General features: G+C 47.7%; 28 protein-coding genes, 8 non-coding genes and 4 pseudogenes across 72 annotated transcripts; 16 read left to right on the top strand and 24 right to left on the bottom strand.

Moving 5' to 3' along the window:
• Positions 1–94,712: 94,712 nt before the first annotated feature.
• On the bottom strand, positions 94,713–95,339 carry LOC136397565 (proteasome maturation protein-like; annotated as a pseudogene).
• A 22,485-nt stretch (positions 95,340–117,824) lies between these two features.
• RPS6KA1 (ribosomal protein S6 kinase A1) lies at positions 117,825–158,641 on the bottom strand. Of its 4 annotated transcripts, XM_066375553.1 has the most exons (22): positions 158,391–158,640; positions 151,610–151,654; positions 143,458–143,574; positions 143,121–143,202; positions 141,139–141,219; positions 140,887–140,966; positions 139,701–139,807; positions 138,917–138,954; positions 138,427–138,569; positions 137,962–138,032; positions 137,559–137,647; positions 136,591–136,655; positions 136,266–136,368; positions 134,669–134,799; positions 132,298–132,423; positions 132,019–132,108; positions 131,475–131,633; positions 120,798–120,959; positions 120,552–120,628; positions 120,163–120,280; positions 119,142–119,279; positions 117,825–118,762 (listed from the first exon to the last, which is right to left on the bottom strand). In XM_066375553.1, the coding sequence occupies exons 1-22, from the start codon at positions 158,451–158,453 to the stop codon at positions 118,640–118,642; spliced, it is 2,208 nt and encodes a 735-aa protein (XP_066231650.1). In that variant the 5' UTR covers positions 158,454–158,640; the 3' UTR covers positions 117,825–118,639. The 4 variants fall into 4 exon arrangements, with proteins under 4 accessions (XP_066231650.1, XP_066231652.1, XP_066231651.1 ...); XM_066375555.1 differs by lacking the exon at positions 151,610–151,654 and having other exon boundaries at positions 158,391–158,641; XM_066375554.1 differs by lacking the exons at positions 151,610–151,654; positions 158,391–158,640 and adding an exon at positions 146,208–146,317.
• TRNAY-GUA (transfer RNA tyrosine (anticodon GUA)) lies at positions 121,908–121,983 on the top strand. The gene has a single exon. It is a non-coding gene; the product is annotated as a tRNA-Tyr (tRNA).
• A 53,858-nt stretch (positions 158,642–212,499) lies between the features above and the next one.
• HMGN2 (high mobility group nucleosomal binding domain 2) lies at positions 212,500–217,280 on the bottom strand. 2 transcript variants are annotated; one of them, XM_066375520.1, is made up of 6 exons: positions 217,069–217,280; positions 216,048–216,092; positions 215,826–215,855; positions 215,407–215,454; positions 213,810–213,905; positions 212,500–213,349 (listed from the first exon to the last, which is right to left on the bottom strand). In XM_066375520.1, the coding sequence occupies exons 1-6, from the start codon at positions 217,081–217,083 to the stop codon at positions 213,314–213,316; spliced, it is 270 nt and encodes an 89-aa protein (XP_066231617.1). In that variant the 5' UTR covers positions 217,084–217,280; the 3' UTR covers positions 212,500–213,313. The 2 variants fall into 2 exon arrangements, with proteins under 2 accessions (XP_066231617.1, XP_066231616.1); XM_066375519.1 differs by having other exon boundaries at positions 215,407–215,457; positions 217,069–217,279.
• A 1,111-nt stretch (positions 217,281–218,391) lies between these two features.
• On the bottom strand, positions 218,392–254,794 carry DHDDS (dehydrodolichyl diphosphate synthase subunit). 3 transcript variants are annotated; one of them, XM_066375585.1, is made up of 9 exons: positions 254,658–254,793; positions 254,001–254,118; positions 248,839–248,955; positions 244,212–244,354; positions 240,465–240,581; positions 239,605–239,706; positions 227,640–227,754; positions 224,211–224,318; positions 218,392–220,571 (listed from the first exon to the last, which is right to left on the bottom strand). In XM_066375585.1, the coding sequence occupies exons 2-9, from the start codon at positions 254,061–254,063 to the stop codon at positions 220,332–220,334; spliced, it is 1,005 nt and encodes a 334-aa protein (XP_066231682.1). In that variant the 5' UTR covers positions 254,064–254,118; positions 254,658–254,793; the 3' UTR covers positions 218,392–220,331. The 3 variants fall into 3 exon arrangements, with proteins under 3 accessions (XP_066231682.1, XP_066231683.1, XP_066231684.1); XM_066375586.1 differs by having other exon boundaries at positions 218,392–220,568; positions 254,658–254,792; XM_066375587.1 differs by having other exon boundaries at positions 220,368–220,571; positions 224,200–224,318; positions 254,658–254,794.
• Positions 254,795–259,157: 4,363 nt separating this feature from the next.
• Positions 259,158–273,555, bottom strand: LIN28A (lin-28 homolog A). The gene is made up of 4 exons (XM_066372065.1): positions 273,525–273,555; positions 272,875–273,059; positions 260,787–260,971; positions 259,158–259,374 (listed from the first exon to the last, which is right to left on the bottom strand). The coding sequence occupies exons 1-4, from the start codon at positions 273,553–273,555 to the stop codon at positions 259,158–259,160; spliced, it is 618 nt and encodes a 205-aa protein (XP_066228162.1).
• A 32,188-nt stretch (positions 273,556–305,743) lies between these two features.
• On the top strand, positions 305,744–314,362 carry ZNF683 (zinc finger protein 683). The gene is made up of 6 exons (XM_066372637.1): positions 305,744–305,829; positions 307,088–307,209; positions 308,499–308,709; positions 310,250–310,932; positions 312,876–313,004; positions 314,051–314,362. Exons 2-6 carry the CDS (start codon positions 307,099–307,101, stop codon positions 314,360–314,362), a joined length of 1,446 nt encoding a protein of 481 aa, XP_066228734.1. The 5' UTR covers positions 305,744–305,829; positions 307,088–307,098.
• Positions 314,363–315,847: 1,485 nt separating this feature from the next.
• On the top strand, positions 315,848–348,534 carry CRYBG2 (crystallin beta-gamma domain containing 2). The gene is made up of 22 exons (XM_066375549.1): positions 315,848–316,035; positions 318,006–318,075; positions 319,638–320,362; positions 326,358–328,848; positions 329,248–329,295; positions 329,382–329,494; positions 329,661–329,790; positions 332,863–333,002; positions 333,818–333,944; positions 334,166–334,201; positions 334,538–334,674; positions 334,830–334,956; positions 335,228–335,367; positions 335,453–335,579; positions 335,871–335,903; positions 336,032–336,144; positions 341,333–341,462; positions 342,962–343,101; positions 343,453–343,576; positions 344,985–345,143; positions 348,090–348,249; positions 348,356–348,534. The coding sequence occupies exons 1-22, from the start codon at positions 315,920–315,922 to the stop codon at positions 348,442–348,444; spliced, it is 5,475 nt and encodes a 1,824-aa protein (XP_066231646.1). The 5' UTR covers positions 315,848–315,919; the 3' UTR covers positions 348,445–348,534.
• A 370-nt stretch (positions 348,535–348,904) lies between these two features.
• Positions 348,905–351,409, bottom strand: CD52 (CD52 molecule). The gene is made up of 2 exons (XM_066372064.1): positions 351,069–351,409; positions 348,905–349,582 (listed from the first exon to the last, which is right to left on the bottom strand). Exons 1-2 carry the CDS (start codon positions 351,120–351,122, stop codon positions 349,259–349,261), a joined length of 378 nt encoding a protein of 125 aa, XP_066228161.1. The 5' UTR covers positions 351,123–351,409; the 3' UTR covers positions 348,905–349,258.
• Positions 351,410–362,245: 10,836 nt separating this feature from the next.
• Positions 362,246–386,962, top strand: UBXN11 (UBX domain protein 11). Of its 6 annotated transcripts, none has more exons than XM_066375511.1 (15): positions 362,246–362,678; positions 367,463–367,565; positions 368,290–368,318; positions 368,909–369,007; positions 371,441–371,541; positions 372,018–372,072; positions 372,523–372,599; positions 373,574–373,700; positions 383,076–383,290; positions 383,562–383,639; positions 384,649–384,751; positions 384,867–384,970; positions 386,385–386,458; positions 386,529–386,669; positions 386,800–386,962. In XM_066375511.1, the coding sequence occupies exons 2-15, from the start codon at positions 367,495–367,497 to the stop codon at positions 386,948–386,950; spliced, it is 1,425 nt and encodes a 474-aa protein (XP_066231608.1). In that variant the 5' UTR covers positions 362,246–362,678; positions 367,463–367,494; the 3' UTR covers positions 386,951–386,962. The 6 variants fall into 6 exon arrangements, with proteins under 6 accessions (XP_066231608.1, XP_066231610.1, XP_066231611.1 ...); XM_066375513.1 differs by having other exon boundaries at positions 386,750–386,938; XM_066375512.1 differs by lacking the exon at positions 362,246–362,678 and adding an exon at positions 363,366–363,559.
• Positions 385,610–385,741, bottom strand: LOC136401628 (small nucleolar RNA SNORA51). Its single transcript, XR_010750650.1, has one exon. It is a non-coding gene; the product is annotated as a small nucleolar RNA SNORA51 (small nucleolar RNA).
• Positions 386,963–387,638: 676 nt separating the features above from the next.
• On the bottom strand, positions 387,639–389,107 carry SH3BGRL3 (SH3 domain binding glutamate rich protein like 3). Its single transcript, XM_066372063.1, has 3 exons — positions 388,951–389,107; positions 388,205–388,372; positions 387,639–388,094 (listed from the first exon to the last, which is right to left on the bottom strand). Exons 1-3 carry the CDS (start codon positions 388,996–388,998, stop codon positions 388,029–388,031), a joined length of 282 nt encoding a protein of 93 aa, XP_066228160.1. The 5' UTR covers positions 388,999–389,107; the 3' UTR covers positions 387,639–388,028.
• A 1,190-nt stretch (positions 389,108–390,297) lies between these two features.
• Positions 390,298–434,531, bottom strand: CEP85 (centrosomal protein 85). 3 transcript variants are annotated; one of them, XM_066375487.1, is made up of 14 exons: positions 434,418–434,531; positions 425,857–425,937; positions 421,294–421,446; positions 407,995–408,689; positions 407,087–407,220; positions 406,304–406,421; positions 404,835–405,020; positions 398,389–398,541; positions 398,011–398,162; positions 396,808–396,919; positions 395,519–395,569; positions 394,460–394,567; positions 392,383–392,608; positions 390,298–392,006 (listed from the first exon to the last, which is right to left on the bottom strand). In XM_066375487.1, exons 2-14 carry the CDS (start codon positions 425,909–425,911, stop codon positions 391,846–391,848), a joined length of 2,304 nt encoding a protein of 767 aa, XP_066231584.1. In that variant the 5' UTR covers positions 425,912–425,937; positions 434,418–434,531; the 3' UTR covers positions 390,298–391,845. The 3 variants fall into 3 exon arrangements, with proteins under 3 accessions (XP_066231584.1, XP_066231585.1, XP_066231586.1); XM_066375488.1 differs by lacking the exon at positions 421,294–421,446; XM_066375489.1 differs by lacking the exons at positions 421,294–421,446; positions 425,857–425,937; positions 434,418–434,531 and adding an exon at positions 409,002–409,220.
• On the top strand, positions 404,256–777,435 carry PAQR7 (progestin and adipoQ receptor family member 7). Of its 6 annotated transcripts, none has more exons than XM_066375498.1 (2): positions 404,256–404,279; positions 775,368–777,435. In XM_066375498.1, exon 2 carries the CDS (start codon positions 775,389–775,391, stop codon positions 776,433–776,435), a length of 1,047 nt encoding a protein of 348 aa, XP_066231595.1. In that variant the 5' UTR covers positions 404,256–404,279; positions 775,368–775,388; the 3' UTR covers positions 776,436–777,435. The 6 variants fall into 6 exon arrangements, with proteins under 6 accessions (XP_066231595.1, XP_066231593.1, XP_066231592.1 ...); XM_066375496.1 differs by lacking the exon at positions 404,256–404,279 and adding an exon at positions 721,253–721,286; XM_066375495.1 differs by lacking the exon at positions 404,256–404,279 and adding an exon at positions 764,769–764,999.
• Positions 413,355–413,856, top strand: LOC136397223 (clathrin light chain A pseudogene; annotated as a pseudogene).
• TRNAA-GGC (transfer RNA alanine (anticodon GGC)) lies at positions 415,662–415,737 on the bottom strand. Its single transcript has one exon. It is a non-coding gene; the product is annotated as a tRNA-Ala (tRNA).
• On the top strand, positions 417,071–418,171 carry LOC136397561 (ribose-phosphate pyrophosphokinase 1 pseudogene; annotated as a pseudogene).
• On the bottom strand, positions 418,917–419,023 carry LOC136401871 (U6 spliceosomal RNA). Its single transcript, XR_010750797.1, has one exon. It is a non-coding gene; the product is annotated as a U6 spliceosomal RNA (small nuclear RNA).
• CATSPER4 (cation channel sperm associated 4) lies at positions 449,613–465,975 on the bottom strand. Its single transcript, XM_066372062.1, has 11 exons — positions 465,913–465,975; positions 465,707–465,781; positions 464,886–465,029; positions 459,431–459,532; positions 455,587–455,684; positions 455,297–455,417; positions 454,969–455,102; positions 452,657–452,831; positions 450,825–451,036; positions 450,330–450,495; positions 449,613–449,663 (listed from the first exon to the last, which is right to left on the bottom strand). The coding sequence occupies exons 1-11, from the start codon at positions 465,973–465,975 to the stop codon at positions 449,613–449,615; spliced, it is 1,341 nt and encodes a 446-aa protein (XP_066228159.1).
• On the bottom strand, positions 465,417–465,609 carry LOC136401748 (U2 spliceosomal RNA). The gene has a single exon (XR_010750749.1). It is a non-coding gene; the product is annotated as a U2 spliceosomal RNA (small nuclear RNA).
• On the bottom strand, positions 467,085–477,688 carry CNKSR1 (connector enhancer of kinase suppressor of Ras 1). 4 transcript variants are annotated; one of them, XM_066375486.1, is made up of 21 exons: positions 477,493–477,688; positions 475,079–475,236; positions 474,795–474,976; positions 474,107–474,191; positions 473,653–473,694; positions 473,463–473,567; positions 472,368–472,427; positions 472,185–472,253; positions 471,816–471,917; positions 471,662–471,732; positions 471,509–471,582; positions 471,262–471,362; positions 471,155–471,185; positions 470,593–470,765; positions 469,360–469,433; positions 469,122–469,193; positions 468,834–468,907; positions 468,616–468,677; positions 468,434–468,533; positions 468,175–468,356; positions 467,085–467,955 (listed from the first exon to the last, which is right to left on the bottom strand). In XM_066375486.1, exons 1-21 carry the CDS (start codon positions 477,686–477,688, stop codon positions 467,686–467,688), a joined length of 2,283 nt encoding a protein of 760 aa, XP_066231583.1. In that variant the 3' UTR covers positions 467,085–467,685. The 4 variants fall into 4 exon arrangements, with proteins under 4 accessions (XP_066231583.1, XP_066231580.1, XP_066231581.1 ...); XM_066375483.1 differs by having other exon boundaries at positions 477,474–477,608; XM_066375484.1 differs by having other exon boundaries at positions 472,185–472,229; positions 477,474–477,608.
• Positions 482,293–486,150, top strand: ZNF593OS (ZNF593 opposite strand). 2 transcript variants are annotated; one of them, XM_066375481.1, is made up of 4 exons: positions 482,293–483,088; positions 483,171–483,243; positions 483,504–483,689; positions 486,089–486,150. In XM_066375481.1, the coding sequence occupies exons 2-3, from the start codon at positions 483,199–483,201 to the stop codon at positions 483,648–483,650; spliced, it is 192 nt and encodes a 63-aa protein (XP_066231578.1). In that variant the 5' UTR covers positions 482,293–483,088; positions 483,171–483,198; the 3' UTR covers positions 483,651–483,689; positions 486,089–486,150. The 2 variants fall into 2 exon arrangements, with proteins under 2 accessions (XP_066231578.1, XP_066231577.1); XM_066375480.1 differs by having other exon boundaries at positions 482,293–483,243.
• ZNF593 (zinc finger protein 593) lies at positions 483,989–484,861 on the bottom strand. The gene is made up of 3 exons (XM_066375479.1): positions 484,662–484,861; positions 484,377–484,439; positions 483,989–484,287 (listed from the first exon to the last, which is right to left on the bottom strand). The coding sequence occupies exons 1-3, from the start codon at positions 484,859–484,861 to the stop codon at positions 484,146–484,148; spliced, it is 405 nt and encodes a 134-aa protein (XP_066231576.1). The 3' UTR covers positions 483,989–484,145.
• Positions 486,274–489,632, top strand: C3H1orf232 (chromosome 3 C1orf232 homolog). The gene is made up of 4 exons (XM_066375478.1): positions 486,274–486,359; positions 487,590–487,673; positions 487,785–487,882; positions 489,212–489,632. Exons 1-4 carry the CDS (start codon positions 486,276–486,278, stop codon positions 489,507–489,509), a joined length of 564 nt encoding a protein of 187 aa, XP_066231575.1. The 5' UTR covers positions 486,274–486,275; the 3' UTR covers positions 489,510–489,632.
• Positions 489,876–494,042, bottom strand: FAM110D (family with sequence similarity 110 member D). Of its 4 annotated transcripts, none has more exons than XM_066372057.1 (4): positions 493,934–494,042; positions 492,825–492,946; positions 491,262–492,165; positions 489,876–490,041 (listed from the first exon to the last, which is right to left on the bottom strand). In XM_066372057.1, the coding sequence occupies exons 3-4, from the start codon at positions 492,069–492,071 to the stop codon at positions 489,922–489,924; spliced, it is 930 nt and encodes a 309-aa protein (XP_066228154.1). In that variant the 5' UTR covers positions 492,072–492,165; positions 492,825–492,946; positions 493,934–494,042; the 3' UTR covers positions 489,876–489,921. The 4 variants fall into 4 exon arrangements, with proteins under 4 accessions (XP_066228154.1, XP_066228155.1, XP_066228158.1 ...); XM_066372061.1 differs by having other exon boundaries at positions 489,927–490,516; XM_066372058.1 differs by lacking the exon at positions 492,825–492,946 and having other exon boundaries at positions 493,934–494,016.
• On the bottom strand, positions 514,412–531,614 carry PDIK1L (PDLIM1 interacting kinase 1 like). 2 transcript variants are annotated; one of them, XM_066375477.1, is made up of 3 exons: positions 528,103–531,614; positions 525,444–525,745; positions 514,412–518,099 (listed from the first exon to the last, which is right to left on the bottom strand). In XM_066375477.1, the coding sequence occupies exons 2-3, from the start codon at positions 525,726–525,728 to the stop codon at positions 517,359–517,361; spliced, it is 1,026 nt and encodes a 341-aa protein (XP_066231574.1). In that variant the 5' UTR covers positions 525,729–525,745; positions 528,103–531,614; the 3' UTR covers positions 514,412–517,358. The 2 variants fall into 2 exon arrangements, with proteins under 2 accessions (XP_066231574.1, XP_066231573.1); XM_066375476.1 differs by lacking the exon at positions 528,103–531,614 and adding an exon at positions 527,598–528,071.
• TRIM63 (tripartite motif containing 63) lies at positions 577,917–592,823 on the top strand. 3 transcript variants are annotated; one of them, XM_066375475.1, is made up of 9 exons: positions 577,917–578,215; positions 579,358–579,530; positions 583,435–583,600; positions 584,424–584,519; positions 585,706–585,939; positions 586,610–586,632; positions 586,965–587,089; positions 590,128–590,199; positions 592,241–592,823. In XM_066375475.1, the coding sequence occupies exons 1-9, from the start codon at positions 578,057–578,059 to the stop codon at positions 592,249–592,251; spliced, it is 1,059 nt and encodes a 352-aa protein (XP_066231572.1). In that variant the 5' UTR covers positions 577,917–578,056; the 3' UTR covers positions 592,252–592,823. The 3 variants fall into 3 exon arrangements, with proteins under 3 accessions (XP_066231572.1, XP_066231569.1, XP_066231571.1); XM_066375474.1 differs by having other exon boundaries at positions 577,918–578,215; positions 583,432–583,600; XM_066375472.1 differs by lacking the exon at positions 592,241–592,823 and having other exon boundaries at positions 583,432–583,600; positions 590,128–590,297.
• Positions 595,125–604,417, top strand: SLC30A2 (solute carrier family 30 member 2). Its single transcript, XM_066375471.1, has 8 exons — positions 595,125–595,989; positions 596,672–596,886; positions 598,736–598,882; positions 599,529–599,682; positions 601,040–601,214; positions 601,956–602,061; positions 603,110–603,244; positions 603,706–604,417. The coding sequence occupies exons 1-8, from the start codon at positions 595,940–595,942 to the stop codon at positions 603,849–603,851; spliced, it is 1,128 nt and encodes a 375-aa protein (XP_066231568.1). The 5' UTR covers positions 595,125–595,939; the 3' UTR covers positions 603,852–604,417.
• EXTL1 (exostosin like glycosyltransferase 1) lies at positions 606,960–623,642 on the bottom strand. 2 transcript variants are annotated; one of them, XM_066375469.1, is made up of 11 exons: positions 622,015–623,642; positions 614,676–614,766; positions 614,265–614,372; positions 612,893–613,012; positions 611,976–612,108; positions 611,672–611,778; positions 610,742–610,831; positions 609,948–610,034; positions 609,442–609,602; positions 608,423–608,594; positions 606,960–608,266 (listed from the first exon to the last, which is right to left on the bottom strand). In XM_066375469.1, exons 1-11 carry the CDS (start codon positions 622,782–622,784, stop codon positions 608,084–608,086), a joined length of 2,022 nt encoding a protein of 673 aa, XP_066231566.1. In that variant the 5' UTR covers positions 622,785–623,642; the 3' UTR covers positions 606,960–608,083. The 2 variants fall into 2 exon arrangements, with proteins under 2 accessions (XP_066231566.1, XP_066231567.1); XM_066375470.1 differs by lacking the exon at positions 614,265–614,372.
• On the top strand, positions 649,537–718,031 carry PAFAH2 (platelet activating factor acetylhydrolase 2). 2 transcript variants are annotated; one of them, XR_010750211.1, is made up of 12 exons: positions 649,537–649,597; positions 658,601–658,741; positions 659,686–659,839; positions 660,624–660,720; positions 664,545–664,613; positions 664,975–665,107; positions 666,100–666,213; positions 672,194–672,285; positions 674,298–674,468; positions 676,186–676,340; positions 684,985–685,556; positions 717,378–718,031. XR_010750211.1 is itself a non-coding variant. In XM_066375492.1 (11 exons), the coding sequence occupies exons 2-11, from the start codon at positions 658,652–658,654 to the stop codon at positions 685,077–685,079; spliced, it is 1,170 nt and encodes a 389-aa protein (XP_066231589.1). In that variant the 5' UTR covers positions 649,537–649,597; positions 658,601–658,651; the 3' UTR covers positions 685,080–686,074. The 2 variants fall into 2 exon arrangements, 1 of the variants encoding a protein (XP_066231589.1); XM_066375492.1 differs by lacking the exon at positions 717,378–718,031 and having other exon boundaries at positions 684,985–686,074.
• On the bottom strand, positions 684,612–684,724 carry LOC136401856 (U5 spliceosomal RNA). Its single transcript, XR_010750783.1, has one exon. It is a non-coding gene; the product is annotated as a U5 spliceosomal RNA (small nuclear RNA).
• STMN1 (stathmin 1) lies at positions 710,222–734,210 on the top strand. Of its 2 annotated transcripts, none has more exons than XM_066375510.1 (5): positions 710,222–710,242; positions 728,811–728,891; positions 729,880–730,052; positions 732,620–732,811; positions 733,701–734,210. In XM_066375510.1, exons 2-5 carry the CDS (start codon positions 728,879–728,881, stop codon positions 733,770–733,772), a joined length of 450 nt encoding a protein of 149 aa, XP_066231607.1. In that variant the 5' UTR covers positions 710,222–710,242; positions 728,811–728,878; the 3' UTR covers positions 733,773–734,210. The 2 variants fall into 2 exon arrangements, with proteins under 2 accessions (XP_066231607.1, XP_066231606.1); XM_066375509.1 differs by lacking the exon at positions 710,222–710,242 and adding an exon at positions 727,161–727,241.
• Positions 777,436–780,394: 2,959 nt separating the features above from the next.
• On the top strand, positions 780,395–821,231 carry AUNIP (aurora kinase A and ninein interacting protein). Its single transcript, XM_066375493.1, has 3 exons — positions 780,395–780,565; positions 817,922–818,063; positions 819,806–821,231. The coding sequence occupies exons 1-3, from the start codon at positions 780,488–780,490 to the stop codon at positions 820,648–820,650; spliced, it is 1,065 nt and encodes a 354-aa protein (XP_066231590.1). The 5' UTR covers positions 780,395–780,487; the 3' UTR covers positions 820,651–821,231.
• LOC136401656 (small nucleolar RNA SNORA26) lies at positions 784,396–784,514 on the bottom strand. The gene has a single exon (XR_010750672.1). It is a non-coding gene; the product is annotated as a small nucleolar RNA SNORA26 (small nucleolar RNA).
• Positions 807,095–808,321, top strand: LOC136397558 (eukaryotic translation initiation factor 5A-1-like; annotated as a pseudogene).
• Positions 809,319–809,394, top strand: TRNAA-GGC (transfer RNA alanine (anticodon GGC)). The gene has a single exon. It is a non-coding gene; the product is annotated as a tRNA-Ala (tRNA).
• Positions 821,232–822,068: 837 nt separating the features above from the next.
• MTFR1L (mitochondrial fission regulator 1 like) lies at positions 822,069–837,116 on the bottom strand. Of its 6 annotated transcripts, none has more exons than XM_066375502.1 (7): positions 836,985–837,116; positions 832,844–832,965; positions 832,228–832,332; positions 828,809–828,918; positions 828,037–828,248; positions 825,782–826,103; positions 822,069–823,047 (listed from the first exon to the last, which is right to left on the bottom strand). In XM_066375502.1, exons 2-7 carry the CDS (start codon positions 832,865–832,867, stop codon positions 822,942–822,944), a joined length of 879 nt encoding a protein of 292 aa, XP_066231599.1. In that variant the 5' UTR covers positions 832,868–832,965; positions 836,985–837,116; the 3' UTR covers positions 822,069–822,941. The 6 variants fall into 6 exon arrangements, with proteins under 6 accessions (XP_066231599.1, XP_066231597.1, XP_066231602.1 ...); XM_066375500.1 differs by having other exon boundaries at positions 836,956–837,047; XM_066375505.1 differs by having other exon boundaries at positions 825,782–826,067; positions 836,956–837,047.
• Positions 837,117–839,629: 2,513 nt separating this feature from the next.
• SELENON (selenoprotein N) lies at positions 839,630–856,568 on the bottom strand. The gene is made up of 12 exons (XM_066375468.1): positions 856,330–856,568; positions 855,581–855,698; positions 851,442–851,575; positions 847,989–848,201; positions 847,698–847,822; positions 847,045–847,182; positions 845,460–845,541; positions 844,818–845,006; positions 844,299–844,404; positions 843,195–843,307; positions 842,997–843,098; positions 839,630–842,152 (listed from the first exon to the last, which is right to left on the bottom strand). Exons 1-12 carry the CDS (start codon positions 856,504–856,506, stop codon positions 841,982–841,984), a joined length of 1,668 nt encoding a protein of 555 aa, XP_066231565.1. The 5' UTR covers positions 856,507–856,568; the 3' UTR covers positions 839,630–841,981.
• An 8,961-nt stretch (positions 856,569–865,529) lies between these two features.
• On the bottom strand, positions 865,530–1,007,223 carry MAN1C1 (mannosidase alpha class 1C member 1). The gene is made up of 12 exons (XM_066375490.1): positions 1,005,594–1,007,223; positions 947,281–947,377; positions 900,860–900,975; positions 898,179–898,259; positions 892,666–892,760; positions 885,271–885,397; positions 882,260–882,353; positions 877,011–877,126; positions 871,826–872,045; positions 868,757–868,929; positions 867,387–867,502; positions 865,530–866,467 (listed from the first exon to the last, which is right to left on the bottom strand). Exons 1-12 carry the CDS (start codon positions 1,006,131–1,006,133, stop codon positions 866,341–866,343), a joined length of 1,902 nt encoding a protein of 633 aa, XP_066231587.1. The 5' UTR covers positions 1,006,134–1,007,223; the 3' UTR covers positions 865,530–866,340.
• A 37,653-nt stretch (positions 1,007,224–1,044,876) lies between these two features.
• On the bottom strand, positions 1,044,877–1,070,688 carry LDLRAP1 (low density lipoprotein receptor adaptor protein 1). The gene is made up of 9 exons (XM_066375467.1): positions 1,070,478–1,070,688; positions 1,060,828–1,060,970; positions 1,059,885–1,059,997; positions 1,057,813–1,057,927; positions 1,051,419–1,051,491; positions 1,050,957–1,051,046; positions 1,050,318–1,050,448; positions 1,048,478–1,048,512; positions 1,044,877–1,046,923 (listed from the first exon to the last, which is right to left on the bottom strand). The coding sequence occupies exons 1-9, from the start codon at positions 1,070,563–1,070,565 to the stop codon at positions 1,046,779–1,046,781; spliced, it is 933 nt and encodes a 310-aa protein (XP_066231564.1). The 5' UTR covers positions 1,070,566–1,070,688; the 3' UTR covers positions 1,044,877–1,046,778.
• Between the last annotated feature and the right edge of the window lie 16,360 nt (positions 1,070,689–1,087,048).

The raw sequence follows: 1,087,048 nt of genomic DNA, 5'->3' as shown, positions 1-1,087,048 counted from the left end.
AGCCCTTGCCTGGGAATGAGGGGGGCGGTGGAGGCTCCGCTCCCCAGGGCCTGGCCCCGCTGTGACTCTCCGCTTTCTGCTGCCGGAGAAAGGAGGAGGGAGGGAGGGAGGGAGGGAGGCGAAGGGGAGGGGGCGGGGAGGGAGCGGGGGGAGGGGGACCCGGGACGGGCGGGTTGGAGGGCGCGCGGCTGCAGCCCGGGCGCCGGGAGGCAGAGTCGGAGTGCGGGCCGGGCGCCCTGCCTCCCCTCCCTGGCCGCGATGCGGGCCGGGGCTGCTGCGCGGCAGCGGGCGGGCGAGCGAGCTGGCGGGCGGCCGGACTCAGCGGCTAGAGCGCCCCACTCTCCTCCGAGTCCCCCTCACTCCGACACGAGGCTCAGCACTGCCATTTTACCCAGCGCCGTCGCGGCCGCCTGGCAAACCCGGAACGGAGCCCGGAGCGGGCGCAGGCCGTGGAACGGACTCGCTCTCTTCCCCTCACAAAGAAGGAGGGGAGAGAACCTGCCGCAGCGGCGGCAGGCCCTGTGCCGCTTTCGCTCGGCAGCCCCGACTCCGAAAGCTTCGGGGAAAACCCGGCCCGGAGCTCGTGCCTCTCGGAGCCTGCGTCGCCTTCCTCCCGGCTTTCCTATCTGGGTCGGTCCCCTCCAGGCCACACCGAGGGAAGCGGACGACGTGAACTTTACTCGCGGCTGCAGAATTGGCCTGAGCCCGAGACCGCGGCCGCCTCGGCCCAGGCCTGACCCCCTGGCAGCGGGCCTCGGTCTCTTGGCTGCTACTTAGCACCTCTACAGCACTTTTCTTCTTCAAAGCCTTTTACAAACCCACTCTAAAGACCCAGCGGAGAGATAGGGGGGCGGGGACAACTTACTTTTACCCCCTTTGCTAGCCGAATGGAATGACAGATCATTGTTCAGACTTTCCGGTTTCCCTCTCCTCTGCCCTCAATAGCGGATCCTCACAAAGCTCTGGGGGCATGAGGTCAGATTATCCCCATTTTACAGAATTGAAAGACAGAGAGGGGAGGGGACTGCCCAATCACTTAAAGTTAGAGGGCAGAGGTGGGTGACTTAAAGCTATCCCTGTCTAGTTAGCCTTAAAAAAAGATGTGGTCAAGTTGTGTCATATACAACAATGGAATCAATAGCAGAATGGTTTTGAGATTAAAACTGGTCATTTCAACACTGATTTAAATGGTCACTGAAGGCTTCTAGCAGGATAATCCAAGCCCCATCATTGCACTTAAGAGAATTTAGCCCATAGTGACCAATAGCCCCAGTCTCCAAAGACAGTACTTAATGTAAACAGACCATAGGAGAGGCTCCAAGGACTGGAAGAACCACTGCAAAAGAGGAATAACCAGAGGGAAATAATTCTCTTTTTAAAAGGAGAAAGGGGGCAGTCTAACAGATCACTTAGAAAATGATGCAACCCCAATTTTTTTTTCTACCCTCCATTGAAAAGATTCTTTAAAGTTTTACTATTTATTACATTCTCAGAGATGCAGATTGAGCTGGAGGCCTATATAAAAAAATTCCAGCTCTATAGGCCCCACCAAATCCCAGAGCAGCCTTTTTTCCTCCTCAGGCCTACTTGGAATGCTCTTGACATGACAGTCTACAAAAGCCAGAGGGGATTCCAGCTCCTCACCAGGCCCAAGGCTACCTTGGGAGAAAGAAGTCCAGGCCTTGTAGTTATTAAACACCAGGGCCTCTTCTCCCCTCAGATTTTATAAATGGAGACTTCTTGGCCACAGAACACTATATTAGAACTTCCAAATTCTGCAGGCCCCTGGAGTTCGGGCTGTGTCACTGGTCACTGTGAATAATTATAAAAACCTGAACTCATTCCTACCCCCAAGAAAATTTAAAAGCATTTTACACATTAAAAGGCAAAACCTTCCTCTTAGCTAGGAGTGGTGCCCCCTCCCCCCCCCCCCCCCAAGTCAAGAATCAAACCGGCCTGCCAGGACCTGACTGACTGGAACAGGCCAGTGTCCTCTTTTCACTCACATTCAGTCCTCCGGGGCAACAACTCTCCTGGTGCATTAGGTCCTAGAAACCAAATTATAGGCTGCCTCATAAATGGTGCTTGGCTATTTAATCAACCGCCTTTGAGCTGGCAAACAGTTGAGTCCTGCACACAAATGAGGAATTTTTTACATGCAATTACCCTGCCATTTTCCTCAGAGCTGAAGTGTAATGGGAAACTTGTAGTCCATTGAAAACTGTAAACCAGAATGGATTTGTCTCCAGAGGAAGCCCTCATCCCCTTTCTTCAATGGCTGTGAAATTCTGCAAGTGCGAAAATCTCTTTCCTACCCGTGGGCAAGTTGTTTAGAAAACAGCTACCATTTTTATCTAGTAATAAGGTAAAGTGCACAAAAATCTATTCACCCTGGTTGGAAGAGGTAGTGTGGGATTTCCCCTTTCCCACTATTTTTTTTTTAATCCCAAAATCTTTAGCGTCTTCCTCCACCCCTCCCCTTAGAGCCCCACACCACTATTAGAGGGACTGCCAAGTTGAAGGGAACTTTCTTAGAAATTGGCCCACCAGCTTTCCCTAGGGGCAATGGCAGCGGGAAAAGGGGGAGGGGCGGAGCTGGGCACGTGGCTGGCCGGAGCTGCAAGCCCGGGTAAGGGGCTGTGGGTCTTCCCCTTCGTTGGAGTTTTCTCCCCCACGGCCCCTGCCTTTTAACCCCACACCCAGGCAGCTCAGGAATCCCGGCGCAGACTAAAGAACTAGGACTAGGACAGCTCGTACCCTCACGAAAGCGCCTCTGCCACCAACAGCCTGATGGCAAATATGGACTGAATCGTTGACATGGAAACCGGACTAAAGTCTCGCTTGCTCCCTCACAAGAGAGTTCTTATCACCATCCCCGACCACAGAGCATTTGGCAAACGTGGACTGGATTTCCGGCCTGGAGGATCAGACGGAATTTCTGCGCACAGCTTTAACTCCCGAGGCTGCCGCCAAAGGGGGTGGGGGGGCAGGGCTGCTAGGACCAACCGACTGAAATTGACAGAGGGTGTGCTCTCATTTTATCCCTCTGCACAGTGTGCAAGAATTGGGTCTGAGAACAAGGGAACAACCTATTAAAATCCACGCAGTCAACTGAAAAATGTGGAATTGAGGCCTGGAGAGTTTGTCAAGAGAGGGAAACTTTTGCAGGGAAACCAGCCCTTCCTCTCGCTCATGTTTTCCTAAGTGTCAGAAATACAAAACTCAACAACAAAAATGATCGGGTTTCGTTCCTTCCTTTCCCACTCTGTTTGGGGGAAGAAGTTTTAAGTACTGGGATCCAGTAAGGATTTGCCTCGGTTCAGAACTGAGGCCTGAGAATCGGTGGAACGTCGGGTTGTGGCCCCCACATATGTCCCCTCCGCAGGAAAGCAGCAGACACCCAGCGGAGCTTTCTCCAGTGCGAACCGGAGCTGCGAGTTTGAGCAAAAGGGCAACTATGTCAGTTGACGGAAGCCAGAGGCCGAGTTCAAAGCCTGGCGTGGATTTCCGCCTGGAGCAATCTGTTTCTTAAAGTTTGCAACTCCGTGTTCAGAAAGAGCCCCAGCGGAGGCTTGGGAGCAGTGTTAAAGTCTAGCACTACCATCTGACAGCGAGCTGAAAAACTTTGGGCTGCATATTAAGCGAGGAAAGTGGATTGAAGCGGAGAGTCTAGGCAATTTATTATATTACCGGCTCCCAGACGGAAGCTGTAAGATACGAACTGGATTACCACGAAGAAAAATGGAATGGAGTCTGAATGCAGCTCCACGGCTCCTCGTGGTAAAAGTGTGCTTGCCCAGCTCCTAAAACTCCCCAAAGAGCAATAACAGAGGCATCAGGTATAGTGAGTACTCAACAACCACTTGTCTAGATAGTGTTTCCTCCACTCATCACAAGTTTTGAACAATTTGAAGGAATTTACATTTCAGAATAAGAAGCAAACTTTGAGAAATGTTAATTTCTGAATAAGACTTTTTTTTTTCTACAAGAAAAGTAGCTCGGCAAAAATACCCTTAGACATTTAAGTCAGCTTGCTTTTTTTGTATCAATATAAAGTAAGAATTACCCTCACCATTACCTCCCCGAAAAACTAAAATCAAAAATTAAAAATAAAGGTCCAGGCTGGTCTGCTTTGTGGTGACTTTCAAATAAAACACAACAGAGGCAATTTAACACGAGGAAAAAGGTACCAACTCTTTTATACTCTAATTTGTATATTTTCCTTATCTATCAACTTATCTACCAATCTCATTGGTGAGCTTGCTGACAAAGTAAAACTATTAATATTTTAAAGCCAAACAAACCTGGAATGGAGTTTTATAAAACCAATGAGTAGATCAGAAATTTGAACATTTCTGCTGAGCCTCATTGAAGATTGATTTCCACAAACTGATCCAAAAATAATATATGAAAGCCTACTTGCAAAAAAGCTTGAAAGCCAATCCCCATCAGAAGAGAAACTTAACAGTTTTGTATTTTGTAGTTATTACACTGGGCTGTTTTTTTGTTTGTTTGTTTTTGTATTTTTCCAGTTAGAAGTGGGGAGGCAGTCATACAGACTCCCACATGGATGAGACTGGGATCTACCTGGCATGCCCACCAGGGAGCAATGCTTTGCCTATCTGGAGCATTGCTTCTTTGCCGCAGAAGCCATTCTAGCGCCTGAGGCAGAGGCCATGGAGCCAGCCTCAGCGCCCAGGCCAACTTTGCTCCAATGGAGCCTTGGCTGCGGGAGGGGAAGAGAGTGATAGAGAGGGAAGAGTAGAGAAGCAAATGGGTGCTTCTCCCTGTGTGCCCTGACCAGGGATTGAACCTGGGCCGACACTCTCCCGCTGAGCCAACGGGCCAGGGCGTATACTGGGCTGTTTTTAGACTTGAAGAGCTAAGCACCAACGATATTACCCAGGAAAAATAAAGCCACTAATCTTTTTTTATTATTATTACAGGGACAGAGAGAGAGTCAGAGAGAAGGATAGATAAGGACAGACAGACAGAACGAAGAGAGATGAGAAGCATCAATCATAAGTTGGTTTTTTTTTCATTGCGACACCTTAGTTGTTCATTGACCGCTCTCTCACATGTGCCTTGACCGTGGGCCTTCAGCAGACTGAGTAACCCTTTGCTCTAGCCAACAACCCTGGGTCCAAGCTGGTGAGCTTTTTGCTCAAGCCAAATGAGCCCACGCTCAAGCTGGTGACCTCGGGGTCTTAAACCTGGGTCCTTCCGCATCCCAATCCAACACTCCATCCACTGCGCCATTACCTGGTCAGGCAAAGCCACCAATCTTAATATTGAAGGCTATTGCTCAGGAACAGAAAAAGTCTATTATCTTTGGCTTCCCATATTAAACCAATGTAGGCTGTTTTTGTTCTGCTGTATTCTTTAAAATCAATCTAGAAATTTTTCACAAAGGTAAAATGTAAGGAAAATTTCTGAAAGTTGAGGGTAGAGAAGAAAATCAGAGGAAAATCAAATATTCTAAGTGGGCATTTCTCTCAACCCTGATTGCATAAAGCTCTTACTGACATTTTACTGAGGTAGAAAAAAATCTGCCTGACCTCTGGTAGCACAGTGGATGGAGCATCAAGCTAGAATGCTGGGGTTGCAGGTTCAAAATCCTGGGCTTGCCCTGTCTAGGCACATAGGAAAAGCAACTACTCAAGTTGATGCTTCCTGCTCCTCCTCCCCTTCTCTCTCTTTTTACTTTGTCCTCTAAAATCAATGAATAAAATCTTAAAAAGAAGAAGGAGGAGGAGGAGGAGGAGGGAAAATAAAGACTCAGAGTGGGTAAGTTTCTCACAACAACTCTGGAATGGATCTGGAATGGAATCTTTTGCTCCAACACAAGTTCTGTAGAAGAGAATTGGAAAGAGAAGGAAAAAGAGTATGAGCACTGACAAAATGGAAGGAGGCATCCTGTGAAACAGGATGGGGGGCTAAAACAGCAATGTACTGCCTGCTCACTGCAAACACCTCGAGAGAACAGGCCAGCATCATCATCCTCGGCTTTTTATGCAAGAATCAGAAAATCCAAAGAAACATATTAGGCATAGGACAGGAAGTGAATGGCCCCTAAGAGAAAGCATTCTGACTGGCTTTAATAGAGTTTAAACCTATCTATCCCTACAGAAGATAACTTCTTCCAAAGATAAAAGAGAATTGAAACAAAAGGAAAAGTAAGCTGTGGGATATTGTTGTAGTAGTGGTATGAAATGCAGAACTTATCAATGACACCAAAGGAAAACTGCCAGGAAAAATTACAGTGGGTTCTGGCACTTTTACAAATTATCACTTTCTGCCCTGATATTTAACAACATTGAAACTGAATTCAGAAGCCACCAGAGGGGCTGTTAGATGGGGACAAGCAGCTTGGTCCTCATTGGCCAACCCCTCCAAAGAGACTACTGCAGGCCTATGAACAAGTATGTTGTTGTTCCAGTCTTTCTGTGAAGGAAAAGAACAGGAGACAAAGGAGAAATAACCCAATATATTTCATTGAGCCTATCCAATAGGCCTTTTGAAAATAGTGCTGGATCCTGGCCAGTTGGCTAAATGGATAAAACGTCCACCTGAATGCCAGAGGTTGTGAGTTGGACTCCCAGTCAGGGTGCATAAGAGAAGCAATCAACAAGTACACAACTAAACAGAACAACTAAGTGAAACAATGAGTTGATGCTTCTCTCTCTCTCTCTCTCCCTCCTTCCCCCTCCCCCTTTCTCTCTCTCTTCTTTTCTCTCTCCCCCTTCCTCTCTCTCTCTCAAATCAATGAAAAATTAAAAAAAAACAAAACAAAAACATAGTGCTGCCTGTCCAGGCAGTGGTGCCGTGGATAGAGCTTCAGACTGGGATGCAGAGGACCCAGGTTCGAGCCCTGAAGTCGCCGGTTTGATCATGGGCTCGCTAGCTTGAGTGCCAGGTCACTGGCTTGAGCGTGGAATCATAGACATGACCTCATAGTCGCTGGCTTAAGCCCAAAGGTCGCTGGCTTAAAGCCCATGGTCTCTGGCTTGAGCAAGGGGTCACTTGCTCTGCTGTAGCCCCCAGTCAAGACACATATGAGAAAGCAATCAATGAACAACTAAGGTGCCACAACAAAAAGTGATGCTTATCATCGCTCTCCCTTCCTGCCTGTCTGTCCCTATCTGCACCTCTCTGTCTCTATCTCTCTCACTAAAAACAAAAGAAAAAGAAAAATAGTGCTGAAACATACACACATACATTCTTCTCCTCCATGATGTGTTTTCATTAATAGAGCCCATCCACAAACTACACTCAAACAAAAGCGTACATAAGGCCATACAACATTAGGCACTATTTTTGCCCCAAACACCAAGATCAAGATATAGAGTTCACATTTTTTCATTTGAAGTCCCCTTTGACCTAAGAATAAAGTCCAAGAGCTCATTTAAGTATTTTTTCCAAATCAATCACAGCTACCTAAAAATATGGACACTCCAGCAAAAGGTGGAGTTTATGGCTGATGTTGTGCTTCCCTTTAAGCCCAGCTAAAGTTGAAGGTCCAGAGTGTTCTAGAAAAGGATTCTAGTTGATTCTACACCTACTCTGTTTATGTATGAAATACTAGCAGCCAATGTTTCTAAGATGGAATCGTAGGAGAGTTCAGGTATTATATGGCTTTCACAAAGAAGGTATCCTCTAGGAAGAAGCTTAGACATAGGGAGGTCACAACCTGAGTGACTACTGGAGATTTTCAGTAATTCATCATTAGCACAATTTATAACTCATTATGTAGAAGTTAGGAACTTAACCAAATACTGCAGACCAAGGATACACAGTCTCTATCTTAAATACTGACCTTTCATGATAAAGCATCCTCATCCTATGCACCTACCCTTCTTCAGCAATCCTTGAGTTGCATGTGCTGTTCTGACTCAATTTTCACCAAAATGGATCTTCTACCGAGGTTGAAAAATCTTGTATGTTATTCTTTCAACTAGAAATTAATAGTATGACTGTTGCTAATAATAATATAATTCCAAAGCCATATTTATAAACATTATTAAGTACTTTGTTCCTTGCTTTAATTATCTCCCAGAATACTCATTAATGCTATCCTTGGCAGTAGACATTTCTAAAGTCCCACAATAAAATTCACAGGAGAGCCCTGCACTAGCAATAGCACTAGAATTAAATGCAATAGAAAACATGAGCAGTCATGCTAAGCCATAACCATTCAATGACATTTCCTTTTCACTGCTTGTGAGTGATTCATATCCTTAGTGATCTGCTAATTGAAGATGAATTAATTTAGTAAGTTCTTCACCATTGCACACACTATGCTATCTGACCTAGTCTGTCCCTTGCCTATACCACACACCTGCACACGCATTCACAGATGCCTCTGACATCATGTTTGGTGTGTAATGCCAAAATATGAGAAATATTTAACAGGAATAACAGGAGAATAATTAATTATATAATTAAGAGAGACAGGAAGGAGATAAGAGAGATAGAGGAACATCAATCTACCCTTGATTATGCCCTGACCAGGGATCGAACTGGCAACCTCTGCATTTCAGGATGCCGCTCTAACCAATTGAATTATCTGGGCAAGGGAAGGAGAAACATTTTTGAAACAACTAAAACTATAAAGGGGCTCTGGATAATAAGGGACAATTGTCTTCTTTTTCTTTTTCTTAACATAAGCATTTATCCTTTAAAAAAAAAAAATATATATATATATATATATATATATTTTTTTTTTTTTTTTTTTTTTTTTTTTTTTGTATTTTTCTGAAGCTGGAAATGGGGAGAGACAGTCAGACAGACTCCCGCATGCACCGGACCGGGATCCACCCGGCACGCCCACCAGGGGCGATGCTCTGCCCCTCCCGGGTGTCGCTCTGCCGCGACCAGAGCCACTCTAGCGCCTGGGGCAGAGGCCAAGGAGCCATCCCCAGCGCCCAGGCCATCTTTTGCTCCAATGGAGCCTCAGCTGCGGGAGGGGAAGAGAGAGACAGAGAGGAAGGGGGGGGGGAAGCAGATGGGCGCTTCTCCCATGTGCCCTGGCCGGGAATCGAACCCAGGTCCCCCGCACGCCAGGCCAACGCTCTACCGCTGAGCCAACCGGCCAGGACCCTTTAAAATATTTTTAAAGATTTTATTTATTGACTTTAGAGAGAGGAGAGAGAGAGAGAAAGAAAGGGTGTATGGGGAGGAGCAGGATGTATCAACTTGTAGTAGTTGCTTCTCCTATGTGCCTTGACTGGGCAAGTCCAGGGTTTCAAACCAGTGACCTCAGCATTCCAGGTCAATGCTTTATCTACTGTGCCACCACAGGTCAGGCTTTCTTTTTCTTTTATTTATTTTTAATTGAGTTTATTGGGGTAACAATAAAATTATATCAATTTTAGGGATACAATTCTATAATACATCATCTGTATATTATATTGTGTGTTCACCACCCAAAGTCAAGTTTCTTTCCATCACCATTTATCCCCCTTTACCTCTCTCCACCCCTTTTTCCCTCTGTGTTTTCTATTTTATTTGAGATTTTTACTTTTATACTTCAACCTAGAACAACAGACACACATGTGTGTATGTACATATATATATATATTTTTTTTTTACAGAGACAGAGAGAGAGTCAGAGAGAGGGATAGACAGGGACAGACAGACAGGAATGGAGAGATGAGAAGCATCAATCATCAGTTTTTCGTTGCAACACTTTAGTTGTTCATTGATTGCATTAAAAGCTATCTCAACATTTGAGGTAAGTATCCAGACTTTCATTGTAAGTCAAAATTCCAAGTGTGTATATTCATTTACAAACTGTAATGATCAAGATTTCAAATAGACTCACAGAACCTAGTCATATGGACTAGAATGCTCAGAAGCATCAGAGCTGAGGTTCCCTATGAGTCAAATAACTATTTTTTCATTATAATGCTTTGAATGAGTCTAGAGTTTTTCTTTTTTCTTTTTCTTTTTCTTTCTTTTTTTTTTTTTTTTTGTGGCAGAGACAGGAAGAGTCAGAGAGAGGGACAGTTAGGGACAGATAGACAGGAAGGGAGAGATGAGAAACATCAGTTGCAGCTCCTTTGTTGTTCATTGATTGATTTCTCACATGTGCCTTGACCGAGGGGCTATAGCAGACCAAGTGACCCCTTGCTCAAGCCAGCGATCTTGGGCTCAAGCTAGTGAGCCTTGCTCAAACCAGATAAGCCCATGCTCAAGCTGGTGACCTCGGGGTCTTGAACCTGGGTCCTCCGTATCCCAGTCCAACGCTCTATCCACTGCGCCACTGCCTGGTCAGGCTAGAGTTTTTCTTTTCTTTTCTTTTTTAAATAAGAAGAGGGGAGATAGAGAGACAGACTCTCACATGTGCCCTGACCAGGATCTACTTGGCAACCCCTGTCTGGGGTGATGTTCGAATCAACCGAGCTATTCTCAGAGACTGCGGCTGACACTGGAACCAATTGAGCCACTGGCTGCGCTAGGAAAGAGAAAGAAAAGGGGGAGAAGGAGGAGAAGAAAAGCAGATGGTCTCTTGACTGGGGATCGAACCTGGATGTTCGTACTCTGGGCTGACGCTCTATCCACTGAGCCAACTGGCCAGGGCTGAATTTTTCACTTTTTTTTTTGTATTTTTTGTATTTTTCTGAAGCTGGAAATGGGGAGAGACAGTCAGACAGACTCCCGCATGCGCCCGACCGGGATCCACCCGGCACGCCCACTAGGGGCGATGCTCTGCCCCTCCGGGGCATCGCTCTGCTGCCACCAGAGCCACTCTAGCGCCTGGGGCAGAGGCCAAGGAGCCATCCCCAGCACCCGGGCCATCTTTGCTCCAATGGAGCCTCAGCTGCGGGAGGGGAAGAGAGAGACAGAGAGGAAGGAGGGGGTGGGGGTGGAGAAGCAAATGGGCGCTTCTTCCATGTGCCCTGGCCGGGAATTGAACCCGGGTCCCCCGCATGCCAGGCCAACGCTCTACCGCTGAGCCAACCGGCCAGGGCCAATTTTTCACTTTTTGATTTTGGATGTCAATTCTCTCATTCAGTTTACTATAAATGGGAGGTCCTCTGACAACCTGCTATGATGTTCAACACTATATATACATTACCTTGGTACCTACCAAAAAGTACATTATAGGATGATGTCTACCTAAGAGGAAAGGCATACTTCCCAAATAGATAAGTCTTTTTCATTCAAAATTTATAAGTTCCTGGCACTCAGGTCAAGATCCCTTATTTTCCAAGGAGGCTGAACAAAGAGAAAAGAAAAACAAGAAAAATTTTAAGAAGGGCAATTCCGCCTGACCAGGTGGTGGCACAGTGGATAGAGCATCGGACTGGGATGCAGAAGGACCCAGGTTCGAGACCCCGAGGTCGCCAGCTTGAGCGCGGGCTCATCTGGCTTGAGCAAAAAGCTCACCAGCTTGGACCCAAGGTCGCTGGCTCCAGCAAGGGGTTACTCGGTCTGCTGAAGGCCCGCGGTCAAGGCACATATGAGAAAGCAATCAATGAACAACTAAGAAGTTGCAACACGCAATGAAAAACTAATGATTGATGCTTCTCATCTCTCTCAGTTCCTGTCTATCTCTGCCTCTGTAAAAAAAAAAAAAAAAGAATGGCAATTCCCATTCTATGGGACGTCAAAGAGATTTTGGTTCCCTGGCTGGATAGCTTGGTTGGCTAGAGCATCATTTCAATAGGCAAAGGTTGTGGGTTCAATCTCTGGCCAGGGTATATATAGGAATAGCTTGATGTTTCTGTCTGTCTCTCTATCTCCTTTTCTCTCTCTCTCAAATTAATAAATAAATTGAAAAAAAAAGGAGTTTTTGGTGAGTACAAAGAAAATAATGGATGTTAAAAGATCACTGGCCCAATTATCTCTGTTTTTGTTTTTTGTTTATGTGTTGTGCTTTTTCACTGGTCCATTTATCAAAGGTATTATTATTAATATTACTAATGCTGTTACATTCAGTTATGTTTTAGTCATTATTTTTCTGCCTAGAGGAGAAGAGAACTAAAATAACTTCTCTACTCTTGTGCCTCCCTCTTCTCTCTCTTTTTCTTTTCTTTTTCTTTTGTCTCAGTACCACATAGGCTCTCACATTGGGTAATATATACTTGGAATAATGGTACAAAAATGCTTACAAGGTACAGTTTATCCCACAATGGCTGCTCTCAAAGCTCATGCAGCTTGGTATAACAGTGCTCATGCCGGGGATTCCTGCATCAATTGGAACCTAGTGCTCCTAAAGCAGCTACATGGAGTTATGAGATACTTGTTCTACCTATCTGGCTGACTCTGCGGTTAGAATGGTCTTTGGTCTTTGTAACAAGAGAAACAACTGTCCACCAAAATGAATGGCTAAGATGTATAACATCAAATAATGACCTTAATTGGACAGACGAGAAAGGAAAGAAGAAGCCTGACTTAGAATCCATTTAATTGCAACTCTCCCTCAAAATTGTGGTGCTAGATGAGGAAACAGAATACAGCCTTCTAGCCTTTTGACCCTTGCTACTGAAGATGAGAATTTGAGCACTTTTTTTAATTTTTCAAAAAGTTTATTGTTGTTAGACGGAGGAGGAGGGAGGGGAAGGAAGAGAGGGAGAGAAGCATCGACTTATTGTTTCACTTATGTATTTATTGGTTGATTCTTGTATGTGCCCTGACCAGGGATCAAACCTGCAACTTTGGCATATTGGAACAATGCTCTAATTAACTAAGCTACCTGGTCAAGGTGAGAATTTGAGCTTTAGATCAGCGTTTAGGGAGTTTCAAAATTAGTGACCTGGAAAGTTCCTGGGCCAGCAGCTATCACTTCCTCACTCCATGAACCTGTGGCTGTCCCTTTCAGGGGGCTGGTGCTTCCACTTTAGCTTTTTTGAGCACCTCATGCAGCAGTGACACAGAGCAGAACTGTTAACGGAAGAAATCCTAAATATTCAAAGCTGCAGTGAACAGGCAGCATCTCTTGTTTTCTTTTTCCAATTGAAAATTTGTATTCAACAAAATTCTCTAAAAACAGATTTTTAAAAAACGGCATCTCCAAAACCAGTTTTCTATTATAGTATTTATAAAAGTTGGAATGATGTTTACCTTAAACTCTAAACATTTACCACTTGACAGCACTTAACTCTTCTATAATTTAAAAAACAAATAGAGCCCTGGCTACATAGCTTGGTTGGAGCATTGTCCTGCAATGCAGAGGTGGTGGGTTCAATTCTTGCTTAGCACACAGACAGAAACTGATTGTTTCTCTCTCCCTCTCTCCCACTTCCTCTCTCTGAAATAAATTATAAAAATAAAAGAATAAAACACAGATAGAGAAGAAAAAATGTGAAGTCTTCATACTGCTTAGGCCTTCATATAACTAATGCTGAGTACACAGTGATAGAAATATGTTGGCAAGAGGTTAAATCAGGGGTCGGGAACCTTTTTGGCTGAGAGAGCCATGAACGCCACATATTTTAAAATGTAATTCCGTGAGAGCCATACAACATGTTTAACACTAAATACAAGTAAATGCGTGCATTTTATGTAAGACCAACACTTTTAAAGTACAATAAGTCTCTGAATTCTTTTTAATAAGGTTGTTATGCTATTGCTAACCAATGATGAATAAAGTACTTCTTACCATTAATGCGACTTCTGGTGCTGCATGGTTTTGCTGATGGCTTTGTAGTCTGGTTGATACATGGTGAGGTTAAGCTTATGCAGGCGTTGAGACTTCCATCCGTTAAACATGATTGTAGGTTGGTCTTAATGTTCTTTAGATGTGAGAAAGACTGCTCACATGCATACGTAAAGCCAAACATTGTCATACAGCAATACTCACACACTGTAGTGTGTGGTATGTGACAGGAAGCGTGTTCCAAGCTTTGACAATCAGCTGGTCCGTGGGTTGAAGTTTTTTCATTTCTCCCCACTTGTGTTTGCTTGCCAACTCTGCTTGCTGTCGTGCAAGTCTTTCCAAATCTTCACTCAGTGACTTGAACTTATTCACCCACATGTCTGAGGCCTCAGGTCAGCAGCTTGTAGCTCAAAATCTCTGACGGAGACACCGGGGATGTAACTCAGTTTGGCGCTGTCCACTGCACACTCGTGTGAATGGGTGATGAACTTAAAAACACGAGTGCGCTCATAAAATTCTCCAAAGCGTGCTTTGAATGACTGCAGGAGATTAGATGTAAAACCTGCTAGATGCTGGAGATCGAGATGTTGAGCAGGGTCACTTGCTGTGCATACATCTTTAAACTCCCCCAGTTTTTCAAAATGTAGTAAACGACCTAATTCAATGTTGGTGATGTAGAGTTCCAGCTTGTTTTCAAATGCAAACACTGCTTGTTGAAGGGATAAGACTGTATTTCCAATGCCTTGCATTTTCACACTGAGCTGGTTCAGATGTTCAGTCATGTCCACAAGATAGTAGAACTTCAGGAGCCACTCAGTGTTAGCTAACTCAGAATGCTCGACGTTTTTCATTTCAAGAAAAGTCCGGATTTCACTCAGAGAAGCCGCGAAACAGCTGAGCGCCTTCCCTCTTGACAACCAACGCACATTGTTGTGCAGAAACAGACCAGGATAATTATTCCCAACTTCATCCAGCAGTGTTTTAAACTGGCGATCATTTAAAGCTCAGGTAATAATAAAGTTGACCACTGGAATGACCAGCGACATCACCTCACCAAGCTGCTCACCACACATCTGAGCACAAAGTGCCTCCTGATATAGGATGCAGTGAAAACGTAGGATGGGTCTCTTTTCATGTTCACTAAGAAGCACTACAAATCCTCTGTTTTTCCTCACCATGCATGGAGCACCATTGGTACACACTGAAATAAATTTATCCATCAGTAGATTTTTTTTTCTTTAGTGAACTCAGTGAAAGACTTGAATAAATCCTCCCCTCTTGTTGTCTCTTTCATAGGCAAAACAGCAAGACTTTCCTCATGTAGTGTATCACCGACAGCATACCTTGCAATCACACTGAACTGGGATAAATGGCTTACGTCTGTTGACTCATCCAAAGCGAGAGAAAAGAATGGTGCTGCATTTATGTCCTTCACTTGTATTGCCTCAATTTGATTCGCCATCATGATGGTACGATTGTGAACAGTTCTTGCCGACAGAGGCATGTCTTTTATTCGTTTGATTATCTTGTCTTTATCCAAAAAGTCGTCAAAGAGTTCATTGGCGACATCAAGCATGAATGTTTTGGCATACTCCCCATCTGTGAATGGCTTTCCGTTTCTCACAATTGCTAAAGCACCAGCAAAGCTAGCCGAATTCCAGTCACCTTGTTGGGTCCAAACACGGAGTTGCTGCTGACTAGCTTGCACTTTACACAGTAGCTCTTGACATGCTTTCTTCCTGCTGTCCCCCGCTGGATATTTTGATGCAAATGTAGTATGGCATGTGTCAAAGTGCCGCTTTATATTTGACCGTTTCATCAATGCAATTTTATCATTGCATATTAGACACACTGCAGAACCTGCTCTCTCCACAAAGGCAAATTCCTCTGACCATTCCTTCTGAAAAGTATGATACTCCTTATCTTTTTTTCTTTTAGCCATCTCCTTCATCAAAAGGTTTCTGCAATTAGCTAGCTGACTACTTGATTAAAAGGAGGGAATTTTACTTCCTGACCTCACAACGACCCGTGAACATTACACACCAATAAAAATTTGGTGTTGTCCCGGAGGACAGCTATGATTAGCTCCAGCCACCTGCAACCATGAACATGAGTGGTAGGAAATGAATGGATTGTAATACATGAGAATGTTTTATATTTTTAACGTTATTATATATTTTTAATTAAAGATTTGTCTGCGAGCCAGATGCAGCCATCAAAAGAGCCACATCTGGCTCGCAAGCCATAGGTTCCCGACCCCTGGGTTAAATGTATAAAAGTGTAACAAAAAAAATGAATTACTTAACAAAAAGGAAGAAACAAATTTTGTTAACACTGCACACCCCAAACTTGTCAGTGACAATTAGTATTTGCCACATTTTCTTCCAGAAACCAGGAAAACCAAGGAGATAAAGTCAATGTAAAAGTAGAAAGAATATAAAAACAAAAGGAGCCTGACTGGTGATGGACCAGTGGATAGAGTGTCCACCTGGAATGTCCAAGGTCACTGGCTTGAGCAAGGGGTCACTGGCTCAGCTTGAGCCCCCCCCCAGTCAAGTCACCTATGAGAAACAATCAATGAATAACTAAAGTGAAGCAACTACAAGTTGATGCTTCTCATCTCTCTCCTCTCTCTCTCTCTCTCTCAAAAAAAAAGGGGGGGAGATACAAACACATTGGGCAGCCTCTTGTATCTCTTTAACATTCAGAGAATAGCCTAAGTATGATACAACAGGGGAACAAGGCACCTGGTGCTCATTTATTGCTGCAGTCCATGGACCCCCAGGTCATAGCGCCTCCAGAAGGAAGAGGCAGCAGTCCTCACTCCAGCCCAGGCTGTGTGCTTGTGATGTCATGTAGTTTGCAGCAGGAATCCCTCTTCCATGGAGAGCTATTGAGGAGCAACTCCGTTCTAATACAGGGTGTTCCAAATTGCCTAACTCTGTAGGCTTCCCAGAGGGCCAGGCATTAAGAGAACTTGCCTTCTGTACTGGTAAAGGAAAAGGAAAACAGAAGAGGTTCTAAAACAAAATTAAGTAACTCAGTATGAAAAACTTCTTAATAAAAATAAAAATCATTTTAGCCTTGCACTTCAGAATCAGGGAAACCAAAATTTCTTATTGAATATCTTGAACTTTTACTTTGAATCCCTTAATAGCAGAACCAGTCCTCCCCCCTCAAAAGCACACACTTACATATTTAAAAAGTATATTTCATATAGATTTTACCAGAGCAGAGCTCTAAACAACAATGCCTTCTTCAAATGGATGAAGAAAAATAATTTTAGGGAAGCATCTCCCATACAACCAAAATTTCAAAATTTAAATGAAAATATGGTGTGATGTAGACATGAAAAAGAAAGTGGGCTAGATCCTCCTATCACACAGATTTGATGACAATAATAGTTCTCTCATGAGTGAGTATTATTATGTGTGTGCCATGTAGTCTCTAGTACTCACAAAAATCCGCTATTTAAAAAAAATTTTTTTTTTTTTTTGTATTTTTCTGAAGCTGGAAAAGGGGAGAGACAGTCAGACAGACTCCCGCATGCGCCCGACTGGGATCCACCGGGCACGCCCACCAGGGGGCGATGCTCTGCCCATCCGGGGTGTCGCTTTGTCGCGACCAGAGCCACTCTAGCGCCTGGGGCAGAGGCCAAGGAGCCATCCCCAGCGCCCAGGCCATCCTTGCTCCAATGGAGCCTCGCTGCGGGAGGGGAAGAGAGAGACAGAGAGGAAGGAGAGGGGGAGGGGTGGAGAAGCAGGTGGGCGCTTCTCCTGTGTGCCCTGGCTAGTAATTGAACCCGGGACTCCCGCACGCCAGGCCGACGCTCTACCACTGAGCCAACCGGCCAGGGCCACGCTGAGTATTATTATGTCCATCTCATAAGTAGAGAAACTGACGCTCAGATAGATTAAGTAATCCAAGGCCATGACACTGATAAATGGTAGATCCAGGATTCAAACCTAGCTCCCTTACAAAAATTCCAAATCTTGAGCTTTTCAATAAAATGGATAATTCTATAATGTTAGTAATGTAGTATTTCAAGATACCAGTATTAACTGTTGTTGGATGCATCATATATATATTATGCCACTAGCAAGTATGATTGGTATTTTAACTTCAGTAAAGCACTGATACAATACTGATCTCAAAGAAAAAATATAATTTCATTGTGTCTCTTAAAGCCTGTCTAGTCAAAGTGTGATTTCAGGACTAGCAGCTTCAGGATCATCTAGGAGCTTCTTAGAAATGCACAATCTCAGGCATTTTTACTAACAGCTTTATTAAGATACAGTTACAATTCAAGGGTTTTTAGCTTATTCAGAATTGTGTGACTATCACCACAGTCAATTTTAGAACATCCCATCACCCCCAAAGGAAACCACATACCCTTTGCAGTCACCCCTTATTCTCCCTAGCCCCAAACCCTAGGCAACCACTAATCTACTTTCTGTCTCTATAGATAGGCCTATCCTAGACATTTCATATAATGGAGCGGTACAATATATGGTCTTTTGTGATGGCTTCTTTCACTTACTGCATTTCAAGATTCATCTATATTGTTCATCAATTCATCTTCAGCCTTCCTTATAATAGGCTAGTATTCTTTCAACAGATATGTGGGTGCTAGGCAATGTGACCCTATCACCCACTGCTTTTTGTGGGGCTCCTGAGTGCTACCACTTCCCTAGGAGAAGACTTTCTACTCCCATTACTAACTACCCTAATATGGACTTCTTTAACAGAGTTCCTTTTTTCCATGTTCTCCCTGGGACTTAGCAGCTTAAGTACAGCTGGCCCTTGGCCAAGTTTCTCTCCACAACACCTGCCGGCACTATCAGTGCTGCCACCTTATGCCCATTTCCTGAAGTAGTGGACACTGGGACAGGCACTGTCTTCCTCCCTAAGAGCCCCACTCTCTGCTGTTTCCACAGCAATCAAGGTTGTGACTCATGACAGTGTGACCAGGAGAAGTCGAGGGTGTGCTGTGTGGGAACGCATGCCTGGCACTTTCAAACAACCAAGAGGCAGAGAAAGAAGTGCAAATGCACTTGGTGCTAAAGGGGCACATGATTTTGTAATCTCTCTTGCTGAGTCTCTTGAATGTTTCTTCGGCTCCCATTTCTCTTCCTCTCCTCAGTTCACTTTCATTTCCCTATGTTATTCTTCACAGAATAAGGAACCTAAACATCTCTCTCCCTGTTCATTTCTACCTGGATTCTTTGCTCTTGCCCCTTCCACTAGCACAACAGTTGTGTGTTTAGATATTTGAGCATGCTAAGTTACTTCTATAAAAAAAAGAGAGTCAGTCTAAACATTCTGCCTTACTGAACAGCAAAACATGGAAATACTTTTCTGTTCTCCAAAATCAAGATGTCTTCTTCAATAAATGAAGCTTTCCAAAGCCAAATTTTTCTTGTCTTTTCTTTTTTAGTTTTAAAAAAATTAATTTTAATGGGATGACACTGATAAATCAGGGTACATATGTTCAGAGAAAACATCTCCAGGCTATTTTGATATTTGATTATGTTGCGCACCCCTCACTCAAAGTCAAATTGTCTTCTGTCACCTTCTATCTGGGTTTCTTTGTGTCCCTCCCCTCTCTCATCCCCCTCCCTCACCTTCCTCCCCCAGTAACCATCACACTCTTGTCCATGTCTCTGAGTCTCATTTTTATGTCCCATATATGTATGGAATCATATAGTTCTTAGTTTTTTCTGATTTACTTATTTCGCTCAGTATAATGTTATCAAGGTCCATCCATGTTGTTGTAAATGATCTGATGTCATCATTTCTTATGGCTGAGTAGTATTCCATAGTATATATGTACCAAAGCTTTTTAATCCACTCGTCCACTGACGAACACTTGGGCTTTTCCAGATCTTCACTATTGTGAACATTGCTGCCATAAACATGGGGGTGCATTTCTTCTTTTGGAACAGTGCTATGGTGTTTGGCCCCTTAACATTTCCTGCAGCATTGGTTTTGTTGTAATGAATTCCTTGAGGTTTTTTTTTGTCTGGGAAGCTTTTTAATTCTCTTTCAATTTTAAATGATAGCCTTGCTGGATAAAATAGTCTTGGTTGTAGGTTCTTGTTCTGCATTACTTTGAATATTTCTTGCCATTCCTTTCTGGCCTAAAGTGTTTCTGTTGAGATGTCGGAAGTCATCCTTATGGGGGCTCCTTTGTAGGTGATAGTCTTTTTTTCTCTAGCAGCTTTTAATGTTTTCTCTTTATCACTTAGCTTTGGTATTTTAATTATGATGTATCTTGGCGTAGATTTCTTTGGGTTTCTCTTTAGAGGAGTTCTCTGTGCTTCTTGAACTTGTGAGAGTTTTTCCTGCATTAATTTTGGGAAGTTTTCAGCTATTATATGATTGAACAAAGTCTCTATCCCTTGTTCTTTCTCTTCTTCTTCAGGAACCCCTATGATGATGCGGATGTTATTTCTCTTCATGTTGTCACAGATCCTCTTAGAGTTGCCTCAGACTTTTTGAGTCTCTTTTCTTTTTTCTGCTCTGCTTCCATGTCTTCGTTCAACTTGTCCTCCAACTCGCTGCTGATTCGCTCCTCAGCTTCACCCATCCTGTTTTTAATTCCTTCCATTGTGGTCTTCATTTCTGATATTGTATTTGTCATCTCCGACTGATTCTTTTTTTTTTTTTTTTTTGTATTTTTCTGAAGCTGGAAATGGGGAGAGACAGTCAGACAGACTCCCGCATGCGCCCGACCGGGATCCACCCGGCATGCCCACCAGGGGCGATGCTCTGCCCCTCCGGGGCGTCGCTCTGCCGCGACCAGAGCCACTCTAGCACCTGGGGCAGAGGCCAAGGAGCCATCCCCAGCGCCCGGGCCATCTTTGCTCCAATGGAGCCTTGGCTGCGGGAGGGGAAGAGAGAGACAGAGAGGAAGGGAGGGGGGGTGGAGAAGCAAATGGGCGCTTCTCCTATGTGCCCTGGCCAGGAATGGAAGCCGGGTCCCCTGCACGCCAGGCCGACGCTCTACCGCTGAGCCAACCAGCCAGGACCTGATTCTTTTTTAATATTTCAATGTCCTTTTTTATACTTGCTATTTCTTTATTTAGGTGTTCGCAGTGACCATCCATTGTTGTTCTAAGATCCCTAAGCATCCTAACAATCATTATTTTAATCTCTGCATCTGGAAGTTTGGTTATTTCCATATCACTCAGTTCATTTCCTGGAGGTTTCTCTTGTGGTTTCATTTGGATTGCACTTCTCTGTCTTCTCATTATGCCTGTGTGTTTGGGTGTATTGTTTGCAGAGCTGGTTGAGTCTAAGCTTGGTGTTGTCTGCCTCCAATTTTCAGTTGTGTTATTTTTAGGTCTTCTTGGGTTGGCATCAGCTGTTATTTCCAAATTTTTCTTATGAGACATAAATTATTGATCTCTACCAACAACTAGCATATAACAAAAGCACTTTCCCTAGATGTTTATGCCTAGATTTGGGGCCTTGTCTGAGTTCATTTTGGGGCCTATGGTTCCATTACAGATCCTTGTATACTACCTTGTATTTTCTTAGTAGTCCACATATTCCTCCAAGTCATACCCTTATACCTGGGAGAGGCTTTCCAAATCAAGGTTTCAGGCCCTGGTCTGATAGCTCATTTGGTTAGAGCATCCTCCTAAAACATGAAGGTTATCAGTTTGATCTCTGGTCAGGGCACAAACAGGAATGGATCAATGTTCTTGTCTGTCTCTCTGTCTCTCTCTCTCTGTTCCTTTTATCTCTCTAAAATCAATAAATAAAATTTAAAAAATGGTTGGAAAGTCTATATATTTTTATTTATTTATTTATTCATTTTTCTGAAGCTGGAAATGGGGAGGCAGTCAGACAGACTCCCACATGCGCCCGACCGGGATCCACCCGGCATGCCTACCAGGGGGGCGATGCTTTGCCCCTCTGGGGCATTGCTCTGATGCGTCCAGAGCCATTCTAGCACCTGAGGCAGAGGCCAAGGATCCATCCCCAGTGCCCGGGCCATCTTTGCTCCAATGGAGCCTCGCTGTGGGAGGGGAAGAGAGAGACAGAGAGGAAGGAGAGGGGGAGGGGTGGAGAAGCAGATGGGTGCCTCTCCTGTGTGCCCTGGCTGGGAATCAAACCTGGGACTCCTGCACACCAGGCCGATGCCCTACCGCTGAGCCAACTGGCCAGGGCCTGGAAAGTCAATACTTTAAAAAAAATTAAGGTTTCAGGTACCTCAAGCTCTCACTGCTACTCAACCATATTCATTCAAACAATGTTTAGATAGTACTGCATGCCAGCCCTGTGCTGTACACTAGGCAAACAGGTTCCAGCTTTCACAAGGTTTTGTTCTGGGAGGGGTGGGAGTATGGGTGCGGATGGGAAGAATATATAATAGTAGACTGCTACCCTAATAGATCTGTCATGTGGTTGGCTAATTCCCTCAGCGTGTCTTGAGTCTTGCTCTTCCTGAGTGAGGCAGACAAGAAAGGAAGAAAAAGCAGATGGACTCATGCAGTCCTGCCTGGTAGCCTTGCAGATCTTTCTGCTTTCAGCTTTCAGCCCTTGAAACTCCCTGAGAACCATAGAGGTATCACAAAGGCTGAGAACCATAGCATTAATGGACTTTGTGACATCATTGAATTCTTAATCAATAGCTTATATGCCTTGGTCAGTTAGCTCAGTTGGTTTGTGCACTGATCCCATATGCCAAGCTTGTGGGTTCAATCCCAGATCAAGGCACATACAAAAGTCAAGCAATGAATGCATAGGTGAATGGAACAACAAATTGATGTTTCTCTTTCTATTCCTTTCTAAAATCAACAAAAATAAATAATAAAAATTTTAAAATAAATGATAAAAACAAAAACAATAGCTTATATGTATTAGGCATTGCTTAGAAATTGTTCTTATATATTATCTTTGTTAATTAAATAGTTTCATATTATTCAGCAGTATAAATAATTTACATTGTGAGTTTGTATGATCATCTTTTAAGCGTTGGGAACTCAAAGCAAGGTGTTATATAACTTTCCTATTTTCTTCTCTTTTTGTCTTTCACAGAGCTGGGCATACCAAGGGGAGCTTGTTAAAGTTTTACAGTTAGTCAGCTTGTAGAAGAATACATTATTAATTCTCTTTTGCTTGGGGGTCAAAGCAACCAACCAGATCTAAAGACACATTTGGAAGACCTGTTGATGTAAACAGGTTTGTATATATTTACTCTGACTTTACTATTACAATCTAGAAATCTTCATCTTTTTACCCTCCTTCTGGTACCCAGACCTAGAAACTCTTTACAGGAAAATAAAATAAATTTTACTTATTTAGCACCTTTGGAAAATATGAAAAGTCTGATTTAATTTTTTAAATAATAATTGATATAATTTCTAATTATCTCAATTGAAATTATTTTTAATAATTGAAACTACAGGCCTGACCTGTGGTGGCGCAGTGGGATAAAGCATCAACCTGGAACACTGAGGTTGCCAGTTCAAAACCTTGGGCTTGCCTGGTCAAGGCATATATGGGAGTTGATGCTTCCTGCTCCTCCCCCTTCTCTCTCTCTCTCTCACACACACTCCTCTCTCTCTAAAAATCAATAAATAAATAAAATAATTGAAACTACAAATTTTATTTATTTATTTATTTTGTAGCAGAGACAAAATCAGAAAGAGGGACAGATAGGAACAGACAGACAGGAAGGGAGAGAGATGAGAATCATCAATTCTTCATTGCAGTTCCTTAGTTGCTCATTGATTGATTTTTCATATGTGTCTTGACCTGGGGGCTACAGCAGAGCAAGTGACCCCTTGCTCAAGCCAGAGACCTAGGGCTCAAGCTGGTGAGCCTTGCTCAAACCAGATGAGCCCACGCTCAAGCTGGCAACCTCGGGGTCTTGAACCTAGGTCTTCCACATCCCAGTCCGACGCTTTATCCACTATGCCACTGCCTGGTCAGGCAAAACTACAAAAATTTTTTAAAAATACAAAAGGTTGAAATAAGATATTTTAAGTAAAGTAGTAAAATTTTCTTTCTGGGTTTTTCCCCCCTTTTTTATTAAGCTATTAGATAATACCTCTTTTTACTTCCTGGGTGCCTGGTTTTGGCAGTTCTCTTCCTAATCTGTGTCCTAGGAAACCAGATAAATAAGTTTATTAGCATTGTGTGTAAAGTAAGAGTAAATAGGTTTGGAATATGAGCATCTTTCCTGGAAGTGAGTAGCACTGGTTTTTCAAAAGAAGTTTTATATCCCTTTTCTCTTGCTTCAATATTCTTAATTCCCCTACAGTTGCTCTGGATTGTTGGATAAATTACTTTCTGTAGAAAACGAGGGTACTTTTCTGCTAACACAACTCAACAAGATATGATTTTCTCTATCAAAAGTTCTCCTTTGTTTCTAAACTATTCTTTTTAATTTCTCCTGATTTCAAATCATTAGTCCTTAAGATATGGGCATAAAGAAAAGCTAAATAATTTAGAAACCTGCCTGACCTGTGGTGGCACAGTGGATAAAGTGTCGACCTGGAAATGCTGAGGTTGCCGGTTCGAAACCCTGGGCTTGCCTAGTCAAGGCACATATGGGAGTTGATGCTTCCTGCTCCTCCCTCCCCCTTCTCTCTCTGTCTCTCTCTGCTCTCTCTCTTCCTCTCTGTCTCTCTCTCTCCATTTCTCTCTCCTCTCTCTAAAAAAATAAATAAATAAAATTTAAAAAATAATAATAATAATTTAGAAACCTGGTAAGATTTAAAGATCTTCTATAGATTACAGGGAGCTTTTCAAATCCTTTTTTTTCCTGATAGAAAAAAGGCTCAAGTTGTACTCTTAAGTTAAAGTCAATGTATTCAATTTTTAAAATGTAAAAGCTACCATTTAAAACTGAGTGTCCGTTATATGCAAGATATACATATTTTCTTTCCTATACTTCAAACAATGCTGCGAAGTATGCACAGCAACCCTACTTTATATTTGTGGGAAACTGAAGCTAATAGACATTAAGTGACTTAACCAGGATCAAAGGAATAATAAGTATAAGAGCTGAGATTCAAATTCAACCCTGAATCAAAAATCTTCATTCTCTTTTTAAAATAAAAAACAGAAATTTATTTTTCAAATAATAGTCTGGAAGATTTCAGAGAGCAGACAACTCTCTTCCACCTGGTCAGTCAAGGACTTGGGTTTTTCTCACATCAAAGCTCAGTCTAAGACACATCCAGCATGCTCTGGAGCAGCAGTGGCTAGACAAGGGATTCTTCAAGTGCCTGTGTGTTATACAAAAGGAGGAATAGGGGATCTGGGAGACCCTGGATGAAGAAGAAGGGTTAAAAAGTGGGAGTACCCATCTCTTTACCCACCTCCTTCTGGTACCCAGACCTAGAAAGCTACTCTCGAAGTCTGTTTGCTTTTTATTATATCCAGTTGCCTTCCTTATACTATTGCTGAGAGGTAACAAGAGGTTATTTATCATGTATTCTGGTAATGTGGTCAACTTGACCATGGACCTATTGGTAATAAATGCTAACCAATCAGTTGTGTTTGTAATCAACAATTATTATTAAGTATAAAGTAAAAGTGGTTCTTTTCAGCTGCCAGAATCATCCCCTGAGGGAGAGAGTTTGAGAGTGACTTGAACTAGCTAGCCCAGACTGGCCAAGTTTAAAGGCCAGGGTTGGGTTCCATAAAAGCAGATCTAAAGCTACCTAATGAAAGCTAAATGACCATCAGAGATATGAACAGCTCCCTCCAGAGTGCAAAGGCAAATATTAAATTGATAGAATATAGAGTTAAGACTTTGGTGAGGCCTGACCAGGCAGTGGCGCAGTGAATAGAGCATCAGATTGGGATGCGAAGGACCCAGGTTCGAGACTCCGAGGTCGCCAGCTTGAGCACAGGCTCATCTGGTGTGAGCAAAGCTCACCAGCTTGGACCCAAGGTCACTGGCTTGAGCGAGGGGTTACTTGGTCTGATGAAGGCCAACGGTCAAGGCACATATAAGAAAGCAATCAATGGACAACTAAGGTGTCGCAACGCTCAACGAAAAACTAATGATTGACGCTTCTCATCTATCTGTTCCTATCTGTCTGTCCCTGTCTATCCCCCTCTTTGACTCTCTGTCTCTGTGAAAAAAATAAAAAAAAATAAAAAATAAAGCAATCAATGAACCACTAAGGTGTCGCAATGAAAAACTAATGATTGATGCTTCTCATCTCTCTCCCTTCCTGTCTGTCTGTCCCTATCTATCCCTTTCTCTGACTCTCGCTCTGTCTCTATTAAAAAAAAAAAAAAGACTTTGGTGAGAACAAGTAGAGGGTACTTCAATAAGAAAAAGGTCTCACCTGACTAAGTGGTGGCACGGTGGATAGAGCATCAACCTGGGACACTGAGGACCCAGGTTTGAAACCTCCAAGGTTGCCAGCTTGAATGTGAACTCATCTAGCTTGAACATGAGATCATAGACATGACCCTTAGCCCAAAGGTTGCTGGCTTGAAACCAAAGGTCACTGGCTTAAACCCAAGGTCTCTGGCTTGAGCAAGGGGTCTCTGGCTCAGGTCCCCTAGTCAAGGCACGTATGGGAAAGCAATCAATGAACAACCAAAGTGCCGCAACTATGAGTTGATGTTTCTCATTTCTCCCTTCCTGTCTGGCTGTCCTTCTCTCTCTCTCTTGCTAAAAAAAAGAAAAAATTAAAAGTCTCATGTCATGATAAAGGCCATATATGATAAACCATCAGCTAACATCATATTATTTTTTTTTAAAATAAATTTTTATTGATGTTAATGGGATGACATTAATAATTTAGGGTACATATATTCAAAGAAAACATGTCTAGGTTATTTTGTCATTAAATTATGTTGCATACCCCTCACCCAGAGTCAGATTGTCCTCCGTCATCCTCTGTCTAGTTTTCTCTGTGCCCCTCCCCCTCCCCCTAACTCTCCCTCCCTCCCTCCTGCGTCCTCCCTCCCCCCACCCCTGGTAACCACCACTCTCTTGTCCATGTCTCTTAGTCTCGTTTTTATGTTCCACCAATGTACGGAATCATGTAGTTCTTGTTTTTTTCTGATTTACTTATTTCACTCCGTATAATGTTATCAAGATCCCACCATTTTGCTGTAAATGATCTGATGTCATCATTTCTTATGGCTGAGTAGTATTCCATAGTGTATATGTGCCACATCTTCTTTATCCAGTCTTCTATTGAAGGGCTTTTTGGTTGTTTCCATGTCTTGGCCACTGTGAACAGTGCTGCAATGAACATGGGGCTACATGTGTCTTTACGTATCAATGATTCTGAGGTTTTGGGGTATATACCCAGTAGAGGGATTGCTGGGTCATAAGGTAGTTCTATTTGCAGTTTTTTGAGGAACCACCATACTTTCCTCCATAATGGTTGTACTACTTTACAGTCCCACCAACAGTGAATGAGGGTTCCTTTTTCTCCACAGCCTCTCCAACATTTGCTATTGCCCGTCTTGTTGATAATAGCTAATCTAACAGGGGTGAGGTGGTATCTCATTGTAGTTTTGATTTGCATTTCTCTAATAACTAATGAAGCTGAGCATCTTTTCATATATCTGTTGGCCATTTGTATTTCTTCCTGGGAGAAGTGTCTGTTCATGTCTTCTTCCCATTTTTTTATTGGATTGTTTGTTTGTTTGTTGTTGAGTTTTATGAGTTCTTTGTAAATTTTGGATATTAGGCCCTTATCTGAGCTATTGTTTGAAAATATCATTTCCCATTTAGTTGGCTGTCTGTTTATTTTGATATCAGTTTCTCTTGCTGAGCAAAAACTTTTTATTCTGATGTAGTCCCATTCATTTATCTTTGCCTTCACTTCTCTTGCCATTGGAGTCAAGTTCATAAAATGTTCTTTAAAACCCAGGTCCATGAGTTGAGTACCTATGTCTTCTTCTATGTACTTTATTGTTTCAGATCTTATATTTAGGTCTTTGATCCATTTTGAATTAATTTTAGTACACGGGGACAGGCTGTAGTCGAGTTTCATTCTTTTGCATGTGGCTTTCCAGTTTTCCCAACACCATTTGTTGAAGAGGCTTTCTTTTCTCCATTTTGTGTTGTTGGCTCCCTTATCAAAGATTATTTGACCATATATATGTGGTTTTATTTATGGGCTTTCTATTCTGTTCCATTGGTCTGAGTGTCTATTTTTCTGCCAATACCATACAGTTTTGATTATTGTGGCTCTATAATATAGTTTAAAGTCAGGTATTGTAATGCCCCCAGCTTCATTCTTTTTCCTTAGGATTGCTTTAGCTATTCGGGGTTTTTTATAGTTCCATATAAATCTTATGATTTTTTGTTCCATTTCTTTAAAAAATGTCATAGGAATTTTGATGGGAATTGCATTACATTTATATATTGCTTTGGGTAATATGGCCATTTTAATTATATTTATTCTTCCTATCCAAGAACAAGGAATATTTTTCCATCTCATTGTGTCTTTTTCTATTTCTCTTAGCAATGCCTTGTAGTTTTCATTATATAGGTCCTTTACATTCTTTGTTATGTTTATTCCTAGGTATTTTATTTTTTTTGTTGCAATCGTGAAGGGGATTATTTTTTTGAGTTCGTTTTCTAATATTTCATGCTAACATCATATTAAATGGCACAAAACTGAAGGCTTTCCCCCTTAAATCAGGAACAAGACAGGGTTGTCCACTCCCTCCACTCTTATTTAATGTGGTACTAGAGGTTCTAGCCAGAGCAATCAGACAAGACAAAGAAATAAAAGGCATCAATATCAGAAAAGAAGAAGTAAAGGTGTCACTTTTTGCAGATGATATGATCCTATACATCAAAAACCCCAAAGAATCCACAAAAAGACTACTAGAAACAATAAACCAATACAGTAAGGTCGCAGGATACAAAATTAACATACAGAAGTCCATAGCCTTTCTATATGCCAACAATGAAACATTTGAGAATGAACTAAAAAAAATAATCCCCTTCACAATTGCAACAACAACAACAAAAATACCTAGGAATAAACATCACAAAGAATGTAAAGGACTTATATAATGAAAACTACAAACCATTGTTAAGGGAAATTGAAAAAGATATAATAAGATGGAAGAATATTTCTTGTTCTTGGTTAGAAAGAATGAATATAATCAAGATGGCCATATTACCCAAAGCAATATACAAATTTAATGCAATTCCCATCAAAATTCCAATGACATTTTTTAAAGAAATGGAGCAAAAAATCATCATATTTATAATGGAACTATAAAAATCCCCGAATAGCCAAAGCAATCCTAAAGAAAAAGAATGAAGCTGGGGGCATTACAATACCTGACTTCAAACTATATTATAGGGCCACGACAATCAAAACAGCATGGTATTGGCAGAAAAATAGACACTCAGACCAATGGAACAGAATAGAAAGCCCATAAATAAAACCACATATATATAGTCAAATAATTTTTGATAAAGGGGCCAACAACACACAATGGAGAAAAGAAAGCCTCTTCAACAAATGGTGCTGGGAAAACTGGAAAGCCACATGCAAAAGAATGAAACTGGACTACAGTTTGTCCCCTTGTACTAAAATTAACTCAAAATGGATCAAAGATCTAAACATAAGACCTGAAACAATAAAGTACATAGAAGAAGACATAGGTACTAAAAGCATGGACCTGGGTTTTAAAGAGCATTTTATGAATTTGACTCCAAAGGCAAGAGAAGTGAAGGCAAAAATCAATGAATGGGACTACATCAGACTAAGAAGTTTTTGCTCAGCAAGAGAAACTGATAACAAAATAAACAGACAGCCAACTAAATGGGAAATGATATTTTCAAACAACTGCTCAGATAAGGGCCTAATATCCAAGATATACAAAGAACTCATAAAACTCAACAACAAACAAACAAACAATCCAATAAAAAATGGGAAGAGGACATGAACAGACACTTCTCCCAGGAAAAAATACAAATGGCCAACAGATATATGAAAAGATGCTCATCTTCTTTAGTTATTAGAGAAATTCAAATCAAAACTGCAATGAGGTCCTGGCCGGTTGGCTCAGCGGTAGAGCCTCGGCCTGGCGTGCGGGAGTCCCGGGTTCGATTCCCAGCCAGAGCACATAGGAGAAGCGCCCATCTGCTTCTCCATCCCCGCCCCCTCCTTCCTCTCTGTCTCTCTCTTCCCCTCCCGCAGCCGAGGCTCCATTGGAGCAAAGATGGCCCGGGCGCTGGGGATGGCTCCTTGGCCTCTGCCCCAGGCGCTAGAGTGGCTCTGGTCGCGGCAGAGCGACGCCCCGGAGGGGCAGAGCGTCGCCCCCTGGTGGGCAGAGCGTTGCCCCTGGTGGGCGTGCCGGGTGGATCCCGGTCGGGCGCATGCAGGAATCTGACTGTCTCTACCTGTTTCCAGCTTCAGAAAAATACAAAAAAAAAAAAACAAAAAAAAAAAACTGCAATGAGATACCACCTCACACCTGTTAGATTAGCTATTATTAACAAGACAGGTAATAGCAAATGTTGGAGAGGCTGTGGAGAAAAAGGAACCCTCATTCACTGTTGGTAGGAATGTAAAGTAGTACAACCATTATGGAAGAAAGTATGGTGGCTCCTCAAAAAACTGAAAATAGAACTACCTTATGACCCAGCAATCCCTCTACTGGGTATATACCCAAAAACTCAGAAACATTGATACGTAAAGACACATGCAGCCCCATGTTCATTGCAGCATTTTCACAGTGGCCAGGACATGGAAACAACCAAAAAGCCCGTCAATAGATGACTGGATAAAGATGTGGCACATATACACTATGGAATACTACTCAGACATGAGAAATGATGACATCGGATCATTTATAGCAAAATGGTGGGATCTTGATAACATTATACGAAGTGAAATAAGTAAATCAGAAAAAACCAGGAACTGCATTATTCCATATGTAAGTGGGATATAAAAGCGAGACTAAGAGACATTGATAAGAGTGTGGTGGTTACGGGGGGTGGGGGGAGAGGGAGAGGGAAAGGGGAGGGGGAGGGGCACAAAGAAAACTAGATAGAGAGTGACAGAGGACAATCTGACTTTGGGTGATGGGTATGCAACATAATTGAATGACAAGATAACCTGGACATGTTTTCTTTGAATATATGTACCCTAATTTATTGATGTCACCCCATTAACCAAAAAAAAAAAAAAAAAAAGTCTCATGTCATTCCCAGGTGGTTCAGTTGGTTGGAGTATCATCTCGATGTGCTAAAATAGTGGGTTCAATCCCTGGTCAGGGTACATATAGGAGTCAATCAAGGAATGCTTGGATAGAACAATTGATGCTTCTCTCTCTTTCTCTCTCCCTTCTTCTCTATAAAATCAATCAGTACATTAAAAAAAATTTTTTTAAAGAAAATCTCAGGCAACTTTTTTTTTTCCTGAAGTTGGAAACGGGGAGACAGTCAGACAGACTCCTGCATGCGCCCGCATGGGATCCCACCCCACTGGGATCCACCTGGCATGCCCACCAGGGGGCAATTCTCTGCCCATCTGGGGCATTGTTCTGTTGCAACCAGAGCCATTCTAGCACCTGAGGCAGAGGCCACAGAGCCATCCTCAGCGCCCGGGCCAACTTTGCTCCAATGGAGCCTTGGCTGTGGGAGGGGAAGAGAGAGACAGAGAGGAAGGAGATGGGGAGGGGTGGAGAAGCAGATGGGTGCTTCTCCTGTGTGCCCTGGCCGGGAATCGAACCTGGGACTCCTGCATGCCAGGCCAATGCTCTACCACTGAGCCAACTGGCCAGGGCCGCCAATTTGTCTTTTAAGAAGCAATTCAACCTGACCAGGTGGTTGCACAGTGGATAGAGCATTGGACTGGGACGCGAAAGACCCAGGTTCGAAAACCCAAGGTGCCAGCTTGAGTGTGGGTTCATCTGGTTTGAGCAAAGCTCACCAGCTTGGACCCAAAGGTCGCTGGCTTGAGCAAGGGGTTACTCGGTCATCTGTAGCTCCACAGTTAAGGCACATATGAGAAAGCAATCAATGAACAACTACAGTGTCGCAACAAAAAACTGATGATTGATGCTTCTCATCTCTCTCCGTTCCTGTCTGTCTGTCCCTATCTATCTCTCTCTCTGACTCTCTCTCTGTCTCTGTTAAACAAAAAATAAAAAAAAAGCAATTTCAGCATAATGGTAAAAGCAAAACTTGGAGTAAGTTCAAGATAGACTGAAAAAAGAGGAATTAAAAACATTGATTAGACAAGCAACAAAAGAAAAAAAATAGATAAACTGGACTATATCAAAATTAAAAACTTTTTGCTGTAAGTGATACCATCCAGAAAGTGAAAAGACAACCTAAAATAGGGAAGAAAATACAAAATTTACAAATCTGATAAGGGACTGGTATTCAGAAATATATTTTAAAAACTCTTATGACTCAACAATAAAAAAACAAATAACTCAATTTTTCAAATGGGCAAAGGACTTAAATAGGGACCTCTCCATAGAAGATTTGTAAATCATTAGCCATTAGTGAGCCTGACCTGTGGTGACACAGTGGATAAAGTGTAGACCTGGAACACTGAGGTTGCTGGTTCGAAACCCTAGGCTTGCCTGGCCAAAGTACATATGAGAGTTGATGCTTCCTGCTCCTCCCCTCCTTCTCTCTCTCTCATTCCCCTCTCTAAAATAAATAAATAAATAAAAATCTTAAAAAAATAAGCATGAGCCATTAAAGAAATACAAATCAAAACCACAATGAGAAGTCACTTAACATTCACTAGGATGGCCTATAATTAAAAAGAAAAATAATAACAAGTGTTGGTGATGATGCAAAGAAATTAGAACCCTCATATATTGCTGGTGGGAAGGTAAAATGATGCAGCATTTTGGAAAACAGTTTTGCTGTTTCATAAAAGTTAAATACCCTGGCCAAGTAGCTCAGTTGGTTAGAGCATTGTCCCCATATACCAAGGTTGTGGGTTCGATACCTGGTCAGGGAACATCAACCAATGAATGCATATATAAGTGGAATAATGAATCAATGTCTTCCTCTCTCTCTCTCCCCCCCCCTTCTTTGTTTTTCTAAAATTAATAAATGAAAATAAAACCCTAGCTGGATAGCTAAGTTGGTTAGAACATTGTCCTGATATGCCAAAGTTGCAAGTTCAATCCCTGGTCAGGGCATATACAGGAACAGATTGATGTTTCTCTCTCTCTCCCTTTCCCTCTCTCTAAAATCAATAAATAAATATAAAAATGTTAAACATAAAGTTATTCTATTAGATGAGGGACCCTCCATGACCTAGGAATTCCACTTCTAGGTATATATCCAAGAGAAATAAAAATATATGTCCACACAAAAACTTATATACAAAAAGGTGTACATTAGCCTGACCAGGTGGTGGCGCAGCAAATAGAGTGTTGGACTGGGATGCAGAAGGACCCAGGTTCAAGACCCTGAGGTCGCCAGCTTGAGCGTGGGCTCATCTGGCTTGAGCAAAAACTCACCAGCTTGGACCCAGGGTCGCTGGCTCCAGCAAGGGGTTACTCAGTCTGCTGAAGGCCCACAGTCAAGGCATATATGAGAAAGCAATCAATGAACAACTAAGAAGTCGCAACGCGCGAAAAACTAATGATTGATGCTTCTCATCTGTCTCCATTCCTATCTGTCTGTCCCTGTCTATCCCTCTGACTCTCTCTCTGTCTCTGTAAAAATAATAAAATAAATAAATTTAAAAAAAGGTGTACATTAATGTTCACAACAGCATTTTTTATAATAGCTTAAAAAAATGAAAACAATACAGCCTGACCAAGCAGTGGCACAGTGGATAGAGCATTGGACTGGGATGTGGAAGGATCCAGGTTCAAGACCAGCTTGAGCGTGGGCTCATCTGATTTGAGCAAAAGGCTCACTGGCTTGGACCCAAGGTTGCTGGCTCCAGCAAGGGGTTGCTCGGTCTGCTGAAGGCCCACAGTCAAGGCACATATGAGAAAGCAATCAATGAACAACTAAGAAGTCACAACGCGCAACGAGAAACTAATGATCGATGCTTCTCATCTCTCTCCGTTCTTGTCTGTCTGTCCCTGTCTATCTCTGCCTCTGTAAAAAATAAAAAAATAAAAAATAAATGAAAACAATACAAATGTTCATTAACTGATGGAGGATAAATAAAAGTGGTATATGTAAACAATGGAATGATTATTCAGCAATAAAAAGAATCAAGGCCTACTGGTAGTGGTGCAGTGGATAGAGCGTCAACCTGGGATGCTGAGGTCCCAGGTTCAAAACCCCATGGTCGCCAATGTGAGCATGGGCTCATCTGGCTTGAGTGCAAGCTAATCAGCTTGAGTACTGGGTCGCTGATTTGAGCATGAGATCATGGACATGATCCCATGGTCACTGGCTTGAGCCCAAGGTCACTGGCTTGGCCTGAGCTCTCCCTCACCCTCCCCCCCCCCCCGTCAAGGCACATATGAGAAGAAGTCAATAAACAACTTAAGTGTCACAACCATAAGTTGATGCTTCTCATCTTTCTCCCTTTCTGTCTGTCTCTCATTAAAAAAAAAAAAAAAAAGAAATCAAGTACAGATATAAACTGGAAAACATTATCCTAAATGAAAGAATTCAGTCACAAAACCACATATTATATGATTTTATTATTTAAATGTCCAGAATAAGCAAATCCATAGAGACAAAAAGATTAGTGATTGTGTAGTGTTCTGTAGGATGGGGAGTGATTAATAGGAACGGGGTTTCTTTTTACAGAGAGAGAGAGAGAGTCAGAGAGGGACAGACAGGAACAGACAGGAACGGAGAGATGAGAATCATCAATCATCAGTTTCTCGTTGTACATTGCGACACCTTAGTTGTTCATTGATTGCTTTCTCATATGTGCCTTGACCGCAGGCCTTCAGCAGACTGAGCAACCCCTTGCTCGAGCCAGCAACCTTGGGTCCAAGCTAGTGAGCTTTTGCTCAAACCAGATGAGCCTGCGCCCAAGCTGGTGACCTCGGGGTCTCGAACCTGGGTCTTCCACATCCCAGTCCGACGTTCTATCCACTGTGCCACCACCTGGTCAGGCAGAAAGGGGTTTCTTTTGAGATAATGAAAATATTCTAAAATTGATTATAGTGATGGTTGTACAACTCTGTGAATATATTTAAATCATTAAATTGTACACTTTAAATGAGTGGATTTTGTGGTATGTGAAGATTTTTAAAAATTGCAAAGTGATGTAGATACTTAACATCAACATTGGGAAGTCAATTCTAAGTGTATCTGACTGCGAAGCCTGTGTGTTCTTTACTCTGCTATGCTGCCTCCTAAAGATTATTTCCTCAGGTTAGATTCCCAGATGTAGAATTCTCAGTAATTACTGAGACAAAGAATGTGAACAATTAACTGGAAGGGCTGAAGAAGTCCATGTAACCATCTAGGCTTACCAGGTATGTGGTCCCCTTCTAGGCAAAGTAAACTGTTCTTTGCTGCTCAAATGCTATGACTCATACAACCTGTTTTGAATGAAACAAATCCTGCTATCCTAGCTGACTGACCAGCAGCTAAGACACAAGCCAGAGGCAACTATGTTCAAGCTAGCAACTGCCACTGAGGCAGCAGCAGTAGCTTAGTGTGTTCCAAAGCAGCATTAAATAATGAGTAATGGCAAATCCACCCAATCAAATTCTTTTTTTAGGGACATATAAATGCCAGATGAACAAAGAAAAGGCAGGCAACTCAAGCCCAAGTTGTTGAGCTTTTTGCAACTGTGTGGTAAGTACAGAAAGTGAATTATTTGCAGAAAAGCTTTCCCTTGTCATCCAAAGAATGAACCCAAACACCTCTTTTTTTTTTTCTTTTTCTTACAGAGACAGAGAGAGAGAGGGATAGATAGAGACAGACAGACAGGAACAGAGAGAGATGAGAAGCATCAATCATTAGTTTTTCATGGCGCTTTGCAACACTTTAGTTGTTCATTGACTGCTTTCTCATATGCGCCTTGACCGTGGGCCTTCAGCAGACCGAGTAACCCCTTGCTCAAGCCAGCGACCTTGGGTCCAAGCTGGTGAGCTTTTGCTCAAACCAGATGATGAGCCTGCGCTCAAGCTGGCTACCTCGGGGTCTCCAATCCTGGGTCCTCGGCATCCCAGTCTGATGCTCTCTCCACTGCGCCACCGCCTGGTCAGGCCAAACACCTCTTGAAGACAAGGTCACTCCACTAGGAACCCATGAATAGCACATTGAGGCCAAGTCATTTACACTCATCTAATCAAATAAAGCATTCTCCAAGGATAAAGGGTTTTTTCAAAGGGAAATCAAGTCATTATGTCAGATTGAATCATTGTATCAATAAAAACTTTAAACAAATTATCTTTTGTTCCAGGACAGAAGGGTAGGGGTGGGCAGGAGGACAGGTGGAGGTAAACAGAAGTTAGAACATTGAATCCAGTAAGGATTCTACACCTTCTAAATAGTCATCTTTCCTTAAACCTTAACAACATCCTCCTGCTTGAACTCTGAATTTGCCTTTTATGTCACAGAGAAAACACAGGCAATCCGATAAAAACCTTCTCATCTTCTCACCACCAAATCCACCAAAATCTGCATCAGCACCCATATTCTCTGCTTTCTCCCCTTTAACAAAGGGGGAAGTGTCTTTATTCCTCCTAAAGGTTAATCATCAGGCCCTTGGCTCAGTGGCAGAGCATAGATCAATTCCTCTCTTTCTACTGAAAACATGCAACCAGGCTTTAAGGTCTCCTTCCCCATACTTAAAAAATTCTTCTGGGAAATTTTCTCTTAAACTTTATTTTGACAATGTTTCCCAGTGTTCTTATTATTCTCATGGAGAAGAACATTTTCTTTTTTTTTTAAGATTTTATTTATTGATCTTAGAGAGAGAAAAGTAGGGGGAGGAGTGGGAAGCATCAACCATTCTTGCCTCTTGTATGTGCCTTGACCGACCAGGGTTTCGAACTGGTGATCTCAGCATTCCAGGTCGATGTTTTATCCACTGTACCATCACAGGTCAGGCTCTTTTGAGAAATTTTTTAAAATACTTTTGGAGTGGAGAAGGTTTTTTGTTCATTTTTAATTGAATTTATTAGGCTGACACTAGTTAACATAATTATACAGGTTTCAGGTGCCCACTACAACATCTCTGTACACTGTACTGTGTGTTCACCTACCCCTCCCTAAGTCAAGTCTTTGTCCATCACCATTTATTTTTTTTATTTTTTTATTTTTTTCATTTTCTTTTGCATTTTTCTGAAGCTGGAAACAGGGAGAGACAGTCAGACAGACTCCCGCATGCGCCCGACCGGGATCCACCCGGCACACCCACCATGGGGCGACGCTCTGCCCACCAGGGGGCGATGCTCTGCCCATCCTGGGCGTCGCCATGTTGCGACCAGAGCCACTCTAGCGCCTGAGGCAGAGGCCACAGAGCCATCCCTAGTGCCCGGGCCATTCTCGCTCCAATGGAGCCTTGGCTGCGGGAAGGGAAGAGAGAGACAGAGAGGAAGGCGCGGCAGAGGGGTGGAGAAGCAAATGGGCGCTTCTCCTGTGTGTCCTGGCCAGGAATCGAACCCGGGTCCTCCGCACGCTACCATCACCATTTATCCTCCCATATCCTCCTCTACCTTCCTCCCTCCCCACAATCACCACACTGTTGTCTGTATCCGTGAGAATTTATTTTGTCCTTTTTTGCTCCATCCCTTTACCTCCTTGGCCCAGTCCCAGGACCCCATAGTTGTCATCCTGCTCTTTATATATTTTGCTTGTTGGTTCATTTTATTCATTAGATTTCACATATGAGTGAAATCAAATGATACTTGTCTTTCTTTGACTGGCTTATTTCACTTAGCATAATGCTGTCTAGGCCTATCCATGCTGTCACAAAAGGTAAGATTTCCTTCTTTTTTTATGGCTGAGTAGTATTCTATTGTGTGAATGTACCACAGTTTTTTAATCTACTCATCTACTGATAAGCACTTGGGCTGTTTCCAGATCTTGGCTATTATAAATAATGCTGCAATGAACATAAGGGCACATATGTTCTTTCGAATTAGTGTTTCAGGCAGGATTCTTAGGACATATTCCCAAAAATGGGGTCACTGAGTCAAAAGGAAGTTCCATTTTTAACTTTTTGAAATAATTCCATACTACTTTCCATAGTGGCTGTATGTGGGAATCTGCATTTCCACAACAATGCATGAGGGGTCCCTTTTTTTCACACCCTGACCAACACTTGTTTATTTATTGATGACAGTCATTCTGACAGGTGTGAGGTGATATCTCACTGTGGTTTTAGTTTGCATTTCTCTGATAATTATTGACATTGAGCATCTTTTCATATGTCTATTGGCCATCTGCATGTCCGCTTTAGGAAAGTATCTATGCAGGTCCTTTACTCATTTTTTAATTGAATTTTTTTGGTATTGAGTATTATAAGTTCTTTATAAATTTTGGGTATTAATCCCTTATCAGATGTATCGCAAATATACTGCTCACAAAATTAAGGGATCGGGGAACGTGCAGATACTCCAGTACTTTCAGCCTTTTGTATAGTGAATTTTCACCAATGAAATGAAAGTGGATTTTGCATCTCATTTGCATAATTGAACAACTATCTTTGACTTGTCGTTTGCTTTTCTTATGTTCTTTTTTTTTTAACTTTTTGTTGTTGTTTTTAATTTACAGAGACAAAGAGAGAGTCAGAGAGAGGGATAGACAGGGACAGACAGACAGGAATGGAGAGAGATGAGAAGCATCAATCATTAGGTTTTCGTTGTGACACCTTAGTTGTTCATTGATTGCTTTCTCATATGTGCCTTGACCGTGGGGCTACACCAGACCGAGTAACCCTTGCTCGAGCCAGCGACCCTGGGTCCAAGCTGGTGAGCTTTTTGCTCAAACCAGATGAGCCTGCGCTTAAGCTGGCAACCTCGGTGTCTCAAACCTGGGTCCTACGCATCCCAGTCCAACACTCTATCCACTGCGCCACTGCCTGGTCAGGCTCTGATGTTCTTAATAAAAAACAATCAAATGCTTTTTTTTTTTTACTGTTTCATATTCATTTTGAAATATCCCCTAATTTTTGTGAACAGTGTATGTTCTTTCATTCAGTGGATTGTCCTTTCATTTTGTTGATGGTTTTCTTTGTTGTGCAAAAACTTTTTAGTTTGACATAGTCCCATTTGTTTATCTTTTCTCTCACTTCTCTTGCCCAAGGAGATACATCTGAAAAAATATTGCTGTGAGAAATGTCTGAGGTTTTATTGCCTATGTTTTCTTCCAGGAATTTTATGGTTTTGTATCTAATATTTAAATATTTAATTCATTTTGAGTTTATTCTTGTGTGTGGTGTAAGAAGGTGGTCTGGTTTCATTTCTTTTGCATATGCCTGTCCAATTTTTCTAAACACTATTTATTGAATAGATTGTCTTCACCCCATTGTATGTTCTTGCTTTCCTTCTCAAATATTAATTAACCATATAAATGTGGGTTGATTTCTAGGCTTTCTATTCTGTTCCATTGGTCTATATGTCTGTTTTTATGTCAGTATCATACTGTTTTTGTTATTATGGGCTTGTAGTATAGTTTGATATCAGTAGCATGACTACTCCAACTTTGTTCTTCTTTTTCAAGATTGCTGTGGCTATTTGGAGTCTTTTGTGTTCCATAAAAAATTTTAGAATATTTGTGCTTACCCTGTGAAGTATAACATTGGTATCTTGATAGGACTTGCATTGAATCTATAGATTGTTTTGGATTATATGGATATTTTAATGATGTTAATTCTTCCTATCCATGAAGATGGTATATACTTCCACTTATTGCTATCTTCTTGAATTTCTTTCTTCAGTGCCTTTAGATGACTTTTTTTTAAGATTTTTTATTTATTCATTTCTTTTAGAGAGAGGAGATGGGGCGAGGAAGGAGCAGAAAGCATCAACTCCCATATGTGCCTTGACAGGCAAGCCCAAGGTTTTGAACTGGCAACCTCAGTGTTCCAGGTCGATGCTTTTACCCACTGTGCCACCGCAGGTCAGGCTTTTCTTCAGTATCTTATAATTTTCTGAGTACAGGTCTTTTACATCCTTGGTTAAATTTATTTTGTTCTTTTTGAAGCAATTATGCAATTATGTATTTTTTCTGGTATTTTTTTCTGAGTTTCCCTTTCTTTTCTTTTTTTTTTAAGTAAGAGGAGGGGAGATAGTGAGCCAGGCTCCCACATGCGCCCTGACCAGGATTCACTGGCAACCTTGTCTGGGGCTGATGCTCGAATCAACAGAGCAATTTTGAGCACCTGAGGCTGATAACAGTCAGGCCCTGAGTCATCCTTAGTGCCTGAGGCTAACCCTTGGACCACTTGAGCCACTGGCTGTGGGAAAAGAAGAGGGAAAGAAGGGGGAACGGAAGGGGAGAGAAGCAGATGGTTACTTCTCCTATGTACCCTCACCAGGAATTAAATCCAGGACATCGATACACTGGGCGAATGCTCTATCCACTAAGCCACCAACAAGGGCCTTCCAGTAATATGTTAAATAAGTGGTGATAGTGGACTTTCCTTTCTTGTTCCTAATCTTAAGGAAAACACTTGTAGTTTTTGCCCATTGAGTATGATGTTGGCTGTGGGTTTATCATATATGGCCTTTATTAAGTTGAGGTATGTTCCCTCTATTTCCACTTTGCTGAGAGTATTTAACATAAATGGGTGCTGAATTTTATCAAATGCTTTTTACGTATCTATTCATATGATCATGTGATTTTTATCCTTCATTTTATGTGGTATATCACATTCATTGATTTGCAGATGTTGTACTAATCTTGCATCTCCAGAATAAATCCCACTTGATTATAGTATATGACCCTCTTAACGTATTGATGGACCCACTTTACTAATATTTTGTTGAGTATTTTAGCATCTATGTTCATCAGAATATTGGTCTATAATTTTCTTTCTCTGTAATATTTTTATCTGGTTTTGCAATTAGGATAAAATTGACCTCATAAAATTATCTTGGGAGTTTTCCCTCTTCTTGAATTTTCTGGAATAGTTTGAGAAGTATAGGTGTTAATTTTTCTGTGAAGCCATTTGGTCCAGGACTTTTGTTTGTTGGGAGGTTTTTGATTGGTGTGGAGAAGGTTTTAAAAGTATTACACAAAACTCACATAAATTGAAGTATGCCAAAAAGAAATCTGCAGGAAAATAATCAGTATAAACAAAGTAAAAAGATATATTTGCAACTCATAAATATAACATGCTTGATATATTAAGGGCTCCTAAAAATCAATAGTAAGACCAACAACTCATTAGAAAAATGATGAGAAGATAGGGAAAGACAATTCAAAGAAAAAAATTATAAATAGCTTTTAAACTTTCCAGAATATACTCAACCTTACTCAAAATAAACAAAATACAAAATAAAAAAGACCATTTTTGGTGCAACACCACAAGACCATTTTTTATCTACTAGATTGGCAAAAATAAAAATTTTGATAACATATTGTATGGGGAAATAAGCCTTGTCATCATTACTGGTAGATAATATTGGTACAAATTATAGAAGCATTTTGGCTCCATATCTATCAAACTTACAAATGTACTTACCCTTTGACTCAGTATATTCTAAGTAATTTTATCCTATAGATATATTGTCATACATGTGAAATGACCTATGTGCAAAATTATTCATTGCAGCTTTATCATAGCAAAAGACTAGAGACCATTTAAATATTCATCAGTAAGGATCACTATTGAATAAATAGAAGATTCAATAAGTAAATTAGGGTACAACAATACAGTGCAACCATAAATAAGTAAAACAGAAGACTTTTATATATCTATATGGAATAATCTTCAAGAAATGTTGATAAGTAGAAAAACAAGGGGCAGAAACAGAGTATACAGTGAGCTTCCATTTGTGTGTTGGTTTAAAAGAGGAAAGGTAGCCCTGGCCGGTTGGCTCAGCGGTAGAGCGTCGGCCTGGCGTGCGGGGGACCCGGGTTCGATTCCTTGCCAGGGCACATAGGAGAGGCGCCCATTTGCTTCTCCACCCCTCCCTCCTTCCTCTCTGTCTCTCCCTTCCCCTCCCGCAGCCAAGGCTCCATTGGAGCAAAGATGGCCCGGGCGCTGGGGATGGCTCCTTGGCCTCTGCCCCAGGTGCTAGAGTGGCTCTGGTCGCAGCAGAGCGACGCCCCGGAGGGGCAGAGCATCGCCCCCTGGTGGGCGTGCTGGGTGGATCCCGGTCGGGCGCATGCGGGAGTCTGTCTGACTGTCTCTCCCCGTTTCCAGCTTCAGAAAAATACAAAAAAAAAAAAGAGGAAAGGTAGAAGAATACATATAAATATTTGCTTCTATATACATAGAATATTTCTGGAAGGATTCATGAGAGACTAGGAACATTGACATGAGGGAGGAAAACACTGTGTTTGAGGAAAAGATACAGAAGTGAGGTTTTTCACTGTATACTCTTTGTATCTTTAAAATTTTGTACTATATAATGTAATTTATTTAAAAATTTGGCTTTTTTATTTTTTTAATGTTTATTTTATTGATTTGAAAGGGAGAGAAAGGGGAAAAGAGCAAGAGAGACAGGAACATTAATCTGTTCCTGTATGTGCTATGATTAGGGTCGAACTGGCCAACCTCTGTGCTTCGGAACAATGCTCTAATCAATTGAGCTATCCAGCCAGGGCAAACATTTGTTTTTATTAAAAAATAGTTTTAGCCCTGGATGGATAGCTAGGTTGGTTAGAGCATTGTCCCAATACACCAAAGTTGTGGGTTTGATTCCCAGTCAGGGCACCTGCAGGAACAGATTGATGTTCCTGTCTATCTCTCTAAAATCAATAAATAAATTTAAAAATATATCTTTAAGCTCTTTCTCACAGCATCTTACTTCTTTATAAAACTACTCAAAGGGTTTGTCTCTATTTGCTGTCTCTACTTTCTCATCTCTATCTTCTCTTTTTTTTTTTTTCTTTATTCAGAGGCAGTGGGGCATGCAACCTAACTGGGATCAACCCAGCAAGCCCTTACCAGGCAATGCTTTGCCCAGCTGGGCCACAGCTCTGTTGCTCAGCAACTGAACTATTTTAGTGCCTGAGGCCACGGCCATGGAGCCATCCTCAGCGCCTGGGCCAACTTTGCTCGAATCATTCTAGCCATAGCTGTGGGAGGGGAAGAGCAAGAGGAAGAGCTAGAGAGAGAGATGGGAGGGAGAAGCAGATGGTTGCTTCTCCTGTGTGCCCTGACCAGGAATCAAACCTGGAACTTCCACAAGCCAGGCCAATGCTCTACCACTGAACCAACCAGCCAGGGCCTCTATTCTCTCTTTAATCTATTCAAACCTAGTCTTTTTCTACCTTCGTCTTAACCTCTCAACAGTATTCAACACTGTTGACTATTCCTCCCTTGAAATAATTTCTTTTATTTGCATCTAGGTTGCTTCTTTCTCTTATTTTTCTTCTTGCCCTCAATCATCTTAGTTGAATCTTCCTCTTCCTCTACTTAACTTCTAAAAATTGGCTCTGCCTTTGGCTCTTTTCTATTAGATCCAAACTTTGCCCTCGTTGATCCCCCCTGGTTCCATAGCTTTAAATATTGCCATTGATCTAATTTATAATCCAGCCTCACTTCTCTTCCCTGAGCTCCCAGACTCATAATATACACTGAACAAGTCTACTGGGTAGTAGACATCTCAAACTTAATATATCTAAAACAGAACTGATCTTTCTCCTTTAAATCACTCCTTCAGTCTTCTCTAGCTGAGAAAATGTTCTTCTAGATATTCACAGTTGCTGAGGTCCAAAACCTAAGAATTATCTCTGATTCCTCTTTTCCTGATACCTATATCTGATCACCAATAAGTTCTGTCAGTTTTACCTTTAAGATATAACCCAAATCCATTCATTTTTTATGTCAGCTTCCTAGTCTGAGGCACCATCATCTTCCTGGTGTGGTACTCATCCTTTTGCTATTCTTTGTTATTTATATTTCTACTTCCCCTAATATACCATGAGCTTCTCACAAAAGTAATATTTACAACTTAGTTATTTTTGTATTCTGTTATAATACAGCACTTAGTACATTATAGCTGCTTAATTAATGCTTGTCGAAAGAGTAAAGAAATTATTGGAAGAATTAATGACTGAAACATGACAAGTAAACCATGACTCAGCTAATAGCATGAATATCCAGTGCCTCCTGTCATTTCCTTAAAGTTCTTTGCTGGAGAGGCCACATCTTTACAAAATTTCATTATTAAGTACCCATTAGGTATTCTGTCCAGCATCCTATTTTCTGTGAACTGATTTCTCTACCTCTCACCATATTAAATTTTCCTGATAATGGTAATGGGTTCTTGGCAGCCATTTTGTGAAATTTTTGAATATCAAAAGACACCATAAACTAAATGAAATAGAAGAAAAAGAGCTAATACTATTCATGTAAAAAGAAAACTTCTATAAACAAATAACAAAATGATAAACAACCAAGCTAGAGAAAAAATAGGCAAAGGATAAAAGCAAGCAATTTATAAACAATGAAATATAAATGTCCAAAAAACAAAACAAGAGAAATGAAGAAAAAACAGAAGGTGATCACCGGCACTAGTAGTCAGGGATATACAAAATAGATTTTTGTTAAATTGAGGTAAAATATATATAACATCAAATTTATCATTTTACTGCTTTTAAGATTACAGTTCAGTGGCATTGAATATAAGTTCATTCACATTGTTGTGCAACCATCACCTCTATCTACCTACAGAACTATGTCATCATCCTAAATTGAAATTCCCATTCCCCCTACCGCTCTGGTAGCCCCTGGTAGCCACTATTCTACCTTCTGCCCCATGAATTTGACTATTCTAGGTACCTTATATCAGTGCAATCATATAATATTTGTCCTTTTGCATCTCTTATTATTTCACTTAGCATAATGTTTTTAAGGTTCATCATGTTGTAGAATGGGTCAGTACTTCACTTCTTTCTAAGGATGAATAATATTCCATTATATCTATTTACTACTGCATTTTGATTATCCATTCATCTGTTCATGGACACTTGGGTGCTTCCATCTTTTGGCTATTTTGAGTGTTGCTACTATGAACACTGACATACAAATATCTGCTTGAGTCTCTACTTTCAATTCCTTTGTAAAATATACACAAAAGTGAATCATGGTAATTCTATGTTTAATTTTTTGAGGAACCAAAAACTGAACTGTTTTTTAAAATATTGCACCATTTTACATTCCCACCAGCAATACATGAGGGTTCCAATTTCTCTACATTCTCACTAACATTTGTTAATCTCTGCCTTTATTATTATTATATTATTATTATTATTATTATTATAGCCATCCTGGTAGATGGGAAGTGACTTTTCACTGTGGTTTTGGTTTGCATCTCCCTAATAAACAGTGGTGTTGTTGTGTATCATTCATGTTCTTATTGGCCATTTATATATTTTCTTTGGAGAAATGTTCATTCAAGCCCTTTGCCCATTTTTAAATTAAGCTGTTTCTTTTTTTGCCCTTGTTGGTTTGTAGTTCTTTATGTATTCTGGATAATAATCTCTTACCTGGTGTACAATTTGCAAATATTTTATCCCATCTGTGGTTGCCTTTTTATTTTGTTGAGAGTATCTTTTGAGGCACAAAAGTTTTTAATTTTGATGAAGTTCAATTTATCTAGTTTTTCTTTTGTTGCTTGTGCTTTTGGTGTCTTATCTAAGAATCTAATCTAATCATTGCCAAATCCCATGACATGAACCTTTTCTATTATTATTATTTTTTTATTTTTGTATTTTTCTGAAGCTGGAAACGGGGAGAGATAGTTGGACAGACTCCCCCATGTGCCCGACTGGGATCCACCCGGCACGCCCACCAGGGAGCAACGCTCTGCCCACCAGGGGGCGATGCTCTGCCCCTCTGGGGTGTCGCTCTGTTGCGACCAGAGCCACTCTAGCGCCTGGGGCAGAGGCCAAGGAGCCATCCCCAGCGCCCGGGCCATCTTTGCTCCAATGGAGCCTTGGCTGCGGGAGGGGAAGAGAGAGACAGAGAGGAAGGAGAGGGGGAGGGGTGGAGAAGCAGATGGGCGCTTCTCCTGTGTGCCCTGGCTGGGAATTGAACCCGGGACCCCTGCACGCCAGGCTGATGCTCTACCACTGTGCCAACCGGCCAGGGCCTTTTCTACTATTTTTTATTTTAAGAGTATTATATGCCTGACCAGGCAGTGGCGCAGTGGATAGAGCATTGGACTGGGATACGGAGGACTCAGGTTTGAGACCCCAAGGTCGCCAGCTTGAGCGCAGGCTCATCTGGTTTGAGCGAGGCTCACCAGCTTGGACCCAAGGTCGCTGGCTCGAGCAAGGGGTTACTCGCTCTACTATAGCCGCACGGTCAAGGCACATATGAGAAAGCAATCAATGAACAATTAAGGTGTCGCAACGAAAAACTGATGATTGATGCTTCTCATCTCTCTCCGTTCCTGTCTGTCTGTCCCTATCTATCCCTCTGACTCTCTTCTGTCTCTGTAAAAAATAAAATAAAATAAAATAAACAAAGGTCAGAAAAGAAAAAAAAGAGTGTTATAGTTTTATTTCTTATATTCAGATCTTTGATCCATTTTGGGTTAATCTTTGTATATGGTATAAGGTAAGATATAAGGTAAGAGCCTTTGCATATGGATATACAGCTTTCTCAATATTATTTGTTTAAAAGACTATTCTTTCTCATTGACATTATTATGATACATTTGTTGAAAATCATTTGACCATATATACAAGGTTTCGTGTCTGGATTATCTCTTTTATTCTTTTGGACATATCTGTTTTTATGCAAAATAGATTTTTTGTGTGTGTGTATTTTTCTGAAGCTGGAAACGAGGAGAGACAGTCAGACAGACTCCCGCATGCGCCCGACCGGGATCCACCCGGCACGCCCACCAGGGGCGACGCTCTGCCCACCAGGGGGCGATGCTCTGCCCCTCCGGGGCGTCGCTCTGCCGCGACCAGAGCCACTCTAGCGCCTGGGGCAGAGGCCAAGGAGCCATCCCCAGCGCCCGGGCCATCTTTGCTCCAATGGAGCCTTGGCTGCGGGTGGGGAAGAGAGAGACAGAGAGGAAGGAGAGGGGGAGGAGTGGAGAAGCAGATGGGTGCTTCTCCTGTGTGCCCTGGCCGGGAATCGAACCCGGGACCCCTGCACGCCAGGCCGACGCTCTACCACTGAGCCAACCGGCCAGGGCCGCAAAATAGATTTTTAAGATACCATTTTTAACTCTCCAAATTGGCACTATATCAAAACATTGGTAACATTTAGTAGTGGAAAGAAAGTGGAGAGATGAGAACTCTCACACATTGTTGGGGGAAATGAGAATTGCTATGACCTTTTTGGAAAGTAATGTGGCAGTATCTTTCACAATTTAAGACATATCTTAATACAACATATGGGATTTTTTCTGTAGAAATAAAAATACTAGTGCATAAGCATATGTGTACAAAGATTTTTTTTAGATTTTATTCATTGATTTTTGGAGGTAGGGGAGAAGCAGGAAGTATCAATTCATAGTAGATGCTTCCTATATGCCTTGACCAGGCAAGCCCAGGGTTTGGAACCAGCGACCTCAGCATTCCAGCTCAAAGATATTTATTGTAGCATCATTTGCAGTAGGAAGAGGCTGAACTGAAAAATAGTCAGCTAGCTTTTCTTTATGTATCTTTCTCTCCCTGGAGTCACATGCTTTCTCATCTCTGTTTCTATCTGTATTTCTTCCTGGACTTGCAGATAGAGCAACAAGGTCACCAGACTTGAGTTTATCTGACCTTACAAATTTCAGTGTTCACCATGGTCTCAGCCTAGTTTCCATATTGTTCATTTATACTCTGCAATGTTGTTTTTTTTATGTCACTTTTTATAGTTTCTAGCTCTCTGCCAAGGTTTCCAAGTTTGGCTTTTTATCTCCTTGAATATAGTACACAGAGTTGTTTTATAGTCTGTGTCCAATAATTGCAGCACACAGAATCCCTTTGGATCTTTTTCTATTATCTGTTATTTCTCCTCCATACTCATGGTGCCTTGACTTCTCATGTGTCTGGTTATCTTTGTGCTGGACATCGTATTTGAAAAAAAAAAATCTAAACATTTAAGGCCTAGAATGATGATATTTTCCTTAAAAGAGGATTTTTATTTACTCTTGCCATGAGCAGTTAGGTCCAATTTAATACAGGTTCAGACCCTGAGATTCTAGGCCACTTAGATGATATGAAGTCAGCCTGCAGTCTGTATGAGGGTTAGTTTACTTCTAGTGCTACCTTATCCCTACAGAGAAGAGGGTGATCTATCAGGGTTATTACTCTTTATGGGTCCTGAACCCCCATTTTTGTTCCCATTGACTCTCAAGGCTTCAGAAGTGCAGTTTAGATTCCCAGTCCCTTCTCAATCAGTAAATGCCTCCAGACAAAAGCAGTTTGAGTTCCAGGCTCATCACTCCAAATTCCTTCCCTATCTAAAATCATAACCCAATAATTCCTCACTATGCCTGACCAGGCAGTTGTGCAGTGAAGAGACTGTCAGAGTAGGATACAGAGGATTCAGGTTCAAAACCCTGAGGTCTCTGGCTTGAGCCTGAGCTCATCCAGCTTGAGCATGGGCTCATTAGCTTGACTGCAGGGTTGCTGGCTTGAGCATGGGATCATAGACATGACCCCATGGTCTCTGGCTTCAGTCCAAAGGTCGCTGGCTTAAAGCTCAAGGTTGCTGGCTTGAGCAAGGGGTTACTCACTGTGCCCCCTGGTCAAGGCACATATGAGAAAGCAATCAATAAACTAAGGTGCTGCACCGAAGAATTGATGCTTCTCATCTCTCTCCCTTCCTGCCTGTCTGTCCTTATCTGTCCCTCTCTCTGTTTCAGTCTCTGTCTCTGTCACAAAAAAAAAAAAAAAAAAAAAAAAAAAAAAAAAAAAAAAAAAAAAATCCTTACTATCTTATTAATTGTTGGATGCTTTTAGATAAGGCTTTTTATATTTCATCTACCTTGTTTGGCTGTCTTCAGTAGGAGGGTTGACTTAAATTATATAGTCTGGCCCTGGCCAGATGGCTCAGCATTAGAGCATCGGCTCGGCGTGTTGAAGTCCCGGGTTCGATTCCCAGTCAGGGCACACAAGAGAAGTGCCCATCTGCTTCTCCACCCTTTCCCCTCTTCTTTCTCTCTATCTCTCTCTTCCCCTCCTGCAGCCGAGGCTCCATTGGAGCAAAATTGGCCCCGGGCACTGAGGATGGACAGCTCTATGGCCTCTGCCTCAGGTGCTAGAATGGCTCTGGCTGCAATGGAGTAGCACCCTAGATGGGCAGAGCATCACCCCCTGGTGAGCATACCGGGTGGATCCCAGTTAGGCGCATGTGGGAGTCTGACTGCCTCCTCACTTCTAACTTCAAAAAAATATTAAAAATATATATATATATATATATTATACAGTCTGCCATTACTAACAATAAAAGTTCATTTGCTTTATTTTATTCTTGCAAGAGAAAATCTCATTAGCTCCAGTCAAGAGCCCATTCTTGGTCTTGCGTCCAGGGATACGGGGTCATACAATACATATAAGCTTTGAGGAAGACAGGTTCCTAAGAAGAGAATATGAGCATAGGAGAAATGACTGGCATCTTGAATAGACCTAATTACTTGCTATTCTCTAAATTACCCTTCTATATCTTCTTCCTGTGTTTTCTCATATGCTATCACCTCAGCCAGAAGTTCTTTTCCTCCTGTTCACTAGGCAAACTCATATTTCTTTTTCAAGATGTAACTTAAGTATTGCTACTTCCTCTCAAAAACAAGTAAACAGGACCTGGCCGGTTGGCTCAGTGGTAGAGCGTCGGCCTGGTGTGCAGGAGTCCCGGGTTCGATTCCCGGCCAGGGCACACAGGAGAAGCGCCCATCTGCTTCTTCACCCCTCCCCCACTCCTTCCTCTCTGTCTCTCTCTTCCCCTCCCGCAGCCAAGGCTCCAATGGAGCAAAGTAGGCCCGGGAATGGCTCTATGGCCTCTGCCTCAGGTGCTAGAATGGCTCTGGTTGCAACAGAGCAACGCCCTAGATGGGCAGAGCATCGCCCCCTGGTGGGCATACCGGGTGGATCCCGGTCAGGCGCATGTGGGAGTCTGTCTGACTGCCTCCCCGTTTCCAACTTCAGAAAAATACACACAAAAACAAACAAACAAAAAACAAGTAAACAAACAAACAGAAAACCCAGACACCTCTTTCTGTGTACTGTATATGCTCTTTGTAATGTGCATTAACCTTTTTATAGCAATTATTCTATCTTTCAGGATAAGAATTATTTTTTCACCTATGTGACCTGATATTATGCCAGGCACATTCAACAAATATTTGTAGAATAAATGAATGAATGTGAGTAAAGAGCAATTCTTTCTAAGTTTTCTCAGGTCTTATGTTCCATGATTCTATAAATGCCAACTTCAAAAAAATAACTTATTTTGCTGGTTTGTCATTCCCTGGATTTTTTTTCTAATTTTTTGTATTTCCAGAGACAAAGAGAGAGTCAGAGAAAGGGACAGACAGGGACAGAGAGACAGGAACGGAGAGAGATGAGAAGCATCAATCATTAATTTTTTTCGTTTTGACACCTTAGTTGTTCATTGATTGCTTTCTCATATGTACCTTGACCATGGGGCTACAGCAGAGCGAGTAACCCCTTGCTCGAGCCAGCGACCTTGGGTCTAAGCTGGTGAGCTCTGCTCAAACCAGATGAGCCCGCGCTCAAGCTGGTGACCTCAGGGTCTCGAACCTGGGTCCTCCGCATCCCAATCCAACACTCTATCCACTGTGCCACCACCTGGTCAGGCCATTTCCTGGATCTTAACACTTACAAAAACTCTTCTCCTTCCTTCTAAGAACAAATAATACAGGTACTGATCATTTGAGCCATTTCTTTGATGTTTTGAAAGGTTTCCTTTTTGTAGTTGTAGCCTCTAGACCCCATAATTACTAGTGATAACCCAAGTGTCTTTTAATGGAATTTCCCAAGCTCTGCCTGGGAATTTTCAGCCATTTTGTTCAAGAATCTCACTTGCTCCAATTCAATATTTGTACTTTTGAATACAGAAGAAAAAAATTTTAAGTTATAGAAAAAACTAAAGAAAAGAGAGAATAGACCAACACAATTCCAAAGATTGCTTTGGCAAGTGCTGGGTGGATAAACAAATGGCTAGCAAGGAAGAAGCTTTAGGAGGGAAACCAGGCATGGAGCAAGTGGCCAGTCATCTCTCAGCACATTTTTTTTTTCTTTCTTTTTTTTTTTAACACATTTTTTTTTCTTTTGTGAGAGAGAGAGAGACTAAGAGAGAGAGAGAAAATGGACAGACAGGGACAGGCAGGCAGGGAGGGACAGAGATGAGAACCATCAACTCATAGTTGCAGCATCTTAGTTGTTCATTGATTGCTTTCTCATATGTGCCTTGACTGGGGGAGGGGGAGGCTCCAGCCAAGCCAGTGACTCCTTCCTCAAGCCAGTGACCTTGGGCTTCAGGCCAGTGACCTTTTAGCTCAAGCCCATGATCATGGGGTCAGTCTATGATTCCACACTTCAAAGTAGTGGTCTCAGGGTTTTGAGCCTGGGCCCTCAGCATCCTAGGTCAACGCTCTAACCACTGTGCCACTGCCTGAACATACTTTCTCTCTCTCTCTCTCTCTCTCTTTTTTTTTTTTTACAGAGACAGAGAGAGTCAGAGAGAGGGACAGACAGGCAGGAACAAAGAGAAATAAGAAGCATCAATCCTCAGTTTTTCATTGCGACACCTTAGTTGTTCATTGATTGCTTTCTCATATGTGCCTTGATTGTGGGCCTTCAGCAGACAGAGTAACCCTTTGCTCAAGCCAGCGACCTTGGGTCCAAGCTGGTAGCTTTGCTCAAACCAGATGAGCCCACGCTCAAACTGGTGACCTCGGGGGTCTTGAACCTGGGTCCTCCGCATCCCAGTTTGATGCTCTATCCACTGCACCACTGCCCGGTCAGGCTGAACACACATTTTCTTAAAAAACAACTGGTTACTTATGTAATGTTTTTGCCAAAAATGTTTAACTTTAATTATAAAGAAATAATCACATTAATCAAAATTAAGGCCTTGATGACAATATTATGAAAAAAAAAATAGGGAATTGTTTTAGAATAAAAGAAACTAAAGCACTAAAGACACCTGAGGACAAAATGCAGTCCAGAATTAATAATAAAACCCACACACTATAAATTATGATGACAAATGGGAATACTTAAATGTGGATCATATAATAGTAATAAAATTGTATCTGTGGCCTGACGTGTGGTGGTGCAGTAGATAGAGCATTGACCTGGAATGCTGAGGCCACTGGTTCGAAACCTTGGAATTGCCTGGTCAAGGCACATATGAGAAGCAACTACTACTAGTGGATGCTTCCTGCTCCTCCCTTACATCCCCTTTCTCTCTCTCCTCTTTCTTTTTTTTTTTTTTTTTTTTTTTTGGTATTTTTTTTTTCCTGAAGCTGGAAACGGGGAGGCAGTCAGACAGACTCCCGCATGCATGCGCCCGACCAGGATCCACCCGGCACGCCGACCAGGGGGCGATGCTTTGCCCATTCGGGGCGTCGCTCTGTCGCTACCAGAGCCACTCTAGCGCCTGGGGCAGAGGCCATCTTTTGCTCCAATGGAGCCTCGGCTGCGGGAGGGGAAGAAGAAGGAGAGGGGGAGGGGTGGAGGGGTAGAGAAGCAGATGGGCGCCTCTCCTATGTGCCCTGGCCGGAAATCGAACCCGGGACTTCCGCACGCCAGGCCAACACTCTACCACTGAGCCAACCGGCAGGGCCACTCTCTCTCCTCTTTCTAAAGTCAATAAATAAATAAATAATTTTTTTCAAAAGACTTTATTTATTCATTATAGAGAGGGGAGAGAGAGAAGAGGGAAGGATCAGGTAGCATCAACTCTCATATGTGCCTTGACCAGGCAAGCCCAGGGTTTTGAACTGGCAACCTCAGCGTTTCCAGGTTGATGCTTTAACCACTGCACCACCACAGGTCAGGCAATAAAAAAAATTTAATTGGATGTTTTCTTTTTTAATTTTTTTAATCAATTTGAGAGAGAGAGAAAGAGAAACATCAATTTGTTGTTCTGCTTATTTATGCATTCATTGGCTGATTCTTGTATGTGCCCTGAATGGGGAGGTAACCTGCAACCTTAGCTTATTGGGTTGGGGATGCTCTAACCAACAGATTTGGCTAGGGATTATCTGTGGGTTTTTTTTTTTTAATTAATTGATTTTGAAGAGAGAGGAAGGGAGAAAGAGAGAGAAACATCAACTGTTCATTAGTTGATTCTTGTATGTGCCCTGACCCAGATTGAACCTGCAACCTTGGCACACTGAGATGACACTCTAACCAACTGAGCTACCTGGCCAGGATTTACTTGTGTTTTCTTAAGGATGGCAATTGTATTGTGGATATGTAGGTGTACTGAGCTGAATGATAGCTCTCTCACCCAAAAGACATATCCACATTCTAATCTCCAGAACCTTTGCTATTAGGGGAAAGGGTCTTTGTAGATACAATTAAGTTAAGGATCTTGAGATGAGATATTGGACTATCTGGGTGGTTTCTAAATCCAAATGGCAGGTGTTTATATAAGAGATGCACAGAGGAAACAGAGAAGAGGAGGCAATGTGACCACAGAGGTAGTGATATGGGCAGAAGTCAAGGAAACCACCAGAAGGTGAAAGAGGCAAAGGAAGGATTCTCCCATAGACCCTCCAGAAGGAGTATGACCCTGCCAACATTTTGATCTTGGACTTCTGACCTCTAGCACTGTGCAAGAATACATTTCTGTTGTTTGTTTGTTTTATTTTATTTATTGATTTTACAGAGAGAGGAGGGGAGAGAACAAGAAGTATCAAGTCATAGTTGCTTCACTTTAGCTGTTCATTGATTGATTTTTGTATGTGCCTTGACCGGGCAAGCCCAGGGTTTTGAACCGGCAACCTCAGCATTCCAAGTCAATGCTTTATCCACCGCGCCACCACAGGTCGGGCATTTCTGTTGTTTTAAGCCACTAAATTTGTGGAAATTGTTACAGCAGCTACAGGAAACTAATACAGCAGGAAATGTATGTATGTTTTTCTTAAGCAATACATGCTAAAATATTTAACATGTTTAAGAAAGTGCCATGGTATCTATAACTTGCAATTTACTTTTTTGAAAGGATCATAAAATAATATTCTTAAAAGTATATATGTGGGCTTGACCTGTGGTGGCACATTGACCTGGATAAGACATTGACCTGGAACGCTGAGGTCACCGGTTCGAAACCCTGGGCTTGCCTGGTCAGGGCACATGTGGGAGTTGATGCTTCCACTCCTTCCGCTCCCCACTCTCCCTTCTCTCTAAAATGAATAAAGTCTTAAAACAAATATTTTTTTAAAAGGAGTATATATGTGTATATTTTAGATATAATACATTAACATACAAGTCAAAATATTAACATCAACAAGTGATAAATTTAGATAAAGGGTGTATGACACATTCATTACACTGTTATTTTCAACCTTAGGTAGACTTAAAATTTGTAAAAAATCAAATTTTGAAAAAAGAATAAAAGAATGTTTTTCTAGATTAAAAAATATATTTAGTGGCCACACTGGGGCTGTCAGTTATTAAAAACAGGATAGCTATTTCAAAAAGTTTCTTGGAAATCCCAAATCAAAATCAGCAGGATCTGCTGCCCTATATCCCTGACTCAGCCCTTGAGATAGAAAGGCTATGAAAAGTAGTTAATGCTTCTGAATGGCAGAGCTAAGCAGGCTCTGTATCTTACTTATAACTGGAGTGACAAGGAGAAGGTAGAGTGGCCAGTTTAAATAAAGCCAGCAAGAACTTAGAAAATAATTTCTGATTATTTCTGATAATTTATCTTGTTTCAGACTCATGATCATTTGTATTACCAGTAATTCCACCTGCACATTACGTCGTTCCATAGCCCACCTTTATGGAGCTAAGTACAGAGACTAAGTTGAATGGTGCTAATATGATTAAAGCCCTCTGGGCATGCCTGACCAGGCGGTGGCAGTGGATAGAGCGTCAGACTGGGATGCGGAAGACCCAGGTTCAAGACCCCGAGGTTGCCTGACCAGGTGATGGCGCAGTAGATAGAGCAACGGACTGGGATGCGGAAGGACCCAGGTTCGAGACCCTAAGGTCTCCAGCTTGAGCGCGGGCTCATCTGGCTTGAGCAAAAGCTCACCAGCTTGGACCCAAGGTCGCTGGCTCCAGCAAGGGGTCACTCAGTCTGCTGAAGGCCCGCGGTCAAGGCACATATGAGAAAGCAATCAATGAACAACTAAGAAGTTGCAACACACAACGAGAAACTAATGACTGATGCTTCTCATCTCTCCGTTCCTGTCTGTCTGTCCCTGTCTATCCCTCACCCTGACTCTCTCTCTGTCTCTGTAAAAAAAAAAAAAAAAAAAAAAAAAAAGCCCCCTGGGCAAGACACACACCCCTAAAGGGTTTAAAATAGTGTTTAAAAATAATAGAACTATTATAAGCAGTAATCAGACAAAACAAAATCAGAACCCCAGTTAAACTCCTTGCTTTCTTGCTCCAGCCAAATAGCTCAGTTGGTTAAGAGCATAGTCTCAATACACCAAAGCTGCATGTTTGATCCCCAGTCAGGAAACATACAAGAAACAACCAATGAATGCATAAATAAGTGGAACAACAAATCGATATTTCTCTCTCAAGTCAATAAATAAATTTAAATAATAAATCTTTGCTCTTAAAGTTGAAGTGAAAGCAAATTTTACAAGGAAATCAAGAAAATAAATGCTGTGAAAGTGAAGAAAACATGGACTAACATGCTCAATTCTGTGATGATATATGACCAAATGGTATTTGTTCAAGTGACAAATCATAAAATAAACCAACAACATCACTTCATAGCCTTTTGGCTAAGATATAGTGTAGTACAAAATAAACCAATAAAAATAAAGAATAATCTTTGAATATAATGTAGACTTTTTAGTTACAAAGATGTTGGTCTGCACTCATATGCATTGCTAATTTAAGGAGAGAATTAGGTAACTGTCTTTCTCTTTATAATAAAAATATAATCAATTATTCCAATTTTTCCATTCATTTATTCAAATAATTTTTGAGCACCTGCTATGTATCAGGCACTGGGGTTGGGGTAGCAAGGGATTTGAAAATACGAAGGTGAAAATGAGCTCCTAACTTCATGGTATATTTATTTATTTATTTGAGTGAGAGGAGGAGAGATAGAGAGACAGACTCCCACATGCACCTTGACCAGGATCCACTCGAGCCACCGACTGTGGGAGGGGAAGAGAGAGAAGGGGAACGGAGAGGGGGAGAGAAGCAGATGATCACTTCTCATGTGTGCCCTGACCAGAGATCAAACCCAGATGTTTGCTCGCCGACTCAATGCTCTATCCATTGAACCAACTGGCCAGGGCTTTATTTTATATTTTTTTAATTGACATAATACACATACCATAAATTTTACCCTTTAAATTCAAAGTGTACATTCAATAGTTTTGAGTATATTCACAAAGTTGTGCAAGTATAACTACTATCTAATTCCAGAATCTTTCATCACCTCTTGAAAGAAATTATGTATCTATTAGCAACCATCCCCCATTTCTCCCCCCCTCCTCCCCCCCCCCCCAGCCTCTGGTGACCACTAATCTACTTTCTGTCTCTATAGATTTTTGCCTACTCTGCACATTTCATATTCATGTAATCATACAACATGTGGCCTTTTGTGACTGACTTTTTACACTTAGCATAATGTTTTCAAGTTGTGTCCATGTTATAGCAGGTATCAGTATTTCATTCCTTTTTATTTCTCAGTAATATTCCATTGTATGGATATACTACATTTTATTTATCCATCATCAGTTCACAGACACTTGTCTTGGATTGTTTCCTCTTTTGGGTTATTACGCATTTATTTTGTGTGTGTGACAGAGACAGATAGGGACAGACAGACAGGAAGGGAGAGAGATGAGAAGTATCAATTCTTCGTTGTGGCTCCTTAGTTGTTCATTGATTGCTTTCTCATATGTGCCTTGACTGGAGGGCTATAGCAGAGCAAGTGACCCTTTGGGTTCAAGTGACCTTGGGTTCAAGTCAGCGATCTTTGGGCTCAAGCCAACAACCATGGGGTCATGTCTATGATCCCACACTCAAGCCAGCGATCGCACACTCAAGCTGGTGAACCCATGCTCAAGCCAGATGAGCCCATGTTCAAGCTGGTGACCTAGGGGTTTTGAACCTGGGTCCTCTGTCTCCCAGTCCAATGGTCTATCCACTGAGCAATTGCCTGGTCAGGCCTTATTATGTATATTGATGCAGTGAAAATTTGTGTACAAGTTGTGTAAAGAAAGTTAACTACTAACACAGAATGACTAATGTACTAATTATATATTAATTAGTGTATGAATGTATTAATACAGAAGTAACAGAATGTGGTAAGCATCATATAGTGGATTTTTATTGGTTTTGGCTATGCAACATTTATTCCTCCTTCTTGTTAGTAACAATACCCATAGTCTTATCTGTAGTTACAAGGAAGCTTCCAAGAAAGCTCATTTCACATCTAAATCCAGAGCAGACCTTATTTGGCTTAAGACCAGGATAATCTACCTCCAAGGACACTGATAAGTTTAGTGATGGTCAAGTGACCTAAACTCAGACCAATGAGATATAAAATGACCTTTGCTGGGACTTCACATTTCACCGATGGCATAGATGAAAAGAGAAACATAAGAAAAAACACCACACAAAATAAATGAAAACAAACCATAAAATAATAAAAAACAAGAACAAAAAAGAAAGGAGATAGACCTGACCTGTGCTGGTATAATGCATCAAGTATTGACCTGGAATGCTGATGCTGAGGTTACTGGTTCAAAAACCCAGGCTTGCTCAGTCAAGGCTCATATGACAAGCAATCAATGTACAACTAAAGTAAATAAACTACAAGTTGATACTTCTCGCCCCACCCTGTAAAATAAATAATAAAATCTTTTTTTTTAATGAGTGTATCTCTTTTATAAATATTTTCAAGACTTTATTTCTTTATTAGAAGGGGAGAGAGGGGGAAAGAAAGAGAGAGAGAGAAGGGGGTAGGAGCAGGATACATCAACTCCCATATGTGCCTTGACCGGGCAAGCCCAGGGTTTCGAACCGGTAACCTCAGCATTCCAGGTTGATGCTTTATCCACTGCGCCACCACAGGTCAGGCCAAATAAATAAAATCTTAAAGAGAGAGAGAGAGAGAGAATGCACAAGCTAAGGCTGCTCGGGAATGCAAAAAGACAAAAATGAGGGAATAAGAAAGTTCCAGGTGACTGAGTGAGAAGAAGTGGGAGCTAAGAAAAAGATAAGGGGAGGAAAGAGAGAAAGAGAGATTGACAGATAGACCCGAGTCCATAAAATTGAGCTGTAGAAAAGATAAGGTCTAGATAGAATGTGGGTGCTGATGTAGAAAGACCACTGTAATGGGAGCCAGGACATCTGCAATCTTGCCACACCTCTCACATATCAACTTAATGATGTTAGCTTCTTTACTCATCTGAAATATAGGGAGATTGAACAAAGTGCCTCTGATATTCCATTTCTAACTTTCTATGAATCACTGAAAGGATCCAGGTGTTAGAAGCTAATATAAGCCAACATGGAAAGTTGGAGGAATCTGAAGGCTAGAATGAATCTCACAGAGTGTATCAGGACAGACGAACAGCCAGGGTAAGAAAAGAAACCAAGAAGTTGAAGAGTCAAAAGCAGATACCACATGAACAATCTCCATTTTTCTACCATTGGGCTGTAAGAGAAAATACATCACTACCTAATACTATGTTTACTTCTATTAGGTTAAGACATATGAAATTGTTGATATTCAGTTGTTACTAAAAAATGGCAATTCCATATGGTTCAAATTAATATTTTCCATTATCTCATTTGGAGACAAGGAGTCCTCACATGATAACAATGACCTGTTTTGCATAGAAACTGGTAGATTTTATTTAATTTTTTGATAAAGCTGATATTAGTCATTAACTAATAAAACTGTTAAAAGGTCCCACCATCTATTATTGTGGTTAACCTCCTTATTTCATGACTATAATTCTGAGATGCTATATTCCCTTTTCTTTCAGTATATTATGCCTTCATTTTCCATTAATTAAGGAAACTGAGTCATAGAATCATAAAAATAAAAACATACAATTTTCTTTATTTAACATCGAAGAGACTTTGAAATCAAGTGGTTTATGGAAAGAAGTTTAAACAATAATACATCACTACTCTCTGGGAGAGGGGATACAAATAATGTTATATCAAAAATAGCTACCCATGTACAGAAAAAGGCTGGCAAGAAGGAAAATGTTGGACCTACAGGGCTATCTCAGCCGTACAGCTCACAAGCTTCAAATTTATCCTTGCTTAATCATGAAGGAACTGAAAGAAGCATTCAGTTGTTACTCTGGTTCTCTAGTAGAAGGAACTAGTTCTAAGGAACCAAGAAAATAAAAAGAGAAGTTAAAAGGGGTGGCTCAACCTTTGCCATTCAAACACAAACACCAACAAATTCAGTTGAAGACCTATGTCTGGAGATCTGAGTTTTGGCCGTAACCCTGTCGCTAACTTGTGTGACCTTGAACAAGTTCTCACTTTTCAAAATCTGAATTTTCTGCTCTTCAAAGTAAGGATATGGAATAAATTATCTCAGGCAATATAATTTCAAAGTTATAGAAAAATTTCAAGAATACTAGAAGAAACTCCCCTCAGTCATTTTTCTGAATTCAAAATTGTTTACCTTTTGCTCCATTTCCTTTATTATTGCCTCTTTACATACTTACAAATATGTGCATTTTTTTCTGAACCATTTGAGACTTGGCAACATCAAACTCTTTTACCCTTAAATAGTTCAGTGGGGAATTTAAATAAATAATAAAAAAGACTTTAGTGTGTTATTTATTAAGAACAAAGCCATTCTCTTTGTTACCACAGTATTAGATATAAAAATCAGCATATTTAACATTGATACAGTACCATTATATAATTCACACATATATTAAATATTATCAATTGTCCTAAAAAAATTATTTAGGCCTATTTTTATTTTTCTGATCCAAGATCAAATCTAAGGTCACACACTACGTTTAGTTTTCTTGTCTCTTTTAATCTGGACCAGATACTCGGCCTATTTTTGTTTCCTGGCCTTGACATTTTTGAAGAGTACAGGGCAGTTATTTTGTAAAATGGCCCTCAATTTGGGTTTGCCTGACATTTCCTCATGATTAGATTTAGTTTGTGCATTTTGGGCAAGATTACTACTGAGGAGATGTTGTGTCCCCAGTGCTTCTTATTAAGAGGTACATAAAGTCAGTTTGTCCCAATATCAGTGATGTAGGTTTGATGACTTGGTTAAAGTGGTGATTATTGAGGTTCTGTCATTATTTTCCCTTTGTGACTATTAAGTAATTTATGGAGAGACACTTCACCATGTAAATATCCTGCTGCTCATCAAAGTTTCACCCACTAGTTTTAGCATCCATGAATGAGGTTTTTTTTATTGAATTTATTGGGGTGACATTAGTTAATAAAATTATGTAGGTTTCAGGTGTACGATTCTGTAATACATCATCTATATTGTATTGTGTGTTCACCATGACAGTCATGTCTCCTTCCATTGCCATTTATCCCCTCATGCCCTCTTCTACCTCTCCTCACCACAAATGAGTTGTTTTTTTTTGTGTGTGTGTTTTTTTTTTACAGAGACAGAGGGAGAGTGAGAGAGAGGGATAGATAGGGACAGACAGACAGGAACGGAGAGAGATGAGAAGCATCAATCATTAGTTTTTTGTTGCGACATCTTAGTTGTTCATTGATTGCTTTCTCATATGTGCCTTGACTGTGAGGCTACAGCAGCCCGAGTAACCCCTTGCTCGAGCCAGTGACCTTGGGTCCAAGCTGGTGAGCTTTTTTTGTTGTTGTTGTTCAAGCCAGATGAGCCCGCGCTCAAGCTGGTGACCTCGGGGTCTCAAACCTGGGTCCTCCGCATCCCAGTCCGACGCTCTATCCACTGCACCACCGCCTGGTCAGGCACAAATGAGTTTTTTATTCCATAATTCCATCTATATTAATTAGTTGTCATTCTACTAAAAGAAAAAGCCTTCACTTTTCCAACACTTATATACTGATTCATCTACTTATTAATATCAATGTGGACTCATGGATTCTTCTTTTATTCATTGGTTTATAACCAAATACTAATAGTATTTATTTTTTATTAAAGCAATTCTTAATCACTTTTTGTACCATAGACCTGTTTAGCAGTGTGGAGAAGCCTATATAGACCTCTTCTCAGAATAATGGTGGGGTTTTTTTTTTTTTGTTTTTTTTTTATTTTTATTTTTATTTTTATTTTTTTTTCATTTTTCTGAAGCTGGAAACAGGGAGAGACAGTCAGACAGACTCCCGCATGCGCCCGACCGGGCTCCACCCGGCACGCCCACCATGGGGCGACGCTCTGCCCACCAGGGGGCGATGCTCTGCCCATCCTGGGCGTCGCCATGTTGCGACCAGAGCCACTCTAGCGCCTGAGGCAGAGGCCACAGAGCCATCCCCAGCGCCCGGGCCATCTTTGCTCCAATGGAGCCTTGGCTGCGGAAGGGGAAGAGAGAGACAGAGAGGAAAGCGCGGCGGAGGGGTGGAGAAGCAAATGGGCGCTTCTCCTGTGTGCCCTGGCCGGGAATCAAACCCGGGTCCTCTGCACGCTAGGCCGACGCTCTACCGCTGAGCCAACCGGCCAGGGCCTAGGGGTTTTTTTTGTTTGTTTGTTTGTTTTGTATTTTTCCGAAGCTGGAAACGGGGAGGCAGTCAGACAGACTCCCGCATGCGCCCGACCGGGATCCACCCGGCATGCCCACCAGGGGGCGATGCCCTGCCCATCCAGGGCGTCACTCCGTTGTGACCAGAGCCACTCCAGCACCCGAGGCAGAGGCCATGGAGCCATCCCCAGTGCCCGGGCCATCTCTGCTTCAATGGAGCCTTGGCTGCGGAAGGGGAAGAGAGAGACAGAGAGGAAGGAGAGGGGGAGGGGTGGAGAAGCAGATGGGCGCTTCTCCTGTGTGCCCTGGCCAGGAATCGAACCCAGGACTTCCGCACACTAGGCCGACACTCTACCACTGAGCCAACAGGCCAGGGCTAGAATAATGTTTTTAAATGCACAAAATAATTATGAGGATATTACATAGGTTTACAAAGGAAACCTCTTATACCAAAACAGTTATTTAAATATTAAAAATTTAATTTATGATACAGTAATAAATGTGTTTCTTTATCAACACATTATATAACAAGATCTAGAAGTGAGTATAAACTATATCAATGTGTCTGCAACAACCGCAATGTGATATGTAATGATCCTTTTTTTAAAATTTTTTATTGATTTTAGAGAGAGAGAAAGGGGGAGAGAGACAGAGAGAAAAAAATATCAATTTGTTGTTCCACTAATTTATGCAGTCATTGGTTGATTCTTGAATGTGCCCTGATGGGGTACTGCAACCTTGGTCGATAGAACAGTGCTCTAACCAACTGAGCTACCCAGCCAGGTCTATCTGTGTTTTCTATCTGACAGTCACAAGTAAGGCACTGTGGTTAATATTGCTGTGGTAATATTGCTGTGGTTTTGTTACTAACATTTAACTAAAAGGAAATTATAAATTTCAATTACAAATTAGTGAAAATAAAGATGTCATTTTCCTGTATCTACATTCATGGATCCAGTGAATTCTATCCTGATGCCAGGTTAAGAATTGCTGAGGTAGTCTCTTTATACCCCTAATCTCTCTAAGGCTCTACATTAAGATCACATCATTTTTCAAGCCTAAAATTTCAATCTCTCAATATAAAAGTTCTCTCATTAATGTATAAAAACTAAACAAGACTCAAAAGGACACAGAGTTGAGTAAAAGAAGAAATTGCTGTAATAATCCAAGGTCCTGCTGTCCTATGGTGGTGCAGTGGATAAAGTGTTGTCCTGGAACGCTGAGGTTGCCAGTTTGAAAACCCAGGCTTGCCTGGTCAAGGCACATATGAGAGTTGATGCTTCCTGTTCCATCCCCCCTTCTCTCTCTCTCTCTCTTTCTCTCTCTCTCTCTCTCTCCTCTCTCTAAAATGAATTTTTAAAAATCTAAAAAAAAGAAAGAAAGAAAGAAAGAAACCAAGGTCTTATAGCACTAAAGCAAAGAAGGAGCCCCCTGAAGAATGCAATAAAACTGTTGTGAGTCCAGCAAGACCCAAGGTAGAGAAACTGAAGCCATATAAAAAGAGTGACTTAACAAAAAACAACAACAACAAAAAAGAGTGACTTACCCAGGATCTGATAAAAGAATGAACTCAGAAGCAGTGACTAGAAAAGTCATCTTTAAAGGCCTGGTGATGAAAAGACTTAATGGGCATCTATTCATAGTGGATTCTAAAATGACTGAAGAAATAGAAGCCTTAGAATTCCAGCTTAGGTGTGAGACCAACAATAAGGATCAGTTTATGCTATATGAGACAGAGATCGAAAATAACCGGGGGAAAGACTTGGTTTTCATCATTATAAAACTGATGAGTTGTATCAATTTTTCTAGTTTTTAGTGCAAGGTGATTTTTCCTTAAGAAATCAGATAGGCCCTGGCTGGATAGCTCAGTTGGGTAGAGCACCATCCTCAAGCGCAGAGGTTGCCAGTTCAGTCCCCAATTAGGGCACATACAGGAACAGATCGATGTTCCTATCTCTCTCTAAAATCAATAAATAAACATTTAAAAAAACACATTAAAAAAAAACTAGCCTGACCTCTGGTGGCGCAGTAAATAAAGCCTTGACCTGGAATGCTGAGGTCGCCAGTTTGAAATCCTGGGCTTGCCTAGTCAAGGCACATATGGGAGTTGATGCTTCCTGCTCCTCCCCACCTTCTCTCTCTCTCTCCTCTGAAATGAATAAATAAAATAAAAATAATTTTTAAAAAATAACTAAAAAAAAGAAAGAAATTAGATCATGCCCTGGCCAGTGATGCAATGAATAGAGCATCCTCACGGAATACCAAGATTGCTGGTTCCATCACAGGGTCACTGTCTTGACCCTGAGGGCACCAGCTGAACCTCAGTCAGGACATGTATGAGAAGCAATCAATGGGTGCACAACTAAGTGGAACAATGAGTTGATGCTTCTCTCTCTCTCTCTCTCTCTCTCCCTTCCTCCCCTTTTCCTCTCCCCTTCTGTCTCTCAAAAAGAAAAAAAGAGCCCGACCAGTGGTGGCACAGTGGATGAAGTGTCAACCTAGAATGCTGGGGATGTCAACTTGAAACCCTGGGCTTGCCTGGTCAAGGCACATACAAGTAGATGCGAGTTAATGCTTCCCTCTCCTTCATCTCCTTTCTCTCTTTTTCTTCTCCCTCTGAAAAAATCAATCAATAAAATCTTTAAAAAAAAGAAAAGAAAAAGAAATCAGATAGTGTTACTCCTAGTTCAGTGATAATAAACCACAGCAGCTTGACTATGTCTGTGGGGAACTGTTACAAGTTATGGATATGAATACAGTCAAATAGAATAGTTCTGAAAATTATCCTTAGAATTAATAAGTAATACATTTTCTTGTGTATTTTTTTCATTTTACTTAAGAAAGACCATGTTCTTGGGGTTCTTACAATTTAACTTCTGAATTTAAATGTCAGAAATAAAATAGGGTTGAGCTGAAAAACCCAGTTACACTATTTTATAGTACCAACCCCATGAGAAGCATCAGTTTGCAGACCAAGATGTAACAGTAAGGTTGATGTTGCAGTGAACTGTACATGTAGAAGCAGGAGCCCAGCAAAATCACTTGAGTAGCTAAATGAAACTAAAGCTCATAAAATCACTGTAGAAGGTAAGTTTGAATAATAAAGTTCAAATGCAACGCTTTCTAAATTGGTCAAAAAGTATCTAGATTTACATTATATGTTTTATCTCTTGACTATACATGATTTTCTTTGGGGGAGAGTGGGTAAGGGTATTGGGTCTGTCTAACCTAAATCAAAGCATTCTCCCCTACTACATACTTTAGGAAGTTTGAATTCCACTGCAACTAGATTTTGCTTCTCTACCATTGGTCTTTCTTAAAACTCATCACCAAATCTATGTTGTTGTTTTTTTTGTTGTTTTGTTTTTTTGGGTTTTTTTTTTTTTTTGTATTTTTCCGAAGTTGGAAACAGGGAGGCAGTCAGACAGACTCCCGCATGCGCCTGACGACCGGGATCCACCTGGCATGCCCAGCAGGGGGTGATGCTCTGCCCATCTTGGGGCATCGCTCTGCTGCAATCAGAGCCATTCTAGCGCCTGAAGCAGAGGCCACAGAGCCATCCTCAGCGCCCTGGCCAACTTTGCTCCAATGGAGCCTTGGCTGCGGGAGGGGAAGAGAGAGACAGAGAGGAAGGAGAGGGGGAGGGGTGGAGAAGCAGATGGGCGCTTCTCCTGTGTGCCCTGGCCGGGAATCAAACCCAGGACTCCTGCACGCCAGGCCAACGCTCTACCACTGAGCCAACCGGCCAGGGCCAAATCTATGTATTTAGGCAAGTGCTTAAATTTTTTTCCTATTGATTTATTTTAGAAAGACAGAAAAGGGGCGGGGGGAGAAAGAGAGTAAGAGAGAGAGAGGGAAATATCAATTCATTGTTCCACTTATTGATGCATTCACTGGTTGATTCCTGTCTGTACCCTGGCCAGGGATCAAACCTATAACCCTGATGTATCTGGATGATGCTCCAACCAACCGAGTGACCCAGCCAGGGTTGTAGGAAAGTACTTGAATATAAGACTATTTTATCCTTCCTGAAATACAAACTGTTTGTGAACACTCATGAAAGTTAAACAGTAGATAATTCCTAAGGATTTCCCATTTTTCTTCAGTATTTAAAATCTGAAGACCTGGACATTCTTACTCTTAGTTTTCTTTCCTGCTATTCTTACAATCTTTTTTTTTTTTTAATTCATTTTAGAGAGGAGAAAGGGAGAGAGAGAGACAGAGAGGGAGAGAGAGAGGACAGATAGAGAGAGAGAGAGAGAGAGAGAGAGAGAGAAGGGGGGGAGGAGCTGGAAGCATCAACTCCCATATGTGCCTTGACCAGGCAAGCCCAGGGTTTCGAACTGGCGACCTCAGCATTTCCAGGTCAACGCTTTATCCACTGCGCCACCACAGGTCAGGCATTTTTTTGTTTTGTTTTGTTTTTTACAGAGACAGAGAGTGAGTCAGAGAGAGGGATAGACAGGGACAGACAGACAGGAATGGAGAGAGATGAGAAGCATCAATCATTAGTTTTTCATTGCGCGTAGCAACACCTTAGTTGTTTATTGATTGCGTTCTCATATGTGCCTTGACCGCGGGCCTTCAGCAGACCGAGTAACCCCTTGCTGGAGCCAGCGACCTTGGGTTCAAGCTGGTGGGCTTTTTGCCCAAACCAGATGAGCCCGCGCTCAAGCTGGCAACCTCGGGGTCTCAAACCTGGGTCCTCTGCATCCCAGTCCAACGCTCTATCCACTGCGCCACCGCCTGGTCAGGCTATTCTTAGGATCTTGCTTTTCAATACTGGACTATGACATTATTCATATTGCCATTAAATCACTGCTTATTCCTGCTCCTGCTGAGATGCTTAACTATTCAATGTTCCCATCTCTTGATGTATGTATTCAGAACCTGAGAACTGCACATAAACAGGAAGAAAAATTTTGGAAACCTCAAATAATATATAACTTAAATGCTTTAAAAAATAAAATAATCTGGAAATAATGAAGTTTACTGAGTTAAGCCTGTGGTAGAGAGTCTTATCTCCACTGCTAGATTGCTTTTTTAAAATAACCCTGTCTTGCCTGATTGGTGGTAGCACAGTAGATAGAGCATACACCTGGGATGCTGAGGTCCCAGGTTTGAAAACCTGAGGTCACCAGCTTGAGCATGGGATTTTAAACATGATCCCATGGTCCCTGACTTAAGTCCAAAAGGTTGCTGGTTTGAAGCCCAAGGTCACTGGCTTGAGCAAGGGGTCATTGGCTCAGCTGGAGCATCCCCCCCTTAAGACACACATGAGAAGCAATCAACAATTAAAGTGCAGCAACTACGAGTTGATGCTTCTGAACTCTCTCCCTTCCTGTCTCTCTCTGTTTCTCAAAATAAATACACAAATATATAAATAAATAATAGCCCTGTCTTGGCGCTGGTTGGGTAGCTCAGTTGGTTAGAGCATACTCCCAATATGCCAAGGTTGTGGTTCCATCCCTGCTCAGGGCACATTCAAGAATCAACCAATAAATACATAAATAAGTACAACAACAAAATTGATGTTTCTCTTTCTCTCTCACTTTCCCTTTCTGGTTCTAAAATTATAAATTAAAAAATGTTAATAGCCCTGTCTTGTCTAATTTTATATCGCACAAAAGATCTAACAGAGTGATATGTACACAGGAGGCATTCATTTACTGAATAAATGGTTCAGAAAGTGTTGGCAGGCCACCTTCTTAGTCTATCTAACAAAAGACTGTCTTTAAGCCCTGGCTGGATGGTTCAGTTGGTTAGAGTATCATCCCAAAGCACAGAGGTTACTGGTTCCATCCCCTGACAGGGCACATACAGGAACAGATAGATAGATCTTCCTGTCTCTCTCCTGCTCTCTCCCTTTCTCTCTCTAAAATCAATAAGATAAACCTTTTTTTAAAAGAAAAGACTGTCTTTAACAAATCTGGTCTGTTTTTTCAGACCATCTATGCTAAATAGATGCCAGCCCAATATATAATCTAGAAATACTTGAAATAGAGAAAAATCATGATAAAACTGTCATTTAAAACAAAACTTAGCCTGACCTGTGATGGCGCAGTGGATAAAGCACCGACCTGGAATATTGAAGTCGCTAGTTCGAAACCCTAGTGCTTGCCAGGTCAAGGCACATACAGGAAGCAACTACTATGAGTTGATGCTTCCTTTGCTAGCAGAGTAATGCAGTGGTAGCGAGCTGGGCCCATGAGTTGATGCTTCCGCTTCTCCCCCTTATTCTCTCTCCCTCTCTTTCTCTCTCTAAAAAATAATAAATAAAATCTAAAAAAAATTAAAACAACAAAACAGATCCATATTTACAATGCTTAGAATGAGAGTCTGGAGACATTTTAATCTGAAATAACGAACTCTCTAGATATACATAAAATTACACAAGTCTCCTGTTTCCTTTAATTCCCAGTTATACCTTTAAAGTTTGTGGTACACAACGTTGAGAAGCAGTCCTTTAAGATTCTGTATGGCTTCTCTTGCAAGTTTCTTATGAATCAGAGCTCAAACCCGGGAAGAATTGGCTTTGGGAGTTGGGGAGGCAGGGGTGGATAATAATAATAACCAATTATGTTAACAATAGTTATCTTTTTGAATAAAATTTTAATTATTGATTGACCTCAGAGAGACAGTGAAGAAGGAAATAGGCATGGGGTGGGGGCGGGGATGGGGGGGGCATTCATTTGTTGTCCCACTTAGTTGCGCATTCATTGGTGGCATTGGTATGTGCCCTTACCGGGGATCACCTTGGTGTTTCAGGACCACGCCCCGACTGAGATAACCAGCTGAGCTAAAATAAGTATTTTTTAAATCGAGGAGACAAATTCTGTCAAAGGGTTTTTGAAACTTTAAGAATAACCTCGAACGGGGAAAGGAGTAAGAAAATTACAAAATCTAAGAGAAAACATCACACATCAAGTTAAAAAACTGACTTTATATTAAACAAGTCACCTGCATCACCTCTAAAAGCCTGCTAAAATCTCCAGTTGGCCCTTCTTCTAACGCAATAATTGTTATGTAACTTATTTGGAGTAAATTGTTCCGTGGCTTTTGCTGATGTGGTTTGCCTTGAAGGACTGAGGGTTCCAAGAGAAAGATTTGGGGACTGGCTCTGCAAAGCTGCTTGAATTGCAGGAGGTCGTGAGCTACTCTTTCTAGTATCGGGCGTTCGAATTTGGAAATAGGTCGAGGAGCACATCAGAGCTCTGGACCTTAACTTCCCCATCTGTAAAATGGAGCAGGCGATCACGACGCTGAGGAAGAATACAGGATTATAACCCGTGGCTTGACCAACAGGAAAGCAGCCATAGTCAGTGGTAAGTAGGAGGCGGCGCTAAGAGAAGCGAGAACAGAACAATTTGCAGGAAGTGCTTTAGGGTTGGGAGGGGCGAGAGAAGGCGGAGGCGGGAATGTGAAAGCCGAGCCCTAGCTGCGGAGTTTGTACCGAAGCTCACGGGAGGCGGAGCGAAGCTGGGGTGAAGGGGTTAGTCAGGAGATCTGCAAGACGGACTACCTCCCCCGAATAAAGAGGGCAGGGAGTGGAGGTGGCTCGGAAGTGGCGGCTGAGGAACGTGGGGGTGAAGGGGAGAAGCGAACGCACTCAGGAAAGGGGCGGAAACCGCGCGCCCACCACACGCATGCGCGCGCAAGCTCCTCCAGCTCTCAGGCCTGGGCTTCCGACCGCGCGCACTGCGCGCCGACGGTGCGGACGTTAGAGGAGGAGGAACCAGGCGGCCCCTCCCCACCGTGCTGGGACCCGAGTTCCGCCGCGAATCCCTCCAGGTTGCGGGTTGCAGCTTGTTTCTCTAGTGGGGACTTAGGAAGCAGGGAACGGGAACACGTCCCATGCTCTTTTCGTCCCCCCACACCACGAAGAATAGGGTGGGAGGTCCTGGGCGTGTCAGGGAGAGTCCGCTCCGGGTTTTCCCGCCCACTTTAACTCTCTGAGCACTTCGCGCGGCGCTTCGCCGGAACTCGTTCCGCCTCCCCCACACATCTTTCCCCAGGAATGAAAAGTGGGAGCTCGGACCTCTTTGCCCGGGCTCCTCAGGCAAGGCCGCCACTCCCTATCTTTTGGGGAGTCCAACTTAGCCCCTGGCAACTAGAATTCTCTAATAAGATCACTCTGAGGGACTATTTGATGTCTTCGTGCGCTCAGTGGTGCGGCCGGGCTCAGAGCTCTTCCTGGAAACTCCCGCCTCGGGGAGCCAGGAGAGCCCGGCCGGGGGGAGGGGAGCGTAGGGGACGCACACGCCCCCTGTCCCGGGGGAAGGCTCCGCGCTCCCGCCCTCCTGCCGTTGCGGAGGGAGAGAAGGCGTGAGAGGGGGATGGGAGGAAACGGGGGGTGGGGATCGGCTTCCCGCCCCACCCCCCGCTTGCAGAACAACGGGTTCCCGCTGCTGCCCCCTGCCGCCCAGAGCGCCCCGCGCCCGCGCCCGCGCCCCAGCACGGCCCCGAGAGGGGCGCAGGGGGGCCGCAGCCGCTGGGGCCGTGGGAACCGGGGCCGAAACTTGTAAGAAGTGACCGGTTTCCTGTCAGAAAACTTCCAGTAACTTTAGAGAAGCCTGTTGGGCTAACTTGGTCCCAGCCGTGGTTGGCCACATTTCGCTACAGCCTGGTGACCTCCCTTCTACTTTAAAACAACAGGGAATTATCTTGGGGGAAGCAGTCGGTTGATAAAACCGAGAGTAACACGACGTCGTACCGCCCTGACTCAAAGGAAATTAAAAAATAGGTGATTGTGAGGAATTTTAAAGCTCTACTAACAGAAGGAATTCGGGTTTTTCAAGTTAAGGCTTTTTCCTCCCCGTATGTACACAAAGATTTAAGTCATGAGAGTTTATTACAGCAGTACATCTGCTTGTAAGCTGACGAGTTTGTGGCTTAAAAAAAACCTTTGTGAACTTTTAAAAGAGAGGCGTTTGTTTGTGAATCCAACAGGAAAAAAACCAATTCGAAAGAGCCTGAAAAGGTTCAATTAGAATAGCAGCCACATTTCAACATTTCCCAGATTTTGCAATATTAAACTGTGAGGGTTCGTGCCAAATTTTAAGGCAAGAATTCTTACTGCCAAAATTACGAATTTCTCAAAATGAGGGGCGTTCAACCAAATTGCTGCCAGACCCCATAAACAGGCACTAACATCACTGCTATAATTACACCTTATTATCTCCCTCTCAGCCTTATTTGATTCACTGCCGGATAAAATCTTCATTCCGGGTGTCACTAGCTGGCATTTTTCTGGGACTGAACAATCACATCTCCCATGCCTCAGGTCGTGTCCAGCGCCTTTAGCTTTATAACGAAGCCAAGCGCCCTCTGTTCAAGTCTTCAGTCCATCTCTTCCGAAAAAGCAACCCAATCAATGAGGTTATTTTCACCCGTTTTTCTAGGGACTAAGAAATGAAGAAGATGAAAACAAATTTATCAGAATTACAAGAAAGATTTCTCCTTTGAAGAAAAGGATTTAGGCCAAGGAACCAAATTTGTTGTTTAATTCGAGCCCCCTACAGGGATTTAGCATAGTGGATTGAATGCAGTTAAACCAGCTTAATCATTTTCTTTGTTCTGGGCTCTTTGCATTTATTTAATGTTGTATTTTAACACGGTTTGACACAACCTAAACTAATTTCTTATGTTAGTGTAGAGTCTACACTGTAGATCATACAACATAAGCAAATAATGTTTCTGTGGAATCTTTGATATTTTGTAGAATTCTGTACTAAACTGCTTTATGACCAAGACTTAAAAAGTGGTTTTGGTGTTTTCTGTGGGGTGGGGGTGGTGGAGGAAGTTATGTTTTCATTTTTTTTTTAATCCAGTGATTTTAAAAGATTGACCATTGTAGACTACTTATTTCTTTTGGTAGTATTTGTAACTCCACAGCCCTCACTAGGAACCCCATTTACTCATTTTTGCCTGAAAGTTTTTTTTTTTCAATAGAAAGAAAAAGATCTTATCTCTAGTAGATTTCAATTCTTCTAACCTTTACTCTCCCTCTTAAATAACAATTCTACTCTGCTTCCCACCAGCCCCAGATTGAGGGGCATTCATTCACAAATAATTTTGAGCCTCCTGATGTTTGCTTCCTTATAAAGCCAAAATCTCGGTACTGTGGCTCAATGAATTAAAGCTTGTAAAAGATGCAGGCAGAAAACCTAAGAGCCTGCAAGAAACAATCTCTTTTCTGTTCTACCTTCAAATTCTCTTCCAACATACAGGAATAATATCTGTCCTTTTACTACATAGCCATTACTACTAGCCAGGCACTATTCTAAGTTGTTGATATGAATTAACCCCTTGTGACCGGCCTAAAATGTGGGTACAATTGTTATCACTATTTTACAGACAAGGAAAATGAGGCAGCAGAAGAATTAAGTAACTAACACAAGATCCCCTAGGCTGGAGCCTACAGAACTAGGATTTTGAACCCAGGCTGCTTCCATTATGCTTATTATCCAAGCTCGTTTTCAGTTTAACTATTGCAGAGTAAAAAGTCACTATTAATTCACCACCTTTTACATTTAGGATGTCCCCTATATGACCAAGTCCTGGGCCATATATTTTCCTCTGGAACAACAGTAAAGTGAAATTTGTTGAGATTTGCTTAGGAACAGCATTCCCAAATCAGATTACTCTCTTGGAAGCCAGCCTCGAACTGTCAGCATATGCATTGTAAATGCTAACCAGGACAGACACATCCAACCTCACCAGATTCAGAACATGCTTACCTTACATTTTAAAGAAGCAAGATGGTTAGCGATTTGGATTCTCTGACGTTGAACTAGGTAGAAACCAGCAATTAAAATGGGAAGAAATAAGGTGATGGAATCCAAGAGAAAATAAATGTAACATATGTGCACATAGGTCAGTACTACACTGTAAAAATTATGATCAAGGTCATGCAGAAAAGAAGCATGTGGGCGTGTTATGACAGAACTGGAAAAGGAACATAAAGATGAAAACCAAATACATAGTAAGGAGAGGTGGTGGGGGTCAAGTTAGGGTGTTTTTTCCTCATATGGAACTTTAGATAAATACAATTTTAGGCTGGATTAATAGAAATACAGCATCTAGAACAAGGAAAGAAAGCTTCACTTCATTCTGTTAAACCACATCTAAGTAACATGTTCACTTTTAGAGGATTGTAATTAAGATAATGAGGATGTAACCAAGATAGTGAGACTTGAAACCCTGGATTATAAGAAAAAATTAAAGAAGTCATGAGTGATCAAAGGGCCATATTGAAATACCTGAAAGGGCCCTGGCCGGTTGACTCAGTGGATAGACTGTTGGCCTGGCATATGTCCAATTGAATTGTAGCACCATATTGCAATTCCAGTGGCAAATGACATGGTAAGATAATGTGGGGTGGCCCTGGCCGGTTTGCTCAGTGGCAGAGTGTCGGCCTGGCGTGCAGGAGTCCCAGGTTCGATTCCCAGCCAGGGCACACAGGAGAAGTGCCCATCTGCTTTTCCACCCCTCCCCCTCCTTCCTCTCTGTTTCTCTCTTCCCCTCCCGCAGCTGAGGCTCCAGTGGAGCAAGGATGGCCCGGGCGCTGGGGATGGCTCTGTGGCCTTTGCCTCAGGTGCTAGAATGGCTCTGGATGCAAGAGAGCGACGCCCCAGAGGGGCAGAGCATCGCCCCCTGGTGGGCACGCCAGGTGGATCCCAGTCGGGCACATGCGGGGGTCTGTCTGACTGCCTCCCTGTTTCCAGTTTCAGAAAAATGAAAAAAAAAAAAGATAATGTGGGGTGACTATGGAAAGGGTAGAGAAAATACACAATACAATCTCACAGACCAAGAGAACTCAAGCAGTAGAGCTTTGTGTTAAAGTTTGAAAAGCAATAGCAGAAAAGGTCAGCCTTATACTTCACATTACCATAGGCAGGTGAGATGGCTCATCTTAAGCAAAAGTTTTCATGAAGTCCATGGAACCAACTGGGTAAAGCTGGATACAGAGACAAAGACAAACCAACCCGTGAGCTTGCTGCCTGCTCACCCTGGGAAACTAGTTCTGTAAAGCTTTTACTATTTCATGGAGAATAAGGCTGACCTCAGCAGCATCTTTCAACAAAAGGAAAGCATGCGTGACATGAAGTTGTCTTAACAATCTTGTTTGGTTCTTCCAACCCAAAAGAGAAAATGGAGAGGCAGTATGACTGGAATAGAATAAACCTGGGACTAGAATCCCAGCTCTGAATCTGCTAGCCAAAGTTTTCTCATCTGTGGAATAGAAATAATAATACATACTTCATAGTATTGTTGTGAGGATTATATGATATATTACATGTGAAATATACCTAGGACAGTGCCTAATATCAGATTTAAGTTTTATTGGGGGAGGGGGAAGAAAGTGTGGCCATATTAATGTTTGTGATATAGATTCTGCCATATAAATATAGTAACATTATACAAAAGGAATAAAGAGCCATGACCATCATCACACAACCCTCCCCTTTTTGGTCACTGAAGGGCCTAAAGCTTAGAACTTCCATAACCTATAGGAGAAAGCCAACTAAAATGGAATTGCAAGTGTCCTTGCTCCCAATGCATGGTAAATGATTTCCCTTCTCTCTCTCCTTTGGTCCTGTTTTCCTCTTCATGCTTTAATCATTTTGACATCAAGCTGTACAAAAGTAATTTAAAATTAACATGTCTGACACTTGGTAGCTAGCAGAACCTGATTCTGAACCCTGCCCCCTCTCCAGGGCAGCCAAAAGTCTTCTTTGATTGGCTACTGGTCCTGCAGCAGCTGATGAAGGGTGCAAGAAAATACATCCAACAATTAATTTGCTAATTTAGTTTTCTGTTTAATTTGAAACCAGAAAAATTTCAATCACCCAGGAACTTGGCTTTCTGGCTCAAGCATTGGCTTCTAAAACTTCTTGTTCAGTAGTGAGCAAAAAGATACAAAAGAGAGGAGAAAGTTTACCCACCTAGGTACATACCATAACCTCTGTGCCCTTCTATTTTCAAAATGATTTTTTTTTTTTTCAGAGAGAGGGATAGACAGGAACAGAGAGAGATGAGAAGCATCAATCATCAGTTTTTTGTTGCGAAACCATAGTTGTTCATTGATTGCTTTCTCATATGTGCCTTGACCATGGGCCTTCAGCAGACTAAGTAACCCCTTGCTCGAGGCAGTGACCTTGGGTCCAAGCTGGTGAGCTTTGCTCAAACCAGATGAGCCCGCGCTCAAGCTGGCGACCTCAGGGTCTCGAACCTGGGTCTTCCATATCCCAGTTCGACACTCTATCCACTGCGCCACCGACTAGTCAGGCTCAAAATGGTTTTCTGTAGGATCACAATTCACAAGTTCTTTCACCAGGAGAATTCAGAACAACTCAATACATTCATACTCAATTTAGGTAAGCTGCTTCCTGAGTTATGGGGAATTTCCAGACCAATATGTGTTCAGAATTTAGAAAACTACCTTATGGTTACAAACAGAGCCAGATGGGTTTCTAGCATTAGAAGTAAGCATTACTCTAAATTGTGAAGCAGCTTCAGGTCCCCGTGGAACTTTTTACTGGTTTCAAAAGAAAGAGGCAAAGGGAATTTGTATCAGAAATGTAAAAGATTTGTATTAAGGAAAAGAAAAACACAGGTGGCTTCCCACAGGCCCCTCTGCTAGCTTTCCCTTGCTCAGAATTAAGAGGAGGAAGGGGTAGGCTTAATCTTCAAGTGTGCTCAAGAACCCACACCCTCTCTGCCACTCAGTATTTTGTTCAGTTGATGGTTTAATTTTACTCCTTGTTTTCCCAACTCAGACAGGTTAAACTCTTCTACCTGACTTCCAAGCCCATCTATGTATTATCTGTCCCAGCCCTACCTGTCAATCCCTATTTCTTCTTCTCCTCCTCCTCCTCCTCCTCCTCCTTCTTCTTCCTCTTCTTCCTTCTGCTCTTCTTTCTTCTCCTCCTTCTTCCTCCTTCCTCCTCCTCTTCTCTTTTTAAGTGAGAGGTGGGGAGACAGATAGGCTCCCGCTTCTGCTTCAATTAGGATCCACCCGGCAAGCCCCCTACCAGGCAATGCTCTGCCCATGGGAGCTGCTGCTCCATTGCTTGGCAACCGAGCTAATCTCCTGAGGCAAGGCCATGAAGCCATTCTCAGAGTCCAGTGCCAACTTGCTTGAACCATTTAAGCCATGGCTGCAGGGGGAGGGGGGGAGAGAAAGGGGAGGGGTAGAGAAGCAGATGGTTGCTTCTCCTGTGGGCCCTGACCAGGAATTGAACCTGGGACTTTCACATACTGGGCCAACACTCTACCGCTGAGTGAACCAGCCAGGGCTCCTATTTCTTATTCTTCATTAAAGTGTATATTCTAATTTTATCAGACTCAATATTCTGAGAACATACTTCTATGTTCCTGCTTCAGAACCTGTGTTCATTTCCCTACTGATTTCTCCCCACATGCTCCTCTCTCCTTTATTCAAATCCTTTTATTTTTAAAATTTAAATCCTTTTTGAAACTCAAGGTCTACCAAGATCTTACTTACTCCATTTAATCTTTCCTACCACTTCTCTTCTGTCTTCACATTGGTAATATTTGTGTAATGTACCACATATTGACCACTGTGATGAAACCATGTTCATTTATTTATTTATTTATTTATTGTTAAATTTATTGATTTTAGAGAGAGACAGAGAGAGAGAGAGAGAATTTGTTGTTCTGTTCCACTTATTTATGCATTTATTGATTGATTTTTAATTGAATTTATTGGGATATCATTGGTTTGCAAAACCATACAGGCTTCAAGTATACAACTCAATATAACACCATCTGACCAGGAGGTGGCACAGTGGATAGAGCGTTGGACTGAGACGCAGAGGAACCGGGTTCAAGACCCCAAGGTCGTCAGCTTGAGCGTGGGTTCATCTGGTTTGAGCAAGGCTCACCAGTTTGAGCCCAAGGTCGCTGGCTCGAGCAAGGGGTCAGTCGGTCTGCTGTAGCCCCCTGGTCAAGGCACATATGAGAAATCAATCAATGGACAACTAAAGAACTGCAATGAAGAATTGATGTTTCTCATCTCTCTCCCTTCTTATCTGCCCCTCTCTCTGACTCTCTCTGTCTCTGCCACAAAACAAACAAACAAAAAACAATATAACACCATCTGTACATCAGATCATGTGCCCTCCATCCCAGTCATTGGTTGATTCTTTTTTTGTGTGTGTGTGACAGAGACAGAGAGACAGACAGGATAGGCAGGACGGGAGAGAGATGAGAAGTATCAATTCTTCATTGCGCCTCCTTAGTCTCCTTAGTTGTTCACTAATTGCTTTCTCATATGTGCCTTGATTGTGGGGCTACAGCAGACTGAGTGACCCCTTGCTCGAGCCAGCAACCTTGGGCTCAAGCTGGTGAGCCTTGCTCAAACCTGATGAGCCGGCGCTCAAGCTGGCGACCTCGGGGTCTTGAACCCGGGTCCTCCGCGTCCCAGTCCGAGGCTCTATCCACTGCGTAACCGCCTGGTCAGGCAAATTTCTAAAGTCAGAGTCCAAATCATACACAGCACTTTGTTGGTATCCCTTGCAGGGGTTCTCCAAACTGGTCATCATGATAATCATTAGGTTTTTGTTTAAAAATAGGGCCTGACCTAAAAAAAAAAAAAAAAAAAAAAAAAAAATAGGGCCTGACCTGTGGTGGTGCAGTGGATAAAGTGTCGACTTAGAACGCTGAGGTCGCCAGTTTGAAACTCTGGGCTTCTCTGGTCAAGGCACATATGGAGTTAGTGCTTCCTGCTCTTCCCCACTTTTCTCTCTCTCCCCTTTCTAAAATGAATAAAGTCTGAAAAATAAATAAAAATAGGGACTATCAGATTGTACCCTCCCTGAGATTCTGTTTTGTTGGCTCTAAGATGGGACCCAGGAACCTGTATTTTTTTATTTATTTATTTATTTTTTACAGAGACAGAGTGAGAGTCAGAGAGAGGGACAGATAGGAACAGACAGACAGGAACGGAGAGAGATGAGAAGCATCAATCATCAGTTTTTCGATGCGACACCTCAGCTGCTCATTGATTGCTCTTTCATATGTGCCTTGACCGTAGGCCTTCGGCAGACCAAGTAACCCCTTGCTCGAGCCAGCGACCTTGGGTCCAAGCTGGTGAGCTTTTGCTTAAATCAGATGAGCCCGCGCTCAAGCCAGCGACCTTAGGGTCTCGAACCTGGGTCTTCCGCATCCCAGTCCGACGCTCTATCCACTGCGCCACCGCCCAGTCAGGCGGAACTTGTATTTTTTGTTCCAGGGTAGCCAGTTACCTGTTGGAGTTGGAGAATCACTGCTCACAGCTCATGGCATATGAGCCACTTAACTTGCCTGACTGATGTTGGTGCAGTGGATAGAGCATCGACCTGGAATGCTGAGGTCCCAGGTTTGAAAACCCCCAAGGTCGCCGGCTCATATGGCTTGAGCGCAGGCTCACCAGCTTGAGTATGGGGTCACCAGCTTGAACATGAGATCGTCGGCCCATGGTTGCTGGCTTGAACTCAAAGGTCGCTGGCTTGAAGCCCAAGGTTGCTGACTTGAACAAGGGGTCACTAGCTTGGCTGGAGCTGCCCCCCCCACCCCTGTCAAGGAATGTCTGAGAAGCAATCAATGAACAACTGAAGTGACGCCAAGGCACATATGAGAAAGCAATCAATGAACAACTAAAGTCATGCAACTATGAGTTGATGTTTCTCATCTCTCTCCATTCCTGTCTCTCTCTCTCTCTCTCTAAAACAAAACAAAACAAAAGCAAAAAACGTCACTCAACTTGCCTGACTGGTGGTGGTGCAGTGGATAGAGCATCAACCCAGGATACTGAGGTCATGGTTTGAAACCTCAAGGTCACCAGCTTGAGTGTGGGTTCATCAGATTGAGCACAAGGATGGTGGCTTGAGCATGGGATCGTCCACATGATCCCAAAGGTTGCTGGTTTGAGCCCAAAGGTCTCTGCTTGAGCAAAGAGTTGCTGGTTCAGCTTGAGCCTGAGGTCTAATCCCAGTCAAGTCACATATGAGAAGCATTGACCCACAGCTAAAGTGAAGCAACTATGAGTTGATGCTTTTAGCTTGCTCTCCCTCTCTGTCTCTTCCTTGTTTCTCTCTACCTTTCTGACTCTCTCTCTCTCAAAAAAAATCACTCACTTGAGTATAAACATTTGGTTATAAACTATCATATATGTACTTAATAATATCACATGATGACCTAATCAATGGTCACTCCTACTGTCAATTCTATACCTCAGGGCACAAGTTGGGAGGCAGATAACCTGGCTTACTTTCTGTGTTACCAGTTTGGTATGTTAGGAATTCAAATTGCCTCTTCCTCCTGAAAATCTCTTTGAAATTATAATTATGGAGAACAGGTTGATAGAATTGATGGAATTGTAGCTGTTAGAAACACAGATCCTCCTTGATCAGTTACAATCCATAGTATTTGTGAAGTGATATTTAAGGACAAGGGGAATTTGGTGTATGAAAAACATTGGTCATATTTTGCCCAGGCACGACTATAAAATTAGTAAAATGAGTGTTCCTGCTCAGTCCCTACCCGTTATCCTAAATCCAAATCAAGTGTAAATGATGAAGGATTAAGCTGTGATCCCCTCCTGGGGTACGTGGGTTTCAGAGGGAATCTTCTGGAAGTGGGAGGAGAGGATTATCTTAATGACTCCCAATTTTACTTGACGGGCAACTGCCAGAACCCATGATTTGGGAGAACATTCCCTTAAGAAGATAACCCCTGGCCCCAGCACACCACGGTCACATGTTTGATCCCTGGTCAGGGCACAGAGGAGAAGCAACCAGTGAATGCACAACTAAATAGAACAACTAAGTGGAACAACAAGTTAATGTTTCTTTTGCATGCTCTCCCTCTCTCTGCCTTTCCTCTCCTCCTTCTCTTCTCCTATGTCTCTCTCTCAAATCGATGGAAAAGTTAAAAGAAGAATATGATCCCCTGGGTATGCCTTTGCTTCTTCATGTACTCTACCACAGTGGTTTTCAACCATTTTACACTTGTGGACTGGTGAAAATAGGAGAATTATTTTGGAGACCACTAAGGCAGAAATCCCCCTAAGCATAAGTAAATTCAACTAGATCAGTAGTAGTCAACCTGGTCCCTACTGCCCACTAGTGGACATTCCAGCTTTCATGGTGGCGGTAGCAGAGCAACCAAAGTATAAATAAAAAGATAGATTTAACTATAGTAAGTTGTTTTATAAAGATTTATTCTGCCAAACTTAGCAAAAATTCGACATAAAGTACTTGGTAAGTAATTATTATTATATGCTTTAACTTGCAGTAACTCTGCTTTATAAATTTTATAAAGTAAAGTTACTTCCCTACTTTATAAATCACCATTACTGTGGAACCGTTGGGCAGTTAGAAAATTTTACTACTAACAGAGATACAAAAGTGGGTGGTAGGTATAAAAAGGTTGAGTACCCCTGAACTAGATCATTGGGTCTATAATCTTCATACAACATCAGTTGGTTAGCTCTTTGGCTGACTGGCACAAAATTTCTTGCAGACCAGTCTGTGGACCAGTATTTGAAAAGCACTGCTCGGCCCAGGCTGGTTGGCTCAGTGGTAGAGCATCAGCCTGGCGTGTGGAAGTCCTGGGTTCGATTCCAGTCAGGGCACACAGGGGAAGTGACCGCCTGTCTCTCCACCCCTTGTCCTCCCCCTTCTCTCTCTCTCTTCTCCTCCCACAGCCATGGCTTGATTGGTTCCAGTACATCAGCCCCAGGTGCTGAGGATGGCTCCATGGCTTTGCCGCAGGTGCTAAAAATAGCTCGGTTGCCAAGCAACAGAGCAAGTCCCACATGGGTAGAGCATGTCCCATAGAGGGCTTGCTGGGTGGATCCAGGTCAGGGTGTGTTAGTGGGAGTCTATCTGCCTCCCTGCCTTTCACTTAATACAGAAAGAAAGAAAAGAGCCTGACCAGGCGGTGGTGCAGTGGATAGAGCATCGGATTGGGATGCAGGGGACCCAGGTTCGAGACTCTGAGCTCACCAGCTTGAGCGCGGGCTCATCTGGTTTAAGCAAAAGCCCACCAGCTTGAACCCAAGGTCGCTGGCTCCAGCAAGGGGTTACTCAGTCTGCTGAAGGCCCGCAGTCAAGGCACATATGAGAAAACAGTCAATGAACAACTAAGGTGTTGCAACGTGCAATGAAAAACTAATGATTGATGCTTCTCATCTCTCTCCGCTCCTGTCTGTCTGTCCCTGTCTATCCCTCTCTCTGACTCACTCTCTGTTTCTGTAAAAAATAAATAAATAAATTAAAATTTTAAAAAAAGAAGAGAAAGGAAAGGAAAAGAAAGGAGGGAGGGAGGGAGAAAAGAAGGAAGGAAGGGCTTGACCAGGCAGTGGCACAGTGGATAGAGCGTCGGACTGGGATGCCGGAGGACCCAGGTTCGAGACTCAAAGTCACCAACTTGAGCGCCGGCTCATTAGGTTTGAGCAAGGCTCACCAACTTGAGCCTAAAGTCACTGGTTCGAACAAGGGGTCATTCAGTCTGCTGTAGCCCCCCGGTCAAGGCAACAAAGAATTGATGCTTCTCATCTCTCTTCCTTCCTGTCTGTATGTCCCCTCTCTGACTCTTGGTCTCTATCACAAAAAAGAAAAATAAAAGAGAGAGAGAGAAAAAGAAAGAAAGAAAGGTACTGCTCTTCCATCCTCAACAAAGTAAACAGTGACCATAAAAGTTTCCAATCATTGATCTCAGAGTTGAGAGAATGGGACCTTTTCAGTTTAAGTGTGGACATGTTGGTCTGCTGTGGCTGGTATTAGAAGCATCTGGGTACCAAAGAGTCCCATCACTGTTTTGTTGAAATGCCATATTTTAGATTTTTAATATACTTTTTAAAATAATTTTTAAACATTTTATTGATTAATTGATTGCTTTTATTTTAAAAATTTATTGATTTTAGAGAGAGGAAAGGAGAGAGACAAAGACAGAAACATTGATCTTTTCCTGTATGTGCCTTGACCGGGAATTGTACCAGCAACCTTTGCATTGCAGGATGCCACTCTAACCAGCTGAGCTATCCATCCAGGGCTGATTGATTTTAGAGAGAGAGGAAGGGGGAGAGAAAAAGAGAGAAACGTTTTTTGTTTTTCCACCTATCCATGTATTCATTGGTTGACTCTCATATGTGCCCTAACTGGGCATTGAACCAACAACCCTGGCTTATCCAGAGGACACTCTAATCAACTGAGCCACTCAGCCAGGGCTAGATTTTTTGTTTTCTTCTTTTTAGATTTTATTTATTCATTTTTAGAGAAAAATAAGGGAGGAGCAGGAAGCATCAACTCCCATATGTGTCTTGACCAGCCAAGCACAGGGTTTCAAACAGGCCACTTCAGTGTTCCAGGTTGATGCTTTATCCACTGCGCCACCACAGGTCAGCCTAGGGCTGTTAAATCCAAAGAGAAAACCCATGATGTGTTCTTTTATTCATGTCACAATTATTTACTGAGTGCCTATTATGTCCCAAGTACTGTTCTATTTCTAGAGATACAATGAACAGATAAAATACATGGAGGTTACATTATAGTGGGGAACAGGTGTGGTCAAGGGGCAAGATGTAAACAAAATAAATAATTACATAATATAGTAAATGATAAATGCTGTGGAGAAAAAAATAAGCAGAGAATAGAAATGAGGAATGTTGGGGAAGTTTATTTTTATTTATTTATTTTAAGTGAGAGGAGGGGAGATAGAGAGACAGACTACCACTTCTACCCCAACCAGGATCCATCTGGCAACCCCGTCTGGAGCTGATGGTCAAATCAACTGAGCTATCTTCAGCACCAGGGCCAATACTCGAACCAGCTGAGCTACTGGCTGCAAGAGAGGAAGAGAGAGAGAAGGGGGAGCAGGAGGAGAAGAGAAGCAGATGGTTGCTTCTCATGTGTGCCTTAACAGAGAATCAAACCCGGGGCATCCACATGCCAGGACACTGAGCAAACTGGCCAGGGCCTCTTAGGGAAGTTTTAAATTTTAAACTGAATAGGCCTGACCTGTGGTGGCGCAGTGGATACAGTATTTGATCTGGAATGCTGAGGTGGCCGATTTGAAATCCGGGCTTGCTGGGTCAAGATGCATATGGGAAGCAATCACTACAAGTTGATGCTTCCTGCTCCTCCCCACCCCCATCTCTCTCTCTCTCTCTCTCTCTCTCTCTCTCTCTCTAAAAATCAATAAATAAAATCTTTTAAAAAATAATTTAGATTGAATGGGCAGGGAAGCTCTCACTGAGAAGGTATCACTAGAAGTCAAGATCTGAAGGAGTGAGGAAGCGAGCCATGTTCATAACTGGAAAATAAATTCCCGATAATGTCTCATATAATAGGTGAAAAGTTAGGACTTGTGAATTCTAACCTAAGTCTAGTGTCTTTGCTAAATGCACAATAATTTCCCCTTTGAAAGTTATTCAATCTAGGCCTGACCTGTGGTGGTGTAGTGGATAAAGCATAGACCTGGAATGCTGAGGTTGCTGGTTTGAAGCCTTGGGCTTGCGCAGTCATGGCACATATAGGTGTTGATGCTTCCTGCTTCTCCCCACTTCTCTCCTTCTCTTTTCTCTAAGATGAATAAATAAAACCTTAAAATAAAAAACCTTAAAAAAATAAGTTACTCAGTCCTCAAAATTATAAAATCTTCTAAGCCTTAGTTGAAAATTTCATATTGGAAAGTACATTTTATTTTTTTTCCTGAAAGCCAGATAGTACTAACATAATCACTTACAGGTATGGAAGTCTACCCCCAAAATAAACAGATTTTCACTTGATCTTAGCCAAAAGGCTGATCAATACAAATTTTCCATTTTCAGCTAAAAGATCCTCATTTATGTTAATTAATTTTAATTTAATTAAAAATGCATTCACAGATATAGACATTGGATTTTATTTTACTTTTATTTTATTTATTAATTTTATTTTTTAAATTTCTTTTATTTATTTATTTATTTAATTTTGAGAGAAAAGAGAGAGAGAAAAGGGGGAGGAGCAGGAAGCATCAATTCCCATATGTGCCTTGACCAGGTAAGCCAAGGTTTTTGAACTGGCGACCTCAGCGTTCTAGGTCCACACTTTATTCACTGCGCCACCACAGGTCAGGCTTTATTTGTTGATTTTAGAAGAGAGAGAGAGATGGGGGGAGGGGAGCAGGAAGAATCAACTTACAATTGCTTCTCACATGTGCCTTGACCAGGCAAGCCCAGAGTCTCGAACTGCAACCTTTCATTTCAGGTTGATGCTCTATCCACTGCGCTACCACAGGCCAGACAACTATTATTTTATTTGTATTATTATTAACTATTTTTTAATATAGTAATAATCATGCTTCCTACTTATTGAGTACTTACCAGTCTAGCCTCTACTAGAGGATTTATTTATTTATTTATTTATACAACATATTTTTCACAATTCTAGAGGGTATATTTTATTTTATTTTCAACTAAATTTATTGGTATTTCAATTAAAGTTAGTGACATTAATTAATAAGGTTATACAGGTTTCAAGTGTACATTTTTTTTTCTTTTTATATTTTTCCGAAGCCAGAAATGGGAAGCAGTCAGACTCCTGCTTGCACCCGACCAGGATCCACCAGGGGGCGATGCTCTGCTCATCCAGGGCGTTGCTCTGTTACGACCAGAGCCACTCTAGCACCTGAGGCAGAGGCCACAGAGCCATCCTCAGTGCCCGGGCCAACTTTGCTCCAATGGAGCCTTGGCTGCGGGAGGGGAAGAGAGAGACAGAGAGGAAGGAGAGGGGGAGGGGTGGAGAAGCAGATGGGCGCCTCTCCTGTGTACCCTGGCCGGGAATCGAACCCAGGACTCCTGCATGCCAGGCTGACGCTCTACCACTGAGCCAACCAGCCAGGGCCTCAAGTGTACATTTCTATGATACATGATCTGCATATCGCATTGTGTGCCCATCTACCCAAAGTCAAATCATCTTTCAGCATCATATATTTAACCCCATGGATTTGAAATGAGTTATTTGGTTTTTAAAATTTATTTATTTAGTTTTTTTTTAATGTTTGTTTATTGACTTTAGAGATAGAAATGGAGAATAAGACAGAGACAGGAACATTGATCTGTTTCTGCATGTGCCCTGATTGGGGATTGAACCAACAACCTTGGGTTTCAAACAGGCGACCTGGATGTTCCAGGTCGATGCTCTAGCCACTGCACTACCACCAGTTAGGCGGATTATTTGATTTTTAAGAAAATGAAAAATAGAACTGTGGTGGCGCAGTGGATAAAAGCGTCGACCTGGAATACTGAGGTCGCCGGTTCAAAACCCTGGCTTGCCTGGTCAAAGCACATATGGGAGTTGAAGCTTCCTGCTCCTCCCCCCCTTCTCTCTCTCTCTCTCTCTCTCTCTCTCTCTCTCTCTCTTCTAAAATGAATAAATAGGCCCTGGGCGGTTTGCTCAGTGGTAGAGCGTCGGCCTGGCATGCAGAAGTCCCAGGTTCGATTCCCGGCCAGGGCACACAGGAGAAGCGCCCATCTGCTTCTCCACCCCTCCCCCTCTCCTTCCTCTCTGTCTCTCTCTTCCCCTCCCGCAGCCAAGGCTCCATTGGAGCAAAGATGGCCCGGGCGCTGGGGATGGCTCCTTGGCCTCTGCCCCAGGTGCTAGAGTGGCTCTGGTAGCGACAGAGCGACACCCCCTGGTGGGCAGAGCGTCGCCCCCTGGTGGGCATGCTGGGTGGATCCCGGTCAGGCGAATGCGGGAGTCTGTCTGTCTCTCCCCGTTTCCAGCTTCAGAAAAAAAATAATAAATAAAATAAAATAAAATAAAATGAATAAATTAAAAATAATTTTAAAAAAAGAAAATGAAAAATAGGGTTTCTTTTCATGTGGTTTTCCAAACAAAACTGTGAAATCTGCAAGACTGGTACTGTGCTCAATTTACACATGAGAATGTTAAGGCTCACAGAGATTAAGTGCCTTGTTTTAGGTCACACAGCTAATAAGTATTTGAGCCACAGTTAAAACTCAGGTCTCTTGACTCTAAATCCCATTTCTTCCCTCTATCGGAGCTGCTATTTTGGTTCCCAAATTAGGAAAACAGCTCCACCACAGTATTTACTTTCAGAATTTAAGCAACCTCTAGATGCCCTGTGAAACCACATCTGTCATATAAAAGAGAAATATCAACAGTATATTGGACAAGCTAGTTGTGAAGTTAAACTTAAAACTAAAAAGACAGCTGGCATCAGTTCCTAAAGTCCTAAAGGCTGAAAGTCTAAATCAGGCAGAAATATTATATCTCTCTACCACTGGGCTCTGGTACAAGGAATGCTTTCCACCTTGGGCAGAGCAGATGCTGAGAAGCAGCACAATGTTCCATTAAGTACTAAAATTTATCAATACCCTAGTTCAGGCAAAAGGAGATATAGATAAAGAAGTAGTTATATTTCTGGAATTTGGTTCTTTTTCTGTTTCTAAAACCACTAGTCAGGACCCTTGTCACTCCTCACATTTCTGTAAAAGCCTACCATCTGCTTCTCCCACCTCTCTCTCTCCCCTTTCTCTGACCTCTTTCCCAAACCCTTATTGTACATTCTCCAGATTAAGCTTCCTGAAGTGCCGTCACTCTTTTACATAAAAACGTTTAATGACCCCAAAATATAGTTCATTTCAAGAAAATATGATTCAGTCTAGCATTCAAAACCTTACTTTGCCTGACCAGGCGGTGGTGCAGTGAATAGAGCATTGGACTGGGATGCCGAGGACCCAGGTTCGAGACCCCGAGATTGCCAGCTTGAGTGCGGGCTCATCTGGTTTGAGCAAAAAGCTCACCAGCTTGGACCCAGGGTCACTGGCTCAAGCAAGGGGTTACTCGGTCTACTGAAGGCCTGCGGTCAAGGCACATATGAGAAAGCAATCAATGAACAACTAAGGTGCCGCAATATGGAACGAAAAACTAATGATTGATGCTTCTCATCTCTCCATTCTTGTCTGTCTGTCCCTGTCTATCCCTCTCTCTGACTCTCTCTCTGTCTCTGTAAAAAAAACAGAACACCTTACTTAATTCAGCCTGACCTGTGGTGGCGCAGTGGATAAAGTGTCGACCTAGAATGATGAGGTTGCCAGTTTGAAAACCTGGGCTTGTTTTTGTCTGGTCAAGGTACATATGTGAGTTGATGCTTCCTGCTCCTCCTCCCCTTTTCTCTCTCTATTCCTCTCCCCTCTCTAAAAGGAATAAATTTTTAAAAAAATTGTAATTAAAACAAAACCTTACTTAATGTTGCCTGACCTGTGGTGGCGCAGTGGATAAAGCGTCGACCTGGAATGCTGAGGTCGCCGGTTCAAAACTCTGGGCTTGCCTGGTCAAGGCACATATGGGAGTTGATGCTTCCTGCTCCTCCCTCCTCCTTCTCTCTCTCTCTCTCTCTCTCTCTCTCTCATTCTCTCTCCTTTCTAAAAATTAATAAAAGAAAAATTAAAAAAATTAAAGCAAAGAATTAAAAAAAAAATCTTAAAAAAAAACCAAAAACCTTACTTAATGCAATTTACTAAAACTGACACAAGATGCAATAGAAAATCTGAACTGTCCTGTAGCTATTAAATAAATTGAATTTCTTATAAACAATCTTCCCTAAAGAAAGTTCTAGGCCCAGATGGTTTCACTGGTAAATTCTTTTAAGGAAGACATAACACCAATCTTACATGAATTCTTTCAGAAAATAGAGAGGAAGGAACATTTTCAACTCATTAGAACTTATGTAGCCAACCTGATCTTTGTTACTTCTGCCCCAACCACCAAAAACTATGGGTGTTTCTTAATTATTCCACACATAATATCTGCATGCCATTGCTGATACTTTTTCCCTTTCTTGGAATGTCCCCCCACTCCCTTTGCCTCTACAAGTAATTTGGATGGATAAGAGTGGGAGTTTTTAGCCTGACCAGGTGGTGGCACAATGGATAGAGCATCAGACGCGGAGGACCCAGGTTTGAGACCCAAGGTTGCCAGCTTGAGTGCAGGCTCATCTGCTTTGAGCAAACTCACCAGCTTGAGCCCAAGGTCACTGGCTCAAGCAAGGGGTCACTCGGTCTGCTGTAGCCCCACGGTCAAGGCACATATGAACAACTAAGGTGCTGCAACAAAGAATTGATGTTTTTCATCTCTCACCCTTCCTATCTGTCATTCTCTCTGACTGTCTCTGTCACAAAAAAAAAAAAAGTTAGGGCTTTTAGATGAGTTAAAACTTAGTTTTTATTCTTAAAAAAAAAATTTTTTTTTTGCCTGACCTGTGGTGGCACAGTGAAACATTGAGGTTGGCTGTTCAAGACCCTGGGCTTGCCAGGTCAAGGCACATACAAGAAGCAACTGTGAGCTGGTGCTCCCCCCCCCCCCCCGTCTTTCTAAAATCAATAAATAACATCCATAAATTTTTTTTTATTTATTGATTAATTTTGAAAAAGAGAGATGAAGGGGGAAAGAGAGAGAGAAAGAAATAATTGATTTGTTATTTCATCTGTTCATGTATTCATTGGTTGATTCTTCCTGAACGGGGATGAAACCCGCAAACTTGGAGTATCCAGATGACACTAACCAACTGAGCTACCTGGCCAGGGCCAAAGCTTAGGACTTATTCTTTTGTTATCTGTCTCTAAAAACAAGTATAACCTTGACAAGTGAACACAAAAAAATAGAACAAACCAGTGTTAGTACTATATATAGATATTAAGTGCAACATAGTGTACACAAAAGAGTCAAGGGTCTTTCTGATTCCACAGAGAGAAGTGTTTCCACTCAGCAGAGAAACACGATACAGAGCTGTGAAAAAATGTAGAGAAAATAAGAGTTTTCCAAAAAAGAGTGCCCTGGCTGGTTTGCTCAGTGGTAGAGCGTCAGCCCAGCGTGTGGATGTCCCAGGTTTGATTTCCAGTCAGGGCACACAGGAGAAGTGACCATCTGCTTCTCCACCCCTCCCCCTCCTCTCTCTCTCTCTCTCTCTTTCTCTCCCTCCTGCAGCCATGGCATGATTAGTTCAAGTGAGTGGCCTCAGGTGCTGTTCCGTGGCCTCCGCCTCAGGCACTAACAAAATGGCTCTGTTGCTGAGCAATGGAGCAACAGTCTCAGAAGGGCAGAGCATCAAACCTTAATGGGCTTGCCAGATAGGCCCTGTGCATTCAAGAATCTGTCTCTCTGCCTCCCTTCCTCTCACTAATGAAAGGAGGGAGGGAGGGAGGAGGGGAGAGGGGGAGGGGGGAGAAGGAAAGAAAGGAAGGAAGGTAGCAGTGTACTAGTAAGAGCCTTATAGGTAAGTCACTCAATGTTTCAAGAAATATTTGAGAGCCAACTGTGAGCCAAGCATTGTGCCAAGCATTTTATATATACCCTGGTGGTTCCTGCCTTCATGGAACTTACAGTCTAGTGGATGAAACAGACAATAAACTGGTTGCTTCCCATATATGCCCTGACTGGGGATTGAACCCCCAACCTTAGCATTTGGAGATGATGCTCTAACCAACTGAACTAACTGGCCAGGGCTTTGGGACCTCTACCTTCTAAATCTAACTAACCCCTGTCACCATCTCCCCTGCTGCCACCCAAATTAAGCCACCATTGTTTCTCGCCTAGATTCCTGCATTTGCCTCCTAGCAGTTCTCCCTGCCTTTGCCCTTGCACACCTACCTTCTGTTTTCAACACAGTAGCCAGAATAAACCTTTTATAACATAAAACACAAGTCATTCCTCCAGTGGCTTCCCATATCACTTACAACAGGGGTCGGGAAACTTTTTGGCTGAGAGAGCCATGAACGCCACATATTTTAAAATGTAATTCCATGAGAGCCGTACAACAACCTGTGTATGTTACGCATTATCCAATAAAAATTTGGTGTTGTCCCGGAGGATAGCTGTGATTGTCTCCAGCCACCCGCAACCATGAATATGAGCGGTAGGGAATGAATGGATTGTAATACATGAGAATGTTATATATTTTTAACGTTATTATTATTTTTATTAAAGATTTGTCTGCGAGCCAGATGCAACCATCAAAAGAGCCACATCTGGCTCACAAGCCATAGATTCCCACCCCCTGACTTAGAATAAAAGTTAACCGTGCCTTACAAGGCCTTACAAATTCTGCCCCCTGCAATTCCACTTCCCTGACCTATCTCTTACATCTCTCTCTCGGCTCACTCCATTTAGCTCTACTGGTCTCCTTCAGCAGGAAACTCCTGTCTCAGGGCCTTTGCATTTGCTATACCCTGTATCTGGAATGCTCTTCCCCCTCCTGTTTGTATGGCTTGTTCACTAGTTGCTTTTGTCTCAGCTCAGGAAGTCCTCTGACCACCTTTAATAAAATAAAAAACTCTGCCCAAACCATAATCCCCAGTTCCCTTAACCCTGCTCTTTGATTCTCCATAACCTTATTACCATTTGGTAATATGTCTACTTATATGTTTATTGTTTGCCCCCCCCCCCAGAATGTAAATTCCAAGAGGACAAGAACTTTAATTTCTGTTCTTTTTTTTTATTTTTTAAGGTTTTACTTATTGATTTTAGAGAGAGAAGAGCGAGAGTAATCCTGAGGCAGGGGTGGGGGAAGAGTGGGAAGCATCACCTTGTTGCCTCTGCCACTCGTATGTGCCTTGACTGGGCAAGCCCAGGGCCTTGAACGGGCAACTTCAGCATTCTAGGTTAAGGCTCCATCCACTGCGCCACCACAGGACAGGCTCAATTTCTGTTCTTAGAACACAGTTTTCAGCTCCTAGAACACTGTCTAGCACATAGTAAGTGCTCAATGAATAGAGGCAAGTGACTAAAGAACAGACCCTCTTTTTTTCAATGACTGAATGAACAGAAAGGCAAAGTTATTCTGAGGATAGTAAAGCACTTTGTTAACTAGGAAATGGTGTAGAGGTTTATTTCTTTCAGTAAGTTCTTGGGTCTCTAAGCCAAAGCCTTAACTAAATTGAGTTGACTCAAATGATTTTGGTTTATGCAGTACTGACTCTTGCACAACTGGGAACTCAATCTTGCCCTTCCTGTCTTCTTGAGTTCAATGACAAAGCCAGCAAGGACCCCTTCTCTTTTCTAAGGCACTCTTGCATTTGGCTTTTGAGATATTTAAATTTTTTTATTATTATATTGATTTTAGAGAGAAGAAAGGAGAGAGAGAGAGAGAGAGAGACAGATCTGTTCCTGTATGTGCCCTCACTGGGAATCGAACCTACAACCTTTGCGTATTAAGAAAACGTTCAAACAACTGAGATATCTGGCCAGGGTTAGAGATTTTATTCTGGGCAATGGGAGAGATGGTTGGTACCCTATCTGTGGTTGGGATTCTATACAGGGAAAGCCATTCAATTAAATCAAGCAGTATTGAATACTTAATTGACACAAATGAGACAGACAGACAGCTGGAGGAGTGGGGGAGGGACAGGGAGCAGGTGCTCTGCATAATGCAGAAAGGGAGCGGAATATAAATTCAAACTGATGTTGTAGAAGCTCACTTGTGTGAGTCTAGATTTTGTACCACATAAAAGGTGAGTTTTGCCACAGCTTACTTCACATACAGCAGGAAGGACTCAGTGGTATGTTTGCCAATGATAAGGCAACAGGTTCCAACGATAAGGCAACAGTGTGCCATTCTGGCTGGCCTGATGGCCAAGTTGGCTTCTTTTCAGGTACTTTCAATCTGAGAATGACTCTTGGTAAAGCTGGGTTTTATTATTATTTTTTTTCAGGATAACCTTATGAGATAATGTTTGAATAAAATAAATCACTTTTTAGATTCCACTTCTAAAAAAAAAGAAAAGAGATTCTCAGCACATGAATTAGTAAGGTAAAGAAAAGGGTTTCTAGATCTTCAAATGCCAGTTATAGGGTATCCCTGCAGAAAAGGCAGGTTCCTTGACAACACTGGAATTTCCTCTGAGAATGTTGGGGGCATTTTTCCTTCTCAGCCCCCTCTTGGTCAGAGCTGTGACTCCCCAGCTCAGACAATTCTTCTCTGTATCCATGGGAATTGCTCCCATAATTAGCAGTGTCTCCTGCCTGGAACACAGGCAAGTAAATGTTCAAACCTGGCAGCTGATCCTGGGAAGGAGAGCTGATTAAATCTTTCCTGTTGAGAGGCACCTCTTTGATTTGAATGTGACACCTACATCCTCTACCTCAGTTTTGTCTGAGGGAAGCAGTTCCACCCATACTTCATAACCGGAGATCCTAATATTTAAAGACACATTTAATCTTAAAAGAAGCCCACTGGTTTCCTAAGTCAAGTGATTTAGAAAAAAGCATCGGCTTCTCTTCCCTCCCTCCTGGACCCTTCTCCACCCAACAGCACCCTGTATTTGGTGAGGTGAAAGCCCCTGCCGCATGGGTATCATCAAATGTCATGGGCCTTGAGAAGTAAAAGGAGTTCAGAACACCACTGATACACCCAAGTATTAACTATAAATGGAAGTGTGAACGAGCGGGCAAACTATTTCCTTAGAAGTTTTTAGCAAGACAGCTTGGAACCATCAAGCCCCAAAGTGAATGTTCTTGGTGATGTTATGATGCAGGAAAGCTTTCTGGGGGAGGAGGTGTAAATCTTATTATCTGGATATAGCTAGGATTATGTACTACCATTCAAACATTCACGAGAGACAATATTCATTTTCTTCTGACATCAAGGTAGCCTTTTAAGCTTATCCAGATTTATTTTGGTTAGTGCAATAAAAAAGCCATGTTGGAGAATGATATCTAACAAAAATAAAGCCATTGTATGCTTCAAGTTCCCCACTGAAAGCCTGCTTTTAAAGCAGTTTGCTGCTCCGCAGCTCTAGTCACCTCGCAATGCTTGTATTTAGGCAGGTTGGTTGTGAACAAAGCAAATTTGCTTCACACACAACAGCCCTAAACCTACACTCTCAGGACAAAAGTTTTTCTTAGCTATGTTTTCTACATGGGTCTGGTTAAGGGCCATTCACTTACCTCCAACCTCTTTCTCCTGGGAGACAAAGGCACCTTTGGGCTGCAGTGACATGGGAGAGTTAGAATCAGATTTGTTATCGACATTGCAGCCTTCAATTTCAGTAAGAAGCTAACTCCGTCTATTCCAACTACAGGAAGGCAGTCTTTATAACCCCGGGAGCACTTGGCCTATTATGCACCTGCAAATATACCATACAGGACATTTCAGGTTCCTAAGCACTTTGAAAACCGATACTTAAACAATCTCAGGGGATCCTATCACCCACCTTGAATAATAGCTGCTTTGGAATCTGTTGTTGGCACCAGAAAAAGAAAGAGTCCTCTGAAGTCATTCTAAAGCCATTTTTATTGTGCATTTTCAAACAAAGGACTTCACCAAAAGAACTTCTGTTACAAAATCAGGGTAGAAAGTCAAACTCATCTCATCTAAGAGTCAATTACCCTGGCAATTTTGTGAAGGGATGGGAAATGAGTGCTTGGGGAGAGGGTTGGGGGAGGGGATGGGATCAGCTTTTAAAATCCCCTGGGTGAGAAGGGTGTTCCCACTGACTCTAAAGTCTAACAATTACAACAGAAGGGCCTCTGTGACTTTCTGGCTATAAACTTTTTATGATTATTAACTGGGGAAATCTTGAATATGTGGAATTTTAACAATCGGCTTTCAACCTCCGTTTGCTTCTTTCTGAGAGATGTTTTTGCACAGACTGTAATAACCTAATGTTCAGAATTTATATTAGCTGCCTTGATATTCTTTGCTGAAAATTCACCTTCTAACTTATCTTACTTTCAATAAAGGGGCTGATGCCCTACATGCTGTTTATCTCAGGAAAAAAACACATGTGGGAAAAGAAGCAATTTCTTCTCGGTTGCAATTAAATTAAGTCACGACCACCTGTTGTGGGATTATCCTGCCATCTGCTGTTCTAACAAGAAACAACAGCAGAGAAACAGGATGGCCAAGGTAAGGGTTTCCATACAGTTAAGATCTTCCTTCCTTCTTTTAAGGCTATCAATAGCTCTCTATTATTACTATAGTGAGGGAGAAAAAATGTGATTAGTAGCAAGAGTGCTGATGGAGGGTCCAATCAATGTGGGTACAATCCTTTTTGAAAACAATGGACAATATTATATTAAGAGTGGTAGAGCCTGACCAGGCAGTTGCGCGGTGGATAGAGCGTCGGACTGAAACGTGGAGGACCCAGGTTTGAGACCCCGAGGTCGCCAGCTTGAGCATGGGCTCATCGGGTTTGAGCAAAGCTCACCAGCTTGGACCCAAGGTCGCTGGCTCGAGCAAGGGGTTACTCAGTCTGCTGAAGGGCCACGGTCAAGGCACATATAAGAAAGCAATCAATGAACTAGGGTGTCGCAATGTGCAACGAAAAACTAATGATTGATGCTTCTCATCTCTCTTCGTTTCTGTCTGTCTGTCCCTATCTATCCCTCTCTCTGACTCTCTCTGTCTCTGTAAAAAAAAAAAAATTTTTTTAAAAATGAGTGATAGAATGTTCTTTACTTTGACCTAATCGTTCTACTCTGGAAACCTGTTCCAATGGATGAATCCAAAATTCAGAGAAAGCCATGTGTGTAAAGATGTTAATTACAATGATGATTTTTATTATTTATTTATTTATTTATTTATTTATTTATTTATTTATTTTTGTATTTTTCTGAAGTTGGAAACCAGGAGGCAGTCAGACAGACTCCCACATGCGCCCAACCGGAATCCACCGGCATGCCCACCAGGGGGTGATGCTCTGCCCATCTGGGGCGTCGCTCTGTTGCAACCAGAGCCATTCTAGCGCCTGACGCAGAGGCCATAGAGCCATCCTCAGTGCCGGGGCCAACTTTGCTCCAATGGAGCCTTGGCTGCAGGAGGGGAAGAGAGAGACAGAGAGGAAGGAGAGGGGTAGGGGTGGAGAAGCAGATGGCGCTTCTCCTGTGTGCCCTGGCTGAGAATCGAACCCGGGACTCCTGCACACCAGGCGATGCTCTACCACTGAGCTAACCAGCCAGGGCACAATGATGATTTTTAAAAATTGTTTTAATTTATTGATTTTAGCCAGAGAGGAAGGGGGGGAAAGAGAGAGAGAGACAGGAACATCAATCTGTTCCTGTATGTGCCCTGACCAGGATTGAACCAGCAGCCTCTGTGCTGGGCCAGGGCACAGTGATCATTTTATATTGAGAGAAAAATATTTTTGTTTTTATGTGTCAGTACTTTTAATGTTGTATACATAAAATTATACTAAAAACATGACTATAAACAAGATATACTCCTCCATTTTCATGATCAGCACATTGCATTACAGTAAACCAAGTTTATAGTTCACCATCAAGTGTGGTTCTCCCATTGGTATGGGTCATTAAGAATATCTTCAGCCTGACCTGTGGTGGCACAGCAGATAAAGCATCAACCTGGAACACTGAGGTTGCTTGTTTGAAACCCTGGGCTTACTTGGCCAAGGCACATATGACAACCAATTAATGAACAACTGAATTGAAGCAACTATATATGAGTTGATATTTCTTGCTCCCCCCTCCTCTCTCTGTAAAATCAAGAAATAAAATCTTAAAAAAGATACATCTTCAAATCCAATAGTCTCATCATTAACCCTCAAAATATCCAGTGGAAGATTTGAGCTTGGAAGAAATGGCGGACTCTGAAACTATTGCACTACCTTTGGTTCCACCTGAAATTTTAGTGGAGCAAACAGACCCTGGATGTTTCTCAGTGTGGAAAAATTCATTTTATCTTGGTTGAGCTGGGAATTATTTTCTGATAATTCAAGAGGATGACTGGGCAAAAGTTCATTTTTCATACAAGTAAAACCTTTTTGAAGAAGATCATGTCTTTCAAAAGGTCCTCTTGCTGAAAATTCAGTAACTGGAATACTGTCCTTTAGCTGAAATCCAAGTCCTCTGGTGTTCATTTTCAGCTCGCTCTGAGCAGAGCCTCTCAGCTCCATTACCATCAGCCAGCCCTGGTGCTCCAAGAAAAATAATTTTAAGAAGCAACCCAATGCCTGACCTGTGGTGGCGCAGTGGATAAAGCATCAACCTGGAATGCTGAGGTCGCCGGTTCAAAACCCTGAGCTTCCCTAGTCAAGGCACATACGGGAGTTGATGCTTCCTGCTCCTCCCCTTCTTCTCTCTCTCTCTTTCTCTCTACTCTCCTCTAAAAATGAATTAATAAAAGAAATTTTAAAAAATGGATTGTCCACAGAATGTAGTTTAAAAAAAAAAAAGAAGCAGCAGCCCAAGCCCTGGCCAGATAGCTCGGTGGGTTGGAGCATTGTTCTTATAGGCAAAGGTTGTGAGTTCCATCCCTGGTCAGGGCACATACAGGAACAGATTAATGTTTCTACCTCTCTCTTTCTCCCTGTTCCTCTAAAATAAGTAAAGTAATAAATTTTTAAAAAGAAGCAATGCAAATGTCCACCAATTAGCAGATAGTTAAAACTTGGTGAAATATTCTAAATCTCTTAAGAAATTATATTGAAAATGTGAGACTACATGATGAAGTGCTTATTTTATAATAAATATAAACATAAAACAGATTAACAGAGCAGATTAAAACCTAACCATACTAGCCAAGAGTTTGCTTAAAGGCTTTTAATCACTGTAAAAAAAATAGAAGACTGGATAAAGAAGATGGGGCACATATACACCATGGTAAACTATTCAACTAGAAGAAATGATGACATCGGATCACTTACAGCAGAACAGTGGAATCTTGATAACATTATGCGGAATGAAATAAGTGAATCAGAAAAAAACAAGAACTGCAGGATTCCATACATTGGTGGGACATAAAAGCGAGACTAAGAGACATGGACAGGAGTGTGGTGGTTACGGGGGGGTGGGGGGAGGGAAGGAGGGAGAGGGGGAGGGGAGGGGTACAAAGAAAACTGGATAGAGGGTGACAGAGGACGATCTCTCTTTGGGTGATGGGTATGCAACAGAACTAAATGACAAGATAACCTGGAAATGTTTTCTTTGAATATATGTACCCTGATTTATTGATGTCACCCCATTAAAATAAAAATTTATTTATTAAAAAAAAAAACCTCTAGGCCCTGGCCGGTTGGCTCAGCGGTAGAGCGTCGGCCTGGCGTGCGGGGGACCCCGGTTCCATTCCCGGCCAGGGCACATAGGAGAAGCGCCCATTTGCTTCTCCACCCCCACCCTCCTTCCTCTCTGTCTTTCTTCCCCTCCCACAGCCAAGGCTCCATTGGAGCAAAGATGGCCCGGGCGCTGGGGATGGCTCCTTGGCCTCTGCCCCAGGCGCTAGAGTGGCTCTGGTCGCAGCAGAGCGACGCCCCGGAGGGGCAGAGCATCGCCCCCTGGTGGGTAGAGCGTGGCCCCTGGTGGGCGTGCCGGGTGGATCCCGGTCGGGCACATGCGGGAGTCTGTCTGACTGTCTCTCCCGGTTTCCAGCTTCAGAAAAATACAAACAAACAAACAAACAAAAACTCTACTGTAAATATTCAATGATCCATCTGAGAAACAGGCACATATATAGATCAATTGAAATTGGTTACACTAAGTCTTTGAATTGTGACTTTATAATAACATATCCAGTAAGTTATGTTATATTAAGTAATGCCCATTTGTAAGTATTTTATCATAACCTAAAAAATAAAATACTTTTTTATGGTATACGTTTTTTATAAAAAAACAAAACAAAAAAACAACCTAACCATACCCTGGCTGGGTAGCTCAATGGATAGAGTCGTCCCGGTGTACTGAGGTCACAGGTCCCATCCCCAGTCAGGCCACCTACAAGAAGCAACCAGTTGGGGTGGGGATGTATTCAGTGGGACACTTGAATCTATGTAAACACAATAAATTAAAATCATTAAAAAAAAAAAGAAGCAACCAGTGAGTGCACAATTAAATGCAACAACTAACAAGGAGTTGATGCTTCTCTTTCTCTCTCTTTCCTTTCCCCTTCCCTTCATCTCAATTTAATGGTGGGGGGAAGGGCTAAACGTAAAAAAATGAATATTTGGGGGTAAAAAAGCCACACCGAAATACTACTAGTAGTTCTTTGTGACGCTATGAGGGACTAAACATTTTTTCCTACTTTTTACTGTTTTCCAAATTGTCTTTAATGAGCACATATTAATTTGTGTGATGGAGGAAAAACTTCTTTTCTCTAAAAGATGCCTGGGTTCTAATTCCATATTTTACTAACCTACATCAAAGAAATAAATCCTGCATGACTATGGGCAACAAACTTTGCCTCTGTGAAGCTCAAGCCTTTCATCTATCAGTTGCTTCCCACCTCTCCCAGCGTGTTTCAGGATCAACCCAATAACGGCTATGAAAGTACTGTCCTTTGAAGAGCATGATATTCCATATGATTTATTAGTAATAATTTATATAATTTATTTTTTCTACAAGTTCTCCCAAATCTCATCCATATCTCTGGTGTCGTGCCTGGGAACAGTCCCTCACCCTTGGCAAAATAATAATTTCTAATCTTGGTTAAAACCATCACTTTCCACTCAGTACTTCAAGTTGTGTGGATGCCTCCTGAGAACTCTTGATCTGGCCATTCTAATTGTCTCCTATCTGATTCCCTATCTGGTCTCTTTCCCTCCACCATGTTGCTTACACTACTGCCGGCCAGAGTGATCATTCTAACAGGCAAAGTTGGGCAAACTATTCTCCAGCTCAGAATCCTTCAATGGCTTTCATTGCCTTATAGGATTAAGTTCAAACTCCTAGGCCTGCCCTACAAGACCTCTGTGTTGAACTTTCAAGCCTCCTGATATGTCAGGCTGTTTCATACCTCTTTGATTTTGTGCTATTTCCTCTGCTAGGAATGCTCTTTCTGGCTGTCTGCCTGACAAACCCTCCTCATCTCTTGGGACTTAGTTTAGGCATCAGCTCCATTTGAAAACTTCCCTGATGCCCTGCCCTGTACCATTGGCTCCCCTTGCCCACCATCCTTTAATAATATCAGTCAGGTAATTTTCTATTTCCCTGTGGCTCTCTCACTGGATTAAAAGCTCCTTAACAGTTTACAATCTTGTGTTAAGGTATATATTCCAGCACCTAGAACTATGCCTGGTTTATAGTAGAAGTTCATTCAGTAAATGCTTATTGAATGAAAAAAAATAATAATTCATCTAACATTTTCACTTCCTGAAGACTTTCATTATATTGTTACATATGATCCTTGGAAATTGCAAAGCAAGGACTTGAACTTAGCTTTTCTAAAAGAAGGGAAAAAACAAACCCTGTGGTAGATACTATTCTTGCTCATCCCAGATCACTCAGATCTCTTACCAGTTCCTCCCACCCTTCCCTTGGCTGCTGTTTGCTTTTGCTTCCAATAACCAGTACCCGAGGCTCTTCCTGGAACCAGAGGTTGCTAGTTCAATTCCCGGTCAGGACACATACAGGAGCAGCTCCATGCTCCTATCTTTCTCTCTCTCTCTCCCTCTCTCTCTCTCTCTCAAAAAAAAAAAAAAAAAGAATACCCTACTTATAGGAAATGTTAACAAAAAACACTTAGAACAGTGTCTGACACAAAGTGTGCACTAAAGAAATGTTGGCTATTATTATTATTGCTACTACTTATTAAACAGGTCATTCTCCATAGATTGTTTGTAAGTCCTTTTGTTCATATGTACATTATAGTGTTCAACCACAAAGGCTCAGGATGAACAGAACACTAACAAGGAGACATTCATTGAAGCCCTGGATGTAACATACTAACAAGAAGCCAGTTGCTCAGAGATCAATATTGTTATTTTAAAGTGGATAGATAAAAAATATATACTATTAAATTGTTTTCATGGTCCACAAGAGTTCATTCCTATTCCCTCTTGTGGTGACTCCTAGAATTACCATTACTATTTAAATCACAGACCTTATAGAACAGCTTTGGAAGACTTCTTAGAGACCTTTAGGAAGCCACATAGAGTTCAAAGTTTACCGTGCTGAAGTCCCAAACTCCTATATATCAGAGAAGGTGTTAATGAGTATTTTCAAAATTTGAAAAAGTCTAGATAAAATTGTTCAATTACCTATGACAGAAAAAAAATGTTTTCAAGCGTATTAACCCTTTCCATCCTCGTAACAATCCTTTGAGGTAAGGTACCTCATGATCATTCCCATTTTACAGATGGAGAGGTTGATACTGAATAACTTGCCTAAGGAAGCAAATAAAAGAGAAGAGTTTGAACCCAGGCAGTTGGCTCCAGGGCCTGCATACTCAGTTACCCTGCTGTACAGTTGTGGTGATGCTAGCTCTGTTTCCCCAGCACCATCTATGTGCCAGACCCCCAGCTAAGTTCACACCACATATCCTTACACAGCGAGCTGCATTTCGCAAATGAAAAAGCTCAGACTCAAAGGGGCACAAAGAAGCTTTTGTGGGTGAAGGATGTATTTATTACCTATTTGTGAAGATGGTCTCACAGGTGTACACAATCGTCAGAACTTACCAAATTGTAGCCTGTGCAGTTTGTTGAATTTCAGTTTTATCTCAATAAAGCTGTTTTTAAAAACAACATGAAGAGCCCTACCTGGATAGCTCAGCTGGTTAAAGTGTTGTCCTGCCAAGCCCTGGGAGGGCACAGACAAGAATCAACCAATGAATGCATAAATAAATGGAACAATAAATTGATGTCTCTCCCCACCCTTCCTCTCTCTATCAGTTAAAAAAAAACAAAAACATAGAGATAACAGTTTATAACATTAAACTGGCAAAAATTAGAAAGCTGGGTTATGTTAACTGTAAACCAAAATGGGGGAATATTGGGACTTTGTGGGAATATAGGTTAGTTAGTGCAGCCTTTCTGGAGAGCAATTTGCCAAATTAATTTTGGTTATAGCCCATGTCTCAGTAATTCTGCTCCTGGGTCAATATTTAAAAAAAAGAAGACTTCCATTATAGTGAAACTGCACAAAATCAAGGAAGAGAAAATACAAAAATATATGAGAGAAGGACTTAAACTTTTGGATATCAAGAATTACTATAGGCCCTGGTCAGTTGGTTCAGTGGTAGAGCGTCGGCCTGGCATGCAGGAGTCCCGGGTTTGATTCCCGGCCAGGGCACACAGGAGAAGCGCCCATCTGCTTCTCCACCCCTCCCCATCTCCTTCCTCTCTGTCTCTCTCTTCCCCTCCCGCAGCCAAGGCTCCATTGGAGCAAAGTTGGCCCGGGCACTGAGGATGACTCTATGGACTCTGCCTCAGGCACTACAATGGCTCTAGCCACAACGGAGCAACTCCCCAGATGGGCAGAGCATCGCCCCTGGTGGGCATGCTGGGTGGATCCCGGTCGGGCGTATGCGGGAGTCTGACTGCCTCTCCGTTTCCAACTTCAGGAAAAAAAAAAAAAGACTTACTATAAATACTATAAAGTTATGGTAGTCAAAATAATGTGGTGCTGCCAATTAGCTTGGTTGGTTAAAGTGCTGTCCTGAGGCACTAAGGTTGTGAGCTTCACCCTAGGTCTGGGCCCATGTGGGAGGCGGCCGGTGAGTGCACACTAAGTGGAACAGTGGATGAGGGCTCCCCCCCCCCCATCTCTCTGTTTTTCTAAAGTCAACCGATAAACAGAACAAAACAAAACAAAAACAGTATGGTATTATAAAGACATATCAATAGAATCAAGAGTTCAGGAACAGAGCTACACATATATGGTCAAATGATTTTCAACAAAATTAATTTTAAAACGGTTGTCTTTTCAAAAACTGGTGCAGAAACAATTGGATATCCATAAGAAATAAAAAATCAAGGCTTGTCTCATACCATACAAAAAAATAGTTTGAAATGGATCATAAACATAATCATAGAAGCTTTTTTATTTTTTGTGGCAGAGACAGGGAGAGAGAGAGAGTCAGAGAGAGGGACAGACAGACAGGAAGGGAGAGAGATAAGAAACATCAATTCTTCGTTGCAGCTCCTTAGTTGTTCATTGATTGCCTTCTCATATGTGCCTTGGCCGGGGGGCTACAGCAGACCAAGTGATCCCTTGCTCAAGCCAGCGACCTTGGGCCCAAGCTGGTGAGCTTTGCTCAAACCAGATGAGCCTGCACTCAAGCTGGCGACCTCAGGGTCTTAAATCCGGGTCCTCCACATCCCAGTCCGATGCTCTATCCACTGCACCACTGCCTGGTCAGGCAAGCTTAAACTTTTGCAAGAAAACAGAAGGAGGCCCTGGCTGGTTGGCTCAGTGGTAGAGCGTCGGCCTGGCATGCAGAAGTCCCGGGTTCGATTCCCAGCCAGGGCACACAGGAGAAGCGCCCATCTGCTTCTCCACCCCTCCCCCTCTCCTTCCTCTCTGTCTCTCTCTTCCCCTCCCGCAGCCAAGGCTCCATTGGAGCAAAGAAGGCCCGGGCGCTGGGGATGGCTCCTTGGTCTCTGCCCCAGGCGCTAGAGTGGCTCTGGTCGCAACAGAGCGATGCCCCGGAGGGGCAGAGCATCGCCCCCTGGTGGGCAGAGCGTTGCCCCCTGGTGGGCATGCCGGGTGGGTCCCGGTCGGGCGCATGCGGGAGTCTGTCTGACTGTCTCTCCCGGTTTCCAGCTTCAGAAAAATACAAAAAAAAAAAAAGAAAAGAAAAGAAAACAGAAGGAAATCCTTGAGACTTTAGGATATCAAAAGCTTTTTTTTTTTAGAACAAAAAAGAAAATTAACCATTAAAAACTTGAAAATTTTTCCCGGCCAGGGCACACAGGAGAAGCGCCCATTTGCTTCTCCACCCCTCCGCCGCGCCTTCCTCTCTGTCTCTCTCTTCCCCTCCCGCAGCCAAGGCTCCATTGGAGCAAAGATGGCCCGGGCGCTGGGGATGGCTCTGTGGCCTCTGCCTCAGGCGCTAGAGTGGCTCTGGTCGCAATATGGCGATGCCCAGGATGGGCAGAGCATCGCCCCCTGGTGGGCAGAGCATCGCCCCTGGTGGGCGTGCCGGGTGGATCCCGGTCGGGCGCATGCGGGAGTCTGTCTGACTGTCTCTCCCTGTTTCCAGCTTCAGAAAAATGAAAAAAAAAAAAAAAAAAAAAAAAAAGAAAAACTTGAAAATTTGACTTTATTGATGTTAAAATCTTCAGCCCTTCTAAAGCTACCATTAAAAAATGGAAAGTCCAGTTGAGTTGCAGACTAGGGGAAATATTTGTGAAAGGTCTGTATCCAGAATATGTAAAGAATTCATCAACTTAATAAGAAAGCACAGTGAGAAATAGACAAAAGATTTGTACACACTCTTTCTGTTCAAAGAAGACATATGAACAACCGATAATCATACAAAGAGATGCTTAACATCATTTAAGCATCAGGGAAATAAAGTAAACCACAGTGAGATATCTGTGCACATTCACCTGAATAGCTATAATTGAAACAGAATGATAATAGCAAGTGTTGGTGAGGATGCTGAGAAACTAGAAAACTCATATGCCACTGGTGGGAGTGAAAAATGATTTATACAAGCATTATGGGAAAAAGTTTGGTAGTTTTTTTCTATAAAATTAAACATACATTTAACTTATGATCCACTGCTTGAACATTTGCTTTGTGCTAAACATGGTGCTAATTTACTTAGTTAACCAAAACACCTCTGTGAAGTAGGTATATTACACAGAAGATGATAGAGGGAAAAACTGAAGTTTAGAAAGATTGATTAATTTGCTGAAAGCCATACAGCTAATGGGTGATGGAGCCAAGGTTTCAAACTTGGACCTAATTCCAGAGTCCAATCTAGTTGTCAGGACCCATTTGTACTTGGGGTCCTTATTTATATTTATATCTGATTTCCTTTCTTATAAAACACTACAGAGCAATAGCTTATTGATTTATGCATCTTCCTAGTGCCTCCTAGTAGGTGCTGTGCACATGATTGATGATCAATACTGTTTTTTGATTGGGTAATAAAACATGTGAAAAGTGCTTTAAAAGTATACAAACAATCCTTATTTAAAAACTTAAGGCTAAACCGCCCTGGCTGATAGCTCAGTTGGATAGAGTGTTGTCCTGAAGCACAGAGGTTGCCAGTTCAGTCCCTGGTCAGGGCACATATAGGAACAGATCGATATTCCTGTCTCTCTCTCTCTCCCATCCTCTCACTCTAAAATCAATAATAACATAAACATTAAAATGAAAAAACTTAAATTCAAACCAACAAAACTAAAACTCAGAGCTGTTCAGTGGCAAAATCACACTGTAAAAATAAGATTTTATCACAGGTTTTCTTTTGCCAAGTCCCGTGCTAGTACCAGCCTTACCACTTTCTAACAGGATGACCTTGGGTAGGTAATTAAACCTCAAACTCATAAGTAAAATGAATATAATCAAAGCTTCACTCCATAGGTGGTTAAGTAAAAGGCAGTAATACTTATAAAATACTTGGTACAGTGGTTGATACTAGATAAGCACTTAAAAAACATGAACTATTGTCTGACCTATGGTGGCATAGTGGATGGAGAGAATGTTGACCTGGAATGCTGAGGTTGTTGGTTTGAAACCCTGGGCTTGCCTGGTCAAAGCACATATAAGAGTAAATGCTTCCTGCTCCTCCCTACTTCTCTCTCTCTCTCTAAAAATGAATAAATAAAATCTAAAAATAGACCTGAGGTGGCACAGTGGATAAAGCGTTGACCTGGAAATGCTGAGGTCACCAGTTCGAAACCCTGGGCTTGCCTGGTCAAGGCACATATGGGAGTTGATGCTTCCAGCTCCTCCCCCCCTTCTCTCTCTCTGTCTCTCCTCTCTCTCTCTCTCTCTCTCTCTCTCTCTCTGTTTCTCCCTCTCCTCTCTAAAATGAATAAATAAAAAAATTAAAAAAAATCTAAAAATAAAATATATCTGTGTAAGTGATCAAGGGATATCAAATATTTAAAATTAAAAAAAATAAACTATTAACTAAGGGATTTAAGTTTTTTGATATTTTTGATTTAAGTTCTCTAACATTTCATTTTTTCATGTGTAAATGAAAATATTAATATCTCCTTGAGACTGGGCAAGCCCGCGTTTCGAACCGGCAACCTTAACATTCTATGTCAATGCTTTATCCACTGCACCACCACAGGCCAGGCCACTTTTTAAATGTGAGTTTGTAGCATTTTTTCCCCTGAATTCATAACTTCATTTTAGAAAGTTTGTCACATATTGAAAAAGCACAAAGAAAAGAATCATTGTGAATATTTTGTATCATTTTGGTTTCTTTTCTATACATATAACATTTAAAAAACAAAGTGATCTTATTTTTAAAAAGTGATCTTATACTGTACTTAAACACTTGCTTTTTATTTTACTTTCTTTTTTAATTTTTACTTATTGATTTGAGAGATCAAGGGAGGAAGGGAGAGAGAGAGAGAAAAAAAAAAACACATTGATTTGTTGTTCCATTTATTTACATAGTCATTGGTTGATTCTTGTATGTGCCTTGACCAGGGATAAAACCCATAACCTTGGTGCATCAGGATGACACTCAAATCAACTGAGCCACCTGGCCAAGGTGACAATATATATATTTTTTAATCAAATTTTTACAGGGACAGCGAAAGAGAGTCAGAGAGAGGGATAGATAGGGACAGACAGACAGGAATGGAGAGAGATGAGAAGCATCAATCATCAGTTTCTCGTTGAGACACCTTAGTTGTTCATTGATTGCTTTCTCATATGTGCCTTGACCGTGGGCCTTCAGCAGACCGAGTAACCCCTTGCTCGAGCCAGTGACCTTGGGTACAAGCTGGTGAGCTTTGTTCAAACCAGATGAGCCCGCGCTCAAGCTGACGACCTTGGAGTCTCAAACCTGGGTCCTCTACATCCCAGTCCGACACTCTATCCACTGCGCCACCGCCTGGTCAGGCTTAATCAAATTCTTAAGGATAAAGTCAACAGAAGATATGTAAGACCAGAACACTGAAGTCTACAAAACGTTGCTAAGAGAAATTTTAAAAAACCTAAATAGATAAAGATATACTGGAAGACTCAATATTGTTAAAATGTTAATTCTCTAAACTAAGCTATAGATCTAATGCAATTCCAGTAAAAACCTTCCAGATACTCAAAATTCCCAGAGCAACCATCACCTGGGCTTAAAGGTTAGGAGCAGGGGGTTCCAGATTAAACAGACATGAATTTAATCCCAACTCTGTTCCTTACTAGCTGTGTGACCTTGAGTACATTATTTAACTTTTCACCATTTTAGATCTTCTCATCTTTCAAGTGGAGGTGATAATTTACCTCACGGGGATCACTCTGGTGGTGGTGTGTGTGTGTGTGTGTGTCAGAGGCAGAGAAAGAGTCAGAGAGAGGGACAGACAGGAACAGACAGGCAGGAATGGAGAGCGACGTGAAGCATCAACTCTTCACTGTGGCTCCTTTTTAGTTGTTCATTGACTGCTTTCCCATATATGCCCCAACTGGGGGCTACAGTAGAGTGAGTGGCCCCTTGCTCAAGCCAGTGACCTTGAGCTTCAAGCCAGTGACCTTTGGGGCTCAAGCCAGCAACCTTTGGGCTCAAGCCAGTGACCATAGGATCATGTCTATGATCCCACGCTCAAGCCAGCAACCCCGCACTCAAGTTGGTGAGCCCTCACTTAAGCCAGATGAAACCACACTCAAGCTGGTGACATCGGGTTTTGGACCTGCGTCCTCTGTGTCCCAGTCCCATGCTCTATCCACTGTGCCACCACCTGGTCAGGCCACTCTGGTGATTTAACAGTGCTTGGTGCCAAGTCCTCAGTGATTGTTAGTACAATTTTCATTAAAATTATGGATTTCCCTTGAAAGAAAACCTTTGTGATCATTAGATATGTGGGGGAAAAAAACCTTTTTGGATAGAAAAAAATAAAATAAAAATGAGAAATAATTTGTATTTCATAAAAATTTTAAACTTCTGCCCTTCAAATAAAAGGGCAAGTCACAGATTGGATGAAAATATTTACAACACATATATCTGACAAAGAACTTGTATCCAGAATATACAAAGAATTCTATACCATCTATAAGATGAGTAATCCAATTTTTGTGTGTGACAGGCAGAGAGAGAGACAGAGAGAGGGACAGACAGACAGGAAGGGAGAGAGGTGAGAAGAAGCATCAATTCTTCATTGCGGCTCCTTAGTCTCCTTAATTGTTCATTGATTGCTTTCTCATATGTGCCTTGATGGGGGGGGGGGCTGCAGCAGAATGAGTGACCCCTTGTTCAGGCCAGCGACATTGAGCTCAAGCCAGCGACCTTAGCCAGTGACTTTTGGGCTCAAGCCAGCAACCATGGGGTCATGTCCATGATCCCATGCTCAAGCCAGCGCCCCTGCACTCAAGCTGGTGATCCTGTGCTCAAGCTGGTGACCTTGGGGTTTCGAACCTGGGTCCTCTGTGTCCCAGTCCGGGCTCTATCCACTGCACCACCGCCTGGTCAGGCTGAATAATCCTATTTTTAAGTGGGGCGAAGCCTTGAAGAGAAAAAAGAATATATAGGAATAGCCAACAAGTGCATGAAAAGTTACTCAGCATCATTAGTCATTAAAGAAATGCAAATTAAAACCACAAAGGGAAACCACTTCATACCCACTAGAATGACTAGTTAAAAAGACTAATACCAAAGACTGGCAATGTTTGAAATAGGAAGCAACTGGAACTCTCATACATTGCTAGTTAGAGTGTAAAAATGTAGTTTGGAAAACAGTTTAGTAAATTCTTTTTTTAATTTATTCATTTTAGAGAATAGAGAGAGAGAGAGAGAGAAGGGGGGAGGAGCAGGAAGCATCAACTCCCATATTGCCTTGACCAGGCAGGCCCAGGGTTTTGAACCAGCAACCTCAGCATTCCAGGTCGACGCTTTATCCACTGCGCCACCACAGATCAGGCTCAGTTTAGTAAATTTTTTATACAGTTAAACATACCCCTATCCTGGGATGCAGCAATGCCACTTCCATGTAGTTAACTAACAGAAATAAAAACATACGTCCACACAAAGATCCTACAGGAATGCTCATATTAGCCAAGAACGAGGGGGGGGGGGGAGTCCATTACAAATAAATGGATTGAACAAACTGTGGTATATTCACCCAATAAATACTACTCAGCAACAACAATTGATGAACATGCAACAGCGTGGATGAAGCTTCACAGACATTACATTGAACAAAAGAAGTCAGACAGAAAAGAGAATACATTGTATGATTCCATTTATACAATTTCTAAAAGCTATTTATGGTGACAAAAATCGGAGTAGTTGCTGCCTCTGACATCACAGGAGATTGAGAAGGGACATGAGAGAATTCCTGGGTAATGAAAATAGTTTACATTTTGAGAGTGATATGGGTTTCACAGGTGTATGAGTTTGTTAAAACATCCAAATGTACTTAAAAATCTGTGCATTTTATTATATGTAAATTAAACCTCAATATAGTTGATATAAATATACATGCGGAATTCCCTCGTACTCTGTGGCCTGTGTTGGAGTTTAAAGGAAGGGGAAGCCTCTCCTTGAGTCAGCTCAGAATAGGACTAGTCACAATGACCTGCCACCTGCAGGCAATTCATCAGTACACCCAGGTGGTGTGCTGACAGCTCCAATCTGGCTCCCTCAGTGTGATCTCCCCCGCCTTTCTTGTGGAATGCTCATCCTGTGGGTCTTGGCCAGCCAGAGGGAACCTGGGCAAGCCATGGACCTTAGAGGGCCCCTCTACTAAGATACAAAGTGGCCAGCTTTGCAAAGATCTGGGGTTCCAATCGCAGTAGTTGACTTTCTTCAGAAATATGTGACCTTGGTGAAATCACTACCCTCTGAAGGTCAGCACTCCAGAAGGTCAAGGAGCAATCGTCTTTGTATCTCCAGTGCCTGGAACATACATGTCTACTGAATGAACAGCACAGTTCTGGGATAGGAAGGCTGTTCTGTACACTTGTAAAGTAAAAGTTTTAGTTTATCTAGTCCCTTGGAGACAATGGTTCTTAACATTTTGGGGATCACAAACCCCATTAAGAATCTGATGAAAACCCTATATCCTCTTTCCCCAGAAAAACACACACATATATATATACCGCTTCACATAACATTTTCACATTCCTAGGAAGCCCATGAACCTCACCTTAAGATCCCGTGGTTCTGGAGGGTCTTACTCAGCTCTGAAGGTTCTATCAAGCATTCCTGCAACTCAGCTACTGTTTGTTCTGCACCTGATTTCAGCCAGAACCTTTACTCTGAAAACTCTTTAAGGATTGTTTGCAGATGAGGAAAATGAGGCTCAGAGAGGCCAAGTGATTTGCCCAAGATCACACAGCTGAAATTGAGATTTGACTTCAAGCTCATGCCTTCTGATTCCAACCCTCTACTTATTCCTCCAGGTGATAATTTATTTACCTTCAGGTTCTTTTGGAATCGTATGCAAAGAGGCTGATAAGTATAAATCTCTGTCGCAACAGCAGGAATGACTTTGCCCCAATCCACCCTGCTAAGAACATCTTGCAATGGATGAGTGATTCCAGTCCCTCACCCCTGTCAGGTACAGATCTCATGCCCAGCTCAAACAGGTGTCATTTTGCCCTTAATTTCTCAATTCAGCCTATTGCTGGGGTGGGGAGGGTATGGAAAGGAAGAGGGAAGAGAAACAGAGGAAATGACTTATAAAAAGAAGTTTCAGATTGAGTCATAAACATGAGTTATAACTCAAAGAAAGGCTCTGGGGTAGGAGGGGAAAAAAGAGAGCAGGTCCTTATGAGAGGGCTCCCTCCTCTCCATATGGGGTGAAGATGCTCAGATGAGTTGACTTCTCTCCATGCTCTGGGTGTGGTTCTCTCTACTAAAATAATAAAGAGAGAGAGAGAGAGAGAGAGAGAGAGAGAGAGAGAGACAACTGAGATGTTGAAATCTATGCTCTGGGAAGAGTGGTTAGTAGCCGACATGTATTAAACACTTCTCACGTGTCAGGCCCTATGCTATGCGCTTCTGATGCATTACCTTGTTTCACCTCCACCAAAGAGTAGATAATAATACTATTAACCCCATTTTAAAGATGGGGAAATCAAGGCAGAGAGGTTAAATGACTTGCCCAGTGTCACAGAGGCAAGTGGTCAAAATTGGATTCTAACCCAGGACTGCTTATACTTTAAGAAAAAAGTTAAACAACAAAACCAGGACAGTTTAACACCAGTCTGTACTTAACCACAATTCTAAACAGCTTCCTATATCCTGCTTGCTATTTGCTTATAACTGAGTGGTTCTATAGAAGCTTCACACACCCTCTCCTTTAAGGCTCATAGCCCTGATTGACAGTTGTGAAAACCTCAAAGCAGTGAAATGACTTGCCCAAGGTCACACAGAAGGTCAGTGTTGGATTGGGATGTGATTGCAGATCTGGCTCCATGTCTAGCGCTGTTCCCACTACCTGCTCACCCATGCCTTCATAGATGAGAGGGGCAAGAGTAGAGGCTGGAGAGAATACAGTAGGTGGGAGGCCCCTGCATGTTCCTGGGGAAAAAGAATGGCCCTCCTGCTCACTCCTCAGGGTCTTTCTTGCCAGCACAACCTTAGCACCTTTGCCTGCTGCTGTAGCTACCTCCACCCGGAGTGGGAGTGTGGGTGGGGGTGCTCATTTAGATTTCCCTTCTGCTGCTGTTGAGTCATCTCTCCATCGAGTTCTTTGGAGTTAGTGGGAACCCCCCAAGAAGTAGAAGCTACTCAGAAGACCTCAGTTCAAAGTGGAGGAACTTTCCAACCATGCAGGGGACTGCTTTGTGATGTGGTGGAGTCTCCGTTGCAGGTGGTACTTGAGCAGAAACCGGATAACCATCTATGGGAGATTCCTGTACTGGGCGGAGACCAGCCTTCAGGGCCCTTCTGACTGTGAGGTTTTATGAGTCACTGTGAGATAAAATTTAGCCCACGTGGTATAGTATGAGCTTTGGGACCAGACAGACTTGGGTTTAAAACTTACCTCAGCCACCTCCTTGATGGGAGACTGTGAGCAAGTTTCCTTTCTTAGCCTCAGTTTCCTTTTGATAAAATGGAAATTATAATACCTACCTCATGAGATCGCTTTGAGTATCGAGGATGAGTGTATTATAGCCAGTATAAAGCAGGAACTCAAAAAATCATGCCTACTATGATAGCCATTAAATGAATGGAAGTCTTTTTATTTATTTATTTATTTATTTATTTGTGGCAGAGATAGAGAGAGTCAGAGAGAGGGACAGACAGACAGGAAGGGAGAGAGATGAGAAACATCAATTCTTCGTTGTGATTCCTTAGTTGTCCGTTGATTGCTTTCTCATATGTGCCTTGACCGGGGGGCTACAGCAGACCGAGTAACCCCTTGCTTGAGACAGCGACCTTGGGCTCAAGCTGGTGAGCCTTGCTCAAACCTGATGAGCCCATGCTCAATTGGCGACCTCAGGGTCTCGAACCCGGGTCCTCCGTGTCCCAGTTCGACGCTCTATCCACTGCGCCACCACCTGGTCAGGCTGGAAGTCTTTTTTTAAAGGTTTGGATGAAAGAATTAAATCTATGTGTTAACCAAAGTACCAAATGTTTGGATACTTAATAGTATATATAGGAAACCAGCTTTTTCTCTGAGAGTATGTCTCAGAAGTAATCACGGAAAACAGAAATCATAAGTGGATAAAATGCAAGAACTGCTGAGGGACTTGAATGCCTGTGCCAACAACTGAGAATCTGAGTCGTTGACTCAGAGGAGGCATGTAAGGTCATCTAAACAGTCCCGGACTGGGAATAGGCATCTCCTCCAAGATCTTGACAAGTCTCATTGGTTCTCTGTGTGTGTAGCCCAGGTGATAGGGAACTTACTACCTCTGAGACTGTCCATAGGAAACTCCTCAAACTTCCCAGCTTGTTCTCTACTGTTTGCCAGTTGGGAAATGTAACCTTCTAACAACTTCAACCCCTAACTGACCAGACCCCAATATATATATATTGTCTTTTTTTCTGAAGTGAGAAGCGGGAGGCAGAGAGACAAACTCGCACATGCACCCGACCAGGATCCACATGGCATGTCCACCAGGGGGCGATGTTCTGCACATCTGGGGCGCTGCTCCCTTGCAACCGGAGACATTCTAGCGCCTGAGGCAGAAGCCATGGAGCCATCCTCAGCGCCCAAGCCAATGGAGCCTTGGTTGCAGGAAGGGAAGAGAGAGACAGAGAGAAAGTAGAGGAGGTGGGGTAGAGAAGCAGATGGGCGCTTCTCCTGTGTGCCCTGGTCAGGAATTGAACCCAGGACTTTCACATGCTGGGCCGATGCTCTACCGCTGAGCAAGCCGGCCAGGGTTCAGACCCCAATCTTATAGGAAACTTTATGACCACATGGCTGACTGAGGGGAAGAGTGATAACCAGACAGGACTGTGGAACATTGAAGTAGACATGGGGCATTCTCAGAAGCAGAGAGGTGGGGCAGGACCTTGGTTAAGGGTGAGTTTCAGAATCAACACAGATGTCATTTTGAGTTCTGTTCTTCCATTTAGCTGTGTCCTGGGTAAATCACCTAACCTCCAACCCTCAATTTCCTCCTGTATGAAACAGAATTAATCATATCTCCTTCACATAAGGATCAAATGAAATAAATGATAGAAAACATTTGGTGTCCAGCACCTCCATGTAGTATTTGTTTAATAAACTAGAGCCAATATTCCTTGGGGAGGGGCATCCTACAGGGTGGGAGCTCAAGGATTATTATTTGAGCATTAAAGGGAACAGTTACTGTGGACCTTAGGAACATTTGGATTGGCAATTTGTTTTCTCAAGCCAGTTTACTTCTATTAGTGGGTTTTGCCCAGAAGTCAGCCTGCAGAGAGGGAAGTTCCTGTCTGAGATGCTGGAGGCTGAGAACTGTGTTTCTGTAGCCTGTTTGAGTTCTTGGGGGACTGTCTTGATCTTGTAAAACTCAGAATAAACTTACCTGTACAAGCAGTACTTACTTTCTTTTTTTTTTTTTTTTTTTAGTACTTACTTTCTTGAACTTGTTCATATTCACTTGTTCATTTGATCTTCAGGTGACACTGCAAGATGGGTGTGAGTTATGATCCCATTTAACAAATGGGGAAACTGAGGCTCAAAGAGGTGAGGTATTTGGGTTCTGAGGTTTAGTTGACAAGGAAGCACCTGTGAACTCCCACTCCACCCATCATCATTTCCTGGTTCTTGAATCCTCCCTCTAGTGTGAAATCAAGACCAAGACCCTAACTGCTCTGTGCCTCAGAGTACTAGCTTCCCTTCCTAACTCCCCATATGCCTGTCCAGGCTCCTGTAACTCTGAGAGATAGTTTCTGTGCTTCCCCAGCACCATCAAGTTCAGGGTCCTGTGTTCTCTCTTACTCATTCAACAAACACTAGATGAGGACCAAACTATTGTGTGCTTGGTGCCGGCGGTCCAAAAATGAACAAAACACAGCTCATGCCCTCGAATTCACAGACTTGTGGGGAGAAAACACATCTAAAACAGTGTGATGTTCCTGACCTGTGGTGGCGCAGTGGATAAAGCGTCGACCTGGAAATGCTGAGGTCGCCGGTTCGAAACCCTGGGCTAGCCTGGTCAAGGCACATATGGGAGTTGATGCTTCCAGCTCCTCCCTCCTTCTCTCTCTCTGTCTCTCTCTCCTTTCTGTCTCTCTCTCTTCCTCTCTCTCTCTCCTCTCTAAAAAATGAATAAATAAATAAAATAAAACAGTGTGATGTACAGAGAGACAAAGCATGAGAGTGTCTGGGAATGCCAAAAGAGGGCTGTGAACCCTGTTGGGGCTGTCCTGGGTGGCTTCTTGAAGTTGTCATTTGGGCTTTTCTAAAGGATGAATAGAAGTTAGCTAGGACATGCAGCAGCAGAATCCAGTGGAAGGAGGCAAGTTCAGGACTGTGGGCAGTTTAGGGACAAGCTATGAGAGCTGATATTGGGCTCAGATCACACAGGACCCTCCTAGGCTAGGATGCCTGGGCTCTATCTTGTGGACAATGAGGAGCCATGCAGGCAAATGTTGGGTCAGACTTGTGATTCTAAATGGAGGATGTGGGAGACACAAAAGACTGGAGGGAATCAGGAGGCTGTGGCAAAAAAAAAAAAACACCACAATTAAGGAAGAGGACAGGGAGGAAGGAGAGAGGGGATAGAGCCTGGTAATATTTGGGAGACAGAACTGATGGGACCAGAATGCAGACTGAATGTGGGAAGTGCAGGGAAGAGGGATGATGCTCAGGATTTCAGCTGGGGTGATGGGGTCGAGTGGACATCCTTGGGTGGTAGGTGTGACAGGAAATATTGGTTTGCACAAATGGGGAAACCAAGGCTCAGAGAAGTGGAACACACACAAGTCAAGGGCTCACTCAGTCTGTGCTTGATCAGCTCTTGGGGATACAATATAGCCTTCCCTGTCTCTGTGGGGAGATCGCTAATTCAGAATCTTCATGCCTAGGTCAGCTCTGAGGCTGAGCTGCTAGTGTCAGAATTTCCTTCCCCTGTAACAGGACTTAATCACCTCTCAGACCTTGACTTTCTAATCTGTTAAGTGGGGAGCGAAAGGATCTGGCTCTTAAGGCTTTGAATCTTCCCAGACTGGCGGACCCTGCTCTAACATCTCAGTCTCCCACTGGCGGTCCCTCCTAGGGTTGCAGTTCCCCTTTTCATTCCTGCTCTCAGTTTCTTCAATAGCACTTCTCAAATTTTAATGTACATATAAATCACATGCAGATTTGGTTCAAAGATAGATTCTGACTAAGCAGGTCTGGGGATGGGCCTGAGAGTCTGCATTTCTAATAAGTTCCCAGATGATAGCAATGTGGCTGGCCCACTGACAACACTATAAAAAGGCCCAGCTTCTAGGCTCTGCAAACTTTCTCCAAACTAATGATTACCAAATTTACCCTTCCAATCCAGAACTCTCTCCAGAAGTCCAACTTTAATTACAACTCTTAGTTGACAGGTCTATTTGTATATTTGAAAGGCACCTCCCACAGAGTTCTCAAACTCGTTCTCCCCCAACTTCTCCCTTAGCACTTACCTGCTCAAGTCAAAAATCTAGAACAGGGGTAGTCAACCTTTTTATACCTACCGCCCACTTTTGTATCTCTGTTAGTAGTAAAATTTTCTAACCACCCAACGGTTCCACAGTAATGGTGATTTATAAAGTAGGGAAGTAACTTTACTTTATAAAATTTATAAAGCAGAGTTACAGCAAGTTAAAGCACATAATAATAATTACTGACCAAGTACTTTATGTTGAATTTTTGCTAAGTTTGGCAGAATAAATCTTTATAAAACAACTTACTATAGTTAAATCTTTTTTTTTTTTTGTATTTTTCTGAAGCTGGAAACAGGAGAGACAGTCAGACAGACTCCCGCATGCGCCCGACCAGGATCCACCCTGCACGCCCACCAGGGGCCACGCTCTGCCCACCAGGGGGCAATGCTCTCCGGGGTGTCGCTCTGTTGCGACCAGAGCCACTCCAGCGCCTGGGGCAGAGGCCAAGGAGCCATCCCCAGCGCCCAGGCCATCTCTGCTCCAACGGAGCCTCGGCTGCGGGAGGGGAAGAGAGAGACAGAGAGGAAGGAGAGGGGGAGGAGTGGAGAAGCAGTTGGGCGCCTCTCCTGTGTGCCCTGGCCAGGAATCGAACCCAGGACTTCTAAATCTATCTTTTTATTTATACTTTGGTTGCTCCGCTACCGCCCACCATGAAAGCTGGAACACCTGCTAGTGGGCGGTAGGGACCAGGTTGACTACCACTGGTCTAGAAGATATCCACGAATCTCCTTTTTCTCTTAGCCTATACCCTAACTGCCAGCAAATACTACCTGTTTGATCTTCAAAGCATATCCTGATTCTGTCCACTCCCATCTCCATTCCCACTACCCTAGTCCAGCCACCTCATTTCATGTCTGAGCTACTGCAGTAGCTACTATCCTGTCTCCCTGTTTTCTGTCCACAACAATTTTGTTTCTTTTTTTTTAAATTTATTTAGTGAAAGGAGGGTAGGCAAAGACAAACTCCCTCACGTGCTCTGACCAGGATCCACCTCGTAAATCCACTAGGAGATCCCAGATGCTCTGCCCATCTAGGGCGTTGCTCCATTGCTCAGCAACTGAGCTCTTCTTAACGCCTGAGGTGAGGCCATGATGCCATCTTCAACACCCAGGGCCAACTCGCTCCAATTGAGCCATGGCTGTAGGAGGAGAAGAGAGAGAGGCGAGAGGCAAGAGGCGAGAGGGGTAGGGATGGAGAAGCAGATGGGCACTTATCCCGTATGTCCTGACCAGGAATTGAACCTAGGACGTCCACATGCTAGGCTGATGCTCTACCACTAAGCCAAATGGCCAGGGTCCAATTTTCCTTTAAAAATTTTTTTTTTAAAAAGATTTTATTTATTGATTTTTTTTTTAGAGAAAGTCATGAGAGAGAGAAAGAGAGGGGTGTGGAGGAGGAGTGGGAAGCATTAACTCATAGTAGCTGTTTCTCATATGTGCCTTGACTGGGAAAGCCCGGGGTTTTGAACCAGTGACCTCAGCATTCCAGGTCATCGCTTTATCTGCTGCACAATTACCTACACATTAGAGCAATCATTTTTTTTTTCCTTGTGAGAGAGACAGACAGATAGGAAGGAAGGAAGGGAGAGGAATGAGAAGCACCAAGTTGTAGTTGTGTTTTTTTAGTTGTTCATTGATTGCTTCTCATATGTGCCTAGACCAGGGAGCTCCAGCTGAGCCAGTGACCCCTTGCTCAAGCCAGCAACCTAGGGCTCAAGCCAGAGACCATGGGATAATGTTGATAATATCATGCTCAAGCTAGAGACCCTATATAGAACAATCCTTTAAAAATGTAAATCAAATCATGTCACTCTCCTTTTTTTGTGTGTTTGTTTTGTTTTGTATTTTTCCGAAGTGAGAAGCGGGGCGGGGGGGGGGGGGGGAGGCAGACTCCCGCAAGGGCCCGACCAAGATCTACCCAGCATGCCCAACAGGGGGTAATGCTCAGCCCCTCTAAGGCGTTGTTGCGCTGCAGGAGCCATTCTAGCGCCTGAGGTGGAGGCCATAGAGCATCCTCAGTGCCTGGGCCAACTTTGCTCCAATGGAGCCTTGGCTGCGAGGGGAAGAGCAAGGCAGAAAGGAAGGAGAGGGGGAGGGGTGGAGAAGCAGATTGGCTGGGAATCGAACCCGCTTCTTCCACATGCCAGGCTGATGCTCTGCCACTGAGCCAACCGGCCAGGGCTCCTTTGTTTTTTTGTGTGTTTTTTTAATTTTAGTAAGAGGAGGGGGGCAGAGACAGACTCCCTCATGTGCTCCGACCAGGGCAAGCCCACTAGGGGGCGATGCTCTGCCCATCTGGGGCCCTTGCTCCATTGCAACCAGAGCCATTTTCTGGCACCTGAGGCGGAGGCCAAGGAGCCATCCTCAGCACCGGCAGCCAACTTGTTCCAATCAAGCCATGGCTGCAGGAGGGGAGACGAGAGAGACATATAGAAAGAGGCGAGAGGGGGAGGGGTAGAAAAGTAGATGGGCACTTCTCCTGTGTGCTCTGGTCGGGAATTGAAACTGGGATATCCATACTCCAGGCTGACACTCTACCACTGAGTCAACCAGCTAGGGCCATCACTCTCCTTCTTAGTAAGTTCTTCTAGGATTTACATCTTACTTAGAATTGAACCCTCCCTAACTCCTCAACCTGGCCTCCAAAGCCCAGCATGACTTGCCCCTGCCCTCCTTTCCAACTTCATCTTGTGCTAACCCCTGACCCGACATCACAGCCACACCAGCATCTCTCTGGTTTCTGAGCATGTCCAGCCTGTTTCCCCCTTGGGGCCTTTGTCCCGACTCTGCCCTCTGCCTCCTGGCCTTGTCTGATCTTTTCTCAACATTCAGATCTTAGCTTCTGGGTCATGTCCCCAGAGATGCCTTCCCTGATCACCCCATCTCTCACCCCAATTTAACTCTGCATAGGTCTTATCAGAAGTTGACCTTGGTTTACTAATTGTTCATTTTCCCACCAGGAAATAAGTTCCCCACTTGGAAGTAAGGCCCACGAAAACAATGACCTTATTTTCTACTTGGTTTACCGGCATCTGAAGCAGGGCCAGAATAGGTACTTAGAAACATGTTATTGTGGGAGGCAATGGCATTCCCTCTCTGTGCCTGTTTTCCACCTATAAAACAGGGCTAGTAATAGCATCTACCTCTAGGGTTGTGAGATATCCACATAAGGCCCAGGCACAGTGCCTGGCACTTGGTCACTGGTGGCTAATAATTCCATTACTGCTATCAAATGCATAATGGAATCCCATGGCAGGAAAGTGAGGGCAGGGCTAGCAGGACTCCTACATACTCCCCCAAAATGACCAGAGCTCCAAGCAGCTGGGCTAATTGGCTCTGGTCCATTTCATTACTTGTCTGTCATAGTCCAAGTCCTCGCCACCTGATAGCAGAGAGAGGGCAAATTCAGGGATGAAAAGTGGCGGCAAGTGTGCTTCACCTCAACTGTAAGTTTATTAGAAAGGCCATGGACAGATGAACCCTGAGTTACCAGCTGAGGAAGAAATGAAAAAAGCCCCTGCCCTTCCTGGCCCACCCTACAGGCCTCCTGTGGACTCTGTCCTGTGGCAGACTCCAACAAAAGTCAGTTAAAAAGTGCATTCCGGATCCTCCTCTGGGAGCAGCCCAACCGAGTTGCAGGGGACCCACTGATGGGGCTGATGTGGATGCTGGTGCCTGGCGCTGGGAGCCACGGGGCCTTGGTCCTCTTCTCTAGTGGGAAGTGGTTCCAGACCCCCCCAGCAGAACAGTATGGAAAAGGAGCTGGTCGGGGATAGAGCAAGTTGTGGAAGTTGATGCTGGACCGCCTCAGAGACGGGTGCAGATGGCTACAGATGGCCAATTGTGGGGTCCCCAGGGTAGGACCCCTAAACTGCTCTAAGGAGTCTCAGCCACAGAAAGCCCTAGTGTGACTCAATGCCCTTCCTGGGGCTGCACTGGCTATTTCTTCTCCCAGAAAGACAAACAGATCTTGTAAAAATCCAAGGTGGTTGATGTCATTTTTCCTTAAAAAAAGACAAGAGTTTGTACAGTGAATCAATTTCAACCAGCGGAGTCTGAGCCAAAAAGAGTCCATCCTTGGGAAGGAGAAGGCACTTCTCACACCCTCACTGGGGTGATCTGGGCTGGCTGCTTCCTGGGCCCCTCGGGGCCCTGCTCCCTCTGGCCCTGTGACTCAGGCCCGCTCTCTCCGGAAGTATGCCGCCTCCATTGAGCTAGCACCGCCCTGAGGCCTGGATGTCCTGGCCCCTCACAGGGTGGTGGACGGCAGCTTCCTCACCCGCCGCTGTGCCAGGATGGATGACTCGATGGGCTTCAGCTGAGGGGTGGGCTTGGAGCTGTTAAGTGCAGAGTATGTAGCTGCCATGGCTCCCTGAGAGAGAAGGTAGGAGGTCAGTCCACGATGATGAGAGGTAAGAGAGGTTCCGGAGGGGGGAGAGGGGACACGTGCTCCAGGGCCAGGCCAACTCCTCCCCGTGTTCCACAGCCCACCCAGGCCCCTTGTTAATCCAGCCTTGGTGGTCTCCTTCATGGTCATTAGTCCTGCTCCCGACATCAGACTGAGGGTTCAGAGGTAAGGGGCTGTGTCCCCCAGAGGACTGGAGGCCTGTGAGTATACATTTGACACCTCTGCATGTTAGACTGGGGCTCCAGGACAGACAGACACGGCATCTCCTGGCTCTGCCACCCCAAGTCTTTGCCCGTTGAACCCTGGCCTGGGCCCTGGATGCCCAGCAGCCGGGTAGCCATACCTTCACAAGTTGCAGGTCCTGGTGGGACAGCTGGCTCTGGGGCAGCTTGTCTTTCTGGGTGATCCATGGGTGCTGCAGGACCTGCTTAGCTGTAAGGCGCTGGTGGGGGTCCACATGCAGCATCTTGGATACCAGGTCCTGGGGACACAGTGGGCAAGGGGGTTCAAGGGAGGGGCCAGCAGGGGAACAGACAGCTGTGTCCCACTGCTGAGGAATGGGCAAGGCAACCATTTCCCATCATCTCCTGCCTAAACCCGGGCAGAAGCCCCTTCCTGTGACCCATTCCCCACACTGCTCCGGGCCTTCCCTGAGCACAGGCCCTTTTTTGGAATTTCTTCCTAGAACACCCTCTCCTTTCTCTTTCCCCTTCTAGAAGCCAGGCAGGAAGGTGGGAAGAAACTAAGGGTGGGACTGGGCAGACTTGGGTTCAAAAGTTGACTCTTCTACACATCAAATGAGTATCCTGAGCAAATTTACTTCAACTCCCTGACCCTCAGTATCCCCCCCTGAGAAACAGAAATAACAATACCTGTCTCATAAGGCTGGTGTGAGGTGCTGGTAGGGGTCCACATGCAGCATCTTGGAGACCAGGCTCAACCCAGTGCCCAGAACAGAGATACCCATAACTTGAAACTTGCTAATATTGAAATTGCAAATGTTCCCCCCTCTGAGAAGACCTCTCTGCTTGGCATGGTCAGTAGCTCTGCTCCGTGCCTCTGCTGCCCGTACCCCTGGCCAGGAAGACCCACTTCTACCTGGTATCTCTGTTCCTTGTATACAAGCCTATATCTCCCCCTATACTAAGTTCCCATATGGCATAATCACAGCCCTCTGTCTCCTGCAGGCCCAGGACACAGGAAGGGCTGGTGAATGATTACCCAGTTATGCAAACAAGGTTGCCTGAGAATCTTCCACTTGGAGACATGAGGCTTCAGGTTACCTGCTTATGACCCGCTGAAAAGCCCTGGGATGGTACCTGACTCCCCACCCCAAATGAGCTGGGTCCAGGCCTCAGACTCACCTTGGCTGTCTCTGAAACTGTGTTCCAATTTCCCCCACTGAGAGTGAACTTCCCACTGCCGATCCGGGTCAGGATTTCCTCTGGTGTGTCACTGGGCCCATTGGCAAATGGAGTGTATCTGGAGAAAATTCCACCCAGTCAGGGTATAGCCTCTGACCTCCATCCTGGGCTAGGGGTGAGGGGCTGTGTCTCCCCCTTCAGATTAGGTGCTCCCAAGGGTAGCATCTTTCTCCTCAAGGTGAAGAATCCAAAGAGGGCCATGTCCCTATCTGCAGACCTTCCTGAGGTGGGGCTGAGTCTCTACCATCACACAAGTACCCCCCTAGCCTGAACACTAGAGCTGGAGGAAGAGTGTATTGGGAGGGAGCCCAGGCCGCTGGGGCACTCACCCCGCTAGCATGGTGTACAGCAGAATGCCCAGGCTCCAAATGTCACAGCCTTCATCGTAGCCCTGGCGCTTCAGCACCTGGCAGGAAAGAAGGCAGGGGGGTGTGGTCAGTCTGAGGGGCAGTGGAAACGATCCTATATGCTTACGTGCTACTCCCCAAAGGGTAGCACATGGATCCTCCTTTAGTATGTGGGCCAAGGCCACACAGACTGTGTATCCTTATAGCTGAGGAGGCCAGGCCACTTACCTCAGGTGCCACAAAGTTGGCAGTGTAGCAAGGTGTCATGAGGAGCCCATTCTCAGCCCGCAGCTGCTTGGCGAAGCCAAAGTCACAGATACGCAGGCACTCGGGGTTCCCAGACTCATCCACGTACAGGATGTTGCTGGGCTTGAGGTCCCTATGCACAACCTGGGGGCAGAGGCGAACTCTGTTTAGTGAATGAACAAATCACAGCCCTGAAACACATTAAGACCTTGCAGGTTAGATTCACTGAGTCTCATTGATTACTTGGCTTTCTAAGATGGTCCTTTCATAGTCCCAGTTGAGCCCTGAACACTCTAGCAGGTGCGATGGGCTGACCTGTGGTGGCGCAGTGGATAAAGGGTCGACCTGGAAATGCTGAGGTCGCCTGTTCGAAACCCTGGGCTTGCCTGGTCAAGGCACATATGGGAGTTGATGCTTCCAGCTCCTCCCCCCCTTCTCTCTCTCTGTCTCTCCTCTCTCTCTTTCTGTCTCCCCCTCTCCTCTCTAAAATGAATAAAACAAACAAGCAGGTGCGATGGTATGGGCAGGTTGGAGGGTAGACATGACCCAGGACAGTCCATCTCCACAGAGGGAAGAGTGTCAAGTAGATGAGGAGGAAAGGGCTCCACTGGCAGGGTGCTCCCTGTGACACTGTGAATTGTACCCAAACCATTGGGAAGCCTCTTTCTGGGCACTGCCTGCCCAGCTCCTGGGACTCTCTCCTTCCTAATACAATATGGCCCAGTGGACAAGCCCAGGCCCTCAAGAATGTACACTTTTTGCCTGACCAGGCGTTGGCGGCGCAGTGGATAGAGCGTCGGACTGGGATGCGGAAGGACCCAGGTTCGAGACCGCGAGGTTGCCAGCATGAGTGTGGGCTCATCTGGTTTGAGCAAAAAGCTCACCAGCTTGGACCCAAGGTCGCTGGCTCAAGCAAGGGGTTACTCGGTCTGCTGAAGGCCTGCAGTCAAGGCACATATGAGAAAGCAATCAATGAACAACTAAAGCGTTGCAAAAAAACCCTGATGATTGATGCTTCTCATCTCTCTCCGTTCCTGTCTGTCTGTCCCTATCTATCCCTCTCTCTGTCCCTGTAAAAAAAAAAAGAAAGAGGCCCTGGCCGGTTGGCTCAGCGGTAGAGCGTCAGCCTGTAGTGCGGGGGACCCGGGTTCGATTCCCGGCCAGGGCACATAGGAGAAGCGCCCATTTGCTTCTCCACCCCCTCCCCCTCCTTCCTCTCTGTCTCTCTCTTCCCCTCCCGCAGCCAAGGCTCCATTGGAGCAAGGATGGCCCGGACGCTGGGGATGGCTCCTTGGCCTCTGCCCCAGGCGCTAGAGTGGCTCTGGTCGCGGCAGAGCAATGCCCCGGAGGGGCAGAGCATCGCCCCTTGGTGGGCAGAGCATTGCCCCTGGTGGGCGTGCTGGGTGGATCCCGGTCGGGCGCATGCGGGAGTCTGTCTGACTGTCTCTCCCCGTTTCCAGCTTCAGAAAAAAAGAAAAAAGAAAAAAAAAACTAAAAAAAAAAAAAAAAGAAAGAAAGAAAGAAAAAAATAAAGAATGTACACTTTTCCCTGCAGAAGGTCCAGCCAAGCTTCCCAGATGTCAGGGATGCTCAGTTTGGCTGAGGACATCAACTGCACTGGACAAGTGACTTTCCTGGTACACAAAGTACTTTCCCAGCCATGTGCTCCTTGGGCCACATTCTACCTTGGTAAATGTGCAAGACAGGAAGGTAGGCTCTACTTTACAGAGAAGGGAACCAAGGCAATGAGAGAATGGACTTGCTTGTGTAAGAAAGAAGCAGAGGTAAGAATTGATCCTAGTTCTGCCTTAATTCCAGTCTTTCTAGTTTAGTGTAGCACAGATGACACTTTTGGGAAACAGGGGTATGAAAGTATTCAATCTTTACTGTTCCCTAACACAACATAGAGAGATAACAAACTCCTACAGGGAACTGTGGCTCACCATGGAAGGTAGCCCTATAAGTGAGTCTGAGACTTGTCCCCCAGGTTACATGTGGGGAAAGGGAGAGCATATTTTCACATCTCACTATACTGAAAAGTGTAACAGGCTGGGCAAGCAATGAGTGAAGCTAGGCTGAGTGGGAGCCATGCCAACCAGTCTAAAGGGCATCAGTTACTTACTCCAGCTGTCACCATGCAGCAAGGCAGGCCTAGACTCCAAAAGCAGCCAAATTACCAAACCAAAGCAAACCCCAAACAAAAAAACCCACCCCACATCTAAATGTGCGCAGGCAAAGACAGCCACTGAGTCAGCAGGCAGAGTTGTGCTTTTAGTCAAGAGTCAGGCAGGTCCTGGCTGGATAGCTCAGTTAGTTAGAGCATCATCCCCAAAACGCAGAGGTTGCCAGTTTGATCCCCAGTCAGGGTACACACAGGAACAGACTGATGTTCCTGTCGCGCTCTCTCTCCCTTCCTTTCTCTAAAATCAATGATAAACATTTAAAAAAAAAAAAAAAAAGGCAAGCCAAGGTGTGAATCCTGGCTTTACTGGATATAGCTGTGTGGTCTTGGGCAGGTCACTCTCTAGCCCTTGGTTTTCTCACTTGGGGCTAGTAATAGTGCTCAGCACCCCCATGGTTACAAGAAGGAACATATGAATTGCTTACCAGGAATATTTAGCTCAGGGCTTGGGAAATGGCAACCGTTGTCACAGTAGCCCCAGCTGAACTCGTTAGGGCTGAACCCTACCATCATGCTGGATGTTAAGATACAGTGATTGCCTGCTAAGTGCATTTATAATTAGACGATAAGCAGGACAGGACAATTAGAGGACAAGTGCTGTCCACAGAAGCATCTGATCACACAGATGATGTGTGATCAGATGGTTAGGAGCCAGATTAGCTATGTGACTCCTACTTAAGCTCCCAGAGCCTCAGTATGCTCACTTATAAAATGAACATAACAGTACTACCTGCTTCACAGATTCATTGGAACAATTAAATGAGTTTGCACATAACTGCTTAGAACTCTGGTCTGGGGAAAGTGCTACGTGGTGTCAGCTCTCATCAGCAGCAACAGCATCTCTGTCATCATCAGCATCATTAAAGGATGTGCATTTAGGTGCCCATGACCAGCCAGAAAGCTAAAAGGTGACATTCTTTTATGCAAATTTTCTGTTAAACAGAGAAGCCAAGGCCCTGGCCAGTTGGCTCAGTGGTAGAACGTCGGCCCAGAGTGTGGAAGTCCTGGGTTCAATTCCTGGTCAGGGCACACAGGAGAAGCGCCCATCTGCTTCTCCACCCCTCCCCCTCCCCTTTTCTCTCTCTTTTTCTCTCTTCCCCTCCCACTGCCATGGCTCCATTGGTTCGAGCCCAATTGGCCCCAGGTGCTGAGGATGGCTCTGTGGAGCCTTCGCCTCAGGTGCTAAAAAGAGCTCATTTGCAAGCATAGCAGATGGCCAGAGCATGGCCCAAAATGGGGGTTGCTGGCTGGATCCTGGTTGGAGTGCATGCGGGGGAGTCTATCTACCCTCCTCTCACTTGAAAAGGGAAGAAAAAAAGTAGAAAAACAAACAAAAAAAATAGAGAACCAAAATGTGACTTTCTACTGAGTTCTCAAACAGGCTGTCCCTGTCATTCTGGGGCCCTTACAGAAACAGTATGACAGAAAGAAGCTAGAGACTTAAAAGGGATTCACGTTTTAAACAAAGAGCTCTTGCAAAAGAGGATGAAAAAGGCAGACAACCCAATTTTTAAAGATGAACAAAAGACTTGAACAGGCATTTCATAAAAGAGGTTCTAAAAGGCAATAAACACATAAAAGTGCTGAACTTCATTAGTCATCAGGGAAACGCAAATTAAAATCACTATGAGAGGCCCTGGCCGGTTGGCTCAGCGGTAGAGCGTCGGCCTGGCGTGCGGGGGACCCCGGTTCCATTCCCGGCCAGGGCACATAGGAGAAGCGCCCATTTGCTTCTCCACACCCCCCCTCCTTCCTCTCTGTCTCTCTCTTCCCCTCCCGCAGCCAAGGCTCCATTGGAGCAAAGATGGCCCGGGCGCTGGGGATGGCTCCTTGGCCTCTGCCCCAGGCGCTAGAGTGGCTCTGGTCGCGGCAGAGCGACGCCCCGGAGGGGCAGAGCATCGCCCCCTGGTGGGCAGAGCCTCGCCCCTGGTGGGCATGCCGGGTGGATCCCGGTCGGGCGCATGCGGGAGTCTGTCTGTCTCTCCCCGTTTCCAGCTTCAGAAAAATACAAAAAAAAAAAAAAAAATCACTATGAGATACCACTCCACATCCACAAGAATGGCTAGGATTAAAAAGATGGAAAATACCAAGTATTGGTGAGTACCAAAACTCTCATATGCTTCTGGTAGAAGTATAAATTGGTAAAACTTTGGAAAACTGTTTGGCAACATCTACTAAAGATGAACATATTCATACACTATGACCCAGCAATTCCACTGCTAGGTATACACCCAACGTTAAAACGTACATATGTTCACCATAAGACAAATACTAGGATGTCACAATAGCATTGTCATTGTCAAAAACTGGTAGGTAGCCTGACCAGGCGGTGGCGCAGTGGATAGAGCGTCGGACTAAGATGCAGAGGACCTAGGTTCAAGACCCCGAGGTCACCAGCTTGAGTGCGGGCTCATTTGGTTTGAGCAAAAGCTCACCAGCTTGGACCCAAGGTTGCTGGCTCCAGCAAGGGGTTATTCAGGTCTGCTGAAGGCCCGCGGTCAAGGAACATATGAGAAAGCAATCAATGAACAACTAACATGTTGCAACGCGCAACAAAAAACTAATGATTGATGCTTCTCATCTCTCTCCGTTCCTGTCTGTCTGTCCCTGTCTATCCCTCTCTCTGACTCACTCTGTCTCTGTAAAAAATTACAAAAAAATAAATTAAAAAAAAATTTTAAAAACAAACAAAAAATGCCTGACCAGGCAGTGGCGCAGTGGATAGAGCGTCGAACTGGGATGCTGAGGACCCAGGTTCGAGACCCTGAGGTCATCAGCTTGAGCGTGGGCTCATCTGGTTTGAGCAAAGCTCACCAGCTTGGACCCAAGGTCACTGGCTCGAGCAAGGGGTTACTCGGTCTGCTGTAGCCCCACGGTCAAGGCACATATGAGAAAGCAATCAATGAACAACTAACATGTTGCAATGCGCAACGAAAAACTAATGATTGATGCTTCTCATCTCTCCGTTCCTGTCTGTCCCTGTCTATCCCTCTCTCTGACTCTGTCTCTGTAAAAAAAAAAAAAAAAAAAAAAAATTAAAAAAAAACAACACAGGTAGATAACAACCCAAAGTCCACTAACAGTAGGATGGATAATTAAATCACGGCCTGTTCATAGAGTACAAACTATACAACATCAAGAATGAATAAACTGCAGCCACACAACAATGTAGATGCATCTCAGAGAGAATGTTCAGTGGCAGAAGCCAGATAGCTATAAAAGAACACTGTATAGCCTGACCTGTGGTGGCGCAGTGGATAAAGCGGCGACCTGGAACAGTGAGGTCGCCGGTTCAAGGCCCTGGGCTTGCCTGGTCAAGGCACATGGGAGAAATACCTACTCTCGCTTCTCTCTTCCCCTTCTCTCTCTCCTCTCTCTAAAAATTAATAAATAAAAACTTAAAAAAATAAGAAAATAAAATAAACTTTCCTTTAAAAAAAAAAAAAAGAACACTGTATAAAATTCAAAGACGGGCAAAACTAATCTAAGTTATTAGAAGGGAGTAAAGAAGGACAAATATAGTGACAGAAAATTATTTGACTTTGGGTGACTAGGTACATAATGCAATCAACAGTTCAAATGCTATAGAGATGTTTACCTAAAAACTACATATTCTATTGACCAATGTCACCCCATTAAATTTAATTTCTAAATAAATAATTTTTAAAAATGAAGGGAAAGGCAAAAGGAAATTTATTTTTAAAAAAGCAAGAAAAAAAATATCAACTTATATATGATTTATTTTTTAATAACTTTTTAAAAATGTTTATTTTATTGCCCTGGCCAGATAGCTCGGTTAGAGCATTGTCTCTAAGAACAGAGGTTGCCAGTTTGATTCCCGGTCAGGGCCCATATAGAAACAGATCACTTGTTTCTGTCTCTCACTCACTCTTTCCTTTCTCAGGGCTGTACAGGATGATTTGGTTTCACGTGATACACCAATAAAAAGATATAGGAGATCCCAGTGGACCCAGCTCCTGGTTACCCTCTTCTCATCCCTCAGTTTGTATGGGATTCCCAGCTTCTAGACCACAGATACTGCCAATGTGTAATCAGCCGAGAGACTCTTCTTCCATATTTGGACTCAAGAGCATCCCATTTCCTCATCATCTGCCTCTGGTTTTTGAAAAGGGCCAGAAGCTTTGGAGACCCATAGACTCCTGGCTTTGGGAAAGATCATTTTCTCCCATAACACCCCCACCAAGTGGTAGTCTGTACTTGGAGCTAGTAGAGGGGCTCACTCTAGAAAGTCCTTCCTTGTTCTGACCCACTGGAAATTCACTACTTCGACCCTGTCTTCTAAATCTTCTTGGGGATAACTTTAACTAGTCCTCACCTAAAAACAAAATAAGAAAAGGAAATACATTTATTGTCTGACCTGACATATTTAAATATTAGTCTGTTGAAACTGGCTATTTCTAAAACCAAAACCACTTCAAACATGACCAGAACAGTACATGTGGTAACCAAATTGAGGCTTTGGTTATGAGGTCAAGTTCTCTTTTTTTTTTTCTTTTTATAACAAAAGAATACCCTTACCCTTACCCCTAATAAATTAGAAAGAATCAGACATGCCATTTTTGCAAACTCTAATAACTGATTCAGACAGAGATCCTAAAAGAATGAAACCACTCTGTAAGAGGTTGTTGAGGATTTTATCATCAGTCCCGCCCACTGCCGGCCACCTGTTCACCCATCCCTGGACTGTTACCCCCTGACACAATTAATGGCTAATGGGGGCAATGTGACGTGTTGCTCGAAGACATGATGCTGTATGAAGTACACTATGCCTCCCAGGAAGTGGATTTAGCTCCTCGCTCCCAAAAAGAAGCTTAAACTGAATCTAAGTAAGATGTTAGAGCTCGTTACGTTTTCAGTAAATACAGGCAATAGAGAAACAATGAAAATGTTGCCATGGCCCTGGCCGGTTGGCTCAGTGGTAGAGCGTCGGCCTGGCGTGCGGAAGTCCCAGGTTCGATTCCCAGCCAGGGCACACAGGAGAAGCGCCCATCTGCTTCTCCACCCCTCCCCCTCTCCTTCCTCTCTGTCTCTCTCTTCCCCTCCCGCAGCCAAGGCTCCATTGGAGCAAAAGATGGCCCGGGCACTGGGGATGGCTCCTTGGCCTCTGCCCCAGGTGCTAGAGTGGCTCTGGTCGCGACAGAGCGATGCCCCGAATGGGCAGAGCATTACCCCCTGGTGGGCATGCCGGGTAGATCCCGGTTGGGCGCATGCGGGAGTCTGTCTGACTGTCTCTCCTGGTTTCCGGCTTCAGAAAAATACAAAAAAAAAAAAAAAAGGAAAAAAAAAAAGAAAATGATGCCATGAGGAAGCAAACACACATTCTACATAACTGACCTCTTCAACAAGACAGTGGCATAAGGGAGGTTTTTTTTACTGTGGCGTTTACACAGATGTACACATTTAACAAAACACCTCAAAGTGTACATTCAAGATATGCTGTGTGCAAATTTTATTGCAATTTTAGAAAAGAGACTTAAGGGATACAATAAGTGAATAAAAGGAGAGGAGCTTATAGACCGATTCCAATAAACCAATCACAAAAAGATATTTTTGAAAGGACAATCAATAGGGGAAATGTGTCAATTGTCAGGGCAATATGTGAAAACGAGTAATCACCAATTTTGTTAGCTGTTGGCCCTAGCTGGCTGGCTCAGTGGTAGAGCATCAGCCCAGCGTGTGGAAGTCCTGGGTTTGATTCTCAGCCAGGACACACAGGAGAAGCGCCCATCTGCTTCTCCACCCTCCCCCTCTCCTTTCTCTCTATCTTTCTTCCCCTCCTGCAGCCAAGGCTCCACTGGAGCAAAGTTGGCCCAGGCGCTGAGGATGGCTCCATGGCCTCTGCCTCAGGTGCTAGAATGGCTCCAGCCGCAATGGAGCAACACCCCAGATAGGCAGGGCATCGCCCCCTGGTGGGCATGCCAGGTGGATCCCAGTAGGGCACATGCAGGAGTCTGTCTCTCTGCTTTCCCCCTTCTCACTTCAGAAAAATAAAAATAAAAAAAAAAGAAAAGAAATTTTGTTAGCGGTTTTGATAAAAAAGTTTGCCTTTTTTAGAGTTATAGATGTAGGATCTGTAACTCAGATGTGAGATCTGAGATATGCTTTTAAATACTTTAATTACAGGTATTTTAGGTCAAGTGTCATATAAAGTTTGCAACTTCCTTTCAAATGCACCCGTAAAAATATATATATTTACATATAGAGACAGACACAGACAGAAAAAGAAATAAAGCAAATGTGGCAGACTGTTAAGGTTTAGTGAATCTAGAAAAGAAATGGTTTTCATTGTACTATTCTTTTCATTTTTCTATAGGTTTTCCTCCTGCATCCACTCCCTCAAAAATAGTTGGGAAAAATACATCAGCAACAACAAAAAAGAACGAGAAGAGGGAAGGAGGAGAGGAAAGGAGAGAGGAAAGAAGGAAAGGAGGGCAAGAAAAACCTTGATAATTCTTGAATCTGGGTGATGGATAACTGGGAGTTCATTATCTATTCTTCTAGTTTTGTATAGCCTTGAAAGTTTTTCATAATAAAAAGTTAATTTAAAAAGAAGGCAAAATGCCTGGCCTGTGGTGGCACAGGGGATAAAGCGTCAACCTGGAACGTTGAGGTCGCTGGTTTGAAACCCTGGGCTTTGCCAAAGCACATACATAAGTAATCAATGAACTGAAGTGAAGCAACTATGAGTTGATACTTCTTGCTACACACACACCTCAACTCTACTCTCTCTGTAAAATCAATAAATAAAATAAAAAAAAAGAAGAAGGCATAGCAACGATCTGGTCCTGCTTCCCCCTAATGTTTACATGGCATCTTCCACTGGCCTGCCCCGGACCGTGGTGCTTTCCCAGTGTAGCACCTCACTTCATCCTCTGCCACCCTGGGGGGTGGAGGGCTGGTTACTGGAAGTTTGCAGACAGGCAGTGAGAGAGGATCAGAAAGGTGACACTTCCCCAACCTCCCAGAGGACCTGAACACAGCCAGTAGGATTCCAAAGTTTGCAGTTGTTTTTTGTTTTGTTTTGGGGTTTGAGAGACAGGAAGGGAGATAAGAAACATCAACTTGTAGTTACAGCACTTTAGTTGTTCAATGACTGCTTCTCATATGTGCCTTGACTAGGGGGCTTAAGTTGAGCCAGTAACCCCTTGCTCAAGCCAGTGACCTTGGACTCAAGTCAGTGACCTTAGGATCATATTGATGATCTCGCACTTAAGTTGGTGACCCTGTGCTCAAGCTAGCAAGCCTGTGCTCAAGCCAGAGATCTCCGGGTTTTGAAGCTGGGACCTCAGCATCCCAGGTCAGTGCTCTATCCACTGCACCACCACCGGTCAGGCCCAAAGCCTACATTCTTAACCCCCACACGGTATGACTGGAAGCCCCTAAAACATCATCTCCACCAGAAACTCATGCTAACTCTCTGTTTTTGGCTTCAATACACTAGAACGAATCTTTCTATCTCTGCCTTGTGCAATGGTAAGGCCAAGTTCTACCATTTGCATTTCAACCTATTCTGTAGCACCTGCTGTTTCTAGTAACATTTCCTTCTGCATCTACTTCCTGTCTGAGCAGCTGAACCCACAGCCAGATTCACTTCCTTGAAGCCTTGAGTACCTCACAGTGACCCTGCTGCTTCCGAACTCAAAACCCTCTCCCTGTCTGCAGTCAGTTCCTCATTCAGGCATCTTTGCTCCATTCTTCCCTGGCTGTGTGACCTTGGGCAAGTAACTTCACATCTCTGAGCCTCAGTCTTCTTACCTGTAAAGTGGGCCAATAACAGAATCATGTTTGTATGCTTAAGCATCATATGGTTTTTGTATTTTTGTATTTTTCTGAAGTTGGAAACGGGGAGGCAGTCAGACAGACTCCCACATGCGCCCGACCGGGATCCACCTGGCACGCCCACCAGGGGGAGATGCTCTGCCCATCTGGGGCATCGTTCTGTTGCAACCAGAGCCATTCTAGCACCTGAGGCAGAGGCCACTGAGCCATCATCAGCACCCGGGCCAACTTTGCTCCAATGGAGCCTTGGCTGTGGGAGGGGAAGAAAGAGACAGAGAGGAAGGAGAGGGGGAGGGGTGGAGAAGCAGATGGGCGCTTCTCCTGTGTGCCCTGGCCGGGAATAGAACCCGGGACTCCTGCACGCCAGGCCGACACTCTACCACTGAGCCAACCGGCCAGGGCCGGTTTTATGAAAATCAATTGAGATAATGTAAGGAAAGAATATAACAGGTGCCTGGCACATAGTAGGTACAGAATAAATGTTCCTTTTCACAATTTGGCCTTGTCTCTCCCTTCCTCACTCATTCCTTCCCTTCCATCCACCCACTCACCCACCACACATCCTTAGTCGCTCCTCTGTCTGGCTGTTGAAGATTGCCACTGTCCAGGCCAGTCCGTAGCTCATGCACTCTGCTGACAGTATGATACTCCCACTCAGTGCCCCTACCCAGACTTACCCCCTGGGAGTGCAGATACTCCACAGTCTTGCTGATGGTGTGCAGAACACAGCTGGCCTCCCTCTCTGAGAAGAATTTTTGCCGTAGGATCTTGTCCAGCAGCTCCCCGCCTCGCATCAGCTCCGTCACCAGGTACACGTGCTTGCCGTCATCGTACACCTGCCAAAGACCATGCTGTCAGGCCCCTTCCCTCAGGGCCAGGCCTGGGCCCCTCAGTCATCGGGTCACCAGCCAGCAAAGAATGACATGAACCAGAGGCATATGTCGTGCTCTGTGCTTCAGAGGCCCCAGCAGGGCCTTCACGTGTTTATCCTCTGTCCCCCTGGATGGAGGATGCTGGTACTTGTCCCCTGACGGGCAGGAAAACTCTCAGAGAATGCCCAAGTCTGCAGTGGAGGGCTCCTGGGTGCTGTCAGACCAGAGGCACCCAGTGTCCTCCCCTCTCATAAGCACAGGAGGATCGAAGACAAAGGAATGGCAGCTCCGAGACAAATCCTACAGTCATGTGCTCAGTCTCACCCCAGCTTCAAGGACCCCCACTCACATCTTTTAGAGTGATAATGTTGGGGTGCTGCCCGTACCGCAGAAGAATCTCAATCTCTTCTGAGGGATCCCGCTTACTCTTGTCAATGACCTGAAGAAAAAGGGTGCATCGCCCGTGTTAGGAAGACAGTCTCCGGAGTCCCTCCCGGCCACCAAGCCCACACTGCACCCTTCACCCAGCCACAGAGCCTCAGGCACCACCCTCCTTGCCAAAGAGCAAAGGCTACACTGGCTACCCCCCAGCCCAGCAGCCATGGCAAATATATGGTTAGAGGCCCACCTTGACAGCATACTCCATGTTGGTGGCTTTGTGGACACAGCGCTTGCACACGGAGTAGGAGCCCACACCAATTGTCTCCTTTACCACGTAGCCATCACTAAGAACCAGGTTCTTCCCGTGCAGTTGCTGCAGGAGACCAAGAGGTGGGGCTGTCAACTTTAGAATGCAGGGGAAGTCCCCAGCACCTACGGCCTTGGCTCAGTGGAGAGGGTCCCAGGCAAGAGCCAGGAAGCCTGTGGTACAACCTGCCTCTCTCTGGACCTATATGGCGAGCACACTCTGGCTCTCACCCTGCAATCAGAGGGTGGTGAAGTGGGCAGGCTTGAGAGGGACACAGGAGCCCTTAGCTGGCTCCCAGCTCTGCCACTTAACTGTGGCCTTGAGCAAGCTGCCTTCCCTTTGGGGGTATTGAAATGTAGAAAAGAAAGGCTCTTACCATAAGTAACGTTCAGCAGAACTTACTTTCTCTAAAACAAAGAGACTTTCAGCAGAACTTACTTTTTTTCTAAAAGACTTCCTACCCCTGGTTTCCCAGGCTGTGGCCTTGGGCTGGTTCTGCAAGGTTGCAGGTGTTCCCAGAACGTTTCTCCCTGAATTAATCTTACAGATAAGCATTGTAAGAGAGCTTGTTTCATTGCTTTGTTTTACTGCTAGGCTTCTCCTCCTCCCCATTCCCCAATCAGTGGGTGATTTTGTCTTTAAAAGCTAGCCCCTGGCCCTGGCCGGTTGGCTCGGCGGTAGAGCGTCAGCCTGGCGTGCAGGAGTCCCGGGTTCGATTCCCGGCCAGGGCACACAGGAGAGGCGCCCATTTGCTTCTCCACCGCTCCCCCTCTCCTTCCTCTCCATTGGAGCAAGGTTGGCCTGGGCACTGGGGATGGCTCTGTGGCCTCTGCCTCAGGCGCTAGAATGGCTCTGGACGCAACAGAGCGACGCCCCAGAGGGGCAAAGCATCGCCCCCTGGTGGGCATGCCGGTGGATCCCGGTCGGGCGCATGCGGGAGTCTGTCTGACTGCCTCCCCGTTTCCAGCTTCGGAAAAATGAAAAAAAAAAAAAGCTAGCCCCAAACTGTTTTTGGGGCCGCATGATTTGAATGACTTAGGTCTCCCTGCGGTAGCCGGATTTAAAATAAAGACTCCTTAATTTGGCTACTTAATTGTGCGGCAAAACATCTGTTTCTTAGCCCTGGCCGGTTGGCTCAGCGGTAGAGCGTCGGCCTAGCGTGCGGAGGACCCGGGTTCGATTCCCGGCCAGGGCACACAGGAGAAGCGCCCATTTGCTTCTCCACCCCTCCGCCGCGCTTTCCTCTCTGTCTCTCTCTTCCCCTCCTGCAGCCAAGGCTCCATTGGAGCAAAGATGGCCCGGGCGCTGGGGATGGCTCCTCGGCCTCTGCCCCAGGCGCTAGAGTGGCTCTGGTCGCAATATGGCGACGCCCAGGATGGGCAGAGCATCGCCCCCTGGTGGGCAGAGCGCCGCCCCATGGTGGGCGTGCTGGGTGGATCCCAGTCGGGTGCATGCGGGAGTCTGTCTGACTGTCTCTCCCTGTTTCCAGCTTCAGAAAAATGAAAAACAAACAAACAAACAAAAAAAACAACATCTGTTTCTTGCTGTTCAGATACAACAGTATCACAGCCCACCTCATAAGGTGTCTCAAGGTTCCAAGGCATTAACATAGCAAATGCTTCTACAATGCTTAGTATGTGGCAGGCACTACTCTAAGCACTTTCTATCAGGTGATCACGCAATCCCAGGGACAGCCCTGATTTATGCCTGTGGTTCTCACATCCAGTCTGGTTTAACATTTGTCCTGGACAAAGACGAATAATAAATTACATAATCACATTAACTTTACAGACATTTAACTTATACAACAACTCTATGGAAGTTTTTATCATCGCCCTGATTTACAGAAGAGGAAACTGAGGCACCAGGAGGGTCAAGGTCTGAGTCAGGCTCTGAATCCAGGCAGTGAGCTCCAGAGTTTACATTCTTGCCTCTCAATTCTATATTTTCCACGGAGCCAGGAAAGTATGCAAATGCGGGACAAGTGTGAGCAGACACAGCCCCTGCTGCCCACCCCCATGTTGGCGACTTGACTGCCAGCTCCCAGAATCACCACCGTGGGCACCCTCTTGTACTTAACCAGGCTCCACAACGTCGCAGGCTGTGCCGGGACACTTATATCCATGTTGTCATCCCTGTTTTACAAATGGAGAAACCGAGGCCCAAAGAGCTTTGAAGGCCCAACAGGCTACATGGCAGCAATCAGGGTTTGAACCCAGGCCCATCCAACTCCAGAGCCTGTTTCAGTTGTTCTGCCTGTGGCTTCTAGGTGGAAAAAGACAACTGGGCAGCAACCTGCTGGCCCCCTCACCTGAACCACTGAGTGCAGTGGGGCCTGCGTGGCCCGAGGCTTGCCGTCATCCTCCATCAGGCCGGTGGCCACGAAGCTGAAGCCACGGAACAGCTGATGGGCGCCAGCACTGGGGGGGATGCCTGGGGAGTCTACAGGGGTAGGAAGGCGATGTGAGCCTGAGGAGGTGCCCTTGACCCTGAGGCAGCCCAGCAGAGGGTAACTAAGGGACTCCCAGGTTCGTCTCAGCAGCTGGCTGTGGTGGGAGCTTGGGCAGGATTCATCTCAGCCCTTAGCTAGCTCATCTGTTCGTGTGTGTTTATACTAGCCCAGCCCTGATACGCAAGGATACCCCACATCTGGTGTCTGGCCTAGGCCAGGACACCTCATCCCTTCCTGGGAGCCTCCTCCTGGCCTCCCTGCCTCAGGTCTGCTCCTTTTGGTCTATCTTCTGTGCAGCAGCCAGAAACATGGTTCCAACCACAAGTCTATCTCTGTACCCTTCAAACGCTCCCCTCTGCCCTGAGGAAAAAGTCCAACTCCTCAGCCTCGACAATGAGGTCCTTGTGATCTTAGCCTCCTCTCCCTCGCTCCACACCTCAGCAGGTCAGACTTCTCAGATCCTTAAAGGAGACTCTGAGCCACCGCACATGCTGTTCCCACTAGATATTCACTCCTTGTCTATCGCTGAGGCCCAGCTCACCCACTCTCTCCTCCGAGAAGGCCAGCCCGAGGCTGCTCTTCCAGCCCCTCACCCCTATGAAGCTGCACCTGTCACACCAGTAGCTGTTTTCACGTCTCTTCCCCCACTACAGCCTGAGCCATATGAAGGCAGGGCAGAGTCTGTCTTATTCACTATCAATCCCCCAATGGCTGGCACATAGTAGGGACCAGGTACATATTTATCAGATAAATGAAGAAAGATGGGACAAAATGCTCGGAGAAGTGCTAAACTCCCTGTCATCAGGGATATGCAAGCCACAGTGAGAAAAGCTCCCCTTCTGCTAAAAACTGTCCCTCCAGGAGGCCTTCCAGAGTTAACACTCACCCCACCAATAACCGGTCAGAAGTGTTAGGATTTACCAAGTTCCCTCCCAGATGCCCCTTCCTTGGCTTCTTACATGGGAGGAAAGTACTGGGTGGGTCTATGGCTAAGTCCATGTTCCAGATGAGTACACTGAGGCCTGGCAGTCAGTGTAGCCAAAGCAGATCCCCAAACTTGCCCCTGACCTGTGGGCACTGTCACCTCTGCTCTGCCAGTCCATCTCCACCTCGTTTTTACTGGGTCAGATTCTTTACCCCTGATGTGAGTGTGAGCCTGATGTGTTCTGTCTTCCCAGTGGGCTGGGAGACGCCTGGGGCAGGGGTCCTGACTCTTCTACTGTGGCCTTAACCACCCACTCACCCCACCCCCTCATCCAGACACAAAGAGCCCATAGAGCCCTGGAGTGGGAGAGTCAAGCAGAACAAGATGAGGACAAAGAGTTAAAGGCCCACCCGCCTGTCTGCCCACACACCTGGGCCTGCCAGAGTCGTGATCGCCCCTGTGTCCCAAGGTACCCCTGACTCCCTGCTTCCCGCCCGCACCAGCCCAAAACAAATGAGACAAGGGACGCACCCTTGGGTGTACGGGATGTGAACTCAGTGTCAAAGTAGAAGGTGTCATCAGGTTGCGCCACGGCTGGCTTGAAGGGTGGCTTGATCTCACGACGGTACAGCTTCTGCAAAGTGGGGTGGGCACTCCAGTTACCATAGCACCCCCACTGCCTGCTGGAAGCCCCAGGCAGGAGGAGGTGCCGGGACTGGAGCACGGGCTAGGCAAACGGGGGCATCAATGCTTGCCCTTGGAAGCCCAGCCCTGGCCTCCCAGGCCATGCTGTCACACTCTGCTCCACGCCTAAGGCCTTCATCAGCTGACGCCCTGATGGGTGACAGACACTCACATTCCAGTCAATGGTGGAGTAGAAGACATGCCGCTTGATTTCCTCTGCCCCATCAGGGCCGGAGCCTGAAAGAGCCAAGATGAGGGTCTGCAGATGGTTCAACCTCCAGCCACCAAGTAGCCTTACTGGTCTGGGACCAGCAGATGGAGCAGTCCACTGGGAGCATGGGGAAGGACGGGCTCATGCTACCCCAAATCCACTCAGCCATCACCCCAAGGCCTCTTATAATCAGGCTGTAATGTACTAATGAAAGAAGAAAGGCCCAGTGAGGTTAAGCAACTTGTCCAAGACCACACAGGACAGAGGCTGAACTTGGTCCAAGACATGCAGAGGGCCTCATCTGTTGTTCTTATCCCACTGCCCTTGTCAGTAGCCAGATAGGCTCTCATTCCATTCAACCCCAAGGACCTGGTTCATGGTTTAGGTGAACCCAGGAGCCAAGACTTATTGAGCAAGTAGTATGTATCAGACACATTCATGGACTTTGTTTAATCAACAGAGCTTGAGCTCATCCTCTCCCATGAAGACGAGGACCTAGAGCACTGTGAGGTGAAGTCCACCATCTTGGGTCACTTAGCTCATAAATGGCATTCATTTGTTCAACAAATATTTATGGAGAGACCACTGATTCCAGGCTGTGGGACCTGACATGGGGCCAGGATTGGGACCTGAGCCTTCTGATGCCTGAGCTCATGCTTGTCCTCTTGTGCCAGCAGCCTTGGCAGAGGAACTGTGTGGGGGCCTCTGTCCTCGTCCCCAGGGGGAGTGAGGATGAATCAGTTCCTGCCTTCCCCCTACACACAGGTCACCCCGCTGCCCCAACGCCACACATAGAGCCAGAAAGCAGAGTGGCCAGCGGCATTGTCTGCCCACACAAAGGACAACGGCCCCTTTCAGCCCCAGATGTGGCCCCGTGGCCTAGGCTGCAGCTGTACCCCGCTCCCCTCCCCTGAGCTGGGGATGCTTACCGAGCCGGTTGGCAGGATTCCTCTTGAATAGGGCCCGCAGGAGGCTCTGGGCTTCTGTGCTCAGAAATTGGGGCATCCCCAGCTTCGCCCTGAAACAGCCCCCAGGTATCATCAGGGCTGAGCCTCGCCCCACAGGCCCATTTCCCCTCCCACTTCTGTCTAGGTCTAGTTTCCAGCTCAGTCCAGAGAAGCCATCCACTAACTCACCTCCCAAAGACTTCTGGGATTCCCCTCCCACAGGCCCTGGTAGATGAACAAGGGGCCCTGGAAAGCCTAATGCTTCACCCAGAGGAGTGTCTCATTAATGGAGGAATTTGAGGCAGGTACAGTGTATTATTCAGGCCCCCAAACTGGGGCCAGGCATGACAGGACCTTGAGCTGTGAGGGAGGAGCTAGTGCTTACTTCAGAATCAGTGTCATAGTCTCTTTCCGGTCCTTCCCCTGGAAGGGCAGGGAGCCCGTCAGCATCTCAAACTGCAGAAGACAAAGGTCTATTCAGACTCTGGTCCCCAGCTCCCATGCCCCCGCCTCCTCCACTCAGGCCACTCAGCTCCATTCCCAGGATTCTTGCCGGCCTGTTGGAGGTTCACCTGGATCAAGGGTTGTGTCTATCCCTCTCCCCTCTGTTAGTAAGAACACCAGGAGCAGAATTAGGGGTCTGAGGCTGGGGAGAGGCCCAGCCCCAGGCTGGGGCACCCCACGTGGAAACAAGCCTGGAATCCTTCCAAGGAAAGGGTGGAGGAAGAGGCCAGCGTGACTATGAGAGGACAAGAGAACCTTAGAGACCATCAAGTCCCCTGACTGCACAAATGGGGAAACTGAGGCCCAAGGCCTGGGTTGGAAACTTTATCCCTGCCTGGGAACTCACCATCAACACACCATACGACCACCAATCTGCACTGTGGGTGTGGCCCTGGCGGTTGACGACCTCAGGGGCCATGTACTCCACTGTCCCACAGAAGGAATAGGCCTTCTTCTCATGGTCAATGGCCTCCTTGCTCAAGCCGAAGTCTGCGACAAAGAGGGCAAGAGGACACATCTTCAGGACCTGCCTGCCTTTTCCGCCACCCCCTGCACAACCAACCTCCCTGCCCAGAGGCCGGAAGGCATCACCCCCAGGACATTCACAAGTAAGCTGAGGCCCAGAGAGGCTCAGTGACTTGAACATGGTTACACAGTGGGGGCCTGGGGTTCAAACCCAGGCCACTCTCAGTCTGGCACCTGGGCTTTTGACTACTTCTGAGTGCTGGGCACAACCTCTCAGGAAGAATGGACCCCTTAGCACTCAGCCCAGAGACCCACCAAGAGCCCATCCTGCCAGACCCCGGGACCTGAGGGAGCAGGTGCCCTCCACTCACCAGTGAGTTTGATGTGGCCTTCCTCATCCAGAAGGATGCTGCAACGAAGACAGGGGAGTCAGGGACCCTCAGCAATGGCTCCTTGATAGGTTCTGGTGACACCACCAGGGCTGTGGAGGTTGGCCCAACCCAGAGAAGGTGAACCACCCAGATGCATCTGATGACTGGGTGGGTCGAGCGGGGTGGTGCTATGCAGGTGTATCACCTACCTTCTTTGCTAATCCTTGAAATAATGTGTGAGGTAGGTCCTATAGTGACCCCATTTTAACAATGGGGAAACTAAGGCCCAAGGAGATAAAAAGGAATTCCCTTGGGTCATACAGCTAGTCGGTGGTGGAGACAAGGTTTGAATTCAGGTCTACCTCACTCTAAAGCCAGATCTCATTCGCCCTTAGCACCTGCCCTGTGCTCCCAAGTTACCATCTGAGGCTATTTAGACGTTAAGGAAAATCCTAGCGAGGCAGTATCAAGTCATGACCTTTAACGATGGCACCTCAGATGTCCTACTGGATTAGCAAAATGGCAGGCAACACAGCTGCATGGTGGTGCCTGGGCCTTGGTAATGGCAACACTAGTGGTTAGGCAGCCTCCCCCCCCCCAATGTGAGCCTGCTGCCACTACCACTCCACTGCCACCTTCCCACTCATGGGGCAGCCCAAGGGAGAAGGGATTTCTTAGGGAGAGTCATACCAACCCCCACTGGGGTGGCCCTGTCTTAGGAGACGCCTGAGGGCCTGCCTCTGCATTCTGCAGGGAGGCTAGGGTGGGCTGGAGCTTCACTCACTTCTCAGGCTTGAGGTCTCTATAAATAATTCCCAGGCTATGCAGGTGGTCCAGGCCCAAAGCCAGCTCGGCCAGGTAAAACTTCACGTCCTCCTCCGTGAACATAACCTGCAATCAGCAGGAGGGGGCTTCAGCTGCAATCGTTTCTTCTTCCGGAGCTGGGGCTCTGGGCAGCCAGCAGCTTCCTGGTCCTGAGGGTTCACCTTGGGGAGGACCCTTAGAAATACCAGTGCCATCCACCCTACCTTTCATAAAGGGGTTTGAGCTGTGAAATGACTAACATACATGCCACTTATTGTGGCATTGCTTGGAAAGAGCAAAAGGTTAGAAACAACCCAAGGGTCGAGCAAAAGATGGGACTGTTTCTCCCTGCGTGACAGAGTGCTGTGGGGTGTAAGCTACAAAAAGGAGTTTCCCCATGTTCTGATATGAACCGATCTCCAGACACACTGTCTTTAAAAAAAAAAAAAAAAAAGCAAGGTACAGAACAGTATCACAGAATAGTACCTGTTATGTAAAAATGTGGGGGTTGGGATTCAGAACATATATCAGAATGGTGTGTATTTCCAAAAAGACATGGGAAACTTAAACAAGAAACCAATAAAAAATGTTTACCTATGTGGGGGTAAAGGGGGCTGGGGTGGGCTGAAGACTTCTCAATGAATATTTTTCTTTTCAAGCATATAAATGTATTACCTATTCTAACATTAAAATAACATTTTAAAAATTAAAAGAAAAGTTTGGTTCTCCTCTTAAACTTGAATTGTCTTAATGGTTCCATTTTTATATCTGGCTCAAATTCTTTTAGGTCAGTTAAAAATCCTTTTGATTCAAGTATCTAGTTTTCTGGATGGATCTGGGCTTCTCCCCGTCCTCACAGCCCTTTCCAAGGCCGCCCTGGAAGCATGGAGGTGGAGAGGTGACCGCCATGCTTAGCTCCCTGCATCACAGTAGCATGAGTTCCAAGGCCTAACCCTCCTCGGCCCATCTTAGGGAAAACTCTCAGAAGCTTTGAGACTGTGACCTCTGACACAGGGTAGGTTCCTGGGTCAGGACTGCTACATAGTCCTGGGTGGGCCCAGGTTCAGGCCACAGTGGACATGTCCCTCAGAGGGCCCTAGGATGGGAGGCCTTGTTGTCCCTCTAGCTCCATCCTGGGGCCCTCTGGTACTGGGGTGCCCGCTCACCTCTTTAGAGAGCCGTGTGAAGAGGTCCCCGCCACGCAGGAAGTCCAGAATAAGATAGAGCTTGCCCTCGGTCTGGAAGGCTGAGGAGAAGGGAAAAGGCAATGGTGGAGTCCACTGCACCCTGCCCCTCTGCCCCAAGCTCCCTTGCCTGCCAGGTAGGAGATGGGCAATGTGCAAGGAAGGCAGCAGCCCATAAGCCAGGGCAAAGGCTGGCAGGTAAGGTGGGAACTCAGATAGGGTCTGCGATCTCACCATAGTGCAGTTTCACCACGAAGGGGTGGTTTACATCGGCCAGGATGTCTCTCTCCATCTTGGTCCGAACGCGATCACGCACTGGCCGGGGGAGAAAGGAAGTCATCGAGAGTCTAGCCACTCCCAGGCCCTGGCTAAGAAAGGCTCTCCTTTCCACCTGTTCTTCACACTTCCTGGCAGTGCCCAGGGCTGGACCCTTGGTGCCTTGTCCATCCTTCTGGGCCCATCTCCAAATGTGCCCCATCAAGGGCCATTCTACCCAGCCAGTCTGACAAACCCATTCCTGTGTGTGCCCAATTCCAATACGGGGCCCAAGTTCCCAGTTACAGCCTGGGGGGCTGGTGAGAACAGTCACTTAGGGAGCTACTTATAAAGGCAGGTTCCTGGGGCCTCAAATTCAGACTTATGAGTCTGAGCAGGTACTTTTAAATTTTATTTTATTATTTTTACTTTAAAATTTTTTATTGATTGATTTTAGAAAGAGAGGAAGAGAGAGAGAAAGAGAAACACTGATTTATTGTCCCACTTATTTATGCATTCATTGGTTGATTCTTGTATGTGCCCTGACTGGGAATCGAACCCACAATCTCAGCGTATCAGGATGATGCTCAAATCAGCTGAGCTACCTGGCCAAGGCCTTTTTTTTTTTTTTTTAAAGGAATAAAAGTCTCTAGGCAATTCTGATCTTCAGCAGTTTCTTCTTCAACTCAGTTTAGGCCTCATCTCCTTCAGGAAATCTTCCTTAACCTGCCCAGTTAGGGTCCTCTCCCCTACACTACTCTGCTCCCCGCCCCCCCAGAGCACCTCTGACCCTCTAATTCAATATTTTTGTATCCCTCACCAGACATGGCAGGGCCCACGCTGGAGTTAGCTATTCCAGTCACTGTTTCCCAAATATGCCTTCCATTTTCAAACTGCCCCTACAATTTTGCTCAGGTGAACAGTTTCTCCTTCCTTTCCCATTTTCAGTCTGGAGACCTCCCAACTCATCCTGCAATGCACTGCTCAGATGGCTACTGCTTATGAGCCTCCCCCTTCCCCCACTGGGAAACGGCACCCCTGGGCATCCAGGTCACAGCACCCACTGCACCACACTGCTGAATCTGCTCAGCCTCTCTATCTCTAGCCTAGCCTGGGGGCCCTTCAAAGGAGGGACCAAGTCTTTTCATCTTTCTCTTCCCCCACGGCTCCCACTGTCCCTTCTGGGGAAATACTCCCACCCCCAGCAGGCTGGCCTTGGGGCACCAAAGCCACATCACCCCACAGACAGCCCTTCATGGGCCACATGACCAGTACCAACCCCAAGGCTAACACTTCCAATTTTCCCTACTGTACCCTGACCGAGGCCCACTCTACCTGGTCAGTGGTCACATTGGCTCCCTGGCCAACCAAAGAGTCACTGCCCAGCCTCAAACCCACTACCCACAACCCTCATGGCCTTCCTAAGCCCTGGAACTCCAGACCTGGGCTCGGGCTCCCTTCTGAGCCTCTCTGCCATCCATCTCTGTGGCCCTGCTTTGAATAACCCTCTCTGACCTGCCCAGCTGCCTCATGCCCCTTCCCATCCTGAGAGGTCTCTCTTGGAGTCTTCTAACATCACTAAGCAACTATGCTGAGAGAAGGCCTCTGCCCAAGCTACCTGACGCCTGATATCCGAAGGCCCCCACCACAGACACTCTGCACTTCCCACATACTTCCTTCTAGACATTCACCTTCAGCTGTGGTCATCGGCACCTGGTGCGGTGGGTGGGGTTGGGAATGTGGTTAACTCTGGAAATCTTCTCTGAATGGACCCTGTCTTCATCATGAAGTGGGGTGCAGGGAAGTGGTGGCTGAGAACAGGCCTGTTTCTCCACCTTCAGATCAGGAGCTCCCGGAGATAGAGCTATCTCCTGCATCAGACACTAGGCCCCGGAGAGCTAGGCTGTCTTCCCTGACCCTGTGTCCAGCCTGGCTCTGCGTGGGGAGGTACCTCCACTCACCTTTCAGTGTTGCCTTCTTAAGTACCTTCATGGCATACAGGTGCCCATTGTCAGGCCGAGTCACCTTCCGCACCAGGAAGACCTAAGAGGGCAGTTGGTAAAAGGCAGATGAGAAGCTGGGCAGGGGCTGACCCCATCCTCCAGGTCCCAGGCTGACCTCTAACTTCCCTGGCCCCATGTTGCCCTATAGCCCTTCCTGGGTCCTAAGGTGACCTCCCATCCTCACCTCAGACCCATCAACCCTTGTCCTCTGATCCTTTGAGCCCCAAGGTGGCCCCCTCACTCCCACCTCTGACATGACCAGTGCTTCCCTCCCAGCTGTGGGCTCAGGACTCACTTTGCCAAAGGATCCCTGGCCCAGAACCTTGAGCAGCTCAAAATGGGACGGGTCGGCCTTCTCCGAGCCAGCCTTGACGTGGTGGGTGATGGAGATCTCCTTGAGGATGCCCTCATCCTGACAGAGGGACAGAGCTGGTGGGCATGCGGAGCCCATCGGGCCACCCGGGGGCATGTCCCCCCTTCCAAGTGTACCCCACCAAACCTCAGCAGACAGGGCCCTGCAGGGGCCCAACCAGAAAGTGCCCTGACAGGGCCAGCTTCCAGGTTTAATACTGAAGAGCTTCAAAGGCCAGGGAGGGTCAAACTATCAAGGTGACAGGTCAAGTGAAGCACTGTTCCTATGGCTTCTGATTGTCCAGCCTGTTTGGGCCCAAAGGCATGTCCAGGTACGGCCAGGCTGGCCAGGCTGAGCTAACTCCTGGCTCTGACTGAGGCCCAGAGATCTGCCTTGGGTCCTCCCCTCCCCTGCTAGAAAGGTTTTAGTTTTGCCTCAATAGGAAGTATGGTTTGTTCTCATATAGGGGAGGCAAAGCTGAGTTTTTGTTCCTAGGCAGGGTAGGTGACAGGATCACTCTAGCCAGAAGGACAGAACTGAGATGCATAGGGATCCACGAGTCACCTGAGACTCCCTCACCAACCCAGTGAGTGCCAGTCTGGGGTGGGTAGGAGCCAAGGCCAGAGACTCCATGCTCCACCCTCCAAAAGTTCCTTCAACAAATCTACTGAAAACTCCTTGCCAGGTCATAGTTATTTTAGACCCTTCTGCCCTCCCTCCAGTCGCCGATGCCACCTTGGAGCCCTTAAGTGCCACCTCACTTCCCCAGGAAGCAAGTCTGGACAGAGGCCAGTTACCCGGCAGGGCCAGGCCTGGGCTAGGAGAGCTCAAAGCCAGCTGAGGCCAAACTGGCTGCCCAGGCACCTGTTCCATGGGCCACAACCAGGCCAATTCATCTGGGCACACTCACCAAGTCCCGCCTGAGGCCAGACCCAGAGCCAGAGCCAGGGGCAGGTAAAGCGGTCTGGCTGATCCTGGGCCGCTGCTTCCTGGGCAGCCAGGGGAGCAGGGCCCAGAGCCGCAGACGGGGCGGCTTGGGATCCTGCTCCATTCGCCCCGCAGAGCCAAGGCACCATGGCAGGAGCAGGCAGCATCCGGGGCTGCCTTGGAGGTGGCGGGGCCAAGGCGGATGTTCAGGGTGAGGGCGGGGGCTGGGCCCAGGCCGCCAATCACTCAGGGCCTGTGGTTTCCTAGCTCCAGGCCTACACCCTCACCACGTTCCCTTCCTCTCTCTTCCCCCCTCCCCACTGCCTTAGGGCAGCCCTCTGGCCCTCCACCCTCATCTTCCCTGTGGGCCTGCAAAGAGAAAGCCCTATGCCATTCCAGCAGCTGAGGAGCAGATAGGAACCTGGCTGGCAGAGACAGGCACCTAACATGTAGAGGCAGATAAAGAAGACACCCAACAGGCAGAGGCAGACATCCAACATGTAGAGGCAGATAAAGAGGACACCCAACAGGCAGAGGCAGACACCCAACAGGTGAAGACTGATGAATGTGGTCATCCAACAGGCAGAGGCCAGAGGGCATGCCCAGCAGGCAGCGATGGATCGGGGCACAGACCCAATAGACAGAGGTAAGAAAAACACATATCCAACAAGCAGAGGCAAGGGGAGGGGGGTGAGTCATAACTAGCATGAAGAGGCACATGGGGACACATCCAACAGGCAAAGATATATGGAGACATGCACCCAACAGGAAGAGACAGATGGGGACTTATATCCAACAGGTGGAGACAGATGGGGACACGTACTCAACAGGCAGAAACAGATGGGGACATGAACCAACAGATACCGAACACATGACCTGTACCCAACAGGTGAAGACAGGCCCTCATCAAGCAGTGACAGAGAACCCAACACAGAGGCAGATGAGCAGCTGCCAGCCAGTCAGTGAGGCCCAAGTATATGGACAGGTATCCAGGGCAGACACACAGGCAGGAAAGACACACAGACCCCCAGAATGTCAGACCTTGGACTCAAAGGCAGAGCCTTGGTTCTTGCTGGTCTGCCTGGGGTGGGAAAAGAGGTGAGACGATGTCACCTGCAAACCCCTAGCACTTGAGAGAACAGTCCAGTATTTGTGAGTGACCCATCTCTGGAGGACCTGAGAGGGACATCTGAGTGCAATCTGATGACTTTGATCCAAATATCCCAAAAGCTGTTATGCCCATTTCAGGAACAGGAAACTGAGGCCCAGAGGACACTCACTCACCCAGGCTCAAAGTGAAGAGGCAGCAGAAGCCGGTTTGAACCCAAGTCCTTCCCCTGGTTATTGCCAGGCCTGTGGTCGGCAGGCCTCAAGTACCAGGAAAGCCCAGGGCCATGTCCTCCCCACCCAAATCCTCCCCCTCCCTCAGTACTAGGGTCACTCTGGAGACTTCCCATTCCAGGTCCAGCCCCATCTTCAGGGTACCCAGCATTGTGAAGCCACAAATGCTGCAGCCACAAAAAGCTGCAAGTTAATCAGGCCTGCGTGTAACCCCAGGTGGGACGAGCAGAAAGCCACACAGCAGCCTCTGCCCACCCCATCCTGAGGTCTCAGCCTGCACCCGTCTGTCTGCCTGAGACTGAGAAACTCTCCCTGAAGACAGGCAGTCACGAGGAAACCCCAGGGGACAGAGCTACCCCAAACCCATTCCTTACCCAGAGTCATGGTGACAGACACTGTTGGAAGCAGGCCAACCCTCTGCTCACCTTTCTGGGACAGGAAAGTAAGTCTCTCTCAACTCTGGGAAAATCAGCCGGGGTCTGCATGGTAGGGCTCAAGCCAGTGGCCAGAGGGCCCATTACTTCCCTTACTTCTGCTTTTTATGCTGTCCCAGCCCAGAAGATAGGGTCCCTAACCCCCCTCCTTCTCACTTCCCCCTCTGTAGGGAGGAGGGACAGAGGATGGGTCAGGCTCCCTTGCTGAGGAGGGGATACTACAGGTTCCAAGCCCATGACTGCGGGAGTAGGGGAGGCCAGGCATACACACCCCTCCTTGTCTCCTCTGATCCTAGGAGGGGAGACTGAAACACAGCTGATGAGGCACAGACATCGTGGGTATCCAGTGCCTATAAACATTCCTTGAAAGAATGAGGGGCAGAAGTAGCAAGGCATGGGCTCTGACTGCCCCCACCCAGAGTGTAGACATTCTTTCCCGCATAGTGACCATCCCATGGTTAGGCCCAAGATGACAGCCTACAGAGCAGGCGCCACCACACCCAGCCCTGCCCTGAAGTGCCTGATTGTCCAAGGCCCTGAGATGGGCAAGGGGGCCAAAGGCCCTGGCAAGGACCCACAGAGGTCTGAGATGAGGCGCAGGTAGCCTGGGACAGGGGCCAGGCCCAGACCCCCTCCACGTGACCTGGCCGCATCACTCACACCAGTATACCCACAGGAACTGACACACACACTAATACATAGAGGCCGATGATCGGAAATCGTTTCCACAGACATCCCCTGTGTGAAAACACACGCCCCCACATGCACACAGACTTCCCCTTCCAGTCCTCACAGAGCTTCCAATAACAGCCTGGTGATGGCCTGCCAGGGTTGTGGGAAATGCCTCCTTAGACCGAGGCTTTTCATTGTACCCCAGCTTCTGCAGGCAGGAGTCTGGAGGCTGGGGCAGCCCTGGGCTCTCCAACCCTTGAGTCCCTAAGAGGCAAATAAAATTCTCTGTGGCTAGCAGGTTACAGGAAGGGGCAACAGGAAGGAAAGTGTCTCATAACTGCCCTCACTGAAGGGTGTGGACAGGGCCTGTGAGGCCTCTGGGTGGCAGAAGGGGAGGACAGGCCCCAGACCACACCCCTCGGTCCCTGCCTCATTCCCCCCTGTAGATTGTAGATACTTCCTTTTTTTTTTTTTTTTTTTAATAGATACTTCCTTTTATTTACTTCCTCCAACAAGACAGCTGGAAGAGAGATCAGAGCCCCCCTGCAGAACCCTGGTCCTTAGGCTCCTCACCTTGGGCCCCCCTCTGCCAGCCGCAGCCCAAGCCCACCTGCCAATCCCTGCCCCCAACGAACACCAACAGCCCCTTCCCCAGCTGGCAGCATCTGCAGGGCCTCCCAGGTGCTGCCCCTCTGGTAGGACAGATGTCTCCAGACATGTCTCTCAGCATGGGCAGGTGAGGAGGGGTCCACAGTTCCCAGGCATCCCTGATGGCGGAGCCGGCCTCAGGTGGTAGGCCAGGACTGGCAGGGAGTGACAAAGAGAACTGTGCCTCCTACAACTAAGCATTTATTGCATGAGGCTGTTCTTTCCTTCGACTGTTGCTGATGTGGATTCTGCGAGGTCCAGTCATAGTCTCATTTCAGACAGGAAGAAACTAGACCCAGAGAGAAAGTGACTTGCCCAAGGCCACTTGGCTAGAAGGGGGAAGTGCTAAGAGCAAAATTGAAGTCTGTTTGCTTCCAAAGCCTATTAAGTATTTCATTGGTGCCCTCTCTGCAAGGCCAGCCAGCTGGCCTCCCATTTGGATGTCACTCATAGCTACTGGCCCCCTGCTCTGTCCCCAGGCCAGAAGCCAGACACTAGGAAGCACACAGGTTAAGGCACATGCCAGCCTTGACCTCAGGTAGCTCCAAAGATACATGATAACAAAACAACTGTCCACAAAGCTACACTCAGGTGATGTGGGTGCCCAGAAGCAGTAACTATCTGCCTAGGGTGAGGTCTGAGAACCTTCCAAACAGGGGCAGTACTGCTGGACCCTCAGGAGGAATAGGATCTGGCCAGACAGAAGAAAAAAGCCCTTCATGTAGAGAGACTAAGGTGAGCAAGAGGCTTGAGGCCAGGAGTGTGCAGGGTGGGAAGTTAAGAACTGTCCACTCAGTCGCTGAGCATTCCCAGGCAAACTCTCTCCCTGCCTGAGCCTCAGTTTCCTCCTCTGTAAAACAGAAGTTAAAACAAGATGTTGTTTCTAGAAAAAAAAATGGGCCTCAGAGGCAAAGAAACATAGTAAACAGAACTTCTCCCTGGATTAGTGGGCAGTTTACTGCTGTAGTGTCTCCAGAAGGGACAGAGCCCAGCCATGGGGTCCCAGGTGCTGGGAAGGTGGGCTAGCCTGCCCTAGTCAGTCCCAGGGAAGTCCCAACACCTGAGGCTCCCAAGGCTCCCCAAAGTCCACAGTCACATCCTGCCTGAGCTCAGCCAGGGGAGCAAGAGGGATCCGGGAGGGATCAGGGTTTCATAAACAGGAAGAGAGGAGGGGAGGGGGGAGACGCTCAGCTCTCAAAATAGACCTACAGGCACTTCAAAGGGGTCCAGCTCCGGAGATGGCCAGGGGAGGGGGCCTGGGGTGCCCAGTCTACCCGAAGGAAGGAAGGAAGGAAGGAAGGAAGGAAGGAAGGAAGGAAGGAAGGAAGGAAGGAAGAAAGAAAGGAACCCCAGTGTGCCTGAGGACACCGGGTACTGAAAAGATCCAGGGAGCTCTAACCCCAGACTGTTGTCCACACTATGGCAACTGAACGCCAAATCCTCCTTTCTGCTTGAAATGAATAAAATAAGCATTGAACACCAACATTGCGCCTCACACCTTGTTAGAGTCTTTCATTTATACATATCCTGTGCCCTCCTCCGGGCAGCCCTGAAGGATGGACTCTGTTCTCCAACAGGAAAAGCATCTGAGCCTCAGAGGAGCAAACTACTCACCCACGGTTATAAAGCAAACAGGAAAGACAGGTAGGATTCTGAACTCAGAACGCCTGACTCCCAAGTCCCTCTCCCACCTCTTCTCTAGCTGCCTGAACCCTGCCTTTCGAGGCCGAGCCAAATGCCAGCTCCATAGGGAAGATGGCCCGGTGCCCCACAGCCCGCCCCAATGTTTCTTCCTCTGCAAAACTCATCAGTGACCATCCATCTGGTCCACACTCAGCCCTAAGTTCAGATGCCACTGGCAAGGTTCCCCAGGACATGCTCACAACATCATGCTACCAAGAGAAATGTGGGCACCTGGAAGGTGGTGTATTTCTCTGCCCAATATGGGGCCTGGCACAGAATGGAAGTTCTACATGCCCAGTCATGTTCTTCCCCATCACAGTGCCCACTACACAGCTTTCCTGTAACCACCTGCCCCCCCTCCCACGGAGCTCCCTGAGGGTGAGGATGTAGATTTCATTTTGGGGTTCCTCAGTGCCACAGGATGGCACGCTGAAAGTCTGATGAAGCAAAAGATAAACCAGCCCTTTGCCAGCTCATTCCGCTGCACAGTGATGAGGTCCCGACCACAGGCTGAGCGCCCCCTGGTGTGCTGAGCCCAGAAGTCCACACTGGGGATACTGTGAGGTTCTGGGGCAACAGAGAAGATGGATGAGCAGGTTCCTAGTAATTGTGGAACTTCAGGAGGAGGTTATAAGGACCCATTGTTCTTCTTCAGCACTCAGTGTTCCCTGGGCTGGGGGGAGTGTGGGCTCTGTGGTCAAGCAAGACCTGACTCCATTGTCCAGCAGCTATCTGACCTTGGGCCTCAATTTCCTCATCTGTAAAATGAGAATAGTAACAATATCTACCTCCAGGGGTGTTGTGAGAACTAAAGGGAAAGCTCCTGGTGTGATGCCAGGTGTGTGTTAAGCTTCTTCCATAATGAGGCACTTGAGGTTCTCCCCACGCCATCCACCCCCACCTCATCTCCCCCACCCCAGGATTTTTGGCTCTAGAGCAGGAGTTATAGGCTTGGGATCAAATAGAGCAGCGGTTCTCAACCTGTGGGTCGCGACCCTGGCGGGGGTCGAACGACCAAAACACAGGGGTCGCCTAAAGCCATCGGAAATATGTATGGCTTTAGGCGACCCCTGTGTTTTGGTCGTTCAACCCCCGCTGGGGTCGCGACCCACAGGTTGAGAACCGCTGAAATAGAGGTTATCTGACTGGGTAAGCTCCTGTCCTCTCCCGACCAGCCCCTCTAGCTCTTGAGATGAGAAGCTGTACTTAACCCCCAGACCAGAACCTTGACTCCAAGATAATGTACATCCTGGTTCTTCATTGGGGACCTATAGCCCTTCATTTTGTTACTAGGCAACTAGGGGCAGCTACTTCATGGGAGGAGATTCCGTAGATATGAGGCCAAGTAAACCAAGGCGCCTAGTCCATACCACTTGCCTGGCTTCTCTTGGCCCAAGGCTGCCATAGAAACTAACAGAAATGGGGATAGGAGCCTACTTCGCTCACCCTGCTCTATCCCAGGCAACTCAGCAACCTTATCTTAGGAAGCTGAGTCAAGACAAACATGGAGAGTAGCCTTCAGTCTATCTCAAAGGTTGAGCTTATGGCAGGTCCCGTGCCCAGGCAGATGCAGGCCTGCAGGGTGTGGCCACTGGTAGGAAGCGGAGCTAAGCAAGACACTGGGCACTCGTGCTGCTGGCGCTCAAGTCACTGTGTGCCAGGCAGTTGCTATCTCATGTCCTTCACATCACTGCTATGAGGGAGGCACTATTATTATCCCTGATTTACAGATGAGGAAATTGAGACTCAGAAGGGAAAAGAGCTTCTGGTGAAATGGTGAGGGCGGAGCCAGGACTTGAACCCAGGTCTGCTTTACCCATGCTCTGTCCTTCCGAAGGCCCTCCATGGCCAGCAGCTCTGTGACCTCACACAACTGGGTGTGGAAGGAACCGGGGAAGCAGAGACAGCAGGGGTGAGGAAACGCATGCTGGGACCTGGATGCCTTGAGCAATGGCCTGTGTGCCTACCAGGTCCTCTCCAGCATCACATGCCCAGATGATTCCTGGCCCTTGTCAGGCCCAGCTAACCTGAGCCTCTCCCATCATTCCTTCGGCCCTCTCCTTACAGCCAGCCCAGCCACTGAGAGCAAATAAACTAAGAAAGTGTCCTAGCCTGGGTGATAGGTAACCAGAGCTCTAGCATGGATTCTGCTTCTGACCCTGTCGGTGCCATAGTCCCCTCACCTAAGAAACAGGAATGGAGCGAGGGATCTCCATGCACAGGGGTGCCTTGAGGATTAGCTGGGAGCACAGAAGGAAGGCTGAGCTGGGAAAGGGGCGAGAGGCCAGGGGCCTCACCCTCAGTTGGGACAGGGCAGGCCTTCCTCCTCCACAGCCAGGCAAACAGTGCTCCCAGAGTTCCCAGCCCTGGGGGTTAGCCCTGGTCCTCACCTTGGACGGCTGAAGCCCAGCTTCTTCCCCTGAGGCCTGACCATTCTGGAAAAGAAGAGATTAGGGAACACTGTCAGAGTTTACCAGTGTGGGACACAGCGAAGATTGACCCTGTGGGGCACCCCATCCTTGGCTGCTCCCAATTACTAGGGAGGCCATGGAGGTGGGGCAGGAGTTCTGGATGGGCCTTGACCTCCCCTTGCAGGGTAAGGGCTTAGGTATCAGGGCCTCCTGCAACTGCCTCTCACCATCCGGGCAGTGCATTTCCCGACACTCCCTCCCTCAGCTCTCTGCCTGGAAACATCTATCTTTGAAGACTCAGCTCAAATGACACCTCTCCCAATAAGACGGAAAGGGTTTGTGTGGCTCCCCAGAGACAAACAGTATGACTTTGTGCCAATTAACAACAGAAAGCAGCCTCAGTTTCCTGATCTGTAACATGGGAGTAGTTACAGCCACTTCCCAGAGGTGCTGCAACCGTGGAAGGAGACAAAGGCTGGGAAAGTGTCCCACCCAGAGGCGATGGCGACCCTGGCCTTGTCCCCTCTGGGAACCCTGCCCCGCCAGGAAGAATCACTGCTGGCCCACTTATACCCTTGCATTCCTTCATCGTACCACTTGTCACATTGCAGGGACTATTTACACATAGGCCTGCCCTTCCGAATAAAGGGGAGCCCTGGGAGGGGAGAGATTAGGGCTCATGCTAACAGCTGCTCTTTTCCGAGCCCTGCCACATGCCAGGCGCTGGGCTCAGTGCCTCACACCTGTGGCATCATTAAGTCCTCATGACCTGGGAGGGAGGCCCTAGCCCTTTTTGGCAGAGGAAGAAATTAAGGCTGAGGGACCTAGTAATGACACCTATAGTCACACAACTGGTAAGTGGGGACTCAAATTCTGGTCTCAGGCACCCAGGAGGCGCTCAGAAAATGAGTCCTGAGGAGCAGCCCACACCCCAGGCATGAAACCACCTACAGAGGGGTGAGCACTGGAGCCCGTCTGTGGGAAGTCCTGTTTTATCTAGTCCCCAGACTTCACATGCAGCTGAGCATTATTCTCCCTGAGGTATACCAAACCCAGCCCATCCCTATCCTGTGTGATACAAGGTTACTAACTTACCTTACTTGGACTTTGGGGAGCTGAAAGGAGCTGTCCCCACCCCTCCTGGCACAGCAAAAGTGTGGTGAGGCAGACAGACTCCTAACAGCTAGGAAGACCCAGCCTAGGGTAGGTTAGGGCTTTGGAGCTGGGGCTGGGTCCACTGGGCAGCTGTGGCTTTGCTTGGCAGCAGCAGGCACAGCTGTGTTCTGCCCATTACATAATCTCCCTGCCCCTGGAACAGCTTCCCTCTGCTGCTCCCAGGACATCCTGCCTCCCGAACTCCCTTAATGCCCCTAATCTTCCCCGGGGCCAGTGTCCTACAGGCCCCTCCACACATGCAAACAGGTATATGTTGTCATCTCTCAGTAGCCTGGGGAGAAGGGCCAGATTGACCAGGGCCCGGGGGAGGCAGAGTGCATTTGTAGCTTGAGCTCCACTTCACCCAGCATTCTAGACTCCTGACAGAATTCTCACAGATGGTCTCAACAGCCTACACACCAGCCCCCCACCCCAGCCTTCCTCTACTCCAAAGCTTCACCCTTCCTACAACTCAACTGTGACAAGCCATCAACTCCCTTGGTCACTCACTCAATACATATCGAGAACATGCTGTGTAGCAGGCCCCAAACTCTTCCATGGCTTCCCAACACCTGCAGAAGAGAGTCACAGCTCCTCCGCACAGATTCAAGGCCATCATCTCCAACTACCCAACACAGTGATTAGGAATGTGGATTCTCGCCCCGGCTGAATAACTTGGTTGGTTAGAGTGTTGTCTTCATACTCAAAGGCTGTGGGTTCGATCCCTGGTCAGGGCACGCACAGGAACAGATTGATGTTCCTGTCTCTCTCTCTCTCCCCCCATCCTCTTTCTCTAAAATAAATAAAATAAAATAAAATAAAGAATGTTGTTTCTGGAACTTAACCTTGTGAGTTTAAATTCTGGCTTCTACTACCTGCATGACCCTGAGGTTACTTCATTTCACAGGGACTCAGTCCTCATCTGTGAAATAATAATAAAAATAATGTACCTCCATCAGGTGGCTATAGGAAGCAAACAAAATAGTCTATAAATATATATACCTGGCATGTATTGGGGCCACAAACAATAGCCATTATTAATACTGGGTCCTATTCTGAAGCTAAACTGAACTACCTGAGACCCTGAACAGACCAGCTTATTTCATGTCCCTAAGCCTTTGCATGATGGCTCACTCTCTCTACCAAAAGGAACCTTCTTGTCACTTTGGCAAACTCCAGGTCTTTTTTTTTTTTTTTTTTTACAGAGACAGAGAGAGAGTCAGAGAGAGGGATAGATAGAGACAGACAGACAGGAACGAAGAGAAATGAGAAGCATCAATCATTTTTTTGTTGTGACACCTTAGTTGTTCATTGATTGCTTTCTCATATGTGCCTTGACTGTGGGCCTTCAGCAGACTGAGTAACCCCTTGCTCAAGCCAGCGACCTTGGGTCCAAGCTGGTGAGCTTTTTTTTTTTTTTTTAATTTTTTTTAATTTATTTATTTATTCATTTTTAGAGAGGACAGAGAGAGGGAGAGAGAGAGAGAGAGAGAGGAGAGAGAGACAGAAAGAGAGAGAGAGAAGGGGGGAGGAGCTGGAAGCATCAACTCCCATATGTGCCTTGACCAGGCAAGCCTAGGGTTTCGAACCGGCGACCTCAGCATTTCCAGGTCGACGCTTTATCCACGGCGCCACCACAGGTCAGGCCAAGCTGGTGAGCTTTTTGATCAAACCAGATGAATCCGTGCTCAAGCTGGTAACCTTGGGGTCTCGAACCTGGGTCCTCTGCATCCCAGTCCGGCACTCTATCCACTGCGCCACCGCCTGGTCAGGCAAATTCCAGGTCTTCTTCTAGAACTCACTTCAAATGTCATCTCTTCTGTCCACACAGCCTCAAGCCCCTCCTCTGGGTCCTGCAGCACTGAGGAAGCTGCAGCTTAACTCGAAGGAGCCCTGGCTTCTCTATCATCATCTTCTTGGCACTCAGTTAAAGGTCCAGCACATAGTGTGTCAAATAAAAGCTCAACCCAGCAAAGAGAGCAGGGAGGCCAGAGCGGGCTCTATAACTTCCAGTTTTCAGAAAAGGCTCAGAGAGTGAAGGGACTTACTTGAGGCCCCTCAGCTACAGGTGAGAGACATGAGGCCATAACCCAAAGTCACATGGTGGCAAGCCTAAATCCCCAATGAGGGACAGAAGGAGGCAGTGGGTGTATCCAGGGGTGTGGGCTACTGAGCAGTGTCCCAGATGATTCAGGGGACCCCACAGGCCCTGTTTGGCTGCCTCCAGTCCGGGTTCTCTTGCCTGGGTGCCATCCACATGGAAACCCACACCTGTAAGAGCTGATGCATAAAGTCTCTAGTGGGGAATGATAGCCCCAAAGAAAAAGCTGGGAGTACCAAAAGGACCATAGGTGGGTTTCTCCTTCAGAGCCAAGGCCCTGGGAAGACAGGGTTCAATTGTCCTTCTGACCTGATTGCTGCACAGATGGTGGAAAGAACACAGCTGTGCAGCTATGAAGACACAGCCCCTAATTCTAGCTCTGCTAGCCACTCACTGACCTTGGGTCTGTCATATCACTTCCCTGAGCTTCAGTTTCCTCATCTAAACCATGAAGGCAGGTCTGTCTTTTACACAGCTTGCATCCTATTGCTTGGAATAGTACTTGTCACATGATAAGTGCTCAATAAATATTTGCTGAGTCAGAATGAATGAAAGAATGGAAGGAGACAATGATACTGACCTTGCAGAATACTGAATAAAGGACCTTGTCTAAAAAGTCTAGTATAGGAAGGGTCCTTTGGTCTCTTAGGATGGAGATTCATTATCCTCCCTCTTTCTCAAAGAGCACTTGTTCATGGGTACAGCAGCCTAGGGAACTCAAACCTTTGAGCCCCTTCCCCATAAGTCAGAGATAAGTTCCAACAGGCATCCTTCCTTCCCACCCAAGCAGCTCTGTTTTAGGAAGAGGGGCCCAGGGCAGCATCTGGAGATACCAGGCAGCAGATGGACAAAGATAGCATGTGCCCCGAAGGCAGGAAGCAGCCCCAGGAACTGGGTTCAGAGCCCAGCATTGGCAGCCCTGCATGATGCTGGAGGCTGGGAGCCAGGTGCCAGAGCTGGCTGGCACCATCCATCCTCGGCAAAGGCTGGACAGGGGCCCTTCGGGATGAGGAGAGCCTGCCAACATCCAGGGCCTCTCTTGGAGTGCCTTCCACCTGGGCCAGTTTGATCGCAACCCTTCTCCACCCCTTCAGCCGCCCCCCGCTAGAGAAACCTGGGCCCTAATATTGACTCTGATAATTCAGAGGCCAGTTCTGAATTCAGTTGTTTCAAATGAAAATAATCCCCACATTGAGAAGTTGTTATGAGAGTTATTTTATTTAAATAAGGTGACACAGGTGAAGTAGGGTAGGTTGCATACAGTAAAACTCTGTACATTGCTGGGCTGGGCCTGATGACAAGGTGACTGCTTTGAGCAAGGCAGGAAAGGCCCAGTCAGAATCCTCACCCACACTTCCAATGAGTTGCTCCACCTGCGCCACACCCTGAGCCAGGCCCTGCCTCCCAGCAGCCCATTTTCAGCAGCGTCATGGGGAGGGCAGGGCAGTTCAGATCCCAGGCCTCTGCCAAATGCCCCCGCCAGCCCCTTGTCTGCCTCCTTCCTGGCTAGGAGCCAGCAGCAGTGCCTATACCTGCAGGTCAGGCTGCTGTATCGCTTACATGTCACCTGGGCTAAGAACAGCAAGGCCCTGTTCTCCAGTGAGAACAGCCCAACCCATGCCCTGGCTGCCCCATGGCTCCTGTTACCCAAACAATAACACCCAGTTGCCTGGCACCTCCATGGAGTGGGGGCGGGGGAGAATGAGAAGCAGTACCCAGAACTCTGCACCCTCCCAGGGCGAGGAAGCAGAGGCTAGAACCCAGCCCTGGCCACTGAAAAAACAAAGGCCCAGAGAGGCTAAGGACACATTAAGGGTCACAAAGCATTTCCAAGGTGAAGCTCCTGGAGAATCATGCCCTCCCCCAATCCTAGGAACTAAGCCTGTCTTCTCTCAGAGTTCAAGTGCAATAGAACTCAAAACTGAGTTGAGTTTCTTACTTGAACCTCGCCCCTGTCCCCAGGATTCCCTAAAAGGGAGCAGGAAGTAGTACCCTGGACTGAGAATCAGGCTCCGGGGTGTCCGCCCTCCCTGTCTCCAAGGTAGGTCCTTGGGTTATGTTCCTCCCCATTCTCTCCCAATCTACCTACCTCTAGAGAGACCTAGGTTGCAGGGGCGTGCCAGGGCAAAGGAATACACCTCAGAGCGCCCCTTTCCCGCCCCCTGCCCCAGGCTCTGGTGACCCAGTCTTGGGGGGAAGGGAAGATAGGGGCTATAGGGCAGTGTAGGGTGAGTCAGCTAGAGAGAACCTCCAAGAGCATGCAGGGCCTGTAAAAACTCTATGGCAGAGATCCCAGAGCAATTGACTCCAAATTGCGCCTTCAGGTTGGTTACCTAATCCTGCCTCTCCCACCCTCCAATAGCCAGTGTCAGCCATGACCATCCCTTTAAAGGGGCAGCACATCTTGGATGCTAAGGACAAGGGGTCCTCACTCTGATCTCAACCAGTGACCCTGAGAGACAGGGCCCCAGGTAAGAATGGGCAGACAAGGGGACCTAGGCAGGGGCTAGGGGCCCAAGCTAGGAGAAAATCACCTGGGCTCCCAGGTTCACTGAGGTCTCCACACCCTCCCTGCATATCCCCAACATCTCTTTGGAAAAAGAGTATCACCTGCTTCCTTCCCAACTTGAGTCTGTGGGGAAAGTTTTCTTGACCTACTGGTTCAGGAGCTTGACCTTGACCCTGGAGGTCAAAGGGCACAGGACCAGCTGCCCTCCTGCAAGCTTAGGGCTTGTCACCACAGAATCCTCCAAGAAGGGCAGGAGCTACTTCTGGGGCAGGTTAGGCTGGCAGAGGCCAAAGTACCCTGGGGCTCAGGCCTCCCTATGGGAGGGAGCACTAGAAGGTAGTAGCAGGCACCAAGATCCTCCCTCTCTCCGAGAAGAATCTTCACAAGATGGAAAGGCTTTTCCCCACTCTTCTCTCCACAGTCTAGGGTAGGGGACACAGGTGTCCTCTGGTCCTAGCCTCGGGGCAAAGAAAACCAAGAGTTTCAGTCCCAGACCAGCGGTGTCACTCCACATTCCACAACTGCAAAGGGTCAAGAGGGACAATCCTTCCAGGGTCAGCAGCGGAGAAGAGGGGAGCTTTGAGGGTAGGGCGCTAGGAGAAGTCAAGGAGAAGTGTGAGGGAGGCCCCATGATCCTTGTGTCTTGTAGAATCCCAGACATCAAGCACCCTGGTCCTGCTTGTCTGCGCTAATGGGGAAGCCCCAACAGCTCCCGGCATGGATCCTAGGTGTGTGGGGTGAGAGAGGCCAGAGCTCTGCGCCCCACGTTATCCCCTTTCGGGACTAAGAGGGTTCTCAGCGCTTGGCGGAACTGTCCCTCGCATGCACACACCCGGGGCAGAGGGGGGTGGAGCCGAAGAAGGGGCAAGAGATCTTAGGGCACTCGCGCCCTCGCGGGCGCCCGCCAGACTGCAACGGCGCCGCGAGCCGCCCCGCCCCTGTGGGGACCCGGGATCGTCGGCCGCCGGCGCTGGTCCCCCACCCTGCTCTCTCACCTCCGGGTCCAGCGGCACCAGCTCCATGAGCGGCCAGGGTTCCTTGAGCTGAGCGAGCGGCATCGCGCCGCCGCCGGGCCGCTCGCGCTCCTCCGGCGGTCCGGGCCGCGCCGCCTCCGGGGTCTCTGACTCCCGGCTCTGTGCCCCAGCACCCCCGCTCCCCCCCCCCCCCCGGAGACCCTCGCACTCAGGCTGGGCCGGCCGCGCCGCCGCCGCTACCGCAGCACTCGCACTTCAGCTCCCTCCGTCACCCGGCGCCGCCGCGCCCATTGGCTACCTGCGTGAGGGGCGGGGCCGAAGAAGCCCCGCCCCAGCCCCCACGGGTGGGCATTCCCGGCGCGGACCCCCGCCCCCGCCGTGCGCGGAGCGCTGGCCCCGCCTTCAGCGCGAGTCCGAGGCCTGCTTTCTGCTCCGCCTCGGGGAAGCCCTCCTGGCTCCTCCCTCCGAACCCTTGTCCCGAGTCCCGACCCCCCTCTCCCCTACTCCCCGGCTGTGGCCTGGCTAGGTCTACCGCAGTCTCTCCCGCTCAGCTCGTTTGGAATCGCTTTCTAGATCTTCCTTATCCCTACAGCGGGAGGGAATCCCCGTTTCCCCACCCACCCACACACAAACACAAGAAAGTCTCAGGTCTGACCCCGTCCGAGGCTTGAAAGGAGCCTGGGCCTGAATCTCCTGAGGCCCCCTCATCATGAGGCCCCAGGGATCCCCCTACAGAAGTCAACACTGGGATCCCCTGGGATCGCAGCGATCCAGCCCCACGTGCTGAACCCACAGTGCCCCCAGAATGCCTTCTTAATAAGCATTTTTTTTTTTTTTTTTGGTAACCTGTGCTTGAGAGGGGCTTATTTCAAGCCAAGTCTCTCCAGAATCTCTCCAGCTGCAGGCCCAGATCTGGGCTGAGTTGGACTCGCGCTCCCTCTCAGGGGGGCAGGGGATCAGGCTCCCAGGACTGACTGCCACTTGAGCTGCCCTTGGAATGAAAAACCAGGGGGAGGGATTCCCCCTGGAGAGATTCAGCCTTCACCTAAAGAGATGTTAAAGGTCCAGGTGTGGTGAGATTTATTCACACATGGGCGAGTGGAGGGATGAGCTTGCAGGTTCATGGGTGGAGAAGAATGGCAATTTATATGCAAAGCTATTATAAGGCAGGGGGATGGAAAGGATTGTTTATCAAAAGCCTGTGAACCAGCCTGCACCAACGTGTGATTTCCTTGAACCTTCACCACCACATAGTTTTTCTTAAGATTTTTTTCTTTCAGAGAGAGGTGAAAGAGAGAAAGGGAAGTAGGAAGGAGCAGGAAGCATTAATTCGTATGTGCCTTCACTGGGCAAGCCAGGAGTTTAAAATCTGCTACCTCAGCGATCCAGGTCGACACTCTATCCACTGCTCCACCACTGGTCAGGCGTCACCAGCACCTAGTTCACAAATGATAAAACAGCCTCAGAAAAATGAGATGACTTACCCAAGATCACACAGCAGGTCAAGAACAGATTAGGATTTTCTTTTTTTTTTTTTTTTTTTGTATTTTTCTGAAGCTGGAAATGGGGAGAGACAGTCAGACAGACTCCCGCATGCGCCCGACCCGGATCCACCCGGCACGCCCACCAGGGGGCGACGCTCTGCCCACTAGGGGGCGATGCTCTGCCCCTCCGGGGCGTCACTCTGTTGCGACCAGAGCCACTCCAGTGCCTGGGGCAGAGGCCAAGGAGCCATCCCCAGCGCCCGGGCCATCCCTGCTCCAATGGAGCCTCGCTGCTGGAGGGGAAGAGAGAGAGAGAGGAAGGAGAGGGGGAAGGGTGGAGAAGCAGATGGGCGCTTCTCCTGTGTGCCCTGGCCGGGAATCGAACCCAGGACTCCTGCAGGCCAGGCCGACGCTCTACCACTGAGCCAACCGGCCAGGGCCAGAACAGATTAGGATTTTAAAAAATCAAAGTAGCCTGACTTGTGGTGGCAGTGGATAAAGAGTCCATCTGGAATGCTGAGGTCACCTGTTTGAAACGCCAGACTTGCCTGGTCAAGTCACATACAAGAAGAGAAACAACTACTAGGAGTTGATGCTTCCTGCTCCTCCCCCTCACCTTTTTTCTCTCTCTTTCTAAAAATCAATAAATAAAATATTTTAAAAAATCAAAGTAGATGATAATTTCTTCTAAATCCAGAGCCCCCCTTCTTACTTGTTCCCAGGGTTGTACCTCAGCTGTTGAAGTAAATTGAGTTTTCAGTGGAAAAGCCTTTGGAACCCAACAAATCTGGATTTGAATCCCAGGTCTGCCACCTCCTTAACATTGGGAAATTCATTTTATGTCTCTAAACCTCAGTTTCCATATCTGTAAAAGGGGAATTATAATCCCAAACTTTCAGGTATATGCTGAAAACTAAATTCATTTTGATTCAATAGTTATTAATGGTTACATATTACATGCCCAGACCTCCTCCTAAGCATGTATTGTAAACCAGGCCTGCTTCTAGATGGTGAGGATATATTATAGAAAGCAATAAACCAAACAAAGCCCCTGTTCTCATGGAGTTTCCATTCCGCCTGGTGTGATTAAATAATTACACCTAACACTAACATACACTTACCATGGACTAGAAACTGTTCTAAGCACTTTACCTGTATAAACTCATTTAATCCTCACAGCAGCCCTGGCTGAGTAGCTCAGTTGGAACATCTCCCTATACGCAAAGTTTGCAAGTTCGATCCCCAGTCAGGGCACACACAAGAATCAACCAATTAATACATAAATAAGTGGAACAACAAATTGGTGTTTCTCTTTCTCTTTCTTCCTCTCTCTAAAATCAACAATAAACAAAAATCAAGAACAAAATCCTCACAACATTATGAGTAGGTGCTGTTACTATCTCCAGTGCATAAAGGAAGAAACTGAGGCAGAGAAATCAATCATCTCATTCTCTGGGGTCCTCTGAGGTTACAGAGCTGACAGACAACCCTACAGTCTGGACAAACTTTGTTCTCTTGTTCACTCACTCCCCACCTCCCTGATGAGAAGAGCAAGGACTAAACTAGAGGCAGCCTGAACTAGAGTTGGCAGCTGTATTAGCATCAGTGTTGGTATCACCCAGTTCAGTTGCCCCAAACTAGCTTGTGATGCCCCAGTCCCCGCTGCTCAGGGCTACAGAGTTGCTTATCTGAGGTTCAAACTTAACTGGGTATTCTGTATTTTGATTTGCTGAATCTAGCAATCCTATTTGGGGCTCAGGACAGATCACATACAGGTGCTAAACATCTGGCTGCAAGCCAGACTGAAGTTAGATTTAGGAAAAGACAGTCCCAGAGAATGAGGGCAAATGACTCAGTTAGGAAGATGGGACTATGGGTGTAGGTGGAGGAAGTGAGGGGAAAGCAGGAGTGGTTTCGTCTCTAGTCTGCCCCTTTCCTGAAGCCCCTAGCCCTCTCTACCCCTTCTTATAGGAAAGGATATTCTATTAAGTGCTCTCCTATGAATAAGTCTTATGGAACTTGGAAAGATAGTGGGTCATGCTGGAAAAGGGGGTCCAGAACACACCTGGGCCCTGCCTGGGGAACTTGGCAGGTCAGCTTGCCCATTAGCATTATAGGAACAGCAGCCACTCAGTAGAGAACTATAGAGGCCAAGCCACAGTCTTCAATGCACTGATCCTGCAGCCTAAGCTCACAGTTTTCTCTATTTCTAAGCTCCAACCACAGGGCCTTCGCACACACTGTTCCTAGTATTTGAATTGTCTTCCCTCTTCCTCAGGCTAACTTATCTCCACAATCACTTCCTCCAGGGCACATTTCCTTAGCTCCCTATTATACACATGGATACTTCTCCTTAGCGCTTCTCAAGGTTATATGTTTATGTTATTTGATTAACATCTGGATCTGCAATTAGACAGTAAGCTCTGAGAAGTCAGCAACCATGTTTTCTTGACTCTTCATTGTTTTCCTGGCACCTGGCACATAGTAAGTGCTCAAAGAAGTGAAGTTATATGTCCAACACACCTAGCTACAAAATGGTAAATCCAGGTCTCAGGCCCTGGCCGGTTGGCTCAGTGGTAGAGCGTCAGCCTGGCGTGCGGGAGTCCAGGTTCGATTCCTGGCCAGGGCACACAGGAGAAGCGCCCATCTGCTTCTCCACCCCTCCCCCTCTCCTTCCTCTCTGTCTCTCTCTTCCCCTCCCGCAGCCAAGGCTTCACTGGAGCAAAGTTGGCCCGGGCACTTAGGATGGCTCTGGTCGCAACAGAGCAATGCCCTGGATGGGCAGAGCATCGCCCCCTGGTGGGCATGCCAGGTGGATCCCGGTCGGGCTCATGCGGGAGTCTGTCTGACTGCCTCCCCGTTTCCAACTTCAGAAAAATACAAAAAAAAAAAAAAAAAAAAAAAAAATCCAGGTCTCAGACCCAGTCAATTTTTTTTTCTTTTTTTCTTTTTTTTTAGAGAGGAGAGAGACAGAGAGAGAGAAGGGGGGGAGGAGCTAGAAGCATCAACTCCCATATGTGCCTTGACCAGGCAAGCCCAGGGTTTCGAACTGGCGACCTCAGCATTTCCAGGTCGACGCTTTATCCACTGCGCCACCACAGGTCAGTCAGACCCAGTCAATTTAACCCCATGCTCTGAAATGTTACACTTTGAATAGTGGATAAATGCTAGTTATTATTATTATTAATAATAATGGGCTTAGAATGGGCTGCTCTGGGCAGTCACTTGTGTTTGTTAAATGAGTGACTCATGAATGTGAAAGGGCTTTGCTGGACACAAATGAGATTATTATTCTGTATCCTGTTGAAGAAATCATTCTGGTATGAAACAGTGAACTGTACTGGACAGGGTCTAAGGGCTGAGTTTTGGGTCCCTCTGCTGCAGCCTGGGCCTGTGCTTGCTATAGTGTTCAAGAACACAGGTTCTAGATAGGCCCTGCCCAGAAGAGAGAGTCTGTCATTATTTTTTCTTAACCTTTCATGTAGAGGAAGGTCTTGGTATATGTGCCTCCTGGCAGCAGGTGGACCAGAATAAGGGGAATAAGCATAATGATAGTTACATTTCACAAAGTGCCAGAACTTGGCTAAGCATTTAAATAATAATTACCACACCAACTATGAGGGCTTACTGAGAGAAAACTACGTGGCCTGCTCAGTGTTTTATAAGTGAGATCTCATCAAATCATCCTGACAATAACATGCAACAGAAATCATTGTCTCCATTTTCCAGATGAGAAAACTAAGGCTCCAAGATGGGTGGGATTGCCTATGATCAGACAGCTAGTAAGTATTGCAACTGGGTTGGGACCCTAGTTCTATCAGACTTGATCACTTCACTACATTGGAAGCCCAAAATGGGGTGTGGGGGTTCTCAGTGTGCAGACAGCGAGTCATCATGAACAAGTGAGGGGTTGGAGTCTCTTGTTTGTCTCATCCAGGTCTAAGAAATGGGTTGACAGTACTCTCCTGCTTCAAACCCTCCTATGGCTCCCCTATTCAAAATCCAAAGACTTTGCCTGACCTGTGGTGGTGCAGTGGATAAAGCATCGACCTGGAACTCTGAGGTTGCCAGTTCGAAACCCTGGGGTTCCCCGATCAAGGCACATACAAGAAGAACATACTATGAGTTGATGATTCCTTCCACCTCCTACCTTTCTCTATATATATCCTCTCTCTAAAATCAATAAACAAAATTTGAGAAAAAAAAATCCGAAGACTTTGCCAGCCTGCAGAGTCCGCAGGACCTGGTCCCCTGCTCCTGACGCCACCTCTCCTACCACTCACACACTGCCCTCAGCCTCCGAGGCATCCTTGCTGCTCACACTGACGCGCCAGGTACAGGCTTTGACTCCTGCTATACCCTCTACCTGGAACATTCTTTTCTCAAACTCTCATGACAGCTCACTTCCTCACTTCATTCACACTTGTGCTCAAATGTCACCTCTTCAGAGAAGACCAACACTAGACAAAAAAGCTTCCCATTAATGGTATTACTTATGTTATCTTCTTTTCATAGTATGCCTCCCTACCAGCAGTCATATTGTATATTTACCTGTTTATTGTTTGTTTCTCCCACTAGAACAAAGCTCCATGAAACAGGACTTATATATTTTCTTTATTGCTGTATTCCTGGATACATCAGAGCTCTAATCCTGGCTCTGCCACTTCCTAGCTATGTGATGCTGAGCATTTCAGTCTCTCTGAGAGTCTGTAAACCAGTGATGGTTATGAGTACAGTCATTTTCGGTATCTACAGAGGATTCGTTCCAGGACTCCCGCAGATACCAAAATCTGCAGCTTCTCAAGTCCCTTAAGATAAAATTGTGTAGTATTTGCATATACCTTACATCTTTCTGTATATTTTAAACTATTTATAGATTACTTAAAATACCTAATACAATGTAAATAGTTGTTATACTATATTGTTTAGGAAATAATGACAAGTCTGTACATATTTAGTATAGATGCAACCATTAGTAGACCTAACTACATAGTACACTCAGCAACAATGTAACATTTCCCCCCAAATATTTTCAATTTGCAAGTCGCAGTTGGTGGAATTCACCGATGCAGAACTTGTAGATAGGGAGGATGGGCTATATTGAGATCAGGCAATAAAATACCGGTGTGGCATCTAGCACACAATAGGTGCTCAATAGAAATAGTAGGTAACAATCATAGGCTCTCTCCCTTCCCTCCAAATTCTTCCCTCTTGAAAGGATGGGGAGGGCCGGAAACTGGGGATTGGAGAGCTCACTGTGGGGAGAGGGCTCTCTATTGGTGGAAGATGATGATAAGAGAAAAGGCTTCAGCTTGAAGGAATTCCCATGCCTATGGTCACAGGGCTGGTAAAGAATGAAACCAAACAAAGAAAACCAGATAGAAGGTGACAGAAGACAATTTAACTTTGGGGGAGGGGTATACAGCACAATCAAATGTAAAAATAATCTAGAGATATTTTCTCTCAACATATGTACCCTGATTTATCAATGTCACTGCATTAAATTTAATAAAAAAAAAAAAAAAAAAAAAGGAATGAAACCAAAGATGGAGGAGTGAGGAGGAACAGGAGAACACAGGTAAGGAGGCAGTCCCAGGGCTGCCGAAGAACTGACCAATGGACTTCTTCACTGACCTGGGGGTGAAGCAGAGCTTGTTGCTAGTAGTTCGAGAGGATGGGGGGTGGGAGTAGAGGTGGATATAGCAGCAAGAGAAGGGAATGAAATTGTAGGTAAAGGGGCGTAAGAGGAAGCCATTGGACATCAACAGATATTTACTGGACACCGGCTATGTACCAGGCACTGTTCAGGGCACTGGGGAGACAGCCGAGGAGTAGACAGAGAGGGTTCTGGTCCTCTAGGATAGGGGTGGATGAACTATGGCCTGTGGCCCAAATCTGGCCTAATATTTTTGTATGCCTGTGAGCTAAGAATGGTTTTTTACATCTTTAAAAGATTTTTAAAAATCAAAAGGAGACTATTTCATGATGTGAAAATTATATGAAATTCAAATTTCAGCATCCATAAATAAAGTTTTGGGTCTTTTTTTAATTAATTTATTTATTTTGTGACAGAGACAGAGAGAGGAACAGACAGAGTGGAAGGGAGAGAGATGAGAAGCATCAATTCTTTGTTGCGGCTCCTTAGTTTCTCAGTGATTGCTTTCTCATATGTGCCTTGACCAGGGGGCTACAGCAGACTGAGTGACCCCTTGCTCAAGCCAGCAACCTTGGGTTCAAGCTTGTGAGCCTTGCTCGAACCAGATGAGCTCACACTCAAACTGGCGACATCGGGGTCTTGAACCTGGCTCCTCTGCGTCCCAGTCCAACGCTCTATCCACTGTGCCACCGCCTGGTCAGGCAGTAAATAAAGTTTTATTGGCACACAGCCATGCTCCGTTTACATGTGGTTTAGGGCTGCTTTCACACTACCACAGCTGAGCTAAGCAGAGAGCATATGGCCTGAAAGCCTAAAATGTTTACTAGCTGGATCTTTAGAAACAAAGTTGTCAACTCTTGCTCCAGGAACTTACCCTTTCTTTGGGGAGACAGTTAAACAAACAGGTAAGTGAATTTCAGGGTGCTTCTGAGGACAAGAGACAGCTGACATGGGCATTTCTTCATTCCTGCTAGCTGAGCCTCCTTCCCCTGGAGAGGAAGTGCCCCAGCCAGCTAATTTTTAATAAATAATACAGAGGAGCTGGGGTCATTGTGATCAGCCCCCTGCCTCCAAACCCAGAAGATCTAGCCTTTTTCTAGAAGGAAAGGTCACACTCAGTGATTTACAAAGTCCAGCACCTACTAGATTCCCTGTCCCCTCTCCCAGATCCTTGATCCAGGACTGACTTCTACACGATTTCAGAGGAACATCACCTTTGTCATCAAGGCCTGCTACCTGTTTACCTGCCACCTGTGTGTCTCCCTCTTTACAAAAAGTCTTCTACGCTGTCATCTGGAGCTCTTAACGGGGTAAGACAAAGCCTGACCAGGTGGTGGCGCAGTGGATAGAGCGTCAGACTGAGATGCAGAGGACCCAGGTTTAAGACCCCCAGGTCACTCACTCTGCTGTAGCCCCCCCCCCCCAGTCAAAGCATATATAAGAAAGCAATCAATGAACAACTAAGGTGCCGCAACGAAGAATTGATGCTTCTCATCTCTCTCCCTTCCTTTCTGTCCCTATTTGTCCCTCTCTCTGTCTCTCTCTCTCTCTGACTCTGTCACAAAAAAAGGGCAAGGCATGGGTTGGGTTTATTGTTCCCATTTCACAGATGAGGAAACTGAGCCTTAGAGAATGACCTGAGTTACCTAGAATCACACAGCTTGAAATAGCTTGCAGAGCCATAATTAGAAAGTAATGGAATGTCAGCTTTGGAAAGGCTTTAGGACTGTCTTAGCCAGAGATGGGAGAAAATTGGTGGCCTGAGGCAGAGGTGAATCAGGTAAGGGTGGTGGTGTTGCTTCCATGTACAAGAAATAAGGCATGCATTGTCTGTATAGAATTTAAAAACAATAGTGAAACTGGGTGTGTCTGCTTTTCATTATAGCCATGCCCTAGTACTTCTAAACAATGTGGGTGATAAAATTCTCCTAAAGCAATCTTTCTGTTGGTCTAAGTTCTAAATAATTGCTGGGATTATTATGAGTTTTATGAATATAATATATATGTAAGCTTCAAATGATATTTTTATCACCTAACTTTTTTTTAAGACTTTATTATTTATTTTAGAGAGAAGAGAGAGAGAGAGAGAGAAGCAGAGAGGAGCAGGAAGCATCAACTCCCATATGTGTCTTGACCTAGCAAGCCCTGGGTTTCAAATCGACGACCTCAGTATTCCAGATCCATACTTTATCCACTGAAGCAGCACAGGTCAGGCTTGCCTAACTTTTTTTTTTTTTTTTTTCATTTTTTTTTTCATTTTTCTGAAGCTGGAAACAGGGAGAGACAGTCAGACAGACTCCCGCATGCGCCCACCAGGGGCGACGCTCTGCCCATCCTGGGTGTCGCCATGTTGCGACCAGAGCCACTCTAGCGCCTGAGGCAGAGGCCACAGAGCCATCCCCAGCGCCCGGGCCATCTTTGCTCCAATGGAGCCTCCGCTGCGGGAGGGGAAGAGAGAGACAGAGAGGAAAGCGTGGCGGAGAAGCAAATGGGCGCTTCTCCTGTGTGCCCTGGCCGGGAATCGAACCCGGGTCCTCCGCACGCCAGGCCAACTCTCTACCGCTGAGCCAACCGGCCAGGGCCAGGCTCGCCTAACTTTAAAAAAATTTTTTTTTTTTTTTTTTATTTTTTAATTTAATTTAATTTTATTTTTTGTATTTTTCTGAAGTTGGAAACAGGGAAGCAGTCAGACAGGCTCCCGCATGCGCCCGACCGGGATCCACCCGGCATGCCCACCAGGGGGCGATGCTCTGCCCATCTGGGGCGTCGCTCTGTTGCAACCAGAGCCATTCTAGCACCTGAGGCAGAGGCCATAGAGCCATCCCCTGTGCCCGGGCAACTTTGCTCCAATGAAGCCTCAGCTGCGGGAGGGGAAGAGAGAGACAGAGAGGAAGGAGAGGGGGAGGGGTGGAGAAGCAGGGCGCTTCTCCTGTGTGCCCTGGCCAGGAATCGAACCCCGGACTCCTGCATGCCAGGCCGACGCTCTACCACTGAGCCAACCGGCCAGGGCCTGTTTTTATTTTTTTTGAGAGAGAGAAACACTGATTTGATGTTCCACTTATTTATGCATTCATTGGTTGATTCTTTTGTCCCCTTATTACTGTGGATTGAACCTGCAATCTTGGTATGTTAGGAATATGCTCTAAGCTAACCAGCCAGGACTTGATCACCCAATTTTTTTTTAAGTGAGAGGAGGGGAAATAGTGAGACAGACTCCCACATGCGCCCCAACTGGCACTTACCCAGCAATCCCTGTCTGGGGCCAATGTTCAAATCAACCGAGCTATCCTCAGCACCTGATGCTGATACTTGGACCAACCAAGCCATCCTCAGCGCCCACTTGGGCCAACCCTCAAACCAATCAAGCCACTGGCTATGGGAGGAGAAGAGGGAGAGAAGGGGGAAGAGAGAGGGGAAGAGAAACAGATGGCCGCTTTTCTTGTGTGCCCTGACCAGGAATTGAACCCGGGACATCCATATGCAGGGCTAATTATCCACTGAGCAAACCAGCCAGGGCCTTTATCACCTAATTTTTAATAAATAATACTCTAAATGGCCTGACCAGGCGGTGGCGCAGTGGATAGAGTGTCGGGCTGGGATATGGAGGACCCAGGTTCAAGACCCCGAGGTCGCCAGCTTGAGCGCGGGTTCATCTGGTTTGAGCAAGGCTCACCAGCTTGAGCCCAAGGTCTCAAGCAAGGGTCACTTGCTCTGCTGTAGCCCCCTCAGTCAAGGCACATATGAGAAATCAATGAACAACTAAGGAACCGCAGTGAAGAATTGATATTTCTTTTTTTTTTTTTTTTTTGTATTTTTCTGAAGTTGGAAACGGGCAGGCAGTCAGACAGACTCCCGCATGCGCCCGACCGGGATCCACCCGGCATGCCCACCGGGGGGCGATGTTCTGCCCACTTCCTGTCTGTCCCTCTCTCTGACTCTGTGCCACAAAACAAACAAACAAACAAAACTCTAAATGGAAATTAATTTGGAGAACCCCCAGTTACACAGTTGGCCCCCAATATATGCCTTTATTTTTATTTTATTTATTTATTTTTAGGGAGGAGAGAGAGACAGAGAAGGAGAGAGAGGAGAGAGAGACAGAGAGAGAGAAGGGGGGAGGAGCAGGAAGCATCAACTCCCATATGTGCCTTTACCAGGCAAGCCCAGGGTTTCAAACTGGCGACCTCAGCATTTCCAGGTCGATGCTTTATCCACTGCGCCCCCACAGGTCAGGCAATATACGCCTTTAGGGCCCTGGCCGGTTGGCTCAGCGGTAGAGCGTCGGCCTGGAGTGCGGGGGACCCGGGTTCAATTCCCGGCCAGGGCACATGGGAGAAGCGTACATTTGCTTCTCCACCCCCCCCTTCCTTCCTCTCTGTCTCTCTCTTCCTCTCCCGCAGCCAGGGCTCCATTGGAGCAAAAGATGGCCCCGGTGCTGGGGATGGCTCCTTGGCCTCTGCCCCAGGCTCTAGAGTGGCTCTGGTCTCGGCAGAGCGACGCCCTGAAGGGGCAGAGCTTCGCCCCCTGGTGGGCAGAGCTTCGCCCCTGGTGGGCGTGCCGGGTGGATCCCGGTCCGGCGCATGCGGGAGTCTGTCTGACTGTCTCTCCCCGTTTCCAGCTTCAGAAAAATACAAAAAAAAAACACAAAAAAAACAAAAACAAAAAAAAATATACGCCTTTAGTTGGAGAGTTCACAGCAGGTCAGAATTATTGGAGATCACTTTGGGACTGTTCACGCCCCCATATCCCTGCATTTACACAGCAGAGCTGAAATCAACAATAGCACAATGATTGTAAAAATGAAGAAACAAAACTTGAGTTACTGCAATGCTGTCATTCTCTGTGCAAATCACTCTCTGGACCCTGTCAAGTTGCTTCTATTGTAGTTTCTTTGTGTGTGTGTGTGTTCCTTTTTATAAAATAATAGTAGTAATAGTAATAATAACTATGTAATAAAAACTATTAATCCACTACTTTTTTCCCTTTTATGCTGTATGTAGTTTTTATCTTTTTTTTTTTTTTTTTTTTTTTTTGGCGACAGAGACAGGGAGAGTCAAATAGGGACAGACAGGAAGGGAGAGAGATGAGAAGTTTCAATTCTTTGTTGCGGCTCCTTAGTCTCCTTAGTTGTTCACTGATTAATTTCTCATATGTGCCTTGACTAGGGGGCTACAGCAGACTGAGTGACCCCTTGCTTGAGCCAGTGACCATGGGCTCAATCTGGTGAGCCTTGCTCAAACCAGATGAGCCCACGCTCAAGCTGGCGACCTCGGGGTCTCAAACCTGGGTCCTCCGCGTCCCAGTCCGACACTCTATCCAGTGTGCCACTGCCTGGTCAAGCTGTAATTTTTATCTTAATTAAAACTTTTATATTAGTTCAGTCAGTTAAGAGCATTGTCCTGAAACAGAAGGTTGTAGGTTCAATCCCCAGTCAGGACACACATGGGAAGCAACCAGTGAATGCACGCCTGAGTGAAACAACAAATGGATGCTTCCCTTCCTCCTGCCCTCTCTCTCCCTTCCTCTATCCGTCTCTCTAAAAATCAATCAATCAATTGATCAATCAATAAAATTAAGCCCTGGTGGGATAGCTTGGTTAGTTGGAATGTCATCCCAGAGCGTAGAGGTTGCCAGTTCAGTTCCCTAGTTAGGGTATACACAGAAGCAGCTTGATGTTTCTGTCTCTCTCTCTCTTCCTGTCTCTTCAAAAAAAAGAGAAAAAAAAAAGGAAGGAAGGAGGAAGGGGAGGGGAGGGGAGGGGAAGGCAGGGGAGGGCAGGGGAGGAGAGGGGAGGGAGAGAAAGAAAGCCTGGTCTGAGATGGCACAGCGGATAGAGCGTCAACCTGGAATGCTGAGGTCACTGGTTCAAAACCCTGGGCTTGCCTGATCGAGGCACACATATCAAGCAATGAACAACTAAAGTGAAGCAACGATGAGTTGATACTTCTTGCTACCCATCCCCCTCCTCTCTCTGTAAAATCAATAAAATAAAATTAAAATTAAAACATTTTAAAAAATGTATAAAAATAAGCCTGACCTGTGGTGGCGCAGTGGGATAAAGCGTCGACCTGGAAGTGCTGAGGTCGCCGGTTCGAAACCCTGGGCTTGCCTGGTCAAGACACATATGGGAGTTGATGCTTCCAGCTCCTCCCCCCCTTCTCTCTCTCTCTGTCTCTCCCTCTCCTCTGTAAAATGAATAAATAAATAACAATTTTTTAATGTATAAAAATAAAATAAAAATATAGCTTTCCAGTTTCTTAAAAACCTGACCACCTGGGCTCACACTCCTGTTTTGCAATCACCAGCAGGACGTAGTGGCAGCCTCTCTTAGATAGGTCATGTTCATCATATCCTCCTCTCCACCCTGTCCCCAGCACGCCCTAGTGTCTCAACTCCTCAACCCCTTTCACTCACTTGTTAACTGCTTGCTCCTGGGGGGCATCTGGATTTGGACCACTAAGCTGACCATTTTACAAATGGAAGAGAGGAAGAGGCTTACTCAAATCACACAGCACTTTTATGACAAAGCTGGGCTCCAAGCCAGGCCTCACACAGTCCCTCAGTGACAGGAGACAGTTGTGAGTGACTGTACATCTGATGGGAGCTCAGAAAGTGAGTCCCCAGATTCAGATCAAGCTAACTCCCATTTCCTGAGTAACTCCCATTGGCTGCCACAAAGCTCTGCATTTCTACATCCACACTTCATGGAGTCCTCCCAACCACTTTGGCAGGTTAGTCTGACAACCTCCATCTTGCAGGTAGAAACTGTGGCTTGGGAGCTTAAGTGACTTTCCTGGAATCTCACTGAAAGTCTGTGGCAGGTCTAACTTAAGTTCACAAGCTTTTGAAGTAAGACCAGAGGAATCCACCTCCTGCTCCCTTCCTCCAACTCCCTCTCTCATTCTTCCTAGGATTTTCTTGGACTAAGGCTGGAGGCATCTCTGGATATATTTGCACTCCTCCTCCAGGAGGATCCTGACAGGACAGCTGAGAAGCCAAGCTGGGATTGTCAAAAAGACGCCTACTACAGCTTGATCGGTGGTGGTGCAGTGGACAGAGTGTCAACCTCAGACACTGATGTCCCAGGTTCAAAACCCCGAGGTCACCAGCTTGAACTTGGGGTCTCTGGCTTGAGTGCAGGATCATTGACATGATGCCAAGGTCACTGGCTTGAGCCCAAATGTCACTGGCTTAAGCCCCCCAGTCAAGGCACTTATGAGAAGCAATCAATGAACAACTCAAGTGAAGCAACTATGCGTTGATGCTTCTCATCTCTCTATTACCACTCTCTTTTCTTGTTTCTTTCTCTCTAAAAAAAAAAAAAAATCAATAATAAAAAAAATGGCTTCACCAGGCAGCAGTGCAGTGGATAGTGTCGGACTGGGATGCTGAGGACTCAGGTTTGAAATCTTGAGGTCGCCGGCTTGAGCATGGGCTTATCCAGCTTGAGTGCAGGGCTCACCAGCTTAAGTGAGGGGTCGGTGGCTTGAGTGTGGGATCATAGACATGACCCCCTGGTCGCTGGCTTGAAGCCCAAGGTCGCTGGCTTGAACAAGGGATCATAAGCTCTGCTCTAGCCTCTGGTCAAGGCACATATAAGAAAGCAATCAATAAACAACTAAGGAGACTAAGGAGCCACAATGAAGAATTGATGCTTATCTCTCTCCCTTCCTGTCTGTCTGTCCCTATCTGTCCCTCTCTTTGTCTCTGTCACACACACACACACACACACACACACACAAAGAAAAATGGAACTGTTACAGATCAAAAGTTACTTGAGACATATTAACTGAATAAAATGTGTGAACCTTATTTGAATCCTGGTTGGAACAAACTAATTATTATTATTATTATTATTTTTGTATTTTTCCGAAGCTGGAAACGGGGAGGCAGTCAGACAGACTCCTGCATGCGCCTGCCCGGGACCCACCCGGCACGCCCACCAGGGGGCGATGCTCTGCCCATCCGGGTTGTCGCTCTGCCGCAATCAGAGCCATTCTAGGGTCTGAGGCAGAGGCCACAGAGCCATCCTCAGCTCCCGGGCCAACTTTGCTCCAATGGAGCCTTGGCTGCGGGAGGGGAAGAGAGAGACAGAGAGGAAGGAGAGGGGGAGGGGTGGAGAAGCAGATGGGCACCTCTCCTGTGTCCCCTGAATTGAACCCGGGACTCCCGCACGCCAAGTCGACGCTCTACCACTGAGCCAACCGGCCAGGGCCGGAACAAACTAATTATTAAAGAAATTTGAACATGAACTAGATATTAAATGAGCTTAGGGAATTTGTATTAATTATGTGGATATGGCAGTTATGCTTGAAAAAGCCTTATTTGAGATATATGATGAAATAATTTGGATGAAATGATACAAATGTCTGGGTTTAGCATTATGATACTCCAGTAGGAGGAAAATGTGGGGAGGTGAATGAAACAAGATTAGCAAATGTTGACAATTATTGAAGATGGGTGATAAGTAAGGACAGTGAGGACAGTGCATTACCTTCATTCTACTTGTATGTATGTTTGAAATTTTCCATAATAAAAAGCTTTTTAGGCTAAAAGTAACTAATTAAGAAAATTAGGACAGTGAGAAAACACATGTCAAGAAATAGAAAAGTTCCAAGATTTTTAGTAGGCAAAGCAAAGAGGGAAACAAGAGTCATGCTCGCCCAATGTTGAGAAGGGCTGTCTCAGGTCTGCACTCCTCACTCCCACTCAGCCACACAGGAATGAGCCCTGAGCCTGTAACACTTCCTAATCAAGAGATAAAAGAGCCCTCACAGCCTGTGCTGTTTATCACTTTATGTGCTAGTATCTTTCTTTGTTTTTTATGTGCAATGGGTATTCTTTTATCTCAGCTTAAAGCATATGCGTCAGTCACACAGTATCTGGCCAACCCCATTGCTATATCTATACTCTGGGAGATGACAAGGTTGGTCCTTCCACTGTGGCAGGAGGTGAGCATAGGCGAATTGCCCTGTGTTGGCCACTGGGAGAGATCTGCTGGCCATGAGGGACCAATGCCCCAGATTGAGGCTGATCTTGCCGTCTCTTCTCTAACGGAGGAAAGCAGAGATTTTTGACTGATGAGCCAAAGCAGGCACACTGGTATGCTGCAAGAATTTCTAAAACATGCAATACCTGACTATATTTATTCAGGAGCACTGACCTCTTTTCCCTTATATTGTCAAATTAAAAAATGACAACAGCCTGACCTGTGGTGGCGCAGTGGATAAAGCGTCAACCTGGAAATGCTGAGGTCGCGGGTTCGAAACCCCGGGCTTGCCTGGTCAAGGCACATATGAGAGTTGATGCTTCCTGCTCCTCCCCCCTTCTCTCTCTCTCTCCTCTCTCTCTCTCCTTTCTAAAATGAATAAAATAAAATAAAAAAAAAAACACAAAAAAATGACAACAGGCAACACAATAGCCGTCTGGTGTGAATCAATCAAATATACCTGTTTCTTTTTGTCAATCAGCAAAAAAAAATTTTTTTTGGTATGTTATAGAATTTTAGTAATTAGTTTATGTGTGCCATGAGATGAAAAGGGTTGAAAACAGCTGCAGTAAAACATTGTTTCATCTAGTGCTTGACTACCTGTGTTCTTCTTGGCTACTCAGACACCAAGATGCAATGGGTTAGAAGGTTTTAGAGATCTCCCCTGGGATTGGTAACTAGTGTACAGTACTCTGCTTGACACCAAGAGATTTAGAAAACTAACAAACCAGCATAGTTTCTTTCTTTTTTTTTTTTTCTTAGCATAGTTTCTTACAATCAAAGAGATTCTGGTGATAACAAAATTCCCTCTTATATAGCCTACCAGCTCATCAGTAGGGAGGCCAGTCACATGTCCTGATTTAGGCTATACTAAGGGAGTTGCAAACAGCTAGGGCCAAAAGAGGAGGAGAATGAGGTGGAGAGAGGTAGAACTTACAGGATGGAGGAAATAAAGACAGAAGAAAGGCAGAACATCTTAGGTGGAGGGCTCCAAGTGAGCAAGGGCAGAGAGGCTATATCATTTTTGAAAAAGTAAAAATAGCCTGGCCTGTGGTGGCGCAGTGGGATAAAGCGTTGACCTGGAACGCTGAGGTCACCTGTTCGATACCCTGGGCTTGCCTGGTCAAGGCACATATGGGAGTTGATGCTTCCTGCTCCTCCCCCCTTCTCTCTCTCTGTCTCTCTCTCCTCTCTGAAAATTGAATAAATAAAACCTTTTTAAAAAAATTTTTTTTGTTTTTTGTTTTTTTGTTTGTTTGTTTTTTTCATTTTTCTGAAGCTGGAAACAGGGAGAGACAGTCAGACAGACTCCCGCATGCGCCCGACCGGGATCCACCCGGCACGCCCACCATGGGGCGATGCTCTGCCCACCAGGGGGCGATGCTCTGCCCATCCTGGGCGTCGCCATGTTGCGACCAGAGCCACTCTAGCACCTGGGGCAGCGGCCAAGGAGCCATCCCCAGCGCCCGGGCCATCTTTGCTCCAATGGAGCCTCGGCTGCGGGAGGGGAAGAGAGAGACAGAGAGGAAAGCGCGGCGGAGGGGTGGAGAAGCAAATGGGCGCTTCTCCTGTGTGCCCTGGCCGGGAATCGAACCCGGGTCCTCCGCACGCTAGGCCGATGCTCTACCGCTGAGCCAACCGGCCAGGGCCTAAAAATTTTTATTTATTTATTTATTTATTTATTTTTTACAGAGACAGAAAGTGAGTCAGAGAGAGGGATAGACAGGGACAGACAGACAGGAACGGAGAGAGATGAGAAGCATCAATCATTAGTTTTTTTTTGTTTTGTTTTGTTTTTTTATTTATTCATTTTTAGAGAGGAGAGAGAGACAGAGAGAGAGAAGGGGGGAGGAGCTGGAAGCATCAACTCCCATATGTGCCTTGACCAGGCAAGCCCAGGGCTTTGAACCGGCAACCTCAGTGTTTCCAGGTTGATGCTTTACCCACTGCGCCACCACAGGTCAGGCAATCATTAGTTTTTCATTGCGCGTTGCAACACCTTAGTTCAGGGGTCTCAAACTTGCGGCCTGCGGGCCGCATGCGGCCCACTGAACAATTTTGTGCGGCCCACAGACTAATCCACGAAGTTCAAAATATTTTGGATAAAATTAAATAAGCCTAGGAGCCTACTTGTATTTTTCATTTCTCTAGCATCCTAGCTAGATATTAGCTTAGTTAACAGCAGTTGTGATGCGAACTACAGTTTCTGGTCGTTTTGTGATACTGAGTAAACTGCATGTACGATTGTGCTTGTTGTACTGATTTTTTGTTTTTGTTTTCAACTGCAGTGAGAAAAGTGTTGCGTAACAGTTGCCTTTTGTAGACCTAGTGCGGCCCGCCAAACGGCTGTGATCTTGCTCTGCAGCCCACATGCTGAGTTGAGTTTGAGACCCCTGCCTTAGTTGTTCATTGATTGCTTTCTCATATGTGCCTTGACCGTGGGCCTTCAGCAGACCGAGCAACCCCTTGTTGGACCCAGCGACCTTGGGTTCAAGCTGGTAGGCTTTTGCTTAAACCAGATGAGCCTGCGCTCAAGCTGGCGACCTCGGGGTCCCGAACCCGGATCCTCCGCATTCCAGTCCAATGCTCCATCCACTGCGCCACCGCCCGGCCAGGCAATAAATAAAATCTTAAAAAAAAAAAAAAAAGAAAAAGAAAAAGTAAAAATATTACACAAAATATAAGTGGACCCAAATAAAGCTGGGTTTTTTGTTTTTTGGGGTTTTTTTCTCCCTCTTCCCCCAAAAGAAATCGATCCAACTCCAAAAAGCACTGACAGGCAACAAAAGTCTTTATTATCAAAGGTCTCTGGAGGACACCGCAAAGGGATTACATAGCATACCTCACAGCAAGATGTCCTTTCAAAATTTTTCAAAGTTCCAAGCTATCAGAGCAGCTCCCCAAACCTCCTTTCTTTCCGTTTTTTTTCCAAATTCCTGACCACCCAGACTCTTTCAGCTCACTCTCTCCCCCCTTCTCTCAGTAGCAGCTTTTCCTGAATGGAACCGGGAGGAAATTCCAAGTTATTCCACTCTTTTGCTTAGGTCTATTCCTCTCTTTCTGTCCTCCTTACAAAGACTCCTTAGAACTAAGTCTGGGAAGCAGGAAAAGCCATGAATATTTACATGTATTTTTGTCCTGTTGCATAGGAAAAAAAGATTGGAAGAAAATCCACTCCATGTTAACAGTAAGAAGCCAGCAGAGCTTTGAATCAGATAAAGTTGGGCACAGGTCCTGTCTCTTCCACTTTCTAGTTGTGTGACCTTGGGCCAGCCTCCTTGGAGATAATTCTCCAAATCTCAGATTGCTGTTCTGTGAATTACTCAGTATGGTATTTGGCATATGCTAAGCATTCATAAAGTATAACTTACAGAATAAAGGCGTTACCTCTAGTTGATAGAAATATGGTGAATTTTAATTTGTCTCTATCAATATTTTTGCCTTTATCAAGCTTTTATATTGCCCTAGCCAGATAGCACGGTTGGTTGAAGCACCATCCTGAAGTACAGAGGTTGCAGATTTGATCCCTGGTCAGGACACATCCTGCTCTCTCCCTTCCTCAATCTAAAATCAATAACAAACAATAAGAGATTTAATTCAAGTGTTTACAATAAGCATGTATTTTTAATTTCAAATAAAACACCATAAAGCTTATTACAGGCCGTGGCTGGGTAGCTCAGTTGCTTAGAGCACCCTCCCAATACACCAAGGTTGCAGGTTCAATCCCTGGTCAGGGCTCATACTAGAATCAACCAGTGAATGTATAAGTAAGTGGAACAACAAATGATATTTTTCTCTCTCTCTTCCTTGCTAAAATCAATAAATAAAAATGTTAAAAAAGATTATTATAAAAACAGGCATAAACTAAATGTTTACCATTAGAAGACTAAATGAATTATAGGGTACTTATATTCTGGAATATTATGAACTTGTTAAAATTAGGATACTTATATAAATAATGACGTGAAAATGTTCATGGTAGAGCAAGTTGACCCCTCTCCATATATATATATATATTTTATTTTATTTCCCCCCCCCCCCATTTTTCCGAAGCTGGAAACGGGGAGGCAGTCAGACAGACTCCCGCATGCGCCTGACCGGGATCCACCGGGCATGCCCACCAGGGGGTGATGCTTTGCCCCTCTGGGGCGTTGCTCTGTTGCTTCCAGAGCCATTCTAGCGCCTGAGGCAGAGGCCACAGAGCCATCCCCAGCGCCCGGCCATCTTTGCTCCAATGGAGCCTCGCTGCGGGAGGGGAAGAGAGAGCGGGAGGGGAAGAGAGAGAGAGAGAGGAAGGAGGGGGGGTAGTGGCCCACAGAGCCATCCCCAGCGCCCGGCCATCTTTGCTCCAATGGAGCCTCGCTGCGGGAGGGGAAGAGAGAGCGGGAGGGGAAGAGAGAGAGAGAGAGGAAGGAGGGGGGGGGTAGTGGCTCTTCTCCTGTGTGCCCTGGCCGGGAATCGAACCCGGTACTCCTGCACGCCAAGCCGACGCTCTACCGCTGAGCCAACTGGCCAGGGCCTCTCCATATATTTAAATATTAAGTATGTAAATAAACAGAGAAAGTGCTGGAAGAATACTCAACACCACGGCTATCTCAGCAGTGAAGATGAGTTTTTCATTTTTTAAATCTATTTTTGTAAGATATAATTTTTTCAATAAGATGTGTGAACCACTTTTACATAAAAGGTAAAATGTTAAGGGGGGAAAACAGGCAGTGAGGGTCTCTCAGGCCCCGCCAGTAGAACAAGCATAGCAGAAGAAAAAGGACTCCAAGTCTCCTCTCTGCACTTCTGTCCTGTCTGTGCAGTTTGAGCTCCAGCCATCTACTGGGTTGAGGGGGAGGAGTTAGCAGCACCCCGTCTTCAGCCCCCAGGGTCAGCCCCCTCGTCCTCTGGTGCAAAAACTGCGACAGAAAGGAGCCAGTTGAGGTTGCTCCTTCTTACTCTCCTGTGGCGACCCCTACATTAGCTCTTCTCAGGAGAGTCAAGTTTGCTGAAGCCACGAAGCGGGCAAGGGTTAGAGAAGGCCCTGGAGCCTGGAGACTTTTCTGGATGTGGCTTGTGGTCCCGGAGGCTCTTCTCTCCCCTAATCTTGTTAAAACTGAAGACGAAGGAGCGCTCTGGAGGGATAGTGGAGCCTTGCGGGGGTTCTCAGAGTGGGACCCGCCTGCGGCGTGTGGAGGGAGGGAGCCGCTGAGTCTTCTTTGAACACTTGGGGACAAGCCTGAGCAGCGCCTGGAATGTGGGGGAAATGAACGCGATGACATGCTAGAGGCCCCTATCAGCCGTCTCTGTAAAACCCATGGGCTCCAGATCTAGCCCCCAGATTAAGTCCCAGGATTTCCTGGCTAGTTCCAAGAACCCTGACCGGAAAGTGGGCGGGGTTCCTGCCTCCTCCCACCACCCCCACCCCAGCCTCCGGCCCTTCCCGCTTTTGGGCTGCACATCCTAGTTCAACCCCAGGGCTAGCCCATTCAGCTCCCGGATCTACCTCTCTACTACGCCCCCTTCCCGGTGCCAGCCCCGCCCCTGGCGGACCTCTATCCTGCCCCCAGGCCTGCACCTCCCCCAGCCCGAGTTCCGCCAACCTCCCGCTCCCGGCACCCCGCGCGCGCCTCCGGTACCTCCTTGGCCCTCGGTAACCCGAGCCCACCGCCCCGCCCAAGGCCCCGCCCCCGGCACGTGCCCGCGCGTGCTTCGTCAGCCTCTCGGGGCTTGCAAGACAACCCCTTTGCAACTCCCGGCCCTAAGCACCCCCCACCGGACCCGCAATCGGAAGGTTGTTGGGGTGAGGGGTCGCGGCGTTCAGAGAGTTTAGGAGACGGTCCAGCCGTAGGAGAAAGCAGAGAATGCACAGCCCACGCCCTCCTTTCTTCCGGAACCGCGCATTTGGGAGCGGGACGGGACTGTAGGTCTTGACCACGAGAGCTCCGAGCAGGGGCAGGCCCCTCCAGGTGCGCTGCTGGCAGCTGCGCTGGGGGGGCCGCAAGAGCGGTTGTACGACTAGAGGGCGTCACGTGAGCTGGGAACGTCCACCTAGGATAGGGACTCCAGGACCCAGCTGAGGTGAGCGGAGGCCTACCAGTTTTCTCGTCCTGGATGCGGGCGACCTGCCCTGACCGGTGCGGAGCAGGGCCCAGGAGGCCCAATTGATGGGGAACTGGCTCCCCGGAGCCTCCTAGGTGGGGAGCGGAGCTCGGCTCTACGCCGCCACCGTGTGGCCGGAAGAAACAGCGCCTGCCTTGTCCCCGGAGCTCCTCAGCCTGGAGGGAGAACCCGGCCCTGGAGACCAAGGGGTGGGCCGTCCTGGGGAGACCCACTTTCGAGACCCTGCGGCTCTCTAACGTGGTTCCAGGACTGGGGTTGAGGTTGCCATGGCGACGATGGAGCGGTCGCAGCGCTTTCTTCTAGTGGCTGTTAACCCTGCTCAGGACCACGTGGGGGTCCAGTGTGGACACAATTACCTTCCCCCATCCTGTTCACATGGTGTGTAGGAGAATCATCCCTCCCAAAGGTAGCGAGGGCTTCAACCACCAGAAAGCTTTAAGCACCTATTATGTGAAAGCCATACAAAAATGAATAATTAAAATGAGGAAAGCCCTCTCATATTCTAGGCTCCCTATTCTAGTGAAAATAAAAATTACAAGTAACGTTTAAGGAGGGCTTGCTGTATGGTAGGCACTTACTGAGTACTTTATATGCATGATAACATTAAGTTCGAATCACAACCCTCTAAGAGTAGGCACTATTATTCCTTACAGATGAGGAATTGAGGTTCAGAGAACTTAAGTAAATTCTCCAAAGTCACACAGCTAGCTAAGGATTGAATTTCTAAGCTTTGGCTCTTTGTTTTATAATAGATTTTATTTTATGAGCAGAAGGTGCCAAGTTTCCATATATACCCCCTGTCCCAGTACACTCACAGCCTGCCCCACTATTATCCCACACAAGAATAGTCCACTGGTTACAATTAATGAACTTACACTGACACATTATCACCCAAAGTCCTATGCCAATCTCCTGCCCTAACTGAAAGCCACTTTCTTGAGGTGTGATTCAAGTGGGACTTTGAAGGATGTAGAATTTCCAAAGCAGGGGGTGTTAAGGGCATTCTAGACAGGAAAGTTGTACAATATGTACAGATAAAGGCACGGAGGGGTTTTCAAAGGTACTTTGTGGGTTTGATTTAAGCAGGAGCCCCAAATTTTAGTCAATATATTGATTATCAATCTCATGAAGTTTGTCCTAAATAATAATGGCAATGAAATAATGGATTTAATATGCAAGCATTTTTTAAAATTATTTTTATTTATTCATTTTAGAGGAGAGAGAGAGAGAGAGAGATTGAGAGAGAGAAAGAGAGAGAGAAGGGGGGGAGGAGCAGGAAGCCTCAACTCCCACGTGTGCCTTGACCAGGCAAGCCCAGGTTTTTTTTGTTTTTTTTGTTGTTGTTGTTGTTTTGTTTTTTTTGTATTTTTCTGAAGCTGGAAACGGGGAGGCAGTCAGACAGACTCCCGCATGTGCCCGACCGGGATCCACCCGGCACGCCCACCAGGGGGCGACGCTCTGCCCATCCGGGGCGTCGCTCTGTCGAGACCAGAGCCACTCTAGCGCCTGGGGCAGAGGCCAAGGAGCCATCCTCAGCGCCCGGGCCATCTTTGCTCCAATGGAGCCTTGGCTGCGGGAGGGGAAGAGAGAGACAGAGAGGAAGGAGAGGGGGAAGGGTGGAGAAGCAGATGGGCGCCTCTCCTGTGTGCCCTGGCTGGGAATCGAACCCGGGACTTCCGCACGCCAGGCCGACGCTCTACCACCGAGCCAACCGGCCAGGGCCAAGCCCAGGGTTTTGAACCGGCAACCTCAGCATTCCAGGTCAATGCTTTTATCCACTGTGCCACCAGAGGTCAGGCTGCAAGCTTTTTTAAGTGAGAGGAGATAGACTCCCGCATGTGCCCCAACCAGGATTCACCTGGCAACCCCTGTCTGGGGCTGATGCTCAAATTAACTAAGCTATCCTCAGTGCTTGAGGCTGATGCGTTTGGACCAACTGAGCTGTCCTCAGCACCCTGGACCTACCTTGAACCAATTAAACCACTGGCTATGAGGGGAAGAAAGAGAGAAGGGGGGGAGCAAATGGTTGCTTCTCTTGTGTGCCCTGACCAGGAATTGAACCTGGGACATCCATACACCAGCCCAACACTCTATCCACTGAGCAAACTGACCAGGGCAAGTTTTATTTTTTGAAATAAATATGTAACTATTTAAAAAATATTTGGTCATATACCACTAAAATCATCACTGGAGCCCCCAATGGTAGTCATACCCGATTCTGGAAAACACTATCAGGGAACAAGGAATTAATGAAGATTCCCCAGGAAGGTAGGATGAAGCCACTGTTTGTTGACCCAGGGTCATCTATGTATCAAGTAAAGGTTCTTGCTGCTTGCTTGCTTTTTTTTTTTTTTTAGAGAGAGAGAGAGAGAGAGGAAGAGAGAGGGACAGATAAGGTCAGACAGACAGGAAGGTAGAGAGATGAGAAGCATCAGTTCTTCGTTGTGGCATCTTAGTCGTTCATTGATTGCTTTCTCATATGTGCCTTGACCAGGGGGATCCAGCAGAGCAAGTGACCCCTTGCTCAAACCAGTAAACTTGAACTCAAGCCAGCGACCTTTGGATTCAAGCCAGTGACCATAGGGTCACGTCTATGATCCCACACTCAAGCCTGCAACTCTATACTCAAACCCGTGACCCCGCGCTCAAGCCGTTGGCCTCAGGGTTTTGAATCTGGGTCCTCTGCATCCCAATCAAATGCTCTATCCACTGTGCCAATACCGAGTCAGGTGCTTTTTTAAAATTTATTTCATCTTTTTGGTGGAGTATATATTCCAATAGTTTCTTGGGAAAAGGGGTGTGGGGGGTGACATTTTTGAGACCTTGCATGTTTGCAAATATCTTCATTCTACCTTCATCCTTAATCAGTTGGCTGGGTACAGAATACATGAAAAACTCTTAGAACTGTGTCTAATAAGTGCTATAAGTGTTTTGCTATCATTATAAAAAATTATATTTGGACATATATATATTTAGTGTTGTTGAGAAGTCCAAAAGCATCCTGATTCCTGCTGCTTTGTATGGAATCTATTTTCTGCTTTGGAAGCTGTAAAAACTCTTTCTCCCCGGGGCTCTGACATTTCACAGTGGTGCCCTTGGCACAGCTCTGTGTTCATCCATGGCACTGAGCACTTGGAGACACCTTTCAATATGGAAACAATTGTCCTTCAATTCTGAGATTTTTCTTCCTTTTTTTTTTTTTTTTAATACTTTATTGACTTTCCAGAGACAGGAGAGAAAGGGGAGCATGGAATGGGAAGTAACAACTCACAGTTGCCTCATGTTGTTCATTGCTTGCTTGCTGTATGTTCCTTGACCAGGGAAGCCCAGGGTTTCAAACTGGCAACCTTGGCATTCCAGGCCAAAGGTTTATCCACTGCGCCACCACAGGCCAGGCTTTTTCTTCCATTTTTATTTATTTATTTTTATTTTTTACAGGGACAGAGAGAGTGTCAGAGAGAGGGATAGATAGGGACAGACAGGAACAGAGACAGATGAGAAGCATCAATCATCAGTTTTTTGTTGCAACACCTTAGTTGTTCATTGATTGCTTTCTCATATGTGCCATGACCGCGGGCCTTCAGCAGACTGAGTAACCCCTTGCTCGAGCCAGTGACCTTGGGTCCAAGCTGGTGAACTTTTATTTCAAGCCAGATGAGCCCGCGCTCAAGCTGGCAACCTTGGGGTCTCAAACCTGGGTCCTTCTGCATCCCAGTCTGACGCTCTATTCACTGTGCCACCGCCTGGTCAGGCTTTTTTTTTTTTTTTTTTTTATTCATTTTAGAGAGGAGAGAGACAGAGAGAGAGAGAAGTGGGGGAGAAGCTGGAAGCATCAACTCCCATATGTGCCTTGACCAGGCAAGCCCAGGGTTTCGAACCGGCGACCTTTGCATTTCCAGGTTGACACTCTTATCCACTGCGCCACCACAAGTCAGGCTGGTCAGGCTTTTTCTCCCTTTAAAAAAAAAAAAAAAAAATTTTTTTTTTATTGATTGATTTTTAGAGAGAGAGGAGTGAGAGAGAGAGAGGGAGAGGGAGAAGGGGGAGGAGCAGGAAGCATCAACTCCCATATGTACCTTGACCAGGCAAGCCCAAGGTTTAGAACCGGCAACCTCAGTGTTCCAGGTCAAGGCTTTATCCCACTGTGCCACCACAGATCAGGCTTTTCTTCTTCCATTTTTTATTTTATTTTATTTTATTTTTATTTTTATTTTTTTCCGAAGTTGGAAACGGGGAGGCAGCCAGACAGACTCCCACATGCGCCCGACCGGTCCGGCATGCCCACCAGGGGGCGTCGCTCTGCCGCAACCAGAGCCATTCTAGCGCCTGAGGCAGAGGCCACAGAGCCATCCTCAGCGCCCAGGCAAACTCCGCTCCAGTGGAGCCTTGGCTGCGGAAGGGGAAGAGAGAGACAGAGAGGAAGGAGAGGGGGAGGGGTGGAGAAGCAGATGGGTGCTTCTCCTGTGTGCCCTGGCTGGGAATCGAACCCGGGACTCCTGCATACCAGGCCGACGCTCTACCGCTGAGCCAACCTACCAGGGCTCTTCTTCCATTTTTTTTTAAAATTTTTTTAATTTTTTTAATTTTTTGTATTTTTCTGAAGCTAGAAACGGAGAGAGACAGTCAGACAGACTCCCGCATGCGCCCGACCGGGATCCACCCGGCACGCCCACCAGGGGGCGACGCTCTGCCCACCAGGGGGCGATGCTCTGCCCCTCCGGGGTGTCGCTCTGCCGAGACCAGAGCCACTCTAGCGCCTGGGGCAGAGGCCAAGGAGCCATCCCCAGCGCCCGGGCCATCTTTGCTCCAATGGAACCTCGGCTGCTGGAGGGGAAGAGAGAGACAGAGAGGAAGGAAAGGGGAGGGGGTGGAAAAGCAGATGGGCGCTTCTCTTGTGTGCCCTGGCCGGGAATCGAACCCGGGACCCCTGCACGCCAGGCCGACGCTCTACCACTGAGCCAACCGGCCAGGGCCTCTTCTTCCATTTTTAACTGATGTCTTCTCTTTGTTGTTTATGCTTTCTTTTTCAGATATTGAGTGTCCTGGGTCAATCCTCAAATTTTCTTAAAATTTTTTTCCTCTCACCCTGGCTGGGTAGCTCAGTTGATTAGAGTGTCATCCTGATACACCAACGTTGTGGGTGGAACAACAAATCAATGTTTCTTTCTTTTCCTCTCTCTCTCTTTAATCATTAATTTAAAAATTAAAAATTTTTTTCCTCTTTTTTATTTCTTTTGCTCTTAGTTTTACTTTCTGGAAGATTTCTTCTCATTTATCTTTCAACCCTTCCATTGAATTTTAATTTGCAAGGGCTTTTTGTTCTTGTTGATGTTTGTTTCTCTTTAAAGTAACATCCCGTTCTTGCATCATGATTGCAGTATGTTCTCTTATCTCTCTGAAGATATGAACAGTAGGCCCTTCCTCTTGGCCTGGTCGCATTATCTTTGAGAAAGCTTTTTCTGATCCCCTGCCTAGAGAGCAAAGCTATGGATGCCAGCTTTCTGGGAGGCAAGCTGGGAAACAGGGTTGGGGGAGGGGATCTCAGCATTCACAGTGTGGTTGGTCACTTCATCGCCTGATTTGGCCAGGATGCCCTGCCCTACACTGGGTCTGCTGTTCCCATTCTAATGACCCTGTTGTTCTTCTTCGGAGAATAAACCTGAGTCTTCTGCTGGGATTGGGGAAGGGACCCAGGGACCTAACATTTCTGATCTTGAAATAGCTCCCAACCTCTGCTCCTATTTTATATTCCCCTCCCCCCCCATTTAAACACATGCCTGGACCCTTGGAGTCTTTGATCTAAATTGGGTTGGTTCTCCTTTTCTGCTTCAGTCTTTGGTTTGCTGTGTAGTTACCACCACACTATCTATTTTCCAGCTTTTAAATTCCATGCTCTTGTCTCCTCCTCATTTTCCTCATGATAGGGGGTTTGAGGCTTAGAGAAAATCTCTTTATTGTAGTTTTAGTGGGGTTTTGGGAGGGAGTGAAATTAGATGTGTGTGTGTCTAATCTGTCATAATTTTCAGAGCTTCCATTTTTATGAAACCAGTAAACGGATTAATAACTGCAGACTGCCAGAGCTACAGAGGAAGCAAACATGGGGCCAAGATGAGAACAACAGGCGGGAAGACTCAGATTTAAGAAAACAGATTGGTAACAAAAAAAATGCAGATTAGTGTGTTGGGCAGATAAAATATATTATGCTCACTTTGTTAAAGATGGCGCTGCCCACGTGGAAGCCCGTGGCCCAGGTGATTGCTTGGGATGGGCATGATTGTATTAATGTGTGTTGGGGGCGGGCTGTGGACAGGCAGGATCCTTGTAGTCTGGGGCTTGGTTTTGGGACTAAGCCTTTCCCACCCTTTTTGCTGTAGAGTGGTGCACTCTCATGAGGAATCCCATTATGCCTCAGATAAGTGACTTGTATCAGAGACTTCCTTGTTTATATATTGGGTTAAAGGTTTTGATTTCTATACTATAAAGTGGGGCAGACCAGGAGCTTGCTCTCTCGGTTCCTGAGATTAGCATTAGAGAGGAGAGCAGAGAAGGCCACATGGAGGAGGCCAGGAGAAGCAGCCAAGATGGTGGAGTGCTGAGGGAGAAGCCAGTTTGTGCAGAGAGAAGGAGATGGGGAACAGAGGTGATTTAAGTCTGGTGAGTTAGGAACCTTTGATTCTAGGAAACTCAGATAAGTCAGTGGCTTTCTGAGCACTGAATGAGTGGATTTTGGAGCCCAGTGTGTGTTTTTACTTGCCCGCCGGTACAAGCTAGGATTAAAGCTAATGGCCCACCAGTTCTTGGCTCCGTTGTTTCATTACCGACTGTCCGAATCAAATGCGAACCTGAATGTGAACGGCCATGATGGTGGCTCCTGGCCTTACATAGTATCTTTATTTTATTTTATTTTTTTAAAAGATTTTATTTATTCATTATAGAGAGGGGAGAGAGAGAGAGAGAAAGAGAGAGAGAGAGAAGGGAAGGGGCAGGAGCAAGAAGCATCAACTCCCATATGTGCCTTGACCAGGCAAGCCCAGGGTTTTGAACTGGCAACCTCAGCATTTCCAGGTTGACGCTTTATCCACTGTGCCACCACAGGTCAGGCCTATTTTTATTTTATTTTATTTTATTTTATTTTTTCTTTCTGAAGTTGGAAACGGGGAGGCAGTCAGACAGACTCCCACATGCGCCCGACCGGGATCCATCTGGCATGCCCACCAGGGGGCGATGCTCTGCCCCTCCGGGGCGTCGCTCTGCCGAGACCAGAGCCACTCTAGCATCTGAGGCAGAGGCCATGGAGCCATCCCCAGCGCCCGGGCAAACTTTGCTCCAGTGGAGCCTTGGCTGCAGGAGGGGAAGAGAGAGACAGAGAGGAAGGAGAGGGAGAGGGGTGGAGAAGCAGATGGGCGCTTCTCCTGTGTGCCCTGGCCGGGAATCGAACCCGGGACTCCTGCACACCAGGCCGACGCTGTACCACTGAGCCAACCGGCCAGGGCCTTACATAGTGTCTTTAAAATATGCACCTTGCGGCCCTGGCCAGTTGGCTCAGCGGTAGAGCGTCGGCCTGGCGTGCGGGGGACCGAGGTTCGATTCCCGGCCAGGGCACATAGGAGAAGCGCCCATCTGCTTCTCCACCCCCCCCCCTCCTTCCTCTCTGTCTCTCTCTTCCCCTCCCACAGCCAAGGCTCCACTGGAGCAAAGATGTCCCGGGCGCTGGGGATGGCTCCTTGGCCTCTGCCCCAGGCGCTAGAGTGGCTCTGGTCGCGGCAGAGCGACGCCCGGAGGGGCAGAGCGTCGCCCCCTGGTGGGCGTGCCGGGTGGATCCCGGTCGGGTGCATGCGGGAGTCTGTCTGACTGTCTCTCCCCGTTTCCAGCTTCAGAAAAATACAAAAAAAAAAAAAAATGCACCTTGCCTGACCAGGTGGTGGCGCAGTGGATAGAGCGTCGGACTAGGATGCAGAGGACCCAGGTTCAAGACCCTGAGGTTGCCAGCTTGAGCGCAGGCTCATTTGGTTTGGGCAGGGCTCACCAGCTTGAACCCAAGGTCACTGGCTTGAGCAATCTGCTGAAGGCCCATGGTCAAGGCACATATGAGAAAGTAATCAATGAACAACTAAAGTGCCACAATGAAAAACTGATGATTGATGCTTCTCATTTCTCTTCATTCTTGTCTGTCCCGATCTATCCCTCTCTCTGACTCTCTCTCTGTCTCTGTAAAAAATAAAAAATAAATAAAATAGCCTGACCAGGCGGTGGTGCAGTGGATAGAGCCCAGACTGGGACGCGGAGGACCCAGGTTCAAGACCCCAAGATCGCCAACTTGAGCGCAGGCTCATCAGGTTTGAGCAAGGCTCACCAGCAAGGGGTCGCTCAGTCTGCTGTAGCACCCCGGTCAAGGCACATATGGGAGATCAATCAATGAACAAATAAGGAACTGCAATGGAGAATTGATGTTTCTCATCTCTCTCCCTTCCTGTCTGTCTGTCCCTATCCCTATCTCTGATTCTGTCTCTACCAAAAAAAAAAATTAAAAAATAAATAAATAAAATAAAATATGCACCTTGTCATGTAGAGAAGAGACCATATAGGATCATGCATAGAGTTGGGGACAATGAGGAAGCCACTGTGGACATCAAGGTGAACATGGGTGAACTGGAAAGATGATGACTGTAGAGCTGGCCATTTAGAACTGAGACAGACTGTAACCTCCAAGAGGGCAGGTACCGTGTCTGGTTTGTTCTCTGCCGTGTATAAAACCAGAGCTTCACAATGTCCCTCGCTACCAGGACACTTCATAAAGTGTCTGTGAATGCACATGGGGGTGAGGAAGAGGGAGGAGATGAGGATAGCCTGCAGGTTTCTCCTTTTAGTGTAGACCTCGGAGGCCGGCTAAGGGCAGAGGGAGGCAGCCAGAGGAAGCCACAGAAAGGCTGGCAACAAGGGTGACCACACGAGAGCTGTACAAAGAGCCTGCATCCCCATGCCCTTCCAGCTTCTAGTTTATCAGGCCCCTCGGCCTGATATGTCCTTTCCTGGTCCCACCCCTTCACCTGGCCACTTCACATTCCCATCCTGGCCTCCCGAGGCCACAGTCTGATTCTTTTTTTTTTTTTTTTGTATTTTTCTGCGGCTAGAAACGGGGAGAGACAGTCAGACAGACTCCCGCATGTGCCCAACTGGGATCCACCCGGCACGCCCACCAGGGGGCGATGCTCTGCCCCTCCGGGGTGTCGCTCTGCCGCGACCAGAGCCACTCTAGCGCCTGGGGCAGAGGCCAAGGAGCCATCCCCAGCGCCCAGGCCATCTTTGCTCCCATGGAGCCTTGGCTGCGGGAGGGGAAGAGAGAGACAGAGAGGAAGGGGGGGGGGTGGAGAAGCAAATAGGCGCTTCTCCTATGTGCCCTGGCCGGGAATCAAACCCGGGTCCCCCGCACGCCAGGCCGACGCTCTACCACTGAGCCAACCGGCCAGGGCCTTAAATTTTTTTTTTTTTTTTTTTTTTATTTATTCATTTTAGAGAGGAGAGAGAAAGGGAGAGAGAGAGACAGAGAGGGAGAGGGAGAGAGAGAGGAGAGAGACAGAGAGAGAAGGTGGGGAGGAGCTGGAAGCATCAACTCCCATATGTGTCTTGACCAGGCAAGCCCAGGGTTTCGAACCGGCGACCTCAGCATTTCCAGGTCGATGCTTTATCCACTGCGCCACCACAGGTCCACAGTCTGATTCTTACACTGAGTTCTTTTTCTTTTCTGCAGAACTCTCATCTCAGTTTGCAAGAGTGTGGCCATTGGTGGGGTTCTGTGTTTAATGTCAGTTTCTTGCTTTATGAGCGAGGGCACCTGCCTGTTTTGCTTGCCTTTGTAACCCCCAGGACCAGGCCTGGCTTACACAAGGGGGCTTGATCAATTAAAAATTTTTTTTTATTTATTGAGATGTAATTGACATAGAACATTGTATCAGGTGTTTATTCATTAGGTGTATAGCATAATGATTAAATATTTGTATATATAGTGAGTGATTATCACAATAAATTTAGTTAACATCCATCACCACACAGTTACAATTTTTTTCATGTGATGAGAACTTTTGCCATCTACTCTCTTAATGACTTTCAAATATACAATACAGTATTATTCCTATAATCAGTTGCTGTACCAATAACTGTCGAAGGAACCAAATGAAAGTTATCACCTAACCTGTGGTGGCACAGTGGATAATGTGTCATCGGTTCAAGGCCCCAGGCTTGCCCTGTCAAGGCACATGCAAGAAGCAATTATGTATGGGAGTTGATGCTTCCTGCTCCTCCCCCTTCTCTCTCTTTCTCTCTCTCTCCCCCCCTAAAATGAATAAATAAATAAATAAAAATTAAAAAAAAGATTAAAAAAAAAAAAAAAAAAGCCTGACCTGTGGTGGCGCAGTGGATAAAGCGTCAACCTGGAAACTCTGAGGTTGCTGGTTCAAAACCCTGGCTTGCCTGGTCAAGGCACATATGGGAGTTGATGCTTCCTGCTCCTCCGCCTTCTCTCTCTTTCTCTCTCCCCCCCTAAAATGAATAAATAAATAAATAAAAATTAAAAAAAAAGATTAAAAAAAAAAAAAGAAGCAATTATGAGTGGCTTCCCACTTCTCTCCTCTTGCCTTTCTCTCTCTCCTTTCCCTAAAAATCAGTAAATCTTTTTTTTTTTAATGTAAAAAAGAGGAAATAGGTGTTATCTTGCAGAGATGATGGGATGGAGAAGAGGTTGAAAGGGAGGCCACAGGGGATGTAGCAGCAGCCTGGGTGGGGCAGGGCACAGCCTGAGCACAGAAGGGCAGAGGCCCTGAGAGAGGAGATGATAAGTCTCAGGCCTGGTGGCTTCACTTGAATGAAACCAGTCCCGAGCTTTTGCTTGGTGCTAGGCCCTGCTTCTGCCCCTGATTCCTGTAGACTCAGGTGCATGTGAATGTCTATAACTCTAGACATGGTGAGATAAGCAGTGAACTGTGTTATGGGCAGATCACATCTGGTGACGGTGTCAGGGAGGGCTTCCTGGAGGAGAATGCCCAGGAGATGGACTTTATAATTTTAAAAAGATTTATTTATTGAGGGGAGGGGGAGGGGGAGGGGTACAAAGAAAACTGGATAGAGGGTGACGGAGGACGATCTCTCTTTGGGTGATGGGTATGCAACAGAACTAAATGACAAGATAACCTGGAAATGTTTTCTTTGAATATATGTACCCTGATTTATTGATGTCACCCCATTAAAATAAAAATTTATTTATTAAAAAAAAACAGGTGAAAAATATAAACATCATCTACAGTTCAATGGCTGAATGTAATCACTGCATATGTTTTTGTGGATGAACTGCCATGGATTTTTTTCTATATCTCTGTCTGTGTTTATATGCAGAGGTGGATAAACACAAATACGCATATACACACACACAAAAAAAGATTTATTTATTGATTCTAGAGAGAAGAGAGAGGAGAAAGAGAGAAAAGCAAGACTGTCTGTGGGGGGGGGGGGAGTGAAGGAGCAGGAAGCATCAACTCTAAGTTGCTTCCTGTACGTGCCTTGACCCAGCAAGTCCAGGGCTTCGAACTGGCAACCTCAGCATTCCAGGTTGACGCTTTATTCACTGCGCCACCACAGATCAGGCTAATAATTTTTTTTAATTGATTTTTGGCCTGACCTTTGGTGGTACAGTGGATAAAGCATTTGACCTGGAATACTGAACTCACTGGTTTAAAACCCCAGGTTGCCAGTCAAGGCATATATGAGAAGCAACTATGAGTTGATGCTTCCCACTCCTCCTACCCCTCATTCATCTTTCCCTCCCTCACCTCTAAAATCAATAAATAAAATCTTTTAAAAAATTGATTTTAGAGAGAGAGGAAGGGAGAGAGAGTGAAAAAACAGACAGAAACATTGATCTGCTTCTATATGTGCCTTACCCAGATCTAACTCACAACCTTTGCATATCGGGACGATGCTCTAACCAACCTAACTATCTGGCCAGGGCTGGAGATGGACTTTAAAGGCTGAAGGGGACATGGCCAGGAGGAGGGGAGTGATTCAAAGGTTTCTGAGGTGCTGAGCCTAGGTGAGTGGTTGAATAGTGGGGCCATAGGCAGAGACAGGGGACTTGGGTTTTAGATATACTGATCAGAGTCCAGGATCTTGGAGAATGGACAGGGTCCTGCAAGGGGGCCCCTGCCTGAGGGGCAGAGCATGGCATGCATCTCAGGCTCACTGCTCCCTCTGCAGGGCCCTGCTTGCTGTCTGCACCTGACCTCCCATGGCCCTGCCACCCACCACTGTGCACCCCAGCCTGGGTTCAGGCCCCATTCTTCACCTCACTCAGTCTACATGCAGCCTCTCCCCAACTGAGCCCACCCTTGTCTTCTGCCCAAAAACCTCTTTCCCTCACTTTAGCTCCCCCAAGAAGTCCTCTAGGGTTTTGTGCTGGGCATTTCTTTTTATTAAATTTATTGGGGTGACATTGGTTAAGTTTTTTGTATGTGCTAGGCACTATACAGACCTCTCTTAATCCCTTGTGTTTAGTCATGTACCAAATTTATTTTTAGAGAAATTATTTTTTTTATAACTTTTTTTTTAGATTTTATATATTCTTTTTTTTAGAGACAGGAGAGAGAGAGTGAGAGAAGAAGGGAGGAGCAGAAAACATCAACTCCCATATGTGCCTTGACCAGGCAAGCCCTGGGTTTTTTGTTTTAATTCTTCCAGTTTTATTTTATATTTATTTTTATTTTATTTATTTATTTTTTTACAGAGACAGAGAGAGAGTCAGAGAGAGGGATAGATAGGGACAGATAGGAACGAAGAGAGATGAGAAGCATCAATCATCAATTTTTCGTTGTGACACCTTAGTTGTTCATTGATTGCTTTCTCATATGTGCCTTGACCGTGGGCCTTCAGCAGACCGAGTAATCCTTGCTTGAGCCAGCAACCTTGGGTCCAAGCTGGTGAGCTTTGCTCAAACCAGATAAGCGCCGTGGCTGGTTGGCTCAGTGGTAGAGTGTCAGCCTGGCGTGCAGGAGTCCCAGGTTCGATTCCCAGCCAGGGCACACAGGAGAAGTGCCCATCTGCTTCTCCATCCCTCCCCCTCTGCTTCCTCTCTCTCTCTTCCCCTCCCGCAGCCAAGGCTCCATTGGAGCAAAGTTGGCCCGGGTGCTGGGGATGGCTCCATGGCCTCTGCCTCAGGCGCTAGAATGGCCCTGGTTGCAACAGAGCAACGCCCCAGATGGGCAGAGCATCGCCCCCTGGTAGGCGTGCCAGGTGGATCCCGGTCGGGCGCATGCGGGAGTCTGTCTGACTGCCTCCCCGTTTCCAACTTCAGAAAAATACAAAAAAAATAACCCAAAAACAAAAACAAAACAAAAACAGATAAGCCCGCACTCAAGCTGGCGACCTCAGGGTCTCGAACCTGGGTCCTCTGCATCCCAGTCCAACGCTCTATCCGCTGCGCCACCACCTGGTCAGGCAAGCCCTGGGTTTTGAACCAGCAACCTCAGCGTTCCAGGTTGACACTCTATATAGTCATGTACCTCATTTTAAAATTATTATTTAAAATTTATTTTTAAGTATAGTTTATATTATACCACATTTTTTTTAAAAATTTACTTTTTGGCAGTGACAGTGGCTAATAACATTACATAAATTTTAGGTGTACCATTCCATAATACACCATCTGTACGCTGCACTGCACGTTCACCACCCCACGTTGTCTCCTTCCATCACCATTTATCCCCCCTTGGCCCTCTTCTGCCTCTCCCAACATATACCACATTAAAAAGAAATTTTAATTCTTTTTCATTCTGCCTCAGGCGCTAGAATGGCTCTGGTTGCAACAGAGCAACGCCCCAGATGGGCAGAGCATCGCCCCCTGGTGGGCATGCCGGGTGGATCTCGGTTGGGCGCATGTGGGAGTCTGTCTGACTGCCTCCCCGTTTCTGGCTTCGGAAAAAAATACAAAAAAAAAAAAATTTTCTTTAAAATTTATTTTAGTGAGAGAGGAAGAGAGAAGGATATAGGAACAATAATCTGTTCCTATATGGGCCCTGATCAAACCAGTAACCGCTGCACTCCAGGATAATGCCCAACTGAACTATCTGGCCAGGGCTTATAACACATTTTAAAGATGGGGAAACTGAGCCTGACCAGGTGGTGGCACAGTGGATAGAGCATCAGACTGGGATGTGGAGGACCCAGGTTTCAAACCCCGAGGTCACCGGCTTGAGGGCAGACTCATCTAATTTGAGCAAGGCCCACCAGCTTGAGCCCAAGATCACTGGCTTGAGCAAGGGGTCACTTACTCTGCTGTAGCCCCTCAGTCAAGGCACATATGAGAAAGCAATCATTGAACAACTAAGGAGCTGCAACGAAGAATTGATGTTTCTCATCTCTCTCCCTTCCTGCCTGTCTGTCCCTATCTGTCCCTCTCTATGTCTCTCTGTCACACACAAAAAATGATGGGAAAACTGAGGGTCATTAGAAACAAAGTGCGTACAATCAGAAATCTGATCAGGGAGTTAAATCTGGGTCTGTTGAGACCCTAGCTAGTTGGCTCAGTGGCTAGAGTACCGTCCCGAAGTGTGGACATCCCAGGTTCGATGTCCAGTCAGAGCACACATGAGAAGCAACTATCTGCTTCTCCTCTCCTCCTTCTCCCTCTTCTTCTCTTCTCTCTCACAGCCAGTGGCCCTGGGCACTGAGGATAGCTTGGGTGGTTCAAGTGTCAGCTTCAGGCGCTGGGGATAGATAGCTCGCTTTATTCAGGCATCAGCCCCAGACGGGGGTTGCCGGATGGATCCCAGTTGGGACATGTGCGGGAGGCTGACCTCTGTCTCTCTTCCTCTCACCTAAAAAAAATTATCTGGCTTGACCAGGCGGTGGCGCAGTGAATAGAGCATTGGACTAGGATGCAGAGGACCCAGGTTCAAAACTCCAAAGTTACTGGCGTGGGCACGGGCTTATCCGGCTTGATCGTGGGCTCATCAGGTTGAGCCCAAGGTCACTGGCTTGAGCCCAAGGTTGCTGGCTTGAGCAAGGGGTCACTTGCTCTGCTGTAGCCCCCCCAGTCATGGCACATGCGAAAACAATCAATGAACAACAAGGTGCTGCAACGAAGAATTGATGCTTCTCTGCAGTGGATAAAGTGTCAACCTGGAAATGCTGAGGTTGCCGGTTCAAGACCCTGGGCTTGCCTGGTCAAGGCACATATGGGAGTTGATGCTTTCTGCTCCTCCCCCCTTCTCTATCTCTCTCTCTCCCCTCTCTATAATGAATAAATAAAATCTTTATAAAAAAAAAGAATTGATGCTTCTCATCTCTCTCCCTTCCTGTCTGTCCCTACCTATCCCTCTCTCTGTCTGTCTGACACACAGACACATTATCTGAGTCTGCCAACTATGAAGTCCACCTTACCCACTACAACCCAAAGGCTAAGCAGGCATGCAGGCAACCTGGTACAGGGGTTCATATTGTACTAACAGCAGAGGTGGGTGCTTGAGGGACACTATAGCACAGTCACTAGAAACACAGACCTAAGAGCCAGAGTGCTTAGGGTCAAATTACTTCTGCTGCCTCATATACCTCAATTTTCCCTTCTACAAAATGGAGTAATAGGGCCTGACCTGTGGTGGCGCAGTGGAAAAGCATCGACCTGGAAATGCTGAGGTCGCCGGTTCGAAACCTTAGGCTTGCCTGGTCAAGGCACATGTGGGAGTTGATGCTTCCAGCTCCTCCCCCCTTCTCTCTGTCTCTCTCTCCTCTCTCTCTCTCTCTCTCTCTCCTCTCTAAAAATGAATAAATAAATAAATTTTTTAAAAAAATGGAGTAATAATAGTACTTAATTTATAGGATTATTGCAGGGATTAAATGAGGCACATAGGAAACACTCCAGTGTGTCCGTAAAGTCATGGTGCACTTTTGACCGGTCACAGGAAAGCAACAAAAGACGATAGAAATGTGAAATCTGCACCAAATAAAGGAAAACCCTCCCAGTTTCTGTAGGATGAGTTGGCAGCATGTGCGCATGCGCAGATGATGACGTAACACTGTAGTATACAGCGGAGCAGCCCACGGTCATGCCAGTCGAGATGTGGACGGTACAGAGGAAAGTTTAGTGTGTTCTGTGGCTCGCTAAATTCAAATCCGTGACCAAAGTGCAACGTGAATATCGGCGCATTCATAACAAAGTGCCACCAGATAGGAATAACATTACTCGGTGGGATAAGCAGTTGAAGGAAACCGGCAGTTTGGTGGAGAAACCCCGTTCTGGTAGGCCATCAGTCAGTGATGGGTCTGTAGAGGCTATACGGGATAGCTATCTAAGGAGCCCTAAAAAAATCTGTGCATGCATGTGCACAACAATTACACCTAAGCAAGACTACAGTTCATAAGGTGTTAAAGAAATGTCTCTGTTTTATGGGGTACAAACTGTGGCTGTTGCACATTATCAAACCGGTGGATAGACCCACACGATGCGCGTTTGCTACAGATATGCTTCATGAGATCGACAATGATGCGAGATTTTTGCAGAAGATAGTGTTTAGCTATGAGGCGACCTTCCATATCTGTGGACATGTTCATCGCCATAATGTCTGAATATGGGCTGCTGAACATATTCATGTCTACGTTGAGTACGAACGTAACACCCCTAAAGTGAACGTGTGGTGTGGCCTGATGCATGATAAGGTGATAGGCCCATTTTTTTTCACGGAGCAGTCTGCGACGGCAAAGTCCTATCTTGACATGTTGGAATTGTATGCAGTGCCACAATTTCCAGAAGGTGTCATCTTTCAACAGGACGGTGCTCCTCCACACTATACCACCACTGTTCGTGAGTTTCTGGATAGAACATTCCCCTGGCGGTGGATGGGCAGGGGTTCTGTCAAGCCATGGCCACCACGATCCCCAGATCTGACACCCTTAGACTTTTACTTTTGGGGTTATGTGAAGCAACATGTGTACCTTGAACGTATCAACGACATTAATCACTTAAAGCAGAGAATTACAGACATTATTCACTCTGTTACACCAGACGTCCTTACCCGTGTGTGGCAAGAACTTCACTATCGTTTGGATGTGTGTAGGGCAACAAATGGAGCCCACATTGAACTGCACTGAATAGGTATGAAACCGGGAGAGTTTTCCTTTTATTTGGTGCAGATTTCACATTTCTATCATCTTTTGTTGCTTTCCTGTGACCGGTCAAAAGTGCACCATGACTTTACGGACACACTGTATATAAGTGTTTTATTATTATTTCCTTTCCTGAAGCCCCTCTGCTCAGTCAGGGTCTGCTATCTCTCTGACTCTGGTCAGAGGTGGACACCAGAGAATGGGGTTCCTCTGCTACTATCTCCATTTTATAGATGAAGGAGCTGGGCTTCAGAAAGGAGAGGTCACTTGCCCAAGATCACCATCAGGGATTAAGCCAGGATTAGAACCTGGGCCTACTCAGACCTGAGCCTGGCATCTTCCCACTGCACTAGCTGCCTTCCTCGCATGCTGTTGACCATCTGTGGCCAGGATAGGGACATTTCCTTTACTAGGAGACTCAGAGCTCTCCTTTCAGATCTAATGTATGCACAAACCCTTAGATCCAGGAATGAGGCTCAACCCCTCTCCCCCATTTCCTATGCTGGGCTAGAGTCCAGCCAGAAACTGCAGCTCAGGAGCTAGTGACAGACGCGCCCCCCACTCCTGTTCAGTGGGTCCTGGGAATGGCCAGTGTTGGAGAGTCTGTACACAGAAGTGAGGCCAGAGGCTCTGGAACCAGGAGTCCCTGGGTTCAAATTCCGCTCTGCCACCAGTTTACTGAGTGAGTTTGGCTACGTTACTTCACCTTGCTGAGCTTAGGTTATTCAGCTGGAAGGTGGGTGGAATAAAACATTTCCTTAAAGCTCTTGCAAGCTTGTTACCTTGAAGTTGGTGCCTGGTAGGCACCCAGTACATATTTATTAAGTGATCAACTGACTGACCAGATGCACATAAAAGGTTTGTTTGTTAGCACAGGGCCTGGCTCAGGAATGGCGGCTTCTGAGGAGTGGCTCCTTGCTACTTGGCCCTGCCGGTGCTGCCCCTTAAATACAGCTTTCTTTCCAGTCTTGTCCTGTCCTGCATAGGTCCTCAGCCTGCTAGGCAACCCCTACCAGGCGCTGCAGCCCTCCTTTACCCCCATTAGTGGTCTCCTCAATGCCTTCCAGCCAAGCACTGTCCTCCAGCTTCTGAACATGTCCCCCATTGTCCTACCTCTATCCCTACTTATGACCTCAGACTTAGCTTGTCTCTTTTTAACATCATATATTAGCCCTCAAGTATACTTTACGTGTTCTCATAACATTAATTGTTTGGTTCCTATATAGCATCCAACAGTAGAATCCTGGCTGGATAAACTATCATATATTAACACTATACAATACTGGATATCCACAGTTGCATAGCAGTTTCGAACTTACCCTTGATGGACTCAAAATGCTTGAAGTCAAATCTGAGCTCAACCACTCACTAGCTCTGTCACTTTGGGAAAAAAAATTTTTTTTAATTAATTAATTAATTTTTTTTACAGGGACAGAGAGAGAGTCAGAGACAGGGACAGACAGGCAGGAACAGAGAGAGATGAGGCTTGCATCAATCATCAACCTTTCGTTGCAACACCCTAGTTGTTCACTGACCACTCCCCCATACGTGCCCTGACCGTGAGCCCTCAGCAGACGAGTAACCCCTTGCTTGAGCCAGCAACCTTGCGTCCAAGCTGGTGAGCTTTTGCTCAAGCCAGTTGATCCTGCACTCAAGCTGGCAACCTCGGGGTCTCGAACCTGGGTCCTCTGCATCCCAGTCCGACGCTCCATCCACTGCGCCACCACCGGGTCAGGCTGGGAAAATTCTTAACTTGTCTGTCCCTGTTTCTTTTATTTATTTATTTATTTATTTATTTATTTATTTATTTATTTATTTATTTATTTTTTACAGAGACAGAGACAGAGTCAGAGGGATAGACAGGGACAGACAGACAGGAATGGAGACAGATGAGAAGCATCAATAATTAGTTTTTCGTTGCACGTTGCGACTTCTTAGTTGTTCATTGATTGCTTTCTCATATGTGCCTTGACCGGGGGCCTTCAGCAGACTGAGTAACCCCTTTCTGGAGCCAGGGGTCCAAGCTGGTGAGCTTTTGCTCAAGCCAGATGAGCCCGCGCTCAAGCTGGCAACCTCGGGGTCTTGAACCTGGGTCCTTCTACATCCCAGTCCAACGCTCTATCCACTGCGCCACCGCCTGGTCAGGCTGTCCCTGTTTCTTAATCTATAAAATGGGATAACAATAGTATCTACCTGGTAAAGTTGTTAAAAAAAATTTTTTTTAAGACTTTATTCATTTCAGATATGGCAGAGAAAAAGAGAGAGAGAAGAGGAGGAGCAGGAAGCATCAACTCCTATATGTGCCTTGACTGGGCAAGCCCAAGGGTTTTTTTTTTTGTTTTGTTTTTTTTATTTTTTATTTTTTATTTTTATTTTTATTTTAGAGAGGAGGGGGGAGAGAGAGAGAGAGAGAGAGAGAGAGAGAGAGAGAGAGAGAGAAGGGGGAGGAGCAGGAAGCATCAACTCCCATATGTGCCTTGACCAGGCAAGCCAGGGTTTTGAACCAGCAACCTCAGTGTTTCCAGGTTGACACTTTATCCACTGCGCCACCACAGGTCAGGCCAAGCCCAAGGTTTTAAACCAGCAACCTCAGCATTCTAGATCAACACTTTACCCACTGTGCCACCACAGGTCAGGCAAAGCTGTTAAAAATTAGCAACCTTTTTTTTTTTGAATGGAAGTTCTATAAGGGCAGGAATTTTGGTCCATTTGGTTCATTGCTGTATCCCCAGTGCCTACCCTGGTGCCTGATACATAGAAGCTAGTCAATAAATATTTGTTAAACAAAAATGTAGAATAGCCTGACCAGGCAGTGGTGCAGTGGACAGAGCGTCGGACTGGGACACGGAGGACTTGAGTTTGAGACCCCAAGGTCGCCAGCTTGAGCACAGGGTCATCTGGTCTGAGCAAGGCTCACCAGCTTGAGCCCAAGGTCGCTGGCTCGAACAAGGGGTCACTTGGTCTGCTGTAGCCCCTTGGTCAAGGCACATATGAGAAATCAATCAATGAACAACTGAGGAGCTGCAACAAAGAGTTGATGTTTCTTGTCTCTCTCCCTTCCTGTCTGTCCCTCTCTCTGACTCTCTCTTTCTCTGCCACACACACACAAAAAAAGTAGAATAATGAGGTAATGCATATAAAGCAGCTTTGCTTAATAAAAATATAATGCAAGCCACATATATAATTTTAAGATTTCTAGTATCTGGCCCTGGCCAGGTAGCTCAATTGGTTAGAGCACCCTATACACCAAGGTTGTGGGTTCAATCCTCAGTCAGGGCAAATACAAGAATCAACCAATGAATGCATAAATAGGGGAACAACAATTACCTGACCGGTGGTGGTACAGTAGATAGAGCAGTGACCTGGAACACTGAGGTCCCAGGTTCAAAACCCTAAGGTCACCAACTTAAGTGTGGGCTCATCTGGCTTGAGTGCAGGGTTGCTGGCTTGAGCGTGGGATCATCAACATGATCCCATGGTCACTGGCTTGAGCCCAAATTCTCTGGCTTGAGCAAGGGGTCACTGGCTCAGCTGGAGCCCCTGAGTGACCATATGAGAAGCAATCAATGAACTAAAATGAAGCAACTATGAATTGATGCTTTTCATCTCTCTCTTCCTTCTCTCTCTCCCTTCCTGTCTCTTTCTCTCAAATCAATAAAAAAAAGAAAAAAGCTAAGTGGACTCAGATCCCCATTCTAACTATCACTGTTGACACATAAATTAGTGTTTTTCATTATCTCAAGTCCAAAATCATGGTATCTGTTGTAGACAATTTTAGTGGGACTGCAAAGAACCCTAGAAATGTTCATTCTGTTACATCTGACCTTGAAAAAAAATTTTTTTTTTTTACAGAGACAGAGAGTGAGTCAGAGAGAGAGATAAGCAGGGACAGATAGACAGGAACAGAGAGAGATGAGAAGCATCAATCATTAGTTTTTCATTGCGCATTGCAACACTTTAGTTGTTCATTGATTGTTTTCTCATATGTGCTTTGACCGTGGGCTTTCAGCAGACCGAGTAACCCCTTGCTGGAGCCAGCGACCTTGGGTTCAAGCTGGTGGGCTTTTTTGCTCAAACTAGATGAGCCCGCGCTCAAGCTGGCGACCTCGGGGTCTCGAACCTGGGTCTTCTGCATCCCAATCCGATGCTCTATCCACTGTGCCACCGCCTAGTCAGGCGAAAATATTTTTTAAATTATATATTTAAGCTGTAAAACATTATAATTTGACATCCATATACACTACAAAGTGACCACCCCCAAAAGTCTAGTTACCATCCATCACCATGCAATAACCTCCTTCACTCCTTTCACCCACATCCAACCCCTTTCCCCTCAGGTGTCCACCAATCTGTTCTCAATACCTATGAGTTACAACAATGTCTCCAGCAACGTTAAAGTAAAACATAGTCCTGTCAAAAAATAAAGTTGTGCCCTGGCCATGTAGCGTTAGAGCATTGTCCCAATATGCCAAGGTTGCAGGTTTGATCCCTAGTGAGGGCACATACAAGACTCAACCAATGACTGAATAAATGAAACAACAAATTGATGTTTCTCGCTCTCTTTTCCTTCTTCTCTAAAATCTTCTCTCTCCAAAATAAAAAAATTAAAATGAAAAATCAAGTTATATTTAACAAATATTTTTATTTTTAAATTTAACTAAAATAAAATTCAAAATTTAGTTCCTCGGTCATACCAGCCACATTTCAAGGGCTCAGAAGTTACATATGATTAGTGGCTATCAGACTAGTACAGCACAGATATCAAGTGCCCAGCACAAGTTAAGTTTAGCTATTTTTACTGGTGATCTGGAAGATGTCTGCCTTAGGTTGAGTGAAATCAACAAGTTGCTGAGCACTTTGTACAACATGATTTTACTTGTGCAAAGAAAAACCCCATCCCCAAACTATCTGTGTTAAATATGTAACCCAGATGTAAGCAGAAGCCCCCTTGCCTGATGAGAGCTCCAATCCCAGTCCAGGAGAGCAGCAGGAAAAGATGAAATGTAGAGCCAGATGCCTGCTAAGGACGGCGGCCCCAGGACAATGACGATGGCAGGCCTTTGTGTTAACTCCACGAAGAGTAGGCTAGAGGAGCTGGGGAGCTGAGCTGCTTGGGTAAAGAAGGTAGGAGAATTTTTTTTTTCTTTTTCTTTTCTGAAGTTGGAAACGGGAGGCAGACAGACTCCCGCATGCGCCCGACCGGGATCCACCCGGCACGCCCACCAGGGGGCGATGCTCTGCCCATCTTGGGGCGTTGCTCTGCCGCAATCAGAGCCATTCTAGCGCCTGAGGCAGAGGCCACAGAGCCTTCCTCAGTGCCCGGGCAAACTGCTCCAATGGAGCCTTGGCTGCGGGAGGGGAAAAGAGAGGAAGGAGAGGGGGAGGGGTGGAGAAGCAGATGGGCGCTTCTCCTGTGTGCCCCGGCCGGTAATTGAACCCGGGACTCCTGCACGCCAGGCCGACGCTCTACCACTGAGCCAACCGGCCAGGGCCAAGAAGGTAGGAGAATTTTAATTTCCTGAGTCAGGGAAGGACAGGTGAAGGGTCATTGTGAAATACAAGGGGCAAAGGGCTCCTCTCATTGACAGGGGATGTCTGAAAGGACTGTGAACCTGTCACAGAGAAGATGCTTCAAATTACTGCGGGTGGTCAATGTGAAGCCTTTGTGAAGTGTACCTGACTGACCAATGTCTGTGTGCAGGGGTTTTAGGGCAGAATCCAGAAAGACCTGAGCTTCTCGCCTGGGTCAATGGAAAGATGACGAGGGCAGCACCAAGGGCCCAGGACTGAAGAGACTGTGAGATCGAACACAGAGGGGCCATCCTCTTTCTTCCCACACCTTTAGGACTCAAAGAAATCTGCTGGCAACTTTTGACTTTCCATGGTCATGTAGGTGGAGGTTTGAGCCCACCTCAGCATCTCAGCTACACCTCAGAGTAGAGGTGGGCCTCAGAAGACCGCTCCTGTGTTTGTGAATGCTCGGAAAAGTTCTGGAAGCCTCTACACCAACTTGGTCGTGGCAGTCTCTGTGAGGACAATGGGTTTGGAGAGTGAAAGAGATTTTCACATTTGTTCTATCTGTATTACTTGAATTGTTTAAAAAATATATATATTACAGTAAGCAGGTAATACTTGTGTGTTTAGAAAGAAAACAGCCCTCTCTACACCTCCCTCCCAGCCCACTGAAGGAACACACGACTAATGTGGAAAATTTAGAGTGTACAAGTAGGCAAATAGGAATAAGAAACAAAAGATGTTATTAACTCATTATTCAGCTCTTGCCTCATTCGCTGCTGAAACCCTAATGCCCAGCCTCTGCACTGGCCCTCTGTAGCAAAGGCTCTCGCAATTTTGCCCCAGCCCAAGAGTGGCCAAAGGTCTGAGTAGCCAAAAAGGTTGGTGAAGGGCCCAGGGGCTGTCAGGGGTCTTTGCCACTGTGCCTGCAGTGCCGTGGTGGAAAATGGGGACCTTGATTTGGAATGGGGCCTAAGATATATAATATAGGCCTTGGGTCTATCTGGACTCAGTTTGGAGGCTGTGCTGGGAACATGGCATCGCACCTGTAGCACCGAGGACTCTGGCATCTGGTGGCAGAGAGGTCAGGAGTTTAGTCAACTTACTATGAGCAAGTTACTTAACCGTCAGCATTCTGTAACATGTTGTGAGGGATAAATGAGAAAATGTATGTCATACATTTGGCACAGTGATCTTAGTAAGAAGAAAAACATTCCCAGAACTAGTCTTTGCTTAACCCCCCAGCCCTGGTGCAAGAGTTAAGAGGAGATGAAGTGTTTTCCTGTAAAAGGTAGGGGGAGGAAGATGGGGTTCCAAGAGCCAGTGTTTTTTCGGGTAGGAGACAGAAAGAGAGAAAATGTTACTCGAGACCCTGTCTTGGGGCAGTGACACCAATAGGAAAACTGGACACTTCTGAGGGTTCATTCATAGAAAATGGTGGGTGGTGGGGTGGCAGTTGGCAGCTTTAAGGGCTGGGACATATCACTGGGACCAGACCAGTGTGGAGGCAATTATGTCCAAGTCACTTTTTTTAAAAAAATTGATTTTAGAGAGAGAAAAGGGAAAAGAGAAACATCAGTGCATGCTCATTTGTGCATTGACTGGTGAGCTCTAGCTGAGCCAGTGACCCCTTCTTCAAGCCAGCGACCCTGGGCTCAAGCCAGCGACCTTGGGCTTCAAGCCAGTGACCTTTGGGCTCAAGCCAGGGACCATGGGATCATGTCTATGATCCCATGTTCAAGCTGGTGACCCCATGCTCAAGCTGGTGGCCTCAGGGTTTCAAACCTGGGACTTCAGCATCCCAGATCAATGCTCTATCCACTGTGCATCACCAGTCAGGCCATTGGTTGATTCTTATATATGTCCTGATCAGGGATCAAACCTGCAACCTTGGCCTATCAGGACAGTGCTCTAAACAACTGAGCTACTCAGCCAAGGCTATTGTAATTGTTTTATATACACTAAAATATTTATGGATGAAATATGCCAGGTTATGGTAGGGGGGAATATGTAGACAGTGGTATAAATTAAACAAGGTTGACCCAAATTGATAATTGCTGAGGCTATGTGATAGGTACATGGTGGTTCATTTTATTCTACTTTTGCACATATTTAACATTTTCAATGAAAATATATTTTTCCCCAAAGTAAATAAAGGCACTCACTAGAAATGTGTGATGATGAAAAACAAGGTATCTGGGGTAACTCCAGTTTCTTGCTTGAGATAAGGAGCGGTGGTGGTGCTTTTTACCAGATCTAAGCTGAAGAGGTAGGTTAGTGAAGATGAGTTCCATTTGTCATGTTGAATTTGAGTGCCTGTGGTACATGTGGGAGGGACCGCACAGAAGGTTGGTGGAAAAATGGACTTGAGATGTGGGCAGGAGGTGAAAATGTGTCATTGGATGACATCACAGGGAGAAACTGTAAAGACAAGGATGTTAAAGGGATTTGGGGAGTGATCACACAGCCTAGAACTAGAAAATGATATCTTAGAAAGTAGAAGGGTCAGAAAGTGGTCTAGAACTGTTTTTAAAAGGAAGAAATGGCCTGACCTGTGGTGGCGCAGTGGATAAAGCGTCGACCTGGAAATGCTGAGGTCGCCGGTTCAAAACCCTGGGCTTGCCTGGTCAAGGCACATATGAGAGTTGATGCTTCCTGCTCCTCCCCCCTTCTCTCTCTATCTCTCTCCTCTCTCTCCCTCTCTCTCTCCTTTCTAAAATGAATAAATAAAATTTAAAAAAATTAAAAAAAAAAAAAAGGAAGAAATGCCAGCCTGACCTGTGGTGGCACAGTGGGTAGAGCATTAATCTGGAGTGCTGAGGTTGCCATTTCAAAACTATGGGCTTGCCTGGTCAAGGCACATAATACAAGCAAGCAATGAACAATTAAACTTAAGCAACTATGAGTTGATACTTCTCACTCCCTGCTACTCTCTCTTGTGAAACCAATAAATAAAATATTAAAAAATAAATAAATGTTTGGACTCCTACCTCACATATATAAAAATTAATTCAAAGTGGTCCAAAGACCTAAATTTAAGAGCTAAAATTATTAAAACATTTTTTAAATGTATTGATTTTAGAGAGTCAGGGAGAGAGACAGAACAGAGACAGGAACATAAATCTGTTCCTATAAAGAGCTAAAGTTAGTTAAAAACTCTTAGAAGACATAGGTGTAAATCTTTATGACCCTGGGCTAGGCAATGGATTTCGATATGACACCAAAGCACAAGCAACCAAAAATTAAATAAATTAGACTTCATCAAAATTAAATTAAAAGTTGTTGTGAGTCAAAGAACACGATCAAAAAAGTGAAGAAAACTCACAGATGGATAAATACTTGCAAATGATATATCTAATAAGGATCTAGTATCCTTAGTATAGAAAGAACTGCACCTCAACAATAAAAAAAATAAGCCAATTAAAAAATGGGCAAATAATTTTTTTTTTTTTTTTTTGTATTTTTCTGAAGCTGGAAACGGAGAGACAGTCAGACAGACTCCCGCATGCGCCCGACCGGGAGCCACCTGGCACGCCCACCAGGGGCGATGCTCTGCCCACCAGGGGGCGATGCTCTGCCCCTCTAGGGTGTCGCTCTGCCGCGACCAGAGCCACTCTAGCGCCTGGGGCAGAGGCCAAGGAGCCATCCCCAGCGCCCAGGCCATCTTTTGCTCCAATGGAGCCTTGGCTGCGGGAGGGGAAGAGAGAGACAGAGAGGAAGGAGGGGGGCGGTGGAGAAGCAAATGGGCGCTTCTCCTATGTGCCCTGGCTGGGAATCGAACCTGGGTCCCCCGCACGCCAGGCCGACGCTCTACTGCTGAGCCAACCGGCCAGGGCCTGGGCAAAGAATTTAATAGATACAGTTCTCAAAAGAGAGAGAGAGAGAGAGAGAGAGAGAGAGAGAGAGAAAAGGTCAGTAAGCATATACAGCCTGACCAGGCGGTGGTGCAGTGGATAGAGCATCAGACTGGGACGCAGAGGACCCAGGTTTGAGGCCCCGAGGTTGCCAGCTTGAGTAGGGGCTTGTCTGGTTTGAGCAAGGTTCGCCAGCTTGAGCCCAAGGTCGTTGGCTTGAGCAAGGGGTCACTTGCTCTGCTGTAGCTCCCCCCCCCCCGTCAAGGCACAAATGAGAAAGCAATCAATGAACAACTAAGGTGCCGCAACGAAGAATTGATGCTTCTCATCTCTCTCCATTCCTGTCTGTCTGTCCCTATCTGTCCCTCTCTCTGTCACAACACACACACAAAATAAGCATATACAAAGAAGCCTAGCCTGACCTGTGAGGGCACAGTGGATAAAGCATCAACCTGGAACACTAAGGTTGCTGGTTTGAGGCCCTGGGTTTGCCTGGTTAAGGCACATATGGGAGTTGCTGCTTCCTGTTCCTCCCCTCTTCATTCTCTCTCTTCTCTCTAAAATAAAGTCTTAAAAAATAAAAGATAAATAAAAGAAAAAAAGATGCCTAATATTCTAATCATTTGGAAAATACAAATCAATACCACAATGAAATATCACTTCATACCCACTAAGATGACTAGCCCTGGCTGGATAGCTCAATTGATTGTCCCCATACGGAGGTTGCCAGTTGGGTACCTGGTCAGGGCACATACAGGAACATATAGATGTTTCTGTCCATCTGTCTCTTCCTTCCTCTCTCTCTAAAATCAGTTAAGTACATTTTGAAAAAAAAAAAAAAAAAAAAAGAAACAGGAAAGAAAATATGTCTCAATGATAGGGAGAAATTGGAACCCTCATCCATCACTGGTGGGAATGTAATGGTGGAGCTACTGTGGAAAAATGATCTAGCAGTTTCTTGAAATTTAAACACAGATGCTCTATTACCTAGCAATTCCCCTCTGAGGTATATGATCAAAAGAATTGAAAATAAAAAAAGAATTGAAGGCCCTGGCCGATTGGCTCAGCGGTAGAGCATCGGCCTGGTGTGCGGGGGACCCGGGTTCGATTCCCGGCCAGGGCACATAGGAGAAGCGCCCATTTGCTTCTCCACCCCCCCCCCTCCTTCCTCTCTGTCTCTCTCTTCCCCTCCCGCAGCCAAGGCTCCATTGGAGCAAAGATGGCCCGGGTGCTGGGGATGGCTCCTTGGCCTCTGCCCCAGGCGCTAGAGTGGCTCTGGTCGCGGCAGAGCGATGCCCCGGAGGGGCAGAGCATCGCCCCCTGGTGGGCAGAGCATCGCCCCTGGTGGGCGTGCCGGGTGGATCCCAGTGGGGTGCATGCGGGAGTCTGTCTGTCTCTGCCCATTTCCAGCTTCAGAAAAATACAAAAAAAAGAATTGAAAATATATGTCTACACAAAAACTATACATAATACTCATAGTAGTATTCATTAATATCTAAAGAGTGGAAATGATCCAAATGTCCATCAACTAACTGATCAATGAATAAAGAAAATATGGTACAGTATATACATACATTTAACAGATATTTGGTAATAAAGGAATGCATGTTATGACGTGGATGACAGAACATTATGCTAAATCAAATAAGCCAGTTACAAGACTGCATGTTGTATGATTCCATTTAGATGAAATATCCAGAAAAGGCCAATCTATAAAGACTAGTAGTTACCTAGGGCTGGGGGAGGAGACACTAGACAGTGACTGCTTTCTTTTTGTATGGGATTTCACTTTGGACTGATAAAAATATCCTGGAATTAGATAATGGTCATACTAAAACCCACTAAACTGTATGTTCTAAAATAGTTAATTATGTAGCTTAATAAAAAAAAATTTAAATTGATTTTTAGAGACAAAAGGGAGCGGGAGAGAAATATCCATTTGTTGTTCCACTTATCCATGCATTCATCAGTTGGTTCTTGTATGTGTCCTGACTGGGGATTAGACACATAACCTTGGGTATTCGGACAATGCTCTAATAAACTGAGTTGCCCAGTCGAGGCTATAGCTTATTTATTCATTCATTCACTCATTGCTCAACTTTTTAAAAGGTGGGAAAGCCTGTGCCTGACCAGGCGGTGGCGCAGGGGATAGAGCATTGGACTGGAATGCCGAGGATCCAGGTTCGTGACCCTGAGGTCGCCAGCTTGAGCTCATCTGGTTTGAGCAAAAACTCACCAGCTTGGACCCAAGGTCACTGGCTTGAGCAAGGGGTCACTCACTCTTCTGTAGCCCCTGGTCTCAAGGCACATATGAGAAAGCAATCAATGAACAACTAAGGTGTCGCAATGCGCAACAAAAATCTAATGATTGATGCTTCTCATCTCTCCGTTCCTGTCTGTCCCTGTCTATCCCTCTTTCTGTCTCTGTAAAAAGAAAAAAAAAAAAAAAGGTGGGAACCTTGTCCTCAGCAATGTCAAAGCCAGGCGAGGTGAGCCTGGAAAGAGCATGGCATTGGTGGATAGCAGAAAGATCAGCCACTCCGTTAGGGTTAGAATAGTACTTTTCCTCTTGTCCTATATCCCTCCTATATATTTAAATCCTAAACAGACTCTGTGGGCCCATCCCTCTTGCTCTGGTTGTTTTAACAGTGGATAGGTGCCTGACCAGGCAGTGGCGCAGTGAATAGAGTGTCGGACTGGGATGCAGAGGACCCAGGTTCGAGACCCCGAGGTCGCCAGCTTGAGTGCAGGCTCATCGGGTTTGAGCAAGGCTCACCAGCTTGGACCCAAGGTCGCTGGCTTGAGCAAGGGGTTACTCGGTCTGCTGTAGCCCCTCAGTCAAGGCACATATGAGAAAGCAATCAATGAACTAAGAAACCAAGTAACCGCAACGAAGGATTGATGTTTCTCATCTCCCTCCCTTCCTGTCTGTTCCTCTCTCTGTCTCTTACACACACACACACACCACAAAACAAAACAGTGGATAGGTGACTCAGTTCTGCCCAGTGAAACTCAGGATGCTGAAAGGTTTCTAGGAAATAATTTTTTCTTTCAATTAGCAATAATTGGGCTTCAGATAAATCTTATTGGTCATGATACTGCCACTGTGCAAAGCTACAAAATTCATTATTCCCAAAATGAAAAAATTTAATAGGTCTTCTGTCTCTGGACATGTCAAGTTGAGGCCTAAAGAAGACAAAAAGGTTGTAAAGAACCACCTGGGTCCTTAGAACCACCCTACCTCAGGACTTGAGATAAATCCTCCTGTTAAGCCACTTGATTTTTTTAGAGCCCAAAGCATTCTAACATAGATTACTGGTGACTCTTCCAGAGATGAGAATGGGATAGACACAGCTGAGGTGAAGGGAATCCATGTTTATATTTTCCATGACAAGATCTGATTCAAGGTCAAGGCTGGCACTGAGCCTATTATAGTTGTCTTAAGCATCTTTACCATGTTTTCATGTCTGGGTTTGAAGTCCAGGTACTCTTGTGGCCCACAGCCAAATTGGTAAATATTTTTCATAAAGTGACAAAACTTATTCTCACCCTTACCCATTCTAATTACTAGGTAACAGAAAACTAGGGTTACTAGTGAGTTTAATCTCAACCAGTAAATTTATGCGTCTATTTAACTATAAAATAACCTACAAGGAATTGATCCAAATATTAAATGAGCACACAGCAGAGCTTCTAGCATAGTCTACAGCAGGGGTCCCTAAACTACAGCCCGTGGGCCGCATGCAGCCCCCTGAGGCCATTTATCCGGCCCCCGCCACACTTCCGGAAGGGGCACCTCTTTCATTGGTGGTCAGTGAGAGGAGCATAGTTCCCATTGAAATACTGGTCAGTTTGTTGATTTAAATTTACTTGTTATTTTAAATATTGGGTTTCCGTTTTGTTTTTTTACTTTAAAATAAGATATGTGCAGTGTGCATAGGGATTTGTTCATATTTTTTTTTTTTTCCATAGTTTTTTTATAGTCCGGCCCTCCAACGGTCTGAGGGACAGGGAACTGGCCCCCTGTGTAAAAAGTTTGGGGACCCCTGGTCTACAGGCTCAACACATTGTACTGAATTTGAATACAAATATATATTAATGAAATTACCCCAAATGTGGCTTTCTCAAGTTCTGTAACTTCTACTCAAATAACAAGCTGCTGTACCCTCGCTCCTAATAGCTATAATGGTTTCCATTCTGGAAGGTAACTCTCCTCACTCTCCCAATAAAAATTAATAATCTACAACTTGGATTTTAGCAACAATGAAGGTAAAAGGCTAGAAAATGCCTAAGTGAACAAACTAGTTTATCTAAAAATGAACCCTCAAGTAGTCTAAATCAGAAAATTTTTTTAGAGGAAGAGAAACATCATTTTGTTGTTCCACCCATTCATGTGTTCCCTGGTTGAGTATTAAGGTGTCCTACAGGGACTGACCTGCAATCTTGGTGTACTGGGACAATGCTCTAAGTCTCACCAACTGAGCTATCTACCCACAGCAGCCAATAAGAAATTTCAGACTAAAGTTGGGGGTTTGAATCCTGACTACTCAGGAAATGTACACATAACCTTCAAAAAGTTTCTTCATCTGAGCCTGTTTTCTCACCCATAAAAATGGTGTTAACTTGAATTATACAATTGTCCCAAGACAGAATGTCAGATATAGATATCTTATCAAGAGCTTAACTGATATGACAGCTCTACTTTTTTGACTGATATTTTTTGTAGTCTCCAATTTACTTAATTCTCCTTAAACAAAAGGTGACTTGTGAAAGCAAATTCAAATTCCATGTACTTGTTAAAAGTTCTATTTCCCAAGATTAACTTTTTGTACTTCCTTGGAGGAAAGGGGTTCTCTGCAGGGTCTTCAAAGTAAAGCAATCAGAAGTTTCCATTAATGGCTTTATTTGAAGCTAGAATTCACCAAGTACAAAAATTTAATTCATACAAGACTTGCAAGTCTGCTTAAAAGCAGCATCATGTTTTCATCTTATGGTCAAGCTATACAGACATATAATCACTTTCTCCTGACACATGGACTACACGGATCTATTAAGTCTCTAATTTTACAGAAGTTTTAAATGTGAAGCGGAGAGGTTCTTTTCTGTCAGTTATACCCACGTATACTGCAGATAATGCTGTACAACCAAATACAGAAACCACCTGTCTGCTCCCAGCCTCACTACTGGTTTACTTCTCCTCAGATCTTTTCCAACTCTACCTTGCTCTGTGTTCTTCTGTTAATAAGACAGAATTGCCAATTATTATAGATCAAGTGTACATGGGACCTTTATTCCTCAACACCAGATTGCATCCTGTCCCTAGAGACTTGGAGAACCTAGGCTACCCCACTGCTGGGAAAAGATTAGAGGCAGCATTCCAAGCCAAACTGTATCCAGCTTTATTAAAGATACTTTCCATAAACAATCATGGTATTTCAGGCAGGACATGGGCAGATAATCATTAACAGTATACAACTTTCAAACTCCCTTCTGCAACGGACTACCCAAAATCAGAAAGCCACTATAAAACCCAATGAAGTCTTCATTTGATGCTCTGAATAGGGAAAGTTTAGAGTGAGGGTTGACATTTCACATTAAACATGTTGTTTTAACAACTTTTCACAAGCCGACCCTGACTTTCAGGAAATGAAATGAAGATGGTAGAATTATCAATCTGTAGATCCACAATCTAAAAAAGGAACTGCTGCTCTTTTGAGGGATGCCATCTCAATGGTGACACTAGAAAGTCCAGATTGCCCAACATACTGGTAACCAATTTTGGGGGGGCAGGTCCCAACAGGTCTCTGGGCTTAAGAGTCAAGGCTATGCTTAAAATGGAGGAAGAAAAGGACACAAACAAATTAATTTTTCCACACCACAAGGTGTTTGTGCCAAGGTGGCGAATGTGTGTCAACATCAAGGGATCCCTCTTTTCAGGAACCAAGAGGAAGTCTCTCAAAACTAGAAGGGAAAGGTGTTTTTCTCAAACGTTTACTCCAGCTTTGGAGACATTCTATTAGTACTGTATGTCCTTCCCTCCCAAAACAACAATGAAGTGTTCTGTGTGCTAACAACATAGCTTAAGAAAAAAAAAAAAAAGTAAAACAAAATTCTGCATTTTTATAAAACTTGATAAAAAATAGTATTTCAAACTGTACAGTCACCAGAAATACACAGTTATCAAAAATGCACACACTTCACTTGGCATCTCCAGCACCTTCAGCTTTCTGTGCCTAAAATGAAAAACAAACAGATTGATACAACACATATCATTTGAAACTATTTTCATTCACATCCCATTTGTAACATTATTTTGCTCCCAGCCAAAGTTCAGGTTTTAGTTACTATGACACTGAGATGAAGTATTTCTTTTGAGAATGATTTGGTAGAAAACTTTGCTAAAATTGAAGAAAGGGACAGATTACAATTAGAAGATATGAGATTACTCTCAGCTTGAAAACTATGGTATAGCATAAGTGTGACACCTAACAGGACAAAGATCACTACCACAGAGTCCCTTAATGAACTGCAGAGACTTCAAGAATTCAGGATTCAAGCTGACAGGAAAACAAGTAAATTTTGGACTGATATACTTGTCGTGATGCAGATGCAGGAAAAAGGCAACTAAGACCTTTTATGATTAGTAAACAAGCAAACGAACAGGCTTCACAAAAAGTGAGACCGCAGTTGTACCTGGTCTGTTTTGGCATCTCCATTTTCTGCAGGGTTATTCCCATCCTTGCCAGCATCAGCTTTCCCCTTTTTCCCTTTGGGTACCTTCTCTCCCTTCTAAAAGGCAGGAGAGAGAAAAAAAAGGCTGTTTCCCCTATTTCATATTACCAAGGTGTGGTCTACAAAGTTCTGCACAAGGAAGATTATTTACCAAAGATAAAACACACAAACTATAAACCCTATCCCACTGATAAAACAACTGGATAGCTCAGTTGGTTAGACTAGAGCTTCATCCCAAAGCACAGAGGCTGCTGGTTTGAGCCCCCATCAGGGCACATATAAGAACAGATTAATGTTCCTGTCTCTTTCTCCCAAATCAATAAATATTGAACAAACACACAACTGAGCAAAACTAGACCAAATTATCTATAATTTGCTGTGGTCAACAGTATAGAAATTTTTTATGAAAAAAAAAAAAAAAATCATCTCAGTGTAAAGAATATAGTAAGACATCTTAAAACTTGGATGTTTAGCCTGACCAGGCGGTGGCGCAGTGGATAGAGCGTCAGGCTGGAATGCTGAAGGACCCAGGTTCGAGACCCTGAGGTCGCCAGCTTGAGTGTGGGCTCATCTGGCTTGAGCAAAAAGCTCACCAGCTTGGACTCAAGGCCCTTGTCCAGCAAGGAGTTACTCAGTCTGCTGTCGGTCAAGGCACATGAGAGCAATTAATGAACAACTAAGGTGTCAGAACGAAAAACTGATGATTGATGCTTCTCATCTCTCTCCATTCCTGTCTGCCCCTATCTATCCCTCTCTCTGACTCTTTGTCCCTGTAAATAAATAAAATAAAATAAAAAACAAAAAACTTGGATGTTTAATACCCAAGTGTAATTTTCTCTAAACCGGTGACAAAGTTCTTTATATACAAGTCTGAGGGATAAGGCAAGTTCTCAAAATCAATTTAGAATACCCATTAACAGAATCATCATTATACTAAATTAAAGATACTGAAGAACAACAGGCCCTTGGCTGGCTGGCTCAGTGGTAGAGCGTTGGCCTGGCGTGTGGATGTCCAGGGTTCAATTCTAGGCCAAGGCACACAGGAGAAGCTGTTCTTCTGCTTCTCCACCCCTCCCCCTCCTCTCTCTCTCCCTTCCTCCCTCCCTATTCCACAGCCAAGGCTCTATTGGAGCAAAGTTGGCCCAGGTGCTGAGGATAGCTCCATGGCCTTGGCCTCAAGCACTAGAATGGCTCCAGTTGCAACAGAGCAATGCCCAGATGGGCAGAGCATTGCCCTGTAGTGGGAGTGCCAGGTGGATTCAGTTGGGCACATGCAGGAATCTGGCTCTCTGCTTCTTACTTCAGAAAAATACAAAACAAAACAAAACAAAAAAAACCAAAGAAAAACAAAAACACAAAACAAGAACTGAAGAACAGCCCTCATTCTGTGAAAATGACCAATTACATAATGATAAAGCCCAATCCTATTAATTTTGTCATATCTCAACTCTGTGCCAATAGATGAAGTTATTATACAGCAGGTCTCCTGTAAGCAACATGGGACTCTGCTCAGTCTTATGTGATTCTTAGAAACACCTTGTCCCCCAGCCCCACTCACCTTTGCAGGGGCCTTTTTAGGCTTGGGTTCTGGCTTTGGAGGAGCAGGCTTCTTTTATTTTGGGAAGAACGAAGAAAACATTAATATGACATCAGTTTGATGGACTAAAGAAAACAACCCACATCCAAATCACAATACCACTGACTTAAGTTTTTCCTATTTTGTTAAATTATTGTGGCTGACTTCCTATTAAAATTTCCTATCTTCAGAAACCCACTTGAGTAATACTCAAAAGTGTTTCACTTTGTCTAGAAGCCATTAGAATTTCTGAACAAGCAAATCTCAAATGGGTGAGAGTCCATAGTTGAGGAGCTCGTTGAAACCAGCCACTGACCATCACTCATGGGAAGCAGAGGGCACTGTTTTCAATGTTTTTGTTTCAAGCATAAATGCAAAAATTTTAACGCAGACACACTTACAGCTGATAACCTGGCGGATCTTCTCTGTGGCTATTAAAAAGAAAATAAGATAGTTATAAATAGGATAATGAAAGCACTTACAAAAAAGTTTTAGTGCTAATTTGTTCTAGACTATAGGAAGTGAAGGCAATTGCTTAAGGAAATTCGGGGATAGGGGTATGGTTAATTACCACCAGGAACCCATGGCTTTTAAAACTCCAAAAGAGAATCAACAAGACTTACTTCGTCCTTCACCTTGGCTTTATCTCCCTTAGCATCCCCTTCAGCCTATAAAAAACAAACAAGAACTAAGAAATCTGCAGCGTCCGAGGCAATTTTTAAGAATTCACTAAGTTTAACAGTCCTAAGGGGAAAAAACTAAAACCAACTCTTGCACACAACTCCTTCAGGACTTATCAGTGTTTAGCACACCCACTTTCTATGCAAAATAGCTAAAGTGCTTAGAAACCTGTGGGACTACTTATCTGTGTAAACATCAGGCCTGATCTAGCTCAAAACACGCACGGTATCAGAGACCCAGCCTCCCGGACTCTTAGCCAAGTTAGCCCGGAGGAAGCGCGCGCTAAGCTGGAGCGAAGAGGACAGAGCAGCACGGCTCGCGCCGCCAAACCAGGCAGAAGCAGAAGCAACAGCTGCAGCTGGTGCAAACAAACCCCTCCGGAGGCGGGGCTGGAGCGTCGTTGCCATGGCAGCCGTCAAGGGCGGGAGACGTGAGGAGCGCGCGCAGACAGGGGAACTCGTGGGCGGCAGCGGCGCGGGTCTCGTGCGCCCAGGCCGTGGGCGGAGGCGGGGCAACAGATCGAAGTCCCGCCCCCTCACGACGGTGGTTTTTTGGCGGCAGCGCGTTACCCCGCCCGCCAACCCCAAGCACCGCCTTCCCGCCCTTTCGGGTTTGAATTGCCCGCTCGCGGGGAGGGGGGGACGCGGGAGAAGGGGGGAACGCTGGGGATGGGGGAGGGGGCACGGGGAGGACACATCCAGCCCGAGGGGAGCGGGATAAACAGCCACCAACATGGCTCCTCCCGCCGCGGCCACCGCTCCTCCAATATGGCCTCTGGCGCCCGCGGGCAGCCGAGCAGCGCAGGGTTAGCCCGGGGCCGCCTGACACTGTCTCGAGTCTCTGCGCTGGGCAGCAGAACCTGCTCCAGTCCAGCGCCTATTCTCGCGCCTCAAAGCCGAGAAAGCGACAGCGGTGACAGCGGCGTAGTGACGGCCCAGCGCCTGGGGCCCTCGCGCCACGTACCTTTCTCTTGGGCATGATGGCGACGGTGGCGAGACGTACGGGCTGGACGCGGGGATGCAGCAGCGCGTGGGCTTTGGTCGGTCCGGGGGTCGTTCTCGCCTCTTCTTCACACTGCTAGGGCTCCGGGGGGTTTATAAAGTTTTTATAGCGCTGGGAGCCCCGGACCGGTTAGAACCGGATTTCACCTCCCGCCGCCGCTCATTGGCCCAGCTGGGGTCACGTGGGCGGGGTTTAAACTCACCTCCTCTGGAGGGAGTGAGGAGGGGGGTGTGGGGGGAGGGCGCGCGAGACGGCGGCGCGCCTAGGGGGTGGGGGCGCAATGGGGGAGGCGCGCGTCGAAGGCAATAAATGGCGGGGGGGGGGGGGGGTGTTGTGCGAGTCCGCGGTCTCTGGGTTTCAATTACCGCCAAGAGCCGGCTTTTGCAAACTACCAAGTTCCTTCCACCTTATGCAACCGAGCTACCCACTTCTCCAAGCCGTGCGACGCTTAGAGCCATCTCGGTCGCTTTCCTTCCTGTTCCCACTGGGGGCCCCAGAAGAAGGGCTTGCGAGGCCTGGCCGCACCGCCCTTCTTCGCCGCAGGCAGGAGAAAGAGCGCATTTGGAGGGACAGGCTGCAGTTCCAAGGCCAGGGATAACGCTGAAGTGGGAAAGAGCGGGGAAGCTAGCTTGGCGCAGGCGGACGTGCATCGTTCCAAGCTGCCACTCCAAGGAAGCTTTTTCGTGCACCTCACCTGGAAAGCGGTCCAATCAAGGCGGAGTGGGAGTTCGAGGGGGAGATTTTACAGGCAGAGGTTACTTTCGGGTGTAGTGGGCCAGGTAGGAGCTGTCCTTTCAGCACCCCTCGTTCAGCCGCCTCCCCAAATATAAACGAACCCCCTGCCAAAGCCTCGGGTAGCTCCGAGTTGCTTGTATTCCCGGACCTCAGGACCCCGTCACTGAATGACAGAGATCGGCCGCCAGGCCTAGCAGGACACCCCTCCCCCTACGCTCCACCCGCTTCGGAGACAAGCTCAGCTGCCCCCACCTGACGCGGCCACCAAGCCTGGGCGCTGCAAACGCAGCTGGCGAAATCCCTCCTTCCACACTGGCTGCTGGCTTCCTTTCACTTGCGCGAGGAAAAGGAGGGTGGAGGAAGGCGTTTGGGGATTAGGAAACAAGTAGAGGAACAGGTGTTGTGATGGCAAAAGGGCTCTTCCATTGGTTCCCCCTCTCCACATGCCCCAAAGCTAGGGATCCTAGAGATAGCCAGGTGCACCTGAGGGAGGTAGACAATTGTAGCAGCAAAACAACGTGTTCTTCCGTCGCACTGTTAGCAAACAAGTTTTACATCTAAGAGTTCTTAAGTTTCTATTTGGTAACCAGGAGAACACAAGAACACGATAAATATCCTCAAGTGGGGGGCTTGGCTCACAAGCGGGAGGACATTTATACAGGTCCCACCTAGTTTATTGAGGCAAGGGTTGAAGCTGGTTGGTACAAATCATACCGGTAGAAAACCACAATGAGTTCAAATCTACTATTCGCAGCCCCTACTCCTGGACAGCAGAGGCCCCTCAGCCTCCACTTCTACAGTGCTCCTGGGTCAACCCCCTCCCTATCCCACTCTACGCACCTTTCCCAGAATACAGGACCTCAGCCCCATTAATCATCTCTGCTGTACCCCCAATTATAAGGGGAAATCCAGAAGGGACAAGACTTAGTCATGCTCACAGGGCAGATTCTGTTTGCTGCCTCCAGCCCCTCATTCCCTTCTTAATTGTAGGCCTCTGCATTATAGCCCCATAATTCATTCTTCCCTAATCAAGGTTGTTAACAGCCCCACTGTAAAGCTGGAAAATGTAGAACACCTGCTTTCTGGGAACTCTGTGCCAGGTGTACATGGGGGGCTTGCCAAAAGGTGCATTGATCTGCTTCTCAATAGCAGTGTCTGGCATTTAAGCTGGATTCTCTTGTGCCAGGTACCTAGGCACAAGAAGGTGGGAAGAGACTATGGGAAAGTCAGGGGTTAAAGAGCAGACTCTTAGCTGCTTGCAAGACTCCCCTAGAGGGAGGTGCTGGGGAAACAGTTTGCAGAAAGTAAAATGGAAAGACTAAATAATAGCCGTTAGTTGGTGTTACTGGCTGTGCTGGGCACCTGAAGCAGAGTTGCTCAGGCAAATAGCTCTTCAAAGGCACTAATCCTCTCAGCAGCTCTGCAGTGAGGCCTGGCAGCGACAGGTAAGGGAATGGACACAGCCTTTGACTGGACCCTCCTCTCCTTGCTGGGCAGCCTTGGCCCTCACAAGCTGACACTCTGACATGCCGAGAATAATTTGTCTCAGGGCCTACTTAGGAGGCCAGGCCTAAAAGCTGAGAGAGGCCTCAAAGGTTGAGGTGGGAGGCAGTCAGTTGAAAAGCGCTTCTCTCTGTTCTTGGTCCTGATGTGCTCTAGGGAAGGAGGCCTGTGCTGCACTACATTCACCAGCACCTATAGGCCTTTCTGTTACCCTGGAGCCATGGCGCAGGCCAGTCTCACTGGGGAGTGGAGCCTGGCCCTGTGCCCTGCCAGGGGAGGAGTAAAGCTTGTGTGGGCTGAGTTGACAATAGGTAATTGGATTGTAATCACCCGCCTGGCTTCTGCGCCATTGGGGGCGCTGAGCCTTTCAGTGAGCAATCAGTGCTGTGTGGTGGGAGGGGGTAGAGATTCAATAGCAAATCCCAGGTGGAGAGCAGAGGGGGAGGATCAGCAGATGGGCAAATTTTCTTTCCGTCTCCCTCTCCTTACCCAAATGACTCTGGCTGCCTATTAGCGATTTACCAGCAGATCCGAGGTGGAGCCAAATCTTTTGTGAGTCAGATGGAAGGCTAAGATGGATGGGTAAAGGGTGAGGGTTTTGGAGAGATCTCTTCCCCACAATTGTGTGTTGAAGGAAGTGCTGGTGGGGAAAAAGAAAGTGCACCTAGGAACACAGGTAGAGGTGGCAAAGGTGGAAAGAGCAGGCAGGAGAAGAGCTGGGGCCTCCTCCTCTCCAAACCTACTGGTGATGAGAGCTGTATTTAGTGTACTTGTGGGAGACTCTCACCTAAACCCTCCCAAGGGGCCACTGTTCCCGGCAACCCAAAAGTATCTATGTATGGCCAGCATAAACTGGCCTCTGGGGCTCCCCGCCAAGCGAAGGGAACACCATTCATCATCAGGAGGGAGGTACCCTTCAAGAAAAGAAAGGGGAGTGGGGCCCTGGAGGCAGAGGGCAGGGCAAAGTAACAGGAGGCCAGCCTTACTCAGGCTGATGCAGTGCCCAGACGTGCCAGCCAGTCAGCCCGCTTGAGTTCCAAGGCCTGCAGGAAGCCTTGGACTCGCTCTTCCCGTCTGGCTGAGAGTTTGTGCAAGCGTGTTCGTCGGAGCTGAGCGTCCCCACTGGCCTGGAGCCCCTCTTGCAGCAGCTGCTCTGTCACTGCAGCCTGGTCCCTCTCCAACTGCTGCCTCTTCCTCTCCTCTGCATACATGTCTCGGGCCTTCTGCTAAAAAAAAGTGGGGATTGGGGGAGATCACTTTTATGGGTGGGTGGAACTGGGACAGAGGCAGGGGGCGGGACACAGAGCAGGCCAAGTTAAGTGAAACAGTGGGGAGTTTGTACCAGATTTGGAAAGGTTTGGCAGTAGGTGTGTGACGGGTGGTGCCCATGCTGTATAGGGAGGACAGTGGAAATTCTGGGTCCGTCTTGGCTTGTTTTGGGTAGAAGCATCTGTATTTGTTGAAAATTCTCAGGTTTGCACTTAGAAGGGAACCAGCAAATACGGATCTGACTTTTGGTTCCCCCAACTAGCTTTGTGGCTTTGGGTAAAACCTCTTCTAACCTCCTTTCTTCATCTGTAAAGTGGGGGTTGTGCCTACCTTGAAGAGTAGTTTTAAGGATTAGAGATAATATATGCAAAACCCTCTCTAGCATATTAGCAGACTCTCAAACAGAAACAGCAATTTTATAAATTATTGTCTATTCTCTGCTACAAGGGAGGTTCTACTTCCTACCTGGGGGACATTTGTGGCGTCACTTCCTTTGGTTTCCCAGGTCATCCTAAGGGTGCCATCCTCCCAAGTCTTTAAACTATTTTTCAGAGTTGGGCTGCAGACTTGCCTCCCGTATGGGGACCAGCCTGACTCTTCCAGCAAATGACCATTTTGTGAACAACGTAAGAAGCAGGTTCGGCACTTTTCCACCACTTACTGCTTTCTGCCTAGTAGAATAGGTATTAATGTCCATAGTCCACTTTTTCTGATAGAAAATAAGTGCTTGGAGGCTCCATTGAGTTCCTAGAACTAACTCTGACACCAAGATGATCATACTCTCTGGCAGCACTTCTTATACCCTGTGTCTCCAGACAAATCATAAACTCCTAGAGGGCAGAGACTGTGTCCTTTCCTCAGGAACTTGGGGTGCCCTGTATGTATGAAATACTTAATTGACTGACCATGTGATCTTAAGAGGGCAGGGTGGATGCTTGTGGGGAGGGGAAATCCCCTTGGAGCAGGACCAAGGCTGTTCCTCACTGGTGCACTCTGCTCCTGCCACTCAAACTGGCCACAAAGCCTTTGCACCAGAGCACCTCCTGCCAAACTCATCGCATGTGCAAGAAACTACTTTGCTGCCAACTTGGCACCCTATACCCTGATGACCCTTACCACATAATTCCACCTTGTGTTACAGTGTTTGTGTACATGTCTCTGTTCTACTCAGCCTGTAAACACCTGGATTGCTCTGTCTTTATCCCTTTAAGGAATATGTTAAAGGATCTTTAAAAAAAGCACAAGCACTTGACACTTGCAACAGAGCTAGTAAGGTACTTTCTGTTGGTGACAGACATAAAAGTTGAAAATAGGGAAGTGACTGCTAAGACCTCTCAGCAATTAAGGTTTACTGCATAAATGAAAATTCTGGAATATTCCCCTGTAGGCATTCAAGGGTACTCTTCTGCTATGATAATGAGCTCACACATGGAGCTATTAAGACTAAAATGGGCTTGAGAAGTCGCCTTGGTTAGGAGGATTCTTGGGTCCTATGCGAAGGACCTTACTGGGGATGTGGAGATTCAGGATACAGTCTAAGTAACCTGTGTGCTTACAGACTGACTAGGACACAGATCTTTATACAAAGTCCCATAATATAAGGTAGAATGAGGCAAAAGGGCCATACAGCCCAGAGGAGAGAAAAATTATGGCTATGAATGTCAAGGAGCAGTGAAAACTCATGGACAGGCAATACTTGAGCTGGGATTTAACTAATGGGGAGGAACTGGATAAAGGTGAGGTATATGGGGGGTGGGGGAGAATATAAGTAATAGGAATAATGGGCAAAGACACATGAAATTGATTGAAGAGCTTGATCAGGCCAGAGTGAGTCCTCCTGGAGCAGTAGGGTTCAAGAAGTTCCTGTCCAAAGGAACTCTCACCTCTCTAGCCTAATTTTTTTTTAAAATAAGAGTTTATTTGACCAGGTGGTGGTGCAGTGGATAGAGCGTTGGACTGGGATGTGGAAGGACCCAGGTTCGAGACCCCGAGGTCGCCAGCTTGAGCGTGGGCTCATCTGGTTTGAGCAAAAAGCTCACCAGCTTGGACCCAGGGTCGCTGGCTCCAGCAAGGGGTTACTCAGTCTGCTGAAGGCCCACGGTCAAGGCACATATGAGGAAGCAATCAATGAACAACTAAGAAGTCACAACGTGCAATGAAAAACTAATGATTGATGCTTCCCATCTCTCTGTTCCTGTCTGTCTATCCCTCTCTCTGACTCTGTCTCTATAAAATAAAAAAAGAGTTTATTTGAGCCAAACTAATTACATAAGCTGGGAGCTAGATCAGGTGCTTCGGTCTAAGCCTTATTCTTAATCTGCAAAATGGGGAGGTTTGAGGGAAAATGGGATAATGTATGTCTACCCTGGTGCCGGCCTATTAACAGTTAGCTATTCTTTTTTTTTTTTTTTTTTTTTAATATTTTTTTATTTTATTCATTTTTAGAGAGGAGAGAGAGACAGAGAGGAGAGAGAGACAGAGAGAGAGGGGGGGGAGGAGCTGGAAGCATCAACTCCCATATGTGCCCTGACCAGGCAAGCCCAGGGCCTCGAACCGGCGACCTCAGCACCTCCAGGTCGATGCTTCATCCACTGCGCCACCACAGGTCAGGCCAGTTAGCTATTCTTGCTAAGGCTAAATAGGTGTTCTGTGTTCTGGCAGGACAGAAAGGATGGGGCCACCCAGCCACACCAGGAGGAAGTACAGAGCTGGTTAGAATTACTCCATGAAGCTCAGGCTTCCTTCCAAATGGCAGCCTTGGACTGAGTGCTGCTCAAGGAGGCTGCAGCCAAGGCAGAGCTTGGCCCCTGTTTGCCAGGAATGAGTGAATCACTGTTAAGGTGATGGAGTCAGGGGAGATCCTAAGGGCCATCTGCTCCAGCTTTCTCACCTTAGACACGACACTAGAGGCTGAGGCAGGATGCAGGAATGGACTTGGCCTAGGTCACATGGTGGGAGGAAGTTCCCTTGGTGTCTCCACTAAAGTGGCTTCTTGAGAAGGGATAAATAAGAAAACTTACATGAAAACACCTAAGTGCTTTAGTAGACCCTCAATATGTTAGCTGCCACCACCACACACACCGCCATTATTATTAAGAGTCCTAATCAGATGCAGAGGACTCTGCCTCCTAATGAAACCTGTTTCAAGATCTGGTGATCAAAGTTAATACCTTCAGGCAATAGTGGCCAAGCTCTCTGAGAAGCCTCTCCTGGGTTTCTGTAGTAAAGAGATGAAAGACTTGTAACTTGAATCCTGGTTCTGTCTCTTATTGGTTGTGTCCTTAGTTAAGTAATTTGGATTTGTTCATTTCCACAAGTGAGGTTCATAATACCTACCTCACTGGGTTCTTGGAAGCATTAAATGAGATAGTGTATATAAAATATTCACAGTGCCTGACACACAGTAAATATATAGTAAGTGATAGCTACTATTGTCATTATTAACATGCTTATTACAAAGTGTCTGGTGTGTATATATATATGGTCAATCAATGCTCACCTTTTCTCCCATCCCATCTGGTCAGGCCAGCCCTGATGCATGCTATGGTTCATGTAGAACCAGACCTAATGAATGTTATGGTTTACCTGAAACTAACCTGAAGCATGCTATGGTTCATCTGGAACTGCAAGATGGCTTCACAGAGGTTCCAAAACATATATTCTGGCCACAGAATGGGCTGGAACACCAAGCAGGAGTGGGAAGTCTGGGAAAGGGGAGGAGGAAGAGAGTTTAGTTTAGTAACAAGTTGCTGGACACATCCCTGGGCAGGATTCCAAAGACAGAGCAGGCTGAGCAGGACCCAGAAGCCCAGAGATGAGATCGCATAGGCATCCTGAGCTGCAGCTGCTGCCACCAGCTCTAATTCACTCACTAATAGGGGGTGGGGTCATATGAGGCAGTTAGATCACCTGCCTGTAGCAAGGCAGAACTAAAACAAGACTAGACCAACATTTACACCAGGATTTTTCTAAGAGCCAAATTTAGGACTATGAAACATCTGTATTATGTTATTGGCTCTTGGCCCCTAGAGGTCATCTGGGAGACACACTGTCTGATAAAAGTCAGCAATGAACAAATGGTAGCTGCCTGCCACTGTTATTTTTAAGTAGCAGAATGTGGCACAGTGGTTGAGAGCATGGGCTCTGGGGACTGCATGACTTTGAATTCTGGCTCCCCCATTTACCATATATTTGACTTGAGGCAAGTTACTTAACCTCTCTGGGCTTCAGTTTCCTCAACTGTAAAACTGGGTAATAAAAATACCTAGTTTTAAAGTACTCTGAAAATTTATTTTTTTCTCTAAATTTTATTTATTGATTTGTAGATAGAGAAGAGAGAGAGAAAGAGGGAGGAGAAGCAGGAAGCGTCTACTCATAGTAGTTGCTTCTCATATGTGCCTTCACCAGGCAAGCCCAGGGTTTTGAACTGGTGACCTCAGCATTCTGAGTCGACGCTTTATCCACTGTGCTACCACAGGTCAGGCAGTACTCTGAAAATTTAAATGTTAATGTACATAAAGCAATCAGAACACAGAACTTTTAATAATAATCACTGATGTGAGATAACAGCCACTGCTGGGTACCTTTAGGGGTGATGAAGGAATTCAGTACCTCAAGGGGCATAACTTTAGTTGTGGGATAGCCTGCTTGCTAGCTAAACCAATGTCACTGTCCCTGGAACTTCTATCATAGTCTCAGGTCTTTTCTCTGGAACAAGTTTGTTACTTCTTCAAAGTGACATTTTTTCAAATATTTGAAGGCTAGATTAGAGCCAACTGTTATCAGTTGCCAAGGTTGTAATTACTTGCTCCAAAAAACGATACATTTTAAGACAGTAGGAATTCTTTCTAGACTTGGTCACTGTGATAGTCCCAGTACAAAGCAGGAACTCAATCTTTTTTTCCCAAGGGAAAAAACTGTCACTGTGTTCTTCCCTTTTCCAGATCACTACCCTAGTTCCAGATTCCTTGCCATCCAGGTTGGCCTCTTCTGATAAGTCCTATAGTTTACCAAGTAGCCTCTTAAAACTCAGTGCCCAGAAATAAACTTTCTAGACATGATCTGACCAGCAGAGTAGGCCACAGAACCATAAGCTGCACATTATACTTCTTTCAACATAGCCAAATACTGAAAGTATCTTCAGTAGCTAAAACTTGTTATTTCACTTTTTTTGAGAGAGAGAGCAAGAAACAGGAAGGGAGAGAAATGAGGAGCATCAACTAGTAGTTGTGTCACTTTAGTTGTTCATTGATTACTTCTCATGTGCGCCTTGACTGAGGGGGCTCAAGCCAGCCACCTTGGGCTTCGAACCAGCTAGCTTGGGATCATGTTGATGATGCTGCACTCAAGCTGGCAAGCCTGTGCTTAAGCGAGCAACCTCAGGTTTTTGCACCTGGGACCTCAGCATCTCAAGTCAATGCTTTATCCACTGCACCACCACTGGTCAGGCTTGTTAGTTCACTTTTGAGACCAAGGTCTATTAAAATTTCTAGAACTTTATTGTATGAATTGCTTCCAACCTGAGTTTCCATCAGCCTCTTCTTGAACAAAGACTTTCCCAGGTCATTTGTACCCAAAGGCCAAGTTAACAGATGATATTTTCTTTCTTTCTTTCTTTTCTTTTCCAAAGACTTTTTTTTTTTTTTTTACAGAGAGAAAGTCAGAGAGAGGGATAGACAGGGACAGACAGACAGGAATGGAGAGATGAGAAGCATCAATCATTAGTTTTTCGTTGCACGTTGCAACACCTTAGTTATTCATTGATTGTTTTCTCATTATGTACCTTGACCGCGGGCCTTCAGCAGACCGAGTAACCCCTTGCTCGAGCCAGGGAGCTTGGGCTCAAGCTGGTGCGTTTTTTGCTCAAACCAGATGAGCCCACGCTCAAGCTGGCGACCTCGGGGTCTTGAACCTGGGTTTTCCGCATCCCAGTCTGATGCTCTATCCACTGCGCCACAACCGCCTGGTCAGGCCCAAAGACTTTTCAATCCTGGTCTGGGCACACATGGAAAGTAACCAAGGAATTCACTACTGAGTGGAACAACAAATGAATGTTTCCCTTCCCCTGCCCCTCTCTCCCTTCCTCTCTGTCTCTCTAAAAATCAATAAAAATTAAGCCCTGGCCAGATAGCTCAGTTGGCTGGAACATCATCCCGGAGCACCGAGGTTGCTGGCTTGATTCCCTAGTCAGGGCACATACAAGAGCAGCCTGATGTTTGTTCCTGTCTCTTTCCCTCCAAAAAACAAAACAAAACCAAAAAAATGTATTGATTTTACAGAGAAAGGAGAAAGAGATGGAGAGGGAGAGCAAGAAGTATCAACTCATAGTTGCTTCACTTCAGCTATTCATTGATTGATTGCTTGACCAGACAAACCCAGGGTTTTGAACCCATGACCTCAGAGCTCCAAGTCAATGCTCTATCCACTGCACCACCACGGGCCAGGCAATAGAGACTTTCAAAGACAAACTTACTTGACTATGAGCTTTTTTGGAGACTACCTATACTGGGGGAACCCAGCTGAGAGACAATGGCCCCAAAGAAAGAGTCTGCATTTAGTTTATATCCCTTGTGGACTGTGCTTGCATAGATAGATACAGCCTTTATTCTGAAGGACAGAGACTAGTAACTGCAAAGCAAGGTTCTAGCACCCATAGGGGCTGGGGTGCCTGGCAGGTTACCAGGTCAGTAGATTATACTCAGGACCAAAAGAAAGAAGTCCAGTTCCTTGAACAAGGGCACAGGTGAAGTTTTCACCATAGCTGGATAGCCTTGATATTTTTTCCTCCAGCAACTTTAGAGAGCACGAACCACATAGGTTCCCATAGCCAGGAATAGGTGAGAAGGGACAGGAAATGTTACCACGCACAGCCTAGAGACATATCTCTAGATTTTAGGTCCCTTCCCCCACAAGTTTCTCAGATGCTGGCATGGCTAGGAGTGGGGATGAGCCCCTCTAATCCATTGCTTGTATGTAATTGCAGTTTTCAGCTGACACAAACAGAACAGTGGTTAGAAACTACCTACCTGCCAGAGCAGGAAGTCGCTGAGCCTCACTTCCCCAGAAGTCCGTATCAAGATGTCAGGGTTAGGAGAGTGATTGGTATAGAGGCACTTATCAAGCAGAGACTCAGAGACATCGCTAAAGTGAGTAGGGAAAAGATAAAGAACAGCACACATCTCTTTTTAGATTATTTTCATGGTGAACTTCCTTACATAAGGCTTCCCAGATTATAGAATACCATCAAAATATATTATTAGTCAATACTACCTGGTACACAGAAGGCCCTCAACAAATGCTTGATAAATTAATGATTTTTTAATCCTCACAACTACATAAGGTATTTCTAGCCTCACTTTATAGATAAGGAAACTGAGGCTCAGAGATTAGTTTGCCCAAAGCCATTAGCCACAGGCCTATAACCAGATGTACCCAACAGAATGTATTATCCTTCGCTTAAAACATTGTGGTTTTTTTTGTATTTTTCTGAAGCTGGAAACGGGGAGGCAGTCAGACAGACTCCCGCATGCGCCCAACCGGGATCCATCGGCACGCCCACCAGGGGGCGTCGCTCTGTCGTGACCAGAGCCACTCTAGCGCCTGGGGCAGAGGCCAAGGAGCCATCCCCAGCGCTCGGGCCATCTTTGCTCCAATGGAGCCTCAGCTGCGGGAGGGGAAGAGAGAGACAGAGAGGAAGGAGAGGGGGAGGGGTGGAGAAGCAGATGGGCACTTCTCCTGTGTGCCCTGGCCGGGAATCGAACCTGGGACTTCCGCATGCCAGGCCGACGCTCTACCACTGAGCCAACTGGCCAGGGCCAAAACATTGTTTTTTGGGGTTTTTTTTTGTATTTTTCTGAAGCTGGAAACGGGGAGAGACAGTCAGACAGACTCCCGCATGCGCCCGACCGGGATCCACCTGGCACGCCCACCAGGGGCAACGCTCTGCCCACCAGGGGGCGATGATCTGCCCCTCCGGGGCGTCGCTGCTACCGCGACCAGAGCCACTCTAGTGCCTGGGGCAGAGGCCAAGGAGCCATGCCCAGTGCCTGGGCCATCTTCGCTCCAATGGAGCCTTGGCTGCGGGAGGGGAAAAGAGAGACAGAGAGGAAGGAGGGGGTGGGGGGGTGGAGAAGCAAATGGGCGCTTCTCCTATGTGCCCTGGCCGGGAATCGAACCTGGGTCCCCTGCACGCCAGGCCAACATTCTACCGCTGAGCCAACGGGCCAAGGCCAAAACATTGTTTTTTAAACTGAGTATATAAAAGAAAAATTGAAAAAAAAAAAGGATGCATATACCGTATTACCCTGCAATTTGATGAAATACTGTATTAACTTTTAAAAACAAATCTAAATGGACCTGACCAGGCGGTGGCGCAGTGGATAGAGCATTACACTGGGATGTGGAGGACCCAGGTTCAAGACCCCGAGGTCGCCAGCTTGAGCGCGGGCTCATCTGGTTTGAGCAAGGCTCACTAGCTTGAGCCCAAGGTCGCTGGCTCAAGCAAGGGGTCACTCGGACTGCTGTAGCCCCTCGGTCAAGGCACATATGAGAAATCAATCAATGAACTAAAGAGCCGCAATAAAGAATTGATGTTTCTCATCTCTCTCCCTTCCTGTCTGTCCCTCTCTCTCTGACTCTCTCTGTCTCTGCCACACACACACAAAAAAAAAACCAAAAAAAAATCGAAATGCATCGATTAGAAAAATGTCTAAGATCTAACATTATACAAGAGCCTGACTAGCGGTGGCAGAGTCGATAGAGTCAACCCGGAACGCTGAGATCACAGGTTTGAAACCCTGAGGTTGCTGGCTTGAGCACAGGCTCATTTGGCCTGAGCGTGGTGTCAATGGCTTGGTTGGAGTTCCCCAATCAAAGCATGTGTGAGAAGCAATCAATGAACAACTGAAGTGCTGCAACTATGAGTTGATGCTGCTTATCTCTTTCCCTTCCTCCCTCTCTCTCTCTCTCAAAAAACAAAAAAGTTAAATAAGAAAGCAAATTTCAGAAAAAAGGGTGTGGAAAATACACACTCAAATATGCATGTGAATGTATGTATACAGAAACAAAGTCCAGAAAGGCACACACCACACTATTAACAGTGATTATCTCTGGAAGCTGGATAAGAAGGAAGGAAAATGATCTTTTCACTTTGTTATTTCAATTCATTATAGAGAATGTTTAATAATTTAAAATTTTTTATTGATTTTAGAGAGCGAGAGAGAGGAAGGGAGAGAGAAACACTGTTCTACTCTTTTTTTTTAGCAAGAGAAAGAGAGGGAGAGAGGGGAAGGGAGAAAGATGAGAAGCATCAACTCACAGTTGTGACACTTTAGTTGTTCACTGACTGCTCCACATACATGCCATGACCAAGGGGTTCCAGCTGAGCCATTGACCCCTTGCTCAAGCCAGCGACCTTGAGGCTCAAGCCAGTGACTATGGGATTTTCTTTTCTCTCCTTCCTTCCTCCCTCCCTCCCTCCCTCCATCCCTCCCTCACCAGGTGGGATCATTTCAATGATCCTGGGCTTCAAGCCAGCAACCTTGGGATCACGCTGATGATCCCACACTTAAGCCAACGATCCCATGCTCAAGCTGCTCTCAAGCCGATGACCTCAAGGCCTCAAACCTGGAACTTTACCATCCCAGGTCAATGCTTTATCCACTGTGCCTCTGCCTGTTTAGGCATTGGTTGATTCTTGTATATGCCTTGACTGGGGATCTAACTTGCAATCTTGGCTTATTTCTAACCAATTGAACAACATGTCCAGGGCTGAGAACATTTTTTAAAAACCTTAAATTTAAGTCATATAGACCTTGAAACACTAAAAAAAAAAAAAAAAAAAATCCACATTACTTAGGAGTTGGGGGAAAAAACAACAGCAAAACGATCAGCCCTTCTGTGTTTAATTAGAGCTACTTTCCCAAGCAACTACTCAAAAGATGGAATGGAAAAGAATGGGGACTGACAACATTTGTTTGTTTCTTTCATATTTTATTGGCATCATTTATCTTAAGTAAAATTTCCTGTCCCTGGAAAGAGAATATTGGCAAGGCTGGTGTCTAATGGTTCCAAGAACACTGTTTACCTTCCTGACCAAGTATCCAGAGCAGAATTTGAAATCTCCAAATGCTGCATCTTGTGAAGGCAAAATTTGCATCTCTAAAAGGTAAAATTTCTTGGTGGGAATACTCTTCTGGGAATATAGTAAAAAAAGCAGAGAGATATGGCCTGAGTGTTCAAAATAAAATTCTATACTTAATAGCTGTGTGCCTTTGGTTAATTTACTCCATCTCTCCATCTTTTTGCAGACCACAGAGGGAGTTTTATTTTCTCTACCATCACATGGGAAACTATGACTGGGCAATTGGAAGGGCTCTGGTTCAGATTTCCCTGACAATCTATAGTCTGTCTTGGCAGCATGGTCTTAATTGTCTAATTAAGAAATGTGGCCCTCGCCAAATAGCTCGGTCGGTTAGAACACTGTCCCGTATGCAAAAGGTTGCCGGTTTGATCACTGATCGGGGCACACACAGGAACGGATCGATGTTCCTGTCTCTCTCTCTTCCTCCTTCTCTCTCTAAAATCAATAAATAAAAATTTAAAGAAAGTTATATTAAAAAAAAAGTGAGACGCTATACAGTCAACATAATTTCTCAGCTCTTTTATCTTTGAAATGAACACATTTATCCTGTCTATTTATAGGTTATTTTGAAGGTCAAGCCAAATGAAATAACAGTTTTGAGTAACCGTGGGAACTATAAAATTCTATATAAAGAAGAATAAACATTATTTCCAGTTCTACCACTTTGCTGTGTGACTTTGGATCCCCACTTAACCTCTCTGAGTTGCAAATCTGACAGGCATTGAGCAGAATTCGTATAAAAACGATGATAATTCTAAGAGGGTAGGAAATAAAACTGACAAAATGAAAATAGAATATTTGTGCTTTGGCCAACAAATATCCACCACTAAACAGCCTTAGCTGTCTGCATAAGGACTTTGAAGAAATAGCCCTCTCCAGGTAGCTCAGCTGGTTATAGAGCATCATCCTGATCAAACCCTCAAAGGTTGCAGGTTTGATCTCCAATCAGGGCACATACAAGAATCAACCAACAGATGCATAAATAAATGGAACAGCAAGTTGCTATATCTCTCTCCCTTCCTCTCTCTCTAAATCAATAATAAAAATTTTAAGACTTGTAAGAAATAATTTCTATTAAATACAAGTAAAATACCAATTTCACCTATGGAATTAGAATAGTTTACATTAAAAATATCTTTTTTTTTTTTTTTTTTTTTTTTTTTTTTACAGAGGCAGAGATAGACAGGGACAGACAGACAGGAACGGAGAGAGATGAGAAGCATCAATCATCAGTTTCCCATTGTGCGTTGCGACTTCTTAGTTGTTCATTGATTGCTTTCTCACATGTGCCTTGACCGTGGGCCTTCAGCAGACAGAGTAACCCCCTGCTGGAGCCAGCGACCTTGGGTCTAAGCTGGTGAGCTCTTTGCTCAAGCCAGATGAGCCCGTGCTCAAGCTGGCGACCTCGGGGTCTCGAACCTGGGTTCTTCCGCATCCCAGTCCGACGCTTTATCCACTGCGCCACCACCTGGTCGGGCTACATTAAAAATATCTTGAGCCTGAGTGGTAGTGCAGTGATAGAGCATGGACCTGGGACATTGAGCACCCAGGCTCAAAAGTCCGAGGTTGCTAGCTTGAGCGCAGGGTTTCTAGGGTGAGTGTGGGATCATTGACATGACCCTATGGTTGCTGGCTTGAGCCCACAGGTTGCTGGCTTGAGCAAGGGGTCACTGGCTTGGTTGGAGCCCCGTGGTCAAGGTATGTTTGAGAAGCAATCAATGAACAATTAAAGTGATGCAACTATGGGTTGATGCTTCTCATCTCTCTCCCTTCCTACTTGTTTCTTGTCCCTCTTTTGCAAAAAAAATAAAATAAAATAAAAATCTTGGCAAATATAAGGTGAAACGCACACATCCAGATCCAGATCTTGAGGCAACAATCCAAAATGCAGACAAGAGTTAGGTTCATAGATTTAATTGTAGCATTATTTTTAATAATGAAATTGAAAACAGCCTGCCTAACCAACAAACAGCTGAATTTTTAATTTAATAAATTAATTAAAACAAGATACAGTCTGTAGCAATTAAAAATAATAGAAGAAGCCCTGGCCGGTTAGCTCAGTGGTAGAGCGTCAGCCTGGCGTGCAGGAGTCCCAGGTTCGATTCCTGGCCAGGGCACACAGGAGAAGCGCCCATCTGCTTCTCCACCCCTCCCCCTCTCCTTCCTCTCTGTCTCTCTCTTCCCCTCCTGCAGCCAAGGCTCCATTGGAGCAGGGTTTGCCCGGGCACTGAGGATGGCTCTGTGGCCTCTGCTTCAGGTGCTAGAATGGCTCTGATTGCGGCAGAGCGACGCCCCAGATGGGCAGAGCATCACCCCCTGGTGGGCGTGCCGGGTGAATCCCAGTCGGGCGCATGCGGGAGTCTGTCTGACTGCCTCCCCGTTTCCAACCTCAGAAAAATAAAAAATAAAATAAATAAATAATAGAAGAATTGTTGAAAAAGCACAGGACATGGAAAAAGCCCTCATATTACAACATTAAGTGGACAAAGCATGATTCAGGTTGTAAACTGTTCACAATGTGATTTCTTCTGTTACAGTATTTGTGTTTTAAAAAATTTTTTTTTTTACAGAGACATAGAGTCAGAGAGAGGGATAGATAGGGACAGACAGGAACGGAGAGAGATGGGAAGCATCAATCATCAGTTTTTCGTTGCGACACCTTAGTTGTTCACTGATTGCTTTCTCATATGTGCCTTGACTGTGGGCCTTCAGCAGATTGAGTAACCCCTTGCTCGAGCCAGCAACCTTGGGTCCAAGCTGGTGAACTTTTGCTCAAGCCAGATGAGCCTGCACTCAAGCTGGCGACCTTGGGGTCTTGAACCTGGGTCCTCTGCATCCCAGTCTGACGCTCTATCCACTGCGCCACTGCCTGGTCAGGCAACTGGTGAGCTTTTGCTCAAACCAGATGAGCCCACGCTCAAGCTGGCAACCTCAGGGTCTCGAACGTGGGTCCTCCACATCCCAGTCCCATGCTCTATCCACTGCGCCACCGCCTGGTCAGGCTGGATTTGTGTTTTAAAAGACAACTCTAGCCTGACCAGGTGGTGGCGCAGTGGATAGAGCATCAACACAAGATGCTGAGAACCCAGGTTCAAAGCCTTGAGGTCACAAGCTTGAGCATGCACTCATCTGGCTTCAGTGTGGGCTCACAAGCTTGAGCGTGCACTCATCTGGCTTCAGTGTGGGCTCACAAGCTTGAGCGTGGGATCATAGACGTGACTCCATGGTCGCTAGCTTGAGCCCAAAGTTGCTGACTTAAAGCCCAAGGTTGCTGGCTTAAGCAAGGGGTCACTGGCTTGGCTGGTGCACCCAGTCAAGGCACGTATGAGAAGCAATCAATGAACAACTAAAGTGACATAACTACAAGTTGATGCTTTCCATTTCCCTCCCTTCATGTCTCTCTTTCCCCTAAAATAAACAAACAAACAAATAAATAGATGACTGGCTGGACTCCTAGCCATGGTTGATCACTACTTTTGTCAGAGTTATTTCTATTTGGGATAATAAAAATGTGCTAGAAATAGAGGTGATGATTATACAACACTGAATATAACTTATGACATTTAAATGTATGCTTAAAAATTATTAAAATAGTAACATTTATGTATATCATATCACAATTTTTTAAAAAGTAGGACATCTTCTGGAAGAACTTGGGCACAAGTATTCAACAGGATAATGGCTTCTTCCTAATAAACTCTAGTTTAGGAAATGGACAACCTAAAATACAGTAAGCCTAAAACCTACAACAGAAATATGGCAAAAGCCTCAGGGAGACCTGGTGACAGTGACTAATAACAATACAGTGAATGGCCTCGCATCAGGAAAAAGGGTGAGTAAGAATGTGTGTGTTCCTAGTACCATTTCAGAAAGGTAGATCCTTTCTAGAAGGTACAAAGATACATGGAAATGTGCCCTGTGATAACAACACAGTACATTTCCCTAGCATTTAATTTATAAAGATGGTGAAAAACAAAGGCTTTGGAGGTAGACAGACCTGAGCTGGAGTCCAGGCTGTTCCACTTAGTAGTATATGTGACTTTGGGTAGGTCAACTAACCTTTTTAATCCTTAACTGACATGAAATGGGGCAAACAATAGTCACCACCTTATATGAAAATTAAATAAAAATATGTGTGATAAACTCTTAGTCTAGTGCCTGCCTTATAATACGATCCAATAAATATTTGTAACTTATTTTTATACTATGTTTTTGTTCATTTCAACCTTCGTGTATGGCACTCAGTATACCATAGTGAATGAGAGAGCAAAGCTCTCTCAGGTTGAAATCCTAGTCCTAAGCTTTGTAAATATGTGAAGTTGAACAGTTACTTAACTTCCTGTGTCTCAATATTCTCATCTTTAAAATGGGGATGAAGAAAGTATCTACCTCATAGCCTCTATGGATTAAATGAAATAACATATGTGGTGTACTTGGCAGATGTCTGTTAAAGAGAAAATGCTGAATAAATACGAGCAATTATTAGTATTGTTAACACTACTGTTTTAAGAGAAAGTCAGAGGCTTATAGGGGGTCAAGTCACCTGCTTAAAGTATCAGTGAAAAAGAGTTTATTAACTATCCTTTATGTTCAATCTAATCCCTTTTCTATAATGCCAGATTCAAAAACCAATCTAATATTAATGATTGTTAGAAAAAAATATACCCTGGCCTGACCAGGCGGTGGCACAGTGGATAGAGCAACGGACTGGGATGTGGAAGGACCCAGGTTCGAGACCCTCGAGGTCGCCAGCTTGAGCGCGGGCTCATCTGGCTTGAGCAAAAAAAAATAAAATAAAAAGCTCACCACCGAGTAACCTCTGGCTCGAGCAAGGGGTTTCTCTGTCTGCTGAAGGCCCATGGTTAAGGCACTTATGAGAAAGCAATCAATGAACAACTAAGGTCTCGCAACAAAAAACTTAGGATTGATGCTTCTCATCTCTCTCCATTCCTGTCTGTCCCTATCTACCCCCTCTGTCTGTACAAAAATTAAAAAGAAAACAAAAACAAAACAAAACAACAAAAAATATACCCTGGTAGAAAGGAAAATGAGAAGTTAGATCAGGGGTCCCCAAACTACAGCCCCCGGGCCGCATGCGGCCCCCTGAGGCCATTTATCCGGCCCCCGCCACAACTCCGGAGGGGGCACCTCTTTCATTGGTGGTCAGTAAGAGGAGCACATTGACCATCTCATTAGCCAAAAGCAGGCCCATAGTTTCCATTGAAATACTGGTCAGTTTGTTGATTTAAATTTACTTGTTCTTTTTTAAATATTGTATTGTATTTGTTCCTGTTTTGTTTTTTTACTTTAAAATAGGATATGTGCAGTGTGCATAGGGATTTGTTCATAGTTTTTTTTTATAGTCCGGCCCTCCAACAGTCTGAGGGACAGTGAACTGGCCCCCTGAGTAAAAAGTTTGGGGACCCCTGAGTTAGATAGTGGTAATGATAGAAAAGAAAAATTACAGCTATTGGAAAGGAAGAGCCTAATTGTAATGAACTCACCGACTTTGTTATAAATGCAGCTTTCTCTAAATTTGAATAATGTAAAGAGCACTGCCTCAGGCCCTGATTAGCCCAGTCTGAGCTGAACATCCAGCTTCTGGAGCTGGGGGTGGAGATAGCAGCCTTCTCACACCGGTGGCCCTACCCAGTCCATACCATGTCTGCATGACTAACCTCACACAGGCAAGTTACTAAACTATGCAGGGCAGAGAAAATGGAAATGGGAAAACTTGCTGGACAAGAAGCATAAAGAATATAAAGGTCAGTGGTTACTGGAATGTAGTATGAGTATAAAGTACTCTGAACTAGGTGTCAAGATCAGAGTTTTGTCCTAGGCGTGAATGCATATTACATCTGCTTGCTAAATAGCTTTCTTTCTAGCCTAAACTTACTATTTTTTAATCCATCCTTTATTATTTTTAATATACAATTGATGGATTCCACATAGAAGTAGACCTGCATAGCTCAAATCTGTGTTGTTCAAGCGTCAACTGTATTTTTGATCCATGGTTAGGAGTCCAAGGTTATGGAGGGCTAACTGTAGTTATACATGGATTTTCAACTATGTAGGCGGTAGATGCCCCTAACTACCACATTGGTTCAAGGATCAACCGTATTATTTTATTCACACAAAAGACTATATAAAACGTTAATTATAAAGCACAATATTCTTTTTTATTTTTTTTATTTATTCATTTTTAGAGAGGAGAGAGAGAGGGAGAGAGAGAAACAGAGAGAGAGAAGGGGGAAGGAGCTGGAAGCATCAACTCCCTTATGTGCCTTGACCAGGCAAGCCCAGGGTTTCAAACCAGCGACCTCAGCATTTCCAGGTCGACGCTTTATCCACTGCGCCACCACAGGTCAGGCCAAAGCACAATATTCTAATGAACAATTATAAAATCACCCTATAAACTAAGAATTAGAAAACTACCAATAACTTGTTTCTATTTATATATCCTTTATCTACTTATAAATCTCATCTTTCCGCCTGGTCCCCACTCTGCCAATGTACTCCGTATCTCAATTTTTTCCCCAATAGTTAATTTTCAATCCACATCTTAACTGACCTCCTTACAGCATTTGACTGTTGTTTCCATCAAAGTCCATGCCCTTCTTGACCCAAACCAGCAAATTCCCTCTTTTCTTGGCTTCTGTAATACTGATTGCCTGGTTTTCTCCCTATCTTCCTGGTTATTTGTTCTTTTTTTTCCTTAAGGCTCTCCCAGTCAGTAAAATTCCATTCTAGGCGCTCTCTTCACTTCAGTTACCACACAGATGATCTCCAGATATTCCAGTCCCCGCCTCTCCTCTCAACTGTGGGCCTGTTATCTATAGTGTATCACAGACCAAACCCCCGACCTTCCTCAAACTGGATCCTTTCTAGGGGCTGCCTAGCACAGTGAAGGGTACCATTATCCACTGTTTTATAACTCTAAATCCCTTAATACATCCTTTTCCCAGAGTCAGCCCATCAAGTCCTCTTGCTTTTATCTATTTTGTAGCTGTTGATGTAGTCTATTGGATCTACTCCACCCCACCACCACCACAATCCAAGCTCCCTTTCAGGTACTTTATACTTAAATTATCACAAGTGCCTTCTGAGAGTCTTTCTGCAACCAACAAGCTGCTCACACTACTGCCTTTCCCCAGTTACTAATTATTCTTTCTTCATAGATCACTTATCATTTCCTTGGGGGGCCTTCCCTGCCAGGTTATTCCTCTCATTATAAATTCTCGTGCCATGCACCGATGCCCTTATAGAATTTATCACCATTATTATTTTATGCTAATTTGTATAATCTTGATTCATATCTGTTTCCCTTACCAGAACTCCACAAGAGCAGGAAATATATATATTTTTATTCTTACCACTGTATCCCCTATATGCAGCAATTGCCTGGTCTTTCATTGGCACTTAAAAGATACTTGTTGAATGAATAAATAATAAATAATTGATTGAATGAATAAACTATGTGACACAGAAAGATCACCTAGCTTTTGGAGAGGAGAGGGATTCATAAGAGAGCCTTAAAATTTTTCTGCTTTCCTTCTTATCTAATTTTATTTTCACTGAGCAAGTTCTTGACTTTTAACTTTGTCTCCCAGGTAAATCCAATTGTACTGAAAAAGGAATCAGAAAAATTCCTGTATTCCAAGATCCCATATAATTGAGGTAAAGAACAAGAACTCTGGAATCAAATCAGCTTCAGATCTGAGTCTCACCTCTGGCTCTTACTGGCAGAAACCTTGGGAAAGTAACTTCAATGCTGAGCTTAGTTTTCTCATCTATAAAATAAAGAAAAGACTCGAATCTCTCACACATGAGAGTAATGACTTAATAAAATACAAAATATAACATTGCCTGGGTTATTTTTTCTACCGTTACTTTACTATTGCTCTTATTAGTTTACTAATATTATCACCAAAGGTTACACTAATAATAATATGAGAGGAACTGAGTAGACAAGTGGCTTCTGAAGTCTCTGACAGCTCTAATAATTAGGATTCCATTATGTTGCTAATGGTGAATGATTTTCTTTTTGAAAAAACCTGAAATTTTTTTTTTTACCTTTTTTTTTTTTTTTTTTTGTATTTTTCTGAAGCTGGAAACGGGGATAGACAGTCAGACAGACTCCCGCATGCACCCGACCGGGATCCACCCGGCATGCCCACCAGGGGCAACGCTCTGCCCACCAGGGGGTGATGCTCTGCCCCTCCAGGGCGTCGCTCTGTCGTGACCAGAGCCACTCCAGTGCCTGGGGCAGAGGCCAAGGAGCCATCCCCAGCGCCCGGGACATCTTTGCTCCAATGGAGCCTTGGCTGCGGGAGGGGAAGAGAGAGACAGAGAGGAAGGAGGGGGGGGGTGGAGAAGCAAATGGGCGCTTCTCCTATGTGCCCTGGCCAGGAATCGAACCCGGGACCTCCACATGCCAGGCCAACGCTCTACCACTAAGCCAACCCGCCAGGGCGAAAAATACCTGAATTTTGCATGAGACTGTAACCTACAGGACTACACCCCCAACAAACTGTGTTCCTGAAAAAATTATTGAAAAACCACTGCTAAAGGGCGAGGAAAGGATCTTTTTTTTATTGACTACCACAGAGTTACCACCTAATATGCCATTTTTCTGGGGCTTCTTGGTGTGCAGTGAACACAGTGAAATTCTGAAGCGGACTATAATAAGCCAATCCTAACTTCTTAAGTGTAGGGGATGCCCTCCCCCCAAATCTTTCCACATACATGCCTGATTTGACCTCTGACCCAAGTACACGACTTAGGAAGGCTTTCACAGTTTGATGCATACTGTTTTTCCTGTCAGTGTCCATGCTAAATGACTAGGGTACCTGGGCTCCAGCAGGCCCTGCTCCACTCCCCAGGCCATCTCTTTCACGGCATTGCTGATCTCATGACGGGATGTGTATGCAAAACAGACATTCAGGAAACACCTGAGCAGGAAGAACGGAGTAATTTACCAAAGGAGGACAAGGACTAAGGACTGGAGCCACTGATTCCAGAGCATCCCTTACCTGGAAAACACACACCAAATGTTAATCAGGGACACCCCTGAAAGGTCAGATTATGAATTTTTTGTGTTTTCCAAGTTTCCTTAGAATAAACATGTTACTAGTTTTGTAATAAAACAAGTACTAAATGACCCTTAGTACCCTTCCAACCCTCTCCCCTTCTACTACCAACCAGCTTTCAGGGAAGGGACTCCACTGTGATATTAGCACAAACAAAGGAGAACAGAAAGGTAATCTGATGCAAAATAAATCCACTGTGAAACATACACTATATGCCAAAGCCACACAAAATGAAGTCTGGGTTATCAAACTCTGTTCCCCTCTGCATGGGCACCACCTCTCAAGGTCATTCTATCCGTGGTTAAAGGAGTGGGACAGAAAATTTCTTGAAGAAACCATCTTCAGAGACAGGGGTAAGGCCTGTTGCATTCCCACCCCATCCCTGGTCAGGGGTGGTGAGGCACAGAAATGAAGGAGGAAGAAGATGAGAAACTGTACACGTATAACATGGTACTGCAGGACCATCTCTGGCCTGCCCTGCAGATGGAGGAGGAGGTCTCTAAGCATCCCAAACCATCCCTCCTTGCCTCTGTACCAAATGCTGACAAAGGATGTCACCCTATAGCTAGCAGGGAGTCAAAGACTGATACAGGTCCCCGAGGGGAAATTGGAAAACTTACTGGTTGTAGTTCTTGGTGGCTTGCACAGCTTGTGCAATCAGCTCTTGAAGATCCAAGGGCAACAAATGCAGATCACCCAAGACCCGGATACATACCCCATGCTTCTGCAGTTTCTCCCTGATTGGAGAAAAGGAGGTAGCGTTGGGACACAGCAGACTGAGCTGGAGCAAGCAGGATGCTAAATGATATTCAATTACTGATGTTTGAGTGCTTTCCTATGTGTCAGGTGCATTCCACATGCATTATTTCACTGCATCCCCTCAAAACTCTGAAAGGAGTTCATCACCTTCCCCATTCCATAGCAGGAAACTGAGGCCCAGACAGCTAGTCAGACAGGGATTGCCCAGGAACACACAGACATCAAGTGCTGTGTCAAGACTGAAATCCCGGTCCGTCTGATTTGAAAATCCAAACTCTATCCCGCACATGACACCGCCTCACGTGTCCTTGTCAGCAAGTTGCATTTTCATATTCTGTGCAATGTCTGTCCCATTGTGACAAATGAATAAACTCCTCAAGGGCAGAAGCTGTATTACTGGTTTGTATCTTCCGGCAAAATGATAATAATAGTGACATCTAACATTAATTATATGTTTACAAAGTGCCAGACAACGGTCTAACTGCTTTTCGTACATCAGCACATTCCATTCACACACCAACCTTGGAGGCAGATATCATTTTCATCTCCCTTTTACAGTGGAGGAAACGAAGACATAGGAGGTTGGGTGATTTGCTCAAGATCAGAATCTGGTGAGTGGAAAGCCAGAATTTGAACCTCCGGAGCCTGGTTTCAGAGCCTGTCCTCCTAATCGTGACATTACACTGCCTCCGTACTGTAACTCCCAAACTGCAGCAAGCATGGATTCACTGTCACCCAACCAGCTTCTCCACCTGGGAAGGCCATGGAGAAACTGAATGACTAAAGTTTGGAAAATGTGAGCTTAATAACAAGAAGTATATGTAGGGTGGAGGCATCTGGCAGGTTTTGGAGAACCCTGATCCAGAGGTGAAGGCCACATCTACAGCCGATACACCCTACAACCCTCAACCACATTTCAAGGGTGAAGCAAGATCTAACCACCTATTTTTGAGAACCCAGTAGAGCTACCATAGACAAATGTATACACAAATCAAGGCAAAATGTGAATATCTAGATTCAGCCCTGACCAAGTAGCTCAGTTGGTTAAGCATCGTCCTGATACACCAAGGTTGTAGGTTCAATCCCGTTCAGGGCGCATACAAGACTTAAACAATGAATGCATAAATAAGTGGAACAAATCAATATTTTTCTTTCTCTCTTAAAAAAAATTTTTTAGCAAGAGAAAGAGACAGACAGGAAGAGAGAGATGAGAAGCATCAACTCCTAGTTGCGATGCTTTTTAGTTGTTCATTGCTTCTCATATGTGCCTTGACTGGGGGTCTCCAGCTAAGCCAGTGACCCCTTGCTCAAACCAGTGACCAAACCTGGCAACCCTGCGCTCAAGCTGATGAGCCTGTGCTCAAGCCAGATAAGCTCATGCTCAAGTCAATAAAGTCAGGATTTTGAACCTGGGACCTCAGTGTTCCAGGTCAATGCTCTATCCACTGCACCATCACTGGTCAGGCAAAAGAAAAAAAGCATAAAAAGAAAAGTATACCTAAATTCAAGTCCAAGTGCCACTACTTCCTAGCTGACCTTGCATAACCACTTAGCCTCTCTGAGCCTACGTATCCCTCATCTTCTCCCAGGGTAACCGTCCCCGCCATACTCTCCACATTGGCTTATGTTGAGTGAGAAAAAGTACGTGATGTGCTTGTTCTCAGGCATCAGGTGCACGACTTGAGTGAGGTCTATAAAGTATTGAATAGAAGTTGCTGCAAGAGCCCTGGTGAGGAGCCTGGAGACCTGGGTTCCCAGTCTTGTTCTGTCACTCGCTTGCTGTGTGACCATGGGCAAGCCTTTCTCTTCTCTTCACTACGGTTTAGCTTCCCAACTGATGAAACTGAAGTAAGCCAGTGGTTTTCCAACCTTCTTTTAGCCAAAGTACTTCTTCAAATCAAATCATAAATAGAAGCCCAATACATAAAACAGATAAATGCAAACCAGTACCCTATACCCTATTATCTCTGGGTTCTTTGCACACCCACTCCTAGAATTCTGGGGTTCTATGGCTGAAAAACCACCACTCGGGTTTCATTTTGCTCTGTCCACAACTTCATAACCTAAGGCCGTTTCTTCTACTACTGACTGGTTAGAACGCTTGTGGGCACACCTCCGCTGCTGTGCATTTTGATCTTTCCGGAACTGTATGGCTGCCGCCTGTCTTTCAGAGTACAGAGGAGTAGACCACAGCTCGGAGCAGGAAACAGAAAGATCCTGTCTGTCCTGGCTCTGCCTGTCTGATAGCTGTGTGCCTCTGGATACACACCTTAACTTCTCCAGTTTTTACTTTTCTCCTCTTACAACTGGCTGGTAATATCTTTCTCACAGAATAATGTGAATATTAAATGATAATGTACCTTAGGTTCAGGGCCTGGCACAAACTGTAAGTACTTTAAAAAGGTAAGATTAGTGTGAAGCACAGAATTTGAACATGTGGAACATGCCCCTGTGCCTCCATCCCAGCCCCTCAGGTGTGAACTGGGAGCCACAGACCTGTGCTAAGGACCTGGGAGCACTGTTTGCTGCCCAGAGCTTCCCCATCCTAAGACGGACGGAAAGAAGCCTGGCTACCCCCACAAACAGGGACAAGAAAGACAGAACTGATCTAGGCCCAGCTCCACTGGAGCTCTGGGCTCTCTGTTCTCTCATTGTCCTGGTCCTGGGGCCAGGAGGAGCTGGGCAGAGAAGGTTTGTAATGGAGACTTTTGGGCGGTTGGGCTGGACAGGGTTCCATATTTAAAAGCAAACGGACTCCACCAATCTTCTGTGTCCCTCTCTGGCTCTGCTCCCTAAGTTATGCTTAAACTTAATGACAGCTAAAAATGGCACTGACTTACTTATAAAGGCTGCTTAGGCATCATCCCGTTCTCCTTCCAAGAGAATACGCAGGAGAACACAGTACCTTGTCAGGGATGACTGCACAGCAGAAAAGGACTTTCCAGTGTTTCTCTTACTCTACTCCCCTGGCCATGGCTTATTGGTCCTGGGGCAGGACTTTGATCTAAGGGGGACTAATGAAAGAATTTAGTTCCTTCTGGGCTGTTCTCATAAAACAGGGAAAGAAAGTCTGCAGAGACAAGGAATTGTACAAAGAGGCTCTACCTAATAGATTTCAATCCTGGTTTCAGTTCTGCTTGAGGCTACCTGTACTTGTCCTTGAATTCTGTTAAAGACCTCTATATCCTCAAATAAATGCCCCCTTTGGAAAAAAAAAAAGAAAAACTAGCTTGCTATATTTGCCATGTAGAGATCCAACATGAGATGGATGCAAAGCCTTAAATAACCCTCAGAAAGCCTGACCTGTGGTGGTTCAGTGGATAAAATGTCGACCTGGCTTCATCACTGCAATGCTGAGGTTGCCAGTTCAAATCCCTGGGCTTGCCCTGGCCAAGGCACACACAAGAAGCAACTACTACAAATATGTAGATGCTTCCCGTTTCTCCCACCTCTCTCTTTCTCCTTCTCTTTCTCTCTCTCTCCCCCCTCTCCAAAAAGCAATCAATAAAAATAACAATAATAATAATAAGCCTCAGATAAGAGAGTTGAGGGTTAGGGTAAAGCTGGAGGTGCTGAAGAACACGCGCTCCCCTCTGACAGCATCTTACTGTTCTTCCAGCAAGCGGCCGAACTTCTGCCGGGCCATATCCATTAGCCCGTCTACTTCACTCTTGGAGCGTTTGAAGTTCTCAATGCTGAATGCGTACACCGTCACCTCTCGGATGCCCAGGTTCAAACACCAATGCAGAGTCTGAGAAGGGAGAAGACAAGGAGCTAGGGTACAGGAAAGAGTGGAAAGGGAAATAAGAGAGGCCTTGGCCCCAACTCAGTGCTGGCTAAAGCTAGGAGAACACCAGTGCTTCTGCCAGAATAATGAACAAAATATTCAGAAAGCCACCACTGGAGAAACCGAAAAATGTGAACTTGATGAGTACTACTATGCTGATGTCTACCAGAAAGAGCGCTTCATTGAGAGTAAAAAATCCAGGTTCCAGTCCCTGATTCCACCATGCACTAGCCATGTGATCATAGGCAAATCATTTAACTCTCTGGGCCTGAGTCTCCTTATCTGTAAAAAGAGATAATAGCCCTGGCTGGTTGGCTCAGCGGTAGAGCGTCGGCCTAGCGTGCGGAGGACCCGGGTTCGATTCCCGGCCAGGGCACACAGGAGAAGCGCCCATTTGCTTCTCCACCCCTCCGCCGTGCTTTCCTCTCTGTCTCTCTCTTCTCCTCCCGCAGCCAAGGCTCCATTGGAGCAAAGATGGCCCGGGCGCTGGGGATGGCTCTGTGGCCTCTGCCTCAGGCGCTAGAGTGGCTCTGGTCACAACATGGCGACGCCCAGGATGGGCAGAGCATCGCCCCCTGGTGGGCAGAGCATCGCCCCATGGTGGGCGTGCCGGGTGGATCCCGGTCGGGCGCATGCGGGAGTCTGTCTGACTGTCTCTCCCTGTTTCCAGCTTCAGAAAAATGAAAAAGGAAAAAAAAAAAAAAAGAGATAACAATCCATCCCTCATAGGTGGCTAATGAACAATACAGAACACAAGGTACTATTACTCACAGCATAACTTCATCATTCTGGTAGATTGAGTGGCTGATGGGTCCTAAGGATGAGAGCAACAATTGCGTGCCTGTGCAGCATTTATGTCTGTGAAGGGTTTTCACATACGCTGTTTCAACAGGTTCTTTAAATAACCCCTTGAGACTGGCATTATTGTTTTCCTATCTACTTTATACAGGACAAAACTGAGGCTCAGAGAGTTGAAGAAATGTGTCAAACATCTATTATACAACGAATCCATTAAATGAAGTTCTAAAAGGACAAAAACTAATCTATAGTGATTGCTCTTCTGCTTTGTTTCTTCAGTTCTGTTTAAATGTCTCCTAGCCCCTATCTTTAACCTCCAGGCACCCCATCTTAACATGCATCCTTCTACAGACATACACACAAACCAATTCATTGCCACCTTAGGAAAAAACCGGACTCCTGTATAGGCTCAAGGATACAGACCTTACAGGGTTGTGGCTGGGACTCCGGGGTTGAAACCCCCTACTGACCTCAGTCAAAATAGATGCCAATAACAACAGTTTCAATTTGTTTAAGCACTTTCTTTTTTTTTTTTTTTAATTTATTTATTTTTACAGAGACAGAGAGTGAGGCAGAGAGAGGGATAGACAGGGACAGACAGACAGGAACAGAGAGAGATGAGAAGCATCAATCATTAGTTTTTCATTGCGTGTTGCAACACTTTAGTTGTTCATTGATTGCTTTCTCATATGTGCCTTGACCGTGGGCCTTCAGCAGACCAAGTAACCCCTTGCTGGAGCCAGTGACCTTGGGTTCAAGCTGGAGGGCTTTTTGCTCAAACCAGATGAACCCGCACTCAAGCTGGCGACCTCGGGGTCTCGAACCTGAGTCCTCTGCATCCCAGTCCGACGCTCTATCCACTGCGCCACCGCCTGGTCAGGCAAGCACTTTCTTTATTCCAGGCCCTGTGCCACATGCTTTTCATTGTGCTATTTTGTTTAATCCTCACATAATCTCCTGAGATAGGAATTATTGCTACCCTGTTTTACAGATGAAGAAACTACGGTAAGACAAAGGGAAGCTACATAACTTGCTACAGATCACTGAGCCAGGAAGTGGCAGAGAAGGGGTACCCATGAATTCTGAGTGACTCCAGAGCTTAAGCTCCTAAGCACCAGGCAAAACTGCCTCTTAATTAGTCACAAAAGGGAAGCTGGGGTCAACAAATCTAAAGACCTCCATACAGTATTAAAAAGAACCACAGCTGGCCCTGGCCGGTTGGCTCAGAGGTAGAGCGTTGGCCTGGCGTGCGGGGGACCCGGGTTCAATTCCCGGCCAGGGCACATAGGAGAAGCGCCCATTTGCTTCTCCACCCCCCCCCCCCTTCCTCTCTGTCTCTCTCTTCCCCTCCCGCAGCCAAGGCTCCATTGGAGCAGAGATGGCCCGGGCGCTGGGGATGGCTCCTTGGCCTCTGCCCCAGGCGCTAGAGTGGCTCTGGTCGCAGCAGAGCGATGCCCCGGAGGGGCAGAGCATCGCCCCCTGGTGGGCAGAGCGTTGCCCCTGGTGGGCGTGCCGGGTGGATCCCGGTCGGGCGCATGCGGGAGCCTGTCTGTCTCTCCCCGTTTCCAGCTTCAGAAAAAAAAGAAAAAGAAAAAGAAAAAAAACAAAACAAACAAACAAACAAAAAGAACCACAGCCACTTGTTCAAAGCAAAAAATATCACTGTTCTAGCATTGGGCCATGTTCTTGTGCCAAGAATCTACAGGCCGTATTTCTATTCTCCTTAGTTTCTCAAAGTTTGACACATTCCATTCTTGCTGTTAGACTTAATGTTTTCCAACCCGCAATATTTATTAAAAACCATAAAATATTTGGATGCTCTATCTGTGGAGAAATCCACTCTCTGTCTCACTGTCTTACTAATAAACTCACACTTTAAGCTCTAAAACAACAACAAAAACCCCATAAAATGTTCATGACCTTTGCTTAGAGTGATGTCCCATTTGTCTGGCCCTTTCCCCAGGTTAAGCACTGAAAGACCTGTGTCCTGACAAACCCTCAGATTCAGGAAAACTAAGGGTGGTCACCTTATCATTGCTCCAAAAATGTCACTACTTAAATAGTACTATTTATAATGTCCAATAATAGGGGAGCAGTTAAACAAATTATGTCAGATCTTTATGATAACAAAAATTTCCCTTTTGTGTGACAGAAACAGAGAGACAGAGAGAGGGACAGATAGGGACAGACAGGAAGAGAGAGAGACGAGAAGCATCAATTCTTCATTGTGGCACCTTAGTTGTTCATTAATTGCTTTCTCATATGTGCCTTGACCAGGAGAATACAGCAGAACGAGTGACCCCCTTGCTCAAGCCAGCAACCTTGGGCTCAAGCTGGTGAGCCTTGCTCAAACCAGATGATCCTGTGCTCAAGCCAGCGACCTTGAGGTTTCGAACCTGGGTCTTCCGCATCCCAGTCCGATGTTCTATACACTGAGCCACCACCTGGTCAGGCATACAAAAATGTTCTATAATCATTAAAACATATACTATAGTTAGAGCCCTGGCCAGTTAGCTCAGAAGTATAGCATCAGACCGTGTTCAATTTCCAGTCAGAGTGCACAGGAGATGTGACCATCTGCTTCTCTACCCCTCCTCCTTCACTCATTCTCTCTCTCTCCCCCTTCTGTAGCCATGGCTAGATTGGTTCAAGCAAGTTGACCCCAGGTGCTGAGGATGGCTCTGTGGCCTCTGCCTGAGGCCCTAAAAATAGCTTAGTTGCCCAGCAATGGAGCAACATCCCCAGATGGACACAGCATCACCCAGTAGGGGGCTTGCCGGGTAGATACCAGTACGAGTACATGTGGGAGTATGTTTCTCTGCCTCCCCTCCTCTCACTTAATAAAAAAAACACACACATATAGTTAGAAAGGCTATATATCAACATAGAAAAATAGTTGCCAAAGTATCAAGTAAAAATAAGGTTTCTTTATTAAAAAAAATTTTTTTTTAGTAAGAGGAGGGGAGGCAGAGAGACAGACTCCTGCATACAACCCAGTCAGGATCCAGCCAGCAAGCCCACTAGGGGGCAATGCTCTGCCTATCTGGAGCTATTGCTCCGTTGCAACCGGAGCCACTTTTTCAGTGCCTGAGGTAAGGCCATGGAGCCATCCTCAATACCCAAGGCCAACTCGCTTGAACCAATTGAGCCATGGCTGCAGGAGGGGGAGAGAGAGAGAGACAGCGAATGAGAGAGAAAGCGAGAAGGGAGAGGGGGAGAGGTGAAGAAGCAGATTGGCACTTCTCCTGTGTGCCCTGACCAGGAAATGAACTCGGGACCTCCACATGACAGGCCGACGCTCTACCACTGAGCCAACTGGCCAGGGCCTAAAAATAAGGTTATTAAAGCTATAAATGTAATTCTATAAATGTTAATTCATGTTAGAACAGCTTACAAGGAGGCACAGAAAAAAAACTGTTGATTGGTTAAAGGTGGGTGGAGGCAATGTTGTTCTTATTTCTAATATCTTGTGATGAACCATTGGATGACTCAATTTTTTTGTTAATGATGACAGAAGACCTATAGCTAGCAAGCAAGCAATAAAACAAAGATCTATTTAAAAACTCTCAAACCACAGCAAACTCAGGTTTCCCAGCTATATTCCAATTTTCCACAGACAGTTCACCTTGGGTTCTGCCACCCACACCCACCTCAGCCAACTTGTTGAAGCCCTGCGAGTGGCCCTCCTGCCGCTCCACTTGGCACTTCTTGGCATAGCGACGGTTCCCATCCATTATAAATGCAACATGTTTGGGTATTGGGCCTGCCTGTGAAGTAAGAAGACAAACGATGAACATATCACATACTCTTAAAAGATAAAGGGAGACATTACGCCCTGAGCTGATAGGCTTGAGCTAGATGATGAAGCCCCAAAGAAGAGAATTGGGTGTTTTGTGTTATTAGCTTTATAAATGGGTATTAAGTACTTTATTTTTATTTATATATTTATTTTATTTTTTTTTTGTATTTTTCCAAAGTGAGAGCGATGGGGAGGCAGACAGACTCCCGCATGCTCCCAAACAGGATCCACCCAGCAAGCCCAGTAGGGGGTGATGCTCTGCCCATCTGGGCCATTGCTCCGCTGCAATTGAAGCCATTCTAGCGCCTGAGGCAGAGGCCATGGAGCCATCCTCAGTGCCTGGGCCAACTTTGCTTCAATGGAGCCTTGGCTGTGGGAGGGGAAGAGAGAGACAGAGAGGAAGGAGAGGGGGAGGGGTGGAGAAGCAGATGGGAGCTTCTCCTGCGTGCCTTGGCCGGGAATCGAACCCAGGACTTCCACACGCTGGGCCGACGCTCTACCAAGCCAACCAGCCAGGGCCTATTTATATGTTTATTAAGCACTTGTTACATGCCAAGCACTATTCTAAGCTATTTATACCGTAGTCTTTTTATCATACAATCTATAAAGTATATAGTTGGCCCTGGCCAGATGGCTCAGTTGGCTAAAGCATTGTCCTGAAATGAAAAAGTTGCAAGTTTGATCCCTGGTCGGGGCACATACAGGAACAAATCGAGTTCCCATCTCTGTCTCTCTAACCCCCCTATCTCTTTCTCTAAAATCAATAAAATAAGCATAAAAAAACCCCCAAAGTATATAGTATTATCTTCATTTTATAGATGAAAAAACAGGTTCATAGAGGTCAAGTGACTTGCACAAGTCACACTGCTAAGAGGCAAAGTGGGGATTTAAACTAAGGTCTGTGGCCTGACCAGGCGGTGGTGCAGTGGATAGAGCATCAGACTGGGATGCGGAGGACCCAGGTTCGAGACCCTGAGGTCGCCAGCTTGGGCACAGGCTCATCTGGCTTGAGCAAAAAGCTCACCAGTGCCTGACCTGTGGTGGCGCAGTGGATAAAGCGTCGACCTGGAAATGCTGAGGTCGCCGGTTCGAAACCCTGGGCTTGCCTGGTCAAGGCACATATGGGAGTTGATGCTTCCAGCTCCTCCCCCCCTTCTCTCTCTCTGTCTCTCCTCTCTCTCTCTCTCTCTGTCTCTCCCCCTCCTCTCTAAAATGAATAAATAATAATAATAATAAAAAAAACTCACCAGCAGCCGAGTCTTTAAATAAAATTAAAAAAAAAAAAAAAAAAAAAGCTCACCAGCTTGGACCCAAGGTCGCTTCCTTGAGCAAGGGGTTACTTGGTCTGCTGAAGGCCCGCAGTCAAGGCATATATGAGAAAGCAATCAATGAACAACTAAGGAGTCGCAACAAAAAACTGATAATTGATGCTTCTCATCTCTCTCCGTTCCTGTCTGTCCCTATCTATCCCTCTCTCTATCTCTCTGTCCCTAGAAAAAAATAAAAAATAAATAAACTAAGGTCTGTGTGTGATCAGAGTTCGTCTTTTAACCATATGTTCTCTTTTCAAAAAATGTTTTATTTCTTGATTTTACAGAAAAGGTACTCATTGTTTGATTCTTTAAGTGTTTAAGATTTTATTTTATTGATTTTAGAGAGATAAGAGAGAAGAGAGAGAAGGAGTGGGAGTTGGGTGAGAAGCATCAACTCGTAGTTGCTTCCTGTATGTGCCTTGACCACGCAAGCCTGGGTTTTAACCAGTGACCTCAGCAGCATTCCAGGTTGACGCTTTATCCACTGAGCCACCATAGGTCATTCTTGAATGAACCCTGACTGGGGATCAGACCCACAACTTTGGTGTTATCAAGATGACACTAACCAACTGAGCTACTGGGCCAGGGCCATAACCATATATATGTTCTTAAACACCACTTTGGTTTCATCAGTATCCAATTGGAAGGCCCAGGAAGAATACTAATGGTGTGGTCAAATGAAGAGGGCATCCTCCACATCAAAGAGGCCTTCACTCCTCAGCTCTAGCCAATTGCTGATGTACAGAAATGGGGTCAAATGTTGCTGGATCCTCCAACTTTATAGGAGATGTCAAATTGTTTATAAAAATTTAAATGCCAGGAGCCATTTCAAAGCAAACAAAGACATTTTGGGGGCCAAACAAAACTTCTTATCTGGCCTGACCTGTGGTGGCGCAGTGGATAAAGCGTCGACCTGGAAATGCTGAGGTCGCCGGATCAAAACCCTGGGCTTGCCTGGTCAAGGCACATATGGGAGTTGATGCTTCCAGCTCCTCCCCACCTTCTCTCTCTCCCTCTCTGTCTCTCTCTCTCCCTTTCTCTCTCCTCTCTAAAATAAATAAATAAAACTAAAAAACAAAACAAAACAAAAAAACACTTCTTATCTGGCTTAGAGTAGTCTGTTGTTGTCTATCACAACATTCACCCCTTGGCCTTATTTTCCTCACCGAAGGGGCTCTTCACAGACTGCTTCCCAGGTACCTCTCTGTCATTTTCTACTTTTGTCTCCTCCACAGGCAGCCTTTAAAAAAATGTTTCAATCAAGTCATGCAGCTTGTTATTCCTGACACATGACTGCAGTGGTTGCCTGAGGAGGTATTTCCATATCTGGGCCTACCTGAGTAACCTTGGCATTTGTGTGTTAGTGTGGAGTGGGTATGACTTACTGACTCATAAATTCATTACTACCCACTACTTGACAGTCTGTGGCTAAAAAACCAATCCGAGCTGACCGGCTTCAATATTAAACCTATCACATGCAGAGGCTATAACACTGTTGTGAATCATAGCGAAAAAGCTGAGGGAATCCTGACCAACCAGGTGGCGGCGCAGTGGATAGAGAGTTGGACTGAGACATGGAGAACCCAGGTTCAAAACCCCAAGGTCACCAGCTTGAGCGTGTGAGCTCATCTGGTTTGAGTGAGGCTCACCAGCTTGAGCCTAAGGTTGCTGACTTGAGCAAGGGGTCATTCAGTCTGTTGTAGCCCTCCCTACCCTGTGAAGGCACATATGAGAAAGCAATTGAACAACTAAGGTGCCACCATGAACAATTGATGCTTCTCATCTCTCTCCCTTCCTATCTGTCTGTCCCTATCTGTCCCTCACTCTCTATCTGTCTCAGTCACCAAAAAAAAAAAAAAAAAAAAAAAAAAGAGCTGGGAAATCAAGGGAGAGTATAGGAAATGGAGTGACTGTAGTCTTCAAATGACTAAAAAATTGCCCCAGTAGTCTGACCAGGTGGTGGCATAATGGATAGAGCATCGGACTGGGATGTGGAGGACCCAGGTTCGAGACTCCGAGGTCGCCAGCTTGAGCACAGGCTCATCTGGCTTGAGCAAAAAGCTCACCAGCTTGGACCCAAGGTCGCTGGCTCAAGCAAGGGGTTACTGGGTCTGCTGAAGGCCTGCAGTCAAGGCATATATGAGAAAGCAATCAATGAACCACTAAGGTGTCGCAACAAAAAACTAATGATTGATGCTTCTCATCTCTCTCCATTCCTGTCTGTCTGTCCTTATCTATCCCTCTGACTCTCTGTCTCTGTAAAAAAAAGAAAAGAAAAACAGCCCCAGTAACAGCAGTAATCAAGAAGCATTAGAGCCTGACCAGGTGGTGGCACCATGAATAGAGCATTGACCTGGGACCCTGAGGACCCAGGTTCGAAATCCTGAGGTCGCCAGCTTGAGCCTGGGCTCATCCAGTTTGAGCAAGGGCTTGGGGTCACTGGCTTGAGCCCAAGGTCGCTGCCTTGAGCAAGGTGTCACTCGTTCTGCTGTAGCCCCCCAGTCAAAGTACATATGAGAAAGCAATCAATGAACAACTAAGGTTCCACAATTACAAGTTGATGCTTCTTATCTGTGTCCCTTCCTGTCTCTCTCTTTCTCAAGAAAAAAAAAACTGTTACAGGCACTCTCCCTCTGGGGAGCATGCCTGCGCCTTTCCCCTCTTTTTCTCCCCAGGGGGTTTACCTTTGCCTTTCTCTCTCCTAAGCTTCAAGGGCCCTTCTTTTGCCTCTGTAACTTGTTTTCTAAACCCATTTTTTCTACTGTTCACTTCTTCCACCTCTCTGATTTTCTTAATAAATTCTTTTATAGTTTGGAAAAAGAAAAGAACTGCCTGACTAGGCAGTGGCGCAGTGGATAGAGCACTGGACTGGGACGCGGAGTACCCAGGTCAGAAACCCCAAGGTCACCAGTTTGAACACGGGCTCATCTGGCTTGAGTGCAAGCTCACCAGCTTGAGTGCAGGGTCACTGGCTTGAGTGTGGAATCATAGACATGACCCCATGGTCTCTGGCTTGAAGCCCAAGGTCGTTGGCTTGATCCCAGGGTCACTGGCTTGAGCAAGGGGTCACTCATTCTGCTGTAGCCCCCGGGCAGGGCACATATGAGAAAGCAATCAATGAACAACTAAGGTGCCACAACGAAGAATTGATGCTTCTCATCTCTCTTCATTCCTGTCTGTCCCTATCTGTCCCTCTGTCAAAAACAACAACAAAAACAAAGAACTGCTAAACAATGAGCTAAATGCTTTTTATATATGTTTCATTTAATCCTCAAAAAACATTTAGAGAAAAACAAAAAAAATTTAGAGCTACCTAGTTAATAAACGATAAAATAGGACTTTCGTTCTTGTGTGTCAGCCCCCAAAGCCCAAACTCAGCCACTATGCTCTAGCACATCAAAGAAAGATAATTTTATCTAAATCCAGAGGACAGCACTAGGAATAACAGATCAAAGCTCCAGGGAAATAAATTTCAATTCTCCCTAACGAAGACCTAACAGTATATGCTGTTCAATGATATTAGGAGGTCCTGGGCTTCCTGAAAATGTGAGAGTTAAGACAATAATCTGGCAGAAATGTAGATCTGGAAGTTTCCTTGCATTGCTAAATTACACTCAACATCGTGAATTACTCAATTTGAATAACAGGTTTTGATACAAGATTACACAACTGACCAGGTGAACTGGTGCTATGGGCTCACCTTTATGATGTTGGCACAGAACCGCTCCCACAGTGACAACTGTCCTTCCTTGATCCATGACATAGTTCTTGCCCAAGTGGAAAATAAGCCCAGAATAAGAAGATATCAGCCAGGTAACCTTGAATAAACAACAAAGAGAATCAGAAGTCACCAGGGCTTGCAAACAGCGACCACTGACTTGTAAGGATTCAGCCGGGCTGTGGAGAGCAGCCAGCATTAGTAGCCAAAGACACCGGTCCAACCCTCTAATCTTTGACCACCCGGAGTTTAAAAATAAGCCAATGGGACCTCTGGGGCTGAGGCCCTTCCCTGGTTCTCCTGGCTCGGTGGACCTTGCTCCCATCCCCTTTTCCTCGGTATCTGCATTGGCTTTTTATGAACCTCTAAGTCTGCTTTCTGCCATACCCTAGTCCGTACATCCCGATCCTTTCCCGCTTCGTCCTTCTCCATCTTCCCCCAGGCCATTTCTAACTCTCTGCGCTCCCAGTTACTGACTCCTTGAGTTGTCACCCCGTTACCTCCTGCCTCAGTGGTCTCCTAAGTATTTATCCCCACACTTGTCTTTTCCACTGTCTCTTCAGTCATTCCCCTGGCTTCCCCTTCCCGTCCAGTCACTTCTCTCCTTGCATTAACCGCTTGAACACAGAACCAGCTTACCTCCGCCCGGCGTCTTTCAACTGTTCCCTAAGGCCGACACTTCCTCACCACGTGGCGCTGAGATATTACGTCATCGTTGGGCGCCTAGACGCGCTCCTTCCCAGTCCCTTAATGGGCGTGGCCCTGCCATGCACCGGCAGGCTCGCAGGAGGAGCGGCACTAGCCTGGGGAGCAGGAATTCGCACTCCCGGAAACCGGTAGGAATGCGCACTCACGTGACCGAATGGGGCTGGCTGCCAGGCTCCAGGTCACGTGTTGGAGAAGGTGGGGTCGAAGCGGAGGAGTGGTTAGCCATAGATTAAGAAGCCTTAAACCGGCTACGTACAGTATAGGACGAGAGTTCGGGGATCGCTAAGTTAGAAATGGGTAGGCTGCTCTCCGGAAGGCCTTGGAAGATCGCAGAACTGGGCTTTAGGGACCTTGTACGGGTCATAGTAGATTTAATCGTCTGGGAAGTTACCAGCCCTAGTCAATCGCACAGACTCAATACCAATCCATTTGTGCTGACTTTAGGATTTGCAGATTCTCAGGACCTACCCAAAGGAAAACAAATTTTGAAGCCAGAAAGAGCTCTACTCTAATAATGACTTTTAATATTAACAGAAAGGCCTTTAATTAACCCTGATAGAAAAATCAGCCCTGGCCGGGTCGCTCAGTTGGTTAGAGCATTGTTGCCATATGTTCAGGGAACATACAAGAATCAACCAATGAATGCATAAATAAGTGGAATAACAAATTGATGTTTCTAATTAATTTCTGAAAAAAGTTCAAGGGCATTAGCTATCAAAACTCTCCAGAAAACTTGCAGGAATTTGAGGCACTGACAAATTTGGAGTTCAAGCCTCTCAAAATAAAATAAAAAAACAGCAAAAAAATTAAAAACAGCAAAAAGAAACCTTTACAATGTTCAGATCAATTCTTGTAATTTCTCTCACCAAGGAATCAAGGCAAAAGATATTGTACCAAATTTAAAAAATGTATTGCACCAGTAACCCCCAAGTCACTGTGTGCCTCCTACTCTTTTCTAATGAAAGGATTACTTTTACCAGACATTTTACAAGCCACAGTAACCCATCCATGAATAGTCTTAAAACTTTTCCATCCTTCCAGCTTTGCAGCTGGGAAGCAAGCTTTAGCCTAGCTGGCTGCCATGGTCAACTTTAAGATGTTTGCTACACTCTTTGGAGTTGATGTATGAAGTTTCTTACCCTTCTGTTTCTGTGCACCTGCTCTAATAGTATGCCTCCAAGCAAAAGTTTATTTTTCCTTTTTAAATTCTCCTTCCCTTAGGGGGAGTTAGATGTTTAAAAAAACAATGCTCATCAGTGGGCTAGCAAACTTGGGCTCAAATAAAATGTTAACGTGTTTATACCTAGTCAGTGTATCTCCTTTGGCCTTAATTTCCCCATTTCCACATATTTGCCTCCCTGGGGTACTGCAGAGGGTTAATTAATTAAGATTTGTAAAGGGATTTGAAGAGCAGGGGACAAAGTAGTATTAGGGTCTCATGCCCCAAGGCATGGCCCCATCCTTTTATCCCAGCCAATGGCACAGGCTACTCCATTCTTATGCATGCCAAACTCCTAATCCCCTCTTGAATGTGGCAGCGTCCAAGGAAAGGACAGGAGGGCTTAACTAGAAACAAAAATCCACAGTAATGAGGGGCTAAGGGGACTGAACCTTCAACATTCATTCTTAACAAAATGGCTGAACAGAAAATTTAATGGTTCTGTGACTTCTGAGTTCCAATCCAAGGAGGTGGAATTATGGGAGAAAAACACTCTAAAAATCTAACAAGGCGATGACAGTTTCAGTACGAATAAGTCTTTATTCATTCATTTTATTTTCCCAGGGAAAAGAGGGGAAGGGAAAGAGTCAGCATGTGTTTTACATAACGATAGTTATCGAGTGGAAGTACCCGGCACAGCAAAATCAACCATCAAATAAACAGTCTCCAGTGATAGAGGTCACCAAAGCCCAAGGGGGCCCAGTCTCCTGAAGTAAAGAAATGAGGAGAAAGAATCAGGGAAAGAACAGACAGGTACATGCTTTCCTACCCTCCCACCCTCCCTTCCGCTGCATAAATTCAAGATTTCACACAAAGCTTTGGTTTCTAGCAGTAAACATGGAGTTACATTCGTCCGTCTCCTATTAAACAATCATGTGGCTACTTTGACATAAGTTTTTTGCACCTGCATAAAAGTTCCTGAGTGACTTGGATATACATCCATCTTCCATTTCTTGGTCTCCCAACCCCACTTTCAAAATGAAAGGCCTCACCATTGCATCTCTCTATTCTAGGGTTTGATTAAAATACAGCAATCTAAGTGTGGCATGAATCATGTATCAAGGAGTGGTCCTGACTCACGATATTGGGAAGAAGGGGTGGAGTACTTGTAGCTTCTTCGGGATTTTTGCAGAAATGATTTAAAATATGAAGTGACACCCCACATGTTAAATGTATGTGTGGGCATGTGGGCTTTTTTGGGGGGTGTGGATAGAAGAGGACATAAGATAAGAGTCAAGTTGTTAGGACTTTAGATCTGGTCCAAAATAGGAAATAGGGGGAAGAGGAAACAAAAGAAAGAATGGGTCAAGACCTCTGCTTCAAGAAGAGGGGTCCCCAAGCTTATGTTTCAGATCCTTTCTGCCTGGTGCAGAATCTTTTGTCAAAGATGCTTTGGCTATTTTTCTCAATACAAAAAGAAGTTTGTAAACAATAAAACCCCAAAAGAACATGGAGAAAGACCAACACATTTACACAAACTAGGTCACCTAGCAATCACCAAATCAGCTACTGTGAAGTCCTATAAAGCTGAGACAAATACAATAACTAGAGGGGGCAGCAACTGGGGGAGACAAGAACCCAGGATCAGACACACATCACCCAATGCATTCTATTGCATTTGCCCCGGTCAACACAGTGAGGTAGGTTTTTGGTGATCTCACAGCATGTACAAGAAACCCGCTTTTCTCCATTAGCTACTATGACACTAATCACTGCTGCAGCAGGGCAGGACACTGGCTCTGAGCACACCGCAAAGAAGCCATCGCTTATGGTCTTTCTGGAAGCCAAGAAAGAAAAACAAAGAATTTTTAAAGGTTAAAGAATTTGGTCATTGCTTCATATATCCATCCCTGGGCAGCTCAAGATGGTTCGAGAGGGTATTGTTCTTAAAACCTATCTTTACCAACTCATATATATATATTTTTTTACAAACACATATACGTACACCTTGTTGTGCATGGTAGGCCCAGCCCAATCCAGTGAGGGATGGTCTGGTCTGTAATGTGAATCCCAAACCCTGGGATTAGAGGTCTGGAACAGGAATCCTTGGTTACACACATATAGACAACCCTCACCTAACCTTGACTCCCCTCTGCACCTTTCACCCAGCCCAGCCTCTTCTAACCTCAGCACGAACCACCTATTCCTGTTCAGACCAATTTCCAATCTTCCAGTAGAATGACATCAAGTAATGGGGCCACCCCGTTAAAATCTAGTCTTCCACAAAACACTGAAGGTGGAGGGGTTTCAAGATGACACTATGGCAGAAGAGCCAGCTCTGACTGGCAAATATGAGGTAGTTCAATAGGTTTTATACTCCAAATAGTCGTTCTCCCTGATGATAAAACAACAAAAAGTATTCCTGCTGTGCAGACTGGAGCTGCTGCCCACTAATCCCTGAGATTGCTCATGTACCTGAGAACACAGTGCAGGAATGAGGGCCTTCGATTAAAATACACAAAAATACAAAACCAGAATATTTATATTAAGAAAAAAAAAAGTTAAAATGCACAAGATACGTCATTCGCACACAGATAGTGCAGTTGGCATCCTGGAGAAAGTGGGACCCAAGGTGCAGTTATCCAAGGGACCAAATAAATAAAATTGTATTGGCCCAGAATGGGGTGGGAGTGAGTTTAGGAGCAGCAGGTCTGCAGCTGTTTCCCAACCATCCATTTTGCCTCTCATCACAACCCAATGCTTGGGACAATTGTCAGCACCCTATCCCGAGATGGGTTATGAGGAGACAAGATGTGGGAAAACTTTGCCGTACCCCTACCCTGAGAGATTCCTTGCCACATAATGTCGTTGTTTGTGGGCTAAATTCTTTAATCTGGTCTTATGCTAATCTTTTCACTCTGGCAGGGGAAATATTATTACACATCCTTCTTTAAAAGGATAACAACTTCCCTATCCAGGTCACTTTCAAAGCTGGAGATTCTGGGAATGGAAACTCAAATAAAGCACGTAAGGAGGGATTTCCCCCAGAGCCCTCACATGCATTTGGATAGAAAGCGGTTGGAGTTCCTTTGCCTCACCCTTGACCCCTGCCAAGAGGGAAGAGGGGTGATGCTGTGGAACCTGGCCTGAGAAACATGGCAGTGCCAGCTGCCCCCCTACCCACCCTGTCCCCACTTTCTCCATTCTACCGATTGATGCCTGCTCCTTGAAACTTCCTGATCACAAAAGGATAGCCCCCCATCCACTATGGCTCAATTCTGGGCCTCTGGGAGTAGGGCGGGGCCATGGATCTCTTCCTCTTCATCCCGAAAGTAGGCTGGCTTTCCCTGTGCACTGGGGGCCTGCTGGGCCTTCAGTGGACATGAGGCCACCATATGGCTGATGCTCTGGCAGAAGTGGCACTTCTTGGGCTGGGGTGGCAGCTTGCATTCCTTGGCATGATGGTCTAGACCTCCACAGTTGTAACACCTGGTACAAAGCAGGATGGTAACATTGAGAAAGGAGTGAGAAGAAATCAGAAGCTTTTCCCTGAGTGAAGACACCCCTGGAGACCAATTTCCCACTTATAAAAGGAGAAACATGACTGGATATCTTTTTATTCTCTTCTTCTTCTTTTTTTTTTTTAAGAGATAGAGAAACCTCAATTTGTTGTTCCACTTATTTATGCATTCATTAGTTGATTCTTCTTTTTTTCTTTTCTTTTCACAGAGACAGAGAGATGACAGATAGGGATGGACAGACAGGAAGGAAGAGAGATGAGAAGCATCAATTCTTCCTTGCGGCTCCTTAGTTGTTCATTGATTGCTTTCTCATGTGCCTTGACCGGGGGCTATAGCACAGTGAGTGACCCCTTGCTCAAGCCAGCGACCTTGGGCTTTAAGCCAGCAACCCCATGCTCCAGCCAGCGGCCTTGGGGTTTCAAACCTGGGTCCTCTGCTTTCCAGTCCGATGCTCTATCCACTGTGCCACCACCTGATCAGGCTCACTGGTTGATTCTTATGTGTCCTGACCAGGGATCGAATCTGCAATCTTGGCATATGAGGATGATGCTCTAACCAACTGCGCTACCCAGCTAGGGCTATGACTAGATATCTTAAAGTCCTTTCCAAACCTGTAATTGTCTAGATGAGCTTCAGATTCATAACACCTTGAAAATACTGAAATACTGAGAATATAAACCACAGATCCCACCTGAGCACTGCAATCTGGGGAATAGGTAAGACTCTACCATACCCTGTACATAAAACAATATACCTGTCTTTCATTAAAAATATAGAAGAAATAAAGGAGTTAGATTATATGATCTGTTCAAGCACAGAACTAAGAATGAAACCAGCCATTTGTAGACCTGGTGGAAAAGCAGCAGGTACAGATGCACCATCTTGTCCCCACCACTTAAACATTCACAGCCAGTCTCCTTTTAGTTCTAAAATAATCATGTAAGTTTAGTATCACTACTCCCACTTAGCAATTCAGGATAGAGCTCACAGAGCAAAATTACTTGTCAGGTTCTGGCTAGGTAGTTCAGTTGGAACATTGTCCTCATATGCCAAGGTTGCGGGCTCAATCCCCAGTCAGGGCACATATAGGAATCAACCAATGAATGCACAGGTGGGTAGAATGGCAAGTCATTGTCTCTCTCTCTATCCCTTCCTCTCTTTTTTAAAAAATCAATAAATTTTTAAAAAGTACCTGTCAAGTGCCCCCCTCATCTCCCACACCTATATAGCAGGTACCCTAAGCATCCAGGTGTTGCCAGAGACCATAAGCTTCCTTTTATCTTTGGCAACCTGGTCCAAGAAATGGGGCAAGATGGAGAGAGCTCTCCCCATCCTTGGCACGTTTCCACCAATCTACGCAAGCCATCTTCCAATCCATACCTGTCTCCCTTTGATCTGCGCTTCTGCATGTTCTTTCCTTTTGGCCGCCTCTCACTCCCAATACAGAACACCCCACCAGGGCCGGTGACTCGGATAGATTCCAGGCCCTTGGCGGACTTCTTAAAAGTGAACTCCACTGCCTCACCCTCCTTCAGGCTCCGGAAGCCCTCCATGTGCAGCTTACTCTGGGGAAGGGAAACGTGGTAGATTTTAATATTTCTCTCTGTCATCACACCACCACACCCCAAAACACCCCACATACACGCATTCTTGTAGGAAGACTTAGTGTGAATATACTCCCATTCTCTCAGTAAAGAAAACATCATTACAATTAAAAACAAGGAATCTACATTACATTAATAAAGAACCATTCTTATATATAAACAGATGCCATGACAATTTTTTACAGCTATTTTCATTTAAAGTTCTAAGTAAAACAGAAGGGAACATTTTAAATAGTGCATTTAAGAAATAAACAAATATAAAATCATAAAATAAAGGTTATATGAGAGTTTTTAGTACCATTCTTGCAACCTCTTTCCAAGTTTGAAATTGTATCAAATAATGTTACTGAAAGTTGAAGGAAAAAGACAGTATGACCCAAGCAGATCAGAAGATTTTATGGAAAACCCCACTAGGAGAACCAAGCATATATGGGGAAATCAACAGGCAAGGAAAACAATTCAGTAAATGCTGTTGAGAACATAGCTCCGTATTTGGAAATGAAGACAGAATTCTACACTTTGTATCATATGCATGCAAAAAACATTCCAGAACTTAAAAAAAAAATCTAAATGCTAAAAAAACACACACCAAAATTATAAAAATCACCTGACCAGGCAGTGGCTCAGTGGATAGAGCATCAGACTGGGATGTGGAGGACCCAGGTTCGAGACCCCGAGGTCGCCAGTTTGAGTGTGGGCTCATCTGATTTGAGCAAAAGTTCACCAGCTTGGACCCAAGGTCGCTGGCTCGAGCAAGGGGTTACTTGGTCTGCTGAAGGCCCACATTCAAGACACATATGATTGATGCTTCTCATCCCTATCTGTCCCTCTCTCTTTAAAAACAAACAAACAAAAAAACCCCAAAACTGCCCTGGCCGGATAGCTCAGTTGGTTAGAGCATTGTACTGATACACAGAGGCTGCCGGTTCGATCCCTGGTCAGGACACATACAGAAACAGATCAATGTTTCTGTGTCTCTCTCTCCCTTCCTCTCTCTCTAAAATTAATAAATAAAATTTAAAAACAAAACAAAAAAACCCAAAACTATAAAAATCAAGACTGATATTTAGACTGATAAAACTAAAGCTACTGGCGCAACTTCTCTGGCCCATCTTGCGGACCCGAGAACCTCATCCGGGATGCGCTCTACTAAATAAAGCTTTTGCTATTTCAAAACAAAACAAAACAAAACAAAACAAAACAAAAAACTAAAGCTACTATAAATCAGAAAGAAAAAAGACTCACAGGACGGAATATAACTAGGTACTCTGCGGGACAAAATGACAATTTCACTGGTTAAAACAAACAAACCAACCCTCACCCCCAGCAGCCACATTTAAAAGAATGTGAAGTCCCTGTTTTTTTTACTGCTGCATTTTGTGCCTAAATAAGGCCTCACACATTTTTGGATTAATGAATAAGGAGATTTTAATTATTGGACTTGAAATAAATGACCAAATATTTTTAAAGGAAAAAAAGATTTTGAATAAGATATAGATTAAATCGCATTAAAATACTATATGTTTGTACCAAAATATAAAAATGTTGACTCTTGCAGGGAGCATTGGAAATCTTGCTTCTTAGCATGTCATCATCAGTTTGGCTCAGACTTTAAAATTCTCTTAAATCTATGTATAAATAAAAAAATTCTTAAAACAAAAAATAATTTGACACTTGCAAAGAAGAGCCTAACAGCCTTCAAACAAAGGGGCAGTTATTCACACAGCAGTTGAGTGGCAAAGCCAGCCTCAGAAGAGCCCAGGGTTCCTGATTTGAAGCTCACAGCCCATTCTACCACCTTGCCACTTGCTGCTTAACAATCCATTATGGGAGGTGACAGCCCCTGCCAGACCCTACCCAGAATAGACTTTGCTATAGCTTCCTTCATTACATTGGCAAATGTCAGTAAGTTGTAGTCATCATAGAAAACAAGGTTCAGACAAGCAAAAGGGATCACTGTACACCTAGTCCTAGGGCTGGCAGGTAGCATGAGTATTTTATGCTGGCGTGTGTGTGTGAGTGTGGGGGGTATTTCAAACTGGGTTGTAGGTGTTTCCTCATTGCACAGTAACTACCCTGAATTTGAAGTTAGATTTGACTTGTCTCAATTTATTGAGTTGGGACAAGTCAGTGAATCAGGAGGTACTGGAGGAGTTAAACCAAGAGCATTCTTGACCTAGACAATGCCAGCATCTATTTGCCTACTGGGCTCCTAGGCTGGGATACCCCTAGGTCTAGCTGTGATTCAGCAGATAGGTGATTAAGAACAAGTCTGGAGTCTGAGGGCCTGTTCCCTTCTTTCTAACCTACAAAATGGATGTAAATACTAATTTTATGGTGGTGCGGTGAGGTTTTATGCATGGCAACTAATTAACACATAGCCTGCCACACATAAATCCTTAGAGTGGCAGTTATCATCAACTTCTTCAAACTAGATCAGGGTAAGGTAACAGCGGGAACCAAATGTCAAGACATTGGGAATTTTAACTCTGGTTTCTATCATTAACTAGCAGTAGAAACTCAGAAAACTATCCCCTCTCTGAGCCCCAATTTACTGAGGACAACACTCTCCTTATCTACACCTCACAGGCTTACTATAAGAACAGGAGGGTAGCCTGACCAGGCGGTGGCGCAGTGGATAGAGCGTTGGACTGGGATGAGGAAGGACCCAGGTTCGAGACCCCGAGGTCGCCAGCTTGAGCACGGGTTACTCGGTCTGCTGAAGGCCCACAGTCAAGGCACATATGAGAAAGCAATCAATGAACAACTAAGGTGTCGCAACAAAAAACTGATGATTGATGCTTCTCATCTCCATTTCTGTCTGTCTGTCCCTATCTATCCCTCTCTCTGACTCTGTAAAAAAAAAAAAAAAAAAAATCCAGAATTCTGCCTGACTAAGCAGTGGTGCAGTGGGTAGAGTGTTGGATTTAATAATAATAATAAAAAAAAATCATATGCTTCTTTAAAAAAAACAAAAACAAAACCAGGAAGGTAATATAAACGAGGACAATATGAAATTGACTTGTCCTCTCAAGTCATCTACTCCAGTGGTCCCCAACCTTTTTTGGGCCACGAACTGGTTTAATGTCAGAAAATATTTTCATAGACCGGCCTTTAGGGTGGGACGAATAAATGTATCACGTGACCGAGACAAGCGTCAAGAATGAGTCTTAGACGGATGTAACAGAGGGAATCTAGTCATTTTTTAAAAATAAAACATCATTCAGACTTAAATATAAATAAAACAGAAATAATGTAAGTTATTTATTCTTTCTCTGCGGACCGGTACCAAATGGCCTACGGACCGGTACCGGTCCGCGGCCCGGGGGTTGGGGACCACTGATCTACTCCATCACTGGAGGAGCTGAGGTCTGTTTAAGACTTTCAAATAGTTAAAAACAACAACAACAAAACCCCTGCAGTCACCTCACCATAGAGGTCAAGATTTAGACTGGAGGTCTCCAGGGGTAGGCTTCCTGCCCCCACTTCGCCCCTTCCTAAAACACATACTTTGAATTCTTCTCTTATCAGATGGGTAATCAGCATGCAGCCCCACTGAGCCAGGCTCACAGGGCCAGCCATCAGAAAGGAGCCAGGAATTCTTGCTACCATCCCCACCCCACCCCCACCCCCAACCACACACAAAGCAGGGCCCCGCCCCTCTCTCCATCCCCTCCAAAAAAAGAAAAGGCTCGAGGGGGGGAGGGGCTAGGCTTGAGCTTCCCCAATAGAGCCCAGCCCCAGGAAACAAAGAGTTGACACTGGTTGGTTCTGGTGGTCAGATTCCTGGAGTTCCAGAGGCTGCAGATTCCACCTCCACCCCCCCATCCACCACATTCATTGTTCCTTCCTTCCTCTTCACATTGGGGTTATGGTCACTGGGGAAGAAATGAATAGAGACACCTTTCTTCCCTAGTCAAGCTTTGCTGGGTCTGCCAAAGTCACCACCAGCAGCCATCTTTCCTTCTCTTCAGCCTGCCACACACTTCCCGGATCTGACCCCCCTCCCCTCTCCTCCCCTCCCGTGCCTTCAGTCAAATTCCTTACACAGGACCTGAATTAGGGTTACTTATTCAGATCGATTATTTTAAAGGTGACAGAGGAGGCAGGTCTTCCTTGCACAATTTGTTTAAAGGAGGAGGATGAGCAGCCTACAGGGTAGCCCACTGCATAGGGGAAGATAGATGTTAATCAGACAGAAAAGTTCCAAAATCCCTGCTGTTTTATATAGCAGGGATTGACTTGGGCCCATGCTGCCTTCTGCTCCCTCCATACCTCACCACTGCCTACTCCAGCCCTTCCCCCACATCAAGTACCCCTCCCTACCCAGCATCAACGCATGCCTTCTGAGCTGAGATAGGAGAGACCTTAGGAGCCGGCTCGGGAAATGTGGAGTGAAAAACTCACAGGAACCCGAGTTTTCCTCATCTTACTCTATGAAAGTTGGATAGGTTCTGGTTCTTCAATCATCTGTAAAAGCATGGGGTCAGACTTAATGATAATGAGGTCCCTGACAGCTTTAACATATCCCCTCACCCCTCCTTTTTTTTAAAAAATCACACTACTTCTTTCTACCTAAGTGGCTGAGTCAGGATTTCAGAATATTCACTTCCATCACAGAAATTAAAGCTGGGGGTTCCCAGTTTTTCTGTAACCCATGGCCATTAGGTGCCCAGCAGTAAAAACACACATTTGTGGAATAAACTAAGTTCTCTAACATCCAAAATTACTAATATTGGCCTTGGCCAGTTAGCTCAGGCAGTTACAGAGCCGATGCAAATCACCAAGGTTGCAGGTTTGATCCCCAGTCAGGGCACATAAGGAAAGCAACCAATAAATGCACAACTAAGTGGAACAACAAATGAATTGAGCTTCCCCCTCTCTTTCCTTTTTCTTCTGTCTCTCTAAAATCAATCAATAAAATAATTAAGAAATAAATAAAAACAAAATCACTAACATTAATATTCACCAAGCAGTGTTTTAAGCACTTTACATGTTGTAACACATGTAACTCACACACTAAGCCTGTGAGGTTGTCCCTATTATTACCCCAGTCCCTAATATCATGGGGCAGACAGTTTAAGCACTATCCTCAAATTCACAGCAAGAGGCAGAGCTGGACCGATTGCAACCAACCTGACTCTATAGTCAGTGCTATGGTAATTTAAGTCACATAGACACTTAAGACCTTTCTAACAGCCACATTTAAAAAGTAAAAAACAGGTGTAATTTTAATGACTCTGTCCTGAAGTGTCCCCAGACAGACCTGAGCTTCATTCCTGAAAGTAGAGGGTTTGGTGGGGCTATCAACAGGTTCTCCCAGAAGCAGTTTATTTGTTAGGGAAGGTAGGGAAAGAGATCTGTCCACACCTCTGCCCAGACAGCGGCAGGATCACCAGCTCCTGCCTGGAGTTCTCCACCAGGTGGTGCTGCTCATCAGGCAGCCTGCACAAAGGCAGCCAGAGGGAGCCCGGAGCAGAAGGAAGGAGCTGCCTGTAAACAGGAGTGTTCAACCTAGATTTCTCTCGCCAGTGACTTTGGGCAAGCATCTCTTCTGTCCTCAGAAGATGGAGTTTCAAGAGGACTGAACTCTGATGAGGAACCATCCCAGGGTGAGTTCCTATAAGGATGGGGTGCTTACTCCTCACCCTGCCCCCACCCTCCCACTCAGAGCCCAGAAGAGAGGATCTTGGAGTTTTAAGCCAGTAACCCTGTTCTTGTGCCATTTATTGGTTTCCTGTTTAAATTAAATGAACTCCAAGCTGAAGATAATTTAAAATTAGTGTGTACTATTTGTGCATAGACTATTCTTTAAAGTTTTCTCTTCCTCCTCCCCCACCACCCAGACTTAACACATAGTAATTAAGTGATTACTTACTATTCATGGCCGCAGGAAGGACCTCAGAGGTTTTGCCTGGGGTAGTTTCTCTCCCTACTACACCTCAAAATTTAAAAAAACCCACGGAATTCCAGAAAGATGTTGTTTATAGTTTGATTAGGAATGTTCCAGAAACCACCTGCCCTCCGGAAAGTCACTGAAAACCATTTACAGGGCAAGTAATAGTGTCACCAAATACAAGTTATAAATTCCTCACAGTGGAAATTTTGCTTAGGATGGAGATACAGCCTTTATTTGGGACATTGTCTAGAAGCATGTCTTCTCAGAAAAGACAAGGACCCAAGAAGACTCCCATAATGCTCAAATTAACCCACGTACTTCTCTACCAACTTCATTGAAGGTCAAAGTGAGTCACTCACTTGAAAAAAGAATTAAGGCCCTGGCTAGTTAGCTCAGTGGTTGAGTGTTGGCCTGACATGCGGACGTCTGGGGTTTGTGTCCCTGGTCAGGGCACACATGAGGAATGATCATCTGCTTCTCTCCCCCTTCTCTCTCTCTTCCCTTCTCTCAGCCAGTGCTCTACTGGTTCGCCCAGGTGCTGAGGATAGCTGGGTTGATTTGAGCATCAGCCTCAGATGGGGGTTGCCGGGTGGATCCCAGTTGGGGAGCATGCAGGAGTCTGTCTCTTTGTCTCTCTACCTCTCCTCCTCTCACTTAAAAAGAAAGAAGTAAGATGGAAATGAAATAATGAATGACTACCAAACCCGTGGCTTCCAAACCATCTAGAAAGAGCAGCTATCAGTTAACATTCCCTCCCACCTCCAGTCTTTTGCTCCAGAGGAAGACCTCTGCTGATAAGGCTCCCTAACTGTGCCCTTCTCATTCCTCAGGAGCCCCTTGCTTCTTCGCATCCACTCCTTCTGCCTACCAACTGTGAACTAGAAAACTAACCAGACAGTCCCTCTCTTTGAAGAGCTTACAGGTTAGTTAGGAGAGGGGATAAGACTAGTAAGTACATCACTAAACTAGACAGGAGGTGAGTAATCAGAGGCACCAGAAATGTTATAAACCAGGTGAAAGATCTCTTTACATACACACACACCAACCCAGGAGTCCTACCTACCCTAGATGCTGCGGGAGGTTGCACTCATCTTCAGAAAAAGCAGGCCTCTTGGCTCCAGAACTTTCAGTACTGATTTTTTTATCAGTACTGATTTTTTTTTCTCCTAACTCAAACTTGGCCCTTGTCAAATTTGGGCTCTTCTTGTGCCTCCAAACCTTCTAATATGGCCTTTTAGTCAGAAAGCTGTTTTTAAAAAATATTCAGGTTCTGAGGAGTGGTGGGAGAAAGCAAGGAACCTTGTTCTCACTTTCAAATTTTGGGGGTTTAGAAGTTGAGCCACAGGAAACATAACTTGAGTTGAGCCAAAACTCTTAAAATGGGCATGGAGATTTCAGAATCTCAGGAGATTGAGACAGCTGGGCTCTTCTTGCTCCAGCTTTCCCGGTATAACTGTGTTTCTCAACTGGGGGTGATGTCTACCGGAGGCATTTGGTAATGTCTGGAGACATTTTTGGTTGTCACAACTGAAGGATGCCCATAAAGAGAAATTATCTTGCTCAAATTATGTCAACAGTGGTTGAGAAACCTGGATTTGAGGGCTGGCCATTTGCCATTATGATTCTTAATTTTCTTTCTTTCTTTCTTTTTTTCTTTCTTTCTTTCTTTATTTCTGAAGTTGGAAACAGGGAGGCAGTCAGACAGACAGACTCCCACATGTGCCTGATCAGAATCCACCTGGCATGCCCACCAGGGGGTGATGCTCTGCCCATCTGGGGCACCGCTCTGCCGCAATCAGAGCCATTCTAGCGCCTGAGGCAGAGGCCATAGAGCAGGGGTCTCAAACTCAACTCAGCATGTGGGCCGCAGAGCAAGATGCTAGAGAAATTAAAAATACAAGTAGGCCCCTAGGCTTACTTAATTTTATCCAAAATATTTTGAACTTCGTGGATTAGTCTGCGGGCCGCACAAAATTGTTCGGTGGGCTGCGAGTTTGAGACCCCTGCCATAGAGCCACCCCCAGCGCCAGGGCCAACTCTGCTCCAGTGGAGCCCTGGCTGCAGGAGGGGAAGAGAGAGACAGAGAGAAAGGAGAGGGGGAGGGGTGGAGAAGCAGATGGGCGCTTCTCCTGTGTGCCCTGGCCGGGAATTGAACCCGGGACTCCTGCACGCCAGGCCGACGCTCTACCACTGAGCCAACCGGCCAGGGCGCCATTATGATTCTTAACTCCCCCTAACTCCAGGAACAGATAGTGAGTTCTAAATCCACAGCCCCAATAGCTGAATAAAAGGATTGTTAGAGAAATCTCTTGCTTTATTTTTTTAAGGCTAAGGGCAGTTTTGTTTTCCACTCATTCATAGCCAGGGAGCATAAAATGAGAGGGAGCATAGGACAGTAGTGAACAGTGTTAGGCCCACCTGGGAAGGGAGAAGAAAATGTTAAATAGCTTTTCCCCCTTTTCTCTGTCTTTGGAAAGGAGCTCCCAGACCACCTTCCCCAGCAGATGTTTTCTTAGGACAAGTATATCCTTCTTACCACCTGCACTTCAACTTCAGGGTACCTACCACCAGTAGCCAAAGGAGAGGTTTTCTTTTAAAAAGAAATGTCCTGCCTGACCTGTGGTGGCGCAGTGGGATAAAGCGTCGACCTGGAAGTGCTGAGGTCACCGGTTCGAAACCCTGGGCTTGCCTGGTCAAGGCACATATGGGAGTTGATGCTTCCAGCTCCTCCCCCCCTTCTCTCTCTCTCTGTCTCTCCTCTCTCTCTCTCCTTCTCCTCTCTAAAATGAATAAATTAAAAAGAAATGTCCTACCCTCCCCTCCACTTGGATCACTTTCTTCCCCCAGGACAATTTTTAGGGATCATCCTGCATCTGCTTAGTTGCTCTACAATAAATTTCCAGAGCCTGACCAGGCGGAGGCGCAGTGGATAGAGCATCGGACTGGGATGCGGAAGGACCCAGGTTCGAGACCCTGAGGTCGCCAGCTTGATTGCGGGCTCATCTGGTTTGAGCAAAAGCTCACCAGCTTGGACCCAAGGTCGCTGGCTCCAGCAAGGGGTTACTCGGTCTGCTGAAGGCCCGCAGTCAAGGCACATATGAGAAAGCAATCAATGAACAACTAAGGTGTTGCAAAGTGCAATGAAAAACTAATGATTGATGCTTCTCATCTCTCTCCATTCCTGTCTGTCTGTCCCTGTCTATCTCTCTCTCTGACTCACTCTCTGTCTCTGTAAAAAATAAATAAATAAATAAATAAAATTAAAAAAAAAATTTCCAGAGAAATATTTCAATTTTTTCAAGTGCAGGGACTGGAATCACTAGTCTAATTTACTGCTATAAGATTTGAGGATTAATTCAAGCCCAGGTAGCATGCTATCATAACCAATCAAGAAGGGCCCCATCACTGTCCTGTGACTGTTGGTCATAACAAATTCTTGATTGCTTATCCCTGCTCAACTCTCATCTGATAACTTATTCAACTGTGGAATGCCCCAGGACATTCCAAGACTCTGAGGTAGTATTTCTTAACCCATCTGAAACAGATGGTGTGGGCTTCCCTCCTCAAACCTGAAGAAGGTCCTGCTTTCATCAATGCCATATAATATTTCCAATTACTGTACTTTCAATCCTAAGGTTAAGTGCTCTGAGGCAGATTCATTTACTCAGGAAAACCTTTTTAGGGATTCGGTTATCACTGTGAGAGTTCAGAACTAATCACATGAAAATATGCCTCTGTGGTACGTGGATTGTTTATAAGAAAAAGCTGCAGGTTCAAGAGACTTCTGCAGAGCCCTTAACTACATATAAGAACTTGAATTAGGGGCCTTGCCCATACTAAGAGTTTATCAGAGATAACCTCTTTTGACCTATCCGTAGAGCAGGAGTAACTTCTATTCACTTCATCTGCTCTACTTATCCTCTTGCAATGACCCTTTGAAGTCCCCAAGGCACCTTACCTCATCCCTAGCTCAGGATGTCTCGCACACCTGTGTTCCCTTTGTATCTAGAACCTCCTGAATGGGATGGGGGGGGGTGTCTCTGACTCTCATATATGTGGGGTGTTCCCAATACCTATGTATTGAATTTGGTTATTGTCTCTTGCTAATCTGTCTAATGTCTATTTCACTGGACCAGCCAAAAGAACCTTGAGGGTAAGAGGCAAGTTTCTTCCTCCTCACATCGCCAAGGAACCCTAGATGACGAAGGGGTTATGTGCCCCCTTAACCCATCCTTATTCAGCAGCCTTAGGAATGAAGACAAGAAAATGTTGGTCCCGGCTTCTATTCCAAGCCTCTCAAAGTTGGGGAAGCTGTCTAGTCCCTCTCCAGACCTGGAGGGATTTTAATTTCTTTGTGATCAGATAAATGGGAGAGTGGGGGAGCTGGCTATCCTGCTGAGGAGGGCCATTCAAAGCTGGTTCCTGTAATAAAGTGATTTAATAGATCTAAAGAGGCCAATTCCCTTCTTTCTCCCACAATTACTTCCTGTGGGTTATCAAACACATATGTAAATGAGACAGGAAAGGTGGCAAAGTCACTAACCAGAACTGTAGTTCTCTGATGGGGGTTAAGGTACTACAAGGGGTAAGTAAGCATACTGCTGTAGATCCTCCTGGCAGATGTTCAAGCAGCACAGTGACCCCAAGTCACCAACGTTAACTGACAGGTCCCCATCTCCTTGCATCCTCTACCTCCCTTGTTCCCCTCACTCTACATCCCCACTGAGGGCCTCCAACCAGTCCACCCAGCATCTCCCTTCTTCACCCCTCCCCCTCCAGAATACCATCCTTCAGGCTCCAACCCTTAATCCCCACATCCTCCTTTCCCCTCCCCCAGGACTCCCTCCTAAAGCCAATCTTCCCAAAGTAACCTCTCCCTGCCCACCCTGGGTGCCAACCTCCTAGGCCTGGGATTAGCAATTTCTTCTTCTCAGGCCCAGCCCCAATCCTCCAAAGGCGGAAGGGAGACTGGCTGCAACTTCCCTGACACTGTGGCTGGTGTCCCAGGACTACCAGAAGGCTTCTCGGATATTTAGGAAGAGGAGGTGAGAGGGAGGCCAGGGAGGAGGGAAACCTGAAGTCTCTGGCTCCTTGCTTGAGGCTGGGAATGTTAGGACAGCAGTGAATAGCCGTCTGGAGCCATAAATGCCCAGCTGAGGAGAACAGGCGCAGAGGCTAGCCTCCCTCGACCCCCTGCCCTGACACTGAATTTCACCCCCACTGTGCTCCTTGCTTTAACTGAGAACTTGGGGTTGCGACCTAACTCCCTCCCAGCCTAGCCTAGGAATATAAGGCCTGGGCTCCTTAACTTTTTCCTTTCTGGTGGGAACTGGTCAGGAAAAGGCCAGTCGGTAAATGGTATGCCTGAGACTGGTCATTTGGAAGAGCTTTCAAATACCCAAATAGATTCTTTAAGCTGCCAAATCCACCTAGGCCCCAGGGACTGAGTTTTGTGTGACCACCTGGGTGAGGAAGCCGGGCTAACTTTGTAGCTTTACTCTGTTGGATCCTAGAGAGGTTTTCCTCCCTCTCCTGCCGTGGAGCTCCATTCACGTGTTAGTGAAAGGCGCTGGGCGCTCAGGGCCTTGCTAGAGCAGGGCATGTGCTTCCCTGGCCGGCCTGCTCACCCTCCCCCCACCGCAAGCACAATACAACCTTAGTTTCTGCCACATGGGGTCACTTCCCAGCCCCTGCCCCCTTCCCAGGGGAAAGAGGTAACAAACACGTGGTAAGCCAGAAGGGTTCCCGGAAGGGGGTAGGAGGTGCTGATAATCGGCTCTGCCCCTCACTCTCCTCCTGTTGGAGTTAACCAGGACTCAGATTGGGGGTATCACCTCAAAGACAGTAGTAACGCACAATGAGGGCCCTTGAGCTCCCTCAATCCAATAGCCGAGTGTGTCCGCCCACCCTTGAATATGCGCGCCAACATCCCCTTCCCCGCGAAAGTTACCAGAATTGGTCTCACCTGGTGCACAAAGACATCCACCGGAGGGTCGAGCGCGACCCCAGCGCGGGCGGTCATGGACAGGAAGCCGAACCCCATGCGCACGTTGAACCATTTACAGATGCCGGCACCATGCAGCAGCTGCGGCTCCTCTGCCGCCGGGGCCGCGTCCTCCGGCGCCTCCTCCGGCGCCTTGGCGCAGCCACCTGGAGATTGGGAGGGCGCTGAGCTGGGGGGCCACGGAATTGGAGGACCCTCTCAGAGGCCCGGCAGGAAGACCCGAGTGTCCAGCGCACGAGTGGACACTCAGGAGGCTGCAGCTACCAATCAGCCGGCGATTCAAGACCTGGCCCGACTGCCTCCCGCGGTCCCCAAGCCTACACCGAGGCCAGTGGTGCCCCGAAAGTTTTGCTCCTTTTCCCACAACACGCTGCCGGGGGACAGACCGCCGGGCAGGCCCCTCCTCTTCTCTCCCCCCTACCCCCGTAGCCTCTGTGTGCACGCCTTGGGACACCAGCGTTCTTTGCTCCAGAGATGGCCCCCTGAAGCAGGAGGCCGCACAGACTTGGGGTCCTTCGGCCAGTCTGCGGGACACTTTCCCACCTCCCTTTTAAGTGGCTGCTGGGCGCCCTTGCAGCCTAGGGTGTCCCCAATAAGTCCCGAGCTCGAACCTGCAAACTGCTGGTTTGACACGGAGCCCATGGTAGTCAGCTCAGCCCGCGGCCCCCGGCCCCAGGTCGGGCGGCTGCTGGCCCCAGAGAAGTCCGGAGGCAAAGGGGTGGCTCGGAGAAGAGGCAGCTACATCTTCCCCAGCACAATAGCGGTGGGAGGGCCCACGGCTTTTCAAAGGCTCCCAAATTCTAAAAGACAATGACCCAACCCCCCGCGGGCAGCCCCCTCCCCTCTCCTCCCTTCTTTCCCCCTCCCTTCCCCTCCGGCTCCAGCTCTGCCCTCCCCCACTCTGCGTTCTCTGACACCTCTGGGGTGTCCCTTCTCAGAACCTTGAGTTTTGACACCCCCTCCTCACACACACATCTGGAAATAGGTACCATCAACCCTAAGAATCTTGAGTGCCCCGGAATTTGGAATCCTTCACTTTAAGGACTTATTGGGGGGTCCTCAAAGCAGCATACAGGTGGGGGAGACTCTGTGTGTGTGTGGGGGGGGTAGTTTTAAAACCATGTGACTGCTCCCACTCACACTCACACACCACCCCCACCCCCCGCGCAGATAATTATACATTCCAGAGAGTTGGGGGAGGGAGGTGTGAGCCTGGCAGCGCTGGCCAATCAGAGACACAAACCACCTGTCAAGGGAGAAATGGATGAGCCCTCCCCCTCCCCCAGCCCTTCAGCGCCCCTCCCCCTCCCTTCCCCTTCAGGCCTCCGAGCTGACCCTGCTGCTCGGCGCTGACCCGCTCTCACCCCCCACCCCTGTGTGCTTAGACCTGGAGTTCAGGATACTAGGAAGCCTGAGATGGGGAAGCGGGGGGCGGGGGGTGGTGACGGCTGGAGACCCGTCAGGACTGATCTCCAGTTCAGACCAAGGCGCTGCCTCTCCAAGTCCGTTCGTCTCTGAGTATCTCTACCTTCCTGAGTTACTGAGTTTTTCTGGATCTCTCAAAGAGCTTCTAATTGATTCTGTGTAAAGAATCCTTCCTTCTTTCCTTCCAAACCTGTGTCTAAAATTGACCTCACGTGAAGCTTTCTGGGAGAGCAGGAGGAACTCAAAAGAGGCTGGAAGTGTGTTCCTCTCTCCGCCAGCTGCCCTCATCCTACCCCCATCCCCATCCCGTCCCTAGCCATTGCTGGGAGAGGGGCTAGGTAGGTACGTGGGTCCAGGCATTTCCTTCAGTACTCTGGACGCTCTAAGGTTCCCAGTCCCTTCTCGTTTCAGAGTCCCATCCTAAAGCGTGCTCCTTTCCTCAGTGGGACTAGTGGAAGAACTAGAGTTGGGTATCTCCACATTTTAAGAGGTAGCCTCCCCGTTTAGGGGATAAAGAGGGTTGGCTGGGGGGTGGCCAGTGCCCTGGCCGGAGATGGACAATGGCCCGGGGCTCAGTGCACGGCCCTGGCCCTGCCCCTTCACTTCCGGTGCTCAGTTCAAACTGGACAATGCCAGCTCCGGCCAGTTCCCCTCCCCCACTGCTACAACCCATTTAAAGGGACAGAGCCTGCTTTCGGGGGCTTCCGCTTGCTCTGAATTCAATTTTCTCCACCAGTGTGCAGAATCTCTCGTGCTTTTCACTCTGTGCCCGTGTGAGCGCGCGCACGTGTATTTGAGAAAGAGAAAGGTGACGAGTGGCGATAGGAAAGGGGAAGGTGGTGAAGAGAGCAAGAGACTGTGGAGAAATTATTTCTTTTTCCTACATGGAGGAACTTGAGTGTAAGGGATGGGAGATAAGACTTTGGGTGATAAAAAGGCCAACGGTGGCTCTTCGTTACTCAGCCTAAAAAATACATATTATTAACAAATATCATTAGCAAACCCCCGCTGCCAGCTGAGGACCCTACCTTAGATCTTGCAAGAGTTCTCTGAGAACATCAGCCAAAGCCATTTTTATTTATATATTACTCCCCACCTAAGAGTCTTATCTCCTCCGGTTACTAGCGCCTTTAAAAATAAATCCGCTCTCTGTACCTCTTTTTCTAAGATTCGGGAATGACTGAATTCAGGTGACTGAGGAAGAAACTAGAGAGAGGGCAGAGTTTACGTTCTGGTTTCACTTGATCCCCTCTCAAATGAGATATTTTCCCCCCCGCAATCTTGACCGGTTTCTCTGTCCAGGGTCCTGAGGGCTTTGGGAGCTCTGTCCACGGTGCTGAACTAAGCCTCCTGCTGTTGGCTCCCAGAACCAACCTTTAAGAATGCCTTCTTGAGTGTCCACCTCCAAGTCCTTCCCAAAAAACCTGATTATTTTCATAACCCCAGTGACCCTAACAGACGAGACTAATGAAGGGATTCGCTTGAATGCTAAAGAAGGCATTTCCATCGATACATGATTCTGTGAGGCAGTGCAGGTATCTCAAGCTCCCCTCCAGAAAAGGGCTATAAAACTTTGCACATGGCCATGAGGGTGGGTAAAGAGGAGTTAATATTTTCTGATTTTAAGTAAGTCAGAGAAGAAGAGAGAATAATCTCTGTTTTCAAGTTATTTCCCTAATTATTGGCACTTTTTATAAGAACAGACATTGAAGTCATCTTGCCCATGTTTAGCAATCAGCTCTTCTATTAACAGCTCTGTGACCTGAGGCAACTTGTTCACCTTTTAAGTCACATTTTAAAAAAGCTTTTGTTTTGTTTCTTGATTTTAGAGAGCGGAGAGAGAAATGGGGAAGGAGCAGGAAACATCAACCCATAATAGTTGTTTCTTGCCCTGGCCGGTTGGCTCAGTGGTAGAGCGTCGGCCTGGCGTGCAGGAGTCCCGGGTTCAATTCCCGGCCAGGGCACACAGGAGAAGTGCCCATCTGCTTCTCCACCCCTCCCCCTTTCCTTCCTCTCTGTCTCTCTCTTCCCTTCCTGCTGCCAAGGCTCCATTGGAGTAAAGTTGCCCGGGCGCTGAGGATGGCTGTATGGCCTCTGCCTCAGGTGCTAGAATGGCTCTGGATGCAACAGAACAACGCCCCAGATGGGCAGAGCATCGCCCCCTGGTGGGCATGCCGGGTGGATCCCGGTTGGGCGCATACGGGAGTCTGTCTGACTGCCTCCCCGTTTCCAACTTCAGAAAAATACAACAAAAAAAATCGTTGTTTCTTGTATGTGCCTTCACCAGGCAAGCCTGGGATTTAGAACTGGTGACCTCAGCATTCCAGGTCGACACTTTACCCACTGCACCACCACAGGTCAGGCTCAACTACTTTAACTTCTATATGCCTTTGTTTCCTTCACTGTCCAATGAGGATAATGAAATAGTTTACTCTTAGAAGTAGAAGGATAAAGACAGATCATATAGGTAAAGCTTTTTATTTTTTTTAATTTTTATTTTTTAGAACAAGGCAGAGAGAGAGACAGACAGACAGGAACATCAAGCTGTTTCTGTATATACCCTGAGCAGATCGAACCATCAACCTCTGAGTTTCAGGATGATGCTAACCAACCAAGTTATCTAGCCAAGGCAACATAATAGATTCTTTCTTTCTTTCTTTCTTTCTTTCTTTCTTTCTTTCTTTCTTTCTTTCTTTCTTTCTCTTCTTAGCACAAAAGACAGACAGACAGACAGACAGACAAGAAGGGAGAGAGATGAGAAGTACCCATTCTTCATTGCGGCACCTTAGTTGTTCATTGATTGGTTTCTCATATGTTCCTTGACTGGCAGGCTACAGCAAAATGAGAGTGACACCTTGCTCAAGTCAGCAACCTTGGGCTCAAGCTAGTGACCTTGGGCTTCAAACCAGCGACTTTTGGGCCCAAGCCAGTGACCATTGGTCATGTCTATGATCCCACAGTCAAGCCAGTAACCCTGCACTCAAGCTGGTGAGCCTGTGCTCAAGCTGGATGAGCCCACGCTGAAGCTGGCAACCTTGGGGCTCAGACCCGGGTCCTCTGCATCCCATTTTGACTTTCTATCCACTGCGCCGCCACCTATGGATAGGCCAACATAATTGATTCTTCATCCCCAGTGGATTGTTTCCATGTAGGAAATAAGGACTCCTGACCAAACCTACTTCCACTCTTGGATCCTTGTCTCAATGAAAACCTGTTAGGCACCCACTGTGATTCAGTCATTGTGCTACCTCACAAGTTTTGGTGGAGGAATCAGATAAATAATATGCATTAAGGTCCTGGCCGGTTGGCTCAGTGGTAGAGCGTCGGCCTGGCATGCGGGAGTCCCGGGTTCGATTCCCAGCCAGGGCACACAGGAGAAGCACCCATCTGCTTCTCCACCCCTCCCCCTCTCCTTCCTCTCTGTCTCTCTCTTTCCCTCCCATAGCCAAGGCTCCATTGGAGCAAAGTTTGCCCGGGCACTGAAGGTGGCTCTGTGGCCTCTGCTTCAGGCGCTGGAATGGCTCTGATTGCAGCAGAGCGACGCCCCAAGAAGGGCAGAGCATCGCCCCCTGGTGGGCGTGCTGGGTGGATCCCAGTTGGGCACATGCAGGAGTCTGTCTGACTGCCTCCCCGTTTCCAACTTCAGAAAAATAAAAAAAGATAATATGCATTAAGTAGTATGATGTCAAAAATACACCTCCCAGCCCTGGCCGGATAGCTCAGTTGGTTAGAGCATCATCCCAATATGCAAAGGTTTTGGGTTTGGTCCCCAGTTAGGGCACATACAGGAGTATATAGATGTTTCTGTTTCTCTCTCTACCTTCTTCTCTCTCTAAAATCAATCAATAAATTATAAATAAGTAAATAAAAAGCCCTGACTGGTTGGCTCAGTGGTAAAGCGTTGGCCTGGAGTGCAGGAGTCCCCGGTTCGATTCCCGGCCAGGGCACACAGGAGAAGCTCCCATCTGCTTCTCCACCCCTCCCCCTCTCCTTCCTCTCTGTCTCTCTCTTTCCCTCTCGCAGCCAAGGCTCCATTGGAGCAAAGTTTGCCTGGGCGCTGAGGGTGGCTCTGTGGCCTCTGCCTCATGCGCTAGAATGGCCCTGGTTGCAACAGAGCAACGCCCCAGATGAGCAGAGCATCGCCCCCTGGTGGGCATGCCGGGTGGATCCCGGTTGGGCGCATGCAGGAGTCTGTCTGACTGCCTCCCCATTTCCAACTTCAGAAAAATACAAAAAAATAAAAATAAAAAAAAATAAAAATATTTTAATTAAAAAATATACCCCCAGAAAAGCAAAGAAGAAATATTCTCTGCCTTCCAAGAAGTTACAGTCTAGTTAGACAAGTCCTGATATAGTTAAGTATTGCAAATTTCTTGTGTATTGGTTTCTGAAAGTAATAATATATTGGTAAAAAAAAAAAAAAAAAAGAAAGCTCTTTAGACAAAACAAGTATATCTAGTAGCAACACAAAGAACATCTCCCCTTTAAAATACTTGGTCAGGCCCTGGCTGTGTAGCTCAGTTGCTTAGAGCATCATCCAGATAGGCCAAGGTTGTCAGTTTAATCCCTGGTCAGGGCACAAACAAGAATCAAGTAATGAACATTTATGGCCTGACCTGTGGTGGCGCAGTGGATAAAGCGTCGACCTGGAAATGCTGAGGTCGCCGGTTCGAAACCCTGGGCTTGCCTGGTCAAGGCACATATGGGAATTGATGCTTCCTGCTCCTCCCCCCTTCTCTCTCTCTCTCCTTTCTAAAATGAATAAAAAATAAAAAAATATTTTAAAAAATCATATTTAAAAAAAAAAAAAGAATCAAGTAATGAACATTTAAATAAGTAAAAAGCAACCTGTGCTGGTGCAGTGGATAGATCATTGACCTGGAATGCTGAGGTCGCCAGTTCAAAACCTGGGGCTTGCCCGGTCAAAGCACATAAGCAACCAATGAGCAACTAAAAGTGAAGCAACTATGAACTGATACTTCTCACAATCCTCACCCCTGTAAAATCAATAAATAAAATCTTTAAAAAGAATAGTAAAAAACAGCCTGACCAGGTGATGGTTCAGTGGATAGAGCATCGAACTGGGATGCGGAGGACCCATGTTTGAGACCCTGAGGTCGCCAGCTTGAGCACAAGCTCATCTGGTTTGAGCAAAGCTCACCAACTTGAGCCCAAGGTTGCTGGCTCGAGCAAGGAGTCACTTGGTCTGCTGTAGCCCCCCAGTCAAAGCACATATGAGAAAGCAATCAATGAACAACTAAGGTGCTGCAACAAAGAATTGATGCTTCTCATCTCTCTCTGTCCCTCTCTCTGTCTCTGTCACCAAAAAAAGTGAAAAACAAATCAATGTTTCTCTCTATCACTCTCTCTCTTTTGCTCTTGTTCCCTTTTTCTCTAAAGTCAGTAAATAAAAAACTATGTATTCGATATGGTTAATAAATAGGACCCAAGTTTGTGATTCTCTTCCCTGGGCCAGAGATCTAGTCTGGCATTTTTATGAATCACCTTCTCCAAAATTCCTTGGCTTTCTAAAACAAACAGCTGGTCAGAGCCACAGCAGGTGCTCTTTTGGGCAATCATCCACATCCAGCTCCCATTTATGAGGTGTTATGAGAACTCTGTGGTAGGGTCTAGGGTGGTTGTTGGGAATTAAAACCCTGACCATCTGCTAGCATGAATGGTGGTATACATTTGAGAAAAGTATTGCCCACAATGTGTCCATCAGAATCCTAGTTCCATGGGGTGATTAATACATCTCACCATTTAAAAAAGATGTCTAGGCCTGACCTGTGGTGGCGCAGTGGGATAAAGCGTTGACCTGGAACACTGAGGTCGCCGGTTCGAAACCTTGGGCTTGCCCGGTCAAGGCACATATGGGAGTCGAAGCTTCCTGCTCCTCCCCCTTCTCTCTCTCTCTGTCTCTCTCTCTCACTCCTCTCTCTCTAAAAAAATCAATCAATAAAATATTTTTTAAAAAGAAAAAAAAAAAAAGATGTCTAGGCCTGACCTGTGGTGGCGCAGTGGATAAAGCGTCAACCTGGAAACGCTGAGGTTGCCGATTCAAAACCCTGGGCTTGCCTGGTCAAGGCACATATGGGAGTTGATGCTTCTTGCTCCTCCCCCTTCTCTCTCTCTCTCTCTCTCTCTCTCTCTCTCTCTCTCTCTCTCTCCCCCCTCTCTATAATGAATAAATAAAATCTTTAAAAAAAATTAAAAAAAAAGATGTCTATAGTGAAATCATTTGGAAAATGGTATGTTAATTAGGTTCCCTCTTCAGGAAAGCCTTTAGCATAGTAATATGCTCTGTGATTCATCAGGAAACACTATATGTGCAGTGTTTCCATTCATTTATCTGTTCATTCACTCATTCACCTAACAAATATTCATTGAGCACCTATTATATGTCAGGTAGCACTGTTTGAAACACTGTGGATACAGCAGTGGACAAAATATATGAAACACCTGACCTCATAGACCTTATACTCCAGAGAAGAAGGACAGACATTAAATAAGTAAAATGTATAGCCTGACCTATGGTGGTGCAGTGGATAAAGCATTGACCTGGAATGCTGTGGTCTCCAGTTCAAAACCCTGGGCTTGCCTGGTCAAAGCACATGTGGGAGTTGATGCTTCCTGTTCCTCCCCTCCTTCTCTCTCTCTCTCTCTCCTATCTCTAAAATGAATAAACTAAAATAAATAAATAAGTGGAACAACAAAAAAACAAACAAAAAAACCCCAAAAAGGTAAAATGTATAATATATATAATTTCAGTTTATTAATTTGCTCTGTGATCTCAAGAAAGGCATGTGGTTGCCTGGCCAGGCGGTGGCACAGTGGATGTAGTGACAAACTGGGATGCAGAGGACCCAGGTTCGAGACCCTGAGGTCACCAGCTTCAGTGCGGGCTCATCTGGTTTGAGCAAAAAGCTCACCAGCTTGGACCCAAGGTCACTGGCTTGAGCAAGGGGTTACTCGGTCTGCTGTAGCCCCACTGTCAAGGCACATATGAGAAAGCAATCAATGAACAACTTAGGTGTCGCAATGAAAAACTAAGAATTGATTGATACTTCTCATCTCTCTTCGTTCCTGTCTGTCTATCCCTCTCTCTGACTCTCCCTCTGTCTCTGTAAAAAAAAAAAAAAAAGAAAGAAAGGCACGTGGCTTTACCCTTTAAGGGCAAAATGAATGAATTGGACTAGTTGTTAAACAAATGTTTCTTCCAGTTCTGATATTCTAAAGCCATATAGTGTGTGTGTGAGAGAAAGAGAGACAGAGAGACAGTGAGAAACCCCATTCCTAATTACACTGAGAAACAATCTGGTTTTGCCCCATGCTGTCATCTTCAGCCCTCTCTAAGGACCAGGGCTTCCTACATCAAGCAGAATTGTGCACCTCTCACCTCTTAGGCCTGTTGAATTGGTAGAAGGAGGATGAGCCAAGGGAGTCCCCTTCCTTCTTTCAGTCCTGCTCCCCATGCGGGCCTTGCTTCACAGAGCAAGACGCCAGGCACTTGCTTTCACCAATAATGGCTTCATTACATTGAAAGGAGAAGAGAGTGACCTCAGTGAAATAGACTTCCTGACCCCAGCTGACCTCTGACCCTCACCCTGACAGCCTCTAAATCTTTTCCTTCTGACACATCCCCCACAAGGTACAGGCAAGAGGAGGAAATGATGAGCTTGCTATAGCACACTGTCCAGGGACTGTCTCTCCTGGTGTCCTCTTGCAGGGGAACTCATCATGTCCAGCCATAGTTTCCCTCATGGCTGCTGATCCTTTCTGTGATCCCCACTGTGACTCTACTCTGCCCTGTGGGTCACACGTCATCCTGCTGTCATTTACCTGGTGTCCATTTGTAAGTGTCCAATGATTGCCATGTACCATGGAGGCAGAAGGCAGGGTGTCTAACCAAATGCTGCTATTCCCCAAATGCTGGTTTTGGTTAGGTCTTTAACCTACTCTTCCTTAACTGGGCACTTACTGTTTATTAAGAGCTGATCATATACCATGCAGGCACTAATTACTTTGTGTTTATTGTTTCTTTCTGTCCTCAACCAATATGACCCCCACTTCACTGGAGAGGAAACTGAGACTTAGTGGAATGAACTGATTTGTCTTGATTCACAAATCACAAAGGCTGCATCCCAGTCTAGCTCACTCCAATATTCTCCTTCTTTACTTTTTTAGTTTTTTACAGTTAAAGTAATTAATGCATGTGGTTTAAAAAAATCAATCAGTATTGAAAGAATTATAATGAAAAACAACAGTCTCCTGATGACCCCACCCCTTCAACTCCCATGAGGCAACCACTCTTTGAGTCATTTCTTCTAGACGATATTTCCATAGCTCTAAAATATGTGCATGTACATGTATGTGTTCCTTGATTTATCAGTTTTAGATATTATCCATTGATTTCCTGTTATGGGAGATGAAGACTTACCTCTCTCCCCTATTCCCTTCCTCCCCATACAGTTAAACCACCATTTTTAGCTACGCTGATAACCAGTGTTTACACCGTCATGATTATGAAAATGTTCACTGCATCGCCAAGTAGCATCCTAGGACAAAATTTATTTTCCTATACTGTGTTTTATTTTCCTGCCTTTCTCTCTTTCCTGCTATATTTGTCATTGAAATATCCTCAGGTTTTCTTTGTTTGTTTGTTTTTTTGGTGACAGAGACAGAGAGAGAGACAAAGAGAGAGGTACAGCTAGGAACAGACAGGAAGGGAGAGAGATGAGAAACATCTTCGTTGCAGCACCTTAGTTGTTCATTGATTGCTTTCTCATATGTGCCTTGACCAGGGGGCTACAGCAGACAAAGTGACCCCTTGCTCAAGCCAGCGACCTTGGGCTCAGCTGGTGAGCCTTGCTCAAACCAGATAAGCCCGTGCTCAAGTCGGTGACCTCAGGGTTTCAAACCTGGGTCCTCTGCGTCCCAGTCCGACGCTTTATCCACTGTGCCACCGCCTGGTCAGGCGGCTTCAGAACCTTGGTTTCCTTATTTGTTTGGTAGAAAGGACATTAGATTGTGTCTGGGACGCATAATAGAGGCACATATAATGCACTATGAAACAAGGAAAGCTAATTTGCATTATATGTTATGGAAGGTTTTACAAGACAGGCATTGCATTAGACTTTGATAGGGTTTTGAAAGCCAGGGAGAGCAGGGCATTCCAGAAAAAAGGAGCAGCATCAGTGAAAGCAAGGAGGCTTGCAAATGAACAGCTTATTTGAGAAAAAGCCATAAAGTTTGGTTCTACATCGTCAAGTCCTCCATGTCCCCGTGGAGACATGTAAAGAGAACTCTATTCTTCATTAAATCTTCAACCACACATTCACTCAATAATTTGTCAATAATTGAGATAGAGTAGCATGGTAAGAAAGTCCTGGATTCTAGTTTTAGCTCTGTCACTAGCTCAATGTGTGACCTTAATCAAATCTCTTCTCTGGGCCTCAGTTTCTCCATCTATCAACTGGGAGCGTAAGATATATGACCTCAAAGATCTCCTGCTTGTTGCATTTCTGATCATTACAGAGAGAGAATAAAACAAAAGGTGTCAAATTATCCTTGACTCCCCTATTAGAGTACAGAGGGAAATAGTTTCTGTTAATTTCTGCTACGTGCTGGACATGGCCTCCTCCACCCATCCTGTGAGGGAGGTGTTGTCTCCTCATTTAGCAGAAGATAAAATTGAAGCTCACACTGTTGGAGTAACTTTCTCAAATTCTCCCAACAAGTAATAACAAAAACAAAAACACGTACGAATGTTTACCATTTGCCGGGCACTCTGTTAAGACCCTAAATGATGCCCTGTCCAGTTAGCTTGGTCAGTTAGAACGGTGTCCCTAGATGCTAAGGTTGTCAGTTGGATCCCCAGTCAGGGCACATATGAGAAGTGACCAGTAAATGCACAACTAAATAGAACAACAAATGAATCCTTCTCTCTCTTTTTTACCTTCCTCTCTGTCTCTCTAAAATCAAGCAACTAAAAAAAAAAGACCCTAAAGTAGTTCATATAATCCCCTAACAACTTCATTGTGTGGGAATTCTTGTCTTCATTTTCAAGATTGGACAAAGGAAGTGTCTGATGCTGTAGTCCATGCTCCTAATGCTAAGTAAGCTATGCTGCATCTCAGTGACACCATCTGAGACAGAACCAAGCTCCATGTAAGCCACTCCAGAGTCCAGGCATCCAGATGGCAAGGGTCTGTCCCTTTCTTCTCACCAGTGAGCTCCTGAGGTTTGGCGATGAGGTAGGAGGGACGACAGAAGGCCAGAAGCATGGAAACTGTCCCTTCCTCCCTCCAGCCTCTTCCAAATGCAAGCAGCACCTTGAGCATCTGAGAAGAGATGCTGCCTCCACTGCTATTTTATTAAAGGAGGGGGTACAGACTCTCAGAGCCGAAAGGGACCTTGCTGATTAGCTGGTTCAACTCAGCTTACAAATCTCCAGCAATAGGAGCTCCAGTGCCGCAATCCGTTAGCTAGCGGCACTTATACAAATCTCCAGCAATAGGGAATTCATTGCTTCTGGATCCTTGCCCATCCCCTGATAGGTGGGATTGTTTTGAAATTTTTTTGCATTGAATTGAAACTGATCTCTCTAGCCTTTACCCACTGGGGTCTTTTTTTATGCTAATCATTTTTTTATTTTTTATTTATTTATTTACTTTTACGGGGACAGAGAGAGAATCAGAGAGAGGGATAGATAGGAACAGACAGACAGGAACAAAGAGAGATGAGAAGCATCAATCATTAGTTTTTCCTTGCAACACCTTAGTTGTTCATTGATTGCTTTCTCATATGTGCCTTGATCGCAAGCCATTAGCAGACCGAGTAACCCCTTGCTCGAGCCAGCGATCTTGGGTCCAAGCTGGTGAGCTTTTTGCTCAAGCCAGATGAGCCCGCGCTCAAGTTGACGAGCTCGGGGTCTTGAACCTGGGTCCTTCTGCATCCCAGTCTGACGCTCTATTCACTGCGCCACTGCCTGGCCAGGCCACTGGGGTCTTTAGGACAAGTTCCCTTCCCCTTCTGCAAAGACTCCAGGGTCAAACTTTCTTGTCAAACCCTAGTTCCACCTTCCTAAGTTTTATGACCTTGGACAACTTGGTTAGAGGCTCAATGTCTCAATTCTAATTAATTTGCATGGGTCCTGAGGAAGTTACCTAGGGTCAGATTTACCCTGCTTGGTGCTCAGTGTTCCACAGCCCCTTTCTGTTGTCTGAGCATTACTGTTGGGCAAATAAGTTTGTAAAATGTGTTTTTTAGGTTTGCTCACTTATATTTTGCATTGGCCTGGGCAGCGCTGTATGTTTGTAGTCTGCGAAAGGCTGCGGGGCTTGCCCTCAGGGCAGCAGATTGCAAATTGAGAATTGCCTTCCTGCTTGGGAAGGGCCACGGTATTGCTAATGTTTGCTGAAGAAGGGTTTTTTTCCCCAGCCTGGCTTTGTTTTTTTTTTAAAGGGTGGGAAAGGCTGTTTTTTTTTTTTTTTTTTTAATTTTAATTTTAATTTATTCATTTTAGAGAGGAGAGAGAGACAGAGAGAGAGACAGGGGTGAGGAGCTGGAAGCAACAACTCCCATTTGTGCCTTGACCAGGCAAGCGCAAGGTTTTGAACCGGCAATCTCAGCATTTCCAGGTCGACGCTTTATCCACTGCGCCACCACAGGTCAGCCCAGCCTGGGTTTTGCAGGAAGGAGTGCAGGTGTGGAACTGGAGCTGAGAGGCTTTGGGAGCTCTGCTAAGGCTAGTGGGGGCCTTTGCTTCCAGGAGGAACCAGAGAGGATTTCCCGGGTTGTGGAACCAGAGAATGCGTCAGGGCTTTGGGAGCTCTGAATGAGAGGGAAGCGGTCTTCCCTACATGTTTGCTTGTCCACCGGTACGAGACTTTAATAAATGAAATGGGCCACCATTTTCTGGCTCCACTGTTTCATTACCGTCTGCCTGAATCCAATGAGAACCTGCATGACCACTACGGTGGCGTGGGGGGCACTGGCCATACAATTACTTTGTAATATGCTTTCCCAACCATACTGTTTTCCCATGCTTTATCTTACCAAACCCTGGAAAATAGGGCTGCTGGAAAAGAAGTGAGGCAACATGGCATATGGTTACTGCAGTTTTGCAGGTGAGGCAGGTCTCTGGCCCCAAAACCAGATATAACTCTCAGCTTAACTTTCCTTACTCCCGTTGCCGTTAGATTTCTAGGGCCTCCACATGCCTTGCTCTTTCTTTATTCCTGGTGTTTCCCCTGCGTCCCCCCCTCTCTGCCCAAAGCACCATTTCTCTTACTTTGCTGATCACTATTCAATTCTTTAGGCTCCAACATAGAAGTCACTTTGTTCAAGGACCTCTTTGCCTCCACCTACTCACCTGTTCTTAACCAACACCCTCTCACCTGTTTTTATATACCTTGCACTTCTAAAACAGAGTACTTGCCCTACTTTACTATATTTGTTTATTTTATTTATTTTTATTTTTTAAAAGATTTTATTTATTCATTATAGAGAGGGGGGAGAGAGAGAGAGAGAGAGAGAGAGAGGAGGGGGAGGAGCAGAAAGCATCAACTCCCATATGTGCCTTGACCAGGCAAACCCAGGGTTTTGAACCGGCAACCTCAGTGTTTCCAGGTTGACGCTTTATCCACTGCGCCACCGCAGGTCAGGCTATATTTGTTTATTTGTCATTCTCTCTCACTGGCTACTAAATGTTATCTCCATGGGGCCAGAAACTATATCTATCTTGTTCATCGTTTGCCCAGCACATAGCACAAAACTTGAAATAAAGTAACAGCTTATTAAATTTTTGTTGAATGAATAAATGACTGATTTGTCCAGGATGCCATGGTTAATAATGGCCAAAATTAGAACCCAGATTTTATCTCTATATCCAATAATTCTTTTTGAAATCTTCTGAACCTAAGCTAATTCCTAAGCCTACTGTCACACTTAATTCCCTGGAATCTTAGATTGTTTATCTGGAAAGAATATTAGAGCTCATCTGATTCCACCTTTCGTTTTATAGATAACACTAAACTCCATAGAAGTTAGGGGATTTGCCCAAGGCCATGCAGAAGATTGTGGCAGTCCTTTCTGACTACTGGATTAGTGCTTTCCCAGAGTTCACCACTGAGCTCATGGACTCCCAGGGTTTTGTCTTGGGGGCAGAGTAGGAGTCAATAATTTTATCCAGGTCCTGCTTTTCTGCTCTCTAGCACTCAAAAGTTCAGACACCGAGAGTGTCTGAGACATCTCCCAGGCAGAAGTTTCAGGCAGAACAGGATGGAAGCATGTGTGCTTTAGTGGGGGAGGATTCAGACCTGAAAACCAGGGTATGCAGCTCAGCCCCACTGTTGTGGGGTCCCTCGAGGCTCCCATCGTGGCAACACCACTCCCTCTGCCCCTGAAGCTGACCTTTGGGGCCAGAGATCAATAACCTGGACTTTGGCTTCAACACCCTTTAGCCCTCCAGTGACTACAGGCTGCTCAGAAGAGCTAGCAGGACTCAGGGTCATTAAGTAACTGTCACTCTTCCTCAGGCCCACTTGGGGCACTGATGGGGATGGGGTCATGGATAAAACCCACTATGGAGACACACAGGTGTACTCAATTCTCCCCTCCCTACCCGAGGAGGATCGACCTCCATGTTTCCTTGACCACCCCCCCTTCCTCTTCCTGCTTTGGATTTCTTCTTGACATTTCTGTTCCCTCCCATATCCTTAGCCCTGAGCCCCAACTCCTCTCACTGAACCTCCAACCTCCTCTCTGAGCTTCCATCCTATCTGCTGCACCTCATCCCTCCCTCACTGAAACCCTGTATTTCTCTTAGCCCATTTTCCTCCTATGATCCTTCCCCCTTCCCCATTGAGCTGTATAATCTGGAGATATTTTACACTTTTTCAGTCAAGGAAGTAGATGGGAATTCCTCATTCACTATTTTCTATATACCTCATTCCAAATAACTTCTCATCCTTCATGCCCCGCCCCTCCTGTCCATCTCCCCAAGAACAGATCCATTGTTTTGGCCATAGTATTAGCAAGATCCTGTTTCAGAAACACACTCACTCGTTCACCCCCATCTCTCCAACTCTGCAGGCTCCCTGCCCACCATTTCTTCCCCACATCCACTCCAGTGCCCCAGCCAATCACTTTTGATTGATTGATTCGGGAGGGGGAGGAAAGAGATCAATGAAAGAATCTGAGCCTATTCTTATTCAGAGCTAAAGTCTGGAGGGAGGGATATTAATTGTGGGAGGATCAGCGGATGGTCACTACGGAGCTGGGGGTGAGGTGGTTAGTAGTGTGGGGGAGGATGGACGCAGGGGCTCTGAAGGTTGGGAGGAGAGTTGTGGAGGGGCTTCTAGAAATGAGAAGGCAAAAACCAGCAGGAGTTTGGCATCAGCCTTGGGCCTCCAAGACTACCCCACAGGTAAGAAATTTACCACCCCATTATTCCTCCCAGCTCAGAGGAGTCCTCACTCCCTGGTACCCCATGTTTCCAGCAGGGGGCGCTCTGTACCCACATTTTCCTTCACTTCACTCACCAGATCCAAGTTTCTTTGTTCATTCCTTCGTTCCAAAATATTGTTTTGAGTACCACTAGGCACTGTGCACCAGACATTAATCGATTGATTAATCCACGGACTGCAAAAATGCAGGCATGGATCAGACAGACAGACAGACAAACCAGGTCCCAGTTTCGTGATGCTTGATGGGTAGGATTACAGAGAATAGTAACTAATTATAGTGATTTAGTTTAAGGGAAAGGGATCAGACAAAGCCTTTCTTAAAAAGTGGCTTTTAGGCCCTGGCCGGTTGGCTCAGTGGTAGAGCATCGGCCTGGCATGCAGGAGTCCCCGGTTGGATTCCCGGCCAGCGCACACAGGAGAAACGTCCATCTGTTTCTCCACCCCTCCCCCTCTGTCTCTCTCTTCCCCTCCCGCAGCCAAGGCTCCACTGGAGCAAAAGTTTGCCCGGGCGCTGAGGATGGCTCTGTGGCCTCTGCCTCAGGCGCTAGAATGGCTCTGATTGTGGCAGAGCAATGCCCCAGAAGGGCAGAGCATCGCCCCCTTGGTGGGCATGCTGGGTGGATCCCGGTCGGGCACATGCGGGAGTCTGTCTGACTGCCTCCCTGTTTCCAACTTCAGAAAAATACAAAAAAAAAAAAAAAAAAAAAAATCAAGCAGGAAAGGTCTGGGCCCCTTCAGAGGAAAAGAACTGAGCCTGTCTATATCTGATTCAACTTGGGCCAAGGTTTAACCCTTTCTATTGCAGAACACACACAGCTGGAGCCCTCACATTTTTTTCCAAGGCTCAGTTATTTTGGTAATTACAGTTTTTTTTGGAGAAGGGGAGGAGAGCCAGCAGGTCTCTGGTGCCTTTCTACAGTAAAACCAAACTTGAGAGGGAGAATTACTGTTCATCCCCTTCTTAAACTCAAAAGCTTTTGTCCAGAAAGAATGGAACAGAGGTATATTTAGTTTAAGTTCTAGGGCACCTCCCAAGGATATGGGGGAAGCCAAGTCCTGTGCTCACATATATTTTTTGGTTTGTTTTTGTGGTTCTTTTTTAGAGAGAAAGAGAGAGAGAGACATTGAGAGAGAGAGACAGGAAGGGAGAGAGATGAGAAGCATCAAGTCATTGTTGTGGCTCTTTGGTTGTTCATTGATTGCTTCTCATACATGCCTTGACGGTGGTGGTGGTGGGGCTCCAACTGAACCAGTGACCCCTTGCTCAAGCCAGTGACCCCTTGCTCAAGCCAGAGACCTTGGGCTCAAGCCAGCAACCTTGGGCTTCAAGCTAGTGACCTTTGGGCTCAAGCCATCAACTATGGGATCGCGTCAACGATCCCACGCTCAAGACGCAATGTCATGGTTTCAAACCTGGGAAGCCCTATCCCAGGTCGACGCTCTATCCACTGCACCACCACCAGTCAGACTCACACGTGTTTTAAATAAAATGTGCAAAAATGAGGTATTTTAATCACATTGGAAATTTTAAATGTGAAATGCCAGCAGCTAGTCTGTTAAAAGGCAGTAAACAGGTGTGCCAGACAATTATTTAATCCAAATATGTTTTATCATATTTGTGGTATTTTTCAGCTTTTAAAATTTGTGATTTAGCCTGACCAGGCGGTGGCGCAATGGATAGAGCGTCGAACTGGGATGCGGAAGACCCAGGTTCGAGACCCCAAGTTCACCAGCTTGAGCGCAGGCTCATCTGGTTTGAGCAAAAGCTCACCAGCTTGGAACCAAGGTCGCTGGCTCAAGCAAGGGGTTACTTGGTCTGCTGAAGGCCCGTGGTCAAGGCACATATGAGAAAGCAATCAATGAACAACTAAGATGTCACAACGAAAAACTGATGATTGATGCTTCTCATCTCTCTTCGTTCCCGTCTGTCTGTCCCTATCTATCCCTCTCTCTGACTCTGTCTCTGTAAAAAAAAAAAAAAAAAAAAAAAAAAAAAAAAAATTTGTGATTTATCATGACATCTTTTCTCACTTTAAATAAACATTCATTTGGGATATCCATTTTATATTTCTACTCTTGTATTTTTTTTCTTAAAGAGGGCCTCCTGAGCTGTAAAAGCTCCAGGCCCAGTAAGACCGCGGTCTGCTGCCCCAGTTGGATTCCAGAACCCTGTCCATTGGCTCCAGCCCTAAACTGGCCTGTGGACACTTCCTCTCTCTCTAATCAGTCTCTCTTACCGTGGGTCAGCGGCCCATGGGTATTGGGAATGCCAAGGGGACAGAGGGGCCCTGTGGTTCCTGTGGAGAAGCACGTAAAGGGCTATAGAAAGTTGGAACTGTCCGTCCTCTGCTCCTCCTGAGCTGCTCCCCAGAAGAGGAGGCAGCTTGAACTATCCAGGGTATTCAGGCTAAAATAAGGGTCTGGGTGGGTGCTGCTGTCATTGGTTTATTCCCTCATCATCCAGCAGCTCCAAAGGGGCTTCGGTGGCTTTGATGTCTACTCCATGAGTGTGTGTTAGTTGCGAGTCAGAAGCACTTCCACAAAGCCGTTTCCAGGGAGTGCTACAAACAAGGGGAGCACATGCACTTGACCTGCTTAGGTATTTCGAGATGCGGCTAGGGGGTTGTGAGAATGGTTTGAATGATGTACTTTCTTAGGAAAGATCAAGCCTGACAGAGGGATGCATCCTCGTCAGACACTGGGTAATACTGATCTCCCAGACTCACGTGGAAGAGCCTTGGATCTGAAGCTTGGAGATCTGGGTTCAAATACTGCTTCACCATTAATTTTACCACCTGAACAAGTACCCTTAGTTCTCTAAACCCTTGTACCTATATTTGTAAAATAAAGATGTGATAGACATTCTCTTTCAAAGTCTACATAAAGAATTAATGAGATAATTGATGGCTAAATGTTTTCTTTTGAATTTTTTTCCCCTGAAGTTAGAAGTGGGGAGGCAGAGAGACAGATTCTCACATGCACCCAAACGGGATCCACTCGGAATGCCCACCAGGGGGCGATGCTCTGCCCATCTGGGACATTGCTCTGTTGCAACTAGAGCCATTCTAGCACCTGAGGTGGAGGCCATGGAGCCATCCTCAGCACCCAGGCCAACTTTGCTCCAATGGAGCCTTGGCTGCAAGAGGGGAAGAGAGAGATAGAGAGAAAGGAGAGGGGGAAGGGTGGAGAAGCAGATGGGTGCTTCTCCTGTGTGCCCTGGCCTGGCCTGGGATTGAACCCGGGACTTCCACACACCTGGCCAATGCTCTACCCCTGAGCCAGCTGGCCAGGGCAATGTTTTCTTTTTCTTTTTTTTTTTTTTACACAGAGACAGAGAGAGAGTCAGAGGGATAGAGAGGGACAGACAGACAGACAGGAACAGAGAGAGATGAGAAGCATCAATTATCAGTTTTTCGTTGCGACACCTTAGTTGTTCATTGATTGCTTTCTCATATGTGCCTTAACTGTGGGCCTTCAGCAGACCAAGTAACCCCTTGCTCGAGCCAGCAACCTTGGGTCCAAGCTGGTGAGCTTTGCTCAAACCAGATGAGCCTGCGCTCAAGCTGGCAACCTTGGGGTCTCGAACCTGGGTCCTCCACATCCCAGTCCGATGCTCTATCCACTGCGCCACCGCCTGGTCAGGCTTCTTTTCTTTTCTTTTTTAAAAATTTCATTTATTGACTTTACAGAAAGGGGGTGGAGCTAGAAGCATCAGCACATAGTTGCTTCATTTTAGTTGTTCACTGATTGCTTATCCTATGTGCCTTGATCAGGCAAGCCCAGGGTTTTGAACCGGCAACTTTGGTATTCCAAGTGAACACTCTAGCCACTGTGCCACCACAGGTCAGGCTCTTTTGATTTTTTTTTTATTATGATAAGTTTTTAATGTTGGATAAAACATTAGATATTTTGGATAAAATATCTGAAAGCACAAAATAAATGTTCACAATACCCCCAAAACATCCATTACCCATGTCATATGTGAACACCACACTCTCCCCTCCCCACCTCTCTCCCGAGAAGTGCCTGCTGCTATTGAAGTGACTGGTAACCCGGCCAATATTTTCCTATGAATTTATATAATTATATATGTAAGGGAGCTAATACTTTTGAAATGATAGTGCAATTTTTTTCAGTTAGCTGCTTTCCCTTCCTGCACTCCACCCATCATTAAGTCCAAGCATGTGGCTTGTTGTGCCCAAGAACCCGAGGGAGAAGACGCAGACAGACCAAAAGAGGAAGTGGAACCTACTACCCTTCTCACCCAGAAGTGTAGGACAACAGAAAAGACGGTGAGAAGTTCAGACAGGAGGATCCTCGTTTTCTTCCATCTTTGAGCTGTACCTTGTGGCGGGTGGCTATTCGTGGTGGCTTCCTGGGACACTGTATTGAAAGGTTTGAGATCTTTTCTTTCTTCCTTCCTTCCTTCCTTCCTTCCTCCCTTCCTTCCTTTCTGCAATCAATATGAGTGACATAGTCAGTCCAGTTGGAGCCTCCATCAGAAGTGATTTGGAAAATCCACAGTGTGATATAACCCAGCTATACAAATATTATCAAGAAAAATATATCCTGGCTGGTGGCTCAGTGGATAGAGAGTTGCCTGGCATGTAGACATCCCAGGTTCAATTCCCAGTCAGGGCACACAGGAAAAGCACCCATCTCCTCTTTTGATATTTTTTATTTTGAGATAATTTCAGATTTATGGAGAAGTTGCAAAAATTCCTTTGTACCTTCACCCAGATTCCTTTATTGTTAAATTCTCTCTCTCTTCCCCCTCCCTCTGTATACATTTACTCAACTATTTTGGAGTAAGTTGCTGACATTATGCCCCTTTATTCCTAATGCCCTAGAGTGGGCTTCCTAAAAATTACAGGGACATTTTCAATCATAATCATAGTACAATTATCAAAGTCAGGATGATAGAATACAATCTACAAACCTTATTTGAGCTTTTCCGTGATTACTTGTTCTATTCAATTCTCAAATCTCTATCTCTTTCATGTGGAATAGCTTCTTGGTTTGTCTTTCATGACCTGACATTTAAAAAAATAATAGGTCAGTTGTTTTGTTGACTGACCATCAGTTTGGGTCTGTCTGTGTTTCCCCATGTTTAAATTCAAATTTTGCACTTTGGACAAGAATACCACAGAAGTGATGTGACTTTTTCAGAACATCATATCAGGAGGTATATGATATTAATTTGTGCCATTATATGTCTAATGTGAATCACTTGGTTGAGGTATCAGGTTTTTCCACTGTGAAGTTATTTTTCCCCTTTGTAATGAATAAGTATCTTTTAGGGATGTACATTAAGATGACATAAAAATCCCGTTTCTCGCAAACTTCCACCCAGTAATCTTAGTGGCCACTGATTAATTCGTGCCTAAATCAATCATTACTTTGATGGTTATCAGGTGGTGATTTTAAAATTAGATTATCTCTTTACATTTATTAGAGAGCTTTTCCTTGTCCATTCATTTATTTCTATCAAAATAAACTGATGGAGTCCTCCTCACTTTTATGTGGGATTTCATCCATTATTATCAATTATTTTGATGTTAAAGGGTCCCCACTTGTACTGGTGGGAACCCTTCAGACTGGTTCCTGCGTCCTGTGTCCTCCACTCTCTTCGAGCTCTTCCTTGCTTTCCACCACCGCGAGCTGTTCCAGGCGCATCTACTTTCCCAGGCCGGCACTGAGACCAGCATCTCTTCAAGGAGTTAAGTGTTTTGTAAACTGGAAGTGATCTGCAGGAGCCGTGCTCTCTAGTCTTGAGTTTCAAGTCTGAAGAGAGTCCAATATTTTGTTCCTTAAAAAGTCTTTGGCTTTCACCCTGGCTGAATAGCTTGGTTGGTTAGAGTATCATCCTGAAGCACAAAGGTTGTCAGTTCAACCCCTAGTCCAGGCATACACAGGAGCAGCTCAGTGTTCCTGTCTATCTCTCTCTTTTCCTCTCTTACTGAAATGAATTTAAAAAATAAAAGTCTTTGGCCTTAGAAAGAGTTCAGCTTGAATAAGGAGTCGACTCACTGGCTTTGTGACCTTAAGTAATAAAAAATGGGAGCTATAGTGCCTAACACGCACCCCACTTGTTGTGAGGATGTAAATGCCAGGAGAGCAAAGACCATTGTCCATTTCTGACTGCAGTCATGACAGTCTTGAAGGAGGAAATAACCTGAGACAACAGATGTAAAGCAGCACTGTGCCTGGCAAGCAGCCTGCCTGCAGCCAGTGGTGGGCACTCTTAGTTACTGGGTGTGGTGTGTTTTGTGAAGAGTTCGAGCTAATTGTTAGGACTGCACAGCTGATAGGTTAGCAAAAGGCCTCTGCCCCTTTCAGAGGAGGGAAGGGTTCCGACTGAACAAACATAAAAAACTGGCCTAACTTTGCTGGGGAAGAGGCCAAAGACAGGCAGTAAGTCCAGGGAAAGCTGCAGCTGGAAATCAGCGAGCAGCCCTGGAAGGAGGGTGGTGAGGCAGGATCCTGGGGTGGAGGGCAGGGATGGGGGCAGATAATGGGCAGTGGGCACCAATAGAGGCACACTTCTGGGAGATGAAAGGAAGCTTTGTGCTGGACTTGGGAAGACTGATGGACGAGGCTGCATTTCGGAGACCCCCCCATGAAACTCCTGATCTAATGCAAGACACAGAGCCCACCCTGTGGAGCTTCATCATCTCAAGGGGAGACCAGGGCACAACCATCAAGCAACCTCAAGTCAGATGGCGGAGACATAGCTCCCGCTCTTGGAGGTCTCATACTCTGACCTTCTCCCCACTAACCTTGCTCCCTTCTCTTCCTTCTACTCCCTGATCCCCTTCCAAGTCTGCTTGGACTTTCAGACCCTTGGCTTGTCCCGCATATATCCAGGAAGCCTTGTGATCTTGCACTGGGATATATTTCATAAAAGCCTTTCCCCTTCACTCAGCCTCTGGGGGTTTCCTGGAAACCGGGTGATGGTGAGAGTGGCAACCAGACTCCCCTCAGGGATTATTTTAGAAGGTGACACCTTCCCCCTGCTTACCACAACCCCCTCCCAATACCTCCCCACCTCCTAGCACCCACAGCTGCTAACAGCTGACAGAGGGAAACCACAAGACCAGAAGCTGGTCCAGCTCAGGAGAAGCCAGCAGTAGAGAGTGGTAGAGAACAAGGGTCCTGCTTGAAACAGCCAAGTGCGCCCAAGGTAGGGAGCTCAGGACCAGCAGGCTTTAATGTCACAAAAGCAGCCACCTTGGCCTAGTAGTTCAGTTGGATCATCATCCTGATATACCACGGTTGTGGGTTTCATCCCAGTCAGGACACATACAAGAATAAACCAATGAATCCATAAATAAGTGGGACAAAAAAAATTGATGTTTCTCTCTCTTCCTCTCTAAAATTAATCAATACATTTTTTAAAAAAAAGCAGCCACATAGCCCTAGAATCTTCTGCCCAAGGGTCTGTCTCTAAGGCACTGTCCAGAGACACATAGGAGTCCGTCTTCCTTGCACCCATTTTTTTTTTAATTTATTATTTATTTTTTACAGAGACAGAGAGAGAGTCAGAGAGAGGTATAGACAGGGACAGACAGACAGGAACAGAGAGATGAGAAGCATCAATCATTAGTTTTTCATTGCGCATTGCAACACCTTAGTTGTTCATTGATTGCTTTCTCATATGTGCCTTGACCGTGGGCCTTCAGCAGACCGAGTAACCCCTTGCTGGAGCCAGCGACCTTGGGTTCAAGCTGGTGAGCTTTTGCTCAAACCAGATGAGCCCGCGCTCAAGCTGGCGACCTCGGGGTCTCGAACCTGGGTCCTCCGCATCACAGTCTGACGCTCTATCCACTGCGCCACCGCCTGGTCAGGCCTTGCACCCATTTTAAGGCGTGGAAACCAAAGAAGTGACCTGAAGAAGCTCCTAGAGTAAGTTGGTGACAGAATTGGGCTAGATTCAGATGCCCCAGCTCTGCCCTGTGTCTTTCCACAATCCAGATTTTCCCTTGTTTAGGAATTCATGGAATCCAGAATTTCCCAAAATGTTTCCTGAGACTTCATGAAATAGTCTAGAAACACATTTCTGATAAAATTTATTAGATGACTATGATGTATAATAAAAACTAAATACATTCCTATGATTGGTCTTATTGTGACATAATTATTGCCTTTAATAAATGATATACCATACCCAACTGTTGTGTGTGCCCAACTGTAATGGCTGAAATTCATCACCACGTTCTCTCTGCAACCATACTGCCCATGGCTTACTCCCAGGCAGTGGCTGAGCAAGCAAGGACAAGAGTGCAGGGTCATCCCAGGAGCTGATGGGGTCCTCTAATGGGCAGTTTTGGACAGAGGAATTTGCATTAGCTCTGCTGAAACTTTCTTAGAATTGTAGAGTCTAAGACTTTTCTTGACCCTGGCTGGTGCCTCAGTGGATAGAGTGTCCACCCTGTGTATGAATATCCCGGGTTCAATTCCTGGTGAGGGCACACAGGAGAAGCAAACATCTGCTTCTCTTCCCCTCCTTCACCCCTTTTCTCTCTCTTCTCCTCCTGCAGCCAGAGGCTCGATTGGTCCGAGTATGGCCCTGGGCACTGAGGATAGCTCCGTTGGTGGGTTGGTTGAACATCAGCCTCAGGTGCTAAAAATAACTTGGTTGTGAGCATCAGTTCCAGACAGGAGTTGATGGGTGGATCCTGGTCCAGGCGCATGTGGGAGTCTCTCTCACTATTTCCCCTCCTCTCATTTAAAAAAAAAGAAAATAAAAGAAAAACTTTTCCTGCCCAACCTTCATTCCTTCCTTTGTCCTCCATGGGGCCTCACCTGCACCTCCATGGGGCCTCACTTGCACCATTGTCTGCAAGCTCCTTGCCCACTTTCCCTCACAGGTATTTTCCCCAATAAATCCCTTTCACATCTAATCCTCTCTTGACATTTGCTTCTCAGAGGACCTGAACTAATACATCAGAATTCCTGCCTGACCAGGCGGTGGCGCAGTGGATAGAGCATAGGACTGGGATGCGGAGGACTCAGGTTCGAGATCCCGAGGTCACCAGCTTGAGCGTGAGCTCATCTGGTTTGAGCAAGGCTCACCAACTTGAGCCCAAGCTCGCTGGCTCGAGCAAGGGGTCACTCAGTCTGCTGTGGCCCCCCGGTCAAGGCACATATGAGAAATCAATCAATGAACAACTAAGGAATCACAACGAAGAATTGATGTTTCTCATCTCTCTCTTCCTGTCTGTCTGTACCTATCTGTCCCTCTCTCTGACTCTCTCTGTCTCTTCCATAAAAAAAAAAAAAAGAATTCCTATAATGTTCAGCCTGGTCATGTGGTGGCACAGTGAGTGTCTGCTTGAGATGCAAAGGACCCAGGTTCGAAACCTCGAGGTCGCTGGCTTGAGTGTGGGGGTTGCCAGCTTGAGTGTGAGGTCATAGACACAATCTCCATGGTCACTGGCTTGAGCCCAAAAGTTGCTGGCTTGAAGCCCAAAGTCTCTGGCTTGAGTCCAAGGTCGCTGGCTTGAGCAAGGGGTTACTGGCTTGGCTGGAGCCCCCCCCCCCCCCCCCAGTCAAGGCACATATTAGAAAGCAATTAATGAACAACTAAGGTACCATAACGAAGAACTGATGCTTTTCATCTTTCTCCCTTTCAGCCTGTCCATCCCTGTCTCTCTCTCTGTTTCTCTCTCTTGCTAAAAAAAGAAAATACATATGTGTATATATATTTTTACAAGGTTCATAAACTATCCTTCAATGCATAAATGCAATGCTTTATTTCAACAGATATTTCTTCAATTTCATATTAATGTATTTACTAACCACATATTGAGTTGCATTTAAGATATTTGAACCCTGGCCAGGTAGTTCAGTTGGTTGGAGCATCATCTCGATACTCCAGGGTTGCTGGTTTGTTCTCTGGTCAGGACGCATACAGGGGTCAGCCAATGGATGCATGAATGAATGGAAAAACAAATTGATGTTTCTCTTGCTCTCTCTCTCTCCCTCTTCTTTTCTCTCTCTAAAAAAAAAATCAATCAATAGCCCTGGCCAGATAGCTCAGCTGGTTAAAGTATAGTCCTGAAGCACAGAGGTTGCCAGTTCGATCCCTGGTCAGGGCACATACAGGAACAGACTGATGTTCCTGTCTCTCTTTTTCCCTTCCTCTCTCTCTCAGATCAATAAAATAAACATTAAAATAAAATAAATCAATAAGTAAGTAAATAAAAATATATTTGATAATTTTACTATGTTTTGCAATTTGTCTTATCATTTCAGCATGCGATACTCCACACTTGATCTTAGCCAAAAGGCCGAGAAGCGGTAGCATGTGATACTCAATGTTTATTATCTATTCAAAATAAGAATCAATTAAAAATTTTTTTCCATTGATTTAAGAGAGAGAGAGAGGAGAAGGAAGAGAGAGAGAAGGGAAGGGAAAGAGAAATACCAACTCGTTGTTCCACTTAGTTGTTCTATTTAGTTGTGTATTCATAGATTGCTTCTTGTATGTGCCCTGCCTGAGGATCAAACTTAATCCCTCGGCATGCTGAGGCAAATGCTGTATCTACTGAGCCCCCGGTCAGGGCTGGGTTTTATCTTTTGGAGACAGCTGGAAACATAGAAAGTCCTGGGCCTCTGGGACCTTAGGCAGAGGCAGCTGAATCTGGCCCACAGATCTGTCCTGATTGGTGGGCACGCTATTTTAAAACATTTGAACTAATTTTGAATAAAATCTAGAGATTTCACATAAAAATCCTGATTTTAAAATTCTCTAGAATAGTCAGAATCTGCCAACACTGGCCCCTAATTATGCTGATCATGGCAAATGGCCCCTGGTCTCTGGTCTGCCTCGCTCGACATCCTTCCCTGTGAATCCTGACACTAAGGCTGACTGTCGGGTACCGATTGTATTTATTCCTGGACCACTTTATGTTAACTGCATGGCCACCGTAGTGTTTGAGTTGATGCTTCCTGGTTACTTTACTGTTTGCTCACCTATAAAATGTGGACATTAATAATTGTTACCTTGGAAGATTTTGTGGAAAATTAGATGAGATGATTGTAAAGAGGTTTGGCATATAGGAGGTACTTAATAAATTTACTTTTTGTTTCTTCCTGGCTGCGGAGTACTCTGTTGCATGGCCACACATAATATTTAACACTCCTCTAATGGCGGACATATAGGCGGGCTTCAGCCTATTTCACACAAGGCTGGAGGGGGCACCCATGTACACGTATGCAGTGTTGCATGGCAGTTAAGAGGATATCAACTCCAGTGGACTTGAATCCCAGCTTGTGACCTCTTTTTATCTCCTATCCTCTTAGCATGGGTGGGGATGGGTGATGAGAGGATGGGTGGGATGACCTCAGAATTCATTTTAAGATATATCTTCAAATTTGTCCACAGAAAAACTGGAAGGTCATAGGTAGGTGCTGGGGAAGATGCAAGAGTCCCGAGGCCCCTTCTGCAAATGTGAGAGCTGGCGCACCCTATCTCAGGATCTCCCCACCCTAGGGTGTGAAGCCAACGTCCAACTCATTACACCTGACAGACTGGCAGCTGTGCTGTCCGAGGAGATGAGATAAAGTGGGTGTCAGGCAGAGGGTGGGAGGTGTCAACCACAGAACAAAATGAGGTGAGAGCACCATGGATGTGGACGGGGTGAGCTCCCCACCCTCAACCCTTTCCTCTCAGAGTCACATTCCACCTATAGCTGCTTAACCCTCTGGACCAATGATGGACCCAGACCCCCTCCTGGACTCCTTCCCTGGTGCCCTTCAAAAGTATCCATGCAACAGAGCTCCAGGACCCACACACTGAGCTGGCCTCAAGGTTAGAGGTAGCAGCCTGTTTATGGATTGGGGAGTTTTTGAGGTTTCCAAAGAGGAAGTAAGGTTTCTGCCTATAGTCCCATTTCTTCCCTTTCTTACTGCACCATCCAGCCTGAAACTCTTGGTTCTACTTTGCTTCCTGAACCCTCACCCTAAAATAATAAGCCCTGATGGTTGCATACTGTTTTCTCTTTCAGCAATACCCAGCAAGCCTTCTGATAACTGGATTGTAAATGCCAAGGTCTAGGTCATGTTCCTATGGGCTATATTCCCAGCAACTAGTCCAATGCCTGAAACATAGTTGGCAATCAAGAAGTATGTGAGTGGCCATGGCCGGTTGGCTTAGCGGTAGAGCATCGGCCTGGCGTGCAGGGGACCCAGGGTTCCATTCCCGGCCAGGGCACATAGGAGAAGCGCCCATTTGCTTCTCCACCCCCCCCCTTCCTCTCTGTCTTTCTCTTCCCCTCCCGCAGCCAAGGCTCCATTGGAGCAAAGATGGCCCGGGCGCTAGGGATGGCTCCTTGGCCTCTGCCCCAGGCGCTAGAGTGGCTCTGGTCTCAGCAGAGCGACGCCCCGGAGGGGCAGAGCATCGCCCCCTGGTGGGCAGAGCGTCGCCCCTGGTGGGCGTGCCGGGTGGATCCCGGTGGGGTGCATTCGGGAGTCTGTCTGACTGTCTCTCCCCATTTCCAGCTTCAGAAAAATACAAAAAAAAAAAAAAAAGTATGTGAGTGAATAAGTGCATGAATGAATGACAGGTTCTTGGAGTGTTTGCAGGATGCCAAATGCTAGTTCTATAGCTTGTTTTCCAGTCCTTAACTTGGACCTCTGTCCATCTTGATTTTTCTGGGGGTCCTTTGGCTCCTGAAGGGAATCCAGGCTCTACTATACCACATTTAGGGCCCTTTTTACTTCTTCATAGGTGCCCTTCCACCTATAAATTCTTCCCTGAGCTCTTTTTTTCCCTCTGAGGATGTCACAACCCAACTGTTGCCATGTGACCTTGAGCAGGTTACTTCCCTTCTCTGAGTGTCAGTTTTCTTGCCTGTAAAACATGAATAATTGCATCCATCTCGCAGGGGTCATTTGTTGACTGAGTTAAATAAAGCATATTGAAGTACTTAGCAAGGTTCCGGGCACATGGTGAGGGCTGACTGCCTAGACCGATTATTATTACTGTGGTGTGTAGACTGGCGAAGACTGCATTGGATGAGAGAGCAGCGTCTCCAGCCAGGCATTAATGAACAAAACTGAATGTAGCTCATCTCTCCAAGTGTGCTGCCCAAATTCTGGTCTTCCAAAGTGAACCAGAAACATCCGTCACAATCTTAACACTTTGGTATATTTTTATTATTTTTACTTTTTACTTTTTTTTTTGTATTTTTCTGAAGTTGGAAATGGGGAGGCAGTCAGACAGACTCCCGCATGCGCCCGACCGAGATCCACCCGGCACGCCCACCAGGGGGCGATGCTCTGCCCAATTGGGGCATTGCTCTGTTGCAACCAGAGCCATTCTAGCGCCTGAGGCAGAGGCCACAGAGCCATCTTCAGTGCCCGGGCCAACTTTGCTCCAATGGAGCCTTGGCTGCGGGAGGGGAAGAGAGAGACAGAGAGGAAGGAGAGGGGGAGAGGTGGAGAAGCAGATGGGCGCTTCTCCTGTGTGCCCTGGCCGGGAATCAAACCCGGGAACTCCTGCACGCCAGGCTGACGCTCTACCACTGAACCAACAGGCCAGGGCCTTATCTTTACTTTAAAAAAAAATTTGTTTATTGTTTTAGAGAGAAGAGAGAGACAAGGGTGGAGGGAGCAGGAAGCATCCACTCGTAGTAGTTGTTTCTCGTACGTGCCTTGACCAAGCAAGCCTGGGGTTTCTATCTGGCAATCTCAGCGTCCCAGGTTGATACCCTCTGTCCACTGTGCCACCACAGGCCAGGCAATTTGAACACTTTTAGGAAGCGGGCTTGCAGCTATTTGCCTACCCAGCACTGCATTTGTCAAGTGCTTGCTTCGGACCACAGCTTTATGTGAACTATCTTAAGGAATCTTCAAAAGAACCCTGTGAGGCAAAAACTATGATTATCCCCATTTGATAGATGAGAAAGGAAGCACAGAGAAGTTAATGACTTGCCATAAGGTCACAGAGCTAGGATTAAATCCAGCAGAGCTAATATTCTTAACCACTCTGCATATTACCCCTGAACGGAGGCTCTTGTTCCACAACTCCAGATGCTACTTTTTTTCAAAGGCTTCCCTAGTGACTCCCATTCACCCCTGAAGGCCCTTTAACCCTGCTTCCCCTCCACGAGCACTTCCCAAGCTCCCTCTGGTCACCAAGATCTTGCCCTGACCTGGGTCTCTTCTGGCTCCAGGAAGTTCCCAGATTCCCAGGTAGGAGGCCACGGCCCTCCCTCTGTGCTAACCCCCAGTGGATGTGGAACATAGTGACATCACAGTTAGGCTAATGACATCATAGGACCTGGCAGGGCCCAGGAGATGGGAGCAAGGACAGGGTTGTCAGGTAGAGGCTATTTTAGGTGGAACTTGAGGGGCTGTCCTGAGCCCACCTCCTAGGACATTCCCAATCCAGCCTCTCGGGGATGATAGACCTGGAAATCTCCAAGGCCATTTCCCTTTTTGTCTCTAACCAAGAGGTTGTACAGACTTTTCTGAGAGCTGGGAGCAGATCTTGATGCCAGGAGGGGGTGGAGCTGGCAGAGAGAAGCCAAGGTGTGTGTGTCTCAGATTGGGGGGGGGGGCTCCCATGGGTTCCCAGTAAGACCCTTGCCCCTGTGATTCCAACAAGGCTTAGGGAGGCAGGCTATGGCCTGAGAGGCTGGGAGGGCTCTACTATTTGAGAAGTGGAGGTTTGGGGGTTTGCAAGGGATGCGGTGGGAGGAGTTCCTCCATTAATCTGAAGGATATGAGGGCAACTGGGGAAAAGGGGAAAGGCTGGGAGGTGGTGTGGGCACTGGGAACAGCAGGTTGGAAGAGAGAGCATGAGGGGTGCAAGGGGCTGGGCTGACATTGCCAAGGGACAGTAGATAGGAGGGTTGACACTAAAAATCTCTTGGCTACTTGCTGTGTGACTCTGGGTGAGTTGCTTACTCTCTCTGGGCCTCTATTCCTTCATCATATAGATAATAAAATCAACCACAATAGCTTATTGTGAAAATTAAATAAGATAAAGCTTATGAAACTCCTAGTACAGTGCCAGCCACATAGTAAGCTGTTTACAAAGGTAGTTATCTACTCTGATGCTTGGAATGTTCCAGCCTGAACCCTGTTGCTTCATCTTCTATCCTGGGCATGTATAATGTAGGATTCTTGGTTGTAAGCTATAGAAAAGAAATTCATTTAAAAGATGTTGGGGAAGCTAGCAGAGCCAGGTTTGGATAATAGGCTGCATCAAGGGAGGCTGGGAGCTCCAAGACTACACACCCCAGGACCAGCCCAGAGAGGACTCTGCAACCCACCCTGAACCCCTTTTTCCCTCTGCTGCTCTGCAAGCTGATGCAGCACCATTTACCGAGTGGAGTCTCCACTGCACTGCCTCAGGGCCACACTTCTGTCCATAGTATGGGTTGGGGCCTCCAACTGACCCAGCACATGTTATGTGCCTACGTTGTGGGCTGGGGCTAGTAGGTTGGAATTAAGCATGTGTTCTTTTGGTTTTTATGGTGAGGGTGCTTTCTGCTCCCCTCCAGACTCATGAGGGAAAAGTTCCAAACGCTGGGCACCTAAAAAAACCTGTTTCTAGATGAGAAACAAAAATGAGTAGATGCCTGACCAGGTGGTGGCGCAGTGGATAGAGTGTCGAACTGGGATGTGGAAGACACAGGTCCAAGACCCCGAGGTCGCCAGCTTGAGCGCAGGCTCATCTGGCTTGAGCAAAAAGCTCACCACTTTGGACCCAAGGTCGCTGGCTCGAGCAAGGAGTCACTCGGTCTGCTGAAGACCCGCGGTCAAGGCACATATGAGAAAGCAATCAATGAACAACTAAGGTGTCGCAACAAAAAACTGATGATTGATGCTTCTCATTTCTCTTCATTCCTGTCTGTCTGCCCCTATCTATCTATCCCTTTTTCTGACTCTCTCTCTGTCCCTGTAAAAAAAAAAAAAAAAAAAAAAAAGAATAGATAGTGGTCCCTGTGCTTGAGATACAGTCACATAAGGGAAAGTGATGTGAGCAAAATAACTATTATAGGAAGTGAGGGGGCCACAGTGAAGGTGAGTAGCAGCCAGGGGCTGAGCGCCAGGGGCTGAGCTGGCACAGAAACACCAGTAATATACCCCTGACCCACAGGGGAGGGTTTAAGATGTCCTTGTATGTTTCAGGCCATCTGGATGGCCTGACTGGGGTTGAGTTTGATGACTGCTTGGGGCTGGGCCACATTGGGCTAGACACTGTGCAACACGGACAGGGCAGGATTTGTGTGAGGCCCTAAGGGGGCTGCACTTTCTTCTGCTCACAAGAATAATGACATTGCTTGGCTTAAAAAGCTGCTTCCTGGCAGCTTTTTTTTTTTTTTTTTTTTTTAATATCTAGTCAAGTTTTACAAGCATGAATGATCTCTTGCCCTGTTGTGGCCTCAGAATTTTGTCTGGATTAGAGAAGAGTCCCAGGATGAGGGGATCAGAAATGGGACAGGAGGAGGAAGACGTGTTTGCTGCCTCCTGCTCTCTCCTCTGTGAGATTCCTGATGTTTCCTCTGTCTCACTCCAGATCCTTCTAGCTTGCCTGCTCTTGTCTCTGCTGGTTCTTGTCCTTGCTGTCATCTCTCCTCCCTGTCATCATCACTGCCCACTTCTGTTTCTGTTGGGCCTCATCTCCAGAAAGACCCCAGCTCCAGCCCTTGATCCCTCTTTGACCCTCCCCTGCTCAGGTTCTCTGAGAACCAGAAATAGAAACCCCCTCCTCCGCACCCTCCCATACTGAAAGTCCAGTGGCCCAGTTCATGGGGGTCCAAAAACTAGCACTTGTCCTGTAGGGTTGCCACGGGTAGGTAAAAGCTGGCAAGCGGCTTCCCCTTGTCAGTTCTCGCAGGGCCCTCAGCCTGCCTGTCTGCCCCTTCCTTCCTATTTGTGGCAACTTCAAATGCAGCACCTTCCTGTCATCCCTTGCACCCACTGGGGCCTCAGACACCGGCAGCAGCTGTGCGCCTGCCCATCTCCTTCCTTCCCCAGCCAGAGGGGGCTTCTGCAGAGCCAGGTGAGGGGGTCTCATGCAGGAGGCCCTCCTTTGGGGGTATTTGTTTTGAGGCCTGGGCAAGGTTGGGAGAATTGGGAAAAGGGAAAGGAGTCTGAGTTTTGGAGGCTGTCAGGGTCTCCAGGGGCACTTGGGGTAAAGAGGGAAGGGTAGCTGCTGAGAGGAAGGAGAAAGGCCTTGGGGCATTTGCTGAGTTGAGGTGACTCCCGTGCTTTGTGGCCTTCGATGAAAGATGGCAGAGAAGCGAGGCGCTAACTGAGCAGACAGCTGAGTGCTCAGGGCATCTTCCTGGTGGGCCAGTCAGGGGATCTGAAGGGCTCTTGGCCCACTCTCTTAGGCTGACCCTGGTGAGAGAGCTGAGCCAGGGCAGTCTGGGTGACAGATGCCGGGGCTTCCTTAGCCTCCCAGAAAGCTGTGTGGATGAGCCGGGATGCAGGGCCTCTGATCAGTGAGTTCCCCTTGGTGGGAGCTGGTGGTGGGTAGGGTCATGGAGTTATGAGTCTCCCAGCATGGAGAAGAGGGACTTCTCAATTCCCTGTGGCCCCAAGGAGTCTGGAATATCTCCTCAGATCTCTGAGCTCACTCAGGAATGGGTTTTTTGTTGTTGTTGTTGTTTTTACAGGAACAGAGAGAGAGTCAGATAGGGACAGACAGACAGGAATGGAGAGAGATGAGAAGCATCAATCATCAGTTTTCTGTAGCAAGACCTTAGTTGTTCATTGATTGTTTTCTCATATGTGCCTTGATTGCAGGCCTTCAGCAGACTGAGTTAACCCCTTGCTTGAGCTGGTGACCTTGGGTCCAAGCTGGTGAGCTTTTTTTTGCTCAAGGTCAGATGAGCCCACACTCAAGCTGGCGACCTCAGGGTTTCGAACCTGGGTCCTTCCGCATCCCAGTCTGACGCTCTATCCACTGCGCCACCGCCTGGTCAGGGGAGAATGAGTTTTATGAAGACCTTCCTCTCTCCTCTCTTCCCCAGGGAGGGGAATCAGGCCGGCTCTGCTCCTCACCTCTGATTGGCTAGTCTCTATTCGATCCTCTTCCTGTACCTACCTCATTGGTTTTTAAATGTCAACACAAAGAGAGTCCTCATACATCAGCCAGTCTAACCCTCCTATTTCACAGACAGAGAAACTGAGGCCAGGAGGGCAGTGCATTGGCTTGAGGTCACACGGTGGTTTAATGGAAGAGCCAACCCTTGAAGCCGTGCTATTTGGAGCACCTCTACTGCTCACCTGTGACTGACTTGTCTTCCCAGCAGGTAGTGGGGGCATGAAGGGGGAATCTGCTCCAGAATTGGGTTGCCACAAGACCAAGCCCCTGAGGAGCACAGGGAGCTCCCTGTCCCCCAGTCTGGACTTCCAACCCTGCCAAGATAACCAGGTAAGGTAGAATCCCAGCCCTATCTTTGAGGCCAGCCTGCTATTGGAGGGAGGAGACATTAGGAAGTGAGGGAAAATTTGAAAGGATCTGGATTCCCATCATCCCCTCATCTGGAGCATCCCTACCCAGCACATCATGGAGATGGGCCCTTGAGGTGCCAAAGACCCTCTCCTGTGCCCTGTGGGCCATGAGAAGGGTACGAGGCCATGCAGAAGGCTTGATTGTATGATCATAGCCTTGACCTTAAGGCCCATCTTGTGGGGTTTACTGTCTTGATGAGGATTTTCTCCAAGTTCACCTTGGCTCCATTCAAAACATAGTGGATAGTCTGAGACTCAGTGGGACCAGGATGGTTAAGAAGGAAGATGGTTCGATTCCCGGCCAGGGCACACAGGAGAAGCGCCCATTTGCTTCTCCACCCCTCCGCCGCGCTTTCCTCTCTGTCTCTCTCTTCCCCTCCCGCAGCCAAGGCTCCATTGGAGCAAAGATGGCCCGGGCGCTGGGGATGGCTCCTCGGCCTCTGCCCCAGGCGCTAGAGTGGCTCTGGTCGCAATATGGCGACGCCCAGGATGGGCAGAGCATCGCCCCCTGGTGGGCAGAGCGCCGCCCCATGGTGGGCGTGCCGGGTGGATCCTGGCCGGGCGCATGCGGGAGTCTGTCTGACTGTCTCTCCCTGTTTCCAGCTTCAGAAAAATGAAAAAAAAAAAAAATGAAAAAAGAAGGAAGATGGGAGGGAGAATGGTAGGTAAGGGAGTCTAGGGGCAGAGAGAGGTAATTCTGGAGTGGGCATGAAAGTCCCTGGGCAAAAACTTTTTTTTTTTTAGGTGAGAGAACGGGAGATAGTGAAGCATATCCTGCATGCACCCCAACAGGGATCCACCTGGCAACCTCATCTGAGGCCAATGCTCAAGTACTGAGCTATTTTTAACACCCGAGGCTGATGCACTTGGACCAGCCAAGCTATCCTCAGCGCCTGGGGCCACATTCAAACCACTTGAACCTTTGCCCGAGGGAAGGGAAGAGGAAGAGGAGAGGGAGAGAAGCAGATGGTAGCTTCTCCTGTGTGCCCTGACCAGGAATCAAACTTGGGATGTCCATATGCTGGGCCGACACTCTATCCACTGAGCACAAATCTTTAGATGAGGGAAAGGGAAGCCATTTGAGTGACAGATATAGTGGGGATGAGTGGTTCTTAGCTTCTCCTCCCCTTTTGGAAACCAGATTAGGGGTGGGATTATCCTAGGGACCCAGGAATCACAACCCCCAGCCCCTTGTCCCCTGTCCTCCAGGTCTTCTCAGACTACAGGCCAGTTCCAGACACAGACACAGTGGATGTTCATGGCCCATCCTGTTCCAGTTGTCTATGCCCTTTGTCACTGGCACCGGCTAGGTCTTCCCTGCTGGCCTGTCCCCAGGGCCTGGACCTCTACCTATGTACCCTGCAGCCAGCACCCCCAGGCACAGCCCCACAGGGTCTCAAAGAAGACTCCTTGAGCACGAGTAAGCCCAGGCCACGGGGCTGCATCTTGGTGGAGGCTGGAGGTGGGGGGCACTATTAGGTTTTGGGACCGGAGGGGAAGGGGACCCAGGGTCACTGGTAAAGACAGACTCAGACACACTTTATTAGTACATTTTGGCCTGGAGTTCTGTCATAAGGGTGCAGGGAGCTTTCAAGGTGGTGACACCTGTGCCAGTGGAGGTGGGCATGGGTGTGTATAGTGTGCATAATGTGTATGGTATAGGTGGGTTGAAGATGACACCTGTCTACCTGCTTGAGCTAGAGGATTCTTTATTATGAGTAAGGAGCATTAATGAGACTCAAGAGTTAGGGTGGAGTCCTGGTACTGCCCTTTTAGCTCAAAGACCTTGGGCACATCACCAAGGCCAGTTTCTTTTTCCATAAAAGTCGGCATTCACTATCCTTATATTCTAGGCTTGTTGCATCATAATACACCATTTCCTCGTGCCGCTGTGACCACCTGCAGGGCAGGTGCTGTGTCCTTTATCACCCCCTCCCCACCCCTTGCAAGGACACAGAGCGGAAAACAGCTCAGCAAAGTCGGTTGAGTGGATAAGTGAGAATCTGCACTCCTGGCTTAGTTTCTTCCTCACCAGCTGTTGCATCTGAGCTTCTCTTGATAAGCTCTTCTCTCCCTACCTCTTAAATATTCACCTGTTCCGGAACTCAGTCCACAGCCTCTTCCCTTCCACTCTTTCCCTTCCCCTCCCCTCCTCTACTCTCCTGTTGTCTTTAGAATAGCCCTGTATGATAGACTCCTGTGATGCTGGAAATGTCCTATACCTGTGCTGTCTAATACCATACCGACTGAGCTTCTTTAAAGTGGTTAGTGCCACCAAGGAGCTGAATTTTTTTTTATTTTTTTAAGATTTTATTTATTCATTATAGAGAGGGGGGAGAGAGAGAGAGAGAGAGAGAGAGAGAGAGAGAAGGAGAGAGAGAGAAGGGGGAGGAGCAAGAAGCATCAACTCCCATATGTGCCTTGACCAGGCAAGTCCAGGGTTTTGAACTGGCAACCTCAGCGTTTCCAGGTTGATGCTTTATCCACTGTGCCACCACAGGTCAGGCACAAGAATTTTTTATTGCATTTATTCTAATTAATTTCAGTGTAGACACATGTGTCAGGTGTGACCATTTTGGACACGCAGACCTTGTGTCATCTTCATGTGATACCATCTGGGCTCCTGGCACCCAAATTTATATCTCTAGCTTGGACCTCTTCTTGAAACTCCAAGCCAGTTCATCCAACTGTCCACTTGACTGCACCACGTGGATGTCTTGCAGGCCTCCTGAGTCATTTCCCCTCCCTAAAAGTGCTGGGCACAGCGCAGATACTAGCAGTTTTCTTGGCAAGTGCAATTATTGTCCAGGAAAGCCTGGAGAGGGGAAACGCCTCGCCCCACTCAACCAACAGGCTTGCAGGCTAGAGCTCTCTCCCAGCCCCAAGCAGGTCAGGTTAGATGGGGAGCAGACCTTTACCCCAGCCTGTGGGGTCCTGACTGGCTTCCCATTCCTTCTCAGAGCACCAGCCACCAGGGCCACAGGTCGTCTCCGCGGATGACGAGAAAGTCACACCCAAGTACTCTCCGAGCAGGGACAAGACGGGGAGCCAGCAGGAAAGAGCTGGAGAGAAGACCCCCTGCCCATCCTTTTCTCCTCATGACAGCTCTTCTCCAACCGCCTGGCAGAATAGAAAGAGCACCAGCCCCTCGGCTTTCTGCTCCTGCCCCCTGCCCACTCCCATCTCCAAAGAATTCCCATTCCGCCTTCACCCACTCTGTCCTACGTATCCATTTCTCCTGCCTCCACCTTACCTATTCTCCTATGGGGCCCCACCTTCTGTCCAATATCCCCTCTTCATGCTGCCCCAAGATCCCTCCTACCCCATCAGGGCTGTGCCCAGCATGCTGATGAGTGTCAGTGAGCCTGGGCCCCACAGCTCACGGGAGGAGACCCCGTGTCCCTACCCAGGGGCCTCCCAAACCTCTGGCCAAATCCAACACTCACAGGCCCGGATTCCAGACTCTGGAGCTGCCAGGACCTACTCCCCAGGGCCGGAGCGCACTGGCAGGGCAGCTCCAGCAAAGCGGGCCTCGGTGGGCTCCCGGGAAGCCCTGCCTTACCCGTTGAAGAAAGAGAATGGCAAAATCCTGTACGAATGCAACGTGTGCAGCAAGAGCTTCGGGCAGCTCTCCAACCTCAAGGTATTCGCCTTCTGGGCTCTGCTGCCTGCCCTCCCCGCATCCTTCAATGACGCCTCCCGTCCTGCTTCTAGTATCCAGGACCTTAAAGCCAGAAGGAACTCCTGGGCAGCATCGAAGCTGTGACCTTGAATGCTTCATTTGGCCCCTCAGCTTCACATTTTAGAGAGAAGATATAAAATGGCTGCCGAAGTCTTCTCCACCCTAAAAGACCATCAATGAGATCATCTCTTTTAAGTTAAAAATGGGCAAACTGAGGCTCTTAATAGGAAGGGTTTGCCCAAGGTCACTTTGAATTAATAGTAGAATTAGGCTTTGCTCTCAGCCTCTCAGCAAAGCCCATTCCTGAGCAACCTTCCCTTCTGGATTCCCAGTTAAGCTTCTTTGTGTTATTTGAAGTTCAGGTGGGGGAATGGGTAGATTTTAGTGAGTCTAATTTAATATTCTTAAATTTTGTTTATTGATTTTAGCAAGACAGGAGAGGAGGAGGAGGAGGAGGAGGAGGAGAAGAGAGAGTGAGAGAGAGAGAGAGAGAGAGAGAGAGAGAGATGATTTTAGTGAGTCTTCTAGACCAGTGGTCCCCAACCCCCGGGCCACGGACCGGTAGCGGTCCGTGGGCCATTTGGTACCGGTCCACAGAGAAAGAATAAATAACTTACATTATTTCCATTTTATTTATATTTAAGTCTGAACAATGTTTTTTGTTTTTTGTTTGTTTGTTTGTTTGTTTTTTCCCTGAAGCTGGAAACGGAGAGAGACAGTCAGACAGACTCCCGCATGCGCCCGACCGGGATCCACCCGGCACGCCCACCAGGGGCGATGCTCTGCCCACCAGGGGCGACGCTCTGCCCACCAGGGGGCGATGCTCTGCCCCTACGGGGCGTCGCTCTGCCGCCACCAGAGCCACTCTAGCGCCTGGGGCAGAGGCCACAGAGCCATCCCCAGTGCCCGAGCCATCTTTGCTCCAATGGAGCCTTGGCTGCGGGAGGGGAAGAGAGAGACAGAGAGGAAGGGGGGGGGGGTGGAGAAGCAAATGGGCGCTTCTCCTATGTGCCCTGGCCGGGAATCGAACCCGGGTCCCCCACACGCCAGGCCGACGCTCTACCGCTGAGCCAACCGGCCAGGGCCTGAACAATGTTTTATTTTTAAAAAATTACCAGATTCCCTCTGTGACATCTGTCTAAGACTCACTCTTAAAAAAAAAAAAAAAAAAAGACTCACTCTTGATGCTTGTCTCGGTCATGTGATACATTTATCCGTTCCACCCTAAAGGCCGGTCCGTGAAAATATTTTCTGACATTAAACTGGTCTGTGGCCCAGAAAAGGTTGGGGACCACTGTTCTAGACCACAGACCTGATGACCAGCCTTTTCCAACTAGGATTCCGTAAGTCAGTGCTGGTGCTGTTAGCGTCCATCAGGGGGTGACCGTGAGTACATCTCTGTGTCTTCAAAGATGGGCAGCTATATACAAGTTGGCACTACTTAAGTTGAGGACACATTATGATTATGATTATTGGGGGGTGATAAACTCTAATGAGACTAAAACTACAAGAGAGGTAGTAAACACACAGATTCCTAGGCCCCGGCCCAGAGATTCTAATTCAGCTGGTAAGGGCGAGGCCTGGGAATCTGCAGTTTTAACACACTTCCTGGTGCTCTGTGGACCGCACTTTGAGAAGAGTTGCTCAGGACATATATTATGGTACCCCTTACCCGGCCTCCTGACCACTGCCCTCCCCCTCCCTGAGGGCAGCAGAGAGAGGAGGTATCCTGAAAAATGAAAGAGAGGCCCTAAGGAGGAGGTGACAGAGAGGCAAGGGGACTGAAAGACCTCGATGCCAAAATGAGGTCCTGTGGAATTGCGGTCTCTATGCCTTCAGAGAGGACCCCAGGCCCTGCTGGGGGCTCTGGGCAGTTGACAGCATTTCTCCCACCCCTGGCTCAGGTCCATCTGTGTGTGCACAGTGGGGAGCGCCCGTTTCGGTGTGTCCTGTGCCAGAAGAGCTTCACCCAGCTTGCCCACCTGCAGAAGCACCACCTGGTGCATACTGGGGAGCGGCCCCACCAGTGCCTGGTGAGACCCTGCTCCCCCTTCCCTGGACTCCTGCAGGCAGGTGGGGAAGGAGTTCCAGGTCCCTGGGATGGCACCTGTGGCTTCCACTCCCAATCCTCCGGAGCAAGTAGAGACAGGACAGGAGGCAAGTGTGGGGGTGAGAAGGGAGGTGGAGGAAGGTGAGAACGACCTCTCTTAGCCTGGAAGGACCAGGATGTGATATTGCAGGTGACTCCTAGGGTATGGAGAGGGGAATAGTTTGTCGGGGGGATAATAAAGTTAGGGGGTCCTGGGGAGTGGATACCCATTACCTTCTTCCCAGTGTTACTAGAGGAGTTAATGCAATAGTATATGCAAAGGATACAAACACTGCATATACCATCAGCTCCGGGTTAGCTCCCTCCCTCTTTGAGCCTCACCACATTCCTTGTGAGATCAGAACAGGGACTCTTTCCATGTTTTACAGAAGCAGAAATGAAAGCAGCACAGTGGTTATGAGTCTGGGCTACGTGGGTTCAATACTTGCTCTGCTTCCAACTTGCTGTGTGACCTTTGGCTGCTGGCTTCACTTCTCTGAGCCTCTGCTTTCTCACTGTCATATAGGAGTTGTACTAGCACTTAGTCATGCTTCTCCAGGGTCCTGGGGAAGACTACCTGAGACCAATTGCTGGCATGTGGCTGCTCCCAGTAAATGTTCCTTATGCCCACTGACACTGCAGCCCCACTCGTAAAGGTTCTATGTGATTACCTCATTTGGTCAACCATACCAATGAGGTTGAGTATTAATAGTTACACACTACTAACAAAGAGAGCAAGGCTCAGAGGGGGAAGTCACCTATAGAAGGTCATGCAGGGAGTAAAAGAACCAGGATACTAACCCAGGGCTGCCTGGCTCCAGTGTACTAGATACTGTGGGTTCCAGGGCAGAATCTTGGGGGGAGGGGGTTAAGGGGTTGAGAGCTTTTGAGCCTAGGTTACAGAGAGGAGGGGAAAGGGTGTGGAGAGGGGAGCAGAGAACCTGAGCCAGCCAGGTGGGCAGAACTGACACCAGTGCCCATTCCCATCAGATGTGCCACAAGCGCTTCAGCAGCTCCAGCAACCTCAAGACCCACCTGCGCCTGCACTCAGGGGCCCGGCCCTTCCAGCGCAGTATCTGCCCAAGTCGCTTCACCCAGCAAGGTCACCTGAAGCTGCACCATCGGCTGCACGCTCCACAGCCCTGTAGCCTAGCTCATACCCACCTGCCTCTGGCCTCTCTCTCCTACCTTGCCCAGTGGCAGCAGGGGGCACTAGACCTTGTGACAGTGCCATCAGAAAGGCAGAGGGACAAGATCAAGGTGTCCTCAGCATCTCAGGAAAAGCCAGAGCAACCAGCCTGAGAGGTGGTGTCAGGACTGCCCTGGGAGGGGGCAGGGGCACAGCAATTAAAGGATTTTCTCTCCAATCAGTTGAACCCTCCTGAGCTTCCACAGTGGAGGGGTAAGCTACTGTATACTTGGCAGACTTCACACCTTACCTTGGAGCAGGTCACGAGACAGGCAGAAAGAGCCTGTGCTGCCCGCACATGGGATGAGTGCCTGCAGCCATCTACCTCTGACTTGGCTTTGGGTTCTGCTCCCTCTTGGGACCAGGCCCTCATCTCAGCTCACCGATGGACAGTCCAGCCTTCTGGGACTCTGCAAGGTGCAGACTGTGCTGTCAAGCAGGAGGCACATTGCCCTCTCATCTATCTGTCCAGATGTCTGTCTTCTACTTCCCACCACTTTCTTGTCTTAGTTCTTAGGAGGCCATGGTACCCCCTCATCTGGTTACTCCCTGCCATGGATGGCCTGTTCATGCCAGGATGGGGCCCCCTGTGGGGTTAGAGGAGCAGGAACACAGGATGTCAGTGTCCATCATGACCCAGTGTGCCAAGCCCTGTCACCGCGGAAGGCAAAGGGCCAAGGAGTTGCTGGGCTCAGGGAAGGGGTAGACGCCCTGCAAGGACTACATGCAGGGGAAGAACTGGCAAAGAGAGCCTGGGGAACTGGGACCCTCCTGCAATCCCAGAGGATGCCCTCAAATGTCCAAGGTGTTTCCTACCCTCACACCAGAGTTACAGAAGCAGCATCAGGTGGGAAAGGGCACTGCCAGGGAGACAGAAAGCCCAGGTTGTATCACATTTAAACCGTAGCTATTATTAAATAACAATAGCCGGACAACTTTCAGTAGAGGACGCTGTTCGCACCCCTGTGGGTTTTAAAGCGGTTTCCCCACCCCGGTACTGAGTGAGATTATGGTTGTGCCTGAGGACTCCCGGACAGAAAGAGAGAACTCTCACAGGAAGCCCACCATGGCAGGGCAATGGCAGGGTCTGCTTCGGTCCCCACAGGTAATCAAGGTCCGGGTTCCATGCCCACCCAAGTCACCCCTTTGGCTCCACGCCATTAGCTCACCGCTGGGTTAGGCTCTGCCAGGTCGACGAGACCACGCCCATTCCCGCACCTGGCCTTCCCCTTGTGTTCTCCTCCCACCCCGATCCCGGTAGTTCTTAGCTGGGAAGACGCTTCGCTCAGCCCCGCCTCTTGGCCCTAGCTTTCCCGGGTCCCCTTTGCCCCGTTACTTCGTTTAGACACAGGTTGGGGGATGCCTGGATCCGTGGGCACTGCCGCCTCTAGGAGACCCAAAGTAGCGCAGGCAGGGCCTTGGGGAGAAGGGACGCAGCGACCAAGGGCTGCCGCCCGCAGTGGGGGCGGCCCCTGCAGAGCGCACCCGCTGCCCCCTGGTATGGGCAGCATCTGGGTTAGTTCCCCGCCCGCACGCGGGCGGAGCCGCTGTTTGCTCAGGGAGACGGGCCAGAGTAGGCGGTTCTCCTCAAATGAGCGGATCCGGGTGGGTCTGGAGACCCGGAGCGGTCGGGTACCCCGAGGTGCCGAGCCCAGGACCTTGTCCTCGCCATGGCTGAGCGGCGCGAGGGCCTGGTGGTCCGCCTGGCCCGCCGCCTGGCTGGGTTAGGGGTCCGCAGGGAACGCAGGGAAAAGTGGACCCCGGAGGAGGCCAGAGCTCGGGATAGGTGAGGGGATGGGAGAGGGGCGCGTGGGTGTCCTTGGGCCCTAAGGGGTGTGTGTGTGTGTGTGTGTGTGTGTGTGTGTGTGTGTGTGTCTCAGAGTGGAGTGGATATTCAAATAAGCATTAGTGTCTCAGAGCATAAAAATGTGTCGATTTTGGATATGCAAATATGAAAACCGGTCTTTATAAAGTCCCTGTTCTCTTTTAGAACTTTAAAGCAACTTTTGTGATTTCCTAAGCCAGGTTAGCAGCCTGCAGACAATGATTTCTTCTCTGGAGGAGGCAGGTTAAAAGCAAATGCGGTAGCTCCTTCCGCCTCTGTGGACTTTGATTCTCACATCACAGACCAGTTTCCCTCTGGTCTTCATGTCCCTTTGTCAAGAGTGTGACAGGTTCCTGAGTTGTCTTAGGCTGCACTGCAGTTGCCCTTAGATGCCACGAAGAGGTTTCCCGTTGTCCCAGATTGTGACAACAATCAACCTTTATATGCCACTTGCTTCGTGCCTTACTTGAATTTTCATTTAATCCTTACAGCAGCTCTATGAGACAGGTATTCTGTGTGATTCAGACATGGAAGAGCAAAATTGCCTGTCCAACATCACCACAGGGAAGTAAGTGGTGGAGCTGGAATACAAGTTGAAGCAGTTTGGCTCCAGAGCTCACAGCCCAGGGCTGCTGTGTTGCCTGGACTGCAAGCCAGGGGTCCAGAGCTCTGTACTAACTGTAGGTGCCACTGGCCATGTGACCTTGAACAAATTACTTCATCTCTCCAAACCCATTCACTGGTAGCTGATGTCTGGGAGGAAAAAGGCTCTGTGGCCAGCTGGGAGGGGGGAGTAGTGCATTGAGCCCCAGGAGCTCTTGGGCCCTATATCTGAAAAGAAGGTGGTGTGTGTGTGTGTCTGTGCAGGTACCCAGCAATTTGTTCTGATCTTATCATGACACAACTGTCTTCAACTCGCCCTCGGAAGGGTGGAGGCGTGGTGGAGGCAGAGTGAGGGGAAGGGTTTGTACTGCTCTCTCACCCCATAGAGAGAGGGGAGGGAAGGGGCCTAGCTACTCTGCCAGGAAGCCTGGGGTAGGGGTGTGCCCACACCCAGCCAGTGCCTTGCCATCCCCTGCTGGAAGACACTCCCTCTCCCTTTACCCTGTCTGGCAGGAACCTGCCCTCTAGGCCCAGGTGGCGCTGCCCCTCCCTTTCACCACCTGAGAGAAGGTGGGGTTGGACTGCAAGTGATTCAGGGATGTGGAGGACAGGGGAGGGACTGCGTAGGCTCCTGCAGGGGCATGACGTCACATACCATGTAGGCACTTGGATTCCATTCTCACCAGCTGTGAGAACCGAACTCCGGCACTGAGGCACAGGCCTCTGACTCCTGTTAATTTCCTGGAGGGGGGGGCAGAGTGCACGGAGGAGGCAGCCAAGACGCATTCTCATCTTGCCCCCCATTAGTGTGATGTCCAACCAGCCTTTGAAGTAGGATGGCCCTAGCATCTTAATTCTGAGACTCACTAGCTGTGTGACTCTAGGCAAGTTACTTCACCTCTCTGAGCCTCAGTTTCCTCATCTGAAAAATGGAGCCCTAATATCTGCCTTTTAGGATTTTTGTGAGGCTTAAAGGAGATCACATAGGCACCTAGTGCTAAGCCTGGCACAGGAAGGGCTTCAGCAAATGGTGAGCTTTTGAATTATTGGGGCACTATCCTTTCTGTGTATTCTGGCCCTGATACAGGCCCAGCCCCCACTTTTCTTCCAAGCCCATCCCTGTCTCTTTCTCTATTTCTTGGGGTGCTGCAGACAGTTGGAGGGGGGAGCAGAGAGCAAGCTGTTGCCCAGCGCCCCCTCCCCCAGGTTTCAGGGGCTGATCCAGCCTGTGGGCTCTGTGAGAAGTGGGGGGAGGGCCGCCCAGTCCAGTCTTGGGTTGGGAGAGGAAGAGGCTACCTCACTCCCTTCCCCCTGTGCTTCTTTTCCAGGCCCTGGGGTGGCCAGAGCTGCCCCGACCTTGCTCAAGGCCAGGGCAGCATCGACAATGTCAGCCTCAAGGTAGGAGAGAATGCAAAGCAGAGGCAGGGACAGGGCAGAAGTCTGGGAGGGGCAGGTCCTGAGAACCCTGACTCACAAGTCAGGCAACTGGATTTCTCTAGTCCTCCCTCTGCCACTGATTCACTGGGTGACCCTGGGAAGATCACGCCTCACCTCAAAATCTCAGTTTCTCCATCTGCAAAATAGGGACAATAATACCTCTCAGGACCGCTGTGAGAAATGAGGTAATGGATGTAGAACACCCGGCATGGGGCCTAGATGCTCAGAAAACATGAGCTTCCTAATGCCAGGCCTCCAGGGAGGCATGTAGGGTCTGTGTCTGTTCCTGGGACCCCTGTTCCCACACTTCCTGCTTTAGCTTGACCTCTTATCTTTGGTCCCCTTTTCCCACTTCCTGGCATGTACTCCCAGAAATGACACTTGGCCAGTGGCTTAACTTTCTGGCCACAGTTTTTCATCTGAGCCATGGATTAGGCAGTACTGGGTGGCCTCCCATAGGAGTTGGCTCAAGTAGCTACGTATTTCTCTATCGTCCTGGATACCATTAATAATCACTAGCCCTTAATTGAGTGCTCCTAATGTGCTGGTGCTCTGTGTGGATTATCTCATGAAATCTTCACAGCACTTCCAGAAAGCAGGCACTGTTATTATCATGCCAATTTTACATGTGGGGAAACTAAGATGCAGCAGGCAGTGTAGCTAGGAAGTGGCAGAGCTGGGATTCAAGCCGGGGTTACCTTGCTCCAGGCTCCCACACACATCACTCTCCCCTTCTGTCTGAGGTGTTCAGGCCCTGGTGAATGAGAGGCTGCATCTATTTCATAGGTGAGTAAGTACATTGAGGAATTTGAGATCAAGAGTCCCTGCTAGAAGGAGTTTTGACCCCAGACTTGGCTCCTCTGTTGCCAAGAACATAAACCTATCCTTGCAACCAGTGGCTTGCAGGGGGGTGGGTAGTGTCCATATGAGTCTGAGACCTTCGCCCTTTCCCCTCATCACCACAACCAGACTTAGCCACAGGGGAAGACAGCAGACACAGGTCAGGATTGTTCCATTCCCATGGAAACCCTCGTCCCTGACTCCTTCCTGTCCCAGGTACATCTCGATGCCCAGGTGTGCCTGGGAATCTCAGGTGGGAGGGTACTGGGGAGGTGGCTGCAGGCTCTCTGGAGGCCTGGAGTGGGCAGAGGCCACGGGCGGTTGTGGCAAGCATGCACACAAAGCCCCCAATTCCCAGGGCAACTGACTCCAAATGGCCAGGAGCCCGTGGGTCCCTGGGGAAGCAGCAGTTGGCCTGAGAGCTGGGCCCTTGCATGCACCGTTACTCATGTCAGTGTCCCTTCTGGTCTCACTTTGCTCGTGTGTAGATGGGAGGGGCGAGTGAAAGGCTGAAGGGCCTTCCTGGAGCTCTGCCCCTCTGTCCAGCTCTCACAGCCCTGGCAGCCTTTCCTTGGGGCAGCTTTGCTTCTCCTGTGCCAAGGAGGGCAGTCAAGGGTGATTAGGGGTACCTGGAGGGCAGGGGGAAGATGCTGTCACCACGCCCCTGCCTCTGCTTCCTTCAGACCCAAACCCAGAGCCGCTCAGAATGGGACCTTCAGGAAGGGAGCCGGACCTGGCTTTGGAAACGACGACACAGCTCAGGGGGACCCGCTCAGCCCCTGGGGCGCCTACAGAGGCCGGCGGTGGGCAGCGCCTCCGACATGGCCATCTATGCCTCCACGGGGCTGGAGAGCCTAGTACTGGCAGCCGACCATGCTGGTGCCGGCTGCCCCTCGTGCCCAGTGCCAGCTCCTGGACGTTTGGAACAGGAAACCCCAGACTGTGCTTACCTGCAACCCCCTCACATGGCCCCAGAGGTCCCTTGGAATCCTGAGCCACCTGGTAACGTGGAAGACACACTGCCCCGCCCACTAGCCTTCCCCAAGGCAGAGGGAGCAAAGGGCGAGCCTGTCACCCTGGGGCCAGCGCTGCCAGAGCCAGTCCAGATCCTACCGGAGCGTCCCTCTGCCAGGAGGACCCGCTACCACATCACTGTCATCCTGCAGGGGCGTGGGCAGACACCTGGGGAGGAGGGTGGGGAGCCCAAACCGGCCCAACCAGCTCGCCACCCCTTCTGCCCTGAGGAATTCAGGGGCTGGCAGAACCCTCCCCAGGGGCCCCGCCCCATCACGGGGTGCCCAACTGACCTGCCCCAGGAGCCCCAGCAAAGAGCCCCACAGCATCAGGAGAGCACAGCCCAGCAGCAGGAGCTCTGGGCCTGCCGGACACCTGGGTCCCCACGCAGACGGTGAGTACAGGTCCCCATGTGGGACAATGGTGAGAGGAGAAACTGACCTGGCTGCTCTTTCTGGGGACTCTGCCTCTCTCCAGACTTCTTCAACTCCAAGCCCATTCATTCAGTTCCCTGGGCATTAATTCACTCTGCCATACCCTCTCCGCTCAGCTCAGCTTGCTGTCCTGTTCCTCCCCTCCCCCACAACCTGTCTCCTGGACACCCCCCCCCCCCCCCGCTGCTCTCCTGCCCTGTCCATATGAGAAGGGGGAGATCCTGTCTTGGAGAGGATGGGGGAGGGGTCACTTTCTCTTCAGTAACACCCACCATTCCCTGGTTCTGTTCAGGAGACCACAGAACCCATCTGGTAGTAAGCACCAGCAAAGGTGCTGGGTGTCCTGTGGCAAGTTGCTTAACCTCTCTGGTCTTTGAGTTGTCGAGTAGATTTGGTAGCTGGAGATGAGGTGGTTAGAGGAGCATGCTTTGAACTCTGGAGAGTTGGGCTGCCAAAATAGCAAGGATGCTTATTAATAACACCTCAGTCACAGCAATAATTACCCCGCCTGGCTCTTCGTCAGCAGCCACAGGAACTGGCCCGAAGATTCTCAGGCCTCAGTTTTTATTTTATTTATTTAATTTTTGGTTTTTGAGAGAGAGACAGGATAGGAAGGGAGAGAGAGAGAGGGAAGAGAAAAATGAGAGGCATCAACTCATAGTTGTTGCCCTTTAGTTGTTTATTGGTTGCTTCTCATATGTGCTTTGACAGTGGTGGAGGGGGATGGCAGGTCAAGCCTAGGCAGTGACCCCTTGCTCAAGACAGTGACCTTAGGCTCAAGCCAGCAACTTTGGGCTCAAGCTATCAACCTTTCGGCTCAAGTCAGAGACCTTGGGACCATGTTGATGGCCCCGTACTCAAGCCAGTGACCCTGCACTCAAGCTGGTGAGCCTGCATTCAAGCCGACAAGCCTATGCTCAAGCTGGTGACCTCAGTGTCCCAGGCTGATGCTCAATCTACTGTACCACCACCGGTCAGGTCCAAACCTTGATTTTTATTTGTGTTGAAATGACTCTCCCAAATCTATTTGGTGGGCTCAGATGTGGAAGAGTGTATTGCCTAAAACTCACCTAGGAAGGAGTGAACTTGGCATCTCTCTAGGACCACCAGGGAGGGGCACTGGGCCTCAAACAGGGCTCCGAAAAGTTCCTAATGATGATGGTGGTGGCTGTCATTTATGGTTTGTTTTCTAAACATAATCCTGTTTCATCCTCACAGCAGCTCCACGGAGCACGGAGTGGGACTAATCCGGCTCCACACCCCTATGCTCTGGTTACAATAGGAAACTAAGGCTCAGAGTGGTTACATCAGTTGCCCAAAATCAACCAGAAAGTGAAGAGACCAGTTTGAAACGGGTGCCTGTGCTCTAACCACTTCTCTGTCCTACCACTCTCAGAGGCTTCCGTGGCCCTGTGTGGCCAGTGGTGGGTTGAGTTGTGGCTGCTTTGCAGACTCCAGGGTTTTCTCTGACTCTGTGGAGGTAGATTTGGTGGCACTGTGCTAGCAGAGGCAGCATCAGGGATGATGCTCAGCCCTTTGGGCAGGAGTCAGGGTACCTGGTCCTGTGGCAAGGAGGAGGGAGATACGGTTCCTCAGCTGGCTCAGAGACCTGCTCAGGTGCCCCTGCTGGGGGATAAGGGCTACAGAGAGAGGGAAGGTGGTGGACGAAGCAGCCCTTGGAGAGAGGGCAGAAGCACTACGTTTAGCCAGGGGGCTGGTGTTGTACCTGCTGCTCCCTGGCTAGTTTGGGCCCAGGTGGATAATGACAGACTCTGGCGGGAGGCTAGGGCTCACTTAGAGAGGAGGAAGTGGATCTCTAGAGACATCATCCTTCTCTGGCTCCTGGGCCAAGATTGGCAAATATAGGAGGTGGGTAGGCGGGGCAGTTGGGTCTGCAAGTGGGATTGTGTATGCATTCAAGGGTGTGTGTCTGTGTTCGAATGTAGGGGAATTTCAAGAGGAAGAGGGCTTGGGGCTGTGAATGGACTGTGTGCATATATTCTGAATGTGTGCTTGTGTCATCGTGTCTATGACTCGTCTGTTGCTGCGTCTGAGTATTGGTAGCTCTGACTCTGTGTGTCTGAGTGTGTAAGTCAACGTAAATGTCTGTGTGTATTTTTGCCAGTGCTACTCTGGTCTGTGCTGGTGTCTGTGTGACGCAGCACGTGTTTGTGGGCCTGTGGACTGGTTTGGCCTAGTTTGGGGGTGACTCACAGGTAAGCGGGAGAATCCAAGACTTGTTGAGTTAGAGTAGGCTCTTTCCCACACTCCCCCCGCCCCTTCCTCAGCCTCTCCCTTCCCAGCCCCACACACCTTGTTTGGAGGTCACAGGTTACCCTGCCAACAAATCCACTTCTGATATGGGGTGCTGGAGAAGAGAGGGCTCTGGGAAGGGCACTTCTGCTGGCTTAGGAAAAGCACCCTGGGCCATTGGGGTGTGTCTTCAGAGCAAGGACAAAAAGGGGGAGCTCTAGACAGCCAGGTTCCAGTATAATTTGAAGACTATTCTAGCTGTCATGACTGTCCAGGGAGCAGTCAGGTCAGCTGTCAAAGGGTGATCTCCCTGTCCCTAGAGGTATGCAAGTAGAAGCAATGACCATATGCTTGTGGAATGAGTGACAATCAGGGGTGTTGTCCAGAGGGTTGGGTTGGGAGAGGCATTGCATTCTGATTATTAGGAGGTCATTGACAATATCTAATCTGATCATCAATGGCTTCCTTTGAAGCAGCTTTCCTGTTGTTTAACCAAAGCCTATGGGGCCTTCCAAATATCATTTCCATTTTTATGTCTAATTCTTTGACCCCTAGACTCCTATGATACCACCTTCATGGGAAAATTGGCTTTGGATGAACTAACCAGGGACTAGGGCATCACTTAACAAATCAGCATTGAATGAGTGAGTGAATGAATAAATAAATGTCTTAGAACCCAGGCTTTACTCCTTACTACTAATGCCATTAGGGACAGGGAGTCTCGGCAAATGGTAGGTGTTATTATTGTCATTCAGAAATGGAGAGGAGATTTAGGGGGGCTCAGTGAGGGGGTGAAGCCCCATGTAGGGGTAATCCCAGCAAGGAGGACAGGGGTTCTATTGGAAGAAAGGGGGCTCCTTAGGGAGGAGAGAGGACAGGGTCGGGGCTTTGGGTATCTGATTGTGTCCTGCTTGCAGGAATTCTGGCCTGGGGAAAGAATTGGGGCTCCATCTCAGCCCACCACCTTCCCTGTACACAAGGCTTTTCTGGGGCCACGCAGATCCTATCCCAGGCTAGGCCACACACTGTCATAACCACCAGTGGTCCTCGAGTCAGGTCAGGCTTCCCTGGGCCCCAACCCCTTTCATCTCTGTCCCTCATAAAACCTGAGTCACTGTTGGGGCCATAGGGCAGGGTCGAAGTTCTGGGTTCCATCAGCTTGTGAGAGAGGAAGATAGAGTGGGGGAGGGCAGTTTGGGTATGGGTCCATTTCTGGTCTTAACCTCCTTGATAGTGGTCTAGGGGATGCCTCATTGAGAGGAGGAGCAGAGCTGAAGACAGCCTGGATAAGGCTGGGGACAAACAGGTTGTTTCACAGATTCTTGGGGCCTGAGAATAGGATTGCCCTGGTCAGTGTGATTTGGAAGTCAGAGTGGAGGCTGAATGGCCCCTCTAAGACTGTTGTGGCTCCCTTTGAAAGTAAACCTCCAAACCAGTGAGTCTCAATTTACCAGGTAAATACATTAAAGGAGTTTGGTATGGTGGTTAAGCACTTAGGGCTGGAGTTCAAGTCTTGCTTCTGCTACTGTGTGACTCTGGGTAACTTTCTTAACCTCTCTGAGCCTTCCCCATCTGCAAGATGGGAATGTTTGCTTATAATCTATTAATAATTATTATTTTTTAAATGGTTATTTTATTGATTTTAGAGAGAAAGAAAGGGAAAGGGAGAGAGAGAGACAGAAAAAACATTGATCTGTTCCTGTGTATGCCCTGACCGGGATCAAACTGCCAACTTCTGCGCTTTACGACAGTGCTCTAACCAACTGAGCCATCGGCCAAGGCTGCTGTTTCTATTAAAGCAAATTCACAGAGAGTTTCTAGGGTGCTTAGAGTTCTTCCCAGACAGTTGTTATTACTATTCCCTATTTAGTAAAGGAGGTAATGGAAACCCAGAGAGATCAAGGAGGGTCTGAAAATATATAAGACCCAGACTTGGCTAGGTAGCTCAGTTGGTTAGAGCATCGCCTTGATATGCCAAGGTTTCAGGTTTGATCACCAGTTAGGGCACATACAAGAATCAACCAATGAGCCTGACCAGTGATGGCACAGTGGATAAAGTGTCAACCTGGAATACTGAGGTCACCGGTTTGAAACTCTGAGGTCATCAGCTCTGAACGTGGGCTTGTCAGCGTGTTGCTGGCTTGAGCAGGGGATTGTTTACACACTCCCAAAGCTCAGCAGCTTGAACCAAAGGTCACTGGAATGAGAAGCCCAAGGCTTGAGCAAGGGGCCACTAGCATGGCCTCGATCAAGGCACGTACGAGAAGTTCAATGCACAACTAAAGTAAAAGCAATTATGAGTTGATGCTTCTCAACCTCTCTCTCCCTTCCTGCCCTTCTCTCACTCTCTCTCAAAACAAAACAAAGAATCAACCAATGAATGCATAAGTAAGTGGGACAACAAATTAATATTTCTCTCTCTCTTCTTTCCTCTCTTTAAAAAACAAAAAAATCAACAATTAAAAATAAAAAAAGGAATAAGACCCAGGCCCCGCCCCTTAGAAGAGTGCATGTAAGAGAAGCCCTGCTGGAGAGGACCGGAGGAATAGCTGGGTGTGCTCGGAGCCGGGGCCCAGGGCAGGAGGGAAGATGCCTGGACACCGATTCAGATACAACTCTAATCCCCAGCTTGGCGATTTGGCAGGTCCATCCCCTGGCCAGCCACTCCTCTTTTCTGACACTTGGTTTCCTCATCTGTACAATAGGGGAAATAATCATAGAGGAGAAAACTGAGGGCGACTGCATTCAAATCCAAAGTGCTGGGTCCCGAGAAGCTCATTGAGACCCACAGATGCACCCAGACATGCACCTGTGCTCTGACAGTCACCCCACATGCTGATGCTAGTATACACATGTGCACACCTGCCAGTGTTTGGTCACAGTTCTCCAAGGTGACAGTGCAAAGTTTATGATCCAGCATTTTAGTTTATAAGGCAAGTTTTCTTTCTTATTTCATCCTGACAATAACCTTATGAAGTACATACTCTTATTTAAAAAAAATTTTTTTTAATTTATTTATTGATTTTAGTGAGAGAGGAAGGGAGAAAAAGAGAGACGGAAACATCAATGTGTTCACATGTGTGCCCTGACTGGGGATTGAACCAACAACCTCCGCACTTCAGGATGATGCTCTAACCAACCAAGCTATGCAGCCAGGGCTCACATACTCTTATTAGTACAGTTTTCTGGCTTGAAACTCTGAAGCTTGAAGGGGAAAAAAAGGCCTGCCCAAGCTTATTTAGCTAGTGAGCCACAGGGCCAGGGGGAACCCAGTTCTTCTTGAGGCCCAACACCGTCTTGCCTTCCCTGCCTGTCCTTACACTGGCAGAGACAGGGTCAGAACAGGGGCCTCAATTTCAGCTTTCTGGTTTTCCAGTCTGGGGCTCCTCGGGCCGAGTCCCAGCCCTGTCCACAGACCAGTGGTCAGACCATCTGCCTTTCTGCTCTCTCCTTCCGCTCTCCTTCCACGCTCAGGCCAGCTTCACTCCTGGAAGGACCGTGGCACAGGGGATCACCTCAAAGTGGGGAGAGGGCTGAGAGTCTCATGCCCATTTTACAGATGAAGAAACAAAGGCCCAAAAGGTCAAACGACTTGCCGGAGGTTACCCAGCCTGACTTTGGCTGAGGTAGGTATTCTGCACTACATAGAGCCACCCTCTCCAGCCCTGACATTGTCTCTCTTTTTTCTGGCACCATCTCCAGGGAACTGGGCCACAGTAAGCCAAAGACACCTCAGGACAGGTTGCTGGGGCCCAACATGGAGGAGGCAGATGGGCCCCCCGCTCGGGCCGAAGCCCGAGTGGTGAGTGCCAGACTGACATGGCGGCAGCGGCCCCCAGCCCAGGAGGAGATCAGACATCGTTTTCACAAGGTGTCCCTGGTGTCAGAGGCCCCGATGGAGACCCCGCAGGAGAAGGTGTTTGCGTACAGTGTCCGCGGGGAGGAAGTCAATGGCTTTGCTGCACTGGGGGAAGAGACTGCAAATCACCAAGGCCCCCGGACTGGGGCAGGTTCCAAGAGCTTCCAGAGCCATGGGCCTGTCTTTTCCAGGAAGTACACACTACCCCCCAGGGAGAAACGGCTGGTGGGGAGGCTGCGAGAGGCTGCGGACCAGGCAGACAGCAGCTCCCAAGACCCTAGGACTGAGCCACCATGCTTGCGAGCCACGGCCAGGACTGAGCTTTTGGTACCCCTTCCTGGGCCCCGTGAGCCAAGCCCCCACCCGGGTATGAGCCTTGACAAACGGCGGGTGACACGCACTGTGCGGACCACTGTGGTGGTAGGAGGGCATGTGGACCAGCATGTGAGCAACTCTGTGACCCTGGAGCCAGTGCTCCCTGGCAAGGCCCTGCCAAGGGGTCGCAGTGCTATCCGGACAGTGGTGGTGGGCCCCAGGGCTGAGGGCTCGCCCAGCCGCAGTCAGGCCCTGGAGCTGCTAAGTAGCCTTGTACCTGCTGAACGAAACCCGCCTGCCAGCCAGCTGCCCAGGCCCATGGCTCCTGTGCCAAGGAGTCCGGGTCTGGGCAACACAGTGGGCACAGCCCTGGGGCAGCTGCCTGAGATGGGGACAACAGAGCCAAAAGACAAATCTGCCCTGGCCCCTGCAGGTACCCCAGAGGGTGCTCACTTACCTCAGAACCAAGAGGTCCCTGCAGCCCACCCAGGCCAAGACCAGGGCCGAGCCCGGGATGCCTGGGTTCATGATGTCTCCAGGGTGCAGGGAGCCTCCAACCCTACCCAACTCCCTCTCCGCACCTCTCAGTGCTATATACCCACACCCTCTTCTCCCAGACTCCAGACCCACACCTCCTCCCTGGGCCTGGACCACCCCAAGGCCCAGCTCACTCTTGATCCCAGGGGACCCCAAGCCCTGCCCTCTGTGAAAAGGGAAGGGCTCACAGATCCCCCTGCTGCCACCGTCATGCCCATGGTACAGACTGATGTCGTTATGGTCCCTGGAGAACCTCCATCCTCTGTAAGAAGGGAGGCTGTCCCCAGCCCAGGAAATCTTTCTGCTCCACCTTCCCCAAAGAATAAGGTTGTTCAGGACTCTGAAAATGTTCCCATCTTCTCTTTTACCCAGAAGGAGATAGTGCCGGGACCTGATGCTCCTGCTGACCCATCCTCCACCCAGAAAGAGGTTGTGCAGGGTCCTAGTGCTCCTGCTGCCTCATCCCCCAAACCAACCAAGGTTTTCCAGAGCCCAGAAGATAGGCCTAGCACCCATACAGAGGTTGTCCAGGGTATTCAAGGCAGCTTTGGCCCTTCCCTCACCGAGGCAGAGTCTGTTCCCGGCCTGATTGCTCCTCCCCTGCCCTCCCCCCAGAAGCAGAAGGTTGGCCAGGGCTCTGAAGGGAGCCCCAGCTCATCTCCCACCCAAAAGGAGGTTTCCCAGGGCCCTGCTGTTCTCCCTGCTCCCTCCTCCTCAGTGGGCAAGGTGTTCCCCAGCCCAGGAGGCCACCCTGCCGCTATGTCAGTGGGACCAGAGGCCAGCTTTGAGTCCCAGTTTGTCCCTGACTCTACTGAAGACAAGGAGGAGGAGGTGGCCCTGACGGCTGACCTGGAGATTTTCCTGGACACCCTGCGGAGCATGGAGCCCCCTGAAATTCTCCGCACTCACCGGCTGCCACGAGCTCCCCGCTCCTCCTACCTGGCCATGTACGCCACGCTGCCCACTATCGAGGAGGACCAGGCCAGGCCATGGGTGCTGGGACCCAGCCCCCAGGAGGTGCCTGCACAGGAGGAAGACGAGGAGGAGGAGGACAAGGAAGAGGAGGAGCAGCCAGAGAACCCCTACCTAAGTGACGACGAGAAGCTCCAGCGCAGGCAGGAGAAAGCTGGGCCCAGCCCCTCCTGGGACTCCCGCCCTGCCAGGCCCCCCCAGACCTCTTACTCTCCTCTGGAGATGATGAAGAAGCATGCCATGGATGCCAAGGGCTCCCACTCGGAGTCGGGGCCAGACTGGCAGGCAGGCACGAGGCCCACTTCCCGTCTTGAAGGTAGTCTTTTCTTTGGTGGTCTGGTATCTGCCACCAAGGAGGCCCCCACCTTGGAACCACTGGGCACAAAACTATCCGCTCTGCCTGCCCACGGGGCACCAGGGCTCAAAAAGGTGCCAGGACAGCTGCCCCTGCTCTGCAGCAAAAGGTCACCACCAGAGAAGCCCACATGTGCCAGGCCCCCTGAGGGCTGGGTGAGTGACGCCACGCTTGGGTGGGCAACCGAGGGTGCCTGGTCTCACCGGGGTTTGGATGGTATGAGGATCATGGTACTGGGAGGCAGTCTTCAGAGGCAGAGGGATGGCTCAGTGGGACCCTGTGCGAGCCACATCTCTCTGGGCCTCACTCTCCCTGTCCAAACAGGAGGAGGTCTGCAGTGTGGATTCCAAAGGGCTTAGTGGCTCCAAGCTCTTGGAAGCCGGGAAAGGGGAGTGATAGGGACCCAGATCCTGAGACAGGGTGGGTTGGGGGCAAGTGTGGTGTCCTCTGTGGGGGTGGAGGCCAATAGGGAAGATGTGGGATGCCTGGAATAGCAGCTGGTGGGAGGCAGTAAAAAGACAACCCTGTAAGACTTATCACTGCCTCCATTCCAGAGTCCAGCATTGAAGACCCAGGGCAAGCTGAACACCAGGCCAGGAAAGGTAGGGGGTGTGGGCAGGTATGTGGGAGGGGGAAGCAGGATGGAGGAGCTGAAAACAAAGCCTGAGGACCCCCTGTGTCTTCCCAGGTGATCCTCTTCTCAGAGCCTGGCTGCCAAGGCAGCAGCAGGGAGATCTGGAAAGACATTGCTGATGCCTCCAGCTGGGCCCATGTGGCCTCCATAAGGGTGGTTCGAGGCTGGTGAGTGCAGAGAGCCCGGGGAAGGGGGTCTGTTTGAGAACCTGGGCCGCTAGTGCAGCCAGAAGTGCCCAGGCCAACCTCGCAGAAACCCCCTCAGCTACTCAGAGACCCCGCCTTGTGGGTACATCTTCTCCCACCCAGTGACGCTGGGTTTCTGTGCCCACAGCTGGGTGCTATATGAAAAGCCGGAGTTCCGGGGCCAGAAGCTGGTCCTTCCTGAAGGAGATGTGGAGCTCAGAGCCTCAGGATCAGCATGGAGTATCCAAAGCATCGGCTCTCTGAGGAGGGTGGTCCAGGTAAGTGGGCTGGGCTGGAGGCCGGATTCTGCCCTGTCTATCCTGGGTCCCGGGCCCTGAGGAAAGAGAAAGCCTCAGGTGTCTAGATTTGGAATCTCTGGGACAGATCATACTGGGTAGGGGGCAGAGGGGGCTTATTGTGGACTCATAGATCCTGACCCTGGAACCAACTGGGGAATGCTCAGGCTGGCTTGGGGAGGCCGGGGCCAAGCAAAAGCCAAGCCCCAGCTTGGGAAAGTTTGAACTGGCTCTGGAGAGAAAGATTCCTTCAGAAAAGAAACAGGTGGGGGTGGATATGGGTGTTCCCCCACCCAAGGGTCCAGGCTCTTAGGTCCACAGTAAGACTTAAGGCACCTTGGACATTTGTTCATTCATTGTCTCAGGGATGCTCGATAATGTCTGCTGTGTGCCAGCCACCACGCCAGGCAGTGGGTGGTGGGGGAGCCCTGCTCTCTGTCCTGTAGGACTCAGGGTCAAGGTGGGGGTCTCAGGATGAGATTTGAAGCAGGAAAGCCATACAGTCAGATGAGGGATTTATAAACATGCCTCTGGCTGGCAGGAGGAGGAGAGACTAGATAGGGATCCCAGAGGCAGGAAGACGGGGAAGGGCTGTGGTGTTCAGCCGAGAAGCACCTCTGAATTTTGAGGGAGAGATGTGTGATTTGAAAAGGCATAGTCACCTGATCTGTGGTGGCGCAGTGGATAAAGTGTCCACCTGGAATGCTGAGGTTGCTGGTTTGAAAACCTGGGCTTGCCCAGTCAAGGCACATATAAGAAGCAATCAATGAAAAATGATGAGTTGATCAGTGAAGCAACTATGAGTTGATACTTCTCACTCCACGCCCCCTTCTCTCCTCTCTCTATAAAACCAATAAATACAATCTTTAAAAAGGCCTGACCAGGTGGAGCACAGTGGATAGAGCGTCGGACTGGGATGCAGAGGACCCAGGTTCGAGACCCCGAGGTCGCCACCTTGAGCGTGGGCTCATCTGGTTTGAGCAAAGCTCACCAGCTTGGACCCAAGGTCGCTAGCTTGAGCAAGGGGTTACTCAGTCTGCTGAATGCCCACGGTCAAGGCACATATGAGAAAGCAATCAATGAACAACTAAGGTGTTGCGATGAAAAACTGATGATTAATGCATCTCTCTCTGTTCCTGTCTGTCTGTCCTATCTATCCCTCTCTCTGACTCTGTAAAAAAAAAAAAAAAAAAAAAAGAAGAAGAAGAAGAAAGAAAAGGCACAGTCACTATTATAGTTTCATATCTGTAAAGTGAGAAAAAAACATTGTTTTCATAACACCAATTTATAAACTATCAAAATTAAGCTTGACAAAGATCATTGTGGCTACAAGGAAGAAGCAGAAGAGAAAGCAGGGTTAATCAGATGTTTTGCTTCTTCTTCTTCTTTTTTCTTTTTTTACAGAGACAGAGAGAGAAGGATAGATAGGGACAGACAGACAGCAACGGAGAGAGATGAGAAGCATGAATCATCAGTTTTTCGTTGTGGCACTTTAGTTGTTCATTGATTGCTTTCTCATATGTGCCTTGACCGTGGGGCCTTCAGCAGACCGAGTAACCCCTTGCTCAAGCCAGCGACCTTGGGTCCAAGCTGGTGAGCTTTGCTCAACCCAGATGAGCCCACGCTCAAGCTGGCAACCTCGGGGTCTCGAACCTGGGTCCTCTGCATCCCAGTCTGATGCTCTATCCACTGCACCACCGCCTGGTCAGGCTTGCTTCATTTTTAATGAGAGGAGGAATAACTCTGAGTTTAGTAGTATTGCAATCCTCTTGGTAAGAGAGAATGAGAGCTGGTGATTTTTTTTTTTTTTTTTTTAGTGGGAGAGAGACAGAGAAAGGAAGGGAGAAAGATGAGAAGCATCAACTCATAGTTGCAGCACTTTAGATGTTTGTTGATTGCTTCTCAAGCCAAGCCAGCAACCTTGGGCTCAAGCCAGTGACCATAGTGTCATGTCTATGATCCCACGCTCAAGCTGGCAACCCTGTGCTCAAGCTGGTGAGCCTGCGCTCAAGCTGGATGAGCCCGCGCTCAAGCAGGTGAATTCAGGGTTTTGAACCTGGGACCTCAGCGTCCCAGGGCAATGTTCTATCCATTGCACCACCACTGGTTAAGTTAGAGAGCTGACGATTCTTAACTAGGGCAGTGACTCAACCATGCAGAGGGGACAGCTTTCAAAGCCTCTCCAGAAACATACAAATGTTTGTGAACAATTTATTGTGATCTTCTCATAATAAATGCATCGTTGTGTGGGAGGTAACAAGGTACTAGAGAAAAACAAGTCAGGTGGACGTGGATTCATCTGATTAACTCAGCATTGGTTGGACACTTAGTGTGTTCCAGGCACATGGGAGGTACTGAGTGAACAAAACTAAACTGCTCTGTTCCTGGCCCTACTGCTTACAAGCTGTGTGCCCTTGGGAAAAATGCTTAACTTCACTGAGCCTCATTTTTCTAGTTTGCAAATGGAGTAATAACTCACATTGAGAGGACTCAGTGAGATGAGCTAGGCATGCCCTTAGCACAGTGCCTGGTACTGAGTAGATGCTTCATAAATACCTGGTGAAGTAGTGAGTCCATAAACATAGTGCTGGTGAGGAAGAAACACCCAGAATGCAGAGGCTCTGCTGCTTTCTGGGTTGAAGTGTAGGTGGAGCCAGTCTGGACAAGGCAGGAATTGTACATAAAAGAATGGTCAGTGTTAGACCTAAGGAAGAGGCTGTACATAATCACGCATTCCTCCACCATGCTGGAAGTCAGGCTGCCCAGAGGCAAGGCAGAGGGCATGGCACTTGGCAGGCTCCTGCTGAGAACTTTGATCTCAGAGCCCAGAGGTTCAGGGTGGGACCAGCAAGGTCTTTGGTCTTGGAGTTCTCTGTCTAACCTTAAGAGTACATACACCCCAGTTGTTCTACTGGCTTCTGGAAAGATGGTCACAGAGGTTTCCCAGAAGCCTCCTGCAGCCCTGGCTGGCCACACTTGGGGATGCAGGTGCAGATGGGGGTAGTCTTTGAGGGGTGCTGTTTACACTTCATCTTTCCATCCCTCTCCCTGCAGGACTACATTACCCCTGAGATCAGTCTCTACTCTGAGGAGGGTCTCAAGGGGGAACAAATGAAATTAACCAAGTCCTTGGAGGACCCCCAGAGCCTGAAGAGGCCCCTGCAGGTGGCATCTGCCACTGTCTCTGCAGGACTGTGAGTCTGGGCTGTTGTGGAATCCCTTCATTCACCATTCACTGTGCTGGGTGCTGGGGACACTGAGGCGATAGGATACAGTTCCTGCCCTCAAAAACAGCTCAGTCTACTGGTGGGGAAGAGGAAGTAACAGACAGTGGCAAGACAGTGGCAATCCAGGGTCTCAGGGTGGGGGAGCAGAGAGCTGCAGAAAAGCACCACACCAGCCTGAGGTCACAGAAGGCTTCCCGGAGGAAGAGGTGCCTCAGTGGGGATGAGTTGGCCCCAGAAGAATCTAAGCTCCCTGAGGGCAGGGATTGTGTTTGTTTAGTTCACTGCTATATCCCTAAAGTAGGGCCTGGCATGGGGTAGATGCTCCTAAAGATTTGTTAATTGAATGAGTGGGAGAGAGAGAGTATATCTAGCAGAGGGAACAACACCTGCAAAGGCTCAGAGATGAGAGAGCTAAGCTTCAAAAATTCAATCTGGTCAGCGAAAGCAGCAAACGGGGGGACATGAGGCCCAGGGGAAGGCAGGGAGACACACTGAAGGGCCCCTTTGTGCAGCTGCACTGTACTGTGAGGCTAACAAGAAATTACAGGGGGTCCTTAAGCAGGTCTGTGTACTAGAAAGAGCTCTCCAGCTGAGAGAGGGCCAGGCCAGAGGAAGGGGCACTGATTGAATGGCTACAGAATGAGATTATGAGGGCCTGAAATGTCTTCCAGAGTCCTCTTGACAGATGCCTCTCCCTCTAAATCTCCTCTCTAAACCTTCCCTCCCACCCACCAATCTGTGTCCCCGGTGACTGGGGTGCAGCCACCTCTCTGCCTCCCCAGGTGGCTGCTGTATCCCAAACCCTTCTTTGAAGGCACTCCCTGCATTCTGGAGCCTGGAGAGTACCCCACCTCTGAAGCCTGGGGTACATCAGACCTCAGCATGGGCTCCTTGAAGCCCATGAGATTGGTAAGGAGTAGGTGGTCCCAAGTAGCCTTATTCTGCAGTCTGGGAGCTCTTACTGGGAATGAGATTGGATGAGAGGTGGGATTACCCCAAGAGGTAGGGGATAGGGAGGACATGGGGTTGGCCATTTTTAGGGGTCTCAGAATCAAGTAAATTCTAAGTCACCAGCTCCATTTGCCTTCCCCCAACCTGGGGCCAGTGTCTCAGCTCTGTCTCCTCTGCAGGGCTGCCCAAGAGTGGAGAAACCAGGAGAGCCCAAGGTAAGAGTCTGGGCTTCTGGGTCAAAAAGAGGCTTTGGGTGTCTTGTGTGTGTGTGTGTGTGGGGGGGGGCTATTGTGGCCTGGACTGGAAGACAGGAGGATCCTGGGAGCCAGAAGCTGGGTCTGGGAGGGTAGAGCCTGATGGGCTCAGTGGGAACTAGTTTTGAATGTGTAAGGACCAGGTCAGAGGTTAGAGACAGAAGTTAGGGCATGGGGCTCAGTGAGGGAGTGGGAGGGCTTATTTATGGACTATTGCTGGGCAGGGCCATCCTGGGCTGGCTCAGTGTGTTTGGGGCCAGATCACTTCCCACCAACCCCACCACTCGTCACACCCAGGCTGTGGTATATGAGGCCCCAGGCTTTCACGGCCGAAGCTGGGAAGTGAGCCGAGACATCTACAATCTCCAGCAGCCAGAGGACAGCCATAGCCCCTATCTGGCCTCGGTGGGGTCCCTGCGAGTTCTTGGAGGCTGGTGAGGACTCAGGACCCTTCCTTCTACCTTACCCTTCCCACTGGCCTCTACCCTGGGGGTAGGAAGTGATCTGGGCTGCCTAGGTTTGGTGGCAGCTGTCTTTTGTATCCAGGGACCCCCTGTGACTGAGTCTGTCTGCCTTCGCCTTCCTCCAGCTGGGTGGGCTATGAGAAGGAAGGCTTCAGGGGCCACCAGTATCTACTCGAGGAAGGGGAATACCCTGATTGGTCACATTGGGGAGGCTATGATGAGGCACTGACCTCCCTGCGAGTCATCCGGACGGTAAGCAATGGCAGTTGGACTATCCCTCTGCCACTGGCCATAGCCATACTGTGCCCCCTCCCCCCATACAATCTGTTGGGAGAAGTATTTATGTTCCATTTCCCTGTTCTCTACCTGAAATGTTCCCTGAGGTCTACCCCCTTTCCCTCCTGCTGCTTTTCCCCTGGCCACCTTACCCCAAAGTTCCCTGGTGCTCTGCCTGTCTGGGGACGGTCACTCTCAGGGGTTTCAGTGGGTGGGCATGAGAGACCTGACTATCCCTGGGGCCTAGGACTTCGCAGACCCGGCCGTGGTACTGTTTGAGGCCATGGACTTCGAGGGGCACGGTGTAGAGGTGAGCGAAGCATTGCCGGACGTGGAGCTGGCGGGACACGGCCCCCACACGCAAGCTATCCACGTGCTCAGCGGCGTGTGAGTGACAGCGGGGAGGGCGGGGGTCTGTTCCAGCAGAGGTACCAGCTCCGCCCCGCTGATCCTCGCCTTACCCTTTCTGTAGGTGGGTGGCCTACCAGGAGGCGGGCTTCTCCGGGGAACAGTATGTGCTGGAGAAGGGAGTGTACCGCAACTGCGACGACTGGGGCGCAGGTAACAGCGCCCTGGCCTCGCTTCAGCCGGTCCTGCAGGTGCGTTCCGGCCGCAGAAGGCGGGGCCTCTGGGAGGTGGGGCTTGGGGTCTGGGGTGCGCCCACCAACAGCGAGGCTGGAAGGACCCGGCGGAGCTTGATGGCGGGGAGGGATAGGGACGCGCGGGGGTGTGGGATAGGGACTGGCGGCGGCCTCTAGGAAGGGGCAGGGCTAATGCAGACCTGAGACTTAGGAGCGCTACCTCTAGGGTCGGGAATGTTGAAAACAGAGGAACTGAGGCTGGCAGCTGGTACCCACCTTAAGTATTGAAACTTTGGTCTCTCCCTTCAGGTAGGGGAGCATGATCTGCACTTTGTCTCAAAGGTAGGAAGGAGCTGGTGGGGCCTATGTCTCAACTTCCCTTATTTCAAATCTCTCCTCCTCTTCCCCCTTCTCTCTGGCTCACTCCATCCCTCTCCGTCATTCTCATCCATTCCTGTCTCCGTCCCCAGATTCAGCTTTTCTCGGGCCCCGACTTCCTGGGAGGCCACATCTCCTTCGAGGAGGACCAGGCCTCCCTGCCCACGTCTTTCCAGCCCCAGTCCTGCCGTGTCCACGGCGGCAGGTGAGGATGTGGGGGAGGGGAGGTTCGGAGAGGTAGGGGGTGGAGTGCGGGAGGTGGGGCGAACCTGCCCTGAAGTTTCAAAATAGGGGCTGCAGAAAGAGGGTGCTTATTTCAAATGATTTCCTTCTTCTGGTTTCCTTGAAATGAGCAATTCTGTCCCGAAGCATTCAATCGTAAAACAAACAAAGCAAAATAAAGTTCTAATGAAAATGTAAAACTTGTAGATAGTATAGTATAAAGGATCCCAATCTTGTTTCATCTATCCCTTTGCTTTTTTTTTTTTTTTGGGGGGGGGGGGGTAGTGGATTATTTAAAATTCCCGGCCCAACACAAAATTTCACAGGTAAATACTTAAGCATGTGTCTCTAATAAGAAAGGACCCCCCCCCCAACATATACATATATAGCCACAAGTTATTATAACATTTAATAAAATTAACAATAATTGGCCCTGGCCGGTTGGCTCAGCGGTAGAGCGTTGGCCTGGCGTGCGGGGGACCTGGGTTCGATTCCCGGCCAGGGCACATAGGAGAAGCGCCCATTTGCTTCTCCAACCCCCCCTCCTTTCTCTCTATCTCTCTCTTCCCCTCCCGCAGCCAAGGCTCCATTGGAGCAAAGATGGCCCGGGCGCTGGGGATGGCTCCTTGGCCTCTGCCCCAGGCGCTAGAGTGGCTCTGGTCGCAGCAGAGCGACGCCCCGGAGGGGCAGAGCATCGCCCCCTGGTGGGCGTGCCGGGTGGATCCCGGTCGGGCGCATGCGGGAGTCTGTCTGTCTCTCCCCGTTTCCAGCCCCAGAAAAATACAAAAAAAAAAATTAACAATAATTAATAATATCTGGCCCTGGCCGGTTGGCTCAGCGGTAGAGCGTCGGCCTAGCGTGCGGAGGACCCGGGTTCGATTCCCGGCCAGGGCACACAGGAGAAGCGCCCATTTGCTTCTCCACCCCTCCGCCGCGCTTTCCTCTCTGTCTCTCTCTTCCCCTCCCGCAGCCAAGGCTCCATTGGAGCAAAGATGGCCCCGGCGCTGGGGATGGCTCTGTGGCCTCTGCCTCAGGCGCTAGAGTGGCTCTGGTCGCAATATGGCGATGCCCAGGATGGGCAAAGCATCGCCCCCTGGTGGGCAGAGCGTCGCCCCTGGTGGGCGTGCAGGGTGGATCCCGGTCGGGCGCATGCGGGAGTCTGTCTGACTGTCTCTCCCTGTTTCCAGCTTCAGAAAAATGAAAAAAAAATTAATAATATCTAATAGTCCATGTTCTAATCCAGTGGTAGTCAACCTGGTCCCTACCGCCCACTAAGTGGGCGTTCCAGCTTTCATGGTGGGTGGTAGCGGAGCAACCAAAGTATAAATAAAAAGATAGGTTTAACTATAGTAAGTTGTTTTATAAAGATTTATTCTGCCAAACTTAACAAAAATCCGACATAAAATACTTGGTAAGTAATTATTATATGCTTTAAATTGCTATAACTCTGCTTTATAAATTTTATAAAGTAAAGTTACTTCCCTACTTTATAAATCACCATTACTGTGGAACCGGTGGGCGGTTAGAAAATTTTACTACTACCAGAGATACAAAAGTGGGCGGTAGGTATAAAAAGGTTGACTACCCCTGTTAATCTCTCCTGTTGTTTCAAAAAAATGCCTTTTTAAATTGTTTTGTTTTTCTCAGGCTCCAAGCAAGGTCCACACATTGCATTTGGTCAGTTTGTTCTCTAGTGTATATAACAAGCCCCCTCCTCTTCATTTTGTTTTATACCATATTTGTTTGAAGAAACTCAATAATTTGCCCTGTGAGTTTCCCATCTTCTGTATTTGACTGACTGCTTCCTAGTGGTGTCTTTAACTTGTTCCTCTGTGTCCCTATTTCCTGTAAACTGGTAGTTAGGTCTGGAGGCTTGACCAGATTGAGGGTGTTCTGTTTTGTTTGATAAAACTATAGAAATAGTGCTGTGTACACCCCACTGCATAACATCAGGAGGCCTGTGTCTTCTTGTCCCACTTTTTTTTAATTTAAGATATTATTTATTGATTTGTGGGGGGGTGGAGCAAGAAGCATCAACTCTAGTTGCTTCTCATATGTGCCTTCACTGGGCAAACCCAAGGCTTCAAAACAGTGGCCTCGGCCTTGCAGGTGGATGCTGTACCCACTGTGCCACCACAGGACAGGCTGCTTGTCCCACTTTAATTTTAGGACCCCTACATCATAAGAATTCCCATTTACCTTTCACCTAATGGTTTTATTTATTTATTTATTTATTTATTTTTTTTTTTTCTTTTTTCTGAAGCTGGAAACAGGGAGAGACAGTCAGACAGACTCCCGCATGCGCCCGACCGGGATCCACCCGGCACGCCCACCATGGGGCAACGCTCTGCCCACCAGGGGGCGATGCTCTGCCCATCCTGGGCGTCGCCATGTTGCGACCAGAGCCACTCTAGCGCCTGGGGCAGAGGCCAAGGAGCCATCCCCAGCGCCTGGGCCATCATTTGCTCCAATGGAGCCTTGGCTGCGGGAGGGGAAAAGAGAGACAGAGAGGAAAGCGCGGCAGAGGGGTGGAGAAGCAAATGGGCGCTTCTCCTGTGTGCCCTGGCCAGGAATCGAACCCGGGTCCTCCGCACGCTAGGCTCACCTAATGGTTTTAGTATCCATTGATGATAATTGCCTAGACCCATTACTTCTATAGAAGTTACAAAATGATGATTTTTCTTAATTTTTGTTATGCTTTCTACATATATTAGCTGGAATACTAAGAATTTCCTTTTGAACTATTTATTCACCTTAACAAAAAGAAGGCAGTTTTGTTTTTTTGTTTTTTTAAATTCAGTGAAAGGAGAGGAGGCAGAGACAGACTCCTGTATGCACCCCTACCGGGATCAACCCGGCAAGCCCACTAGGGGACAATGCTCTGTGCATCTGGGCTATTGCTCCTTTGCTCAGCAACCAAGCTCTTCTTAGCGCCTGAGTCAGAGGCCATGGAGCCATCCTCAGTGCCTGGGGCCAACTTGCTACAATTGAGCCAAAGCTACAGGAGAGGAAGAGAGAGAGAGAGAGGGAGGGAGAGAGAGAGAGAGAGAGAGAGAGAGAAAGCAAGCAAGCAAGCAAGCCTGACCAGGCGGTGGCGCAGTGGATAGAGTGTCGGACTGGGATGCCGAGGACCCAGGTTCGAGACCCCGAGGTCGCCAGCTTGAGTGCAGGCTCATCTGGTTTGAGCAAAGCTCACCAGCTAGGACCCAAGGTCGCTGGCTTGAGCAAGGGGTTACTCTGTCTGCTGAAGGCCCGCGGTCAAGGCACATATGAGAAAGCAATCAATGAACAACTAAGGTGTTGCAATGAAAAACTAATGATTGATGCTTCTCATCTCTCTCCGTTCCTGTCTGTCTGTCCCTATCTGTTCCTGTCTCTGACTCTCTCTCTGTCACTGTAAGAAGGAAGGAAGGAAGGAGGGAGGGAGGGAGGGAGGGAGGGAGGGAGGGAGGGAGGGAAGGGGAAGGGAAGGAAAAGAGAAAGAAAGAAGTGAGAGAGGGAGGGGTTTACAAGCAGATGGGCACTTCTCCTTTGTGCCCTGACTGGAAATCGAGCCTGGGCCATCACATGCTGGGCCAGTACTCTACCACTGAGCCAACCAGCCAGGGCCAGAAAAGGCAGTTTGATTTTTCTCAAGGATCAATGTTTGCCCCTTTCTCTTATCAATTTTCCAGAATAATTTCTGAATTTGTGCCTTAGCAACCTCCGAAGCTGACCAATGAAAATATTTTTTAAGTATTGTTATAAATGCATGGATTTTTATGTATCTGAAATGCCTCAATCCATTGGAGTCACTGTTCTTTTGTGTGCTCAAATTCTTCTATTTTTGAAAATGGGAGCCCCTTCAAATTGCCTCCTGAGTCCTTTTAATATAACCCCAATAATTTTTTTTCTGGACAATAAGATGCCCTGGGATAATTTTGCCCTTTTCCCCCACATTTGGAATCAACCATTTTCCAAGGAACTCTGGCTCTTTTTAGTGGGAAATACTATTTAGAGATCAAACTCTGCATGCTAGGCATTTTAAAATTATAATACTAATATTACTAACAGTACAAAATAGTAAATGCTGTTTGAAGCTTCTCTGTGGCTCTTTTTGCCCTCAGGACATTCACCTATATCCAATTCAGCATGTACAGTTTCAAATACTGTGGTTTTTGTTTTATTTTGTTTTTTTTACAGAGACAGAGAGAGGGACAAACAGACAGGAAGGGAGAGAGATGAGAAGCATCAATTCTTTGTTGCGGCATCTTAGTTGTTCGTTGATTGCTTGTCCGTTGACTGCTTTCTCATATGTGCCTTGACCGGGGGGGGCTACAGCAGAGCAAGTGACCCTTGCTCAAGCCAGCAACCTTGGGCTTCAAGCTGGCTACCTTGGGGTTTCAAGCCTGGGTCCTCCGCATCCCTGTCCAACGCTCTATCTATTGCACCACCGCCTTGTTAGGCCACCACCACCTGGTCAGGCTGTATTTTTAAGACATTTGAAATAATGTGTGGTTATGCGATCAACCTGATATAAAATTAGGTTCATTTATTTTATTTTAATTTTTAGGAATATTTTTCATTTTTAAAAAATTCTGTTTATTTATTTTTAACAAAATAGAGACAGACAGTCAGAAAGGGAGAGAGATGAGAAGCATCAACTCATAGTTGTGGCACCTTAGTTGTTCATTGATTGCTTTCTCATATGTGCTTTGTTGGGGGGGGGGGCTTCCAGCTAAGTCAGTAACCCCTTGCTCAAGCCAGTGACCTTGGGCTTCAAACCAGCGATCTTTGGGCTCAAGCCAGTGACCATGGGGTTGTGTGTATGATCCCACACTCAAGCTGGTGACCCGGTGCTCAAGCCAGTGACATTGGGGTTTTAAACCTGGGTCCTCAGTGTCCCAGGCCAACACTCTATCCACTGCACCACCACCTGGTCAGGTTTTATTTCTGTTTATTAACCACATAAAATATTTACAGTGTTCCCGTCCTAGGCAGCTTGGGCTGCTATAACAAAATACCATACACTGGGTGGCTTCAACAACAAGCACTTATTTTCTCACAGCTCTGGTGGCTGGGAAGCACTGGCTGATTCAGTTCCCTGGTGAGGGCTCTCTGCTGTATCTCAGCGGGCCTGGGCAGGCTCAAATGTCCATCCACTCACGTCCCCCACCCTTCTCCTTCCCCAGCTGGATCCTGTTTGATGAAAAGAACTTTGAGGGTGACCAGCACATTCTCTCCGAGGGCGAGTTCCCTACTATCACAGCCATGGGCTGTCTCTCCTCCACAGTCCTGGGCTCCCTCCGGAAGGTGCCCCTGGTGAGTGTCCCTGTCTAGTTCCAGGCAGTCCCTGAGGAAGGAGTGCTGCTAGGGCGTCCTGAGCCTCTTCTCACTGCCGAGTGGGCTCTTGGGGCTTGAGTCCAGTCTTCCTCAGGACCACCTCAGCTCCCTCTGACCCAGGGCTTCAAAGCCGATTCAACTTACTAGAGATTTATCAAGTACCTGCCGAGATAGGTCCTGGGGACAATGAAATAAATCAGACACACCCCCACCTCCCAGGAACCCATGGTCACATTGACATAAAGATTACAATGCAGAATGGTGTGCCCAGATACAGACATGAGGCAGGAACAGGAGGAGCTAGCACTGGGGTGGGCTGGGAGGGCATCAGCGGACTGCTGGGGCTGCGGTTCTGGGCAGGGAGGAGTGACAGAGGAAGATGGTCCTGCTGTCGTTTGGAGAATGGATGGGTCAGGGCAAGGCGTTGGGGTTGCTGCTACAGTAATCCAGAATAAATCCTGATGTCCTGGACCAGGGAAGAGATGGAGAGAAGTGACACTGGCTGTATGAAAGAGCTAAAGTCGGTAGGACTTGATGACTAGGGTTGGGTGGCCAGCAGTGGCAGCACGAGCAGAACAGCTCACATTTACTGAACACACAACGTGCTCCGGCCTTTGTTAAAATGGATTTCCATATACTAAGGCATTCAGTCCTCACCACAACCCTATATGCTTTGTTCTTGTTCCCATCTCCCTTTTCCAGATGTGAAAACTGAGGCACGGAGAGGTCATGTGACTTGCTCCAGGTCACACAGCTGGTAACAGGCAAAGCCAGGTTCTCTCGCTGAGGTAGCCCAGCTCCTGAGTCCAAGCTCTTCATAACTATACCCTGGGCTCTGAAGGCCGATAGACCTGGTTCTGAAGCCCCGCTTTAGGGGTTTAATATTCTCCAGCCTCAGTTTCCTCTCTGCTAAGCAGGGATAATAATAGCACCTACCTTTATAGGGTTTTTAAAAAAATTGATTTGAGAGAGAAAGAGACAGATACAGAAAGGAGGCTGGGGAGGAACAGGAAGCATCAACTTGTAGTGGTTGCTTCTTGTATATGCCTTGATCAGGCAAAACCAGGGTTTCGGACCAGCAACTTCAGGTCGACACTTTATCCACCGTGCCACCACAGGTTGTTGAGAAAGGGTTGTTGAGAAATTATAATGAAATCAGGTGAAGTGCTTAGCACAGAAACTGGCATGTAGTAAGCCCCAATATATGAGAACTGCTATAATCAACAGTATTATTAGTATACTCTTCTTAAAAGTGCCATTTACTGGGGAGAAGGTTTGAGGAACAGTGGGGTCCCAGTCTGGTACATGCCATATCTGAGACTCTGGGGGACACCCAGCTGGCAGTATCCAGGAGATGGGATTCCTGCGGAGTGGAGCTCAGGAGGGAAGAGGGCCTGAAATACCCCTCTGGGAGTCGGGCTGAGTCTGGGGCCAGCGCTTTCCTGGCGTCACCCTTCTCCATGTCCCCGGGCCCCCAGCACTTTTCAGAGCCGTCCATTTTCCTGTATGGACTGGAGTGCTTCGAGGGGAAGGAGATCGAGCTCAATGGAGAGGTGCGGAGCCTGCAAGCTGAAGGCTTCAACAACCACGTGCTGTCTGTGCGGATCCAGGGGGGCACGTGAGTGGGTGTGGAGAGGCACAAGGGACTGGCGGCTGCCAGTAAGTGAGGAGGGAGTCCCTGGCTTCTCTCCTTCCCCAATTTTACTCCTCTCCTTGCCCAGCCAGGAGGGAGAGGGGAGTGGACTGAGGTGGGTCATTGATTCTCAGCGCCTGGATCCTAGCCCAGGGAGGAAGGGGCTCAAATTCACTTCCCAGCCTCCTTCCCTCCCACCTTGGGAGCCTAACCCCAGGCAGAGGAGTCTCAGCAGGACGGAAATGGAGGTGGAGAATGTTCTAATATTCATTCTTCTGCTCCCCTTGTCCATCTGCCTGTCTTCCTCTCTGTGTCTCTGGCACTTGCTGGGCCCAGGTGGGTACTGTGTGAACACAGCGACTTCCGGGGCCGCCAGTGGCTGGTGGGAAGCTGTGAGATCACCAACTGGCTGACCTACAGTGGGACCCAGAGGGTGGGTTCCCTCTACCCCATCAAGCAGGTGAGTAGCATCTCAGCTTGAATGTGACCATGACAGCCTGTCTGCTTGTGGTGTCCCATGGCTCACAAACTCAGCATTTGTGTGTATTTGTCACAGTTTTTGCCACATCATCATTCCTCTTGATCCATGATCTACTTAATAGTTTTCTCTAAAATCAACTCACTCCTACTCTGTGCTTATCCTAAGGGATAATATTCATAAAATCATGGATTTGATAAATAATGTAATAGACAATATAATAAATGTATTACCATTAAATTTTTAATAATAAGCTTACTCGTGTAGGACTGAAAATTACCTCACATACTACCCAACAGTAGTAAGCACACCTCAGTTTGGGAAACACTGTGTCCACATGTCTGGACATGCATGTGCATTAATGTGGAGGCATGGCCCTGGGGTCTGTGTGGGTGTGTATGTGCCGGTCTGCGGGTATTCATGTCTGCGAAGTCACTTGTGTCCATGTTTCTGTGTAGGTGACCTGAGGTTTGTGTGTCTCACATCTGTGAGATTGTGTTTATGACTTCGTGTGCCTGTGACACTGTTGAGAACGTGTGTGTCTTCATATCAGGATATTGTATGGTCCCTATATTCATGGACTTATGACATCAGTGCTAGAAAAAGTCTTGGAGATTATCTCCAACTCCCACATTTTAGAAGTGGGAAAGTAAAGGCCGGGAGAAGTGGGCAAGGATTTGCTTTGCAATCTCAGGCAAGTACTGAGCCTCCATGGACCTCAGTTTCCTCATCTTTAAAATGAGGATAATAATTACGATGGAGTTGTTTTGAGGACTGAAGCTAAATGATGTATGTAAAGTCTTTAGAACAGTATTTAAGTAGATAAGCACTCAACAAATATAGTGATTCTTACTACAATTACTATGACTGCCCTCACCAGTATCCGAGGTCCCTAGTTGATTTGAGGCAGAGCCTGATCTGATGTCTGACAGTGCAGTGTCCGCCCTTCCTGGTACCTCTTCAGCATGGGCATGTGTGCATCTGTATTCCTACGTCATCCATCCTTTTAGTAAACATAAATGCCTGCTGCGGAGTAGGCTGGGGGCACCCGTGCATCGGTTAGGATATGGGAGTTGGCATGGCTGGGCGTGTTCGTGTGTTTGTGTCTGCTGCAAACTTCTGTGCAGCCATGTGGACCTTGGCTGTATCTGCCAGCTTGTCCTTCTGCACACATCTGTGATACCTGTGGGCGTGGAACTGTATGGGCGTGAACGTATGCTATGGATGTGCCCTTGGTATTTGTGTGGGCAGCAAGGGGTGACTTAAAGTAGAGCTAAGGAAGGTTTAGGGGCTTGGGATACTGGATGGTCCGGAGTTATGGGTGTTGAGGACCAAGGTGGGAGCATCTCTGCCCAGGGAGCCCTGACTCTTAGCTCCCTCCTCTCACCAGCGCCGGGCTTATTTCCGCCTCTGGAATGCCGCGCTGGGGGGATTCCTGGCAGTGCCAGACCACGTGGAAGACATGAAGGCAGGCCGTGTGGTGGTCTCTGAGCCTGGAGCGGGAGGTAGCTGCATCTGGTACTATGAAGACGGGCTGCTGAAGAACCAGGTACAGTACTGGTTTAGTGGCTGGGACAGGGACACCAGGGCCCCAGGCATATACAGGCTCAATTTAGGGAGTCCCAACACAGTCGATAACAGGACCCAACCTTGGGCCAGAAAAAGAGACATACACAAGACACCAAGACACTGGGGAGGTAGATAATGCAGGCTGTGCACCCCTGGGCAATTCAGGCTCTCCTCTGGGCCTCATTTTCACATATGCAAAACAAGAGCGTTGAACCAGATTCTTCTAAGGGACTTCCCAGCTCTGATATCCTGGGACAAAACTTGGATCCTAGTAATAATATATTCACTCCACAAACATTTCCTGAGCACCTACTATGTGTCAGGAGCACAGCAGTGAGAAGACAGGGAGTGACTCTTGCCCTCCTGAAGCTTATATCCTAGTGGGGAATGACAGAAACAAGTTAAATGAGTAAAATATCTTAGCACCTTAGATGATGAAAAATGATTTTCAACCTATTTTATCTCATGGCATTCATAAACTAATTACTAAAATTCTGCAGCACACTGAAAGAAATGTATAATTTTGATTGACTTACAAAAAATAATAATAGTGCCTGACAGGGCGGTGGCGCAGTGGATAGAGTGTCGGATTGGGATGCAGAGGACCCAGGTTCGAGACCTCAAGGTCGCCAGCTTGAGCGCGGGCTCATCTGGTTTGAACAAAGCACACCAGCTTGGACTCAAGGTTGCTGGCTCGAGCAAGGGGTTACTCGGTCTGCTGTAGCCCCACGGTCAAGGCACATATGAGAGAGCAATCAATGAACAACTAAGGTGTTGCAACAAAAAACTAATGATTGATGCTTCTCATCTCTCTCCGTTCCTGTCTGTCCCTATCTATCCCTCTCACTGACTCTTTCTCTGTCTCTGTAAAAAAGGAAGAAAAAAAGTAATAATAGTAATTACCTACCCTTTTTGCTCCAAAGTGACACTTAAAAATTTGGGTGCCTATACTTGTATGTAAGTGGTTCTGGTACCAAGGATTAACGAATCAAATACAACCTTACTATGCAACATGCCCAATAAGATGTAACACGATTGCCTGACCTGTGGTGGCGCAGTGGATAAAGCATCAACTTGGAATGCTGAGGTTGCCGGCTTAAAACCCTGGGCTTGCCTGGTCAAGGCACATATGGGAGTTGATGCTTCCTGCTCCTCCCCCTGTTCTCTCTATCTCTTTCCTCTTTCTCTCTCTCTCTCTCCAATAAAAATGGATAAATAAAACCTTTTAAAAAAAAGATGTAACACTATTATATGACCTATATATACTGCTCACAAAAATTAAGGAATATTTGAAAATGAACATGAACCTATAAAATATCCCTTATTTTTGTGAGCAGTATATATATTTATGGTTCAAGACAGGGCATTTACACCAGATGGCTAGTGTTGTGTTGGCTGTTATCATTTTTTTACCTGACAATCTAAGGGAAAAGAGGTTAGTGTCCTAACTAAATAGTCAGATATTGCATGTTTTAAAAATCATTGTGGCACGCCTGACCAGGCAGTGGTGCAGTAGATAGAGCCTCGGACTGGGATGTTGAAGGACCCAGGTTCAAGACCCCAAGGTCTCCAACTTGAGCGCAGGCTCATCTGGTTTGAGCAAAGCTCACCAGCTTGAGCCCAAAGTCGCTGGCTTGAGCAAGGGGTTACTCAGTCTGCGGAAGGCCCGCGGTCAAGGCACATATGAGAAAGCAATCAATGAACAACTAAGGTGTCGCAACGAGAAACTGATGATTGATGCTTCTCATCTCTCTCTGTTCCTGTCTGTCCTTATCTATCCCTCTCTCTGACTCTCTCTGTCCCTGTAAAAAATAAATAAATAAAATCATTAAAAAAATCATTGTGGCACACGTTGAAAATTGCTGCAATAGAGGAAAAATAAATGAATAAAAGGAACAGGAAGTATCAGTAGCTCTGACAAGGGGAGCCCTTTCCAAGAAAGTGACATTTGAAGATGTCTGAGAGAAGAATGTTCCAGGTAGAGGAAATAGCAAGTGCAAAGGCCCTGAGGTAAGAGCATGCCTGGTGTTTTCCAGGACGAGCAAGGCCACCTGAATGGCTGGAGTGAAGTGAGTGAAGAAAGAAGTAGCAGAAGATGAAATCAGAAAGATCATTGGGGTGTAGGTCTTTAGGTTTTTGTAAGCTTTTTTTTTTTTTAAGAGAGACAGGAAAGAAAGAGACATGAGAAGCATCAACTTGTAGTTGCATCGCTTTAGTTGTTCATTGATTGCTTCTCATACATGTAACCCTGGGGCTCAAGCCAAGCCAGTGATCTTGGGCTTCAAGCCAGCGTCTTTTGGGCTCAAGGCAGGGATCATCGTTGATGATCCCATGCTTAAGTTAGCAAGCCTACGCTCAAGCTGGTAACCTCAAGGTTTCAAACCTGGGACCTCAGCATCCCAGATCAATGCTCTATCCACTGCACCACCACCAGTCAGGCGGTCTTTGTAGGCTATTCCAAGAGGTCTGTCTTTTAATTAGAATGAAAGGGAACATTCACTATGTACCAGGTGCCATGTTAAGCCCTTCACATGAATACCTCATATAATCCTTAGAGGCGCTATGGGCAGATTCTATTTAACTCTCCATTTTAGGAAAGCAGAACACAGAGAAGTGAAGTAAATGGTTGAAAGTCACACAGCCAATAAGTGTGTCGAGGCTTGCCTGTGTTTTGGGAGTCAGTCATGGAAGGTTTCCTGGAGGTACTAATACTTCTCCAGCCCTTTTATGATTTCTCATGTTGAACCTTCACAACAACCAGCACTCAGGGATTTCCATCTCCAAGGAAACCAAAGCTCAAAAGGATTAAGAGATTTGCCCAGGGTCATCGTCCATAAGGATTCAAAGCTGGGCGTGTCAAGGCTGTCTTTCCTTGGTGGGGTCTCTGTGGAGAGAAGCAGTGCCTGACAACCTCCTGGGGCTTTAGGTGGCCCCCACCATGAGCCTGCAGGTGATTGGGCCCCCCAGCACAGGCTCCAAGGTGGTGCTGTGGGCTGAGAGCCGCCTGCCCCGTCAGACATGGAGCATCAGTGAATCAGGTCACATCTGCAGCCAGATGTTTGAAGGTCGGATCCTAGATGTGAAGGGTAAGGTGGGGATGTGTGTGGGAGAAGGCGCCTGAGGGGGCTGAGGGAAGTGGAGTCCCCAGCTTGTTCTGACCACTTAGCTCCCCATCTCTTATTCCTTCCCCAGGTGGCCGGGGCTATGACCGGGACCATGCCGTGCTGTGGGAGCTGGTCAAGGAGAGGGCTTCCCAGGTCTGGACCGTCCATGTGCTTTGACATCCCATCCTCCCAGCTCTGGAGGCTTTCTCTGGGATGAAATGTTTTTATAGGTTATTTTTGTTGTAACATAAATTGTTTTCTAATATCCTCCTGGGTATCCTCCTCTCTGTGCACTTGGTATTTGGGGGTAAGAGTGAGGATTCACTCATCGACCTTCTTCCCCCTACTGGTGCTGGCTTCTTTCCCAGCTCCAGGTCTGGGACTCAGATGTAAGACCTCCCTCTGCCACCAGAGGGAACCCTGGGACCAAACTAACTGATGAGCACGGTCCTTTATGCAGTTAACCAAACGATATATTCTGAGAGCCTGCTCTGAGCCAGGTCTGAACCAAGCCCCTTCATCCTCGCCCCCAGGGAACTCACAGGTCCAGTGGAGGATTCTGATGGTGAAGTTGGCAGGTCTCTGCAAGGTGATTCTAAGGGGAGGGGCCTCAGCCTTTGGACTTGGAGCAGGGAAGCTGGGGTGGGAGCTTCCTGGCACCACCTCCTGCTGATGGGGGCATAGGAGTCTCCTTGGTGCTGCTGAAAACCTGGCTTTTGGGGCCCAGTGATGTCCAGTGATCATACATAAGACATAGGACCTAACTCCAAGTACAGGACAACTTTATTGAACCCCTGCTGGGTGATGCTAACCCCTCCACATCAGCACCTCCCTGTGTTCACCATCGTCTCTAAGACACTTCCTGTCAATTCCCACAACTGGTAATCCCTGCCATCAGCCCCTCCCAAGGATTGGGGTAGGAAGCTTCTCTTGCTAGTGATGGTGGCAGCTGTCTCAGAGGACACAGGGCTAGGGGCTGAGGCACGTCACTTCAGCGGATGTGAAATTGCTGAAGAAGGGTATTGGTCAAGAAGAGAAGGACACTGCCCATGCCCAGGCCGCTGAGTGCTGGGGCTGCACTCTTGAATTTCTTGGTGGTCATGCTGGTGGTGGTGGTGGTGGTCCTGCTGGTAGTCCTGGTGATGGTGTTGCTGGTGGTCTTGCCCATGGCCCTGCCGGTGGTCCTGCTGGTGGTCCTGCTGGTGGTCCTGCTGGGGGAGGATTTGGTAGGGACATTGGGGGGAGTAGTGGTGATGATGGTGTTCACGTGGCTGGGTGTCATTGACATGGTAGTGTCCGCCATTCCACTTTGCACCTGCAAGAAGAAAAGTGGGACAAGCTCAGGAGTCTTTTGAATCTCATGCTTGTTTAGAGACACAGATTCCCTACCCAATACAACAGTCCTCACTTCTCTGTCCCACGATCCTGACTTCTGCCACCAGGTCCTGTGGAGACCATTGGCTGCTTTCTGCCTTGACAGGATCAAAATGCAGTCTCTGGCCCACCTCCCATATAAACCTTCCTGTCACCTCCAGGCCACCAGCTCTTCCAGAGTGTGGAAGATAAGGGACCAGTTGGGCTGGGGGCTTAGCCTATATGAGCCTCAATTTTCTCATATTCTGAGTGGGGAAAAGAGCACATCACAGTTGTAGGGGGTCACAGGAGGCGAGGCTGGTAAGAAGGCACCTGGCAAAGTATGGGTGAGTGGGTGGATAGGTGGGGAGGGCACAGTTTTCTCCCTTAGGACAAGGCCAGATGGTGATCAAACTGTTCTCAATGCTTGATCAAGCTGCAACTAAAGGTGCTCTTGATGGAGATTAAGCTGTTGTTTTTTTTTTCTTTTTTTTTTTTTTTTCATTTTTCTGAAGCTGGAAACAGGGAGAGACAGTCAGACAGACTCCTGCATGCACCCGACCGGGATCCACCCGGCACGCCCACCATGGGGCGACGCTCTGCCCACCAGGGGGCGATGCTCTGCCCATCCCGGGCGTCGCCATGTTGCGACCAGAGCCACTCTAGCGCCTGAGGCAGAGGCCACAGAGCCATCCCCAGCGCCCGGGCCATCTTTGCTCCAATGGAGCCTTGGCTGTGGGAGGGGAAGAGAGAGACAGAGAGGAAGGCGCGGCGGAGGGGTGGAGAAGCAAATGGGCGCTTCTCCTGTGTGCCCTGGCCAGGAATCGAACCCGGGTCCTCCGCACGCTAGGCCGACGCTCTACTGCTGAGCCAACCGGCCAGGGCCAGATTAAGCTGTTTTTGATGATATTCAAGTTGTTCTTGATGCTTGATCAAGCTGCTCTTTGTCAAGAACTTGATGGCTCCCGCTCTTACGCTGACTGGAGCCCTCAGGGAACATGGGACGCTGCTGGGGCTGCCTCCTGGAACAGCACTTGGCTTTGAGACTTCAGCGATTTCTGGAGTTGGCCATTTCTACCCTTTCTACATTCACCAACATGCCGGTTAATCTTCCTGGGGATTCCCACCACCATCAGAACAGGATCAGGTTCCATTTGAACATTTCCTGGACCCTTCCTAATAAGACCGTCTCCCCAGGTTCCTTGTAGGTTGATGCCATCCTCACTCAGGGCTGTCTTACCAGGCCTCTGAAGTCACAATTACTCCACAGCACCCCTTGGGTACCTCAGTGCTTCTGGCACCCCGAAAGTGCTCCCCAGTCATGGGGAGCCTCTGTTCCCATGGGAGAAGCCTGGGTGCTCAGGAAGCTGCATTCCCTTCCTCCCATGCCACGCAGGTCTGGGCAATCCTGGGTGGTGGTGCCAGGGCCTCCGAGGGGCTGCTCTTACCTGAGTCATAACCAGGAGGCTGATGGTGAATAGGAGGAAGAAGAAGCCCTTCATCTTGGAAGGATTTTGGTTACAGCTTTTGGAGATGAGAGGAGGGCTGTCTGCAGGCCCCTTTTGGCTTGACTGCTTTTGAACCAGGGAGGCGGGGTGAAAGGGAGAGGAAGGAGGGCCTATGACGTGGGGTGGGGTGTTGCTTCCTTTTTACAGACATCAGGGTTGAGGACACCAGGCCCTAGGTCAGTGGTTTTCAACCTTTTTACACTTGGGGACCTAGCTGGCCAGAAACAGAAATACACAACAAATAAAGTTTTATTTTACTGCTCATAACAGTGCAACACAGTACAAGCTGGTGCTTGATTTCCAAACTGCATATGTACGATGCACTGAATACTAACATAAGTTTGTCCAAATGCTTTTTGTCTATTGTGTATGATTTATAAATACTCTGCATGGTGCAAAAGGTTGTTGGAATGAGCCTACAAGTTCCATAGGTATCTAAGACAACCTCAGTAGTATTTTCATAGATGATACAGGCTGATAAGTGGCAGTTATCCTGAGCGTAAGTGAATTTGACTAAGATCCTTAGGACTATAGTCTTCATACAACACCAGGACGATTAACTTGCAAACTGGCATGAAATTTCTGGTGGAGCGATGGTTGAAAAACACTGCCCAAGGTTCTAGGACCCTGGCTGATAATGCCTTCTGGGTTGGGATCCAGCCAAATCCCAGAGGAGAGGAGGTAGTCAAACCAAAGGGGTGGCTGTGGGACAGTAAATAGGGCCCTGTACTTGGAGTCATACCTACTGGGGACCGAATCTTGGTTTAATCGCCTATCAACTCTGCAACCTTGGGCTAGAAACTATACTTCTTTGAGCATTTAACAAAAGAGTAGCCAGAAGATTTTTTTTTTTTAAGATTTTTTACTTATTCATTTTAGAGAGGAGAGGGGGGGTGGGAGGGAGGAAGAAGGTGGGGAAGAGCAGGAAGCATCAACTCCCATATGTGCCTTGACCAGGCAAGCCTAGGGTTTTGAACCAGCGGCCTTGGCATTCCAGGTCGATACTTTATCCACTGTGCCACCACAAGTCAGGCATAACCAGAAGATTAAATGCAATATAACCTGTTTAAATGTGCCAACACACAGTAAATAGTATGTAAATGTTTTGTTATATTTTAAAGAAGATTGGGGCAGGGTATAGAAGCTGAAAGAGAAAAGGTTGGGTTAGATTTAGTTTTTGTCGTTTTTAAGAGAGGGAGAGAGATGAGAAGCATCAACTCATAGTCATAGCACCTTAGCTGTTCATTGTTTTCTCATAAGTGCCTTGTCCTGGGGGCTCCAGCTGAGCCAGTGACCCCTTGCTCAAGCCAGTGACCTTTGGGCTCAAACCAGTGACCTCTGGGCTCAAGCTGAAGACCTTGGGGTTTCAAACCTGGGTCCTCAGCATCCCAGGCCGATGCTCTATCCACTGCACCACTGCTTGGTCAGGCTGATTTAGGTTGCAAGGTAAGGTTGAATATGGCTTCACAGATTCAGAACATTAATATTCAGGGCTGGGGTGGGACAGTAGGTTTCCGTGGAAACAAAGGAGCACTGCGTTATCTGGAAACCTAGCTTTGGGTAGGCCAGCTTCCCTTGAGCTTCACTATTTCTCATTTCAACTGAGAAGACTAAAGTGAATAATTTCTGAAGGTTCTTAAAACCTAGCATTTTGTGATCTGAGTAAAGAAAATAGCAGGTGAGTTGTTTGTGTCAATGTAGGATGGATGGGAGGGGCTAGTGGAGGGACAAACAGGTGACTGAACGGCAGTGGGGGGATCTGGGGTGGGGGGTGAAGTGAATCACAGAGCTGCCTGGACTGGGCTTCATTCTCCATTCTTTGTACACTCTTGCACCTTATTGTCCCAGTGGGGCTCGGCAGTAGATTTTATAACTATCCCCATTTCCCTGGGGAAGAAATAAGGCTCAGACATTAACTGACTTGTCCAAGGTAATAAATGGTGGAGCTAGTGTCATTTGAACTTGAATACAGATCTGTCTGAAGCCACAATCATGTGTGTAATCTCTGGGGCTGCCCCAGATGTCTTGAGTTCCTGCCCTGCTCCCTCTCGGAGAACCCAGGCACTCCAGCCTCACCACTCTCTTTTTTAGTCTGTTTTGTCTAATTTGCATACCAGGCAGTAAAAGAAAATCCTCTCCTACTTCCCTTCCATTGGTTTTGGGCCTCCTGTTGCAAACCTTCCTGTTGCAGGCTTTGGGAAAACCTGAGTGGGCCCTTACGGGCCTCTGGCCCTGACTAAAGAGCTGGTCCACCAGTGAGAGGAGGTGAAGAAGTGCAGAGGGAGGGGCGGGAGTATGGAAGACCCTGGGGTGGTATGGGGAGGGAAATGGGATGAGCTCGCAATGACCCACCACGGCGCACCTCATAAACCCGTCTCTGGAAGACTCTCCTGACCCTGCCTCAAGTATCAGCTGCCTTCGGTACTTCTGTGCAGGTGGGTAATTCTGGGGGTTCCTAAGAGTCGAGGAGGCAGCACGTGCTGCAGGGGCATTGGCCCAGGAGCCAGGAGGCAGGAGGCCCATGCTGAAATCCAGGATTGCTCTGCTGAGAATAGGCCCCGTCACACTGGGCCACCTTCTTTCCTCTGATGAAGAGGCAGCTACAGGATAAGGTCTGGGGCCAGCTCCTTGTGCCTTTTCCAGGCTGGGGATGCATGTGAGGATGCTTAAATGCCAGGCCCATATTTGTAAAACTTTTCTCATCCCAGAAATTTCATTTTCACATCCTGAGCCTCTGTTGCGGTGTGAGGCTAAGCTGCTAGTGGTGGTGGTGGTAGGGACTTGTAGGTGCTGGAAGGATTTTTAGGGGTCATCAGGGCTTAGGGTTTAGATGTTTGGAGTCTGTCAGTACCTGGGAGAAGTGGGGCTTCACACCATTACCTCTCCTGCCCTTTGAGCAGTTTTATTTTGTCTTGACAACATCTAGATAGACATAACCATGGTCACAAAGATTAAAGAGCCCAGAGAAACCCCTATTTTACTTTATTTTTGTTTTTTAATTGATTTGAGATAGACAGAGAGAATGGGAGAGAGAAACATCAATTTGTTATTCTACCCATTCACGCACTCATTGGTTGATTCTTATATGTGTCCTGACCGGGGATCAAACCCACAACCTTGGCATATCAGGACAATGCTCTCAGTGGTCGGCAAACTCATTAGTCAACAGAGCCAAATATCAACAGTACAACAATTGAAATTTCTTTTGAAAGCCAAATTTTTTAAACTTAAACTATATAGGTAGGTACATTGTTATTAACTTAATTAGGGCACGTGATATTTTGTGGAAGAGCCACACTCAAGGGGCCAAAGAGCCACATGTGGCTCGCAGGCTGACCACTGCTCTAGCCAACTGAGCTACCACGCCGGGGCAAGAAACCCCCTGTTTTTTTTAAAGACTATAAAACTGAGGGCCTAAGAAAAGCAGGTTAACAGCAGAGCTGGAGACAGAACCTAGTCTATCTCTCAACTTCAGTGTCCTACTATACACCTTCTCCAAACCTGACTTCTGAACCTTGACTAGCAAGATGGGAAACCTCAGTCCACACCTCATACAACGCTTTCTAGGGCTCAAGACCAGCCCTTTAGTGTGATACTCAAGGCCACACTCACCCTTTATCTCCTCAGCTGTTCCAGGCTCTTTTACACCCCATGTATTTTTCTCTGCAAGGATTTTTATTTTAATCTGGCAAACTCTTATTTGCTCTTTAAGACTTAGCTCAGAAGCCCCTTGTCCTGGAAACTTTCCACTTCCCTTAGGAAATACCTTCAAAGAGAGGGAGTTCCTCAGGATTCCAAGAGCCCCTTCTGTTGGTCTCTGCTCTAAAGACATGCCTACTTAGAATATGGTCTGGTCCTCTGAGGGGGTGCTAGGTCTTGCCACCTCTTTAAGCCAGCATAGCATAGAACATTGCACGGAGTGGGTGTTAGGGATAGCTGAATGTGTGAGTATAAGGTGTCCACTCCTACCTCCAAGCCTTGCACACCTGTATTCATTCAGTTAGTAAAGACGTGTTATAGACATTGTAAGGCAACAGCCAACTAAGTATTGGAGAGTTACCAAGGCAGGATCCAATTAAGGGGAAGAGGGTGGTAAGCCCTTCATTTGAACTGCTCTTCCCCAAAAAGTATCTGCCACTTCCAGAAGAGATAGCTGAGAAACTGAGCAGAGCTTTCTACAAATTTATGGAGCTAGTAGAAAAACTATAGTTCAAGACCCACTAAGAAAGGGGGGGCCTGGCCTGACCAGGCGGTGGTACAGTGGATAGAGCATCGGACTAGGATGTGGAGGGCCCAGGTTTGAGACCCCAAGGTCACCAGCTTGAGCGCGGGCTCATCTGGTTTGAGCAAAAGCTCACCAGCTTGGACCCAAGGTCACTGGCTTGAGCAAGGGGTTACTTGATCTGCTGTAGCCCCCCAGTCAAGGCACATATGAGAAAGCAATCAATGAACAACTAAGGTGTCACAACGAAAAACTAATGATTGATGCTTCTCATCTCTCTCTGTTCCTGTCTGTCTGTCCCTATCTATCCCTCTGACTCTCTCTCTCTGTAAAAAAGGGGGGGCCTGGTAAACCCTTCACCCCCACTATGCTTTGAGTTGAAGCTGTGAAGATTACACCTGAGGAATAAGAGGGAAAGGAAACAACAGCCCAGCCCTTGTAAAAATGATAATAGAAACAAGTATATGGAAGATTCAGGTAACAGAATCATCAACTAAACTTTCAAATAACAATGTTTAGTGTATTCAAAGACATGTAAGACAATACTGAGAGCTGGAAATTATAGAGAACCAAATGGAATTTCTAAAACTTAAAAATAACAGAGATTGAAATCAGTGGATAGGCTTAAGATCAGATCAGATACAAAGGAAGAGAGAATTAGTGAAGGAGAAACTAGAGCATGAGGAAATATTATTATAGCATAATGTATTTCTTAAGCGCCTACTATGTTTCAGGTACTGGTCTAGGCACGGGGTAGACAGAAGTGAACAAAAAGGCAGAGTCCCTGTGCTTATGGAGCTGACATTTAACTGGGGGAATAAAAACAATCATTGTAATTTCAGATTTCAATAAATGCTATGAGGAAATCAAGAGGGTCATGTGAGAAAAGAGAAATGAGATGACATATTCTAGGTAAATATTTGGGAAAGGACACTCAGAGGAAATGTTTGTGTCGAGACCTGCATAACAAGAGGGACCTAGCATGCAGAACACCTCAGCCCACTCCCTGTCCCAGGTTCACAGTGTTCTTCAATGACTGTCACGGTCCCACATAGGGCAAGTGCTCAATATGTACTTGAGCTCAATGATGGAATGGAATACTGCAAGGATGACGGGAGGGGAAGGGGGTTGCAGCATATAGTACAGGATGACCTTCCCTGCATTTTTTAAAAGACTTTATTCATTTTAGGGGAGAGAGAGAGAAAAGTGAGAGAAAGAAAGAAGGGGGGAGGAGCAGGAAGCATCAACTCCCATATGTGCCTTGACTGGGCAAGCCCAGGGGTTCCAACCAGCCACCTTAGCATTCCAGGTCTGAAGCTTCATCCACTGCATCACCACAGGTCAGGCTCAGGCCTGCCCTGCACACTGAAAAAGGGCGCTGTGATCCAGTAACACCATAGAACTCTCCAAGCTCTCCAAGACAAATCTGGGTTTTAATCTACTTCTACTGCTTTCTACCTGCAGTCTTTGTGTGTGTGTGTGTGTGTGTGTGTGTGTGTGTGTGTGTGTGTGTGTGAGACAGAGAGAAAGACAGAAAGAGGGATAGAAAGGACAGAGAGGCAGGAAGGGAGAGAGATGAGAAGCATCAATTCTTTGTTGTGCTCCTTAGTTGTTTGTTGATTGCTTTCTCATATGTGCCTTGACCTGGGGGCTACAGCAGAATGACCCCTTACTCAAGCCAGCAACCATGGGGTCATGTCTATAATCCCATGCTCAAGCCAGTGACCGTGCACTCAAGCTGGTGAGCGCATACCCAAGCTGGCGACTTCGAGGTTTTGAACCTGGGTCCTCTGTGTCCCAGTTCAATGCTCTATCCACTATGCCACCACCTGGTCAGGCTCTACCTGCATAGTCTTAAGTAGGTCACTTCACTTCTCTGAGCTTCAGTTTTCTCACCTGTAAACCTCATAACGTTGGCATCGGCACTTGGGGGGCATTCAATAATTGGTAGCTGCCTTCAGCCTCCAAGTGGTATATAAAGAACACCTCAAAGAGCCTGCCCTGCCCTGATCGCTTGGTTGGTTACAGCATCTCCCCATATGCCAAGGTTGAGGGTTAGATCCCTGGTCAGGGCACATAGAGGAATCAACCAATGAATGCATAGATAAGTGGAACAACAAATAGAGGTTTCTCTCTCTCTCTCTCTCTCCCTTCCTTTCTAAAATCAATTAAAAAAAATAAAAATAAAGAACTCGCCCTCCCCGGGATTTGATAGAAAATCAAATGAAAAATATTAAGAAGTCCTGTCTGAGCCATGCAGCAAAAGAGCTTTGGTGGTTGAGTCCAGGCATAAAGTGGGTACCTGAGATCAGAAGTCATAGAATCCCAGACCATCACAGATGAACGTTAAGGGATAAAGATAATGGCAGTTAAAAGCAGGAAATGTTTCTTAAAACTTACTCTGCCTGGGTATTGAGACAGGTACTTTGTATGCATTATCTCATTTAATCCTCATAGAAACCCTGTAGGTTGGGTATTATTCCTATTTTATAGATGAAGAAACTAAGGTGAATAACTTGCCCAAAGACACACAGTCAGGAACCAGGACACCTAAGGCCAAAGTCAATGCTTCATGTTCTTAACTAAACTGCCTTGTTGCTCTAATACAGTGGTTCTCAAACTTTTTGAAGTCAGGGCGCATTTAAAATCCTACAAATAGTCTGACTGGGTGGTGGCGCAGTGGATGGAGCATCAAACTGGGATGTGGAGGACCCAGGTTTGAGACCCTGAGGTCGCCAGCTTGAGCACGGGCTCATCTGGTTTGAGCAAAGCTCACCAGCTTGAGCCCAAGGTCGCTGGTTCAAGCAAGGGGTTACTCAGTCTGCTATAGCCCCCTAGTCAAGGCACATATGAGAAAGGAATCAATGAACAACTAAGGTGTTACAACGAAAAACTAATGATTGATGCTTCTCATCTCTCCATTCCTGTCTGTCTTTCCCGATCTGTCCTTCCCTCTGACTGTCTCTGTCACACACACACACACAAAAAATCTACAAATAATTGATACAAATTTCTGAGAAATATGTTATAATAATTAAGTCAAATATTAAAGAAAAAAATATAAATTCCAAGCATGCTTTTATGGTAATTAAATTTATTCTGACATTAAAAAACATTTTTATGTTACATTTTTTGAGTTATGCTTTTTAGAATTCGTAAAAAAGAGGGGTTAAAAAATAAAAAAAAGGACAAAAAATTTATCTTTTTATATATAAGGTCTACTGGAAAGTTCTGTCCATTTCTTTTTTTTTTTGTTTTTTGTTTTTTTTAATTTATTTTAGAAAGGAGAGAGAGAGGAAGAGAGAGAGAAGGGGGGAGGAGCAGGAAGCATCAACTCCCATATGTGCCTTGACCAGGCAAGCCCAGGGTTTCGAATCGGCAACCTCAGCATTTCCAGGTCGACGCTTTATCCACTGCGCCACCACAGGTCAGGCCTGTCCGTTTCTATCACAACAAGTTTCGACACGTAAGCACATGTTTATTTGGCGCATGTGTACCTCTCTATTTTTATCACTTAATGTATACATACTGACATAGCAAATTAACTAAGACAAAGTTGATTCACGTTAGTCTTATGTGTGAAGCCATAGTGTACCCTTGGCTACTGATAAAGTTCATTTACGCCACTGTAATTTTTACGAATTTCAACAAGGAAGAAATGCTACAGCCCTGGCCGGTTGGCTCAGCGGTAGAGCGTCGGCCTGGCGTGCGGGGGACCCGGGTTCGATTCCCGGCCAGGGCACATAGGAGAAGCGCCCATTTGCTTCTCCACCCCCACCCCCTCCTTCCTCTCTGTCTCTCTCTTCCCCTCCCGCAGCCGAGGCTCCATTGGAGCAGGGATGGCCCGGGCGCTGGGAATGGCTCCTTGGCCTCTGCCCCAGGCGCTAGGGTGGCTCTGGTCGCGGCAGAGCTACGCCTCGGAGGGGCAGAGCATCGCCCCCTGGTGGGCAGAGCATCACCCCTGGTGGGCGTGCCAGGTGGATCCCGGTCGGGCACATGCGGGAGTCTGTCTGACTGTCTCTCCCCGTTTCCAGCTTCAGAAAAATACAAAAAAAAAAAAAAAAAAAAGAAAAAAGAAATGCTACAGAAGCATGTCTGTCACATCCACCATATTCGCCGGACTTAGCACCCTCCGACTATCACTTATTTTTGTCCTTACAAAATTTTTTGAAGGGCAAAAAATTCAAAAATGAAGAAGATATCAAACAAGCACTGGTTCAATTTTTCACATCAAAAGATAAAACATTTTTCAAAAATGGGATATACATATTGCCCTCATGCTGGCAAGAAATCATTAATAATAACGGCAATTATATTATTTAATAAAGTTTATTGACGGTAAGAAAAATTTGTATTTTGTTTTATTCCAAAAACGGACAGAACTTTCCGGTAGACCTTATATATAGGTACATTCTTAGTAAGATTTAGTAAATTCGGCAGGTCCCAGCATAAATGTGCAAATTTTTCATTCTTGTGTTTATGAGAAACATAAGCCTGATGTGTCTTAGCGATTTCTTCAATGTTTGGGCATATATTTAAAAGGCAAACTCTCATTTCCTCATCAATACATTGAAGAATTCCTCTCTTTTTACCTTAATTGTGTTGAAGGTAGAAAATCCCTAATTCACATAAATAGGATGTTGAAAATTGTAGTAAAATGTTCAAAGCTTTTTTAGATATTACCACAAATTCTTCTTTTATAGAAATCCAAAAGGCCTCATCTTTATGTTTAATCATCAATCTATGATCAGTGGATATAGCTACCAGTTCTTCTTCTGTTAATGTTAAACCAAAATCACTTGAAGCTTCCATGAATGGGTTTCTTTTTTTTTTTTTGTAAGTTTTTTTCTTTTAAATAGACTTTTTTTAATTTTTAATTTATTTATTCATTTTAGAGAGGAGAGAGAGAGAGAGAGAGAAGGGAGGAGCAGGAAGCATCAACTCCCACATATGCCTTGACTGGGCAAGCCCAGGGTTTTGAACCAGCAACCTCAGCTTTCCAGGTTGACGCTTTATCCACTGCACCACCACAGGTCAGGCCATGAATGGGTTTCTAATCCAATGGTATTATTCAATGTTAAGTGATGGAAAATGCTATAAAAAAATAAATTCTGCCCGTCAGCCTTCAAGTCCTATTTTATTTACACTTAACTTTTGCTCAATCCCAGAATCGGATTCTTCAGTATCACGCTTCATTTTATTTGGGTGTATTTATCTAAAAATAATATAATGACGTGTTAATAATAAATAGAATAATGATGTGTTAACAAAAAGAGCGGTATTTCCGTAAGGAAATGGTATAATAGAGTAACTATATTTATTTTTATATCTGGGCACATGCTGTGAACCAGCACAGCTAGTAATTCCAGGTCCCCAGTGGGAACGGTGAGGAATTAAGAAAACACAGGGTCGCCCCTGGCTGGTTGGCTCAGTGGTAGAGCGTCGGCCTGGCGGGCGGGAGTCCCGGTTTCGATTCCCGGCCAGGGCACACAGGAGAAGCGTCCATCTGCTTCTCCACCCCTCCCCCTCTCCTTCCTCTCTGTCTCTCTCTTCCCCTCCCACAGCTAAGGTTCCATTGGAGCAAAGTTGGCCCCGGGCGCTGAGGATGGCTCTGTGGCCTCTGCCTCAGGCGCTAGAATGGCTCTGGTTGCAGCAGAGCGATGCCCCAGATGGGCAGAGCATCGCCCCCTGGTGGGCATGCCAGGTGGATCCCAGTCAGGCGTTGCGGGAGTCTGACTCCCCGTTTCCAACGGAAGGAAGGAAGGGAGGGAGGGAGAGAGGGAGGGAGGAAGGAAGGAAGGAAGGAAGGAAGGAAGGAAGGAAGGAAGGAAGGAAGGAAGGAAAGAAAACAAAACACAGGGTCAGGAGGGCCCTTTAATTGCTGCTGGCAAGAGCAAAGCATGCCCCAAAACCATATCTTGCTTTATTTATAAGGCAAAGTGAGGCCATTAGCAAATCAATGGTCTCTGATCATGTTTCCAAAGCAACCCAAGAATTTTACCAAGTGCAGAAAACCCCCACCATATATATCTTCTTAACTTTACACCAAAGGATAGAAGAAACTTGTCTCCAGTCTTTCCAGGGAACATGGGGGGTAGTGTAAACAATCTAGCACCACAGTTTAATAGACTTTTGCCACCTAATCAGGCAAGTGAGGTGGGGGGGTTGGGCAGACTGTCAGCTTACAGCCAATTCCCCCCACCTGTCCCCCCAAAATCTAAACTCCAAAGACCCTGCTGGTTTTTGGGTCCCCAACAGGCACATATTTCTCTAGAATACCATAGGGCACACCTGGAAATCTTCTAGGGTGCACCAGTGTGCCCTGGCTCACACTTTTTGTGTCTCCCGAACTTTTACAAAAAGAAATTATAATTTGAGCGCCCCTTCAGAGTGCCATCTGGTCAAGAAACTTGCAGAGGCCCTGGCCGGTTGGCTCAGCGGTAGAGCGTCGGCCTGGCGTGCGGGGGACCCGGGTTCGATTCCCGGCCAGGGCACATAGGAGAAGCGCCCATTTGCTTCTCCACCCCCCCCCCCTCCTTCCTCTCTCTCTCTTCCCCTCCCGCAGCCAAGGCTCCATTGGAGCAAAGATGGCCCGGGCGCTGGGGATGGCTCCTTGGCCTCTGCCCCAGGCGCTAGAGTGGCTCTGGTCGTGGCAAAGCGACGCCCCGGAGGGGCAGAGCATCGCCCCCTGGTGGGCAGAGCGTCGCCCCTGGTGGGCGTGCCGGGTGGATCCCGGTCCGGCGCATGCGGGAGTCTGTCTGACTGTCTCTCCCCATTTCCAGCTTCAGAAAGATAAAAAAAAAAATAAAAAAAAAAAGAAAAGAAACTTGCAGAGATATTCAGATTTAAGAAACGTTTATTAGGTACTTACATCATTTCAATTCACGCACAAAATAGACCCGCCAAATACTGTACTGATTAGATGAGCAAACAGCCTCAGAGGATTAATTTCCCCAAAAATCAGTCTCGCAAAACAGTGGCATTATCGGTATTACACATTCAGGACCAGAGCCTTCCAGCAGCTTCATGAATCTAATCCCAGGTTGCCCGCTTTCTGAGCCTCCGAGTGGTACCAACGTACTTTCCCATTTTCCAGACAGAGTCCATTCGGTGCTGTGGATTCTGGGATTGACAGTCTCCCGCGAAGAGTTTAGACTCTGTGGACCAATAGAATTTGAGCATAGAAGGCTGTACCCACCTCAGGTGCCTGCTGGTTGCTCAGAGACCTCCTCGAATTAGCCAATGAGAAGCGGACGGGCCCTGGTCGCCTGGGAAACCGCGTGACAACAAGATGGCGGTGCTGTAGGACGGCTCTGTGGCCGTGCGTGGTGAGTTTGGACCCAAGGCCTTTCAGCCGGCTGAGTTCCTATGCTCTCTGGGGCCTAGCCTCAGGAGTCCCCAGGGCCCGGCTATCCCAGCAGCCCCCCCCCCAGCAGGTTCCGAGTCCTGGAATCAGATTCGGACCCCTGTCTACCATGGCTGCGCATGGAGGCGGGAGGGGGCGACGCGGGTCCCAGGGCCGGGTTAGGTGGTGAAGTAAGTCTCGCCGGAAGTTCTTCCAGCTGGAGACCCAGGATGTGTGCTGGCATAAATGCTTTGCGGTTCTGTAGGCGCGGGAGGGCACCAGGACATGGCGGGAGCCAGTAGTTCGAGTAGGTGTGACGAAGGATGTCAGTCAAGCACCGGATTGACTTGGGTCCCAACGGTGTAAAGCTATCGGACACAGCCTTCCTCTCAAAGCCCAAGCCGTAGGGGGGAGACAGTGCAACCTTTAGGAGCCCCAGGCCTAAGGAGGAAGACACAGTTTGCCCCTGGAAGCCCCCAAAGTGACATGGCTCTATCTTCAGGGACCCCGGTCTGAGGGAATAGGAAACACAACCCGACGCTCAGGAGACACAACCCGACGCTCAGGAGTCCCCACGCAGATGGGAAGATACAGTTGTCGCTTTCAGGGGTCTCCTGTAATCCAGGGGAAATTGATCTGGAGACGGTGTGTTGTATTGGCCTGGAATGAGACTGAAAGAAAGGAACTCAGTTGTGGAAAATTGTGACAGTCCCAAAGAAGGACAGTGCAAGCCCCCGTAGTATGGCCAACGGTGTAAGAGACAGCGTTTAACCTTCAGGGTTTGGTACCTGATGGGATGGGATTAAGAGGGAAGAAAGGAGAGAAAAATTTTGTGATTGGATGATGGGGTCCCATTATAAAGGGGTAAGTAGGAAGAACTTATTTTTTTTAAATTTTATTTATTCAATTTTAGAGGGGGGGGGGCAGGAAGCATCAACTCCCATATGTGCCTTGACCAGGCAAGCTCAGGGTTTCGAACCAGCAACCTCAGCGTTCCAGGTAGATGCTCTATCCTCTGCGCCACCGCAGGTCAGGTGGAAGAACTTATTTTGAGGGAAAGATGTTGGCTTTGGTTTGGAGATCATCAGGTCCTTTTTTCTCTATAATTGCTTTATTGAGATATAATTCACCCCTTTAAAATGTAAATTTCAATAGTTTTTAGTATATTCATAGAGTTATGCAACTATCACCACAATCGGTTTTAGAACTTTTCATTGGCCTAAGAGGGCATCTGTCACCCGTTAGCAGTTACCTCCCATTTACCTCACAGCTTCTCCCAGCCCTAGGCAATCATTAATCTACTGTGTTACTATATGAAATGCACATTCTGGACATTTCATATAAATGAAACCGTAGCAATACATAGTCTTTTGTGACTGAATTCCTTCCCTCAGCATAATGTTTGCAAGGTCCATTCACATTATAGCATGTATTTTATTCCTTTTTTATTGCCAAATAATACTCAATTATAAGGATATACCACATTTGTTCATTCACTGGTTGATGGACATTTGTGTTGTTTCCACTTTTTAGCTGCTATGAACGTGTATACAAGTTTTTGTGTGGACATTAGTTTTCATTTCTCTTGGATATATGCCTGGGAGCGGAATTGTAAGTGTGTTTAATTTTTAATGAACTGCCAGACTGATCCACAGCAGCTGCACCATTTTACAGTCCAACAAATTGCAGTCCAGTTTCTCTACGTCCTCACCACGGCTTAATTTCTGTCTTTTTGATAATTTTCTTTTGAGGGGTCATTATGGTGATGGTGATAAGAGTTTGAAGAAGGAAGGGATAATCTGGTCTGATGGGAGCTTATACAAGGCAGTTTTAGCCACTAAAGGCACAGTACCTGGGGCTTTTTGAGTGGTTAAAATGTTCTAAAATTGATTGTGGGGATGATCTCACAACTCTCTGATATTGATTAAAAACCTTGAATAGTGTGCTTTAGAAGCATAAAGTATGTGAACTTTATATCTCAATAAAGCCTTTTTAAAATTGGGTTTATTGGGGGGACACTGGTTAACAAAATTATACGGGTTTCAGGTGTACAATTCTGCAACACATCTCTGTACACCATATAGTGTGTTCACCCCCCAAGTCAATCCTCCATGCATTACCATTTATTCCCCCATAGCCTCCTCCACCTCCACTTCTACCCCAGCAATCACCACACTGTTGTCCATCTACATGAGGTTTTTTTCTCTTTTATTTTTGTCTTTTTTTGCTCAATTTCTCCACCCCCTTCACCCAGCCCCTCCCTCCAGGTAAAACTATTTTTTTCTAAGTTTACATACTGTATGATTTCATTTGTATAACCTTGAAGTAAAAAAATTCTAGAGATGGAAAGCAGAGTAGTGGTTGCCAGGGGTTAGGGATGGTGGGGAGAGGAGTGTGTGATTGATTGTGAAGGAGTAGCATGACAGAGGTCTTCATGGTGGCAGAACAGTTCTGGGTCTTGACTGCAGTGGTAGTTGCATGAATCTGCAGTGGGGTGACATGGCACGGAAGGGGACACACATAGGGTTATGTGAATTGGGGGAACTGGGTGAAGGATACACAAGACCTTTCTGTACTGTTTTTCTAATTTCTTATGCGTCTATGATAATTTGAAAGTAAAAAGTTAGACTATAACTAAAGAATAAACAAAAATAAAAAGGAATTAGCCCAGGAGCTTGCCAGGTGGCTCAGAGGATAGAGCGTTGTCCTGGCACACCCAGGTCGTGGGTTCCATCCCTGGTGGAACAATGAGTTGATCTTTCTTTCTTTCTTTCTTTCTTTCTTTCTTTCTTTCTTTCTTTCTTTCTTTCTTTCTCTCTCTCTCTTTCTCTCTCTCTCTCTCTCTCTCTCTCTCTCTCTCTCCCTCTCTCTCTCTCCCTCTCTCTCTCTCTCTCTCTCCCTTTCCCCACCTCTCTCTTTTCCTGTCTCTCAAGTAAATGGAGGAAAAAAAAAAGGAATTAGCCCAGGCAAGGGGAAGGTGTGGTTAGGAGTGGGTAGACCATTCCAGGAGGGAGTTCCAGGCCAGAGCCGTGTGCGCACAGGCCTGGTGCATTTGAGGCCAGCCTGGCGGTTCGGAGTGGCTTAAATGTAGAGGGACAGGAGGAGCGAGGTCAGGAGACACAGGCTGGGACCAGATCATCCAAGTGAAGGAATTTCAACTGTTTTTCTATGGGTGAGAAAGAGCCATTTGGAGCTTTTAGCAGAGAAATAACATGTCAGCTTTGTGTTTAAGAAGATCCTTCTGACACTTTAGAAATTGATAAAGGAACCACAAGGGCTGTCACACTTGGCCACAACACCGTGAGAATCCCGGACAAGGCAGCAGCGGCTGGGACAGGATAGAGGCGAGATTTAGGAGGCTGGATGGTGGGTATGAGGAAACTCAGCCTGGTCCTTGAGGGCTCCTCTGGGGAAGGGGCTGAGCATGAGTCCCAGACTCCAGAATGAAGACTGAGGAGGCTACCTCCAGGCGGCGCTGGTCCCCTTGCTGGGCAGCGTCAGGGCAGGTTAGAGGCCAGTGGCACAGTTGGACAAAAGACTCAATTCAGGCCCTGATAGAGACCCTTTGATTGTGGAGTTTCTAGATATTAGCCACATATTATTTAATTCAGCTACATATAGTAGTGGTCTTTTTTTTTTAACTTTTTTTTTTTTTTTTTTTTTTTTACAGGGACAGAGAAAGAGAGAGAGAGTCAGTGAGAGGGATAGATAGAGACAGACAAGAACGGAGAGAGATGAGAAGCATCAATCATCAGTTTCTCATTGCGACACCTTAGTTGCTCATTGATTGCTTTCTCATATGTTCCTTGACCACGGGCCTTCAGCAAACCGAGTGACCCCTTGCTTGAGCCAGCGACCTTGGGTCCAAGCTGGTGAGCTTTTTGCTCAAGCCAGATGAGCCCGCGCTCAAGCTGGCGACCTCGGGGTCTCGAACCTGGGTCTTCTGCATCCCAGTCCGACGCTCTATCCACTGTGCCACTGCCTGGTCAGGCTATAGTAGTGGTCTTTAATTACATCCCTGATGTGCTTTCATCTTTCTATAAGGAACAGGGAAGGAGGGAAACCAGCAAGAGCCACAAAACCATAACTCACATTTTTAAGCTTCCTTTGAGTGTGGTACTGGGCTAGGTGCTTTATGTTATCTCTGAATCTGGTGGGCAACCCTACCTGGTACTATTACCATCTCTACTTCAAGCCAAAGGAAACAGGTAGGGGTTATACTGGTGGATGGCAGAACCTGTCCAGAGCCAGGATTCTTAACCTCTCTGTCATATGGGCTGTGTCTTGGTTGAATCCTGCCTTTTGGTTGCCCTCCTCTGGCTCTGAGATGTTGTGGTGTCACCTGTGCTCTGGTAGGAGGGATGGAGACACCTGGGCGTGGTCTTGACCAGCTCCTTGATGGATGGACAAGAGCCCCAGGCCTCTGGGGTAGTCTCCTGTCTGGACTCTAAATTTGGGAAAGTCCCAGGCTTCTGGCACATGTCTGCACCCACTCCGGCCCCACGGCCCGTGTCCGAGCCCTGCCAGGACAGAGGCCCTGGTTCAGAGCAGAGAGCAGGATGTCCAGAGGAGCGTCGGGTATTAATCAGAGGGTGCTGAGGCCCCGCTGCCTCCAGAAACCTCAGCAGGAGCAGTGGGAAGAGGTGAGGGTGATGCTCCCTGGACAGTGCTCCCTTCTGGGAAAATAAGCAGGGGAGAGAAAGTTTCAGGCCACGTCTTGGTCCCGAGGGAGTGGCCCCAAGGTCTGACTTCCTTCTTTCTACTCAGGGAATTCCTGACAGCTAGAATCTAGAAGAACTATGAGCTCACCTTTGGCCTCCCTTGGCAAGACCCGGAGAGCACCCCTGCAGTCGGATCCTGTGAATTCAGGGTAGGGGCCGGTCTCCGGGGCCTTTGTGTCCCTGCCCCTGCCTCCTGCTTGCCCATCCCGTGGACTAGAAGAATGGCTCCTGCTGTTTTGGGGAGAACAATTAGGAGTCATATAGCTTTCCATGACCACCTTATCTTTCTGTGCCTTCTGGGAGGCTCTGCCTGGGTTGTGCCCTGTAGTAAGGTGTGGGCTCCGTGGCTGTGGCTTAGCATCCGTCTTCTTACCCACTTACGTTAATTGGCAAACACCAGTGTGCCCGTTCTGGGCCCTGCCACGTGCTGGGCTCTCAGTAAAGGGAATCCTTTACATCTCTCTAGCACTTCCATCTTTTCAGATTTTTTTTTTTTAACCTGTCTCTTTGCTCTTCCGAATATCACTTGAGTTATTCAAAGGCCAAGGGGATGCAGGAGGCTGAGCGACAGGCCTGGGGTCCCACAGTCATTTCAGCGCTTGGCTTGGGGACTCTTGTCTTCTACCCAAGACTCTGCCCTCTGGCTCTTCCCCATCCTTCTCTGTTGAGAGGAGTTGGATACCCCAAGCCTGCCCCTTGGCTTGTCCCAGTGCCAGCATGGGATTTGGGTGTGGATATCCTCAGGAGGCAGAGGCCCAACCTCCATCTCCTTAAGTTTGGCTGGGGGCTTGGTGCCCAGGGCCTCTCCCCTGCTGACATTCCTGGGGGTCCTAACTTGTCTGTCTTCCTTCTCCTTCCTACCCTGGTTCCCAGGAGACGAGAGATAAAACTCTACGGAGACGGTAAGTGGGGGACTGCCCTCGGTCCTCCTCACCTCCCGTCTGCCGCGTTTCCCTGTGGTGGGCAGATGGAGAGGGTGCAGCTGGCCCAACCCCAGTGTCACCCTCCACTCCCACCCTCCCCGAGGGCACGGCTTCGTCAGTAGGAAGACCCCACACCCTTAGCAGAAATCTCATCCCTGACATCTGAATCCCTCCATCCACTATGGGGTTGGCTAGTGAGTGCCAAGAACCCGTCAGGGGCCAAATCCCAGCCGCCCCCAACAGCCTCCTCCAGCCCATAGTCGCCTCTCCCTGCTGCAGCCTCTCCTCATGTCACTACTCCGATTCCTGCAGGCTCAGGTCTTTGCATCCCAACCCTACTGTTGCCTCACTGTGGTGCTGGCGTTGGTCATTCAGGTCCCCCCAGGAGCCGGGCTGGGAGAACTCTAATAAGAGGCCGGTTCTGGTAGGATCCTTCCTTGCCAACATCCCAAGTTTTCTATCCTCATATGCTTGGGAGGACAGACTACAGGCTGATTCATCTTGGCCAGGGCCCCAGTTTACTCTGGGTCTTAGCCTCAGAGCAGTGACCTGGACCTCCCTGTCTGCAGAAGATGAGGTAGACGTGCTGAATGACGGGCATGGCGCAGAAGAAAGGATCTCTGTCCCCTCCTGCTATGGTGGCATAGGTGCCCCTGTGAGCCGGCAAGGTGAGAGAAGAGACCTAAAGGGGTCTAGGTCCCCAGAGAAGGCGAGAGGCCCAGAGGGCATGGCACCTACTCCCTCGCCCGCTGGGTCTGAGGCAGCCCCCCCTTCTGGCTGACCACGGCCATGTGCCTGCATCCCAGACCTGTCTGGGGCCTGGTTTGGCATAAAGCTGTGTGGGCCCCACACTTAGCTCAGGAGGTCTGGCTGCGGCTAGTGCCTGTGGAATAGACCTGGCTGGAGTCACCATCAAGTGTGATGTCGGGGGGCCCCAGGGCCCAGGGTCAGAGGAATGATGGGCCAGAGGGTGAAGCTCTGCCTCCAGCCACCTGCCTCCTGCTGCGCAGCGGTCTGGGCGAGGCCCAATGAGCTGGGCAGAGCGCTGGACAGCGTGAGAGCCTGAGCTGGGGGTGAGGGTGGCCTTCTCTACTAGCTGTGTATCTCGGATCAAGGACTTCCTGTCTCCATCTCCATTGCCTCCACTATGAGGTGGGAATGGGAACACCTAGGTCTGCATGTTGAGGTGAGGATGGGATGAGGCGATCCTCCACCCAACACCCACCCACTTAGCAGGGATGGAGAGGGAGATAGAAAGAGCCTGGCCACACAGCCAGTCGCAAAGCCTGCGTCTCCTTCAACCGCGCTGGGGGGACACTGAATAGTAATCTCAGTGAGCAGCCCCTCCCCTTAGCCACCCCAGGGCTCTCTGAGCTGCTTCCCTGCCATTTGCTCTTCAGCCCACTCTCAACCAGTGTCTGTCCCCCCAGGGGCTTGCCTGCCCTGTCACTCCTCTGCCCAGCGGCACGCTGCACTCACGGCCTCCCGTTCCCTCCCCAGAAGGCCCAGGCTCTGGGCTGCCATGACCCGCTCTCCCAGATGTGTCCCCACCTCCCAGGTTTTCCCTCTAGGCTGTTTGCTAGCTCCTTCCAGCCTCCTAGTTTGTGACCTCGGCCTGGTTTCTCGCTGGTTCCACTCCGCCTCAGTGACTTCATACACATGTAGACATCTGTGCTTGCAGTTCCCAGATGTCTATGTGTCAGTTAAGAAGCTTTTGAGCCTGGCCTGTGGTGGTGCAGGGGACAGAGAGCAACCTGGAACCCTGAACAAGAGGGCATGGTCCTCGCGGGTTTGAAGCCCTGGGCTTTTGCTTGGTCAAGGCACACATGGGAGTTGATGCTTCCTGCTCTCCCTCCCCCTCTTTCTCTCTCTCTCCTTTCTCTAAAATCAAGAAATAAAATAAATAAATAATAATAAAAAAAAAGCTTTTGACTGCAAGTCAAAACCCTCACTCAGCTGGCATTGGATATGAGGGAGGACTCACTGTCCCACAAACCAACAAGACCTAAGGAGGTGGCTTAAGGGTTGTTAATCCAATGACTCAAAGACATCTTCAAAAGTTCAGGTTTCTCCATCTCTCCTCTGAGCCGTCCTTGGCTGGCCGGCCCAGGTGGATGCAGGGAAGCAGCTGCAGTTCCTGCTCCACACAGAGAAAGACAGCACCCCGGGGAAGGCAAGCCCTGCTTCTTCCCACGTCTCTCTCTTGTATCCTTTCCTTAAGCTGTTTAATTTGAACAGTTTCGGCATATAGAAAAGCTGAAGTAATAGCACAGTGACCACCGTGTGCCCGTCATCTAGAAACAATTCGTGATGTTTTGCCACATTTGCCTTCTCTCCATATACACACATATAAACTTAAATGTAGTTTTTGATGAACCATTTAGAAATCAGTTACAGGTATCATGACATTTCACCTCTAAATTCTTCAGTGTGTGTCTTCTAAGAGTAAGGAGACGCCTGGCCACACCCTGGCCACACTGCCATGGCCACACCTGCGAGCGTGCGCTAGCAGTCACTCTCCAGCCTCCAGTGCTCACCCTTCCCCAGTTCCAAACTATCTCATCACTACTTTTCCCTGATCCAGGTCAAGGGTCACGTACTGCTATTGATTGTAATACTTTTGTAAAACAGTCCCTGCCTTTTTAAAAAATAGCACTGACTCTTTGAAGAGTCTAGGCCCTTGTCTTGTTGAATGTCCCACACAGGGTTTGTCTGCTGTTTAACTTGGTCCTCTCTCCTCTGTCCTCTGTCCTTCCTATAAGCTGAGGGTGAGTTCTAGAGGTTTGATTTGATGGAGGGAGAATGTTCTGAAAGAGCTTCAAGGCAATGTGACCCATATGTGATATCACTCATGCACCTTGGAGAAATCACGGAATCTTTCTGTGCCTCAGTTTCCTAAAGCAGTTCACTGTCTCAGAGGCATGTTGTGAGGATTGCATGAGTTGATACATGACAAGCATTTAGCATGGTCCTCATTATCTAGATGACAGCTATTGTTACTATTATTTCCACTCCTGGGCATCCCTCTCTTCCTCCCCTGAGCCCCCCATACCTCAGACTCAGCTCTAGACATGGGCTCTAGGACTTTGTCTGGTTGGCAGTCCCTGGATTTCACGACTCGGAGCTGATGGCCACCATGGCAAGGAAGGTGCGGGATCTGGAGCAGCAGGTGAAGGCCCAGACTGATGAGATCCTGTCCAAGGTGGGACCCTAGCGGGGACAGGGCCAGTGTCTGGTCTGAGGGCTGGAGGGGTTCAGGTTGGTGGACCAGTGAGGCTCTACAGTAATAGACCAGGGTGAGTGGGCTTTAGAACTATGTCTCACACTGTACTGCAGAGTTCGAGGGCCAGGTGTGGCCTGGGGCTGATCTGAGAACTTGTGACCTGAGTAGAGAGGCTAGGGGTGTTCTGCACAGCTGAGCAAAGCCCATAGACCTGCTGCTGAGTTCTGGGAGACTTGGGGACCTCCACACCTTTTCCCCACCTCAGTGGAACCACAAGGGTCATCTGAGGTACAAGCGTGGTGGCTGTGCCCGATGGTGGCAGGGACAAGGGCTTTAAGCTCCCTAGTGCCCCCACAGAGTCAAAAATTCTGGGTCTTCCCTTCTGGAAGGGGCTCCCTTGGGCTCTGGGAACCACCAGGCCTGTCTGCTCCCCCTCCCACGTCTTGTTGCTGCAGGATCAGAAGATACGGGCCCTGGAGGAACTGGTGGAGACCCTCCAGGAGCACGAGGGTAAGAGGCTATCCGCGCAGCTGTCGGCCCTCCTGTTGTACCTTCCCTGGGGTGACCCCTGGGCATCGGCTCCAAAGCATCAAGCCAGGTCCTGTGGTGGGGCCTGGACAGCTGAGCCCAGAGTGGCAGTGACACAGCAGGCTGGTGCCCTCCTACGAGAGACAGAGTCCATTGAGTGCACACGTAGCCCAGCCCTGAGCACAGGGTACTCCATTGGAAGTGTGGAGGAACGGCAGCCTCCTCGGGAGCCTCGCTCCAGGAGGGTGGCAAGCTCTGCAGTCAGGGCAGCCCCTGCCAGGGGCAGGGAGAACAGCTAGGGGCAGTTCTCAGAGGATCCCTCCAGTTCTCAAAGGACAGTTTCTTCAGATGACACTCAGGGCAGAGCTCTGGTCAAGGTAGCCTGGCAGCCTCCATGCTGGGCCAGCGGAACCCCTGCTGTCTCTCCTGAAGGCCAGGTGTCCCTGAAGCGGCAGGAGGAGCTGGAGACAATGTGCGAGCAGCTGCAGCGGCAGGTCGGGGAGATGGAGGTGAGAGGCAGTGGCCAGGCGGTCTGCCCCTCAGCAACTGGGCAGAGCCCACCTCTCTGGGCCCCCTGGCCACACCGCACACTGGGGCCCTGCTCTGGTTTCCTTGCTCAAGACGAACATGGAGCTTAAAGAGCCAGAAAGGTGTCCGGGGCAGGCACACCCCTGCTGGCCTGAGCTTCCCCTTCCGTTTCACCTTGAACTCTCCCCTCCAGCCCACGGGCCTTCCTCTGGTTCTTTGACCACCTTGAGCTCTTTCTCACCTCGGGACCTTGGCTCATGCTGATCCCTCTGCCTGAAATGTATTTTCTTACCTTCCCCTGGTGAGTTTCACTCATCCTCAGTCTCAGATCAGGGTGGGGGTGCTTCTCCAGGGACCTGTTTCCTACGTGCCTCATCTCTTCCCCATCGGGGACTGAACCCCACAAGGACGGCAAGGGCCATTTTCCTCCTGTGCGTTGCTGTGTGCTCAGGACCTAGCATGGCACCTGGCCATATGTGTTTTTAAGCCTAAAAGGCAGTAGTAGTGTGTCTCAATTCTTGTTCTTTGGGGTTTTTTGAATGGGTCACAGCCCTCTCCTGCCTCTGAACATGGCGTCTCAGTCACTCTGTGTCACTTTCCTTGCCCCCATTCATACAGCAAGCCTCAAACAGGATGTTTAAGGGAGGGTCCTGGGGGACTGCCTTCAGTGAATTCTTGCTCGTGCCAGGCACTACTAGGTACTTGACATGAATTATCTTGTGGAGTCCTCGCATGCTTATGGGGCAGGCGCTGTCTCTATTATATAAGGAGGAGCCTGAGGCTTGGGGAGGTGAAGTGGCTCCCCAAGTTCACAGCCAGAAAGTGGCCGAGGCCCTGGGCCCGTCCCCTCTGCCCATCTGCTCTGGGAACTAGGCCTGAGACGGGAACTGGGCAGATGCCACCTTTTTCCTGGGAAGGGGCTGAGCTGACGGTGCCCCTGGCATTCCCCCTCCAGCGGTTCCTTGGTGACTATGGCCTGCAGTGGGTGGGTGAGCCCATGGACCAGGATGACTCAGAGCACAGTACCCACTCAGAGGATGACAAGAGGGACTGGATGACGGCCATGAAGTTCTGGAAGCCAGGTAGAGTAGGGGGTTCACCCCCAGACCCTTCTACAAAGGCACTTCCTTTTGGCCAGAAGCTGTCCAGAGGCCAACTCATTCATGCTCCTGCCTCCGAGCATGAGGTGCCCTGCGACACCCCACTCTGGCCTCTGACACAGGGCAGGCAGGAAAGGCCTCAGCCTCCATCACTGACCACCTAACCTGCTGCCACTTTCTCCCTCTGGTCTCCCCTCAAACTCTGCTCGCTCATCTCAAAGACCAGAGTTATAAGAAGTGATAAGACCTCATTTTTCTCAGGCACCATAGTTTACAAAATGCCACCCATCCAAGAGCTGTTGCCTTTAAAAGCAATCTCTCTGTGCCTGACCTGTGGTGGGTCGACCCAGAACTCTGAGGTTGCTGGTTCGGAACCCTGTCTGCTCAAGGCACATATGGGAGTTGATGCTTCCTGCTCCTCCCCCCCCCTTTCTCTCTCTCTCTCTCTCTCTCTCTCTCTCTCTCTCCTCTAAAAGAAATTTTTAAAAAAATCAGATAAAAAAATAAAAGCAATCTCTCTGCTTTGGAAGCTGGCCCTCCATTCTACGGCTCAGCCCCCAACTTGGGCTCCCTTTCTGGGTTCTATGGGACTCAACACTTTATTTTTAATTCGACTGCTAATATCTAGAGGGATGTACCCCATAGATTTGAGACCGTAGAACTACCTGGCCATTTCTGAAAGTCTCCAAAGAATGGAGGTTGTTGCATCTATTAGCTCTTTTGCCAGATAAATGTGTCTTTCCTTTATAGCAGCTTTCCCTCCTGGGACTCCCCTCTCTCCTGGCTTCTCCCTTCCTCCCCCCACCCACTGCCTTGTCCCCAGATGCCAGTCTGCTCCTGCCCCAAGGGCCTCTCTGATCTATAAAGCTGGCCTCCTCCTGCACCGATGCTCTGGTTCTCCCTGTGCAGGGTGGATACGTTGCCGCACCGGCTTGGGGCAGCTGACCAGTGGATGCTGGGGCATCTGTGCAGGGCTGATTGAATCACTCTAGAGCAGTGGTTCTCAAACTTTTTGAAGTCAGGGCGCATTTAAAATCCTACAAATAATTGACCTGACCAGGCGGTGGGGCAGTGGATAGAGCGTCGGACTGGGATGCGGAAGACCCAGGTTCGAGACCCTGAGGTCTTGAGTGTAGGCTCATCTGGTTTGAGCAAAGCTCACCAGCTTGGACCCAAGGTCTCTGGCTCAAGCAAGGGGTTACTTGGTCTGCTGAAGGCCCACGGTCAAGGCACATATGAGAAAGCAATCAATGAACAACAATGCGCAACGAAAAACTAATGATTGATGCTCTCATCTCTCCGTTCCTGTCTGTCTGTCCTTGTCTATCCCTCTCTCTGACTCTCTCTCTCTCTCTGTAAAGAAAAAAAAAAGTATTCATTATCTGACACCTGAAATTAAAGACCACAAAACATTTTTTTTTTTCTTTTTTCATTTTTTCTGAAGCTTGGAAACAGGGAGAGACAGTCAGACAGACTCTCGCATGCGCCCGACCGGGATCCACCCGGCACGCCCACCAGGGGCGACGCTCTGCCCACCAGGGGGCGATGCTCTGCCCATCCTGGGCGTCGCCATGTTGCGACCAGAGCCACTCTAGCGCCTGAGGCATAGGCCACAGAGCCATCCCCAGTGCCCGGGCCATCATTGCTCCAATGGAGCCTTGGCTGCGGGAGGGGAAGAGAGAGACAGAGAGGAAAGCGCAGCGGAGGGGTGGAGAAGCAAATGGGCGCTTCTCCTGTGTGCCCTGGCCGGGAATCGAACCCGGGTCCTCTGCACGCTAGGCCGACGCTCTACCAGGGCGACCACAAAACATTTTTTTAAAAATCCTACAAATGCCTGACCTGTGGTGGTGCAGTGGATAAAGCATCAACCTGGAACGCTGAGGTTGCTGGTTCAAAACCCTGGGCTTACCTGGTCAAGGCACATATGGGAGTTGATGCTTCCTGCTCCTCCCCCCCTTCTCTCTCTCTCTCTCTCTCTCTCTCTCTCTCTCTCCTTTCTATAATGATTAAATAAAATCTTAAAAAAAAAAAAGTAACTAAGTTACTAAATTATTAAAAAAAAAATCCTACAAATAATTGTAGGTGCACTTTATACAAATTTCTGAGAAATGTGTTATAATAATTAAGTCAAATATTAAAGAAAAAAAAAGTCCAAGCATGCTTTATGGTAATTAAATGAAATAAATACGAAAAAATTAAATTTATTCTGACATTAAAAAACATTTTTATGCTACATTTTTGGAGTTATGCTTTTTAGAATTCGTAAAAAAGAGGGGTTAAAAATTTAAAAAATGACAAAAAAGTTATCTTTTTATATATATAGATACATTCTTAGTAAGATTTAGTAAATTCAGCAGGTCCTGGCACGAATGTGTTAAGTTTTTTCATTCTTGTGTTTATGAGAAACATGAGCCTGATGTGTCCTAGCGATTTTTTTAATGTTTGGGCATATATTTGAAAGGCAAACTCTCATTTTCTCATCAATACATTGAAGAATTCCTCTTTTTTTACTCTTACTTGTGTTGAGGGTAGAAAATCCTAATTCACATAAATAGGATGTTGAAAATTGTAGTAAAATGTTCAACGCTTTTTAGATATTGCCACATATTCTTCTTTTATAGAAATCCAAAAAGCTTCAAGAGACAATTTCTTATGTTTAATCATCAATCCAAAACCCCCACCATACATATCATCTTAACTTTACACCAAACAAAGGATAGAACAGAGGTAGTCAAACTTTTTTTTTTTTTTTTTTTTAAAGATTATTATTTATTTATTTATTTACAGAGACAGAGAGAGAGTCAGTGAGAGGGATAGACAGGGACAGACAGACAGGAACGGAGAGATGAGAAGCATCAATAATTAGTTTTTTGTTGCGCATTGCGACACTTTAGTTGTTCGTTGAATGCTTCTCATATGTGCCTTGACCGTGGGGCTACAGAAGACTGAGTAACCCTTGCTCGAGCCAGCGACCTTGGGTCCAAGGTGGTGAGTTTTTGCTCTAATCAGATGAGCCTGCGCTCAAGTTGGTAACCTCGGGTCTTGAACCCGGGTCCTCCGCATCCCAGTCCGACGCTCTATCCACTGCGCCACTGCCTGGTCAGGCGGTAGTCAACCTTTTTATACCTACCGCCCACTTTTGTATCTCTGTTAGTAGTAAAATTTTCTAACCGCCCACTGGTTCCACAGTAATGATGATTTATAAAGTAGGGAAGTAACTTTACTTTATAAAATTTATAAAGCAGAGTTACAGCAAGTTAAAGCATATAATAATAATTACTTACCAAGTACTTTATGTCGGATTTTCGCTAAGTTTGGCAGGATAAATCTTTATAAAAACAACTTACTATAGTTAAATCTATCTTTTTATTTATACTTTGGTTGCTCCGCTACTGCCCACCATGAAAACTGGAACTCCCACTAGTGGGCGGTAGGGGCCAGGTTGACTGCCACTGGGATAGAAGAAATTTGCCTCTAGTCTTTCTGGAGAACATGGGGGGTAGTGTAAACAATCCAGCACCACAGCTTAACAGCCTTTTGCAACCTAATCAGGCAAGTGAGGTGGGGGGTTGGGAAGACTTCAGCTTACAGTCAATTCCCCCTACCTGTCCCCAAAATCTAAACTCCAAAAACCCTGTTGGTTTTTTGGTCCCTAACAGGCACATGTTTCTCTGGAATACCATAGGGTGCACCAGTGCACCCTGGCGCACACTTTGAGAACCACTGCTCTAGATCCTGGACTCATGCCTTAGGGGAGCAGGCCAACAGGGGGGAAACCTTGAAAGGGCTTGGCCTTGGCTGGGTGATTTACTCCTCCCCACCAGTACAGGGAACCTCAAGTAGGATGTGGTGCCGGGTGCTTTAGGGTATTTGGAGACCTGAAAGGGACAGTCCTGCTCTGGTCACAACAGATGTTGAGTCTTAGGGCTGAGAAATCTAGTCAACTCAGCTCCTCTCTCCCCTTTCCCTGTCCCCACTGAGCTCCTCATCCCACACCCCTGTCCCCTCTGAGCTCTACACCCCACACCCCTGTCCCCTCTGAGCTCCACACCACACCCCTGTCCCCACTGAGCTCCTCACCCCACACCCCTGTCCCCACTGAGCTCCTCACCCCACACCTCTCTCCCCACTGAGCTCCACACCCCCACACCCCTGTCCCCTCTGAGCTCCTCACCCCACACCCCACACCCCTGTCCCCTCTGAGCTCCTCACCCCACACCCCTGTCCCCACTGAGCTCCTCACCCCACACCCCTGTCCCCACTGAGCTCCTCACCCCACACCCCACACCCCTGTCCCCTCTGAGCTCCTCACCCCACACCCCTGTCCCCTCTGAGCTCCTCACCCCACACCCCTGTCCCCTCTGAGCTCCTCACCCCACACCCCACACCCCTGTCCCCTCTGAGCTCCTCACCCCACACCCCTGTCCCCTCTGAGCTCCTCACCCCACACCCCTGTCCCCACTGAGCTCCTCACCCCACACCCCTGTCCCCACTGAGCTCCTCACCCCACACCCCTGTCCCCACTGAGTTCCTCACCCCACACCCCACACCCCTGTCCCCTCTGAGCTCCTCACCCCACACCCCTGTCCCCTCTGAGCTCCTCACCCCACACCCCTGTCCCCACTGAGCTCCTCACCCCACACCCCTGTCCCCTCTGAGCTCCTCACCCCACACCCCTGTCCCCTCTGAGCTCCTCACCCCACACCCCTGTCCCCTCTGAGCTCACCCTACACCCCTGTCCCCACTGAGCTCCTCACCCCACACCCCTGTCCCCACTGAGCTCCTCACTCCCCCCATTCCTCCTCCAGGTCCTGCCCTCCTACACCTCCCCTGCCAGCCACCACCTCCCCTGGCACTCTCCCCCCAGGCCCAGGCTCCTGTGTTTGGGTGGGAACCTCTTCCCTCCCCTGCTCAGGAAGCCACACTGACTTCATGGGCTTCAGCAGCTTCCCCTGTCCTTAGGCTGCCTGTGCGTCCCTGGAAATGGCCTGAACAAGACCCCAGGCAAGCTAGGCTCTCCCCCATCAGGCCAGTGATGTCCCTTGAAGTGCTTTGTCCCCTTTTCTCCCTGCCTTTGAAACTCAGCTGGAACCTGACCTGCTTCAGCAAATGTGCATGGAGTGCCCACTCTGCCAGGCACTGTGCCACCTGCCATTGCCCCTGGGCACATGGGAACGGGCTGTGCATTAGAGACCTCTGTGGAATGATGGCCCCCTAGGTCGCCAAGAGCTCCAAGTACCATAGTGTATGTGGGTGTTCTGCAGGCTGACTCTAGGTAGATGTGCTTAGCCCTGTGATGCCCCAGGGTGCCCAGCACAGTGCTTTGCCCATAGGGCAGGGCATGGGCACATGCACATGATTGGTGGGTGGTCCCTGGGTGCCCAGCTGCCCAGGCCTAAGTGATAGAGCACGTTGATACAAGTGGATGGCAACCCTCAACATTGGGGACCAGAGATTTGGTTGTGGCCCTGGCAGAGCAGAGTGGATGTAGGTAAAGCACCCCTCAGCAGGGTGTGGCTTGCAGGTTTATGGGATTTGTGAACCCAGTTTCCTGTTCAGCCTTTCTCTAGGCGGTGGGGACAGCATGCTGGATTGCCTCAGGCATGACCTTGGCATTTCACCGCAGCTAATGGGCCTCCCAGTAAAGGAACCAGCCCCTTGCAAGCCTTCCACTCACCTGCTGGTAGTGACAGGGTTTGATCCTCTGCACTCCACAGCCCCCACCGTGGCACTTACCACATGCCATTGTCACTGTCATCCTGTCTCTTTCACTCAAGTCTGAGCCTAGCGAGGGCAGGACACTGGGTATGGGCACAGCCATGGCTCTCGAGCCTGGCTGAGCACAGTGTACCAGACATGCTTGCTGGGTGGCGGGGGTGGGCCAGATCCAGGACCTGCTTCTTGAGCAGCCTCTCGGCCCTGCCAGGGCTGGATGCTCTAGCCTGGGTTCAAGGAGTGTTTGGTGTGGATGGGAAGTCACACAAACAATATGACACCAGCCTGTGACAAGGACCAAAGGAGTGGCTCAGAGGCTCTAGGAGGGTGGGAGGAACAGGGCCCAGCCTCAGGGGGAGGGGCTTCCGGCAAGGTTTCTCAGGAGGTGGTGAAAGAGCACCCTGAGCGCAGCAGTGAGCAAGGGGGTGGGCGGGAGTGGCAGCAGCGGTCCCCTGCCAGCCACTTCCTCGCTGTAACCCTGTGAAGTGGGGACTGTTACTGTTCATATCTTATAAAAGAAGAAGCTGAGGCCCACAGAGGTTGGCCCACTTACCCAGGGTCACACAGCCTGGAAGCAGTAGTTAGTGCTGGCGCGGTGGTTCCGGAGCACAAGGGGGACCATATTGAGGGAGACTGGGGAGCCCAGGCTCTGAGAGTCTGCAGAGTTGGGCCACGGAGTTTGGACTTGATCTCCATGCCTACCTACTGCTTTTTTTAAATTAAGGTTTTTTAAATTAATCTTTTTTATTGATTGATTTTAGCAAAAGAGGAAGTGAAAGAGAAAGAGAGAAGCAGGAAATCTGTTCTTGTAAGTGCCCTGACTGGGAATCAAATTCGCAACCTTTGTGTGTGCTTTGGGACGATGCTCTAACCAACCAGGCTGTTCTGCCAGGGCTACTGGACTACCCTTTTATTTTATTGTTTTTTACATTTTTATTTATTCATTTTTTTAGAGAGAGGAGACAGAGAGAGAAAGAGACAGAGAGAGGAAAGAGATAGAAAGAACAGAGGGAGGAGCAGGAAGCATCAACTCCCATATGTGCCTTGACCAGGCAAGCCTGGGGTTTCGAACCGGCAACCTCAGCATTCCAGGTCGACGCTTTTACCCACTGCGCCACCACAGGTCAGGCCCAGACTACCCTTTTTAATACAATCTGGGGCCCTTCAAGTTGAATGAGGCCTCAGAGGTGACCTTGCTGCACTGCACCTCTCCTTGGAAAGGGACCCCAGTGGGCAGTGTCTGAAGAACCAACACCGAGAGGCAGCACTGTGGTCACCAAGAACAGAAACTTAGAGTCACCTGGGTCCTGCCTGCTGCATGACTCAGGCCATGGTGCCTTACAAGGCCGTTTCCTCATCTGTAAATGGGCGTGGTACTGCCTGCCTCTGGCGTTTGACGTGAAGTAAACAGCGAGTTTGTAGGCAAGATGACAGTTCCTATTATCTACTCATCACAGGGAGAGGAAAGCTGCCACTCAGAGGAAATGCCTTACTTGGCCTCTGACCCGCCATGCCCTGTGTGACCCAGCTGTGCTGGCCCAGGTTTCTGTTGAGCACTGCCTGCTGTGTGGTTGTCACACCACGCTCCTCCGGCCTTGTTCTTGCGGCCCTGCTTTGCCCAGAGCTGCGGTTCCTTCCCAGGGGCTCCTCAGCTCACCCCTGATACCTGCCCGGCGCACCCCGCCTTCACTTCCCTCACTGGCCCACTGGCTGAGAGCCTCTAGCCTGACTTGCACAGCAAACTTCTCTTTCCCTCTCACTTGGCATTCTCCCCTGGGCTTCTGCCTGCCCCTTCCCCTGGCGACCACCCCATACCCCGCCAGCTCCCAGAAAAAGCCCTGGCCTGAGGAGGCAGCTGGATTAGCAGTCAGTGTATCCAGTGGTCCTCCTGGGTCTGCTCGGTGGTATCTGCTTGGGCCAAGTCGTCTTGGCCTTACTTTTCTAGGTCTCACTTTTCCCCATCTGTAAGAATATAGGGACCAGGGCAGGCACCAAAGATGAGCTGTTCTGTTGTTTTTAGGTTTACCAATGTGTTCTGAAAGTAGTCATTAAAGGAAAACAGTGCCTTGACCTTGTTCTGACTCATACCAGGGATGCTGTGTTCTGTGAATTTCTCTTTTATCTCAGGGACTCAGGAGACGAGGACAGGTGCAGCCCCACCACAGTAGGAAACGTAAGGGAGAGGCAAGGACAGCGGAGCCTACTGTTTCAGCGCACAAAAGCAACAGGAAACAGGGCCACCCACATCTGTACTTCCCCAGTGTAGCCACTGTACCACTGGAGGGAAAGGAATTAGGTCCCAGAGCCCTGACCCACATCCTGCTGCAGACTGGCTGTCCTGGTGAAAAACAGCTTCCAAGAAGGTCCAGAAAGTCACTGGTGTGTAGTGGAGGTTACTGACTTGGAGTGAGGGCCCTTCATGGACCGAGAACAGGCCCCTGGCCTGTCCCCCACCAGCCTCCCTCCTGCCTCCTGCCCTTTCTGCTCTGACACCTGTCATGGCGGTCCCAGCACCCCATCTGCACCCCCTGAAGCGTTGTACAGCTGTGTGTGCAACACATTTTTTTCAGGAGGCCAGAGCTTTTGTCAGCTTCTCCAAAGGGCCTGTGACCCAGAAATAGTTGCACAACTCAAGATCTGTCGTACATCTGTTCTGTTCCAGCAGCTTTCCTGACATCCTCCTCAGCGGCCATCTGTCCTTACTCTGACCTCTTTCTCCTGATAGTGCAGATGGGTGGGAGAAACAGACCAGAGTCAACCTCTACTCTAATTTGCCAGGAGGCCTGGGACAGGTCATTTTTCATCTTTGTGGGCCTGTTTCCTCATGTGTAAAATGGAGATAAATCACTCCTGTCTCATAGCCTCTGGGTTGGCCTGAGGTCCATTTTCTGCAAGGTAGAGTTGGTATCAATAACTAACATGGTCAGCGTGCTTGTTCCCAGCTGACCCTTACATGGTCATCTTCTTGGAATCCAGCTGCTAACCCAGTTCCTGGCAGACAGGTCAGATCTTGCTCTAGCCCAGGGGTCGAGAACTTTTTTGGCTGAGAGAGCCATGAACGCCACATATTTTAAAGTGTAATTCTGTGAGAGCCATACAACGACCCATGTACGTTATGCATTATCCAATAAAAATTTGGTGTTGGCCTGGAGGACAGCTGTGATTGGCTCCAGCCACCCGCAACCATGAACATGAGCAGTAGGAAATGAATGGATTGTAATACATGAGAATGTTTTATATTTTTAACTTTTTTTTTTATTAAAGATTTGTCTGCGAGCTAGCTGCAGCCATCAAAAGAGCCACACCTGGCTCGCGAGCCATAGGTTCCCAACCCCTGCTCTAGCCACTTCCTCTGTGTATCACTAGGCATGCTGTTAATCTTCCCTAACCCTCAGTTTCCTCATCTGAAATATGGGGCTGATTATCGCCCCACAGCATAGGGTTGGAATGAAGAGAGAATGGGATAACATAGTAAACCCCCAGCACAAAGTATGCACTCAATAAAAGCTGTTATTATCTAGTTTTAGTTGTCCTTGCCCCTCCCCAGGTGGTCATTTAAGGAGATGCTAAAGCCACTGCCCATCATGGGAAGGGCCATGGCAGCCAAGAAGAGAGGCTCATGATGTCTATCCTCTTTACCAGGGGATTCATTGGTGGCCCCTGAAGTGGACTTTGACAGGCTGCTGGCCAGCCTGAAGGATCTCAGTGAGCTGGTGGGAGACAGCGAAACCCAGGTGGTGCCCGTGCCTGGTGGAGCGCGGCTGCGTGTCCTGGAGCCCATCCCACTGAAGCTCTACCGGAATGGCATCATGATGTTTGATGGGCCCTTCAAGCCATTCCATGATCCCGCCACACAGGTGGGAGTGTGTGTGTGTGTGTGGGGGGGGGAGAGACAGGCCTCTGGTGCCCCCCACTCTGTTCATCATTAGTTGGAGATGGTGGGGCCCAGTTTGCTCCCTATGGGGACTCAGGCCCATGCGGAAGTTGTAGAGTCCCCACCCCACGAAGTCCTGGGCCAGTGTGATCCACTGGGCAAACCTGAGCCCCAGGGCTTGCCTTCAAGAGAGGAACTAGTGTGGAGACCAGCACACAGGTCTAGCCAGTCCTTACCCTTCCTTTCCCCTGCAGCGCTGCCTCCGAGACATCTTGGATGGCTTCTTCCCCTCAGAGCTCCAGCGCCTGTACCCTAACGGAGGCCCTTTCAAGGTGAGGAGCTGCTCCTCACACCAGTCAGCTACTTTTGGAGAGGGTAGGGACCACCAACTTCCTCAGGCAGCACCCAGCCTGAGGCTTGAAGCAAATGCCCCACCTCAGGGGACCCCCGTCTGATGACTTTCAGAAAGAGGGTGAGCCTGAAGCCAGGCTGGGAAGGCAGTGCAGTGGCTGCCATGGTCACAGCTGACACATCAGCCTGAGACAGCGAGTGGCTGGGCAGCAGGCGTCGCCCCCTGCTGGCATGCTGAAGGCACAGCCCTTAGCCTGCAGGACCACAGCCCCGCCTCCAGCATTTGGGACAACCTGGCTGCCTGGGGCTCCTGAGCAGTCTAAGCAGAAGCGGTTGGGCTTCCCTGGAGGACCCTGGAGCCATCTGGTTGGGATGGGAGGGAGTGCCACGGAGTGGGTGCGGGGCAAGTGTCGGGACTGAAGGACAGGAGATGGAGCTGGTCCCCTGCTGGTGTATTAAGATGAAGGGTGCTGTGATGGGAGCACATGAGGCAGTGTCCTCAGTGTCCCAGAGGATCGTGTGTTAGTTCCACAATAAGGTGTGCAAGGGAGTGTGCACCACCATGGTTTGGAAAATAGTGTGTCATGATTGGGGTCCACACCAAGGCAAGGGCCCAGGCTGTGCCTTGATGGGGACAAGCGAGGTGACACGTGCCATGACGGGGGCTGCAACTGCAGACTAGGTGGCAGGGGCTTTGCCCCCTCCTAAGAGCCTCCTCCCTTTCTTCCTCTTGGGCTACTAAGAGGGGCTTTCTGAGGAGGGTGTCAGCACTTTGGCTCCAGTTAGGGTTGCTTGCAGGGAGAGGAGGGCCCAGTTCCGCAAAAGCATGAACTGCAGCTCTGTCTCGGGGCCTCAGTTTCCTCATCTGTAAAGTGGGGATTGCATCAGACCATCCCTTATGCCTATATCTGGGGTCTGGGAAAGCAGGGGTGGGGGTGGACCCAGGGCCAAAGAGTTGGGCCCTCTGCTGTCCCTCTTCCTCCTTGCCAGGTGAGTGACCTGCGCAATCAGGTCTACCCAGAGGATGGGCTGGACCTGTTCCCAGGCGAGGGTCGTGTGGTGGGCTGGCAGAAGATTCAAATGGAGCACCCAGGTGAGCTCGGCCCTGCGGCTGAGCCAGGTGGTGGGGGCACTGTACAGGACAAGCTCCAGGTGGCTTCCTCCACCGTCACTCATCCCCTGCCAAGGTTCCCAATGCCTCCCCGCAGGCTCCAGAATGACTGCCGAGAAGTTTCTGAACAGTCTCCCCAAGCTTGTGATCCATCAAGGTGAGGTGATTGACATCCGGGGCCCCATCCGGGACACCCTGCAGGTGAGGCCAGCCTACCTCCCCCAGTCTTCTTAGGGGCTTTACCTTGGACCATCAACCCTGGCCCAGCCTACCAGAGCAGTGGTTTGTGTGGAGGTGCAGACTTGGGGGCCCTGAAGAGGGCCGGATGGAGATGGGTGTCTCAGAGCTGTCCCTCTGTCTCCTGGAAACTGAAGCTGGTGAGGGCTCTAGGCTGGAGCTCTCCAGCTTGGCAAGGGTGTGGCTGTCAGAAGGGGAATATCAGTCTAGGCCAGAGGTGGGCCCAAGACCCAGGCCACCCTCTCAAGGTCCAGACAAAAATACCCACTCCAGCTCTGGAGACCCCTTCCTGGTCATCACAGAACTCATTGTCTTCTCCTCACTCCTTGTCCTGCTCCCCCTCCATGCCTCTCCCCGTGAAAGGTACCAGGCCTCCACTTCCCAGGACTCTACCTCCTTTGCCCACATTGCCAAGTCCTGATTTACTGATCCTACGTCTCCTGAATCCATCCCTTTGCTCCATTCCCACCACCCACCACCCTCATCTAGGTTCCAGAAAGTCTCTCTCAGACAACTGCTGTGGGCTTACTGGCCTCTCACTCCCAGGTCCACTCCTGCCCTGCCAACCATCCACCCCTAAGCAACCTCCACTCTTGTTTTCTTCCATGTCCCCCCACTCATAAGACAGACCAAGCAAAGGGCCTGGGCTGAGGTATATACGAGGAGGATTTACTTGGCCTCTGCTTTCTGTACAGTCAGTGTAAGAACACAACCTGTGCTAAGCACCAGGAGGCCGGGCTCTGTTCTTTCAAAAATGTAAATTGGATCTTGGTTCTTTCTTGTTGAAACTCTCTAGTGGTCTTGAGTAAGGCTCAGCTCTTACCCCAGCACTCAAGGTCTGTGTCCCCCCTACCCCCACCAACCTTTTCTTTCTTCCAGCCCAACCAGATTCACAGCTTCCATCCACAAACTGCTGACTCTTTCCCAAATGTATCACCTTCTCGGAAGTTGTCCCTGACTAGGGACCTTTGCCTATGCTGCCTGAAATATTCCCACCCCCACCTCCACCCCAGCCCCATTCCATTTCTAAGGACTCCTCTTCCTTCAGTCACAGCTCAGGTGTCATTTCCCCAGGGAAGTCTTCCCTGACCCACCTTGGGCTAGGCATCCAGTCTGATTGTGAGTGTGGGGTTCTGTCTCCCCCACTATGCTTCGAGAACTCAAGGCTTCTTGGGGGGAATGATGGGGCTGCCTCCCAGAGCTTTCCTTCCCTCTCCTCTCCTCGCATCCTCTTTTACACAGAACATCCCCACCTCTCCCTTAGGCTCATTGGTTTCATCAATTCCTGATCATGAATGAGTCTCCTTTAAGGGTTGGGGGTGGGGTGTGACTCTGGCAGGGGTCAGGGCTCTGTCCACTGTCCATCAATGCCTTCTAGAACTGCTGCCCACGGCCTGCCCAGATCCAAGAGATTGTGGTGGAGACGCCTGCCTTGGCTGCCGAGCATGAGAGGTGAGGGCCAGATGGGGGTGAGAACGTGGGGGTTGGGCCGTGGGGGCTCTGATGGCCTCTGGCCCCACAGGAGCCAGGAGTTGCCCCAATCACCGGCGCCCCCGCTCTCCATGCTGCGCATCAAGTCCGAGAACGGCAACCAGGCCTTTTTGCTGATGATGCGGCCTGAGGACACTGTTGGTGACGTGCGCACCCTGCTTGCACAGACCAGGTGGGCGCAGGGCCGGGTTGGTGGCTGCAGCGGGGCTCTGGTCCCATGAGCTAACCTGATCCATTCTGCCCGGTCCCCAGGGCCGTGGACGCAAACAGTTTCGAGATCTTTAGTACTTTCCCGCCCATAGTCTACCACGAGGACACAATCACGCTGCAGGCCGCCGGACTGGTGCCCAATGCAACTCTGCTACTGAGGGCCCGCAAGGCTCTGCCACCAGCCCCCTGACCCTAACCCAGCCCCCAATCCGAATAAAGCGCTTGCCCCCAGCACAGCTCTGAGACTCCACTGTGGGGCAGCCCAGCTGGGAGCCAGGGAAGACTGGGGAGGGGGCGGCGCCTATCCGCCCTCTCAGTAACTTGAGCCCCAGCTGGCAGGCCTGGCCGCTGGGTCTTTGTCCTCTAGGTTCCTCTTTCTCCAGAGAAGGGTTAAGGCGATACATTGAGGGGAAGGCCGGCCCTCGCACAGGCTCAGCTGGGGGCAGCAGAGCCTTATGTGTAAGTGTACAGCCAGTAGATTCCCTGTGCACAGATATGCACAGAACCACAAGCATGTGGGGACCTTTTCTCAACACTGCACAAAGCCACTGCCCCCAGAACTGGCAGAACTGCAGCTGTGTACCCACTCCCACGACACACCCAGTCAATCTGCTGGAACACAGGCAAGCAGCCATGTGGACCAGCCACATTATTGATAGGCATGCAATGCACAGAGCACACCAAGGCACAGATGTGTCACGGGCATTATCACATGCATGTGAACTGGAAGGGGACCCACCCACACTATTTCCAGAAACTGTTGGTCCACATAGGTATGTCTGTGGACCAATATATCCAAATACATGTACTCTCACGCACAAGTGCCGCACAGGGGACTCCAGGAGCAGGGCCTCGGCAGACCTACACCCACCAGCCTCACTCAAAGCAGGAACTCAGGATGTCTAGCCCATACCAAACAACAAGGCACCAATGGAATGGGACATTTAATTGTCTCTGGAGTGTTCCCGGGTTGGGGATTGCGGGGCCTTTGGCAGAGCCCTGGCTAATGGAGCCAGCAAAGATGCCCATCAGCTTGTGCCAGGCAGGGTGGCAGCCCCAGGGCCAGGCTGAGACAGCCAGCACTTGGGTTGTTGCTTAAGACAATTTCTGAGGCTACTGGCTAAGGAATGTTGCCTCTGAATGGAGGAGAGGGGGCTACAGTTAGAGGGAGGAGAAGGAGAATCTTGGGTTGGGGGGCGGGGCTCGAAGATCAGAAGGTTAGGAATAACAAGGAGTTGGTCACAAGGTCCTTCATGGCCCACAGTGGCTGGGGGCTGGGGGAATGCGGTGACGGAGTGCAGTTGGCCGGCTTGGGCCCGCCTCAGGCCAGTTTCAGGAACTCCTGCAGCGTGTTTTGTTCCACAGCCTCCACAAAGAGCTCATAGTCCTGGGGGAGGGGATGAGAGAGGTGGTCACCTGAGTGCTGGGGCTGCCTCAGGTGTGGCTCTGGCCTGAGTCCTCTACACACTTCCCTACCCTCAATCCCCAGGCTCATACCCCACAGTACTGATCTCCGTTGACAATCTGGGGTGGGGTGGCCTTGGGGTTGCCTGCCAAAGCTCGCATCTCATCCCGCAGGGCGTTGTCCTGGGAAATGTCCACTAGCTGGTACTGGATGCGCTTCCCATCCAGGATGCGGGTCACCTCGCTCTGCTGGGATTTGATCTGGGGGCAGAGGGCAGGCAGAGTTTAGTGAGCAGGCTGAAGGGCTTAGAGGGGAACCCTGGGCCCACGGGCTGTGGCCAGGAACTCTGGTCTCCGTCCCACTCCACAACCTGGGGAAGGGTTCTGGCCGGTAGGACTTTTGAGAATGAGTCAGGCTTGCGGTGGTGTAGGATGAGAGAGGGACCACCAACCATGGCGAAGGGAGTCAGAATAAAGGGAAGTGGGATGAAATTCAGGGTGGGCAGAGCCAGGAACTCAGCGATAGGGAGGGCTGAGCAACGGGCCACCCAACCCTGGTTCACACACCCGGTGGAGAAGGAAGGGCAAGGTAAGGACGCGGTCTGGGTCGTCCTGTAGTGGGAGTACAGAGGATGGGCGTGGGCAGTTCATGCTGGGGCTGTTGAGGCCCCAGGGTGCCCGATGAAGAGGGTAAGGGTGAAGCCGCGGGGGCCCCCTCGTGGGACCCGACCCAGGAGGCCGCCCCGCATCTCTCTTGCAGCCCCCGCCCCACCCTCGCCCTGGGGGCGGGTCCGGGCGCCCACACTCTCCCCCAGCGTGGGCCGCGGGCATGCACTCACTTCGCGGGATCCGGTGACCGACGTACTGTAGACGCGCAGGCCACTCATGCTGCGGGTGGACGGACTGGCGGTCGAGCGGGCGGTAGCTACAGCTGCACGGCCTGGAGACGACGACGCCGCTCTCGGGAGCGGTTTCCTTCCTGCTCAACTCGCGAGTCACCGCTCTCGGGACCAATGGGCAGCGCGGGCAGGGGCGGGGCGGGGCCTGTGCTACCCCTCCCCGCAAGCAGCAGATCCCTCCCCTCCCCCTCAGGGCCGAGCGCCCGGGACCCCGTCCCACGCGGAGCTGCTTTCTTTGGCCCTTCTCTCTGGCTTCAGTGTGAGGCCGGGGAGAGACCCAATGGCTGTAAAGGCTGGGGCGGGGGGCAAGGGAGAGGGTTTGGCAAAGGCTGCCTCCGCCTCCGCAGCCCAGGTGTCCTGCAACCCAACTAACTACCCACCCCTGTGCCGCGATAGCTCAGTGCAGCGCAGCTCGACTCGGCTCCGGGATTTTAATTTTGAAGGCTGTTTTTACCCCTAAAGTTCCCAAACTAGAGAACCTAGCTCCAAAGGATCCAACCCCCGACCCTACTAGGGGACATATGGCTAGCCCCTTGGGATAGGAGGCACACCAAAACGGAGACAGCCTCTGCTTAAATATTTTCCCCAACGTTCCTGTGCACTCCTGCAGGTTTAGACCAGGAAGGGTGGTGGCAAGGGGTAGGGCCACACTCCTACGGAGCCTGATGAAGGCCAAGGTAAGAAAGAGGTTGCTAGCTCTGGAAAGGATGGGGACTCCTTGTTAAAGACCCAGAGCTAGCTGGTCTGGGGGTGGCCCCAGCTCAACACCAGCTTGTTTGCATAGGGCACTCCAAAACTACTCCTATTGTCAGCAAAAATTCAGGGGATTCAGGTAGAGTACCCCAACTCTGGAAGCTGTCTGGGGTTGGACATGACACCCCTCAGAAGTCCCCCCAGGTCCACAGCTTGGAGAGTGCCCCAGGAAGACAACCCTAGGTCTCTGAAGCAGACAGCGCCCTGCCTTGCTCTGGGGAAGCCACTTCCTCCCAGCACCCATGGGCAGCCGACTTCCTCTCAGAGGACTACTGAAACTTTACAATGGTAACTTTGCTGTAAGACTCCGGGCAGCTTCGCCCAATAGAGTGGTGTGGGAAGAAATCTGACTTTCCCTATAGAACAATAGGGGAGCAGAAGTAGAGATACAGACATGAGAATGGACCTGCCAAAGGTCCCTCCTTGCTGTCTGGGGAACTTGGCTAAACTCCCAGGCTTTGGCTTCAACAAGCCAAAATATAAGGGGTGGAGTAGGGGATAGTGGGGTGATAGAAGGCAATGGAAAACTGAGGAGTCTGTTAAAATTTTTATTTTGTAATGAAAATAGGCAATACAAACCAGTTGACATAACAAGAATTCATATAAATAACTGCTTATAAACTTTATGAAGAAAAATACCCGTGAGCATGGTGGCTGGGCTGCCAACACAGGGTGGAGGCCAACCAGCCGGTTCTGCTTTCAGGAGGCAGGAGCCCAGAGGCTGTGGGGACGGCTGGGTGGGGCTGCTCTGAATGGAAGGGATAAGTAACTCCATAAATAAAACACAACTTGTAAAAACACTTAAGGAGTCTTATTCAGGACCAGGAGTGAGGTCTAGGACACTTCCCCCACAGCCCAAAAGCTTAGTAAGAATCTCATGGTGGCTGACTAGGCTCCTGAACTGCACAGCACTCCTCATACCTACACGTGGCTTTGGCTTGGCCTGGCTCCAGCTCTAGAGGCAGCCGGGGGCCAGCCCAGCAACCAGATACAAACAGCTGAGAGATGCTCCCTAAATGAGGAGGCAACAGAAAACAAAGCAGAGGTTCGAAAAACCCCAGAGAAACAAATTTTAAAAATCCAGAAAAGACTAAAAGCTATACCTTAGAGCTAACCAGTACTAGATACTCTGAACTCTCAAGGAGCCCAGAGCAGGAAAGGGACCCCTGCCCCCAAACACAAGAGAGGCACAAATCAGGGCTGGGCACTGGCCCCAGCCCCAGGGTGAGGGGGTGAGCAGCTTGACAGGTGACCCGTGGTATTCTGGAGGGAAATCCTGCCTAAACTCGGAACCAAAAAGGAGAAGAAGTCCAAAAAGGGGGCAACCTGGATGGCCTGAGAATAAAGAAGCAGGGGGTTGTGCTAACCATATGGCCAGGGCCCCAAGGCCACAGGATAGCTGGAGAGGGGTCTCCTGTAAAATGGCACAGAGGAAGGAGCCCTGGCTCTAAGCCCTAGACCCCCAATTCTAGCAGGTTCTTTGCTAAGAGCTGATCACCCTGAGGTGTCTGTGAGAACAAGAGCCCTGAGAAAGCAGTAGGACTGCGCCCAAGTAAACCCAGGAAGCCCGCTCAGCTCCCAGGAAGGCTGGCACCTGGGGGGGCCTGAGAATGCTTAAATGGCCATCGGTATTGGTACACAGCCTTTCCAGACCCCTCTGGTGAACTCTGGGGAAGAGCAGGACCATGGTATGCAGTGGGAATAAGTGTGGATCCCCCCAAAGGATGGAGAAGGGAGGTGAGCAGCCCGTTTGTCTCTGACGTCAGCCTGGGGCTAGGAACAGTCTGAGGATTTATCAGGTGACCTGCAAAAGTTAATTAGTAACTCACCCTCAAAGGGTGAATCAGAATGACAGGACATATGCAATCCAACAAGGCAAAGCCAGTGCGCAACAGGGCAGGCACAGTTCCCTAGTCAGCCCTCAGCCCCAGATGCAGGCTCTTACCTCCTTTCCACACCTTCTCTCTGGGAATAGCAGCAAACAGGAGGCAAGAGGTTGTCAGGGCAGGACCTGCTGGACTGGGCTCTCAGGAGACCAGATCCTCCCTTGGGGAATATAGCCTGTCCCATGCCCAGCATTCCTCACTGTGTGACACAGTTTTCTCCCATATCCTGGGCGTATCTATCTGACATGGTGGTCCTTAAATCCTCAATGTCATGGCGCAGCTGTTGAACCTCTTCTAGTTTCCTCCTGATTACATCCGGCTTCTGTAAATCTAGCGGAGTCCCTGGGTGCTGTGCAGCTGGCGAGGAGAGCATTTTGAGAGAATGTTAGTCAAGGGATGCTTTCAGTGGAGGGCACAGTATGCACAGTCAGTACCTTGAGGCCCATGGTCTTGAGACAAGGTACTTTTACAAAAGCAGCTAGGGACAGTGGGCTGAAAACTTGCTGCCTAAGGGCCACTTTTTGGTTGTCTTGCACCCAGGTACCCCATAAAGATGCCTATTTCCAAAATAGATTTACTGAACATTTACTCTGAGAAACACATAAACTCTCGAAGGTCAGTGATCAGACCTCCACAGCCCTGTTCACACATTGCTCTAGATGGGAAAGCTGGATGAGGGGGAGAGGAGACTGGAACTACTCTCTCCTGGGTCCCACACGGCCTGAGGACTCACAGTGAATGCCCAGGAGCAGGGAGAGATTGGGGTCGTGGCCCTGGGCCCTCTGCGTCACCACGCTGCAGACAGCCTGCAGGTCTTGAAGACAACTGGCTAGCTCCTGGTGCAGCTCAGATGCCAGCTGGGCCATGTCTGGTGAGGATGGGGCCCCTGGCTGAGCTTGGCGCAGGTTTTCCTGGAGCGTTAGGTTCTTTTCAATCAGGTCCTGGTTCTGTGCGGAAAGCTGAGTGGAAGGAGGGCAAACACATTAACCTGGAGCCAGGGAAAAGCACTGTGTCTGCACCCAAGGTGGATCCGTGCATGTGTGTGTGAAGGGAGACTGTGAGTCAGGTGACACCCCCCCTCTCCACCCCTTCCCACACCAGGCCTAGTTCCTCCTGGTAGGCTGGGCCCACAGGGCTCCCGCACCGAGAGGAAACCACTCCCCAGCAGACTCTGAGTCACCAGCCACCAGGTTTCTGTTCAGGAACCAGAGAAGATCCTCCCACCCCTCGGAACTCTATCTGAAGCATCCCTCGGCCAACTCTGTTAGCCAGGCTATTAGAGAAGGCTTAACGTGAACCGTGAAATCTGAGAAGACACTGGTTTCAATCTCTCCCTGCCACCCTGACAAAAGTGGCCACCAGCCAGTCTGATCAGTGTGTGTCAGAGGAATAAAGGAAGCAATAAAGACAATATGACAGCTAGTGGCCACTGGGTGGGGAGCTGGGGACCCGGAGGAGACAGTGCTGGAACGTACCCTTCTATGAAACTGGGCTTTACTACGTAAGAATAGTTATTCCCATACACCTGTGTCCTCCCCCACCCTGAACAGCATACCTATTCTCCCTCCCTCCCTCCCTCTCTCCTAGTCTATTTTAAAGACACTGAATAGAGAGTTCCTTCTCCAGTCCCAGCCTTTCACCCACACTAAGCCATGTGACAATCCTTGCTCTGGGAGACTTGTTCCTAGGCACCTGGCCAGTGAACTTGGCTGTCCCCTGATGACAGCTGTTTACTTCCTGAGGACCACCAAACCCTCAGCCTTCCCAAACCCTTCCCTTCCCAACCACACAAATCTGCGGCTGCAGGACAAGGGGGGAGAGCATGACTTTCCACACACAATTACGTAGTTAGGGACGTAATTACGGCCACTCTAAGACAGGCTTAGGACCTTTAATATAAAGGATGATGTAATGGTCCTTCCTCTGCCAAATAACCCTCAGCAGGCCCCTTTCACACAGGGGGCTCAGGCAGGTGCCGGTTGGGAGGGCAGGCCACACTGATCACCTAGGGGGCTCAGGCGGGTGCCGGTTGGGAGGGCAGGCCACACTGATCACACAGGGGGCTCAGGCAGGTGCCGGTTGGGAGGGCAGGCCACACTGATCACCTAGGGGGCTCAGGCGGGTGCCGGTTGGGAGGGCAGGCCACACTGATCACACAGGGGGCTCAGGCGGGTGCCGGCTGGGAGGGCAAGCCGCGCTGATCACACAGGGGGCTCAGGCGGGTGCCGGCTGGGAGGGCAAGCCGCGCTGATCACACAGGGGGCTCAGGCGGGTGCCGGCTGGGAGGGCAAGCCGCGCTGATCACACAGGGGGCTCAGGCAGGTGCCGGTTGGGAGGGCGGGCCGCACTGATCACACAGGGGGCTCAGGCAGGTGCCGGTTGGGAGGGCGGGCCGCACTGATCACACAGGGGGCTCAGGCAGGTGCCGGTTGGGAAGGCGGGCCGCACTGATCACACAGGGGGCTCAGGCGGGTGCCGGTTGGGAGGGCGGGCCGCGCTGATCACACAGGGGGCTCAGGCGGGTGCTGGTTGGGAGGGCGGGCCGAGCTGATCACACAGGGGGCTCAGGCGGGTGCCGGTTGGGAGGGCGGGCCGCACTGATCACACAGGGGGCTCAGGCGGATGCCGGTTGGGAGGGCGGGCCGAGCTGATCACACAGGGGGCTCAGGCGGGTGCCGGTTGGGAGGGCAGGCCGAGCTGATCACACAGGGGGCTCAGGCGGTGCCGGTTGGGAGGGCGGGCTGAGCTGATCACACAGGGGGCCCAGGCAGGTGCCGGTTGGGAGGGCGGGCTGCGTGGATGCTGCTCACCTCCTTCACTGCTGTGCGCAGCTGCTGCAGGGCTGTCTCCCTCCGCTGGGCCTCCTCTCTCAGGGCTTGGCTTGTTTCTTCTTCCTGAGCCACCTGCCGCTCCAGGCTCTAAATTCCATGGCCAGGAGTGGTAGGAAAACACACCAGGGGTGACAAGTCTGGCTCAGGCCAAATCACTCTGGCCTGCACTATATAGGAAAAGCCCTACCCTGTCCACATACTGCTGCGAAAAGATTATTTTAGAACAGTCCGGATTGAAGCCCTCCTATAGCCAGTGACCATGCACAAACTAAGAGGCCATTTGCTCAGGAGGGTGTTCCAGGCCAGTCTGGCTGGTACCTACTTTTCTAGCCATCTCTTTTGACCCTCCATACAACCTTCATTCCAGCCACACTCAGAATGGCTGGCCTTCACCCCAAGGTTCCAGCTCCAATACTGCTGCTCACTCCTCTTCCCCTTTGCCCAGACTTCTCTGCTCTGCCTGTCACCCAGGAACTTCCAAGGCCCTCCTCAGCTTTCATCAATCTGAATTCAAAATCCATCGAACCTCATCCTGCTTCTCATACCTCCATCAGAGCTGAGTGCACTGGTTGTGCATGTGATTAAATGCTATAGTAGACTGCCATCACTTACCTAAAGAATCAAAGCTAACTTGATTGGAGAGACACAGCCGCCTCCCCCATTGCTCAGTTCTCTATTCACCATCCTACTTCAACATCATCAAACTGCTTGCAGCTCCATGTGCAAAACCCTCCTTCTCTTCCTTCAAAGGTCATGACCTCCAGAAACTCTTGACCTCCCTCTCTCCCACCAACTCTTCTATGCTCCCCTACGGTAACATGGACTTTGCTCTCACAGTACTGTGCTGAAACCCTTCCCCAATAAGACTGTAGGCTAAAGCACTCATTGGGTCTCATTAACTTCTTATTTTTGTGTGTCTCATTCTTGTATTCCTAACACTGAGCAAACTACATGAAGAGAACACAACAGAGCACTGGTCAAACGCTCGAGATTCCATCATTAAGTCCTACCCACCATGCCCCAAGGACTCCAGCTCACCTGTTCTTGTGAATGCAACTGATCTATCTTCTGCTGTTGCTTCTCCACAATCTGGAAGGCAAAGTTATCAAGGAAGACTGTAAGCACAGATTGATGTTGAGGTAAGGACAAGAGGGCAAGAGGCTACACTAGGACCTGTAGTCCAGCTATTAGCTCTACTGGCTATAGCCAGTCAACAGTGAAACTGGTGAAGACAACTTAGCTCTACCTATAGAAACATAACCCAGATTCCCTATCCTGGCTAACCAGACTCACACTCCTGTGCTCCAGTCACAAAAAAAAAATTGTGGTGTGGACTTATGACCAATACTGGGGGAGACACCCTTACCCTGATGACTGCAGGTCAGTAGAATTAACTTTTTTTTTTTTTAGTGTGAGAAGAAAGGAACAAACAGGAAGGGAGAGCGATGGGAAGCATCAACTCACAGTTGTGATACCATAGATATTCATTGATTGCTTTCTCATATGTGCCTTGACTGGGGGCATCCAGCTGAGCAAGTAACCCTTGGCTCAAGCCAGTGACCTTGGGCTTCAAGCTAGCAACCATGGAGGGTCATATCTATGATCCCATGCTTAAGCTGGTGAGCCCGTCCTTAAGCCAATGACCTCGGGGTTTCGACCCCGGGTTCTTAGCATCCCAGGCTGACACTCTATCTACTGCACCATAGCCTTGTCAGGCCTGGAATTAACTTTATATATAGCCAGCATACACTCTTATTCTTTGCTTTACCAAAATGACTAAAATTCAGTATAATAAAGCCCGCCATATCCAGAGCAGTGATGGTTGTTACAGCACTTATAGCTTTCATCACACTGACTGTTCAAGGAGAGAAGTTAAACAGGCCCAGTTTTCTATCCTTTGAGACCTCAAGTATTTTCTGAACTATTTCTGTGTTTTCTCTTTTGCTGATCTGTGACCAGTCTCACCAGCAGGCCCTGGGTTCCTCCTTCTCTGCTGAAGATCTCAATGGTGAGATCTCTGCCCAGTGTAAGAGGTTCTACACAGGGCCTGAGCCATGAATGAAGTGCACCATGCTTCAGTGCACCATGCTGGAGCATCTAGTCTGAACATTCGAGGCATGTCTTCCCCTCACTTTGCTTGCCTGTCATAAGGATGAATATCTAAAATGCAAAGTTATTATGCAGGCATGACTTCTTGGAAAAGAGGGAAAAGCTCAGGTACCACATCTTCCATGACCCAGGGCCAGTAATTCATGATTCCTTCCCAATACACAATTTTCCCTTTCCTCTCAGCACACGCCCATTACAGCCTGGATTCCTGCAGTCACCTTTCGGAGGGAATCACATTCCTTCTGCCAGGACTCCACTTCCACTTTTGGACCTTCTTCCTGTTGGGCTGGGGCTTCTCCATGGGCCTCCACACACTGCTTATCTTGCAGGCTGAAAGACAGCAGCCTCTTCAAGAGTCTGAAGTCAGAGAGATGTGGCTTTGACTCCTGAACTGCTATTTACTGTGTGTTTTGGGGCAAAAACACGGCTCTTCTGAGCCACAGCTGAGGATAATGTTAGGTCTGTTGTAATGTCAGGTGAGCCACACAGAAGCTGCTCAGTCTATATTAGTTTCCTTCCCTAGAGGTCAACATCTATACAATGGCCACCTGCCAAAGGCTCTTTTATTTGTTTTGATATCTAAAAATAAACATTCATCACATGTATTTAAATATATGTTAGACATGTATACTGTAGAATTTTGTAAAATACAAAAACTTTTTTCTTGGCACACATAGTTTGAGGCAGAGTCAATTCTGTCCCTAACCTTTTGACTCCAAACAATGGTCTCCTCCAATGGATCCCCACAATCACTCTCATCATGGCCCATCTGCTAAGATAAACAACACGCTCACTGTGGTTGAATATGGGATAGAAATCCAATCCATCCCATTAGAAACTGGATTTGGTCCAAGAGGCTACTGAAACACAGCCTCACATTTTCAGAAACTGCTATTAATATGGAGGAGGCTCCCAAGACACCGTGAGAGTACATTATGGCATCCTGTTTTGCTCTCAGAACCTTTTGTGGCAATTGAGAGCAATCCCTAGGGCTGAAGAGAAACAGATGCTGCTGGTAGGCTTTAGCTTTACAGGGTTTAAAACGTGGTTAAACCCCAGTTCTCAGTACCAGGATCTAGTTTTGCAAATATACAGACAATTAATTTCCCAGTTTATAAAGTGCTTCCATTCATTCAACACATAAATACTCAAGGATTATCCATTGTTATTATTATGGCAGGCAATGAGTTGGATCCTTCCAAAGGATACAATGACAAGCTCCCTCTGGACCGTTACATCCTCCACACTCCATCTCAAAGACATATGCCTTGCCCATACACACTTTTCTATAACTCACAATCCAAACAAAATGAAGCCCGGAGAGGTAAAGTAATTTGAGGAGTCACACAGGTAGGGAGTGGGGAGGCGAGGACCAGAACCTAGTTCTCTACTTCTTTCCTCAACCCCACAGGGCTCTTTACCTCTGTCTAGTGGAGAATTCTGCTTCTCTCTGTCGCAGACTTTCCAGCTGAGCCTCCTTCTCCCTGCAGGCTGCCTGGGTCTCCTCCAGCAATCTCTCCAGCTCAGTCACTCTCTCCTGCAGCTCTGTGCTTTTCAACTCAGAATCCTTAAGCTGAGAGACAGGATCCCATTCTTAGGTCAATAAACCAAAAAAGACTGGGTATCTCAAAAAGTTTATATCCCAGTTGTAAATATGATGGATGTGAGTGAGTTTTGACATGACTTGAGATTTTCCTTGCAGGAAACCACAGGGTAACTGCAGACAGCAGAGGCTGAGAAAGTCCCCCTGGCTTGGCCACCCCCTGCTTGCCCCAGGTATGCCCAAATATTGCTGCTACCTGCTGACTCTGCTTCTGATGGTCTTCCAGGGTAGGCAGGTCAGCCAGGTAGCGCTCCAAGGTCTCAATACGCTGCTGCTTCTCCCGGTTCTGTTCTGACTCCTTCTGACATTTCTTTTTCAAATTATTGATATGTTTATCACGACCCTTGACCTAAAGAAAGGAATGTCAAGACTCTGTCTCTATTTACTCCTCTAGGACCCTGAACATTAGCTTTTTTCAAACTGACCATTGTCTCTGCTCTTAGTGCTTAAATGTTGTTCTACTGCAATGAAGGCAAGAAGCTGATCAAATTCTGCCATCTGAAATTAGGGCATTAACCGCAGAGTGAACATACCAGAACTTTCCAATCAAGAGCAAGGAAGGAGGGCTCCCTGAGCAGTTTTCTAAACTTACTCAAGAACTTTTTTTTTTTTTTTGTATTTTTCTGAAGCTGGAAACAGGGAGAGACAGTCAGACAGACTCCCGCATGCGCCCGACCGGGATCCACCCGGCACACCCACCAGGGGCGAAGCTCTGCCCACCAGGGGGCGATGCTCTGCCCATCCTGGGCGTCGCTTTGTTGCGACCAGAGCCACTCTAGCGCCTGAGGCAGAGGCCAAGGAGCCATCCCCAGCACCCGGGCCATCTTTGCTCCAATGGAGCCTTAGCTGCGGGAGGGGAAGAGAGAGACAGAGAGGAAGGAGGGGGGGGGGGTGGAGAAGCAGATGGGCGCTTCTCCTGTGTGCCCTGGCCGGGAATCGAACCTGGGACTTCTGCACGCCAGGCCGACGCTCTACCACTGAGCCAACCGGCCAGGGCCACTCAAGAACTTTTGCATAATAAAACATATCTGAGCACAGGATGTGCTAGTAGGGTGACATGCGCTCATTCCACAAGAAAGCACAGAGGACCCCTTCTTTCAGGACTTGCCCTATGTGTGCCTTTATTTGGCTGGTCCTGATTTGTATCCTTTATAATAAAACTGTAATCCTAAGTATAGCACTTTCCAGAGTTCTGAGTTGTTCTGGTGAATTAATAAACCTGATGGGTTTGTGGGAACCCCTGGATTTATAGCCACTTGGTCAGAAGAATGAGTGACCGGGGGAAACCAGAACTTGCAGTTGGCATCTTGTTGGGGACTATGCCCTTAAACCTGTGGAGCCTGAAGCTAACTCTGGATAGTGTGCATCAGAACTGAATCAGAGAAGTATATACAACTTCCTTGTAGACATACAACTAGTCTGGTCTGTTCTGGTTAATAGGAAACACATTCTTCCCTAAATACCACACATGCTATAAAGCTACGCAATCATCTGGAAGGGTTAATGAGACTGTAAACTCCTTGACAAGAAGGGATGTGTCCATTTTTCTCATTTTCATATCCTAACACATGGCACAATGGTTGCATAATGCAGGCACTCAAAACAAGATTTGTTAAATGGAGACTTTTCTCTCCACTAGTACAGCTTTTTTATTTCCTGACTTATGAAAAAGGAAGCTGGAAGAAGCAAGAGAAAGCAGAGAACCATGAAACAGATCTACTGATGCCAAAGAGGAGGCACAGGCCCAATTTAATACAAAGATAAGATAGTATAAGAAATCCCTGAAAATCAGTGAAAAGCTTTTACCTCAGGTATAATCTGTACTCTTCAACTTCAAAATCAGTGATTCTTACATTTTAATATGCAGCAGAATCATCTGGGAAGCTTATTTAAAATGCTGATAACCAACTCTGAATTAACCTCTGTACTCAAGGCACCAGGTAGCCCTGAGGCAGGTTACCAGCTACAAACCTGAAAAATAGGGATTTACTACAAGTCTATATACATATAGCTGGATACCACCCTCACCCTAGGTTTCCCCAACAAGAAACTGGAGATTTAGCCTCTGGAGAAATCAAATGAGGGAAATTCCAGACTGAGGGATATCCATCACAGTAGAGAGGGTGAAGCACTGGATTGAAAATAAACAGAAGTAAAAATCGATGTACAGTGCCTGACCAGGCGGTGGTGCAGTCGGACTGGGATGCCGAGGACCCAGGTTCAAGACCCCGAAGTCGCCAGCTTGAGTGCAGGCTCATCTGGTTTGAGCAAAAAAGCTCACCAGCTTGGACCCAAGGTCACTGGCTCGACCAAGGGGTTACTCAGTCTGCTGAAGGCCCGTGGTCAAGGCACATATGAGAAAGCAATCAATAAACAACTAAGGTGTCGCGACGAAAAACTAATGATTGATGCTTCTCATCTCTCTCCGTTCCTGTCTGTCTGTCCCTATCTATCCCTCTCTCTGACTCACTCTCTGTCTCTGTAAAAAAAATAAAATAAAATAAAATAACCTATGTGTATCAGAAAAATATTTTTAAAAATCAATGTACATTAGTGTTTTGTAACTGCTGGTCTGCAGACTGGCCCGCCAAAAGTGTCATGCCAGCCTGCGAAAGAGTTTCCGCCCTAATGTTGTATGGAGATTATAGACCCAATGATTTTAATGATTTTGCTAATGCCCAGAGTGATTTCTGTCTTAGAGGTCCCTAAAATAATTCTCCTAATTTCACTGGTCCCCAAGTGTAAAAAGGTTGAAAACCACTGTACAGAACTGTGGCACTCTAAAGCTAATCTTGTTCTCAGTGTTAAGATAAAGCTAATCTCGTTCTCAGTGTTAAGAACGTAAAGGCTAATGGGGGCATAAATGGTGATGGACGAAGACTTGACCTGGGGGTTGGGGGGTGAGCACAAAAACACTGTGTACAGAGATAAATTATAGAACTGGGCACCTGAAACCTGTATAATTATGTTAACTAGTGTTTTGCCCTAATAAGTTAAAAATCAAAACAAAAACAAAAAACGTAAACGCTAAAAGCATTTCTGCTTCCAGAAGTCCCAACAGGGAGAGGCTGATGATTCTTTTCTAGATAAGACATTCAGATATTGATATTTGAGGGTTCCCAAGTGAGATGACAGTTTAAGTCTGATCATAATTTATTTTCCATTGATTTGAGAGCAAGAGAGAGAGAGAAGCATCACCTCGTTGTTCCACTTCATTGTGTGCTCATTGGTTGCTTCTCCTATGTGCCCTGACTGGACAGATCAAACCTGCAACCTTGGTGCTCTGGGACAATGCTATGTTATGCTCTATCCACTGATCAACCCGACCAGGGAATAAAACTGGGTGTTTTTGGTTTGTTTGTTTTAAGAGAGAGACAGGAAGGTGGGGGAGGAGAGAGATGAGAAGCAGCAACTTATAGTTGCTTCACTTTGTTTACTGATTGCTTCTCACATGTGCTGACAGGGGGGCTCAAACTGAACCAGTGTCCCCTTGCTCCAGTCAGTGACCTTAGGCTCAAGCCAGCAACCCTGGGCTCAAGCCAGCAACCTTGGGATCATGTTGAAGATCCTGTACTCAAACCAGCAACCCCACGCTCTGTGCTCTAGCCGTCAACCTCGAGGTTTCAAACCGGGGCCCTCAGCATCCTGGACCAATGCTCAATCCACTGTGTGACCGCTAGTCAGGCTGAATCTACACTTTTTTTGTGTGTGTGTGACAGAGACAGAGAGAGAGACAATAAGAGGGACAGGTAGGGACAGACAGACAGGAAGGGAGAGAGAGGAGAAGCATCAATTCTTCATTGTAACTCCTTAGTTGTTTATTGATTGCTTTCTCATATGTGCCTTGACTAGGGGAGCCACAGCAAAGTGAATGACCCCTTGCTCAAGCCAGCGACCTTGGGCTCAAGTCAGTGACTATGGGGCCATGTCTATGATCCTAAACTTAAGCCGGCAACCTCGTGCTCAAGCTGGCAAGCCAGTGCTCAAGCCGGTGACCTCAGGGTCTTGAACCTGGGTCCTCTGCGTCCCAGTCCAACGCTCTATTCACTGCACCACAGCCTTGTCAGGTTGCATTATTATTATTATTTTTTTAAGTGAGAGAAGGGGAGATAGACAAATACCAGCATGCAAGCATGCACTCTAACCGGGATCCACCCAGCAACCCCCATCTGGGGCTGAGCTATCCTCAGAGCCTGAGGCCAACACTCAGACCACCAAGAGCTATCCTCAGTGCCCAGGGCCAATGCTCGAACCAATTATGCCACTAGCTGTGAGAGGGGAAGAGAGAGAAAAGGGTGGGAGGGGAAGAGAGCAGATGGTTACTTCTCATGTAAGCCCTGACCAGGAATTGAACCTCGGAGGTCCGCACGCCAGGCCAACACTCTATCCACTGAGCAAACCAGCTAGGGCCTGAACCTGCATTTTTAACAAGATCTCCAAGTAATTCTTTTTTATATTTCCTATCCCTAACCTGAAATCTAAGTGTAACCTTAATTTTCCAAACTCTAACCATGTATCTGAGCTCAACATAAACCTAACCCTAACTCTAACACTAAATCATACCTAATCTAAACACTAATCTAATTTCTACCACTAAGTGAAACCCTAACCTTATACCTAAACTCATCCCTAAACCTAAACTAACCCTACACAAAATCTCAATCCTATCCATAACTCTAACCCCAACCCCAACCCTAAAACATAAAACCTAACCTGACACCTAAATTTAACGCTAACCCTAACTTTATGCTAACCCTGACCCAAAATTTAAGTTCAATCTTAACTCTAACCCTAAACCTAATCTTAATAACTTCATACCTAAACTTTACCCTAGCCCTAACCATGACACTAACTCTACCTATATACCTAATCTTAAACCTAACCCTAATCCTAACCCCAACCCTACATGAAATCCTCTCCATCACCCTAATCCCAAGCAAATTCCTAATCGAAACCTATACCTCTGTTCAACATTAACCCTAATCATAGATCTAACTCAACCACTAACTCTAACCAGAAACATAACCAACCCTATACTACCCTCAACCCTAAACCTATACTTAATCTCTACCTAACATTATAACCCTCCTTATAGCCCTAACCCTATACCAAACTCAACCCTAACCCTATAATCACTTTCACACTTAACTTTCTAACTTTAACCCTAACAATAACATTATACTTAACCCTCTCTATAACCCAAACCCAAATTCTAACCCTAAACCTATACTTAACCTTATTCCCTTTTTTTTTTCTTCAGAGACAGAGACAGAGAGAGAGAGTCAGAGAGAGGGATAGATAGGGACCGACAGGAACGGAGAGAGATGAGAAGCATCAATTACCAGTTTTTCGTTGCAGCACCTTAGTTGTTCATTGATTGCGGGGCTACAGCTGACTGAGTAACCCCTTGCTCAAGCTGGCGACCTCGGGATCTTGAACCTGGGTCCTCCGCATCCCAGTCCAATGCTCTATCCACTGCGCAACCACCTGCTCAGGTTATACTTAACTTTATTCTTAACCTAACTCTAACACTAACCCTACCAATATACCTAACTTCAATCCTGAACCTAATCCTAACACTAACTTTACACATAAACTCAAACCAAAACCCAACCTTAACCCTAACTATCCCTGTACCTAACCTCAACCCTACACCTAACCTTCACCCTAAATCTTACCCTAACCCTAACTTCAACCCTAACCCTAATAGTAACTTAACCTTATACCTAACCTCAATTATAACCCTAAACCTAGCCCAAGCTAACCCTAATTCTATACGTAATCTCAACCCTAAACCTAACTCAAAACCTAATCTTATACTTAACATTAACCTAATCTTAACCCTAAAAACTAACCCTATATCTTTTTTTTTTTAATTTTTTTTAAAAATTCATTTTAGAGAGGAGAAAGAAAGGGGGAGAGAGAGACAGAGAGGGAGAGAGAGAGGAGAGAGAGAGACAGAGAGAGAAGGTGGGGAGGAGCTGGAAGCATCAACTCCAATATGTGCCTTGACCAGGCAAGCCCAGGGTTTCGAACCGGCGACCTCAGCATTTCCAGGTCGACGCTTTATCCACTGCACCACCACAGGTCAGGCTTAACCCTATATCTGACTCAACTCTAAACCTACTCTAATTCCAAGTGATTCTTAAGCACATTAAAGTTTAAAGTTTAAGAAGCAACTTGCTCTGCCCTGGCTGGATAGCTCAGTTGGTTAGGACATCGTCTCGAAGTGCACATGTTGCCAGTTTGATCCCTAGTCAGGGAACATAAAAGAACAGATTAATGTTCCTGTTGACCCCATGGTCGCTGGCTTGAGCAAGGGGTCACAGATGCAGCTGGAGCTCCCCGGTCAGGGCACATTTGAGAACAATCAATGAACAGCTAAGGTGCCACACTATGAGTTGATGCTTCTCATCTCTCTCCCATCCTGTCTGTCTGTCCCTGTTTGTCCCTCTCTCTCTCTCTCTCTCAAAAAGGAAAAAAAAAAAATCTTTAAAAAACCCAACAAACAAATCAACGAAGTCTCTGACCCAGTTGGCTCTTCCTGGTTCCAAGAGTAAGGGCCAGAAACATCCTAGAGTTTGGCAGGAGAGGCCTGTCAACTCCTTTGTGAATTAGAAAGCTATCAGCTCCTTAGCTTACCCTTTCTTCCTGTTTCTTCCCCTCCTCTGAATGCTTCTGCAACGCCACTTTGAGTGACTCTCTGATGAGTTGGACTTCAACTTCCGAAGCAGAGAGTTTCCTTTCAAGCTCGATCTTTTCTTTGCTCAAGGCTTCTGTCTTCTGCACAAACTGCGTACGTAAGAAAGCGTTCTCTCGCTGCAATTCCTGCAGAAAGATTCTCAATAAATCTATTTCTTATGCTCACAGTCCCACGTACTTTACTTATCCCAGGAGACCTCATGGTCAGATCTCATCTTTCTCTAAGAATTTCTTCAAGCAGTGCTTCTCAAATTGTGGTCCTAAGACTAACAGCATCAGTGTCACCTGGAAATTTGTTAGAAGTACCAATTCTTGAGCCCAATTCCCAGGCCCACTGAATCAGAAACTCTGGGGTTGGGTCTCAACAATCTGTGTTTTAAAAGCCCTCAGGTGGTTCTGATGCACACTCACATTTTAGAACCAGCGCCTTAAAGCAATACCTGAGGAGTTGTAGTACAATGGAAGTAACACAGGACAAGGTATCAGAAGACCTGGGCTCCGGGCCTGGTTCTCCTTCGCTCTTTCTCTATCTGATCTTAGAGAAGTTCTTCCTCCCTGGACCTCAATTTTTTCATCAGTAAATTAGAGAACTAAACTACATTTTATCTAAGGGCCTTTCTCGCTCTAACAGTCTGATTCTGTAAGATGGAATAATCTCAACAGGCCTACTAGGTGGCAAAGTCAGTACTATAATGTGTCTATATCACTGTTTTTCAATTGCTGGTCCACGAACTGGTCCACCAGATATTTTGCGTTGGTCTGTGAAAGAATTAACGATCCTGATAGTGTATGAAGATTATAGACCCAATGATCTTAGTCAAATTCACTTATGCTCAGGGTGATCTCTGCCTTAATGATCTCCAAAATAATTCTATTTTCAACAATCCCCAAGTGTAAAAATGTTGAAAATCACTGGTCTATATCCATCACTGAAAAGCCCAAACTGCAGAGAAGCTGGTTAGCAAAGCTGGCTTCTTCCAGAGCCACTGGCCTCAGTGAGAATGTGGTTTCCTTCAGTTAGACAATGGAAGATAAAAATGGAAATGGCTCTAAATACCCCATTACATCTGCCTCTCCTTCCATTTGGCCAAGGCTGGTAGATTAAGACTTCTCAGAACATCTCCCAACTCTAGGACCCTGGAATGTACCTTGCTCTGCCTTCCTTTTCTCATCAGTATGTCCTGACACCAAAGCATTTGGACTTCCACCTAATTCTACTCTTAAGCCTCTTCTGCTCCCAAAGGAGCAGGATAAGGGATGCTTTATAATTAGGACGTTTACTCTTTGAGGGAAGGGACGTGTTACATCACTTGGTTTCTTTTCTATCTCCTGAACACCTAACAGGGCCAAGCATAGCAAAGATACTGAGTTATGACAAGCACAATGCCAACATAGCTGCCAATGCTTACCTGCAGCCTCAGCAAGCAGACATCCCCAAAGGGGGCAGAACGGCCCAAAAGGGCACTGTGGACTTGTAGTTCACTCTCTCGCACTTTCTGCTCCAGCTGAGAGATGTGTTTCCTCTGCCTGCAAAAGTCAGAAGAAAAAAAAAAGCCAGTAGAATGAGGTCCAGGGTTTGTTAATTTATTTATTTATTTATTTTTTAGAGAGGAGAGGGAGAGACAGAGAGAGAGAGAGAGGAGAGACAGAGAGAGAGAAGGGGGGGAGGAGCTGGAAGCATCAACTCCCATATGTGCCTTGACCAGGCAAGCCCAGGGTTTTGAACCGGTGACCTCAGCATTTCCAGGTCGACGCTTTATTCACTGCGCCACCACAGGTCAGGCTGAGGTCCAGGGTTTTGACACTAACTCATTTGCAAATATGGGCCCCTACTTTCCTTACATGGGTACAACCCATACTATATAGGCAAGGATTTTGGTTGGGTTCTGGGTAGTACTGATTTGTGGAGGAGAAACAAATGAGAAAGCTGGTATGGGGAAATGAGGAAAGATCAGCTGCAAAGAACCGGCTGCCCCCTTTAGTAGGCACTGCCCAGAGCCTCTACTGATACATAACGGGTCTATCACACCTGTCAGATACAGGACTAGGCCGCTATCAACCTAGCTCTACCAGGAAGTAAGGAGGGACCTAAACAGAGGCGGGTGTACTGAGCTTGAGGAGACTTCATTAGGTGTCCTCAGTGAGGGCTTGGAGAAAAGAAGCTGGCCCTAGGGTACACTTTGTTCTCTTACTTGTCAATGAGGAGCTCCTTTTCCTTCAGAAGGTGTTCGTTACTGTTCAAGATGCTGATCCACTGTGCTGGCTCTAACATGGGCAAGGAAGGAGCAAAAGCAGCGGGATGGTGGCAGGTGGCTCCATTCTGAAGCTGAAAAGACAAGCAGGTCTGAAGCGGCTTGATCTTGACCTATAGGCACCTGAAAACACCTCAGCAGTACCCTGCTGGGTCTGTAGTCAATGCTCACTCTGGCTTGGCCTAAGAAGGCCCAGTGTTTATGAATTAATTTTAGCTCTGATGCATGACTGGAAAGAACCTGCCAGGGAGACTTCTGCCAACTTCTGCTCAGAGAGGCTCTAGTTTCTAAGAAAAGGTCAGTTATCTTTCATTATCTGGCAACAGAGGCAGACCAAGAGCTAAGATGTCCTCAATAATCAGGAGAAAAAAATATGTCCAGCTTCTTTCCTTCCCACTCTTAAGCAGCACAAGGACCTTTTAAAACACAAAAGTGGTATAGTGGAAAAAGCAAAGGAGTTCAAAGAAAGTTCTTAAACCTTAGCTCTGTCACTTAACCAGCTTTGTGACCCTGGACAAGATTACTTATTCTAAGAACCTGGTAAATATCTACATGTAACTCATCAGGGTGCTATAAGGATTAAATAAGATTCTGTATGTAAAAGTACCTAGCTTAGTGACTTTTTTGGGTCTTCTCTTGTAACCCTTCACTTTGGATACATATCTGGTATTTAATTTAGACACCAAAAAATTAGATGGCATTCACAAGTCTTCATTTCCTATGTACAAACATTTTCCCTCTTTCTTACAAATGTTTTCTCTAGAGTCAAACTTATAGGACAAAACCTATACACACAGTTCAAAGATCTGCACAGAACCTGCACAATCCAAGGAAAGAAGGGCCTTTACCTGCATTTGCTCCATCTGTAAACGAATCAACTCCAGATGCTGTCGACAAGTGCTGAGCTCACAAGACTGGTCACGGGGATGCCAAGGGTCAGAATTTGGTTGCCACACCTGAGTGGGTAGAGGCTTTGAGAGCCCAGGAGCAGGCTGGAGTCCCAAAGGAAGCAACCCACTGCTGCTAGGGTGTAGTCCGTTCCGCTCACTTACCACCCCACTGCCTGGTGCCTTTTTGGACTCAGGCAACACTTTGTATAACTCCTTGTTTGGGTCGGTTCTTAGGTTGTGAAAGTGGACTCGGTAGCGAGGATCCGAATAAAGTGTCTCCATCACTGCTGTCTGATTGAAGGCAGACTCCGTATTGGGAATGTCAAACTTCCTCATCTCTTCTTCTCTTTCATGGCCCACCGCTGGAAACCAAGACCGCTCAATTCCATTTTCACCAGCAGCACTGCAGAGATACCTAAAATCTCTAGATAGGCCTGGAGAACGTTTCACTGCACCAAGGTCTCCATTTCTTGTCATCCCCACAGTTTCAGCCAACCCTGACAAAGGGATTTTGGAAGAAGAGGGTCCAGCAGGTGTAGAATTTGGCTTGGCAGGAGAGGTCCCCAGAGTAGAAGGCATCACATGAGCGGTTGGAATGGTTACGTGGCTTTTGATGGGCTGGAAAGAAGGGCTGCTACTTGAGCTGCAAAAATCTGTGGAGAGAATAGTATTCTATAAGTCAAAATTGATGCAGCAAGCGTTCTTGAGTCTAGCTGCTATGCCAGACATTCCCTGCCTACCTGAGACCAAGGAGAGAGGGCACTATCATCACAAATACCAGGCAGAAAGACATGACAGCCTAACTGAAAGATGTGTGTTCTAGGGTTCCAATGCCATTCACAAAGTAAACCAACAAAAGACAACAAAGGCTTCACTTTTAACTTATATTCTGTTCCTTGTATCTGAATAAAAAAAATTTTCTAGTCAACAAAGCTGAAAAGTAAACTTTAAAAAAAATCACTTACTTAAGGGAAATGGATTAGGTCCTAGTCTTCTGGGAGCTGGGTACCTCTAAGCTATAATCCAATCTAGTGAAAATATCCTTTCCAAGGGCTGCAAGAATCCTCTGTGACCTCCAAAAGCTCACCAATGAGGGTGAGCAATGAATCTAAACAATCTGAAGAATAAGGTGAACTGGATAGTGCTGCTCTGTATCCAGGGTAGGGAGTACAGCATCTGAATCAGGATTCTGTTCTCTCTCCCACACACCAGAACTGACGGCCTGAATATGTGCAGTTATTCTTAGTAACTCTCATGTTTCACTCTAGCACAGTGAGCACTCTCAAGTGGATACACATTGAAATCCTCTTTTTTTTTTAGAGAGAGAAGCATCAACTTGTTGCTTCACATTAGTTGTGCACTGACTGCTTCTTGTAAGTTCCTTGATGAGGAGGGGACCAGCACCGTTCAAGCCGAGCCAACAACCCCTTGCTCAAACTGATGACCTTGGAATCTTGTGGATGATACCCATGCTCAAGCCAGTGACTCCATGCTCAAGCCGCGACCTCCGAGTTTCAAATCGGCAACCTCAGCGTTCCATGTCTATACCCCATCCACTGAGCCATCACTGGTCAGGTTGAAATCCTCTATTTTATATTTTGCCTTTCTTACCCCTTTGTTTGTATCCAACTGTGATATTTTCCTTTTTTCTTCAGACTGAACTTATGTTTCCTTTAGCTCTTACCCAGTCTTGGGAGATAGCTCTCTTACTATCCTTGCTGCAAAAGGTTCACATTTCTACATATTTTCAACTTTCAAGTGCTATCTGAAGAAGACTACAAGGTCACAGAACTAACATGCCAGCGTAGTGGGCTTTAGTAAGTTAAGAAAATGTATCTACTACCTTCAACAGACAGAAAAGTGAGTAAAGGAACAAAAACTATAAATGTCTTCCCTTTTCAATTATGTCAGTACTGTTTTCCAAGCCAAGCATAACCACCTTGATTTTATTTATTTATTTTTTAGAGAGGAGAGAGAAAGAGAGAGAGAAAGAGAGGAGAGAGAAAGAGAGAGAGAAAGAAGGGAGGGGGAGGAGCAGGAAGCATCAATTCCCATATGTGCCTTGACCAGGCAAGCCCAGGGTTCGAACTGACAACCTCAACATTCCAATTTGGTGCTTTATCCACTGCGCCACCTTGAAAAGAGTGGGTTACCACTTTGTTTCTCTTTTTTCTTTCCATCAACCTACACAGAACATACTCAGCTAATGAGAACGGATCTATAACCTTTCCTAGAATTATATAGGTACAAACGAGCTACCGTCTTCTCATACAGGTTTGTAAACAGCTCTTTAAAAACATAGGCCCACCTGACCAGGCAGTGGCGCAGTGGATAGAGTGTCGAACTGGGATGCCGAGGACCCGGGTTTGAGATCTCGAGGTGCCAGCTTGAATGTGGGCTCATCTGGTTTAAGCAAAAGCTCACCAACTTGGACCCAAGATGCTGGCTCGAGCAAGGGGTTACTTGGTCTGCTGAAGGCCCACGGTCAAGGCACATATGAGAAAGCAATCAATGAACAACTATGTGTCACAATGCGCAATGAAAAACTAATGATTGATGCTTCTCATCTCTCCATTCCTGTCTGTCTGTCTCTGTCTATCCCTCTCTCTGACTCTGTCTCTGTTTTAAAAAATAAATAAATAAATAAAAATAAAAACATAGGCCCAATGATCCCTTGCAATGTATGCAAAGTATCTAATTTCCAATTTGCTATACTCAGACAATCTTGGGGACCTACATAAGGCCATACAAAAAACAAGCAAGCACAACAAAAAAAACAATAATTTCTGATAACATGCATTAGCCTCTTAGGACCAAGAGAGAAGGTCATTTCAGAGTCAAAGAATTTTTTTTCTCAGGAGAGAGAAAGAAGTATCAACTGGTTGTTCCATTTAGTTGTGTAGTCATTGATTGCTTTTCGTATGATCCCTGACCAGGAATAAAATCTGTGACCTTAGTGCACTGGGATGATGCACTGAGCGACCCGCCCAAGGCAAAAAATGTTTTCAATGTAGCACAACTTAAATATGAGACTAGTCAACAGGTAGATGGGTGATGATAAGACTTCCAAGACTAGGCCCTGGCCAGTTGACTCAGTGGTAGAGCACTGGCCCGGTGTGTGGAAGTCCTGGGTTCGATTCCCGGTCAGGGCACTCAGGAGAAGCGCCCATCTGCTTTTCCACTTTTCCCCTTCTACTTTCTCTTTCTTTGTCCCCTCCCACAGCCAAGGCTCCACTGGAGCAAAGTTGGCCCAGGTGCTGAGGATGGCTCCACGGCCTCTGCCTCAGGCGCTAGAATGGCTCTGGTTGTAATGGAGCAATGCCACAGATGGGCCGAGCATCGCCCCCTAGTGGGCATCCCGGGTGGATCCCGGTTGGGCACATGCAGAAGTCTGTTTCTGCCTCCTCACTACTCACTTCAGAAAATACAAAAAAAAAAAAAAATTCCAAGACTAGAAGCTCTCTACTTAAAATCCTCCATAACAGCCTGACCAGGCGGTGGCGCAGTAGATAGAGCATCAGACTGGGATGCAGAGGACCCAGGTTCAAGACCCCGACATCGCCAGCTTGAGCGCGGGCTCATCTGGTTTGAGTAAAATCCCACCAGCTTGAACCCAGGGTTGCTGGCTCCAGCAAGGGGTTACTCGGTCTGCTGAAGGCCCACAGTCAAGGCACATATGAGAAAGCAATCAATGAACAACTAAGGTGTTGCAATGCGCAATGAAAAACTAATGATTGATGCTTCTCATCTCTCTCCATTCCTGTCTGTCTGTCCCTGTCTATCCCTCTCTCTGACTCACTCTCTGTCTCTGTAAAAAATAAATAAATTAAAAAAAAATCCTCCATAACAGCAGCATAGTATTTGCTCTCACCAATGGTCCTTGTTCCCAAAATACTATAATTCTGGAACAGAAGACAGTGAGATCATGGCATAGAAGGGGCTGTTTCCATGCAGAAGTTAGTAACAGTTCCTTCCACTCTCCATCCACAGCACCACTCTCTAAAGACCCATCAATTCAGTTTGGAGCCCTTAAGACCCAAAGTAGTAATGCCAAAACCAAAGCCAAAGAGGTACCAATTGACCCAGGAGAATATAGTTTTTCTAATTTTCTAGCAAGTGTGATCTACCCATGGATGAAGTTAGCCTTTGTCACTTGTCTATAGGGTTTGTTTATATTAACAAAACTGCCTGATTCTGACAAAATGCTATAACAATCAAGTTATACTTTAAGTCTGGCTTGTAGTTGAAAACATTTTGAAACAAAATAGCAAAACTAATTTTCAAGGGGATCACTATCTTGCACAATTTTCAGAGGCTTTCAATATTTAGTGTATGAGATAGGTCATTTTTATTTAGAGAAGCCTACAGTTCCCAAAATCACTGGATTTTTGCCACTTTAAGATATATTTCTAAATCTCTCTTCTCAATCACAACCCCTCCCCCCCAAAAAATCCATAACTCATTTTTTTAGCAACCATTCTTTTTTGGTAAGGGGTGGATTTAGCTATTGCTAAACCTTGATCATTTTGTCTACACTCCTTACTGGTTATAAATTATAGTCATCTGAACTAAGCCAGTGACTATTTCAGTCTTTAACATAAAGAGTTAAAAGCTTCCTGAGCTCTCCAGTATTCATCTCTACCCTGCCCTTGTGAATCTTCAAGGGAAAACACCTTAGTGGAGAACATAATCAAAAGGAAACCTCTTCAATTTACAAATGCAACAGTGAACTATATACCAGTCATACGGGTTCTCATCTGCACTCCAAACAAATCAAGCTAGATTCAGAAACAAAATAAGCAAGAACTAAGATTAAGATAAGGACCATGGTAGGCCCTGGCCGGTTGGCTCAGTGGTAGAGCGTCGGCCTGGCGTGCAGGAGTCCTGGGTTCGATTCCTGGCCAGGGCACACAGGAGAAGCGCCCATCTGCTTCTCCACCCCCACCCCCTCCTTCCTCTCTGTCTCTCTCTTCCCCTTCCGCAGCCAAGGCTCCACTGGAGCAAAGTTGGCCCGGGCGCTGAGGATGGCTCTATGGTCTCTGCCTCAGGTGCTAGAATGCCTCTGGTTGCAACAGAACAACGCCCCAGATGGGCAGAGCATTGCCCCCTGGTGGGCATGCCAGGTGGATCCCGGTTGGGCGCATGCGGGAGTCTGTCTGACTGCCTCCCCGTTTCCAACTTCAGAAAAATACAAGGAAAAAGAAACTGTGAGTAAGCTGCTACCACACAGGCTACTGCCAGGTGCAGTGTCGGTGGGTCAGTTGGTTTGTCTCTTGGGCATCAGTGTCCATGCCATTAAACTCATTAAACTGCCAGCCATGCCTGAACTAGATTCATTCAGCGCCCCTGCTGCCACTGCCAGTGGCCCTGTACTGGGGAACAAGATGGCCAGAATAGGCAAAGACCCAGCCACGGCCTTCTTGATGCAGCAGGAAAGCAAGATTGTGGGCATGGAGAACAAGGCTTTCGCCATCCTTGACCGTGGTGCCCCTGGGCCCCAGCCGCCTGGCAAGCTGCAGAGGTGGGGGAAATGGGGGTGGATTCGAATGCTGTTGATGAAGTGATGAATGGTGATGAATGTTACCAGGAGAGTAATGGTCCAGCAGTTATGCAGCAATTCATAAGTGGATCTATTGCAAGCAGAGCCTGAAAGTATGGTAAACAGAAGAGCAAACAGACCACTTGGGAACCCATGATGCCAAATCTCTGAAGCAAGAAGCAGAGTAGCAAGAAAAAGCAATAAAGGAGCTGGAAGAGTGCCATGTGAGGCAGGACCAGCAGCTAGTGTTGTTATTTACAAGTAAAAGGAAACTGGATTAAGTGATTCTTAAAGTCCTATCTATCTCAAAATATATGATTCAAATCTACTCAAGATTTACTGAGCCCTGGCCAGATAGCTAGGTTGGTTAGAAAGCATCATCTGGAAGCACAAAGGTTGCCAGTTCGATCCCAGATCAGTGCACATACAGGAGCAGAGCTCAGTGTTCCTGTCTCTCTCTCTCTGGCTGAAATCAATAAATAAAAATTGTTAAAAAAAAAAAAAAAAAAGGATTTACTGAGCACTGGACCCATATATACACACAGTTCTCTTAATTAAAATTAAATGCCAGGTGTCTAGAAGTCAGTACCTAATAGTAGACGTGTTTATTTGTTTTTTCCTTTTCATTCCTCTTTTATTTTTTCCAAACATTTCTATTTTTTAAAATAAAACAGTCTGGCCTGTGGTGGCGCAGTGGATAAAAGCCTCGACCTCGCTTGCTGGGGTCGCCGGTTCGAAACCCTGGGTTTGCCTGGTCGGGACACATGTGGGAGTTGATGCTTCCAACTTTTCCCCTTTCTTTTGCTCTCTTCCTCTCTCTCTCTCTCTCTCTCTCTCAAAATGAATAAATAAGAAAGAAAAGGTCTTTGGACTATGATACCATTAAAAAAAACCCAAAAAACAAAACAACAGCTTGCCCTGGCCAAGTAGCTCAGTTGGTTTGAGTGTCTACCCAATACACCAAAGTTGCAGGCTCATTCCCTGGTCAGGGCACCAACCCAAGTCAACCAATGAATACATGGATAGGTGGAACAACAAATCAATGTTTCTCTCTCTCCTGCCCTTTTTTTTTTTGAGAGAGAGGTAGGGAGATACAGGAACATTAATCTGCTCCTGTGTGTGCCCTGACCAGGGAATCAAACCAGCAACCTCTGTGCTCTAGGATGATGTTCCAACCAACTAGGCTATCTGGCCAGGTCCTTTTTTTTTTTTTTTTTTTTTTAATTTATTGATTGATTGATATTTAGAGAGAGAGGAGGGGGAAGGGAAGCATTCATTTGTTGTTCCACTCAGCTGTGCATTCATTGGTTGCTTCTCGTGTGTGCTGACTGGGGAGCAAACCCGCAACCTGGTTATTTTAAGACAATGCTCTTAAAATAACTGAGCAACCAGCCAGGGCTCTCCCTTTCTAGCTTAAAAAAACAAACAAACACAAAACAGCTTAACTGAGATATAATGCACATACAGTATACAATACACTCACTTGAATTGTAAAATTCAGTGTGTGTTTTGCTTTTTTTTGGCCCTAGTCAGGTAGTTCAGTTGGTTAGAACATCATCCCGATGCATTAAGGTCGTGGGTTACATTCCCCAGTCAGGGCACATACAAGAATCAACCAATGAATGCATAAATAAGTGGAATGATAAATCAAGGTTTTGCTTTCTCCTTCTCTCTCCCTTCCTTTCTCTCTCTAAAATCAGTAAATGAAAAGAATTTTAATGTTTTTAAGTATAAGTCAATGATTTTTAGTACATATTCAGTTTTCTTACTGATACTACAATAAATTTTAGGACTTTTTTTTTTGTATTTTTCTGAAGTTAGAAACGGGGAGGCAGTCAGACAGACTCTCGCATGCGCCTGACCAGGATCCACCCGGCATGCCCACAGGGGGCGATGCTCTGCCCATCTGGGGCATTGCTCTGTTGCAACCAGAGCCATTCTAGTGCCTGAGGCAGAGGCCACAGAGCCATCCTCAGTGCCCGGGCCAACTTTGCTCCAGTGGAGCCTTGGCTGCGGGAGGGGAAGAGAGAGACAGAGAGGAAGGAGAGGGGGAGGGGTGGAGAAGCAGATGGGCGCTTCTCCTGTGTGCCCTGGCCGGGAATCGAACCCGGGACTCCTGCATGCCAGGCAGATGCTCTACCACTGAGCCAACCGGCCAGGGCCAATTGTAAGACATTTTTATCATCCCACAAAAATACCTCTTGCCTGACCAGGTGGTGGCGCAGTGGATAGAGCGTCAGACTGGGATGCGGAAGGACCCAGGTTTGAGACCCCGAGGTTGCCAGCTTGAGCGTGGGGCTCATCTGGTTTAAGCAAAAGCTCACCAGCTTGGACCCAAGCTGGCTGAGCAAGGGGTTACTCGGTCTGCTGAAGGCCCGCGGTCAAGGCACATATGAGAAAGCAATCAATGAACAACTAAGGTGTTGCAATGCGCAACGAAAAACTAATGACTGATGCTTCTCATCTCTCCGTTCCTGTCTGTCTGTCCCTGTCTATCCCTCTCTCTGACTCTCTCTGTCTCTGTAAAAAAAACCCAAAAACCTCTTACCCTTTAGCAGTCAAACTTCATTTCCCCTAACTTCCCTATCCTCCTCCTTTTGTTGTGACAGAGACAGAGAGAGGGACAGATAAGGACGGACAGGAAAGGAGAGAGATGAGAAGCATCAACTCTTTGTTGTGGCACCTTAGTTGTTCATTGATTGCTGATTCTCATATGTGCCTTGACCATGAGGTTACAGCAGACCGAGTGACCCCTTGCTCAAGCCAGTGACCTTGAGTTCAAGCTAGTGAGCTGTGCTCAAACCAGATGAGCCCACGCTCAAGCCGGTGACCTCGGGGTTTTGAACCTGGATCCTCTGTGTCTCAGTCTGAAGCTCTATCCACTGTGCCACCACTTAAGCAACTACTAATCTATTTTCTGTCTCTATAGAGATTGGCCTATTCTGGACATCTTTATTATATACGGCTTAAGTGTCTGTTTGTCACCGATAGCTTAATGCAGGGGTCCCCAAACTACGGCCCGCGGGCCGCATGCGGCCCCCTGAGGCCATTTATCTGGCCCCTGCCGCACTTTCGGAAGGGGCACCTCTTTCACTGGTGGTCAGTGAGAGGAGCATAGTTCCCATTGAAATACTGGTCAGTTTATTGATTTAAATTTACTTGTTCTTCATTTTAAATATTGTATTTGTTCCCGTTTTGGTTTTTTTACTTTAAAATAAGATATATGCAGTGTGCATAGGGATTTGTTCATAGTTTTTTTTTAATGTCCGGCCCTCCAACAGTCTGAGGGACAGTGAACTGGCCCCCTGTGTAAAAAGTTTGGGGACCCCTGGCTTATTGGTTGCTTGCGTAGCCAATGGGGTGAAGTTGCCACGGCTGAACGCAAATTGAGCGGGTCAGGGGGAAGGTGAACATTTGTTTGCATTGGCAATCATCTGTTTTACATAAAAACTACGTCTTAATGTAATTTCTTTTAAGAATGCCTCCTAGAAGATGGCGGAATAGCAACGCGAAGCGGTTACTACTGAGTGTGCTGACTTCGGTTTGGGTCTCGACAGCTGCAGTGGTCACTGAGAAAAGAGTGCCAAGGGTAATTGGCCAAGATGCCGAATATCAAAATCTTCAGCGGAAGCTCCCATCAGGACTTGTCCCAGAAAATTGCTGACCATCTGGGCCTGGAGCTAGGCAAGGTGGTGACTAAGAAATTCAGCAACCAGGAGACCTGCGTGGAAATTGGTGAAAGTGTACGTGGAGAGGATGTCTACATCATTCAGAGTGGCTGTGGTGAAATTAATGACAATCTAATGGAGCTTTTGATCATGATTAATGCTTGTAAGATTGCTTCAGCCAGCCGGGTTACTACGGTCATCCCATGCTTCCCTTATGCTCGACAGGATAAGAAGGATAAGAGCCGGGCTTCCATCTCAGCCAAGCTTGTTGCAAATATGCTTTCTGTAGCAGGTGCAGATCATATTATCACCATGGACCTTCATGCTTCTCAAATACAGGGCTTTTTTGATATTCCTGTGGACAATTTGTATGCAGAGCCAGCTGTCCTGAAGTGGATAAGGGAGAACATCTCTGAGTGGAGGAACTGCACTATTGTCTCACCTGATGCCGGAGGAGCTAAGAGAGTTACCTCCATTGCAGACCGGTTGAATGTTGACTTTGCCTTGATTCACAAAGAAAGGAAGAAGGCCAATGGAGTGGACCGCATGGTGCTGGTGGGAGATGTGAAAGATCGGGTGGCCATTCTAGTGGATGACATGGCTGACACTTGTGGCACAATTTGCCATGCAGCTGACAAACTTCTTTCAGCTGGAGCCACAAGAGTTTATGCTATCTTGACTCACGGAATATTTTCTGGCCCAGCCATTTCTCGCATTAACAATGCTTGCTTTGAAGCCGTAGTGGTCACCAACACCATACCTCAGGAGGATAAGATGAAGCATTGCTCCAAAATACAGGTGATTGACATTTCCATGATCCTTGCAGAAGCCATCAGGAGAACTCACAATGGGGAATCTGTTTCCTACCTGTTCAGCCATGTCCCTTTATAATAGAATAACCTCTGAGGGTTTTAAAAAATAAAGTGAATTTCATCCCTTGTTAAAAAAAAAAAAAAAAAAAAGAATGCCTCCTAGAAAATACAGCACTGAAGAGGAGAGAAAAGGAGCTAAAGCTGCACAAAAACGGCTTTCTCGACAAAAAGAAACCACTGAGCAGAGAAAGACAAGGCTTGCTTCAGTCACAGAGCAAATGCGTCTTTCTCGGCAAAATGAGACTGATGAGCATAGAGAAACAAGACTTGCCTCAGATGCAAGACAAAAAAGCCTGTCTCAACAAAATGAGTCCCTTGAACAAAGGCAGGAGAGAAATGCAAAAAAAACAACAGAGTAATGCTGACCGAAACGCAAAAAGGATTAAAAACAGTTTCAAATGTAGAAGGGAGAAACCCCATGGGGCACTAAGCAAAGGGGCGTCCTTGCCGCCTGCCCTGGGTAATTCAGTTTGAATTAGCAGACACCTTTGCACAAATCATTTTAATTACAATTTATAATATCTAGAACAGCGGTCATTTCGTATGACCACCGGGCTTTCTGGTTTCATATAAATGGAATCATGCTGTATTTCTTCTGTGTTCGGCTTTTTTTTTTTTTAAAGGCAGTGGAGAGCATGAATGCAAGTCCCCACTACCACAAATCACACAGTCTACTTTCCCATATTTGGAGAAATCTGGAATGCAATGGGATAACCACTTTCTTTTTTTTAAAGAGTTGCAATTTTGCAGTTCAATGCAACACACGGTGTTCCGCCTCAGTTTCCCCTTTGGGCAAATGCACAAAATATGGAACGCTTCACGAATTTGCGTGTCATCCTTGAGCAGGGGCCATGCTAATCTTCTCTGTATCGTTCCAATTTTAGTATATGTGCTGCCGAAGCGAGCACGGATAACCGCTTTCTTGATCATGGTATCTCCCTTGCCAGGTAAGTATGTGTGTCTGGCTTTTTTTATTTAGCATAAATGTTTTCCAAGTTCATCCATTTTGTAGCATGTATCAGTATTTCATTTCTTTTCACTGCCGAATAATATTCTATCACAGTGTTTTACAACTGCTGGTCTGTGACCTGCAGTATGTCCACCAAAATTTTGTGCCAGTCCTCAAAAGAGTTAACCACCCTGACATTGTATGAAGATTATAGACCCAGCGATATATAATCTTCATAGCCTCTATAATCTTTATACAACATCAGGGTGGTTAACTGTTTCACACATCAGTGGCTGTAAAACACTGTTCTATTGTACAGAGATACACTCCACTTTACTATCCATTCATCAGTTAATAAGATGGGTTGTTTCCATTTTTTGGCTATTATGCACAAGTTTTTATGTGGACATATGTTTTCATTTCTCTTAGGTAGAAGTACAATTACTGAGTCACAAGATAACTGACTCCATGTTTAACCTTTTGAGAAACTGTCAAATTGCTTTCCAAAGCTGCTGTAACATTTTACATTCCCACTAGCAATATATAAAGGTCCCAATTTCTTTCATCCTCAACTACACCTGTTATCTTTTTTATCATAGCCATTGATTGGGTGTCACATATGTTAAGCAGTGGTCCCCAACCTTTTTTGGGCCATGGACCGGTTTAATGTCAGAAAATATTTTCACAGGACCGGCCTTTAGGGTGGGATGGATAAATGTATCACGTGACCGAGACAAGCATCAAGAGTGAGTCTTAGACAGATGTAACAGAGGAAATCTGGTCATTTTTTAAAAATAAAACATCATTCAGACTTAAATATAAATAAAATAGAAATAATGTAAGTTATTTATTCTTTCTCTGCGGACGGTACCAAATGGCCCACGGACCAGTACCAGTCTGCAGCCTGGGGGTTGGGGACCACTGCATTAAAGTATCAAAGTGACTAGTTTTGTGACCTTAATCAACTAATTTAATCACTTTGAAATTCAGTGTCTTCATCTGTAAAATGAAAATAATAAAATATTTAATAGTGTTCTTAAAGGCATTAATGAAAAAATGTTTTAATTTAGTACAGTGTCCACCACAAAGTAATAAATAGTAAATAATTATCAGTAGGTCCTCTGCCCTCTAGGAGCTCATCATCTAAATGAAAAATATTCCTGTAAAGTACTGCTGGCAGTTATTACTTATGGCAATTTAAGTGCAAAAACAAGTGTCAAAAAAGAAAATTAAAAAATAAGTGGCAGAAACAATAAAGATATAAGGTTGTAAAGAAGATCAGTAATGGGTGGAAGGGATGGGGAAAGTATTGTCAGACACAGTAGATCTTGAAAAATAAGGCCAGTACCGCTGGGAGGGGTAAGAAGAGGTGGGACCACAAATGGCCCAGATTAAAGAAGCTCAGATAGCCAAAAAAAAGAAGGTTCTTCACTTTCATAGCATAGTAAGACAAGGAGACCTGGTGACAGTAAGAATTTATGTTTAAATAGGTGGGACAGGGCTGGATCACAGAACTGAGAACTCTGAATTTTATCCTGAAAATAATGGAAACAATTGAAGACTGAAGAAATGGGAAACTATGAAATGAGGCTTTCAGAAAGATTAATCTTGCAACAGAGGGAAGGAGCTAAGGAAAGATCAGAAAGTTTTCAAGATAAGACAAACAGCCCTGTTAAAGTTAGTTTTCTAAATAAAATTTAAAAATTATAAAAAGCCTGACCAGGCGGTGGCCCAGTGGATAGAGCATCAGACTGGGAGGCGGAGGACCCAGGTTCAAGACCCCAAGGTCACCAGCTTGAGCGTGGGCTCATCGGGTTTGAGCAAAGCTCACCAGCTTGAGCCTAAGCTCGCTGGCTCAAGCAAGGGGTCACTCTGTCTGCTGTAGCCCCTGGGTCAAGGCACATATGAGAAATTGATCAATGAACAACTAAGGAACCACAATGAAGAACTGATGTTTCTCATCTCTCTTCATTCCTGTCTGTCTGTCCCTATCTGTCCCTCTCTTTGACTCTCTGTCTCTGCCACAAAACAAAAACAAAAACAAGACAAACTGCAGAAATTAAGAGGAACGGACCAGCAGTGAGAAGCATGTAGTAAGAATCAAGCAGACTCCTTTCTCAGTGGACTGACTTAGGAATATTCTGGAAATAACAATATATCTGGAACACAATCTGATAATGACAACACATACTGACTGGTTGAATATGTGAATCATTAATTCATACTTACCCTCTGCCATGTCTGAGCACGATGTGCCAATGGCTGTGTCCCCACTGTCGGTAACACTTGAACAGCGGCCGAAGCGACTCCGAAAGGCCTCCGAGATAACTGGGGTTTGCCATTCACAACCCAGAGAACTGCCCTTCTGAATCACATTGGAACCTGAAACAAGTGGTGTTTCCACGTTTAGTGTAAACCAGCTGATGTAATCCCAGGGACAAATAGACAGGAACAGAGAGATGAGAAGCGTCAATCAGTCTCTCGTTGAGCACTGCGACACCTTAGTTGTTCATTGACTGCTTTCTCATATGTGCCTTGACCGCGGGCCTTCAGCAGACCGAGTAACCCCTTGCTAGAGCCAGTGACCTTGGGTCCAAGTTGGTGAGCTTTTGCTCAAACCAGATGAGCCCATGCTCAAGCTAGTGACCTCGGGGTCTCGAACCTGGGTCCTCAGCATCCCAGTCCAACGCTCTATCCGCTGCGCCACTGCCCAGTCAGGCAGCAACCATTTTTTGAAACTTAGAATTTATAGCACTTTACAAACATGATCTCATCTACCTACTTACTGCAAAGTATTATCATATCAACACCCTTACTTTACAGAGGCTAGAGCTGAGGTTTGAACTCAGGTTGTTAAACCCATTTTTTTTTTTTTTTCATTTTTTCGAAGCTGGAAACGGGGAGGCAGTCAGACAGACTCCCACATGCGCCCGACCGGGATCCACCCGGCATGCCCACCAGGGGGCGATGCTCTGCCCATCTGGGGCATCGCTCTGTTGCATCCAGAGCCATTCTAGCACCTGAGGCAGAGGCCACAGAGCCATCCTCAGTGCCCGGGGCCATCTTTACTCCAATGGAGCCTCACTGCGGGAGGGAAAGAGAGAGACAGAGAGGAAGGAGAGGGGGAGGGGTGGAGAAGCAGATGGGCGCTTCTCCTGTGTGCCCTGGCCAGGAATCAAACCCGGGACTCCTGCACGCCAGGCCGACACTCTACTGCTGAGCCAACCGGCCAAGGCACATTTTTTTTTTCTGACAAAGACAGAGAGGGACAGATAGGGATAAACAGACAGGAAGGGAGAGAGATGAGAAGCATTAATTCTTCATTGCAGCATCTTAGTTGTTCATTGATTGCTTTCTCATATGTGCCTTGACAGGGGGGCTACAGCAGAGCGAGTGACCCCATGCTCAAGCCAGCGACTCCATGCTAAAGCTGGTGAGCCTGTGCTCAAGCTGGATGAGCCCGCACTCAATCCGGCTACCTTGGGGTTTTGAACCTGGGTGCTCCACATCCCAGTCCGACGCTCTATCTACTATGCCACCGCCTGGTCAGCCACTGAACCCACATGCTTTCCTCTTACCAGGTTTCTCAACAGATGCTTTTAAGACAATTCTTCAATGCATAGTCTATACCAGGGGTCCCCAAACTTTTTACATAGGGGGCCAGTTCTCTGTCCCTCAGACCGTTGGAGGGCCGGAGTATAAAAAAAACTATGAACAAATCCCTATGCACACTGCATATATCTTATTTTTAAGTAAAAAAACAAAACAGGAACAAATACAATATTTAAAGTAAAGAACAAGTAAATTTAAATCAACAAACTGACCAGTATTTCAATGGGAACTATGCTCCTCTCACTGACCACCAATGAAACAGGTGCCCCTTCCAGAAGTGCGGTGGGGGCCGGATAAATGGCCTCAGGGGGCCGCATGTGGCCCGCGGGCCGTAGTTTGGGGACCCCTGGTCTATACATTGCAGGATGGTTTAGCATCCCTGGTCCCCACTCACTGAACACCAGGAGTAGCCCTCACTCCATCATATATACTATCACTGTGAAACCTGAAGATACCTCATATGTTTCCAAATGCTCTGTAGGGTAACAGTCCCCTACTGAAAACCACTGCTTGACTGAACTACAGTACCCTCATGGGCAGGGTAATCCAGATCAAGGAGATTCTTAAAAGTCAATTTTAAGAGCTTTTGAGGGCAATGCAAAAACAAACAAACAAACAAAAAAAACCAAAAACACCCCACTCAAATTTCTGAGCAGGTAGGATATAAGACCGATGAAATTTGATTTTATTTTCATGCTGTTTACAGGCTGGTAGGTAAGAACTGTTCAATAAATACTTGATTTACTAATAATGTACTAGTAAAGACTTAAATTCAAATTATTTTTTTAAAAACACTATAATTTTTCTAAATTGTACTTGATGATACATGTAAACAAATAAACAAAAAGGTAGTAATAGCTACTTATTCAAAGTGTCACAGTTTAAGTTGACATAAAAAATACAGTTCGGCAAACTGACCTTGTGGGAGAACAATGATATTTGAACACAAATTATCTTATTCCCTTCTTCCAAGCTATCTAATTCTTTCTTCTACTTTTGCTCCTTTTTCGCTATCCTTACTTCTGCTTTCTATTGAAAGAAACCTAATTTTACCCAAAGACTCCTTTTTAATCCACCTCCCCACAAGACTCCTTTTATCCTTTGGATCACAATGGACTGACTGCCTTATTTGAAAGAATCTACACACATGCAGTAATCTGTAATAATCTTTAATAAAAGACAAAGCCAAGAATCAGAGCTTCTGATCAGCATAAGATTAGCCAGTGTTAACTATACTAAATTAGTGTAATTCTAGCCAGAAGAAAAAAATTTGACCTCTTGGCATGTCTATATGGCCTTATCTCTCTAGTCAGTGTACAATTTGTCTGGCCTTTTGAAATAGTGAAAATTAATTGAAGACCTTTATTGTCATGTTCCTGGCCTCCTACTGGAAACCACTCCCTGTTACTGTATTAATCTTCCATCCCTCACCAAACACTTTTTCCATGTACCCACTCCATACATTAATTCTAAAGACAAATTTGTTAAAATAAAAGTGTGTTTTTATGTAGTTATAGAAGTTTAGGTTGACTTCAAAATTCAAGTTTAAAAGCTAAAATTTTTTTGTGTTATGTCACATGTCTTATATCAACAGCATCCTTATCAAACACTTCCATTACTAATCAAATGAGAAACTATTGAAGACAAAGCCATAAGTATAGCAGTTGAGTTTTGTTAGGAATTGCTACATTCCAAAAACTTGCATTATACACACAATTGTCATAAATTGTATGCTCTAAAGACAGTGCATAACGGATGTTCAATAAATATCTGCCGAATGAATCCTGAACTGATTCAGCAAACGCTTTTCAAAGTGCCTACTAAATGCAAGGTAGTGTGCCTATGAGAATATAACAAGTATCTACCAAATGTCTGCTTGAAGGCACCGTGGGCCAAAAATTAATAAGTAAAATCTTTAAAAAAAAAAGTTTAAAATAAGCTGACCTGTGGTGGTGCAGTGGATAAAGCGTCAACCTGGAACACTGAGGTTGCCAGTTTAAATCCCTGGGCTTGCCAGTCAAGGCACATACAGGAAGCAATTACTATGAGTAGATGCTTCCTGCTTCTCCCTTCTCTTTCTCATTCTCCCTCTCTTTCTATCTCTCACCTCCTCTCCAAAAATCAGTAAGTAAAATCTAAAAAGAAAAAAAGGGCACTGTGGGATTTTAAAGTTAAATAAAATATACCTTTAGGTTAATAAAATGTATCCATTTCTTCATAAATACTATAAAATTTAAAAAGTTACTTCTAAAAAACTACTCCTTTTTAAATATACCATATCTATTAATGTGTACTGTGTATATATTTGTATGTTTAATATATATACTAAATATATCCATTTATTTTATCTGATGAGCTTTCAGAATCTTTCAATTCATTCTAGAGATAAATTCCTGAGTCTGTAGTGACAACACAACTGAGACTGTGGCTTTCAAGAAGAATTCCAATCTTTGTGGGCTAGCAGATGACTGACCCACCCACAGGACTACAAAGACAACATAGAACAAAATAATTTATGCTGTGTTTTTCTGATTTCAAATAGAACTATGATCCAGAGTCATTCTGTTCCAATCCTTTATGTGTCCTCCCCTCTCCATCAATCACGTGGTCTTGTCATGTAGGACCAGAGATAAATAGTTGTTCTTTTGGAGACTCTTTTTCTATTCAATATAACCCATGTTATTTTTATTCCTTTGATACCAGCAACTCAATGAATGCTTGCTTGCTCAGTATGCCATTTATTTATTTTTATTCTTTATTTTTTTACAGAGACAGAGAGAGAGTCTGAGAAAGGGATAGACAGGGACAGACAAACAGGTAACAGAGAGATGAGAAGCAAGCATCAATCATGAGTTTTTTGTTGCGCATTACGACACCTTAGCTGTTCATTGATTGCTTTCTCTTATGTGCCTTGACCGCGGGCCTTCAGTAGACTGAGTAACCCCTTGCTCAAGCCAGCGACCTTGAGTCCAAGCTGGTGAGCTTTTGCTCAAACCAGATGAGCCGTGCTCAAGCTGGAAACCTCAGGGTCTCGAACCTCGGTCTTCCGCATCCCAGTCCAACACTCTATCCACTGCGCCACCGCCTGGTCAGGCGCTCAGTATGTCCTTTAAAGGAAATTTCCTTTATGAAATAACAGAACAAAGGTCAGAATTTACCCAGAAAACTTTGACTACTCACCTGGTGAAGTGGCATGCGAGTTCCTCTCACTTGGGTATTTTTCCTGCATGGTCATCAACAGTTATTTGCTCCAACTGCAAACTGAAATAGTAACCAGTCAGATCTGTCCACTATCTTTTTTTTTTTTTAATTTATTTATTTTTTACAGAGACAGAGAGTGAGTCAGAGAGAGGGGTAGACAGGGACGGACAGACAGGAACAGAGAGAGACGAGAAGAATCAATCATTAGTTTTTCATTGCGCGTTGCAACACCTTAGTTGTTCATTGATTGCTTTCTCATATGTGCCTTGACCGCGGGCCTTCAGCAGACGGAGTAACCCCTTGCTGGAGCCAGCGACCTTGGGTTCAAGCTGGTGGGATTTTGCTCATACCAGATGAGCCTGCACTCAAGCTGGCGACGTCGGGGTCTCGAACCTGGATCCTCTGCATCCCAGTCCGACGCTCTATCCACTGCACCATCGCCTGGTCAGGCTCTCTCCACTATCTTTTAATTCTCTGTAACTCAATCCCATTCAACTGAAACTATCAAAATTGCAGAGCATTCAAGTATTCTCGCACATGTTTTACTCCCAAGAATATCTTTTTTTTTTTACAGGGACAGAGAGTCAGAGAGAGGGATAGATAGGGACAAACAGACAGGAACGGAGAGAGATGAGAAGCATCAATCATCAGTTTTTTTCATTGCGACACCTTAGTTGTTCATTGATTGCTTTCTCATATGTGCCTTGACTGCGGGCCTTCAGCAGACTGAGTAACCCCTTGCTTGAGCCAGCGACCTTGAGTCCAAGCTGGTGAGCTTTTTTGCTCAAGCCAGATGAGCCCGCTTTCAAGCTGGTGACCTCGGGGTCTCGAACCTGAGTCCTCCTCATCCCAGTCTGCAGCTCTATCCACTGCACCACCACCTGGTCAGGCAAGAATATCTTTTAAGGTAAAGCAACTTCCAATACTCCACCCTTCTTTCCTTCCCAAAATGAAAGGAAATCTAGAACCAAGTAAGAGATTCCCAACACTGATCCTATATGGTCCTAGAACCCCTCCAGATTGTTGCAAAAATGAAAAATAATAATACTTTGCCCTAGCTAGATAGCTCAGTTGGTTAGAGCATCATCTAGAAGTGCAGAGGTTGCCAGTTCAATCCCTGGTCAGGACACATACAGGCACAGATTAATGTTCCTGTTTCACTCTCTCTCTCCCTTCCTCTCTCACTAAAATCAATAAATAAAAACTTAAAAAATAATATTACTTTTAATTAATAAACTTTGCCATGGATCTTCTTAACCATGGGGACAGGGGACAAAATGGGACAGTAGGAAGGAGAAAGAAGTAAATAATCAACCCAACAATTAAGTATTATGGCTTCAATTATGAGTAAACAATACAAATTCCCTGATTCCTCCAGTAATAAAAGTTAGTCACATGATGCACAAAGATGGACAGAAGTCTTGGTTATTACCACAACCCCAGTCCTCATCTGGGAAGATGAGGCTTTCTTCTCCTTTCTCTATTAAAACATTTATATATACTCTAATGTAGTTTCTGAGAAATCAGAAGTCTGATTACTATCTGTGTAAGCAAAAGCTTTAATTAACTGTAACTAATAATATTATAGCAAATAATATATTTGCATAATACTAGAGAGGCAGTACAGAGAAGTGGTTCACAGTATGGGCTCTTAATCAGACGGCTTGGGTATGAATGAAGCCTGACTTAGCAATATATTTTCTGTATAACTGTGGCACATTTTTTTCTTTTTTTAGTGAGAGGCAGGCAGGCAATCAGGCAGGGAGAGAGATGAGAAACATCAATTCGGAGCTGCATCACTTCAGTTGTTCATTGATTGCTTCTTATATGTGCCTTCATTGGGGGGCTCCAGCTGAGCTAGTGATCCCTTGCTCAAGCCGGTGACCTGGACTTCAAGCCAGTGACCTTGGGCTTCAAGCCAACAACCTATAGGTTCAAGCCAGCGACCCTGCACTCAAGCTGGCGAGCCTGTGCTCAAAGCTGCATGAGCCCCATGCTCAAGCCAGCGACCTCAGGGATTCAAACCTGGGTCTTCTGTGTCCCAGGCTGACACTCTATCTACTATGTCCCTACTGGTCAGGCTGGGGCAAATTTCTTTCTTTCTTTTTTAATTTTTTTGGTATTTTTCTAAAGTGGGGGGGTCCCCACATGCACCCAACTGGGATCCACTCAGCATGCCCACCCACCAGGGGGCGATGCTCGGCCCATCTGGGGCGTTGCTCCGCTGCAATCAGAGCCATTCTAGTGCCCGAGGAGGCCATAGAGCCATCCTCAGCACCTGGGCCAACTTTGCTCCAATGGAGCCTTGGCTGCAGGAGGGGGAGAGAGAGAGAGAAAGGAGAGGGGGAAAGGTGGAGAAGCAGATGGGTGGTTCTCCTGTGTGTCATGGCTGGGAATCGAACCCAGGACTTCCACACGCCGGTTGGATGCTCTATTGCTAAGCCAACCATCCAGGGCTGGGGCAAATTTCTTTTTTTTTTTTTTTTAATTAATTTTTAGAGAGGAGAGTGAGAGAGAAAGAGAGAGAGAGAAGGGGGAGGGAGGAGCAGGAAGCATCAACTCCCATATGTGCCTTGACCAGGTAAGCCCAGGGTCCCAAACCGGCTACCTCAGCATTCCAGGGTGACACTCTATCCACTGCGCCACCACAAGTCAGGCCTTTTCTTTTTTTTTTAGAGACAGCGAGTCAGAGAGAAGGATAGATAGGGACCGACAGACAGAACGGAGAGAGATGAGAAGCATCAATCATCAGTTTTTTGTTGCGATACCTTAGTTGTTCATTGATTGCTTTCTCCTACAGCTAGTGCTCGACTTACGACCACGATTGGTTCCGACAGACCAGTTTGGTCGTAAGTTGAGTAGGCTTTATGTACAGTACTGTGAAATGATGTTATAAAAATCTTTAAGTCATATTTATCATAATTTTCTTTCATTATTGTTATATATCATAATTTTCATTGTTCTTTTTATGCCATTTGTATCATCTCTACACCATTTTGTTTCTTATTTTTACATTCATCAGGTTTAAGTAAAACACTGCATTACCAGTACAACCGGTTTAATATTTGTAAAGACAATTTCCTCTTGGTAGGCATCTTGGGAGGAGTTTGATGAAAAATATCCAAGACACAAAACACAAATTCCTGTACCAAGTCTGGGATAACAGTTGAAATGGTGCACGCGGAGATGGTAGTGCTGCCGGAAGCTGGTCCGCACTGTCGTGGCCCAGCTGGGCAACGCTTGCGTTGCCAGATGCAGAGCAGTCGTGGCTAGCGATTGTGGTCGTAAAGTCGAATGGTCATTAAGTTGCATAGGTCGTAAGTCGATCAATAGTTGTATGTGCCTTGACCGTGGGGCTACAGCAGACCGAGTAACCCCTTGCTCAAGCCAGCAACCTTGGGTCCAGGCTGGTAAGCTTTTGCTCAAACCAGATGAGCCCGCGCTCAAGCTGGCAACCTCGGGGTCTTGAACCTAGGTCCTCCACATCCCAGTCCAATGCTCTATCCACTGCGCCACCGCCTGGTCAGGCCTGGGGCAAATTTCTTAATATCTCTGTGTCTCAGTTCCTTCATATCAAAATGAGAATGTCTGACCTGTTGTGGCACAGTGGATAAAATGTTTTCCTGGAATACTGAGGTGGCCAGTCAAACTCTGGGCTTGCTGGGTCAAGACACTCAGAAACTATGGGAAGCAACTACTATGAGTTGATGTTTCCCATGTATCCCCTCTCCCACTTTCTCTCTCACTCTCTCTAGAAATCAATTTTTAAAAAAAATTTAAGCCCTGGCCATTTGGCTCAGTGGTAGAGCGTGCAGGAGTCCCGGGTTCGATTCTCGGCCAGGGCACACAGGAGAAGCGCCCATCTGCTTCTCCACCCCTCCCCCTCTCCTTCCTCTCTGTCTCTCTCTTCCCCTCCCGCAGCCAAGGCTCCATTGGAGCAAAGTTGGCCCAGGAGCTGAGGATGGCTCTATGGCCTCTGCCTCAGGCGCTAGAATGGCTCTGGTTGCAAGAGAGCAATGCCCCAGATGGGCAGAGCATCCCCCCCTGGTGGGCGTGCCGGGTGGATCCCGGTGGGGCGCATGCGGAGTCTGTCTGACTGCCTCCCAGTTTCCAATCTCGGAAAAATACAAAAAAAAAAAAAAAAAAATTAAATGAGGATAAAGACAGGACATAATTCATGCTATTTCATATAAAATTTACAACAATGCCTGACACATATCAAGTGCTTTATTAAATTATTTTTAAAAGATTTTATTTATTGATTCTAGAGACAGGAAGAGAGAAGGGGGGGCAGAGCGGGAACATCAAGCATAGTAGTTGCTTCTCATATGTGCCTTGACCAGGCAAGCCCAGGGTGTTGGGCAAACACGTGCGTTACAAATATATAATAGGCTTGCTCGCTTATATTTTGCCTGATTGGTGCATTAGCACAGGGCAGCATCATGTGGTACAGTCTCTGTAAGGCTGTAGGAGCTTGCCTTCAGGGCGGCAGATTGCAAATTGCAGATTGTCTGCCTCCATTAGGAGGGGCAATTGTTTACTATTGTTTGCCAGAGAAGGGGATTTGAGCCTGGAGTTTTGGCTTGGGGGTCCTGAGAGAGAGAGGGAAGCATTTTTCCCTGCCAGCTGGCTCTTCCACTGTTACGAGACTCTAATAAAACAGAATGGCCCACCATTTCCCAGCTCCACAGTTCCTTTACTGTCTGCCTGAATCCAATGTGAACCTACATGCCATTGGCCCCTGGCCCTACACAGGGTTTCGAACCAGTGACCTCAGCATTCCAGGTTGATGCTTTATCCACTGCGCCACCACAGGTCAGGTGTTTTATTAAGTTTTTTAAATTATACTTGGCAGTTTATGTCAATAAAAAGTGGCACAGTACAGATCCTGGAGGATAAAGTATAAATTTAGAAACTTTGAACTCATAAGAGCCCCCAAAGAGTCTGGGACTTTTGTTCTTTGATGACAGAACAATTCTTAAGAGGTGAAATTAAAACTTTCAAAGGAAAGAAAAGCTGTATGTTACTATTTCTCTAATGTACTTTACTGACCTCTATAGTTTTCTCTTAGTAACAACAACTTAAACCCTCACATTCACTGCATTTACCAGAGAAATTCCAGGTCTTCACAAATTGGACAAGAGAAGTTTGTTCAATAATAAACGCTTCAACTTACCGCCAAGTACCATTCAGTAAATTAATGGCGACACAGAAGGATTAGATTACCTACCTACTAGTGATATCACACAGCCAGTATCAAAATCCTTCACCTGTATTTTAAGGTAGAACAAAATGATAGGCCCACTGGATTCTAAGACCTTTCCAAATTTAGAAAAATCAGAAATAGGATGACAAGATAACTCTCAGTTAAACAAAGTTACCTTATGACTCAGCAGTTCCACTCCTAGATATAGATTCATGAGAAATAAAAACAAAGGCCCGCACAAAATCTTGTACATGAATCTTCATAGAATTATATAGCCAAAAAGTAGAAAGAACTCAAATCTCCATCAGCTTATGAATAGATAAATAAATGTGGCAATAAAAAGGAACGAAGTGCCTGACTTGTGTGGCGCAGTAGATAAAGCATCATCCCGTAATGCTGAGGTCGCTGGTTCGAAACCCTGGGCTTACCCAGTCAAAGTACATATGACAAGCAATCAATGAACAACTAAAGTGAAATAACCATGAGTTGATACTTCTCCCTGCCCCTCTGTAAAATCAATAAACAAAATTATAAAAAAAAAAAAAAAAATGCAGTACCGATACATGTTAAATTAGAAATAAACATTGAAAACATTATACTAAATGAAATAAACCAACACAAAATGTCATATATTGTATGATTCCATTTATATGAAATGTCTAGAATTGGAAAATCCAGAGACAGTAGTCCACCGTAGCCAGGGACTAAAAGGAGGGCCATGGGGGGGGGGGGGGGGGAGCAGTGAATGCTAATGGATATGGGATTTATTTCCAGGATGACCAAAATGTTCTACAATTAGATAGTGGTGATGGCTACATAACCCTGTGAATATACTAAAACCACTGAACTGTACACACATAAAATTAAATTTTATGGTATGTGAACTACATCTCAATTAAGAACTCCCACAAAGAGCCCTGGTTGGATGGCACAGTTGGTTAGAGCATAATGCCAATGTGCAGAGGTTGCTGGTTCAATCCCCAGTCGGGTACATACAGGAACAGATCGATGTTTCTGTCTCTCCTTCCCTCTCTCTCTTCCTTCCTCTCTCTAGAAACAAATAAGTTTTTTAGCACAAAAGAAATAATTCTTGACTTGTTCCTACTAAGTTCAGAAGTAGATGAGCTACTGGTAGAAATTTTGAGGACTATTTGAAGAAGGTAAGACATTTCCTGAAATAAAAGCAAGAGAAATGAAGGTACAAGAAGGAACACAAATAACCAATTATACAGCCAAGAAAGGTAGAAGTGAATGAAGAAGACACAAAAATAGCACCCAATATGGATTACTTCTATCTTCAAAGCCTTTTTTCAAAGCCTTTTAAACTACAAAAATATTCACTCATTCAATACTTAGTATGTACTCAGTACTTACTGTCCATTAAGCACTGTGCTACATAAACTCTGTATGTGTCATGTCTTGTATTTAATGCTCACATCAAATCTATAAGGTAGTTATCATTACCTCATTTTCTAGATGAAGACATAAAAATTTAGAGAGGTGAAGGGCTAGGAAAAGGCTTCAAAGCCAGGACTGTCTCTAATGCTACAGGAGTCTAAAACAGCATTCTTTCTGTGTGTGACAATGAGAAATAAAGGAAGTTTTAAGGCACTACAAATTGAAGATTCTGCCTCAGACACAGCCAGATCTGCAAGCCCCAGAGCAGTTAAGAGAAAGGGACAGCTCATGTAATTTATTCACTTTGCCCTTGGTCACCACCCAGGCTCTGTTTCCCAAGTTGCTACTCAAAAATTAAATTTTGCCTGTTATAAGTATTTCTCCCCTCAAAGAATTATAATCTTAGAGTGGAACGTAGCAGCTGTTGAGAGAACCACATCAAGACAGGAGAGGATTTGAAGGGATCACAGACAGCTGACAAACACATTAAGAATCTCACACCATCACACTATTTTCATGGCCTTAATCATTCATTACACCAGATCTAAAGAGAAGCCAAATCATTGCCAAGAAGTTGCCTTGACAAAGAACAAGGCCTGAAACATACACCACCACCAGATCACTATAAAACAGACAAGGCCTAAGGGCAAGTAATGAGGCATGGTTATCTTACTCACCCTTGTATCACCTCCCCTTCCTACCTCACACAGGGTATTCAATTCATCAGCCAAAATTTACTGAGTGCCTACTATCTGCCTGGCTGTCAGTCATGAGATGGAGTGGTATAAAGGACTAAATACCCTCCATTGAACAAATTACATTGTAACACACTAAAGCAGGGGTCGGGAACCATTTTGGCTGAGAGAGCCATGAACGCCACATATTTTAAAATGTAATTCTGTGAGAGCCATACAATGACCTGTATACGTTATGCATTATCCAATAAAAATTTGGAGTTGTCCCGGACAACTGTGATTGGCTCCAGCCACCCACAACCATGAACATGAGCGGTAGGAAATAAATGGATTGTAATAGATGAGAATATTTTATATTTTTGTAATTATTTTTTTTATTAAAGATTTGTCTGCGAGCCAGATGCAGCCATCAAAAGAGCCACATCTGGCTCGCGAGCCATAGGTTCCCGACCCCTGCACTAAACGCACCAGCTCCTTCCTGTCTAGAGCAGGGTTCCTCTATCTCAGCACTACGGACAGTTTAGGTCGGAGAAGCGTTTGTTGTAAGGGCTGTGCCGTTCACTGTAGGATGTTTAGTAGCATCCCTGACTTTCTACCCACTAGATGCCAGAAGCAGTCCCCGAGTTGTGGACATCAAAAAATCTTCACACGTGGTCAAATATCCCGTGGAGAGCAAACTCACCCTGGCCTAGAAACTCTAGCCTAGGGCCTTCACAAGTGCCCCAACCTTAACTATTTATTCTTCAAGTCTCAGCTCAAACTTCACTTCCTCAGGAAGGGCTCCCTGCCCTGTCAGACCACATCGGCGCCTTGAATTCTGTGCTCCTCGCACTCCCACCTTACACTACTGAGCGCTGACCGAGTCATCACCCGCCTGACGGCTCCTTTCTCCCGGGACCGTGCGCTGCACGACGGCAAGCCCAGCTTCCTGCCGTCCAACTGGCGCAGGGCCTGTCCTTCAAATAGGTACAGCAACGGCTGTGGCGTGAATTACGACAGAGTAGAAAGCAAGGCCATAAACACGTGGAAGGTGTGAGCCGCAATATTTTGGGAAGCTGGTGAATTAAAAGACCGAGGGAGACCGCTCAGTCGCTCTGCGCATGCGCTTTCGCTCTCCTTTGACCCCACCCCCCACCCCCCTACGAAGGTAGGTCGTGTGTGTCAGAGGGTCTTCCAAGGCTCCCCAAGGTGGGGTAGAGTTTGTCAGTCCAACCTGGGTTTCCAAAGAGAGGAGGACTTACGTGGGCCCGAAAGCGGACAGCGAAATGCCTCACTCAGGGACACCAACTGCAGCCAACACGTCGGCCGCTGGCGGCGATTCCTTCCCTCAGCTCTTCTAACGGCCGTTACACGCCCTCCAGGCCGCGCACTTCAGAGCGCGCACCGCCCCCTTCTGCCCGTCTGCGACCAATCAGGAGTCAGGACGTGCCGGTGTCCCGCCCCTGCACGCTATCCCTCGCCTAGAGCGGACGGGTCTCTCTGCGCATGACCCCGCCAACTCTCCGAGCCTTCTGACCTGTGCCTTGCAGGGTTATCTCCTCTGGGCAGTCTGTCCACCCAGCCTGGAGCTTGCTTGGGATATGTAGATGGAGAAGCTGGTGGCCAGGGCAAATACTTAGGGAATCTCTTTCAATTTGCCCCACCCTCCTTCCATTCCCCACTCCCAATTAGTACTCCCACCTGAAGCTTGGGGTCAGGTTGTGACCAGTAGATAGGGTGTAGATTCAGCTGACGGTTGGGTTAGTCAGTGGTCAGGTTGTGACCAGGATTCTGGTTGAAGGATCAATCTTGCCCTCCTTCCCAAATTCATTCCCCAGGAAAAGGAACTAAGTTCGTTTGCATCAATACATATTTAAGAACTCTGACCGGCTTGTTCAGTGGGTAAAGCGTTATCCCAGAGGGCTGAGGTGGAGGGTTCCCTCCTAGGTCAGGGAACGTGGAAGAAGCAATCAATGAGTGCACAACTAAGTAGAACGAGTTGATGCTTCTCTATCAAATCAAGGAAAAAATTTAAAATGAATATTTAGCCTGACCAGGCGGTGGCGCAGTGGATGGAGCGTCGGACTGGGATGCGGAAGGACCCAGGTTCAAGACCCCGAGGTAGCCAGCTTGAACGCGGGCTCATCTGGTTTGAGGAAAAGCCCACCAGCTTGGACCCAAGGTTGCTGGCTCCAGCAAGGGGTTACTCGGTCTGCTGAAGGCCCGCGGTCAAGGCACATATGAGAAGGCAATCAATGAACAACTAGGGTGTTGCAACGTGCAATGAAAAACTAATGATTGATGCTTCTCATCTCTCTCTGTTCCTGTCTGTCTGTCCCTGTCTATCCCTCTCTCTGACTCACTCTGTCTCTGTAGGGAATAAGTGAATAAATAAATTTTTTTTAAAAAAATGAATATTTAATAATCATCCTTGGAAATTGTTTAAAAGGAGGACAAAGCCATCAGCTGAAGGACACCTGGAAAACTGATTTGGGAGAGAGAGGCATTAAAAAGTTATGTGATTTCTTTCTTAACTTTGGAGAACCAGACTAAAGAACTTTAATTACTGGTTCAAATTCACTCTAGAGCAGTGGTCCCCAAACCCTGGGCCACGGACTGGTACCAGTCAGTGGGCCATTTGGTACCAGTCTGCAGAGAAAGAAAAAATAACTTATTATTTCCGTTTTATTTATATTTAAGTCTGAACGATGTTTTATCTTTAAAAAATGACCGGATTCCCTCTGTTACATCCATCTAAGACTCACTCTTGACGCTTGTCTCGGTCATGTGATACATTTATCCGTCCCACCCTAAAGGCCGGTTCGTGAAAATATTTTCTGACATTAAACCGGTCCGTGATGCCTGACCTGTGGTGGCGCAGTGGATAAAGCGTCAACCTGGAAATGCTGAGGTTGCCGGTTTGAAACCCTGGGCTTGCCTGGTAAAGGCACATATGGGAGTTGATGCTTCCAGCTCCTCCCCCTTCTCTCTCTCTCTGTCTCTCTCTCTCCCTCTCTCTGTCCTCTCTAAAAATGAATAAATAAAATAAAATAAAATAAATTAAACCGGTCTGTGGCCCAAAAAAGGTTGGGGACCACTGCTCTAGAAGGACTCTGGGGATGTGCCCCAGGGCTCTATCTCCTGCCCTCATACTTTAAGAATATAGAAGCACAAAACAGATTTCATGGATAATGAATCTGGGTATGATATGATAGATGAATATAGGGGATAATCTCTGAAATTAAAAGTTGTTAAAATATTAATGGTAAGGATAGGTGTCTAAATGAATAATTGTGGACTGGTGGGTAGGAAGTAGACTGGCAGGTGGTGGAAACATCCGCTCTATAGCTTCTATTTCTTTTGTGAAAAACATCTGTGAGGAGGGAGGGAACAGGGACATGTAGAAGACTTCAAAGAATCAGGAGGATCTGAAGAGCTGATGCAGAGAATGGAAGAGAAAACACTGACTGGAAACAGTGAAAATGCTGAGATTTAAATTTACAAATGGCAATAAAATAATATTGAATGTCAACTGTAATTGAAAAATAAAATTTAAGAAAATATAAATTTACAAATGGCAAATACAGTAGTACATTTCTATAGTTTTCTCCAACATTATCTATATTTTAAAAGGAACTTATCATACTACCAATTTTAATTATTTATTTTTACAGGGACAGAGAGAGAGTCAGAGAGAGGGATAGACAGAAAGGAACAGAGAGATGAGAAGCATCAATCATCAGTTTTTCGTTGTGACACCTTAGTTGTTCACTGATTGCTTTCTCAAATGTGCCTTGACCGCGGGCCTTCAGCAGACTGAGTAACCCCTTGCTGAAGCCACCGACCTTGGGTCCAAGCTGGCGAGCTTTTTGCTCAAACCAGATGAGCCCGCCCTCAAGCTGGCGACCTCAGGGTCTCGAACCTGGGTCCTTCCGCATCCCAGTCCAACGCTCTATCCACTGTGCTACCGCCTGGTCAGGCTCATACTACCAATTTTAAAATGTGAATGACTCCTTCAGTTAAATAAATAAATACAGATATCTCTCTCTCTCTCTCTCTATATATATATATATATATAGAGAGAGAGAGATTCTTTAGTGAGAGAGACAGACAGGAATAGACAGGAAGGGAGAGAAATGAGAAGCATTAACTCGTGGTTGTGGCACTGTTTAGTTGTTCATTGATTGCTTCCTCATTAGTGCCTTGATGGGGGGGGGGGCGGGCTCCAGCTGAACCAGTGACCCCTTTCTCAAGCCAGCAACCTTGGGCTCAAACCAGCAACCATGAGATCATGTCTATGATCTCATGCTCAAGCTGGCGACCCCATGCTCAAGCTGGTGACCTCAAGGTTTCAAACCTGGGTCCTCAGGATCCCAGGTCAGTGCTCTATCCACTGTCCCACCACCTGGTGAGGCTCTTCATTTATATTTTAACAAAGATTTTTGGTGTAAATTTCAGAGAATATTCACAATCAATTTTTTGGTATGAGATATTCTTTTTTTTTTTTTTTAATTTTATTTATTCATTTTTTTTAGAGAAGAGAGAGAGAGACAGAGAGAGAGAGAAGGGGGGAGGAGCTGGAAGCATCAACTCCCATATGTGCCTTGACCAGGCAAGCCCAGGGTTTCGAACCGGCGACCTCAGCATTTCCAGGTCGACGCTTTATCCACTGCGCCACCACAGGTCAGGCGGTATGAGATATTCTTAAGTCTTCAGTTACCCTATTATTATTATTAATTTTTTTTTTGTATTTTTCTGAAGTTGGAAACAGAGAAGCAGTCAGACTCCTGCATGCGCCCAACCGGGATCCACCAGGCACGCCCTCCAGGGGGCGATGCTCTGCCCATCTGGGGCGTCGCTCTGTTGCGACCAGAGCCATTCTAGCGCCTGAGGCAGAGGCCACAGAGCCATCCTCAGCACCTGGGCAAACTTTGCTCCAATGGAGCCTTGGCTGCGGGAGGGGAAGAGAGAGACAAGAGAGGAAGGAGAGGGGGAGCGGTGGAGAAGCAGATGGGCACTTCTCCTGTGTGCCCTGGCTGGGAATCGAACCCAGGACTCCTGCACGCCAGGCCGACGCTCTACCACTGAGCTAACCGGCCAGGGCCCAGTTACCCTATTATTTTAAAAAGACTTGCTGCATATTTTAATAAAATATATTAATGGAATTACCACCTGAAATGGCTAAAAAAGGACTCAAGTTGCCCAGATATGCCCACCCAATTTAGTCAAAAAAGACAATGAGAAAATAAAACTAACTGCATCTTAATTATAAGAACTACTGCTTTCACATGCATTAAACGTTGTCTGGTTGTTTATTATCATTATTATTTTTAATTTATTGATTTTATGTGTTTATTTTTATTTATTTTTATTTATTTATTTGACAGAGACAGAGAGTGAGTCAGAGAGAGCGATAGACAGGGACAGACAGACAGGAACGGAGAGAGATGAAAAGCATCAATCACCAGTCCTTTACTGCGCGTTGCAATACCTTAGCTGTTCATTGATTGCTCTCATACGTACCTTGACTGTGGGCCTTCAGCAGACCGAGTAACCCCTTGCTGGAGCCAGCAACCTTGGGTTCAATCTGGTGGGCTTTTTGCTCAAACCAGACGAGCCTGCCCTCAAGCTGGCGACCTCAGGGTCTCAAACCTGGGTCCTCTGCATCCCAGTTCGATGCTCTATCCACTGTGCCACCGCCTGGTCAGGCTAATTTATTGATTTTAAAGAAAGAAGGGAGAAAGACAGGAACATTAACCTGTTCCTGTATGTGCCCTGACCATGGATCAAACTGGCAACCTCTGCATTTTGGGACAGTGCTCCAACCAACCTAGCCATCCAGCCAGCCAGAGTGTCTGGTGGTTTATTTTATAAGTATCTACTGTCACACTGAACAGAGGCTTTTTTTAACATGGACAACTAAGTATAGTTGAAATTCAATAGCTTTTTTATTCACTTAATTCAGTTTCATCCTATTTTCTTTCTTTTAAAAAAAAATTATTTCAGAGAGGAAGGGATAGAGACAGACAGAAACATAGGTCTGCTCCTGTATGTGCCCTAACCAGAGATGGAACCAGCAACCTCTGCACTGTGGGATGATGCTCTAACCAACTAAACTATCTGGTCAGGGTTGTTTCATTCTATTTTCTTCTTGAGATATTTCAGCATAGTATAGTCAATAATATTTTGCCTTTATTCTTCAGGTTATATTTTAATTAAGGGCAAGGGTTAATGCCTTTGCCAACAGGGCTATTTAAATGGTTTACTCCAGACTTGTAAAGTCAGTATGAATTCCCAATGAAATGTAATTAATTGTACTGATTTAGTAAACATGTGACTTTGATGTATAAGAAAAAATAATATGGATTAATCATTTGACTTAATTATTTTCAGGAGCTGTTAAAGCATTAAATGACAAGAAAAGTTTTTTTAACTAGAACATTACAACTGTTAAAATTGCTTAAAATTTATTTATTGGCTTTAGAGAGAGAAGAGGGAAAGAGAGAGAGAGAGAGAGAGAGAGAGAGAGAGACAGAAGAGAGAGAAATACTTGATCTGTTCTTGTATGTGCCCTGAGCAGGGATCAAACAGGCAACCTCCACATTTCAGGAGGATGCTCTAACCAACCAAGTTATCTAGCTAGGGCAAGATAGTTAAATTTAACCTTTATTTTATTGCTTGTACCAACATATTTTCCCAAGAAATTTCTAAAATGATTATAGATATCAATAAAAAGTAGAGGCCCTGGCCGGTTGGCTCAGCGGTAGAGCGTCGGCCTGTCGTGTGGGGGACCCGGGTTCGATTCCCAGCCAGGGCACATAGGAGAAGCGCCCATTTGCTTCTCCACCCCCCCCCTTCCTCTCTGTCTCTCCCTTCCCCTCCCGCAGCCAAGGCTCCATTGGAGCAAAGATGGCCTGGGCGCTGGGGATGGCTCCTTGGCCTCTGCCCCAGGCGCTTGAGTGGCTCTAGTTGCGGCAGAGCGATGCCCGGAGGGGCAGAGCATCGCCCCTGGTGGGCGTACCGGGTGGATCCCGGTCCGGCGCATGCGGGAGTCTGTCTGACTGTCTCTCCCCGTTTCCAGCTTCAGAAAAATACAAAAAAAAAAAAGTAGAATTTCAAAAGTAAAACAACCAAAAAGAGGCACAGGGTCTTCTTAGGATTTTGTGACCGTGCCAACTTATTAAGCCTGTCATGTTTCCTGGCCCATACCACCTACTTCCTGCACTCAGCTGTCCTTTCTGTAAACTCAAAGGCTATCTTGTGTACTGGTACGTGTCCAGGGCCTAACACAGGTACAAGTACAGAGTATATTCCAACCTATTTGAATAAATGACAGCACAAACACTGCTACTAGAAAGGGGGAGTTTATAAATATTTAATGGTCAGGATACATTACTAATCCTAATTCTGAAATCTTGCCTATGCTGCAGAAGAAAAATCTAGGGCCAGCTGGCCAACACTCAGGAACTTTCCCTGGAACAAGAGTCAGAGTTCCTATGTTGAAGCACCGATGATCTGATCAAACTTGCATTTTATCAATATATAGGGGGAACAGAGACCCATAGAGGATAAGGTGACCACACACACGCCACTCCTTATAAAGTGCTTAAACTTTGTGGTCAAATAATGTAGAAAAGAAGTCAGACAAAATAGACTTCCCTGCTGTATTCTGGCTATATCCTGTTCTGCCCCAGACCATAGAGAGGCTCAGTCTTGCCCTTGAAAGAATACCAGAGATGGAAGGAAAGATGGGATGAGGAAGTATAGCTTGAGGTTCAGCAGCCACACTCTTTACCAAACTGTAGTTGCCTCTCCCTAAATCTTCCTCCACAACACCCTTGCTTCAGGCAACTAAACTAAAGGCGAAGGGCTAGAGACGGGGGAGGTATCTGGACAGGATTTTATCCCAGCATCCAGCCCATCACCATCAGAAGAAAGATAGCCATCCAGGCTCCTGCAGGAAAGAAAGAAATAATTATAAAACAGGATTAGGTGGCTCTGAGAATCCGGGAATCTTTTTAGGCTTAGATATTCCACTTTGGGAATTATTTAGTAATCCAGTCATTCATTCTTTCAACAACACTTTCCTGGGACTGACTTCAGGAGGGTAACTGACTTCTCCCAAGTCACAGAGTTGAGCAGAAACAGGATCCAAGATCAGCTATACCAGAGCCCAGTATGCACCCACAGGCCTTGGTGCCATCCCTGTGTACCAACCTGCTGAACTCCTGATGCTGGAGGCATTGGACTCTGAAATCACATAGGAAAATTAAGCTTGAGGAGCCATCCTGACAGGACAAAGGCAGCAAGCTCCCATCATTTCAGCAATATTGGGCAAAAAGGCTGACCCCTTGTTGAAGCTGGGACTCACAAGAGTGTAATGATGAGCCTCCTGCCTCTAATAAGAATAGACTTACTAAGGAGATAGGCTTTCCCTTGGGGTGGGATCTTGAGAGGACTGCCGGGTCCTCTCAGTAGAAATGAGACTCTTCCGGACCAGCAAGGAGGATATACAAAAGCCCTCTGCCCTGACCAGGCGGTGGTGCAGTAGATAGAGCGTCGGACTGGGATGCGGAAGGACCCAGGTTCGAGACCCCGAGGTCGCCAGCTTGAGCGTGGGCTCATCTGGTTTAAGCAAAAAAGCTCACCAGCTTGGACCCAAGCTCGCTGGCTTGAGCAAGGGGTTACTTGGTCTGCTGAAGGCCCACGGTCAAGGCACATATGAGAAAGCAATCACTGAACAACTAAGGTGTCACAACGCGCAAGGAAAAACTGATGATTGATGCTTCTCATCTCTGTTCCTATCTGTCTGTCCTTGACTATCCCTCTCTCTGACTCTCTCTCTGTCTCTGTAAAAAATAAAAAATAAAATAAAAAATAAAATTAAAAATTAAAAAAAAAAGCCCTCTGGCACAAGGGACTAACAGATTGGGAGAACGATCTGGTATAGCAGGAAACATGAGAATGGGAGGAGAAGCTGAGACGGCATTTAAAGAGAACTAAAAGAACAACAAGAACAAAAAAAAAAAAGGTAAGAAAGGGACCGAGTAAGGGGAGGAACCTCTCCAGGGTACAGGAGAGGCCAGAAGGATATGGGCTTAGGGAGGAAACATGGTTTTCGGAAGGAGTGAGAGGGAACGAAGGTAGGAGGGGCCTCGGAGTTGCAGAGCAGATCAGTGAGAAGCTCTGAAAGAGGAGTTAGGGAGGCCCCCCAGATGATCCAGTTACCGCTTATTCATACTGTCCAAACACCAGGCAGCTCACGCAGTTCTCCGGGTCATTGCGCGCCCAGGCGCCATTCTTCCCAGGCGCATTTTTCTAACTACAGGTCTGTGGAGACACAAGCCGAAGGGTAGCAAGGCCCCTACACACCCCAACCAGGGCGGGCCTTTGCTGGAGACCCCAGAAGGCCGCAGTGAGTTAACCAACCCACAAAACCTAAGGCTCCAACATATCGCCCTTTCAGTAAAGCACCTCCACAAGCCCCGCCCTAAGCCCCGCCCAGGGTAGGATAGGCCAATATTCTGGACAGCCGTCCTCCACGCCGTTCCTTAGTCCTGCTTCCAGGATGATCGTATTGCCAGGAGTCTGGCTCCCCTGCTGGCAGCCACAAAGCTGCAACAGGCGGAGGCTGCTGCAACTTCCAGGAACACTCATCCCCACCCCCCCACCCGCACCCCCCATCCGAGCTGTCCGCTAGCCGGCTGGCACGGGTGTCCCGCCTCCCTGACACACAGGGTCACTCGGCCGTGCAGGTAGACCGTATCGCTGTTCAAGCGGGATGGGTTGAAGGCCAGCGTCACCTCCAGAGAGGCCCTGTTGACTTGCAGGCCCCAGAGCAGAGACGGTCACTGACTGGCAGCTGTGGGGAGAGGCAGCGTCACCTATTGTTAGAAGCCCATGGACAAGCATTGATTTCCCCTCTGGTATTCTGTGTCATTGTAGTTGCTGGGTCTATTGCTGAGAACTTAATATACGTTATTTCACTTCAATCCTAGGAGGAAGACCATACTTTTGTCCCCTGCCCCCTTTGTTCTTCTTTTTTTCTCCCTTTTTCTTTTTCTTTCTTTTAAAAAAAATCTTCTCTCGCCTGACCTGTGGTGGCGCAGTGGATAAAGCGTCGACCTGGGAATGCTGAGGTCGCCGGTTCGAAACCCTGGGCTTGCCTGGTCAAGGCACATATGGGAGTTGATGCTTCCAGCTCCTCCCCCCTTCTCTCTCTCTGTCTCTCTCTCCTCTCTCTCCCTCTCTGTCTCTCTCTCCTCTCTAAAAATGAATAAATAAATAAAAATTAATTAAAAAAATTAAAAAATAAATAAAAAATAAATAAAAAAATCTTCTCTCCCCCTTTATCTTTTCCTTTCTTCTCCTCTTTCTCATTATTATTATTATTATTATCATTATCATTTTTATATGAGGCAGGGAGGCAGACAGACTTGCGCATGCGCCCTGACTGGGATCCACTCAGCAAGCCCACGAGGGGGCGATACTCGGTTGTTCAGAACCAAGCCATTTTAGCACCTGAGGCGGCCGTGGTGCCAACCTCAGCGCCCGGGGCCAACTCGCTTCAATTGAGCCATGGCTGGAGGAGGGAATGAGAAGAAAGAGAAAGAGAAAGAGAGAGAGAGAGAGAGAGAGAGAGAGAGAAGAGAGAGGGGGAGGGGTGGAGAAGCAGATGGTTACTTCTCCTGTTTGCCCTGACCAGGAATTGAACCCAGGACCTCCACACGGGCCGATGCTCTACTGCTGAGTCAACTGGCCAGGGCTTCACCTTCCTATTATTATTTTGATACTGTAGTGGTAGTAATTCATAGTAGTTCATGGTGAGGTGACATTTTATTTTTCATTATTTTTTCCTCTAAAGCTCTGTCTTTTCAATAAAATTTGTTTTTTGACTGAGCATAGTTTATCAGTGATCACTTATTAGCAATAACTGCTCAAATTTGGAAAGGGGGATTTCAGTTACTGGTGGCAAGTAGGGATTGGTAGAAACTCTGACATCAAAAATTCTGAATTGGGCCGTGGCCGGTTGGCTCAGCGGTAGATCGTCGGCCTGGCGTGCAGGAGTCCCGGGTTCGATTCCCGGCCAGGGCACACAGGAGAGGCGCCCATTTGCTTCTCCACCCCTGCCCCTCTCCTTCCTCTCTGTCTCTCTCTTCCCCTTCCGCAGCCGAGGCTCCACTGGAGCAAAGATGGCCCGGGCGCTGGGGATGGCTCCTTGGCCTCTGCCCCAGGCGCTGGAGTGGCTCTGGTCGCGACAGAGCAACGCCCCAGATGGGCAGAGCATTGCCCCCTGGTGGGTGTGCCGGGTGGATCCCGGTAGGGCGCATGCGGGAGTCTGTCTGACTGCCTCCGTTTCCAGCTTTGGAAAAATACAAAAGAAAGGAAAGAAAGAAAGAGAGAGAGAGAGAGAGAGAGGGAGGGAGGGAGGGAGGGAGGGAGGGAGGAAGGAAGGAAGGAAGAAAAAATTTTGAATTGGCTCCATTCCTATCTGTCTGTCCCTATCTATCCCTCTCTCTGACTCTCTCTCTGTCTCTGTCAAAAAAAAAAAAAAAAAAAAATCTGAACTAAAGGCCTGACCTGGTGGTGACGCAGAGGATAGCATAGGACTGGGACACAGAGGAGCCAAGTTCAAAACCCCAAGGTTGCTGGCTTGAGCACGGGATCAGAGGCATGAGCCCATGGTCGCTGGCTTGAGCCCAAAGTTTGCTGGCTTGAAGCCCAAGGCCACTGACTAGAGCAAGGGGTCACTTGCTCTGCTGTAGCCCTTGGTCAAAGCACATATGAGAAAGCAATCAATGAACAACTAAGGTGCCACAATGAAGAATTGATGCTTCTCACCTGACCTGCGGTGGCGCAGTGGATAAAGTCTCGACCTGGAACACTGAGGTTGCTGGTTCAAAACCCTGGGCTTGCCTGGTCAAGGCACATATGGGAGTTGATGCTTCCTGCTGCTCCTCCCTTCTCTCTCTCTCTCTCTCTCTCTCCTCTCTAAAATAAATAAATAATTTTAAAAAAAAAAAGGATTGATGCTTCTCATCTCTCTTCCTTCCTGCCTGTCCCTCTCTCTTACTCTCTATCTCCCAAATACACACACACACACAATTCTGAACTAGGAATTCAGAGATAGCAATCTGAACTGTCCACTATATTATAATGGTGACTTTATTTTAAGATGACAATAACCTAAATGTAACCCCTTCACTATAACTGGTACTTTTTTTTTTTTTTTTTTTTTTTTTTACAGAGACACAGAGAGAGAGAGAGTCAGAGAAAGGGATAGATAGGGACAGACAGACAGGAACGGAGAGATGAGAAGCATCAATCATTAGTTTTTCGTTGCGTGTTGCAACACCTTAGTTGTTCATTGATTGCTTTCTCATATATGCCTTGACTGCAGGCCTTCAGCAGACCGAGTAACCCCTTGCTTGAGCCAGCGACCTTGGGCTCAAGCTGGCAAGCTTTGCTCAAACCAGATGAGCCCACGCTCAAGCTGGTGACCTCGGGGTCTCGAACCTGGGTCCTTCCACATCCCAGTCCAATACTCTATCCACTGCACCACTGCCTGGTCAGGCTATAATTGGTACTTTTTGAATAGACCTGTGATGTCGAGTCCGTGGACAGAATAACATTCTTCCACAGCTCTATTGTAGGTGTTTGGGAGAATTAGAAAATATGACTGAACAAAACAGACCAAAACCTCCTATTCTCTGTGAGTGAGGGGAGACAATGAATAACAAAAAGTAAATGATCTCGCCTGACCTGTGGTGGCGCAGTGGATGGGGTGTCAACCTGGGAATGCTGAGGTCACCGGTTCAGAACCCTGGGTTTGCCTGGTCAAGGCACATATGGGAGTTGATGCTTCCTGCTCCTCCCCCCTTCTCTCTCTCTGTCTTTCTCTCTCCTCTCTAAAAATGAATAAATAAATTTTAAAAAATTTAAAAAAAAAAAGTAAATGATCTCTTGTAATATAGTATATAGTTAGGAGGTGACAAGTAGAAGAAAGAAATAAGAATTAGAATGGATGAGTGCAGGATAGTATGCAATTTTGAATAGCATGGGCAGGGTAGGCTTCATTGAAACAGTGATATCTTAGTTGACTTAAAGGAGATAAGAGTTTTCCATAAGGGTACTAGGGAGTTGAGGATTCTAGGAAGAGAAACCAGCCTATGCAGAAAGCCTAAAGGACCGCAAACTACACTCCCACTTAGTTACCTGTCCACTCAGGTGCTATCCTCGGTGGGCATTGGGGAATCACCTCTCTGTTCTCTGTCTCTTGTACTCCCCAAGCTTATTTAGTCTTTGTACCCCAGAAACTTTATTCTAGGGATCAAGCTCACCATCAATAAATCCATTCTATTTTCCCCCTTGACAAATCTTTTCTTATTTATTTTCTTTTTTCTTTTTTTTTTTTTTTTACAGAGGCAGAGATAGACAGGGACAGACAGACAGGGATGGAGAGAGATGAGAAGCATCAATTATCAGTTTCTTGTTGCGCGTTGCGACTTCTTAGTTGTTCATTGATTGCTTTCTCACATGTGCCTTGACCGCGGGCCTTCAGCAGACCGAGTAACCCCCTGCTGGAGTCAGCGACCTTGGGTCCAAGCTGGTGAGCTCTTTGCTCAAGCCAGATGAGCCCACGCTCAAGCTGGCGACCTCGGGGTCTCGAACCTGGGTCCTTCCGCATCCCAGTCCGACGCTCTATCCACTGTGCCACCACCTGGTCAGGCTCTTATTTATTTTCTTTAGAGACAGAAAGAATCAGAAAGAGGGATAGATAGGGACAGACAGACAGGAACGGAGAGAGATGAGAAGCATCAATCATCAGTTTTTCATTGCAACACCTTATTTGTTCATTAATTGCTTTCTCATATGTTCCTTGACCGCGGGCCTTCAGCAGACCGAGTAACCCCTTGCTCAAGCCAGTGACCATGGGTCCAAGCTGGTGAGCTTTGCTCAAACCAGATGAGCCTGCGCTGAAGCTGGCAACCTCAAGGGTCTTGAACCTGGGCCCTCTGCATCCCAGTCTGACACTCCATCCACTGCGCCACCGCCTGGTCAGGCAAGTCCTTTCTTTTTTAAAGATAAGGAAATTGAGGCTCAGAGAGGTTAAGTAGTTTCCCCTAGTTTCTTCAGGTAGCAGTTTGGCTCTAGTGCCCACCCCACCCATACCCTAATTACTAGGTTCCTCCTGACAATGGAGAAAGTACACGCTAGGACAGACTATTGTTTCAGAGCCTGGACTCTGGAGCATGAATACAGCAAAAATGTATCCTTGGTTAAGTCATTTAAATTCTCTAAAACTTCTCTGATTCCCTCAAGTGGCCCTTCTCAGCTTGCTTACAGAGAGGGGGAGCCTACAAATACCCTCTTTCTCCTCCATAATGAAGACCTGTGCTCATATTATAGGATCTTTCTTGGGATACTACCTGATCTTCTACCACCTTCTTCCCCTCTCTGGCAAGCCAGAAGAGGGGCTTTGAGAGTCCCCAGAGAAGGAGAGATGGAAAGGACATATGTGGATACTCACCAGGCATATTAAGGGCTCCATTCCCAATAAATAGCAGCAGCAGCAAAAGCCATAGGCTGCCCATAGCTCTGCTGGTTGATGATCCTGGAGGGGACTGGGAAGTAGTCCTGGCCCAAACAGAGGAATGACAGTGGCTCCAAGATAGTGAGGCACTGCTGGCACCAGTGCCACCTCTCACCTGCCTGCTAAGTGTATCACCTTGTCCCCAGGTGATCAAACATTTTCCCTGCAGGCCTCAGGGGGTTTCTCCAGGGTGAAACTAATGCTGATGAAAGAGGGATGGAGGGTGGAGTGTCCCATCAGCTGCAATCAGTGGACCTCTGGGGACACCCATTCAAATTGGTGACTATCCCCAAGGCCCCTAATTGTTAGTCTTTGCTGAACAGCTGGTCAGCCTTCCCCTCCACACAGCACCAGAGAATCTGATGTGGCTGATCTCATCGGCCTCCCAACTCCTGGGCTGAGAGCTCCCCATTTGACTTTAGAGATAGAGATCAATCTCACCCATTGCACAGATAGGGAAAATGAGGCCCAAGTGATTTCCTGAGGACCAGAACCTTGTCCGTCAATTATCTTCTTCTTTTTTTGTTGTTGTTGTTGTTGTTGTTGTTTTTGATAACAGAGATAGGGAGAGTCAGAGAGATGGACAGATAGGGACAGACAGAAAGAAAGGGAGAGAGATGAGAAACATCAATTCTTCGTTGCGGCTCCTTAGTTGTTCATTGATTGATTTCTCATATGTGCCTTGACCGGGGGACTACAGCAGAGCAAGTGACCCCTTGCTCAAGCCAGCGACCTTAGGCTCAAGCTGGTGAGCCTTGCCCAAACCAGATGAGCCCATGCTCAAGCTGGCGACCTCGGGGTCTTGAACCTGGGTCCTTCACATCCCAGTCCGACACTCTATCCACTGCGCCACCACCTGGTCAGGCATCAATTCTCTCTCTCCCTATTGCCTGTGACTGCCACAGCTTTCTCAAACACTCTGCATTGCCTACCTCTAGAACCTGCTGTGCCTCTCAAAAGAAGATCCCAAAGAGGCCTCACAGATCACAAGTTCTCCCAGCAGACTTCATTAACTCTTCCTGCTGTCTCCCAGTATGCTTCAGTGCTCCTCCAGCAAGCCTGCCAGTACCCACACTTGGCCCAGTCATTCTCCGTTGTTCCAACATGGAGCTGCCTGTGTCTACATGGCTTGGTCATTGGTGACCCCATTAGACCAGGGCTCCCCAGAATGAGGACCAGTTTCTTCCACCTTTAGACAGAGTGGGTAGGACTGTCTCTTGCATCAGGCAGGGGCTCTCAACCACAAGAACCAGAATTTCACCCCCAAAATTATGACTCTAAGGGCAGGGACTATATCTCTACCATTAAGTCACAAATGTTTAGGGTGTGAATTCTCTCTTAGACTAGAAGTTCTGGAGGGTGGTCCATCTCTCTCCCATCAGACAAATAGGCTTTTAAGGGACAAGATATATCTTGTTCATCAGACTTGGGGCAAGGTTGCCTCCAAGAGGTTAGGAATCCACCAGACACGTTGATTCCAACACAAAACTTTATTGTCAATACACAGATGTCTGGCTTTACTGGCATCACTTTTCTCCTCTTAGTTCTTGGGCCCACTGAGGCCCCATCTAGCTCTGGCCTAGAGCAGGAGCCCCGGGGTGCCCCTCCTTAGGCCAGATACAGGCTGCCTTGGCCAGCACCCCCTTGTGGTAGGGCTCTCACTCTCACCCAGTGCCCTTCATCCTGGCTCCTCTGGACCTGGTGCCTGTGCTAGAGAGGCCGCCGCTCCTTAGCCCCAGGCACCTGCCCAGGTGTGAGGGTGGGGATGGGCTCAGGCCAGGCTTAGCCAAGTCAGGCTAGGAATGCAGGAAGATGCAGCTGCTGGGTGTGTGTGCACAGGCCCCTTGGCTCCCCTTCTGCTCTCTCAGCGGCTGCTCTTGTGCTTGCTACGTAAGCTTGTGCCAGACTCATGAACCTGCAAACCGAGAGGTCTTGTCAATACCCTACTCTGCCACGGCAGACGCCCCCTTACCTGTCTCCTCCAGCTTCAAGGGTGTCCCATGGAGGACTCCCGGGGAAGTCTTTTGTATGTCTAACTCTAGCCTGCCTCGTATCCACTCTGAGCTTGGGAGGCCAGGCAGTGGACACCGACGAGGCTGCTGGTCATTCTACTCCAGTCAGATGGCGTGGGAAGCCAAAACTGACGTGGGTGTGTGCCTTTTTCTCCTCTCAGGAGGAGGCTGCTCTTATGCACCCTTGACAGGACCCAAGGGTCCTTTACTGTCGTGGACCTAAGTATCTGCCACTAAACAGGAAGCGAGCTGGCTCTAGTATTACTGAGAAAGGGTAGGTTTGAGGCCACTAGAATCAGAAGTGGCTCAATGGGCGGAACCTGGGCTCAATGGGAGGTCCCAGGTTCAAAACCCCGAGATCTGCCGGAGGAAGCAGGGCCTCTCAGAGAAGAAAAGGAGAACCTAACTTGACTGGTGAATTGGCCATAACTGCTAGGCTGCCTGGGAGTCTAGGGGGTGGACCTTGGAATAGATAGAAACCTGGACTGCTGCGGCAGAGGCTAGACTGGATGGGTAGGGTGGTGGGGTGGTGGGGTAAGCACAGCTTGGGTAGGAGAGGAAAGCTGCACCTTTTCCCTGCTGACGAGAGCAGTGATCAAGTCTTGCTGGTGAGTCATGTTACGGCTGTCCAAGGAGGACCTGCTGCCTATGGACACGCTCTTTGACAAGCGCCTTTGCAGCAGCGCCTCCTCCTGCTCCTGGTTGAAGCTGATGGAATGTATCTCCTCTGCTATCCTGGGGTCAGAGGGGTGAGTACGTTCCAGGGTAGGGGAAAAAGGGGCAGTCCTCCCATCTCTTCCCTGGTGTCCAACCCCTTCATCCTCCTCCTTCACTCTGATAGAGACCCAGGATGAGCTGTGTGCTCCCTTGTGTGAGATAGGAGGAACCTGGAGGTCTGGATTCCAGCTCCTCCAAAAGGCTGGGGGACTATGGGTAAATCATTTAACCTCTCTGGGCCACAGAGTCCACATTATAAAATGGTGAGGACATAAGGCCAGAAGAATCTGAGGCTCCACTCAGCCCTAACTCACAGGACTTGGGGATACCCCTAGTATCCACCCTACGTGTTGAGCTCATCTCGGATCTTTCTGTACTGCTTCAAGTTCTCCTGTATTGCCTCCAGCACCAAGCAAAAGTTGTCACATGTGTTTTCTGAGAGGTTCAACAGGGGTCCCCCCACAAGTGGCTCCTGCGGAAGGCCAGACATCTCCTTACGGGCCACCATACAGTGCACCACTGGCAGGCCATTATTCTTGTATGTCTCCTCGTCGACTGCCTAGGGAAGGAAAAATGGAGAGAGGGCAGACAGCTCAACTGGCACCTCCTCCTCTAGCCAATTCCTGCTTGGCTTCAGGGAAGATGAGTGTCTTAGGATACCAGGATTCTAATGTCTCTCATTTCAGGTCCAACCAATCTTAGCTTCCTTACTTGCTGTGGGAGCTGAACTTCAAATATACAAGCCATGGCTGACCAGTGGTGGTGCAGTAGATAGAGTGTCGACCTGGGACACTGAGGTCCCAGGTTCGAAACATTGGGGTCTGCTGGCTTGAGCGCAGGCTCACTGGCTTGAATCTATGATCATTGACATGATCCCATGGTCACTGGCTTGATCCCAAAGGTCGCTGGCTTGAGCCTAATGTCACTGGCTTGAGCAAGGGGTCATGGCTCAGAGGGAGCCCCCCAGTCAAGGCACATATGAAAAGCAATCAATGAACAATTAAAGTGACGCAACTACAAGTTGATGCTTTTTATCTCTCTCCGCCCCCTGTCTCTGTCTCTCTCTCACAAAAATGAAATAAAATAAAATAAATACAAGCCTTTCCCCACCTCTTTGAAAATTCTCACCCCTCTTTAAAACAGCCCCACAGTTACCCCCGTCATTTCAGTCCTGATAAATTCTACTCAGCAAACTGCTAAAGCCCTATCTACTCTCAAATCACAGCCCAGAGTCCTCAACACTTTGGGAAGTACTACACCAGTGGTAGTCAACCTGGTCCCTACCGCCCACTAGTGGGTGTTCCAGCTTTCATGGTGGGCGGTAGTGGAGCAACCAAAGTATTATATAAATAAAAAGATAGATTCAACTATAGTAAGTTGTTTTATAAAGATTTATTCTGCCAAACTTAGCGAAAATCCGACATAAAGTACTTGGTAAGTAATTATTATATGCTTTAACTTGCTGTAACTCTGCTTTATAAATTTTATAAAGTAAAGTTACTTTCCTACTTTATAAATCACTATTACTGTGGAACCGGTAGGCAGTTAGAAAATTTTACTACTAACAGAGATACAAAAGTGGGCAGTAGTCCAAGCTGGATGGCTCGCTTGGCTGGAGCATTGTCTTGCAATGCGGAGGTGGCTGGTTCAGTCCTTGGCTGGGGCAGATACAGAAACAGTTCAAAAGTGGGCAGTAGGTATAAAAAGGTTGACTACCCCTGTACTACACCCTCTACCTCCCCAACCTTTCTGAAGTTCTACTCCTGAATAAATAATAATGTAGCTAATATTTATTGTTATTAGTATGTGCCAAGTACTATTCATTTATCCATGTAGTTTTCATAATAGTTTTATGAGGTAAGTATTGTCATTATTCCCATTTTACAGAAGAAGAAATCGAGGCTTAGATTGGTTAAATGCCCTAAGGTCACCCAGCTGCCCGGTTTTGAGTTGCCATGAAAACAAGACATCTAGGTCATCCACACCCCTTAGAAGCTCCAGTTGGTGAGCTAGCACTCAGGGTACAGAATGCTACCTCTGGGTCTCAAGCTTGGCTTTCTCCAGGCACTTGAGTGTACGAGCATGCGCGCGCGCACGCGCACACACACACACACACACACGTATACACTCCAGTCAGCACTCATACACACACTCCTGCTGCCCTCCCCATCTCACTCACCTCATTGAAGTTTATTTGAGTCTGTTGCCCCTGCTCTCGTGCCTTCATCATTTGCTCCAGGTTGGTGGTCACCACGACGACCAACAGGTTGATGCCAATGAAGGCACCGATGGTGATGAAGAAGGAAAAATAGAGGGCACCCCCAATCTTCATTGCGTAGTCCCTGGTCTTCATCCTGGAGATGGCAGGCAAGGGCCCTGTCACCACCCTGGCCCTCTGAGCTCAGTTTCCTCATCTATGAAACGGGGAAATTATCTCAAGGCCCATGGACTTTCGCCACTCCACTGAGGCTGTGCAGATATAATGCCTATTTCTAATTGTCCCAGCAGCTGCTCCTCACTGAGAACCTGCCCCGCAGCCAGAGAGTGGGGTCCTCAACCCAGACCTGCAAGGCGGAGCTTTGTGCATCAGCATTATTAAGTTTGATCTATTGACAGTGATGTTTCTTATTATAAAAAGTAATTCAGGCCCTGGCCGGTTGGCTCAGTGGTAGAGCGTCGGCCTGGCATGCAGGAGTCCCGGGTTCGATTCCCGGCCAGGGCACACAGGAGAAGCGCCCATCTGCTTCTCCACCCCTCCCCTTCTCCTTCCTCTCTGTCTCTCTCTTCCCCTCCCGCAGCGAGGCTCCATTGGAGCAAAGTTGGCCCAGGCGCTGAGGATGGCTCTGTGGCCTCTGCCTCAGGTGCTAGAGTGGCTCTGGTCGCAACAAAGCGACGCCCCGGATGGGCAGAGCATCGCCCCCTGGTGGGCGTGCCGGGTGGATCCCGGTAGGGCGCATGCGGGAGTCTGTCTGACTGCCTCCTTGTTTCTGGCTTTGGAAAAATACAAAAAAAAAAAAAAAAAGTAATTCAAGCTCATTATAAAAAGATTAGATGGACGATATACAGGGGAAATCCCACCCATGTTAATAACTATTGTAAATCTCCCATAAAATATTTCCCCAAATAATAATGTGTGCTTTCTCTCCTCTCTCTCATAGCATGTTTGTGTGTGTTTGTCTACTATGCCAAGTTCTATGCTAAGAGATTTATATATATATTTTTTCTATTGATCCTCACAGCAATTCATGACATATTTAATAGTGTATTTTTTTATTTTCCCCAATGACAAATGGGGAAACTGAGGCTCAGAAAAGAGACGAAGCAATTTGCCCAAGGTTACATGGTGAGTGTGGTGGAACAAAGACTCAAAAACCCAGTCTGGGCCCTGGCCGGTTGGCTCAGCGGTAGAGCGTCGGCCTAGCGTGCGGAGGACCCGGGTTCGATTCCCGGCCAGGGCACATAGGAGAAGCACCCATTTGCTTCTCCACCCCTCCGCCGCGCCTTCCTCTCTGTCTCTCTCTTCCCCTCCCGCAGCCAAGGCTCCATTGGAGCAAAGATGGCCCGGGCGCTGGGGATGGCTCTGTGGCCTCTGCCTCAGGCGCTAGAGTGGCTCTGGTTGCAACATGGCAACGCCCAGGATGGGCAGAGCATCGCCCCCTGGTGGGCAGAGCAGAGCGTGGCCCCATGGTGGGCGTGCCGGGTGGATCCCCGTTGGACGCATGCGGGAGTCTGTCTGACTGTCTCTCCCTGTTTCCAGCTTCAGAAAAATGCAAAAAACAAACAAACAACAACAAAAAAAACCCCAGTCTGCCTGTATTTACACTCTATGGTTTCTCCACTACCTAAGTGATAATACATGACGGTGGCAGAAGCCCCCTACCAACTGGGCTATGAAAGGAATAAAAAGAAATCAGTCAGAGGCCCAACTCTCTGGAGTAGACTGGGAATAAATAGGGTTTAGTCTTAATGGGAAGGAGTTACAGAACAGAACACCCCCTTCCAAAAAAAATAACAGAATCCAGGCAGCCAACATGACCTTGGGCAGTGGGTCTAAGAATAAATGAAATGAGACCTTAAGTTCCCGGGAGTCCAGGCAGTTTGGTGGGCTCCAGTGTGGGCTGGGAGGCTGCCCTGAAGCCCTAGTGCAATGACAGAAAGCTCCTCTAGCCCAAGGCCTGCCTACCCAGCTGTTTAGCACAATGGGAGAAATATCCATGAATAGGTCTGCAGTGGGACTGTGAATGGGTGGAATTTCAAAGGGTCAAGGCTTTGAGCAGTCCATAAACCCAGAGCACCCAGCCCTAGTGGTCTCCTTTCCTCCAGTTTAAAGCCTCGACACCCGCTTCCTGCCAGCCATCCTTACCCCCAGCCCTGGAGCACTGCTCCCACCCAGAGTCCTTTTCCCTTCTCAGTCAGTATTTTGCTTCATGAGAGCCCAGCCCGTGCATTGCTTGGCTTGGCTAGGGGCCTAGAAGCCCCACGGGGACTCACTGAAAGTCATTGTAGATGTCCACCCAGCCATCCTGGGTAATGCAGATGAAGAGGGTGTACAGGGCAACCTTCATGTTCTGGAAATGCATGGGCACAAATGCACCGAAGAGAGTGACCCCAAACACAGAGAACACCTGCCAGAGAGACCAAAGACCCGCCCTGGCTTCACCCAAGAGCCTTGGAAACAAGACATGCAAATGAATGCTGCCAAGGGAACCACAGAGATTTGGGCCCATAGGCTTCTCCTCTCCTCCAGACACCCCTGTACCCCAGTGACCCAGGGCCTGTTCAGGGAAGGGGAGTGGCAGAGGTGGGGGAGGGCACTGACCAGCATGAAGAAGAGGATGAGGAACATGATATTGGCCATGTCCGGCACGGACTGCAGAATGACGCGGATGATCTCGGCCAGGGGCTTCACCGCCATGCACACGTGCACCAGACGAAGCACCCTGCGGCAGAGCCTCTCAGGGGTGCCCCTCAGCCCTTCCCAGACCCCCTCCTCCTCACCACCACCCTACCTGCCCAGGCAGACAGAACTAATCCCCAGCTGGTAATAACCCCCCATCTCTTTCCCAGAGTCCAGACAGATCCCCCTCTTTTCCCCAGTTCCCAGCTCACCTGAGGGTGTAGGTGATAGAACTGACATTGAGTTCATGAATGAAGAAACTCAGGAGCAAGATAAAGACGATAATGAAGTTGAGGGTGTTCCAGCCATCCTGGGGGTGGGGGGAGGTGGCCCCAGCAGGGTCTGTCAGGCCAGCCCATGGGGACATCCTGGGTCTGCCTTTCCCACACCCCAACAATGGGGGCTCAATGTTCCCTTCACAGCAGGGCCAGTCACCTGCCATCACTGCTGTGACTCATTCTGTCGTCACCAAAACGTGTCACCCAACAGGCATGCACTCGCGGTCTCAAACATGGGCCAACAGCCGAGGGCAGCCTCAGAGACACACAGTGGATGGAGACTCGACTCACATGCACACGGCTAGTTCCTTTTTTTTTTTTAATGTTTTTTTATTCATTTTTTTAGAGAGAGAGGAGAGAGAGAGAGAGAGAGAGAGAGAGAGAGAAGGGGGAGGAGCAGGAAGCATCAACTCCCATATGTGCCTTGACCAGGCAAGCCCAGGGCTTTGAACCGGCGATCTCAGCATTCCAGGTCATTGCTCTATCCACTGCGTCACCACGGGTCAGGCATGGCTAGTTTCTAAGCTGAGTATCCACCTTGGCTAGTGCACTGCTGAAAATGGCCTTGCCCTTCAATTCAGTGACAGCAGAGTGTTTGGACGCTCCAGCCTTTCTGTGACACACAGTCCAATAAAAGGAAAATAAATACCAGTAAAAAGATTCAGAACCACTGCTTCGGTAGACAGTGCAGAGATGAACTAGCTCTCACTGTATAAGAGAGACAGGAAATGTTTACGGGTCCCTCGTCCAGTAAGGCACAAACTTATCCAGGAACAGGGAAGGGGGAAAGAATCTCATACAAATGAAGAAAAGGAGTGAAAGCAAGAATTCTGTGTGTACGTTTCAATGGTTTTGACCCATAGGTCTCCGCATTAAATATTCAGTAGGAAAAGTGGTGTGTGTGTGTGTGTGTTTATGGAAAAACAGTCTATTAAACACAAGCTCTCCTGGTGTCCCATCCTCAGAGTGTCTGTCCCTACACATACACAAGGAGACACAAGTCTGCCTGTCTATAGATCCATCGTTCTTTCCGTCCAGTATGAAGCTCATATTCTATGCCAGATCCTGAGCTAAATTCTGAAGATGCAGGATTTCTGCCCTGCTGGGCTCACAGATTTTGTTTTGAGGGATTTGGACAGACAGTAAATTTTAACTCCAGGTAAGAAAGATAAAGCACACAGAAAGCATATAGTAGTAGAGAGACACACAGCAATACCTAACCTAGTCTGGGAGAGACAGAAAGAATTCCTGGAAGTGAGGTTATCTGAGTGAATCTTAAGCTGTGAGTAGGAGTAAGTAATTGAATAAGTGACAGAGAGCTTGTATAGAGAGGGGTCAGCATGGACAAGGACATAGGGGTGAGAAGGGTGTGAGTGTGTGTGTGTGTGTGTGTGTGTGTGTGTGTGTGTAATGCAACTACAAGCAGTTTGGTGCAGCTGGAACACCAAGGGGAGGCCAGGACTAGTGAGGCTGCTAAAATACGCAAGGATACTTTGGCTTGTGCCTTGGGAAGATCACTCTGATGGCAGGTGGGGACACAGGAAGCCATAGCAACATTCTGGTGAGAGAAGACAAGGCAAGAGCTAAAATAGGGATAGCAGGGATGCAGAGATGGCAAGAAATTTGAGCCTGACCTGTTGTGGCACAGTGGATAAAGCATCAACCTGGAATGCTGAGGTTGCCGGTTCAAAACCCTGGGCTTGACTAGTTAAGGCACATATGGGAATTGATGCTTCCTGCTCCTCCTTTCTCTCTCTCTCTCTCTCTCTCTCTCTCTCTCTCTCTCTCTCGCCCCCCCCCTCTTTCTCTCCTCTCTAAAATAAATAAATAAAGCCTTTAAAAAAAAGAAATTTGAGAAATATTTAGAAGGTGAAATAGTGATTAATAGGCTGTGGGGGTGAGGAGGAGGAAGGAGTCACAGATGGTGTTGAAAAAAAGGGAGAACTAGGGACAAACCTGAGAATCCTTATGTGGCAGGGTAATATTTGAGATATTAATTTCCAGACTTTCCTCTCTTCCGCATATTTTCCCCTTTCCCTCCTCTCGCCACCACCTCCACCATACACATGCAACAAGGAGTAGGCTTTGTGTACCAGGACCCAGGGGAAGGGATGGGGGTGGGGAAGGAGGCAAAAGCAGCTTCTAACAAGCCCTGGCTTTTGGCACTGGTAGCCTGGTCCTAGATGGAAGGTTAGGGTTTGGAACATTATCTTAGCTGGGGTGATTTGCCCTCCAGGGGACATTTGGCAATATCTGGGGATAGTCTTGGTTGCCACAACTAGGATGATGCTAATGTCATCTGGTGGGTAGGTGTCAGGAATGCTGCTAAACATCCTACAATGCATAGTACAGTCCCCACAACAAAGAATTATCCAGGCCAAAATGTCAATACTGAGGTTGAGAAACCCTGGCTTAAGGGACAGAGTGGCTTGAGGAATGCAAGATTCTTATGCTTGCTCTAAGTCCCTCCCTGTGCTAAGAAAGTCTGGGGCTTAACTCTGAAAGTGCAGGTCCCTAACTTCTGCTGGAAGAAATCTCAGGAAGATGTGAAGGAGGAATGTTCCCTCTTAGTGAATAGATGTCTGCCTGTATCCAAGAGCTAGTTCTAAAGAAACAGTGCATTGAAGTGTTCACAAAACCATGGTACCTGCTCTCCTCTCCAGTGTGGTGATGTGTAAATACAACCCATCCTATTCTTTTTTTCTGTTAATAAGCATCCTTGCAACTCTTGTTTTCCCAGAGCAGTCTTTAAGACATCTAGACTTCAAAATTTGTGTTCCAAGTTCTGCATTCTGTGTTCTATGAAGTAAAAACTCTAACCCACGGAAAGATTATACTTCTACTTGGTTGTTCTGGTAACTATATTTAAATGATACTTCCTTTTTATGAGAGGGGGTTTTTTGGATAGTTTTTTTTAAGCCTCTTTTCAAACATGCCCAAAGGTAAAATAAACTCCTTGGCTTCAGAAGTCCTATTCACACAAAGAGTTTGAGTTTTACTCTCTTTAATGTAACTTCCAGACCCATGCCCACCCAGACAGCTCCCTGACAACTAATTCTACAGAACAAGGGTCAGCAAACTCTAGGCCAGGGGCTAAAGCTGGCCACAGCTCTTTTCTTATAAAACTGTCAGGTTAAGAATGGTATATATATTAATGGGTGGGTAAAAAGATAAAAAAAATAATATTTGGTGACACATACAAAGTATATGAAGTTCAAATTTTGATGTCCTTGAATGAGGTTATTTGGGGCACAGACATGTTTATTTATCTATGTGTTGTCCTTGGCTTCTTCATGTTCCCACGGCAGAGGTGACGAGTGTTCGCAACAGAGACTAGGCAGCCCACAATACCAAAAATACTTATCTGGCCCTTTATAGAAAAAGTTTGATGACTCCTACTCTTGAACCCTGTAAATTTAGGTAAATGTTCTCAATCTCATTTTTTTATATAAGGAAATCAAGATTTTCCCAGGATCACAGAATGGGGGAAATTTGGAGCAGGCACTGAAACCCAGAGAGGCTGCACTTCTAGTATAAGTTACTGTATCAGACATCTCAGAAGTAGTCCATCTCTGTCTGTCTGTCTGTCTCTCTCTCTCTACACACACACACACACACACACATACACACACACACACACACACACACACACACACACACACACACACACACACACACACCTCAGTTGGCCAGACCAGGAGTACAGGGATGGGGACTGGGTGGGATGCAGTTCCTAAGGAAGGGTAGGGGCGATGGCAGGGAGGGCCCAGGATCTCACCTTCCAGAAAATCCAGAAGCCATTTAACCAGCCCAGGAGAACCTCACAGATAAGAATGGTCAGCACAATGTCATCTATGGTAGTAAATAACTCATAGTGTTTCTACATGGAAGACAGAGAAAAGGAGAGGGACAGACAGATCAGTGGAATGGAGGACTGGGCAGGGCCAGGGAGAGGGGATGCCCTGGGGGGAGGGAAGGCCCACACTTCTGCTTCTCTTCATCTTTAACATCTCTGGAGCTCCCTTAGAGCACACCTTGCACGTACATGCCAGGCACTGTGCTAAGACCACACACGTCATTGTCATTATCATCACCATCATCCCACAAAGTAGATTGTATTGTCATCTTACAGATGAGCAGTGAAAGGTGCCCGAGGTCAGACAGCCACAGTAAAGATTGTTGTCTGATTGCAAAACTCTGCTCCTTAGAGTGAGGATAGGATACTTGGAAAAGGGAAGTGTGAGAGACATAGAACTGGCCCCAGAATTGGGAGGAAAAACCCTGGCCCTGAGATGGAAAACACTATGTTCCACCTTTCTCCTCTGGTTGTCCCAACCATTCCTGCTGCCCCAGCTCCCAAATCCCCCAGTTTGAGACACCTGCTCAAACTCCTGGGTGTCTCCCCTGGCTATGTTCCCTGGCTGGCTGGATTGCAGACAGATAACTTGACGACTTTGAATTCTGTTTATACCCCAACTCACTTTCATTCAACGCAGGTCCTATGCCCTTAGCTCCCATTAAGCTGTGATGCCACTATAGGGAGTGACACTATTAACAGCTCTCAGCCCCTGATTCTACCCTGGCAGTTACCACAGTCACCTGGACTCCTTACTTTCTTCACCTCCATGGCCAACAGACTCTACCCAAGACTCACGACCACACCTGGAGGCCTCCTGCTACCCATACCTTGCCACCACACACATCCACTCACTGGGCAGAGCTTCTTAAACCCAGATGGGAAGTTACGGTTTATGGGCTCCCTGCCTGTTCCAAATTCTCAAAGGGCATCATGGACCAGGGATGTCTGTTTACAACAAGGAAGAGCTTTCTGTTCCCTCATCTGTCCCCACAGTGCCATCCCACTGGCCACTGAAGGCAATCGGCTCTCCTCACTATTTGTAGAAAGAACTTCCTAATTAGTCCTCATGCCTTCTCCAAGTCATGGGCATCTATGGCTAAATCGGAGTTGCCTTCTCTACCCACAAGCCTTCCATGGTTCCCTATGGCCTGCAGGGTAAGGTTCAAAATGGGAGTGGCATTCACAGGTCTCTAGAATCTAAACTCCATACACATATCCTATCTTATACCAGTGGTTTTACCATTTTTGGTTGGGACCCATAGTAAGAAATATATTTTACATCTTAAAACATAAAGCTCTCTCCCCCTTCTTTACTCCTCACCCCCCTACACAGATGATTTCTATTTTATTCTTTTTCATCCTACTATTTCATTCCATATCAGAGTGTTAGCACCTGCCCTCTAAACTGATTTCATGACCCATCAATGTGTATGATCTTCCCTCCAGTCTACTCATTCTCCAAGCCTTGGCAATTGGGTTTCTGCTCCCACCACATCAGAGCATCCTCTCATCAAGGTCATATGAGCTAAATAGTCCTTGATGCCTAGTCTCTTAGCCACATCTGCCGTGTGCCCGCTCCCCTGAGAGTGCACCCTCCTGGGCTGCTCTCACCCCTCTGGGAATTCTCCTCCACTTTCTACCCTTCGCTCGTAGGCTCCCCTCGGAGTTCTGTGTTGGCCTCTTCTCTGTTCACTTAGTTCTCTCTCCCCAGGCAGCCTCATCCCTTCCTTTAGCTTCAGCAACCATCCACCCAGATGCTGGCAACTCTCATGCCCCCACCTCCGTCCCAGTGCTCTCTACGATGTTTCAGAGTTGACCTCTAACCCCTCAGACTCTACACAGCTCAGACCAAACTCATCATCCTCCCATGTCCCACATCCCAACAAATGGCACCATCCCCACCAAGTTGCTCAAGCCACAAACATAACTTCTTGCTCTCCCTGTATGTGTGTGTGTGAGATGATGACAGATGTTAAACAAGATAGTATGTATAAGTGCTCACTAAGTGGTTGCTTTCCTGAAAATCGATCTGGAAGCCCCATGGATCTGACTCTTAGGGAGCTTCAGATGCATGTGGCCTCTTTTTACCTACTACCATTGTCCTGGTCCAAGTCCTGTCATCTTTCACCTGAACATTGCCAACACAGTCCTGTCTGCTCCACCTTTTCCCATTCTTGACTCTCTCTTCTGTGGCCAACACTGTGGCATCCAGTGTAAGTTTTCCTTTTTTTTTTTTTTTTTAAAGATTTAATGATTTTTGAGAGAGAAAGGCAGGGGTGGTTGGGCAGGAGAAGCAGAAAGCATCAACTTATAGTTGCTTCTCACATGTGCCTTGACCAGGCGAGCCTGGGGCTTCAAACCAGCGACTCCAGCATTCCAGCTTGATGCCTTGTCCACTGTGCCACCCTAGGTCATGCCAGTGTAAGTTTTCTAAACACATGCCTGGTCATGTCACTTCCATACTTTAAACCCTTCCCTGCCTTTTCAATGGCATAGGATAAAGGCCACACTTTAACATAATTTTTTTTTTTTGTATTTTTCCGAAGCCAGAAACAGGGAGGCAGTCAGACAGACTCCCGCATATGCCCGACCAGGATCCACCCGGTACGCCCACCAGGGGTGATGCTCTGTCCATCCGGGGCGTCGCTCTGTTGTGACCAGAGCCACTCTAGCGCCTGAGGCAGAGGCCACAGAGCCATCCCCAGTGCCCGGGCCAACTTTGCTCCAATGGAACCTCGGCTGCGGGAGGGGAAGAGAGAGACAGAGAGGAAGGAGAGGGGGAGGGGTGGAGAAACAGATGGGTGCCTCTCCTGTGTGCCCTGGCCGGGAATTGAACCCGGGACTTCTGCACGCCAGGCCGACGCTCTACCACTGAGCCAACCGGCCAGGGCCCTTTAACGTAATTTAAAGATCCTGCCACTGACCACCTTTCTGAATTCATCAGCTACCACCTTGGACATTGTAAAAATATTGATTTTAAATAGCACAATCTATGTATGTAGTATACTCCTTGTAAGAAAGTAAACTATGGCCGTGGCCGGTTGGCTCAGTGGTAGAGCATCGGCCTAGCGTTCGATTCCCGGCCAGGGCACACAGGAGAGGCACCCATCTGCTTCTCCACCCCTCCCCCTCTCCTTCCTCTCTGTCTCTCTCTTCCCCTCCCGCAGCCAAGGCTCCATTGGAGCAAAGTTGGCCCGGGCACTGGGGACGGCTCCATGGCCTCTGCCTCAGGCGCTAGAATGGCTCTGGTTGCAACAGAGCAATGCCCCAGATGGGCAGAGCATTGCCCCCTGGTGGGCATGCCAGGTGGATCCCGGTCGGGCACATGCAGGAGTCTGTCTGACTGCCTCCCGGTTTCCAACTTAAGAAAAATACACACACACAAAAAAGAAAGTAAACTATTGCCCTGGCCAGGTAGCTTGATTGGTTAGAGCATTGTTCTAACACACCAAGGTTTTAGGTTTGATCCCTGGTCAGGGCACAAACAAGAATCAACCAATGAATAAATAAATAAGTGGAACAACAAATTGATGGGGGTTTTACCCCCCATATCTCCTTTCTTTTCTAAAATCAATAAAGCAAAAAACCCAAAACAAACAAACAAACAAAAAAACTGCCTGGCGTGTGGTGGTACAGTGGATGGAGTGTCAACCTGGAACTCTTAGGTCGCCAGTTTGAAAGCCTGGGCTTGCCCAGTCAAGGCACATACAACAAGCAAAGAACAACTAAAGTGAAGCAACTATGAGCTGATACTTCTCATTCCCCACCCATCTCTCAATGTAAAACCAATGAGTACTATCTTTTTTTTTAGCCTGACCTGTGGTGGCGCAGTGGATAAAGCGTCAACCTGGAAGCACTGAGGTTGCCTGTTCAAAATCCTGGCTTGCCTGGTCAAGGCATATATGGGAGTTGATACTTCCTGCTCCTCTCTCTCTCTCTCTCTCTCTTTCCCCCCTCCTCTCTAAAATGAATTTTAAAAAATTTTAAATTTATTTAATCATTTTAGAGGGATGAGGGGTGCGGGAGAGAGAGAGAGAGAGAGAGAGAAGCAAGGGAGGAGCAGGAAACATCAACTCCCACATGTGCCTTGACCAGGCAAGACCAGCGACCTCAGCGTTCCAGGTCAATGCTTTATCCCCTGCACCACCACAGGTCAGGCAAATACAATCTTTTTAAAACACCTTAAAAAATAAAGAAAGTAGCCTGGCCAGGCAGTGGCGCAGTGAATAGAGCGTCGGACTGGGATGCAGAGGAACCAGGTTCGAGACCCTGAGGTTGCCAGCTTGAGCACGGGCTCATCTGGTTTGAGCAAAGCTCACCAGCATGGACCCAAGGTTGCTGGCTCGAGCAAGGGGTTACTCGGTCTGCTGTAGCCCCACAGTCAAGGCACATATGAGAGAGCAATCAATGAACTAAGCTGTTGCAACGAAAAACTAATGATTGATGCTTCTCATCTCTCTCTGTTCCTGTCTTGTCTGTCCCTATCTGTCCCTCTCTCTGTAAAATAAATAAATAAATAAATAAAATAAAGAAAGTAAATTATCAAGGAAAAGACCAGAGTCATACTATACAGCAAGTTGGATACATAGAACACACACGCTATTTCTTCTGCCCCCAGATGTTCTTCCTCATCTCTCTCTGCCTGGCCAACATCTACTCATTTTTTATTTTCAGGTTAAGTGTACCTTTCTCCAAGAAGCCTCATCCTGACCCATCAGAGTTGATGTCCTCTCTGAGTTCTCATGCTCTGATACTGAGGCATTTATAAGGACATGTTTGTGTCTGTCTGAGATAGAACTGGGTCTATGTATTCATACCTGAAACCCTGGCACTGAACATGGTGCCTGGCATACAGTGACTCTCTCTTAGTGACTATTGATTAAAATAGACTACTCAGCCCTGGCAATGTAGCTGAGTTGGTTAGAGCATCATCCTGATACCCCAAGGTTGCAGGTTCAATCCCTGCTCAGGGCACATACAAGGATCAACCAATGAATACATAAGTAAGTGGAACAACAAACTGATGTTTCTTTTTCTCTCTCTCCACCTTCCTCTCTTTCTCAAATCAATAAACTAAAACAAAAAATTTAAATGGGATATCCTTCCCTACAAGGCACCAGCCATTTGCCTGCCTCTGCCCCCATTTTTTCCATGCCCTTCCTGTACAAATGCAATGTGTTCCTCAAAGCTGGGCCACCTCTATCACAAATGTCTTCCTTTATCTCTAGACCTCTGGAAGGTCAGAGCTGACAGGGCCTTGAAGAGCAGCCAATCCAATCACCATGGCAGATGAGGAGCTGAGGCCCAGAGAGGGAAATGCCTTACCCAGGTCCCCTTTAGATCAATGAGGACAGAGGTCAGGCTAGAGTCCCACCTGGCCAAGGACATAGTTGGTGCGGAGCGCGATGGTAAAGGCGTTGATCACCAGCAGCAGGGCCAGCAGCAGCTGAAAGGCCCAGTGTCGGAGCAGCTGCTTGACATACATTCGAGTGATGAACTCCTGTATGTCCCAGGCATCCTGGGAGAGGGTGGGGGATCTTCCTTCAGGCAGGTGTTACTGTGGGAGGCCTCTGCCTGGATGTTTGCTCTCAGTGAATGGGGCTCTCTGGGGAGGATAATCTGGGTGGGTGGGGGCTAAGAGGGAATCATGGAATGGGTTATCAGTGTAGAGGTCACTACCTAAATCGCTCACTGCTGGGGGATCTTTGTGGGGGTCATCGCAAGGGAGATTTGGGTTTCTGCTGGTGAGCGATTGTCATTACATAAGGGTTCCTGGGGGGGGGGCGCTGACAGGCAGTTGCTAACATATGGAGAAGTGACTGCAGGGGTTACTGCTGGGGAGTGTCCTCTGGAAGGACATTTAGAAGGCAAAGGGACAGAGTTATTTTTTATGTTAATTAATTTTGGGGGGTGCACTGTTCCTAAAAAGTACTGCAATACCAGGTCAATGTGCGGAGTGGACGGAGCAAGCTCCTCGTCCATCTCCCTGCTCTACAAGCCGATTTTAATATAGTGTCCTCGGGTAGGGGACGTATCAGATATTAAACTGGTAAGAACAGATACTACACTTGATCTTAGCCAAAAGGCCAAGAAGTAATGGGGACAGAGTTGTTATGAGGCCTGTTGCCCCACAGGCGCAGCTGCAATAGGGTTATTGTGGGGGTGAGGGTGGATGCAGCCCAGCCTTGTCCTTACCTTTTTGCTAATGATGTCTCGGCGGTCGATGAGCATTTGCTCCTCTGGCCGAATGAAGGGCTCTTGAGCAGACCTCTGCAAGCAAGGGTGAGGACAGGGCCCCTTAGTGCAGCCCCTACCCATCTGGACCCAGTACAATCCTCCTGTGCCCCACCCGACTATGGGGGCCCCAGACTGAATGGTGGAGCCAGGCAGGGGTCACCTACCATGACATCCAAAGGTTTGATATCGGTGCTGTCGCGCCATTGCTGCCACCACTTATTAGCCATAGCTGCTCAGTCTCCTCCACTCTTCAGAGAAATGTCATTCCAAGCAGTATTGCTCCCCCTCGTGGTGATATCATAGAGGCCTCTGTGACCTCTAGCCATTTGCATTCCACCAAGGAATTCTAGTCTCGAGAGAAGCTCCTCCCACTAAACCTCCTTGGTACCCCACAGAGGAAGCTAGGGACACTAAGGAATTTGGCTGGGGTCAAAAGTCAGAGGCTGGTGGTCTCCTCTACAACCTGGAGGGAAACACGGGGGTGTGTCCCTGCTCTGGATCCAGGAGCTGGAGGTGACATTGAAATGAGAAAAATGTTTCACCTCAGGGCCCTCCTCCTAACAGACTGCAACCTGCTCCCCTCCCCACTGCTACCCTATCCCATCACCCTGTCTCCAGCAGCCCACCCGCCCTTCCACACAAATTATGTTTCCCATCTAGAGTGTGAAAGGCTGGTCTCTATTTCTTATTTTGTCTTCCCCTGAGATGGGGCAGGAAAGCACCCTCTGGTCTAAAGGGCTGGGGGCCAATGAGCATGATTAGGAGTCCTCGTAACCATGGAGTAGCAATCCTCATCCTGGTAGACATGAGCTCCATGCAGTCCAGGCCAGTGGGCCACCCCAGAAGGTAGGTACCAAGTGTTCCTCCCTTTCTGACAGCTTTTCATTCCAGCCCCCCTGGGCAGCCGATTCCTGATCATAAGATGGAAGTCAGGCCCTGGCCGGTTGGCTCAGTGGTAGAGTGTCGGCCTGGCGTGTGAAAGTCCCGGGTTTGATTCCCGGCCAGGGCACACAGGAGAAGTGCCCATCTGCTTCTCCACGCCTCCCCCTCTCCTTCCTCTCTGTCTCTCTCTTCCCCTCCCACAGCCGAGGCTCCATTGGAGCAAAGATGGCCTGGGCACTGGGGATGGCTCCATGGCCTCTGCCTTAGGCGCTAGAATGGCTCTGGATGCAACAGAGCAACGCCCCAGAGGTGCAGAGCATCGCCCTCTGGTGGGCGTGCCGGGTGGATCCCGGTCAGGCGCATGCGGGAGTCTGTCCGACTGCCTCCCAGTTTCCAACTTCAGAAAAAAAAAAAAAGATGGAAGTCAAAGGCACTCATAAATTTGTTAGGGAAACACTTTATCTGGTTGAAAAGTGTCTCTTGTGTAAAGTGAAGAACATTTGTACAGATTGGTTTGGGGAGAGAAGTGCCAAGGGACTGAGGGGGCAGGCTTGTGCCCCCACAGGTCAGAGCACAGATGGGAGTTTCTTTCAACCCAGTTTCCTTTTTTAAAGATTTTATTTATTAATGTTAGAGAGGAGAGAGAGAGGCAGGGGGAGGAGTGGGAAGCATCGGTGGTATTTGCTTCTTGCATGAGCCTTGATTGGGCAAGCCCAAGGTTTTGAACCAGCAGCCTCAGCATTCCGCCTCAGCATTCCAGGTTGACACTTTATCCACAGTGCCATCACAGGTCAGGCCCAGTTTCTTTCAACTCCTTCACTGGCAAGGGGGGAGAGGGTGGCACAGAGTTCATATCACTTTACCCTGCTCCAGGGGAGGGGGAGCAGAAATAGCGGATGCTCAGGCAGAGGGAAGCCAGCTTGAGGTAAAACTATGGACCAGTTCTACTTCCAACCTTAAAGAGAACCCACAGCTGCTCTGTCCTAGACATGTCAGAGGCTGGGGGTGGAGGTGGTCCTCAGGGCCAGGTGTCAGGAGATAGGTACTGGCTAGGGTTAGAGGTCAGGAGGCTGGAGGTGGCTCTCTGGAGTCAGGGGGAAATGATGGGAGTGTTCCTCAGGGTCAGAGGGCAAGGGGTGGGAAGACTGTTCTCTGGAGTCAGAGGTCAGGACGTGGGAGCCACCCTCCGCCTGTGCCACTCTGCAGGCCGCCAGGCTCTCTGAGTAGAGCTCCTGGTTCTGCTCTTTCCACCTCCGGAACTTCTCTCCGGTCAGCTCCGGGTCACCGAGCACTTCCTCCAGGGCCTGCAGCTCCTGCAACTTTGCCTGTAAGGAGAGTAGGGGCTAAAGGCCATGATCACCCAGGGAGAGTTGGCAGAGCCTGAACCCAGAGAGAACTCTGGGCACCTGACCCAGTATAGCCCCAGTCTTCAAATTGGGAACCTAGAACTTGGCCCAGTCCACAGCTGAGCCCAGAGCATGGGCCAGCAGCCAGAGCCGAAAGAAGAGAGCCCAGGCCCTGCCATGCCCAGTGCCCCAGCTGACCTTGAGTGTGCTCTGCAGCGCCCGCACTCGGTGCGCCCGCTCATTGAGCTGGGGGTCGCGGTTGCGCCGCATGAAAGAGCTCCGCCATTGTTCGTGAGTGAAGGGCTGTGGCTGGCCCAGGAGGGACACGCCACCCCGCCTCAGCCCCTGGACCATTCCTTCCAGTGCCCCTTCACTGTTATCTGTGGGAGAAGCAGGATGAGGGTGTGCCCGTCTCAGCACCAGCCCCTCATGTCAGCTCCCAAGCCCGGCACAGCACCTGTTGGAAGGCCAAAGGAGGTCTGTGGGCTGCCCTGCGTGGGGGTGGCTGCAGGTGAAGTGTCTCCATGGAGAGGACTCCCAGCTTGGCCAAGGCTGGGCTGTGGGCAGCGTGGAAGGAGGAGAAGGTATCAGTTTGAGTTCTACACCCCACTATTCACCCCCCACCAGCCCCCTACTCACCGAGGCTGAGCGGGACCCAGCCTCATCATCAGGGTCTTCTGCTTCTGTTTCACTGTAGCAGTCTGAGGTGGACAAGAGCAGTTGGGGGACCCACTAAGCTTCAAAGGATTTTGGGAGGCCAGGAAGTGGGTTAGGGCATTTGAGTTCCCAGCCCCCATTCCAGGAAAGGTAGAGGCTCAGGTGAGACCCAGTGAGACCCACCCCTGTGAGACACCAACCTTCTTTGCAGGACAGGGAGGCCCGGCCTGGAGACTGGTACTTGGAAATACAGGTAATAAGATGCCGCACCCACCTGTATGGACAAACGAGTCTCAGGGAATTTCCATTTACTATATGCCAACGGCCTTTCCCCTGTATCATCTTCTAATTTAATCTGCAGAGCAACTCTGAGGCCCTTTTATAGATCATAAGGGAGTGCCTCTATCACCCACTATCAGAGAGCAGAGATGTGAATCCAGGCTCTCAGCACTCACGTTGGAGGTCAGGGGTGAAGGGGTGGCACTCACATGCTCAGATCTGCCAGGGTGTCAGCAGCAAAGATGAAGGGTTTGTACACGTTGTGGGTGAGCTGGAACACACTGCCGGGGAGCAGAGGGCCCTCACTTAGCCTGGATGTGCCCCTCTAGAGCCCAGAGGCTGCCCTGGGAATCCCAGCCCCTTGCTGCCCACACCCCACCCCTACTGCCCCTTTGGATCTTCCTTTGTCTCCCCACCATGTCCAGCACGTCATACCCAGGACTTAACTATTTTTTCTTCTGATCATGCCCACTTTCCAGACTGTAGTTGGAGACATTGATGAGGCCCTCAGCTTTCTCATCCTGAGGGGATCATAGGGAGGGTCAGCATGAGGCCCCAACACCCTCAAGGTCCAGCCAGGCTCCTGAGGTCACCTCCCACAGGGGGCACCTCCTGAGCTAACCACAAATCTCAGTGTCAGGAATCTGGGATGTGAGCAGGGAGGTGACCAAGGGGTGCCTTTGAGCCAGGAAAGGGGACCCAAAGAGATCCAGAGAAATAGCCATAAAAGAGGAGCTTGCTCCTGCAGTTGTTCCGTCAAAAGACAAGGACAGGCTGCTTCACACCACTGAGCTCCGCAGAAGCTGTTCTCCCCTCTGGCTTTATCTCCTTTCCATCTGACTGACCCTTGAGCACCGAGTTCTCAGGAAGCCTTCACTGCTCTGCTGGCTGGACTGGCCACCTTTGCGGGCTCCCACCCGCCCCCTAGGCTTTTCCTTCATCATAGCATGTGTTCCCTGAGCTGTCCTTGGGCGTATATTCACCCACTCCCCTACTAGCCTGGAGTAGAAAGAACTGTCCAAGACTTCCCTGTGTCCTCAGTGCCCAGCCTAGAGCCGAGTACACAGTAGGCACCTGAATGTTTGTTGAATGAACAATTGAATGAATGGTCTATCACTAGGACGGGCAGAATAACAGAAGAGGAAGGAAAGGTGCTTTTACACACATAGTAGGTCATTTCTCTCTAAAGCAGGGGTCTCAAACTCGCAGCCCGCGGGCTGCATGTGGCCCGCCGAACAATTTTGTGCGGCTCGCAGACTAATCCACGAAGTTCAAAATATTTTGGATAAAATTAAGTAAGCCTAGGGGCCTACTTATATTTTTCATTTCTCTAGCATCCTAGCTAGATATTAGCTTAGTTAACAGCAGTTGTGATGCGAACTACAGTTTCTGGTCGTTTTGTGACACTGAAAAGTGTTGCGTAACAGTTGCCTTTTGTAGACCTAGTGCGGCCCGCCTAACGGCTGTGATCTTGCTCTGCGGCCCACATGCTGAGTTGAGTTTGAGACCCCTGCTCTAAAGTGTCTCCATTTTAGAGAGAGTAACACTAGGGCTCATGAGGGTTTGGGGCCCACTTGTGACCTATCTACTTCTACAGATAAGAGTAGATGGTGGGGTTGGAACAAGAACTGTGGGCCTGAAGTGACTCATTTGCTTACATGCTTGTGTGTAGGGTCTCACCTGGGGCTGGCGGTACCAGTAGAGCGTGTGTCTCTTGAGCACAAACCAGCAGCGGCGCCAGCGAGGGCCCATGAAGCCACTGGGCACCTTGCGTAGCAGGAGCCAGCCGTCACAGTCGGGCCGGCCCAACTCCCGGCATGACACCCGCCGGCGGCTCAGCTGCGTCGCCACGCCTGCAGTAGTAGAGCCCGGCCGGTCAGTGAGGGGCTGGCCAGGCACCCTGGGCCCCCAAAACTGCACTGTTGCCATGAGTGTTCAAGCTGATATTTCTGAACCCATACTCTGTGCTTGGAATGTTACACCTGTCAGCTCTGAGGAATGACTCTTCCCATTTTAGAGATGAGGAAACTGAAGATCAGAGGACAAGCTGTTAGCTCAAAGTCAGACCTTCAGAGAGGCCCAGGCTGGGAGCACAGGTCCGACCCAAGAAACAAAGCTTTTTCCAGAAGTTGTGTGTGAAGTGTGTATGTGTGTGTATGTGGAGGTGTCTTGCCCAGCACTGTAAAGACTTCCAAGAGCTCCTCATGTCAGGGACCCCCACCCAGTCAGGTGCATCTCATACCTTTTGATTTCTTCCGACCAGCGACAGGACTCTGAAAGGATCACAGAGGGTTAGAGGAGGTTCTGGGTCCAGAGCCATGTCTTTCCTTGCTGAGCCACTCAGCTTACCTTGTCCTCTAGGGGTCCGCGAGTCTCTGCTGCCCCTGCTGGGAGTGCGGCTGGGGGAGCAGGGGCAATGGGCAGGGGCTCGGGGTCAAGGGAGACACAGTCTGTCAGGGAAGGAGAAGAGAGGAGGTTCCATGAGCTCAGCCCCAGGCCGGCATTAGGGCAGCTGTGTCAGAGTCCAGGGGTCAGAGGCAGGCACCCCACATGTCTTTCCTGGGGCATCTACCACTTTGTGGGGCTTTGAAACTACCTATTGAGGCAGGGCTGGGCTTGGGACTTGGGTTTGAGGTCGGCTTGAAGGCAAAGACATCTTCAGGTGGGGCCCTGGGGAGAGGAGAGCAAGGGGAGATGAGACGAGTCCGTGGGTCCTCCACCAAGACGCACAAGGGGCAGAGCCTATTACCTGGGAGATGGTGGGGCCAGAGCCACTGATGGGACCCTCAGCTGCGGAGAGCTCAGGGCCTGAGGTGGTGTCTGGGGAACAACCAGAAACAGAGTGATGAAGCTGGCCACAGGAATCTGAAAGCAGGCCGAGGGCAGGGCCAGGCAGCAGGTACCTGTGGGGGTGTCTCTGGCACCAGGACCTTCTTCAGCACTAAGTTAACCCCGGCTGGCTCCTGAAACAGCTCCCTCACCACGTTCTTATGGGGCCAGCCCACCTAGGGGACAGGACAGGGACCCCGGGCTGGATCAAGCTGGGCAGGAGGCTCTGAAGCAACCCAACAGCCCTCTCCCTCAGAGCCCTCTCTCAGCTTCCGGCTCTGCCTCATGCCTCCTCCTCCAGGAAGCCTCCATGAGCCCCTCACCATAGCTCTCATGTAAGGCAACTCCTACAACCCTAGTCTCCTCAAGTTCCTCCCTACCCATCAGCCCTGGGTTCTACTCAGTAACCCCTTCACTCCCTCCCTGTCCCTCTCCTCACTTACCACCACCTGCTCGTTGACCTGGACAATCTCATCTCCAGGCAGGATCTGCAGCCGGAAGTTGGAGGGGACCTGGTGTGGGGGACGGGGCTCAGAGGGTGCACCCTCCTGGGGCTTGAAGCTGGCTTGGCTGGCAGGTAAAAGGGATTTTGGGAACTGGGCAGTTGAAGGGTGTGGGGCTCTCACCTGGGTGCCCACTTGGGACACGACGTGCAGGCAGTTGCTGGTGGTGTGAATTTCTAGGCCCTGAGAAGGCAGAGGCTACTGTCACCGAGGGTGTGAGGGCAGCAGGGCCAGTGGGCAGGACCCCACTGAGCAACAAAATTCCTGGATGAACAAAACTGGGGAAAGAGCTGGCTCCAAGCTGGCACTGCCCAACTTGCTTTGTGACTCTGGGCTTTCTATTCCTCTGTGGGCCTCTGCCTCTTCCTCCAATAAGGGTCAGAGGGAAGCTGGGGTTGCTGACTTCTGAGGTGTGAGATTCTCAGCAACCCTCCTAAAGGGATAAGCAGGGATGGGGAGCAGTAGGAAGGGATGGGCAGGGCAGGGCAGGGGCAGGGCAGGGCAGGGGCAGGGCAGGGCTAGGACGGGCTGGAGCTCTGGTTTTCCCAACTGGAGAGATTAAAGCAGAAAAGTTTATGTTCTCTTCCCTAATCTTCTAGGTCTGTGTCTCAGGGATAGAGTTTGTCACTTGATACCACACCAGCTGCAGCCCAACAAAATTGGGGAAGATGCTGAATAATGGTGAGACCCCAGGAAGTCCTCTGGGTCTCTAACATCTAAACAAAAAAAAATGCATTCCAGGCCCTGGCCAGTTGGCTCAGTGGTAGAGCATCAGCCTGGCGTGCAGGAGTCCTGGGTTTGATTCCCGGCCAGGGCACACAGGAGAAGCGCCCATCTGCTTCTCCACCCTTCCCCTCTCCTTCATCTCTGTGTCTCTCTCTTCCCCTCCCACAGCCAAGGCTCCATTGGAGCAAAGTTGGCCCGGGCGCCGAGGATGGCTCTGTGGCCTCTGCCTCAGGTGTTAGAATGGCTCTGGTTGCAACAGAGTAATGCCCCAGATGGGCGGAGCATCGTCCCCTGGTGGGCATGCCGGGTGGATCCCGGTCGAGCGCATGCAGGAGTCTGTCTGACTGCCTCCCCGTTTCCAGCTTCAGGAAAAAAAAAAAATGCGTTCCAGCCATAACACTAGAGGATTCTGTGGGATCCTGGAAGCATGTTTCAGGACCTAGGCCAGGCTGCCAAGAGGTGAGAGGTGAGAGGTAAAAGGTCAGAGCTCACCAAAGGATTGTCCAGGTGAACGCGCTCTAGCACAGCCCTCTGCTCCAGCAACTCCTTGGGGCTGCAGCTCAGGATGTTGTGGCAGATCCCAGCCACGTGGCTGCACTGGGGGACGGGGAGCAGCATGTCTAGCCTGAGCCCGTCTACGACACCCCAACCCCACTGCCCTCCCCTCCACACGCACACTTACAATCGTCAGGACTTCACTCTCCTTCTCGGCCGCTGGACAGTCCTGGAAGCAGTGAGAGCAGGGGCCTTCCCTGAGCAGGGGCACTGCCTTCCCCAAAGGATGGGGGGAATTCCCTGCAGTCCCTCCCTGCCTCCCATACCCTGGCCTCCTTCCCAGACTGACACGGCCTCAGAGCTTCGGCCCCAAGGTCTCCCTACTGGCACCAGGCCCCCAAAAGTCACCACACATGCCCTCACCCCTCCTCTTCTTAAAAGTCAAACTTCCCAGGGTGCCCCTGCCAGGTAGGAGACCCCATGCCCCCACCGCCCGCTACCCAGTGGCTAGGCACCTCTCTTCCTGCTCATGCCTCTTCCTGTCCTCACTCTCAATCTTGTGCTGATTCATGGGTTATAAAAAGCTCTCCTGTGACTCGGTCTCTACAGCCTGGGCCAAGCCTGGCTCCTGGTTCTCCTACCTCCTGCAAGACCTGGTCCAGCTTCCTGCACAACTCCCTAATCTCCTGGCAGGTCGAGAAGTCATTTAAGTGGGAGAAGAGGTACCTGGCACGGAGAAATGGAACAGATGTTAGCAGCTGTGCTTAACAGTCAAGTCCCAGAAGCACTCAGAGCCGACCCTCATCTGATGCATGGGGATAACACCTGCTCAGACGGGTTTTGGTTTAGGGTAAAGAGGATAACTGATACTGCTAACCAGCTTTGCACAGGACTTGTTTGTCAAGCACCTGATACTGCCCGGCTGTTTAGGAACTGGGGAGACAGAAGTTGAACACACGATTCCATCAACAATATTTAACTTCAACTGCTGTGAAGTGTAGGGAGCTCTGACAGTATTTAACAGGGAAAGATTCCCTGAGGAGACGACACATGAACTGGTACCTGTGGGACAAGCAGCAACCAGTGAAGGGGGAGGTAAGCTGTCTATGCAGTGTTGTTAATATGACTGCTATGATTACAAGCTGGGGGGTGGGTGGGGACCCAGGCATCCCAGTGCCCTGCACAGACCAACTAACCTCTTTGCCTGGCTCCACATAGCTGAGCAAGAGCCAAGCTCTATTTTTCTTTTCTAGGCCCTGAGGAGACCAAGGGTGAGAAGGGTCCCCTATCCAGTCACCCAACCTGGACCCTAGGAGGAGCCTGAGATACCTGTTGAGCCAGAAGAGGAGGGAATGGGCCTCACGCACTAGCTCCGCAGCCGCACTGAGGACATCGGCAGGGGGCTCGGCACAGCCCCCCAGGCGGCCTTGGACTAAGCTCTGGAAGACACGGGTCCCCTCCAGCAGCCCCTCTGTCAGGCTTTGCAGGTTCTCTGTCTGTAGCCCAGAGCTCTGTGCCAGAGAGGGAGCAATTAACCCCCTGGCAGTGGCCAGCCCATCAGACACCCCCAGGTGGATAGAAGCTGGAAGCCAGTGTGACCACCATTCACTCACCAGGGCCTGGAGCTGTTCCACCCCTTCCAGGATGAGCTCCTGGTGGCCCAGAGGCCACACAGTCAGAGCCTCAAGATGATGGGGGCAGAGCTGGAGCAAGTACTTGCCAGGCAGCTCCCAGTCCTCAAAGCTGTAGTCCTGCAGGGAATCATCAAGGCCTGGAGGGACAGCATGGAGGAACCAGGGGATGACACAGCCTTTCTGGCCACTTCTTCACTCCCATATAGCCCTTTTGCCTCCCATCTGTCCCTAATAACAACCTTGAGACCTAGGCTGTATTCTGCGCATTTCACAGATGAGGCTACTGAGTTGAGAAGTAGGATAGTTTAATAGGGCAGTGGCTCTCAAAGGCTGGTCTCCAGACCTGTAGCAGCAGCAGCCTCACTGGAGAACTAGTTGGAAATATAGATTTTTGGCTCCACCCCACGCCTGCTAAATAACTCAGGGATAGAGCCCAGTAGTTCACGTTTTAACAAATTCTCCAGGTGTCCAGGTGTTCTGATGCTGATGCTTGCTTGTCTGCTTAATAGGGAGTAAGAACATGGATGGGGCTTTGGAGTCAAGGAGACCTGAGTGCCAGCACTTGAGCAAGTAATTTAATTGTTCTGTGCCTCGGTTTTCTCACCTGTAACTGGTAATAATAAAAGCACCTACCTTCTAATCATGTGTAAGTGACATAACACATGTCAATCACTTGGCCATTTCCTGGTTTGTGGTAGACTATCAGTAACAGCTACTGAATTACTATCGCCAGACTTTTTACCATGTCTCCAAGGCCCAGTGTGATCAGGCTGTCCCGTGCCTCTCGTCTCATCACTTGACATAGCCCCTCAAACTCAACACTTCAAATCCAGAGCACTAACTCCCTGCAGCTCCTGAAATGTTCTGTCTCAGGGTCCTTGCAGGTGCTATTTCTTCTCCCTGGATTGCTCTTCCAGCTCCTTTACTCTCCTTTTCATCTATCTCCTGCAGGAAGTGTTGCACAACTCCCCAGGCTGCGTCGGGGCCTCTTCTGCCCCCACTGCCCTCTGTACCTGCAGAAACCCCTACACATCAGCCTCTGCCACTTTACCAAGAGCTCTTCAAGGACTGGGCCTTAAATAACTGTTGATCTCTAATGCTAGCCCTTGCCTGGCATAAAGTAGACCTTCAAAAATAAGAAAAATATCTACTGAATGCTTGCTATGAGCTGGGTAAATTTTAATGGTTTTAAACATGTTCAGACATTTGATCCTCCCTGAAACTAGAAGGTAGAGCCCACTGTTATTCCCATTTTTACAGACAGGAAAACTGATGCAAATAAAGGTTACCAGTTTGCTCACTCTTTGAGAAATTCCTCCTATTCCAAGCAAGCCGGGTTCCTTCCCTGGAGAACTTGTGTGTGACCAACAGCTCTCCCATGCTCCTTGTGTGACATTAAGAGCACTGGACAGTTCCTAAACCTGTCACTCACTCCATAGCTATGAGTCCTTGAGCAACTTCTTTTCTATGGGTAGTGAACAGTGAATGTGCTGTGTGCCTCCCAACAGAGCTGGCATTGAGCATCCTAGGCACTTGCCATGATTGTCTCATTTGTGCACTTCATGACACTTGCTAGTCTCATTTTATGGAGACAGAAACTGAGACCTCTGGTCACAGAACTGGTGAATGGAGGGGCTGGACCTGAAACCCAGTCTGGGAGTCTGAATTCAACCCTGAATCCCTGCTTTTATGGGGTCTGGTCACCCTGAGCTTGACCCTAGTATACTCATGCTCCACCTCCCCCTCTAGGAGGAAAGTCCTGACTCCCCCTCCCCTCTGCCTGTCTTAGCCCTTCGCTTCTCTGAGTCTGTTGGCATTCTGGGCCCTTTCCCACACAGTTGGGCTGACTGAGCCCGGGGGCATCTCTCTTGGAGGCTCCTGGGGGAAGGGGCTGTGCCAACCCGTTGATCTGGCTGGGGTTTCTGCTTCACACACTGGGAGCCTCAGGGCGGGGAGAAGGGAAATAAGACCAGCCTTGTTCCAGAGCTGAGCAAATCACTTCCTGGCTCAGTGGATCAGTTTCCGCTTCTGAAAAATGGGTTTAATAACAGCCCTTTACGCCCGGGAGCAGAGGGAAGATTAGGAGACGTAGTGGGCGTGGGCGCGCTGGGCGGGTCCCCCTCTGTTTTCATTACACCCACCGCCTCCGCATCGCCACCCTGGCAGCCTCTTGGCAGCTGGGGCAATAGGAGACCCCTTCTGGTTCTTCGGGCCTACGGGGCTCATCTCTGCCTCCACAGTCCCAGAGACAGGGCAGACGCTTATAGCTACTTGTTGACAGATTAACCAACTGACAGCCTCCGCAGGCCTTTTTTCCTTTATCTCTCCCGGCCCCAGAGCCCCTCAAGCCCAACTCTGTCCCGACCCCACCCACCTCTGAGCCAGGCTGCCACCTTCCCGGGCGTCCAGGTCTCTACTGGCTCCATGGCGGAGTCCACCCGAAGGGATCGGCGATGACTCCGTCCCGCCGGCGCAGGAATTTCCGCTCCCAGAGCCGAGGGCTGGGGAGGGGCCGGGCTGGGCACTGGGCGGAGCCACCAGAATACCTGGGCCCACGTGACTGGCCAGGTGAGGCACTGAGACAGCCATTCGCCCACCGCCAGCCTGCCTCCTACCCGCCCTTCAGGCCTCCCAGGGCTGCTGGGTCGCTTGACCCGGTGGCGGTGCAACTGGTGTGTAACCCATGTGACCTCAGAGCCCGCCTGGGGTCCCGCTTCATATTGGCTTCATGAGGTGGGACCTTGACCTTTAGGCTCCTTAAAAAGGAACTAAAAAGTGACAGCAAAGCACAGAGGTTAAGGAGCCAGATTCCTGAGTGCAAACCCACAGCTTCTTAGCTGTGGGACCAGGGGCAGAACACCCTCGAATTAATAATTCTAAGGCCTTTATTTACTTATTTATTTAGAGAGCGATGAGAAGCATCAACTTGTAGTTGTGGCACTTTAGTTGCTCATAGATTGCTTCTCATACCTGCCTTGGAGCAGGGGCTCCTGTAGAGTCAGTGACCCCTTGCACAAGCCAGGGACCTTGGGCCTCAAGCCAGGGACCATGGGATCATCCCCGCAACCGGGGGTTTTGAACCTAGGTTCTCAGTGTTCTAGGTTGATGCCACCATCTGGTCAGGTCGCCTTTAGAGCAGAGGTTTGTTTGTTGTTTTTTTTTCTGTATTTTTCTGAAGCCGGAAACGGGGAGAGACAGTCAGACAGACTCCCGCATGCGCCCAACCGGGATCCACCCAGCACGCCCACCAGGGGGCGACGCTCTGCCCACCATGGGGCGATGCTCTGCCCCTCCGGGGCGTCGCTCTGTTGGGACCAGAGCCACACTAGCGCCTGGGGCAGAGGCCGAGGAGCCATCCCCAGCGCCCGGGCCATCTTTGCTGCAGTGAAGCCTTGGCTGCGGGAGGGGAAGAGAGAGACAGAGAGGAAGGAGAGGGGGAGGGGTAGAGAAGTAGATGGGCGCTTCTCCTGTGTGCCCTGCCCGGGAATCGAACTCGGGACCCCTGCACGCCAGGCCGACGCTCTACCACTGAGCCAACTGGCCAGGGCCTAGAGCAGAGTTTTTTTAAGCCCATTTTTTTCCTACTATAGACGCTTTTGGCAATCTGGTGAAACCTCTGGACCCTTATTCATAATAATGCTTTTACTTATTTATTTATTATTTTAATTTATTGATTTTTGTGAGAGGAAGGGAGAGAGACAGAAAGACAGGAACATAGCCCTGTCCCTGTATGTGCCCTGACGAGGGATTGAACCGGCAACCTCTGTGCTTCGGGACAATGCTCTAACCAACTGAGCCATACAGCCAGGGCCAAAATGCTTTAAAAAGCGTGAAACAGGCCCTGGCCAGTTAGCTCAGTGGTAGAGCGTCGGCCTGGCATGCAGAAGTACCGGGTTCGATTCCCGGCCAGGGCACACAGGAGAGGCGCCCATCTGCTTCTCCACCCCTCCCCCTCTCCCCCTCTCCTTCCTCTCTGTCTCTCTCTTCCCCTCCCACAGCCAAGGCTCCACTGGAGCAAGGTTTGCCCGGGCGCTGAGGATGGCTCTGAGGCCTCTGCCTCAGGCGCTAGAATGGCTCTGATTGCTGCAGAGCGATACCCCAAGATGGGCAGAGCATCGCCCCCTGGTGGGCATGCCGGGTGGATCCCGGTCGGGCGCATGCGGGAGTCTGTCTGACTGCCTCCCCGTTTCTGGCTTCGGAAAAATACAAAAAAAAAAGAAAAAAAAAAAAGCATGAAACAAAGTGCTGAAGATTATATGGAAGGCAATTAGTTAAAAAATATATTAAAAACACAAATTTATGATATAGCAATTTGTGTTTATTAGCATTATATAACAAGACTGGCAGATTAAAGACATGTTTTCTTTTCTAACAACATCAATGTGTTGTCGCTCAGCTTGACTAAGAACATTAAACTGAGGGGTGGTCTTTGGCACACCTTAAACAAATTGGTCAGCAAACAACTAAAGGCAGAAGAGTGCAAGGGAGCACTGGAGAAGCCTGGGTTACTGGTATGAGAATGGAAGGCTTCGCCATTTGATCATGCCCTCTACTGGGCCCAGGGGTACCCAATCTATGGCAAGCTATGTTGCAGGAGTGTCTGAAGGTGTGTGAGTTAATGATGAATTAATAACTATCACAATTTTGAAATAGTTATGAACATAAATATTTTGAGGTACTTACAATAACCACAATTTGACATAAAAATATCTGTTTACTATTGGTGACAAAGCCACAGATACTATTAACACTTTAATCTATATGGAAGTAAATGGCAGATTTTGGTTAGAGGTTAGTGAAAATAAATATACAGGCCTGACCTGTGGTGGCACAGTAGATAAATCATTGACCTGGAATGCTGAGGTTGCTGGTTTGAAACCCCAGGCTTGCCTGGTCAAGGCACATATGGGAGTTGATTCTTCCCGCTCCTCTCCTGTCCTCCTCTCCCCTCCCCCCACCTCTCTAAAATGAATAAATTAAAATTGTTTTTAAAAAGAAAAAATATATATTATTTCCATCCAAGTTTATGGGCCCCCCTGAATTCTGAAGCCCTTAATCTTAGAACTGAAACATATGAACTGTTTGCAGTTATCATTGTCAGCAGCAGCCAGCCCAGGCCAAGGGACTCGCAGGACACTGGAATCAGAATCAGTTCCATTTGCTGTGTGACTGAGCCCAAACTCTACCCCTCTCTGAACTTGTTTCTTCTTTTTAAAAAAAAAATTTTTTTTTAGATTTTATTGGTTTTTAGAGAGAGGGGGGAGAAAGGGAGAGAGAGAGAGAGAGAGAGAGAGAGAGAGAAAGGGGGGGAGGGGAAGCATCAACTCGTAGTAGTTGCTTCCTTTATGTGCTTTAACCAGGCAAGCCCAGGGTTTCAAACCAGTGACCTCAGTGTTCCAGGTCCACACTTTATCCACTGGGGATATCCACAGGTCAGACTTCTTTTCTTTTTATTTATTTACTTATTTATTTAATTATGTTGATTTTAAAGAGAGGAATGGAGAGAGCGAGAGAGACACAGGAACATCAATCTGCTCCTCTATGTGCCCTGATCAGGGATCAAACTGGCAACCTCTGTGCTTCAGGACAATGCTCTAACCAACCGAGCTATCCAGCCAGGGCCGAACTTGTTTTTTCCTTCTTAAGGGGGCAAACACCTAGACCTTAGTGCTGTGCAGATGTCCTTTAAGTATTTTGAAATCTGTAACATGAAGTAGAGCTCAGTTATTGCCTTAATTTTATAGGGAGGCTTTCCTAGAGTCTATCTCTCTATGTCACCTCATTCAAAATCTCTACCAGTGCCCCCAAAACCGGCCTTCAAAGCCTATCACTATTTTTCCTGTAACCAAGACCTAAAGTCTACATTTGGCCCACAGATGCCCATAGAGTGTATGTGTGTTGTCATCATTTAATAATTTCACATACAAATTCAGTTCTCTGGAACTTGGCCAGCTTTGCTGATCCCCTCCTACCTTCACATGTGGCATTAAACATAAGTGCAGATCGTTGGCTGCTTCCTTCAAAAGGGATCCCCTTCCTGGCTCAGTGTGTGTTTCTGCTTCTGAAAATAGGTTGAATAACAGCCTTCTACGCTCAGCTCGCCAGACTCCCTCAGGTCTAGCTCCCTCATTTGTGAACCAGTAGGCTCCAGATTTGCAACATGGCCCTCACCACTCTAGCTTTGTCCTTCACTTCACGGTCTTACACTTGCACTGTGTGTCCCCTCCAACCCTCCTCCATGCCGAGTTCTCTCTCTCTCTTTTTTTTTTTGCACCTTTTTCTTCCTATAAAATTCTCCCTATGGCAGTCTGGGAAAGCCCAATAAACAGACCCATCTCCACCGTCCTGAGGTCATTAAACACCTACCCTGAGCTGGCACAAGATATAGAAGTGAAGCCTTGGCCGTGTAACTCAGTTGGTTAGAGTGTCGTCCTGATACATCAAGGTTGCAGGTTCAGGGCACATACAAGAATCAACCAATGAATGCATAAATAAATGGAACAATAAATTAATGCCTCTCTTCCTTTGTCTCTATCTAAAATTAAAAAAAAAAAAAAAGATATAGAAGTGAGAAGCCAGGTAGCCTCTACCCTCCCAGAACTCACAATCCTGTAGGGGAGAAACAGACAAGGACTCATCACTTGTATTCACGTACTCCCCTAGGAATGGGGTCCTAGCAACCACTACAGTGTCTATACTTTGTGCTCCCAGCACCTGGCAGGGCTAGGCAGTTTGGGCACTATAAATGGCAGCTTCTATTTTGAAGGTAGTTTTATGAGTCTACAAAAGCTCTTTCTACATATTTGCTGTAAAAATTTCAAAGGTCGCCTGACCTGGTGGTGGCGCAGTGGATAGAGCGTCGGACTGGGATGCAGAAGGACCCAGGTTCAAGACCCTGAGGTCGCCAGCTTGAGTGCGGGCTCATCTGGTTTGAGCGAGGCTCACCAGCTTGGACCCAAGGTCACTGGCTCCAGCAAGGGGTTGCTCGGTCTGCTGAAGGCCCGTGGTCAAGGCACATATGAGAAAGCAATCAATGAACAACTAAGGTGTTGCAACACGCAATGAAAAACTAATGATTGATGCTTCTCATCTCTCTCCGTTCCTGTCTGTCTGTCCCTGTCTATCCCTCTCTTTGACTCACACTCTGTCTCTGTAAAAATAAAAAATAAAAATAAATAAATTAAAAAAAATTTTTTCAAAGGTCATTACATACCAGTAGGTCATTATGTAAAAGGAAGATTTTTTCCCCCCTAGAATATCCTTAGCCCACTCCCCAGTAGGCCTACTATTGTTTTTTGGGTGTTCTTCCATTATCTATGTGGGCAGATACTCTACATAGTATTCTGAAAATGCCTTTTCTTTCATTTTGAGATAGTACCAAATAAAATAATATAGTACATGTAAAGTACTTAAGAATACTGCTGTCTATGATGTGCTGAAAAATAGCAGCTTTCGTAATCAGTATATGCAAATCTCTTATTATTGTTCCGAAGCTGAGGTTAGGAAGGTACCTGCAGGAACTCCATCTTGGAGAAGGCGGGGATATGTGCCTTCTCCAAACGTAGGGGTGGTTGAACTAACCAAAACCAACAAAAAAAGGAGTACCACTGGGAGGGGGAGGGGTTAAGGTACCCTTCCCCACGTTTGCCAAGAGCTGATTGGTGACATCCAATCACCTGAGATAGGGATGGGGCCAGGACTAGGGCCGCAGAGGACCTCCCAGTACCTGGTTCAGGCCTGAGACTCCTGAGCACTGTCAGACAAGGCCTTCCTATCCTGCCTACCCAGCGTGGTTACCCGGGTAGGTGGGGGAGGTGCTGTTCAGGCCTGATGCTGATCTCTCCTGACAGCTGCTCCTAAGGCTGGCAGGGCAGGCAGGCGGGGGAAGAGACCAGATTTAAAGGTCCAGCTGCCCTGCCCCTTACCAGATCTGAGAGGGCTGACTCTGGCGAGCATCCTCCGCGGGCATGGTTCTCATGCATATGAGAGGTCAGGAACCTCTCTGCCCCGGCATTTCCACTTCTTGGGACCACGAACACCACTGATCCTCATTCCTGCTTCCACCCTACAGGCTTCCAGGGAGACTAGTAGCACCCACTATGCGATTTCGATGTCTGACCCCTGGCTACTTCCGGGTGCTACAGGTAAGAACCCCTAACTCATGGTTTCTGGCACCGATCCCTTCCTCCCCCTATCATCGCTGTATTGTCAGCCCCAACAGTGAGGGAATGTGGTCACGTTCCCGGCCGCCTGAGCAGCCAGGGCCCAGATGGGCACTGAAGCGAGAGAGACTAGGGTGGAGTCTCCCTGGGGCAGCAATGGCGGCCATACCTCCATCATCTTGTCTCCTTCCCTTCCTAGAAGTCTCAACTGACCCCTTGGTGGACCTTTTGTACATCCCCAGATGCAGGTAGCTGGGGAGCTGAAGGCAGAGCCCCGGAGTCCACTGGCTGGGGTTGTGGCTACACTGCTGGCTGTCCTTGGACTCGGTGGCTCCTGCTATGCTGTCTGGAAGATGGTGGGGCAGCGGCCACCACCACAGAAACCATGATGAAGTGTGCAGCTTCTCATCTGGGTCCTGAGGAGAGGGGTAGGTAACTCAGCAGAGACTACAGTCTTAGGATCTCACTTCTTTACTGCCCTCATCAGAAACAGAGCAGTATAAACCTAATCCTGCTCCCCACCTCTCCCCACTGCACCTGGGCTCTGCATGGGGGCTCCAGCTGGGATGCCAGGACCCCTGCAGGAAGGCAAGGGTGCAGGTTCTGGAGCTGGACCAAATAGGGAATAGGCATCCCGGGTCCTGCACACAATAGTAGCAGAGAAATCCTTCGGGGGCAGGAGTGTGGGGGAGTTTCCTGGAGGTTAGGGAGTCAGAAGCAAGCACTCTTTATCCAGTTCCTTTATTTGAGCGGGAGGGCACTCAGAAGAGGCCATCCACTCGACAAACCCAGGGCCAAAAAAGGTTGGCACAGTCTGTGCCAGCCTAGCCCTGCAGACACCACTGTCCATGGGCAGCTCCTTGGCCTCGTATCCTCAAGCCATGTCAGGTAGACGTGTCCATCTCAGGGACCTCCGTGGATACTTCTGTGGGCACTGCCAGCCGCTGGGGAGGCACATAGGAGCCCATACCTGCTGCCCTCTCAGCCTCTTCCTGAGTATAGGGCTCCACGCTCAGCTGCTTTAGCCTGGGAGAAAAAGATGGAGTTGGGAGGTGCCCAAACACAAGCCCTGTAAACCAGGCACCCATCCATCAATCCTCCTCATTCCTTCATACCTTTTCTTGTGGTCTTTGGATCGGAAGTGGGTCTTCAGGTTGGCAGAATCGATGAAGTACCTCCTATGGGGAGGAGGGGTAATAGGAGAGTGAGGAGGTGATTGGTGTCTGTCGGGTGTGTCTATCTCCTTGACCCAAGCTCATTCCCTGATGCCAAGCTTCGGATCTGAAGGAATGGAAGGCCCGCAGATCCCAGGAGTGGAGACTCCTCGCGCCCCGGACCTCACAGCCCGGGCCCATACCACGGACCCTACTCCTCCCAAAGCCGGCCAGGCCAGAACTTACGCGCAGGCCAGACAGCGATGCAGGCCGCCCCCCGGCAGGTCCGGGTCGGGTTGGGCGGCCGGGTCTGGCCGGGGCCGTGAGGGAAACTGGGGCCGCAGCTCGCAGTGAATCTCATCCAGGTCCGGCCGCCGCCGCTTCGCCTTCATCTGGCGGGCCAGGGAGTGCCTACGGTGCGCACCGGTCCGACGGGAGCGACCCATGCCTGGTGTCACCGGAGGGCCTAGAGCCGAGTTGTACGCTCACATGCGGGCGCTTCCGGACCATTCAATGACGTCATGGGCCGCCCGGGGGCGGGGCAGGCGCGGTAGGACCACCTCTGATGGCGTCACTCGCACTTGTCGCGCCTTGAGCGACCCCAAGTGGCCGTCGGTGTCAGTGACGGTGCCCGGGACAGGGCCCGACTAAGCGTCTTAACCCGTATGCGTCGGGAGGCCTTGCGGGTCCTCGCTGGGGAGAGGCGGTGGTGCGCGCCATGGGGATTCCTGTGCGTCCCGCTGCCCTGTCTGCCCTGCATCACCTATCTCAGCGTTATCCTCTGGTCTCATCACTCTTTCCTGCTTCCCAGATCTTAGACTTCGCGGTGGAGGAGGGTCATGCTAAGTGAATGAGAGTGAATAAGTTTGGGATTCCGGTCCCCATAGGCCTTCCCGAGATACCTCCATCCCCTGACAAATCCTTGCCCCTTCTCACCACTCCCCAATTATTCCCTCTGGTGTCCACCCCCCATCTAACCTCAGCTAAATCCGTGAAGGAGGAGTGGAAGAGTTGTTTCTCTCCAGAGATCACAGTGCGCAGACATTCTGTTAGACTTAAGAGGGATCAGCTCCTACCATAAGAAAAGGAGGTGCTCATAGGAGGGCTTCTCATCTTTATCCCCTTTCTCTGAGCCTAGGTGTTGTATGCTCAGAGTGGGGAGAGGGCCAGAGAAGGCTTTTCCCATTCACCCAGCCTGGTGCCTTACAGGCTGACCAGAGGAACTCAGCAATAATTCAGGGGCTCCAGCTCTTTGGAACCTGTTGCCAGGAAACAGGGAGGCAGGCACGTGCATCCCTGGGGAGAAGGAATCAGTTTCCAGCCCAGAAAAGCAGTGAAATATAAGCCCAGAGCACTGACTGGGGTTCTTGAGACCTTCCTACTCCAATTCACAGAGGCTAAGCAGGGACATAGGGCAGAGCCCTGCTGAGGGCACAGCTGGTATGATTATAATAACAGGGGCACCAGTGTGGGTCCTGGACCCAAGGACTTTGGAAATGGACTTTGTGAAAGAAAGAGGATTTTTCTGGAGCCATTCCAAGAAATCAAATCAAGTACTCCTAGGTCCAGAAAGTACTTGATCTGTGGAGAGAGATGTATTCATTATTCTTGGTCAATATGGGTCACAAGGGGCTGAAGTTGTAGAAACCTGCTCTGTCCCACCCCCACCCTAGACTCCTTGGGATCGGTTCACTTGCTGGGCATTGTGCCAGCTGGGAAGGCTGCTGCATCTTTAATGAAGTCACCAGATCCCTGGGACAGGCTCTCGTTCTCCCCAAGTTCCCACACCCAGACCCACTGGGTGCCCACTGAGCCGCTGCTTTCCTCTGCCTGGGTGCCAGACCTATTTCCTCTGCAACGATGAACCAGGCCTTCTGGAAAACCTACAAATCCAAAGTACTACAGACCCTCAGTGGGGAATCTGAAGAGGAGCTGGCAGAGGAGGTACGTACCATCCATGTTTGCTGGATGGGGAATGGGCAGAGGGGCAAGGGGCAGGCTCAGAGAGAGAGAGAGGCACATTTGTGTAAAAGTAATCAGCACATTCAGGGGTGATAACTGGCATGGAGCAGTGTCAGAAAGCCAGAATATTCAAGAAAAGAAGATTTAGGGAGAGATCTTAAGGGCTGCCACAGAGAAGAGGTCCTTCTAGGTCCAGTGGGCAGTGGCCACACAAGGTTCATTCAGCTTGACTTTCTAACGGACAGAGCTGAGCAGAAGTGGGATGGCTTCCCTTGAGGGGAAGTGAGCCCCCTGGTTCCAGAGAGGGAAATTGACACTTGTATTCTGAGGGCCACTAACAGCATGGAACAGAGCCACTTAGACCATGTTTATCCTGACGTTAAAAAAAACTGAAAAGGCTCTGAAACAGCCTTATATCTAAAGGCTGTAATAAGTGGCAGCTGCGTAACTAGATGTGGCAGGGGCAGGAACATGTTCTGTGGTATGCGTGTGTGTGTGCGAGTGTGAATTAGTGTTTGTCTAGACGGGTTGGTTTCCAGGGCTGGGCATGTGAAGAAGTATTTGTGGGTCATTATTAGGATTGGTGTCCATATGGAATCCCCAGTGAAGGTGAATGTATAGCTGTGAACTGGGTGTAAGTATTTTCAGGTGTACATTTGGGTAGAAGTCTATGCCTCCATGACTCTATGCAGGTTTGGAAGGTGTTCTGTCTGTATAGTATGTCTGTATGAACATCTGTGACTTGGTGTCTGTGGATGGGTGGAGAGGTTTTGTGTACTATGGTTGGGCCTCAGTGCAGCTGTCTGCAGTTGTATAGGTACACAAGTGTGACTGGTATAATTGCATACATGTCCTCATACAAGTGCCTCAGAGTGTATATAGCCATGTGGGGGAATGCTCATGCACAGGTAGGTGTGTTTACATCAGTGTGTATGCCCATTTCCACTTTTTGGGGTGTGTGTATGGATGTGTCTGTAGAGGGGCATATAAGTGTTCCTGGAGGGATTTTTCCATACAGTTAAAGTATGTGACTGGTAGCTTTGTTTAGAGGAATACCTGTATGTATTTGTGGAGGGTGTGAGAGGACAAGGTGTGTGTTTAGTTCTGCAGAGTTTGGGGTGCCTGGTCTCTGTGTACCAGGCTAGCAGTGGGGGAGGGAGTCACTGTTCCTTTGGGGCCTTTCTCATGCTGAGTGGGTGTCTTGTGTCCCAGAGGGAGAACCCAGCTTTAGTGGAGTCTGAGACAGCAGAACCAACCCCAGAGGCTTTCAATCCCATGTCACAGCTGGCCCGCCGGGTGAGTTCTCCCTTCTTCCAACTAAGCCCTGGGGAGCCTGGCAGAGGTGGCGGTGGAGTCCTGGAAGGTGGTGCTGTGGCCCCTCACTGACTCCTAGACCCTCCCTCCCAGGTTCAGGGGGTCGGAGTGAAAGGTTGGCTGACAATGTCATCTCTGTTTAACAAAGAAGATGAGGACAAGCTGCTGCCACCGGAGCCCTGTGCTGACCAGTATGTGTGTGTGTGTGTGTGGTGTTGGTGGTGGTGGGAATTCTGAGATGGGCCTAGGGTCCCCTTCTTCATGGCTTTTCCATATGGTCTGTTTGTCTTTCTGACTACAGAAGATTAGGGAGGCCCAGCCCCTGCTGTTTGTTTTTCTTAGCAGGAAACAGGCCAAATCAGCATATCTGGGAGATTAGATTCCTCTCAGGAGGTATTTACCAGCTGTAAATTTCTAGCTGTGCTAGAAGGTATTATGGGCTCTTGCTCTCTATCCAAGCGGGAGGGGTCCTCTCCCTAGAATCAGGGAACCGAGCAAAGAACCTTTAGATGTTTGGGACAGAGGGTGATCCAGATCAGAGATTCCCAAATACTGAACTAAACTCTCATCCTCCTAGGGAGCTTGTGAGGCCTGGGATCTAGATTTTCAGCAGCCTCCCTGAGGCTCTGAGACATACTAGTTTTAGTAACCTTAGCAGGTTAGCAGGCCTCTGATGCTGGAGGATTAAGGGGGAGGACCCAGGGCCTCTGTCCTCCTCCTAGCTCTATCTCTGGCACACCCTCCATCTCTGCCCCTTCCTCCAGCCCAGTCACACCCCTCCTTGACACTCCCCGATTCCTTTTTCCCCTAGGGTCCCCTGAGGTACCCATCTCTCCTCCCTGCACTATTTCTTTTCCCTCCCAACTCTGGTAGGGGGTGTTCCTCAGAACTGAGATCCCAACTCAAGCCGCACAATCGCTCCTTGATTGCCCTTCCCCCCACATTTCCCGGCCACCTGCTGTCCCTCCCCTCCCACGAGCCTCTGATTCCGACATTTCTCCTTCCCTTAGGGTTGCTCTATCCGTCCTTTCCCCTTGTTCCATCATTTTCCTCGTCTCCCTTTCCCTCCACCCCCAAAACCTGACCCTCGTCCCCGTCCCGCCTCTTTTCCCAGGACCCATTCTTGGCTTTCCTGACCACCACTTCGAGATCTGAACTCGCCCCTCTCCCGGAATCTCGCCCCTCCTAGTTCCACGGCACTTGCTCGAATCGTTGGACTCCGCCCCTTTCTCAGGGCTCTACCCCCATCTTTCCAGGCTTGACTCCTCTGGCTTTCCTCCTTTGACCTCTCCCCGAGTCCCTTTCCTAATCCTCAGACCCTGCCCCACCCCAGTGGCCTCAGAGCCCTCCCCTTGCCTTCAGGTCCTGAACTGCTTGCTCCCTAACCTCCTGGGCTCCTCCAGTCTTCTGAAATCACCTGGGGTCTCCAGGCCCCATTACAAGTCCCTTAACCCCGCCTCCTCCTCTATGTCCTTTCCGGGACTTCTCCGCTTGTCTTTGACCCCACCTGTCTCCTGCAGCCCCCTGGCGGCGCAGACCGCCTTGCAGGCGGCGGCGGCTGAGGCGGAGCCGCGCGGGCCTGGATTCTGGGACGCGTTCACCAGCAGGTGGCAGCAGCAGCAGGCGGCGGCCGCGTCCATGCTGCGCGGCGCCGAACCCACCCCAGAGCGGGACCCTGAAGCCGGGGACGAGGCCACGGAGGAGGCCGCTGAGCAACCTGAGCCAAAGGAGGCCGACGCGGCGGCCGACTTCAAGTGGAATTTCCTCACCAACAAACTGGCCGAGATGAGGGTGAAGGCTGCGCCCAAAGGTGACTAGCCGGACGGCCAAACTGGGTGCCCACCCCTACCCTCCAACATAAAAACCCAGGCCAACTGCCCATGTGAACGCGTGCTTTTGTCTGGACAGCCCAGAAGCTGCTTTGGGGTGGGTAACCTCAGGGTGGGGGTCCAGCTGGAGGAATCCTTCCCTCCTTACCCCACAAAATATAGAGAAAATGACCAGGGACAGCCCAGGCATCAGGATAGTGTTAGATTTTTTTTTTTTTTTTTGACAGAGAGAGGGACAGACAGATAGGAAGGGAGAGAGATGAGAAACATCAGTTCTTCGTTGCAGCTCCTTGGTTGTTCATTGATTGATTTCTCATATGTACCTTGACGGGGCGGGGCGGGGGGGGGGGTGCTACAGCAGACCGGGTGACCTCTTGCTCCAGCCAGCAGGGACCTTGGGCTCAAGGTGGTGAGCCTTGCTCAAACCCGATGAGCCCGCGCTCGGGCTCAGCTGACGAGTTCGGGGCTCGAACCTGGGTTCTCCGCGTCCCAGTCCGACGCTCTATCCACTGCGCCACCGCCTGGTCAGGCAGGATAGTGTTAGATTTAAGGTACAACTTTCCAGGAACCGTGGGAAACCCTAAGGACAGACTCCGTCGTTCTGTCCAGCCTCTTTTAATTTAGCAAACGTTGCCTGTAGCCCTGCTATGTGCGCCATTCCTGTACTAGTTCACACACTAAACCAGGCTCAAAATATAGAGCTGTACTTGGGAGCTCAGAGATGAGGTCGACTGGACAATTTAGGAATTTTCGGGGGGGGGGGGAGAATGAACATATGTCATCGTAGAAGGATGAGTGGAGAGAAAGAGGAAGGTAACCCAGGCAAAGGGAGGACTGTGAACAACGACTTAGAGGTGCAAACGTGTGAGGAAGCAGGTGACCTCATGTGTCGAGGGAAAGAAGACAGCGGCAGGATGTGAGGCTGTGGTTTGGCAAAATCCTTGTTTGAAGGCCCCCTTCCTTGATTGTCCTCAATTCTGGTTCAGCCGTTCATACCTATTAACCAAAAGGGGGCAGCAAAACTCCAGGAACGGAGACCTTTTAGACACCGGTGGGGTCCAGATTTCTAGAGGAGGCCCCTCCCTAGAATCCCCTAAACAGGCTATTCCCGGCTTCCGACTCTAATTTGGACCGACCTGGAGGTCGGTGGAAAAGATGATCGTAATAGTGTTAGTAGGTACTAATTCGGTGGTGGTTATAGCAGTTTATCATTCACTTGAGCATTTCTATGTGCTGGGCACAGTGCCATGAACGTTAGGACCATCAAAAATATTTTGACTAACGAGGGGTGCACCTGCAGTCAAGAGAGGTTAAGTGCGCGCCCAGGGAGGGTCACACAGTCAGCCTGGAACCCACAGTCCAAAACCCACTCAAACCTGCCCCCTTCTCAACATCAACCTCAACCTCACGAATCGCTTAATGCTTTGACTTTATTCAGCAGGTTCTCTGAATTCTCAGCCCAGTCTTCACTCCCCAGACCCGGCCTCCACAGGGGCCACGAGGCTGCCTCCTCTGCCTCCACTGTCTGCGCTGGGAAGGGCCTTGGGAATCATTTTGTCCCATGCTCCCATGGTTACTAGGGGAAGCTGAGATCTAGAGGGGAGGGCTTGCCAAAAAGCAACCTGCGCGTCAGAGGCAAGGGTGTCCCTGCCCGTGCCGGGTCCAGCCCTGCGTTCACCCCCTGACCCTCCCCAGACCCCAGACTCTCCGGGAGCCCGCTCCCGACCGGCCGCAGTCACACCTCAGACTCGCGAGGCGGGCCGCGGGCGCGCTGGCAGCCGTACAACCACTGGATGACGCGCGCGTTGCGCTCCACCACGGACACCGGGGGGCGCCCGTCCCGCGCCGAGCCCGCCGCCTCCGAGCCGCCCCCGCCGTCCGCATGATCTGAGCGGTCTGCGCCGCCATCGCTGGACGTCCAGTCGCTGGCTTCCCTGGAGCCGGGCAGCGGCGACGTTCCAGGCTGGGGGCTGGGGTCGGCGCCCCAGCTCTGCGGAGAGAAGCGCTCGGCACCCAGCACCTCCACCAGCGCGCGTTCCAGGCCGCAGTAGTTGAAGAAGCGCTCCTTTTCCGACAGGGGCAGCGAGCACGTGGGGCAAAGCGCCCTTTTTTCAGCCGCTTCCGGGTCATCTTGGGGCGCAGTCCAACCCCCAGGAGCAGTAGATCTCTCTGTTGGGCCCGGGCTGTTCGAGGTGGTGTCTCGGGGGGTGCCTAAGAAGAGGCGCCGTACCAGCCCCTGACCCTTGGCGTTCTCTTTGTTCACCGAAGCCTTGCAGTCCCGCTTCTGACGGTAGAAGATGAGGGAGTCCGGCCTTGGCAGCCGCCTGCCGCTACCTCGGCGCGCGGGCCTGGGCGTCCTGGGTGATGCAGGGGCCCCCAGCTCATTGCAGAGGTGTGGAGTGAGCGGCCCAGGACCCCCACGCAGGGCTGGCTCCTGGCGTCGTGCTATCACCTGATGTGTCTTGACATACTTGGCTTTGTCGGCCTCCAATCTTTCCACCGCGCTGGGAGTCCGTCCCCTGGATGAGGTGGAGGGAGAAGCTAAAAGCATCTTAGCAGAACTGGACAGGACAGTGACCCATAAGCCGCTGGAGGTAGGCAGCTAGTTGAGTTGCTGAGAGCAATTGGCTGGGGCTCCCTGGGGCCTGCAGGGAAAGAGGAATGGTCAAGGGGAGAGCAGATATCCCTGCCCCTCTCCTGCAGGCATTCCTGGGAATAGGATCAAACAGCCACCCTTCCCCCATCCAAGTCAGCTGGTGCCCTGCTCAGGGAACAGAGGCTCAGGCTGTCCCTTACACCCATCCCTTAAAGACATTGGGCAGGAGCTCCCTGGCCACCCAGAAACATATGCCCCTTTGAGGGTTGCCCCAGTCTGGCCACAGGGGCATGCCAAGTAGGCATCAACAAGCAGGACACTTGGAAAAGGAAATGGGGCTGGTCCCGGCCCAATTCCCGAAAGTGGCCTTAACCGGAAAAAATACCTCTTCCCAACCCAGCAACTTGGAGTCCAAGACAAGGTTTCCCAGCCACAGGCTGGCTCCAGCAGGGCCCACCCTTTTCACCCCCAAGCACCGAGGTCAGGGATATAACCACAGGGTAAGAGCCTCCAGTAATTGCAGCCAACTGCCCTGCCCAGGCCCTGCAAGGCCATTGGGAGGGAGAGGGCGGTGATCACCAGGTCATGTCAGCTAGGTACCTGTTACCTGCTCTTTGTGCTGCCAAGGGAATTCCAGAATACCCAACTGTAAACATCCCTTTATCTACCTCTGCATTTCTAGAGAGGAGGGGCTTGCTCAAGGCTTACTGAAAGTTAGGGACTGGAACTGGAACCGAGGTCTCTTGCCTTGTAGTCCAGAACTGGTTCAGATTGGATCTCTTACTTGCCTGTCAGAACATCTGTCCTTTTTCTTTCTTGTATTCCTGCTACTATAAAACCAAGCAATTTCCATTAGAGATGGGCCCCTTGACTCAATAAAAAGTTTCCTTCCTTCCACCTATTCTTTCCAAAACCTGCACTCCCAGAAATCTACCCTCAGGGTCTCTGCCTCCTCCTCACCCTGAGACCTCACGACCCTTCTCCTCCTCCTCCCTTCTGCAGGCAAAGGGGGCCAGGAGTGGTTGTAAATCAAGAGCTGACAGTTCCTTTGGCAGTAACAGAATAGGCCACACACATGCGTCCCACCCCTGTCCTCTTACTCCCCCCATTTCCATTCAGCTAAGAGGGACATATCGGTTCTGGGGGCTCAGGGGACCTCAAGTCTGTAGGCAACAAAGGAACAGAACTTGTCAGGGATGGGGCAAGGGGAACCCGGTGAGGGCCATGGGGCAGAGACCCTACCAACCCCACCCACCACAGTGCAACCTGTTCAACTTTACACACACACATGCACACATGCTTAGACACCCAGATAGTGTCTAGTAAGTCAGCCCATAGGTGAGTAGGAACCCAGGCAGCAAGGAACCCTGACAGTGCCTTCCTTCCTGGTTCCCAAGGACTATAGCAGGCAATGGGTCAGAATCCAAGGTCCCAGGAGGGCACTGTGCTTATCTGAACTCATGGATACCCTCACATCCCTTTGTCTCCTCCGCCTCTTCCCAGCCCCAAGTGCAGAGGCTATAAAAAGTCCCTAAACACAGGGACCAAAATAGTCTGCCATCTACCGCCTCTTCCTTGCCTCTGGGCTGGCATTAATGCCCAACCACAGATGTTCCACCCTAGATGCCTGACATCCCGGTGCCCTCTGTCCCTTTGCCCACTTTCTCCCAGTCCTGGGGTTAGTGCTCCAACCTTGGCCCAAGGCTTCTGCCCTAGTTGAGGGCTGGGGGACAGTGCTCATTGGCATGGAGCTAGCCTCCCTGCCTTTGGGTCCCTGGGTGCCCTCTCACCCCAGTGCTGGGCTCGGATGTACTCACCTCTGTGTGAGGAAGCTAAATGCAGGGGTCCCTGGGCAGGGCCAGACTGAGGGCAGGAGGGACAGCAGGGACTAGAAGTAACATTGGTGGCAGCCAAACCTCACTCTCCACAGGAAAAGCTGAGAAAGCCTCCACCCCCCCAGATTAACCCTTGCCTTCCTGACCCACAGCCTGGCCTCATTAACTCCTTCCTGATCACAGCCTCAGTGTTAGAGAGGACCTATGGATCAGGTCCAGCTCCTTTATTTTATGAATGGTCCCACAGGCTCCAACAGGTTAAGTGATTTGCATGGAGGCAGTTAGCTAGGGGCACAGCCAGGACCCCAAACAAGGTCTGATTCCCAGGCTTCCCTCAGAGGCTTGGGGTGGGGCCATGCTCATCCTGTGGGGTCAGCTCTTCTGCTGGGTCTTGGCAAATCCCTTGGTTGGGATGGGAAGATAGAGCAGGGTTCTAATTGTGTCCTCCCCCCACCCCCCGTAGCAGGCTTAGACCTGTCCTGGTCAGGGTGTGTGCATGATGTCAAGCCTGCTCTCCTGTAAGGGTGGGTCCAGGAATCTGCAGCCTAAGGGTGGGGACAGTGGTGCTGCAGATGTTCAGGGTGAGCCTGTCCCAGCAAGTCTTGGAGTGAAGGTCACCTGGGAACCCATTGGAGGTGCCTCTGCCCAAAGTCCTTTGATGGCAAAGGGGATTGGCTGGGAGGACTATGATGGGATGATTCTGGGGCCCAGCCTGGGTCCTTTGGGCTCCTTCCTCCTCTGCCCCAACTGAGAACTTCTAGAGCTGGCACCATTTTTTGTTTATTTGTTTGTTTGTTTAATCTGGCACCTCAGGTCTCAAGAGGGGCTCTGTCCCCACAGTGCTGTAACCAGGAGGGCTCCTCCCCTCTTCTCAGCAGGTAAATTCTTGCAGTGCCCAGAGCTCAGAGACCAATGTCCCCGCCAAGGGGCCCTGCCTGCCTCTAGCAGGCCACTTTCCACAGATCCTTTCCCTCCCTTGCGTCATTTTTTAATATTTGCAAAGCACATTCACACCTATGCTCTCTGATGGCCTTTGTCCCTCCCAAGGACTCTAGACTGGGGTCCAGCAGGGAAAGGAAACTAGATCAGATAGGGAAGAAACTTGACCAAGCCAACCGCAAATCCACTCTTCCCACTTCATCCTCTGCCTGTTAAATAAGGAGTTTGGAAACCAGAAGGCCCATCTTCTGTTAAGAGATTTTTTTTTTTTGTATTTTTCTGAAGCTGGAAACGGGGAGAGACAGTCAGACAGACTCCCGCATGCGCCCGACCGGGATCCACCCGGCATGCCCACCAGGGGGCGATGCTCTGCCCCTCCAGGGCGTCGCTCTGCCGCGACCAGAGCCACTCTAGCACCTGGGGCAGAGGCCAAGGAGCCATCCCCAGCACCCGGGCCATCTTTGCTCCAATGGAGCCTTGGCTGCGGGAGGGGAAGAGAGAGACAGAGAGGAAAGGGAAGGGGGTGGGGGTGGAGAAGCAAATGGGCGCTTCTCCTATGTGCCCTGGCCGGGAATCGAACCCGGGTCCCCCGCACGCCAGGCCGACGCTCTACCGCTGAGCCAACCGGCCAGGGCCTGTTAAGAGATTTTTATTACCTAGTGGGGATTTGTATTATTATTATTTTGTCCATGATAATTCTATATTGTGTTGGTACAACACTTTACAAAATGTTTTCATCTACACTATCTCACTTCATCCCGGAACAATCTTTGGGGGTATGTTTTATTATTTTTCCCATTTGACAATGGAAGAGACTGAGGCTTAGAGTGCTGAAATGACTGATCCAAGCTCACCCAATTAGGAACAATAGCTAAGTTTCATTGAGAGATTAATATATGCTAGGCATTGTTCTGAGTACCTCACACAAGTGATGAACACGTTTAATCCTCAAAACAACCAAATGAGATGGGTTTCATTCTCCTGATTTTATAGGTGAAGTTTGGGGGTGCAGGCCAGTAGCCCTGAGTTCTGGTCATTAAGGGGTTAAGCGGGGATGCTGGGCAGGGCCCAGCTGGGATGCTGTCAATGGCAGGAAACCTGGCCAGTGAAGGAGGGGGAGGATGGGGCTGTTGTGTCTGACTCCTGATACAACCCCCATCCCTTTGGTCTTAAAGGAGCATCCGGATTGGGTGAAATGGCAAGGGGCCCCTTTCTCAGCTCTTTTCTAAGGACCAAAGACAGATGCTGGGGTACAGAAAGGAGATTCAGAGGGTAACACAGGTGCTTCCCTGGGGCAGCCACAGGTCTGATGGGGTGACTAGAAGTGACCCTGCTCTCCTGCTGAATCTCTGTCATAGGAGGGTAGACAGTCATCCCGGAGAGTCTCCGGTCAGAGGGGCAGACACAGCTCTGCTCTCAGGAGCCTGAGGGGGCGGCTGGTCAAGGAGGGGTGACAGTACCCTGTCTAGGATGCTAGTGGATGCAGACCCTCTACATACTGGTAGAGCAGGGTCACAAAGGAGAGGTCAAATGGGTTGGCCTTCTGGGTGAGGGAGCCCTGAGAGAGTCAGTGGGAGATGGGGGATCCTGAGGGAGCTGCCTGCCCTGCCTGTCTCTTGGCCATACTTGCTGTGAACCGGATCATCTGGCTTTCTGGTCATAAGTCCCCAGGGAGATTCTTAAAGTGGCTCCTTCCGGACAGGAGAGCCAGCACCTCTTGGTAAAGGGAGGGAGGCCAAATTTGAAGGATGTTTCCTTCCTATTTCCGAGCTCATTCCCGAATCACCCAGAGGATCGATAGGAATGGGCCTGAGTCAGAACTGTCTCCTTTGAAGAGAGGGTGATGGGACAATTAGGAAGCAGCCCCGGTCAGTGTCGGGAATAATGAGACGGGTCAGGGAGGCCCTTCAGATCCAGCCTCAGATCCCAGATGCACATTGTCACAGAGGAGAAACATGTCAACCCCCTCACCAGCCAGCTACCCGTGCCATAGCCATCCACACCTCTGCCCACTTTTGATTCTAATCCTGGTCTACCACTCACTGGCTGTGTGGCCTTGAGCAAGAACTTAACCTCTCTAAATTTGCTTTTGCATAAAATGGAAGCGGTGGCTGAGAAGAGAAAGCCCCTGGTGCTCCAGGTGCTCAGAATGTTAGATGACTCTGCCTTTTAGCTTTTCTCCTCCACCAACACCTTCCTGATAACTCTGGCCTAAATCTTTTTTTTTTTTTTACATCTATTCCCACAGTCTCACTTTCAGCTGCTGTCAACAAATCATTCTGAACACTGCTCTGTGCCACGGGGTCAGCAGATGAGTCAGACACGGTTTTTGCTCCCAGGAAGCCCAGGGGCTGTGGGAGGGGGTGGGGCAGAGGCGTGAAGGACTGATCACAACTCAAGTGAGAGCAGTGCTGCTGTGACAGAGACGAACAAAGCAGGGGACATGGGGCGGGGCTATTTGTTCTGCCCTGGTGAAACGGGAAGCTTTCAAAGAGGAGAGGGCATCTGGGCCTGGAAGGGATTTCTGACCAGGTGGGATGGGAGGCGGGGCTCTGGGAAGCAGGAGGGCATAGGGTGGCAGAATTGTGGGAGGGATGGTGAGAGCAGTGGGCCAAGAGGACAGTAGGAACCAGGGTGTGAGGGCAAGAGGCTAGGGACAGGGTTGTGCAGGCTGTGGGCGGGGAGGGGCGGTTCAGGAGGGCTTAGAGAGAAGGTGAGGGGCAGAGAGGGGTTTTGTGAGGAGATGGGTTCAGTGAGGTGATGGGGACCCTGAGAAAGTCAGACTCAGAAGGAGAGAAGGGAGCTCAAGGAGCAGCCTGGGCGAGGTCCAGAGATAGGGAGGGGCGGAGCGCCGGCTTCTGCAATGCCCAGCAGCCCCGGCAACCCGCGCTGGCCATATGTGAGTCCCCAGAGAGGCCAGAACAGCTATCCTCTCATTCAAGGCTTTCCGTTTTGGAAAGAATTTCAGCCACAACAATAGCCTGGCTCCTGCTCTCCCCCAAGGGGGCGGCCTCTGGGCCGAGCCAGGTGCCCAGCACCCACTGCCCAGTAGTCACTGGGAGGAGGGACAGAGATGGCCAGAGAGGGGAGGGGCAGCAGGGTGGTGGAGAGGGAGATATCATTAACCATTTTTTCCCTGAGTACCTAATGAACAGTGTGAATAAAATAGATTGGATTTCTGCTCTCACAGATCTTACAACCTAGTGTCCCCCAAACAAAACCAACTACATCTACCATGTACTCTGTGCTAGGCACTATGCTAAATGCTTTCTGCTCAGGACCTCACTTCCAACAAAACTAAGTCAAGTGGGTGAGGAAACAGGCAGAGAGGGGGTGAGGAAACACAGTTTGCCGATGGAAGAGCTGGGACTCCAGAGCAGGGCTCTGAGCCACCGAGTAGCCTGCCACATTGACTGTACCACAGGCCGGCCTGGGGCAAGCCCACTCTCGCTACCCACTGGCCTTCCTACCTTGGCTTGGCGTGCCGTACGGAAGCAAGGTCTGGAATGAGGACAGCCTCAATGGCAGTTCTCGCTCCAGTCTGTGTCACTTACACCTCCATCACCACAACTCCATCGTCCCCACCTTCTACCACTGTATTCATCAGCATGCCTTTTGATCCAGTACAAGAAACAAAGAAACATCCAATCTAGACCTAGTAAACTAGGGAAACGCATGGAAAAGAAACAGGGATTTCTCTCGGAATGCAAGGGTAAGAAATCTGTCCTCTTTTCTTGAGAAATACATCTTCATAATGACTTGCTGAAAAATATAGTTAAACTTTTTTACACAGAGAAAGTCATAGAAATATCAAAGATGACTCAATCTAATTATTATTAAGCATGTTTGGGTGTTCTGTTAAAGGGCCAGCAATGGTGAATGAGTAAGAAAAATAAAGATGCACATCTTTATTCTATAACATCTTTTTCTTGTTTGGATTTCAGCAAAATTACTAATTGTGTTACTATAATGAAAGGTTTCATGCCCTGGCCAGACAGCTCGGTTGGTTAGAGTATCGTCCCGAAGCTCAGAGGTTGCCAGTTCAATCCCTGGTCAGGTCACATATAGGAAGAAATATTCCTGTCTCTGTCTTGCTCTCTTCCTTGTTCTCAATAAAATAAACATTTAAAAAAAAGGTTTCACATAATTTGTATCCTACTAATAGAAATGCCTAATCATATAACCTCTTCAGTCTCTCTCTCTCTCTCTTTTTTTTTAGTTTTTTTTTAAAATTTCCATTTTCTCTGCTGAGGTAGTATTGTAGCAACTAGAATTGAAAATAAAATTCCTAAAATTTTTTAAAATTGTATTGATTTTAGCCTGACCTGTGGTGGCACAGTGGATAAGACTTAGACCTGGGGGCCTGACCTGTGGTGGCGCAGTGGATAAAGCGTCGACCTGGAAATGCTGAGGTCGCCGGTTCGAAACCCTGGGCTTGCCTGGTCAAGGCACATATGGGAGTTGATGCTTCCAGCTCCTCCCCCCCCCCTCTCTCTCCCTCTCTCTCTCCTCTCTAAAATGAATAATAATAAAAAAAAGACTTAGACCTGGAACGTTGAAGTCACTGGTTCAAAACCTGGTCAAAGCACATGTGGGAGTTGATGCTTCCTGCTTCTCCCCCCTTCTCTCTCTCTCTTTTCTAAAATGAATAAATAAAGTATTAAAAAAACTATTTAAAAATTTTATTGATTTTAAATATTTATTTCAAACATTTTATCAAGAGAAAGGCAGGGAGAGAGAGAGACAAGAACTTCAATCTATTCCTGTATGTGTTCTAACCGGGGTTCGAACTGGAAACCTCTGTGCTTCAGGATGAAACTCTAACTAACCAAGCTATCCAGCCAGGGTTATCCAGAGGGGAAGGGAGAGAAGAAAAGAATATCAATTTGTTATTCCACTTGTATATGCATTCATTGGTGATTCTTGTATGTATCCTAACAGGAGATTGAACCCACAACCTTGGAGTATCATGACACTCTAACCAACTGATCTACCTAGCTAGAGCAAAAATAAAATTCTTAAAGCAATATTTATATTTAGACATGAACAATGAATGTTACATAAGATGTTCAAACATTTAAATGGGGTATATATGATAAATTTTCATTAACACAAAATATTACCATTTATTTTATTTTTATTTTTAAATTTTTGTATTTTTCTGAAGTTGGAAACAGGGAGGCAGTCAGACAGACTCCCGCATGCGCCCGACCGAGATCCACTCAGCATGCCCACCAGGGGGTGATGCTCTGCCCATCTGGGGCGTCGCTCTGCAGCGACCAGAACTATTCTAGCACCTAAGGCAGAGACCACAGAGCCATCCTCAGTGCCCAGGCCACCTTTGCTCCAATGGAGCCTCGGCTGCGGGAGGGGAAGAGAGAGACAGAGAGGAAGGAGAGGGGGAGGGGTGGAGAAGCAGATGGGCGCCTCCCCTGTGTGCCCTGGCTGGGAATCGAACCCGGGACTCCTGCACGCCAGGCTGACACTCTGCCACTGAGCCAACCGGCCAGGGCCTATTTTTTTATTTTTTAAAGTGAGAAGAGAGGAGATAGACAGACTCCCACATGCACCCTGATTGAGATCTACCTGGAAATCCCATCTGGGGCTGATGCTTGAACCAATCAAGCCACTCACTGCAAAAGGGGAAGAGAGAGAGAAGGGGGAGAAGGAAGGGAAGAAAAGCGGATGGTTGCTTCTCATTTGTGCCCTGACTGGGGATCAAACCCAGAACCAACACACACTGGGTCATTGCTCTATCCAATGAGCCAACCAGCCAGGACCATACAATATATTTTAATGGCATCATTTAAATCCTTACTTCTTCTGTTTTTGCTGTTTGTTTGTTTAGGAAGAAAGACGAAGACAGAGAGGGACAGATAGGGACAGACAGGAAGGGAGAGAGATGAGAAGCATCAATTCTTTGTTGCAGCATCTTAGTTGTTCATTGATTGTTTTCTCATATATGCGTTGACCCAGGGGCTCCAGCTGAGCCAGCAACACCTTGCTCAAGCCAGTGACCTTGGGGTCAAACCAGAGATCATGAGATCATGTCTAAGATCCCATGCTCAAGCCAGCAACCCCACAGCTCAAGCTGGTGACCTTGGGGTTTCAAACCTGGGTCTTCTGCACCAGGCTAACACTCTATCCACTGCACCAAGTAAGGTCAGGTTAAATCCTTACTTCTTATGTCACAATTTCTACCGTCTCCTAAAGCAATTAGCACCATGCTTCTTGCATATTATGCCTGGTCTTCATTTACAAATTTCAAAATAAAATATATGTTCATTTTAAATAAAATATATTGTTTTAAATTTTTATTTTATTTATTAATTTTAGAGAGGAGAGAGAGAGAAGGGGGGGGGGAGGAGCTGGAAGCATCAACTCCCAAATGTGCCTTGACCAGGCAAGCCCAGGGTTTCGAACCGGCGACCTCAGCATTTCTAGGTCGATGCTTTATCCACTGCGCCACCACAGGTCAGGCAAAAATATATTGTTTAATATGCAGAACATTGTTCAGCCATCCTATGCTATTTTTTTTAAGACAAGAACCATATCATTTTACTAGTCGGTGGCATCTAATGAACAAAATGAACTATAGAGACAGAGTCATACATAAAAAGCATGCTGACAGCTGTTGAGGGTGAGGGGACTGGGTCAGGGAGGTGGAGGGCTAGAACAAACAGAGGCCAAAAGTTATCTTTATGCTTAAATAGACAGGCCCTGATTCATAAAAATTATTTCTCCTTTGCAATGCTATCTTCTTCTTGCTTTCTGTTGTTACAGTTTTTGTATGCTTACCTTTCTCTTCTCTCTTATAGTTGCTTTCTGATGCCTACTGAGTTTTTTTAAATAAATTTTTATTAATTTTTTAAAAATTATTTTTATTTATTTATTCATTTTAGAGGAGTGAGAGAGAGATTGAGAGAGAGATTGAGAGAGAGAGAGAGAGAGAGAGAGAGAAGGGGGGAGGAGCAGGAAGCTTCAACTCCCATATGTGCCTTGACTGGGCAAGCCCAGGGTTTTGAACCGGCAACCTCAGCATTCCAGGTCAACACTTTATCCACTGTGCCACCACAGGTCAGGCCAATAAATTTTTATTAATTTTAATGGGGTGACATCAATAAATCAGGGTACATATATTCAAAGAAAACATGTCCAGGTTATCTTGTCATTCAATTATGTTGCACACCCATCACCCAAAGTCAGATTGTCCTTCATCACCTTCTATCTAGCATCCTATGCTATTATTGCAAACACCATGCTACACACTGGAAAAGGAAGTAAAACAAGAAAATGGACACTTGGCACTTGCTGGGGAACAATGGTTTCCTGTGTGTGAATCCACGGCATTCGCACTCTCTGAAAGGAAGGATTTGACGAGTTAACTAATCTACCGTTTATCTTACCTAAGTGCTTTCACCACTGGTCTTCCCCACTTCTGCACTCCACACAGTGGCTGTCTGCAACGTCAGCAGTAGCGCATAACTTTGTGGCATTTGGCTGCACTACTCTTATTTCGAGGACACGGGGCAAGAGATGGAGAGAATTGTTTGGTTGGAGCTGAACAGTGTGAGGTCTGAGAACAGATATCGAAGGGTACAGCTTATACTGTGCAGCTTTGAGCACTGGGTCCCGAGTGACAGACACCCATGTGGTCTTCAATAAATGAATTTTCGGGTATTTTGATATTGGGGGCCCTTTAAAGAGTAGGGTTCCTTCTAGTGAGTTCTAAGGGTGCTAGTGAACTGCCACAGTCAAGGTGGGGGGATGTGCAGTAGGGTGAAGTGATAATCAGAATATCTTGAATTGCAGGACTCTTTAACCAGAGTGTCTCTAAAATTGAAACAGAGTAGCAGCTTATTAAATAATATTGAGGTGCCTGGCCTGTGGTGGTGCAGTGGATAAAGCATGGATCTGGAATGCTGAGGTTGCTGGTTCAAAACTCTGGGCTTGCCCAGTCAAGGCATAAATGACAAGCAATTGAAGAACAACTAAAGTGAAGCAACTATGAGTTGATAACTTTTCACTCTGCCCCTTCCCCTCTGTAAAATCAATAAATAAAATATTTTTAAAATGTTTTAAAAATAATAATATTGAGCCTGACCAGGCAGTGGCACAGTGGATAGAGCATTGGACTGGGAGGCAGAGGACCCAGGTTTGAGACCCTGAGGTCGCCAGCTTGAGTACGGGCTCATTGGGTTTGAGCAAGGTTCACCAGCTTGAGCCCAAGGTCACTGGCTCAAGCAAGGGGTCACTCGGTCTGCTGTAGCCCCCCCGGTCAAGGCACATATGAGAAATCAATCAATGAACAACTAAGGAACTGCAACGAAGAATTGATGTTTCTTGGCCCTGGCTGGTTGGCTCAGTGGTAGAGCATTGGCCTGGCGTGCAGGAGTCCTGGGTTCGATTCCGGGCAAGGGCACACAGGAGAGGTGGCCATCTGCTTCTCCACCCCTCCCCCTCTCCTTCCTCTCTGTCTCTCTTCCCCTCCCGCAGCTAAGGCTCCATTGGAGCAAAGTTGGCCCGGGTGCTGAGGATGGCTCTGTGGCCTCTGCCTCAGGTGCTAGAATGGCTCTGGTTGCAACAGAGTGATGCCCCAGATGGGCAGAGCATCACCCCCTGGTGGGCGTGCCGGGTGGATCCCAGTTGCGCGCATGTGGGAGTCTGTCTGACTGCCTCCCCGTTTCCAACTTCAGAAAAAATAAAAATAAAAATAAATAAATAAATAAAAAGAATTGATGTTTCTCATCTCTCACCCTTCCTGTCTGTCTGTCCCTCTCTCTGACTCTCTCTGTCTCTGCCACACACACACACACACACACACACACACACACACACAAATAATAATAATATTGAGATATATTACAGAAAAACCTCCATGACTTACGGTCAGAATCCTAACTTGAATTGTCACAATGGAGTATCTCAGCCTTTTGGGCTAATTTTTAGACCTAAGCTGGTTCACAGACCTGAAGTCCTGATAGAATAGAAGGCCAGGTCCCTTAGGGGAGAAACTTGCAGCACTGCCATGACCATATGTAATAAATTTTCCTCTAAGGAACAAAGAAGGGAAATCCAGACATTTTAGGAATTATTAGACATTGAGTTTGAACTGATGATATTATCTGGGAACCCAAGATTCAACATATCCAAAACTAAACTAATGACCTATCCTTTGTCCTGCTAAATCTCATCCAACGTTGCTTTCCTCATCTCATTTGACCCTTTATCTCAGCTTCTTTCCAATTGCTCAGGTCAAAACCTTGAAGTAATCTTGGATGCATCTCTTTCTTTTACACTCCACATCTAATCCATCAGCAACATACTTTTGACTCTAGCTTCAGAATATATCCAGATTGGCTTGCTCTCCCTAAGCTCCAAGGGCCCTTCCTCTGCCTCTGTAACATGTTTCTTGAGCCTACACAACCCAACTGGCTCACTTCTACTACCTCTGTAACTTTCTTTCTTTTTTTGTAACAGAGACAGAGAGAGTCAGAGAGAGGGACAGAGAGGGACAGACAGACAGGAAGGGAGAGAGATGAGAAACATCAATTCTTCGTTGCGGTTCCTTACTTGTTCATTGATTGATTTCTCATATGTGCCTTGACCGGGGGGCTACAGCAGACCTAGTGACCCCTTGCTTGAGCTAGTGACCTTGGGCTCAAGCTGGTGAACTTTGCTCAAACCCGATGATCCCGTGCTCAAGCTGGCGACCTCGGGGTCTCAAACCTGGGTCCTCCACATCCCAGTCCGATGCTCTATCCACTGTGCCACCACCTGCGCTCTACTACCTCTGTAACTTTCTAAATAATTTATTTTATAATTAAAAATCTATCTATCTATCTATCTATCTATCTAGATTTAGATCACTTCTATCCCACTCCACTCCTAACACCCTGGTCCCAACCATCATCATCTCTTGCCTAGATTACACCTCTAACCCCCAGGAAAGATTCAGCCTCTCTCTAGCTTTTCCTCTGAGATCCCATTCAGAGATCCCAAGGTTATCTGAAAGGGAAGCTTCTTAGTAGCTCATTTTAGAGAGGAGAGGGAGAGACAGAGAGAGAAAGAGGAGAGACAGAGAGAAGGGGGGTGGGAGCTGGAAGCATCAACTCCCATATGTGCCTTGACCAGGCAAGCCCAGGGTTTTGAACCGGCAATCTCAGCATTTGCAGGTCGACGCTTTATCCACTGCGCCACCACAGGTCAGGCGGAATCTGGTCATTTTTTAAAAATAAAACATGTTCAGACTTAAATATAAATAAAACGGAAATAATGTAAGTTATTTATTTTTTTCTTTGCGGACCGGTACTGGTCCGCGGCCCGGGGGTTGGGGACCACTGCCCAAGGATACCCAGAAAACGTCAGTAGATTGTGTTTGACAAGGTGTTCCAGGCCCATCCACTAGAGGGCAGGCGTTACTCTTCAAGAAGCCTTCCTGGCCTGACCAGGCGGTGGCGCAGTGGATAGAGCGTCGGACTGGGAGGCGGAAGGACCCAGGTTTGAGACCCCGAGGTCGCCAGCTTGAGCGCGGGGCTCATCTGGCTTGAGCAGAGAGCTCACCAGCTTGAGCCCAAGGTCGCTGGCTCCAGCAGGGAGTTACTCAGTCTGCTGAAGGCCCGCGGTCAAGGCACATATAAGAAAGCAATCAATGAACAACTAAGGTGTCCCAACGAAAAGCTGATGACTGATGCGTCTCATCTCTCTCCGTTCCTGTCTGTCTGTCCCTATCTATCCCTCTCTCTGACTCGCTTTCTGTTCCTGTAAAAAAAAAAAAAAAGAAGAAGCCTTCCTGATTCGCTTCTATCTGCCGGCTGTCATTTCCCAACTCCGCACCTTAGCTCTGCTGTTCCATCCGGTGACCACTAGGTTATTTACTTGACACTTGGTGCGTGGTAAAACCAGTTAATCCGTAAGAGCAGTAATTTCTTTCATTTCTATTTTTTCTGTAGTTTATGAAATATCTTCACATACATTATTCTCATTTGGTTTGAAAAGCAACTTGGAAAAATAATTTATTAAGGCTACTTTTTTTCTTTTTAATTGAGAGGAGGGGAGATGGAGAGATAGACTCCCGCATGAGCCCCCACCGGGATCCACCGGCAAACCCTTACACCGTCTGGGACCGACGCTCACACATCAAGGGAGCTATCCTCAGCACCCCCTCCGACTAGAACCAGTTGAGTCATGGCTGCAGAGGGGAAGAGAGAAAGAAGGGGAGAGGGAAGAGGAGAGAAGCAGATGATTATTTCTCTTGTGTGCCCTCATTAGGAATCGAACCCCCGACATTGGTACGCAGGACCCACGCTCTGTACACTCAGCCAACTCTCCAGGGCTACTTTTTTTTTTTTAATCTCATCCAAAACGTTCATTTTGAATTGTTTAGAATTTAAAACGATTATTGTTGTTCAACATTTAGGATAACATCTTCTCTCCTTTTCATGCTTATGCTTTCCTTCACTTCAAATATATGTAAGAAGTGTATTTAACATCTTGTATAGTATTTTATCATCTCTGTTATTTCTGAGATCTCTTTCTATTGTTTTTTCTCTTCTGCTTCTTTGCATACTGAATACTTTTTTAAAAATTCATTTTAGAGCCTGACCAGGAGGTGGCGCAGTGGATAGAGTGTCGGACTGGGATGTGGAAGACCCAGATTCCAGACCCCCGAGGTTGCCAGCTTGAGCGCGGGCTCATCTGGTTTGAGCAAAAGCTCACCAGCTTGAGCCCAAGGTCGCTGGCTCCAGCAGGGAGTTACTCGGTCTGCTGAAGGCCCGCGGTCAAGGCACATATAAGAAAGCAATCAATGAACAACTAAGGTATTGCAACACACAACGAAAAACTAATGATTGATGCTTCTCATCTCTCCGTTCCTGTCTGTCCCTGTCTATCCCTCTCTCTGACTCTCTCTCTGTCTCTGTATAAAAAATAAATAAAACAATTTTAAAAAAAATTCATTTTAGGGAGGAAAGAGAGAGAGAGAGAGAGAGAAAGAAAGGGGGAGGAGCAGGAAGTATTAACTCCCATATGTGCCTTGATCAGACAAGTGCAGGGTTTTGAACCAGCGACCTCAGCATTTCAGGCAATGCTTTATCCACTGCGCCACCACAGGTCAGGCCTAATACTTTTTCATTTTTTTACAGAGACAGAGAGAGAGTCAGAGAGAGGGATAGATAAAGACAGACAGACAGGCCTGACCTGTGGTGGTGCAGTGGATAAAGCGTTAACCTGGAAACGCTGAGGTTGCCGGTTCAAAGCCCTGGGCTTGCCTGGTCAAGGCACATATGGGAGTTAATGCTTCCAGCTCCTCCCCCCTTCTCTCTCTCTCTCTCTGTCTCTCTCTCTCTCTCCTCTCTATAATGAATAAATAAAATCTTTAAAAAAAAAAAAAAAAAGACAGACAGACAGGAACGGAGAGATATGAGAAGCATCAATCATCAGTTTTTTGTTGTGACACCTTAGTTGTTCATTGATTGCTTTCTCATATGTGCCTTGACCGTGGGCCTTCAGCAAACTGAGTGATCCCTTGCTCAAGCCAGTGACTTTGGGTCCAAGCTGGTGAGCTTTGCTCAAACCAAATGAGCCCTCACTCAAGCTGGCGACCTCGGGGTCTCCAACCTGGGTCCTTCCGCATCCCAGTCCGACGATCTATCCACTGCGCCACCGCCTGGTCAGGCTAAAGGCAGGGGTTTTGTTTAGTTTTGTTTATTGTTTGTTTGTTTTGTTTTACAGGAACAGAGAGAGAGTCAGAGAGAGGGATAGACAGACAGGAATGGAGAGAGATGAGAAGCATCAATCATCAGTTTCTTTTTGTTGTTGCAACACCTTAGTTGTTCACTGATTGCTTTCTCATATGTGCCTTGACCGCGGGCCTTCAGCAGACTGAGTAACGCCTTGCTCGAGCCAGAGACCTTGGGTCCGAGCTGGTGAGCTTTTTGCTCAAGCCATATGAACTCACAGTCAAGCTGGCAATCTCAGGGTCTCGAACCTGGGTCCTCCGCATCCCAGTCTGATGCTCTATCCACTGCACCACTGCCTGGTCAGGCAATACTTTTTAATTTGATAGCAAACATTATGAAGTTTACATTATTAGGACTAGACTCCTTTAAATAATGTTGAGCTTTATTTTTCTTTTTTTAAAGGTTTTATTTATTGATTTTAGAGAGAGGAGAGAAACCACTGCAGTCTAGCTCAATTATTATCAGAATGTTAGCCATTGTTGCCATACCCCTCCCCCCCAACATCTCTCAAATCATACTAGTTAACTAACACTCTCCCTGCTTTCCTTCCACCTGAAGTTAGGAGAAATGGTAGGTCATCCCAGTATTTGGTCCTATTAGTACTTTCCAAATGCCTAGGTATGGTAGTAGGTGTCAGAAAGATGGCAGACTTTGATGATAATTCTGCATTATTATCTTATTTATTTATTTATTCATTTTAGAGAGGAGAGAGAGAGAGAGAGAGAGAGAGAGAAAGGGGGGAGGAGCAGAAAGCATCAACTCCCGTATATGCCTTGACTAGACAAGTACAGGGTTTTGAACCAGCGACCTCAACATTCCAGGTCCACGCTTTATCCACTGCGCCACCACAGGTCAGGCCGATAATTCTGCATTATTATCAATCATTTATCAGCAAATAGAAAGAGAAATGGTGTATGGCCAGTAGCCACAGCCACCATCACAGCTACCTGGCCCGTGCAGGTTTGCATTTGATTCGAACAGATGGTAATGAAACAACGGAGCCAAGAACTGGTGGGCCATTAGCTTTAATCCTAGCTTGCAGCCAGCAGGCAAGAAATACACACAGTGGAAAAACACTTCTCTTTCCATTCAGGGCTCCCAAAGCCACTGACTTATCCAAGTTTCCTAGAATCAAAGGTTTCTACCTCATCAGCCTTATTCACCTCTGTTCCCCATCTCCTTTTCTCTGCACAAACTTTGCACAAACTGGCTTCTCCTTCAGCACTTTGCCTTCTTTTTTATTATTAATTTTTTTTTTTTTTTTTTGGGTATTTTTCTGAGGTTGGAAACGGGAGGCAGTCAGACAGACTCCCACATGCACCCAACCGGGATCCACCCGGCATGCCACCAGAGGGCGATGCTCTGCCCATCTGGGGCGTTGCTCTATTGCAACCAGGGCCATTATAGCACCTGAGGCAGAGGCCATGGAGCCATCCTCAGCGCCCAGGCCAACTCTGCTCCAATGGAGCCTTGGCTGCGGGAGTTAAAGAGAGAGACAGAGAGGAAGGAGAGGGGGAGGGGTGGAGAAGCAGATGGGCGCTTCTCCTGTGTGCCCTGGCCGGGAATCGAACTGGGATTCCTGCACGCCAGGCCGACGCTCTACCACTGAGCTAACCGGCCAGGGCTAGTACTCTGCCTTCTTGGCTGCTTCTCCTCTCCTCCACGTGGCCTTTCTCTGCTCTCTCCCAGCATGAGTTCCTCTGCCCCATTTTATAGTGTAGAAATTAAAACCTTTAATCCAATATACAAACAAGGAAGTCTCTGATACAAAGTCACTTAGGGTGAGAAAGGCTTAGTCTTAAAACTAAGCCTTAGGCTATAAGGACCCTGCCTGCTTACAGCCTGTCCCCCACACCCAATGCAAACTATAAGTGAGCAAACATATCTTTATTATATGCGGCTTAAGAGTCTGTTTGTCACCGATAGCTTATTGGTTGCTTGTGTAACTGTACTAGCCAATGGGGTGAAGTTGCCACGCATTCAAATAGTCCCGCCTTCTGGCATGCCACCTCACAAATTGAGGTTAAAGATTGGAGCAATTATTATGCTGTTAAGAAATCTTAACACCAGAAGGGGTCTTTGCAATGGTACAAGACTAGAGGTTCTCCAGTTGAAAAATAATGTCATAATAGCTAAGTCTTTGACTGGCTCCTCTAAAGGTGAAATACATGTCATTCCAAGAATTGATTTGGCTCCATCTCAAACAGGGTTGCCATTTCAATTGAGACGTAGACAATTTCCTGTAAAACTTGCCTTTGCTATGACCATCAATAAGTCTCAGGGCCAAACGCTTAAGTGTGTTGGCATTTTTTTACCTGAGCCTGCATTTGGACATGGTCAACTTTATGTTGCCTGTTTAAGAGTTCGTGAAAGAACGGATGTAAAATTAAAAATAATTGATGGTCCTCTGCAAGGCGAGCTTAAAAATGATGGAAAGATCTACACAAGAAATGTTGTGTACAAAGAGATTTTTGACATATGAATTAACATTTTTTTTTCTTTTTTTTCCTCTTTTTTCTGAAGCTGGAAACGGGGAGAGACAGTGAGACAGACTCCCACATGCGCCGGACCGGGATCTACCCGGCACGCCCACCAGGGGCGACGCTCTGCCCACCAGGGGGCATCGCTCCGCCGCGACCAGAGCCACTCTAGCGCCTGGGGCAGAGGCCAAGGAGCCATCCCCAGCGCCCGGGCCATCCCTGCTCCAATGGAGCCTTGGCTGCGGGAGGGGAAGAGAGAGACAGAGAGGAAGGAGAGGGGGAGGGATGGAGAAGCAGATGGGCGCTTCTCCTGTGTGCCCTGGCCGGGAATCGAACCCGGGACTCCTGCACGCCAGGCTGACGCTCTACCGCTGAGCCGCTGAGCCAACCGGCCAGGGCCTGAATTAATATTTTATTATTTAAATCATCTTTATTTATTGAGCTAGCGGTGGCTCTTACGAAATGTACCGCCAGTGGTTTCCTTCATTGCACTCTACTTTAAGCAATTAAGCAAGTAGAAGGGGGAAACCCCGTGGGGCAGTAAGCAAAGGGGCGTCCTCGCCGCCTGCCCTGGGTAATTCAGTTTGAATTAGCAGACACCTTTGCACAAATCATTTTAATTACAATTTATAATATCTAGAACAGTGGTCATTTCGTATGACCGCCGGGCTTTCTAGTATATCATATTTATAAACTTATTTGACCAACAAATGAAAACCAGGCTAAGAACATTGTTAGTTAAGAACTATACCTGTGTGGCCTGACCTGTGGTGGCGCGGTGGATAAAGCGTCGACCTGGAAATCCTGAGGTCGCTGGTTCGAAACCCTGGGCTTGCCTGGTCAAGGCACATATGGGAGTTGATGCTTCCAGCTCCTCCCCCCCTTCTCTCTCTCTCTCTCTCTCTCTCTCTCTCTCTCTCTTGCTGTCTCTCTCTCCTCTCTAAAAATGAATAAAATTAAATAAATAAATAAATAAATAAAAGAAGGGAAAGCCCTTGCAAAAAAAAAAAGAAATGTGCCTATGTAAGGCTACAGGGCGCAGAGCCAGGCAGGATATTATAGTATTTTAATAGAAAATATTTTTCTTTTTTTAAATTTTATTTATTGATTTTAGAGAGAGAGAGAGAGGGAAGCGGGGGTGAGAAGCATCAACTCAGTAGTTGTTTCTTGTATGTGCCTTGACCGGGCAAGCCCGGGATTGCATGACCTGGAATGCTGAGGTTGCCAATTCGCACCACAGGTTAGGCAAGATGTTTTTCAAATAATTAATGAAAAATAGAAGCTAAATTAAATAAGAAACCAGCACACCTGCTATCTATCCTGGTGTAAATTAGCAGTGAAGGCAACTCGAAGTTGTTCCCTGTGAGTCCTCATTTCTATAGACACCCCCTCGCCATCACAGTGCTCAGAGTCAGGGGTTATCTCTACTTTATACATGTGGGGAAGCAGGGATTTGAGAGGTTAGGAAACTAATGAAAGTCACAAAGCTAATAACAGAAAGGTGGTGTCTGGTTTCAAAGTCTGTGTCCTCTCCCTCTGCCTCTGACAACAGCTGTTGTGGGAGTCTCCAGCCCCAATGCGCTTTTTTGTTTTTTGTTGTTGTTGTTTTTTAAATTTTTATTTATTTATTTATTTATTTATTTTAGAGAGGGGGGGAGAGAGAGAAAGAGAGAGAGAGAGAAGGGGGAGGAGCAAGAAGCATCAACTCCCATATGTGCCTTGACCAGGCAAGCCAGGGTTTTGAACCGGCAACCTCAGTGTTTCCAGGTTGACACCTTATCCACTGCGCCACCACAGGTCAGGCCCCAATGCACGTTTTTTGTTGGTTTTTAAAATAAAATTTTGTTGAAGTATAGACACCTAGAGAAAAGTATATAAATTTTAAGTGCAGCTTGATGAATTTTTACAATATACAGTAAATATACCTGTCTAACCAGCTCCTAGATCGAGAAACAATATAAGTACCTGACATCTCCCTACACATGGCCCTTTTTATTTCTTTTTTTTTTTTTTTTTTTTACAGAGACAGAGATAGAGTCAGAGAGAGGGATAGACAGGGACAGACAGACAGGAACGGAAAGATGAGAAGCATCAAACATTAGTTTTTCATTGAGCATTGCAACACCTTAATTGTTCATTGATTACCCTCTCATATGTGCCTTGACCACAGGCCTTCAGCAGACAGAGAAACCCCTTGCTCGAGCCAGGGGTTACTCGGTGGTGAGCTTTTTATTTTTATTTTTTTGCTCAAGCCAGATGAGCCCACGGTCAAGCTGGCGACCTCAAGGGTCTCGAACCTAGGTCCTTCCGCATCCCAGTCCGATGCTCTGTCCACTGCGCCACCGCCTAGTCAGGTCCGTTTGAGTATTTAAAGTGCTAGGTACTATGTCAGGCACTTTATGTGTGTGTACGAAAAAAAGGGTCTATGGAAAATAACCTCACAGAGTGATTAGATCATAAATTTTTAACTGGGCAGGTGGTCATGGTCATGCCCCAGGCCCATAACTTCTTCAGTGCAAGGTTTTAAGCCAGCTCTGTCTATTGCTTTGGTGCATCTAGGTTAACATACCTTTGAAATACCAGAAGTAACAATACCCCTTGAAGGGGGTTAATTAACCCACAGGAGAGCACATACTCTTGTTAACTATCCTGTAATCCAACCCCCACCTTGCTTTCTCCAATCTTCCTTACATCCCCTCCTTAATTTCAAATGCATAAATGAAGCTGCAAAATTTATATTCCGGAGCATTTCAGATACTGCTCTCTAGCATATGTCATCAATTTGGCTCCAATAAACTCTTATAAAAATTCTCCATAGGTTTTTGAAGTTTCTCATGTTGACATGTGTAGTATCTCTAACCTTTACAAAAACCTGAAATGTAAATATCATCTCCATTTTACAGATAGGGAAACTGAGGCTCAGAATGAAGTGACTTGCCCAAAGCCACACATTAATTATGTGGTGTCTGCAAAAGCTAGTATTCAATATGAGATCTGCTACACCAAGGCATATGCTTCTGCTCTAAGCGATGATGCCTTTGGCAATAGCAAGTTGCTTAACTTCTGCTCAGGATAAACTAAGCTTGAAATACTAGGGCTGAACCGGAAATGAAAGCGTGAAGTCAAACAAAAACCCAGGCATCTTTCAGAAGAAGAAAAAAAACAATTCCTTTATAACCAATGAAAAATCATTGCAAAAGGGAAAGTCCAGTACTGCTTTTAAAAGACGCACTTTGCCCTCAAGAGGTGTGGTTGCCTGGCTGGTAGGTTTTCTCAACTAGAAGTTATCTAACCACAAACCAACTGTTTTATCATTACACTGCACTTTAGCAGACATCTATGATTGGTTGACAGCAACATTTGAATTTAAAGACCAAATAACTAAGGGTCATTACTTCATTGAGAAAGATAAAGCTTTATTGTTAGAGAAAACTCCAACTGGGGTCAGAGATTAGACACTAAACTGGGTGCTTGGGTAAAACCATTACCTCACTAACTGCTGTTATTACTAAAAAATCAAGGAATCAGCCTTTATTTTAAGTAAAACCTATTGGAAAGATATGCAAAGACCATATGAAGGCACTTTGTAAACTGCAAAGGGTTACAAAAAAGCTTGTAAGTACAAATATTAACAGCTTAAGATTAAATTTAAAAAGTTACTGTCTAAATAGAAAGCAAAATTTGCCTGTCTACAAAGGTTATACCAGGAAAAGGTGGCAGAGCCCAAAGCAGACACAATTTCTGATGCCTGCTTTCCTACTCATCACTAGATCACACGTGAATATTTTCTCCTGCCACTTCCCCTCTGCGGTTGCACTGGACCACCAAGTACACCATATCCTCAGTAGTTTGTACATTCTGGAGAAGGCATACATAATAAAACCTATTAAGGAAAGAAAAGAGTGGGCCAGATGATTTTACAGAAAAGAAACCATGGTCTCAAGTTATAGACTGAAAAACTGCATCTTCTTTACTTCATTCTGAGTCTGGAATGCATCCTCAGCTTAATGAGAAAGATAAATAAAAGTAAAATTTCAGGCAATACAAGTTCTTCTGAGAAATACTACAAGATAGTAAGCACTAAAATTTTGGAGAACTTAAAATGCTGAAAGGAACTCCTATAATTAAATCATCTTTTTCTGAGCAATAGCTGCTATTACTGAAAGTTTAATAGATAAGGCTGAAAATGACATTGTTTCAAATTTTATATCCTCTCTCACGTTCATGAGTAATGCACTATGGAACTACTCAGCGAGCCACGGAAGCAGTAATGGAGAATTTCCAGGGTTTTTTTGTTGTTGTTGAAACTCACTTTATTTAAAAAAAAAAAGTCATGAACAATAAATTACAATCATTTCCCCCTTTTATAAATTCTTCATAAAATATATTTGACAATTTAAAAAGAAAATTTCAAAAGTTGCTTTCATTTTGAAGTGCTGATGACATATTTTTGACCATTTTGTCATGCTGGTGAATTATTTTGTAGCTGCTACAATAGTTTGATAAACATTTTTACAATTAGAAACAACAACAAAGAGGAAAAAACAGACCAGCAGAAAAAACTATTCAGTGTGCTATTAAACCAACACTTAACACTTACTTCATCATCATGACAAAGTATCCCTTAGCACCAAAAAATTTACAGGAACCCTCCTAAGTGACAACTAGTGCAAAATAACATTCTAGGAACTAACTGTACAACCCCATATTTTAACTGGCCACAGCTGCCTATAAGCTTATTTGAAATATTTGGTCTTTTTTCAATTAAGACAAATTTCATAAAACACTATAATCCATGGCAAGAGGCTCTATGAAGAATACTTGTTTATTGAGTACCTATTATGGGCAAGGCACTGTGCACAAATTCTTGCTTTCATTTTTCCTCTAGCAAATATCCAGGAATTTTCAAGTATTGTTAGTCATCTTGTATTTCTTCCTCCTGGCTGGAAAAGACCTGTGGCTATACACTATTTTTAACTTGTCATTTTGTCAACTGACCTTCAGTGCTGAGCACACAGTAGGTACTTAATAAATATCTCCTGACTGAAAGAACAAATGAAGACAAAAAATTTACTGTTGTTTTGCTTGGTAGCATAGGCTATTTTAGATTACAAGGACTTGAGAAGATTCTAGAAGAAACTTCCTGATCACCTCACACCCTTACCAGCAGTGAAAGAAAGAATTCCACTTTATAGCTAAAATCTTTCAAAATAAATTATAATCATTAACTTTTAAATGATGTAGGACCCAAAACTATGTACTTAGGAAACCATTGCTCCCAACACATAGATATCTGAAGAGCAAATGAAGTACTGGCATACCATCACGTGAATCATCATGAATCTGTCATGCTACTGACAGGCATTATAATGACGCTTTTGACTTCAGTCCCCTTGGCCCGATTGTGTTATACCAGTTTGGTGATCCAGAGGGTCAGTTATCATGAGGTGCCAGTGTATTGTTCCACTGCTTATCATCTTGAAGGTGATGTTAAAATATGACATTTTGCTTTTATTTTAAAAAGACTTATTTTAATAAAACCTTTTAGTCCAAGTTTCAAACTTCCAGATCAAGTAACACATAGTTCAGAAATTTTATGTACTGTAATTTCTTTGTGCTTTTTCACTCCCTAGAGTCCCTTGAACATATTTTAAATATGAAAAAAATTATGATAGCAATATTCCAAAAGTTGTGGAAGCTCAAAAGGTACATTTGAACAGATTATGCAAACTATTGATGATTTCAATATTCTAATTTTTAAAAAACACTTTTGACCAAAAATTCTAGTGCTTTATAAATATTAACTTAGATAAAAAATGGTTTTAAAGTCTCTCTAATCTTAAAGGTTAATGTTCTGTTTTAGGAAAACTTTCTTTCCTTAGATATTAAGTATCTGTATTTTCAGAAAAACAAACTGAAAATAATCATGTAGGTTAAAATCAAAATGACTTCAAGAAGAATAATGGTCTACTGGCTTTGACACAGACCAAACCAAGTGATTGTATAAATCTATAACTTTTCTACTTGAAAGATATAGTTGATGCCACAATATATTATTCATTTACCAAACTATATAGGTATCATCTCTCACATTAGAAGAAGGTGATCAACATTTAATACAACCATATCTCTACCATTACTGTGTCAAATTAGACAAGAGGAAACAGCATTAGTGCCAAAATGATAGGAATTCCAGTGATGAAACAAGAGACCCTATCAGGGCAGGTAATGTGAGGATAAAGCTCATTTGATTTCTTCAATTTTATGGTGAGGCTTAGACAGTCTTGAAATAAAAAATTAACATATCAAACACAACAATACATATATATAGCAATATTTTCAGAAATAGAAGAATCCTGTGTTCAGATTACAGATGCTCAAGTGCAGACATGTCCCAATGCAGTGGTTTAACTGATTAATTGAATGCTTGGCTACCTAAAGAAAGTATGACTGAATCATCAATATCCTTGCCAACTGCTGCCACACAACTGCACGGCTAATTCTCCTCCTGCAGCTCTGGGGCACTGGAGAGCTCAAACATATTTCAGCAGCTTTGGATCACTTAATTTCATTTCTGTTTAATAAGATTATTTTAGACCCTCCAAAATGTTGCCTTTAAAAAAAACTATAATATTACAAAAATAAAAAAAACTTAGTATGATTTCATTAGAGGGACAGGGTAAGAAGATGAAGGAAGGTTCTTTTATTTTTCATTACTGATTTCACCAGCAAATCTCAAAAACCCAAACCTACATTAAATAATTTAAACAGAACCGGCATTTTCTTCATATGGAATGCAAAATGCACACATTCACATACTTACATATACATAAATATATACATATATGTTTCCTTTACAAAGCTTCAAAGGTTGCATTACCAGCATGCAAACCTCTTCCTCCATGGAAATTCCTAATACTGACAAGGAATGTCTAAAATACTTCTGGAGATATATTTCCAGAAAACTGGACTGTCTTTTCTTCTAGGCTCTTAGAGAATTTTCCTGCCAAACTTCTACCAATGATCATTTAAAAAAATTTTTTTACACCCACATTGGTAATACATTTAAAACATACTAATAAAATGCCAGCTTGGACTTAAGAAAAATGAGGAAAAAAACATCCCACAATAAAAACTAAACCCTTAGAAGGTGGAATTCAGATTTTCATATCCTTTTTCAGCCACATTGTTGCATCACTGTGAAAACAGAAGCAGCATGTCATCCAAGATATTTGCAAATAATATGTGTCACGTTTCCCAGCTACTATCTTTAAATGCAATTTGTACTAATCTGAGTTCTAATTCAAAAGCATCTGGACGATCCTGAGGGTTTGCAGCCAGCATTTCCTTAATCAGTTGTTTCATTCGCCCATTCATATACTTTTTCTTCACAGGAATGAGAAGTTCCATTTTGGGATTTTCCAGAAGTGCCTCCCCAACAGGCACAATTTCAGTTCCTTGCTTTACATAACTCCCCAAGAGTTCCTTCTTTGTTTCTGTGTCTATAAATGTGATCCTTTCCAGCATTGCCCAGATGATAATTCCCAGAGCAAAGATGTCAGCTTTTGCTGTGTAATGTCCCTCCCACACTTCAGGAGCCATGTAGAAATCTGTTCCACAGGCGGTGGAAAGGAAACACTTGTTTACACTGACAGGTTCTTCTGGGTTCTGCCCAGAGGCTGAACACACTTTGCTTAGGCCAAAATCAGCCACTTTCAGTGTGGGTTCCAAGTCACTGGTATCCAACCTGCTTTGAGAAATCAAGATGTTATCAGGTTTAAGATCTCGGTGGATGATCTGGTTTTTATGCAAGAAAGCCAGGGCACTGCTCAGCTGAAGCATAAAGCTGGTGTTAGTTTTACGATTGGGTTTCCGGGACAACAGATACTCATTCATATCTCCTCCGTCACAAAAATCCATCACAAACCACAAGTAATAGGCGCTTCTGGGATCAAAGGCAATTTCTCCTTTTAATGAAGTCTCCACAAGCTATAAGGAAAAGAAACCAGATTGTAATCATCTGCACAGTTTATACAATTCAGTTATAGAAAAAAAAGTAACTGGTTAAGTTAGTCTCCTGCCTGACCAGGCGGTGGTGCAGTGGATAGAGCGTCGGACTGGGATGTGGAGGACCCAGGTTTGAGACCCGGAGGTCCCCAGCTTGAGTGCGGGCTCATCTGGTTTGAGCAAAGCTCACCAGCTTGGACCCAAGGTCGCTGGCTTGAGCAAGGGGTTACTTGGTCTGCTGAAGCCCCGTGGTCAAGGCACATATGAGAAAGCAATCAATGAACTAAGGCGTCACAACGAAAAACTGATGATTGATGCTTCTCATCTCTCTCTGTTCCTGTCTGTCTATCCCTATCTATCCCTCTTTGACTCTCTCTGTCCCTGTAAGAAAGAAAAAAAATCCAATTTTATGTGAATATTCCATAAATATTGTTTTCATAAGTGCATTTTATTTTAAATTTCAGTACTTCAAACTATTTGTTTTTTACATCTTATTTATTGATTTTAGAGAGAAAGGTGGGGAAGTGACTGAGAAGTATCAACTCATAGATGCTTCATTTTAGTTGTTGCTTGTCATATGTGCCTTGACCGAGCAAGCCCAGGGTTTTAAACTGGCGATCTCAGTGTTCCAGGTCAATGCTCTATCCACTGTACCACCTCAGGCCAGGCTCAAACTGTCACTTCTTTTTTTTTTCTTGTGGGAGAGACAGAGAGAATCAGAGAGAGGGCCGGACAGGGACAGACAGATGGGAAGGGAGAGAGATGAGAAACATCAATTCTTTGTTGTGGTTCCTTAGCTGTTCATTGATTGCTTTCTCATATGTGCCTTGACCGGGGGGCTACAGCAGACTGAGTGACCCCTTGCTCAAGCCAGCGACCTTGGGCTCAAGCTGGTGATCCTTGCTCAAACCAGATGAGCTCGCGCTCAAGCTGGCGACCTTGGGGTCTTGAACCTGGGTCCTCCACATCCTAGTCCAAAGCTCTATTCACTGCGCCACTGTCTGGTCAGGCTCAAATTGTCACTTCTTAATGAGTACACGCTAAATCTCCAAGTCAAGAGGTAGAAACTTATTTAAAAATGGTTTGGTTTTTTTTTTTAAAGGGACAGAGAGAGAGTTAGAGAGAGGGATAGACAGGGACAGACAGACAGGAACGAAGAGAGATGAGAAGCATCAATCATCAGTTTTTCGTTGCAACACCTTAGTTGTTCACCAACTGCTTTCTCATATGTGCCTTGACCGCGGGCCTTCAGAAGACCGAGTAACCCCTTGCTGGAGTCAGCGACCTTGGGTCCAAGCTGGTAAGCTTTTTTTTTTTTTTTGGCTCAAGCCAAATGAGCCCGCACTCAAGGTGGCGACCTCGGGGTCTCGAACCTGGGTCCTCGGCATCCCAGTCCGATGCTCTATCCACTGCGCCACCGCCTGGTCAGGCTAAAAATGGTTTTATTTTGAAAAGTATCCAACTGGCTGCACATTTTCTGTATATGCCGATGGAGTTGAACTCTACCCACTTAGCTAATAGCTTCATGAAAACATTGAAATTTCAGCAGCTAGATCCTGGGAGATTGCCAGCTGGGATATAAATTTCAATTAGGAAATTCAATTAAATGAAAGTGCCTGAAATATTCTTCTTACTCATTGCACATATACTATCAACATCATCTGAGAAATTGAGAGGAAAATGATCAAGAAACAACTGATTAGAGAAATAAAGTGTTCTTGTAGTCACTGATGAAAAAGACTGACATCATTACTTCATACATTCTATAAGCAGAATGCAAATATGTTGGCTATCTCTACCATTGGGTGGCTTCTAAAAACCCATTTATAAAAATCATGCCTGACATGCGGTGGCACAGTGGATAAAGCATTGACCTGGGTTTGAAGTCCCAGGCTTGCCCAGATGCAAGGCACATACGAGAAACAACCACTACAAGTTGATGCTTCCTGCTCCTCCCCCCTGCTCTCTCTCCTCTCTAAAATTAAAAAATAAAGAATTTTAAAAAATACTATCAAAATCATATTTGCATTTTTTTGTGTGACAGAGACTGAGAGAGAGACAGAGAGAGGGAACAGACAGGAAGGGAGAGAGATGAGAAGCATCAATTCTTTGTTGCGGCTCCTTATTCTCCTTAGTTGTTCATTGATTGCTTTCTCATATATGCCTTGACTGGGGGGCTCCAGCAGAGCTAGCGACCCCTTGCTCAAGCCAGTGAACTTGGGCTCAGCCAGAGACCCTGGGCTTCAAACCAGCAACCTTTGGGCTCAAGCCAGCGACCCCACACTCAAGCTGGTGAACCCATGTGCAAGCTGGCGACCTCAGGGTTTCAAACCTGGGTCCTCTGCGTCCCAGTCCAATGCTCTATCTACTGTGCCACCGCCTGGTCAGGCTATATTTTCATTTTGATATAAAAATTCAAATATGAGTTTGAATATTCCTTTGATACAAATTGAAAATCTAAAATAAATCACTTTGTTATTATCTAATTATAAATCTTATTATCTGAAATTCAAGAATATATTACTTTACTGAACATGAACTACCATTCTAAAATACAAGCATATAGTGTTTTGTAAGCGTTTGTTCTATGGTGTCCTCTTCAGACCCATGGGTTTAATAGAAACTCAGTAGGAAAGCCAGAGTTGTTGAAGATTAAAGGAACTGCTAATTTTACATTAAAATCTACTGGTACCTCCTCTTGTCATTTTTGCGGGCAGAGGCAAAGAACACCTCTCCACGCCATCTCCCCCCTGGCAAACAGCAGTAATTGCAATGCTGTGCAGATGTCTTTTTTGCATGAATTTTCTTTGTTGTAAGTGTTTGCCAGTGAAGAAAGAAAATTATAGAAAGGTACAGAACACAGTTACTTACCAGGTACACTATTTCTAAATATGCTGAGATTAAAGACCAGCACCATCACTCTTACTTCATTTACTCCTTTTCTGCCTTTACTCTCAAAAACAAACTTCCTAAATAGTTTGAGTAATGCAGAGGCCCAGCATTCAAAGAATGGATTAGAGCAGGGGTCACCAAACTTTTTACACAAGGGGCCAGTTCACTGTCCCTCAGACCGTTGGAGGGCCGGACTATAAAAAAAAACTATGAACAAATCCCTATGCTCACTGCATATATCTTATTTTAAAGTAAAAAAACAAAACGGGAACAAATACAATATTTAAAATAAAGAACAAGTAAATTTAAATCAACAAACTGACCAGTATTTCAATGGAAACTATGCTCCTCTCACTGACCACCAATGAAAGAGGTGCCCCTTCCAGAAGTGCAATGGGGCCGGATAAATGGCCTCAGGGGGCTGCGTGCGGCCCGTGGGCCATAGTTTGGGGACCCCTGGTTTAGAGTAAGACCAGATTGTAAATACATAGATATTTTAGGCTTGACAAGCCACATAAGGTCTGTTTCATATTAATTTTCCTTTTATTTTTTTAAAACTTAAAAAATGTAAAAACTGCCTGGCCTGTGGTCACAGTGGATAAAGCGTCAGCCTGAAATGCTGAGGTCACCAGTTCGAATCCCTGGACTTGCCCAGTCAAGGCACATATGATAAGCAATCAATGAACAATTAAAGTGAAACAACTATGAGTTGATACTTCTCGCTCTACACCCCCCTACTCTCTTTGTAAAATCAATAAATAAAATCTTTGAAAAAAATGTAAAAACTGGCCCTGGCTGGTTGGTTCAGTGGTAGAGCGTCAGCCCGGCATCTGGAAGTCCCAGGTTAGATTCCCAGCCAGGGCACACAGGAGAAGCACCCATCTGCTTCTCCACCCCTCCCCCTCTCCTTCCTCTCTGTCTCTCTTACCCTCCCATAGCCAAGGCTCCATTGGAGCAAAGTTGCCTGGGCACTGAGGATGGCTCCATGGCCTCCACCTCAGGCGCTAGAATGGCTCCGATTGCAGAGGAGCATCGCCCCCTGGTGGGTTGCCGGGTAGATCCTGGTCTGACGTATGTGGGAGTCTGTCTGTCTGTCTGCCTCTCTCCACTTCTCACTTAGGAAAAATACAAAAAAAAAAATACCCCCCATACACAGAAAAAGTAAAAACTATTTTTAGCATGTAGTCATACAAAAACTGGCCCAGGGCTATAGTTGAGGCCTTCTGATTGAGAGATATAGCAATTTGCTTTTTTAAAAAAAATATTTTATTTATTGATTTTTTTAGAGAGAGAGGAGTGATAGAGACAGAGAGAGAAGGGGGAGGAGCAGGAAGCATCAACTCCCATATGTGCCTTGACCAGGCAAGCCCAAGGTTTCGAACCGGCGACCTCAGTGTTCCAGGTCGACGCTTTATCCCACTGCGCCACCACAGGTCAGGCCCAATTTGCTTATTTTTGTATGTAGAAGATATTAGCCATTGATTCTCTTGACTAAAGTCCTTCAATAGCTTCCTTGTTCTCTTAGAATATAGTCTAAATTCTTTAACGGAGGCTAAGGGATCCTGTATGCTTTGACCCCTGTTGAGCTTTCTAGCCTGGCCTGGTAGCTCAGTTGGTGAGCATCCTCCCCAAGTACCAAGGTTGTGGGTTCGATCCCCGATCCCCAGTCAGGGCACATACAGGCATCAATCGATAAATGCATAAATAAGTGGAAAACAAAACAATGTGCGAGCCCCCCCCCCCACTTCCTTTCTCTAAAATCAATCAGTTAAAAAAAAACAAACCTCTACCTATTGTCTTACTATCTTCTTTCTATTTGTAGAAAGTGTCACGCTTTTTGCTTCAATAGATTCGTATGTGTAGTTCTTTCTGCCTGGGAAGTTTTCTTACTCACCTGGCTAATTCCGCTTTACCCTGCAAGCTTTAGTTGAAACAGTTCATAATTCCTGAACTCCAGGATTATGTCAGGTTCCCTATTAATGCTCCTATACCATCCTGAACTTCTCACTCATGACACTCATCACAAGTATGCAGAGTGGCCACTAAGTTCCTATGCATGAGACTGTGTGTCCTCTGTTAATTACTTGTTTTACATTTTCTTCTAGGTGAGGTTTTTAGCTATCAGCAACTAATTTAATGATTCCAACTGACAACAACGAAACTATCTGGAAAAACATGGAGAAAAATAAAAAAAATTTGTATAGAGAATGGAGAAGACCATGCATTGGGACTCTCCCTAGATTTGTTTGATTATCTTTACCAGATGTAAATTTTAAGAAGACACTTGCTTAATAGTGTTGAAGGATATTTGGTTAACTAAACAAATCCATAGAAAAGATAATTTAGAGCTACCCAGCACTGAGTATATCCTATGTGCCAAGTACTGTATCTGTATCACCTCTAATTTCGACAACTCCCATGGAAGACGGAAATTATTATTCCTATTTTACATACAAAGATACAGATTCTGGGAAAAGTTAGGTTATTTACCCAAGGTTGTACACTGAGCAAAAAGTGCCACAAGTCAAACACAGGTCTATTAAGCTTTAAAAGAGGAAAGAGACTATTAAACGAAAAGATGCTTTGGATTAAAAAAAAAATCACTGAATCAAGTCTGGAAGTACTTACACGTTAAAGCCTTGAAAGAACAGCTAATAACCAGTACTATAAGGATTACTTGATCTGGACTCAAGGATACCATAAGCACTAAGTCACATGTTTAAATGTCTTTTGGAAAAAGATTATGCATCTTGGTCTCCAAAATTCAATGCAAAGTTCAGTACGGTTCTATACACTTTTAAGAGGAAATGTGGTGCTAAGAATATTTCCGATATTTTCTATGAATGCAACTTACAAATTAAGCATTTTTATAAAAGTAAACAATAATTCAAATAGAGGCAAAAAAGTTGTGTTTTATATTCAGTTAGAAAACTGCAGGGCATAGCATGTTAAACTGCAATATAAACTAGATTTTCAGGATTAATATTTATTCACCATACAATGAAAATTTCAAGTTTCTAATTACAAGTATTGTTTGTTTTGTTGTTCCTAGTCTTATAAGCCTTTGTTGTTTTAAACAGACTTTTGTACCCTGATGGTAAATTCTGAATTTAGACATACTCATGGAAAATTATTTCCTTTTCCAGGAATGACTGGACTTGCCCTGGCTGGATAGCTCAGTTGGTTAGAGGATCGTCCCAAAGCGCAAAGGTTGCCGGTTCAATCCCTGGTTAGGGCACATACAGGAACAGACTGAAGTTCCTGTCTCTCTCCCTTCCTCTAAAATCTGTAAAATAAACATTAAAAAAAATAACTGGACTTAAGAAATTTTGCTCTTGCATTTAATTAGCTATGCCTTAGTATCTTTTCTTAGAGCTACTAGAGATTTTGATCTATGGCAGAAGCCAACCTAAAAAAAATACCTAACCTTTTCTGTTTTCATATGTTAATGCTTTTCCCAGGGCTGCAAAAGAGTAATTTGAAGGTTAAGAGAACATTAGGGTTTTTTTTGTTGTCAGAGACTTATGTTCATCTCCCAATTCTGTTACTTGCTAGCTATGTGACTTTGGATAAATTCATTATATATTCTAAGCCTCTGTTTCTTCATCTGTAATGGAGATAATAATACTTTCCTCATAGTATTGTTCTTAGCAACTGCCTTTAAAGCACTTAGTACAAACCATAGAACTAAGCAGGAATCCAAACATTAGCTTTAGCACTATTAATAACAAGTGCTAAGCCATATACTTCATGAAAATTAAGTAGAACTGAATGATTAAGAAACCATATAAGCATTTAAGAGCAAAGGCTTATATTCTAACCAGTGCTCAATTACCTATGGGTGCTGCTATTGGTTGTGGAGTGTTTCCTTTTCTTCTGTCTTCAGTTTTAAAAAAATTGATTTCAAATAAGTATACTTTATTAGACTCTAGTCTTGATCACTTTCCTAGTTCCTATCTTGCCCCATTCATATGCAGATTGGCAAGTATCATGGCATAACAGGTGGCTTTTTTTATTCTTAGGTATTTGCATCACAGGTTTAAATAAAACCTTGTTTTATAGCAAACATGTAACCCAATTCTTGGTAGGCCCCTATCTGCTCCTAACTATGTAAACACCTGCATTTTAAAAAATACTTTATTTATTGGTTTTTACAGAGACAGGAGAGAAAGGGGAGCATGGAATGGGAAGTATCAATTCATAGTTGCTTCATGTTAGTTGTTCATTGCTTGCTTGTTGTATGTGCCTTGACCAGGGAAGCCCAGGGTTTCGAACTGGCAACCTTGGCATTCCAGGCCGAAGGTTTATCCACTGCGCCACCACAGGCCAGGCAACACCTGCATTTAAAAGTAGTCCATCTGACTCTTTTACTCCTCTTCTTGCTCACCAGTGCTACGTTCAAATCATCTCTATTTCCCATTCAGCCACACATACCTGTAAATAAAGGGAAGAATTAGAGCCATGGGACATCTTTTGCACCATCCCATCTTTTTGTAGGATGCATTCCTCCAAGTGAATCACATTTGGATGTTGGCTCTTGATACTGCTTAGTGCCCAGAATTCACGCAGGGCTAGTTCAACATTCTCAGGAGCATGGCATCGAATTTTCTTCACTGCCACCCGTGCAGAGGTCTTTCTGATGACGGCTTCATACACAACACCGTAACTACCTCGGCCTACCTCCCGTATTAGATCGTACTTTGGCTGGCTACTCACCATCTTCAAGGTCAAGGTTTCTGGAAAAATCAACAAAGTGCTCTATTGAAATTAAGCATGCCTATTGGCTTGTATTTCTTTTTATGTATGATTTAGTTATCATTGGTCTCACTGTTTGCAATGCTTGAGAGATATTTGCTATATCTTGGACAAATTTAAATATTTTAATAACAGTAAAGCAGCTAACATTTATGTAGAACTTACCATGTATCAGGAACTGTTCCAAGCAAAAGTAGGCTTACTAGTGGGGCAAAAGTAGATTTACAGTTGTGAGTATATGAAAGTTTATTCTCGTATTACTTAATAAATTACTGTATTATTTTCCATATGAACAACTGTAAACCCACTTTTCCCTACCATGTATTCTGGATATCAGCCCTCTGTCAGATATATGCATTAATACACTTAATGTGCCTAATAATGTTATGAAGTAGATACTATTATGGTCATTTTACAGATGAGGAAACTAAAGCATGCAGAGTTTAAGCAACATATCCAAGGTCAGCTAGGCGTTGTGGACCTGAGATTTGAAATCAAGCCATTTGGCTCTGACATCCAAAATTTAATTCATTACACTGTATTGCCTCTTACACAAACGGCTTCAATACTGTTAAAAATAAACCAAGAAATTCAGCATTCTTACTGATCAAGAATAAACAAATTCCAGCTTCTCTTTAAAGCTGACACTCACATAAAAGGTCATAAAACAACCAAATTAAAAACAACAAAAAACAAAAACCCTCACAGTTAGAAATACAAACACCTGGCTTATGCTTAGGGACTGAAAGTGAACCAGAGCATATGTAGAACTGAAAACGTATACTGTTTTACTATTTGAAAGTAAACAGTCAAAATGTATATATTCCTATTTTACTTTGCTTCCTTATTTATTGCCAATTAGGTGGAAATAAAGTTTGTGGAGAAACATGTTCCTTTAAAAATAAAGGAAGCTACTTAGACTATGATTAGCTATTTGTGGTTTAACAGGGGTTATTTAGATCTAGGTTATTTTTGCTACTCAAAACTGTCCTACATATCAAGGGACTGTCTTTGTTTGGGGGAACAAAAAGCTACTGACCCTTGAGCCTGAAAACCTGGGAACAGCTACTTTAAGTCCATAGTATCGATTTAATAAAGCAAACAAAAGCTTCCGAGATTGCTTCTCAGTCACACTTCCTCTGATTGGACACCCACCCTTCAAGTTCCTAGTGTATTTCCTAGTGTCTGATTTCCTGGCCCAGAATCCCCTGCCCTAACTACACTGCAGACTTTTTTTTTCCCTTCTCCGCGGGTCGCCAATTATTGTCCATCTCAAAGTGGCTGCGTCTTTGAAGCTGTCCCATACATCCAGAGGACAGAGCACCTGAACAAGGGGGAGGGTGTTTAGGAAATCCTTGCGATCCGGGTTCCAACGCGAGACGATGATGCAGCCTGTGCGATCCCCCGTGCCCAGGCGGGCATCCCGGGCTCTCGCGCCCGCTGCGCCAGCTCAGCGCTCGGACGCGGGCCGGCGGGCCACACACCTGCCGGTGCCGGGCAGAGGTGTTGCCAGACGTGGCGGCCCAGGGCCCAGCTCATTGGCCAAGTACCAGGCCCACCCCCTCCTCAGCGGCGTCCAGATGAAAGCCAGGGGAATCCTCCCGAGGCCTCTAACCCGCAGGGTCCAGTCCTGGGGCTGGGGGCCGAGACCAGAGGCCTGGGGGAGAGGCCACAGGCTTTAAAAGAGGAGGCGGGTGGCCTGAGGTGTGCGGGCCGGAGGCCAGGGAGCGCGAGGCCTTCCCCAGGATCCCTCGGCTGACAGATCTGTGACAGCCCCCCTGGAGAGGGAGGCACGTGCAGGGCCTCTCTGCCAGGCTGTAGGGCCGAATTTACCTCAGGGTAGCCGCCGCCGCTTCTCCCTCTCACGGACTCTGCAGGCCGCCATTATCGGGCAGCTCGCGCCTCCGCCGCCGCGGCCTCCAGTCAGAGGCCGGCGCGCGCCCCCGTGGTGCGCGGACACACACCCTTACGCCCCGCGGCCCCGCCCCCCTCCGGCTTTCCGTAGCGCGGGCCGGGACACCTCGCGCTGTCCCTATTGGGCGGGCGCCCGGCGCTCCCCTGGCGGCCTTGCTGCTCCCCTGGCTTCCAGGAGCCGGGACTTGCAAAAGGTGTACGCGCTCCGGCACGCACCACTCCTGTTCCTCCACGCAGGGGAGGCCAGGGCCGGGAGCGCGAGGCCACCGCTAGCTCGAGACTCGGTTGTGCTCCAGCCGCATCCCGCGCGCGCGGCTCGCGGCGCCGGGACCGGACCTCAGCAGCACGTCCGAGCAGGGGGTGCGCGCTCTGCGCGGTGGCCCCTCCCTCACCCCACCCCCTCCCCGCTCTCCTGCGGACCTACCCAGCCGCGGGCAGGTGTGCGCAAGTCGCTAGGGTGGGACGCCTGGTGCATCTTCCTCGGCGCGGGCCTGGGGTGCGTGCGGGATGCGGGGCGTTTCGGCGGGTCCGCGTGGAGGCGCGGCCGGAGCTGGGAGGCCTGGTGCCCGCCCCGCCGGGAGGGAGGCTTCACCTTTTGTCAGTCACTGAGCCATGTTTGCAGGCGATGCAGTTGCCGAGACGGCGGCGGCGCGGGGCTGGGTGCAATCATCTGGGAAGAAGCCGTCCCCTGCCCCGCCGGCGCGGTGGTATCTCCCTTAAAGAAGCCGGCGCCTCATTGTTCCTGGGCCGCGGCTGACGGGACTCGGGGGCGCCCTGCCCGGCGCGAGAAGGAAGGGGCGGTGGCGCCGGACCCTGACTGCTGTCGCCCGCGCAGGTCCTGCTCGGCGGCTGCACCCGCGGGGTCGTGGAGAGGAGGGATCCAGCGGGCGCGCGGCTGGAGGCGGCGGTCCCAGCCGGCCGGGGCCTGGATTGGCAAGGAACTCAGCCGCTCTCGCGGGCCTGACGGTCAGTCCGAGTGATGGGGCCGCCTGACAGCCGTCAGGCACATCCAGCGCGCGCTTTCGTTTGAGCCAGCTCCGGACTGTCAAGTTACTCAGAGACCAGGACTAATCAGTCATTCAGTTAGTTACACAGATCAGTAAGCATCCAGCAGGAATGTCCATTCCTTCTTCACTTATTATGCACCTACTATTTGGTAAATAAGGTAATTGTTCCTCCTCCCACTGCTGTATAAGGCACGGTGGGCAAAGAATCCGTCACTGCCTCCAAGGAACCAATTACCCATTTTATTTTCTGTCCTTAATTTATTGACTTCTCTAGAATCTAGAACAGGGGTTGGGAACCTTTTCGGCTGAGAGAGCCATGAACGCCACATATTTTAGAATGTAATTCCGTGAGAGCCATGCAACGACCCATGTACATTACGCATTATCCAATAAAAATTTGGTGTTGTCCCAGAGGACAGCTGTGATTGGCTCCAGCCTCCCACAACCATGAACATGAGCGGTAGGAAATGAATGGATTGTAATACATGAGAATGTTTTCTATTTTTAACGTTATTATTATTTTTTTATTAAAGATTTGTCTGCAAGCCATAGGTTCCCAACCCCTGGTCTATAACTAGGTCAGATCTTTAAATTCTCTCTCCTAATCCTAATTAAATTCCCACAAGGGCAAGCTTTATTATGAACTGTTTTTACAAATGAGGAAACAGAACTCTGACTTACTTGACCCAGAGGTGTCTTTTTTAGGGGGGAGGGGGCCTGCTTTGAACACCCACTCCCCTGGTGTAACACCGCCCCCCATTCCCCCCAAAACTGCTCTGAAATCTGTTCCAGACTTTTGTCCTGAGTTCCATGTACCAATCTCCACCTTTCTACCAGGACTACTAAAGTCAGCCAAGGCTTGGTTTCTGCTCTTGAAAGTACATAGAGGGAAAATACAGAAGGCTCTGTGAAGACAGCTACCTGTACGGGTAATCGGTTAGAATCGGGGAGGTTATCTCTAGGCCAGAGGAGGTTTTTCCTTTTGTTTGTCTGAGTCATTAAATACAGGAGTCCCTCATTTCAAGCTGGCTGCAGAACTGAGACTTGAAATCCACCCCAAAGATAGGGTGAATCTAAAGTCTATGTGTTGGATTTAGGGCTTGTGAAGCCTGAAACAATTTGGAGTGTCTTCTTTAAGAAAACAACTACAAAATGGCCTTGTAAACACATTGCTGGGCCCTGGGAAAGGGTTTCTAAGTGAGGGACTCTGAAGTTTAACCTTTCTTCAGGGTAAATCACCCCCTATTTATTACATTATATCATTATTTGTTTGCCCACAGGTTTTCTCCTGCTGGACTGAGAGTTCCTGGGACTCTTGAGACAGGAATCTTATCTGTAATTCTCTGCAGCCTTCTCTATGTGTTGTGTTAGATTAGAAAATACACCTGAGGATAGCATTCTCAGATACAGTAATGCATCGCTAGTGGGAAGGCAAAAGATGAACTCCAATTAAGGAAATTTGCCAGTATATACCCACATTACCTGTTTTTTACTCTTTCGCCCAGTAATTCTAGGTTAGATTTTTAACTTCTAGGACTCTATCCTAGTGGTATATTGGTATAAAAAATACAAAAAGCTGTATGCACAGGGCTATTCATCATAGTATTATTTTTATAGCTAACGATCAGAAAGTGCTCACATGTCAATAAGAACTGGCTGAATAAATTACAGTACATGGGAATGAAGTGCTACTCAGCTGTAAAAAAAAAAAAAATAGGCAGCTCTTGCAACATGCAGTGTTCCTACTCCAGCTATGGCATCTTACCGTTTTGATAAGGACCTTTTTGGTTTTTTACAAATTATTACTTAAAATGATATAATAGCCTGCCTGCTGTGTTAGGAGTGTGATATATTTTCCTAATGGTCTTTTTTTTTTTTTTCTTTTCCTATACATTTGAGAGAGAGAGAGAGAAAAAAAAACATCAACTCGTTCTGTTTGGTTGTGTAGTCATTGGTTGCTTCTCAGATGTGCCCTGACTGGGGATCAAACCTGTGACCTTGGTGAACCGGGACAACTCTCTATCCACTGAGCCACTGACCAGGGCCTAAAAATTATTTTTTCAATTACAGTTTATATTCAGTATTGTTTTGTATTAGTTTCAGGTGTATAACATAGTGATTAAACAATCATATACTTTGCAAAGTGTTCCTAATATTTCCAGTACCATCTGGCACCATACATATTTATTACAATATTATTGACTATATTTCCTATGCTGTACTTTATATTCCCATGACTGTTTTGTAACTACCAATCTGTACTTCTCAATCCCTTCACCTTTTGTGTGTGTGTGTGTGTGTGTGTGTGTGTGTGTGTGTGTGTGACAGAGACAGAGAGAGTCAGAGAGAGGGACAGACAGACAGGAAGGCATTATGGGCACCTTAGTTGTTCATTGATTGCTTTCTCATATGTGCCTTGACCAGGGGGCTCCAGCAGACTGAGTGACCCCTTGCTCGAGCCAGCGACCTTGGGCTCAGGCTGGTGAGCCTTCCTCAAACCAAATGAGCCCGCGCTCAAGCTGGCGATCTTGGGTCTCTAACCTGGGTCCTCCGTGTCCCAGTCCAATGCTCTACCCACTGCGCCACCGCCTGGTTAGGCCATTCACCTTTTTTACCCAGTCTCCTATATGCCCTCCCCTCTGGCAACCATCAGTCTGTCCTCTGTATCTAGGAGTCTGTTTTGTTTGTTCATTTATATTGGTGTTTAGATTCCACATATAAGAGAAATTATATGGTATTTGTCTTTCTCTGACTGACTTATTTCAGTTAGCATAATACTCTCTAGGTCCATGCTGTTGCAAATGATAAGATTTCATTCTTTCTAATGGTCGAGTAATACTCCATTGTATATACCACAGCTGTTTTATCAACCCCAGTCTTCTAAAAATGATTTACTGTGTGGATCAGAGGGGGTACGGGGAAGAGACTTCACTGAATATATTTTATTATATAGTTACTGTTTTGGAGCCTGGTAAATATTTTGCATCTTTATAAGAAAGTTCAATAAAAAAGAATAAAATACTTCATAAAATTAAAAATAAAGGGAAACAAATGAACCATTTGTATGTGAGATTGGTAGCATAACTACACAGAAAATTTAAAGTGATTTTATAAATATTTTGATTGTACCTCCCTAATGGAATAGACTAAGGATAGCTAGAACTGAATAGAAATATTAAATTGCATTTATTAGTCTTATTATTAGCAGTAAAATTGATATTGCTACTTTAAAACAGGTATATTTTAGGATAAAGTGGATACATAATAATGTTAATGGCATTAGGAATCAAGATTTTCAATGTATCAGAAAGAGTTATAAGTATTAAAGACAATTAGTATTATCTTAGGTCTGAATTAGATAGTGGAATGAAGTATGTATCTTTTTTTAAAATTCATTTTAGAGAAGAGAGAGAGAGAAAGGGGGGAGGAGCAGGAAGCATCAACTCCCATATGTGCCTTGACCAGACAAGTGCAGGGTTTTGAACTGGCGACCTCAGGGTTCCAGGTCGACCCTTTACCCACTGCACCACCACAGGTCAGGCAAGGCAATATGTATCTTTCAATTCTGCCGACAAGCAATGACCAACCTAGTAGTAACCGAACACCCCTAGTGCACAGATTTGGTCTCTAAATACCATTTTTTTAATTAAAAAAAAAAAAAAATGAAAGGAAAAGGAAATCAAGACTATTTTCATAAATATCTAGTTCCAGATCCAGAGCAGGAAAAATGAGTTTGGGCATCTTGTGCCTGGAAGCCAGGAAACTGTATCAGACTATTGGGGTCATGTAACAGTGACTGGAGCATCAATACAAGGAAACCCACTGGCCAAAGATGGGATAATTTGAGCATTAAAAGAAAAGTGATTTTAATAGAGTACAACACATTGTCTCAACGCATCAAGGTAGTGAGTTTGATCCCCAGTCAGGGCATTAGAAAAACAAAACAAAAAATATATGTAAAAATCCATTAATAATAATGATACTTAAAGAAAACAATACATTTGTTGCTGTTAGAGTTTTATAGAGAATTAACTACCCTGCTCACAAAAATTGGGATATTTTATCACTTCATATTCATTTTGAAATATCCCCTAATTTTTGTAAGCAGTATAATTACTCTGAACATTGATAAATAAAGGGAAATAATCAAACATTTTCCTGGTATTTCCTTAATGAGTGACATTCCAGGTAACTAAATAGTAGATAAAGTTATATTTTAAAAATTGAGAGGCCCTGGCCGGTTGGCTCAGTGGCAGAGCGTCGGCCTGGCATGCAGGGGTCCCGGGTTCGATTCCCGGCCAGGGCACACAGGAGAAGCGCCCATCTGCTTCTCTACCACTCCCCCTCTCCTTCCTCTCTGTCTCTCTCTTCCCCTCCCGCAGCCGAGGCTCCACTGGAGCAAAGATGGCCCGGGCGCTGGGGATGGCTCCTTGGCCTCTGCCCCAGGCGCTAGAGTGGCTCAGGTCGCAACAGAGCGACGCCCCAGAGGGACAGAGCATCGCCCCCTGGTGGGCAGAGCATCGCCCCTGGTGGGCATGCCGGGTGGATCCCGGTCGGACGCATGCAGGAGTCTGTTTGACTGTCTCTCCCCGTTTCCAGCTTCAGAAAAATACAAAAAAATAAATAAATAAATAAAAATTGAGATATAATTGGTATATAATATATTAGTTTCAGATACACAATATAACGATTTGAAATATGTGTATATTGGGAAACGATCACAATAAGTCTAGTTAACATCCGCCACAAGAAAAGTTTTTGTTGTTTTTTTTGTTTTGTTTTGTTTTTGAGACAGAGAGAGTCAGAGAGAGGGATAGACAGGGACAGACAGGAATGGAGAGATGAGAAGCATCAATCATTAGTTTTTCGTTGTGCATTGCAACACCTTAATTGTTCATTGATTGCCTTCTCATACGTGTCTTGACCGCGGGCCTTCAGCTGACCAAGTAACTCCTTGCTCGAGCCAGCAACCTTGGGCTCAAGCTGGTGAGCTTTTTGCTCAAACCAGATGAGCCCTCGCTCAAGCTGGCAACCTTGGGGTCTCGAATCTGGGTCTTCCACATCCCAGTCTGACCCTCTATCCACTGCGCCACCGCCCGGTCAGGCAGAAAAGTTGTTTTTATAGAAGAATTCCAACTAATAAACACAGAAGACATGATAGCAGTAGAAAAGCATCGTTTTGGCCCTGGCCAGTTAGCTCAGTCAGTTAAGAGCCTCCTTCCGAAACAAGGATGCGGGTTTGATCCCCGATCAGGGCACACACAGGAAGCAACCAAAAAATGCACAACTGAGTGAGACAACAAATGCTTCCCTCCTCCCCCCCCCCCTCTCATTTCCTCTCTCTGTCTCTCTAAAAATCAGTTTAAAAAATTAAGCCCTGCCTGACCAGGTGGTGGTATAGTGGATAGAGCATCAGACCAGGACACGGATGACCCAGGTTCGAGACCCCGAGGTTGCCAGCTTGAGCACGGGCTCATCTAGTTTGAGCAAAGCTCACCAGCTTGAGCCCAAGGTCTCTGGCTCGAGCAAGGGGTCACTCAGTCTGCTGTAGCCCCCTGGTCAAGGCACATATGAGAAAGCAATCAATGAACAACTAAGGTGCCGCAATGAAGAACTGATGCTTCTTTCTCATCTCTCTCCGTTCCTGTCTGTCTGTCCTTATCTGTCCCTCTCTCTGACTCTCTCTGTCTCTGTCACAAAAAAAATTAAACCTTGGCCAGATAGCTTGGTTGGTTGGAGTGACGTCCTGCAGCGCAGAGGTTGCCAGTTTCAACTCCCTGGTCAGGGCACAGACAAGAACAGCTTGATGTTCCTATCTTTCTCCCTGCCTCTCTCGAAAAAAGAAAAGTATGATTTTGCAGATGTTAATGAAATACCGAGTCTAGGCATTATCATAAAATGATGCTAAAACAATTGGGTGATTTGAACCCACAGGCAAGGGAAATAAAGGCAAAAATAAATAAATGGGACTATGTCAAAAAGCTTTTGCAAATGAAAGAAACTGATAAAAGACCAAAAAGGTACCAATCGAAAGTGAGATATTTACAAACAACAGCTCTGACAAAGGGCTAATATAAAAAATATATGAAGAACTCATAAAACTCAACACCAAATAATCCAATTAAAAAATGGGCAGAGGAACTGATTGTGTGACACCTCTCTTGTGAAGACATGCAAATGGCCAACAGATATATGAAAAGATGCTTGATTTCACTAAGCTATTAGGGAAATGCAAATCAAAACTAAAATGAGATACTAACTCATTGGCTATTATCAACAAGACAGGTAGTAAGTGTTGGAGAGATTATGGAGAAAAGGAACCCTCATTCATTACTGATGAGAATGTAAACTGATATAGCTGCAATGGAAAACAGTCTGTTGATTCCTCAGAAAATTAAGAGTAGAGTTACTGGCCTAACCTGTGGTGGCGCAGTGGATAAAGTCTCTACCTGGAATGCTGAAGTTGCCTGTTTGAATCCTCGGGCTTGCCTGGTCAAAGAACATGTGGGAGTTGATGCTTCCTGCTCCTCTTCCCTTCTCTCTCTCTCTTTCTCTTCTCTCCCCCCCAAAAAAAGAATAAATAAAATCTTTAAAAAATCATTAAAAAAAAAGAATAGCATTACTATATTACCCAGTGATTCCTCTATTGGATATTTACCCAAAAATCTCAAAAAGACACATATATGCACCCCCATGTTCATTACAGCATTATTCACGATGGCCAAGAGAGACAAACAAATTGTCCTTCAATAGAGTATTGGATAAAGAAGATGAGGTACATAAATATAATGGAATACTACTTGGCCATAAGATGAAATACTGCCATTGTGACAACATGGATGAACCTTGAGAATATTATGCTAAGTGAAATAAGTCAGAAAAAGCTAAGAACTATATGATTGTACTCATGTGGGATATAAAAATGATACTCCTAGACCTAGACAGCAGTATGGTGGTTACCAGAGGGAAGGGGGAGGGGAATGATGGAGGAAAAACAAAACAAAAAATGGGTGAAAAATTGTTGGGGAACTTTGCAATGAAGAGCTTAGGCTAAGAGCCTGAACCCATAAATCAATCTCAAATCACTAAGTGCTCTCCATGAAATATTCTTTTTTATTTTTAAAATATGGTATGAATTGAGGGGAGTAAGAAATATCAACTCATAGTATCACTTGAGTTGTTCATTGGTTGCTTATCATATATGCCAGGAGTTCCCAAACTTTTTACACAGGGGGCCAGTTCACTGTCCCTCAGACCATTGGAGGGCCAGACTATAAAACTATGACCCTGGCCGGTTGGCTCAGTGGTAGAGCATCAGCCTGGCGTGCAGGAGTCCCGGGTTTGATTCCCGGCCAGGGCACACAGGAGAAGCGCCCATCTGCTTCTCCATCCCTCCCCCTCTCCTTCCTCTCTGTCTCTCTCTTCCCCTCCCGCAGCCAAGGCTCCATTGGAGCAAAGATGGCCCGGGCGCTGAGGATGGCTCTGTGGCCTCTGCCTCAGGAGCTAGGATGGCTCTGGTTGCAACAGAGCAATGCCCCAGATGGGCAGAGCATCGCCCCCTGGTAAGCATGCCAGGTGGATCCCGGTTGGGCGCATGCAGTAGTCTGTCTGACTGCCTCCCTGTTTCAAACTTCAGAAAAATACAAAAAAAAACCAAAAAAAAAAAACCACAAAAAGAAAAAGAAAAAAAAAACTATGAACAAATCCCTATGCACACTGCACATATCTTATTTTAAAGTAAAAAAACGGGAACAAATACAACATTTAAAATAAAGAACAAGTAAATTTAAATCAACAAACTGACCAGTATTTCAATGGGAACTATGGGCCTGCTTTTGGCTAATGAGATGGTCAATGTCCACTAATGAAAGAGGTGCCCCTTCTAGAAGTGCGGCAGGGGGCTGGATAAATGGCCTCGGGACCGCATGCGGCCTGTGGGCTGTAGTTTGGGGAACCCTGGTAGATGCCTTGATGAGGCAAGCCCAGAATTTCAAACCACTGACCTCAGCATTCTAGGTTGACACTTATCCAGGGGTCCCCAAACTATGGCCCTGCGGGCTGCATGCGGTCCCCTGAGGCCATTTATCCAGCCACCGCTGCACTTCCGGAAGGAGCACCTCTTTCATTAGTGGTCAGTGAGAGAAGCATAGTTCCCATTGAAATACTGGTCAGTTTGTTGATTTAAATTTACTTGTTCTTTATTTTAAATATTGTATTTGTTCCCGTTTTATTTTTTTACTTTAAAATAAGATATGTGCAGTGTGCATAGGGATTTGTTCATAGTTTTTTTTATAGTCCGGCCCTCCAACGGTCTGAGGGACAGTGAACTGGCCTCCTATGTAAAAAGTTTGGGGACTCCTGCTCTATCCACTGTGCCACCACAGGCCACATGAAATAATCTTACCTGGGGGAAAAAAAAAATCTAAACTTAAGCCAAGATCTAATTAACAGGTTACCAGAAATAGGGGGGACAGGCTATCACCACAATTAGCCAAACTCAAAATATGAGATATACTATAGGACAAGTGACCTGGTTTTTGCAACAAATTCATGGCCTGAAAATAAAAAGGAAAGGTGAACTGTTAAAGTATAAAAGTCAAGACTTTTCCAAACCCAGAAACATTTGGATCCTGTTTCAAGTGAGCCAACCATCAAAAAACATCTTTGATACAATCAGGGCATTTTAAATATGAACTGATAGATGAAATGAAAGAATTATAGTCCTTCTTTGTTAGTGGGATAATGACACAGTGCTTAGAGAAATAAAGATCTTTTTGAAATAATTAGAACTGCTCAGTGATGTATTATGGATAAAATAAAAGTGAGATCTGGGATATACTTTAAAATACTCCACGGCAGCATAGCAAACAAAAAGAGGGAGAATGTTGGTAGTTGTTGAAGCCTGGTGCTGATAACATGGGGTTTGTTATTCTATTCAACTTTTGTGTGTGTTATAATTTTTTCATAATAAAAAGACAACCATGCTCAAAAATGAAATGAGTTTCTTCACTAGGTGAACTTGGATGTAGCAATCCTGCCACCTGGTGACAAATCCTATTAGTGCAGCTTCTGCCCCAGCCTAATTCCATCTGAATTCCCAGACCTGTTTAGAAGAGTAATATTTAAATTCACATAAGAATCCTACCAAGTCTGACCAGCGGTTGCGCAGTGGATAGAGCGTCCGAAGTGGATAGAGCGTCCGACTGGGACGTGGAGAACCCAGGTTCGAAACCTCAAGGTCACCAGTTTGAGCGTGGGCTCATCTGGTTTGAGCAAGACTCATCAGTTTAAACCCAAGGTGGCTGGCTAGATCAAGGGGTCACTCAGTCTGCTGTAGCCCCCGGGTCAAGGCACATATGAGAAAGCAATCACGGCCCTGGCCGGTTGGCTCAGCGGTAGAGCGTCGGCCTGGCGTGCGGGGGACCCGGGTTCGATTCCCGGCCAAGGCACATGGGAGAAGCGCCCATTTGCTTCTCCACCCCCCCCTCTCCTTCCTCTCTGTCTCTCTCTTCCCCTCCCGCAGCCAAGGCTCCATTGGAGCAAAGATGGCCTGGGCGCTGGGGATGGCTCCTTGGCCTCTGCCCCAGGCGCTAGAGTGGCTCTGGTCTCGACAGAGCGACGCCTCGGAGGGGCAGAGCATCGCCCCCTGGTGGGCAGAGCGTGGCCCCTGGTGGGCGTGCCGGGTGGATCCCGGTCGGGCGCATGCGGGAGTCTGTCTGACTGTCTCTCCCCGTTTCCAGCTTCGGAAAAATACAAAAAATAAATAAATAAATAAATAAATAAAAAAGAAAGCAATCACTGAGAAACTAAGGTGCCACAACAAAGAATTGATGCTTCTCATCTCTCTCCTTTACAGTCTGTCTGTTCCTCTCTGTCTCTGTCACAAAAAAATTAAAAAAAAAAAAAAAAAAAGAATCCTACCAAGTGGATAGTATTAGCATGCCATTTTATAGCTGAGGAAACAGACTCAGAAGGACTCAATAACTTAAGTTTCTAAAAAGTCAGAGGTGGAGCCATGATTCCATGTTCTAAGCCGCATAGATTAGTGTTTTTGGACCTTTTTCTACCTGAGCAAAGGATCCCATGGGAAAAGGCAAATGGAGATGCCCCTAATTAGAATGAACTCGCAGAAAGCAGATCAGAGAGCAGTTACACTTATGAACAATAAATAAGCATAAATAGGTAACATAAATAAAAATAGGTAATATTCATACTATATACTGTGTGAGGCACGGTGCAAAGTGCTATTTACGCGTGCTTTCATTTACTCTACAGTTATCCTGTGAGGTACAAACTCTTATTACTCCCCTTTACAACTGAGAAATGGAGGTTCTAAGAAGTGAGAGGACTTGTCCAGGGTTACATAGCTAGGAAATATCTGAATTAGAACTTGAACCCGGTCTGACTAAAATGCCTGTGTTCTTTTCTTGAGATCTAGTTTACATATAGTGAAGTGCTCACAGAATGCTTGTGTTTTAACCTCTAGTAATTATTATGTACTGCTTGTCTCACTTTAGCATGAATGCACATGTTAATTTTTCCTGGATAATTTATTAATTTCTTTCTAAGTAAGAATGGGAGTTATGAAAGAGAATAAACTCATCAAGAAAGGGAAGGTGGGCCCTGGCTGGTTGGCTCAGCGGTAGAGCGTCGGCCTAGCGTGCGGAGGACCCGGGTTCGATTCCCGGCCAGGGCACACAGGAGAAGCGCCCATTTGCTTCTCCACCCCTCCGCCGCGCTTTCCTCTCTGTCTCTCTCTTCCCCTCCCGCAGCCAAGGCTCCATTGGAGCAAAGATGGCCCGGGCGCTGGGGATGGCTCCTTGGCCTCTGCCTCAGGCGCTAGAGTGGCTCTGGTCGCAATATGGCGACGCCCAGGATGGGCAGAGCATCGCCCCCTGGTGGGCAGAGCATTGCCCCTGGTGGGCGTGCCGGGTGGATCCCGGTCGGGCGCATGCGGGAGTCTGTCTGACTGTCTCTCCCCGTTTCCAGCTTCAGAAATGAAAAAAAAAAAAAAAAAAAAAAAAAAAAAAAAAAAAAAAAGAAAGGGAAGGTGGACAGGCAAAGTCAAAGTTCACAGTTCTGCCCAGAGCTGACCATCTCTCTGATGATTTTTTTTAGGGATAAGTAGCTCCTTATATTTTTGTCTCCTCTGTTCTTTTAGAGGAGTTTCTATCATACCCTGTTAGCCACTTAAACATACAGTTGAGTGAGTGGTTCTTAAATGGGGCAATTTTGTTTCTCCAGGGACATTTGTCAAAGTCTGGAGACATAGTTGGTTGTCACAACTAAGGGGTGCTACAGGCATCCAGTAGGTAGAGACCAAGGATACTGCTAAACATCCTACAATGCACAGGTCAGTCCTCATAGCAAAGAATTGTCCAGCTCAAAATGTCAGTAGTGTAGAAATTAGGAAACCCTGATCTAAATAACGACAGTATACTTGCTATGCAGATACAGCCTCAAGGCAAGTCTCTTTATTCCTTTTCCCATCAGATTGTTGGCCCTAAATTCCTCCTCTGGAGAAATTCTGGAGGCATCATTGATTTTTCAGAGACGCAGCACCCTCTGAAGTCATCTCATCCTGAGCCAGCAACAAGGCATTATCAGAATGCTATAAGATTATTAGGGATGACTTACCACACCCACCAGTGACTGTGTGGGGTAGCAGCACCTACCTCGCCATTGCAGGGAGCATTCTCATCAGTGTTTTCTCCCCTCTCCTTCCCAAGCTGGGGTAACCCCAGCTCCATCTCCGCAGGGGAAGACCAACAGAGAAGCTTCTTTAATCCTTAATCCAGCCCTGGCACTGACATGCTGTGTGACCTTGAGGAAGTCTCCTCCCAGTTCTGGGTCTCAGTTTCTCCATATGCATAATAAGGGGTCTGACTAGCTCATCTGTAAGGATCCTCCCAGATCTGACACTTTGATTCCTCAATCTTGTACCTCTACTATACTTGTAAGAAGAAGAATGAAATGTTTACTTCTGTCCATCCCCCAGACAAGTGATTGGGGGGGCCCAAGAAGCTCATGTGCCGGGTACAACTTTAGCTGCTTTGTCTTTGTATGGGTCCTCGCCGTCTCCTTGGTGAGGACTGAGAATAACTGGAGCAACTTGGAGTTTAGACCCAGCTCGACACCCCCTGCCCTTGGCACCGAGAGCTGTTGCTGGGGGGTGTCCCTGTCTGAGAGCTATGGTGGATGAGGAGTTGAGGGCTGCAAGACAAGGTCCTAAGAGCATCACAAATTGAGGATTCACTTAGCTCCACAGCATATACGGAGATATTGAAGTTTGGCTGCCTCTGACCCTTCTGGATACTGCATGTTACAAGGGCAGAAATCCAACTCAGACTGACTTAAAGGGAATAGTTGGCACATGTGCCTGAGAAGAATGGAGATAGGAAGTCTAACTTCAGGAAAGGTTGAATCAGCAGCTCACATTTTTTTTTATTGCCAAAGACAGCTTCCTGTGTTCTGGCTTCTACAATGCTGACTCCATCTTTAGGGTAGCTCCTCTCATGGGCTTAGGTGGTCTGCAGATCTCCCAGGAATTCAGCCTCATCAGTTCACATACCACAAGAATGAGAAAGAGCTTCTCCATTCTCCAGACAGCAGTCCTGGAATTGAGTCTTGTTGGGTCTGATTGGCTAGTCTAGGGTCGTGGGTCCTTTCTTGACAAGGTCCGTGTCCTTGAGGATGAGGTTTACTGACTAGCTTAAGTCCAGAGGCTTGGGGAACAGCTAGAAAATGTTACTAACCATTCCCTCCCTCCCCCACCCCACAAGGAGCCAACTAGTGCCTGCCCATGATGGGTACTTTATAAAATCAACAACTATTTAATGGTCTTTGTTATGTGCAAAAATTGTACTAGCTGCTGGTGACAAAGCAGAGAACAAGGAGTCAAGGCCCCTGCCTTCATGATCCTCATAGTCTAGTAGGAGAGACAGCTCAACAAGCAGTGATAGTACAATATGATTAGTGTCAGAGGGGATTGCATGCATCCAGAAGAGGGGGGGACCCTAAACTGTTCTTATGAAGAGGGGGAAGGAAGGTCAGGGAAAGCTTTTGAAAAGAGATGCCATTTATTTATTTATTTGTTTGTTTGTTTGTTTATTTTTTGTATTTTTCCGAAGTTGGAAACGAGGAGGCAGTCAGACAGACTCCCGCATGCTCCTGACCAGGATCCACCTGGCATGCCCACCAGGGGGCGATGCTCTGCCCATCTTGGGGCGTCGCTCTGCTGCAATCAGAGCCATTCTAACGCCTGAGGCAGAGGCCACAGAGCCATCCTCAGCACCCGGGCAAACTTTGCTCCAATAGAGCCTCGGCTGTGGGAGGGAAAGAGAGAGACAGAGAGGAAGGAGAGGAGGAGGGATGGAGAAGCAGGTGGGCGCTTCTCCTGTGTGCCCTGGCCAGGAATCAAACCCGGGACTCTTGCACGCCATTCCGACGCTCTACCACTGAGCCAACCGGCCGGGGCCGAGATGCCATTTAAGTTGAAGCTTGAGAGTCAAAATAGACATTTGGACACTCCTTCAAACAAACAATTTTTGAATATTTGATCAATAGGTATTTAGAGCAGGGGCTGACTGTGTGCTGTTTGGGGATAGGTCAGAGAAGGAGGCCCCAGATAACCACACTTTACTTCTCAATGTTCCCAAGTAATTGGGCCCTGGATCAGCCTGCAGACCCCACATCACAAAACCAAAAAGGCCTGCTCTTCAGTATAGCACTGAATGTTACCTTCCAAGAGGACACAGAGCTATTCGTGAGAGGAGTGCTAGTGGATAGAATGTTCTTCAACATACCTGGGAGCCTAGGAGCGAGGCACTGAGCCAGGCACTGGACCATGTGGCCAGGAACAAAAAAATGCAGAGGGCCTGCTCTCACCGGGCTTACTTTCTCATTTACCTCCACAGTGATCATGGAAAGAGATTACTGACACACAGGCACAGTAATGGAAAATGTTAGGAAGAAGTAGCTATAGGAGCCACCAGACTAGTTAGTAGGCTGGGAGTGGAGATAGGATGGTCTCTTGTTTGGGTATGGAAGGCCTCTCTGAGCATGTGACATTTATACTAAGAAATGACAAATGAGTAGCAAATAGCGAGATGTGGAGGGAGGAGCATCACAGGTGGAAGGAATATGTGTGCCCAGCTGCTCTACCAAAGACTGAACTGGAAGTTAAAAATTAGGATTTGGGGGAAGGCAATGGACAGAGGAAGATGTTAGAAAGCTCTAATATAGTTATAGGTGCAAGTCTTGTCTCCAGCCCCATGTTATCAATAATAAAGCCCATATGTTTCTCTCTCCATCTGTCTTCCATTTGTATTTCCTAATGGTCTAGATCCCAACTGAAGGGATAAAAGGTGAGATAATCAGCCTTAAAACCTCAATATAGGGGAACAGGCAGAGACCCGTGGCTGAGCATAAGTGCACAGCCCTGCCCACAGTGCCAAGGCTTGCAGCCCTTGGTGAGACATGCAGCCCTATCCGTGGGGGCAGGGTGAAGGCTGAGGCCTGCTGAGGCTTGTAGACCCAGGCACGTGAACACAGCCCCTCTCATGGAGGAGAGGTGGACACCTCAGCGACAGCTGCAGCAGTTCAGTGCAGGCAATGCCTATACCTGAATTCCCCAGACAACGAAAGAGGGGGTGGCAGGCCTGCAGACAGACCACACCTAGGGAACATAGAGGCCACACCCATTAGACTCCAGTGGCCACACCCTTCTTATACACAGACAAAATGGGAAGGCAGAGAAATGCAACCCAAATGAATCAAGAGAAATCCCTAGAAAAGGACTTGAATGGGTTAGATATAACCAAATTACCAGATGCAGAGTTTAAAATAATGATTGTTAGGATGCTCAAAGATCTTAGAACAGCAATAGATGGACATAACAAACACCTAAATAAAAAGATAGCGAGGCCTGACCAGGCAGTGGCGCAGTGGATAGAGCGTCGGACTGGGATGCGGAGGACCCAGGTTCGAGACCCCAAGGTCGCCAGCTTGAGTGCAGGCTCATCTGGTTTGAGCAAAAAGCCTATCAGCTTGAACCCAAAGTCGCTGGGCCCAACAAGGGGTTACTCGGTCTGCTGAAGGCTCATGGTCAAGGCACATATGAGAAAGCAATCAATGAATAACTTAGGTGTTGCAACACGCAATGAAAAACTAATGATTGATGCTTCTCATCTCTCTCCATTCCTGTCTGTCTGTCCCTGTCTACCCCTCTCTCTGACTCACTCTCTGTCTCTGTAAAAAAAAATAAAAATAAAAATAAAAATAAATAATAAAAAAAAAAAGATAGCGAGTATCACCTGACCAGGCAGTGGCGCAGTGGATAGAGCGTCGGACTGGGATGCCAAGGACCCAGGTTTGAGACCCCGAGGTCGCCAGCTTGAGTGCGGACTCATCTGGTTTGAGCAAAAGCTCACCAGCTTGGACCCAAGGTCACTGGCTCGAGCAAGGGGTCACTCGGTCTGCTGAAGGCCCATGGTCAAGGCACATATGAAAAAGCAATCAATGAACAACTAAGGTGTCACAATGTGCAATGAAAAACTAATGATTGATGCTTCTCATCTCTGTGTTCCTGTCTGTCTGTCCCTGTCTATCCCTCTCTCTGACTCTCTCTGTCTCTGTAAAAAAAAAAAAAAAAAAAAAAGGTAGCGAGTATAGAAAAGGACATTGAAATTATAAAAAAGAATCAGACAGAAATGACAAATACAATATCAAGAAATGAAGACCACAATGGAAGAAGTTAAAAGCAGGATGGATGAAGCTGAGGATTGAATCAGTGAGTTAGAGGACAAGATAAACGAAGACACAGAAGCAGAGCAGCAAAAAGAAAAGAGACTCAAAAAGTCTGAGGAAACTCTAAGAGAGCTCTGTGACAACATGAAGAGAAATAACATCCGCATCATAGGGGTTCCTGAAGAAGAAGAGAAAGAACAAGGGATAGAGACTTTGTTCAATCAAATCATAGCTGAAAACTTCCCTAAACCGATGCAGGAAAAAGTCACACAAGTTCAAGAAGCAGAGAAATTCCATTAAAGAGAAACCCAAAGAAATCTACACCAAGACACATCATAATTAAAATACCAAAACTAAGAGATAAAGAGAAAATATTAAAAGCTGCTAGAGAAAAAAAGGCTATCATCTACAAAGGATCCCACTTAAGGATGACATCTGACTTCTCAACAGAAACACTTGAGACCAGAAGGGAATGACAAGAAATATTCAAAGTAATGCAGAACAAGAGCCTACAACCAAGACTATTTTATCCAGCAAGGCTATCATTTAAAATTGAAGGAGAAGGCCCTGGCTGGTTGGCTCAGCGGTAGAGCATCGACCTGGCGTGCGGGGGACCCGGGTTCGATTCCCGGCCAGGGCACATAGGAGAAGCGCCCATTTGCTTCTCCACCCCTCCCCCTCTCCTTCCTCTCTGTCTCTCTTTTCCCCTCCCGCAGCGAGGCTCCATTGGAGCAAAGATGGCCCGGGAGCTGGGGATGGCTCCTTGGCCTCTGCCCCAGGCGCTAGAGTGGCTCTGGTCACAGCAGAGCGACGCCCCAGAGGGGCAGAGCATTGCCCCCTGGTGGGCAGAGCATCGCCCCTGTTGGGCATGCCGGGTGGATCCTGGTCGGGCGCATGCGGGAGTCTGTCTGACTGTCTCTCCCATTTCCAGCTTCAGAAACTACAAAAAAAAAAAAAAAAAGAAAATTAACAAAGAAACAGCAGATTTAAAGGGCACATTAGATCAACTGGATTTAATAGATATCTTCAGAACCTTTCACTCTAAAGCAGCAGAGTATACATTCTTTTCAAGTGCTCATGGTACATTCTCTAGGATAGACCACATGTTAGGACACAAAAGCGGTCTCAACAAATTTAAGAAGATTGAAATCATATCAAGCATTTTCGCTGATCACAATGGCATGAAACTAGAAATCAATCACAATAGAAAAACTGAAAAATACTCAAACACTTGGAAACTAAATAGCATGTTATTAAATAACGAATGGGTTAACAATGAGATCAAAGAAGAAATAAAAATAATTCCTAGAAACGAATGATAATGAGCATACAACAACTCAAAATTTATGGCACACAGCAAAAGCAGTACTGAGAGGGAAGTTCATAGCATTACAGGCATACCTTAAGAAGCTAGAAAAAGCTCAAATAAACAACTTAACCCTGCATCTAAAAGAACTAGAAAAATAACAACAATTAAAGCCCAGAGGTAGTAGAAGGAAGGAAATAATAAAGATTAGAGCAGAAATAAATGACATAGAGGCTAAAGAAACAATACAGAGGATCAATGAAACCAGGAGCTGGTTCTTTGAAAAGGTAAACAAGATCGATGAACCTTTAACCAGACTCACCAAGAAAAAAAGAGAGACTCAAATAAATAAAATTAGAAATGAGAGTAGATAAATAACAACTGACACAACAGAAATACAAAGGATTGTAAGAAAATACTATTAAGAACTGTATGCCAAAAAAAGAAAAATTAGACAACCTAGATGAAATGGACAAATTTCTTGAAACATATAATCTTTTAAAAATCAATCTGGCCTGACCAGGTGGTGGCGCAGTGGATAGAGCGTCAGACTGGGATGCGGAGGACCCAGGTTCGAGACCCCAAGGTCGCCAGCTTGAGCGCGGGCTCATCTGATTTGAGCAAAAAGCTCAAGCTTGAGCCCAAGGTCGCTGGCTCCAGCAAGGGGTTACTCGGTCTGCTGAAGGCCCGCGGTCAAGGCACATATGAGAAAGCAATCAATGAACAACTAAGGTGTCACAATGTGCAATGAAAAACTAATGATTGATGCTTCTCATCTCTCTCTGTTCCTGTCTGTCTGTCCCTGTCTATCCCTCTCTCTGATTCACTCTCCGTCTCTGTTAAAAAAATAAATAAATAAAAATAAAAAATTAAAAATCAATCTGGAAGAATCAGAAAACCTAAACAGACCGATTACAACAAATGAGATTGAAACAGTTATCAAAAACCTCCCAACAAACAAAAGTCCTGGGCCTGATGGCTTCATAAGTGAATTCTACCAAATATTCAAAGAAGAACTAACTCCTATCCTTCTCAAGCTATTTGAAAAAATTCAAGAGGAAGGAAGACTTCCAAGCTCCATTTATGAGGCGAGCATAATTCTGATTCCAAAACCAGGCAAAGGCAACACAAAGAAAGAAAATTATAGGTGAATATCCCTGATGAATTTAGATTCTAAAATCCTCAACAAAATATTAGCAAACAAAATCCAGCAATATATGAAAAAATCTTACACCATGATCAAGTGGGATTTATTCAGGGGAGGCAAGGCTGGTACAATATTCACAAATCAATCAATGTGATTCATCACATAAACAAAAGGGAGGAGAAAAACCACATGATAATTTCAATAGATGCAGAAAAAGCATTTGATAAAATCCAGCACCCTTTCATGATCAAAACTCTCAGCAAAGTGGGAATACAGGGACCATACCTCAACAAGATAAAGACCATCTATGACAAACCCACAGCCAACATCGTACTCAATGGGCAAAAATGAAAAGCAATCCCCTTAAGATCAGGAACAAGGCAGGGGTACCCCCTTTCACCACTCTTTCAACATAGTTCTGGAAGTCCTAGCCACCGCAATCAGACAAGAAGAAGAAATAAAAGGCATCCAAATTGGAAAAGAAGAAGTAAAACTATCATTATTTTCAAATGATATGATATTGTATATAGAAAACCCTAAAGTCTCAGTAAAAAAACTACTGGACCTGATAAATGAATTCAGCAAGGTGGCAGGATATAAAATTAATACTCAGAAATCAGAGGTATTTTTGTATACCAACAATGAACTGTCAGAAAGAGAAATTAAGAAAGCAATCCCCTTCATTATTGCAACCAAAAAAATAAAGTACTTAGGAGTAAATTTAACCAAGGAGATTAAAGACTTGTACTCAGAAAATTATAAAACATTGATAAAAAAAATCAAGGAAGATACAAACAAGTGGAAGCATATACCATGCTCATGGTTAGGAAGAATAAACATCATTAAAATGTCTATATTAACCAAAGCAATTTATATGTTCAATGCAATACCAATTAAAATACCAATGACATATTCAAAGATATATTTATAGAACACATATTCCAAAAATGTATATGGAACCAAAAAAGAACACGATTAGCCTCAGCAATCTTGAAAAGGAAGAATAAAATGGGAGGTATCACACTTCCTGATATCAAGTTATACTACAAGGCCATTGTACTCAAAACAGCTTGGTACTGGCATAAGAACAGGCATATAAATCAATGGAACAGACCAGGAAACCCAGAAATAAACCCACACCTTTATGGACAACTGATATTTGACAAAGGAGGTTAAGAGCATACAATGGAGTAAAGACAGCCTCTTCAACAAATGGTGTTGAAAAAATTGAACATCTACGTGCAAAAAAATGAAACTAGACCACCAAATTACACCATTCACAAAAATAAACTCAAAATGGATAAAGGACTTAAATGTAAGCCGTGAAACCATAAACATCTTAGAAGAAAACATAGGCAGCCTGACCAGGCGGTGGCGCAGTGGATAGAGCATCAGACTGGGATACGGAAGACCCAGGTTTGAGACCCTGAGGTCACCAGCTTGAGCGCGGGCTCATCTGGTTTGAGCAAAAGCTCAACAGCTTGGAACCAAGGTCGCTGGCTCGAGCAAGGGGTTACTCAGTCTGCTAAAGGCCCACAGTCAAGGCACATATGAGAAATCAATCATTGAACAGCTAAGGTGTCACAACAAAAAACTAATGATTGATGCTTCTCATCTCTCTCCATTCCTGTCTGTTTGTCCCTGTCTATCCCTCTCTCTGACTCTCTCTCTGTCTCTGTAAAAAAATAAAATAAAAAAGAAAAATTTAAAAAAAGAAAACATAGGCAGTAAGCTCTCTGACATCTCTCACAGCAATATATTTGCTGATTTATCTCCACGGGCAAGTGAAATAAAAGACAGGATAAACAAATGGGACTATATCAAACTAAAAAGCTTTTGTACAGCTAAAGACAATAAGAACAGAATAAAAAGACAAACTAAACAATGGGAGAACATATTCAACAATACGTCTGATAAGGGATTTATAACCAAAATTTATAAAGAATTTGTAAAACTCAACACCAGGAAGATAAACAATCCAATCAAAAAATGGGCAAAAGAGCCTGACCAGGCTGTGGCGCAGTGGATAGAGCGTCGGACTGGGATGCCGAGGACCCAGGTTCAAGACCCCAAGGTCGCTAGTTTGAGCGTGGGCTTATCCGGTTTGAGCAAAAAAGCTCACCAGCTTGGACCCGAGGTCTCTGGCTCAAGTAAGGGGTTACTTGGTCTGCTGAAGGCCCACGGTCCAGGCACATATGAGAAAAGACAATAAGAACAGAATAAAAAGACAAACTAAACAATGGAAGAACATATTCAACAATACGTCTGATAAGGGATTTATAACCAAAATTTATAAAGAATTTGTAAAACTCAACACCAGGAAGATAAACAATCCAATCAAAAAATGGGCAAAAGACCCTGACCAGGCGGTGGCGCAGTGGATAGAGCGTCGGACTGGGATGCCGAGGACCCAGGTTCAAGACCCCAAGGTCGCTAGTTTGAGTGCGGGCTTATCCGGTTTGAGCAAAAAAGCTCACCAGCTTGGACCCGAGGTCTCTGGCTCAAGTAAGGGGTTACTCGGTCTGCTGAAGGCCCACGGTCCAGGCACATATGAGAAAGCAATCAATGAACAACTAAGGTGTCTCAACGAAACACTGATGATTGATGCGTCTCATCTCTCTCCATTCCTGTCTGTCTGTCCCTATCTATCTCTCTGACTCTCTCTCTGTCTCTGTTAAAATAAATAAATAAATAATTTTAAAAAATGGGCAAAAGAAATGAATAGACACTTTTCCAAAGAGGACATACAGATGGTCAATAGGCATATGAAAAAAAATGCTCAACATCACTAATCATTAGAGAAATACAAATTAAAACCACAATGAGATATCACTTCACACCTGTCAGAATGGCGCTCATCAACAAAACAACACAGAATAAGTGCTGGCGAGGACGTGGAGAAAAGGGAACCCTCCTGCACTGCTGGTGGGAATGCAGACTGGTGCAGCCACTGTGGAAAACAGTATGGAGATTCCTCAAAATATTAAAAATCAAACTGCCTTTTGACCCAGCTATCCCACTTTTAGGAATATACCCCAAGAACACCATAGCACTGTTTCAAAAGGAGAAATGCACCCCCATGTTTATGGCAGCTTTGTTCACAATAGCGAAGATGTGGAAACAGCCCAAGTGTCTGTCAGTGGATGAGTGGATTAAAAAGCTTTGGTACATATATACAATGGAATACTATGGGGCCATGAAAAAGAAGGAAATCTTACCTTTTGTGACAACATGGATGGACCTGGAAACTATCATGTTAAATGAAATAAGCCAGGCAGAAAAAGAAAAATATCATATGACCTCACTCATTTGAGGAATCCAATGAACAATGTGAACTGAGGAACGGAATTGAGGAGAGATCAAAGGGACCAGAGGAAAAGAGGACAGAGGGAAGGGGGATGATAGGATGAGATAAACCTGAAGGGATGGGGGGAGGGCGCTATGGGGAAGGGGGCAAGGGAGATGTTGAGGGAATATGGGGAAGGAGGGATGCATTCAAGGCAACACTAGAATCTATGTAAACACAATAAATTAAAATCAATAAAAAATATATATATATGGCAGGGGCCAGATCTGGTAAGGTAATGTTGACCATGTTAATGGGTTTTGAGATAAGTCATTCTTTTAATGGGTCATTAAAGGTTTTTTTTGTGTTTTTGGTTTTTTTTATTTTAGAGAAAGAGGGAGGGATATATATAGACAGAAACACTGTTCTATTCCTATATGTGCCCTGACCTGGAATAGAACCGGCAACCTCTCTGTATTGGGACAGTGCTCCAGCCAACCAAACTATCTTGCCAGGGCTCACTGAATGTTTAAAAAAAAATTGTTGAAAAGTATACATAACATAAAATTTACTGGTTTAATCACTTTAGGTGTTCGGATTTCAGTGGCATTAACTATATTCACATTGTTTTACAACCATCACCACTGTCCATCTCCAAACATTCATCTTTTTTTTTTTTTTTTTTTTATTCATTTTAGAGAGGAGAGGGAGAGACAGAGAGAGAGAAGTGGGGGGAGAGCTGGAAGCATCAACTCCCATATGTGCCTTGACCAGGCAAGCCCAGGGTTTTGAACCGGCGACCTCAGCATTTCCAGGTCGATGCTTTATCCACTGCACCACCACAGGTCAGGCCCAAAACGTTCATCTTTCCCAAATGAAACTCTATATACCCATTAAACCAAACACCCCATTCCCTCTTCCCCTCACCCACTGGCAACTTCTACTGCCTGTCTCTGAACTTGACTGTGCTAGGTAACTCATATAAGCAGGACCATACAATATTTGCCCTTTTCTGTCTGGCTTCTTTCACTTAGCACAATGTCTTCAAGGTTCATTCATGTATAAATGTCAGAATTTCTTCATTTTTAAGGCTGAATAATCTTCCATTATGTATATACAGGGTATGGAAAAAGTAGGTTTACAGTTGTGAGTTCACAAAACACAAAGTTTATTCTTGTGTTATTATTTTTTTTGTTTTGTTTTGTTGTTTTTTACAGAGACAGAGAGAGAGAGTCAGAGAGAGGGATAGATAGGGACAGACAGACAAGAACAGAGAGAGATGAGAAGCATTAATCATCAGTTTTTCGTTGCGACTCCTTAGTTGTTCATTGATTGCTCTCTCTCATATGTGCCTTGACCGTGGGGCTACAGCAGACCGAGTAACTGCTTGCTCATGCCAGCGACCTTGGGTTCTAGCTGGTGAGCTTTTTGCTCAAGCCAGATGAGCCCACGCTCAAACTGGCGACCTTGGGGTCTCAAACTGGGTCCTCTGCATCCCAGTTCAACGCGCTATCCACTGCGCCACCGCCTGGTCAAGCTGTTATTATTTATTGACTAATGTATTATTTTCCATATGAACAACTATAATCCCACTTTTACCCCACCCAGTATAACACATTTTGCATATCCATTTATCCATTGATTTTTGTTTACCTATTCCATCACGAAACCCTTCCATCGCTAAAGGGTATTTAAGTAGAGATTTTAAACATGATTAGATTTCCAGTTTGATAGATCACATTTAACTGGCAGTTGGAGATTAGACTGAGTGTGGGCAAAAGGGATGTGGGAAGGTCAGTTGCAAAGGTCTAGGTGAGAGATGATGGTGCTCTGGACCCAGCTGTGATCAGGCAGATGGAGAGAACTAGATTTAAGGGCAGGTGGGAATTTGAGACGATCTGGGGTTTGGAAGTTTAGCATAGAAAGGACGAGTCATCCAAGAATGCTGGACTAAACTCCATTTTTTTTAAGGACTCAGAGCTGAGAGAGACCACTGAACTGAATATGAGTGCCCTCTCTCCACATCTCAGTGCTTCTTTCTTACCAGCTCTGCACAGTTCTAACAGCTCTGTACAGCTGAGTCCCCAGCTCAGGACCAAGAGAAATCCTGTCTTGTGATCCTTATGCCAGTCGAACTTCCTGTGGAGACTCACTGCGGTAGCACAGTATTATATGCTGAGGATTCAGCTAAAACAGACTACGAATACAGGTGAGTGAGCCAAACTCCAGTTATGGTGTGTGCTCATAGCTTGTTCCTCCCACTGTTGGTGCTGTACATCTTTTAGGAAAGCATTCTGTCAATCATCGATCTTACTTCTGAGAATCTAGCCTAAGGACAGAATTAGAAATGTGGCATGTGCTCTAGCACAATTGATAACAATGAGAAACTAAAAGCAAAATATGTGTCCAACATATATCCATAGGACAGAATATTCTGCAGCAATTAAAAAACAGGCATTTGGCCCTGGCCGGTTGGCTCAGTGGTAGAGCGTCGGCCTGGCATGCAGAAGTCCCGGGTTCGATTCCTGGCCAGGGCACACAGGAGAAGCGCCCATCTGCTTCTCCACCCCTCCCCCTCTCCTTCCTCTCTGTCTCTCTCTTCCCCTCCCGCAGTGAGGCTCCATTGGAGCAAAGATGGCCCGGGCGCTGGGGATAGCTCCTTGGCCTCTGCCGCAGGCGCTAGAGTGGCTCTGGTCGAGACAGAGCGACGCCCCAGAGGGGCAGAGCATTGCCCCCTGGTGGGCAGAGCGTCGCCCCCTGGTGGGCGTGCTGGGTGGATCCCTGTCGGGCGTATGCGGGAGTCTATCTGTCTATCCCCGTTTCCAGCTTCAGAAAAATACAAAAAAACAAAACAAAACAAAACAAAACAAAAAAAAACCCAGGCATTCTTGCCTGACCTGTGGTAGCGCAGTGGATAAAGCATCAATCTATTACACTGAGGTCTCTGGTTCGAAACCCTGAGCTTGTCTGGTCAAGGCACATATGGGAATTGACGCTTCCTGCTCCTCTCCCACCCTCTCTCTCTCTCTCCTCTCTAAATAAATAAAATCTTAAAAACTAAACAAACAGGCATTCTCAAAAGAGCAGATTCTGTTCTTTCTTCTTTCTTTTCTTTTCTTTTCTTTTCTTTTTTTTTTCAGAGACAGAGAGTCAGAGAGAGGGATAGATAGGGACAGACAGACAGGAAGGGAGAGAGATGTGAAGCATCAATTTCTTTTTTTGTTGTGGCACTTTAGTTGTTCATTGATTGCTTTCTCATATGTGCCTTGACCGTGAGGCTACAGCAGACTGAGTAACCCCTTGCTCGAGCCAGAAACCTTGGGTTCAAGCTGGTGAGCTTTTTTTGCTCAAACCAGGTGAACCCGTGCTCAAGTTGGTGCCCTTGGGGGTCTCGAACCTGGGTCCTCCGCATCCCAGTCCAACGCTCTATCCACTGCGCCACTACCTGGTCAGTCTAGGTCCTGTTCTTGAATAGATGAAAGTAATCTATGTTGACAGACACTGAAGGTTAGTGGGGGAGAAGAGGGGTGGTTATTGATGGAGAAGGTGAAGGAATTTTCTGGTGTGATGGAGATATTCTGTCTCTTGCTCTGGGTGTCAGTTACACTGTTGAATATGTGTGTAAAAATCCATTAACCGCCTGACTAGGCGGTGGTGCAGTGGATAGAGCATCGGACTGGGATGCAGAGGACCCCAGGCTTGAGCAAGGGGTCACTCGGTCTGCTGAAGGCCCACAGTCAAGGCACATATGAGAAATCAATCAATGAACAACTAAGGTGTCTCAACGAAAAACTGATGATTGATGCTTCTCATCTCTCTCTGTTCCTGTCTGTCTGTCCTTATCTATCCTTCTCTCTGACTCTCTCTCTGTCTCTGTAAAAAAAAAAAAAAAAAAAAAAGATTTAAAAATCCATTAACCTCCACACTTCACATTTGTGCTCTCTACTGTAGTAAATGAGATCTTGATGTAAAAGAATGAGTTCTCATGAGGAATATAGTCAATAATATTGTAATAACTATATATAGCCCTGGCCGAATAGCTTGGTAGGTTGGAGCATTGTCCTAAAGCACAGAGGTTGTTGGTTCGATCCCCAGTCGGGCACATGCAGGAACAGATTAATGTTCCTGTCCTTTTCACTCTGTCTCCCTTCCTTTGTCTCTAAAATCAACAAAGTAAACATAAAAAATAAACTATATACAGTGCCAGGTAGGCACTTGAAACATTTGGGGACTACTTTGTAAAGTATATGATTGTCTAAACACGATGCTGTACACCTGAAACTAGTACAAAATAATATTGAATGTTAACTGTAATTGAAAAATAAAAATAAAAAGAATGAGCTCTGAAGGCAATATAGCAACTCCCAGTAGAATGTAAATTCCTGTAGAGCAGGGTTTGTCTGTTTTGCTAGCTGTCTTTTACCCAGAGTCTAGAACAGGGGTCGGGAAGCTTTTTGGCTGAGAGAGCCATGAACGCCACATATTTTAAAATGTAATTTTGTGAGAGCCATACAACAACCCGTGTACATTACGCATTATCCAATAAAAATTTGGTGTTGTCCTGGAGGACAGCTGTGATTGGCTCCAGCCACCTGCAACCATGGTCTAGAACAGGGGTCCCCAAACAACAGCCCGCGGGCTGCATGCGGCCCCCTGAGGCCATTTATCCGGCCCCCACTGCACTTCCAGAAGAGGTACCTCTTTCATTGGTGGTCAGTGAGAGAAGCATAGTTCCCATTGAAATACTGGTCAGTTTGTTGATTTAAATTTACTTGTTCTTTATTTTAAATATTGTATTTGTTCCCGTTTTGTTTTTTTACTTTAAAATAAGATATGTCCAGTATGCATAGGGATCTGTTCATAGTTTTTTTTTATAGTCTGGCCCTCCAACGGTCTGAAGGACAGTGAACTGGCTCCCTGTGTAAAAAGTTTGGGGACCCCTGATCTAGAATAAGGTTCAGTGCATAGTAGATCCTCAATAAAGACATATTGGCCTGACCAGGAGGTGGCGCAGTGGATAGAGCATTGGACTGGGACATGGAGGACCCAGGTTCGAAACCCTGAGGTGGCTGGCTTTAGTGCAGGCTCACCAGCTTGAGTGAGGGGTTGTCAACTTGAGCGTGGGATTGTAGACATGACCCCATGGTCACTGGCTTGAGCCCAAAGGTCACTGGCTTGAAGCCCAAGGTTGATGGCTTGAGCCCAAGGTCTCTGGCTTGAGCAAGGAGTCACTCGCTCTGCTGTAGCCCCCTGGTCAAGGCACATATGAGAAATCAATCAATGAACACCTTAGGTGCCACGGCAAAGAATTGATGCTTCTCATCTCTCTCCCTTCCTATTTGTCCGTCTCTGTCTGTCTCCTCTCTCTCTTACAAAAAACAAAAACAAAAAAACTATTGAATGAATATAAAAAATGCTTAGGATAAAATGTTAAATGAAAACCATCTCAAAGTTGCACAACTTTTAAGTATACAATGATTACAATGTTGTAAAAATGATGGGCTGAAAAAAATCAGAAGGAAATGGAGTGACATGGTGTCAGTGGTATGTTGAGTGGTGGGATGAGAGGAGGTGATTTTTTAAAGTTTCCGTGATGAATGTCTTCTTTCCACTTTGTGAGTCCACATGTAACATCATTTGGAAACAGCAGCCAACACCGACTTAGTGCTTATTCTGTGCCAGGCTTTCTACTCACAGAAATGTACACTTTACATTAGTAACTCATTTAATTTTCACATCTACCCTATGAATAAATACCTGTATTTATTCCTATTTTACAGATGGGGCACAGAGAGGTTAAGGAACCTCACCAAAGCTACACAGCCCTAAGTAACCTGGGAGGGTGGCCCAGCAGAGTCTGGCTCCAGAGGACGCAGGCTTAACCACTAGGGAACACTGCCCTTCAAAAGCTAATGTCAAAAGCCTAAATTCAAGGCCTTTGTGACCATAGCCCCTGGACAAATAGGCCTCCCTCTTTGCTCTTCTCTCCCTGTGATTGACCCTGTCTCCTGGGAAGCCCCAAATAGTCAAGCACCTCAGGGAGTGAGGAAGTGAGTGGGGGATGGAGAACAAGAACCGGAAGAGAACAGGTGAGCAGAGGGGTCAAGGGCTGCTCCTAGCAGGACTGTGTTTTCCCTGGACGGGAGCAGATGTTCCTGTCACCTGATTCCTCACTTAGAAGCCCTGAGAGGGCCCCTCTGGCAGGCTGGCCCTGTTCCTGCCTCCTGGGGCTGTCATGAGGCCTGTGCCAACAGGCTGGGTCCTGCTGTCCATGGGAAAGGTGCCTTCCTGGAAGGTCCTCCCCCTCTCATGCCCCATCCCAGTCAACTCTGTTCCTGGAAGTTAAAGGAACTGGGCCACAGTGTTTACTGTGGTCTGAGCAGGACGCCTATCTCTGGCTGTCACCCCAATTTTCGTTCCTGCCCGGGCATTCACCTGCTGTGTGATCTGGGGCGTTACTTGAGTTTCCACAAGCTTCAATTTCCCAATATATGAAGCGGAGATACCAAATGTACCTGAAGGGACTGAGTGTGACCATGTGAATGAGGCATTCGGCACGTGGCCTGGCACCCGATAGCACTCAAAACAGGATAGCTACGGTTATTATTATTATCCTACCACCCTCATGCTCTTCAGGGCCATGAAAGTCTTGGAGGGATGGGCTGAAAAGGCATTCAAATGTAGGCTGCCAGGAGGGAATGCCTTTTTTTTTTTAATAAATAAATTTTTATTAATTTTAATGAGGTGACATAAATAAATCAGGGTACATATATTCAAAGAAAACATGTCCAGGTTATCTTGTCATTCAATTATGTTGCATACCCATCACCCAAAGTCAGATTGTCCTCCGTCACCTTCTATCTAGTTTTCTTTGTGGCCCTCCCCATCCCCCTCCCCTCCCCCTCTCCCTATTTCCTTACCCCTGCCCCCCCCCCCACCCCCGTAATCACCACACTCTTGTCCATGTCTCTTAGTCTCGTTTTTCTGTCCCATCAATGTGTGGAATCCTGCAGTTCTTGTTTTTTTCTGATTTACTTATTTCACTCCATATAATGTTATCAAGATCCCACCATTTTGTTGTAAGTGATCCGATGTCATCATTTCTTATGGCTGAATAGTATACCATGGTGTATATGTGCCACATCTTCTTTATCCAGTCTTCCTTTTTTTTTTTTTTTTTTACAGTGATTAAAGCCTTTAAGCAAACTCTTGGCCAATACAGCAAGAAACCATAAAAGAGTAGTGTCCTTAACAAGTTCACCAAGTCCAAGTTGGCCCCAACACCATGCCGAGTCCCTGATAAATGCAACCCAACCCCAGTTCAGTCTGTTAGGAGCTGTCCCAAGGAGCAGGAGTCCAGGAAAAGTCCGCATCCAGGAAAAGTCCGCATGGCACTGGAATTGTTGTCACAATTCTATACTTTGCAGCTCACGTCCAAGTCCCAATGACCGCTGCTTCTAGCTGGTAATGATTCAGGTAGACTGGAAAAGCCATCTGCAGCATGTGTGGAGATGGAGCTTCTATTCTCCTCTGCCTGGAGAGATGAGACCAGGTTGCTTTTCCCTGGAGCTCTGCGACTGTGGTGTGGTCAAGAGAACCTTGGGATACACTAAGCTAGGTGGCGAGGGAATGCCTTTCTAAGTAACACATTGAATAAATTCAAAAAGAGTCAGAATGCTTTGGCTGGAAATAAATAAAGATGTATTCAAAGGTCTAGGGTTTGCCAACTGGAGGTACCACTAGATAATACCCAGAGTGTTCCGAAGAAGAAAGAATAGCTAAGTGTTCTTATAGTAAAAAGTACATTCTTGAGACGATCAGTCTTGTTTGCCTCCGGACTGGTCCCGAGATGGTGATCATGACGCAATCTAGATAATGAATGTCAAGTGGTCTAGATACCTTAGTACTTCAGGGGGGTAATCAGCGTGTTATCTGGAGGCTTAATCTATATCCAGGCATTGATACAGGACTGGACAGGTCAACATTTAAGTTCCCAAACTAGTTAAAACAAGAATAGATTGTTTCCTCATGCTTCAACCTAACTTGATTTTATCATTTAGCAGCGGGACTGTAGTGATTCCATTTTATCGCTTTACTCAACTCCTTAGCACAGACGTCAGAGTGCAGTTATTTATTTTTTATTTATTTATTAAAGACGATTTTATTTTTTTTTCAGAGAGGAGGGGGGGGAGAGAGAGAGAGAGAGAGAGAGAGAGAGAGAGAGAGAGAGGAGGAGCAGGAAGCATCAACTCCCATACATGCCTTGACCAGGCAAGCACAGGGTTTTGAATCAGCGACTTCAGTGTTTCAGGTCAATGCTTTATCCCACTGCGCCACCACAGGTCAGGCTGGAGTTCAGTTATTGATACCTCACAAGCCCTGCCAGCTCTGGGATTTAGCATTCCTAGGAAGAGGTGGAGAGGTGGAGAGGGTAGGGCTTGGGAACAGGTGGCTGAGAGCTGGAGGAGGAGGAGGAGGAGGAGGAGCCCCCCCCCCTCGTGGGAGCAGCAATTGTCTGTTTCTCCTGCCAGACACCCTCCACCTGCAGTCTAAGGTCTGGGAAGGTGCGAAATTCCTGCATGAAGTCAGGCTCCAGGCAGTCAAATTCTCAGTCCTCTAAGGGCACTGCACTGTCCTTTCAGGGATCCAATGTCCAAGTCAGCAAGGCCTCGCAACTACAACCAGACCCCCAGAAGAGACAAAACAATTCATGGGAGGGGGCGATGTTGGAGGTCAAAGGGGGCTGAGAGAAACCCAACCTGCCCTAGTAGCTTAGAGCTCAGCCTCTAGGCTCAGATAGACAGGTGACTGGGAAAGTCTCTATCCCTCAGCCTCAGTTTCCCTCGCTGTTGACTAGGAATAATAATAATAATTATCAACTCTTCGTGTAATAACAACATTTTCATTTGGCTGTTAAGAGAACAAATGAAACGGGTCCCGTGAAGAGCTGGTGCCCGAGCCCAACCCCTTCTCTTCACATAGGACTTCTTTCTTGTTCTCTCGGTGTGAGTGGTTGCAGACCTCAAGGAACAGAGATCTTCCAGGAATTTCCCATCCCCCACCTGAGCTAACAACTATACCAGACAATGCTTCTTTGTTTTCTTATATTGACTTTTAAAAATAAGTAAGCTTTATTTTTCAGAGCACTGTAGGTTCACAGCGAAATTGAGCAGAAAGTACAGAAAGTTCACATATACCCCCCCACCCTCTCCCAACCCCCACAGCTTCCCCCACCATCAACATCTGCATTGGAGTGGTATATTTATTGCACTCAGCACATCAGTATTGACAGGTCATTATCAACCAAAGTCCATAATTGACATTAGGTTTCACTCTGTGTGTATGGGTTTTGACAAAGTGTATAGTGATATGCATCTTCCACTAAAGGATCATACAAAAAAATTGCCCTAAAAACTCCCTGTGCTTCATCTGTTAATCTTGATAACTTTCTTTCTTTCTTTTTTAGTGTGAATAATATGTATTGTGTATCGTAGTTTACTTATCTATTCACCTACTGAATGACATTTTGGTTGCTTCCAAGCTTGGGCAATTACAAATAAAGCTGCTAGAAACATTCACATGCAGCTTTTTGTGTGGATATAGGTTTTCAGCTCATTTGGGTAAATACCAAAGAGCACGACTACTGTGTTGTACGGTAAGAATATGCTTTGGTTTGTAAGGAATTACCAAACTGTTTTCCAAAGTGACTGAACCATTTCGTTCCCACCAGCAATGAAGGAGCGCAGCCATTACTCCACGTCCTGGCCAGCATTTGCTTGTCAGTGTTTTGCATTTGGGTCATTCTAATGGGTGTGCAGTATTATCTCATTGTTTTCATTCGCAATTCCCTTATGACATATGATGTTGAGCACCTTTTCATGTGCTTATTTTCCATTTGTGTATTTTCTTCGGTGAGCTGTTCAGATCTTTTGCCCATGTTTTGATAGGGTTGTTAATTTCCTTGTTGAGTTTTAAGAGTTCTTTGTAGCTGTTGGATAACAATTATCTATCAAATATGTCTTTCGCAGATATTTTCTCCCAGTCTGTGGCTTGTCATCTCTTTCTCCTTATTTATTTTTATTAATGATTCAATGTTTCTTTTCGTGTGATTTTTAAAAAAGTAATTCTTATAGGTATGTGTCATGTGAATAGTAGAAAGGCTTTACTTTGTCAGTGCCTGCATCTGTGAGGGACCACTTTTTTGGCAGGGGTACCAGGCAGTGTGGCATTTTGCATGTTCAGTATTTGGCCCAGAGAGGAAGTGTGACTTGCTTGAGATGGCACAGCACGTTCACTAAGATGCCATCTCACGTGTGTCACCTTCACTGTCGCCAGAGAACTGGGTTATTTGGTGTATTTAAGACTCCTGGAATGCTGCTACTGCTTCTTCTTCTTCTTGACTTTTAAAAAATTACAGAAATAATAATGTGACAACAGCAGATAGTTTTTAAAAAGGAAAGAATTTAAAAACCACCCACAATCACTCCACTTCAATAAAATAACTATTTCACTTTTCTGAGAATCTTGTCTATCTAGCAAAGGTTGGGACAAGGTGTACCCAGGGACTGGAATAGTTATCAACCTAGTGTATCTTGCACTTTGTATTTTTATGGAAAAGGATTTAAAAAATTATTTATTGATTTTAGAGCGAGACAGACACATATCCATTCCTATATGTGATCTGACTGGGGATCGAACCCACAACTTCTACGTATTGGGATGACACTCGAAACCACTGAGCTACCCAGCCAGCTCACCTGCTTTATATTTTTTATAGCATTTATTAGCATCACACATTATCTTTATTTCTTTCTGTGTCTGTCTTCTCTCACCAGAACATAAACTTGCTTGCTCTGTATTTCCAGAGCCTACAGCAGTGCCTGGCACATAATAGGTACTCAATAAATGTCTATTTAATTCACTCAAGAATTCAGAAAACCACAGTTTTCCAAGTTGGTCATTGAGTACCCAATTTTTTTAACTTATTAGTTGATGCTGCAATCGACATTTTGAGGAATCAGTATATCAAAGGGCTTGGGAGGAGGTTTTGGCAAAAGACTTGAGTGCTTCTCTCACCTCTGTCATTTACTAACTTTGGTGTTGGACAGTATATTTAACTTCTCTGAAGCTAGGTTTCTTTATTTGAAATGAAGGTAATATTAGTGCCTACCTCATAGTGTTACTGTGAGGATTGAATAAAAATAATGCATGTAAAGTGCTTAGCACAATGCTTATGAAACAAGAGCAAGTAACAGTATCTGCCCTTTACCAGTGCTCTAACTACTTTCCAGATCTTGACTGTCTCATGTAGTCCTCAAAACTGCCCTATTTGCTGATTACACAACCATCCTTATTTTGTGAAAACTCATTGAATTGCACACTTATTTGTGTACTTTTCTGTACTTGAATTAAACTATAAATAAATAAAAAGTTTGCTTATATCAACAACAAAGCCCAATGAGTTAGGAAGTATTATCATCCTCATTTTGCAGATGAGGAAACAGGCTCGCAGAGGTTAATTTAATGGCTGGAAATCACAGAGAGATAAGTTCTGAAGCTGAGGCTCTGGAGCCTGTGCTCTTACCACGGCTCTGTTTTTGTTTCTTGTTTTTTAAAATTGATTTGAGAGAGAGAAAGAAAGGAAGAGGAAGAGAGAGAAACATTGATCTGTTGCTCCACTTATTTATGCATCCATTGGTTGATTCTTGTATGTACCGCATGGGGGATTGAACCCACAACCTTGGTGTAGGATGTTCTAACCAAATGAACCACCTGGCCAGGGCTTAACCACAGCTCTTAATGCCTTGCTTACTGCCTAGCCTATTCAAATATTTATTAAACAGTAGCTTTTATTATTATTAACATTTAACATTTTTATTGTTTAATGTTTTTCTTCTATTTTCAATAATGACTCAGAGTCTATCTTTGGGGATTTATAGCTTTTCTCTGTTTTTGAATTATTTCCCTTAGACACAACCACAAGGATAGAATTAGCTAGGGGAAATGGAACCCAGAGAGCTGAAGTGACTTGCTCAAGGTCACAAATAAGTAATGGTGCCTGTAGCAAGGCCATCAGTTGTATAGGTTGTTCACTTCACAAGGGCACATGATCCAGGGGTGAGTGGGCTTCCCTTAGGAGGGCCAATAGAAGTTAATTAAGCCTTGGGTAGTGTTTGAATGGGCAAAAGAGACAGAGCATTCCAAGTGAAGGCACATAGGAGGGGAGAATGAGGAGCATGTGATGGGGAAATAGTGGAAAATCAGTCTTAAAGGATCAGAGAATCAGAAAAAAAAAGGGAGATATCAGGAAACAGGTGGGGCTGGATCATTCATTCATCCCACAAATATTTGTTAGGCTCCCAGCATATGTCAGGAGCTATGAATATAGCAGTGAACAAGCTCATCTAATTCCTCCATTCATGGAACAGATACTTTCTTGGGTGGTAGGAGGGGTTGGAGACAGACACCTGACAAGAAAATTGAGTAAGACAATTATAGATAGTGATAAATATTAAGAAGGAATCAAACAGGTGTTGAGTCCAGTAGTAATGGGATGAGTTTTTATTTAAACAGAATAGTATGGAAGGCATCTTTGAAGAGGTAACATCTCAGTTGAGAAGGAGAAGATTATTCTAGGCAGAGCACACAGCATGTGCAAAGGCCCTGAGGTGATTATTAGGAAGAGGACATTCAAAGTCAGGCAGAAGAGTGTCTTTAGGGGTTGTAAGTTCAGAAGTCATTTCAGACAACTTGAGCAAAGGACTCTTCTCTCCGTCCCAGGTTGATCTTTCTTCGAAATTCAGCTGCACTTTTCCATCTGTCTGTTAGTTGACCCCAGCTTGATTTGTAATCACAATACCTATCATTAACTGAGGGTCTGCTACATGCTGGTTACTGTGGGAGTACCTTATATATGCTCTCTTCTTTCATCATGATGATCCTATGAAGGAATTTCCATTGTTATCCCATTTTATAGTTCAGGAAACTGAGGTTCAGAAAAGTGAAATTATTATTATTATTACTTTAGATTTTATATATTCATTTTAGAGAGAGGAGACAGAGAGAGAGAAAGGGGGAGGAGCAGAAAGCATCAACTCCCATATGTACCTTGACTAGGCAAGCCTGGGGTTTTTATGAACCAGCAATGTCAGCATTGCAGGTCGATGCTTTACCCATTGCACCATCACAGGTCAGGCTGAAATTATTGTCTTAAAATCACATAGCTAGTAGTTCAGAAATGAAATTAAGACTTGAGCTTACATTTTTCTGGTACCAAAAACCTGGGTACCCAATCATTAGGTAATCCTGCCTCACAGCCCATTAGCAATATGGTTCATTTCCTGGATCACAAGAAGCCCAGAGAGGTGAGAGATTTTCTTGGAATCCTATAATGGATTGGACACTAAGCCAGGCCATGGAGGGCCTGCCCCAGACCCCAGACTGGGAGGTCTCAGACCTCAGACTGGCCCAGACCTTCCTCCCTGAGCTGGAACACTTCCCCAGAGCAACAGAGTCATAAACACAAGCAACTCTTCAACAGGACACTTATCCTGAGTCATGGAGTATTTATAGATGAGCCTCCTCTCTTCTCCTCGACTTTGCCAGGGTTTATCAGTTTCACTTGGGGCTTGGAGAGTGACAACCTGTTTATCATCCAAGGTGCCCAAGCAGGCTGTTGGGACATCCTCTGAGAACGAGGTCTGGAAGACTGCCCATATGTAGACCTGACCTGACCCCCTCCTAGGCACACACCCCAGAGGAGACAACTCTCTTGCCTGAGTTGTTCTACCTTCTCCCAAATACCACCCCCATCCCGTGTGCTTGCCCCCACCACAACCATACACAGTGAGCTCATGGTCTCCGGCTAAGATGGGACAGAAATGCTGCTTCTCTCAGGAATACTTCTTGGATTGACTTGAGAAGGCTAAACTTTCCTTAGCCCCTCTACTCAAGGAGTGAATCCTCTTCCTAATAGAGAGTTGGACTAATCATAGTAACATTGACTGAGGACCTCTGTACCAGATATCATGCTAAGAATTTTAACATTAACTTTTTAAATCCTCACAATAATTTTATAAGCTGCATGTTAATTTAATATCATTTTTATAGATGAGGAAACAGGCTCAGAGAGGTAGAGTAACTTGCCCAAGACGACACAGCTAGTAACAGGGTCCAGTTCAAAATCTAGGCCTTCTTTTGTTCCAGAATCCAAGCTGTGAGTGACCTTGAACAAGTTTTTTTCCCCTTCTGAACTTCGGTTTCTTTATGTGTAAATAAAGGTACTAACACCCACCTTTCACAGTTGTAAGGACTGATTAAAACTGGTACACAGGGGGGAGGGGGGAGGGGGCGAGGAAGGAGAGGGTGGGGGGGGGAGGGGAGGGGCACAAAGAAAACCAGATAGAAGGTGACAGAAGACAATTTGCCTTTGGGTGAGGGGTATACAGCACAAGCAAATGTCAAAATAATCTGGAGATGTTTTCTCTCAACATATGTACCCTGATTTATTAATGTCACTGCATTAAATTTAATAATAATAAAAAAAAGAGAGAGGTTAAAAAAAAACTGGTACACAGTAGACTCCCAACCATTGCTGCCTCTGACCTGCCACCCCCAATGATCAGTGAACTAACTTATTCTAAGCTGCTTAAGACAATCAGCCAAGTCACAAGTCACATCTGGCTCAAACTTTAGGGACTTGAATCCATGACCCAGGCTGTTCCAGCCACCCCTGCCCACTGCCCCACCTTTTGTTTCTTTCCAATAGCCAGGCCTCACGTCCACAGTGACTCAGAACCCAAGGGCTGGCACGGGAAGGGAGGTGGTAGGGAAAGAGGGGGCCAAGGGAGGGGGGAGTTGGGGGATTAGTGGCTGGGTGGCTGTGGGCAGAGGCACAGTGGAGAGACCAGGCTCACTCCTGGGACCTATTTTGGATGGTGCCTGCCTCGAGGCTGCCAGCAGCTGGAACCCAAGGTGTCAGTGCTAAGCTAACAGAGCGGCCTCTGGAGCCAGATTTAGTGGTTGAGACCGGACCCCAGCTGGGTGGCCTGGCTGCACGCACTGGGTAGGACCTGCTTTGGTGATTCCGGGAGGTTGAGCTCCTGGGGCTCTGAGCCCTGCGGAGACCTGTGGACTGGGCTTCTGAGTCTTTGTGTAGGGCAGCCCGTTGTTCCCTGCTGTCTTCACTTCCCTCCCCAGCCCAGTGCAGAGCCCCTAACTGGAGCTTCAGACAGATTTGGGTTCAAGGTCTGGCTGGTCCATTTACTACATGTGACCTTGCGCAACGTACTTAACCTTGGCATCCTGATCTAGAAATGGATACAATCATACCTACCTCATTGGGCTGTAATAATTAAATGGGGTCCCTAGATAAAGCTGTGTTCCCTTTTCTCCCCCTTCCCCACCACTCCTGGTGGCCATGAGTGCAAGGCTACTTCTGCCCTCCCCCTGCTCTGCAAGGGCCTTCAAATGCACTGCCCCAGGCTTTGACGTGGCTGTTCAGGGGTCCTGGGGCTGCTCACCTCTCACAGTCTTTCCAAAAACCCTAGTCCTCAGGTCCCTCTGGCATGCTGGCCAGGGCTGGGCTCTGACAGAGGCGAAGAAGGCCCAGCTCACTCAGCTCTAGCTTCAAGTTCCTGCTAGGCTTCATGAGAGGGCCCCCCAGTAAGGAGCCCAGCTCCCTGAGTCCTCATCCATAAGAACAGTGACATGTAACAGTGGGGATTTTTCCAGCCATTTTCTGTGCCCGTAAAGAATTTTTAATACGTGTATTAATTTATTTACATACACATAGGTACATAATTGTCTAAATAGAAAAGAATCGGCCCTGGCTGGTTGGCTCAGTGGTAGAGTGTGGGCCTGGCGTGCAGGAGTCCTGGGTTCGATTCCCCGCCAGGGCACACAGGGGAGGCGCCCATCTGCTTCTCCACCCCTCCCCCTCTCCTTCCTCTCTGTCTCTCTCTTCCCCTCCCGCAGCCAAGGCTCCATTTGAGCAAAGTTGGCCCGGGTGCTGAGGATGGCTCTATGGCCTCTGCCTCAGGCGCTAGAATGGCTCTGGATGCAACAGAGCAATGCCCCAGATGGGCAGAGCATTGCCCCCTGGTGGGCATGCCGGGTGGATCCCAGTCAGGCGCATGCGGGAGTCTGTCTGACTCCTTCCCCATTTCCAACTTCAGAAAAATACAAAAAAAAAAAAGAATCAAGTTACATATAAGTGACATGTATTTTTCTGTTTGTGTCTAACAATATATTGCTGACATCTTTTCATATTGATGTTCAATCTAGAAAGCTCAATGTTATTATTTTTTTAATTTTTTATTTTTTGCAAGAGAGAGACAAGAAGGAGACAGATGAGAAGCATCAACTCATAGTTGCATCAATTTAGTTGTTCATTTATTGCTATATGCGCCTTGACTGGGGAGCTCAAGCTGAGCCAGTGACCCCTTGCTCAAGCCAGCAATCTTGGGCTCAAGCCAGCAATCATGGGGTTTCAAACTTGGTACCTCAGTATCCCAGGTCTATGCTCTATCCACTGTGCAACAACCAGTAAAGATCAAAGTCATTTTTTTAATTGAAGAAATATTTATGTATATATTTAGTTACTCTATAGACAGTAGGAATGCTTATTATGGTATGTTTTTGTTTTATTTTTTAGTAAACTTTTTCTTTCAGTGTAATATACATTAAAAACACAGCCTAAAAAAAAAAAAAAGAACACAGCCTGACCAGGCAGTGACGCAGTGGATAGAGTGTCGGACTGGGATGCGGAAGTCCTAGGTTCGAGACCCCGAGGTCGCTAGCTTGAGCGCGGGCTCATCTGGCTTGAGCAAAATGCTCACCAGCTGGGACCCAAGGTCGCTGGCTTGAGCAAGGGGTTACTCGGTCTGCTGAAGGCCCACGATCAAGGCACATATGAGAAAGCAATCAGTGAACAACTGAGGTGTTGCAATGAAAAACTGATGATTGATGCTTCTCATCTCTCCGTTCCTGTCTGTCTGTCCCTGTCTATCTCTCTCTGACTCTCTCTCTGTCTCTGTAAAAAAAAAAAAAAAAAAAAGAACACAACACAATTCATAAGTGTACAGTTAAAGACATTTTCACAGTGAATACCCCTGCATATCTCACACCCAGGTCAATGCCTGACAAGGCGGTGGTGCAGTGGATAGAGCATCGGAATGGGATGCAGAGGACCCAGATTCGAAACTCTGAGGTCACCGGCTTGAATGTGGGCTCACTAGCTTGAGCATGGGTTTGCTGACTTGAGCATAGGATCATAGACATGACCCCATGGTCACTGGCTTGAGCCCAAAGGTTACTACTGGCTTGAAGCCCAAGGTCGCTGGCTTGAGCCCAAGTTCGCTGGCTCGAGCAAGGGGTCACTCACTCTGCTGTAGCCCCCCGGTCAAGGCACATATGAGAAAGCAATCAATGAACAACTAAGGAGCCGCAACGAAAAATTGATGCTTCTCATCTCTCTCCGTTCCTGTCTGTTTGTTCCTACCTGTCTCTTTCTCTATCTCTCTCTGTCTCTGTCACACACAAAAAAAATTTATGAGCACTCCTGGAGCCCCGCTTATACTCCCACTCCCTTCAAGCTCCCCAACTGAGGTTAACTCTATCCTGACTTCTAACAGCTTAGATTAGTGTGGACTTTTATGAACTACATAAATACAGAATCATATAGTACATAATCTTTTGTTCAACATTCTTTATGAGATTCATTTATATTGTTGCACGTGGCAATATTTGTTCATTCTCATTGCCATATAATATTTATTATGTGACCATACAACAATTTATTTGTTCCACTGATGGTTGTTTCCAAGGTTTTGTTAATACAAAAAATATTGTAAAACATATCCTCATATATAAATATGTTGTACACCTGAAGCTAATATAATATGGTATGTCAACTGTAATTGAAAAATAAAAATATTATCTCTATATCTGAATATCTTATCTATCTCTAGTTATCTGACTATATCTTTCTGTCATCATCTTTCTAGTTTGGGGACAATATAGACTTCTCAGAATACAAATGCTAAGGCACATGTAGGAATATGTTATGTTTTTATTTTGTCAACTTGTACCCCCTCCCCCAAAGCCAAGTGTCGCAGCAGTATCTATTGCCCTCCACCTTCACTAAACTTGGGTGTTATTACTGGTTAGTAGTTTTGTCAGCCTGATAGAAGAAAAATAGATCTTATTCCGGTTTCAATGAGATTTTTAACATTAATGAGAACAAGCACCTTGTTTGTTTTGGCGGGGAGGCATTGGCATTTATTCTTTTGTGAATCCCCTTTTCTGGACCCTTTCCTTGTTTTCAAAACTTTAGTTTATTGTGGGGATTGACACGTGGTCTTTACCAGTGTTTCTACTGTTTTCTCCCAAGGGTCACTTATCTCTTAGCCTTGTTTATGGGGCAACTGCCAGTTTAAATATAGTTTGTTTTCCTCCTGCTTACTGTTTATGATCTGGACGGTCCAAATGGTGTGTGTGGCAAGCACCAGGTTCCAGCAGGTGGGGGTGGGGAGCAGCAGACCAGGTGGGGTGGGCTGCTGGCCCCCAAGTCTGTGTCTCTGTGGTACAAGCACCAGAATATCTGAGTCAGTGCTGAGCCCGGGGACTGGAGTTTGCCAGAAGGCTTCCTCTAGTTATTTTTCCAAGTCCTCCCAGTGCCGACTGACCCCACATGGTTCAGATCTCTCTCCCCAGCCCAGGGGCCAGACCAGCCAGTCAGCGGCAATGTTAATAGGACCATAGAGGGAAGGGAAGTTTAAGAGTGAGAGCTAAAACACCCAGCTCTCTGCGTTCAAGGACGGTCTTAGCCTGCTCAGGCTGCCATAACAAAATACTACAGTCCTGATGGCTTAAACACAGAAATTCATTTCTTACAGTTCTGGAGACTGGCGGTCAAAGATCAAGGTGCTGGCCTGTTTCACTCTAAGCCTTTTTCTCTTGGTTTGCGCATGGCTGCCATCTCACGAGTGCTCACACGGCCTTTCCTTGGCAAGTGTTCATGAAGAGAGAGAAAGCCGCCTCCCTTGTGTCTCGAAGGGTATTAGTCCCATCAGACGAAGGCCCCAAGTCATGACCTTATCACCTCATTCCCTCCAAAGGCCCCCTCTCCAAACACCATCACATTGGGAGCAAGAGCTTCAAACTTTTGGGGAGACACAATTCAGTTCATAACAATACCCAAGACCCTTTCCTAGAAATGCAACTTTAGCCAAATTATCTAATCTCTCTGTGACTCACTCTGCAAAATAAGGACGATAAAAGTATCAATCTCATGAGTGAATATGCAGATAATTATAAAACTCTTAAAACAGACTGTAATTGCTAGCCTCCAAGATGGACCTCAATAATACTTACCTCCCGTTAGTCATGCCCTTGTGTTGTCTCCTCTCACACTGCATTAGGGTTGGTCTGTGTGACCAATAGACCATGGAAATGACAGTGTATGGTATCTGAGGCTAGGTCATGAAAGACATTGCCACTCCTGCCTTGCTCTTTTGGATCACTCTCCAGCCACCATGCTATGAGGGTGCTCACGCGGTCCTATGAAGAGGGACGCGTTTCAAGGAACTGAGGCCTCCCACCAGCCTGCCAACCATGTGAGTGAGCCATCTTGGAAGTGAAGCCTTAGGATGAACTGACTGCAGCTCCAGGTAACAACTTTCTTAGAGACACTGAATGGGACCACCCAGCTCAGCTGCCCTTGAATTCTTGCCCCACAGAAATGGTGTGAGATAATAATCATTTTAAGCTGCCAAGTTTTTGGAAAATCTGTTATGCAGCAATAGCTTACATAGATCGCGGGGTCCGCCATGGTAACTGTTTAGTAAATGCCAGCCAGTATTATTTCCCTGACTGTGAAAATATTAGCAACAATGTTTGCTGAGTGTCTGTCCTGTGCTAGATATGTGCCATGAGCCTGGGCAAATAGATTCCCACCCCTACACCATCAACTTTCAACAAGGGACAGAGTGTTGGGGATACTCACTACAAACCTGAGACTCTCAGGGCTAGAAAGCCTCAGAGATATCATTACTCTAGCCAACTCTCATTTTACAGATGAGGAAACTGAGACACAGAGGTTCAGTAGCCTTCCCACAGTAACAAAGCTGATATGTAGAGGAGCCTAAACTTGAACTTGGATTCATTAGTGCCTAGGCAGCCTCTTGGTTGTTGCTCTGGTTGGGATTCTCAGGACCTTATAGTGATGATTTATTACATCTCAGTCTATAAAGCACTTCCAATATTTTATTTCAGGATCATTGTTATAGAGCCCCCTCCAGACCTTATTGATACCTTATATTCCCTGAGACAGTCCCTTTTTCTAAGGTCGCCCACTTTCCAGAGCCCTTGTAGCTGCCCACAATAATTGTCTGGACCTGGGGACAGAGGGAAGAGGCCTGTGGGACTTCCTGTCCTGAGTGGTGAGTCTGGGACTCTATGCTCCCCTTCCATGGCACATGGGCCAGGCCCAGGGACTTTGCCTTGGCATCTGGGGCACTGCATCATGCCCCAGATCCCATGAACCTGCCTCTGCCAATTGCTCTGGCTTTGCCTTCTGGGTCAAATGACTGATTGGTTTGATACCATGACTTGGGATTATTCTTCTATGAGCATGACTTTAAAGCATGTGATAGGAATCTCAAACTGTAAGAAAATAACACCTCCCCCTCTTTTCTGAGGCACCACAGAGGCTCTAGGGGAAATCTAGAGGAAGAGGCAGGGTGGATCCCACCCTCCAAGAGAGGTCATGGGGGTTGGGGGGAGAACAGCACATGTGGAAAGTATCTGCTCTGTCATGTACTGGGGAACGGTCAAGCAAGCCCAAGCTATTCAAAAATGAAAGGGGAGATGGAGGGTGGTTTCCTCTCCAGCATCACTTCCCAGAGGCCTGTGTCATCCATGGGGAAGAACCCTGGGGAGGGAGAAGGACCCTCAGGAATCATCTCTCTGTTGCTCCATTTGGCAGATGAAGAAACTGAAGGTGGGGGTGGGTTGCTGGGCATCACATTGCTGGTCTCTGGCAGAGCTGCTGATGGAGCTCAGGTGTCAGGGCCCCAGGCCACGGTTCTCTCCCCACCAAGAGGCCTCAAGATCTCAGGTTTCTAAAAACTCCCTTCTCTAGTGCCAATCAAAAAAAGCATAGACTTTGGGGTTAAATTGGTCTATTCCAGTTCTGCTTACGCAGCTGTGAGATCTGGAGCAACTTCATACACCAATCTGTGCCTCAGTTTCCTTATCTGTAAAATGGAAATAAGTATAATCTATTTGTGCTTGTTGTGACTACTGACCGAAATAGTGCCAGGATGCCCAGCCACTTGCAAGCATTAATCAATCAGAAATAGTGCTGTAATTACTGTTACATTCCATCTCTCTCTTTTCCTTGTGAGGCCCAGACCATCTTCCCTGCTGCTTTTCCTGTTCCCTGCTCAGTGGGGACCCTCGGGCACTAAAGATTCTCCCACTAGGAACACACTTTGGAGACATTACTAAATGAGAAGTCTGTCTCTTAGCTGTGTGAGGTTCCACAAATCTCTTAACCTCTGTGACCTTCAGTTCCTGATATGTCAAAATGAGAATCGCAATACCCAGAATCATCTCTGACAAATCAGTGGCACAGAAGAATGGGAGGGAAGGCGAGGCGATTGTTACAGAGTACGAGGTTGATGAGACAAAGTCAACAACGTGTCCTGTGTCAGACCTTATTTCGATCGAATTTGGACAAACTAACTGTAAAAAGACATTTGACATCATCAGCAATCTCTGGAAATGGTCTGGGGTTTAGATAATATTAAGAAATTATTGTTGCCCTGGCTGGGTAGCTCAGTTGGTTAGAGCACCATCCTGTTATGCCAAAGTTGTGAGTTTGATCCCAGGTCAGGGCACATACAAGAATCAAACAAACAAATGCATAAATAAGTGGAATAACAGGTCAGTCTCTCTCTCTCTCTCTCTATTCTTCTCTCTATCCCTCTTTCCCTTCCTCTCTCTTTCTAAAATCAATAAATAAAATTTAAAAAATAAATTATTGTTATTTTTGCTAGGTATGATAATAGCATGGTGATTATGAAAAACAATCCTTATCAGTTAGAAATGCTTACTGAAGTACTTATGGGTGAAATGACTTGATGACTTAGTGGCTTTTAAATATTCCAGAAAAAAAGAAGCGTGTGTGGGGAATTATAGATGAAATAAGATTGGAGAAACATTAAGGAAGAAATCTGGGTTTGGGTACATATTCTTACTACTTTAGTATTTGAAATTTTCACTAATCAACAGTAGAGTGAATAAATGCGGAGACTTAAGAGGAGGCAGTAGTAAAATGTAGTAGTTAAAAGCGTTGGGCTCAGACACACTGCTGATATTCTGACTTTGTCTCTTCACCTGTCCGCCCATCATCTGATAGAATGCTCCAACAACTGATAACGAAACTGGTTTGTAACTTCCTCCTTCCGAGGTTGGGGGAGTTTGGCCAAGTGACTTAACCTCTCTGAGCCACTGTAGCTCAGCAGGGAAAATCATGACCCCTGTCTCACTGAGTTATTTTGAGGACTGAACAAGAGGATGAATGGAAAGGGCTTAGCACAGTGCCTGGCATGCCATAAGCACTCAATAAATGCTTCAGTGTGAGGAGCACAGGTTTCGGAGTCAGGCTACCTCGGACGTGAACCCCGGGTCAGCTCTGCCACTCATGACTTTGGCCAAGCCATTAACTCTCTGCGTCTCGTTTCCTCCTGGACAAAACGAAGATCACAATACCTCCCTTGCAGGACAGTTGTGAGGATTAAATGACAGGACATGTTTTGATGCCCAGCATGGCTCCATGTGGGAATTTCCCTTCCCCACCCCTTGACGTTCAGCAGTGCTGGCCTTGCCAATTCCCAGGCTGGAGTCGATCCCACTGTCCATTTGCTCGGCCTTCGCACCTGGACTGCCAAGTGTGGCTGGAGAAAGTCAACAGAATCATGTGAATGGCTCCTCTCAAATGGCAAATGCGTGTTAGAAAACATCGGGGAGGTTGTTATGCTCCCAGACAGTCCTCTCACCCCTCTCCGGGGCACTTCCTCCTGTGTTTCACACTGTCTGGTCCAAACTTCAACCCCACTCATGCCACCCTTCTCCCTGCCTCTGCCTCCGAAGTTGACCTCCATTCTCTCGACTGAGGTCATCAACATGAGCACCTTTCTCTCAACTTCCCAACACCTCTGATTCTCACCTTCATCTTTTCCTTTCTCTTATCCTCCCATCACAACAGCCAGATTGTCTCTCTCCTTCCCAAGGCTTCAGAATTTACTGGAGAACCACCCCTTCCCCAATCTTCCAGTACTTTCCCTGCATTGGCTGCATCATCTCTAACCAAAAAAAAAAAAAAAAAAAAAAAGCTTGGTTAAGTACCTTGATCTTCCCTAAATCTGACAGTGACCTTGCTGCTCCCTTATTTATTTATTTATTTAAAAAAATTTTTTTTTTAATTTTTGTATTTTTCTGAAGCTGGAAACGGGGAGAGACAGTCAGACAGACTCCCACATGCGCCCGACCAGGATCCACCCGGCACGCCCACCAGGGGCGATGCTCTGCCCACCAGGGGGCGATGCTCTGCCCCTCGGGGCGTCGCTCTGTCGCGACCAGAGCCACTCTAGCACCTGGGGCAGAGGCCAAGTAGCCATCCCCAGTGCCCTGGCCATCTTTGCTCCAATGGAGCCTTGGCTGCGGGAGGGGAAGAGAGAGACAGAGAGGAAGGGGGGGGGGGTGGAGAAGCAAATGGGCGCTTCTCCTGTGTGCCCTGGCCGGGAATCGAACCCGGGTCCCCTGCACACCAGGCTGACGCTCTACTGCTGAGCCAACCGGCCAGGGCCACTGCTCCCTTGTTTAATTCACACATTCACTTGTTCATTCATTTAAGAGACACTTGTTAGGTGCTTACTATGTGCCAGGCACTGGAGGTAAAGAGATGATTACAGACAGTCTTTGCCCTTGGCCCTGGCCGGTTGGCTCAGCAATAGAGCGTTGGCCCAGCTTGTGGAAGTCCCGGGTTCAATTCCCAATCAGGGCACACAGGAGAAGCACCCAGCTGCTTCTCCACCCTTCCCTCTCTCTTTCCTCTCTATCTTTCCTTTTCCCTCTTGCAGCCAAGGCTCCATTGGAGCAAAGTTGGCCTGGGCGCTGAGGATGGCTCCGTGGCCTCTGCCTCAGGTGCTAGAATGGCTCAGGCCACCAACAGAGCAACACCCCAGATGGGCAGAGCATCGCCCCTTGGTGAGCATGCCGGGTGGATCCCAGTCAGGCACAGCAGGAGTCTGTCTGACTGCCTTCCCACTTCTAACTTCAGAAAAATACAAAAACAAACAGACAGACAGACAGTCTTTGCCCTTAAAGTCTTCAAAGTCCAGAAGGAGAGTCAGACTCACAGATGAGAGGATGACAATGTAAGGCTGGACCCATGCTCGATGGTGAGATTGACGGGTGTTCAATGGGAGGAAGGGGGAGCCCAAGGGTGGCTCTCAGCCTTCCGGTCTGTGCAGATGGGTGGGTGGTAGAGCTGTTCACTGAGATAGGAAACAAGGAAAATGGAAGGAGGAGCATGGTGTAGGGAAGATGGTGTGTTCTGTTTGGGGTATGATGAGTTTGAGGTGCTATTGGAACAGCTCACCGAGATCTTCAACAAATCGTCAGTTAACGGAAGAGAGCTGTATGAACTGGAATTTGAGATTTGGGGATGATTAGCATATAAAAGTTGGAATTATGAATGTATATAAAGTGCTCTCTGTTGCAAATAACAGACTAATTGCGCTATGATGACATTTGTTAAGTTACATCTTAAATAGTCAAGAGGCGGGCAGTTCCAGGGGTGGGTAACCTGCCAGCACAATGACCCCAGTGCTTTCTCTAGTCCCTCTTTATCTTTCTTAGGGAGCTGATTTCTTCCTTAGACCTGTCCTGTCCTGGTTCCAAGACTGAACAAAACTGAGGTCATATGAGCAAGGAAGACAGGACAGCCTCCTTTCAACCCTCCTCCTCCTGGCCTGGCACTGTTGACCTATACAGTTCAGTAGAAACGTGAGGAACTTGGCTCCTGAGTCAAGCATATCTGGGTTCATGTCCTAGAGCCACTTCACACGAGCTGTGTGACCTCATACAAGTTATTTTCCCTCTCTGTGCCTGAGTTTCTTTATCTGTGGAATGAGGATTGTGATATTGTATTTTATAAGAAACAAATATTTGGTCTTTGCCCTATTTCTGGCTCACAGTTCCCTAAATCCTTAGAATTTCCTAAGTGCTGAGAGTGATGGAGGTGTCTTTTGTCAGGCGAACAAGGTGACTTGGAAGCACCAAAGGACAGAGTTGTCTCCAGGAGAACCCACCGAGTGATTTGACAGTTGGAATTCTCAGTCCCATCTGTCTCCAACTATGGGCAAGGGAGAGGGGCAGGAGGTTGAATCAATCACCAATCATTAATTATTCAATCAACCAAGCTTATGTAATTAAGCTTTCATTAAAAACCCAAAGGACAGGCCCTGGCCGGTTGGCTCAGTGGTAGAGTGTCAGCCTGGCGTGCAGGAGTCCCGGGTTCGCTTCCCGGCCAGGGCACACAGGAGAAGTGCCCATCTGCTTCTCCACCCCTCCCCCTCTCCTTCCTCTCTGTCTCTCTCTTCCCCTCCCGCAGCTGAGGCTCCATTGGAGCAAAGTTGGCCCGGGCGCTGGGGGTGGCTCTATGGCCTCTGCCTCGGGCACTAGAATGGCTCTGGTTGCAAGAGCAATGCCCCAGATGGGCAGACAATCGCCCCCTGGTGGACATGCCGGGTGGATCCCGGTCTGGCGCATGCGGGAGTCTGTCTGACTGCCTCCCCGTTTCCAACTTCAGAAAAATACAAAAAAAAAAACAAAAAACCCAAAGGACAAAATTTGGAGAACCTCCAGGTTTATGAACATGTGGAAATCCTGGGAGAATGGTGTCCCTGGAGAGGTCATGGAGGCTCCAGGCCCCCTCGCACATACCTTGCCTTATCCATCTCTTCCATCTGGTTGCTCCTGTATTTTACCCTTTAATAATAAACCCTTGATCTAGTAAGTAAAATATTCCTCTGATTTCTCTCTGGCAAATTAATCAAACGTGCAGAGAGAGGGTAGTGGGGAGCTCCACTCTGGAGCCAGTTGGTAAGATGCACCGGTAGGAGCGGGGCTTGAGGCTGGTATCTGAAGTGGAGGGTGGTCTTGTGGAACTGTGGAACTGGGCCCTTCACCAGTGGAATCTGACACCATCTCTGGGTAGATCACATCAGAATTGAGCTGAATTCTTAGACACCCCTGCTGGTGTCTGAGAATTGTTTGTTGGTGTGAGTGAACCCCCTCCTCCCTATGTTGGAATTGAGTCTAAGGACCCTTTTCAGGGATATAATAGTTTTTTCATTGTTGAGATGATGAGATGAAATGATATATACAAAGTTCTCAGCATACTGTCTGAGACACAGTAAGTGCTCAGCCAAACCTAGTCAATAACACTTTGGCGGGCCACCCTCTCCTTGAATTTTCTCAGCCCCTGTCTTCTAGGTCTTCTGTTCTTTCTCTGCCTGGTCCCCTCTTCTCCTCCTTACCTCTTCCCCTTCCCAAGGTTGGCTCCTCTGTCCTCACTACTCACTAGGTCTTGTCTCGGGGCTCTAACCATCAGCTCCCCTCCAGGCTGAGGGGATCAAGCCTACTCTCTTGCTGTTCCTCTCCTGTGAGATTCTGGGCACTTCTCCTGTAGGTCCCATACCCTCTTAGGTACATCCTGAGGCTTGATGTCACTCTCCTATTCTTACCCCAGCACCATACACCTGGTGGCCTTAATGTCCCTTTGCATGAGATTTTACATTAAAAACAGCCTTTGGAACTGCTCTAATGACTCCTACCTGGGAAAAATGGAAAAAAGTAGAAATTGGTGCAGAGAGCAGGGGAAGCATGTAAATAACGTCTACGTGTGACTAGACAGGGTATAGTTATTTCTGTCCGCCCCTCTTCTCTGGCGGTGAGCATCTCAGGGCAGGGAAAAGGACTGCTCCTCTGTCCTCAAGTGCTGGATCTATAGTTAGCACTCAGAAAAATATCTGATGAATGAATATGATTCCTGGCTTTGCCACTTACTTTCTTTGACTTTGAAAAAGGTCCTTATTTGACCTGGTGTCAAAATCTATAAAATGAAGGGATTGGATTACATTTTAAGGGAGACTTTTCAGCATTAAAGTGGGATTAGTGGTCAAAGAATGGGGGGACAGGCTAGTGGGGATGGAGGATGTCAAAGTTTCCAGGCACAGGCTGTGCTCGCATCTGAAGCAAGAGCTTGGGCTCAGAGAGAGGGGCTGCCCTGTCCCCTCATCTTGGGAGCTGCCCAGGACTCCAGAGGAGGGATAGACCTGATTATGGTCACTGGCTATTAACCCCAAATATCCCAGTGGCTCATTCTCTGGGTGCCATCCCTGGCTCACCAGCCTGGTGTGGGAGGAGACAATTTCTGGAGAAAACTCTGAGTACCCAGTTCCCCCCAAGTCTGCCCACGAACAGGCTGTTCTTGTTTACGACCCCCGTTCCAGGGGCCCAGAGATTGCTCATCCCCACACGTGATTTGAGAGGCCGGTCTTGCAGGCCGGGTGGAAATTCAAGCCCCGCCAGCCGTGCTGGCACTGGAATGCTCAGCTGGTCCCCTCCTAGGGCTCATGTGACCGGGGTCCAGCTATAAATATCAGAGGGGCCCCAGACCAAGACAGAATTCCGGCGCCAGGTGAAGAACACCACGAGGCTCCGAACGGGTGTTTTGTGACAAAGGCGAGACTCCAAGTCTGCTTAGAGTGAGACAGGTAGAGGAGGCAGCCAGGTGGGCCCACATCTGACAGTATGGATTATAAATCAAGCCTGATCCAGGACGGGAACCCACTGGAAAACCTGGAGAAGCAGCTCATTTGTCCCATCTGCCTGGAGATGTTTACCAAGCCGGTGGTCATCTTGCCGTGTCAGCACAACCTCTGCCGGAAGTGTGCCAATGACATCTTCCAGGTCAGTGCTGGGAATGGCTGAGTCCTGGGGGCTCAGATGGCTATTCAGCTTTCTCTGAGGAGAGCTTCTTCCCTCTTAGCCCAGGACCCTTCTAAACCAGGGCCGGTTCTGTCTCCTGCAAAGTAAACCCTGGCAAAGGCCCTGGGACTGGGCTGGGCTGGGCTGGGCTGGGGGGGCGGCACTGGGGTGGCGGCTCTGGCTGCCCCGTTCCTTTTCCATGACGCATGATTCCCCTCCCCACCCTGCGCAGCCCTGCCACCGGCCACCTCTGCCCTGACCACGCAGTTGACTCTTTAATCAGGAGTCAAATGCCTTAAGTGATAAGTGGGGGAGAGGAGAGAGAAACCAGACCCCCGGAGGCTAGAGCCAACTCCCTGGTGGCAGGGGGCCCAGAAGTTTAGGAGGAGGGAGGGAGGGAGGCTCTGAGCAGTAGAGGCAGCTCCTGTTTTGAGGCTGTTTCCTCCGATATAGGGCCGGAGGGGCTTTCTCTCTCTAAGAAAGGAACAAGAGTGGATGCCCTGGCTGGGAGGCAGGACTCAAACTTCCCCAGAAGCACTTTACAAAATGTTCTCTCACTATTTTACCTTTAAAGTAGCAGCCCTAGTCGCTGGCTCTAATTATGATGCCCATTTGATGAATGGGCAAACTGAGGCTTGGCGGAATAAGGTTGTTTGCCCAAAGTCATTCAGAGAATAACTGTGACTTGAACCCAGGTCTGCTGACTCCCAAACCTGTTGGTTGCTTAGTGCTTCTCGGGTGCTCCCTGTGTATGTGAGCCACCCCTCATCTCAGGATGGGTAGGGGGCAACCCTCCAGGTCCTGTGGTTTGACAAGAATGGTTGGGGTAGCCTGACCTGTGGCGGCACAGTGGATAGAGCGTCGACCTGGAATGCTGAGGTTGCCGGTTCGAAACCCTGGGCTTCCCTGGTCAAGGCACATATGGGAGTTGATGCTTTCTGCTCCTCCCCTTCCTCTCTCTCTCTCTCTTTCTCTCTACTCTGTCTCTAAAAATGAATTAATTAAAAAAAAAAAAAAAAAAAAAAGAACGGTTGGGGCAAGCAGGGGGGAGGATAATTGGAGATTAGAAAGGGCAGGGGCTGAGGAGAGAGCCCAGGCCTCACCTTTGCTCTGGGCACCCACAGGCCGCCAATCCCTACTGGACCAACCGGGGTGGTTCGATGTCCATGTCGGGAGGCCGTTTCCGCTGCCCCTCCTGCCGCCATGAGGTGATCATGGATCGCCACGGAGTGTACGGCCTACAGCGGAACCTGCTGGTGGAGAACATCATTGACATCTACAAGCAGGAGTGTTCAAGGTCAGTTTGCCAGGCTGCTGGGGCCTGTCCTCCCTCCCTGGCCATCTGTGCCCAGCTCTCCCAGGCTCCTTCCTCCTTCGTCTGCTGGGGACCCAGCCCCCTAGCTGGGCGAGCTGCACTGGCCAGTTCCTCAGGCGGGAAAAGAGGTTCACTCTGTCCCCCAACCCTGCTTCTCCATGTCACTCAGTGAATAGGAAGGGGCCCAGGCTGCCTTTCTGAACGATGCTGAGATAGGAACCAGAGGAAAGACGTGAGAGGGACAGAGAGGCACTGGGGCCAGCTAAGTGGCCCTGAGAAGCAGAGAAAGTGCCCGGGGAGGACATAGCCAGTTTCTCTAGAGCAGCGATTTCCAGCAGGAATGCCACAAGAATTTGTAACATGTGCAATACCTGACTAGTTAGTCCGGGGAACTGACCTCTTTTCTCTTAGATTGTCAAATAAACAACAGCTAACACAATAGCCGTCCAATATGAATGAATAAAAATTATATCTATTTTTTTGTCAGATAGGCAAAAATATATATTTTTTTGTTGTGCCACAAAATTTTAGTAATTAGTTTCTGTGTGCCACGATATAAAAAAGGATGAAAATTGCTGCTCTATAGTGATAGCAAAGGCCAAGGTCCCATGGGCCAGGTGGCACAGCACCAGGCACTGGGAATGTTTTGTCCTGCTCCCTCACAACAACTCTATGGGGCTAGTGTGACTTAGCATCCCCATTTCACAGATGAGGAAGCTGAGACTCAAAAAGGTGAAGTCAGTTGCCCAAGGTTGCCCAGCTGGGAAGTGGAAGAGCTGGAGGTGGGCCCAGGCATTTGAGCAATACGTCTCCCTGACTGTAGCATAGCAGCTCCATCTCATGCAGAATTTGTGAGTGGTGGAGGCTGTACAGTGTTGGGCCTCAAACTGGAAAGAGACACAGCTATGAGGGGAATCTTTACAAATCAAGACCTCCTGACAAGACTTCTAGGTTGCTGACCTCACAGCGTTTATGGCCCAAAACTATCACCAAGTGACTGACTGCAAGAGTGTCCCGCCCAAGGAAAGGTGACAGACCCATCCTAGTGAAAAAGAGACTAGGCCTGGGGAACTGTGTTTGCTAGTCTGACTCTATTACTAAGGCATTGTAGGATCCTGGGTAATTCTTTGGGCCTTCATCTCCCCTGCTTGCAGAGGGGACAGTAAGATCTGTTTTTGTAACTATATAGAATTTTGATAGGAAATGTTAAAAATACCAAATATTTGCCTGACTGATGGTGGCACAGTGGATAGAGCATCAACCTGGGACTCTGAGGACCCAGGTTTGAAACCCCGAGGTTGCCAGCTTGAGCGCAGACTCATTCATCTTGAGCACGGGCTCACCAGCTTGAGCGCTGGGTCACCAGCTTGAGCGTTGGATCATCAATATGATCTCATAGTCGCTGGCTTGAGCAAGGGGTCACTGGCCCAGCTGGAGCCTCCCTCGTCAAGGCATGTGTGAAAAGCAATCAATGAGCAACTAAGGTGCTGCACTACTAGTTGATGCCTCTCATCTCTCTCTCTTTTTGTCTGTTCATCTGTCTGTCTCTCTCTTTCTCATGCATTTGCTAAAAAAAATCAAATATTTACCAAGCACCTATTATGTGTAGGCATTGTATGAAGCATTTTCCAAGCATTAGCTGTATTTTATTTTCACAGTAACCCTGTAAGACATTCTTACCCCCATTATACAATGAGGAGGCTCAGAGAGGGTCAGAGGTTTGTCCAAGGCCACTCAGCTTTCAAGTGGTAAGGCTGGGAGGGAGCCTGTCTGACTGACTCCATGAGGAACACTTCTAATTGCTATTGCCTCTCATGTTGCTAGGGCTCAACACTATAAAACTCCAAATACATGTATTTTTTATCATTATAATGATAATAAAATTAACAGTGCACCAAAATATTAGCCCACACAGTTGTTGTGTTTGAATCCTTCGAGGCCTTTCTGCATAGTTGGATGACAATAATAGCAGCCCTTAGTGAGTGTCTGCTCTGTGCCACACACTACACACTCATTACAAACAGCTCCTGCCATGATCCCAGTAGCTCTGGGAAGAAATCAAAGCTCAGAGAAGTTAAAGTACTTGTCCAAGGTCACAGAATGAATAAATGCAGACCAATCTGGATTGAAACCCAGATGCAGAATCCTGGGCTTGGGAAGTGCCTGCTATTTTAGGCGCTGGGAAATCAGAGATAGTATATAGACATGGCGTTGACTCTAAATAAGTGTGTAGTCTATCTGGGAAGATAAGACCTAAATGCCTTTCCCCAAAAACATGAATCTTGGGTAGGTGATGACCAATTTCCTCAGAGAAGCACAGAAAACAAACCAGAGACCCTAAGTGGAGAGAAGGACACAGGGAGAAAGACATTCTAAGAATAAGTGTTTGGGAAGAAAGAGAAGGAAGAGACTAGAGCAGGGGTCGGGAACCTGTGACTCGTGAGCCAGATGTGGCTCTTTTGATGGCTGCATCTGGCTCGCAAATCTTTAATAAAAAATAATAATAACGTTAAAAATATAAAACATTCTCATGTATTACAATCCATTCATTTCCTATCGCTCATGTTCATGGTTGCGGGTGGCTGGAGCCAATCATAGCTGTCCTCCGGGACAACACCAAATTTTTATTGGATAATGCATAAGGTACACGGGTCGTTGTATGGCTCTCACAGAATTACATTTTAAAATATGTGGCATTCATGGTTCTCTCAGCCAAAACGGTTCCCGACCCCTGGACTAGACCCTGGAAACAATCTCTGGCTAAAAGTCAAGGCCTGTGCAGGGCCGTTGGAGAGCCCTGAGCTGCCCAGGTACTTACTAGTTGTGTGAGTTAAGGCACACACACAGCTTCCTTCTCTGAGCCTTAGGGCACCCTCATGGCCTGTTTACTGATTTATTCTCTCTACCTGTATCCACTTACCACGTCCTCTGTGCAAGGCACTGCACACTACAGGTGCGGGAGTAAAGAGAACAGGCAAGTTTCCCTGTTTTGGTGGAGATTACAGTCTGGTGGATTAAATATAGAATCCAATGAGGCCATGAGTATGAATTGCTTCACCTAGAGCACAGCCTGCAGAAACTAAGAGCTATAGTGACTATAATTAGAGCAAACAGACTTTAGCCTCCTCAACCCTGACTTGCTGGATGACCTTGGGCAAGTCAATTCACCTTTCTGAGGCCTAGTTTCCTCTTCTTGAAAATGCTTCCAGATCTGACTCTGGGATTCTACCACCCTTCCCATGTCCAGGCCAAATCTATCACCGGAGTCTGAGTCCTAGCATGTGAAAACAGCCTGGTGTCAGTGGCTTCCCTGGTCCTGGGTTCCCAGGAGATAAAAAAAAAAACTATTAAGGACATCTTTTTTTTTTTTTTTTTTTTTTTTTTTTTTCATTTTTCTGAAGCTGGAAACGGGGATAGACAGTCAGACAGACTCCCGCATGCGCCCGACCGGGATCCACGTGGCACGCCCACCAGGGGCGGTGCTCTGCCCCCCAGGGGGCGATGCTCTGCCCATCCTGGGCGTCGCCATATTGCGACCAGAGCCACTCTAGCGCCTGAGGCAGAGGCCACAGAGCCATGCCCAGCGCCCGGGCCATCTTTTGCTCCAATGGAGCCTTGGCTGCGGGAGGGGAAGAGAGAGACAGAGAGGAAAGCGCAGCGGAGGGGTGGAGAAGCAAATGGGCGCTTCTCCTATGTGCCCTGGCCGGGAATCGAACCCGGGTCCTCCGCACGCTAGGCCGACGCTCTACCGCTGAGCCAACCGGCCAGGGCTATTAAGGACATCTAATCACTGAGAACTTGGGTCATAGACCTGGGGTGACTCTGTGATTGGAGCGGGGGAGGAGACTCCTACCTTGTGACTCTTGACTCTTTTCCACTTCAGTAGGCCCCTACAGAAGGGCAGCCACCCCATGTGCAAGGAGCATGAAGATGAGAAAATCAACATCTACTGCCTCACGTGTGAGATGCCCACGTGCTCCATGTGCAAGGTGTTTGGGGCCCACCAGGCCTGTGAGGTGGCGCCGCTGCAGAGTGTCTTCCAGGGACAAAAGGTACTGGATCGAGCCACTGCTATCCCCAGCCTGGGCCTGCTGGGCACGGCCCGATGATTCAGGATGTTGATTTGATCCCTGCAGATCTGCTGAGCTGGTCTTTCAGTAATGGTTCTTCTGGAGGGACTTCCCAGGCTGCAGAGACAGCAGTCCTTGCCTTCCTGGGGGAGGTGGCTGAGCTCACGGGTTATACTTAGAGCCACTTGAGAGTACCTGGGTGTGGCCACAGGGGAGAGACTAGGCTTCAGGGCCAGGACACCAAGGGCCCTCTCAGGCCATGACTTCTTCATCCCAGGGTGCTTTGGGTCCCAGATATCTCTTCCTGTGCTGGTCATCTCTCTCCGCCTTCAAACTTGCCTGCAGCAGGGGGCAGCGGAGAGCCCTCTCCCTGAGCCCCAGGCCTGGGGGGGGACCCACTGTCCTGGCTGTGCAGTAAGCTGTGGCCCCTCTTCCCATACTCTTTCTTCCCCACCTCCCACTCTCCTCTTGGTCTCTCTCTTTTAGAACTCCCAACTCTTTTTCTGTTCTTCATCCCTTCCTTCCTAGAAACAAGCCCCTCCTCCACTAGTACCTTGCTGCGCGTTTTGGGCAGCTCACTTCCCCTCTCTGTGCTTCATCTATAAAATAGGAAACAGAATCTCCCTGATATTCTCTGCTCTGGACTTAAGCGGGACCTCAGAAAAAGGGACCAGACAGCTACTGAGGCTCCTTCTAGCAGAGATGGGGAGTGAGGGTGCCATTTACTGCCAACTCCCAAGAGGGCAGGCCCTGAGACTATTTTTGTCTCTCCTCTCCTGATCCCCCACCCCCTCCTCCTCTCTAGACTGAAATGAGCAACTGTATCTCCATGTTGGTAGCGGGGAACGACCGCATGCAGACCATCATCACTCAGCTGGAGGACTCCAGTCGAGTGACCAAGGTGAGGGGACAGAATAGCTCTGCCCTGGGGGTTTGAAACTTCCGGTGCAGCCTGGTCTGTAGGGTGAAGTCGCACCCTTGGGTTGTGACTCAAGGTTGGGGCAGGGATGGTGGTGGACAGGGACTGACTAATCCATCAGGCTGCTCATTCAACAAATCAACAAATGCTTCTTGTGCGCAGCTGTGAGTCAGGCCCTGCCAAAGGCCCTGAGGATGCGGTGGTGAACAAGACAGACCCCGTCCCACCAATAATTCCCAGTTTTTGTTTTGTTTTGTTAAGCATTAGTAGTTTTTAGACCGTTGTTCTTTGGTGCACTGTAGACCAAGGCTTCATACTTTAAAGTGAATACAAATCACTCTGGGTCTTCTTAAAGTTCAAGTTCTGATTCAGTAGGTCTGGAATGAAGCATGGATCCTGCATTTCTAACAAACTCTCAGGGTTTGCTCGAGTTGCTGGTCCACGGACCACACTTTGAGTAGAAAGACTGTAGAGCCAGAAGTAAACTTTTCTATGTCTGCAAATGCATCCATGATTTTCTTTCCTCACTTGGGATAGGGGTCTGGAGGTGAGATGGGGGAAGGGATCATCGTATTGCCGATAGACGAAAAGTGGGTGGTAGATAGGTTCAAAGGGAGGAAGGGGACTTTGTTATCACCCATGACAGGCTCCTAGGCTGATAGATGATGCTAGAGCCCCGGGTCTGGTGAGATGCTATTATATATCCATTTTACAGATAGGAAGCTAAGATGTAGCATCTGTGTTGAAGAGAAAGGAGCCTCAATGAAGAGGTCACTGGGGAGGAGCTGCTTCTCAACCTCTTCTGTGATGCAGAGTTTCTGGAATCCAGTCTTGGTCCTAAAATGGGGGGAAGAGTGTGACTTGGGGACACATAGGGGGGACCATAATATATGTCATCTCATTTAACCCTAGATTCTCTATTTTTGAGGAAGGGGGTTGTTTCTGCCATAACGCCAGACTCCAAACATGTACTGAGTAGCTGTGAAACCTTAGCAAGTGCTTTCCTCTTGCTAAGCCTTCATTTCCTCTTAAAATGAAGGTAAAATGAGGGTGTAGTAAGACCTCTTCCAGCATTAGAGCCTTTGTTCCTAGCACACCCATGCCAGGAATGAAGTGTTGGGGATAGGGAGGACCACACAGGATGTGACTCCAAGATTGCCGTCCCCAGGAGAACAGTCACCAGGTGAAGGAAGAGCTGAGCCAGAAGTTTGACGTGCTGTACGCCATCCTGGACGAGAAGAAGAGCGAGTTGCTGCAGCGGATCACGCGGGAGCAGGAGGAGAAGCTCAGCTTCATTGAGGCCCTCATCCAGCAGTACCGGGAGCAGCTGGAAAAGTCCACTAAGCTGGTGGAGACAGCCATCCAGTCTCTGGATGAGCCTGGGGGAGCCATCTTCCTTCTGGTGAGCAGGGCTAGTAGCGTGGGGGCAGCCACTTCAACTCAGCAGCTCTGTCTAAGGTTCAAAGTCATGCTCCTCCACTGACCACCGATGTGCCCTTGGGAAAGTCTTTAAAATCCCCCTGAGGCTCAGTTTCCTCATCTGTAAAATGGACATGAAACAATCCCTACCTAAACCTAGAGACCATTAATTGGTCATCTACTGCTGTCATCCACTGAGGTGGAAACAACAGAGATGTACGAGATGCAGCCATGCCCCAGAAGAGATTCTTGGGGGGGTCACAAAAGGATCAGCTGTAAGATTCCACAGTTTGGTTCCATAAAAATTTACCTACTGTAGGCCAGGCTTTGTGCTGGACATCAGATATAAAAAAGTGATTAGGATTAGATTCTCATCTTGGGGAGTTCAGGATTTAAGGTGTTTACATGGATATCTCTAAAATCCAAGCTTCCTGTCAGGACAATGGGAAGGGTGTAGAGTGATCACCAAGACCTGGGCAGACCATGGACAGAGGGAAAAGATCCAAGTTCTGTTCAGCTCAGGGTGGGAAACAGGTCACAGCTGGGCTAGGAAGTGGCACCAGGTGCCCATCTGCAGCATGCAGTCACTGGTTTTGCTGATTTCTTGGGGCCTTAATGCAATCCTAACCCTTTGCTCTCTCTCCCCCCCACAGAGTGCCAAGCAACTCATCAAAAGGTCAGTGTCTTCCCAGGGCTGTGATCCAAGGCCCTAGCTCCCACCAGGGCCTCTGACTTCTGTCCAGTGGGCCTTCCCCTTACATTAGGGCTGCTGGAAGGGTCTCGTTCCAGGCTAGCTTTCCTGGCCTTTACTTCATCCCCTGTTTCTTGGACGGGTTCTTGCTATGACTGGGGAGGAAAAACTCCAACCCTCTAGGGGGATCCACTAGGTGCAAGGCCTGGGTGTGGGTACAGGCATGCATACTGCTGTGAGTTGGAGCTAAAACACCCCCTCCTTGAACTAAGCCCCAGAGATCTCACTCCCCTCCCCCCTGCCTCTCTCTTCCACAGCATTGTGGAAGCTTCCAAGGGTTGCCAGCTGGGGAAGACAGAGCATGGCTTTGAAAATATGGACTACTTTACTTTGGATTTAGAGCACATAGCAGATACCCTGAGGGCCATCGACTTTGGGACAGGTAAAGGAGGTGGTGGTGCCACTTGTCTACTTCCCTGCTCTATCCCTGGAAATCAGCTTCCTTTCCTTCCCACTGAGCCCCCGTGCAGAGGCAGACACACTAGCAAAGATGCCCAGATATCAGTCAAACGCGTACAGCCAACTCCTAGATGAGTCCAGAACGGAGCACGATGCTTGGTACACAATTGTTGCACAATAAATTATCACTGCCGGGAGGAGTTTTGGGGCTGTAGGACGAGCATGGCATCAGGAGACAGGCAGAACTGAGTTTAAATCTGGGGCTGCCATTTGTTCTCTGTGTGACCTCTGACAAACCCCTCCACCTCTCTGAGCTTAATTCTTCTAACTTTAAAAATTAGGTTAAGGAGGCCTGACCTGTGGTGGCGCAGAGGATAAAGCATCGAACTGGAACGCTGAGGTTGCTGGTTCGAAACCCTGGGCTTGCCTGGTCAAGTCACATATGGGAGTTGATGCTTCCTGCTCCTCCCTTTCTCTCTCTCTCTCGCTCTCTTTCTCTCTAAAATGAATTAAATAAAATAAAAATTAAAAAAAATATTTAAAAAATAACTAGGTTAAGGGGGCTGGGAGCTAAGTGGAGGTGGGCAAAGCAGAGGAACATGGGAATGGAAAGAGACTGCTTGAGGCAATGGGCCCACGGTGCAGTTTCTGTTTATAATTACTCTTCCATAGAGCACCTATAATAATTGTAACAATGTAACTGTAACAGTAATAAGAGGGAAATCATAAGGGAAAATGAAACCCGATGAAGACCAAAGATGTTGATACTTTGCCCAAGGTCACAGTTAAGAGGTAGTTAGTTATTCAGCAACAGAGAAAGAGAGGGTGAATCCAATTTTGCCGGCTGTTGCCCTGTTCTGGCAGGTGATGCTTCAATGAGCAGGACAGAGAGAGGTGTGCAGGAATAGGGAAGAATTGGACCTGGCTTGGCAGGAGAAAGCTCGGCTCTCCTGCGAGCTTGCGGAATCTGGTGTGATGTCTATTCTCAGACCACCAGAGGTAGCCCATTTGTGGGTGAGGATGAAGTGCATGCTAAAGCTGCCATGCCAGCAGAGACATGGGCAGCGCCATTGTCATAGATCGCCTGTTCCACTGTCACCCTCCCGAAGCGAAGATATTCAAGAGTGAATCATACTGTGTGATCAGTGTGGACCTGCACTACCTTCCATAATCTCCCCAAGCCTCAGTTTCCTCATAGGAAAATGGGGAGAGAACCATACCAACAGCTAGTGTTTATTAAGCACTTTCTATGTCCCAGGCGCTAAGCCCTTACATAAATGCTATCATTTAATACAGCAACTTCTTGGGGTAGTTTCTGTTGTCATCTCCATTTTGTAGTTGAGCAAATAAAACCAAGGGAGGGTGAGAGGTCTACCTAGAGCAGTGGTCCCCAACCTTTTTTGGGCCACAGACCGGTTTAATGTCAGAAAATATTTTCACGGACTGGCCTTTAGGGTGGGATGGATAAATGTATCACGTGACCAAGATAAGCATCAAGAGTGAGTCTTAGGCCCTGGCCGGTTGGCTCAGTGGTAGAGCGTCAGCCTGGCATACAGGGGTCCCGGGTTCGATTCCCAGCCAGGGCACACAGGAGAAGCACCCATCTGCTTCTCCACCCCTCCCCCCTCCTTCCTCTCTGTCTCTCTCTTCCCCTCCCACAGCCGAGGCTCCATTGGAGCAAAAGATGACCCGGGCGCTGAGGATGGCTCCTTGGCCTCTGCCCCAGGCGCTGGAGTGGCTCTGGTCGCGGCAGAGCGACGCCCGGGAGGGGCAGAGCATCGCCCCCTGGTGGGCGTGCCGGGTAGATCTCGGTCGGGCGCATGCGGGAGTCTGTCTGTCTCTCCCCGTTTCTAGCTTCAGAAAAATACAAAAAAAAAAAAAAAAAAAAGAGTGAGTCTTAGACGGATGTAACAGAGGGAATCTGGTCATTTTTAAAAAATAAAACATCGTTCAGATTGAAATATAAATAAAATGGAAATAATGTAAGTTATTTATTCTTTCTCTGTGGACTGGTACCAAATGGCCCACAGGCCGGTACTGGTCCGTGGCCCGGGGGTTGGGGACCACTGACCTAAAGGATGCACAGCCAGTAAGTAGCCCATGTGAATGCCACCAAGGGCCACCTGGCTCACAAGACCCTCGTGAGGATTATATGAGACATGCATGTACAGCACTTAGCCCAACACTTGGCACATAATAAGGCCTCTGCAAATGCTGCTCTGAGTGGTTAATGTGATAGTGATTAATCAACAGCAGCAAAACTCCCTGGGTTATGCATAGATTCCAGCTAGGTGGCTGGACCATGGGCAGTCATTTTGGAGATATTCACTCTTTCAAGCTTCTTCCCAGACATTCTGGACAAATGCTCTGATTCTATGGTGATCCTTTCAAGGCTCCAAAGGATTAAGGAAGTGGTTCTGGAAAGGGGGTACACAATACCTTGTTAGCAGAGCTTGAAGATGATATGCCAGGATGGGAAAGCGCAGACATAGGTAGTACTCAGTCACTGTCTGGGGCTCAGCTTCAGAGAGCCAAGGAGCAGATGGCCCCAGCAGTGTTTCCCATCTCTTATCCACCCTTCTCTAGGCTGAGGAATGAGGAAAAGTGGACAGAGAGTGCTAGGCAAGCAGATTTCAAAGGCTGGGCAAATTCTTTCAAGACAAGGACTCTGATCACTGAGAATCAAGGTGGTTTTGTCTTATCTTCACAGGTGATGTTTATCTGTCTATGCAGAAGTACAGGGTGCTTATCAAAGTCCCCTCTGGTCACAGGCAGATCAGGTGGTACAAACTGCTGCAGCTACTGCAACAAAGAAGCCTCTTGACCCTCCCTCCTTTGGAGAGTGTGGGATGGAAGGGGAGGGAGAAGAAAGCAGGGCCTCTGATGTCATTGCATGGCCGCTGACTCCAACTGGGCATCGGAAGAGATTGGGAGCAGTGCTCTCTCCAGCCTCATTCCCCTTTCAGTAACTTCTCTGAGAAACCAGCTTATCCTAACACCATTGTTCTTTGTCACACACAGATGAGGAAGAGGAAGAGTTCATTGAAGAAGAAGATAAGGAAGAGGAAGAGTCCACAGAAGGCAAGGAGGAAGGTAAGAAATCCATCTATGTTCGTTCGTTCATTCATTCATTCATTCATTCAACAACGTGAGGTGCTGACTGTACACAAAGTGCTGTGCTGGACATTGGGATGATGCCAGTATGTGACATTCCCAATATGTGTAAACCCTTTAAGGATAAAGTCCTGCTCCCTTTACCCTTAGAGAGAAAAGCTCCAAACTATTCATAATAAAAAAAACTCCCATTTGGCCTGACCTGTGGTGGCGCAGTGGATAAAGCATCGACCTGAAACACTGAGGTTGCCGGTTCAAAACCTTGGGTTTGCGTGGTCAAGGCACATATGGGAGTTGATGCTTCCTGCTCCTCCCCCTTCTCTCTCTCTCTCTCTCTCTCTCTTTCTCTCTCTCTCTCACTCACTCCTCTCTCTAAAAATCAATAAATAAAATATATTTTTTAAAAACTCCCATTTTTATATCTAAATGACCTCTATCTATATGGAAAGCTATGCAGCATAACTGACATAAAAGAGAGAGCCCTCATGAGCCAGTTCACTTAGTTATTTTGTTTGGCCAGCACAATGTGTTTTTTATTTGTTTGTTTTTTTGTGACAGAGACAGAGAGAGACAGAGAGAGGGACAGACAGGGACAGACAGACAGGAAGGAAGAGAGATGAGAAGCACCAATTTTTCACTGTGCCATCTTAGTTGTTCATTGATTGCTTTCTGATATGTGCCTTGAAGCAGGGGGGCTACAGCAGACCAAGTGAACCCTTGTTCAAGCCAGTTACCTTGGGCTCAAGTCAGTGCCCTTGGACTTCAAGCCAGCAACCTTTGGGCTCAAGCTAGCAAACTCGGGGTTTTGAACCTGGGTCCTCCTCATCGCAGTCCGATGCTCTATCCACTGCACCACCTTCTGGTCAGGCTGGCCAGCACAATGTTTAAATTTTTTAAAAATCAGATGCCAACATTTTAAAAATTAGGAGATGTTTTAAATGATTTTTTAAAAAGGAGATTTCAACTAAGAATCTGGATTTCCACCTTCTTGTAAAAATTTGGAAAGAGCTAACAATATTGGGCTTGCCCTCTCTCTCACCCCAGAGAGTTGGTGCTGGGCAGTGACTGCCCCCGTTGCATGGGACATGCACTTGCTAGACCCACCACTCAGTCTTCCTGCTCCCCTCATTTATGTCATCTGCTTGTCCCCATAGGCATCTGAGTTTGCTAACCTGGCAGACTATAGTTAAGAGTTCTGAATCACAGCTTTATGATGGACTGGTGTAGTGATCTTGGGCAGTTCATAATTTTTCTGAGCCTTGTGTTACTCATCTATATATGGGGGCATTAATAGTACTGACCTCAAAAGATTATAACAGAGAGTACTAGAGAATCTTTTAACACAGTGTCAGGCATATAGGAAGGACATGTTTGCTAATGTTATTATTTATTTATTTATTTTATTAAGTAAGAGATGGGGAGGCAGGGAGGCAGAGACAGACTCCTGCATGAGCTCAGACCAGGATCTACCTGGCAGGCCCCCTACAGGGCAATGCTCTGCCTATCTAGAGCTGCTGTTCTGTTGCTCAGCAACCAAGCTATTTCAGCACCTGAGGTGGGGGCCATGAAGCTATCCTCAGTGCTCAGGGCCAAATTGCTTGAGCCATTCAAGCCATGGCTGCTAGAGGGGGGTGAGGGGGGTGAGGGAGAGCGGGGGGAGGGGGAGAGGTGGAGAAGCAGATGATCACTTCTCCTGTGTGCTCTGACCGAGAATCGAACTCAGAACTTCCACATGCCGAGCCAATGCTCTACTGCTGAGCCAACCAGCCAGGACCTAACATTACATATTATTTTAAAAGCCAAGTTATTATTGAAACTAAATTTCAGTCTAGTTGAAAAATACAAAACGGTCGTTTGGAGTTTGGTATTGAATGTGCAATCCAATTTTGTTTTGGCAACTAAATTATATTTTAGTTTAAAAGGAATTAGAGTTTAATCATTTTGTCACTATAGCTTGGTAAGCCCTGGATCCCCCTGAGTCACTGTCTCACCTTGTGTTTCTTGGTCTTTTTTCTTTCAGGACACCAGTAAGGAGCTGGATGAGGAAAAGAACCCTCTAGACGCAGAGAGACTGGGGAGGGTGGGGATGGGCCCAGCTAACTTGGTGACAGGCCCAGGATGGGAGGGGTCGGGGCCCCTGGAGGGGCAATGGGGAGGTGTGTCTTCTCTCTGCTCAGAGAGCAGGGACTAGGAGTAGGACCTCCACCGCTGTGTCCAGCAGTCACTGAAGCAGAGTTGGAAATGTGCTTGAAAGAACCACACAGGACACTTTTCTACATTGGTGCAAAATAGAATATTTTGTACATTTTTAAAATGTGATTTTGTATATACTTGTATACGTATGCCAATTTGGTGCTTTTTGTAAAGGAACTTTTGTATGATAACGCCTGGTCATTGTGTGACTGGAGGTTGTTAGGTAGGAGGGAAGAAAGCCAGGCTGATACAGCCGCTCATTTCCTTCCCTGGCTGGGAGGGCTGGGCAGCACTCACAAACCCGGGGGGATACCGGACCGTATTTCAGTTTCTAGCCCCGCCACAGGGGATGGTGACTGAGTTTGTGTTACATGTCGTTTTAATAAATGCACAGTGCTCTCTTCCTCTTATTACCAAAGGAGTTGGGATTTTATTCAGCCTTTTTTTTTTTTTTTTTTTTCTGGAGAGTTCAGAGAGGATGGAAGTGTGTGGCAGGAGGGAGACAGTAATGGTGAGGCTGAGCTTCTGTCTCACCAAAGAGCTCTTTACAGCATTTCCCAACGACCGCTCCATGGAAAACTGACTGAGATGATCCTCAGGAAACAGGTTTCATGCCCTGTTCTCTGGTCCTCTGGAAAACAGAACCTGAGGCAAAGCTTCAATGTTTTAGTCTAGATACAATCCCAGGGCAGCCAAGGAGAGGGAAAGTGGAAGCAAGGCAGGAAAGGAGAGAAGTAAAGAGTAAATATCTCACTACTGCATTGGCCACAGCTTCACCAGAGACTCAGCCATTTGCTCAGTCCCATATGATGTTACTAGTATGTCATAAAGAACACAACTGACTCAGAGCATTTCATCAGAGGGAATAACGGAAAGATTTGAGGGAATAATGGAGAGATTTTTGTCTGCTGGCCCCTTTCCTCCCCTGCCCCAGGACTGAAGCTGGGCTCCCAGAGGGTTAATTCCCTTACACGTCCAGGTTGCATCACATGTCCCCTTTGGACAGCTGCTAGGGAAGCGAAGCTAGACGGCACACCGTCAGCTGACTGCAGGTTGTGGGAAGAGTAGAACCTCCATGGTCCAGTGGGTTCAGCCTGGGTGCTGGAGCTGCACAGTGGTGCTCTGCTGGAGCCAATATTCACTCCAGAAGGGGCCAAGGGGCTGAGAGAGAAATGATTAATGAACCGGGGGACAGTGCATTAATTGGGTCTGCACCTTGAACTTCTAAATTTGAGGAACACTGCAGAGTCTATCCCACCTTTTTGACATTCAGAACACAGTAGCAAGTTAAGGACTCTGAGTAGTCCTGCCATAAAGAAAGCTATTTGACTTTAGACAATGACTGGTCTCTCAAGTTTATGGTGTTTGGAATATTGCCTGACCTTTAAGGCTCTTAATATTTTTTGGTGGATTGAATATTTAACCCAGAATTTCCCAATTTATTTATTTATGTGACATCCTCCGGAATGAACATTCTATAGAACTCACTTTATGAAAGTACTTTAAACTATCACACCTTAGCCCACTTTCACTTCTGGGAATTTTTCCAAGGCTAACTCAAGGTCTTTAATTTTAAATTTCAGGGAATCAGATTTTGCTCTCATTTCTAGTCTTTTCTCAAGTTCTGAAGCATTTTAAATAATTGTACAAGAGAGAAAGAGGGTGGGGGAGGTAGAAGAGGGTAAAGGGGAAATAAATAGTGATGGAAGGAGACTTGGCTTGGGGTGGTGAGCACACAGTGCAGTATACAGATGATGTATTGTAGAATTGTACACCTGGGCCTGGTAGCTCAGGTGGTTGGAGCATCACCCCAACATGCCAAGGTTACAGGTTTGATTCCTCAGTCAGGGCACATGTAAGAATCAACTAATGAATGCATAAACGGGTGGAACAACAAATCAATGTTTCTCTCTCTCTCTTCCTTCTTCTCTCACTAAAATAAAAAAAAAATTGTACACTTCAAACCTATATAATTTATTAAACAATGTATTACCCCAATAAATTCAATTAAAAAGTATATACTATATTACAGACACACAAGTGTACACAACTGTTTATAGAGTTTAATAAACTACTGTAAAATGAAATCTTATGTTACTACCATGGAGGTCAAGAAAAAGAACATTGTCAGTACCAGAAATCCTCCATGTACCCCCTTTCCATCATAACTTCTTCCACTTAGAGGTAGCCACCATCTTGTCTTTTTTCTCCTTTTCTTTCTTTCTTTTTCTTTTTTTTTTTTAGATTTTATTTATTCATTTTAGAGAGAGGAGAGAGAGAGAAAGAGAGAGAGAGAGAGAGAAGGAGGGAGGAGCCGGAAGCATCAACTCCCATCTGTGCCGAACGGGCAAGCCCAGGGTTTCCAACCAGCAACCTCAGCGTTCCAGGTCCACGCTTTATTTCCTCTGCCACCACAGGTCAGGTCTGTCTTTTTTTTTTTTTTTTTTTTTTTTTTTGGTAACCACACACTTGCTTTTCTTATTGTTTTATTTTCTAAAGTAGCCTCCCATAGAAGACTGAAGGAATTTGAGGTCAGAAAGCGAGAGGGGGAACATCATGCATGGCACCTTCTGGAGCTCCTGTGAGCTGCTGCGAGGCAGGGGAGAGGGGGCGGTGATGTCAGTTCTGCCAAGGTGGAGACTGATGCTAAAGCGCGACACTGCCCTATGTAGGGACTGGAGATAGGGTTAGTCACTCCAGGGTCTAATCAGAGTGCTTGGCAAGGACCTGGCGCTGCTTCAGTGGCGAGGATGGGTCGGGCATTCCCAACCAGTCCTAAAGAAGATCATTTCCCCAGCCTGAAGGGAGGCAGGGCCCGCCTCCAGGACCCCCTTTCCTAGCCTAAGCGGGACACAGGCCGACCGCAGGTGGCTGTAGCCTGAGGGTGGAAACTTATCAAACTCTCAAGAATCTCCAGCCAGAGGGGAAGACACAACCCCTAGCCTCAGGAGCCACATTCCTGCTCTCCCGGGATCCAAAGCGAATTCCTGCAAACCAAGATCCGAAAACTCCTCGATGGAACGCTGGCAGCCCTCGCGGGGAAGAGTGCGTGCAGCGGTCGCCCAGTCCTCGTTCAGTAGAAGCGGTTCGGCTTTTCGTCTCAAGCCGGGTAGACTCCCCGGGCACCAAGACACAGAACCTGGGTGTTCGGGGGGAGCCCCTGGGCATCCTTTGCAGCCGGCCACCCCTCCCCCTTCCCCACGGGCTTTTGCACACGACGCGCGGCAGGCCACTTCACACGGGGTGGCGAGGGCCGGATAAAGCGCTCGGCGAGGTGATCCGGCGCACGGACCCGGGGCTGGTGCGGCTTGGCGGCGGCAGCGACAGCCGGACGATCCCACCGCGGCCCCAGTGCGGCCGGGGCTGGGGCAGGCGCGCGGCGGAGAGGGCGGGCGTGGGGCGCACCGGGGGCGACGGGAGAGGCACACAGGGATCTCTCCGCAGGTGAGTGCGCGCCGCGTAGCGTCTGGCGCGCAACTTCCCGGGCTTACTGCGCGGGGCGTCCACGCGCCGCTTCCCGACCCGCATGAAGGCCACGGATAAGCTGCATCTGTTGGACGCCAGTCCCGGAGCCCGGTAAGGCGAGAGCCTGGATAGGAGTGGGAGTTTGGGCGGCATCAGAGGCACCTCCTTGTGTGCTATCCTAGGATGGTTTGGACGGTGACTTGAACTAAGACCACATTGGATAGGTGGGGTGAGGCGAAAGAGAGGGGGAAATCCAGCGTGGCACGGGAAATCATCCCTCCCTCGCGGCCGAGCACAGATCTGCCCCCTGCCCGTTTGTCGCTAGTGGGGAGTGCGATGCCTAGAGTCCCGCCCATTGCCGGGCACTTTGCCCCCGGGCAGCCTCGCCCTGGGAGGCCCTGCGTCACCAGGTGCTCGAGAGGAGGGTTTGCCCATCTGCTAGGGCCTGAGCTCTGTTTCTTCTGTGTATTCGGCTGGACTGGTTCCGCCCCTTGGCCACTTCCCAAGGTCTTTGCCTCTTCCAGGCCCTGGGAGGGATGGGGGAGGAGTGAACATCTCAGGCCAAGGCCCTTAGACTCCCGGAGACTGGTCATTCTCCAGCACCCACCTGAGAACATGGGCTTCTGGTCACTCACTCCTCAGGGACTGTCGAACGTGGAGTGTTCGACAGTCCACGTTCTCCTAATGGTACATATGGGAATGCCAAGGCCCCATGGAGGGACAAGACTAGAGTCAGCTCTCCATCGTCCCCATCTTAGAGCTGAATCTCCTCTTTCCCTTTCTCTCTGGCCAGGTCTTACATGGGATCTCTGTGGCAGGATGGAGCTGGCTGGATTTCTGTGTCCCCACCTGTTTCGGATGTGCCATCTATTCTGGAGAACAACCATTACTGTCATGCCCAGAAGGGTCCTCCTGGTAGTCACTGTGACCCTAAGAAGGAGTGGGCCCGTCGTCAGCTCTATGTGGCCTCTTCTATCTGCCTGGTGTTCATGATTGGGGAGGTCATTGGTAAGGACTTGTGCTAATTAAATGAAATTGGCACATGGATAGTCTGTATGATCCAAAAGGCTTTTCTCCTGAATGTTCCAGCAATATTAATAACAGCTGACACTCAATGTGTGTGTGTGTGTGGGGGGGGGCACTAACCAGCACAGTCCACGTGTAACTTTTGACTACCCCAAAATTTACATTTGGCTCTTCTCATCCATGGATTCAACCAGCATTGGATGGAAACAGTCTTTTAAAAAATTCTTTTAGCCTGACCTGTGGTGGCGCAGTGGATAAAGCGTCGACCTGGAAATGCTGAGATCGCCGGTTCGAAACCCTGGGCTTGCCTGGTCAAGGCACATATGAGAGTTGATGCTTCCAGCTCCTCCCCCCTTCTCTCTCTCTGTTTCTTTCTCTCCCCCTCTCTCTCCTCTAAAAATGAATAAATAAATTAATTAATTAATTTTAAAAAATTCTTTTATTGGCCCTGGCCGGTTTGCTCAGTGGTAGAGCGTCAGCCTGGCGTGCGGAAGTCCCGGGTTCGATTCCCGGCCAGGGCACACAGGAGAGGCGCCCATCTGCTTCTCCACCCCTCACCCTCTCCTTCCTCTCTGTCTCTCTCTTCCCCTCCCGCAGCCAAGGCTCCATTGGAGCAAAGTTTCCCCGGGCGCTGAGGATGGCTCTGTGGCCTCTGCCTCTGACTGCCTCCCCGTTTCCAGCTTCGGAATAATACAAGAAAAAAATTCTTTTATTTAAAAACTTTATTTTATTTATTTATTTATTTATTTATTTATTTATTGTATTTTGAATAATACAAGAAAAAATTCTTTTATTTAAAAACTTTATTTTATTTTTTTAATTAATTAATTAATTTTTTTTTGTATTTTTCCGAAAGAAAAACGGGGAGGCAGTCAGACAGACTCCCACATGCGCCTGACCGGGATCCACCCAGCATGCCCACCAGGGGGCGATGCTCTGCCCATCTTGGGGTGTCGCTCTGCCGCAATCAGAGCCATTCTAGCGCCTGAGGCAGAGGCCACAGAGCCATCCTCAGCGCCTGAGGAAACTTTGCTCCAGTGGAGCCTTGGCTGCAGGAGGGGAAAAGAGAGACAGAGAGGAAGGAGAGGGGGAGGGGTGGAGAAGCAGATGGGCGCCTCTCCTGTGTGCCCTGGCCGGGAATCGAACCCGGGACTTCCGCACGCCAGGCTGACGCTCTACCACTGAGCAAACCGGCCAGGGCTAAAAACTTTATTTTACAATTACCATTGACTTACTAGATTAGTTTCAAGTGTACAACATAGTGATTAGACATTTCTATATCTTACAAAGTTATCACCCCAATAGATCTAGTACCCATCTGAAACTATACATAGTTATTATAATATTATTGACTATAGTCCCTATTCTTTGCTAGGTTTTTCATATAGTACAGCTATCGCACACAATCCTCTAAACAACCTTGTGCTGTCATATGGATTAGTCTTCTGATCTTACAGATATTGAAACTGAAGTATATTCAGGTTAAGTAACGCCCAAGATCACACATAACCAGTGTGTAAGGAAAGGCCTGAATGCCTAGAAGGAAAGAGCATTTACTGAATGCCTAGTATGCTTTCCAGGCCCTATTTGAACTTGATTTTGACATTCATCCTCTAAATCGATGCTGTTAGTCCTATTTCACAGATGGTAGAAATTGAGGTGCAGAGAAAGTACTTGCCCATGGTTACACAACAAATGGGTGGAGAGGTCCTGGTCCTGGTCCCGTGTCTTTCTCCAGAGCCCATGGTTTCCCTGCTGCATACACAGTCTGGAAAGTTGGCTCCTTGGGGGAGCTGATAAGGACCTTCTGTCCTCATCACTGCCTCTGCAGGTGGGTACCTAGCACATAGCTTGGCGATCATGACTGATGCAGCCCATCTACTCACTGACTTTGCCAGCATGCTCATCAGCCTCTTCTCTCTCTGGATGTCCTCCCGGCCAGCCACCAAGACCATGAATTTCGGCTGGCAGCGAGCTGGTGAGGGCCCTGATCTGGATGCGGGTGGAATTGGAAGCGGGACAGGTCCAGACATGGGTTGTTAAGTGGCTATAATGGGTAGACCCTGAGTGAGTTTAGAAGGGTGACTTTCATGAGGGACGATAATGTTAAACTTGGCTTCTGTCCTCTGGGAACTCCCAGTCTGCAAGGAAGGAGAGTTCACTTTCCTATGAAATGAAGTGGGCGAATTTCAAGAACAAATGACTGTAGCATTAACTGCACATAACTCCATGGACCAGTTCTGGGGGCGGGTAAGGTCAGCAAAAACTTCTGGAAGATACAGGCTTTAAACCATCTTTAGTTCATCTCTGGGCTGCACCGTCATTTTCCTCTTGATGGGAGATGGTCCACCCTCTCCTCCTCAGAAGCCTCAGTTTGCCAGCTGAGCAATAGGTATATATATGAAAAAGTCATTTTCATTACATGTAAGACCTAAATGACTTCTTCATTTCCTTCTAGCGCTGACATTGTCTGTAGATATGAGTGGTGGGGTTAGATGCAGCCACACTTTCAGCAGAGCCCAACCAGACCCAGGACCGGACTTGGGGGGCGGGAGATCCTAGAGGGACTGAGCGGTCTCCTCAGCCTTAGGTCCCATGCTAAGATTGCTTTTGCGGTTTCTCAGAGATCCTGGGAGCCCTGCTCTCTGTACTGTCCATCTGGGTCGTGACCGGGGTACTGGTGTACCTGGCGGTGGAGCGGTTGATCTCTGGGGACTATGCTATCGAGGGAGGGACCATGCTGATAACGGCTGGCTGCGCAGTGGCCGTGAACATCATGTGAGTGAGTCTTCCGTCCTCCCATCTCTCACATGCATAACTATGTGCCTTCTGCTGGAAGCAGGGCAGGCCCCGCTCCAAGAGAGGCTACAGAAACGGAATTTCCCTGATGGTCTGAGCTCTGGCACCTGGAACATCTGGGTTCTGCCTTAGGCCTAGGCCAAGTTCATCAGGAACTATAAATCTGGGCCAGCATCAACTCCAGCCCCCAACCCCTACATGTTGGTGAATAACCTGGGAGCCTTCATACCTAAGTGGGGAGGGTTTTAGTTTTGTTCTTGCAGGAGAAGAATCCAAGTTCTTTTTCAAGCTAATGTGACTAAAATTGACCTCAGTGAGAGGCAGGGTGTGTACAGCATCTGTCTTATTTGGGTTCTCTCTCCCTTATTCAGTGGCCTAGGGCCCTGGTCAGCAAACTGCGGCTCACGAGCCACGTGCGGCTCTTTGGCCCCTTGAGTGTGGCACTTCCACAAAATACCACGTGCGGGCACTACCTCAATAAGGAATGTACCTACCTATATAGTTATTTTTGGTTTTTGTTGTTTTTTTTTAACGAGACAGAGAGGGAGTCAGAGATAGGGATAGGGACAGACAGGAACGGAGAGATGAGAAGCATCAATCATTAGTTTTTCATTGCGCATTGCGACACCTTAGTTGTTCATTGATTGCTTTCTCATATGTGCCTTGACCGCAGGCCTTCAGAAGACCGAGTAACCCTTTGCTCGAGCCAGTGACCTTGGGTCCAAGCTGGTGAGCTTTTACTCAAACCAGATGAGCCCACGCTTAAGCTGGCGACCTCGGGGTCTCGAACCTGGGTCCTCGGCATCCCAGTCCGACGCTCAATCCACTGCGCCACCGCCTGGTCAAGCTATATAGTTTAAGTTTAAAAAATGTGAATCTCAGTGCTCGCTTCGGCAGCACATATACTAAAAATGTGAATCTCAAAAGAAATTTCAATCGTTGTACTGTTGATATTTGTCTTTGTTGACTAAAGAGTTTGCCGACCACTGGCCTAGGGCAAGCCACTTCCCCCTCTAAGACTCAGCTCCCGATCTGTGACAATGGTGAGGGGAACTGGAGACCTTCATGGTGCCCTCCTGCTCTGAGATTTGGCACTAGGGCATCTTTGTGCCCAGATTCAGCCTGGCATTGTAGTTGAGCCCTTTCTCCTGTAGCACTCTGAACCAAAGCCACATGAGTCGGGCTCCTCATGTAGCCAAAGGGATCACATAGTTTGGGGGCTTGGGGTGTTTGCCTCACAGGGAGGGCAGCCCTAATGGGTGTCCTCTACCTGGCTGATTTGAAACCTCTACCAGCTACCTTAGTGAGCCCCCTGGCTTTGTCTCCACTTCTGTAGAATGGGATTGACTCTTCACCAGTCCGGCCACGGGCACAGCCACGGCCATGGGCATAGCCATGACAGCAGCCAGCAGCAGGAGAACCCCAGTGTCCGAGCTGCCTTTATCCATGTGATAGGAGACTTGCTGCAGAGCTTGGGTGTCCTGGTGGCAGCCTATATTTTATATTTCAAGGTCAGAGCTGGGGACAGAGGGAGGTGGGCCGGGGGTGGGGGGCAGGGTGTAGGTCATGAGGACGGGGGTCTTCTTGGCACAGGACCCTTTCCAGATTCTAGCTCCCTCCTAGTTCTTGGCAAAAGGGTGGGGAGAGGGAAGGAACATTTATTTATCCAACTTCTGATTCTCACAACAACCCTTAGCAGCGCTTCTGATACTCACCACAACCCGGAAGGGTAGGTAGCGGGGTTTTCTGTAGCTCAAAAAGGTTCAGTGACTTGCACTGTGTCACACAGCTGGTAAGTTATGGAGCCAGAGTAAAAACCAGCCATGTTTGCTGCCGAAGCCTGGGCATTGCCCTTCACATAGAAGCAGGGTGGGATATTGGGAAAGAGTCAGGCATTGGGTTTGAAGCCTGGCTCCACCCCTTGCTAGCTGTCTGATGTAGAGTGAGTCCCTTGCTCTAACTGAACCTCAATTTCCTACCTATAAATGTGGATAATGGACTAGACAGTGTCTAAGATTCCATTTAGCTCCCTGTCCATGTCTCAGCCCCTTGAGCAAGGAGTGGTAGGAGGGACTATGCCTTATTCTGAGCTGTGGTGGGCATGGATTAAACTGGGAGACAGGGCCAGGGTAAGGCTCATGTACACCAGCAGAGAGGGCCCCTCTTCCCAACACAGTGCTGGGAGGGAAGGGAGAAGGGAAGCTGAAGTGTTGGGTGTTGAACCCCAGCTCTGCCTTCCCTTTTTCCCGCAGCCAGAGTACAAGTATGTGGACCCCATCTGCACCTTCCTCTTCTCCATCCTGGTTCTGGGGACAACCTTGACCATCCTGAGAGACGTGATCCTGGTGCTGATGGAAGGTAACCGTGCTTGGAGCTCCCTTTTTGCTCTTGGCTCTCCAGCTCTAACTGAAGTTCCAAGGATGAAGGTTGGATCCCAGCACACTGGTGGGGCGCCAGGCCCTGGACCTTGGCATAGCTTGGGGCCCCAGGCCAATCTTGGCGTGGAGCTGGGCCCTCAGGTGTGGCCATTCCTGGAAATGTCCCCTGCACTATGCCCTCCCTTCCCCTCTAGGCCCAAGGGTGCCTCCTTCCTGCTGAGATGTGTCCTCCTTGCCTGGTCGGGCAGTTCCTGGGTTGGGTCTGTAGCACCTGGCATTCCAGCCCTTCCCCATATATTTCCTCAGTCTCCATTTGCTTTCCCTCAGGCAGAGAGAGGGGTGAGGATTGTGCTTCCCATTGCATGGGGCGGGGCAGACAGGCTCAGAAAAAGACAGTCCATGTGGGACAAGGCTGCTGACTCGGTGAACCCCTGCAGGCCCTCTTTTCTGAGGCCCCTGCCTCAGGAGGATGTAGCTGGGCTTTGAGGGGTGATAGGTAGTGGTAAATGGCCTGCCCTGAGTTACCACACTATTCACCCAGCTTTCTTGTGCTCCAGATCTTGAATTCTGGGTCTTTGTGTGAGCAAGGCCAGTCTGGATCCTGGTTTGGGGTCAGCAGAAGTGTCTAGCTGCACGTGAGAGCTTTTTCTCCGAGAACGTGACTGACCCAGATAAAAGTGACAGTGATGCTGTCCCACGTGGGTACAGCAATTTCCAGTTCCCTTTCCACTAAAAAACAAACAAACAAAAAAACTTTTTATTGAGCACTTACTCCGGGCTAGGCACTGTTCTAGGCACTGAGGAGGATAGAGTGGTAAACGAGACAGACTGTCCTGCTCTCATGGAGTTTTTATTTTAGAGGGGGTGACAGACAAGAAACTAATGAGATCATTGCAACAGTGGAAGTTTGTTAAGAGGAAAATACAACAGAGTGAGAAGATGGAGATGGTTTGGGAAGTGGGGACAACAGCAGGGCCGCATGAGTGGAAGGGAGCAGGTCCCCTCAGCCTCATCCCTGCTGTCCCCAGGGACCCCCAAGGGTGTGGACTTCACAGCTGTTCGGGATCTGCTGCTGTCGGTGGAGGGGGTGGAAGCCTTGCACAGCCTGCACATCTGGGCGCTGACTGTGGCCCAGCCTGTGCTGTCTGTCCACATCGCCATCGGTAAGTGGTGGGGACACGAAGGGTGGGGTGAGGGAGAGAGGCAGCCAGAGGCCTGGGGCATCCCTGACGGGTCCAGGTGATTCCAGATGCAGTGTCCATGCTTTGAACCTGGCCCCGTGCTGAGTGCTTTGCACACTATTTCATTTGATCATCACGTGCCCATTTATAGATCAAGAAACTGAGGCCGGGGCGTGTTGGGTGATAGAGTCACTCGCCTATGCTTTCACAGCTAAGTGGCGGAGGGAAGCCTTAAAGCCAGTGTTCTTCCTGTCCTTTCAGGATTGTGCCAGGTGTGGGAGCTGGGGGGCTGCCTGGGGCAGGAGTGCAACCTGGGCTTTCTTGATGTTCACGATCACCTATCCTGTTCTGCTGTGGGTAGGGCATGAGAGTTGGGCTCCCGATTGTTTCTAAGGGCCCAAGAGTGAGTAACTGTTTTTCTGGTGTGTCCTCTTGGGCCCCAGCTCAGAACACAGATGCCCAGGCTGTGCTGAAGGCAGCCAGTGCCCGCCTGCAGGGGAAGTTCCACTTTCACACCATGACCATCCAGATTGAGCACTACTCTGAGGACATGAAGGACTGTCAGGCATGCCAGGGCCCCTCGGACTGACTGCCTGGCCAGGTGCCAACTGGGGCACGGACAGGACCTGCAGATAGATGGCAGGGCCGAGTGTCCCCCGGGCCCGGCCAGGACTCTGTTTACCCTGGCTGTGTTATAAATCAGACCCCTCTCATGACCTTAGCTCCAGGTTCAGTATGGAAGAGCCTTGCTCACTCCAGGGATGTGGCTCTTCCCCTTCTCTCCTCCATCTGACTATAGCCAGCCCCAGAATGGGGACTCAGCAGGTGTACAGCTAGTATGATCCCACTCCTCTGGCTCCTGGGTCCGTTCCTGCTGGGGCTGGGGCTGGGCCTGGTCCTCAGCCAGTGCTGTCCTACCACCAGCCTCCGGGAAAGACAGTGAGGCGGTGAGGGATGCTGGAGGGAAGCCCTGCCTCCCTGACTCACTTCTCGTCTTCAGTCAGCCTGGCCTTTGCCTTATGAGTCTGTCAAGAAGCTAGCGGGGTTGGAAAGGAGACAGGCCAGTAGGCAAGGACAAGTGGAATAGGGAAACTGAGACAGATAGTTAAACAGCCAAGAAGTTTACAGCCATCTAGTAAATCACAAAAACCTATCTTCTCTAACCAAAAACACTTAAGAATAAGTGGTTTAGAGAGGGTAGATAGCTTAAATCACCCCACTCAGGGAGATAGACAGCAAAAATCCAATTAGTACCATTTGTGCCAACCACACACAAGGACAGATGAAGTCAGGAAATTAAATCTCATTTTTGCATATCAGCATAAAGCTGATAAATATTCATTTGAGATCCTCCCCTAAGGCCTCCCTTAAATTGCCAGCCTTTAAAACCATCTAGGAAGGGCCCAGTGCACCCCGCACATCAGCAGCTTTCCCCTCCCCTTCCCCCGCCAGGCAGGTCACCTCTGCTTTCCTCCTGAGCTCCAAGGGCCCTTCAGCTACCTCTGTAACTTTCTAAATAAACTTTTGCTGAACTCAAGAACCGAGGTCCAGTTTTGCAGCCAACACCCCTGGTAACATGAGGACTGTGAACTTGCCTAAGTGTCTCCCTGAGACGGGGAGCTGGGGGCACCTGAGGCCCATCTGTGTGGTAGTCACTTAGCTGTGAGCCGAATGTTGCCTTTCCTGGAGGGAGGAGGCCACTGACTAGGTAAGGACCTGGCTGTTTTCCTCTTTGCTTATTCCCCCAGCCCAGGAAGCTGCCAACACAAAAACACCCTGGCCAGAGGCTAGCCAGTTATGGGAGGCGTGGGGAGGGTAAGGGAAGCAGGAATGTCATCTTGGGTCCTGGGCCACTTCTCAGCCTAATAGTGTCCTGAGGAACTAGGATTCTGAAATCGGATCTGATTGGGCTAGCTCTGTTGCCCTTATAGCCTGACCTGCTCTGAACTTGGGGTTGGAGGAGAAAGGGCTGTACAATTAGGACAGGAGACAATGGCTTCCTGTGGTGTGCGAAGGTTCCTGAACTGGGGGGGGGGGGGGGTGACTTGTGTTTATAAGATGCGGGGAGACCTGTGCCCCGTCTTACAGAGGAGAGTGTATACCCAACATGGGTGGCCCTGCTCTAGTGGTCTATCTGCCCTAATAAGCAAGCGCCCTTAGGCAGGTCAGCCAGGCTATGCTTCTGAGTCTTACCTGAGAACCGAAACATCTACTAGAACCAAAGTCTTCAAAGCCCCTGGTCAGTGAAAAGCGCCTGCTTTTACCTTCATCCGGGAAAGATGCCGTCTGAAGCTGCCTTGTTGAAGAGCCAGGTGGGCTTCCCAGCCTCCCCAAGGGGGCACTGAGTTTGTCTGGACTGTCCTGGCCCATGGCAGGAGGAGGAGGGCTTGGCCGCTCACCCACTCCCTGAACCTCTCTCTTCTCATCAGTGAAAGGACGTCTTTGTGCCTTTCCAGCACTGACACCCAGGGTTGCCTGTGACCTAGGTCAGTGGGTTCTTCAGTCCCTCCAAATCAGTGGAAATTCATTTTGTGTTGGCTTGGCAGTGTCTGAGGAACTGCTGATGGCCATGCTCCACTCCACCCCAATCTCCAGGAACCAACACCCCTCCCCCTCAGCCGTGGCAGGCCGCAGGAACCTGGATCCTGAGCTTTGCTGTATGCCAAGTCCTTACATCCCTCTCCAGTCAATGCACTGCTCCATTTTCACAGATGAGACAGCTCAGAGAGCTTGCTTAGCTTGCCGTAAGTCACAGAGCCAGTGTGAGGCAGGACTGGGGTTTCTGCCTCATTCCCCCAGGACTCCCCCTCCAGCCAGGGCTGGGAACTTCTCTGGGCTGCATGTTGTTACAGTGTGAGTCCTTGGGCCTTGCAGTGGCCTCCCCATGGGCAAGGCTATGCCAACATGGTTCAGTGTTCTGGGTGCTGCAGCTGTGATTGGGGAGGGGAAAGGTGACTCCGTCCCCTGGCTGGGCCTGGCACTGGAGCTCTTCCCCTGGGAAGGCTGCCCAGGCTGCAGCTGTGTGTTTCCTCACCCACCCTCCACTGTTCTTGATCCTGGGCCAGGCTGCCTCCCACCAGTTCCCCCTCCACCTCAAGAATCTAGCAGCCTCTGCCAGACTGGTGGTGTCCCAGTGGATAAAGCATTGACTTGGGACACTGAGATCCCAGGTTTGAAACCCCCTGGCTCACCAGCTTGAGTGCGGGATCATCAACATGATCCCATGGTTGGTGGCTTGAGCAAGGGGTCACTGGCCCTGCTAGAGACCCCTGACCCTCCAAGGCAGGTGTGAAAAGCAATCAGTGAACAACTAAAGTGCTGCAACTACGAGCAGATGTTTCTCATCTCTCTCCCGTCCTCTCTCTCTCCTGCTTAAAAAATATATATGAATCGAACAGCCTTCCAAAGGAGTGCCTTCTTGCATTCCCAGCTGTGACTGGCCCCAGGGAGGACCTGAGTCATCAAGGAGCCAGAGGTCAAGGTGGAAGGTGGGGATGGAAAGCCTTGGAGAGGCCTTGGGGACAGCATGTTCTGATCAGCCAGCTAGTCACGGGAGTTTCCAAAGCGGTGAGGCCTTCAAAGGACAACACCTGATACCCTGGACCTGGACTTGACCCACTACCCCCACCCCTCTAGATCCATCCGCCTCCCAGGTTCCCCCCCCCCCCCCCCCCCCGCCCCGCAGCTGCTGTAGGGTTATTTATAGCCTGAGCTTGAAGGGGCAAGGCCACGCACTTTATTTCGGAAGTGATAATTCCAGTTCCAGGTGGATGAACCCGGGAGAACCCAGGGTCTCCTCCCCCACTGCACTCTCACCTACAAGCCTTTTAGCTTCTGCTCCCACCCAGCCTACCTAGAAATGGCCCTACTTAGTCTCAAGTGTGTGAGCCAACGGGTGGGCTATTCTTCCAGGTATCCCCTCCCTCCCTGAGTTTTCAGACCTCAGGCTGCGCACCGCCGAGCCTCCTTGTTCCCAAGCTTGCTCTCCGACGGGATGAATTTAGAGAACATTCCCTTTCACAGAGGGAGAGGAGCGGCGCTGACCTCTAGTGGTCTAGGGTGGTAATGCAGGGCGACGGCCGAGCCTGAGCCGAGGGTCCGGGGCGGGGAAACTGGCTTTCCCAAGACTCGGCTCCATCGCTGAGACGCGAGGATTGCACCTGGCAACCCAGGCGTCAGCAGATGGCTGCCTTCCCTCCAGACTAAGAACTCTTGGGGATGGGGACGGAGTTTTGCTTTCTCACTTGTCCACACTCCTGCCACTGTCCTCACAGGGCCAGGCACACAGTTGATGTCTCTTCCATTTACCTGTTCGTCAAATATTCATAGCGCACCTGCCAGGCCAGGGAGAGGAGGATACGACCCTGCCCTCGCCGGGGCTCCTAGGCCAGTACTGGGGCCTGACGTACGCGGCAAGGCAGCATGAACAGAGCCGGGACTGCGGGAAACACCCGGCTGTGAAAACGCAGAGACCAAACCGATCCGGAGAAGGGATGGGAGTCAGGCAAGTCCCTGGAGGAGGAGAGGATTTCAAGGACAAGTAGAAGCAGCTCCGCAGAGGGGTCGGCACTAGCGCAGGAACCGAGACAAAGTGCACGGGGTGTACCTGGGACCAGTGCTGACTGCTGGGCTGGAGGGTAAGGTCCCGCCCCCTCCGGGCACTATGGCAATGATTGGACAACAGGGATCTGACGTGTTGGCCAACTGGGTGCCATGACTGGGTCTAGATGTTTCAGGGGAGGGGACATCTGAGCTGAGCCTCCTCCTCTAAGCAGATGCAGCTCCCGCAGAGTTAGGAAGAGGTCTCAGTGGCTCTCTCTTTTAGGGCTTCTCCAGGCTGCGATACTTCTTGCGCAGCACGGACACCGGGTCTTTGAAGAGCACTGGGTCCAGTCGGAGGCGAGAGGACACCAGGGGCATGTGGCCGAACCCTGCAGCCATCTGGTTGATGCAGCCACGCGATGCGGGCTGCGGCGCAGACATGGGCCCCCGAACCCCGGGCACCTAAGAGGGGGAGGAGAAATAGCGTCGGAGAGTTTTCTGCCCTTCTGAACCCAGCTTTCCCCCTCCTCCTGCAGCAGAAAGAATCCGGGTTAGCTGTGAGAGGGAACCATCCCTCCCTAACCCTCCTAGTACTGCCCAGTCCCCTTTCATCCTCACCTCTGGTGGTCTGGCTTCCTGATGCCGCTTCCCATAGGGCACCTTGATAGGGGGCAGCTTGGTGACTGCTGCTACTAGGAAGTTCATTAGGACGTCCACACAGGTGGGTGCATCATCTGCCAGGCCCCTCAGGGCCTTGGGCAGAGAGTGGGTGAAGAGGGTGTGGTAATACCTGGGCGAGGGGGGAAGACAGGGAGAGGCTGCAGCCAAGTTCACACCCACCCCACACCCCGGGGCTCCATTTTGACCTCACTCTCCCTTTGAACCCAATCCTCAAGCCTCTTGTGAGAGCCCTGCTCCCCTCTTTCAGCCCTGGCCACCTCAGAGAGCTCCCACCCCAAGTACTAACCACTCCACTATTCTGGACTCTTCAATGGTGTAGTCGGGTGCCCCCACCCCAGGCTCTGAGGAATGAGCTCAGAGCCAGATTGAGGAGGGAATCAGTCAGTTCCAAGGCCATAAAACATGGCAGCCAGCCCAAAGCCAGCTTCTGGAAGGATGTGGATTAGCCAGGCTGATGGCGCTCCCGGTGAGCCTTGCCTCACAGCCCTCCTCCTGGACAACCTGGGCCCCTGCAGACTCCAGGGGTATTCTTCACTCTACTGAGAATTTCCTGCAAGGGGTTCTGCATTTGGTTTAAACATGTTTGATTTAATCATGTTTAAGGAACCCATCTAAAGAGGCCCTCCAGAATGCAGTCCCTGCCCCAAGACTGGGGTGCTTGTGCAGTCCCTAGCTCATCACACACACACATTTTTTTTTTAAACTTACCAAAGTTTCTTTTATCATTTGATTATCACACCATGAGATGAATACATTTTACAGATGAGGAAACTGAACCTCAAGAGATGTGAGGAAACTTGCCCATCACAGAGTTGGGACATGGCAGATCTGGGCCTTGAACCAGGATCTCTGGGCTCTTAGGCTGACTGCTGAGTTCACTCCCATGCCACCCTGCTCCTGCTTTAAAGAGGGGGTCTGTGGCCCTCTGTTCCTGGTGCCAGGGCTACCATGTGTACCTATGGTAGAAGGCGGCTGAGGTGAGGGCCATGGAGAATTCGTTGACCCTCTCAGCAGTATAGCCCCAGCCGCCCTGCGCCTCATCCCAGAAGTGGCTCCACGTCCGGAAGCCCACCATCCGCTCTGGGAAGCTCCGCCACACCACAAAAGCGAAGTCCACCTAGGGAAATGTTTAAGTGACGTGTGAGGAGGGATCGTCCAGAGATACGGAGGCAAAGCCAGCCTGGCTGAGAGGACCCACAGAGAGGAGATAAGAGCATGAAAGTTTCCAGGGGATGCTTAGGGCAACTTTTACAGCTGGGAGTTGAAAATAATATTTTGAAAGAGTGTGGAAAGCTATTAGATTTCTAAGAAGGAGGCTGAATGGCTTACTGGGGTGGTTTCAAAGGCAGAAAGCTAGACCTCTTAACATCTGGCCCTCCCAGCTGTGCAAATCTGAGGGGCTGTCAGGGTACTGTGGCTCAGTCCCCACACACCCTGGGCTCCTCTTGGACCCAGTCCTCACCTCACTTGTGGAAAGACTGCTGTGGGCATCGAGGCTGAGGATGGCATCCGTGCTGATGGCGCTGTACGGGCAGAAGCGGTCACTGACCTGCAGAGGGAGGGGGGTGAGGGCAGCTCAGCTGTGGGCACCTCCCCAGGCTCCCACAGGGAGTATCTGAGGATCTGCCAAGCAAGAGTCCTGCAGGCCTGGTGGAAGCAGCAAGCCTGCCTGGAACTCGGATCCCAGGAATTCATTTTACCTCTCTGGAATTCAATTTCCCCTTTGGCCAAAATGGGCAGCTATTTCTAGGGGCCCTTCTGGTTTTGACATTTCAGGATCCCTCTCTTGTCTCATGCTTACCTCAACCTGGAAGAGGTTGTCAAACATCCTTCATTTGAAAGAAATGGGTCCAGGGGCGAAGGGACTAGCCCAGAACTACATGGCAAACAGGTGGCTCATACCATTTCAGGTTCATAGAAGACACCCTCTCTGGCCCAATTTGCGGTCATTTGTCCACGTTTCCTCAGGGTCACAGAGGAGCGCAGAGCTGCTACTCTGAAACATCCAAATTACTCCTTCTGCTTTCCCTCACCACCACCCCCCCCCCCAACCACTGTTCTCTGGAAGCACAATTCGCAAGGGTCAGTGATAGCAGAGGATCATTTCTCTTTTAGGCCTGTAGCCGAAACCTCCTGTCTGATTTCTTCGGGCCCAACATGAAGCCCAGCTTTGGCTCAGGCCTAAGTAAATGCCTCCTCAGTTCCCAGCTTTCCAGGGCTCAACCCACACCTTCCATGCCCCTGCCCATCCCTCACCTTCCTGTGCCCCTCGATGACTATCAAGGGCACTGCTGTCTCAGGCCACCTGGGTGGAGGTGACTTGTCATTGCTCCAAAGGACCAAAATCTAGGAGAAAAGGAGTTGTTACTGAAGTTGGAGCAGAAAGATCCCAGGAACCATCTATCTTGGGATGGAAGAAATATGGGTGAGCAGCTGTATAGTGAGTTTTGGAGAAGAGCTTAGTTGGAGCCAAGGTTCTTTCATTACTGCTCTGTTCTTGCCTCTGGGCTACTGGATGGCAAGAACTCCAGTGACATGGAGGTAGCTTCCTGTGGCATCAGAATTCAAGAGAGTGCTGGTAGTGGCAGCCCCTAGTCTGGGTCTCGACCCCATGTCCCATCCCCATCTGCTTTGAGAGATTCTCATTGTCTTCCTCCTGTCCCGTAATCATTCCCAGCCTAGCTCAAAGGTCTCGTTTCTGTGCCCTGGCTGAGCTCACTGCTTTCCCTTCTGGAGAGTCTGTCTGGCTTCTCTGGAAGTGGCATTTGACAAGTCTTTGTACTAGGAAGTGCTAACTGAATCTACATCCCAGGGCAGAACCCTTTCCTGCTTTTGCTCTGAATCCTCAGCATCAAGCTCTATGTCCTGGTGTTCAGAAAGTGACTGCTGGGTGAATGAATGAATGAATGAATGGACACAAGTTTATTTCTCCAGCTTTCCCAAGAGGCACCTGCTTTTTAGATAGAGTCATCAGTTTCCATGGGGAGACAAAGAAGGATGTGGGGAGAAAGTATAAGAAACTAAGGACTTAAGGAAGAAGGCAGCAAGGGCATTTGAAAGTCCTCTCTGTGGCTCCCCTCCCCCAAAATGGGTGGTTATCTTTGGAGTCTAGTTGTCTTCAAGGGCTCTGCCCTGTCATTTGCCCCCACCCCCCATCCCAGGACCCCAGCTAGCAAGGGGGCAGACCTGGGCACAGTGCTGGGAGTCTGCCACCGCTTGGATGAGCTTCAGGGGGGGCTGGCCTGGGGCCCCCACCCAGATCAGGGCGCTGAACCTGCCTGCAGGGCGAGAGCCTGGGGGAATGAGACACAGGCTATTAAGGTGGGAGAGGACAGAACTCCTTGGACAGTGACCTGGGTTGGGGACCCTGGAAGCCAGAAGAGATGTTGGGGATTTGGGGAGGGCATTGGTGGGGCTCTATGGTTGAGACTGGGAGGAACTTGGGGAGAGTTGCTGAGAGGACTTCAGGCTGTCCCATCCCAGGACATACCCAGCTGCAGGTGATAGAAGGGGAAGTCCAAGGGATTTGTGGAAAATGTGGGCAGGGCCAGGAGTGCCCCTGGGGGGCTGTTCCACAACAGCGAGGGACGAGCAGATACTCCAAGGATCCGGTCCTGAATAATCTGCAAAATGAGAGTGGGCTCTGGGCCTTACCCGTGGTGGCGCAGTGGATAAAGCCTCGACCTGGAAATGCTGAGGTCGCCGGTTCGAAACCCTGGACTTGCCTGGTCAAGGCACATATGGGAGTTGATGCTTCCAGCTCCTCCCCCCTTCTCTCTCTCTGTCTCTCCTCTCTCTCTCTCTCTCTCTGTCTCTCCCTCTCCTCTCTAAAAATGAGTAAATTAAAAAAAAAATGAGAGTGGGCTCTGCAGAGGGACTGACCAGGGTGGCAGTGGGCGGAGTCTGAGGAAGTGAGGACCTGGCCCAGTCCCTCACCTTCTCCTTCAGGCTATGGAAGGGGGTGGTAGCAGCTGCATCACCCCATCCCTGGGGACAGGAGGGTTCAGATACAGAAGTCCAGAGTAGGGGACACTCAGGAATGGTGTCCAGAGTTGGCAGATGTTGGCGAGTTTGCTGCCTCCCTCTCCTTCCTCACTCCTGACAGACATCACTAACTGCTCAGGATACTCTTTCCTGACCCAGAACCCCTCCCAACATAGCACCTGCTCAGCCAGTACCCGTAAACTGGAGTTGGTACATGCTTTGAAATCTATTTGCCACAGCTGTCCCTCTACAGATGGGAAACTGAGGCCAACATTGGTGAAGGAACTTATCCAGGAGCTCTAGTCTCAGACTCATCCCAGAAGCATCTTTAAGGGGGAAGCCCAAACAAGGCAGAGGAGGTGTCTGCAGAAGGGTGAGGCGGGGGCCAAACGCCAGGGCCCTTCCCCAGGCGAGTCCCTTTACCTCCAGAGCAGTATGGATGACCTTCTCCACCGAGGAGAAGTAGGTGTCCCACAGAAACTGGGTTTGCTGACGCAGGGCGAGGACCCGTGCGGGGGGCATCTCCTGCAGGGCAGCCAGGACCTAGGCCACAGAGGGGGAAGAAGAGAAGACATGGGGTTTTGTCACGCCCTGACTGACCCTAGAGTGGGGACAAGTTGGGGTTGAAAATCTGGGAACTGGAAGCCCTCTCTCCACGGGTCTCCGGAGTTAGCAGTCACCACCCTTGGCCAAGTCCCAGGTGACATAGCATCAAGAGCTCAGGGTGACAGTGAGCTGAGCTTAAATGCCATTCAGTAACTGTGTGACTGGGGACAAGCAACTTCCCCTCTCTGTTTGCTTCCTCACCTGTAAAGTGGGGGTAAAAATTATGCCTGCCGGCCCTGGCCGGTTGGCTCAGTAGTAGAGCGTCGGCCTGGCGTGCAGGAGTCCCGGGTTCGATTCCCAGTCAGGGCACACAGGAGACGTGCCCATTTGCTTCTCCACCCCTCCCCCTCTCCTTCCTCTCTGTCTCTCTCTTCCCCTCCCACAGCCGAAGCTCCATTGGAGCAAAGATGGCCCGGGCGCTGGGGATGGCTCTGTGGCCTCTGCCTCAGGCGCTAGAATGGCTCTGAATGCAGCAGAGCAATGCCCCAGAGGGGCAGAACATCGCCCCCTGGTGGGCATGCCGGGTGGATCCCGGTCGGGCGCATGCGGGAGTCTGTCTGACTGCCTCCCCATTTCCAGCTTCCGAAAAAAAAAAAATTATGCCTGCCTCGTGGGCTAGCCGTGAGGATTAGATCAGAGGACGCACGTTAAGTGCTCTGCACATTGTAGAGGCTTAATGAATGGATGCTGTTATGAACTCCCTACACCAGCCTCATTTCTCAGCAGATTTAAGGCTCACAAATACATTTTTTTGAGCCTGCAAAACTGGTTTCATCAGATGGAAAAGTCACTGTGTCTTTTCATTTGCCTCCCAAAGCCCCCTGGAGGCACTCCAATTTTGGACTGTGTGTGTGTGGGGGGGGAGGTTTCCCTTAAACTGGGTGTTTAGTCATGGACCAGCAGAGCTGGGCCCATGGAGATCACTTGGTCTAACTTATCCCATTGGACAGATGGGGAAACTGAGGCTGAAAGAGCACAAGACTTGCTCTCAGAATCCTCAGAAGTCAGCCTCCATCTGATCTTATGGAGTCCCAGAGACTTGGGGCTGGGGACAAAGTCATCAATATATTGATACTACATAGATGGGGACAGGAACGAGGAGGACTAAGACAAGCTTGAGGGCAGGAGTCTTGGGGTCCCTCCCATGTCCTAGGTCCAGTCCCCAGCCATGAGCAGGGCCCTCGGCTACCTGAAGTGGGAGCCTCTCGTCAGCTACAATGACCGCCTTGGTCCAGTCGATAACCTCGGAGAAGGGCAGCTCCCAGCGCGGACTGAGAAGCACAGGGATGCAGCCAGCCTGGGGGGCAGGGGTGTCACTGGGGAGCCCAGTCCCACCCTGCACACACGCACCCACCTCCCAGTTCCAAGTCAGCAGCTGCTGCTGTTGGGGGTAAGGAGCCAAGAGGAGAGCACAGTGGTTTCTGGGACTGTGGGTTGCTCTGCAAAGGGGGAGATGAGTGCGGCTGTAGGTCCACCTGAGTCCCCGAGGACAGGATAAAAGGCAGCTCACCACTCCTTCCCATTGGCCTGGGGCCCAGAGAACCCTGGCAGCTTAGGAGTGTGGGGGGACAGTGACCGGGGATGCCAAGTTGGGGTGTACCTGCAGGGCTTGGAGAAAGTGCAAGGCATCACCTCGGCGGCTGGGGATGAGGCAGAAGGTGGCATTGGGCAGCGTTGCCCCAGGGTGGGTCCTAAGGAGGCACAGGAGGCATCCAGCACACATGAGGCCTGAGACAGCCACCATTCACCCCCCGCCCACCGGCTCCCTCGATGATCCCCAGCCTCCACACCAACACTCCCAAATTCACAATGTTCCCATATGCTAACACTCATGCACAAGCACAGCTACACACTGATACACTCACACAAGCGCCAGCCTCACACTCACCCCTCACTCACGCCTGGGCTGGGAGGCAGGAGTTCTGGGTTCTGGCTCTGCCTGCGCCCTGGCTGGTCTTACACACCTCCCTTCTCTTCTCTGGGCCTCGGTTTCCTCACTTCCAAAACGAGAGGCGGTGGGACCTCTTTCCAAGGCCCAGTCTGACTCGGACACGCATGGCTTGCCCTCCTGCAGCTCTGCCACACGCAGACTCATGGCAGCCCTCACCTGAGCGGCCTCCGTGGCGTGCCCTCCCCCCATTCTGAGAGCCCAGGCCCATGAAAGGCTCTACTGTCATGCGGTGGGCTGGGCCCCCAGCCTGGAACCACACAGGAAGCTGCTGCTCAGAGGCCCCCTCGCCCACAGGACAGGCCTCCTCTGTTCCCCCTCCCCCCCACTCCAGGGCCACACTCAGGCTGTGTGTGTGGGGAAGGGGGGGTGGTCACAGCCTCCTCAGAGCCACTTCCCTGGGACTGCCCACCATGAGAAGTAGTGCCCATAACCTAGCTGCTTGGGGGGAACAGGGCAGCGGGCAGGCCTCTTGGGCTCACAGGCCTGCTCAGAGTAGGCCTGGTGAATAAGGCCCATAGGGTCCCAGGATCCTTCTCAGTGACAGCCTAACTGGTTCTGAGTCTGAACCTCCAAGGAGCAATCCTGGAGTCCTTAGTCTCTGGACCAACCTCCACTGAATGATGGGGAGACTGCGTCTCATACTCAAAGATGAGCTCAGGGTGCCCTGGCCAGATAGCTCGGCTGGTTAGAGCATCATCCCAAAGCGCAGAGGTTGCTGGCTCAATCCTTGGTCAGGGCACACACAGGAACAGATTGATGTTCCTCTGTCTTTCCCTCTCTCTCCTTTCCTTTCTCTAAAATAAAAAAATATTAAAATAAATAAATAAAGGATGAGCTCAGGGTCTCAGCGAGGGTTGGGTAGAGCTGGAACTAGAACCAAGGTGTGCTAACTCCGGATCCTGGGTTGTTTGAACCTGCTGCCAGGGGTCTCCCAGAGGACCCCTGCCTTCTTTCTCCAGTGCTCAGGTGTCCACCAGGTTTTACCTGGAAGAAGTCACAAGTTCAACAGAAGAACACCCTTCACCTCATTAAAAGGGGCAGCACCAGCCAGCTATAGCCCCTTCCCCCAGTAAAGCCTCAACGAACAGAAAATGCCTAAGGGGGCCTGACCTGTGGTGGCGCAGTGGATAAAGCGTCGACCTGGAAATGCTGAGGTCGCCGGTTCGAAACCCTGGGCTTGCCTGGTCAAGGCACATATGGGAGTTGATGCTTCCAGCTCCTCCCCCCCTTCTCTCTCTCTGTCTCTCTCTCCTCTCTCTCCCTCTCTCTCTCCTCTCTAAAAATGAATAAAAAAAAAAAAAAAAAAGAAAATGCCTAAGGGTAAGGCTTCAGAGAATCCAGAAGCAAAGAGCTTGCTGAATGAACCACACCCCTCCTCCCTCTAGCCTCCACTGTTCCCTCTCTTTGCATGTTCTTCTATCTCACCCCTCCCTGCCTTGCAGCCCGAGGAATCCTACTTGATCTTAATGTCTAAGCTCAAACATCAATTCCTCTAGGAAGCCTTTCTGAGATGGCTTTCTCTTCTCTGCTTCCGCAGCCCCTGTGTACACTGGAGCAGTCATGAGCCAGGCTAGCTTTATTAGCAGATACTCTGTTCCGGCACTGTTCTAAGTGCTTTGTATTCATTGCCTCATTCTCACAGCAACCCTATGAGATGGCAGGTATGTGCTGTTAGTGTCCCGTTTTACAGACGAGGAAACTGAGGCCTATAGAGGTCATATAGCTCTGAAGTACAGGAGCCAGGCAGGCAACTTGCACAGCCTCTCTCTGCTTAACAATGTGTGTCATAACCAGTGACTTGTCTGTGTCTCCTACAAGACCCAGTCACTTGAAGACAGGGCTGTACCTTACTCATCTCAGTATCTCCATTCAGGGCCTAGCAGAGAGCCTGGCAGAGAATGGGCACTCTGTGGGTGCTAAATGAATGAACTCTTGGTGTGCCATAGAGGCTAGACCCAGAACCAATGGACCCAATGTCTGAAAAGTCAGTTTCAACACAAGTTCTAATGATAGAGCTGGTTGTGAGTAGCCAGTGGGTGGCCTTAGTAGGTGGTGAGTCCACCATCAACAGAGGTAAACAAGCAGAGGCTAGATAAAGACACATGCACACACATGTGGGTGTGTGATTACATGTGTGTGTGCGATAGAAGGGCCATCATAGTAACTGCCATTGAAGTTTTAGGGTCCTGTGACCATGTAAGGTGCTTGTGAGGTACTCAGGACCTCACTGCTCAAGGCTGGAGTCAATGTGGCTCTACCTACTTTCATATGCCCTGGGCACTTTGACTATTATGGCTCCTCTGCCATAAGTAATTTATAAAAATTATACTTGATAACTGTTGATATAAAAAATTAACATAACTATTATGTATAAAACTATGCCTGACCAGGCAGTGGCGCAGTGGATACAGCGTCGGACTGGGATGCCGAGGACCCAGGTTCGAGACCCCGAGGTCGCCAGCTTGAATGCGGGCTCATGTGGTTTGAGCAAAAGCTCACCAGCTTGGACCCAAGGTCGCTGGCTCGAGCAAGGGGTTACTCTGCTGAAGGCCCGCGGTCAAGGCACATATGAGAAAGCAGTCAATGAACAACTAAGGTGTTGCAATGCGCAACGAAAAACTAATGATTGATGTTTCTCATCTCTTTCCGTTCCTGTCTGTCTGTCTCTGTCTATCTACTATCTACTATCTATCCCTCTCTCTGACTCTCTCTCTGTAAAAAAAAAATGTGTGTATGTATGTGTGTGTGTGTATATATATATATATATATATATATATATCTTTATTATATGCGGCTTAAGTGTCTGTTTGTCGCCGATAGCTTATTGGTTGCTTGCGTAACTGTACTAGCCAATGAGTTGAAGTTGCCACGGCATTCAAATAGTCCCGCCTTCTGGCATGCCACCTCACAAATTGAGGTTAAAGATTGGAGCAATTATTATGCTGTTAAGAAATCTTAACACCAGAAGGGGTCTTTGCAATGGTACAAGACTAGAGGTTCTCCAATTGAAAAATAATGTCATAATAGCTAAATCTTTGACTGGCTCCTCTAAAGGTGAAATACATGTCATTTCAAGATTTGATTTGGCTCCATCTCAAATAGGGTTGCCAGTTCAATTGAGACGTAGACAATTTCCTGTAAAACTTGCCTTTGCTATGACCATCAATAAGTCTCAGGGCCAAACGCTTAAGCGTGTTGGCATTTTTTTACCTGAGCCTGCATTTGGACACGGTCAACTTTATGTTGCCTGTTTAAGAGTTCGTGAAAGAACGGACATAAAATTAAAAATAATTGATGGTCCTCTGCAAGGCGAGCTTAAAAATGATGGAAAGATCTACACAAGAAATGTTGTGTACAAAGAGATCTTTGACATGTGAGTTAACATTTTATTATTTAAATCACCTTTATTTATTGAGCTAGCGGTGGCTCTTAAGAAATGTACCGCCAGTGGTTTCCTTCATTGCACTCTACTTTAAGCAATTAAGCAAGTAGAAGGGGGAAACCCCGTGGGGCAGTAAGCAAAAGGGCGTCCTTGCAGCCTGCCCTGGGTAATTCAGTTTGAATTAGCAGACACCTTTGCACAATCATTTTAATTACAATTTATAATATCTAGAACAGCGGTCATATCTTATGACCGCCGGGCTTTCTAGTATATATATATATATATATAATTACAATTTATAATATCTAGAACAGCGGTCATATCGTATGACCGCCGGGCTTTCTAGTATATATATATATATATATATACACACACTGCTTGCCTGACCGGGTGGTGGCGTAGTGGATAGAGCATCAAACTGGGATGCAGAGGACTCAGGTTTGAGACCCCGAGGTCACCAGTTTGAGCACGGACTCATCGGGTTTGAGCAAAACTCGCCAGCTTGGACCCAAGGTCACTGGCGTGAGCAAGGGGTTACTCGGTCTGCTGAAGGCCTGTGGTGAAGGCACATATGAGAAAGCAATCAATGAACAACTAAGGTGTCGCAACGAAAAACTGATGATTGATGCTTCTCATCTCTCTTTGTTCCTGCCTGTCTGTCCCTATCTATCCCTCTCTCTGACTCTCTCTCTGTCTCTGTAAATAAATAAATAAAAAATAAATAAAAATCTGCTGACAAAAAAAAAATCTGCTCACAAAAATTAGGGGATATTTCAAAATGAATATGAAGCTATAAAATATCCAATTTTTGTGAACAGTATATTTTCTTCTACCTACAAGTTCATTCTTTTCTCTTGCTTTTGAAAGAAATGAAAGCATTTTCATAGACCCCTAAAAGTGTCCTGGGCCTTAGGCACTGCAATCCCTGTGCCCAGTGGAGATGGGCCAAGGGACTTTCAAATGTGCATTGAATTTATGTAAATAAACAAACCCAAACTGGGGAGAGAATGTGTACATGTTGCTTGTACACACAGAGTACCTCAGAAAAGACACAAGAGACACTAGCAGCGGTGTTCAGTTCCAGGAAGGAAAACGGGAGGCTGGAGACCGGGTGGGAGGGAGTTATTACTGTAGACCCTTTTGTGCTTTTGGCATTTTGTACCATGTGAATAGATTCCCTATTCATACAAATAAATAACAATTTCAGTGGGTGGAGGCTTATTTCAAAGCAACAGGAAACTTCAACAAAGGTGGAAAAACATGGGCTTTGGAGCCAGAAGTGCAGGGTTTAACCCCATGCCAAGCGCCTGATCAGAAACGTGAGGGGGGCTGTGGTAAATCAAGGAGGTAGCCACCAAAGGCCCTTGGCCGGCTCCCTCCACCTCGCGGAGCCTCAGTTTCCTGTTCCCTGAAATGAGAACACTGATACCTCCCCTGAAGGCTGCACCAGAGGATTCAGTATGCCTTATGTAAGGGGGCTGGCACAGCACGTGGCCCAGAGCAACTTTCCCCAAATATTCTACTCTCCCTCCCCCTAGCTCCTGCCGCTCACTGACTGTGGGACAGGGCAGGGGCTGTGAATCGCTTCATTCTCTGGCCAGTGGTTGTTTATGCAGGCCACCTTCCAGGGCTGGCCCATGGCTGCAGGCCTCCCTCTCTCACTCTGTCTCTATACTATCTAGCTCGCTTGGGCAGCTACGTGGCATTTCAGGGAAACCGAGGCTCAAACTCCCCCAGAGATTCAAATCCTGTTACTTGTAGTGGGTTGAAGCCAAAGACAGAACAGAACTTCTTGACACTCCGAGGACAGTATTAGAGCCTGTTGGGCATCATACCTTGGAAATAAACTTATCAGAAATGCTCTTCAGAGGGTGGTCACACTGATTAGAAAACCTTCGCCAGTTCTGGACAATTTTGGATCCATCAGTAAACACGCAGTGGGCACCTGTCTACCGCATGCAGCTCTCTAGCTTTCAGTTTTTCAAAGAAGTTCAGGCTGCAATAGCTTTCAGATTCACCAATAACCAACTGCATTTAGCAGTAACTAAAGTAAGCTGAAGGAACTCTGTAAGAACAGCTAAGTGCCAAATCAGAAAAGTGACACGGGGCACAGTGGGTGGAGAACCTTTTCATCAAAGGTGAGCTCTGAGCTTGGGCGCCTGGGGGATCCTGACTTTTCAGATAATGCTGAGGATGCCGGCTAGGGATGGGTGGGGGCAACAAGGCTGTGGGAGCGGGGTGGGGGTGGGGGGGGCGGGGGATTCTGATCTTGTCCCTGGCTGCGGGGCTCCCTAAGGGAGGGAGAGGGATTCATTCCCTCAAGTGCCCTTTGGCTGAGAGAAGCCCCAGAAGCCCCAAGCAAAGGCAAAAAACCCAGCGAGGCCATGTGAAGACGTTCAGGCTGAGATAGGGAGGTGCCTGGGGGAGGGAGCAAGGGAAGGAGACCAGGGTGACAGATCTGCGTAGGAGATGGAGAGGGAACCTCTGCTTCAGGGGCCCATCCTGGATAACTGCAGAAGGGTTTTCATTTCCTGCCTGCCCAGCAGCCTTTGGATACCCTGCACCTGGGGGTATAGAGGGGTTAGGGTGCTTAGGCGTCACTTGCTCTATCACCTAAGGCCCTGATCGGCTTGCGAACCACGTGCGGCTCTTTGGCCCCTTGAGTGTGGATGGCTCTTCCACAAAATAACACGTGTAGGCACTACCTCGATAAAGAATGTACCTACTTATATAGTTTAAGTTTAAAAAAATTGGTTCTCAAAAGAATTTCAATCGTTATACTGTTGATATTTGGCTCCGTTGACTAATGAGTTTGCCGACTACTGATAAGGTATATCATCTCAACTAGCCCAGGTAGAGTGAAGTTTTCTAAACAAGCTCTCCATGTCCCATAGACCCTGGTGTCCCTTAAATGTAATCAGGATTCTCACTGGCAGGAAGTTCTGCTATAGGTCTGACCTAATTCATATTTACTGTAACCAAAGACTGTTTCCTTAAGAGGAAAATCCCCCAAACTAGACAAAGGAGCAGTTTCCATCCATGACTAATCTCCGTAGCTCTGAGGCATTTGATGGGGTTGATCATAAACTCTTCCTTAAAACTCAGAATTCTAATGCTGAAGGCTTTGGAGACAGGCAGTTCTGAGTTAAATGACTGGCTGTGCTCATTCTGGCTGGATGGCCTCAAATAAATTACTTACCCTCTCTGAGCTTCAGTGACTGCTACACAAACACTTAATGATAGCAATTAGGATTATCTTATAATCATTGTTTATGAAAGTGCTTAGCACAGACCAAACACTATAGAAACGTATGTTAAATGTTAAGGAAGGAGGGATTGGAATAAAAGAAAAAGAGTAAGAGTGAGTCATGTTTTGTTTTCGAAGATTCCCTAGGGAGAACTCCAAAACCTGCCTTGGACACTTCCTGCAGCAATTTACCATCTCAGTGGTGTTCCTGCTGTCTAACTTGACTCCTTCCTGCTGTAGCTGGTTGTCCCATCTCAATCCTGGTTCTCCCATCTCAATCCTGCCCTCTACACCAGCCTCTGGGCTTGCTCCCATGACAGACCCCTCCCATCCAGACCCCGAGAGAGAGGTCCACTTACTGCTCGGGTCCATGGTCCTGCTCACAGTGCCCCTCCCAGGGGCAGACAGAGGAGTTGGTGCCTAGTATGTGCCACCCGCTCCTCTCCTCTGCCAGAGCTAGCAGGGCCATCCCGGGGTGGGGGCTGTGCCGCTGCAGCCGGCCGGGAGCCCCACCTCGGAACGGGTGGGCTTCAGGAAGAAGCGGGAGGGCCACATCAAAGCCAGGCCGGAAGGTGTCCATTGTGGGGCTGGCCTCGGCCACCATCGCCTGTCCCAGCTGGACAGTCCAGGAGCAAGAGGCTGGATGGAGCCGGACGACCAGATGGTTCTTGCCCCCATTCCATTTCGGGGGCACCAGGCCGCACTCTCCAGCCGAGGCGTCCAGGCTGAACAGGTGCAGGCAGGCCTCGCTGGGGCTGGATGTGTGGTAGCGGGACCCCTCAATGGAAGCCAGGATCTGGTGCTGAGTCTCAGAGATGGGTCCAGACGCTGGGTACACGAACACCTTGAAGCTACCATCCCTGCACTTCGAAGTGTCAAAGCAAGCTCCCCAGTTGCAGCTGCCACTACGAGAGACTTGAGGAGGTTGAGGGGCATCTTCTGGGAGCTCCCCAGGTGGGGAGAAACTCTGCAGGAGCTCCACATCCAGCCAGCGGGGCCATCCTTGGGGGGCCCCTGCCCGAGGTCTGGTGGGCACTGCCAGGCGGAGAAGGGGAAAGATTCCCAGGAGGCCGAGGAGCCAGGAGGCCAACAGTGCCAGCCAGAGGGACTTCCTTCTCCATGACTGCATGTGGCCACCCACAGCCAGGCTGGTGGAAGCAGGAGGAGCAGGGGCCTGAGGGTGGGCCGCTGGAGCTGGGATCAACCTAGCTTAGCACCCTCGTTGTACAGATAGGAAGACTGAGGCTTATCAAGAGCAGGCTGCCTGCCTAAGGTCAAACAGCCTGTCCCCATCCAGGCACAAGGAAGCCAGATATGCCTTGGCTTTCTGGCCTTGCCTTCCTGAGGTCAGAACTCTGCTTCCTTGGCCTTTGGACAACCAAGCCAGCCTTTGCCCTCCCAGCAAGACACCCTGCCCTTGGGCACTATTCAGGCTGATGCAACCTCTGTCCAGACTGCTAGGCTGTGTCCTTCTATTCTCCTGGCTGAACCCTCTGACCTGGCCCTCAATGGAGAGTACTGTCTGCCAGGCCATGGGGGACCTGGCAGGGCTCCCACAAGGGGCGGCTTGGCCAGGGTGCAGGGCTGGAAGGAGCAGGAGTGGTCTCCCCAATCCTCTCCCTGTCTGAACAGCCCCAGGGCAACCCTGGCCACCCCTGTGCCCGCTGACAGGCACTCCTGGGCTAAAATTAGACCCTGCACCCTATGTGGGCTATCAGGGTCAGCTAAGGTCAAGGCCTGGGTGCAGCTGGTGCCCTCTGCTTAGGATGCCAGGAGGGCTCTGGGTCCTGGTAGTCTCCCAGCCGGCCGCTGTGTCCAGGTCAGACAGCTCGGCCCCTCCTCCTCCAGCCCCTAGAAGCTGGCCCTGCACCCTCCGGCTTGGAGCTATCACGGTGCAGAGGCCAGGGGCCCTGGACCAAGACCCTGCCCATGGCGCCCAATCCCTTCCGATGTGTCTTCTCCGTTCCCTCTCCAGGCAACATCTGGGCAGTCCAGATCTCTCTCCAAGTGGCAGCCTGGCTCCTCCCCTGCCGGCCCTGATTCGCTCCTGGCTGGGAGGCAGGGTCTCCACTTAACCCCTTCTGAGCCAGTTTTTTTTGATTGCTAAATAATAACTAGCAGGAACCACACCTTAGTTTGCACCGAGCTTTCACAACCTATCTGAATTCTCACATCAGCCTTTCAAGGCAGAGGCTTATCACTGTTGTTTTATACAGATGAGAAAAGTGAAGCTCAGAAAGGGGATGTCAATCTTTTAAGGAGACTCAGCTAAGTGTCAGAGTGGGGGATTTGTGAGCTTCCCACTGGTCACCCCAGCTGGGGGTCTGAGTACAGGAGTCTACAAATCAGAGGAGAGAATGTAAGTGAGGTGTTAAGCGGCTGGGTGAGAGTATTGGGTAATGTGCTCCCAACTATATATTTCCAGAACTGGTCCCTCTTCCTTCAGCCTTCCCCACCCCCACTCCGTCCCCAAATCTCATCCAGCTTCAGCATGTTGGGCCCACTCCTGGCACCTCTCACTCAGGTACACAAGTCAGCCCTTAACTGGAGCTCAGCAGGGAAGGTCTTGATGTTTGTTCCAGTCCATATGGGAAGATCTTCCTGAGGTTGAACTTGAAGAAAAACTTTCTGAGGTTGCCCACTGGGGAGGTCTCTTGCTCAGTTCCTTGGTCTGTGCTCTGTAAGGGGAGTCAAGCACAGGTAATATCACACATTGAGGATTGCTGGGTGATGGGGGAGACACACACCTTGGCTACCAGGAGCCCCAGTGTGACAAGGGAGAACTGGGAACTGGGCAGAACAGGAGTAAACTGTGTCTGTCCCCTCGTATCAATACAATAGCAATAATGATATCCGGCACGAGATAGGTGGTTGCCGGGTTAAACCAGGCCTATCCCATGTAGATCCTTCAACAAGTGGCAGCCTCCTACCCTTGCCTGCCTTCCCCTGATCTCAGAGCGCTGCTGATCTGATGAGGCAGCCATCACAGGAATGGTTTGCCCCAGGTGGGCAGCCAATCTGAGGGTGGGACACAGTTCAAACTGTTAAACTCCTGGGGTTTGATAGTCACGGAAATAGCCACATGGAAATTAATCCTGAATTCCAACCCATACACAGGAGTGTGAGCGGTTTTGTCAGAGCTGGTCCACGGCTATTACCAGGCACACTGCTCCGTTTCTTTCTTGAACTCCTCAGTCACTGTAATTTTAATTTAGAACATCTCAGATTTTTTTCTCTTGTTATTACATCCAAGAATGTTCTCAAAATGACCAAGAGCCTGACCAGGCGGTGGTGCAGTGGATAGAGCATTGGACTGGGATGTGGAGGACCCAGGTTCGAGACCCCGAGGTCACCAGCTTGAGCATGGGCTCATCTGGTTTGAGCAAAGCTCACCAGCTTGGACCTAAGGTCGCTGGCTTGAGCAAGGGGTTACTCGGTCTGCTGTAGCCCCGCTGTCAAGGCACGTATGAGAAAGCAATCAATGAACAACTAAGGTGTCGCAACGAAAAACTAATGATTGATGCTTCTCATCTCTCTCTGTTCCTGTCTGTCTGTCCCTATCTATCCCTCTCTCTGATTCTCACTCTGTCTCTGTAAAAAAAAAAAAAGGGGGCCAACAAAGGGAGAACCTGGCCATTTTGCACTACAGGGTCAGTCCCCGAGTGATGGACTGACGTTCCTGTGTGCATTGGGCTCTCTCTGTAATGAAAGGCCTTGGCACACGCTGTTGGCTGCTTCTGCCCGCATGTCACCCTTCCACTTGCTGGGCTAACTCCTCCTCACACTCAGCAATCAGCTGAAGGTTCCCTTCCTCCAGGAAGCCTCCCTGACTCTCCTCAGGCTGGGTTAGAGCCCTCCTGTAGGTTCTCATGCCATTTCTTCATCCTTCGCCACCAGACACATTCATTCATTCATTCATCCAACAAACACTTACTGAGTACTAAATATAGGCCAAACTTTGTTCCAGGCACTGGGAATACAACACTGAAGAACAATAATAGCTAACATTCCTACTGCACTTACTGTTTGCTCATTGAATCTTCTTCTGTGGGAGTCAAGAAGGAGATAATACTATTGCCCTCATCTTACAGATGCCAAAATGGAGGCTCTGGGAGCTTTAAGTAACTTGTGTAAATTTTCACACCTTAGTGAGAATTTGGACCCAGGCAGGTCATTCCCTTAACCACTGCACCATTCTACCTCCTGCATGGGACAGATATGGCCCTAGTTCACTATCCCAAGGAAAGAGAGAGCAGAAACCAGGCAATTTCAGAAGAAGGAGGCCAGAGAGGTGTCTGAGGCAGTGACATCTTCCCAAAGACCTAAAGGATAACAATGTGTGTTTTTAGAACAATCACTGTGGCTGTCTGTGTGGGAACAGACAGGAAATGGCAGGCATGGAAGCAGGAACAGCTTTTTTATGGGTCTGTCATTCCCACAAGTCATTCATTCACTCACTCCACAACACAGGCAGGTTTAACCGCAGTGCGCAAAGCAAACAAAGTCTTGTCCTCAAGGAGCTCATGTTCCAGGAAGGGAAAATCAGCAGTAAACAAAACAAATAAGTAAGTATCTTGTGTTGTTTGGCAACAAGTGCTATGGAGAAGGGGAGGGACAGGGCAGGTGTCTCTGACAGGCTAACATTTGAGTATCATCCTGGAGAGGTCAGGGGGTGAGTGGGGTGTATTTTTAGGGGCAGGTCATTCCAGGTGGGGGAGCAGGCAGGGCACAGGCTGGGGGGGGGTCTGCTATGTGGGAGATGCCATCTGACCTTGTTTTCATAGCACCAAGCAGACTCCACAGAAGGGCTTGGGGGTGGGGGGCAGAGACAGAAGCAGGAGCCCTCCCTGTTGGGCCAGGCAAGCCCGGAAAGGGAGAGCAGGGGTGAAAGGGGTGAGATGTAGTTTGAGTCAGGGCGAAAGACAGACTTGCTGATGGGTGGGATGTGAGGTTTGGCCAGAGCCACAGTCAGGGCGGGGATGCTATCAACAGAGATGGGGAGGACTGAGGTTGGAGGGGTGGCGATTTGGGGAAGAAGCTCATGTGGACGGAAAGAGCAGCCACTGATTAAAGCTGACAAGCTCAGGGGAGGCCTGCATGGTGGCCTTACAAACTCAGAGACCAAAGTAACCACATTGGATGGTCTGAACCTTAAAATTCCTAACTAAAAGCAGGTCATAGCTGGTAGTCACAACAAGGAAGCCTATATCTTCCTTGACAAAGGTCAGTCTTTTTACATCTAGGATAACATACCTTTGAAATGTCAGAGTAGTTTCCTGTTCCAGACCCGTCAGGGCACACTTGCTGCTCCAGAACACAGACCACAGAGCCCCTCTTTGTTATCTTGTTCCCCACATACCATCTCTCTGTGCTGTGAATGTTAATTATTAACTATCCTGTACCCACGGATGTGAAAGAAGTTACGTGTCTCTCCATTTTACTTTTTATCCAATCCCAGATATTTCCCTGCTTTGCTTTCTCCCGTCCCCTTAATCTACCAGCAGTGGTTTCTTGTAACCAACCCACTTATGTCTCCTCCTTTGATTCTAATGTATAAAATAAGATGCAAAAGTTCCATTCTTTGGAGCATTTTCTCAATTTGTTGGGATTTTGCCTCCCAGTTATTGTCATCAGTTTGGCTCCAATAAACTAAAAAATTCTGTACAGGTATAGGGGCCAATGGCTGTTGCCCTGGCCATGCAGGTTCCCATTGGATTCGGGCAGACGGTAAAGGAACTGTGGAGTCAGAAAATGGTGGGCCATTCCGTTTATTAAAGTCTCATAAAAGCGGCCGAGCAAACAGGCAGGGAAAACTGCTTCCCTTTCTCTCAGGGATCCCAAGCCCCTACTTGATCTCTGGTTCCACAACCCAGACTCATTCTCCAGACTCACCCTCCTGACTCACAAACCCCCACCAGCCTCAGCACTCCCTCCTCCCTTCTGGACCCTCCAACCAAACAGGCTGGGGTGAGGGGAAACCCCTTCTCCTAGAAACAACAGCAAACAACTGCCCCTCCCAAGCAGGCAGGGAATCCGCAATTTGCAATCTGCCGCCCTCAGGGCAAGCACCCAAAGCCTTCCATAGACTATACACACATGGCACTGCCCCAATACAGGCAGCAAACCTAAAAAAAAAAAATACTTGTTTACCCAACAACAGGTTTGGGCGTTTCTTACTTTGACAGTCAGTAGTCTGGTTCTGAGGCTGGAGAGTCATCCTTCCCATCCCCAGCATCAGCCTGATAAATGTCCAACCAAAGCTCGTTGGATGAAAGCATGAAAGGATGGATGAACAAGGCTGGGAGGGCTAGGAGGCCAAGGCTGGCAGGTGAGAGGATGGCGGAGACACCTGCTCCGGCTTCCACGCCCCCAGCTCTGGGCCCCCTAGCTGGCTCAGGTCTGTGCCCACACTTGAGTACCCACACCAGTCCTCTCCTGCCTTCATCTCTGCAGGGGAGGCTTTCTTTCAGGCCAGCTGGGGCCTGGGCTTGTCTGAACTGCCATTCACATACTTGCCTTGGGGCTTGGATGAAAAAAGAGAAGGTAGGGCATCCTGGCAGTCGGGTCTGAGCTGGGCTCATCTTAAAAACACAGCTCTGGGCTCTGCTAAGGGCTCTGGGCCTCCACTGGGTTCTTCAGAGCTCATCAAAGCTGCTACGAGTCCCTGTCCCCTGCCTGGGCTCTGATCAATAAGATAGAAGCCAACACTTCGGGGTGATGAGCCTGGGACAGGGCAGGAGAGGAGAGGACAGCAGTGAGAAGGAGGAAGTGGGGGAGGAGGAGGCAGCCTGGGGTCTGGTTCAGCATGGTGAGGCTTGCAGAAGGAGGCTAAGGACCTGTTTCCCACAGGGCAGGGTTTAAAGCAGGCCTTTCTGTGGCTTTGAAGATAAGAAGGTGCTCTGGATGGCATCCTGGTTAAGAGTACAGCTCAGGGTCTCTTAACAAGCTATGTGTTCCTGGGCAAGGTGCTGTACCTCTCTGTGCTTCTGTTTCCTCATCTGTAAAATGCTAATAATAGCATCTTCCTCAAAGGCTTGCTGGGAAGAGGATTAGATGAGATAATACCTGGCACAGAGCAGGTACCCAACAAAATGTAGCCTTTATTCCTCCTCTGACCCAGAGGGAGGTGAGAGGACTTGCTTTCCATCTGGGATAGATCATGACCAGCACTTGGTTTTTCCTCCTACACCCATGTTCTTCCTGCTGCACCTTGGTCTCCATTCAAGAAGAAAGAAGACAGAGCTCTAGGAGACAATCACCATGGAAACCCATCTGCTGCTTCTCCATTTTGATTGCTCCTCCAGTGCTGAGCTGTCTGGGTGTCTCACTGCAAAGTAAACAATGCAGGGGGCTGGAGGCAGCAGGAGCCCCCGGGGTCTCAGTTCTTACTTGCTTGAGCACAGATAAGCCCAAACCGTGGTGAGACCCCACAGGACCCCACAATATCATTCCAGCTTCAGTTAAAGTGAGTTGGCCCCTGCTAGGCGCTACCATGATCCATTGTAGGTAATGCACAGCTGGACCCCACCTGGGGGCTGGTCAGGGATGTGGCCCAGGGGACCCAGGATGGAAGTGGGATAAAGCAGTTCTGGCTTCTGCTTCCCCCTATCCCTCAGGCATGGTATGCCACCCTGGACAAATCACACCCTTTTTCTGGGCCCTCAATTTCTCACCCTCAGCCAAGCATGGTAGCAGGACTAGGCTTTCTAGAGCAAAAAGATCTGGAATTCGCCCTGGCCGGTTGGCTCAGTGGTAGAGTGTCGGCCTGGCGTGCAGAAGTCCCGGGTTCGATTCCCGGCCAGGGCACACAGGAGAAGCGCCCATCTGCTTCTCCACCCCTCCCCCTCTCCTTCCTCTCTGTCTCTCTCTTCCCCTCCCGCAGCCGAGGCTCCACTGGAGCAAAGATGGCCCGGGCGCTGGGGATGGCTCCTTGGCCTCTGCCCCAGGTGCTAGAGTGGCTCTGGTCGCAACAGAGCGACGCCCTGGAGGGGCAGAGCATCGCCCCCTGGTGGGCAGAGCGTGGCCCCCTGGTGGGCGTGCCGGGTGGATCCTGGTTGGGCACATGCGGGAGTCTGTCTGACTGTCTCTCCCTGTTTCCGGCTTCAGAAAAATACAGAAAAAAATAAAATAAAATTTAAAAAAAAAGATCTGGAATTCTTGCTCAGAAGTAATCCTGAAAAAAAATTAAAAATAAATAAAGAAAATAAGTAAACACTTGTCCTTGTTAAGGAAAAGTTTAAAAAACTTAGAAGTGAGGCAATGAGTAGATTGTGTGACCTTCATTGGTCCACCGGGACCACATCCATCAAGCCCCCAAAAGGCATGCATCTCCTAAGAATTCAGACTCAGCCATTTTATAAGTCTGAGAATTAAGGTGCTAATTTATAGGAACAGATATCTAACAGTGATAGAAATTATTTCTGACCAGTAGAAATCATAGGTTAAAACCCAAACATCATAGGTCCTGTAGGGCATCTGTGGCTGGAGTCTAACTGGCAATATTTTTTTTTTTATTTATTCATTTTAGAGAGGAGAGGGAGAGACAGAGAGAGAGAAGGGGGGGAGGAGCTGGAAGCATCAACTCCCATATATGCCTTGACCAGGCAAGCCCAGGGTTTCCAACCGGCGACCTCAGCATTTCTAGGTCGACGCTTTATCCACTGCGCCACCACAGATCAGGCTAACTGGCAATATTATTCCAGTATTCTCTGTGCTTCTTGAACTCCATCAGTCAGTCCTCTGAACCAGCTTTGTCATCCTGATAGTTTCCTCATGAGTGAAATACAACTTTGACTCATGTCCACTGTGCATTTATGTGATAATTTTTAAAAACATTCAGATGAGTATAATTCGATAACCCACTGAACCTTATTTTCCTCTTCCTCTTCTGTAAAATAGGGAATTTGGAAGAGGGACTGACAAATTTGCTGACCCTGCACCAGGCACGGTTGAGCTCTTCAGATCCATAATTTCATTTAAGCCTAGCAACAAATCTGCACAGGCCGGAGAGGGGCCGCTGTTCTGCCCATTTTACAGGTGAGGTGAGTGAGGTTTAGAGTGGTGAAGGGGTTACCCCAAGGCTACATAGCCAGTAAGTAGCAGAGTCTGGATTTGAACCACTGTATCACAGGGGGCTAATGTGCTTCACAGGTTTATTGTGGGGCTGGTTGAATGAGATAACACGTGGTTATGTGCTTGGCAGGCTGGACAAGTTTGTACACATGTGGGTAATTATAGTCATCCCAATGCAACCTTCTAACCAGCCACATATAGGCATGGCCCAGGGTCTGGGCTCCCCTCTTATGGGAAGTGGGTCTCTGCTTCCTATAGAGTGGGTTCCTGCTGTCTGGAGAAAGCCCGAGGGGACTGAGGTAAGCAGCATCACTGGTCTAGCCCCTCACACACAGGATAGAGTCCCTGCCCAAAACTGCAGAATCGGCTTTCAGCCCTGGCCACTCCTTTGGGGCCTGTATTCCTGGGACAGGAGTCTGTCTGGTGGACAGCAGGGCTGGACAGGCCAAGTAAATTTCAAACTCTGGTCTTGAAGTCATTCTGTCCCATCCTCCCGAGTATTTCAACCTGAATGAGATCTTCTCTGAAGGCTCCAGAAGCCATGCCCAGCCTCCCCCAAGATCCCGGACCCTTTCAGAGCAACCCACACTCAGCAACCCACAACTTCACCCCAGCCCCCGGTGCCAAGGGGTTAATCAGTGGGGCTGGCTTGGCAAATGTTTACCTAGCAAGCAGATAATTATCAGCCTGCTTTCCAAAGCAGAGGCAGGAAGATTTATTTCTCCTCTCCTCCCTCCCTGGAGATGCCACTTGGCAGAGTAAACACAGCTTTCTGTCGGCTCTTTGAGGAGCTACCTGGCAGAGGGGGGAGCTGGGGGAGGGATCAGGCCTGGAGGCAGGCTCCCAGGAGGCAATGCAGGGGACTCAATCCCATTTCTCTCGTGGGCCCCACCTCAGGAGCCTGGCCTAGACTGACATTCCTTGATTATGATAGTTGCCTGACCAGGCGGTGGCACAGTGAATAGAGCATAGGCCTGGGACGCTGAGGACCCAGGTTCGAAACTCTGAGGTCACTGGCTTGCGCATGTGATCACGGACATGACCCCACTGTGGCTGGCTTAAAGCCAGCCAGCCCAAGGTTGCTGCCTTTGGCAAGGTGTCATTGGCTCTGCTGGAGCCCCCCTGGTCAATGCACAAAGGCAAAAGCAACCAATGACCAACTAAAGTACTGCAACAAAGAACTGATGCTTCTCATCTGTCTCCCTTCTCCTGTCTCTCTGTCCCTAGCATACCATCAGTCACCTCATTTAATCCTCACAACCACCAGAAGTGCAGAGAGGTGAAATCACACATCAAGGATAACCCCTGGCTGGTTGGCTCAGCGGTAGAGCGTCGGCCTGGCGTGCGGGGGACCCAGGTTCGATTCCCGGCCAGGGCACATAGGAGAAGCGCCCATTTGCTTCTCCACCCCCCCCCCTTCCTCTCTGTCTCTCTCTTCCCCTCCCGCAGCCAAGGCTCCATTGGAGCAAAGATGGCCCGGGCGCTGGGGATGGCTCCTTGGCCTCTGCCCCAGGCGCTAGAGTGGCTCTGGTCTCGGCAGAGCGACGCCCCGGAGGGGCAGAACATCACCCCCTGGTGGGCAGAGCGTCGCCCCCTGGTGGGCGTGCCGGGTGGATCCCGGTCGGGCGCATGCGGGAGTCTGTCTGACTGTCTCTCCCCGTTTCCAGCTTCAGAAAAATACAGAAAAAAAAAAAGGATAACCCAGCTAGTGGGAGGTAGACCAAGCCACGATCTGCCTGACATCAGACCTGCTGGACTTTCTGTTTTCCCTTATGGAAGAAAAGGCTGTCAATTTGTTGAGCATCTGCTATGTGCCAGGCACTAATGTTGGACACCTCATTTCTATCTCTAATCTGGAAGTAGCATTTGCTAGAATGCCTTTACTGTACCATTAACATCAGAAGAGGGAGATGGTTCATAACTGGGGGAGGAATCACGGGAATAAGAAGAAATGGGCTTCCGGTTGCTTCATCTAATTCAGCTTCGTCATCGCATGTCCATCAGGCCCTGTCGGTTTCACCTCCAAACAAACCCTTACACTAGCCTGGTCCCCCCCCCCCCCCCCCCTGGTACAGGCGGCTGTCATCACTGAGCGTGTGGAGTGGCCGCTGGCCTCTGCTTTCCTCTTGTCCCACTAAGATACTGTCTCTTCACAGCGGCCAGATGATTTGTTAAAATGTTAACTCCATCCCTCCTTGGCTGTAACTCTGTGTTAACCATATCTTTTTAGTTTCTGTATTTCGATGCTTTGAAGTGTGTGTGTGTGTGTGTGTGTGTGTGTGTGTGTGTGTGTGTGTGTGTGTGAGAGAGAGAGAGAGAGAGAGAGAGAGAGAGAGAGAGAGAGAGAGAGAGAGAGGGACTCTGGAAGAGCTCCCCTCCCAGGGAGAGCCAATTCCTAGAGATGATAAGCAACTCACCCTTGAGCTCGCCTTTCAAATGCAAGCCAATCAATCACTTCCTCTGCTGGGTTCTCACACTCAGGGACACTACCCCCTGCCCTAGTCACCCAAGGACTAGGGACCAGACAATTGGGTACAGCCCCTATGCCTCAGAGCCCGCTGAAATCATTCATACTAGCCAATCCTAAACCTGTTTACCCTGCCTCATCCATTCTTCCCATGGAAACCACAATAAAAACTCTGGCTCAAGTTTTCCCTCTGCTCTCTCTGCCCCCTGACCAACCTGGTGCTTCCCCACGTGGCCTGCAGGGGCGTGGGGCAGCTTCTCCTCTTAGGATCTGGGAGTGTAACAAACTGTTTTTTCAATGGCAGTTCTCTCCTGCTCTGCTGACCTCATCATACTTAAATAATAATAAAATCTATGTTTTAAAACAAACTCCCCAATGCCTTCCATAGTACAGAATAAAATCCAGGCTTCTTCCCATAGCCTAGCAGGCTCTCCAGGACCTGACCCCTGCCTGTCCTCAGACCCTATCTCCTGTCCCCCTCCCCGGCTCACTGGGCTCCAGCCGCACGCCTTCTTTCTATTTCTAAGACCCAGCAAAGCTGTTCCCACCTTAGGACCTGGCTGTTTCCTCTCCATGGACCATTCTCCTCCCAGAGCCCAGCATGGTGGCTCCTTACCGATATCTAGGGCTCAGTTTATGTGTCACTTTCTTAGAGAGGCCGTCTCTGAACACTCACCATCAGGAATAACAACAGCTAGCACTTTTTGCGTGTTCTCCATGTGTCAGGCACCCCTTTTAGGTACTTTCCATGTGTTCACTCTTTGAATTCTCACAACAGCACTATAAGGTAGGTATTATTATTATTATTATTTCCATTTTGCAAGTGAAGAAACTGAGGCTCAGAGAGGTTAAGTGATGTAACCAACGTCACAGCTAACGGGCAGGGGAGGTGGGACTCAAACCCAGCAGCTCATTTGAATCCACACTCTCAATCACTGTGCCTCATCTCCTGGTACAGTGGGTTTAAAATAACTATTATTTCATTATTATTGTGTTGAACATAGGTTGAATTCCACCCACCCATTTTTAATTTTTTTAATTCAGCGAGAGGAGGGGAGGCAAGACAGACTCCCGCAAGTGCCCCGACTGAGATCCACCTGGCAAGCCCACTAGGGGGTGATGCTCTGCCCATCTGGGGCGTTGCTTCATTACTCAGCAACCAAGTGCTTCTTAGCACCTGAAGTGGAGGCCATGGAGCTATCTTCAGTGCCCAGGGCCAACTCACTCCAATGGAGCCATGACTGCAGGAGGGGAAAAGAGAGATGGGGGGGAGGGGGGGAGAAGCAGATGGGCACCTCTCCTGTGTGCCCTGACTGGAAATTGAACCCGGGGCATCCACACGCTGGGCCAGCCCTCTACCACTGAGCAAACCGGCCAGGGCCCCACCCATTTTTTAAAATCAAATTTGAATTATTTTAGGCAAGCCACTGGTTGTCCCTCCTGCCCCCTACTGTCTTACACTTACCTGACTTACTTGGACCCTGAAGGTATTTGTGTTTACAACCTTTGCTCCGGGTGCCTCTTACATAGTCGCTCATTCTTTTTTTTTTTTTTTTTTGTATTTTTCTGAAGCTGGAAATGGGGAGAGACAGTCAGATAGACTCCCACATGCGCCCAACCGGGATCCTCCGGCACGCCCACCAGGGGCGATGCTCTGCCCACCAGGGGGCGATGCTCTGCCCCTAAGGGGCATCGCTCTGCCGCAACCAGACCAGAGCCCCTCCAGCGCCTGGGGCAGAGGCCAAGGAGCCATCGCCCAGGCCATCTTTGCTCCAATGGAGCTTTGGCTGCAGGAGGGGAAGAGAGAGACAGAGAGGAAGGAGGGGAGGGAGGTGGAGAAGCAAATGGGCGCTTCTCCTATGTGCCCTGGCCGGGAATCGAACCCGGGTCCCCCGCACGCCAGGCCGACGCTCTACCGCTGAGCCAACCGGCCAGGGCCAGTCGCTCATTCTTTTAACCAACATTCACTATGCCTGGCACAGTGCGAGGCCCACATAGATTAATCTGATGATATCTGTGCCCTCAAGGAGCCCATCCATGGCTGTGTGGGCAGCAGACCTGCACACAGGTCCTTCTTCCACTGCGCTGTGATATGTGCTGTTGTGGGAACGTTGATGTGCCTGTGTTAGGGATTTAGCCAGGAAGGATTTCCCAGAGAAGGTGCCAGCTCTGCTGGGTTTGAAAGACTGGACAGGAAGCAGACGGGAAAGGTGCAGCACAAACGAATGGAAACAGCACAGAAGAATGCATGGCTGAGCGCTGGTGGCCGGGGACCGCCTGCCACTTTGCCCGAGAAGGAGGAGTGACTCTAACTGAGTCAGGTCTTGAAGGGCTCCAGAGCTTCTGATAAAGATTGCAACCCTTTATTATTATTTTCTTTTATTTTTAAATTTTTATTTTAGAGAGAGAGGAAGGGGAAGAGAGAGAGAGAAACGCCAATTTGTTGTTCCACTCATTTGTGCATTCATTGGTTGCTTCTTTTATGTGCCCTGACTGGAAATTGAACCAGCAACCTTGGCTTATCGGCACAATGTTCCAACCAACTGAACTACTTGGCCAGGACAAGGACTGCAACCTTTGTCACAGAGGCAGAAAGCAGTCTCGGAAGGATTTTTTTTTGTATTTTTCTGAAGTTAGAAACGGGGAGGCAGTCAGACAGACTCCCGCATGCGCCCGACCGGGATTCACCCGGCATGCCCACCAGGGGGCGATGCTCTGCCCATCTGGGGCGTTGCTCTGTTGCAACTGGAGCCATTCCAGCACCATGGAGGCCATGGAGCCATCCTCAGCACACGGGCCATCTTTGCTCCAATGGAGCCTTGGCTGCAGGAGGGGAAGAGAGAGACAGAGAGGAAGGAGAGGAGGAGGGGTGGAGAAGCAGATGGGCGCTTCTCCTGTGTGCCCTGGCCGGGAATCGAACCCAGGACTCCTGCACGCCAGGCTGACGCTCTACCACTGAGCCAACCGGCCAGGGCCTCAGAAGGATTTTAAATAGGGACTGATGCAATATTGTTGGTAAGGGTTCGACCTCCACCACATCCTCATTTTCCTAAACCTGCTGAGACCTTAGAGTACCCACCAGGCCAGCTACTGTTCTGCAGGCTGGGGAGTTTTTTCCAGGTATTTGAGAAGATTGATGATGACAAGGCTGAAAGCCAAGAAAAGAAGATTAAGAGTAGGAATTCAGGCCTTCCTTGACCTCTGGGCCTCCTGAACTGGCCTACCTTCCAAGAATCATTTTTAATGAGAGATTCTGGGAAGCAGGCCATTGCCAAGGTCACGCAAATTCCTAAAGGAACGGAAGGAGCTCAAAAGTAGAAAGAGTCATGCCTTCGTGAGTTTTCCCTCCTAGGTGGGGGTGGACAGGATGTCCTGCACCTCTTTTTGCAGGCAGCTCCCTCCGCCTGTCCTCCTTCCTCTGGGCCCATAGTCTCTGCTCCTCCCAGCTAGGGCTCTGGACACTGCCCGGGGTGCTGTCTCCTCTGTTGTAAAGTTAGGCCTGATAGAGGGAGGGATGCTGCAGCACCTCAAAGAGCCCAGTTCCTGTCTCCTTCCTGCAGCCAGGCATCAAGATATAGTAGCAGACATGCAGATCTGGGTTTGGATCTTGGCTTTGCCTATCATTAACTCTAAGACCTGCCTGCAAAAAGAGGTGCAGGACATCCTGTCCACCCCCACCTAGGAGGGAAAACTCACGAAGGCGTGACTCTTTCTACTTTTGAGCTCCTTCCGTTCCTTTAGGAATTTGCGTGACCTTGGCAATGGCCTGCTTCCCAGAATCTCTCATTAAAAATGATTCTTGGAAGGTAGGCCAGTTCAGGAGGCCCAGAGGTCAAGGAAGGCCTGAATTCCTACTCTTAATCTTCTTTTCTTGGCTTTCAGCCTTGTCATCATCAATCTTACATAAGTCACCTGGCCTCTGTGAACCTTGGTTTCCTGACCTGCAAACTGGGAATGACACTACTGATGTCTCAAAATCACTGTGCCGACTGAATGGGATCAGGTATAACAAGTACACGGCACAAACATAATTCTTACCAGTGCTGGACACTGGCGGCTAGAGTTCATTAGATGGAAGGTGTCAGAGAGGGAGTGAAGGTGGACACTGGCTGGACCACAGTGGCTTCAACACATGTCACCAGAGGAGACAACACTGGCAAATGTATGGAGGATGACAGGCATGCGTGGTAGGTTTGAGAATGTTATGTCTCCAGACAGTTTGCTATGCCTGGTGTAAGGGTTGGCTGAGAAGAAAGAGATGGGAGGTGAGACAGGATATATCAGCTAGGGTCAAGACAGGAAGGAGCTCGAGCCAGGATAGCAGGCTCGGTCCCATCTTCAGGCTCCTTGGCACAAGGTGCACAGGTTAAGACTAAAATGTAATCCATGTGGACCTGGGTACAAATTTCAGTTCCGCCACTTGGTTTGGTGGCCTTGGGCAAGTCATTTAAGCCCTGTCTTGAGTTCCCCCAAAAGCGGACCCTGAGGCTTGGGTTCTTTCTGGTAGTCTATTTGGGAGGTGATTTCAAGAGGCAGAAGAAGTGAGGACATGGAGAAGGTGAGACAGGGAGGGCAGAAAAGTGACAATGGGTGTATTAAAGTGCTATTTGCTGCTGTTAACAACTGGGTTCAGTTCCTCTGGGGACTCTGGGAGACAGTGTGGAGTGTATCTCAAATTCTCCCGAAGGCTGCGCTTACGGTGGGTCACACGAGGTGCTGCCTCCCTGGTTCACAGATGCTTCCCTTCAGGCAAGGAAGCAGGACCTTGAGTGGTGGAACTCACACTACAAGGAACCACCACATGGGCAAGGGGGCTCAGAGAAGGGCTGAGGGCTGAGGCAGGTATCGACACCGTCTACTACTAACAATTCAAGTCTTTGTTTTCTTGTCTAAAAAATAGAAAGAATATGACATAGTTCCCAGGAAGATTAAAGTTTCTAATGACCCATCTAACACATAGTAGATAATGAAAAAGTGGTAGGTATGGTTGGGGTCAGTGTCAGTACCAGCTCCTCTGAGAGTCCTTCCCTGACCACAGTGGAGAGTAGCTCACTTCTTTTATTCTTTTTTTGTTTGTTTGTTTTTTTCTGAAATGAGAAGCAGGAAGGTAGAGAGACAGACTCTTGCATGCGTCCAACCGGAATCCACCCAGCATGCCCACTAAGGGGTGATGCTCCACCCATCTGGGGCATTGCTATGTTGCAACCGGAGCCATTCTAGCACCTGAGGCAGAGGCCACAGAGCCATCCTCAGTGCCCAGTTTAACCTTGCTCCAATGGAGCCTTGGCTGCAGGAGGGGAAGAGAGAGACAGAGAGGAAGGAGAGGGAGAGGGGTGGAGAAGCAGATGAGCGCTCCTCCTGTGTGCCCTGGCTGGGAATCAAACCTGAGACTTCCAAATGCCGGGCTGACACTCTACTACTGAGCCAACCGGCCAGGGCCTTCTTTTATTCTTCATCAAAGCATCCTATTTTCTGTAGAGCAGTTAATATAATATGTACTCAGCTTTGTTATATATTTGTTTATTATTTGTCTCTCCTCATTAGAATTAAAACACAGTGCAGTAGGGAATTACTCTCTTTACTCCTGCTTGATCTCCAGTATGGAACACAATGCCTGGGACACACTAGATGCTCGGTAAATATTTTTTGAGCCTGACCAGGTGGTGGCGCAGTGGATAGAGCATCAGACTGGGATGCGGAGGACCCAGGTTCGAGACACCAAGGTCACCAGCTTGAGCATGGGCTCATCTGGTTTGAGCAAAGCTCACCAGCTTGGACCCAAGGCCCCTGGCTTAAGCAAGGGGTTACTTGGTCTGCTGTAGCCCCATGGTCAAGGCACATATGAGAAAGCAATCAATGAACAACTAAGGTGTCACAATGAAAAACTGATGATTGATGCTTCTCATCTCTTTCCATTCCTGTCTGTCTGTCCCTAACTATCCCTCTCTCTGACTCTCTCTCTGTCTCTGTAAAAAAAATAAAATAAAAATTTTTTTGAATGGATTATTATAGCAACAATACTAGGAATGCACAGTTACTATTCTTGACCTCCATTAAGCATAAACTCTACCTGTTAACGGATGTTAAAAGAAGGTTCATCTGGACTCTGGGTCACATCTGGCTGGGTCACAATGCTAGAAACAGTAGGAGCATGTATAAATGTAGAAGTAAACAAAAGCCATCTCCATCTTTGTGTCCTTTCATGCTGTGACCTTTGATCAACCACACTGTCCTTAGTAAGCATATCAAAACCTTCTAGTTAATGATTATATGTATTCCCTAAAATGTTATCATAACATACTTTTGTTAGTAATAGCCAGATGACAAGGGAGATGAATATCAAATTGGTGATAGTATGGCCCCTGGTACTACTGCATTCTTTGTTCCTTTGTCTTGTCAATCGTTAGTACCTGAATTTTATAAAAACAATATTGTAACTTGGAGTCTTTAGTGGAGAATAATTTGTGCCCTCTGTGTGCTCCTGCCCAATCTTCCCATGAGTAAATTACCCTATAATAAATTCTATTATATTCTTTGGAGTTGCCTGCTCTGTCTGTTGGTCAGAATATACCTTCTCATTACCATGACGTCACACCTTTGCCCCACCCCATCGCCAGACAGTGCGGCTATAGTCAGAGCAGGACCCAAGTCAATTATTGTAATTCCTTCACTAGCTCATGGCCCACTAACTTCTAGGCTATACTACAAAAAAGAGCTAAAAGAGCTTGAGTTGGTTTGAGCCACAGCTGGGATATTTTGGGGGAGTTTGAAGGCAGTGATTTGAAAAGAATAAAGCTCTGCTCCTTCTCAGAGTCAGAGTTACCAAGAAGCTAATTAAATTCAAGTTTCAGAGTCTCTTCTGAGGCCCTGGGAAGGGGAAACTTGCAATGTGTTCAAAGAATCATGTTTTGCAAATTCTGAAAAAGTAAGATTTTTAAAATTTCTTTTATTTTTTTATAGAGGGTCCTCCAAATTGTATAAGCTTCAAGCCCCACAAAACCTGGATCCACCTCTCCCCAGTCAAATCCAAGCCCTTTAAGTAATCATTGATCCATGGTGTTGGTCAAATAAGTTTGTAAATATGATATATATGTTTGCTCGCTTATAGTTTGCATTGGGTGTGGGGGACAGGCTATAAGCAGGCAGGGTCATTATAGCCTAAGGCTTAGTTTTAAGACTAAACTTTTCTCCACACCCTTGACTATTGCATGATAGTGGGTGGTGCACTCTCATAAGGAATCTCATTATGCCTCAGATAAGTGGCTTTGTATCAGAGACTTCCTTGTTTGTATATTGGATTAAAGGTTTTGATTTCTACGCTATAAAATGGGGCAGAGGAGCCCATGCGGAAAGAGCAGAGAAAGGCCATGTGGAGGAGAGGAGAAGCAGCCAAAATGGCTGAATGCTGAAGGAGAAGCCAGTTTGTGCAGAGAGAAGGAGATGAGGAACAGAGGTGAATACAAACCTTTGATTCTAGGAAACTCGTATAGGTCAGTGGCTTTGGGAGCCCTGAATAGAAAGGGAAGTGTTTTCCCACTGTGTGTATTTCTTGCCTGCCGGGTGCAAGCTAGAATTAAAGCTAATGGCCCACCAGTTCTTGGCTCCGTTGTTTCATTACCGTCTGTCCGAATCAAATGCGAACTTGCTTGGGCCAGGTGGCTGTGATGGTGGCCGTGGCTACTGGCCATACACATAGGTTAGCTCGTTTAATGCACTCACTCTATAATATAATACTATAATGAAGTTAATGTAGATATTATTGTTACTGGACTGTCATTTCTAGGGAGGAAAGGTCAGGGGAGGGTCCAAACCACATGACCAATAACATAAAAGATCAGGGGGTCTAAACCCCATGACCAGCGATATGTCAGGGGAGGAAAGGCCACCCTGGGGGCAAGGTCTGGTGCCAGTTTTGCCCTGTGCTAGGTACCCAGGGCTTTCTGCCCTGGTGACCTTATGTGTCTGACTATAAGTTACTTGTCCAGTTTGTTCTGCTATCTGTCTCAGTCTCCCCATTCCACTTGCCAAGGAATTTTCCTGGCTCCTTACTATCCTGCCTCACTATTGTTGTCTCCATTTACAGATGAGGAAATTGAGGCCTGAGAATAGTCATTATCCAGGATTTCACAGTTAGTAAGTGACAGACCTGGGATTTAAAGTTCATAGCCTATGTCCAGAGTCCACATCCTTAACTATAGTGCTTTCCCATGTGTCGGGAGCCGACCCACAACTGCTGGCTGACAAGGTCACAGCAGGAGAAGACCCACAACTGCTGGCTGACAAGGTCACAGCAGAAGAAGACCAAAAACTGCTGATTGACAAAGTCACAGCAGAGAAGACCAATGGCTGCGGGGTGACAAAGTCACCACAAAGAATAGGCACAACGATACTCCCCCCTTTGACTTTTTAAATTAATCTGGCCTTATATCCCCCCTTTTCTGGGTGTGTGCTATTATTTGTGGCACAGGGATAATAATACCGTGCTTTCCCTGTAGATTCGTAGTGATTTCTTTGGAAATGAGACAGAGGGTGTGAGTTCCACAGAAAAGCCTGCAAGCCCCTTGAACTGGGCTCATAGACATAAGAGGCTGGCTATGATATCCCTCGTAAAGGGTTAAATTTGTAGAAGAATTCCTTCTTAATCATGTTAAAAAGAATAGTTTGTGACTTGTGAATGGGTAGGAAGCAGTGGCTGTGCACAGAGCAACCCTTAGGCCTTCACTTAACATTTATCTTCCTAGCCTTTTCATGTGATAAGTAGAGAAACATTCCTTTCTTCTTTGATCTGCAAATAGTGGTATTTCTAGATAAGAATAGAGTCAGAACTTAACTAGTGGTTTAAATATAATAAATAAGTAATATTGATAGACAATAGTATCTTAGTTAAGGGTATAGTAGTAGGATGGCCCATTGTGGCCTAGAATGAGAGCGTAGTCAGCAAGAAAAAAATGTTTTACTAAGAGAATTGTCTTTTGACTAAAGGCAATTGCTAGGCTTTCTCAATGAGATGTTCTCATGAGATTTAAAAATGTAGGGAAATCCATGGAATGTCTTGTGTTGCTGCTGGGCTATCTTGCAAGTGCACTCTGCATATCTTTGGGTGAAAGCTATTCTTGATGTTATGTTAATTTCTTTAGAGGCAAGCCTTTTAGAACTAATACTCTAAAAGCTTTTACTGATGTTGTTATCGCTATTCAAGTTATTTTGTATTTTGAATGATTTGCTACCTGACTTGTGACTCATAGATGTAAATGAACTGTTATCCGGAAACATGAAAACATAGTGAAACAAAAGTAATAATTAACACCATGAGATTGTAACTCGGTGTGCGTGTATAAAAAGGGAGCTATACTAGCATTTGGTAGAGATGCCTGGCAGTAAATGCTAACCGGAGAATAAAGATAAAAGAATTCGGCTCTCTCACTCCATTTTTGCCGACGCCGTCTCCTCCTGTGGGACCCCTGGATCCCCCGCCGGGGCTGGACCCCGGCACCCATGGTACATATTCGTTTTCTTTGTTTTTATTTTATTTTTTTTATTTTATTTTTTTATTTATTTATTTTTCTTGTGGGAGAGACAGAGAGAGTCAGACAGAAAGGGAGAGAGATGAGAAACATCAATTCTTTGTTTGCGGTTCCTTAGTTGTTTATTGATTGATTTCTCATATGTGCCTTGACCGGGGGGCTACAGCAGACCAAGTGACCCCTTGCTGGAGCCAGCAACTTTGGGCTCAAGCTGGTGAGCTGTGCTCAAACCAGATGAGCCCGCACTCAAGCTGGTGACCTCCAGGTCTTGAACCTGGGTCCTCCACATCCCAGTCTGACACTCTATCCACTGCACCACCGCCTGGTCAGGCCATGTTCTTTGTTTTTAAAAGATTTTATTTATTAATTTTAGAGAGAGGAAAGAGAGAAAGACGGTGAAGAGGAGCAGGAAGCATCAACTTGTAGTTGCTTCCCATTTTATGCTTTCACTGGAAAATCTTGGGATTTCCAGCTGACGACCTCAGCATTCCAGGTCGGCAACCTGAGCATTCCAAGTCAACATTTTATCCATTGTACCACCAACACAAGTCTGACAGGTATTTGTTTCCTTGTCCACTTTCCCCACCAACCATGAGGTTTCTGAGGATATGAAGACAAATCATTTATAAACACCCAGTACCTAGCCCAGAGGAGACATAAACACATGTTAGAATATAAAAAGGAGAAAAGCAGACCCTAATCACTGGGTGCTGGCCTGGCACTTGCAGCTGGTCTTTAGTGTTCATTAGCTGAACACAAACAACTTCACAGAACATCCACATCTGTGACCCTAATGGATCAGGACACAAGCAAGACCACTCTAGAATCCTGTCTGAACACAGATAACACGTGAACAAAAAGGACCAGGTGCCCCTCTATACTCATATAAGAAGCTATTGCTTCTTACTAACACCTGATCTAACCTCAGTTGTCTTCCCTCCTTCTAGATCAGAATCACTAAAATCCCATCATAGAATTACTCTTACTTCCTGACAGCATCCAATCCAGAGCAAAGCCCTGCTTCCAGTTGGAATTGGTTAAAAGTTTCCAGAGGTAGTCAACCTGGCCCCTACCGCCCACTAGTGGGCATTCCAGCTTTCATGGTGGGCGGTAGTGGAGCAACCAAAGTACAAATAAAAAGATAGATTTAACTATAGTAAGTTGTTTTATAAAGATTTATTCTGGCCTGACCAGGTGGTGGCGCAGTGGATAGAGCGTTGGACTGGGATGCGGAAAACCCAGGTTCGAGACCCCGAGGTTACCAGCTTGAGCATGGGCTCATCTGGCTTGAGCAAAAAGCCCACCAGCGTGAACCCAAGGTCGCTGGCTCCAGCAAGGGGTTACTCAGTCTGCTGAAGGCCAGCGGTCAAGGCACATATGAGAGGGCAATCAATGAACAACTAAGGTGTTGCAACGTGCAATGAAAAACTAATGATTGATGCTTCTCATCTCTCTCCATTCCTGTCTGTCTGTCCCTGTCTATCCCTCTCTCTGACTCATTCTCTGTCTCTGTAAAAAATAAGTAAAATAAAATAAAATAAATTTCTAAAAAAAAAAAAAAAAAAGATTTATTCTGCCAAACTTAGCGAAAATCCGACATAAAGTACTTGGTAAGTAATTATTATTATACTAGAAAGCCCGGCGGTCATACGAAATGACCGCTGTTCTAGATATTATAAATTGTAATTAAAACGATTTGTGCAAAGGTGTCTGCTAATTCAAACTGAATTACCCAGGGCAAGCGGCGAGGATGCCCCTTTGCTTACTGCCCCATGGGGTTTCCCCTTCTACTTGCTTAATTGCTTAAAGTAGAGTGCAATGAAGGAAACCACTGGCGATATATTTCTTAAGAGCCACCGCTAGCTCAATAAATAAAGGTGATTTAAATAATAAAATGTTAATTCACATGTCAAAGATCTCTTTGTACACAACATTTCTTGTGTAGATCTTTCCATCATTTTTAAGCTCGCCTTGCAGAAGACCATCAATTATTTTTAATTTTATGTCTGTTCTTTCACGAACTCTTGAACAGGCAACATAAAGTTGACCGTGTCCAAATGCAGGCTCAGGTAAAAAAAAATGCCAACACGCTTAAGCGTTTGGCCCTGAGACTTATTTATTTATTTATTTATTTATTTTTTTTTCAGAGACAGAGAGAGAGTCAGAGAGAGGGATAGACAGGGACAGACAGACAGGAATGGAGAGATGAGAAGCATCAATCATTAGTTTTTCATTGCGCATTGCGACACCTTAATTGTTCATTGATTGCTTTCTCATATGTGCCTTGACCGTGGGCCTTCAGCAGACCGAGTAACCCCTTGCTGGAGCCAGCGACCTTGGGTCCAAGCTGGTGAGTTTTGCTCAAACCAGATGAGCCTGCGCTCAAGCTGGCGACCTCGGGGTCTCGAACCTGGGTCCTTGGCATCCCAGTCCGACACTCTATCCACTGCACCACCGCCTGGTCAGGCGGCCCTGAGACTTATTGATGGTCATAGCAAAGGCAAGTTTTACAGGAAATTGTCTACGTCTCAATTGAAACGGCAACCCTGTTTGAGATGGAGCCAAATCAATTCTTGGAATGATTAGAGGAGCCAGTCAAAGACTTAGCTATTATGACATTATTTTTCAATTGTAGAACCTCTAGTCTTCTACCATTGCAAAGACCCCTTCTGATGTTAAGATTTCTTGCCTGACCAGGCGGTGGCGCAGTGGATAGAGCATTGGACTGGGATGTGGAGGACCCAGGTTCCAGATCCCAAGGTTGCCAGCTTGAGCGCGGGCTCATCTGGTTTGAGCAAAGCTCACCAGCTTGGACCCAAGGTTGCTGGCTTGAGCAAGGGGTTACTCAGTCTGCTGAAGGCCCGCGGTCAAGGCACATATGAGAAAGCAATCAATGAACAACTAAGGTGTCACAACGAAAAACTGATGATTGATGCTTCTCATCTCTCTCCATTCCTGTCTGTCAGTCCCTATCTATCCCTCTCTCTGACTCTCACTCTGTCTCTGTAAAAAACAACAACAACAACAAAAACAAACAAACAAAAAAAAAGGATTGGTTTCTTTCCAGGTAAAGAATGCAGATAAGGTCCTGGCCAGTTGGCTCAACGGACAGAGCATCAGCCCAGTGTGCAGATGTCCCAGGTTCAATCCCAGGTCAGGGCACCCATGAGAAGCAATTATCTGCTTCTCTTTTCCTCCCTCTCCCCCTTCTCTCTCTGTATCTCTTTCAGCTAGTGGCTTGATTGTTTCGAGCATTGGTCTCAGGAGCTGAGGATAGCTTGGCTGATTCCAGCATTGGCCCCAGATGGGGTTGCCAGGTGAATTCCAGTTAGGGTACATGCAGGAGTCTGTCTATTTCCCCTCCTCTCACTAATAAAAGAAAGAAGGAAGGAAGGAAGGAAGGAAGGAAGGAAGGAAGGAAGGAAGAAAGGAAAAAAAGAAGAAAAGAAAAAAGAAAGAAAGAAAGAAGGAAGGAAGGAAGGAAGGAAAGAAAGAAAGAAAGAAAAAGAGAAAAAGAAAGAAAGAAAGAAAGAAAGAAAGAAAGAAAGAAAGAAAGAAAGAAAGAAAGAAAGAAAGAAAGAAAGAAAGAAAGAAAGAGAAAAAGAAAAAGAAAAAAGAATGCAGGTAGTCTGGTGATCATGATGAAGAGGAAACAAGGTCCATGTGGGTTCTTGTAGCAATCATTGATCCAGATGTTTGTCTTTGCCTTCAGTTGAGTTTAGCAACAGCTCAACAATTTAACAAAAATTCCAAGAACTGAGACATGAGACACGCATAGGCCCCACCTCCTTAATGACCTCCTGACTCCATTTTTTCTTTTTTGTGACAGAGATAGAGAGAGGGACAAATAAGGACAGACAGACAGGAAGGGAGAAAGATGAGAAGCATCAATTCTTCATTGCAGGCCCTGGCCGGTTGGCTCAGTGGTAGAGCGTTGGCCTGGCGTGCAGGAGTCCCGGGTTCAATTCCCGGGCAGGGCACATAGGAGAAGCGCCCATCTGCTTCTCCACCCCTCCCCCTCTCCTTCCTCTCTGTCTCTCTCTTCCCCTCCCACAGCCGAGGCTCCATTGGAGCAAAAGATGGCCCGGGCGCAGGGGATGGCTCTTTGGCCTCTGCCCCAGGCGCTAGAGTGGCTCTGGTCACGACAGAGAGACACCCCGGAAGGGCAGAGCATCGCCCCCTGGTGGGTGTGCCGGGTGGATCCCGGTCGGGCGCATGTGGGAGTCTGTCTGACTGCCTCCCCATTTCCAGCTTCAGAAAAGTACAAAAAAGAAAAAAAAGAAAAGAAAATTCTTCATTGCAGCTCCTTAGTTGTTCATTGATTGCTTTCTCATATGTGCCTTGACCACAAATTGAGTGATTCCTAGCTCAAGCCAGTGACCTTGGGTTCAAGCTAGCATCCTTGGGCTTCAAGCCAGTGACCTTTGGCCTCAAGCCAGCGACCTTTGGCCTCAAGCCAGTGACCATGGGGTTATGTCCAGCTCAAGCTGGTGAGACTGTGCACTGTGCTCAAGCCGGTGACCTCAGGGTTTCAAACCTGGGTCCTCTGCATCACAGTCCGATGCTAGATCCCTGAGCCACTGCCTGTTCAGGCCTTCTGAGTCCGTTTTAAGTGACTCTCTTAGCAATGCTTATTCCATTTTATTTTCTCCATTATCAGGAGGAGAATAGGAAATCCAAAGCCAGTCACTCAAATACCAACTTAAAGTAACTTAGCAACAATGTCAGAATAAGATTGTAGCCAACTAGAAGGAAACCTTGGGCCACTGGAGGATGAGCTCTATGATGAAAAGGCTGGAAAATCAACCTCTTGCTGAAAACTTAAAGCATTTGAGGGTTAATCCCAGAAGAGACTAGATTAGAAGGAAATACAATTGAATTCAAGTAGTTTATTTTGCAACAGAAAATAGTTTGGGCCTAAGGCAGATCTTTCTGACAAAAGAGGTAAAGGAAGCGGTAACATTCTCATTTCTGGAGAGTTTAAAATTCAGCCAGCAAATGTCCCCCAGCATGGCCTGGTCTGGAGCAGGAGAAATAACCTCCAGCTGCCCCTCTCATGACTCAGGACTCTGGTTAGTCATGAGTGTTCTGGGCCAGCTACAGAACGCCAATTAATTAGCCAGAGGGAGCCACTCTCTGCTCTGCACTAAGCTTTTTATGTTCACCCATCACTGCCACTAGGCACAGCTTTAATTAAAGCCAGAGCTTAATTACCACAGTGCAGTGCTGCCATCACTCTCTCCTGATGACTTTATCTTGGCTTCTGGAAGGATGGTGGCAGTGACAGTATGTCAGGAGGAGAGGTGAGCCTAAAGCAGCCTAGAGCATGGATTCTGAGCACTGCTGATGTGAGGGTGCACGGGGTGGGTGGGTGGAAGCATCAGCTGTAGGACTCAGCACCTGACCTCAAGTTGCTCACAATTTATAACAGAGTTAAGACTTTCCTCCTACGAGATGGCACAAGGCAGTGTGAAGTAAGCCCCCCAAATGAGGGGTGCACACAAATATTCCAGAGAAGGGGCAGAGGTCTTTGGGACTGGAAGGATCAGGGAAGTTTGACAGAGAGAAAGGAAAGACCTAAGGGAGTTTTCAAGGAAGAACAGGATTAGACAGGACACCAGCAGGGCAAGGTACCTAGTGGAGGGAAGAGCGTGAATGTGGCAGTAACAATGAGACCCTGATAAGATCCTGAGAATGGTGAGGAGGCAAATGTAGCTGGGAGCAGAGAGAAGGGCTTCCTTTCAAAGATGAGCATGAGCAACAACACTTTTGGGGAAGAAGGTGGGGGGCTGGGTTGGGAAGGGCTTGTATGCTGGGCTAAGAAGTTAGGACCTCCTTCAGTAGGTAGTAGGAAGCCACTGAAAGTTTTTGAGCTGCTTGAATGATCCAAATTCTTTAGGGAAGCTTACAAGACTCTTGCAGATGGCCTCCTGCCTGTCTCCTCAGGTGTCTCTCTCTTTTTCAACATTCCATCCCTTACTCCACTGTGCTCCAGCAGAGTGTAACACATTCTTCACACTCCCTGTACTATTCCTTCAATTTTGATGTCTAAGATCTCCCAGAAGCCTTGCTGACACCATTTCCCCCTGGGCAGGTGCCATTTTTCAAGAATCCCACAACCCCCTCAGAGTTCCCCATTAGAGTACATTTATCACTGGGTTATAATTACTCCTTTGTTGGAATCCTTGCTAGACTGTGAATTCTCTTGAGGCTGGGGATAGTATCTTGTTCACTAATGTGTCGGTAAGACTCAGCATAGGGCCAGCAAGACGAGGGTGGCTGGAGGGGCTGTGCAACGGGACGACCTGACCTCTCCTGTTTCTCCTTGTTCCTGGGGAAGGACAATGGACAATCATAGTGTCAACAGGTAAAGGTTGGTTGGAAATGTGCCCTTAACTTGAGGTGATCAGTCTCATATTCTCACAGAAAACAAATTTCAACCTCCTGCCCACCTTGCTAAGAATAAGTGAAGCCACGGTATTTCTTGGCACGGCTAGGAATTGTTTAAGGAACAGTGAAGCGGTTGGTTGTTAATGGAACTGTATACGAAGAAACCTCTCTTTAGCCTTGTAATCGTGGCAGTGGCCCCTTGTCCACCAGGGGGAGGAATCGCACCACATCTCGGGTCTTGCGTGGTTTCACCCAACTACAAAGGGCCGCATGGAACTATGGGAAGTGTAGTCCTAGGGTCGAAACACACTCTTGCACGATGCATCACGGGAGTTATAGTTCGGGACAGAGAGGCAGGAAACGCTTTTAAGCGCCAACGTTGAGTTCTAGAAACTACAACTCCCAAAGGGCATTGGGCTCCTGGGCAGTTACTCGTTTCCGTCGAGGCGACTGACCGTCGGGCTACTTCTGAGAGGGCAACTTGACTGGGTAAGTTTGGTAGGGGAAAGCTCCTGTTCTGAACTGAGGTGACTGCAGACTTTTTCATATTCCAGCCCGGTTTAGTGCTTCTCGTCTCATTCCACGAACTTCACAATTATCTCTCATCTTGTCTTGATTCCTATTCAGATGCCTCCAGTGGCCACTCCCACCCTTAACTCTCCCGCTGGCTTCTGCAGCCGTCTCTCCCGACGTCTTAGGACCGAGCCCCCACGCCTGAACCCACAGCCGCACCTCTCCGAAACCTGGACTTCATGCGCCATACCTTCTATGTGCTTTCCTCTTACCCTCACTGTGCTGTTTTTATGCTAGTGGAACAAGGCTTGCCATTACTTCTCAATCCAGGAAAAGCCCAGGCAGGTCTGGAAGCCCGCAGACCCAGGTTCTAGTCCAACTCTGCAGCGCACTCGCTGTGTGAACCTGGGCAAACCATACTTCTCTGGGACTCTCTTTCTTCATCTAAAAAAAAAAAAAAATGGAGATGACCATTGCTCCACCGCCCTGGGGATGAGGCCATGTTGTGCAGCCAGTAAGCTAATGTGTGTGAAAGTGCTGTGTAAACCGTAAAGCCTCCAGAAGCGAGAGAGATTATTTTTATTATAATTACTAATGCTCTGGAACAATCTTATCTTGGCTCCTTTTTCAGCTCTGACCCCTTGTTGCTCAAGCCTGTCCCCTGTGTAGTTGGTGTCTCCATTCTCGAAGAGCAGGATGATATTTCCTCACTTCCTCCAGAGACCAAAGGGCAGGCTAATGAGCTTTAAGCCTCCAGAGAGCTTTCCCTGAAAGGCAGCCTCAATGAAGTGCTTATCTTGGACTCGGTCCTGAAATAGCCAGTGATGAGAGGTCCACACAGCTGGCAGAAGGGAGATTTCTGCTCAGGGCGAACGGACGAGCAGATGGACAGCTGCCGCGTAAGCCCTAGCCATTCCCTCCGGGCTCTCCTGGGCCTGTTTAGTAGTTTGAGGTTCTGGTAGGGGTGTCTCAGGTGCAAAAAGGCAAGAAGGAAAGAATCCATTCTGCTAAAGAGTTTAAGACAAAAAAAATCAGAGACCTTGGCTAAGGTATGATAAAAGAGAGGCATAGCATTGTTGATTAATTCCTAACATTTTATGAGCACTTCAAATATACCAGGCCCTAGGCAATATGAATTTTCTTATTTAAATTTTACTACGTCCCCATTTTACATATAAGGGACTCAGGCTCAAAGAGGTCAAGTATAGTTATAGTTAGAGCTACTATCTCTGGTTATAGTGCCTTCTATATGTTGGGTACTTTACATATATTATTTAATGTAATCATCATCAACAACTTCATGAGTGATTGATATTTCTATCATGTGGATAATTACCAGAGGCTTAGAATTTAAGGAACTTGCTTAAGATTACACAGCCAGTTAGGTGGCAGACATGGAATTCAGCCTTCACCAAAGCCTTTCTTTCCTCACTGTAACATACAGCTTTATTTTTAGATAGAAAGACAGAGATTAAAGAATTGAGAGGATTTAAGCCTGACCAGGCAGTGGTACAATGGATAGAGCATCGGACTGGGACGCAGAGGACCCAAGTTTGAAACCTCAAGGTCGCCAGCTCAAGCCTGTCCCCTGTGTAGTTGGTGTCTCCATTCTCGAAGAGCAGGATGATATTTCCTCACTTCCTCCAGAGACCAAAGGGCAGGCTAATGAGCTTTAAGCCTCCAGAGAGCTTTCCCTGAAAGGCAGCCTCAATGAAGTGCTTATCTTGGACTCGGTCCTGAAATAGCCAGTGATGAGAGGTCCACACAGCTGGCAAAAGGGAGATTCTGGCACGGGCTCATCTGGCTTGAGCATGGGCTCATCCGGCTTGAGTATGGGTTTACCAGCTTGAGTGTGAGGTCACTGGCTTGAACGTGGGATCATAGACATGACCCCATAGTCGCTGGCTTGAGCCCAAAGGTCGCTGGCTTGAAGCCCAAGGACACTGGCTTGAGGCCAAGGTCACTGGCTTGAGCAAGGGGTCACTTGCTGTGCTGTAAACCCCCCTCCCCCCCCATTAAGGCACATATAAGAAAGCAATCAACAAACTAAGATGCCACAAAGAAGAATTGATGCTTCTCATCTCTCTCCCTTCCTGTCTGTCTGTCCCTCTCTCTATCTCTGTCTCTGTCAAAAATAAAAAAAGAGAGAGGATTTAAATCAAAGCCAAATAAAGGGGTATTTATTGGATCCATACTATGTAAGGCAAGCATGAAGATAGATGAGTTGGCCTGCAAAGAAATATAAAAAAGCAGTCTTGCCTCTGTAGTAGATCCAAAGAGTAAGGCGTAAGAGTGTAAAAAATTAAATAGCATGCCCTAGCCGGGTAGTTCAGTTGGTTAGAGCATCATCCTGAAGCACAGAGATTGCCGTTCAATCCCCAATCAAGGCACGTACTGGAACAGATAGATGTTTCTGTATGTATCTCCCTCTCCCTCTCTATCCAAAATCAATAAAATAGCCCTGGCCGGTTGGCTCAGCGGTAGAGCGTCGGCCTAGCGTGCGGAGGACCCGGGTTCGATTCCCGGCCAGGGCACACAGGAGAAGCGCCCATTTGCTTCTCCACCCCTCCGCCGCACTTTCCTCTCTGTCTCTCTCTTCCCCTCCCGCAGCCAAGGCTCCATTGGAGCAAAGATGGCCCGGGCGCTGGGGATGGCTCTGTGGCCTCTGCCCCAGGCGCTAGAGTGGCTCTGGTCGCAATATGGCGACGCCCAGGATGGGCAGAGCATCGCCCCCTGGTGGGCAGAGCGTCGCCCCATGGTGGGCGTGCCGGGTGGATCCCGGTCGGGCGCATGCGGGAGTCTGTCTGACTGTCTCTCCCCGTTTCCAGCTTCAGAAAAATGAAAAACAAACAAACAAACAAAAATAAATAAATAAAATCAATAAAATAAACATTAAAAATTAAACAAGTTTTATTTTTTATTTTTTTACAGAGACAGAGAGAGTCAGAGAGAGGGATAGACAGGGACAGACAGACAGGAACGAAGAGATGAGAAGCATCAATCATTAGTTTTTCGTTGCGCGTTGCAACGCCTTAGTTGTTCATTGATTGCTCTCATATGTGCCTTGACTGCGGGCCTTCAGCAGACCGAGTAACCCATTGCTCAAGCTAGAGACCTTGGGTCCAAGCTGGTGAGCTTTTGCTCAAACCAGATGAACCCGCACTCAAGCTGGCGACCTCGGGGTCTCGAACCTGGGTCCTCCGCATCCCAGTCCGACACTCTATCCACTGTGCCACCGCCTGGTCAGGCTAAACATTAAAAATTAAATAGCATTTATTGAATAAATTGATTATTAAGACCTATTACAGCAGGGCACTACAGTTACTAGGAAAATGAGGTCATAGATATGAGAGAGACAAAGTCTGAAAAACCCAAATTTGAACCCCAGCTCCTTTGCTCCGAGCTTTCTTAATGAAGCCTGGGGACTCAGACTACAGATACTAGGCCAGTTAAGCCTAGTAACTGGCAGGGATATGCTTCTGGTGGCCATGAGATTAAACCAAGTGAAATCGTAGTCATCATTTTATTAATATGAAAATGAACCAGAGCCTGACCTGTAGTGGCGCAGTGATAAGGTGTGGACCTGGAATGCTGAGGTCGCTGGTTTGAAACCTCAGGCTTGCCCAATCAAGGCACATATGAGAAGCAACTATGAGTTGATATTTCCTGCTCCTCCCCCACTTTTCCCTTTTTCCCTCTCTCTCCTCTCTCTAAAATCAATTTAAAAATCTTAAAAAAAAGAAAAAATGAACTGGAACACTGTATGAAAATGGTGAAATGCAACACTCAGTAGATGTTGCATACACATGTGTCTGAATAAAAGAAAAACCCTGCCCTGGCCGGTTGGCTCAGTGGTAGAGCATCGGCCTGGTGTGCAGAAGTTCCAGGTTCGATTCCCGGCCAGGGCACACAGGAGAAGCTCCCATCTGCTTCTCAACCCCTCCCCCTCTCCTTCCTCTCTGTCTCTCTCTTCCCCTCCCGCAGCCGAGGCTCCATTGGAGCAAAGATGGCCTGGGCGCTGGGGATGGCTCCTTGGCCTCTGCCCCAGGCGCTAGAGTGGCTCTGGTCGCGACAGAGTGACGCCCCTGAGGGGCAGAGCATCGCCCCCTGGTGGGCAGAGCTTCGCCCCTGGTGGGCGTGCCGGGTGGATCCCGGTTGGGCGCATGCGGGGAGTCTGTCTGACTGTCTCTCCCCGTTTCCAGCTTCAGAAAAATACAAAAAAAAAGAAAAGAAAAATCCCGTGTACCATCTGGACCAGAGATTCTGAAACCTTGTTCATCAGAAACACTTGGGAAGCGTTTAAAAATTATCTGAATTCTGGGAATGGGGCCCTAAAATATATATATATAAAAGATATATATATATCTTTTAATTTTTCTATTGATTTGAAAGAGAGATGCATCAACTCACTATTTCATTTAGTTGTGTATTCACTGATTACTTCTTATAAATACCTGGGAGAGGATCAGACCCGCGACCTTAGTGTACCAGGATGACACACCACCATGAATTGTTTAGATACAGTGAGCAAAAGAAGGTAGAGATATCTGGGCTGATTTCCTTGGGAAATTCCATAGCATTGACTAGAAATGACTCTGGATGCTCCATGTGGATGTTTCTTTGTCAAAATGTGCAAGTCAGATTGAATTTTTTCATCTTCCCACTTTACTTGGGCATCAGTCAGTATGATCCCAAGGAATGCAGATTCATTTTCATGTTAGCCTCACTGTAGCCAATTAGCTTCTTTAGTTTTTCTTTATTTCCAAACTTAATTTGATTGATAACCTTCCCAGGAACTTTCAAGAACTCCCAGAGGGTTCTACTCACCTTTCGTTTAGCTGTTTTTAAGACCACTCATTCTGATTCCAATCCTAGGCACTATTCTCTGTGGGTTTAAACCAACTTCTCTTCCCATAAGAAGGTACTATCTATCATTCTACCCAATTCTGAAACCAGACTCATTGTTGGCTCTTCCTTCTCTCTTGATTCCCCAAATCCACCCAGTTGCCAAATCTTATTTCTGCTTTTTACCCAATTAACTGATATTTCCTGGATAAGCGCCCGGAATTACACTAGGTGCTTTAAATGCATTAGTTCATTTTATCTCCATAGCAACCCTATGAAGATGGATAATATTCCTATTGTGTAGATGGGGACTCAGGCTTCATTAAGAAAGCTCGGAGCAAAGGAGCTGGGGCTCAAACTTGGGTTTTTCAGACTTTGTCTCTCTCATATCTATGACCTCATTTTCCAGAGTCGATTTCAACTCCTTAATCTAGCTGGAGGGACCTGCTAGCCTCCAAATCTGGTCACACCATCCCTTTCTCGCCTGCCATCCATTGTTTCTTATGTGTGCTTTGTTTTCTTACCTCTATGCCTTTGCTCACACACTCTTTCTTCTACTTGAAAGTCAACTTTTTCCATCTTCCCCTTCACTCCTGAGCTAAAGGAGCTCTTTCTTCTCAGAACTTCTGCAGTATTGTATCTGACCCTCTTTTACAGCAGTTAGAACTTTCTGCTGCTTCACTGTCGTGTGGGTGACTTGACTTGCCATTAATGACAAGGGGACAGGTGAGGGTCTCAGACTAAGCAGCACACACAGTTTCTCTCTGGCGAAACAGTTCATTGAATGCATCAAGAGCTTAGCTTAGGCCCTGGCCGGTTGGCTCAGCGGTAGAGCGTCGGCCTGGTGTGCGGGGACCCAGGTTCGATTCCCGGCCAGGGCACATAGGAGAAGCGCCCATTTGCTTCTCCACCCTTCTGCCGCGCCTTGATGGCCCGGGCGCTGGGGATGGCTCTGTGGCCTCTGCCCCAGGCGCTAGAGTGGCTCTGGTCGCGGCAGAGCGACGCCCAGGAGGGGCAGAGCATCGTCCCCTGGTGGGCAGAGCGTCACCCCCTGGTGGGCAGAGCTTCGCCCCTGGTGGGTGTGCCGGGTGGATCCCAGTCGGGTGCATGCGGGAGTCAATCTGACTGTCTCTCCCCGTTTCCAGCTTCAGAAAAAAAAAAAAGAAAAAAAAAAAAAAAAAGAGCTTAGCTTAGATTCTTTAAAAAAAATTGGGTTTACTTTTAAACGTCTTCCGAGAAACAAAATGAAGAAGTCTATAATAGAAAGAAAATCATTTATTATCTTCCAAAGTTAAATAGAATGACATGATTATCAGATTTTGGGGTTTCCACTGACAGTTGGCAATCAGCAGATCTATGTGTAAGTAACAGTTCTGCTTGTGACCTTGAGCTGCTCACTTAGCCAGTAGGACCTTGATTTCTTCATTGATAAAGCACATGTTTGTACTGGGCTGGTAGGAAGGGCAGTGGGGAGGGATTATGGGGAGGATTGACAGAAATGCTCTAAGGTTTACTTTCCCAGACATGCTTTGACTTGAATCCTCTGATCCATCTCAGAGTGCCTTAAGGAAGCAGAATAATGTAATGATTAAAAATGTGAGCTCTGACCTCACCAGTGGTGGTGCTATGGATAGAGCATTGACCTAGAACTCTGAGGTTACTGGTTTGATCCCTGAGTTTGTTGGCGTGAGTGCGGGTCATTAACATGATCCCAAATTCTCTGGATTGAGCCCAAAGGTTACTGGCTTGAAGCCCAAGGTCACTGGCTTTGAGTCCAAGGGTAGCTGGCTTAAGCCCAAAGGTTACCAGCTTGAGCAAGGAATTGCTGACTGGGCTTGAGCCCAAGGCCCAATCCCTAGTCAAGGCATATACAAAAGCAATCAGTGTGCAACTGAAGTGAAGCAACTATGAGTTGATGCTTCTCACTCTCTCTTCCTCTTTCCCGCCTCCTTTCCTGTCTCTTTTTCCTCTCTGTCTCTGTCTCTCAAAAGAAAAAAAGAACAACAACAACAAAAAAATGTGAGCTCAAGATTCAGTGTATCAGTTTAGATGCTTTTGGTTCAAGCAATAGAAATCTAAACCCGGTTTAAATAAAGGGATTTATTGACATATAACTAGAAAGTCTAGGATTGAGTCAAGTTTCAGTTATAATCTAATCCTGAGATTCTTTTTTTTTAATTAATTTTTTTTTTTTTTTTACAGAGAGAAAGAGAGAGGGATAGACAGGGATAGACAGACAGGAACGGAGAGAGATGAGAAGCATCAATCATTAGTTTTTTGTTGTGTGTTGCAACACCCTTAGCTGTTCATTGATTGCTTTCTCATATGTGCCTTGACCGCGGGCCTTCAGCCGACCGAGTAACCCCTTGCTGGAGCCAGCGACCTTGGGTTCAAGCTGGTGGGATTTTGCTCAAATTAGATGAGCCTACACTCAAGCTGGCGACCTCGGGGTCTCGAACCTGGGTCCTCTGCATCCCAGTCCGACGCTCTATCCACTGCACCACCGCCTGGTCAGGCTAATCCTGAGATTCTTAATGTCTTCACAAATATGACTATTCCTCTGATTCTCTTAGCTCTGCAACCCTCTATGGGTAGTTTCATCCTCAAGGTAGCAAAGTGGCTGCAACAAATAGTTCAAGGCTTTATATCTGCACATTGCTGTAGTTCAAAACAAGAAAGAACTTTTCCGCTCTTAACCATCAAACTGAAATCCTGGGCTCTATTCTTACATCCTGTACCCACTCTTCCTCTGAATACTGACCAGGGGATACCAAGGGCTGATTGGCTCAGGTCAGTTTAGGACCAACTCTAGAGGTTAGGAATGGTTCAGCCATAATCAAATCACAGCTACTGTGTAAGAAGGCAAGATAGAATGGATATTGAGAAGTTTGACGACGTCCTCCACATTAACAGCCATATTACTGAGCTGGTTCTGCTAGCTGTATGTTCTTGAGTAAACTACCTGCCTTTATCAAACATCATTTTCCTCATTTGTAAGATGAGATAACAGTACATATCTCAGAGGATTGTTGAAAGGATTCAATTAAATAGTCCATGTAAGCACTTTAGTGTAGCTCCTGGCACAGAGTGTAGTGATGGTGGTGGTGCTGGTGGTGATGAGACTGAAGGATGGGGCAGTGGCGTCGGCCCCAGTGTAGGAAGCAGCCACGTTCCAAAAGTGTTCTCTAGTCGGAAGCACACACAGCTGCCACGTTGAAGGCTCCTGTTTGAGCTACTGCCCCATCATACTCTTTACTCTCTACCCTGTTTTGCTCTTATATTATGTCCTGTATAGAAATGCTTTCCTTTTTCTTCCCTGCCACTAAGTCTTCCTCATATTTCAAGGCCCAGTGTAAGTGCCACCATTATAGTCAATTTTTTAGGTCAGTGATTCTGTAAATGTACAGTTAGTTGGCCTTGAACAATGTGAGGAGTTAGGGGTCCGACCCCTCATGCAGTTGAAAATCTGTGCATAACTTTTGACTTCCCCAAAACTACAGTTGTGCCTCAGTATCTTGAGGAGATTGGTTCCAGGACCACGCGCCCCGCCCCTGAAGAGAGCAAGATCTGCCGGTGCTCAAGTCCCTTTTATAAAACGGTGTAGAACAATGCATACAGCCAGCCCTCCGCATTCATGTGTTCCCACATACGGATTAAAAATGCTATTTTTGATCTGTGGTTGATTGAATCTGAGGATGCAAAACCTAGAGAAAGGGATGACTGACTGTATACTTATTGAAAAAAGTGCATGTATAATCAGGAACATGCAGTGCAAACTGTTGTTCAAGGGTCACCTGTGTTACCGAGTCTCCCCATGAGCAGGATCGGTAAGGGTTAACCCCTGCAGCAGTTACTGCTGAGCTGGGCCAGATAAACACTTAGTGGGTTTTGAGGAGCATGGAAGCTGTCTCTGCTCTTCATAGTCATCCCCTCACCACTTCCTCTCCCAACAACAAACGCTCCCCTAACCCTTGGCAAAGGCACTATAGCAAAGGAGATGATGTGGAAGATTGAGTGAGTCACTGGCAGGGAGGATGGGTGATAAGGAGGGGGGACAGCGGTGGCAGATGACATGAATAAGCAACAGGAAGCTCAGGGAACCAGCAAATGGTTGTTCTGTGTTCCACCCTCCAGCCATCAAGGTCAGTACTGCCCACGTTGTTGTTCGAGTCAACTGGTGATGAGATGGGGGTCAACCAGTCTGTGGGCTTTCCACCTGTCACAGGACCCCACCACGTGGGCTGCGGGGATGTGATGGAGGGCCAGAGTCCCCAGGTAAGTGTCGCCAGCTCCATCCTTGCGCATCTACACTGCTTCTGCCTGCAAAGTGACTTGTCAGTAGCCAGTCTGATGGTGCACTTCCATCAGAAGTGCATGGGGGAACAATGGGTTAGTGCTGGTCTGGATTGGGTTATAGAGCTCCAGATCTGTTTTCCCTGTTTTTCGTCCTCTCAGTAGAACTTACGGGTTCTTTTTCCAGCTAGAAGGAAAGAGGGCACTGGCTTCAAAGGCAGCTTGCAGATCCTGTCACCTCTCACGAGAGCACATACCTGATCCTGGAAAGGTTTTTGACCTCATATGAATCTGAGTGTATGGGAGGAAGAGCAGTGGACCATGTGCCATTGGCCACTGACTTTCAACCTAGATGGGAAGACAGTTGTCTTTCTCTCTTCCTGTCTTTGTTTACTTTTCCCTCCTGCTTTGATTCCAGACTTTTCTTCCATCAGTTCCTAGGTCCTTCTGTGCTGGCCCTTGGACTTCCCTCTCCCTTGTGAGAGGCCGTACTTCCTGGTACCCTCTTACGGACTCCTGTGTAAAAGGAGTGTGCTGCCGCTTCCCAAGGGCCGGCTGGAGGCGACCCACCTGTGGCTCCATTCAGCATGAAGGCTAACCTTACTCCTGGGGTTCCTCCAGGTCTGGGCTCAGGGCCGGATTTACATTTTTTGGTGTCCTAAGCACTGAAAATATTTTAGTGCACCCCCAGATGTAATACAAAATACAGTTGGCTATTTGAAATAACATAAGCCTTATGTGTACTTTAAAAATAAAATAGCCTCTTTCTGGATTTTTGGAATGCACAATTCAGGTATGTGAATCGAAGCTCAAGTTTTTCCATTTTGGTATTTTGCTTGTGACCCTAACACCTACTGAGTGTCCGTGGGGAAATCTTGCGGTGCTTGGGCTTCTTGCTCTAAGAAGCTGTTCTTTTCTTCCTACAGGGGAGCTTCTTTAGACTCTTCTACCCCTGTCAGGAGGGAGAGGAGACCGTGGAACAGCCCCTGTGGATTCCCCGCTACGAGTACTACACTGGCCTGGCCGAATACCTGAAGTTCAACAAGCGCTGGGGGGCTTTGCTCTTCAACATGGCTGTGGGTAAGAGCTGGTCTCATCCCTAGATGCCTTCCCAGCTTCTTGGTTGTGTTCCTAGGAGGTCCCTAGGTACCTTACAGCTTTCATTGTCCAGCTCTTTTGTAGTGAGGCATCCATTAGCCAGCATGGTATGTGGACAATTGAGAGAGAATTATATACTAAGAACTTTTATTATAGATTGTCCTGGATTCGAGTCCAGACTTTATCATTTATTCGATGTAGGCCTTGGGAAAGTTATGTAGCCTGCCTGAACCTGCCTTTGCAGGTTTCCAGTCTGGGATGTATGTACAGCTTCTAGTGCAGTGCTTGGGACGGAGAGTGTCCCACAAATGGTGGCTGTTACTCATGTATTCAGCATGTAATTCCCACTCTGTGCCAGCTGGGCAGATCAAAGAACCATTCTTAACCACCAAAGAGCATACTGCTTTCTGCAGCTCCCCCCCCCCAGCTCTCTCCTCTTCCGTGGGGGTCTCACTGAATCATCCACCCCCTGGAAGGCTCCACCATTAGGAACTCTACCCACTCACTACCTTAGAATCTCGGGGATTTAGCCCCTGGTTGTTCAGTATGTCCCAGTTGGGTTTATCTTCCCATTTTCTATTGTGTTTATGCTTTCTAGGGAGTAAAACAGGAAAGACAAGGTGATTGGTTGCCCTGGGTTGCTCAGGGGTACGTGGTGGTCCTCCAGAAGGAGGGACATGTGTTCCCACACATGCCTATGCCCAGGCTACCCTTGGGATTACAGCTTTTGGACAGCCAGAGATTCTACAGCTTGTGTCTCTGCTAGGGTCTTGTCGCCTGCCTATTAGCTGGAATGGCCCCTTTAAGACAAAGGACTCTGGTTATCCCTTGATCATCTTCTCTCATGGCCTGGGAGCCTTCAGGTAAGAGCTTCTCTCCCTTAGACCTTGTCATATTCCTTGCCTAATGACAGCTGCTGAGTCTTATTCTCAAAGGGCAGAGAAACAGACATTTTCGTCTGCCAGCTGTCTTACCCACCATCTGCTTCATTCCATAGCCTTGGGTCACCTTCTCTTGAAGGCCTTCCCTAGGCTCCTTTCACCCGGTGGAGCCTTTCAGCAGGCTTTTCATGTTCCAGCATTTATATAAATTGACACTTTTAGCTAGCTTTCTTCCTGTTTAACAGCACAGAAGTATTAGAAAGAGTTTGAGCTTTATAGTCAGAGTCGTATATTCAACATATATTGACGGATAACTGCACTGATGTAGCAGTGATGAGATAGACTCGCTTCCTACCCCTGTGGAGTTCTCAGCCTCCCCTTTAAATCCCAGCCATATCTCCTGCACTCTGCGTGAGCTTGGGACAGTTGTCGAACTCTGAGTCTAGATTTCAGGGTGGTTTGTGAGGATTCAGTTAGCCTGGCACTCGGTAGGAGTACACACGCAGCCCTCTCGGTTTCTACTAGAGGAATGCGATGGTGAACTATAACATCTCTTTTATGAGACTTCGGCAGACTCAGGCCTAAGTTTTCTCAGTATCCAGTCATTAGTCTTTCCATGAATTCTGATTTCTGCACCTTGGCCTGTTATTTAGCTTAACAACTGTAGTACGTATGTCCATATTTAAACCTGTGAATGTTCTCTACATTCATTCACCAGCATATAAGTCTAGAGTGTTACACATGTCAAAGGCATCTATTTTGTTTATTTTATTGATTTTAGAGAGAGAGGAAGGAAGGAAGAGAGAGAAACATCAATTTTGTTGTTCCACTTATTTATGCATTCATTGGTTGATTCTTATATGTGCCCTGATTGGGGATCAAACTCACAACTTTGGCATATCTGGAAGATGCTCTAATCAACTGAGCTAATTGGCCAGGGCCTGGCTTCCATTTCTGAGGATGTCTCATGACCCAGGGTGGCTATTTTAGCTCTAGCCATTACATCTATGTTCAAGGCAATAGGAAGGAAAAGAAGGGAGAACTCTCCTTTTTAAGGAGATTTCCTGAAAGTTCTGTCTAATACGACTGCTTACATCCCATTGACTAGAGCTGCTCTGTCCATTATCATAGCCCCTCGCCATATGTAGCTGTTGAACATTTGAAATATGGCTGGTCCAAACTGAGTGTCCAAACTGTAAATATGAAATGCACACTGGATTTCAAAGACTTCATATTAAAAAAGAAAAAGTAATAAAATACTACTTCATTTAAAAATGTTTTGATTTTATGTTGAGATGACTGTGTTTGGCTACATTGAGTTAAATATATTACTAAAATTAATCCCACCTGTTTCTTTTTACTTTTTTTTTTTTTTGTATTTTTCTGAAGTTGGAAACAGGGAGGCAGTCAGACAGACTCCCGCATGCGCCCAACTGGGATCCACCCGGCATGCCCACCAGGGGGCGATGCTCTGCCCATCTGGGGTGCCGCTCTGTTGCAACCAGAGCCATTCTAGCACCTGAGGCGAGGCCATGGAGCCATCCTCAGCGCCCGGGCCAACTTTGCTCCAATGGAGCCTCGGCTGCGGGAGGGGAAGAGAGAGACAGAGAGGAAGGAGAGGGGGAGGGGTGGAGAAGCAGATGGGCACTTCTCCTGTGTGCCCTGGCCGGGAATCGAACCCAGGACTCCTGCACTCCAGGCCGACGCTCTACCACTGAGCCAACCAGCCAGGGCTCTTTTTACTTTTAAAATATATATCTACTAGAAAATTTTAAATTACTGAGTATAGTACTATATATTTTTTAATTTTTTTTTTTTTTTTTTTTTTTTTTTTTTTTTTTACAGAGACAGAGAGTGAGTCAGAGAGAGGGATAGATAGGAACAGACAGACAGCAACGGAGAGAGATGAGAAGCATCAATCATTAGTTTTTCATTGCGTGTTGCAACACCTTAGTTGTTCATTGATTGCCTTCTCATATGTGCCTTGACCGCGGGCCTTCAGCAGACTGAGCAACCCCCTGCTGGAGCCAGTGACCTTGGGTTCAAGCTGGGGGGCTTTTGCTCAAACCAGATGAGCTCGGGCTCAAGCTGGCGACCTCGGGGTCTTGAACCTGGGTCCTCTGCATCCCAGTCCAACGCTCTATCCACTGCGCCACCGCCTGGTCAGGCTATTTTTTAATTTTTATTTTTTTAATTATACCTTGCATTTTTATTTTTTTTATTTTATTTACTTATTTTTAGAGAGGAGAGAGAGAGGGAGAGAGAGAAACAGAGAGAGAGAAGGGGGGAGGAGCTGGAAGCATCAACTCCCATATGTGCCTTGACCAGGCAAGCCCAGGGTTTCAAACCGGCGACCTCAGCATTTCCAGGTCGACGCTTTATCCACTGCGCCACCACAGGTCAGGCCAGTACTATATTTTTATTGCTGGGCTAGAACTTAAATCACACAGACAAACTTGACTATAGAGGAGGCTGGAAAATATCATATTTTATTTTATTTATTTTTTATTATATTTTTTTTAATTTTTAATAAAAGAAAAACGGGGAGGCAGACAGACTCCCGCATGCGCCTGACCGAGATCCACCCGACATGCCCACCAGGGGGCGATGCTCTGCCCATCTGGGACGTTGCTCTGTTACAACCAGAGCCATTCTAGCACCTGAGGCAGAGGCCACAGAGCCATCCTCAGTACCTGGGCCAGCTTTGCTCCAATGGAGCCTTGGCTGCTGGAGGGGAAGAGAGAGACAGAGAAAGGAGAGGGGGAGGGGTGGAGAAGCAGATGGGCATTTCTCCTGTGTGCCCTGGCTGGGAATCGAACACGGAACTCCTGCGCGCCAGGCCAACGCTCTACCACTGAGCCAACCGGCCAGGGCTGAAAATGTCATATTTTAAAGACATCACAATGTTTTTAGCTGAAAATTAGATTCTGTTATTAACGAGGAAGGGGAAAGGTGTCTGCGGTGGGCAGTTAGCAGTGTCTACCGTATTCCTTTTCTTCCTGTAAAGTTGGAGAACAGACAAAAATACCACATGCTGAATCACAGATGCATATTTGTATATTAAAGAGATAGCCAGCCCTGGCCAATTGGTTCAGTGGTAGAGCGTCATTCTAGTATGCGATGTCTCGGGTTCGATTCCCACTCAGGGCACACAGAAGAAGTGCTCATCTGCTTCTCACCCACCCCCCTCACTTCTGTCTCTCTGTCTTTCTTCCCCTCCTGCAGCCATGGCTCAATTGGAGTGAGTAGGCCCCAGGCCCTGAGGATGGCTCCCTGGCCTCCACCTCAGATGCTAAGAGCTCAGTTGCTGAGCAATGGAGCAAGGGCCCCAGATAGGCAGAGCATCCCCCCTAGTGGGCTTGCCCCGTGGATCCCAGTCAGGGTGCATGTGGGAGTCTGCCTCTGCTTCCCATCCTCTCACTGAATAAAAAAAATAATAAATAACCAGAGCCCCTATCCTCAAGGTGCTTACTAACTAATTTGGATACATACAGTATAATAATAAAAATGCAGTTGTTGAAGTAGCCAAACTGTATTGTGGGGTGGGGGTGGGGGTGTATGTGCAAATGGGTGTCAGTGTATAGGGTTGGAAACCACCATGGGTTGGTTTGCACAGGCTTCCTAGAGGAGGACACTTGGAGCCTTGGTGAGAACGGGGGTATTGTGGCTGGAGAAGGCACCTTGAGAGAGCTGCTGCAACTTCCTTCATTCAATCTTTTGAGATGATCACTAGCAGAGAATGGTTAGAACGGGGGCTAAGGGCCATTTTTCTGATCACTTTTCTCTGTTCCTTTCTGAATCTCTAGGACACTATATTCAGCCTTCTGCATGGAGCTGGCGTCCCATGGCTTTGTGGTCGCTGTGCCAGAGCACAGGTGAGGGATGACAGTCATAGTGAACTATCATGGGTTGGGTGCTGACAGTGGGCTAGGTTCCAGGTTAGTCCCCTAATCCTCACAACAACCATGCAAGTGTTGTATCCATTATAAAAGTGAAGAAACCAAGGTTCAAAGATGTTATATAACTTGCTGAAAGTGACACAGCTGAGTTGAGGTTCAAATCCAAGTCAGTCTCCAAAATCCATGTTTTTTCTGCTCTCCTACGCCTGCCGCAGATCGTTTTCCCTGTTAGCTGAAGGATGATCCAGTGTCTTGGCGGAAAAGGAGGATTTGGTAAAGGGGAGAAATAAGCTCAAGAGTGTCTTCTGGTTTCTCCCTGGTGGCATGTGTATTTCAGGGATGGGTCGGCTGCGACCACCTGTTTCTGCAAGCAGGCCCCAGAAGAGAACCATGAGTTGATGGAGGAGGAATGGATTCCCTACCGTCAAATTAAGGAAGGGGAGAAGGAATTTCATGTTCGGAATAGCCAGGTACACTTGGGCCGGTTTGGGATAAAGAATTAATAAGCCTGTCCTCTCTGTACTACATTCACTAAGCAGACTTATCTGACCTTCGCTCTTGAAATCGCAGTCCTAGTGAGTCTGAGCTTGCCACATCAATATGAGAAGCATATGAGGTGTTAATCAAGACTCTTTATAATTGCAAGTGACAGAATTGATTGGCTTATGGAAGCAGGCTTGTAGGAGGGGCAAGACCACTGGAACCAGACTCAGATGCCATCAGGACTGGTTTTTCATTTTCATCCCTATGTCCTCTGCTGGTTGGTCTCATCTGCAGACTGGCTCACTTTATGAAGCTAGAACCACAGTACTTGACAGCTCTGAGCTTGCATCTGTTTGACATCGCCAACTGAGAGAATGGGACTGTTTTGAGGTTGCTCCCCTAGTCCCCACTCCTGCCGCAAGCTATGGTCTGAAAAATCCTGGAAAGAGACTCCTAAGCTGAGAAGAAGTACCAAAACGGGAAGTTCCCATCAGAAATACATTGTTAGGTGTTTTTTTTTTTTTTCTTTTGGGGTTTATTTTGCAGGGTGGGAGGCAATCCTCAAAGGCAGGGTTGACAGGAGAAGTAGAGTGGGTAAGTGCTAGGCAGACAAAAACAGTGGATGTGGACAATAAATGGGCAAGTAGAATCCAGTACTGGATTAATAATAAGAGCACCTTTATTTCCTTTTATTTTCAAAATGCCTTCATATACATTGTCTTACTTGGTTCTCCTGACAATCCCATGGGGGGTAGGTAGGTAGAGTGAACAGCAGGTCTGACTCCATTGTGCCATTAGGTGATGCTTATGTGAGCTGCTGAGCAGCAGCTGAGCCTTGCTCAGCGTGTGGGCCCACAGTGCTCGCTGAGATGTGGGGGAGGAAACGCCCCTGCATTCTTCCTTGGCTCCATAGGGGAGTGAGTTTCTAGCCAGATGGTTTGTAGTGTTCCCACTCCCACTGGGACTGTCTCTGTTGCAGGTGCATCAGCGGGTAAACGAGTGTATGCGGGTGTTTAGGATCCTGCGAGAGGTCGCTGCTGGGAAGACTGTCCTCAACATCTTGCCTGGTGGGTTGGACCTGATGACCTTAAAGGTATGAGAGTAACTGGTATGACCTGAGTTCATGTATTCATCAGGACTTTCTTAGTTACATGTGACAGGAACCTCCCTGACTTACTAGCTTAAACCAAAAGAGAATTTACTGGCTCAGATAACTAGGAAGACCAAAAGCAGACTGGCTTCAAGCCGGTGCAGTTATATCCAGTGTCTCAAACGTTACCATCAAAGCTCTGGCTCCATTCCTCTGTTGCAGTTCCATGCCGCCTGTGTGGGCTTCATTCTCACCAGAATCTCTCCATTAGGCAAGAAACATAGTTGCCAGTGCCCAAGCCTCCATTTCAGCTCAGCTCCAGATTTAAAAGGAAAAGAGACTGTTAGATTCCACTAATCTGGGGGAAGGCTGTAGCCCTGATTGGATCACATGCCTCTTTTGGGCAATCCCTGTGCGAGATGGATAGGGTAATCTGATTGGCCTGCCTAGGTTACACACCCACTTCTGACAGCCCCACAGGGCCACAAGGCTGAGGGAGATGGTCCCTTCCCCAAGGAAGGGCTTATCTGGCAGCAAAAAAACCCCTATATTCCCTACAGGCTAATTCCTTTCTTTGAGGGAACCCCAAGAATCCCCAAGAGGATAGAAACTACCCTGGCGGTTTGGTACATTACCCTCTCTCACCCAGTCTTTTCCCCTCCAATTTCAAAAGTAGCTTAGAGATCTAAGATATCACACAAAAACATAAAGGAAAAAGAAACAAAGAAGTTTTTTGACATTTTGATGTTTGTTCTTCCAGTTCTTTTAAAATGCATATCCTACATATATATTTGTATGTGCATTTAAAAAACAATGTTATTTAATACAAGCTGTTTTATGGCCTTTTTCTTTTTTTTTTTTTTTTCATTTTTCTGAAGCTGGAAACAGGGAGAGACAGTCAGACAGACTCCCGCATGCGCCCGACCGGGATCCACCCGGCACGCCCACCAGGGGGCGATGCTCTGCCCATCCTGGGCGTCGCCATGTTGCGACCAGAGCCACTCTAGCACCTGAGGCAGAGGCCACAGAGCTATCCCCAGAGCCTGGGCCATCTTTGCTCCAATGGAGCCTTGGCTGCGGGAGGGGAAGAGAGAGACAGAGAGGAAAGCGCAGCAGAGGGGTGGAGAAGCAAATGGGCGCTTCTCCTGTGTGCCCTGGCCGGGAATCGAACCCGGTCCTCCGCACGCTAGGTCGACGCTCTACCACTGAGCCAACCGGCCAGGGCCTTATGGCCTTTTTCTTCACTTAGCAAATATATATAAAACAACAATTACTGCTTTATGAGTACTTACAATGTAAGAGCCCCTCACACAAATGTACGTGGTCAGCATTATTATCTCTTCACATAGAAACCAAAGATCAAAGAGGCTGAGCATCTTCTCAAGGTTACACAGCTAAGTAAATGGTACAGTTAACATTTAAATTGGGGCTTTTGGATTCCAGGGACTGTGCTGTATGCCCCAAAGCCTCTTTGGAAAATACTTTTAAAGGTTCTGGTAAAGCTTTCCAGGGAGAAGCATCTCCAGGGAGATGGCTAGTAGGTAAGGCAGAACCTGAGATCTGGAGTCACCAACTGTTTCGTGTGTCTGTAGCCCCCACCAGGTAAGCAGGGCTCCCAGGCTCTGAAGTCCAGGCCCATGTGCCTGTGAGCCTGAGGCAGAGGTTGGGGAATGGCAGGCTATCAAATAGTTGGATTACTTAAGAGGTAGCCTTTGGGAGAAACACAGGATAAAAAAGGCCAAGTAAATATTCACTTATTAGATTGAGTAAGATCTGAAAATTGCCTACTCATTCTTGTTGGCAAAGCTCTGGGGAAGTAGTGCTCTCCTGCGTCGCCTGTGAAGGTACAAATTGCCTCATGCAGGGCAGTTTGGCAACAGCTGTTAACAATACAATAAAATGTACATATTTTTTGAACCAGCAATTTCTAGTTCTGGAAATTTATTCTACAGATACCTGCACACATACAACATGATATGTGTACAAGATAATTCATTTCAGTGTTGTCTGTGATAGAAAAAGATTGATAGTATCCTAAATGTTCAGTAGTAAGTGTACTAGTTTTAATAAATTATGGAACAATGGAGGTATTCGTTTGGCCAATGCTAATTGCTATACACAGAAACCCCAAATCTCAGTGGCTTAACATAGTAGAAATTTATTTCTCTCCAACATAAAGTCCCAAATGGGTGCTCCTGTGCATGGGGTGACTCAGGGATCCAGGTTTCTTTTATCTTATAGCTCTACCCTCTTCCACTTGGAAAACTCAGCTTCACTGTGTACATTAAGCCAGGAATGGGAAAGGGCATAGAGGATTGTACGAAAGAGTTTGTGTGGACCAGGCCTGGAAGTAGAGATTTCACTTGCATTCACATTCTGTTGGCTAGAACTGGGCCTCAAGGTTACATCTGACTCCTGGGAAATAGAGTCTAGCTATGTGTCCAAGAAGAAGAGGAACAGATTTGGTGATCAGTGGCTGTCTGTATGATGGTGAAATCAAATGTAGTTATAAAAGGAAGATAAGGAGGCCCTGGCCGGTTGGCTCAGTGGTAGAGCATCGGCCTGGTGTGCAGAAGTCCCGGGTTCGATTCCCGGCCAGGGCACACAGGAGAGGCGCCCATCTGCTTCTCCACCCCTCCCCCTCTCCTTCCTCTCTGTCTCTCTCTTCCCCTCCCGCAGCCAAGGCTCCATTGGAGCAAGGATGGCCCAGGCTCTGGGGATGGCTCTGTGGCCTCTGCCTCAGGCACTAGAGTGGCTCTGGTCGCAGCATAGTGATGCCCAGGATGGGCAGAGCATCGCCCCCTGGTGGGCGTGCCGGGTGGATCCCGGTCGGGCGCATGCGGGAGTCTGTCTGATTGTCTCTCCCCGTTTCCAGCTTCAGAAAAATACCAAAAAAAAAAAAAAAAAAAAGAAGATAAGGAAGCTCTCTATGTACTAACATTATTATGTAAAAAAGGTAAGAGATTAACATCCCTTGTGTAGCCTGACCAGGCAGTGGCGCAGTGGATAGAGCATCAGACTGGAATGTGGAGGACCCAGGTTCGAGACCCCGAGGTCGCCAGCTTGAGCGTGGGCTCATCTGGTTTGAGCAAAGCTCACCAGCTTGGACCCAAGGTTGCTGGCTCAAGCAAGGGGTTACTCGGTCTGCTGTAGCCCCACGGTCAAGGCACATATGAGAAAGCAATCAATGAACAACTAAGGCAGGGGTAGTCACCTTTTTATACCTACCGCCCACTTTTGTATCTCTGTTAGTAGTAAAATTTTCTAACCACCCACCGGTTCCACAGTAATGGTGATTTATAAAGTAGGGAAGTAACTTTACTTTATAAAATTTATAAAGCAGAGTTACAGCAAGTTAAAACATATAATAATAACTACTTACCAAGTACTTTATGTCAGATTTTCGCTAAGTTTGGCAGAATAAATCTTTATAAAACAACTTACTATAGTTAAATCTGTCTTTTTATTTATACTTTGGTTGCTCTGCTACTGCCCACCAAGAAAACTGGAACGCCCACTATTGGGCAGTAGGGAACAGGTTGACTACCACTGAACTAAGGTGTCGCAACGAAAAACTAATGACTGACGCTTCTCATCTCTCTTCATTCTTGTCTGTCTGTCCCTGTCTATCCCTCTCTCTGACTCTCTGTCTCTGGTAAAAAAAAAAAAATCCCTTGTGTAAAAAGCAGCAAGTATATATTTATGTTTACCTGTGTATGCATTAGTAAGCTCTGCAAAGACACATAAGAAACTTACCTGTTTGGGGGCAGGGAGTGGCCCTATGTGGAAAGGAAATGTGGTAGGTGGGAAACTTCTATATACTTCTGATATTAGAGTTACATTAGCCTATAAAAATACCTGTACAGGCCACCAACCAAGTTGCTGACCTGGAGGCATTGAGAAAAGAGGGAGAATTTAGATACAAAGCCTTAGGATAGAAATTGGGAAGAACAGGGTTCAGGGCAGAGGCTGGGCAGCAAAGCCTCCAGAGATTCCCCAAGCCCCTGAACAGACAGCTGCACTGGCTTTTTATGTAACTATGTCCTGAAGGCTTCTAGGGACAGCTAGAAATAGATACGTGCAGAGCATGTTTGAGCAGGCACATGCCCTCTCTGCTGCATCAGTCAGGACAGAGATCCAGGGGAAGTAGAATCTGAGTTAGTTTCTCTACAACAGGCCTTACTTCAGAGCAAAGGGGACAGGCAGCAGGGGCTCCCTCATTCTGTCCTTTTTTTTTTTTTTAGCGGGGTGGGGGACGACAAACAGACAGGAAGGGAGGGAGATGAGAAACGTCAATTCTTCATTGCGGTTCCTTAGTTGTTCATTGCTTTATTTCTCATATGTGCCTCGACTGGGGGCTACAGCAGACCGAGTAACCCCTTGCTTGAGCCAGCGACCTTGGGCTCAAGCTGGTGAGCTTTGCTCAAACCAGATGAGCCTGCGCTGAAGCTGGCGAGCTTGGGGTCTCAAACCTGGGTCCTCTGCGTCCCAGTCTGACACTCTATTCACTGCACCACTGCCTGGTCAGGCTTCCCCATTCTGTCCTTGATCTGGTACATGTGTCATCCCATTGGACCAGATAAGTGGAACAATAAATTAATGTTTCTCTCTCAAATCAATAAATAAATTTGAAAAATAATAAATGTTACCAATTTTAAAAAAAGAGAGACAGGGCCTGATCTGTGGTGGCGCAGTGGATAAAGCGTCGACCTGGAAATGCTGAGGTCGCCGGTTCGAAACCCTGGGCTTGCCTGGTCAAGGCACATATGGGAGTTGATGCTTCCAGCTCCTCCCCCACTTCTCTCTCTCTGTCTCTCCCTCTCCTCTCTAAAATGAATAAATAAAAATTAAAAAAAAAAAAAGAGGGATCTAGAGCAGCGATTTTCAACCTTTTTCATTTCACGGCACACATAATAAATTACTAAAATTCTGCAGCACACCAAAAAATATATTTTGCCAATCTGACAGAAAAATAGGTATAATTTTGATTCATTTCTACCAGGTGGCTATTGTGTTGGCTATTGTCATTTTTTAATTTAACAATCTAAGGGAAAAAAGAAGTCAGTGTCGCTGTCTAAATAGGTTTTGCATGTTTTAAAAATTCTCACAGCATACCGGTTGAAAATTTTTGACCTAGAAGATAGAGTTCCTACCCTTTTTTAAAAAAAATTTATAAAGTGTTTATTTTTGCATCTGCAAACAGATGCTCTGAGACCCTAGTGGCATTAGCCAAGTTCTTACTCTTAATGTACTATTAGACTGGTAGGTCAGGTTGGAATCACATAATTAATATCAAGTCATTTACTCATAGATATTTGAATGTCTACTCTAGTCTAGGTTTTGTAGGGGGTAAGATTATAAAAATAAAGATAAAAAACATGGTTTTTAGAATTCTTGCCTACAGAAGGCTGTCAGTCCAGGGATTGCCTGAAAAGCTACTCTCCAGTGGAAGCTTCTTAATAGTGTGGGGTTGGTTGTAGGGGTTCACCCACTGAATTTTGCTTCTGTGTCATTGTCTCACGGTTCCTTCTTGTCTCTGAAGGATTCCTTTAAAAAGCACTCCTTGGCCCTGGCTGGTTGGCTCAGCGGTAGAGCATCGGCCTGGCGTGTGGAAGTCCCAGGTTCGATTCCCAGTCAGGGTACACAGGAGAAGTGCCCATCTGCTTCTCCACCCTTCCCCCTCTCCTTCCTCTCTGTCTGTTTCTTCCCCTCCCACAGCCAAGGCTCCATGGGAGCAGAGTTGGCCTGGGTGCTGAGGATGGCTGCTACATGGCCTCTGCCTCAGGTGCTGGAATGGCTCCGGTTGCAACATAGCAACTGCACAGATGGGCAGAGCATCACCCCCTGGTGGGCATGCCAGGTGGATCCCAGTTGGGTGCATGTGGGAGTCTGTCTGCCTGCCACCCCCTGATTCTCACTTCAGAAAGAAAAAAAAAAAGCACTCCTGAGTTTCTGACTGGGCTGAGTTCTCTGCTTTCCCCAGGACGGCATCAACATGAACTGTGTGGCTGTAATGGGACATTCATTTGGAGGGGCCACAGCTATTCTGGCTTTGGCCAAGGAGACCCAATTTCGGTGAGTTTCCCAGTGATGCTGCTGTTAGCTTTATACACCATTCATTTATTCAGGATGTATTTGTTTCACAAGTGTTTTGTGCTAGGCCTGTTTTGGGGGCTGGAGATTCAGTGGTGAATAAGAAAACAAGGCCTCTTGGTTTCATGGAATTTGTGGGAGGAAACAGACTAGTAAACAAGCTAACAGATAACCAAATTCTCAGCACCCAAGTGCAATGAAGAAAATGAAATACGCTGGTATGCTAGAGTATCTGGAGGCTTTTTTTTTTTTTTTAGAAAATAACATAAACCAAGACTTGAAAGGCAAAGAAGCCAGCCATATGAAGGTCTAAGGCAGGGGTCCCCAAACTACAGCCCGCGGGCCACATGCGGCCCCCTGAGGCCATTTATCCGGCCCTCGCAGCACTTCCGGAAGGGGCACCTCTTTCATTGGTGGTCAGTGAGAGGAGCATAGTTCCCATTGAAATACTGGTCAGTTTGTTGATTTAAATTTACTTGTTCTTTATTTTAAATATTGTATTTGTTCCCATTTTGGTTTTTTACTTTAAAATAAGATTTGTGCAGTGTACATGGGAATTTGTTCATAGTTTTTTTTTATAGTCCGGCCCTCCAACGGTCTGAGGGACAGTGAACTGGCCCCCTGTGTAAAAAGTTTGGGGACCCCTGGTCTAAGGGAAGATCATTCTAGGCAGAGGGAATAGCTAGTGCAGAGGCTCTGAGGTGGAAGGAAGCTTGCTATGTGTCAGTGTGGGAAGAACATAGTCAGTGAAGGCGAAGAGATTAAAGATGTGATCCGAGATAAACAGAGGCCAGATCACTGGGCTGTTGGTCAGAGAAAGGAAGTTAGATTTTATTCTAAGTTTGATGGAAAGGGGTTGAAGGATTTTAAGCAGAGAAAAAAAATCTGTACATGTAAAGAGATCCCTCTGGCTACTGTGTGAAGAATGGATTGTAGCGGGACAAGACTGAAAGCAAGGAGGCTATTTAGAGGGCGGCTCTTCTCAGAGTCAGGGTGAGAGAGGATGGATTTGCATTAGGATGGAGGTAGTGAGATGGAGAGATGTGAATGGAGTCAGAATATGTTTTAGAATTTCTAGGACCACATGATGCATGAAGTAAAGCAAAGAGAGAAATCAAGGTTTTTCATCTGTGTTATGTATCATTAGAGTGAAGATGATTGTCGTTTTCTGAGAGGGAGAAGACTGGAGGAGCATTTGGGGTGGGGGGAGGCTTATCTTAGGGCCTTAGTAATGCCCTTGGTTACTCTACTGCTTGATCACTGCTTGACAAACTGGCTAGATCTTTGGGTTGTGGCACTAAGGAGACTTTCCCTGACTCCCTTGAAATGTAGACTCTGGATTCACATAGCAACTTGTGCAATCAGGGTGCTTCACTGTATTTGTTACTTGTTCTGCTCTATCTCCCCTTCTCGGCTGGGAGCTCCTGAGAGCAGCAAGAACTGTGTCATTTATCTCTGTATTCAAGCCCAGGGCTAAGCACGCAGTCAGTACTCAGCGAATGTTGAATGAGTGATTAAATGAATGAAGTGCCTGCCCTCTGTGTAACTGAAGTCAGCTGCCTGAGAGTAGACCCAGGGGAAGAAGGTCTGATCCATGCCCTCAGCAAGTTTAAAATCTAGAAGGATCTTTGGTGGCAGGTGAAAGTGGTCTCTATTCAAGATTTTAACTGCCTGACCAGGCGATGGCGCAGTGGATAGAGCGTCGGACTGGGATGCAGAGGACCCAGGTTCAAGATCCCGAGGTCGCCAGCTTGAGCGTGGGCTCATCTGGTTTGAGCAAAGCTCACCAGCTTGGACTCAAGGTTGCTGGCTCGAGCAAGGGGTTACTCGGTCTGCTGTAGCCCCCTAGTCAAGGCACATATGAGAAAGATCTAACTAAAGAGTGTGGACCCTGCTACCTCCTTCTTGGCTTTCTGAACCTTCACCTCACTGAAGGAAGCTCACTGCCCTAACCACTTCTTTGTGGCAGTTCCTAATGTCTGGTTCTGTCTCAGGTGTGCAGTGGCTCTGGATGCTTGGATGTTTCCCCTAGAACGTGACTTTTACCCGAAGGCCCGAGGCCCCGTGTTCTTCATCAATACTGAGAAATTCCAGACAGTGGAGAGTGTCAACTTGATGAAGAAGATCTGTGCCCAGCACGAACAATCCAGGGTCATAACCGTCCTGTGAGTAAACCCCAAGGTCGCAATCCCCAGCGTCTTCTGCATTTTCTACCCAGCTACAGCTCCCTCCGTTACTTTTGGATTATCTAGAAGCTCTCCCTTTTGATGGAGTACCTGAGTGCTTCCTGAATTTTAAAATCTTAATTCCTTTAGAATTTCGTATTTGATTTTCTTCTCCACTTAGTTCTACCTACAGTGATTTCTTCGCTAGTTTATGTAACTTTATGTCAGAATTTACCTCTTGCTTTCTGGATAAAGGGTATAGTGGGATTGTGTGTTGGAGAGGGAGAAGTGAGGGTCTGGGTGGACTCCAGAGATCTATCACCTCATGTGGAAATTTTACTGGTCTTTTGAAGAAGGTAGACCTTTGACATACACAAGATAGATTTTTAGAGATTTTCATGACTATCTAAATTCAAGTATCTTCCAGAAACTATCTATATTCTGGCTAAGAGAAACCACATTCTCTTCACATCCTTCACCAGCACTATCAGATAGTTTTCTTTCAGAAGCTAATTTTCACAGAAAATATCATAGGTGTGGTCTAGAGCTCCAGGTGCAGGGCTGAAGGCTCACTGACAAGTCTCTGGCTTGCTCCTGTCCTGCACTTGAGCCTAACAGCATACATGCTTCAAGGGTTCCAGGCTCTGTTTCAGCGAAACAAGTAACTGCATGCCACAGACCTTTGGAATTACTCAGGTAGCTGAAATGCCAAATCCACAGCCCTGGAAGGCTAGGAATGCACTCACTATCAGCACTTCTTCCCTTGCTCCCCTTGGCTGGGCTCTCTTCCATGGGGCCGGCCCCTCCCCTTTCATGTCGCTTTCATGGCAACAGGAGACTCCTTGGGCGTTTCCTCAGCCAGTCAGATTCAGGGTAATTGTGACCCCTGGAGGGAAAAGAGGTGAGAGCAGTTGGGAACAGGTACACAGGGGGATTTAACTACTGGTAATGTATTCTTTCTTAAACTGAGTGCTGGACACTCAAGTATCTGTTATATTATTCTTATACCTTTTCATGTGCCTTTAAAAATACATTTTTTTTAAGTCAGATTTTTTTTGTTTTGTTTTGTTTTTTTGCTTGATATTAAAGTCTAGCATTTAGATTTTCCTTCCCTCGTTGATTTGGCTAATAATTTTAGTTATAAGTAATTTAGCTCAGAATGAACCTTGGGAAAATTTCACCTTTGCATTAAATGTATAATATTTGATATCAAAGGACTTAAATTCTAGTCCAGAAACCCTGTTTTGCAAGCACTTGCCCTCACTTAAATTCATTTTTCCTGTTTACTTTATGGCATAGTTCTGAAGACAGGAGCTGATAGGTTTTGTGAAGGTTTCAAAGTCACCAGGTAAAAACCATGGTGTTGTAGTTTATAATAACATAGGAATGGCAGGTGCTGCAGATGTGGCCTCCTTGCCCCAGTCCCTACTCCAGCTGACCCAGCCTTTTCCCCGCACTGTCAGACATTTTGCTCTAGGAGTTGAGACAGCTCTGAAGGCAGCACACCTGTATTCAGATTCTCTGTTCCGTACAAACTGTGTGACCTTGGGCAGATCATTTCTCTCCTGATTCTGTCAAAGGGGAAGACACTTCTCTTATTGTGAAAATTAAGTGAAATAATGCACATAAAATATCTTGCACATAGTAGGTACTTAAGAGATATTTGTGTGGCCTAGCCCCAGATCACTACCAGTTACTTCTTTTTCTTTTCCTCTAGTGGTTCTGTTCACCGGAGTCAAACTGATTTTACTTTTGTGGCTGGGACCTGGATTGGGAAATTCTTCTCCTCTCAGACCCGTGGGACCTTGGACCCCTATGAAGGCCAGGAGATTGTGGTGCGGGCCATGTTGGCTTTCCTTCAGAAGCACCTCGGTAAGGAAAGAACTGGGGCTTGTGGGGCAGCCACGGAGTCCTGAGATTTCCATGCATAGTGGTCTATACTGATGTGTCTCGGGTCAGGGAAACTTATGGCAAAAGGAAACCCCGACTAAAGGAGAGAGTTTCATAGAAATATAGAAAGAACACTTAGCAGGAAGTTTGCAGATCCTGACTCTGTCTCTGGCTACATTGAGATCCTGTAGTCTCTGACTACATTTAATTTTCTCTGAGCTGCGGTTTCTTCACTGTAAATGGAATACTCACCTCTCTCTACTCCAGTGGTTTTCCACCGCCAGTCCACAGACCAGTGTTGGTCTACCAGAAATTTTGTGCTGGCCACGATTTATAGACCCAATGATTACAGACTATAATCTTTTTTAAAATTTTTCTTTTTTGGTGGGGGGGTGACAGAGACAGAGAGAGGGACAGATAGGGACAGACAGGAAGGAAGAAAGATGAGAAGCATCAATTCTTCTATGTAGCACCTTAGTTGTTCATTGATTGCTTTCTCATATGTGCCTTGTTTGAGGGGCTACAGCAGACCGAGTGACCCCTTGCTCGAGCCAGAGACTTTGGGCTCAAGCTGGTGAGCCTTGCTCAAACCAGATGAGCCTGCACTCAAGCTGGCGACCTCCAGGTTTCGAACCTGGGTCCTCAGGATCCCAGTCCGACGCTCTGTCCACTGCGCCATCACCTGGTCAGGCTTAAAAATTGTTTTAGATGTTTGTTTTTAAAAATTTTCTTCAGATTATTGACTTTAGAGAGAGAGGAAGGGAGAATGAGAGAGAGACAGCAACATCAGTCTGTTCCTGTATGTGCCCTGACTGCGGATTGAGCCAGCAACTTCTGTGCTTCAGGACGATGCTCCAATCAACCAAGTTATTGGCCAGGCCAGACTCTGTAATCGTCATACAGCATCAGGGTGGTTAGCTCTTTCATGAACCAACATCGGTCCGTGGACTGGCGGTTGAAAACCACTGCTTGGCTCTACTACCTCTGTCCGAACTCATTTTCACTCACCTCATCTGTATTATGGAGGAGGTTATGATGATAAATAGGTTAAATTTGTAGAAATGCTTTAAAAAACAAAGCATGGAAGTATTATGACTAATGTCATAAATCACAGACAAGCGAAATGGCCAGGCCATGTCTAGCAGTCTCTGGTCCAGCCACCTGTGCTTAGGAGGTATCCTCTCATATCCTCCCTGCCACATGCTCAAGCAGCATGGGCACTGGCCTGCCACGAGGGTCAGCCCTCACCACCACGGGAAACTTTAATGGCTTTTAGAGTTGATATTCTAGTTAGGCTTTTTGGGGGTTAGAAGGACTAGAGATTCACTAATATACCTCAAGAAAAAAGGGGAGTTTGTTTATGAAAATCCACGTTGCCAGAATGGAAGTGCGATGTTCTGGGAACCAAGGTAGCTCATGGGACTGGCTCCCATCTTTCATGGGGGCAGTCTCTGTGTCCCTTCCTCTCATGACATCTGTTCGCTTTCCTCCTGTCTGCATTTTCTTTTCTTTTTTTTTTTTAATTTTTATTTTATTTTATTTTTTTACAGAGACAGAGAGAGAGTTAGAGTGAGGGATAGACAGGGACAGACAGACAGGAATGGAGAGATGAGAAGCATCAATCATTAGTTTAGAGTGAGGGATAGACAGGGACAGACAGACAGGAATGGAGAGATGAGAAGCATCAATCATTAGTTTTTCGTTGCGCATTGCGACACCTTAGTTGTTCATTGATTGCTTTCTCATATGTGCCTTCGACCGTGGGCCTTCAGCAGACCACGCAACCCCTTGCTTGAGCAAGCGACCTTGGGTCCAAGTTGGTGAATTTTTGCTCAAAGCAGATGAGCCCACGCTCAAGCTGGTGACCTCGGGGTCTCGAACCTGGGTCTTCCGCATCCCAGTCCAATGCTCTATCCACTGTGCCACCGCCTGGTCAGGCCCGTCTGCATTTTTCTTCTTTCTAATCCATATTTTTTCCCTTGCTGATAGCATCTGCTTATTCATACTTTCTGCTTCCTCATAACTTCTTACAACTTCAGTTGGCGTAAGCCACTCAAGGTTTGTTCTCTCCATCCTGTGGCAGCCTTTTCTCTTCAGTTCCACTGCTCACTGCCACATCTTCTTGGGATTCTTAGACCAGAGTCCCAAGATAAACAACAACTTGACTGTCTCAGTTTTTCTTTACCTGCCAAAACACATATAGGCCACTGCCCAACCTGGTGAAACCCAGAGCTCTCTTGATCCGATGTCCCCTTCTGATCCAATCAGGATGGAGTAGGCTACCCTTCTCTGCATGAGGGTGATCCTCAGCAGACGCTATGTGTAGGGCAGCTTCCTTTAGGAGGGAGCCAGGCTGCTGGCATTTCTAAGCTCTAACCTAAGGCTGACCTAAGACCAAGGTCTGATACTTTGTAACTCCTCCCTACTTGCCCTGGTTGTCCCCTCAAGAGCTACCCAAAGAAGCCTCAGACCCTTTAACATCCGGTGAATTCACCCATGGTGGCCCCTGTGTTTCTTGTTCATTAAGCTAAATGCCCACAGTCCATCCACCTGTTTCCCTGCAATTTGGCATGTTGCCATTTCTTTTTTTTTTCTTTTCTTTTTTTACAGGGACAGACAGACAAGAACGGAGAGATGAGAAGCATCAATCACTAGTTTTTTTTTTCCATTGTGCATTGGACACCTTAGTTGTTCATTGATTGCCCTCTCATATGTGCCTTGACCTTGGGCCTTCAGCAGACCGAGTAACCCCTTGCTCGAGCCAGCGACCTTGGGTCCAAGCTGGTGAGCTTTTTTGCTCAAACCAGATGAGCCCGCGCTCAAGCTGGCGACCTCGAGGTCTCGAACCTGGGTCCTCCGCATCCCAGTCCAGCGTTCTATCCACTGCGCCACCGCCTGGTCAGGCATGTTGCCATTTCTTATTGTCCTTTAATGTGTGGTGCCCTGGCTTGAACAGGACGTGCTAGACATGGGCTGACAGTGCCTGGAACAGCAGGACTGTCACCTCAGCTCTGGACACTAGCCTTCTTTCTGGATGAATGGCCCGAGTACATTAACATTTCCACCAAGGGCCTAACAAATTTGGTTTGGATTGAGTTTGCTTTTAAAACAATCTGTCCTATTATGAAAGTATTGACTTTTTAAACCTAAATTTGCATTTTTTTATATTTATGCCTGTTCGTTTCATCTTGCTTATCATCAACCATTGTACCAGCCTGGGGTTAGTCACTTTAGGGCTCATGGAGACCGTAAAGCCTCATTCTGATCATCTGGTAGAAGAGGACTAGGTCCATGTCTCAAGGCTTTTAAGGGGCCTGACTACACAGTCCTCAGCCTACTTTCCCCGATTTCTCTTAGGCACCATATCATTAGGTAGGAGCTAAAGATGACAGGGGAGCCCACCATGGCATGTTTGGCCTCCCGTTAGTAGCAGTGTCTTCTGACCCAAGAGACACATTACTGGACACCAGCAGAAGAGGAGGTGGAAGGCAGGGAGAGTCTTAGACAGTAGGAGGACTGTGGAGGACTTGCTTTATACCCCACCTTCCAGTGAGTACTTTAGATGCATTATCATGTACAGTCCTAAAGACAGCTCTTTCCAGTAGGTAATTTATTATTAACTCCATTTTATAGATGAGGATACTGAAGCTTTGAACATTTAAGTGATCTATAGACTGTTATTTGGTTACTAAGTAGCAAAGCCGGAATGCAATCCAAGCTGTCTGATTTGAAAGCCCATGTGCTTTGCCGAGACCAGCGCAGGGAAGTGAAGACCTGAGTGGGGGTGACGGAGAATGAAGGAAATCACAGAGACATAAATCAAGTTTGGGCCAGGTGAGTGGGGGTGACGGAGAATGAAGGAAATCACAGAGACATAAATCAAGTTTGGGCCAGGTGGGACTGTGCTCTGATGGAGACACACTGCCTCCAAGCCTGTTTTCAGCCTGGTGATCTCTTGGGGCTTCGAGCCTGGGTCCTTTGTTATCCCAGTCCAACACACCATACATTGTGTCACCGCTGACCCTGCTTTTTGGCGTCAATGCCACAAGCAGCCTTCAAGTTGACAGTGCCTGGAACAGCAGGACTGTCGCCTCTGCTCTGGACACTAGCCTTCTGGTTGAATGGCCGAGCAGGGCCTTTCTTCTGCTCTCAGCTGCATGCAGGCCGGACGCACTCAGATGCAGTGGCCTCTAAAGTGCTTAATTGCCCTACTATTCTGCCAGTGACTCCGATGACCAGTGGATACGCTCAGTCTTCAGGTGACACAGCGGACAGGGACCTAACTCTGGATAGGAGGGAGAAGACAGCTGGAAAAGGAGGCTCCCTAGGCAAAGTGATGCTTGTCTTTTATCTTAACAGGTGATTACGATTCACCAAGCAAAGAAGGGGTAAGGGTCTTCAGACAGAAGGCACAGAGCTTCTGTGGGCCTGGCCAGTTTTGAGAAACTATGTATAGTGTATCTGGAGCTCGGGATAGTGAATTGTTAAAAGATGAAGGTAGGAAAATGTCCAGAAGCCAGATCTAGAAGCCCATGTATTTGCTGAAATAAGTCTGAATGTCGTGCCATAGGCTGAGAGTCCTTGGGTTCTGAGCAGGGGTGTCATGATTAGACTTGTATTTGCAATCTGGCTGCATCATGGAGGATAGGCAAGACGGGGCAAGTGGAGAGGCAGAGGCCCAGGTGGGAATATCTAGCTGATAAGAGATAAGACAGTCTGAAAAAAGGCAGAGGCCCTCTGCTAGGGTTAATTAGCTCTACAACGAGAGAAAAGCTTTTTGGTGGCTGTACAGTACATTGTCTCATGGGAAAGTAAAAATACCATATTTCCCCATGTATAAGATGTGCCTTAATTTTAGGGCCTGAAATTTGGGGGGAAATGTATTACATAAAGTTATTGAACTCAAATTTTATTCATCATAAAATTCATACGACTCCTCATCATTGTCAAAACTCCCATCCATTAGCTTGTCCTCATCTGTGTCTGATGACAAATCACTGTCTTCATATATTGCCTCGTCCTCAGTTCCATCTATGGCATTTGAAATGCCACACTTCTTAAATGACTTGACAGCCACTGTAGAAGACAGTTTTTAGACCCCAAATTTTTAGAAAAAGGTGTGTCTTATACATGGGAAAATATGGTAGGTTGTAGGTGGCTGAGCTGAACCTCGCACCAATCCTAAAAAAAATACCCCTGGAAGCACATACCCCCAGTGGGGTTATCATCTTCCATTGAGGTCGGTGCTTCCTTCATACCAACCATATGCAGCTCCTGCCTCCACCTATTCATCCTATTCATCCTCTCTTCCACTCTGCTGGGAGACTGTTTCACACCTTCTCCTTTCCCATCAGGCCTCCAACACCTCCTCCCCTTTCCTGTCTCTCAGCTGATTAACTTTGCCTACTTCACCAAGAAAAGGGAAGCAATCAGGACTTCCTCAGATCCCAGCCTACCCACCTTCGTGCCTACTCAGCTTTCCCTCTGGTTGCTAACGTTTCCTGCTCCGCTCCCTCCCTAGGGCCAGCCGCTCCCCCAGTCCCAGATTTCATCCTTTATGATCTGCTGAGATAGTTGTGTCAGCAATTCTTTTCTCTCTACCTTGGGCTGTCAATTTCTCTCTCTCTACTGGTTCATTTCAGGCTGAAATTTCTCTGAAAAAAATATCTCTCTTGACTCCTGTTCCTTCTAACAGCAAAACTCCTCCAAAGACTCTTCGTGTTTTCTGATTCTTCTCTTCCCATCCTCCTTTAAACCCCTTCCAGTCAGGGTTTAGCCTCCCACTTCTTCATTAAAACTGCTTTTGTCAAGGTTGCTAGTGACGTTCACAGTGCCAAGTGCAGCAGTCAGTCCTCATTCCTCAGCTCATGGGAACTCTGAGCCTCCTCGCAGAGGTGACAGTGCCATCCTTCCCAGACACCACCCTGATTTTCTCCCATCTCAGTATCAGCCCCTCCATGGCCTACTTTGCTGCTTCAGGGCTCAGTGCTTGGACCTCCTTTCTGTCTCTGTGCCCTGTTGTCATCTAGTCTCATGGCTTTAAATGCCATCTCCATGCTGTCCAGTCCCCAGTTTATATCTCCAGTTTGATCTCCCATGAACATCAGATTTATATAACCCGCTACTTGACATCTAATAGACATCATAAAAACTGGTTTCAATTTCAGTCTTTGCCTTCATGACCAGTAATCACTCCATCCTTCTAGTTACTCAAGCCTTATTCATGTTTCTTTTCTTATACCTCACATTCAGTCCCTCAGAAAACCCTATTGTCTCTACCTTTAAAATGTGCAGGGAAACCTGACTAGGCCGTGGCGCAGTGGATAGAGCACAGGACTGGGATGCTGAAGACCCAAGTTCGAGACCCCAAGGTCACCAACTTGAGCGCAGGCTCACCTGATTTGAGCAAAAGCTCACCAGCTTGGACCCAAGGTCACTGGCTCAAGCAAGGGGTTACTCAGTCTGCTGAAGGCCCACAGTCAAGGCACATATGAGAAAGCAATCAATGAATAACTAAGGTGTCGCAATGCGCAATGAAAAACTAATGATTGATGCTTCTCATCTCTTCGTTCCTGTCTGTCTGTCCCTGTCTATTCTTCTCTCTGACTCTCTCTCTGTCTCTGTAAAAAAAAAAAATGTGCAGGGAAGCTAATCACTTGGCATCACCCCACAGTGGCCATCCTGTGCAAGTCGTCTATCATCGAAATTAAAATTACTGTATTAGTTGCCTAGCTGTTCTCTCTACTGACACCTTTGCCTCCCTACACAGTCTTAATAGTGCAGCCAGAGTGATCCCATTAGAAAGTAAGTCGCCTGACCAGGCGGTGGCGCAGTGTATAGAGTGTTGGACTGGGATGTGGAGGACCCAGGTTTGATACCCCAAGGTTGCCAGCTTGAGCGCAGGCTCATCTGGTTTGAGCAAAAGCTCACCAGCTTGGACCCAAGGTTGCTGGCTTGAGCAGTGGGTTACTCGGTCTGCTGTAGCCCCACGGTCAAGGCACATATGAGAAAGCAATCAATGAACAATTAAGGTGTCGCAATGAAAAACTGATAATTGATGCTTCTCATCTCTCTCCGTTCCTGTCTGTCTGTCCCTATCTATCCCTCTCTCTCTGTCTCTGTTAAAAACAAAAAATAAAAAAAAAAGTCAGAGCTTGTCACTTCTCTGCTCAGAATCTTCCAGTCACTCCCCATTTCTCTGAGAGTCAAAACCAACGTCCATTGTCCTGCTAGGCCCAATGATATGGTCCTCCAGTCCCTCCTGAGCTCCCTGCTGTCCTTCCCCTGGGTACTTCACTCTCGCCGCACACGCCTCCGACACTCCAGGCACACTCACTTCAGGCCTTTGCACTGCTCTTCCACTGCCTGGAACATTCTTTCTGTCTAGTCTCATGGCTCGCTCCTACCTCCTTCAAGTCTTTGCTCAAATCTCACCTTCCCAGTAAGGCCCACCCTAACCTTTTGAGAGCATTTCCTGCCTCCCCTCACCTCCATCCCCTGGTCACCACCACTGCTCTTATCTGGCTCTTTATTTCCCCCATAGCATGTATAATCTTTTCACATCCTATGTAATTTATTAAATCTGTTGGTATCTCTGCCTACTAGATTGTGAGCTCTGTGAGGACAAGGATTTCTATTTGTGGATGGACTTCCTGGAACCAAGAACTGACTGTGGCACATTGTGGTTGTGCTTAGTATTTTCTGAATGAATGAATATGTAGCACTTATTTGGTGAGGACCTGTTCCATGACAGTTCTTGGCAGGGCACTGGATCCAAAGATGGAGGAGAGTGGTCCCTGCCATCTGTCCCAGGTTTTGTTTGTTTTGAACAAGGACATCTTTTGCAGGCTCAGCTGTGCCCAACTCCCTTAGCCTGAGGCCATGTATCCTTTCAGACCGTTCTTCGCAGGTAGACCCATCTGCCCATGGCCCCAGGCCCTCTCTTGAATCACACCTAGGGTTACACTGCTTCATGGTGCGGCCACCCTATTTCTTCTGCCCCTCACTGAGGCGGCCCTGATCTGCACCCACTGGCTGGCGTGCTGCGAAGGACCTTGTCCTGCTCGGCAGCATCCCAGAGCCTGGAAGCAGGCTTTCCATTTTCTCACCCTGTCTGACCAAGGTATGAATTTTGCCCCTGTCACCAGCCATAATGACCTTGGACAAATCAGATAGCTTCTTTGAGCCTCAGTTTCCTCAACTGCAAAGTAGGGCTAATAATAGTATTTAGCTCACAGAGATACTGTAAAAATTAAATGAAATAGTACACATTTAGCACAGTTCCTACAATGAGTTAGTTATTCTCTCCACGGAAATCTTTAGTAAAAGGCGAAAGATTTATGCGATCTGAAGAGAAACCAGAGTATGAGTTAGTTATTCTCACTAAATGTTACTTTTTGTTTTTATTTCATTATTGAATTATTGTGGATTCAGCAAGTCATTTATGAAACATTTTTCTAAAGGCATGAGGGAATAGTAGTTACCATTACTGCTGCCACCGTCGCAGCCAGTCCTGTTAGTATCCTAGGTGCTCTCCAGGATGTCCCACTAAGGCTATGGTAGGTACTCTTTGATCCGGCCTTATAATTATTTACCTAACCTTCCTATTTTTTTTTTCTTTTTTCAGACCTGAAAGAAAACTATGACCAATGGAACAACTTGATTGAAGGCATTGGACCATCGCTCACACCGGGGGCCCCACACCATCTGTCCAGCCTTTAGACACAGTTGGCCGTTCGTAAAAGGTTGCAGATGATAGAGAAGCTGCATTCCCATTTGGGGTCTTCCCTTAACCTTCTATCGGAAGTGGTCGACATGGCCCTTCTGCACAGATCGAAAGGATGTGATCACACTACTGATTGGATAACTGGTACTTTGCTCTTGGACTAATTGATCTTAAATTCGTGGTGGGACTTGGGTTACTTACTGATGGGCACACTGACTTTCTGGGGCCAGAGCCCTGATGGTATAGGATACGGGCACACCCTGGTGGGGTTGGGGAGCATCCGAGCCCTAAGCTGAGCACCGTGAGCACTGTTCACCCAGCGAGCCTGCTGCCTCACCTTGGACCAGTCTGGCTTCTGCAGTAGAAGAAATGAAGCCGAAGGATGGAGTGAAAATTCCTACCTTCAGGACCTTTAGTCCAACCTAGAACCTGTCTTCATACCTCTCAGCCTCCTCCCTCCCCAGGGCCACTTGGTGAGTTCTCAGCACTTTAGGTAACTTTCTAGGTTATGGACCACCATCAGAGCCTCTGTTTATTTTCAAGCCTTCTCAGTGCATGGAACATTAACACTGAGTCCTTAGGACTAAGTTATCCTTGTGACCATGCAGACTGCACTGTCCACAGCATAGGAGAGAAGCTGAGGTACAGAGGGGGCCTCAGAAGCTCGGGATGCCTTGGGTTTTGCTGAAAATATATCTTGACACAAGTAGATTGAGTTGGAGAAGATAGAATAGCAGTGTTAAGTAGCCATCTAAACACAAGAGGGAGGTAGTGTGGTCAGCTAGAGTTCAGGAGGCCACCCCTGGAGAGGTCTAGGAACCGTTTGGTCTTGGCTCTCTTACCTCAGATACCGTGAGCCTCCAGCTTGCTCCGAATCAGGGTGCTGTATGTTGTCTGCTTTCTGGCTCTGAGGCCCTAGCCTCAAATTTAAGTCAAGCAGTCGATTGAATTTTTATTCTGTTCCATTTATAATACATATGATATTAATATACTTATGTTTGCCTAATGGTATGTTGAATTATTCTCTGTTTAATTTGCATTGGAGCAAGATGGGGAGCCATCTGGAAGTAACTTTTCCTTCTAGACTGAAGGAAAAGTTTGTTCGCTTACCACTTATGCCCATGTGGAAAAAAACTATAAAAGGAAAAGAAATATTCCTGGGGAATGTAGTTCAAAGCTGTCTGAGAGGATCAACCTGAAACAGCCCTCTCCACTTCTCTAGACTTCTTACCTCTGTTCAGGTAGGGGAACCCAGAGGAGGCGAGGGCAAAAGGGAAGTGTATCTCTCCACAATAGGTTCAAGGTCCGTGCCTCCAACACAGGCTGGGAGCTTGTTGGCCCAGTATGAGGTCAACTTTCTAAATGTTCCTCATATGCTTAAAAAGACTATATTCTGAAGTTGTTGGCTTACTCAACAACACGATGCATTTCCTTCTATGAGAGTACAGACAGATGTGTAATAGTGGTGCCTTCCAACCCTCAGCCAGGGACCAGAACCCCCACAGAGCACTCACAGAACCATAGATGCCACCCCTTGTGCCTGGACTGGTTCTGCAGATGCCAAGGTTTTGGCAGCTTTAGCACATGAGACCCAACTTCTTTCTACCTTAGACCCACACATGATGCAGGTATATGTTGTAAAGACCAGGAGACTCCTTAGAGAAAGAAGTTATTTGGAAACTGGATCTCTCTCTTCTCCATTCAGTACATATTCTGGTAATAGCTCATTTATCCATCAACATTGGAATAGGTGAGTTTTCCCTACAATTGAGAAGTATCCTTTAAGCCACAAAACATAACATTGACTATGTTAAATATTAATTTACCAAAAAGATACTGCACACAGCCTTGATGTGGACTGACCTCATTTAACTCTTGAGAATGTTTCAACTCTTGAGGATAGACTATGTCATATGGTAGTAACAAGCAACTCTAAAAAGCAACAAAAGTTTATTTATTGCCCATGCTACTTGTCCTCTGTGGGTCAGCTGAAAGGTCTGCTCTGTGTCATTTTTATCCTCACTTGGGGACTCAGGCTGGCAGAGCTGCCGCAGTCTGGGAGTGTTGGAAGAGAGCATGGGGAAGCTTTCTGCCCAGAAGTGACACTGATCATTTCCATCCACATCTCGCTGGCAAGTCATCTGGCCGGCCATACCTAACATCCCTTAGCATCCCAGAGAGCCAGAATATCTGTGACCAGGTCTGATGTCAGAGCAGTGGCACCCTCTGGCCTCTGAAGGTATGGCTCGCTCTTTGCACCTACACTACATGACCCCCCGCAGCTGTCCTCAGAGTCCTTTTGATTGTGTTTTATACTTGATGTCATCTCCCTTATGGTCAGGCGGCCGGCCATTACTCTTCATTGCCTTTAATGTGCCAGCCCCTAGCAGCTCTCCCCGTTCATTTCAGATTTATTACTTCTGATCAGCTACATGATTTACAACTGTCTAAAGGAAAACTAGGTGGTTACTGAGAGAGGACTTTAAGGACTCTCCTGCAACTAAAGTGCACTGCCTTAGTGCTTAGAATTTGTAACCCTTCCTTGGACTGCTCAGAAGGGGTATAACAAGATTTTTGGTCCTTTGCCCTGGTTTTTGGTTAGCTCCAGGGAGTCAAAGGACACCAAATAAATGGCTGTTAGATAAGGAAGATAACCCTGCATATTAATTGTCATGTGTTGATAAGCTGCATTCTAGGGAATCCTTTCTAGAAGCAAAGATGTTGGGTTTCTTTTGCATCTTGTTCCCATCCTATTATAGAACTGTCCTTGTGGAGGCCTCCTAGTGGTATATTGTGACGGTCTGTGCTGGGAATGGTAGTCAGGAAGGTAGTGAGTAACTGCAGGATGAAATGAGATTCCTCATCCCTCCCATTTCCTGCAAGCATCGGGCTGAGGCTGGTTGGGTTTTTGCTATGCCCCCAACATAGTCCCCAAGCCCCTTTCTGGTGTGTGTCCTGACACAGCTGTCCCTCTTCCCTTCCTCAAAAAGTCTGCAGGGCTATGAAATGTCAATTGATGTACTCAAGCTTCCTGTGTTGGCCTTGTGAGGACCTTCATCTGCCCCCTTTTTCTTCTGAGTCACCACTTACCCCTAGGCCTGAAAAATGACAGAGGGGCCGAGAGGCTGTATTCTGTACTCATTATCTGGTCCTTATTGGGAAGCTCACTTCTGTCCACCACAGCCATATGCAAAGGCCAAGTGCCCCTGACCATAGCTGCATCGACAATGATGATGATGATGATGATGATGACGATGACAATGACTGTAACCACCAACATTGATATTAGGCCCTAATTGTGTTTCGGGGACTATGCTCAGTGCTTTATGCATCATCTCATTTGCATTGTACAGTAACCGCATGAGGTCAGGTAGCATTAGCCTCATTTTATGTATGAGCAAACAGCCTTAGAGAAGTGATGTGATCAAGCTCTCACAGCAAGAATTTGGCAAAGCTGGGATTCAGGCATCAAAATCCAAGTTCTTCATCACTGGGCCGTACTGCCTAATACACATACTTGGTTTTGCATCCTCCACTGTCTCTAAACTGTCAGGATGTGACAGTTCTGGCTTGGCCTTTAATTTCACAGATGATCATCCAAATTCACATGTCTGTGCACCAGATGTAAATGGAAGGTTCTAAAATATGGAACAGGAGAATCAGAGAAGAAAGTCCATGTAGAGGTGGCCCAGAGGGGCCTGACCTGTGGTGGCGCAGTGGATAAAGCATCAACCTGGAACACTGAGGTTACGGGTTCAAAGCCCTGGGCTTGCCTGGTCAAGGCACATACGGGAGTTGATGCTTCCTGCTCCTCCCCCTTCTCTCTTTCTCTCTCCTCCTCCCCCTACCCCCTCTCTCAAATGAATAAATAAAATCTTAAAATAAAAAAAAAGAGGTCGGCCAAAGGGAAGAGGACCTAGTTGTGTTCATTGCTGTCTGCTGTCTCTGAGGCAGGGGTTGGGGGTTACCCCATGAACTTAGGAGAAATTTCCCCAGTCCTGAGAATGGCCCACAGATTACCTCCGCACAGCTCTCTCCCTCACTGCCATGTCTGATTTCCTGACAAGTTCTTTTGTTTCTTCCTACTTAGTGGTTCTCACTCCCAGCCCATCCTTTCCATTTTATTTGAGTCTAGTCCCTCCCATCAGCTCATCCTTGTAATCATTTTTACAGTCTCCTGGACTCAAATTCCTCTTTTCCTCTGCATTCTGCTGCCAGATCTGCCTGAAACACCATTTTTATATCAAAATACCAGTCTGACAAGGTTGTCTAATGGAAAGAAGGCCAACTGATTGGAGCCCTGGGTTCTTGTCTCAACTTGCAGTCTCTCGATGTGCATACGTTACTTCAGGACTTCAGTTTCCCTAACTATAAATTGGGACATAGGGTGGTGACAGTTAGATTGGCCTGTCCCTAAGGCCCCTTCAGTTCTCGGATTTCATGTCTCTGTCATAGAGCTGTCAAGATTCTACAGGACTCCCTTTTCCCTGTCCAGTTACTCCTCACCCCCTCGTACTGTCTGGTCTGGCCCCTCTTCTGCCCTCTGCTTCTCTGCACTTTGCTTTTTCTGTGTTCCTCCTATTCCCCAAACAAACGCCTACCCTTTCTTGTGATCTTTTCTTGCTTGCGGGGCCTTCCCAACCTCTCTGTATCTCCAAATACTGCTAATCCTTAGGCCCATTTCTAGTTCCACCTCTTCCCTGTTAGCCTTTATGATTAAATTCAACTAACATTTGCTCTCTTGGCCTCCTGCTCCTCAAGAGAAATATATTCTGTGCCATATTTAGTATTGCACTTTATCACATTGTTCCAGAAGCAGGACCTATCTGCTGGACAGGGAAAGGCATCCTCCTGTTGACTGACATGGGAAGCAGGGATTGCGGTTCCCTTGTCCCTCTACCCCCGCCCCCCATCAGCAGGCTCCTTGTTTCCCAGCCAGACTTGGGAACAGCTGCTATTCGCCCAGCCTCTGATGTCTCCAGCTGCCTCCCCCCACTTCCTTTTCTTTTGGTTTTCTCCGATCCCGGTTCTGGGGCCCAGGGCAGGGCCACTGACGATGCAGCCAAGGGCAGCTGAAGCAAATGAGATGCAGGGACTGGTAACAGTTGAGGGCTAGAGGGAAGGCAGAACTGAGCACAAATCACACCAGTGTTGAAAATGAGAGAGAGCAGTTTGCCAGCTTATTTTTCTCATCTTGCTTTCATCTAAAAAAAGAAACTGCTCAGAAATACAGTCCTCCTCAGCCTGCTAAGCCAGGTGGTCCCTAGATGCCTGCCAAGTGTGCGTGTATAATTACTCATCTTCATGCAATCACACCCGGTCTGACTCTAGACACTGACACTTTTTATGCCGTTTGCTCTGGAACCAGTGAACCTATCTGAGCCTTTGTTTCTTTTTCTGTAAAATGGGGTCGCTAATGTCTGCCTTACCCTCTCAATATTTGGGAGGTTCATGTAATCAGATGTAAGAGCACTTGGTAATTTATATAGCACTGGACAAATATATGTTGCTATTAATAGTCAATGCGCCATATTTTATTTTTGCTATAGCGTGCTACAAAAAATTAGCACTTACTCTGTGCCAAATACTGTGCTAAGTGTTCTATATACGTTGTAAATACATTTCATCCTTACAGCATTCCTGTAAGATAGTGTGTGTTATCCCCTTTCAACATGTCAGGAAAGTGAGGTTCAGAAAGACTGGTGCTGGAACCAGGATTTGAACTAAAACTGCTGGGTTCCGAAGTCTCTTTTTTTTTTTTAATTATTTTTCTTTTTACTTATTTTATTTCTTGAATTTAGAGAAGAAGAAGGTGGGGGGGGGGAGAGGGGGAGAGAGAGAGAGAGCGAGAGACAGAAACATCAATCTGTTTCTGTATGTGCCCTGACTGGGGATTGAACCAGCAACCTTTGTTTATCAGAACGCTGCTCTAACCAACCAAGGTATCCAGCCAGGGCTATTTTTTATTTTTCAATTATAGTTGTCTGCAATATTATATTAGTTTTTCATCTTGCTTTAGGTGTATACCCCAGTGATTAGATATTAACTTACTAAGTGATAATCCCAATAAATCTTGTGCCCATATGACTCCATACAGAGTAATTAGAATATTATTGACTATATTCCCTCTGTTGTACTTGACATCCCCATGACTGTTCTGTAACTGCCACTCTGTACTTCTTAATCCCTTCACAAATATTCTCTGTACTTCTGAGTCTGTTTCTGTTCTGCTTGTTTATTTTGCTTTTTAGATTCAATTGTTGATAGATACGTATTTATTGCCACTTGATTGTTCATATTTTTTACCTTTTTGTTTTCTTCTTAAAGAAGGCCCTTTAACATTTTATGTAATACTCGTTTGCTGGTGATAAATTGCATTAGCTTTTTCTTGTCTAGGAAGCTCTTCATCTGTTCTTTGAATCTAAATGATAGCTTTGCTGGATAGAGTAATCTTGGTTGCAGGTCCTTGCTTTTCATCACTTTGGATATTTATTGCCACTCCCTTCTGGCCTGCAAAGTTTTGAGAAATCAGTTGACAATCTATGGGAGCTCCCTTGTAGGTAACTAATTGCCTTTCTCTTGCTGCTTTTAAGATTCTCTTGTCTTTAACCTTTTGCATTTTAATTATGATGTGCCTTGGTGTGGACCTCTTCCTGGACTTGTATGTCTATTTTCTTCACCAGGTTAGGGAAGTTCTCTGTTACTATTTTTTAAGATTTCTTGCTCTCTCTCTTCTTCTTCCGGTACCCCCACGACACCAGTGTTGGTATGCTTGAAGTTGTCCCAGAGTCTCCTTACACTATCCTCAATTTTTGGATTCCTTTTTCTATTCTGACTGGGTGTTTTGCTTCCTTATATTCCAAATTGCTGATTTGATTCTAAGCTTCAACAGCTCTATTGTTGATTCTCTGTAAATTATTCTTCATTTTAGTTAGTGCATTTGTTTCTGACTGGTTCTTTTTTATGGTTTCCGTGTCCTTTTTTATGCCGTTGAAGTTCTCTCTCAGTTTATCTACTCTTCTCCTAAGTTCATTAAGCATCCTTATAACCAGTGTTTTGAACTCTACATCTAGTAGATTGCTTGTCTTCATTTTTAGTTTTTTTTCTAGAGTTTTGTTCTGTTCTTTCATTTAGAACTTGTTTCTTTGTCTCCTCATTTTGACAGCATCCCTGTGTTTGTTTCTATGTATTAGGTAGAGCTGCTATGTCTCCCAGGCTTGGTAGAGTGGCCTTGTGCAGTTAGTAGATTTCTGTAGGTCCAATGACACAGCCTCCCAATTTACCTGAGCTGGACACTCCAGGTGCGTCCCCCCTCACCGCACATATGAGAAAGCAATCAATGAACAAGTTATGGTGCCGCAACTATGAGTTGCTCCTGATCTCTCTCCTTTTCTGTCTATCTGTCTGTTTCTCTCTTTCTCCCTCTCTCTCTCTCTCTCACTAAAAAAAAAGGCCTGACCTGTGGTGGCACAGTGGATAAAGCATCAACCGGAACACTGAGGTCACTGGTTTGAAACCCCGGGCTTGCCTGGTCAAGGTACATATGGGAATTGATACTTCCTGCTCCTCCCCCTTCTCTCTCGTTTTCTCTCTCACTTTCTCTCTTTCTCTCTTCCTTCACTAAAATAAATAAATAAAAATTTAAAAAATTTAACATTCTGGTGCATCAACACCCATTACCCACCCTAGGTCAGCTTAGTAGTTCTCCTCATTGCCAGACTATTTGAGCCATTTCTAGTTGTTTTTAGTTATAATATACTTTTTAAAAAATAAATTGGATATATTTTTTAAGTTATTTTTTTATTTTTAGTTGTGGAAACTGAAGATTGGCAAGAAGTAGCTTGTCAAATAGAATTCACACTGCTAGTGGCAGAGCCAGGACTAGCCCAGGTCCCGGGTACCCTGCGTCTTGATCCTATGTTCTCTCCACCATGCCACCCAGCCCCCGGACTCGCTGGAGACGTGAAGCCTGGTCCTTCTTGCCTTCTCTTCTACAGGCTGAAAGATTCAGATCTCCCATTTTGTCCTCTGACATCTCTCCCATTCTTTCGTCATCCTAGAGTTTCCTCATCAATCCAGTATAATTGGAGCGGCATCCCTGGTTGTCCCCTAGGGAGTGGGAGCAGACGGTAACTAATGTTTTGGAAGCCTGGATTCATCTTCAGTGCCTCTTGATCTCTGTTTGTTGATGTTACGCAGTCAGATAGGGATGGGGATCCTGTCTGACTCAGACATACCCCTCCCTCCCACCTGGAATGCTGTCTGATTTAATCAGGTGTATCTTTCTGGAAAAGTAGCACTTTTTTTTTCTTTATTTATTTTTAGAGAGGAGAGAGAAAGGGAGAGAGAGAGAGAGAGAAGGGGGGAGGAGCTGGAAGCATCAACTCTCATATGTGCCTTGACCAGGCAAGCCCAGGGTTTCGAACCGGCGACCTCAGCATTTCCAGGTCGACGCATTATCCACTGCGCCACCACAGGTCAGGCTGGAAAAGTAGCACTTAAAGGGACCACACAGAGATTATTCTCTAACCTAGACCCTGTTATTTAAAAAATAACTGAGCCTCGGTGATGAAGGTTGATCAGTGGTTGATCTGGGACTGCAACCCAAATCTTCTGACTCCCAATGTGGCTGTGGGGAGAGCACTGGAGCCAGGCAGGTGTGGGTATACCAACTGTGTGACCTTGGGCAAGTGAGTTAAAAGAGGCTCAATTTCCTCTTCCATAAAATGGTAGTACCCAGCTCAGGGATGTTATAAGGGTTACCTGAGATAACTAATGTAAAGGCTGGAGTACTGTGCTCAATAAATGGCGGTTACAATTCAGTAAGGTGCAGTGGGCAAGAGTCTGGAATCAGAGAAACAACTCAAATCCTAGACACCCACTTACAAGCTGGGCAATCTTAGGCAACTTATTTAAAGAGCTTACTGAATTTATTTCAGGCATTAATCCAAGTGCCTTAGAAATACGATTCCATGTGACTTTCGCAGCAACGATAGGAAGCTACTGTCAGTATCCTGACTTTATAAGTGAAGATACTGAGGCATAAGATCAGAATAGTAATTTTTCTTGACATTCCCATTATTTTATTATTGCTGATTATTTCTCTAGTTTGAATCTTTTCTCCTAAACACCCATTAATTTTTTTTCCCTCAGTGTTTCAGGATTTTGAACTTTGGAACAGACCATACTTCCTTAAACCTCACCTTTTCTCTTCACCAAGTTCTGTCCCCTCCGTTCCAGCATCACTGCTGACTCCCCTCTAAGGAACCCACCCTGTGAGCCTGCGCAAGCTGCTCCCGCATCTTCTCTGTCCTGTCCCCTGTCAGCTCCTGCATCCGTGCCTCAGGTGTGTTAGTTTCACTTTTCTTGGTATGTATCTCCTATCCAGGGCTTGGTTGTGCAGCTTGGTTTCCCCGTAACACAATGACTTCCTGAAGGACTGTTGTCCCTGGGCAATTCAATTCAATCAATGTCCTACCTGCCTGTGCCACCCTGGGACCAGGTGTTGGGTACTGTCCCAGCCGTTCGGTCAGGCAGACAAATCACATGTTTCTCACCCCTGCTCCATAAGAACAAACTCAGATTTCATACTCAAAATGTGTAAGTCTGAAAACATGAGAGCTGGCAAAAATGTGGAACATTGGGAACACCAACACCCTTCTGGTAAGACAGCAGCTGTAAGGCAAGTAAGTTTAAATAACTAGATGGTAAAACGTAGTCAACTAGGAAACACCCATGTTATTAACAAAACCTTAAATAACCAATGTTTTAATTTATCTTAGCATTTAGCTGCCTCTTTTTTCTTGTTGACCTAGAAGATATGTGCCCCTTTTTTTCTTTCTAATCCTTGTACTTCTATGTTTTCCACCTTTTTCTTAAGAAAAACTTAGAACATAAAGACAAGCTACAATTAATAGTATAAGGAACACACCTGTGAATCCACCATTTGGATTCAATAATTTGGAGACTTTAGTTTATAAAATATCACCTTTGTAGGTCTCGTGGGTTAGTTCCTCTGTTTCCTGTATCCCATTTTCTTTCTGGGAATCCTTTTTTATTTTTTCTAGGGTATGCATCCTTTTTTGAAAGGTTGCCTGCGAGGGGAACTTGGGAGACCTTGTTGGACCTCAGCTATGTATGCTAATTTGGCCAAGGAGAGAATTCTAGGTGCAGTTTTTTTCCCCTCGGAACTGTGAAGGCCTCACTCCTTTATACTACTGCATACAGCGCTGTTGTTAAGAGATCTGATGCCAATCTAAGTCTTGCTCCTTTATTTCTGGAAACTTTGGAGGCCGACCTTTATCCTCAAAGGTCAGACACTTCACTAATATGTGCCTAGATAGGCATCTCTTTTTGACTGAAAGACATTTATGAGTAAAGGACTTGGCTGATTAGTACAAATAGACAGCTGGTGTAGGTTTCGTTTCACAGAGGATCTTTTTCCTCAGTGGGAGGTCTGACTGTGGGGTCTGATAAGTGGGCTGGGCCTGTCAATACACAGGCTTCCCCTTAGGTGATGTCGGGATCCCTATAAGTGCCAAAATAAAGAGTGTAACAATGTGTTAAGGGTCTGTTAGGTGCAACCAACAGAAAGCAGACTGGAAGGAACTTAAGCAAAAAGAGAATTTATTGGCTTAGGAAGTTTGAAGTGGGGTTGCTGGCTGTCTGCATGGTCGGCAAGGTAGCTGCCAGTAGCCCCAGACTCCACAACCCCAGAGGAAGATCTTGTAGATGTTCTCTCCCAGGGACCGTATTATTAGACCCCATGGAAGGAGGCTGACTGCTTGGATCCTGTCTGTACCTCTTGGGCCACTGTGGACTGGTGATAGGCACTGTAACTGTCCAGGCCTGAACCACGGCCCAACCCTTTCACGGGGCAGGCGTGACCCTGTGCCTGTGTACCAGAACCATGTGGGGTGGCAGATGAGCAGGCAGCCTCTCGAAAAGCAGAGTTCCGACACACGGACCACTTAGATCATAAGGATCCTGGGGTATTCACTCCCAGATGGACCTGCCTCTTCTTTCCCTTCTGGGACCTCGGGCTTTTTCACTTGGAACCCTCCCTAAGATCTTTCACTTTGTTTAGAAAGCATTTCCAATACTTTCAGAAGATTTTATTTTGTTTTATTTATTTTTAAAATAGCTTGCTTATTGATTTTACAGAGGAGGGAATGAGAAGTATCAACTCATAGTTGCTTCACTTTAGTTGTTCATTGCTTGTCATATGTGCCTTGACCAGGCAAGCCCAGGGCTTCAAACCGGCAACCTCAGTGTTCCAGGTCAACACTCTATCCACTGTGCCACAAAAGACCAGGCTTAGAAGATTTTAAAGCAGACATTCAACCATGGATGCACTGACACAGCACTATATGAGGACATTTACCCTGAAAGCCAGATCATTAAATTTATAGCTTTTTTTTTTTTTACTTTCAAGTGGTGCATGTAAAGTAGATGTCCTCACTTCTACTTCAAACCCTGCCCAATGCCAGCTCTGCTCTGAGTTGAGGTCAATGGAATGAAAGTTGGGTGTAATATGAGCATCAGAGAAAAAGTAAGGGTTGGATATATCTTTCATAAGCTCCTTGGTAATTTTTTTTAAGAGTAACTTTATATCCTGACTCAGTTCTATCAAAATGTCTCACATGTCAAAATGCCCCCCTATCAAACTGGCTTTCCCAAACTGCCCTGCTTTGAGGCACAGTTGGCCTGAGACTCAGATGTCTGACTCCCAGGCCAATATTCATATCAGATAGGGCACAGTCCCCTGGCAGAGTGGGCCCGGTTCCAGGCAGGACGGATGGGTTCCAGGCCCAGATTCTGCCCTCATTTGTCTTGGTGAGCAGCCTGAGCAGTTGGCCTGAGCAGATGCTCCGCCCATTCATTGTCTCACTTCCCCCACCCATTCGGCTCCCTGCTGGGTTGCAGATCAGGGAGGTGAGGGTGGACCTGGCAAGAGTGAGCTAGCTGCCTTCTCCTCCCCCCTACAGCCCCCACCTCAGCTTCTGCCACTCAGTCTTTCCAGCCTCCTTGTCTTCCACAAATAACACTAACCCCAGAGGATGTTTTCACCTCTCTGCTCCACCCAGTTCAAAACACCCAGTTCAAAAACTGCAGCGCCGGGAAGACTTCCTCTTCACTGCTCTGGGTGGCTGAGAAAGAGATACATGCCCCGATCCCTGACCCCTGGTGTGAACGGGGCTCTCGACTCCCTAGGGACCAGTCCCTGCTCACTTAGGGTCTCAGCCCTGAGTCACTATTTTTATTTGTTTTTCATTTTATTTCTCTTTGTTTGTTGTTTTCCCCTCTGTGTTTTACTTATACCCCCACCATCTGCATTCTTTGAGTAACAAATGGTGTGTTAGTCAGCTGAGGCTGTCATAAAATACCATCAATTACCTGACCAGGCAGTGGCGCTGTGGATAGAGTGTCAGACTGGGACAGGAGGACCCAGGTTCGAAACCCCGAGGTCGCCAGCTTGAGCACGGGCTCATCTAGTTTGAGCAAGGCTCACCAGCTTGAGCCCAAGGTCGCTGGCTTAAGCAAGGGGTCACTCAGTCTGCTACAACCCCCCGGTCAAGGCACATATGAGAGAGCAATCAATGAACAACTAAGGAGCCACAACAAAAAATCGATGCTTCTCATCTCTCTCCCTTTCTGTCTATCCCTGTCTGTCCCTCTCTCTGTCTCTGTCACACACACCCATCAATTGGGTGGCTAAAATAACGGACATTTATTTCTCACAGTTTTCATGCGTGGGGAGTCCAAGTTGAAGGTGTCGGTTGATTTGGTTCCTGGTGTGGACCCTCTTTTTGGCTTAGTAGACAGCTGCCTTCTCTCAGTGTCTTCACAGGGCAGAGAGAAAGTTCTGGTCTCCTTTTCTCTTATAAAAACACTAACCCCATCATGGGGACCCATCCTCATGATCTTATCTAAACCCACTTACCTCATAAAGGCTCCACTTCCAAGTACCATCACATTGGGAATTAAGGCTTCAGCATATAAATTTGGGGGAGAAACATTCAGTCCATAAAAGATGCTTATTGCAAAAATTTTGAAAAATACAACAAAGTAAAACATAAGAAAAGCACAACTATCGGTAATGTTCTAAACTTCTAGCATTTTTCCTCAAGTAGTTCTCAACACTTAATTTGTGTGTGTTGGGGGGTGGAGGGATGGATAGGGACAGACAGGCAGGAAGGGAGAAGGATGAGAAGCATCAGTTCTTCATTGTAGCACCTTAGTTGTTAATTGATTGCTTTCTCATATGTGCTCTGATGGGGGAGGTGCTCTAGCTGAGCCAGTGACCCCTTGCTCAAGCCAGCAACCTTGGGCTCAAGCCAGTGATCTTTGGGCTCAAGGCAGCGACCAGGGGGTCATGTCTATGAACCCACACTCAAGCTGATGACCCTGCGCTCAAGCCAGATGAGCCCACACTCAAGCCAGTGACCTCAGGGTTTCAAACTTGGGTACTCTGTGTCCCAGGCTGACACTTTATCCACTGCACCACCGCCTGGTCAGGCAAGAGAAATAAATGTTTTTTTAAACCACCCATTCTATACTCTGGTTTCTCTTCCGATCTCATAAATCTTTCGCCTTTTCACCCATTCTATGGTGTTTTAGTTATAGCAGCCTGAACAGACTAAGACAGACAGTTACCACTGGGCAAAACTGGGTGAAGGTTATATGGAATCTCTCAGTATTATTTCTTACAACGGTATGTTAATCTAAAAACTAGTTCAAAAAGTTTTTTAAAATCTAGTATCCTGGCCCTGGCCGGTTGGCTCAGCGGTAGAGCGTCGGCCTAGCGTGCAGAGGACCCGGGTTCGATTCCTGGCCAGGGCACACAGGAGAAGCGCCCATTTGCTTCTCCACCCCTCCGCAGCGCTTTCCTCTCTGTCTCTCTCTTCCCCTCCGGCAGCCAAGGCTCCATTGGAGCAAAGATGGCCCGGGCGCTGGGGATGGCTCTGTGGCCTCTGCCTCAGGCTCTAGAGTGGCTCTGGTCGCAACATGGCAACGCCCAGGATGGGCAGAGCATCGCCCCCTGATGGGTAGAGCATCGTCCCTGGTGGGCGTGCCGGGTGGATCCCGGTCGGGCGCATGCGGGAGTCTGTCTGACTGTCTCTCCCTGTTTCCAGCTTCAGAAAAATGAAAAAAAAAAAAAATCTAGTATCCTGGCCTGACCAGGCTGTGGCGCAATGGATAGAGCATCAGATTAGGATGCAGAGGACCCGGGTTCGAGACCCCAAGATCACTAGTTTGAGCGCGGGTTCATCTGGTTTGAGCAAAAGCTCACCAGCTTGGACCCAAGGTCACTGGCTCGAGCAAGGGGTTGCTCGGTCTGCTGAAGGCCCGCGGTCAAGGCACATATGAAAAAGCAATCAATGAACAACTAAGGTGTTGCAATGAAAAACTGATGATTGATGCATCTCATCTCTCTCTGTTCCTGTCTGTCTGTCCCTATCTATCCCTCTCTCTGACTCTTTGTCTCTTTAAAAAAAAAAAAATCTAGTATCCTGGATTTTGTATATATATACATGGGTACGTCTCAACTCTTAATTATTTCCTTTGGGTAGATTCCTATGAGAGAAGTTACTCATAAGAAAACTCGATAAGAAATAAGAGCTGTTGATCTTGGCACATTAGGGTTTACTAGCTGTCATCCAAGACGCCTTGTAGGCAATAGAAAACCAATAAGTATGTCAGCAGAGAAAGAGGGGTTAGCCTTACTCACAGACTCTTCCATGAAGCCAGAATGCCCGAATGCCAGTTTACTAATTTACAATGAAAAATGTAAGAGACCAGACCTCCCCCCACCTTCCCCATTCGTCGACCTGAGCTTTCTGTCCCTGTCCGCCCTCCACTGTCAGAGGCCACATTATAATCAGAAGATTGGTGATGCGGACGCAGTCAGAGCCAGGGGAATTAAGTGACATGTTCAAAACGTTCAAAATATCAGACTAACACCTGCTATACACGTTTCTATAATAGAGCTAAACCATTGTCACCAGGGATAAACAAATAGTTTCTTGAATCACAGCACCCGTCCCTTAGCAGGGCTTGAGTGGGGACAGCCTGTATTTGCCTTTGTAACTCTTGCAAGTTTACTAACCCCTGTTCCAATCAGCACATTGTTTCTTTAGGTATATGAATATATTCTAGCAAATGATATCCAGTCCTACTGGCTGGGAGCCGATCTGTCTCATTAGAGCCCTTGTTCCTAACCCCTGATTCAGTAGACGTCTTGTGAGTCAAATAAATTTGCCAATATGATGTATGTTTGCTCACTTATAGTTTGCATTGTGTGGGGGGCACAGGCTGTAAGCAGGCAGGGTCCTTATAGCCTAAGGCTTAGTTATAAGACTAAGCCTTTCCCCACACCCTTGACTGTTGTGTGATGTGAGGTGGTGCACTCTCATGAGGAATCCCATTATGCTTCAGATAAGTGACTGTGTATCAGACACTTCCTTGTTTGTATATTGGATTAAAAGTTTTGATTTCTACACTATAAAATGGGGGCAGAGGAGCCCATGCTGGAGGAGAGCAGAGAAAGGCCATGTTGAGGAGAGGAAAAGCAGCCAAGATGACGAGTGCTGAAGGAGAAGCCAGTTTGTGCAGAGAGAAGGAGATGGGGAACGTAGGTGAATAATGCTGGTGAGGTAGAAACCTTTGATTCTAGGAAACTCGGATAAGTCAGTGGCTTTGGGAGCTCTGAATGGAAAGGGAAGTGTTTTCCCACTGTGTGTATTTCTTTCCCACCAGATGCAAGCTAGAATTAAAGCTAATGGCCCACCAGTTCTTGGCTCCATTGTTTCACTACCGTCTGTTCAAATCAAATGCGAACCTGCATGGGCCAGGCGGCTGTGATGGTGGCCGTGGCTACTGGCTTTACAATGTCTGGAAGGCTCATAAGAAGAGTTATCCAAGAACACAGTCAGCCTGACCAGGTGGTGGCGCAGTGGATAGAGCGTTGAACTGGGATGCTGAGGACCCAGGTTCGAGACCCAGAGGTCACCAACTTGAGTGCGGGCTCATCTGGTTTGAGCAAAGCTCACCAACTTGGATCCAAGATCGCTGGCTTGAGCAAGGGGTTACTTGGTCTGCTGAAGGCCCACGCTCAAGGCACATATGAGAAAGCAGTCAATGAACAACTAAGGTGTTGCAACGAAAAACTGATGATTGATGCTTCTCATCTCTCTTCGTTCCTGTCTGTCTGTCCCTATCTATCCCTCTCTGACTCTCTTTCTGTCTCTGCTAAAAAAAAAAAAAAATAGCCTGACCTGTGGTGGCGCAGTGGATAAAGCGTCGACCTGGAATGCTGAGGTCACCGGTTTGAAACCTGCACTTGTCTGGTCAAGGCACATATGGGAGTTGATGCTTCCTGCTCCTTCCCCCTTTCTCTCTCTCTCTCTCTCTCTCTCTCTCTCTCTCGCTCTCTCCTCTCTAAAATGAATGAAAAAAAAACACATAGTCAATAAAATTTTAATAACTAAGTATGGTGTCAGATAGGTGTGAAATTTATCAGGATGACTGCTTAGTAAGTTATGTACTAATCACTGGAGAGGGGGTACACCTGAAACTAATATAGTATATGTCAACTGTAATGGAAAAATTAAAAATTATTTAAAAAGAAAAAAAGAAGAAGAACCGCCCTGAAATTGTCTGTATAGTCAAATATCCATTTTCCTGGAGAGAGAATTTGTGATGTTTACTGGAGTTTCAGAAATGGGTATCAATTTAATAGTGAACATCACGTGGCCCCCATGTTCCAGACCTCTGCTGAGGGTTTCACATACATTATCTCATTAAATCCCCACTGAGGTCAAGAAACTTGCCCCATGTTACCTTTGGGCAAGTTGAAGAATTACTGCGTTAAAGCGACTTTGTCTTTTCTCTGGCACTTTCAGTGTCTGTGCTACAGGGAAGTGTTATCTCCCCACCCTCTTTTATCTTCCTAAATGAAGAGAGGACTTGCTGGCAGGTCGCACATGATCCCGCTGAATGAAGCTGGGGAATGGCTTTGTTGATTCTTCCTGGAGACTGAGCTCTGCTGTCTGCCCCAGCTTCTCCGGTTACCTGTCTTACTTTCTTATTCACAGATCACTGTGTGCACTTAAATTAACTTGTGAACTAGCACTTCGTATCGGCACCTCACCCACTTTGACAGCTTGGATGCCATCTTCTATAAACGACCTCGCTTCCAAAAAGCAGGCCGGCTGTCTGTTTATCTTCCCTTTTGCTCCACCAGCATCTAGAACCTTCAGGTTTCTTAAAGGATCCTTGGGCTGCCTTTTTTTTTTTTTTTTTTTAATCAAAAGTGGTATGATTTTTTTGTTGGCTTTCCAATAGAAAATCAGGCAAAAGGTTATACACTGAATGCTCATTAATTTTCCAGACACTATTCTAGGCATTAAGGATATGGATAAAAATCTTTGCCCTCCTGAAGCCTAGGTTTTAGGGAAAGAAAACAGACAATAAACAAATAAGTAAAGATATAGTCAGCCAGAGGCTTTAAAGTGCCTAGAAGATAAAATAGGGTCAGGTATAAAGCCAGTAGCCACTGCCATCATCAGAGCCGCCTGGCCCATGCAGGTTCGCATTTGATTCGGACAGACAGTAATGAAACAACGGAGCCAAGAAGTGGTGAGCCATTACCTTTAATCCTAGCTTGCACCTGGCGGGCAAGTAGAAACACACACTGGGCTCCAAGACCCACTCATTCAGTGCTCACAAAGCTTCTGACTTATCCGAGTTTCCTAGAATCAAAGGTTTCTAGCTCACTAGCCTTATTCACTTCTGTTCCCCATCTCTACACAAACTCTTCTTCAGCACTCTGCCATCTTGGCTGCCTCTCCTCTCCTCCACGTGGCCTTACTCTGCTCTCCTTCTTTAGCCTGGGCTCTTCCCAAGACCTAGAACATAATCACTTTTCCCCCCAACAACGTGATCCCTCTTCCTTTTAAAACCTTTTGGCAAGAAAGCCCTCCCCCAACACATATTAACATAATCACACCCATCCCAGGCAACAAGGGCAACTAATATCATCACCTGGGGGGCTTCCACAGTGAGCAGTGCCATCTTTAACAAAACGAGCATAATATGTTTTATCTGCCCAATATCGGGGCATGAAACGTGCCAGGGATGGGGCATTGCATGTTCACTTTGAATGACCAGGGAAGAGAGGGCATCACTCAGAAGTGACATTGAGCAGAGACCTCTGTGGCGTAGTGGAGAAAATAAGTTTTGAGGTCAGAAAGGCTGTTGGGCAAACAAGTGTGTAACAAGCATGTTTAGGCTGGCTTGCTTGTATTTTGCCTGATTGGTGCAGGAACACGGGACAGCACCATGTGTATATATTCTATTTAAGGCTATGGGTGCTTGTCCCCAGGGCGGCAGATTGCAAATTGCGGATTGCCTGCCTGCTTGGGAGGGGCCCTTGTTTGCTGTTGTTTGCGGAGGAAGAGGTTCCCCGCAAACCCCCCTCCCAGTTTTCTGGCTAGTGAATCCGGGGTGGGGTGGGGTGGGGTGGGGGGTGGAGAGAAGTGATTTTCCCTGCCTGCTTGCTCTTCCATTAGGAGACTCTTAAACGGAATGGCCCACCACTTTTTGGCTCCACAGTTCCTTTACCATCTGCCCCAATCCAATGTGAACCTGTATGGCCACTGCCACCGGCCTTACAAAGGCCTAAGTTCAAATTTCAACTGTTTTTTTTTTGATCGTGTGGCCTTAGGCTAGACTCTTAGACTGAGCTTTAATTTCTCCATTTACAAAAGGTAGATAAAAATAAAAAAAATCAAAACAACAAAAAAACAACAACTTGCTTTGTGAGGATGGGAACTGTTGTCATAGCTATTGCTATATAATTTTGAGAGTACATCCAATCCAGTGCTCCCTTATTTCTGGAGGGTCTTACTTGGATCCAGAGGCTCAAGGCGAAGGGCTGGAGTCTCCTCCCCTTCCTGAGTCCAGCAGCAAAATGAGGTCTAAACTTTCTCTACTGATGAGTTAGAGGGAAGTCACTCTGCAGCAATTTAAACACTTTTCTCTGAAAACAGAGGGTTTTTGTTTTTAAAAAAGACTCCTCATATCCCCCTCTTCTCCCTGCCTGATAAAGATGTGTGGTCTTCAATCCAGTTCACTGATTGCAAAAACCTGGATCGATCCAACACACTTGATCTATTTCCATCTCTCCACCACTTGCTTAAAATAAGGAGCTCATTGCTATTCCACCCACGGCAGCGTTGAAATCATAACTGGGTGGGAGTTGAATACATTTTTCTCTCTTCTGCTAAATATCATTTTAATCTCTGTGGAGCTCACAAGTCCTCAGACAACAGTGTCTGCTTTAGCAGTCCATGCGTGGGAATGAAGGGACAGAAAGGTGTTGAGGGACCCCTCCCTAGCTCAGAGTGATCATTCCACCCCCTGACCTCTTTGTTCCCCACTGAAAATTCTCCCACACCCGGAGCTAGCCAAAACCACCTTGCAAGCTGTCACTGGTTCCTCCTCCTGTTTTCACCATCCTTCTGTCCTTGGAGGGGGCGGGGGAGCTTGTGAGCCTTTGAGGCTCCAGTTTCTCCTGCAAATGCTTGAATCTAAGCATTTGCTGGACTGACTTTGACCCACTATCACACACACACACACACACACACACACACACACACACACACACACACACGGTAGAAAATTAGCACAATGAGGAATTCAAAGAACTCCAAAAAGCAGTTCCATAAATGTGAATTAAAAGAAACTATTGATTCCTAAAAGGAATGATGTCATGCTCTACACGCAGCCTGAAGCTCATACTTTTTCATCTCTAATCCTTTCCCATCCAAGCCTATCTCCGCCCACGTACTCCTCTCCTCTCCTTCCCAGGAGAAGGCATGACATTATCATCAGTTTACAGACAATGAAATCAGCCCCGCTGGGGAGGGAGTCAGTGTCTTGGTCTCGATTAGGACCTGAGGCTCCCTTGAGGACACACTGTGTTCCTCAACTGTTTCATTTTCTTAATCAGGATGAGTTTTCCTTTTTCAGTTAGCCCTTGTGCACTTGTGATAAGAAATCCTTGCCACCCACCGTTGCAGACCTCACGCCTTTGGAAAGGCAGTAGAAAGAATAAGCGCCCCATTCTGCTGTTGGAAAAACCGAGAGTAACTAGGAAAACAAAGGGTAAAGTCCCCAAAGAGAGTCAGGAACACAGGAGAGAGAACGCGAGCTGACATCTGCCTCTCAGCTGGAGCCAGTGAGCTGGTCAGAAATGGCACCGTGGGCCCTGGCCGGTTGGCTCAGCGGTAGAGCGTCGGCCTAGCGTGCGGAGGACCCGGGTTCGATTCCCGGCCAGGGCACACAGGAGAAGCGCCCATTTGCTTCTCCACCCCTCCGCCGCGCTTTCCTCTCTGTCTCTCTCTTCCCCTCCCGCAGCCAAGGCTCCATTGGAGCAAAGATGGCCCGGGCGCTGGGGATGGCTCCTCGGCCTCTGCCCCAGGCGCTAGAGTGGCTCTGGTCGCAATATGGCGACGCCCAGGATGGGCAGAGCATCGCCCCCTGGTGGGCAGAGCGCCGCCCCATGGTGGGCGTGCCGGGTGGATCCCGGTCGGGCGCATGCGGGAGTCTGTCTGACTGTCTCTCCCTGTTTCCAGCTTCAGAAAAATGAAAAAAAAAAAAAAAAAAAAAAAAAAAAAAAAAAATTGAAAAGAAATGGCACCGTGAAGTGAAGGGTTTTCCAGCGGTGGAGGTGAACAGAGCTTGCCAACAGTGAGAATGGCCAGAAAACAGGCTCCGAAGCAAGTCAGCCTCTAACCAATGCTGTTTCTGCTATTTATTAGCCATGTCACCCTGAACAAGTTACTTTGCCTTTCTGAGGCTCAGTTTTCTCATCTGTGAGAAATGGGAATGATAATATTTCTACCTTGTAGGGGTGTCATAAGGATTATATGAGATGATACAGTAAAAAGTGCCTAGCACGGTGTGCAATAAAAGGTAGCCCTTCTCTGACTCTGTGCCATCTCTCCTGTGACCTTGAGCAGGTCACTGTTCCTCTCAGCATCGTGAGGTCCTTGTCTACTATCAGGAATGCTACATAGTCCTTTCCCTGCTCATTTCTTGGGCATGATGAGAATCAAAGTAAAAAATGATATCAGAAACCCTTTAGGAATCTTAAAAGCATGATTCTGAACATCTTTAAACAAAAATGAGGGCTAGCTTTGGCTACATGACTCACCTGGTAAAAGCATTATCCAGTACTCAAAAGGTTGCCAGTTCAACCCCTGGTGAGGTCACATACAGGAGCAGATTGGTCCTAGTCTCACTCTCTCTCCCTTCCGCTTTCTCTAAAATAGATCAATAATTTTTTTTAGCCTGACCTGTGGTGGCACAATGGATAAAGCATTGACCTGGAACACTGAGATTGCCAGTTTGAAAGACTGGGTTTGCCCAGTCAAGGCACATACGAGAGTTGATGTATCCTGCTCCTCCCCTCCCCTTATCTCTCTCTCTCTCTCTCTGTCTCTCTCCTCTCTAAAATGAATAAATAAATAAAAACGAGTACTGGCTGGTGGCCCTCGGACTGTTTAATTCTTTCATTCATTCACATGCTGGAAAATGTTTAATGGATACTTCCCCTGTGCCAGAGATACTGTGTGGACCCTGAGGACCCAAGGAGATCCTCAGGCCTTAAGGAATTCAGAGAAGAGAGAAGATCTAAACAAATAATTATGTTATACAGATGTGAGGCCTTTTAAAGAGATATCTGGGCCCTGGCCGGATGGCTCAGTGGTAGAGCGTCGGCCTGGCATACAGGAGTCCCAGGTTCGATTCCCGGCCAGGGCACACAGGAGAAGTGCCCATCTGCTTCTCCATCCCTCCCCCCTCCTTCCTCTCTGTCTCTCTCTTCCCCTCCTGCAGCCAAGGCTCCATTGGAGCAAAGTTGGCCTGGGTGCTGAGGATGGCTCTATAGCCTCTGCCTCAGGGGCTAGAATGGCTCTGATTGCAACAGAGCAATGCCCCAGATGGGCAGAGCATCGCCCCCTGGTGGGCATGCTGGGTGGATCCTGGCCGGGTGCATGCTGGGTGGATCCTGGTCTGACTACCTCCCCGTTTCCAACTTCAGAAAAATACAAAAAAAAAAAAAAAAGATGTCTGTAGTTGGTGAGACCTTTCATTGAAGTGTCCAGAGGTGCTGTGGAATGTAGAAAGGGGTGTGGAGAGAAACACTGGAGCCAGAGAAGGCCCCACAAATGGAGGAGGAGGTGGAGGAGGAAGGTGATGGGAATGAAGGGAGTGTGGAGGGAGAAGGGCAGAGGAAAGAGCTTGCACAGGTTCTGGAGAGTATGTGAGTAGGTTAGCATCGTTGGAGCACTGGTGGTTTGAGAAAAGTATGGTGGCTGTTTCTTATTGTGTAATGGTCATCCGGAGTCCTCTTCGAGGCATGTTTAGCTGTGTATGTCTGTGTGGATTGATCTACCTCTCTGGGTTGCAGAAAAAAGCCCATGTAAATGAAATTCAGTGATATAGCTTTGTTATGAGGTTCCACGGGAAGAGAGATTTTTAGGAATAGATCTCAGCTGCTAGATGGACATGCTCTGGGTTCCTGAGCTTCCAAGTCAGTTCAGTGCTATTCAGGTTGCAACCTAATACAACCCTGATGGTCCCACCTTTCCATAAGCAGCTAGTATTGGCTGTTACGGTTCATGAGAGAAATAGGGTCCAGTGGTGTTGGTTTGCTGCTGACGGGTGTAGCTTGCCCCATCAAGCAAGGATTATGGTAGGAGTTGTTTTCCACTGGGGCCAGCACACATGAGGCCATCCCACGCTGGGACAAGCAGGATTGTTTTTGTTTTGTTTTGTTGTTGTTGTTTGTATTTTTCTGAAGTTAGAAGCTGGGATGCAGTCAGACAGACTCCCACATGCGCCTGACCAGGATCCATCCGGCATGCCCACCAGGGGGCGATGCTCTGCCCATCTGGGGCGATGCTCCACTGTGGCTGGAACCATCTTTAGCACCCGGGCCAACTTTGCTCCAGTGGAGCCTTGGCTGTGGGAGGGGAAGAGAGAGATAGAGAGGAAGGAGAGGGGGAGGGGTGGAGAAGCAGATGGGCGCCTCTCCTGTGTGCCCTGGGCGGGAATCAAACCCGGAACTTCCACACGCCTGGCCGACACTCTTCCGCTGAGCCAACCGGCCAGGGCCACAGGATTGGTTTTAATCACAGCCCACTACAACTATATGCAGAGAGAGCTCCTCAGGACACCATCTTCAGAAGGGGCTGTGAGGGGAGCAAGTACTTAGCTTTCCAGAACTCATCTCTCAGATGGCATGTTATCTTTTTTTTTTTAATTAATTATTTATTTATTTACTTTTTTAGATTTTATGTATTCATTTTTATTAGAGAGAGAGGGGAGGGGGGGGAGAGAGAGAAGGGGGAGGAGCAGGAAGCATCAACTCTCATATGTGCCTTGACCAGGCAAGCCCAGGGTTTTGAACCGGCGACCTCAGCATTCCAGGTCGATGCTTTATCCACTGCGCCACCACAGGTCAGGCTGGCATGTTATCTTCATAGACTGTTATCTAGTCTCTTAGTCCTTTTCAGTTGGGACATCAGAGTCCAAATTTGCCATTTCATGATTTTCTTTTTCTTTTTTAATTTATCTTGACTATGCCTAACCAGGCCATAGCACAGTGGATAGAGCATCTACCTGGGATGCTGAGGAAGCAGCATCAGGTTCGAAACCCTGAGGCTTAAGCGTGGGTTCACCAGCCTGAGCGTGGGATCATAGACATGACCTCGTAGTCACTGGCTTAAGCCTGAGGTCGCTGGTTTGAGCAAGGGGTCACTGGCTCAGCTAGAGCTCCCTCCCCCCATCAAGGCACATATGAAAAAGCAATCAATGAACAACTAAGGCGCTGCAATGAAGAATTGATCCTTCCCATCTCTTTCCCTTCCTGTCTGTCCGTCTTTTACACGCAAGCATACTAAATAATAATAATAATAATAATAATAATAATAATAATTCTGATTCTAATGCCGTTTCTCCTATGTAGAACTATGTGGATTTCTCCCTTTGACAGGGAGAGTTAACGCTGAGGAGGAACCTTTAGAGATTACAGTCCGATTTACTTCCTAAATGAAGAGACTGAGTCCCAGAAAAGAACAATAAACGTGTTCACAAAGTTGCTCAGCAAGTTAGCTGCAGGGCTAGGCCTAGAACCAGGTCTCCGGACCTCAGTCACAATTCGTGGTCGATATGTAAAGGTGCTTCTGTGTTGAAGTGTTCATGAAGCCACCTGCTAAGTACAAGGCAATGTGCCTTATCCTAGGAAGAGTCAGCCATGGCATCCCTGTTCTCTAGGAAGCTATAGCCAGGATGTCAGAGCACAAATACAGAAAGAAATCTGTCTGATTTAAAACAGCCCTGAGGGGCCTTGGCCAAGTAGCTCAGTTAGTTAGAGCATCACCCCAATAAACCAAGGTTATAGGTTTAATTCCCGGTCACGGCACATACAAGACTCAACCAATGAATGCATAAATAAGTAAAACAACAAATTGATCTCTCTTTCTCTTTCTCTCTCTCCTCTTCCTCTCTCTAAAACAATCAATAAATTAAAAAAAAAAAAAAAACAGCATTGAGGAAAGCCAATACAGTTAGGTAAATTATACTATGTCCAAGGGAGAGATCTGTAAAGCTCAGAATGACTGACTGCCTGACTCTCCATGACCTTCTGAAAAGGTGATCATCAAGACATTTTTATGTTTTAGTCTTGTTAGAACCAAAGAGGCCCCAGCAGGACTTCTGGACCCAGCCATAAGCCAGCAGAGAGCAGTGAGGAGCCTGAGGGAATGGAAAGGGGATGAGATTGGGGACCTCATTGCATGTGACCTGTTCCCAAAGCCATCTGTTCTTGCAGATCCCTATTGAGCAGCTCAGAGCAACTAGTAAGCAAGACAGGGATCTTTGAAACACAAACCACCAGTGATTACAAAGCCATTGGGTGCATTACTGTCTTCCCTCTCGCCAAGTGGATATGGTTTATAAAGGACAAGTGGTGTGTTTTTTCTGGCTGGCCGTGTTCCTCCTGTGCAGTGGCTAAGGGGATGCTGTCAGAGGCTTCTGGGAGTGGCGGTGGACTGGTTTCCAAAAAGACAAGTGAAAACCCAGCTCCAAGGTAAGCTCCAGAGCTTGGACCCTGGCAAATTAGTCTTTTGGCCTGGTTGCCATGGAGACAGACAGGCAGCAGCTGGGAGGGAAGAGGGAACGGCAGCTTCACTGACATCTAGGATTCTGAAACAGCCATGATGGGGGAGGGGGCTAGACACCGCCCTTTCTCCCCCAGATACAGAAGCTCTTGTCTGCCCCCCAACGCCCTGACACAGGATCCGGTGAGTGGACAGGGTCATAAAAGGAGACATGCAAGCACTGGCTCCTGAAACCCCTGGTTTTCTGCTTCCAGGCCAGTGCCCTTCTGCCACACCACAGCTGCTTCCTGCTCAGCTTTTGGAGCAAACAGATCTTCCAGTGATGAGCTCCTGGGCCCTGGTAGGGTTCCCAAGCTCTTTCTTTGGAGGGAATAAGTCGTTAGAGGTGAATCTCACAGTGTTGGCCACTGGAGGCCAATTTGGCCCCGTGCTCTTGCCATCTCTCTGGAAAACCTGTCAGAGGCTTTGTGGGGATGTGACCAGCCATTGTCTGGGAAAGGAACTTGAAGCTGAGCCCAGAGGGAACTCAGCAAATGATGGGGTTTATTGTTCCTTCTTTTGAAGCTACACGGATATCATTAATTTGTGGCTTCAAGCCCCATCCTCTGTGGCCCAGAGGAAACAATCCTTGGCTCTCCCCTCTTGTGGGTTATCTCTGGAAACTGAAGGTGGGAGAGAAGGGGCCTGGGATCCAGGTCGCCTGAGTCCACTTTCCCAGCAGAGCAGCCAGGAGCTTGTGTCTCAGGGTCTTGGTTCCCTCCTCTTTGGTAAGAGGAGGAATGAGGCTGGTGTTGTCTGTGGCTTTGCACTCTCGGCCCTGCATGTGAGCAGGATCGTTACCTAAGAGGACTGAGCCCTAGTGTGGAGGGATGGAGGAGCTAGAGAAAAGCAGGGGCTCCTGCCCACCAGCCAGGCTTTTAATGTTGTTGTTTTAATTATGATTTAATAGAAAATAAATGGAGAATATGACCCACTCCCTCATCCTTGCTGGAAACTACTGATAATTTGGTTGTATATCTTTTCAGATCTTTCTCTAGGCTTATACTTTCCCCTTAAATTATTATTATTATTATTATTTTAATTACACAAATGATTTGAGAACATATTTTTATAAAAGACATGAACACCACAGATAAATGTAGAGTTTAAAAAAAAATCTTCTTTTAGTCTATTACCTTCACCAGAAAGAGCTGATGTGATGGAGAGAGCCCTCCATATATTTATGTACAAACACAAATACCGAGTTTCAGCTTTTTTTTCTCTTTAGCATAGATGCAACCATAACATCCACACTGTTCTGCAAGTTGCTTTTCCCACCACACTGTTACTCTGTAGATTTTTCCATGTTGACATATCTATCCCATCCTGCATAACTGTTGCTTAATAGTCTACTTTAGGGGTATCTGTACTTAAGTGGTGTCCTCTCATAGGCACGTGCGTTGTTTACAATCATTTGTTATTATTAGTGCTCTGAGCACTTGCACATCTATACTGCTCACAAAAATTAGGGGATACTTTATACTTCACATTCATTTTGTGAGCAGAATATTTATACTGGGTTTATTTCTAAAAGTAGACTTGCTGGGTTAATATGTCTGTAGATCTTTAATTTTTCCAAATAACCATAGGGATTTATTGTTGTTTTATCTTTTAAAAATTATCCAAGACATGGATGCCCATTGCAAAAATAAAAAAGTAGTGCAGAAAGCTACGAGGGGAACAAAATCCCTGCACCCAGGGCCATGACTGTTTCCTTTCTGGCATGTTTCCTTCCGGTTATTTTCTCTGTCTGCTGTTTTACTGTGATCTGATCGTACGGCATAGGTAATTTTCTACCTGGCTCCTTTTTTAAAAAACTTAGTTATAAGCATTTCCCTATGTTACTAAGGTATTTTTATAATCATCTTTTTTATGATTTAATGGTAAGCATTATATGTACACACCATCATTTTCTTAGCTTGTCCCCTGTTGGACTTTTAGGTTACCTGCATTATTTTTTTTACTGTAACACTGCAGTGCATAGCTTTTTGTGTAAATCTTTGTAATTTCCTTAAGCTAGATTCCCAAGAAGGAAAATTACTGGGTCTAGAGGTAGGATTTTAGTGAACCTATTTTTTTAGGTTAAATTTTGAATTACTAATATGGACACGTGGTACAAAATTTCAAAGGTTATAAAATGAAAAAAAAAATGTCTTTCTCTAACTTGGTCCCTTAGCTGTGACTTTCCTCCTTCAATGCAGCACTAATCCAGGAGGCACCAAAGCATAATAGTTAAGGGTTTCAAAGGCAACACTATTACCTGGTCCTTATGTATTTTTCTTGGGAAAACTAAAATAAAGTAAAAAATGTATGTATGTATACACACACACACATCTGTAAATAGAGATTCCTTTTTTCATTTAGCAATAGTAGCTCATCCAATACATACTTTACATTTTTCCCTTTTCACTTAATATGTTTGCTGATTACAAAACTGCCTCATTTCCTAAAAATGTTTACCTGAAAGTTCTTTAAATAAATGGGTGTGCCATAATTCATTCAGTCGATACATTTTGAGGTTGTCTTCCATCTTTTGCTATTTGAGCAGTGCAGTGGCAAGTGTCCCTACACATATGCCATTTTGTCCATGTGCTAGGGCATCTATCTATAGAATAGATTCGTCCAAGTAGAATTGCTGGGTCCCAGGGAACATGCATTTTACATGCCAACAGCTATTGCTATCTCCTTAGAGGGTGACCATTTCCTCAGTAAAGGGCATGGACAGTTTTCAAGCTTTTGATCAAACGGCTGAACTGCTTTTCAGAAGCGTTACCTGGTTCCCCTCTCAGCAGCGATCACCAGTGCCCTGTTCACTCCTCCCACTGAGTAAAAATATTATGGTGATGTTTGTGGTGTTCTCAATTGTCTTTTTTTTTTTAAGGATCTGTGAAAGATTAGTAAAAGTGAGCAAATAGTTAATTAAAAACAAACAAACAAAAACTTTTTAATAAAAAATAAAGACATTGGATATGGGAGAATTTCCTAAGACACGTTTGCCGAACCTGTAATATCTTAGAGTTGCCATGAGGAGAAAATGAGATAATACACTTAGTGCAGTGCCTGGCACGTACCAAGGGCTCCGAAGGTGGTGGCTAAGAAAATAGTTTAAGAAAAAAAGGCTGCCTTCCAAGTAATCCCAACGGTGGGAGGGGGGGAGCCAGCCCTTCAGGCTCTGAAGAGTAGGCTGGGCGGTGCCAGCTTTGTTCTTTTCTCCCCAATTCTCCCACTGATCTTTCCTGCATTAAAGAGGAAAAAGGAAATCTGACTACCAGCTCCTGGGGGAGACACATCCAACACGAGCACTGGCCGTCAAGAGGGACCAGGGCCGGGGGCCTCGCCCTCATTCACCTTATGCACCTTGAAGGAGCCCAAGCAGAGTTTAAGTCTTCAACCTCCCTGGAGGTCCCTGGTGTGGAGCTTGCACCCTGATCAGAGACTGCAAAGAGAAGTGCAGGACCCAACCTTCCCCTTCTTACTCAAAGTTAATAGCAGGCGCTTGCTGCATGTGCCTCCGGTCATCCAGATTTCAGAGCTGCGGGGGCACGGCTGGGCGGGCACTGGCTGGGGAGGTCCTTGTGAAATCCGAGCGCTGTTCACTGGCTGCTGCCCGGGCCAGAGGCAGCCCACCCCTCCCAAGGTGATGCAAGTGGCAGGAGCTGTCTCTGGCTCCTGCTGGGTGCTGGGTGCCGGGTGCTGCAGTGGGCTTGGCGAGCCTCTACTCAGATTCGGGGTAGCTACCGTGGGATCCGCACTGTGGGCTTGGCCTCCCCCTTCTTCCAGAATAGAGCTGCCTGCTGAAAAACCAGCGGCTGGGGACGCCATTTGTGTTCCCACCCTTGTCTCGGCTGAGGAAGAGCCAATCAGATCCTTGTGTGTAGCTATGAAAGCTGCAGGTAGAAACTGTCTCGGTGGGAGAGCAGATCTGCAGAGCACAGTGGAGCCATTTTCCTGGAGGATTTGAAGTTGTTTTCACTCATAGTATAATCACCATGTTGGAGAATTTTAGCCACTTCCTTCCCTCTGCTGCCTACCCTCCTTCACACACACCAGGGGTCTCTCCTTGATCTTCCAGGGAGGGCTGACTGGGGACAATACAGTGTGATGCAAAGATTGTGCCATGGGAAACTAGTTGACCTGAGGTTTACCCTTGGCCCTGAACCTGCTCTGTGACTGTGAGGGAGCAGCAGTGCAGCCACAGATCTCAGCCACTTCATATATAAAAATGCAAGAAGGAATAAAATCAGACCTTGTCAAGTGCCGGTGAGGTTATGGGGCAATGGAGTCTCTCAATTTGTTCTTATCTAGTAAAACTGTCATACCCTGTGCTCTAACAATTCTCTTGGTTTCTACCCTGGAGAAATACTTGCACATGCATTCAGGTAGGCTGCCTGTTGCAGGGCCATATCTAATAACAAACCATTGAAAACAGCTCCGTGCCCATCACTAGGGAAAGTATAAGTAAAATATCGTTTAAATTCTTGCCTGACTAGGCGGTGGTGTAGTGGAGAGAGCGTCGGACTGGGATGTAGAGGACCCAGGTTCGAGACCCCGAGGTCGCCAGCTTGAGTGCGGTCTCATCTGGTTTGAGCAAGGCTCACCAGCTTGAGCCCAAGCTTGCTGGCTCGAGCAAGGGGTCACTTGGTCTGCTGTAGGCACATATGAGAAACCAATCAATGAACAACTAAGGAACTGCAATGAAGAATTGATGTTTCTCATCTCTCTCCCTTCCTGTCTGTCTGTCCCTCTCTCTGACTCTCTCTGTCTCTGCCACAATTAAAAAAAAAATCTTGCCTGACCAGGCGGTGGCACAGTGGATAGAGCGTCAGAATGGGATTCGGAAGACCCAGGTTCGAGACCCTGAGGTCACCAGCTTGAGCACGGGCTCATCTGGTTTGAGCAAAAGCGCACCAGCTTGGACCCAAGGTCACTGGCTCAAGCAAGGGGTTCCTCGGTCTGCTGAAGGCCCGCGGTCAAGGCATATATGAGAAAGCAATCAATGAACAACTAAGGTGTTGCAATGCGCAACGAAAAACTAATGATTGATGCTTCTCATCTCTCTGTTCCTGTCTGTCTGTCTCTGTCTAGCCCTCTCTCTGACTCTCTCTGTCTCTGTAAAAAAAAAAAAAATCTTAACAGGTCACTATACTGTGGTTAGAAGGAGTAAATTAGATCTACAGATGCAGGGACATAGATAGAGCTCAAAATCTATTAAGAAAAGCAGAAGGTTGCAGAATATAAAATACAGTGTTTGCAATATATAAAATAAAAGTGGGGGTTTCCCATGAGGGACCCAAGGAAGGTTCATGGGGAGTCTCTGTCCTTGAGGTCCTTACAATCCAGTGGGGTTTGCAAGATACCAAAGAAAGGGTAAACCATATTGCTGGTGTATGACATCAAGCAGAAGGAGAAGCTACGGGGACCTATGGTGGCCAATGCATTCTTGTATGGGACAAAAAAGATCCTGTTTTGATGGCCTGACAGAGCACTGATTTTGTATGAAGAAACAAAAACTTATAGCTCAAGAGTAAATTCAGCATAAAATATGTAAATACTAATGAAAGTAAAAGCAGAGGGTTGTTTGTCCTTATTAGCAAATGTATTTCAAGAGTCCTTACAAGATGGATCAGATAACCTTTCTTCTGGTTAGAATTAAAAACATAGATTACTCTGTAAAAGGAATTGTAGAGGGCCTTCTGTGCCTTGCTAAAGAATTTGGCCTTGAATCCCATAGACATTGGAATAGTGGAGGGACAAAATGTTTTGGAAAGAACTTTGTGGTGACAGTGAAGCAGAGGTTGACTTGTTTGGCAGTCATGGTATCACAAAACAGTTTTGTTATATTTAACTAGAGGCTAATATTTAAAAACCAGGATAGTTCATTAGAAATCCTAAATTCCAGCTTCTCTATTTTTTTATTTATTTATTCATTTTTAGAGAGGAGAGAGAGAAGGAGAGAGAGAAGGGGGGAAGAGCTGGAAGCATCAACTCCCATATATGCCTTGACCAGGCAAGCCCAGGGTTTCGAACCGGCGACCTCAGCATTTCCAGGTCGACGCTTTATCCACTGCGCCACCACAGGTCAGGCAATTCCAGCTTCTCTAGCCACACATTGTTCCAGGACAGCCGTCAGCCGAATCCAAGTGGGAGCCCTCTGCTGTGGATTGAATTGTGTCCCCTTAGTGTATGTTGAAGTCCACTTGTACCAGGAATGTGACCTTATTTGAAAATTAAGTCTTTGCAGATAATCAAGTTAAGATGAGGTCATCAGGGTAATCCTTAATCTAAAATGACTGGTGTCCTGGCCTGACCTGTGGTGGCGCAGTGGATAAAGAGTCGACCTGGAAATGCTGAGGTCGCCGGTTCGAAACCCTGGGCTTGCCTGGTCAAGGCACATATGGGAGTTGATGCTTCTAGCTCCTCCCCCCCTTCTCTCTCTCTGTCTCTCCCTCTCCTCTATAAAATGAATAAATAAAAAAAATAAAAATAAAAAAACAAATAAAATGACTGGTGTCCTTATAAAAGGGGGAAATCTGAACACAGAGACAGACACACATGGAGAGAAGACAGTGTGGAGACGTGGGAGGCCATCCGCAAGCCAAGGAACGACGGAGCCTCCCAGAAGCTGGAAGAGAAGCATGGCAGATTCTTCCTCACAGCCCTCAGAAGGAATCAGCCCTGCTGCCACTCTGATTTTGGACTTCTGGCCCCCAGAATTGTGAGACAATAAATTTCTGTTAGTTAAGTCACTCAGACTGTGGCACTTCATTAAAGCAGCCCCAGAAAAGTGATACATCCCAGTCCTTCTGCTTAGATGAGGCCTGCACTCCCCAGTGATTTGAGTTGGCAGGTGCCCATGTTGGAAATGGATTCAAGGGAGGGAGTGGACTGAGGACCAGTTAGGAGGCTGCTAGGGTAATGCATCAGAGCGGTGGGTTCTGCGAATGCCCTGCAATGCCGATGCTTACTAATTGCTGCAAGGGCTTAGCCACAAACCCCTGAAGGTCTGCAAATCAACCCCGAGTTCCAGTGACATCTTTTTTTCCCCTTGTGTATTTTCTCTTACAGAGCATCCCACCCTTCTCTTCATGACACCCCAGCCACCCCACCTTCCGGGCTTAAATCCTACTCAGTGTCTACTTTCACCCGCCTCGGAATGGGTGTGATCTCAGCAGCCTTGGTTTCAACTTCCTGTGACAGCTGTAACCTCTGTTCTCACTGAATTGCTAAGGTTGCTGATAAATGTCAACTGCCTGGAAGTTGTGTGAGTCCTGGGAACATGTTTCCGTGCCAGGCCATGGAAAACTGGGCTCCGGGATGGCCCAGAAACTCGATGAATTAAACATAACTGATAACACATCCCTGCTATTAGGCCCACCAGTGCCCATTCAAGAAAAGGACTAGATCTTAGATGAAAATCATACTCCTAGCCCCATATGGGAAGAATAGTGTATTTACCTATTTGAAGCCCCCAAAAGCCCCCCAGAGGGCAAGTGCTCCAACCTCACCATTCCCACACCATTTTTCTTGCTCACATTTTGATTATTTGGAAAAGGTCAATTGGAAGGAACAACAGAATGCAATCACCTTCAGCCTTCAGGTTAAAATAAATGTCACTGGTTACAGAGACATGATGCTACATGCAAGGTAGTGTCCTGCATTGGATCCCCAATTAAAGCCAGCCATTTAGTTAATAGTATTGAACCCCATGTTAATGTATTACTTTGGATACATAAAATGTTAACATTAGCTGGCTAAAGGGTGTTTGGGAACTCTGTGTGCTTATCTTTGCAATTCTCTGGAAATCTAAAATGATTGTAAAATTAAACGTTTTGAATGTGTATTTTTAAATGTCCCTAAGATAGTACTTTTTGAATTGCAAGAGATTGAATTCCAGAATATACCCTCAGTCATGCTGTCTGACCCTCTGCCTTAAATGTTTAGTGGCCAAAAGACATCAGCCAAATGATTCAACATGTGCCGAGTGTCTATTCATGGCACTGTGGGGACACTAAGATAAATCAAAGAGAATCCTGTCCTTGAGGGGCTTACTGTCCAGTAAGGGAGGCAAACATTTGTATGGATAGATATAATACCAGCATAGTATGTGAGGATCAGAGAGATTAATCAAGGTGGAGAGAATTTCCACAGAGACAGAGGCCAAGGGACTCAGCCTAGGACATATAGACATGTGACATTTTAGGGAGTTGGGAATAGTCTAATAAAGCTGAAACTTGGAGGTATGGGGGAAGCAGAGGTAAAGGTCTCAGAGACATAGGAGGACCTATGATCAGTGAGAACAAAACTCTTTTCTATTTTTAAAACAATTGCTTTATCATGAATAAAAGTAATATAGCTCTTGAGGTAGATTGCTATTACTTCACGGAGGGTCTCAAATGCCAGGCCAAGGACCCTTGGATAATAATCTAAGGAACACATCATATTTTTTAGATTTCAGGAATCTTTTCTTTTTCTCATGTGATGTGCGCCAAAGTTTAATTCACAAAATGTTTCAAGCAGAAAAAAGGCGTGATCAGAGCTGTGTTTCATGATTGATACCTCCACTGTCACCCACTGAAGGTTTGTTATGCATCAGAAACAATGCTAGGTACTTTATATATATCATTTCATTTAGTCCTGACAACAACGCTGCATTAGGGGCCTTGTCCCCATTTAAGGATGATGAAATGCAGGGCCCTAAACGGAAAGTCATGCCAGAGTTCACACAAGTGGTGACTGAACGGGTCCTGCAGCAGCGTTTAAAGCACAAGATGCAAATTCCTGCTGGGACGCAAATTACCTGTGTGACCTTGGGCAAATGCCTAACGGTCTCTCTGGCCTTTCCATCCAGTCTGTAAAATAACAGGGTTAGCCTGATAAAACAGTGTAGAATGATAGCGAAAAGCACAGACTTGGAACCAGACTACAAAAGTTCTGTGCTGTTGTGTAGCCTAGTTGGACAAGTGATTTAATCTCTCTGCAGGCCTGCTGCTGACATCTGCCAGATCCAAGGTAAGAATATAAAATAGAAGGCCACATACCTTAGACCTAACAATTTAAGGGTTACACATCAAGCTAACAAACTCTTTTTTAAAATATATGTTTTATCTTCCTTGAAAAATATGCTTCCATAATAACCTAGAAAGCCAGGTTTCGAGTTGAGAATGTTGGAATTCTGTGGCATTCCGGGTCAGCATGTGGCAGAGCCAGCTCCCTTCTCTTCCTGCTCCTGCTCTTGCCTGCGCTCCCTGGCCTAGACGCCCAGGTCTGTCCACACTCCTTACAAGCAGCCTGCCTTGCACTCACCAGCAGGGAAGTTCGCCCTTGGGGGGACGAGCTCAGGGAAGGGGCTGGTGTAGATGCTGAAGGTGAACTCAGGCTATTTGGATTAGGAGTTCTGGAGTCCTGGGTACCCAGAGTGTGGTCTAGAAGGGGTTACCAGGCTCTAGGCGGGCACATATTTTGGCCTCAAGGAATGCCTTGCCCTTGAGAAGGGGTACAGCTGGACTCTTGATGAGAAGCAGAGAGAGCATAGCCCTTGAAAGCGCATGTACCCTATGTGACATGTCTACAGAAGATAATGTCTCTCTGTGCCTCAGTTTCTGTTAGAGTGGCCAACTCATCTGAGTTTGCCTGGGACTTTCCCAGTTTTAGCCCTGAAAATCCTGCATCTCAGAAAAACCCCTTGGCCCTAGGGAAACTGGGACAGTGGTCATCCTTGTTTCCTCTTCTTTATAATTAGGCCAATAATATCTCATAAGATTGTTAATGAGGATTAAATGAATTATTGCATGTGGAATGTTTACACCAGTACCTAGTGTATGGTAAGTATTCTATGAGCACATTAGCTATTATCTTTTCCAGTTATTTTTATTGTAGTAAAATACACATAAAATTTACCGTCTTAACATTTTTTTTTTACTTTTTAAAAAACCGTTTAAAAAATAAAACCATTTTTAAGTATTCAGTTCAGTGGTATTAAATACATTCATAATGTATTGATAATATATTTAATCATCACCATCTATCTCCATAACCCTCTCATCTTATAAAACTAAAACTCACCGCCCATTGAACAATAATAGCTCCCCATCTGTCCCTCCCACCAGCCCATGGCTACCATCATGTATTGATACTTTCTATCTCCATGATTTTGAGTAAGTATATCACATAAGTGGAATCATACAGTATTTGTCTGTTTGTGACTGGCCTATTTAGCCTAGTATAATGTCCTCAATGTTCAGCCATGTTGTAGCATGTGTCAGAATTTCCTTCCTTTTTATTTATTTATTTATTTTTACAGGAACAGAGAGAGAGTCAGAGAGAGGGATAGATAGGGACAGACAGACAGGAACGGAGAGAGATGAGAAGCATCAATTATCAGTTTTTCATTGCAACACCTTAGTTGTTCATTGATTGCTTTCTCATATGTGCCTTGACCATGGACGGGCCTTCAACAGACTGAGTAACCCCTTGCTCAAGCCAGCGACCTTGGGTCTAAGCTGGTGAGCTTTTTTGTTGTTGTTGTTGTTGTTCAAGCCAGATGAGCCCGCGCTCAAGCTGGCAACCTCAGGGTCTCGAACCTGGGTCCTTCTGCATTTCAGTCTGATGCTCTATCTACTGCGCCACCACCTGGTCAGGCGAATTTCCTTCCTTTTTAAGGCTAAGTAATTTTCCATCATATGTATATATCATATTTTGCTTATTTATATACCTGTCAATGGACATTTGAGTGGCATCTATATTTTATTTTATTTATTTATTTATTTTTTTAAAGATAGAATCCCTCTGTTCTTTTTTTTTAATTTTTATTTATTCATTTTTAGAGTGGAGAGAGAGAGGGAGAGAGAGAGACAGAGAGAGAGGAGAGAGAGAGACAGAGAGAGAGAAGGGGGGAGGAGCTGGAAGCATCAACTCCCATATGCGCCTTGGCCAGGCAAGCCCAGGGTTTCGAACCGGCAACCTCAGCATTTCCAGGTTGATGCTTTATCCACTGCGCCACCACAGGTCAGGCGGCATCTATATTTTAGCTATTATGAATAATGCTGCTGTGAACATGAGTGTGCAAATGTTTCTTCAAAACCTGCTTTCAGTTATGTTGGGTGTATACCCAGAAGTAGAATTGCTGGGTCATATGGTAATTCTATTTTTAATTATTTGAGGACTTTCCATATGGTTTTCCACAGTTGGCTATACCATCTTACATTCCTACCAACAGTTCGCAAGGGTTCCATTTTCTTTATATCTTCTCCAACTCTTGTTTTTGTTTGTTTGTTTTTTTATAGTAGCCATCCTAATAGATGTAAGGAGGTATCTTGTGGTTTTACTTGTAGTTAGCTAATATTAGTGATGTTGAGTATCTATTCATGTGCCTATTGGCCATTTGTATTTTTCTTCTTTGGAGAAATATCTATTCAAGTCCTTTGCTGGGAGATGAGAAAGAGGAAAAGTTTTAAACTTGGAGGCCAAGAGTCCAGCAAAACAACTAGCTAAATGGGGAACCCTAGACGTTGTTGGGAAGATGTTATTTCAATATGAGTTGCCTGGAATTTGAGGTTCCTTATGGGGCAGGGGGATCTATGAGGAGATGTCCTTTAAACTTTAGAAATAATGTAGTTGTAGAAGTCAGGAGAGAGATAGGAGCCCAAGAGGCACAAGGGAGTCATCCCCATAAAAGGAACCATTAGAAAAAGGTGTGGACTTAGATAAGAGGGATGAGGACTAGAGAGAGCATGGGAGTGAGAAGACTGGCCGGGGCAGCAACATCTTGGCCCCATTCCACTCACATTTAATTTGTGTGCACTTACCATATTTCAGTGACTCCAAAATGCCATTGATTTTTAAGACATACCATTATTTTATGTACCACTAAGAAAATATGCTGTCAATAATTATAATGTTATTTATTGACTATGAAGCACAACCTATTTCAAAGATACAAAAATGTGGGGGGCGGTGAATACATCTTAGAACTAATTAAATAAGATATATGCCAGGCACTGTGTCAGGCATCATAAAGAGGAGAGTGGGATAAAGCTATGAAAAAGACCCTGCCTTCAAAAAGCTTCCAACCTCACAGCGACACCTACAGACATGTATAAACTGCCAACCGAGACAAGTGCTACCGTGCAGGTTCCAGTGCTATTCTGAGATTAGGTGCTGCTTGTCAAGTATTTATAGGAATTATTAATACAGACAGAATTGACAGCTACATCTTTCTTGGGATTTCTAGTCCTCCCCCTCCTTTTCCCTAATGTCTGAAATTCCTAGGGACAAAGCCTTTCAAACCATTTTTGAATGAATTGCGGTAATGAATTAAAACACCACATGGTGAATATTGAACTGATACAACTCTTATGAAAGGCAATTTGGCACTATCCAAATTGTAAATGCATTTTCCCTTTGAACTCGCAATGTATAAAATCTATATATCCTCTAGGAATATATCTTGCAGATATACTCACCCACATGGAAAATACCATATATAAGGTTATTCATTACAGCATCATTTGAAATAACAAATAATTGAGAACAACCTATGAGTCATGGATAGGGCACTGGTTAACTAAGTTATGGAACATTCATTCATACAGTGGATCCTAGGGCAAGAAAATGCTTGATCTATGAAAACATGTTGAGTGAAAAAATCCTAAGTGCAAAACAGTTTCAGTAGACTATCATTTGTATTATAGAGGGGAAGAAGAATATATATACAAATTTGCTTGTGTACCTGTCGAGAAACTTTATTTTATTTTATTTTATTATTATTTTTTTTTCTTTCTGAAGCTGGAAACGGGGAGAGACAGTCAGACAGACTCCCGCATCTGCCCGACCGGGATCCACCCAGCACGCCCACCAGGGGCAACGCTCTGCTCACCAGGGGGAGATACTCTGCCCCGACCAGAGCCACTGTAGCGCCTGGGGCAGAGGCCAAGGAGCCATCCCCAGCGCCCGGGCCATCCTTGCTCCAATGGAGCCTTGGCTGCGGGAGGGGAAGAGAGAGACAGAGAGGAAGGGGGGGGGTGGAGAAGCAAATGGGCGCTTCTCCTATGTGCCCTGGCCGGGAATCGAACCCGGGTCCCCCGCACGCCAGGCCTATGCTCTACCGCTGAGCCAACCGGCCAGGGCCTAGAGAAACTTTAGGATACACAGGAAGATAACAATGACTATGCTGGGGGAGGGGTGGGTATCAAATTTGTCAGGTGGGATACCAGAAAAGAGGACTTTTTATACTTTATTTCTAAACTATGTGAATGTGTTGTCTATTCAAAATAATTAAATCAATTGAAATTTGTAAAATACTCCTGCAGAGAGTTAACCCAGTGACTATGATTCCCCCCAAAGGGTGACGGTCTATTCATTCATTCATTTTTTCATTCAATAACTTAGCAATCAAGAAGCTTCTCTAGCAATAATAGTTAACAAGCATTAGGCACTTACAATGTGCCAGGCACTGTTCTGGGTACTTTTGGTTTTTTTACAGGGACAGAGAGAAAGTCAGAGAGAGGGATAGATAGGGACAGACAGACAGGAACGGAGAGAGATGAGAAGCATCAATTATCAGTTTTTCGTTGTGACACCTTAGTTGTTAATTGATTACTTTCTCATATGTGCCTTGACCGCGGGCCTTCAGCAGACTGAGTAACCCTGTGCTGGAGCCAGCGACCTTGGGTCCAAGCTGGTGAGCTTTTTTTTTTTTTTTTTTTTTGCTCAAGCCAGATGAGCCCACACTCAAGCTGGCAACTTCAGGGTCTCAAACCTGGGTCCTCCGCATCCCAATCTAACACTCTATCCACTGTGCCACTGCCTGGTCAGGCTGTGCCAGGTACTTTTATGTACATAATCTCATTGTTATCCTCTTGCATTACCAAAGAGAAATGCTTCTTGTTTAAAGTCAACTGCAAATGTCCAAGCCCCACCATGCTGGGCCAGGACTGGTTCTGGGCATTAGGAATATCCAAACAAAGATAAAACCCCTGCCTTCTTGGACTTACTACTCTAGTGAGGGGGCTAGACATGTAAAATAGCAGATTCACAGACAGCATTTGAACAGGGAAGGGAGTGTTAGGGCCTGATGCCTAAGGGATAGGGGACAGAGGGAACAGAGAGTCTGGGGACAAGGAGAAAGTCTCTCCCACGACATCAGTGTGCCAACGATAAGCCCTATAAGTAGCAATGGAACGTGGAAGCACCTATGTGGGAGATGACCCCTGCAGCCTCAGAACCAACAATGGACAAAGGCTGCCGATGCTCTGTAAGAACAGAGAAGATCTGACAACTACCCGGAGCGTTTGATCAGTGTAGACATCCCTTCTGGACTTTGAAGAATGAACTGCTCTCCTTTTGCTGTCTACACAGATCAAATAAGCTGGATGACTGCCATATCTTGACTTCACTTTGTGCTAATCTACTTACAGCCAGCTCCAGAGCAATCTGACCAAACCATCTGAGCAGAGGCAAAAATAATTCTCATGGGTAAAGATAGACAGTGCCAAAGTGTGAACATTAAGCGCCGGCTGCCACTCCGGGAGGGGGTGGGTTTGGAAGTTAGTTTTAGGAAGCTTCCAAGAAGGGAACTTCTGTCTTTCTCTATGGTAAAGTGGTAAACTATTTACTCTCCATACAGTTGAAAGCACATCCTATTCCAGGGCTCATATATGGACAACCATAAGAGTTCACAATAAATATGTATGGTCTGGCTCTCAGAAAGAGAACTCCACCCTAAACAACAGGGACCATCCCACCACACAAGCACCTTTTTATTCTTGGGATCATTCTAGGGGAAAGCTTATTCCCAGCCTCCGCAGCCCCCAAACAACAGTGAGGATCTCAGGAAATCCTGTCACAGAGCCTGTTGGAGAAAATGCTGCAACAAACCCAGAAGCTAAGCGGCATCATTAAAAAAGATTAAATATCTTCATGAGTTCTAACATCTTCCTTGCTAGCTGTGGTTTCCATGGAAATAGACATCTGCTCTGGGGAAAGAGAAAAAAGGTGGGGGGAAAGCAGTATAAATGCTTTAAAATAATCAGTGTTTTGAAAGATTAATTTTTTTTCCTGTCACAACATTAATAGTCAGAAATGTGAGATTTTTGTGTGGCAATTTTTTTTTTTAATGCACAAAATGGGTGGGACCTTCCTCTGAAACCTGCAGATCAAGTACAAAGACTTCAAGATAAAGGCTGGTTCAGAGGATAATAGATCTCTTGGCCTTGGGTTGCTTGCTCATTGCGTTGCCTCCCAATCTGTCACTTTTCAGTGAGGTCTGGTCCCCACCCCTCTCCAGCTTTTTTAACAATTCCTGAGACTTCAACTTCGAAAACTGACAGAGATGGAAGTATTTGGCCATTTCGTGGCCAAGTTTGGTTTGAGAGGAGGAGCTCTTCAGGACTCAGAATCTGAATTATTTTTGGTCCTGCTCACATGCTAAGGGAAAACCCCTTAGAATGGAGGCGGAGGAAAGGCCGAGCCCACACAAGGACAATTGTTGGAGAAAATGCTGCAACAAGCATATTTCAGGCTACAGCACATTGCTAATTGTTTGCTTTGTGTGGTGTGCCCACTGCCCATATGATCTGGTTTTCCTTGTCTCAGGCATCTACTCACTGTATTTATCTCCAGCACATCCTTAGTGACTAGCAGGATATGGACAGTCTTTTAAAATTAGGACTGTTTCAGCAGAGGTGGTCATATTTGTTTTTGGGTTTGAAACCCATCGACTGATAAAGTGAAGGTGTTCTATCCAGTCAGGATCTCAAAGCAGGTGCATTGGTGTAATGACCATCACCTGAAGACACAGCCTTGGTCAGAGGAATGGGAGGAGGGGCCTGGGAACCATATTCATTCTATTCTTTTTCCTCTGGGATTTTTGTGGGAAGAGAGAGGCCAATCATTCTGATCTGATAGCTGGGGTCACACCAGTTTCTTTTGTACCTCTGCTGTGCTGCAATCTACTCAGGCAGGGAGGAATCGTGACCTTGTTGTGGTTCCTTTTGTTTTGATTTTTAAAAAGGGCCCAGCACCTCTCTGGGGAGCACGTGCTCCAAGAACAAAAGCAACACTTAACTGCGGTCTCTGTTGTTAGAACTGCTATTGCTCTTCCTTTCCTATCATCTGGCCAAAGGCTAGGCAGAACAGATGGAGTCTGCGTTTAAGCCAAGTGACTGTTAGACCAAAGGATATCAAATTCCGGAGCTAACAAGTCACTCAGGCTTTACCCCTCAGCTCTGGTCACCAGTTCGGGGACCCCAAGGACGGTAATGAGAACACACACAGTGAAGAAAGGGCAGCGCCTGTGATGTTATAGGGCTGTTTTAAGGATTATGATGATGTCACAATACAGGTGACACGCGGTGGTCAAGGCAGGGCTCCGGGTGTAGGGGACCTTTACAAAGGGGGTAGCATGGCATTGTCCTGTCACAAGGGCTTGGGCGTCTTAGGTAGCCGCACGAGGTGGGGCACCGTTGGGTCACTGCGCTGAGTACTGCCCTTTCGGACGCCCAGCAAGTAGCTCAACTGAAGTGGAGTCCAGGCAGCCACCCTCTGAGAGGTGCGGAAGGACCCCGCCCCGCCCAGTCCCGTCCTTTTCCTAGGGATGGGAGAGCTGGTTCAAGTCCAGGCCCAGGTCTAGGAGAACGTCTTTTTCTGCGGCTTGACAATCACCTGGGTCCCCGGCTTACGCCTGGGGAGACCCACAAACGCCCCCACCCCTCGCATTGTCTTCCTGCCCCGCCAGCCCGGACTACATTTTCCGAGCCACTGTGGGGTCCACAGGGGCGGGGCCCACCGGACTGCTGGGGGAGGGGCCGACACGTGCCGCCCCTCTCCGCCAATGCAGAGCCCTGCAGGAAGGTCACGTGCCGCTGTTTGGCGCTTTTGTGCGCGCTCGGGTCTGTTGGTGCTCAGTGTGGCCAGGCGGCTCGGACTGAGCAGGTGGGTGCGAGGTCCTTGGAGGAGGTTGGGGGCAGCGAGAGGGTTGCAGCCGGCGGGCGGAGTGGGGCCTTCGTGGCGGCCCTCTACTGGAGGGCGGCGGGCGGGGCCGCGGGTCCCAGAGAGGCTGACGGGCGGGGGTCGCTCCGCTTTGTGTGTGGCTCGGGCGGAGCCTGGGCTTTGTCCCCACTCCCTGGGGGCGCGGCTGTCGTGGGGAGAGGGCGCGGCTAGCTGGGCAAGCCCCGGACGTTAGACCCCGCTTGCGGTTGAGGAGACAATAGGGGGCGTGTGCCCCCGTTTGTCTCCCTCACTCCCCCTGCAGGCGCGGCCCCGCTGGGGTTCCCATTGTCTGGAGGGGCGGAGAGGCACCTCCAGGGAGCTGGGTGCTTTCGGGCCAGACTGCGCAAGACCAGGGCTGCGCCCGCTCCCCGCGATGGTCTTCGCCCAGTGCCTGTGGCGCCGCGCCCGGGAGGTTAACAACCCACGAAGGCTCCTGTCCTCGCAACTGGGGACACGGAAAGCCAGGATGGCGGCAGATTGGGTGGGAGCAAAGGGAGGAGGTAATCCGACGTGGGGGCTATCCCACGACCTGTGGCGGGGGTAGGGGTGGCCTCGAGATAATTTTGGCGGGAGCTGGGGGGGGCTCCCGCGGGTGATAAGCCCAGGGTGGGCGGGGTCATCCGGATACGACCGTTAGCCCCTCCCATCCTTCCCCTTCCCACGCGCGCGGGCTCCGGGGTGTTGTGATTTCGGGGAGATTTCGAAAAGGCGCGGGGAGGAAGGGGGCGGGGCCAGGGCCGGAGCACAGGGCGTGTTCTGATTGGCTGGGGGCGGGGGAGGCCTGCTGCTTTCCTTGGCTTGGACAGGGCCACGCCCATCCTCGGTCTGGTGCTGCGTTTCATGCTCTGCTAGTTTTAGGCCATTTCGCTGTCTGATTTTAATTTCTAGCTGTTGGGAACCTGTAATTCTACGTTTTTGTTACTAGCTGGGGGTCTACAAGAATCATGACCTCAAAAAAATCAAGATAGGATACAGAATTTTTCATGACATAAGAGCAAATCTAATCTAATGCCTGGAGATTCGTAAAATTAATTTTGCCCTCTGTTGGACAAGGAACTTAAGCCCCAAGAACAATAGGAGTTCAACATTATTGGTTAATATTAGCCTGGGCGTTTTGTTTTCCACCGTGGCAAACACAGACAAAGCAGGGGTGGGTATTTCATTTGTACAATGAGTTGTAGGCATTATTAAGATGGCTCCGGTCTTGCTGTTCATTTGAATCAGGAATATTTTCTCACTGTTTTGGGGGAAAATTTAGAGTTTAAATGCAAGAGTTGTTTTTTGAACAGGCAATCTCAGTTAACTTGATTTTCTACAATCAGCGTTCTGTTCAGTTCAGATTTTCTAATGTTTGGTGTTTTAGAGATTTTCATAATTTCTAGTTCATGGTTTCTTATTTAATTCTGATTTTCCTGATGCTGATTTATGTGGATGTGATATGAGGTCCTTTTGGATCAATGACATATAGAAATACAAAGAAATTGACTGCATGCTTTTGAAAATCATTTTCAGGGCTTTCCTTGCCATTGGATTGTGTAGGATATACTGATATACTGCCAGGCTCTTGTCTTCTGTTCATCATGGCTTCTTCTGGTAGGTAAACTATTTGGAAAAGGTGAAATGTGATGGACTTATGATTTTAGAATAGGATATAGTTTAAATCAGCCCTTCTCAACCTGTGGGTCGCGACCCCAGCGGGGGTCGAACAACCAAAACACAGGGGTCGCCTAAAGCCGTCGGAAAATACATATTTTATTTAAAAATGTATAATATACATATTTTATTTTAAAATGTATTGTATAATATACATATTTTGTTTAAAAGTGTATTGTATAATATACATATTTTATTTTAAAATGTATTGTATAATATACATATTTTATTTTAAAATGTATTGTATAATAAATATGTATTTTCCGATGGCTTTAGGAGACCCCTGTGTTTTGGTTGTTTGACCCCCGCCGGGGTGGCAACCCACAGGTTGAGAACCGCTGGTTTAAATCTTAAGCCAATAATTTGGCACCACTGTTTTGGTCTTATTAAAATGTATTTTGTAAATTAGAGAATAATTAAAGAAGAGAAAATAGTTAACACTTGAACGTACTGAGAGTTATAATTAATTGTTTTGTTAGTAGACAATTTGGCTTGCTCTGAAGCAAAATTGTGGAATTTTGCACAAGTCTTTCTTTTTTGTTCATGAAAGTGTCCAATACTGATGTCTCAGAATGGTATTTATGAATCAAAAAATGTTGAGCTTTGATTTCTGGGAGATGGTATTTGCATAATAATTTCTTGCTTGCAAACACAGCTTCATCATTAGCTCTAATTCTTTTATTTATTTATTTAGAAATTACATTTAATGGGGTGACATTAATCAGTAAGAGTACTTGGTTTCAAGTAAACATCTCTATAGCATTTGAACTGTTGGTTGCGTTATGTGCCTATCACCCAAAGTCAGATGGTTCTGTCAGCCCTAATTCTGTTCATTAAATTGATTTGGTTTTTAGAAAATTACAGAAAAGTTTATTAGAATAGGAAAACTCTGTTTTTCTGAATATATTATAAATATGATCAAATCTAGATATCCAGGTGAAAGAATTGGAGAAGCGTGCCTCAGGCCAGGCTTTTGAGCTGATTCTCAGCCCTCGATCAAAAGAATCTGTTCCAGAATTCCCTCTTTCCCCTCCGAAGAAAAAGGATCTTTCCCTGGAGGAAATTCAGAAGAAGTTAGAAGCTGCAGAAGAAAGACGCAAGGTAAACATCACAATTCACAGAAAACGGTATTTTTGTAATGTGGCAAACTAGTTTTATTTCCATAACACGGGGAAAACAGAAGTGCAGCTAGACTGTGTTATAACTACGTGAAGATTACATAATGCCAGTGGCTGGAAGAAAATACCAAACATCTTTTATTGAGCTCCTATTATGCTACAACTTTTTGACTTATATTTTTCTCTTTTAATACAGTGCCTCTAAAAGGATAGGTGAGCTTAGAAAATAGTCTTGGGAATGTTAAGTCATTTTCCCAAGTCATATAGCTCATGAGTATTAGAGCCAGAATTCAAGCCTAGGACTTGGCCAAAATCAGAGTTCATGCTTCTCATGCTTTGTGATTGAAACAAGTTTATTGGTGAATGATTCTTTTTATTGTCTCATTAGATTTGGGGGGGAGGAGTGTTTCTTTTGGTTTAAGTGTGTTCCTGTGTAGTATTTTTATTTTTGTTATTTTGAGAACTGTATAATAAAAACATTTTAAATTGCTATTAATGTGATTGTTTTGCTCAGCTGGCATTCTGGTACTGTGGCAGCTTTTCTCTTATGTAAGCTATTCTATTATAAAGTAGGCATCTTTAAAAAGAACTAAGAAAAATCAACAGGTATTAATATGCTTGTTATAGAAAAATGAAAAATTGGGAACTACAGAAGTTTATAAGTAGGAAATTAAGTGTATTCATTATCCTACTTCCTAGAAATAACCATTAATATTTTGGTGTATTTCCTTTCATTAAACATTATTTTACTAATCAAGAACTTTAAATAAATTCTCATGTAGTGCCCCCTTCCAACAACACTGATTGGGGTGAATAGGTTTAATTTTTAAATGAAAGAAATTAGGTCATAAAAAGGTAAAGTAGTAATCTTCCCCTAACCAACACAGCTCAGTTTAAGTCTTAACACATTGAACCACATCCCTACACATACAGGCCCCTTTTTAAGCTGTTGTAGCACATGCTATCCACTTTTTAGTGTCATGATTACGTGTACGTACACTGGCCCATCGTTAACACTGTGAAGCATTTCCCCAGGAAGAGTGCTGTGTTCACAGTCATTCCTACCTGTCCTACTTGCTCTTCTATGTCGCTTGTGTTCATGGAAGAGATGCAGCCAAAGGCTGGACAGAGGACTATTTAGAAATCAACCCTTGGCCCCGTAGTCATTAGCCTGTGCTTTACATAGTGACTGGCTAAATATAGTGAAACTCATATCTGGGATTTTGCAAAAGAGAATGAACAGAATCAGTAGCAGATGCTCTGTAGTTTTCCTACAAGTCAGTGCTTCCAAACACATTGGAATCTGTTTGGTAACAAGCTATTCTGAGTCTGTTGAAGGAGGCCCGACACGGTAATCAAACTCTAGTGGTCTGGAAGTTAATGCAGCTTCCACAGAGACAAGCTAATAAACTTTTCTTTGAAACAAATCCTTCTGGCTTAAATAGTAATCTAGAGGCTTAAAATTTCTATCATTCATGTATTTTCTTTTATTAGTGTGGTTACATTTTTTTTATAATGAGCTAAGTTTTGGGGGGTAGCCTTTGAAGTTTAATTCTTTATAATAAAGTCCCATTTCTTTTTTTTTTTTTTTTTTTTTTTTTTTTCTGAAGCTGGAAACGGGGAGAGACAGTCAGACAGACTCCCGCATGCGCCCGACCGGGATCCACCCGGCACGCCCACCAGGGGCAACGCTCTGCCGCGACCAGAGCCACTCTAGCGCCTGGGGCAGAGGCCAAGGAGCCATCCCCAGCGCCCTGGCCATCTTTGCTCCAATGGAGCCTTGGCTGCGGGAGGGGAAGAGAGAGACAGAGAGGAAGGAGGGGGTGGGGGTGGAGAAGCAGATGGGCGCTTCTCCTATGTGCCCTGGCTGGGAATTGAACCCGGGTCCCCCGCACGCCAAGCCGACGTTCTACCGCTGAGCCAACCGGCCAGGGCCAAATCCTATTTCTAAGTGCATATCACTCAAGCCATCTTGATACCAATAAGTAATCTCTTTTTTTGACAGGGACAGATAGGGACAGACAGACAGGAAGGGAGAGAGATGAAAAGCATCAATTCTTCACTGTGGAACCTTACTTGTTCATTGATTCCTTTCTTACATGTGCCCTTACTGGGTGGGCTACAGGCAGAGCAAGTGACCCCTTGCTCAAGCCAGTGACCATGGGGTCATGTCTATGATCCCACGCTCAAGCTGGTGAGCCCACATTTAAGCCGTCAATCTCAGAGTTTTGAACCTGGGTCCTCCGCATCCCAGTTCGATGCTCTATCCACTGTACCGCTGCCTGGTTAGGCTAAGCAGTAAATGTTATAAGGATTTCCTTTAAAAGTAATTGGACAAGAATCTCTTAACAGTTTTCCAAAGTAAACAAAATAGGATTTTCATAGTATTTTGATACAGATGATTCAGATCCTGGCTTCAGTGTTATATCAGTATTATTTAAAGAGTCCTAATATTCTGCCTCTTTTTAGTCTTCCCAACTAATAATCTTATGTCATTTTAACTTACACTAAATGCAGTTTCGAGAACCTAACCTCTTAAACATTTTTTAGTCCCATGAAGCTGAGGTCTTGAAGCAGCTTGCTGAGAAACGAGAGCATGAGAAAGAAGTGCTTCAGAAAGCAATTGAGGAGAACAACAACTTCAGTAAAATGGCAGAAGAGAAACTGACCCATAAAATGGAAGCCAACAAAGAGAACCGAGAGGCACAAATGGCTGCCAAACTGGAGCGCTTGCGAGAGAAGGTTAGTGTCTGCAGTGCTGAGGGAGGGCTAAGCTTGAAGTTTTCATGTGCCAGTGAACTGCCTTCCGCTAACTGCCTTGATCAAAGGTGTTTGGCATTCTTGTCATCAATTTTGGTACTTAACATGTTAGAGTTATCTTATTTTAAAGTAAGATGGATTATTCAACAATTTCCAGCATAATTATACTTTCATTGGAAGAGCAGTAGGAGGCTCAGTTATTTAGGTCTCCTGTGTGACCCAGGAAGTTTGAAGGTTGTCTAAAAACTCTAATTATGTCATTCATATAATATATAATTATACAGTAGTCCTCCCTCATCTCTGTGGGATGTGTTCCAAGACCCCCAGCGGCTGCCTGAAACCACAGATACTACCAAACCCTATATGTATATGCTATGTTTCTTCCTATACATACATATCTTTGATGAAGTTACGGCTTCTCTTTGGCACATCCAAGTTGCCAGCACTACTCTTGTGCTTTGGGGTCATTATTAAGAAAAATAAGAGTGACATGAACACAGATACTGTGACATCATGACAGTTGATCTGATAACTGAGACAGCTACTAAATGACTTACAGACAGGTAATACGGTGGACGAAGGGATGAATTATATCCCGGGCAGGACAGAGTGGGACAGTGTGAGATAAAATGATATTCAAAACGATGGATAATTTAAAACTTATGAACTCTTTATTTCTTATACTTTCATACTGCAGTTGACTACAGTTAACTGAAATAGTGAAAAGTAAAACCACTGATATGGGTGACTATTGCATTTATGATATTATTACATATATGGTAACTGTGCTGACACTATGTTGGGCCTCTTTTGGAGGCATGACTTGGCAGGCTGCTGTGTTTGACTGATGATATATACTGTTTCTTTACAGGACAAGCACATTGAAGAAGTGCGGAAGAACAAAGAGTCCAAAGATCCTGCTGATGAAACTGAAGCTGACTAATTTGTTCTGAGAACTGACTTTCTCCCCCTCCCCTTCCTAAATATCCAAAGACTGTACTGGCCAGTGTCATTTTATTTTTGCCCTCCTGACAATTCTTCTAGAAGCTGATGTAGGACCATAGGTAGATCCAGACTGTACGGTGTTGTTTTAGGGGATAAAAGGGAGAAACTGAAAGTGTTTTGCTCTTTTTCTAAAGTGTTGAAGTCTTTCTAATGTAGCTATTTTTCTTGTATCTTTTCTACTTCAGTACACCTGGTGTACTGGGTCAATGGCTAGTACTGTATTGGCTCTGTGGAAACATGTTTGTGAAGAGTATGTAGTTGGCTTCTTTCAAATTGTTAGATGCTGAATATCTGTTCACTTTTAAATCCCAATTCTGTCCCGATCTTACCAGATGCTACTGTACTTGAATGGTTAATAAAACTGCACAGTGCTGTTGGTGGCAGTGGCTTTTTCTGTCCAGGTAATAAACTGCAGTCAGAGGCCCTCCGGGATGATGTTTGTTCTGGGCAGGCCCAGCACTGCAGGTTCTCCGCCCTCTTCGCACTGGAGTAGTTCGCATTGTTTTCTTCCACAATCACCACTTTGTTGTCATGCCTCGGCCCAGATCAGCTGTTATGATAGGCTTCAGATGTTTATTTGCAAACAAGCTTTTTTTTGTTCCTGTGTCCCTGTTAAAAAGGCAGATTCGAGGCACAAATGGTGTTTCTAGAGAACAGTTTAGAGGAAATTTTAAGATCCTAATTGGAGATATTTGACGGTTTGCTTTATGTTAACTTGGGGATAGGTTTGCACCCTGATGCTTCCCTGCCATGGAAGCTGTGACTCAAATTGAATACTGATAAAACTCTGTGCCCCTGTAGGCTGGCAGTTCCTTCATCTTGTATCAAGAGGCTATGCAACATATACCGTAGTCAGAGCATTGCCTCTCAATTCCCAGAAAGCCTTTGGCAATTTTCATAGGTATTTGAAAAATAGCCTTAATTACATATGATTATTTACTTTTCAGCCATCTGTGTAAAAGCTCTTGGGAATCAACACCTATAATGAAAGTGTTTGCAATTTTGCAAGATGGCTGCTCATACTGCAGTAGGGTCTGCATGTCACCCTGTTTGTGCCTGGGCAGCTCTGGCTTTATCTTGATTAGAGGTTTTACCAAGCTTAGAAGGATAATAGCTTCTCAATCTTCCTCCTATGTTAGGATTAAGTGAGTTTGTGTGTATAGAGAGCATGCTCAGAACAAATAATGACTATTTTCTTCCAGAGGCAAGTGGGTGAGTTAAGTTTATACTTGAATTAGAAATGATTATGCCGCTTTTGTGTACCTTGAATTGATTTATAAATTTACTTAGGCCAAAATGATCAGTTATAGGAATTCAAAATAAAAAGATGAATTTAAAGAGTTAGGCCATGAAGGCCCTGGCCAGGTAGCTTAGCGATAGAGCGTTGGCCCAGCGTGTGGAAGTCCTGGGTTCGATTTCTGACCAGGGCACACAGGAGAAGCATCCATCTGCTTCTCCACTGTTCCCCCTCTCCTTCCTCTCTATCTCTTCCCCTCCAACAGCCAAGGCTCCATTGGAGCAAAGTTGGCCCAGGCACTGAGAAGGGCTCCAGCCTCAACGGCGCAACAGCCCCAGAGGGGCAGAGCATCGCCCCCTGGTGGGCATGTCAGGTGGATCCCGGTTGGGCGCTTGCAGGAGTGTCTTGACTGCCTTCCCACTTCTAATTTTGGAAAAATAGAAAAAAAAGTTATGGCCATGTAGAGCCAAAAGGAACAAGATCAAGTGTAGTTTAGTAAGACAATAGGTTCAGACAATATTTAAACATAAATGAGGGGGAGGTGTGTGTGTAGGAACTCAGCATGGTTCATCCTCGGGGCCTAAGTCTGGCATTCAGTAGGTGTGAGAGGTTTGCAGGGGTGAGATGGTTCTGAGTAGCTGGGGTATAAGATGACCTGAAGATAGAAATTTGAAGTAATGATACAAGGTGTCCTACAGATGGCTGTAAGTTTGTATTCATGTAGGACTCTGACAAGGGAGCAGAACTCTGGAAAAAGCAAGGAAAGGTTCAAGCTGAGTCAGAGAGACAATTCTCTAACCAGCCATGGTGTCCCTGACAGCATCAGATAATGGTTCTGAGAACCCACCTCATGACAGTGATGTCGGGGACTGAAGGGGGTGCGATTTACACACAAAATCAGAAGCCCTGCTTTTCTGTTTCACCTCCCACCTTTGGAGAAGCCCTGAGTCCTGGGCCTCAGTTATCTGCTGGATAAAATGAGAAGGTTCAGCTGGGTTAGTTAACTATCTTCTACTCCAAAGTTCTTTGCATATAATTTGGGAAGGAGGAATGGCAGGTGCCACGGGTTTCTGCAGATTTTCTGTGCAGTGTTCTCTGTCCGGTCCTCAGAGTGTGCATCTCTCCCAGGATGATCTCTCCAGGGAGCACACTCCATTCCCTTTGGTTTGTTCCTTACTGAAACTTTCATACTTGGACATGGTAATTGCTGGCCTTGGTGGAAAAGAGGTTTGAGGGATGTGAAGGCCCTTAAATCCACTTTTATTAAAAAATGTATTGATTGATTGTAGAGAGACAGTTGGGGGGAGGAGCGGGAAGTATCAACTGGCAGTAGTTGCTTCTCGTATGTGCCTTGACCAGGCAAGCACAGGGTTCCAGGTCAACATTTCATCCACTGCCACCACAGGCCAGGTTAAATCCACGTTTAACACACACCTGGAATGTGGACTACATTCGGCTACATGCTAGTGATGGGAAGATGAAGTGGGGGTCCCAGCACATTATGTGCTTAGGCATGAATGGGGAAGAGAATTGTACAACACCTAGCTGAGAACACTGTTCTCAGCCCTGTGCTTATACTAACCAGGTGTGCTTTAGTGGTCTGGTGGAGGGAGTAACCTGTTATTCCGGGGCAGAGAGGTTTCGTCCCCCACCCACCGGCCCTTTATTAAGGTGTTCCTTTCTACTATGGGTTTTGTTCTGGTAGAGGGTCATGATTTCCAGGGATGTTTTAGTGTCCCTTGTAAAATTATCCTTCCAGATAACAGTTTGGCCTCACTGTAATTCAACTGTCTAGATCGCTATTAAGTGTGAATCACTTATGAACAACAGGTGAAGGCCTGGGTCCTCAGAGAAGGGCTTCCCCCTTTGGCATTAGGTTGCATTAGGTGTCCTGAAGTTCCCCTCCCATTCCAAGACTGGTTCCGGGTCTTCTCTACCTTGTTAAGATTGCAGACCCCTGAGATCAGGGGCTATGTCTCAGCTACTCGGGATTCCCCCGCTAAGCTGAACTCCAAGGCCCCAGAAACATGGCTGTCACCCAGGTCAAACAGACGGGCCACAGTGTCCCTCTGGCTGAGGCCTCTGCTATCAGAAGCTGGTATTCTGGGCCTGACCAGTGGTGGCGCAGTGGATAAAGTGTCAACCTGGAACACCGAGGTTGCTGGTTTGAAACCCTGAGCTTGCCTGGTCAAGGCACATATGGGAGTTGATGCCTCCTGCTCTTCCCCCTCCCTCTCTCCCTCTCTCCTCTGTAAAATGAATAAATAATAATAATAATTTAAAAAGAAGCTGGTATTCTGTACTTAGGGGCACAGGGAGAGTTTTCTGACTTGTTCTGTGGGCACCCAGATTTTTAAAACTTAGTTGTAGGGTTTGATGAGCTCCAAAAGGGAGGGGCTCTGGCCCATAGCTGGAAAGGCCCAGCCTTCTCCCAGCATGGTCAAGATTGAGTGGGACCTTCCCTGTCCTTGGGCACCAAGTCCAACTGGGGCAAGGGGGCTGTTTTCTTCTTCCAAAGAAAGAAGAAACAGGCGGGAGATGAGCGAAATACCCATGGCTGCCAACCTCAGCAGAATGGTGGGTGTGAGGGGCACTGAGCCTCTGTGAGTACAGATGGCCTCAGGCACAGGCTTCCCAACTGTGGCCTTCTGCTCCCCCCTACAAGAAGACTCAGTATCCCTGGGATGGAGGATGGCCTTGGTGGGCTCCCAGTGAAGCGAGGCACCCCTTTAACTTTAACTTGCTCTCACAGCTCTGCAACATTATGATTCAGTATCTGTATTGCATGCTCACCACTGAAAGTCTAGTTTCCTTCCATTACTACATATTTAACTCCCTTTTATCCAATTTGCTCTCCCTGTACTCCCTCATCCCCTTTTAATTTTTTTTTAATTTTTTATTTATTCATTTTAGAGAGCAGAGGGAGAGAGAGAGAGAGAGGAGAGATAGAGAGAGAGAAGGGGGGAGGAGCTGGAAGCATCAACTCCCATATGTGCCTTGACCAGGCAAGCCCAGGGTTTCGAACCGGCGACCTCAACATTTCCAGGTCGACACTTTACCCACTGCGCCACCACAGGTCAGGCCCCCTTTTAATTTTTAAAGGAAACTCCATACGGTTTTCCACAGGGGCTGCACTAATGTACATTCCCACCAATGGTGCATGAGGGGTCCCTTTCCTTCACATTCCGGCACTTATTTCTTGTCTTTTTTATAATAGCCATTCTAACAGGTGTGAGGTGGTATCATTGTGATTTTGATTTGCATTTCCCTAACAGTGATGTTGAGCATCTTTTCGTGTACCTGTTGGCCTTCTGTATGTTTTCCTTGGATGTCTATTCAGATCATCTGCCCATTTTTTAATCAGATTGGTTTTTTTGATGTTGAGTTGCATATTAATGTGGATATTAATTCCTTATTGCAAGTATCATTTGCAAATATGTTCTCCCATTTGTTGGTTGCCTTTTTGTTTTGATGATGGATGGTTTCCTTTGCTGTGCAGAAGCCTTTTAGTTTGATGTAGTCCCATTTGTTTATTTTTGTCTTTGTTTTCCTTGCCTTTGTAGTCAAATTCACAAAGACACCACTGAGACCAAGTGCAGAAGCTTAGTGCTTTGTTTTCTTCTATATATTTTATTGTTTCAGGGCTTACATTCAAGTCTTTAATCAATTTTGAGTTAATTTTTATGTATGGTGTCAAATAGCAGTCTGGTATTATTCTTTTGCGTGTGGCTTTCCAATTCTCCCAACATCATTTACTGAAGAGACTTTCTCCATGGTATATTTTTGGCTCCTTTGTCTTGAGTTAGTTGCCCATATATGTGTGGGTTTATTTCTGGGATCTCAATTCTGTTCCATTGGTTTGTGTCTGTTTTTCTGCCAATACCGTACTGTTTTGATTACTATAACTATAGTATAGTTTGAAATCAGGGAGTGTGATACTCCAGTTTTGTTCTTTTTCTTCTTCTTCTCAAGATTGCTTTGGCTATTCAGGGTCTTCATGTCAAACCCAAACTTTTAACCCTCATGCTATACTGCAGCCTCTCATGTATCACAAATGAACTAATCATTATGCAGCTACTTGTTTCAAGTGTGTCTCCCTAGTTAGAAGGGTTCCCCAGAAAAGAGATTGTGCCTGTTACATTCCCCACTGCATCTCTGACACAGTGGGAGGTTAAGAAATATGTGTCACATTAAATCATTACCTGTGGGTGAGTGATTCTGGTGGTCCATCTCCGGGTGCTTGCTTTGCGGACCCAATGGGGAGTCAGTCCGTTTTTCTGGAAGCAAAGGATGGGTCTGCCCTGGCTTTGCAGACTTGCCTTAGGGGTGCCTAATTTTTACTGGCAGCCCTCCAAGATCCAAAGGCACCAGCCAGAATTGGTCTGCAGGCATGTTGTGTTAGGCTCATGCTGTGTTTTAGGTGTTTGAATTAGTTGATAATGAATTCCACTTGAAAATCTAATTTCAGGCCTATCCTGAAAAACAGGAAGATCTAGCAGCACTGGGCTCACATTCCCATGGCAGGCTCTAGGCAGCTGCTGCCCCCTTGTGGTAGAACTTGCGCTCTATAGCTCTCCATGCCTTTTGACTGGTGGGCCCTCCCTGCTTTAGGCCTCGAGTTTGCAGGATTTCTGACATGATGACAGCCACTCCATCAGTCAGTTTAACTTTTTTCTTAGATCCAAACTCCAGTCAGTACAAAAGGTATAATAAACAGTGAACAGTAAAATAAAGTGACACCCTCAACCCCTCTTCCACAGACATGCTGCATTGTCACCTCACATGGGCCAGACACCAGCTGGGCATCAGAGTCACATGGCACTTTTTCAGAATTCAGATACCCAGGACCCTCATTAGACCTTTGGAGGTAGAATTTATAAAATTGGAAGCTAGGTGTCCAGATTGTTTTTTGGTTTTGTTTTTTTGTTTATTTGAGAGAGGAAGGAAAAGAGGGAGGAGAGAGATGAGAAGCATGAACTCGTAGTTGCTTCAGTTTAGTTGTTCATTGCTTGCTTCTCCTACATGCCTTGATGGAGGAGGTCAAGCCAAGCCAGTGACTCCTTGCTTACGCCACCAACTTTGAACTTTAGTGACTTTTGTGCTCGAGCCAGTAACTTGGGATTATGTCTATGATCCTGTACTGAAGCCAGTAGCCCTACACCTAAGCCAGTGACCTCAGGTTTTGATCCTGGACCTCAGCGTCCCAGGTAGATGCTCTATCCACTGCGCCACCACCAGTCAGTTTAGGTGTCTAGATTTTTTTTTAATTATTTATTTATTCATTTTAGTGAATAGAGAGAGAGAGAGAGAAGGGAGGGAGAAGCAGGAAGAATCAACTCCCATATGTGCCTTGACTGGGCAAGCCCAGGGATTTGAACCGGTGACCTCAGCATTCCAGATGGTGTCTAGATTTTTTAAAAAGCCAACTGTGCTTTCTGTTGCTCAGCCAGGCAGAGACTGCAGTACTTAAGACGTGATGTCCCAAACCCAATTCCTGCTCTTCATTGCCCCAGAGTCTGGTAAAGTTGGACCCAGAACTCTAGCCACTGAGGCTACTGTTCAGAGTTGTGCAGACTGTGTGCGGCCCGTGGCACCCCACCAAAGCCTAAAATCTGGTCATCCCTTTGAACCAGGGCACATATTAACACCACCTAATGCCCCAGAGGAGCAGGCACCACTTTCAAATTTACCGTATCTTGGGCAGATAAAATATATTATGCTCACTTAGTTAAAGATGGCGCTGCCCACGTGGAAGCCCATTGCCCAGGTGATATTAATGTGTGTTGGGGGCGGACTGTGGGCAGGCAGGATCCTTGTAGCCTGGGCCTTGGTTTTAGGACTAAGCCTTTCCCACCCTTTTTTTTTTTTTTTTCATTTTTCCAAAGCTGGAAACGGGGAGGCAGACAGACTCCCGCATGTGCCCGACCGGGATCCACCCGGCATGCCCACCAGGGGGCGATGCTTTGCCCATCTGGGGCATCACTCTGTTGCGTCCAGAGCCATTCTAGCGCCTGAGGCAGAGGCCACAGAGCCATCCCCAGCGCCCGGGCCATCTTTGCTCCAATAGAGCCTCTCTGTGGGAGGGGAAGAGAGAGACAGAGAGGAAGGAGAGAGGGAGGGGTGGAGAAGCAAATGGGCGCCTCTCCTGTGTGCCCTGGCCGGGAATCGAACCCGGGACTTCTGCATGCCAGGCTGACGCTCTACCGCTGAGCCAACCGGCCAGGGCCTTTCCCACCCTTTTTGATGTGGGGTGGTGCAATCCCATCATGCCTCAGATAAGTGACTTTGTATCAGAGACTTCCCTATTTTGTATATTGGATTAAAGGTTTTGATTTCTGCACTATAAAGTGGGGCAGACCGGGAGCTTGCTCTCTCGGTTCCTGAGATTAGCATTAGAGAGGAGAGCAAAGGCCACGTGGAGGAGGCCAGGAGAAGCAGCCAAGATGGTGGAGTACTGAAGGAAAAGCCAGTTTGTGCAGAGTTTGTGCAGGGAGAAGGAAGGAGTTGGGGAACAGAGGTGAATAAGTCTGGTGAGCTAGAAACCTTTGATTCTAGGAAACTCGGATAAGTCAGTAGCTTTGTGAGAACTGAATGTGAGTGGGTTTTGGAGCCCAGTGTGTGTTTTTACTTGCCCACTGGGTGCAAGCTAGGATTAAAGATGATGACCCACCAGTTCTTGGCTCCATTGTTTCTTTACCGACTGTACAAATCCAATGCGAACCTGCATGGGCCGGGCAGCTGTGATGGTGGTCCTGACTACTGGCTTTATACTGTATCAGCCATTCAATGCAATACAGGCAGACTTGTGCTTTGATGTTGGGGCACAGACAGGCTCCTCATCCCCCAGGCCCAGGATGCCTTTCTATAGGAGGTGACGCTTGGGCCAAGTTAGGCATAGAGGTTAGGAACAAAGAAAGCACGCCTGTACCCTGTACTTCCCTCTCCCAGCTCACCCCACCACACAACTCCCTGTGCTCATCAGGGTCAGCTGATGGCGACACTATAACCATTCACATCAAGAAGGCCATGGGAGCCTGACCAGGCGGTGGTGCGGTGGATAGAGCGTCAGACTGGGATGCGGAAGACCCAGGTTCGAGACTCCTAGGTCGCCAGCTTGAGCTCGGGCTCATCTGGTTTGAGTAAAAAGCTCACTGGCTTGAGCCCAAGGTCGCTGGCTCAGTAAGGGGTTACTCGGTCTGCTGAAGGCCCGCGGTCAAGGCACATATGAGAAAGCAATCAATGAACATCTAAGGTGTTGCAATGCTCAACGAAAAAAACTAATGATTGATGCCTCTCATCTCTCTGTTCCTGTCTGTCTGTCCCTGTCTGACTCTCTCTCTCTGTCTCTGTAAAAAAAAAAAAAGAAGGCCCTGGGAGACAGGCTGCGGGAGCAGGAGAGGTCTGACATCATTTGGACCAGTGTGTCCAGCTTGAGGCTGTTTTGGGTTGACTGGCCTGGTATCCAAAAGTACCTGCTTGGAGGAGCAGGGATGCAGGCGAATTGTTTCTTCTGGAATGTCTCTAAGGGGCTCTGCAATGCCAGAGTCTACCTCTCATCACCCTGAGTCAGTGCTGCCGTCCACAAACTGTTGCTGGTCTGGGAGGAGATAAGTACAGAAATGGAAAGTAAGTATTTAGAGCCTGACCGGTGGTGGCGCAGTGGGATAAAGCACCGACTTGGAACATTGAGGTCGCCAGTTGGAAACCTTGGGCTTGCCTGGTCAAGTCACATATGAGAATTGATGCTTTCTGCTCCTCCCCCTTCTCTTTCTCTCTCTTCTCTCTCTAAAATGAATAAGTGAAGTCTTTAAAAAAAAAAAAGTAAGCATTTAGAAACTCAACAATCTTAAAACATCTGTTGAATACTAGTAAAGGCTAGTATTTTGCATCTTTTATTTACTTTTATTTTCTGAAACAAATATATCCTCAAGATTTTATTGTCACGTAACAAAACAAAATATGAAACTTAGAACTACATCACTTGGCCCTTTCTCCTCTTATCTCCTCCTCAGTTCAAAATGCTTGCATTGCTCAGTAGCCAGCGTTCTCGTAGATCTGCAGTTGGGCTTAACACACTCAAACCTCAACACAATGTTCTTAGTAGTTTTAGTGTTTTTGTGGAAAATTGGCTTAGTCTGCCCACCGTAGCTGTTCTGCTTCCTGTCATAATGCTGCTTTCCCTGTGCATACAGACAATCCTTGCCATATTGTTACTTTGTGTAAATGTTCACTACATTTGCGAGAGCGCTATGGGCATGGAAAGCTGTCTCTTTTATTTTCATCAAAAATTGTTATTGTAGCCTGACCAGGCCGTGGCACAGTGGATAGAGCGTCAGACTGGGATGTGGAGGACCCAGGTTCGAGACCCCGAGGTCACCAGCTTGAGTGCGGGCTCATCTGGTTTGAGTAAAGCTCACCAGCTTAAACCCAAGGTTGCTGGCTCGAGCAAGGGGTTACTCGGTCTGCTGAAGGCCCATGGTCAAGGCACATATGAAAAAGCAATTAATGAACAACTAAGGTGTTGCAACAAAAAACTGATGATTGATGCTTCCCATCTCTCTCCGTTCCTGTCTGTTTGTTCCTCTCTGTCCCGGCCAGATGAGAGCCTGCAGGGAGTCCTGGCAGGGTTTCCTCCTGACTCAGCCCTGGGAGGCTGGGAGGGGCTAGTTTAGAATTCCAAGAATGCCAGCTCCAGCTGGAAAGGCCCTTGCGTCTACTGTCTTTGTTTAGAATGAAGAACTTAAGTCCAGAGAGAAAGGACTTGCCCAACATGACAGCCAGTTAGTGGTGGTCCCAAATCTAGGCCTTTCAATCCCCAGGCAGAAGTAGAGCAGAGCTTTTTGGAGTCACACAGAATGGGATTCAAGTTCCAGTGCTATTAGCTAGCTCGTCAGGGACCTTGGGCATCCGTACCTTCACCTGTAAAATGGGGACAATCCCTCACAGGCTGGAGGAATGTTGAGCCTGTGCTAGGTTTAACAAAGCACTTCGCATAGCGGCTGGTGCTCGGGGAGATGGGTAGGACAAGTCAGTCCCCTGTCGCTTCCTGCCCAGTGTTCCTGCCATTATTCCTCACTACAGATGAGGGGACAGGGAGGCAGACCTTTCTGCAGACTGAAGGGAACGGGGCTCATGATCCACCGCACCAGCTCCTTGAGTGTTCCTCCCAACTCGCCATCTCTCTGTGCTTGACTGTTCTGCTAACTCGGCATTACAGAGAAATTTTTGTTCTTTCTGGGACTCAGAGCATTTATAAAATAAGGAAGTTGAACTAGAAGAACTCAGAAGTCCATTTTGGGAAAGGGTTGCTAAAGTGTGGATGCTTAATATTTCTGTATATTTTCTGGGAGAATCAAACTCCCAGCATGTCAGACTGGGCTGCCACTGTGTTACTAGCCATGCTCTGTTTTTGCCTCTCTCTGCTCTTTCTTGCCTCCTCCTGTCTCCTGGCTAAGGTATTTTGAGTACTTACTATTTGCTGTGCACTGTATATGCATTTTACATATTTCATTATATTAAATACTGAAAACATCCATGTGAAAGTCAATACTATTCTTATTCCATTTTCCAGATAAGGAAACAGGTTTAGAGAGGTTACAGCACTGACCCATAGCTAGTGAGCGGCAGAACCAGCAGGCGGTGTTCTCAACACCATTCCCCAGATAGTCAGGTCCCATTCTGGTCTGCATCCAGCAGGCTCAATATGGCAGTGCTCATGTCCTCCCTCCTGCTTTCTCCAGATGGACTCTGACTCCCATCCTAGAGATGCTCGCTGGCAGGATCACTTGGACCAGGGATTCCCAAACTACAGCCCGGCCAGTGGGCCGCATGCAGCCCCCTGAGGCCATTTATCCGCCCCCGCCACACTTCCGGAAGGGGCACCTCTTTCATTGGTGGTCAGTAAGAGGAGCACATTGACCATCTCATTAGCCAAAAGCAGGCCCATAGTTCCCATTGAAATACTGGTTAGTTTGTTGATTTAAATTTACTTGTTCTTTATTTTAAATATTGTATTTGTTCCCGTTTTGTTTTTTTTACTTTATGTGCAGTGTGCATAGGGATTTGTTCATAGTTTTTTTTATAGTCCGGTCCTCCAACGGTCTGAGGGACAGTGAACTGGCCCCCTGTGTAAAAGTTTGGGGACCCCTGACTTGGACAGTCAGGGAGGAAGATTTGGCTGTTGGTGGGAAGATGATCACTCATTGATTCCAGTTTCTGACTTGTCTCTCAGTGGTTATGTCCCTTCCCACCAATGTTCTTCCTCTCTTTTCTCTTTAGATGCCAAGAGCAGGAATATCCCTTATGAGGCTACCCCAAACAAGCCTCTCTATTCATTCATTCATTCATTTGGTGAACAAATACTGAGTTCTACTACATGCCAGGCACTTTTTCAGGCCATGGGGACACTACGATGCACACAGCGGATAAGGCCCCTGTCCTCATGAGCTCATATTCTGGTTGAGGAGACAGGCAAAAAGATTATAATGAGTGCAGTAGAGATAATGAAAACGAGTGATGGTGCTATGGAGGAGGGTGAAGGTCTCTATAGGTAAGGTGGGTAGGGGGCAGTGTATTCCTGGCAGAGGAAACAGCTGGTACAAAAACCTAAAGGCAGGTTCTAGCAGTTGTGAGGAAGGAGCACAAATAAGGCCCACATGGCTGGCCTGACCAGGCGGTAGTGCAATGGATAGAAGGTCAGACTGGGATGCAGAGGACCCAGGTTCGAAACCCCCATGTTGCTGGCTTGACTGCTGGCTCACCAGCTTGAGAGCGGGGTTGCTGGCTTGAGCGTAGGATCATAGACATGACCCCATGGTCACTGGCTTGAGCAAGGGGTCACTCTGCTCTGCTGTAAACACCCCCCCATCAAGGCACATATGAGAAAGCAATCAATAAACAATGAAGGAGCCACAACGAAGAATTGATGCTTCTCATCTCCCTCCCTTCCTTCCTGTCTGTTTCTATTTGTCTCTGTGACATTAAAAATAAATAAATAAGGCCCCCATGGCTGGATCAGGTGAGCAAGTGGGTTCAGTACCAGGAGGGCACAGCCACGTAGGCCTGTGGGGCCAGGATGAGGAGTTGCACTGTATTCTCTGTGTGATGAGAAACCTTGGGGAGCTTTAGGCCAGAAGTGACATAAAATTATGTTTGAAAAAGAGGAGAATGGATGTAAGAGGAGCAGGAGTGTGGCAGGGAGGGATGAGCGTATCTTGGACTAGGGTGGGATCAACAGGATGGGGAGACCAGGTCAGACCCAGGATCTATGTTACAGTGAAGCAAACAGGATATTGATGGACTAGGTGTGGACCGTGGGGTGAACAATGACCCCTGGATCTTTCACTTGAACAGCTGAATGAATGGAGGTGCCACCTATTCAGATGAAGAAGCCTTGATAAGTAACGTGTGTGGGAGACGGGGGTGGAGAGAAGCAATGTGTCCATTTAGCCAATGTGGCAGATCCTGCTGTGTCCATTCTCTCCTTCCTTATCGCAGAAGCCTGGAAGGGGAAGGGGAGTGTGTGTGTGTGTGTGTGTGTGTGTGTGTGTGTGTGTGTGTGTTAAATGTTGACCTGTCTGCCCCCTCCTCTATCTTTTGCTCTTTTCCCATCCTCCTTTTTCCTGCATGGAGACATGCGACTAGAGGTACAGCAGCCATACTGTGATTATGAGGGTCAAAGCCCCATGATAATTTGGCTGGGCCTGAGAGAGATACGGAGCCTGGTCCTTGATAATATCACTGAGCTGACATACCAGTCTTGGATTGCCTAACCCTCTTCTTCTTTTTGTTTCTCCGCAGTACAAATGGTCTTTATTGCTTGTAACGGGAAGTAGAAGAGAGGAGGGAGGAGGGGATAGGACAGCTCTGGCTCCAGAGGTGGCTCCAAAGACTTTGTTTCCCCACTTCAAAAACCCAGGTTCTTGTTATGGGAGGCAGGTGAATGCTTTTACTTGTTTAAGCCACTGCCTTGTGTCTTTTCATTGCTTGCCACTGAATGCAGTTAGTATAGCTATGGAGTCATGTTGAGTTCGAGATTTTGGAGGATGAGCCAAAGCTCATTCCTTCAAGAAATATTTATTGAGCACCTACTATTTAGATGCTAATATTTCAGCAGTGAATAAAACAGGCAACAACGCCTGACTGGTGGTGGAACAGTGGATAGAGTATCCACCTGGGGACACTGAGGGCCCGGGTTCAAAACCTTGAGGTCGCCCTGGCCGGTTGGCTCAGTGGTAGAGCGTCGGCCTGGCATGCAGAAGTCCCGGGTTCGATTCCGGCCAGGGCACACAGGAGAGGCGCCCATCTGCTTCTCCACCCCTCCCCCTCTCCTTCCTCTCTGTCTCTCTCTTCCCCTCCCGCAGCCGAGGCTCCATTGGAGCAAAGATGGCCCGGGCGTTGGGGATGGCTCCTTGGCCTCTGCCCCAGGCACTAGAGTGGCTCTGGTGGCGGCAGAGCGACCCCCTGGAGGGGCAGATCATCGCCCCCTGGTGGGCAGAGCGTCGCCCCCTGGTGGGCGTGCCGGGTGGATCCCGGTCGGGCGCATGCGGGAGTCTGTCTGACTGTCTCTCCCCGTTTCTAGCTTCGGAAAAATACAAACAAAACAAAACAAAAAACCCCAAAAAACAAACAAACAAAAAAACTTGAGGTCACCAGCTTGAGTGTGGGCTCATCTGGCTTGAGTGCAGGCTTATCTAGCTTGAATGTGGGATCATCGACATGATCCCATGATCACTGGCTTGAAGCCCAAGGTCACTGGCTTGGCTGGAGGCCCCCTGGTCAAGGCATGTATGAGAAGTAATCAATGAACAACTTAAGTGCTGCAACTACTAATTGATGCTTCTCATCTCTCTCACTTACTGTCTCTGTCTCTCGCTAAAAAAAGAAAAAACAAACAAACAAAAAACAGGCAAAAATGCCTGCCTTCGAGGAGTTTACTCTCTGGTGTAATCTAGAAGCCAGACCTGACTTCTGTACGTTTTCATTTGATCCAAAGGTGGTATGGTTTGAAGTAAAAACACGTGATAGGGAGGAATGTGACGTTTAGCAAATCATAATGGTCAACATATTTCTTCCGTGCTTTTTTTTCCTTTTCTATGAGCCAAACACAGGACTGCATTCCTCTCTCTGAGGGAGGTGTTATTATCATCCCCGTTTTGCAGGGATGTTATTAGCCCCATTCACACAACTAATAAGTGGTTGTGCTGGAATGTGGACCCAGGGCTTTCGGATTTCAGAAATTGCACTCGCTCACTGACTCCCTGGGCAACCACTTTTTTTTTTTAAATTTTATTTATTCATTATAGAGAGGGGAGAGAGAGAGAGAGAGAGAGAGAGAGAGAGAGAGAAGGGGGGAGGAGCAGAAAGCATCAACTCCCATATGTGCCTTGACCAGGCAAGCCCAGGGCCCCGAACCGGCAACCTCAGCGTTTCCAGGTTGACGCCTTATCCACTGCGCCACCACAGGTCAGGCCACTTTTTTTTTTTTTTTGACAGAGAAAGAGAGAGTCAGAGAGAGGGACAGACAGGTAGGAAGGGAGAGAGAGAGATGAGAAGCATCATTGTTGTAGCACCTTAGTTGTTCATTGATTGCTTTCTCATATGTGCCTTGACCGTGGGGTTACAGCAGACCAAGTGACCCTTTGCTCAAGCCAGTGACCTTGGGCTCAAGCCAGTGACCGTGGGGTCACATCTATGATCCCACACTCAAGCTGGGCGACCCATGCTTAAGCTGATGAGCCTGTGCTCAAGCCCACGCTCAAGCCCACGCTCAAGCTGGTGACCTCGGGATTTCGAACCTGGGTCTTCTGTGTCCCAGTCCGACACTCTACCCACTGCGCCACCGCCTGGTCAGGCTCCCCCTGCCCCCTCCCCGCAACTTCTTGGCCCTTGTTTCCTGCACTCCTTTTAGTTGTTCTTTGACAGACCATTTTCTGATTTCTCCTTGCTTTGGACAGGGACCATGTTCCTTGTTCATTTTGTCAATTCTAGGCACCTAACAATGGCCTGACATCCTTCATTCATTCATCCCACTTTTCAAGGAGATTTTTCTGCATTAAGTGCTAGGAATACAGGAAAAGTCACAGAACAACACGCCCAGCCCAAGAGAGGGACAGGCAATGAATAGGCATCACAGTGTGATGGGTATTGGTAGTGTATCAGAGGGGCCAACAGAGACACAGAAAAGGGCAACCAAGTCAGACCAGGGAGGTGGGGACCAGTCATGGAGGGCTTCCTGAAGGAGGAGTCAACACCTGAGCTGAGCCCAGAGAAGAAGCAGGAGTAGAGCAGGTAACAAAGCAGGGCTGGGTGTTTCAGACAAAAGGAACAGCACACAGAAGGCTGAGAGAGGTGAGGTGACAACATGTGGGGGTGACTAGACTACGGTGCGGAAGGAGGGAGTAGGGAGGCATACAGCTGGGAGGTCACACAAGACCTTTCAGCCAGAACAAGTTACTTGGATTTGATTTGGTAGGCCCTGGGGAGCCACCAATGACTGATGAGCAGGGTAGGTCTGGTCACTCCCTACTTGTTGATGCAATGAATGCATGAAAAGAATGGTAACAGTGGGGTCCCAGGCACATGTCCTGCAAGGAGGGAGGTTAAAAGACCTGACAGTGGCCTAGCGTGCGGAGGACCCGGGTTCGATTCCCGGCCAGGGCACACAGGAGAAGCGCCCATTTGCTTCTCCACCCCTCCGCCGCGCCTTCCTCTCTGTCTCTCTCTTCCCCTCCCGCAGCCAAGGCTCCATTGGAGCAAAGATGGCCTGGGCACTGGGGATGGCTCTGTGGCCTCTGCCTCAGGCGCTAGAGTGGCTCTGGTCGCAACATGGCGACGCCCAGGATGAGCAGAGCATCGCCCCCTGGTGGGCAGAGCATCGCCCCATGGTGGGCGTGCCAGGTGGATCCCGGTCCGGCGCATGCGGGAGTCTGCCTGACTGTCTCTCCCTGTTTCCAGCTTCAGAAAAATGCAAAAAAAAAAAAAAGACCTGACAGTGGAAGGACAAGCCAGGCAGATGTCTGGACACTAGCCAACTGGTTCTCTCACCTTCTCCTCCCTGCCTGGGCTACCACCACTACTCACTGAGACCTTTAGGGGAGCCTCCATACCAGCCTCCACAGCTGCGCTGGCCCCTCTGGCTCTTCCCTCTGCCCAATGCCTTTGCTGCCTCAGCTACATCCAATTGGAAGAAGTTGCTGCGCTCATCATCCACATTGGCTCTGGTGCATGCAAAGCTGGCTTTAGTGGGAACAGTGACCCCAGAGTGTCACTGTAAACGTGGGACAGGAAAGATAGGTGGGGGATGATCTCAGAGCAAGAGTAGCGTCCTGACCCTAAGCGCTGCACCGAATGTGGCTGACATGGAGAAAGACCTGACATCATACCCTCCACCGCAGCTTCAGGATGCTGGAGGAACACCCTGTTCCCTTTACCAAAGCTCCACTGGACTCCGAGGCCGACAGAGAGAGGATGACCCAGACCAGGCGTGAGACCTTCAATACCTCCCATGTGTGCTGCTGCCCAGGGTGACCTCCCTGTGTGCCTCCAGGACCTCTGTGGGCTCCAGAGTGGTGCCATGCTCAGGGTCCAGTAATGACTGAGAGTTACGTCCTGCCCCACAGCAGCGTCTGCACTTGGCTGACCATGACTTGAGAGAGGACCTCACGGAAGACCTCAACAAAAAGAGGTTACAGCCTCACCATCCTGCTGTGAGGTTGTCAGTTTGTGACTTGGAGGGGAAGCTGCGCTCTGTCACTCTGGATCTGGAGCAGGAGGTATCCCTGCTGTGTTCTTCTCCTCCTGCTGCCTGGAGAAGGGCTTTGAGCTTCTGATGGTTAGATGGTTGCCCTTGGCAACAAGAGGTCCAAATGTCTAAAGCAACTCCTCCAGTCCTCCTTCCTGGGCTTGAAGTTTGGTAGCATTTTATGAAACAACTTTCAACTCTGTCCTGAAGTGTGTGCTTGATATCCTAAAGGACCTGTGTGTGCCCTCACAACACGATCCGGGTGCCAACAAAACCCAGGACAACATCATGGCAAATGAAACAATCTCTGTCCAGCAGATGTGGGTCAGCAAGAAGCAGGAGGAGAAGTTGGGCCCATTTCCTGTTCCCTGCAAATGCCTCCAAATGATGTAACTGCAGAGTGTTTGTTGCATGAGTTCGTTCACAAGTATAATTTGCCTGGCCTCGTGCAACTGATACAAGCCTTTGAGAAAAAGCCTGTCCCTGATATTGACAGAAATAGCAGCCCTGGGTTGTAAAGTAAATTAATCAATTAGTGTAAGTCAGATCCTGCCACCTCACTGCTCAGAAACATTGGTGGACTCTGTAGCATTAAACCCCAAAGCCAGAGTCCTTACCACAGGAAGGCCCCTGAAGGAAGCTCTGATGTTATCACTTCCACTCCTCCCCCTGACATCCTCAGAATGCCAGCCAAGACCTTTCCCTTCAGGGTTTTTATATTTGCTGTCCTCTCTAAGCACGTCACCTTATCCGAAGCAAGGCCTTCCCTGTCCACCCTCTCTAAATAGGCATCTTCCTGCCTCCAGCACCATGCCCTCTTTCCTCAGCTCGCCTCATTTTATTCACAGTGTTCATATCTATTTTCTTCTCCCTATTAGGAGAAAGGTTTCCTGAGGCAGAGACTGTCCTATCCTGTGTCCCTGGCACCTGGAATAGGGCCCAGCACACAGTAGGCAAGGTGCTCCATAATTATTTCGTAAGGAGGCTGTCTGGCCCCTGGATGCGCCCTGTGTGGCCTGTCTCTCCCCCCCCCCCCCATTGCCATGCTCTCTGTCCCCAGCTTCGTGGCACTATGTCCCCCACCAGCTGTCAGGGGAAAGTGGAAATTTCCACTTGATGATGGAAAAATAGCCATGTTCCCCCGCTGGGCTGGAGAGACTGAGAGGAAATTTCCATGAACTGTGTCTGGCAGGCTGACAGAGTGTCCGGGTGTCCGGGGAGGGGCTGGGACTCCTGCACCTCTGTGCCCGCCCCCTGCCCAGACTGGAGGGCGGTGTCTGTTTACAGATCTGAAGATGAGGGACTCCAGCTGGCCTTCTCCAGCCTGCAGTGTGTGTGTGTGGGGGGTCCTCAAGGTCCGGAGCCAAGGATCTTTCATCACCAAGTTCCATCCCTCCTTTTCCAAATGGAGAAACGGAGGCCTAGAGAGGGGAAGCAAGTTGTCCCAGGTCACACACAAAATTTGGGACAGACAATGGACTCAAACTCACTGCACTGCCTGGGTTTTTGCTTCTCTTCCTTTCCCTCCCTCCTACCCTCCCACACTCCTCCAACTTATCTTTCCCAAGTGCCACTTTGAACCAGCCAGTGTCCCAGGGAGCTCTGAGCTCCCTGCCCTGAGACCTCAGGCTCCCTGAGGCTCTGTCATTGCCACTGCCTCCCGTCAGACCGCCAGAGCTGCCTGCCCCTCCTCCCCACACCCTGTACCTGCACTGACTCTGCTACATATTTAAAATTCCCAAAGCCCAGGTCGTTCTCCATACCGATTGGATCAGAGTGTCTGGGGGTGGGGTCCAAGCATCAGTATTATTTAAATGATCCCTGGCTGATTCCATTTGCAGCAAAGTTTGGAAACCACTGTTTTTGCCTTGATTAATGGCACTTCCACCTCCTGTTTGTTGGTCCCCAGGCTGCAGATCACCATCACCTGCTGGCTTTTATTTTTCAGATCTACTTTCTGGATGAGTGAGCCTGGGTCTCCGGACAGACCTTTGCTGAGCAATCCTATCTCTTCACCAAGCCCTGGCTGGATGCTCGATTGGTTAGAGCAGGTGTGTCTAACCAACAGTTTTTGCCCCCAGGCCAGATTAGAAAGAAAACTTTTTTTCATGGGCTGGACAAAATATTAAAATTAAAAAATGTTAAATACAAAAAAGATTCATTTAAGTAAACAAAATTTTATTACATAATTTGTTTATAAATAAATATAAGTGAATGAAAAAAATTTAATATACAATATTATTTTAATAAAAATATAATTACGTCGTACTGTGAGGCCAGGATCCACGGCCACTATCACAGCAGCCCGGCCCATGCAGGTTCTCATTGGATTCGGACAGACGGTAATGAAACAGAGGAACAAACTGGTGGGCCATCATCTTTAATCCTAGCTTGTACCCGGCGGGCAAGTAAAAACACACACTGGGCTCTAAAACCCACTCATTCAGTGCTCACAAAGCTACTGACTTATCCAAGTTTCCTAGAATTAAAGATTTCTAGCTCACCAACCTTATTAACCTCTGTTCCCCATCTCCTTCTCTCTGCACAAAGGCTTTTCCTTCAGCACTCCACCATCTTGGTTGCTTCTTCTCTCCTCCATGTGACCATTCTCTGCTCTCTCCTCTATAATGTTAATCTCAGGAACCGAGAGAGCAAGCTCCTGGTCTGCCCCACTTTATAGTGCAGAAATCTAAACCTTTAATCCAATATGCAAAATAGCCTGACTTGTGGTGGCGCAGTGGATAAAGTGTCGACCTGGAACGCTGAGGTCGCCAGTTTGAAACCCTGGGCTTGCCCAGTCAAGGCACATATGGGAGTTGATGCTTCCTGCTCCTCCCCCTCCTCTCTCTCTCCCCTTCTCTAAAATGAATAAATAAAATATTAAAAAAAAAAACAATATGCAAAATAAGGAAGTCTCTAATACAAAGTTACTTATCTGAGGCATGATGGGATTGCACCACCCCACATCAAAAAGGGTGGGAAACGCCTGACCAGGCAGTGGCACAATGGATAGAGCGTCAGACTGGGATGCCAAGGACCCAGGTTTGAGACCCTAATGTCACCAGCTTGAGCGCAGGCTCATCTGGCTTGAGTTAAAAGCTCACCAGCTTGGACCCAAGGTCGCTGGCTCAAGCAAGGGGTTACTCGGTCTGCTGAAGGCCCGCGGTCAAGGCACATATGAGAAAGCAATCAATGAACAACTAAGGTGTCGCAATGCGCAACGAAAAACTAATGATTGATGCTTCTCATCTCTCTGTTCCTGTCTGTCTGTCCCTATCTAACCCTCTCTCTGACTCTCTCTCTGTCTCTGTAAAAAAAAAAAAAGGGTGGGAAAGGCTTAGTCCTAAAACCAAGCCCCAGGCTACAAGGATCCTGCCTGCCCACAGCTCGCCCCCAACACACATTAATATCACCTGGGCAACGGGCTTCCATGTGGGCAGAGCCATCTTTAACTAAGTGACCATATATATTTTATCTGCCCAACACGTACTGTATAAATATTCAAACTGTATCACAATCAATCAAAAACAATATTTAATTAATAGAATGAGCTTGACGGGTGTTGGTCAAATAAGTTTGTAAAGCTCTGGCCGGTTGGCTCAGTGGTAGAGCATCGGCCTGGTGTGCAGGAGTCCCGGGTTCAATTCCCGGCCAGGACACACAGGAGAAGCGCCCATCTGCTTCTCCATCCCTCCCCCTCTCCTTCCTCTCTGTCTCTCTCTTCCCCTCCCGCAGCTGCAGCAGAGACTCCATTGGAGCAAAGTTGGCCCCGGGCGCTGAGGATGGCTCCATGGCCTTTGCCTCAGGCGCTAGAAAGGCTCTGGTCGCAACGCCCCAGATGGACAGAGCATAGCCCCCTGGTGGGCATGCCGGGTGGATCCCGGTTGGGCGCATGCGGGTGTCTGTCTGACTGCCTCCCCGTTTCCAACTTCAGAAAAATACTAAATAAATAAATAAATAAATAAGTTTGTAAATATGATATATATGTTTGCTTGCTTATAGTTTGCATTGGTGTGGGGGACAGGCTGTAAGCAGGCAGGGTCCTTATAGCCGAAGGCTTAGTTTTAAGACTAAGCTTTTTCCCACACCCTTGACTATTGCATGATAGTGGGTGGTGCACTCTCATAAGGAATCCCATTATGCCTTAGATAAGTGACTTTGTATCAGAGACTTTCTTGTTTGTTATTGGATTAAAGGTTTTGATTTCTACACTATAAAATGGGGCAGACCAAGCTTGCTCTCTCAGTTCCTGAGATTAGCATTAGAGAGGAGAGGGCAGAGAAAGGAGAGCAGAGAATGGCCACATGGAGGAGAGGAGAAGCAGCCAGGATGGTGGAATGCTGAAGGAGAAGCCAATTTGTGCAGAGTTTGTGCAGAGAGATGGAGATGTGGAACAGAGGTGAATAATGCTGGTGAGGTAGAAACCTTTGATTCTAGAAAACTTGGATAAGTCAGTGGCTTTGGGAGCCCTGAAAGGGAAGTGTTTTCTCACTGTGTGTATTTCTTGCCCGCCGGGTACAAACTAGGATAAAGATGATGGCCCACCAGTTCTTGGCTCTGTTGTTTCATTACCCTCTGTCCAAATCAAATGAGAACCTAAATGGGCCAGGCGGCTGTGATGGTGGTCGTGGCTACTGGCTTTACAAAGGGGTTATATGGCAAATAAAACAATTATTTCGTTTTACAAACAGCCTAGACACGTTTTCAGTTATCAACTGCAGCTATTGTCTATGCTACAATGCCACTTGATTCAGCACACTTGACCACAAAAATAACGAATTGTTTGACCTTGGGTGCACACTGGCAAACTCCACCTAAAAGAATGTGGGTTTCACATTGCTGCTAAATGTCAAACAGTTCATATCGAGTACAGACGAGTATGAAAGTTGTAAATATGTATAATGGAATTTTTTAAAAAATTTATTCATTTTTAGAGAGGAGAGAGAGAGGGAGAGAGAGAGACAGAGAGGGAGAGAGAGGAGAGAGAGACAGAGAGAAGGGGGGAGGAGCTGGAAGCATCAACTCCCATATGTGCCTTGACCAGGCAAGCCCAGGGTTTTGAACCGGCGACCTCAGCATTTTATAATGGAATTTTTTTAAAAAATAAAAAAGTATGGCCCTGGCCGGTTGGCTCAGCGGTAGAGCGTCGGCCTGGCATGCAGGAGTCCCAGGTTCGATTCCTGGCCAGGGCACACAGGAGAAGCACCCATCTGCTTCTCTACCCCTCCCCTTCTCCTTCCTCTCTGTCTCTCTCTTCCCTCCCGCAGCCAAGGCTCCATTGGAGCAGTTTGCCCGGGTGCTGAGGATGGCTCTGTGGCCTCTGCCTCAGGCACTAGAATGGCTCTGGATGCAACAGAGCGACGCCCCAGAGGGGCAGAGCATTGCCCCCTAGTGGGCATGCCAGGTGGATCCTGGTTGGGCGCATGCCGGAGTCTGTCTGACTGCCTCCCTGTTTCCAGCTTCGGAAAAATGAAAAAAAAAAAAGTATTGCGAATCAATTCGACCAATTATTAGAAGTTAATCCTAGATTAGTCACACACGGAATTCTTTTTCGTGTAATCACTATTTTTTTTGGGGGGGGGCTCGTCTGGGATATGAACCCACTATCTTCTTAAATATCTCGATTTCCAATAATCAAAGACGCTTCCACTTCTGAGTAGCTGAGATTTTAAAGAAGTGGAGAATATTAAAAATTTAATTGCTGGCAGCATAAACTCATTACATGGGCCGAATCCAGCCCGTGGGCCATATGTTGGCCATGCCTGGGTTAGAGCATCATCCCGATAAACAAAGGTTGTGGGTTGGATCCTTGGTCAGGACACATACAGGAACAGATATATGTTTCTGTCGCTCTTTCCTTTCCTCTCTCTAAAATCAATAAATAAGAAAAAGAATGTTAAGGGTTTTTTAAAAAAAGAAATACATCCTACTACACAGGTTATTTCTGCTGGTCTAATAATTAAATTGACATGAGACCAATTAGCAGGAGAAAAACAAATTTAATTTTGCACATATAGGCACCTCATGTACATGACAGGTTCCAAGATGAAGGTAAATGAAGTTTTATAACATACACACACACACACACACACACACACACACACACACACACACACACACACATATCGTCTTAAGCCAAGGAGGTTTCAGAGGGGAGGAGGGTAATTCACAGGACAATAAGAGCAGATGTTCAGTAATTAGATATTTGCTGTGCCACACAGATAGGTCATAAAATTTATTTCTGACAATAACTTGTTATAAGCAAGGCCCCAAATTTATATGCTTTAAGGGAGAGGTAAATGTTTCTCTTGAGCTGACAGCATTTCAATTGCCTTTAGCTCAAGATAATCATCATGCCCAAGTAGTATATCTTGGGGAGGCCTTTTCCGAACCCCTTCACCATCCTACCCCTGCCTTTTGCCCAACCCTGGGCATCTAGTCTGCCTAGATTGCCTTCACCAGGTACTTCTTAAATATTTGCTGTTAATGATGGCAATGACCTCAGTCTGGACAAGAGGATCCTTTCCAGGGAAGAGAGAAAGGGCTCTGAGGTCAGGCAAACTTGGATTCTAACACCCAACAGTTCTGCTTGCTGTGCCTGGGCCTCAGTTTACTCAACTATGAAGGGGTGGGGCAGGGGGCAAAAATGCCCACCTTGTAGTTTGTTGTCAGGGTCAAAGACACTACCAAATATACGTAGGGGTCCCAGCAGCTCACAAACCAGTTTCTCTGAGAACAGGCTGCTGTTGCCTTGATGGAGGGGAATGGTGACTGTTTCCATGGGGGGGAAGTAGAACCTTAGGAAGGAAGGTGGCTGTGAGCCTTCTGAACAGGAGCTCATGCAAGGGGGCTTCCCCCTAGAAGCTGAATGGTGAATGGGTGGGGTGCAGAAGCCGAGGACAAGGGGTCATAAAGGATCAGTAGAGAGTGCCACCACCCTACCTACCTGAGAATGTAGGGTGGGTTCCCTGGTGGGGCATTCTCTTGGGAATCCCCAAAAGAGCCCCCCTGGGGACAGAGGCAGCATTTGGCTACCCACTGTACCCAGAGATATTAACACCTGATTACAACCATAGCAGAGAAAGACAAAGTTTCTACCCTTATCTCTTCCTCTGAGCTATCAAAGGGCCAATGCTCTATGGCTAAGCAAACCAGCCAGGGCCAGAACTAGACTTTTTAAGACCTAAAAGATAAGTCTGTGTTTTCTACTGAGAAGGAAAAGTGACAGGACCATTTTAGGCAAGGACAAGTCTCCAGAGAGGTTAGAGGCTCTGGCAAGAAAGAATCAAGGGGCCACCGTTGCCATATTCAGTGACTGGTTCCACTAGTATTTGTCTTATGAAGCCAGTGTGTGCTGAGCATTGATGGAACCGTTGTCAAATGCCTGCCTTCGTGGCCTTGGCAAGGCCCTTTATTTCTCTGGGCCTCACTTTCCTTAGCTGTAAAATGCCTCTCTTTTCAAAGAGCCCTAGATCTGCCAGTCGGTAAAGAGATCTGAGCCCGACTTGTGGTGGCGCAGTGAATAAGGTGTCAACCTGGAATGCTGAGATCACCTGTTCGAAACCCTGGGCTTGCCTGGTCAAGGCACATGCACATACAGGAAGCAACAACTATGAGTTGATGCTTCCTGCTTCTCCCCCCTTCCTTCTTTCTCTCTCCAAAAATCAATTAAAAAAAATTTTTTTAAAAAAAGAGAGATCTGAGGTCTCTCAGCTACAGGGAGAAAAATTAAATGTCCTCAGCCCAAAGCCTAAAACAAACTGGTAGGTCTTAGGCAATAAGTCAGGCAGCAAGTCTGAAAAATGATCTCTGTATAGTAAGGAAATAAATTTAAATTTGTTGCTTAAGGTTGTTAACTAAGGTGGTTTTGTTGAGACATTAATTTACATGCCATAAGATTCACCTCTTCTAAGTGTATAATTCAAGAACTTTTTTTTTCTTTTTCTTTTTTGTATTTTTCCGGAGCTGGAAATGGGGAGGCAGTCAGACAGACTCCCGTATGTGCCCGACCGGGATCCACCCGGCATGCCCACCAGAGGGTGATGCTCTGCCCATCTTGGGGCATCGCTCTGCCGCAATCAGAGCCATTCTAGCACCTGAGGCAGAGGCCACAGAGCCATCCTCAGCGCCCAGGCAAACTTTGCTCCAGTGGAGCCTTGGCTTCGGGAGGGGAAGAGAGAGACAGAGAGGAAGGAGAGGGGGAGGGGTGGAGAAGCAGATGGGTGCTCTCCTGTGTGCCCTGGCCAGGAATCGAACCTGGGACTCCTGCACGCCAGGCCGACGCTCTACCACTGAGCCAACTGGCCAGGGCTCAAGAACTTTTAATAAGTTTACAGAGTTGTGTAATTATCACCACAATCTAATTTTGGAACATTCCAACATCCCAGAGATCGCTGATGCCTATTTTCACCCCTATCCTTGGCAATCACTAATCTACTTTCTGTCTTATAGATTTGCCTTTTCTGGACATCTCACATAAATGAAATCATGTGGTATGTGTTTTTTTGTTTGCTTGTTTGTTTTTTGCTATCTGGCCTCTTTCACTGAGCATAATGTTTCTGATGTTCATGACACGTATCAGGACTTTGTTCCTGTTTATGTCCAAACAATAGTCTGTTACATGGATATGCCATATTTTATAAATCTATTTATCATTGATGGATGTTTTGGTTGTTTCCACTTTGAGGGGCTATTATGAATCATGCTTCTCTGAACATTTGTGTATAAATCTTTGCATTGGATGTATGTTTTCTATTCTCTTGGGTAGATTCCTATGAATGAAATTGCTGGGTCATGTGATAATTGTGTTTAACTCTATGAAAAACTTCTAAATCATTTTCCAAAGTAGCTGCACCAATTTTACATTCCCATCAGCAATGAATAAGGGTTCTAATTTCCTCACTTCCTGACACTTATTTCTTTTCTTTTTAATTATAACCATTTTAGTGGGTGTAAAGCTGAAACTTGTTGTGGTTTTGATTTGTATTCCTATAATGATTAATGATGCTGAGTTTCTTCTTATGTGCTTATTAACCATTTGTATATCCTCTTTGGTGAAAAGTCTATTCAAATCCTGTCAACTTTTTACTTAATTATTTATATTTTTATTGAGTTATATCCTAGACAGAAGTCTTTCAACAGATATGTGATATTTGGAAATATAAATATGTCTATCTTTTTTTTAGTTACTTTTTCATAATGTAAAGGTTGATTTCTACACTCTCAATTCTGTTTCATTGATTTATATTGTATGTCTATTCTGATGCCAGTACCACAGTGTTTTGGTTATGTAGTTCGATATTATCTTTTGAAATCAGGAAGTGAAAGTCTTCTACTTTGTTCCCCATTTTCAGAATTGTTTTGCCTGTTTTGGAGTCTTTGCATTTTCATATAAATTTTAGGATCAGCTTATTGATTTCTGCAAAAAAATCTGCTAAGAGTTTGATAGGGAGGTAGTCAGGAATTAAAATAGTTGACATTTATTTTATTTTTTAACATTTTCTTTTTTTTTTTTTCTTTTTTTAATTTCTTTTTCTTAAGCTGGAAACGGGGAGAGACAGTCAGACAGACTCCCGCATGCGCCCGACCGGGATCCACCCGGCACGCCCACCAGGGGGTGATGCTCTGCCCCTCTGGGGCGTCGCTCTGTCCCGACAAGAGCCACTCCAGCGCCTGGGGCAGAGGCCAAGGAGCCATCCCCACCTCCCGGGGCCATCCCTGCTCCAATGGAGCCTTGCTGCGGGAGGGGAAGAAAGAGACAGAGAGGAAGGAAAGGGGGAGGGGTGGAGAAGCAGATGGGCGCCCCCCCTGTGTGCCCTGGCTGAGAATTGAACCTGGGACTTCTGCACGCCAGGCCGATGCTCCACCACTGAGCCAACCGGCCAGGGCCTAACATTTTCTTAATGACTCAAGATCACTATTTTTTTTATGTTTATTGTATTAATTTTAGAGAGAGAGAGGAAGGGAGAGAGGGAGAGAGAGACAGGAACATCTATCTGTTCCTGTATGTGCCCTGACTGGATTGAACCAGCAACCTCTGTTCTTCAAGATGATGCTTCAACCAACTGAGCTATCTGGCCAGGGCTAAATAGTTGGCATTTATTGAACAGTTACTACATGCCAGGCACTGTCAGCTCTTTACATGTATCATTTCACTTACTCCTCTGCAAACTCTGTATGGCAGGGATTATTAATGTGTTTTGAAAGGAGGAGATAGATATCCAGAAAGGTTACATAACTTGCCCAGGGTAACATAGCTGGTAAGTGGTAGAGCTAAGGTGTGAACCCAGGCAGTATATACTTTGCTGCCTCCAATGAATTACGCCCTTGTTTTGGGGAAAGACAGGCATGTGTTTAGGATAGTTCAGGTACCCACATTCAACCTTTCTCTTACTTTGGGTCCGTCAAAGCCCTTCTTGGTGGTCTGACTTGTGAAGCCTTTGACTCATTTCAAGTACTTGATTTAAACCTGCCCAAGAATCCAATCTCCCTGGAGACCCTGTTCCTCTAGGGCTGAATCTGTCCCCTGGGAGGACAGTGGGAGGATACACAAGTTACCAAATAGATTCCCCTTCCAGGATTGGAAGGACCGTGGGGCTCTGGGCTCCTAGCACAGTGGAGTCACTGCACCTCACCCAGGTGGTCCGAGCTGAGGGAGGGAGGATAGGAAAGGGAGGTGCCCTTGGCTGTGCCAAAGGAGTTGGAGCAGAACAGGACAGGGAATAAAGTGTCCTGGCCTCACAGCTTCACTCCTTGATACCAGTACTGTGTAGCAGATAGGAATTGGGCTTGGATCTAGGCTTACCCCTAGCCAGTGAGTGACCTTGGGCAAGAGGTGTCCTCCCAAGCCTATTTCCTTATCCACAAACTGATAATGACAGAACCACCTCATGGACCTACAGTGCATGTGAGGGGCTTTACATCAGGCCTAGCACATGGCAGGTGCTCCACAACTGATCACTGTTCTTACTTTTATGATTTTGACATTCAGCTCTCAAATACCCACAGCCAAGATTCATGGTTAAGTGACTCTTCTCCCCATGCACAACTCCAGGTCCATTTCCTAGAGCTTGAACACATCATTTCTCCCCTCTGGACCTCAGTTTTTCTATCCATAAAATAGGGTTCATCATACTCCCTTCACAGGAATGCATGAGGCAAAATGAGATAATATAACAGTTCCAATGGCCCCTTTCTGAGCCTGTTTCCCAATTTGTAAAATGGGTTAATAGGATTGTCTGGATCAAAGGAGGTAATCATGGCAACTGCTTAGGGAATGCCTGTGCACATAGGAAGAGCTTAATAAACTAGCTTTATTTGTTTGTTTGTTTTTACAGAGACAGAGAGAGAGTCAGAGAGAGGGATAGATAGGGACAGACAGACAGGAACGGAGAGAGATGAGAAGCATCAATCATTAGTTTTTTGTTGCGACACCTTAGTTGTTCATTGATTGCTTTCTCATATGTGCCTTGACTGCGGGCCTTCAGCAGACCGAGTAACCCCTTGCTCGAGCCAGCGACCTTGGGTCCAAGCTGGTGTGCTTTACTCAAACCAGATGAGCCCGCGCTCAAGCTGGCGACCTCGGGATCTTGAACCTGGGTCCTCCGCATCCCAGTCTGACGCTCTATCCACTGCGCCACCGCCTGGTCAGGCCAATAAACTAGCTTTAAAAGTAAGCCCAGTACAGAGGAGGTGTTCCAAAAATGGAAGCTGGAGCCAAGTCCCTTCCAAGTTTAAAATTTTTATTCACTATGATAGAATACATTCCATCTATAGAACATAATCTCCATAATGTCCCTACTTGTTTTCATATCTTATACTCTACCTTTTCTAAATTTAGATTTATTTTTATTTTTTATTTTTTTAGCTAGAGAGAGAGTGAGGAGAGAGACAGATAGGAAGAGAAGCATCAACTCACAGTTATGGCACCTTAGTTATTCATTGATTGCTTTCTCATATGTGCCTTGACTGGGGGGCTCCAGCTGAGCCAGTGACCCTGGGTTCAAGCCAGTGACCCTGGGCTTCAAGCCAGCAACCATGGGGTCATGTCTATGATCCCAATCTCAAGCTGATGACCCTAGCAATCAAGCTGGATGAGACCGCATGCAAGCCAGTGACCTCAGGGTTTTGAAACTGGGTCTTCAGTGTCCCAGGCCGATGCTCCATCCACTGCGCCACCACCTGACCAGATTGATTATATTTTCTTTGCTACTTTTCCTACCAATGGAGATTTAACTAATTTCTCTCTTTTTAAAAAAAAAAAAATATTATATTTATTGATTTTTAAAGAGAGGAGAGAGAGAATGGGGGCAAGGAGCAGGAAGCATCAACTCCTAATTGCTTTCTCATATGTGCCTTGACCAGGCAAGCCCTGGGTTTTGAACTGGTGACCTCAGCATCCCAGGTCGACCTTTTTTCCACTGCACCACCACAAATCAGGCAAGAGATTTAACTAATTTCTATGTTTTTTCCTGAATCTATTGTAGTAGAGACCTGTTTCATCCTATCATATTATGATTATATACATTTTGTTATAGAGACATATATGTTCTTCTAGTACATTGCAGCTGACAAAGAATCTTCATATCCATCATTTTATTTAATTCTCCTAACAACCCTGGAAGGTTGGTATTATCTCCATTTTACATGTAATAAAACCGAGGCTTGAAGAGAACAAGACTTGCCCAAGGTCACATGGTAAGTAAGTTAGGGCTAGGTCAAGGACTTGGTTCCTGTCATCAGGCCCCACAACTGCCTTTCCCAATAGGTTCAATACTCCCTGAGGGCAGGGCATTGCTCCTCCTGAACTATCTTCTCTTAGCTCTCCCAAGCCAGTAGTGTGTGCTCCCAAGATGGGGTGGGACCACTCCGCCTGGCCCAGGTCTTTGCACAACCGAGGAGTGGACAATCCTTGCCATTGTTAGTCCAATATTTACTGATGGCCTACTATGTGCAAGGGATCCCTCGCCCTTTAGGTACTCCCATTTTTGCGAGACATTTACACTTACACTAGTGAGTATAAGTGGGTGTTTTAATACAGGTCCAAACACCGTGCCTGGGGATGGGCAGTCAGGGGATGCTGCCCAAGGAGAGCGCTTTAGGAGGGAACTCAAATAAGACAGGGGTGCAGAGGGGGGTGGAGTTCCCCAGGCAGAGATGAGGATGGGGAAGGCCAGGCATTATCTCAAGCAGAAGTACCTTAGGGAAGATAGGTAGCTGGTTAGTGCATGGTTCAGATACAGTAAGGTTGCAGGATCCTGGGTTAGGTAGGGGACATACAAGAATCAACCAGTGAATGCATACTTTAGTGGAACAACAAATCAATGTTTCTCCTCCCCCCATTTACCCCCCCCCCCTTACTTCTCCCCTTCCCTCTCTCTTTCTCTTTCTTTTTGAAATCATTAAAATTTTAAAAATATTAAAGCCTGACCTGTGGTGGCACTGGATAAAGTGCTGATCTGGAGACCTGGGATACTGAGGTCCCCAGTTCAAAACCCCAGGGCACATATGAGAAACAACTGCTGCTAAGAGTTTCTCCCCACTCCTCCTCATCCCTTCTCTCTGTCCCTCTTTCCTTTCCCTCTCTTAAAAAAAAATAAAAAAGGGGAAAAAAAATCAATAAACAAAATCTAAAAAAATAAAAAATATTAAAAAAATAAAAGGTGCATATGTGGGTTTACGTGGCTTCCCGACTAGTAGCTGGGAAACTTGTTCTGCTCCTGCTACAACTTGCTCCCAACTTGTTCCTTCCAGGTAAAGTTAACAAGGCTCAGACTCAAGAGCTGGTGGTTCAAGTCCATCGGAAGTGGGGACCGCTCAGTTGGAGCCTTCTCAGTGTCACCGGCCTGTGTCCTGGATTTGGGAGAACACTTCTGTTCTCTAGGCTCCGTTTCCCCTTTCCTGCACTGTGACCACAGAAATTCCCAAGACTCCGCCGTCAGTGTGGGTGACTGCCCACCTCCGCGTGCAACATGTGGATACGGTGGGGAGAGAGCTGGCGGTCGCCCAGTTCTCAGCGGGAGGAGGTCGGCGCGGAGTCCCCCTAGCTGCCCGGCTCGCAGCCCGCCGCCGCCCGGCCCTCCCCCAGCTCGGGGTGGGGCCGCCACCGGCCGCCCCTTTATCTGCGCGCTCGCGGCCCACAAGCGCACAGCCGCCTCTTACTGCTGCGTTCGCTCTGCCCACCGCAGGTACCCGGCTTGGGGGGAGTTGGAGGGGCCGGCGGTGTGGGGTGAGAGGGTGTGGTTGTGGGGAGGGTCACGTGGGGAGGGTCACGTGGGGAGAGAGTGAGGGGAGGCAGGACCGCGTCGCTGGGGCATCTAGGGACCCCAGGGGAAATCAGATGGAGGGGGCTCCACTGTGGAGGGAGTAGGGAGGAGGAGCAGAGCTGGACCCGAGCATCTCAGGGATGAGTGGGCAGAGGCGGGAAGACAGGGGGAAGAGCTCGCTGCTTCCACCGGAGAAAGAAGACTGGGGGCAAAAAAGGGTGTGAATAGGTATCAGGAACTGGATAATGTGAGGGGGTCCCTGTCGGGAGACCCAGAACAGTGGGAACAGCACTGCTGGGGTCTGAAAGGGGCTGTTGCTCTGAAGGATCCTGGGTCCCTTGTGATGAGGAAGGCTCCGTTGGGGTCAGGAGAGCTTAAGGGTTCCCCCACCTAGTGAGGGAAGGGGAAGGTGAAACACCACACCAGCACAGCTTTGCCTCAAACCTGCAGGCTTTGAGGACCCAGAGGATTCTTGGGCCAGCCCCTGCAGGCCTGGCTGGAATGAGCAGCCAGGTCAGGTCACGGCTGGGGAGTTTGAGAGTTTGATGGATTCTCAGAGCCTGGTTGCACCTGGGTTGATGGCCTAGTGCTATCTGAGAGGAACCCAACCTCCGGTCAAGGGGCTTATGCCACCTCCGGGCCCTCTGGGCCCTTTGGTGAGAGGCTGCCACTCCCTAGCCTTAGTTCCCTTGCCCACAGGGCTTCTGGCTGTTAGTGGTGAAACTCAGGTTCCTCTTCTGTCTCCCATGCTGGGTGACTGTAACCAGCTCACCCAACCTCTCTGGGCCTGCTTTCCTCCTCCAAATTCTTCCTTGTCCTCAGAGCACTTATGAGTCTGAGCTTCATGGAAGAATTCCTTTAAAAGTTATTTATTTTATTCTGAAAACATTTTTTAGTACAGATGGAAGCCCAAGTGCAGTTACAAAAAGACAAAAATGGTTTCTGTTTAGTTTTGGAAGATATAGAAGGACATTTTCTTTAAACACATTGGGCTGAGTTGGGGAACTGGTTTGTATTAGGGAGGTGACCCAGTTGCTGCAGGCCAGCGATGAAAACTTTGCTTGTATAATGTGCGGCCTCCCACTGGATGCCTGGGAGTAGACCAAAGGGGATGAAAGGCAAGACAACTGGTTTCAGGGTTAGATGGGCCATCCTGCCTCTGAAGTTGTGACACCAGTCGAGATGCAGGTAGAAAGGGTTGTAACCGGCAAGCGACTGTAGAATATTAATGTTAGTTCTTTGTAAACAGCAAGCAGCTGTAAATTATTAATGTTAGTGCCTAATCTTATTAGCATTTTAGGCTCTGCTATCTGTGTCATCCTTGTCAGGGTTCCTCAGGAGGGTTTACCTCTGACAAGCCCAGTGTTAACACACATCTGGCTTTACTGTCATTTTTATATAATGAGATTAAACTTGGCTTTCCATGGCAAGATAAAGTTGTCTTTAAGGGAGTATGCTGAACAAGCAGAGCCTAGAAAAGCAACAATGAATACACTTGACCCTTGAAGTAGGAGGGGATGCTGCCCCCCCCCCAGTCAAAATTCTGCTTATAAACTTTTGATTCCCCCCAAATTGAACTACTAATAGCCTATTGTTAACTGGAAGCTTTACCAATAGCATAAACAGTTGATTAATACATGTTTTGTATGTTTTATGTATTATATACTGTGTTCTCACAATAACGTAAGCTAGAGAAATGAAAATGTTATTAAGGAAATCATAAGGAAAATACATTTACAGTATTGTACATATTTATTGAAAAAATTCGTGTATAAATGGACCTGCGCAGTTCAACCCCGTATTGTTCAAGGGTCAGCTGTATTTTGCATACTGGGAGGAGGCAAAAGAAGAAGTGGAATTATAACCAAATAATACTTAAAATAGGTGCTATTTAGTTAGGCTGTTAAGCTCCAAAAGGTTAGGGTATTGTTATCCTTAGGTGTTATCCTTAACTGTTAATTAGCTGGGTTATTAGTTCTATAATTCTATGGGGATGGTATTTTAACTGCTTTGTTCACAGTGGAAACTCCAGGCCTGGCACACAGTAGGCCTAAAACAGGCGGCCCCAAACTATGGCCTGTGGCTGCATGCGGCCCCCTGAAGCCATTTATCCGTCCTCGCTGCACTTCCGGAAGGAGCACCTCTTTCATTGGTGGTCAGTGAGAGGAGCACTGTATGTGGCGGCCCTCCAACGGTCTGAGGGACAGTGAACTGGCCCCTGTGTAAAAAGTTTGGGGACCCCTGGCCTAAAACAAGTGTTGGAATGTCTCAGGGCCTGAAGGGCCTTTTGAATTTACTGCTGAATTCACTCTGCTTGACATTTGGAGAATCAGAGACAAGAGGGGAACAGATTTGCCTGAGGTCACACAGGATTGAGTGGCTGAGCCAAGACTAGAATTCTAGCCTGTGCCACAGCCAACACCTAGCATCCGTGACTGTTTTGCTTCACAAGAGACCTTGAGAAAGTTACTCTTATCCTCTGACTATAGATGAGGGAACAGGCTCTGAGAGGTTAAGAAACTTTAGCAAAATCACACAGTTAATAAGATCCAGACTTGAAATCTCATCCTTATATAAATATGGGGGACTGGCTTCTTTTGAAATAGTCTGCCAGAGGTGAGTGGTAGACACTCTCCCTTGGTGCAGCAGTCCTCAGTCACTACCTGGGTGGCTCCTCTCTCTGAGCTGGATTTTTCTAGGCCTCTGGGCATTTGGCTTGGTTTGTCTGTCAGGGCAGGGAGTCTGTTTGTTTCACCACGTGCCCCAGCCCCTGTAGCACTCCTTGTGCCTGGCATACAGCAGGCACTGAGTCAAGCCTGTGGGATGCCTGTAACCCAATGCTCTCCCACCCCAAAGCCCATTTACTACCCATCCTCATAACCTGCTCCTCTGTGTTTTTTATTTATTTTTTATTTATTCACTTTTAGAGAGGAGAGAGAGAGAGAAGGGGGAGGAGCAGGAAGCATCAACTTCCATATGTGCCTTGACCAGGCAAGCCCAGGGTTTCGAACCAGCGACCTCAGCATTTCCAGGTCGACGCTTTATCCACTGCGCCACCACAGGTCAGGCCTGCTCCTCTGTTTTGCCCCCAGAAGTCTGAGGGGATTCTTGACAGTGTGTGTGCCCTGGAGAGAGGAGGAAGAACTGAGGGGGGTAGCAAGCCTTGGTTAAGGAGCCAGGTGAGAAGGTTGACCATCAGTTTAGGGAAAAGGAGGATGTGGAGTGGGAAGGCTGGGAAGGGGAGGAGGGGAGTGGGGAAGGAGCTGCCTGCCCTGGCAGGAACAACCCCTTGGGCCCTGGAGATTTCAGTTCTGAGGCTCTGCCAGCCTGAAAGCCTCCCAAACTTGCAGACATGCCCGGCCAGGCCGCATGCCTTTTGAATGACCTGCAAACACGGTTTACCTCCTTTACCCTCTCCCTGTGCCTCTGCTGCTTGTTCAGGGCTGGACTTTACCTCCTTTACCCTCTCCCCGTGCCCCTGCCGCTTGTTCAGAACTGGGCTTTACCTCCTTTACCCTCTCCCCGTGCCCCTGCCGCTTGTTCAGGGCCGGGCTTTACCTCCTTTACCCTCTCCCCGTGCCCCTGCCGCTTGTTCAGGGCTGGGGGTTTCACTTCCCAGCCACCTCTCTTGAGCAGTGTACATCTTCAGGGTTCTGTGAATCCAGAGGGTTAACTCTGAATGTGTTTTTGCTGAGAATAATTTATTTAATAAGGTCAGTGTCCCCAGAAGTCCAAACTCAGGCCAAATTTCCCTGCATGTAAATACAGCCTCAAAGAGAGATAAATATTTAGAGACATAGTTAACTTTTTACGGACCCCAAATCCATTGGAACCAGCTATTAAGACCTAAAAGAGGACTGAGTTTTTTAGAGAACCCCAAGCAAGTCCTTCAAGTTAGAGATATCTTAAGTACTACTAGTACTATTACGAATAATAAATTACTACTACTATTAATAATTATTTTTAATTTAATTTTATTTTTAAAAAGATTTTATTCATTTGAGAGAGAGAGAGAGAGGGAGAGAGAAGGGGGCAGGAGGAGTGAGAAGCATCAACTTGTAGTTGCTTCCCATATGTGCCTTGCACCAGGCAAGCTCGGGGCTTCAAACCGGCAACTGCAGTGTTCCAGGTTGACACTTTACCCACCGTGCCACCACAGGTCAGGCAATAAGTAATAACAATAGCAATCATTTATCGAGTCCCTAAACTGTGCTAAAACTTTGTTTTTTCCTTTAATCTTTCCTGCAATCTATGAGGTAGATAATATTATAATTGCCATGAGGGAGCTAAGGATCAGAGAAGGTAAATCACTAGTATGTTTTGGAACCAGGAGTCAAACTTGGTTTGTCGGAATCTGAAGTCCATCTCCTTCATAAGCCTTTATAATCTACTTTCTCTTTTAGTTTTAACTTCCTTTTATTCTGATTTCCACTGAATAGGTGACAAAAGCCAATCAAGTTTGCCTGATATCCATCAGCCAGGCCCTGGACACCTGGGCTCAGCCCAGCTTAGTCTGCCTTGCTGTGTGGTCGTAGGTAGGTCATAGATTTGCCAGCCAGCCTTTGGTTTCCCCAGGTGTTTCATGCAGAGGTTAATGGCAAGTTTCCTTCTGCAGCTGAAGTCTGTCTAGGAGGGCAGAGTTTAGCCTGGATTTGGCCAATGGGAGAGGGGGGGGGAGTAGAGGTTGTTTTTAACCCCACCCTCTGGTGACATCACACAAGACACCTTCAGTCCCTGGAAACACCACCCCTAGTGATCCTCACCTATGGAAGTGCCACCCAGTGTTTGGCATCTGGCGAATTTGCCCATTCCCAAAGTAGAGGTCAGCTGCCCCAGGCTCTAGAGAAGCCCCTAGGTAAGCGGTGCAGGGGGACCATGGAGCTATAGTAGGAAGCCTGGAAGAGGTGGGTCCTGGCAGCACGGTGGGCAGACTACTCAGAGATTGCCCTGAGGGTGTCCTCTGGATACCCAATCTCAGCCTTTCCACTCATACTGGACCCTTGCCCCTGCTCTGTTCCCCAAATTCAGGGCCCCTTTCCATGGTGTCAGGATATGGGTACTAATTCTGAAAACAGACTTATTCAGAGGTACTGGGACCTCTGGCTGAGATCTAAAGGAAAAGGGTGGTAGGACGTCTGTCATCTCTGTATGTAGCCTCTGGGTTCTGTGTGTAGGGCCCACTGTGCCCGGAGGAGGGTGAAGGCTGTAAAGAAGGGGGTGGCTGTGAGCCAGGACTTCAGTTGCTAAAAGCCTAAGAGAATAATTTATAAGAAGGGACCTAGACCAGTATTTTCCAAAGTAGCTCTGTGGGTTGCAGATAGGTGTGACAGGAGCAGAGTGGCTAAGAGTATGCGCTCTGCAGTCAACGAGCTGGGTCCAAATCCTGGTTCCACCTTCCCCTCTGTGGCCCTGTGTGACCTTGGGTAAGAAGGTAACTTCTCTGAATTTCACCATCCTAAAAAACAAAATGGGCATAATAATATCTACCTCACAGGCTAGTTGTGAGAAATAATTGCAACAAAGTTGTAAAAAGTAAGCAAACAGTAAACACTTATTACATTTCAGCTGGCTTTATAATATAATAATTATTGGCAAAGGAATCCTTGGTCATTTTAACCTTGGCAAATGTAGGTTTAATAACAAAGCAAAGCAGACTTCTTTGCTGCAGGACTTCTCAGAGTGTTAGGAAGTTCTAAGAGTGGGATTTGGAGCATTTGACTGATATAATGGATGGCCAAGACCCAGGAACTAGGCCACCATAGCATGTCATCTTTTCCTGATCTTTGCCCTTGTGGTGGGATGGAAACCTTGCTGGGTTGGGCAACTCTGGAGAAGGTCTTCTTGTCTCTGGGCTGTTGTTTTCTCAATGTAAGTAAGGCAAAGCAGTTACATGAGATGCTTTCAGAGGCCTTTTTTGGCTTTCTGAGGCTTTGAGATGGAAAGACAAAGTTTTAGACAAGGTTTGAGGCCAGATTGTTGGGGTTGAAGCCAAGTTTCTTGGGGAGGAGAGGATTCAATGTTGACTTCCCAAACAGTTAGACAGGCAGGGGGGGGTACTTGTGCTTGAGATGGATGTAGTCCTATTATTTAGTCCATCAGCAAGGTCAGCTTCCTAAACCCACTCTGTGCCAGGATGTTTGGGGAATAGGAAGTGGGAGAGTCCTGGACTCCCCTGTTGTACACCCCTCATGCAGTAGATAATGACTTCTTTCTCTGCCTCCCCACTGGACTATGAAAGGCTACAGACCAGAGTGGACTCCAGAACTGTCATGTGGGAGGAGCTTATAGATGTAAATAGGTTGGGTCAGGAGGAGTGTGGGCTGGGCACTTGTCTTTTTTTTTTTTTTTTTTTGACAGAGACAGAAAGAGTCAGAGAGAGGGACATATTGGGACAGATAGACAGGAAGGGAGAGAGATGAGAAGCATCAATTCTTTGTTGTGGCACTTTAGTTGTTCATTGATTGCTTTCTCATATGTGCCTTAACGGGAGGGGGGGAGCTACAGCAGAGCGAATGACCCCATGCTCAAGCCAGCGACCTTGGGCTCAAGCCAGCGACCATGGGGTCATGTCTATGATCCCAGGTTCAAGCTGGTGAGCCTGTGCTTAAGCTGGATGAGACTACGCTCAAGCTGGCGACCTCGGGGGTTTCGAACCTGGGTCCTCAGTGTCCCAGCCTGATGCTCTATCCACTGTGCCACCTCCTGGTCAGGCTGGGCACTTGTCTTGATGCTGTTTTTGCATAGCAAGCCCCCTGCATTTACTTGGACTGTGTGTGAATTATTGAGTGGCTTTGGGGGGGTGATCATGGTGCTGCTGGATGTAGAGAACATGAATGCTTTTTCCTGCCCAGGTCTCCTTGCCTCTTGTAGTGCAAGAGTAGTTATAATAAAACCTGATACAAAGGTAGTTGTAATAAAATCTGATGAATGATGGACAGAAAACCTAGATGCTGAGTTCAGTAAGCTTGTTGGAGGGAACTTGCCCAACATTTATTTGATGGAGAGGAGTTGTCTGGCTTGTGCTAGTTTTTCAATAGATATTTGATTTAATGAATGACATGATGAATAATGATAGGCCTGAATAAAGCAACTGGTACCAGGCAAATGCTATAAAAAATTGTATATATCATATAATTATAAAATGATTAATAGCACTTGTTACCTTATCTTGCAAAGGGCAGTTTAGGGTAGCAGTTAACATTGGAAACAGTTTCAGGGGGAGTCAATCTTTTTATACCTACCACCCACTTTTGTATCTCTGTTAGTAGTAAAATTTTCTAACCGCCCACCGGTTCCACAGTAATGGTGATTTATAAAGTAGAAAAGTGACTTTACTTTATAAAATTTATAAAGCAGAGTTACAGCAAGTTAAAGCATATAATAATAATTACCAAGTACTTTATGTCGGGTTTTCACTAAGTTTAGCAGAATAAATCTTTTTTTTTTTTTTTTTTTTTGTATTTTTCTGAAGCTGGAAACGGGGAGAGACAGTCAGACAAACTCCCGCATATGCCTGACCGGGATCCACCCGCACGCCCACCAGGGGGCGACGCTCTGCCCACCAGGGGGCGATGCTCTGCCCTTCCGGGGCGTAGCTCTGTCCTGACCAGAGCCACTCTAGCGCCTGGGGCAGAGGCCAAGGAGCCATCTTTGCTCCAATGGAGCCTCGCTGGGGGAGGGGAAGAGAGAGACAAAAAGGAAGGAGAGGGGGAGGGGTGGAGAAGCAGATGGGCCCTTCTCCTGTGTGCCCTGGCCGTGAATCGAACCCGGGACTTCTGCAAGCCAGGCCGACGCTCTACCACTGAGCCAACCGGCCAGGGCAGAATAAATCTTTATAAACAACTTACTATAGTTAAATCTATCTTTTTATTTATACTTTGGTTGCTCCGCTACTGCCCACCATGAAAGCTGGAATGCCCACTAGTGGGCGGTAGGGACCAGGTTGACTACCACTGGGTTAGATTGTACCTCTGCTGCTTTCTAGCTAGGGTCCTTAATTTCTCTGTGCCTCAGTTTTCGTACCTGAAAAATGGGAATAAAGGTAGTATTAACTTCATAGTGTGCTATGAAGTGTAAATGAGTCCATTAAAATGCTTAAAACAGTGTCTGGCATATTATTTCCTTTCTGTAAGCTCTACTATATCATGACGTTCCTAAGGGTGGGGCTCAAATCCTTTTCCACTCTGCCCTCCCCCGGATTCAGCACAGGACCTGAGATGGAAGAGGAGCTCAGTGTTTGCCAAGTGAATGAATGAATGAGTTTGACATGCTAAATTGTATAACTCATTATAGGCTTCCCACAGGGGAAAATGGACAGGTGGCAGTAAGGAGGTCCCCAGGAGGTGGCATCTTGTGGAGGGAAAGGAAGTTGGTATAGGGTGTGACATTTGGGGTAGGTGGGAAATGAGGATGGGATCAGATCATGGGGTCTTGAATGCCTGGGGTGAAGGGTTGGATTTGATGTTTTTGGGATTGGCAACCTTGGCTGGAGTGGAAGGGCTGGAGAAGGGAACTCTTGAGTGGGGGTGTGTGGCTGAGAGAAAGGGTTTTTTTTGTTTTTTGTTTTTTTTGCATTTTTCTGAAGCTGGAAACAGGGAGAGACAGTCAGACAGACTCCCGCATGCGCCCGACCGGGATCCACCTGGCACGCCCACCAGGGGCGATGCTCTGCCCACCAGGGGGCGATGCTCTGCCCATCCTGGGCGTCGCCATGTTGCGACCAGAGCCACTCTAGCGCCTGAGGCAGAGGCCACAGAGCCATCCCCAGCGCCCGGGCCATCTTTGCTCCAATGGAGCCTTGGCTGCGGGAGGGGAAGAGAGAGAGAGGAAGGCGCGGCGGAGGGGTGGAGAAGCAAATGGGCACTTCTCCTGTGTGCCCTGGCCGGGAATCGAACCCGGGTCCTCCGCACGCTAGGCCGACACTCTACCGCTGAGCCATCCGGCCAGGGCTGAAAGGGTTGTTTTTATAAGGATAAATTATTACCGGGGTCTTTTAGAAAAAAAAAAAAAAGACTTTTTTTAGTTGAGCCTTGAAGGGTATGAAATGGTTATCAGGATGCTGTTGTTCTTTGACTCAACAAACACTGAGTGTCAACTACCTGCTAAGCACCAGAGGTCAAAATAATGAGGCAAACTGCCTACCTTCATGAGCTCACATTAACAATTTTTTTTTTTTTGAAGCTGGAAACGGGGAGAGACAGTCAGACAGACTCCCGCATGCGCCCGACCGGGATCCACCCGGCACGCCCACCAGGGGCGCCGCTCTGCCCACCAGGGGGCGATGCTCTGCCCCTCCGGGGCGTCGCTCTGCTGCGACCAGAGCCACTCTAGCGCCTGGGGCAGAGGCCAAGGAGCCATCCCCAGCGCCAGGGCCACCTTTGCTCCAATGGAGCTTTGGCTGCGGGAGGGGAAGAGAGAGACAGAGAGGAAGGAGGGGGAGGGGGTGGAGAAGCAGATGGGCGCTTCTCCTGTGTGTCCTGGCCGGGAATCGAACCCGGGTCCCCCGCACGCCAGGCCGACGCTCTACCGCTGAGCCAACCGGCCAGGGCCTCACATTAACAATTTTAATGCCCATAAGAAGTGTTATAATGGTCAAAAGATAAGTGTCTGATGGTAGGAACTCAATTAGAGAGGTCATCATCTGAGGTGCAGGGGTCCAGGAAAAGTATCACAGACAAAAATGCATTTTGAAGGATGAATATGAGTTTGCCAGATGGGCAATATGAGGAAGATGTCTCAGGTGGAGGGAACAGCTTATGCAAAGCTGTAGATATGTGAAACTGGCCCAGAGGGTTGGTGAGGCTGTGGCTGGGTTTGAATGCATTGTGGTTGAGCAAGAAGGCTGGAAAAGGTAGCAGGGACTAGATCATGTAGGGGAATGGAGGGTCAGTGGGAGACTGAAGGAGCTCAAGAGAGGCAGCTGGTCTGTTAGCAAGGTCATTGTCATCAGCTGAACATTGATGGCAGCATAAACACTGGAGAAAACAACAGGGGCTGCTGTGTGGAGCCTGGATGGGAACGAAAATGGCTGAGATAGTGAGCCTCATTAATTAATGCATTCCTTGGACATTTATTGAGCAACTATATATTATGTGCCAAGCACTGTTTTGGGCATCTGGGATACATCAGAAAGCAGGACAATCATGAGTCAGAGCTGAGCTCTCCCTTAGGATGACTCCTTTCTTCTGAAACAGTGTAGGAATAAGGAGCGGGGAGGAGGGAGTAAGAACTGGTATGGGAGTGAGGGGTTGAGGACACCAGCCCCTGACTTTGCTCTGGTCCCTCTCCCAGTTCCCTGTCCAGCCCACAGCCATGGCCATGATGGTGGCCCAGAAACTTAGCCACCTTCTGCCCAGTTTGCGGCAGGTCCACCAGGAGCTTCAGCCCCACGTGCAGCCAGAGCCTGTCTTCACGGTAAACCGAGCCCAGGTGCCACCCCTCTTCTGGAAGCCGTATATCTACGTGGGCTACCGGCCGCTGCATCAGACCTGGCGCTTCTACTTCCGCACACTGTTCCAGCAGCACAATGAGGCGGTGAATGTCTGGACCCACCTGCTGGCAGCCCTGGTGCTGCTGCTGAGGCTGGCCATTTTTGTGGGGACCGTGGACTTCTGGGGAGACCCCCATGCCCTGCCCCTCTTCATCATTGTCCTCGCCTCCTTCACCTACCTCTTCCTCAGTGCCTTGGCTCACCTCCTGCAGGCCAAGTCCGAGTTTTGGCATTACAGCTTCTTCTTCCTGGACTACGTGGGTGTGGCTGTGTACCAATTTGGCAGTGCCCTGGCACACTTCTACTATGCCATTGAGCCTGCCTGGCATGCCCAGGTACAGACCATTTTCTTACCTATGGCCGCCTTTCTTGCCTGGCTTTCCTGCACTGGCTCCTGCTACAACAAGTACATCCAGAAGCCCGGCCTGCTGGGTCGCACGTGCCAGGAGGTGCCCTCGGTGCTGGCCTACGCCCTGGACATCAGCCCTGTGGCACACCGTATCCTGGTGTCCCCCAATCCTGCCACAGATGACCTCGCTCTCCTCTACCACAAGTGCCAGGTGATCTTCTTCCTGTTGGCTGCTGCTTTCTTCTCGACCCTCATGCCTGAGCGCTGGTTCCCTGGCTGCTGCCATGTCTTTGGGCAGGGCCACCAGGTCTTCCATTTCTTCTTGGTGCTGTGCACGCTGGCTCAACTGGAGGCGGTGGCACTGGACTATGAGGCCCGGCGGCCCATCTATGAGCCATTGCATACCCGCTGGCCCCACAACTTCTCCGCACTCTTCCTGCTCACTGTGGGCAGCAGTGTCCTCACTGCGTTCTTCCTGAGCCAGCTGGTACGGCGCAAACTCAATCAGAAGACCCAGTGACGGGAGGTGGCGGCTGGTAGGGAGGAAGGTAGAGAGGGAGCCCAGAGGTTTGGGCTTGAGGCCATATAGGAACAAGGCGTGGTAAAGTTGTTTGTGTCTGGACTGCTGCGACTCTGTGCATGCCTCAGCTGCCAAGGATGGCATTGGCTAGTCTTAGAATTTAGGGGTTGGCCTGGAGCTGCTGAGGTCCACTCCTGGACCTGCCCTAGCTCCTGGACTTGGGAGAGGGAAAGAGGTAAAAATGTGGGCCACCCTGGTTTGCCTCCTCCTGTTGCCTCTCATTAGGGTTGAGGATGGGAGGGTCAGCTGGGGCCAGGACTCTGGTTTGGGGCTCCCAGATTATCTGAGAGGGAGTGCAGGTAGAATTTAGGCCAGAGTAAGATTTAAGCTGAGAGGCAGAAGAAGCCTCAGCAACTCTCACCTACCCAGATTTCATTGGTAGATTGGGAAGGGGTAGGGCCAAAATCGGTGCAGAATATTACCATTCTTTGAACCTCAGCCTGGAGTTCTGGAGCTTCAGATTCCCCAAAGGTAAAGATTGTGCCAGGTGCAAATGGATCCCATCCAGTGCCCTGTACCTCTCAGTCACTGTCAGACAGTGAGCCTAACGCTCCTACTTTGGCCTCCATGTTCTATGCGTCCTCTTCCAGCCATTCTCTTGGTTCCCTTGTTCACAATTCGGTTATCCATTCAGGGCTTCTGCTCAGAGGCAGGCCACCAACTGGGGCCTGTGGATCAATGCAGGATCAAAGACTTTATATTGGAATGAACGATCAGGGGAAGCACTGAGAAGGTAATAATCAGTATGGCCTGGTGCCCTCAGGGTCTCTTGTTGGGAAGGGTGAATAGAGTTTGCAGATGGAGCAGAGGAAAGGCATTCCAGGCAGAGGAGAAGACCTGTACAAAGGCCAACAGATACGGAAGGAGTTCAGTGGAGCTGGAGTTAGGGGTGGTCTGAACTGTAATATGTCCTGGATGCAATAAAGTTACTGTGATAACAGCTGCCTCTTTGTTTTTTTGTCTCTTGCTTCATGGAGACCCATCGGCCTGCTCATGGTGTGCTTTTTGTTTTTTTTTGGGGGGAGGGATGAGGAGTTGGGGCCCCTGGGGTGGGCACAGGAAGGGGGGGGGCAGTTACTGTTTTAGCTTTGCCTGAGGTGACATTGAGGCCTTATACAATATATGTGTGAACTTTCTTTTAGCAGGGAAGTGGGAGGCAGTTTTCTTACTAAATATAATTTAGAAGTTATAAAAATGTTTTAAAAATATACATAATCCCATTTTATAATTTGACAAAGATTTCATTTTTTTATTTTTTTATTTTTTTTTATTTTTCTGAAGCTGGAAACAGGGAGAGACAGTCTGACAGACTCCCGCATGCGCCCGATCGGGATCCACCCGGCACGCCCACCAGGGGCGACGCTCTGCCCACCAGGGGGCGATGCTCTGCCCATCCTGGGGGTCGCCATGTTGCGACCAGAGCCACTCTAGCGCCTGAGGCAGAGGCCACAGAGCCATCCCCAGCGCCCGGGCCATTTTTGCTCCAATGGAGCCTTGGCTGCGGGAGGGGAAGAGAGAGACAGAGAGGAAAGCGCGGCGGAGGGGTGGAGAAGCAAATGGGCGCTTCTCCTGTGTGCCCTGGCCGGGAATCGAACCCGGGTCCTCCGCACGCTAGGCCGACGCTCTACCGCTGAGCCAACCGGCCAGGGCTCATTTTTTTTTAACATTCTCGTGTATTACTTTTTTTAAAAATTATTTTTATTTATTTATTCATTTTAGAGAAGAGAGAGAAAGAGAGAGAGAGAGAGAGAGAGAGAGAGAGAAGTGGGGGGAGGAGCAGGAAGCATCAACTCCCATATATGCCTTGACCGGGTAAGCCCAGGGTTTTGAACTGGCGACCTCAGCATTCCAGGTCGACACTTGATCCACTGTGCCACCACAGGTCAAGCAAGATTTCATTTTTTGATCCTTCAATCAAGGAAGATTCTATGTTAAGGTTATAATATTGCTATATGTTAACTTTTATAATGTTGCTTTTTCCAGGTTACATAGCATAGATGTACAGTGAAGAGAATTAAGAAGTATAGATGAGAAAAACCCCCAAATGCCTAAGAAATATATACATATATAAAACTTCTATGAAGATTGGTTAGAGAATGGAGGAGGTGGCATGCCATCATTTTTGCATTTCTAAGAGGCGTTCAGAACTTACAAAGCACTTTAAAAAATGTTGCCTCACTTGATCTGCCTTGTTTTTTGATTTTTTTTTTTTTTTAAGAGAGAGAGGAGAAGGGGGAAGGGAGAGAGTGAGAAACATTCATTTGTTTTTCCAGTTATTTATGCATTTATTGGTTGATTCTTGTATGTACCCTGATGAGGATCCAACCTTGGCATATGAGGATGATGCTTTAACCAACTGAGCTACCCTACCAGGGCCCTCACTTGATTTTTAAAATCCAAGGTCACACAGTAAGCCATGAAGGCAGGCATGAAAGCTAGTTATTTCTTTTTCTTTTTTTTTTTGTTAAAGATTTTATTGATTTTAGAGAAGAGAGGGGGTGGAGGAACGAGAAGGATCAACTTACAGTTGCTTCACTTTAGTTGTTCATTGATTGCTTGTCCTATTTGGCTTGTCTGGACAAACCCAGGGTTTTTGAACCAGCAACCTCAGTGTTCCAGGTTGAAGCTCTATCCACTGCCCCACCATAGGCTGGGCTGAAAGCTAGTACTTGACTCCAAATTTTTAGTTTTCATTTTGGCATTATCTATATCCTCTCCCATGTGGTTTCATAGTTCAGCTTCGATTTTACTTCTTTAAATTATAAAAGTAAGTCATAAAGTCCAGGGTATGTTAACCATTTAGGGTAGTGTTGAGGACCCCAGCTTTGGAGTCTGTGGTTATGAGCTCCACCCTTCCTTTTTTTTTTTTTGTATTTTTCTGAAGTTGGAAATGGGGAGGCAGTCAGACAGACCCCAGCATGCGCCTGACTGGGATCTACCTGGCATACCCACCAGGGGGGGATGCTCTGCCCATCTGGGGCGTTGCTCTGTTGCAACTAGAGCCATTCTAGCACCTGAGGCAGAGGCCACAGAGCCATCCTCAGCGCCGGGGCCAACTTTGCTCCAATGGAGCCTTGGCTGCAGGAGGGGAAGAGAGAGACAGAGAGGAAGGAGAGGGGGAGGGGTGGAGAAGCAGATGGGCGCTTCTCCTGTGTGCCCTGGCCGGGAATCGAACCCGGGACTCCTGCACGCCAGGCGGATGCTCTACCACTGAGCCAACCAGCCAGGGCCTTACACCCTTCCTTTTTGAGACAAGGAAAACCCTAAACCTGGGAGTAGGCATTATATAAGAAAGTACAACTAATCAGCAAAAAGAAAATGCACAGTGCTTGTCGTGAACGTGTTCACACAGCACGTTTCTCGGAATATAGCCTCTCAATAAAAAGAGAAAGGAAGGCCCTGGCCGGTTGGCTCAGTGGTAGAGTGTCGGCCTGGCGTGCAGGAGTCCTGCTTCGATTCCCGGTCAGGGCACACAGAAGAAGCGCCCATCTGCTTCTCCACCCCTCCCCCTCTCCTTCCTCTCTGTCTCTCTCTTCCCCTCCCGCAGCCAAGGCTCCATTGGAGCAAAGATGGCCCAGGCGCTGGGGATGGCTCTGTGGCCACTGCCTCAGGCGCTAGAATGGCTCTGGATGCAACAGAGCGACGCCCCGGATGGGCAGAGCATCGCCCCCTTTTGGGCATGCCCGGTGGATCCCGGTCGGGCGCATGCGGGAGTCTGTCTGACTGCCTCCCCGTTTCCAGCTTCGGAAAAATGAAAAAAAAAAGAGAGAAAGGAACCCTAGACGGTCGTCGTTGGGACGTCCGGAGGGGCTTAGAAGGGGGCGGGGCCTGGGCCGGGACGTAGCAGACGCTGGGGCTGGGGTTGCCGCGACGTAGCTCCGCCCCCAGAGTCGGCGGGAGATCCGAACTCCGGCGCAGGCTGCTCTTGCGGCTCCTCTGAGGTGGGCGGAGGCCTAACCCGCTGTCCGGTAGGCTTGACCTCCTCAGCGGCCATGAGGCGCGGAGGCCCGGAGGAGGAAGCCTGCGGTGTGTGGCTGGACGCGGCGGCGCTGAAGAGACGGAAAGTACAGGTGAGACGCTGGGGAGTGAGAGGGTGTCTGGGGAGGTGGTTATAGGGGCAGTTTGGGGGACCGGGAGGTGATGGAGGTGAAGTCGGTGACTGAGAAAAGAACAGCTTTGGAAATTCAAAGGCGAGAGAGCGTGGAGCCTGAAGAAGGGTGAAAACTGGATTCTGGGGTGGGTGTAGAGAATGGGGGCGGAAGGAAGGAAGACGCGGGATACGATATGGAGAGGCCGGGACAGCCAGCCTTCGAGGAATGGGGAGAGGGCGGCGAGAAAACTTGCTTCGAGGAGTGTGGTGGAGCCGACTCCTCAGGAGCCCGGAGCCCCTGGCAGGCGGCAGGGGGTGAGGCTGATATTGGGAAGGTCGCGTCCTGGGGCCGCCAGGTTGCAGGCCATTGACCTGCGAGAATCAGGAACTTCAGGGGGAAGAACAGAAGAGGCGGGAAGGGGAGCTGGCCTAATATTTATTGAACGTCCATTGGATGCCAGGTACTGTAATAAATACTTAATGTGCGTCATATGACCATCACCCTTATGGGAATGAGGAAACCGAGGTTAAGTAACCCGGGTGCGCCCAATTAGGAAGGTTGGAAATCACACCCAGGTTTGTCACCTGTACAAAATTCTGTTAGTCATTACACAGCAACAAAAGTAAGAGTTAATCTTTAATGTTTATTGAGCATTTTATGCAATGTTTCAGATATGTTACCTGGTTTGATACAACTGTATATGGTAGGCAGTATAATGATACCCATTTTATACATGAAAATAGCTCCAAAAAGACACCGAAGGCAGGATTCTTGCTCTAAAGTTGCTTACAAATTTAGGGGGAAGAAAAGAGATTGCTCTTTACTGGGTATCACAGGCTTATTAATGGTAGGTACTCACAAATACTCAGTGAAGTAGATTTTACCATTATCTGTGTTTTACAGATGAAAACATGGAGGCTTAGATTAAGAAAGTTACCCAGATAAACAGGGGTTCAAGCCCAGTTCTTACTGGTACAAAGGCCAGTACTCTTACCCTCTACAAGGTAGAATATGAGTGGTTTCAAGGGAAATGTGGTTTAAAAAAATTTTGTTTTTTACTTACTGATTTTTAGAGAGAGAGGAAGGGACAGAGAGAGAGAGAGAAATATCAGCTTTGTTGTTCCACTTATGCCATCATTGTTCTTATATTGTACCCTGGTTCTAACTAACTGAGCCACCTGGCTAAGGCCTAAGGGAAATGTGATTTTGGAGGTGAAATTATCATGATTTGGGATTAACAAGGAAGATTTAACTGAGCAGGTAGAAAGGGATTGAGATTAGCCAGGTGTGGTGAATTTGGATAATTTGGACAATAGAGTCCCTGGACCAGGTGGCTAACAAACCATGATTCACAATCTTTACTGTGGGTGGCTGCAACTTGCTTGAATAAAATCAATTGAGTACTGTTAAAAAAGCATCTTACAACTAAAGTCAATTTTTGAGAAATAATAAATGAACCACCTACTTCTTTAATTTTCTTAAACTTAAGGTTTTTGGGAGAGGTAGTACATTCATGTGGTACATAATTTAAAATGTATAGGGTATGCAATAAAGTATTTCTCTAATACTCCTAACCATCCTTCCCCATCTCAGAGGCCACTCATTTCTTGTATATCCTTCCAGAGGTATTCTGTGCATCTACAATCAAGTCTTTTCTCTTATAAATAGGAGTGTATTATTCACTGTTCTGCAGTAGTATGGATTATTTCATATGCATTCATAAAGAGTGGCTCCAATACAGTATTTCATTATATGGAATAGTATCTTTTTGTTTTTTTGACAGAGACAGAGTCAGAGAGAGGGACAGGCAGACAAGGGAGAGAGATGAGAAGCATCAAGTCTTCCTTGTAGCACTTTAGTTGTTCATTAATTGCTTTTTCATATGTGCCTTGACCAGGGGATGGTGGGAGGGCTACAGTAGAGCGAGTAACCCCTTATTCAAGCCAGCAACCTTGGGGTCATGTCTATGTCCCTTGCTCAAGCCAGCGACCCTGCATTCAAGCTGGTAAGCCTGTGATCGATCTGGCAACCTTGGGTTTGGAACTTGGGTCCTCTGCATCCCAGTCAATGCTCTATCCACTGCGCCACCACCTAATCAGGCTGGAATAGTATCTACTAATGGCAACAGTATTGTCTTAGTTTACACGGTCTGGTTCTGTTGAGGACTTTTCTTTTTTGTCTTGCAGATGACCACATTCTCACTGTATAACCACATGGCCTTTCCTTGGTGCATGTTGTGGGGAGAAGGGGAAGAGAATGATAGGGTAGAAAGGAGATAGATACAGACATAGCTCACTTTTGTGCTTCTCTCTAATGTGCTTAGCAGATGTTGTAGTTTTTACAAATTGAAGGCAAGATCCTCTTCAAAAAGATTACCATTGGCTTAACTGCAATACTTTATTGCGGTGGTCTGAAAGCTGTTAAAAAATTGAACTTCTACAACTGAAAGTCTTTTTAGAAAGAAGGGTTTATTGGGCCATTGCTAGCAAGAAAAAAGGCACCAGGTTCTGGGGCATGAAGTCTAAACTGCCAGCAGCAGTGCCAGGTGGAATAGGTAACATGTCCACTGTCCTGGAGTTGGCGAGTGTTTATAAAGTAGGGGGGAGAAAGATGTAAGTTTTTTGAAAGAATTTACATTGGCTAAATAGATAAAGGGGCTGGGAGAAGGGGAAGCGAGGCTAGTTCTGGGATAGGCACAGAGTCTCTAAGAAGTGTTTGCTTATTTGGATTGGTAGGCAATAGTCTGGAACGTTCATGCATATGTGCAGGACAAGATGGCTCCTGGGGTTCAATGTCAACTAGCTGTTCTCTCTTCTGGTTAATGGCAGAAATAGCCAACTAAAAGTTATTCAAAGTTCCAGCACTCATTCAGGAATGTAAGCAGTCTTGTTAGTTTTTGCCCTGCAGTTGTTACTGATTAACCCCTTCTTGTCTCTTCTTTTCACTCTCTGGCCTGCTGTAATTTAATTTAGGATTTCTCAGAATTTTCCCCTTCTCAAATCAAACCTGCAGTAACTCAGAGGTATGCCTATAGATAGATTTGTGTGTACTTGGCTTGAAGGCCAGCAGGAAGACCAGTGTGGTTGGAGCAGAGTGAGGCAGAGAAGAGTAGATGAGATCTAAAAGGCTTGAGAGGGCATACGTGGCCAGATTGTGCCTTGTGGGGGTTGGGGCTTCAATGTATGAATTTTGGGAGGATACATTTCAGTCCATAGCAAGTGTGTATAGATATTTATTTGTTTATATCAGTTTATAATTGACAATTTTTTTTTTAAATTTAGTGAGAGGATGGGGAGGCAGAGACAGACCCCTACGTGTGCCCTGGCCAGGAACCATCTGGCAAACCCACTAGGGAGCAATGCTCCGCCCATCTAGGACGCTTGCTTGCAAATGGAGCCATTATTTAGTGCTTGAGGCAGAGGCCATAGAGCCATGCTCAGTGCCCAGGTCAACCTGCTCCAGTGGAGCCATGGCTACAGGAGGGGAGGAGGAGAGAGAGAGAGAGAGGGAAGTGAGAGGGAGAGGGGTGGAGAAGCAGGTGGGCACTTCTCCTATATGCCTGAACAGGAGTCGAACTAGGGATATCCACATGCCAGGCTGATGCGCTACCACTGAGCCAACTGGCCAGGGCCCGTAGACAGAAATTTATCTCAATCTTTTGCTGTTCATTTCACTTATGCAATGAAAAATTTATACACACATCATTTTGCACATACATGAATGCATCTGTAGGATGAATTTTTTGAAGTTGAATCACTAGGTCAGAGAATGCATGTTTTTTAAAATTTTTATAATGAAAAAAAATTTTAAGCTGTGACTCCATATAGGGGTCAAAGGGAAGTTATATAGCATCTCTGACTTTTATGGAGACTTACTTTACCTTTCAGCATTAGTCTCTTAAGGCACTGCATCAGACTTAGAAAGGCTGTTTATAAAATTAAGAATATGAATTATATAACTGTTGAGTAAATATGAAAGTCTCTCTCTTCTATGCAGTAGTTAAAGTTTGGGTCACTTCAGGAACCTGAAACACATTTTCTACAATATAGGAAGTCCTGAGAACGGACCTTGTGTTAGTTAGCCTTAGCATTTGTATTAACTAAGCTTGTTAAATCAGGAAAGTTATCTTGCTTCCTTGGTAACCTTTGTGTTTTTCCCTAGTTTGTGAATTAGTATGCAAAAAAGTATAAAGTTGTATCATATTACAGCATAGATAGAATGGTGACTGTTTTTCCCCAAATACAGAGAAAAAGGCTAATTTATGATTGGTAGAGAAATACACCTACTTATAAAAAAATGATCAAAATGTGCAGTGGGTATTTATTACTCCTAGAATTAGGAATAAGCCTTTTATTATTAGAATAATTCTTGAGTGACACATGTGCTGGATGGAAAACCTGTATACCAGTTTAATTCAGAAAGAAGAGAAATGGAAGAGAATTAGGAAGAGTTCAGAGCAGGGGTCCCCAAACTTTTTACACAGGGGGCCAGTTCACTGTGCCTCAGACCGTTGGAGGGCCGGACTATAAAAAAGACTGAACAAATCCCTATGCACACTGCACATATCTTATTTTAAAGTAAAAAAACAAAACAGGAACAAATATAATATATATATATATATATTTTTTTTTTTTTGTATTTTTCTAAAGCTGGAAACTGGGAGAGACAGTCAGACAGACTCCCGCATGCGCCCGACCGGGATCCACCCGGCACGCCCACCAGGGGCGATGCTCTGCCCACCAGGGGGCAATGCTCTGCCCCTCCGGGGCTTCGCTCTGCCCCTCCGGGGCTTCGCTCTGCCGGGACCAGAGCCACTCTAGCGCCTGGGGCAGAGGCCAAGGAGGCATCCCCAGCGCCCGGGCCATCTTTGCTCCAATGGAGCCTTGGCTGCGGGAGGGGAAGAGAGAGACAGAGAGGAAGGGGGGGTGGAGAAGCAAATGGGCGCTTGTGCCCTGGCTGGGAATCGAACCCGGGTCCCCCCGCACGCCAGGCCGATGCTCTACTGCTGAGCCAACCGGCCAGGGCCCAAATATAATATTTAAAATAAAGAACAAGTAAATTTAAATCAACAAACTGACCAGTATTTCAATGGAAACTATGGGCCTGCTTTTGGCTAATGAGATGGTCAATGTCCGGTTCCGTATGTCCAGCATCACCAGAAGTAGTACTGTACATGAGCAACGCCACTCTCACTGACACCAATGAAAGAGGTGTCCCTTCCTGAAGTGCGGCTGGGCCGGATAAATGGCCTCAGGGGGCCAAATGTGGCCCGCGGGCCGTATTTGGGGACCCCTGGTTCAGAGAGAAAGGGAGTAACCCACAGGGGAGAGAAGAGCTAGCATTTGTCTCTATGTCTGCAACTCTTGTCACCCCAAGTCACACCCCTCTTTTTCATCATTTTTTATTTTTCAATTGTAGTTGATAAACATTATTATATTAGTTTCAGGTGTACACCCTAGTGATTAGACATTATATAACTTACTAAGTGATCATCCTGATAACTCACACCCATCTGATTACCACCCAGTTATTAGAATATTATTGACTATATTCCCTATGCTGTACTTTATATCCCAGTGACTATTCTGTAACAACCAATCTGTATGTCTTAATCCTTTCACCTTTTTCACCCATACCTCCCAACCCTCCTCCCATTTGCCATCAAAATGTTTTCTGTATCTGTAAGTCTGTTTCTGTTCTGTTTATTCTGATTTTTAGATTCAATTGTTGATAGATACATATTTTTAAAAATGTTTATTCATTGATTTTAGAGAGGAAGGGGAGGAAAGCGAGAGAGAAACATGTTTGTTGCTCCATTTATTTGTGCATTCATTGGTTGCTCCTTGTACATGCCCTGATGGGATTGAACCTACAACCTTGGCATGTTGGGATGATGCTCTAGTCTAACCAACTGAGCTATCTGGGCACGGTGATAGTATGTATTTCCATTTTATTGTTCTCTTTATTTATTTATTTTTTGGGGGGGCAGACAGGGACAGATAGACAGGAAAGGAGAGAGATGAGAAGCACCCACTTTTCATTGTGGCATCTTAGTTGTTCATTTATTGGTTTCTCATATGTGCCTTGACTGGGGGCCTCCAGCTGAGCCAGTGACCCCTTATTCAAGCCAGCGACCTTAGTCTCAGGCCAGCAACCTTAGGCTCAAGCCAGTGACCATGGGGTCAGGTCTATGATCCCATGCTCAAGCTGGCGACCCCACGCTCAAGCCTATGAGCCTGTGCTCAAGCCAGATGAGCTCATGCTCAAGCTGCTGACCTTGGGGTTTCGAACCTGGGTCCTCTGCATCCCAGGCCACGCTCTATCCACTGTGCAACCACGTGGTCAGGCTGTTCATATTTTTGATATATATTTTTTTCTTCTTGAAGACCCTTTAATATTTCATGTAATACTGGTTTTGTGGTGATGAACTCCTTTGGCTTTTTCTTGTCTGGGAAGCTCTTCATATGTCCTTTGATTCTAAATGATAGCTTTGAGGGGTAATCTTGATTGTAGGTCCTTGCTTTTCATCACTTTGGATATTTTCTTTTTTAATTTTTTTATTTTAGAGAGAGAGGAAGGGGGAGAGAGAGACCAAAACAGGCATCAGTTTCTGTATGTGCCCTGACCAGGGATCAAACTGGCATCCTCTATATGTTGTGACGATGCTTCAACCAACTGAGCTATCCAGCCAGGGCACTTTGGATGTTTTGTGCCAATCCTTTCTGGTCTGCCAAGTTTCTGTTGAGAAATCAGCTGACAGGCCCTGGCCGGTTGGCTCAATAGATAGTGTCCTGGGTTCAATTCCCAGTCAGGGCACACAAGAGAAACGACCATCTGCTTCTTTCCCCCTTCTTTTCCTCTTCTCTCCCTTTTCCACTCCGGCAGCCAGTGGCTCAGTTGGTTTGAGTGTCAGCTCCAGTGCTAAAAATAACTCAGTTGATTCAGACATTGGCCCCAGATGGGGGGTTGCCGGGTGTATCCTGGTTTGGGTGCATGTGGGAGTCTATCTGGCTATCTTCTCTCACTTAAAAAAAAAAAAAAAGGAGGCCCTGGCTGGTTGGCTCAGCGGTAGAGCGTCGGCCTGGCATGCGGGGGTCCCGGGTTCAATTCCCGGCCAGGGCACATAGGAGAAGCGCCCATTTGCTTCTCCACCCCCCCCCTCCTTCCTCTCCGTCTCTCTCTTCCCCTCCTGCAGCCAAGGCTCCATTGGAGCAAGGATGGCCCGGGCGCTGGGGATGGCTCCTTGGCCTCTGCCCCAGGCGCTAGAGTGGCTCTGGTCACGGCAGAGCGAAGCCCCGGAGGGACAGAGCATCGCCCCCTGGTGGGCAGAGCATCGCCCCTGGTGGGCGTGCCGGGTGGATCCCGGTCGGGCGCATGCGGGAGTCTGTCTGACTGTCTCTCCCCGTTTCCAGCTTCAGTTAAAAAGGAAAAAAAAAAAAAAAAAAAAGGAAAGAAAAAAAAATCAACTGACCTCCCTTATAGGGAACTAATTGCTTTTCTTGCTTTTAAGATTCTCTCCTTGTTTTTAACCTTTTGCATTTTAATTATGATGTGTCTTGGTGTGGGCTTCTTTGGCTTCATCTTGTTTAGGACACTGTGCTTCCTGGACTTGATTGTCTTATTTCCTTCACCAGGTTAGGGAAGTTTTCTGTCATTATTTTTTCAGATGGGTTTTCAGTTTCTTTCTCTGTTCTCTTTCCAGCACCGTCATGATGCAAATGTTGGTATGCTTGAAGTTGTCTTAGAGGTTCCTTACACTATCTTCATTTTTTTGGATTCTTGTTTCTTTCTTTCTTTTTTTTTTTTTTTATTTATTCATTTTAGACGGGGGAGAGAGAGAGAGAGAGAGAGAGAGAGAGAGAGAATGGGGGGAGGAGGAGCAGGAAGCCTCAACTCCCATATGTGCCTTGACCGGGCTAGGCCAGGGTTTTGAACTGGCAACCTCAGCATTCCAGGTTGATGCTTTATCTACTGCGCCACCACAGGTCAGGCGGATTCTTGTTTCTTTTTGCTGTTCTGATTGTTGCTTTTTTTTTTTTTTCCCCATTTTTCCAAAGCTGGAAATGGGGAGGCAGTCAGACAGACTCCCACATGCGCCCGACCGGGATCCACCCGGCATGCCCACCAGGGGGCGATGCTCTGCCCCTCTGGGGCGTCGATTGTCGCATCCAGAGCCATTCTAGCACCTGAGGCAGAGGCCACAGAGCCATCCTCAGCGCCCGGGCCATCTTTGCTCCAGTGGAGCCTTGGCTGCAGGAGGGCAAGAGAGAGGCAGAGAGGAAGGAGAGGGGGAGGGGTGGAGAAGCAGATGGGCACTTCTCCTGTGTGCCCTGGCCGGGAATCGAACCCGGGACTCCCGCACGCCAGGCCGACGCTCTACCGCTGACCCAACCGGCCAGGGCCTGTTTGTTGCTTCTTTATATTCCAAATCACTGGTTTGATTGTTGGCTTCATCTACTCTACTTACTGTTGATTTCCTATAAATTATTTTTCCTTTTAGTGTAGCCTTCATTTTTTTTTTTTTTTTTACAGAGACAGTCAGAGAGAGGGATAGATAGGGACAGACAGACAGACAGGAACGGAGAGAGATGAGAAGCATCAATCATCAGTTTTTTGTTGTGGCACTTTAGTTGTACATTGACTGCTTTCTCATATGTGCCTTGACGGGGGGGGGGGTGGGGTGTGTGTGTGTGTGTGTGTGGCTACAGCAGACCGAGTAACCCCTTGCTCAAGCCAGCGACCTTGGGTCCAAGCTGGTGAGCTTTATTCTCAAACCAGATGAGCCCATGCTCAAGCTGGTGACCTCGAGGTCTCAAACCTGGCTCCTCCACATCCCAGTCCTACGCTCTATCCACTGCGCCACCGCCTGGTCAGGCAGCCTTCATTTCTGACCAATTATTTTTTATGGTTTCTATGTCCTTTTTCTTGCTGTTGAAGTTCTTGCTAAGTTTCTTGAGCATTCTTATAACCATTGTTTTGAGCTCTGTATCTGGTAGTTTGCTTTCCTCCATTTCATTTATTTCTTTTTTTGGAGATTTATTCTTTCCTTTGGGGCGTGTTTCTTTGTCTCCACGTTTTGGCTGCTTCCTTATGTTTGTTTCTATGTATCAGGTAGAACAGCTATGTCTCTGGGCCTTGGTAGAGTGTCCTTGTGTAGTAGATACCCTATCGGGCCCTGTGATGCAGCCTCCCCAGTCACCCAAGCTGATGCATTCCAGGTACACCCCTGTGTGGGCTGTGTGCACTGGCCTGTTGTTGTTAAGCCTTGATTGCTGTTGGTGTTGCTGGGAGGAATTGATCCACAGGCCAGTTGGCTGCAAGGACCATCTGCGACTACAGTGGAGGAACTGCTATACAGGAGTACACCCTAGGGAACAGAACTTGCTTCAGTGGGGCTTTAGCGCTCACCAAGTCTGCCCCTTGAGTGTGTTGCTCGTGGAGGCAGTAGGGTTGTAATATGGCATGGTCTGAAGCTGTCCACTGGGTACACTGGGAAGTGCAAGATCAGCTACCATCTGTGCCTGCCTGGGGCCACCTGACACTAGCTACAGAGTGATCTGCAGATGGCTGCTACTTGTGCCAGGCTTGGAAGGTGCCCACCAGGCGCCAAGCTATGAACTAAGGTGGGCTGCCCCTATTGCTGGTTCTGGGGCCACTTAGCAAGAGGTACTGGGTACGCAGAGGCTAAATGCTACTTTTTGAGAGATTTCAGGAAATTCTGAAGCAGGGGCAAGAGAGGCCAGCTGTACAAGAAAACCACTGGGAATGGCTTGAATGCCCCTGCAAGTTAGGTGGGCAGGGTCTCAGGGAATCACCAGGGTGAGGCAAACAATGTGGGCCAGGTTAATGGAGACTTAGATATGGTACCTGCCTGTTGGCTCTGGAGGAAGGCATCTCAGAAAAGAGACAAGGTCCCCTGCCAGCACTTTTGTCTGGCAGAAAGCTGTCCCCCTAGGTCTCATCCTGGTGCCCAAGAATTCAGTTCCTTTCCATTTATCCCTGATTCATTTCAAGCTGCTGCCCCAGAGCTGGAGCTTAGATGGAGTGAGTCTGAGTAAGTTCATGTATAGGCCCTTTAAGAGGAACGGCCTGGGACTCCAGCAACCTCTGTCTTCCTCGGCCTTAATCCACACTGGTTCTTACAGCCAGAAGTTATGGCGACTTCTCTTCCTGGAACTGGACCCCTGGGCTGGGGGGCCTTGGGTGGGCCTGGGACCCCTTGCCCCTCAGGGAGACCTCCGCAGCCAAGATATCCTTCCTGATTTTAAATCGTCGCACAGATGCTGATGGAGGAATACTTGACTTGTGGTGGTGAACACAATGCAGTATACAGATGATATATTGTAGAATTGTGCACCTGAAATCTGTATAATTTTATTAACTAATGTCACCCCAATAAATTCGGTAAAAAGTTTTAAAAACCCATCACACGATGATGTGGGACTGGGACCAGCACTTTCCACATCTCTGCCCCTTCTACCAGTTTCCATGTGGCTTTTTTTTTTTTTTGTATTTTTCTTTTTAATAATTTTATTTTTTTAATGGGGCGACATCAATAAATCAGGATACATATATTCAAAGAAAACAAGTCCAGGTTATCTTGTTGTTCAATTATGTTGCATACCCATCACCCAAAGTCAGATTGTCCTCTGTCACCTTCTATCTAGTTTTCTTTGTGCCCTCCCCCTTTCCCTCTCCTTTTCCCCCTCCCCCCCTAACCACCACACTCTTATCAATGTCTCTCAGTTTCACTTTTATGTCCCACCCACGTATGGAATAATGCAGTTCCTGTTTTTTTCTGATTTACTTATTTCACTTCGTATCATGTTATCAAGATCCCACCATTTTGCTGTAAATGATCCAATGTCATCATTTCTTATGGCTGAGTAGTATTCCATAGTGTATATGTGCCACATCTTCTTTATCCAGTCATCTATTGACGGGCTTTTTGGTTGTTTCCATGTCCTGGCCACTGTGAACAATGCTGCAGTGAACATGGGGCTGCATGTGTCTTTACATATCAATTTTTTTGAGTTTTGGGGGTATATACCCAGTAGAGGGATTGCTGGGTCATAAGGTAGTTCTATTTTCAGTTTTTTGAGGAACCACCATACTTTCTTCCATAATGGTTGTACTATTTTACATTCCCACCAACAGTGTATGAGGGTTCTTTTTTCTCCACAGCCTCTCCAACATTTGCTATTACCTGTCTTGTTAATAATAGCTAATCTAACAGGTGCGAGGTGGTATCTCATTGCAGTTTTATTTATTTATTATTTGTTTTTACAGAGACAGAGAAAGTCAGAGAGGGATACAGGGACAGACAGACAGGAATGGAGAGATGAGAAGCATCAATCATTAGTTTTTTGTTGCACATTGCTACACCTTAGTTGTTCATTGATTGCTTTCTCATATGTGCCTTGACCATGGGCCTTCAGCAGACCGAGTAACCCCTTGCTGGAGCCAGCGACCTTGGGTCCAAGCTGGTGAGCTTTTGCTCAAACCAGATGAGCCCGCGCTCAAGCTGGTGACCTTGGGGTCTCGAACCTGGGTCCTTCCGCATCCCAGTCCAACGCTCCATCCACTGCACCACCGCCTGGTCAGGCTCATTGCAGTTTTGATTTGCATTTCTCTAATAACTAATGAAGATGAGCATCTTTTCATATATCTGTTGGCCATTTGTATTTCTTCCTGGGAGAAGTGTCTGTTCATGTCCTCTTCCCATTTTTTTATTGGATTGTTTGTTTGTTGTTGAGTTTTATGAGTTCTTTGTTTGGATATTAGGCCCTTATCTGAGCTGTTGTTTGAAAATATCATTTCCCATTTAGTTGGCTTTCTGTTTATTTTGTTATCAGTTTCTCTTGCTGAGCAAAAACTTCTTAGTCTGATGTAGTCCCATTCATTAATTTTGCCTTCACTTCTCTTCCCTTTGGAGTTAAATTCATAAAATGCTCCTTAGAACCCAGGTCCATGAGTTGAGTACCTATGTCTTCTTCTATGTACTTAATTGTTTCAGGTCTTATGTTTAGATCTTTGATCCATTTTGAGTTAATTTTAGTACAGGGGGACAAACTGTAGTCCAGTTTCATTCTTTTGCATGTGGCTTTCCAGTTTTCCCAGCACCATTTATTGAAGAGGCTTTCTTTTCTCCATTGTGTGTTGTTGGCCCCTTTATCAAAAATTATTTGACTATATATATGTGGTTTTATTTCTGGACTTTCTATTCTGTTCCATTGGTCTGAGTGTCTATTTTTCTGCCAATACCATGCTGTTTTGATTGTCGTGGCCCTATAATATAGTTTGAAGTCAGGTATTGTAATGCCCCCAGCTTTATTCTTTTTCTTTAGGATTGCTTTGGCTATTCAGGGTTTTCTATAGTTCCATATAAATCTGATGATTTTTTGCTCTATTTCTTTAAAAAATATCATTGGAATTTTGATGGGAATTGCATTAAATTTGTATATTGCTTTGGGTAATATGGCCATCTTGATTATATTTATTCTTCCTAACCAAGAACAAGGTATATTCTTCCATCTCATTATCTTTTTCGATTTCCCTTAACAATGGTTTATAGTTTTCATTATATAAGTCCTTTACATTCTTTGTTATGTTTATTCCTAAGTATTTAATTTTTTTTGTTGCAATCGTGAAGGGGATTATTCTTTTGAGTTCATTCTCAATTGTTTCATTGTTGGCATATAGAAAGGCTATTGACTTCTGTACGTTAATTTTGTATCCTGTGACCTTACTGTATTGGCTTATTGTTTCTAGTAGTCTTTTTGTGGATTCTTTGGGGTTTTCGATGTATAGGATCATATCATCTGCAAAAAGTGATACCTTTACTTCTTCTTTTCCGATATGGATGCCTTTTATTTCTTTGTCTTGTCTGATTGCTCTGGCTAGAACCTGTAGTACCACATTAAATAAGAGTGGAGAGAGTGGACAACCCTGTCTTGTTCCTGATTTAAGGGGGAAAGCCTTCAGTTTAGTGCCATTTAATATGATGTTAGCTGATGGTTTATCATATATGGCCTTTATCATGTTGAGATATTTTCCTTCTATACCCATTTTGTTGAGAGTCTTAAACATAAAATTGTGTTGTATTTTATCGAAAGCCTTTTCTGAGTCTATTGATATGATCATGTGGTTTTTGTTCTTTGTTTTGTTGATATGGTGTATTACATTAACCGTTTTATGTATGTTGAACCATCCTTGAGATTCTGGGATGAATCCCACTTGATCATGATGTATTATTTTTTTAATATGTTGTTGTATTCGATTTGCTAGTTTTTTGTTTAGTATTTTAGCATCTGTATTCATTAGAGATATTGGTCTGTAGTTTTCTTTTTTTGTGCCATCCTTGCCTGGTTTTGGTATGAGGGTTATGTTGGCCTCATAAAATGTGTTTGGAAGTATTGCTTCTTCTTCAATTTTTTGGAAGACTTTGAGTAGAATAGGAACCAAGTCTTCTTTGAATGTTTGATAAAATTCGCTGGTATAGCCGTCAGGGCCTGGACTTTTATTTTTGGGGAGGTTTTTAATGGTTTTTTCTATTTCTTCTCTACTAATAGGTCTGTTTAGGCTTTCTGCTTCTTCTTGACTCAGTCTAGGAAGGTTGTATTGTTCTAGGAATTTATCCATTTCTTCTAGATTGTTGAATTTAGTGGCATAAAGTTTTTCATAGTATTCTACAATAATTCTTTGTATATCTACAGTGTCCGTGGTGATTTCTCCTCTTTCATTTTGGATTTTGTTTATATGAGTTCTTTCTCTTTTTTCCTTGGTAAGTCTTGCCAAGGGTTTGTCAATTTTGTTGAACTTTTCAAAGAACCAGCTCCTTGTTCTATTAATTTTTTCTATAGTTTTTCTGTTCTCTATTTCATTTATTTCTGCTCTGATTTTTATTATCTCCTTTCTTTGGCTGGTTTTGGGTTGTCTTTGTTCTTCTTTTTCTAGTTCCTTAAAGTGTGAAGTTAAGTGGTTCACTTGGGCTCTCTCTTGTTTGTTCATATATGCCTGAAGTGATATGAACTTCCCTCTTATCACTGCTTTTGCTGCATCCCATAGATTCTGATATGTCGTATTGTCATTTTCATTAGTCTGTATATATCTTTTGATCTCTGCACTTATTTCTTCTTTGACCCATTCATTTTTTAAAAGTATGTTGTTTAGTGTGACCTGTGGTGGCGCAGTGGATAAAGCGTCGACCTGGAAGTGCTGAGGTCGCCGGTTTGAAACCCTGGGCTTGCCTGGTCAAGGCACATATGGGAGTTGATGCTTCCAGCTCCTCCCCCCTTCTCTCTCTCTGTCTCTCCTCTTTCTCTCTCTCTCTCTCTCTCTCTCTCTCTCTGTCTCTCCCTCTCCTCTCTAAAATGAATAAATAAATAAAATTGATAAAAAAAAAGTTCTTAAAAAAAAAGTATGTTGTTTAGTTTCCACATTTTTGTGGGATTTTTTTCCTCTTTTTTGCAGTTGAATTCTAGTTTCAAGGCTTTATGATCAGAAAATATGCTTGGTACAACTTCGATTTTTCTGAATTTGCTGATGATGTTTTTGTGGCCCAACATATGGTCAGTTCTTGAGAAGGACCCATGTACGCTGGAGAAAAAAGTATACTCAATCACTTTGGGATGAAATGTCCTGTAGATGTCTATCATATCTAGGTGCTCTAGTGTTTTGTTTAAGGCCACTATATCTTTTTTGATTCTTTGTTTGGATGACCAATCTAGAGCTGTCAGCGGTGTATTGAGGTCTCAAGTATGATTGTATTTTTGTCAGTTTTTGTTTTAAGGTCAATGAGTAGCTGTCTTATTATTTTGGTGCTCCTTGGTTTGGTGCATATATATTAAGAATTGTTATGTCTTCTTGATTCAGTGTCCCCTTAGCCATTATGAAATGGCCATTTTTGTCTCTGAGTACTTTTGCTGTCTTGTAGTCAGCATTATCAGATATGAGTATTGCTACGCCTGCTTTTTTTTTGGATATTTGCTTGGAGTATTGTTTTCCAGCCTTTCACTTTGAATTTGTTTTTATCCTTGTTACTTAGATGAGTTTCCTGTAGGCAGCATACAGTTGGATTTTCTTTTTTTTTTTTTTTTTTTTTTTCTGAAGCTGGAAACAGGGAGAGACAGTCAGACAGACTCCCGCATGCGCCCGACCGGGATCCACCCGGCACGCCCACCAGGGGCGAGGCTCTGCCCACCAGGGGGCGATGCTCTGCCCCTCTGGGGGGTCTCTCTGCCGCGACCAGAGCCACTCTAGCGCCTGGGGCAGAGGCCAAGGAGCCATCCCCAGCGCCCGGGCCATCTTTGCTCCAGTGGAGCCTCGGCTGCGGGAGGGGAAGAGAGAGACAGAGAGGAAGGAGGGGGGGGGGGGCGTGGAGAAGCAAATGGGCGCTTCTCCTATGTGCCCTGGCCGGGAATCGAACCCGGGTTCCCCGCACGCCAGGCCGACGCTCTACCGCTGAGCCAACCGGCCCGGGCCTTTTTTTTTTTTTTTTTTTTTTTTTTTTCTTTTCATTTTTCTGAAGCTGGAAACAGGGAGAGACAGTCAGACAGACTCCCGCATGCGCCCGACCGGGATCCACCCGGCACGCCCACCAGGGGCGATGTTCTGCCCACCAGGGGGCGATGCTCTGCTCATCCTGGGCGTCGCGATATTGCGACCAGAGCCACTCTAGCGCCTGAGGCGGAGGCCACAGAGCCATCCCCAGCACCCGGGCCATCTTTGCTCCAATGGAGCCTCGGCTGCGGGAGGGGAAGAGAGAGACAGAGAGGAAAGTGCGGTGGAGGGGTGGAGAAGCAAATGGGCGCTTCTCCTGTGTGCCCTGGCCGGGAATCGAACCCGGGTCCTCCGCATGCTAGGCCGATGCTCTACCGCTGAGCCAACCGGCCAGGGCTGGATTTTCTTTTTTAATCCATTCTGCTACTCTGTGCCTTTTTATTGGTGAGTTTAATCCGTTTACATTTAGTGTAATTATTGACACTTGTGAGTTCCCTATTGCCATTTTTTATCTTGCTTTCTGTTAGTTTTGTGTCTTGTTTGATCCTTCTCTTTTGTTTTTCTATCTTTTGTTTTTATTTGGTTGTATTCCATACATCTTTCCTCTGTTGCTATCTTTTTTATCTCATGTGCTTCTGTGGTGGTTTTTTCAATGGTGGTTACCTTTAAGTAATGAAAAGGGTTCCTACCCTGTTCATTGTAGCGCACTATTTTGTGAGTACTTTTGCACTCCATTGTCCTTTGCTACTGTTAATCTCCATCCTCTCCCCCCCCTTTCTTTTTGTTGTTGTCACAGTTTAAATTTGGTTTTATTGTGTTCCTCTTGGAGCTTTTACTTGTGGCTTTTTTTTTTTTTTTTTTTTTTTTTTTTTGTTTGTATCTGATTGGAGAACCCCCTTTAGTAATTCCTGGAGTGGGGGTTTTCTGATGATAAATTCCCTCATCTTTTCTGTATCTGTGAATGTTTTTATTTCTCCTTCATATTTGAAGGATAGCTTTGATGGGTATAGTATTCGTGGCTGAAAGTTCCTCTCTTTCAGGACTTTAAATATTGGGGTCCACTCTCTTCTAGCTTGTAGAGTTTCTGTTGAGAAATCGGATGATAATCTAATGGGCCTTCTTTTATATGTTGTATTCTTCTTTTCCCTGGCTGCCTTGAGAATTTTTTCTTTGCCGTTGGTTTGTGCCAATTTCATTATGATGTGCCTTGGAGTAGGTTTGTTGGGGTTAAGAAAACTTGGAGTTCTGTTTGCTTCTTGAATTTGAGGCTTTAGTTCTTTCCACAGGCTTGGGAAGTTCTCATCTATTATTTGTTTGAGTATGTTCTCCATTCCATTTTCTCTTTCTTCTCCCTCTGATATACCTATTATTCTTATGTTATTCTTTTTGATGGAGTCAGATAATTCTTGTAGGGCTATCTCATTTTTTAAAATTTTTGAGTCTCTTTCTTCTCTCTGTTGTGCCTCAAATTGCTTGTCTTCTATTTCACTAATCCTCTCTTCTATCTGCCTGTTCTATTAGCTAAGCTTGTTACCTCGTTTTTCAGCTCGTGAATTGAGTTTTTCATCTCTGTTTGATTTGTTTTTATAGTTTCAATTTCCTTGGAAATATATTCTTTGTGTTCATTGAGTTGTTTTCTGAGCTCCCTAAATTGCCTTTCTGTGTTTTCTTGTATATCTCGGAGGATTTTTAGGATTTCTATCTTGAATTCTCTGTCATTTAGCTCCAAGGTTTCCAATATATTAAATTTTTTCTCCATAGATTTTTCCTCATCTAGCTGTGTTACCCCTCTTTCTTTTGTATCCATGATATTCGATTTTCTCTTCCTTAGTGGCATCTGAGGGTGGTTTTGTTGATAGTATTAATGAGATTTAATAAAGAATAAAAAGTTAAAAAAATAAAATATCAAAAAGTTGTTTTTTAAAAAAAAATTAATAATGAAATAAAGAAAAATAAAATAAAATAAAAATTAAACAAGAAAGGAAATTATTTCCCCCCCTCCTTTTTTCCTCTCCTCTCCTCTCCCCTCTTTCTTGAGAAAATCTTGTGGTGAACTGTGAATTATATTGTATTAAATAGAACAAACAATGCCTGTAATGGAGGGCCTGAATTGGGGAAAGTAATAAAGGGGCAAAAAAAAAAGAAAAGAAAAGAAAAGAAAAAAGAAGGGTATGGACCCACAAAAAGCAAATAAGGAAAAAATTTGGGTCAAGAATAAAATGATTTGCTTTTAGGTGTTGGTTGACTAAGAGTTATGATGAGAGGAATAAGAGGGAAACAGGAAAATGGGGGGACAAATTAAAAAATTACTATTGTATTTAGTGGAACAAGAACTAAATAAAATGGAGAGCCAGGGATGGGAGCACTGCTAGTGAGTTAAAAAGGTGAAGTAAAAACCCCCAAAATGCCACAAACATAAGTTTGAGTCCCAGATAAGATAATTTGTTCATTATTGAGGTTTGAATGAGAGGAGACGTAAAGGAGAAAGGAAAAAACTAATATAGAGGGAGAAAAGAGAGAGAGAGAGAAAAAAAAGAGGGAACCACTAAAAGAAGAAAAAAGAGGAGAGAGAGAGAGAGAGAGAGAGAGAGAGTTAAGGGTTTTGGAGTGCAACCCTCATAGAGAGAAAGGAAGAGGAAAGAAAAGATAATGGGAGATGTAACACTTATGGGTAGTGTAGTTCAAGGAGAGGAGAGAGTAAGACCGGCAGAGAGTTAATCGACCAAATTGGAGGAGGAAAAAAAAAAATATCAAGAATGAAGATAAGAGAAACAAACGAACAAATATAATAAAATGGGATAGATTATAGTCTGTGGATTATTCTTAATTTTGAGAGGTTATCTTCTTGCTTTTTCTTTTCTCTCCCTCTTCCTGGTCGGTGACTCTGTACCCCGGGTTCTGCCCCTTTGGCATGCTCAGGTAGAGGTTTGCAGTTGATAAGTCTCTATGGCGATGTCATGTATTGTGCTTTAGTCTCGTTGGCAGTGGAGGCTCATTAGCATTTATAGGCTCCACCAGTGAGAGAGTCCGTGTTCCTGGAGCCTTTCTCCTAGTCTTTCCTTCCTCAATTAGTAGCCTGATAATCCAGCTATGGGGTTGCTGCTGCCTCTGCCTGGATAGTAAGAGGCTCAAAGAGCTGGCAACTCTCCACTCTATTCCCACTCAGCAGAGGGCTGTGGGTAAGGCTCAGTCAGTCAGAGCTGCTAGCATAATCAGGCGGGGCTTCCGCCCACTCAAAGACCTCTGGCTCTGCCACTCTGTCCGGTAACACGGGCGGGCACACACTGCCGAGGCACTCGGAGGAATCTCTCACTCACTATCTGCGCATGCAGACCTGGATATCAGGCCGGCCGCCTCACCCTCTGAGTGAAACCCCCACCCGCACGGAAAAGTTCCAGCGTTGGAATTAGTTCTCACTCCCTCCCCGTGCGCAGCTTTTTAAGGGCGCTGGGGCGGTCCGGAGATTCCGCTTTCGGCCCACACAAAGGCCTCTGACTGCCTCTCTGTGGGATAACACGGGCACCCATCCCGGGGCTTTGGAAGGAATCTCTCGCCCACTATCTGCGTGCGCCGACCAGGGGATCGGGAAAATGGCTGCCCCACTTGTCTTTCTTTGTCTGGGTTTGGCGCGAGTGTTAGCTTGTATTGCTCGGGTTGCCACAGGAACAGTTTTTCCTCGGCTTGGATCTCTGTGCCACAGCCTGGTTCGGCCGTTTGTGCTGCGGCCTGGATCTATTCACCCCCTTTGCCCGCCTTAGTTTCTATATTCTCAGTTCCCAGTGAAAGCCGCCCTGTTTAGGTTAGTGAGGAAGGCGGAGCATTTCTTACTCCCTATTTCCTTCGGGGTTTGATTATATATTTAGCCAATTTTTCGCTCGGCCATACCTTCGGGTGTATTGTGAAACATCTGGAGGCTCCAAGGATAGGTTTTTCTGTTTCTGGTTGAAGATCTTGTTGAGTTTTGGCGGAGATTTATCGGTATCGCTTCCTACCCCGCCATTACTCTGACGTCATCTGTCTTTTGTATTTTTATGAAGTTGGAAACGGGGAGGCAGTCAGACAGACTCCCGCATGCACCTGACCAGGATCCACCCAGCACGCCTACCAGGGGGTGATGCTCTGCCCATCTGGGGTGTTGCTCTGTTACAACCAGAGCCATTCTAGTGCCTGAGGCAGAGGCCACAGAGCCGACCTCAGCACCCGGGCCAACTTTGCTCCAATGGAGCCTTGGCTGCGGGAGGGGAAGAGAGAGGTAGAGAGGAGGGGGGGGATGGAGAAGCAGATGGGTGCTCCTCCTGTGTGCCCTGGCTGGGAATTGAACCTGGGACTCCTGCATGCCAGACTGACGCTCTACCACTGAGCCAACCAGCCAGGGCCTCATGTGGCTTATTTATTTATTTATTTATTTATTTAGAATATATAGTTTTTTAGATTTTTTTTTATTTATTCGTTTTGGAGAGAGGAGAGAAAGAGTCAGAGAGAGAGAGAAAGGGGGAGGAGCAGGAAGCATCAACTCCCATATGTGCCTTGACTAGGCAAGCCCAGGGTTTCGAACCGGCGACCTCAGCATTTCCAGGTCGACTCTTTATCCACTGCGCCACCACAGGTCAGGCTCATGTGGCTTCTTTAAGTACCTAGCTGTAGGACTTTCATTTAGCTGGATTTCAGTGGTTCTGAATGATTGTTCCATAGTTTGGTTGTAATTTTGATGTGGTGTGGGAGATTTCAGTGCTGCGTTTACCAGTTGTCTTTTTTGTGTGTGTGTATGGCAGAGCCAGAGAGAGGGATGGATAGGGACAGACAGGAAGGGAGATGAAAAACATCAATTCTTCATTGCGGTTCCTTATATGTTCATTCATTGATTTCTCATATGTGCCTTGATGGGGTGGGGGGCTACAGCAGACCGAGTGACCCCTTGCTCAAGCCAGCAACCTTGGGCTCAAGCTGGTGAGCCTTGTTCAAACCCAGTGAGCCCACACTCAAGCTGGTGACCTCGGGGTTTCGAACCTGGGACCTCTGCATCCTAGTCCAACACTCTATCCACTGTGCCACCACCTGGTCAGGCTACCAGTTGTCTTGACTGGAAGTCCACACCTTTTTCTTTCATGGTGTTAATGGTGAAAACATTTGTTCTGCTGACTTAGTGTGTTGCAGAAATCTGCTCTGCAGGATCTACTGTTTAGAAGTTTGGTTTCCCCACTAGTTCCTGTTCCTCTGAACTTAAGACTTCAAGCCCATAGCAAAGTATTAAAGGTTCCTTTTCACATGATGTAGAAATCTGCCTCTTCTCAAAGTAGCTATTGTGGTGGAATAATCCATTGCATGGCCTTGGATGGGAACACAGCCAACAAGAAAAGAATGGTTTTTTTATTTTATTTTATTTTATTTATTTATTTTTAGAGAGGAGAGAGAGACAGAGAGGAGAGACAAAGAGAGAGAAGGGGGGAGGAGATGGAAGCATCAACTCCCATATGTGCCTTGACCAGGCAAGCCCAGGGTTTCGAACTGGCGACCTCAGCATTTCCAGGTGGAAGCTTTATCCACTGTGCCACCACAGGTCAGGCAAGAAAAGAATGTTTTGCCAAGAAAATTGTTTTGTGACTTGAAGGCAGGTCACTGAAACAGGTCTGTGTGACTGAAGGCAGTTGCTGGGCTTTTTCTCAGTAAAACATTCTCATAAGATTTCTGTACCTTCCAAGGTTATCCCTTGAGATAAAGAGAGGAATGTTGTGGAAACCATAGAAGCAATAACAATTAATGCCTTTTAATATTATGTTATTAAGCTATCATGCAGGTGTACTCCATGTATCTCTAAGTAAAAGTTACGCTTAATGTTATGCCAATTTCTCAGTAAATAAGCTTTTTGAAGTCTTGTGAATAAAAATAGGACACAGCGCCATTTGCCTGAGCGAGCGGTGGTCCTTTGCTAGTCCTTGATGATTTCATCTGCTGATCTCTCTCTCTTTTGTGCCCCGGACTCACAACAACAAGCTATCAAGTAAACAAAGGTTTGTTTGAGTTTTAATGTCAGGGATAGATAAGCAGTGGCTACTGGCCAGTGTTTTCAAAAGCATGTCCCTTTTTCCTTAGTCTCTAAACAGAACTGTCAGCTATATTTGGGGGGTGATTTGTAGTCAGCCAGAAGTTAGGGGGTCTGTGTTTACTTCTTTTCTGGGCTGACTACCATGGCTTGGCCTCATTACAGAAGGATACTACGTTTGGTTTCATTTCAGTCTTCTTATTATAAGAGTAAAATGTGTTTAAAAAATCAGTTAGTATATAGAATTGTGTTAAGTAAAAAAACAAAGGACCTCACTGGCAGTAGCTACTATTATTACTTTGGTATCCTTTGAGACATTTTCTGTATGTACGTATATTAATAAATAGATATATTTCCCCACAGACAAGATTATACCAAGCATATTGTTCTGCTATTCACATTTCACTAAATATGATGGAGAACTTCCCATGTGAGAGATACAAATTTTAGTATGGGTTTTTAAAAAGGCTGTTTTAATTTACATAATTTTCAAATTTTGTATTTTAACTTTGCTTCCTCTGTTTAAAAACATTGAAAAATATTTCTAACAGGTTTTCTTATACATAGAAGAGGTAAAAAGATTTAGTATGTGATCTGTATATTTGCTGTCTCTTAGGTATATATATATTTTGTGTGTGTGTGTGTGTGTGTGTGTGTATGTGTTTCTGAAGTGAGAAGCAGGGAGGCAGACAGACTCCTGCATGTGCCTGACCAGGTTCCACCTGGCCTGCCCACCAGGGGGTGATGCTCTGCCCATCTGGGACGTTGCTCTGTTGCAGGGGTCGGTAACCTATGACTTGCAAGCCAGATGTGGCTCTTTTGATGGCTGCATCTGGCTCACAGACAAATCTTTAATTAAAAAAATAACATTAAAAATATAAAACATTCTCATGTATTACAATCCATTCATTTACTGCCGCTCATGTTCATGGTTGTGGGTAGCTGGAGCCAATTACAGCTGTCCTCCCGGACAACACCAAATTTTTATTGGATAATGCGTAACATACACGGGTCGTTGTGAGATCAGGAAGTAAACTTCCCTCCTTTTAATCAAGTAGTCAGCTAGCTAATTGCAGAAACCATTTTACCGAAGAAGATGGCTAAAAGAAAAAAAGATGAGGAGTATCATATTTTTCAGCAAGAATGGACAGAGGAATTTGCTTTGTGGAAAGAGCAGGTTCTGCAGTGTGTCTAATATGCAATGATAAAATTGCATCGATGAAACGGTCAAATATAAAGCGGCACTTCGACACATGCCATACTACATTTGCATTGAAATATCCAGGGGGGACAGCAGGAAGAAAGCATGTCAAGAGCTACTGTGCAGAGAGAGTGCAAGCTAGTCAGCAGCAACTCTGTGTTTGGACCCAACAAGGTGACTGGAATCCGGCTAGCTTTGCTGGTGCTTTAGCAATTGTGAGAAACAGAAAGCCATTCACAGATGGGGAGTATGCCAAAACATTCATGCTTGATGTTGCCAATGAACTTTTTGACGACTTTTTGGATAAAGACAAGATAATCAAGTGAATAAAAGACATGCCTCTTTTGGCAAGAACTATTCACGATCGTACCATCATGATGGCAAATCAAATTGAGGCAACACAAGTGAAGGACATAAATGCAGCACCATTCTTTTCTCTCACTTTGGATGAGTTAACAGACGTAAGCCATTTATCCTAGTTCAGCGTGATTGCAAGGTATGCTGTTGGTGACACACTATGTGGGGAAAGTCTTGCTGTTTTGCCTATGAAAGAGACAACAAGAGGGGAGGATTTATTCAAATCTTTCACTGAGTTCGCTAAAGAAAAAAATCTACCGATGGATAAACTTATTTCGGTGTTTACTGATGGTGCTCCATGCTTGGTGGAGAAAAACAATATTCTTAGCGCTTCTTTGTGAACATGAAAAGAGACCTATCCTAAGTTTTCACTGCATCCTACATCAGGAGGTGCTTTGTGCTCGGATGTGTGGCAAGCAGCTTGGTGAGGTGTTGTCGCTGGTCATTTGGGTGGTCAACTTTGTTGCCCGAGCTTTAAATGATCGCCAGTTTAAAACACTGCTGGATGAAGTTGGGAATAATTATCCTGGTCTGCTTCTGCATAGCTATGTGCGGGGGTTGTCAAGAGGGAAAGTGCTCAGCCATTTTGCGGCTTGTCTGAGTGAAATCCAGACTTTTCTTGAAATGAAAAACGTTGAGCATCCTGAGTTAGCTAACACTGAGTGGCTCCTGAAGTTCTACTATCTCATGGACATGACTGAACATCTGAACCAGCTCAATGAGAAAATGCAAGGCATTGGAAATAGTCTTATCCCTTCAACAAGCAGTGTTTGCATTTGAAAACAAGCTGGAACTCTTCATCACTGACATTGACATTGAAACAGGTCGTTGACTACGCTTTTAAAAATTGGTGAGTTAAAAGATGCATGCACAGCAAGTGACCCTGCTCAACATCTTGATCTCCAGCAGCTAGAGGGCTTCACATCTAATCTGCAGTCATTCAAAGCACACTTTGGAGAATTTTATGAGCGCACTCATCTTTTTAAGTTGATCACCCATCCACACGAGTGTGCAGTGGACAGCGCCGACCTGAGTTACATTCCCGGTGTCTCCGTCAGAGATTTTGAGCTATAAGCTGCTGACCTGAAGGCCTCAGACATGTGGGTGAATAAGTTCAAGTCACTGAATGAAGATTTGGAAAGACTTGCACAACAGCAAGCAGAGTTGGCAAACAAACACAAGTGGGGAGAAATGAAAAAACTTCAACCTGCGGACCAGCTGATTATCAAAACTTGGAACATGCTTCCCATCACATACCACACACTGCAGCATGTGAGTATTGCTGTACTGACAATGTTTGGCTCTACATATGCATGTGAGCAGTCTTTCTCACATATAAAGAACCTTAAGACCAACCTATGATCACGTTTAACGGATGGAAGTCTCAACACCTGCATGAAGCTTAACCTCACCACGTATCAACCAGACTACAAAGCTATCCAAATGCAGCACCATGCAAAACCATGCAGCACCAGAAGTCGCATTAATGGTAAGAAGTACTTTATTCATCTTTGGTTAGCAACAGCATAACAATGTTATTAAGAAGAATTCAGAGACTTATTGTACTTTAAAAGTGTTGGTCTTGCATAAAATGCACACATTTACTTGTATTTAGTGTTAAACATATTGTATGGCTCTCACGGAATTACATTTTAAAATATGTGGTGTTCATGGCTCTCTCAGCCAAAAAGGTTCTGACCTCTGCTCTGTTGCAGCCAGAGCCATTCTAGCACTTGAGGCAGAGGCCGTGGAGCCATCCTCAGCACCCGGGCCAACGTTGCTCTAGTGGAGCCTTAGCTGCGGGAGGGGAAGAGAGAGATAGAGAGGATAGGGGGGCAGGATGGAGAAGCAGATGGGCGCTTCTCCTGTGTGCCCTGGCCCAGAATCGAACCCAGGACTTCTATAAGCCGGGCCGATGCTCTACCATTGAGCCAACCAGCCAGGGCCTCTTAGGTATATAATATTTAGCTAAAAAAGTAATTTCTATTTCTCCTTCATTTATAATACAGTTTAGTTCCTTACCCTTTAAATGTGTAACAGAGAAGAAGTTGACATAACTAAGAGGGAGACAGAAATGTGAAGATAGTAAAATATCGTGGCTGAGTCATGAGTGGTTTCTGGGCCAGCCTTGGCAGAACACTAAATGCCACTCTGACATCTGCAACTTTACTAACACCCAGTCCATCAACAAATCCTCTGGACTCTGCTTTGAAATATGTTTAGAATCTCATAACTTACTGCTATTTCTACCATAGTCACCTGAACCAGAGTGACCCTTTGCTCACTGTTAAGGTTAAAAACATCTGTGGTTTCCTATGTTCCAGTAAAAACCAAAAAAATTTTAAGGCCCACAGGCACAATCTGGCCATGGATTCCCTCTCTTTTAGACCTTATCTGCTCTTTCTTATGCCTTTCCTGCTCCAGCCATGCTGGCCTTCAAGTCAAGTACACCTGTGCTTGGAACTTTTGTACACATCCACCTTAAGTACATAGGGATTAGAATGCCACAGGGTTTTTTGCTTCTTCATTTGTCCAGATGTTAATTTATCAGTGAGTCCTCTTCCCCCCTCCCCTTTTTTTCCAAGAGGAGGGGAGCATGGCCCTTGACAGGTATCCACCCAGCAACTTCTGTCTGGGGCCGATGCTCTGCCCATCTGGGACCATGCTCGCAACTGAGCTATTTTTAGTGCCTGAGACGGAGGCTCCATCTAGCTATTGTTGGTGCCCTGGGCTGATGTGCTTGACCCAATTGAGCCATGGCTGGAGGAGGGGAAGAGAGAGAGAGTGAAGGGAGGGGGAGGGGTGGAGAAGCAGATGGTCATTTCTCCTGTGTGCTCTGACTAGAAATTGAACCTGGGACATCCAGATGTCGGGCTGATGCTCTACCACTAAGCCAATTGGCCAGAGTCCTCTTTTTTTTTTTTTGGTGACAGAGTCAAGACAGAGGGACAAATAGGGACAAACATCCAGGAAGGGAGACTTCATTGTGGCTCCTTAGTTGTTCATTGATTGATTTCTCATATGTGCCTTGACGGGGGGGTGGGGGGGAGTGAACTACAGCAGAGCGAGTGACTGACCCCTTGCTGGAGCCAGCGACCTTGGGCTCAAGCTGGTGAGCCTTGCTCAAACCAGATGAGCCTATGCTCAAGCTGGTGACCTCGGGGTCTCGAACCCGGGTCTTCCGCGTTCCAGTTCGACGCTCTATCCACTGTGCCACCGCCTGGTCAGGCCTGAGTCCTCTTCTTAACCACCAGAGAGCTAAAGGAAGGTCTGTTAAAAAGGGTCTTAGACTTGGTGGTTTTGAAAATTTACAGACTCTCCAAGTTGCACAAATGGACTTTTCAAAAAGTTTTAAAATGACTACTTCCAATTTCTTTGCTTGTTCTAGATCTGTCTAGATACACACATAAAAAGATACTTGGGCAGCGGCAGTGGTAGCAGCGGGAGCGGGCTCAGGCAGCGGTTGGGCTCCCGGGGTCGAGTCATTGCATTTGCGCGAGTTGGAATTGAAGCCCCTTAAAATGGCAGATGATTTGGACTTCGAGACAGGAGATGCAGGGGCCTCAGCCACCTTCCCAATGCAGTGCTCAGCATTATGTAAGAATGGCTTTGTGGTGCTCAAAGGACGGCCATGTAAGATTGTGGAGATGTCCACCTCCAAGACTGGCAAGCACGACCATGCTAAGGTCCACCTGGTTGGTATTGACCAATCTTTACTGGGAAGAAATATGAAGATATCTGCCCGTCAACTCATAATATGGATGTCCCCAACATCAAAAGGAATGATTTCCAGCTGATTGGCATCCAGGATGGCTATCTATCACTGCTCCAGGACAGCAGGGAGGTGCGAGAGGACCTTCGTCTGCCTGAGGGAGACCTCGGCAAGGAGATCGAGCAGAGAAGTACGACTGTGGAGAGGAGATCCTGATTACTGTGCTGTCTGCTATGACAGAGGAGGCAGCTGTTGCAATCAAGGCCATGGCAAAATAACTGGCTTCCAGGTGGCGGTGGTGGCAGCAGTGATCCTCAAGCCTGCAGAGGCCCCCTCCCCCAGCCTGGCCCAGCTCTGGCCCGGCCGTTGGCTGGAGTCCTACACAATTTATTTGACGTTTTATTTTGGTTTCCCCTACCCCTTCGATCTGTCGGGGAGCCCCTGCCCCTCTTCTCTTGGCCAGGAGTAAGTGATCCATGGCCTTGGTGAAGCTGCCTTCTTTTCCCCTCTCACTATAGCCCTGGTGGGGGAAAGGGGGTGGGTGCTGCTTGTGGTTTAGTGTGTTTTTTTGTTTTTTTTTATTCATTCTGGAATCAGAAAGCTGTGGTTCTGACAAATGGTCCTTGTGCCCTCCCCCTACTGATCCCTGGTCTGGTCCCTGTTCCACATGGCCCTTTACCCCAAACACCACCCCAACAGACTGGGGACCAGCCTCCTCCCTATGCCTGAATCTCTCACCAGATCCCTTTAGCGGGAGAAGGAAGAGAAGGAGAAGGAGAAGGGAAGGGGACCTGCCCCCTCCTCAGGCATCTGGGAGGGCCCTGCCCCCCATGGGCTTCACCCTTTCCTGTGGGCTCTCTCCCCGACACATTTGTTAAAATAAACCTGAATAAAACTACAAGTTTAATATGAAAAATAAAAAAAGATACTTGACATCATTAGTCAACAGGGAAATGCAAATCAAAATCACAGTGAGATACCCCTTCACATTCACTAGGACAGGGGTTGGGAACCTATGGCTCATGAGCCAGATGTGGCTCTTTTAATGGCTGCATCTGGCTCGCAGACAAATCTTTAATTAAAAAAAAAATAACATTAAAAATATAAAACATTCTCATGTATTACAATCCATTCATTTCCTGCTGCTTATGTTCATGGTTCTGGGTGGCTGGAGCCAATCACAGCTGTCCTCCGGGACACCACCAAATTTTTATTGTATAATGCATAACGTACACGGGTCGTTGTATGGCTCTCATGGAATTACATTTTAAAATATGTGGCATTCAGGGCTCTCTCAGCCAAAAAGGTTCCCAACCCCTGCACTAGGATGTAATAAAAAAGATAATTGTTTTGGCAAGTCCTTTGTCCATTTTTTAATTGGTTGGTTGGTTGTTTTTTTTTGTTGAGTTGTAAGAGTTCTTTATATATTCTGGATATTAATCCTTTATTAGATAATACAATTTGCAAATATCCTCTCATTCTGTATATTTTCTTTTAATTTTTGATTGTGTCCTCTGAGGCACAAAAGCTTTTAATTTGATAAATTCCAATATATTTTCTTTTGTTGCCTGTGGTTTTGTTGAAATGACTGTCAATTTGCTGTTGAATCCTCTGGCCCCCGTAGTGAAAATCAATTGACTACATATGTGAGGTTTTATTTCTGGGCTCTATTCTCTTTCAAATATCAGTTCCTAGATTACTTTAGTTTGTTAGATTACTTTAGGAGGAAAACCTTCAGTTTCATGGGTGTACCCTCTCATCTTATCTGTATTTTAGACCTTATGCGTAACATCAGTTTTACAGTGGCAGGAGCTCATCTTAGCCTTGATTCACGGTATTAGAAAAGCCTTTTTTTTTTTTTTTTCCTGGCAACTCTGTTGATGTTGAAAATGTAAGGAGTAGGTTTATATAAACAAATAGGGCCCTGGCCGGTTGGCTCAGTGGTAGAGCGTCGGCCTGGCATGCGGAAGTCCCGGGTTCGATTCCCGGCCAGGGCACACAGGAGAGGCGCCCATCTGCTTCTCCACCCCTCCCCCTCCCCTTCCTCTCTGTCTCTCTCTTCCCCTCCCGCAGCTAAGGCTCCATTGGACCAAAGTTTGCCCGGGAGCTGAGGATGGCTCTGTGGCCTCTGCCTCAGGCGCTAGAGTGGCTCTGGGCGCAACAGAGCAATGCCCCAGATGGGCAGAGCATCGCCCCTTGGTGGCCATGCCGGGTGGATCCCGGTCGGGCGTATGTGGGAGTCTGTCTGACTGCCTCCTCGTTTCTGACTTTGGGAAAAAAAAACAAAAAAACAAAAAACAAACAAACAAAAAACAACAAATAGGAATGTATTCTTCCTGTATATCCACCTTTGTAAAATATATGTTGAATTGAGTACTTACTATATTAAGCTAGTTGTGGAAGATAGAAAAGTGATTCAAATGTTGATCCTAGGGCTTTGTAGGATAGGTCTTGAAATACCAAGTGATAAATGTCAAGTTCAGAAGAGGAAAAGGTCACATATGGCTGTAGGATGGGGCTAAGCTGAAGATAGTAGCATTTCAGACCTGGATGTGAAAAAGGCCCCTCTCTGTGAAGAACAAAAGTGAGGAAGGTGGAGGCCTTAATAGGGACTGCCATCACGCTAAGCATTATGTTACAGGGTGCGTGAATGGGTTTTGGTAATGGAGGAAAAGGTAGATTGGAATATGAATGTGTGCAGTCTGAGAGTCCACCCTTTATGCTATAGGTAGCAGAGAAACTATTGACAGAACAATGTGATGGTATGATCACAGTTGTTCTTTAAGGAGATTGATGTATATATAAATATATGTGGGACTGATTAAAACAGGTAGTGAATGGGAGCCTGACCAGTTAAAGGGGCTATTGTAATAGTCTGGGACTAGGTAAGAGTTTATGAAATTCTGAACTACAGTAATATGTTACTTGTTTTGCAGGTTTGGAGAGTTGAAGTAAGTTTTGAATTAAAACTTTGTTACTAATTTAACAGAGTTTATTGTTAGAGATGATGAGAATCCTGACAGCTTTTCTTGATCAGACTCCTTAGATAATTTTGTTTAGGACATCCTCACTAGGTAGTCTTAATCAGGCATGGTATTGACTGGCTGGGAAAGTTTTTTCCCAAAATGTCATCAAATGAACAGTATGACAGACTAAGGAGGAAGGGGGACTTGCTGACGCTGCCCTCATTGACTCTGGAAGTTGGGAGGATGAGTATGAGCCCTAGAAGCATAAAGGAGGGCGCATGTGGCAAAAAGAATGCAGTGCACACATTCATGTATTTCAAAGCTATGGAAAGGAAGACTTCGTTCATAAATTCAAGACAAGTGTGACCATTATGAAAAAGGAAGTTGAATAAAATGATGTACTAGACCAGGCATGGCCAACATACGGCCTGCATAATGAATTTATGCAGCCCATGATTAAATTTTTAATATTCTCTGCTACTTTAAAATCTCAGCTACTCAGAAGCTGAAGCAATTTTGATTATTGGAAATCAAGATATTTAAGTAGATAGTGATACAAGGAAAAGAATTCCGCGTGTGACTTAATCTAGGGTTAACTTCCAATAATTAGTCGAATGGATTTGCGGTACTTATTTTTTTAAAAAATTCCATTATAAAGAGTTACAACTTTTGTACTCGTCTGTACTCGATATGAACTGTTTGACATTTAGCGGCGATGTGAAACCCACATTCTTTTAGGCAGAGTTTGCCAGTGCACACCCAAGGTCAAACAATTCATTATTTTTGTGGTCAAGTGTGCTGAATCAAGTGGCATTGTAGCATAGACAATAGCTGCAGCTGATAACTGAAAACGTGTCCAGGCTGTTTGTAAAACGAAATAATTGTTTTATTTGCGATATAACCCCTTCAGCTCATTCTATTAATTAAATATTGTTTCGATTGAAATACCATTTGGATATTTATATGGTATGTAATCATATTTTTATTAAACTATATATATATATTTTTTTGTTTTGTTTTATTTTTACAGAGACAGAGAGTCAGAGGGAGGGATAGACAGGGATGGACAGACAGGAATGGAGAGAGATGAGAAGCATCAATCGTTTTTCTTTGCGCATTGCAACACCTTAGTTGTTCATTGATTGCTTTCTCATATGTGCCTTGACTGCTGGCCTTCAGCAGACTGAGTAGCACCCTTGCTCGAGCCAGCGACCTTGGGCTCAAGCTGGTGATCTTTTGCTCAAACCAGTTGAGCCCTCGCTCAAGCTGGAGACCTTGGGGTCTCGAACCTGGGTCTTCCACATCCCAGTCCAATGCTCTATCCACTGTGCCACTGCCCGGTCAGGCTTTTTTTTTTTTTTTTTCTGAAGTTGGAAACGGGGAGGCAGTCAGACAGACTCCCGCATGCGCCCGACCGGGATCCACCTGGCATGCCCACCAGGGGGTGATGCTCTGCCCATCTGGGGCGTTGCTCTGTTGCAACCAGAGCCATTCTAGCTCCTGAGGCAGAGGCCACAGAGCCATCCTCAGCGCCCAGGCCAACTTTGCTCCAATGGAGCCTTGGCTGCGGGAGGGGAAGAGAGAGAGAGGAAGGAGAGGGGAAGGGGTGAAGAAGCAGATGGGCGCTTCTCCTGTGTGCCCAGGCTAGGAATTGAACCCAGGACTCCTGCACGTCAGGCTGACACTCTACCACTGAGCCAACCGGCCAGAGCCTAAAAAATATTTTTATTAAAATAATATTGTATATTAAAATTTTTTCACTCACATTTATTCATAAATAAATTACATAATAAAATTTTGTTTACTTAAATGAATTGTTTTTGTATTTAACATTTTTAAATTTTAATATTTCGTCTGGCCAGTGAAAAAAGTTTCTAATCTAGCCTGGGGGCAAAAACTGTTGGCCACGCCTGTACTAAACTATACTGAAGATCACATAAATCATAAAAAAAGGAATTAAATTGGTTTGAAAGCAGAACTTTAAGACAAGCTTGCAGGTAAATTATCAGGAGGGATAAAGATAGAATGAGGGCTGAAAGAATTTTAAATGCTGTGGAAGAATGAAAACATTTTTAATAGTAAGAGGGGTGAAGTATATAATCCCAGATCTGCTTTGGTACTTTGGAGTATAGAAAGGGCCACACGTGGGGTGATTTGCAGCCCCCCCCCCAATTAAAAAGGGCATCACCCTGTAGGAAGACATCACAGGGGATCCTTGTCATACAAGAGCAGGAGCTCTGTAGTCTATAGTTGGAGGAAGTCAGTTTTTCCTTCCACCACTTTGAAAGAAGAAAACTTAGCCCTGGCCAGTTGGCTCAGTGGTAGAACGTCAGCCTGGCGTGCTGGAGTCCCGGGTTCAATTCCCGGCCAGGGCACACAGGAGAAGCGCCCATCTGCTTCTCCACCCCTCTCCCTCTCCTTCCTCTCTGTCTCTCTCTTCCCCTCCCGCAGCCAAGGCTCCATTGGAGCAAAGTTGGCTCAGGCGCTAGAATGGCTCTGGTTGCAACAGAGCAATGCCTCAGATGGGCAGAGCATCGCCCCCTGGTGGGCATGCCGGGTGGATCCCAGTCGGGCGCATGAGGGAGTCTGTCTGACTGCCTCCCCGTTTCCAACTTCGGAAAAATACAAAAAAGAAAAAAAAATGAAAGAAGAAAACTTAATGGGACCATGAATGTGATACACCACAGAGCTAGAGATTCTTTAGTTTGGAAGGAATGTGTTCATTGAGATTAGGTTATTTAGGTCATTCTTAAAGGATAAAAATTGTTAATACCTAGGCTGTGACTCACTAAGCAGTTTGGTCCTACAGGAACCCTATGGCTATTAGACAGGCTTTCTTATACTGTGTAATGTATACATACACTGGGGCTGCCTGTGTTTTGAGACAGGGATAATTTGCTGAAGGACTTTGTACCTGGGCCCCTCTCAGTTCCAGATGACCTGTTCTTACTCAGAGTCTTAACCCTTTGAGTAGTATTAATGTTCATGTACATCCTTGTGCCTCCTGATCATCCAGAGTATGATCGATTTATTTTAAAAATGTGTAAGGCAGGAGTCCCCAAACTATGGCCCGTGGGCCGCATGCCACCCCCTGAGGCCTTTTATCCAGCCCCCGCCGCACTTCCGGAAGGGGCACCTCTTTCATTGGTGGTCAGTGAGAGGAGCACATTGACCATCTCATTAGCCAAAGGCAGGCCCATAGTTCCCATTGAAATACTGGTCAGTTTGTTGATTTTAAATTTACTTGTTCTTTATTTTAAATATTGTATCTGTTCCCGTTTTGTTTTTTTACTTTAAAATAAGATATGTGCAGTGTGCATAGTGATTTGTTCATAATTTTTTTTATAGTCCGGCCCTCCAACGGTCTGAGGGACAGTGAACTGGCCCCCTTTGTAAAAAATTTGGGGACCCTAGTGTAAGGCAACGTTAAAAAAAGGCAAATGTATGTTCTTCTTGATTCCATAAATTGGTTATCAAACATGATTTTAAGTTAATAAAACTGGAACTGGAACTAATTTCATTTTTTGAAAACCCACTCCCAGGGATCAGCAAGCATGAAAAAAACTCACTACTCAAAGGGGTAACACTCCACTGAGATAAATGTAGATCCTTGAAGCCATAGGTCTTCTCTAAGAGATCTACAACTGGGGCAACATAACTCTTGACATCACTCTGACATAAGGAATAAATGTCCCTTCTACCCCTGCTAAATATAGCCAACTTGGTAAAAAGCTTTATTCCTAGATGTTTTGCTAATTGAGGTCTTACTATTTGTTAGTAAGATAATCCATAGTTTTCTGTAAATCTCCTTTATGGAATTTAGCATACTTGCACTAATTTAAATAACTATTAGTTTATTTTTTCCCTTAAGCTGTAAGCTTTACCAGGGCAGAAACAGTCTGTTTATCATTATATTCTCAGTACTTAGCAATTAGGTGCCCAAATACTTGTTGGCATACTAACATTATTTCACAGATCTAGGATGTATCTCTCATAAAATTTGAGTCATGTGCCTACTTGGGCTTCCTCATAGCATGGTAAGTAAGCCACATTCCAATAGTGAGCATCTTAAGAAAGCAAGGCAGAAATGCGAGGCATTTTTATGGCCTAGTTTGGGAAATCATGTAATGTTATTTTTATTCTACTTTGTCAGGCAGTGACAAAGTTCCTTCCAAGTTCAAGGTGAGGAAATATGGATCTCACCACGTGATGTGGGGGAGTGGCAAGCTCACATTATAAGAAGAGCATGTGAAATAGGAGATCTTGTATTAGCCATCTTTTACAAAGACAGCCTATTACAGTTTGCAGTTTTCATCAAATTTGGAAATTTTTCAGCCATAGTTTCTTCAAATATATTTTGTCTTCACCTTATTTTTGGGATTCTAATTATTGGTATGCTTGATATCCTACAGGTCATTAGAACTTTTTATTTTCAGTTTTTTCTTTGCTTCATTTTGAAGTTTATATTATATCTTTAGATTCACTGTTATTTTCTTTAGTCTCTTAATCTGTAATTAAGCTCATCTAGTGAATATGTCATATTTTCTATTTCTCTCATTTTCATATTTTCCTTTAAATCCTTGAGCATATTTATAGTAACTATTTTAAGGTTTTGTCAAATTCTGTCATCTCTGATATTTCTGGTTCTGTTTCTGTTAACTGATTTCCCTCACCCACAAATTGTGGGTCTTTCCTGCTTTTTCACATATCTTGTAATTTTTTACTGCATGCTAGCATCTTCAGTGCTACATTTTTAGGTATCTGGATTTTGTCCTTTTTTTTTTTTTTTTTTTTTTTTTTTCTTTTCATTTTTCTGAAGCTGGAAACAGGGAGAGACAGTCAGACAGACTCCCGCATGCGCCCGACCGGGATCCACCCGGCACGCCCACCAGGGGCGACGCTCTGCCCACCAGGGGGTGATGCTCTGCCCATCCTGGGCGTCGCCATGTTGCGACCAGAGCCACTCTAGCGCCTGAGGCAGAGACCACAGAGCCATCCCCAGCGCCCGGGCCATCTTTGCTCCAATGGAGCCTTGGCTGCGGGAGGGGAAGAGAGAGACAGAGAGGAAAGCGCGGCGGAGGGGTGGAGAAGCAAATGGGCGCTTCTCCTGTGTGCCCTGGCCGGGAATCGAACCCGGGTCCTCCGCACGCTAGGCCGACGCTCTACCGCTGAGCCAACCGGCCAGGGCTGGATTTTGTCTTTAAAGAATACTGAAATTTGTTTAGGTAGTTACTTGCTCATCAGCTTGCTACTTTAAATGCTTGCTTTTAAACTTTAAGACAGGTTTGGAATAGCTTTTGCTCTAGGACTAGTTTAGCTCTAAGGCTAAGGGATAATCTTTCTGAGAACTCTACTAAATGCCACTTGTATTCAGGGAGGTTCCTCTACTCTACCTTATCTATCCCAGCCCTGTGTGAGCTCCGTGAATTATTCAGCTTGCAATCCTGGCATTTGTCTGGCCGCATGGGGCGTCACCTAACAAATGTGTAGGTTAGTATTCAGTAATAGACTGAAGGGACTCTATATAGCTTTCTGGATGTATTTTTCTGTGCTGCAAATTCCAGCCACCTCAGCTTCCTCAAATTCCCATCTCAATTTACTCAATTTATCAAGACCTGGTGCTCTGCCTGGCACTCTCTATACATTGCAGTCTGGCATGTGCTTCCGAGCAGAAAGCTAGGGTGATCACAGGGCTCACCACATTTGTTTTCCTTCTCCAAAATAGTTTTCAGGGATCACAGTCCTATATTATCTGTTATCTACTGTCTAAAACCAGTTGTTTCATGTAACTTACCCAGTTTTTATAGTTTTGTAAGGTAGAAGGTAAAATTCTATACCAGTATGTCAAAGTATGAATTTTAAATCTAGGATTTCTTTCTTCTTTCAACCACTTAACTTTTTAGTTTCCAAATGTAATTCAGCTTTGTGCTAGAATTAATCATTTGGGTTTACTGAACCCACACCTACTTCTAATTTGCTGTGTGAATACTGGCAAATCCCACTTCTTTTTTGACTTTTACAGCCACACTGAATTGAATACAACCCTATTCTCCCTACTTCTTAGGTGTTCCATAACAAGCAAATAGAAACAAAAACAAAGCACAATAAATAAGGATGAGGTTATAAAAGCTGACACTTGGCCCTGGCCGGTTGGCTCAGCGGTAGAGCGTCAGCCTGGTGTGCGGGGGGACCTGGGTTCGATTCCTGGCCAGGGCACATAGAAGCGCCCATTTGCTTCTGCACCCCCCCCCCCTCCTTCCTCTCTGTCTCTCTCTTTCCCTCCCGCAGCCAAGGCTCCATTGGAGCAAAGATGGCCCGGGAGCTGGGGATGGCTCCTTGGCCTCTGCCCCAGGCGCTAGAGTGGCTCTGGTCGCAACAGAGCGACGTCCCGGAGGGGCAGAGCATCGCCCCCTGGTGGGCAGAGCGTGGCCCCTGGTGGGCGTGCCGGGTGGATCCCGGTCGGGCGCATGCGGGAGTCTGTCTGACTGTCTCTCCCCGTTTCCAGCTTCAGAAAAATACAAAAAAAAAAAAAAAAAGCTGACACTTCCAGAACCTCTTTGGCCCAGCATTCAGTTCATATTGTAAGGTCTAAAGGGGCCTGAAATGAAAGTATGGTAAGACTGATGCTGTTTCATTGCCTTTCCTCCTATCATTGAATGCCAGGAACTTTGTAAGGCATGAATTAACTCACTAAATCCTCATAACTGCCCCATGGGACAGGTAATGTTATTTGTTGCCATTTCTCACATGAGATTGAGACACAGATGAAGCAATTTGCAGAAGGTACTGTTAAGTGGCAGTGGCAGAATTGGGATTGATTTGAACCCAAGCTGTGCAATACAGGAGCCATGCTCTTAATCAGTATGTGACTATTTGAAAGCTTTTCTTCTTTTCCAAGTTGAGAGGAGAAGAGATAGACAGATTCCTGTATGCACCCTGACTGGGATCCACCTGGCAACCCCAGTCTGGGGCTGGTGCTCTGCCCATCTTGGGGACCTGCTCCCAACTGAACTATTTTTAGCACCTAAGGCAGAGGCTCCACAGAGTCCTCCTAAGTGTCCGGGCCAGTGCACTTGAAACAGTTGAGCTATGGCTGCAGGAGGCAGAAGCAGATGTTCCTTCTCCTGTGTGCCCTGACTGGGAATCAAACCTGTGACATCCACACGCCAGGCCGACACCCTGCCATTGAGCCAACCAGCCAGGGCCTTGAAAACTTAAAATTCATCAGCTGCTGCTGATGGAGAATCATTGTTATAGACTGTAAATTCAACCTGAGAATCCCTTAAACAAGTCCTATTTGTTTAGTGAGCCTGATTTCCATAAGCAGAAAATATAGTTGGAATATGTGATTCCTGAGAAAAACACCCTATCAATAGTATGGCAGGAAATGGTGGAAGATGAAATATAGCAAAAACTACCTAGGAAATGGGATCTGAGCAGGGTCAAAGGGTCCAGTAAGGGTGTGTGGGGTCACTGGTGTTTACTGAATTTCTCTTGTCTGGCAGCTGTTTTGATATTAATATATTGTTTCTATTATTCTTTTTCTCTTCATTTTCAGACACGTTTAATCAAGTCAAGCACCAAAATGCTAACACTCTTTCCTAGAGAGAGAAAGGCTAACGTCTCTTTTACTCAAAGAAGAACTCCACCTGCAGGTGTTCGGCAGACCAGCATCGCTTCCTTCTTCACCCTGCAGCCAGGTACGGTGACCTGTCTGGGAGTACCCAGGGAGCAAAAAGGAGCATATTCATTTTTTCATGATGGAACATTTGTAAGTGATGATAACAGTGCATTGTGTTAAAATAGCTCAACTATTAGAAAAGATTCGAAAACACAAGAAATAATTGCCTTTTGAAAAGCGATATGTATATTTTTAGAAATGTACGTTTTGTTTTTTTCTCAGTCTAATGATAAATATTTGTATTCCTTATCAGAGCAGTGAGGAAAGGTATAGTTGGGAGCTGGGGTATATGGGGAAGCTGACTTTTAGTTAAGTGTATGTCTACGATTGGTCACAATGAGTAGTCTGTAAGATTGACAATTGATATTTTTGTATGAAGCTTTTCAAATCAGTCAAGGTTCAGTGATGCTTTTTTTTCTTAGAAAGATTGGCATTAAGTTGGCTTGTGTCCCATAATCCTTAGACAGTTTTTGCTTGCAGGTCCCAGATCAGGGGACCACATGACTCAGAACTGGCTAGGAGTTACAGAGAAGGTTGGAGGGCTATGGAAGGAACGCTCTTACTCTTGGTGCTTTTCCCAGGGTTGCTTTGCATAAACCAGGGGTCCCCAAACTATGGCCCGCGGGCCACATGCGGCCCCCTGAGGCCATTTATTCGGCTCCCACTGCACTTCCGGAGAGGGCACATCTTTCATTGGTGGTCAGTGAGAGGAGCACATTGACCATCTCATTAGCCAAAAGCAGGCCCATAGTTCCCATTGAAATACTGGTCAGTTTGTTGATTTTAAATTTACTTGTTCTTTATTTTAAATATTGTATTCTCGTTTTGTTTTTTTACTTTAAAATAAGATATGTGCAGTGTGCATAGTGATTTGTTCATAGTTTTTTTTATAGTCCGGCCCTCCAACGGTCTGAGGGACAGTGAACTGGCCCTTTGTGTAAAAAGTTTGGGGACCCTTGGCATAAACCTTCAACACGCAGTCTTCCTGCCCCAAACAAAAACTCCTTTGCTTTAATAAGGACAGACTTTTTTTTCCCTAAAAACACTTTGCATTTCAAAATTGATATAGTCTACAATCTATATAGAATTCTATAGCAAAATTGAGAATCCTTTCACAAGTTTCTGTAGTATAATTCTTATAATTAGACCTTGGTATAATTTGGGGGCAGGAGTTAGGAATTCCATGGTGTTAGTCCTTAAGGCATAACCAGGTCCATTCCACGCCTTATAAAATTGGCAGGCTGGACACTAGTATTTTATCATCTTTCCTACTGGTTGCTATAGCATCTAATTGTCTTTGCTCTTTACCATGAAATGTTTGGGGAGTGGGGAATCTATGTTCTGTAGACTGTCACCAGCAGGTTCCTCAGAGTTGGATGGTTAATGTGATCTTTGAGGCCATGTAAAAATAGTGTGTTAAGCATGTTCCCTGATGTGCCCCGTTACACAAACCTCACATAAGAAAACTAATCTGTAAAAGTAGGCTTTGGTCTATGTTGTATTTGACTTTATTATGGAGATCATGGGAAGCATCCCTATATTTGAGTAGGGGAGTATATAAAAATCTGTTTAGAAAGATCATTCAGGAGAGAAAAGTGATTGAAAGCGGGAAGCTCAGCTACAAAGGTATGTGAAGAGTCCAAGACCCTTGCACACTAGGTAGTGATAGTAGCTAGTATTGATTTCAGAAAGAGCCAGCTAAATCATGCTCAAGGCAGAGGTTTCCTGTAGAATAATATTTATTCATGTCTGTTTTACTAGGAAAGACAAATGATGGTGATCAGAGGAGTGCTTCATCTCATTCAGAAAGTCAGACCAGCAGGAAGTCTAAGAAAGATGAAACCCAGCTAGACCATCTGATCCAGGGCTTGGGGGATGATTGTGTGGCACCCCCATTAGCCACTTCAACCCCTGCAGACATCCAGGAAGCTGGACTTTCTCCTTGGTCCCTCCAGGCTTCTGACCACTGCAGAATGGGAACCCCATTCTTGACTGTGCCGCCTTTGTTCCAGACTGATGCCTTAGTCAGTGCTGGAGAGAGACAAGACTCACTGGCTTGTTCCTTCTCCCGGGATTTGGAAAACTCTTACTTGCTGGACCAAAAGGAGGGAGAAGAGTCTTCCTGGAAAAAGCAATGGCTTCACAGATCTAAGAAAAAGAACTGCCAGGGTCTGGAGAACCGCAGTACACCACCTCGGGGCAAAGGCCATCTGCCCTTGGACAAACCTAAATCGGAAAAGGCGTCTGCCAAAGAAAATAGGCAGGCCCCTGTCCTCTTTCAAACATACAGGGATTCCTGGAGTGGAGAAAACACAGAAGCAGTGAAACAAAGTTCTTGTCTTGTTTCAGTGTTTTCCTGGGACAGTGAAAAGAGTGACAGGGACTCCTGGAGTCAGCTTTTCACTGAGGATTCTCAGGGCCAGCGGGTCATTGCCCACAACTCTAGAGCACCTTTCCTAGATGTAAGCAACACCTGCAATCAGGGCTTAGGGCAGTTTCCTAACATGCCTTGGGCTCAGTGCCAAGATAGCCCCACTCAGTTAAATCTACAGCCTGATCTGCACTTTACCCAGGACTCTGAAGGTAATCAAGTTATCAGGCACTAAGTCTAAATGTCTTTGAGGGTTTTAAAAATACCTTGAAATGACATGTATAGGAAAATATCTTGGGGAGGAGTTGGGGGAGTATGTTTGGGTCAGGGGAGGAAGGTATAGGATGAAGCTGTTATTGAGCATTTTGTGTGTGTAAATAAAGCAGATGCTGACACTTGAGACAGTATGGTTGGCATCACACTTTCCCCTGAAGAGGTGGCTGGTAAATTCCCTGTGCGAATCTGGTGAGCACTGAGGGGGCCTGTAGTCCCTCTACTGAAGAGCCTGTTACTCAGCCTGCACTGAGCCACCTCTTTCCCTTTCAGATGCCTAACTGGGACATTGCTTCTTGTAGATGTGTATACTTTCAGTCTCTGGCTGTAATCACACTTGTTCAACCTAAGCTTGGGACCATTATTCCTGACACTTTTTTTGAGTGGTAAGTCATTCAAAAAAAGTGACTGGGGGCCCTGGCCGGTTGGCTCAGTGGTAGAGCGTCGGTCTGGTGTGCAGAAGTCCCGGGTTCGATTCCCGGCCAGGGCACACAGGAGAAGCACCCATCTGCTTCTCCACCCCTCCCCTTCTCCTTCCTGTCTCTCTCTTCCCCTCCCGCAGCCAAGGCTCCATTGGAGCAAAGATGGCCCGGGTGCTGGGGATGGCTCCTTGGCCTCTGCCACAGGCGCTAGAGTGGCTCTGGTCGCAATAGAGCGACGCCCCAGAGGGGTAGAGCATCGCCCCCTGGTGGGCGTGCCGGGTGGATCCCGGTCGGGCGCATGCGGGAGTCTGTCTGACTGTCTCTCCCCGTTTCCAGCTTCAGAAAAATACAAAAAAAAAAAAAAGTGACTGGGTATACAGAGGCAGGGGCGGTAGATAGATAGAAAATGAGGGCAGTTTTATTTATTTTTGTGATAACTTGACAGCATAAAGTTTTATATACTCAGTTTAAATGTCTCTCCCTTAAAAAGCCAATCTATTTAACAATCTAGATGTGACTATATTACTCTTCTACAGAGGGGGAGAGAACTCACTTTGTAAAACTGAGTCCAAATAAATGACTATTTACAAAGCTGGCTCTGATGGTAATTAAAACATTACCAATTTTATTTTTGAAAAAGCAATGTTTTAACATTATATGCTATTATTGCCATAGGCCCAATCTAAACAGGAGTCTAATTTGACCTGTGTACCCAAGACTTTCTATCAGGCAGCAGTTCTCTGGGATGCAGGGGCGTATAAGACGGGACTGCTTTAAAAGCTTAGGGCTAAGTCTCTACAAAAGGGGAAGATTTTTCTTATAAAGGTAGGACTTTACAAGGAAAGGAGAGGGGAAGCCAGGAGCCTGTTAAATGGAAGTTCATATGCTATAAAATTAACAGGATCCTACACCTGTGGGGGACACTAGGTAATTATAACTCAGAGACAGACACAGCAAATGCAGTATCTCTCTAAATCCTTCCTTTAATGTCAGCTCATGCTTCAACCCAAACACACAGGATACATACCGTAGAGAAAGGGACCTGAGGGCGTCTGAGTCATGCATGGTGTGGGTACAAACCTTGGCCCAACGCATAGGAGCTGTCAGGGGCCTGGAAGAAAGATAGTCTTCTTTCTCCTCGCCATTTCTCTTTCCTACTGGGCTTAAACTAAAGTCCATGGAAGAGAAAGAGTTCAATCAATGGAACCAATGAGGCCCCAGGGCTTTGGAGGGTAGATTTGGTTGTACAGTATTACAAAATATATTTAAGAAAACAGTCCAGCCCAAATGTCAGCTGGTCCAGAGGCCCGACCTCTACATCTAAGTGTTGGACAGGGGAGACGGTGATTGCTGGGCAGTGGTGTCAGTTGATGATGGAGCAGCATAAGATTTTTCCTGCCCTGTGAACATACACATAAACATAGCTCCTGTGCTCTGCTCTGCTGCAAGAAAGCTGCTGAGAGTAACAGCTGGGCACAAAGTGTCCGGTGAGACCAGCCATGGGGTCTAATGCAGTGAAGTAAGTCATTTAGGACCTATTTTCACACAGGGGCAAAGGAAAAACAAACTTGCAGCTCAGCCTTTGGACTAAAACATTCCAACCTATACATTTACCTGTAACACTTGCCTCGGGTCAAAACGGACCTTAGCTTCTGCTAAGGTTTGAAGCACGGGAAACACATAATCCAACTCTTGACTTTCAGTCCAAGCTCTAGCTTTTGGCAAGACTTGCAGAAAACTTCTGATGGAGAGGCAGAACCTCTGCGGTGAGGAAGGCAGCTGCTGAAGGAACTCCAGGAGCATGAGACTGAGTTCGCAGAGCTGAGTGCTGTCAGTTTCCCTTTCCAGTGATATCTTCTTCCTTCAGAGCAAACTTCCTTCTTAGGACCTCAGAGATAAGGATGGCAGGGTCCTCTTCCTTCAATAAACTCCGGTTCCTAGAAACACAATAGCTTAGTTATTTTTTTTTAAATTTTTATTTATTCATTTTTAGAGAGGAGAGAGAGAGACAGAGAGAGAGAAGGGAGGAGGAGCTGGAAGCATCAACTCCCATATGTGCCTTGACCAGGCAAGCCCAGGGTTTTGAACCGGTGACCTCAGCATTTCCAGGTCGACACTTTATCCACTGCGCCACCACAGGTCAGGCTACAATAGCTTAATTATTAATAATTTAGTACTTTGAGTACTTTGTCCTGGACAGTGTTCCATTTCTTTGACTATGATCTCACTTAACGATCTTATGAAGTAGGTGCTGTGGCATCCTCTTTTACAAATGAGGAAACTGAAGCACAGAAAGGTTATACACTGTTGCCAAAGTTACCAAGAAGGTGGTGAATCCAGGGTCCAAAACCAAGCTAGCTGGTTGTAGATCTCATTTCTTAAGTGGAATGCTTTACTATTCCCCTGAGATGGCTATAAAATGTGGGCAAAGGACCATCAAGTAGTCAGAATTGGCCTGCGGTGGCCAAGCTTCTGCTCCCACCTTTGGTGCTTTCTTACTAACATTTTCCCAGATCAGCAGGGGAAGTGACTAATAACTCTTAGTCATTCTGACCTTATTATTTATTAGTTCCAGGAAAAAGGTGTTCTGAAGATTTCCTACTATTCTGTCTCCCCACCAAGGGGGCTATGCGATTTTTAAAATGAGACCTAGAATTATGGTGAAATGTTCACTTCATAAGGGACCTATGGGAACAAAACCAACTCCAGATTGAGGTAGGTTCAAATTACTTGATACATCATAAAAGAATGTTCTAGATATCTTGCTTGAAATCCTAGAGGACTTATATATAAATCCTCATAAGGGTGTTTTATTAGTTACTAGGCTAGATACAGGGGCAAGACTGATTATTAAATCTTGAAAGCAAAAAGAATAATTGCCTCCTGTCACATTTCTGTCCCTTTGTTGGTAGGGTTGCTTTCCATCCATAGTCATTAACCCATCTCCTCCTATTAACAAGGGACAAAAGATCCCAGGACATAAGAGTATGTAGGAGGAGGGGCTTGGATCTAATACAGGACAAGAGGCAAGTAGAAGAACGTTTGAGAGTCAACCGATGAAACACCCCAAAAGAAAGACTCAGGGCATCCGCAAAGCAGCAACTGACTCTATCCTGTGGGTATGACCAAGACCAGCCTGGCTAGGGCTACAGAAGGAAGGTGAAAGTGACTTCCTTAAGGGGTTGACTGCCAGGAAGCAATGAGGGAGTTACTTAGCCTTGTCCCTCTTCAGAGGGAAATGGACCAGAGACAGAAAAGGGGTCCTTGCACAAAGTGAGTAACCTTCCCTTCAACAGACTTCATAAACTCAGGAAAGAGCCCTCACCTGTCACAAGAACTTTTTTTTATTTTTATTTTTTTCTGAAGCTGGAAACGGGGAGAGACAGTCAGACAGACTCCCGCATGCGCCCGACCGGGATCCACCCGGCACGCCCACCAGGGGCGACGCTCTGCCCCTCCCGGACATCGCTCTGTTGCGACCAGAGCCACTCTAGCGCCTGGGGCAGAGGCCAAGGAGCCATCCCCAGCGCCCGGGCCATCTTTGCTCCAATGGAGCCTTGGCTGCGGGAGGGGAAGAGAGAGACAGAGAGGAAGGAGGGGGGGGTGGAGAAGCAAATGGGCGCTTCTCCTATGTGCCCTGGCCGGGAATCGAACCCGGGTCCCCCGCACGCCAGGCCGACGCTCTACCGCTGAGCCAACCGGCCAGGACAAGAACTTTTTAAATCTACTTTAACAAGCCTGACCTGTGGTGACGCAGTGGGTAAACTGGAATGCTGAGGTTGCAGGTTCAAAACCCCAGGCTTGCCTGGTCAAGGCACATATGGGAGTTGATGCTCCCCCCTTCTCTCTCTCTCTCTCTCTCTCTCCCTCCTGTCTCTAAAATGAATAAATAAATAAAAATTAAAATCTACATTAACAAATATGGCTACACATCCTGGCCACTGGCCTTCAGGGTCTTAATGGCAAACATAAATGTTTCAGTGCCCAGGAACTTAGAAGTTCCTCTGATGTGTCCCATGCAGGTGTTCAGACCCCACAGAGAAACAATGCAAGGTGGTCACTCCAGCTGAAGCACTAGGGCTTCCCTGCCAGATGAGTTTCTCCAGGTAGGCATTTCCCAAATTCCCTCACACTCCCACCCCTTCTGGTTCAGCCTTAGGAAGTATAAGGTGAACAAATGGGAGCAATTCTGAGGGGCAGCCAGGTTTAAGAACTTCCCGAATCTCAAAAAAGCCTTGTTTTCAAATTGCTGAAATTATAGGGTTAGTTTGCACAATGGACCACTATTAATAAGCAGAAACTGCCAACTTGAAATTCTCCTTTCACCAAAAAAAGTCTACCAGTTTGAGATTATTATGCAACCCAACTTGGAAGGGTGGGGTATGGAGAGGCTACTAGCACTATCAGAACAGAAGTGGGATTGGATGAACCTTGTGAAATTCCTACTAGTCAAAACATTTGGTTGGGTTAGATCACCCCAACCAAATGTGAAGTGTTGCTCTTTCCTCAGACTGGGACCCCAGGCATTAGCAAGCAGGTAGCAGGCTTTGTAAATGAAGTGACACATGGCTACCACTGAGAACTTGCTGTGTAAGTACTGCCTGTTAGATCATTAGCCACAGGTGACTTAAACAGTAACTAGATCACCAGAGCTCCTTATCAGATACTTACAGATCTTGGCTCTGTTTCATCCGGTGGAAGTCCTTCAGGATCCCCATCATATCTGCAAAGCTGCTGGCCTTGGACAGAGAGACGCAGTCATCCTCTTCAGATGAGCTGCAGGTAGCTTTGTGTTCTGGTTTGCAACATTCAGGGCTGGCAGAACAAAGCAGGGGGACAGATGGAAGCTCAGGGACCTCTACCTCAGTCTCCTCGGTGATGTCACTAATGACAAAGGAAGTTGTAGAGTGGAATGAGGATCCAAAACAAGGTAAGGGAGAAGAGACATTTGAACTTCCTGGAGATAAGAAATCTGGCGTTAATGAAGCCGAAGCTGAAAGAGAAAACAACAGGCATGGATGGACACGGGCTAGAATACAGCAGTAATATCTTCTTACAAGCACTGTCTACCAAACATTCATTTCCTGAGCTGACACTGTGACATCGTGGAGCAGTGGAAGGTTCCTCCACTACCCTGCCCTTGGGATTTCAAGATGTAGAGCACTGGGCTCTGCCAGTGTTCCAGGAGAGCAAATCACTCCTCCCACTCCATAAAACCCTTGGCTCCTAAAAGCTCCCTTCACAGTGAGCTATGTTGTAACAGCCCTGTGTAGAGTGAAAGGACAGTTCAGAACCAAGGCCTGAATTTGTCCTTTTCTAACTGGACTAGTGCTGCTGACTGCCCTCCTTTGCTGTCTGTGACTAGCAGAAGCATTCTGCAGCAAAAACAGAATGGTGACAGTCTTCGTTTCCCAAATTTTAATGGAATTTCCTCAATTTCTAAGTTTCTAAGAAACATGGTTTTTATAAACTACTTTAGCCTGTCACTTAGATGACAAAAAAGTAGCCAATCAATATAAATGAAAAATTCAAGTGCAATTCCTCTATAAAACTGCCATATATGGAAATTAAATGAAGATTTCAAAGAGAACACCATAATTTTCATGTGTTCTACCAGCTGGTAAGGTTTGGGAGCTGACCTCAATTAGAAAAAAAAAGATAAATCTTGAGCTGCTTGAGAGAGATCCACCTGTTGGTATTTCATGCCACATAAGATGGACTCCATCCATTTCCAGTTTTCTGCCTAATGGCACAGAGGTGGTCTCTGGTAGACAGGGCCAGGGAAGGGAGGACAGGTGCTTAAAGGGGATGCTTATTTCTTATATTGAAAAATCTGGTGAGGGTTCATAGAAGATGGGATCTTAAAAAAACTTGCCAGGCTGGCCCTGGCCGGTTGGCTCAGCGGTAGAGCGTCGGCCTGGCGTGCGGGGGACCCGGGTTCGATTCCCGGCCAGGGCACATAGGAGAAGCGCCCATTTGCTTCTCCACCCCCCCTCCTTTCTCTCTGTCTCTCTCTTCCCCTCCCGCAGCCAAGGCTCCATTGAAGCAAAGATGGCCCGGGCGCTGGGGATGGCTCCTTGGCCTCTGCCCCAGGTGCTAGAGTGGCTCTGGTCGCGGCAGAGCGACACCCCGGAGGGGCAGAGCATCGTCCCCTGGTGGGCAGAGTGTCGCCCCTGGTGGGCGTGCCGGGTGGATCCCGGTCGGGCGCATGCGGGAGTCTGTCTGACTGTCTCCCCGTTTCCAGCTTCAGAAAAATACCAAAAAAAAACAAACAAAAAAAAAACTTGCCAGGCCCTGGCCGGTTAGCTCAGTGGTAGAGCATCGGCCTGGCGTGCAGGAGTCCTGGGTTCGATTCCCAGCCAGGGCACACAGGAGAAGCGCCCATCTGCTTCTCCAACCCTCCCCCTCTCCTTCCTCTCTGTCTCTCTCTTCCCCTCCCGCAGCGAGGCTCCATTGGAGCAAAGTTTGCCCAGGTGCTGAGGATGGCTCTGTGGCCTCTGCCTCAGGCGCTAGAAGGGCTCTGATTGCAGCAGTGACGCCCCAAGATGGGCAGAGCATCGCCCCCTGGTGGGCATGCTGGGTGGATCCCGGTCGGGCGCATGCGGGAGTCTGTGACTGCCTCCCCGTTTCAAGCTTCGGAAAAATACAAAAAAAAAAAACCAAAACTCTTGCCAGAGGTTGGTGTTTTTAGAGAATCTGCTTGTGGTCATAGGTTGAATGAAGATCTTGATCCTAACCAAACCAGTCAATTTAAAGTAACTGACATAAACCAAGAAGTACTACAGGCTAGCCATAGCAACCCCAGAGCTCTGGACCCAAGATGCCTCTAAACCAGGGACCATCATTTTCTTTACCACTATCCTATCCAAAAGCCAGGGGAAAAGGAACAGCCTGCTCTATTCTGGCCCTGACATAGGGGCTCTTACCTGCATCAGCTGCCACTATCTTAGCAATCTGGCTACGCAGGTGGCTCAGCTCATCCTGCAGCTCTGTGGTGCGGCTTAGGGCTGGCAGGGCTGGCTTCTTCAGGGCCAGGAGCCTCTCCTCAGTCCCACGCAGGTTGGGCACTGAGGCGTTGCGCTGCATGACAATCAGAGGGCTGGGCTTCCAGGTGTGCCTCAGGGGGCGGGTATCACTCCTAGACCAGGGAAAGAGGGACTGTATTTCCCATGTATAAAACGCTCCTATGTATAACACGCACCTTAATTTTGGGGCCCAAAATTTGGGGAAAAAAATGTATTAAAGTTACTGAACTCAAGTTTTATTCATCATAAAATTCATACGACTCATCACTGTCAAAACTCCCATCCACTAGCTTGTCCTCATCTGTCTGATGATGAATCACTGTCTTCAACAATGAGCGCAAAAACAAGTGCGTAAAAGCAGGAAATGCAAGTAAAAAAATCTACAACCACTGTGGAAGATGCACCCAGTGTTTAGACCCCAAATTTTTCAGGAGGTGGGTGACATGTGCTTTATACGTGGGGAAATATATCAGACTCAGCTAGCCACTTCATGCCTTCTAAAATTCCTTCACCCACTCCTACAAGATGGCCAGCCAGGTTCTGCTTCCATCCCGAGCCCACAGATCTTATCCTATTGCCCTCAGCCTCTCACAAACACTCCCCCCTGCTGCCTGCCACCTCATCTGGGAAGAAGCGCCTCATTCCCCAGCAGACTTGTTAGTGCCTCAGCTACCTGACCCGGGCATATGTCTCCTCTTCATCTGCTGCAATCCAGGCGATGTCAGCCAGCGTAGGGACTGGGGGCACATCCCTTAGACACAGATCAGAGACGCTGGGCAGGGTCTATAGGGAAGCAAATCCATCAACACATGGTAAGACAATCAGACTGGACAAAATACATAGGAGGGGCACCTAATCCAGCACTGGGGGTCGGGAAGGCTTCCAAGAGGAGGGAGAGATGGGTTCCAGGTTGGAAACAACTTGAATAGGAGCTCAGAAGAACGAGTTTGTGGGGTCACAGTTCAGTATGGCTAGAACAGAGAAGGTGGGGGTGGGGAGGTTGCATGAGGTTGGAAGGGAGCTTTGAATCTAAGACCAATCATGAGCCACTGGAAAATTTCACGTAAAGATTAATTTTAGATTTTAAAAGATTACTGTGCTACTCTGTGGAGCATGGATGGGAGGGTGAACAGACCAGTTATGAGGCTATTGTACCTGCAAGCAAAACAAGATGGCCTAGAGGAGGGCTGGGGCCTGTTTTAATAAAGTTTTATTTGAAAAAGTCACATTGATTTGTTTATGTGTTGCCTGTGGTGGCTTTTAAGCTATAACTGCAAAAGTGAACAGTTGTAATACTGTTACAGCTAACAGTCTAAATGTTTATTATCTGTCCTTTTAAAGAAACAGGGGTCTTCAGTGGGACCAGCCTTTTAACAGGTGGCTGCTGTCTTAACAGTAAGAGTGTCTTGCTATCTGGTGCAAGGACATCAATCATCTGTTATATCAATAGGAACTTGCCTCTGGCTAGGTTTTTTTTTTTTTTTTTTTAATTGACAGAGACAGACAGGAAGGGAGAGAGATGAGAAGCATCAGTTCTTTGTTGTGGCTCCTTAGTTGTCCATTGATTGCTTTTTTGGTCTTCAAGCCAGTGACCTTTGAGACCAAGGGGTCATGTCTATGAGCCCACGCTCAAGCCGGGTGACCTCAGGATTTTGAACCTGGGTCCTCTGTGTCCCAGTTCAATGCTTGATCCACTGTGCCACCGCCTGGTCAGACCCTCTGGGTAGCTCTTTATAACACCTTTATAGCTAATTGGGATTTACGCTGTTAGTAACATTGTTTTATAGGCCAACTTTATAATTTGAATATTTAGACTAGAATAAAAAGACATGATTAATTCTATAAAAGGAATATAGTACAATGCCTTAAAATAGCCTCTCAATCCAAATGACCAACAACCAGGGAACAGAAAGGTTGAGTGACACCATGTTAAAATTAAATGAAAAATTAGGAGGACTCAATCATATGTTGAGTGCATACAAAAAGCAAAAGTAACACATCTATAAAAAGAACTACACCAAAACATTAATAATCAGTGTCATGGCTATGTGATTACAGGTTATTTCCTTTCTCCTTATTTTCTATAATATAATATTTTATATGGGCAAATTTAAAAAATAAATCAAGATTTCCCCCTTGGCTGACCAGGCAGTGGCGCAGTAGATAGAGCGTCAGACTGGGACGCGGAGGACCCAGGTTCAAGACCCTGAGGTCGCCAGCTTGAGCGCGGGCTCATCTGGTTTGAGTAAAGCTCACCAGCTTGGACCCAAGGTCGCTGGCTCCAGCAAGGGGTTACTCGGTCTGCTGAAGGCCCACGGTCAAGGCACATATGAGAAAGCAATCAATGAACAACTAAGGTGTCACAACAAAAAACTAATGATTGATGCTTCTCATCTCTCTCCATTCCTGTCTGTCTCTATCTATCCCTCTCTCTGTCTCTGTAAAAAGAAAAAGAAAAAAAGATTCCCTTAATATTTAAGGTAATTTACAACAGAAATTCAGGGATAATGTCTCAAAAACCCGCCAATATATGAGTTAGATTCAGATGTTCCTGCTATAAATTGTCTGGTAGGTAGACCAGAAGTTGATGGCTCTCATTTTCAGATAGGGAAGCTGGGTCTCAAAGGAGTGACGTGATCTCCCATGGACCCAGGGGCTGCTGCTAAGATGGGTCATTTAGGGGAGCTATCCTTGATTAGCTAGAGCACTCCTGTTATGGCAGTTAACCGAGTTAACACAGATAAAGTACTCAGCACAGTGCCTAGCGTATAGTATGTGCTCAGTAAATGTTAGCTGGCATCACTAACACAGGCATACCTCACTTCTTTGTGCTTCACAGATGTTGCATTTTTACAAATTGAAGGCAAGACCCTACATGAGTGAAAGATTACAACTCATTTCATTGCGATACTTTTTTTTTAAATTTATTTATTTTTTACAGAGACAGAGAGTGAGCCAGAGAGAGGTATAGACAAGGACAAACAGGAACGGAGAGAGAAGAGAAGCATCAATCATTAGTTTTTCATTGCGCATTGCAACACCTTAGTTGTTCATTGATTGCTTTCTCATATGTGCCTTCACCAGACCGAGTAACCCCTTGCTGGAGCCAGCGACCTTGGGTCCAAGCTGGTGGGATTTTGCTCAAACCAGATGAGCCCGCTCTCAAGCTGGCGACCTCGGGGTCTTGAACCTGAGTCCTCTGCATCCCAGTCCGATGCTCTATCCACTGCGCCACCGCCTGGTCAGGCGCGATACTTCTAATGTACAAATTCATCTCCATTTCTGTAGCCACCTGGGCACACGTATTTTCCAACATATATGTCTACCTCCTCCATGGAGGCAGGAAGCTGATGTTTTTGTGTCCCAGCTCCCTAGACACACACAGCTTAAATCAAGCAAGTAGCCTGAAGCTAGTGCTTAACCATTAGTTCTTAGAGGGAGGCAGCTGGCATTAATAAATGCTACTTGGTTTTCCACTGCAGGAGTCTCAGACATGGGCCAGGCAAGAACCTCTACTGCGGGGGGGGAGGGGCACTAAAGGCCCCCTGGACACAGAGGTAAGACTGAAGCAGTCCAGTAAATGAGTGGCCAGGCTTAACAGCAAGAGTTTGGGCCTCATGGAAACTAAAAATAGGTGGCTAAGTGGCCAAGTCTTAGGACTAGTTAAGAAAAGCAGAGTTTAACTTGGAGTCACACACAGCACTCAGTGTCCCACGGGGGGAGCTGCCAGGGCTGGAGGCAAACACCTCAGATCACAGGCCTGGCTAGCCTTAAGATATGGTTCAGCAAGGGCCTTGGCCGGCTCTGAAAAACTGGATTGCTCGAGTCTGATGAAATCTGAGTCACTAAGCAGAGGCATCAAACGTGTAAAGTTATGAATTCATGAGCAATCTGGAAACCTGACTGTTGTGGTCACAGGTCAGTGTCCAACCAGGAAGGCAGAGTGACCAGGATCCATTACAAGCACTTAAAAAATGAAAAAAATAACCAGGAAAGCAACCTGTCTTAGCAATGCCAAGGAGTCTGCGGCAGTGCAGCACCACCCTTCCCTACTCCAAGCATCTCTTCTCCCTGTCCTTCCAGCGCACTCACCTCAAAGGACGCCCGGGGACATGGCTTCAAGGGCAGGTTGGTCCCAATTCTTCTTACCACACTGCGAGCAGCCCCGTGCGGTTTGTTTTGCCAGATTGGGATGGTCTAGAGAAGAGAAGGACACTCACAACCTCAGAGATGAGTTCAAGCATTGTCCCCATCCTCTCCCCTACTCCCCTTTACCAGGGAGACTAGATTCCCAAATCCCAGGGACAGGGCACCCTGTGGGGATAAGTCAGGTCTCAGTTATAAATGAGGTCAGGTTTCCCCGTTGTTAGCCTTCACCTTGGCAAGCCACCTAAAGGGCACTGATATAAACTAGCCAAGAGGGTCCAGTACAGGGACAGTCAATGTCGGGAGGGTTCAGTACAGGGCTGAGGAATTAGCTGGGTGGAGGGATCATCCAGGTTTCCCTCTGCACAGACAGGCAGAAACACACTGACTGAATGGCTCCACAATCATAGCTGCTTCTGCCTGGGGGAGTGGGTGGCAGGGTGGTCCCCCTCCAGTCTCAGGCCTCCACAGGAAAGGAAGGATTCACTGGAGAGTCTCAACTTCAGCAGGCCCTGTGCTCAGCCTACCCCCACCATACCACTGCCCTGGGCATGCCTCTTACCACATTGGCTTCCATTCCCGACATTTCAGCTGGCTCCTGCACTTGAAGGACAAGGCAGCTTGGAGAGGCAGGTGGCGTGATTCCTTCATATCAGGCCATCTTAAGGAACACCAGTTGCCTTCCTGTAAAACAACCCTCACAGTGGGGGCTCAAATGGGCACCACACAAGCCCCACAAAACCAGGCCCTGCAGAGCGATGACTAACATCAATGTTTCTCTTATATTTCATGGGAATAAACCAGCCCAAGAGTCTGCCTTCACCCAACAATGGCTCTTCCAAATCCAGACCTTTAAAGGTTCTGTTGCAGACTTGTTACATGAGCTCAGAAAACCCTGGGAGCCCTCCTGGGCCCTTGGTTTCCAGAGGCAAAACTTCTAGAGATGAAATAGAACACTTTGGTAATTAAAAAGCTCATGGGAAAGGCAAACTTTAGGTACCACCCCAGTCCAGCATTCATTCACTCAGCCTAGCACTGCTGGGCTTCCAATAGCGGAAGAAGTAAAATAACACAAGAATGAATAGCCCACTCTAGCCAATCTCAGTCTACTAGGCCAGTGTTTTTCAACCAGTGTGCCGCAGCACACTAGTGTGCCGTGAGACATGGTCAGGTGTGCCGTGGGGAAATTAAACATGGGTCCCCAAACTACGGCCCACGGAGGCTATTTATCCGGCCTGCCACCAGCCGCCTCCATCCCCTCATAACATAAACATTCCCCTCACAATCCCTCCAGCTATCAGCCACAGGAAGAGTGGAGGCACAGGAACGCTCACTGACCAATCACCTTCTAGGATTCATCCCGACCACTAGCGATGAACCAACAGTAGGCCGCCTCTCATCCACACCCAGGAAGGTCCCTGCTCGGGCTGCCGCACTCTTGTCATTGTGTGGCCGCAGCGAGTAGTTGAAGCTGCTACTCCTCCCCATGGTCCCGATTTCTAATCCTGGTCAGGACTGGAGGAAAATGTTGCCACCACTAGATGAAGCCTCAGCCTCAGCTGGTTATGTCTATCCTGATGGTGTATATAGATATTTGACCTTTTTCTTTTTAAAAGAGGCCCCCGCATGCCTGACCTGTGGTGGCGCAGTGGATAAAGCATCAACCTAGAAATGCTGAAGTCGCCGGTTCAAAACCCTGGGCTTGCCTGGTCAAGGCACATATGGGAGTTGATGCTTCCTGCTCCTCACCCCCTTCTCTGTCTCTCCCCCCCCTCCTTTCTAAAATGAATAAATAAAAAATAAAAAGAAAAATACAAAAAAAAAAGTGAAACAAGAAAAAAAAAAAAAAAGAAGCCCCCGCAGAGGGTGATATACAATGCATCACAATGTTATCTACCTTTAAAGCTAAAGTTTGCTGATCTTCCTTTGGACAGTTTTTGGTTATCTGTTGCCAAGATGTTCCCCATTTTGGCCAACAAAGCTATTTTGACATTGTTCCCGTTTTCAACCACATATCTATGTGAGCTGAGCTTTTCAAGCTTGACTGCAATAAAAACTAAAAGCAGAGAGAAACTGAGAACTGTTGAGGAAGAGCTTTGTGTGTGTCTTTCTACCATTCTTGCCAGGATACCTTTTGTGTTCATCGAAACAGGCCCAGGTTTCACACTAAGTGAGTATAAATACATTTAGAAACTATATTATTGCCTGACCTGTGGTGGCGCAGTGGATAAAGCGTTGACCTGGAAATGCTGAGGTCGCCAGTTCGAAACCCTGGGCTTGCCTGGTCAAGGCACATAGGGGAGTTGATGCTTCCAGCTCCTCCCCCCTTCTCTCTCTCCTCTCTCTCCCTTTCTGTCTCTCTCTCTCTCTCCTCTCTAAAAATGAATAAATAAAATAAAAATAAAATTTATAAAAAAAAAAAACAAAACTATATTATTAACTATATGTATAATATGTACTGTGTTAGAGTGTCATTTTGGTAGGTGGTGTGCCCCAGGATTTTGTAAATGTAAAAAATGTGCCTCAGCTCAAAAAAGGTTGAAAATCACTGTACTAGGCTACAGGGAAGAAAGCCAAATTCTTTTATCCTGGCTCAGCCATCTACTGGCGTTGTAGCCAAAGGCCAAGTCAGAATGTCTTAATCTTTTGAAATGTTTTCTCCACCTATACAAAAAGGACAAGAACAGCTGCCATTCTAGGCTAACTCAAGGGTCAATCGTGAAAGAGGGAAATTTAAAGGGCTTAATGAACTGCTCAAATGTGACAGGTGGGTGGGGTCATTCCTGACTGGATTCTTCATAGCTGCCCTTGCACATGAGCAGATGCAATCACTCAGTCCCTTGTTCGTCAGACACTAACAGTGCCCACCTGTGCTCATCTATGGAGGCATAAGACACAGCCATGTTCTCAAGAACTCAGTCTAGAAGAGAGCACCTGAAAACAATTCTAGCCAAGGACGAATACCACTGCTTAAGAAAGGCACACTAGGTAGGTGGCCAGGTGAATTTAGTCCCTTGGCCCCCAGGTTCTGTAGTGAGTTTGGAGGTTGAAGGAAGGGAAGAAAAACAGCAACAATAGCACAGGACAGGAAGGGGTGCAAGATCTGAGAGGCGCAGAGAATAATAAGGGGTGAAGATTAACTGGGGATCGAGTCATGAGGGATGGGAACACCCAGGTGAGAAGTACTGGGAAAAGCTCTGGACTACCAAAGCAGCTCTTTCTGGAAACCTCCCATGTAGAGTCTCTCATCCCTGGGAGAGGAGTTAGCACTCACTTTATGAGGGAAGCAGCTGCAAAGAAGGAGGTTATCACACCAGGGAAGGATGCTGGAGAGATGAAGGAACTTGTCTAAGGTCACTCAGTAGTCATGCCAGTAGAAAGCACCTCAAGTCTGGGCCAGATCCTGCTGCCTCCTGCATGGGTTCAACTTCCAGGTGCAATTTAAGCCTTTTAGCAAAATCCACTGCACGCCAGGCTCTGTGCTGGATGTTAGAGCCCGACCCAAGCTCCACATAACAGTGCTTCCCTCTGTTTCTCACTTTAGTCACTGCAGTCACTTCCTCTTCGGACTTAACCTCCAAAGACTCAAGTTGGGCCTCAGTCTAGCACAACAGCCAGAGTTAGCTTTCTAGAACACATTGCTAGTCATACCGTTCCTGTTTAAAATCTCTACAGATCTAGACTCCTGCAGGCCCTCCACAACCTCGGTAGAGCCAACTCACAGCAGCCTCCAAGGCCTACAATCAGGCCCCTGCACACCTCACTGCCACACATCCTACCTTCTGCTTGCCCGTCAGCCACCTGGGCCTTCCAGCTCCCCAACACCACCTTTGAGGTCTTGTCCACACATTCTCCTCTCTGTTCAAAACACCAGCACCCCCTTCCCAAAGCTCATTCTTACTCATTCTTAATGGACATCTGTCCCGAGGGCAGAACTTCCCTAGACACAGCACAGTGCCTGCCCCAGCCCACTGTTAGCAGGTAAATATTTGTCCTAGTAAGAAATGAATGGACGAGAGCACCAACTTAGCCTACACACCCTCACCCACCACCTTCACACAGTGTCACACAGTGTCACTGGCTAGAAGAATCTTGCCCCCGGTCACTAGCAACGCTGGTTGGTTCTTACCACCTCTGCGCTCCCACAGCCCCTCTCGAGGCTGCTGTCCTGTCGACACACGGTCCCCCGCAGGAGACGGGCAAGGCAGGGCCTGGTCTCATCACTCCTGGGCCCGGCTCAGCGGAACTTTGCTGAGCAGACAACTGCACCCAGGGAGCCGCTGCGGGGACCTTACCCGGGACACGCCTCCCCTCCCCCGCAACAGCTCGACCCGACAGGGGCAAGGTCGGCCAAGTTCTCGCCGCCGGCCCAGGCGGTCCCTGAAGCCACAGGCCCGTGGCCAGGCCTTACAAGGAGCGAGATGGCAAAGGCGGCCTGCCCCGCCCAGGACCGCGGCCGAAACGAGAAGCCTTCTGTGTAGTCCGGCCACCGAAGCTGGGTGACTCGAGCGAGCAATTACCCCTTGGGGACTCAGTTTCCCCCTTTGCCAAATGAGACAGACAGCACTGCTCCCGCGAGAACCGGCGCGGGAATAGCAACCCGAGGCCCCGCACAACGCCTAACACGAGGCCGCGCCCCCTCCTCCCGGGCGGCACGCGGATCTAGCCTCTCACCTAAGACTCGGGCTCCGGGACTCACTCACCTCACGGCCCCTCCTACTACAGCGGGCCGCCCAGCCTCAACTGCCCTCACTTCCGCTGACCCGCCTCCGGAAGCGAGCCTTCGCGGCTGCGCACCGAGCCGCGGCCCCGCGCGCCCTCGGAAAGCGGACTGGGCCAGCCGCGGGGCAAGCGCGGCTTCTGCGTGGGCGGGGCGTGGGCGGCCGCACGTGCGGCCCCAGAGGGAGGGACACGCCCGTCCCTGACCACACCCCCTCCTGTCGGAGTCCTGGGGGAAGAATTGAAGTGCTGGAGGTCTTATTCGTCGCCTAACCCTCCGGTCTCCGTCTCCTTGCTGCGTAGTCCCGATCCGACCTTTGGAATCAGGTCTGACTGTGTCGCAGCTCGGCCCCCAAATTGTATGGTGTCTGCTATCCCCAACCCGACTGCAAACTCGAGAACCCAGCGTTCCAGGTCCTTCGGCCGCAGAGCTTGCCTAGCATATCGCGGTGGTCCCCTTCACAGTTCAAACTTACCAGCCAAGCTTAGCCCCTTCAGCCTTCTCTCAGGAAGAATGGGCTTCTCTAACTCCTGCCCTCCAGCGCTTTGTAGCTTTCCCCTTTGTTAGCCTTTATGTATTATTACACACACACACATACACACAGTATTTTCAGTGACTTGGTTAATCAGATGTCTAGGGTAGATCCCAGAGGCATTGGGAAAGAGAACCACCCAGATTCCCACATTCTTTCCAAGGCCACCCACCCACGCCCTCTGTGCTCAAGCCCTTCCATTCCTGGTCTCCATGGCATGCAGACCTGGGCCACATGCCCTCCTCTGACCTCAGCAGGTGGCTGTGCCTGGCTCCCAGGTTGCAGTTTTTTGGTCTCAATCCTGAAAGTCCCTGCTGCCAGGCATAGGCCAGTCACATAGGGCCTCTCAGGTCAGGACTCCTTGAGAGCATAATGTTCTGCTGTTGCTTTCTTGAAATTCATTTCTTTTTTTTAAACTAGGGGCTCTGCATTTTCATTTTGCACTGGATCCTGCAAATTATGTAGCAGGTCCTGGCCAGAAGTCTCAGAGGTTGTTCCCAAGACCCATCATATATCAAATGGTGTTGACTTCCAGGTCTGGCCCTTTTCCCAAGACAGCAAACTTGCTTAATCATTGATTTCACTCTCCTGGGCAATGGCAAATCTTGCAAATACACACTGTCTTTCCTGGATGTGGTGGATGCTGCCCTGGTGCCCCACCCAGATCCCCTTTACTCTGCCAGTGAATCCCTTCTCCAGCTGCTGTGTTGGCTGCCCCTTTTTCTGGAAAATTGCCTTTGCAGAAGGAAGAATGGAGGCCCTATCCTGGGAGGATAGCCAGTGACTGCGCAATAAAGGTTTCAAAGTCTGGTTCAGCTCAGTGGTGTGGTTTAAGTTCCAGAGTCCTTTCCCCGTGACCAGGCCAAGGCTGGGCTTTGACTCTATCCCTGCTCAATGTTTTTTTTTTTTACAGGATTTTCCTGAAGAGCACTCCCTCAAAAAACAAAACAAAACAAAAAACAATTACCTAATCTATCTTGATCTGTGCTTGCTTATAAGACAATGGGTTTGACTTCAGATTCTAATTATATATAGTAAGCTCCACTATGAGGTCCATCATAAAATTATTATTTTTTCGACAGAGAGAGGACAGCTAGAGACAAACAGGAAGGGAGAGAGATGACAAGCATCAATTCTTCATTGTGGCACCTTAGTTGTCCAATAATTGCTTTCTCATATGTTCCTTGACAGGGGGCTACAGCAGAGCGAGTGATCCCTTGCTCAAGCCAGCAACCTTAGGCTCAAGTCAGCGACCATGGGGTCATGTCTATAGTCCCACACTCAAGCCATCAACCCTGCGCTCAAACTGTTGAGCCCGCACATAAGCTGGCAACCTTGGGGTTTTGAATCTGGGTCCTCCATGTCTCAATCTGACGCTCTATCTGGTGTGCCACCACCTGGTCAGGCACAAAATTATTTTTTTAAAAAATATTTTATTTATTGATTTTTTTTTTATGGGGTAGGGAGAAGTGAGAAGTATCAACTCTTGAGTTGCTTCACTTTAGTTGTTCATTGATCGCTTGTTGTACGTACCTTGACTGGGCAAGCCCAGGGTTTTGAACAGGTGACCTCAGCATTCCAGGTTGATATTCCACTTACTGTGCCACCACAGGTCAAGCCATCACAAAATTATTTTAAGAAAGTCATAGGCCCTGGCTGGTTGGCTCAGCGGTAGAGCGTCGGCCTGGTGTGCGGGGGACCCAGGTTTGATTCCCGGCCAGGGCACATAGGAGAAGCGCCCATTTGCTTCTCCACCCCCCCCCCCCCCCTCCTCTCCTTCCTCTCTGTCTCTCTCTTCCCCTCCCGCAGCCAAGGCTCCATTGGAGCAAAGATGGCCCGGGCGCTGGGGATGGCTCCTTGGCCTCTGCCCCAGGCGCTAGAGTGGCTCTGGTCGCGGCAGAGCGTCGCCCCTGGTGGGCGTGCCAGGTGGATCCCGGTCGGGTGCATGCAGGAGTCTGTCTGACTGTCTCTCCCCCTTTCCAGCTTCAGAAAAATACAAATAAATAAATAAATATACTTAAAAGAAAGTCACTCAGCCCCTCTGGTGACAGATAAGATAGTCCCTGTAAAGTATTTTTCCCTGCCAAGGAAGAAGGAAGGGCGTAGCCACGAAGTGTGGAATAGCAAAAGCTTTATTTAGTACAACGCATCCCGCCCGACAAGGTTCTCTGGTCCGTGGAAGGGGGCCAGAGAAGTCGCATGGACGAAACCGCATGGGGGATAAAGGGTCGTCTAGGGTGGAGGCGAGTTGATATGACATGGGGAAATCTCACTGGCTGACGGACAGTCGCTCTTTTCCAAAGGACTCCTGGGAAGTTTCTTGTGGGCGGTTCCAGCCAGAGTTCCCGGGTCTGGTTCCTCACGTGACCTGTCCCCATTGCCCACCGACCTTACAATCCCCAAAGGCATTGCAGCCATACTCCCTGGCCCATCTGGCAAGCCAACCCTACAGATTCAGATCAAGGACAAGTGATCATCCCACCCAAAGGAAAGGCACTTCGAACCACCTCTGTCTCTCCAACTTTATTACAGGACATGGTGGGGACAGGTGAAGGAAGGGGCAGAGGTGTGACAAAAGGGCAGCTGGGGACCCTCCCCCACCATAGCACCTTCAAGGCACATGGGCATCAGGTACAGGCATCTGATGACGCAGAAAGCCCAAGCAATCAGAACCTTACTGTCACCCATGCTTGGAAGCACTGAGAAAGGCTTCGGACCGCCCTCCTGTCAAGGGCAGGAAGCATGCCTCCCAGGACATAAAGAACTGAGCTGAGCTTGCTGGCTCACGCCTCATTTGGTCTGGAGAGCATAGAGGAATGAAACATTTTGGTCTGAAAGGCTTTTTTTCTTTTTTTTCACCTCAGTGAAAACAGGCAAAGGAGAGAGGTAGGGGTGCAATGCAAAACAAAACACCCCACAATACAGGCTCGGGCTGAATCTCAACTCCACCACTGAGTGACTTTGGGCAAGTTATTCCCTTGAAACTGTTTCTTCATCTGCAAAATGGGAATAGTTAATATGTGCCTCACAGGCTTGTTGTGAGGATTAAATGAGGAAAGACATGTAATCTTAACAAAGTGCCTCAGACAGAGAAGGCTCAGGGTGGACATGGCCACGCAGGCGGGGGCTCAGGCGGGAAGCCTGGGCGTGTCTCAGGAAACGGCTGTTTCCTCTCCCTTCCCGTGAGCCCCTGTGGGGCGGGGCTGGGGGTGGGAGCAGGCTTGGCTCCAAGGCCTTAATGGAAAGCCTTAGGGGCCCTCATGGGCCTGAGTGGAGAGCAAGGATACAGTAACCCGCTGAGGACTGTTTTTAAAAAACTAGAAGGAAAAGAATATTTCTTCCCATCAATGCCACTGCAAAGACATCAAGCTGGACCCATCTGGGATTTCAGGTGCAGCCATCATGAGGCAGCTGCTGCAGGAAGCCTTTACCTCTTCCTTCTTAGGGCTGGGGTTATCAAAAATACCTACAAATTGTGAGAAAGTTCACATAAAAACACTTTTATGCATATATAAAAAAGAGACTGGCTCTGGTCAGTGGCTTGGGACATGAACCAAGGCTCTGAGAGTGGCCAAGGAGGGTCAACAGCCACCTCTGGTGGACGAGCTGGTCTGGGCTGCCCTGGGGCCGTGCAGTGCGGGCTCTGGGGGAGGCTGCTGTTTGGCGGGGCCACAATTCCGTGAGCTGAGGTCTTGGGCAGGAGGCAGTACCAGGGCTCTGGCTCCAGCAGTCCTACTGGACCCTGTGCTGCAGGGCCTTGGGTCTGGCCCTCAGAGAGCCCTCAGTGGGCCCCCTTGCTAAGGGCAGCAGCCTGCTTCACAGTAAAGCTTCCCAGACTGCAGGCCTCCAGCAAGTCCCCCAACAGGTTTGGTGGTACTGTCGTCAGATCAGATAGACTGGTCTGGGAGCCAAGGTCTGGGGTACTATGTCCTTTCCTCTTCTGAAGGGGGGTTCTGCTTCGAGCCTCCAGAGGGCTGTTGCCAGCTGATACTGACCTACTGGGGATACCAGACACAGGAGGACAGTTAGGGCTGTCCACAGAATACTTCTCGGACACCAACCTCATGTCAAGAATTCTTGATGTTCCTTTTGGAAAAACAAGGAGATGTTCCCAAAAGGAGAAAGGGGTAACCCTGTTTTCCTAGCACCAACTTCTCCCTATTCTTCAACCCAGCAGGGCCCGGACTATGTGCCTGAGAGGGTGGTGTCCAGTGAAATGACCCCAGATTCCTCGAGGGCCCAGGCACCCACTTGTCAATGCCCAGTAACAGATGCAAAGCTAGGACAGCCACCCTTAGCTGCCTTCCGAGCTCACAGGCAGCCGGGGAGAGGAGGGAGTGGGAATGCTTGCTGTTGGAAATGTGCGAGGACCCCTCTGGCCCTGGGGCCGAGGGGCCTGTCCATCACTGCTGGTGGCCTGGCCCCCCACGGCCCCGCTGGCAGGCGCGCTAGGGCTGCAGGAGGGGCAGGCCGCGCCGGAGGCCCTCCTTCAGGAACTGCATGTACGTGGCCGTGGACGGGTCTTCAAAGGTGGGCGAGAAGCTGAAGACGTTGTTCTCGACGTCCTCAGGCTTCATGGAGGTGATGTCCAGGAAGTAGTTGGCGTTGATGTGGTGGACCTTGGAGAAAGGCTGCGTGAGACGCAAGGCCCAGCTGGACTCGGAGGCCCTCTGCTCCTGCTGCTCAGCCTCTCTTGGGAGAAGAGGCCACTCTCGGGCGTCAACTGTCCTCACTGAGGCGGACGGCAGACGGGCAGGACCCTGCCGGAACCCAAGCCCGGCCGGGCTGCTCCCTCCCCTGCCTTTGCTCACACGGGGGCCCCTGAGCACAGCGCACGCCCTCGTCACTAGGGGTAGACCAGCACCCTTTAGTTCACCTTCCCCTCACCCAGCCCCCACTGCCCTGCTCCCGTGACCCTGACCTCCCCACTCCCCTCACCTCCCCACTCCCTCCTACACTTCTTACTTGTGCTGCTGTCACCAAGTCTCTGGACTTTTGGAGCCTCAGTTTCCTTGTTTGTAAAATGGGTATTTGTAATCATCTAGCTCCCAAAGCTGCTGTGAGAACCCAACTGGAGAATGTGTTGGAGTAAGGGCCTCAGGGAGAGCTAGGGAGCCCTCTCTACCTGTCGCAAGGCCTGGCCCATCCCTCCGGCCACCCCAGGGCTGACCATGGTCCAAGGTGAGCCAGACCAGGTCCTTTCCACTCTGCCTCTACAATGCGCCTACCGCTTTCCGGCCCCCAAGCTGCGTTGAGGCGCCCCTTCTCACAGGAGCGCCCTGACACCTGCACGGGCATCAGGATTCCTATTTCACAGATGTGAAAACTGAGGCTCAGACTGGCTCGGAGACCACTCAGGACTGTTGGAGGCAGACCCGAAGCCTGATGAGGTCTGAGAGTCTGTGCCCCCGATTGGCTGTTTCCTGTGCACAGTGTCGGTGTGTGGGGGTGGGGGTGACCTACCACGGTGCCATTGGGCAGACAGATCATCATCTCCACAGGGAAGCTGTACTTCTCCAGGTGCAGGTCAGCCAGTTTCTTGTGGGACGGGTTCTCCTGGTGGTTCTGTGGGGACAGTTGGGCGCACTCCTGATGCCTCGGCTCCCAGCATTATCCTAGGGGCTGTTCCCAAGGGGCTGTCCCCACCCACCCTCCACTCACCTTCAGGTCCTCCAGTTCCTTCACCAGGGACCAGGTGCTAATAAAGCTCTCATTGAGGAGGGCAAGAATGGGCGAACTTTCCAGGACTGTCTCCCGGAGAGTCCGCCCTGAGCCTGTTCAGGGAGAGGCAAGGCCAGAAAGAGTGAGGCACCCCAAATGTCTTACTGGGTTTCAATCAGCAGGAACCCTCCTGGACTTGGGTGAAATAAGTTCCAAAAGTCTGTAGGTGCTGAATAAATGGGTGCGGCAATTCACATCAATAACATACTGAAACCCAGGTGGAGATTGGGGGGAGCCCTACCCAGGGACTTTTAGTCTTAAATCCACAAAACTTTGTGCCTCAGGACCTTTGCACAGACTGTTCTTTTACCTAAAACATTCTTCCTCCTGTCACTCCTACTCATCCTTCAGTTTCATCTTAAATGTCACTTTGTCTAAGCCTCTTCTGACCCCCAATTACACACCCTCATGCCACTTGGGACCCTGCCTTGTGTAATATCACGCTTGTACATGGTTACTCAGTGTCTGCCGTCTGCACCACACCGTGCGCTCCCCAAGGACAAGGGCCACTCTAACTCTCATTGCAAGACTCCCAGCACGCAGCCTATGGTGTGGCACAGAGGCGCCCGCACGTTTGCTGACTGACTGGATGAGGACAGACTCGTTGTTTTACTCATCTTTGTATCCACTGTCTGACCCAAAGATTTTGCACCCAGCAGGCCTTCAGTGAATTTTCTGAATATGTGAATGAATGCATGCCCAGCCTCTGGCACTATTTTTTTATCTCACTTGTGTGCCACACTTTATGGAGAACAGGCACTTTCACATCCATTTCTCACAGCTCTGGGAGATATATGAGCCCCTCCCCTTTACTGTTGAGAAAACGGAGGCTCAGGGAGGGGAAGTCACTTGGCTAGGATTGCTAAGCTGAAAATGGCTGAGTTGGGCTCTTTTTCCGGCAGCTTCCTCTGAGCTCAGCACAGAAACCTCCCAAGCCCTCACTCCAAGCCCCTCACGCTCCAATAGGAGAAGCCGTTAGCCCTGCAGGCAAGGAGAGTCCCCCCCCCCCCCGCTCTCCCCTTGGACTGGCCGGTTCGCCCTCACCTCAGCAGGACTGGTCGTCCAGGGCCCCCCACAGCAGGATCGAGTGCACCAGCTTGTTCTTGGCCTTGGCTTGGTCGAAGGCCTCGGTGAATGGCAGGTAGGTGACCTGGGGCCAAGCCAAGACAGAGAAGCTAGTGTGCAGCCAGGGCCCCATTCAGGGACCGAGTGTGTGATGTGTATGTGCGTGTAGTAGGTGTATGTATGCATGCGTAGTATGTATAGCATGCACCTCTATGTGTAGTGTATATAGTGTATGTGTGTGTAATATGTACGTGTATGTGTACAGTATATGCATGTGGGTACAGTATGTAAAGTGTTCGTGTGTCCGGGTGTGTGAAGGGTGTTGCTGGGATGGAGGATGCCTCCTCTAAGTTCCAGTGGCAGAGGAGGCTGCCCTGGCAACACTGGGTCCTGCAGGACAGCCTTGGCAGCAAGCCCTGTGCACAGCCCAGCGCCCTGTGCCCACCCGCGGCTCCCAGAGCCCAGCCCTGGCCCCACGGGCCTGGAGCCCGCCCTCACCTTCTTGAAGGGGTACATGGCCACCTCTAGGCGCCGGGCGGCCTCCTCCCAGCTCAGCTCCTGCTGCCACTCGATCTCCTCAAACACGAACTGGAGCGGCTCCCCTGAGGGCAGGCGGCTGTTGATGGCGTTACCATCCTCGTCCAGGATCACGGACGGGATGGAGGGGCCTGTGGCCTTCAGCTCCATCTAGGCAGGAGGGCGGCGAGGGATGACATCAGTGAGGGGTGTCTCAGAGATGGACAAAATTCTCAAGGGGTCCTGAGAGACCCTCAAAGATACCCCACTCCCTGCAGGTGTGGGAGACGGCCCTGGGAAAGGGAGGGCTGGTCAAGGCTATGCAGTGAGCCTGGGGCAGAGCAGGGTCCAGGGACAGAGCTAGCGTCCAGCCAGGGCTCCTTCCACGGTGAGCTGTCCGAGGGCTGTGGCAGATGCTGGGTTCTGTGTGCAGAAACAGGTGGCTCCCCAGAATTCTGCTTTGGGGATAGCTGTCCTCAGCCTGCCAGGAGCTCTGTCCTGCACCCTGGACCACCCCGAGGCCCCTAGCCAGCTGGGCCCTGCCTGCAGCCACGCTGAGAGGCTGTGGCAGAGCCTCTGCTGAGCCCCGCCTTCCTAGCTGGGTGGGACCATCTTTGCGCTCACCTGAGGGACATAGCCAATGTCCACCTCCATATTGCTGCTCTCACTGGCCCCGTACAGCCACTCCATGTCCACATTCAGAGACCTAGGGACAGGAGAGGGTGGCCAGGGTAGAACACCATCAACGAGGCTCATGAACCATATGTCAGACATTATCTTGCTGAAAGTACACAGCTGTCCCCATTTAACAGATGTGGCTACTGAGGCTTGGCAAGCTGAACTCAAGGTCTCAGAGCTGCTGGGCCCATGACTGCAGAGCCTGGGCTCTTTCTTCTCCCCAGGCTGCTCCTCTCAAGGCACTGCAACCACACCACGGTCCACTGGCCCAGCCTTCCCGGTTTTCAAAGGGCTGTCACATCCACAACTCCTGTACTGCCCTGGACCCTCCCAGGCAGAAACCATCGGTGCATCCCCCAGGACACAGGGGAGCAGGTGTGAAAACCTGGCCCTGCTCCCCAGCAGGAAGTCTAGCCCGACCAGGTGCCATCTGCAGATCTGCCACATGGGGGCGCCCCAGGACTGACAATCACCACTTTGGGCAGAGTGAGCTGGGCACCCTCAGAGGGGGTCAGCAATCCCTGTGGCCTGGTTCTGGTCATTTGCACCTCTCCTGTTTCATACAGTCCAGGACTCCCCCAACCTGCTCTGCCCCCTTCCACCTGGGGTGGAGCCAATGTGACCTGGGCTGAGCCCATGGCGTACAGGAGCCTGAGTGGAGGGAGGAGGAGGAAAAGGAGACTGGAAACCACTCTGGTCCAGGGAGCAACTTCCTCTTCCCAGGTTATCACAAGCATCCTCTCACTCCTGCCAGCCTCCTGGCTAGAAAATGAGGAAACTGAGGCCCAGAGAGGGCCAAGGCCTTGCCCACAATGCAGCCCGCTGGTGCTACGGCTGAAAATGAACTCTAGGCCTCCCTGCTCACAGCCCAGGTCTTCTCCCTGTACAGAGTCACTAAGTGGCCCCTTAGGAATTAGGAGACTTGAAGCCAGGGTCTCCAGTTCCCCTGCATCCCTGACGAGCTGGCTCGGAGCCAGTCAGGCAGGTAGGTAGGCAGGGGCTGGCACAGAGCCATCCCAGAAGTCCCCCTGAGGTCCAGAGGTAGCAACTGCAGGCAGTGGAGGGCCTGCCTGCCCTCAGGCCTCTGTCTGGCTAAACCTTCCTCACCCTCCCCCCCAATCCAGGTCTCTGTTTAGATGACCCTCCCTCTGAACTTTTCTAGACCCCAGCCAGCCAGGTCCCTGCGCACCTGCTGGCCTCCCCCTAGGGACGCAGAGCAGGCTGTGGTTACGGAGCAGCATTATGAGGGTGGAAGGCTCCAGCTTTGAGGAGGCTCTGCTGCTGCTGCATTGGGTCCTGGGCACAGAGTTGGCGGGCCAGGCCCAGGCAGAACCTGGGACATACTTGTCGGATGATGGAATGACCCTCCTCAACCTGCTTCAAGCTGCCCCCCACCCCCCAGCTCCAGGTCCCTCCCAAGAGAGCACCCAGGCCTCTCCCAAGAGAGGCTGCTCTGGGAAGCAAAGAAAGGACAGAGCCTCTGGGCACCTGCTTCTGACCCTGGAGCCGGTGCGTGGGCCAAAGCTCCCACCTGTGGTTGGGCACGAAGAGCCGGAAGTCGCGGATGTGGGTGGCATCTTTGGAGAGGACGATGTGGCCGGTGAACTGGGCAGGCGAGAACCAGAAGGGGAAGTCAGGCGGCTCGCTGAGCTGGAACTCGGCATGGATCCTGGGGAGAAGGAGCCCGGCTGGGAGCAGGCCCCGCTGAGGCAGAGCCCACCCTCCTGCATCTGTCCCAAAGCCTAGGAGCAGGGCCAGACTTCTGTGAGGGAGACAGGGCTGGGCGGGGGAGGGGGGAGTGCACGGGGCAGGAAGAAGGCACGGCCTCCAAGCATTGCAATCAGCGCCTGGCTCACAGGCTGCCTTCGGAAGCCTGTCTGACCCTCCTCTGAGTTCTCGTAGTCACTCGAGGGTGTGTGTGACCCAGCTTCAAAGCGCTATACACCCCTCTTCTGTGCAGATGACAATCACGGCCACTCGCCCTGTGCTAAGCGCGCTCTGTGCCTTTTCTCTTCCTCCTAGGAGGAAGTCACCACCATCCTGATCCTTGCAGGGCTCAGAGAACCCAAGGGCACAGGGTGGTAGGTGGTGGATGGGGACATCGAGCCAGGCCTGCCTCCCCTGCTGTGCCCTTCCGTGTTGCCCTGGGGCCCCAGGCCAGGGCTGGAGGCAGGGACCGCTCACCGGAACATCACAGTGTAGTAGAAGTCACTGATGGCGGTCAGGCAAGCAACTGCCCCCTGAGGGGCAAAGCGGGTCTTGACGAAGGGCCGCGGGTGGAACATGCTCAGGAGCCGGTGGATGATGACCTGGGGGAAGGGCAGTGGGACCCAGGCTGGAGGTGGGTCCAGAGGGAGGCGGACAGCAGGTGAGGTAGGCCTGTCATGGGGGTCCAGGTGCAGACAGGGAGTGGCATGCCGGGCTGGGGCTGGGGCTGGGGTGCAGGGCCCAGGGCTCGCCCAGGGCTGCCCTCACCTCCTTGCCCTTGGGTGGCGGTGGGTAGAAGCGGTTGTTGGACAAATAGCCGGTGAAGACGCTCAGCTCACTGGGGACGATCCACCAGGGCTGGCCCAGCTCCACCTGGCCCCCAGGGGGAAGGAAGGGCCGGAAGTGGCGGGCGGCAAACAGCGCACTTGGCGAGGCTGCGGTCGTCCAGTTGCGGAGGCCAGCCAGGGCCAGGCGGGAGACCTGGGGCAGGAAAAGCCAAAGCTCTGGGGCACTGAGAACCCCACTTTGGGGTCCCCTGTCCCATAAGTGGGAGGAAGTCTCCCTTTAGCCCTGAGCTAGCCCATAAGCCAGGGGAGGCCCCTGTCCTAGTGATGGCCACAGGCACGGTCCTGCCAGAGCGGAGGCTCATCACACCTCCTGGGCCCCTGCCCAGAAGCAGTGCCCAGGCCAAAGGCCAGAGCTCACTAGAGGGCGGGAGCTGAGGGAGCTGAAGGGCCACCCAGGACTGGGACGGGTTAGGCGGGGCCTTCCTTACCCTTTCTACTCCCCTCGCTTTCCACTCTCTGATCCCTTCTCCAAGTCTCCTCCTCCCTGAGGAGGTGAATGTCCCACTGGTAAGGCCAGAGCTTGGGTTTGGAGTTAAGTCTGAGGAGGGAGGCAGTAACCACCTTTCCTGTGACCCCTCCAGGGTCAAGGATGAGACCACAGAGAAGGGGAAAGGCACCCCCAGAGAGGGCCCGGTCAGACTGGCTGGGCGCCCGCCTCACTTCTCTCCGATGCTCTGATGGGCAAGGGAGTCCGAGGGGCAGAGAGTGTAGCCGCTCTGCGCACCTGCCCGGAGTGGGGTGGGACCTGGAGCATTCAGGTCCCCTGAAAAATACCACCTTCAGTGGCTCCTCCCTGCCCTTCTGAGCTACAGGACAGAGTCCCTTCCCGCTGGGGCATCAGCCCCATGACAGCGAGTGCCTGGCAGCCCTCCAGGGCGCTCAGCCACCAGGGAGCTGCCTGTCTTTGACAGCAGCAGGTGCCCTGTCCCTTCCTCACCGCGATGGCTGGCAGTGGCAGCGGGCTGGGGGCCCAGGCTCAGTGGGAAGTAGAGGTGGGAAGGGACAGGGAGGGAGCTTTCAGGGAGGTGGACACAACAGGCAGGTTTTCAAAGCAGTGCTGACTATATAGGGCCAGACAGAGCTGCCTGCCTGCTGGGTCCCTCACGCCTGCTGGCCCCCCTCACGCCTGCTGGGCCCCCCTCACGCCTGCTGGGCCCCCCTCACGCCTGCTGGGCCCCCCTCACGCCTGCTGGCCCCCCCTCACGCCTGCTGGGCCCCCCTCACGCCTGCTGGGCCCCCCTCACGCCTGCTGGGCCCCCCTCACGCCTGCTGGGCCCCCCTCACGCCTGCTGGCCCCCCCTCACGCCTGCTGGGCCCCCCTCACGCCTGCTGGGCCCCCCTCACGCCTGCTGCCCCGCCTGCTCACTCCTGCTGGGTCCCTCACGCCTGCTGGGTTCCTCATGAAGCTGGGCCCCACTCACAAGACTGGTAAGGCCCTGTGCAGAAGAACAGCCTCCATGACGGGCCAGGCTGGGGGTGCTGCCCCTGCCCCTGCAGCACAGGTTCGCACTGCTCTGTACAGAGCTCATTTGTTCACACAGCTTCAACCCCAACTGCAGGCTCATCACCACCAAACCCGTCCACCCAGAGCTCTCCTTGGAAAGTCAGACCTGTTTCACACCACGCACTGGACTCTCTCCCTGATACCCCAAGTACCCTAACTTCAACTTGTCCAAACTGCCCTCATTCCAGCTCCACCTTCAGTCCCCATGGGGCAACCGCCATCATGCACCTGGTCACCAGCCAGAAGCCTGAGTCATCTGACTCCTCCCTGTCACTTTCCACTAGCAGCCCGGCCCTGCCTCCTCCAGGGCCCATGGTCCAGGCTGTCCTCCCTCCAGCACCACTGCCTCCCCGCCTGCCCCCTCCCCTCCCAGGACCTCATCTTGCCTCCCAGCTGGCACCAGCTGCATCCGGAAAGCACAGATGTGATCAGGGAACTCTCCTATTTAAAAGTCTGCTACGGACCCTGGCCGGTTTGCTCAGTGGTAGAGCGTCGGCCTGGCGTTCAGAAGTCCCGGGTTCGATTCCCGGCCAGGGCACACAGGAGAAGCGCCCATCTGCTTCTCCACCCACCCCCTCTCCTTCCTCTCTGTCTCTCTCTTCCCCTCCCGCAGCCGAGGCTCCATTGGAGCAAAGATGGCCCGGGCGCTGGGGATGGCTCCATGGCCTCTGCCTCAGGCACTAGAGTGGCTCTGGTCGCAACAGAGCGATGCCCCGGATGGGCAGAACATCGCCCCCTGGTGGGCATGCCGGGTGGATCCCGGTCGGGCACATGCGGGAGTCTGTCTGACTCTCTCTCCCCGTTTCCAGCTTCAGAAAAATACAAAAAAAAAAAAAAAAAAGTCTGCTACAGTGTTTTGCTGCTGCAGAATGAAGGCCAAAGTGAGGCAACCGAGGCCTTTCTTGGTCTGGCAACTTTTCTTCCAGCCCTACTGACCGGGATGCCCAGGCGTGTGTCCCATGTGCCCCATGGCCTCGGTTGACTGGCCTGGCACTTTCTACCTTCAGGCCTTTGTTCATCACAGTGAAATTTCAGCTGAGATATAAAGGCCGAGTGGGTGTGGGCTGGGCCTGGAGAAAAAGTTACTCCTGGCTGGGGGAGCAGCACAGAGAAGACTCAGGGCTGGCAGGAAGCCTGGATGTCTGGAGTGGCTGGAACAGAGCAAGCTGAGGGGAGGCGGGAGAGCGTGGGAGGGGCGGGCAGGGTCTGCGGTGCTTAGGTCCTGTGGTGGGCTTGAGCCCTTGTCCATAGGTTCTTGGGTCAGGGCTGGTTAGCAAAGCATTGGTCAGGTGCCCTCGCCACCCCATGACTCCTGCTAGGGACAGAACCTCAGGTCTGAAATATCGCTGTTCTGTAGAGCACCTGTCAGATGCTGAGCATCGTGGTAGGGGTCTGGAGATACATAAATGTGGGGACCCAGGCCTGGCCTCAGCAAACGCACTGCACTACCGGCAGGGAAATGGCAGGCTTGCAGAAAGTAATGATTCTAAGCGGCAGCTGCATCATCACAGTCTGTGCACTCGCCCTTCCCTCCCACCAGCTCTGTCCTTCCCTGCCTCACGGCTAAGCCCTCCTCCTCCTGCAATCTCTGCCACATGTCACTCCCCCAGGAAGCCATCCCAGATCCCGGGTCTGGGTTAGAGGCTCATGCTTATTCCTCCCGCCTCCCCCATCTGACTGTGTGGACAGCAGGGACGGCATCGCACCCACTGCTGGACCCGAAGGCCTGGCACACGGGGTGCACAGAGGGCAGCTGATAAAGGAAGGGAAGGATGAACATCGCCCCGTTCTCTGGTGGCGAGTGCACACAGGTGGTCCTCCTGTCTATGGTCCCGCCTGTGGGGACCCCCTTGCCCCACCCCAACTCACCCCTAAGAACCCATCTTTGCTCTTGGTCATGGACTCCGGAAGCAGAGGCTGGAATTGGGCTTCTATGGTGAGCGTCTCCTCGCTGGGGTCTGGGGGCAGCTCCTCCTCCTCATAGCTGACGGCAGGAGTTGACCCTACGAGACACAGATCACTGGAGAGGGGCCCTGCCCTTGGGCATCCACTCTGGTCAGTGACTAAGGGAGCCCGGCTCGGAGCTGGCAGGTAACAGTTAACAATTGCCCAAGTAATAACCAGTATGTATCACATTTTAGTTTCCGAGTTGCCTGGGTGAGGCAGATAATATTACTATCAACTCCCGTTTTATGAATGAGAAATTGGAGGCTCAGAGAGATATCATTTCCCCAAGGTCACACAGCTAGGTAGTGAGGGAGTCAGGATTCAAACCCAGGCCTGTTTTACTCCAAACCCATAGTTAATCATGACACTCTTCTGGGGAAGTTAAGATCTCAGAGCCTCAACTTCCTCAAAGGCTCATGAATCAGATGACCTAGGTTCAAATCCCAGCCCTACCCCTCACCAGCTGTGTGATGGCCGGCCAGTGGCTTGTTACGAGGATTAAATGAGATAATCCATGTAGTGTTGGCACCAGGCCTGCTGAGGGGTAAACCCATAACGAACTTTAACTGCATCACTATTACCAGAGATTTCAGCAGCAGGCAGCCAGGAGGTGGGGCTCTGGCTAGTTCTGACTCCACCCTGCGCTCACTCCAGCAGGCCCAGCTGGTACAGAAAGGCCATTCTCACTTCACCCTTCCCTTTTGTTCTCCAAACCGAGCCCCAGATTAATTCAATGCTGGGCTCACCAAAGGTGGCATGTGGGCAGGCACCTGCTTCTCCCAGCTGCTAGGATCCCAATACCAAACAGAGAAACTGTTTCCTGGGGCTGAGAGAGAACACAGCTGAGCTCCAAGTTGAGGTTGGCTCCATTTCCTGGACCACTTGGAGGCAAATCGCTCAGCCTCTCTGGTTTTCCTACATGAGCAATGGAGCCCGTGCTGTCATGGTGTCTCATGAAGAAACAAACACTGCTCGGAGAGGCACTCAATCGCAGGACTCAGAGCAATGAATGAAGCAAGAAACGGAATCAGGCCGTCTTTGGTGTCACAGAAAGAGCACTGGTTTGGGAGGAGGCTCGCTTCTCCCCGATTCCTGGGTGGTGTCGTTTCCGTCTGTGTGTGGAGGGCTGGACAGGCAGCAGCTGAGTGTCACCGCTCAGACCTCCTCCTGCTCGGAGATGTGCCACGTCTGTAATCTTTCAAGGGAGGGAGTCGATGAAGGTTTAAGGGAGAACAAAGCCTATTCCAAAAGGGCCCCACAATACTGCTAATGGAAGCAGCGGTGGGTCTTGTCACATGTGCCTCCTCCCAGGGGCAGGTCTGTGGCACAGAGACCATGCTTGACATTTGCTAACAGACTGCCTGGCTGTATTTGAAGTAGTTCTTAACCAGGATCATCAGAGTCACTCAGGATGCCTTTTAAACTACAGATGCCCACTACCCATCTCAGACCTACTGAGTCAGAATCTTCAGGGGCTACAATCCTGATGCCAATCCCAGTCCTAAAGACACTGTTATTTCTGCATTTGTAAATCAATGCAGCAAATCTTCCCCAAACCGCCATCTGGAACCTCAGAGGAAGGGACCAGTCGGCATGTACTAAGTTATTAGTCTGCCTGCTTATTTCTTTCTTTTTTTTTTTTTTAATTTATTTTTTATTTATTCATTTTAGAGAGGAGAGGGAGAGACAGAGAGAGAGAGAGAGAGAGGAGAGACAAAGAGAGAGAAGGGGGGAGGAGCTGGAAGCATCAACTCCCATATGTGCCTTGACCAGGCAAGCCCAGGGTTTCGAACCGGCGACCTCAGCATTTCCAGGTCGACACTTTATCCACTGCGCCACCACAGGTCTTTAAATGTTTTTTTTTTGTTTTTTTTTTTTTTGTTTTTTTTTTTTTTCCGAAGCTGGAAACGGGGAGACACAGTCAGACAGACTCCCGCATGAGGGAGGGGAAGAGAGAGAGAGAGGAAGGAGGGGGGGGGGGTGGAGAAGCAAATGGGCGCTTCTCCTATGTGCCCTGGCCGGAATCGAACCCGGGTCCCCTGCACGCCAGGCCGACACTCTACCGCTGAGCCAACCGGCCAGGGCCTGCCTGCTTATTTCTTTATTTTACTGTGGTCACAGATAATTATTAATAATTACTCCCAGCATTTTATGGCCCTTTGGGTTTTTTTTAATAAAATGTTTTATTGGCCTTGGCTGGCTGGCTCAATGGTAGAGCTTTGGCCCAGGGTATAGATGTTTCAGGTTCCATTCCCAGCCTGGGCACACAGGAGAGGCGCCCATCTGCTTCTCCACCCCTCCCACTCTCCTTCTTCTCTGTCTCTCTCTTACTTTCCCGCAGCCAAGGCTCCATTAGAGCAGGGTTGGCCTGGGTGCTGAGGATGGCTCCATGGCCTCCACCTCAGGCGCTAAAATAGCCCCAGTTGCAAGGGAGCAAAGCCCCAAATGGGCAGAGCATCGCCCCCTGGTGGGCATGCCAGGTGGATCCCGGAAGGGCGCATGCAGGAGTCGGTCTCTCTGCCTCCCCGTTTCTAACTTCGGAAAAATGCAAAAACAAACAAACAAAAAGTTTTATTTCCTGACTTTTAAGTAACATGCTTATTTTATACTATTTGTAAAACTTTTAAGGATAAAGCTGAAAATTAAACATTCATAACTGTACCAACTAAAGAGACTGCCTCTTTTTGCTGCTTAGAGTTAGCATTTTTAGTTTTGTTTTTTGTTTCCCTAGAACTTGGTCCAGTTTTGTCTTCCCAGTAGCCTCAGAGGTAAGGGAGGGAAGGACTATTTTTCTAATGGAAGAAAACATTAATGTAAAAATTTAAAAGGCCCCCAAGCCCAGCAAGTTTGGCCAATAGGTCACTATGAGGGGACTCCTGCTCACTGGCCATAAAAAAAGACGAGGTGGCTGCGTGGATACTTGGAGAAGTGTGTCCAAATTAAGAGGTCAGAACCAATCCACATGGGGCTGACCTGGTCACCTGCCTGTCTGTGTTCACTACAGAACTGACTGCCCCTGGACCCTGACACGTCTGTCCCGATAGCATTTTGCATCTGACCCTCCCCCTCTGGCAGTGACCACAGGTCACTGGGCCTGCTAGTGAGGGACCTACCCGACCCATCCCGAGACCCAGAAAGCTCATCACCGGACTCTGGTGCTTATTCACCAGAGAGCAGCTGACAGCTCTTCTTGCCTTTCCCGTCAACTGACCTCCTTACACTGGGCAACTTGGGTGACAAGGAGGTGCCCAGGATCAGAAGTTCAAGAAATGTCACAAGAAACAGATACAGGGATTGGAGTGGCGGTGAGGGGGTGACTGAAGCACTTCATAATTCATTAGGTATTTCAGGCCTTCCTCTTTATTTTAAAAAGAACAACACTGATGACACGGAGGCAAAAATGGATAGTGAGGATGTGACGGGAATCTGATAGCACCAAAGGGAGTTTCACGTTTAGTAAAATGACTGGAATAGCTCCCACTGACTATCTACTGCTACTCAGCCGCTTTGCAGATACTCCCTCTAACCCTGCAACCTGGGAGCTGGGGCAGGATCTGGGGCCAGATGATCCTAGCTCTGTACCTTCTAGTTTGGGCAAGTCGGTGAGGCTTCCTGTGCCTCAGTCCCCCTGTAGACATGGGGGTCAGGGCAGAGTCAGTCTCACAGGGCACTGCAAAGATTAAAGGGAGAATTCACATGAAGTATTAAAGTAATGTCTGGCCCTGAGGAAGTGGTCAGGAACAGTTAACTAGAATTATTCACATGTGAGTAGTACAGACTGGAGAGAGAGAGAGAGAGAGAGAGAGAGAGAGGGAGAGAGAGAATGTGTGTGTGTGTGTGTGTGTGTGTGTGTACGCGCGCTGAAGCAGCTTGCTCAAACCAGCAGCTTGCTCAAACCAGCAGCTAGAAGGCATCAGAGCCAGGAGGACCCCAGGGCTGCCAGGACCCACAATCTCCTCTCTACTCCAGATGGCCCTTCTGCTCAGAGCAGACACAGCAGCCAAGAAGCAGAGGAAGGTGCCTGGGCTCTCTCCTCCCCAGTCCCCAGCCTCTCCTGGTACCTGTCAGCTTCTCCACGATGGGCCTGAACTCCTCAGGGCTGATGTACGAATCCTGGTCTGTGTCCAAGGAGGAGAAGAGAAAGAGGCCTTCTGTCCCCAGTGCCTTCAGCGCAGACTCCTGCTTGGGGAAGGGGCCAGCTGAACACCAGTTGGATACCATCTCCCTGAGTTCTCTCACCACCGCTTGGTCCATTTGTTCAAATGTCACCACCCCAGGGCCCCAGTCCCCCTTCTCTGGTCCCAACTTTACTCCTTGCCTCATCCACTATCTCTGTCCCAGTCCCTTCTATCTGGCCCCATCCCCATTCCCCCCTGCTCACAGACCCACTGTCCCCTCCTGTCTCCCCTCTCTGCTGTCCCAATGCCCTCCAGCCCCTCTCCCAGATTCTCTGGGTCCCCGCTTCACTCTGTGCCTTGTCTGCAGTCCACCGTCCCGTGGACTGTCCCGCAGCAGTTCGTCTCAGCCCCTGCCTCACCTCCCCTTCCGTACTTCAAAGTCTGCTCGACCCTGGTACCCTCTTTCCCCTCGCTTCCATGCCGCCCTCCCCATCCCCCTCGAGGCCGCCCTTCCATCCCCACCCCGACCCCAACTCATCCCTCCGGGTTCCCCCCTCCGAGCGGACTCACTGCCCTGCTCGCCCCCGCCCCGCCGCCCCCCGACCCCGGGGCCCGGACCCTCTGCGAGTCTCGCCGCGCCCGCCCGGCGCCCCCACCCCAAGGCTCCCGTCCCCCGCGCCCGCCGCCCGGACCTGCCGCGCGGCCGCCTGGGCCTCGGTGTAGCGGGCGTAGGCCCGGGCGGCGACGGCTGCCGCGGCGGCTGCGAGCAGGGCCCCGAGCAGCGCCAGGGCGCGAGCACAGCGCGGCGGGGGCGCGGGCGGCGCGGCGGGGGCGGAGGTCCCGCGCTCGTCCGGCCCGGGCCGGCCCATAGCGGTGGCTCGGCGGTGGCTCGGCGGCGGCTCGGCGGCGGCTCCGGGAGGCTGAGACAGACCAGCGGGCGGCGGGGCGGGCCGGGGCGGAGCGGGCCGGGGGAAGGCGGGGGCGGGGGCGGGTCCGGGCGGCGGGCCGGGCGGAGCGGGCCGGAGGGGAGGCGGGGGCGGGTCATGGGGCGGGTCCGGGGGCGGGGCGGAGCGGGCCGGAGGGGAGGCGGGGGCGGGGGCGGGTCCAGGCGGCGGGCCGGGCGGAGCGGGCCGGAGGGGAGGCGGGGGCGGTTCCGGGGGGCGGGTCATGGGGCGGGTCCGGAGGCGGGGCGGAGCGGGCCGGAGGGGAGGCGGGGGCGGTTCCGGGGGGCGGGTCATGGGGCGGTTCCGGGGGGCGGGGCGGGGCGGGCGGCCTCGGGCTGGGTCGCCGCGGCCCTAGGGGGCGGTGTGTCGTGGCCGCATGTCTACTCCAGCGCCTGGCGCGGTGTCTGAGCACACGGTGGCGTCAGTGGGTGCTGAGCGAGTCAGTAAAAGGATGCCAGGACTCCCTGCAACCCTGCCATTCTCAGGCCCGTCCTTTTTGCCCTCTGGGTTCCTGCACTTCAGTTTCCCAGAGCGAAACCAGGCGCCCGCATTCCATCTTGCTGGCGGAGGAGGTAGCGATTCCAGGCTGAGGACCCAGAGAAGGGAGGGTTGGGGCGGAGGGTGGGGAGGACACGCACATCCCCGAGCTTACTGGGGAGTGGCCATGGGCCGCCAAGCCTCGTCCACCTCCGCTGGCACTGCCCGTCCAACAGCAGCAGATAGGCACCCCACTCTCCGCCCTTATCCCACCTGTTTCTAAAATGTGTTCAGTCAGCTAGAAAAGAAAAATTGCAAAGCTGAACGCCTATTCTCTTCATGGTACAGCTGGAAGGCCACCTCTGCAATTGTATCAGAGACAGAGAACTACGTGTTCAAAGCACACACAGGTAGGCGGCGCAGGCCTGAAACCCTCACCGGCCAGGGCCAGGCTTTCCTCACCTGCAAGGAGAAGTCAAGAAGCCAGTCTGTGGGGTGTGGTGCGGAGGAAAACCTTTCCTAGTGGGGCTGGGCTGTCAGTCACTGGCTACTCTGCTCTGCTGGGCCTGGCATCACCACAGGTGTGATTTTTTCCTGGAGAACATTTGGCATGTTTGGGAAAAGGACCTAGGGAATGGAAGTGGGTGGAGATTGAGAAAATATACTGCTCACGAAAATTAGGGGATATTTTATAGCTATCATATTAATTTTGAAATATCCCCTAATTTTTGTGAGCAGTATATTTTCCTGTCAAGTTCGCAGGTCCCTGATTTCACTGGAGCTGTCTTCTGTTTTTGTGTCAAGGTCCCCAGGAAGGTGGGGAGGCTCTGTTTGTACTTCTCCAGGAGAGGGCAGCAGCTCCGGAAGCCTCTGGATGAACCCTGAGCCCCGGGGAGCAGCAGGGCCGTCCTGGGAGATCACTGCCCATCCCAGTGCTCCTGCACGGGTCATGTTTGGGGTGTTAGAGGGATTTAACAGATACTGAGCACCCACTGTGCCCTGGGCTTGATGTTGGGTGCTTTACATGAACTCATTTTGTTCTTGAGCCACCCATTGAGGTGAGGATTACTTGCCTCGTGTTTTTTTTTTTTAATTTTTTTAAATTTTATTTATTAATTTTAGAAAGGAGAGAGAGAAAGAGAGAAGGGGGGGGGGAGGAGCAGGAAGCATCAACTCCATATGTGCCTTGACCAGGCAAGCCCAGGGTTTCGAACCGGCAACCTCAGCATTTCTAGGTCGACGCTTTATCCACTGTGCCACCACAGGTCAGGCTACTTGCCTCGTTTTAAAATTAAGGAGCCTGCCTGACCAGGCGGTGGCGCAGTGAATAGAGCATCAAACTGGGATGCAGAGGATCCAGGTTCGAGACCCCGAGGTCGCCAGCTTGAGTGTGGGCTCATCTGGCTTGAGCAAAAAGCTCACCAGCTTGGACCCAAGGTCACTGGAGGGGTTACCCCGTTTGCTGAAGGCACACGGTCAAGGCACATATGAGAGAGCAATCAATGAACAACTAAAGTGTCGCAAGGAAAAACTGATGATTGATGCTTCTCATCTCTCTCCGTTCTTTTTTTTTTTTTGTATTTTTCTGAAGCTGGAAACCGGGAGAGACAGTCAGACAGACTCCCGCATGCGCCCGACCGGGATCCACCCGGCACGCCCACCAGGGGCTACGCTCTGCCCACCAGGGGGCGATGCTCTGCCCCTCCGGGGCATCGCTCTGTCCCAACCAGAGCCACTCTAGTGCCTGGGGCAGAGGCCAAGGAGCCATCCCCAGCGCCCGGGCCATCTTTGCTCCAATGGAGCCTTGGCTGCAGGAGGGGAAGAGAGAGACAGAAAGGAAGGAGGGGGGGGGTGGAGAAGCAAATGGGCGCTTCTCCTATGTGCCCTGGCCGGGAATCGAACCCGGGTCCCCCACATGCCAGGCCGACGCTCTACCGCTGAGCCAACCGGCCAGGGCCTCTCTCCGTTCTTGTCTGTCTGTCCCTATCTCTCTCTCTCTCTCTATCTCTCTGTCTCTGTAAAGAAAAAATAATAATAAAAATAAAATAAAAGATAGCTAAGGTCTCTTTAAAAAAAAATTAAAAAAAATAAAATTAAGGAGCCTGAGTTCTGGCACCTACTAGGTTTATCTGAGTTCCAATCTCTGGCCATGCTCGCCTCTCAGAGGATGACCCAACTGACTGTGTGAGGCTGGGGATTGCCTCTACTACCACGTCAGTCCTTCATGGGGAACCAGCATGACAGTACCAATGACAGCACCATGCAGGCAGGGCCTGGCTTCCCAGCTCCCACACAGGACTTGGCACTTGGTGCTCCCAGGGACTAGGAGTTGTGGGCCCTGGACCCAGCCCTTACCCAGCGCTCTGGCCCCACACCCTCAGCGGCACCCACGGAGGGCCTGACATCTGGTGTTGGCTTCCAAAGACTTCCAACTGTGCCACTTCCAACTCATTACCATTAATGTTTGGGGACACCCAGCATAAGGCAGATGCCATTAGAAAAGCAAGCAAAGCTAACAGAGCACAAAGCAGGTTAGAAGGGGAAGATTGATGAGCCAAGGCCCCTGGAAAAATAAATGAGGGAAGTTTTCTTTAAACAGATTACTTTTCTTTATCACATTTACCTTTTGTTAAAGATACAGACACCCCATTGGTCTCTGGGCTCAGGGCTGGAGAGGTGCGCTGCTGGGATTGGGAAGGGTGCCTCTCTCAAAACTCAGCAGGCTGCGGGGGAGGGGAAGGTTTACAAGGCAATTCAGGTCAGTGAGCCCCTGGGAACAGGATCAACCTTAGGACTCAGCTCTGGGAAGATGTCAGCTCTGGGCTTCCAAAGAGCTGCCCAGAGGCCACGAGCAGCTGTTAGACCTAAGCAGGCCCCTCTGAGCCTTGGTTTTCTCTTTTAATCTCTGCCTGTGGGATTCATCAGGACTCCATACTCCGAGAAGAGGAAATATGAATTGGACCTTCAACAGCCCCCAAAACAAAGATACCGCTCTTCCCGATCCCTGGGCAAACTCTCAGCATCTTCCTTCAATCCTCCACCCCTGCCTGAGCATCCCCAAAGGCAAGGCCGGTCCCTGGAAGCCCTTGGACAGTCAACAAATCTTCTTCCCAATTTCCCAATTTTGTAGATTCAGGGCTAATGTCAAGATGCTTGCTCAGTGCAAAAGGCATAAAATGTTCAGATTTATTGCTTTGAGAGCTTGGTCTGTCTCCTGGGTCTGGTTGATGCAGTTCCCTCCAAGTTTCAGAGCATTTTGTTTTTAAAAAAGGATTTTGACAGCAGTGTTTTGCCTCACATTTCTGCAAGGCTTTATAGTTTACAAAGAGCATCCACATAATAACACTCATCACCATATGTATTGAGTTCCTAAGGGGGGAGGCTGAGCTTAATTAACCCTTAACATCACGTTCCCTTCCCACAGACCAGGGTTCAGAGAGAGCAAGGGCTTTACCCAAGGTCACACAGCCCAGGGTAAGGGCACGGCAGAGTTGATCCCAGATCGACTTGGTTTCAACCTGCGCTTGTTCTCTCTGTCCTGTCTGTCTGCCTTTCTCATTGTCAGCCTGACCTAATTAATGCATAGCGATCTGCAGAGAAACAGTGAGTGAGAAACAAAACAAAACAAAATAAAAGCCAGAGGCTTTTGCAGAAAACAGTCAGAGTCTGGGCTGAGTATAAACATAACCAGGTATGTTCAAGGGAATCCTTGAGTCCCCACACAATATGTATTGGGCTGAGACTATTTTTGTAATGATGCAGCTGGTGAAGGGTCAGGGAGTCAGTGAGCAGAGGACAGGCTTTCTAAGTTCTAAGACTGCACTGTCCAAAGCAGTGACCAGGAACCACACATGACTATTTGTATTTAATTAAAATGAAACAATTAAATATTTCATTCCTCAATCATACTTGCCAGATATTTATTTATTTATTTATTTATTTATTTATTTATTTATTATATTTTTCTGAAGTGGGTAGACAGAGACAAATTCCCGCATATGCCTGCCTGGGATCCATCCTGCAAGCCCACTAGGGGGCGATGCTCTGCTCGTCTGAGGTGTTGCTCTCTTGCAACTGGAGCTATTTTAAGCGCCTGAGGCAGAGGCCATAGAGCCATCCTTAGCGCCCGGGCCAACTTTGCTCCAATGGATCCTTGGCTGCGGGAGGGGATGAGAGAGAGAGAGAGAAAGAAAGGAGAGAGGGAGGGATGGAGAAGCAGATGGGCACTTCTCCTGTGTGCCCTGGCTGGGAATCGAACTTGGTATTTCCACACGCCAGGCCGACATTCTACCACTGAGTCACCCAGCCAGGGCCCACACTTGCCAGATTTTAAGTGCTGAACACCCACATATGGCCACCCAATTGGACGGTACGGATATAGAACATCCCCATTGTCTCAGAAAGTTCTACTGGACAGTTTTGTGCCAAGCCACCAGCAAGCCTGCTCCTTTTTATCCTGACTGCCCTGGGGGAGAGGGAGCTACTGGCACAGGTAATAGACACACCTGTTTCGAGGTCGCTCCCTCTGCAGACAAGGGACCTGTAGATGCCATTTCAACATCCAAGTTCTTTTACTCTAGTCTGGAGAGGCTCCAACTCCAGGGCTGCACAGAAAGGCAGGAACCAAAGGAGTGGCCGTTCACTGAGGCCGTTCACAGAGTGTGGTCCTAGGACCCGCAGCGCCATCATCTCCTGGGAGCTTGTTAGAAATGCAGAATCTTGGGCTCCATTCCAGACTCACTGAATATAAACCTGCATGTTAACAAGATCCCCAGGTGGTTTGGGTGCACATTCTAGGTAGAGAAGCTCTGAATTAAGAGACAGGCTGAGTGGGATCAAAATATTTTCATAAATGTAGGAAACCAAACAGATATTTTTAGATATAAAATAAAAAGCATCAGCGCCCCTCTCTCCCTAGTACTGCGTGATGAAGCATTAGTCATTGAGGGCTGAGCCTCTCCGTGTCACATGATCAGATGAGTGTGTTTTCAAGGACGGACCCTCCGGGGGTGAGCTGGGGGAGCTGGCCCATTTCCCATCTGCAGCACCTTCTCAAACCACAGAGGGTCACCTCCCCAAAGCAAAGGGAACAGAACAGAGAATCATACTTGGGATCTCAGGGAGGCTGCCTTTAAGTCAGATTTTCTCTTTTTGCTTTTCTTTCCAATGCATTTGGATTTTTTTTTAACTTGCCAAAGACACAATGTGGTGCATTAAACCAGTATGAACAAACAAACACACACAGTCATTTAAAGAGAGGCATCTGGAAAAGGGCCGTGTCCCCCTCTTCCCAGGGGTATGATACTCCACAGGCCTCCGTGCCTAGAGCCAGGTGCTCGCAAAGCTTTCTGGGAAGGAACCAGCCTCAAGTCGTTCAATGAAGAAAACAGGTGCTAAAGGCAGTTCCATCCACAGCGAGGGCAAAGAAGAGGCTTAAATGAGCCCAGCAGCATGCTGATCGTGGTGGGAAGGAGGGGACTGCTCAGGGCCTGGGTCCAGAGCGTGGATTCTGCCTCAGTGAGGGTGACTCATTCTTGAATTCTTCTCTTTCAGCCTACCCTGGGCCTTACTTATTTTCATATCTGGAATGGAATTAATTTGCCTGAAGGATAATATTTCTTCCTCTGCAAGGGCCCTCCTGGAGGATGAAGTTTAAAATATTCATTTTTACAATTTGCTCCTAGCAATAAAGCAGAAGACGAGGTGCTGGGGAGGAGAGGAGGACAGCGACATGGGCCTTGCAGGGAGCCTGGGGCCTTGGAGGACTTCGAAGTGTCTCTGTAGTAGGGAGATGTTCCAGGCGTTTATTCTAAGGAGCTGGACAGGAGGGAAAGAGGAATGGTCAGGCATGCTCTCAGAACTCTTGATAATCCCCAAAACATCAAAACAACACCTGCAAACTCTCCCGCTATTTTCGTGTAGACAGCAGGCGGGTCCCTTATTTTGGTAGCAAATCTCATTTTTTTCTCCTGTCAAGATGGCCTGCCCTCCCTTGGCTGGGAGCACATGACTTAGGCAAGGCCAGTTGGAAGGAAGCTCATGTCCTTGAAGGGAAACAGGAGGATCTAGAAACACTTGGATTCACCTGTCCTGGTGGCGGTGCCTGGGGAGGCTGCCCTCTGGTTCTTGCAGCCTGGATCCCTGGCCAGATCCTCTTCCTAGTCCTTCTTGAGGTCTGGCTGTTTGTTCATTCTCTTGAGATTTTATGAGCCACCCCAAGGCATTTCAGTCTATTATTATTATTATTAATTATTATTATTATTATTATTATTATTGCTTAAGTCAGACACAGTTGGTTTCTATAGGTAGCTAACAGCCCAAACGGACACAAACCCAACCCAGCAATAGGGGCTTAGACCCACAAAGCCTGATATGGCATATGGTGGAATGCTATGCAACCAGGTACAGCAATGAGATAAATGTATATTTGTTGACATGGAAAGATGTTCATAATACATAGTTTAGTCCAGAAGCAGATTATAATAAAACAGGATGCATAGTAAGATACCATATTTACAAAAAATGTATTCTGTACATTCACAGAAAAAGATACAGAATCCATCCTGTAGGGTTGGAGAATGTATGATTTTTCTTTAAGCTTATTTTGACCTCCTAACCTTTCTACAATACAATGTTCATGTAATGAGGCTTTCTTTTTTTTTTTTTAATTTATTTATTTTACAGAGACAGAGAGAGAGTCAGAGTGAGGGAAAGACAGGGACAGACAGACAGGAATGGAGAGATGAGAAGCATCAATCATTAGTTTTTCGTTGCGCATTGTGACACCTTAGTTGTTCATTGATTGCTTTCTCATATGTGCCTTGACCGTGGGCCTTCAGCAGACCGAGTAACCCCTTGCTTGAGCCAGCAACCTTGGGTCCAAGCTGGTGAGCTTTTTTGCTCAAACCAGATGAGCCCGCGCTCAAGCTGGTGACCTCGGGGTCTCAAACCTGGGTCCTCAGCATCCCAGTCCGACGCTCTATCCACTGCGCCACCGCCTGGTCAGGCTGCTTCCTTTTTTTAAAAAAAAAGTGGGCACAGGTGTGTCGCCAGAGCCATACTTGCTGGAGCGAAGTGATTTGCTGGTTTCAAGGCTCCTGCTACAGGGACAGTTCACCTCTAGCTCTGCCGACTGCTTAAGAAACATGCTGGAAACATCGGCGTTCTTGTCTCTCAGAAGCAGGAAGAAGCACTCCCCACACTCCCAGGGCACCAGCAGTATCCCACTCACTCTGACAGCAACCTTGTGAGGCAGAGGGCCTTCCCTCTGCCGGATGGAAAAGATGGCCCAGAGAGGTGAGGCCTAGGGCCCCTGTGCCCCAGCGGCTCCTCAGGTTTATAACAGCCACAGTAAAGCAATTGAACATGCAGACGGGCTCACAATGATCCCGTGACAGGATGGGGGTTGATGGGAGGAAAAACACTCACCTCCCTGTGGGGACCCGCATTCCTCACTCCGCAGAAGGGCCTCCATGGATCAGGCGGCCTCACAGGGAAGCAGCGATGGTCACGAGGGCGGGGGTGGGGGTGGGGTAGGGGTGTTGTGGGGTGCTCAGCCTGCTGTTCTGTCTTATCTCCTAGGGCAGGGGTCGGGAACCTTTTTGGCTGAGAGAGCCATGAACGCCACATATTTTAAAATGTAATTCTGTGAGAGCCATACAATGACCGTGTACGTTACGCATTATCCAATAAAAATTTGGTGTTGTCCCGGAGGACAGCTGTGATTGGCTCCAGCCACCTGCAACCATGAACATGAGCGGTAGGAAATGAATGGATTGTAATACATGAGAATGTTTTATATTTTTAACGTTATTATTTTTATTAAAGATTTGTCTGCGAGCCAGATGCAGCCATCAAAAGAGCCACATCTGGCTCACGAGCCATAGGTTCCCGACCCCTGTGCTAGGTCTCAGTTCGAAGGTTATCTGGCCCCAGAGGTTCTCCTTCACCCCAAAGACAGGTCCCAGCCATCCTACTTCCTCCATTTGTTTCCTTTGTAGCATTTCATGTGGCTTGCAGTCACGTTACTTACCTGCTGGTTTACTTTACTGGTTTTCCCTCCTTGACTTGTGTGCTTCCTGTGGGCAGGATTACTGTCTCGCTCACAGTGTCTCTGTCACCTAGCTCGGTGTCTGGTCCCCTGTAGGCACTCCCCGCGTGGTACAGAGGAACACAGGACTAAGGTGGTCTGCAGCCACAGGGCTGGGCTCGCCTCTGCCTCTATCGGCTGCCTGACCTCAGGCAAGTTGCTGCCTCTTGCAATCCTTGGCCTAAGTATAAATACCCAACTCTTCTGAAAAAGGATTGGCTTCAGCCTTCCTGAATATATCAGGTCCTATTTAAGGGAAGTTAATAGAGATTGGAGTCATTTACTAAATTATACCTTAAATCAGCTGCTGGTTGATTATTCTGATGATCACATTGCAATGGTTTTCCCAGGAGTCACTGTTGTGCGATGAAGCCAATCGTATTTCTTATTCAATCAAGTCTTTTATTGTAAGTTTACAGATTTTTTTTTTCATTATAATAATGAAAATAGCACTAGTGATTCGTAACGCTTAGGCCCAAATCAAAGGGGGACCCTTCCTAAATTATAAGGTAAATGACACATAGTTGAACATACAGTAAATGCTGGGCAAGACGCATTTAAAATATAGAAAATAAGGTCAAGCTTCTGTATGTGTACAAACACTTTAAGGTTTAGTTTATCAGGATGATTGTTTTTGAAAGCACATAATTTTGATAACTATAATTTGTGATAAAACACAACTGTAGAGAAAAGGCAAAAAAATCAAGCAAAACAAAAATACCCCCAAAATGAAAGGGAGTGAACCAAATACATGGGGTCGATATGCAACTCTCCAGTCCTTTGGCTCTGGAATGGCAACTGAGCGGGTTGCATAGAAATTCTCCGTAGCCCTGGCCGGGTAGCTCAGTTAGTTAGAGCATAGTTCCTAAGCACAGAGGTTGCTGGTTTGATCCCCAGTCAGGGCACATACAGGAACAGATCGCTGTTCCTGTCTCTTGTCTCTCTCCTTTCCACTCTCTCTAAAATCAATAAAGTAAACATAAAAGAAAAAAGAAATTCTCCGTAGAAAGGAATGTCTGGGCCTGATGTGACATCGCTGCGTCTCCAAGTTCTGTCTCCTCACAGAGGAAAAGTTGCTTGTCCAGCATATCTGCCTGGAATGGGACCCACGTTCCCAATCCTTTTGAGAACAGTCCCCAAACCTGAAAAGGCAAAGCGTCCCCGCAGCAGCCCCGGCAGCAGCGGGAGATGGGTCAGAGTTGGTCCCCGTCCCTGTCGGCGCTGTCCGTGTGGTTCACGGGGAGTGGGTGGGCCTCCGTGTTGAACACCCAGTCTTCTAGGGAGAGCACGTCATCTTCAGAGAACAGAAGGTAGAGGTACCTGTGCCACCGGGCGGGGAGGAAAGGGAGACACAGCCGGTCAGCGCCCTGGGGCACAGGGGACCCTCTGGGACTGACGCTCAGAGGCCTCTGCCACAGGCCTGTGGCTGTGTGTGCAGGGTAGTCCAGGACCCACATCTGCTTGAGGGTCGGACCCAGGGAAGATGCTGTGGACGCAGAGACGAGCCCGAGCTTCGGGGCAGACGGCCCTGTTACCCCGGCTCCGCCCCAGTCCCTACCCCCAGCAGCTGCGTTCAGGCACTGTCCCCACCAGGCCCTGTGTGTGAGACCTGCAGGACAGCTCGTGGCCCACACTCTCCTTTCTTTGCAGGGTGGCCTGAGTACTGCGTCAGTCCAAACTCTCAGGCTGTCCCTCTGTGTCCCCAAGACTCTATGAAGTAATGTCAGGAACTAAAACGAATGGGTAGTGGTGACGGCAGAACCCCAGCTTCCCAAGCCATGTAGGTTTTTACTAGAAGGAACGGACCATTCCAGTTCGTGCTGAAGGGTTCGAGCCCACGGGGACTGCTCGGGGAACAGCAAGGAAGCCCGGACAGTGCGGCCACACCGCCCAGGGCAAGTCACCAGCAGTGCCCAGTAGCGACACCATCACCGTATTCTTATCTTACAGAAAAAGGCATGGTTTTATAGGGCTTAATTAACCCGAGGAGACAGGTTACAGAACTGAATTTATCACAGTTAATACTTTGGGGGAGAAAGTCAATGTAGTCTCACTCTCTAACCAGAGGCTCACCTCTGAGTGTCACACTCTGGCTCCCAAGGCCCCCGTCCCTCTTGGGCCCCCTTCCTGTGACTGCAGACCCTGACTCTGGTGAGAGGACAAACTGCTGACCTCTCCCCCATCCCTAAGAAAAGCCATGTTGTCCACTGGAGAGAATGCTGCCCCCGCCCCAACTCACTTGAGCGTCTCCGCTAGAAAGAAAGTCTGCTGCTTGTTGTCATGGTTGGGAATGCTGCTGTACACGTCCTGGATCCCGGAGAAACCGGCTTCTGTCCGACAGTATTTCTCTAAGGCCTGAAGAAACGGAAGGCTGCCTTGGCATGGGGAGAAGAGAGGCCCGCCCAAGACTGACGCCTGCACAGAGGGCCAGACCTGCCAACAGGCAGGCCCCTGACCCCTTGACTGGGTACCCCTGGCGTCTGTGGAAGCAGAAGGCCAAAGTGTTTTCAAGGTTCAGCGCCCTGCCACCCGGCTGGAGGGCCCTGCTGCAGAGGGCTCATCTCACCGGGCTGTGCCCACGCTCTCCACCTGGTATGAGCTTAGAGGAAGCTTCTCTTTGTCTTTTGGGGAATAGACTGATGACACTTGCCCACACTGGGGACAGAGGAAGGCACTGGTGATGTTCGTGGGCTGGGATCTGGGACTGTTCATACCCCAGGATTCCGCATGGAGATGTGGTCGCTGGGTGGGAGGTGGGTGGGCCACAGGCTGTCTTGTGTTTTGTATAGAAATCATTTTTTACCTACTGAGGGTTTGCAGATGGGGACCAGGAGCACAAAACACTTGGCTTTCAATGGCCAAGAACCAGGCCTCAGGGAAACAGGAGACTCTGGCCAGTGAACCGTAACAATGAGCCTGAGCAGGCTGCCCACCTGAGTATGACACTGTGGACACGGCTCTCCCCAGGACAGCGGGTGCGCCCGAGAGCACTGGGTTGGGGAAGGTGGGGCAGAAGGACAGAGAAGGTTCAGCATGTTATGTTAAAGAACCTTCCGGCGTCCCCACACCTGCCTTGGACACCTATGTCAGAGTTGGCATGGGATTTCCCATTAGGTGGTTGGGGGCAAGAAGGCTCCCGGAGGAGAGACTGGGGGGGGGGGCAGGGAGCAGAGCCCAGAGAGCATGGGGGTTGCATGGGGTCGGGCTGGCTTTGGGGACAGGGGGGCGGTGAGCTGTTGGTCTGGCAGCTGTTCCTGTTTCAGAGGACATATCTAAAGCACTGGTCCAGGCTTCAGGGTCAGAAAGCAGCGACGCAGGTGCTCTGGGCCCCCTGTGGCTGCCGCCCTGCCTTTGCCCCTCTAAGTTTGCTGGCACCAGGCTCAGGCCCCCAAGGCTATGGGTCTCAGAACCCTTTTCTCGAGTTCCTAGCTGGATACTACACAGCTGGGGCCTCCTGGCTCTGCAACCATCACCCTTTGTATTCTGATGTTAGCCTGGCTGACCTTCCCCTCAGTGCCTGAGCTCGGGGGCTTTGGACCCTGACTATGACTTCTCAGGGGGACCAGCCGCCTGTTCAAGCCTCCCCACCCCGTTCCCCAGCCCACTCACCATCACCACTTCCCAGCCCCACTCCCTGTAGACGGGGCTGTGGGTTTGCCGCCAGAGGTACATGTAACTCTCCACCACCTCGGGCCTCAGGATGTAGTAGCTCTCGCTCAGCTGCGTGGCCACTGCCTCTCTGCCGGAGTTAAACCAGAAGGCCTCGGGCCCCAGTTTGGTCTCTGTGGAATGACAACCAGAGGGCCTGGGTCAGACCGCCCACCTACTTTTCAGGATCCAGCTGCTCCAAGACAGATCTGGGGGCGACGGTTGGTGGAGGACTGGTGTGGGATGGGCCCCGCCTAAACTGCCGGAGAAGGCTGAGCTTGCAGATACACAGCTTCCCGCTTGGCCCACGCTGGCCCGAGCAAGGCCCTTGAGGCCTCACTGCAGAAAACTTTTGCAGTATTAGAATCTGAGACTCCAAATGAATTACCCAGCAGTCTGGGGAGAGAAAGGTTGGGTGGTGTTCCCTAACTATATATTCTGAGACATTAGTTCGGCAAGGTGTTAACCAGAACTCATCCAAGACAGGGTTCCAGGTTTAAACACATTTGGAAAACAGTGGGTTAAACCAGCGTGAAATAGTCTCTCTCACACAGGGCTTATCAGGTCCTTTAATATGCTAATATGCAATGAAGCTTCTCCAGGGACCTTCAGAAGAAAACTGCTTTTAACTTCTCCCAGATGCAGCCTTCCGGAGTTGACAGTCTGGGAGACTGCTGACCCGGGGATGAGGGGAAGGCCTGCCCCGCGCTCAGGCAGAGGGTGCTGACTCAGTAAAGAAGGCCGAGTGGTATTCCAGTGTGTAAAGGAACTACAGCTTTTTTTATCCATTCCTCTACTGATGGGTACTTGGGCTGTTTCCAGATCTTGGCTATTGTAAATAACGCTGCAATGAACATGGGGTGTGTATATTCTTTTGAATTAGTGTTTTGGGTTTCTTTGGATATATTTCCCAAAATGCAATCACTGGGTCCTAAGGCAGTTCCAGTTTAAATTTTTTGAGAGGCTTTGCTTGGGTACATGATGCAGCATGCAGGTGATGTTTTGTTGAGTTGTATACTTGAAAACCTGTGTGGTTTTGTGACCCAATATCATCCCGATACATTTGATAAAAATAACTAAATAATTAAAGAAAGCTGGTGAGGTCTGGGTTTTGCTGCTGTCATTGTTTTCTTTTTAGACAATTTAATGCCATTCCTGGTTTTTTTTTTGATGACCACAATTATATAATCACCACCGCAGACACCATTTATGATTTCAAAGACTATGTTGGGTGCTTTGCATACATTATTTCAATTCTTAAAGAAATGTGCTTTTTCAGTAAAGGAGATGTTGTTATTGCCCTGTCATGCATGTGGAAACTGAAGATCAGAGAAGCTAAGTAATTTGTCCAAGGGAACACAGCAAGCTGTGGCCGAGCTGGGCTGTTACCCGGATCTGTTTGATGCCCTTAACCTAGGCTGTGCCCTCTCCTTCCCTTCTGAGCCTGACTCCCTAGGTCTAAAACTTATGGTATGTGGGTGGGATCTTCCTCCCTTTAATGCCTGCACATCCTGTCCAGCTTGGCTGAGGGCCCAGTTCTGGTCCTGTTGTGAGCCCTTCCTCCTTCCCTTAGAGTTCGGAACCCGAGAGGCCCTGGGTTGCTTTTCCTCAAGACACGGGCTTTGCAGGATGTCCTACTTTTCTGTGGAGGGCTTCCTGGAGGAGGAATTAGCCAGGCCCAGGCCCCTCCGACCCTCTCAAATGGTACAGCTGCTCCTGCCATCAGAAAACAGTCGTCTTGCCAAGCTGCTAATGGGGTGAGGGCAAGAGCGACTGTTGTAGCCGTCCGTGGATGAGCCGGGCTGGCTGGGACAATATGCTCTATTAAGCAGACTGTCTTTTTCCGTCTGGGCTGATTGTTCCAGACAAATAACAAGCTTTTTATTATTCCTGAGATTTCCTATTTGTTTATGGTGCTGGCAGAGAGCTCTTTGAAGGGAACTGAAGACCAGTTTTAGGGATTCACTGTGAATTGTTGGCTTTCTGAACAGCTCTAGGAGATTGGGATTCAACTGCGGTGGTCACAGACACATTGCGGTGGACCACTAACACACACCTCCTACGCTGCTGGCCAGAGGCGGCTGGCAACACAGGACCCTCTGCCTGATCCTGGAGACCTATGTTAGTGTTCCCACTGAACCGATGAGAAACAGGGCCAGCTCGCTGGTGGGCGGCAGAGTGGCACTAGAACCAGGAATTTTTACTGCAAATCTTGGGTCCTCTTCTTCAACCAAGATTGGGCTTAAACTCAGAGTATTGGGCACCTCCTGGGGCCTTGGGGGGGGGTGTTCTGAGGGGCACTGTTCAGAGGCTGCACACAAGGTGGGGCTGAGCTTCAGGAGCCCCGGGCTCCAGCCCCGCTTGGACACGCACAGCAGTGTGACTTTGGCTCTGGACTGTTTCTCTGTGTGTAAAATGGGGAGCTGAGTTCATGTTCTTTAATATTATTTCTGACTCTCACTTGACAGTTCTACACGAGCGCTGAGCAGATGGTTAAGAAACTGAAGGTTCTTGGTGGTCCTGGATCAAAGAGGGTGATAAACAGTGGTGCCAGGAGGTGCCAAGAACCACTAAGCGGAGGGATTCTGGGGAGGAAAAGCAGAGGTATGTTCAGAGGTAGGGGGTCATGGAGAAGAAGTTTGCGAGGCTAAGGAAGCCCATGTTCCTGCCTCAGGGGCTGGAGGGCCTTCTCTGCTCTGTGCCCTGCACATGGGACCTTGACCAAGTCGTCTCTGACCCTGTTTCCTCGTCTGTGTTGTGAGGTTCAGTGATAATGCATGTCAAGTTCTGAACAACACCAGGCACACACAAAGGGCTTGATACATCATTTCTATTTTCCCTTTGATTGAGGGTCTAATCTCAGTGCACAGACAGCACTTCCCTCGTTCAAAGTCTGCATAACTGCAGAAGGTGAGACTTCCCTAAGACCATGTCACCGCCCTTCAGTCACTGCCCCTCTGCTGGACTTTCCAGTTCTTCCTGGTGTCTAGCCTCAGTCTGTCCTGCTGCCCTACCCCCTTGCAGGGTTACCTGAGCGGTCGTATGACTCGTGGCACGTCTTAGTGATCTGGGCTGCGAGATCTCGGTAGTGGGCCCTTTTTTCTTCCTCGGCGTCCTCAGCGCCGAGAGCGACCATGCCCCCGGAGAAACAGGCCAGGTGCCCCATCTTGTGGTCCAAAATCCCCCCTCGCCACTCGGCAATGTAGGTCAGCCCTCCTGGAGACACATTCAGCAAGTGGGTCTCTATTGCCTGGGAACAAGGCGGGGAAGTGGGCAGGGAGAAGGGGGTGAGAGGGGACAGAGAAGGGGGAGGAGAGGACAGAAAATGAATATTTCAGGATAGCAGCAAACACAGCTCTGCTGAGTGCTCCATCCCAGGTGAAGGAGGCCCACCGGCCTCAGCCAGCGGCCAGCCCTGAAGGGGCCAGTGGGAGGGTCCGCCACTCGCCAGCCGAGGCCTGGTGCCTGCTGGGGGCTTAGATGAGATAGCTCCCCAGAGTAAGCCTCTTACACAGACTTTTAAATCTTCTATGTGCAAAAAAATTAAAGAAAAAAAAAATCTTTAAAAATTATCACCCTTCATTATATCCTTGATTAAGGAATCAACCTGAAGCCCCACTGGCCTGTGGATGGGCTTCAGGGTATCCTAAACACCCCTAAAATTTTACATGACACTTCTGTGTATGTGCATTTTCACGGGACAAGGGCCCATCTATTTCATCAGATTCTCAAAAAAGACTCAGAAAATAAATTCAGAGCTGCTCTCTACAGCCCCGATCACATGCCCTCTCATTTAATGCCCATGACAAGCCAGGCAGAGGGGCTGCAATGCTCTCTACGGACAAAGAAGTCGAGGGGCTGCTCCCAGGTCATCCAGACACACCGGGGTTAGGACGAGGACCCCCAGATGCCCAAGCACTACTTCTTCCACTACCCGAGGGCTGCTCGTTCTGGTGGCGATGGGTTTTGAGAGCCCTCTGCTCCTGCAGGAGCTGGTGCTGTTGGTAAAGACAGTTGGGAAGCTGGGGGGTATCGGTGTTAGGATGCCGTGCCTCCCACTCCCTGACGGCAGTCCGTCCGCAATGACCTGGAAATAGAGCTGACGGCAGCTGCTGCCCACACAGCTGCAAGAGCAGACTCAGTGGGCCGGACTGTGGGTCCTGGTCCAGGGCAGCGTCTGTGGGCCAGGCCTCTGCCTGCACTCTTGCCCCTCAATCTGTTCTCTAGGGGGTCTCTGCACTTGTAACTAATGAACCTGACGCTGTCTTGTGCCTCCTTACCACCCTTCTGTGGCTTCCAAGTGCCTTCAGGACGAGAGCACCGCGGGGCCTCCGAGCCTCCCCGATCTGGAGCCTGAGCTTTGACCTGCCGCCACAGACATGGTTCTCAGGTGCAGATTCCTCGAGGTTCAAACCCCATCTCCACCAGTGTCAAGCTGTGTGACTTTGGGTGGGTTCTGTGTTCTCTCTGTGCCTCAACTTCCTCATGTATAAAATGGGGATGAGAGCACTCTGCAGGGTCGTGAGGATTAAGCGAGACGTGTCCATGGAGCTCAGTCTATCTCCCAGCGCAGGGAGAGTCCTCAGGATGTTGGCTATTACACTTCCTCTCCAGTCTGTCCCCGCCGCTGTCTCAGCCACACTGACCTCTTCATTCCTGCCCCCCCCCCCAAGTATTTTATGAGCACCTCCTTGATGCCAGCACTGTGCTAGGTCCAGGGGATACAGTACTGAAGATAGGCCCGGACGCGTCTAAGGGACCTCACTCGTGAGCAGACTTCCCAACAAAATCAAATACACACGGGTGTCAAGATTTGTAAGCAGCATTTTGTTTTTGTTTTTTGGTTTTTTGGTTTTGTTTTTTTTTCAATTTTTCCGAAGCTGGAAACGGGGAGGCAGTCAGACAGACTCCCGCATGCGCCCGACCGGGATCCACCCGGCATGCCCACCAGGGGGCGATGTTCTGCCCCTCTGGGGTGTCGCTCTGTTGAATCCAGAACCACTCTAGCGCCTGAGGCAGAGGCCACAGAGCCATCCCCAGTGCCCAGGCCATCTTTTGCTCCAATGGAGCCTCGGCTGCGGGAGGGGAAGAGAGAGACAGAGAGGAAGGAGAGGGGGAGGGGTGGAGAAGCAGATGAGCGCTTCCCCTGTGTGCCCTGGCCAGGAATCGAACCCGGGACTCCTGCATGCCAGGCCAACGCTCTACCACTGAGCCAACCGGCCAGGGCCGTAAGCAGCATTTTGAATGAAACAAATTGAGGGGATGAGACAGGAAAGAGCTTGGGGAGGGGCTCCACTTTGCAGGGAGGCCAGAGAAGGTCTCTGCCACGGTGACGTTCATGAAGCTCAAGAGGTCCCTGCCTCGGGGCTTTGCCCGTTGCTCCTGTCCCCAGTCTGCTGCCTCCAGCCCTGGGCCTCCTGCAGGAAGCTTCCTTGTAGAGGGCAGCCCACTCTACACCACGGCTTCCCGTTAAGCTACTACCCTGTTATGTTTCTACACGGTGCTACTCCCACTCTCGGTATGCGTATTTGTATATGTTTCTGTGGACCGTGTCTCTCTCCCCGGGCTCTGAGTACCATATGACAGCAGAAGCCACCACCAGAGATCTCTGGCCAGGGCCCAGCATACAGAAGGGGCCCAAACAACATTTGCTCCTCGAGTATGTTTTCCTTTTCCTTCTCCGGTAAGGCCTGGCTGCAGCACCCTCACTGTGCAGCCGGAAAGGGGGAATCTCTGCTGCTGGCCCGGCCCGGGCGCGTGCTCACGTGGGGAGGAGGCGTGGAGAGCTGACCGCTGCTGGGCCGGGTCTGCTCTGGGTGCGGCCGTGGCGCCAGGGCTGATCCGGGTCCAGGCCGCTGCTCTGCTCGGTGTGAACGCAGGTGCAGGGGAGGGATGGCAGGCCTAGTCCAGCATGCAGAAACCTGGTTCATTTAGCTGTTGTCAACGCCCGGGAGAGAAAATAGACATGGGAGGGAGGGGGGCGGGAATCCCAGGAAGCCTTGCACAGTATCTGAAAATCTTCATCTTCAAGACTGTCTTCCACAGGCTATTTGTATTTGGGGTTAACCCCAAGCCGAATAATTTTGGTAAAGAGGAAATGATAAAGCAGTTTCTCTTTGAAGAGACAGCTGAGATAGAAGATGCAAAGATTAAAAAATAAAACAACAACAAAAAAACCCAAGGCTTCTAAAACTCTGAGCAAAACACCAGACAGCACAGGCCGGTGATGGCCTGGTAAAAAGGCTCGAATCATGGCAAGAGACAGCACAGAGGCCTGTGCTCGGACCCTGGCTCTGCAACGGGAGAGCTGGGTGACTTTGGGCAACTTATTTCACTTTTCTGAGGATTTCTTTTCTTCATCTGTAAAATGAGACTGATTTCTGGGCTGGCAGTGAGGCTGTTTAGAGACGCTGGCTTGCTTAGCCCCCTGGGTGGGACCTTACACCCCCTCTGTGCCCTCCCAAGAGGGACTTTGGACAAGCCAGGCTCCTCTGTAATTTGGCAGCTGGTAAGTGGAGGCAGGAGCACTGGACCGGGAGGCAGTCAGACCGTGTTTGTGCTCTGATACTTGCCGTGTGACTTCGGGCTTTCTGAGCCTGTTTCATCCTCTGTAAGATGGGGGCTAAATAAGACCAGGCACTAAGTGTATCTTCCCGGAGGAGGCCAGAGTGACAGAAGCTCCCTGTCCTTTCTCCTGTGACCCTCAGGGGGGTTGCCCAGTCAGGGTCTGAAGCCCCCATGCCCACCCCGCCAGACAGACATTGGTCTGACCTGCACACTGGAACTGCCCCCCCCCCAGCAGCTTTCCAGGCGGTTGCTTGGCCCCATCCCAGAGGTTCTGAGGTAATCTTGTTGGGGTGCAGTCTGCTCATCAGATTTTTAATGTGTGACTTTTAACATGCCAACAAGGTTGAGAACTACCAGAATATTCTTCAAAGCCCCGAACTTGCCACAGGCTCAGCTCTTACTCAGGGTCAGAGAGACCGCTGGCTCTGGACTGGGGAGATCAAATAGGGAGCAAAGCCGATCAGCTCGGGTTCAATCAAGTGTTTCCATAAAGCTCCTAGTTTGCTTAAATAATTCATGGCCATTGCTTCTCTTGAAGCCTCAACTACAGTGTGTGCCCTGCAGCCAGGGAACTAGGCTGCTCCTTAACTTTATGTTGACTCTGCAGGGGACGCAGAATAGGCAGCAAGCGCCTTGCCCACCAGCAGACTGTCCACCAGCTGAACACTCAACGCTGAACGCTGAACACTAATCCGACAGGAGACACTGGCTGCTGGCTGCACTCAGCCTTAGCAGCGAGGGGTGGACGGGACTGAGTCAGACTGAGCCAGGAGCTGGAGCCCCAGGAGCGGCTGCACGACTGAGATCTTGGTGCTAGGGAGCTGGGCAAGGAAAACTCATTCATTACTCAGCCTATAGTTTAAAGAGTCCATAGCCCTGGGGGCCTGTTTCAATGTGCTTCCTTTAAGTACCACCATTGCTGGCTAGACTCCTGTGATCAGAGGGTAGTGGGAGATCATTCATCCATCCAACCAACTGTCCACACCATCCATCCACCCATATCCACCTACCCACCCACCCATCTATCCATCTATCCTCCCATTCATCTATTCAGAGCCAGGAGATCCTGCGCTGGCTTCAGCTCTGCCAGTTCCGTGCTGTGCAGCTCTGAGTAAGTTCTTCTCCCTCTCTGGGTCTTGGTTTCCATCCACATAAAGAGCAGGAATAGAACTGGGCGCTCCACTGACGGAGGCCCCTTCCAGCTTGGATGTATACACTAATTGTCTCGTCTGGCCCGGGAGGAAGATGGCTGAGGGTCTTGCTTTGGCAGCCTCCCGTGGGGCTCCCAGCCCACCGCCTGGCTGTGTTCCGGGCTCCAACACAGCAACTGAAGCATGGTTTCTGAATCAAACTGCCTGCTGCTTCCTGTGAGACCTCAGACAAATGACTTCACCTCCTAGAGCTTGGGTTTTATATCTGTGAAACAAGGATGCTAACATGGCCCTAATTTCAAGGTGTTCGAGAAGAGCTATGAGTCAGGGTGTGCAAAGTGACGGACTGGGGAGGGAGCCGTCTCATTGTTCTGCTGGTCCACTCTCACTATGGGGGGAGGGGTGGACAAGGCCCTGGTGCTCAGGGGCCCGACGATGTGAGCACTGCTGGCAAAGGACCAGCCGACTGCCTGTGAAGAAGCAGGCGCTTGTCTTACCTTCAAGGCTTCGTAGTACATATCTTTAGCCTCCATATCCGTCTTGGCCGACATCAACCAGGATTTGATCAAATATTCATAAAAACTGTCCCCAAGTCCTCCAACCGAGACGTGGTCTGTGCAGGAAAAGAGGACAGAACATTATCTCCATCTGCCAAGGTCACCGGCAGGACTAACAGGCGTGCATCTTGCCCACGGGCTGCGGTGGCCCCGGTGTGGTGTGTGGGTGGGGTGCAAGCACTTAATCAGCGCCCACCAAGCCCCAAACAGAGGCTGACAGAAAGACACAGCCTGCAGCTCGGGGGAACCAGGGCCATCTTGAGCATGATGGTCCTGCAGAAAGATGCACGCACTCACCGGGTGCTATAAATCATGTCGCTTTAGTAGGCTGGGGACGGCAGGGCCTCTGGTTATTAACTGTAAATGAGTTGCATTTCTTAAAAAGGATAATCTGGTGGCAGGGAGTTGAAATTTTTATTACCTGGTGACAAACATGGTAATTAATGCTGGGCAGGTTCATAAAAGACCATGAAAAGCAGGAAGGAGAGGCTCAATGTAGTCGGTCAGAGTACAGAGCTATTCTGGAAACAGTTTAAATTTAGCGTACTGGGATAAATGGAGTTCAAAGGTGCAGGGGGAGGACGAATTGGGTTTGAGGATCCCTCCTTTCTGCCCTGGTGGCATCTGCCTGGAGCCCCCTATGGAGTAAGACCTCCAGGCTGTGGTTGAATCTCCCTCTACCCAAGGATGTCCCAGGAGAGAGACGGGTTGACCAAGGGGCACTTAACCACAGAAGCAAGACACGGAAAACACTCACATGCTTTAAAAATTAACAACAGGGAAACATAAAGGCATTTAATGATATAACAAAGAGCAGACGTCAGTTCCCTGTTACGATTCACTTAAGCAGGCAGGCAGAGGGAGGGGAAGGGGCGGCGGTGTGAATTGGGGTAGAGTGGGAGAAATGGGAAGAATATTTTCAGCTCCTTCACAGAAAGGGGATAGAAAGAGAGGGAAATGGGTAGGCGGGGGGGGGGGGGGGGGGGGCGTGGTAGAGAAAGAAATAGAGACTACATCAACAGCTACCATTTATTGGATGGGCTAGGAGCTTTACTGTATTATTTATAACCATCTTCCCAAGAACCTTGCAACATGAGCACTCTCAAACCCATTTCCCAGATGGGAAAAGTCACAGCGAGCCTGAAGAGCTCATTCAAGGCCAGCAAACTGGGAGAGCTCTCAGTTCTGCAGCTTTACACATTTAAACAGAGAATCAAATCGGAAATGCGGAGAGAAAGGACATGTGCGAAGAGAGGAGGGCCAGAAGTCGGAGGGTGAAGACAGACGGGGACACGGGAAAGCGGGCCAGGAGGAGGCGCCCACGGGAAACAGCCCTTCCGGCCCCTCCACAAACAAATCCTGGCCAGCAAGGTTTCAAGAGTGGAACCAGCACTTGCAAAGTCGGAACAGACCAGATAAAGCCTGAGCCTTGGGGAGGAGTGGAGGGGTCGGTGTAGGCTGGACTTTGCCAGTGAAGAGGGAAGAGAGAACCAGCACAGCGCACCCCTCTGCCCCTATTCCTAGGAGGGGGGCATAGCTTGGGCAAACACAAAGGGAAGGGCGGGTGTGCCAGGCCCAGCAGGTGGATGGCATGTCCACGGTTGGAGCAGGAGGTCTGTGTACAGCAGGTGTGGGGGGAAGGCTGTAAGTCAAACTGCCTCAGCCTCCGCCCGGAGCTCACTGACAGCTCCCGGCCTGCAGGAGGCGGCCCTGGCTCACGGGTACACAGCTAAGGGCGCTGGCACCCCCACGCTCACCTTCGGGCCCTGCGCTGTTTCCTCCACCTCCTCAAATGTTCCTGGCCCCCAGCCTTCCCACATTATTTCTCACCTGTGACTATCTGTCTACCCTCCAAAGAATGACTCAGCATGGCTAACACTTCCTCACTGCTGCACCTCCCCCCCCACCCCAGTCTCCATCTTCAGCATCCATCTGCTCCTCAGAAAGGCTTGTCCCAGAGTCAGAATCGTAGTCCTCCCCCCTCTGCAGGGCGGCAGGTCGAGCGAGGGAGAAGAGGCACACACCACACCCTGCTGAGAGCTTCTGCAAGTCAGCCTCAGTGGCGGCCACTCCCTGCTGCTGGGCGCTTGCCCACGCTGTTGTACCAATCTGAATCCATCTGTGGGTCTGCCTCCCCCACGAGGCTGCAGGCTCCTTGTGGAGCGGGCCTGTGTAGGGTTCACATTTTATGCCCACCGCCTTTACAGCACACAGCAGACGCCCCGTAAATTCTGAACGAATGAAAGGAAGGTAGGTTTGTGCTGTGCTGGAAAGGGCCTTGAATGCCAGGCCAGAGTTTGGACTTCGTCACATGATTTTAGTGTGTGTGTGTGCTGTGCTCCAGGGCTTCCCCTGGCAGGTGTGTGGAGAGGGGAGCCAGGCCACCAGGAGTTCCACAGGCGACTGAGACATGACACCCTGTTGGGGGTGTGTGTATAATCTCTCAGGGGACCGCGACGGAGGCGGACAGTTCTCATTTGGAAGACCCACTGCTTTCTAGCTACTGTGTGTCTGGCGTTGTCCTCAGCAGCACTGTGTGGCACACCGGGAGAAGCAGGAGTGGGAACCAGAAGACAGACCTGCTGTTAGCTCGGGGTGAGTCGTTTCCCCTGTGGGCCCTCAGTCTTCCGAAGGAAAATGCTTTTAAAAGGGGACCATGAGTTGGTGTCCATGGGCCTTGAGAGTAGAGATGGTGCTCAACACTCTCATGCCTGGCAGTAGGAGGCAGCCATCTGACAAGCAGGGAATCGGCCGGCAGGGGAGCAGCGTGATCCCAGGAGGCTGCCAGGCTGGGGCTGACGGGCAGCTCCTGCTCCCACTTGGAAGAGTTTAGAACTGCCACGCCCTTCCCACTGAGGAAAGAGTGGGACTCAGGCCGTGGACAAGGAGCACACGCTCCTCCAGGGGCCAAGCTGAGGGGACGGAAGCTCTCTGAGCCTCACCCGCTGGGTGCCAGCAGCAGCAGCAGCGACAGCCTGGTAGACTTCCGCGCCGAGCGGCAGGAGGTCTTGGCCTCCCGTTCCCTGAAGCTCAGCTCTAGGAGCAGCCCCAGCTCCTCCTTCCCCCTCTAAGCTGCGATTTCTGTGGTTGCACACGGGCTAAACAGAGGATTCAAGGAGAGAAAAGAATATGAACCCACTTAGCTATGCAAATTGGGAATATTAGCATCTGGAAAAATGCAAAATCACTGCCCCCTTCCCCACAAATGCCCAATGAAAACCACAGAGAACCTGAGATCACCCCCGGCACTAAAGCCAGGGAAGGAGGACAGCAGGCGTCCAGATGAGCAGGGCTCCTCTGGTGGATTCATATTTTATTACTATGAAACAATTTTTCACATGGGACTGACTCTGCCCAGCCCTGTGACCCCTGGTGCAGCCTGAAAAGAAAATGATGCTTCTGGGTGGGGACGCCCCTGTAATTTGCAAAGGTATTGATTGGTCAGGCCGGGAGCCACACCCTCTCCTTCTCACGGGTTTTGCTGCATTGTCCTGGAGCAGCTAAGGCCAGTGGCAGGCTAGTGTACCTCTTCGCCCAGCCAGGCCTTGCAGTTAAAAGCGGCAACAGTTATTGAACTGTCTTTTCTGGTGGCCACGCTCTGTAATTCAAATCTGCATTTTCTCCCCATATTTTTGGATTTGACAGCATGTGTGGTTAAAAATATTTTGTATTTCTATAAGCGGTTTTTGCAGGAAGCCACTTGGGAGTGAGGTCATCACTAGGGATAAGTCCTGGGTCTAGTGTTCTGGGCCCCCTGGACCCGCAGATCATGGAGGCTCGGGTCGGGAGGACAGGCCTCTGCAGTCCCCACAGCAGCCCTGGAAGGTCCTGTCTGCACACTTTTTTTTTTTTTTTTTCATTTTTCCGAAGCTGGAAATGGGGAAGCAGTCAGACAGACTCCTGCATGCGCCCAACTGGGATCCGCCTGGCATGCCCACCAGGGGGCGATGTTCTGCCCCTCTGGGGAGTCGCTCTGTTGCATCCAGAGCCATTCCAGCGCCTGAGGCAGAGGCCACAGAGCCATCCTCAGCGCCCAGGCCATCTTTGCTCCAATGGAGCCTCGGCTGCGGGAGGGGAAGAGACAGACAGAGAGGAAGGAGAGGGGGAGGGGTGGAGAAGCAGATGGGCGCTTCTCCTGTGTGCCCTGGCCAGGAATCGAACCCGGGACTCCTGCACGCCAGGCCGATGCTCTACCACTGAGCCAACTGGCCAGGGCCATCTGCACACTTTTATTGACGGGCTTTCTTTCTGGTCAGGACTACCCATCTCTGCAGATGAACTGAGATCTGTTTCCTGCAGCGTCTGACCCCCCCTCTTCACCCCTCCACAGTACAGAGAACATATCTGGAATTCTCCCATTTTGCAGGAGAGGAAACCAAGGCTCAAAGAGATGAAATGAACTCCTCCTCTCCCACCAGCCATGTGGGAATTAGACCCCTATCTATTTTGCCCGAGCCCTTACTGATGCCGTAACATCAGGGGCTAAAGGAGGGGAGGAAGGGGTCCTTTTTTAAGAAGCAGGGCCCATGGAATGGAACCTGCTGCCACCAATCTGAGCTGTGACTACATGGCCAGGGCCCTGAGCACAGCGAGGGGCAGCAGGGCTTCTCAACAGTGCCACGGGCCTAGGAGACTCGGCAGTCCTCTCCCAGCTGAGCGTCCCTCCCAGCCCCGCTCTGTTTCAGTGGGTGACGCGGGGGGCTGTGCATGGGGCTCCACTGGTGACCAGGGGGCCAACAACCAGCCGTCTGGTTGAGAAACACGCCTCCCTCCGAAGAGAGAACAGCAGGAAATCCTGGGACCAATTCTTGCTGTGACTCCACGGTTTTTATATTGCCGTATTAGGTTGTACTTAAATTCTATTTTTAATCTAAAGTTGGAGGTGGAGAACCAGATCAAAGGGCCTAGGAAGGATGCAGGGCCTCTCTCGGAGCCATTTCCGGAGGTGTACCTGGAACACTCCGGAAGGGCGAGGGATGAAGAAGGCAGCTTCTGTGGGCCCCACAGGGACGGAAGGCTGTAGCCCTGATGGAGGCTGGGGGCAGCTAGTGTGAGGGGACGCACAGGGCAGGGCCTTGCTAGGATATCACGTCTGTCACCACAGCAATGACCGCCATAATGAAAGCTCCCCAAGCTCCCTGGGCAGGAACCAGCCGATGGGGGTGGGGGGGCACGGCATCTGTACTCACGTTGCATCCAGTTCCCGCTCACTGGACTGATGAAGTTGGGGTAGAGGCCGAACGGCTTATCAATCTTCCTGAGGAACTTCCGGATGTGCCTGACCTGCCAAGAGATGGGCACCAGGCGCACCTTCACTTCTCCGAAGAAGCTAGCCCACCGCCAGCCCACCGAGGACCCAGGCAGCTGGTTCCGATGCCTTAGAAACCATTCCGAGGAGGCAGGAAGGGAGAGCGACGTAACTAACAGCAAGCTCCCACACGGAGCTGGTGGGATGGCCTACCCTTGTGCCCATGAGCAGGGGCGGCAGGACATGGCCCCAGTGAGGCCTGACCCACTGTGTCTGCCAGGCCCCCTAACACCACTCCCACCTCACCCCTTCCTCACTGCACGTTGCTTTTTGGGAGGAGGGTCTTTTAAGAAAGGGAATTCATATAAGGCATAAGAGCTGTTTTGTGAGTGCTAGATAAAACTGCCTTTGTAATAGGCCAGAAATAGTCAAATATTGGCAATTTCATATGGTCCAACCTGGTAATACATGTTGACATCGTGGGAAACATTCCAGGGGAGAGGCCTGGGTTCCTCAATACCCCCGCGCCCTCATACGTACTCCAGGCTTTTAACAATAACAGCTGTTAACATTTCTCAGTTCCTCTGAGCCAGACCTGTTATTATATACATCGTCTTCAACCGTTAGAACAACCTATACAGTATTATTATCTCAGTTTAACAGACAAGACACCCAAATCTTAGGGGGGTTCAGTGACATGAATCAGGTTTTGTCTGACCACATGGACCTGCCCCTGGATTCAACATGGACCAGGGTGGGGACCACACAGCAACGTGTAGCAGAGCCTGCCCCATCTGAGCAAGAAGCAGCTAGATTTGCAAACTTTGGGGAGACCAAGGGCAAGGGGGCTTTGGGTTATAGAGTAGGAGGGCTTTGTCCCTCAGGGTCTGCGCTCTCGCAATACACAAAACCCTCCCAGCACAGAATCTGCCGGGGAGAAAGGCCCTGGGGACTGTACTGTGTCAGCTCACAGACTCACCTACAAGGCAGGGAGCGGCCAGAGCAGCCTTTTAGCTGGCGCACCTTTCTGTCCCGGGGACAGCATCTGCCTCGCCACATCCGATCTCATCTCCATTTATGTTAACGCAGTCCATTACTGGGGACAGCAATGTGCTTGTACCTGACTTATTCTCCACTGTCCTGGTGGTGAGCAGCGAAGCAGGCTAAATTAGCTCCCCCGGAGGTGCGGGCGCTTCTAGAATATGGGCCAATTTGTTGACTGCCAATAATCGCCTCTGTGGGAGGCATGGCTGGGGGATGAAAATAGCTGGGAAATGTAAATGCAGAGAGAGACCGAGAAACAGGGAGGCTGGGGGAAGGGCCTCCCCCCACCTGCACCCCCCACCCCCACCCCGGAGAAGACGCTTGGAGCCTGCTATACTAATCCGCTCTTGACAGCGCGTGGGCTTCAGAGACAAAAAGTTCTGGATTTGAATCCTGCCTGTATCCCTTACCAGATGGATGATCCAGGACAAGTGACTTAACCTCTGAGTCTCCGTGTCCGTGTCCTCCCCTGTAAAATGGGGGTGACAGGAAGACCTGCCTCCTAGGGCTGTCAGGAGGGTCAGAGACACGATAAGGGGCCCAGCACACACTGTAGTAGGGACTCAGGCAGTGGTAGCTGTTAGCTCCAGACTAGACAGGGACTGGAGTGAGCCCCTCGTCCCTCTCCGCTCTGAGCTGGTCACAGTTTTCCTGGAGGAGCTGGCTCAACAGCAATGGAAGCTGGGAGGCTGGGGAGGGAGGGCGCGGAGGTGGGAAAAGGGTCCAGCAAGTAAGATTCGTTGGGAAGTGGGATTAAACTTATTCCATGAATTTCCACGGTGGAGTGTCACAGCGAGGCAGGAACCTCTCCACAGAAGGTCTGACAACGTGATGGGCTGTTGACAGGTGGTAGTGAGCCCCAATGCAGAGAAAATGACCAAGGAGTTGAAATGCTCTTCTTGAGCATTTTCGCAAGAACACGTGGATGGATTCCCACCCTAAGCAGTGGTCCTAAACCTGGCATTAAGAAGCACAGGAGTGCGTATTAAAAATGCAGATTCCTGGGCCCAGGGCAATGCCCAGAGACCCGTTCCCTCACAGGCATGCCCTCTGATGCTCTGCGGTGGGCTGGCGAGCATGAGCCTGGTAGCCCTGGGTACTGTGGATGCAGGAGCCCCCAGCCCCCGGCATTGTAAGAGGCTCACCTTTGGGGGAAAGAGGGCTTTGGGAATAGGCTCCTGCAAAGGGCTCTCCCTGGAGGGCAGGGCTCATCCCCCGGCAGCACTCAGGAAGGGACAGCCGCTGAAGGAGCCCGAGCACCACCTGAGGGTGGAGCGTGTACACTTCCCTTCTTTGGGTTTAGGGTTAGACCTCCGGAGACCCTTCCAGACAGTGGGACCGCCAAGGCTGCCACATGGAGAAACTGCTCCTTCTGGGTGGCCTCCCAGAGGCACGGGCAGCTGGCAGAATGATGACAGCCTGACTGCTAGCTCTCAGCATCCCTGGCGGCCTCTGCCAGGCTGGTGACAGTGAGAGGGAACAGACACGTGCCTCTGTTGCAGAGCAAAACCGCTTTGCCAGCCCTGACAGCATAAGCTAGATGGGCATCTGGAAGGAGAAGCCAGGCAGATCTCACCCAAAAAAGTTAAATCTCTCCGGAAAGGGGACGTTTGGACTGGGTGGCCCATTCCTGCCAATGCGAGCTGGTGCCTAGATTTCCGCGGCTGCACTTTCTGCAGATTCACGTGTGGTTGCCACCGAGCAGCTCTGTCTCTTCCCTGCACGCTGCAGGATCCTGACTACTCCCTGCTCTCACCTTCCCTGCCACCTGGGGTTGGGGACAATCAGGTCTTCCACAAGTACTATTAGCGGGGGCTTCTGGGTTCCCCACACACCCGCGGGGCTGAGTGCCCATCCTTCTGCTCTCTGTGGGGAGAAGGCGGGGAGCTGTTTAGGGAAGAGACTTGCCTTTTCAGCGAAGACCTGATTGCCAGAGAGCTCGGTGAGGTGCAGGAACTCCAAGTGCAGGGATCCAAACTCGGCCAGGATGCTGCTGCTCCCAGCCGTGGTCCAGCCCCAGCTCCTGTTGGAGCCACTGAAAAGACAGAAGCAGCCGCCGTCACCCCCTGACTCCCACTGGCTCCTCTACGAAGAGTAACAGGACTGCTTAGTGGGGGAGCACCTACCCTGTGCCAGGCACTGTCCTAAGAGCTTCCACCACATAATCTCAGCTAACCCATTTTGCTGATGAGAACACTGAGGTTGATGAGATGAAGTGACTTGCTGAAGGTCATTTGAACCCAGACCTGTCTGACTTGCAATAGTTTTTGTCCCTGTGAGACGTGTAGGCTTGGGGACACTAGCAGAGCGGTCTTGGTGGCCAAGACATGGCACAGGTGCTTTGCTAAATCTGTAGGCGACATCAGTGAGGCTCTCAAGAACCATAAAGACCTCACAGATGCTCTATTTCCATCCTGTGGCTGAAGGCGGCCGTCTGCTCACTGTCCAACTGCATGTGGAGGAAGGGTCTGCATGGGGCAGATGAAAAGCAGGGACCCCACCTGGCCCGTTTCTTCTCCCCTCACTGCCAGTGCTGCCCAAGGACACACAACGGCCCACTCCTGGAGTTCCGTGGAACCCTGGCCTGACAGGCAGGCAGCTCTGATACAGCCACACGCCTGGAGCTGCCAGACTCTGGGGAAGCCAAGGGTAGGGATAAAAGAAGCGGGGGCTCTTAGAGCAAAGATTTCCTCACCAGTTAACCACGTACTTCTCACAAACACCTTAGATGAAGTAAATTAGGTAATACCAGCACCCTGCCACCTCACCGTACGAGGCTGGCAAATAACTCTTCACATGCTGGGTGCTTTCAAGGAGGAAGAGCGCAGAGACAGGGCCTAAGGTGACCACCCTCCTTTTACAGACAAGGAAAACAAGGCACAGGACAGTAATGTCGCCTTCCCAAGATCACACAGCAAGTGGATCAGCTGGGACTCCATTCTGGTCTGATGTCTTCACCACCTACCCACCCTGCTTTTCACTACACAATAATCAGTGAGTACACGGCCTTCCCCAGGGCTGTCACTTAAAATCTGCCCGGGGACTGCAGCCAGGAATCACTGGTTCAGCGCAATAGCGGAGGGGCCTCGGGCAAACCACTCCTCCTTGGGTACTTCAGTCTCTGCACCTGACAAACTAGGCCAGGATAACACCTCCTAGTCTCCATCCTGCAGCTTCTGTGGGGATTAAGAGAGGAGGTGCAGAACGCTTCCTCTCTCTGTGCCTCAGTTTCCTCATGTGTTTCATGATAAGGGCTCTGAGGTGCAGTTAGCATGGGGCAGGCTGGGAGGAAGCCCCTTTGCTTCCCTGCTCCCCAGGAACGGCCCCTGTCTGCCTCTCTACCTCCCAGGGCCAGACCTAGGAAGGCAGGTGTGGGTGTGGGAGGCCGCGGCTTGCCACCCGAGGGGCACTGCTTCTCCTGGGGTGGGGCTGGGCTGCTGAGCCTGCCTTTCTCCTTTCTAAACTCCATTCTTTGGCCTGGATGTGGTTTCTGGGAAGTCAGGAAACTTGTCTCCCAGCTTCCAAAGTCAGAGGACTTGCGTTTTGGGATCTTCTGAGGCAGGTGACCTCAGTAAACACAGAGGAGACCACTGGTCCCTTCTTCCTGTCCCCCCTTCATTGGGTATTCCCTGACCTGGGGGAAGATAGAAAGGGGGCCCTGGCTCCTGGATAATAAATACAACAGCTTTCTTCTGCTGAGCTTCTGTAGACGGCAGGCACTAGGACAAGCTGTTTGCATCATTAGTTCTTTAAAAGCCCAGAAGGTAAAGCATCATTAATTCCAATATGCAAAGGAGGAAACTGAGGCTCAGAGAGGGAAGTGAGCTGTTGAAGGTCTCTTTGGTAGGTGGTGGGGGTGGCAGTCAAACTGGGGTCTGTAAGGGGCAGGGGGATGCAGTCAGGGCAACATTAGAATCTATATAAACACAATAAATTAAATAAAACAAAAACAAAACAAAAAACCCAAAAAAACCCCCAAAAACTGGGGTCTAGGCCCTGGCCAGCTGGCCCATTGGTAGAACGTTGGCCTGGCGTGTGGAAGTCCTGGGTTCAATTCCCGGCCAGGGCACACAGGAGAAGCGCCCATCTGCTTCTCCACCCCTCCCCCTCTCCTTCCTCTCTGTCTCTCTCTTCCCCTCCCGCAGCCGAGGCTCCATTGGAGCAAAGTTGGCCCGGGCGCTGAGGATGGCTCTGTGGCCTCTGCCTCAGGCGCTAGAGTGGCTCTGGTCGCAATGGAGCAATGCCCCAATGGGCAGAGTATCACCTCCTGGTGGGCGTGCCGGGTGTATCCCAGTATGACGCATGTGGGAGTCTGTCTGACTGCCTCCCCGCTTCTAACTTCGGAAAAATACAAAAAAAAACAAACAAAAAACAAAACAAAACTGGGGTCTGCAGGGAATTTCCCTAAGGGGTCTCCCACCCAGATGGCCCTACATCTACCCAGAGGAAAGGGGACACTGCCCCCATCTATGCCCCTTCCCAAACGAGACTTCTCTCTCCAGCTTGTGATCTCAGTGGACAGAAGGTTTCCTAAATAATCAGTGCTTCCTGCCCCTGCAGGGAAATTCAAGGTAAAAAGAAAGCTGCCCACCTCCCCTCCATCTTTTGTTCTCATTTTTTCCCACAGAAGCCTCTCCTTCCTCTCCTTCCTCCAGTGCTCACCGTCCCAAGTGGGCTTTCTGGAGTGGAGCTACCCTGACACACAGGCTGTGCCAGCCAGGGCAGAGGCGGGCAGCAGGCAGGGCCTTCCCTCCCTCCCGCCTGGCTTCAAATGCTGGCTCCCTGGTGACCTCAGGCAGGTTGGATCGCTTCTCTAAATGTCAGTTTCCTCATCTGTTAAATGACGGTACCCACACCTCACAGAGTCATAGTGAGGTGTAAACTATGCATGTAATTACTGTCATTTTATCATTATGTATTATGCACATGCAAGCTATGCGTTTTTGTTAGGGTTGTTAAGTTCCTGATATGTGCCAGGCAGCTGTGGTATCTTATTTTCACAACCAACTTTGGAGGGTAGATCCCATAGTCCTTATTTCATAGTGAAGATATTCGGCTCAGAGAGGGGAAGACACTGTCTCCAAGGCCACACAGTAAGGAATAGAGTTGGCAAAGTTGAATCTAAATCCAAACCCCAAATGCCTTTCCTCTGGGCAGCATCCAGAGACCAGAGGTCCTCTGGTCAGCCCTGTGAGGCAATGTGCCAACAGAAACTCTGCCCTCCACTCCCCGCCCAGGCTTTGAAGCCTGCAAGTGGGTGCGCCTGTAGCCTGTGTTCTCTCCCTCTGGGGGGAGGGGCTGTTCACAATGCCCCACGCCCGCCTGGCAGAAGCTCCTGTGTGTTCACCCCTGTGTATGCTGTAACCGTCAACTTTGGAGCCAGACCTGGATTCTAATACTAACTTCTCTTTGCTGCTGTGTGACCTTGAGTAAGATGCCTTACCTCTCTGAGCCTTAGTTTCTACTCTGGAAAAATTGGATCCATATGATTGTTGCAAGGTTGAAAAGAGAGAATCTATGTCACCTGCTCACATTGTGCCTGGCACACAGTGAACAATCAATAAATGGTGGCAATTATTAAGATGTGTATGTCAGTGTGTGCATTCGTATGCAAACACATTTGCGTGTGAGTGTGCGCACATATGTATGGATGTGAGAGCCTGTGACCAAGGCGATCTCGTGTATCTGAGCCTTTATGATTTCGATGGGTGGCAGTAGAGTGTAATGTGTGTGGAAAGCAAGTGAGCCATCTGCAGAGGTCCTTGGGCTGGCCACTGCCACTCTCCCAGATAGCCCAGTGGTCTCTGAGGTCACAGGTCATGACTGCCCCTGCCTCTGCCTCCCAGGCCAGGCTGCAAAGACACCCTCCCCACCAGGGAGGAGAAGCAATCAAGCTCACTCGGGGACCACCTCCACTCAGGGTTCTCCCGACCCGCAGTTGGGGGGCAGGACCTAGTTAGCCCTCCTGCTGGGGCCCACAGCCAGCCCTGCCCAGAACAGGGGCAGCAGTGTGTGGCTCACTTCCCCAGCAGGCCCACCAAAGAGCCGTGCCACTTGGGTCGTATACATCCCTGACATTTCCCTGGGGAACAGGACGGCACTTTTAACAACAGACTCCTACCCAGGAAATGGAAAGGGGGTGTTGTCAGGAAATTGGCACGTGCACACGTGTGTACGGCACCGGCAGCATGCAGACAGCCCAGAATAAATGCGTACACTTTCTTTACCAGAAATGGCAGGAGCTCTGTTGGGTTGGGTCCGGGCTCTGAGGGACACAGGTCATGCAGATGGCCAGGCTGTGGTGTGTAGGGCTTGCAGTGCCTGCCATGTACAGAGAGAGGAGGGAGGGACGCCCCAGCTGGGATCCTATCCTTGACCCCTAGCAGCGGGGCCCCAGAAGCCCAGCTGGACCCAGGAGAGGGGGCTGGAAAGACAGCGTGTTTGTGTCTTGGCTCCACATCAGCTGGTCCTGCTTCTTTAGGGTCAGTGTTTGTGGAAAAGTAATCTGAGCAGGGATCTAAGTCTCCAGCCTGAGAAGTCAACTCTGGCACTGAGAACAGGATTCGATCGGCCCTCAGAGACATAAGTGAGATTTAAGTGAGGTCACACCCTGAGAATGCTTTCCGACCACAGCGGACAGCCAGTGAAGATGCCAAGTTCTCTCTTCTCTGCGAGGCCCAACAGCTGATGCTGAAGCAGTTCTGACAGAGAGGGAGCCCAGGGCCCTCTCACCAGGGCACAGGTCGCCAGCGCCCCTCAGTGTCTTCCCTCCCTTCCAGGCAGCTGGCTGAATCTCCTGTTGGATTCAGAACCCTGACATAAGAAACCACTTTATGAGGGGGAAAGGGGAAGTCGGGTGCAATGGAAATACTATGCTTTCCTCCCAGGCCTGGGGTTATAGGCAGGCCTCAAGGCTTGAGGACGGCCCCAGAGAGCTCTCTGGGTGCCTTCTCCAGGGGCTCCTAGGGGTCCTCTCCATGCAGCTCAGGGGCAGCAGGGCTCCCGTCTGAGGGTGGGCCAGGCAGGCTGTTAAGAGCAGAGCTTTCTGATCAGTCATAATAAAACTGGTTGAAATCTTAGCCCCAGCCAGGCGGTGGCACAGTGGATAGAGCGTCAGACTGGGATGTGGAGGACCCAGGTTCGAGACCCCGAAGTCGCCAGCTTGAGCACGGGCTCATCTGATTTGAGCAAAGCTCACCAGCTTGGTTGGACCCAAGGTCGCTGGTTTGAGCAAGGGGTCACTCGGTCTGCTATAGCCTCCCAGTCAAGGCACATATGAGAAAGCAATCAATGAACAACTAAGGAACCGCAACGAAGAATTGATGTTTCTCATCTCTGTCCCTTCCTGTCCATCTGTCCCTATCTGTCCCTTTCTCTGACTCTCTCTGTCTCTGCTACACACACACACACAAAAGACAAAAAGAAAAAAAGAAATCTTAGCCCCATTACCCATTAGTTATGAGACCTTGGGTAACTTATTTCATTTGAGACTCCATTTTAATAATGGGGGTAATATAAATACCCACCCTCAAAGGACTGCTATGAGCAGTAAGTCTGGTGAGGCAATATATGGAAACCCTTAGCATAATGCTAGGCACATAGTAACTGCTCAATAAATGGTAGGAGCTGTGCTGTTATTAATCTTTTATCCCTCGCACGCTGTCTGGCAGGAATATTAGTCAAAGGAACATGGATCCTGCCCTCTGGAAGCTCCTGGGCTGGTGGGGGAACATGGAGACCAGTATGACAAGGGGCCATGAGAAAGGAGATAAAGGGCCTGGAGACCAGGAGGGGCAAAGACACTCTGGCTGAATGACAAAGGCAGCACCTGAGCTGAACTCTGACGGCAGGGAAGCTGTGAGAGTTGGCCAATCCAGTGAAGGAGCAGTGTGAGAGCAGGCAAGATGGGGGGTACATCTGGGACGCCCAGGGGCAGGAATCATGCTCCCCAATGTGTCTTAAAGCTGGCTGGGCCACTCAAATGCTACTTTGCTACTAAATCTATTGTTACTGGTTTGCAGGACTCCAGATAGCATTGGAAAAGACATAGAAAAGGCTTGCCAATCGATTTATCCACTCCATGATGTCTTTGTTAGAAAAGTCAAAATGCTGAAGAAGCCCAAGTTTGAATTGGGAAAACTCATGGAACTTCACGGTGAAGGTAGCAGTTCTGGAAAATCTACTGGAGATGAGACAGGTGCTAAAGTTGAACGAGCTGATGGATATAAACCCCCCAGTCCAAGAATCTGTTTAAAATTCAGATGTTTAATGGTAACAAATAAAAAATCCTATTTGTGATAATAATAATAATAATAATAATAATAATAAAAAAGCTGGCTGGGCCATTGGTTTTCTTGACTTTGACCCCATCTTTTCCCCTCTTTGGGTCTCAGTTGCTGCATCTGGGAAATGGGTGGATATATATACGCTCCCACCCAGAGGGAGGCATTGAGCAGATAGGTGAGTGCCCTGAAGAACTGCGGGAACAGGTGAGCTGGACCAAGCTGCAGCCCCGGTTCCACCCTTCTCTAGCTATGTCACTCTGGCCCTGTGACTTAGCGACTGCCCAGAGAGATTCTAGTTCATATACTGAATTAAGCGACAGATCAGAAGGGGAACTTATGAAAGTGGCCAATGAAAATCAATGCTTTAAAACAGAGCCGGGAGGAAGAAACTCTACCAGTGGATTCATTAGTGGAGCCTCACGTGATTTTTTAGTCTTATCCAACATTTCTGGTATAATCCATACATTCTGCAATAAAAATTTATTATTTTTATAGGGGAGAATTCCAGTAAGTACTATTATTAAAAATGAAGTTGGAACTTCTGGGTTCACGTCTTAGAATGGTCAGTTGTTGGCTTATGTGACATCAGCCAGTCACACACTTGATTTACTTTTCGGAGTCTGAGCCTCTGTGAGTTGAGGCTCCTGAGACCTGGCCTTGAGGGTGGGGGTCAGCAGCCAGGAGTCCCCCTGTCCAGGGCCCTGAAACTCCCCCCCAGCAGCTCGTGGTAGGTCGGTGTGCCTCCTGGCTCCTGACCCTCACACGGAGGGCTGTGAGTCAAGGCAGAGTTATGGGACAGAGAGGAATAGCTGCCCCTCCCCCGCCCTGAAAGATCAGGCCTTGTGTGTCCTAAACTCCAAGAACCAGGTTTGGTGACAAACAGCAGCCCAGGAGAGCCCTTGCTGAGGGCCAGTTCTCACTGCCACTGCCTGGCTGAGATTCCAAGTGTTACCCTCCCCGTGCCTGTTTTCACGCAGACACAACCAAAGCCTCAAATGGGAAACCAGAGGTGTCCTACCTTTTGAAGTTCACTACGCCTTTTGGGATTCCCGTGGGGGTGTTGAAGGCTGGCAGGAGTTTCTCTCCGAGCTTGATGGCCTTTATTCGGAACACCTGGAGGGGTCAAAGGACACCGTGAATCTGGGCTGCGTGGGGTGCCTTCACTGCAAGAAGCTGCTGCTGGTCGATAAACCCGCCAGTGCTGAGGCCCCGGAGAGGGAGGAGGCGCTGCGCTAGGCCTGGCGGTGGCACCGGCTGGGATGGGAGCCTGGCTCCACCAATTCCTGGCTCCGTGGTCTGAGGAGAGACACTTCTCTCTCAGCCTCAGTTTCCTTAGTCATAAAACAACGACAATACTGCCTTCCTCAGTATTTGGGAAGAATCAAACTTAGGTAATAGTGGTAAAGCCCTTACAGTGTCAGGACTACAACAGTGGCTCAGGGATTAAACTGTGATTTGGGTGACCACTGGAAGACAAAGCAGTCAAGGCGATGGGTCCCCAGGGGTCATGCTGCCCACATCGTGGGACCGGGATGTCACAGGCTGAGCTCGTGGGAAACACATTTGTACAGAACAGAAAGAGCACTGGACTGGGAGCCCAGACCCCCGCCTGGTTCCAGTCCTTGCCCCACAACTTGGCATCCCCGGCTTCTCAGCAAACACGGCCTCCCTCCGGGCAACACTTTCCCATTTGTAAACCAGGGAAGGGCCTTTTCCCTTTCACATTCGAATTCTGCCAACTGTTTCCATTTTACAGATGGGAATCAGGAGAAGGAGAATGGCTTATCCTAAACCACCCACATGATGGCAAGCAAGGGAGCCACAGGAGGGCCCAGGCCTCCGGGCCCCTCTCTGAGGCTCTGACCACATCACACTGTTCTAATTAATTCAAAAGCACCTGTGACCTTCTGACTCAGCTGTTTCCCTCACAGGAATTTATTCTAAGGAAATAAATAATCAAGGATATTGTAAAGATTTAACCTTATGGCTATTTATTCCAGCATTGTTTAGAATTGTGTGGGGGTGGGGGTGGGGGTGGGGTGAGGGTGGAAATACTTTAAATGGTAAACAATAAGGAAGTGGTAAATGATGGCTTATCCACGTAATGGAACACCATGCAGCCACTGAAATGATGTTGTAGAAGAATATTTAATAGAAAAGAAAGAGCTTATAATGTATTAACAGAAAAATATGTCAAAATAGTGTAATTCAACTTTTGTAAAAATCATATACATATGGACACGCGGGGAAAGAATTGAACGCACCAAAACGTTAACAATGGTCTCCTGGGAGAAGTAGGCTCGTGGAGGGTTCCAATTTTCTTCTTTTGGCTTATCTCTATTTTCATGTTATTTTTATAATAAAACCAAACACATATTAAATGTCATTTATCATTTAAAAGAGGAGATGCAAACCCCTAAGCAGCCGCTGGGGCAGGGGCGGGGGCACAATGTTTCCTTTTACTCCTGGAACTCCAGCGTGACCCAGTTTGCTGACCTCCTGTGTGTAGTTGCAAAACAAAGTCATCCTGAGGTTCCTCCACCCCAACAGAATTTAATAATGCTGAGGCAGTGTTTAGGGAATGCAGTGGGAGGAGCGGAGCTTTCAGACACTGTGTGGGAAGTGATCAGAGGCCTCTGAGGGCTGGGTGTGGTCCTTGCTTAGGAAGGGGGTGGGGAGGGAGGGCGGAGAGGGGGAGGGAAGAAGAGGGAGGGCAAGAACCACAGGGGACCCAGCAGTGAGGGGCAAGAGATGATGATCATGTCAGTGACAGATGTAGGTCACAGAAGTGGGCACAGGGCCCGCTATGTCAGAATTACTGGGTAGCTTGTCTAGAATCCAGATACTAAAGTCCCCCTGTCACTCCAGAAGCCACTGCTATAGCAACAACGGAGGGATTTCAGCTGAGGCTCCTGATATCTTCATAGACTCCTGAGGAGGCTGGGCCAGAGACACGAAGGGGCCCACTGGAGCCTGAACCCCGGGCTGAAGCGCCAGGCTGCCGTTGGGCTGCCCTCTGCCCTGAGGACTCTGAGCTAACTCCTTTTAAACGCTCTCCTCAGCCAGCAAGCCACCTCTTCTTGTGCCAGCTGGTAGTGAGGGTCTCAGCCACCGGGGGAGGATGCTGAGTGAGTGTGTACGGACAGCAGTGGGACCACTGGGAACACAATGCTGGTCCTCCTTGTCATCCTGGAAGTGAGTGGATGTGTAAGAGGTTCTGAACCCATTTCCAATGTGTGTGTGGAAGTTCCCCCACACCACCAAGCAATTCTCCAGATGCCAGCTCCATGTCTAAGAATCCAGCTCAATTCTGACATTATCTACACAGAGATAGCATCAGATAATATAGGTTAAGGATTCGGTCCTAGAAGACTGCCCGCCCCCAAACTGCAGATGCTGATTGAAAGTTCAGGTGGTTACCTCTACTTCTGACTGACGGGCTATAAATGAGAGGTTCCCACGAACCCCTCCTTGGGTTTGATTAATTTGCTCGAGTGGCTCACTGAACTCAGAAAAATTTTACCTACTGAACTACTGGCTTATTATAAAAGGATATAACTCAGGAACAGCCAGATGGAATGGGGAAAGGGCATGGAGCTTCCTTGCCCTGAGTTGCCACTCTCCCCAAATCTCCACCTGCCCACAGCCCAGAGCTTTCCAAACCCGTTCCTTACGGTTTCTGTGGAGGCTTCCTTTCAAAGGAAGGGCTGATTCAATCCCTAGCCTCTAGCTATTTATTCATCCTTAGCCCCTCTCCTCTTCCCTAAAGCTCCACCCTTCTAATCACATGACTGTTTCTCCTGGCAACCAATGCCCAACCAGGGTGGGGTCCAAAAGTCACCTCCATAACAGGACAAAAGACGCTTTCATCACTCTCATCACTTAGGAAATTCTGATGGTTTTAGGGACTCTGTGCCAGAAACAGGATGAAGACTAAAAACGTATTTCTTACTATTGATATAAATCACATATCACAGTGTGCAGGTGTCTTATCTACATGACCTTCAATCCTCGCAACAGCCCGTGGGGGAGTGCTGACCCGCTTTGAGAAGGACTAAACTGAGTCTTGGCAAAGCAATCTTGCCTGAGGTGTGGCGCTGGTAAGTGGTCCTAGGAGAGTCCAGGACACCAAGCCGCCTTTCCAACACAGAAAGGCCCGGACACAGAAAGGCCCGGACAGCCATGTTACGCCGTGGCAGCAGCCTACTGGCTCCAGAAAGGAGATGAAAGAGACCAGTAGGAATCTGTAGAGGGAACCGGGTGCTGCTGGGAGTCAGAGCCCAGGTCAGATCTTCCCACTTAACAGCTATGTGGCCTTGGGTGGCCACCTACTGTCTCTGAGCCTCATCTACAGGGCTCTTCTAGAAATCAAATGAGAGGATGCATGTAAGTGGATGTGCTATATAAACTGTAAAGTGCTATGCCAACATCACTGGGTGTGGCTGTGCTTGTGATTCTTGTGGGAGTCTTGGTAGGCCTGGCTACCCAGCAGGGGATTCTGCTCCCACGGGCTTCCTCTGAAGCAAAGGAAGCCACAGCCTAGGAAGGGATGTGGGGTCTGCTGCACCATTCATTCCACAAATATTTATGGGGGATTTTACACAAGACTCACTCCATAGGCACCCACTGTGTGCGAGACAGAGGACCGCGTGAGGAGGGTAAACTGGGCCAGGCTGAGCGGGGGCCCAAGGCAGCGAGGCCACAGGGGCATGAGTTGACCCAAAACAGCCCTCAGACTGAGTCAGATTCTGTCTCAGATCGTGTACCTGCAAATTGGTGAAAACACCACTTCATGGGCTGTTTGAGGAACTGAGGACACGGGGCACATGCCCCATCTCACTGCCATGTGGAGGCGCTGGGGACAGAGAGGGATCAGACGGTGTGGCTGGAGGAGAGGGGCTGGGCCAATAACCACAGGTACCTGCCTGCTCAGGAACTCTGAGCCACCTGGGGCTGTCCTTGGGCCTTCTGAACAATTTCTAAGTCACAGGGGCTCCTATCCACATCCCACTGTCTGAGCTGCATCCTGGAAAGCCAGGCTGATGGTCCCTTCTAGGGGGCTGAGGCCATAGAACAAGTCCTCAGGATCACAGACACCCCAGAGGAGGGAGGGAGGGGCAAACAGGCCTGAGGAGTGCCAGGTCCATCCTGAACCTCTGGCCCCACACCAACCCTGCAAGCCGCTGTATCCCTGCCTCCTCTTCCCTGCACCCGCCTCCGCCTCCCACCGCCCAGACGGGAGATGGGCAGGTGCCCGTGAAGAACACAAATGCCTCTTTCTGCTCCATATTCATTTCCTGTCCTGAGGTTTTCAAATGATATTCAGGCCTTGGGTGGCTCAAAGCTGAGGGCTCCCATCTACAATTATTTGGGGACAAATTGGTACAAGCAGTAATCTCTGCTGAGCAGATTATGCTTGATGGAGAGAGCACATGCCTATTGCCTCTAAACTTGACTTCAGCCCGTGTGCCTTAAATTGAAGGGAAGTGGAACTGACTCTCAGACAACAGCTGTAGAGGTAAAGCGGGACTCTTCCTCTGCTCGCTGACCGCTGGCCTCACCCCCACGCCCCTCACGGGCATAACTGTTCATCTCTGAGTGGAAGAGAGCAGGAGGTGTAGGCAAAGGAAAGAGCCCAGGCTGAGGGGGCCCATCCCAGGGCAGCAGTCACACTGAGCAGTGGACCTTCTAAGTAAGGGGGAACACAGGTGGCCAGTGCCCTGGGACTCGGCCAGCTTCACTGGCAAATACTTGTGCTGTGCTTCCACAGGCGCTCACGAGTGGATGAAGAAGCCTCCCACTTACGCAGAACTCAGTGGTTGTCAAAATTCTCTTGCAGTGCAGCCCTGGGGCCGAGCTCTTTTCCTCCTGCCCCACAGGGGAGACTAGACCATCCCCATGGTCAGGAAGGCAGCGAGGCCCAGGGGTGGGAGAAGGGACTTGCTGAAGGCCACAGGCTGGTGTGGTGTAGGGAGGAGGTCCAGGTTTTCTGACTCTGCCCACGGCCCTCCTTCTGGAAGCCAGGCAGTATACCTGGGCCGAGGTCGGGCACTTGCAACATGTGGCTGCCCCATCTCCCTACTGCCCAGAGAGCTGGGGCTGGTGTCTGGCCCAGAGAGGAGGGCAAGGGGTGGTTGTGGAGTACAGAACAAGGCCAAGGGCTCCTGGGTGGATGTGCTGAAACAATGGTCTTGACCTCTTCAATCCTGAGAACCAACACCGGCAACCAGCCCCGCAGCTCTGCCAGCCCACACCAGCCCAGGTAGTGCTGTGCGCCCTGCGAGGAGCCGCCTTAGAGAATATCCTACCCACTGTGGAGCCAGCTGGGCTCACCTGGCAGCAGAATGGAAGCATCAGACAGAAGCGGCAAAACAGGGTGCAGGTAGCACCATGGAAGCGGGAGACAGGGCGGCCCTGGGTAAATCCTCTTGGATCCCCGTTTCCTCACTGGGGAAATGAGAGGGTGAGACGGGTGTTTTCCCAAGCCCTTTCCAGCCTACATGGTCCAGAGGCCTGGAAGCACCAACTCACCTCCTCTCCTGTCAGGTAGAAGGCTGAAAGGAGTCCTCCAATGTACCGGATGTTCACCTCAAATAAAGATGCTTCTCCACTCTGCAGGACAGAATGAAGGGAGTTGGTGGGGACACTCGTGAGATGTCTGCAGGAATCCCAGGGGCAGCCAGGCCCTGGTGACAGGTTACTCCACTACTGTGCCCCATCCCACCCTGCTCATCTGGCCACACCTGGGCCGGTTTCCGGGATGCTCAGTGGCGGTTTTCAGAGCAAAAGGCACCTGCCTGGCGGCCACTGCACATTTACAACATTCCAAATAAACACCGGATTTGGCTTCCTTCCCCAGCCCCTACCCGAGGCCATCAGAGCAAAGTTATGCCTGGCTGCTCTCCAAGGAGCTTAACAACCCACAGGAAGAGCTGCTTGCTGAAGTTTAGCCTGAGAGGAGGCAAATCTTCCTCCAGTCTGGCCACCTCGGCTTAGCAGGAGGATGGCATGGCCCTTCCTGGGGTGACAGGGCACGAGGAAAGGTCTTAGGGGAGGTTTGAGGGCAGACGGGGCAGGGCCAAGACTGAGAGGGAGGAGTGCCCAGCAAATACTTGTAGGTGAGTAGCAATTTCTCTGCCTTAGCTCTGCAGCCCTTGGGGCATAGCCCACTCTGCCTGAATCGTAGTTTTTATTGGGCATCACGTTAAGGACCAGATCTAGGTGAAAATCCCACCTGAGCCACTTAACTGGCTTTGGGACTTTTTTTTTTTAATTCAGTGAGAGAAGGAGAGGCAAAGGCAGACTCCTGCATGTGCCCTGACAGGTCTCCACCCAGCAAGCCCACTAGGTGGCAATGTTCTGCCCATCTGGGGCATTGCTCCATTGCTCAGCAACTGAGCTCTTCTTAGTGCCTGAGGCAGAGGCCATGGCGCCATCCTCAGTGCCCGTGGCCAACTTGCTTCAATTGAGCCATGGCTACAGGAGGCGAAGAAAGAGAAAAAGAGAGAGGTGAGGGGGGGAGGAATGGAGAAGCAGATGGTCACTTTTGTGTGCCCTGACTGGAATCAAACCTGGGACATCCACACGCTGGGCCAATGCTCTACCACTGAGCAAACCAGCCAGGGCCGGCTTTGGAACTTGGAGCAAGATATTCAGCCTTTCCTTTCCCGAGCTCCTTCATCCCGAGAAGGGCAGATGTGAGACAGCGAGTGGTGCAGGTGAGACGCCTGCCCAGTGCCAGGAGTAAGTGGCTTCATAAAGGTGCCTGTTCCTGCCTCCCCTGCCCTCGGGCTCTCCTCAGCACACTTCCCATATTCCCATATGATCACTGACAAGGAAAGTGGTCACCCCTGTATCAGGGAGAGCTTTTTCCTTGACGGAGCACTTGCAAAGCCACCCTCTTTTAACCTGACGGTGCTCGGTGTGTCATCATCATTCCCATTTTTCAGATGAGAAAGCCAAGACTCAGAGAGAGGAGGTGACCATGTCTAATTTTCTTCCAGGGACACTGTTTCATCTGCCCCAGCCTGTCTGAATGTCCCCAGGGCCCCTTGAGCCTTCCACCACCTGGCACCTCAGGCAAGCTGTCCAATGCCCACTCTCTATGCAGCATCTGTAGAGGGACAAGGTAGGTCCAAGATGACACCTCCCTGCTCCCGTCTCTGCCTTTCTTTCATTTAATACGGTAGGAAATGGGATTCTAAACTCCTCACCTCACATAGACCATCAGAAGTCATAACAAGCCTCAAAATAATCATGATGATGATGATGATAATGGCACCGCTTACATCTGCATCCGACTTTATGGTGTTATAAAATACTGTTTACAACCCTCCGTGATAGTTAAAGCTCACAAGCCTGCGCAATAGGCACCGTTATTGTTACTGTTGCGTCGCTCCTGTCTTGAAGATAGGGAAACTAAGGCCCAGGGAGGTGAAATGGCCTTCCCCAGGCTGCGTGCCGAGCCAGGGACACGCTCCGGCAGTGCTGCTCGCCCAGACTTCCCCGAGCTTGTCTTTCTGCCCCGCTCTAGACCGATACTGGCCTCAATTCTGCCATGAGCTGCAGGAGCTGTCCCCATTCACACCAGCACCTGTCACTGGTAGAGCCCAGATGGAACCCTACAGTGTGTCTTAATGTAACCGCTCCCCCTCCCATCTGTCTACATTTCTTGTTCCCCAAAGCCATCGAGCAGCCTCTCCCCATGCTGAGCGGAGGCCTCCAGGATGCATCCATCCCTGTGGTCTGGGCTGGGAGAGCAGTAGGGTGGGTCTGCTATTTAAGGCTTCTGTGCCATCCAGACACATTACCAGCTCCTCCCCCAGGTTCTGGTCCTGACCAGGGACGCATTAGAAGCTGGAAGCCAAGAGGGTTCAGACCTGGTCATGGGCCTCTCACCTATTCCAAGAGGGCAGCACAGGGGGCTCCAGGTGAGAGCAGCTCTGAGCAGAGAAGCCACTTCACTCCACACAGTCACTTCCCCTGTAGCTGTTGTGACAGATTCAGCCCTAGAGGGATCATCCTGGGTGTGAGCAGGGTGCCTGGAGCCCCGGGGAGAGGAAGGAATGGCCAGCTGTCAACACTGAACTGCTCCTCTGGGCAGCCTGGGGCCAGAGCCTCCACACCTCTGAGTTTCAGAGATGACAGGTGGAGCTGGCCACTGCCCTCTCCAGCTGCTTCTGGCCCTAATGCCCCCAGGGGCTCTGACTCACCACATTCAGGTGGAAGTTCTCTTCAACCCAGGCCTTGGCCTCCTGGAACTCCTCCTTCAGCTCCATGAGGTAGAGGGTGTCAAGGGAGTCGATGACGGTCGCCCCGTTGAGGCCTCCTGCAGCACAGAAGATCGAAGGCATGACCCAGGGCCACTCCACCCAGCCCCTCTAACTGCCTGGGTGGGCTCCAAGACCAAGGCTGTCCCAGGTACAATTCAGTGAGACTCCAGTCCCCCCAGAACTTGGGGGCTGCTTCCCGCTCAGGGCAGGAGCAGGCCGTGGGTAGAGGAGACCAAGCTCAGGAGCCGAGCCACTTTCCAGAGTTGGGGCCACGCATATCTGCCAGCAAGCCCCCTGTCAGGGCCGGCTGGGGGAAGGGTGGACTGGCCTTTGGCTCACACAGTCTTAACAAATGTGCCAGTCCTCTGCCCTTCAACCCCATTTCTTATTTCATTCTAAGAAAAACAAACAAACAAAAAAAACATTATAATGTTCATAAATATTTATTGAGGAAGGTATTATGCAGTGTCATATGTAAAAGCCAGGGGGAAAAAACTCCAGGCCCAACAATAGGGGATTAGTTATATAAACTGTGGCTCAAATATAAAATAGGACATTATGTAGCCATCCAGAGGGGAGATAGACCTGTGTACACTGGGGAGATATCCATAGGATCCGTAAAGTTAAAAAAGAGCAGGTTGAAAAAAAACCCCTAAAAGCACACTCTAATTTCTTTCTTATATATCAAATGTGGATGTGTCTACACTGAACTCAATCTGGCAGACTTGACTGAGTGGTTAGCTCCCAGCACTAGGATTACAGGTGCTTTCTGATTTCTTCACTCATGAATTATTATTATTATTTTTTAAAATTTTATTTATTCATTTTTAGAGAGAGAGAGACAGAGAGAGAGAGACAGAGAGAGAGAAGGGGGGAGGGGCTGGAAGCATCAACTCCCATATGTGCCTTGACCAGGCAAGCCCAGGGTTTCAAACCGGCGACCTCAGCATTTCCAGGTCGACGCTTTATTCACTGCGCCACCACAGGTCAGGCCCATGAATTATTTTTATAATCACAAATTTATTTCTGTTAAAAAGAAAAGAAAGTTTGGGCAAAGAAACCACACAAATGCATGAACCAAAGATTTTCATGGCCACTCCTGCTTCGGGCAGTGGGTCCACGAGCATGAGCTGAGGCCTGGTCCCTGATATTACTTTGACTCTTGTCCTGGGATAAAAGCCTGAGAAACTTGTGCAAAAGTGAGTTTTGCACTCCACACCACAAACTGGGCAGATGAGTGCTGAGGAAGACTTCCCGATGTGGCACGACCGGAGACTGAAACTTGTCGAGGACTATGAAGGAGGAAGGGAGGGAAAAAGAGATGCACCTGCTGTCTTCTAGAGGGCTTCCTGGAAGAGGTGGATGCTGCCTCCCATCAACTTCTTATAACTACAGTCATTGCAGGCAGCTGAAATTTCCTTTAGGAAACAGAGGGTAGCTTATGAGAAGTAATTGTTCCTTCAATATCCTCCTTGCAAGGGGCTCAAAGCATTGAGAATCTCAGGCGCCGCCTGCCCCCACGGAATTCTGGATGGAGCTCACTGACAGCGCTGAGCCCCACTTGAGTCTCAAGCACAGCTTTGTGGCCACTCCTGCATTTGGAGTTAGCGTCTAATCTCCTTAATTAGTGCTTCCCAAACAGCTCACTTGTGTTGACTTTGCAGGCAGAGAATCCTTCCGAAACTCAAACACTTAACCACCTCTCAAGGCAGGGAAAGGTCTGATAAAGGGCACCACCCGCAAAATGTCCAGAGGGAGATCAGGGAGACGTTGGGAGAAAGGTAAGGCTGGAGGTTAAAGAATCTACATATTTTCAGATGGAGGATTTGCACGAAAGAGCAGAAGGAGGGGAGGGATGGGGAAGCAAGGAGAGCCCCAATCCAGAGTTGCCCAAAGTCACCGTTCTGGGAAGGCTTCGGTATTTGGGTCAAAGTGAATTTCTAGAATGTCCTCCTATACTGAAGGATTTAGTAGGAAAACGAACCCAAAGCCAAACAAAGTTGATGGTTTCCTGGTTGGTCCCAGCTGCTTTGCCTGTAGGTGTCAAAGGCTAACATGGTGTACGGGGACTCTTTACCATCTTGAGGTGCTCAGGCATGGGGCCAATGATGTGCCACACACGGACAGAACCAAGATGTGCCCAGGCCACAGAATGCCAGTTCTTTTTTTTTTTTTTAATTTTATTTATTTATTCATTTTAGAGAGGATGGGGGGAGATAGAGAGAGAGAGAGGGAAAGGGGAGGAGCAGGAAGCATCAACTCCCATATGTGCCTTGACCAGGCAAGCCAGGGTTTTGAACCGGCAACCTCAGTGTTTCCAGGTTTACGCTTTATCCACTGCGCCACCACAGGTCAGGCAGAATGCCAGTTCTGAAACTAGGGTCCCATGCTGTTATATCGCAAGGCCATAAACCTGATTTTTAAAGGGTTTGAAAGGATTTTAAAGATCCTGCCGCCCAAACCCTTCGTTTCATAAACGAGGGCCAACGAGCAGGGACGGCCTAAGATGAGACTATATAGACCAAGGAAGGAGAGGAGCCCCAGCCCCAGTCAAGTGTGATGCATTTTCCACAACAAGGGTGCCTTTCAACTCCCTGTGAAAACAACCTCAGATCTGATGGCTGACCCTGCCCCACCCCTGCAGGGCAGGAGGCCACTGGGAGCAGGGAAGGCTTGAAGTGAAACCCACCCACGCCCGCCCGCCCGTTGTGCGCAGTGCATTCTTCAAGGCCAAGGGAGAGGTGGCCCAGAGTATCTGATTTCTGGTTCTTGGCCTGGGCTGCCTGGTGTTTTCACCTCATGGGCCTGCTTCCCCTCTGGGCCGGGAGGGCAGCCAGGGCTCCTCGTGATCAGCTCTCCTTCCCAAAGCTTCTAGAGGCACCGGCTGAGAAGGCAGCTTGCTAAGAGAGTTGTTGGCAAGGTTCTGTCCCTGCTCTCAGGTTCCTGAATCCTTCTCTTGGTTGATCTCTTACCCTCACACCTACCTACCACACAGCTGGGCTGGGGGCCAGCAAGGCACTTACTGGAAAGCCTTTCATTCCAGGCCAGAGGTTACCCAGAGGCCAGGCTGGGCAGGAGAGAAGGCCCTATCCTGAATTCAACTCTATCTGCACCTGTGGCGGCCTGGACAGCTCCCCAAGGGGAAAAGACACATGCCCGTTCAGTAAGCAGGCCCATAGTTTCTATGCAAGGAGCCAACAGGGCATAAAAGCCAGGCAGCCAGCTTGGACCGGGCTTGAGCTGGGACGGGTTCCAGGTTGGCCCACACCTCCAGCTCTAGTTCTGAACTCCTGCTGTTCACAAAGGACCCCCTCCCCCTTGCCTTCCTGCCAGGGCAGGAGGCAGTGAGGGTGTTAAAAGAACAAAGCTCTGGGTTCAAACCCCAGTTTGGGCTGGCAACACATCTGCTCTAAGTGTCAAAGTTCTCATCTGTAAAATGAAGTTAAGACCACTGGTCTAGGGTACTAGGGAGCCACTGCAGTTTCCTGAGCCTGGATAAATGCATCATACATATGCTTGGCCCAAATTCATCTTTTTTATTATTATTATTTAAGATTTTATTTATTGATTTTAGAGAGAGGAAAGGAGAAATGGGGCAAGGAGTGGGCAGCATCAACTTATAGTAGTTGCTTCTCGTATGTGCCTTGATCTGGTAAGCCGGAGTTTTGAACCAGCGACCTCAGTATTCCAGGTCCATGCTTTTTCCACTGCGCCACCACAGGTCAGGCCCAAATATATCTTAAAAAGACATCTGTACATGCCTGACAAGTACTTGACAAATCAGTTTACTGGTTATTTCTGGGGTCCCTTAGCACACTTTGAAACACTGGAGATGCAGGTTCAAAAATGGCTCCGGCATGTACTAGCTGTGTGCCAGGGTAAGTCACTATACCTCTCTGAGCCTCATGTTTCTCATCTGCAAAACGGGGATGACAGTAGGACCTGTCTCATAAAGCTATAAGGCTGCAGGGCGGATTAAATGGGGGCAGTGGATAGAAAGTACCCAAGATGTTAGGTACAGTGACCTTAACCTAACAAATAGAAGTGTGCCCACCTTGCCCCCATCTGGCCCTGGGCAGCCCCTACACCAAGTCCACTGAGGTCACTGGGGCCTTGTGATGCTCCTGTGTTACTAGCCTCTCTATCACCCTGCAGGGCAGTATGGTCATGAGACTAAAATTTGCAAAAACCTTGGCCCAACTTAAAGGAAAAGCATCACACAGGTCCCACCTGTGTCTGCTGCTGAAGTCATCACTACCCCTGACCTGGGTGTCTTCCTACCTCCAGACCCCTCCCCTTTTCTTCTAGTTCACCCTGTATTTTGTTGCCTGAACTGCCTTTCTAAAACTAGATCCCACTGTGTCCCCCCCTCAGCTCAGGAACCTGAAATGGCTTCACAGTACCCATGCAATAAGGGGTGAAAACCCTTTGGGTCTGATTCCAAAGTATCTGGCTAATCTTATCTCCTACCAAGCTCTGCTTACTGGACACATGTTGCAAGCTCCTGCCTCCATACCTTTGCACGTGTGGTCTCCTCTGCCAAGAAAGCTTCTCTGTGCATCTGGGCATCCTCAAAGTCCACACATTCTTTAATGTTCGCCTCCCACTGGCAGCTTCCCTGATTCCACCCAGCCATCCTCCTGCCCAGAGAACTTGTACAGTATTTCCTTGGCCTCCCATTCAGGCACCCACCACTCCCACCCTGCACTGTGGGGCTTTGTCTCTTTGAGGTCAGAGGTTACCACTGCCTCTCTTGCACCCCTTCCCTTCCTTGTCTCTAAGAAATCCCAAAGGCCAGAGGCCCCAACCCAAATTGGTCACCCACCATTCCCTGTACTCTTCTACAGATTGCTGGGAATTGCCTTCCCATCCCTTCTTCTCCTGTGGAAATCCAGAGCCCACCCAAATGCCTCCCTGCTCATGAAGTTGCTGTGATATCCACACCACGGTCCACATGAAGTTTCATCCCTCCTCGACTCTCCATGAGAACTGTTCCCTGGATGCCCCACTCTGTCTATGCCCATCTTCAGCACAAGTGCTCCCCCATCCCTTTTTTTTATGTATTTTTTTCTAAAAATTTTTTAAAATTCATTTTAGAGATGAGAGAGAGAGAGAGAGGAGAGAAAGACAGAGAGAGAGAAGAGGGGAGGAGCTGGAAGCATCAACTCCCATATGTGCCTTGACCAGGCAAGCCCAGGGTTTCGAACCGGCGACCTCAGCATTTCCAAGTAGATGCTTTATCCACTGCGCCACCACAGGTCAGGCTTTTTATGTATTTTTTACAGAGACAGAGAGTGAGTCAGAGAGAGGGTTAGGCAGGGACAGACAGGAACGAAGAGAGATGAGAAGCATCAATCATTAGTTTTTCATTGCACGTTGCAACACCTTAGTTGTTCATTGCTTTCTCATATGTGCCTTGACTGCGGGCCTTCAGCAGACCGAGTAACTCCTTGCTTGAGCCAGCGACCTTGGGTTCAAGCTGGTGAGCTTTTGCTCAAACCAGATGAGCCCGCGCTCAAGCTAGCGACCTTGGGGTCTCGAACCTGGGTCCTCTGCATCCCAGTCCGACGCTCTATCCACTGCGCCATCGCCTGGTCAGGCCATCCCTTTTTTATTTATTTATTTGTATTTTTCTGAAGCTGGAAACGGGGAGAGACAGTCAGACTCCTGCATGCGCCCGACCGGGATCCACCCGGCACGCCCACCAGGGGGCGATGCTCTGCCCCTCCGGGGCGTCGCTCTGCCGCGACCAGAGCCACTCTAGCGCCTGGGGCAGCGGCCAAGGAGCCATCCCCAGCGCCCATGCCATCTTTGCTCCAATGGAGCCTTGGCTGCGGGAGGGGAAGAGAGAGACAGAGAGGAAGGAGGGGGTGGGGGTGGAGAAGCAAATGGGCGCTTCTCCTATGTGCCCTGGCCGGGAATTGAACCCGGTCCCCGGCAGGCCAGATCTATGCTCTACCGCTGAGCCAACCGGCCAGGGCTCCCTTTTTTAAATAAAGATTTTATTTATTGATTCTAGAGAGATTAGAGAGAGAGAAAGGTGGTGGGAGGGGGAGAGCAGGAAGCATCAACTCATAGTTGCGCCCTGACCAGGCAAGCCCGGGGCTTCGAACCAACGACCCCAGCATTCCAGGTTGATGCTTTATCCACTGCACCACCACAGGTCAGGCAAGTGCTCCCCTATTCTTATCACACTATACAGGAATCGTCAATTTACCCACCCCGTCCTTCCCTAATAGAAGGGGCTCTCTTCTGTATCAGAGTCACCTCCAAGCTCTAAAACATCTGAGAGGGGAAGAGGGAAGGCAGGAGGGCGGGCATCACGCTTGCTCTCCGCTGGATCTTGGCCTTCAGGACATTGCTCTTCCTCTTGCTCCTTCTAACCTGTGATTGCTCCTTTGCAGCCTCCTTTGCTGGTTCTTCCCCATCTCCAGACGCCTAAAGACTGGGGTATCCCATGGCTCTGTGTTTGGGCCTTTGCTCTCCTCTGTCCCCCTTTATTCCCTTAGTGATTCAATGACGCCTCACAGCTTAGATACCCTCCCCGGGCTGGCGATCCCCAGATTTAAATTTCCACCAGGTCCTTGTCTCCGAATCCAGACTCACCTATCCAACTACTCCCTGCTCACATTTCCACATGGAGCTCCACAGGCATCTCACATTCAACTTCTCTGAAAGCAAATCCTGCTCCTCCCACAGTCTTACCCCCTCGTTTAATGCCAACCCTTCCTCCTAAGAGTTGTAGCCCCAAACCCTTCACTCACTCCTCTATCCTCAGTTTCCAGACTCCACCCACTTCTCACTTCTCCTGCTACCACCTTTAAATGTGTAAGTCATATCCTGGGATTCCTCTGCTCAGAGCCCTCCCACGGTCCCATTGGTCCCGTTGGCCTCATCAGCCTCGAGGCCGGTTACCTGGCCCTGACCTCCTCTCCCCCCGCCTGGCCTCTCCCCTTCCAGTTACACACTGCTTCTGGAGCCCCCCAAGCCTGCTCCCTCCCTCGGCCTTGGCATAGGTGATGACCCACTGACACAGCACCCCCTTGATCTCCCCTATCCTCTCTATTTTTCCTCAGCACCTTTATTCCAGGGACGTCAATAGGGCTCTGCTTCCCTGTTTCCTATCCTCCCCATTGAGGCACACACTGCTGGGGGGAGAGCTCGGCTTTGCTCCCTGCTGTCCTCGGCTGACCAGCTGCCTGAACTTTCCAGCCCATCACGGTGCCCAGTAAGCCTCTCCTGAGGGAGGCTCGGAGGGAGGAAGCCGTGGCTCAGTCACACCTCTCAGTGCCTGGCCGAAGGGGCCTGAAAGGTAAATGTGTCTATTGAACAAACTGAGCTCACTGTGCGGGCACCTGCGGCGACCACGTCCAGGGCAGATTCACTGTCTACTTGGCACCACTGCCTTGTGCAAAGCGACTAGTGTGTGCGTCAATCTCTACAGGGGCTGGACCCCAGCTCCTGTGACCTCCTCTCTGAGGGCTGCCTGGCCAGGAACCACTGTGCCCTGCTGGACTGTGGTCTGTCCTCTCCTGATTGTGCCATATTAATGATGATTTGTTTTTTTTTAATGTGATTTTATTTAGCAAAGAGAAATGGGTCAGGCTGGGCAGCATAAGCTCCAGGAAGAACATTTAGAAGGAAAAAAAATCACCCAAGGCGTAGCCTATTACTGCAGTATCCCCAGAGCCATACACTAATGGTTGCATTTAATTTGATGATCTTATCCACAGAGATTTCTTAATCTGTAAAGAAACAGCGTGTTTTTCTCAGCTTCCGAGGAAACCAGTGTGGCTGAGTGGCAGGTCGTATTTCCCAAAGATGGCTGCTGCATACATGCCATCCCACAAGAGGAACTCCTCCCAGGGCTCCTGTCCTTAAAGCTGGGAGGACCCGTGTGACTGAGTACCTGGAACAGCTCAATAGAGCAGAAGGACCATGTGCTACCTTCCAGATCTTAAGAAACTGGTGATTTCCACTTTCTGTCTCTTGCAATGCTGACTCTCAGAACCATTCTGCGGGGCAGCCAAGGTAGCCCACAGGAGGGAACATACGGAGAGGCCATGTGTATGTTTTCTGACTGACAGCCCATTTGAGCGCCTAGCCAACAGCCAGCATCAATTCCAGACATGTGAATGAAAAAGGTTCCAGCTGTCAAGTCACCCTCAGCCTTCAAGCCTTTCCAGACGAGGGCCCATACATGGTGGTAGAGAGATAAGCTGTCCCTGTTGTGCCCTTTCTGAATTCCTGACTTGCTGTGAGCATAATAGAATAAATGTTCTGAGCCACTAAGTTTTGGAGTAATTTGTTATGCAGCAGTAGCAACTGAAATGTTCTGCCATGTGGGTTCCTAGGAAGATTAATTAAAGTGATATCCCCACGACCCCAAAGTACATTGTTTAAAACCATATCATCTTATATAGCAAGGTCTTTTGGCTGCATGAAATCCTTGTAGGATTTAGGACTCCTCCATTTCTATCAGGTCTGGGTTTTTTGTTTTCATTTTTGTTTTTTTCCTCCAGTAGGAGGAATTTTTCTTGAATCCTCCCATAATGGCTGTTTGCTGGGTCATATAAAGCTGTGTTCAGAGGCTGTTTGCGGGCAAAGGTTTCTTGGAGCCTCTGAAAAGACTACTGCTATTTTTTTTAGAAACTATTCCTGGAACCCAACAGAATACTCTTAGTAGGAGCTGACTAATAAAAGATGATCAGATATGACCATGTAACTGCCCTTATGAAACGCTGTCATTGCCCCTGTTCTCCAAGTTCAAAGTCCTGGGCACCGCACGCAGGGTGCCCATGGTCCAGGCCTCACCTCTCCACTACTCTCTCTGCATGTGATGCTCTACTCATATCAGACAACCAGCAGCTCCACCAAAGGTCTGGAGTATCGGCTGACGTGGGTCCCTACACCCACATGCCTTCCTTTTTCAAGTTGGCTTGGTCAACACCTACTCATCGTTCTGGCCTTGGCTCGAATGTTAAGTCTTCTCTCAAGGTGTGCCTGAACCACAAACAAACCTGGTCGTCCCTCCTTGGCGAGCCCATCCTGCTCTGCTGCAGGTACCTCCGCCAGAGCACGGCCTCATCACATCACATCATACATCCGCACTTCCATGCCTGTGAGTCCCAGCGAGCAGTGGCTGGAGCTGACTCGTCGCAGTGGCCCCACATCCATCCCCGGGCCTGGCACAGAGAAGGTGGGAACAAACACCTGTTAAGTGGATAAACTGCTAGTAGCAATGTCCACAGTACTTTTCTTGGCATCTCCAAATCCTTTAAAAGGCCTCTGGCCTCGGGGAAAACACACTGCATGCAGCAGTGGTCAGCTTTCCAAGGAAAACACTGTGGGAGGGACAAGATGGGCGGCCACAGACGTCAGGGCCCTAATGGAACTAATGGCTTCCTCCACCCTTCCCAAACAGATGCCACGCTTTGCTTCCACGGCCGGCTGGAGAATGCTTGCCGTGACTGACTGCTGGCTGAGGTGCACTGTGACGAATGCCCGGACATGGTTCACTGAACCAGTCTACTGAACAGGGCTCCTTTGAAAAACAGGGTGTGTTTTTAAAATGTTAATGTTTTATTTGTTTGTTTTTACATAAGAGCTGAGGGTGCTGGCTGACCTGGAAACTTACATTTAAAAACTCTGACAGTACTATGGATCGAGCTCTGCACTGCTTTTATCTCAGAACATCTTTGAGAGAAGAAACAGCAGCTGGAGAAACTGGAGCCAGGATGCGGCAGTGATTCCCCTAAGTCACAGAGGCTCAGCAGCTCAGGGCAGAGCTGCCACCAGATGCCACCTCCCGGACCTCTATACCTTGCAGGTGTGGTCCCAATCCCAGCTTTGTCTGTTCCTAGCTGAGTGATCTTGGGCAACTTGACTTGACCCCTCTGGGCCTCAGAAAACTGAGACAATGAGGTCTCCTTTTTAGGACACCATGGCCAGTTCAGACAAATGTATACAACAAGCATTCAGCAGGCACTCAATATAAGAGAATTTTATATACCCAGTACACAGCAGGTACTCAGTGCACGGAGCTGTTATCATAAGGCTCAGCTCCAGCAGAGGAAGCCACACCAGGGCTGGCAAAGCTCTGATCCTTTGCAGAACCTTGGCTCAGCAGGAAGGATGACACAGCCTCTGTCAGGCAGCAGGCATGAGCCATCAGGAAGGCAGGACCAAGCTGGGCAGGCACAGTGGCATTTATGTGTGTGTGTGTGTGTGTGTGTGTGATTTATTTATTTATTTATTTATTTATTTATTTATTTATTTATTTATTTCGAGAGAGAAAGAGACAGGAAAGGAGAGAGATGAGGAGTATCAGCCTATACTTGTTGCACTTTAGTCGTTCATTGATTGCTTCTCATACATGATTTACTGGTGGGGGATATGAGGGCTCCAGTTGCACCAGTGACTCTTTGCTCAAGTCAGTGACCTTTGGGCTCAAGCCAGTGACCATGGGATCATGCCGATGATACCATGCTCAAGCTGGCAACCTCAAGGTTTTCGACTTGGGACCTCAGCGTCCCAGGTAGACGCTCTATTCACTGTGCCACCACTGGTCAGGCGGCACTGTGGCATTTTTAACACATGACTTAGCTGCTCACCCCAAGAGACACTACAACACAATTGCTGCTCTCAGCAGCACCTGAGGGCAGGTCCAGAGTCACTCCATACTCTGTCTTCTACCTGGCTTTTACCTGTAAATCAGATGACTGCTCAGTACTCCCTCTCTACCTCCATGGGAGGGGTAAACATTTCTGACCCATCAACCTTGGTCTTGTCCATGCAACTTGCTTTGGCCTCAGGTAGGGTGGAGAATTAAACTCTGCCCTTGACTTGCCAATGGGATTAGTGGACATGACTCAAAAAGAGGTTTGAAATATTATACTTGCATGGTTGGGCTTGCCTTCCCGTGCTTCTGCTTTTAATCATGAGAAGGACAAGTCTCAGATGGCCATTGGACCAAGAAGAATGAGAGATAGGTGGGGTGGACCCAGACCCTGCAGAGCTGAGCCTGGACAAACCAAACGCCAGTCTCTCTGCAGCCAGACAAAGGAATAAATGCTCACTGCTGTCTGCCACTCACTGTGGGATAATTTGTTACATGAATCATTTTAAAAACAGCTGAGTGATATAATGCCCTTCTAGCCCTATTTTTAAATAGTGTTTATGTTTTCCATGCTCTAGCTAGACTACTGATTCTATGTGGTCCACTCTTTCTAGCCTTCCAGCCCTTTCCTAAAGCTGTTCCCTCTGCTTCAAATGCCCTTCTTTTAACCCAAAATGTCCCCAGACATGTCTTTTTTAAATTTTATTTATTCATTTCTAGAGAGAGAAGAGAGAGAGAAGGAAGGAGGAGCAGGAAGCATCAACTTCCATATGTGCCTTGACTGGGCAAGCCCAGGGTATTGAACCGGCAACCTCAGCACTCCAGGTCGATGTTTTATCTACTGCGCCACCACAGGTCAGGCACCCCATGCATGTCTTAATCCACACTTCTGTTTTAACTCCTAGAGAAGACGATGCTTCTTCAAGAACCATGAAGACATCTCTGATTCTCCCACCTGGACCTAAGCTCTTCTTCCTCTGAACTCCTTTATTAAAAAGAACTGTTTTTCAACTTCCCTTACAGTCCTGTGGGTCATTTCTGTGTCGTTTCTCAAGTCCCTCCCCGGCAATGGGTGTCTTCAGGACGGAGTCCAAGCCTGGCTCCTCTAAGCCAGCACGGGCCCTGCAGAGCCCAGGTGTTACTGGGATCTGCTGAAGGAAGGGCTGGACACCTCCTCTCACTGCTTTACACCTAGTGAGGCAGCCTCCTCGAGAGCCAGTGGCCCTGCCAGAGGCTGCACCTATGAGGTGTGAGGTGCTGGGGGCAGAGATCAACTCCAAGACTCTGGCCCAGGTCAGACACTCCACAGAGGTTTGCTTGTAGAATGTGGAGTTCTCCTCAATCCAGTCGCCAACCCCTTCCCCACCACAGATGAATAAACATGGTCGTGGTCAGCACTGACCGAGCACTTTGTGCGGGGATCGTGCTACAGGTGCCACGCACATTTTGTTTTCTCAACCTCGTGACAACTCTCTTATCATCCCTCCTTTACAGATGAAGATTGAGGCTTCAAGGAATCGATTCACTTGCTCAAGGTTTATTTATTCACCCCCAAACATATTTTTGAGTGCTCAGGATGGCGAATGGACAGTCCCGGTCTCCACCCTCAAGCTGCCGGCCTGATGAGGGAGAGAGACACCAATCAGGTGTCACAGAGAGGACAGCTGGTGGCAGAGTAATGTGTGAGACAGAGGAAAAGAGAGCAAGCAGTGGCCACGCTAGGAGGGTGGGGGGCAGCATTCCCCCCCTGGAAGAAAGCACCAGAGGAAAGAGAGGCGAGGGAGCATGGCGGGCAAAATGCACAGCAAACGGAATGCCTAAGTGGGGAAGTCTTCCCACGTTTGTGGAGCAGAGAGGAGGTGGGGGGGGGCGCAGTGGGTGGTGAGGGGCTGGGGCCAGGCCACACAGAGCCTTGGGGCATAGGGATGGCTTATAAACTTGTTCTGACTGGTGTTTGAAAATGAGTCTCTGGCTGCTGTGTGAACAGTGGCCCAGAGAGGACCCCATGTGGAATAATTCGGGGAGCTATTGATCTGGGTTAGTGAGTGCCCACCAGTCACTTATAGAGGGACGGAAGGAGGCAGGGAGCACTTGGGCCTGTGCATTGAGACGCCTTAAAGGCAGCTGCTTACCAGTCCAGGAGCAAAAGGAATAACCTGGAGCACAGGGCAACACCAGCCAGGTGCCCCACCTCAGCCCCATCTGGGAGACTCGAGCTGTCCTCTGACAGCACCAGGGCCACCCAGGCCCACAGGCGCAAAGCCACAATGCCATCTTGGATATACCCTGTGGCCACACAGAGCTATGCATTGATCATGGCAAAGACAGCCTGTGGGCCAGAGCCAAGAGGCGCAGATGTGTGGCTCTGATAACAAGATGAATAATGATTATTGGAAAGGGGAAAAGAAAGGAAATCAAAGAGGTCCTATTCAACCCAAGAAACAGAGAGATGGCAGAGGCAGTGCCAGGAGAACCTGGTATAGAACTGAGCCCCAGCCGAGGGTCCTTCTGGTCCCTGGGATGGCTGAGCTACAAGGAATGGGATAGCAGAAAGGGCTGAGCCCTGGAGCCACACTTTCTAGCTGCCTCAGTTTCCTCATCTGTACAGTGGGAACAACACCCCCACCTTGCAGAACCATCCTGAAGGTTAGAGATCACATAGTGTGTATACACGCTGGACACAGCTGCTGCCGCACGGCGGGCCTTGGCAGACACATGCTGCTAAGCGCCCTGGAAGCAGCACCTCTTTTTAGGCTCCAAACAACCCAATGAGGAGGGTCAATCAGTGTCCCTGTTTCATAGATGGAGACTGAGGCTTAGAGAGGTCATGTAAATTTCCCAAGGTTGATGAATGGGGAAGCCAGGATTCAACTCAGGCCGTCTGTCTTGGAGGCCCTACGTTTCACTGCTGTGACATCGCACTCCTTTGCAATATCTGGGAACTTGGCCAGGTTCAGAGGGTTTAAGAGCGTTCTAGGGAGGTGCCCACAGCCACAAGACCCTCAGGCCATCTCCTCAGGGCCTGGCAGTACCCCCTACCCACGAGCTGGGGCAGTGGCCCTCAGTAGCAGGCACTGCCTGAGAAGAGGTGGGTGTTGCCTGACCAGGTGGTGGTGCAGGTGGATAGAGCATCAGATTGGGATGTGGAGGACCCAGGTTTGAGACCCCGAGGTCGCCAGCTTGAGCGTGGGCTCATCTGGCTTGAGCAAAAAGCTCGCCAGCATGGACCCAAGGTCGCTGGTTTGAGCAAGGGGTCACTCGGTCTGCTGAAGGCCCGTGGTCAAGGCACATATGAAAAAGCAATCAATGAACAACTAAGGTGTCGCAACGAGAAACTGATGATTGATGCTTCTCATCTCTCTCCGTTCCTGTCTGTCCCTGTCTATCTTTCTCTCTGTCCTTGTAAAAAAAAGAAAAAAGAAAAAAAGAAGAGGTGGGTGTCTTTTCCTGTAGAAGCCCTGCCTGTCATACACACAGACTAATCTGGCACCCCTTCCTCCTGGGACAGATTTTTATTTCTTACAAAGGACAGGATAGGAGGTTATTCTGGAGTCGGGTAGATGTAGTATAAAATCTTACCTTGGTTATTCCTGGCTGTGCGACCTCTGGTTAGCTATTTCACCCATGTGAGCCTCAACATCCTCATCTGTGAAATGGGGATAATGTCAGATAATGCATATTACTAGAGAGACTGGCACTAGAAGGTGCAAGATGAAGTTTTTTCTTTTCTTTGTTTAAATGTAATTGGGCTGCTGGGGGGTGTCTGTGAGTCACCTTTTATTCAGTTTAATTTGATTATTTTTTAGAGGAAGCAGTGAGAGTGGTTCTGGTCAAAATGTTCGAGTCTTGGCTTTGCATATTGCCAGCTGTGTGACCACAACCAAGTTGCTAAACCTCTCTGAGCCGTGCATCTTCATCTCTCAAACGCTACCAATAATACCCCTCTTGAAGGCGTGGGCAGCCTGGTTGAGGCACAGAGTCTGGCAGGAAGGAGGAGCAGGGAGTGGGAGGGGGTGGGCATGGGCCGAGCAGGGAGAGCCCCTTACCCCACTTGCCCTTGCCCACCCACTCCTCAACCCTGAGCATGCTCCCTGGGTGAAAACTGCCTCTGTTTTAGATCTCGGGGCCAAAACAATTCACAAGTGCAGCAAATGTGTCACAGCCCAGGAGACGGCTCTCTCTGCTTCAGAGAAAACACACAGTTCAATTTCCTGAAGATCGAACCCCAGGAGCCTTTCAAGGTTTTCCCAGTGAGAGCAGTTCTGGGAACTCAGGAGGCGCCGCCCTCGTGCGACTGAGCAATTCAAGCCCCGAGTATTTGTTATTCTCAGCAAAGGTTTGTGAGGGTGACTGGGAAAATGGAAAAAAAAAAATCTGATTTTGGTGGCGCAGTGTTCAGAAATTTATGGTAATCCATTTCTGTCAATCCACGGAAGGCACTACTCAAATCATTAAAAAGCCATCGTGCCTAATCATGCACAGAGAAGGCCGGTCCCTGCCTCTCAGATCATTTTCAAATCATTTCAGGTTAACTTCCAAAAACTGACAGGCAAGCAGGAGGGGATTATGACAGACAATAAAGTGAGGCATTTCTGGTTCTGGTTCTCAGGAGGGCGAGGGATTTATCTGAGAGAAAATCACCCCCTCCAAGGCCTTGGTGTAGTGGTGGTGGGGACAGTGGTGAGGACGACGATCCCAGGGGTACATCAGCTGTGGCTTCCAACTTCGAGAATTCTGCAGCAGCTGCTTTATTCAGAAAAACAGCAAATTCACAGCAAACTATTCAGTAAACGAGTAGTGATGATGTCTTGCGACAGGTGCTGATAACAGGTGGACGTTTACCCAGTGGTTAAGTCTCAATTGTGAGCATGCAGACCTGGGTTTGGAATCTTTGCCACACACTAGCCTTGTGACCTCACAGTTCCTGTATCTCTCAGAGAGTCATCTATAAAATGGGATGCCTGTCACATAGTCTTGGGAGGTCAGGAATGAGTTAATTCTCATAAAGCCTCTCAGGCAGTGCCTGATACAGACCGAGCTCTCATTCAATGCTGGCTAAGCAGCTAACTCTGCCGAAGGAGGCCTCAGAGATGACCTTTGATTTGGATCAGGAAGGACGAGGGGGAGTCAGCAGGGGGAGAGTTGAAGGGAGGCCATTCTAGCAAAGGCCCCCTGGTGAGACACTGGTCAGGAAGGAGGAGCAGGAGTGTGTGGGAAGGGGCCCCAGGGAGGGAACGCAGCAAGCTAAATCAGAGTCCTCCTGTGAAGGTCCGCGAATGCCAGGCCGAGGAGTCTGGACCTTACTGAGAGGGCAATGGGGAGCCCTGCAGTTGTGTTAGCAGGGCCAGCCCGGTGGGCAGCTGCGGGGATTAGAAGCTAATTGGTGGGTAATGAGGAGGCTGTGGAGAAGGCTGGGGACAGCCTGGGATCCAGGCTCTTCAAATGGTCAGGGACTTCGTGTCTTCTTCCAGGTGTCAGTTCATGTTGGAGGTTTGTTGACTTCTAAGTGACCGGACCCATCAAACTTGGATCCAGGGTCCCCAGCCTTTGTTTGAGGAAAACACTCTTTACTCTGGCCAACAAAGCCCACGCTCCCCTTCCTGAGGGCAGAGCCGTTGTGGGGAAACAGCTGCCCAGTCAGGACCTGCATCTCACCCCTCCTCTTCCTTTGCATTTAGGTGGGGCCCTATGACTGAGTTCTGGCCAGTGGAATGTGGGCATAAGTTGTTACATATACCACTTTGAGGCCTGGTCCATTAGCACCAGCCATGAGATCCTCCAAGGTTGAGACAACCTCGAGAGTCATAATCTGAAGAGAAGATAGAGCCTCCATTATCCTGGGTCCCCTGAGTGACCGTGAGGAGCAGACTCCTTCCTCCCACTAATTGGACTTTACATTAGCAAGAAATAAGTGTCTGTTTTCTCAATCCACTGAGGTCTCTGGGATTGTCTGTTATAACAGCTAGTGTGAACTTAAATAAAGACACCCCAAATGGAATGACCTTGGGCATGTTATTTTGCCTCTCTGAGCCTCAGCTTCTGTAATGCATATCTCCGTGAAGGCCGCAAACAAATGTAAGCACGGCTTTGCAAGTAGGAGAGTACTACAGAGATGCCATTCATCATGGTGTTATTGGCAGAGGTATCTCTGAGAGCCTGAAGGAGGGGAGACTTTGCCCTGCTCCTGCTGAGGCAGGGGGAGCGCAGCCCAGGACTTGGAGAAGCGAGGGGTTGAGATCCACCAGCAGATTCTGACCCAGACTGGAGAACCTCACACCAGGCTTTAGTTCTGCCCCTCCACAGAGATGCTCTCCGGATAGCTGAGTCCTCTGGAGGCAGAGGCTCAGGCCTGGCTTCCATCCCCGGTGGCTCTCCTGGGAAGGAGTTGGCCCAGCCCCCCTGATAACTTGTTCCAGCCTCTCACAACTCATTAACAGGAAATTGCATGCCCTGCCAGGAAGACGCATGTCTGATTTTTCAGACATGTCAGATGGACATTGTCTTGTTTCTGTACACCTCTGCTTCGGTGCCGTCCTGCCAGTCTTGGTGCTCAGGGCACATGCTCGCTGCCTTTGGAGATTTGAGAACCTGTGTAGTTGAGACATTCTGGCAGGAGCAGGGGCTCAGGACAGAAGCCCACATCGGTGGCCAGGCTCACCCTGCACTCCACTCCTAAGTCATCCTGCACTCCCAGCCCAGGCCCGGTGCTGAGAGCCCGTGTAGGACAGGAGGAAGGCCTGAGCAACGTGTGAGGTGCTGAGCTGGATCTGGCTATCGGCAACTTTACCAGGGCCCTGATCATTGCATGCCTTTTTGCTGAGGGGGTTTCCTCTTCCATATCTTGGGAGCAGGGGGTGGAGAATGCACCACTCTCAGCCTCTGAAGCCGTAAGTCAGGGGGAAGGACACATTGTCCTGGACACATGGCTCCACTGCCCGGTTCTCAGGGGGGCAGGCGCAGACAACAGCCCCTCCACCTCCCATGCTCGCTCACCTTTGCCCATTGTCCTGCTTGCCAGCTCTAGCCAGGAGCTCTGATGAGCTCTCAAATTGCCAGAGTAAAAACCATCAACACCCTGGACTAGGCTCTATGAAACAACAACAACAACAAGAAGCATCCATTTCCACAGACTTTTCACATAAAATAATGCGCTTGTTTGATCCTTATACCCACCTAACGGGTGCCATCACCTCTATTTCACTGAGGAGGAAACTAAGGCTCATACAGATTAAATGACTGGTGCCCAAGGTCACCCAGCTAGTCCACTAGGCAGTAGTCTGAGCCGGGTCCAGCAGGCCCCATAACAATCACGGTCACTTGTTTAATACATCCTACATGCCAACCACAAATTGAGCACTCTATTCTTAATTCTCATAACAACTCTACCGCAGAGCTAATTACATTATCTCCGTTTCCAGATGACAAAACTAAAGTTCAGAGAGATTAAGCAATTTGTCCAAAATTACACAGCAAGTAAGCAGGAACCATGGCCTTTTAATGCCCACAGTGTTGGTGCTCTCGTCCTACACCAACCGCCTCACCAGTGAGAAGGGTCCCACCTGCGGAAGGCAGGGAAGAGGCTACGGGATCCTATCAAGCAAAGAAAGCAGAATATAAAACTGCACACACGCTGGTCACGGCTCCACTACAAACTTGAGTGTGCGCGGACCAGATGGGGTGGGATACAGCAGACAGTGGCTGTGTGTTTCGGAGTGGGGCGGGGTCTGGCGACTTATGTTAGTTAGCTCATGGTCTCTTGGCTGAATTTTTGTTTGTAAGGACGGCTAAGGGTTAAGTGAACAGAACCGAGTGGATGCAGGTGTGGTGGCTCAACCTTTCCTTGGCCCTGGTGGCAGGGGTCCTCCCTCCCTCTCCGCAGATGCAGGGGCCACCTGGCCAGGTAACTGCTCCACCCCACCGCATCCCAGGCAGGCTTCAGCCTCAGGCAGAGATCAAAGCAAACCAGGGACCACTCTTCTGGAGACGTACAGCTTACGTAAAGCTTTTGAAAAAGTGAACACTTGAACAGCAGCTACGACCCAAGCTGGCTTAGGCCTCAGCATGGACGCCGAGGCCAAGGCGCTGGTCTCCAATTATCCTCTAAAAGGCACTTATGATCTAGCCCCTGCCCGCCTGGGCAGCTCATTACCCGCCTTCCATTTCATGTTCCAGTCCTTTTCCCTGCCCTCCTATCTCCAGCTTTAGAGTGCACATCTGTTGTTCTTAATGGCCTTGAGTCCCCCTCACACCTTTCAGATTGTTCAGAGTCTCCCTCAAAAGTCAAATATCTTGCCTGACCAGGCGGTGGTGCAGTGGATAGAGCATCGGACTGGGATGCAGAGGACCCAGGTTCGAGACCCTGAGGTCACCAGCTTGAGCGTGGGCTCATCTTGTTTGAGCAAAAAGCTCAACAGCTTGGCCCCAAGGTCGCTGGCTTGAGCAAGGGGTTACTCGGTCTGCTAAAGGCCCTTGGTCAAGGCACATATGAGAAAGCAATCAATGAACAACTAAGGTGTAGCAACAAAAAACTAATGATTGATGCTTCTCAACTCTCTCTGTTCCTGTCTGTCTGTCCCTGTCTATACCTCTCTCTGACTCTCTCTCTCTGTCTCTGTAAAAAATAAATAAATAAAAAGTCAAATATCTTAAACATTTTAAAAGACAAAGTGGGGTAGAGACAGGATCAGGAAGGGGAGAGGGGAACTGAAAAGTGTGATGGGGTGGCCCAAGGACACAAGCACATCTGCTCTGAGATGCCTTGGGATGACCTAAGAGGCCCTGGGCAGCCTACTCTCATCCGCCCCGTAACAGCTCCTGGGCTCTTAGCGCCCAGCCCTTGCACGTGCTGTGCCTTCGACCTGAAATGCAATTCTGCTCTTCTCTACATGGGAAGTTCCAGCTCATCCTTCAGGACCCAGTTCAATAAAACTCCAGAGGTAGAGTCAGCAGCTCCTTCCTTTGTATTCTGGCACTGTGTTTCCACAATTACACGTGGATCCTTCTCTCTAGGGAGAAGAACTCTACGGGGGCAAGGGATATGGCTAATTCACCTTTGCATTTCTAGCATCAGCCTAGAACTGGCCTAGAAATGTCTCCTGAACAAATGAATGAATGAATGAGCCTCCTGTTAAGATCTCAAGATGCCTAATTCCCCATTTCCTGCTGGGCCTTCCCTCTCCAGTCAGAAGAGGGAAAAAAAACTGTGCTTTTGTCTCCAGACCACATCGGTATTGACCAGAGTTAGGTTTTAATGGTGCTTTGACAAAGGGCAGAGCCCACGTTCATTTTCCATGGCTAATTACATTTCCCAATTGAAATGCTTCTCTCTGGGCTGGTGTTAAAGACATGATTAGTTTTCAGAATGGATTCAAAAGAAGTGAGAAGCAAAAAAATAATTAAGCCAATTTCTGATTGAATCAAATAATTAAGCAGATTAAATCAGTTGCAAGTGATCTACAGCCCCAGCCCACGCCTGGAGAGTGCATTTCTCTATTGGAGAGACCATTTCTAATCATGTTAGAGATGGAGAGCATTTCTTGCCAGTAATAAGTAAAGGAGTGACTCTTTCAACTGAATATATATGAGTGGCAGGACACTGGCTACACGTTTAGGCAAAGTATTCTGGGTTTTGTAGAAGAAAACCCAAAGGTGGGGGGTGCTCTGTTCCAGAGCCATGCCTGGGCACCCATGGTTGAGAGGCAGGATCAATGGCCCCAGTTCCTCATCCCTCTCTGTGTCCACACCTTTTGCCACTCTGACTGAGCAGGGTCTCCTGCCCTGTCCTCTTAGTCTGGGCTCAGCCATGTGGCTAATGTCAGCCAACGAGAGCAAATGTGATATAAGCAGAGGCTTGAAAAAGCACTTGCATGTTTCCACTTGCTTTCTTGCCCCTTTGCCATTACCATGAGAATACACCTGGACTAGACTACTGAAAATGAGAGACATATGGAGGAGAGCTGTGCTGTCCAGCTGTCCCAGCCAAGGGACAGCGCACAGTCAGCCACCCCCAGACATGTGGGTGAGCCCATTCAAGATCAGCAGTCACTTAGCCAGCCCAGCCTGGAACAGCTGAACCATGAAGACTCCCAAGCTAAATAAACCCTTACTGTTGCATGCTATGAAGTTTGTGGGTGTTTGCTATGCAGCATCACTGTGACAACAGATAAATGATACAGTATCTCTCAGCCCTGGTTGGCCAATTCTCCAACTGTAGCCTCTAGAAGGTACCCTGTCCCCTCAGCCAAACATCACTTAGAACCCTGCTGTTCTTTTGTAGTCCTTACACAAAATCCCTGTAAATCCTTACACAAAAATTCACCTGATCCTCACAAAGGCTTTTGGGAAGTAGTCAGGACAGGGATCATTTGCCTCATTTTACAGATAATGGTGAGGCTTAGGACACCAAGCAATTAGTAGAGCAAGAGATTGAGGTTAAAGAGAGTGGGTTGAATAAATGCATTAGCTCCCCCCCCCCCCGAAACTGCTAAAACAACAGTATGAGATTTTTTTAAAAGCCATTAACTCACAAGGACAAAGCAAGCAGGGGAAAACACAATAGCAACAAAGTCTTGGCAGCTGGAAAGGAGAAAGACCTGTACTGTACTATTGACTTAACAAAGCCTAGAAAGATGATGGTGAAAGCAGACAAGCACTCAGGTCTATACCAGAAAATCCCAGAGGCACTAGGACTGGTGGCAACACAGTCATCTCTGGAAGTGGAATAATAGGAGGATTTGTTGAAAGTCAGCATAAAAGGCAGTAAGAACCATAGATCACCTTCCTACGTCTACCCAGCCAAGAAGATGTGCCCCTCATCCCAGTAGAAAACGAGAGGTTAAGTCTTGGGAGGAGGTAAGGGGTCCCCTGGGCCGTGGGACACCTGGCAGAGGCAGAGGGCATCATTCTGAGGGCGCGGGGGTAAAGTGGAGGTTTCTGAAATGCCCTACTTTGTTCCCCAGCCCTCTTGACCACCTGGCTCTCAGCAAGCTGCAGACAGGAGTCCACTCTCTAGCTAGGAGAATGAAAACATCGTCTATGCAGAATCTGACCAGCCCTAGATAGTGAAAACCTGTATCAAGAGTTCCCCTGTCAGATCACCCCACGATGAGGCATCAACCAACAGAACCCACTCAACACACTGGAGCTCCGACCATCTTTTCTGCCCACATTTAATATGAGCATACAGCTAAGAATCCCCAAACATTTGAGGGAAAACTAACATGCAAGGAAGAAACAAACAGGAAAAGTAAATTTAGAGAACAGAGGTTCTGTAGGAAGAGGGAAACTACAGAGAAAAATATCCTCAGAGAGGCAAAATAAAATGTTGCATCTATGAGATAAGAACAAAATGTTCCAAAAAGAACATTCACAAAATGAAACAGAGCTCTCACAAATGAATACACAGTCTGACAGCAGAAATGAAAAACTCAATAGAAGAGTTGGAAGACAAACTTGAGGAAATTTCCCAGAGTAGAATAAAAGAGAGAGGAAGGGAGGAAAAAAGAGGGAGAGGGAGAAAATAGAAGAGAAATGATAAGAAAATTAGAAGGCCTGACCAGTTGGTGGTGCAGTGGATAGAGCGTCAGACTGGGATGCGAAGGACCCAGGTTCGAGACCCTGAGGTTGCCAGCTTGAGCGCGGGCTCATCTGGTTTGAGCAAAGCTCACCAGCTTGGACCCAAGGTCGCTGGCTCAAGCAAGGGGTTACTCAGTCTGCTGTAGCCCCACGGTCAAGGCACATATGAGAAAGCAATCAATGAACAATTAAGGTGTCACAACAAAAAACTGATGATTGATGCTTCTCATCTCTCTCCATTCCTGTCTGTCCCTATCTATCCCTCTCTCTGACTCTCTCTCTTTCTCTGTAAAATGAAAAAGAAAATTAGAAGACCAGCTCATGAGGTCTAACATTAAAACTGTGGGAGTTCTAGGAATGGAGAAAATAGAGGGGAAAAATAATCAAAGAAATAGTTTAATAAAATTTCCCAGAACTGAAGGACATGGGTTCCCAAATTGAAAAGGTCCACTAAATGAATTTTAGAGACATACAGAAGAAAGGGCAAGGACCTGTCAAGCAGAGCAAACAGTGTAAGTGTGGCTACGTCTGCTAGGTGTCCCTTAATATTCCTTCTTCCTTGATTTCTATAGAAACAAAAGCCACAATTTTAGCTGAGCACATGACCATGAGAATAAAGACTACATCTCCCAGCCTCCCTTGCAGCTAGGTGTAGGCATGTGCACAAATTCCAGTCAATGAGATGTAAATGGAAGTGGTAAGTACAACTTCTGGAGAATATATTTAAAAGGAAGGGATGTTACTCTTCTTCTTTTTTTCTCTTCCTGCTGGCTGGAATATGGACATGATGACCAGAACCAGAGAAGTCATCTTGGACCACAAGGTAGAAGCCACTGCCAAAGGTGAATGGTGGAACCTGAGTTCTCAAATGAGAGGGGAGTCACCAAACCACTCCTACACTGACCACCTGGACTTGTAACTAAGAGAAAAATAAACATATTATTTTTGTTGTTTAAACTACTGCTAGTAGGGGTTGTCTCTTAATTCCAGGAGAATCCAATCCCAAACTATAAAATGAATAAGGGTAAAGAGAGGTGAAATGAAAATGTCCCCAGTGCCCTCGACTCGTGGACACCAGCATTAAGATTTGACTATATACTGCTTGAGGGCCTGGCCCTGGTGTTCCTTATCTTTCTGTCTGCAGGAGGGCTTGGCACCTAGCAGGTGTACAGGGAAAACACTGAGTTGGCTGGAAGACCATAGCATGGCTCAAGCCCCAGCATGATGTTATGGACTAAATGTCTGTGTCTCCCCAAAATTAATATGTTGACACCCTAACCCCCAATATGATAATATTTGGAGATGGGGCCTTTGGGAAATAATTAAGTTTAGATGAGATCAGAAGGGTGGGACTTTATGATGGGATTACTGTCTTTATAAGAAAAGATACCAGCCTGACCAGGTGGTGGCGCAGTGGATAGAGCCTCGGACTGGGATGCGGAAGGACCCAGGTTCGAGACCCCGAGGTCTCCAGCTTGAGCGCGGGCTCATCTGGCTTGAGCAAAGAGCTCACCAGCTTGGACCCAAGGTCGCTGGCTCCAGCAGGGGGTTACTCGGTCTGCTGAAGGCCCACGGTCAAGGCACATGTGAGAAAGCAATCAATGAACAACTAAGAAGTCGCAACGCGCAACGAGAAACTGATAATTGATGCTTCTCATCTCTCTCCGTTCCTGTCTGTCTGTCCTTGTCTATCTCTGCCTCTGTAAAAAAAAAAAAAAAAAAAAAAAAGAATTGCAAAAATTAGCATTAGTATTTTGGAAGGAAGAGTCAGGCCCCTTTACCCCTCCTTTCTGAAAAGAAAAAAAAAAAAAAAAGAAAAGATACCAGAAAGTGCTTGCTCTCTCTTGCTCTCCCCAGCTCCCTGCCCCCCGCCCCCCACATGTATACAAGGTCATATGAGATGTGAGTACACAGAGAGAAGATGGTCACCCACAAGCCAAGAGAAGAAGCCTCAGATAAAACCTACCTTGCTGGCAGCTTGTTTTTACACTTCTCAGCCTTCAGAACTTTGAGAAATAAATTTCTGAGGTTTAAGCCACGCAATCTATGGGTACTTTGTCATGATAGCCGGAGCTGACTAACATACACAAGATAGACTATGTGCTTGCTCTCTGAGGGTAGGGCCCGGACCCTCCTGTTCACTACCATAACCTGCCAGCTCCAGAAGGCTTACTGTAGGATCTCAGGTGTTTCAAAGAAGAATAAAAGGCAGATGTAGCAGAAATCTGAGGTTTCAAAGACCAGCAAGCATCCACCTATCTTTCTGGTTACCAGGTCCCCAAATCAACACCCGGGGTACCTCCTCTCCTCCCTCACTCCTAGTCCGTGCCCCACTTGGGGCGGGACTATCTGTACCCTCAGCAATGAGAATGAGCATGTGATCTAGACCTCAGCCAATCCACACCTTTCATCTCTCCGGACATAAGGATTAGTTAGGGACAGACAGAGCCATGGGCTTAATCAAAGCTTGTCAGAGCTAATCTTGGGACTTAATTGAAACAATCAAGAAAGTGGCACTAGCTCTTTTACAACACACACACATTGGGTGGGTGGAAGCTAAAGTAGCTGTAGCCAAATTGCTATTGGAACTGCATAGAAACTTCATTTCTTTAATATGAACTTTTCACCTTTCTTTCCCTCTGACTTGAACTGGCCTCATCCAGCACCCAGACTTATCTACCTCCCTCTCCCTCGCACGTCCACTCCCTTAATCATGAAGCCCTCAGGGCAATGAGGTTCTGGTCAGCAGCAAATAATCTGAGGAACACGGCCTTGAGCATGTTGAACACACAAACAGAATTTTAGTCAATCTAACATCTAGGCCTCATTTGTGTTTCAGCTCCAGGCCCAGAAAAGTGGAATGACCCCACTGACCGCACCCTTGTGAAACAAGACAGAGTGATGCCATGGGTGACATCAGGACCAGATAAAATGATCAACCACCCCCTACTCTAGCACTGGACAATCAGGGGAGACCACAACCCTGACCACAACTCTAACTCCCTTTGTCACCATGATTAATGATTTCCCCCTATAAAACCCACCCTGGAAGCCATTAGGGAGCCAAGTCTTTGAGCACGAGCTCACTCATCTGTGTCTCCAGATGTGGCACTGTTTCCTTAAAAATACACCTTTACTTTCTTGGCCACAAATTCCTGTTTGCCTTTGATTGGGCTTTGGTGTGTACAGGTGAATGAACCCCTTTAGTTTGGTAACATTATCAAGGAAGAACCAATCTGAGAATGAAGCCAACCCAGAGAAAGTAGAGCACAGAGACAGAGAAACGGAGTCTTGGTGACTTCATCTGAAGCCTGGATCAAGCTGTACCTGAAGCCTATGCCTAGTGGTTTCAAGTAAGTAATGTAGTAAATTCCTTTTGGACTTAAACCAAATGGGTTTGAGTCTTCCTCTCTTGCAATCCAGAGAGTATACACTAACACAGCTGAACTTGAGAGTTAATGTCATCTTGGGGCAGTGCTGCCATCTAATACAGGTGCCAGGGCACTACCGGGTTGTTGCATTAACTCTACTTCCTTTCCAGCGTAGCAACTCAGAACTCAAACAAAGCCTCCTTGATTCTACCTGGTATGTGACATTGTAAACCAATCTCACATTATCAGCATTGCAAAAATTCCCCTGTAAAAACACAGGAGTCTAAAATGTTAATCTGGGAATTAGTGGACATTTATCTTCTTTCAGATCGGTATAATTTCCTCCCATTTTTTTTATCTGCTTTCTGAGCCACCTCATTTATCTAAGCTTTCAAAAGCTCATGCAAAACACATAATGCACTTCAGCTACAAAAATCAATACTTGAGGACGCGTTTTTACTAGGATTGCTACAGAAAGTCTTCTGCTGCTTTTCAGAGGCCTTACTACAAAATTTTTATTCATGAATAAGAGCCTGAATAATTTTACTTACAAACAAAGCATTTCCTTAATTTTCAAATCAATGAACAAAACCCTACATAATTAAAAAAAATGTTTTTTGTTTTTTTTTTAATTTTTGAAGGGAAGGAGTTTTATATTAGTTTGGGCTTCAAACAACTCTCATCTCCCCCAAACACCAGAGACACTGACTGAATTTAATTAAAGACCATTTACTCTAGGAATGGATTGCTTGCTGCAATTTGTACCAAAGAGATACATTTGCAGACGAATGGATTACAGTCCTTAGATTTTCTTATGTGACAAAAGAAGTAGTTATGTGCCCTCCTCACTTCCTCATGCTGAAAAACTCTATTAAGAGAATAATTGGAATGGATTCTCTGCTACTCTGTATTTTAAAGTATGATCTATTTCAATGCCTTCAACACTTTCCCCCATTATAATGGGTGATAGTTAAGGAAAAATGCCAACCGAGTGTGTACTTGGAGAGGGGCTATAGGAAACGTGGTTTCTAACGGAAACGGGCACAGGAGAAGGCTAATCAAGTTCACACTGTAAAGTAAGTAGGTGGGCCTACTGGACTTTTCTAAACTCAGTCAGCCTGCTTGGTCTTTGGTCACCTCTTTTACAGGTCTCTGAGTGTCCCTTCTCTCTGAGAACAGGAAATCTCACCTACAATCCAAATCTCACCAGCTTAGAAATAGCCAAAGCAGTAGGGACAGACATCCATACTTAACTTTCATTTCTCAAATAGAAAAACCTATTCCCTCCCCAGAACATGGAAGTCTAGGAATTTTCCCTGTTTAAGAGTGCTGCCATGGACTGGACCTTTCTGTCCCCTCAAATTTCATATGTTGAAATCCTAACTCCCAATGTGTTGGAATTAGGAGGTGAGGCCTTTTGGAAGTTATTAGGTCATGAGGGTGGAACTCTCATGAATGGGATAAGTGCCCTTATAAAAGGGACCCCAGACCGCTCTCTCATCCCTCCTGCTACGTCAGGACACAGTGAGAAGATGGCTATTTACGAACCAGGAAGCCAGCTCTCAAGGAGGCAATGAGCCTGCTGGTACTTTGATCCTGGACTTCTTAGCCTCCAGAATTGTAAGAAATAAGCGTTTGTTCTTTAAGCCACTCAGTCTGTGGTATTTTTGTTATAGTAGCCCCAGCTGACTAGGATAAGTACTGTTTGGTGGGGGCAAGATCATCTTCTATTCCCTCCAGCCCTCCCTTGCTTAGTGCCCTGGGGGGGTTACTCAGTCCAGTGGGTCCTGGACTCCTGCACGGCAGTGGACATTGACTATACTTTATCTGGGCAGATCCACGGATTCCCAGCTCCTGGGCTCAGGAAGATGCAAGTAACCAAGCTCCAGCTTGAGCTGAATGAGTAAGAAATTCTTCAGCCTGACCTGAGGTGGCGCAGTGGATAAAGCATCGACCTGGAAATGCTGAGGTCGCCGGTTCGAAACCTTGGGCTTGCCTGGTCAAGGCACATATGGGAGTTGATGCTTCCAGCTCCTCTCCCCCTTCTCCCTCTCTCTCTCTTCCTCTGTCTCTCCCTCTCCTCTCTAAAAAAAAAATAAAATAAAATAAAAAAGAAATTCTTCAAGGACTTTCTCAAATACTTTCCAAGATGGTGGCCCTTTGGTACTGATCTAGGATTGAACTCATTACCACCTCAGGCTCTAAGATCATATACATAGTTGTCTAACATTCCCTATTTAAAAATATGATTCTACTGGTTTTTTATTATTATTATTTTTTTTTTAATTTATTCATTATAGAGAGGGGGCAGAGAGAGAGAGAAGAGGGGAGGAGCAGGAAGCATCAACTCCCATATGTGCCTTGACCAGGCAAGCCCAGGGATTTGAACTGGCAACCTCAGCGTTTCCAGGTCGACGCTTTATCCACTGCGCCACCACAGGTCAGGCTGATTCTACTGGTTTAATCCTTCTCACCACAACCCTTTGAGGTTGGCCAGAGTTAGGAAATAATCTCCCATTTTACAGATGAAGAAACTGAGGTCTGAAGGTGAATTCCTTAGGATCACATAGTCCTCCTGCCTGGCTCAGTCCAGTGGCTCTTTCAACTAAATATCTCATTGTCTTCATATATACAAGACAGGGAGGGGAGCAGAGAGAGGGGAGGGGGGGGAACTATAATACACCCGGGACCACATTTGGTGCTTTTGTGTGTCATCTCACCACAACCAGGGGAGGTGGTACTACGCCCATTTCATAGTGAGGAATCCAATCCAGGGAAGCTGAGTGATTTGCCTGATGTAATGACAGTAACAACTGGGAAAGCAAAATTCAAACCCAGGTTTTGAATCTCCAGATTAAAAAAGCAGAGACCTACTTTCTAGAAACAGAGTGAGTGGGGTCCCAGTCTGGCGAGTGAAAGAAATCATGTGTGGTTCAGGCCCTGACTCCTGAAAGCGGCTCTCCGACAGAAGGCTAGAGCTGTTTGAAGCTGGTGGTATAGGGAATGTGAGCGAGCCTCTCAAACGGGCCACCTAGAAAGAAATGAGTCACTTATGTTACTCTAGTAGGTTTGCTTTTTAAAAAAGTAAGTTTTAAGGTAAAATAAAATGAGGGTGAAAGGCTGTCCCAGAATCACAGCTCCAATGTGTCCTGTCCCAGGCCATACTCCTGGATTCTGCCCCCAGCTACTTATTTCCGCAGGAGACCTTCACCTCCTTCATGCTTCGGGGCTGTGAGTCAGTGTTACTGGCCCTGGGAAACAGGAAGATTCCCAGTGAGGTAGGCAGTGCCGCTGCCACCAGTCCCTGGAACACCATATTTCCATTAACCAAGCTCTGGCCCACCACAGGTCGCTGCATCTCAACACTTGACAGAGAAATGAATAAAAACAGCTTCTCAATAGCCAGGCTGAGATGTCAGAAGTGATCTATCCCAGGCACCCGCAGACAGGAAACAGAAGCTGAGCTCCTGCACTGGGGCAGGGGCTGGAGACCCTCTCCCTTCTACTCCCAACACTTGTTTCCCAACACCTGCATCTTAACTGTTTCCAGCTGTTTCCAGTGTCTAATGCAATACTCGGAACTCTGTAGTTCAACACTGGCTCATTGAATAAACAAATAAATCAATAACTGGTAAGTCTTGTCCAGTGACCACCACTTCGCCTACCAAGGGCCCAGCTGGATAGGACTGTGAGGATGATGATTGGGAGGAAGAGGCAAAGTTGCTCAAGGTTACAGCAGAGTTCTGGGAAGGGAGAACGACACTGACCTTTCCAACCTCAAAGCCTGCAGTGGCTTTTCCCAGTTGGCCTAAACCCTTTTGAAGCTCTCAAATGCATTTTCTCCTCAAGATCAAGTACTTCAGAGGCAAACCAACTCTCTGGTTAACTAAAGAGAATGTGAGCAGATTATCTATTGATTGTCATTTCCCCCCTGGGGGTTTACAGATTAACAGCTCCCCACCCCCACCCCCCAGTCTCTGTCTGGAGCACTGATGGGCCAAGAAGCAGCATGATTGGAGGCCCAGAGGCCAGAGCTTTGAATGGCCTGATTTTAGTGCTTCAGAAAGCTCTGCCTTTGTGCAATGACTTTCTCTGTTGGCATTTCCACTCCCTGGGTTTTAAAGAATGAGAAATCTGTGGCTGATCACATATTCAGCAACCAAGTGCACTTATTTGAAGACTTAAATTGCAGAAATAACTCGCGTGATTAGCTGAATGAATACAAGTCTGGATCATCAAGCTCAATCTATGGATAAATCAGGAAGAAAAAATTGGGCCAATGGAGGGCACCCCCCCTCCCCCCCGGCCCTGGCCCAGCTCTTCTGCTGGGCCAAGACATACATTCTCTGCAAAGTGTTCAAGGGAATTCTCAGAGATGCTTTGCCTTGTAATGTCCATGCACCAGAGCCAGCCACACTCTGTGTCCCAGCTCCCCAGAAGAGCTTCAAGGTCCGAGGCAGTCGGACCTCTGGTCATCCCCAAAAGGCAGACACACTATTGAGGAGTCAGGCCCAGCGAGGGACATGAGAAGAGGGCCCTGGTCTCACCTCCAGGCCATAAGCCTGTTCCCTAGTTATCGCAGGTAAGTCCCTGCAAAACAGGCTTTCCCTTCGGGCTCTGGCCTTGGGTTTGCCAGTCTGGCAGCAGTCTCCCAGCTCACCCCGCAGCCCCTGTCCTGGAGTCTGCCTCTCCCCTCATATTCTTCTTTTCCTAGTGCACTTCCTGCTGAGGGCTCAGGTGCCTTGTGCATGCCCACCTGCCCCCAGAGCTGCCTGCAAGCACGCCCCTACCCCCCATAGCCACAGCCAGTTTTTGCCAGGAGTCTGTTCTACAAAAGCACAGAACATCCCAGTACAAGTGCTTGCTCAGAGGGCTGTACCTCAGCCCAGGCCTGCAGGCATGCTCACAGCTCCCCTGTGGGGGTCTCCAGTTGCCTCTTTCTGGCCCTGATGGTTTCCTAGAGGGTATCTCCCAGTGACACAGCACAGATAGCACCAATTCTTCCTTTTCTGTTCCTATTATGCAATTGTAGGCCTGAGGGGACTCCGAGAGACCAGGTCCCAGGCAAGGCAGTCACTGAGTGTAGAGCCGCAGGAGATGAAGTAGGGGACAGGAAGCCTCAGCCTGTACAGAGAGGGGAAACAGACCGAACCTTTTGTATCAGAAACTTCTCAGGTCCAAGGGCTTGGGTTCTACTCCTGCCTCTGCAATTTGCTGGCTGTGTGACCCAGGTCAGCATATGTAATCTTTCTGAGCCTCAGTGGCCTCCTCTGTAAAATGCAGACATTTCTGTAGGATTCAACAGATAACATACTGAAAACACTCAGCAGAGTAGCATTGGTAAGTGCTTGGCTATGTTACTAGTCCTGTTCTAAAAAGTTATCCTGAGAAAACATTAGGACAAGTATGCAAACATTAGTGAACTGAATTAGGAAATTCATCTTACCACTGCTTAGAATGGCAAATAATCAGAATAAATACAAATGTCCAGTAATAGGGATGAGAAAAAATATGAAATGTGTACACATATATGTGACTATATATGCATGTACATATATAACCCATCCATACACCAGAATACCGCATAGCCATTAAGTATGACAATATAGGTCTTTATTTATTTTTTATTTATTGATTTTTAGAGAGAGAGGAGTGAGATAGATAGAGAGAGAGAGAGAAGGGGGAGGAACAGGAAGCATCAACTCCCATATGTGCCTTGACCAGGCAAGCCCAAGGTTTCAAACCGGTCTTTAGTGTTTAGTAGCTTGAAAAGATAATTATAAAATACTGCTAAGTAAAACAAGCAGTATTATCATATAATTCTGTTTATGTAAAAACACATATCTATTAATTTTTATGGGGAGGACATATTTAGAGAGGCACATGAAAATATGGGTCACCTCTGGCTGGTGGGATTTCAGGAGATTTTCTTTCTAGTTCTTATTTTATATTTACATTTGTCATTTTTTTAAAGGAAAAAATATGAAGTAATTTTAAGGGTAGAAAAGGATTTTCACACAGATCATTCCAGCACATATAAAGGGGATTTGTTCAAACTTCCTTGCTTTCCCACTGAGAAGAGGCATGAAGAATAGAGGCCTTAAGAAGAGGGAGAATCCATGTTTCAGGGTTTAGTGTCTGTGAAAAGTAGCTTCGAAATGAAAGTGTCTGCAGTCATCCTTATGTGTCCTTCCCCACCGCTCCGTCCTGTGGGACATCAACCTCGAAAGTCAGCAACAAACCAGATGTGAGCTGTGTCCTCCGCTCGGGGAACGCAAAATCAGAGGATGTAGATGACAACAAATTTCTATTTTACTTCAAGAGACTCTCCTTCCTGAGATGAGAAACTCAGGGGCATAATCCACTCTCTGGAAGAAATACACTTTAACAGGATCAGCAGGTCGGGGAAAACTGAGAAGTCTGAACAACTCTGTGTCATAACTTTGTCCCTCAGCTGTGTTGAAGTTGACAAGATGCTTATCCAGCACCTTAAGACACATGCCAAATTGAAGTGGTTAAATGGGTAAGCTATAATCACTACCGAGATTCTTTAGCAAGATTGTGCCCAGCGGCTGCTTGCCTCAGCACCCCACACCTGCCAGGGGATTGGGTCTCAGAACAGAGCTGATTGGTTTGCTCACCTGTCCATCTCCAGCATGCGTACTGCTGGAGCCAGCGCTGGATGCAAGGGTGGGTCATAAGCCCTGTTTACCTTTAGGTAGCAGTTTCTATTACAGAGCTGTTCTTCAAAGAGAGAAACACAAACCCAATTTACCTCCTAAAAGGAATAACAGGATTAGAAACAGGAAGGAGGATAGAAGGGACAGATGGATAGAGAGAGGCTGAGCTGCCACTGAACCTCAGGAGAGAGAAAGAGGGACCAAGGTTGCCTACTTTCCCTCCTATTGATCAGAAAAGGGAGCAGAGATATGCTGAAGAGGTAAGGAGCCAAGTCAGAGTGGTAGTGGGGGAGGTCTGCAGGTGGGCTAGGCACTGGAATGAGCTCTGGTAGGGGAAGGTGGGGAGGTAGGGTCCAACAGCGTCTAAGGAGATGGCCATTTATGACAACAAAGCTCCTTTGAGTATCTGCTTATCAAAAGCATCCAAAATGTTTTGCTGGGTACGTGGGAAGGCAGGGCTGACATACATCCACACCCCAGCCCCTTTTCAGCCACATTTCAGAAATAGTGCAAAGTTACACAGAGACTGTTCTATGTTACCTGAGGGTGGGCTAGCCCCCAAGTACCAAGTGGCCAGCAGACACCCCTGTTTCATAACCATTCTGCTATTTGCAAATGTTCCTGTTCACCAAACATCTACTGAATGAAAACCCCTGGATACACCTGCTGCCTCCAATAAAAGCGGCAGACTCAGCACAGAGGGGCAGGGGCTCACCCTTACCAAAGGCATCTTGCCAAATGGGGCTGTGGGAGGGGGACTGATCGCTTTAGGAGCAATAGACTTTAGACCAGGAGGGTCCTGTGGTCCCTAACTAGGCTGTGCATCAGAACCACTGATGGAGATTCTGTTTTTAATACAGATCCTGGGGGAACTCCAGATGCACTGAATCAGAATTTCATAAGGATGGGACACAGAAGTCCATGTTTGGAAAAGCTCTGCAGGTAATTCTGATGCTTTCCGCTGACTAAAAGCCACAGATTGGTCCAAACTGCTAATTTCTTAGACAGCAAGACAATCCCAGGGAGGCGTGGGGAAAGTGTGTTGTCCAAGGTCACACAGGCAGTCTTTGGCAGAGCAAAGATGGACACAACTCTCCTGCTTCCCCAGGCCGCTCTGACAGTATTAATAGATGATGATGATGACGACGATGATGATAACAAAAGCTTTACTAATTCTTTTTTTTTTGTATTTTTCTGAAGTTGGAAACGGGGAGGCAGTCAGACAGACTCCCGCATATGCCCAACCGGGATCCACCCAGCATGCCCCCCAGGGGGCGATGCTCTGCCCATCTGGGGTGTCGCTCTGTTGCAACCAGAGCCATTCTAGCACCTGAGGCAGAGGCCACAGAGCCATCCTCAGTGCCCAGGCCAACCTTGCTTCAATGGAGCCTTGGCTGCAGGAGGGGAAAAGAGAGACAGAGAGGAAGGAGAGGGGGAGGGGTGGAGAAGCAGATGGGCGCTTCTCCTGTGTGCCCTGGCCAGGAATCGAACCTGGGACTCCTGCACGCCAGGCCGACGCTCTACCACTGAGCCAACCAGCCAGGGCAACAGTTTTACTAATTCTTGGTATTACTCTAAGCCCTTTATATATATTAACTAAATGGATTTTACAACCACTCTATCAGGTAGGTATTATGATTCCTGTTCTTTTGTTTGTGTGTTTGTTTGTTTTTATGGAAGAAAACTATGGCACAGTGAGGTTCATTCAATTGCAAAGGTCACACAGTCAGAAAATGATGAAATGGTGACCAGGCAACCTGGTGCCAAAGCTTGTGATCCTAACCGGTTGGTGTCCCTGCCTCAAGTCACCAGGATCCTCCCTCAGGGGTTTTGCTTCCTCCTCAGTCAGTGAGTTGAGCTGCAGACTCCGGGGTGTTTCTGGGGAGATGATCTCTGTGGGGCTGCCCAGCTTTGTACCCTGAAGGAGGAGGCAGGGCCACAGCCCTGACCTTCAGAACCTGCGGGAGCCCAGAAATATGTCTCATAGGCCATTGGCTGAGGGACCCGCTTTTGCACTTACATCTGGGTCTGGGTGTCTTCATGTCCCAGAAATTCAAGGCCCTTCAGATGAAGCCACATCAACAGTGGGACAAACATGAGAGGTGGCATTTCCCAGCCCAGCCTAGCCCCTGTGACATCCTCTCAGACAGTGGTGAGGGTCATATACAGTCTCATCAGGGGTGCTCAGGATTTTGTCCTTCTTGGTTTGGGGAAAAGAAGTAACAACTTTGGCTTAGCTTTTACAGCCTAATGCAGGGAAGAGGGACAATGGACCAAGGCTGAGCAGTGTCAGTAGAGAATGTCACAGCCTCCCTTTAATCAATAAACACTTGTCTGCCATTCACTGTTATTTCTGGGCCCCTCCAAAGCACCACCTGAGCCTGATGCCACACTGGTAATGTGCAAGGCAGGTGACATGGGAAGTCCTGGCACAAGGGGGGTTCACAGCCCCTGAGGCAGAGGAAACAGGACGTACGGGCTCAGGACATAGACAAGTCTGGGTCCGAATGGCTGCCCAGCCTCTCTGCGGGCTTGGACGAGTTACTTCTCCTCTCAGAGTTGCAGTTTCCTCATCATAACAGCACCTGCCTCAGAGGGTACCGTGAGGAATAAACAAAACTCACAGAAAGGAGCCTGCACTAGCAGGTGGGCACCTGTGGCGACGTCCTTCCCACCGTGCACTAACGGAGACAAAGACCCTGAGCTGTGGGTGGCTGTATCTTCCAGCTTTAATGACAACGATGAGAAGGCAGGGAATCCCTCCTTCTACTGAAGGGACAGATGGATAGAGAGAGGCTGAGCTGCCACTGAGCAGCTCCAGTCTTTGCAGTCATAGGCTCTTGGGACCCCCATCTGGTGAAGGAGACAAGGACACAGGTACAGGGCTGAACTATGACTTCCACAGGCCCTACCGCCATCAAAAAATATTAAAAACGATCTTTTACAATTGCATTGATATAAAGATGAATATAATTCAGGCCAGAGTCATTATTATGTATTCATTATTATATTCATATTTTTCTTTTTATTTTAAATGAAATCAAAATGTGTTCGTAACTCCTAGGCACTGTGCCTAATGGAGATGTTGGCCCTGTGCAGGGGCAGGGAGTGCCTGGCTGCGTGCTGGATGCTCAGAGTTAGTCCCTCCCCGGGGGTCCCTCTCTCTCTGAGAGACAACACGCTGCCCAGCCTGACCTCCTAGGCTTGGCCTGTGCTGGCCCCCCACCGATGACAGATTTCATTGATATTTGTCAAAACCCACCCCCTCCCCTATGACACCTCTCAAATGCCACCATTTGGGTGATTCCCCTGCAATGAAATGTGGGCAACTTGATGAAAACTTCAGACACCGCCTCAGGAACTTGCTCAGCAGCTCTCCTGAGATCCTGACTCTCTCTCCCCTGCGGCGTGCGGCGCAGGCCCGTGCTCTGTCTGGTAGCCCAGCCAGGTGTCATCTGTCTCCTGTCCAATGAGCTCATCATGTCTTGTTCATGTTTGCACCCTCTCCCCCGCTCCATACCCAGCTCAGAACCCGGCGCACAGTAGGTACTCAGTACAAAGTTGCAGAATTAAATTAAAACTTAAGAAATAGCTCAAACTCTCCACGTCTCCATGTGTGATCAGTTACTTGTCACAAAACAATATGCGGATGCATTTCTGGGCGACTGCTATCTCAGGAAAGTATTATTTGGGAAGCTGAGCCTGGTTTGTTGGATAAGACACAGGCTGACAGCCTCCACCACCGCTGCTCCCTTCCTCCCCGTCCTAATCATTTGCTTGGCCATCAGTGGCATTAGACAACAGCAATTATCCCCACATGGTCTATTTCCAGAATTCAAAGTTATTGGGGGAGAAAATGCAATTGTGCTTTATCCAGTGACTAAAAATAAAATAAAGCAAAGCAAGAGCCATGGATTTCAAACTGCCTTTCAGAATTGATGAAAAGAAAAACAAACTTGAGTATTAGCCCCAAATTGTGCTGACAACACACTTCCGGGTCTCTTTGTCTTCCTCCAGGCTCTCTTCAGAAATTTTCAACAATTCCCACTGAGCCCCGCGTGGTTCTCATGCCGACCGTTTATGCTTGGGAGAGCAGCCTTCTGTGGGTCTGGGGGCCGGGGATCCGATCTGCCTGCTACGAGGTCCCAAGGGAGGGGGGGATGAAGCCCTGCCTCCCACCTTCCAGAGGAGTGTTCTAGTCTGGCCCTCTCCCTGTGTGGTGCCACCATGACCAGTGCAGCACCGCCGTCTCCCTAACTGAGCTCGGTGCCCGCTTGGATGCACCAGGCTCTCTTCAGCCAGGGAGAAATACACCCCAAAGTAGCCCAACTACTTCCTAGTTTAGGACCTAGAAGGAACATGAAAGACCACGTGCCAGACACCCACACTGTGTGGTGGAGAGATAAGTTCCGAGAGGACATGCCTTGTCTGGGACACAGAACAGACAGACGGCCCAGAAGCAGTAAGAAGCCCGGTCTCCTGGCTCTCGGGGCGTAGGGTGAAGAGAAAGTACTAGGGAGCCGCAGGCACGGGGCCCTATTTATACACCAGCAGTGCGCACAAATGTTCTCTTACCGTGCCACCACCCCTACCCCCTCACCCCTCTAAACATCTTTTAGACCCCAAGGGGCCATGGTCTTGCTCTGTCACCCATCTAGGCCTGTGCACATGTGTTTCTGTGCCCATGACCCCTCTCTTCTGCTTCTTTATTCATGTTTCAGGCCCTAGTGGAGAGGCCACCTCCCCCGGAAACCTTTTATTTTTTTAATTTTTTTTAATTTTTACAGGGACAGAGAGAGAGTCAGAGAGAGGAACAGATAGGGATAGACAGACAGGAATGGAGAGAGATGAGAAACATCAGTTTTTTGTTGCAACACCTTAGTTGTTCATTGACTGCACCCTCACATGTGCTTTGACCGTGGGCCCCCAGCAGACTGAGCAACCCCCTGCTCGAGACAGCGACCTTGGGCTCAAGCTGGTGAGCTTTTTGCTCAAGCCAGATGAGCCCACGCTCAAGCCGGGCGACCCTGGGGTCTTGAACCTGGGTCCTCCGCATCCCAGTCCAACGCTCTATCCGCTGCGCCACTGCCTGGTCAGGCCCCAGAAACCTTTTTGAAGCCCATCCCTTCCAGAATTAGTTAATATCTCACAGCATTCATACTGCTTTACCTGATGTTACAAGTTCATGCCTTCATTTCCCCACTAACCTGGGAGGTCCATGCAGGTGTCCATCTTGCTCCCTGCTGCTTCCCCCTGTGTCTAGAACAGTGTCTACCTCACAATAAGCAATGAAATGAACAATCCTTGACGGATAAAGAAATGTTCTCATGTGTCATCATCCCCGTTCCGCAGGAGAGTAAACCCAAGGCTCAGAAAGGAAACGTGACATTTGCCCAGTGAGTTAGTGGTAGAGCCAGGATTTGGAGAACTCAAGTCTTCTGACTCCCAGGTCAATACTTTCTCTCTTAAGACCCCTTTCGTGGCACAGTAACTAAATTAGAGAAATTCCAGTTTATGCCATCTTGGGCCTGTGCATCACAGCTGGGGTGGGCTGGGAAGTAGAGAGGCCACCCCATGTCATTGTGAAGACAGTATGAGGAGGGGATAGTGAAGGAAGACATTGCCAACCATTCCTCTGCAAGGAGCACTTGAAGCAGTTGGCCTAGGAGCCCCAACTCACCCCTAAAGCTAAGGCAAGAAGAACAGCGACCTTCTCCAGACCAGGGCTGAGCGGGCAGTGCAGGGCAACTTGGTTCCAAGGAGCACAGGCCCAGGAAGCTGGGTCCTTAAACATACAGGAGGGTGGCGGCTTGATGAGCAGGGGTGCAGCATTCAGCAGGAGGCTAATATTAAGCATAATGACAACAGCCAACATTGGTGAGGATAATGGAGCAAGTCGATTTCTCCTCATTGCTGGTGGGACTACCCATTGGTTTACTCACTTTGGAAAACTGGCAATATTCAACTTAAGCCCAACATACTATGGTATGACCCAGCAATTCAGATCCTGGGTACATCTCAACATAAATGACTGCTTATTTCCATCAAAAGCATGTACAAAAGTATTTATAACCCTCAAATTCTCCTGATGGGAATGTAAAATGGTGCAGCCACTTTGGAAAACCGTCCAGCAGCTCCTCACAAGGGTATGCACAGAGTTACCACATGACTCAGCAATTCTGCTCCTAGGCACGCGCCCCAAAGAAAGCCTACACCCACACCAAAACTTATACATGAATGTTCATAGCAGCATCATACATAATAGCCAAAAAAAGTAGATGCTATCCCAATGTCCATCAACTGCTGAATGGATAAATAAAATGTGATATGTCCATACAATAGAATATTATTTGGCAATAAAGAAGAATGAAGTACTTGGCTACAATGTGAATGAACCTGAAACATTATGCTAAGTGAAAGAAGCAGTAACAAAAGACCAAATATGGCATGATTCCTTTTATATGAAATGTTCAGAATAGACAAATCTACACAGGAATGGAAAGTAGATTAGTAGTGGCCTAGGGCTGGAGAAAATAACCAGTCCCTAAATTTTAAATAACAACAACAAAAAGTTTTTATAGCAGCTTTCCTCATAATTTCCAAATACTGGAAATAAAAATGACCAGCAAGAATAAAGTGGGTAAACTTGAAAAATGAACTACAGCTTCTAATATAATTATGAGTAAAAAAGTAAATATTAAAGGAGTATATACAGTATATATGAAATTTTAAAGCAGATGGAACAAATCTAAGGTGACAGAAGTCAGAGCCTGGTGACTCTTGGGGGTTACTAACCAGGAGGGGTCCGAGGGACCCTCTGGGATCATGGGAATGCTCTCTCTCTTGATGTGGGGGGTAGGTTACTGGGGTATACCCGTACGCAAAATTAATTCTGACGTGCACTTAAGATTTCTGCATTTTACTATATGTAAGTTGTAAGTTACATCTTAATTTTTAAAAAGTAATTAAAAACAAAAGAAAAGAACAGAGGGCTCAAGTTAAAAACCAGGGTTCAAGCCCTGGCCGTCAGACCTTCACACATCCCTGTCCCTCTTCGGTGCCTCCTTCCCATCATCAGACGTTGGACCAGAGGGTTTCAAAGAATTCAGCTGGCACTGCCAAGTCTGAGATTTTGTGAATTCACATACCTATTTGTCACTGAGTTTGCTGGGAAATTTGGCAAATACTTGCCATCAATGTCATGCAAAGAAAAGGGGGCTGTCTGTCTGCTGTGGGCTCAGCCTGGTTTCCCAGGAAGGAAAGGTCTTTGGAAAGTGGGTGGGAACATGTGGCCATCAAAGGGATGTCAGCTTCCATATGAATCATCTGATAATCCCCGGCAACTTGTTCTGGGAATAGATACCTTGACTCACTCCTTCCCACCAGGAACAAGACTTGCTACTAAAATTTCAGATTTCAAGAGGACCAGCACAGCCCAAATAGCCTGACAGAGGTGAAAAAAGAAGAAAGAAAGAGAGAGAGAGAGAGAGAGAGAGAGAGAGAGAGAGAGAAAGGAAAGAAAGAAAGAAAGAAAGAAAGAAAGAAAGAAAGAAAGAAAGAAAGAAAGAAAGAAAGAAAGAAAGAAAGAAAGAAAGAGAAAGAAAGAAACCTAGTAACCAACCCGGAACCACAGAGGGGACGGGAGGGCCCTGGTGCGAACCTCTTTGTACAAGGCCCAGAGGAGGACGTCGGCTCAGGAGGCTGCTGGCGCCAGCGCTGGGACGGCACCCGAGACGCCTAACCTTAAGTTTTCTTTTCACAACAACCTACTACTATATTTTCTAGAGAAATAAATTATTCTCTGTGCTGGTAGGAAGCCTTTTAAACAAAAAGAAAAAAGAAAACAGCCCAGATGCATCTTAATTAGAAAGTGCTTGGGGAAAAAAAAAAGATCTTTGAGGGAAGAGGGTGCAGACAAGAGTGCGAAAATAAGCAGGCTAATTTGGAGGTGAATGATTTGCTTTGATGATCACCCAGTGTGACCCGAGGGACATTCTGGTCTTTAGAAGGTGTCCAAAGACTCATGGATGTGTCCATTCAAGGCCACAGTGAGACCACCCTGGGTGACAGCATCCTGCCTGTCACTGCCTGTCCCTCACATGCATGGGGTTAATATTTTTAAACCTGTTCCCTTCTTTGTGTTAAAGGCCCGTCTGCCAGTGACCAGGTGCTTCTAATATATACATTTCTTCTGCACTGTGACAGCCTCTGGCCTCCAGATGGAGCAACCAGGGCTCCAAAAACATGTGACTACCAGGAAGAGTGTTTTTCTGTCCTTATAACTGACCCATCCTATCCAAGGAATTGCAACATCACCACTTCCGAGGCTGGTGACAGCTCTTTCTCAAGGCCCCGGGCCAGTAATGTGAACACGGTCTGCCAAAGTCAGCGAGCATTGCGGCCCGACAGTGATTCTCCAGGGACTATGGATACTTGGTGTTTAGTTTTCTTTTTATTTTTCAGGGGCAAAAAACCCCAAAAACACCTCATAAAACAAAACTGATAAAAAGAGGATATAGTCTTTTCAGCCAGATAAGTCAAAATGCTCTGTTATCAATAAAAGGGGAGAAGGAAAAGAAACTGGGAAGGATGTGTGTACGTGCAGGAAAGAAACCACTCAGGTTTTGTGAGGGTTTACGACGTGCTAGGAAGTGTGCTGGGGCTACTAACCCTGTCCCCCATGCCCTTTTTACCGGAAGGGAAACTGAGCTTCAGAGAACTTTGTGACTTGCCCAATTTCATCCAGCTGGTAAATTCTGGATATCTGAACTCGGGCGGATCTCCAAAGTCAAAACTGCTGTCTCCCAGAAACAAAGTCAGAGATCGGTGGGAACAACATGGAGATCTGAGGGGAAATGGTGAAGCCGGTGGTTTCACCAACTGTCTAGTAAAGCGTGCGGTTCCCCAGGGGCCACGCTGGTAGAGTAACCCTCATCCACAAAAGGACCAAGTGAGACCGGTTTGTGCGTGCGGGAGACTGCAAACATTTTGCAGAAGGCACTACTAAGTCACACGCCAAAAAGGAATTGTAAAAATGACATCTTGGGGCCTGGATTTATTCCCTCTTCAACATCATATTTGCTCCGTTTACAAGGCAAAGATGATTTTTCTCTCTGCCAAGGCCGAGCCTTCCCAGCCCGTGATCTGAAAATCATGCTGTGTTCATTTTGCCTCTTAACTCACCCAAGGCCATAAATCATCCCTCGAAATGGGGATTTGGTTGGCAGTTCTATCGGGGATTCACAGGGCAGAGGCAGAATCCAATTTGGGGCTCTCACGGACATCCCGGGCCAGCTCGCAGCGTGGGGAGGGGCATTGCTTTTGGCCACACAAGCACCTCCCTCCTCCACAGAGAAGATGCCCGAGATCACATCTGCTGACTGAGCAGGACGGCTGTTCTTACAGGGTTAGTCTGCTGATTCTAACTGCACTCTGCGACAGAGGAGGAGGTCAAGGCAGCAAAGAGAGTCAGAGGGACAGAGAGCAAAGCAGGGCCCGGCTCCTCCCCAGTCAAACCCAGGACGCAGGGCAGGCAGAGACGGCGTGAGGCAATTCTTCCCTTCTACAACATTTACCAAGAGCCCGCTCTAATCCAGGCACTGTTTCTTTCCTTGGAATATAATGATTCTCACAATTATGTTATAATAAATATAATAATAATGGCAGCAGCTTATAGCTAATGAGTGTATATGAGCAGGTGTTTACACACATCCACTTTACCTAATCCTCACAGCCACTGGGTAAAGGAGGTGTTACCCTCATTGTACAGATGGAGAAACTAAGGCACAGAGAGGTCAAGAAACTTGCCCAGGGTCACAGGACTAGTAAGTGGCAGGGCCAGGATTCAAGCTAGTCTTATCTGGTTCTCAAATTCATGCTCCTCTCAGCCTGTCATGCTAATGACCAGTGGCATGTTTTGCAATTAGGTGTTCTCAGGTTATTGGACAGGGTTAAACTATTTTCCTACACTGGGAGAAAGGAGGAAAATCTGAATCTTTTTCCCCAGCCCTGAATATTCAGATGATATCCAATAAATACCAATGCCTAGGGATGGGTGGCTGCAGAACCCGGCCCCCAAATCCATGTCCTCCCCAGCTTCCACGAGGGCAATGGAAGAAGGGTGAGACCACCAACCCTGAAACCATCTCTTTGCCCTGTTCTCTTCTCTACAGCCGCCGTATGTGATCACTGGGGGTCAGGGAAGCATGGTAGTTGATAAACTGGGTTTTGGAGTCCAACAGACATGTGATCGAGTCTCTGCTTGATAACTGTGTGACTAAGCAAGTCCTGAAACGTACCAAGTCTCAGTTTCCTCATTGGTGAAATGGGGATAAAGCAGGTAAAGGCTGTGAGGAGAATATAAGAGAGCATAGCAACAGTGCCCAGTGTGATGCATGTTCAGGGTACGGTAGCATCTCGACCCCCCAATCACACACTTCCCAACAGTTTTCTCCTGCTGAAGCTTTGAGAAGTTCTAGTTCCTGGTGGTGATTTGGCTATAACCACAGGCCTGGGTTTTGATAATCTGGCCTTGGACAATTTTTTTTTTTTTAATTTTTTTTTATTTATTTATTTATTCACTTTTAGAGAGGAGAGAGGCAGAGAGGGAGAGAGAGGAGAGAGAGACAGAGAGAGAGAAGGGGCGAGGAGCTGGAAGCATCAACTCCCATATGTGCCTTGACCAGGCAAGCCCAGGGTTTCGAACCGGCGACCTCAGCATTTCCAGGTCAACGCTTTATCCACTGCGCCACCACAGGTCAGGCTTTTTTTTTTTTTTTTTTTATAGAAACAGAGAGAGAGTCAGAGAGAGGGATAGACAGACAGAAACGGAGAGATGAGAAGCATCAATCATTAGTTTTTTGTTGCGTGTTGCAACACCTTAGTTGTTCATTGATTGCTTTCTCATATGTGCCTTGACCACGGGCCTTCAGCAGACCAAATAACCCCTTGCTGGAGCCAGCGACCTTGGGTCCAAGCTGGTGAGCTTTTCTCAAACCAGATGAGCCCGCGCTCAAGCTGGTGGCCTCGGGGTCTTAAACCGGGGTCTTAAACCTGGGTCTTCAGCATCCCAGTCTGACGCTCTATCCATTGCACCACTGCCTGGTCAGGCTGGCTTTGGACAATTTTGCTAATCTCAGAGTGGGTGGTGCCAGTCCTACAATTAACATGCGGTGTCACCTTGGGCCAGTCCCTTTCCCTCCTGAGCTTGATTTCCCCAATTCCAAGATGAGGGAGTCAGACTCGCCTTTAAGGGCCTCTCTGGTGGCCAGCTCCTAGCACTCTGTGCCCTGTGCGGATTTCCCCACCACCAAGGAGGGTGAAGTTTTCTCACAGATCACGCTGGCTTCTTGGGAGGATCCACGCTCGTTAGGTGCTTCAAGGCTTGCAGCTGGCTCCCAGTGCGAGGTGTCACTTACTGCTCACCCAGAAACCCTCATGCTAACAAGGGGACAGTTTGTCTCATGGCCTTGAACCCTAATCTCCCCTGCGCCTCCCCTGCTAAAAATTCCACTGTAAGCCACTTAAATGACAGCCTGAGAGGTACAGGGGGATGCTCACCCACAGTCTCTGCCAGGGCACTCAAGGGCTGGGGGTTCCAGGGGAGGATGGATCAAGGCTGGGAACGTTCTGCAGCCCTCATGTGGGTCCCTGGGTCCAGAGGGGCTTAGGCATCCCTTGGTCAAAACAGGATAAGCACATACTGTCCCCCAGGGCCTTACATCATCCTCAGAGAAGCTGAATTTGGAGAATGCTGCCTATGTGCCAGGCATGAATATGAACACTTCTCCTGTATTAACTCTTTAGTTCTCAAAATGATCCTGTTTTATTGTTGTCCCACTTGATAGCTGGGATGCCAAGGCCCAGACAGGTTAAGACACTTGCCTAAGATCACACAGCTAGTAAGTGGCACAACAGCATGCAAATCCATGCTACCTGGCCCCAAGAGTCCATATGCTTCATTGAGCTTGTTTAAAATGCCCCCAAGTCCTTGAAGCAGCCCCCCCCCCAACACACACACAGATGAGGAAGCTGGGTCTCTGCTGCCTTATGGCTAGTTCCTCTCCCCACCCTCCTGGAGTTTGTTCTTCACGTGGCAGACTCACCTCTGTGGCTCAACAGTGATAAGAGCACTGCCATCAAGTGCCAGCTCTGTGCCTGGCACAGGGCAAGACCCTGTGCATGTCTTTTCTCTAACTGACACCACAACTCCAGGATTGTTGACTAGAAAGAGGAAGGAGGGTGGAGATTTAAATCTCAGGCCTTGAGGAATTTCACAAAATGGAACTTGGTGCGACTCAATCCCTCCCCATAGTGCTCCCCACAGTGCTCCCTCTCTCTTGGTCCACACGCTGAGCAATAGCTACGCCTATGCTGTGCGGTGTCAGAAATCAACAGCCTTGCCCCAGCTTCCACCTAGTCCCTGAATATTGCAGACTGTTTAGGGAGGAGTGGAGAAGCCTCCTTGATCAAGTCCCTGATTTACACTAGAAGCCAAAGCTCCAACAACTGAGACCCACACCAGCTGTCTTTCCCCAGTGCTGAAGGGGCTGTTAGGGGAGGTCTGCGTTCAAGGCAGGTAAGGCAGCTGCCTGCCTAGACCGGAATCCACACATTTCCTCTGAGGGTAAAGAACCATCTGTCATCCTCCCTTCTGACTGGGAGTCCTCTTTAGGCATTGGTCCTAAGACAACATTTTATGCACAAAGATGTTAATTGCTGCATTATTTTTAAGAGCGAAAAGTTGGAAACAACCTTTGTCCAACATTAGCGGATGGTTAAATGAATTATGGCACATCCCTGCAATAATTGCAACCATTAAAAAAAACCAAACATTCTTTATAAAAAATTTTAAATGAGTTAGGGAACATTTGTGGTATAACATTAAGTCAAGAAAATAAAAAGAAAGGACATAAAATTATATATAGAAGGAAAAAAGCACACAGAAGATTGGATGGAAATGAGCAAAGTTGTCAATGGAGGCTGCATCTATGTAGCAGGAAGAGGTTTTGTTTTGGTTTTTTTTGCCTGCTTTACACTTTTGGATACTTTCTCATTTCTTTACATTTCTATGATAACGAAGGGGGTGCGTGGGGAGAAGGGGGAAGAAGCTACCCAAATTCACACATCCCCTCCTCACAGGGGAGTGAATTGTCTGAACAGCCTGAAAGGTTGTAAAGTTGGGTGGTTAGAGAGAGGAAGGATGGTCCCGTGTCCCTTTTCCCAGAACAGAAATACTTCTGACAGGGCCGTACACCCAGGAGCTGGCCCTTGTAAACCTGCTTCTGAGATTTTCCTGGGACTCATTGTCTGACTTGGTTCTTTGGTCCTTGACTTCAGAAGCCTATACCTCTAAGGGGTGAGGGATGCAGGCCCCGCATTCCCGCCATCAGCCCCAGATAGCCCCCCTCGGCGAAGAAGGGAACCAGGCTGCCTCCAGCGTCTTTTCATGTGGCAAGAGGGGAGCTGGAGCTGGCAACTTGGGTGGATGTTAAATTTGAAATTTGAGGCCCTGCCCACAATAAGGTGCCTTGCAGTCTCTTCAGCTGAGAGAGGCTTTTGAGGTGCTGGGTTCAGAGAATACTGTTGCTGGAAAGGGCAGGGACGCCAGCAGTAAGACTGCAGATCAAACGGAAGCTGCCGGCACCCAGCAGTACCTGCTGCTCCCTGACGCGTCTGCCAAGTCAGCGTGCCAGAGATGCACCCCAAGACCCTACAGGCAGCGTGGGCGCCCATCTCACTGGGAATGTGTTCAGTTTCTCTGTGAAAACACCCAATATCCTTTTACAACTCTACTTGGAGGAGTGGGTTTAAACCCAGTTCCGTGTCCTTCAGAACTCCAAACCTTCTCCATGAAAACGAGTCTCCCATCACTCACCGCCCCCCCCCCTTGCATTTCCAAGTTCATGTGCTCTAAGAAATAAATCATTGGTGCATACAAAAGGTGTGTAAGGTTAGAGAGAATTGTAAGGGTTGTCCCAAATCTAGAAGGCTCAGAAGCCTGAAGTGCAGAAGGAACCCCAACTTGGAGAAACAGGGACACAGCTTAGAAGGTGAAAAACCAATGATAAATTCCGCTCAGCCGCCAGGGGGGCCTGAGTGTCCCCGACGGCCACTCACCGAACATGTTGCCCTCATAGCCGTCTTTCGTGAGGGGCCGGAGCTCATTCTTCCCCATCGCGTAATGCTTGTAGTTCTGCCAGGCGAACTGCATCATCTACAAGAAGAGGCGGGAAACATAAGCGTGGCAATTCCCAACAGTGCGACTGGCCACCCAGCGTGGCCCTTTGCAACAGCATTTGAAACCACACTTAGCCAGCGTGAAGCCCCGGGCTTGCCTGGTCAGGACACATATGGGAGTTGATGCTTCCTGCTCCTTCCCCCTTCTCTCTCTCTCTCTCTCTCTCTCCCTTCTCTAAAAATAAATAAAAATAAAATATTTTTTAAAAAAGAAAAAAGTAGGCCCTGGCCGGTTGGCTCAGCGGTAGAGCGTCGACCTAGCGTGCGGAGGACCCGGGTTCGATTCCCGGCCAGGGCACACAGGAGAAGCGCCCATCTGCTTCTCCACCCCTCCGCCGCTCTTTCCTCTCTGTCTCTCTCTTCCCCTCCCGCAGCCGGGGCTCCATTGGAACAAAGATGGCCCAGGCGCTGGGGATGGCTCTGTGGCCTCTGCCTCAGGCGCTAGAGTGGCTCTGGTCGCAACATGGCGACGTCCAGGATGGGCAGAGCATCGCCCCCTGGTGGGCAGAGCGTCGCCCCATGGTGGGCATGCCGGGTGGATCCCGGTCGGGCGCATGCGGGAGTCTGTCTGACTGTCTCTCCCTGTTTCCAGCTTCAGAAAAATGAAAAAAAAAAAGAAAAGAAAAAAGTTAAAAAAAGAAAAGAAACCACACTTAATAAATGATCTTCCAAATTGAGGAAAATGACTTCCTCTTGCTATAATTTTATTCATAGTTACAGCTGCCTGGAAGGCCACTCTCTTTGGACAGCCCCACGTGTTCAGAGACTATGTATAGATCTCCTAGAGAAGACAATCAGGGCCAAAGTGAAGAGTCACGTCTTCCATGAAGCCTTCTGTTTTCCTCTGGCCTAACATGACCCTCTGAAGGAAGGAAGCAATTCACTGAAGATGCCTGCTATAATCAAATGGAATAATCCCCTGAGCAAAGGATTGCTAACAGCACTTTGCAGATAAGGAGACAGGTCAGACAAGTGTACACAGTGAGTCAGTGCTGGGAACTGAACCTAGGCCCTCTGGCTGCAAAGCCTCAGGACTGTCCCCAAAGCCTTGGCGCCATCCCTTAAGGTCACCATGTGAGTCTCTTTGAACTCCCCCAGCACTTGGCTGGACCTACCCTGGCTGCCCCAGGCTGCTTGGCACCCCAGCTGGCCACTGTTATTATTTTGTTTACTTGGCTCTGAACCATAAACTCCGTGAGGTCAGAAACTACCCTTACCTTGCCTCAGTTTCTCCCACAGCACCCAGCACAGAGCTTGGCACATGCAGGTAGCAGTGAGTATTTGTCAACTTTGTCATTCAGCACGTGCGTTGTTACTACATTAAGGCAACTATGTCAGCTCCTCAGGAGCATTACGCAAGCGCCTTAGTCCCTGGCGGCACTTGGCAACGGAGGCTGGAAGAATGCCAGGGGACAGTCGGCCCCAGTCCCACTCACTCCCCCATTCCTCAGCGTCTCCCTTATTTTCCTTTATGGTGCCACCTTTTTTTTTTCTTTTTTTTTTAAGTGAGAGAAGGGGAGGCAGAAGCAGACTCCCACATGCGCCCCGACTGGGATCCATCCATCAAGCCCACTAGGGGTTGATGCTCTGCCTGTCTGGGGCCCTCATTCCATTGCAACTGGAGCCATTTTTTTTAGCATCTGAAGCAAAGGTCATGGAGCCATCCTCAGCATCCAGGGCCACCTTGCTCCAATCAAGCCATGGCTGGAGGGGAGGAGGAGGAGATGATAGATAGATAGATAGATAGATAGATAGATAGATAGATAGATAGATAGATGATAGATAGATAGAGGCGAGAAGGGGAGGGTGGAGAAGCAGATGGGCGCTTCTCCTGTGTGAGCTGGCCAGGAACTGAACCTGGGACATCCACATGCCAGGCTGATGCTCTATTACTGAGCCAACTGGCCGAGGCCTAGTGCCACCTTTTTGCCTTTGCATCGGAGGCTGCAGAAGGAGAAGAGCAGAGCTCTGGGGTGACTGTGGGGCAGAGGAAGGAACCAGGGAAGGCAGTCGAGGCACAGCTAAGGGACAGGTGGGTGGGGACAGGTTGGTACGATGGAAAGAACTCAGACTTCGGGGCCAGAGCAGCCTGGGTTCTAATTCTATCTGTCACTATATTTTTTACTTTGGCCAGTGACTAAATGTCTCTGAACCTCAGTGGGCTCATCTTCAAATTGGGAATAACAAGGTCTGCTTTGCTACAATCCTGAAAGGTTTAAATGAAAGGAAGTAGCTGGAAATGCCCAGCTTCTGACCTGATCAATGCTGGTTGACCAGCCTTTAAAATTTCCTTCTGATTCTCCTAGCCTCACCCATCCACCCTGCCTTCCATCCATCCTACTAGTCCCCAAACTTCATTGTGCACCAGAATCCCCTGGAGGGCTTGTTTAAAGGCCGCCATTCCTGAGTTTCTGATTCAACAGGCCTTGGGGGGGGGAGGGCAAGAGTTTGCTTTTCTACCAAGTACCCATGTGATACTGCTGGTCCATGGGCCACGTCTGGGAACCACTGACCTGTCATACGTGTTTGTTTCTACTTGTCACCTCACTGCCAGGTTTCCTTTTGCCTTTCTTCTCTCTCCCCGCCTCCCTTCTTGCCTCAGCCCCCTCTCTCTGGACATTTCCACCTGCATGCTCTGTGTTCTGCCATTCCTGGCACCAAAGCTCAGAAGCCATCTCTCCCGGGCACATCAGGACAGTGCTACTGCCGTGCTCGCTGCACACACCAGGAGGGCAGACGTGACGTGTCCATGGCCTGCTCTCCGGCAAATGGCAGAATAACCTAGCACCGCCTCTCCATTTCACAGATGATGGAACTCAGGCCCACGGACAGAAAGCGGTCCGGGTTGCACAGCCTGCAGGGCTGAAATTCAACTCCCAGGCCAGCAGGCCCCACCCCCGTGCCAGGCGGGGTATGTGGCTTCCCATGTGACACACATGCAAATGCCACGATACCCTTCCTCTGCTATTTTCTACTTATCTTGAATTGGCAATAACGGAAACTAATTGCTGGGTATGAGTGCATGAGGAAGACTGGCCTCCTCCCTCAGTCTCTCTTATCCCGGGGCTCCCTCCACTAAGTCAGGGGAGGGGAGGGGAGGGGAGGGGAGGGAGGTGGTAGGCTGGGAGAGCAGCAGGAGGCTGTTACAACATAAATGACAGCAGGAAAGGAGCGGAGGTCTGGAGGGGAAGACTGCACCTACCCTCAACACCCACTCCTGCTAAGGGAGAGACAGAGAGATGTGGGTGTACAGCAGTAATGAAGAAAATCACAGGTGTCTCCATGTTCTCAAAGAAGCTGTCACCGTGGGAATGCGGAGATGTTTGGCCCTTTCTCACAGTCACCCACATCAACCAAGGGCAATGAAGGCACCAACGATCCCTGTGTCACCTGGGACTGGATTTGGAAGGCAATCAGAGCTTCTCTCAATCGCATGTGCGCACACACACACACACACACACACACACACACACAGTACACAAAGACCCACAAACCTTGGGTCTCCTACCTTGAGTCCTGACTGGCTCAGCCCAGGCACTGGATGAGCAGAGAACAGGAAAGCGCCCCCCCCCCCCCCACCCGCCTCCACAGCCAGGCAGTCCTCATTTCTCTTCCTCACGCACCCTAAGCAGCACCCACCTGGCGTCCTGTCCTGTGCTTGGCTGTGGTTTGGGCTGCAGCAATAGGGGGAATGCTCTCTGGACCCCACCCTCTACTTCCCTGTCAACTGCTTGTCTTCCTTCAGAACCCAGCTGAAAGAGCACTTCTGCAGACAGACCTCCTTCCCAGCCAAGCCTAAGTCAGGACCCTACTCCTACCTCCCTTTCCTGATACTCAGTCCTTAGCAGCCCATAGCCAAGCTTTTATGTTTGCAACTCTTTGGTCAGTGCCCTTAACCCCTTACTCACTACCACAACCCCAGCAACCCATTCAGGGACTGACACATAACAGGTGTTCATTAAATATTTGCTGAGTAATATAATACACAAAAGAAAACTGGCTCTGGAGCTTAACATATGGCTGGGAGACTCAATGTAGACCACACACGGCACAAGTAAGATGGGTAACAGGTCAGAGGGAAGGGTCTTCTAAGCAACAGAAGTGCTCAAAAGAGGGCCAGCATGTCTCAAGGGAAGCTTTGTGGGTCCCCAAGTATCCTGCTGGCCAAGTAGGATTAACATAGAAAAGCCAATCTGAATCTGGAACTGGTGATAAATGCCCCGGGCGATGCCTGGACTTGGCTTAAGAGATGGATAGTCCCTGGCTTTATGCTTAGGCAGTTCTAAGACCTCAAAGGGTACCCAGTCCACTACCTGCCTCATGCAAGCTCCTTAATAAAAGATTAAGTAATCTATCTTTGAACACCCCCAGTAACAGGGTGCTCATCACCTTACAGGACAGCCCATTCCATTGCAGAGTTTCAGAAAGTTTTTCCTTAATCGTTCCAAATCTCTGTTCTCCTTTGTTCATAAACTTCCACACCACAGGCCTTCAGCCAGGGGGAGTCAACTCTCAAACGGTTCAGGAAACTCTGTGTGTGTGTGGGAGGGGAGGGGGAGCAAATAGAGCAAAATATTAACATTTGAGGAATCTGGGTAAAGGGTAAATGTGAAATGTTAGTTAGACTTATGAAACTTTTCTACAAGTCTGAAATTATTTTTTACAAAACACATTAGGGAACTTTGCTGGAGGTTGATGTCACTTTCACCCAAATGTATACACTAAAAAATCTGTTTTTCTCCACTTTAACTTAAGAAAGAATATGTCTGTTGCCAGTCTCCTTGCAGCTCCTGTTACCCACAGCTCCTCAAAAACCCTGCTGGGCTTCCACGTCCCCTCACCACGCCTGTCCTGCCCACTCTGGTCAGAAGGCGGAGTGAATGAGGAACTAGCAATTTGGGTTCTCCTTTTACAATTATATATTACCAAATTCAAGTGCCTGTTTTTACTCTGTTTTTTTCCTGCTCCAAAAATAAAAGACCCCTTTGGTGGTTCTGAGTATTTCCCAAAATTCCCAGCACAGTCTGGGCTTCAGCCCCCATGCTCTCTCCTCCCACGTCTGGTAAGTCCAGTCACTTAGCACAATTCTGAGCCCCCTACTTCCCTCTTCTGCATACATTCTTTGCCACAGTTTAAAAAATAAGGTTGCCCTGGCTGGTTGGCTCAGTGGTAGATCACTGGCTTGGCGTGTGGATGTCCTGGGTTTGATTCCCAGTCTGAGAAAACAGGAGAAGCGACCACCTGCTTCTCCAGTCTTCCCTACTTCTCTCTCTCTCACACACACACACACCACTCTTTTCTCCTCCTGCAACCATGGCTTGATTGGTTTGAGTGAGTTGGCCCTTGGCTCTGAGGATGGCTCTGTGGCTTCTGCCTCAGGTGCTAACAATAGCTCACTTGCTGAACAGTGGAGCAATGGCCCCAGATGGGCAGAGCATTGCCCCATAGGGAGCTTGCTGGGTAGATCCCAGTTGGGGCGTATGTGGGAGTCTGTCTCTCTGCCTCCCCTCCTCTCAATAACAATAAAAAAATAAGATTGATCTATCATCTATCTATCTATCTATCTATCTATCTATCTATCTATCCATCCATCTACTCACCCATCAATCACTTTTCAAATACTATAACCACTACTCCCATTTTGATGTCTATCTTTCCACTTTTTCCATTCACCTTTGTTTCTTCCAGTGATGATTACATAAACATTTTTCATTTTATTACAAAGGCTTTTAAAATGTCATTTACATAATAGCCCAGCAAGTAGATTTGGCATCATTTACTTAACCTTTCTGCCTTATAGTTGGACAGTGCAGTGATTTCTCCTTTGGGGCTATTGTAAATAATGCCATAATGAACACCTTCATGCACATTCCTTTTTCTATACTTGAGTGATTTCCAGAGTCTTTAAGGAGTTGATAGGAAAAAATTTTAGAGTTATTAATATGTAAATTTCCTTTTTAAAATTAAACCAGACAGCTTGTTTTGCCCACTATAGAGCAAAATTTAGTAAATAGGAAAATGTATAACAGTTTTGTAACAACACAGTAAAGTAGGTCACTTGAGGAGATAAAACTAACATAACAAATAATCATTGCTACATTTGTGTAGCTCTTTGCACTTTATCTCATTTGATTTGGGTAGTTCAGTGGGCTTGACAGGATAGGTATTATTCCCAAGCAGAAACAACCATGCAACGGCTAAATTATGAGATGTAAAGTATTAAACAGATATCAAAAATTATGTTTCCAAATGCTAGGGATATACAAAAATGTTCATTATATATTAGGTGGGAAAGCAGGATGCCAAACTATACAGTATGAAACTCACCAGTCTAAGTGTATTAAATGAAAAAAAAAAAAAAAACTGGAAGGAAATACACCAAAATGCTGACAATGGTTATGTTTGAGTGTAAGAAGTTACATTTCTTCTGATTGGCCTAAATTTTCTGGATTTTCTATTGTAAATATCTAGAAATGTTTGTAATATGAAAATTAAAGGTTGTTAAAATGAAAAACATAAGGAATAAATGGTATGGTACTACTCCTAAGTCAAAAGGGAGTACCTGGGTGGTTGGCCATGGGGTGGATGGGATGGAGCTGGGATTTCATAAAAGAGAAGGCCGGTGGCAAGAGAGCCAGTGAGCACATAGCCTGACCTGCGGTGGTGCAGTGGATGGAGCATCAAACTGGAGTGCTGAGGTTGCTGGTTCTTGACCCCAGGCTTACCTGGTCAAGGCACATACCAGAAACAACTACTATGGGTTGGCGCTTCCCATTTTTCCTCCTCCCTTCTCTCTCTCTCTCATCTCTCTAAAATCAATAAATAAAATAATAAAAAGAAAAAAATTTTAAAAAGAGAGGGGGAGGGAGAGAGAGAGAGAGAAAGAGAGAGAGAGAAGCAACATAAGTAGAAGTACAAAACCAGAATTGCAGAGTCAAACAGAATCTCAGCACCAGAGACATCATCTAGTCCCAAAGCCACATTTTATAAAGACTATGTGAAACCCAGACAGGGGAAGCGGCTTGTCATGGCCAGGACACGGACATTATTAGCACGGGGGTAGTTGTGTCTCCAAAACCATGGGCCAGGACAGGGAAGCAAGCAGCTGACTGGGGCCAGGATGGCCTGAGCTATGAAAAGAAAAATTTGAGACAGACTCAAGAATATGACTGTAAGAATCAAGAGACATGAGAACTAAATACCAAAAGAAATTATACCTCTGCTCCCATTGGGTTCTAGAAATACACAACAGGCACTTATCATCTGTGTGTGTGGGTGCTTGTCTGTGCTAGAGACAGAGGGCAGCTCTCCATGGTCGCTGGAAGCCCCTCCCTTCCATCAGTCTGTGATTTATGGATTCAAAGAACACCTAACAATAGCCTACAAAACCTTCCTTCACTCAGTACTGCGAAGGCAGAAAACAAAGCTCCAGTGATAGAGAGACAGGCAGAGCAATCGGAACTGAATCCGAAGACATCTTGTCAGTTCTTTCTCAAACACAAGCTCTTCTTGTCCACCAGAACAATTACAATGACATGAAATCTTAAAATAAAAAATATTTACTAGTTTAAGGCAAACATTATTTTATTTAAGGGGTTTTCTACCTGTCTCAGAGCTTAGGCACAGACGCCCACTCCAGCCGAGGAGCCCCAGAACAATTGAACCAAGAGAGAAAGGATGCATCTGAGGAGAGAGGGAATAGGAATACTGGCAAACCACCTCCAGAGGGGACAACTAATAGAAAGTCTGCACAGGAAAGTTCTTTGGTGGCAACTGGGGAGGAAGGAGGTGAGCATGGAAACAGTGAGACACTTCTCACCTTTTTAAAATAAAACACAGACAGACAGGATCCAGCCTGGCAGTGACCCAGAACCACAGTTGCAACATCTCAAAGCTGCCAAGAAAGGAAATGGATTTTCCCAGTCATTAAAGACAAGTGCTTGCGCCATGACTCGCAGCAGCCCTGTTTGCACCTCCCAGCAGTGACGCCTGGCCCGTCTGCAGGCGCTGAGTGGGAAAGGATTTTGTCTGGGATCTAATGACTGCACAGATAGATCAGAATATTGAGTTGATTTTTTTCCTTCACTTTCAGTTCAGTCCAAAGAAACAGCTGACAGCTTGGTACCTGAACACCATCTGTGTTAGATTTCTCAATCCACTCCGTCTATGGATGCCCCCACAGAATGATCTGATTGGTGACTGCTGATGAGACATAATACCTGGTCTACAGTTCAGAAGCTGGATGCCAGTGGGATTGGATTATGTTGGGGCTTGGGGGGAGTAGAAGGGGGAGGTACTGTCTCCAACCCTCTCACTTTTAGGTTTGCTTGAGTTATTAAAAGGCACATGTAGGAAATGAAAATGTATATGACTCCCTGCCTATCTGAGGTCCACACAGGTCTCCCACATCCTGCCCAAAGGGATTCAGATTGAAACAGTCTCAGAAATATCATCCTATCTCTAGCTGTTCTGAGGTACCATGGCTGCAAGTGTGGGCCCTGGAGGCAGCCAGACCTTTGCTGCTCAAAGTGTGGTCTTGAAACCAGCAGATGGGCATTCCCAGGGAGCGTGTTAGAAATGCAGCATCCTGGGCCTCCTCTCAGACCTGCTGAATCAGAGCCAGCATTTTAACAAGATCCCCAGGTGATCAAATGCACATCTGAAGTCCACACAGGTCTTAAAGTTAGACACTGCTATAGGGCTCTACTGGCTGCGTGGCCTTGAGTGAGTGACTTAACCTCTCCCAGACTCAGTTTCCTTATCTGTAAAAGGAGGATAGGAATATTTAATCCTTATAATAGCTCTGAGAGTAAATAAGATAACATATGTAAAATGTTTAGCACTGGTACATAATAAGTGCTCAATAAAAAAACAGCCACAAGGCCCTGGCCGGTTGGCTCAGCGGTGGAGCGTCGGCCTGGCGTGCGGGGAACCCAGGTTCGATTCCCGGCCACGGCACATAGGAGAAGCGCCCATTTGCTTCTCCACCTCCCCCCTCCTTCCTCTCTGTCTCTCTCTTCCCCTCCCGCAGCCAAGGCTCCATTGGAGCAAAGATGGCCCGGGCACTGGGGATGGCTCCTTGGCCTCTGCCCCAGGCACTAGAGTGGCTCTGGTCGCTGCAGAGCGACGCCCCAGAGGGGCAGAGCGTCGCCCCTGGTGGGCGTGCCGGGTGGATCCCAGTCGGGCGCATTCGGGAGTCTGTCTGACTGTCTCTCCCCGTTTCCAGATTCAGAAAACAACAACAACAACAACAACAACAAAACCAGCCACAAGATGATTGCTGTCCTATTAATTCACCTACTAAGTATCTATCTACTTCTCTCTGCACTCTAATCCAAGTCGCTCACATTTCCCATGTGGGACTCTTGCAGCAGCCTATGACTGGCCTAGAGGAGTCCTTTCTGGCCTCCTACACTGTTCTCCACACTGTAGCCAGGGAGATTATTTGAAATGCAAATTTATTCATATCTCCGTCCCCCCTCCTGCCTCCCCACTCCCCCTCCCACCACGCACTTCCACACTTCTATCAGATATAAAGATCAAACTCATTAAAGTCCCACCACTCATGCCTCCAGCCCCACTAGCTTCCATTCTCAGTTCCTCAAAAATCCGTGCCTTCTCCTGCCACAGGGCCCCTAACACCACAGTCCCACTCCTTGGACCACCCGTCACTCCCCTTTTGGCCTGCCAAATACCGCTTATCTTTCAGATCTCAGCTTAGTCGCCATGTCCTAGTGAAACCTGGCCTCCTGGATCAGGTCAAACGCCTCTATGATGGAGGAATATTAAAGTCAGAATTTTATATTAATTGTGTGATTGATTGATCAGCATCTATTTCCCCCACCACTGTGTAGGCTCCCTGGCTCATACGGCTCCCCAGCACTTAGCAGAGTGCCTAGCATCTAGATGCCTGTTGTGAAAAGATGCTGAATAAATGTCTCAGGATTTTGACAACACGGGAGCCTCCCTGGCCCACTCCTGACATGGGGAATCACAGGAAAACAGTGATGCCTGGGAAACCCACTCACAGGCCAGTGGCTTTGACTCAACAAGGATTTACTGAAGGCCCAACAAGGGAACGATTCCAACTGTGAGGCCACAAGGGATAACAAGAACAGGGGAGACACTTGCCTACTGAGAACCTTTGTGATCTTGGTGCGGAGTTTGTAAATGAACAAAAGAAGCTGATGGAGAAGGTCACAAGCAAATTGATTTTAGCCCAGTGAGACCCATTTTGAACTTCTGACCTTCAAAACTATGAGAGAGTAAATTTGTGTTGTTTTAAGTCACAGAGTCTGTGTGATTTGCTACTGTAGCAATAGGAAACTAGTGTGTCACCAAAGGGCCTTTGCACCTGCCAATGAAACACTGAATGAATGAACTACCAGACCTCCAATGCACTTTACAGCCCACCATAGCCCCTTTTCTGCCTAAGAAATGATGATATTCTGGAGCATGAGTACCAGTATCCTGTTCTCCTACAGCCCCTTGCCATCCATCAATAACAAACCTTCTGCAGGATAATAATTTCTTTCATGTCTGTCTCTCCTGCCCTTGAGCTCTGTGACCTATTCACCTCTGTATCCCCAACCCCTGGCATGGAGCCTGGCCAAACAGAGGAAGTCAAATAGCATATTAGCAATAATAATAACTACATGTGTTACCTCTGTTATCCAATAGTGGACATCTGCTGAGCACTTACTCTGTGCCGAGCACTGGGCCAGGCCCTGTGCCAACCTCGCAAGGTGGGTTTACCATTATTATCCCTATTTTATAAGACGAAACAATTGAGTTCTGGAGGGTTAAATAACTTGCAAAGGACACAGCACAAATTAGTGGCAGAGCCAGGCAATGGATGCAGGAGGACAGTCGGGAGCCCGCACTCCTAACTGTGGCAGCACTCTGCTTCCCACTCAACAACTATCTGAGGTAAGATCAGTGCCTCGTTTCCCCAACATTTGGGGCTATGCAGCTGGCAAGTGGCAGGGCTAGTGTTTGAAGCTGGAGCCTGGTTGATTCAAAAGGCTCTGGTATCCTTTCCATCTCAGCAGGCTGCTTTGCTGATAAATGAGTGAACAAAACATCGACCCGCTACCTCTGGACGGCACGCGGCACTCTGAGACTCAAAACGAGAACCGGCTGCTGCCTTGTGCCTGGGCCAACTGACTGGTCCATCCTGAGGTTCTGCTTCTCTTGGGAAATAAGAAACGTCCAAATTCCTAGTTCCTGGAGGCTCAGTCTGCTAGGACTGCAGCTGCCCAAGCTGTGCCTGGAGCCTCTGGAAATGAGAAAGAGAATCAGTTCTTTTGCCTAAACATCAAGAATTTAAAAACAAACAAACAAACAAACAAAACAGGCTTAAGTGAAAACAAGGAATATACCAAAGTAAGAAATACCAAAGACTGGAAAATGGAGAGAAGTAATTTCCATTGCCAGGTTTCCTACAAAGGCAATGCTATTTGAAATCTGGAAGTGCAGCCTTGAGAACCACTTTCTAGACTGTTACTGGCCTTGGTGTCCTGTCTTAGGCCTTTGGGGTTTCCAGGGAGGCCGTCAGCCGAAGATGAGAACAAAATCTCCAGGGGGCCAGGAGCCTTGTTGCCCAGTCAATGCCAACACTTCTAGAGGAACCACTGTGCGTACAGAACCCTCAGGCCTATCTTTAACTCATCCATGTAGAACAGTGTGCAATGTCTACATTCCCTGGTGGTTCTCTTTGAAGCCCAGAGAGGACAGTACCATTCTACTCGGAGATTCCATTCCTGAACTCGAGAAGGAAGCCTGAGAACCACTGGACACTCCTGGGCAGGAAAGGGCTCTATTTCTTGTCCAGTAAAATTGTGTCAATCGAGGCTTGGAGAATGAGTCATTGAGCATCTCCATGTAGCAGCCCCTGTGCCGGATGCCATCACACACATCTCACTTAATCCTCCATCATTACTCTAGGAAACAGATATTATGCCCATTTTATTTTATTTTTTATCTATTGATTGACTTGAGAGAGAGGGGAAAGGAGAGAGGGAGACAGAAACATTGATCTTTTCCTGTATGTGCCCTGACTGAAGATCAAACCTGCAACCTTTGCATATCGGGATGATGCTCTAACCAAACGAGTTATCCGGCCAGTTATACCCATTTTATAGATAAGGATACTGGGGCTTAGAAAGACTCTGTAACTATTTCAAGGGCGTACAGCCAGTAAGTGAGGGGTTTAGCTTCCAACCCGTCTGGTTTCAACCTCTGCCTCTTCTTTCTTGTTCTTTCCTAAACCTCCCCCCATCTAAAATCCATCCAGAAAAGATGTATTGAGCATCTACTAAGCATCGCATGTTCTGGCATCTACAGCAATAAACAAGACAGGCAAAGCTCCTGCCTTCACGGCTGGTCTTCCCTAGTGTGGGGAGACAGACAATGAGGAACAAATTAGTGGGGTCACTTTGAACAATGATAAGCACTCTGAAGAAAAATCAAGCAAGGAAAGGGGATGGTGGGTGGAGGTGACCATGGAAGAACTCCAAGATCCCCACTGCACTGAGATCCTAATTAGTATCAGAAATAAAAGCTCCTGTTTCTCACATGTAGGCTGAGAAATGCATCGACTTTTCTTTTTATTCCTCTTATGCTCCCATCAGCAGAGATGTCAAAGTACATATTTTCTTTTATTATTATTATTATTATTATTACTTGGTTAGAAAGGCTTGCAAAACCCACCAGGAAGGTTACCCGTTCACAGCAGGAGAAAGAATTCCGAAGCAGTAACAGACCCGCTCAGCCTCACAGGAACCACACAAAATGACTCAGGTCTTGCAGCTCATTTGTCCTAGGAAGCCAAGTAGCTGCCACCCTGTAAGCTCCTTGAGTTTGCACTGATCAGACAGCTCTGCGTAGGTTCTCTTTTTATTTTTTCTAGGTCTGTAATGATGGATGATGTGCAAGGACACTTCTGGATTCGCAATCAGGGGTTGATGGTGGTTTCTCACTCCTGTAAAACTGAATTCCATGGGACATGTTCCTTGATGGTGCCGAGCTAAAATGCTTTGTTCTTGAAAGGACTCCTGCGGCCCTATTATGAAAGATGACCTAATCACAGGGGAGAGAGTAAAACATCAAGCAATTTTGATTTCAAAACCCTGAAACAGAATACCAAAGAATAATTAACTAAGAAAACCAAAAGGCTCTAATCTTGATGAACTCATGGGACAGGCCAGGAGAGAGAGAGAAAACTTAGATCTTCAGGTTTCACCAACTTTTGAATTGTTTGAACGATCAGAATCAAAGCCCACACAGGCCTTCAGCCAGCTTGATTTTTTGCTTTCTCCTCCCACCCACCCCCCTCAAATCCATACATCCCACTCCCAAAGAACTACATGCAACTGCCTCAGCTCCACTGCTCTGGCTCCTAATGGAACCAGGATTTTCTCTTTTCGAGGCTGCCTCCAGATCTGGGCTTCCCGCTGGGGCCCGTGAACCTGCTGCAGGAAGGTGGCAGCTCCTGTAGAGCCGGCAAAACAGACCCTTTCACAGAAGGCAGACAAATGGACTGATGGCTGTGACAGGTGATGGAACTCTCACACACGATTTCTATTCCCTGCACTGGCTTTTGAGGTACAACTGGGAGTATGGTGGCTCACGGGGGCTCTTTCATAAATCTCAAAGACAGGCCCTTTCAGACATTCCCGACAACAGAAAGGCCTTGGTGAGATTTCTGTCGCTGACGGCCACATATCGTGTGTAAGGGAGAAAGCCACTCTGTTTGCCCAATTCTGAGCACACTGCCGAAAAAACATTGCCTGAAATTATATCAGTTCAGCTGGCTGCGTGGGGGTGGGGCAAGGTCTTCTCTAGCTGCTGTCCATAAAACAAACACCAAGTCTTGGATGCCTTTTCCAAGCAGGGTGACTTCTACTCAACCTGCTGACCCGAGAAGCTGCTCTTTTTGTCTGTCTTTTTCTGGGCAAGAGGAAGAAATTCCTCTTATTTTCACTGTGGATTTGGTGTCCCATTTATAAACCTGAGAAAGATGTAACTGTTCACTCTCAGATCTGACTCTAGGCCTGGTATCCCTTAAGCGTGAATAAAAAGGATGAGCCTCATTAGCTGGAATTCCATGGTCCCCTCATGGGTGGGAAGTCACTAAGTGAGAAAGCTTCATTCAGGGTGATGAAAGGGGGTCAAGGGTGGAAATGATGCAAAAAGAGACAGAGGTTGTAAATGCAAAAATGTTTCTTGAGTGATTAGCGATGGCTATTTAACCATTAAAAGTTGAAACCTTCTTGAGGTCAGGGAAAGAACCAAAGGAAAATCAGAGGCACATGTCCTCTTTTCCTGGGATAAAACCAGCAAAATTTTAAAATGCAAAGCATCTCTAAACAGCCATTTCATTGGGTTTCCCATCACCACCACCACCCCAGCTAGCTATGATAATTATTAGCAATGCCTGGGAGATGAGATTTAAATATGCCAATCAGTCCATCTCAAGAGTTTGGCATGAACAATGTAGAATGTAATTATCTTTAAGTGCTAACCACTTTTGTGGGGTTACAGCCTTAACTAGAGATCTGAGACCCAATATGACCTCTCCCCCATGCCCAGAGCAGCTGCTTCCCACTTACAAGAAAAAAAAAAGAGCAATGCCAAGTGTTATCTGAAAACTCCACCAGTGTGACCTTTAAAGAGAAAGATTTTGAGTACTTCTGGTGATAACTGTCACTATTCTTCCACTCATGGAGCATTTTCCAAACCAGCAGGGTGATGGAGATAAACTGACTTCACAGGAGGGCAAACAGACTCTATCTACGATATCTAATGCCCTATTTTCTCCATCTGTGATCGATCATTGCTTAGGTTGAAAATCATTGAAAACCTAAAGATTCACAACGTCTTCCTTTCTCAAGCAGTCTGTAGGGGTGTGCAAAATGCATCATGCAGTAAAGATTGGTCTGTAATGGGACAGACTGTTATCCAAAAGAGGAGCGCAGAGTGCAGTCAACTGTTTAGAAGTGTTTTCAGTTTGTCTGTTTTTCTGCCTTGCTACTGGGGAATGCTGCATTGTGAAGAGCTACTCTAGTTCAAAAGAAGTCTTAAAATTCTAAGACTCAGGCTGTCATCACATCAAGCCATTTTTCACCCCAAAGACTGGCTCAACTCTCTCTCAGAATAGCTTTTTATAATATTGTGATGACAAAATGGCTAAGAAAGAGAAAGGTTTCACTTCTTTAGCCTGTAACTACAGAAACATGCGTGTTTTGGGCACAAAGGGACGTTACCAGGCAACATGACAAAAATGAAGAATAACACTGATAATCCATCCCATGGTAATAGCCTTTTTCTTTTTTTTTTCACTTATTTACGTAATAGCTTTTATAACTAAGAATTACTGCAGAGACAATTTCCCAACACAAATGGAAATAATGGAGACATGCCCATCTCTCTGCCTCTTTGTCAGCAACTCTCCTGTCTACACATGGACCTTGTATTTCTGTGGGACCAGAGAGACGTGTAATTAACTACCTGCCAGTGTCGGTGGCCATAACTCTAACTGGGGCAGCACTTCCTTGACTAAGTTCTTCCAGGTGATAATTAAACCCACCAGCCTCACTTGTAAGGTCTGATCAAAACTGAGCAGTACACACACACGTTGGCATGTCTAATGGTGATGAATTCTCCAAGTACCACTGGCTGGTGCCTGGGCTGCCGGCACTCTCATCATGCAATAAGTGTCTCCTTCTGTGAGCACCTGGAGTCACAGCCCCTGCCCCATGAGCCTTCACCTTTTCTTTTAATCGAACAATGTTTTGCAATTTCAGCTCCATCTATCAGGCGCCTCCATTGTCTGCTAATAGAGGTTACAGAATCCTATTCCCCAGTCTATAGCCAGGGCCAAGAACTCTTCTGTCATTCCTGTAAGTCCAAGAACATTTCAGATGTACTATAAATTGATATTGAACTTGAACTTCGTCTACCATTGGCTGCTGACCCGAGAATGTGCCAGCACAAGGGCTTTAATTCATAATTAGATGTTGGCTGGACAAATTACCTGCCAGTGGTACCTTTGCCTACCAGTATTGCACAGGCTAATAATATTCAATGTGGGGATACATGGAAAGAGAGCTCTCCTGGGAGGAAGTGTTTTGTGAAATCCATTTCCTTGACAACTGTTTTCCAAGCAAATGCTAGTACTATAGGTCGTTTTTCTCCCATGGTTTTGAACTATTGTGATGTCTAGAAATCAACATTGTCAAACATTCTAATGTGAAAAATAGGGATCAAAATAGAAGCAAAAATAATTTCTAAGCTTCTAGAACTGAACATATAAAAAGCCAGGGATTTACACTAATATTTTGGGGGGTGGGGACAGTGATGAGCAAAAGATGAGCAGTATTTAGAGGTACCTGTAGGGATCACTTATTCAACACAGGTGACCACAGAGAAGAATCTGGAGGATTCTTCTGTCCTGCCTGCCATGCTGGGCTCCTTTACCCTGAGTTGGAGGACTAACCTAGTCTCTAGTACAGCCTAGTCCCTGATCATCCCATCCTGGGTTTAGAGATGGTCTAAGAACAAGCCAATTAACCTCAGGATTTGGTTATATTTCTTTAGAATCACACAATCTCTGATTTTCTGAGACAGGCCCAATTTCAAATATTCTGTCCCATTATCAATGTGTCAGAAACCATGTCCTAAGTTTTTATTTGGAAAATGGTCTTATGGAATTGGTGGGCTCCCCTGGTGTGGTCAGAACTACATTCCTAGAGAAAAGACAGACCAGTGGTGTAAAGACTGCTACCGTTCTCTGCTCAAGCTTACCTTTCACGCCCTAATGACTTCAATGGAATTATTAGCTCAGCTTCAAATAGGTCATGGCAAATCAGGACACTATTTTTTTTTTTTTAAGAGAGAGGAGGTGAGATAGAGAGAGAGAGACTCCTGAATGCACCCTGACCAGGATCCACTTGGCAACCCCCGTCTGGAGCCAATGCTATCCTCGGCAATTAACCAAGCTATCCTCAGCACCCAGGGCTGATGCTTGAGCCAATCAAGCCACTGGCTTCAAGAGGAGAAGAGAGAGAAAAGGGGGAGAGGGAGGGGAAAAAAAGGAGACAGTCGCTTCTCATGTGTGCCCTGGACCAGGGATCAAACCTGGTATGTCTGCATACTGGGTCAATGCTCTATCTACTGAGCCAACCGGGCAGGGCCAAATCAGAACACTTCTTAATATGATCACCTACCCACCCATTCTTCTATTCATCCACCAAATATTCCATATTAAGTACTGCCTATATGCCAAGAACCATGTTTGCTATTGGGACTACAGAGGAACAGGATGCATGCCTACTATGGGAAATCATTTCTAAAAGCAGTGTTCTTGATTTGGGGTTTCTGGACAGAATGAGAGCCTGTGAACCCCTTGAAATTAAGTGAAAACTGTGGTTTTTTTGTGCACACATGTGCATACTATGAGCATTAATCTGGGGAGGAAGGTTTACAGTTTTTATCAGATTAGCATAGGAATCGGTGACTCAAGAAAGGCTTAAGAATCACATAAATGCTCTAATGCAAATCGCTGTGTTCTGTCACAGAGCTCTATCCACAGAGAAGAGGTAAGGGGAAGAAATGCAGTGAAGGCGATGCTTGGGCCAGACTTTGACGAATGCATGAGTTTGGCTCCACCTGCCCCAAGTCAAAGAATGAAGGCTTCATTCTTCCTTCAGTGCCCACTGGGCCTCTCACCCACATCAATCTCCCTCCCCCCCTGCTTATTCCTCCCTTTATTCACTTATTCAACAAGTTCCTACTGAGAGAGTGCCTACTTGTGCCCTGTAAACAAGACAGACACAGGTCACCGCCCTCCTGGATCCAACATTCTTATGAGAGAGACAGACATCCATCAAACATGAACAGATACGTATAATTACAAACTGAGATCAATGCTAAGTAGGGGGAGAACAGAGAATGAATGACTACCTATGGGGCCTGATTCCAAAGAGATAAGGATGGCATCTGCTCACTGGTCAGCAGTCTGGGTTACAAACTGCCCCACAAGTTTGCAAATCCCTCATAGGAAGAGACCATGGATAATGTGGCTTGGCAGCTCAAAGAGTTTACAGGCCCTGGTGCTGGGTAGGCACTTGTATTTGCTGAACAATAGATGAGTGAATCAGCAGGCTACCCTGTAATATTTTATTTATTTATTTTTATTTATAGAAATGCAGGGAGAGAGAGACAGAGAGACAGAAACATGGAGCTATTCCTGTATATGACCTGACTAGGGATTGAACGGGCAACCTCTGTGTTTCAGGATGATGCTCCAACCAACCGAGCTATCTAGCCAGGGCTTAATATTTCATTGATTGATTTTTTTTTTTTTTTTAAAGAGACAGAGAGAGGGAAAGAAAGGGGAGGGGGAAGGCAAGCATTCATTTGTTCTTCTACTCAGTCATGCATTCATTGGTTGCTGTGTGTGTCCTGACCAGAGATCAAACCTGCAACCTTGTAATTTCAGGACAACGCTCTAACTCAGGGGTAGTCAACCTTTTTATACCTACCGCCCATTTTTGTATCTGTTAGTAGTAAAGTTTTCTAACCACCCACTGGTACCACAGTAATGGTGATTTATAAAGTAGGGAAGTAACTTTACTTTATAAAATTTATAAAGCAGAGTTACAGCAAGTTAAAGCATACAATAATAATTACTTACCAAGTAAGTACTTTATGTCGAATTTTCACTGTTTGACAGAATAAATCTTTTTTTTTTTTTTTTCTGAAGCTGGAAATGGGGAGAGACAGTCAGACAGACTCCTGCATGCGCCCGACCGGGATCCACCCAGCACGCCCACCAGGGGGCGACGCTCTGCCCCTCTGGGGCGTCGCTCTGCCCCGACCAGAGCCACTCTAGCGCCTGGGGCAGAGGCCAAGGAGCCATCCCCAGCGCCTGGGCCATCCCCGTTCCAATGGAGCCTCTGCTGCGGGAGGGGAAGAGAGAGACAGAGAGGAAGGAGGGGGGGAGGGGTGGAGAAGCAGATGGGTGCTTCTCCTGTGTGCCCTGGCCGGGAATCGAACCCGGGACCTCTGCACGCCAGGCCGACGCTCTACCACTGAGCCAACTGGCCAGGGCCCAGAATAAATCTTTATAAAACAACTTACAATAGTTAAATCTATCTTTTTGTTTATACTTTGGTTGCTCCACTACCGTCCACCATGAAAGCTGGATGGAACGCCCACTAGTGGGCAGTAGGGACCAGGTTGACTACCACTGCTAACGGAATGAGCTAACCAGCCAGGGCCTGTAATATTTCTTATGCACTGCTCACAAAAATTAGGGGATATTTCAAAATGAATATGAAGCAATAAAAAAAGAGAAGCATTTGATTTTTTTTATTAAACAAGAACATCAGAAAAACAAACGAGAAGTCAAAGAACTTTATTTGATTATGCAAATGAGATGCAAAACCAACTTTTATTTCACTGGTGAAAATGCAAAAGGCTGAAAGTACTGGAGTATCTGCACGTTCATACTCATTTTGAAATATCCCCTAATTTTTGTGAGCAAGTACAGTGGTACCTTGAAATATGAACAGACCAACATACAAATTTTTTTTAAGATACGACCTGTGACTCGGTCCGTATTTTTGTTCAAGATCCGAGCGAAATTCCGAGATATGAGTTGTGATTCAGAGAGCTGCCGCTAGTTGGTACACGGGTTCAGTATCGGCAGTTTGATAATATGAGTTGACTGACTTACGAGCTCGGTTACAGAATGAATTAAATTCGTATCTTAAGGCACCACTGTATATTAAATATTATTAAGCCCTTTCAGGTGCAAAGTTCTCATTTTAGATATCTTTCAACTTCAGAGCACAGAGAATAGCTAACAAATCATTAGATTAGAAGGATGCATCCCATTTTCACAAATTAAAGAAACTGTAATTTTGTTTCCCTCTTACTGGCTTTCTCCCACAAAGCTACTTTAATATTCCTGGGCCTTCATTCAAGTTCCAAGCCATTCACACATGACTGCTCAGACGTGGTCCTCTAGCTGAGCCAAGGCTCATCACTGTAAGCGCAAAGTTGAAAGATGTGACCATGGTGGAGGCAGAGCTCACCCTTGCAGGGGACGACCAAGACACAGAGAGGGTACCTCGAAGGAGAGAAGAGCTTGACAATGCTCACTGTGCGGTTGATGTATTGATTTTGTTACTGTCTGTTTTGTTCCCTGCTGTATCCCTGGCGCCTGGCACATAGTACATACTCAATACTTATTTGTTAAATAAATGAGTCACTGAGTGAAAGGGGAGGTGGGCATGCCAGTCAAGGCACTGAGGTGGTAACACATGCACCATGCAGCAAAGCTGCACCCAGGGTTTGCTGGCAAAGGTATAGTGCCCACATGAGCACTGGTTGACATTTTCATTTATCTTAAAAAGTAAGACAAAAATGAAATAACAAAAACACATCAGAATAACATTTGTTTGTCAATGATGCGAGCAGATTCTTTCCTGAATTGAAGGGTAGTTTTTGAAAACTGGAAAAATGTTATTTTCCATTCTTTGTGCAATGTACAATGCTGTACTTTAAACCAGTTGACTCTGTATTATTAACATTTTCTCCAGCACTTGTGTGGTGTAAATATTTCTACCACAGCTGCTTTTCAGCTACCAGTGCCATTGGGAAGGGATGAGCAGTAGCATACCACTCTATACAGACACAATAAATGTATTAACCTCAAGAGTGCAGATGAGTAATAAAGCATAGTAGATTAATTAGAAAGTGATGGATTTTTAGTATTTGCTACCTCTGCTTTTAATATAATTTACTTAATTGAAAATTTATATAATTAATTTTAAAATAATGGCTCTTTTTTAACAATCAGCTCACAAAACTTCTGAAAATTTAACAATGGCTTTTCACAACTCAGCATAGGACTGGCGCTGGCTGCGCCCTGCAGGCAGACCCAGCCCTGCAGCAGGATCATGGGAGAAATGGACACACCCAGGGCTGTGCAACCAGAAAAGCTAGAAGGCAGCTATATCAATGTTTGTACAACGGGTAACTTTTTCCATTAAAAAAAAAAAAAAAAAGATTTCTTTTGAATTACATTTTGGGTCCCCTAATCTCCCCAGATTGAGAGTTTCTAACAGCAGTGCCCAGCCCAGTTTCCTGGAGGGAAAGGTATACCAGGGTGTTCTCTGGAGGGACCGGCTGCCTCTTGGAGGACTCGAGAAAGATGTAGACAGCATGGTGCTTTTTAGGTAGTGAAGCACATATTGTAGAAAATTGTGCCCTGACGGCTCAAACCATGAAGCCTCCAGCCACCTCCCATTCCAGCCAGCCCTTAAGGGTCTACAGCTTGTACATCTTGTGATCAAGGGCAGAAGGGGATAACCAAGGGCCGCTCTAGACTGGCTCTGCCACTCTCTAGCTATATAACTCTGGTGATGTTGCTTAACATCTCTGAGCCTTAGCTTCCTCAACTATAACACAAGGGGAACCATCTCTGTCTCCCACAACAATCATGAAGATAAATAACCTATGGGAAAGGCCCACCCCTTGGAAGTAGTTCCCAAATTTTAGTTTTGAACGACTGACATCTATCTGCTAAGCCACACAGAGGGAGACCTAGGTGTTCTTAGAGAACAGAGGATGTGGTCTTGTTTAGAGAGTTCAAGGCCTGAGGGGGCAGGGAAGTGGGCATGGAGGACAGAGAGGAGCACAACAGGAGTGTGGCTGTAAATGTGTCTTACGTGGGCTAGTCCTCAGAGTGGACTTGTGTCCAGCCAGTAGGTCATCCACGTGTGGTCATCCATGTCCTTTCACCTGGAGGCTGACCATGAGCTAGCGTTCATTAACCCTGACCACACTGCAGGGCGATGATTCACCATGCAAGTTACACGGGTGTTTTTATCCTAGTAAGGCCATATGTAAAAGGAAGGCGGTAGGAGCCGGTGATAACTTACCAAGGCTAAAGCCCCATGGGTAACAGGGCCTAACATGAGGTCACTGAGTTCCCTGGTTCTGCCTTCCTGTTTTTCTATGGCTCTTGCTGTATTAATCTCTCTTTTGTGTGTTTGTCAAAGGGCATTCCCCAAGCCCCCAAGTGGGACATAAATAGAACTGATGTATAAAAGCTACTATATTCTCAGCACAGGGAGTGTAAGGCCCTTAGTCTCAAAGTGACAGATGAGTAGGAAATTATTTCTTGCTAAAGAATAATGAAGATCATAAATTGCTGTGTGTATGGATGATTCACTAGAAGGTAAGGAACTCCGACTGAAAAAAGGAGTCACCACCACTTCAAGCCTCAGGGCTTTGCTTCATGGCTCTGTTATACTTCAAGCTCCCCACCCCATCCCTATAATAACCCTTGCCCCTTCCTCCTCCCCAGCTTCTGGAAAAAGGCACATGCTGAGGGGGGCTTTCTCAGTCTGAAAGTTCCTCACTCCTACAGAGTGTCAGAACACAGAGCTGGCTAGCCAGCTAGTAAGTATGACCGTGAGGGGCTCTCGCTTAGAAGGCTGAAGGCCCTGGAGTCCATTTTCCATCCAGATCCCAGACCTTTCCTCTCCCTGGTTACAACCCAAATTGGTCCTTCTCAACCCCTGTCTCCCCTCTCTGATTCCTCCCTGACTAGCCAACCTAAACAGATTGCAAGATGCCAGCGTGGGCACGATCAAACAAATGTCCTTTAATTTTCTACGTCTAGCAGCACCTACAAAAGAACCACTACAATTAAGCAGACACAAGTACAGCCTGACACAGAGAAACATACACAGAATTACCGGCAGAAGGTAGAGACCCAGAAGGAGTTTAACACTCAGGCATATTTATTCCAAATGTGAAGCTGACCCTATAAAACTGAGCAACATGTTTCAGCTAACACTTTGGTCAATCAGTACAAAAACCATCAAATTGCTAGCCCTGGAGAAGGTGCCAAATGTCCCTGTTAGACATATTATGAAAAGATGTCTTAAAAGGACATGATAAGCCCAACTTAAGACTGATGTTCGCTTTGTAGATAGTGCTTTGTGGGCAATCTGGAGACGCCCCTTGCCCAAACCGCAGAAGAGGAAGCAGCTCCTGAGGACCCCCATCCCGGCCCTGGGCTCACGTGTCCACCCCAGCCCCAGGGGAGATATTTCACACTGCCAGGCTGAAGGATGAGATTTTTTTTTTCCCTTTAAGTCAAACTGCAACAGGAGAAATTGAGGTTTTGGGGTAAGAGGGAATTTCTTTTTCTTTTTCTGGATTTTATTCATTTATTTTAGAGAGGGGGGGAGAGAGAGAGAGAGAGAGAGAGAGAGAGAGAAGGGGGGAGGAGCAGGAAGCATCAACTCCCACATGTGCCTTGACCAGGCAAGCCCAGGGTTTCGAACCGGCGACCTCAGTGTTCCAGGTTGACGCTATATCCACTGCACCACCACAGGTCAGGCAAGAGGGAATTTCTTGACATTGTCCTAGGTTTCGGGGTAAGAGGGAATTTCTTGATATTGTCCTATCAACCATGGGCACAATTCCCTGAGGGAAATTTTCTAGACAGTTTGTAAAAGAAAGAGATTTCAACCAGTAGACGTGGAAGTCAGTACCCCTCATACGAGGCCAAGAACAAACAGACCCGAGGAGAGAAACCGAGAGCGGAAGAGGGAGGTAGGAGGAAGAGCCTACCTTCTAACCTGCCACACTCTGCCCCACACAGTGATCATCTTCTGTCCCCAAGGGCCAGAGGACAGTTTTCTATTTGTATTTGTCAAACCTAGCCCACTCCCTCAAAGCCAAGAAAAGAGATTTTAAACTACAAGCGCTGGCCTTTCTGTGTGACTTAACTAGTCATTTGGTATCTTGAGGACATCTGAGAATCGTGATTATAAAGGTGAGGAAAGAGGGTCATTTCTTTGGCTCTTCCTACACCTTTCAGAAGGGGCAATTTTAGCTTCAGAAGAACAGCCATAGACAGCAGGTTCCCTCCCCAAGTTCCATGACACCCGGGAGCCTTCCAGCCTCTGGCAGGAAGGGGACTAGTTTGGGCCCTGTGTTTTATAGATAAAACCCAGACCTGGAGACGCTAAAGGACTTGCCCAAGATCAGATAGTAAATGAATTCCTTAATCCATGACCTTTGGAGATGAAGTCGGTTGGGGCCCTCAATCAGAGATAGGCTTAAATTCTGTTTTTATTTTAGAATAGTCAAAGCTCACAGATGTTTATTTCAAGCCAATAAGGCCTCGCTTTGTTTTAAGCCACTTCAATTATCAGAGGACAGCGTGTGTTCTGGTAAACTTCACAGCACTTTGGAACTACAGAAAATTTATAGACTAAATGTGAGCAGATTATGTTCTCCAGAATCTGTCATCAAGTCAGGCTTCCCAATGCAACCATACACGGATTAAGGTAAAGGCTCTGCTAAGCATAAGAAAGGACAATTATTTGCAGAAGAGAAGAGCTGCTTCTGCAATGGCTAGGTCCTGGGACCTGGGAGAGCAGGGGGGCAGGGCAGTGTCCAACCACCCCATGGGTCACAGCTTCCTTAACTCAGAGCCTGGCTCCAGCTCAACAGTCCCCTCCGCCCCCAAATAACAGTCAGACCTGCTTTACTTTAACAAAGCTTTACCCGCTGGGAGGAGTCGGGTGCCTCATGAATTCATGTAACAGGGTCTCCTAAAACAATAATCTCTACACTAGACTTGAAGTCTTTGACAGATCCTCATCTAGAAAGGCAACCCCCAGCATCCCTGCACACAAGGAATGAAAACTAAGGCTCAGAGGAGTTAATTTTTCACAGTTGCACAGCAGATCAATAAGAGATATGTGATTCCAGGTTCTTGGGCAGGGGGACAGGAATAAATGAAAGACTCAGGCTCATTTATCCGGGTGATGCAGCTCCTACGATCCTTAGAGTTCCCAAACTTCTAGGAACAGATCAGGGTTTCTAAACTTCATCACTATTGACATTTTGGGCTGGATAATTCTCCACTGTGGGGAGCATCGTGGGGGCTGTCAATGTTTAGCAGCACCCTTGACCTCCACCCGCTGGATGCTAACAGCATTCCTAGTTGTGACAACCGAAAGTATCTCTGGATATTGCCAAATGAATCCCTCCCCTAGGAGGAGGGGCAAACTTACCCCAGTTGAAAACCACTGTAATAGACAGAGAGCGAACTTCAGAGAGTGTAGTCCCCTGTACTGTCCTGCCAAATGTGCTCTACCTCTAGGAAAAGGCTGGACACTTAGCAAGTGTCTTGCAGGAGCCAGACTTGAGGGAAGCTGAGGCCAGCCACAGCAGCCTAATTCTGGGGGAAGTAGCTTCAGACCAATAAATACCCTCTCTGACATGGCCCTTCAGCCCAGGGCGCTGACACCTGCTGCGTGCAAGAGGGTCCGGAAACATCAGGGAGTCTGAGGAGCTGCCCACCAGATAAGCCAGAGGATGACATCCAAGGTGGGCATTTGAATTAGGGGCACACAATAGTCACATCACAACACAAAAGGGTGGTTTCCTGTAAGGGCCCCACGGAGAGATGGGCCATTGACCAGCAGGGCTGGAAAATTTTCAGAGAAGTTACAATAGAAGCTAATATTGATTAAACGTGGGTTTATCTTTTACATAGCGCTGGGCCCTGTGCTAAGCAATCTATGCATATTCCAACCCCGAGGTTATTACCCATTGTGCAGAAAAGGAGACTGAGGCAGCGGTTAAGTCACTTGTTTGAGACCCCTGCTCATCCTGCATGTCAGTGGGTGGGCACTGAGACTCTGCTTTCGGAGGAGGCAACCTCATGACAGTGCCTCGTGGGCTCTGGCCCCAACTCAAAGACCCAGCAAGGTGGGAGGGGGGAGATGACATGACGTGAGGCAGGCAGCAATCCTTGCTAAACAGCCACGTGCCAAGTGCTGCCAGCAGCTCAGCCCCCTGCCTGGGGGTGCTGGGGGCCTTCCAGCCTGTGGAGTAGGGATGGCTGGCGCCAGCTGGAAAAGAACTTGAGAACACATTAGCAGAGTCTCACTTCCCAGGAGAGCGCGACTTCGCCGCACAGAGCAGACTTCTTTGGCAGCAAGTAGTACTCGCAGGAGTCCTCGTGTCACTTAGAGAAGCCATTTGTTTCCCAACAGCAACCAGGAAGGTGGCAGCTGTCCTGTGGCAGGAGTCATTGGTGCTGCCTGGTCAGGGAGGCCCCTGCCGGGGACCACACTTCCGGCCCCGACACTTGGGGCAAAGGTTCCTCTGCTCAGAGCCTGGGAGCAGAGTTTCTGCCAGTGCAGGTTCCTCTGCTCAGAGCCTGGGAGCAGAGTTTCTGCCCGTGCAGGTTCCTCTGCTCAGAGCCTGGGAGCAGGGTTTCTGCCAGTGCAGGTTCCTCTGCTCAGAGCCTGGGAGCAGAGTTTCTGCCAGTGCAGGTTCCTCTGCTCAGAGCCTGGGAGCAGGGTTTCTGCCAGTGCAGGTTCCTCTGCTCAGAGCCTGGGAGCAGAGTTTCTGCCCGTGCAGGTTCCTCTGCTCAGAGCCTGGGAGCAGGGTTTCTGCCAGTGCAGGTTCCTCTGCTCAGAGCCTGGGAGCAGGGTTTCTGCCAGTGCAGGTTCCTCTGCTCAGAGCCTGGGAGCAGGGTTTCTGCCCGTGGCCCCAGGAAGCGCGTGGAGGCCTGGCGGTCAGCCGGTCAGACTCCCACGAGTCATGAGCTGCTGTGAAGGGGCAAATTGGAAAAATGACACTCTTGGCTTTGGGTGGCCATTGCCGGGAAGCAGGACAGGCCCACTGAGTCCCCAAACTACTCAGTAACCTTTACTCAGGCTGGTTTAAAGCCACAGCGGGCAGGCAGGCTGCAGGGTCTTCCTTCCCACTCAGAACCCCCGGTAATACTGATAGGGGGCCATGTTGCTAAGACTCCTTAGATAGAACAAGACTTACCTGCTTTTCTAATTTCACCGTTAGCTGTCTAAGGAAACACCTGAAATAAGCCTGCTACAACCCCCAGAGCACAGATTTTCCCAGGGAGAATTCTTTCTTTCTTTCTTTCTTTCTTTCTTTCTTTCTTTCCTTCCTTCCTTCCTTCCTTCCTTCCTTCCTTCCTTCCTTCCTTCCTTCCTTCCTTCCTTCCTTCCTTCCTTCCTTCCTTCCTTCCTTCCTTCCTTCCTTCCTTCCTTCCTTCCTTCCTTCCTTCCTTCCTTCCTTCCTTCCTTCCTTCCTTCCTTCCTTCCTTCCTTCCTTCCTTCCTTCCCAGGGAGAATTCTTTCTTTCTTTCTTTCTTTCTTTCTTTCTTTCCTTCCTTCCTTCCTTCCTTCCTTCCTTCCTTCCTTCCTTCCTTCCTTCCTTCCTTCCTTCCTTCCTTCCTTCCTTCCTTCCTTCCTTCCTTCCTTCCTTCCTTCCTTCCTTCCTTCCTTCCTTCCTTTCTTTCTTTCTTTCTTTCTTTCTTTCTTTCTTTCTTTCTTTCTTTCTTTCTGGCAGCTGACCTCAGGCCCCCACCAGGTCGTGGATTAGAATGCCCTCTAACAGGCCAGAAGGTTCAGTTTGTGGTTAAAGGATGAGCACGTTAATTCTGTACGACCTGCTCAGTGACAACAGCCAGAGAGAGAAGCATACATTAGTCTTTCCCTGCAGAGAGCATCTCACTTGGAGAAATGGAGTTCCTCAGGTCACAGCCCTGTGGACACAGAAGGGCAGGACACTGCCTTGAGGAGTCTTGCCCACATTGCTGAGCAAGGCTGTCTTTTCCCACCTGCTGGGAAGCTGCTCTTAACGACAAAGCCAGAATGGGTAGAGGAATCTGCCCATCTGCACTGCTTACAGGGCAACGCGCAGCCTGAGACAACCTTCCAGGCCCGGGAACGAGGCAGTGAGCTGGGAGAGACCTGGAGGACAGCTGAAGAGCCAAGCGAACTCAGGGGGAGGTCATGAAGAACCAAGAACACTTTTGCCTCTCAAATGGGGCAGTTTGTCTTCTGGCCGGCTGGGCGTGGTTACCATCAGAAGTTTCCAGCAAGGGCTAGTCAGCACTTCCCCTCTGGGACAGAAGAAAAGATGGCAGAGGATTTCTAACTGGCTCTCTAGAACTCCGAGTGGCCAGCTGGCCAGCCCCCTGCTTCCTGGCATCTGTTGAGTTCTAGAATGTCTGTTCACTAGTTGGTGAATGCCTTTCTGAGTGTCCAGCAGGTGGGAATCTCCCCAGAACCTGGCTTCTCACCCCAGCTCTCTGTGGTCATGTTCTCTTTCTACTAAACTAATCCCTCTCCAGTTCTCCTTAGAGGGGTTCTTATTTACTGAACTAGAAAGTGAAAAAAATAAGTTTAAAAATAAGCTCAGATAAGAGCAATAAAGCTTGCCCTTAGTCTTTGCCATTAAAACTGATTTGAAATAGGAGAGCCAGATTTTCCAGGTGAGAATTGCAGGGTTTGCGGATTAGGGAAACAACCAAATCTCCTTTATTTTTCCTCTATAAGGAGTAAATTGATATTTGCGCAAGCCAGAAGCAAAAAGGGACAGCCAGCTCTCCTAACAGCTATTTATACATCCAAGTGTGGCAGATTTATCAGCATCTAAAATGGCAGAAAGAAAATGCAGAACACGAGATGTTAGAGATAAGGCCTATATTGTCCCCTGTTCCTTGCCGGAGGGGAGTCTTGGGTTATGCCATGGAGAGAACACAGAGTCAAGCAGGCAATGCCTGACTTAGTCTCTGGGGGCAGGTCAGGAGCTCCCAACACAGACCTGAAGATAAGCTCAGAACAATCTTAGCAACAACAATAACATGGAAGTAGCCTGAATCGGTAGTTGCCCACAGAGGCTGATGGGTCTGCAGCAGGCTTCAGCAGGATGAGCACTGGGCACTGATTTGGAAACAAAAGGCTCCAAACTCTTACACAGATGCTAGTTGGATCCCCTCAGCAATAGGTCAAAGTTATACATGTTCAACAAGGTCACAGCCCAGCAACGAATCACATGTCTCCTTATTCATTCCTTGAGGGCAGGAGAAATAAATATTGGATAAGAAAGAATGCCGAGGACCTGACTTACAAAAGGAAGAACAATATGACTGTGGTAGAAAGGACCCACTGCATGCCCATATGGTAAGTGGAAGACCCCACCCGAGATGCAGACTTGTGAACATCGGGTCTGCCAGCACTTATACCCTCTGCTTTGAGAGTCAGAAGCTCTGTCCCATCACATTGGCAACTTGGCATGGCCAGTGGCCAAAAGTCTTCTAAGGAGCCAATATAGTTACGGACAAGATGGAACATCTAGAATTTTAAAAGCATTAAAAGCTACAAGGCTGGAATGCACTGAAGCTCTGGAGTTGAGCCTGTGACACTGGACAGGGACCAGACGCTGCCATCAGGGGCAGAGCAGCTGGAGAGGAGCAGCAAGCAGGCTCTCCGAACCCCAGGAACCAGGAATTCCCCTCGGGAGGCCCAGAGGCCAGCATTCCGGGCCCCGCCAGCCTAGAAGCCACATTTGCATTATGTTCCTGGAACAGAAACACGCACATGGACAACGTGGCCTCTGCGCCCTGAAACCATCTCTTGACTAGGAAATGACTGGAGTCTCACAGGCCAAAGGGGCCCGCAGAGAAATGCAGAGCCCTGAGAACAGAAATGACAGGTTCCTAGGACAGGTATTTGGGGCAAGATGCTAAAGTTTCTGCCTAAGTGCTCACCACTGGTGAACTACAGTAGCAAAATGACCCATCATTTGACCTTCAGAACTATTAAGAACAGCTCCCCAGTCTCAAGACTGGGGAACCTGGTGCAGCCCAATGACCTGGGCAAAGGACCAGCCAATATAGATTGAAGATCTCCCAGAAGGTGCTGATAAAATCCAAAAATGCAAGGACTTCTTTGCCCAAGAGAGGCTCAGTCAGGAAAGTCAATGGTGCAAATGGGGCGAAGGCAGGCCAGAGAGACGTGAAGGCATTCAGTCCGACCGAAGCCTCTGAAGTCCTCCTCTTTCCCACACTGTGTGGATTCTCTCACTGGTACTGGGAAAATGTTTGGGATTTCTGATGTTCAAAATGAGCCTGAGTGTATGCCACTGTATCATGCATTTGTCACAAAGACAAAAATTGAAGCTCTGAGTCTCTGGTGCTACACACAAAGCATCTTCAGAAGACCTGGTGCCAACAGTTCTTTTGAGACTCGAGTGTTTATGAGACTCAAGTGCCAGACGGTCCAGGAGGGTGCACTTTCTAAGCTGGGTGAAAACTCAAATCAAGAGTCTTGGGGTCCTTCCTGGTATGTGCCTGGCGTAAATGTAAAGAACAATGCCTGTGCAATTCCTAAGGAAACACAGCAGCAGGCTGATTCGGCTCCCACTGTTGACAGGAAGTAGGAGACAGGTAGTCAGGGAAGAATGACAGTTTGGGGATTAGTGTGATGACAATTAGCCAAGTTCTGCTCTGCTTCTCTTTACAGAGAAAACGTCCCTTCTCTATGCTCTTGGAATGCCATGTTAGAAGAGAGACATTTCCATGGCAACCACATACACATTTGGTGATGTGTCACTAAATTTGTGTGTGCACAAAGGCACATTAGGAGACTTTTTGAATGTGGCAAGAGAAATAGATTTTCAGAATTGAATGTTGCCCTCAAGTAGAGTTTACCATTAGCTGAAAGCCAGGGCTGCAGCAGGAGGTGCTGACTCTGCCTCATCAGAACTAAGGCTCGACCCAAAAATCTCAACCAACTTCAGATAAGGGCTGTCTCTTTGGGAGGCTGCTGCCCAGAAAGGGACACAGACAGATGGAGACACAGTGGGGGACCAAGGTAGCCCTGGCAGAGCCAGGGAAAACAGATCCATCTCGCATTTGACCAGAGACCAGGGAGAGAAAACGCCACCTGCGTAAGAATCAGACATGACTCTGGCCCTTCCCCAGGTTCTTAACCCCTCATGACCCCAAGACTCTCATCTGTCCTAACAAAGAGAACGTAGGAACGATCAGTACCAATGTTAGATAGCTTCCCCAAGAAGTGTAACACAATAAAAAGAATGCTGAATCTAGATCCAGAAGTCCCAGGTGTGTGTCCTAGTTCTGTCACTTCCTAATCATGAAACTTTGAAAGCCACTCTTTCTAAGCCTCAGTCTGTAAACTGGGAATATGCCTCCTGATTACTAGATGCTCCAAGGAGGCAGTGACTATAGAAGCGTCACTATTAATCTGTGATGTTAAACTATAACATAGCTTATAAGGTGGCACTGACTTGGCCCACATAACCCAGAGAAGGCCTCTCTGCCAGATGCAGGTTGGGCTCCCAGAGCTTGGTTAGGGTCAAGGGACCCACCTCAACCCTGCTGCGAGTTTATGGCGGCCTGGATCCAGGTCTCTCCAGGAACTGGTACAACAAGGAATGAGAGGATATCCCTGTAGAACATGCTCCAGCCTCAGAGCCTCCGCTGGTCCCTCTGGCCCCACACCTACCCTAGGTCCCAAGCCAGTTAGTACAGCAGACAGAAGGACAGGGGTGTCACATTATAAATATACTGCTCACAAAAATTAGGGGATATTTTATCACTTCATATTCATTTTGAGATATCCCCTAATTTTTGTGAGCAGTATACATGAACTAACACACAATCAATTCTACCTATCTGCCACCCAATTTCTTTTTTTTTTTTTGTATTTTTCTGAAGCTGGAAATGGGGAGAGACAGTCAGACAGACTCCCGCATGCGCCCGACCGGGATCCACCCGGCACGCCCACCAGGGGCGATGCTCTTCCCACCAGGGGGCGATGCTCTGCCCCTCCAGGGAGTCGCTCTGTCGCGACCAGAGCCACTCTAGCACCTGGGGCAGAGGCCAAGGAGCCATCCCCAGCACCCTGGCCATCTTTGCTCCAATGGAGCCTTGGCTGCGGGGAGGGGAAGAGAGAGACAGAGAGGAAGGAGGGGGGGTGGAGAAGCAAATGGGCGCTTCTCCTATGTGCCCTGGCCGGGAATCGAACCCGGGTCCCCCGCACGCCAGGCCGATGCTCTACCGCTGAGCCAACCGGCCAGGGCTCCACCCAATTTCTTTATCCTATTACCCTTTCCCCACTCAAACGAGACCTTGGCTTCCACTACCAGGAAAAGAGAAGCCACCACTGAAAAGCAAACATCAGAAGCTAAACTTTGGCTTTTGAGCCTCTAAAGGCCTGAATCCTGGCAATGAGAGATCCTCAAGGATAGTTCTAACCACACATACTTAGATTTTACCTCACATGCTTAATTCAGAACCTCACCCCAGCTAGGAGACAATTAGTTGCCTTGGTCTCAGGAGAGGGGCATTACTTTGGGGTAAGACATGGCACCTCCATACTGAAGCCCAGAGAAGGAACCCCAAACCCCATCACAGTGCACCTCCCCCCGCCCTCCATCAGCCTCCTTTGTGGGCAGCACTTAGACCTGCCTCCTCTTTCTACTGGCAACCAGTCTCACCCAGGGAGAGGCCACACCGTCACCATCCCAGGCTCAGGTCTAACACCTCACATCTATAGACAACACCTGGATCAACCCTGCAAAGCCCACCACGTGGCCCTTCCACTACTCAACTCACCTGCCCCTACAGTTCACACACTCCCACCAAACTGGAGAGGTTCAACCACTGCTGAGGGCCGGGCCCTGGACTGCCCAGTTGTTCCCTAGGCCCTGCTTTCCATGCCTGCTCATTCCTGATGCCACTGGTCCCAGCTACCCTACATTGAGGCTCACCCCCAGATAACTATTTTGGTTTATGCACACTAGACTGACACTTAGCTCCAAAGCTCACCACCACCCTTGAAACTATTGAGGCGAATATAAGATGGTGTAGCCATTGTAGGCAGTTCCTAAATAAGTTAAACATAGAATTACCATGTGACTCAGCAATTCCACTCCTAGGTATATACCCAAAGGATTTGAAAACATGTGTCCATCCAAAAAATATACATAAATGTTCATAGCAGCATTACTCATCATAGCCAAGTGGTAGAAATATCCCAAATGCCCAGATGTCCATCAACAGGTAAATGGAGACACAAAATGTGATATATCCATACAATGGAGCATTACTCAGATATAAAAAGAAATGAAACTGACACGTGTTACAGCATGAATGAACTCTGAAAGTGTCACAAGGCTACATATTATATGATTCCATTTATAAATGTAAAATATTCAGAATAGAAAAATCCATAGAGACAGAAAACAGAATAGTAGTTGTCAGAGGCTGGGGTGGGGGTGGGGGTGGGAATGGGAAATCGCTGCCTGGTAGGTACAGAGGATCCATTAGGAGTGATGAGAAGCCTGGTGGGTACAGGGGATCCATTAGGAGTGATGAGAAGCCTGGTGGGTATAGGGGATCCATTAGGAGTGATGAGAAGCCTGGTGGGTACAGGGGATCCATTAGGAGTGATGAGAAGCCTGGTGGGTACCGGGGATCCATTAGGAGTGATGAGAAGCCTGGTGGGTATAGGGGATCCATTAGGAGTGATGAGAAGCCTGGTGGGTACAGGGGATCCATCAGGAGTGATGAGAAGCCTGGTGGGTACAGGGGATCCATTAGGAGTGATGAGAAGCCTGGTGGGTACAGGGGATCCTTTAGGATTGATGAGAAGCCTGGTGGGTACAGGGGATCCTTTAGGAGTGATGAGAAGCCTGGTGGGTACAGGGGATCCATTAGGATTGATGAGAAGCCTGGTGGGTACAGGGGATCCTTTAGGAGTGATGAGAAGCCTGGTGGGTACAGGGGATCCATTAGGAGTGATGAGAAGCCTGGTGGGTACAGGGGATCCATTAGGAGTGATGAGAAAGCTTTGGAATCACATAGTGCTGATGGTCACACATCATCATGAATATAGTTACTGTTACTGAATTGTAACTTTTAAGTGGTTAGAATGATAAACTGTGTTATGTGTATTTAATCCACATTGTTTTAAAAAGGTTACCATGTCACACAGCAGTTTCCGCAGCCTTGGCCATGTGAGACTTTGGAGTCTTGGGGCTCCCGAACTAGAGAGGGAGTTCTGAGGACAGAAAGTTCCAGGCAAGAGGGTGCAGCAAATGTGTATACAGTCAGGAAGTCAAACACTTTTCAACATAGCTGGGGAGCGCAACGAGGTCTTCTCCCAACATAAAAACAACAAACAAACAAAAAAACTAGGTGAGGATGGGCACAGATGAAGAAATGGGAACTCATTTTAGCTGTCAGCACCTCTCCAAGGAGGCTGAGCAACCTGACACAGTGACCACAGGGAAGAAAAGCACCAGACATTTTTCAGTTCTTTGACAATAAACCAGAACTGACTAGCTCTGGCCACGTGTCACCTGTTACCTAGGGGATGAGCAGACTTAAATATTCAGACTTCAGGATGCTTAAACCACTACAAGAAAAGTCAGAATGATTTGAGCAAAACAGAAAAGCCAAAACTACCTGGTTGCCACAAGACAGAGGCGGCTTTGGCACCAGAGCTTTCAGGAATTCTTCCAGACACACAGCGCAGCTCAGGAGTCTGTTTCGGGTCCCTGGCTGGGGCCAGGAAGCAGGTGGCTTCTGAGGTGAGGGCTCAGCCAACAGGAGAAAATCTGGGAGGGTGGCCAGGGTGAGAAAGCCACTTAGACACTCCATAGATGGCAATTTCGGTAGGGACTCTGCCAAACGACCCTTCCTTTGATGGTCAGGGGCTTGGTTTCAAAAGAATCCTCCCACTGGAGTGGAGGGTTCTGGCCACAAGCCAAGAAGAACATGGTGGTATCTATTTGGCCACTGCCTAGTGCTGTGGTCGCTGGGAAAAGACACAATGCATCCTCACCTCTTCACAATTTCTTCCTTTCCTCGACAGCAATGAAGATTAAACTATGCCTTCTCCCACCACACGTGGCCTCCTCTTTCACTGAGGAAGGAGCTGGCCTGTGAATCTTTAGCGAGTGGCCAGGCCAGCGATGCACACATCTCATTTCCAGAATGGAGCTGGAGGAACGGCATTGTGTGTCTGCTGGGACAGAGGTAAGCAAGCGACAAGGCTGTGCTCACTCTGCATCAGGCCAAGAGAAGTCACATACTAGCCTCAGGCTGGCTCCCGGACTCTCGGTCAGAAGTCAAAGAGCAGACAGTTCAGAGCACCCAGCTCTTCTTAGCAGAGGTCTGAAGACGAATTCTGACATTCCGTCAGGGAACAATGGGAAACTGTCCCTGACGCCAGCAGGGAAGGAAGGCTAAAGAATCTGTGGTGAGGGGAGACCTCTGGAGCTGGAAGCAGGTAGGGAGGAGTGGAAACTGAGGGCAGGACCCCAGGGGAGGCCCAGGGTGCAAACTTGCAGGAGGCTGAGAGCTGCTGGCTGGGCTCTGTGGGCAACCAGGTGTGACAGACCAGCTGGTGAAAGGAAAAAGGACAGTAGATACAGCTCTCTGGGTCCCTCTGCCACCTGACTCTACCTTCTCCCCAAATCTCTATTCTTTAAAACACTGGTGCTTCTGAAGGCTCTGACCCCCATGCCTTTCAGTCTAGGTTTTCTTTGAGTAGCTCTGTGCTCACACCTTCAACCCCCAGCACAGCAGACAATTACTTCTAAGCCTGCATCTCCTTTGCCCGCACCCCTACCCATACCCGTATTTCCCAAACCCATATTTCTAACCACCTAGATTTCATGAGCATATCGTGTTTACCATGTCCAGAATTCAGCTCCTCCCCCTCCCTGGATTTCTCCCTGTGCTCAATTCCTGACATTTCCATCTACCCCAGGCAGAAGGAAACCTTGGCCACTCCAAACTTCACCCTCCACATCTATACCTGGGTCACCTTCCCGGACCCAGCACATGAAGCTCCTGGCTTTTTTGGAAGCACTGCCCTAGTACCTCCACCTTCGATTGAAATGCCACCCTTTCCTCCTGCTCACACCAAGCTGACGCAACTCCCCAGACCCGTGTTCACACCTTCACTGTGGCACCTTCACGGTGTTATAACTGCATACAGTACACATTGTACACGGCGTACATGTCTGTCGCACCCTGACGAGATGTATTTGTCCAGAGCAGAAGCCTCATCTCTGCATTCTCAGCATCCAGGGCCCTGCCTGGCTCGCAGTCAGAGCAAGGTAAGTTCCCTGGAAAAGTTGAACTGGAACGAAACTGATAAGCAGCAGGTTGTTAATATTCCTCTCACTGCCTAGCAGTTCAACTACATTATATAAAGTCTGGTTTGAACCTGTTTGACAACTAGATTTCCAACACGAATCAGCTCTCGCACATTCTGGCAGTCACATGAAGGCCGTTCCTAGAACAAAAACGGGGGAAAAAACCCAGCAGCTAATAGGAGGTAGGACTGAGGATTATATATATTAAGAGAAAAACGAGGGGAGAGAAGGTTGGCCACAGAAAAGCCCCAGATGCTTTCCAACCTAAGGATCGGCACCCACCTGGGAGAACTGGCAGAAATGGACCCATGCAGAAATGCCTCAGCATCTAATTAAACATTTTAAACTCCACTGCACACGGGAAGGAAACCCACGTCCCCCATGGAACCCTGACAAATGAGTCGTTTCCAACCAATCTATCACCGTAGCATCTGGGCACCTCAGGAAGATGAAAATAAGACCAATACATAAATGAAAACCAATATACAAACAATCGTCTCCCCACACAGGCCTCCAGGAAGCCACAGCCACAGCCATCTGCCAAGCTCCATCCTTGTCACTGCTTCCTGCAGCCAGAGGCCTCTGAGTGAGCATGCTTTAAGATTTAACAACAGAAGGAAATTTCTCCTCTGAAGTCTGACTCACCATTAGTGCTCCTACGCTAAATGTCCACCCCTTTGAAGCTAGAGGGAAGTTAAGTTTAGGCTAAAACAGGCATGTTCTATAGTCCACATCAGCCAAAGATTTCGCCAGAAATAGTTAGGACAGATTGAAGAAAGATTGCAACTTGGCACCGCTTGAGAATCCAAAGGTTTCTTGCATGGAAACAGCTCTCAAAGGGGACCGTCACTAAGCTATGAGGACACTTACAAATATAGAGTGTATTCTCACCTCTGGCAGCTTCCCCCGGAAGTGGCCTGGATAGATTTGATCTGATCAACCCCAGGACAACAATTCTCAGGTTAAGTCACAAGCACCTCCTGGCAAGGCGGAGATATGAAATTGCAGACGTTGCTGCTGTGAATCTGAATACCTGGGATTGGGTTTGGCTCTTCTCCTTCTTCAATATCTCCTTTTTCCTGAGCATCTGTTATTTGATTTTGAGGCCCAGGCAACAACGTGAAAGGCTGCTGTGTTAGCTGCACGGCGGCAGAGGCAGCCACAGGAGGGAGGGTGATGGCCTTTTGGGAAATCTACTTCTGGGCAAGCAACTAGTTTCATTTCAGATGTTTATGTCCCACCTGCTTCCCCAAAAGAGATTTAGCTGGGACAGGCAAATATTTATGCAGCCGACCAATGTTTCTCTCCCTCTATACATCTGTATGTGGTGGGAAGCCATGCAGACACATGACAGTGTGACGCTATAAATTTCCTTAAAGCCAGAGATTTCTTTGCTGTTCCTTCAGCTCATAACGCTGTCAGTGTATAACTGAGGCTCAATAGGTGGTGTTTTTAAATATTTTTTCTTACAGCTTTAATAAATTCATGGCTTTTCTTGATCATGCTAATAGCATATGCTCCTAACTTGAGAAAACTCAGTTGTAACTGAGTCTTTCCCCAGCTCATTTTTTCTTCTTCCCTGATCCTGGTTGAGGTTTTATATAGAAAATTCTCAACCTCATCCATAAGTGGCTAAAAGGGAAACCTAGGCGGGAAGGAGATACAGCCCAAGTGAAGACAACACTGCCATACATTAGTTCTAAAGCAGGGTGCACGTTAGAACCATCTGGGAAGTTTTTAAAATCCCAGTGTCTAGGCTTCACCCAAGACCAATTATATCAGACTCTCTGGGGGAGGAGTTGGGGTGCCAGTATTTACCAAGATCTCCTAGGGAGTTCCAGACTGCAATAAAGGTTAAAACCCTGTTCTCAAGATTAACGAGACCAGTTCTTCCAAAGACCTACCAAGACTCTGAAGACTTCTTTCTACTTTATTCCACCCTGAAGTGAACTCTTCCTCTAATTATCACTCACTAGCTTTCAGATGATGTAATAAAAAGACCTAAGAGTCAGGAGAAGAGGTTTAAGTCAGTGCATCACAATTCAAACTGGCAGGGCCTGGAGCTGGTCACCTCCTTCTCTCCACTATAAAATGGAATTATAGTGTGTGCCTGTAGGCCACAGGCTGTTGTGGGAATTACCTAAGCTCTTAATGGGAAGCTAGGGCTCTACTAGGAGTACCACACACAGGAGGAATTATTGATCTGATCTGTCTGTGAGGGGGTGGACATCAGCCCAGCCCATTCCCCACTCCCTCCAAAGCAGAGACGCTGGAGAGTCTCCCTGGGGATTTAAGACGCACTGGGTGATACAGAGGCCAGAGAGTCAAAAACCGTTTTTCTAATATGCAAGGAGGCTTAAAATTTCAGGCCTGACAAACTGGAATTCTGCTCCCACTGGTGCCAAATTTAAGAGCACTTTACTTAGAGCACAGAAAATCTTATTATGCTTCAATCTAATCTAGTGTCTAATCACAGGAAATGTCTAATGTTGTCTGTCTCCTTTAGTCCCATCTGGACTGACACCACTCTGGTACCATTCTTCATTACTCAAAGATCGATAATCAGACATACACAGACTTCCTAGCATGACAACAGGGAGGCTATTACCCAAGACCATCTTTGAGTGACATCAGTGTAAAGTCTCTACTCCTTACACAATACTATATACCCAGGAAGGCCAGTATCTGAAACTGCCAGAAGTCTCTAGACCGAACTTCTGTTTTTCTGTCAGAACATGAATATTTCTTATTGAGGGTTTCCTTATATTATAAGGTAGCAAAGCTGATTGTATTTGATAGGCTGTTCTTCTAAAAGGTCCGGTTTGAAAGCAAGAAACTAAAGATTTTTAATGATAAGAATTATAGAAAAAGAAGGCAAGACTACTCCAGAACTCTATAACAGTGGTCCCCAACCCCCGGGCCGTAGACTGGTACCCATCCGTGGGCCATTTGGTACTGGTCCGCAGAGAAAGAATAAACAACTTACATTATTTCCGTTTTATTTATATTTAAGTCTGAATAATGTTTTATTTTTAAAAATGACCAGATTCCCTCTGTTACATCCGTCTAAGACTCACTCTTGACGCTTGTCTCGGTCACATGATACATTTATCCATCCCACCCTGAAGGCCGGTCCGTGAAAATATTTTCTGACATTAAACCGGTCCATGGCCCAAAAAAGGTTGGGGACCACTGCTCTATAAGGGGTAATATGGACAGACATGGAGAGTGTCTTCTGGAAGAGTCGGAAAGGAGGAAGATTTACTGATTAAAGAACAGAAAAACAAAAAGGTGCCGAAACATCTTCCCAGGAGATCGGCGTTTACTTGGCAAAGTGTAGGTTTAACCACTGAGAAGCTCATTTGAGGAATGAAAATGCAGAGAAGGATCTTGAATAGGAGACATAACTTCATTTTAACCTACTAAGACAATGCAATTAACGGTAGCCTTTTCGATAAGATACGACATTTATTTCATTCTGAACTTTTCTGAATAAGGGGAAAGAAGAGATCCTATTCCACAGATGCACCTTGGAAATCCTTTAGCCATATACATTTAGCTTCCTTCTGATCAGTAATTCAGCAATTTGACCTACAGAAACAGTTCTTCTTTTTTAATATGGGGATTTACAAACCAAATTTTAAAAAATTGTCATCAGACTTAAAGCATGAAGTCAGAGTAAATATTAGACAAGTTAAAAAAAATCCTAAGAGGGCCCTGGCCGGTTGGCTCCATGGTAGAGCGTCAGCCTGGCGTGCAGAAGTCCTGGGTTTGATTCCTGGCCAGGGCACACAGGAGAAGCGCCCATCTGCTTCTCCACCCCTCACCCTCTCCTTCCTCTCTGTCTCTCTCTTCCCCTCCCGCAGTGAGGCTCCATTGGAGCAAAGATGGCCCGGGCGCTGGGGATGGCTCCTTGGCCTCTGCCCCAGGCGCTAGAGTGGCTCTGGTCGCGACAGAGCGACGCCCCGGAGGGGCAGATCATCGCCCCCTGGTGGGCAGAGCGTCGCCCCCTGGTGGGCGTGCCGCGTGGATCCCAGTCGGGCGCATGCGGGAGTCTGTCTGACTGTCTCTCCCCGTTTCCAGCTTCGGAAAAATACAAAAAAAAAAAAAAAAAAAAACTCCTAAGAGGAAAGTCACACTAATAGAGACTGCAGGAACATCTCCAACACCAACAAATATTTTCTTCTAACACATAAAAGCAAAAAAAAAAAAGCACAAATAATTTAAGATGACATCAGTCAGAAATTAGGAGCCCTTTTGAGAACTGTTGTCTCTATTTTGTGTATGGTTGTAATACAGAAGTATATTTCATGCATCTAATACCAATTACCAAAAATGAATAAGAATCTTTAAATATCTAAACTGCACTAAACTATGTACATTAAAGTCCATGCACTTGATTCAGGAGTCTTTAGAGACCTACTTAAAGTCTGCTTATTTGTACTTTACATATAATGCTAACAAGCTAGATTGAATGGTTTCCTAGCTGGCCGCAGGTTAGAAAATAGCAAAAGAGAAAGACTAGAGAATAAAACAGCCTAAAAGAAAGGGGGGGGAAAACTGCTTAAAAGCTGACAAACCTGGAATCTCAAAAAATTAGTATTCACAATGTTTGTCATGTAATTTAAAAACCGAGTAGACACATGTAGGAAAATGTGAGCCATACAGGAGATAAATGGTCAACAGGGCAGACCCAAGGATGACAAAGATGTTGAAAATAGCAAAGACTTTTTGAAAAGTTATATGTAAAATGACTTTTCAAAAGTTATTAATATTTTCTTTATATATGCGCATTAGGGTTTAAAGAAAAATATGGAAACAATGAGTGAACAGATAGGAAATGTTAGAGAAACAAAAATAATATAGAAAGCGTCAAAATTAAAATTATAGAAGCAAAAAAATTGCAAAAAAATTTCACAAGGTGAGCTTAGTAACAGATTGGACACTACAAAAGAAAAATTCAGTAAACTTGAGAGTGGGTTAACATAAATTATCCACTCCCAATCAAACAGAGAAAGAAAGACTGAAAAGAAAAGAAACAGAGACTCAGTGACCTCTAGGAAAATATTAAGTCATCTAACTTATATGTAACTGGAGCTCCAAAAGAAAGTAAAATAGATTGGAGTTTAAGACTATATTAAAGAAGTATGGGCAAAATGTTTCCAAACTTGATGAAAAAAATAAATAAAAAATACCCACAAAACTCAATAAACCCCAAGAAGGATACACAATGATATCCATATCTAGGCACAGCACAGTCAAATTATTAAAAACTAAAGATAAAAAGGAAGGGCCCTGGCCGGTTGGCTCAGCGGTAGAGCGTCGGCCTGGCGTGCGGGGGACCTGGGTTCGATTCCCGGCCAGGGCACATAGGAGAAGCGCCCATTTGCTTCTCCACCACCCCCCTCCTTCTTCTCTGTCTCTCTCTTCCCCTCCCACAGCTGAGGCTCCATTGGAGCAAAAGATGGCCCGGGCGCTGGGGATGGTCCTTGGCCTCTGCCCCAGGCGCTAGAGTGGCTCTGGTTGCGGCAGAGCGACGCCCCGGAGGCGCAGAGCGATGCCCCTGGTGGGCGTGCCGGGTGGATCCCGGTCAGGCGCATGCGGGAGTCTGTCTGACTGTCTCTCCCCATTTCCAGCTTCAGAAAAAAAAAAAAAAAGATAAAAAGGAAATCTTAATATCATTCAAATAAAGGGTAAAAACATTATATGCAAGGGAACATAGTCTGATCTCTCATCAGAAACAATGCAAGTTATGAAACAATGGGTCTTTTATGTAAAGCAGCGGTTCTCAACCTGTGGGGGTCGCGACCCACAGGTTGAGAACTGCTGATGTAAAGAAAGGAAAAAAGTCAACTTAAAATATTATATCCAACAAAACTTTCCTTTTAAAATGAAGGCAAATATATGCATTTTCCTTCCTTCCTTCCTTCCTTCCTTCCTTCCTTCCTTCCTTCCTTCCTTCCTTCCTTCCTTCCTTCCTTCCTCCCTCCCTCCCTCCCTCCCTCCCTCCCTCCCTCCCTCCCCTTTCTTTCTTTCTTTCTTTCTTTCTTTCTTTCTTTCTTTCTTTCTTTCTTTCTTTCTTTCTTTCTTTCTTTCACAAAGTGAGAGGTGGGGAGACAGAGACAGACTCCCACATACATGGACTGGGATCCACCCAGCAAGCCCCCTATGGGGCGATGCTCTGCCCATCTGGAGCTGTTGCTCCATTGCTCGGCAACTGAGCTATTTTAGCACCTGAGGCTAGGCCATGGTGCCATCCTCAGCGCCTGGGGCCAACCTGCTCGAATGAGCCATGGCTGTGGGAAGGGAAGAGAGAGAAAGAGAAAAAGAAGGGGAAGGGGTAGAGAAGCAGATGGTCACTTCTCCTGTGTGCCTTAACCAGGAACAGAACCCAGGACTTCCACACTCTGGGCTGATACTCTACCATTCAGTCAACCGGTCAGGATTGAGGCATTTTCAGATAAACAAAGCCACAAGAATTTGCTACCAGCAAACCTGTGCTACCAGAAATGTTAAAGAGTTTTTCAGGCTGAAGGGAAAATGATACTACATAGAAATTCAGACATGGCCCTGGCCGGTTGGCTCAGCGGTGGAGCGTCGACCTGGCGTGCGGGGGACCCGGGTTCGATTCCCGGCCAGGGCACATAGGAGAAGCGCCCATTTGCTTCTCTACCCCCCCCTCCTTCCTCTCTGTCTCTCTCTTCCCCTCCCGAAGCCAAGGCTCCATTGGAGCAAGGATGGCCCAAGTGCTGGGGATGGCTCCTTGGCCTCTGCCCCAGGCGCTGGAGTGGCTCTGGTCGTGGCAGAGTGATGCCCCGGGGGGGGGGCAGAGCATCGCCCCCTGGTGGGCAGAGCGTCGCCCCTGGTGGGCGTGCCGGGTGGATCCCGGTCGGGCGCATGCGGGAGTCTGTCTGACTGTCTCTCCTTGTTTCCAGCTTCAGAAAAATACAAATAAAAAGCAAAAATAATACCATTGTATTTTGAGGTTTATAACATACTAGAAAACCCGGTGGTCATACGAAATGACCGCTGTTCTAGATATTATAAATTGTAATTAAAATGATTTGTGCAAAGGTGTCTGCTAATTCAAACTGAATTACCCAGGGCAGGCGGCGAGGACGCCCCTTTGCTTAGTGCCCCACGGGGTTTCCCCCTTCTACTTGCTTAATTGCTTAAAGTAGAGTGCAATGAAGGAAACCACTGGTGGTACATTTCTTTTTTTTTTTTTTTTTCTTTTCTTTTTCTTTATTCATTTTTAGAGAGGAGAGAGAGAGAGAGACAGAGAGAGAGAAGGGGGAGGAGCTAGAAGCATCAACTCCCATATGTGCCTTGACCAGGCAAGCCCAGGGTTTCGAACCGGCGACCTCAGCATTTCCAGGTCGATGCATTATCCACTGCGCCACCACAGGTCAAGCATGTGGTACATTTCTTAAGAGCCACCGCTAGCTCAATAAATAAAGGTGATTTAAATAATAAAATGTTAATTCACATGTCAAAGATCTCTTTGTACACAACATTTCTTGTGTAGATCTTTCCATCATTTTTAAGCTCGCCTTGCAGAGGACCATCAATTATTTTTAATTTTACGTCCGTTCTTTCACGAACTCTTGAACAGGCAACATAAAGTTGACCGTGTCCAAATGCAGGCTCAGGTAAAAAAATGCCAACACGTGGATACTGATTAATCAATAATTTATTCAAGAGTGGTGGATAATTCTCAATTAGTGGAACTACAATGTTTCCGTACTTGCAACATTGAGAAAATCCTTTCTTGCCACAGTCAAATTGATTAATTTCTAACTTGAAGTTTAAGGACTGACAGTGTTCACATTTAATATTCATGTCACCAGAGGAATGCTCAAAAATTAAAGTTTCTCCGTTTAAAACTGTTTTAATCCTTTTTGCGTTTCGGTCAGCATTACTCTGTCATTTTTTTTGCATTTCTCTCCTGCCTTTGTTCAAGGGACTCATTTTGTCAAGACAGGCTTTTATGTCTTGCATCTGAGGCAAGCCTTGTTTCTCTATGCTCATCAGTCTCATTTTGCCGAGAAAGACGCATTTGTTCTGCGACTGAAGCAAGCCTTGTCTTTCTCTGCTCAGTGGTTTCTTTTTGTCAAGAAAGTCGTTTTTGTGCAGCTTTAGTTCCTTTTCTCTCCCCTTCAGTGCTGTGTTTTCTAGGAGGCATTCTTAAAAGAAATTACGTTAAGACGTAGTTTTTAGGTAAAACAGATGTTTGCCAATGCAAACAAATGTTCACCTTCCCCCTGACCCGCTCAATTTGCGTTCAGCCGTGGCAACTTCATCCCATTGGCTAGTACAGTTACGCAAGCAACCAATAAGCTATCGGTGACAAACAGACACATAAGCCGCATATAATAAAGATATAGAAGCAAAAATATGACAACAGAATAAAGATCAGAAGAAAGTAAGTGGACATAGGCGGGTTGTCAGATTAGATAAAGAAATTAGAAAAGAGAATAAATTAAGCACAAAATAAGCAGAAGAAAAAATAAAGTTAAAATCAATAAAATTTAAAAATTAAAATTAAAATAAGATCAAAAGTTGGTTCTAAAAAAAAAGTTAGTTCTTAGAAAAGATCAGTAAAACTATAAACTACTAACTTTTTAAGAATAAAACATAGAAACCAATTACCAATATTGGGAACGAAAGAGGGAACATCACTATAGATTCTATAAGCATTAAAAGGAAAATGAACCCTAGCCAGTTGGCTCAGTGGTAGAGCATTGGCCTGGCGTGCAGAAATCCCGGGTTTGATTCCCAGCCAGGGCACACAGGAGAAGCGCCCATCTGCTTCTCCACCCCTCACCCTCTCCTTCCTCTCTGTCTCTCTCTTCCCCTCCCGCAGCCAAGGCTCCATTGGAGCAAAATTGGCCCGGGCGCTGAGGATAGCTCTATGGCCTCTGCTTCAGGTGCTAGAATGGCTCTGGTTGCAACAGAGCAACGCCCCAGACGGGCAGAGCATCACCCCCTGGTGGGCATGCTGGGTGGATCCCAGTCGGGCACATGAGAGTCTGTCTGACTGCCTCCCCGTTTCAACTTCAGAAAAATACAAAAAAAAAAAAAAAAAGGAAAATGAGAATTGTATAAACAATGTTAGTCCAATAAGTTCCACAACTTGGACAAAATAGGTAAGTTTCTTTAAAAAAATGAAACTGAGGAACCTGGCACAAAAATACAGAAGTTCTGAATAGTCTTATATCTGTTAAAGTAATTGAATTAATGATTTAAAACTATATACACACACACAAATCTGCTAGGTCTAGATGCCTTTACTGGTCAATTCAATCAAACATTTAAGAAAGAGGTAAAATTAATGTTCCACAAACTTTTTCAGAAAATAGAGTAGAGAAAATACTTTCCAGTTCACTTTATGAGGCCAATATAATGCTTTACCAAAACCAGACAAAGGCTTTACAAGAAATCTATAGACCAAAATCCTTTATAAACATAGATGCAAAAATTCTTAATCAAACATTAAAAATTCAAATGCATGTTTAGTTTAACATTCCTTTAAAATCAAGATGATTCAGCCCTGGCCGGTTTGGCTCAGTGGTAGAGCACTGGCCTGGCGTGCAGGAGTCCCGGGTTCGATTCCCGGCCAGGGCACACAGGAGAAGCGCCCATCTGCTTCTCCACTCCTCCCCCTCTCCTTCCTCTCTGTCTCTCTCTTCCCCTCTGGTAGCCAAGGCTCCATTAGAGCAAAGTTGGCCCGGGTGCTGAGGATGGCTCCATGGCCTCTGCTTCGGGCGCTAGAGTGGCCCTGGTTGCAACAGAGCAACGCCCCGGATGGGCAGAGCATCGCCCCCTGGTGGGCATGCTGGGTGGATCCCGGTCGGGTGCATGTGGGAGTCTGTCTGACTGCCTCCCCATTTCCAACTTCAGAAAAATACAAAAAAAAAAAAATCAAGATGATTCACCATATTAACAGAATTAAAAAGGAAAACCATATTATAATCATCTCCACAAATGCAGGGGGGAAAAAGCGTTTGAAAAAATTCAATCCTATTCCTGATAAAAACTCTCAGAAAACTAGGAATAGAAAAGGACTTCCTCAATCTGATAAAAGGCATCTACCAAAACTAATACCTAACATCACACTTATTAGAAGTATAACTATCTTGACTCATCTACAACATGATTGCACGCATAAAAGATCCTTAAAAATATACAAAAATAATAATAAATGAATTCAATAAGGTCACATGATTGAGTAAATATACAAAAATATTTATTGTATTTTTATGTTCTAGCAACAAATAATTGAAAAATATATATATTTTTTTATTAAATGAGAGGTGGGAAGGCAGAGACAGACTCCCGCATGCGCCCTGACCAGAATCCACCTGGCAAGCCCCTTTCAGGTGATGCTCTGCCCAGCTGGGCCGCAGCTCTGTTGCTCAGTAACCAAGCTATTTTAGCACCTGAGGCCAAGGCCATGGAGTTATCCTCAGTGCCAGGGCCATCTTTTGCTCAAACCATTCAAGCCATGGCTGCTGGAGGAGAAGAGAGAGAAAGAAAGATGGGGGAGGGGGGAGAAGCAGATGGTTGCTTCTCCTGTGTGCCCTGACCAGGAATCGAACCCAGGACTCCCATGCGCCAGGCTGATGCTCTACTGCTGAGCTAACTGGCCAGGGGCAAAAAATTAAAAATTAAAAATACAATTTATAACAGCATAAAAAGTATAAAATACTTAAGAGATAAAGTTAATAAAAGATATTCAAGCTCTCTACATTGAAAACTACAGCTCTGGCAAGATGGCTAAGTTGGTTAGAGCATCATCTTGAAGCATAGAGGTTGCAGGTTCAATTCTTGGTTAGGGCACATACAGGAACAGATCAATGTTTCTTATTCTCTCTCTCTCCATTCCCTCTCTCCCTAAAATCAATAAATAAAAAGTAAAGAAAACTATAAAACTTTGTTCAGAGAATTAAAGAAAATCTAAACTAATGGAAAGAAATACCACATTCATGGATCAAAGACCCAATACTGTTAAGATATCAATTGATATATAAATGCATTTATAAATGAATTTGATTTATAAATTCAAGGAAAATCCAATCAAATCCCTTTAGGATTTTTTGTAGAAACTGATAAGCTTGTTCTCAAATGTACAAAGAAATGCCAAAGACCTATAATAGCCAAATCCATTTTGAAAAAGATGTTGAAAAATAAAGGAATCCATGACCCGTTTTTAAGACTTACTGTAAAGCTCCAGCATGAAGATAGTACGAACTGGCATAAAGATAAATCAATAGAACAGAAGAATCCTGAAATAGAACCACATGTATATATGGTCAATTAATCTAACATGGCATCAAAGCCATTTAGTGGGGAAAAGAAAGGTTTCTTTCAACAAACAGTACTAAGTACTTGGACCATCTAAATGGAAAATAATGAGCCTCACCCCCTACCTCAACGCCATATACAAAACTTTTTTTTTTTTTTTTTTTTTTTTACAGAGACAGAGAGAGAGAGTCACAGAGAGGGATAGATAGGGACAGACAGACAGGAACGGAGAGAGATGAGAAGCATCAATCATTAGTTTTTCGTTGTGACACCTTAGTTGTTCATCGATTGCTTTCTCATATGTGCCTTGACCGTGGGGCTACAGCAGAGCGAGTAAACTCCTTGCTTGAGTCAGCGACCTTGGGTCCAAGCTGGTGAGCTTTGCTCAAACCAGATGAGCCCGCACTCAAGCTAGAGACCTTGGGGTCTCGAACCTGGGTCCTCCGCATCCCAGTCCGACGATCCATCCACTGTGCCACCGCCTGGTCAGGCTACAAAACTTAATTTGAAGTCGGTGAGAGAATTAACTGTAAAACTAAAACGATCAAGCTTCTGGAATTAAAAGGAGACGACCTTCATGACCTCGGGATAGGCAGAGATTTTTCTTAAGTACACACAGAAACAGTAACCATAAAATACACCAGGGAACAAAATTTTTGTTGCATCCACAAAAACACTTGTTTTTACTTAATTCGAGTGTGCTGATCTCAAATCTGACATTAGTTTTTCTCTATAAGCTACAATTTTTTTGCAATTCAAGATTTTATGTTTTCATCTTATTGTAAAATTTTCAACATTTAGTTTAACATAATAAAGTAGAATGTCTTCTTGGGCATCATCTTTGTGAAAATATAATAATTTATATAATGCAGTAAATACACTAAAAGATATGACTGCATCAGAATTGGTCTACAATTTTGAAATAGAACATATTAAAAACACTTATTTTAATCATAAAATTTGCGCAAAACTTATTTAAATTCTATTCAGGCAAAAATTTGTGTTTGTAGCTCTTGCATTTGTCTACTTGTTGAAGACAATCTCGTTTGATGCTCCAGCAGTAGTCTGCCATCATTAACAGCTCTAAGATTTTCAGGAAACTTATCAAGGTGACTGTTCAGGAAGTGAATCTTAATGCTCATGTTACATCCAATGTCGCGGAAAGCCAACAGCATCCTTTGAACCAGAAGTTCATAGTTTTCTGCTTTTTTGTTGCCAAGGAAGTTCTTTGTAACTGCCACAAAAGACTGCCATGCTGCTTTCTCCTCCTTATTATCTTCCTGGCAAATTCTTTGTCACATATGAGGGTTCGAATTTGAGGTCCATCAAATATACCTGTTTTTATCTTCTTGAAAGAAAAGGCAGGAAAAGCAGAAATAATATGTTGAAAGCATTCACTTTCTCTATTCAAAGCCTGAACAAACTGCTTCATTAAGCCAAGTCTGATGTGAAGTGGGGGTAAAATGATCCTGTCTCAATTAACTACAGGTTCATTCACAATATTTTGCATCCCTACTTCCAGAGCTTCACGTTTCGGCCACTCCTTCTGTGTCCAGTGTTTCTCCCGAGCTCGGCTGTCCCCAAAACACAGAAAGCAAGGATACTTCATGAAACCTCTGTTGTCCTAGCAGAAAATTTACCATTTTATGACCCACACAAATGATCCAGTTATGCTCCTCATACTTCAAAAAGTCAAGCACAATTTTATGTCATTATAATCTTCTCGCAGATGAGTTGAATAAGCAATTGGAACTGATGCATAAACATTACTGTGGTGTAGGAGAAACACATTTCAGACTCCGTTTAGAGCTGTCAAGAAATAGCCGCCATTCTGTTGTACTGTAAGTGGTTACACCTGAGAAGACTACTGGTATCATGACAGTAAACAAAGTGTTTGTCTTCGAGGAAAAAAAGTCCACAAAAATTTGTTCACGCTTCCTGAAATGGGATACTTTAACTGACCAGTGAAGTACATTCTTTTCTTGAAGCCTGGAGGCTAATAACTCAGCTGCTTTCTTTGATAGGCCCAAATCTCTTACTAAGTCATTCAATTCGGGTTGACTAAACTGCTGAGGGGTTAATGACTGCTTGGCATCAGAAGAAGACCCTTCAGATTCTATAACCATTTCCTCATGCATCTTATCAAAATACACTTGGTCACCATGTTCACTTTCTTTGTCCTAAGAAATAAAACCATTGAAAACTGGAACCGGGAGTGTCTCAGAGTGTGGGATAAGTTGTATTGCTGAAGGAATATTAGGATATGTGATCATATGCTGTTTTTTCATGCCGATGCCCTTTGTATGGATCAGACAGAAATAACAGTCACTGCTGTGGTCCTTAGGTTCACGCCAAACCATGGGAATACCAAAAGGCATTCCTTTGCGTTTTCCTTTTGTCCAGTCACGAAGCATTTCCTCACAATTATGACACACAATATGAGGAGCCCAATTCTTGTCTTGATCGCCAAGGGGAACTTGAAAATAGGCAATATATGCACAAATGATGAAATATTGCACCTTTGATGTTAAAGTGTGTAACAGCCACATATATAACAGAAGGTGTCAGGACTATTCTTACATTTATGCCTACTTGAAGAAGCCATGATTCAATCTTAAAACAAAATAAGAGGGTATTTTTATCAGATAATAATTTTTTACATTTAAAAACAATTACAATTATGTAAAAGTGATGTTTATAAAACATTAATTGCCTTGTGATTATGTTCAATCCAAGAGTCGTTGCCCTTTAACTCCAATTTAAATTAAACCAATGCATGCCATTAACTGTAACAAAAAGAAATTAAAATTGCATAAAAACTAAAGCATGCATCAAAAAATGGATTTCAGATTTGGAATCAGCCTTGCAGAAATATATAGAAACAGTTCTAAAACCTCATGCAACAGAAAATGAAAAAAAAAATTTTGTTCCCCAGTGATATTGATACATTGGACTTCAAAATTTAAAACCTCTGATCTCTGAATGACACTATTAAAATGGAAAGATAGACCATAGAATGGGAGCAAATACATATAATTCTGAAAAAAAACCCTTATATCTAGACTATTTCTAGAATTCAATAAGATGATAAACAGCTCATTTATTTTTAACAGAGACAAAAGATTTTAATAGACACTTAAAAGATACAGAAATGGCAAATAAACACATGAGATGTTCATTATCAACAGTTAACAGAGAGCCTACCAGGCATTGGCGCAGTGGATAGAGCATCAGACTGGGATGCGGAAGACCCAGGTTCAAAATCCCGAGGTCTCGCCAGCTTGAGCGTGGGCTCACCTCATTTGAGCAAGGCTCACCAGCTTGGACCCAAGGTCGCTGGCTCGAGCAAGGGGTCACTCACTCTGCTGTAGCCCCATGGTCAAGGCACATATAAGAAAGCAATCAGTGAACAACTAAGGTGCTGCAACGAAGAATTGATGCTTCTCATCTCTCTCTCTTCCTGTCTGTCTGTCCCTATCTGTCCCTCTCTCTGACTCTGTCTCTGTCACAAAAAAAAAACAGTTAACAGGGAAACAAAAATTAAAATCACAATGAAATATCACCACGCATCACATAGAATGGCTAAACTTAAAAAGGTGGACAATGATGAGCGTTGCTAAAGATGCAAAACCCTCCTACATTGTTGCTGGGAGTATAAAGTGGTCTAACTACTTGAGGAAAGTAGTCAGTAGTTTCAGTTTCTTATACTTTCCACAAAAGAAAACATGCCTACACAAAGACTTGTACATAAGCCTGACCTGTGGTGGCGCAGTGGATAAAGCGTCGACCTGGAAATGCTGAGGTCGCCGGTTCGAAACCCTGGGCTTGCCTGGTCAAGGCACATATGGGAGTTGATGCTTCTAGCTCCTCCCCCCTGTCTCTCTCTCCTATCTCTCTCTCTCTCTCTCTCTCTCTCTCCCTCTCTCTCTCCTCTCTAAAATGAATAAATAAAAAAAAATAAAATAAAAGACTTGTACATAAAATGTTAATAGCAGCTTTATTCATAATAGCTAAACACTGGACAACCAAAAAGTCCAACAACAGGTAAATGGATAAATAAATGGTGGTAGTATATTTATACAACGGACTACATCTCAACAATAAAAGGAATAGAGCACTGATACCACATAAATGAAAGAAGCCTTGCATAGGAAGGCATATATTGCGCTATTAGTTTAGTTCTGGAACAGGTGAAACTAATTCTGGTGGCAAATCAAAACAGCCCTGTTTGATTTGCCCTGGCTCTTGATTTCCCTTTACCCTGGGGCCAAAACCTTATGTACAAGTGTTAGCGTTATTTTCGGGACAGAAACAGCAGACATTCTTAGCTTTGTATTCTCACAGCAGATGATAGTAACTAGAGACTGACTCCTCAAAGAATTTTGAGGACCAAGGACCTAAGTCCCCCCCTTCTCTCTCTCTGTATCTCTCTCCTCTCTCTCTCTCTCTCTCCTCTCTAAAAATGAATAAATTAAAAAAAAACTTAACCAGCTGTATATTTGGGGTCTATGCATTTTGCTATACATAAGAGATAATACTTAAATAAGTAGGTGGTACCTGTATCACAGAGTTGTTGTTTAAAAAAAAAAAAAGACCACAAGGGACAGGCATTGAGAGGCCAAAAGTCTTATCCATATACCTCACCAGGCCCTCTAGAACATTGCTGTATTGCACAGTGGATTTTATGATGACCACTAAGTCATGGCAGAGGTGGGAGGAGGGGAGCGAAACCAATTATTCAGTCACTGAATATGGCTGCCATGTAATGAAAACTGTTTGCCTGGAAGGTTCACCTGTGGAGCAGCTGACCGTCAAAGCACTCCAGATAAGAGCATCCATATTGCTTATCTATTAAGGAGGACACTAATCAATATGCCAAAGTTTCTTCTCTAAAAGTTACCACTAACAGCACTGCACTAAAACAGATGGACAATTGCCCTGGCCTTTAATTAATGAAAATTCAGAGTGAAGAGACACACTCAGACCCCCTGTAGTACTAGCCATTCTGACTGCCTGGCGGCCAAGTCTGGGGAGCTCTCATCTTAAATCTTAGGAAACAGCTTTCTCTTTGGAGAGAACAGAGGCTATGGAGACCACACCACAGAGGCCACAGCCCGTAGCTGTGGTCTCCATAGCCTCTGTTCTCTCCAAAGATGGAGACACCAAACAGCAGATGTGGCTTACAGTGACCTCTGCATTTAAGAGAACCAAAACTATGCTGCCTCAACTTATTAACTGGCCCCCGGGCTGAGTGAGGGTGAAGGAGAGGAAGCAAGGGGGACTTAGGTCCTTGGTCCTCAAAATTCTTTGAGGAGTCAGTCTCTAGTTACTATCATCTGCTGTGAGAATACAAAGCTAAGAATGTCTGCTGTTTCTGTCCCGAAAATAACGCTAACACTTGTACATAAGGTTTTGGCCCCAGGGTAAAGGGAAATCAAGAGCCAGGGCTTATTGTATGAATAAGACTGGTTTGTTGTGTTGTGTTTTGTTGTTGTTGTTGTTGTTTTGACTGCCAGTGTATAGAACTGAAAATAATAATAATCCTTGATTTATGACATTCATCCCTGCTATGTGCACAGCCTCTCTTTTAAAGAAATATAATAAATGCCCATGAATTCACCTGAGGCAAGTACTCTTCTGAATCCTGTCATTTCCTTGCTAAGGCTTTCCTGACCTGGCCCATGTAAGCAAGGTAGGGAGAGAATTTCCTAAAGCTCCCACCACCTCCATTCACATAGACTCAACTTAGGATGCAGAGGCAGGCACCTTCCCCTAGCCAGAGGCAGCACCACAAGGCTGGGTGCCCACCTAGGTTACCAAACAGCTTTCCTGCATGGGTCTTTCCAATCTGCAAGCCTGATTTATATATTTCAGTGAGAGAAAAGATGTAAGTCCCTTTGAGCAAAGTATGCCTGATATATATCACAATATTTATTTTTGGTGAAATAATGGATCAGTCTTCAGGGAAAGCTAGAGAAAAGGCATTTCTTGAGCTTGGATATAAATCAGTCACTCTGAAATCTGCAGAGGAATCTATATTCTTATCCCCCCCAACCTCAACTACAATGTGAAATAAGCAGCTGACTTTTAAAAGTCATTGTATTATTTGTTTCTAGACCAAACACTAAAGAGAGTTAGGGATGTGAGGCCTGAGAAGCAATTGCTCCTGGAATGTACGTGTCTAATTCCCCAAAGTGAAGGTGCACTTAAAATGAGAGGTCCACCCATCCTGCAGGTGTTAAGTTGTACATCTGGCAGGGATGAGTTCTAAGCTTTCCTTGTAGTACTCAGTTCTAACAAAGAGGGAAGAGGTATGTGGCTAGTCTTAGGATGTAAGGCTCTCTCTGGGGACCGTCCAGTTATTATAGGCCTGTCTTCCTATCTATATTAATGTATCATACAGCAGGACAACAGTAAAACTGAAGGGTAAGGGAGAAATATTCAATGGATTTGCAACTTAAACAGAGCTCTTCAAAGGAAATCTATTTAAATCTGAGATGTTCCTAATATTAATTATCCTGAACATCTCAGAGGCTCAGATTCACATGCTACAAAGAACACAAAGCCTTTTTAATTTTCTTACCTGTCCCTGGACTAGTGGCAATAAATCAGGTATACTGAGAAACCACACATGACTAACAAACCAGCCCATTAATGGGGAGCAAAGATCATTTGCCAAGATGACTTACTCAGACGTAGCCACATATCATAACCGGCAATACCCTGGAGGCTTAATGCAGCAGGCATGAAAGGCAAGAGCCTGGGCATTCCCTGCCAAGTCACAGGCATTCCAGGGTGACTCGAGCAACCTGCAGGTGCCTACTATCCAGGTATGCAAGACTTTACTCATGGCTGCCTCCTCCCCACCCCCTTCAAGTTCAGCTTGCACTTGGAAAATGACTGCAACTTCTAAAAGACCTCTTGGGTCATGGAGCTGCAAGGCCCCCAAAACCTTGCTGTGGTCCCCTACTCTGAGACTCAGAATCAGATACCCTAGAAAGAAGGGCCAGCCTCTGCCACCAGCCACCTTAACTGCTAGTTTATAGATCTTTACAGCAGCCACTCACTCAAGTATCTGAGCCAAATAGGTGTCATGCCCTGTTCTAGGCGCTTGGGCAGACCTATAAACAAAACAGTAAACAAGTGGGAGAGTGAAAGAGAAATAAGAATCCCTTAAATGCCAGCCTGTTCATTTTACCATGAAAATTGAGGTGCAGTGATAAAGAGGAATTTTTCCCTTAGCCTGGAGTTGATGGTGTGGCTAGGACTTGAACCCAGGTTGGATTCTTAGGGGGACTGCCACACACAGGGGTGTGTAAGGGCAGAGGGGATGGGGACCAGGGTGAAATTTAACCCACATTTTTCACGTGGGCTAAGAGCAGCCACACTCCAGTACTGTTTCTCACTGCTCCAGACTCCCCAAGTCCCTTCAACAAAAGCCCCTTCACTGGAAGGGACAACTGAGATTCCCCAGATCAGCAACCAACCATCACTAGTAGGACCCAGGAGAGTCTGAATCCTGTCATTGGGATGTAACCCTGACAAGTTCTTATACTCCTAACTCTTATCATGAGTGAAAAGAGCCTGTTGAACTTAAGTCTACCAGAAAGCCACCTATGGCTGAGATCTCTATAATACTAGCAATATTTCCTATATTATCATCAGATCCAAAAGGGAAGGCTGTTAGCAAGCCAGTTTACTTTTTTGCCAACCCTTTACTCTTCTTGATCCCAAGCAGAGGATCTGTCACTGTTCAATCCCACCTCTAAAGCTCAACATAGGTGATAGAAATAATTAAATTAATCAACTCTATAAATATTCTACTCTTGACTAGGTGCCAGGGATGCAACAGTGAACATCACCACCACCAACAGCAACACGCCACCGCCCACGACGTCATGGAACTAAGACACATCGAATACAGAGCTGAGACAAGCCATCTGCTAAGAAGTCCCTGAGCAGGATGGCAGTCTACTTAGAGGCCAGGTCTGGAAGCAAGGGTGTATGTGACCAGCTGACTCTCCCCCTCTCTCACCTCATTTTCCAGAAGGAAAAATAAGGTCCACGAAGGAGAGGCAGCAGCTTGCCCAGAGTCAGACAGCTGACAGTCAAACCCATGTTCTCTAGGTCTCCCCTTTCCACCACATTGCCTCCTCTAAGGTTCCAAACTTGCAAGGTGAGGAGAAATAGTTGATTCTAGGGGCAGATTGTTTCCTGATGCATGTACACCCACAACACGCAGCTCCAACCCATCTTATCATCGCAGACCTTGTGCCCATGTCCATCTCTCAAACTAGAATGTTTATAAATATCCTGTGTTGATTTAGAGCGCGGGTGTCAGGTCTTCATTCATTCTCATTTATCACCGTCTCTGAATCTCTCTTGATGCTTACTTTCACCTTAAAAAAACCTCATCTTATAAGGAACAGAGCCCTTTTTATCGAGGCTAGCTCCCCCTCTGCTCCTGGGGTCTAATCAATCCACGTCTAGAAATAAACAAGGCAAAGAGGAAAGCAACAGTCCCTTTTATGAAAACAGGCACCTTTCTAAAATGATCCACCCCTGGGCATGGCACAGATAGAAATTTAAATGAGGAGGAAATAAAGATATTCTCCAGCAATAGTCGTATACATGGGGATCAGGTGGGACACCAGGAAAGGTAACTCTGGGTTAAGAGCTAAACCAAAAACTCTGCCCCACATTATTCAGGTTATCCGGGAGGATGGGAGGGGGCAGGGCAGGGGCTCCAAACTCAGGAAGCATAAAGAGACAATCAAAACGTAATAGTGTATATAGTCCAGGCCCCTTCATACTGAGGAGCTTAAGGACTCCAAGACATTAAGAGAGGGCTCACTGAACATCAACTTTAGGTATATGCAAGTAAGCCTCCAGCTCCTACTGGGGCACACGGAGATGCCAGATAGAAAGATCCAGACATCTGGCACCCAATATGGACCTCCGCCCATCATGTTATTTTACACCCACCTGCAAAGCATAGTCTCCACACCTCCCAACTCCCACCACCCCTCAGCTGCTGCAGCAAGTCACGCCCACAGCTTCTGCAGGCAAGGGAGGCTGTCTTTGTACAGAGGGGCAAAACCAAGTCCCCACTAGCCATGACTCCCAAACCCAGGCTTTCAGAAATGGGTCACATAGCCAGACACAAGTGCAGAAAGCACCTCTTCTGAAGAGGACAGTGGTTAGATAACTCTTAATCCTTTAGGGATTTTTAAAAAAATCTATAGCGGCTCTGGATACCTCATGAAAAAGTGCATCCATGCAGTTTATATGTGATTCCACTGGGGGTTACTGCCATCTGAGGAAGTCTAAAAGGGCAGAAAGGGCTAAAGTGCTCTGAGGCAGCTTTGAGAAAGGGAGCTGCAGGTGGTCCATGTGAGTACTCAACAATTTCTTAACCAAAAAGATGCTGCTTCCTTAGCTACTGCAAGGTCCAGCCTTATTAAACCTTTGAGATTTCAACAAGAATTTGGAAAGTTAGAGTGCACATGTGTGTACACGCAAGTACACACATACTCCAAGGACATTTTTTGTGGCTTCCTATCTTGACGTCACAACATGTCCCCTGACTGCTAGTTAAGACAGTCTCCAAACAGGGCTTAGAGCAGAAGGGTTGAGTAACAGCAGAGGTAAGAAGTGGGGGGAAGGTGAGTGTTGGGAGGGAGGATAGTAGGGACAAGGAGAGGGGGACAACTAAGCTCTCCACTGGCTGAGTAGGTCTTGGAAGGACAAGTACCAACCCTTGCTGTCTACTCCCCCTAGAAATCACAGCAGAGCTGTGACTCCTTTGCAGCAAGCCAAGAAGTCCAGGGAGAAGCAGCCCTTTGCTCCTAGGTCCCTGGAGAGGGGGAGCATCCTCTCCTTTCTAGGGTGAAGACCCTGGCCCACTGCTTGCTCATAGCCCCCTCGTGGCCCTGGGGTGTCACTACAGCCCCCTCTGCATTGCTGGGCAAAAACCTCACACAGGCAGCTCTACCAGTGGTATAGCAGAATATTTCGGTACCCTTGGCAGCTTGGCAACAGTCTTCAAGCCATGGTGAGACTAGGTTTGCTTTTGGTTTCTTACACTAAGACTAAGATTCTGACTTAAAGTGATCCTTCTAAACCTCTCCCTGGTACAATCCCTACAAGGAATAAGTCCAAGACCTGCTTCATTAAGCCAGTAACCTTGGGGCTTCTATCACATTACCACCACCTTTCTGATCATTTCTTCCTTCAGCACATGCAATTATATGCAACTATTTCAAAGCTCAATAGAAGTAGTTAAGAGGAACGCACAACATCCTCTGGTTTGTAGGTTGCTGGCTAGATTACAAAAGACTTGCAGGATACCAAATACCCACCAAATCCTCAAGTTTCCAGAGAGCAAATCCTACAGAGGTTTGAGGAAAATCAGGACTTAAGACACACAGGGAGAAAGAACATGGCTTTTGGCCCTGTGCAAACAAATAGGGAGTCCATTAAAGAACCTTACTAGCGACTGCATATAATTCTTACTAGCAACTTCATTAAAAGAAAAGTGAAGCCCACCTGGGCTGGGACTGGACTGGAGAGACCAGAGTCTGGGGCTAGGGGAAAGTTGGTCTAGTGGTTCAGCTATCACCAGTCAGGGGTGGGGACCATTAACTGAACTTAGCGGTGGGAAAGTGAGCAGGTAGGAATCAAGGTGGAAAGTTTGGGAGGAGATAGAAGGATGCAGAGAGTGCCTCTGGACTACTAACAGGGATTGGGGTCGGAGTAAGTGGTTGGAATCACAAAAGAGTCTTTTCTTTTTTGGGGGGACGGGAGAGTGAAGGCAGGGGAAGAGTCCTTACCTCCTTGATTTTCTCCCGCTGGGTTTGAACTAGGCTCTGGGGCTCCTTACTCTCATCGGTCCTAGTCCCCAAGACCGGGTGGCGGAGCCGACTCCGGAACGCGTTGAAGTCAAAGCTAAATGGGATGTTCCCCTCCTGGGGTCTGAGGGCCTCGACGCCGCTGCTCCGGGCCGCCGTGGCCTCCTCCCGTGGCCTGGTGGGCTGGGTACGCCGCGTCCACCCTTTCCTGCGGCGGGTGCTGGCTTGGCTGCTGGGGTCGTCCTCGCCCGGGGCTGGCGCGGCGGGGGCCGGGTTGGGGGGCGACTCCTGCCCTCGGGCCGGAGGATGGCCGGGGATTTCAGACATTACCTCCAGGCCGGGCTGCTGGGTCCGGGGGGCCAGGAAGAGGCGCTTGAGGCGAGAGGAGTTGGGCAGCAGGAAGAGGGCCCCGAAGCACAGGGTGACGAGGCCCGAGAGGAAGAGAAGGAAAAGGAATTTCTGCGGCAACCGCAGCCCCCACGGGGAGGCCGGGACGAAGCCGGGCACTTTCCTCATGAGCATCGTGGCCTGGCACGGGGCTGGGGACAGTCAGCTCCGGCCCGGCCCCTGAGGTTCTCAGGGTACAAGCACTGGTCAGCAGGGGTCTCGGCCAAGGGAAATCGTTGGGGGGCGCCGCCTGGGGTGGGGGTTTCCCTGAGAGTTTCGTGCGGCTGGGGACAGCCTCTGAAGGAAGTTCAAGGAGTTTGGAGAGACTCTTCCCGCGCCGAGGCGAGGGCGCAGCGGCCTCGGCGGGGCCCGGGCGAGCCGGGCGGCACGGCTCAGGGCCCGGGCCCGCAAGGGCCGGCCGCGCGCCGCAGCCTTCCCTTTGGCGGCTAAGCAGCCCCTCCCCGCAGCGGACGGAGCCTACGGGGCCCGCACCTTCCCGCGCTGCGGCCACTGCTGGGGCCGTCACATGCCGTCCGCGGTGCCCCGGCTGTCGACGCAAAGGAACGCCCGCAGGCCTCGTCCCAGCGCCGAGCCGCCCTCAGCCCCTTGGCCCAAAGTTTCAGCCTCAGAAGCAGTTTCCAGAGGGGGCAGACTCGGGGAGCGAGGTGGCAGCGAGGCCGGCGCGTCAGTGGCGCTCCGAGAGCGCGCCGACCCAGACAGGTCGAGACAGCGCCAGGGCTAGGCTATCGGGACACGTCCACAACTTTGCCCCGCCGCGGAGCAGGCGCTGGGCGGCGAAAGCAGGCACTTCTGGGCCGGCTCGGGCAAGGGTCTTCCGGGCCCCCGTGAGTGGAGGGATGCCCGAACCCGGATCCAGAGCCGGTCGCCGTCCGCGACCAGCCGCGGCGGGGTGGCTGCAGCTGCGCCTGGGAGTGTGGGATCTCGCCCCGCCAACTCCGGAGGGCTCCGGGTTCCCGCTGGGATCACCTGTTCCCGGCCCCCGCCGGCTCCGCGGAGCGCTCAGAGCCGGCTGCGCCTTCCCCGCAGCAGCTGGCGTTCTTGCAGCGGCCGCTCCAGACGGCCGCTGCCGCTGCAGGATGAGCCGCTACCGCTGCCGCCGCCGCCGCCGCCGAGCCTGCGCCCCACGCGATCACACGAGCGCACAGCCACCTCTGCCGCCTCCGCCGCAGCCCCGGCTTTCACTGAGACAGCGCCCGCGGCTCCGCCTCCCGCCGGGCCACGCCCTCAGGCCACGCCTACTGCGCGCGCCCACGGTCCACCTCGGCCGCGGCGCCGCAGCCAGGCCAATGGCCTCACGTCTGGGGGTTGGAGTGCGGGGACTCAGCTAGGGTGGGGAGAGGGAACAAGACTTCAAGCCACGCCCCCTCCCACTAACGGCCAGCTCGGTGCACACTCCCATCAGCACCAATGGTCCAGCTGCGCGGGGTTGACGAGGGCGGGGGTGGGGAGCGGAGCGAGGTCATTGGCTGTCTAGGAGGGATCCCTGATGGGCCGCAGTCTCCCATTGGTTAGTGCCCAGCGTTCGCTGGACTAGAAGTGACCGAGACCCCCGCCCCCCGTCCGCATTACTCTGGTTGTCGGTCCCTCTGGGAGCAGGAGACCTAGCTAGTCTGGAAGGCCCTGGCCATTGTTAGATGGCCATTGTTAAGTAACCTCTCTCACCCCTCTGTGTCAGCCGAAGATTGGCAGGGTGCGAGGGGACTGCCCGGGGGTCTCCAGAGCTTCCGCGGGGGACGTGGTGGTGCTGCTGTAGCAGGCTGTGAGGAAGGGGTGGCGGGAGCCAAGTCGGAGCTGTAGCTGCGGTGGAGCCGGTCGAGGCAGTGTGTCGACTGGACCCCCGCAGACCACTAATCTACCTTCCTTTTACCTCAACCCAAAACCGGGCCAGGACCCCTGGTGGGGCAGGGAGAGGTGCTAACTGCAGCGGTAGAAGGGCAAGAAAGGAGAACCCTGGTCATGTGCATAGAAAACCACACACATGTGGCACGCATACCTCGATGCCTGCGTGTGTTTATGTGCACTTGTGTGTTCCTATGCATAGATACCTATGCACTCAGAGATTGTGATTGGGGGTGTTCTTGCACACAACCATGCACTTAATTTAGGTGTGGACACCAAGTGATTTTGCCAAAGCATACATAGATATATACATATAGTACGAATATTGACATGAGCACTCATACCCACAACATCCAAAAATATGCACATGTACACACTGCCAGGACACCAGTGTCTTGACCTCAAGGCCCTCACTCCTTCCTCCTTGGACTTAAGTCCCTCTGTGTCTTTCCTTTCTGTTAAACCTAACCCAGGCCAGAGCAACATTGTGCTGTGTGGGTCTTTCATGCAAAGCACTTTATAGAGACAAATAACAGCAGAGGGAGAGACAAATTAAGAGGTGTAATAGGCAAGAGGGAAAATATCTGCTTTCAGCTGCAATTTAAAATGAAATGCAGCGTTGACGAGACAGAAAATACTGCAGGGAGGCCTTTCCCGGCAGAAGAATCGGCCCAGGCAGGCTCTCACCTCATAAATCTTGCTTCTTCCCTGGGGCCTGCTATGTATGAGTTGTTGGAACTCAGACATCCTTGTACCTCTGGCCAGGCCACGGACAGCAGACCCTCCTCTGATATTTAAATACCCTTGGCATGTATATCCCTTTCAGCTGAAAATGAAAAGCTGGTCTGGTAATAAGTGCAAATAATCTGGAGGTTGGGTTCAACAGTCCCTCCCAACCCCACAAGTTCTAATTCAGATGTTTTGGTCTTTGATGAATTTGATTGGAGTAGTCAGCTTCCTGAAATCATCAGGGACAAAGATGTGATCCACTTAGATACAACACGAACAAAGATGTGATCCACTTAGATACAAGAGCCCAGAAACTTGGTCTGACCTCTCCTGATCCCCAAAGCCTAAGCATCTCCTCACTGGGTCTGACCTCTGGAAATGGCAGAAGTATCTCTGGAGAACCAGGCAGAAGCCCAGCGTTCCTTGAAGGCACCCCACATTTTTCCACATTTAAGTAGTAGGATAAGCCTGAACAGGTGGTGGCACAGTGGATAGAGCATCAGACTGGGATGCAGGCTCATTCAGCTTGAGCAAGGGCTCACCAGCTTGAGCAAGGGCTCACCAGCTTGAGCACGGGGTTGCTGGCTTGAACGTGGGGTCATAGACATGGCCCCATGGTCGCTGGCTTGAGCCCAAAGGTCCTTGGCTTGAAGCCCAAGGTCTTTGGCTTGAGCCCAAGGTCACTGGCTTGAGTGAGGGGTCACTCACTCTGCTGTAGCCCCCCTGTCAAGGCACATATGAGAAAGCAATCAATGAACAACTAAGGTGCTACAATAAAGATTCTCATCTCTCTCCCTTCCTGTCTGTCTGCCCCTATTCTGTCTGTCTCTATCTCTCTGACACACACACACACACACACACACACACACACACACACACACACACACACAAAGTAGGGTAATCACTGTTCAGCCCCCGAGCAGGTAGCACACACGAGAAAGAGAGAAAGGCAAGGGTGAGTCTCAGAAGGACATGTCTGTTTGAACTGGATGCTCACAGTGATGGTGACACCTGGACCAGTCTGTGGTATGCTGGTGCACCAGGGTAGAATGTAAGGCTGCATTAGGACAAACGTGCCTTCCGCAGACTCAGACTACAAAACCCAGAGCCAGAGGGCTCCATTTCCAACCAACATCACTTGGTGATTACACTGAATTGTTAATACTATAACCTTTATAATCTCCACAGAAAGCTCACTGAAACTTTAGTGGTCCATCCCACCCCGTACTTCCATTCCTCGTAGACCTTACACATTCCATGGCTCTTTTCTCATTGGAGAGTTGATTTTTATAATTGATATGTTGTCCCACAGCAGACACTAAGTTCCTCATGGCAGGGACCATGACTCATTCACCTTTCTAAATGCCCTTAACTACAATGCCTTGTTACACAGGCATTGTGTTTATTGAATAATGGCTGAATAAGTAAGTGTATGCTCATTTCACAGATGAGGAAACTGAGACTCAGGAAAGCAAATAATAGTGAACTAACATTTTCTATGTATCAATTACATATTGCTTCATTTACTTTTAGGACAACCTTATGAGGTAGATACTTTCAATAGCCTCATTTTACAGATAAGAATACTAAGGCTGGCCCTGGCTGGTTGGCTCAGTGGTAGAGCATTGGCCTGGCGTGCAGGAGTCCCGGGTTCGATTCCCGGCCAGGGCACACAGGAGAAGTGCCCATCTGCTTCTCCACCCCTCCCCCTCTCCTTCCTCTCTGTCTCTCTCTTCCCCTCCCACAGCCAAGGCTCCATTAGAGCAAGGTTGGCCCGGGCGCTGATGATGGCTCTGTGGCCTCTGCCTCAGGCGCTAGAATGGCTCTGGTTGCGGCAGAGCAACACCCCAGATGGGCAGAGCATCACCCCCTGGTGGGCATGCTGGGTGGATCCCAGTCGGGCACATGCAGGAGTCTGTCTGACTGCCTCCCCGTTTCCAGCTTCGGAAAAACACAAAAAGGAAAAAAAACAACAACTAAGGCTTAGAGAGAGTGAGTCAGTTAAGTATCTTTCTCAGTTTAATTTAGAATCTCAAATGGGATTGGGCACAGAAATGAAAGCTATTTTAGAAACCTATTTATTCTATCCACAAACGTTTATTAAAATTAGATGCTAGGTATCACACTAGTCTCAGAAGGACACAAAGATGAGCAAGGCATGGTTCCTGTCATTATTGACTCGTTCATTTATTTAGTAAAGAACTGTTTATTGAGCACCTATTAAGTGCCAGGTACAGAAGGGCTGGGAATAACAGCCCTAAACAAGGCTGACATGAAGCCTATCTTCAGGGAATTGCTTGTCTAAAAGGCAACAGGGGCCAATTCAGCCCATCAGGAAGGGGACCCCAGGCACTGGGCACTGCGCTAAATGCTTCACTCTTGTCCTATCCAACCCTTACAATGGTCCTCTCTCTGAAGTAGGCCTTGAGATCCTAATTTAACAGACGAGGAAACTGAGTCTCAGGGGTATGACACGACCTCTCCAAAGTCACACATGGAATAATTTGTAAATATGAAACAAAACCAGACTTATCTAATCCCAGAATCTATGCTTTTTCTATTAATAATATTGATAACTAAGATTAATGGGGCATTTATTATCTGTCAACCTTATAAACGCATATTATAGAAGCTCACTTGTTTGAACCTTACAACCACCCCCTGAGACAGGTACTATTATTACTGACATTTTACAGAAGAGAAAATTAAAACATAAAGATGTTAAGAAACTTGCCTAATGTCACACAGATAAGAAGTGGCAGATGGGGGGATTATGAACCCACTTGGCCAGACTCCAAAGCCCCTCTATCTTTCAGAGTCTATTGCTCTCCATCTTTTAATGCCATGAGAGCAGGTCAGCAGGTCAGGGCAGGCAAAGAGCACTAGCCTCAGGAAAAACTATCACAGCCTTGTTGTATTAAATGAGCTCATTCAGTCATTCAATAAGCATGTATAATGCACCAATGGTGAGCAAAAATAGACACATTGTTCCCATCGTGGAGCTTACAGTTTCATGGGGAAGAGGAATTAAAACAAGCAACCCCAAAATAAATATGCAAGCTGAGATAAGAGAAAGGAAGGAGAAAGAAATGCTACTATAATAACAGATTTGGGCACACACTCAGGTTGGTTGAGAAGTGGTCAGGGAAGACTTTCCCTAAGGATGAGTGGAGTAACCTAAGCAAAGAGGGATAGTTGGAACACCCAGGCTAAGGGGACAGCATATGCAAAGGCCCAGGGGTGGAAGGAACATGGTACTTTTGAGAACAGACAAGCCAATATGTATGGAGTAGAAAGAATGATGGGGAAAGGCAGAAAATGTCACTGAATGATTTTAAAAAGGAGTAGGAATGTGTATGTAGGGGTAGGTGGGTGGGTGGATTCACATTAACATTTTAAAAAGGCTACTCTAGCTACAGTGTGAAACAGAAGGGAAGGCAGGCGTGAATGAAGTGGGTGCCTTTCAGAGAATACTGAAAATCTGTGGTGTCTTGGACTTGGGAAGCGAAGATGGACAGAACTGCAGGATCCAAATCATATTTAGAATCCAAAATTGATAGGACTTGATGATGGCTTGAAATTAAATGTTGATAGAGGAAAGCATCGGCAATGATTCCCAGGTCTCTAACGCCCAGGGCGGTGGTGGCATTTGTTGAGATGGAAGCAGTGAACTAGCCGGGGCTTCCTGTCTTCCTGTCTGCCCCAGAAGGCGCTAGCCAGTTGGTGCAGAATCTGAATCTCAAATGGTCATTAGTCCCATTAGTCTTCAGTCTTTAGAACCGAAGACTAGAAATGAAGCTAAATTCCAGCCAAGAGATAATCATCAGGCAGCTTCCTTAATGGCCTCCAGACAAATTCAGCCCTGGGCAGGAGAGACACTGATGGCTGGGGGCCTGCCGCCAGGTCAGTCCCCAGATAAAAAGCCCTGTGGCTGTCCTAGTGTCCTAGGCTCGTTTCAGCAGGCTGCAGTCAATACTCGCTGTGCAATGGGGCCGATTTCAGGATTACAGAGCCCAGAACACCTGCCCTCAGATTCTTAAAAGATCATGAAAGTTTCTTTTCAATTCTTCTTGCCTGAGTCCCCAGCCTTGCATCAGAGGTGGCCCCGTCAGCCAGGAACAAGAGTTCTCAACCAGGAGCAATTTTGCTCCAGGGAACATTTGGCAATGCCTGGAGATCATTTCGGTTGTCACAGTTGGGGAGGAGTGCTACTGGCATCTAGTGGATGGTGGTCAAAGATGCTGTTAAACATCTTACAATGCACAGAACAGCCCACCCCCACAACAAAGAATTGTCCAGTCCCACCAGTCCCAGATGTCAGCAGTACCAAGTGTGAGGAACCCTGGCTTAAAGCCAAGGCGTTGAAGTCGGACAGGCCTGGGTTTGCATCCTGGCTTTGCCACATACTGGCTGGTTGATCTTAGGCAACTTGTGTGACCTCTCAGAGCTCAATTTCTTCATCTGTCAAATGAAGTCAATAGTAATACACTCCTTATAAAGATAACATGGGAATTGAATGAGATAACTGGTTATAAAGAACCTGAAGCAAATATTACACTACTCCTCCAAGTGAACAGGGACTGGCTTGGACTTATTCTGGATCTATAGTTCTTCTCAAGCCTAAGTCCTCAGTATGCTGGAGAAGGGAAAGCAGAGTGGTAAGAATGAGGACCTTGGCTCAGAGTACCTCTGTTGAGTCTTTATATTTATATCATATAAAGTGAGAGGTGGGAGGCAGAGAGACAAGACTCCCGCATGTGCCCGACCAGGATCTACCTGGCAAGCCCACCAGGGGGCAATGCTTTGCCCATCTGGGGCAGTTGCTCCATTGCAACCAGAGTCATTTTAGTGCCTGAGGCAAGGCCATGGTGCCATCCTCAGTGCCTGGGCCAACTTGCTGCAGTAGAGCCTTGGCTGTGGGAGGGGAAGTGAGAGATAGAGAGAAGGAAGAGGGGGAAGGGTGGAGAAGCAGATGGGCACTTCTCCTGTGTGCCCTCGCCAGGAATCGAACCTGGAACATCCACATGCCAGCCTGACGCTCTACCACTGAGCTAACTGGCCAGGGCCTACTGTTGAGTCTTGACTCAATCTCCTACCAGCAGTGAGATCTTGAGCAGATTGCTCACCTCTTGAAGCCCCAGCTTGGTTCCCCATCTGTGAAATGGTGTTACGGAACTAAAGGTAAATGTCTTAGCACAGAGTCTGGCAAGCAGAGAGCCCTGGAAAAATGTGAACCAATAGTGTCAGAGACAAAAAGAATCAGTGCTGTCTCATTTCCTAGTGGTAATCAAGCTAGCAACCCAAACTGAAACTTTGTAACCCAGTTTCTGGTGAAGCTATAATTTCCAAAATTCTGTCCATGGTCCCTAGGAGAACTCTCATTTGTCAGACTGTACACACTAATTTTCATTTCAGAAGATATGGTCCTTGTCTCAATAACAATAATAGTACTACTTACGAAGTCCAATTGTGGCCAGCACTATGCTAAGCATGGCTCAAGTAAGCCTCTCCTCTCCAGAAGTTTTTATGTCATTCAGTTTAATGGTAGAATGTTGCAGACGTGGTATCTAAAGATCGGAGTGTATAAATCACTAACTTGCAGTGGAGGCAGAGCAGGCTGCTGGATCTTAGTGTTTGAGAATCCCAGCTGAGGCCACTTCTACAAACATACTAAGGGGTGGAGGTTCTTCTCATGCCCGCAGTCCTGGGTTACATTTACCTAGTTGACGTTGTGAGGTTGGAATGAAATAATCCATGTTAATGTCCTAGCAGAGTGCCTGGCATGTAGCAGGAACTAAATGTTAGTTATTATTATTTATGGTGCTGGTCCTCTTTAAAGGGCATGTAAAATAAATATGTTTGAATCTCATAAAAATACATTTCCAAAAGCTTACATCAATCCCCCCAAAGCAAGAAATAAAACTGTATCTTTAAATTTTAATAGTGGCATAATTTAGTCATCTGGTTCTACTTGTTAATATCAAGGAGTTTGGCAGTTTTATGTATCAGTTTCTTAATGTCATGACTTACTGAGGCTCCAGCTTCTATGCAGGGTCTCAGAGCCTCCGCCCCTCTGGGATTAGGATAGTAAGATGGGCCCAAGGCATCAGGGGTATATTGCTGGGTGAAGACCTCATGGACCAAACAATCTTGGGAAATTCCCTCAAACCTTATTCATTATGCCATCCAAATGTTTTCTGGAACCAGACCAATAAGCCAGAGGGACAAAAGAGCATTGTGGCCAGAGCCTTGAACCTCATAGGCCTGCATGTGAATCCAACTCCTGCCTCCTGGTGGCTATGTAACCCTAGGCAAGTCACCTCATCTGTTTAAGTCTGTTTCCTTGACTATAAAAATAGCAATAATAATAGCACTAAACTCAGTATCTGTTAAATGTTAGTATTATTAAAAGAAGCAAAAAAAAAAAAAAAAAAGAAACCCACAAGAAACAGCAAATGAAAGAGATTGGGGTTTGAAGAGGGAGTTTCATTAGTCATCCTACTTGTCTCAAGTCCCAGCTCTCTATTTGATTAGATGACCTGGGTACATCACTCACCTGTCTGAACCAGTATCTTCATCCATAAAGGGGGCCTATAAAACCCTAAATGAAATAACCAGTGGGTAGGCACGTTGTTAGTGTTAAAGTGTACATGGTTAAATTACAATAATTTCTTGTAAAGGCTGCATCACAGAATTTTCTATGAGGGGTTTAGGCACTATAGATAACTAGAAGCTAAGTTCACAAACCTTAATCTTTATTTTGTTGCCTAATAAATATAGGGAATTCTCTTGCAGAAGGCTCCCAGAGGCACCAGACCCCAGTCATCCCAGAGCAATATCAAGGACGCCAGATAGACCGGTGCCAGTGTCAGAAGGACATTCTAGGGAGGCACTCCAGCAAATCAGACTCCCACCTCCCACACACAGCTATGTGACTAACTGCATGAACTTGGCCTCTTGCCCCATAGAACCCTGTGAAAACAGTCAGTACTAGGAGGAATGGGGAGGCAGTACTTTTGGACATGAGTCCCCTGTTTTCTCAGGTTGCTGGCAATCTGAATAAAAGACATTCTTTATATCACTCAGACCCTGGTTCCACGACTTGGAGGTGATGAGCAACTCGAACCCCAGCTTCTATGTACCCCGACTGGGAATCAAACCAGAACTTCCACATGCCAGGTTGACGCTCTACCACTGAGCCAACGTGCCAGGGCTCCAAACTAATTTTCATCATTCTAAAAATAATTTTTTAGCCTCAATCATGATTTGAATTTTTTTTGTGATGCCCCCTGATATTTCCTATTTTATTTCATCCTTCTTTTTCTAATATCCTATTTTATGTATTTTAAAGAAACAAAAAAGCTGATAGAAACTGAGCCAGTCATTTGCCCTGTTTGCCAAATGTTCCTGGATCTCGCTCTTCCTTTGGGGCATATGGCAGAATGGCTCCACCTTCTTGTAGTTGACTAGAGTCATGTGACTAATTCTGGCCAATGAACTGCTAGCATAAATGACAGCTGTCACTTCTAGTCCAGAGCACTTTTCCTCCAGAACTCTGGCTTTCCCCCTAGCATGCTGACTGACAGGGACTGAGCTGGCAGCTGCTCCATCAGCGAGGGTCCCTGTGTGACTATGCTGAGTAGAACCTTCTGCACATCTATACATAGAGGAGCTTAAATGAGAAATTAATACATGTTGTGTCGAGCCACTGAGACCACAGGGCTTTAAAATTTTTTTAACTTAAAAAAAATTTAAGGTGGAGCCCTGGCCGGTTGGCTCAGCGGTAGAGCGTCGGCCTGGCGTGCGGGGGATCCGGGTTCGATTCCCAGCCAAGGCACATAGGAGAAGCGCCCATTTGCTTCCCCACCCCTCCCCCCTTCCTCTCTGTCTCTCTCTTCTCCTCCCGCAGCCAAAGCTCCATTGGAGCAAAGATGGCCCCGGCGCTGGGGATGGCTCCTTGGCCTCTGCCCCAGGCGCCAGAGCCTCTGCCCCAGGCTCTGGTCTCGGCAGAGCGACGCCCCGGAGGGGCAGAGCATCGCCCCCTGGTGGGCAGAGCGTCGCCCCTGGTGGGCGTGCTGGGTGGATCCCGGTCGGGTGCATGCAGGAGTCTGTCTGACTGTCTCTCCCCGTTTCCAGCTTCAGAAAAATACAACAACAACAAAAAATAAATAAATAAATAAAATTTTAAGGTGAAATTAACTTTAATAATATATTTTATTTAATCTAATATATCCAAAATATTATCATTTAAGTTATGATTTTAAAAGCCAGTAATGAGATAGGTTGCATTGGGGTATTTTTTAATTTTTTTTTACTTATCTTCATGAGCGAGTGTATATTTTAAATTTACAGTGTATTTTAATTCAGACGAGCCACATTTTAAATGTGCCGGAAGCCCCATGTGGCTAGTGGCTACTGCACCAGACAGCACAGCTGTAACTGCAAATGACCCTCATTTTGAAACACACTCACAAAGGCATCCTGAATAAATAAATCCTTATCTTTGTCCAAAGTATCTTTAGAAAAGGAAATTCTGTATTTCATAAAACAGGCTGTGGTGAGACTTCATATCCATTTCTCCTCAGTTCGCCTGCAGTGGGGGACTTCCTTCCTGCATTACAACTGGCTGCCATTCGTTTCCGTTAGCCAATTCACTCACCTCCACTCTCTCAAATTAAATAAAGGGGGGGTGGGGCTTTTAAGAGGCCCAGGTTAAAAGTAAAGAGAAAAGTATGGCTATTTTGAAAGTTCTCGCACCCACAGGATTCCAGCACACTGAGGACTTAGGTTTGGGAGGTAGATCTCAATAATAAGAGTAAGTCCAACCCAGCAGCCCCTGCTCCCTTGGAGGAGGGGTGTAACATTTGCTTCAGGCTCTTTTTTTTTTTTTTTAAGATTTCTTTTTTCTTTTTTTTAAATTCATTTTAGAGAGGAGAGAGAAAGAGAGAGAGAGAGACAGAGAGGGAGAGAGAGAGGAGAGAGAGAGAGAAAGAGAAGGTGGGGAGGAGCTGGAAGCATCACCCCCCATATGTGCCTTGACCAGGCAAGCCCAGGGTTTCGAACCGGCGACCTCAGCATTTCCAGGTCATGCTTCAGGCTCTTTATAGATAGTATCTCATTTAATTCCCACATCATCTTTATGAGGAGTGTATTACTATTGACCCCACTGGAATGACGTGAGGCTCTGAAAGGTCACACAAGTTGCCCAAGGTCAACCAGCCAGTGTGTGGCAAAGCCAGGATGAAAACCCAGGTCTGTCTGACTTCAATGCCTTGGCTTTAAGCCAGGGTTTCTCACCCTTGGTACTGTTGGCATTTGGGGCTAGACAATTCTTTGTTTTGTGCGTGTGTGTGTGTGTGTGTGTGTGTGCTGCGTGTGTGTACATATGTGTTCTCATGTGCAGCATCTGTTTTGTGCGTTGTAAGATGTTTAATAGCATCCCTGACTGCTATCCACTAGATGCCAGTAGCAGGCTGCGGGGGGGGGGGGGGGGGGGTGCAGTCATGCACTTTCTTCTCCACAGTGTGTGAACTGTAGGCTTCAAGATCCCGAGGGATGGAGGATGGGGGTGGGAGGGCGGAGGGTGAGACTAAGGCATTAGAACTTGTTCTCCTCTCCTGGGGAAGACAGGATTCCTTTTGACTTGGAACATTGACAGGACCTATGTAACAGGATTGAAGGTTGCCGGTAAAGATGAATTATTTTCTTATTAATTTGTGATTATATATGTGTGTTATTGTTAAAATGGGATTATATCTCACCTACTGCTTAGGAAATACGCTTCTTTAATTTACTGATATGTTAGGAGCATTTTCCCATGAAACAAACTACTCTTCTACTTTATCATTCTGACAGCGAAAAGTATTTTTTAAATAGATATACTGGCCTGACCTGTGGTGGCGCAGTGGATAAAACATCGACCTGGACTGCTGAGGTCCCCGGTTCGAAACCCTGGGCTTGCCTGGTCAAGGCACATATGGGAGTTGATGCTTTCTGCTCCCCCCCCACTTCTCTCTCTCCCTCTTCCTCTCTCTCTCTCTCTCTCTCTCCTCTAAAATGAATAAATAAATAAAAATAATTTAAAAAATAGATATACTATACTTTATTTACCCACTACACTATTTTTGGACATTAAGGTCATTTCTAATTGTCATTGCTTTTGACAATAATTTCTCACTCTTATAATGCCTTGGTTTTTATAGAAAGTACAGTCAGAAAACACATTCAGATGAAGAAAGGCATGATCACCCCCAGGCGTCCTTCTGACCTTGTGGGGTTTTACCATGTAAGACACCGACTTCTGTAGCCATGAGGAGGGCACAGCTTCCTCTGAGCATTGCCGGAAGACTGTGTAAGGGGGAAGGTGTCAAAGACAGAGGGCCACGGAGGTGCCAGGTCCTGCCACTGACTAGCTCTGCGGACATCTTGTCTGTGCTCAGTTTGCTCATTTGCGAAATGAGGATAATAACGCTGGCCCCTTGGTGTTGCTGTGAGGATTAAATTAGACTGGCTATGAATCCTGGCTAAAAAAGACAGAGTGCATGCACACACAAAGCACAGCTCTCTCCTGATGCTCCACTAACATGAAGGCAAAAGTGACTTTTATAAAGGCATAAAACCACTAGGACAATTAGCACAGGTGAGGAAATAACATTAACAACATTTGAAAGGCAGACAAGCAAATCAATGAGTTGTAATTTAGGGGAACCAAGAATCCTGAGCCCTAAACTGCCAATGGGGAAAGCTAAAAGTAGTTGGATTTATGGGTTAGACCCCCCCCCAGAAGACTCAGTATTGATCTACACTGAGGGGGAGCTAAGAACAGGAGAGTGGGCCCTGCCCTTCCTGTCTTCCCCTATACTCAGTTACCGCTTCTGGGTAGAAAACCAGGGTCGGGCCCGAGGACAGGTGTGAGAGAGACGATCACTTCTGTGGGAATGCGCAGCCTGCTCCGTGCCTGGCGCTGGTGTCCATGGTGGGGGAGGGCGGCAGACACAGAAACTCAGCAGAGCTAAGGGAGGGAGACAGGAGGATCCAGCAGCAAGGCCAGCCCGCAACGGAGCTAGAGGAAATAGAGAGGGGGTCTGGTGGGCCGCCTCTCACCAGCATTTGCTCCAACCGCCCACGTTAAGGTAGGAGCACTGGGATTGGAAAGGACAAGGGCCTTGCCCCAAATCTACACTCTTTAGCCTCCCCAGTTCCCACTCTCTGTGGGCCTCCCAGTTCTCTACCAGGCTGACAATGGCCTCTTCCAGGTCCTGCTTCTGGTGCAGAGAGTGTCCTGCTCAGCCTGGAGCTAGGCCAGGGTCCTCAATTTGGGGACCCCACTCCTCAGTGAGGCTGCACGCCTTCCAGAAAATCACCAATCAATCTGGTTCTCAGAAACTCCTGCTTCCAATCAGCCGTCACATAAAGTGCTAGGGGATGTGGCTTCTTCCCTCTTAGAAGCAGAGGAGCTTTCCTGGCCATTTGAAAAGGAGCAAGTTTTTAAACCTTGGCCAGTTGGCTCAGTGGAAGAGTGTCAGCCTGGCGTGTGGATGTCCTGGGTTCGATTCCCGGTCAAGGCACACAGGAGAAGCGCCCATCTGCTTCTCCACACTTCCCTTCTCACTTCTCTCTCTCTCTCTCTCTCTCTCTTTTGTATTTCTCCAAAGTTGGAAACGGGGAGGTAGTCAGACAGACTCCCGCATGCGCCCGACCGGGATCCACCCGGCATGCCCACCAGGGGGCGATGCTCTGCCCATCTGGGGCGTTGCTCTGTCACAACCAGAGCCATTCTAGCGCCTGAGGCAGAGGCTATGGAGCCATCCTCAGCGCCTGGGCCAACTTTGCTCCAATGGGGCCTTGGCTGTGGGAGGGGAAGAGAGAGACAGAGAGGAAGGAGAGGGGGAGGGGTGGAGAAGCAGATGGGCACTTCTCCTGTGTGCCCTGGCCGGGAATTGAACCCGGGACTCCTGCATGCCAGGCTGACGCTCTACCACTGAGCCAACCGGCCAGGGCCTCTCTCTCTCTCTCTCTCTCTCTCTCTCTCTCTCTCTCTCTCCCCACTCCTGCAGCCATGGCTCAATTGTAGCGAGTTGGCCCTGGGTACTGAGGATGGCTCCATGGCCTCCACCTCAGGTGTTAAAAAGAGCTCAGTTGCTGAGCAACAGAGCAATGTCCCAGATGAGCAGAGCATTGCCCCTAGTGGGCTTGCAGGGTGGATCCCGGTTGGGGCGTATGCAGGAGTCTGTCTCTCTGCCTCCCCTCCTCTCACTGAATAAAAAAGAAAGAAGAAAGAAAGAAAGAAAGAAAGAAAGAAAGAAAGAAAGAAAGAAAGAAAGAAAGAAAGAAAGAAAGAAAGAAAGAAAGAAGTTAGTTTCCGGAGATCAAAGGTGGAAAATGAAGCCGTGAGCCCAATCAGTTGGACAGAGGAGTGTTGCTCAAATCCCACCTGTTGATGGTCAATGTTATACATCAGGTCCACTGCGCTAAGCAGAGAATGGGGGAAAGGCATTCCTGGACCTGTCTACTCACCTAGAATCAGATGTCTTTGGCAGAGGTAGAGAATGCTCATACTCTCACAGGACCAGGGCCAATGCATCCTAATACTGTGATTTGGAAATAAAAAATAAGAAGTCCAGGTACATTTGAATTTCAGATAAGCAACCAATAACTTTTTAGTATGCTCCATGCAATATTAGGGACATACATGTAGTAACAGACGACTCATTATTCATCTGGAATTCTAGTTGAATGGGGCTTTCTGTATTCTACCTGACAACTCCATCTGTCCCGGCACACGTAGCAAGTACTCACTGAAGAAGGGATTTATTTGTCTGCGCTTTGAACTGAATGTGAAATCAGAATTTTACATCTCACTGGGCCACAGTGGACTTTCTAGTTACTGAAAGTGAGTTTTAATTACCAAAATGCAACTGTTTTTTTTTGACCAAAAGGAACCAGAAAGTCATGGATCTGCCTGAATTATCATCAGGAGTCAAGTATTGAGCCGGGTGCAGTTACCTCTTTAGTTCTCCTGGCTGGTTGAATAATTCATACAACACACAGCAGATTAACAGGAGAAAATCGAATTTTAGTATGTGCATGGGGAATTTACATAAACATGAACATTCTGAAGACAATGAGGCAATATGTAGTATATATGTCACTTTGGACTAAGGAGGAGGAGGTAGGCACTTCATAGGCAGATAAGAAAGAGCAAACACTTAGTAAACAGATTCTGGCAGGGCCACCCAGAAACAACGGGACAAAAGCAGGTCTAGCGGGACAGATTTTTGCTTGGATCCTCCCTGTCAGCCACATTTCATTCACACGTACTAAGGTGGCTATGCTAAGGTTCCCTTCCTGAAGCAGGTTCTTCTATCTGAATCTCTTAATACAGGAAAGGGGCTGGTTAAAAAAAAAAAAATCTTCCTTCTCTAGCCAGGTAGATCAGTGGTCAGAGCACTGTCCTGATGCACCAAGGTCGCAGGCTCCATCCCTGGTCAGGGCACATACAAGAATCAACCAATGAATGCGTAAGTGGAACAACAAATCGATGTTTCTCTCTCTCTATGATCAATCAATAAATTTAAAAAGTTTTAAACTATTCCTGAGTTTTTTGTTGGGCTTTACTTGTTTTCAGCTCAAAGTCTTTTGCATGCCAGCTCACATTTTGGGGGAAACTCTCTCTTGCTCCCGACCCCACGCGAAGACAGGAAACTTGCCCTTGACAGACTATGGTTGCAGGCAGACGAGAAAAATAAGGTAGTTTCTTCCTTGTACTCTATCAGTGCTAGCCCACTGGACTCATTCATTCAATAAATACTTATTGCCTGCTTACTATGTGCCAGGCACTGTTCAGTAAAACAGTGGAATTAATATGATCAGCCTTCTTATTGAAACCCACTTAATTAAAGAGGAAAACTGAAGTCTAGGGAAGTTCGCCAAAGGTAACAGAACAGGGAGGTGGTGGATCTGGGATTAACATCCAATGTATCTGACACCCGAGCCCTCACTCTTTCCACTGTGCGACCCTGTGAAGGTACGAGGCACACTGAGTAATGGCGGCACAGAGAGTAGAAGGTAGAGCCCATGCAAATTACCAGCAGCCCCCCCCCCCCAGCCATCACCCAGTGTTACAATCTCATCTTCTAAATATCTCTGATCCATCCACTTTCAGTCAGTACCCCCTCCCCAACACACACACATCCCAAACCACCCTCAGCTCCTGCCTCAACAACAGCTCCACCCAGGCCGGCTCGTCTCTGGCTCCCTCCAGCCTGTTCACACAGCAGGCAGGATGATCCACATGACAGGTGAATGCAATCACCTTAAACCACCTAAGAAATGGAAACCTTTTACCTAAAACTTTCCTATGCTTCCCATCACTGTCAGGACAACAGAACTAACCGTGGTACTAGGTTCCTCCCCTGTGGACTTCTCCAGCTCCGTCTCACTTCCTCTTACTCCCTCTACCTCTGTCCATCAGGAGATAAGTTATCTATTGCTACACAACCAACCACCCCAAAACTTAGTGCCTTAAAACAACAACTGTCTTATTATCTCTCCCCCCATTCTTTTCACCAGGCTTAGCTGTATGGTTCTCTTAAGGCGTTAGTCATCTGGACGTGTGACTGAGCTGGGCCTTCAATATGCTCACTCAACATGTCTGGTGGTCCATGCTGGTTATCACGTGGGGATTCAGCGAAGGGCTATCAACCAGAGACCACATGTGGCCTCTCCATGTTGCTTAGGAGTCTCAGTGCGTGTCAGCGGGATTCTGAGAGGGTCTCAAGAACTGCTTGTTCTCAACTTCCAGGCCAGGCCTGGAATTAATCGAGTATCACTTCCTCCACATCCTTTTGGTTATGAAGACACAGGGGCAGCCCAGGTGAAAGGGAGGGAAAAGCTCCATTTCTTGATGGGAAGTGCTTGTGGCCCACTTTAACCCACCACGGTCAGTCTCAGATCACAGAAACAGCTCCAGTTCTTTTAAGCAGAAAAGAATTCACTACAGGGAAAAAGTGTGTACTGCATTGTTGGGAGGGCCGGAGAGGCTGGCTCTCGGCTGAGCTTCCAGATATACCCCCAGATACACCCCAGTAACCCTGCAGGAAACCTCTGCCATGATCAGGAAGCTGGGGGATCCAGATGCTGCCCCCACTGCTGGCTCCAAGATGATACTCCGCCCTGATGCCTGCCAGATGGGTGCCCCAAGCTCTTCTCCCACAATTACAGAACAAGGGTCTAGACACTGAACCCGCTGCTACAGCCGCTGAAAAAAATACCTGTAATATCCCCACAACTCTGCTTGCCTGAAAATCAGAGAAGCATGACCTCTGCCTTACAAGGTTAATGCCCATGGTATGTCTGATTAATAGAACCTAAATCATCTCTGGACACTCGGTTTTAGAAGTCAAGCTTCTCAGTGTCTCTAGTACAGCAAACACACTACAAAAGATGCTGTGCAAGCCAAGCTGTGGTATCTCCACTGTCCTGGGCCTTCTCTCAGGCCCGAGTAATTGCTCTGCTTCCTCTTGCCACAGTGCCTTTGTACATACTGTTCCTTCTACCTACAATTCTCTTCCCTTTCCTCTTCTTCCCCACTTTCTTCAGATCCTAGCACAAGTATCTTCTCTGATCTTTCTATTGCTTTATATCTCCATTTTACAGATGAGGAAGCTGAGGCCCAGAGAGGTTTAGCAATTTTCCCAAGAGCACCGAGCCAGTAAGCAGCAAGCTGGAATTGGAACTCTGATAGACTGATTCCAGAGCTTGTTCCTAACAGCTGCATCATGTTATGCAAAGGTGAACTGACCCGTGTTAAAAGGCCAGGGGCAGGGCATAAGGCTGCCCTGCAAATAAACAAAGGAAGCTTCAGCAAATGTTGACAGGCCCAGAAAACTCAGAGAGTGACAGGAGTAGCAGGTGAAAGATCTCAGGACAAGGTCAGATGCAGTGGAGCTTGGCCCCAGCTCCCAGAGAACATAAGTACATTCAATACAGCCGCCCTTCGCAAGGGAGCAGAGAGCACGTTGCACTGTGTCAGGAGAGGGAAGCATCGCATGTCTCTCCCAAGAGGGGTTATCAATTTCAGCGGCAAAACCCACAATCACAGTGAACAAAGTGTGTTCAGTTCTCATAACTTGAACAGGAGAAATTTTTTTAGGGCAAAGAGCAGTTAAGGAGAAAAAGCCATCACAAAGCAGGGGCTTGGGGTGCAATGAGTGCCGCCCCTTGGCAACCAGGGCCTAGTGAAGAGAGCTGAGAAACCGAGAGGACACTTCATTTAAAAAAAAAAAGATAGATTTCCTCAGTCCACAGCAGCAAATGGGCTCACTTGCCCTCTTTAAGCTAGGTGTAGGAATTCCTGGGATAGAAGAATAGTATTCCCTCTTCTCTGGCCGCCATGACTCGGGTCCCCCTAAAGCCAGCTGATGCTCAGCGAAGGAAAAGACAAGACCGGGAAACCTGGGTTAGTAAGCCTGCTCTGCCACTTACCTGCTATGTGACCTTGGGCAAAATTCTTCTCCTCTGCATCTGCTTCTTTGTCCAGGAAATGAGGGCACTGGATGAAAACAAAAGTTTTGAACTTTATGCCTTAGCTGCAAAACCTTTGTGAAAAAAAAAAAAAAACTTACATAAGTCTTGCCCTCTAGTTGAATAGGGATATAGGACTCAGAGAGCTCAGAGACTAGATCATCCCATTCTGGTCCTCAGCTTTCCCATCTAGGAGCGGAAAGCTTTGGAGTTAGCGGTCCCTGCAGTTGCTTCAGCTTTGACAATTTTGGACTCTGCTCTGGTAAGATTATGAGAAAATAAGACCTATGGTGGGAGAAGTGTATGAGGGGATGGGTCGGGGACAGCAAGAATAAAGTGGTTTTCAGAGATTCCATTCCAGAGGCAGCTCAGGGAGAACTGAAGCTCGCGAGAAGCAATGAACCCCCCAATCAGAACACTGGTAAAGAGGTCATGGCCACAGTTTCTATTTTAGAAAGAACAGGAAAACCAGGGATCGAAACAATAAATGTGGATTGTAATATGTGAGATGGGTGGATCAATGGACCGATCCGTGGCTGGCTGGATGAATAGTAGATAAATAGGCAGACAGGGGAATGGATGGACGTTCAGGATAGTCTCTAGTTGGATGGAGTGAATGGGGTCATACAGCGTGGGGCAAAAGTAGGTTTACAGTAGAAAGTACACAAAATACAGAGTTTATTCTTGAATTATTTATTATTGTATTATTTTCCATATGAACAATTGTAAACTAACTTTTGTACACCCTGTATATATTTGGCAGGTGAGAAGATACTCACTTAGATGGCCAGGCAGGTAAGCAAGTGGGTGAGTAAATGGATCTGTGGGTGTGCAAGCAGACAAGCAAAAGGTGGGTGGGAGTATGGGTAGGCAGGTAGATGTCTAGGTGCTTGGATGGGTAGGTAGGTTTTGCAATATAAGAGGAGGAAATGGGTAAAATTTGACTGATGGGCTTGTTTGGTTCTCTTGGACATTAACCCCATTTTCTCTCCCCTATCCTACTCCCATTTAAACACCTGAGAGGTTTACAGTGAGTTTCTCAATGTGCGGAAATTTTACCACTAGTAATGTATAAGATTATTTTATGTAGTTACCGAAATAATCTTAGAAGAAATCCAGACACAACGTGAAGTCACACTGAATCACATGTAAGAAAGATATTCCCACTTTTTTGTTTCATTTTGTTTTGTTTTTTGACAGAGACAGAGAGAAAGTCAGAGAGAGAGAGGGACAGATAACGACAGACAGACAGGAAGGGAGAGAGATGAGAAGCATCAATTCTTCATTGTGGCACCTTAGTTGTTCATTGATTGCTTTCTCATATGTGCCTTGATTGGGGGGCTACAGCAGAGCAAGTGACCCCTTGCTCAAACCAGCAACCTTGGGCTCAAGCCAGAGTTCTTGGGCTTCAAGCCAGTGACCTCAGAATTTCGAACCTGAGTCCTTTAGGTCTCAGCTTGACGCTCTATCCACTGCACCACCACCTGGTCGAGCTTGCTCTTTCTTTTTCTTTCTTTTCTTTCTTTCTTTCTTTTTCTTTTTCTTTCTCTTTCTTTCTTTCTTTCTTTCTCTTTCTTTCTCTTTCTTTCTTTCTTTCTTTTTCTCCTTCCTTCCTTCCTTTCTTCCTTCCTTCCTTCCCTCCCTCCCTCTCTTTTTTTCTTTCTTTCTTTTTCTTTTTCTTTCTCTTTCTCTTTCTTTCTTTCTTTTTCTCTCTCCTTCCTTCCTTCCTTCCTTCCTTCCTTCCTTCCTTCCTTCCTTCCTTCCTTCCTTCCTTCCTTCCCTCCCTCCCTCCCTCCCTCCCTCCCTTCTTTCTTTCTTTCTTTCTTTCTTTCTTTCTTTCTTTCTTTCTTTCTTTCTTTCTTTCTTCCTTTCTTCCTTTCTTCCTTTCTTCCTTCCTTTCTTCCTTTCTTCCTTTCTTCCTTTCTTTTCTTTCACAAGAGAAAGTAGACCTTGCAATCAGAGCAATCAGAGCCTTAAGCAGGGGGTGGAATGTAACATTGTTTTATTTTTATGTCACATTTGTATATGACACAAATTTGGAGTGTTACAAAGGGTTTCCCTACCCTGGCCGGTTGGCTCAGCGGTAGAGCGTCGGCCTAGCGTGAGGAGGACCCGGGTTCGATTCCCGGCCAGGGCACACAGGAGAAGCGCCCATTTGCTTCTCCACCCCCCCCCCTTCCTCTCTGTCTCTCTCTTCCCCTCCCGCAGCCAAGGCTCCATTGGAGCAAAGATGGCCCGGGCGCTGGGGATGGCTCTGTGGCCTCTGCCTCAGGCGCTAGAGTGGCTCTGGTCGCAACATGGCGACGCCCAGGATGGGCAGAGCATCGCCCCCTGGTGGGCAGAGCGTCGCCCCTGGTGGGCGTGCCGGGTGGATCCCGGTCGGGCGCATGCGGGAGTCTGTCTGACTGTCTCTCCCTGTTTCCAGCTTCAGAAAAATGAAAAAAAAAAAACAAAAACAAAAAAAAAACCAAAAAAACAAACAAAGGGTTTCCCTTCTAAATGAATTACTTAAGTGAATCAGTTACATGTAAAATATTAAGTGATTAATATTTATCACTGGGATGAGAGGTGAGGATATGGCAAAATTCCAGAAGATTGTGAATGTTTATGGAGCAAAATGATTGGGTTGTGTCACTTTCAGGCTTAACGTCCACTCCAGGCCCTCTGTGAGCAGACCCTGCCCAGCCACAAGCCCAGGCTCCTCGTCTCTTACCCTCTCCTGACTCAGGTCCAGACACATGAGACTTCTGTACACCTACCAACTTTCCAGGCTCTCTCTGGCTTTCAGACTGTTGTGCCTGTACATCCCTCTGCCCAGAACACTCTTCTCTTGCCTCTTACTCGGAGAATTCCTACTCAGCCCTCAGGTCTTGATTGAGATGTGGCCTCCTCCAGGAAGCCTTCCCTGACCCTGTCTACCCTCACTGCCCCTGGAGCACCCTGCACGTCTCCACATCACTCATGGTAGAGAAACTGCCCAGTTAGCTTCCTGCATTGCCTGTTAGAGGGGAACTGGTTGAGGGCAGGGACTCTGTCCAGTTTGACCCTCACTGAATCACTTGGCAGTCTTACTAAGCACTGCTGAAGTGACACGCATTGTTCTAGAAGACACAGCAGTAAATGGGACAGAAAAGTCACTGTCTTCATTCTAGAGGGGGAATTAGATAAAAATAAAATAAAATGCATATATTGTATAGATACAATGTCAAGTTTTAATAAATCCTTTTGATAAATTAAAACGGAGTTAGATAATTTTTTTATATAAAAGATGGGCAGCAATGGCCCTATTTCAGATTGGGGTCGAAAAAGGCCTCTCTGTGAGGTGATGTTTATATAGAAACTAAAGGAAGTGAGGGGAAGAGGGACAATGGGAACAGCAAGGAGGAAAACCCTGGTACAAACAAGAGTGGTGTGTTTAAGAAACATCTAAGGGGCCGGAGTGGTTGGAGCAGGACGAGCTTCCAGGAAGCAGAAAACCTGGGCTATGCCCGCCCCCTGCTCTGGGGTTCAGGAAGGAGGGTCCCCCAGGACTGAGAATGTGCTTTGAGCAAACAGGAGGGAGGAGGCCTTTCTTGCCTGCCGCCTGCCGGCCCAGAGCCCTGCCTAAGAGACTGCCAGCGTTTGCAGAGGTACTGTACTTCCTGTTAACATTTACCTTGGCTGATGTTTATTAATCGGGTCTATTAATAGCCTTTTTTTTTTGGCCCTTTCTAAGGAATAACTTCTAGAAGAACCATTCTCCCCAATTATCCCCTGCCTTGCATAATGTTTCAGGTTTGTAAATTGCTTTTTTTTTATCCCTTATCTTTTGATCTATTCACTAATTTATTCATAGCACACACATAATTTATTGAGCAGGGAACAAGACAGACACAGCTCCGACCCTCATGAAGCATATATTTTTGATGAGAGACAAGTCTGGAGGGCCCTGGAGGCTCATTTTTTCCCCTTGCCTTTGGAAGCTTACAGAGAGCTGGCTTGGCTGGACCGCACCAGTCTGCAGGGAACAGTAGACATCAGTGTTGGCGGACGTCTGTGTTCCTGTGTGCCGACACTTTTCAAGGCTCTTCTTGAAGCCTCAGGGTGTGGCCCTGGGCCTTAGTAAGCACACTCCCTAGTGTCGCTCACGCCTAGACATCCCTTGATATATGTTTTGTTACTTAGAGAAATTACATGTCTTCTCTCTTCGGCCAACAGTTGGGGTGGGTCCTTCCTCCTGGGGCTTGTTGCGTGTCCAGCCTGCCGGTTGGGGCAGGTTTCGCTCTGCTGGAACACTGGCCATTGGAGGACACGCTTGCTGGGGTGAGAGTCCACACGGAGGGCGAAGACAGCTCGGGGGACTGCAGGCACTCTACTGCCGCTTCACTTCTAAGTCCACCCGCCCACCCCAGTGACCTTCGTCTGCACCATGTGTGCAGATGCTGTGGGTCCATGTCCCCTTGCATAACAAAGCTAGTGGAAGTAGACAGGAAACAAGGAAGTGCCCTAAGATTGTGACTGTTACAAAAAGATGACCACCTGACTGGTGGTGGCGCAGTGGATAAAGCATCAACCTGCAATGAATGCTAAGGTCGCTGGTTCGAAACCCTGGGCTTGCCTGGTCAAGACACATAGAGGAGTAGATGCTTCCTGCTTCTCCCACCCTTCTCTCTCTCTCTCTTTTTTTTCTCTCTCTCCCCTCTCTAAAATAAATAAAATCTAAAAAAAAAAAAAAAGGATGACCAAGTGCCATGGGAGTAAGCCATGACTTGGACTGAGGGTGTTGTCACAGGCCGGGTTCTCTGGAGGCAGAGCCTGAGATGGAGGTCCGCAGGCAGATGTTTAGTGGGGAGTGTTCCGAGAGCGACATCTGTGGAATGGAGGGGCAGGAAGCTGAGTTGGGGGAGAGAGGAGACCCCAATACAGGTTCACTGACAACCTCAGCTGGCCCTGTGGGAGCTTTGGAGCTAGAAAAGCCCTTCGGAGTTATCCTGAATTGGTTGCAGATGGCTTGGTGTTTGATTCTCTTCCCCACCCTCAGTCACGGATCAGTCATTGAATGTGGGCAGCCCTGGACGGGGAGACAGCTGAAGAGTGGAGGCTATCTGCAGTCCTGGGGCACCAGGCTTTCCACTGAAGGGCAATCCGGGTGACGCCCACCACAAGGAGCTTCAGGGAGACTTCCCAGGGGAAGGGGGATTTTGCCTTGGGGCTGCATGGGTAGACAAGGAAAGAACAGTGGTCCAGCCAAAGGGCACAGTATATAAGAAGACCTAAAGGCAAGATGGCAAAAGACACTCTCAAGGAGCCATAACTCAAGAGGAAAGCAGGTGGAGCCACTCTAAGATGAAGAAAAACCTCAACAAGGCAATGGACTCATCCAAAACCCGGTTTCGGTAAACAAGGAGCCTCGATTAGAACCACAGCTGTGGACTCTGACCCCGAGTTCTTCCACACCCCCTCGCAGTCTGGACACCAGTCCTTGGTCACTGCTTTTGCTGCATCCTCCACACCCACTTCGTGCTTTGTGCACTCCCCACAGCTCCACCCAATGAAACACTAGTGTTCCTTCCAACACAAATTCTGCCATTTGGAAGGGCCCTGAGCTTCCACTGGGTTAGTTTTCAAGTCAAGAGTTGGTCTGTCATTTGGAAATTACAGGTCAGTCTGTGGCTACGATCACAGTTCAGCCAAAGACTGAAGTGAGGACTGATTTAGAGCCAGATCATGACTGAATCTATGAGGACAGTCAAGATTTAGTATGGGGGAAGGGGGAGCTAGGGTTAGAGCTTAGTCTATAGTAAGAGTTTACCTGGGACCAGACTTAAAGAACAGTCTAGAAAAAAGATAAGAACTCAGTTCTAAGGCCCTGGCCGGTTGGCTCAGTGGTAGAGCATTAGCCTGGCGTGCAGGAGTCCCGGGTTTGATTCCCAGCCAGGGCACACAGGAGAAGTGCCCATCTGCTTCTCCACCCCTCCCCCTCTCCTTCCTCTCTGTCTCTCTCTTCCCCTCCCACAGCCAAGGCTCCATTGGAGCAAAGTTGGCCCGGGCGCTGAGGATGGCTCTGTGGCCTCTGCCTCAGGCGCTAGAATGGCTCTGGTTGCAATAGAGCAATGCCCCAGATGGGCAGAGTATTGCCCCCTGGTGGGCATGCCGGGTGGATCCCGGTTGGGCACATGCGGGAGTCTGTCTGACTGCCTCCCCATTTCCAACTTCAGAAAAATACAAAAAAAAAAAAAAAAAGAACTCAGTTCTCAGTTCTAGAACAAGGCCAGAGCTCAGATTGGAACCAGGATTAGGACTCAGTCTGGGACTACAACCAGGACTTAGAATGGAGCCAGGGCAAGGCTCAGTCTCAGGGCAGGTGTGAGTCTTGGCCTGGAACCAGAGTCATGGTTCAGACTTGGGCTGGGGCTCAGGGGCATGTATCCGCACCTGAGACTGGACTGAGGGCCATCAGGGCTCTGCCATTCCAGCCCCTCCGGCTTGGAGTCTGAGCTGTACCCAAGGTGGAACAGGCAGGAGACCCTCAGGCATAACTGACACACCCCACCCTCAGCCCAGCCAAAACTGCACCCCAGCTGCAGTGCTGGGCACATGGGCATGTGAGTGTGTGTGCACACATGTGCATGTACATACACACACGTGTGCACGTGGTACGTGGGAAACAGGGGTCCTTGGGAATGCGGTGCTACTGTGGGAGTCTGGTGTCTGCAGGAAATGGTCTGCACAGACCAAAGGGGGCTCCAGGGAAATCAGTCAGCAGCCAGGCAGGCCCGGAGATGGGTACAGGGAGGGGAAGTGGCCCAGGCTGCACTCCCCCGAGCCTGACTGTTACAAGAGTCCCAGTCTTTCAAAACCTGCACCTCTGCATCAACTGCCTGCCCTAAGTCCACTGCGTGTGCCCCTGCCCACATCCCTGAGAGGACCGCAGCAGGAATGGAGGAAGGAGCCCTGGGCTGGTCGTGGGGCCCTCAGGAGCACTGCCTTACTTCCCCTTTCTGGGCCAACTGTAAAATGGGAATAAAATGAAGAAGGGTGAGTATTTGACAGAAGAGGAACCTGACCATCGGAGAAGGAAGATACTGATGCCGGGTCACACAGCCCAAGAGAACTATGAGGCAGAGCCCAGGGCTGCTAGTGCCAAGGCCCTTACCTCTCCTGCCAATCATGCCTCCTTTCCTCCGAGACTGCTCAGAGCCCGCCTATGTCTCAGCCCACTCAGGCTCCCAGGCAAAGGGAAGGGGTAGGTCTGGGCAGCACAGGCATCCCACTTGGGTCTGCTGGGATCATGGAGCACAGTCAAGTCTAATGATCTCCGAGACCCGGCCTGTCCTGTGCAGGTGAACCCCCAATTCCAGACTCAGGTTCAAATTACAGCTTTCTTGCATATTTATTGTGTGATTTTGGCCAAGTCACCTCACCTCTTTAAGCAAGATGCAAAAACCTCCACCTGCAAAGGAAGAATAGCAGAGTGATTTCCTCTTTCGTGATGATTGGATAGGAAGGGCTGTGCAGGGTGAATGGTCTGTGACCACTGCGGTGGCTGCTGTGCCCAGGCTGCTGCCAGCCCAGCCCCATCCCTACCAGCCTCCTGTCTCTGCCCCAATACACCGGCCCTCTGTCTCTCCAACGTGCCATACTCCTTCCTGCTTCAGGAACTTGGGTACACTATTCTTTCAGCCTGGACTTCCCTCAAAACTCACTTCCTGGGGCACCCCCCGGGGGCACCAGAATAATCTCCACACTCCTTTGATAGCACTTGTCGGAATGCTCACATGAGGGTAGGATCCTATGTGTAATAGAACATTGGGAGGAACTTCTCCAGTTGCCCCAGAACTGACAACTGGGTGCAGAGCTGGGGTGAATAATTGCTGAGCACCTCATGTTCTGAAGAGAGGCCCCCCTCTTCAGAACTGGGTCAGATGGCCCCTCCAAGGCTTGCTGAGGGCGAGACTGGCCCTCGCACAGAGAGTACCACCCTTCTTCTTCTGGGAGATGGCGGGGGAGGGGGATTCTTTGGCGATGTGATGCTTCAGTTTCACGGACACTATGGATTTCCTCTCCTTTTCCCCAGAGACCACTCCCACCCACACCACTGGGAGAGGTGCCAAGAAAATCCCCTGTTACTATGGAAGGAGAAGTCCTGCTAGGAGGTGAGGTTGGCATCCCCCTCCTGGGAACATCGGCGGGTGGGGCAGACGTATTCTGGCCCCAGGCCCATCTGCACAGGGGAGGAGAGAAGTGGAGAAACAGCAGGGTGGAAGGGCCTGGCCATGGGGCAGCCTGCATGCCCGCCTCTTGGTGAGGGTCAGCAGACGTCACAGAAACTAGCTGGGCTTGTGCCATCTTTGGTACCCATCCAGGAAGGCACCCACACACATATATAAGGAGCCCTGTGATAGGAACCGCGGAGTGCTGCAGGTGGGAGCTGGGGAGGGGGGCAGAGGGAGGAGCCAGATACCCACACCAGGGGACCCCTGAAGGGCACACACACATGCCCAGCAGAGAGCCAGTATTCAGACGCCTGCCATATTCAGGGCAATGGTGCTGGCAGGATAATTCACAGAGAGGAGCCCCGCTGTGGGTGGGGAAAAGATGTTGCCTGTTGAACCCTGATTCCCTCAGCATCTACACCAGAGAAACTAGGCTTCAAAATGGAGCAGGAGGAAGTACTGCCACCTGTGACTACATCGATGGACATTAAGAACATTATGCTAAGTGAAAAAAGGCCATGTATTGTATGATTCCATTGATATGAAACGTCCAGAACAGGCGAATCCAGAGAGACAGAACGCAGATCGGTAGTTGGATAAGGTGGGGGGAACCTGGTGCAGGATGGGGTGGGGGTTCCAATGGATGGGGGGTTTCCTTTAGGGGTTATGAAGGTATTTGAAAACTGAGTGTAATGCTGGTTACACAATGCTGTGAATATTCCAAAAACCACTAATGTGTTTACTTTAAATGGGTGAATTGTATGTTATGTGAATTATACCTCAAAACAGCTGTTCTTTTAAAATGGGGGGGGGGTTTAGTTGGGATGATAAAGAATTCTGGAGATGGACGGTGGCAACAGTGTGAGGGTATGTAACCCCATTGAGCTGTACACTGAAAAAACAGTAAAAATGGTAGATTTTATGTTATATATACTTTACCACTGTTTTTAAAAAATAAAAATTTAATTTTGAAAAAAAATGGAAGGGCTAGGGAAGTATCCCAGAATAAGACTTTGTCGTCATCTCCCCCCCCACCAAGATACTAAAATCAAGAAGACCAAGTAAACTAGTAGCCCTTGCTCTATGCCAGGTAACACACACACACACACACACACACACACACACTCTCTCTCTCTCTCTCTCTCCAAGTCCCTCAAGTCTGGTGGCTGAGGACAAAGGAAGGGAAACTGCCTCTGGGATTTGGACTTCAAACAGATGGTCTTGTAATAATTGAATGTGACCACAACATCCTGGGACCTGCCACTGCACAGCTGGGGCCAGCAATTAAAGAAAGATGAAACTGTTCCCTGTTAAGACCCTGTACTCAGAGAGATAAACTGGCTACAGACGTTCACTGTCAGCTCCCCGTGGAGCACAAACTCCTCGGAGGCAGGGCTGCGGGGTCTGGCTCGCAGTAGGCTCAGCACAGAGCCGGACACATCATGGGCCAATGGCCGATGAAAGACTAAAGAACTTCCTTCATTAAAGAGAGAAGGAAACTGAGAGCCAGAGGCCACAGCCCTACCCGGGGCTCCACAACCAGATAAAGGGGGAGGCCGGGACTAGAACCGAGATTTCCACCTCCCATAGCCCTGGCCATGTCAGGCACGACTGTATTCCACAGAGTCCCTCCTCCAGCTGTGCACATCTGTCAGCTCTAGTGAGATGAGACAATTGCCTAGGAATCTGTCTAAGGATTCAAAGATCCGAGACGGAACAACAGGGGCAAGGGGCAGGATGGTAGCTTGGGTCCCTGCAGGGCTGCCTCCTCCTGCCTGGCTCTGGGAGCTGCATCCTAAGGCCACCCCTTGCCCTGTCACCCCAACTCCTCCCGGCTGGGGAGGTACGAGTCCTAGGAGACTGTCCTGGTCAGCTACCCTTGGGGGATGAACTCAGCTGGTCCCGCCCCTCTCTGGGTCTCAATGTCCCCTTCAGCATAACCAGATTAACCAGATTCCGTCAGCTCTGTTAGTCCCCTGTCTCCACCCTGCGTGGCTCTTGTTGACACTGACCTCTTAGAACACTCAACCTGCCTGCAGTTGCCTCAATCTGAGGGAGGAGGCACCCCCACCCTTAGAAGCCCCAGCCTGAGGCAGGAAACAGCCTTGCATACAGGACTCCTGCATCTGTTGGAAGAGATGTCACTATTCGAAGGAGCCTCCAGTCTGAAGAAGGGAGACCCCCTCTGATTTAGGAACTACTAGTCTGATGGGGGAGACCTGGCCCAGCAGGGGGGGCCCTGTGCCAATGTTTGGGCTTTGGTAGACTTCTCTTTTAGACTCCCTTTCCTCTTTCCTGGTGTGGGGCGCAGGGCTCACACCTCTGGGTCTCAGAACCCAGCGTCTCTCTGTTTGCACAGCACGGGCCCCCCTGGAGGCTGGTGGCTGCAGCTGGTGCCATGACAGACTGCCCATGTGCTGAGGCTTGACGCAAAACCCATGCTCCTGTTACACTATTTTGGTAAGAAGCCCTCTGGCTCAGCTGTGGCTGCCACAGTCCTCCATGGGGCCTGTCTCAAGCAGGGCTATAGCCGTAGTGTCTAGAACCAGTAATCAGACTGGACAGGCTCTTCCCACCTCTGCGAGGCCCAAAGACCAAGGATGGCCTAAACGTAGGACAGCCCCCGCCAAACCCTGGCCCCGAGCTGTCCAGCACCCAGGGGCTCCAGCTGGGTCCTCGCCGTACCCCCAAAGTCCACGGTCCTTACTGATGAAGAAACTCAGATCGTGTTTCCCCAGCTCTAGAATGAATCTGATAAATGTAACGCCTCTCAAAAGATAACTGTGAAGATTAAATGGAGGTAATGCAGGTACACGTTAGCTCAGTGCCTGGCCAAGGCAAACATTTGCTGTTTTGTCTTTTTTCCTGATCAGCGTTCAACCCCCTTTCTCATACGGGGAACTCATGCCAGCCGCCTTCCAGCTCTGTCCTCTCCCTGATCCTGTTCTCTAATAAAGTCTGTGAGCTGCTTGGCGCCCTGCCAATAAATTCCTGTTCTGCTTAAATTAGTGGGCTTCCGTTTCCATTGTTTTCCACCCAGAAACCTGACTGGTTTGGAAACTGGTCTAAGGGAGTGGGTTTCAGACAAGACGCCCATAAGGAAATTGGGGGGGAAATGACCTGGTCTCATTGGGGTTGAAGGAAGAGAAAATCCGGTCAGTATCTAGGGATGAGCATCGAGCAGCCTGCTGGTCAGTATCTAGGGATGAGCATCAAGCAGCCTGTGGTATGTAGTGATGAAACCGCTAATTAGATTAAATTAATTAATTAAATTATGGCCTGTGGCCATCTGGAAAAAAAAGTGCCACTGAAGGCAGAGCTCTGAGCCCAAGCCGCTATTGCCATGGAACACGCCAACGGCACGGGGATTCCAAAGGTGGGGTGGCCGCTCCTCTGGGACTGGACAATTAAAGGAAAAAGACTAACAAGCTTCAGTTGCTAAATTCTGGGCTCAAGGCATAGACTGGAGCCTAGAACTTTCTACAGCTGGGCTAAAAGCTCTCTTATCTTTTACTGCAGTAGGATTAAGTTTGTGGAAAACCAAATTCAAAGTCTGATCCTTTGCATTGCCAGATTACAACGCAGTTGGATTCACAGCCTCCTCTTCCTCTGCTTGCTGCACGACAGCTGACAGATCGTCAAAGCCGGTCCCGGTTGCTCTCCTCTTCTTGCTCTGCACGCCTGCAGCGTGTGGGATGTGTTCAGCGGCCTGTAACGGGAAACTGCAAGAGTGGAGGGCCAGGGTAGGTGGGCTCCCCACGTGGCTGGCCCCAGCAGCCCCCACTGCTGTCTGCGGGACTGGTGCTCCTCTCTGCAGCCCCGGCATCCTCTGGGTTGGCTTTATCCAGGGGTGCTGGATGGTGTGCATTCTAACTCCATGTTCAGTGATATTTATGTTGGCAGCTTGAAATTGGCCATGGAGGGGATATTTACACCATGGAAATCAGCAAATGCTACAAATCGGTGCTGTTTTTTTGTTTTTGTTTTGTTTTTACTGGAGAGATGGTATACCTGCACACCACGGGCTCCATGCTAGGTCTGGTTCCCTAAGGGGTGGCAATGGACCACCTGCTTCTTTGTGAATTTTCTCTGGGGCAGGGGTGGGGGGAGAGAAAGGCAGGTAAAGGGGGAGACTCTCTCCCCTGACTAAAACCAGGTTGGCTCTCCAGCCTCACTGAGAACCAGCACCACCTGGCTCCAGGTCCTTGCCCTGAACCGCCATGCCACCCTGCCCCCCAGACACCTCAAACTCATTGCCTCCAAAGCCCTTTCCTCCTCATCTTTCTCTAAGTCCATGTTCAGGTGTCGCTGCAGGCACCTCTGTTCTGGAAAGCCTTCCTAAGCCCGGGCCAGGTTAGATGTCCAGTCTGTGGCTGGCACTGGGACCTCTGCCTGTTCCATCAGAGCCTCTGGCACAGGGCATTGTAACTATCTAGCTTCTTGTCTGTTTCCCTCGAGGGCAGCAAATAGGTCCTATGCATCTCCACATGCCCTGTGTCCTCAGCCCATGGTGTGGCCGGCACATCGGGGCCACTTGGTAAAGAATGGGTGGGTAAGCCTGACCAGGCGGTGGCGCAGTGGGTAGAGTGTCGGACTGGGATGCGGAAAGACCCAGGTTCGAGACCCCAAGGTCGCCAGTTTGAGCGCGAGCTCATCTGGTTTGAGCAAAAGCTCACCAGCATGGACCCAAAGTCGCTGGCTCGAGCAAGGGGTTACTCGGTCTGCTGAAGGCCCACGGTCAAGGCACATATGAGAAAGCAATCAATGAACAACTAAGGTCTCGCAACGAAAAACTGATGATTGATGCTTCTCATCTCTCTCCGTTCCTGTCTGTCTGTCCCTATCTATCCCTCTCTCTGACTCTGTCTCTGTAAAAAAAAAAAAAAAAAAAAAGAATGGGTGGGTAAGAGCCCAGCCCTGGGCCCTGGCGGTCCTGGCACCTGTAGACCCCTTTCCCCAACCTTCCAGGCAAATGTCCTGGCAGCCCCTCTGCCACCCACCTCTCCAGCTGGGTCTACTTCACACGCTCAGCACGAATTTCCTTACCTCTGTGTCTCAGCCTTCTTCCCGCTTTCCTTTTATTAAGATTCTAATTAAATAATTCTAATTAAATGTAATGAGCTGAATCGACAAGCTTATTGCGATAAAGCAGCATCTGAGACATCCTCTCTCCTGATCTTTTTCGGGCAGTGGAAGCGGGCATACCCAGGGCCTCTGCCGCCCACCCGCGGTGACTCCACAGGGCTGGGGCTGACTGAATACCATGCTCAAAGGACATCGCCATGGGCCAGAACCACCCCCGGGCACCACGGCCCAGCCAAGGCCTCCCCTGACCGAGACACGCTGAGGTTCCTTGCTTTAGACAGAAATCCGTCTGCTCTTAGAGACCAAGCACCAGCCTGGACCACAGTGTCTGTGTCAGGCCCGTACCGGTGGCTCTGCCTGATGACACCTCGTGGCTTCCCCCCACACCAGGAGGGCAGGTGGAGGCTCCACACATCCATAATTGTAGTTTGCTAATGTGTGGGTGTCTCCTCTGCCCTACAGCCTCACTCTCTGAAGAGGAAGAAAGGACGGGACCTGAGGTCTGGTCCCTGCCCTTCTGTGTGGCCTTAGACACGTCCCATCCCCTCTCCAAGCCCCATGTGGGTTTCTACAAAATGTCAGGTTTGATATGGTGCGAGGGACCCACTATGAAAGAGAAAGCACTGGTGAGTACTCTCACCTCTTGGAGTCTCTGTTTCCTGTTCTGGAAAATGGGGACCCTACCCACTTCTGAGGGTTATTGTGAAAACTAAATGAGATAATTCATTTGCTGTGCCCTTAGCACAGTGCCTGGTACATAGTAGGTGCTCATTTAATCTTCCTAATAACACCATGAGGTGGGTACCCACTCTATGGAGAAGAAACTGAGCAGTCATCTTACCACAGTTCCGAAGTAGTGACAGAAGTGGGACTTGAGACCAGGTTCCTGACTCCTAACTCTGTGCTCGTTCCACAATGCTGAAGTCGGAGCTTCTCCTGAAGCTGCCCAGGTTTAGAAACCTGACTCTTAGGGCTGGTGGAGCCCAAATATCAGACAGTCTTCCTAACTGGGTGGTGAGAAGCCTGGCCCAACTTGGTCAGCAGGGAGGGGCGGGGTCTCTGGGTTTAAAGCACTGCATTGTGGGGTCAGGGGCTGGGACTTCTCTCTACTTCAGCTGTCAGAGACCTCCAGGGGACAGATCTTCAACCCAAGTACCCAGGAAGTGTCCATTAAAGCACTGGGTCCCAGGAGTAGTTTTGATTGACTGTAAAAACTGGTGCTGAGCTTTGGAATGTCAAGCAAGCAGGAGGATGACGGGCCAAACTCAAAGACCTTCCCCATCGCTGCCCCCTACAGACAAGCAGGTACACACACGCACACACGCGTGCCTGCTCAACCCCAGACTCGGGTCCACATGCTCACGTTCAGGTATGCACACCTGCAGCACACTCAAGCCCACTGGGCCAACACACACTTGCTCCACACACCCAGAGAAATGACACACATGCCTGGGGACCCTCGCTGCGCCACAGTCTCATGGCCGGCAGGGACTTAGGTCAGCTCTCCACATCGCACAGGGTGCACAAACCCCAGACGCAGATCACAGACACACAGACTTGGGAACACCACCAAACCCAAGCCCCGGGCCAGGCACACGGCGTTTTCCTCCAGAAGGAAAACGGGGGAAATGCGACTCCCTCTTCAAGCTCCATCTGCCCCCTTTCAAGCTCTGAGCCTGCTTTCTCTTGGGCCTGACCCAAGATGATTGCTAGCGTCCCCTGAGGTCTCTGTACGGAGCCTCCCCGTGTATCCTCCGCAATCTCGTCTTTCTCTGCACAGAACTTCCCATGACTCCATCTCACTCAGAAGCAACTCGAAGGCCCTTGCCATGGCCCTGAGGTCCCACGGGCAGGACCTGCTCCACGGCCTCATTTCCCAGCTGTCTCCTCTCCAGCCACAGTGAGCTCCTTGCTCCTTCTATTCTGTACTTCCCCTGCCTCGGGCGCTTTGCACTTGCCATTTCCTCTGTCCCAAATACTTTCCTCAAACAGCCACGTGTTTGCCTGCTTCCTGTAAATCTCTGCTCAAATGTCCCTGACCAAGCTATATGAAGCAGCACTGGCCCACTGTATTGCTCTGTCCTCTGCCCCTGCTCTTCTCCTTCCTAGTACTGGGCACCACATAGATTATTTACACATATTTGGGATGCTCAGTATTCTCTCCACCCAGTGGAATGTCAGTTCCATGAGAATGAGATTTTTGTCATTTTGTTTGCTGCCACATTCCAAGCACCTAACCCAGCCTGGCTTACAGGATGTGCTCAGTCAGTAGATGTTGAATGAATGACTCTAGACCCCCAGCCTGGCTCAGAGAGCATCCAGGGGCAGGAACCAGCTCATGTGCAGATAGACCTGGGATATAGTCCTGGTTCTGTCACTTCTTTATCAGGTCACTTCACCTCTCAGAGTCTCAGCTCCCACGTGGCTGTCGTGAGGATTAAAGATAAAATGAGTGAGACTCACATAGCGCCTGACACGTAGTCGCTGCGGCTGCTAGGTTTCTCTGGACTAACCACCTGGTTTCTCTCCTTCTGCTCACCAGGAGTGTCAGGGTGGGGAGAGAGGGTGACAGATGGTCTGGAGGCATCTCAGCACCACCTCCCTTCCCTTCAGCGTGCCCTCCTGTATCCCAGGCTGGAAGCCTGCGAACCATTTCCCCGCCTCCACGGGCCAGCAGGCTTCCCATCAGCTCCTGCCAATGAGAGCGGAGCAGCACTCCGCAGGGACCCCGCAGCAGTTCCCGCTCCAACCTTTCCCGACTCCCCGACCCCTGGCAGAGGCCGCCTCACACCCCTAGCCCTTCAACAATTTGTGAGCAGCATCTCTTTATTAAGAGATTTATTTCCTACTTGAGACAGCTAGGGGGAAATGTAATCTTGACTGAATCCTGACTGTGACTAGACAGGAAGTTTCCAAAGTTTTTCCTGAAGGCAAATTTGATGGCATCTAGAAGCTGGTGGGACAGCTTCCTCAACTTGGCTCCTCCCCAACTTTGCCACCTTGGGAGGACATTACCTCTGGGGTGAGACTGGTCATCCTCACTCATTCCCCCAGCCCCCGTCCTGCCTGCCCATAGAGCTGCCCTTACAGTCACTTCACAGTGGGCAGTGTTCTTAGCACCCTGAAGGTATTAACTCAGTCATTAACATGTACTCCTCACAGCACCCCAGTCTGGACAGCACTATTATCGCCTATTTAACACATGAGTAAACTGAGACCCATGCTGTTAAGTCATCTGCCAGGAACTCACGCGACTAGTAAGTAGCAAACCTGAGAGTCAGACCCATGACTCTAGAGGCCTTGTTCATAATCACACTCCCTGTTCTCTCTTCCAGGCATCTGTGCCAGCAGTTCAAGCTGCAGATGAGACCTTGGGCCCTGGGGGAGGGAGAATGAAGAGATGGTGATGAGTTGATGCTCATTATGTGCTTGAGAATCCACCAAGGTCCTTTCTCCAGCCTCTTCTCATCATAATCACTTCCACTTCCCCGCAAGCCAGCAGACCTCAAGCACGTGGCCTCCTTCCAGCAGATGTGGGGAAGGGACTTACTTCTCTTTTCTCCCTATGGGGTGGATGAAGGACTGGGCATGTGGTCTGTGGAAAAGAATACAGCTCAAATTTTTGGCTGTGCTTAACTGCCCATGTGGCCTGAGGAAGTCCGGACCCCTGTGGAACACAGCTCACATGTCCTGGCTAGAAGGAAAGGCACCACCTGACCCAGCATCTGGCACTGGGTACTTGGGCTAGGGTTATTCTGTGCTGGGCTCAGAAGCCCCTAAGCAAGCAAGATCATTGTGACATCCAAGTGATTCAAGTGACCTATAGAGAAGTAGGGCCACACCAGGACAGTGGAGAACACTGGCTTTGAATCCCAGGCCCGTGTAAGCTCTATGGGCTTCAGTTTTGTCATCTCTAAAATGGGCTGATAACACCTACTAGCAGATTCACTGTGTAGCAGCTTAAACTAGCTAACGTGTGGAGGTGCTGCAGTGTTCTGGAGATTCCTGGCCCGAGGCTGGCCCTCACCACCAGCCACACACCGATTTCTGCTCCCAGAGGAGGCCTGCCTCCTCTGGACACCAAAGCTCACTCTGGGCCCCCCTCCCACTCCACACCCCCAAAGGCTGGGCAGCGCCTACAGGAGCAAGGCTGGGCCCTGCTGTGATGAGACATACCCGGCTGAGTCCTAAATTGGACATGTCCAGAGCAGCACCCCAAAGGGCAGCCACCTGGGAAGAGGGGGGAAGGACCCGTTCTAACCAGTCCATGAAGACAGCCCCTGCCTCAGGTGCCTAGCGTGGCCTTGGCCTGATACAGCCTGCCTGTGGAGACACCCACTGGCCAGCATCTCCTGTCTGTCCTGTGGTAGAGGCTGCTCATTGCTGGTCTGTGAGCAGGGCAGCGTAGGGCATGGGTAGTTCAGCTTGGATTCGCCCTTCACTCCACAGGATGGGTGGTGGCATAGATATAAACAAGTTCTGGAGTCAGAAAGACTGGGGTTCGAATCCCAGGTCCACACCTTACTGGCTGTGAGACCGGTCAATTCATTTATCCTCCCTGACCCTCAGTTGTCCCATCATGAACACGAGGCTAGGATCACCCACTTCACAGCATGGTTGTTAGGACCAGCATCACTGACGTTGGGTATAAAGAACCTAACAGAGCCCAGCATGTAGTAAGCACTGGACCAAGCCTCACTTTCTAGTAAGTAAACTGGCCACCTGTTGTGATCCCTACACAGGGGGTGGCCCAGGGAGGGATGCTGGGGTAGAACAGACCCCAGACCGGCACCAAGGACACAGAAGTCACCCAGATTCCCTACCCGAGTTTGTTGAAAGTCTTCAGAGAGATTTAATTGGGTTGGTATCTCCTCCTGGGAGAGAAGACTCAACATCCACCAGAGAAGCGGAAGGTCACATCAAATTTGAAAGGTAACTTTGTTCTTCCAGCTTTTCCGTTATGCATGAAAGAGCAAACAGCAGGTGCTCAGGATTCCTAATTTGAGACATCCGGAGACTAAAGACGTTGGCCAAATTTAAACCGAAAGATGAACTTGTTGGGTGTCTTTTCAGATTATGGGGGAAGAAGAAAGGAGAAAATTTCTTAGTCATCTAGGATCCACTCAGAATTTATAGCGAGTCTGCCCGACAGCTGACATCAGAGGGTTCTGCCTCTCTAGGTTCTGAACATTTTGAAAATCACTGTTTGAAAGGGACAAAGAGATAAATGTCTGAGGAGCCCCCCACTGGAGCCTGAAGAGAGGGGCTTCTCTGTGTGGGCACTGTGCGGCTCGCCAGGCCATGGGCACCAAGGCTGCAGACACGGCTCCTAGGAGGCCAGGACATGGCGGGGCCGAGGGTCACACATTCCACTCTGCCAACCACTGGCAGTGTGACTGCCTCCCTCTGTGCCTTGGTGCCTGAAGCCATAAAGGGAGCTAATACCATCTGGCCTCAACAGGACTATGGGGATGAGATAAAAGTTGAGAGTTCAGCACAGCCCTTGGCACAGAGTAAGGGCTCAGTTAACAGGAACTGCCAGTTATCAATTATACCTTTTTTTTTTTTTTTTTTTTTTTAGAGAGAGGAGACACAGAGAAAGAGACAGAGAGAGGAAAGAGATAGAAAGAACAAAGGGAGAAGCAGGAAGCATCAACTCCCATATGTGCCTTGACAAGGCAACCCTGGGGTTTCAAACCAGCAACCTCAGAGTTCCAGGTCGACGCTTTTACCCACTACACCACCACAGGCCAGGCTATATTTTGACTTCTTTAAACATACTTGGTCCCAATTGCCTTTTGCTCTGAGATCACATTTAGATAAGCCCTCTAAGTATACCACTAATATAATGGTCACCTCTGAGTCTCAGAAAATCCAGGAAGTAGGAAGAGTGAAGCTTATTATACCCTTTTCCTGATGGGAAAACTGAGGCTCAAGGAAAGGAGTACTAATCCAGTGTCAAGCCTCTAAATGGCAAAGCCAGTGCTGGGCCCTGGGTCTCCCAAGTCACTAAAACACTTTCCACCCTTGCCCATCCCAGTTCTGTCCCCCCTAAGCCACACAACCCCAGTCCATTTGGACCCTGCCTCCCCAGCACTGAGCCCCAAGCCCAGTTTGTGTTTGGCACAAAGTCTGTCAAACAAATCTGGAGACCCATTTGAGAATGTTAAGGAAATGATGAACCTTCTCCCCAAAAATGTACATACACACAATCATACGCATATTCTGGGGGTTCCCAGGCCCTGGTTAGGGGGCCCAGACCTAGGTCTTCAGGGACCTCTTCAGTGCTGACCCTGCTGAGCGGTCCAGAGAGGACCTCATCACACACCCCCATCTGCTGTGTGAAAAGGGGGTCCCGCTGTGCTCCAGCCAAGGGACCAAAGACTGTACTTCCCACTTCTGGACCTGTGGTCACTGCTGCTCCAACCACCAAAAAACAGAAGCTGCTGGACGCCCCACTCCCACAGGGCCACTGGGCTGCTCCATCCAATTGTTTTTATTTCAAAAAGAGAACGTTTATTGTTCTTTTCCTCATTAGAAATTCCTTTACAGCAACACAAAGAAAAAGCACAACAGGACTTATCTGTAGACACGCAGGGAGCATGCTGACCGCTGGTGGCCAGAGATCGCAACAAAGGCCACAGTCCAACTCACACAAACACAGCCTGGCCTTTCCCGGGGCTCCTGGACCTGGTGCCAGGGACTGTTTGTTTGCGTCAGGCCCAGCTCTCGCTGCCTCGTGACAACACGGGCAACTCCATGGTGTGGGAAGGGCAGCAGAGGGGTGGGAGCTGGGCAGGGAAAGGAAGTTATGCCCATATTCTGATAAAGGCCCTATAAATCCCACCTCACCCCTCACCCAGGCACTTCAGTTTTCACGTTTTGGTTCAAGTGCTTAGTTTGATAAGCAGATTCTAAGACACGGTGTGTGTTTGTCCTGGGCTGGTGAAACCTGCTCCAGCTATCAGCAGTGACTGATTTAGGGGGAGGTGCTGGCAGCGAGGCTGGGTTTCAGAGGGTGGGGGCGGGGGGGGGGAACCTGCAAGAGATGAAAGGGGCAGCAGGAAGGAAGACCTTGAAAACAGTCGCTGCTGGTGTATCCCGACACAGGGTCAGCGTGTCAGGATGCTTACAGAGTTCGGTTTTGTTTAACTCTCGAATTAACAGACTTCAAACAATTCCACTTGCACGGAAATCAAGAGCAATGAGGCAGCTAGCAGGGCACGGCGCCTCATGCCAGTTCTCTGTGGAAAGGCACCAGATGCTCTGTTACAAAACACATTTTGGTTAGAAAATAGCTGGGGTTTTTGGTTTCTGGGAGGACAATAAAGCTAGAAAAAAGGAGGTGTGAACTGTGTGAGGCACAGGTGAGAAGGCAGCTTTGGCATCAGGTCTGGGTTCTACTTTAGACTCTACCTCTTCCATGCTGGCGGCCTCAGTCCTCGTATCTATGAAAGGACAACAAAATATTCTTCCCCAAATCTGGGTGCGAGGTTTCACACATTCCCCCCCTGGGCTTTGGGAGGTGGGGCTTGGGGACACTCACACACAGACACGCAGACAAACTGGAAGAGTGAGCACAGCTCATCCGTGTGGGGAAAAGGGTGAAGGGGACCCCGAGGGAAGGCAGTCATGCAGAGATGATGCCCATGGTTGCAGTCAGACTCTGGGAGTCCGTGGGCAGCCAGTGACACTGGTTCAGAGGGCTGATGGGAGAATCCGCGAGAGTCTGCGGGGACTTTGGGGTCCTTCTCATGGAAGGACAGCAAGAAAGCTCTGCACCGCTGCACCATGGAGCAGCCGCTGGAAGCCATTCCACAGTGTGTGCTTTAAAGTGCCAGCTGTGTGTCGTCTTTGGTCAGGGGCTGCCCCCGTCTCCGAGAGCCCCGGGGCCCAGGGCTCAAGCCCAGGCCTGCAGGGCCCTGCAGCAGCCGAGCTGGGGATGCAGCCCTCTCCTGAGGCTGCGGTGCCCTTCTGTGCTCAGAAGGTAGTAGAAATGAAGCCTCCAACCACCTTCAGTGAGAAGCAGGGCCGCCTCTCGGGAAATCTGGGTCCTTTGAGGAAAGGGACAAGAAATGCTTTGGTCACTGTCCGGACACCCACAGCAGAGCAGAGCCTGCTCGAGAGAAGGCAGGAAGCTGGTTCTAACATTGTGCTTGTGCCTGACACAAAACCAGCTTCTGGGCTGAACCAGAGTCACTGAATAAATATTCAAGGCATCTTTCTGTTCTTAGAGAAAGAGCAGGGTTACAACGTCTCCTTTCCTTTGCAGCTTTGCCCAGCAGGTTGACAGTGCTGCCCACTGCAAAAGGGTGGCTGGGGGTCCTGGGGCTGCCCCACCCCAACCGCAGGTGGCTTTGGTAACAAGTCCCGCCAGCACTGGGTGCTCAGAAGCTGAAGAGGTCCTCCTGCTCGGCACCGCCGCTGTCAGGCTTGTCCCAGTCGGTGGGTGAAAGGCACTGGGCGTAGTGGATGTCCTGTGCTGTCAGTCCAGTGTCCAGGACCTGAGGGTTCGTCCGAGATTGCGCAAGCCTGGAAGGCAGAGCTGTGTGAGCCGAGGGCCCAGGCAAGGGGCTGGCCAGGCCTGAGGAGCCAGTCCAGACCAGCCAGCATCAGGGCAGAGGTGAGAGGGTCAAGAAATGCCAGGACGCAGGGGCCAAGGAAGAAAGTCTGAGATGTCAGGAGAGGTGGAGGCTCTAGCAGAGAGCCTACCCTTGTGGTCAAAGAGCTCAGAACACTGTGGGGCAGGCAGTGGCACTCCTGCTGTGGGGAGATGCCGGGAAACCCACAGCGTCCACAGCTCCATTGGGATGCCCAAGAAAGGGGAAAGGGGGAAAGGGCCGCACTGGCCAGGGCAGTGAGAGGGGCACATGTGGGACGGAGTCAGTACAACCGGGAGATGACTATTTGCTCTAATTACGTTCAACACAGTGCTGTTCAAAAACAAATTTAAAAAGGGAGACAACCTAAGCAGAGAACAGGGGAGAGCTAAGTAAATTATGGCCCAGGTCCTTAAAAGACCGTGAGGCGGTCAATGAAAGAGGTGTGCCCAAGGCGTTTTCAGCAGCCTGGAGAAATGCTCTTGATATATCAGCAGTAAGTGAAAATCAGGATCACCAAATGCAAACGCAAGGAACTGATCAATGCAAAAAAAAAATGTGTGTGTACATATATATATATGTATGTATGATTGGTCTGGGCTGTGGGATTATGGGATGGTATTATTTCCTGGTTAATGCTTTGCTGATTTTTGAAGTTGTTAATAAAAGGCATAGGATGCTTGGGTAATCTGGAAAAAGCAAATGGATGATTTTCTTCAAATGATGGGGTGGTAGTCAGCCAGCAAAGCAGGGAAAATGGTAAAGAGAACGTCTTTAATTCCATGAAGAAGCCACACATGCTGTTTCCCACCTCCCCAGGGCCAGGGGCTTCCACCAGGCTCTGGCAGGAAGGGCTTGGGGAGGAAGCAGAGAGAAACAGGGAGTTGCTGAGTGTCCCAAGACAGAAAGGGAGGCCTACTCAGAACCCTGAGCTGCCTGGGTCTCTCCTCACCCTTCCTCGGTGGACTTTCCCCAAACTAAAGATAGCCATGGCTATAGGGATGGTCCATGGGAAGTTGAGGAAAGGCCACCACCTCAGGCTAGACGAAAATATCTCTTTGTTCAGCCTAACACTAATGCTCCTCTATGTACTGCTGCATGGGCTCAAGTATGCATTGCCTCTCCCTGCCCCTTTCCATAAATGTTAGACCTCTGAAAACAACAAAGCCAGCAAAACAGCTAATGTTTGAAGGTTACACCAGTTGCGGGAAGAAGAAATCAGCTCAGGCTATAGCAGTGTGTTTAGTCCCGTTCAGACAATGTTAAAGCAGACACTAAGAATAGTTTTTGACTTAACAGCAAGAGCTTTCTAGCAGACCTGGCCAACCCCAGAGAGTGAGCTCCCCAACCCCAGAGGTATTCAAGTTGAGATTTTTGCTCTGGAGAACGTCAGAATTAATGTTCTCAGACATGACAAAGGGCCCCAGAGACTGGCCCACAAACGCCAGGCCTTCTTCCCCAGCATAAGGAGCCCAGTTAATGTTACCTTGAGAAGGCTTCATCCAGGTCATCATCCAGCTCCTTGGGAAAAACAAAGCGGGAGACATGAACCCTCGGTGTGGGAGCCGTGCTCGGAGCTGGGACTCGTCCCAGTCCTGGGTGAGCTACAGGGGATCCTGACACACAGGCGGAGGAGCTGGATGGGCGCCTGGAGGAACAGGCGGAGGCAGGCCTCTCAGCCCATGGACCCAATCCCCGGGTGTGGAACAGGAGGGAGGGCAGCTGGGTGGGTTCAGTTCCCAGCTCTGTCACTCCTCAAGTGACCCCTGAGGCAAGTCACTCCTCCTCTATGAGGCTCAGCTTTTCCTTCCGTAAAATGAGGGGGTTGGACCAGCGACTATGGCTTTTACATTCTGAATGAAGAGGGTGAAAAAGGTTTTGCTTTCATGTACTTCCAAAAGCCCAGGCAAATTCCAAGCTCACGGGACCACTGCCTAGGTGGGAAAACAAGGGGGAGGCCCCTGCAGTCTCCCTGAGAGCATGCGCAGGTGCCAAGGGTGGCTCCAGCCAGCAGAGAACAGGCTCAGAGGGCCTGCTCGCAGACACTGGGTGGCCCCCAGCGGGCAGCGGGATCTGACAGTTTTTCATATCCCTCAGCGTGCCAGATTTCTTTTTAAGTTAAAGAGACATGACAAGTAATGTGTGATTCTACCATGGCCCCTGGACCAGAAAAAGGACATTGTGGAAAAATGTTAATAAGGACTACAGATTATATAATAGTGTTGTATCACTGTTAATGATTTTGATCATTGTAATGTGGTTATATAAGACATTAAGATTTGGGGAATCGGCCCTGGCCGGTTGGCTCAGCGGTAGAGCGTCGGCCTGGCATGCGGGGGACCCGGGTTCGATTCCCAGCCAGGGCACATAGGAGAAGCGTCCATTTGCTTCTCCACCCCCCCCCCTTCCTCTCTGTCTCTCTCTTCCCCTCCCGCAGCCAAGGCTCCATTGGAGCAAAGATGGCCCGGGCGCTGGGAAAGGCTCCTTGGCCTCTGCCCCAGGCGCTAGAGTGGCTCTGGTTGTGGCAGAGCGATGCCCCGCAGGGGCAGAGCATCGCCCCCTGGTGGGCAGAGCGTTGCCCCTGGTGGGCGTGCCGGGTGGATCCCGGTCAGGCGCATGCGGGAGTCTGTCTGACTGTCTCTCCCCGTTTCCAGCTTCAGAAAAATACAAAAAAAAAAAAAAAAAAAAAAAAAAAGATTTGGGGAATCAGAATGAAGGGTGAACAGGAATTCTTTATACTGTTTTTGTAACTTTTAAAAAATAAGTCTGCGATTTCCAAATGAAAAAAAATTGTTTTAACTTTAATTTAAAAGATCAGTTTCCTCTGGGAGGGTGTGCAGACAGAGGTCACAGGCAGAGGTCGTCCTCCTCACCGAGGGGATGAAAAGGCCAAGATTCACAGAGGTCAAGGGGCTGCCCTCAGTCACAGGGCAAGTCAGGGGCCGCCTGCTGACTGCCCAATCTCAGACTCCCCATTCAGCTGGCTGGGGGGGAGGAGTGTCAGGAGCAAACTGCCCACGCAGAGAACAAGGGGGCCTTTGGCTCGCCCCAGGGTGGGCCGAGCTGAGGATGCTCAGGCCAAGAGGCCGAGCATTGTGAGGAGACAGCTGTGCTGGGAGCCAAGCCTGATGGGGATCCAGCCGCAGGTTCAAAGGGGACATTGTTCGTCCCCTACCCTTGGTCTGGGTGCCGCTGGGCTGGGTCTGGCCTTCCCAACCGCCTGTAAGTCACGGATGCCAGGCCCTGCGCTCCTTTAGGCCTCATCCAGGGATTAGGCCAAGACTCACTGGATCCCTGAGGGGTCACCAGGCCACGCGAACACTCACCCAGACAACACTGCTGTTGTTCAAGGCTTGAGGCCTCGGTGCCTCATCCACGTTGGTGGTATTAGCGCTGACTGTGGACAGCGGGGCCTTGGCCATCTCTTCCAAGTCCAGCAGGTTCCCGGTGGCGACCACTACGAGGGGTCCAGTCAGATGTGTCAGTGGGAGAGGAGCCGCCGGTCTCCCGGCCTCACCTCCTAGTCCATGCCGGGGCCTCCTGGGCTGTCCTCGTCCCGAGTTCTTCCTTGGACTGCCCAGAGCCCCACCCTGGAGCCTCCCAAAGCAGATGGACAGCTGCTCACAATGTGAGAACCTCTGCCCAACTAATGGTTTAGGCTGGAACATTTATATTCACAACAGGTGTTCAGTTTCTCAAGCGACCCCACACAGGATGTAATGTATGCACAGAGTGATGTACACACGTATTCATATTTTCAGAGGAACATGTCTGGAAGAATATGCACCATAATGAGTAACTTTTCCCCTTTATCTACATTTTCTAATTTATTTACAACAACCATATATTATTTATTTAACAACAAAACAAAAATTAAAAGCCAAGAGTTTGCTCCAGCCCAGGGGACGAAGGGCAGGCCCTATGCCATGCAGCCGACTCCAGCCCCTCCCCTGCCCAAGACTCACGGTTCTTCAACGACGACGGGGTGCTGTCGCAGCGGCCCCCTCCCACGATGTCCCCTCCTTCTTGGCTGGCTTTCTCTCTCTTCTCCTTCTCTGTGGGACCAAGGCGCAGCAGGTTAGCGCCTCTGCCCCAGCCCTCCGTCCCAGCCCTCACTGGGCGGGCAGGAGGCTGTGGCCACCCTCGGGGAGGTTTAGGTCTCCAGCAGGGAGGAAAGCAACTGCAGATTTCAATTAATCCCCATAAGCACCTTGGGGGGAGAGACAGCTTTCCTATTTCCTCAGGTAGGGTTGCTGAGACTCAGAGAGGTGGCGGGACCTGTCCTAAGTCACAGAGCAGGTAGGGGATGGGGAGGACAATCCGTCCAGGCCTTTAGCATCACCTCCCCACCCTGCACTACTCGGCCAGCCTTCTTCATCGCTCCCTCTACACCCCCACCACCCACAATGTCTGTGAACAAGACTCACCTTCCTTGGACACCTGCCAAAACTCAAAGGCAACTTTGAAGGCCTGGGCTACTGTGAGGGTGACAGCCTGGGCCTGAAAAACAGGAAGTGGGAACAGGGGAGGGGTGCGGTGTGAGGCGGGTAACAGCAAGTCTGAACCAGAGGCTGGAGGCTCCGGGCCAGGCCCACCCTAAGCTCCACTCCAAGGCTCTGGAATGCATGATGAATGGAGGAGGGTCCCGGCCGCTCCCGGGTCACAAAGCAGCCCGGGTTACAATGAGGCCACATCCTCCCCAGACAGTCAGGCCCCATCTTTACCACCTGTAGCCCAGCCAGGTTCTCACCCTCATGCTAGCCCCTGCCTTGGCAATGGCTGCTCACCTCCACTTTTTTCCTTCCCTTTGGGTATCCTTAAATTCAATTAATTGTGAGGATAACTTCCTTGGAGAAGCCCTCCCTAAGTACTTGAGGACTTCACAGTTCTTAACCCTTAGAATTAAAGAACAGAAAAGCCAGAGCTGTGAAGGGTCCAATCTGTGTCTGAATGTACCACAGCCGCAAAGGTCAGACTGGTTACTACTGTAACTGGTCAGAGGGCTTATAACTGAATCCCAGAAATGCAGTAGGAAGCTTATACATTTCCTGGCAGGAGCAAGATGTCAATGACAGCCCGTGGCAGGGGACCAAAACCAATCAGTGCCATCACCAGGCGGGGCCATCTTGGCTCTTCACTCATGAGGAACTCCCACTCTTCAAACCCAACTCAAATGTCACCCCTCTTTCACGTCACCAGTTCACATGCCTGTGTCACCCCACCTGGGTGCTCCCTAAAGGTAAGAATCTGATTCCCACCTGACCAGGTAGGGGCGCAGTGGATAGAACGTTGGACTGGGATGTGGAGGACCCAGGTTCGAAACCCTGAGGTTGCCAGCTTGAGCGCGGGTTCATCCGACTTGAGCAAGGGCTCACCAGCTTGAATGTGGGGTCACTGGCTTGAGCATGGGGGCCACATGCTCTGCTGTAGCCCCCTGGTCAAGGCACATATGAGAAAGCAATCAATGAACAACTAAGATGCTGCAACAAAGAATTGATGCTTCTCATCTTTCTCCCTTCCTGTCTGTACCTAGCTGTCCTTCTATCTCTCTGTCTCTGTAAAAAAAAAAAAAGAATCTGATTCCCAGAGTCCTCCAGAGGTACAACGTGCTGGATGAACTGCATGTGACAAGAGGCAAGCGTCCTGAGGCTTCACACCCCAGCCACGACCTACCCCATCCCACATTCAACTCAACCCCTTGTTCTCTCTTGATTCTAGTTCAGGGCTAATCAGCTCAGCTTCTGGGAGTGGAAGTCCCAGAGCTCTTGGCTATGGCCGCAAGTGACAGCTAGTTTCCTTCTGAAAGCCCGGACCTAGAGAAGAAAGCACCAGACCCCCTCAAGCGTACAAGTTCAGGCTCACCCAGCCTCTGCCCCACTCCCCTCCTCTCCACCAGACAACTCAATTTAATTGAGAAATGAATCCATGGCTACTGCCTTTAAAACTTTTTTTTTAATTTAAAATCTCTAAACAAGCTGACTGATCTATGCCAATTAAACTTCACAAAGTATAAAATCTCATTTGAATGTCTCTGTCATTTACATTTTTGATGGAAGTATGGGCACTTTATGGCAAAACTTAAATATGGTAATTAAGTATGAAACTCTTCACAGCTGTTTACAATTTAAGCTGTCACGTCTGAATCAAGTTTAATAGACCCAGTTACCACTGAGAATTGCCCATGAACTAAAAATAAGGACTAATTACAAGCCCAAGTCGGAACACTATACACCCAAGCAAGGGCTGGTCGGTCACCCAATGTGGCAGGGAGGTGGGAACACTATTATTTTTGCCTCCAGGAAATCTGGGGGCACAAGCCTGATAGTGTCTTTGCATAAATCTGCCTGTTCATTTGCATACACTCCTGCCCTTTCGCCCTGAAGTCCTGAGCTGCAAGTTAAATCAAATATAACCCAAGATTTGGAGGTGTACAGGTGGCTGCAAGCCCAGGCTGGGCAGGGACTGAGAGGGGGTTGGGCCTTGCTTTGTGGGGTGGCTGCAGGAATTTGAGCAGATCAGAAAAGGCTCCAGCCTGCCCACAGCTGGGGTGGAGGTGGTGGGGGGGGGGGGAGAAGAGAGAGGGAGTCTTTGATTCCTCAGAACCGATGCCTATCCCTCTGAGTGCCTCTGGCCTATGACTAGGTTCTACTTCACCCAGTTTTTCATTCCCCTGTCTTGTTCGCATTAACCAAGCTGTTCGCTCCTCAAAGGGTCCAGGTCTAGTTTGGTGCTGCAGAGCTAGGCGAGGACTCCGGGGTCCCACTCCTCAGACCCAGTAGAGCCACGTCTCCCTTCTAGCCCTGCTGCCCAGAAGCATACATCTTGGCCATGTGAGGGAGCCCAGCTCTGCCCCACCCTGCCCGGGGCAGGATTAAGGGTATCACTTTGCTCACTACCAGTCCGCCTGCACCGCAACCCTGGGCCCCCAGTCAATACCAGCAACGCCACCTTCACCTGGGAGCCTAGAGGCTGAAGTGCTTGCTGAGGCGTCCCAGTTGGGCAGATAGAGACTTTTTTGTAGAGAAACAACTTACCCTGGCCATGCCCAACAGGGCCCACTTGGGAAGGGAGGCCTGCTGGTTGGACTGCCCAAATTGAGCTGAACTGAAAGGAATCCCTTGTCCCCACCCCGGATGGATCACAGGCAAACTGACGAGTCAGCCAGGCATTCAGGCAGAAAGGGTGGGGATGTAGAGGTTAGGGGCCCCAGGCTGAAAGGAGTGAGAAGCATGTCAACACTCACATTCACGGCTGCCCTAAAGGATGGCTCTGTCTTGACACTCTCATCAGGCTCCAGTGACATCAGAGTCCTGAACTACTCTTCACTTAATTTTGCACCCCATGTCTCTGCCAGTTCCTGTGCTGGAGGGAACGCACCCTCTCACTACCCCACCCCCTTTCTAAGCCCAATTCAAAATGTCTCCTCCTCTGGGAAGTCTTGCTGACTCCCAGTGAGACTTAACCCCACGCCAGAACCCCTGGTATTGCAGTTACTGAATCCAGCCTCTTTCCCCTACCGCCTTCTTCATCTCTCTGTGTCCGATTCCCTGGGTCCCCAGTGCCTGACACAGGGCTTAGCCCACGACAGACACCAGCACACATCTCGGGAGGGGGTACCTGCCAGCAGGTGGGTTGCAAAACCTGAGGCACCCATTTCACCTGCCACCTTCTCAGAAACATCCACTAAGCTCCGAGACTCAGGATTTCCATCACGGACAGGCCACCAGGCCAACAACAGCAGGCTAGCGTGGGCTCAGCCTTGGGGACCAGAGGAACACCATCCTTGCATCAGATAGTCTATTTACACCATCCTGGGCTGGACTAACTCTTCGAGGGGCTTGCCCAGGGCTCCCTGATGGGGGGAGGCCAGGCGGGAGAGTAGGGGACAAGCCCGGATCCAGCCAGTCACCCTGACACAGTGGAAAGCCTGGCGAGAAGGGTGAGTGTCTGTGTCTGGGAGTCCGGCAGGAGCCTTTCCCTCTGCTCAACTGGCTCTGCTGTCAGCACAAAGCAGGGGCCGGGCAGTTTTCCTCACTGATCTCTCGGCTTGGGCAGCCTGATGTTGACCAGGCCCGTCTGAAGTGCTCTGGACCCAGCCCAGGCCTCCCTTTGCTGCTGGGTCAGCATCTGCTTTCTTGCACCCTCCCGATCTCCCCTTTTCAGAAGGAAGCCCCGGCATCTTGGGAGCAACCCCCTCTCTGTAGCAATGGCCCTGGCCAGCGCCTACTCTGGTCAGGGGGGAGGAAGAAACAAACAATGAGGACACAATGAGCCTATATTTTTAAGTCTGTGTGGCCTCAGAAGAAACAGAGCCGGGAGTCCACTATCATGAGAGAAGCCACTGCAGCTCAGGGACCCGGGGCATCACGAGGCACTGGGTGAGTGGCTGGTGACACTGAGTCTGCAGAAAAGAAAAAAGGTGCACAAAAGAAACTGGGGCCTTTCAGAACAATCCTGGAGGCTACTGAGGTGACCTCCTCATTCTGCTGATGGGCAAGCAGCCCAGAGAAGGGCAGGGTCTCATCCACGGTCACACAGAAAGCCACCAGCCAGGATCAGACCCCTCGTCTGTCTCCTCCTGTGGTGCCTCTTCCAAGAGACCTGTGGTAGGCTGAACTGTGCTCCTCAAAGATATCCACATCCTAATCCCTGGAACCTGTGACCATTACCTCGCAGGGCAAAAGGGACTTTGCAGATATGATTAAGTTAAGGATTTTGAGATGAGGGTTATCCTGGATTACCCAGTGGGCCCAATCACAGGGGCCTTATGGAGTGTGGCAGGAAGGTCCAAGCAGAAATAGCAATGTGATGAGGAAAGCAGAGAGGGAGATTGGCAGATGCTATTCCACTGACTCTGAGGTTGGAGAAGGGGCCACGAACCAAGGAATGCAGGTGGTCTCTACAACTAAAAAAGGCAAGGAAATGTATCTCCCCTGGAACCTTCAGAAGGAAAATAACCCTGCCAATCCATTTCTGACTTCTGAGCCCGAGAACCGTATGAGAATAAATTTATGTTGTTTTAAACACTAAGTTTGTGGTGATTTCTTATTACAGCAGCAATAGGAAATATATCTAAAGCATGCCCAATGGGTATAGCAGGAAGTCTGGAGGTCCATTTAAAGACTGTGATGTCCTTGATGTGTCCTTAATGACAGAGGGAGGGGTGAGGATCTTGTCACCTTGACCCCTAGGATCATAGAGCATAGGACTGGGACTCTGGGATCCATATACAGAGGTTAACAGAGGCCAATACTAAATCAATAAACATCTGGAACCTCTTTCCAGGGCAAATGCTCAGACTTCAGGGGACTTGGAAACGAAGGGGGCTTCCAGCACCCAAGGTGAACTCACTCTGGCTGCCTGCCCCAAAGTTCAAGACAAATGCCCAGAGACCATCGAGATTCCCCCTGGTCCCAGCTAGACGTGGCCTGACAGTGGTCTGGAAATGGGAACAGAAGTCCCTGGCTCCTCACAGTCCTGCTGGGAGGGGGGAAAAAGGTTAGGTTTAAACCCTCACTCTGGCTACTTGTGTCATCTTCAGCAAGACAGTTGACCTCTATGAGTCTATTTTCTCATTAAAAATAAAAATAAGAACAATGGCCTGACCAGGCAGTGACACAGTGGATAGAGCGTCGGACTGGGATGCAGAGGACCCAGGTTTGAGACCCCAAGGTTGCCAGCTTGAGGGCAGGCTCATCTGGTTTGAGCAAAGCTCACCAGCTTGGACCCAAGGTTGCTTGGTCTGCTGAAAGGCCCACAGTCAAGGCACATATGAGAAAGCAATCAATGAACAACTAAGGTGTCGCAACAAAAAACTGATTGATGCTTCTCATCTCTCTCTGTTCCTATCTATCCCTCTCTCTGACTCTCTCTCTGTCTCTGAAATAAACAAATAATATTTTAAAAAAAACAACAACAATGAAGAGAGTAACTGCTCCCACCTCACAATGCTATTGTATTAAAGAAGATAGCTTAAGCCTACCACCAAAACAAGCACAGAGTACACACCAAAAAAATGGCACTGCCCTTCTGGCTCTGGCCACAGGAAGCCGGGTCCTCCTGGGGCTCTCATTTCTACCTCTCACCTTGGGCCCCTCTGATCACCAATCTCCAAGGACTAATCCTTTACAAGGCCCTGTGCCTCCAGACCATACTGTTAAGAGGGGACCCCCAAAAATCTCTAATCCAACAAATCATGTTACAGAGAGGAAGGGGTCTAAGGCACTCACTGGGGACATGGATTTTTTCACTGCTCACAGCCCACTGTGACAGGTGTCTTGACATCCTTGGCCCTTGGTTCTCACCACCCACTTGGGGTCTCCAGAGATTTCATACTTTTTTTTTTTTGCAAGAGAGACAGAGACAGAGGGACAGACAGACAGGAAGGGAGAGAGATGAGAAGCATCAATTCTTTGTGTGGCACCTTTGTTGTTCATTGATTGCTTCTCATACGTGCCTTGGCCAGGGGCTAGAGCAGAGCGAGTGACCCCTTCCTCAAGCCAGAGAGCTTGGGCTTCATGCCAGCCACCTTTGGGCTCAATCCTGTGACTATGAGGTCATGTTGTCTATGATCCCACGCTCAAGCCAGCGACCCCACACTCAAGCTGGTGAGTCCGCACTCAAGCCAGCGACCTCGGGTTTCAAATCTGGGTCCTCTGCATCCAAGGTCAACGCTCTAACCACTGTGTCACCACCTGGTTAGGCAGAGATTTCATACTTTAAGTGATGCGTCACCTTGGTCTTGCTTCCCCACCACAGGGGCCCCCAGGACAGGCTGTCAAGGCAAGCAGAGCCAGCCCAAGCCCAGCCTCTCCCACTGACCATCTTCCGCTTGGTGCAGAGGAAGGCATGGCACTCCAGGTTCTCGTTGTGCTGGCTCTGCGCGATGTAGGCAAACACTTTGCCGTGCATCTTGTCCGCTGTGCAGTAGGAGATCCTGAAAGGGAAGTGGGAAATGTCACCAAACCCTGTGTGGGGACTGACGATATCCTGCACAGCCCATAGGGCATCTCCCCTGAGTGCCAGAGAACCTGTTTGCCCATTCCACCATTGCAAGGCTCAAGAGAGACAGCCCTGGCCTCTGGGCCTGGCATCGTAAGCCATCTATGGGGGAAAGAGTGGTGGGACATAGGCTAGGCAGGAAGGAGTCAGGGAAAGACTGGAGGAAGGGCACTTCCCCTCTCTACTGAGCCACACCCCGAAATTTTAATAGCGGAAACCCTACTATATAACAGTCAATGTTCAGATATCACCTCATTTAAGTCTCAGAGCTGCCCTCTGAGATGGATTCTATTATTGTTCATACTTTTCAGATGAGAAAACTGAAGCGAGCAGTCTCAGACCACCAAGCTAGTGGCAGAGCTGAGACCTGACCTGACCTGCTGATTCCAGGGGCCGTAACCACTGCCATACTGCCTCTTAGGATCTGCACTGCCCAGCTAGAAGAGGAAACGGGACACTGCCCACCCAGAGGCCCTTTACCTGGCTTCCCCTACCTGTCCTCGATCACACCCCTGACCAGGTCAGATGGGCTCCAGGCCTGTCCCTCCCAGGGTGACTGAGACTGCTAGCAGTCTCCTGGATCGTGGATGGAGTGGAAGAGGCGGGAGTAGGGTGAGGACATGTGGAGATGACCAGATCAGGAGCCCCAGTGGGTCTAGGAGCTCCTCCTGCTTGGAACACTTTCCTCCCTTGTCTGACCCTCCATGCTGGCTCCAGTCATCCTGGGAATCTCAACCAGCAGAGGAAACGACAGCCCAGGATGGAGACAGGGTTCAGAGGACTTCCTTACCCAGTGTGGCACTGACAGAGGATTAGCACCACTCAAGGCCCCCAGGTGGGCAGAGGGATGGGGTAGCAGGTCCCCAACCATCTCTTCTCCATCCAGGCGGTCCAGCCTCCTGCCACCTCCCGAGAGGCCTTCTCAGGTTTCCCCAAGCAGGCCCCCTCCCTTCTCTGCTCCCTAACTCCTACTTCCTCCCCTCATTCTTCCTAGACTGGAAGCTCCTTGAGGGCAGGACTGGGTCTGATGCCTCACCTGGTTAAAGGAGGCAGAGAGAATAAAAAATATGAAAAATATCAGCCAGAAACTAAAACCACCCCCCACACCAGTCCTGGCTTGTGCTCCAGCCGGCTAAGCCACCTGCTTAGAGACAAAGCAATATGGCAGAGGGATGCGGGGCAGACCGGGGCCTGCTGGACAGAACTCCGGCCTTGGTGTCCTGGTCCCAGCTTAGCCACTACCTCACTGTGAGGCCTTAGGCAATTCCCTCTTTGGATCTCAGAACCTCCTTTTGTAATATGAATCTCTGCTGTCCCCTCCAGCTTTGAACTCCTACAACTGACCAGCCAAGAGAGGATGGGGAGAGCCTCAGGCTTCCAGGGCTGGGCTCTGCCTCCTCGTGACCAGGGAACCCGCCAACGGACACCACCTACACTCTGGCCTCAGGCTCTGCCTTCAGGTATCACCTCATTTAATTCAGTGGCTTCCCTGACACGCCAGATGTCCAGAGCAGAGTGCTGCATTCAGAGCAGACGGCAAGGGCCATGACTCAGCAGCTCTCTGCTCCAAGCCTGACTCAGCAGCATACTTTGGGGTCAGGGGGTAGGAGGCGTGGTTCCCAGTCCTGATCAGGCCTTAGCTGCTTGCTACAGCTAGTAATCATGACAACAGTGACTGCCATTTAACCAAGCGCCCACCGTGAGCTAGGCACTGTGCACTCAGTGCTTCCTAACAGCACTGTGAGGCAGGATCTGTTTCCACCCCAATTTACAGATGAGAGAACTGAGGCTCCAAGGTCATTCAGACAGGGAGTGGCAGAGCCTGGCTTCAGACAGGGCACTCCACCCACTGCCCCAATTGGCAGAGAGAATGTGGGAGATGCTGAGCATACCTGTAAATGGACACATTCTCAATGAGCTGGTTGGTGATGCTGTCCGTCAGGATAATCCCCCGTGGTGATACCTTGAGAGTCACCTTCTGCAGCTTCTTCCCACTGGCCTTGGCCTTGGGGCAGACATGGGTCAAAGAAGCCTGCCTGCCTCACTTGGGACCCACCCTGTGACCACCTCTAACAGCTCCAGGCCCCATAATGGCAGGCCTAGGTGAAGCCTCAACTTAGATGACTGGAAGACGTGATTTGGAATACAACTGAGCCAAAACTTTCTTCTTGATAAAAAAAGTGATAATTGGAGCTCATGGAGCACTATCTGCCGAGCACTGGACCTCCAGTCATCCTTACAGGCAGCAGTGCTTCTTCCCAGGAGGAAATGGACCCAGAGACACTGGGTCCATTAAGGGACTTGCCCACAGACACACAGCTAGGCGTCCTCTGACTATCAGTGCTGAACTGGGCTATCACAACCCAGCAGGATGACTGCTCCACCCACTGACCCCTCTAGGGCCTGAGCTGCAGGGGAGGGAGGGAGCCCACTAAGGGAGGTGGATTTATAGGGCCCACATTAACTCCGAGCTGGGGAGGGGACAATCTGGTCTCTGGTGTGCTAACCTGCTACTCTGGCCACAGAGCAAGGTGCTGGGTGACAGCAACCTCTCCATCCCTTCCTGGCACTCAGTCGCCAACAGTTAGGCAGGGGGCCAGAGCCGGAGGAGGGGAGGCTGGGAGAGGACACGGCCATACTGTTAGAGAGGAGGATACTGACCGTCTAACCCTGCAAGCCCAACTGAGACCCTTTACCAGAGTCCCTGAGCCAGATGCGAGGGGATTCAAGGACAAGACGGGTCAGATACATCCAATTGGGATAATAAGCAGGGGACAGGCAATACCCCAAAAAGAAGGCAGCCCTGGCTCCCAGCTCCCCATAACTGCAGCTCACCGTGGCCACGATCCTCTTGACAGCAGCTGCTGACATCTCCTCGCCCTTGGGCTGCTCCACCAGCGTCATGCCCAGGTACTTGAGACTGAAGAGCATCCCCTCGAGCAGTGTCTCCCGGGTGTCTGTCCAGTTCTCAGGCAGCTCTGGGCAGGAGGACAGGCCCTCAGACCCCAGTGGGCAGGCCCACCACAGCAACAGCCCCTATTTCCCAGGAGTCTCAGCAAGGGGCAGTGGGGTTCTGCTACCCACCATTATTTTTATAGTTAATAAAGAACTAAACTAATGGTTTCCGGTATGTACTAAGCACTATGGTAAGAAGCTTTACATAAAACAGGCTTCTCCAAACTACGGGCCCGCGGGCCACATGCGGCCCCCTGAGGCCATTTATCCGGCCCCCCACCACACTTCCAGAAGGAGCACCTCTTTCATTGGTGGTCAGTGAGAGGAGCACTGTATGTGGCGGCCCTCCAATGGTCTGAGGGACAGTGCACTGGTCCCCTGTGTGAAAAGTTTGGGGACCCCTGAGTCATAAAATATTCTCAGTAATCCTCACGAGAACTTAGAAGGTAGATCTTTTCGCAGACCCATTTACAAAGACACAGGGGTCCAGGGAAGCAAAATCACATAACCCAGTCCAGTGAGCCAGCAAATACAGGGGCCAAACAAGATTCGAACCCATACTTTCAAGTCCAAGGACCAAACTCAACTTCAATGCTAACACTTGCTGAGGGCAAACCATAGCATTTTCTTACTGAATCTTCAATGCAATCCTGTAAGGTGGATATTATCCCCACTTCAGAGATTAGGAAACTGAGGCTCAGAGAGATCAAGTATCAAACAAAGGCCCCAGATAATGAGGAAAGGGTTGGAGTTAGAGTTCAAACCTGGGTGGTTTCCACGGCCCCAGCCTGCTCTGCTTTCCTCCATCTGCATAGCCATAGAGACCAAGAAGCTGGGGCAGGGGGACCAGGAAAGACACAGCAGGCCAAGGAGGGTATGTAGGGTAAGGTCTGGGAAAGGGGGAGGTGCTGCTCAAATGACAGCATATGAAGGCCGCCTGAATCCTGCAGACCTGGGTTCAAGCCCTGCCCCATTTCCCACCACCTGCATGGTCTTGGGGAATTCCTTTTTCCTCTTTAAGACCAATAATGCCTGAGCTGCAAGCCTGACCCAGAGCAGGGCACATGGGAAGGGTCCTTTGAGAACTCTGACCATGACTGAGGTCAGAAAGGTTGGGAAATGAGGAATGAGTCTGGCTCCTGGGTGGGGAAGCAGACCGGGAGGGGGAGTTGGAAAGATGCCCCCAAATGCTCCCACCCATGTGAGAGAGGACTCTGAGCAAGCAGGACAGGAGGGGAAGGTGGTCTTGACAGGTGGTTTTAACCATCCGCAGGGTCTCTCTTCAGGAGCCGAGGCCCAGAGGTACCAGATCACTCAGCTGGGAAGCAGTGAGGCCAGAAGAAAGAAGGTCTCCAGGGATCCTTCCAAGCCCGTCACCAGGGTGAATGAACACCCCATGCTCCTGCCTGTTAGGGCCTGTCCTCCATCCCTCATCATCCTCTCTGAGAGGCTGCAGTGTAGCCAGTATTGTCTAGATGAGAAAACTGCTCTTCAGCCTCACACACAATCTTGGATAGAGAAGGATTCTGACAGGAATCAGATTCCAGGGGCCACCACAGAAATGGCCAAGGCCTGCTTCCCCAGACCGTTTCCTGAGAGGGGTGCTGGGAGGAGTTCTGCGCCTCCCTGCTTCCTCCTGAGACCCTCACTGGTTCTGATAGAAAAGCCACAGGAGCAAAGTTTAGGATTGGGGCCTGACCTGTGGTGGCACAGTGGATAAGGCGTCAACCTGGAACACTGAAGTTGCCAGTTCAAAACCCTGGACTTGCTTAGTCACGGCACATACAAGAAGCAACTACTACAAGTCGATGCTTCCTGCTCCTCCCTACCTCCTTTCTCTATCTCTCTCTCCTTTCTCTAATAAACCAGTAAAGTTAAAAAAAAAAGGAAAGAAAATTTAGGATTGGGCATCACTGTTCAGGGTAGCTGAGGCCCTGGCAGGGCCCGTGCTGCCCACTTCCAGCAACTATCCAAGAGCTCTGGCCCTCCGGTGGCTCTGTCTCCTTACCAGCCAGAAGGCGCCTGTACACCCCATTTCTCTAGAGTTGATCTGAGCTAGCCACTGTCCCTCTCTGAGACTGTTTCCTCATCTGAAAAAGAGTGCATGTGTGTTTGGTGGTGGGGGTGGGAGAGAATACAAGAACTCACAGGTGTATCCAAGTCCCCCTGGACTGAGATCCAGGTGAGAAGAGACCTGTTGACTGGTCATCCAGAACCTGGCGTACAGTTGGCATTCAACAGTTGATGAGTGAAAAAATGACCTGGACAACCCCAAGGCTTCTTTCAGACCTACAATGTCTCCAATACCATCCTCAGCTCTGGCCCCTGGCCCAGGCACTCCAGCCCTCGCCCCTGGAGGGGGCTCAACTTGAGGTCAAGCCCTTACTGAGAAGACCTCAAAGTGACTCTATCCTCTGTCCCATCAACCAAGAGCCTATTTCATTTGATCTTCCAAAACTAATCAGAAAGTCCCTGAAGTGTCCCAGTCTTGGGCTGTGTGATGGGAGCCCAGGAGCAACTCAAATAAGGGCCTTCCTCTTAAAGAAACCAAGAATGCCACCACCATTATCAGGACAAAACAGAACTATCAAGTCACAGATGATCACAAAGCAGTAGCTCTTACCAATACCTCTAACACTCCCAGCTACCTTACAAGCAGGCATTTTTTAAATTCCTATTTCACAGATGAGGAAACTGAGATTCAAAAGACCAGTTTTGTCAAATTAGATGTCTATCTGACTCTAAAGCCCCAAACCTGTCCATTAGGCAATACTACCTTCCCATGAGGTAGAACCTTAATGTTAGTAAAAGGCCAGAGAGAAGTTCCTAGAGCCAGAGGTATTTGCTCTCACAGTCCCTAATTCCTTAGGCTTCCACTCCATTGGTAGATACCCAGGCCACCACTTATAACCAGAAATCCATCTAAGCAGGGATGGCAAAGTACGTGCTGCCATGCCTGTATCCTGTGTCCTTGGCAGATACTACTAATCAGTTATAGCTATCTATTCCCTCTGATGTACAGGCTTTGGACTGTTTCTCAACACAAGGCTCCAGGCAGGCAATATCGATTGATCAGGGGTGGCCTTGTTTGTCTCATTATCCATCACCAGCATTTTCATATCCCCACTCTCCCATCTTCTCCAGCTTAGCCCTTTCCTGGCCCATCCCCAAAGCCACTTCCGCTCCCTCCATTCCAAAAGGCGAAAGCTTGCCAAGGTCACAGACAACCTCTTTGCTGTCAAAACATTCCCCAGCCCTCCTTGACCTCTGAAATGCTTGACATTTTTCTGCATTCCTCCTTCCCTGGCCTGACCCTTCCCCTGTTCTATGGCCCCCTGGAAGAGGGCCCTTGTAGGCTGGTTGCCACTCATCTGTCTCAGGGACCTTCTTCCCAAACTCTCCCTCCACAGATGATGAAACTGAGCCCAAAGAATGGGACTTGTGCAAGGTCACCCAGTGACGGGACCCCCAGCTCCCAATCCACTACTGACAATTCCTACGAGACCATTGGGGAGTTACAGTTCCCTGGTCTCCTCTCTCACAACATCCCTCCCTACACACACACACGCACACATGCATGCGCGTGAGCACCACAGAAGCTCTAACCATGCAAAGCTTCTTCCTCATGATAGAACACTTACTCTCCCACTTCTGTGCCTTTGCTCAAGCATTCCTTCTACAATAAACACCTTTCCCCTCACATCTAGCCTCCTCCAGGAAGCCTTCTTTGAGGCAGTATTGTCTAGTCATTATATGCAACGGCTTTAATTCTAGAACCCCAGTTCTGACGCCAAGTAGACTTGAGAAAGTTAATCACCTTCCTTGAGCCTCAGTTTTCTTCTCATCTATAAAGTGGGGGAAACTACAGTCCCTGGCTTACAGGGCTCTTTTGACCCTTTGATGATAAAATGTAATGAGCTCAGCAGAAGGCCCCGCCCAGTTATGCCTCCTGCTCGGACTCATTCCTCCTGTCAGTGTGTTGCTCCTGCTTCTATTTCCTTTACTTCCTCCCACAGTCAAGCAGCTGCCCACAATGTTCTTCCTCTTGAAGGACGCCCATTCATGTCTGCCTCCCCCAAAAGCTGGTATAGAGAAGGCGCATTCCTGCCCAATGTTGCTGCTCTGGCTGTCCTACTTCTCCCTTGCCCACCTTCCATCCCCCGCCCTACCAGGACCGGCAGAGATCCTCCTCCCTCCCCTCCAGCGAAGCCAGCCTCTGCTCCTACACTCCTGGGCACAACTCATATTTTTAATGAGGTGAACGCTCTCCCATGCTCTACGCCCTCTCCAAGAAACCCGCCCCTAGGAGGCACTCTATATGGACAGAGGTAGGATTCACTAGCACGCCCGCCCTGCTCACTGCCCAGCCACCTCACACGGGCTGGAGGCCACAGGCCCCTTCCCAGGAGGAGCCTGGGTTTAAGAAGAGCTCTCAGAGGCCACCAGACAAATAGAGGCCTCAGTCCACAGCCTTGTTCCGGTCGAGGTTATTTTTGGCTTTGTGGTGGGTAATCACTAGGCTATTACTTCGCAATTTTACAGATGATCTGCTATCAGAGTTAGCTGGGGACAGACCAGATGCCCAGTCTAACTCACAGAGGCAAACATGTGCTCTATCCTCATTAAGGCCCCCTGCCCAGGAGTCAGACATGGGCATGTCTGTGTGTCCCTGCGCCCCTTCTGTTGCCCCAAGGTGACTTGGCCTTGCTGGTATTGGGAATACCAGAGTTGCAGCCAAACCCATGGCAGGGTGGGGGTGGGGCTCCGACTGGGGCCCTGGCCTCAGGCCTTCCCCAGTCTGGTGGGGAGATGGCCTCAGAACCCCTCAGAGTGACATCTCAGAAGGGGACTCTGAGGGCTGCTTCTCTAGGCCACAGTCTCTTTACTGACAAATGGGTTCAGTCCCCCAGGGGCATCATCAGAAGAGTTCAGGATGTGAAAAGTTCCAGGCAAATTTCAGAAGTTAAGAGAAAATTTAAAAATGATAATAGCAGCAGTTATCATTTCCTAATGGGGACAATAACATTATCCACCCCATGGGGCTGTTGTAAGGGTGAAATGAGTTCACACATGAGGTGGGCTTAGAACCATGCTTGGTATATACCAAGTGCCACTTAAGTATCAGCAATTGTCATTTCCAGGGGTCAAGTGCAAAGAGCTTTAATGCATACACAGCCATTTACAGTAGTTTATAAGAGTCAAGGAACTATGAGGATTCCCGTTTCACAGATAAAGAAGCTCAGAGGAGTCTGGCCATAGTTCAGAACTGACAGTGCTGGGTGTTGAATACCACAGTCCGTGCTCTTTACCCACTCCTGCACCCAGCACACCCCTTCCTATGCAAGGCTCAGGATCACCCAGGAGGGGCTGGCATCCTGCCCTGCAGGACTGCCTGAAAGGAGGGTCTGGCTTACCCTCAGTGGGTAACAGATGTCCTGACTCCTTTAAGCCACATACCTCTCTGCTGCCAGACCTGTGAGAAGCAGAACCCCAGCCTCCAGTCAAATGTTCCTTGTACTTGCTGTTCCCTCTGGCTAGAATGCTGTTCCCAGATTCCTCTCTCCCTGTATTCACATATGTGTTCCAAAGTCACCTTCTCTGAGAGTCCTTCCCTGACTTCCTGTACTGACACTATCAGTGTCCCACTTTTACCCCCCACTTTTATCAGTGGACCATTTCCACACATGCCACCTAACACACCACTCTGCCTGCAGCTGTCTTTGACAGCTGGAGACCCATGATGCCCATGCAGACCCCGACCCCCAGCAGCCCTGCACCCACCACCGACAGAATTGCCCCCAGAGTAACTGCAGGGCACATTCCACACCTCTCCCCAGAACTCCCCACAGAGTGGCGCTCCACTTGCCCAGTGGTAAGTGGGTTCATCGTGTTCACTTTTTGGACTTTTTTTTCTTACTCTTCCTAACAATATTTCCTGGGAACTTTTCCCAAATCAGCAACTTGTACTGAGATCTGTCTCAGCATCTGCTTCTAGAAGAACAAAAATGAAGCCTGCGAGGCAGTGTCGCAGTGGATAGAGCGTCGGACTGGGATGTGGAAGGACCCAGTTTCGAGACCCTGAGGTCACCAGCTTGAACGTGGGCTCATTTGGTTTGAGCAAAAAGCTCACCAGCTTGGACCCAAGGTCGCTGGCTCGAGCAAGGGGTTACTCGGTCTGCTGAAGGCCAGCGGTCAAGGCACATATGAGAAAGCAATCAATGAACAACTAAGGTGTCGCAACATGCAACGAAAAACTAATGATTGATGCTTCTCATCTCTCTCCGTTCCTGTCTGTCTGTCCCTGTCTATCCCTCTCTCTGACTCTCTCTCTCTGTCTGTAAAAAAATAAAAATTAAAAAAAAAAAAGAACCAAAATGAAGACACCCTCCTATGTAAGGAAGCTGTCCCATCATTTCTTCACACTACTTTATCATTCTTTATAGCATTACCACTACCCCCAACATACTCATAGTGTGCACCAGGGACAGTCTGCCTCCTCCACCAGACGGTAAACACTACCGGGGGAGGGGGAGACCATCTCGTTCACCAGACACCCCAATGCCTCCATCAGGGTCTGACACATAGCCAGTGCTCAATCAATATTATGGTTTGAGTGTTTATAACTTTTATTACATGAAAAGTAAGTATGACTAGATCCTCTGCTCCTCACCTGCCACATGAACTAGCTTTACCGAAACCATGCCTCATATTTCCTCAGCTGTTCTGAGTTCTCTGATAGGCTGGCACACCCGTGAAGGAGCCCAAGAGTCAGAGGGACCCTCTCGGGGGGGAAAAGGGGTCCTGCAGGGCCAGGGTGAGTCACCCTTCCAGACAGCTGGAAGAAAGGAAAATCCCTGGCCAGGGACTGAGATAAAAATTTTATCTGAAGATGAGGGGAGGAAGAGCCACGTGTGGGAGAGGAAGAGAATCCTCCTTCGAAGGAGACAAGGAGCCATGAGGTTCAGTGCAAAGAAGCCTATGGTCCTAGCTTTGCAGTGTGACCTTGGGCAACCTACCTGCCTCCCTTCTCTGGGCTTCAGTTTCTCCACAAATAAAACAATGATCATGCCAATCCCAGCTGAGGACCTTGAGGGATGAGGAGCAGGTCACAGCTGATAGTAGGTGTCAAGTCTACTCATAACTCCCCTGGCTTCAGTTTGGCCCCAAAACAATCCAGTTCTCAAGGTCTGAGTCCAAGGCCTGGCTGGGACACCACCACAGGCTAGGCAGCCCCCACATCCCACTCCAGACACTATAGCTTCCCTCTCTATCTTGTGGCCACCACTGTCCTCAGCGGCTGCTGGCCCAACATGGATGGGGCCTGCACCAGCTCCTCCCAGAATCCATGAGGCACAGTGATAAGACATCGGGGCTGGGGATTTGGAGCACTGCCTCTCAGAAGCTGTCAGAAGCTCGGTGGCAGCGTCAGTGACTCCACTTCCCAAGCCTCTGTTCCTTTATCTCTAAAATGGGTCTGATAAGAATTCTTGCTATCACCTCACAGGAGCAAATGAAATAAAACAAAAACACTGTGCAAAACATTCAATGACAAAAGCAGCAGTTACCATTTATCAAACTCTTTCTCTATGCCAGACAAAACACGGTTCATTTAATTCCCACAAAAAAAAAAAATCTGAAATGGGTACTACTGTTATTTATAATTGTCATATGAGGAAACTGAGACTTAATAATGAGGGGCAGATAGGGATTCAACCCAGATCATTCTAGGTCTGGAAAGCCCCAGGACAGCACTCTGGGCTTACTGGGGGTCTATAGGAGAAACGGCTCTCCTCTCCTCTCTTCTGCAGGTGAAATTTGTTCCACCACAGTAAGAGTCATGTGGGATGTACATATAACAACAGGTGGGGGAAGGGCAGTGGGGGAGAAGGAAATCACCCATTACATGTCAGAAGGAAGCATAATTATCAATAACCTTCTCAATACCCTTGCCAGGTGAGAATTTTTATTTCCATTTTACAGATAAAGAAACTGAGGATTAGAAAAGGACAAGTAGCTTGTCCAGGATCAAAGCAGGCAGGAGAAATTCTTTTCCACCATCAAAGACTTCCAGTTCCCCAGAATCTGAGGGACTTTTAAGTTTCCTTCCCTTGCCCTGTGTCCCCACCCTCCCTCCCTCACTCCAGGAGAAAACAGCAGGGTTTCCCCACTGGAATACTTCATTATTCTCAGAAGTCCTGGTAAAATCCCACAAATATTTGAAGGGCTATTTTGGGAGTCATTAAGTGTGGGAGATGGTGCATGCCTAGCCTGGCCCTAACGGGTCTCTGACCCCACCCCCACCCCCACCCACAGGCACCAGCCCATGTTGCCAATGCCAGTCTTGGTTTAGGAGGTGGCCACAGCTGGAACAGCAGAATTCAAGAGGAGGGGAAGGGCGGGCTCTCTAGGCCCAGACACGCTGGCACGCCTGGGCTGAAGGAACTCCAGCTCCCCTGGCTGAGCCCAGGAACACAAAGGGAAGGGGGTGGGGTGTGACTATACCGTCAGAGGTTTCCAGGTCGGGGGATAGGCCAGGGTCCAGGTGATTAGCAGGGTGTGTGTGTGTGTGTGTGTGTGTGCAGGAGTTCTGGCTTTGGCTCCACATCTACCAGGAAGGCCTATGTGACTCTAGACAAGCCACCCAGTTTGTCCTAGCAAAAGCAGGGACTTAAGACTAGGTTTCTCAGGCCCTGGGGGGAAGGTGCCAGGTGACGAGATCCCTTAGAGTAACTCGAGACGAGGAGAGGAGGGAGGCCGGATGAGGCCCCTCCCAGCCTTCCAGACGCCCTGGGGGTGAGGTGGTAGCAAGTCTGTAATTCGCCTGGGCGCCCAGGGACCTTGGAAGCCCGAGGGGGAAGGTGCGAGAGAAAACAGGTTTCAGAAAGAGCCAGGATGCTAGCCTCGACACCTGGACTCCGCTAGAGGAGGGGACGCAGGGGTCTAAGTGGCCGGCTGTGTGGTACCTTCTGAAACCCTAGGCTGACCTCGACCCAACTTCCAGTAGGTACCTGAGAACCCAGACCCATACCTGAAACAGTTTCTGGGCTCCTGGAAGCCAAAAAATGACCTCCTGGGTTGGACAGGTGGAGGGAGCAAGTGGGCTCCCTCCGGCCGCCACTGTCGCGGCTGGGGCGCAGGGTGAGGGGATGGGGCATACTCCCAAGCGGCTGCACCCATTCTCACTCCCCTGCCCCGGGCACCAACGCTGAGCTCCAGCTTCCCCTTAGCTGTCCCGGGTGGCGAGGTGGGGAGGTGCGGGGGGTCGCGCAGGTCTCTTTTCCTGACCTGCAAACCCTTTCCCACCGCCGCATGCACCTGGGGCCCCGAGCTGCGGTCTCTTCCCTCAGCTTCTGTCCCTCCTGCCCAGCTGCACCGAGCGGGCACGCGAAGAGGAGGCACAAATTGACCCTGGGTGACCCTTAACCCCGCAGGGCGCGGGTCAGGCCCCGCCTCCCCCACTGGGCGCTAGCAAGAGGCCGACCCGCGCCTCCTGACCCCCACCCGGCCCCGGAGGACTCGCACACACTCACTCCGGTGCCGGCCGCCGCCCCCCCAGCTCTGCTTGGCGAGGCTGGGACTACGGATCAGCGCCCTCCCGGCGGACTTGAGCGCGTCCATAGCCGCTCCGGCTGCCGCCGCCGCCGCCGCCGCCGCCACCACCACCGCCAAAACTCCGTCAGGGAAAAACTTTCCGCCGGGGCCAAGCGGCTAGTGTGCTCCGCGCTCCTCCCCTCCCAGCGCGAGCTCCGCACCGACGTCTGCTGGGGCGGGGCGAGGGCTGGCCAGGACCCGCCCAGGGCCCCGCCCCCGACACCCTGGCCCCGCCCCTCGCGGCCGCAGCCCTTGCTCCCCGAGGCTAGACAAAGGCCGCCCTTAAGGTGGGGAGCCCAAAGCCCCAGAAGGCGGTCCCTCTTTCCAGTTCCATTATTACTCACCCCGTAGGAGTCTGGAGGTCCGCGAGCCGCCTCCTACGCGGACGGCGCGGGCCCAGGATTTGTAGGGAGTGCAGCATTAGGGTACTTGGAGACCATTTTATAAATGGGAAGAGTGAGGGCTGGAGACAAGGGTCACGTTCAAGAGGAGGAGATGCCCAGTGCAGTGGGAGTCTTAGAAGGAGAGGTGGAGGTTTTAGAATTTTGCTGGGGCAAAGCGTATAAAAGTTTGCTGTCGCAAGACCAGTTGCACTTTATTACCGCAATAGCACCCAGGCTGTTCCCTGGTATCACCTAGGCTCGTTGGGTTATCCCATGTTACCCCACTCCCCAAGTAGCCTAGAGAGGATATGGCCTGAGTGTTATGCTCGGAAGTTCAGGAAAAGAAGCCTTAGCTCTGGCTCTGACTTGCTGTGTGACCTCGGTAAGCCCTTTCCCTCTCTGGGTCTTTATCTGTAAAATGAGATGGGCTGCTATGTCTAGTGATCCTTCATATCTCCAGGGCCAGGTGCTGCATGACTTAGACCCAGACCCTGCCCTGCTTGCTAGTAGGCACTTGGAAGGGAGTCTGGATACTAGAATTCCTCAAGCACAGATGATCTAACTCCAGGAGTTAGAATTCTCTCTAGGATCCTGTGCCATTCCATCAGGCTTTGCCAAAAGGAGTCAAAAGGAAAGCACATATATTTTGCTTCTAGATGGGGGTGCCTCAGCAAGGCAAACTTCAACCTCTGGGATCACTCCTGGCTCAGAAGACAGGAGTGCTGTTTCTGTGTCTGGGGAAAGACTGGGCTGTGCTATCTCCAGCTGGACAGGGGCCATTGCAGACATTTCCTCTCTCAGTTTATAAATTAAGTGCTTTTTCAGCCATTCTGTCCTTTGCTCCTCCAACCACACTGCAGCCAGCAATAGATCCATTTTACAATAGACCCAGGTAAGAGCCCAAGGCCCAGGAGAGAAGCACTCACTGCAGGTCTCTAAGTCAGAGGCTGGGATCAAACGCAAACTCAGGCACAGAGGCCAGAGAAAAGTGCCAGGGGTTTAATCCCAACTTTCCTTCTTTCAGTGGTTGTGTACTCACCTGTAAAAGGGGCAGCAATGCCTACCCCAGGGCTGTCTGTAAGAATTAAATAACATGAGTTGGAAATGCCAAGTCCTGTCTTTGATAACTCACCGATAAAGTTGCTTCCTCTAGTAAGCCTTCCCTGGCTACCACCCATTGGTTAGGCTGCTCCCTGTGGAGATCCACAGGCCTGAGCTTTTGGCACGACAATGTTGCTGCTGTCTGTTTCTACTCTTCTCACCCAGACTAGACTCTGTGTCCTTCAAGGGCAATGAAGTTTTTCTGATTCATTTCTGAATCCCAAATGCCTAACAAGAGGTCCAGATGGAGCTGGAATAAAGTCAGTATTCCTTTCCTTTCTCCCTTCTTCCCTCCCTCCCTCTTCCCAGCTTTTCACCACACCAGGCTGGCTATCTTCTCCCACGAAGGACTGTGGCAATGGGTAGGTAGGCTAAGCTCCGCTGCTCTCTTACTGTAACCAAGCCAGCTGCATCCTAGGGCAGTAGAGAGAACATTTTGGAGCCTAATGTTCTTCAAAACCAGGGTTGGCTGGTGAAGGGCAGCTGGTGGTGTCCGGCTGGCTGGGGCCACCATATGGGCCCAGTAAAGCAGGCGGGCCTGGGAACACTGTCAAGGCTGTTTACAGGGCCATCACATCCTCCCGGAGGTGACTTGCTGTGAGCTGTCAGCCATGTATCCCCTGCAGAGGGGCAGCCTGTTTGTGACTTTTCTGCCAGTCCCAGAAACAGAAGCAGAAACAGAAGGTCAGAGCTGCGAGGGGTCTTCCCTGAGGTCACCATGTCCAAACTTTCATTTTACAGTTGAGATGTGGCCCAGAAAAGAGCAGGGACTTGCCCAAGGTCACACAGCAAGCTAGGACCAGTAACCAAATCTCCTGCCTCCTAGCTAGAATGCTTCTAAAACACAGAGAGGGAGCAAAGAAATCTTGAAAATATATCAGTTTTCAAGAAGGAATTTTAAGATGATTATTCTTTTTCTTCTTTTTTTTCTTAGCTGATCTTCATGAAAATTTCTACAATGATCATCTATCTGTTAGTAATCAGAGAGGGGAAAAAAAACAATGAAAGGAATGGGGAAGCTAACTATGCGATTAACTAGCCCAGGGGTAGTCAACCCTTTTTTTAAAAAAACTTTTTTTTTTCAGATTTTTATTCATTTTAGAGAGGGGAAAGAGAGAGATAGAAGGGTGGAGGAGCAGGAAGCATCAACTGCCATATATGTGCCTTGACCAGGCAAGCCCAGGGTTTTGAACCGGCGATGACAGCGTTCCAAGTAGATGCTTTATCCACTGAGCTGCCACAGGTCAGGCGGTAGTCAACCTTTTTATACCTATCGCCCACTTTTGTATCTCTGTTAGTAATAAAATTTTCTAACTGCCCACTGGTTCCACAGTAATGGTGATTTATAAAGTAGGGAAGTAACTTTACTTTATAAAATTTATAAAGCAGAGTTACAGCAAGTTAAAGCATATCATAATAATTACTTACCAAGTACTTTATGTTGGATTTTCGCTAAGTTTGGCAGAATAAATCTTTATAAACCAACTTACTATAGTTAAATCTATCTTTTTATTTTTACTTTGGTTGCTCTGCTACCGCCCACCATGAAAGCTGGAACGCCCAGTAGTGGGCGGTAGGGACCAGGTTGACTGCCACTGAACTAGCCTTTGTCTTTAAGAAAATGATGTTAGAATTGTACTCTTACTGTTTTCTCCCCCACTGGGCCCTGAAGGGACCCCAATGAGATAGGGGGTGCCAGGGAGCTGGGAGGGCTCTAGCTTCTCTCCAGCTGTCACTTGTGCTTGCATTAGGGACCAATATAGAACCGAGGCTAGGATCAGGAGCCCTGCTTTTCTCAAGTGATCTGTCCTCCCTACTTCCCTCTGAGCCAGCCAGTCCCTTCATCTGGCTAGGCCTCTGTTTTTCCACCTGTAAAATGGGAGGTTTTACAGCAGACTATGTATTCTTGCCCCCACTAGCAGAGCACACTGGTTAAACACATGGATACTGGAACCCGGGATCCCATCTCCCCCATTTCTTTACTTTATGACTTTAGACAAGTTATTTAAATCTATAGGCCTCGGCCCTGGCCGGTTGGCTCAGTGGTAGAGCGTCGGCCTGGCGTGCAGGAGTCCCGGGTTCGATTCCTGGCCAGGGCACACAGGAGAAGCGCCCATCTGCTTCTCCACCCCTCCCCCTCTCCTTCCTCTCTGTCTCTCTCTTTTCCTCCCGCAGCCAAGGCTCCATTGGAGCAAAGTTGGCCCGGGCGCTGAGGATGGCTCCATGGCCTCTGCCTCAGGTGCTAGAATGGCCCTGGTTGCAACAGAGCAACGCCCCAGATGGGCAGAGCATCGCCCCCTGGTGGGCATGCCAGGTAGATCCCGGTCGGGCGCATGCGGGAGTCTGTCTGACTGCCTCCCCGTTTCCAACTTCAGAAAAATAAATAAATAAAGCTATAGGCCTCAGTTTCCTCACCTGTAAAATGAGGATTCTATTTTTAAAATAATAAATAGATAAAATGGGGATTATACTTCATGTTGGTTGTGAGAATTAAAATAGTTGATGTTTGGGACATCTTTGAAATTATTAATAAAACTAAAATCACTTTCCTAACTGGATAACAGTGACAATGGGGTGGTTATTATTATCACAATTCTTGGTTGGCTCCCAGGGAAGGAAGTTCTCTTAGGATTAGAACCAGCCTGGCCCAGTCTGAGCTGTGAGTAATCTAATTCACCTCTGAGCACCCCACTTCCACTCCCTACTGGTGGGATAGGACCACCCCCCCACCCCCCTTGGGCCTAGGTCTGAGACAACCTCTTTCCAAGGAGTCAGAGGTAACCTGGGTTACTGTGAGTCAGAAGCTCAAGGAGTTTCCTGCTTAGACTTGGCTCTGACCTTTCACCCAGTCTTCAGGACCTCTCCTGCCTGCTGTGTCCCACTGACCCATCAGCCCCAACCAGTTGCCTCTGACCCCTCCCCTACTTAGACTCTTTCCATGCCACTTCCTCTTCCAGAAACATCCAACCAGATTGCCTTCTCGACTCTCCCAGCCTCCCTACTTTGGCCCAGAACATCCAGTTGGCCTGCTTCCCAGTACTCCCAGTCACAGCTCCCTACACACCGCACTTCCCACCTCAACACACACTTACAGGTGATAATGTTTGACCCAGGAGTTCTATGTACCTGGGCTCTAAAACAAAACCCTCCGTATATATATGCAATTTCAGCTAACTGGGCCTCAGTTTCTTTTTGTGTACGACGGGGATAATACCTGGTTTGGAAGGCTTCACAGGCTTATCATTTGTTTCTAGTGGTTGTTGGTGAAGCTGTTGCACCCCCAGCAGCTGAGCGTGCCTGGAGACCATCACTCACCCCAGTGTTCCCTGGAGCAGCTGACCAGTGCCTGGCACAGAGCAGGTGCCCAATACACATCCAAGGACCTAAGTTGTGTCCTCTGGTTCTCAGAGTGTGCCCAGCAAGTGGATGACCCTGTGCAGGTGGAGAAGCAGCAGCACCTACAGGCGCTGGGGGATGTGCTCCTAAGAGGCCCCTAGCTACCCAAACTGCCATCCTCAGTAGGTCCAACAGCTGTCTTCTCTTCAGCCTGGCCAGCCACAGAGCGGTCTTTGTCTGTGGAGCTGCTGAGCTAATTAAGAATAACAATGCACCTTGTAATTGGCAGCAATTGATGAGTCCCCTGCCTCTTCCTGCCTCTCTTTCCCTTGCCCTTCTTGGCACTGTCTGGCATGGAGGTCACCACACAGACGCAGAGGCAGGCAGAGTGGTGAACCAGAGCAAGGCCGGTGTCAGGAGACATGTATCCCAGCTACCTCTCGCAGTGGGACCCTGGGCGAGGAAGCTTTCTTCTTACACTGGCTCCATTTCCCTGTCTTCAAGGCTCTTGACCTTGTGTTAAGAGGAGGGCAAGGCTAAGAGTCTTGGCCAAAGGGGCTTTGCCAAAGAACTGGGCTGCATCTGCCAGATGGGTTGAGTACAATAAAGCAGACAGCCGCAGGTTTGAATCGCAGCCCTGCCACTCACCAGCTGTGTGGTCTTGGGCAGACCACTTACCTTCTCTGAGCAACAGATTCTTCATTTTCAAGATGAGATTTGTTTGAGAGCACTTGGCTCTTACTAGGGTTGCATTAGTCCTAGATCTTTGCTTGTCACACAGATCCCTGGACAAGGCCGTCTCTATCATTGTGAATACAGAAATTAAGAGCTGAGAACTTGTAGAGCAATTTGATAGAGGAATTTTGTCTTGAATCTCATAATAAAAAAAAGGCTTATGTTTTGGATTTTTTTTTTTCTTTTTGCGAATTTCCATGGTGTAAAGACACTTGACACAACCAATTTCAAGTTACCAAAAATTTAACAAACTGTTTGCAAAGTTGCTCTTGTGAACCACCCAGCTCCAGGGCCCCCGCAGGACCCCTCTGGGTGCGACTGCTCTGAGCAGAGGAGTGGCAGAGCAGGCTTGGGGCCCCCGTTGAGAGATAGGCTGCCTCCCATACCCTCTACCCAGCCAGCATATTGAGGGCCCCCCGGGGAAGGGCCATAAGGTCAGCCATGCCCCACACAGAGGTCCTCACTCTTTCCCCCAAGGCTCCAGCCCCTTTGTTTTTTAGAATAAAAGCCTGTGAAATCATTGCTCTATCTCCTTAGAAGGAAGAGCAGAAGCTGGGCCAATGGGCCCAGCTGATCCATCATCTGTCAGTGACTCTTGGGAGCTTAGGCAAGGGGAGAAAGGGCTACCCATGCAGCCGACAGAAGCCAGTTTGTAATAGTCCTGTCCCCACAGCTGTTGCAGGCTAATGAAGCTAATTCTGGTCACAGTGTCCCTTGGTCACAGTGGGGAGCAAATGAAGTTTGTGCACAGCCTCTCCTCACCTGTTTTCGTCCTCTCCTTTAGTCATCCCAGCCTCCACATTTTTGCGTCTGCAGTACCCTCTGCTTGGAATGTTTTCTCCCTCTCTCCCAATTCTCTACCCTGCGAAATCCTTCCCCCTTCAACACCCAACTGAAGCGCCCCTTTCTCCACATCATTCAGCTATACCTCGCGGGGCAGCAGAAGCCACCCAGGCCCCTCCGCAGGTGATGTGAATGCCTGTCTCCCTTGGGGCCCCCCTTTCCCCGCTGCCCGCCTATGCCTTGCCCTCTGCCCCCACAGCAGCCGTTCCCTGGTATGCTTACCAAAAATGAAAATTCCAAGGCAACAGCCTCAGAGTTTCTGTATCCATGGGTGGGGCTCAGGAATCTGCCCCAGGAGATAGGGACAGAGAGGACCTGAGAACCTGATCTAGAGGAACCCTGTCCTAACTCACAGAGACTGTGACTGATTCATGCTGAGGTTTTGTAACTGCTCACCAGGACCAGGTGCTTAATGTGCCTTCACTGGATTGAATCCAGTGTCTGTGCCTGAGGCCACCCTGCCTGGGGGAGGGGGGGGACCATGCTCCTGGCTCCGCTAAAGTCATCTCCTGGGGCCTGAGCAGAAACACGGTGAGTACAGGCTGTCTCCGAGTTCCAAAGATTGGTGCTCAGCCTTCCGTCTCCTTCCCTGAAAAGTTAGCAGAGATAATATCTACCTAGTAGGGTTATTTGACAATTAAAATAAGCCCTTGCCCAAAGGGCCATTAGCATGTGCCTGGCACATAGGAAGTGCTCAAAAGTGGTCAGCACGTAGAGAAAAATCCAAATTTCCTAGCCTGGCTTGTAGAGGCTGACCGCCGCCTGCTTCTCCCAGCTCAGTCGGGACCACTCTCCCCCTGGTCCACTGGCCTTCTCTTTATCTTGCCTTGGATTGATCACGCTTATTTTCCAACTCAGGGTGCTATGGATTGAACTGTGTTCCCCCAAAATTCATATGTTTAAGCCCTAACCCCCAATGTGATTGTACTTGGAGATAGGGCTTTTAGAAGATAATGAAGTTAAATGAGGTCATAGTGTGGAATCCTAATAAGTTAGGACTGTGGCTTTATAAGAAGAGGAAGAGTGTCTGCATGCACGTACTGCAAATAGACTACCTGAGGACATAAAAAAGGAGGTGGCTGCCAGCCAGGAGGAAGAGGGCTCTCACCAGGACCCGATTCAGTGGGCAACCTTGATCTGGGCTCCCAAGCTGCCAAATCTATAAGAAAAAATTAATTTCTTTTGTTTAAGCCTTCCAGTCTACAATATTTTTTTATGGCAGCCCGAGCTGACTAATACACAGGGCCTTTGCACATGCTGTGCCCTCTACTTGGAATGATGTTCCCCTGATCCCATGGTGGCTCCTTCTTGTTTCTCAAATTCCAGCTTAAATATCACCAAAGAAAGGCCCTCCTTGGCCACCCATCTGAATTATTCTAGTCACCTGATTTTAATTGTATGTAGAGCACTATCACTGTCCAATATTTTTCTTATTCTTCCTCTGTTTGCTTATCATCTGCCTCTATCTCACCAGAATATCAGCTCCTTAACAGCAGGAACCTTGTCTTTCCAGCTTTACATTTTGAGCGTTGAACTACAGCCAGCATACCGGGGACCCAAAAAATATTTGTTGGATTATTATTACTAAATATCTGGAGTCTGACCACCTGTCCTTCCAGACTGGTCTGAGCCACCATCATCCCTCTCCTCAATTATTGCAGTGGCCCTCTGGTTGTGCTCCTGCCTCCTACACTGTATTTTCAACCTAGTAAGAATCCTTTAAAAAACTGATCATGTCGCCTGACCAGGCGGTGGCGCAGTGGATAGAGCGTTGGACTGAGATGCGGAGGACCCAGGTTCGAGACCCTGAGATTGCCAGCTTGAGTGTGGGCTCATCTGGTTTGAGCAAAAGCTCACCAGCTTGGACCCAAGGTCACTGGCTTGAGCAAGGGGTCACTCACTCTTCTGTAGCCCCTGGTCTCAAGGCACATATGAGAAAGCAATCAATGAACAACTAAGGGGCCGCAACAAAGAATTGATGCTTCTCATCTCTCTCCCTTCCTGTCTGTCTGTCCCTATCTGTTTCTCTCTCTGACTCTCTCTCTGTCTCTGTCACACACAAAAAACACTGATCATGTCACTTCTCTACTGACTTCCTTGACTCTCCACCTTCTCTCAGTCTAAAAGCCTAATCCTTAAACTGCCTGCCTACGGCCTTGTACAAGTAGCCCCACATTCCTCCAGTTCAGCCACATGGACCTCCTTGCTGTTCCTTGGACATACTAGACACATGTGCAACTCAGGGTCTTTGCACTTGCTGTTCCCTCTTCCTGGAACACGCTTCCCTCTGAAACCTGAGTGCTTCATTCCCTCTCACTCTTCAAGTTTTTTTTTTTTTTGTTTTTCTGAAGCTGGAAACGGGGAGAGACAGTCAGACTCCCGCATGCGCCCGACCGGGATCCACCCGGCACGCCCACCAGGGGCGAAGCTCTGCCCACCAGGGGGCGATGCTCTGCCCACCAGGGGGTGATGCTCTGCCCCTCCGGGGCGTCGCTCTGCCATGACCAGAGCCACTCTAGCGCCTGGGGCAGAGGCCAAGGAGCCATCCCCAGCGCCCAGGCCATCTTTGCTCCAATGGAGCCTTGGCTGCGGGAGGGGAAGAGAGAGACAGAGAGGAAGGGGGGGGTGTGGAGAAGCAAATGGGCACTTCTCCTATGTGCCCTGGCTGGGAATCGAACCCGGGTCCCCCGCACGCCAGGCCGACGCTCTACCGCTGAGCCAACCGGCCAGGGCCTCACTCTTCAAGTTTTTGCTTAAACATTAGCCTCTGAACAAAGCCTTCTCTGAACTTTGATTTAAAATAACCTTTCCTCCTTCCAGGAGCACTCCCAGTGTACTTGCGCAGGGCACTGTGCTCAGAAGGGCCCACGCTTGGTATTTTATGCTCCACCATCACTGTCTTGAAAATCTTGATAATTTTATCTTTGACTTTGTGTTTTGTTAGTGAAGTTAGATGGGACATGGGAGCATGAGCCGGGGACTTGGTCTCAGGTCATATGTGTCCCTCCTCCTGCACCTGCTCCCCTGCCCATTAGTACCCTAGGACCCACTGCATGCAGCTGTCTCTGGTTCCTGGCAGGACCCTGGTCACAGGCACAGGACAAGGGATGGGAGATCATGTGCACAGGCCTCACAGTGACTTGAGGCAGAGCATGGCAGCAGCCATCACCACCCTGGGCTGCAGCATTGTGGCACGTGGTAGTTGACTGGCCAGAGGCAACATCTCAGTGGGGTAACACCCCAATTCAGGCACTGAGCATGTCTTCGAATGGCAGTTTAAAAGCGTTTGGGCCCTGGCCAGTTGGCTCAGTGGTAGAGTGTCGGCCTGGCGTGCAGGAGTCCCAGGTTCAATTCCCGGCCAGGGCACACAGGAGAAGCGCCCATCTGCTTCTCCACCCCTCACCCTCTCCTTCCTCTCTGTCTCTCTCTTCCCCTCCTGCAGCCGAGGCTCCACTGGAGCAAAGTTGGCCCCGGCGCTGAGGATGGCTCTGTGGCCTCTGCCTCAGGCGCTAGAATGGCTCTGGTTGCAATAGAACAACGCCCCAGATGGGCAGAGCATCGCCCCCTGGTGGGCGTGCTGGGTGGGTCCTGGTCGGGCGCATGCGGGAGTCTGTCTGACTGCCTCCCCGTTTCCAACTTCAGAAGAAAAAAAAAGCGTTTGGGGGCTACCCATCTGCCAAAGCTCCTGAGAGTCGGTGTATCCCCAGTAGTGGGGTGGAGCCCCTGGGTGTCTATGAGAGTCTTTATCCTGAGGGTACCCCTATGCCCAGGAGCACTAGCTCCCTCACTCTGTGGCTGGCTTGGGCACCCTTGGGGAAGAGCCATGAGATACAATTTGCATAATTTTTGTGATTCCACATCCAAGTTAAATGCTCTGATATTTGCCTTTAAAACTGATATTGCACAATATAAAGATGAATGATAAAACTCATGCTAATTAAATTTTACATTTCTCTTTACTTGGAATGACATTAAATAGCAAATAAAAACCACAGTGACATGGAGAGAGAGAGAGAGAGAGCTCACAGAAAAAAGCAGAAAGTTTCCTGTGTATTTTGTTTTAACAAATTTTATTTATTTATTTTTTACAGAGACAAAAAGTGAGTCAGAGAGAGGAATAGACAGGGACAGACAGACAGGAACAGAGAGAGATGAGAAGCATCAATCATTAGTTTTTCATTGTGCATTGCAACACCTTAGTTGTTCATTGATTGCTTTCTCATATGTTCCTTGACCGTGGGCCTCCAGCAGACCGAGCAACCCCTTGCTGGAGCCAGCAACCTTGGGTTCAAGCTGGTGGGCTCTTGCTCAAACCAGATGAGCCCACGCTCAAGCTGGCGACCTCGGGGTCTCGAACCTGGGTCTTCTGCATCCCAGTCTGACGCTCTATCCACTGTGCCACTGCCTGGTCAGGCTGTACTTTTTTTTTTAAGTGAGAAGAGGAAAGATAGTGAGACAAACTCCTGTATGAACCCTGACTGGGATCCACCTGGTAACCCCCATCTGGGGCCAATGCTCAAATCAACCGACCTATCCTCAGTGCCTGAGGCTGACATACTAGGACCAACAGAGCTATCCTCAGTGCCCACGGCCAACGCTCAAACTAATCGAGCCACTGGCTGAGGGAGGAGAAGGAGAGAAGGGGGAGAGGGAGGGGAGAGAAGTAGATGGTTGCTTGTCTTGTGTCTCCTGACTGGGAATCAAACCTGGGACATCCATGCAGCAGGCCAACACTCTATCCACTGAGCAAACCAGCCAGGGCCCCTGTATACCTTTAAAAACACATTTTCTCTGCTGAAAATGTGAAATTTGGACAAGGGCCTCATGTTTCATTTTGCAACAGGTTCTGCAAATTACATTAGCAGGCCTTGACTCCATCACTCCTGGTCCTTTCCAGATCTCAGCCTTTCTGTCTCCTGTCAGTCCCCCTGCACTGGGGGTGTGAATGATGGCGGCCCTGCAAGCTGCAAGAGGTTCACCAGGTGCCTGGACCACAGGCTTCCCTCCTTCCTGGAATCCCTTTGCTCATTTCCATCCATTGTCTTTGGCTGTAGCTTCTTGAGTTACTCTTTCCACCTCGGGAAGTTTCCCCTGCTGGCTACCCCATCTGCTTCCAGCTTGAAATCCTTTTTGGCACCAAATCCTCCCTTGAGGTTTCTTTGGCCCCTTCCGCCCCTAACGACCAGAGTGACCTTGGTCGAGCCAGTCACTCTCCTCTAGGGAGGCCCTTGTGAAATGTGTGTGTGGGGGGCTGCTTTGTTCTCCACCCAGGGAAGGGCGGCAGGGACCCAAGTCCTTTAGAAGCAATGGTGGACAAGATGAAGTTGCTTCTGTTTTGACAGCGATTTTGAGTCATTGTTAACACTGCATCCCTGATGCCCTGTAACCCCATTCTTTCCCCTTCCCCTTTAGTTGCACAAGAAACAGTCACTTTCATTGCAGTGGCAACCACCCCAGGCATCCAGTCATTCTGCAACGTGTGACTGCCCGAAGTTCACGTGGGAGTGGCCCCAGACTCTGCTCCCCCTTCCTCCTCAAGAGGATCCTGACGTAACCACTCAGCCAGCATCTCTCCCTCCCCTGCTCTGTGATTTAGTGGGTAAGACTAAACTACTAAGGCAAAGAAACCCTGTAAAGCCAGGAGCCAAGGCCAGGACCACTATCAAAGCAGCCCGGCCCATGCAGGTTCGCATTGGATTCGGACAGTCGGTAAAGAAACAAAGGAGCCAAAAGCAGATGGGCTGTCATCTTTAATTCTAGCTTGCACCCAGCGGGCAAGTAAAACACACACACTGGGCTCCAAAACCCACTCACATTCAGTGCTCACAAAGCTACTGACTTATCCGAGTTTCCTAGAATCAAAGGTTTCTAGCTCACCAGCCTTATTCTCCTCAGTTCCCCATCTCCTTCCTTATCCCAGATACAAACTCTGCACAAACTGGCCTCTCACTCAGCACTCCGCCATCTTGGCTGCTTCTCCTGGCCTCCTCCACGTGGCCTCCTTCTGCTCTCTGCTCTGCTCTCTCCTCTAATGATAATCTCAGGAACCAAGAGCGCAAGCTCCCGCTCCGTCCCCATTTTATATTGTAGAAATCCAACTCTTAATCCAATATACAAATTAGGGAAGTCTCTAATACAAAGTCACTTCTCTGAGGCATGATGGGATTGTACCACCCCACATCAAAAAAGGGTGGGAAAGGCTTAATCCCAAAACCAAGCCCCAGGCTACAAGGATTCTGCCTGCCCACAGCCCACAGAGACACACATTAATCTCACCTGGGCAACGGCCTCCACGTGGGCAGCGCCACTTTTAACAAAGTGAGCATAATACATTTTATCTGCCCAACAAACCCCAAAACACAGCAGCTTAAAGAATACAGAAGTGTATTTCTCTCTTACAAAACAGTCCTGAGGAGAGTGTTCCAGATCTGCTCCATGCAGTTGTTTAGAAACCTAGGTCTCATCCATCCCATAAGGCTTGACTGTCATCTTTACAGGCTGTAGCCATGTCTGCTGCCAGCCAGCTGGGAGGAAGAGGGAAGGAACAGTGCCTTAAGTCCTAGGCCTGGAAGTGGCTACCATCCCTCCCGTTCACATTCCAGTGGCCAGGACTTAGTCCTGTGACCATGCCTGCAAGGGAGGCTGGTAAATGTCAGCTCGCAGGGCAGCCTCGTGCCTCAAGGAAGAGGAGGGCGGGGCTGGAGGGCAGCCAGCTGATTTGCAACACAGGCTCTTGCTCTGTAAGGTGACTCTGGCTTGTTTTGGACAAACTGCTTTCTAGGTTTTGTGTCATAAAGAGCCTGAAGTGAAAAAAGTGAGAGGAAAAAGGGACAGGGACATGGAGGGGAAAGGATTTTAAGAGTATCAGAGAGACACAAATCACAGCCGGAATCAGTTTAAAGTTACTTTTGGTTAATGATGTGTGTCTTATTAAAGTCTCTGCCTCCTGGTGCTGAGACCGAGCTCCTGGGGTCCCAGGAAATGTGGGTTACACAGATACAGCACACAAAACTCCCAAACCCTGTGCTGAGACTGAGGCCACAAGATACGGTCTTTGCCCGCCAGGAATTCACCGTCCAGTGGGGAAGGCAGATGCAGGATTAGAGGCAAGTCCAAGCTGCCGAAAGACACTAAGGAGGGAATTAACTCTGCTTGGGCGGGGCCGGAGAGGGGCGGACGAGAAAGGGCAGAAAGGGGGCAGCATCACATACTCGATTTACCTCTGCCCCGGGGACATGCTCAGTTCTCTAACATATTTTACTGGAGCGATAAAAAGTAAATGGAAGAAGATTAAGTCTAAGAATCAAGAAACGTGGGTCCTGGCTCTGCCGCTGTGGATCGCAGGGCAAGTCCCTTCTCCTCTAATCACCTTTTCCTCCTGAGGCCTCCAGGCCACCGCTAGCACACTGGAGTCCCTTGCAGGAAGTACTGAAAATGTTCACCGGTGGGCAAAATGCAGAAAGGTGGTGCTTCCTCCTGGTTGACGCAGCCCTCAGACTCAGACAGAGTGGGGACAGGCTGGATTTCAGGCTTGGCTTCATGCCCTCGTGCAGAACACACCACATATACCTGTGTTCAGGCAGCAGCCTTGCCGGTCAGCCTCCCTGGGATGTTGCATGGTCTCTAGGGGTTAACTGCTGTGAGAATGACTCAGAACCCCACTGACCCCCAGAACGTTCTTCTAACCGGCACATTTTCTTGTGTTCTGCAACAGGGCTGGGACTAGTAGGGCAATGAGGTGCCTTGGGCACACAAGTTAAGGAGGCCCTCCTTTTCGGGGTGGTCCCTGAGAGTGGTGCCTCCACAAATTTTGCGTCCTAAGCAACTGACCAGACTGACCCTAGTCCCGACCCTGACCTACGGGATCATCACAGATATCGGTGGTGGTCGTGGTGGTGTTTTAAAGGAAGGTGCCAGAAAAACCACCTCAGATTCAGAGGGCAGCATTTCTCAGCAGCAGGGGAGCCAGGCACCCGGGGGGGGGGGGTCATGGAAGGGGCTGAACCTGGAAGAGGAGACACAGGCCTTCTGTGTGGGGACCTCAGCCTTACGGAGAACAGTGACCCATGGGAGTGGCAGAACGAGGAGGCCAGGTAATCAGACTCCTTGTTTGTGATCTGAGGGATTTACAGGAAAAGCTGTGGGGGTGGGGATGGGGGGAAGAGGAGGACTCCGGTTCCCAGGTCCTGAGTAACAGGTGACTCAAAGACCTCCCCTGGCCAGGCTGCGGAGCTCACACTGAGGAGGCTGCAGTATCTGAGGGAGGCCAACCTCCTCCCGGGAGCAGCCGCAGGGCTCCTGAGCCACCACCTGCCCAGAGTTGCTCTGGAGACAGGGAGCCTGACACCCAGATGCTTTGAGAGACAAGGACTCATGGCCACGGTCAGGTCAGTTGTGCAGCGTCCAGGCCAGGGTCCTCCCAGCAGGAGGAGGTCAGGATTAAGCCGCCCCCACCTCCCAGCCCCGGAAACCTTGGACTGTGTTTCCCAAACGAAGCAGACATTCAAAACCACTTTCACTTTTGCCGGTACCGATAGTTATTTGGTGCGTTTTGAAAAATCAACTCATCTTTACTTAAATAATTTATTTTCCAAGGAAACTATGTAAATGGAAAACTGCACGGTTGCCACAAATAGAAACTAGGCAATCACCTGAGTGTGATGTTAATCAAGCAGTATCCTCGTTTAGCTGGATTCTGGTGCCCCCACTGCTCTGAATCTGAGGGCCAGTTTCTTTTTTCACAGGGAGGTTAGCGGAGGTCAGCAAGGTGTTAAAGATGGGTAGCACCCACCTAAGACTTCCCTTTCTCATCAGAAATGGGTAATTTTCTCCCTCTGTGAGTCAAGCCCTTTAATGCGGCATTTTGTGCTCCACCTACCCCAACTCATGAATGTGCTTCCTCCGTGTCAAAAACTGTCCTCAGGGTGTCCTGGACATATCACGGCAAGCGCTGCCTTCCATAATTGGGGTGGGAAGCGCTGGGCTCTCTGACTGTGGGAATGGGCTCAGCCCTGAGCTGCACACCCAGCCTCAGCTTGGTAACTCTTGTCTCAAGTGAGTTTTGGAAAGGATGGTCTAGATGCCCTTTAACCTCAGCATGAGGTAGAGGTGCTGGCACACAGTAGGAGCTGAATAAGTGCATGAATGCAGAGCCCTTGGAAGCGGGGTGAGGGTATGACTCTCAGTGAGGCTGTGGGCTTGGCTATGGTGATGGCTCCCAGAGGGGCATTTATCACAAGGTCCAGCCTCATCCCTGACACAAGGGAACCCTGTTCTGTGGGCACGGAGGGAGAGGGAGGGGCCATGATCCCAGAGAGAAGCCATTTGGGCGGGTGCAGGGCAGAGGCACATGTGAAGGGAAGCAGTTGGGTTTGGTGCTGCAGTTTTGTGGTGACAACTGTCTGCCACGACCAAAGCAATGATAAACACAGGAAGTATCATCTTCATTCAGCTCTGTCACCACCTCACTGTGTGACATTGGACAAGTGCTCCCTTCCCTGGATGCGGTCTTCCTCGTTGCTGAATGGAAGGGGCTGAATGGCTGATAGCAGAGGGCTCTTCCCTCCCAGGCATCCACTAATGGGGAGGCGGCCCCAGCCACGGAACACCCAGCTCCTGCTCCAGGCCCCAGCTCCCTCCCCTGCCACACGGGGCAGGTGCAGCTTTGTGGATGGGAGTGAGAGTGCACACAGGTCTTTGCACCCCACATTTTCTGCCCAGAGCAGGGGCCACAGAGAGAAACGAAAGTAACCAGGCTCCATTATGACCTCGAAGGGCTCCCAGGCCAGAGGAGCCAGACTAGTCCACAGAAATGACAACATAAAGATGAGAACTAGAAAGGGGACTCGCAGTTTGGGGCGGGGGGTGGAGTGGGGGAGGTAGACAACTCTACAGGGTAAGGGAGTATTTCTTAACCCTCATTTATATATAGTTATTATTTACTTCAATTTTATATTATTGATATAATTCATATAATAAACCTCACTATTTTAAAGTGTACAATTCAGAGAGTTTTAGTCACAAAGTTTTACCACCATCCCCATTATTTGATCCCAGAACATTCCCATCACCCCCTAATGAAACCCTGCCCCATTAAGCGGTCACTCCTTTCC

Source organism: Saccopteryx leptura, chromosome 3 (assembly GCF_036850995.1).
Source record: "Saccopteryx leptura isolate mSacLep1 chromosome 3, mSacLep1_pri_phased_curated, whole genome shotgun sequence".
Taxonomy (NCBI): domain Eukaryota; kingdom Metazoa; phylum Chordata; class Mammalia; order Chiroptera; family Emballonuridae; genus Saccopteryx; species Saccopteryx leptura.
The sequence above is the reverse complement of the archived record's forward strand: the minus strand, read 5'-3'. Positions and strand labels throughout refer to the sequence as shown.

What these genes read in the sequence shown, in the direction of transcription:
- RPS6KA1 (XM_066375552.1), bottom strand. Translation starts at nt 144,565, where the DNA reads ATGGAGCAGGATCCCAAGCCGCCCCGTCTGCGGCTCTGGGCCCTGCTC. An exon ending in GCCAGGGATCCTTTGGCAAA is followed by an intron (nt 143,203 to 143,457) that starts GTGAGTCCTGAG and finishes CTGCCCTCTTAG; the next exon opens with GTCTTCCTGGTGCGGAAGGT. An exon ending in AGAGACCTCAAGCCTGAGAA is followed by an intron (nt 138,955 to 139,700) that starts GTGAGTGAAGCT and finishes TCTTCGTTGCAG; the next exon opens with CATCCTTCTGGATGAGGAAG.
- HMGN2 (XM_066375519.1), bottom strand. An exon ending in AAGCCAAGGTGAAGGACGAA is followed by an intron (nt 215,856 to 216,047) that starts GTAAGTCTTGTT and finishes TCTTTTTAATAG; the next exon opens with CCACAGAGAAGATCCGCCAG. An exon ending in CTAAAAAGGCCCCTGCAAAG is followed by an intron (nt 213,906 to 215,406) that starts GTGAGTGGGGCT and finishes CCTGCCTTTTAG; the next exon opens with AAGGGAGAGAAGGTACCCAA.
- DHDDS (XM_066375585.1), bottom strand. Translation starts at nt 254,063, where the DNA reads ATGTCATGGATCAAGGAAGGACAGTTGTCACTGTGGGAGCGGTTCTGT. An exon ending in GCCACCAAGAACTACAACCA is followed by an intron (nt 239,707 to 240,464) that starts GTAAGTTTTCCA and finishes CTTCCTGCTCAG; the next exon opens with GTGTTTCCTGAATGTCTGTT. An exon ending in CAGGGCCTGCTGGAGCCCAG is followed by an intron (nt 227,755 to 239,604) that starts GTACCCTAGTCA and finishes TACTCACTTTAG; the next exon opens with CGATGTCTCTGAGTCTCTGC.
- LIN28A (XM_066372065.1), bottom strand. Translation starts at nt 273,555, where the DNA reads ATGGGCTCCGTGTCAAACCAGCAGTTTGCAG. An exon ending in GTCAAACCAGCAGTTTGCAG is followed by an intron (nt 273,060 to 273,524) that starts GTTCGAGCTCGG and finishes CCCAATCTCCAG; the next exon opens with GTGGCTGCGCCAAGGCGCCG. An exon ending in TGGATGTCTTTGTGCACCAG is followed by an intron (nt 260,972 to 272,874) that starts GTGAGACCAATT and finishes TCCCTTCCCCAG; the next exon opens with AGTAAGCTGCACATGGAGGG.
- ZNF683 (XM_066372637.1), top strand. Translation starts at nt 307,099, where the DNA reads ATGAAGGGGGAATCTGCTCCAGAATTGGGTTGCCACAAGACCAAGCCC. An exon ending in AACCCTGCCAAGATAACCAG is followed by an intron (nt 307,210 to 308,498) that starts GTAAGGTAGAAT and finishes CCTGTCCTCCAG; the next exon opens with GTCTTCTCAGACTACAGGCC. An exon ending in GGCAGCTCTCCAACCTCAAG is followed by an intron (nt 310,933 to 312,875) that starts GTATTCGCCTTC and finishes CCCCTGGCTCAG; the next exon opens with GTCCATCTGTGTGTGCACAG.
- CRYBG2 (XM_066375549.1), top strand. Translation starts at nt 315,920, where the DNA reads ATGGCTGAGCGGCGCGAGGGCCTGGTGGTCCGCCTGGCCCGCCGCCTG. An exon ending in ATAAGGGTGGTTCGAGGCTG is followed by an intron (nt 329,495 to 329,660) that starts GTGAGTGCAGAG and finishes CTGTGCCCACAG; the next exon opens with CTGGGTGCTATATGAAAAGC. An exon ending in CTCTGAGGAGGGTGGTCCAG is followed by an intron (nt 329,791 to 332,862) that starts GTAAGTGGGCTG and finishes CTCTCCCTGCAG; the next exon opens with GACTACATTACCCCTGAGAT.
- CD52 (XM_066372064.1), bottom strand. Translation starts at nt 351,122, where the DNA reads ATGAAGGGCTTCTTCTTCCTCCTATTCACCATCAGCCTCCTGGTTATG. An exon ending in GCCTCCTGGTTATGACTCAG is followed by an intron (nt 349,583 to 351,068) that starts GTAAGAGCAGCC and finishes TTCTTCTTGCAG; the next exon opens with GTGCAAAGTGGAATGGCGGA.
- UBXN11 (XM_066375511.1), top strand. Translation starts at nt 367,495, where the DNA reads ATGAGCTCACCTTTGGCCTCCCTTGGCAAGACCCGGAGAGCACCCCTG. An exon ending in GACCCTCCAGGAGCACGAGG is followed by an intron (nt 372,073 to 372,522) that starts GTAAGAGGCTAT and finishes TCTCTCCTGAAG; the next exon opens with GCCAGGTGTCCCTGAAGCGG. An exon ending in ACCCTGCTTGCACAGACCAG is followed by an intron (nt 386,670 to 386,799) that starts GTGGGCGCAGGG and finishes TCCCGCCCATAG; the next exon opens with TCTACCACGAGGACACAATC.
- SH3BGRL3 (XM_066372063.1), bottom strand. Translation starts at nt 388,998, where the DNA reads ATGAGTGGCCTGCGCGTCTACAGTACGTCGGTCACCGGATCCCGCGAA. An exon ending in CGGTCACCGGATCCCGCGAA is followed by an intron (nt 388,373 to 388,950) that starts GTGAGTGCATGC and finishes CTCTGCCCCCAG; the next exon opens with ATCAAATCCCAGCAGAGCGA. An exon ending in ACGGAGATCAGTACTGTGGG is followed by an intron (nt 388,095 to 388,204) that starts GTATGAGCCTGG and finishes CCCCTCCCCCAG; the next exon opens with GACTATGAGCTCTTTGTGGA.
- CEP85 (XM_066375487.1), bottom strand. Translation starts at nt 425,911, where the DNA reads ATGACCATGCAGGAAAAATACCCAAGTGAGAGGAACTCGCATGCCACT. An exon ending in GTGCTCAGACATGGCAGAGG is followed by an intron (nt 408,690 to 421,293) that starts GTAAGTATGAAT and finishes TTCTCTCCACAG; the next exon opens with ATTTTTGCAGCTCAAGTAGC. An exon ending in AGTTGCATTCACAAGAACAG is followed by an intron (nt 394,568 to 395,518) that starts GTGAGCTGGAGT and finishes CATGGAATTTAG; the next exon opens with AGCCTGGAGCGGCAGGTGGC.
- CATSPER4 (XM_066372062.1), bottom strand. Translation starts at nt 465,975, where the DNA reads ATGGCTAATAAGTGGTGGCAGCAATGGCGCGACAGCACCGATATCAAA. An exon ending in TCAAACCTTTGGATGTCATG is followed by an intron (nt 465,782 to 465,912) that starts GTAGGTGACCCC and finishes CCTTGCTTGCAG; the next exon opens with AGGTCTGCTCAAGAGCCCTT. An exon ending in CTCAAATAAACTTCAATGAG is followed by an intron (nt 451,037 to 452,656) that starts GTGAGTGAGATG and finishes TTCCTTCCCTAG; the next exon opens with GCAGTCGACGAGGAGACATA.
- CNKSR1 (XM_066375486.1), bottom strand. Translation starts at nt 477,688, where the DNA reads ATGGCTGTCTCAGTGCCTCACCTGGCCAGTCACGTGGGCCCAGGTATT. An exon ending in AGGTCAACGAGCAGGTGGTG is followed by an intron (nt 471,918 to 472,184) that starts GTAAGTGAGGAG and finishes CCTGTCCCCTAG; the next exon opens with GTGGGCTGGCCCCATAAGAA. An exon ending in CTGGGTCCCGCTCAGCCTCG is followed by an intron (nt 468,534 to 468,615) that starts GTGAGTAGGGGG and finishes CGCTGCCCACAG; the next exon opens with CCCAGCCTTGGCCAAGCTGG.
- ZNF593OS (XM_066375481.1), top strand. Translation starts at nt 483,199, where the DNA reads ATGCGATTTCGATGTCTGACCCCTGGCTACTTCCGGGTGCTACAG. An exon ending in GCTACTTCCGGGTGCTACAG is followed by an intron (nt 483,244 to 483,503) that starts GTAAGAACCCCT and finishes GTACATCCCCAG; the next exon opens with ATGCAGGTAGCTGGGGAGCT.
- ZNF593 (XM_066375479.1), bottom strand. Translation starts at nt 484,861, where the DNA reads ATGGGTCGCTCCCGTCGGACCGGTGCGCACCGTAGGCACTCCCTGGCC. An exon ending in CATCGCTGTCTGGCCTGCGC is followed by an intron (nt 484,440 to 484,661) that starts GTAAGTTCTGGC and finishes TCCTCCCCATAG; the next exon opens with GAGGTACTTCATCGATTCTG. An exon ending in TCCAAAGACCACAAGAAAAG is followed by an intron (nt 484,288 to 484,376) that starts GTATGAAGGAAT and finishes TTTTTCTCCCAG; the next exon opens with GCTAAAGCAGCTGAGCGTGG.
- C3H1orf232 (XM_066375478.1), top strand. Translation starts at nt 486,276, where the DNA reads ATGAACCAGGCCTTCTGGAAAACCTACAAATCCAAAGTACTACAGACC. An exon ending in AAGAGGAGCTGGCAGAGGAG is followed by an intron (nt 486,360 to 487,589) that starts GTACGTACCATC and finishes CTTGTGTCCCAG; the next exon opens with AGGGAGAACCCAGCTTTAGT. An exon ending in CCGGAGCCCTGTGCTGACCA is followed by an intron (nt 487,883 to 489,211) that starts GTATGTGTGTGT and finishes TGTCTCCTGCAG; the next exon opens with CCCCCTGGCGGCGCAGACCG.
- FAM110D (XM_066372057.1), bottom strand. Translation starts at nt 492,071, where the DNA reads ATGCTTTTAGCTTCTCCCTCCACCTCATCCAGGGGACGGACTCCCAGC. An exon ending in GCCCGCCTCGCGAGTCTGAG is followed by an intron (nt 490,042 to 491,261) that starts GTGTGACTGCGG and finishes CTGCCTGACCAG; the next exon opens with GCGGTGGCGCAGTGGATAGA.
- PDIK1L (XM_066375477.1), bottom strand. Translation starts at nt 525,728, where the DNA reads ATGGTGAGTAGCCAGCCAAAGTACGATCTAATACGGGAGGTAGGCCGA. An exon ending in ATTCTTCCCTTTATTTACAG is followed by an intron (nt 518,100 to 525,443) that starts GTATGTGTGGCT and finishes TTTTCCTTATAG; the next exon opens with CTTGTGGAGACTTCATTAAA.
- TRIM63 (XM_066375472.1), top strand. Translation starts at nt 578,057, where the DNA reads ATGGATTATAAATCAAGCCTGATCCAGGACGGGAACCCACTGGAAAAC. An exon ending in GTGTCTTCCAGGGACAAAAG is followed by an intron (nt 583,601 to 584,423) that starts GTACTGGATCGA and finishes CCTCCTCTCTAG; the next exon opens with ACTGAAATGAGCAACTGTAT. An exon ending in GGGGAGCCATCTTCCTTCTG is followed by an intron (nt 585,940 to 586,609) that starts GTGAGCAGGGCT and finishes TCCCCCCCACAG; the next exon opens with AGTGCCAAGCAACTCATCAA.
- SLC30A2 (XM_066375471.1), top strand. Translation starts at nt 595,940, where the DNA reads ATGAAGGCCACGGATAAGCTGCATCTGTTGGACGCCAGTCCCGGAGCC. An exon ending in CATGATTGGGGAGGTCATTG is followed by an intron (nt 596,887 to 598,735) that starts GTAAGGACTTGT and finishes CTGCCTCTGCAG; the next exon opens with GTGGGTACCTAGCACATAGC. An exon ending in TTTCGGCTGGCAGCGAGCTG is followed by an intron (nt 598,883 to 599,528) that starts GTGAGGGCCCTG and finishes GCGGTTTCTCAG; the next exon opens with AGATCCTGGGAGCCCTGCTC.
- EXTL1 (XM_066375469.1), bottom strand. Translation starts at nt 622,784, where the DNA reads ATGCAGTCATGGAGAAGGAAGTCCCTCTGGCTGGCACTGTTGGCCTCC. An exon ending in CTTCTATCACCTGCAGCTGG is followed by an intron (nt 611,779 to 611,975) that starts GTATGTCCTGGG and finishes TCATTCCCCCAG; the next exon opens with GCTCTCGCCCTGCAGGCAGG. An exon ending in GCAGTCTTTCCACAAGTGAG is followed by an intron (nt 609,603 to 609,947) that starts GTGAGGACTGGG and finishes ACATTTCCCTAG; the next exon opens with GTGGACTTCGCTTTTGTGGT.
- PAFAH2 (XM_066375492.1), top strand. Translation starts at nt 658,652, where the DNA reads ATGGGGGTCAACCAGTCTGTGGGCTTTCCACCTGTCACAGGACCCCAC. An exon ending in CATGGCCTGGGAGCCTTCAG is followed by an intron (nt 660,721 to 664,544) that starts GTAAGAGCTTCT and finishes CTGAATCTCTAG; the next exon opens with GACACTATATTCAGCCTTCT. An exon ending in TTTCCTTCAGAAGCACCTCG is followed by an intron (nt 676,341 to 684,984) that starts GTAAGGAAAGAA and finishes TTCTTTTTTCAG; the next exon opens with ACCTGAAAGAAAACTATGAC.
- STMN1 (XM_066375510.1), top strand. An exon ending in CTGCAGAAGAAAGACGCAAG is followed by an intron (nt 730,053 to 732,619) that starts GTAAACATCACA and finishes AACATTTTTTAG; the next exon opens with TCCCATGAAGCTGAGGTCTT. An exon ending in TGGAGCGCTTGCGAGAGAAG is followed by an intron (nt 732,812 to 733,700) that starts GTTAGTGTCTGC and finishes GTTTCTTTACAG; the next exon opens with GACAAGCACATTGAAGAAGT.
- PAQR7 (XM_066375498.1), top strand. Translation starts at nt 775,389, where the DNA reads ATGGCCATGATGGTGGCCCAGAAACTTAGCCACCTTCTGCCCAGTTTG.
- AUNIP (XM_066375493.1), top strand. Translation starts at nt 780,488, where the DNA reads ATGAGGCGCGGAGGCCCGGAGGAGGAAGCCTGCGGTGTGTGGCTGGAC. An exon ending in TGAAGAGACGGAAAGTACAG is followed by an intron (nt 780,566 to 817,921) that starts GTGAGACGCTGG and finishes CTTCATTTTCAG; the next exon opens with ACACGTTTAATCAAGTCAAG. An exon ending in CTTCTTCACCCTGCAGCCAG is followed by an intron (nt 818,064 to 819,805) that starts GTACGGTGACCT and finishes CTGTTTTACTAG; the next exon opens with GAAAGACAAATGATGGTGAT.
- MTFR1L (XM_066375502.1), bottom strand. Translation starts at nt 832,867, where the DNA reads ATGTCGGGAATGGAAGCCAATGTG. An exon ending in CGGGAATGGAAGCCAATGTG is followed by an intron (nt 832,333 to 832,843) that starts GTAAGAGGCATG and finishes TCTCTTCTCTAG; the next exon opens with ACCATCCCAATCTGGCAAAA. An exon ending in GAGACATATGCCCGGGTCAG is followed by an intron (nt 828,249 to 828,808) that starts GTAGCTGAGGCA and finishes TCCCTGGTCTAG; the next exon opens with GAGTGATACCCGCCCCCTGA.
- MAN1C1 (XM_066375490.1), bottom strand. Translation starts at nt 1,006,133, where the DNA reads ATGCTCATGAGGAAAGTGCCCGGCTTCGTCCCGGCCTCCCCGTGGGGG. An exon ending in AGCGGGAGAAAATCAAGGAG is followed by an intron (nt 947,378 to 1,005,593) that starts GTAAGGACTCTT and finishes CTCTTCTTGTAG; the next exon opens with ATGATGCAGTTCGCCTGGCA. An exon ending in GGCGTAGTGAACTTCAAAAG is followed by an intron (nt 885,398 to 892,665) that starts GTAGGACACCTC and finishes CTGTCTTTTCAG; the next exon opens with TGGCTCCAACAGGAGCTGGG.
- LDLRAP1 (XM_066375467.1), bottom strand. Translation starts at nt 1,070,565, where the DNA reads ATGGACGCGCTCAAGTCCGCCGGGAGGGCGCTGATCCGTAGTCCCAGC. An exon ending in TTGGCAGGTGTCCAAGGAAG is followed by an intron (nt 1,051,047 to 1,051,418) that starts GTGAGTCTTGTT and finishes TTGGTCCCACAG; the next exon opens with AGAAGGAGAAGAGAGAGAAA. An exon ending in ACAACAGCAGTGTTGTCTGG is followed by an intron (nt 1,048,513 to 1,050,317) that starts GTGAGTGTTCGC and finishes GTTTTTCCCAAG; the next exon opens with GAGCTGGATGATGACCTGGA.